Source organism: Peromyscus eremicus, chromosome 1 (assembly GCF_949786415.1).
Source record: "Peromyscus eremicus chromosome 1, PerEre_H2_v1, whole genome shotgun sequence".
Lineage (NCBI taxonomy): Eukaryota > Metazoa > Chordata > Mammalia > Rodentia > Cricetidae > Peromyscus > Peromyscus eremicus.
In genome coordinates this window covers 2,977,696-4,131,128 of record NC_081416.1, presented here as the reverse complement: position 1 = coordinate 4,131,128, position 1,153,433 = coordinate 2,977,696, and the positions used below count along the sequence as shown (strand labels likewise).

At 42.6% G+C, this 1,153,433-nt stretch overlaps 4 protein-coding genes, 3 long non-coding RNA genes and 1 pseudogene across 11 annotated transcripts; 5 read left to right on the top strand and 3 right to left on the bottom strand.

Annotated features, from left to right (window-relative positions):
• The first annotated feature begins 70,703 nt into the window (after nucleotides 1-70,703).
• Nucleotides 70,704-123,184, top strand: Trub1 (TruB pseudouridine synthase family member 1). Its single transcript, XM_059256049.1, has 8 exons — nucleotides 70,704-70,974; nucleotides 77,754-77,852; nucleotides 87,214-87,269; nucleotides 104,325-104,406; nucleotides 113,509-113,581; nucleotides 114,905-115,044; nucleotides 119,794-119,850; nucleotides 120,588-123,184. The coding sequence occupies exons 1-8, from the start codon at nucleotides 70,719-70,721 to the stop codon at nucleotides 120,845-120,847; spliced, it is 1,023 nt and encodes a 340-aa protein (XP_059112032.1). The 5' UTR covers nucleotides 70,704-70,718; the 3' UTR covers nucleotides 120,848-123,184.
• A 114,874-nt stretch (nucleotides 123,185-238,058) lies between these two features.
• Nucleotides 238,059-238,913, bottom strand: LOC131899757 (basic salivary proline-rich protein 1-like). The gene has a single exon (XM_059251223.1). The coding sequence runs from the start codon at nucleotides 238,911-238,913 to the stop codon at nucleotides 238,059-238,061; it is 855 nt and encodes a 284-aa protein (XP_059107206.1).
• Nucleotides 238,914-238,964: 51 nt separating this feature from the next.
• Atrnl1 (attractin like 1) lies at nucleotides 238,965-821,906 on the top strand. The gene is made up of 29 exons (XM_059256021.1): nucleotides 238,965-239,254; nucleotides 255,495-255,578; nucleotides 256,619-256,732; nucleotides 264,726-264,854; nucleotides 267,721-267,929; nucleotides 274,621-274,795; nucleotides 278,156-278,243; nucleotides 284,817-285,072; nucleotides 289,402-289,585; nucleotides 303,665-303,819; nucleotides 313,099-313,183; nucleotides 314,951-315,159; nucleotides 316,080-316,198; nucleotides 322,506-322,638; nucleotides 333,324-333,505; nucleotides 336,824-337,037; nucleotides 339,069-339,257; nucleotides 345,638-345,859; nucleotides 358,144-358,281; nucleotides 378,152-378,245; nucleotides 386,391-386,443; nucleotides 401,103-401,197; nucleotides 402,903-402,981; nucleotides 404,356-404,513; nucleotides 446,822-446,883; nucleotides 461,006-461,084; nucleotides 603,989-604,096; nucleotides 722,904-723,018; nucleotides 819,529-821,906. Exons 1-29 carry the CDS (start codon nucleotides 238,965-238,967, stop codon nucleotides 819,648-819,650), a joined length of 4,140 nt encoding a protein of 1,379 aa, XP_059112004.1. The 3' UTR covers nucleotides 819,651-821,906.
• LOC131905079 (large ribosomal subunit protein eL15-like) lies at nucleotides 582,773-583,388 on the top strand (annotated as a pseudogene).
• On the top strand, nucleotides 772,214-775,184 carry LOC131905089 (uncharacterized). Its single transcript, XR_009377853.1, has 2 exons — nucleotides 772,214-772,315; nucleotides 774,789-775,184. It is a non-coding gene; the product is annotated as an uncharacterized LOC131905089 (long non-coding RNA).
• A 38,342-nt stretch (nucleotides 821,907-860,248) lies between the features above and the next one.
• Nucleotides 860,249-871,977, bottom strand: LOC131905060 (uncharacterized). Its single transcript, XR_009377844.1, has 4 exons — nucleotides 871,834-871,977; nucleotides 871,056-871,177; nucleotides 861,631-861,811; nucleotides 860,249-860,533 (listed from the first exon to the last, which is right to left on the bottom strand). It is a non-coding gene; the product is annotated as an uncharacterized LOC131905060 (long non-coding RNA).
• Nucleotides 871,978-886,111: 14,134 nt separating this feature from the next.
• On the top strand, nucleotides 886,112-917,981 carry LOC131905038 (uncharacterized). Of its 5 annotated transcripts, XR_009377841.1 has the most exons (10): nucleotides 886,112-886,377; nucleotides 886,933-886,967; nucleotides 887,926-888,039; nucleotides 891,659-892,014; nucleotides 892,136-892,242; nucleotides 892,387-892,428; nucleotides 893,451-893,487; nucleotides 894,840-894,960; nucleotides 904,005-904,077; nucleotides 917,740-917,981. It is a non-coding gene; the product is annotated as an uncharacterized LOC131905038 (long non-coding RNA). The 5 variants fall into 5 exon arrangements; XR_009377839.1 differs by lacking the exon at nucleotides 893,451-893,487; XR_009377838.1 differs by lacking the exons at nucleotides 892,136-892,242; nucleotides 893,451-893,487 and adding an exon at nucleotides 900,745-900,816 and having other exon boundaries at nucleotides 886,113-886,377.
• Nucleotides 917,982-935,431: 17,450 nt separating this feature from the next.
• Gfra1 (GDNF family receptor alpha 1) lies at nucleotides 935,432-1,148,122 on the bottom strand. The gene is made up of 9 exons (XM_059255991.1): nucleotides 1,147,845-1,148,122; nucleotides 1,146,775-1,147,068; nucleotides 1,145,537-1,145,620; nucleotides 994,924-995,260; nucleotides 967,584-967,693; nucleotides 964,673-964,807; nucleotides 960,994-961,175; nucleotides 936,966-937,019; nucleotides 935,432-935,929 (listed from the first exon to the last, which is right to left on the bottom strand). The coding sequence occupies exons 1-9, from the start codon at nucleotides 1,147,882-1,147,884 to the stop codon at nucleotides 935,774-935,776; spliced, it is 1,392 nt and encodes a 463-aa protein (XP_059111974.1). The 5' UTR covers nucleotides 1,147,885-1,148,122; the 3' UTR covers nucleotides 935,432-935,773.
• Between the last annotated feature and the right edge of the window lie 5,311 nt (nucleotides 1,148,123-1,153,433).

Sequence of the window (1,153,433 nt, the reverse complement as noted above, 5' to 3'; positions counted from 1 at the left end):
CAGCTGGCTTTCTCCTTTTTATGTAATCCAGGACCCGCCTTGTCGAACAGTGCCACCCCACAGTTAGGGTGGGTCTTTCCACCTTAACCTAATCTAAAAAATTCCCCTCATAGCTATACCCAGAAGCTTGGCCCTTTCGTGGTTCTAGATTTTATCAAGTAGACAGTATTGACTATCACATATTACCTGGTATTCATAGTTTATAATACTAGATTCATAATATAATCTGGCATACATCTGTAAACCCAGCACTTGGGAAACAGAGGATCAGGATTTAAGGCCAGACAGAAGACCTTGTCTCAAACCCCCAAAACAGACAGATTCTCACATATAATTACGGACATATTTAGTAATATATAGTTGAGTAAGCAAGGGCAGTAAGAATCATGTGCCTCTTGTCCCTTTACATTCTGCTTGTATATGAAAATCCATGCCATCTCACTGACCTTCCCCATCAGTAGCTACTTCATGCTGTGTTTCAGGATGCTTGGTCACTGTGTGAAGATGTTTCTCTATCCTTCCTCACCTGCCGAAGGCACCTTCTAATTGGTTTAATAAAGAGCTGAATGCCGATAGGTAGGCAGGAGAGGATAGGCAGGACTTCCAGAAAAATTTGAGGTGGGGAATTCACCAGCTAGATATAGAGGGATTCAGGCGTATGGTACTGAGGAGAGGTAACAAACCATGTGGCAGAACATACATTAATATAAACAGGTTAATTTAAGTTATAAGGGCTAGTTGGGAACAAGCCTAAGCGAAGGCCAAGCTTTCATAATTAATAAGAAGTCTCTGTGTCATTATTTGTGGGCTGGTGGTCCAAAGAAAGACCCATTACAGTCCTGATCAGTGAGGATGCTGATTGAACCACCTCTCTGTGCTCTTGAGCCCTGGTGTAGTTTCTGCCATAGACAAAGAACACATCCTGACATGTAAGGTCGAGTGGTCAACCAAACCAATTCCCAACTCACCTCTGAGGGTCTCTTTCTGGATCAAACTGTACCAGTCAGCTCAGTCAGAAGAGAAACCACACAAGAGCTTTTTCCTTTCTTTCTTTGTTTTTCTGTCTGTACCAATTACTACACTGTTCTTTTTTAAAAAACATGTTGAAGTAACCAAATCTTCAGTCTTGCCTTGGTCACCAACACCCTCTTCTGGCCCCCAGTGGCTCTTGCATTCATGTGTTACAGACTCACACACATACACATAAATAAATAACCATCTTTTTAAAAAAAAAATCTTTAAAAAAAACCCAGAAAATTAGTGCAACTGAGAGGAAGCAGAGCCACCCCTAACCTGAGGATTCCGAGAGGAGCTGGCATTATGGGGACAGAGAACAGAGAAGGACACTCTGCAGAGTGGCAGCCAAGACCCCAGGAAAGCATTGCTGTGGGCCTTATGTCCCAAGCAGCTCCTGAATTTTGGTTTTGATGACCTTGATTTTTTTACTGTAAAACTCTTTGGGGGCCCGACAGAGTTCCCAAATAAATACACGCGTGGAGTCTTATTCTTACTTATGAATGCCCAGCCTAAGCTTGGCTTATTTCTAGCCAGCTTTCCTTAACTTATCCCATCTACCTTTTGCCTCTGGGCTTTTATCTTTATTCCATATACCTCTCTTTACTCCTTACTCCCTGGCTTGCTGTGTAGCTGGGTGGCTGGCCCCTGGAATCCTCCTCTCCTCCGTTTCTGACTCCTCAATGTTCTCTTCCCAGATTTCTCCATTTATTCTCTCTGCCTGCCAGCCCTGCCTATCCTTTTTCCTGCCTCACTATTGGCTGTTCAGCTCTTTAATAGACCAATCAGGTGTTTTAGACAGGCAATGTAACACAGCTTCACAGAGTTAAACAAATACAACATAAAAGAATGCAACACATCTTTGCATCATTAAACAAACGTTCCACAGTGTAGCTTGAGTTTTCCTGCCTGGCCCACAGTCAGGATAAATCTCTATCACCTGCCAGTCCCACAGCCTCTCAGACCCGACCAAGTAAACACACACAGAGACTTATATTGCTTTCATACTGTATGGCCGTGGCAGGCTTCTTGCTAACTGTTCTTATAGCTTAAATTAATCCATTTCCATTAATCTATGCCTTGCCACATGGCTCGTGGCTTACCGGCGGCATCTTCACATGCTGGTTGTCATCGTGGCAGCTGGCAGTGTCTCTCTGACTCAGCCTTCCACTTCCCAGCTTTATTCTCCTCCTTGCCCCGCCTATACTTCCTGCCTAGCCAACGGCCAATCAGTGTTTTATTGATTAATTAGCAACACATTTGCCATACATCCCACAGCACCACAGCATAAATGAATGTAACACATCTTCGACTAATATCCCACAACACCTTGAAAATTCTGAGTTGTATTGGTCAAGTACTTTGTAGGGTTCTTCAGTACTGGAATTCCTCTGATATCGTCCTCCTCACAATTAAAGTTGGGTTGTAGGTTTGCAAAACAAATGCCACAAACATAAGGTTCCTGTCTCATATCAAGAGCAAGCTGCCCTTGCAACCCCAACCCAACCCTGCTTTTCATATTTTTCTACCATGGAGCAAACCACTATATGCTTCAGAGAGTTAGTGAAATGTGTTCCCTTCATTTTCTGTCCCCCTCTCAGTTTTTAAAATCACGGTGGACTCATGGATATTTGTTTTAGACTGTGGTGGAAAATCCAGTACCACCTCACTGATTTTTTTCCCCAAAAATTATTCTAGCTTTGTCCAGTTGGGCTCTTGACACATGTAGGTTGTTTGCATGTTTGTGTCTGGTTCTGAGTATTTCTTTGTTTCCTTGTTTTTTTTTGTTTTTTTTTTTTTGGGGGGGGGGTTTTCGAGACAGGGTTTCTCTGTGTAGCTTTGCGCCTTTCCTGGAACTCACTTGGTAGCCCAGGCTGGCCTCGAACTCACAGAGATCCGCCTGGCTCTGCCTCCCGAGTGCTGGGATTAAAGGCGTGCGCCACCACCGCCCGGCTCTTTGTTTCCTTGGAATATAAGATGTTTCAGGCTCAGTTAACCCATCTCGTGCCTTAGTTCTTTAAGCAGCACAGAGTCCCTTTAGAGACAATTCCACAGCAATGCTTACTTGACTCACTGCTCGAGGGCCAAACAGCCTGGGATGGGTCGCTGTGCTAAAAACCTCCAACCTGCATATTCTTAGGCTCGAAGACATTGGCATTCTATCAGAACTACCCAGAGCAGGTGGCAAAGTGGGCAGGGCAGATCTTGCTCAGAGACAAGAATGTCTGTTAGCAGAAGGAATACATCCATAATTACCAAGGTTACAAATTTGAACATGGCCATGCATATGACTTCCATTTCAGATGTTTGGCTCCATTTCCAAAGGAGTTTGATACTGAAAGGTCTGCAAGAAGTCATTCATTGGCTGAAAAGGTGGCACAGGAGGTAAGGTGCTTGCCATGGGGGCATGAAAGCCTGAGCATCACAATGCCACACATCTGCAGTCCTGGCACTGGGGAGGTGGAGGCAGGAGGATCCCTGAGGTTTGCAGGTCAACCACAGAGTCAGGGATAGACCCTGTCTGAAAAAAAATAAGCTGGATGCCACATGCACCCACATCCCTACCCCCACACATGAACATGTGCGTGAGCGCGCGCGCGCACACACACACACACACACAGCATTATATCTGTGTCCCTTTACTGATGTTCAAGATGAATGATGACAGTTTAAAAATCCTGTAATTACCTTGAAGCTAGGACAGGGTTATTTCACTCTCTTTTGTGTGTTAAAACATTAAGTTGCTGATAATAAACATGTGTGATGAACTGCACCTTCCTAAACTTACACTGGCGTCCCTTCATTTTGAAATCACCAGGAGACTCAAACAGTGGAGTGGATCCAGGCCTCTCCAGGCCATTGGCCCCTGTATATGGATTTTTCTTGTCTTCTGACAGAAATGGTTTGCTTACATCTGTACAGATGAGAACACAATTACTGTAAGGTGGGCGAGCCCGGCTGCTCTGTGCACTCCAATTTGCTCTGCAAAGGGCAGCACTTGTGCATCCTCAGCTGTGTTCCAGAAGCTCTACTGTTCTAAAAACTTGCTTGCATTAAACATGAGAACCAGACCTGTGTGGTTGCCACAGGGAATTGCAGGCAGCTCCTCCCAGCCCAGGATGAGCTTTGCTCTGGGTGAAGAAAGCTTCTGGGCTGAGAAGGGCTTTGAACAAGTGAGGCATTGAGCATTCTGTGAAGACTAGAGTGGATTTGGGCCGATGGGTCTGATTATGTTATTTTTATGTGACAGAGTCTCCATACAACCTAGCCTACCCTCAAACTAGACATGTAGTCAAAGATGACCTTGAACTCCTTTCCCCCGCCCCCCAGACAGGGTTTCTTTGTGTATCTCTGGCTGTCCTGGAATTAGCTTTGTAGACCAGGCTGGCCTTGAACTCACAGAGATCTGCCTGCCTCTGCCTCCCTAGTGCTGGGACTAAAGGTGTGTGCCACCACACTCAGCATGACCTTTAACTCTTGATCTGCCTGCCCTCTGTCTCCCAAATTCTGAATTACAAGTATGTACCACGACACCCAGTTTATGCAGAGCTGGGGACTCAAACTCCGGGCTTCATGCATGCTAGGCAAGCACTTTATCCATTGCTCCGGCCCAGCCCCTGATTCTGGAGTGAGTATTTGAGGGGAGGGAGTGGCAGTGATTATGGGATTGCTTCTCCTTAACACCCCGAGAAGAACATGGGGTGAGCTAGAGCGTGTGCCTTGGCTGTGTGAAGGAAGAGAACGCCCCTCTAATGAGGGAAAGCAGGAAGCAAGAATGCAAGAGAAATTACAGAAGACGGGGGGGGGGGGGGGGGGGGGGGGGGGGGGGTAAGGCTGGTGGAGGAGAGAGGCGCTACAGGGGAAAACCCAGCCCCGGAGCTCCCAGCTAAGCTGTGCCCTGCTCTGTAGACCACAGCCTGGACTGCTGCCTGGTGGTCGGACCCCGTCTTCTGTCTCTTTACACTCTGTTTCCTCTCCACAGCCAACCCCACTCCTAGGGAGCAGTGTGGCCTCAGGCTGGGGGCCCTCTCCTGTCTCAGGCCCTGCTTTGGCATTTGGCACTCAGCTTGAAAACGAAGGGTTTGCCTGGTTGCTGGGATTTGCGCCGTGACCCCTCCTCCCACCCTACCGGCTCAGCCCAGGTTCTGTCACTGCCCAGCTGGAGGCTTCGGCTGCCTGCTGTTGTCTCTTGCGCTGTAAAATGGAGATGGTGTCATCCATCTCGGAGGGTTGCTGTATCGACTTAGTGCACACGGGGCAGCTCTGGCTGCCGCGTCTCCTCGTGTTCCCGGCCCCGCAGGCCTCCTGGGTCATAACGGCTGCAGTCGGCTCTGCCAGCGGCTTGCTGGGCAAGCTTCCCAGATGTTGCTGATGGATTATCAGATGTCCTTTAGAGAGACCATCTCTCCCTACACAGCAGCTACAGCAGGCCCAGTCCACCCTGGCTAGACTTCCCAACTGTCTCCCTGCATGACACCCCACTGACCTTGAACTCCTACCCTCACAGAAGGGTGAGAACTGAGAGTCAGCTTCGCTGTACACTTGCATTCCCCTTCCTTCCCACACCCGCAACCCCTGTCCTGCATTTTCTTCAAGGTTTCTGGAGTGAGCCCAGCTTCGCTTACATTCCCGGTGTGATAAGCTCCAACTGTTTACTCCGACGAGAGCTTGTCTGCAAACTTTGTCCCAGGTTTATGGTTCCAAGTCCGTTGCTGACGTGGCAGGCAGGGGCGAACGGACAGCAGATCAGGGGACCCTGTTGGCCCAGCAGGATGCGGATGTGTTTTCCTGGAGCTCAGGGAGCCTTGGTGCCTGCAAACAGTGGAAGCAAGGTCAACCGCGGTTGCGGACAGTTACCAAGTGCCGCCGCGAGGGGGCGCTGGCGCCAAACGGTCTCTCTCCCTGCGGGGAAGGCCACCAGGGGGTCAGCCCCCCGCTCATCTCCGAATTCCTTCCGCTCCCGGAGCACATGGCAGCCGCGAGGTGCCTTCGGAAATCCCGATGTAAAATCTGCATCCAAACAGTTATTCTAGACCCGCGCTTCTCAGTCCTGGTTCCCTTTAAAAACCTCTAAGCCCACACACAGCAGTGAGGCCCATGGAAGCCGTCTCTGTTCTTGTGTTTTTATACTAACTTGTTTGTTTGGTGGGGTGCTCACACGCCACCGTGCATGCCTAGCGATCAGAGGACCACTTGTGGGAATCGGCTCTCTCCCTCCCCCACGTGAGGTCCAAGGTGGAACTCAGGTCGTCAGACTCACCCTCAGATGCCCGGGAACTGGAGTTGTAGTTAGTTGCCTGAGTGCTGGGAGCTGAGTAGTGGTCCCCCTGCAAGCCCAGTGAGTGCTCGTAACAACCCGGCCCTCTCCATCCCTCCATTGGCTCCTTTGTCATTCTAGCAGGGATCCCAAGAATCTAGTTACACGGGGTAGGGGGTGGGGGATCCAAAGGGAATCATGGGAGTTGTTTCCTCTGTGGCTTGAGACGTCACTGCTGATGTCTGGTTTTAGAATACTGTTTTGCCTAGTTCTGGAAGAGCCTGGGGTTGAGAACAATCTTGAAGTGATTGCCCCTTGGAAAACCGTTTTTAACACAATCCTTAACAAGGAACTAGCTATCAGCTAAGCTATTAACACATGTGTATGAATTAATTTATCAGATACAAAATAGGGCTTGGAGAAAAATGAGGCCAGAGGAGATACATGTTTAAAAGGAAGGGGGACTTTTTTATTGCTCTCCGATACAGACTTTCTGAAAGATCACAAAATATTAAAAATTAAATAAAATCAGCTACAATTCTTTCATTACTACCTAGACTTGTTTTTCTCCCACATTTATGCATTGTTTTAAAAACCTGTGCATTCTACTTAATTTTGTCCTATCCTTTTATAGCTTAATATAATGTAAACTTTTTAGGTTGGAAAATTCTACAGGAGCGCATGAGTGGTTGTCTGGAATTGCATTGTGGCTATACACAGGCTGGTCTATGTCTGCACCTTTCATAGACCTTGTATTTATTTTATATTTTATTTTATTTGGTTTTGTGAGACAAGAGCTCACCAGCAAATCAGGCTGGCATGGAATGCACTCAAGTGGTCCCAGCTGGTCTGTAACTTGGCACCTTCCTGCTTCTTGAGTGTTGGGATACAAGTTCCGTGCCACCTTGTCTAGCATAGGCTGTGTTTGGTGCTTCTAGTAAAACGTAACAGCCCACTGTGGTTAGGTTACACATGTTTTTTTTTTTCTAAGAGGCGTGGAATCTCACAGACAGGCTAGAATCTCATGGACCCAACTTCAAATTCCCAGGAAAAGAAATCAGTGCCACACACACACACACACACACACACACACACACGCACACGCACACGCACACACACACCAAGGCTTGGGTTGGGTGTCTTCACCACGCCCACTCATATGTGGCGGGGACAACAGATTACAGGACTGGCACTACCCACAGAATTTGCAGGGAGCCTATTTCCATAATCCGTTGGGTGGATTTGGGGTGAGGATAGCTGGATCTAGAAAAATTCAGCTGGGGGCTGGTGAGATGGCTTAGCCAATAAAGACACCTGCTGCATGGTTAAGCCTGGCTGCCCGAGTTTGTCCCCCAGAAACCACATGCAGAAGGAAGGAAAGAATCAACGCCACCAAGCTGACCTCTGACCTCCACGTGTGTGCTGGGGCGTGTGTGTCCACCTCCTCCACCGGCCTGCCCCACAATAATAATTTTGTTAAAAGAGAGCTGGGCGTGTGGCTTGTTCACGTCCCCTGTGAAGCATCTTTCCCTCCTTGGGTATGAGAATTGTGTTGCAAGCTGTGACAGCATCAGGGACTATGCTGAAAAGTTAGAACCCAGTGAAGACACGTACCACACGTGACGTGAGAAATCAAATCGCAGTATCATTTGCCGCGTTCTTACCGGGCAGATTCGGGCCAGACTCTGTCCATTGATTATTAACTCTCTGGAAGCAGTCCATGAACAAGGTACCCACATTCCGGATTTACAGACTAAAAAACTGAGGCAGAAGGAGGTAAAGTAGCAGCTGTTAAGTGGGTCAGTCAGAACTTAAGCTCAGGCAGCCGACGCCCAATTACATAATGCTGGGTGCCTGCCACAGCCTGCTAGTGAGTGATTCCATCAGATTACTTAAAATGCTTTAAAAATCAGAATCATCTTAAAAAACAAAACCAAGTCTTTAGTGTTTATCTTACTTTCTGCCCCTCGGGGATTTATATAAACCCGAAAGAAGCATTAGAGATGGGAACTAGTTCCCACAAAATGGGCTAGGCTGCAGCTTGACCAAACCACAGGTGGGAAATCTGTATGGAATCTGATACAGATGCACACACACCACACACACACACACACACACCATACACCACATCTACATACTCAGACACACACCCCACACACATGCACGCATACACTCACACACCTTCCACATACACACACGTTCAAGCACACATATCACACACACACACTTGCACATATTCGAACACACACACACACCACACACACACACACCATACACCACATGTACATACTCAGACACACACCCCACACACATGCACACACACACACACACAAGGCCAGCAGCATAAGCTAGGCATGTTGGCTTTTGTACAGGACTCTCTTCCCAGCTAACCGCTGCCATTTTCAAGAGTCCAGCTGAGCTGAACGTGCTTGATAAAGATGAACACACCTGGGTTTGTTGACTGTTTATGTTCCTGATTAGCTGGAGTGGGTGGGGGGTTGTGAGACCCTCACCTGAGTATCCAGCCCTTCTCTCAACCAGTTGTACATAATTGTGCCCTATTTGTACGAGCCTCATGGGCCGGAGTAAACAGGTGGGGAATAACGAGGGAGTGGGCCCTATCTGCAGGAAAGCCCTTATCCTTGATGAGTAAAGACTCCAGTTTCAGCCTGACGGGGGAGGAGTGTCCATGCCTCTCTAAGAAATGCTCACCTATGTTCTGTATGGAAGCCCAAGTAAACTCACTGGTTCGCCAAGTGAACTCTGGTGGAATATTGCCTCAGTTTATCATGGGACCTTAGAAGAAGGAATACTCATTGTTTTACCTCCCCCGGGAAGGAATTTTTGCAACAGTGACACATGCCTGTGGCCCCAGCCTTGGTAGGTAGAGACCAGAGGATCAGAAGTTCAAGGTCATCTTTGACGACAGAGCAAGTTTGAGGCCATTCAGGCTGCATGAGACCCTATTTCAAAAACAGAACAAAACCCCAAGAACAATGATACAGAAAAAAAAAGTGTCATAAATCGGGCTTTGAAAGTCTGTTTAGGTTTTGTTTTTGAGATGGGGTCTTACTATGTACCCCAGACTGGCTTTGAATTATCCATCCATCTTCCATCCTCAGACTTTGCAGTTAAGGGATCACGTGCACACACCAGACAGTGAAACAGCATTTTACAGTAGTTTCAAGATGCTTGTCTGTGGGGGCTGGAGAGATGGCTCAGAGGTTAAGAGCACTGGCTGTTCTACCAGAGGTCTTGAGTTCAATTCCCAGCAACCATGTGGTGGCTCACAACCATCTATAATGCAGACAGAGCACTGTATATCTAATAACTAAATAAATCATAAAAATAAATAAAATAAAATAAAATAAAACTGTTATTTAAAAAAAGAAAAGAAAAGATGCCTGTCTGTGCACTGCCCACATTCAAATGCAGATTTCTACCGGGTGTGGTGGTTCATGTCTGTTTAAAGTCTTTTTCAACTACATAGTGTGTTGGAGGCCAGCCTGAGCTACAAGAGACTGTCTTAAACCCAACAAAAACACAAACAAGCGATAATAAAAGCAGGTTTCTGGGTATTGGACCTGGGGTGAGTGACATTCCCTCACACCCCCAATGACAACAGTCTACTGCCTCATGAGGAGCAGCGAGGCATGTCCAACTCTAGGCTTAGGATCTGCAGGATGGGAAGTTAAGTTCTGAGGTGAAGCTCACGTACCGTAAAACCTGCCCAACTCACAGAGCTGAGCTTCCAGCTACACAATTTTAGAACATTTTCATAAACTCCAAAGAACCCAGAGCCTCTTAGCTGCAACCAATCCATCACCTGGTCTTTGACAACTGCAAAACTACTTCCTGTCTCTGTGGACTTATCTATCCCAAGCATTTCCTATACATGGAATCATGTCAGATGTGGCCACATAGTGAGGTTTGCAAGCTTGGAGAAGATCTAATGGGCAGCAAGCAACCCAAAAAAGGCCAAGAGCTCTGTGATTTTCTTCCCACTTGGAATGTGACAGACTCTTCCTAGGGAGACATCACACACACACACACACACACACACACACACACACACACACACACATCACCCCAGATAAGGAGCCCATGACAGACCAAAGTATAGATACCACCAAAGTACCACTTGGTGAACCATTGCATTTTATTGGGGTCACTTAAAGGGATATGGGTGAGGGCTTCTTACAGGAGCAGAAATGACTCAATGGCTGCTGCATCACTAAAGCCCACCCCAGCACGGCTGACAGGTATCCAGGGCTGGGAACCTGGAGCACAGTGCACAGACTGCAGGCCTCTCAACAGTCTGGAGAACAGCAGCCTCCCCCGGTGACTCAGCAGGTCTGAGAGTGACTGGGCCTTCTCTACTGCTTACTCTCGGAGGTGGGGGTGGGGTGGGTGGGGCTGATAAATCTGGTCGGTTTTGGGGACTTCCTGAGGCTATTTTGACTTACTTACTTTTTTTCTTAAACATTCCCTGAAGGATGGAATGTTTCAGTCCTGGGGGAAATTGCTCCACAACACCAGGAAACACAAATGCTGTCTTGAAGGAAGCCAAAGGGTCAGCTTTCCCAGGCCTTCATCCATCCAGGTCTGGATTACACCAAGCTCTGAAGATTTTTTGAACACTGAGCATCGACACTAAACTCCCACCTCTTCCAGGTCTGGCTGGGGTCTGTATGTCTTGCATACCAGCAACTGTATTTCCAGTAAGTGCTGTGAGTGATTCCAGTGTGTGGAGAGCAGAGGACAAGCATTCATGGGAGGCTCCGAGACCCACAGCAGACATTCCCTTAGCTCACCCAGGACCCAGCCAATCCAGCATGCCTGGCCCTGACAGGATTTCCACCTCCTCACCAGGCCACCCCAGTTATTATATGTCCCTCCTGTTCTCACAGAGACCAAAGGAACCCTTTCCATACAAACGTAACAGAGAGCCCTGGAGCTACCCCAACCTCTGAACCTTACTTCTGTCAAGGGGCATTTGAGGAACTTCAGACTACCACTGTGCCTTGAACCCTGAGTAGTATAGATGATGGAAAAAACCCTTCAGCTTCCCTGCTCCCCTTTGTGGGCCTGCAAGTGGTCTGTCCCCAGGGATCAGCTTCCTTTAGCTGAGTCTCTTCGCATGCCTTTGATTTATAGATATTTCTAGACAAGTGAGATGCGAGGGCGTGTCTTCCGGGAGAGGCTTCCGAAAGCCTCCCGGACCCCCAGGGGAGGGCTGGCAGACTGGAGCAGCCTTTGAAACACGACCTCAGCTGTTCCCCGCTCTGCCAGTGGCCAGGTCAATGATGTCCCACCTCCTCACCATCTTGTAGACAGCACTACCCCTGGTTGCTCTTTGCAGATAAAGGAAGTTCTGAGTCCTTAAGAAATTTACTAGAGATGATCCATCCATCCTTTGTAGCCTCCTTCCTTAGCCTTCATCCCGGATTTCTAAGCCTTGGCTGGCCATGTTGCTGCCTGCCATAAATATTTTAGAGAAACCTGCTGGGCTCAAAGAGCTTCAGAATGCTTTGCCCCCGCCTTTCAGCCACAGAGGCTGGGTTTATGGAGCTGCTCATTCACTCTGACAGTGCCTTGCAGCCTGAAGAGCCTCAGCGGGGAGAAGGAGGAAGATCTCCACATTTCAAGGTTGACCAGTTAGTTCAGCCATTCTCCCAAAACGCCCGTTCCAGGACATCATAAGTCTCTCTCTCTCTCCCTCTTTTTCTCTCTCTCTCCCTCCCTCCATCTGTACATCTCTCCTTAGAAAAACCCAAACATGGTCTCCTTTATTTGTTTATTTACAATCCATCCCGAGATGATCAAGCCCCGTCATTAAATGGCTCTTAGGACAGCACGTGCGCTTTGCTAGTTGGCAGTGGCTTTGGTTTTTTACTGAGCCGATTCTATGTCTTCCTGTTTAAAGAGCCTGTGCATGGATGGAGCTGCAAGCTCGGACTCACTGACCCAAATCAGCCCTGCCTGCCGTGCTGGGGGCGGGGCGGGGGGCGGGGGGCAGGGGGGGTGGGGGCGGGGGGGGCACGCTTGCCAGCCGACCAGCGAGGCTCCTGGACTTTTCTGAGCAGCAGACAAGCTCATCCATCCGGAGCTGGCGAAGCTGCTGCCTCAGGCAGATGCTGCCAAGCCAAGCATGAACAGAGTCCATCCCAGCACGTCTCATCCTCACAGAGCGGGAGAGCCTAGTGGGCACTTGCTGCTTACCTGTGTGACAAATGCTCCTCCACTCCCCGAGGATGAGGAAACAGTTGAGAGGGAGGGACCCACACTGTAGGTACTACTGTAACTAGGGAAGACACTGACAGGCAGGTGGTGTGGGAGGGCTCCGAAGGAAGACTTGGTCTGGGTGTCAGAAGATAATACCTGAGGACCACTGAGTGGTAGTGGGGTGTGAGGTGGGGACACAATAGTGTTGTTCAAGGACACAGCCCACCCACCCCTGTCGGTTCCTGGCCTTGTAGATAAAGGACTTTAAAGATGGTCACGGGGGTGCTAGAGAGGCTGTTCAGAGGTTAAGTGTATTTGCTGCTTTTCCAGAGGACCCAAGCTTGGTTCCTAGACCCATGTGTGGTGTAGGACTCACAAAGTCTGTAACTCCAGCTTGAGGGAATCTGACACCCTTCTCTGGCCTCCTAGGTCACTTGCACACATGTGGCACACACACACACACACTCAGACACACACAAAGAGCGAGAGAGACACAGAGACACATTCACACACGTGCACACACACTCATACACACACTCACGTACTTACACACACAGACAGAGAGAGACAGAGAAAGAAATAAAAATGATATTTTAAACAAATGCAGAGGGAACTTGGGGGGAGTTTATGGGGACAGAAGAGAGAGGGTGCCTTGTATAACAGGAGAGGCAGGTTGGCAGTCTCAGCCTAGAGGGCGACACAAAGATGAGGAAGCAGAAACATTAGACTTCCTGAGAAGAAAGCCAAGCAGGCAGGCCCTGCGTGAAAACCTGAGAATGTCTGCCTGGAGCCTGTGCTTTGTGGGGACAGAAATACATATGACACCGTAAAGGGACACTTCTTCCGTTCCTTAGCCTGTCCTCATGTAAGCCGATTTCTCACCTTGGGCTGTTCCTTGGGCTGTAAGGAGGATTTCCTCCTTGACACTGTTGTCTACATTAGAAGAGTTTTGTTAACCCCTGACTGTGGAATTTGTGCCAGAGGATGCTGTCCAGATATCCATGTGTCCCAGATGGTGTCTGGGAGGCAGAAGTCTGCAGAGGGCATTTCATGCATGCCTTCCTGCCTGCCTGGTGCCTGCTCTCCCAGGAGTAAGCAGGGGAGATTACAAGAGACAGAATACCTAGTCTAGACGTGGAGAAAAAGGGGGCTCCTCAGAAGACAGGAAATCTACAGTGATGCCTCAAGGATGGTCAGGAATTACACTTGCCACTTCTCTATTACTGTGATGAAACACTGTGTCCAAACAACGTTAGGAGGAGGGGTTGATCTGTTGTGGTTCCGGAGGGCGGAGAGTCTGTCACGGAGCAGAAGACTGCAGCAAGCAGCAGACACGAAAGCTGAGCTGCAAGGACAGAGAGCGCGAACTCGAAATGGCTTTAAACTCTCAGAGCCTGCCTCCAGGGACAAACTTCCCACAAGGCCAAACCACCCAAGCCTCCCCAACAGCACCACCAACAAGAGACACAGCCTTCAAACACCCCAGACTATGGGAATCTCATTCAAACCACCACAAGAATTACCATGTGGGGGCGAGGAGACAGGCAGATGTTCTAGGAACAGTAAACAGTGCTAGAAAAGAAACCTAGCTTCTCCATCATGCCTGCTACTGGAGAGACTCTGTCATGGTTGACATTTGCTTGGGATAGACCACAGGGCAAGAGGAGATGGGAGGCATAGAAGACACTGAATGGACCATGACAATCATTGAAATGGAAGCACGTATTCAGGAACAGATACTGCTCTATCTGGAGTTGCACATCAAGGTAACAGTTTATAGAAATTGAAGTTTTTCATGATAGATTTTTAAGGCTCTAAAAATCGTATTTTAATCACATAATAAAAACTTGAATACCACAAATACCTTAAAGACGTTTTACATAAAGCAGTTTAACAAACATATATGACAACATAAGCCCATCTACAGAGCAAGAACATAGTTCATGAGCACAAAGTTGATAGATGAAAAATATGAATGAAATTGGAAATACCAATTCAACTTTCTACCCTGTAAAATACAACTCGAGATTACACTACATTATTTCATTCAATGAAATTGGCAATAAGTAGAGAGAGTAATGAAACAAAGTCTATCTGGGGATACAGAAAATGGGCAGCATAGATAGCATAAATTAAAAAAAATCTTTCTGGAGATTGATTTGCAACTTATTTATCAAAACTTATTCCTCAAACTTTGTCCTGCTACTTGATAAGAAATCCAATGTCTATGAATCTTAAGGTAGTATACATATTTAGGAACAGATATATGTCATATTTATACAATCATTTATAAAGACAAAGATGTTAAAGACCATAAAATAATAATAAATATAATAAAGGAAGAAGGAAGGCATGGAACAAAGAAAGGGGAGCCCAACTCCTAGGACAGTAAAAAGACCAGTAAGTGCTGACATTCTACACGGGAAGAGCACACAGGTTGTCCGTCCATTCCACGAGACTGTATGACATCAAGGGAAGAGACTCGGCAGTTAGTTCAGGGAAGAAACAGCTAGAGTCCTAGTGTGTGTTTCTCTGGAGGGATTACAGAAGCACAAACATTGGGCAGGGAGTGTACCCCGTGGAGGAGAGTGGATTACAGATTGCTTTCATTTCCTCTGTCTTATTTATATATATTTCCCAGATGTTCTATAACAAACCTGTGTGGTGATATATTGTGTACCCCAATAAAGCTTGCCAGAGGATCAGAGGACAGAGCCAGCCACTAGATTAGACATAGAGGCCAGACAGTGGTTGCACACACTCCAAAAACCACAGGAGTTAGCCGCTTTCTCCTGTTCCCTTGTGCAGACAGCTGGCTCTTCGGCTTCTTCTCTCCTGGTGGGTTATGGGCTCTCTCTGGATCCCCATCTTGGGCTGCTACCACACTAGGTTGCTGCCTCGAAACCTGCTTGGGCTTCTTCTGTTCTATGTAGAAGCAGTCAGCCTCACATCTGAACCATCATTGTCGGCAGATTTGGTGAGACAATAGGGATTTCTTAAAGGGAGAAATTAGTTAAAATGTTTTTTCCCACATAAAAAAACATTTTTACAATGTAGGGAATTTGGTCTCTGTTTGATAATGTGATTGACATTCTGGAAATGAAACAATTAAATGAGAGGATAATTAATGTTAATGGGATAGATATAATGTCAATTATAAATATTATTTGTTTGATCATTAAAAAATTGGTTAATATGAGTGTCAAGATAAAAGTTTTAGAAAAACTTGTTAAAACAGATCATAGAGATATTCAGACCCAGACAGAAGAATTTAAAGGTGAATCAATCTTAGCATTACAAGGTTACAGAGAAACAGCCCAAGACTTTCAAACAGCCAAACTTAATCTATCCAGTAACCTTACAGGAACTGCCAAATGCTCAAGGCTGTGTAAGAGCTGACTGGACTCCTGTGCAAATGTTAGATTTGAGGAGATTCAAAGAAGCTATAATGTCATATGTTATGTATTCTCTGTTTGTGAAGCAAATGTTAAACTTGTGGTCAACTTGTAATAGAACTATCCCTCAAGACTGGAGAGATTTGGTTACAGCTGTCCTAGGAGCTGGTCCACAATTACAATGGAGGACCTGGTAGAAGGATGAGGCAGAGACCATTTAACAATGAAGTAGGGCTAGAGGTGCGGAAATCTCCCAAGATCAACTTCTTGGAGAAGGAGATTATGCTAATGTAGAAAGGCAATCTCTATATGATGAGCACACCCTGGTTTTATGCCGAATGGCAGTCTTGAATACTTGGGACAGAATTAAAGAAGTAGAAGGAAATTTAAGTCATTTACAAAAGCTATACAGGACTCTAAAGAAACCTTCACTGATTTCTTACAAAGGCTGTCTTCAGCAGTAAATAGAATAATACCAAATTCAGAAGCTAGACAGATAAGAATTGAATCTCTGGCTTTTGAAAATGCTAAGCACAATGGAAAAGGATAATTAGGCTGTTAAAGGCAAGATCAGCACCCTTGGAGAAATGGATCTGAGATACAATGAATATTGAATCTCATAAGCATGATGATACTTGGATAGGAGAGGTGATTTCCAGAGGTTTGCAGAAAAAGAGTAATGTCAAATGTTTCAAATGTGGTAAACAAGATCACCTAAAAAGGGACTGTAAACAGGGCATTCCTAGAAACAAGATCACCTAAAAAGGGACTGTAAACAGGGCATTCCTAGAAACAATGTTTTTTCAAGGAACAATGTCAACAGAACTCCTTTCTGGATTATGCAGATGGTGTAGCAGAGGCAAACACTGGACTAATGAATGTAGATCAACAAGGGACAGACAAGGTAATCATTTGTCTTTTCCATGGGGAAACTCTCTGAGGGGCCTCTCACAGGCTCCCATGTCAAATTCTTTTCAGTTCTTTCCTAATACCAGGGAAGAAACTCCTTTCCAGAGCAATTAAAGAACCTAATGCCTATTGTAAAAAACCATACTGATCTGGATGGTAGAACAGCTATAAAAGAGAGAACAAAAAATTCAGGAAAAAAAAAAATCAAAATTAATAAAGATTAGATTTGGAAAGCCCCCAAAATTAGGGTTGGGGAAGGGTTTTGTTTTTGTCTTTTAGGAAAATAAAAACAACTATCTTGAAAAATTTAAAGACCTTCGAACAAAAGCATTCAAAGAAGAAGAGAGAACTACCTGGAAAAAATTACCAAGTAAAGGAATAATCTGACCCAATGCAATCTTTGAAGTCTCCAAAAAGATGATAGGACCCCACAACAATGATTCCATCAGGACTATGATAATGCTACCAAGCTGACAAACACCACTCAAAGATTGGCTTTGGACTACAAACTGCTCAGGATAATATCAAGATAGCTATCTGAGATGATACAAACTCACAGACTGCTCTAGCCAGGACTTGAGCCAAGCCCTATACTTTTGCATTGTGCAAAAACTGGACAACAAATGATACAGCTACCTCTCCCAGGACTTGACCCAAAATTTTTCTTTTTAGGATCCCCTAAAGATGCCATTGTCTCCAGACAACAGGAAGTAATTTTAAGAACACAATGCCCACATTCCCAAGAGGTGAGATGGGTGGTTTTTGGCCTTCCAATGGGTTCTGGGTAATTGTCATTGTTTAGGATGGTTGATTACAAGTTGTTAATTGATAATGGTCAGAAAAAAAGTTAAACGGAGGAGATTAGATTCAAGGTTCTTGTTTGCAAAAAAAGAAAAAGAAAAAAGAGGATACAAATAAGAGGTAGATTGTTGAATCTGAAAAAAAAAATAGAGAAATGATAGGATAAAAGGATATATTATGGAATCTATTCTAAAAAGAAAAAAGGGAGGATATGCATGTGATAAGATAAAAAGATAGATTATTGAATCTACTCTGACAAAAAGATATAGAAATGATGGATAAATGGCAGATTATTGAATCTACTCTGAAAAGAAAAAAGGGGGAATATGGGTATGGTAAGATAAAACAGTAGATTATTGCTGGGCGGTGGTGGTGGTGCATGCCTTTAATCCCAGCACTTGGGAGGCAGAGCCAGGTGGATCTCTGTGAGTTTAAGTTCAGCCTGGTCTATAGAGCAAGATCCAGGACAGGCACCAAAACTATACAGAGAAACCCTGTCTGGGGGCGGGGGGAGTAGATTATTGAATCTACTTTTAAAAAGCAACTACTAGTTTTAAATATTTTACATTGAATTGGATTTTTGTATATGTATATTGATACAAATTGATTTTGTAAGAAAATATAGTACATGTATTTCTAATCTTGTTCAAGGTACTGTACCTATACAATCCATTTAACAATGTAATGCAAATTGCTAGTCCTTGAAAGCCATTATTACCAACTAATTAGGATATAAAGAAATGCAAGTTAGTATTTAGTCATCTATTACAATTGAACTTGTAGTCATATTAGGTATGCTTTCAAGGTCAAACAGAAATATGTTTTAGATAGGTAATCTTCAAACATTTCAGAGATCTACAGAATATGGCATTTAAGATATTTTAATAATATAGATTCTTAATTTTTTATGACAATGAGATATGTATGCTCCTGGCAGCACCAATCTACTTCAGAGAAGATGATGGGCATTGAAGAAACTCCTTATGGAGTTTACTTTCATTGTGGCAAGTTAGCCACTGGGCAAGAAAATGTCCTTTCCTCAACTGCTAACAGTATGCTGTCCAAAATGGACCAGCAGGACATAAAAGAAAGGACTGCTGAACCTTGCCAAGACAAGGTAGGAAGCTACTTCAGAAAATCTTGCTTCACAGATGAGTCTGTCAGATATGTTAGGTCTGTAGGCTGAAGATGGATGCCCAACACTGTAGAGAAACTTTGGGTGACTGTCCAGGCAGCCAACTGTTTCTGTCATTTCTCACATTTTTTTGGAAGTCACTTGTTTGCGCTTCCTGCTTACTCAGTTAATATTATTTCCTTCTCAGAACGCTGAGAGAGTTGGAGATTAGATAGTTTATAGTAATAGTTTTCCTTGTTAACAATTTCAGAAAAGAAACTCACTAAATATATGTAAAGTGTGTAAGTTTGAAAGACATAAAAATATAGTTTCAGTTGGTAATACAAGTTAGGATAGAAAGTGAATTAGGTACAACACTTTGGACTCACCAAAATAGGATGGATAATGGAGCATTTTCTCTGATTTTGTCAAATGTTTATGGACTGGACATTATCAATGTAACTCTTGATTGTATGTGCTGTATATACTTACTGTATATAATTTTTCTTATATTAGTTATAACCTTTTATCATTTTAGACAAAAAAAGGGAAATGTGGTGATATATTGTGTACCCTAATAAAATTTGCCTAAGATCAGAGAACAGAACAAGCCACTAGATTAAACATAGATGCCAGGCAGTGGTGGCACACACCTTTAATTCTAGCACTCGGGAGGCCAATAAAGCTTGCCAGAGGATCAGAGGACAGAGCCAGCCACTAGATTAAACATAGAGGTCAGGCAGTGGTGGCACACACCTTTAATCCTATCATTCAGGAGGCAGAGATCCATCTAGATCCCTGTGAGTTCAAGGCCACACTGGAAACAGAACCAGGCAGTGGTGGCACACACCTTTAATCCCAGTACTGGGAAGCACACACACCTTTAATCCAGGAAGTGACAGCAGGGTGGAGAAAGGTATATAAGTCATGAGGAAACAGGAACTAAAGGAGTTCAGCTGAGACCCTTTTGGGTGAGGACTCATAAGTTTTCAGTCTGAGGAAACAGGATTGGCTGTTGAGTTGGCGAGATGAGGTTGGCTGTGGCTTGCTCTGCTTCTCTAATCTTTCAGCTTTCACTCCAATATCTGGCTCTAGCTTTTTGTTTTTGTTTTTGTTTTTTTTTAATTGAAAGACTACCTAAGATTCAAACAACAAACCTATATTGCCCTTTTGATTTTTTTTTAAATCATCTGTTGAATCACCCACCCACATCTAGACTTTTACCTGAGGGAATAGTTGAAGACGTGCATGAAGGGTCACTAGGATACCCAATAGAGCTACAGAGGTAAAGCTGGAAAATTTATTAAAAATCTGATTTTCCCAAAAGGATAAAATGTAGCTAGAGTTTTCCTGCCTGGCCCACAGTCAGGACAAATCTTTGTCACCTGCCAGTCCCATAGCCGCTCAGACCCAACCAAGTAAACACAGAGACTTATATTGGTTACAAACTGTATGGCCGTGGCAGGCTTCTTGCTAACTGTTCTTACAGCTTAAATTAATCCATTTCTGTAAATCTATACCTTGCCACATGGCTCGTGGTTTACCGGCATCTTCTCATGCTGTTTCTCATCATGGCGGCTGGCAGTGTCTCTCTGACTCAGCCTTCCACTTCCCAGCTTTATTCTCCTCCTTGTCCCGCCTATACTTCCTGCCTAGCCAGTGGCCAATCAGTGTTTTATTTATTGACTAATCAGCAACACATTTGCCATACAGAACATCCCACAGCAATAAAATAGATACATTATTATATTGAAAGTAATGAAATTTTCATATTTCTATGAAAAGGCTATTGTTCTGTAGCCACAATGACAAATGCCACTCTAGGTGGATTTTTAACTCTTCCTGTCAGTCAATATAAGTTGTTTGAATAAGCACATTTTGGCAAGCCAACCAATCAACAGTCTGCATGAAAGACAACCAATCATCAGTCTGCGTGAAAGACAACCAATCATCAGTCTGCATGAAAGACAACCAATCATCAGTCTGCATGAAAGACAACTAATCAGAAATGAAATCAATCCAATAGCTATTCATCTAAATACCAACTAACAGCTCCACCAAAGTAATCACATGTCTGCTGTTGGTGTCAGTCTATCCCCCTGAAATTCTGCCAATCCTGGACTCCACTCATCCCCAGCTTGTATTTAACATCCTCAGTCTGTTCTGCTCAGTGAGGTTTGCATTGCTCTCCTTACTGTAGTAAGCAATACAGTGTGTGTGTGTCCTTTGCTATGATAAGGGATAAATTCAGGCACAGGAGTGTCTACTTGTCTATGTACACACACAGAAGGGTCAACACATACACATACTACTAGATGACATACATTCATTAAAAATTCTATTTGGTGGCCCACAAGATGTCTGAGTCCAAGCCTGACAACCTGAGTTTGATCTCCAAGACCCACAAGGTGGAAGGAGAGAACTGACTCTTGCAATTGTCCTCTGACCTCCACACACATGCGGTGGCACATACTTGTACATACATGTATACAAACACATGCATGTATGCACATGCAAATAAATATAATAATATTTAAAAATTAAAATATATATTTTTGGGTCCTGGGGAAATAGTTCAATTAGTGAAATATTTATAGTTCAGTCAGTAAGGTGTTTGTCCTATAAGCATGAAGAAGACCTGAGCTTGATCCCCAAACTCACATTAAAAAAAAATACTGGGTGTGTGTTGTGGTATGTCTTTCTATATGCTGTGAATATGTGTGGTTCTTATTGGCTAATAAGTAAGCTGCTTTGGCGGGAAATCCAAGCAGAGATACAGGGAGGAGAAAGGCGGAGTGGGGGGAGATCTGAGAGCTGCCCAGGGAAGCAGGATGTAATGTAAGACAGGTAAAACCACAGAACACAAGGCGATGCATGGATTAATAGGAATGGGCTGAGTTTAACTGTAAGAGCTAGCTAGAAAGAAGCCCGAGCCATAGGCCGTACAGTTTGTAATTAGTATTAAGCCTCTGAGTAATTATTTAATAAGCGGCTGTGGGATTGTGGGTGGGAGAGATTTGTCTGGACCTCGGAGCCGGGTAGGACCAGAGAAACTTCCTGCTACAGGTGTAGTGGTACCATTTGTAATGTCAGTGCTGGGGAAACGGAGACAGGTGCATGGCTGGGGCTTGCTGCTCAGCTACCAGAACCTGACCAGTGTGTTCTAGGCCATGAGACACCCTGTTTTAAAAGACAAGGAATGGCACCTGAGGTTGACTTGTGGCCTCAGCATGCACATTCACACTCACACATACACATGTAAATACAATTTTATTTTCCAGGACCATATAATGATAAAGAAAGGTCTTCAGAATATATTTTATGAAAAAGCTGATTATAAAACTGTGTTGTACAATTTAAGAGACAGTGGGGGAAAGAAAAGGGGGGAGTAGATAAACGTGTTGTGGGCCCATAGAGTCTCATTCCCCCATATACACCTAAAATGACTCTCTCTCTCTCTCTCTCTCTCTCTCTCTCTCTCTCTCTCTCTCTCTCTCTCTCTCTCTCCATTTTAGCACTTTTATTTGTATGTATGTGTGGTATACATGCTTGCGCACTAATGTGTGGGTGGTATGTGTGATGTGTGTGCTTGTGCACTCATGCAGGTGTTGGTGCCCATGTGTATGCCTGTCAATGTTGGCATCTCTCTCTATCACTCTCCACCTTAGTATCATGAGACAGAGTCTCTCACTGAACCTCACACTCACAAGTGTTCAGACTGGCTGGCCAGCGAGCAACCAGGCATGTGCTGCCATGTGTGGTTCTTTACATGGGTGCCGGGGATTTGAACCCAGATCCTTGTGCTTGCACAGCACATACTTTACTTACTGCATGGAGGAACTGATTCTTCAAAACAAAATCTTAGTTTAGCATTATAGCACTAAATCAGTTAACTCTGCTCCCTAGAAAGTTGAAGTCACCTTGTGGGTCCTTCTTGGACAAGTCTTTCAATGATAACAGAAAACAATATGAATGAACCCAAGGCTTCTACTGTGGGGGACCCACCCCGACCTTTTTCCCCAGGATACTCTTGAGGAATGAGGGATAAGAGATTTATATAGAAGGGGAGAGGGGAGAGAAACAGACAGAAACACAGGATAGCCTGGGGAGGGCCTGGATCCTTATCCACCAGCCCCTTCTATCTCTTCTAAAGGGCTTTTTTAAAGGAATGCCAAGGGGTGGAGCAAAAGACCTCCCCCAGCACAGCCAAGTATAGACCTTTCCAATCACTTAGTAACCACGCACGTGGTCAGTCCATCCCCTTATGCAGCCCTGCTGGATAAAGCAAGCTCAGGCCTCACTAGGAAACCTCTGCAGCTCCACATTCCACTCAACGAATACTTCCTGCCCACCTGTGTGCCAGACACCATATTGACACTCAGGCGAGTGCAAAGAGATTAGTTCCACTTTAATGATGTAGGAATTTCTTGAAAACTGTGTGGAAAAGGTTATTTTTGTAAATTATGCTGCTGACCATATGAAATTATGTTATTCCCTTCAAACATGCTCATGGCTAGTTTTTAGCAGAGACCACTGATGTAACAGGTAAGACAAGATATGAAGTACTGGCATGTGTGTGTGTTGGGGGGGGGGGGGGTTGGGGATAATGAATGACCTGTGAAACGTACAAAACCAGAGGGCAGCCTGGAAGGTCATGGAAAATGGAACAGACCCTTGAATTTGTCCTGTTGTCTCTTCCTTTAATTTGGAGGGGAAAGAGCTTTAGCATTTTTTGTTCTTAATAAAAAATAGTGCCAGTGTCTTTATTGTGTTGAATTAAGCCATCTTCTAGAACTGCGGGTGTGGACCGCAGTCATGGATCCTGCTGTTTTCTGCTTCCTAATTCATGCAAGCAGCTCTTGAACAGGAAGGAAGGCTGATTGAATATTGTGAATGGGCACAATAGTTAATCTTGCGTGAATGGGCGATGGGAGGGGATTGTGTTTGTCTTGATTTTGTTTGCAAGGTTTTAGTGATAAACACTGAGGCTTCCCAGTTTTTCCTAGCCATAAAGCCCTGCTGATGGTTTGACTTAATGAGGTTCTTAGATTTAATAAAATAGAGACATGCACTTAGCCATCTATCAAAATGACTTTAAAGAATAATTTGGTTAAAAATAATAATAATTATTATTATTATGGTTTGGAGGTTTCTGGTTCAAGGACTTCTCTCGGTGACCACCACCCAGACGGTGCCCATGCAATCTACATTTCCTACTGGATTTAGCATTCACCCTGGTTGTGGCCTGTGACAGCACCTTCTCCTACTAGAGGGTACTTTTCATAAACTAAGATATGCAAGGAATTAATCAGATTTTTGGTTGGATAAACAATAGATAGAGTTTGTAAAATTCTTTAAAAAAAAATCACACCTCAGCTTGAGACAATCTACCAGCGTGTACTGTGTTCTTTAGACCTTTACCAGTTATGTTCTCATTTTAATCCTGCCAGCTGTGGATGGATGTCTGGGTCCTACAGCTGAGAAAAATGGAGGCTGGGAATCCTTATGTGACTTACCTAAGGTCTCACAATGAGCCAAGTGCATTTATTTATTAAATCAAAAGCTACTCATTTGAGGTATGGAAGTTCATGTCTATCTATACTCCCAGCACTGGGGGAGGCTGAGGCAGGAGGATCACCTGGAATTGGAGGCCAGCCTGGGTTACACAGTGGCGAGAAAATGAGAGACCCTATCTCAAAATCCAAACATACATAACCCATCTATATTGTCCTTAAGATGTTGTACAATATAGAAAAAAACTGAAGTCATTCATTTAAAGGAAATAGTGTGTCTCTTAATTAAAGAGGGCTAATTTCTGGGTGAGGAAGAGTTAAGACCTCAAGTGTATTTACTGCCTTTAGAGTGGGTTTGTGATGGTACTGTGTTCCCCAAAATATTGTGTACCTTAATAAACTTATCTGGGGTCAGAGAACAGAAAAGCCACAAGATACTTAGGCTAGAAAATGTTAGCACACGCCTTTAATCCTAGCATTCCAGAGACAGAAATCCCTCTGGATCTCTGTGAGTTCAAGGCCGCATTGGAAACAGCCAGGCACGGTGACTCAGCCTTTAATCCCAGAAAGCAGCCTTTAATTCCAGGGAGTGGTGGTAGAAAGCAGAAAGGTTTATAAGGCATGAGGACCAGAAACTAGAAGCATTTGGCTGGTTAAGCTTTCAGGTTTCGAGCACAGTTCAGCTGAGAGCCATTGGGATGAGGACACAGAAGCTTCCAGTCTGAGGAAACAGGATTAGCTGAGAAGTTGGCCAGGTGAGGTTAGCTGTGGCTTGTTCTATCTCTCTGACCTTGCAGCATTCACCCCAATAACTGGCCTCAGGTTTGATTTTATTAATAAGAACTTTTAAGATTCATGCTACATGGGTTCTTTTCCTAAATTCAATGATACATTCATTAAGTGTATATATGTATATGTTTGCATATGTTTGTGCAGAAACATAAAATATAGACAAGGATGAGAAAAGATGGAAATGTCTGGGCAAGGATACAAGATGAGAAATTCTTGTTCTAACATTGCTAGGAACAGGCACAAGGAGTAGGGAGCAAAGACACACAAAAGGCATTGCTGTGCTCCTGAAAACAAACCTTGAGAGGAGGGTGGGTGCCTGCTGCAGGAGAGCAAGCACCCAGGGAAGCGACTTCCACCTTCACATTTTAAACAATATAAAGCAAATGTCCCTTAGAGTAAATGGTGATGGGAATCAATTTTTAAATTACTTTTAAGTCATAAAATACGTCCCACAATTGAAACAACATTTTGAATAGTTGTCTGGCTATCTAGCAGGTACTTCTGTAGAGGAAAAATAATTTCAAAGAAGATTAAATGGTAAGCTGTAATGAATGCCAGTGTCTGCTGCTTTGAAACAAGCCACTGGCCTTAGCTACTGTGTTTTCTTCCTAGAGGAAGGCTGTCATGGGCAAGAGCAGAAAACAGAACATTTGATACGTTTGCTAAAACTGCATTTAGAGAGCTGGCAGGCTGGCAAGCTGGGTTCTCTGCAACTCTAATTGTTGGTATTTCTAAAGAGTGCCAGTTAAGTCTGTGTGCAGATTTGTGCCTTCCTCCGAAGCTGGAGGTTCGAATTCAACACACATTTTCCACCTTATGTCAGTCATGGAATTCAGTCATTTCTTGATGAATGATCTAACAACAAACCCATCAAATGCCAAGTTATTCTTGAGATTATTTTATCCAGTGACAATTTGCCAAATAAACAATTTGTCATATTTATCAAACTTGCTCAGTCATCAAAATCTATCTTAAAATTATTTCAATAATATTCCTTAATTTTCAAATAATAAATTAACATACACGGTAATCCAAATAAGTGAGAAGTAGCTTCCTTGGCCATACTAGGTATGAAATCCTAAAATTCTCAATTCTGACATGGAAAGTTATAAAGTGTAAATGTAGACTCGGTACCAATTTACAAACTGTAAGTGAAGAAAGGAAGTTACCTGACTTAGTGACAGCACCTCTAAAGGGTCCGGAGCATCAGCAGCTCAAACTTACCTCAGCCACAAGCCTAGAACTGTTAAGGAGGAATTTAGAAGAATTTTTTAAAAATACTAGAAAGGAAGTGCCGAGAGACATGAACAACCATACCACCTAAGAAACTAGGGGTATGACTCATAAATAGCAAAAGACATTGATTTATATTTGAAATAATAGGTGAAAATGTCTTAAATACACAAACACTGGGCTGCAGAGATGGCTCAGTGGTTGAGCGTATTTGTTGCTCTTGTGTTAGGACCGGATTCAATTCCCAGCGCCCATGTCAGTCAGCTCATGGCTGCCTCTAACTCTAGTTCTAGGGGATCCAACACCCTGTTCTGGCTTCCACAGGCACCTTCACATGTGTGGTGCACACACACACACACACACACACACACACACACACACACACAATTTTTTAAATGCTAAAAGAGTAGATAAATAGAAAATTATATTTTAACACAACAACAAAAGATCAGAAATGAGTCCCTATAGACACAAATATTCCTCAGTGAAATATTAAGGTATAGGTTGCACTTGAATTTTGATATTAAATGTATCAGAACACAAAACTATCATAAGAACTGCCATCAATTCAGTCATTCCACAATGTGTTGCTAAGAAGTGAAAAATCAGAGTCAGTCAACAAGCACTTGAGAGACATGTGGTGACATTGTGTTCCCCAAAATATTGTGCCCCCTAGTAAACTTATCTGGGATCAGAGACAGAACAGCCACTAGATACAGAGGCCAGAAAATGTTGGCACTCACACCTTTAATCCTAGCGTTCCAGAGGCAGAAATCAGTCTGGATTTTCTGTTCTAGGGAAGAACGCTCATGGTTCAGAGAGACAGACATTTATCAGACTGTGATTGCTCCAAACCACAGAGCAGGCACCAAAAAAAAAAAAAAAAAGAAAAAGAAAAATCTGCAGGGAACCATGGCCATGCCTAACAGCCACTTTGAAATCTTCAAAAAAATGATGAAACCCCACAATAATGACTCCACAAGGATTGTGTTAAAGCTGATTAATACCATGGAAAGATTGACTTTGGACTACAAACTGTTTAGGACAGTTTCAAGATGGCTAGCTGAGATGATCCAGATTCATAGACTACTCAAACAAGGACTTGAGACAAGCCCTGCACTTGCCCATTATGCAGAGACTGGGCAAATGATACAGCTAACTCTCTCAGGACTTGACAATTAACCCAAAAATTTTCTTTTCGGGATTCCCTAAAGATGCTTTCACCCCCAGAAAGCTGGAAGTAATTTTAAGAAAACAACGCCCACATTCCCAAGAGGTGGGATGGGAGGTTTTTGGTTGTTTAATGAGTTATGGATATTGTCATTGTTTACGATGGTTGGTTACAAGTTGTTAATTGTTAATGGTCAGGAAAAAAGCTAAACAAGGAGATTAGATTCAAAGGTTTTATTTAAAAAAAAAGAAAAAGAAAAAAGAGAATATAGATATGAGGTAGATCATTGAATCTACTCTGACAAAAAAGATAAAAATATAATAGGATAAATGGGTAGATCATTGAATCTACTCTAAAAAGAAAAAGGGGAAGATATAAAAATGACAAAAGGTAGATTATTGAATCTATTATGAAAAGAAAAAAGAGAATATGGATATGATAAGATAAAACACTCAATTATTGAATCTACTTTTTAAAAGGAATTACTTGTTTTAAATAGGATAAGAAATAAAATTTTTTGTCTGAGTTTATCAAATGTTACTGGACTGGACATTGTTAATATGTATAATGGAGTTTTTGTCTGAATCTGTCAAATGTTAATGGACTAGACATTGTTAATGTAATTCTTGACTGTATATATTGTATATACTTATTGGATATAGTTTTTTTTATTAGTTATAAGCTTTTTTAATTTTAGACAAAAAAAGGAAAATGTGGTGATATTGTGTTCCCCCAAATATTGTGCACCCTCATAAACTTATCTGGGGTCAGAGAACAGAACAGCCACTAGATATAGAGGCCAGAAAATGGTGGGACACACTACTTTAATCCTAGCATTCCAGAGGCAGAGATCCATCTGGATCTCTGTGAGTTCAAGGCCACACTGAAAACAGCCAGGCATGGTGACTCACACCTTTAATCCCAGGAAGTGATGGGAGGAAGCAGAAAGGTATTTAAGCCATGAAAACCAGGAACTAGAAGCCTGGTTAAGCTTTTAGGCATTTAGAAGCAGTTCAGCTGAAATCCATTTGGATGAGGACTCAGAGGTTTCCAGTCTGAGGAAACAGAATCAGCTGAGGAACTGGTGAGGCGAGGTGGCTGTGGCTTGTTCTGCTTCTCTGATCTTCCAGCATTCACCCCAGTACCTGGCTCCAGGTTTGTTTTTATTAATAAGACCTTCTAAGATTCGTGCTACAGAGACATCTCCAGATTCGTAGTTTCTAAGGATTCGTAGTTTCTACAACATGGGCCTTCTGAGCTTCATCAGCTTGACACAGCCTGGAGTCTTCTGGGAGGAGAGGCTGGAAAGTGTGGTGTCTGGCTCAGATGGGCCTGTGGCCTATCTGTGGAGGTATTGTCCTGATTGTTAGTTGTTGTGGGAGAGACCAGTTACTGTGGGTACCATCACTAAGCAAGCGACCTTAGGCTGTATTCAGAATGCTAGATAAACAAAACCCTGCCTGAGCAGGCCAGCAAGCAGCATCCCTCTGTGGTTTCTGCCTTTGAACTCCATTGAGTTTCCTGCATGGCATCTTTCGATGATGGACTGAGACCCGGAAGTCTAAGCTAACTAAATCTTTTCCTCCTCTAAGTGGCTTTTGACCAGAGTGTTTTATCAAAGTAACAGAAAGGAAGGCAGAACAAAACCAAGATGATGAACCCCACTGTATATCGCTCTAAATTTTATAATTAAATAAAGGAAAAGGGTTGTGGTTGATATTTGAACTCTTTGGACACCGTCATCACCTGACTCGTGTGACTGACCCCGCAGCAGCTCCTTATTACCTGTAGAAAAATTTTGATTGCAGCCTTCCGGGTAGGTCCCCACCAGCTAAAATGCCTGCTCGATTCTCTATTCTCGGCTCACCCTTGGGCGGGCGTGCTGGCTCCACTTTGGCTTTTGTTCCTCCCTGGTTTTGAGATATTTGCTTTTGGTGACCTTTCTGTGAGGGGGACCTTCCTCTACTTTTCCTGCACTTCTCACTACTTTTTTAAAATTTTAGTTCAATTTTACTTTATCAGGGCGGCCTAACATAAAATTTCCTTGACAGCCATGTATGCCTTTGAAGTCCCAGCTGCTCAAGGAGCTAATGTAGAAGATCACTTAAGTCTAGGAGTTTGAGGCCAGCTTGGGTAACACAGTAAGGTCCCTATGCCAAAAACAACCAATCCACCAACCAACCAACTAACAACCAAACAACCAACCAGCCAAGCAAACAAGTTCACGGAACTTTATCACTGCTGGGAAACGTCAGCTTGTGTCTCTGCTTTCATTTTATTCATCCTTCTCAATAGAATGTCAGGTGTACAAAAGACAAAATTACACTCTAACTAATAACTAAACACTCTTCCTGTCCCAGGGCAGACACTATATAAAGGCTTGTGGGGTAAATTAAAGGATAAACTCATGTTTGAAAACAGATCGATCCTTCATTTAAAGAACCCATTGAGCGGATATTTCAGTAATGAGAAAATACTGCAAGAAGGGACTTTGGAGTGTGCTCTCTGAGACAGGAGTCTTCTGCCATTCATCCTTCTATCACTGTCCAAGTGAGCAGATTATTTTTCTACTTCAGATGTCCCCACCTGATGGAAAAGTACTTGACCTCAGAAGGTACCTCCTGCAGAGACTGAGAGGGTCTATAGCAGGCTGTCTAGGAAGAAGAGTCCAGGGAAGAATGGCTTGTCCTGTGAAATTTGATGCCGAAGACAAATCTGTGTGTGGAGATGCCTGGGCCAGCATCAATCAATCAACTGCCCCAGGAATCAGGTCTGCTTGTACACAGAGCTATCTTCTTAGGGAGGCCTGGATCTAAGGGTTACTTTAAAGACAATGGTCTCAATCCCCAGCATCACCTCAGAGGATGAGATGAAAGGGACCCATTATTTCTGTAACCTGTGCCCCAGGCAACCCTGGCTGCCGCCTTCATTTCCTCTGAACTTTGGCCATTGAAGAAGAGCTAATTAGGAGTCAGAGAAAGGTTAAAGTTCCCCCAAAGACATACTTTCAAACAAAGAATCGGGGGAAATTTTCCAGGCTTGGCAACCAGAAGTCGTTTTGATAGTCATTAAGGTGACCTCAAGTTCACCTTCAACCAGGTTCCTGAGAAAATTGGTATAAGCCTCAATCTATTTTTGACTCAATGAATGTAAAGAAAGTGGGGGAGGGGATCTAGACACTGTGTTGCCTGGGTAAATCAATAAGGCAGCTGCTTTTCTTTTGAGGGCTTGTAGAGACTTAATGATCCTTAAATCTGAGTTATCTATACATATGTCATTATGTATAGATTCTATACATCTATGTAGTTATGCATGACTATTGCAGATTTCAAAGCACTGGTTAAAACAGAAGAGTCTATGAAAATGCATGTGATGTGCTAGCCAATGCTCACCTATTGTCATTATCTGTTCAGATATGGTCTTTTAGGGAGACTGTATGCCCACGGAGATTGATAAGGAGATAGTGATCCCTTCGCCACTAATATTCTGCCTCAGACTGAGCCCAGCTTCAGGAAGGGGAGGGGGGAGGGGGAGCGGATGAGATGATTTAGTGGGTCAAGCATTTGCTGTGCAGGCAGGAGGGCCTGAGTTAGACAGCAACACCCACATGGATGCAGGGCTGATGTGGCAGCCCATTTAGTGTCCCAGGGCTTGTGAGGTAAAGACAGGGACCCCCAGGGCGAGCTGGCTAGTTAGTCTTGCCAAATAGGCCAGCTCTGGTTTCAAGTGAGAGGCCCTACTTCAGGACATAGAGTAGACAGCAATTGACGTGCATTCGCCACACATGCGCATGCAAAAGAAATCACTGTCAATACTTCAGGAGATGTCTGCATCAGAACTGGGGAGAATGGGTGCCTCCGCAGCGGCCTTCAGCCCTGTTTTCTGCTGTCACTCTGGATCCCTCACTCGGAGCCTCTCATTTCCTTGAGTCCTTTCTGCTGTCATCTGGAACTCCTGAGGGACTGCAGAGCATTGTCACAAGATGACATCCTCTTGTGGCATCTCCACCTCCCTTTTTTCTGTTACCACCCCCTCTCTTTGGGAGATGGGGACACTTTTAATCCTTTAATGTGACTGTGTCACTGGCCTTTGAGCCTCAGGAATGAAGCTGATCTCAGAGTTGAACTCTAAGTGAATTCCTAATGGATCAGAGGGGAAATCGGCTGGTACTCCAAGTGCTCAAACGGCTCCTTGGGCAGTAAGAATGGATGTAACCAGATGGAAGACACAAATACATATCCACAGAAAGGGGGCTGCGGATTTCTCATCAGAGGTAAACCAGCAGAGCCTTAGAGTGCTGAGCAAGGGCAGAAGCCCATCTGACTGCCTTCTTCTCATGGGCCCTTGAGGAGATCCACGCATCCTCACAGTTGTCCACTATGTTCCCCATGTTGCCTGCCTACATGGGGGAATATGCACTGCTCATGTGGACACGCAGATCCTGCATGTTTTGTGACTGTTTCTAATATTGAAAATGTATAAGCAAATGCTGTGGCTATATGAGGCAAACTGCACAAATCCATCACCTCTGGGAAACAGGAAGCATCTGAGGCTGGTGTAGAACAGATGTCCCAATGGACTGGTCCACAGTCGTCCACTGTGGGTGAGAGGTAGGGATGTCATCATGAGATCTGTCCCGTGGTCAGCAATTACAAGAAGTAAAAATCCTCACTACTATGGGTTGAATGGTCTCTCCCCTGAAGGATGGATTGAAGTCCTATGCACTCCTTCGACAGTACTTCAAGTTGTAAGCTCTCTCGTTTTTTTGTAATAAGTCATCACAGAAGGATTACTGAAGCTAAAATTAGATCACATTTGCATAGGTGGGCTCATAATCCAATATGACCGTGTCCCTATAAAAAGAGAAAAATTTGAACATAGACATAGACACAGAAGGGATATGACCATGTGAAGAAGGAGGCAAGACTGGAGTGACATCAGAACCCAGGAAATGCCAAGGGCTGCAGAGCCAGAACAGGTGATGAAGAATCCTCCCCTAGAGACTGCAGAGAGGACACGGTCATCTATCACCTTGAGTTTGAACTTCTAACCTCTGGGAGGAGTTTCTGTTATGGAAAGCCACCTGGTTTGTGGCAGCTTGCTATAGCAGCTCTAGAAAGCTCACACACATTCTCAAGAAAATACACCAAATGGTTCCACACTGGGGTCTATGAAGAAGACAAGGGATGGATGAGGAAGAGGACCGCTGACAGGGAGCATGAGGTCATCCCAGCATATCTGGGCTGCTGTAACAAAATGCCTTAGACCGGGAGAGGTATAAACAATATACATTTGGGGCTTACAGTTCTTAGGCCTATAGTGTGTAAGACCAAGACATCAGCAGACTCAGTACTTATTGAAGGTCTACCCCTTACAGAGCACAGGGGAAGGACAAGCACGCTCCCTCAAACCTCTTTCATAGGGACACTAATCCCACTCACAAGGGTTTTGCCCTCATGACTTGGTCCCCACCCCCCAAAGGCCTCATCTCTGGCTACCATCAACTTGAGGATTAGGTTTCAATATGTGAATAGCAGAGAACAAACACCTTTAGAATACAGCAAGTTTTATCTAAGAATTAAAATCTCAGAGCCTAGAACTTCTCCAGATTCCTAGTTACCTTGGTTAAATGAGAAAAGGAAACAAGAAATCAATATGTAAGTTTAATGTGTCTGTATTTTCCCTTCGTGATTAAGAGTAAAATCTTAGATAGGGACGTAAGTGGCAAGAGAGAGAAGTTGAGAGGGGAGGCAGCCAGAAAGAAACTATTCCATCCTACAGCTTGGGGTGGGGGGAGAGGGAGAGGGGGAGGGGGAGGGGGAGGGGAGGGGGAGGGGGAGGGAGGGGGGAGGGAGAGGGGAGAGGGGAGAGGGGGAGGGAGAGGGGGAGGGAGAGGAGGAGGGAGAGGGAGAGGGAGAGGGAGAGGGAGAGAGGGGGAGGGAGAGGGAGAGGGAGAGAGGGAGATTGTGTTGACAGGAAAAGAAAATTGGGGATCAGTCCTCCCGCCTACCCCCTCAACGAGCCCCCTCTTGTGGAACTCTGTCCTCCAAGCCTGGCGTGGTTCCTGCCATCTTGAAGGCAAGCAGCTGTGTTTATCACATAGAACCCTCACAAGATTTGGTCACGCACCCCGTTGCGGAATCGGGGAGGGCTCATGAGACAGGAGCCCAGGGCTCCTTCCTTCCTTCCTGAGTAGAGTAGATGAGAGTTGCTGGGGGAGGAGCGGTACCTAAGCTTCACATGCTCCTGTAGACTAAACTGTTGCTTTGGTCTGCCGTTGGTGTCCTGTCTGAGGTGAGCAGATATTTGTTAATATTGCCCCCAGGAAAAGTCATACCATATTTGGCACTCAAACAGGAATACAGCAAGCCACAGACGAACTGGGGAGAAGTTGCATTACCTCAGCCATGGGTAATAAGACATCCCAAGCCCTCTGAGTGTGCAGTGTCCCTGGTGGGGAGCTCCAGGACAGCATCTTCTATGGGGTGTGGGGTGGCACACCTCCTTGATGATGAGATCCACAGTATGAGCACAGAGATGTCCCCAACCTAGCCAGTAGACTAGAGAATATATGGAAACCTCAGAAAGGGGCAGGAATAGGTCAGGAGAGTAAGCAGGCTGTGATGGCAGTCCTGTGGCTTTTGCCATAGACATTGTGACCCCCAGCCCAGGCCCAGCTATGTGTCACAAAAGAACTGGTAAAGGAAGACTGACAAGAAAAGATATGTGAATGCTATTGTTCTCTGTGCTGGCTCCTGGCTTGGCAGAAAAGCTGGGAGGAAAAGAGATGAGGCGGAAGTGCTGCCCCGCTGTTCCGTATGCCCCGGCGTGGGGCAGAAGGGCAGGAGTCCACATTAGATCTGTGTGAATAGCCCTCTGGGACCCCAAAGCTGGGACCTGTAGCAGGAATCTTAAAAGTTCTTATTAATAAATTCAAACCCGAGGCCAGTTATTGGGGTCAGTGCTGGTAGATCAGAGAGACAGAACAAGCCACAGCCACCTCACCTCGCCAATTCCTCTGCTGGTCCTGTTTCCTCAGACTGGACACTTCTGTATCCTCATCCCAATGGCTCTCAGCTGAACTGTGCTGCTAGAAGCCTGAAAGCTTAACCAGCCAAATGCTTCTAGTTCCTGGTCCTCATGCCTTATAAACCTTTCTGCTTTCTACCACCACTCCCTGGGATTAAAGGCGTGTGTCACCATGCCTGGCTGTTTCCAGTGTGGCCTTGAACTCACAGAGATCCAGAGGGATTTCTGTCTCTGGAATGCTAGGATTAAAGGTATGAGTGCCACCATTTTCTAGCCTTTGTATTTAGTGGCTGTCTGTTATCTGACCCCAGATAAGTTTATTAGGGTGCACAATATTTTGGGGAACGATGACCATGGGGACCCATGGGGAGACTCAGACAGTGAGGAGGGGAGAGTAAGGTACGTGTGATTTAAGACACCCTCAGGCCTGACCTTCAGTACAGAGAAATCTGGGCGCAGCATCCAGATGGGCTTTACTAGTCAACAGGAAACTGTGATCAACAGGAAGGGCTCTGGGTTCTCTGTGCTGCTGAGCAGCTTGAATTGGGAAAGGCTCTTCCCCCTAACCCCAGCTCCTACCACACTGAGACAGGGTCTCACTATATAGACCTGGCTGTCCTGCAACTCACTATGTAGACCAGTCTAGTCTTGAACTCATAAAGATCCACCTGACTCTGCCTCCCAAGTGCTGGGACTAAAGGCCTGTGGCACTACCCTGGCAGGTAAAGCTTTTTTAAATTAGTGTGTGTGTGTGTGTGTGCTTGTGTGTCACGCGCGGTGACACACCTGTGGAGGTCAGAGGACAACTTGTGAAAATGGTTCTCTTCTTCCACTGTGTGGGTCACGGGGATTGAACTCAGGTCATTAGGCTTGGCAGCAGGCACCTTTACCATCTGAGCCATCTCACTGGTCCAGGAAAGAGTTTTAAACAAGACCTGAAAGAGCTTCTTTGCACCTGGCTTATAAGTCTGTGGGACATGGAGTGGGGCGGGACTAGTCCAAGTGCTGTCAAAATGGAGAAAATGAGTCATAGAGCTCTCCCGTCCTTGAGGCAAGGGCTGCATAAGTTCAGGGAACGTGAGAGAAATCTGCCCATGGTGAACTGGCTCGCAGAAGCTTTTGGGGATGCTTGGTCATCACTGTGAGGTCCTGGTTGGTATCAGGGACTGGAGGGTAATAAACGAGACACATGTGTGAGCGAGGAAGGTAGGCTTGTGAAAGGCAGTGTTGGGTGCCAGGTCACTGGGCCGAGTAAGGCTGGAGAATTGAGAAAGAAGTTGGTTGGGAAGAACCCTTGGGCTGGTATGAGACTTTGGTGGCTTTGCTGAGCCCCATGGTGGAACATGATCTCTGGGAAGTAGAGAAGTCCTCTGGCAGATCTGAATGGCATGTTGGCATGTAAGCTGGGCTTTTAAAGGGCTAGTGCAATCAAGAGAGGATGTGCATATACTGTGTGTGTGCATGTAGGCACATACACAACACAGCTTGCACTGGGAGCTGAGAGCACAAATTTGGATGATGGTCTGTAGTTGTTTTTTTTTTTTTTTTTTTTTAAATTCTTTGCTCTTTACTTTTTGGGACCTGCCACCCAGCTCCCAAATGAATACATGAAGGCTTATTCTTACTTATGACTGCCCGGCCTTAGCTTGGCTTGTTTATATCTTTTGCCTCTGGGCTTTCATATTTCTCTATTTCTGTATACCTTTCTTTCCTTCTTACTCCATGGCTTGCTGGGTGGCTGGGTGGCTGGGTGGCTGGGTGGCTGGGTGGCTGGGTGGCTGGGTGGCTGGGTGGCTGGGTGGCTGGGTGGCTGGGTGGCTGGGTGGCTGGGTGGCTGGGTGGCTGGGTGGCTGGGTGGCTGGGTGGCTGGGTGGCTGGGTGGCTGGGTGGCTGGGTGGCTGCCCCTGACATCCTCTCTCTTTCTTTTGTTCCTTCGTCTCCTCTTCCCAGATTTCTCTTCTATGTATTCTCTCTGCCTGCCAGCCCCACCTGTCCTTTCTCCTGCCTTGCCATTGGCCATTTGTTCAGCTCTTTATTAGACCATCAGATGTTTTAGGCAGGCACAGTAACACAGCTTCACAGAGTTAAACAAACATAACATAAAAGAATGCAACACATCTTTGCATCATTAAACAAATATTCCACAGTATAAACAATCTAACACATCGTGAATTAATATTCCACAACAATGGTCCTTGTTTTCTATCTTACTTGAAATAGGGCCTCCTTGTTGCTTACTATCTATAGAGCAAGCTAGCTGACTTCCAGAGACTTTCCTGTCCCTACTTCTTAGCTCACCACAGGAGTGTGGGGACTACAGACAAGCTAATGTGCCCAGGTTAATGTAGGTTTTGAGAATCCAAACTCAGATAACACTTGGACAGAAACTACTTCACCCACTGAACCATCTCCCAGGTCCATAAGCAACTTTTCTTCATTTGCCAAGTCTTATCTGTATACACAAACTATGTAACTGTTCTGTTACACAGGCTGGTGAGCTACCATCACCTCTGATTTCCTCTTTCTTTTAATCCTTTATTCCACACACCAGATAGTTCCATAGAAAGGAGAGAGAGAGAGAGAGAGAGAGAGAGAGAGAGAGAGAGAGAGCGAGCGCTCCATCAGCAAAGTATTTGGGCTGTGTCCTGCTTAGTCCTTTTGGTCAACTGGACATGAACAAGAGTTATCTTGGAAGAGGATCCTCAGTTGAGGGAATGCCTCCATTAGATTTCCTGTAGTATGTCTGTAGGGCATTTTCTTGATTATGGTTGATGTGGGAGGGCCCAGCCCACTTGGGTGGTGCCAGCTCTAGGCATGTGGTCCTAGGTTATATAAGAAAACTGGCTGGGCAAGCCATGGAGAGCAGGCCAGCAAGAAGTGTTCCTCCATGGCTTCTGCTTCAGTTCCTGCCTCCAGGTTCCTGCCTTGAGTCCTGCTCTGACTTCCCTTCATGATGAACTGTGATTACAACATGCAAGCCAAATAAACCATCCCTTCCCCCATTTATTTTTGGTCATGGTGTTTTATCACAGCAACAGAAATCAAATCAGTGAGAGGGGATGTCCTCCTTCAGGGCCCGGGGACATTGAGGCACTTCACTCCAAGGGTACCGAGGCAGAGGTGCAGCCTCCCACAACGAGAGTGAGGCTGGCGGGGAAGCTGCACATGCAGTCATAACTGTGGCCCCGCTCTCCTCAGCAGGGTTTTCAGGGCCTGAACTGCCTGCCTCCTGGATGTTGTAGACAGATCAGACTTGGAAGAGGTGGAGGTGATGGAGAGGTCACCCATTTGTAGAGGGAGGCAGCAAGCAAGCAATAGTCAGAGAGAAGATGGCAGTCAACAGGGGTGGAAAATTGTGTCAGACCTTTATGTTTATGCTTAGTGGGGGGCTTCCATCATTTTTTAGGCCATGGCCATATGCCCACACGGTGTCTCCAGAGGAGGGATGACATTAGGGAACTGAGCCTTGGTTCTCTCTCCTTGGGGGTCAGCCCTTACATGAAGGCACTGGGTGAACTGAAACAGAAAAAATGTGCCCTCCTAACTGGACAGGCAGACAAACATGACAGACAACACAAAAGAAGGACAGAAAGGGAGGTCCCAATGCTTACCTGCTGAAGGGACCGAAAACACACAACATTAAGAGGCCTTCTCACTGAAACACACCATGTTGGGGTTGCTGTCTAGCACGCAAGTGAGGAGAGGGAGACAACTAGAACCCGCTCTGGGAAAGCGAAATTAACTACTTGTGCCATAAACAGCAATGGCAAAAACAGACAAAATCAAAACCCAAAAATTACAGCCACAATGAAAAAAAGGAACTTGATCCAGGTAAGCTCAAAACCCATGCCAGAAGTGTTTGTTCAGGCGTCAGATGTTGCTGGGTCCTAATGACTCCCTCAGCGGAGGGGGTGGGAAGGCACAGAGTCAACGGCACAGACACTGGAGTCAGGTAAAAGGTACACAGCAGACTCGATTATTCATCAATGGGGAGAGCCTTACATACCCTCCTCCCAGCACCCAGGCTGCATCCTGATCTGGTGACATTGCATGGTCACCCCTCATTGGCTAGGCACAATCAGGACCTCTGATAGTGCCTGTTGCTAGGCCCTCAGGCAGACTTCAGATTGGCTCATCTCTTGGCCTCTTAGGCCTTATCTTCCTACATAAGACAGCATGTAAGCATGAAGACATGAATTTGAACCTCAAAACTCACAGGAAGAACCAGACACAGTGATACACACCTGTAATCCTAACACTGATGAGGTGGAGATGGGTAGATCCCCAGAGCTCTATGGTCAGCTGCCCTAGCCTGTTTGGTGAGCTCCAGGACAGTGAGAGGCACTGTCCCCCCAAAAATAGAGCAAGTGTAGTGGTTTGAAAGAAAATGGTCCCAAAGGGAGTGGCACTATTAGGAGGTATGGCCTTGTTGGAAGGAGTGTGTCACTGTGGAGGCAGGGTTTGAGGGCTCATATATGCTCAAGCCACACCCAGTGAGACAGCCCACTCCCTGTTGCCTGTAGGATCAAGATGTAGCAGCTCCTTCTCCAGCACTATGTCTGCCTGCATGCTGCCATGTCCCCTGGCCATGATGATGATGGACTAAACCTCTGAACTGTAAGCTGCCACTTTAAATGTTTTCCTTTATAAGAGTTGCCATGGTCATGGTGTCTCTTCACAGCAATAGAAACACTAACCAAGAGCCGGGCGGTAGTGGTGCACGCCTTTAATCCTAGCACTCAGGAGGCAGAGCCAGGCAGATTTCTGTGAGTTCGAGGCCAGCCTGGGCTACAGAGTGAGTTCCAGGACAGGCTCCAAAGCTACACAGAGAAACCCTGTCTCGAAGAAAACCAAACCAAAACAAAACAAAAACAACAACAACAAAACCAAAAAAACCCACTAACTAAGACAGTAGAGCTTCTGAAAAACAACCTCAGAGGTTGTCTTTAGTCTCCACCCAGACCCCTGTAGGGTAATGGAGATCATTACTCCTCTACCTCTCTGGTCTTGACCTGTAGAGCAGGAACTTCCAAGGCCATAGAAGCATTCTTGGGGCAGAAATTCTAGAAAATCACTGAGTATTGATTTCTATTTTCTTGCTAGCCTATCCCTAGCACATGTTCTTTATGCATTCAGGTAGTATCTTGGTTAGGATTTTTATTACTGTCATGAAACACCATGACCAAAAAGCAAGTTTGGGAGGAAAGAGTTTGTTTGGCTTACAGTTCTACATTGTAGTCCATATTTGAAGGAAGCCAGAACAGGTACTCAACCAGGAAAGGAACCTGGAGACAGAGGCCATGGAGGGATGCTGCCTACTGAATTGCTCATCATGGCTTGCTTAGTCTGCTTTCTTATAGAACCCAGGACCACCAGCCCAAGGATGACACCACCCAAAATGGGCTGGGTCCTCCCTCATCAATCAGTAATTAAGAAAATATCTTACGGCCAGATCTCCTCTCCAGTGACTCTAGCTTGTGTCAAGTAGACATAAAACAAGCCAGGGCAGGGGCTAGAGAGATGGCTCAGGGATTAAGAGTACTGGCTGCTCTTCCAGTGGTTCTGAGTTCAATTCCCATCAACCACATGGTGGCTCATGATCATCTATAATAGGATTTGATGCCCTCTTCCGGCATGTAGGTATACATGGAGAGCACTCATATATAAAATATAAATAAATAAACAAATAAATAAATACTATATTTGTATGGCAGCATGTAGAAGAATGCAAATAGATCAATATCTATCACCCTGCAAAAAACTCATGTCCAAGTGGGTCAAAGACCTCAACATAAATCCAGTTACACTGAACCTAATAGAAGAGAAAGTAGTAAGTAGCCTTGAACACATTGGCACAGGAGACCACCTCCTGAATATAACACTGGTAGAACAGACGCTGAGAGCAACAATGAATAAACAGAACCTCCTGAAACTGAAAAGCTTCTGTAAGGCAAAGGACACAGTTAATAAGACAAAATGGCAGCCTACAGAATGAAAAAAGATCTTCACCAACCCTATATCTGACAGAGAGCTTATCTCCAAAATATATAAAGAACTCAAGAAACTAGACATCAAAATACCAAACAATCCAATTAAGAATGGGATACAGATCTAAATAGAGAATTCTCAACAGAAGAATCTCAAATGGCTGAAAGACACTTAAAAAATTATGGTGGTATTTTATTTGTACTGAAATGTGATTTTAATTGTATGTTAATAAATAAAGTTGCCCAGGGGTCAGAGCTATTAGAGCCATAGCAAAAGCTGGGTGTTGGTGGTGCACGCCTTTAATCCCAGCACTTGGTAGGCAGAGCTAGGTAGATCTCTGTGTGTTCAAGGATACAGCCCCCATTGGAGACACATGCCTTTAATCTCAATACCAACCATAGAAGACCTGGAGGTCTATGCAGACAGGCAGTGATGAGGCAGTCATGTGGTTGGTTTTACAACCAATGAGAAAGCAGAACGGAAAGTCTATATAAAGACAAACAGACAGGAAGTAGGTCTCTTTCGGAGAGGTCTCTTGGCTGAAGAGGCTAGCTGCAGCAGGTGGGTAAGGCTCTTAGCTCTGACCTCTTGGCTTTCGTCTTTGCATTGGCTCTGTGTTTCTTATTTAATAAGACAGTTGGTTACATCTACAAAAAATTGCTCAACATTTTTAGCCATCAGGGAAATGCAAATCAAAACAACTCTGAGATACCATCTTACACCTGTCAGAATGGCAAATATCAAAAACACTGACGCTGGAGAGGATGTGGAGCAAGGGGAACACGCCTCAATTGCTGATGGGAATGTAAACTTGTACAGCCACTTTGGAAATCAGTATGGCAGTTTCTCAGAAAATTGGGAATCAATCTACCTCATGATCCAGCAATACCACTCATGGGCATATACCCAAAGGATGCTCAATCATACCACAAGGGCACTTGCTCAACTATGTTAATAGCAGTGTTATTCATAATAGCCAGAACCTGGAAACAACCTAGATGCCCCTCAACTGAAGAATGGACAAAGAAAATGTGGTACATTTACACAATGGAGTATTACTCAGCTCTAAAAAACAATGACATCATGGAATTTGTCAAATGGTAAATGGATGGAACTAGAAAAAACATCCTGAGTGAGGTAACCCAGATCCAGAAAGACAAACATGGTATGTACTCACTCGTAAGTGGATAGTAGATATAAAGCAAAGGATAACCAGGCTAGAATCAATAGCCCCAGAGAAGCTAGGTAACAAGAAGGACCCTAAGAGGGACAGACATGGATTCCCTCTAGGAAGGGGAAATAGATAATATCTCATGAGTTAATTGGGAGCGTGGAGGGGGAGGGAGGAAGTAAGGGGAGGTGGCAAGAGAACATGAGGGAATGGGATGGTTGAGCTAGGGGAGGGATAGAGAAGGAGAGCAAGGAAAAAGATATTTTGATAGAGGGAGCCATTATGGGGTTAGGGAGAAACTAGATATTAGGGAAATTTCCAGGAACCCAGAAGGATGAACCCAGCTAAGATTCCAAGAAATAGTGGAGATGATCCCTGAACTGGCCTTCCTCTGTAATCAGATCGATGACTACCCTAATTGTCATCATAGAACCTTCATCCAGTAACTGATGGAAGCAGATACAGAGATCCACAGCCAAGCACTGGGTAAAGTGTCTAGAGTCTAGTTGAAGAGAGGGAGGGAGGATTATATGAGCAAAGGGGTCAAGATCATGATGGGGAAACCCACAGAGACAGCTGACCTGAGCTAGGTGGAGCTCAGACTCTGAACTGACAGCTGGGGAACCTGCATGGGACCAAACTAAGCCCTCTGAATGTGGGTGACAGTTGTGTGGCTTGGGTAGTTTGTGGGGCCACAGGCAGTGTGACCAGGATTTATACCAGTTACACGAACTGTTTTTTTTTTTGGAGCCCATTCCCTATGGAGGGATACCTTGCTCAGCCTTGATACAGGGGCGGGGGCTTGGTCCTACCTCAACTTGATATGCCATGCTTTGTTGACTCCCCATGGGAGGACTTACCCTCTCTGAGGAATGGATGGGGCAGTATGGTGGGAGGAAGGTAGGGGGTGAGAGGGAGGAGGGAAAGGAGAGGGAACTGTGTAAAATATAAAGTGGAAAAAACTTTTTTTTATTATTTATTAAGAGATTTTCTATTCATTTTACATACCAAACACAGATTCTCCTCACCTACCTCCTCCCACCCCTCCAGCCTTCCCCCCAACCCACCCCTTATTCCCACCTCCTTCAAGGCAAGGTCTCCCCTGGGGAGTCAGCAGAGCCTGGAACATTCAGTTGAGGCAGGTCCAAGACACTCCTCCCTGCACCAAGGCTGTGCAAAGTGTCTCACCACAGGCACTAGGCTCCAAAAAGCCTGCTCATGCACCAGGGATTGGTCCTGATCCCACTGCCTGGGGGCCCCCTAAATGGTTCAAGCTAAATGACTATCTTGCCTATCCAGAGGGCCTGGTCCAGTACCATCGGGGCTCCTCAGCTATTGGTCCACAGTTCATGTGTTTCCACTAGTTTGGCTGGCCATCTCTGTACATTTTCCCATCATGATCTCGATGTCCCTTGCTCATAGAATCCCTCCTTTCTCTCATCGATTGAACTCCTGGAGCTCGGCCTGGAACCTGGCTGTGAATCTCTGCATCTGCTTCCATCAGTCACTGGATGAAGGCTCTATGATGACAGTTAGGGTATTCACTAATCTGATCACCAGAGTTGGCCAGTTCAGGCACCCTCTGGACTATTGCCAGTAGTCTATGATGGGATCATCCTTGTGGATTCCTGGGAACTTCCCTAGCACCCTGTTTCTCCCTATTCCCATGATGTCTTCATTTATCATGGTATCTCTTTCCTTGTTCTCCCACTCTGTCCCTGTTCCAGCTCAAACCTCCCGTTCCCTTATGTTCTCATCCCCCATCCCTTGCCTTACATTTTACTCATGTAGTTCTCATCTATTTCTTCTTTGCTGGGTGATCCATGCAAAGGTGGGTCCTTCCCAGGATCCTCCCTGCTAGATAGCCTCCCTGGAGCTGTGGGTTGCGTCTGGTTATCCTTTGCTTTACATCTAGTATCCACTTATGAGTGAGTACATACCATGTTTGTCCTTCTGAGTCTGGGTTACCTCACTCAGGATGATATTTTCTAGTTCCATCTATTTGCCTGCAAATTTCATGATGTCATTGTTTTTCTCTGCTGAGTAGTACTCCATTGTGTATATGTACCACATTTTCTTAATCCATTCTTCAGTTGAGGGGCATCTAGGTTGTTTTCAGGTTCTGGCTATTACGAATAATGCTGCTATGAACATAGTTGAACATGTGTCCTTGTGGTATGGTTGAGCATTCCTTGGGTATATGCCCAAGAGCGGTATAGCTGGGTCTTGAGGAAGATTGATTCCCAATCAAAATATATAAAGAACTCAAGAAACTAGACATCAAAATACCTAACAATCCAATTAGAAAATGGGCTATAGAGCTAAACAGATAATTCTTAGCGGAATAATCTCTGATTGCCAAGAGACATTTGCAAAATTGCTCAACATCTCTAGTCATCAGGGAAATGTAAATCAAAATGACTCTGAGATACCATCTTACACCTGTCAGAATGGCTAAGATCAAAAACACTGACAGCTTATGTTAGAGAGGATGTGGAGCAAGGGGAACACTCCTCCACTATTGGTGGGAGTGCAAACTTGTACAGCCACTTTGGAAATCAGTATGGCAGTTTCTCAGAGGAAAAAAAAAAACTTTTAAAGAAACAAAACAAAGCAAAACAAAACAGGCCAGGACAGATGGCAAGCCCTATCCCTCAGGAGTGCATCTGTCCAGGGCAACTCAAGAAAGTGGGACAGGGAACCTGGCTTGGTGTTGGGCACAGCAGCTTGCTCTGGTGTACCTTCCCTCACAGTAAATCTAGGATTTCCATTTGAATCCCGAGCCTGTACCTCAGGAAATTCAGTGAAAGGGTATAACCAGTGAGATCCCTTGAACCCCAACAATCAAAATGGCCAGCTTGACAAGACCATCTTATATGTTGTATTTTTACAAAAAGCCAAGCTGCCAAGCAGTGTCACAAATCACATGCTGAGACTTCATGCCGTTAGTTTTCAAACTGTTGATTCTGGGTTCAGAATGGTGGCTAGTCCAGTGGGGAATGACAGGTGTCCGTCACCCAGCTGCTACTCTACTTGATGGGCTGAATCAATTAACTCAGTATTGTAGCAGGAATCTTAGAGAGTCTTATTAAATCAAACCTGAGGCCAGTTATTGGGGTGAAATGCTGGATAGTCAGAGAAGCAGAACAAGCCACAGCTAACCTCACCTGGCCAACTTCTCAGCTGATCTTGTTTCCTCAGACTGGAAGCCTGTGTGTCCTCATATCCAAATGGTTCTCAGCTGAACTGTGCTGCTCAAAACCTAAAAGCTTAACCAGCCAAATGCTTAACCAGGACAAATGCTTCTAGTTCCTGGTCCTCACGCTTTATATACCTTTCTGCTTTCTACCACCACTCCCTGGGATTAAAGAATCGTTTTCTGGGATTAAAGGCGTGAGTCACCATGCTCGGCTGTATCCTTGAGCACATGGATTTCTGCCTCTGGAATGCTAGGATTAAAGGCGTGTACTACCACTGCCTATCCTAAGTATCTAGTGGCTTTCCTGTTCTCTGACCCCAGATAAGTTTATTAGGGTACACAATATTTTGGGGAACACAATACCACCACACAGTAGACTGCTTCCTTTGCCCTGTTTTAGAATGATGGAAAGCTAAAGACATGAATACAAGTTGAACTGGTTGAGAGTTCCCAGGAATTGACAGAAACTAGTTTGCTACATGATAAGGACTAGTTTGTTTGGGTCTAGTTAGAATTGTGTAGGAGTCATAATAATACTTTATTTCACTGTTGTCTTACTCCTGTTAACAGAGTTGCTGGGAGAAAACTGCTCAGATGCTGGAGTTCTTTGTTGACTACAAAGAGAGATTTAACCTTCCTTTGTACGAGGTGTGTCCAACTGTGAAAGGAACCGTCTAGTTGAGTAATTCTATAATCATTGCTACCATGAGGCTTAGCTTACTCAATAGTTGCAAAACTAGTGGAATATTTATGAAATTCTGTGCTCAAAATCCGTATGATGAGAATTTTAAAATAATTTAATATATTTTGATGACTTAGGTACACACACATATTGAATTAAAGATATTACCTCAATTCTAGGGGCCATAAGTTAATATTTCATGTGGCAACTTGGCTTTCCACTTCAGAAACTGATGTGAACATAATGTTTCGTGTCAGGAGCCTCAAGTTGGCATTTTACAATGAAGTTCAATTGCTCAAGTTTTAAAATCTAAGGACCTGCACTCTAAAGAAAATTGGATATTTTCAGGCACAAAAATTGATTAAAGAGAAATTTTTAAGAAGGGAACCCATTGATAGAAGTGACGTAGTCAAAGACTTAAATGTGTGGCCAAAGACTTTTTAATGTTCTTGGCCTACATGATCAATACTTGAGAGCCAAATTTAGGGGCATTCCACCCAGAAAGAATTGTGTTGTCTGATTTCTGCTCTGTTATCCTGAAGCGTAAGTAGCGAGCTCATTAAAAATGAATGGAGTAATCGGACTATCTCTGTGGCTGTGGTGAGTCTCTGCCTAATGTTTCACTAGGCAACAGTAGGAGAAGCTAATGCTGAGTGCATAGGAAAAATGAAGAGTGCAGCAATTCCACAAGAAAAAGCAGACTTCAAAACCAAAGCCACTTAATGACCTCCTAGGAAACACGGCCAGAAAAGAAAAGGTAAAGGAGCCTAAAGTCTCTCAGCTTTGTGTTTTGACTCTGTCCACTCATTTCTGTCACATGGAATAGGTCAATTCCCTGCTCATTCTGATGACCCAAAGAGACTGGGGCCTCATATAAGTGCTTGGACTGTCTTGAACAAGTAGAAGTGGCTGGATCTTCTTTCCTTAAGTTCTGCTGTGAGCAATGTCTGCCAACAGCACTTGGCTTACAACTGGATAATTCTCTGTTGTGAGTGGGGTTGTCTGTGCATCTTAGGTGCTTAGCAGCCATGACCTACTGGATGCCAGTCACAATGCCTAGTTGTGGCAACCAACAATATCTGCATACATTGCCCAGTATCTCCCGATCTTCCCACTCACGCTGTTGGAAGGCCTACTCCCATTACAAGGAGTACCGTGAGCGTACAAACGGCCCATTCCCAGTCAGACCAAGGACTTTTCCACAACATAAAATACAAGGATTAACTTGCAATTATTTGGTCAATTTGGACTTCGCAGACAATTAAACTAGTTAATTCAGATCAAAGTTTCTTCTTTGGGATTTGACTCATCAGGACTGGCATCTAAATTAACTCAATTAGCGGACTAACTGCTAGGCGACGTTTTAATTCTAACTTGAGGTTTCAAGTTCAGAAGCTCCCCAAGTGCAATGGTCATCTGCTGAATGGTGCTTTTTGTTGACGTGCTTGTATACACTCCTGCACACACACACACACACACACACACAACACTCACACGCACACACACATACACGTATACACACAATATTCACATACATGCACACACACCACTCTTATACACATATATACACACACATATACACACAACACTCACACACACACATACACACACATACACACATACACACAGCACTCACATGCACACACACATATACACATATACACGCACACACATACACACAACACTCACATGCATGCACACACACATACACGTATACACGCACACATCACTCTTACACATATATACATACACATATACACACAACACTCACATACATGCACACACACCACTCTTATACACATATATACACACACATACACATATACACACATGCACACACATACCACTCTTATACACACACACATACATACACACATGCACATACACACAACACTCACACACATACACACACACACACACACACACACACACACACACACACACACACACACATGGCTTCTTCACACTGGCTCTGATATGGATATGCCTCCTTTCACTTTCCCTCAATGTGGGTCTCAGTGTGTGGTGCCTGATCACTTGATGATGAAAAGAACCATGTTTTAGGGTCAGATAAAGCCATGCTTAAGTTCAGACTCAGCACTTAGCATCTCCTGGAAACAGGACATGTTGTGAGAGCAATGGATAAGGATGGATGTTCCGTTCTTCAATGTGTGCCATTTAAGAGCCAAACCAGGACTGTGCTGTAGCTCAGTGTAGAGTATTTGCATGCAAGAGTCCTTGAATTCAATGCCTAGCATCATATGAACCAGACACAGGGCTGCATGCCTTAATCCCAAGCACTCAAGACAGGGAAGAATTGAGACCAGGAGTTGAAGACCATCCTTAACTGCAAAATGAGTTCAGGGTCAGCCTAGGCAAGGAGAGCCTGTCCCGAACAAACTGATGCAACCATAACAATAGTGAGCCTTGATAACATCCATACAAGACCCCGTCAAACAAACAAAAGGATACAAGCCATAAAAACAGCTGATCCTTGAGCCTCTTACCAAACTTGAACCACTAGACTTCGTGGATACATGTGCTGTGCCATTTATTATCGAGTATTCTGCTGTTTGCTGCCAAATGCATCTTAATTTTCAAATGAAGAAAGAGAATTTGCAGCGGAAGAAGAAGTAGCTAGTTGCCTCTACAATATCTATTGTCCTCTCTTTTTAAATTCTTGGTTATATCTTTGGTAGCAATTGACCTCATTTTGTAGCTTCCTTTGAAGCTACAGCTCATTTGAGATACAAATAAAAATTGATGAGTAACGGTGCTGGGAGTTCTCTCTAAAGACCTTTCACGCAGCCAGGGGGTTCTCTCGTCCCTTCCTCTTCATCCTTTCTGCCTGGAATATGAAGGTAAAAGGGTGAAGCTCCGGCCATCACACTTGAGTCTGAGTGACTTTAGGATTGGAAACTGTACCTGAAAGAAAGTAGATAGAATGTCTGTGCACAGCAATACCTGGAATACCAGTGCTTGTGGGGTGGAGGCAGGAGGTCCAGCGGCCAAGACCAGCTTTGATGATGCAGTGCATCCAAGGTACACCTGAGCTAGTGAGACCCTACTGGAACTCAGGCTGTGGGACTTCTTGTCCCCTCTGCCTCCCAAATCACCATCTCTGCCATCTATTAACACATCTGCAATTCTTTCTAATGACTACTTAGCAGCTTCCCATCGATCACATGGCCCCAGTCACAGACTGAACCTTCAGCACAAATTCCAATGGTAGGTCAATAATTCTTAGTCAAGAGGTTCCTTCTCAGTCACTGGTTCATTAGGTCAGGCTTAGGACCAATCTGTGAGTCTTAGTCCTCATGTGACTGTGATGTACACCATGAGCAAGGACCATTGACTTGGGCTGTTACCAGTGACTTGAGCCTTCGTGTAAATAAGGATTCAGGGTTACTGAAATGCCTTAAGCAGTGGTTCTCCCCCTTCCTAACACTGTGACCCTCATGCTGTAGTGACCCCAACCATAAAATTATTTTAATTTCTACTTCATAACTGTAATTTTCCTACTGTTATGAATTCTAATGTAAATATCTGATATGCAGGGGTCTTCGGTAACCCCTGTGAAGAGGTCACATTTGACCCTGGAGAGGGTCATGACCCACAGGTTGAGAACCATTGGCTTAGTGTGTCTAGCACTAGCAAGCCTGTCATCCTGAGTTCCATCCCCTGAACTCACATAAAAGGAGAAGGGAGAACTGGCCTCCACATGTGCAGTATTGCATGCACAGATACACACACACCCTATAATGATAAAAGTATATTTTTAAAAAATTCATAAATTGAAAGTGCAAATAAAAATTTTTATGGGGGAGATGAGAAAAGGGCAAACACCCCTAAAATTGAAGAATGTGAGTGTCAGCTCTGATGATAAGCGCATAGCTGAACCTCACCATGTGCTGAGGGCCTGGCCTGCATTAAGACACACCCCTTATGAGGCAGACAGAAATAGGGGGTGTTTAGGACCCTGAGATTCCCATTTGTTTGGGTCTGTGCACACACCCCTCCTGTGGTAATGCGCTTGGCAGCCTACTTCTTCCACCTGCACCTACCATGCACAGACATCCCTCTCCAAACAAGGCACCTAGCAACTTTAGAACCCTCTCTACCCCCAAATCTGCATCAGGCAGCAGGTACCATCTCTTATCGATAAAATGAAAATCCGCCCCCCCCCCCGTTACAATCAAATTAGTTTCTACTCAAGTGTATTCCCAAAGTATTAAGGCATGAAGCCTAGAAAGGCAGAGCTCGGTGGATGGGCAGGAAGGTAAAAGTGTCCTCTAGTACCGTCTGGCTAGGTACTTACCATCTTAGGCCTAAGTGAAGTTGGGTGGGCATGTGATTAAAGTCAGATGCATCATGGGAAAAGATAAATGTCCAGCTGAAAAATGGTTATGTAACCCAATCTATCAGTTAGAATAGAGAGCCACCCAAACTAAGCTTCTTAGCGACCCGCTCCTCCTCGGACTCCATGAGAGGCAGCTGCCCACAGTCTCCCACGTGGCCTGCCGTCAGTCTGGACTGTGTCTCTCTTTAGTCTGCTCTATCGTTTTGTTCCAACTCTCTTGCTACTTTTGAAAACCTGTGTGAACCCTTAGTTTCAATTCTTTGGAGGAGAGGTCAAGAATCTGGAGACATGCAGCCTAGTTGCCCACGGGGGAAACTGTGGCGCTGTATCAGTTTCCTAGGGCAGTAAGCCAGCGGCCTATGTATACCACACAATGCAGAGGAAAAGGCTACACAGTTGGGCTATGGACAATGTGAAATCATGCTGAACGTGCTTCTGTTTTGAAGTCTTACATCAGAACCAAAGGTCAGGAGAGGGTCACTGCGGACACACTCAGAGTGACCCACTTAGGGTATCTTCAGTTATCACTAGAAAATGAAAAGTGACCTTAGCTATAGCATGTTGCTTACCTCAGCACTTCAAGGAACACATCTGGGGCTCATCACCATTTCAGTGCACAGCCAAATTCTGTCTAAGGTTCTCATAACTGACTCAGAATGGATCGGGGGTCTGTATGTCAGGGCAGGTCCTAATCTCTGTCTTTGTCTCTGACAAAGGAAGATAACTGTAGGGGACATTTTCTCTCTTGTGTCTTGCCAGAACATGCAAAGATTCATCGCTCACCCAGAATAACCAGTTGTTTACACTGATAATTCTTTGAAAGCTCTTAAAGTGCTACATTTCATTGTATCCCAGGACTCTCTTCCTCCGTTCTTAATTAGGGGGATTACTACTTGAAAAATGAGCATGTTTTTATCGCAGGAGGAATTATAATAAATCTTACAAATTTAAGCTAGGAATCAAAGCCCCACAGAGTTGGGAGGAAATCAAAAGACTGCAAACCCTCTCTCATTCATTTCCCCTGGGCAGCCTGATTCTTCCCACGTCAGCCTCTGACTGCACTCTGGGTATAATGGGCTGAACTCTGCAGACGTGCAAGATGAAACATGACATCGTACATTGCTAATGATACATGCAGAATGCCAATGCTTACAAATATTTAATGTGTTGTAGGAGAGAAGATCTTTATTAAACACCTTGGAGTTTATCAGTTTCCAAGATTGGACATTTTAGAAAGCCGTGTCCAATTGAAGAATTAATTTTTCAAAACTCCCGATTAAAGGGTGATAAGGAACTTCCAGAATTCAATATGATGGAAATTAGAATGCGTTATAGAAATGAGGACTGACTCCTTATTGCAATGGTAAGCCTGCATATTTTCCTTTACTCATTCCTAGAAATAAATGAGAATTACTTCAGAGAACAGCAGTCATTATCAATTCTCTCCAGAGAAGTAATTGCCTTACTAAGAATTCTCACAGCATAGAGCATGGCGTTGTGGTTGTGCAAATGTTTTACTTCAACTTCAGAAAAGAAAAAAAAAGATGAAATTGTTCTCTTACTGGAAGTACCAAGTTAAGTAGTTCCTTAAAAACCACAGAAAAGCTTTTTGTGTAAGTGCAAGAAAAGGGGAGGGGGACATTGTAGACTTCTAGAGAATACTGAAAATGGCCACGCCTGTTTCTTTAGACTCTAAAACACAGCTTACCTTGTGGCAATTCCTTTCTACCAAAGGAGAGTGGAGAAAAGGCCATCATTTTAAAAGGAGCCACTGCACATGAATGCCCAGCAATAGGTTTTATTTCTGTAGTTACAGAACCCACTTTCATTTCCTGTCACATCTGTGACCAGTTAACAGTTTTTTGAGAAAAGACCACTTTCTAAGAATGCATACCAAATGATCAATGCCATTGGAGGAAAAAATGGTGCTCTGATGTCTCGCCAGCAGCCCTGAGCACCTGATAAATGGCCTTGCTCAGCCGACATAGTCATTTCTGTCTTCAGTGTAAGCTTGGCCCTGGAGTCTGACTTGTTGGAGATCACTGACACTCTTTTTTAAAAAAAGATTTATTTGTATTTTTAATTACGTATGCACATGTGTGTGTGTAAGAGTGTGCACATGAGTGCCGTTGCCTGTGGTAGCACAAGAGGGCTTTGGGTCCACTGGAGCTGGAACTTCGGGCAGTTGTAGCTGCCTAAGGTAGATGCTGGGAGCTGAACCTGGGTCCTCGAAAAGAGCTGTATGCTTCTTAACCCCTGAGCCAACTCTTCAGCCCCAAGAGCCTCGATGCTCTTTATTTGTTTATTTGTCCATAAAGACCTGCTAAGTAGGTCTTTTTAGAAACCATAGACAGCTTCCACTTCTTCAGATGATATCAAGCTATGGAATTGTTTTTTGCCCCAAACTAAATGGGGGTACCCCTGAGTCTTGCTGCCTCATGCTTTTCCCACCTGGCATAATGCTGGCTACACTGTTAAGTGCCCACTGACTGGCAGTTAATCCAATGCTGTACTCTGTTACCCAAGGCCAAATGAGAGAGAATGACCCCACTTTAATCCCTCACTGGATGCTGGCCAAGGGACGAGCATCTCATCCATTCCAATTTCGGTGACTTACATAATGAAGCACTTTGTGAGATTCATTAAAGAGAAAGAACCGTGTGCACGCTGGAGCATATGCAGAGGAAAAAATGTTTTAGTTTTCTCCACAGCTTGCCTCAAAGGAGCTCCTGATTTAGTGAGTTGCCATGTATTTATTTAAATATTGCTAAAAGTCATTTATTTATGTAGAGTTTTTATTTTTTGTGCACGTATCAGATGTGTGAATATAGATGTGTGTTTGGTGTATGTGCACATCTGTGCAATGTGTGCAGAGGCCAGAGGAAGGCATACAGTGTACTCTTTTATTATTCTCTACCTTATTTCTTTGAGGCAGACTCTCTCCCTGCACCTGGAGTTCAAGTTTTATCAGCTAGGCTAGACGCCAGCAGTTCAAAAACCTGTGCTAGGGTAACAGGCGTACCACACCCAGCTTGTCACATGGGAGCTGGGACTTGAATTCTAGTCCTCAAGCTTGCACAGCAAATGTTCTAAACCATGGAGCCATAACTCCAGCTCCAGAGTCTCACGTAGTTAGACTGGCCTCAAAACTGCTGTGTGGCTGAGGATGACCTTGAAGGCCTGATCCTTCTGACTCTACCTCCCCAGTGCTGGGCTTATAGGTGCGCACCACCACACCCAGCTAAGCTGCCATTATAATAATGATAGTTTCATCCCATGCATATTTACTTCATTCTATCTATATCTTATACACAATTACATGTTATCATTTTAAGAGGAAATCATCCCAACCATTCTGCTTTCTAGATTAGGAAAAAGACTCAGGGTAGCTGAGCACTTTGCCAAAGGAGGCACAGCTCATAAACAATGGAACGGGAGGCAACTCAGGTCTGAACCAAAACCTGTGTGTATTAGCCAATAATATTCCAAGTCTATAAAGGAAAAGTTCAGCTCTGGGCGGGTGGTGTTTACTGTAGCGCTAACAGAGATTGTCGCTCTCCTGCTGAGGAGAGGTTTCTGTAGGAGGGCGGGCATCTCGGTTAGACTGCAGTATGTTACGACTTGCACTTGAAATATTCGAGTACATAAAGCAAAGAGAGAAGGGTTTGGTTCAGTCAGTGCTGCTCAGAGCCGTGCTGTGGGTGGCACAGCGCTGTCAGTCTACGGCGTGATAATCTGAGAATGAGCATTTGAGGACTTTCAAAGCAATAAGATGGAGAATAACAGTACTGACGGGGGAGTGTCTTTCTGCACGCTGCGAATACGTGTTGCTCTGATTGGTTGATAAATAAAGTCGTTTGTCCTTTGGCAAGGCAGCTTAGAGGTAGGCGGGAAATTCAAAGAGAGATGGGGGTAGGGGGAGGCACTAGCTGCTCAAGGAACAACATGTAATGGGACATGTGGCAATACATAGATTAATAGTTATGGGCTAATTTAAGATATAAGAGCTAGCTAGCAAAAAGCTTGAGCCTTGGCCATGCGGTTATAATTAATATAAGCCTCTGTGAGTTTAATTGGGAGATGTGAGTGGGAGAGATTTGTCCTGACCTCTGGCAGGCTGGGACACAGGAAAACTTCAGCTACACAGTACAGCACTGCATTTGGGCTTTTAAAAATTAATTTTTCTGGTAGTTCATATATATTGTAGTTATAAAATTTTCATTCTGGGGATTCCAGAGATGGCCCAGCAGTTAAGAGCATGCACTGCTCTTTCAGAGGACTGGAGTTCAGTTCCCAGCACCCACCTCAGGAGGCTCACACGTGCCCGTGGCTCCAGGGGACCTATGTCCTCTGACAGCCTCTGAGTGTGCCTGTGCTTATGCATACATCACCACATACATATATGAAAATATACACAATTAGAAGTGTCAGTAGGTATCTTATCATATTAGGCATTCAAGAGGTCTCTTCTGAGTACCAGATTACGTGTCTGCATCCTGCCCTAAGAAGAGCCCTTGCTTTATTCTCTGGGACACTCTGCCATAGTCCTCACCACATAGTGTTTGAGAAGGATTGGTTTTGCTCATCTGGGAGTACATATGTAAATTTCAGTCATGTTAATGAGTTGCCAATGCTGTGGGATGGTCTGTATGTCAAATGTGTTGCTGATTGGTCAATAAATAAATCACTGATTGGTCATTGGCTAGGCAGGAAGTATAGGCGGGACAAGGAGAAGAATTCTGGGAAGTGGAAGGCTGAGAGGGAGACACTGCCAGCCGCCACCATGACAAGCCGCATGTGAAGATCCCGGTAAGCCAAGAGCCATGTGGCAAGGTATAGATTTATGGAAATGGATTAATTTAAGCTGTAAGAACAGTTAGCAAGAAGCCTGCCACGGCCATACAGTTTGTAAGCAATATAAGTCTCTGTGTTTACTTGGTTGGGTCTGAGTGGCTGTGGGACTGGCGGGTGTCAGAGATTTGTCCTGACTGTGGGCCAAGCAGGAAAACTCTAGCTACATGCCAAGGTGATTTTCCAGTCATACCACTCTGTATCTCAGAATGTGTCACATCTTTCTCCAGGCCTTTGACCATCCTGTGATCATGGGGCACACTGGAAGAACCCTCCCCTAGAACTGCATATGCACAACGAAGTCTGTCTTCAGGGACGTTGGATGAATGTCAAGTGAACCAATTAGTCAGCAATGACCATGAAGTTAGAAAAAACTGTTTCCTGAGTTTTAACTTACATCTTTCTTCCAGGAAACAAAAGAAACGAAGCCTGGACATGCTGTCAAACCCGGCAGCAGCTGCGATCGCAGGACTCAGCGGCAAATGTTGACGACACTTGCAAGTAGTGTAATTTATCCACTGCACGTTGATTGAATGTCCTGTCCTTCAGCCTACCATGCTAGAGTCTTTCAGAGAATAATGCAAGTTTTTTCCAGGGCTCCTCTTAGGGCAGAATACAGACATATAATCTGGTACTTGGAAGAGACACCCTGGACAATTTATGTACCCAGGAATCAGAATTGGCTTATTCATGACTTCTCAAGGAAGCCACACATTTAAAGAGTCAATTACAGCAAGTGGTGATAAAATGCTGCTGCCAGCAGAAAATGTTACTTTACAAAAGCTTTTAAAAGAATTCCTTCCCCACACCCTGGATGGTGATACGTTTAAGACTGCAAATGACACACTATCTCCTTATTTCAGAGTTTGTGTTCTGGCAACAGAAATGTCTGGGAACAGCAACACCTTCGTTAGAGTTGATAGAGTTGATTTTCTCCTGGCTGGTGACAAGCATGGATCCATTGTGGCAAAAGCTGACAGAATGCGGTCTTAGAGTCAGCCCTGTCTCCAGAGAGCAGCTGTGAGCACACAAGATGGCTCTTTTATGTGCAGCTTCGGGAGTTAACATGATGACTCAGAGGCCGGGAGAGCATGCTCTAGGGGTGTCTTCCTTCAAAGTCTGAACGGGAGGAAGACGAATGGCTGGTGAAGTCACACTGCAGATGATAATTCTCCTTGGGCAGGTTATGAAAGTCCACTGACAAAGTCTGCAAGGTGTGGGCGACAAGGAACCGGAAGGCAATGTGCTTGCTTTCAGAGCCATTTATCAGGGGAAAGTATCTCTTGATGGAATGACACTATGTCCATGGCGTGTTGGAGTGTGCATGAAAGGTGCCTTTCTGGTAATCAGTGAACGGTTTATGCACATGAAAAGTGTAAATATTAAGCACACGTTTAATAAAACAAACGCTATAAACTTAAGTGGATCAAGGTGAGAGTTCATGTCTGAGCTTGTCTTTCTGTTGATGAATTACACAGATGGGCAATTTTATAAATATCATGGTATGTCATCTTTCTAATAAAGTATGTAATATATATTATAATGTAGATAGTAAGTCCTCAGTACACACACACACACAGAGATTCATGATAAACATGCAACTAATTTTTCTCCTCTTCCCTGCTTTAATTTCCTGTTCTTCACATAGCACACACACACACACACACACACACACACACACACACACACACAGAGAGAGAGAGAGAGAGAGAGAGAGAGAGAGAGAGAGAGAGAGAGAGAGCACAATCCCTCTAGATTAGTTATTTATTATCAGAGATAAATTTGTTGAGTGGGATGTAACCTGTAGCATAATAGGCTAAAATAGATCAGTTCAGCCGCCAATCCACAGACCAGATCCGAAGTTCAAGTCTCCATACAGATTAAGAAACACACACGCTTGCAGCACAAGGTTGGCATGTGTTTCTAAAGGAACCAGGAGAGGGCTGGATCTTTTCTCTTTGGAAACTCTGACATAGAAGCAATTTGACTTCTGGAAAGAAAACATGACCAAGTGTTCATGGCTGATTAGTGCATGTTCAAGGTAGGAAGGGAGGTAACATTTACAGTGGACTTAGGTTGTGGGTATAGATCAGGTCTTATTTTTATGAATCCTATTGTACAGCCATAAAGTAAATGTACACTGAACTACACACAATTCAGTGTTAAATTGTAAAACCTAATTCAGTATTCATATGCAAGCTTTATTTTTTTTAAAAAATGAAACATGTCCATACTTAATAGCTAACTACAAGGATCTAGAAACTTAGATATGCCTTGGCTCCAAATACAAGGGCACATTTTTATTTTCCTAATGAGCTAAAACACTCAGATGGAATAGATACCCAATTACAGACCAGGAGAAACATCCTAGCTCTCCCCATCCTTCCCCTAAATCAACCTCACATTTAAAAATATGTAGAATATTAAAAAGGCAGATTATGCTTTTTCTAAATTCAATTAAGTAGTAATAGGGAAGGTCGAAGCCTTCAGGAGTTGAGATAATGAATGATAGAAGACAAAGTCTCTCTCTCTCTCAGCCTCTGGGCAGTTCATGCTAAATAAGAAGCTTTCATTCCACTTGGTAATGGGAAACATCCATCACCTGCCTCTCTGAGGCCAGCCCTAACGCTTCCTCAAGTGGAGAACATTATTAAACGCTTAAAGAAAACTGAAGTCACAGAAAGACAGTTCCCTGGCTCATGATAACGTAGATTAATCAATGGAGACGATTTGTACATTATCTTCAGAATGTGAATATAGAGTGGTTTTAAACATTCCAAATCCTCGGAGCCTACTTAAAAATAATACTCATGGCACTTCCTCCAAGTTCTGTATTAAAATGGCCCCGTAGGCATACAGGATTGGCCCATATGTGAGTTATGTTATGTGCCCATCAACAAGCAGGTGCATAGTAGATGTGTACAGTTGAGAAGACAAAACAATATTCAAACCATCAAAAGGAAGAGATGCTGCATTTCACCGGTCCGGTGAGTCTAGTCTGTGGTATTTGTAACCTAATGCATGTATGTGGTTTATATTAAAAAATGTGGAGGGGCTGGAGAGATGGCTCAGTGGTTAAGAACACTTGCTGCTTTTCCTGAGGACCCAAGCCGTTCCCAGCACCCACGCTGGGTGGCTCATAACCACCTGGAACTTCAGCTCCCTCTTCTGACTTCGTGAGGCACTTTCACACAGTAGCACACACAGATACGCATACTTATAAATAAAAATAAAATTTCAAAAAATAATCATGTGTACCATGAATGCAAATTAATGAAAACTCGATGTTTATAGTTGCTGTTAGATCTCTCAGGCTGTCCAAATATTCAGAAATGAGCTAAAACTGGGCTGTAGAAGGTATCTGGTGGTTAGGTGAAAGGCAGCATTCAGGAACTTGTGAGACTGGTTCCCATCTGCCAAAAGGAGTCATTTCTCTTACCTCTGAAGGAAGGAACACATGTGGGTCCTGTCAGCCATCAAAGCACATGCTGCCCTCCAGGCCCCCCAGTATCCCAAGCACCATTATACATCTCAAAGCCGCCACTCTGGCTTTCTGGCTTCTCCCACTCTGCAGGCAGGCTTCCTTCCTCCAGATACTCATTTGTCTGTTCTCTTTATAAAGACACGGTTTTCACCCCGCCCTGGATATTGTCACTATCCCCCCCCTTCTCCCTCCCTCCCACTTCCTCTCTCATATTCCCCTACTTCCTCTCACTATGGCTACATGGCTATGTATTCTCTATTCTGTCTCCAGCTGTTTCTCTGTCTCCACTATTCTTTCCCTCTTTCCTAGCCCTGGCCACATCTAGTCTGCAGGCTATGTTTGGTCTTTCTCTGCTGTGGACTCTTCCAGATGCCTCTGGCTGTTCCCCGAGAACATTGTTTTATCTACAATAAAAACCTTAACCGTATCATGGAGTGATCTTAACCGTATCATGAAGTGGGTGTGTTGGCAGTTTCCTTACTGCACAGTTGTTTATATTTGTTTAATAGAGACTTTTCCATTGCCTCTCATATCCTTTGACACTGCAGTGTGCTTTGCTGGGAACTTTTCATAACCTCTGAATGAATGATTTGGGAGCCTGGGAGCAATTATAGACATTTCTTCAAGGGCCCCCAAAGCTAAAATTTTAAGTAGTCTTATTTTATACTTTATAAGACAGCTTTATAGTTCTTGATGTTTCTGAATTGTATTCCCTCTTCTCTGCTTCTTTGCCTGTTGGAGTTTTCATATCCATTTTAAATGAGGGAAGGTTAATTAGTTAGTTTTGGCTTGGATAGAAAGTATCCTCCCCAAAGGCTCAGGTTTTGGATGCTTGGTCCACAGCTGGCAACACTATTTTGATGTGTTCTGGAAACTTGAGGAGGTAAGACCTAACTAGAGAAAGTAGGTCATTGGCCATTGAGGGAGCCTTGTCCCACCCTCTCCCTTCTGGTCTGCCGTGAGGTGATCTGCTCTTGGTGACACCCCAAACTCTCACAACCACATTCTGACCGTCGAACGGAGTCAGGAGACTATGAACCGAGTTATCTGAAACTGTGAGCCCAAATAAAGCCCTCCTTCCTAAAGATGTCTGTGTCTCGTATTTTCTTCACAGCCATAAGATAATAACCAGCACAGGGTGGGGGAGATGGCTCCCTTGCTGCACACACATGAGGCCCTGAGTTCAGATTCCCAGAACCCGTGTAAAGCTGGACACAGCAGCCCAAACCTGCAATCCCAGTCAGTGCTCTATGGTGAGATGGGCATCAGAGAAAGGGGATCCCAGAGGCTCACAGTCCACTAGTCTGCAGCAAGAGACCTCTGTCTCAAAGGAGGTGGAAGAAGTTGTCCTCTGACATCCACACATCCCTGTGGCACACAAGAGCATGCATGTGTGTACACACATACAAAAGCTAACAAATCAGAGGGCATGTCATTTCTTTTTTGCACAAATATGAAAACGTGCTCTTTGACAGGTGGGTTGTTTGAGGCAGCTACACAGCTAAATGGATTAGCTTTTAGTGCCAATGAGTCACCTGAAGTAGCAACATGAATTCACTTCATGGACGTGGACCAGCAAGGCTGCAAGCTTGTACTGTTATAACTTAATGGAACAAATTGTCCAGAAAATGTAGGTCAGGCCTGGTGAGACCTGGCAAGTGGCAGGACATTTCTATGCTTACGAGGATCCCCCTTGCTATCTGGACCCTTACCTCTTGGGTTCTTTGGCTAAAATGCAAAAACCTCAGCAAAGAGAGGAACCAAAGTAGTCCCAGGTGGAAGTTCATCAACTCTTTTGACTTGCTTCACTTGGCTCACATGGCCTTATCAGGCTAAGGAGGAGGGCAGGGAAGCTTTGAGACAGGAAAAGAATATAAAAGATTTCCTTGGGGGAGCCATATATTCAGGTTCTGGTAACACCTCCCAGATGGACATAATTCTGTTATTGCTTCCAAGATTACAGCCAGACATAGTGGTTCCCAAATATAACCACAGCACTCAGGGGCTGAGGCAGAAGGATTGATCTGAGTTCAAAGCCAGCTAGGTATATGTAGCACAATTCTGTTTTAAAAGCCAAGGAAGAAAGGGAGAGAGGGAGGGAGGGGGAGAGAGGGAAGGGAAGAAGGGAGGGAGGGAAGGAGGAAGGGAGAGGGAGAGGGAAGAGGAGGGAAGAAGAGACAGAGGAAGGGAGCAGGGAGAAGGGAAAGAAGGAGGAAATAGGGGTGGGAAAGAAGGTATGGGAAGAAAAATGGAGAGAGAAAGAGAGAACAAACGGCACTAGTGGTCTGGTGGCCCTGTTATCTTTGTGTAAATCACTCACTTTAGACTGAAATTCCATGTTTTTTTGTCTAGTTGATTCTGATCTATGCTTTCTACAGCCTGCCCATGGAAATTATTTTTTAACTTTCATATTCCAGGACCCTGTGACCATCTCTGTACTCCATCTAAACTGAGCCTGTCTGTCCCATCTGTACGGGTATTGGAACATTATGGACTTCGGACACAGCAAATCTCGGTTCCATCAACTGTCATTTTTCAGTTGTTGGGCCTTCTGTGGGAGCCCACAGAGTCTTCCTAGTGAGGAATTACTCAGGGTCAGAGAACCTGAGCTTGCATTATCCAGCAGGGCTGCACAAGGAGATGATTTGGTCACGGGCGTGTTTACCAGGTGTTTGGAAGTACGCTTGATCTTGTAAGGGGGAGGTCTTTTGCCTCTCCCCTTGGCATGTTATAAAAAAAAAGCCCTTTTCAATAAAGGATGAGGCGGTTGGGTATTGACCCAGGCCCTCCTGAAGCTATCCTGTGTTTCTGTCTTTCTTCTCATCAGCTAGGTCTCTCTTTCTATCTATCATTTCTTAATTCCTCTCTCCTTCACCTAAGAACCTTTCAAAAGGTGGGAGCTGGCCTCCTACAGCCTTCATAACTGCTTTTTGCTTTTAGACATCAGTTTGCTCATTTTCACACAGCAACATTATTTCTCAGGTTGTTAAATGAGTTCCAAGTGGGTTTACCAAGTTTTTGTGCTAATCACTGCATATGCAACACATCATTAGTGCAAAGAATTCATCTTTCTGTTCTCAGGAGTATTTCTTCGCTTTCTTCACCTTCTTGTCAAGGTCAAACAATGTACACATATTCTCTACATTCTTGTTCAAGTCAGCAATACTCAAAATTTAGTTCATGACAGGCTCCCTGACGCTGCCTGTTACACAACACTAGAAATCTCTTTTAGATGACATTAATCTGTTAAGTATGCTATTTTCCCCTCAAACTATTCCATCTACCTCTTCTTATCATGCCCCTCACCCACCATCATGTTCTTGAGAATATCACAGCAAACCTCCAAATAGCTTTCTTAAGCATAAATAAATCATAGCTACTTATTTCCTTCATGCTCCAGCCTCTCAAGGAGGAAGTGTGTTAGTGTACCCTGACTTATTCAAAAGGAGATCTGCACGTAGCACACTGCCTCTTATTTACATCTGGCAGTGGAAACTCACTGTGTGTTTGCTGAATTCCAAAGCACAGATAGGTTCTGTTTACTCGCTGTGAACCACCACTGCTTTACTAGCAGAGTCTACATATAAATGTTTATCGAATTATTAACCCCATTCTGGGTTATTCTAATCACTACTTCTTTTTTTATATACAAATATCTTACTAGGAACTTCTAGAATCTTGCTAATGTTTATTTATGGTTTACTGAATCTACCTTCAATTCCTTTGAACATAAAACAATATCCAAATTATGTTATTGTAGTTTGTTGTTGTAGGTTTTTTGTTTTTGTTTTTGTTTTTTTGAGACAGAGTCTCACATGGTAGTCCAGGCTGGCTTCGAATTTGTGATCCTTCTATCTCTACCTCTGGAGAGCTGGGACTGTAGGGATGGATCTCCCAAATCTTTGGCAATAATCTACAGTGAGGCTCCAGGTCTAGTGTCAGCCTTTCTCCTGTGTGCTAAAGGGTTAACCCAGAAAGCTTGGTTTACTCAAATTCTGAACATTCCAAGAAAAGACGAACTTGGGAGAACCAACCTCTGAGCATTGGATTATCCTATCTGACAGGAATATAATGGGATGTCTCAGGCCTCAGGCCACTATCAAATCATTTTGACCTCTGGCGTCCAGAGGCTGAGTATGTAAGGTCAGTCATGCAGAAGCCTTATCTACATGACTGATTGCCATAAAAACCCTGACATGACGGCTCAGATGAGCTCTCGTGATAATGCTTCCATTATAGGGTTTGGAGAGTTGAACCCTGTGCTTGAACCTCCACTGAAAGAAGAAACTGGAAGATTGAGACAGTTTCAGCTGCTTTGCTTCTTGTTCATTTTGACCTGTACCCTTTAAAAGACCAAACTTTAACTGTATTAGAGAGGTTTCCTGAACCCCAAGTCTTTCTCATGAATCTGGCCTGAACTGCTTTTGGGAACTCCCAAAGTACTACTGACTCTATTCTTGTCATATGCCCTTGTTCAAATTAACCTCATTTAGGTTCACATTCCGTATAAAATGAGAGTAAAATCAGCAGCAGCAGCATCACAATAACCATAGCCATCAGCATCAGCATCAGCAGCATCACCATCACCCATCACCATCACCATCACCACTATATCACCATCACCGTCATCACCATCATCACCATCACCATAACCGTCAACATCATCATCATTATCACCATCATCATCACTGTTTTGTGGCTATCTTCAAATTGAAATATTTCCTAATAGAGGGCAAAGGATAGTTCATAAGACTCAGGAAGTAAATAAACTTTACAAGACCCAGGAAGCTTCTCAAACTTAGAGCCACAAGGCTCCTCCCCAAGGCTGTCTAAGCAGTGGGGAGAGGAGACTCTCTGTGAAGCACAGCTGCCTGCAAGTTTCAGGGAGCTCCAAGGTTGTGTGATGTATTGTGTCCCCCAATATACTGTGTCCCCCAGTAAAACTTGCCTGGAGATCAGAGGAAAAAGCCAGTCACTATATAGAAGTCAGGCAATGGTAGCACATGCCTTTAATCCTATCACTGGGGAGGCAGGGATCTGTCTGGATCTCTGTGAGTTCAAGGCCACAATGGGAACACAGCCAGGCATGGTGATACACGCCTTTAATCCCAGCACTAACCATAGAGGTCTGGAGGTCTGTACAGACACACAGAAAGTGACGGAGCTGGGCAGGAAGAGGAAGTGATGTAGCTGGGCTGAGAGAGCAAATGAGGGAGCAGAACAGAAAGGCATATAGGCATGGGTATACAGGAAGTAGCTCCCTTTGGAGATTGAGGTGTTGGTGAGGAGAGGTTAGCTTGTGGGTTTTCCTATTTCCCTGATCTCTCAGGGTTTCACCATTATATCTGGCGCTCTCTCTCTCTCTCTCTCTCTCTCTCTCTCTCTCTCTCTCTCTCTCTCTCTCTCTCTCTCTCTCTGTGTGTGTGTATGTGTGTTTTAATAAGACTACTTAGCAATTCGTCTACACAAGATGTAGTTTTCATGAGTCTTCACTCATGATAGGAGGGCTTTCTAGCAATGCAGCTGCTTTTGAGTCACCCACGCCCCTGTAAGTGACACTAATAAACTCCCTGGTTCACTAAACTCAGCTTAGGTGGAATTGGTTTTGGGGTCTGGTATTGGTGCCCTGTCTAAGGTGAACTGGAAGTTGTTCATATCTCCCCAGGAAAAGTCACACAGCATCTGCATGGGCAGTGAAGTTGTGCTACCAAGTTATTTTACTGAGAATCACTACAAAAATGCCTGGGAAAAGCTAATGTCAGCACATAGCATCTATCCAAGCTTGTTTCCTTTGTCTGTCTCTCTCATGAGTTCCCATGGGCCTCCATCCCCAAGACAGAATTCTCAAGACCAGAGTACTAACCTCAGTTAGAACAGGGAGCATTGCCCTTCAGTCTTTTTACCCTCTAGGACATTTTCTCTCTCTTGCCTTTCCCATTTCCACTCCCAAAGCATTCTTGATGGAGAAGACTCGTCATCCATCATCTTTATCTTTTGGCCCTACACAGTACAGCTATCTCTTTCTTGATCTTTTAAAAAGTTCCTTTTGTTTTCTTTGAACAGCTGGGATTTCTCCCCATTCCCAGATCACTGGATGTCAGCTTTTTGGCCTGACTTCTCCATGTCTTTAATGCTCCTAACATTAGCATTTTGTCACAGGTCCTTTCCTTGCAAAATAAAAGTATTCTGTAGATGAAATTCTAAACAGTCTTAGTAAATAAGAAACACAGAGCCAAATGCAGAGTTAAAAGCCCAAAAGATCAGAGCTAGTACTAGTAAAGCCTTTAGCTTACCAGTCGCTGCCATCCTTCCCCTGAGAGAGAGACCTTCTCCTGTGTGACCTGTCTTTTTATTGTCTTTCTGTTCTGCCTTCTCATTGGCTCTAAACCCAACCACATGATTTCCTCGTCACTGCCTGACTACACAGACTTCCAGGTCTCTATGGTTCGTACTGAGATTAAAGGTTCAGGTCACAGCTTGGCTGTGTCCTTGAACACACAGAGACTCTGCTTGCCATGTGATCGGATTAAGGTCGTGTGCTACCACCGCCGACTTCTGCTAAATGACTTGCTTTAGCTCTGATCCCCAGGCAACTTTATTTATTAACATACAAATAAAATCACCTTTCAGCACAAATACAATATCACCATAATATTCTTTGCTTAATTTTAAGTTTTATTTATTGCAATTATTTTTCTTGATTACAAATTAATGTACAGTCCAAACCCAAACCTCACACATATTTACACCGAAAGGGCACGTAAACCTTCTTGAATCCCCTCAGCCCACAGCAGAGAACCCCTTGTGTAGCCAAGCAGATTTCTTTATCTTGTCATTTTCTTCCCTATTAGGATACTTTTCAATGGCATAGACAGAGAGAAAATTTTAAAGAGTTTTCTAGCCCCTTTAAATTCCGAGATGGAAATCATAAACAGATGGGACAGCTGTCTTCTCTTCTCTGCACTTTATAAACACGGTGCCTTTCCTGTGTCTGCAATACAGACCTGAGCATCCTTAGCTTCATCTTCCTGGCTGTCAGGAACACCTTTCCGTGTTTCAGTTTGGAGACTCAAATTGTAAGGCCCCAAAGCAGCCTCGGTGCCCTGCTGCCTGTGGCTCCACAGAAGAGCGTGTACAGATGCCTCTGGGAAGAAAAGCTTCCCCAGGCCTGTGTGTTGGGGGTCAGAGCGAGCCCCAGGAACCACGGGTGACCCAGCGCTGTATTTGGATCTGGTTGATTTTTTTAGTCTTACTTATAAACTACCTTTGGTGACACATGGATAGTTGAGGGCAACAAGGCATTTTATCTAGAATGTTAGAGACTTCAGTTTGCATTAATATTATTTTGAGACAGGGTGTGTCAGTTATTTTTCTTTTGCTGTGACAGAACACTTGACCAAGGCAACTTATAAAAGAAAGAATTTATTTGGGCTCATGATTCCAAAGGGATAGAGTCTTTCGGGACCGGGAAGCAAGGTAGCAAGCTGAATCAGGATGCCAGCGCTTTCGGGACCGGGAGGCAAGGAAGCAAGCTGGATCAGGATGCCAGGGCTCACGTCTTGAACCACAGCAGGAAGCAGAGAGAAAACGGGAATGACACACGGCTTTTAATCTCAAAGCCGGTCGCCTGTGACATACTTCCTCCAGCCAGGCCACACTTCCTAAACTTACCCACACAGCCACCAACTGGGGACCGAGTAGTCAGATATCTGAGCCTATGGGTGGCATTCTCATCCATACCACTACACAATGTCTCACTGCATTTCCCTGACTGGCCTGGAACTCCCGTAGTAAACCAGGCTGGCCTGGAACTCGCGTAGTAGACCAGGCTGGCCTGGAACCCACAGAGATCTGCCTGCCTTTGCCTCCTGAGGGCTACCACCTCCAGGTAGAGTCTATTTATTTTATTATGCTCTCATTACACCCCGAAGGCAGTTCCCCCTCCCTCTACTCCAGCCCACAGAAAATATTAAATAAAATGACCTGTGGGTTGAAGGCTTGCCTAATGTGTTAGATGTTGGTTACTTCAGAAAATTAGAGGTTTGTGCCAGGAACATTGTGTTTGTAATCATTGTATTGACATGTTATTTGTTGCATGAATGGGAAAAATGCAAATGGATCTCCTGATTGGGATCACCTAAGAGGCTTCATTAGGACAACACATTATCCTGGGAGATTACTATGAGAAAGAACAGTTGTGAGGAAATGTGGGAAAACAATTAAGAGAAATTTAGCTATCCCATAATAGCCACACTTCCATTTAATGTATCAGGGGAAAAAGAAAAGTCATTTCCCCCTATTTTGCCTTATTCTGGGATCAAAATAGTGTTTGTGAATTTTGTGGTGGATTGTAGATGTAACCAACCGTCTTATTAAATAAGAAACACAGAGCCGATTCAGAGAAGAAAGCCAAGAGGTCAGAACTAAGAGCCTTACCCTTCCTGCTTCAGCGATCCTCTTCAGCCAAGAGAGCTCTCCAAAATAAAAAAAGACCTACTTCCTGTGTGTTTGACTTTAAATAGTCTTTCTGTTCTGCCTTCTCATTGGTTGTAAACCCAAACACATGACTGCCTCATCACTGCCTGTCTGTAGAGACTTCCAGGTCTTCTATGGTTGGGATTGAGATTAAAGGCGTGTGTCTCCAATGCTGGCTGTATCCTTTTACACACAGAGATCTACCTAGCTCTGTCTACCAAGTGCTGGGGTTAAAGGTGTGCGCCACCACCGCCATGCTCTTGCTATGGCTCTAATAGCTCTGACCCCCGGGCAACTTAATTTATTAACATACAATTAAAATCACATTTCAGTACAAATAAAATACCACCATATTGAAACACTTTTAGAGAGAAGAGCTGATGCCCTGTCCACAAATAGTTTAATTTTATTAATGTAAAACATAGTGTTTTGTTTTTGTTGTTGTTTTGGTTTGTGTGCACGTGTTTGTGTTTTTGAGATAGGGTCTCACTATGTAACCCTGGGTGGCCCAGAACTCACAAAATTTACCTGTCTCTGCCTCCTAAATACTGGGATTAAAGACATGCATCATCATGCCCCACTCAACTGTAATTTTTAATATCTAACCAATCTACAAAGGAATGGAAACTCCAAAAGAATATTTTTAAAAATCTTAGAATTGTCAAGAGCTGCAGTTATCAGAGTAAGTTCATATGATTTTGTTGTGGGATATTTGTACACTATGTGAGGGTGTATTGTTGTGATTGGTGTAATAAAAAGCTGAATGGCCGATAGCTGGGCAGGAGGTATAGGTGGGATTTCCAGGAAGAGAAAGGAAGAAGAGGAGGAACTTAGGCACACAAAAGAAGACAGGAGACATGGAGAGGAAATAGAAAGTACAAGGTGGAAGAGAGGTAATGCCACACAATAGAATGCAGATGAATAAAAATGGGTTAATTTAAGTTATAAGAGCTAGTTAGTAACAAGCCTAAGCTATAGGTCAAGCTTTCATACTTAATAAGAAGTCTCTGTGTCATTATTTAGGAGCTGGCTGGTTGGCAGAAAAAGACTCATTACACATGGTGACTAGCATGGGGCCATGTATATCCACACAAGGCCTGAGAAAGCTAAAAAAACAAAAAAAAGTTCAGAACACAGAATCAAGTATGGCTTCTTGACTGGCTTCCTGGTGACCAAGGTCTCTCAGGTGACCAAGGTTGGCTCATCATATAGAGACACAGCTACCAGCTGCTGCCTGCAGGCTGGAGCCAGATGGAAGAGCCATGCACCAGCGCCATGTGCTAAGCTCAGTCATGGGGCTTCTGAATTAGCAGTTTAAGATTTGTCTCACATGGTCAGAGAATGTTCCAGGCACTTAGAAAAGCCAGGTCCAGACACAGAATATCTCTGAAAAGGTACAGTATGTTAAAAAAAAATGTGCTTAGATACTGAAGAAAGAGAAGAAAATGAGTATAGATAGTCATAAAAAATAAATAGCTAAAAAAATAAAGACTTTAAAGAGAGAGTAAAGTAATATTTAAAAAAAGTAAGCCGTATAAGGATGGGAAATACACAGGGTGGCTGGATCCTGCTTAGTGTTTTGTTGACTTTGAATTTTTTAAATGCTGATGATTGAATGGCAGCAGCTGAGAGACATTGGATAATGGAAGGGACTGCTGAATTAAACCAACTTAGATACTTTAGAGATGTCTTGACTTCAGAATGGAAGTCAAAAAATGTGTTGCTTTGGGGGAGAGGTTGTACTTTTGTTTCCACAGAAAATGAAAGGCTATGGATTCCTCCAAAATTAATTAAGATTAGATTTGACTGAGGGAGACCTGAAAATCTGGGCTACAAACATAAAAAAAGAACAAAAGAAAAAACTACAAGACAGGTGGTGTATAAGCTGATCCTTTGACATGGGAACAGCTCTGAGACTACATGAGACATGATAAATCTTGTTGGCTATAGAGTCCTCATGATTTATTACATGCCATCCTTTCATATGGCATGGACAGATATTTATATTACAATTTGGTTATATGGTCCAAACAAACTTATAAGGTTAACAGATGCCCTTTACCTGATCAAACATAAAACATAAATCATCTTTAACTGACTTGTGCATGCTATGCAATTCCGTACTTGTGTTAATGTAGATATATGTTACCTTTTGTGTGTTTTCAGGAAAAAAAGGACCAGATACCAATAAAGACAAGTAGTCCAGGTTATTCAGCCTCTCAGATGCCTCTGTTGAAGTTTTCTAAAAATTCTTCTTCCAAAATTATCTTCGAAGCTGCCAGCTGAGATGGTCCAGCCTCACAGACTACTTTTGCCACAGTTTCCCCAGTTCTGCACTTTCCCATCACACAGAGACTGGACAACAAATGATACAGCTAGCTCTCTCAGGGCTTGACCATTATCTCAATTTTCTCAGGGTCCCCTAAAGATGCCATCTCTCCCAGACAACAGGAAGCATTCTAGAGAACTTGATGTCCATATTCCTAAGAAGTGGGGTCAGTTGTTTTTGATCATTTGGTGGGTTATGGATGTTTGTCATTGTTTAGGGAGGTTGGATGCAAGTTGTTATTGGTTGTGGTCAGGAAAAAAGCTGAACAAAGGAGATTAGGTTCAGGGATCTCTTTCTGAAGGAAAAAATGGGTATGGTATAAAAATAATGGGCTAAAAGGGTGGATTGTTGAGTTTACTTTTGAACAACTACTAGCCTCAAATATTTTACATTGGTATGAATTTTTATATATTGGTACAAATTTAAGGTTATTTTTGTTATACTGTATGTATGTTTCTATTTTTGTTTAAGGTATTGTACATCTGTAGCTCATTTAAAAATGTAATGTAAAGTTCTAGTCCTTGAAAACTATTAGAATAACAAAAAAAGACAGGTTAGTAGTTAGTCTTCTATAACTATCAAACCTATAGTCAGGTTAGGTATGTTTTCAAGGTTAAACAGAGATATATTTTAAATAGATAGATGGTCTTCAAACACTTCAAAGACCTACAGAATAGGGTATTTAAAATGTTTTAATAGCATACGGCTTTTCATGACAGTGAGACTTGTCTGCTCTTGGCAACACCAATTTACTTCCAAAAAGGATGATAGTCATCGAAGAACCTCTACTTTTGCTTTCTATGTGGCAAAAGGGAAGAGAGGTAACATCACGTAATAGAACACAGATTAATATAAATGGGTTAATTTAAGTTATAAGAGCTAGTTAGGAACAAGCCTAAGCTATAGTCCGAGCTTTCATAATTAATAAGTCTCTATGTCAGAGATCTGGCTGGTGAGACAGAAAAGACTTGTCATATGATTTACCATTGGCTTAGTCTATAAATTTCTTTGTGGCATTGAGTGATTAGAATTCATTTATTCATTCCCAGATATTTATACAGCCACTAACTTGTGAAGCATCTGTGATACAGGATGAGGTCTATAGGTACCTTGCTCGGCTGAGTGTATATTATATTCAGATGATTTTCATTCTAAATGGCAAATCCAAGAGTATGCTACATCAGATAAAACAGTGAGCCAAGCAGAAGGCAAGTCTTCAGAAGCATCAGAAAAAGTCTTTCAAATTCCATACATATGTCATGGAAAGATGGAAAGCCTCCTCTGAAGATGGCCATCATCACCTCTGACCTACACACACACACACACACACACACACACACACACACACACACACACACACACACACACAAAAGAATATGAAGGTAGGGTTTTTGGGGGGCGGGGTGGGGAGACGTTTCTTTTAGTTGTAGAAGGGTGCCCATGAACAAGAAGTGAGCCCTTCACAAATTTGGTGTTTGTGTTGGGTACTTTACAACGACAGCGCCAATGTACTCCTGCCTCAGGGAACTAAGAGCACTTTAGAAACAGAGATACAGTGGAGATTCCATCAGAACTCTGAGCTGCCACAGCAAGCCCATGGCCCGTACCGCGAGGCTATGGACTACAATTCCCAGAAGGCCGCGCGGCACAGGTCGAGAAAGGATGCAGCTCAGGCTCGTGTGTCATCTGTGTGCGCCTCCTGGTAGTGGGTACAGGCTGTGAAAGCATGGCAGCTTCTGAGACAGAGGTGGTGTCCTCTCTGATTGCAGACCCAGCCCCAGACGCTGCAGGAACGGCCGCGACCCCTGCAGCCGTAGCTGCAGCCACAGTGGTAGCGTCCCGGACCAAATCGCAAGCTCAGGTCTCCAAAGCCGCCCTGGCTGCTAAGCTGATGTCGCTCAGCGGCGTGTTCGCCGTGCACAAGCCCAAAGGGCCCACTTCAGCCGAGCTGCTGAATCGGCTGAAGGAGAAGCTGCTGGCAGGTACTGCAGTCCGGGTAGGGACCAGGCTGCGGCGTTCTCCGCCGCAGGGCAAGAACCCTGGGATTTTTAAATTTTACTTTAGTATTTATTTATTTATTTACTTACTGACTTAATTTGCGCGCTAACGGCTCAAGAGAGAAAATGAGCGACCGTTGAATTAGCTTTAGACAGAAACCCGGGGCATCTTGGGTTGGTTGGACTTATCAAGTGCAGACTCTTCCAACAGTGGCCATGTGAGCTCCTCACGGGAAGTATGTGTGTGTAGATTGGGGGCCAACTTGCACACACAAGTTTCTACCCTGATGCTTGCAGCCCAATTTTCTGTGTTTGATCCCTCCCAGGGTTTTTGTTTGGCTCTTGTGGATGAGTCCCACCAAAGGAAACTCGGGTTTGTACCTTCAAGTTGCAAACTTAAAAACATCAAAAATATATTTGAAAAGCCCATAGAGCGAGTTAGATAGGACTTAGAAAGGACATCATTTTTACCTGTTAGTGGTCATGAGAATTCGTCTTTTAATCAAATACAGGTTCCTAATCCCCACATTTGCAGAGGTGGTGATTCTGAAGATCTGGAATATTGTTTGGAAATTGCACTCTTAAATAATTGCTCCAGATTCTAGTGGAAGTACTTTCTGGAGCATATTTTGAGGAACATTAAAATAGAAGTTTGTAACACGAATCTTAAAAGGTCGTATTAATAAAAAACTTGGGAGCCAGGTATTGGGGTGAATTCTAAAAGGTCAGAGAAACAGAACAAGCCACATCCAACCTCACCTTGCCAACTTTTCAACTGATCCTGTTTCCTCAGACTGAAAGCCTCTGAGTCCTCATCCGAATGGATCTCAGCTGAACTGCTGCTAAAAAGCATAAAAGTTTAAAAGCCTCTAGTTCCTGGTCCTCATGCCTTGTATACCTTTCTGCTTCCTGCCATCCTGCCATTAAAGGCGTGTGTCTTTCCCAAGTAAGACATGAGATCTCAAATCCTGGGATTAAAGCTGTGTGCCACCATGTCTGGTTCTGTTTCCTATGTGGCCTTGAACTCACAGGGATCCGGATTTCTGCCTCCAGAATGCTAGGATTAAAGGCGTGTGCTACCACTGCCTAACCTCTATGTTTAATATAGTGGCTGTTCTGTTCTCTGACCCCTAGATAAGTTTATTGGGGTGCACAATGTATCAACCACAGAAGTTGGCCATTTTTCTAAGCATTCTTCCTGTTGATTCATGTGCACTGGGAAAATATTAGAAAAGGATAGTTCATCAGCCCAGTAGATAATTTAAAATTGTGGCATTAACAACAAACAAACAAAAAACTTTAGTTTTGTTTTGCATGTGTATATGTGTGCAGTGTGCATGGATGTGTCGTCCCCCCCCCCCCCCGCCGTGTGTCTGTGTGTGTGTGTGTGTGTGTGTGTGTGTGTGTGTGTGTAGGTCAGAGGTGATGATGGCCATCTTCAGAGGAGGCTTTCCATCTTACATGTTGAGGCAGAGTACCTCTCTTGAACTCAGCTTGCTTCAGGGAACAACCAACCTGGCTCTCTCGCACTGGATATCAGGCAGGCTTCAATGCCGCATGGTACTCATGTGGGGGCTGGAGGTCCAAACTCTGGTCCTCATGACTGCATCTGTGTGCTGTGCGCTGTGTGGTGCTGTGTGGTGCTGTGTGCTGTGTGCTGTGTGGTGCTGTGGTAAAGAGCACTTTACCCTATGAGCAATCCTCAGTTCTGGAGCCTTGGTTTTATCTGATTCTCACATTAAGCTGCATCTTTGCTGTCCTGTAGAGACACAAAGATCAACAGTGGCTTTATGTTACTGGGCTTACAGTCTTGTGATTTCTGCAGGCTTTAGTCATAAAAAAAGTAAGTTGTTGTGGGCTCCCAGCTCTGCACTCTGATCTCCAGGCAAGCTTTATTTGTTAGAGCACAAACAAATTATCACCACAAGCCTTGCCTGTCTTGGTACTAGTATAGAAACTTATTACATTGTTCAGTGTCTCCTGGAAGACTTCATCTATTTTGTTTGTTTTTAGATAGGCTTGCCTTGAACTCATTATGTAGTCAAGGGTAGCCTGGAACTCACAGTGATCCTCCTAACTCAGCTCTTCAATGTGAGACTTACAGGTGTGCACCTCCATAACCGATTTTAAATTGTTTTTTTTAGACATGGACCCAAACTATTCTGATAGGAATTTACTAATTATAACAGGTAAAATGCAGATTTAAATGTTTATTGACACATAGGTACATTCTTCCAGATGCTAAATGCTCTGTTGCACCTGCTCTTTTGTTAACTGTGACGGTTAACTTTGATTGGCAGCTCAAAATAACGTAGAATTCCCTGGGAAGAGAATTTCAGTAAGGGAGAGGGATTATCTCTATTGGGTTGGCCTGTGGGCATGCTTAAGAGGGATTGTTTTAATTAAATTCACTGATATAGGAAGACCCAGCCTGCTATGGGCAGCACCGTCCTCTAGACAGGGCGTCTTGAATTGTGTGAGAGTGGAGAAATTGACCTGAGCTCAAGCCAGTTGAGCATGAAGCATGCATGACTTCATTCTTACTCTGCTCCTGATTGGATGTGGTGTGACTAGCTGTCTCAAGCTCTGCGGTGACAGACAATAAGCTGGAACTATGAGATACAATAAACTCTCCTAAATTACCTTTTGTGGAGGTATTTTATTATATCACTGATGACGCTAGAACATTGAGTTTTCTTTATACGCTATTTTCTGTCAGAGGATATTAGTGGTGATGTTTCATTTGTGCAACCCAATAAAGCTTATCTGAGGATCAAAGGAAAAAGACAGCCACTATAGTAAACATAGAAGCCAGGCAATGGTAGCACATGCCTTTAATCTTATCATTCAGGAGGCAGGGATCTGTCTGGATCTCTGTGAGTTCAAGGCCACACTGGGAACAGAGCCAGGCATGGTGGCACATGCCTTAAATTCCAACACTAGTTAACCATAAAGGTTTGGAGGTCTGTACAGACAGACAGGAAGTGACAAAGCTGGGCAGAGAGAGGAAGTGATGTAGCTGGACAGAGAAAGCAAATGAGATAGTGTGGTGGTATTGTGTTCCCCAAAATATTATGCACCCTAATAAACTTATCTGGGGTCAGAGACAGAACAGCCACTAGATACAGAGGCTAGAAAATGGTGGCACTCACACCTTTAATCCTAGCATTCCAGAGGCAGAAATCCCTCTGGATCTCTGTGAGTTCAAGGCCACATTAGAAACAGCCAGGCATGGTGACTCACACCTTTAATCCCAAGAAGTGAGCCTTTAATCCCAGGGAGTGATGGCAGATAGCAGAAAGGTATATAAGGCGTGAAGACCAGGAACTAGAAGCATTTGGCTGGTTAAGCTTTCAGGCTTTCGAGCAGCAGTTCATCTGAGATTCATTCTGGATGAGGACTCAGAGGCTTCCAGTCTGAGGAAACAGGATCAGCGGAGGAACTGGTGAGGTGAGGTAGCCATGGCTTGTTCTGCTTCTCTGATCTTCCAGCATTCACCCCAATACCTGGCTTCAGGTTTGATTTTATTAATAAGACCTTCTAAGATTCCTGCTACAAGATAGTAGAACAGAAAGGCATATAGGTGTGAGTATACAGGAAGTAGGTCTCTCTTTTGGAAGCTGAGGGTCAGTAAGGTGAGGGTGGCTTGTGGCTTTTCCTATTCCTCTGATCCTAGGTTTTAGCCCTGATATCTGGCTCTGGGTTTTTTGGTTTTTTTTTTTTTTTTTTTTTTTTTTTTTTTTTTTTTTTTTTTATTAATAAGACCGTTTAGCAATTCATCTGCAGATATTGAACTAAGGAACTGCATCAAAGGGAAGTGCTATGGTGTTTTTAGGAGTTTTGTTTTTTCCTTCAGAGATATGTTGCTTTCATCTGGCCTGGTTTGTTAGTAAACTGGCTTTTTTGACCAGAGATTAGCATTCTTAGGGAAGCTTTTCATAGCATCAAAACTCTAAAGTTTCTTGGTTACACTTCATTAGGACTGGGTGTCTTGAGGCTGTCACTAGGCTGGTTTCTGCACAGCATCATGGAGATGCTGGCCTCCTTCCTCCCTCCTTGTCTACAGCACTTGTCATTGGGCTGTTCTGTTTATCCATATTAGCTAAACTGTGCCTCCCAAATGCCATCCTAACTCCCATCAGAATCGCCTTGCCAGCTACTCAATGATAGCACATTGTGACCTGTCCAGGTCTGACAAACACTGGTTCACTCTTGGTCAGCAGCCGTAGGCTTAGTAGACATTCCCCGCCTGTCCTTGCATTGATTTCCGCCACTGTAGGATCCTTTCTCTTCTGTGACTTTGAACCTTTCAAGGCCTGAAGCATACTAGGTTTGCATAGTTAGAAAGGATCTTACGTGGTCATCCAGAAACACTCATTGAATATTTGGTTCAGAAGAGTGAACAAAATTTCAGAAGTGTGGCAGAGACATTATGTGTGTAAGTTAGAGATAAATTTGGGCTCAGACAAGATGCTTGGATTTATAAGATGTTCGCACTGTGAGGTGTCTCACGTTGGAATTACCAAGAGTTCCCTAATGTGTTTTTGTAACACTAACAGAGATCTACGATACACTGGAAGGTGAAGCATTTGAAGTCCAGGCCTAATCTTTGAGCAGTAGTTCTCAATCCTCCTAATGCTTCTACCTTTTAATACAGAACCTCATGAGGGGGTCATAAAATTAGTTTTGTTGCTACTTCATAGCTGTAGTTTTTCTCCTGTTATGAATCATAATGTAATATCTGATATGCAGGGTATCTGATCTGTGACCCCTGTGAAAGGGTTGTTCAATTTCCAAAAGGGTCTCGACCCACAGGTTGAGAATCACTTCCTCAGAGGCTCTTGTTGCTTCAGTCATGTTCCTCCACGTGTGGTGACGTTAAAGTCTGAGTGACACTGGGACTGTATGCCTGATCTTGAGATTCTGAACCAGTGGGATGGGAGTCTTGCTGTGAGGCTGGCTGACCCAGCACAGCCCTCTGAATGTTCCGTCTGTCTTCTCCACTCCCACTGCTGCTGGCTTTCTCCTTGTCTCTGCCCTGCCCTCTTCTCATTTCCTGTCATGTTTCCTGTCCCCTGGTGTCAGTGGCTATAAAGTAAGTGAGGTGGGCTGAGGGACAGGGTACAGGTATGACGGTTGTCATAACGACGGGAATGTGGCATGAGCTGGGTTAGGATCCTTATTTTTTTCCTTTTATTAAACACATGGTCTGCATCAGGTCCTCTGTGTATATTATGGCTGCTAGCTTGGTGTTATTGTGGGACTCCTAACAGTGGGAGCGGTGTATCTCTGACTCTTTCGCCTGCTCCTGGGATTCTTTTCTTCCTATTGGGTTGCCTTGTCCTGCCTGCGTATGAGGGGAGCTTTTACCTTGTCTTATTGTATCTTGGAGGCCTGCTCTTTTATGAAGAGAAACGGAGGGAAAGTGGGTCTAGGGGAGAGGGGAGATGGGAGGAGCGGAAGGAGGGGAAGCTGTGGTTGGGATGTATTTTATGAGAGAAGAACCCATTTTCAACAAAACAGTGCTTCAGAAATCAAGCGGCAACTTAACTGTTCTGTACTTGTCCGTATGCTTTTTCTGAGATTAGTTTCTGTAGTGAATTGAAAGTTTTGATCATGAGGGCAACAAACAAAACTAGCTCAAGAACTCAGTGTAGAATTAGCCCTGTGTGAGATGTGCTTTCAAGGTTAGCAAGCATCAGGGAAGGACAGAGGACATTGAAAACATTTAGAGATGTTAGCTGAGGACTTTTAAAACTAGCGGCAAGTGCCAAAACCAGCTTATTATCATTTTCTAACTACAGGGATATTACTAGAATTCACTGAGTTAGCTTAAATATTGACACACTTGAAATTGTTTTTCCTGGGGCTGGAAAAATGGTTCATCAGATAAGAACATTGCCTGCTCTTCCGAAGAACTCAGGTTCGATTCCCAGCATTCACTGGGGTCTCATGGCTATCTGCAACTCTAGTTCTTGGGGCTCTAATGCCCTCTTCTGGCCTCCTTGGGCACTGCATGTACGTGGTACCCAACTATACATGCAACCAAAGCATCCATAAACAGCAAACAAATAAATAAATAGATAAATAAGTAAGACTTTTTTTTCATAAAAATTAGTTCTAGTTTCTAGTTGACCAGTTTTGAAGTACTGTTCTTTTGTTTAGGAAGTGTCTATACGTGTGTGTGTGTGTGTGTGTGTGTGTGTGTGTGTGTGTGTATGTATGTGGATACATGTGTGGAGGTCAGAGGTCAACCTGAGGTGTCATTCCTCAGGCACCATCCATACTATTTTGAGACAAGGTCTCTCACTGGCCTGGAACTCACCAAGTAGATGTCTTCAAGACCCGCCTGTCTCCTCTGCTCTGTGATTATAAATTCATGTCACCACACCCAGTTTTTTCTTTCGTGTGTGTCCTGAGGATTGAAGGAAGGCTTTATGTGTGAGTGGTAAGCGCTTTACCAACTGAGCTATTCCCGGGCCCAGCTATACCTTTTCTGTTGTTTTGATTTTTGAGACAGGGTCTCATGTATCCTTGGTTAGCTTGGAACTCACTATGTAGACCACCCTGGCCTCAAACTCATTGTTAAAAACATGCACCACCATACTCAGCTTGCTATACATTTTAAAATCTGGGTTTTGCTAGTTGGGTGGGCCTAGCCTCACATTTGCACTGTGTCTTTAGTTTGAAGAGGTCGTCTTCTCATCCACATTCCTCCTGACTTATCTTGGTAATTACTCTTCTCATCCCATTTACTCTTGTAGAAGCTGGAATGCCAACTCCAGAATGGAACAAGAGGCAAAAGCAGACATTGAAAATTGGACATGGAGGGACACTGGACAGTGCTGCACAAGGTGTTCTGGGTAAGAGAGATGAAGGAAGTTTACTGGCACTCTTTTTTAATACCAGGAATGCTAGGTGAATTTGGATTAAATCATCTGAAGCCTGGCTCCTCAGCACACCTTGGAAGTTCTAATTGTACTGTACTTACAGTGCTGCTTCTAGGAAGCCCTTGAGTGGTGCAAAGCACACAGCACCACACAGTACCACACAGCACACAGCACCACACAGCACACAGCACCACACAGCACACAGCACACAGCACACAGCACCACACAGCACCACACACCACACAGCACACAGCATACAGCACACAGCACCACACAGCACACAGCACCACACAGCACACAGCACACACCACACAGCACACACCACACAGCACCACACACCACACACCACACAGCACCACACAGCACACAACACACAGCACACAGCACCACACAGCACACAGCACACAGCACACAGCACCACACACCACACATCACACACCACAGACCACACAGCACACAGCACCACACAGCACACACCACACAGCACCACACACCACACAGCACCACACACCATACAGCACCACACACCATACAGCACCACACACCATACAGCACCACACAGCACACAGCACACAGCACCACACAGCACACAGCACACAGCACCACACAGCACACACCACACAGCACACACCACACAGCACACACCACACAGCACCACACAGCACACAGCACACAGCACATAGCATACAGCACACAGCACACAGCACCACACAGCACACACCACACACCACACACCACACAGCACCACACACCACACAGCACACACCACACAGCACCACACAGCACACAGCACCACACAGCACACAGCACCACACAGCACACACCACACAGCACACAGCACCACACAGCACCACACAGCACACAGCACCACACAGCACACAGCAACATCACCTCTTCTGTGTGTGCACAGGGTTTTGAACAAAGGTTTGAATCTGAGCAGAACAGTTAACACACCAGGTATGAAACCATTATGTTTAGAAAGGTGTGGGTGTGGCTGCCGTCTGTGGACCTGTTTTGTAGAAACTATTTCCTCCCTTTCGTATGTCATACACGTGGTTTGCTGTTTGACTCTGGACTTGCGCTTCCTTTTAGGAATCTGGAACTCTGTGCTACCACACAGGCACAGGGGCCTGGGTGACCATTTCCCAATGCCAAATTAAGTGTTCGGTGCTGTTTCTGACATGTTTCCCCAAGAGAAGCACTGTATGTGTGATGTTGCATTTCAGCATTGTTGTTGAAAGAGCAAGCCAAGTATCTCCCCTAAGCAGGAGGGAGAGAGGTTGAGGAAGCTGGAGTGGGGATTTCTCCACTCTTTCCCTGGTACATCCTTACTATGTCAGTAATCTCAGTAAGTCATAAATATACTACAAATAATAAATCCTAGCTATTTATTAGTCTTTGGGCATGGGATAGTTGTGGGGCTACTGACAAGGTGTAGTACAGCTTTGGGGTATTGCTGGATCTAATGTAATCTCAGATTAGTACTTTTTAGAACATAAACCTGACAGTTCTTGAGGGAAAGCCGTTTGTTTCTCACAGAGACTTATAGGTTTAATTGCTTGTGGAAGAAAACTTGGTAGTATTGACTGAGAGGAGGAAAATCATTTGTCCTTTTAAGTTTCTTGTTTTGAAACTCTGGAAGAGGTTCTGAAGTCTTCTCTTTATGGACTGTTAAGGTGTGTATCCATAAGTTAGTTATATTTGAAAACTTTCTGAAATTGTATCCGTAGGCACAGGAATGTATAGACTGGGCCTCCCATCACCTCCATCCCCATGTGTTAGAAACAGACCTTTATTGCTTTACAGGATACTTTACTTGATTTAACCCACCTGCCTTTGCTCCCAGAATGCTAGTTAAAGCCTGCCCCCAATGCCTGGTCCCATAAAAGCTTTTTTAAAATAATAAAATAAAGGTGCTGATGAACAGGGGAGGCAGCCCAAGAAATGAGGGGCTTCCTTTTGGTTCATCTAAAGCCAGAATCTGTCCTGGGGGTGGGGGTTCAGGTGAATATGTAGATGAAACACAATCCTAATTAGTCTTAACAATAAATACCTGGAGTCTGATATTGAGGGTCAAAGCTGAAAGATCAGAGAAGAGCCACTAGAGAGACTTCTGACCTCTAGGAATCCTCAGACTGAATGGGCTGGAGATCCTGTCTCCTCCTATCTTGTATTCCTGTTTCCATCTTCCATGTGCTTGGATTAAAGGCATGCCCCACCACCACCTGACTCTATTTGCCTTATAGATTAATCAATTTCTTGTATCCCAAGGTGGCCTTGAACTCCTGATCTTCCTGCTTCCTCCTCCCAAGTACTGGGATTAAAGGTATGTGCCACTACTGCCTCTATGGTTAACTAGTGGCTAACTCTGCCCTCTGATTGCCAGGCAAACTGTCAGAACACAAACAAAATATCATACAATATTTCCCCCTTTTTGTCTAAACAAAAAGCAAAGGTTTTAACTAACATAGAAAAACTATATACAATAAGTACAATAACTATATACAAATATATACAGGCAATAATTACATTAAGAGTATCTAGTCCATTAGCATTTGACAAATTCAAAGAAAATACTCCATTATCTATCCTATCTTGGTGAGTCCAAAGTGTTGTACCTAATTCACTTTCTGTCCTAACTTGCATTACCAACCCAAACTATCTTTTTATGTCTCTCAACCTTATACACTTTACACCTCTTTAGTGAGTGTTTTTTCTGAGATGGGTAACAAGGAAAACTATAACTATAACTATCTGGTCTTCAGCTCCATCAGAGACATGAGAAGGATATAATATCTGAGTAAACAGGAAGTGCAGAGCAAACAACTTCTAAAAATAAGAAATGACAGAAACAGCTGGCTGCCTGGACAGACAACCAAGGTTCCTCTGCAACCTTAGGGCATCCTTCTTCTGCCTGTAGGCCTAATATATCTGACAGACTTTACTGTGAAGCAGGAGTTTTGAAGGACTGTCCATCCTTGTCTTGGCAATGTTCAGTAGTCACTTTCTTTTGTGTCCTGCTTGTCCCATTTGGACAGCATACTGTCGGCAGTCGAGGCAAGGACAGTTTCTTGCCCAGTGGCTAACTTTTGCCACAAAGAAAGTAAACTCCATATGGAGTTTCTTTGATGCCCATCATCTTCTCTGAAGTAGATTGGTGCTGCCAGGAGCAGACGTGTCTCATTGTCATGAAAAAAGAACCTTATGTTATTAAAACATTATAAATGCTATATTGTGTAGATCTCTGAAGCGTTTGAAGACCACTTGACTATCTAAACTATATCTCTGTTGACTTTGAAAACATACCTAACATAACTGCAAGTTTGATTGTAATAGGTGACTAACTACTAACCTGCATTTCTTTATTATCCTAAGTAATTTGTAATAACTTTCAAGAACTAGAAATTTACATTACATTGTTAGATGAGCTATATAGATACAATACCTTGAACAAGATTAGAAACATGTACAGTATGTTATAACCAAAATAACTTTAAATTTGTATCAATATACAAAAATCCATATCAATGTAAAATATTTAAAACTATAAGTTGCTTTTTTGGTTTAAAAGTAGATTCAATAATCTACCTTTTTATCCTATGCTGTGGATGATTGATAAATAAAATGCTGATTGGCCTACTAGTAGCCAGGCAGGAAGTATAGGTGGGACAGAGAGAGAGGAGAAGTCTGGGAAGTGGAAGACTCCAGAGGGGAGGAGATGCCAGCCTGCCGTCCAGGGAGCAGTATGTAAAGGCAGCAGGTAAAGCCACGGAACATGTGGCGACATATAGATTAACAGAAATGAGCTGAGTTTAAGTGTAAGAGCTAGACAATGGTAGGCCTGAGCTAATGGTCGAGCAGTTTAATTAATATGAGCTTCTGAGTGATTATTTTATAAGCAGTTGTGGGGTCTGTGGGGCTGGGCAGGACTGGAGAAAACTCCAGCTACAATCCTATTTCTGTATCACCCTTTTTTCTTTTTATAACAAGATCCCTGAATCTAATCTCCTTAATTCAGCTTTTTTCTTGACCATGACCAATAGCAACTTGTAACCAACCATCCTAAATGATAACAAATATTCATAACCCAGTGAATGACCCAAAACCACCCTCTTGGGAATGTGGGCATCATGTTCTTAAAATTACATCCTGCTGTCTGGGGGTGATGGCATCTTTAGGGGACCCTGAAAAAAAATTGAGATAATTGTGAAGCCCTGGGAGAGCTACACACATGTAGACTTGTTTTTCCTGTGACTGGCAGTTGTGTTTCTCTGTGGTTTATGTACTGCTGTTTCCTTTAGATCAGGCTTCTGCTTCCCCTACCAGGGAGAATAAGGCTGGAGGGGACGATGGTTGGCGTCTCCCCTTCCCCCACTGAGTCACTCAGCTGTCCTGTCATTCCCTCCATCCCTCTGTGACTTTCCTACGTTCTTTCTCCCTTTCTTGCTTTCACTTCTCCATTCTTCCCTATCTTGACTCTGCTCTTGCTACATGTCATATGGGGCAGCTTTTAATCTGCCTTCTTACTGGCATTTTAGAGACACTGCTCTTCTTTGTATTAATGGTACAGATTCAAGATCTAAGGTAAAAAGTAAATTTGATTGAAAAACCAAAAAAAAGTAAATTTGAAAGAAAAATAAGGATTTTTAATATATATGCATCTATAAATATATACATGTATGTGTTATGTATGTATATGTACATATATGTGTATATATATATGTATATGTGTGTGTGTGTTATAGGAGAGTGCAAAACAAACTAATATAAGAGCTGTTGCCTGGAGTTATCTTGTCTTCATGTCTAGAACCCCTCAGTGTGTCAGGTTATGTCACAAGGGGCAGCCAGAGTTAATGCTGCTGATCAGATGACTTAATAAGATTATCCTGGAGTTTCAGGTAAGCCCAGTGAACAGCTTTGAAAGTCGAAGAGGCACAAGAAAGTGGACATGGCGGTGGGGGCTGCGTGATGTGGCTGCTGGCTCTGAAGGGAAGGGGCCACAAGCCCAGACTGTGAGCAGCCTCCAGGAGCTGGGAAGCTTTAGCTGTGGCGTCTCCCTAGGACCACAGAAGCAGCACAGTCATGTCAGACCCCAGAGCTTGTTTTAAATTGGTATGTAATCATTGTCATAGCCCATTGTCACCTGCTTTAGATTTCTGGCCTGAGAGTTTGTGACAGCAGCAGGAAGCTAACCCACACGTCATCACCAGCCCCTTATATGGAGAGGAAGTCTCTTCTAATCACTTTAAATAGTTAGGTTAGCTTTACAGGTTATAAAGCACTGTGGAAAATTTCAGAAATATTACAAACTGTATTTCTTCTTAGCTCTCTATTCATGCATATTTTCATTTACTTTTATTTTATGACTCTGAGTGATGCCAGAAGAGGGTGTTGGATCCTCTGGAATTAGAGTTGTGGTTGGTTATAAGCTGTTATGTGGGTGCTGGGAGCTGAACCCAGGTCCTCTGGAAGCACAGCCAGAGCTCTTAACCACAGAGCTATCTCTCCAGTCCCTGCCCAGGCCTGTTCTAAAACTGAGCTCTGCTGTGTGGTTTTCTATCCTTTTTTTTTTTTTTTTTTTTTTTTTGTCAGTTAACAGAAATATTTTTCATGATAGTTTAAAAAACTTTGCAAACACTCTGTAAACATTATTTCTCATGTCTACATAATAGTAAAAATACAGTTGTGTGATCATTTCTCGAGCTGAGGTGATTGAGGTCATTAGCAGAGCTGTTTTGTAGGGCTGGTTTTGTTAGGAGCGTCTTTCTGAATAGGCTCTTTCCTTTGCTTTGATTACTAAGTAATTCCTAGGACTGTAATGGTTCTGCTGAGACAGCATTACAGAATTAGGTGAACAACAGTGAAATCTTCCAAGGGTAGAAAGCTTTGGAAATGCAACATAGTGCCCCCACCTGTCCACAGATGGAGTCCCTCTTTATAACTAGAGACTAGTGCTGGGACATGACATAGGCTTTGAGATATAGGATTTTTTTTTTTTTTTTAAGAAAACATTTCAGTGAACATAGAAAATTTAGAAAATAGAGTAGTAATTGTGAGAAGACCCCTCATTTTACCCACCTGCTGTGGAATAATCCTTCTATACACTGTGAACATGTGTTGCACTCATTGTTAATAAAAAGCTGATTGGCTGATAGTTAGGCAGGATTTTCGGGGCAGAATAAATGCTGGGAAGAAGGGTAGAGTCTGAGAAGTTTCGAGCCAGATGCAGAAGAAGCAGCATGGGAAGTTTATAGATGAGGTAAACTAGTCTCAGGAGAGACACAGAGAGAAGTAAGATGAACATGCCATGTTGAAAGAAGGTACTGCCATGTGGCAGATGGTAGATAAGAAATATGGTTTAATTTAAAATGTAAGAGTTAGCTATTAACAAGCCTGAGCTATCAGCCGAGCATTTATAATTAATAACAAGTCTCTGAGTGGTTATTTGGGAGTGGCTGCTGGGACACAGAGGAACACCACCTACATTCCACATTTCTCAGGCCATGTGTCTGCTTTCTTATAACTGCAGTTTCTCTTATCTCCTGTACTGACTTTTCCAGGTTCAATAGAGACTCTTCTTCTACACTCAAGGGCTGCCCTCTTAACGTTTGACAACATTTGTCTCGATGTTAGGATGTAACTCTGATGGCTAAAGCCAAGTCTTACTCAGTTCTGCACCTATACAATAAGTACAAAATAGGATTTTGCATGATCAAATGCAAGTGCAGGCCTTGGGGATGGGGTTTGGAGAGTCACCACCAAGTAAAATGCAAAATCCATCCCTTGACTCTTCATCCAGCCCTTCTTGAAAGAGCTGCTGTTCTGCAGGTCCCAACTGGAGATGCTCTTCCTGGACACCACTCCCTGCTGGACCAGGGTTCTTCAAATTCTGCTTCCACTAACTTCCTCATTTTTTGCCTTGGTTCTTCTTGAATATTAAATGAGAGGGTTAATCTGGGTGACTCTCAAGTGTCTCCTTGAAATTCCAGCATTCTAGACCATCTGATTAGGCTGGAAGCCATTGCCATAGTGCAGCATGTAGCTGAGTTAAAATCACCCATGTTAACCTGCTTGTAAGGCTGATGAACCCACTGCCCCACTCTTGTGCCTGAGAACTTGCACAGTTTGTCCCTTTAGAACATGCTTCTCTTCCCACACATTCCCTGCCAACTTACTCCACTTGCTGTGTTGATTGAAGCCTTCTCTGGCCTCGGCTTTCCGGGTGTCCTTCCTGCCCCTCCCCCAGTGGCTCCTCTCTCCGTTCATGTTGACACTTACGTACACTTCCATGTGTCAGGTAGCGTTCTTCACCCTTTAATTGGGACAGCAGTTTTAAGCACTGTGATTTCTCCCTGTTTGTATTTTGCTTCCCCTGAGAACACGAGCTTCAAAGTCAGAAATAGTTCTCTGGCTTCTTTCTTGTCCTCTCAGGACTGTGCACGCACGGAGCAGCTGCTCAAAATGTATTGACCAGGGATTCATCTGCATGTGATCAATTATCAAATCTTTGTTGCTGTTATACCAAGTGTTTGCCCCGTCAGTGTTAGCAAGTGCTGCCGTTTGAAGAATCCTGAGCTCTTCAGCGCTACTGAAGGCAGGTGGCCTTTTATCTCAGATCTTGAACTATTATGATTCTACTTACAGGTAAAGGACCAATCCTAGGAGTGGCATGGGCATTCAGAGGGGCCTGGGGTATGAATGAGTTTAGACTTGAGCTGTGTTTTGAAGGTTGAACTTTGAGTACTGTGGAGCTGGGACTTGTGAGTTGGGCCTCATGAAGGTTTGTTGTGAACTTTGTAGTGTGCACAGTGAGGGTTTCAGAAACAGTTATGAAGTGATCTAGGTTAGGAAAGGAAGGCTGGGGAGTAGATGTGCAGTGATTGGGGAGGGGGTGGCAGGGTGAGGAGAACACACTGTGTGGTTTGAACTTCAACTCCACCTTGTATTTCTTGAGCTGTGAAAACATTCTTAGTCTCTGCAGTCCTCAGTTTCTTCACGTTTGAGGTGGAGATAATGATACAACTTAGAAGGACTGAATGAGATAATGAATGAAAGTACAGAGTGGAAATTAAATGGTAAGCTGCTCAAATACTGATGATAGTCTTTTTTCAGTTTAGCCATTTTGCCTTGTTTCCTTTGAATTCTGAGTTATGCGATTACATTATGTTCTTTTCTTAAGGTAAATACTTGGAGCCTTACAAAAAATTGCCTGCTTTCATAAAAAGAAATTATTAAATCCACTCTACTCTCCCTCGTGAGCTGTGGCGTGTGAGGATAAGTTGTGGAATATTTGTTTAACTAGGCAAAGATGTGTTACATTTGTTCATGCTGCATTTGTTAACTATGTAAAGATGTGTTGCTTTTGCATTAATTAAATAAAATTAACCTGGGCTAAGAGAGGTGGGGTTAGCAACTGGTTGACAGGAAGCAGCAGGGAGGAGCTTAGCGTGGGGTTTTCAGTTGGGGTGGTGTGGAAGGGAGTGTTTCCAGGTAGCCAGCAAAGAGAGAAAGTAGGCCAGTTGCTATTCTGCCTCTCTGAGCTCACAGGTTTTCACCCTAGCCTTTGAATCTCCAGTTTTATTAGAACAATAGAGATTTAGTTGGAACTACCTTTAGCAGCAGCAACAGAGCCCTTATCTGGGGGAACAGAGTTCCCCCAGGCTACGGCCTTAGCTGCCCTGCCCTAGTAGTTTAAAGCAAGTCACTGTAGTGAAGGTCAGACAAGCAATAAGTACTGTTTGAAACAGAAGAGAACTGCAGGCACCTGCCGTGGTTGGCCGGTCTGGGTTGAAGTGACCCTCTTGGCCCTCATTCCAGCTGTAGTGTTTGTTTGTTTGTTTGTTTGTTTGTTTGTTTTCTGTGGCTGATCAGCCGTGTTTTTCTTTTCTTGATTGTTGCTGCCTGCTCCTAATCATCTGTAACGGTTCATTAGCTACGATGATGGCTTTTACTTTGTTTAGTAATGAATCCTGTCAGGATTTCATCAGCCCACTTGAACATGGCTAATTGTACCATGTCTGTTTTATGGTACCCATATACAATCCCAGCGAGCCTTTGGGACTGCTCTGAATCTCCATCCTGTAGTTGGCTGGGTTGAGGCATCTGCTGTGTTTAATATGTGGGAATGGGAAAATACTCTTTTCTCTCTTTCCTTATTCAGAATTCTTAGTTGCCTGACATCATCTAGCTGGATTAATAGTGTCTCCAAATTCTGTTAATGTGTATTTTTTATAACCTTGAACTGCATAGGCCAGTAAATTATAAACAAGATATGCAGATGTTTGACAAACTTTGATTTCAGAATAGATTGTCATATTCTTTCTTTCTTTTGTAGTGGTTGGGATTGGAAGAGGAACAAAAATGTTGTCCAGTATGTTGTCTGGGTCCAAGGTAAGTCTGTCAGAATGTTTTTCTTTCTTCTTTGATGTTTTTCTCAGTGACTGTTTTACTTTCCTATTGCTGTGACAAATCACCGTGAGCAGGACAACTTATCCCTGGAACTGTCCAGTTAGACTGATAGTTCCAAAGGTTAGATTCTGTGATGGTGGAGCAAAGACCTGGGAACAGGCAGCTGCAACAGCAGCCTAGATAGAGCTCACATCTCAAACCACAAGCAGGAGGCTGGGAGCACACTGGGAGTGGCAGGAGTCTTGAAACCTCAAAGCCCACCCCCAGTGCCACACCTCCTCCAAGAAGCCACACCTCCTAATTGTCCCTAAACAGTTCCACCAACTGAGGACCAAGTACTCAAACATATGGGGGCCATGCTTACTCAAACAACCACAATGACCTACGTGTTGAATTTCATTAATAAAAACAAACAAAAAACCCAGAGGACTGAGAGATGGCTCAGAGTTTTTGAGTGTTTGCTGCTTTTATAGAGGACCTAGGTTCAAATCCCAGCACCCATATGATGGTCACAACCAGCCATAACTCTAGTTCCTGGGGATCTGACACCCTCTTTTGACTTTTGAGGGCAAAATACATGCAGATGAGCCATTCATACACACTTTAAAAAAAAAAATCTAAAATCCCTCAATCATAATAAAAAAACAAATAGTAGTATAGGACTGTAATTCCAGGACTTGGGATGCTGACATAGGAGTATTGTTGCAAGTTCAAAGCCAGTCTGAACTACGTAGAACGCTGTCTCAAAAATTAAAATAAAGGAAAGAAAGTAGAATTTGCATGGACAAGTGTCTTCCCTGTTCATCATTATGCTTGTAAACATAAGGCTATGAATTGAACAATTAGACTAAAATATTTTAAATTGTCTATATTTGGATTTCTTAATAATGAAAGGAAATTATAGATTATAAATTCCACTGAAAGACTGTGTGTGTGTGTGTGTGTGTGTGTGTGTGTGTGTGTGTACACTCATGCTAGTGCTTCTGTGCCTGGCTCTTCATGGGTTTTGGGGATTTGAACATAGTATTTGCATGGCAAGAGCTTTACCCACTGAGCTAACATCTCCACACCTGTTTTGTTTTGTTTTTTAGCCTTGGGATTTTTATAAAAACAGAACCATTTTGTTAAGTGTGTACTTTTTAATGAAAATGTGCCTTGTTCGGGATTGTGAAGTGAAAACACTGAGGTGCTCAGAGAATAGCTCGGCAGTGCTGACTCAGATCTCAGCACCCAGCACCAGATGCTGGCATGATGACATGTACCTGTGATTCTGTTGTTGAGGTGCAGGGACAGGTGGATCCAGGATCTTGCTGGTTACCCAGTATAGGCAGAATGGTAAACTCCAGGTTCAGGGAGAGACCCTACCTAAAAAAAAGATAGAGTGGAGAGGCATCATGGAAGATATTCCAATGTCAACCTCTACCTCCACACATGTGCACCCCCACACCTATACCTACACACACACACACACACACACACACACACACACACACACGCACACACACACACCACAAAAGAAGACAGCAGGACCCCTTTAAGATGATTATATTGCTTGTCTGTGGAGGTAGCCTTGACTAAATCCAAGTGCACTGTTTTAGGCACTTGGGGGAGAAAGGGGAGGTTGGGAACCTAGGGGGCCACTTGGGGGGTTCAGCATGATATAAGAACACTGAAGAGAAAGTTAGAATGTCAAAGTTGTCAACCTCCATAGACTAGCACCACCTCCCAAACATGTACATACAACCCACACATGTACATACAACCCACACATGTACATACAACCCACACATGTACATACAACCCACACATGTACATACAACCCACACATGTACATACAACCCACACATGTACATATAAACCACACATGTACATACAACCCACACATGTACATATAAACCACACATGTACATACAACCCACACATACATGCAAAAGTGTTAAAATGTGAGTCATTGCTTACTAGTAGATTACGTGTTTTTCTTCAGCACTGCCATGCAGTTTACAATCTGTTTTGGATACAAATTTTTGCCAGTTGCTTTGTTTCTTAACTACAAAACAGAAATGATTTCTTTAGTAGGGGAGTAGGATTATATTTATTTTATTTTTTACATTATTTGGTGTCTTTTAAAAGTTTTACCATAAACAAATCACTTTTATGTCAGTAATAAAAAGACACATTTACATTAATAATTTGTTCAGACTTTCTCCCCAAGCTAGAATTGTTTGAGGTCACTGAAATATTTGCTGTTCATCCCTCTCTACAAAATCATAGGCACATGCAGCACTCTGTGTTACTGAAAGAGTTCACTTGTAAATTCCAGGCATATTTTCAGAAAAATGATGACTGAAGATGTAAACACATCTGGTTCAGGTTTTATTTGGTAGAAACCGCTTTGACGTTCATCTAGAAAAGCTGAATGTTACACAGAGAAATTAGGGATCCTCAGACGGCTGTAACGGAAATAGAACACCCAGGTGCATCTCGTCACAGAAACCTAATTTTGTGTTTCACAGAATTTTGGATCAGACATCACTGTTTGCTTTTCTCACACTTTTGATTTCATGTTACATATTTGTTAAAAAGATTAAGTCGTTTTGTTTTGACTTGTGTGTTGAAGATTACATTTTTGTCAGAAATAATTAGTAACTATTAATGGATATTACAGACTGTTAAGAGACTGTATTCCTTACTTTGTATGCTGTTGTGACAGACTGCGTAACAAAAGTGACCCAAGGGTTCTGTGGGCCCCCAGCTCCCGGGGTCAGTCCGGTGTGGTAGGGAAGGCCTGGTTGTCAGAGCAGCGGCTCCTGCCACAGTGAGGAAGCCGGAGGGAATGCTGATGCTCAGCTGGTGTCGTGTCCCCCCCCCCCCCCCCCCCCCCCCGTGGAATGGTACAGCTACATTTAGGGTGAATCTCCCCACCACACTGAACCTTATCTGCACAGTTCTTCACTAACAGGTCCAAACATTGGCTTCCATTGTGCTTCTAAATCCCATCAAGGTGGCAAGAGAGATTAGCTGTCATAGAGACCATAGTAAATTCCCTTTATTGTGAGGCTGTATACACAGACATCTGTAAAATATAAGCAAACATTTTCACCAAATAACTCCAATCCTGTATATGATGTACCTTTGTTTGTTTGAGACAGGGTCTCATATGGCCAAGACTGGCCTTGAATTCCTGATCCCCCTGCCAATGCCCCTTAAGTGCTGGGATTAGGTGAGGCACCACCATGTGACTATGAGATGCTCCTCTACCCCACCGTTCCCCAGGCCCCTGTGTACTTTTGACATTTTCTTTCTAGCTCATTTGAAAAGATGCCAGTGACTATAGCCTCCACTTGACCCAGATTTAATGACTGAACTAATGTTCAATCCGTATCTGCTTCTGAAATGTGCAGGTGGATTTTCATTTGTATCTCACACTGCTTGAAACATTACACCTGTGTGTAAGGTGGAGCTGCTTCATTTCATTCTAGGGTGGTAGGTGCTCAATTTATGTTACGTGCATATTGTGAACTCTCCCCTTACACACCAGGCCTGACTGGAGGCATTTCTATTCTGACATGGATGAACATCTTCCCGCAGCCAAGAAACATCATTAGAAATCGTTTCTTCTCAGTACGCTTACATATAGCCACTCTTAACAGTCAGAGTGCTGGATTTTACTTTTTTATTTTATTACTTTGTTTGTTTGTTTGCTAGAGGCAGAGTCTCACTATGTAGCCTGGCTGGCCTGGAACTCACTGTATTAAAGGTTTTTGTCATCATTGGGCTCTTAAATAAAATCTTCAGGCCATCTACTATTGCTAATGTCTGTGAAGATGGAGACTTCTGACATTCAGATCATTTCTTGCAATTTCTTACTCAGGTCAGGGTGTTAGAGCCAGGAGACCTGGCCCTGCACCCTCGGGTCCTTACTGTAGGCTTGACTTTGCCTGTGGTCTTGTTACTCTTGGGTGTTGTGTTTTTTTCACTGTTCTTTTGAGGTTATGTGTATAATGAGTGTGAAAAGCATCTGGGTTTTCTTTACAGTTGCTCACCACAAAAAGTGCTCAATAAGTTAGTGTTATTCCTGTTCCCAAGAGGTTCACATCTCAGCAAGCCCTTTCTCTTCTGAATTTCAGGCCCGCCAGATTGCTCTAACATAATGTTCCATATACACCTGAAGTCAATTTTATCCAAACAAGTTCTTGACTGCAGTTAATTTTTTCTTTTTTTAAATTCCTATAATTTCTCAAACTATAGAGAAAACAGCACTCATCAAAAAGAAAAAGCTACTTTTTAAAAGAAGAGGCAATTTCTCCAGACAGAAATTTCACACATTAAAGGACTTAGGATGTAGATAGATGTGGTTCTCAAAAGAGTTTACAAGCCAGGAATGGTGGCACACACTAGTCCCAGTATTCTCTTTAGGAGGCAGAGATGGTGGATATCAGGACAGCCTGGTCTATATAGGAAGTACCAGGCCAGCCAGAGCTACATAGTGAGACCCTATCTCAGAAAGAAAAGAAAAAAGTTTGGAATCAGTGTAGAAATAGGTCTTCAGAAAATATAATTTAGACAAAATTCTTCTGGGAGATTGGACTAATGTCTGGTGTGTAAAGGAAGGCAATGCCTCCCCACCCTTCCCTAAGTTAACCTTTGAACCAGTTAACTCAGCAAAAGCTGGGGACCACATGCACTTTGAAGCCCTAGGCTTTGATGAGATTCTGGAGAGCGGCCTTTACAAGTTTTCTGTATGATGATTAGAGTTGGCTAGTGTAGCTGGAGAGTTTTCTCTCCAGGTCCCGCCAAGCCCAGGCAGTCCGACAGCCCACTTAAAAATAAACACACAGACGCTTATATTATTTAAACTGTTTGGCCTAATGGCTCAGGCTTCTAGCTATCTAGTTCTTACATCTTAAATTAATCCATTTCTATAAATCTATACCTTGCCACGTGGCTCATGGCTTACCAGCATCTTCACATGCTGCTTGTCATGGTGGCGGCTGGCAGTGTCTCCCTCCTCCTTCCTGTTCTCTCAATTCTCCTCTCTGTTAGTCCCACCTATACTTCCTGCCTGGCCACTGGCCAATCAGTGTTTTATATATTGACCAATCAGAGCACATACAGACCATCCCACAGCAGGCTAGTTTATATATGCCTTAGAGACCAGAGCACATGAAAGAAAAAGTGACCTATTGTGAAAACTTGAATCTAACTAGCACTGTACAGACATGAGGCTACCCTACACCTACAAGGAGGTAGACCACAGTGGTCTCTCAGGCAAAGCCAGCAAGTCTCACAGCAGAACAAGTATTGTTGCTCCACAGCTTCCCACCCTGGATGTGTTCAGAGGGCAGAGTTTCTCTAAGAATGCCAGCATCTTAGGTTCACCAGTCATAACGCACCTGTGAAATTCAGCCAGTTTTTTTAAGATTTGGCATTCTATCAGTTGTGGGATATTTGTACACTATGTGAAGATGTGTTTGCTGTGATTGGTATAAAAAGGAGTTGAACGGCCAATAGCTAGACAGGAAGATGCTAGTTGGGACTTCCAGACACAGAGGACTCTGGGGAGAAAAAAAGGCAGAGATGCCAGGAGACACAGAGAGGAACCAGGAGGTACAAGATGGAAGAGAGGTAACAACATGTGGTAGTATGTAGGTTAATAAAAATATGGGTTAATTTAAGTTTAGGAGCTAGTGGGACAAGCCTAAGCTAAGGCTAAGCTTTCATAATTAATAATAAGTCTCCGTGTCATTATTTGGGAGCTGGGTGGCAGAACAGAGAAAGAATCATTACATTCAATCTTCAGAGGCCAATTCAATTTGTTCCTTTTCTGTGTCCTCTTAATTTTCAAATGTTTCATAAGAGCTTTATTGAAAATTAACACTTAGGAGCTGTAGAGAGCTGTTCCATTTATAATGAAGACATTCAAAGCCACGTGGTTTGGGTTTCTAATTAAAAAAAAAATATTCCTCATCCTAAGTAGTGTGTCCCCTTTTCTTTGTGCACTCTTGAATTGTGAACTCTCAGATCAAGCTTGAGATGAGTAGAGGAGGGGAGTTGTTTTAGGGGGAATCACAAGTCCCGAAGAGCAGAAACGTCAATGGAGTTTTCTACAGAGTTTCTGCTTGTTTGTTGTATAAAATTATGCTGTAATAAATACACCAATCTAACAGAGTTCACGACTCCCAGGAATCCGTCCTGAAGAATAAACAACTCCAGAACCTGGCAAGTGAGAAGGAGTGCTCAGTTCTATGTTGTTGTTTTAGCCTCGGCACAATGGATGCCCCTTAGCCTACTGCTATTTCAGCCAGCAAATGCAATTCTGTCCCCTCAGGCACTGACTCTGTCACTGCTGCTAAAGGTAGCTTTAACTAAATCTCTGTCTTTCTGTTTATAAATAAGACTCCAGATTCAAAGGCTGGAGTGAAAACTTGCTGTCTTAGAGAAGCTGGGTCACAACTAGCTAACCTTCCCTCCTTGCTAGAGCCGTTGAAAGACCCATGCTTCTGCTTTGCCAAACCAGAAAAGGCTGCAACATTCCTAGTCCCTCTCTGTTACTTCCTGTGTCTCTCTGTCTCTCCTGGGTACCCTCTGGTGCTCTATGATTACTTTCTGCCAACTAGTTGTTAATGTAGCCGCTTGGCCCAAGGTTAATTTTATTTAATTAATGCAAATGCAAACTTGGGGTTCACAGTGTGACCAAATATTCCCCAACATTTCCCCCTTTTTGTCTAAATAAAAGAGAAAGGTTTTAACTCTAACACAGTAAAACTATGTACAGTAAGAACAATTATCAAGTAAGGATTGCATTCACAATGAAAGTCCATTTGTATTTGGCAAATTCAGAGAAACTATTATCTGTCCTAACTTGGTGAGTCCTAACTCACTTCCTGTCCTAACTTGTATTACCAACCCAAAGCTATCATTTTAGACCTTAAAACATTTTCTTAGATGAACAATTTAAGCTTTTGTGTCTCTCAACCTTATACCTCTTTTGGGAGTTTCTTTTCTCAATTTGATAACAAAGAAAACTGTAACTATGACTGTCTTCAACCCCATCAGAGACCCGAGAAGGGATATAATATTACCTTAATAAACAGGAAGCACAGAGCAAGAAGCTTCAAAATTAAGAAATGACAGAGACATCTGGCTCACTGGATAGTCACTCCAAGGTTCCTCTGCAATGTTGGGCATCTATCTTTGCCTACAGGCCTAGATATCTGACAGACTTTTCTGTGAAGCAGGAATTTTGAAGAACTACTCTACCTTCTCTTGGCAAAGTTCATCAGTCACCTTTTGTGTCCTGCTTGTATCATTTGGACAGCATACTGTCAGCAGTTAAGGCAAGGGCAGTTTCTTGCCCAGTGGGTAACTTTGCCACATTGAAAGCAAACTCCATATGGAGGTTTTTGATGCCCATCATCCTTTTTTGAAGTAAATTGGTGCTCCCAGAAGCAGATGTATTTCACTGTATGAAAAGCCTTAGATAATTGAAATATCTTAAGTGTCATATTCTACAGATCTCTGAAGTGTTTGAAGACCACCTATCTATCTAAAATATATTTGTTTAACCTTGAAAATATACCAAACATAACTACAAGTTTGATTATTATAGATGACTAACTACTAACCCATATTTCTTACTTATACATTACATTTTTAAATGAGCTGCATAGGTATAATACCTTAAACAAGAATAGAAACATATATACAGTATAACAAAAATAAACTTTAATTTGTATCAATGTACAAACATTTATACCAATGTAAACTACTTGAGACTGGCAGTTCCTTTTTTAGTTTGAAAGTAGATTCAATAATCTACCAAAAATAATCTTTAATTTGTATCAGTATATAAAAATCCATACCAATATAAAATATTTGAGGTTAATAGTTGCTTTTAGTTTAAAATAGATTCAATAATCTACCCTTTTATTCTGTTCTTTCCATATCCCCCCAATTTTTTTCCAGAAAGAGATCCTTGAATCCAACCTCCCTTGCTTGGTTTCCTCCCTTATCATGACCAGTAACAATTTGCAACCAACCCCACTAAACGATGACAAACATTCATAACCCACTGAAAGATCAAAAACTACCCATCCCACCTCTTGGGAATGCCTGTTATCTGGGGGTGATGGCATTTTTAGGGGACCCTGAGACAGTTGAGGTAATGGTCAAGTCTTGAGAAAGCTACCAGTATTATTTTCCTGTTTAGTGTCTGTGTGACAGGAAAGTGTAGAGCTTATCTGAGGTCTTGGCTGGATAGTCTACGAGGCTGGACCATCTCAGCTAACTGCCTTGAAATTGTCCTGAGCAGTTTGTAGTTCAAAGCTGATCTTTGGGTGGTATTTGTTAGCTTAATGATATTATCATAATCCAGGTGGAATTGTCATTGTGGGGTCCCATCATCTTTTTGGAGACTTCAAAGGCCGCTGTTAGGAATGGTCACAGTTCACTGCAGAAAACTTAAACATTTTAAATGTCCTATGTAGCAGATCTCAGAGAGGTTAAAGGACCGCAGTCTATTAAATATATTTAGGGTACACAAACCTAATTCCTAGTTACCTGATTCAGACTCAAGCCCAAAATCACATACAGGAAGCTAGATGAAATCTGTTTCTAGAATTAGTACTCTATATGACCATTAATATCATGACAGAAAGATTAAATGTATATATGTGTGTATATATATATGTATGTATGTATGTATGTATACATACATTTATAAGATAATATTTATACCTTAGTGACATTAGATAGTCCCTTAATTTTGGTTTCCTTCTGTCCCATATCAGGTGGGTCTTTTGACATGAGACAGAGATTTTGGATTTTTCTTTAACAAACATGCTTGGATTTAGAGAGAGCCATGCTCCAACTCCAAAGCCAGCTTTGATTTTTAATTGAATTGGGACCACAAAAAGACCATTTGCCTCTTATGTTTATAGAGAGCAGCAGAAACAAATATTTGGGAGGATTTATGAAATTTCATCCTGTTAGTAATGTGCTGTACCATTAGGCCAATTTACTCTTTTTGGATCATTTTCTCTGGGTGATTCATCCTTCTTTAGATGTCTCATTTGTTCAGTGGTCTTTAGACTCCTTAATTGGAGGCTTTTATTCTCCTAGAAAGACAAAAACAAAACTCTGCCCCAACCCTAACTTTGGGAAGTTTCTTTTTTGTCAGGTTATATCTTTGTTAAGGCAAAATATTTTGAGCCGGGAGGTGGTGGCACACGCCTTTAATCCCAGCACTTGGGAGGCAGAGGCAGGCAGATCTCTGTGAGTTCAAGGCCAGCCTGGGCTACAGAGTGAGTTCCAGGAAAGGCTTCAAAGCTACACAGAGAAACCCTGTCTCAAAAAAAAAAAAAAAAAAAAAGGACAAAATATTTTTGGGCAATAGAAAAAGTATTATCTTTTAATAATAAAAATTATTATTATTATTATTATTATTATTATTATTATTATTACCTAATAAGTGAAACACATTTGTTAGTCTTACAAGTTTAGTTTGGATTTAATGACCAAGCTGTTTGATGAACTCTTGCCTCTTAATCAAGAGGTCTGTCCTGTTTGAATCTAATCTTTATCAATCTTAATGGTATCCATAGCTTTTCTTCTCCTGAGGAAATAAAGCAAAACTTTTTATCCAACATAACATATATCCTGGTTTGTGGTGATATTTTACTTCTGCTGAAATGTGATATTTTATTTGTATGTTAATAAATAAAGTTTGCCTGGAGATCAGAGGACATAGTCAGCCATAAACAGAAGTCAGGTGGTGGTAGCACATACTTTTAATCCGATCACATGGCAGGCAGAGTCTCTGTGTGTTCAAGGACACAGCCAAGCGTGGTGACACACACCTTTAATCCTAGTACCAACCATAGAGACCTGGAGGTCTGTATAGACAGGCAATGATGAGAAAGTGAGGTGGCTGGGTTAAGAGCCAATGAGAGGCAGAACAGCAAGACAAGAGAGGCACAGGTTAGACAGGAAGATGCTCTCTTGGGAAGCTATGGCGATGTGGTGCACTAAGGTTAGTTGGAGGCTATTGCTCTGATCTCTATGGCTTTCGCCCCTGTATTTGGCTCTGTGTTTCTTATTTAATAAGACTGTTTAGAAATTCTTCTACACTGGTTTCCATTCTGAGGTCAACACATCTTTAAAATATATAGGATGATTTAATTCAGCAGTTTTTTCTATTATCCAATGTCTGTTCACAGCCATTGTTCCTTTAAAAAATTTGAAGTCAATAAAGCACTGTGTAATTTATCTCTGGGGGGTCTTTATTACCGCTTTCTGTTTATTAAGCATATCTTGTGGAGTTCTATTAGATCTTTCTCTAACTGCTTGTCTTGTAGGATTGTGTGGTATACCTGTAATATGCTTTATGTTGTAATACACAAAAAGCTGTTTCATTTTACTAGAGACATATGCGGGAGCATTGTCAATCTTAATTTGTACAGGTATCCCCATTATGGCCATGACTTCTAATAAAGGTGTAATTACAGAATCAGCCTATTCAGAATTTAAAGCAGTTGCCCATTGAAATCCTGAATATGTATGTATGGTATGATGCACATATTTTAATTTTCCAGACTCTGCAAAATGAAACATGTCTATCTGAGAAATATCATTTTTTTGAATACCTTTTGGGTTACTTCCTGCAGTTAATGGAGTTTGATTATACAAAGAACAAGTAAGACATTTCCTTATGATTTCTTTGGCTTTTTCTCATGTGATAGAAAAATCTTTTTTCAAACCTTTGCTAATAACATGGTGTTTCTTATGAAATTCTGAGGCTTCTAGCACATTTCCTATAAATAGTTGATCAATTTCATCATTACCTTGTGCTAGAGGGCCTGGTAGACCCATATTATATACAAAGGATATTTCTATTTCTGATTACTTGTTGTAGTTGAATAAATAGCAGTGTTAATTCTGAATCTTCTGGAATAAATTCAGCAATTTCAAAATGTAAAACAACTCTTTCTGCATATTGAGAGTCAGTAGCTATATTAAGAGGTTCTGAAAAATCTAATAATACCACGAGAATAGCATGTAATTCTAATTTCTGAACTGAATCATAAGGCTTTGAACCACTTTACTAAAATTCCCTGACTTATAACTTGCCTTTCTTGATTTGTTTGCATCACTATAGAATGTAGGGGCTCTAGAAATGGTGTTACCTTTATTATAAGAGGGAGAATCCAATTGGTTCTTTTTATAAACTGAAGTCTCTTGCTTTTGAGGCATTTGTTACTAATCTCTCCCAAGAAATTACTGCAAGCTTTTTGCCAATGTTCATTTTCTTTCCCCAATTTCTGTCGTGTCTATTCCTGCTAATTGACAGAATCTCAATTTTCCTTTTAGAGTCAATTCAGAAACCTTTTCTACATACATCTTTAATCTTTTATTCTGTTTGTGTGGCAAAAAATATCCATGCTAAGGTATTATCTTCTCTCTGTATAAGAATTCCTGCAAGAATTCATGGAAGATAGTAAGACCAGGATACAATCAAGCTCTTGATACAAGCGATCCACATATATATCCTATAATTTCTCCTCTACCAAAGCCAATTCTCTCTCAGCCTCAGCTAATAATTTTCTTGGACTATTTAAGTCCTTATCACCTTATAATGTTTGAAATAAATTACTTAGTTCTTGAGTTGTTAATCTAAGTGTGGTCCATAGCCAGTTAATATCTCCAATCAAATTTTGAAAATCATTAGAGTTTATAGTTGATCTCTCTTGATTAGTACTTTTCTGTGGCTGAAATTTTCTGTAAACATATCTATAGCCTAAATAATTAATAGAATCTCCTCTTTGTGTTTTTTCAGGAGCAATTTGTAATCCCCAACAAAGAAAATTCTCTTTACTTCATCTAACTTTTTTTAAGATATCTGATTCTGAGTCAGCCAATAAGATATCATCCATATAATAGTAAATTATAGATTAAGAAAACTGTTTATGAATTAGTTCTAGTGGCTGTTGTACAAAATATTGAAATAAGGTGGGGCTGTTTAACATTTTTTGTGGAAGAACTTTCCAATGGTACCTTTTAACAGGCTGGGAATTATAAATACGCACTGTGAAGGCAAATTTTTTTCCATCCTGTTGTTGTAAAGGTATAGTAAAAAAAAAACCAGCCTTTAAGTCTTTTCACTATAATAGACCATCCTTTAGGTAATAGAGAAGGCAATATTATTAATAGCTCTTAGATCAGTTACCTTTCTCCATTTTTCAGATTTCTTTTTAATAACAAATATAGGAGAATTCCAAGCACTGGTCGATTCTTCATGATGTTGAGTATTTTGCTCCGGTACCACTTGTTGTAAGGCCTGTCATTTTTCTGATGTCAAAGGCCATTGTTCCACCCAGACAGGTTTGTCAGTTAATCATTTTAAAGGTAGAGCTGTTGGTACCTTTGAAAGATCAACAGCTGTTGTCCCTTGCTTATGTACAACTTGAATAGTCAGTGACTGTCCTTGGCAATACCTTTTAATATTTTTCTCAGAAGCATACATTAATTTATAGTTTCTTTCTGAGGTTGTCAGAATGTTAATCTGTTTTTCATTGCTGTAATAAATCATGTCCCCATAAATACATTGGTTTGTTAGCCACATGATTTTAATTTTTCTATCTGTCCTCTGGCCCTATACACTTTACCCATTTGGAATTTTGTTTTATCTGAGATTAAGTTCCAGTACCCAGAGGCTGAACATTTACCTCCTGAAGAGGCCAATCTGGATGCCAAGATTTTGGTGAAATGATTGTTACATCTGCATTTGTGTCTATCAAACCCTCAGTTTCAATGCCATTTATTTGTGTTTTTAGTTTTAGTTATTGATCATTTATGGAAATTTGCCAAAATACTTCTTTTATGGCCTCTCCTAAAAATTGTGTTGTATCTACTGATGCTCTTCTGTCATCTAGAGCACTATGGATTTTAACAACAGGTATTAAGTCTTTTAATTGCTCTTTAGAGGAGTTTCCCCCATGGTGACAGGGAATGATTGAACCAAGTTTGACATGGGGGCCTGTGGGAGGTTCCCCAAGGTTTTTCCAGATGGCAAAGGGGTCACTTTGCCTGTTCTTTGTTGATCTGCATTCATTAGTCCAGTGTTGGCCTTTGTCACACTTTCTGCTTACTCCAGAAGGCAGGGGCCTTCTGTTTGAATTATCTCTAGAAAAAACATTGAGCCAGATATTGGGGTGAAAACCGAGAGATCGAAGGAATAGAACAAGCCACAGCCAACCTCACCTCACCAACTCCTCAGCCTTCTAAGAGACCTACTTCCTGTATACCCACGCCTATTTGCCTTTCTGTTCTGCCATCTCTCTTCCTTTCTTTGCCAAGCTACATCACTTCCTGTCTGTCTGTACAGACTTCCAGACCTCTATGGTTAGTGCTGGGATTAAAGGCATATGTTACCATGCCTGGCTCTGTTCCCAGTGTGGCCTTGAACTCAGAGAGACCCAGATGGATCAGCTCCCTGAATGCTAGGATTACAGGCATGTGCTACCACTGCCTGACTTCTATGTTTAATATAGTGGCTGATTTTTTTCCTCTGATCCTCAGATAAGCATTATTGAGGTACACAGATAAAATATCACCATAATCCTTCTAGCTGTTTATTATTTGGGAAAGTGCAGATCAATTTATGAAATGTGGGAAACAGTGGATGTGTGCAGGAGATCATGGGCCAGGCAGCACAGTGTGAGAGCCCAGGAGTATGAGCCATGGAGTGGCCCTTGTCAGGTGTTACCGCCAGGCTCCTTACCCTCAGCGGAGTCACCTTCAGTGTCTTTCCTTTTCACAAAGTAACGTCCTAGAGGTATGGAGTCACTGTGACCTGTTTGTGTCTGGGAATTTCACACATGCTGAGAATAAGATCTGTCCTTTCGTAGTTCTTAGGAAATGTGGTAGAACTTGAAGCAGCCTTCCATCCTTTATGTATCCAATTTATGTTGTTTATCTACTGTTGTCCGTCTTTTGGAGGCGAGGGTTTGGAAGCTCTGAGGCAGGGGAGATTAACAGGGTGGCTTTGAAAAATTAGTGAAGAGAAGAAAACCAATGTTGTGGACTGTTGTTTCTTTTTGCTCTTTTGAGGGTCCTGCCATCTAGCTCCCAAATAAATCACACATGGAGGTTATTCTTATTTATAAATGTCCAGCCTTAGCTTGACTTGTTTCTTGCCAGCTTTTCTAAACTTTAAATTATCCCGTCTGCCTTTTGCCTCTGTGCTTTTCTTGTTCTCTTACTTCTGTAAATCTTACTCTTACTCTGTGGCTTGCTAGGTACTTGGGTGCTGGCTCCTGATGTCCTCCTCCTTCTCTGGCTACTTCCTTCTTCCAAGATTTCTCCTTCTGTTTATGCTTTCTGCCTGCCCACCCTGCCTATCCTTTCTTGCCTCACTATGGGCTGTTCAGCTCTTTATCAGACCATCAGGTGTTTTAGACAGGTACAGTTAACACAGTTTCACAGAGCTAAACAAATGCAACATAAACAAAAATAACACACCTTAAAATAATATTCTCCGCCGGGCAGTGGTGGCGCACGCCTTTAATCCCAGCACTCGGGAGGCAGAGCCAGGCGAATCTCTGAGTTCAAGGCCAGCCTGGGCTACCAAGTGAGTTCCAGGAAAAGGCGCAAAGCTACACAGAGAAACCCTGTCTCGAAAAACCAAAAAATAAAATAAAATAAAATAAAATAATAATAATAATAATAATAATAATAATATTCTCCAATAGTGAACTTGGCTTGATCCAAGGTAAAGGACATCTAGAATCCAGAAACCAAAATGCGCACCCTGTGTGTGTGCTGCTCTGTATGCACGTGGAAGCCAGCGATCTACCTTGGGTGCCTGTTCTCAGGAGCACCCACCTTGGTTTTTGAGACAAGGTCTCTTATCAGGACCCAGGGCTTGCTGATTAGTTAGCCTGGCTGGCCAGCACGCCCTCGGGATCCACTTATGTCTGCCTTCTGAGCACTCCGTTTATAAACACACACCACTGTGCCTGGCTTCTGATGTATGTGCCGGGCCTCCCTGTGTAGCAAACACTGACCCATCTCCCTAGCCAGCTTTCGAGCTACCTGTGAGAACTCACTGTGACTACACGAGTCACTCTGACCACTGCTAACTCTGAATCATTCTGTTTTTTATGTGATAGTGATTGTTATCCATTGCTTACCAGGGATAAAAATTGTTTTAAATTCTTTGCTTCTTCTCATGAGGCACTTATTATTTTTCCCCACTTTTACATGAACTGATTCTGAAGCAATTAAGATGTACTTAAGCACTTTACCATCTGGGGTGGAGCTGTGATTGCCACCCTGCCTGTTAGAGCTGGAACCTCTGCTCTGCCAATATCCTTCTGTGCCCTCCCTGTGGGACGCTGACTCAAGGTTGGCTGCTGTGAGCTAGAGGAGAAAAGAGTGTCTGGGGTGATAGAACTGAGGAGGAGAAAAGAGTGTCTGGGGTGATGGGACTGAGTGTAGAGTTGTGAGGAACTAATTTTTGGCAGTCTTAATGAACTTCTAAAACAGTGGTCCAAATGCATTGAAGAATTCTCCTGCACTGCATTTGTGATGTGAAGGCGGCTTCATCTAAGGCTTTTGCTGTCATATCTGCATATTTGTGGAAGTCACAATTTTTAACATTCTTTTCATTTTTTTTAGTCCCTTTACTAATACAAGTTTGTCATTAATAAATTTGCATTGCTACAAAATACTTTGAGGTTCTGTCCCCAGACAGGGTCTCACTAATGTAGCCCATCTGGAACTCACTATGTAGCCCTGGCTGGCCTTGAATTCACAGACATCTGACTGTCACTGCCTTCCAAGTGCTGAGATTAAAGGGTGCAGTACCACACCTGGCCTGAGTGTCTCTTTAAAAGTCAGAGAAGTACAGATTATTTTCTCAGGAAGTTATAGTCCTTTCATCTTCTCACCACTTCATGTGAAACAAAACCCGAATTTGTCCGGAAGAGTAGTGGGAAGAGTGCATGGGACAGGTAGACCAGAGAAGTGGCCCCCGCCTAGAGAGACGTGGCCCTGGCCTCAGCTAAGATGTCTTAATTCCGTGAGAGCTAATGTCCTTTATGGATAGTGATCAATCTAAAATCATTTTCCCTTCACACAGCTCTAGTATCAGCTGTCTTCATTGAGAACACGCTGCTGGCCAAGGGTGCCTCTGTTGTACTTGGTGTTCTAGCCTAGTGTTAGCCAGAGGTTTCCAAGATTTAGCTTTTATTTAAATATGGGATGTATTTACTAAGACAGGTGTTAGTATTTATGGAATAGTACCAGATCATTTGACTTGAAATCATTTTCATTGCATGTCTGGTGAAATGATTGAGTCTTGTGATGCCATGTTGTAGTTTTTTGTATCATTCTTTCCACTAGTGGGCATGTAATACTCCCACTCTGCAGACTGCTGGTTCCAAGGCCTCTGTAGCTACTAAAGTGCATGGGTCTTAGAATCCTACTCAAACACAGTGTGATGTGTGCGTGCAACCCAGGCCTTCCTCTCACACTTGGCTTGCAGCACACAGCACCTCCTACAGAGGAAGTGCTGTGTCAGCAGTTGTTATTATACTGGCTTATTTAGGGAATAATGACAAGTCTGCACATAATCATACACATCCTTTTTATTTCTAGAATATTTTTTTAATCTATGGTTGATTGAATGTGTAGAAATGGAATTCATGATGCAGAGAACCAACTATGTTTGCAATTTCTTTAAAAACCAGTGTGCCCAGTATAAAAATAGTTTTGGAAGTTTGCAATAAGAATATACATATAAGCCATAAAACCATTTTAGTGGGTTTGTTTTTCTCTTATTGGCTGGTGTGGGGAGTTTGTGTTTCTGGGCTTACAAATGCTTCCCACACAACAAAACAAACCAACAGGGCAATTTCAGTGTGTTAGTTTTGCCTTTACTTTGTTTCAGGTTGGTAGTGTTAGTAAAGTTCTCTTGTTAGAAGGCACAGCTAATGGTCCTGAATTACTCATGGCCACCTTTCTCATTTCCTTCCCTAGAGGTATATTGCCATTGGAGAGCTGGGAAAAGCCACCGACACTCTAGATGCTACCGGGAAGGTAACAGATGAGAAGCCGTACGGTACGGAGCCTCTAACGCCGTTTTCCTCTGCAATTAAAGAAAGTTGGTGTGATTGCAAAAATGCAGAACTTAAGTAGCATGTGGTGGCATCCACTGGTAATCCCAGCACTTGGGAGATGGAGGCAAGAGGATTGCAAGTTCCAGACCAGCCTGGCTACACAGTGAGAATCTGTCCTGAAAGAAAAGTCACAGCAGAATTACAAACAAATGTTGCTTGATATTTTCAGATTTGAGTACATTTCTCTAGCTTGAGCAAACTGGAAATTGCTCATCACATCACAGCTTATTTGCTGTAAGTTTTATAGAGACTTCATAGGTGTTTTTCCCCATAAGTGTTCATAATGTTCAGAATTATTTGTATTTATAGCTGGGATTTAGGATGTTTTTCCTCATGAATGAGTAACAGAACAGTTATTATCATGTTGGATTTGACCTCTGTCATGCCTCTAATTTTTTTTTCAAACTGACTTCCCCTCTGTTGAAATGAGTGTGCCTGAGTTAGTCCTGCAGAAGTCATCATGTGCCTGTGTTTTGGAGTGAAAAGATCCAACAGGAGAGAGCTAATTCTCTGAAGTAGTGGGGACTCCCCAGGGCCTGCTGTAATTTGTCTGCTATTCTTTTCCCTACTTTAAGAAAGGGAAGATAAATGAACTGGTCTCCTAGCAACTCACACGCACAGGAGCTATTTATAATGCAGCCTTGCGGTACCGTCAGCGAGTTCACCCGCATTGTTATGTCACCGATTGTGATTATTCGTAGGCGTTCTGGTCTTTCCCTGTGTGTGACATGAACTCTTCCTGATTTGACTGCAGACAGTGTAGTTTCTGCTTCCCTGGGCCTCTGTGTTGATTGCCCTTACTGCACATTCCATATTAGGACAGGAGCAAGAATGACCTTTTCTTGTTCCTAATGGCTTCACTTGCCCTGCTAACGTCCCTATGCCTTAGTATCTCACTCAGTTAATCAAGCAGTATAATGAAAATTAAGACCACTAATTTATTTTCACAGTGTAGATGTTAAAGTGTCCGTGAAATTATTGGAGTTGGTGAATACTGGCAGTTCAACTAAATACTCATATTTAGTTGAAGCCCAGCTATAACTTTCAGCTCATGGGTTTTTAAGGTATAAGAGGCCTGAGACAAGAGGCAGGGCAGACTTTCCGAGTACGCCAGGGATTCTGGCAACAGTGACACACAGATAAGTCAACCTCCTCTGCCCTCGGCCCCATCGGCCAAGCGTCCACAGGGAAGGGACGAGGGCAGTGTGGAGGGAGCACAGCAGAGGAGGACTGACTCTTCTGCCCGTCCTAACCTGTGCTCTGAGCATCTCTTAAGCTCTTTATTTGTCATCTCCCAAATAATGATTCAGCTTCATGTTGTTGCTAACAGGTGACAGGGCACCGCACAGACGACACCTCGGGATCACCAGCCTCTAGTAGTAGCTGAGGCAGAAGGGTGGTAACTGGGACCAGGTGCTAGTGGTAGAGGCAGAGACAACTTTAGTTAGAAGGGACTAACTAGTGAGTTAAAGGGATGCAGCCTGGTGATTGATTACCTGGATGGGGGTAGTAAGGAGGCCATCAGTTGTGACCTAGGATTTGAGGTTGCAGAACTAGTTAGAGAATGCTGTAGTTCGTTGAGTGGAGGACTGGAGAATGCTTTCTTCCTGGCCGTAAGCATTTGGGAATCTTAACATTTTCTGCATTGTATTTGTTAATTTGTAACTTCGTTTATGCTGAAGAGATGGCTCCGTGGGTGAAGCGAGCTGCTCAGGTATGAACGCCTGAGTTCCCATCCCCGGGACCCTGTAGGGCTGTGCCGTCTCCTAGTGGGAGATGGAGGCAGAGACAGGAGAATCTCCAGATGTCATAGGCCAGCTAGTGTGGCATGTGCAGCAGCAAGCATGGTGGTCGGTGTGGACCTGAAGTTGTCAGATCAGAGGACGACTTCAGCTGTCCACTCGGTTCTGTATTCGTGAGTGTATTTCCTCCATTTATATCCTAATAAATCCCCTAATACTCCTTAGGCAGAGTCCTGTGGATTTCTCTCAGTCGGTAGAGCATGAGACTCTTAATCTCAGGGTTGTGGGTTCATGCCCCACATTGGGCACCAGATAAAGTGAGAAATCCTCTGATCTGACTGGGAGCGAATCCACCTGGCAATTCAGTCACACTAGGAAACAGGGAGAGGGGACCTTGTGACACCTCTCCTTTTCCTTTTAAGAGTCATGTACAACAGCAAGAAGCACCACCTCCTTTGGGCTATAGCCCAAGGTCATGCATGGGTGGAGTAAATTCCACTGCACAGGTTAGTTGATTGTGTGAGCCTTCCTGTGGAGTCCTTGACCCCTCTGGCTCCTACACTCCTTTTTCCTCCTCCTCCTCTCTCCCCTCCTCTGAAAGATTCCCGGGACCCACCTAATGTTTGGCTGTGGGTCTCTGCATCTGCCTCCATCAGTTGCTGGATGGCACCTCTCTGAGGACAACTGGGCCAGGCACTAATCTGGTCACAGACCAGTTCAGGCTGCTTATCCACTATTGCTAGGAGTCTAAGCTGGGGTCCTCCCTGTAGACTCCTGGGAGATTCCTCAGCACCAGGCTTCCACCTGACCCCTAAGTGTACCCCTAACAGTCTCCCTCAGCATTCTTCCCCTCCATCCCCCAAAACCTGATGCTCATGTTCCCATCCCCAACCTGCCCTCAGTCCACTCATACAGACTCTTCTGTTTCCCCTTTCCAGGGAGATAAGGGTGCTCCTCCATAAACTCTCCTTGTTACCTAGTCTCTCTGGGTCTGTGGATTGTAGCATGGTTATCCTTTATTTTACAGCTAATACCCACTTATTAGAGAGTACATACCAGGTTTGTCTTTTTGGGTCTGGGTTACCTCACTCAGGATGATTTTCTTCTAGTTCCATCCATTTGCCTTCAAATTTCCTGGTGTCCTTGTTTTTAACAGCTGAGTAATACTCCATTGTGTAAATGCACCACTTTTCTTTATCCATTCCTTGGCTGAGGGGCATCTAGGTTGTTTCCAGGTTCTGGCTATTACAAATAAAGCTGCTATGAACATAGTTGAGCAAGTATCCTTTGCCTTATAGAAACTTCAATTTCATGAAGTCCCATTTATTAATTGTCAATCTTAATGCCTGTACTGTTGGTGTTCTGTTCAGGAAGTTGTCTCCTGTGCCAATGCATTTGAGATTATTTTCCACTTTCTCTTCTGTCAGGTTCAGTGTACCTAAATTTATGTTGAGGTCTTTGATGCACTTGGACTTGAGTTTTGTACAGGGTGATAAATATGGATCTATTTGCATTGTTCTACATACTGGCATCCAGTTAGACCAACACCATTTATTGAAGATGCTTTCTTTTTTCCATTGTATAATTTTGGCTTCTTTGTTGAAAATCAGGTGTCCATAGGTGACACACACACAATGTTTTAAGCAAGAAATATTTTTCTATATTCTAGAAATTTTTATTGTTTGCCTCTGACAGTACATGTCCAATCCATCATTTTTCCCTTCATGGATATCCAATTGGCCTGGTACTTTCTCCATTATTCTGCATGTCACAAATCAGGCACCTTAGCAGGCGTGGGTTTGTTTGAAATCTGCATCGTCAGCTCAGTAAGTCAGTCCATCCTTGTCTCAACACTAAAGGATCTGTTATCTTACATTATATTATAGACACCCCCCTTAAAAATAGCTATTTTATGAAAGGAATTCATCTTTTTCTTTATTTCCTTGCTGAAATTGGCTTGTTTTTTAAATCATGAACAGAAAGTGAATTTGGGGAGGGGCTGTGGGCTGTCTCAATCTTGTGCAGGTAACCATGGCTGCCCTGGGTTCATGAGTGGGATATTCATGTCTTGTCCAGAACACAGCCTTAACAAAGTTTTTCTCTGATTTTTTTCTCCGTATTTTTTCTCCATATTCAAATGTTAAATTAATTGCACATTTCTGGAGTTGAGTTAAGTTGGTCAGCATGTATTACATATTCATGGTAGACTTCATAGGTGAATATTTAGTTTGGGCTTCTGCATCTGTATTTGTGAGTGGGATCCCCTTGTATTTGTTTTTTTATTCCCTGCCCCCAACTTCACCCTCTCAAGGTTCTGACTGGGCCGAAGAATTAGTCCTTCACGGTTTATCTCATCTCTTAATAGCCTTTCTCTTTTATGGAAGAATTTGTGTCCAGTTGAAATAACTTATTTTTCTAATATTTGGTAGTACTTACTGGTGACATCTCTGGGATGTTCTTTCATAAGGACAGTTTCAAATTATGAATTTTTGAACTCTAGGCAGAAGCACGTTTTGAGATGTTTGTCTTTTTCTCCTCTTCTCAGACCATAGTCCTTGCTCCCTGCTCTGTAACGGCCAGAAACAGAGGTGAGTGAGGCCTGGGTAACTTAGCAGCTGCCTTGGCAGCTGGACTGTCCAGCAGTGGCTCACTGTGGTAGAGTATCACGCTAACTGTCATTCTGCGTTTGCTCTGGATTCAGGTCGGTAGCAAGCACCGCGCTGCATGCATGGAAGGATTGATGCATTGGGAGCAAGTAGTGGACTGCACAGCTTGTTCATGTCTGTAGTGTGTGTGTGTGTGTGTGTGTGTGTGTGTGTGTGTGTGTGTGTGTGTATGTTGCTGTGGATTAAACTCAGGACCCTTTTCCATGTTAGGCAGCTGCTTTACCACTGAGCTACAAACCCAGCCTAGAGAATGACTTTTTAAAATGCAGTTCAGATGAATGCTTTCACGTTGGTGGCTCATTATGTTACTGGACAAAGAATGAAGTGTCCAGGTCCCTTATACCTGTGCTGCACCTCTCTTCTCTGGTTCATCCCTGGGTGCCCCTGGTGTGGAGAACGTTATCTGCGTCTTTAGATCTTGTGGTGGTTGCATTGTTAAGTCATGGGACAGCTATCGATGGGACTAAGACCAGGCATTAGACCCAGCAGTGTTTCACTGCATACCCATGTGCCACAGCTTGACTTTTATTATAAGATACCCGGCTCTGGAGGCTTTCTGTGTGGCTGTCCTAACATGGCACAAATGATTGGCCTGGTGACTTTTAAATGCCCTTCACCCTGGAGATCTATTACGCTGAGCAAATTAGATTTCAGCAAGAACATCTTGAGTGCCATCTTAATAGTGTGTGATCACAGAAGAAAAGCTATCTTTGTCTTAAAAGCGCAGGATTTTGTTGGTGAGTTAGTAGCTCAGCATGCTGTTGAAAATGGCCAGAATGAACAGCACACCCCACAGATGCCTGAGCTATAAAGTCAAAGGGAGATGATGCAACAGAAGTGTAATGAGATGGAGCATGTTTCAGTAGTGTGTGTGTGTGTGTGTGTGTGTGTGTGTGTGTGTATCTGTGTGTGAGTGTGTATATGTCCTTGTGAATGTATGTGTGTGTGTGCGCGCGCGCGCGCGTGCGCGCGCACGTGCGCGCATCCGTGAAAGAAAGCCACTGAAGCAGGACAAAGGCGAGCATGTTTACAGGAAAGGAATGTCAGGGAAGAGCCAAGCCTAGCAGGAGTGGACAGCTGTCTTGTTTTGAACTACCTGGCTAAGTCAATGCACTGTAGCAGTTTTACCAACTATGGTGTTCCTATCAGTAAGGCCAGCCTGGTGGTAGCATTTGGCAAGCTCGGAATAGCATAACTAAGGTGGCACCTGTAATTATTTAATGTCACAGCAGAGATCTGCGGTGGGCAGGGCTTCTGGCTGAGATCTGTGGTGGGCGGGGCTGCCATCTGAGATCTGCGGTTGTTTTTGTTTGTGTTTAGCTTACAAGGTCACAGTGAGGCTAAGACTGTCTTGCTGGGTGTACACAGAACTCCCTGATGCCCCTTAAGTTTTATCATAGTATTGGAACAATTCAGAGCACAGTAATTTTTGTCTAATATTTTTCAAATAAAATCAAATGCACACTTACCAAAAAAGTTTAAATTTGCTACAAAATAATAAAAATATTGACAGTAGTCTAAATGAGTTATAGAATATTTCCAAAGCATGGTTTGTTCTTGATCATCTGCAAGTATGAAAACCCAAATACTGAATTTGAGCTAGTATAATACTGCGTCCTTCTGTTGAATGCACCAAAAAGAGCCTGAAAACATGACTGACATGTGAAAAGCTTTATATATAAGTCTGTAGTAGAAGTTTCTCAGTCCCGACTAGCTCCACGGTTGGACAAATCTCTCCCACTCAAGCTCTTGCAGCCGATTATAAAATAATCACTCAGAGGCTTGTATTAATTACAAACTGTATGGCCTGTGGCTCAGGCTTCTTGCTAGGTAGCTCTTTCATCTTAAATTAACCTTTGTCTATTATCTGTATGTTGCCACATGGCCATGGCGTTACTGGTCTGCTGGCATCTTGTTCCTTCAGCAGCTGGATCATCTCAGCCAGCAGTCTTGAAGCCTTTCTGGGTGCAGAACTCAGAGGAAACTGCAACAGAAGTGTTCTGAAATGTTGGATCATCAGGACCATCTGTTTTCATTGGTGTCTGGTCCCCTCATCCTAAAAAATATATACATTTTTAAAGGTAACATATATCTCAGCGTTAATACAAGTACAGACTGTGTATTGTACACAAGTCAGCCAAAGACAATTTCTAGTTATGTGTTTGAGCAGGTAAAATATACATCACATGTCTTGCATTTCTTTCAGGTTTATGTTTTTATGTCTGTAGTCAGGATTTCAGGGGATCTTCCTCAATCAAATCTGATCATCTTTAATTTTGAATGAATCCATAGCCTCTCATTTCCTGTAGAAATAAAAGCATAACCTCTCCCCCAAAAGTGGCATACCTTTTGACTTAAGTTTTGGAGTCAAGATATTTTTAAAACATGTGGGTTGGTTTAATACAGCAGCTTTTATAATCAAATGTCTTATAGCAGTCAAAAATTTTAAAGACAACACAGTAATACACATAATCCAGACTTTATGTGCACAAGACAACACAGTAACACACATAATCCAGACTTTATGTGCACAAGACAACACAGTAACACACATAATCCAGACGTTATGTGCACAAGACAACACAGTAACACACATAATCCAGACGTTATGTGCACTATCCATCCTTATGTGGCTCATTGTTGGGCTTCTAAGACTCTCCGTTTGGAAGTTTGTCTTCTTCTTGGCAAAAAATTGGCCTGCTGAGCAAAGAACTGCCCTTGCCTCAACTGCTGACAACATGCACGCTGTCCTTTCTGGACAAGCAGGACACAAGGAAAAGCAACTGCTGAACTTTGCCAAGACAGGGTAAGACAGTCTCTCAAAATTCCTGCTTCTGAAAATGGTCTGTCAGATATTCTAGGCCTGTAGTCAAGAGTAGATGCCCCAATGGTGCTGAGAAACTTTAGGTAACTGTCCAGGCTGCCAGCTGTCTCTGTCTATTCTCCCAATTTTTTGGAAGTTGCTTGCTTGCACTTCCTGTTTTCTCGGGAATATTATTTTCCTTCTCAGTCTTTGATGGGGTTGGAGACTAGATAGTTACAGTTACAATCCTCTCATATCTTAGCTAGAACATATTAGGTACTAGAGTTAGATTCTTATAGATAGGACAGCTATTGGAGTAATCTCAGTAGCTTGCCATTTACCTATGAGCTGGACATTTCTGGACATTTAACATTTGTTTCTTGTTTGCTGTTGTTCTGGTTGGTTGTAGTTCCATTTTTGTTTATGTTAGTACCCTTTGTTTCTCCTGAACAATACTTGCTTGCTTGATAACTGTTTTGTTATATATAATTTTACTATGTTAAAGTTAAAACCTTCCTTTTTGATTAGACAGGAAAGGAGAAGTGCTATGGGATGTCTTTCTGTACACTGTGAATATATGTCACTCTCATTGGCTAATAAATAAAGCTGCATTGGCCTATGGCAGGTCAGAATGGAGCCAGGCAGGAAATCCAAGAGACATGAGAGAGAAGAAAGGTGGGGTCAGGGAGATGCTGCAGGCTGCCACCAGGAGAAGCAAGATGTGAGAGAGCAGGTAATGCTTAAAGCCACGTGACAAAACAGATTAATAGGAAAGGGTGGAGTTAAGTTATAAAAGCTAGCTAGCAAGAAGCCTGAGCCGTAGGCCATATAGTTTGTAATTAATACAAGCCTGTGTGTGTTTACTTGGGACTGAGCAGCTGGGGGACCAGGTGGGACACAGGAAAACTTCCGCCTACATAAGTCGGTACAAATTTTCTAAAATCTGCGTTTAAAAATGCTCAGTAAGCATGGCAAAGTCTTTGCTGTGTGCATTCCTTTTCTGTACTGGTCTGTTTTTGAGCTGAGAGGGATCGTTTAAAAGTGGAGAAAGTCCTGGGGAGACAGATCAGTAATAGCTCAGCTTGGAGACAGAGTTGAATGTGTGCGCATGAAATTTATTCCACAGCTAGGATAGTTTAAATTCTCTCAAGTGAAACTTAAGGTACAGCTGTGCCCATTGTCCTCTGTACTGTAATAGATGCTCAGACATCGGACTTAGAGAAACAAAGCACAGAAGTGTGGCAATCCCTGTCTGCCCTTGATCACTCAGTATTGATTACTGTAGGACCATGTCTGTAGCTAATTTCATATCTTCCTTGGATTTTCTAAAGGCGCCATCAGAATCTTCCAATACATATATGATGCATCATTTTAAGTGAGGAATAACTGGGGTAGGGTGGGACTTGAACTAAGGGAAATTAAGTTTCTATGAAGAATAACATAAAATTTTCTTTGCTTTTCATCTCATTAATATGCATTTTATTCTTTTCAACAAGGTAGCATTTGGCCTACAAGACATACGTTGCAATTTAATGATGTTTGATTTTTTTTCTTTTAGTTATTTGTATAGGTGTTTTGTCTGTACATATGTCTGTACACCACTGTATACCTGGTGCCCTCTGAGGCCAGAAGAGGGTGTCAGATCCACTGGGATTAGAATCATAGAGATGTGAGCTCCCATGTGGGTGCTAGGAGTTGAACTAACCATTGAGCCATCTCTCTCCAACCCCTGTAATTTGTATTGTATTGAAAAATCATAATATTGACTCTTCAGAGCTGTTGGGGCTGTTGCTTTTATGGCTATGTCATCTTTTCTTGGTTCATTTTTGGCAGATAAGATTACACACAAAGATATTGAAGGCATTCTGCAGAAGTTTACTGGGAATATAATGCAAGTACCCCCACTGTAAGTTCAGTTATTAAATTTGTTTAATTTTGTCATTTGTAGGTTAACGTCAATAATTAGAATAAAGTGGGCTTTTTTTTTTTCCTCTGTTTTAATCTGGACATTGTAAATAATTAAAAAGAGATGAGCAGATTCAGCCTGGATGCAAAGCTTTGATCCCGAGACAGAAGAGCATTCAGATCTGTGCTGGATGTTAGCACACACAGCCTGGCCTCTGTGCATCCTGTTTCACTGACTCTTCAAGTTCTTTCAGTAGATAACAGGGCAGTAACAGATCTAGGGATGTTACTCTCCCTAAAATTAAGTGACAGGACTGTGTTAAAGCTACAGACCTGTGATTCAGAGTTGCAGTGTGTGCTGCCTACCTGCCCCAGAATCTGTACAGCATATCCAACAGATAAAAGTTACGTTTGTAAAAAATGTGGGTATAAATGCCTCACCACTTGTCTTGGTACACTAGGGTGCCGATAATAAACACCAGAGACTCAGGAGCTGCTTCCCATGGTCCTGGAGGTTCCGTCCAGGCTGGGGCACTGGCGGATGGTTTGGCTGGTGAAAGCTGCCTTCTTATAGATGCTGCCTTGGTGTGGCGTCTGTCTGGGGCAACAACCACTTCCTTGAGGGCTCTGGTTTATGACCTGGTCACCCTCCAAAAGGCTCTTCCTCCTAGTGCCATCATCTGGGTACTTAGAATTTCAGCAGGTGACTAGGAGGGGAGGCAGTCAGGCCACAGTGCCACTTAGCCATATTTGTGTGCACATTACTAGGATAGATCTAGGATATTACTCGGAATTTATATTTTATTTGTGTTTAGAAATCTTGTTTTTGTTTTCTCCAAGAACATTTTTCTCAAATATAAAACTTTGAAATTTTTAGGAAAATCTCCATAAAATGTTTTAATCATTTGTTAGACTAAGTTAAACATGTATGTTTATTGTATGTGAACTTCTTTAGCATTTTCTGTGATTATTCTTGGGTTTGTGGTGTCATAAGATTTCACAACACAAAGCTAAGCTCTGTTTCCTGTGTGAGACATTTTTCAGGGAGAAGCTGCTTCTGATTTGGGGGTTAGTGAAGGGAGCTGACAAGGTCATCTCCAGGAAAGCTAAGGAAGAAAATGCATGCTGCTCACTGTTTATATCTGTCTCAGAGATATGTAGGGACTTCATCCCCAGGACAGTAGCAGACCAGGAGAAAAGATTGTTGAATTTTCGAGGGAACTTCAGTGTAAGGAGCTGCTCATCGTCCTTCATCCCATGCCTCTGGGAATTATGCTCTCAACACGGTCAACTCCCTGACTCCCACTCTCTTCTTATCACAAAGCTATTCTGCACTGAAGAAGGATGGGCAAAGGCTTTCAACATTAATGAAGAGAGGTGAAGTCGTCGAGGCCAGACCTGCCAGGCTGGTGACTGTGTACAGCATCTCCCTCCTGAGATTCCAGCCACCGCTTTTCACTTTAGGTACGATGGAGAGGTTTGAAATAATCTGCTTTGCTCATATCTTTATTTTGCGTTTGGCTAATTTTACATAGTTAGAATGGATCCTTTTGGTCTTGGAATTTCTTTGAATGTAAGAAAAGTTATGGTTTGATTTCTTGAGTTAAATGTAACTAACTTCGTAGATGTAGCTAGGGTTTTCCTGCCTGGCCCACAGTCAGGACAAATCTCTATCACCTGCCAGTCCCACAGCCACTCAGACCCGACCAAGTAAACACAGAGACTTATATATTGGTTACAAACTGTATGGCCGTGGCAGGCTTCTTGCTAACTGTTCTTACAGATTAAATTAATCCATTTCCATTAATCTATACCTTGCCACGTGGCTCGTGGCTTACCGACATCTTCACATGCTGTTTGTCATCATGGTGGCTGGCATTGTCTCTCTGACTCAGCCTTCCACTTCTCAGCTTTATTCTCCTCCTTGTCCCGCCTATACTTTCTGCCTGGCCACCGGCCAATCAGTGATTTATTTATTGACCAATCAGCAACACACTTGACATACAGACCATCCCACAGCACTTCCCCTTTTCTTTTTTAAAAAGGAAGGTTTTAACCTTAACAAAGTAAAATTACATATAATTTGGGAATTTGGGCGTAGCTTCTCTTACTACTTCCTGCTGGAGGGGGGCGCTATATCTTATGGGGACACAAAGAAAATTTTAGGATTATGGAATAGTCCATGAGGTTGTATTGTGTGAGCCAGTTGCCTTCAAACCATTCTGGATGTTGGGCCATGGTGTCATCGGAGACCTTTCAGGGGGTCTTGGCTGGTCAAACCTGATGTATCTTAATCTGGAACAAATCCATAGTCTCTGGCTTTCTGTGGGAACAAAAGAGACTCTTTTCCAAAGCAACATACCCTTATATCCAAATTTTGAAGTCAAGATATCTTTAATATATGCATATTGGTTTAACTCAGCTTCCTTTACAATCAAATATCTCTCTGCAGTTAAGAATCCCAAAGACAACACAATCCAGATTCTCTGTGTAATATTCATCTTTACGTGGCTTATTTTTTATATTAATTTTACTGTCTCTTTAAAGACTTTATTTTTTAAAACTATGTATTTGTTTATATAACTGTATATATCACCTTTTTGTCTCTTTCAAGCCTACGTATATTTTACACACATTGTAAACTATTACATCTGAATCTGTCTTATTGTGAATCTATTGCTTTAAACTGCAGCAGCTGTGGCTGCTGGCTCCGCCCACCTCAGCTTCCCAACATGGCTGGTACGTTTACCGCCAGCTCTGGGAGCTATCGTGGGTCTATGCTTTTATCCAAGCAGCGTGTAGCCCAGAAACCTCTTTGCTTTGTACCAGCAAAGGCTAAATCCACCACACAGCTTAATGTGCCACTTGCAGAGGCCTCATTCCCGCCATATGGCGGCAGGTCGAGCACGCACGCCAGGAACCCACAAGTAGCTCAAACCGGCAGCTGCCGCTCATTTGAGAGAGACAATTAGGAACTGTTTTTAGCTCCGTTTTAGAATCTTTTTTTCTCAGTTTTTAGGTGGAACCTCTTGCCACCACGTTGGATGCCATTTGTAGCTAGAGTTTTCCTGCCTGGCCCACAGTCAGGACAAATCTTTGTCACCCGCCAGTCCCACAGCCACTCAGACCTGACCAAGTAAACACAGAGACTTATATTGGTTACAAACTGTATGGCCGTGGCAGGCTTCTTGCTAACTGTTCTTACAGATTAAATTAATCCATTTCCATTAATCTATACCTTGCCATGTGGCTCGTGGCTTACCGACATCTTCACATGCTGTTTGTCATCATGGTGGCTGGCAGTGTCTCTCTGACTCAGCCTTCCACTTCTCAGCTTTATTCTCCTCCTTGTCCCGCCTACACTTCCTGCCTGGCCACCGGCCAATCAGTGATTTATTTATTGACCAATCAGCAACACACTTGACATACAGACCATCCCACAGCACGTAGAGGTTCAGAAATATATAACTAGGCTGGTTTTCAGATGTTTTGCTATCATTTTACTATAAACTTGGGAGTTAAATACTTTAAATCTCTTCAGAGAAGTAGGTAGAGGATGTGTGTTTTCAAGATTTTAGAGTTGGGGCGGTTAAGAGCACTGGCTGTGTTTCCAGAGGACCTGGGTTTGATTCCCAGCACCCACATAACAGCTCATGACCCTCCATAACTCAGTCTCAGCGGTTCCAACAACTTCTTACCCCCTTCGGCACCAGGTACACACATGGTATGCAGACATATGTGCAAATAGATTCCCCATACATATAATAATAAAAATACATATAAATTAAATTTTTTTTAGTTTTATCTTACAGATACTTTTCCTTCCATTTTGATTCATACTTAATGCATTTCATTTTAGAGCAAATATTGATCTGCCCCTTTGAGACAGAGCATGTTTAGTTAGTTTTGGGATAAAAGGCTGTAAAAGTGAACTGGTTTCTATCCTGTTCCTTCTTTGTGACCTGCAGGTTAGTACCAATGATGGGAAAATATGGGAGAAATAGATGAGACAAATGTGTTGTTGGACACCTGGTCACATTTTTAGTTCAGGTTGTCAATTTGAACATGTGATCCATATTTGAAGTAAATTTTAAAATGAAAAAACACTTGTTTCTATAGTTTAAAATTGTCTATGTAGTTTTAAAATGTAGTTGTTAGTCCTTGGGCTCTTTGAAATCAATCCAGCCCTTCATTTCATGGTAATTGTGTCTGGAATCCCTTTTAGATGGCATTTCCCAAAGCCTTTCCTTCCCTCACCTCACTGCTTCTCACCTCACTGCTTCTCCTCACCTCACTGCTTCTCTTCACCTCACTGCTTCTCTTCACCTCACTGCTTCTCTTCACCTCACTGCTTCTCCTCACCTCACTGCTTCTCCTCACCTCACTGCTTCTCCTCACCCTCACTGCTTCTCCTCACCTCACTGCTTCTCACCTCACTGCTTCTCCTCACCTCACTGCTTCTCTTCACCTCACTGCTTCTCCTCACCTCACTGCTTCTCCTCACCTCACTGCTTCTCCTCACCCTCACTGCTTCTTCTCACCTCACTGCTTCCCCTCGCCCTCACTGCTTCTCCTCACCTCACTGCTTCTCCTCTCACTGCTTCTCTTCACCTCACTGCTTCCCCTCGCCCTCACTGCTTCTCCTCACCTCACTGCTTCTCCTCACCTCACTGCTTCTCCTCACCTCACTGCTTCTCACCTCACTGCTTCTCTTCACCTCACTGCTTCTCTTCACCTCACTGCTTCTCCTCACCTCACTGCTTCTCCTCACCTCACTGCTTCTCCTCACCCTCACTGCTTCTCCTCACCTCACTGCTTCTCCTCTCCCTCACTGCTTCTCCTCACCCTCACTGCTTCTCTTCACCTCACTGCTTCTCTTCACCTCACTGCTTCTCCTCACCTCACTGCTTCTCCTCACCTCACTGCTTCTCCTCACCCTCACTGCTTCTCCTCACCTCACTGCTTCTCCTCTCCCTCACTGCTTCTCCTCACCCTCACTGCTTCTCTTCACCTCACTGCTTCCCCTCGCCCTCACTGCTTCTCCTCACCTCACTGCTTCTCCTCTCACTGCTTCTCTTCACCTCACTGCTTCCCCTCGCCCTCACTGCTTCTCCTTGGCGTTCTTACTTCACACATAGTAAGTTCCTGCAGAAGGTGGTACAGTTAAGAAAACAAGGCTTTTGCTTACATTTCCTGATTCTAAATGACTTGACAAATAATGAAGGAAAAAAAGCCCTACAGAGTGGTCTTTTCCGTTCGCTCCGTGAAAGTGCAGCCTCCTCTTTGGCAGAGCAGAGATGCCGTGAACGATCAGGATTTCCTGGCTGCATGTACGTCAGAAGTGCCTGACTGTACTGACTGGAGTGTGACGGGTGTGTGTGAGCAGCTGTGTTCTGAAGTGCCACTCAGAAATGCTGCCACGACCCAGGGTGACCCCGGTGCTCCGCTCCCTTCTCGTCTCAGTAGCCCCCGTTGTGAGCTGTAGAAAAGAATTAAAGTCCCAGGTGCTGAGTTTGGATTAGTCCTTCCGAATCTCTTTATTTGATTGTGTAAGCAGAAACATATAGAAGAGGGAGTGCCTGGCAGCCCCACCCGGGCGTTGATGAGCTCCTCCTGCAGGCCTGCCCTCCCCCCAGCATGTGAGGCCTGCTGAATGCAACGCTGTCAGCTTTACTGCAGAGTGTGGCTTTATCGCATTTTATGGTTTTAGCACCCTAAGCATGGTTCTTTTCATTGCCAAAGGGATTTTTTGGTTGGTGTTTGGTTCAATTTTTTCAAATGTTATAAAATCTGAAAATATTTTTAAAACCTACAGCTCATGATAGAAAAGCTGAGATTTCTGACCATTTCAAACATAATAAATGAACAAAGTATATAAATCTGAAAATGTTTTTTAGCATCTATAGCTCATGATAGCAAAGCTGGGATTTCTATTTAAAACCTATTAAATGAACAAGGCTGAGGTATTAACGTGATGTGGCTTGCCAGTTAATTTAAAATGTGTTCATGACTTTCTGCCTGCTCCACACTCTGACTTTTCAATCTCACAAACACATATGCCGCTGGATGAATAATTTATGGTTCAGCACATAAATATTTTATGGCTCGATTGTTTGCATAGTGCGTTTTTACATGTGTTGAAGAACATCATTTTTATGTAAAGTGGATCTCTCAGGAGGTCAGCCTTTTACCAGGTCCCTGCTAACATTCCAGATGTTGAATGCGGAGGAGGCTTTTACATCAGAAGCTTGGTCAGTGACATTGGCAGAGGTAAGCAGAAGGCTGAATTATGAGTTATCATTTGGAGAGCAATGCTGCTTTTTGATGGGAAAGGGAATTTTCTGTTTTTCGTTTTTCTGAGTACTGGCTGAGGAATTGAACTGTTGCCGCTTTTAGCGCAGATGCATTGTGGGTTTATAGTGTGCACTTACAAGGCCAGCAGCTGCAGCGAGGCGCTGGTAATGGGTGGGCGTGAAACACAGACAGGAGCAGAAAACGAACGCAGTGATAATGGATGAAAAAAAACCAACATTTTTTTCCAAGTAAAAAACATTTTAACTCAAAGTGAATGTCAGGAACAAAAGGATTTATCCTTCTAAAAACTATTTACATTGATACAAATCAGTTTTTTTGTTGTTGTTGTTGTTGTTTGTTGTTTCTTTTTAAACTGGAAGCCACAATCTTACACGCACCTGGAAAGTTCTGGCTCTGTCTCTCCTGTTCTCTGGTCACATGACAGTGGACAGGCCACATTATCTTATTTGCAGAATAAGGGGAATAATTGCCTCTTGGGGTTGCTTCAAGTGCCCAGTGGTTTTGAAGAGCAGGTGTGAGTAAGTTTAAACCACTAAAGAGTCTTCCCTGCTGAAGCTCTGGTTTACCTCAGGCTCTGGACTCCTGTACTGGGCTAGCACCCTGAGACGTCTGGGTAGAGTTCTGTTGTTTGAAAATTTGCAGATTGTGAATACGCATGACTCACCTTACCTTTTCACTTTTGGATGCTATAGAACTCTCTTCCTGTGCCAACGTGCTGGGACTGACCCGCACCAAACAGGGGCCATTTACACTTGAAGAGCATGCCCTCCCTGAAGACAGGTGGACCATCGATGACATCGCACGGTCCCTGGAGCACTGCACATCTCTTCTGCCAGATGAACTGGCATTTAAAAAATCAAGATCTGAGCAATCCAGTGACCAGGCTTTAAGCTATGAATATATAACTCTCAGCGAGGCAAAGAGAGAAGAGGATGCAATCAAGACACTTTGAGACCGGCCAGGGAGGGTTGTTTCCTGGTTGGTGTGTGTACCTGACCCAGGAGTGGTCATTTCTTTGCAAGATGTCTTAGTGTCGCTGAATGATGAATATGATTGGATTCAGATAAATCAGCTTTCTGAATTTGATCTTTCCTTAGTCTTTTTCATATGAAAAAGTAAACAATTTTCTAATCACGGAAAACAAGTCGTCCTGTTAGTGTCACAGAAGCAAGTGGACTGTGTCACGTTGCTTTGTTTAAACTGCTGGGGGCTTCCACTGTTCTGGAATTTTTTGAGTATATTTGAAGTGTTCAGTATTGAACTGTCCTGTGTGTTTGCAGAGCTCAGGGCTGTTGTGAAGCGCTGTACTGATGGGCTGTGTTTCTTAGATCTTGAAAATGAATACGTTTTTCTAATAAATACTTGCAAATGCCCAGACTTCTGCTCCTACTACTGATAGAACGTAGTAGGTTAGTATGTGTTTAGTCTTTCTCCTGTCTGGAACAGAGCTGGGCTCCTGTAGCTGTGTATTGTGGCAGCTGTTTCTGTGGTCAGCCACATCGTATCAAATAACTAAAAACGTGAGTTTTAGGATATAAACTAAAGAATGTATCTTGGATTAAATTCTGTCCTGCCTGCTCGTCAGTGCGTGTCTGTGTCTCCGTGACATGGTTTCTGTAGTCACTTACTCCTTCAGGTGATACTGTGGTGTGGAGAGCTCCTCAGCAACTCTCAAAGGCTGCCTTCATGTAGCTTCAGGAAGCTCTCACCCCCTGTAATATGATCCTGAGAATGTGATCACTTTTAAAATAGCAAATTCCATGAATGCCTAATTTTTTTGTTATGGAATATTTATTTATTCATTTATTTGTGTGTTTTGGGTTCTGGAGACAAGGTCACCTTAACTCGGGATAGTGGAGCTGGAGAAGAGGCTCTGTGGTTAGGACTCGGTTCCTTATCAGCATACCTCAGAGGTTAGATCGGAGCACCAACATCAGGTGCCTCTACTACTCAAACCCAGAGCAGCTCAACACCCACTTCTGTCCTTGTGGGCACCTGTGAACACACATGCCCCCATGCACACACAGATGAAATAGTTACTTTAAAAGTTATATGGATTAACCCAGGATGACCTCACTCACTGTACAGTCAGGGCTCCTCCTATCTCTACTCCCAAATGCAGTGATTACAGTAGTACACACTACATCCTGTAGGGATACAATACACTGTGCAGCTTCGCCCATATGTAGAGACCACAGGCGTACACCGCTATATCACGTAGGGATACAATACACCGTGCAGCTTTGCCCACGTGTAGAGACCATAGGCGTACACTGCTATATCATATAGGGATACAATACACTGTGCAGCTTTGCCCACGTGTAGAGGCCACAGGCGTACACCGCTATATTACTTGGGATGTAATACACTGTGCAGCTATGACAACATTCAGATCTTCATTTCCTAAAGTATATTTTCAAAAAGATTTATTAAACATTTCATAAAATACAAGTTTTTATACTTTTTGGATTGCCATTCTTTTTAAAGGTTGTTGCCTCATGGTGCAACCTTTAATCCCAGCACTCAGGAGGCAGGGACAGGTGGATCTCTGTGAGTTCAAGGCCAGCCTGGTCTACAGAGTGAGTTCCAGGCCAGCCAGGACTATGGAGTGAGACCCTGTAAGTCTGTAACTTTGCTCCTGTCTAGTTCTGTAATTTGTGTAAGTAAACGTGGCAGTAGATCCTGCCTGTTGGAACGGCACACGCTGCCTGTAATCTGTCTTCACGAACAGCTGAAGTCCGAATAGACCACACATCTGAGGGATTTCTTTTGTCTTTTCCAATATAACCTTTACACATACACTCTTCTGATAGGAAAGAGTAGACTGTAAAAAGGCAAGTAAGTTCTAGAAATGGTAGCCAGTTTTTTCCTTTTGTTTGAAAATGCTGAGGAAAATTGTGCAAGTTAAAAAAATTACCCATAATGTTCCCCATCCTAATGCAGCCATTTTAGATTTTATTTTTATATTGTATTTCTCTTTTTATTTACATAATCCAGGCACCTATGCTCTGATTGACTTTTCATGTGGTTTTTATCTGACTGTGTTTAGTCTTGATGAACTCAGTCCTGTTGGTACACACGTAAGTGCTTCTCAGTTTTCTTAGGACAGTTCTCAGAGTGTGGTTATTGTAGGTAGTGCAGTAAGAACAGCCTACGGTTCCCTGGGTTGCCACATTTACTGTCTCACCATTTGGGATTTTATACATTGTTGCTAAAGTTTCTCTGCTTTTGTGTGATTTGTCTTTATACTCTCTTCATTTGTATAAATAAATGTCTGGATGGTTTCTTTGTATGGTGAATGAGTTATTTGTAGTAAGTGCTTAGCAGAGGTATTTTTCATGGCCTGTCTTAGTTTCTTTTCCAGGTCCTGTGATTAAATGCCCTGACAAACGTGACCGAAAGGGGAAGTGCTTACTTTGGCTCCAGTTCAAGGGTGCAGCCCGCCAGAGCAGGGAAGGCATGCTGGTCAGAGCTCCACGGTCAGGACTCTTCAGCCACAAATGTCAGTACTCACTGGCTTTCTCCATTTTACACAGTCCAGGACCCCTGCCTGGGGAATGGCCCTGCACATTGCTAAGTTAACACAGGTCTCCTGCTTCAGTTAACCTGTCAAGATTCTCCTCCCAGGCGTGCCCAGGGCCCGTCTCCCAGGAGGCTCTGGAGCCCGCCAAGCTGGTGGCACCCAGAACATGTGTCTTGCTGTTTAGACTTGGGTTTTTCTGCCCGTACTTGCTGACTTATTTTCTTCATTCTCCCCTCTGCCATTGTCAGATGTGTGAGTATGAGTGGTTAAAATATATTAAAATTTAAAATATTTTAACTTTCATGGGTAGCTGAAACCAAATTTTAATCAAAACATTGAAGAAATATATGTGACTTATGTGTCTTAGGCCTTAAGATACACGGCATAATACATCATTTTACTTACAAACAAAAGGCAAGTTAGAGTTTTCTGAAGATAACCCCAGCATGGAACATACCCAGTCACCTCATTTTGATTCTTTAACCCTTACGTTTCTGAGAAATATTGTGTTCACCTGAAAGTTGTGTAAAATAGTCATAGGATTTATTTTCTGACCTTGAATCCACAAACATCAAAATATGGGAATTTGTTCTTTATAAACTCAAAATCGCAACTGGTGAACAGGGGTAAACTCACGTTTCCCGTGCTCATGGGACCTCCTTCCATAATGAAGTAATTCACGGTTGCGGACTCAGCGGGATCCCCCATCTAAGAACATCTGGGACAGTTTATGCCCCTCTGACCAGTTTGAAATCCATATCAAACTTACAGTGAACAGTTAGAGGTTCAATTGGATGGTGAGTCATTCTGTTCCAAAGGAAGAAAGTAATTTACATCGTATCATGATCTGGATAATGATTCAAAAGCACTATAAGTGCTGTGCATTTATTAAGCAAATGGAGACAACAGTGTGAAGTTTGGGCACTGAAATGATTGTAATAGCTGTAAAATTTAGATGGAAGGACTGTCTTGGCCCTCTGGTGAATACAGATGTTAAGCAGGCATCACACATCACTCAGATCAGCAATCATTTAGCAACGTGTAAATTAAGTTCTTCAAATAGTATGTTTTCAGATTGACGTTAAAAATGCTGAAGCCAGTCACAACGTTGTTAGGTATTGTTTTCTGTTTCATTTCTCTTAGAAACGATGTAATAAGATTGTTTCTGTGTCTACCACTATCAGCTCTTTGATGGATCATGTTATCTTTGAGGGACTCAGTTCACTCACCCTTGAGACGAAGGAGACCATTCACAGCCAAGTATTGGGCTTTGTGTCCTCAGGAACTCGTTCCTCAGGAACTGGGGGTTTACGACATTTACTGATTCTGGGAGATTTTCACCCTTCGTTTCTTTGCATAGTACATGTCTTCCGGTTATTAATCTTCCCGTATGCTTACATTTCCTTCTGGGCATCTACCCCTCTTTCACGGTTCCCATCCCTTCATCCCTCCATGCTGAATCCTGAGTTTCCGCAAATCTTTTTTCCACATGCTTCCTTCTGCCGTTTTTATTTACTGCCAGTCATTTATTTCAGTGACTGTTGTATTCTGTTTTATTATTTAAAATCTGCCTCTTCGTGTGTGTGTGTGTGTGTGTTGTGTGCCCCTCCCCATGGCACAAAGGATTGAATCCAGGACCTCATTCATATTTAGGCATTGTCCTTCCACTGAGCTGTATCCCAAAGTCCCATGTTGTCTTATTCCTTCACCAGGGTTTCTGTGAACATGTATTTTTAAAGTTTTATTAATGACTTAATATGTATACAGAAAACTGTTCATAAGTGGATCGCTTCACATGGTTTCAGAAACAGAACACATGTAACCAGTGTGTAAATCAAGAAACAGAATACTCCTAACCCTGCCTGCCCTTAAGTCCTGAACCTTTTTTGGTCACTAGCTCTCTGGCCCCACCCACCACCAAGAGTAACACCTCTAACATTGTGCATTTTTATTATCTTATCTGCTTTGTGTGTTATAGAAGTGTAAGCATATGGTTTGTGCTCTTCCATGTCTGCTCAGGGGTGTGTGTGTGTGTGTGTGTGTGTGTGTGTGTGTGTGTGTGTGTGTGTGTGTTCTTTATTTTGTTGCTGCCTTAGCCCAGGCTGCTACAGCAAATACCACAGATGGGATGGCTCAGTCAGCAGCTGTTTACTTTGGGAAGATCAGGGTGCCAGCATGGTCTTGTTCCTGATCAAGTCTCTTCTTGCTCACCAAGTCCTCTTGGGATGGGGAGGAAAGTCCCTGTCCCTCCTCTTCACACAGGGCACTATCTCATCGTGGACTCCAACTCAGGGCTTCCTCTAAGCTTAATTGTTTCACACAGGCTCTACCTCCTAACTGAGCATGATAGGGTTGGGCTGTTGTAGTGATTTGAATGAGAACGTCCACTATAGGCTCAGATATTTGAATGAATACTTGGCCCCAGCCAGGGACAGACTTGCTGAAGGAAGTATGTCACCCTTTGAGATGAAAAGCTTCATGAGTGAGCTCTCATCTGCCTGTCTCAGCCTCCATGCCTCTCTGTGATGTGACTCCTGTTCCCTCTGAAAACATAAACACAAATCAACCCTTTGGTCATGGTGTATTGTCACAGCAACGGAAAGGAACCTATTCTGAACACCATGCAAGCGTCGGGAGTCAGAAGACGTCCGACTTCTGCCATGGCCACGAGCTTTGTGTTCGCTTGCTGCTTAGTGTCCTGTGCGTAGCATTGACCCTCCTCTGTGTTTCACCCAGTGACAGACACGGCTTCCGTGTCAGATGACGGGCTCTGTGAACTGTCTAGTGTTTGCTTCCTGTAAAAATGCACACTCTTTCGCATTGGCTGTTTCTAAGAGTGGATCCAGGTCGTAAGGTGTATGGATGTGAAGCTTTGATAGCTCCCAGGAGCAGGTTTCTCAACGCTTAGCAGTAGTGCCCCAGAATGTGGGCAGCTACACATCGGTGCTGGCTCTAAATGTCTCTTAGCCATGTACACAGATGTCTGTGTCATCACAGTGCAGCTGTAATAGTCACCCCACACACCCCCACACACACCCCACACACACCCCACACCCCCCACACCCACACACACCCCCACACACCCCCACACTCCTCACACACACCCATACACACACACACACCCCCACACACACCCCCCACCCCCCACACCCACACACACACCCACACTCCCCACACACACCCATACACACCTCCACACACACCCCACACACACATCTCCACACACACCCCCCACACACACCCCACCCCCCCACACACCCACACACACCTCCACACACCCCCACACCCACACACACCCACACACACCTACACACACCCCACACACACCCATATACACCCCACACGCCCACCTCCCCATACACCACCCCACACACCCACAAACACACACACAGCACACCTCCACACACAAACACACACACACACACCTCCACATATACACCCACACACCTCCACACACCCCCACACACACCTACACACACCCCACACACCCCCACACTCCCCACACACACCCATACACACACACACACCTACACACACATCTCCACACACACCCCACACACACACCCCACACACCCCACACACACCCACCCCACACCCCCCACACACACCCCACACACCTCCACACACCCACACACACCCACACACACCTACACACACCCCACACACACCCATATACACCCCACACGCCCACCTCCCCATACACCACCCCACACACCCACACACACCCACAAACACACACACGCACACCTCCACACACAAACACACACACACACACACCTCCACATATACACCTCCACACACCCACACACACACCTACACACACCCCACACACCCCCACACTCCCCACACACACCCATACACACACACACACCTCCACACACCCCCCACACACACATCTCCACACACACCCCACACACACACCTCCACATACTCCCCACACACCCCCACACACACCTCCACACACACCCTCCACACCCCCCACACACCTCCACACACCCCCCCACACACCCACAAACACACACACATACACACACCTCCACACACACCCCACACACACCCCCATGCCCTACCCACGCCTCCAACTTCCCCAGTTATTTTGTCTGACTTCCTAGTTAATCTTGTCTGTTAGTGGTTTCTAGTAATTCATTTAACTGAAATTCTTTTTTTAGATTTTTTTTTATTATTTTTAAAACTAAGTATAGATGTGCATGTCTCTGATGTCTCTGTCTGTCTGTCTGTCTGCATGTGGGTATGTACATATGAGTACATGTGCCCACAGAAGCCAGAGGTATGGAAGGCCCTGGAGCTTGAGTTACGGATGGTTCTAAATCATCTGACATGGGTACTGGAAGCCAAACTCGGTTTCTCTGGAAGAGAAGTGTTGGTGAGCCCAGAACCACTCACATTCCAGAACCAGGTGTTCCCCCAGCCTGCCTTCAGTGCCAGCAGCCACATCACCAGCGCCAAACGACACACATTTCCACTGTTGCCATGGGTCAGATCTCTCTCTCTCCCCCCCTCCCTCCCTCCCTCCCTCCCTCTCTCTCTCTCTCTCCCTCCCTCCCTCCCTCCCTCCTCCCTCCCTCTCTCTCTCTCTCTCTCTCTCCCCCCGCCCCATCTCTCCCTCCCGCTCTCTCCCTCTCTCTCTCTCTCTCTCTTTCTCTCCCCCCGCCCCATCTCTCCCTCTCTCTCTCTCCCTCTCTCTCTCTCTCTCTCTCTCTCTCTCTCTCTCTCTCCCCCCCGCCCCATCTCTCCCTCTCTCTCTCTCCCTCTCTCTCTCTCTCCCCCCCCGCCCCATCTCTCCCTCTCTCTCTCTCCCTCTCTCTCTCTCTCTCTCTCTCTCTCTCTCTCTCTCTCTCTCCCCCCCCACCCCATCTCTCCCTCCCTCTCTTTCCCCCTCTCTCCCTCCCTCTCTCCCTCCCTCCCTCCCTCCCTCTCTCTCTCTCTCCTCCCCCGCCGCCCCATCTCTCTCTCTCTCTCTCTCTCTCTCTCTCTCTCTCTCTCTCTCTCTCTCCCCCGCCCCATCTCTCCCTCTCTCCCTTCCTCTCTCTCCCTCCTCTCTCCCTCTCTCTCTCTCTCCCCCCCCGCCCCATCTCTCCCTCCCTCTCTCTCTCCCTTCCTCCCTCCCTCTCTCCCTCCCTCCCTCCCTCCCTCCCTCTCTCTCTCTCTCTCCCCCCCCCCGCCCCATCTCTCCCTCCCTCCCTCTCTCTCTCTCTCCCTCCCTCCCTCCGTCCCTCCCTCCCTCTGCCACTAAAACCCAAACAAGCAGCTCTTAGCCACTGGCCAGCTCTCAGCCCTTACTTCACTCATCTGAAACTCTTACAGAGTGTGTTCTGATACTGGTTTTTAAAATCTCATTCTCAGCCAAGGCAAAGTGGGGTCCTGGGTTCATTCCGCGAATCTTCATCTGTGTGGCAGTGGCTTGCTCCTGTGCATCCCTGCAGAGGCATGGAGATTGGCTCTGCCAAGTACAGCAGAGGCCCACTGCTCCAAATGTGGAGTGTGCATGTGCTTGCAGTAGAACTCCAGGTACACAGCAAAAGACAGAACTGAGGAGAGCAGCAGGGAGGACTGTCAGAACTGGCCACATCAGCTCTCCCTGTGACTCGCGGACAAAGTGGGTAAAAGCCCAGGGAACAACAAAACCACGTGTGGTGATGCTATGGAAAACTGAACACTAGCAATCATGTGACCTACACGACTTGTAGAATGCTCTGCCAACAGTGGAAACACAGCTGCAAAGGATGTACATAAGTCAGTACAAGGTCAGCCATTTCAGTCTCAATGCAACTTGTAATACACTTACAGATTAAAGCCATATGTTTTATAGTCATGTATTTTGTGGTCTCCAACACAATGAAATTAAAAGACCAATCAGAATTCCTCTAGTATTTAGAAATTAAATAACAAACTTCAAAACAACGTAATGGATGAAAGATACATCACAATGGAAATTCTTTTAAATGGAATCATAACCATGTAAAGACTATAAAAACACCAAGAGCTAACAACATGCAGTTTTCACAACCAGATAACCTGCGTCTTGGAAATCCCTATAGCCAGTAACATACTTATTTAAACAAAAAGCAGACAAATGCTTTCACCAGAAACAAGGAAATGACTTTGTCTATTTTTATCTGTCTTCTATGTATCTGTCCATCTGTGGTCTATCTGTCCATCCATCCATCCTATCTACTATTAGTTCTACTGGAGAATCATGACAGGACAGCCACTTCAATCCTGCCTGCCTGTTCTATATTTTGCCCAAAGTATGCTTGTTTCCCATCTCTTAGAGGAATTTCTCACCCCTTTGAATTTACCTTGCATCCTTCATTCCCTGATGTCTCAAAGCATTATCCAGTGTCTTGTTATGATTAGGGTAGAATTTGATACTCTCTTGAGGCTTTCTGTGTACTTAAATTATGTCCCTCCAGCATTTATAGTTGAAAGAATTTTGAGATTATTTTGTCTATTTTTGGTAAAAACGAACTCCACTGTATCTTAAAAGTAAGAAACTAAAGTAGTTAAACAGTCTGTGAAGGAGAGTGCTCAGTCGGCAGGATGCTTGTTGTGGCAGCATGAGGACCTGAGTTTAACCCCAGATCCATGTAGAAAACCAGATGTGATGGCACATGCTGGTGATCCCAGCACAGGAGAGGCAGAGACGAGGTGCTCCCCAGCCAGGTAGCTGAGACCAGTCTGCAAATCCCAGGCCAGTGAAAGACTATCTCAGAGAACAAAGTGGAAAGCTTCCCGAGGAAAGGGAATCAAGGTTGAGCTGTGGCCTACACACGCACACGCACTCACACACACGCACACACACACACACACACACACACGCACACAGTCTCACACTCAGACACACATATACACAGTCTCACACATACATACACTAAAAGTCATACTCTGTCAAGCAGTGAAGAAACCGTAATTTTTCCTGTATTGGGATGCTTTGAAACGTTCCTCCTCATCCTTTCGTTACAGGAGAAGACAGCACAGAAAAGTAGCTTCTACCTCCAAATTATTGCATTAGCCAGGACAGCACTGAGAGGCCAGGTATCAAGTCACTAATGTTCTCTGGGTCCACGGAGCTGGCAATATGATTGAAAGGTGATGACCGGTTCGTTTTATTCTGTATAATTTAAATACATCAGTTGTCAAAATGTTCACAAGTGACTTTCCTCTGAGGAGATAAGGTATGGTCTACAAAAGACGTGGTCCAGGCCTTTAAGAGCTTTCACTTAACTTGAGGAGGGACTTCAAGAAGCACACACACACACACACATATACACACACACATGTAGCAGTACAGGGCTATGTACCATCATCAGTGAGTGTGTTTGTCAAGAAGAGTTTAATGGAACAATAATTCGTTCCTGAAAACATCTGTTACACCCCAGCTGAAAGGAGAGGAGAGAACACAGGATGTCATTGGGACAGACAGGCTTTGAGTCACTCTTGAACTGTATATCCAGAGAGTCAAGAGGACAGAGCAGCCGAGGGAGGGAGGCTAGTCCCGCAAAGATGGCAGAGGGCGTGGCATGGTCAGTCAGTCAGTAAGAGTCTAGTCTGAATGGAGGAAAAGGTCTGAGTCATTTGGGATGATGTCATTTGGAGCCTTGGAGTTTCATCAGGATTCAGGGATGTTTCAGAGGACAGACTGGCTCATGTGGCAGCTTTACTAACACAGTTAAGTAGGTAGAAACAGGAGGCAGACACCCAGTCAGAAATGAGTATGGAGCAGTCACAGCAGATTGAGGTCATAAACTACTAACTGAAGTACCATTAGGTGGTGGACATTTGAATGAACAGCAAAAAAGAAAGTGATGGTCCTTAGTGATTTGCTAGATAATTGAGGGTTATAAAATTGAAGGACAAAATGATTAGCAATAATTTTTCTTGAAGGAAATGAAGCTGAAATTTTGTATGAGTAGCATTTTCTTAGGCACCGAGTAGCTGATAACAATTGCCTGTGATGGGGACATCCACCATGCATTCTCCTCTTTTACCAGAGGATGAACTTCTTGGAAAGGCTTTCCAGAGGGTGTGGTGTGTAGGGGTCTGTTGATGTTGGTCTATATAGGGCTTCCTAACTGTAGTTTGAAGCATTAAGTCTTGCTAGTGGTTGAATGCATGGGCTCTGGATGACACATTTCCCCAGCCCTGCGGCTACCATTAGCTATTAACCTTAGACAAGTTAATTCACTTTCCTAAGCCCCAGTTTCCTTGCTTGTCAAGTGGGTATTAATACTCTCCCTCACAAAGTCAGTCCTGAACCCCAAATTAGATGATTCAGATAGGTATTTAGTCTGATTCTTAGAGTCCAGGAAGTAGTGAGCAGTGAATAGCTGCATATACCACACACCTCACTTTACACAGAGGAGGAGGAAGGTGACATTCTCCTGGTCTGTGGGTCCTAATCACATGCATTTCTCTTGTTTGAGTAACAAGATGTGAACGACACTTTCCTGGCAGCAAACATTATTAAATGGTGGCAGAGGTAAAGCCATTGATGCAGGTGAAAAGACTTTAGAGAACAGAGTCATCCACATTTGCACAGCAGGTATATTGAGTGCCCTAAACTGAATGCACACATTTAATCCATTTACTCTTCGCTTGGAGGCCCATCCCATCATCTCCCCCACCATCTAAGAGCTTCTCTTTGAACCATGCCCAGCTGTTTTCTATAAAACTGGTACCAAGCAATCCCAAGCCAGATTTGTCTATACATATACAGACACAGCATTAACATTAGCACATCAGTTCTTCTTAGTGGTTTCACATTCCGGTTTCATTATCTGTAGTTAGTCACTATCTGAAAATATAAAATAGGAATTTCTAGCTACAAACATTTCATAAGTTCTAGGTAATATTTATTAGAGTATTTTTCATCCGTTCTGCTTTATTGTAGTGGTCAGTGGTTGTACCTTACTGCCGCCTCATTGATATCACAGATGTGTAATAGAAGATGGTACACATGAGTTTTGTACTCTCTGCAGATTGAGGCATTCAGTGGGGAGCTTGGAATGCGCCCCTACAATAAGGGGCTAATTACCTTAAAACCCTTTTGCTCACATTATTTCATTATTCCCTTCCAGCTAATCCTGTGACATCAGTAGGTCTGTCTTTATTTAGGTGAAGAACTTGAAGAGGCACTGAGGGCATGGTGACTCCCCAAGACAGGGTTAGGGCTCTGTACACTCATGGCTGTTTGTATCACATCTGGAAAGAAGTGCTCTGAGGCACAGATGTTTAGTGGGAGGGGCAAAACACATGTTGTAATGAAAAAAAGAAAAAAGAAGAAAAAAAAGAAAACAATTTTAAGTAAAAAGACTGCGAGTAAGAGCAAAGAACAAGGCATTTGCTTCCATTCTAGCACGGCAGAAAATGAGATACTTCTGGTTTGAGCCTGAGCACGGGGTGGAACCGGCAGTGGTTTAACTTGGGTGAGACCCCTCTTGGACTACATCTGGCCTGGGACTTCTTGGTATGGATTTTATAAAAACCAGCTGGGCACAGTTCAAAGACAAGCAGCAACATGACGGAGGAGCTGATTGGTGGATTTATTGGCACAGACCAGCAGATTTAAATATGTGCGGCTCAGCTAAGCAAGTATGAGAGAGAAGGCTAAATTTATACAAGTATCTGAAGTGTGTAAATGCTAAAAAGGGAGATTATTCGTTTAATACAATACACAGGGGCATGATGTGCAATAATAGGATAAAAACTTAAGCTGAGCATATAAAATTTTTCCTGATAATGAATCTATTAAGGCTGGCTGTGGCACAGCCTTTCTCTAGAGAAGCAATGGAAATTTCAAGCCTTATGGTTTTTAAAACTTTCTTGGGAACTAGGTATTAGGTGTTAGAGCATTGTGACTCATTTGGTCAGGTGTGATAATGGCCTTATGGTTGGATAAGGAAATGTCAGGGCTGGGGATACAGCTCAATTGGTCAAGTGCTTGCCTGGTATACACAAAGCCCTAAATTCAGTCCCCAGCACCCCATATAATTGGACATGGTGGTACACACCTGTAAGCCCAGCATTAAGGAGGTGGAGCGAGGAGGATTAGAAATTCTCGATCATCCTTGACTATATAGCAAGCTTGAGGCCAGCCTAGAAAAATGAGACCCTTTCCCCAAAACCAAAAGTGGGAGGGGCAGCAGGATGGCTCAACAGCTAAGAGCACCGCCGCTGAGGCTGATGACCTGAGTCTGCTCCCCAGAACTCAGCATGGTGTAAAGGCAGAACTGGCTCCTGCAGGTTGCCCTGTGACCTTTGCATATGATGCTGTGACACACCCCATGTGTGGCAATGCATTATGATAAAAGTGTCTCTCACATTCTAAGAGATTTGAACTTTTGCTGGACCTCACAGCCAGAGTTAATAGCACACCCTGAGGTCACTTAGTACTGCTGTCCTACTCTGTACTCAGGCTGTTTGTTTAACCTGCCTTTAGGAGGATAATGTAACAATCAACCTTACCTGCCTTGGATTAAACAACTTTTACAACTTAAGCTAATGTTTAGCTGTAATCTGAAGTATGTTCTTTCATGCCCCTGACCCAGAGTAACACAATTGTGTTTGTATTTGTGTTTGAATATTTTTTTGCTTCAAGAATCAAATAGGATGAAAGTGGCCTTATAAAATAAGTATCCACCATACATTCTGAAAGCAGCATTCAGATATTGCTTGATAGTGTTTGTTTGTTATCTGGGTCAGGTGGAGTCAGGTGAAGTCAATAACTTTATGCCACATAAAACTCTGTTGAAGATTTGTGCAAAAATCCCTCATTCCTTCCCTGTGTGATACTTTCTTTGTTGGTCAATAAAAGAGAGAGCAAAACCCTCTGTTAGGACACAGACAGACCAACACACACACACACACACACACACACACACACAGAGAGAGAGAGAGAGACAGAGACAGAGACAGAGACAGAGACAGAGACAGACAGAGAGACAGACAGAGAGACAGAGAGACAGAGAGAGAGATGCATAGGACAGCCTTCAGGCAGGCACAGATTCAGACTCATAGGCAGACAGACAGACAGGACAACAGAAGACACAGGAACAGTAAACTAAAGAATTCACATCTGGGCTGGCACTTGGTTAAGTGACATCCAGGGGAGGTGCTTGGATTTCTTTCCTTGATGTGATACTGACACATTATTGGTGACTCTGAGTTTATTATTAATCAAACCAAACACACAGAGTAAATAAATGTGATTATTGACATACGACAAACTTATAAAGAGATTTGCTTTATAATACTGTGGCAAAGAAAGAGATGAGGGAAAAGAAAAGGAAAGGGGAGGAGAAACAGAGGATGAAGATGAGAGAAAGAAGGATGGATGAAGCCAGCGTGGCAAATTCTTGATCACCTGACTCTTAAGGGAGTACCGACAGTACATTTTACTATTTTCCTGCTTTCTCATATGCTTGCAAACCTTCACAGTAAAAAGTGTTGATTACGTTTTCCTGAACAAAATTCAGCAGTTCACCTGTCCCTGGGCTCTGGGACTTACAATGACTTCTATCAGGTGAACAGACTTCTGGTCAACCAGGACCCAGGAACTTTTCTATCTTGCTCTTGAGATGAAAGGCCCTTTCTAAAGCTGTAAGTGGAAGTCAAGAAAATCCTTAGCACTGGGTGGTGGTGGCACATGCCTTTAATCCCAGCACTTGGGAGGCAGAGGCAGGCTGATGTCTGTGAGTTCGAGGCAAGCCTGGTCTACAAAGCGAATTCCGGGGCAGGCTCCAAAGTTACACAGAGAAACCCTGTCTTGGAAAAAAATAGAAAATCCTTAGCAGTGCACATCTCTATTGTCATTCCCAGAGATGGGTCTTTTAAGGTGAAAGGCAGGTTGTTGAACCACTACTCATAGGCCACCCCTGATCTTCTGTCATTGAGGGTAGATCTGGTGTTTTTGAAATGACAGAATCTTGGTCTCTCAAATGGAGAAACAGTCCCCTCTTGTTGAGTTTGGGAAGAAAAAGGGTCATCCATAAAGGGGAGTGTGTGTGTGTGTGTGTGTGTTTGTGTGTGTGTGTGTTTAGATGAGAGTGGAGGTGAGTTTGATGTGTTTGGGTCATTTGTAAAGGTGTGCCTGTCTGTGTGTGCATGTCTGCATGTATGTCTGTGTGTGTGTGTTTAGATAAGAGTGGAAGTGACTTTGATATTTGCTCAGCTGATTTACAGTACTTCTGTCTTACCTTTCAGGTCATTGGAATTAGAGTCCTATGCCTCTATGTTCAGCAGGAAGGGAAAGATTTGAAAACCCCACTAAACATCCATAAATCTAGAGATTAAAACAAAAAACAGAAAACAATAAAACCAGACTGCGGAGATAGTTTTTCAGGTAAAAGTACTCACCAGGCAAGTAGGAACAGCAGTTGAGCCCTCTGTACCCACATAAATGCCAGATAGGTATCCCGGTGACCAGCCTGTAGTTCCAACATGTCAAAGGCAGAGACAGGCTTCCAAGAGCAAGATGGCTAGCTAGACTAGTCAAAGCTACGAGTTCTGGGTTTGAGTGAGAGATATAAAAGATGCAGAGTGATAGAGGAAGACAACAGACACAAACTTTTGGTCTCTACATGCACACACACTTGCAGATATACACTGAACACACGTGCACTCACACAGATGCAAAAACAAATAAAACCAAATCAAAACAATAGAGAATCGAGTTGGAGGTCTAGCTCATTGACAGAGCCCCTGCCTAGCATGTGTAAGCCTCGAAGCTCTGCAGGGTTTTTGTTATTTTTTTTTTTTTTAAGGAAGAATTTATAAAGCAAACTCTTTCCGTCATTTCCCCTCTCTAAGAAGACCTTGCCTCACCTTCTTGCTTTGATTGTTTATGGCAGGAAGTGTAAAGAGCTTTTGTAGTGTAGGCCTTGTCTGTTCTCAGTTTGCTGGAGGAATATAAATATTTGATCTGGATACTGCTGATGGCAATCAAGCATGAACAAAGCCCTGATATCCCAGGAGCTGTTGTGTCTGAAATTTTCTAGAACGTACAACTAGGCCAGCGTGCGGCAGTAAGAAAGAGGTGGAGAGAGGTTTAGGTGAAAGTGACTCTGGGCACACGGGAACTACCTGAAGGAGACTGGAGTGGGATGTGTGCTGCAGGCATACTGGGCTAGGCCAGGATCCCCCACCAGGGCTCTTGAGGAAGAGGCATTAAACTTCTTGGGTCTTCCTTCCACGTCAGCCTCTGCCTACTGAGCTGTCTTTTCCCCTTCTTAAGCTCCCCAAACCCACCAAATAAAGCTGGGTAAGCCATGCCTAGTTTTCCCACGGCATTCATGGTGTTTGCACCGTCCTCATATAAAGATGTGTCAAGGAGGCTGGTGTTGGCACATGCCTTTAATCCCGGCATCTGAGAGGCAGAGGCAGGTGGCTGTCTGTGCTGGAGGCCAGGCTGGTCTACAAAGAGAGTTCCAGGCCAGCCAGGGCTGCATAGTGAGAACCTGTTTCAAACAAACAACCAAAAAAAAAAGTGTTTGCCAGCAGCCGGGGAGATGGTTCAACTGGGAAGGTGCGGGCCATGCAGGCAGGAGGATCTGAGTTTGTTCCTCAGATCCACAAAAACAGACAGACCAACCCCAGGTGTAGGGGCATGAACCTGTAATCTTAGCACTGGAAAGGTGGAGATGGGAGGATTCCTGGGACTTGCGGACCAGCCAGTCTAACTGAATCAGCAAGCCCCAGATTCAGCAAGAGAACCTGGCCTAAATAATCGAGCAATAGAGGACTATACCTGTCCTCCATCTCTGCAAGTGTACCCACATCTGTACATACAAGTTCACGTAGGAATGTGTGCACTACTCTCTTAGGCCATTGTGGGTCGCTGAAACAAAAACCCGAGGCTTGATGGGATGTCTAGAAGAGAAACTACAGCTGTGCGCGTCCAGAGCTGGTGCTAGCAGCTGTCATCCCGGGCTTCATCACTACAGATCACATTATGGCGCGAGCAATCATAAGTCAAGGAAGCAGGAAGCACACACGAGGCCAGTGTCATGCTTTCGTGGGAACCGACTGGAAGCCCATGAGAACAACACTGATCCCTTCTGAAATCGCACTCTGGGTGACACAACCATCTTTCCCTGGGCCCCTAACACTTAAAGGCTTCATTACCTTTAGCGGAGCCTCCCTAAAGACGGCGCCTCCCGCGCACGAACATGTGGGCTCAGGCCAGCTCCTAACCGAAGCATTCTTCCCGTGTCTTTTCATGGCCCAACTTAAAACTTATAGTCACGAAGTCTTTTTTGATGGCTCAGTCAGAATTAATCCATATTCATTTCATTTACCTCGACACCTCACACATAAGCTTATTACTATGTTTAACGCCCCGTTCTGATAGTGTGTTTTCTTGCCTGTCTTCCCTGCTAGGCTGTGGGCTTTGGGCAAACAAACGCTTTTTATCTACATTTCCCAGTGCCTGGTATAGTCGAGGCCCTCGACATCCTTGAATAAATCTCGGAAGCTGTGACGTTCCAAATGGAAGCTCATCAAGTTTAAGTGGCTAGAACAAGTGAGCCGGCCTTCATCCAGCACATGCGCAGTGTTCTTAGGGCCTCGGGTTTGCCAGTCTGTCTCAAGGAGAGCATGCTCCACGCCCAGGAGATGTAGCTGTGCTTTAATTTAGACTTTCTCCCAGTGTAGTTAGTCCCCGAGTTGGCAACCGTTTCCCCCATTTCTGTGTCTCGAGAACAGGATGATAAATAATGCAGTGATCGCACAGGAGAGATTAATTCTGCTACCCCGAGCTGCCGCTCAACTTTAGAGCCCAGGAAGGAAGCAGGACTTACACAGCGTGCAGCGATTTGCGGCGACTTTTGTTTGTTTGTTTCCGCTTAACGGAGGCGAGAGCGCGGTTTGTTTGGCTTCTTCTTCAATAAGAAGCATCTTGATATAACTAGTCCGGACATCTGTCGCACTTTCAAAAATTACAAGTTTCGATCACTGCTAAATTGTACGGATTCCAATCTGTCTGCTCTGCATACATTTGCATTCATAAAAGCGGAATCAGGCTAAAAGTCTTTCTAGTGTAATCCCCTAAATGCATGAAGCATTAGATGGCTTTCCCCCACTGGTTCATGCCGTTGCTAGGGACTTAAAAGGATCATTGATTTGAATTATTTAATGTGTACAGCAAGTTGAGTTTCTTTTTCTTAAAAAAAGGAAGACCCATCCTTGGGTGCTGCTTTAGTTTTTATTTCTATTAACACTTATTTATTTATTATTTTTATGTTTGGGTTTTTCACGGCGGTTTCTCTGTGTGGTCCCGGCTGTCCTGGAACTCACTCTGTAGCCCAGGCTGGCCTCAAACTCAGGGATCCGCCTGTCTCTGCCTCCCGAGTGCTGGGATTAAAGGTGTGTGACACCATCGCCCGGCTTCTTTATTTATTTATTGGAGGCTCATATGTGTGCATGCTCAGAGGCTGACTTTCGAGCTTTCATCTCCCACCGTGTGGGTTCCAGGGTGGCCAGCCTTGACGGCAAGTGTCAGTACCCACTCAGCCATCTTGCCCCCCCCTGCTTTTTTTTTTCATGTGAAATCGCATTATTCTTGGGAAAATTTTAAAGCTGTATTCACATGAGCTTCAAAAAAGGGCCAGATTTCTTCATGTTTTTAAATTGTCCAGGAAATGTTTGATTGTAATGAAACACTGGTGCAAAAATTGGGTTGAAATTGCTGAGCTAAAAATAAAGCTATAGCTGCGCATTACTCTAATGTTGTAACTTTTTTCTTTAAGGATTGGCACAGACTTAGAGACAAGGAACATTCTAATTTGTAATAAAAATGTCACTCTGAATGTTTGTTGCTGCTTTTGAAATTTTAAGCTGGTTTTTACTCAAATTCAGTCAACAATTCTAGACTTGAAATGTTGAACATTTTGTTGTATGATCTAAGTCTTAATTCTTATTTATTTATTTTGGTATTTTACTCTCTCATAGAAAAGCAGCTGTGTGTCACATCAGCACAATTTGGCTGCTAACATCTTGGGGACAAGGTTTATTTTCGTGCTCTGTTCAGAAAGCAGGCCAGAAATGGAAATCTCATTTGTGCCGTTTAGTGTGGCTTTCTATGGCAATCCAAGGCTCTCATTTAATCCTTTGACAGCACAGCACAAATGCACAAGGCAAAGTTCCGTCTGTATGTGGCGCCCGACTTGTGGTGGGAGACTGGGGGAGGATTAGAAGGATAACTCTGCCATTTATCATCTAAACCAGGCACTTTTGAGAGCTCATACGGAAGGCTAGGACAATTAAAAGCCGTTAGTTGCCTTACAGCAGGTATAATGAGAGCCACCCAGGACACACCAGGTACACTGTCACCTGGACCAGAAAGTGTGTCACTAACACAGACAGCCTGTTGACCTTGTTATATAGCAAATTCCTCTGGGAATTCTAGTGAGTTATTGATGGAACACTGAGCCATGGAACAGTAAGTATGGATTCTAATATCTGGTGCAGCACAGCCCTCACTTAGGGTCACAGCAGGTTAAAGTCATGTTAGGACACAAGACAGAGCAGGTGAAGCTGGACAAAGGCTGTAAACATGTTCTTATAATAAATAATAAGTCACCGATAATAAATGTTTGTTACTGGTTAAATACCTTAACCAAAAGAAGCTAGTCATCGAGGAGGGCCGGAAGCCAGCATCCTGCCAACGTGAGCTGGGATGTGAGCTGCGTGGGGCCCTGCTTCTAACCTGGAATAAGGTTTTGATGTTACATGCAGCTACTATCCCATTTTCACTTCACATTAATTCTTTTTTTTTTTTTTTTTTTTTTTTTTGGTTTTTCAAGACAGGGTTTCTCCGTGTAGCTTTGCGCCTTTCCTGGAACTCACTTGGTAGCCCAGGCTGGCCTCGAACTCACAGAGATCCGCCTGGCTCTGCCTCCCGAGTGCTGGGATTAAAGGCGTGCGCCACCACCGCCCGGCTCACTTCACATTAATTCTTCCTGAATTAATACACGTTAAAACTAGCTGCAGCTTCTCAAATCTATGAGTCTTGCTTATGTTTCTCCCTGTGCATGTCTTTTTCCTTAAAGTCTCTCTGAGGCCTCTCAGCCTCTGTCAGAGGCCTAATGTATGCATGGTAATGTGGGCATATATGCAAGGAGCCTGCCAGATGAGAGGAGGGCGAGGCTCATGCCCCCCCCGGGCACTGCTCTCTAATACAGGAGAGAGAATAAATGGTTCTGCTACTCATGGGCCTGTGCCATCCAAAGGGGATACACGTTAATGTGTTAGGCAGAGGGGCAGTGAAAACATTGTTCTCTCTATATATATTTTTGCATATTTGAACTGTGTTCTAACTTTTTAAAACTGAAAACAGATATAAGGACTTAGAGGACCTGGAAAGCCATCTGGTTGTAGGGAATCTGCCGTCATCTGCGACATCCCACTGTGCCTCAGTTTCCCTGAAAGCTGGCTTGCCTTGTGGAATCCTCCTTCCACAGTGTGCTGTGGTAGTTAATGAAGTGCTTGTCTTGTTGGGCCTCAGCACATTCCTGGTTGCTTGCTTTTGGCCTTTGCTGTGGGATTGCCTTGCTCAAATAGCTGACACTAGGCCTTAGCATTGGCTCCCATTGTGCCTTCTCACTGGACACCTTGCCTAAAGGACCTGGGATGTGGACACTATCATCTTTCCGCTCCCACAGCTCCAGCCTAGGTCACAGATGACTCCTTTTGCTCCCCACAGGAGCTGTCCATCTGTGCTATTGGCAGAGGTAAGTGAGGTCTGGGCAGAAGCAGGTGTGGAAATCCAGAAGCAATAAATGCTGTTGCATGTGCCCAGTTTGAGGAGTGTTTGGTGTCTAAGGATTGGCCTTGAGGCAAGTATAGTGAGTCTTTCTCCTGCCAGCCAGCTCCCAAATAATGACATGAAAACATTATTAATTATGAAAGCTTGGCCTTAGCTTAGGCTTGTCCCACTAGCTCTTATAACTTATATTAACCCATATTTGTATTAATCTACATTCTACCACGTGGCTTTTACCTCGCTCCCATTCTGTGTGTCCACTTGTTCTGCATCTCCATGGGTGTCTCTCTCGTGCCTAGATTCATCTCCTACTTCCTCTCTCTCTGCCCAGAAGTCCTGCCTACACCTCCTGCCTAGCTATTGGCTGTTCAGCTCTTTATTAAACCAACCACAGCAATATATCTTCACTCAGTGTACAAATAGCCCACAATAGGCAAGTCTGAAATTCCTGGGAGAAAAGTTCATGGGGTGGGTGCTGACTACCTGAATAATCACTGTGTTTAAACTCACAGTGTACTGCCCAGTGGCCATCCCAAAGAAAATGGAGAGAAGCTAAATGGCCTTTGCAGGAGACCCCCCCAAAAGTGGGGGCTTCCTCACTGACCCCGGATTAGGCACAAACCACCCCCAAACACCTGTTTTCACAGAGAGATCCTTTATCAAGAGGGGAAGAAAGGTTAATGTGGCTGCTTTCTGACTCAGGCAGAAAACAGCAGCAAATGACCTTGCAGGTGTCGTTTTTTAAGAGGAGAAGGGAGGTCTGTGTTAGAAAGGACTAGGATGCAGTGGTAAAGGAGATAGGGGACTAGAGAGAAGGGGACAAGAGATAGGGGGAGGGGTATTTGTCCTGGAGGGACAAAGGACCACCTCAGGATAGAGGGGAGACATCATGGCACATGGGCAAGTGGTGGTTATAAAGGTACAGGGGGATCCCATCTTAGGACGAGGTGTTTAATTTGAATTGGGATGATAATTAGGTGGACCAAAGGAGGCTTCCGATTGCTGGACTTAGGTAGTCAGCCTCAGGAGGAGGAAGTGGCCAAGGAAGGGAAGAGACCTTGTGGGTAGCTTTTGGAGTCTAATCTAATGGTTTTCAGCAAGGCAGAGGGAGTGTGGGAGAAGGCAAGGCCTGCCAGAGCCACGTGCTGTGCTCAAGCAGGCTAGTGTCCCTTGAGCCTCTGAGTCTTTGGTCATTCAAAATCAGACTTCTGAGGAAGGAGGGGACAGCAGACAGTGGGATCCTGAGGACTGAGGGCAGAAATGGTTTGGGTGGGGAGGGCTGGCTGGAGCTGCTGAGCAGGAATGAGAAAGTCAGAGCCAATGGAGTCACTGGACACAGAGGACTTTGAGCCACCTTGAAATGATTTGTCAAATCTGTTTGGTGTGTGCCTTATCCCAGGCAAAATGACAATAATAATAATAATAACAATAATAATAATACTTACCGAGTGCTTCCTGCCTGGTACCCTGTTGTAGAATATTATTTTAAGGTGTGTTACTTTTGTTTATGTTGCATTTGTTTAACTCTGTGAAGCTGTGTTACTGTGCCTGTGTGAAACGCCTGTTGGTCTAATAAAGAAATGGCCAATAGCAAGGCAGGAGAAGGGATAGACTGGGCTGGCAGGCAGAGAGTATATATAGGAGGAGAAAATTGGGCGGAGAGATCTAAGATCTAGCAGCCAGAGGAGGAGGAGGAGGAGGAGGAGGAGGAGGAGGAGGAGGAGGAGGAGTCCAGGGACCAGCCACCCAGCCACCCAGCCACCCAGCCACCAGCCACACAGCCACCAGCCACACAGCCACACAGCCACACAGCAAGCCACAGAGTAAGAGTAAGATTTACAGAAGTTAGAGAAAAGGAAAAGCCCAGAGGCAAAAGGTAGTTGGGATAATTTAAGTAAGGAAAGCTGGCTAGAAATTAAACCAAGCTAAGGCTGGGCATTCGTAATTAAGAATAAGCCTCTGTGTGTGATTTATTTGGGAGCTGGGTGGTGGGCCCCCCAAAACAAACAACACATACACCCGGGTGGGAATGGTTGGCAGGGGAGGAGAAGATGAACAAAAGGAGCCACAAGAGAAAAAGCCAAGGAGAGAGAGAAAGGACACGCACAGAGTGTTGTCACTGAAGATGAGGAGCCGAGATGGTTCATCCAAGCAGAGCGTGGCAGGCGCCATGGGGCGTGGCAGAACAGAAACCCTTTGGGGGCTGATTCTGTACTTTCTTTACCTGAGTTATAATGTTGGTGTATACGTAGCTATGAAGAAGAGTACTGTTATAAACAGAAAGCTTGGCAGGGGAGTGTATTCCTGATCTATAATGGACACCAACCATAGCAGCTCTCTTAACCCCCAGAGAACAGGCCGTTAGAACGGAAGGTGACCTTGGAGAAGGAACGAGAAAGGTTTTGCTGGAGCCTGGCTCATTTCCAGCTGTCTGAGGAAAAGCAGGAGACCACACCGGTCAACGCTGGAAGTCCTCAGCTCGGCCAGTGGCTGTGTTCCAGCCTCGTTCTGTTACCTTGGAAATCCAAATATTTCCAGTCCCTCCCTTTCTCTGTGCCAGTGTGGACAGGGCTAAGTGACAAGCGCCTGCGCCCTCACAGGGACACGATTACTCACCCTATGGCTGCACATGCAGATGGAGATGAGAACCGAGGGCTCCTGGGGTGGAGGAGATGTGATAATAGCCGTGTTTCATTTATCTTGCCTTAAACCTGTGGGCCAAAAGAGGCAGCTTGACCTTCCATTTAAAAGGAATAACAATATGATAAATCTCTACTTTTTCTTCGTGTGTTTCCTACTTTGCCCTAATTTCATAGATGAAATCATACACTCAGAACTGACTTTATAATTTAGCTCTGAAGTCTAGAAAGGCTACACAGGGGGAGCACAGTACCTTTTAATATGCACAGGGGGGAGCATGGTGCCTTTTAATATACACAGGGGGAGCACAGTACCTTTTAATATGCACAGGGGGGAGCATGGTGCCTTTTAATATACACAAGGGGAGCACGGTGCCTTTTTAATATACACAGGGGGAGCACGGTGCCTTTTTAATATACACAGGGGGAACACGGTGCCTTTTTAATATACACAGGGGGAGCACGGTGCCTTTTTAATATACACAGGGGGAGCACGGTGCCTTTTAATATACACAGGGGGAGCACGGTGCCTTTTTAATATACACAGGGGGAGCACGGTGCCTTTTAATATACACTGGGGGAGCACAGTACCTTTTAATATGCACAGGGGGGAGCATGGTGCCTTTTAATATACACAGGGGGAGCACGGTGCCTTTTTAATATACACAGGGGTAGCACGGTGCCTTTTTAATATACACAGGGGGAGAACGGTGCCTTTTAATATACACTGGGGGAGCACGATACCTTTTAATATAAACATGGGGAGCACAGTGCCTTCTAATATACACAGGGGGAGCACGGTGCCTTTTTAATATACACAGGGGAGAACGGTGCCTTTTAATGTACACTGGGGGAGCACGATACCTTTTAATATAAACATGGGGAGCACAGTGCCTTTTAATATACACAGGGGGAGCACGGTGCCTTTTAATATACACAAGGGGAGCATGGTGCCTTTTAATATAAACATGGGGAGCACAGTGCCTTTTAATATACACGGGGAGCACAGTGTCTTTTAATATACACAGGGGGAGCACGGTGCCTTTTAATATGCACAGGAGGAAAATGGTTCCCTTTAATATACCTATGCCCTGGTGTGTTAAGTCACCTAGAAAGCTGGAGAAAAGAGCTCCCAACTGAGCAAGAGCAAAGAGGGAGCTGTGTGAAGGGTATCCCGGAATCCCCGACCTGAGAGCAAGTGGAAGTTCTAGGAGAAATTATAACTATTATTATCTTTTTGTTTCCAATGTTAATGCAGGGACTTTAACTAAATGCACCCTCGATTCAGAGCACACAGTCACTGGCATCCCTGCCAACCCTTGCTCTTGGTCGATGTATCCCCTGGTTCCTGTCAGGATCATGCTCCACCCAGCCACCACCCACGGCGATGGTTCTGATATATTTAATGTGCCTTTGTCTGTCTGTGGGTGCTCTGACAGGCTGTGGAAGCTGGTGCTATCAGTTTGTCCGATAGTGCTTCTCCACACGTCTCTCAATCTTTTTGTCTCATTCAAGTGGACTTTTAAGGTCCAGCCTTCCTGCTATGTGCACGTCTAATTTATTGACTAGTTACCAGGGATAATTCAGAGTTCTAACTTCCTTGTCTGGTCTCTACAAAAGCTGCATTTTGTACCAGGTGAGTCAGGTGCTTTATTTCATTTGACCTGCAGATTAACACATCAGGAGCGGTGCATTGTTCTGATAGTGACGCCAACATTGAGTGAGAGCAAGTGGGAGTTACAGCAGGGATTCAGAAACACTAGAAAGTGATGTGACTTGAACCTGGAATGTCCCCCATAGGCTCCTGTTTTGAGTGCTTGGTCTCCTGCTTGTACTGATGTTTTGAAGGCTGTGGAGCCTTTGGGAGAGGAGGCCTGAGTGGTGGAAGCATGTTGCTATGGGGCTAGGCTTTGAAGGGTAGAGCCTGGCCTGTGTCCTGCCATGGTCCCTGCTTCCTGGTCTTCCACCTTGTGAAGCATGTCCATGACACGCTCCTACTACACAAACCCCCACTAAGATGGGCTAAGAACTTCTGAAACCAGGGACCAGACAAAATCCTTCCTTCCTTAGGCAGTGTCTGGGAGACAGGTTGGTCACTGTAATGAAGAAATAGCTAAAACAGATGGTGATGTGCCCATGGCCATGGAGAGGGCAAGTTGCTCAGCATCCTCAATGTGTCTGCTCCTCCAGCTGCTTCTGGCTCCCTCTCTTTTTTTGGTCTTTAATAATGTTGGCTCCAGCTCATCCGCCTCTCTCTCCTCTGCAGGGCATGGCTTTTGGGTTCAAGTAAAGAATAATTCTTTGGAATCATTTCGTGCCAAATACAAAGGAATACAACAAAGCGTTGACCCTCCATATCCATTCTCTCAGAAGACTAATGTTCTGGAATCAAAGGGTGGCCTGAGTACCTCTCGAGATGTGTGCTCAGCTAAACCAAAATTTCATCCTTCAAACAGGAAATTGCAGCCTCAGAGCTTTAAAGCGAGATCTCGAATGCCTCCACCAGTTGGATAAAGGAATAATTGCCGGTGATTTCAGTTGCCCAGTAGGTGAGGGATCGATGTATCTGTGAGGATTGCTTAACCAAACTTTGTACAGGAGTCTGGAAACTTTTGTTGTGCCTCTGAAGAATGTAACAGTTAATAGATTGTGGAATATGAGCCCCGTGTGTGTGGATATGTTTCTATGCCCTTGTGAATCTGGTAAAATAAATCTGTTTTCTCTTTTTATGATAAGATGTTTGTTGCCAACTGAACTTGCATTACCATACAGAGTAACTCCCAAATCGCACTGCGTGAAATGTTTCAAACCTTAATACATAAGATCCCTAGCCATGTGTGACAGAAGGACTTCCGTTCAGTACTGAAACTCTGCAGAAAGGGGTTTCATCATATCTTCTCAGATCTTGTATTTTTTTCCTCAAGCCTTCATTTCTATTATATTCATTTTCAAAGTATCACAGGTAAGTAATATTTTTCAATAATCAATTATCTTTAGGCATTTCTCTGTCTCCTTCCTTACTCCTTCAAAAAAATATGTCCAGGAGCTGATGTTATATTTCATTCAAATTATTTGATTCTCTAGTGCAGGATTTAAAGCAAGTGCCTGATTTTTATTGACTAGTCTTATTTCTTATCATTAAACATCTGTTCCCTTACCACATTATAGGCCTGATTGACTCTTCTAATAAAGTTTCCAACATTCTTTTTTCAATATGTACTGGCAAACTATTAACTATTTTGAGTTTTAAATGTTCCAGAGAGCATGCTGACTCAGTATGTTTGAAAGCACCAAAGCACAGAATAAGAAGATAATGTTTACCTAACATGAACAAGAGTACCTCACACAATGGGAACACTGGAATTGGGTTCCAAAGGGTCATAAGGTAAAATAGCCCATAGTCTATGTCTGAAAAGGAACTATGAGGAAAGCTAGTTCATCGTGGAATGGAGGAGTCTCACTGTGGGAGCTCAGGAACTCCACCTATGCAGCTACTGGGAGGACTTCCTGGAGGCAGCTGGAAAACTTTCGGCCAACCCTTCAGACTCCTCACATCCGTTCACTGGAACTGGAGTGTGGTCCTTTCCGGTCTGATAGATCCTCTCTGCAGAGCAGTCATGCTCAGTGGATCCCACAGGCTGCTCAGTCCATCCTGGCAAGGCAGGCACCAGACTCAAGGCTGTTCCCAGCTTTGCTGGGTTCACTTTCTCACTATTGTGTGAGATTTTGTTTGTGTTTTGACAAACAAAGCTTGCTTGGAGTCAGAGGTCAGACCAAGCCACCAGTTAACCATCAAGGTTTGGAGGACTGTAGAGAGAGGGACAGGAAGTGATAAGGTGAGACAGATTCTTAGCCCTTTAGGTTGGAGGAATGGAAGAGGTAGGAAGTCATTGGTGGCTGCTCCCCTGCTTCCCTGATCTTTAAAGTTTTTACCCCAATATCTGACGCCTGGTTTTTATTGATAAGATTAATTAGATTTATGCTTCATCTGGCTCTCAACGTGGGGTCCATATGTAGATGGATGTTTCCTGTCCCGATTGCCTGGTCCCAAATAAACACACAGAGGCTTATGTGAGTTATAAATGCTTGGCTGATAGATCAGATTTATTACTAACTAGCTCTTACATTTTAAGTTAACCCATATTCCTTATTTACCCTCTGCCACATGGCAGTACCTTTATTAGCATGTCACGTTCATCTCCTGCTCCCTCTTCGTCTGACTGGTGACTCCTGACTCCTTTTCCTTCCCATCATCCTTAGTTTGGTGCCCCACCTATCCTTCCTGCCTGGCTACTGGCCAATCAGCATTTTACTAAACCAATTCAAGTGACAAGTCTCTACAGTGTGCAAGAGCATTATCACACAGCATCTCACTCTGTTAGAATCCAAGCTCAGAGTGCTCAGATGTGCTGTGAAGGGGTAATGGAGATTGCAGAAGACCCAGGAAGACAGTGAGAGAAAGAGCAGGCAGGACACCGCCAGAATGCTGGGGTTCCTACTAGTCACTCTCCAAGTCACATTAAGAGACGAGCTTGGTACTGTAGGAGATTTGAGATCAATTCTTAACCCATCCCCCTCATTTTAAATCTCTCCTAGAATTGCAGGGCAAAACATTCTAATCACAGGAAATGCTATATCACATTTTTGTAGCGAAATACAAAATATTAAAATGTATTATGAAGCTAAAGTATCAAGTTAGGACTAGACTAGTAGATAAATGAGACAGACACTATGTGCATTTGCAAATGCATAAAGTATTGTAAAATAAAGGGGTGAGCTAACTAGTGGGGGATTGATGCAATAATTGATACAGATCATGCAATAATTGGCTAGTCCTCAGGGAAGAAATAAGCTTATTCACTTATATTATTTCTTATACCAAATAAATTTGAGGTAGATAAAAGTTGTCTCTGTGATAATTGCACTCTTTTTTAATGTTTAAACTATATGCTGGAGGGCTGGACATGGTGGCACATGCCTTTAATCCCAACACTCAGGAGGTAGAGGCAGGCAGATCTCTGTGAGTTTGAGGCTAACCTGATCAGAGTATGCATGCATGAACACCATTGTGATTGAACTTGCTTATTGAACCAACAGGCAGAGTACATATTGAGAATGTTTCCTTTTCATTTTATTATACATGCGTGAGAGTTTGCCTGCATACATGTCTATGTATGTGTGTGCCTGATGCCTAGAGAGACCAAAAAGGGGTGTCAGGTCTCCTGGGGCTAGAGTTGCAAGAGGTTGTGAGTCATCATGTGCATGCTGGGAATCAAACCCAGGTCCTCTGCAGGAGAAGCCAGTGCTCTTAACTGTTGATCTGTCTCTCTTGCCACCATATTGGACAATTTTAGCATATCTTAAGGCCTGCAAGATGGCTCATCAGGTAAAGGTGCTTTCTGCTACAACTGATAACCTGAGTTCAATCCCAAAACTCACATAGTAGAGGAGAGAACTTCCACAGTTGTCCTCTGACCTCTACGAGCACATCACAGCACACCAACACACACACACACACACACACACACACACACATTCTGGGTCATGAATCTAGAAAAATACACAAATTATGATTAAAGCTATAACTCTAGCTTTGTTTGCTTTTATTGCTGTGATAAACACCGTGACCAAAAGCAACGTAGACAGGAGGGGGTTTCATTTAGCTTACAGGTTATAGTCGGTCATGAAAGGGAGTCAGGGCAGGAACTTAAGGGATGAACCTGGAGGCAGGAACTGAAGAAGAGGCCATAGAGGAACGCCGCTTACTCTCCAGACTCATGTTGTGTTACCTTTTTTATACCTCCCACAACCTCTTGCTCAGGAGTGGCTCCACCCACAGAGTGGCATTGGCTGCCCCCCTATATCAATCATTAATCAAGAAAATACCATCAGATTGGCCTGTAGGCAAATCTGTGGGGCATTTTCTTCATTGAGGTTCCTTCTTCCCAGATGACCCATGTTTGTGTCAAGCTCACAAAAACTAACGAGTGCACTGCCCTACGTGAACAAGTGCACTACCTACACTGCCAGAGTGTGAACAAGTGCACTATCTACACCGCCAGAGGCGGGCCAAGAACCCAATCCTGTGTTTTTCAGTAGCAAAACAGAGAGTGTGGGCAGATTACTTTAGTAGGCAAATCTTAAGGTAGAGACTGTCTCGGTGAACACAGCCCACATGACAGTATCTGAGTTCACTCTGAATAAGTCTGCTTTTTATTACTGAAGTAAAACAGGGACTTTATCTAGTGATCATTAGAATGATCAGAAGCCCAGGATCAGCTCCGCCCATGTTATGCTTTGAGGGTAAAATGATTACCATAAGCTCACGTGTTTGATCATTGGTCTCCAGTTGGTGGAGGTATCTGGAAAAGTTGTGGACTGTTCAGAAGGTGGAGCCCAGCTAAAGGAACCGGGTCACTAAGGGAGTGGACCTTTGATGTGTTACAGCCCAACCCTACTCCCTCGCTTCTCTCTGTTGCCTGACTACAGATGCAATGTAACTATCTGATCCTCAATCCTGTTGCCATGTCTACCCTGCCTATTACCATGTCTACCCTGCCTGTTACCATGTCTACTCTGGCAGTTGCCATGTTTACCTTGCCAGTTGCCATGTCTACCCCACCTGTTGCCATGTCTCCCTGCCATGATAGACTGTTTTACTTCATAGTGTGAGCCACAATAAGCCCTTCTTCCCTTAAGGTGCTTCTCTCAAATACTTTGTCATAGCAACAGCTCAAAAGGACATCAAGAATGAATGATGTCCCAGTGCCAGGAGTCCTTGTGGGGAAAAGAGATCATGTCTTCAAACAGCAACTTGGAGAGCCTGGATGGGGGCAGGCACAGGTTTAATAAAAATCCTCATAGGAGAACTAGAGTCCCAGAAGCACTGACTGGTGTCTCCTTTTTATTGTTGTGGGTTTTGTTATTGTTAGTGTTTTGTTTGCTTGTGTGTTGAGGCAGGGTCTTACTCTATAGTTCTGGCTGGTCTAGAACTATGATGCAGACCAGGCCAGCCTCACCCTTATGTGAACCTCCTTTCTTTGCCTCTAGAGTTTGAGGATTACAGGCATGGGGCATCACCACTCCCAGATAATGCAATACTCTGAGTGAGACCCAAAATGAACTAAGGACCTTCCAATACATTCCATCTCTGAAGGTTCACAGTCTTCCACCCCCACAATGGGACTAATTTTCTGATATGTCCACCATGTTAGCATGGGGGTGTAGTGGGGCTCAAAAGTCTGAGGCATAGCTGGGTCCACAGAGTTATATAGTGAGTGTTGATGAAAGTGCTCCATGTCCTGGTGAGGCTTCATATACTCGGAATTTCTTTGGACCTACCAGCTCCTGAAAAATGACATGGAGACTTTTTATTAATTGTGAAAGCTTGGCTTTAGCTTAGGCTTGTTCCCAACCAGCTCTTATAACTTAAATTAACCCATTTATATCAATCTACATTCATTCTGCCACGTGGCTCCTTACCTCTCTTCCAAATTGTACATCCTTTCTCCTCTGCATCTCGCTGGTGTATTTCCAGCTCTCTGATTCTTCCCAGAGTTCCCATCTCTGCCTGGAGTTATCATCTCCTGCCTAGCTATTTGCCATTCAGCTCTTTATTAAACTAACCACAAGGTGCCTTGGCAGAGACACATCTTCACAGTGTACAAAAAGATTATCCCACAACAGTTTCAGGACTGGACTATTTTTTGAGTTTTTTTTTTTTAATAGATTTTATGTTTTAACATTTTGGTTGTGTGCCCAGCCTTTAACAGCTGAAACATCTCTTCAGCCCAAGATTTATTTATTTATTTATTTATTTATTTATTTATTTATTTATTTATTTATTTATTTTATTAAGACAGGATCTCTCTATGTAGTTCTGGAACTCACTGTGTAGACTAGGCTGACCTCAGAGATCTGCCTTCCTGTCTCCCAAGTACTGGGATTAAAGGTGTGTGCCACAATGCACAAAGCCACTTTTAGACTTGCAGAAAAATTAAGAAGAGTATGGTTTCCTCCACTGTCTCTGGTTATTACAATTATTAGTATCTTGTATAGGTATTGTTAATTTATTACAATTAACCAATATTGATACTAATATCCATCCTTGATTGAGAATCCCTTACTTACCCCCATCCCAAGACACCACTTAGGTTTAGTTTTAATGTCTCCTCTGGCTCTTCTTGACTTGGACCAAGTTTCAGTCCACTTTGTGCAGAAAGGCCCAAGGATGGAAGTGTGGGTTCTTAGAAACCACAGCTCCATGTATTCCTGGTCTCATACACACGGCCTGATGTTCCGACAGCTCACAACAGTGTTTCAAGGTTGGTGAGCTTCTCTCAGCCACGTGACTGGAAGAAATGCTCTTCTCCTGCCAGATGACTAATTGAGCACACATGAGCATTTTTCCAGGTGGAGCATATTTCATGGGATTGCTTAAATTACAGCAGTACACGCAATCATCGTCCAATTACCAGACTTACGTTCACATTCCAGGCACTGTTTTCCCAACTATGTCTCCGGCTTTGAAAAATGTGGCTTCAATCACTCTGAAAATTTAACTTGACTGATCTCTTTCCACCATCCGTTCCCCTTCTGTTGACTGACTGTTTCCTAGGTGCTCACAGACCTGCTGGCAATCTCCCACTTTAAGAAATGAAAGACAAGGTTCCTGTTGCACTGTGATTACTGTTCCTAGTCTCTATTGGCTACTTTTCTTGTCTCTGTGATAAAATCCCTGATGAATTGGCTTTGACTCTCAGTGTCAGAGGGTCTCAGTTGATTAGGTGGAGTAGGTGTGGGGCTCTAGGAAAGGGTCATTCCATGTCAATCAACACTTGCTCAAATGGGACAGACCAGGAAGCAGGCAAAGCCAACTCAGAGCTCTCAAATGCCTAGTGGACCCTTCTGCTAGCCAGGCCCACCTCCTAAAGGCTCCACAAGCCGGGAATGATGCAGTCAAAACATGGTCCTGTGAAGGACACTTTGGGTTCAAACTGTAACACCGTCAACTTCCTTGTTTCTTCTTTGTGGGCGTCTGGAAGCGTGAGCTATTACTATTATTCCCTTTTCTTGTCTGCCCTTTTATTCCTTTATCTAGTAGACTCAGATCCCTTCCTCAGTACGTGAAATTGATCCGGGAAACAGTGAGTCCCGAATGTCATGATCTTCTCTGGTTCCTCCTCTGTGCCCCTGGAGGAACTGCCTGTGTGCATTGCTCTCCCCTTAAAAGGTCGCTTGGTTTTTATGTTTTAAAATGACTGTGGTTTTCATCTCCAAGCATCCCTTTATCTTTTCAGCATCCCTCCCCTCCCTTCCCATAAACGTCCTTGTTTCCCAGAATCTGCCTCACCTCCTCTGCTTCTCTGTGTCATCCTATCCACACATGAGTCCTTATTACATTATATCTTCGATATCAATAACTCTGGTGTTTCTCCCATGTTCCAGACTGCAGTTTTCAAATGTCCCTGGACATTTATAATTGAATCTTTCTCCTCCACCCTTCAGTGCCCCATGAGCAATACCTCTCTCTACCTTCCCCCCTGCTATTGCGTTCACTTATTCAGTGTTTACCAAACAATAGTCTTCTTTCTTCTGATTCTTTCTTCTTTGTTTCGTTGTCTTATTTCAGCTGCCCCTTTGCGCATAGCTCAGTGGTGAGACTCAAAGTGTTTCCTGAACAGTCTGTCCGAATTCTGCCTTCCATTTGCTTAGGAACATTTAATGACTGTGTGGCCTGTTGCAAGACACACGTCCCAGGAGGACTCCAGCATCCTGGAATGCTTTAAAAGCACAAAAGCACATGACTGAGATGGGAAGAAATGATTTCTGTTCATTCAATAAGAGAGTACAGCTCTGCTTTCAATCCATGATTCTTTCTAGGATTTATTTATTTTATTTTATGTATATGATTATTTTGCCTGCATGTATGTCTGTGCATGCCTGGTGTCTGTGGGGATGAGAAGAGGTTGTTCAAACCCCTGGAACTGGAGTTATGGATGGTTGTGGGCCACTTGGTGGGTGCTGGGAATTGAAACCAGGTTATCTGCAAGAGCATTCCATGTCTTTGATACTGAATCATCTCTCCAGGTCTCCAACTCACACACACACACACACACACACACACACACACACACACACACATATAAATATATATATATTTAAAGTCAGGGTGTCACTGTGTATCTCTACATGGTCTCAAACTCACAGCCCAGCTCAAAATTTTTTAAAAAAAAAAAAAGCTAAACAGCAAACATTTTGGAGACCTACTATGTTAATCTTAGCCTGACATTTAATGTGCTCTTCAACTAAACCCTATCTGAATTTCCTAAATGAGAGCTTGCTGTGGGATGTTCTGTATGGCAAATATGTTGCTAATTAGTCAATAAATAAAACACTGATTGGCCATTGGCTAGGCAGGAAGTGTAGGTGTGACAAGGAGGAGAATAAAGCTGAGAAGTGGAAGGCTGAGTCAGAGAGACACTGCCAGCTGCCACGATGAGAAACAGCATGTGAAGATGCCGGTAAGCCATGAGCCATGTGGCAAGGTATAGATTAATGGAAATGGATTAATTTAAGCTGTAAGAACAGTTAGCAAGAAGCCTGCCATGGCCATACAGTTTGTAACCAATATAAGTCTCTGTGTTTACTTGGTCGGGTTTGAGCGGCTGTGGGACTGGCAGGTGAGAGAGATTTGTCCTGACTGTGGGCCAGGCAGGAAAATTCTAGCTACAAGAGCTGATACGCTACAAGCTGACTGTGAACAACCTACTGTTTGGCCAAACTAGACTCATTACCAGTAGAAATCCAGAATGCCACCCTGTTAGGGACTGGCTCACATCGCCTTCCCCTGAGGGATGCAACTAAACTTCCCACGTTGAGTTCATTTCTATCTCTAACTCTAGCAGCTTGTTCACATCTCACCACCTCCTTCAGGCTTCCAGGAATGCTTTCCTTCCCCTGGAGTCCTCCGTGAAGTCCATTTCATGACGTCTTTGCACTTGTTGCAGACCTGCTGGGTTTTATTATTGGTATTCATGCCATTTGTATTTGTAGAATGCTTACAGCAGGTGTCCTAAACATCTTCCCATCATTCACAGCCACTAACACGGAGCTTTCTTTGGAGGAAGCAATGATAGACATCTTCTACGTGAGTAACTATATCTTCTTTCCATGCTTTTGTCCTGAAGGAGTCAGTATGAGAAAACACAAGGTGTATGTTTATGTAAAATAGATAAAAAGAATGAGAAGACTCAAAAAAGGAGAAAGTGGGTATGAGAAACAAAACAAAACAAAAAACAACTTGCCTTACTCAGCACTGTCCAAGAAGGAAGAGAAATGACCTCACTTGGTCTTCAGCCCTCTATACTGCACCTTTATTTGTGTGAACCAACATAGAAGATGTCAACCCGTTAAGACTTCTGGTATCCTCGGAGATAAGGACTGCCATGCTGGGATAAGAGTCCTGAACAGCGAAGTCCTGAATAGCCCAGTGTTGTGTGGGAGGACCGGGCATGAGAAATAAAGAAGACTAAAACAGTCGCTGGGACCAGGAGGTCTAGCATAAGCTGATGGTTTACACCAAGCACGTTTGTTAAGAAGTACAACATCATGTATATTATTTACAGGGGAGAAATGGCGGAGGTCAGAATACAGGACACCTCAGGCACGGCTGCCTTAGGATGGATAACCACAGCCCAGGGAGAAGAGTCGGGTCCCTGGAGGCTGCAACCTTGACTCCTTGAAGACACTGACTCCAACCCTAGTCCAGTTTTGCCAAGTCCACTCCTAGACAAGGACAAAGAACTGAAATTTCCTTTTATCCATTCCTCTAAGAAAGCCTTGAGTTTGTCTGGTTCCCCACACGTGCTCATCATGAATATGGGGAAAACTGTAGCTGAAATGATGAGGACAAGGGCATGTGGCGAACAAGAGAGCACATGCCGCCACGTGCTGATGAGAGCTTTGATTCCAGGCTTGTGCCTTGTCTCTTCTTTTATGACTCTCTAGAGTTGAGATCTTCTCTTGTGAGCAGAGAAAACATCTTGACTTCTGTCTGTCATTAGGACTGTATGATCTCACTTTATGTCTCCCCATCTATGCATAACAGACCCTGTAGGCATCCTTTGAGCCCTTGTGAGTACCTACTGTGCAACATCCATTTTAACACAGAAAATCCACAGACTCCACCAAGAAGCCACTTGAAGCCTGCTCAGTGTAACTAAACACGGCCAATCCAACCCACAGGACCCTGGCCAGGGCACACAAATGACTCCTTCATCAGACATTTTGCTGGCTTGTCTGTTTTGCTCATGAAAGAACACTGGTGCATCTGTGTTATAGCTGTGTAAGGTTGGGCTGTGACACATCCCTGGCTTTTTCTATGAAGAGTGTGTAACTGATGACAAACTATGGCTAAGAAAATGGATATTTTTCTGACTTCAGTTCTGCACTGAAGCAGCTGACAGGCTTCCATTTGCTTTTATGTGGCTCCTTTGCTCTTGGTTGATTTTGAGTAATAGCTTCACTCTGCAGAGAGATTTTATTTGAAGTCTATTCAGAGATTTGGTTCAACAAACTGGAGTATAGGTTTCAGAAAAATCTCTTTTGAACCTTCCTATAATAGATTTTCTCATCGGTTATTCCTGGAACACTTCACCCTTCACAGCCATGCACTCAGCAGCATTACTGTTCACAGCCATGCACTCACAGCAATGCACTCAGCAGCGTTACTGTTCATAGTCATGCACTCACAGCCATGTATTCAGCAGCACTGCTATTCATAGCCATGCACTCACAGCCATGCATTCAGCAGCACTGCTGTTCAGTCATGCATTCACAGCCATGCATTCACAGCCATGCACTCACAGCCATGCACTCACAGCCATGCATTCACAGCCATACACTCAGCAGCATTACTGTTCATAGCCCTGCACTCACAGTCATGCATTCACAGCCATGCACTCAGCAGCATTGCTGTTCACTGTGTCCCATTTGCCCATTTAACCTGCTTTTTCTACTTGGGACATAAATGGAGAAAAAATGTTTTAAATTTTTCTAACTAATTGCTTGAAGTCCCAATTTCCCTCATTATCTGGAAGTCCAATATCTTCTTGAGAGCTTCCTGTTCTTTATCCCATCCTCTTCTCCGAAGTATTGCTCTTATATCTAAAGAGCATGAAGAGAAAGGACGGGGGGGGGGGGGGGGTCATTGTCATCCACATCACATCCCTTTGGGGAACTGCCCCTATGCATGTCTGTGACCCCTTTTGTTTCAGCCCATTCTGCTGCTGTAACAAATCACATAGACTGGGCAGCTCATCAAGTTCAGTTTCCACAGTTCTAGAAGCCAGGGACTTAGAGACAGAGGAACTAGTAGACCCGCCACCTGGTAAGGGCAGAGTTCTCATAGACAGATGGTGGCTATCATGCCCTCATAGAGCAATGTGGAAGGGGCAAGAAATGTTCTCTGGATCTCTTATTTATCAGGCTAAAAATCCCATCCACAGGGTTCAGCTTCCACCACCTAAGTTACCTCTGAGAGGCACCGCCTCCTAGTAACCTCACCTGGAGGTTAAAGTTTCGGTTTGTGATTTGTGCTCCTTTCTCATGCTGTACAGAGTATAGAGAAGTTCCTGGCCTGGGCCACATGCTTTATGAAGACAGCACTTCTCCAGGGCCGTGGAAGAATTGGGACACTATTCTAGACACTGTGGTGTTTTGTTTGTTTTAGGTATTTTATCTCAGGGATTGTATTAGTTACTTTTTGCTGCTGTGGTCAAAGATTATGACCAAAAGCAACTTACAGAAGGAAGAGTTCATTTTCACTTATGACTCCAGAGGGAGAATCCATAATGGTGAGTGAGGCATGGCGGCAGGTTGGAGCAGGAACCTAAGAGATCACATTTCCATCCAAATGCAGGGAGCAAAGAGAGCAAAGTAGAAGTGGGCCAGGCTATAAACCCTCAAAACCTGCCCCAAGTGATAAACTTCCAGCAAGGCTGCGCCTTGTAAAGGTTCCACGACCTCCCAAAACAGTACCCCCTATAGGAGACCAAGTGTTCGAACACCTGTGCCCATGAGGACATTGCTCACTAAAGCCACTGAAGAGATCTTTTCATTTTTAACCAACTACAGACTTATTTCAAATCTGAGGGTGTAGGGATGGATTTCCTTTACTTTTACAAGGTTCCTAGGCTGCTATAACACACCACACAAACTCGGTAGCTTAAGACAGTGGATATCTCTCTACACTCTAGAGGTCTGTAATTCAAAATCTAAATGGTCTTTTAATAAAATCCCAGAGCCAGATATTGGCATAAATGCTGATAGATCAGAGAGACAAAGGTACAAACCACAGTTACATCTTACCTCTAGAACTCCTCAGCCTGAAAAGCCTTCGTTCCTGTCTCCTCATGCCTTATATACTTTTTTCTCTCCAGCCATATCACTTCCTTCTTAGTGCTGGGATTAAAGGCATGTGATTCCCAAATACTGGGATTAAAGGTGTGTGCCACCACTGCCTGGCTCTGTTTCTCTCCTAGACTGAGTCAATCTCATGTAGTCCAGGGTGGCTTTGAACTCACAGAGATCCAGACAGAGATCTCTGCCTCCCGAGTGCTAGGATTAAAGAGGTGTGCCACCACTGCCTGGCCTCTATGTTTAATCTGGTGGCTTGTTCTGTTCTCTGATCTTCAGGCAAATTTTATTAGGGTACACAAAATATCACCACAGAGGTCAGAAGTCCAAATGCATGGTATTTCAGGGACATGCTCCATTAGATATCTGTAAGGAAAGTCCTCACTGCCTCTTGGTGATTCTCTGGAAAACATGATATTGCCCACCTTGTAGCACCTCCACCTTAGCCTCCACCATCTCATGATAGCCTACCACCTTTGTTGGTGTTTCCATATCTCTTCTTTCCTTTTATTTCTTACTTAGTTTTTATTCATAATCATCAATGGAACTCTACACTGTGGCTAGACTTGAAGGGTGATGAGGAACATATGGAACTCAAAGAGCTGCAGCAAGAGCACGAAGATCACAGGACGCTGTGGACGGGTGAGAGGAGGGTGCTCTCCCAGGTTACAGAAGGAATGGCCGGCCTGACGGCTGAGATGGATGCACACAACTGTGCACAGTTGGCAACGGGAGTCTTCTTGCTAGTCTTGCTGTTCGTGGCCCCAGAGCACCCCACAGCTTCTACCATCCTCATGCCTCTTTCACCTTCTCAAAGACCATGCCAGTCTACCACTCACAGCCATTCGTGTTTGGTGCAGCATTTGGCAGGAGCAAGGTACCAGGATGGCATGTTTCAGGATGAAGTTCTCATTCTCAAATTCCTCCACACAGATTGATTTTCTGTGAGTATCATTATGGTATGGAATATCATCACCCTTGAACGTGAATTCTGGAAAGATTCTGTAAAAAGAGGAACTCTTGTGTGTAGCTGGAGTTTTCCTGCCTGGCCCACAGTCAGGGCAAATCTCTCTCACCCGCCAGTCCCACAGCTGTCAGACCCAACCAAGAAAACACAGAGACTTATATTGGTTACAAACTGTATGGCCATGGCAGGCTTCTTGCTAACTGTTCTTACAGCTTAAATTAATCCATTTCCATTAATCTATACCTTGCCACATGGCTCATGGCTTACCGGCATCTTCACATGCTGTTTCTCATCTTGGCGGCTGGCAGTGTCTCTCTGACTCAGCCTTCCACTTCCCAGCTTTATTCTCCTCCTTGTCCCGCCTACACTTCCTGCCTAGCCAATGGCCAATCAGTGTTTTATTTATTGACTAATTAGCAACACATTTGCCATACAGAACATCCCACAGCACTTGTGACCAAATCCTTTCTCTCCAATGCTTAGAGCATGAAAGTGTTCTGCTGTCTTTGAACTTTGTCTACAAGCAGTGAGAGGATGACTTAGCCCAGGGTCTCACCTAACTATGATGTCAAGGAACACGGTGGAGCTGACCATAGCTGACAGCTAGTGGCTTCAGTTAACAGCAGCTCTAGAGCTTCTCACATTGTCTTATGAATAAACCAACCAACATGGCTCAAAGGCCCACTCTACTTCAGTCTTGCCTCATCATAACGAATTTATCTCCAATGGCTATATTTCCATAGAAGGTCACAATCTGAGGTACTGGGAGTTAGGACTTCAAATTGTTTTTTGGGGGGAAGACAACTTGATACATAATGGCCCAGTACTCTTTCATTACTATCCAAAGTTCTTAAATGGAAATAACCTTTACAATCTAAAGGGAAAACACCTGGTCAGGATAACTAGGATAATAGGTTCTCTATTTGCCTGCAGTTTTATTGTTCACAGAACCAATCAAAAAACTCATTATCAAGACAATGATTTTCCCCATGGAGACCTGTTGTTACCAGTATGGATGTGGTGGTATTGTGTTCCCCAAAATATTGTGCCCCCTAATAAACTTATCTGGGGTGAGAGACAGAACAGCCACTAGATACAAAGGCTAGAAAGTGGTGGCACTCACACCTTTAATCCTAGCACTCCAGAGGTAGAAATCCCTCTGGATGTCTGTGAGTTCAAGGCCACATTGGAAACAGCCAGGCATGGTAACTCACGCCTTTAATCCCAAGAAGTGAGCCTTTAATCCCAGGGAGTGATGGCAGAAGCAGAAAAATATATAAGGCGTGAGGACCAGAAACTAGAAGCATTTGGCTGGTTAAGCATTCAGGCTTTTGAGCAGCACAGTTCAGCTGAGAGCCATTTGGATATGAGGACACAGAGGCTTCCAGTCTGAGGAAACAAGATCAGCTGAGAAGTTGGCCAGGTGAGGTTAGCTGTGGCTTGTTCTGTCTCTCTGATCTTCCAGCATTCACCCCAATAACTGGCCCCAGGTTTGTTTTTATTAATAAGACTCTTTAAGATTCGTGCTACATACGGACAACTTCTCCTGGGAGAAAACAAATAGGCAAACTGTAGCCCTTGTACACATCATACTTGGTTACACAAGGCAGGGACTCAGCTTTCCTTGTCAAATGCTCTGCTCTCCTGCCCCAACAGCACCTATGGGCACTGACGGATCTCTTATGTTTAATTAGAGAAGCTAAAACCAGAGAGGCAAAGTAACTGTTGACATGGTTCAAACAGTAAGTGGCAGAGTTGTGTTTATGAATATTCACACCTTTGTAGCTCTGACTACCAAAAGAGCTGAATTCTATCCATCCTCAAGACCCACTGAACAGCATCAGCTTCAAAGACATTGTTCTTGTCTTCCAAGGATCTAAGAAAGTGAGGTCAAAAGGTATCACAAAAGAGTCAAAAGAGGATAGATGTAGATGTAACCAACCTTCTTATTAAATAAGAAACACAGAACCAATGCAAAGAAGAAAGCCAAGAGGTCAGAGCTAAGAGCTAAAACCTTACCCTTCCTCCTGCAGTGGTCCTACCTCTCCGAACTCACTGCCCCTGTGTTAATGTCTTTATATAGTGTTCCTGTTCTGCCTTCTCATTGGTTGTAAACCCAACCACATGACCGCCTCGTCACGGCCTGTCTGTATAGGCCTCCAGGTTTTCCTTGCTTGGTATTGAGATTAAAGGCATGTGTGTCCAATAATGGCTGTATCCCTGAACACACAGAGACTTACCCAGCTCTGCATACCAAGTGCTGGGATCGCAAGTGCATGCCACCACTGCCCTGCTTTCCCATGGCTTGCTAATAGCTCTGACCCCCGGGCAACTTTATTTATTAACATACAAATAACATTTTAATACAAATAAAATATCACCATAGATAGAGGCTTTTAGATATTATTGGGTAGGCAAGGAAAGGCTAGTTAGTTAATTAGTTAGTTAGTAATTAGTTGGTGAATTGGCTTTTTAGGAGAATGACCTAATCAAGATCAAACTTTTGTAAGGTTGGTCTGTCTATAAAAGTATATTCAAGTGTGATGGAGAAGAATCAGAGAGTTTCCAAGAAACTCCTCAAAAAGTCCAGGAAAGATGGAATGCAGAGAGACAAAGACATTGGAACAAGTCAAAGATGGTTCCAAAGTTTGATCTTTTAGAAGCTAATGCTTCTTTTAAAATGAGGAATACACCAGGGGCTGGTCTGGGGTGGGGATTCAATGTTGGGTGTTGAGTGAGCAGGCAGGTGACCCTAAAGTGTATTATAATGGAGTCATATCTGTGTTGAGGTGGGCAAAGGCCATATTAAGGTAATAGCAAGAACCACAGTCGAGAGAGAGGGGGTATGGGTACCTGGAAAACTGAATGTCACAGTGTGGCATAGAGAGAAGGTGGAAGGGTCAAATTTGGGTCCCGAGGACCATGGTGAGAACTTGCTCCAGTCAGGTGACAATGAAGGAGACTAGGAAACAGGAGGGGGACAGAAATAGGACTTCGATCTTAGGAAGCATAAAATTTTCATGCTTGTAGGAACCATCAAAGACGATTCTCTAGCCACCTGAATTTAGATAAATAGAGACAGAAATCCTCCATGGCTTGCACTTGGATAAGCTATGGCAGAAGTTCTCAGGCTAACAATATTTTTCCTATTGGATAGTTCTGTCCTTCAGTGAGGACAGCTAACACCTGGGAAGGGAGACAGGTTTGTCATCCAACGGCAGAGTTTTGGCTTGTCAGGGCAACCTCTCCCTCCAGCCCACAGGGCAGCTCTGATGACCCCTGAGAACGGTGGAGCACCTTTGTGCTTGTGTTGGACTGACAGGGGACCAAGATGCAATTTCAATTATCTCAGAGTACTGGCTGTAGGGAGCACTTTAGGTTCTTAAGACTGCCAAAGAGTGACTGAAAAAAAAGACTATGAGCCAGGGTCTGGATTTGTCTGGGAAAGTAAGGTGGTCTAGAAGTAGAAGAGGGCATTGAAGAGAATGGAGAGTGAGAGGAACAGGCAGGGGGTAGGAGCACCCCAGAGCAGTCTGCCACAAAACAGGGGAGCCAGGAGATTGTAGAAACTGGGTGACCTAAGTTATCCTGGTCCCCTATGGAGGATTTTGCTTTCACAAAACAAGGTCTCACTAACCTCCATTAGCCTTAGACTTGAAATTCTCCTTCATCATCCTGAAAGCCATGACTCCTGTAGTCAACGACGAGAGTTTAAAAATCACAGTGAAGGAAAATGCAGAATTCCTCAGAACAGAGAATACGCGATTAAGAAATGTTGTAACTAGATAAATGTAAGGGAAAGTGCCTTTGAGCCCTAAAAGAAGGAGAACGTGGGTGGAGGTGCGGGGAGGAAGGGGTTGAGGGTAGGATGGTGATTTCGCTAACATGGATCAAGGCAGCATGCCCAGAGCCAGACTGTGTACCCCACCTGTGAGCAGTGACGTGATTAAGCACTTCCTATGCACCGGGTACTAGGCTAAGTGCCCAAGAGGCCTTTTATGTTAACTTTTACATGATCCTTCTAGAGAATCCAGCTATCACCTTCATTTTACAGATGGATAGATGGAGACACAGAGACAAAAGATGAGTTAATGGAGCAATTCATAAAGCAAAGCTGAGCTGGGTGTGGTGGTCCTTGCCTGTACTAGCACCTCAGAGGCTGAATCTTGAGGGTCATAGGTTCAAGACCAGACTGAACCAAATGGTGAGACCTTGTCTTGTAAACAAACAAACACATGGCAAAGTTAGGATTTCAACTTCTAGAATCTAAACTTGTAATTACTATGCTCTTCTTCCTCCTAAAAAGGCGCGTGACCTGGGCTGGAGAGATGGCTCGGAGGTTAAGAGCACTGGCTGTTCTTCCAGAAGTCCTGAGTTCAATTCCCAGCAACCACATGGTGGCTCACAACCACCTATAATGATCTGGTGCCCTTTCCTGGTGTTCAGGCAGACTACTGTATACATAGTAAATAAATAAATGTCAAAAAACAAGGCACTTTGACCAAGATGAGCTGCAGCTCCAGCCATGGCTGGTCCCAAAGTTCTGGCTGAGGCCATCTAAAGACACTTTCTGAAGACAAGAAGGAGAGCTGGAGCCATGGCTCTGTGCTTAGGAGCTCATGCTGCTCTCAGAAAGGGCTCTGTTCCCAGCACCCACATCAGGTGGCTCACAGCTGCCTGTAATTCCGAGTCCCGGGATCGGATGCCCTCTTCTGGCCTCTGGGCAACTGCACTCCCTATGAATATACCCTGACACATAACACAGACACATATAATTTAAAATGAATCTCAAAAATAAATTAAAAAGAGACAGTGTGAGCTGGGTGGTGGTGGCACACGCCTTTAATCCCAGCACTTGGGAGGCGGGTCTCTGTGAGTTCGAGGTCAGCCTGGTCTACAGAGCAAGATCCAGGACAGGCGCCAAAACTACACAGAGAAACCCTGTCTCGAAAAACCAAAACCAAAAACAACAACAACAACAACAAAAAGAGACAGTGTGGATTTACCTCCAGGCGCTCCATTCTTGGGGTATATTGTTGAACCCCACTTTTGATTTTTAGAGATGCTGTGATGAAACTCAGAATCCAGGTCCCAGCTGCAGTAGAGAATCCTCCCCAGAGTCACACTCCGCTGATGCTGCTCACAACCACCCAGTGTCCCCCTGACTCAGAGTAAGAAAGGATGGCCATGGTGGCCTGCACCCCACAGTGTCTGCTCTTTACCTGATCTGCTGCTTTTGTCTCCCTCCACGGCTGTGCTCCAGCCACAGTCCAATCTCCTTCCTGTGCCTTAAACACACAACCACCCTCTCCTCGTCTAGAACACCTTTCTCCAAAAACCAGCGTTCCAATTCACTGATTAGATGTCTGAGTGGACATTGTTCCCCACATCTCCGTTCGCCTCCTTCCCTGTTCTGGTTATCAGTTGCTGCCCAAGCCACTCCAAGACACCTCAGATGCTTGTAGGAGCCATCCAAAACAGTTCTCCAGCTACCTGAATTTACAAATAAATAGAGACAGAAATCCTTAATTGCTTGTTCTGCATTTTGGATCTCTCAAACATTTGCAGCCGGATGGTGGGCAGGATTGGAAAACTGGAGCTGGCTGCGTGCTGTGTCAGAGCCCATCTTTATAGCCTCTCTTCCGAGGTTGAAGGTGAGGACTCCTGCAGGCAAAGCGGCAGCTGTGTCTTCTCACGTGACCCCATCTTAGACCTTGAGCAATGTAACCTGCACAAACGCTTTTCAAATACTAGTCACAAAACTCACACAGTTCCAAAGGGGAGCAAGCACAGAGCCCACTTCTTAGTTGAAGAGGTATAGTGACAGTTTTGTCAACTTAACATAACATAGAATGACCCAGGAGAAGAGTTTCAGTGAGGAATTATCTGGGTTAGTTTGGGCTTATGTTGTTGTGGTGGGAGATGGTGTTGGTTAAATTAACTGATGTGGGAAGACCCAGCCTGCTCTGGGGCTGTGGGCAGGAGATCCTGGACCGAGTAAGGCTGAAGAGGGGCTGAGAACAAACAAGCATGTGTGCACTCCATTCTCTCTCTGCACTTGACTGCGGATGGGACAACCCGCTTCAGGTCTTGCCTCTGCTTCTCGGCAATGATGGAGTTGAACCTGGCATTGTAAGCTGAATGTGGTGATCTGATTGGGACTGTCCCCCATAGGCTAATAATATATTTGAATATTTGGTCCCTACTAGGTGGAACTGTTTGGAAAGGAGGTGTGGCTTTGTTGGAGGAGGTGTGCTGCTGGAGGAGGGCTGTGGGGTTTCAAAAGTCCATGTCATTCCCAGTTAGTTCTCTCTGACTGTGCTTGTGAATCAGACACAAACTCTCAGCTCTTGTTCCAGTACCATGCCTGCTTGCCTGATGCCATGCTCCCCACCCTGGTGGCCATGGACTTACCCTCTGAAACTGTAAGCTCAATAAACTCTTTCTTTGTAAGTTGCCTTGGTCGTGGTGTCTTAGTATGGCAACAGAACAGTGACTAAGACACTGAATTTTATCACAGGAACAGAAACAAGCTAGGAGAGCTGTCAAAGTCCTATGAGGACCCACAGGATGGGAGAGTTGCTACCGCCCTCTGCCCTGGCTGCATTTTCTCTGCGACATGCGTCAGCACCTAGCTGAGTCTTCCATCTGTGTCCTCTGCATCCAAATGTTTTGTTTCTCTGCTGCCTCCCCAGCACTGGACCTGGCACATAGTGGTATTGATACATACTTCTTGAATGAACTCCGACCTTTCACCCTGACCTCACCATGTCTACCATCTCTAACTTAGATCTGAAGATAGCAGTTGACAGTGGAGGGAAATGAAACTCAAGAACATTTGTAAGTTATATGCGATACTCAGCGACAAAGTGGAAAATCCAAGGTCAGCAGGCACATCTAGCTCCTCCTGGCCTCTCAGACCACACACCAAGGATTCTAGTCCACTAGCCACCTCTGCCCCTGCCACTGCCCCCATCCACTAGCAGACCAATTTCAATTTTCCCCTTTGGTTGCACTCAAGCTGAGAGCAAAGCAATTACACCTTAAATCCCGGGACAGCCAATATTTCAGGGTCTGTTCAGGGTAAGAAAGCACTCTAAGTGTTTAGATCTTACTTTGGTTTACCACAGAAAGGCAATAAGTGAAAGGCTAGGTGGCTTTTAAAACAGCAGGCTCCAATGTTCAGCTTTGCCTTGCTGTCTTTGTAGGCATTTTACTAATATTCATCATTGTTTTACCCAGGAAACCCTAGAGCTGTGATATTTGGCATAAGTCCCCTCCACTAGCCCTTTAAAGACCTGGTTACAACTGCTACGTTACAATTCACGGCCTCATTTCTGAGGCCCCGGTGTGCTGGTGTGCTGATTTCCACGTCTCTCACTTCTCCCCAAAGAGGATCTCATACAATGCTGTTTGAGGGCTAAAGACTTCAAAGCAGATTTCTCTACCATTTTTTATCTTGAAAAATATTCAATATTTGTGTAATTAAAGTGAAGTCTTCCTAGAGAAAATGACAACTCAAATAATCTTAAATGTACCTCCAAGAAAGAGGCTGTCAAAATGACATTTCGCTGTAGAGTCACATTCTCTAAGGCCTTTGCTTCTCCTCCGATTTCTTGTAATCTTTGAAGGTTATGTCATGGCTGACTTCAAATCACGTTTTAAATTATCATGGCCTCTTTCAGAACGGGTTCTCTGAGCGAGGAAATCTTTCTTTTGCTCTAGATTTTTTTCTGCTTCACTGTTACCAAGGATTTGAAACAGCAAAAGCTGAAAGCAAACAAAATCTTCTCTGACCTTGGTTTTCCTGCTAGCTAACATCTTATTTTTTTTTCTTGTGCACTAACAGTTTTTAAATAGCTCTTTAATACCTTCTGTCTCTATTTCTTCTTTGCTAAATTGTACGACAGAGGTGACCCATGCCCTCCAACCTAATTGGCAAATCTAAGGGAATTTGTCGAGTTCTCTTTTTAATTGGAGCCTCCTCCTGCAGCCTTGACATCACGCTTCTCACCCCCCCCCCACACACACACACACTTCTCCGTGCCCAAGCATATACTTACCTAGGTTTTCTTCTGAAGAGCTGCATAGTCAATCCCCTAATGTATGCATCTGCGTGCATAAACTCAGGGTTTCAGCACCAAATGTATAAATTGACAACATGATTGCTCCAAGGTATGTTTGAGGGGAAGGTTTTTATTGTAGATATGAGAGAGAGAGAGAGAGAGAGAGAGAGAGAGAGAGAGAGAGAGAGAGAAACAGCCAAGGGCATCTGGAAGAGTCCAGAGCAGAGAGAGAAAGCAGTAGACTGAACATGGCCAGCAGACCGGACTTGGCCATGAGAGGAGGGGGCGTGAGGGATGAAGACAAAGAGACAACCAAGAAAGGGGAGCAAGGGAAAGCTAGAGAGCAAGAAAAGAGCTAGGAGAGGAAGACAGTGAGAGTGTAGCAAGATAGCAGGGTTATGAGGAGAAATGGGAAGCTCGGGGAGGTTAGCCCAAGAGCTGGCGATGTTTAGGATGAGGAGCAGGGTGAGGAGAGACGGCATCAGCATGGACTCTGAAGTAGATACACGTGATACTGTGGGAGCCTGGAGGTCAGTACGAGCCTTGTACACAGGACGTGGTGGGACACTGAGAGAGAAGAGGTAGCTACAAGTAGATGAGATCCAGGATAGGGAGGTTAATCCATAGGCCTCAGGTCTTCAGGGATGGAGCCCAGTTCCTAGAATCCAGAGGGGTCTGGAAAACCTGTGCTGGACATTGGCCAGTGTGGAAGTCCATGGGTCCAACTCAATGTTTAATGAGTCTCTCAAGAAATGTCTGTATTCTTTTAGTGAACATTTTCCAGGTGTAGCATGTGTCAGGCACAGGGGCAACTCAGATAAGACATTGAATCTTTCCATAAGTTCCTCACTGGGAAGTAGAGGGATAGAAAGATAAATGACAAGATCAAAATCACTGGGGAACAAAGTGACAGGGTTCATAGCATTAGTCATGACCGTGTCTAACCAGCTGCTCTCTCATGGGCTCAAGGCACCTCTGTTGAGGACTATGTTGGAGAAGGGTGATGCTGTTTTCCACAATTCACAACATGAATAAATAAAAAAGAAAGTGCTTTAGTAACTATTTTTTAATGTGTGTGTTTTGCTTACATGTGTGTATATGTACCATGTGCATGCATGGAGCTCACAGAGGCCAGAGGAGGGCACTGGATCCCCTAGAACAGGAGTTACAAAGAATTTCAAGCCACCATGTGGGCAGAAGGAGCCAAACTCTGCAAGGGCACTCAGCACTCTTAGTCTCTGGCCCATCTCTCCAGTCCCCCATAGCATCTCTTACAAATAGCAGCTCAAACCCGGGACCTCCCACAAGCTTGTCACACTTCGCTTTCCATAGCCTTCCACGTAGTTGTGTTTGGCCCATTCCCTTATCTATAAAAACACGACTGTTTTCTTCTTCATTCTTTTTGGTTTATTTAAAACTTACACCTTTACATGTTATTTTAACTATTTACTCCCATCCATTCTTTCTTCCATTTAGAATGAAAAAAAAATAGCAGAATCTGTGACCAGCAGGAACAGATTTTTGCTGTGCAGTATTGAAAAGTGGAAGGAAATAATCAAGATGTGCATGCTAAATAAAAACACAATATTTTGCACTATGACAACCTCCAGCCATACATTTAGGAAAATTTGGGATCTCAAGAGACACATTTGAAAAAGAATAAATAAAACCTATGACCAGCAATTAAGAAGAAAGCATTAAGGATGTTAGAGAGATGCTCAGTGGTTAAGAGCAATGGGTGCTCTTGCGGAGGATCCAGATTTGGTTTCCAGCACCCACATGGCAGCTGTAACTCCTGGTCCAGGGGATCTGATACCTCTACTGACCTCCATGGGCTCACACATGGTCCACATACATACATGTAGGCAAAATACGCATACATACATATATACATGCAAAAGAAAATACTATGAACTTTGAGTTTTAAAATCTATGGGCTACAGTCAAAGTCATGCTTGTCAAACTCGTGGTCCTGAACACTTAATATTCGTCAGATCTCTGTTCAAATCTACTTACTGAATGGCCTTAGTACTTAGCCTCCCCCAACCCCTCTTTCTGCTTATACAACAGAATAATGATTGCTTGTGTAAGGAATAAACCTAGAAGATGTGTTCAAGAGAGTATCTGGTGTGAAATAGTTGCTCAATAAATACTAGATGGCACAAAATATTTGTTCAAGAGTTCAAGTTTTTATTGTGACTAGTCAGCAAAAAAAATCAAAACTTATACTTAAGTGTTCCTAATAATTTAAAAACATTGGCATAATCTAAATGTATATTAGCTGTCTTCATCCTTGGTGCTTATCTGGTTCTCTTTGACTAGAGTCCCAAATTTCCCAGAGTGGTGGCAGATGCCTTTTAATCCCAGCACTTGGGAGGCAGAAGAAAGCAGATCTCTGAGCTAGAGGCCAACGTGGTCTATACAGCGAGTTCTAGGCCAGCTGCAGCAATATGATAAGATCATGTCTCAAAAAAGAAAGCATCAAGTATAAAAGTAAATTAATACAGTTTTAAATTAAGCCCTTAAGCTTTATCTCACCCTCATATGTGATAAATAAGACATTCACTAAAATAATACTGCTCTTTCTATTCTGGAAACTGCCTCCTGAGGAACAGTTCATATACTGCTCTTTTAACCTCAACTGCAACTGGAACAGTTTATTTATTTTGTTTTTTGATTTGAGAAGGGGTCCATTTGGGTCATTGAAATCCTTAGAACTGAAGCTGCTTTGGTTGTGGGGTTTTTTTTTGGCATTGAGAGCTGAGAAGGTGGGAATTCAATTAGCACCTTAATATGTTCATTATCCCTCCCTTCAGTTCAAGGGCCGCTTCACAAGCGCTGCTTCCTGGCGTCAGGCCACATCAAAAGAGGGGGCAACAGTTCCTTGGTTTTTAATTTTCTACCAAAAAGGCGAGGCATCCATTTTGTTCCGCTCTGATTGGTGTGAGAACCACTCTTCCCGAGTCAGCGAGCAGCCAGATGCTTGGGAGCGAGCACCGCACAGGTCTTCCGTTTCAGTCCCAGGCTTTGCTTCCCGTGTTTAGGCTCACAGGGCCTTCTCTTCAGTCCATGCCAGGTGCTCGCCATAAGGTCAAGGTGGTGAGAAAAAATAACATTCTCCACCTCCACTTCCTTCTATATCCAAGTACAAAGGTGATTATTTTAATAGGAATTCAAAAATTAAAAATAAAAATCGAAGCAAATGATGAACCTTACCATGAAGAGCTGTGCAAAGGTCCTAGTTTATTAGCCCTTCTTTAGGAGGGAAACCAGGGTGGGAATCTGCAGAATATTCCCTGCTTTTCCTCTGAGGAAACTGAGGCCAACCGTGGTAAACCATCTTAACCAGGATGGTATGACTTCATTAGCACTCTGGGCCTTTTATGACACAGTGAAATCTCAATTCAATATAAATCTCTCTGATCAGAGGAGCTTTGCTGATGTATTGGTTCAAAGGTCCCCGGGTCTAGTAAGGTCTACAGGAGATTTCTCCACAATCAAGAGAGTAGAGCCTAAAATACTGTGGGTGAGTCTCTGTACCCTGCGCATTAGGAGAATGCCCCTGAGCTTCAGTGAGCCTGCCTGGGCTGACTCTGTCGCATCCGGGGAGCACTTCATCCTGTCAGTGAAGCATCTACTTTGTACAATGCACCATGAAGGTTCGTGATGAATAAGGAGATCGATCCCCAGATGCTGGACAGCATCATTTTAGGGGGAAATGTAATGTGAGCTTGCTCGAGGGTGTCCTTTAGGTTAGAAGTCACAAACTTAGATGACCTGCAGACAACAGGAGTGTGTGTTCCTGGCTGTGTGTAAAACAGTAATGGGTGGGTAGAGAGTAGGTGGGAGTTGGTCCAGCTGGAGAATGCCTGGGGGTTTTAAAGGGAACAGCTGTTGCTCACTTGCAGCCAAGTATGTTCTGATGAAGAATGCACGCAGCTCAGTGTGGCCAATCCTGAAGATTTCTCAGGAAAAGTCAGAAATCTCAACTTGTTTGTAAAATCACTTACATTTCCCAGGCCAGTGTGTCCTGTGCAGAGGTCACAGGAGGTGAGCCACAGCCTTCAAGAACATTTTTTCACTTCGTTTATACCTTCCTGCCTCGTCTCCTGCTTCCAGTTTAACCCAGTGGACCCTCAGGAGGCAGACCAGGAGGGCTGCTTCCTGGGACATTTAGACGACCTTGGAATGCACTTCTGCAGCAGTAAGCACATTACCGTGGGTTTTTAATTTTAACAAGGTAGTATTTACGATTTGATTCTTTGAGGGAAGAGCTCTATCAGCTTCAGCTAATACTTCAAGATGAGGTGTATTAAGAAACTTGTGCTGAGCTGTGCAGGAAAGAATTCCATTTTGAAGTAAGGGCAAAAAGCATCAAATGACACATGAAAGTCACCGCTTGAAGGGCTACATAGTATTAAAACTGGGTTAGAAAGGGGGCAAATAAGCTGGGCAGTGGCAATGCCTATAACCCCAGCACTCAGGAGGCAGAGGCAGGTGGATCTCTGAGTTGGAGGCCAGCGTGGTCTACAGAGTTCCAGGTCAGCCAGGGCTACACAGAGAAACCCTGTCTCAAAAAAGAAAAAAAGGAAAGAAAAAGGACAAATAGGCTAGCTATTAAAAGACCTTCATATGACTCCTCTCTCTTTTTAAAAGATAATATGAATATCTGTACAATAAATGCCAAGAGGAGTCTAATACTTAAGCATTGCTGTCCACACAAGCACCAGGAGCTGAGAGTTAAGCATCAACTGTGAGCAGTGCACTGGGGGTTAGAGACTGGGCAGCAGGAGGAACGATCAGGACCAGAAGGTGAGGGTGGGGCCTTCCCTTAGGAAAGGACTTGAAAAGTAGATGAGTGCACCATCAAAGGTGTGTGGTTGGAGACAATATTACTGTGGTTGGACAGAGCCCCCAAGATGTGTGTGTCAGTATGACGGTTTCAATGAAATGTCCCTTGTAGTCTTGGGCCTTTGGATACTTGGTCCCCAGTCGATGACACTGCTTGGGTAGCCTTGGGTGATGTGGCCTTGTTGAAGGAGGAGTGTCACTGGAGGCAGATGTTCAGAGTTTAAAGACTAGCACCATTTTGAGTTTGCTCTGTCTGCTTCCTTTTTGTGGTCCAAGACGTGAGCTCTCAGCTTGCTACTCTAGCTGAGTATATCATATCTAGTCATGCATATCACTTCCGATATGACAGGCTCTTATTTATCCCTCTGGAATCTTAAGCCTACCAAAACTCTTCTTTCTATAAGTCAACTTGGTCATGGTCTTTTATCACAGCAACAGGAAAGTAACTAATACAGTTTGAAACTGGACCCCCAACACAACAGTGTTGAGAGATGAGACCTTTAATAGGTCTGTAGGTCACCAGGGTTCTCCAGAGTGGATTAGTTACAGTAGAGGCTCCTAATGAAAAAATGAGCCTTTCATTTCAGTTTGCAGCTATAGTCCATGTGCTAAAGATTAAATAAGGAGGCCGTTAATACTTGTGATGTAGATACCATGTGCCTGAGGCCTCACAAGGTGCCTAAGTATTAGATTCAGGATCTTAAGGCAGGAACCCAGAGACAAGAACAGAAGCAGGAGCTATGGAGGAACACTGCTTACTGGCTTATTCCTTCATGCCTTGCTCAGCCTGCTTTCTTATACCACCCAATACCACCTGCCCAGGGCTGGCATTCATTGTAGTTGAAGTTTTCCTGTGTCCACCCAGCTCCTGCAGCCACTCAGGCCCCAAGTAAACTCGCAGAGACTTATATTACTTATAAACTGTATGGCTGTGGCAGGCCTCTTGCTATCTAGTTTTTATATCTTAAATTAACCCATTTATATTAATCTATAAGTTACCACATGGCTTGTGGCTTACCGGTACTTTTACATCTCGCTTCCTCTGTGTCTGGCTGGAGACACCTGACAGCCTTCCTGTTCTCAGAATTCTCTTCTCTGCTTGTCCCGCCTATACTTCCTGCCTGGCTACTGGCTAATCGGCATTTCATTTATCAACCAATCAGAGCAACACATTCACAACATACAGAATATATCCACAGGAATTCATAGTGGACTGGGTTCTCTATATCAATCACTAATCAAGAAAATGTCCACAGACTTGCCTAGAGGCAATCTTTCAGCTAATGTTCCTTCTTCCTAGATGACTCTAGCTTGTGTCAATTTGACGAAATAAACAACTAGCCAGTACACACCCTGTGTATGACATGGCAAGAAGCACTTAGACAGATGCTGTCCTCTCAATGAAATAAATCTCCGTTCTTAAAGAATGACTCAACTCATGTATGCTGGGATATTAGTGCAAAACCAACTAAGTCACTGTGCTATTGAAAAAGCCGAGTCTCAGGTACAAAGTAGGAAGGTAAATAAAATCAGCAAGTAGTGATGGAGAACACTTATGTTTGAACAAAGGACCAGGGGTTTGAGATAAACATAAACATGTATATACAACACTCTGCTGGAAAATGTCAAAGACTCTGCTTTTCTGGAGGAGAGGACCTGGTATGTTCCATTTGCTTGCTTCTATTCAAAAAAATGTTTTAACTATGGCCAGTTTCAAGCTATCAACAGGAAGTGGCTGAAAGTAGAGTGAGCAACGTAAGGTGGTGAGCAGCAAGGTCAACAAAAATTCAGGATCACGAGACACCCCAGATTTAGGAATGACAACATCTAAGGAAAGGTTGTACTGGGAGACTGAAGCCCACAGAGGTCATTGAGCTAAAGAAATGGACACAGAGATTAGAAATCCTCAACTAAATTTGTTAGGATGGCCACAGCGGGGATAGGAAAGTGTAGAAGATGGAGCTCAGGTCCAGAAGCCATAAGAGCAAGCAGAACCTTGGCCTTGAGCTCAACACAAGCTGATAAGCTGCCATGTGTTGCTGGGTAATGACAGTCACTCATCACTAGCCAGGGGGGGTGATCCTCTATGGCATTGATTCTCAACCTGTGGGTCGCAACCCCTTTGTGGTCAATCCATTCTTTCAAAAGAGTCATGTAAAACCATTGGAAAGCACAGATATTTATCTTACAATTCATAACAGTATCAAAATTACAGTTATGAAGTAGCAACGAAAATAATTTTATGGTTTGAGGTCACCACAACATGAGGAACATAATTCAAAGATCGCAGCATTAGGAAGGATGAGAACCACTTCTCTATGGGTGTGAGGCTATGTGCACTACAGATATGTGTAAGCTCATATTCCTGTCCATTTGGCAGATGAAGCCTGTACACTGTACACACATAATAGTGCCATGTGCCTGGTAGTGACAGGCTGTGGTAGAGATTGAAGAAAGGAAGCTTTTAATATTTTTAATGTAAATACCACTTACCTGAGCCCTTACACGGTGCCTAAATATTGGCTTCAGTGCTTTGTTGCATTCTATTTAGATGAAAAAATCTGGCTAAATGTTTAAGTAATTTATCTACTGTTACACAACATGGCACATAGCCCTTTCTAACATCAGAAGACTCATCCCCCAACGACGTCACTACATTGTCCCCTCCAGAAGATAATAGTCTGATGGAGATGGAGGAGACTGTGATCAGAGAGTTACAGTTCCTCTTTAAAAAATGCATCCAGCCTGCACATTCCTAAAGAGTCAATTCATGTTTTTTCCTACCCCCCCCCCCCTTGAGCTTGCATGTGACTTGTATTTTTAGGCTCTGCTGTTAGCAAGTGTATTTTTGTGTGATTGAGTGGGAGAGTGGGAAAAGTTTCACAGAGCTGTTTCAACCAGGATGCAGGGAGCTCAGCAGAGACTGTGAAAGCTCTGCCATCTAAGGTCTTAGGAAGCCACAGAGAGATGCGCATGTTCTCACTTTATTATTCTGTGTACACCCCGGATGAATGGCTAGTTAAAGGTATTGTTAAGGCATTTTAAGTGACCCACTTCCAGCAGTGAACAGATCACTTACCATGCCAAACCAACTGGTGCTTCTCAGATTATAAAACCACAAAGTGGGGAAAATGTTAAAACAGCTAAAGCAAAAACGATGCCTGAAAGGGGAAGGAGCAAAATGGAGCCTCATTGTCTGCCAAGGCAGATGGCTGACCACTAGGAGGCTTCACTGCAGCGTCCAGGGTAATTGGATGCTGGGGCTTTCCTGGCAAGGACTGAGCAACTTCATTTACAAGATCCAGGTTCTTTTCAATACATCCTCTCCTTGGCTGGAGTGGATGGCTCATCCTAAACGTGAATGCTACCTTTACTTTATGATGCTTCTCTGGTCACAAGGACATGAAAAGTAATTAAGGACCGAATTTCCTAGCTGACTCCCTTGCATGTACAATTATCTGCAGATATAAAATTGCCCACTTTGATAATTATACCCTCAGAACGAGGGGCAAGTGGCTAATTATGCCCACATGTGGCCGATTGCACTTTCCATTAGCCAATTATATGCACAATTATTTGTGCACATAAATAATTGCACTCATGGAAAATAGCAGCCCTCCTTTCAAATCTTCCTGCTTGGAGAGGCTGATGGAGTAATTGCCGCACTGGAAACGTACTTGGTGGGCACTGGAAGAGAATCAGATACCAGGGGACGTGTAAGTGACCAGAGCCTGCAAATGGCATCAAGTGCCAAAGAAAGTGAGAAGAATCATGGGATGGCTCAAGGCCAGCACGCACTTTAGGAAGTACGCTTCTCAGGGTGGCTGTGCACAGTGACCTTGGGCAGGATGTTAACCTTCGCTCATGTCTACTGGCTCTGCATACACCAGGAGGATGATAATGCTCCATTCCCAGCATTGTTCTGGGACGGACGGCAATTCATGCAGTCTCCTTTACATTACATATATAGACACACTGTCATGTCAGCTGGTACGTCCAATTGTGCAGGAAAAGTAGTCATCCTCTGTAGCAAAGCAAGATTACCAGTATGGATAAGGTAGGGAAGCCTATTGCTTTGCCTCTAATGTTTCTACTGAGGATAGTCCAGAAAACAACATGCTGTCATTCAAAATTCATTTATTCAACAAAAGCTGTTGAATCTTAGGCTATCCTGAGCATTTGAGACATGATGAACAACAGTCAGAAAGTCACTAGCGTGTTGACTGGGGCCACCGTTCAGTGAGCAGCTTTTACTCTGACCCGCTCTAGTTAGCACATTGGGGGGAAATTTCACCTCATGTCTAGGAAACCTGGCAATGAATTTCATGGTTTGGTTGCCAGCCACATTTGGTGACACTGAACCTTGTGGGGTCTGGCTGTTTTCATCGACCTCAGAACTGAGAGTCACGACCGCTGCAGACGACCACCGGACCTCTTTCGACTTCCTCCTCTGGTTCCCTTTCCATGCCCAGCCATCCCATCTCTATGCTGTCAGTCTCTGATTCTCCAGATCCTCTCTTATCTGTGTGGAAAAGGGCTCTCTATTCAGGGGGCAAAGGAAGGCGTGAACAGTTAGTCGCCAGAGATGAAGTGTTGGTTAGACGAACAGAGCAGAGAAGTCAGGGCCACATTAGAAGCTAATATAAAATAGTTTGGTGGAGGGCTGGGAGTACGGCCTCTCGAGCCAGACTTTCCGGCATTTGAGTCCCTGTTGTATGATGTTGGGCCAGTTAACTTCTGTTTTGCTCAGTCTTCTCTAAAAAGGAAGCGGTGCTCACTTAATAAAGTTATTGTGAGAATCAAATGAGGAGAAAACATGAATGGGGAGTGTTTGGAATTCCCATGGTATATGCCAATCGTTTTCATTTGTGGACTGAAAATACACAAAAATCTTCTAAGAAACGTGATGCAAATGGTTTTGAAACCTCAACATGCCTCTAAAAGCCAATACGAACAACTGATCTAAGAGGGCAAACAGCAGACTCCATTCTCAGAGACACACGAAGTGGGGTGTGCCAGAGTCCAGGAATCGTCCTCTTGGGGAAGCCCTTACCTCTTACCTACGTGATTCTGGTACAGGTGACCTAAGGACCACCCTTTGAGGAACCAAATCACACAGGGCTGGTTCTGGCTGTACCCAGTGTTTGCTTGGCGTATTGAACACTAGAAAAGAACTTCCAAGGTTTGGGCCAAAGTTCTTTTTCTGGGACCACAGGTCACTTTAGTTGTAGTCTGCACTATCACACTCAGATGTGGGTACACTGGACACATGCGGCAGCTTCCATCTCTGACTCTTAATTTTCAGGAAATAATATATCTTAAAATAGTATTTTGTTATGAAATGAATCCCATTTCTGTGGTTCTGTAAATAAGAAAAAAAATAAACATTTGCACTTAGGGAACAAGGCGTCAAAACTAAATGCCTGGTCTTCTGGATGATTCATAGCCATAAGAAGCAGCGCTGGACTTTGGCCGCTGTGCACACATACTGATCAGTGTTGGATGCTCTGCAGTTTCCGCAGAGAAAGGGCTCTGCCTCCTGTGCTTCAATGCCTGGGGGAAGGAAGAGGCTTCCACACATCGGCTCTTCTCAACCCGGCTCTCTTAAACAGCAAATTCTAACACTAGCAAAACTAAAATGGCTCCCAGGCTACAAAGGGTTCCAGCACACAGAGTAATCACACACTTCTGTCTTCAAACGAGTGGACGAGCAGCCTTGTGCACTTCGTAGCTGTTGCCACAGTCCAAATGCATAAGCGATCGCTGGAAGGATAATGTATGCTCTGCTGGCTTTCAGCAGGATTTTATCCGCATAAGAAGAAATAGTTATCATTTGTAATGAAAAATTGTTCTACTTCAATAATACAGAAGGAAATTTGCCTTGCCCACATCTAAATTCTGATCTTCATGAAGACAAATTCTCCTGCCATCCCACACACGTTACGGTTTAGATGTGCAGTGTCTCCCCTAGGTCTGTGTTCCTCAGCGATGGTGCTGCTTTAGGAAACTGGGGAGCCTGTGGGAGGGGTAAGCCTGAAGAAATGAATCAGTGAGAGAATCAGTCAGGGTCCTCTAGAGGAACAGACCAATAGAACCAACATGTAGTAAAAGGGCGTTTATTAGACTCGACTTACATGAAATGGCTGGGCAGCCAAGAGACGGCTGTCCTAGAGAAGCTGGGAACCCTGTAATATTGTTCAGTCCGTGAGGCAGGGAGCCCAGCAGTGCCAACTCGGCACTAAAGGCCGAGGAATCTGGGGGCTGCTGGTCTTCAGTCCTTGGTGGAAACAGGATCCAGCCAAAGAAACCGGATCCTGGGATAGTAAAATATGGCGGTGGCCAAAGCACCAGCAAGACAGACCATTTGCCAGCAAGGGTCTTAGCGGGAAGGCAAGCTGCATTGGATTTCCCGCTTTCCGTCTGGGCTGTCACTGGAAGGGACTGCCACTCTGAAGGCTTCCTCCCACGTTGGTCACTCCTTCCTGGAACAGATTCACAAAGCCACCCAGAACTGTGTCTCTCAGCTGACTCCAGCAATCAAGTCGACAAGTGACTTAAGAGTTAAAGCCTAGCCCTGCCAACAGCCAAGCCTTTTCTGCTTCCTGGTCCCTTCCGCATAAGACATCCTAGTTACCTGCTCCTGCTACCCAGTGTGAGCTTGCCTTCCCTGCCTTGATGGCTGGTACTGGGAGAAGTTCTCCCTCCCCAGTTGTTTCTGCCAGGTGTTTTGTAAGGGTGGTAAGATAAATAATTAACATGCCCCCGAACACAATCCTTGTGTGATGACCCATGCCCCACCCCTAGGGATAGCCTCTATCTGCTTCTGGAGACCAGGTTTGCTACCCACGGGCATCCATCAACATTTGCACCTTTGACATTCAGATGGGAAGTGCTTTAATACCAAACTCCAGGCGCACAGCCTCCAGCGTCACGGCTCCAAGAAGAGTGACACTATAGTAAATGTCCCTTGAAGGCCACTGGCTTGTGGTGCCATTGACAGCTGGTAGAATCTTGAGGTAGGGCCTCCTAGGAAGAGGTCACATCCCAGCTGCGGCTTCCTCTACAGTCCACTCCTACCATTGCTGTCTTGTCTCCCAACAGCCCCAAAGCAGCTCCATTACTCAGTGTCTGTTGGGTGTATTTCTTTAGATGACTGTGAATTTTTTTTGGCTCATCTTGAACTTATGAATGTCTTTTAATTGTATTTTGGTATGAGGAGAGCAAGAACATTTACACCTACTCTCGCTGGTGTTTCTGAGTGATTTGAAATAGAGATTTGGGAGTCTCACATAACTGAGTAGATATTCATCTCCTCTGACCCACTTTCCTAGCTTGGGTGTGTTAAGCCACAACTCCTGCTCAGACTTGCTGAGGACTCAGAAGGTGCGAGTCTTAAGAGTGGGGATGAAAAGTAAGATTCACCTCAGGTCGGCTTCACCTCAGGTCCATTTGCCTTTGATGCCCGTGGCACCAAAGCAGCAACTCCAACTGACGTGGTCAGCCAACAGAAGCTGTCAAGGGTGGAGTGTGGAAGCTGCTGCTGTGAACTCCTCACGAAGATTGCCAAGCAGCCATCAGACAGTACTAACAGCTTTTGATTTAAGGTTGAAGGAAGCAGTCCCTTGGGCCACTTAGTGCGCTACATCATCCTGTTTGGGAAATGCTCTCAAGTAACTGCTGGGCAGACCGAGAGGATGAACTCTCACTGAGGAAAATGGCCATGAAGTCAGACCTCTCCCATGTGCTGGTTAGCTGTGAATTGGCTTGTGGGAGAACACATTTTCTATATCCATTATAGAGAATATTCATTTATTCAATTCCTCCTCACTCCCACCTGCCTGTTTCTGTCATTATCTCTGTCTCCTCTGCCTCTTTGTGTCTACACGCGCGCACGCGCGCGTGCTCTCTCTCTCTCTCTCTCTCTCTCTCTCTCTCTCTCTCTCTCTCTCTCTCTCTCCAGTTCATTGTCAGCAAGCTTCTTTACTCCTTAGAAGGAACTGTGGGTTCTGATGGAAACAGTGCTGACTAGCCTGGCTCTCCATCACAGAGACAATGCTTTAAAGCCTTCATCTTCACACAGGTGAAAGGCCCAGTAGAAGCAGTCCTCTAACCTAGGTCAAATAGGAAAGTTCTTCCCAGGTGTGGCCACTCTGCAGCCTTTCATGGCCTTCCTTCACCCCAGGGGGGATGCCTTTGCTGTCCTGTAAGGCTTAGGTGCTGGCAGCAATAATCCACAGCGAGGGAAGACGATGGAGCTGCATCTTCCGGCGGATGCTTGGATTATGAAACCAAATATACATCCTGCTGTCGGCTGCTCTGCCCCTTTGCTAAATGCTCTGCAATGACAGCCTGGCAGAGGTTCAGAACGACTTGTGGCAGGCTGGAGTTGAGGCATTTCTCTAGACACAGAAGAACGTCCTCTTGCCAAACTGATTCATTCTTGCTGCTCTGAGGGAAGGGCCCTGTCATGGTCCCACTCCTGAAGCAGCTGAGGGCAACAGAGGAGCATCTTCTGAGATCTCTCCCTGTGCTGGTCGTAACAGGTTATCAGAAAGTAGCAGGCACCAGGCAAAAGTCAATGAGCAAATACTGGACCAGTGACCCTTGTTGAGTCCCTCCAAATCTTATGTGTTACTACAAAGGCTAACTATTCCTGGGGTGTTCATTACAGTAGGAAATCATAGAAAGCTAGATTAACATGGCGGGGTGCTTGTCAAAACACCAGTCAAGCCAGTCCATGGTATTCCCTGCCTGGCTTGGGGCAGGAAAATTATCACAAGTTTGAGGCTAGCCTGGCCTACAGAGTGAGATCCTGTTTCAAATATATATATTTTCCAAATGTATATATTTTTTCACCCAAACTTGAGAATTCAGCCTCCTGTTCCCAAATTCAGACTCTGTGTTTCTCCTATGGATATATACCTCTACTCTTACTGAAGAGTCCAAGACAATCACGAGCTCCCAGTGGGTAGAGTCAGGGCTTCCTAGCAATGTGAGACCTGGACTTTGGAAGTTCCCAAATGCTACTCCAGCATTCTAGTCACAGTGGAGACAAACAATAATAATAAAAAAAAATACTCCAGGTTCTTCACCTGAGAAAGCCACTCATCATTTGGATAGGGTAGAGCACCGGAAATACAGTGAGCCCTACTGTCTTCAGTCATCCATGAAATAAACGCTGGAGAAATAGTGAGCCAGTGTACAAACGCTCACCAAGACTGCTTGGTGTTTTTAAAAGAAAGCAAAGGGAGAAATAGTGAAGCTGGGTCAAAGAGTGTCCTCCAATCATATGCTGCAACTGAACATAATTAAATATCATTTTTAATTGGGAAAGCACTCGTGGGGCCCTTATTATTTAAAAATGAATTGCCTATAATTGTTAGTGTGTAGATATGATACACTGAACCAAAGCTACTTTAATAAAACATCATTTTTCATGAGCTATAGAAGAATCTCTAGGTCAGACAAGGTAAACTATAATGAATAAATGCTGACTCATAATTTTCCATTGTCACTAGGAAGTAGAGGGGAATGAGTAAGCGAAACCCTTTAGCTACATTCTTTTGTGTTCCCACGTTTACCTAAGGTGTTAACAAGCAATCACCCTGACCCTCGGGTACAGAGCACTTGAATCTGTTAAATTGAACGGTGGTTGTGTATGTGTGGTTTTGTCCTGAGCTAGGATCCCTTGCTACTGTTAAGGCCACCAATGACCTTCACCAAGATGCCTAAGGTCTGAGCAGAATGACAGGCTTGTGACAGTTCTACCTCCATCTTGAGCCCACCCTGAGAAAAAAAGATCACATGACTGTAGTTATCCGAGAGCCTCATGGCAAGATGTCTTCTGAATACTGTAATTAGCATTATGGTTAAGTATTGGATTCTGTGCTTCTAAATACACGTGTCAGATGAGCAAGATGTCAATTTTCTCTGAAGCGAGACTCAAATTTGAAAATCATGTAGCTTGTGACTTGTGATTCTAGGTTAACAACACATTCATACATTTTTTTTTTTTTGGCCAGATGGACTACATGACAACAAAACTTGACTTAAAATGTTTATTTCTAGGATTGACTAGAGCTTCAATAGTAATGTCAATGAGAAGTATCTAAAAGATTTCATTTAATGGTCTTTTCATAACAACTAAATTTTCTTTATAATACCAATCCATACTGAGGCTGAGAACCATCATCCATAATGTCAATTTATTAAAACACTATATATATATATATATATATATATATATATATATATATATATATATATATTTAGAAATGAGCACAAAGCTGCCTATTTCTGGTTAGTTAGCAGGCTAGAATAAACTATTGCAGGGTGTGTGGACAGGGTACAGAAATAGGAGGGAACACCTGGGCTCCCAGGAAACAATGATCGGCTGCATGGTGCCACTCAACACTATCCAAAGTGTGATGTTCAGATCAGTGTTCTAGGTGAAAATATTGGGCCTGACCATAAACCAACAAATCCAAATCCCTAGAGTCCCAGAAATCTGTGTTTTAGAAGGATTTCCCAAGTTTATGGTGGGCTTTGGAGTTTAAGAAACGTTGTATAGCTGATCCCAACTCGGGCAGGCTTCTCAAGGAGTCTGAGTAAGTCACTAGTTCAGTTTTCTGGTGCTTAAAATCAACCCAGTTGGCTAGGTAAATGGCTCAGTCCATAAAAAGCTCGCTCTGCAATCATGAGGACCTGAATTTGACCCCCAGAAGCCATGTCAAAATGCTGGATGTAGTGGTGTGCACTTGTAATCCCAGTGCTTGGGAGGTGGAGACAGGCAGGTAGATCCTGGGGAATCACTGGCCTGCCAGCCAGACTGGCTGAGTTCCAGGACAATATGGACAGTATCCTGAGGAACAACGCACAAGGCTGACCTGTGACCTCTACATCCATACACACAGACATGCACATTCACATACAAACACACAAACTAAGCTAGTAAGGTCTACTTTATAAGATTGCTTTCTAGATTAGACAAGACCCTCATGTCTCTGGCCTCCCGTCTGACATTCGGCCACTGTAGTTGCCATATCTCTCCGCTCTGCCATGTACCAGCGGTTCAACCATAGGCTAGTAGTTGAGCATTTCTTCGTATATAAAAGAGAACAGCATCTTTAATACTTAGCTCATGATGTGGTTGTAAAAATCCGTTAAAATTGTGTGCTGAAGGCTATTTCTGCTCTGCACAAGGCTGCACACGTATAAAGGGTTGATAAGACCACATTAATGGTTTTAAGCTTGGAGTGAGCAATACAACCGACCTGATCTAAGCCCACAGCGGCACATTGCCTTCTGTCCAGCTGCTTGCAATCGGCATGTGAGCACAAGTATCCAACTCAAGAAGATTGGTCAAAGACAGAAATATAGGTACTTCCTCCCCATTCCCTGCTGTCTGCTAAAATTTTACCAACAAACCACTAGTTTCATAGCTGTTAACTTTTCACCATTCTGACTCTAGACTGGGCAACCCATGTTTGCCGGCATGCTCAATAGAGCTATATTTCTGGGAAGGATTCATGTCACCCAAGTTCACAGTCATCTATATCTATATTTATATCTATATCTATATCTATCTATCTATCTATCTATCTATCTATCTATCTATCTATATATCATCGGGATATCTATTAATTTATGATGAGGAGAGTTGCCCTGGGGCATTTTCCCAGGGGAATACAAAAGGAGCTAGTCAAATAGTTTGAATGTTTAGTGACATTGGGCTAAAGTGACACTACATAGTCATTTCCACAGTGGAGATACACTATCTCCAGGTAGACACAGTGAGTCATTGGGCAAGGCTGTGCACACTCTCCCCTCTTAAACGGACATGTCCTTTCAAAGAGTCTCCTCTTACGGCATAACTGAGGCTGGCTGTGCCCTCGTAACGTCTTCAGAGTCTTACCCTTCGGTGGCTCCCCAGTGCCTACAGCTGTGTTAAGGCCCAGCAGCTGTTCTTCATCTCCAAGAGAGGTTTGGGGTTTGTTTTGTTTTGTTTTGTTTTGTTTTTTTCCCCAGTGCTGGAGAGCCAACTTAGAGCCTCATTCTACCACTAAACTACACCCTCAAACCCAGGTAGACATTTTCAAAGTTTTCAACCACTTGCACGAGAATCATTTGGGTCTATCTTTAAAAGGCAAATGTTTATGCCTTCTCCAGACTTCCTAAGTCAAACTCTTTACTGGTGGGGCCTAGAGAGCTGCTATTTAATCAAATTACTAGATAATGTATACACTGCAGAGTGAGGACTGGAGGTTCCTTTTCACAGCTCTGCTAAGTACAGAATATGTGGACTTCAGGACTCCCAGTGCCCTGGTGCTTTTAAGTTCCTGGTTCTTGTGGTGGCTTCTTCATATCACTTTGTGTTAGTCATGAAAGATATATGGAATAAATATTTGTGTCCTAACTCCCTATTCAAACATCATAATGTATTTGCTCAGTGAGATAATGTTAGGAGGTGGAGCCTTAGGTGGTAACTAGGTCATGAGGATGGAGAGATTCTGAATGGGATTGGTACCTCATAAAGAGAACAATGAGTGTTCTTTGCTCTTTCTGCAATGAGAAGTTGGCAATCTGGAAACTGGAAGAAACCTGATGTGTGGTTCTAGTCTCCAGAACTGAGTTACCAACATCTCTGTCACCACGCTGCTAAAACAGCCTGAGAAGGCAAGGGTGACTGTACCAGACACAGATGTTACTGCTACACATTGACACCTGTTTAGGAAAACTAGATTCTAACACTAACTCTAGGCCAAAAGCCACGTCTTCACTCTTTTTGGAAAGAAATCACCTGATACTATTATTTCTGGTGGTGAAAACAGAATTGGAATTTGTTTTATGTGAAGTCTCACTACACAGATTACATGAGTTTATTATCATCTACAGGAAGCAACAGGTATACATTTTTAAAAAAACATTTCTTACTTTCATTTGTTGGTGTGTGTGTGTGTGTGTGTGTGTGTGTGTGTGTGTGTACAGGAGCACGTGCATTTGTCACACACACATGCTTGAGCTTGCATGGCAGTATCCTACCCACCACACTGAGCAGGTGGAGGTCTGAAGAGTTGGTTTCTGCCACCCACATGTGATTCGGGGAATTGAACTCAGGTTGTCAATGTTGGCAGCATGTGTCTTTATCTCACCGGCCCAGGAATGTGCTGTGAATGGAGACTGATTCATTGTCTGAGAATCATCTTAGCTCAGTGGGGCTTAAGCTAGGGTCAACTTGACTCCCGTTAGCTATGTTACACTTGGGGAAGAGAAGGATAAAGCGCTGCCAGTGCCCAATGAGTAGGACTGGGGATGCTGCTAACCGCTCCTCAAAGCTCGGGACAGTACCTACAACAAAGAATCCTCTAAAGTGCTAAAGCGCGCTCCAGCTTCCTCCTGGTGTTTCCACCCTAGTCTGTGACTGCCCTTTCAGCACCAGGATTCATCTAGCCCCCAGCAGTCTGCAGAGAATTTTTAAAGGGCTGAATCATATTAATGTCAAAGGAAAAGAATAAATTCACATGAAAGCTTAGGGCATTTTTAAAAATAATGTTTTGCCTTTCACATACCAGGAGCTCCATAAAAAATATTTTAATTAAATAGTGAATAGATTAAAACATTAATTTCACATTAATGATGGTGCCTTTCACAAAGAAAGGGGAGTGGGTTTCCTATGCTGAAAATGGGAGGCTGATGAAAGTCAGCCCCATCCAACCCCCAGATTTATTTAAAGAACTCAAAGAATTTCAGAAAAAATTCGTGTGGCTTCAAGGTTAATGCACAAGATTTACAGAAACTGGCAAAAAAAAATCACAGACTAAAAAAAAAAAAAGCATGAACTTCCTGCATGCCTCTGACTTAGAAAGAAAGCTCAAACGGGTTAATTATAAAAATCCTAATTTAACAGGCTTTTATATCTGCTTTCTGCTACAACCAGCATTTAATCAGTAATATTTGAGGAGAAATTATAAGTAAGTGGAAGTTCTGAGCCAAATTCGCTTTATTGAGCATACCCAGGTCAAATGCTAAATTTCCTATCTGCAAATTGGGTTCTTGGATAGTTTAAAAGACATGAGGAGACTGGAATAGAAGGAGAAGTATAAGACAAGACTTAATCATATAGAGCATCAATAGTAGTGAATGATCAGGGAGACCACACAGTAAGTTAAAAGATCCAGTAGCTATGGACTTGGCAGATGGCTCAGTTGGTAAAGTGCCTACAGTGCAAGTCTGTAGACCTGAGTTCGAATCCCCGGCACCATGCAAAGGTGAGAGGCAGCAGCATGTGCCTGGACCCCCAGCACTGGGATTGGGGAAGCTAGGTGGAATCCAAGGAGCTGGCTGGGCAGCCAGACTTGCAGAATCAATAAGCTCTAGGAAATCCTGACTCAAAAAATTAAGTGGAGAGCAAGAAGATACCCAACTCCTGCCTGGCCTAGACACATCTGCATACGTACTTGCCTGCATATGTCTGCACACCCATATGAACATGTACATAACACACACACACACACACACACACACACACACACACACACACACACTAGCTAATATGTTCTCATTGTCCCAGCAAAGCAAAGGTTTCACTTATGTGAGATATCTTACTAATCATAGCTGATTCTTCAGCTCCACTTAACCAGAACCACAGATATGCAACGTCCCCAATCCAGTCATTATGTGATTCTCAAACTTCCCTCTGGAGCTTCACAAGCCAGGCTTCCATCAGCTGCCTTTCTCTCAACACTCTTATCTTTCAAGCTCCCACAGAACACTCACCAAGCTTTGAACACTCAATGGTTTTTCTAACCCAAAGTTTCAAAATCCTTCTGCAATGGCCCACTCCCCAAATGGTCAGGGCTGTCACAGCAATACCCTATTCCTGGAACCAATTTCTGTCTTAATTAGAGTTGCTATTGTGTATGAAACCCTATGACCAGAAGCAACTTGCAGAAGAAACAGTTCCACATCACACTTCATCAAGGGAAGCAGGTAGTGAAGGAACTCAAAACTCAAGCAGGAACCTGGAGGCAGGACCTGATGATGAGGCCATGGAGGGGAGCTGCTTACTGACTTGCTCTTCATGGCTTGCTCAGCCTGCTTTCTTATAGAACCCAGGACCACCAGCTCAGAGATGGCCCCACCCACCATTGGCTGGGCCATCCTAAATCATTAATCAAGAAAATGTCCTGCAGGCTTGCCTACAGACCAATCTTACAGAGGCTTTCTCTCCTCCGAAGACAATAGCTTGTGTCAAGTTGGCATAAAAACAGCCAGCACTGATCAGGGTGTTTTATCATAGCAATGGGAAGAAAAACTAGGACGGAGCTCAAGGCCAGCCTGGGCTACATGAGACCATGACTCAGAAACCTCCAAAATACAAATATAAAACTGAAATTCCAAATTCTTCAGTTCTCAACTCAGAAAACTGAGACATAAGCTGGATAAATTGTCCAAGAGCTCAGACTGTCCTAGAATGGAAGCCTGTTAGCATAATTTCAGGGCTCCGATCTCGGTCAGAAAGAGCAAGTGCCTCTCCAAACACTGATTCTGACACTTAGTGTACTTGTCCCCACACTAGTCTTGTTTAAGCATCCATGCCTTCCACTGCACCCTAAGCTCACCCATCTTTAAGCCCTAATGCCTGGAGCCCAGTAAATGCTGGGTGAATGAAACTGCGGTTTTATGATAACCGTCTGCTGCACTCTGAGTGTTGACTTACATCAGTGATTCTCAACCTGTGGGTCATGACCCCTTTGGGGTCAAATGACCCTTTCACAGGAGTCACCTAGGACCACTGGGAAACACAGATATTTACGTTATGATTTGTAACAGTAGCAAAATTACCATCAGGAAGTGGCAACAAAAGTAATTTTATGGTTTGGGATCACGACAGCATGAGGAACTGTAACAAAGGGCCCAGCATTAGGAAGGTTGAGAACCACCGACTTACATGAACCAGGATAGCACATGATTTGTCTTTAAAATTATTTTTTGCACATGTGTTCTTCCCACATATAAATGCTCCATAAATGTTGTTAAAACCCAATGCAGCATTACACTCTGCCTCCTGATTAGGTTTTGTTAATGTACCATGATCAGCTCTGTATACCATTTTTTTAAACAGATAAATGTATGAAGATTTGGGATATGTAAGGTCCTAAATGTATTTTAGTTAATATTAATTTTTCTTTTTTGTTGTTCTCTTTTAAATTAACATTTTCTCTTATTCTAATAGTAATTCTCATTAATCACAGAAACCCTGGAAACTAGTAACAAAATAAACTAAAAATGACCCAAAATCATACCATGCATTCTAATTATTTTTTTTTCTTGAGACAGATTCTCATTAATCCAGGCTAGCCTCAAACCGGCAGTGTAGCTGAGGGTAACCTTGAAATCCCGCTCCTTTCCACGCCTTCTGGGTTGTAGACAGATGTGTACGACTGTGTTCTGTATGTATAATGAGGACTGAACTCAGGCCTTCGTAGCAAGCTAGGCAAGAACTGTACCCACTAAGCCACAGCCACGGGTCCTGGTGTCTCTTGAATTCTTCAGGAATAAATGCAAGGAACACAGTGTAGTGGCAAAAGGTGAAGTTTTGAGAATCGTGGCTGACTTAAATTATCTCCCTAGACAGTTGCTTGATGAGGTAATTCTTCTTTTGGCACAAATCAGAGGGGTAAATCATTTGCCAGTCACACACAGTGAGTAAGGGGCTTGGTAAGACGTTGGAACCAGGTTTCTCATCTCCAGCAAAGAGTTAAGGGGGGAGGGCTAAACTCTAACGCTATCCCCCTACAAGGGCATTTACTTCATTACTACAATAAGCCGCATGGTAAGTCACGAGGGGGTTTTCATTCTTCTAATATGTCTCTACTGTATTTAGAATCTGATAAAGCCCTTATTAGAATTCATCTCTTTAAGAAGAAAAGGAACCGTGGAACTAAAGAGAGGGTTGGAATAATCCATTAATTATATCCGTTAAGCTTCAGTTACAGCTAACAAGGAATATCACATGACTGTGGTGTGTGCTTGTTCTGAACAATAAAGAACACGAGGAGAGATAAGATTCAGGGCGAACATGTCCTTCAGCAGCACCCTGTAGGCAGTGGGGATGAAAGTCATTAAAAGAGAAATTGATTGAGGTATTTTAGTAAACAAAAGGACTCACTGCTTCCCCATCAGGAAATGTATTGTGAATGTAGTGCTGCTGTTCAGTCTGCTAGAGAAAATGTTTCTTCAGGCTTCTCTCTTTAGCCTCATTCTTTTCCTGTCACTTTTCAAACAAAATTAAAAAAAAAAAGATTGAAGACGATGGTCTTATTTTATTTGTTTCAAAAGAAACAGGCTGTGGCATTGTGCTTGGAACAGTTTACTCTGGCCTTGATACGGGTGTGAAAGGGAGCCGTGTAACGATGAGGCGGTCTCTAGGAAGGAGCAAGGGAGGACTGATTGGTGCAAAGAAAATGAACAGGCAGGAAAACAAAGGCTGCGTGATAAAAAGTAAACAACTTCTGCGGATAATGCGGCCTCCACGTCATGCCTTTGCTATTGACTGACTCGGTAGCTGAAGCAGCGCCGGGTACCATGTCGGTACTGCCTTTCTGATAGCTTTATTTTACATTATTGAACTTTTACACTCACACTTGTGTTACCTTAGGGTTATACTGACTATAATGTTTATTAAAATATGGAGCATTATATACCTGGAAGATGTTTGTATTCTGTGGGCTGGAGCTGAACTACAACTTTTTAAATTTAAATTCAATTTAATTAATTTATTTATTTATTCAAGACTGAGTCTCCCTATGTAGCCTTGGTTGGCTTGGAACTCACTCTGTAGACCAGGCTGGCTTCAAACTCATAGAGAGCTACCTGCCTCTGCCTCTCAAGTGCTGAAATTAAAGGTGTGTCCTACCATGATCAGCTGGAATATTCTTCTGAACATAAATATAAGATATTGGGATGGAGTAAAAATTATAACAGGGCATTTTAAAAATACTGTATTCACTCTGAATTGCATGTCAGATTACCATACAGGACTGAAAAGAAGCTTCTGTGTGGGGTTGGAGGAGGTCAAGGGAGATCAGTTACAAGGTGTTTTACCCCTGAGAAAGTGGGAGCTGGAAATCAGAAGGTAAATGTTTTGTAGAGTGGTGTTCCTATGCTGTAAATGAATCCAATCTATCCCCATGGACAAGCAGGAAAGGCCTACCATTGCCCTCAAGCAAGTTGGACAGGGACCTCACCAGGCCCATCCTAATAGCCCAATGTGTGGTCCAGTTTCTCCTTCGCAGCTTGGGAGATTACCTTCTCTGAGAGTGTTGTCTGTGATGGCTTACATGAAGAACAGAGGCGTTGACTTTGATCTTGTCTAAGAGGTCCCTGAAGAGGATACAGTTTTCTGTTTGCTTTTTAGAAAGCATTTATTCATTTTGTTTCATATATATGAGTGTTTTGCCTGCATGGATGTATACATGTGAGGTGATAATGTGTTCCCCAATATATTGTGCACCCTAATAAACTTATCTGGGGTCAGAGAACAGAACAGCCACTAGATAGACATAGAGGCCAGAAAATGGTGGCACACAAACCTTTAATCCTAGCATTCTGGAGGCAGAGATCCATCTGGATCTCTGTGAGTTCAAAGCCACCTGCAAATAGCCAGGCATGGTGACACGACACACACCTTTAATCCCAGGAAGTGGTGGCAGGAAGCAGAAAGGTATATAAGGCATGAGGACCAGGAACTAGAGCTGGTTAAGCTTTTAGGCTTTTAGCAGCAGTTCAGCTGAGATCCATTCGGATGAAGACTCAGAGGCTTCCAGTTTGAGGAAACAAGATCTTCCAGTTTGAGGAAACAAGATCAGCTGAGGAATTGGCGAGGTGAGGTTGGCTGTGGCTTGTTCTGTCTCTCTGATCTTTCAGCGTTCACCCCAATATCTGGCTCCCGAGTTTGTTTTCATTAATAAGAACTTTTAAGATTCGTGCTACATACACGCATGTGCCATGTGCATGCCTGGCATCTGAGGAGGTCAGAAGACAGTGTTAGATCCCTTGGGACCTGGGTCCTCAGCTGAGCTGTCTCTCCAGCCCAGGATACAGTTTTATACAGCAGCAGACAGGAAATGGAAGTGCCCTCAGCACAGGAGGAAGAGTGAGAAGGCCTGGATTCCTGTTCTGATGAGTTACAGTTTGTTCACTGAATTCAGCTGTCACTGTGGAGAGAGACTAGCAGGATGTCATCGGCATCCCCAGCAATGACTGCTGAGGGTGTTAGAAACAAACCAACACCACCAGCATCCCACGGAGGGACACAAGAGCACAGTGAAATTGGCTCAGGGAGGCAAGTTCTTTTTTCCGAAAGGGTGTTCCAGAACCCAAAGAGGCCTGGCAAGCACACTTGGTTAAGGTGGCTTCTGTCTTTTGCTCCAGACGTAGACAGTGGCTGTGACTCATCCTATAGGTGAGAGCTGATTCCCAGCCCGATGATCCAAGCAGGTCGTGCAGAGCGGAAGGAAGAGCCAGGAAACACGATCCAGCTCTTACTGGGCTGCCCACTCTGACAGAAAAACCAAAACCAAGAACCTTGTTTTCCACAAGGATATGTCTAACAACGACTCTGTTTTCTCCTCTCCTCTCCTCCCCTCCCCTCCCCTCCCCTCCCTTCTCTTCTCTCTCTCTCTCTCTCTCTCTCTCTCTCTCTCTCTCTCTCTCTCTCTCTCTCTCTCTCTCACACACACACACACACACACACACACACACACACACACACAGCTGTAAACATACTGCAAGCCTAAAAAACTCAAATATCACGCCACCACCCCCTGCCATACCAGAGGAGTAGGTAAGTTCAGTTCCCTTCTCAGCTTCCTCTCACCCTTCGGCAAGAGGTTGGAAGAAGAGAATCCCTGGGATAAAGGGGGAAATAAAAAGAAAAGAAAAGCAGATTCTCCTTCCTGGACTCCAGGATTTTCCTTGCCACAGACCAGAGGATTGGGAGCATGAAGAGATACATTTCTTCTAAAACTGGAAATGTAGTGTTATTTCATTTAAACATACTTAAACTTTTGGCTATTTGGGTGAGGCATTTATTAAACCTAGACCATAGCTCAAAGTGATAAGGGAATTCATTTTCTAAGAGGACCCTGAAAATGCGTGTGTGAGTGTCCTGGCTTGTTTCAAAGAGATGGTTGGTGGCTCCCCCTGCCCTGCTAACAGGACTGTAATTCACCAGCACCGAAGAGAGAAGGGAGAGAGGGAAAACAGAAAGGAGAAGAAAAGAGAAAAGGAAAATAAATCCAATTCGAGGTTAGAAACACAGTTTAATTATTGGTTGTTTGCCTAAGGTCCCAAAGACCCAAGTTCAGTCCACAGCGCCAGATACAGCAGGTATGGTGGTCCACACCTGTAATCCCAGCACTTAGGAGGTAGAAGCAGGAGGATGAAGAGTTCAAGGTCATCCTCAACTACCGTGAGTTCAGGGTCAGCCTATGATATCCCAGAACAAAACAAATATACTCGTGTAAGTTAGTGCTTATATATGCAGGTCTGTGGACTAGTTTTGTGTGGAGGGGAGGTGAACAAAAAGATTGTCTTGTATTTTTCCCGAATGCTCAGCTAGCATCAAAGCTGAATTGAAAATCCAATGGGAGTATTTGCATATTCAAGTCATATCACGTAACTACTGAATTATGGTATTCACTATTTCCAGCTTTTCCCCCCTTCTAATTTAACAATTTTCCTTGGAACCTTTGAGTCTGCATTTGAAGACTAAGCTTCCATCACGAACAGCTAAGAGCACTGGAGACTGCAGTGTCTTCCCGAGATGTTCTGGTCTTGCCAAGGATTCTGTGCACAATCGGACTGTCTTCCATCTTAGTACCCGAGTCCTGACACTCGCTTTATATCTTGAGGGATTTTGTTAAAAGAGAAACTGCTGTGGCTGAGGACATGTCAGAGAACAGAGAATTCGGTTTCATATTAAAGGAAGAGACACCTGACTTTGGAAGCTCGTTTGACTTCCAATTCCTCATTTCCTCTGGAAGTGTGAGAGTTCTCTCTCACAGCAGGCTCAACAATTTTTCTGAAAAATATTTTTTCCTTCTCTTGCTCTAAAAAAAGGTGCACAGATGGGTCTGGGGAGACGGCTGGGGTAAGGCTGAATATTGCTCTTGTAGCAGTAGGTTCTAACAGGCACAGCAAGCGGCTCATATCCTGTAACTCCAGGTCCAGGGGATCCGGGAGGGCAGTCACACTCAAGCTCACATACCCACACATAAAATAAATCCTTAAAGAAAAAAAGGTCAACCTTAAAATGTGATGGTCAGCAGTCATGAAACTTTTATTTTCCTTTCCAAATTCCTCAAAAATCTGTATATAATTATGCATGTATTTTCTACATGGGTCAGCTCTTTTGTTTTTGTTTTGTTTGGGGGTTCTTTTCGGTTTTTTTTTTTTTTTGTCTCTCTCCTGGAAAATCTGAAGCTAGGACTAATGTCTACTTTAGCTGCATAGAGATTCAGAAGAGTGTTGTGTTCCTAACCACACACACAATCATATAGTCCTATATAGTTTACTTTGTTTTGCAAAGAGTCCATTTTCTTGGTGTAAAGTGATTTGTTATTCACAGTTTCCTTGTCTTAAAATTGTCAAGAGAAACACTGTAGAAATTTTAAAGAAGGCTGTAGGCAATGCTTTCATCCTTGAATCTTTGGAGAATTATAAAAACAAAAGATTACTGAACCTGGAAGGAACCAATCGTGAAGATATTACATCTGAGCATAAGCAAGATTTCCTCTTGGATCGTTAAGTTATAGAATAGAAAGACTGCATTCTGGGAGTTAGAGAAAGGTGGGTAATATCTAAACCAACCGAGTAACGTTTTTACAGTTCCCATATATCGACAGCAGTTGAATTTAATAGACTTTTCTCACATTCCAAATATAAAGATTTTCTGACTATGCACCAGGCATTTAAGGAGAAAGCACATAAAATGAATCAAAACTTTAAAACTGCAATATGTTTTTATTTGTTCTCTTTATTCATGTACTTTGGGGCTAGGGGGTGCTGGGGATTGAACCAAGGGTCTGTGTACACAAAGCACACACTCTGCCGTGTACTTCTACACTCTCAGAATCATGTGAAAATGTAAATGATCACAAAGGAGGAGGAACTGATCTATTTTCCTCTCCCCTGCTCTCTCCCTCAAGCCTTTTCTATGACCAAGGTCCCCATGAAGAGGGACCTCGGACAATCCGGCCAAGCTCAGATCAAAGGCAGTGACTGTCTAACTTTCTCCTCTACAATTTATTCTCAACCCTTGACTTTGGGCATTGATTTTGTTCAAGGCCTAGGATCTGACATGACAGTCTAGATGACAAGTATCTGTCTAATCCTCGATCCTCTCTTCCTCTGGCTCCACGTCTTGTGGTAACTGGGGCATCCTCAGATCCAACTCCTGAACCACTCTCTGGTTTCAGCCCACAAGGAAGGAACTCTTACTGGGCAAGCATAGACCAGACAGAAACATAGTTATTCATACAGATTTGGTGACTTGTCTTCCATCTTTTCCTATCATCATTTTTTTTTTAAATTCCTAAGCACATAGTGTATATTCAGAAAACTTTTTTTTACTATCCTGCCTTTTTATTTAAAATGACAAAACAATCCTTCTAGTGTAGTATCTGTAATTGTCATATTTATGACCACAAAATATTGCCTAATTGATACATCAAAATGGATGTGGCCACCTGCCCTGGTGGTGGACATCTGCTCTACAGCTCTTGCTTGTAGGGAAATGCCCTTTCCTCCTTTGCATGGGTCTGTATAGAGCTACTGACCCATTCACTCCCCATTTTGAGTTATTCAGGGGCAAGAGGGGGACTCACACCAAGCAGTTACGCATGGTCACTAGATAAAAGGGTCTTGAGCACCGTATCACAGTACTCATGTTGGTAGAAGGTGGGTGTATTCATTAGTTTTTTTGTTGCTGTGACTAAATATATGAGAAACAGCAACTTAAGGATACAGTTCACGATGGAGTGGGGTCAGCAAGTGACGGCTGTAGGCACGTGAGACGGCTCAGCACACAGCATCAGGAAGCCGAGAGCAGAGAGGACCATAGGACGTGCACTGGGCTGCAAAGCTTCAAGGCCTGCCTCCAGGGAACTACTCCATTCAGAGAAGCTTGTTCCTCCAAGGATCTACAACCTTCAAAACCGTGCCACCAGCTGGGGTCAAACTTGAGACTACAGGGTACATGTCACGTTCTCTCCATGAGCCATGTTAAGACCTATGTTAAGTCATAAGGCCTCAATACCAAGGATCTTGGAGCTAGACAGACCTCAGTTCTGATCCCTCTTTGTGCCATTCACTCAAGAACTACTTCCTACTACTTTCCTTTACTGACTATCATTAGGTTTGTTTGTGTTCTCTACCACCGAGAAAATCAATAAAATGCAAGCATTATGCTTATCTATATTATTTTGAACACTCCTGTGGCAAATACATGTGAGTGTGTGATAGGGTATGCGTTCTTAGATATTTTGCATAATTTCCCACCAGTGGAATTACTTAGTCAAATAGTATTAACATTTTTCTGATTCTTAATATAAATTTCCCAAATGCTGCCTAAGAGGATTATACCAATTTACATTGTATATTATATGTTGCTGAAAATATTACCAAAAATTAGATTCTGTTCAAGAGGACCTTATAACAGATGACATATCTCAAGTACTTAAAACAGAGAACACAGAGTATTTTCAGTACAACACTAAGATAATTTCATTGAGTTGTTCATGTGATCTCATAGAGGTATGGGGAATCCTCTATTGATGAGTTCTGTATCAAATCTAGGTAGGTAAATAGATTTCTTGCTTAAGTAACTTATGTCTGTGCTGAAAATCTGACCCTTACCAAGTATTTAAAATGCCCTTTTACTCAATGAAGTCACAAAAACTGTCCTACTGGTATTGTAGAGCTAAGGGAAGGAAGAGTTATAACCCTGTGCATCCTCCTGAGGAGAGGAAGGTGTATGGGGGCTCAAACCGAAGCCTGCAGGGCTCTTGAGCCTACCTTGTAGAACTGAGTCACTGCTGTCTGCTCCTGTGGAACCGGAAGTGGGCGTGGAGAGTCAGGGTGGAGCCTTGGCTTCACAACTTAATAACCACATAAGCTGAGGAATTTCACTCAATCTTTTTGAATCTTTATTTTCTAATCTATAAAACTACAGTAATAATTCCCACTCTGCCACTCATAAGACCTCACAAAGCACATAGAGACAATGTGGGAGAGGGGGCTACATATGTGTGAAGTGTGATTTTTAAGATACTACACACCATTCATGAGTATCTCTGACTGTATCGAAGGTCGTAAGACACTGGGCCTGGAATCTCACTCTTGGTTTTCCCCGAGTTCTGGAGCCATCAGGATCCTGACAGGAGTTCTGTGGAGGAGGACGGAAGGTCCAGAAGCTCTGAAGGATGTGGCTTCATTGTGTGGCCCCGATGGGCATCCTGCACTTCATGACCAAACGAGAGGACGAGTCACCACTGTTCCAAGCAGAGCTGCACACCTGGCGTCTCTCCCACAGGGCCTGACCTAGCCTGGTGGTGGAGAGGGTTAGATGAAGACAGACGTCTCCAAACCAAAACAGAACACAAAGCACGAGAGGCTTGCTAGCAAACGGCTGTAGGATGACTCTGGATGAAGCTGTGACCAGCGACGTGAGTTGAGACTGAGGCAGCCTCTGGGGCTTGGCTTCCTGGGTTTCTTCACGGGCATCTGAGCTTTGGGAGAATAAGGCTTCTTTCCTGACAGGAGAAGCATCGTGTCTATTAGTAACAAGAAATCTCTTAGAAAGATTGCAGGGAGTCCTTGTCAACTTCTCTGCCTCCTACTCGGCTGACTGAAGACAGCCATCTGTGGGTGTTGTGTATGATACTGTCATTTCTGCACCCACTCCTTAACTCCCCATCCTGTGGCCACTAGACTTTTAAAAATATTACTTTAAAAATTTGAGATATGTTTCCTCTTCCATAAAATACAGTGCAGTGTCCAGATTCACACTAGCTTGTTTTCTGATCACCCTCTGGCAATGTTGGGGATGTCTGCTCTCTCTGTGGGGTCTCTCCTTTGGTGAGAGTATACACGGGGCCTCCTTTGAACAGAATATCCCAGTGGAAGGGCATTAGGAGACAAGAGCTAATTGGAACTTTGTGATTAGCTGTCATGGATGCCTGGGCCTGTCGATAGTGCTCAATAAAGCCAGAAGGCCAAATGTTTCTTCCTGCATACTGATTGCTGAATCGGATGTCTCAGCACAGAAAAGCTTTCTAGACAGTCAGTTTCAGAGAGATGCTCTTGGCTCATAAGTGGTTAAAATCCCTATGTGCTCTTTGATGATTCTGGAGAATTCTTCATTATGGCTGAGGTGGCACTATAATAATAGTTTTGCCCTCTGGTATACACAAGCCTCTCCCTGGTCTCTTTGGTCCCTGCATCAGTTATAGCTGGTCCACCATCGTGAGCGTCTCTTCCCAGGCTCTAAGAACAGTAAGTACATCCTCTGTCTGCTTAAAGGATGGGGGGATTTCACATCTTTCTCCTTGCTCCATTTCACTCCCCACTGCCTCCCAACCAAGCCCAGGCCTTATTCTCCATGCCCACCATCATGTGAGCACAAAAAGAGGCTGTTTGGAGCTACTCTGCTTTCTTCCTTCTGAAGCTCTGCTGCTCAACTCCTTTTTAAAAAGACCCTTTTATTTTAATTTACGATGTGTGTGTATACATGAGTGCAGGTGCAGGCAGGGAGGGTGTTGGGTTCCCTGAAGCTGGAGTTATAAGTTTGTGCACTGCTCTATGTGACAGCTGGGAACTGAATGTGAGCCCTCTGTAAGCACTCTGAACCTCTGTGCTATCTCTCCAGCCACCACTGCCTTTACTCAGTTCAGGATGTTGCCTTTTTTTCCCCAGTAAGCTCTTAGTTTGGCTAAAGTTAGCCAAAGTCTCCTTGCAACCAAGAGCTAATAAAACACCAGCTTGCACTGATGTATGTTGCTTTCAAGCTTGTGTGTGTGTGTGTGTGTGTTTTTTTTCCCTGTCTAGTACAACTACAGTCTTTAGTATTGGCTTCCTTTATTTGGGTAACTTCTGTTTGTATTCATGTCTCATCTCCCCAAATAGAGTGTGGTCTTCTTCAGGCTGTTGGACCATATTCTATCCATCTGTAGACACCACGCAGCACCTAACATTGCCTTTCACAAAGGAAGTACATGACAGACATTTCTTGATTGATTATTCCACTTTTCTCCTATTTACCCCCGGTTGTTTCCCATTATTTCAAATGTCTCCACAGAGGTACTAGAAAAAGCACACACCTTTACCTACTGTTACGCTTCTCTCCTTGTAGCAGTAAAAAGAAAATCCAGAGAGACAAATCTAAATCCTGCTTTGATATCGAGGTCTTAGCCTCTAATGCCCCATGGCTGTGGGGACTAGGGCTCCATCATTTCTTGGTCTGTGTGCCTACCCTAGGCTTCCTGTGAGGAACAAATTCCTATAGTAAAGGGGTCAGATGCAGAGGGGAAAATAATTTTTTATTTGATTATAGCAGAATGAGTACTGATTATTTTAGTGTGTGTTTATGACAAGCGCATCTTTATATGTATGAGAAAAAGAGAATAAAAACTAGGTTGCCATGTGTATTATTCAGGACTCTTGGGCTGAATGTGACAGAAACTCAATTCAAATTAACCTGCCAGAAGGAAAATATGTTGGCTTGTGTAACCTCCTGGATAAGTCAGGTGGAGAGGGCTTCACTCGGATTAATCTATCACCAGTCACTGTCTGTATCTGAGGCGTTCATGGTGCTGGTGGGGTCTTAAGGAGGGATGTAAGTTGAGTCGGGGTAGGGCTGAGCAGACAAGGACAAGACTACCATGAAATGTTAAAAGCAATTTCCCTTGAGATTGTCCTATATTTTGTAAGAGCTTCCACAAAGCAGCTCCTAAGAGAAAAAGAACTGTGTTAGTGTGCTTGTGTTGCATTCAGTACCTTTTCTAGCTCACGTACTGTTTGTTCCCAAGGCAGCAAATACCTTATAAAAAGCTGCTGTAAGCCTGCTCCCATCTGGACTCCTTATGTGGTTCTCTCCCTTCCTGTTGCTTCGTACTCATGATGGTTGTCTTTTTCCAGACTTCTGGAACTAAGGCTTCCAGCTTTGTGTTTTCATCCTGAACAATAATGTCTTCAGATTACACTGAACTAAATAAACTGTAGCCACCGAGTCGTGCTCTCAGAGTTCTTTGCCTTAGCCTACCCAGGTCAAACACTCAGAAAGCAAGTGACCTAATTCAGAGTAGGAACTCTAGAAGTGGACTCTTTGGGGGGATATGTTGCTAATTATTCACATTTTGGAACTAAAGCATTTGGCTTACTGAAATCACTACCAACCAGGCCACTTATACACTGTGGTGAGGCCTCCTAAAGGTGGGGTAGTCTAGAGATCTGTACTTTGGACAGTTCACATTTTCTCCTAACGGTCTGAGAAGGTTTGTATGTGACACTCGTATCCAAGGAGTTCGTTTATTATGTGTGGCTGAATATGGCTACTCTTTCCCCCAGATCTTGTTAACATTTGACAGCCAGTTTCACAGTATTGAGAGGCGATAGAATTCTTAGGAGATGTTTGGCTCATAGAGACTGGGACTTCATGAATGGATTAATGCTAGCCAATGGGAATGAGCTCTTGAAGGCAAGTCCATCTGTGGGACTTTTGTGTCCACAGACTTGCCTTGTCCTGCTCTTCTGCCATGCAATAAGGCAGCATGAAGTTCCCAAAGACCCCAGCACTATACTCTTGGATTACTGTGGTGGTTAATGCTGTCACCTGGGAGACCTCCCCGTGGACATGCCTGTGAGCTGGGAAAGTGGGTAGCCCCATTCCCTGAGCTTGGGTCCAGACTGCACAAAAAGCAGAAAAGTAGGTAAACGCTAGCATTCTTGGCTCTCTGCTTCCTTGACTGTGGGCCAGGTATGACCAGCTTCCCCGGGTTCCTAAGCCATGACTTCCCTGCTCTGATGGACTTAGAGCTGAAACCACCCTCTCTTCCTAAGTTGTTTTGTGAAGACTTTTGTCCCAGCAGCAAGTAGTTACTCAGCCTTTAAAACTGTGAGCAGAACAGACTCCTTTCCTTCATAAATTACCCAGTTTCTGACACTCAGTTACAGCATCAGAGGTGGCCTGAGATGTATACACACATGTAATACAGCCTCAGAAAAGGGAACCGTTTATTCTAAGTGACCAGCCTTCCTTCCTTCTGAAATCATCACCCATGTTTTCTGCTGATGCCCTCAGAAATGTCCATACCTGAATCACCAAACCATCCCCTGCAGGAGTGAGCATTCAGTCAATTCAGCTAGCTCCTGCCCTGGGAGCCTCAACACCTGTGGTAAAATATGAGAGAGAAATAAGAAGGGTGAGCTTTTCAGATAAACCTTGGTTCTTCTTTTTTTTTAATCAAGCCCCTAGTTTTACTGCATATTCTGAATCCACTGATAATTTGGGCAATTTTCCTGTAAGTCACTCACATATGGTCCCCTCTCACGCTGCACTCAGCTGCGCTACCACATATCTGTCTATTAATGGGAGCTGTGCTTCTTGAGTGTAAATGTTTTATGTGCATTAAGGCTCTTGGCTTACATATCAAGGGGCATTGAACAATATGATACAGACACCTTCTCCTGACAACTCTCAAGTGTAAAGAATTCACTGGGTTAGGTGAAATAGACTGATCTGTCAATTTCCGTGCTCCCTTCTAACAAGGAAGTCATTATTAGCCAAGGAACAAAGAAGTGCTGCTGTCTATGCAAACAGAAGACCTGGTTGGCTTTGCTCAATATGGAAACAGAAGAAACCACTCAAGAACCACAGTGTTTCTTCAATTAGGTAATTGAGATTCTATTTAAAATATGTTATGATTATTTTTGTCTTTACGATGGGAGCTATCCTTGTCTCGAGTGGGCAGTGTTGACCTCTGGCTTTTGCACCTATGCAAAGAAGTTGGTTTTATCATAAACACTCAAATGGTACTGAACTAAGTGCCCCAGCTTTCTCATAACACTCTAGATTGTGTTTTATCTAGGAACTACCTATTCCAATTCATTTAATGTGCCAGGGCCCAACACTAGTAATTATCCCCTCATTTTTCGATCCATTTATCCGCAGGGAATTAAATATTCAACTTCATACCTGCCGGGATAAAAATCAGTCTTACTCCAAGCTCTTTCAGAGAAAGAGTTTAGATTCTTTGAAGAACTTCCTTGCCTTTTACCCAGCCCCCCTCATCTGTAAATTCTGTCCATAGCTCCAGGAGACCTGCAAGGCCAGAGAGCTTGTATCCTGTCCTGTTTCCAGAGGAGAGGAAAGCATCTGCGGCAAGCCTGACCTCAGAAAGGCTCACTAATGCTCTATAACTGTGAAGACCTTTCAAGAAAGATACACACACACACACGCGCACACACACACACACACACACACACACACACACAGACACACACTACCATCACTATGGTGCTGAGCCATTAACATCAAGTACAAGCTGTTTCCCTGGAACGTTGAATCCAGCATCCTCTCTAGACAGTGAATGCAAAGGGCTTAGATTGTGAAAGTACATTAGCTTTTGATTAACCATTGGATGAAGGCCAGTTAAATTTTTAAATCTGAATGAGCTTGCTGACTCAGGCCCCTTAGCAGCATAATGGACAGCCTCGGAGCTTTCATTAAAAGGGTTTCTGGTAACTGATGTCTAGAGAAATGAGTTGACACACAATTCGCTCAACTCTTCGACTTTCATCTGAAACAGAATATGTAATTTTGGAATCCGACCAGTCTCTTGAAATTTTCAGGTAAAATTAAATGTAAAGAAGCTGACACTGAAATGCTCTGAGGGAAGGGAAACTCCGGTGGCTTTGTGACTATCGCTTTATCCCTTTGAAGCTTGTATTTAATTACGTTTATTGCATTGAAGTGCTGCTGGAGTCACAAACCTGCTGATAACGAAATCTGGAATGGCTTGTGGGAGGTTCTCAGGATGTAGCAGAGCCTGGTGTGATCTGAGTATTGTTTTTAACTGTGGGTCCTTTCTGAGCTCCGCCTTCTCATTTTCATCTATTTTTTTCATCACTAATAGGAACAAACTGTGACTTTGCAGAAAGCCCGACTTGAGAAAAGCTGATAAAACTCTTTGACCTAGGAGGCAGCTGCACAAATTAGGATCAAGGCTGTAGCCTGGATGCATCCGCTGTCCTTTTGTAGTGACCCTAGAGATGACCATGGGTTCTCTTTGCTATCTTATGAAAGAATGTTATTGACTTCGTTAGCTTTCTCTCCCAACCCAGTGGGTTTTTGTTAAATTTCTAAGATGGCAGCAGTCCCAAAGGAGAAGGGAACAATTGCCACTTTGAACACAGGTGAGTCCCTTGCAGTCAACTCTTGAATGCTCCTTGAGTAGCCTGTCTTTCCAATCAGGTTGTGAGTGCCTTAAAGGCAACTGTATTTTTTGGCTTGTTTTTGTTTGTTTGTTTATTTATTTATTTATTTATTTATTTATTTATTTAGATAGAGTTTCCTTATGTGGGCCAGGCTGGCCTTGAACTTGTGGTTCTCCTGCCTCTGCATTTTGAGTGCTGGGATTACAAATGTGTGGCATTCCCACTGGCCAGCAACTAAATCTTTTGTTCTTCCCAATTTGTTGCTACTCCTCTGCCTGTTCAGAAAATCAGTTTTCAGGTGATTTTCATTGTTTTTCTAAAACATATAGAGGGCAACTTTTAGGTTGTTCTTCCTCATCTGCAAATGTTACTACTCTCCTTGAAATCAGCATTGGCCACCGTGTTCATGGGGCATCTATACTGCTGCCTGGAACACCAATAGACAAGTGTCATGTTCCATACTTATGTATGGTGATATTTTATTTGTACTGAAATGTGATTTTATTTGTATGTTAATAAATAAAGTTTCCTGGGGGGTCAGAGCTAATAGCAAGCCATAGCAGAAGTCTGGCAGTGGTAGCACACACCCATAATCCCGATCATATGACAGGCAGATCTCTGTGTGTTCAAGGATACCACCAGCATGGAGACACATGCCTTTAATCTCAATACCAACCATAGAAGACCTGGAGGTCTGTATAGATGGGCAGTGAAGAGGAGGTCATGTGGTTGGGTTTACAACCAATGAGAAGGCAGAATAGAAAGTCAATAAAAAGCACAAACACACAGGAAGTAGGTCTCTTGTGGAGAGGTAGGACAGCAGCGGCAGTGAAGGGTAAGGTTTTTAATCTCAGCTCTTAGCTATTGCTCTGACCTCTTGGCTTTTTTTTTTTTTTTTTTTTTTTTTTGGTTTTTCGAGACAGGGTTTCTCCGTGTAGCTTTGCGCCTTTCCTGGGACTCGCTTTGGAGACCAGGCTGGCCTCGAACTCACAGAGATCCGCCTGCCTCTGCCTCCTGAGTGCTGGGATTAAAGGCGTGCGCCACCACCGCCCGGCTGACCTCTTGGCTTTTGACTCTGTATTTGGCTCTGTGTTTCTTATTTAACAAGACGGTTACATCTACACTTATGTCCATTCTCATTCTCCATGTCTCTCCTTCCTTCCTCCCCGTCCCCATCTCTGTCACATAAGCTTTTAGTCCTTGTGTGTGGATGGACTGTAACATATGAACTCAGGAAACTGTCAGGATTCAGCATTCTACCAGTAAGGAGTGAAGCGGAGGAAGGTTGTTCACACAGAATGAGAAGTGCCCGGCCAAGCAGACAGACACGGGAAGCCTGGCAGCCTCCTGACTGATTCCCACAGGTCCAGCAGCCCAGATGCCTTCCTTTACGAGCACTGTGGTCCTGACTTGTAAAGCCACACTGCCTCCTTCACATGCTAGCTGAAGTTGTTTTGTTGTTATTGCTTGTTTGTTTTGCTCTTAGAACCTAAGCAAGTTTAAACGATGTAAAGTTTCTGCTATATGGATGTAGAATGACGGCTGCCTGGAGCTGGGGGAAGAAGGAACAGAAACCATTGTTTCATGGTTATACTGTTAGTTTGTGCTTTGTTTTTGTTTTGTTTTGTGTTTTGAGATTGAAGCAGGGTCTTACAGAGCTCATGCTGGCCTTGAACTTTTAGTTGAGACTGCCTTGGAATTTCTAATTCTTTTGCCTTCCCCTCCTGAGGGCCAGGATGGTAGACATGTGGGCCACCGTGCCTGGCTCAGCTGCACATCAATGTGGATGAACTTAGCTGGAGTAACTAAATGGTCAAGACAGTAAATCTCATGTTATGTGGCCAGTTTCCCTTTCTTCTTTACAGCCAGGACTCTGCTCAGGTCTGCACTGCCTCGTGTGCAGGCAACCGTAGTCACCAAACTGGTCCCTAGAAACCCACCCTGCTTGAATGGGCATCGATAGTCCCCAAACAGCATGAAAGCTGTGATGTCTCAGCACACAAGGATCTACCACATGCAGGAGTAGTTTGTACTCTTCAGCCTATCACATGGGCCCAAGATGCTTTTCAAGCCTCCTGGGAAGCTGCTCCTGGAGCAAGCAAAGGGAGACCCTTGGCTAGACTTTGGCCCTTCAGTTTCATTAAACCTTCCCTCCGCTCTCCTCCCCTTCCCTCCTCTCCCCTCCCCTCCATTCCCCTTTCCTCCCCTCTCCTTCTTTCCCTCTTTCCCCTCACCATTTGTCTTTTTCCAGACAGGGTTTCTCTGTGTAGCCCTGTCTGTCCTGGAACTCACTCTGTAGACCAGGCTGGCTTCAGACTCCGAGACCTTCCTGCTTCTGCCTCCCTAGTGCTAGGATTAAAGGCGTGTGCCACCACTGCCCCTTCCTTCCTTCCTTCCTTCCTTCCTTTCTTCCTTTTTTTGTTATTTTATTTTGTGTGTATTGATACTTTACCTACATGTATGTCTGTGCACCATGTGAATGCCTGGTACCCACACAGGTCCGAAGCATGAATCTAATTAATCTTAACAATAAAAACTAGGAGTCAGATATTAGGGTGAAAGCTGAAAGATCAGAAAAGCAAAGCAGCCACCCACCAGAGAATTCTTAACTCTATGAAATCTCAGACTGAATTGGGGGGGGATCCTGTCTCTACAAATCCTCAGACTGAATGGGTGAGATCCTGTCTCTACTCACCTTATATTCCTGGATCCACCCCCTAGTGCTGGGATCAAAGGCTTGAGCCTCCCCTGTGCTAGGATCAAAGATGTGTACCAACACAGCACCACTCTGTTTCTCTTTTAGGCTGGATCAATCTCATGTAGCCCAGGGTGGCCTTGAATTCCTGATCTTCCTGCTTCCTCCTCCCAAGTGCTGGGATTAAAGGTGTGTGCCACCACTGCCTGGCCTCTATGGTTAACTAGTGGCTAGCTCTGCCCTCTGATCTCCAGACAAGCTTTATTTGTCAGAACACAAACAAAATATCATACAACACAGGTCAGAAGAGGGCCTGGACTCCCTTGGAACTGGAATTACAAGAGGTTGTGAGCTGCCACATGGATGCTGAGAATCAAACCCAGGTCCTCTGTAAGAGCAGCCAGTGCTCTTAACCATGTCTTAGCAGTTAGATAGACACACAGTTTCCAGTGTATCTATTTGATCCTTTGCAAACCTATAAACTGGTTTATGGTAGAGACTGGGCTTCATGATCCCTGCATAATGTGTTCCTGGTAGAGTTTCACTAATGCTTTAATAATGCTTCACGGATTAAATCAGAAGTAATGAAAAGTTGCTTTGCCAGATTTCCCCTTAAGACAAGTGCTTGAAGAAATGTTATAGACTTCAATATTTATTGAACACTTAGTATTTGCCAGATCCTATGCCAAGGTTTCTATTTATTTATATTTATTTATTTATTTATTTATTTATTTATTTATTTATTTATTTGTTACAGTTTTAGTTACTTATTTTGTGAGCCAGTGTGGTGTGTGTGTGTACACATGTATGGGTGTGGAAGTCAGAAGATGACTACGGAAGTCAATTCTCTCTTTCCACCATGTGGGGTTTGGAGGTTGAACTCAGGCCATCAAGGTTGACAGCCAAAGCTTTGACTCTCTGAGCCATCTTTCCATCTTAATGACGAGGTGTTTGGTTTTGAACACGGATTACATAGCACATTTAATCAACTCGTGTTAAATAGACATGGTTATTATCCTCACTCTTGTAGATGAGGAATGAGGACACACACAGATAACCTGCCCAAGATCATGTCTGCTGGTAGCAGAGAAAATAGAACCATCCTAAGTCTGTGCTACTTCGACTTTATCGCTGCACATCTGTTATTATTATTGCTGAATTTCTTGCCTGCTTTTGTGAATGAGTGTGTGTGTGTGTGTGTGTATGTGTGTGTAATTATAATCTCCCAAAGGCAGGAATGAATATGTTGTGAAGGATCATTAAATATCTATTGAAAAGTGGGAGAAGAGGATGTGAAGGGAGGAGGAACAGATGGAGGGAGGAAGGCAGAAGAGGAAAGAAGCTGTGGGTGTAGTTTGGCCAACTTACAAGCTTGGCAAGAATCAAGCTTGCAAGAAACTGGACTAGAAAAACACTAGCTCATCATTCTGAAACCTATTCCCAACATCATTGATCGCTTTCCTCGAGGGAGTGATTCAACTCCACGTCCACTGTTGGATGACAGTTGATGATAGATATTCTCTAGCCCAACTCTCTTCCGAACAGGGTACCTTGGCTTCCAGCCTGATTCTTACAAGACTTTCCTCTCCTTCTGGCAAGTGCTGAACTATTGCTTTTCCTAACTATCAAGTCTCCAAACAGAAAGCAAACACGGTGCTGACCAGCCCAGCCCCTTGGTGGGTTGTGCACAGAGAACTGACTGCACATATTGCATTCATATACAATATGGATGGACATAGCTCATAGCTATACTTCCTGTAAACTATACTTCTGGGTGACTATCTCTTTGTTTTCTTCCTGCCATGTCTCAACTTCCTTCCCTATAAAATGGGAATATTGAGATGGTCGTAAGAATTAAATAAGTTTATGTATATAATGTGCTTAGCATTATTATCTACCACTCAAAAGACAGTAGCCATTGTTATTGTTGTTGGAACTTTATGACTTCTCATGTGCCATCCTGTAACAAAGTAGCACATTGAATTGTGATTCATTATGAGTCACCTTGAGCCTTTTCATGGTGTTTCCCCAAATAATGGTTCACCATGAAGAGGAACATATAGAAAAGGCTTGTTATAGATTTGAGCTCTGAAAAGAGAATCATTGTGGATCCAGGATCTATGTGAGGAGGAAACAGATCTCTGAAACACATGGGACAAAAGGCAAATTTAATGTAGTTTGGGCCACAGAGACTTTGTTAGAAGGGTGCTGGGTAGCAGTAAGGACCAGGAAATAGGATCTCTTCTCTCAGTCCCAATTACCCCAGAGTCTTCGGGATTTTATCCCTTCTTTCTGCAAATAAACTGTACACAGGTGTGATGATGGCCACATGTATCTCCTGTATCTCATTTTTCCAACAAAGCTGCTTTTCTAGCTTCCCAGGGATGAACAATCATTGGCTAAACCTGAGTTGACACCCAGTCTTGAAAAAATGACTTTGAGAGGGGACTTAAGAATCAGGATGAGCCGGGCAGCGGTGGCACACGCCTTTAATCCCAGGACTTGGGAGGCAGAGCCAGGCGGATCTCTGTGAGTTCAAGGCCAGCCTGGTCTACAGAGTGAGATCCAAGACAGGCACCAAAACTACACAGAGAAACCCTCATCCAAAAAAAAAAAAAAAAAAGAGAATCAGGATGAATAACTCCACAGAACATGGACACACACACACACACACACACAAGTGCAAAGTAGAAACCAGTCAAGCAGAAAACAACATACTCTGTTGACCTTGCAAGTATGTGGGTCCAGAGAACTTGTGTCTAGAGCCAAGATGGACTTGCAGGCTTTCCCTTGGGCATGCGAAAACCCACACTCTTCAGCTAAAAAATTTCCATTCTCTTCATGAGGAGTTTCCATGGAGAGGCTAGCATTGTGGGAAAGAGTAGGAAGAAAACAGCTCACGTCATTTCTCACTAGAGCCCATCCTTACTCCTGCCCTCATCCACGGCTGCCCACGGCTCACGCGTTACTCCTTACGCCTATGGCTGCTGAACTTCTTCACATGCTACTCACACCCCTTCCCTAAACGCTTCTCAGTTAAGAGAGAGGTGAGCTGAGTAGACTGGCTTGATCATGAGCTGACTTAGTTTATCATCATATACCTGAAAAAGAAAATGTCAGACATACCCTCATCACTCCAGATATAAAACACGAAGAAGAAAGAGGCCCTCTCCAGCAAACCACAGCTTTCTAGTTTTCCACAGACAAATGGAACTCCTGCTGCATAAGCAAGGGGAGAACACACTGACGAACAGCATCTGATGTCAGCTGTGGCAATGGCAGTGTGCTCTGGGAGCACCGTTGTAGTAGGGGATATGAGGGCTGGCGTCCAACCTTTAAAGTAGAGTCCCTATGTTTAGCGCTAAAGCTTAAGTGATGAGATGATGCAGGCTGAGTATCCCTTACCTGAAATGCTTAGCACCAGATGTGCTCTGGATTTTAGAATTCCCCCCACTTTGGATTATTTGCAAATACATGAAGTATTTGTGGTATGGGAGCTAAGCCTAAGTGCACAATGGTTATTTGAACTTCGCATACATTTTCTACCGGTAGAACAAAGGTAATTTTATGTGAAGGTATTTCTATTGCCTCTGTGTTTTAGCTGTGGCCTTTCATATGACAGCAGCTACAGAGCTTTCCCAGTTTAGGTCATGCTAGCACTCAAAACACTTCATGTTTTGGAACATCTCAGACTTCGTGTTTAAGTTTAGGGAATGGTCTGGGTGTAGTGTGATCTCACTGATTTCTCAGATTAACCTCTATGATGATATGGTTTTGGTATCATCATAGACCCTGGACGTTGTCCTTTCTTATTTGCCAAGGATTTGACTTAGCTAGAAACACTGACTCTTTTACAGTCTGCAAAGCAGTTTCCTGCATGTTTTCTACACTATTTTAATCCTTCACACCTTGACGAGTTCTTCCCATTTCGCAGGAGGTAAAAACATGGTCCAAGAGTTGGATAGTGAGTTTAGGGTCTGAGCATCAGAGGTCCCAGAATGCCGGCTTGAGCTGGTTTGGGGAACTAATTTTTTTCTCATGCACCTGAGGAGGTTTGGAAGCATGTGACCAAAAGTACAGAGGTGAAACACCGTTCTAGGAAATCGCTCAGTTCCAGTGGGAGACTGGAGCAGACATTGTATGGTAGTGATTTAACCCTTCGGAACCTGTTGCACCATCTGAAAAATATACAATAATAAAAATAGCTTCATGCCAGGGATTTACATGTTTTACCTCAATTACTCTTCCTTTAACTCTAGAAAATTGGTACTGTTGTCCTTATGTTGCAGAACTCAAATCAAGATCATTCCTTTCTTCTTCTTTTTCCTTTGCTGGGGATTAAACCCAGGGCCTTACACATCTTAGGCAAGAAGCATGCCACCAAGCCACATCCCCAGGCATTCCTAGGTCAGTTCTCTTCATTATTTTGCATAATTGCAAAAAAAAAGAGTAGAAATAATACATAGTAAATATTCAGCACACATTCCTAACTTTGAATGAATGGCAGCAGCTTTTATTAACTACTCATACAGCGACATTGACCAAACAATTACTGCTAAAATCCAGGCACGGAGCTGGATAATCCCTGGGGCCCCTCCGGTCTACCAAGTCGCAGTTTGAGCATATCCAGCCATGTTTTGCTTAAGGGGATTTCTAGAAAGAGTGTGGCAGTAACCAAACTCAACTACACAAATGACTCAAGTCTTTCTTTAATCAGAGATTTAGGAGCTTTTTAAAAGTAAGGGAGTCTATAGACAAAGATCAGACAAATACAGGGAAAAGTATACAGAACTATTGTGCTATGATAGATTATTTAAAGTTTCCTTTGAGCCTGGGACATGGCCCAGTGGGTAAAAGCACTAGCTGAAAAAGTATGAGGACCAGAGTTCAGAGGCCCAGCACCTATGTAAACACTGGGCGTGGCTACAGACCAACAGCCCAGTGTCAGCTGCAGACCAACAGCCCAGTGCTGGCAGAGCTGGGAAGATAAGAGAATCACTACGGTTCTCTGTCTGGCTAGTAAAAACCCAAAACCAAACCAAACCAAAAAACAAAAACAAACCAGTGAGCTCCAGATTCACAGAGAGATCCTTCTCAAGGGGGTAAGCTGGATAGTGAGACTAGGACACTTGATGTTCTCCTCCATCACACATGTGTGCACAGGTAATCACACTCACACATACACACACACACACACACACACACACACACACACACACACACCCTGCCACCTTGTGTTGGTTTGGTTTTGTCAAGTTGACACAAGCTAGAGTCATTTAGGAACGGAACTTCAACTGAGAAAATGCTTCCATCAGATTGGCCAGTAGGCAAGTCTGCAGGGCATTTTCTTGTTCAATGATTGATATGGGAAGGCGGATGGGAGGGCCCCGTGGGCCCCGCCCTCTGTGGGAGGGGCCACTTCTAAACATGTAGTTGTGGGTTATACAAAAAAAGCAGACCAGGCAAGCCAGTAAGCTGCATTTCTTCCTGTTTCTGCTTCAATTCTTGCCTCTAGGTTCTTGCGGGGAGTCCCTGCCCAAATGTCCCTTCATGATGTGACTTGGAAACGTGAGCTGAAATACACCCTTTCCTCTCCAAATTGCTTTTAGTCAGTGGTGTTTATCACAGCAACAGAAACCTAACTGGGGCACATCCCAAACAAACAAGCAAAAGGCCAAGCCAGCGACCCTAAGAAAACGCTCCCTGTGCCTAGCAGAGTGGTGCACATCTTTAATCCCAGCACTTGTGGTGGGTTGCTGTGAGTTCAAGGCCAGCCTGGTCTACAGAGCAAGTTTCAAGACAGCCAGTGCTACATAGTGAGACCTTGTCTTTCAAACAAACAAAAGATTCCTTTTATATAATTTAATATAATTTATATGTACAAAAATTCCTCTCTATATAACTTTTATATAAAGTTGTATAATTTATATAGTTGCTACAACAAATAAACACTTTAAAGAAAAGGGAGGCACCCGCCTTGTGTGCTGCCAACTTAAAAAAGAATTACAGAATCCTTAAAAAAAAAAATCACAATTAGCGACTGAAAGTACACCATGGAAAAGAAAGAAAATCAGCAGAAGAAAGGTGCAGAGGGAGAGCGTTCAGAGTGGATGGACCTGGGTCTAGTTTATATACTCCTTAACCTTGGCTTCTCCTAAACTGTTACAGATAATGTAGGAGTCGATCTGCATCCTGCATGGTGTCACGGTGCTTACATAGGAAAGCTTTTGGACCATCTGTACTGTCATGAAATACTACACTTGATTCTCAGGCACTAAATTGAATGTCCGTTCCTCCTTGGATTCCTAAACAGAGCTTTCACCTTCCCTGCAGAGGACTCTGGGGCCCAGGGCAGTCTGCTTTCCGCAGGACAGGAGCAGAAGCATCTACAGTTACAAGAACATTTTCTTTGCTTCGGAAACAAGTATTAATGAAAGAGGAAATCTTCATGTTGTGTAAACCTTATTTCTAGTAGAGATAAATAATCTGTTTTATGTATTGTGCTTTTTGTTGACATCGAATCAAAGCTATTAACTTCATCTCCATCACTTTCTAGTTCTGGAGGGGTTACTCGCCCTAAGCAAGTGAGCCCCTGAATAACAAGCACCCCAATTCTGCTCTGGAGAAGAGTGCTCACCCTAAGGGTGACCCCCTGAACAGCATCCCAGCCCTGCTTCCTAATTAGTCTTTAGTTGGCAGAACAAACTTATAAATTCATTTCGGATTCAGAGACCATAGTCACTGTAGAGGTGACAGACCATCCATGTTTCAAGTTCCCGATTACATCACCATCACGTCGATGCAAGGATGAAACAGCTTAGAACCTGGAGCTAGATCACCTGGGTTCACATCTGTGCTGCTTAGAAAGGGGGAAACCTCAATCAAGAGGCCTCTATAGATGAATTTCTAAATGTTCTTATTAAATAAAAAACACAGAGCCAGAAATTTGGGTTAAAGCCTTAGAGAGATCAGGGAAATACGAAAAGCCACAAGCTAGCCTCACCTCACCAACTCTGCAGCTTCTAAGGAGTGCAACTTCCTGTCTACCCAGACTTATATGCCTTGCTTTTTTGCCCTCTCATTGACTCCTTAGCCCAGCTACCTCACTTCCTCTTCCTACACAGCTCTGTCACTGTCTATCTGTCTGTCTATACAGACCTCCAGGTCTCTATGGTTGGTACTGGGATTAAAGGCATGTGTCACCATGCTTGGTTCTGTTCCCTACTGTGGACTTGAACACACGGAGATCCTGCCTGCTGAGGGATTAAGGGTGTGTGCTGCCTGACTTCTTTGTTTACTTAAAATGGCTGGCCTTTCCCCCTGATCTCCAGGCAAGCTTTATTTATTAACACACAAATAAAATATTACCACAGGCCTCCATAAGATCCAGCTGTAAGGCATTTTCTTAATTAGTGATTTGTAGCTAGAGTTTTCCTGCCTGGCCCACAGTCAGGACAAATCTCTCTCACCTGCCAGTCCCACAGCCGCTCAGACCTGACCAAGTAAACACAGAGACTTATATTGGTTACAAACTGTATGGCCGAGGCAGGCTTCTTGCTAACTGTTCTTACAGCTTAAATTAAACCATTTCTATAAATCTATACCTTGCCACGTGGCTCGTGGCTTACTGGCATCTTCACATGCTGTTTGTCATCGTGGCGGCTGGCAGTGTCTCTCACTCAGCCTTCCACTTCCCAGCTTTATTCTCCTCCTTGTCCCGCCTATACTTCCTGCCTGGCCACTGGCCAATCAGTGATTTATTTATTGACCAATCAGCAACACACTTGACATACAGATCATCCCACAGCAGTGATTGATGTGGGAGGGCTCAGCCCAATGTGGGTGGTGCCATCCCTGGGCTGGTGACCCTGGATTCTATAAGCTCTTTGGGTCTATGGACAGGCTGAGCAGGCCATGGGGAACAAGCCAGTAAGCAGCACTCCTCCGTGGCCTCTTCACCAGCTCCTGCCTCCAGGTTCCTGCCCCGTTTGGGTTCCTGCCCTGACTCCTTCAGTGACGAACAGTGATGTGGAAGGGTAAGCCAGACAAACCCTTTCCTCCCCACTTTGCTTTTGGTCATGGTGTTTTACCACAGTAGTAGTAACCCCGACTAGGAAAATGTCCTAGCCTTGCAGGCCTCGGATTCCACATCTTCAAAATCTGCTTGTCCACGCAGATACTATGAGCACTAAACATTAAGTGACTTGATGTTCACAGAAAGGTATTGAGGAGCTGGTTTTGTGAGAAGAGTTTGACACATGAAATGCTAAGCTGCTCATTAAATGTTGCAAGGAGCAAGTAGTCGCCCTGTGAAGGGAAGGAACTGAAGTAGAGACGATGCCTGCCACCCTAAGCTTACATTCTAAAGATGGAAAACAAGTTATATAGTTTATCCATCAAGTAAAAATAAGTGGGGGGGGGCATAGTGTGTTAGTCAGGGTTCTCTAGAGGAACAGGACTGATAGAATGGGTATACCTTACAGAGGGGATTCAGATTGGCTCGCACAGTCTGGGATGAGTCCAACAATGGCTGTCTGCACCCTGGAGAAGCTGAGCGAAAAAGCTAGTACCTGCTCAGTCCGCCAGGACAGATGCCTCAGCAGTCCCCATTCTCTGAAGGCACAGAGGATCCCCACAGAGCCTCCAGTCTTCAATCTACATTACAAGGCCGAAGCATCTTGGTCCTGATGTCAGTGGCTGCAGCAGCAAAGACAGGGTAGACGCAATCACCAGCAAGCAGTGAAGGCAGGCAGGCAACGGCAGCAGCTTGCCCCTATCTGAGCTACCACCAGAGGTGCCGCCCACTCCAGGGGAGAGGGCCGGCTCCCCTAGCTAAGTCCTCCAGGAAATACCCCATTGGCCCAGCCAGAGGCATGTCTCTTAGTTGGTTCAATTAAGTTGCTAAACCGTCACACACAGGGTGGAGCTGATATTGCAGTTATAAACAAGGTGGCCAATAACAGCTTCAGTGAAAGGTGGCAATTGAGCAGAGTTTTTAAGGATATAGAGTGTGTGCATGTCTAGGTGTAGCACAGGGGGGAAAAAGCTTCCTTCTACCCTCTTAGGTCAGTGGCAGGCCTAAGACCTGTGCTAACAAAGCTTGACAGGAGAAAAGTCTACACATCCGTTGAGAATTTTCACACATACGTGGGAATCTTTAGAAGGAAAGAGAAGATCCAACCAAACAAGCCATGAGGTGCAGTAGCTTACATATTATATTCTTCAAACAGGATGTTTTGTGGGGATGCGACAACACTGAGGGGAAGTCAATTAAAGAGCCATGACCAGGAAATAGATGTATAAAACTATAGAAACTGGAGGTTCCATGAAGGCGTGTTTCCACAGTCAGTGCTGGTGATAACTCCAGTCTAAAGATAAGAGTCTTCTCTTCCTGACACAGGGTAAGTACCTTCCTCATGGAAAAAATTCTGAGTTGTTTTTATGTAGAAAGGAGACACGAGAGCACCTCTTGGACACACTGTCCCTCAAATGTCTTCACTCCAACAAGTTCCAAGGTGATACAATCTGGCCTGACCTCTCCTGAGTCCCTTCATGGAGTGTGGTTGTTCCAGACTGAGGGAACTGGAACTGTAAAGTTCTGAGAAGGGAACAGCTGGAGCTAAGTTTTAAATATTGACGTTCACGTGTTGGAACCTTAGTGCCCAAAGCAGTAGTACTCTGACACAGGACCTTCAAAGGGGCATGAGAACTTGTCTTCATGGTTGGATTAATGCTGTCATTGCTATGGCCAGTATGAATTTCTGATAAATGAATGAGTTTGCCCCTCCTTCCCCATGATCTTTCCTCCATCTCTCTTGCCTTCTTTTATGGGATGATGTGTGAGGAAGACACACACCAGAAACCGGCACCTTGAGATTGGTATTCTCAGACTCAAGAACTACAAGAAGCACGTCTTTATCAATTAATCAGTGTATGGGATTCTGTTGTAGCAACAAAAAAAGACTAAGTCACTTGGTATGTGCTGTAGAATAAGCCTCTTGTAACTGTAAAGATTTGTCACTCAAATTGGTTTAATAAAACACTGATCGGCCAGTAACCAGGCAAGTAGTGTAAGTGGGGTAAACAAACTAAGGATGACGGGAAGGAGAAGGGTGGAGTCAGGGGTCGCCAGCCAGACACAGAGGAAGCAGGAGATGAATGTGCCATGCTAATAAAGGTACCACCATATAGCAAAGCATAAAAATGGGTTAATTTAAATGTATGAGTTAACTAGTAACAAGCCTGAGCTATGGGCCAAATATTTACTATTCATATTCAGCCTCTGAGACAGTTATTTGGGATCAGGTAGTTGGGACAGGAAACATCCATTTACATGCATGTTTACAGGACAGGCAGGAAGCCAGTGTGATTAACACAGAACATGAAGAGTGTGTTGGAGGTCTGGGGCTGTAGAAGGCACAGGCCTTCAGCATTTTCCTAACCCCTAGAAGAGCTTCAGATTCTATTCTGAGGATATAGAGGATGCAAAGGTGTCTGAGTGGAGGAGTGACATAATTGCTATGTTTGGAATAAACCAGAGAGATGGGAGAAATGGGAAGAATGTTTAAAAACTGTTATAGCAACACAGGGAAGTGATGGTAGTACTCACAGGTGGCCAGAACCGTAAGGGAGTTCACAAAGGGACAATGGGTGTGTCTAGCTGACTCATTTCCATATTCCTCTAGGCACTGCACATGATAGGAATGCAAAAGTTTGTTGAGTGAATGGATAAACGGAGGACTTCTGTGAAGCTTCATTTCCTTACCTCTGAAATGGGAGCAAGATTTTACCTCCAAAGCTGATTTAGCCAGCTTTCTATCACTATGAAAAATACTTAATGTAATTGAAACATGAAAAACAAAAGTCACAGTCTTAGGATTTCCAGTCTTTGGTCAATTGGTGTGATTGCTTCCAATTCTACGAGGCAGCAGCACTGTGTGGGAGCAGCATGTAGCTACAGGAACAACTTCTCTGTGGTGAAGGAGCAAAGAGACAGAAGAGGACAAGATAGGATCCCCACCCCCTCTGAAGCATGCAGCAGTGACCTGCAGACCTTTGAGGGGGCTTCCAGGTACAGACTCTGCCACCACTCAGTAGTGCTAAGCCGGGGATCGGCACCCCGGCCTTTGGGAGACACTGTCACAGAGGGTTATCGAAGGAATCAAGCAATAGAATTTGCATAACTTAGCACAGTAGCTAAAATGTCAGGCTAAGATGTATATATATATTAATAAATATGAGGCAATTTTGGAAGAGTTGCCTTTGCAGAGAAAGAAGGCAAAACTTTGTTCTTCAGTTTAGACACTAAAAATAAACAAAAAGGTACTGGGTTTGTGAGTCACTTTTAACTTCCTTTTGTGCTTTCTACCAGTGTTTGAAATTTTTCAATAATGAATCTGTGGGACGAAGACAGGAATGAAAGGTAAGGTCACTGGAATTTCAGTTTTCAGGCAGCATCAGAGCCGGGAGACTTTCTTCTGCTCTTTTGAGTGTCCCATTTCTCTGGCTCTTTGAATGTGGGTGTCATCCTTATCTCCTCTCCTCCTTCCCTCTCTTTAGTAAAGTGTAAAGTGAGCTTTTGAAGTGGCTATAAAGCAAGAACAACAACTTCCCTCTCTTAGTTAGGAGGCTCTTATTCCTTCAAAAGAACGAGCAGGGCTGTTTAACGGTTCAGTCCCTTGAGCTGCAGCCATTCATCACGATAACTATATTTGATCTCTCTGAAGTCAAAAGATTTCACTGAGGAAATGGGGCTCTTTGTTGGAATTTACTGAATATCCAAAGAGGGGGGTTCTAAGGCTTCTTAGATGAGGGTACCAAAAGGTGAAGTGATCTGCGCGGTCGGATACAGGGCAAAGGGCAGAAGTCACCAAGGAGGTTGTCCGTCAAACCTCATCTTAAGACCACGTCAGGAATGAGCGATGGTGCTGGAAGAAGCCTAAGATGCAAGTGCTCCACGGACAATGGAAAAGTCCTCCCAGCCAGCTGTACACCAGAGACTCCTGGGAAACCAAAATAGCAGCAAAAATGATTTGATTTCTGCTCCTCATCCAAAATGAATTAAATTAAAATCTCATCCTGGTGAATCCTAGATATTGCATCTCCTGTATCCCCTTAGATTTTTCTGGAAGTTTCTCCTGTGTGGCCAGAATCAAGAGCCACATTGATGATGAACGCAACAAGAGCAATCCTGGAGACCTGGGAAGGCAGAAAACTCAAAGGTGTATAGTGATAGTATCAGCAATCATTGTCACAGTGCTATTAGTATAATATCATTCATTGAGCTCTAAATGTGTTAGATACAGTTTTAGTTACAGTTTCTATTGCAGTGAAGACCATGACCATGGCCATGACCATGGCAACTCTTATAAAGGAAGGCATTTAACTGGGGCCTGGCTTACAGTTTCGAGGTTAGCCCATTATCATCATGGAGGGAAGTATGGTGGCATGCAAGCAGACGTGGTGCTGGAGAGTAGCTGAGAGTTCTACATCTGGATAGGTGGGCAGCAGGGAGAGAGAGACCCTGGGTCTGACTTGAGCATTTGAAACCTCAAAGCCCACCCCCACAGTGACACACTTCTTCTGACAAGACCATAGCTGCTCCAACAAGGCTACATCTCCTAACAGTGCCACTCCCTATGAGCCTATGTGCCTATTTTTATTTAAATGACCACAATAGTTAATAGAATTTTAAAAAGAAAGAAAAAGAAATATGACTGTTCCTGGTATAGTAGAGGAGAAAGTTTATTGTAGACACGTGGGAGGGCATAGCCAGAAACAGGGGCATCTGGGGGAGTCCAGAGTGGTCATGACCAGTCTGAGCTGTGCCTTGTGAGGGGTATGGGGAGGGGAGAAGGAAGAGAGGGGAACTAGGTGCAGCAGCCAGGAGGCCCAAAGGTTCAAAGAGAGGGCTGGTGACCAAAATGATTGGATTATATAGGGAAGAGCAGCTGTGCTGCAGAGTTCAGAGTAGGGGGTGGGATATGCCAGTCAGGAGGATCCTTTAACAACAGATAGGGACTGAGGGATGCAGGGAGAACCTGGGGACCAGGTCCACTTTGTTATGTTAAATAGGCACCTAAGCCATATGTCCTAGGTTTGAAACCTAACAGTTACCATTACTATGAATATACCCATTTTACAGATGAGGAATCCAAGGCACAAACATTACATTATTTTTCAAACATGACGAATGTTGAAGCTGAGAATCTGTGCTCTTCACTGGTGCACTTGCTGCTACCTGCCATGTAGTAATAGTGAGCTGGGGCCCTGTGTTCTTTATTTAGAGTGTCTGTGCCACAGCATGCAAGTGGAGGTCAGAGGACAACTTGTGGGAGTTCGTCCTCTTTCCACGCATGGGTCCTGGGATCAACACTTAGGTCAGCAGGCTTGGGGGGTGAGTACATTTACCTATCATGTCAGGCTCTCCACCTCTCATTTTAGGAATCATAAATGACTAACCAGTAAGCTGTGATTCCTTTGGGAACCTAGCCTGTGGAATAAGCCCATGGCATGCGTTAGTTTCCTAAGTTTTCCATAATTGCCCATTAATCAGTTAGTTATGTAAGATAAAGTAATAAGATCCCCCTCTCTCCCCACCACGGTCTTTCCTTTTGTGACAAATCATTCTTGACTATGTAATCAGCCAGTTGGGTTACTGGAACAGATGGGACATGTTTCTTCCAGAATTTCAAAACTGCAATGATTCCTGTTCAGTCTGGTGACAAATGTCAATTAAAATAGTTCTCCCTTCACAGGAAAAAAATTAGTTTGAAAAAAATATCAACCCTGATTGCCAAGAGCAATTTGTTTCTGCAGTAAAACAAGCAAAAAAGCCAAATTCCCCAAAACTAGGAACAGCCTAGTTTTTGGAGGGAATGCCACATTTGGGGATTTTTACAAAGTCTTTGTAAAAGTTCCAGTGACCTACACTTTTAGCATAACAAACAGGTCTTGTCAGTTTAGACAAGTCCAGACCTGGTTCCTACATGGTTATGTTGACAAAGACGAAAAGATCACTCAGTGGGACACAAACACTGTTTGGAAAATATGTCTCGTGTTCATTACCACAGGAGAGACCAACATGTAAAAGACTGACTGGACAGCAACATGAAAGGTTCTCTGATAACACACATGCTAAGTCCTCTGCGAGATAAACGTAAGCTGAGCACGGTGCATGCACCCGAGGCCAGCACTCAAGGCTGAGGTAAGAGGATTATTAGTTCAAGGCTAGCAAAACAGTGAACCCCCTTGAATTTAAAGGCTTATTTATATATTAGGCATTCTTTTTAAAACTTAAAAAAAAATCTGTGTGTGTGTGTGTGTGTGTGTGTGTGTGTGTGGTGTGTGGTGTGTGTGTGGTGTGTCTGTCTGTGTCTGTATACACATGTCCAGAGAGAGACCTGAAGAGGGTATTATATCCCTTGGAGCTAGAGTTAAAAGTAGTTGTGAACCACCTAACTTGGGTGCTGGGAACCAAACCCAGGTCCTCTGGAAGAGCAGCAAGTGCTCTTAACCACTTAGCCATTGCTCCAGCAGCTTTATACCACCTTTCCATCGGTGTCTTTACCTGTGATATCAGAAGACAGAACTATAAACAGTAAAAATTTGAAAAGACCTTGGGGTGACTGAATAACACCCATGGGCATAAAAGTCAGTTAACTGAAATACTCTTTCTAATCCCAACCCACTCATAATTTCTTACTTGGGGCTATACATAGCAGATCACTGTCTATGTGACTATATATAGACGAATTTCTAAACGGTCTTATTAAATAAGAAACTCAGAGCCAAATATGGAGGTAATAGCCAAAGAGATCAGAGCGCTAGTGAAGAGCCTTGACTACCTTATCTTACCAGCTCGCCACTGTTGCTTCCTGTGTAACCTGTTTTTATTGCCTTTCTGTTTTGCTTCTCATTGGCTCTAAGCCCAGCCACTTGACTTCCTCATTACTGCCTGTCTATACAAACTTCCAGGTCTCTATGGTTGGTACTGGGATTAAAGGCTCGTGTCACCACGCTCGGCTGTGTCCTTGACCACACAGAGACTCTGCCTGCCATGTGATCGGATTAAGGGCATGGGCTACCAACGCCTGACTTGTTTCTGGCTCGCTGACCTCTGATCTCCAGGCAACTTTATTTGTTAACATACAAATAAAATCTCATTTCAGCACAATAAAGATATCACCACAATATATACATGCATGTATTTGTAAAGGGGCGTGTGTGTATGTGTGTGTGTGTGTGTGTGTGTGTGTGTGTGTGTATACATGCAAAGCCCAGAGGTCAACCTCAGGCCTGGTTCCTCAGGTCATATCCACCTTGTATTTTGAAACAGGGTCTCCCATTGACCTGGAGCTCACCGAATAGTGAGAAAACAGGTGTATGAGTGCTAGTGGCAGATGTGACACGCTAATAGTAAGTCATATTAAGGTTTTGTGGCTATTTTGAGGCTAAAAACAGTGACTATTGAACAGCATGAAATCAAGTCTTATCTAAAAATGTCCTGGATGTTTCCCAAGTGAAGCTAGACATGGTGGTCAAGATCTTGATGTGTTCTGATTGGGCAGAATGAAGTCTTCAGGATTTGGTGAGATAACACGAACAGAAGTAAAACCCCCATCCTGGAAGTGTGCAGGACAAACATCTGGAGAGTGGCTGGCAGGAACAGCTGGACCCTGCCTGCCTTCCATCTGCTGGTGCTGATGCCCAGTACACTGTGGCACTCAGAGGGTGAGATTCCCAAAGTGACTAGCTGATGCCTTTCCTTCATGACTCCTGTAGCCCCTTTCTAGCTTTGATGCTCATGTCTGCAAGAAACTAGGAACCCATGATCGACAAGGCAGCCACGAGCACATACTCTTGACTCCCCTGTGTCTCACTCACCTGTGCCTCTGTCCCTCTTCTCTCCCCTGTTGGGCCACTGGGAACAGAGCCCATGTCACAATAAAGGGACAGAGGAGTAGTCAGCTTCTATTAGTAACAAGCCTTCCCTCTTTACATCTGTCCCATTGTGTCTCTAACAGGGATTATTGACATGTTAAGAAGAAAAAAAAATGCTTATTGAGTGCCTCCTGATTGGGGTTAATATAGGCTGATGGCATTAAAGCCAGAGCGCAGGAATGCCATAGCAGATGTGCAGCAACACCTCCCCTTGAGGTAGTCTGGGTGAGATAATCTATGAATGGAGACTAATGGAGAACAGGAAATTATCAAAGTTTTATCCTAAACGTCATTGGGAGCACACTGGCAAGCTGGACCAGCATACAGGGCTTGTAGACAAATCCCAGAGGAGACGGGCGTGGGCTGGGTGGGGGAATCTCTCCCTCCTAAACACAAACTTGGATCTTATAGCCACTCCATGGAATATGAGACTTCAAATGACGATGAGGGGACCTAAGCCCACGTGATGGAAGAGGCATGAAAGAGCACTGTCTCTCTTCTCACGAGATGTTGCCGCTCCAGCTTTCCTTCTGCTACTGTGACAAAACTCTCTGATCAAAAGCAACATGGGGGAGAAAGGCTTAGTTAAGCTTCCAGTTCCAGGCCACAGTCCACCAACGGGGGGAAGTCCCACCACATGTGCGGTCCAAAGCAAAGAGAAACAAGCGCACCCACCGGTGCTGCCTGCCTTGTGGTGTTCAAGCTCAGCTCACTTTCTTACTCTTCTATAGGTCAGGGGCCAGCCCATGAGATGGTGCCAATCACATGCAGGGTTGGCCCCCCCTACCCCAGGTAACATTCAAGACAATTCCTCAAAGGTATGCCCCTATGCCAGCCTCATCTAGAAGTTCCTTATCGGGGTTGCTTTCTAGGCTGTGTCAGGCTGACAAAACTGCAGCACACTGGCCTTCTTTTCAGGGTGCCATGCACAGCTCCGCCTCACACCAGAGTGCTGGTGCACAGTCCTGCCTCACACCAGGGTGCTGGTGCACAGCTCCGCCTCACACCAGGGTGCTGGTGCATAGGCCCGCCTCACACTAGGGTGCCTTGCACAGCCCCGCCTCACACTGGGGTGCTGGTGCACAGCCCCGCCTCACACTGGGGTGCTGGTGTACAGCCCCGCCTCACACTAGGGTGCCTTGCACAGCCCCGCCTCACACTGGGGTGCCTTGGACAGCCCCGCCTCACACTGGGGTGCTGGTGCACAGCCCCGCCTCACACTGGGGTGCTGGTGTACAGCCCCGCCTCACACTGGGGTGCTGGTGCACAGCCTCGCCTCACACTAGGGTGCTGGTGTACAGCCCCGCCTCACACCAGGGTGCCGTGCACAGCCCCACCTCACACTAGGGTGCTAGTGCACAGCCCCACCTCACACTAGAGCCCGCCTCACACTAGGGTGCTGTGCACAGCCCCACCTCACACTGGGGTGCCGTGCACAGCCCCGCCTCACACTAGGCCCTCACTTCTCCGCTGTTCCATCTTACCCTGTCTGCTGCTTTACAGGGAGCCGTTCCCCAAAGGCCCACGGTCTGCCCAGCTAGTGAAGTTTCACACTCCCCTTTACTCCTCTAAATGGTTAAATGCGATCATGTTATTTTAATGTCTTCATACTCTGTGTGCTTGAAGCTAAATATTACATGTATGTAAATTTTTTTGTCATAAGACCTGTTGCCACTGTTAAAGATTATAGAGTTCTTTACGCCTGACTTTAAGATGTATATGTGTTCATGGACATGTATGTAAATATATAGAGACTTGTTAAGTGATTTTTTTTTTTTAAAGCTGCACATCAACTTCTCTTTTTTAGTATATGTAAAATGGTCATAACACAACTGATAAAAAATCTGGGATGGAGTGTACATGTTTTGTGTGCTTCGGATCTGATTAAGTTTCGATAAAGCCCTTCCTGGGGTTCAGCCTTCCCCAGCACAGCTGATCTTCCCTTACCTTCACCCTTGACACTTGAGAGTTCTCCCTGTTCCTCGTGTTTACCCATTTCCAAAAGGTCAACCGAAACCCACATAGATGTTTGCCTCCTCGCACCCTGTGCTGGGTCCACCTGCCTTATCGAATAAACGTCCCCTTATCACTAAGCGATACTCAGGCTTGTTCATCCAAGGATTCCTACCATGGCTGTCTACACTTGTTCTACACTTACGCTGTTTTCTGGTGTCTCTGTTGCTGTGTAACAAGGTCAATACATCTCATATATCAGACTTAAGAGATAATACTAGATCTATGACTGATGATGTCCAGACTGCCACTGCTGAACCCTGTGGTTGTTAAAGCAGTTATTTCGAACGTTGTGTCTATTGGGAGAGCAGCCAGCTCAGGTGAGAGATTGGAGATGCTGGCTCCACTGGGTCTTCACACTGGGTCTTCACACCTGCTCTCTCTCCAGGCCTGGTTTTTCACTGGCTGAGACAGAACGCCCCGCCCCCACCCACCACCACAACTTTGAGACTCCTTTTTTGTCTGCTTCTGCTACATGTTCTGGGTCTATCACTGGGCTCCACAGCGAGTCCCCCGTCCAGCCTACATCACAGGATTCCTCCCTTTGCTTCTCTGCTCCTTTGGAAAGTGTAACTGTTTGCTGTACTCGGCTATACAGGGGAGACAGTGCTCTTTTGCATGGACATGGTGTGTAAACTGCCATGTGCTGTTGCAGCAAACCCAGAAAGCTGCTTCAGGAGGAGAGAGTTGGTCCTTTTGCTGCAGACCGAAGTGTATTTTTATCTCAAAGTGTCCTCCAAATTCCCTTTTCCTGTGTTGGGCTGGCCCCTAACTCTGTCACAGGAGGAAAAGAAAACAAGCAAACAGCCAGCAGTAAAAGCTCTGTGACTTTGAACAAATAAAAGGTAAAGTCGTCCCATAATACAAAACGCTTCTAGTGGGAATGTCTGAGAAGTTTATCCACAGGGGGACTCTCTGCCTAAAAATCCTCAGTCCATATCTCCAGCGTCACAATTTTAACGGGACTCCCTTAGCTGATTTCTACTAGCTGCTGAAATCATAAATTTGATGATGTTTTGCTATGTATCTGCCATTTATCTATCTGCTACTTGTACTCATTCAAAACCAAAAGCAGGACTAATGCTTTAGATCATGCAAAACACAAAAAACATAAAAAGATCTTTGTGTTTTCTGTGGTATTTGCCTGAGAACTTGCAAAGCCTCGTAGTCTAACACTATGTATCCAGGCAACGGTAACTGATTATGTTATGTTATATATGTACTTTATAGTCAACTCTCTTTTAATAAAATGGTAAGGTTATTTGTTTGTGCTACTGTCTCAGTATTAAGAAAAGAAATAAAATAAAAAGGAACCAGTAAGTAGAAAAAAAGAAAGCCAGATGCAGTGGTGCACACCTTTAATGCCAGCACTCATGAGGCAGAGGCTGGTGGATCTCTGTGAGTTTGAGGCCAGCTTGTCCTACTTAGTGAGTTCCAGGATAGTCAGAGCTACATACATGTCTCATGGAAGAAGAGAGAGAGAGAGAGAGAGAGAGAGAGAGAAAGGAAGGAAGAAAGGAAGAAAGAAAAAGAAAGTACAGACTGATTTGAGGATGAAGATGAAGATGGCTGGATGTTTTTTCAGAATGGGAAAGAAAAAGGGAAAGTCTTAGCAAATAACAAAAATTACGAGTACATTATATAAGGCATGTAGAAGATGCTAAGCAACGTTTATTTAGAAGTGTTTGGGTTTTGCTTACGCTTTATTAGATGGTACACAGTAGCTAGGAGTGCCAGGGTAGGGTAACTGACTGTCTAGGAGTTCTTAGCTGTGCTGGACATATAAACTAATGTGGACAGTGTAGCTAGAGTTTTCCTGCCTGGCCCACAGTCAGGACAAATCTCTCTTACCCGCTGGTCCCACAGCCGCTCAGACCCAACCAAATAAACACAGAGACTTATATTGGTTACAAACTGTATGGCCGTGGCAGGCTTCTTGCTAACTGTTCTTACAGCTTAAATTAAACCATTTCTATAAATCTATACCTTGCCACATGGCTCGTGGCTTACCGGCATCTTCACATGCTATTTCTCATCATGGCGGCTGGCAGTGTCTCTTTGACTCAGCCTTCCACTTCCCAGCTTTATTCTCCTCCTTGTCCCACCTATACTTCCTGCCTGGCCACTGGCCAATCAGTGATTTATTTATTGACCAATCAGCAACACATTTGACATACAGACCATCCCACAGCAGGACAGAGGGATTAAAAGAGAAAATATTTTGCCTCTTGCCCTCCAAGGTCAACTTGGTGCCAGGGAACTGTGGGACACCGCTCAGAATGTTCTACAGCCCTAGTGAGCCACTTGACCTTTTGTTTATGGAGGCCGTGGAGATCCCATCAGGTGGACTCTAACCAGTGGCCACTCTATAAAGAGAAAAGTCAATATGGAGGGAAAACTTCCTCCATGCTTCCAAGTGAAGCCATGATCAGGGAAAGTCTTTGACTTAGCCTCACATAGATGAGCAACTGGTAAAAGAAATTCCAGAAGAGCCAAGGCTGAAGTGATCCCCAAGGCCTAGTCCCTCAGCTGTCCTCAGTGGGAAAGCATAACCAAAATTAAACAATGGGTCAGTCTTTAAAGGCCTCTGTGTGGCTGACGGACACTCTGCATGGGGTAATCGCATCTACTCAGTTATAATCAAATTAAAGGATTCTCATTCCATTCCTAACCATGAACATAACCCTGTTCATTTATTCTTAGGAATTCTGTTTGTTTTACAAGATCTACAAAATCAGACCAAGACCATAGAAAACGCCACCACCTTGTAGGTAAACAGCACTGAAAATGAATCTCTGAATTCTCAGAGTGACTGGATTAAATCTGTTATAACCTCAGGGGTGTTACTAGTCACCCCTGAACTCTGCATACTCAACTGCTGTCTTAAATTCATTTGCTCCTGTTTACAAGATGGGCCCGGGACACTCTGTCTATCTGGATATGTCCCACTGATCACCCTCCTGAAAACCAGCTAGATTACAGACCCTAAGCCCCTCTATGTCCCCAATGTCAGCCGGACGCAGTCAGATTCATTTTATGTCCACTCCCTAAATGATTTTAGGGTTTCAACTGGTCAGGGAAGAATGTTAGGCAGCTAGCTAAATATTATCAGGCTTAGAGGACATTGAGGAATGCCTCCCTCTTTCACAGAATCCTCTTCCTCCAAAATTGACGTCGGGTAGCTAGATACGTAGCATCCCGGAGTCTGTTGAAGAAGGATCCTCCAAATCACACAAATGTAGCAACCTCTTCCAAAACTTCTGATGTCACAGACTGACCAAGAAACACCCTAATGAGGATGCCAACCACATCCAGCTGGAAAGAATGACATGGGAAACCACTGTGTCGCCTTCTCCATCTATTTATAGAAACAAAAGCCAGGAGTATTAGCTATGGCCATGCCATTTTTCTTTTTTTTTTTTTTTTTTTTTTTTGGTTTTTCGAGACAGGGTTTCTCTGTGTAGCTTTGGTGCCTCTCCTGGAACTCACTTGGTAGCCCAGGCTGGCCTCGAACTCACAGAGATCCGCCTGGCTCTGCCTCCCGAGTGCTGGGATTAAAGGCGTGCGCCACCACCGCCCGGCCTGGCCATGCCATTTTGAAAAGTTCTTCCATTTTTGTTAAATGGCAACAATTTCCCAAGGCCACAGTAATCCCAGAGCTAAAGCCTAGATTCCTGCCTCACATCCCCCTTGTAGACCCCTGACAATGTCTGGCCATAGTAGGTAGAGCCTAAATTCCTGCCCAGAAATCTCTTCTGCAGTTCCCTAATAATGGCTGGCCATAAGAGATGCTTATCAGTCCCCTGGCATTTTTTTACCCACTGCTCATCAATCTTTGCTTACTTCTAGTAAGGGCCAATCTTGAGTAACAAAATAAAACTTTCCCTCAGCCCATCTTTTCCCTATCATCACATTGGGTTGTAAGCTGACATTAGGCTCCATTTTACAGAGATTCCCCTATTACTCCTCCTGTTCCATCTCAAAACAAACAAACAAACAACTACAACTGGTAAAGAAATAATTTAAACAAGGTGAGATAAAGTAACTAGTCAGTGTAACAAGAATTCCAGAGGTAACCTGCTAAGACATTTTTTAGAGGAAAAATATAGAAAGCTGATAAACATAAAATAATAAATTTTAAAGAGAGGACTAGCTGGATGTTTTATTTATGTTTTTTAATAATAAAGGAATGAAGGGAAGTTGAAAAAATACAAAGGCAGAACATTTTAAAGCAAGTAAAATTATGAGGTTTTTTTTTAACTTAGCAATTAATTTTAGAAACATCATGGAATAATTGCTACAGATAGCTTAGGAGGATTGAGACTGGGCATTTGTGTGAATGAGGATACCTTTTGTAGAAAAATAATTAGAATAAAAATAATGAGCTCTAGGATGTGCTGAGGCTTTGCGGGAAACACTATGTAAACCAAAGGAAATATGGCCACCTGATATAATATTGTCAACCTGCTGGGGCTGCTTGGCATCTACAAGCCTTCTGGGAAATTTGAGAAATTGACCCCAGCTTCCTTGGTGATTTCATTCCAGTCATTATACCCTCAAAGGCCATCATGCCAGCACAGGATTACTGTTTGACTGTTTATTCATACATATTTTTGGTATCTGGCTAGCTCTGAATGCCCATATTTTTCCTCCTTTAATGAGGCTGATTTTTTTTTCTTATTTTGAGTGATCATTTCCAGTTTCACCCTTTCCAATCTTTCTCTAATAAATATTTCTTTTTGACTAGTCTGCATGTTTAAAAGAAGATTGGTTGAGCCAAGAATCTGTCGGTTAGGATGTTATTATTTATGGAGAGGAGACATGGGGTAATTGTAGTGACTGACATTTCCTTAAGCATCCTCCTAGCCATTAAAAATGGGGCTGTTGCTGATGATATCTGCAAGTCTGGATTTGGGGGAGGATGTTTCCTGGTAAGGACTAAATCTTTCATTTTAATTCTCCTCTTAGATTCATTCATTATATAATTAGAGATGCCAGAATTACTGCTAGGTCCAATCTCCACTCAGGGGAAGTTAAGTAGCTTCCTAATATAATTGCCCTGAGGTACACATAAAATCTTCCACTCAGTTGCCACTCTGTCTAAAAGTCAAACACTAGTACTTAACTCCTTGTGTTCTTTCTGTGTTTTAGTCTCTGTCTTAGTAGGTTTCTATTGCTGTGAATAGACACTATGACCACAGCAACTCTTATAAGAAAGCATCTAATTGGGGTTGCTTGCTTATAGTTTCAGAGGTCTAGTCCATTATCATCATGATGTGGAGCATGTCAGAAACTGAGCTGGAGGAGTAGCTGAGAGTCCTACATCTTTCAGGCAATAGGAGATGGATGAGACACTGGGTGTTATCTTAAGCATAGGAAAACTCACAGCCCTCCCCAACAGTGACACACTTCCTCCAACAAGGCCATATCCATTCCAACAAAGACACACCTCCTAATAGCTTCACTCCCTGTGAGATTATGGGCGCCAATTACATTCAAACTCCCATAGCCTCCTTTCTGTAAACTTTCTTTATGTGGATATGCTATGAACACAAAACTCAGAAAAGATTGTTGGTGGTTGTTCAGAGTTGTGCTCCCTTATCGTTTGGAACCAGAGCATGATTGAGTTACATCATGTGTGCTGTGCATTTGCTGGAAGGGGCGCAGTTTGTCAGGGAGAGTAAGAGAAATGAACCATCTCTATATTTTCTTGCATTCAGTATCAAAACTACTCTCAGGAATAGTTTATGCTATTATGTTCATGACTATTACAAAGTAAATGTTAACCCTTCAAATCACCTGAAACAGAGCAAAGGCCCCAAAGCCTTAAATGAAAGAACACAGTCCTTAGCTGGAGTCCGAAGTTGCAATGGTAGCACAAGGGCAGCGACATTCACTCCACCTATCACTCCGGCCCTCACGTGCACACCAGTGCTCACTCATCTCACCTGAGCATAGAGCAGCAGGCTGTGAACTTCTGCACATGAGTGACAGTGGTGGGTCTGGAGGAATTATCTAGCTTGCTCTCTGGTTCTCTTGTATCACGTGGCCCAACTGGATTCTTGGGCCTCATTCTAAGGAAGGGACAGAAGCCAACCCAGTTAAATGGGGCTTTCCAGTTATTTAGATAATTCTGATGTGTTAGTTCATTTGGAATTTTGAGTCTGCCAACAATGTTCAATATTGTTTGTTTTGTAAATGAAGGCACTGAGAAAGAAGGAGACATGGACTGTTTGGTTGTAGACTCTGGGGCTGCTGTCTCTTGGTCCAGTTCTCCAGGCATTATATTCTGCTATTTCCATAACAGAAAGTGCTGTGTCCAGTGATAAACAAGAAAGTCCTAACGTGACTCCTACCAATGAGTCAGATAAGTTACATAAAACGTTCACACATGCCTTTTAGCTGCAGCTTTAATATTTACTCTCTTTATTCTGGAACTAATTTTCCTTAAAAAACATGTTTTCTTCATGCACCAAAAGGCTTTCAGATTTCATTCCAATTAAAAACGGAAAACTTGGGAGTCTGCTTAAAATCAGCAATGTTCACATTGACTCTCTCTTCTCTTTTAATTTAAAAATTTGCATTAGTTTTGCAGAGTTATCTGGGCGAGTGACTTACAATAAGAAGAATCATAAGCCTGGTTTTAATTTACTCGTGTACATTTTCAAAATTACTGTGCCTGGAGTCTTCCAAGACTGATGTTTTTAATAAGTAGAATGTCATGTTATCAAGATTTGTGGAGCCTGGCTATCATTTGTTCAATATTTTCTTGTGTGTGTATATGTGTGTGTTTGTGTGTGGTGTGTGTGTCTGTGTGTGTGAGATGTGTGTGCCTGTGTGTTTGTGGTGTGTGTGTCTGTGTGTCTGTGGTGTGTGTGTCTGTGTGTCTGTATGTGTGTGTGTGTGGTGTGTAGTGTGTGTGGGTGCTTATGTGTGTGTCTGTGTGTGTGTGTGTGTGTATGGTGTGTGTAGTGTGTGTGTGTGTGTGTGTGTGTGTGTGTGTGTGTGTTTGTGCTTCTGTGGTTCCTCCTTGTCTCTGAGCACTGTTCAAGGCATCCTCCCTGCATTATCAAGGCTCCATCTCTCTGTAATTCTCTTTCATAGTTTTTCCGTGTGTCAGGACTCCAAGCCTCTGTTTGAAAGCCAGCATGTTATTTTTCTTATGAATTGTTTATTTTGTTTGAGAGCTTTTCTTTTTTAAGTTCTTCCTGTTTTGACTGACTTTTTTATACAGAGGACTATGAAATAAACCTCAGGTCATCCAAGGCACATTTTAACCTGGTTTACCGATAAGTTTGTAACACTTTAGGAATGTGGCCACAGTTGCATTGACCCAGTGACCACAGTCGGTGGGATTTCCTCACAGCCAACCACACTTACCTGTTTCTCAATGCTGCAAGCCTGGCTCTCTTCATTTGCACTGCTTTTCAGTGTGAGACCCTTCTTAAATTTGGTTTATTTGGATTTGAGACGATGTGGTACTTCTTCATAAGAACTATCTTCAGAAATCAGAGTTATCTATTAGGAAAGTGATGACTACTGAAAAAAATGTTGCTATAGTTTTTATTTTGGTTATCTGGTTCATTTTTGTTCATTTTTATTGACAGCCCTGTGGTGAAGTTGCCTTGTTTTTGTAGTGGTGAGGATCAACCTAGAGCCTTGTGTACAGAGTATGCTCTGTCACGGAGCCACCCACACTCCCCTCCAGCCCCAGACCATAACTGCTGATTTAAAAGAAAAAGAATGGTTATTCTTTTTCATGAAAGAAAGTTCCAGTGACTGACTTCCTGTACAGAACAAAGGAAGAGCCCCGATCTTTTCTGTCCCACACCTTCCTTCCTCTCCACAGTGTCTCAGGAGGGAAGGCAGGGAACCGTGCTGGGTGTTTCGCAGCAGCTTGTTCCCGCGCATTCTTCCCGACATCCGGCTGTGCCATGGCCTTCCCCTTGGTTTGCTTTTCACTTTCTCAAACTCTCCAAAATCAATAGATTGAATTCTCTCCTTCTCTCTTTCCTTCCTTCCTTCCCTCTCTCCCTTCCTCCCCTCTTTCTTTGTGTCTGTCTGTCTGTCTGTGGAGTGTGTGCAGCACACCCACAGGGCAGAGGTGGTCATTGGGTGTCTTCTTCTCCACCTTATACTTAGAGACAAGGTCTCTCGCTGAACTTGAGCCTGGATGTTTCTACTTGACTAGCTGGCCGGCAAATCCTCAGAATCATTTATCTCTGCTCTGAAGTGCTGGGGGAACAGGCAGGTGGGCACCACCGTAGCCCAGCTTTTCCATGGGTGACGAGCATCCGAACTCAGGTCTTCGTGCCTGAGCAGCAGACACCCTATACATTGAGTCCTCTCCTCTAAAGCTCAACTCACATCCCCATTTTGAGGAGGAGCATTCTGCCGCTGACTCTGCTTGTTTAAATTACCTTCCAAATCCCCTTTAAAAGACAACCCATATCCTTTCTTTCCTTTTTACAGAAACGTTAGCTGCTAGTCAATGGATCGATCATCTGCTCTATTGCAGACCCAGAACTGCACTTTCATGAATCCTGAATCTGGTCAACTTGTTGTTGGGTTCTGGAGTTTCGGCTCCAGGGCTGCTCTTCCTATGTCCGTCTTCTTATCTGGCTGACTTTTGCTTCTGCAATCTCTCGTTTGCTGTGTGACCTTAGGCAAGTCACCTCACTTTCCTTTTTCTTTTTTCTTTTCTTTTCTCTTTTGGTTTTGTTTTGAGGTTAGGTATGCATGACTAAATTGAAATTTTCTCCTACTATCCTGAATTAGATGTTGGATGGTAAAGATACTTGATTTAATTTCAGGAGAACTGGGGGTTTAGACCTAGGCCTGCCATTAATTATGTGGGTGATTTCTGTCCCCGGGACCCACGGGACAGAAAGAAAGAGAGCCAACTCCTGCAACTTGTCCTCTGACCGCCAAACATGCACCGTGCCATGCATGTGTTCACAAATGAGAGAGAGAGAGAGAGAGACAGAGACAGAGACAAGAGAGACAGAGACAGGCAGAGACAGACAGATAGAGACAGAGAGAGAGGAAGAAAGGAAGGAAATGCAGATGTCTGTGTATGCCATTTTGTACTGACTCAAATAGCTTTCAATGTTCTTTTCCCTTCATTGAAGTAGTGTAAGTTTTGGGGAACATTAACCATTGGAGTTTGTTTAGTGCTTTGTCGTCAGTTGGGCACTTTTTTATATTTTACCCTGTTTGCACCCCCATTGTTCTAAAACAGATGTTGACAGGCACTTCGACTACACCCATCAACATGTGGGGAAACCAAGGCACAGAGGTTAATAAATCTTTCAAGGGTAACCAGTACCTAGAACAGAATTAGAAATAGAACCCATGTTTTGAGACTGAAGAAGGCTCAGAGTTTAAGAGCATTTGCTGCTCTTGTAGGGTACCTGGACTTAGTTCCTAGACTCCCAGGACAGCCCACAACTCACTGTAACTTCAGCTCCCAGTTATCTGCTGCTCTTTTCTGGCCTCTGAGCCCCCCACCTGAATAGCATCTGGTGCACATACATACATGCAGGCAAAACATTCATACACACACAGTAAGTACATCTTTAGAATTAATATTTTTGTGTATCTTAATCTAAATGTCATTGACTTGGAGTTAATATTCTTCCCCAAAGTGCAGTTTCAAACACTCACATCCATTATCTTCTTGGACACTTCCTTCCTGGTCCCTGATGTTGGATAGAGCTGTTTACATGTCACCCTGGGCATAATTGTCTGTCCTGATGGGGCATTTATTTGTAATTTTCTTATGTTCAATCTCATCTTCCTTTGTTGTAGTTCTAGTAGTTTCTATCTATATTTCATAAATATTTTCATTCTCATGGATAGATAGGTTGGGTATAGAATTTTTGATTGAAAAGTTTTTTCCTTACATCTCTACTTCTTGCTAGCTTCTGGTTTTGCTGTTGATAACTTTAATGGTATTATTATTTCCAGTTGATTGCATTTGTCTTTCTCCCCAATTTATGAGACTTTGTTACTCAATGTTTTAGGCATAGTCTTGCATCTAGAGATTCAGGTAAATTCTGGGCAATTTCCTTATATTAATACTTTAATGAACTAATATAAAATGTTTTTCTGCTCTTCTGCATGCCGTGGGTGAATGTGCTAATAAAGCAATAATGTACTCATATTAATGCTCTTAGTATCTATTATGCATAATCGTTATTGTCTCCTTTAATCTTTTTTCCCTCTTCATGATAAAGTGGGAGCTGGATGTGGTAGCATGCATCTATGATCCTGGCCTTCCAGAGGCTGAGGCAGGAGGATTGCTACAAATTGGAAGCCAGCCTGGACTACATAATGAGAACAGGCCAGTTAGGGCTATAGAGTGGGATCCTGTCTTTAAGAAAACTCAAAACTGGGCTAGAGAGAGCTCAGTAGTTAAGAGCCCTTAACACTCCTGCAGAGGACTTGAGTTCAATTTGCAATACTCACACAATGGCTCACAACAATCTATGACTCCAGTTCCAGGAGTTCTGACATCCTTTTCTGGCTTCTTTGCGCACCAGGAGCACACATGGTGCACACGCATACAGGCAAAACACACTTCTATATAAAATAAAGATAAATGAATCTTAAAAAAACCCACTGAAAATTAAAACAAAATGAATAATCAACAGCAACAATAACAGCAACAACAAAAATGGAGAAAAAAAGGAGGTAGAGCTTTGCCTTCTTTCCTAATTTAGATTTCCTAGGCTTTATTTCCAAGCACATTATCACATTTTACTTTTTAGTTACTCTCTTTTTATTTATGTTTGTTATTGTGTTATGACCCATGTTCTCCCCTTTAAAAGTTTCCAGTTCTTCGTTGCAAAATCTTTCCATTTCTACTTGATTTCATTCCTCCTAACATCCTTCTCCCTCTCCCTGTCCTCTGGTTTCTGTTTTTTATGTCTCGTGAAACCTTACTGTCTCTATTACTAAAGAATTATGAACAGTGCATCAGGGTAGGGCTTATTGCCTAGCAGACTTCCGTAGGATAAGCCAGAGACTTGTCATCTAGTTAGATGACTCCAGATGACAATATCTTTTTGTCTTGGAATTCTTCCAGTCCTGCATAACCATCTTTCAGTTGTTTGGAGGTGTTCTGGGAACTAGTAAGAAGATGTGCTGTTCAAATGTAGATTTCCACCAGGTGTTAACATTTTCAGCTGTTTACCTAATTCATGCCTAGCATTTTGCTGGTGTCTCAAGTCTGGATTCTGGTTTTATTCCCTTAGAGATTGAACTTCCTATATTGGTTTGGGCTTGGGATTGCCTTTCCCTACTAAGGGTGAGGAAAGGGCTAAGAGTCCATACTTTGCCCTCACCACTTCCCTTATTTTCATCCTAGAACCCCAACTCTGCCTTCCATGACAACCCTTTTCTCATATGGAAGCTGTCCTGTGCTCTTAGGACTCATTTCTAGTTGCTCATTTTTGCAGACTTGTATATTACCACTTTCCTATTTTCTTGGTTCCCTCATTGATATTTCTAAATGCACAGCTACCTCGGATCTGTAAGTGGAATCTTTCCACCGTTTCTGTCACAGTGAGCCGATACCTCTAAAAACTAAAACAAAACAGATATGCTTCCAATTTAGGAACAGAATCTTTTCTTCTCACCTTGGTGAAGTTTGTAGAGGGATTAATGTTGTATTGATTTAAGACAGAGTTTTACTGTGTAGGCCAGGCTGCTCTTGAACTGGAGATGTGCCATTCTCACGGTGGGATTACAGACACGAACTGCCATGGCCAGGTAGATGGATATACTTACCTGATCTACTTTGCTTAATAGGAGTCACAGCCTAATTTTTTTTTAAACATTAAATTTCACAAAAGGCAAATTTCTACAACTGAGTCTTGGCAATTAACTAATATTTGGGGGAGAGGGTAGGGTAACAAGTGCGAATATTTAGAAAGAAAAGTTTAAGAATGCTCATTTTATTTTTCAATTAAAAATTATATTAGCTCAGCATAGTGAATTTAAGATCTCTGGATTTACTTATAACAATATGTTTGAAATGTGTTAAGTAGAAAAATTGGCAGAAGGAGCAGTGGTGTGTGTGTTTGCAAGTGTGGCAGCAAGAGGAACGGATGGGAGAAAATAACGGGTCCAAGAAGAAGCGGCATGTGAGGCTCAGCTTGGGGAGGGTGGTGTTTCGGACAATAGCCAGACAAACGTTTTCAGTAGCATGCATAGTTTTTAATGAGAATCTAAACTCTTCCCTTATTGCCCAGTCTCAGAGACCATCTACTCTCTAACGGTCTTTAAGATGCTGTGCCACTAGCTTAGCCCTGTGTCCGTGTGTCCAGCTCTTGGGAGCGACAGCTGTTTGCAGCTTTCTGAGGTCTCATCTATGTCAATGGTGAACGACAACCAGAGAAGAGATCTCTCTTCAGCTGAGCAGTGGAGGAAGTTTTGCTTTCATCTAAATAGGATCTTTTGCTTTTTGAGTAACACAAAAGCCATTTGAATGTCCTTTGACCACGTTGGCAATGAGAAGTCTTAGGGTTTTGCTTATCATGTTTCTACAATTTTTAAAGAGTATAAATGGAAGTGAAGCATAATGACCCAAATATCCAAGGGTTCTGGTATTAGGTTAACTGTGGAGAGAACAAATATGTTTAGGTTTTCTCTTGGAGAAATTTTAACCACTAATTCTTAACCATTTCATCTTACTTCAGTGAAACTGACTTTTGCCCTATCATCTCTTTGGGGGTTATTTTTTATGTTCCTGCTGGATTTAGGACTGCTATCACCAATACTACAAATTACTTTGGTGGTGTTTGGCATGCTTGGCTGCTGACTGACTTCTTTAGGAGGAAAAGGATGAGCTGGAAGTTTTAACATTTCTTGATCATTGAAACATGGGCCAAGATGCTAGGCAGGCTCTGTCACTGTCTCCTGTGACTATTTTAGATTTCTCTGTTCACATCTGCAAACTATTGCACTCATGTGTACTAGGAGCGTACACGTTTGTGAGCCTGACAGAAGACAAACCCTTTCAAAGATGGACTCAGCCCACTTCATCTGTTTTCTGTATCTTAAACTCATCATAGTCAAATGTCAACGCAAACAATTGAAGAAGAAATAAATGATGCAGGGAAAGCAGAAATTCCATGTGATCCTTATGAGAATAATTTTATATTTAGTATATTCAACTCCATTCTAAAGGTAATATTGAGAGGAGGCCTGTGGGGCTGCATGTTCAGGGTAAGGTGAATGATTACAGTGGTTAGGTGGTAAAATGTGTATTTTTAATGGGCAAATCCTTCACTCAAACACAGGCTACAGTCAGTGTGTGGCTGTGATCTGTTAGAGAGACAGACTCCAGTGTTCCCTTTGAATTACCTTCGCTCTCACTGGAGGCTTTAAGAGGTTGGTCACTTTCCACAAGTCGGACGTGACTCCTGACTCGACATTAGAACTGAGAAAGAATTGGCTGACTTTAAACTTCAGCAAGCAGGAGGAGAAGGATGGAAAAGAAGCAGGATTGTCTACCAATGCGGGTCCTAGGAAGAGTTTGGATTTTTGTGTCACTGAAATTAAAAGATGTGGCCAATAATATTATTTTGACGCCCCCCCCCCCCTTCGGAAGAATATCCCAATGTGGAAAAGAAAGTAGCAGTCCAAGGTTCAGGCTTGATGTGGGGCATGGCTGGTACTATTACGAGGTGGGAATGGATTGTGTGGTTTGGATTTTTTTTAAATTTTTATTTTGTTTTGTATTCGTGAGAACCGGTTGCCTTTCTTCACTTGCGAAGGATCCTTTTTTTCTAGACCTTTGTTTTCCTCTTAAGTCACTGCTGAGGTATTTGCAAACCAAGCCCGCACTTATGTTTTATTCAGCAATAGAGAACAAAGCATCTGCAAACAGAAGCGGCGATAAACACTGGAAACACACGGAAGTCAGAGGACTCCTTATCCTAACCGGCCACCAGCCGCATCTCAGCCTTTCTCACTCCCGTCCCTCATCTGCGAAATGGGGTTAATAGAGGATTTTCTCTGTGAAGTGGGGATGACAGAGATTAAAAGCGATGACGTGGGTACATTATTCCCAAAATAAACTCGAACTGAATCTTAACAATAATATTATGACTGTGTGGTCACAACAAAAACTTTTCTCCTCCAGCTGTCAGAAATGTCTGGTGAGTTTCACATTCCTGGTCACATCGCTTGCTCTTTGGTGGAGCTCCAACAACACGCTGCAATTTGTGCGCGGCTTCCTCTCAAGGCTTCCTCTCAAGCTAAAAGGCCGGTTAGAGAAAACACCAAGTACAAGACACAGAATCTCAGCTTATGCCATCGAATCTTGGAAAGTCATCTCAAGGAAGAAACAGATGCCGCTGAAAAAGGAAAGGGCCCCTTTCTGGGAAACACTTCTGCTTTTCTGAAGAAGAAAAAAAAAAGCTCTGATGTCGCAATAATTTTCAAGACAGAACAGTGTCCCAGACGGAGGAGGAAACACTGATGAGCAAAAGGGAGATTCTCAGGGTTCCGAGGCGGCGTCAGGAGGGGTGGCGTGCGGGGCTCAGAACCCTGCACGTCTTTGTTGGGGGTGGGGAGCCCCAAGTCCACCGGTGAAGCGCTGCCCGCGACTGCGGTCGCCCCCCGGGGACGGCTTCGCGTCCTCGCAGCCCCTCACCCCCTCCACCCGGCCCTGTCCCCGCAGACCCCACGACGCGGTCAGACCGCGGTGCCTTTAAGACTTTGCGGGCTGCACATGCTCAGCTCTTTGTGTGTAGTTGGGAGTTTTTAAGAAAAAAAGAAGAAACACACAGGGGGCTGGGGAAGCGCGGAGGGCAAGCGCCGCACTTGCGCTGCTGCGGCCCGGGGGGTGCCAGCGCTGCTTTCCCGCCGCAGCGACGGAGCCGGAGCGGATGCCTCCTCCGTGGGGCTCCGCGGCGCGGGCCACACCTGGGGGACGCGCTCCCATCCACGCCGACCGGGTGGGCGCGCGCGGGGGAGTCCCGGGTCCCCGTCAGGGGCCGGGCGAGACCACAGCGCCGGGATCGGGGGGGGGGACGACGACCACGAGCGCGCCAGGCTGCGGGGACGTCCCTGCCCGGCGTGGGCTGCGGCCGCGGCCAAGGCGACCGTGCTTGGCGGGCGCAGGGAAGCCGGCTGCTGCGGGGCCTCGGGATAGCTGGGCAGCGGAGGGAGGCGGACGTCCTCGCTCCCGTCCCCCCTCCTCGCGTTGGACGCGCCCAGCTCGGGGCTCCCGCTTGGCCCCGCCCTCCGGGGCGAGCGGCGCTCGGAGCCCAGGCATTTGGCGCGGGCCGCGGGCGAGGCGGGGCCGCGCGGGTCCCCTCCCCCTCCCCGCCCGGTCCCCTCCCCCTCGGGTCCCCTCCGGAGCGCGGGGCGCCGCCGGCTCTCGGCTCCTCTCCCCGGAGCTGCCGCGGCTGCGGGGTTCGGCTCGCCGAGGACAAGGTCAGGAGCGCGGGCGGCGATGCCCCAGCGTGGCCGGAGGCAGCCGATCGGGGGCCGCCGCGGCTGGGATCCGTCGCCCGGGACCGGACAGCCGGACGGGGGTCGGCGCCGCTGAGGAGCCGAGGAGGAGCGGCGGCGGCGGAGGGGTCGTCTGCGCCCGGAACCCCGCCTCGGCGGCATCCCCGTGCCAGCCCGCGAGCGCAGCCCCTCCGGGCCGGGGCACCGGGGAAGATGGAGCCGGGGGGTCGGGCCCGCTCGGGTGCCCCGCAGCCGCTCGCCCCGGGGCTGTGCAGGGCTCGGCCGGCGGGCGGCGGGGGCGCCTCCTCCTGGCTGCTGCTGGACGGGACCAGCTGGCTGCTGTGCTACGGCTTCCTCTACCTGGCGCTCTACGCTCAGGTGTCCCAGTCCAAGCCCTGCGAGAGGACTGGCTCCTGCTTTTCGGGTCGCTGCGTCAACTCCACCTGCCTGTGCGACCCGGGCTGGGTGGGGGACCAGTGCCAGCACTGCCAGGGCAGGTTCAAGTAAGTGCCATCGCGGGACCCCGAACCTCAGCCCTTCTCCTGCTGTCGCTCCCTGTCGTGCTGTGACCTGGGGGTCCCCGGCTGTTAGTGCTAGGAGCGGCCCGGAGAGGGACCGGTGCTGCACCCCTCCAGCCTCAGGCTGCCCCGGGGAGCCCCGGCCGGCGCCCAGCCCTGGCTGACTCGGTGCTTTCCACGGCTTGTCATCCTCTGCGCAGAAAGAACGTTCTCACTCACAGTCACGGTGCCAAACTCCACCAATTAGGACAGTATCTGTTCCTATCAGGAACGGTGCAAATAACGCACGAAAACCCACCAACACTGTGAGAAGTGAGAGGTAAAGGTTTAAAGTTGTGGCCCAGCTCCTTCGCCTCTGATCATAGGGCACGCCTCACAGTTTAGTAATCATCGAGTGTGGTAAATAGGGTTTACGATGGGCATGCTATGTTCCGTACCCTGTTCTGAGCTCTGGGTTGGTCATCTCATTCATTCCCCACAAGTCTATAACTTACTGGAATTCCATGCTTCCTAGGCAGGATCTATAGAGGGAAATCCAGGCAGCAGATTTATTTAAGTTAACTCGATCAAGGTTAAACAGAAAGTGCTGAGTCGTGATTCCAAACCAGCCAGCTTCACTCCAGGATATGCACTTTTAGAGATGTTGAATTTGTTAGGACAGGCTTGGGTTGAGTGGCTTTGGACAGTTGTATGGGAACATCAGTTTGGTTTTTCTGAAGCTGAAGGTGCTAAGGAGTTTGAGTCTCTGGGGGTAAAGATACTTCTCCTTATTGGTTGATGCTTATTAGATTTCTGCCCGCTATAAAAAGAAGGATGGCTGCAGGCAGAGAAGTTTCTTGAGGCCTTAAGTGCAGTCCTCTTGACAACCTGCAGTTTTAGACAGCTTCTCCTGGATACTTACATGAAGATTGCTGCCTGATTTGCGGCTGTGAAATTATACTATGTAGATGACTAGTATTTGTTGTGAAGATGATAGCAAAATCTGGGTGAAATATCTGGCCTTGAGGCAAAGGTGAGGAAGGATTTGACTCACATTATTAGTATATTCCAGGGTAGTTTCTTTGGAGTTTTAATCGAAGCATGTTTTTTCTTTATTCTCTTTTCCACATTTTTACTGTTGCTAGTTAGAACAATGCCCTTTATTCAATGTTAAGATTTTTTTTTTTTAAATGACACTTTCAAAACTAAAGTAGATCTTACTATTTCGTTTGTTGTTTTGAAGGGGAACCTTGGGTGAAATTTCATAAAATTTGTTTGGAGTCGTAGGTCTGTGTGTTTCCAGGGCTCAAAGTTTGAGAAATTGATATGCAGGTTTTACGAATGCATTTAAAATAATTTGAGAGCAATACCGATTAAAAGTTTAGAAATGTTTTACAATGAGCAAGAGATCTGATTGAATTATGCCTCATGAGTAGCCTTATCTCCTTTGGCTCCCCGTTCACCTATTAACAGAATCTTGAATGTATGTGCTGGGAGCAACCAAAAAGGAAAAGGTTACATTCATTTTTCGCATTTTTCTACAAAACAGGAAGATTGTTTGATCCATATGTAACTAATGGGTTTTGGCTTTTGTGGTGGTGAATTTGTCTAAAGAGGATATCCAGTGCTCCAGTTCCGAGACGTTCAATCCGACATCTGTGTTTTGTAGTCGGGACACTTGTGAAAGCTAGGTCAGCACGCTGTGACTTCACTTAGATGCTGTCCCACTTAGTAAGAGAAATCACACAGATCAAGTGAAAAGTAGACCATGTAACACTGGAAGATGTTCATGAACCAGACTCATTATCGAGTAGAAGGAGAGTGGACTTCAGTGTAGATAGATGATAAGTCCTGAACTTATTACTGGATATTCGTCCTTGGGAAGCTGTTATACTATGATTCCTTGTGCTCTTGATAAATTTGACTTAATTTTTCTATGAAATCCAAGTTTTTAGGGTAAATATAAGTACTACAAATCTGTGCTTTCTCATGCATATTCTTAGAGGCAAAAGAGGTGTATTTAATGTTAAAGAATACAATCATTTAGAAGGAAATAGTTATTCTTGGTAAAGTGCCTTGTGAGCTATGAAAGGTTTGTTTGAAGACCTGTTTTCTAGTGTTTGAAGTAATACACTGGGAAAGAACTGAACTTGACATTCTCCCTTCACCAAGTGTCGGGGAAGTCTTTACTAAGCTGAGTGATGTCAGCCTTACACATCGTCGTGAACAGTGGTTGATTAATCTTGGTAAGCAGGTGTCACAATTAATTGGTATGTTACCTTAGTCTTTTTCTATTATGGATGTTTCAGCTAGGGAATGAATGCCTTTTTAGATTGGAAGATTGATGATGGGGGAAGAAACGTAGATGCAAACATAGTATCAGAAGTGATGCTTCAGAGCCGTAGCTTTCCGTCTAGTCTTTTGTTTGTTTTCATTTGAAAAGAATAAAACATTCAAAATTAGAAGACATTTCTGACAAAGGTAAAACAAAAGTAACACCCATTTTTTCACTAATGCTAGACTGAAGGTTTTAGGAGTGAGACTTAGGAAGCACAGTGCTAGTTTGAAATGTAATCAAGACAACGGTAGACTTTTGCTGGAATTATATTTGTGTAGCATTGTGTAATATTATGCTGGAAAACATTCCTGTATAATTTACCTGTATAAATGACATTTTTATTAGAAGCTGGTTAAATTATCTTTGTAGAGCAGTTGAAAATTTTACTTATAAAAATTGATATTTTTTTGTTGAAACTTAGACATTTTCTCCTTACTGTAGCTTTGGTACTTATCACTCTAATCTCTTTGGTAAATCAGAGATTGGAAAATATTTCACTAATGTGAATTATTTGTAAATATAGAGTTATAAGCACTTTTGTATAGGCTATTTTAAAAATCATTCACTTTATTCCATATATAACTTTTAGACCTTCATGCTAGTCATATTTGGATTCTGAATTTCGCATATTTATAATGGAATTTTTTTTTGCTTTTTTGTTTTTTGAGGCAGGGTTTCTCTGTGTAGCTTTGCGCCTTTGCTGGAACTCACTTGGTAGCCCAGGCTGGCCTCGAACTCACAGAGATCCGCCTGGCTCTGCCTCCCGAGTGCTGGGATTAAAGGCGTGCACCTCCACCACCCGGCTGCTTTTTTGTTTTTTGAGGCAGGGTTTCACTGCATAATAGCCTTGGCTGTCTTGGAACTCATCTGTAGACCAGGCTGGCCGTGAACTCACAGAGATTCACCTTCTTCTGCCTGCAATTAAAGGTTGTGCCACCACCGCTGACTGGAATTATATAATAGAAGAGGCAGAATTAAAATTTGCAATTTTTTTTCTAAGCTACTTTTTTCTCCTTCCATTTTGAGACAGGGTCTCTCTATACATCCCTGGCTGTCCTGGACTCACTGTGTAGATCAGGCTAGCCTCAAACTCACAGAGATCTCTTGCCTCTGCCTCCCAAGTGCTGGTACAAAGGTGTGTGTCACTGTACCTGGCCTAAGCCACTAAGAACTCCATGCTGAGTGAGTGTAGAAGGAGCCTAGGCAGGGAGTTCTTGTGGGGTGGGCCAAAAAGACCCTGGGATAGATAAATCAACCCCCTGAGGCTGAGAGTCCTCAAGCAATTGAATATTTATTGTTAATTATAGGGAACCTTTGAGTAACTTTAATGTGAAAAATTGAATGTTCTCTAAAAGTATGTCTTCACTTCTAAGTAAAATTATAATAATTTATATTATCACTTATATTATTAAAATACATAATCACATAGTAGGGATTTAAAATAATTTAAATGGACTGTTTCAGTCTAAATTTGTGAAGTTGGTTTCTTTTTTGTCTCCATTATTTGGCTTCTTAAACAGATTTGATTTATGCCTGTGCTTGCTTTCTTGGGATTTCATTTTAGCCCCAGGGTATTTTACACAGCCCTCACTTCTCAGAACTCTTCCTATCTAGTCTTTGCTTGGGTAATTACTGTTGACCTTCTAATCTTAGCTCAACTACAGGTTTCTAACGGAGGCTTTTCTGACTCCTCAGTCACGTCTTGCTGTATCCTGCTATCGCACTGTTTTTCTGCCTTACTGCTTTCAAAGCAAAGTGCTTATTTTTTTCTTTACAATTTTATTTTTATTTTTTTGTGGTCCCACACATTAAACTCAAGGCATTACACATGCTCTTCAAGTGCTAGGCTGAGTTGTAATTTAAAAATTATTTTTAATTTATTTAAAAAATTTTTAAATTATGTGGTGTATGTATGCGTGCATATGTGTAGTGTGTGTGTATGTGTGCATGAGTACATGTGTATAGTGTGTGCCTGTGCATTTGTGCATGTCAAGGAGTCCAGAGGAGGTCTCTAGAGCCCCTGGAGCCGGTGTTACAGGCAGTTGTGAGCTTGCTAACATTCAGGGTACTGGGAGCTTAACTCAGTTCTTCTGCAAGAGCACTTATGTGTTTGTAACCTCTGATCCATTTCTCTAGCCCTTGAACCATAATTTGTAATATACAGTTTATTTAAAGTTTAATATTTGGGAAGTTTTGTCTTATGTATGTATCTCTGAAACTGTCCCAGTAATAATGATCATAAAAATAGCAATCACACTCAGACATTTTTAATGCCCCCTTTCCTGCTCTTTGCTTCCATTTCTTAAGGAGAAATACCAAATAGTGCAGTGGCTGGATCATCTGCTAAATGCATGATTAGTTGTTTTTAAATTAAAGAAATTTATTTATTTATTGGATGTGGATGAGTGTCCCTGGAGGCCAGAAGAGGGTGGCATGTCCCCTGGAACTGGAGTTAAGGACAGTTATGAGCTACCATGTGAGTGCTGGAAATTGAATCTGGATCCTGGATGAGCAGACAGTGTTCTTAACTGCACAGCCGTCTCTCCAGCCCCACAGGTTTAATTTTTAAATTTGTAAACTATTTTGCAGAGTGAATATAATCATTTACCTTCCCAAGTAGTATTCGAATGTTCTAGTTAATTCACATCCTAGTCAATATTTGTCCATTTACATTGTAACAATTCTAATAGATAAGTGATATGTCATTGGTCTTTTTTAAAGCATTCATTTAGAGTGTGTGTGCACACGTGACCTGCCGTAAGACGTGTAGAGGTCATGTGACGACTGCAGGAGACAGTTCCACCATGGGGGTTCTGAGACGGAACTCAGGTTGTCAGCGTTGTCAGGGAGCAAGCAAGCTAAGCCGTCTCACAGGTTCACTTTGCACCCCCAATGACTAATGATATCGTGCTTACTTGCCGTCTGTTTGTCGTCTTTAGTGAGGAAACTTTCACGTCTTGTCCACATTAAATTTTCCCCTTATTTCTCATTTTTATGAATTCTTTTATTTACTGGATAGTACTTGATCATTTGGAAGTATTTTCTACCAGGTTGGGGCTATCTTTTACTTTCTTTATCTTTAATTTGTGTGTGTGTGTGGGTATGTGGTATGTAATGCGGACTCATAGATTCACCCTCATTATTTGCTGGAAGAGTTTTTGTGGCACTTGCATTATTTCTTCGTTATGTGTTTGGTACAATTTACCACTTGTCTTAGGGTCCCTGGTGCCGGGATAACCCCATGACCAAAAGCAGCCTGGGGAGGGAAGTTGTTATATCCCCAAACTCCGAGTCTCACTCCATCTTTGAGAGAAGTCAGGACAGGGGCTCAAGACAGGAACCCGGAAGCAGGAACTGAAGTAGAAGCCGTGGAAGAAAGCTGCTTCCTGGCTTGCTCTCCACGGCTTGCCCAGCCTGCTTGTTTTTACGACTCACAGCCACCTGCCCGGGTGTGGCACTGCCCACAGCAGGCTGGACGCTCCTGCACCAGGAATAAATCAAGAAAATGTCCCACAGACTTTCCTACAGGCCAGTCTGATGGAGTCATTTTCTCATTGAATTTCCCTCTTCCCAGATGACCCTAGCTTGTGTCAAGCTGACAAACAAAACAACAAAAAACAAACAACAAAACAACTAACGACACACCAGTGAAGCCCTCCAGGACTGGGCTTTTCTTAACTCTCCAAAGATAGGAGTTTCAGATGACTTCTTATATCTGACCACAAGAGCACCGGCCTTAAAAATAAACAGACATGGGAGATGAATAAAGTTAAAAGTTTCTGCACAGCAGAAGTTGTAGGGAGCAGGGGAAGCCCAGAGTGAGTTAAGTTCTGAGTGAATGTGTATTGTGGATGTGGGTGTGGCCATGCCAAGGACCCCACAGCCCTACGGGAGTGGCAGAGTCTTCTGCGGGTGAAGCACAGAGGTGTGGTAAAGCTTTCCTTGGGGATCTAAGTGAGAACGGTTGATCAGTGTGGACAAAGCTAGCATCTGAAGCCCCCTCTGCCCAGTTGCTCACAGCCCACAGTCACCTGTGGAGACTAGCCAAGCTCTCCCATCTGCACTCTGTGTGATGAACCCTGAGGCTCTGGGCTGTGGCAGTATAGGCGCCACTCCATCATGGTGTGCAAAGCCCGTCTGATCCCAGCTTTCCTGCACCTGTGGTTATGCGTCTGCCATTTCTCCATCCCTCATCACCTCTAGTCGGGTTCAGACCTGAACTGCTCAGGTTGTGAATAACTCATAGAGTGAAAATAAACTCTACACATTGGAAAAATATTCATGAATCATACATTTGGGACGCTTCCCCAAATTAAGGAACTCAAATACTTAACAAGAAAACTACCATTTAAAAGCAGGCAAAGGACTTGAATAGAATTCTCTTAAGAATACAAAAGGCCAAAAATACATTAAATTTATGTTCAACATTACTATGCATTACGGAAATGCAAATTAAGACTATAATTACTTCACACCTGTTAGAAAAGCTTTTTTTTTTTTTTTTTTTTTTTTTTTTTGGTTTTTGGTTTTTTGAGACAGGGTTTCTCTGTGTAGCTTTGCGCCTCTCCTGGAACTCACTTGGTAGCCCAGGCTGGCCTCGAACTCACAGAGATCCGCCTGGCTCTGCCTCCCGAGTGCTGGGATTAAAGGCGTGCGCCACCACCGCCCGGCTAGAAAAGCTATTATTAAAAAGATGAAAGATAGCAAGTGTTGGCTACAATGTGAAGAAATGGAAAATTTTTTAGTGGAAATGTAAATTACTTCACCCATTTTGGAAATAGTGGGAAGGTTCTTAAAAAAACTAGAACTAGATTTACCACATGACTCAGCAGTTCCCCTTTTGGCAATGTGTCTTTACTCCTACGTTTGCGGAGAATGTAAGTGCTCATCAACAGATGAATGGTCTAAAAAAATGGCTTGTATGCACAATGAAGTACTGAGGCTGAATGGGAGTTGTGTCATTTGCAATGTAAAGGACATTATAGTAAGTGAATAAACCAAGAGTAGAAAGAGAATTGGCCCCTGGTTGGACTCACTGTGTAGGCTGGTGTTGAGGGTGATGGGGTGGGTGAGGAAAGGGCAATGTTTGGCGAAGGGTATGAAGTGGACAGTTTCAGTTAGATGGGAGGAAGTCTTGGTGTAGTCTTGTACAGCAAGGTGATTTATAGCTGCAAATGTGTATTTCAACACCACTAAAGGTAATTAAATGTTCTTATCATACAGGAAGATAAATATGTGAGGTGAAAGGTACAGTAATTAGTGCTTTGCTTGTGTGGGTATGTGCACATGGGTGTGGGCATATGTGCATGTATGTACATTGACATGGAAGCCAGAGGATAATGCTGGGTATTGTGGTATTGTTCCTCAAGTGCTGTCCACCTCTTTCCTTTTTGTTGAGATAGTCTTACCAAGTAAGCTAGGCTGAATGGCCAATGTGCCCCAGGATCTGCCTGTCTCTGCCTCTCCAGTGCTGGGTTGTAATCTCCTGTCAGCATTTCCTGCTAGCCATCTTCCCATCTCCATAGTGTGTATTTGTGTTGAAACATCATATTGTACTCCAGAAATATATACAACCAGTGTAAGACGAGTTGCTAAATGGTCTATTAATAGAAAACCCTGCTGTGGGATGGTCTGTATGTCAAATTGCTCTGATTGGTCAATAAATAAAACACTGATTGGCCAGTGGCTAGGCAGGAAGTATAGGCAGGACTAACAGAGAGGAGAAAAGAAAGAACAGGAAGGCAGAAGGAGACACTGCCAGCCGCCGCCATGACAAGCCGCATGTGAAGATGCCGGTAAGCCACGAGCCACGTGGCAAGATATAGATTTATGGAAATGGATTAATTTAAGCTATAAGAACAATTAGCAAGAAGTCTGCCACGGCCATACAGTTTGTAAGCAATATAAGTCTCTGTGTTTGCTTGGTTGGGTCTGAGCAGCTATGGGACTGGCGGGTGACAAAGATTTGTCCTGACTGTGGGCAAGGCAGGAAAACTCTAGCTACAAAGCCCCGAGCCAGATATTAGGGTGAAAACTGAGAGATCAGAGGAATAGAAAAAGCCACAGCCAACCTCACTTTACCAACCCCTCAACCTCCAGAGAGAGCTACTTCCTGTATACCCATGTCTGTATGCCTTTCTGTGCCCTCCATCTCACTTCCTCTCTCCACCCAGCTACATCACTTCCTTTCTGCCCAGCCCTATCACTTCTAGTGCTGGGATTAAAGGTGTGTGCCACCATGCCTGGCTCTGTTCCCAGTGTGGCCTTGAACTGACAGAGATCCATCTCTGTCTCCCTAGTGCTGGGATTAAAGGTGTGTGCCACCATGCCTGGCTGGATCTCTGTCTCCCTAGTGCTAGGATTAAAGGCGTGTGCTACCACTGCCTGACCTGTATGTTTAATATAGTGACTGTCTTTTCCCTCTGATCCCTAGATAAGCTTTATTGGGGTGCACAAATAAAATATCAACAAAAACTAGTATTTGTCAACAATTGTAAAACAACAAAAAGAGAACCAACAAACTGGTAATGGTATTTCAACTAGAAAATCTGTTTTAAGAAACACCTCTGACTGGACAGATAGGTCAGGTGGAAAAGTGCTTGCCATTGCAAGTGAGTGGATCCGAGTTCAATTCTCAGAACCCACAGGAAAGCTGGGCATGGTATTGTGTGCTCGTGGGCCAGCAAGCCCTAGCAATCCTCTTGTCTTCGCCCACAAAATAGCCCATGCAGCCATGCCATTTTTTTTTTTTTAAATGGGTGCTGGGCTCTGAATTTAGGCACCCATATATCTCTGGTTCTTAGTTCAAGAACAGAGTATTGTAGTTTAATGATAGTTAGGTGTAGTGGTTCACAGTTACAATCACAGCATTCCATAGTCTGCTGCAGGAGGGTTTTCATGATTTGCAAGGCCAGCCTGGCTCTGCAGCAAGTCCTAGGCTAGCCAGAGCTACAGAGCAATGACCTGTCTTAAAAAGTTAAATGGTTTGAAACTTAGAAGGCATATTACAAATTATGTGTTACTTAATTTCTGGAGATCTTCACAAAGTGGCAGTATAAGGGTGTTAGGAGTGAGAAGTAAATGAATAAATTGAAAACTAGTTGTTTGTGGTCGGTCACCTATGGTTTTGGAGTTTTAAGACTTGTGTTTTAGAACAGTTCTAGGTTGTGAATAAGTTGAAAGTGTAATGGCAATGCTTTGAGGTGATGGTTGGAAAAATTAAGAGACTGAGAGACGAAAGGTTAATTGTTCTTACTGTAGGGTGTGAGTGTGTTCTTACTGTAGGGTGTGAGTGTGTTCTTACTGTAGGGTGTGAGTGTGTTCTTACTGTAGGATGTGAGTGTGTTCTTACTGTAGGGTGTGAGTGTGTTCTTACTGTAGGGTGTGAGTGTGTTCTTACTGTAGGATGTGAGTGTGTTCTTACTGTAGGGTGTGAGTGTGTTCTTACTGTAGGGTGTGAGTGAGTTCTTACTGTAGGATGTGAGTGTGTTCTTACTGTAGGGTGTGAGTTTGCTCTTACTGTAGGGTGTGATTGTGCTCTTACTGTAGGGTATGAGTGGGTTCTTACTGCAGGTGAGAGTGGGTTCTTACTGTAGAGTGTGAGTGTGTTCTTACTGTAGGGTGTGAGTGGGTTCTTACTGTGGGTGTGAGTGTGCTCTTACTGTAGGGTGTGAGTGTGTTCTTACTGTAGAGTATGAATGTGTTCTTACTGTAGGGTGTGAGTGTGTTCTTACTGTAGAGTGTGAGTGTGCTCTTACTGTAGGGTGTGAGTGTGTTCTTACTGTAGGGTGTGAGTGGGTTCTTACTGTGGGTGTGAGTGTGCTCTTACTGTAGGGTGTGAGTGGGTTCTTACTGCAGGTGAGAGTGGGTTCTTACTGTAGAGTGTGAGTGTGTTCTTACTGTAGGGTGTGAGTGGGTTCTTACTGTGGGTGTGAGTGTGCTCTTACTGTAGGGTGTGAGTGTGTTCTTACTGTAGAGTATGAATGTGTTCTTACTGTAGGGTGTGAGTGTGTTCTTACTGTAGAGTGTGAGTGTGCTCTTACTGTAGGGTGTAAGTGTGTTCTTACTGTAGGGTGTGAGTGTGTTCTTACTGTAGGGTGTGAGTGTGTTCTTACTGTAGGGTGTGAGTGTGTTCTTACTGTAGGGTGTGAGTGTGTTCTTACTGTAGGGTGTGAGTGTGTTCTTACTGTAGGGTGTGAGTGAGTTCTTACTGTAGGGTGTGGTGAGTATATTGCCTTGGCAATCCCTGTAGTTTTACTGAAAGTGAACAAAATAGGGCAGCACATGTAGCTTCAGGTGTTCCTATTGTGTAGTGAGGAGCCAAACACTTGCTTCATGTTCCTCCTCTAAGGAAGAGAGGAAAGGGTATGGTGGTTTCTAGAGTATGCCTCTTTGGAGGGAAGGAGAATGTTTTAAACTACAGCCAAGGAACTGGAGAACTCTCTGGTATTACCATTTCCTTACCTTGTGGCCAGCTGCTACTATTTTGAAGGTGATTTCTATGGCTACCTGGGGCCAAGGAGTAATGAGATCTGAGTCTTTGCAGATTTTGTGTACACCTTGAGTGATGCCAGGGTGTTTGAGACTCTCCTTTGTCCCTCATTCCTGCTTGTTCTGAGCCTAATGACAAGCGGGAGTCGGATCTTAGAGTCCCTTGAGGTCTTTTCTGGGCATGTAGTCTGATTTAGGCATTCACGGGGCTTCCTAAAATCCGTGGTGTATACCTGCACAGACTTTCACTGGCCCAATTCTTGAAAACCTGCTGTCAGTTTTCTTCTGGTTTTCAAGGAGTGCCCTTCATGAGTTTCCAGATCTTCACATTGACATGTTTCTGTCAGGAATATTGTTCTGTTATTCTTTTTTAATGATTAATTAAATTTGACATTTTGCTAAGTTTTTTTTTTTTTTTGAGTGCTGTTTATCTGTAATGTTTATTTCTTGGAACATTCTCATCAGGTTTTGTCATCTTGAGCAGAGTATCCTGACATTATTAAATAAGTTGGCATGAATTCCTTTTTTCTCTAATCTCTGAAAGAAATTACAAAACATTTTTATTATTCTCATTTGAGTAATGGAAAAGTTTTACCAATGAAGCCATCTGTGCACACAGGTATTTTTGGTGCCGTGTTGTTACTTACAAACTTCTTTAGCAGATACAGGACTTTTTAGATTTTCCATTTCTCTGTTGTTGGTTTTGCCAAGTTGAGTTTTAGAGACTTTTTTCCCCCTTATTTTATTTAAACCATCAAATTAACTGACAGGAAAATTTTAATATCCTATTTTTTTTCTATTGAGTTAGTAATAATGCCCCCTTTCCTTCTCGATAACTAATTTTTTTTCCTTTCTTGACAAGTTTGTTAGTTTAACAACTATTATTCTATACGAAATACTTTTTAGTTCTACAGGTCTTTCTTTTTGATATGATTTTACTATTTTGAGAATTTCTATTTTTCTTTTACCATTTCATTCCTTAAAATTCTTTTTGAATGTGTTCTTCTAGTTTCTTGAGTTACAATTTATATAATTGGTTTTCAGTTTTCTAATACTTATGTTTAGAGCTATAAATTCTGCTAAGCACTATTTTATCTTCATCTTACCAACTTTAGTAGGTTGTTATCTTAGAATGAGACAATTAAATTGTTTTCTAGATGACTTTGAGACATAGGAAGCTGCTGTTTCTTAATTCCCAGACATTTAGGGCTTTTTAAATTATATTCTCCATTATTGTACATGAGCTGCATGGATTTTGGAAGCATGATTATTGTAGCCAACATTCATTAATTGATTAAACTTATTTAATTCAGTTCTGGTGTTTTGTATGCTTTGGCTGAAGGACAAGTAACCCCTTCCTTTAAGTGAGAAGTCAATTTTTTTTTCCAGTCCTGGATTTTGAAATACGCAGGCTCGGAAGGTTCAGAAAATATGTGCTGACCCAGGTTCTAAAGTACATGTGGTTAGAACCCTCCTAACTCTCAGGTGTCCACTGTGTTTGTTTGTTTGTTTGTTTTTTAATGTTATTTTTAGCATATGATTGAGGGCTATGAAGAAAACCCATGAGAGGTCATGACCAGACATCCACCCGTTTCTTTAAGTGTTAGAGAAGTCTCTGGCATTCACACTGCACCAGAATCAATAGATAGCTTTCTTTCTTTAGCACATCATTGTGTCTTTACAGCAGTAAACTAACTCCACTCTCTTTAAAAAATTCATTGTGTGTGTGTGTGTGAGAGAGAGAGAGAGAGAGAGAGAGAGAGAGAGAGAGAGAGAGAAAGAGAGAGACAGAGACAGACAGACAGACAGACGTAGAGACTCAGAGACAGAGGCAGACAGAAAGACAGACCAAGAGGGTTGTGTGGAGGTCAAGAGTATAACTTGTTGGAATGATTCTCTCTTTCCAACATGTTGGTCCTGGGGATCAGACTCAGGCTGTCTGAGCCACAGGTACCTTCACCTACTGAGCCGCCTTGCCAAACCCAATGCCACCGTCTTTGTGATTACCTTTAGACTAAATTTCTTAAGTACTAGTGTAAATACTGCAAAACCTACTGCATTAGTGAGTGCAACCGTTTCTGCTGGTGTAACCCATGAAACATGCACCTTTGGAGGGTTTGGGGACCGATATAGAGAAGAGAGGGCAGTCAGATAGAGTGCCACTCGTCAGCTACCACAGGGACTGTTGGAGTCCAGTTCCATAGGGAAGTGCTAGGGACAAGTGTACTTAGTTATTATCAATGCAAAGAGGCAGGGAAGACAAAGGCGTTTATGTTCCTTAGATTAGACTATTTGTTGGTTAACGGCTGTTCCTGGGAGGGGGTAGATTCATAATCATGTTTTACCATTTGCAGAAACAAAATGAATTTTAGCTGCCATAGGAGAGCCATTCAACAAAGATTCAGATACTCATCTTAGAAATCAGACCAAATGTATGGACATGTAAGGAGGTCTGAGAGAATGTGAGCACAGCACGGCCACTGTCAGTCACTGTACTACATTGTGAGCACACCACGGCCACTGTGAGTCACTGTACTACATTGTGAGCACACCACGGCCACTGTCAGTCACTGTACTACAGTGTGAGCACAGCACGGCCACTGTCAGTCTCTGTACTACAGTGTGAACACAGCACGGCCACTGTCGGTCACTGTACTACAGTGTGAACACAACACGGCCACTTTTAGTCACTGTACTACATTGTGAACACAGCACGGCCACTGCCGGTCACTGTACCACCATATGTCTGTCTTCAGCTATTAAGATAACAGAAAATTATTTTATAAAGTTGTACTGAATTATTCCCATGAGAATTCCTTTTCTTCTCCTCTTTGCCAATGTTTGATATTGTCACATTTTGTCCTTCTGTTGGGTGAAAAGTGGTATGTTATTGTTAATTTATTTTGCATGAATTTGGTATTAGTGTACTTGGCTTTAATAAATTTAGAAAAGGGAGTCATAATTTTAACAACTTAGTGTAAGTAGTATGATTTGTAATAGGGATTAAAGTAATAAGAGAAAGACCTCTGAAAGAATAGAAATTGTTAGAAGGAGCAGCACCTTGTGGCTTACTGCTGAGAGAGAATACATGGGTTAAGGGTCCTTCCTCACCATCTTAAATTGACGCCTTGCTTGGTGAGCATGGCTGTGGCTTAATGGATGGGAAAAAGTTCCTTGAGCTATGGTGAAACTCGCTCAGCAGCTGCCCCCGGAACTTGCTTTAGGAACTGAGGAAAGCTGTTCATGGGAGGTGTCTCACTGTACGGACTTTGCTAAAAACGTTGGCTGAGAGGAAGCGCTGGGGGAAGCTGCCGGTGGCTGGATGCTGCTGGCCGTGACGTGTTGTGTAGTGACTTAGTGTTGGCAAAGCCACACAGGCTGCATGAACAGTGGAACCAGGAAGCAAAACCCTTCCTCCCGAAGCCTCTTCCAGGACACTTTGTGGACAAAGAGTGCCAGCTTACTGAGAAACTCCTTGCCATCTGGCAAAGAAAAACTATTTGAGGGCCCAGATCTATTTTCACACAGTAGGCAAGTGGGTGAATGGGAAGTGAGGAGGCACCAGATGGGTGATTGGCACAGTGTACCCCTTAGAGATTCAGCTTCAGAGGAGTCTCTTGAACATATTCAAACTCCCCAATAACAATACAGATTCCCTGAGAAGACAAACGTCATACAAGTAAAGAGCTTTTTACCAGTGCTACAAATGAGGAAACACGATCCCCAAGTCATTGTTTTGATTATTGCTTGTATCAGTTATTTCTTTTTTCTTTTCCTTGTTTTTTTAGACAGGGTTTCTCTGTGTAGCTTTGGCTGTCCTGGAACTCACTCTGTAGACCAGGCTGGTCTCGAACTCACAGAGATCCACTTGCCTCTGCCTCCTGAATGCTGGGATTAAAGGTGTCTACCACCACTGCTCAGTTCTCATTATTTACGTTCTCTCTCAGCCACATTGAGTGGTTGGTCTAGTGTGGGGCGTTTACCCACCACCCCCACAGTTCCCCAGAGTTTTCTTGAGTGCGAGCAGCAGGAAATATTAGATAGAAGGATTTATTGCGGAGAATCTTGCGGAGATAAACAGATAGAAAATAAAGGATAGCCTCGAGAGGGCCTGGAACCTTTTCCAACGGGCCCTGACTGTCTCTGCCCCAGGGTTTTTATAGAGAGCAAAAGACCTCCTCCCCCAGCACAGCCAAGTGCAGACCATCTCAGACACCTGCACTCAGGCCCGTGGTCCTAATCATCCTCTATGTGGACCTGCTGGGTAAAGCCACGAGGAACCCGAGAACGGGCTCCCACAGTCTAGCTAGACTAAATTGTAAAATTAGCTTCTGACAACTCTGTGTGCAAAATAAAATTATATGAGTGATATATGTACACACCTATACACACAACACACATAGACACACATATAATACACACAGACACACGTACACCGCTGGGTATATATGTATGTCTGTTTATGTAACTACAGAAAGCCAGTTATCTGTGAAGTATGTATATATAAATATGAACGCTAAATAAAAAGATTTTGTAATTATTTGAAATATGGATTTGTTGATTAATTTGTCTATAAGTCAGTGCATCTAAATTTTTGTCTTAAATATTTTAAGATTCTGAAAAATCTGATTTTTTTTATTTTAAGTATAAACAAAAGCATTTTGATACACTTTTATTTTAAAATTCGTTGAGATGGTGCACAAATGCAAAGCAGTCAAAAGAAATTGATAAAAGTGGGCAGCAGACTCTGTGAAGTATGATGGTGTCTGCTTGACAATTCAGGTGCCTAGAAATCATGTATAGCTGTGCTTTCCCGGAGAAAGATACACGTGTGGTTTCTTACTCTGTAGCTCTGCACCGATCAGAGTGAATTTGATCTTCCTTCTTTTGCCAGAGCCTAGTTTTTGTGAAATAAAATGTAACCTAATCAACATTTTGTCAACACAGAACCCTTCAGTAAAATGTTGAGTTTTTCACTGACTTCCTACTATGTCAGTTGAAATGGCCATGGTTTGTCAAGTTTAAGGAAATTTTGACAAAATTTCCTTTCAATTGTAGAGAGAAAATTGTTTTAGATTGTCAGTATAGCCTATAATTTGTAAATAGTTATGTCACATTATTATTTCTTAAAATTACTTCCTGATTTTTATGAGCATTGATTGGTGTTTTGCCTGCATGTATGCCTGTGTGAAGGTGTCAGATTTCCTGGAACTGGAGTTACAGAGAGTTGAGAGCTGCCATGTGGGTGCTGGGAACTGAACCCTGGTCCTCTGGAAGAGCAGCCAGTGTTCTTAACCACTGAGCCATCTCTCCATCCCTCTATGTCTGAGTGTTTTGGCCTAATGATTTGAATTTTATCATACTACTGCATGCCTTAATGGTAATGGTAATATTGATTTCATGATTTTTCTTTTCTAGGTTAACAGAACCTTCTGGATATTTAACAGATGGTCCAATTAACTATAAATATAAAACTAAGTGTACGTGGCTAATTGAAGGCTAGTAAGTATACAATTTGAGTTAAATAAGTTAATTTTGTTCTGAGATGTTAAACTAATAATTACTGTTAAAACATTAGGTAAAATGACTAGCTATATAGTTTATTTCCTTGCTTATTATTGGAACATATGCATAATTTTTATGAAGTTTAAAAATGTAAATCACAGTACCTTTCATTTGTAGTATAATAGATAAATATATATTTTGCTTTTGAGTTACATTATTGCAGGACTAAACACATTGGGCCTCTTGGCTTTTGAAAAACATCTTGTTAGAAACTTTACAAATGCTGTAGAAAGTATAAAAATATTCTATGCTGGGTTATGCCATTGGTTAATACTTTTTCAGCCTTTTAGTTCTAATAGTCTTATAATTGTGCTGAGGATCTTTTAAAAATATTTCATAACATTTTGTAGATGAGTTGGTTTACTTCTGGGTACTTTTCACAGTGAGAAGTAGATCATAAATTGGTAGGAATGCTTTGGTACCTTTTTTAAAATAATTTTTTGAGTGTACCTGGGAAGCTATGCTTTTTGGATTACTTTAAAAGTCTTTTTAAAACCACAGCAGTGATTTTCTGCTATTTACTTGTAGTCTAACTTTGCTTCTTCATAGTGTATCACTATTTTGAGAAGAAACTGAAAGAACCTAATGCCTCTACTGAAAGCTTCTGTATCAGTGAGAATAGTTGCTACTGAAAGTTGTCATTTTATAACTAACTTTACTCCAGTACAACTTGCTGTGATAGAATGCATCCATGTTAGTATGTAACAAGGTTTCAGTAAAGAGAAGTACATAGATAAAGTATGTAACTTCTGCCTTAAGTCTATAATGCCTGCCTTTTATTGTGGACTGAATTCTTAAGAAAAAGAGACGTGTATTTTGAAACCAGTATCTTGACAGCATACAGTGTTTCTTCTGGTGATTTAATGATTTGTAGAAAAAGTATCTGTAAATAGATTTTTAATAAAATTACCGTGTCTATAATTCTAAATATATTATATGTTATATGAATTTGAAGAGATTCTATTTTTTTCTTTCAGTCCAAATGCAGTGTTAAGGTTAAGATTCAATCATTTTGCTACTGAGTGCAGCTGGGATCATATGTACGTTTATGATGGAGATTCCATATATGCGCCTTTAGTAGCTGTGCTTAGGTGAGTGATTGTGTTTGCCCGATGTACTTACTGACAGCCACAGGAAAGTAAATAACTGTATAATTTGTTTATTTGAAGTCTACCCTATTGATCTGTACACAAATTTATGATGGTTGCTGGTGGCTGGATTTCACAGATTATTATAGTACTCTGTATTATGACTACCAACTTAAGTCTGTACACAGTGATGTAAGTATGGCATGGATGAATAAATTCTATGCTGTACGAACTCTAGACGTCTTTATAGATACTCTTTATTTTCTCCGTATTTAGTTTATTCCTTTATGTTGGTTTGAATGTGTTTTCATAAATATCTGTTTAGTGAGATTTGGGTGAGTTTCGGCTGACAGATAAGCAAGGGTACGTGCTTTTTATAATTGTCTTTATTTTAGTGAACTGGGGAACGTTTAAATTCTGAAAACAAGGGTTAAGCTATACTCAGTGTAAGGGTTTAATGAAGGAGATATTTCTACTAGCTCTCAGATGTTTGGAAATTTGGGTTACTTCATTATTTTATAAGTAGTCAGAAAATCAGGATGTTAATTTTGAAATCATAGCATTTTACTATTAATTTAAACTTTTAAAATAATACTGCATTATTGGACAGTTGTAAGAGGAAAAATATATGGGATATAGAAAAAGTATGAACATATAATATAGATTTTGCATTCAACTTAGCCAGCATGGTTGTTGACAATTGCTTATTACATTATTCTTTGCTTTTATTACACAGTATCCCTCATGTTCTATCAAAGTTGAAAATTTAAGTGTAGATAAAAGATTGTTGTTCCCACAATTATTTTAATTTAAAATATTCTTTTCACTATCTTGCAAATATTTTATTCATCAATAATTTGAAATTTTGTTGGACAAACATTTAAGGGCTGGTGTTCCGATTTTATTTAAGACCCTATAATTTACGGCTCTTTTGGAGTGCACCTGAAGTAGGTAGTTTAGGTGTCTGTTCTAAATGTGTTCATGTGGAGGCCAGAAGAGGGCATTGGAGCCCCGGAGCTTGCTGTTGTGAGTCATCTGACATGGGTTCTGGGAACTGAGTTCTTGTCCTCTGCAGGAGCAACAGCACTCCCAACCACTGACCCTCTGGCCCTTTTGAACTTCCGTTTTGGAAGTTTTTTGAGCATTATAAAAAGTAAAGTTAGAAATAGTAGTTTAAAGACACTGAAAAAAATGTAATAGAAATCGAAAATAATTATGATTTATAATAAGAAAATTGATTATGACAATTAGATAAGATACTGGGTTTACACCTTTATTTTTGACAATTGATACTCTTGCGATCATTTCATCATTTTTATGGCATTGTTGACAGACTCATTTAGGTGCATCTTTTTTTTTTTTTAGTCATCTAATGACTTTGCACTCATTAACACCTGTTTATCAAATTTTTACTAACACTTTCCCGTTACTAAAGGAACCTTTCCTGAGATAATTATCAGGGTGGGTTTAGTCTGTGAAGGTGGAACTGAAGCATTTCATTATCAAGCACTCCTTTTACCTATCCTGAGCGAGCCGGACAGTTTTATGTCAACCTGGTACTTACAATCTGTAGTCACCAAGAGAGCCTCAATTGAGAAAATGCCCCCATAAAATCAGGCTGCAGGCAAGCCTGAGGGCATTTTCTCAGTTAGTGATTGACGTGGGAGGGTCCATCCTATTATGGGTGGCATCACCCCAGGCTTGTGGTCCTGGCTTCTATAAGAAAGCAGGCTGAGCTATTAGGAGCCATGATGGGCACACCAGTAAGCAGCACCCCCCATGGCCTCTACATCAGCTTTTGCCTCCAGGTTTCCAACAAGTTTGAGTTCCTGTGGACTGGGATTCAGGATATGTAAGCCAAACAAATCCTTTCCTCCAAGTTGGTTTTGGTTAAGATACTAAGGGGATGGAAAACTAGTTTATATGAATGTCTACTTGATGCTAAGCATCATTGCTGCCAGTTCAAATGTCCATCTAAGCCTCCCAGAGATCTTGTGGGTGAAGTACTATTAGCTTCCATTTTACAATTGAGAAAATTGAGACTCAGAGAAATCATTTACCTCTAGTAGGTGATAAGCCAGGATTAGGATTTCACCCTCAATTCAGAAGTATACACTGTTAAATTCTGCTTTGCTAAGAGTAAGCATTTAATTATTTTGAATTATAATACTATAAATATTTACCACTCAGCCAACTACATGGATAATTGTTGCATTTAATAACAACAGTTAATAGTAAGGAATAAGGCAAAGGTCATTGTGATGAGTTTAGACACCAAGGCCTGGAGTAGGACGAAGCTTGCTAAAGGAAGGGTACACAAACTGTCCTCACTGTAGACACCATTTGGAAGTGGAGGGTGTTCCCATCTTTGCTAAAGGAAGGGCACACCAACTGTCCTCACTGTAGACACCATTTGGAAGTGGAGGGTGTCCCCATCTTTTCTAAAGGAAGGACACACCAACTGTCCTCACTGTAGACACCATTTGGAAGTGGAGGGTGTCCCCATCTTTTCTTCTGACTATTTGATCACTAATTCTGGGAACCCATGCTTCCTAGTTTTTAAGAATGATTCACAGAACTCAGCAAAATGCTGTATTTGTGGCTAGTGTTTTATTCTCAAGAATAGAAATTGCAACCAGCCTATAAAGAGAGGCACAGAATTGAGATTGGGAAAGATGGCAAACACAAAACATTGTGTGCTTAGGATGTTACCCACCTAGCACATCCATGCATATCATCACTTGGAGGCTGTCCTGAGTTTCTGGTGTCTTGAGATGGTTTTTAGTTGTTTGTTTCGTTATACAGGCTTAGTTGTTGGAGTCATTGTCCATGAGGAGGCTGAATACAAATCTGTACTCTTCCCTCTTCTGTTACTAAGTCAGGCTGCTACCAGATGTCTTCGACTCTTCAGTCACATGATTGGTTTTGCTGGAGTGACCATTCCCAACCTGAAGTGTAACTTTAGATTCCATTATGAGGGACCCACTGACAGAACCTGTCAAGGTCCTCTGTAAACAGCAGGCAATTTGTCACCTGAGAAATTGCAGGAGTTTGAAGGTCCTATTCCAAGAACTGGTAGCAAAGTTGTTTCCCTGGTAAGTGATAGAGTCAGAATGAATCCATGTAACATAATTCTTGAGTCACTGAAATAGTGATTCCTTGTACACTATACTTAAGAAATTAGATCTTATTCTGTAGGCAAGACATTACTACAATATGAAGATTATTTGTAATTGAGAAGTTTTATTTCTAACATCCTTACTCCCCTCTGATGCTGGATATTGAATTTCGAAAAAATTGGATATATTAATAAACTAGGCCTGGAAAGATCTAATCCTGCAGAAAGTAACTGGGGACACCAGCAGTTCGCCTTCAGCTCAAAATCAGTAGTTGAGATCACTCAGACCCCAAGGTGCAGTGTGATTCCTTGGAGGGCCTGACACACAGCAGCTCACCATTCCTGCCTCCTAGTTGTTGGGGTCCTAGTTCAAAGTAAGGGTTACCCTTTCGCTTTCCTAGCTCTGGAAAATCTTTGACACCCCTCCTCCAATTATTTAGGCCTTAAAATCTTGTTTTCAACTGTGAAGAGAGAAATGTCCTCCATTCGGCCTGGGCTCATCCCTAAGTGATAGTTCTGTATCAATCTCAGGCAGGTTGTTTTTAGTTTTCTATATTGTTTACTCTGTGGGTTGTATTATACTGTAGATTGGTCCAAATGGTCTGGTGTGTTATATAATAATTGGAAGTCCCTTTTGTAATTTATTGCTTTAAAAATATTTATTTCTAAGAAAGTTTGTATGTATATGCTTGTCTGTGGGTATGTGAATGAGAGTGTAGGTGCCCCTGGAGGCCAGAGGAGTCTGATCTCCTTCAACTGGAGTTGGAAGTGGACTTGAGCTGCTTAATGTGGGTGGTGGGAACCAAACTTGGGTCTTCGGCAAGAGTGACACTCATTCTTAACTGCTGAGCCAACTCTCCAGCATCCTCTTTTATTGCTTTACAACCATTTATAAATGAGTGAGCAAACAAATCAGTTTTTTCTTCTTTTTAAGAGAGCTTTCAAAGATTAGGTATTTTAAAGCTTTAGGAATATTATTTTTTTTCTTTCTTCAGTGTGCTTATTTTTGTTTTGTTGTGTGACTGCACACCTCTTACGGAGATAGGAAGAAATAAGTATGCACTCTAGAATGGGCACCGGTGGCAGAGCAGAGGCGGGTTTGTACGAGTTTAGCTTAGTGAGTGAAGGAGTCTACGAGGGTTAGCTACGGGAACCTGGATGAATGAGTCTACGAGGGTTAGCTACAGGAACCTGGATGAATGAGTCTATGAGGGTTAGCTACAGGAACCTGGATGAATGAGTCTACTAGGGTTAGCTACAGGAACCTGGATGAATGAGTCTACGAGGGTTAGCTACAGGAACCTGGATGAAGGAGTCTACGAGGGTTAGCTACAGGAACCTGGATGAATGAGTCTACGAGGGTTAGCTACAGGAACCTAGATGAAGGAGTCTACGAGGGTTAGCTACAGGAACCTGGATGAAGGAGTCTACGAGGGTTAGCTACAGGAACCTGGATGAAGGAGTCTACGAGGGTTAGCTACGGGAACCTGGATGAAGGAGTCTACGAGGGTTAGCTACGGGAACCTGGATGAAGGAGTCTATGAGGGTTAGCTACGGGAACCTGGATGAAGGAGTCTACGAGGGTTAGCTACGGGAACCTGGATGAAGGAGTCCACGAGGGTTAGCTACAGGAACCTGGATGAAGGAGTCCACGAGGGTTAGCTACGGGAACCTGGATGAATGAGTCTACGAGGGTTAGCTACGGGAACCTGGATGAAGGAGTCTACGAGGGTTAGCTACAGGAACCTGGATGAAGGAGTCTACGAGGGTTAGCTACGGGAACCTGGATGAAGGAGTCCACGAGGGTTAGCTACAGGAACCTGGATGAAGGAGTCCACGAGGGTTAGCTACGGGAACCTGGATGAATGAGTCTACGAGGGTTAGCTACGGGAACCTGGATGAAGGAGTCTACGAGGGTTAGCTACAGGAACCTGGATGAAGGAGTCTACGAGGGTTAGCTACGGGAACCTGGATGAAGGAGTCCACGAGGGTTAGCTACAGGAACCTGGATGAAGGAGTCCACGAGGGTTAGCTACGGGAACCTGGATGAATGAGTCTACGAGGGTTAGCTACGGGAACCTGGATGAATGAGTCTACGAGGGTTAGCTACAGGAACCTGGATGAAGGAGTCTGCGAGGGTTAGCTACAGGAACCTGGATGAATGAGTCTACGAGGGTTAGCTACAGGAACCTGGATGAATGAGTCTACTAGGGTTAGCTACAGGAACCTGGATGAATGAGTCTACGAGGGTTAGCTACAGGAACCTGGATGAATGAGTCTACGAGGGTTAGCTACGGGAACCTGGATGAATGAGTCTACGAGGGTTAGCTACAGGAACCTGGATGAAAGGCTGCTTACAGGAGTGTGGGTGACTTAAAGGCAGTTGCATCATTGAGAACTGTCCCAGAGTGGATGAGTCACAAAAGCTGCATCCACTGATCTCCCTGCCAACTTTCAGAGAATTGGACTACGTCCAGAGTTTCCCAACCTTTTCATTCTGATCTCCTGAGCTTTGTGTTTCAGGGGCTTCCTGAGTCTTACAGGCCTCCACTGTCCCTCCAGGAGGGAGTTTCTGTTTTTTCTTCCTTCCTTCCTTCCTTCCTTCCTTCTTTCCTTCCTTCCTTCCTTCCTCCCTCCCTCCCTCCCTCCCTCCCTCCCTCCCTCCCTCCCCTCCCCCCTTTCCTCCCTCCCTTCCTCCCTTCCTCCTTTCCTTCCTGTCTGTCTTTTTTTTTTTTTTTTTTTTTTTTTTTTTAAGGAAATAGCTAAAAAACAAACAGCAACGACAACAACAACCCACCCCTTCTTCTGGCTCTTACATTCTTTTCTCTGCCTCTTCTCTGGTGTTGCCTAAGCCTCAGAGAGGTGAATAGATGTCAGTATATGCCTCCTCAAGACAAATTACACAGCAGATGTAATCATACAACTGTGAGAAGTACACGTGTATGTAAAACCACAATTGATGGTGTAGAAATCAAATTCCGTTGACAATCTTCTTTTAAAAATCATCTGTTCTCTACCCTCAAACCTCTTAGATGCAGTAAACTACTGGTTGATTATTTTTTAATTTGTTTTTATTTGAAAATAAAACATCTTTAGGATAGCATTTTTCTGTCAAGTAAGATTTGTTTGAGGGAATTCAGTTCCCAGTGATGCCTAAATATTACTTTAACTTTGGCAAAATTTTTTTTTACTACTTTGAGAAATGAAAAACTGTGGATACCTGAAAAAAGAAAGTTGTGAATCTCAAAAGCCATGGTGAATGAAATAAGCCACATATAGAAGATATACCTTAATATTCTATTTTAAATGTTCTAAAGAGACAGATATAATAGCAGAATGGGTCTGTAGGTGACTCAGTTTTTGACAGTGAAAAGGGTCTAAGATAACCACTGAACGAAGGAAATATTCTGTAGCTGGACTGTGGAGAGTCTGCAAGTGTATGTTTAGATCAGGGCGTATGCTCTGTATGGAATAATACTTTGATGAATTTGATTTATAAAAGAAGAATTCACTATTTTAAGTTGTACAATGTGTTTCTCAGCTTCATCATCCTAATGCATGTTTTCACACATACAGAGAGGATAGTTTGGTCTAACTAATGAAGAGTGTAGTTTTCCCTATGAACAGGTAGCATAGAGGACTGTATCAAAGCTGAGTTTATGGCTGACACCTGTAATTCCAGCACTTGGGAGGCTAAGACAGATGGAACAGCATGGGTTCAAGATCAGCCTGGGCTGCAGTGTCTGAATAAAAAAAAAAAAAAAGAAAAGGCCGGGCGGTCGGGAGGCAGAGACAGGCGGATCTCTGTGAGTTCGAGGCCAGCCTGGGCTACCAAGTGAGTTCCAGGAAAGGCGCAAAGCTACACAGAGAAACCCTGTCTCGAAAAACCAAAAAAAAAAAAAAAAAAAAAAAAAAAAAAAAAAAAAAAAAAAAAAAAAAAAAAAAGAAGAAGAAGAAGAAGAAGAAGAAATCCAACCACCCACCCACCAAACAAACAAAAGAAATATCTGATGCTTAGAACTTTTGTACATTTATTACCCTGCCCTTCACCATGTGTTTTCTTTTGTGTACTTATGACCTAGATGGGAAATGCTATTTGGGAATATTTATGTTCTGATACAACAATAAGCAGAATTTTAAAGAACAAAAGCACATATTTTACAAGTGTCTGATGTCTAGATCATTGTATTGGAAGCACACAGTTTTGAGTAGATTTCTCTGTAAGCATGTGAGCTGCATGTCAGCTGCTATAAAATGTTTCTACATTGCTGGTCATCGTCAGTGGGGAGGAGAAGGCTACCCAGCTACTGCTAGAGTGCCAAGGCGGCTTAGAGTAAAGCCTGTGTGTGAGTCAGGTAAGGGACCAGTGTGGAGTACTGTCTCAGGACAGATAGCAGGACACAAGCCTGTGTGTGAGTCAGGTAAGGGACCATTGTGGAGTACTGTCTCAGGACAGATAGCAGGACACAAGCCTGTGTGTGAGTCAGGTAAGGGACCAGTGTGGAGTACTGTCTCAGGACAGATAGCAGGATACAAAGGAGAAATGGGACATTTCAGTCCAATTAGTGTTAGAAGAGGAGGAGCAGGAGGGAGAGAAGGAAGATCAGGAGGAGCATTAGCAGTAGAGGAGCAGTAGTGGGAGGAGGAGGAGGAGGAGGAGGAGGAGGAGGAGGAGGAGGAGCAGGAGACAGTGAGGTGGCCTGTGTTAGTTTATTATCAGCAGTAGATCTAATGGGGTAGAAACTGATAAATTTGTTATTTGTTTTTCTGTTAGTTCTTTCTAATATGTGTGCTTTCTGAACTGGATACTGGTTTTGAGCGTATGTCTGTGCAGAGTCACAGTGGATACCTGTAAATCTCAATTCTGATCTCCTTTAGTGGCTTGATCGTCCCCGAAGTGAGGGGCAACGAGACAGTGCCTGAGGTGGTCACAACATCTGGCTATGCGCTGCTGCACTTTTTTAGTGATGCTGCATATAACCTAACTGGCTTCAACATTTTCTACTCGTAAGTATTTGTTCAGGTTCGTCTAGTAAAACGGTCCTAACTTATATATGAATGTCCTGTATACCAGGAACAGGTTGGTGTATTTAGTAAAACAGTCCTAACTTATATATGAATGTCCTGTATACTAGGAACAGGTTGGTGTATTTAGTAAAACTGTCCTAACTCATATATGAATGTCCTGTATACCAGGAACAGGTTGGTGTATTAAATTTTAGCTTATACAGGATCTTTTTCTAAGTGATGTAAAGTATTAGCAATATACCACAGATTGTCCTCTAAGTCTGAGTTATGATAATTTTCAAGTCTGGAGGATCTTACAGTAGCAAATTGTGTGGTTGAAAAGCTAATTACAAAATTTAGAATTGTTTGGTTAAGTAAATACTTAAGTAAAATAGTACTAGAGTTGTTTTACATGTATAGCAACACGTATGTGGTATTTCAGGGAGCCCTAAGCTCTGTTTTGTGTTTGAAGAGGCCTGTAGGAATTAAGGTCTGGTAGTCCCTCTGTTCCAGAGATATCCTAGGTGCTGTAGCTACATTATGGGATTTAACCTCCTTTATAACAGTTTCACCATGAGGGTGATTGATTTTCTCATGTTACACATGAAGAAATTGAGGCATACGAGATAAACTAGATGGCTATACTTCTCTTTCTTCTAAAATAATAAAAACAATACACATTGAAAATCTGTTATGTGTCTGACACTGTGTTCAGAACTTCCTACCTGTGGGATGCTTTGAGGAATGTCTCTAAGACTCTTTAAAGGCTGGTGGAATCCAACAGTCCATCTGAACTCAGGAATTTCTAGTTGGGACACCTGTACTTAGTTTTATTGCTTGTCTTAGATCTGTTTAAACTGTTCATATAGTCTTCATTTTGATAGGCTTCTAGAAGCTTATCCATTCTTCCAGATTTCCAATTTATTGGAATATAGGTTTGTAAATGTGCTGCTGTGATCTCCTGGGCAACATTGGCATCTGTTTTACTGATTTCTCTTCATTTCTGATTTTATTAATTTGGGTCTTCTCTCTTTCTTTGGTTAGTTTGGTTAAGGGTTTGTCAATCTTATCTCTTTTTGAGGAACCCATTTCTTCCTTGATACTTAATTGTTTTTTTCCATTTACTGATTTTGGTTTTGGTTTGTTCTGATTTTTTAAGACCTGAAGTTCCATCAGTAAGTTTTTTTTAAATTTGAGATTCCTACAATTTTAATAATGATGTTTATAACAATTAATTTGTCTCTCATAACTGCTTTCATTTTAATGCATAGTTTCTGGTATGTTGAGTTTTCATTTTGATTTGATTGTAGGAATTTTAAAAAATCATTCTGGAATATGTTTTTCAGTCTATGAATTTATATATTTTCTTAGTCTCCTATTGATTTCTATTTATCCCATTGTGACCAAGGACAGTACAAGAAATTGTTCCAATTGGCTGTTTTAGTTAAGGCTTGCCTATGTCCTAAAATGTGTTCATTTTAGAGAAAGTTCACGGGGGGGGGGGGGGGGGTTGTCATACAGATGTCTGTTCAGTCCTTTAAGTCTGACAGGTTTTGTTGAGTTTTTTGTCTGGGTGACGTGTGTGTGTGTGTGTGTGTGTGTGTGTGTGTGTGGGGGGGGGTGCTGATGCCGTCGGCTGTCGTGTTGAGGTCAGTCTGTCTTGGCGTCCAGCAGTATTTGTCTTCTGAAATTGGCGTTGCCTCCTGATGAATGACTGTTCCCGTAGTCTCTCTCTTCTGCTAGTTTCGGGAGCATTGTTAGGTGTGCGCACTGCTCACACGTCAGTTAGTGGTATTGCGGTAAATGTCTTCCCTAGTGCTGGCTGAGCGGCCAAGGTTGTTTTAGGTATCTGTCTGTGTGCGTGTCTGTGTATCACACGCATGCCCAGTGCCTGTGGAGGCCAGAAGATGTTGGATCTCCTAGAGCTGTAGTGACAGAGAGTCGTGAGTCGCCATGTAGGTGCTGGTATTGGACCTCAGTTCCTGGGAAGAATAGCCATTGCTCTTAACCGTGAGCCATCTCTCTAGCCTCTTAGCATATTTATGTTCATTAAAACCCTTTTATATCCACAGGTCAGGGGTGAAGCAGTGAGAGTTGATCTCAGTGATTTAGAGGAATGGTCACACAACAACTTGTCAGTTTTTTTCTTTTCTTCATGAAGATAGAAATTGCTCACCAGAAAAAATTTCACCGGGAAGAAAGTATTTAAAATACCCTTCAATCAGCAATTTATTTTGGGATTTCTTTATATGATAATGTATCCAAATATGCACACAAGGGAAAGTAAATATAGTAGAATACAGTCAGTTAAAGGGCATTAAAATAAAGTGTGATAAACATGCCTTTTTTTGGATGTATAGGTGGTAGTATGTGCCTTAATGTGTCATTTCTTGGTTCTCTTAAGTTTCAGGAGTTCATAAACTTCTCTTTTTCTTAAAATATACATTCAATAAGGCTTTATAAACATCATGCTTGGGACTGCACAGACGCTTCAGAAGCTGAACGTGTAGTCCATGGACACTGTGGGATAAAATACATTTGTTCGATGAACTAAGACTGACTGCGAACAGGTAACTACTGGAATGAGGAGAGTGACAGGGAGGCTGTGGAGTGATGGCACATACCTGCAGTGCTGGCCCCTGGGAGGCCAGGCAGGAGACCAGCCTGACCACAGACTGACACCCTGTCTCTAAAAATGGGGTACAGAACAAAGAACAACGAACGCCACGTTGTGAAATTGTGTTAAGTTAATAAACACAACAAAAATATGAAAATGAAGTCTACAAAAATCACTCAAAATCCGTTTTTGATTTTCTTGAATTTGAATATATGAATGATATTTGAGCATGTGAATTATGTTTTACAGAATCAATTCTTGTCCTAACAATTGTTCTGGTCATGGAAAGTGTACAACTAGTGTCTCTGTTGCAAGTCAAGTGTATTGTGAATGTGATAAATACTGGAAAGGGGAAGCATGTGATATTCCGTACTGTAAAGCCAACTGTGGCAGTCCAGATCACGGCTACTGTGACCTAACAGGAGAAAAACTCTGTGTCTGCAATGATAGTTGGCAAGGTAAGCATGCGGGGTCTGGAATGGCTTTGAAAATTCTACATTCCTTTTTTGTCCTTTGCGCACCCAAGTGCCATTTCTTTTGTATGTTTAGGTTAACAATTAATGTCCTAGTAATCTGCATTTTCACAAATAGATGTAATAAGTCTTTCTCTGTCCTGCCAGCCAGCTCCCAAGTAATGACATAGAGACATTAATTGTCAAAGCTCGGCCTTAGTTAGTGTGGCTTGTCCCACTAGCTCTTATAACTTAAATGAACTCATATTTTTATTAAACTACATTCTATGTGGCTTTTACCTCTCTCCCATTCTGTGTGTCCGACTTGTTCCACATCTCCATGGCCGCTCTGCCTCTCTTCTTCTCAGAGTTCTCTCTGTGCCCGAAAGTCCCACCTATTCCTCCTGCCTAGCTATTGGCCATTTAGCTCTTTATTAAACCAATCGGAAGGTGCTTGATAAAGACACCTCTTTGGTGTATAAAAAGATTATTCCACAACAAATAGAATTGGTAAAGATGTGTCTACATGCTATTTTAGGGGTTAACTCAAGTTATGCATTAAGCCTAAAATTGTAGGTATAGGGTCATTATGATCTTCTATAATTTTGTTGTTGATTCTCCAGAGATTAGATGACTTCACTGGATTTAATATGTGGTTTATTCATATTCACTTCATAATGGGTAAACATACTGTATTGCGAAAATAAATGCCGTCCCACAGGTATAGGATCATTTTAAATGTATTTCTTAGGAAAGACTGACCTCTTGTGGCTGTTTTAAAAAGAACATAGACTATTTCAGTAAGTGAAAGTTTATTTAGCTACCAGTTGTAAAAGTTAGATTCCCAGTAAAGAATTCTAAAATCTTCTGTCTGCCATTAAAGATTAGCTTTAAGTCACACTGAAGAGTTTTGGGTTTCATAAGCATCTGGGTATATAGTCATATATTTCTCGTTGTGGAGTTAAACTAAGGGATGAGTATAGTTATCGGCCATCATCTGACCAGGTCTACTTTGCGATTACATTTTCAGAGAAGCTTCCTTTGTGCTGCTATATGACTCTTTGGCAGAGGGAACTTTGAGCCACACATTACGTGGTTCAGAGGTCACTGAGCGTGTGTTCCTACAGTACAGGGTAGCACAACAACAGTGATTCTCTCTAAGAACCCCACATACACTCTACCAGTGACTTCTACTAACAAGGATTTTATTGTTCATCTGTTATTTATGGTTATGGCAGGTGCAATTTTTCAAGTGTTCATTAGTGATAGGACTGTATTTTTAAGTGGTTAATCATTTCCAAATTTTGTGTCCTCAGAATTTGCTTTGATGCTTTTTTCCACTTAAATTTTGGAACAAAAATATTTTCATTTCCTATAGTGATTATTGTATATAAATAGTAGTTTAAGTAAAGCCAAATAAATTAAAATATGGCTTACATACAGTGTTTACCAAACTGAGTTTTGGCTGTTGTATCATTTTAAAGGTCTTGAAAACAAAAGAAGATTATATCTGTGTAACATTACCTATAAACATCTGTCCCTTTTTGTGCTTTACTTGATTATTTCCTCTTTGGAGTGCTTTATTTTCTGAGGGTGGTATAGACATGATTCAAAATAGTACTTATTCTAGTTTTTTTTTGTTATTAATATTGCTTTTATATTCTATTCTCAGTAGTACTTCCTGCAGTCATTCAGTAAACTTCCGGAATTGGATATGTCTCAGCACATGGAAAAGGAGAAGCCAGTGCTGTCTGTGACCACTCTGAAACAGTGGTCACATGAGCAGTCTAAGTGTACACACATTAGCAGTGAGCATTACTGTCTGGAACAGTGATTCTCAATCTTCCTAATGCTACGACCCTTTAATACAGTTCCTCATGTTGTGATTCCCGACCATAAAATTACTTTCATTGCTACTTCATTACTGTAAATTTGCTACTGTTATGAGTTGCAATATAAATATCTGTGTTTTCCAGTGGTCTTTGGGGGGTTGCGACCCACTGGCTGAGCACCAGTGCTCTAGGTGCTGAGGTTTTATTGGGAGAGCACAGAGGAAGAGCCTGGTTTAACTGAAGTCTTGGGCCCCATTCCCAGCATTTCTGTTGTCTCTTGGACTCCACACTTCAGCATTCTGTGTTGCACGAGAGACTTCTGCTCGACCAACACCATTTTCTCTTCTGAACTTGCTCTTCTCATTCTTTAATCATCACTTTGATCTTGTATTGTTAGAGACGTTTTCCAATCACAGAGGAGTGTGTTTGAAGCATAGAAGCACCATTAAAGGGCTCATCTCCCTTTCCTTGTAGAAAGCACTTTAAGGAACCAATGGCTGAAATGGGCAAGAATTTAGAAACGCCTAGTATGGCATTTTGAAAAGTAAATAATTTTACTTTATAATTTTGTCATAATAAATATTAGACAAAGAATGATGTAACATGAAATTGATTGTTTTTGAAATGGGCTAGAGGAGATCTCTTACTGGAGCTCATCAGTTGGACTAGACTGGGAACTTCGGGGATCTGCCTGTCCCTTTCCCCCAGTGCTGGCGTTATTACAGATGTGTGCCATCACAGTCAGCTTTTGGGTGGATGCTGGTAATCTTACCTTGGGTCTCGTGCTGGCACAGCAGGCCCTTTAACAACTGAGCCGTCTCCCCGCCCTGAAATAGTGTTCTTCAGGACTAATACTGGTGACATTTCCTTTTTAGAAAGTAGACATTTGGTAATAGCTCTTGATTTAATAATCTAAATTTGTAACCAAGTTTAATGCATTTTATTAACCTATAAAATTTGCATTTGTGAATAATAGTTGAAGATTGGGCACAGTGTTTAGGTATTTTGTGAACATCATAGCAGGTTAATCAAATGGGCAGTTTAGTTTTTTGTACCTAGAATAAATGTTAACCGGTATGCTTTCTTTTCTATTTCATTATTTTAAATGTCTGTGTATATAATCTTGATGGCTATAATTATCCATAAATAGGTCTTTAAAATGTTAGTTATTCTTTTCTATGTAGATGTATCTTGATAATACCAATGATTTTCAAGATGAGTGCTGCAGGGCTACATGACGAGATGAATGGAGAAGTGACCTTTCCTTTTCTGCTCCAACCATACTGTTTCACTTTGGAGTAGTTTCTGTATTGGGATTCCATGCACAACCTTGTTTAAACCCCCATTACATCCCCAAATTAGGACAGTTGAAACCGCTGATTTCTGCTAGAAAAAAAGCACTTTCATTGTAATGACACCATTTACCTAAATTGTAAGAACCATATACTTAGAAAAATCTAGAATGATTACTAGTCATACAATTCATTGTTTGGGAAGTTAAATATTGTCAGAATACATCGAGGGTATTCCAAGTACATGGAAACAGACCATAGGGCTATACGCAGAGTATTTTGGCTACTGTAACAAAAGCTTTTCAGTGGAATCGGAAGGGAGTTCTCTTCAAAGCTGTTTTCTTGTCTTGTTTTTCTCTTTTTGGAGAATTGCAGATTTCAGTATACATCTTAAATCATAAGTGGAAGAAAGAAAAACCGTGGTTATAGTGAAACAATTTAGGTATGCTAAAGTGATCTAAGAAAGGCACTGGAAGAACTAATTTTACTTTCACCATGTGACCAATTATTTAGTTTGAACAAAACAGTATATCTAACATATTAAATATAGGCATAATTTTGGAGATACTGTAAGTTCAGTTCTAGATGGTTGCAATGAAATAAATATTGTAATATAGTAAGTTATGTGTATTTTTCTAGTTTCCCAGGGAACATGATTATGTTTATACAAAAGTATATGAATGTACAATTATACTTCTAAATGTACAACAACATTATTATAAAAATGTACATATCTTAAAAACATTTTATTGCTACAAAATAGTAATAGTCACTTAAGCTGTTACTGAATCTCTTTTGCTGGTGGAGGGTTTTGCTAGTTTGATGGCTCCATCGTTGGTAAAGGCTGCAGTAGCTGTGGTCACTTCTTTTTTCTTTTTTTAAAATTTATGTATTTATTACACATACAGTGTTCTGCCTGCATGTATGCCTGCAGGCCAGAAGATGGCTTGAGATCTCATTACAGATGGTTGTGAGCCACCATGTGGGTGCTGGGAATTGAACCCAGAACCTCTGGAAGAGCAGCCAGTGCTCTTTTTTGTTTGTTTGTTTTTGTTTTGTTTTTAGAGACAGGGTTTCTCTGTGTAGCTTTGGCACCTTTCCCGGAACTCTCTCTGTAGAACTCTCTCTGGCCTTGAACTCACAGAGATCGCCTGCCTCTGCCTCCCGAGTGCTGCCTGTGTGGTCCTTTCTTAAAGGGAGAGGTCAGTGAAGTTTGCAGGATCAATTTGATTGATGTGATACTGGTTGATAACCTTTTATCCGAACAGAACTTCTTTCAAAATTGAAGTCCATCCTCACACACCTCTTTACTAACAAGCGATATTCTAAATTTGTCATTCTAAAGTGTCTACAGCATCTTTATCAGTAGATTTCATCTTGGGAATCCATTATTTTTGCTGATCACAAGAAGTAACTCTTTATCTGTTAAAATCTTATTGTGAGATAGCAGTGTTTCAGCTCTGTCTCCATGCTTTACTTCTGGCCCTTCCGCTGTGCCCACTAGATCAGCAGTTACCTCTTTTACTGTAGTTGGAACACTTAAAAGCATCCATGGGACTGATAATGTCTCCTTTAAATTCCTCTGAATGCTGGCGTTTTGCCCTTCTTCCATAATCTCAGATCCTCTTACTGGCATCAGAGTGTCGACGGAACCCTCCAGAGCATCCTAGTGTCTAGCTTGCTGCAGTCCACATTTGTCCTGCTGTGTACTTTGTAGAACTGGCTTCTTCCTTACTCCTTGTAAACCAGAAACCTCTGCTCCCTCAGAACTTTGCTTCTTTCCTTCCTTCCTTCTCTCAGCTTTCAGAGAATTGAGCAGAGTGAAAACTTTACTGTGGTCTGCACTCTGCTTCTGGATTAGGTCTGGGTTTAAAGGAATGTTGTGAATGGTTTGATCTTCCATTCAGACCCTCAAAACATGCACTGTTAGTAGTGAGGGCATTTCACCTCTTCTCATTCATTTTCTCTGGAGTAGCACTTTTCATTTCCTTTAAGAAATGTTGTTTTGCGTTCACGACATGGCCATTGATATAAGAGGGCAGCATCTGCTTTTTATTTAAGTGAAAGGTACTGGACTTCCCCCTTCATCTCAGTGTTTAGAAACCATTGTAGCTATTAGTTGGCTTAATTTAAATAGTGCTTTGTCTCCAGTGATAAGGAGATTTAGGAGAGAGAGAGACTGGGAATGGCCAGTTCCTGAAGCAGCCAGAACACACATTTATTGGAAGGTTTGTTGTTTTACATAGGTAAATGGGTGGTGACCGCAAGTGATTTTAGTAGTGAAGTGATTGTAGGTTGTCAGGACATGCAGTACTGATGGCAGATCTTGGAGAGTGAAAAACAGACAAGACACAGAGACACACTGCTCAGAAGACAGCAGATGCAGACCTGGTTCAGCTGGTGTGGCTGTAGGCCTCCGCTGGTGACAAATGCATCTGCAACATGCAGTAACAGGAAGTGCAGTGACACCAGGTGTGCCTGGGATAGAGACGATGCTGCTTGATAAGTGCATCCAGATGTAACTTGTCATGTAATGCGAGAAGGACTGGAGCATAAGGAGTTCCTTCTGTGACTCAAGTTTCAGAGACGTTGATCAGCCTCATCTGCATCTTATGGTGTGGAGACCCAGACTGAGCAGTCATGCATGAGACACATTAACTAATCATGGTTTTCATTTTATGGAATTTTTTATTTTTTTAAAATAGTTTTTATTTTACTGTACTTTATTTTCTTTGTTGAAATATGAGCCTACCTACTGAAGCCAGTTTGGGTCTTAATAATGTGATTCTTATTTTCACACTTGTTTAATAGTTTATAATTTATAAATGCTTTATATACTATTTTGTGAAATATTAAAAACTTATAGCATTTGTGAGTCGATTGTTATTTCCACTTTATATATGAAAGCTTGATGATGAGCAAGGTAAACAAATTTGTTCAAGGTGACAGACATTATTGACAGAACTAGAATTTAAGGATGTTGCTTTCCATCTTAATATCATAGTAGCATACTAAAGTAAATAAGAAATTTTGTGTTATTTAAGAATTTTTTATGGATTATGATGCTCATTAGGACATGTTAGGATATTTCCCTTGTTAAGAATTTATTTGCAAGTTATATTTCAGACTTTTTTTTTTTTTGTTTGTTTGTTTTTTTGAGACAGGGTTTCTCTGTGTAGTTTTGGTGCCTGTCCTGGAACTCACTCTGTAGACCAGGCTGGCCTTGAACTCAGAGATCCACTTGACTCTGCCTCCCAAGTGCTGGGATTAAAGGCATGTGCCACTGGCCGGGCTTCAGACTCTTTTTTAATGAGGGAAGATTTTAGGACCAAATTCTTACTATGTAGCTCAGGCTGAGCTTGGTCATTGGCCCTTAAGATTTCCGTCTCCCTCAGCTTCTTGAGTGATGGCTCTAGAGGTGTGCACTACCAAGTAGGGTCAGACTATTATATACACTACATTTCTAATATGGTGGACATTAGGTTCTTAAATTTTCTTATCCGTGTAATCCGTTTCTGTAATCTGTAATCTTTGTTTAATCCAGTGTGTTTTGTGTGGTTATTTTTTAAATAGGTCCGGATTGTTCTCTGAATGTTCCTTCTACTGAGTCTTACTGGATTTTGCCAAATGTTAAACCCTTCAGCCCTTCTGTAGGTCGGGCTTCACATAAAGCAGTTTTACATGGGAAATTTATGTGGGTGATTGGAGGATACACCTTTAACTACAGTTCTTTTCAAATGGTTCTGAAGTAAGTATTTGTTTTTAGATTTTATAATAAACTGTTTTATTGTCCAAATATACAAATGGCTATTTTTGTAATAGTACATACTTGCTAAAATTGTACAGATTTGAGAATATATGCAATCATTTTGTCCAAAGTCAATATTTTTTAGTGTACATTGGAGTTTGTTTTATATTAAATTTTTATTTCCTGTCTAGAGTATTTTAAATAAATTTCATATAAAGGTAGGCTGTACCTATGTTGGCAGAATGAATCCTGCTACCTTTTTGTTTTTAGAATAAAGTATAATTGTATATATAAAATAACTTTTTTCTTGTAAACTTTAATAACTTGAATGCTTTCTTAGTACATGCTTTGGTTCCTTTTTGGGGGGATAATAGTAACAACATTACAAACTCGGTCATTTCACTGTGGCCAGTAGTTACGTCCTTTGTGTGGTTGAATGGGTGATAATGGGAACCACGGAGTGGGGAGCAGCTCTATCTGATTTCTTTTTCAGTAACGATAGCATTTTGTAAGTTAATAACAGAACAAAACAGTTGAAATAGGAAGAATCATTTGATTACCAATGTTGTTTTCAGGAGTGTTAGGCTTAATTTGTAATTGCTAATGTAATGTGGGTCTCCAATCAGAACTGGTCCTAGATAGTATACTGGTATGTATTCCAGTGAACTGTCAGTCTTAGACACAGATGTCTGGACACTGAGTTGCATTTGAATTTCAGATAAACAGTTTTTAGTGTAAGAATTTCCTTTGTTCAATCAGGGTTAGTGGCTGTTATTTACTGGACTGGATAACTAACTAGTGCCTATACTACCAAGGAAAATGATTCTGCCTTCCGTAGTAGCAGTTCATTGCTACTGTCCCTTCAGGAAGGGCCGGGGCCTCCTGTGGCCCCCCCCCCCCCCACAGTGAAATGTGTATCCCATATCATACATCTCAATTTGTTCAAGCATTGCAGAATCATACTTGCACTTACTTTGCTTGTTCACACTAACTGGGCATTCTGTATTTTATCTGGTAATTCTATCCCTTCAATGTATTGGACTTGTTAATTGTGATGACTTAAAAAATTGTGAGTATAAGAAAAGTTTGCTTTAGACCTATAATTTTTTTTTCTAGAATTAAAGTATAAAATAAAATAAATTCTAGAGGGGCCAAAGAAATGGCTCAGTGGTTAAGAGCACTTGCTGCTCTTCCAGAGGATTTCGGTTTGGCTCCCAGCACCCACACGGTTGCTCACAAACATTTGCAACTGAAGTTCTAGGTGATCCAGCACCGTTTTGCTTGAAGACTATCAGTCAGTGTAACAAATTTTGTCATTGTGTAGAACATAGGGAAGGCTGGCAATGGACAATAAACATACATATCAACAAACACTAAGTTGTAATGTGTGGATAGATAGACAGACAGACAAGCTGCTGGGGGTCAAATTAGAATGTGACCAAATGGTGGGGAGCTGGCTTAAGTCAAACTGAGCTCCAAAAGACAGTTGAAAGCTGAGCAGAGACTTGGAAAAGTAAGTTAGCAATGGTATGGAAATCGTGTGGGCACAGAAAGGAGAGGAGGCAGAGCCTTCACGTGAATACTTCAGAGTTTCCTGAAGTATTCGAGTAGCAACAGAGAGGCTGTGTGATTTGTTAAGAGATCATGAAAGGGAAGAGTGAAGTCAGAGGGGAGGAGGAGGAGACACATGGAGGAATGGAGAGGAGTCTGTGTTCCAGCTCCGTGGAGTGAGCCGTAGACTTTACAGCCCTGAGTTACACTCAGACCATTTGACTCAGAGCACGGGGGCTTTGGGAAGAAGAGTAGAAACGGATTCAGTTAGAATGAAATTGTACAGGGAACGGGTTTGCTACAGAAGAGAGCAAGAACTGAGCCTCAGCAGCCATATTGCTAGAAGGTTGGGAAGGAGAAGAGAGCCCAGCATCAGTTTGAAAAGGAATGAGCAGGGCTGTAGGGAAGCCCCAGTGCACTGTCTTCAGAGGGTAGCGCCACCCACATCAAACGTTGGCCGTTAACCAAGCCAGATGGCGGGAAAGTGGCCAAGGATTTGTGGTGAAGATGTTGACCTCAGAAGCGGGCTTGTGGAGTAGATGGTTAAAAAGCTCCTTGGAGTTAGTGTAGGAGAGAATGGAGGTATAGGTGGTGGAGAAGCTGAGTGCTAGCCTGAGGGGAAGAGAAGCCACCGTGCTTTTGTTTTAAATCTTCTTATAGACATGTGTGCTGATCAGGTAAGACAAGGAACACACATACACACACACACACACACACACACACACACACACACAGGGAAGATGCGGACTTGGAGCGTTGTGGGATCTAGAGCACAGGAACATGGAGCACGTCTGGAGCAGCGATCACTAGAGGGTCACTGGACTTTGGAAAGCAGCACTGCACTTCTGGGGTGCTGCTGCTTGTGTGTTTTGCCAAGTTAATGCCCAGTGTGGGGTGCCATGCTGTTCACCTGGAATCTGAGTGCTAAGCACTTTAGGGGCGTAGTTTAGAACGTCAGTGTTCATGTGCAATAGACTTCTGAAAACCATTCTTTTGTGTCATACAATGCAATACTGTAGCTTACTTTATAAAAACCTTTACTACTGGATTTACCCTGCACAATTTAAAAGGATTATTAGCAAGCAGGTTATATTTATGCATAGGAAATATGTAGTTCTTGATGAGTTTATTTTTTCCAAGATAAATATGTGTAGAGGATAAGCGTAAATATTAAAAGCAAATGACTACTGTAAAAAGTCATTTTGTAGAAAGTCATAAAAAGAGGGAATTTTCATCTATTTCTGAGAAAAACTGGATTTTATTTTAATTTGAAAGTGAAGAACTCATTATTTTTAATTTCATTGCAATTAAATGCAATTAGACTAATTCTAGCAATGAATTCTCTACTTAAATTCATGTATCTGTTTCAATTTTTTGAAATTTAGAGTTTTAAATTTTATGTTCATGAGTGGTGTGTGTGTGTGTGTGTGTGTGTGTGTGTGTGTGTATGTATGTGTGTACGTACGTGTACAGCACATGTACCTGGTGCCTGTGGAGGTCAGAACAGGGCATTCATTACATTTCCCGGAACTGGAGTTACAGATCGTCTTCTGCCAGAACAAGTACTCTTAGCCACTGAGATGTCTCTTGAGTCCTGTATATTGTACAATGAAATAATTGAATCTTAACAATAGATATTTTTTGACTGGAGCTTTATTAAAAATTTTTTTACATCGTCCATGAAATTGTTAGTTATACTTCCTTTTGAATTTAAAGAGAATTTGGATTCAACTGAAGAAACGCACACAGAAATTAAAGAACTGAAAAGGAATTTTAGCTTACCGATAGAGTTTATTTTCTTGTTTGTAGTTACAATTTGGAAAGCAGTATATGGAATGTAGGAGCTGTATCAAGGGGACCTCTCCAAAGATATGGACATTCTCTTGCTTTATATCAGGTAAGTCTCATGCTTAAAAAGATCTGGTTATTGCCCTAAGAATTTGTGTTAGAAAGATACTAGATCTCAGGTTTATTTCAAACACTCAAGGAGAATAGTAGATTATAAAGCTCACAATATGGAGAGCTGGTGGACTAACACTTTTGGCATTGTTTTGTGTTGGGCATGTACAGCAAGGAAGATTGAGGGCTCTTGGTGGGGGTGGGGGGTTCCCCTCCTTTGGTTCTTTTTCAGGCAGGGCTTTCCTAAATATCCCAGGCTGGCCTTGAACTGGCTGTTGGCCTCAAGTTTGTGGTTCTACTTTAGTCTCTTGGGTTCTGGGGTTTTTAGCATGCCTAGCTATTATATCAGTCACAAAAATTGTGGTAAAGTAAACATCAATTTATTGTTTGAGTGATGTTTTAAGTGTATAGCTCAGTGTCAAGTACGTTTATATTTTTCTATAATCACTACCACCATTATCTTCATAATTTTTTTTTTCATCTTGTAAAACTACAGCAGTACCTATTCTTCCCTTCCTCTCACTCCGGGTAACTTGCAGTTTACTTCCTGTCTCTGCATTTGACTAGTGAAGGTATGGGACCTGAGTGGATTCAGATGACACTTGTTCTTTTCTGGCTTGTTTTCCTCAGCATAGTGTTTTCAAGTTTCATTCATGTTGCAGCACAAATAATATCTCCTTGTATGTGTACATTAAAACAATTCCATGTGTTAACGGGTGCTTAGATTGTGTCCACCCTTTGGCTACTATGAATGTCTGTTTGACGGTCTGCTTTTAGTTCTTTTAGTTGTATTCTTGGAAGCAGAATTGGAGAATCGTGTAGCAATTCTGTGTTAAGGTTTTGGGAACTACTATACTGTTTTGTATGCTGACAGTGCCATTTTACTTTCTGTTAGTATTTGTGGCTTCCCGTTTTGTCTACAGCTTTGCTAACAGTGTTTTCTGTTTTTAGCTAATAGGCCCTTGGTGATAATAGAGTGTTATTGCTTTATAATTTGTAGTTACCTAACAATTTGTGTTGTTGCATAGTTTTTTGTTTTTTCTTTTAGAAACATTGTTTTACTATGTTGCTCTGGCTGGCTTGGAACCTTATAGACTAGGTTGACCTTGAACTCACAGAGCTCCACCTGCCTCTGCCTTTAGGACTACATAGTTTTATTGGCTACTCGTGTATCTACTTTGAAGATGTGTTTATTCAAGTGTTCTGCCATTTTTACATTGGTTTGTTTTTGTCATTAAAATTTAGGAGTTCTTGGTGTGTAAAATTAACATTTCACCAGATACATGATTTGTAAATATTTCTCCTTTTCTATGGTCTATTCATTCTATCAATAGTGTTGCTCTTTTGTGTGTGGTACTGGAGATTGACCCTAAGGCCTCATGTGTACCAAACAAGTACTCTGTCTCTGACCTGCAGCCTTGGGTGGTGAGGGCATTGAACCCCAGTATACACACATGCGGAGCACATGCTCTGACAGTCACATCCACTCGCCGCCCAAAAGTCCCAGGTTTTACGTAGTTCCAATTGATTATTTTTTGGTTTTGGTGACATGTATAAGAAAGAATTGCCAAATCAACAACATGTTGTTATTTTTCCCCGCTCTAAGTTTAAGCATTTTAGATATGATGTTTATACCTCTCTTCCACTTTGGGTTTTGTATGTGGTGTAAGCTAAGCTAAGGGTCCAGCTTCATTCTGCGTGTGGGTACTTTCCTGGAACCATTTGGTGGAAAGTCTGTTCTTTCCCTTTAAACCGTTGTGCCATCCCAGTCAGAATTCATTTGACCACGTGTAAGAGTTCATCTCTGGGCTCTCTCTCTATTCTGTAGTACTGCTTTGGATTGTAGTTTTTAAGTATTAGATTCCAAATTTGTCTTTGTTTTTCTATGATTGTTTTGGCTGTTAAATATCACTTAGAAGTTCTATGAATTGTAGTGTAAACTTTCATGTTTTGCAAAAAGCATATATATGTATTTGCAATTTAGATACTTTAAAATATTTTTTTTAGTGCTCAGAATAATGGCTTTCATTAATAAATTTTTTTCTTTTGTATGTGAGTACAGGATAAAGGGCCTATAGAATGGAAGAGAATCCCTGTCAGCTATATATCAGAGAGGGCATTAATAGATAGAATCTAGAACTCTAAAAATTAATCATACATCCAGAAATCACCTACTCATTAAATAGGTGAATTAATTGAACAGACAAGTCTCAAAAGAACCACAGGCTGGCACGTTGTGTGCCGTAGTCCTGGTGCTTGGGGAGGTGGCAGGAGGAACCCAAGTTCAAAACCACCCTGAGCTACATAGCAGCTTCATACTAGTGTAGGCTACATGAAATATATATATATATATATATATATATATATATATATATATACACACATATATATTGCATGAAATAGAGTGGGTACTGTGAGTGAAGAGGAAAAGATGTAAGTGGGGAGGAGGAACCAGGAAAGGGCAGTTATGGGAGACAGAGTGTCACATCTCTCACATGAAAATCTAGATCTGATTGTGCTCATAATTATATGTAGCTAATGTATAGATAGGGGACATGGGGCGGGGGAGGGAGACTATCTGGGTGAGGAAGGGGCTCAGTGAGGGACAGGCGGGACAGAGGAGTCTAAGAGGGGCAACTACGAACAGACACAGTGATATATGTGTATGAAATATCATAAAACAGGCTGGGGAGATGGCGCAGTGGGTGTGAGGTCTCCCTTTTCCTCATGGTCTGTTGGCCACCAATCCGAGAGGGCAGAGGCAGGACTTTTTTTATTTTTTTTTTATTTTTTACTAAGAAATTTTCTACTCACTCCACATACCGCCCACAGATCCCCCTCCTCCCTCCTCCCACCCCCAGCCCTCTCTCCCAAGCCACCCCACATCCCCACATCTCCCAAATCAAGGTCTCTCATGGGGAGTCAGCAGAGCCCCGCACACTGAGCCTAGGCAGGTCCAGGCCCCTTCCCACTGCACCAAGGCCGCTCAAGGCATCACACCACAGGCACCGGATTCCCAGAAGCCTGCCCATGCACCAGGAACAGATCCCGATCCCCCGAGGCAGGGCTTTGTATGGCCTGTGAGTATGACAGAAATTGCCTTCTCAGAGTCTGTTTCAGTGTTAACAGCTCAGCTCTATTCCAGAGTAGGGGAATATATAGGATGGGGACAGAGGCTGGGGCATCACCTAGTTTGTGTTTGGCAGCGTGGTCCTACCATAGAGCCGAGCACAACACCTAGTTATCATGTGGACAGCAGGTAGGGCGGGGCATTTGTAGGGAACTGTGTCAAAGGTCACACAAGATAAGCCAGGCATCCAGGCTCAGGGATAGCTTCCGAATGCCAGACATCCGGTCTAGAGACACTAACCAAATAGGGAAGGGAGTGAGTCTTTCTGCAAAGGGAATCCTCTGTATTACTGCGAGCTCAGGGAGCTCTCTGGACATGGGGAACCACAGCCTTAAATGCAGGGTACTCCAGCAGGTGGGTAGGGAGTGAGGAAGTCCTTCTGCAAAGGGAGTTCTCCGTATTACGCCGAGCTCAGAGAGCTCTCTGGACGTGAGGAACTGCAACCTTAAATGCAGGGTGCTCTAGCAAAGCGGGTAAAGCATTTGCTGTGCACATATAAGGACCAGAGTTCAATCCCATCAACCTCATAAGCACCAGGCATGCATAGCAGACTGCTTGGAATCCCAGTGCTCAGGGTAGAGATAAGAGATTCCTGGAGAAAGCTGGCTAGCTTGTCTAGCCAAATTGGTCATTCAAATGAATGACAGACCTGCCTTGATAAATAATATGTATAAGGATTGAAGAAAACCCCTGATGTGAACCTCTGTCCGCCACATGCATTTACACACAGGTATACGCACATACGTACAGACATGCGTGCATATACACTGGAGGATCTTTTTAGTGAGTAATATACTCTTCAGGTCTCAATCAGGTACCACTCAGCGGAGAAAAATGGCTCAATCAGAAACCACCAAATCAAACAAGAGACAGAAATACACTTAGAATTGACTGAAGTAAATAGACCCCTGCTGACCAGAGACCAGAAAGTGGCAAAAATAGTGTGCTCTAAGTTACTTAGAGAGAAGGAAGTAGGGAAAGGGAAAAAGCAAGGCTAAATAAAAGAAAGGAAAAGGGCTGGGATGTAGCTTAGTTGGAAGAGTGCATGAATTACTGTATTTGCTCTCCAGTGCTGCTTCAGACCTGCTGTGATGCTTGCCTGTAATCCAGTACTTGGGAGGGAGAGGCAGGAAGACTGGAGCTCAGAGTCAACCTCACCTAAGTGGATGAGCAACATGAGACACCCCCTTGTCCTTCCCCAAGACACACACGAAGAACAGGAGCTTCAGGCCTGACAAACCCTGGCAGTTACCCTCGTGGGATGAACTTAGTTCCTAGCCAGCAAGGAGGGCAGAGGGCAGGGACCCTTTACCGTGGGTACCTGAAGTTTCCAAGTTCTGACTCCTCACCTCAACTGCCTACTGTGGCTGTCTCCACCCTGGTGTAGCTATGGTGGGTTGAGCCCACACTTCCTGATGTATTTTGTTGTTTCTTGTCTCCAGGTACCTGGGGTAAATCAGTTTTTCAGTAAAAGGTTCTCTGTCAGCATAGAGCCTGACCACAGCTTTCTGAGACATGGAGAGTCCTTCCCTGGGGTGGGGAGGGCTCCCCATTAATGCTGACCCATCAAGACGGGGGAGTCACTGTGTCACTTAGCCCCAAATTGGACTTGAGGCTTTCACAGACTGTTGGCTACAGCTGTTTTTGCCAGGGCTGCTGACTGGGATGAAGCTGTGTAGGGGCTGGAGCCCGGCTGCCCGTAAACTGTGCCAACAGGGCTGTTCTGCTGTCTGTCTCTGGTTCTCCATGTTCTTCCGATCGTTTTCTTTCTGTTACCTGGCTCTTCATCTACTGCATCACAGAGAAGTGGCGTCTCATTTCCCGTCTTACCCACGAAGTCGCTTTGGCAGGCTTTATGGCTTTCCCTCTTATATTTATTTAGTTATTTCATCCATTTTTAATAATTCTGTTTATGGTGTCCAGTAAAGGTCCAGCTTTTGGTTTGCATGTGTCTGTCTTTGCACATGGTTTATTATAAGAGGGAGCATTCTTTCCCTTTGAGTAGGTTGTCACTCTTGTCAAGAGCCATTTGAAGGTAGGCCTCTGTCTCTGTCATCAGCGCACCTCCTTCAGTTGTGCTGATTGATGCTCGAACCTCACTGTCTTCAGACTTGTTTTGTATTAAGTTTAAAAAAAAACTTCTTTACTTTTACAGACTGTTACGATTTTCTGCAACCCTTGCAAATGTATATGACTTTGAGAATGAAATTTATGCTTCTGCAAAGAAGCTAATTAGAATTCTGTTAGAGATCGTGGTGAATCTGTACATAGACTTGGAGATCTTCTGATCCCTAAAATGGAGTATCTTTCTATTTAGATCTTTGTAAATTTCAACTGTGTTTTATAACTTCAGTTTTGAACTCTTTTGTAAACTTATTCCTAAATGTTTTTTACTTTTGGTATCTGGGTAGATGCTTTGCTGACTTTTCTTTCGGATAGTTCATTGCAAGTGTGTAGACGTACATGTATTCTATGCACTGACCTCATGCTACTTATAACTGAACCTACTCGCTAACTCTTCATTTCTTAGGAGCTTTTATAGAGAAGGTGATATAATCTGCTGATAGAAATTGGCTTCCACTTTTTTTAATCTGGACTCTTATTAATTTTTGCCTGTTTGCCCTAAGTAGACCTTTCAGTACGTTTTTCAATAGAAATGATAAAGTAGACATCCTTATCTTACTCTTGGTCTTAGGGAACGCATCCCACACTTCACAATTAAGTTTAATTTTAGTTTAGTGTTTTCCTTTGATAACCTTTTTCAAAGCTGCAGAAATCATCTTTTTAGTTGAAATATAGTGGTCTCTACCATTTCTGTATCTGAAATTAATCGAGTAATTTATGTGTTGTAAAGATTTACCTAAGGTGAACTGAATGTATATGTTTTCCCATAGCCATAAATGGGAATAAAATGTACTTTGAGTATACACAAATACCCATGTTTTTGATGAGTGCTGGAAAACATTGAGTAATTGAGAGTAGCAAGAACCATTTACATAGGTGGTATAATTAAAATGTAACTATTAGGGACTCAGATCATTCAGATATTGGAAAGACTGCCTGGGTGACGTCAAACATCTGCATGCTGCTGCTTTCCTGGTGTCTGAGGGTCGTCCTTGTAAAACCGCTGCACCGTTATGCATAGTTTCTGATGTGTTTACTGCGGTTTCCACTCACGTCGTTTCAGTGTTCACTTCCTGTATAGAACAACCAAAATATACTTAGTAGAGTACATAATGTGACATTTAAACTAAAATACATTACAGCAACTTTGTGAACATAGATAAGTTTCCCCTTTTGTAATCATTGGTCCGTTCCCATTTTAGGTGTGCTGTGAGCAGTTACTGAAATGTAGTGTTTAAATACAGTCTTTTTAAAACTTGATGCATGTTGCTAAGAAGTAACTCTCTTGTCTACTAATGTGTGTGTTTTAACTTACAGGATAACATCTTCATGTATGGAGGCAGAATTGAAACAAGTGACGGCAATGTCACAGATGAATTGTGGGTTTTTAACGTACACAGTCAGTCCTGGAGTACAAAGACCCCCACTGTTCTTGGACATGGTCAGCAGTACGCCGTGGAGGGACATTCAGCACACATTATGGAGCTGGATAGTAGAGATGTTGTCATGATTGTGATATTCGGATATTCTGCAATATATGGTTACACAAGCAGCATACAGGAGTACCACATCTGTGAGTTTCTTTAAAGATGCCTTTTCTGTATTGGTTGGGAGCACTTTTGGTTTTAATCTTCTAATTATTTGGTCAAAATGGTGAGTTATTTTAGATTGGAATTGTAAGTCTTAATCCTTACTAATGCTTTCTCAGTATAATCTTTTAGATTTCTGTCCTTTAATACTTGGGTAATACATCTTACCTAGATGCGGAGGAATGTTGCACACTCATTTTCAGAGATTTACAAATATTTTTTATGTGAGGCGTTCCAATAGATGGTGCTGTTTCCTTGGATTTTACCTGTGAATCAAAAGCTGAAATTAGCTCTTGTCTTTGTGTTTCATGATTTTTAGGATTTTCAATTTTCTGTATTATGTCTTATTGCTAGGCCTATTTAAAGTAGATTCTCAAGGGGAAGCTGCTGATTTCTAAAAGAGATTGTTATTTAGTGTGTGAAGGTAACCTGGTCAATCTATGTATGATTTTCTGGATGTGTCTTCTTTTTATTATATAAGTAAATTTTCTAGTCTCCCCCGCCCCCACTTCCTTACGACATTTTCAAGCAGTGGTAACTTTTTTGTTGTTTTAGTTTGTCTACTTTATCTTATAGTTGCTGTTCAAAGTTAAGAATGTACTCATTTCCCCTCACTTACTGAGTTCCAGTTCTTGACTTTTGTGTGAACACCACACGTGACCTTACAGACTGCTTATACAGTCTCACCAGGACTACTCTTCTGCAGGCCACATTAGTGGCAAGAGTGCATGTGTGATTAGCAGAGTGCTTCTCAACCTGTGGGTTGTGACTCCATTGCTAAACCTGTCTCCAAAAATTTACAGTTCATAACACTAGCACAGTGACAGGTATAAAGTAGCAATGAAACTGATCTCATGGTTGTGGGTGGCGGTGGGGGGGGTCACCACAACGTGAGGAACTGTATTAAAGGGTTGCAGCATCAGGAAGGGGCTCAGAGGAAGACGCACCTCAGTCTGCTCTGCAGCCCTTCAGGTGGGCAGCTCTCTGCTGTCCACACACCTGCCTGGAAGCGGGGTGGGCCACGTCTGCACCCCTGCTGCCATGTCCACTCTCGTCTCCACCCCACAGTGGTGACAACCTAGTTGAGGCCTTACACTGTTAGCCACATTGTCACCTCACCTCGCCGCACTCCTTGTTTGCTGTTCCATTCAGCCACTGTTTGTTTCTTGGACTTAGATTCTGGCTTAGTGTCACCTTGTCTAGCATATATATATATATATCTCCCCACATACATAAACACATTTATATATATTTATATATATATTTAACTTTCTTTTTGTTTGTTTTTGTTTTTTTTCGAGACAGGGTTTCTCTGTGTAGCTTTGTTTTCTGTCCTGGAACTCACTCTGTAGACCAGGCTGGCCTCGAACTCACAGAGTCCTGGCTCTGCCTCTGGACTGCTGGGATTAAAGGCGTGCGCCACCACCGCGTGGCTCTTTTATTTAAATTTATTCTTGTGTCTTTCACATCATGCATCCCAATCCCACCCATCTCCCATCCCGTCGCATCTGCCCTTTGCCCCTGAAACCTCCCCTCCCCAAATGAAACAAACTAAAATTTAAGATAAAAAAGGGGGAGGGGAAAAAAGGAAGAAATGGAAAATCTGATCATGGAAGCTGCAGTGTGTCACAGTGAGTCACACCGTAAACCCCTTTATCCATACATCTCTGCATGCAGGCTTCCATTGCAAAGAATCATTGGTTTGGTTCAAGGCCCCTGGTCTCTGCTACACTGTTGACACTGGGCCCTCACTGGGACTCTTCCTGGACATCCATTGCTGCTCCCTGGTTCTTTGCCTGGGTATTTGCAGGGTTGGGTGAGCTCTTCAGTATTGCCTGGGCTCGGTCACCCCTTGCAAGGGTGGGGCCCGTTCTCCCACTTTTATGTCCTCAGGGCAGGTTCTCCCACGCGTACACCTTCAGGGCCAGCTCTGCTGTGTTGCCCAGTTGAGATGTAGGGGCCAGTCTCCCGAGTGCTGCAGCAGATGAGGGGCAGGGACAGTTCTCCTGCTTTTGTGGTCTCAGGGCCCTCCCACCTGAGGTAGGAGGGGAGGGGATCTCTCCCCCACCCATGCTGCTACATGAGAGATGAGTAATGGGGACAGCTCTCCCTTGCTCACAACAGGTCTGGTGGGGAGGGTCAGCCCCCTCACCCACCACAGGCGGCAGGGACCTGGGGGGGGGCATCTCTCTCTTGCTCACAACAGGTCTGGTAGGGAGGGTCAGCTCCCTCACCCACCACAGGTGGCAGGGACGGGGGGGGGGGAGGGCATCTCTCCCTCGCCCTCACCACTTCATGGCGGACGGGCGTGTGGCCAGCTCTCCACTCTCTCACCCGAGCCCTTGCCATCAGGGTCCGCTCTACTGTGCTGCCCAGGCGAGGTGCAGGGCCTGCTCTCCCAAGGGTTCTCAGTTACATTTTTGATTTAAATATCCACATAAATACCTTTAATATCTGACCTCTTAGTTCCTTGTTTTGTCTGTGGAAAGTCTTGTTTTCTACGCTGCTTGATCTCTCCTCTGGCCGCCCTCTTGACGTCATCTCTCTAGTGCCTGCAACTGGTCGTTAATTTTTATTACAAATACATTGTGTTTCAAGTGGGACCGATCCTTCAGCTTGCTGCGTGAGGTACCCACACCTCTTGTAGCCCTTTGGCCTTCCCAGAGTCTTCAGTCTGTTGCCTCTGATCTCTTTCGCTGCTCTCTCTCATCTCGTCCACCCTCCTAACTCTCTCATCTTGTCCACCCTCCTAACTCTCTCATCTCGTCCACCCTCCTAACTCTCTCATCTCGTCCACCCTCCTAACTCTCTCATCTCGTCCACCCTCCTAACTCTCCCATCTCGTCCACTCTCCTAACTCTCTCATCTCGTCCACCCTCCTAACTCTCTCATCTCGTCCACCCTCCTAACTCTCCCATCTCGTCCACCCTCCTAACTCTCCCATCTCGTCCACCCTCCTAACTCTCTCATCTCGTCCACCCCCCTAACTCTCTCATCTCGTCCACCCTCCTAACTCTCCCATCTCGTCCACCCTCCTAACTCTCTCATCTCGTCCACCCTCCTAACTCTCCCATCTCGTCCACCCTCCTAACTCTCTCATCTCGTCCACCCTCCTAACTCTCCCCTTCCTAAGTTCATAATCACCAATGTCGTATCACCTGTCGGGTCAGTTTGCTCTTCCCAGTTTTCCTTGCTTACTGTTTCACAAATGTGTCCCTCTGCTCTCACATGTGCTCACATGTGCTCTGGGTCACACATGTTGTCTGATAGATTTTTACTTTCAATTAGGAATAATCTGATTGTAGAATGACAACTGGAATTTTGGTTAATTAAAAAAGAATCAATACTTTCAGTTGCTTTTGGCTTATTCTGAATTTATAATAGTTTTTTTTTTTTGCTTGATTTTTGTTCTGTTGGCTTCACAGAAGCGGGAAGAATCATGTTTTTTGAGTTTTATAGGAATAATAGATGGATCATGAGCTTTTAAAAATTCTGTGTTTTACTTGTAAGTACAATTGCTGGTAAGATTTCCTACAAGTACATTGGAGGCTGCTGTGATGCTCAGGTGTCTGGTGCTCTCCCCCTGAAAAGCACACAGTGAAGAGCACACAACAGTGGATAGATGTTGCTTAGTGATGGCAGAGTGAAGACGTTACTGCGCCACAGAACAGTGGTGCTTCGGTGCTGTATTAGAAAGGAGATGTTGGCCTGGAGAGGTGGTTCAGTGGTCAAGCTCACTTGTTTCTGTGGAGGACCGAGGGTGAGTTCCCAGCAGCCACCTGTTCTGCTGCTGCAGACAAAGGAGAATGTACCTCTTTCCCTGGTGAGCTCTTTACCAGTGTGCTCGCTGGTAGACCCCCCAACAAGATCATGATTGTCAGGAGAATACTAGAAATTTATTTATTTAAAGTGTGTTCAGTAAGCTTAGGTATAAGAGAGCGGTCATATGATTTTTATCTCCATTATATCACTGCCTTATTTCAAGTTTGTCACACAGAAGGCCATAATAAATATTTACTATGTATTTTATTTTATTAAGGACTATTTTTGAATACATAAGTACATATAAGATAAATTCCCCCTTTTCTTTATAATCACAAATACTGGGTTTTCGGTGTCTCAGAATTTATCCGGTAAGACCTAGGACACGTGGTCTTCCTCAGTCCCCACAGTGGTACCCTCCGTCATGTACCGAGTGTTGCGCCATCTGCTCATAAAGAGACGCCACCAGAGTTAACTTGGTGGATTTGTGACATTTTGGTGCTGTTTTTAACTACTACTAAGTTTCATGATTTGTTTTCTTCTTGCTACAGCATCAAACACTTGGCTGGTTCCTGAAACTAAAGGAGCCATTGTACAAGGTGGATATGGCCACACAAGTGTGTATGATGAAGTAACCAAGTCCATTTATGTTCATGGAGGTTATAAAGCATTACCAGGCAATAAGTATGGATTGGTGGATGACCTTTATAAGTATGAAGTTAACACCAAGACTTGGTGAGTAGATTGAGTAAAATAAAGTATGAGAAGGTGAAAATTTGATAATAGTTGTATGATAATATTTTTACTGGCTTTTTCATGCAATATATTTTGATAGTATTCTTTCCCCTTCCTCTGCTTCTCCATTCCCTCTTCACCTCCTTCTACCCATCAACTTCATGTTCTTTTTCTCTCAGTAAAAACAAAAACAAAACAAATCAAACAAAACAACTATCAAAACCCAAAGATGTACTCAAAGCGAGCGAGTGAATGCGCGCGCGCACATACACACACACACACACACACACACACACACACACACCCACCATGGAATTCATTTAGTGTTGACCAAACTACTCCTGGGCATGAGGCATGCCTAAAGGTGTGGTTGATATATCCAGTGTCACTCCATTGAAGAAAACGGATTTTCTTTTCCTAGAAAGTAGTCATTGCAGATAGCTTCTTGGTTAGGAGTGGGACTTTGTGCCCACCTCACCTGTTCCTTGCTGTGGCTTTGTCTGACTTGAACTTGAGCAAGTCTTGACTGTGCTGTCACAGTTCTGTGAGTTCCTATGAGCATGAGCCCTGCTGTGATAATATCTTATAGTTGTGTAATAGTGGTGTTTATAGAATGATGTCACAGAAAAGTTTTTGAACTTTTGAAATCTTTATGGTAACATGGTATACTTCCATGCAGCAATAGTACAAAATAACAAATTCCTCTATGTATAAACGATATAATTTAAAATAGTTTTTGATCCCATAGAAATACCTACAAGTACCTCTAATATCTTAATTTTAGATGAATAATTTTTTTTACCATTATAATTTCAAGCTTTCATATTATATGTCCAGGATTTGTTATTTACACTTGCATTTAAAAATATTTATTAAATTTAAAAATCATTTTCTTTCAGTTTTATCATCTAACTTCAATGAAATACAAAGCTTGTGGTATTATGATATATGTTCACCTTTTTATAAATAGCAGTGCTCCACTGTACATGTTATATTAGCCTTCTCATGCTCGTTTACAGTAATGTTTCTGAGGTGCACACATAAAAATGACATCGTAGTGTGTTACTGAACTGCCTTTCGGTTCTCTGTAGCACTGTGTGCTTCCAACAGCAGGAGTGCCCTTGTCTGCTGTGGAATAATCCTTCTGTACACTGTGTGAATTATGCTTTGATTGGTTTAATAAGAAGCTGGCTGGCCAATAGCTGGACAGGGTAAGGTTAAGCGGGAAAACCAGACTAAAGACACTGGGAAGAAGAAGGATGCAGTCTCAGGAGTCGTGAGGAGAGGCAGAGAGAAGTAAGATGAACATGCCGTGTTAAAAGAAGGTACCACCACATGGCAGAGGGTATCTAAAAATGTGGTTTAATTTAAAGTGTAAGAGTTAGCTAGTAATAAGCCTGAGCTATCAGCTGAGTATTTATAATTAATATTAAGCCTCTTAGTGGTTATTTGTGAGCAGCTGCCAGGACACAGAGAAACCCTACCTATACTTGTCCTCCATGTTCTCAGCAGCAGTTGGTAATGAGGATCCTATTCCTGCCCATGTAGTAGATAGAGACAGTTGCTCAGTGATATATTGATGTGTGTTTCCCCAATTAATATGGTGACTTCAATTTTTTCAGATATTCACTTGTCTCTTTTTGTTTATGACTTATTTGTACCCCTAACATTCATTTTCTGTTAGAAACACTGAGTTTTCATTTATCTTTTATGTTTATAGTTTTAAAATACCATATAATTGTACTTGCTTCTTTTTTAGGATCTCATAAATTTTGCTTTTTGTTTTAAGACAGTTGGCATGTCTTCTGAAGTTGTTTGAGTCCATTTAGGGAAAACTTGCTATTAGGTAGTGGTTTTCTTCCCTTTCACCCTCTTCTGCTGTCCGTTCCTCACTGTCTGGGGAGAGAAGGGCTGTGTGACTTCCTTTCAACATGAAAAGATATCAAGTCACAGAATGAAGCGGCTTCATGAGCAACAAGGATAAGGGAAATTAATGTAATTATAGTAAAACTCCCTCCAAAATAAAGACAGCAGTGAAAACAGAGAAAAGGCATTTCCCTGTCTTGGAGGCAGCTAGGACTGACAACTGACAGTTTTTCTGGCTCTGTAATTTATGTGCCTGGTGGGTAGTGGATGTGCATGTGTGTGTGTGTGTTATTGTGGGGTGCACGTCCACCTGCGTGTGCGTGCCCAGGAGGTTTGAGGTTGAAGTTGAGGTGCTTTCCTCTGTCACTGTCTACCTTTACTGAGGAAGGCTTTCTCAGTTCCACACAGAGTTCGCTGATACTTCTCCTCCAGTTGGCCTCCTTCTCCAAGGACCCTCTGCTTGTCTTTTACCTTCCAAGCGCTGGGATTCAGGTCACCACACCCACCTGGCCTTTATCAAGGTTTTGGGGACCTGAACTCTACTCACTACCCTTGTTACAAACACTTCACCATTCTAATAGACAACTTCTTAACCGAGTACATGGGACCAGAAGACATAATGCTTTCAAATGTCTGAAAGAAAACAATCAGCCTAAAATTCTGGATCTAATGGAAATACTCTTAAAAAAGCCAACAGCATAATGACATTTTCAAAAGAACAAGAATTGGATCAGACAGCAACATGTCTCAACAATAGGAGAAAAAAAGATAGTGTCCTGTTTTATTTAAGAAATAAGAATATGTTTGATATCACTCTTTGATTTAATATTTTATGGTACTAGTTTATGACAATTTGACATATTAAAAGATGCTCAAGTTTTAATGTTTAGTTAACAAACATTTTTGTTTTCACTGTTGGGGAAGTGTTGAGGCCTCAAAGTTTGGGATACACTCAGAGTTTTTGCTGCTACATTCCTGCTTCATATGCAGTTAGATCTGATTTGTTGACCTTTGAAGAGTGGAGGAACATCAGTGCTCTTGACTCTAAGGCTCGTCACTCCTCCAGGTTGATTCTTTTTATCTTGTTAGTGTGTTGTACTGGCTGACATTGCCCTACAGGGTTTCAACTCTGTTTTCAAGGGCTGGTGGCATCATGCTTTGACCACTTAGCTTTGTTACATCAGACTACTCGTGATGCTTTTTCTATACCTATCTGTAGAGCTTACAGTAGGAGCATGTCAACATTTTCATTGTTCTTAGCAAGGCTGTGGGTGTGCATGCATGTGCATGTGTGCGTGCGAGCATGCCTGTGTGATAACAGAGACTTAGATTTTGAAAACCTATTTTTCAAGTTTGAGGAAAAAAGGATGCTGGGAATATTTCTGTAGATATAAGTAATATCTACAGTAATAACTATAAGTAATGCTTCCAAATCATTAAGGTGTCGTACTGTATCAGTTCTGTACTTAAAGCCTTTGAAGTCACGTACACTTTAAAAAATTTTACAAGGCTTATACCTAGTTACATGAAATGATCTCTTCAGGCTTCAGTTTGATATTATGGGGCTATTTTTACATCATTGCATTCAAGGATAATTAAATTACTCAGTTATTTTATTTTATGTTTTTTTTTTCTTTAAGAAATTTACCTGTCAGAGATTTTGAAGACAGAACAATTTTATAAGTCTGTTATTAGGTAAATCACATTTCAGCTAATACTGATGACTGTAGCATGAATCTTAGAGAGTCTTATTAATAAAATTAAACCTGAGGCCAGTTATTGGGGTCAATGCTGGTAGATCAGAGAAACAGAACAAGCCACAGCTACCTCACCTGGCCAACTTCTCAGCTGGTCTTGTTTCCTCAGACTGGAAGCCTCTGTGTCCTCATCCCAATGGCTCTCAGCTGAACTGTCGCTAGAAGCCTGAAAGCTTAACCAGCCAAATGCTTAACCAGGCCAAATGCTTCTAGTTTCTGGTCCCCACGCCTTATAAACCTTTCTGCTTTCTACCACCACTCCCTGGGATTAAAGGCTTGAGTCACCATGCCTGGCTGTTTCCAATGCGGCCTTGAACTCACAGAGATCCAGAGGGATTTCTGTCTCTGGAATGCTAGGATTAAAGGCGTGTGCTAACATTTTCTAGCCTAAGTGTCTTGTGGCTTTTCTGTTCTCTGACCCCAGATAAGTTTATTAAGGTACACGATATTTTGGGGAACACAGTACCACCACAGGTGACCATACTTACATGTCTGCATATTGAATGTCTGAAGGCTTTTTAATAAATAACTCATTGGATGCTTATCAAGCTGTTTATTAGGCTAACAAGAAAACCAGAAAAAGTACTGACAACTCTCCGAGGAGCTGAATTATAAGGGAAAATTATTAATAGTGATAATGTAAGAGAAGTGGGTCAAGAGAGTATCTTTTTTAAGGTTGAAGAAATAATTATGTTGGTGAACTGACCCAGGAATGGTCAATCAGATGTAGAAAGTGGACAGTTTGTTAGAGGAATGTTTGCAAAGCCAATAGAAGTGGGATACCGTACTGAGAGGAAGCAGGTGCTTCGTGTTCTGCGGCGTGTGAGAGATGGTAGGCAGGCTACGTGAAAACTAAGTGAGGCAGTGGGTAAAGGCGGCGAGAACTTGTACAAAGTCCAATTGTTTTCACTTTCTCAGTGATGTAAAGTCAAGTCACTATTTGAAAACAAGAATGTGAAATAGAGGAGCTTTGAGTTTTGAGAGGAGGTGATTTATGTGGTGATCGCTTAGCAAGAGTGGACAGGCTCGGGAGGTCATGGCTCTGAGACACTAATGTGAGAAGCTGTTTGTATGGGCAGATGATTTCAGTGTCTTCAGTCCTGTGCTTGAGTGTTTGGCCTGAATGAGCAGTTATGGTCTAGATGTTTTTAGTTAGTCTATTGGTCAATGTACTAGTTTTCCTAATCTGGTTATTTATAAATTCTTGGACAAAGGGAGTACTATCATGTTCGATTTTACCCAAACCATATTCTAATTCAGATGTCTGCTGATTTGCCTTCTGACCACTGATGGATGGGAGTTTCTAACTCTACACAGTCTTTCCAAGGTTTGGTATTGTTTCCTAAGAAAGTGTGTGTGTGTGTGTGTGTGTGTGTGTGTGTGTGTGTGTGTGTGTGTGTTGCTATATGATTGTGGGAAATTATACCTGGTCTTTGTTCTGTTTTATTTTATTTATTTATTTATTTATTTTTTTGTGTGTGTGGATAGTGTAGTTAACTTCATGCATGCACATAATATGCCCGTGCACATGTGTGTGCATATGTGTGGAGGTCAGAAATTTACATTGAGCTTCTACTTTATTCTCCACCTTGTTTTTTGAGACAGGGTCTCTCCCTGAACCTGGTGCTTATTGATTTGGCTATGCTGAGTAGCCAGTGAGCTCCAAGGATTTGCTGTTCTCCACCCGCCATCCCTGAGGTTAAGGCACATACTTCTGTGCTTGGCTTGGGTGCTAGAGATCCAAACACAGATCCTCTGGCTTCCTGCGAGACAGGCACTTTACTGGTGAGCCATCTCTTCAGCCCCACAGTTTTGATTTAATTTTAATTTTCTCTTTTACTAATAATTTAGACCATCTTTTTATATATATATTGTCCATATAGTGCTTCTTTGAAATTTTGTGCAAATATTCTGCCCATTTTATTGTATTTGATAGACTGTTTATATTTCTCTGCAATATTAGTTTATTTTGTATTTTGCAAACATGCTCTCTCAGATTGTGGATTATCTTTCTATTCATGTGTGATTATTTGATAAATAGAACTTACATACATATAGTCAAATAAGTAAGTTTTGTTTTATTTTGTGGGTTGTGCTTTGTATTTTGCTTATATAACACTATTCTACAATATTTCATATTTTTATAAATGATTTTTAATTTTTTCTAACTAGTTTCACAGTTAATTTTCAATCTAGCTTGTGTGTATGGCGGTGTCTGTGCCATAGGTACTCACTGGGCGTTATTCAATAACGGTTCATTCCTTTGATTGTCTACAGTATGAGAAACATTAACAAGAAAATTATTCCTAGGAAATTAATATTTTCATGTTTTTCTCAATGAAATCTGTATGTTTTAAAATTAAAACTCACATTTATTTAAGTGTGTGAGTGTAGGGGTCACTTGAGCGTGTGTGTGTGTGTGTGTGTGTGTGTGTGTGTGTGTGTGTGCGCGCGCATCTATACAGGCAACAGTGTGCCTATGGGGGTCAGAGGACAACTTGGGGAGGGTTGGTCTCTCTTCCCATCATGTGAGTTCTGGGCTGACTCAGCTGGTCAGGCGTGGCAGCAAACGGCCTACCCACTGAGCTGCCCCGCCTAGTCTGGTTTCTAAGGATTTGAGTACATATTACCTCGAGCCTCATGTCTCCTAGAAACAGAAATGCGTTCTTTCATTGCTGGCATTGAGAATACACAATCTCTTAGTTCTGGAGCATGACCAGCAGAGCTCTGGTCCAGGCAGTCTCCCAGGAACTGTTCTCTGCTTTTCTAGTGTTTAGGCATCCTGGGCTTCTCCTCTTGTAACTACACCCTTCTAATCTAAATTTTTATCTGTTCATGACTTGCTTCATAAAGATCCAGTCAGTGAATTTAAGGGCCACATGAATCTAATATTAATGTGACCTCATTTATCTAACTTAAATTGTGACTTCCTTTTACTTTAGCACAAACATATGCAGAGAGTCAATTTCCAAACGAGGTCACATTCTGAATTTGTAGGTATATATTAACTTTGGGGAGAGTACTATGCATTCAATGAATGTTGTATTTTTTTTTCTGTGTTTATCTTGATGGAAGTAAAACTGATTTTTATGTTTTATATCAGAATTGCTGATTTTAGTAATTTCTGTGTAAGTATTTTTAGATTTTTTAATAGTAGTTGATCAGATTCTATATGGATAACCTGAATAAAACCCTTTTTGTGTTTCAAAGCTTTTAATCTTGTCTTTTCATGCCCACTGCATCCTCACCTCAGTGTAGATTTGAGGGAAGTGATGGTTAATTAATACATCTCTTTGTTCCTCAGCTTTAGAGAAATGCCTCCAGTCTTTTTCCAGCAAGAGCTGTGTCTCTGTGGGTTTCGTAGAAACTGTTATTAGGAAGGTTAAAAAAACTAATCTTAACAAATATGTCACCTTATACAAAAATCAACTCCAAATGGATCAGAGACTTCAGTGTGAAACCTGAAATCCCAAGACTGCTGGAAGCAGACACAGGCATTGTCCTACAGGATGGAGTGCAGGAGGACTTTCTGAACAGGGCTCCATTTGCTCAGGAATTATGGCCAACAGTTGACAGATAGGACCTAACAAAACTAAACAGCCTCTCTGTGGCACAGTGAACAATCAACCAAATGCAGAGAAAGCCTGCAGAGTGGGAGAGACTCTGTGTCAACTATGCATCTACTAGGGGATTAATACCAGTGTATGCAAAGAACTAAAAAACAAAACATCAAGAAAATAAATAACCCAACTAAAAATTGGCTATGGATCTGAAAGAGTTCTCAAAAGAAGAGTTAAAAACAGCTAGGTTAAAAAGAGTTCAACCAGGGAAATGTAGATTATAGTTCCTTTGAGATTTCATCTTACCTTGGCTATGATCAAGAAAACAACCAACCGTAAATGTTGGTGAGGATGCAGGGAAATGGGAACCCCCTTTACCGCTGGTGGGGTTACCAACTGATGTAGCCACTTTGGAAATCTGTGGATAACCCCGGAGTTCTAAAATCAAGTCTACCATAGACCCAGCCCTATCACTCCTTGGCATTTACTAAAAGGACTTGACATCTCACTCCACAAATTCTTGCTCAGCTGTGTTCTTTGCTGCTGTAGTCAAAATAGTTAGTAAATGGAAGCATGTAGTCAAAATAGTTAGTAAATGGAAGCAGCTAAGAATGTGGAATTCTATTTAGCTGTAAAGAAAAATTTAGTTGTGGTATTTGCCGGTAAATAGATGGAGTTATACTGAATGAAACAACACAGAGCCACAAAGACAAATGGCACATGTTCTTTCTTATTTGTGGATCCTAACTCCAAATTTCTTGATGTCAGTATATAACTGACATCCTGAGGGACCATGAGGGTTGGGGAGAGCTCTAGAGAAGAGGCTAAGTAAGACCTAAATGCTATGAAAGGGGAAATGTGTGAGACAGACTAACAAAAATTCCAGGGCCCGCCATGGGGCACCTCCCTTTGGTTTGTTGGACAGCGAGTCCAAGAGACTCTCAGAACAACATAAGATATTACCATTGTCCCTGCTTTCCTCTCTGAACTAAGGTAAGTCCTTATAGCTAAAATAATACAACTTCAGACCCAGGACTTAGAGGTATTGAGCTGACACTGACTTGGAAGATTCCTCTTTGAAGACTATCTCCCATAGTGTCTGGAGTTTTTCTGTAATTGTCAAGGAAAAAGCAGTCTAAAGTCCAACAATGACCAGCTGTCCAGTATATCCTGACAATGTAATAGTGGCAACACCATGTCTAGTTGGACTTGAGGCCCACTCAGTAGGAAGGGATTAATCCCTGGTATTGTAATCCTAGCCAACAACCTCTGGCTGGTGAAGTCATGGGGCCCAGAGAAGAACCTGCTACCTCCATTTTCCTAAACTTATCATTTCCAACTTCATTCTAAAAACCTACCCTTGCACCTACAGATAAACACAGCTCTCACCCCTCATCAGAGAAGCTTCCTTTTCAGCAGAGACTATGCTAGTCAGTGTTCTATTGCTCTGAAGAGATCTTCCATCTGGGTCCACAGGCAGTGGGAAGAGAGTGACACAGGGCTTGGCCTCTGGGACCCCAAAGCCCACGCCTAGTGACACACTTCCCCCACAGGCCAAACCTCTGAATCCGCTCAAATAGTGATGGAGGAAAGCATTCATATTCAAACCACCACAGAGACCATTACAGAAACCTACAGCTAGTCAAAATGAACAGAACAAAGCCAGTGTAGTGCCCAGCCCTGATTGATACAAATACATTGTAACTCTACACCTAAAGGGGCAGAAAGATTAATAGCCAGGGGTCCAGGATGTCTGCTGTGAGACAGTGACATCTATTTATGGCAAGGAAGTTGTACCTATGAAATATAAAAAGTACGGGTCTCCTGAACAAGACCTGCCTGATGACAACATCAGTTGACAAGCCAGTGTGGATGAGAAATCTTACAGGGCCCCCACCCATAGATGAAGAACTACGGGCAGTTAATCAGTGGCTGCTCAGAGAGGGATTGTCTTTTCCAGGGATGAGCCCCTGATAGCTTATCCAAACTGTGTCCAGCCTAAAACACATATACACACAAAGCAACACTAAATGAACTCAAAAGGTTGTGTGTGTGTGCACATATACACGCTTGCAATAATAGTTAATGAAAAAGCCGGGCGGTGGTGGCGCACGCCTTTAATCCCAGCACTTGGGAGGCAGAGCCAGGCGGATCTCTGTGAGTTCAAGGCCAGCCTGGGCTACAGAGTGAGTACCAGGAAAGGCTCAAAGCTACACAGAGAAACCCTGTCTCGAAAAACCAAACCAACCAACCAACCAACCAAAAATAGTTAATGAAAAAGAGGTGATAAATTTTAGAAGGGTGGAGACGTGGGGGACTTGGAGTGGGGTGAGGAGTGAGCAGAAATGATGTGAATACAGTGTGTGTGTAGAAAATCTTTTTAAGAAAGTTAGGTTAAAAATGCTTTTTCTCCCTCTCTTGATTTGCTAGCAGCTTGTATCGAAATCCTTTTGAGAGTTGGTTATCTGATGTTTTTCCCAAAGTAAGGTGGCTAATTATGATTTATTTTAGTAACTCAACTTAAATGAACTTTAGCCAAATATTACTATTGGTTTTGGTTTTTCAATATTTTGATGAGGAACTTTAAAAATCTTTGTTAATATATGAGATATGATCATGCTTCTCTTGAATTATTTGTATTAATTATTTGATGTTAATGCTATATTAGATACATAAACTTATTTGGAGAGCATTCTTTTTAATACTATAGACCACATTTATATAATCAGAATTATTTTTCCTGAGTATTTTTTAATTATAGCCTTTAAGAGAATTAAAGGCAACTTTTTATGTTACCTTTAGAATTTTAGCAATGAAATTTATTACAAAGTTACTATAAGAATATTCAGATTGTCTCAGCCTGATTCAGTTTTTCTAAGTTTTTTTTAAAGAATTGATCTATGAAATTAGTATCATTCATTAAATGATTATAACAGTATTATTAGTACAGTAAAATACCCTGTAAAATTAAGATCTGTTAATTATGTAAGCAATGGGTTTCATTGTGGTTTCCCACATGCATGCCATGTACTGGATCCTGTTTTCTGTCTGTCCCTGTCTGTCACACTCTCCTTTCCCTACATATCACTAATAACTTTACTGTTTTTATGTAAGTTTTAGATTTCACAGGAGAGAGAATATGTGATGTGTCTCTTTGAATATGGTTTATTTTACTTAATGTGATGTGAGTTAAGTAAACTTCAGCTCTCTCTGCTTTCCTGCAAATGACGTTCCATTTTCTGAATGGCCGTGTAACACTTCACTGTGTGTAACCAGGTCGTCCATCTTTGTTCACTTGTTTCTTGCACGTGGGCTGAGTCTGTACTTTGTGAGTAAGCTTGAGATGAAGTAGGTGTGCCTGTCCCTGTTGTAAATTGACATAGAATCCTTTACCCCAGACGTGGTATAACTGAGCCATAGGTAGTTCTCTTGCTTTTGTGGCATTCTTACCGATTTTCACAGTGGGTGTAAAAATATACATCTCTCCGTTACTTTTTGTAATGTTATGAACAGAATTGTATGGAGTGCTGTTGTTTGAGTTTTCTTGCCTGGCCCACGGTCAGGACAAATCTCTCTCACCTGCCAGTCCCACAGCCTCAGACCCAACCAAGTAAACACAGAGACTTATATTGGTTACAAACTGTATGGCCGTGGCAGGCTTCTTGCTAACTGTTCTTACAGCTTAAATTAATCCATTTCTATTAATCTATACCTTGCCACATGGCTTGTGGTTTACCGGCATCTTCACATGCTGTTTGTCATCATGGCGGCTGGCAGTGTCTCCCTGACTCAGCCTTCTACTTCCCAGCTTTATTCTCCTCCTTGTCCTGCCTACACTTCCTGCCTAGCCAATGGCCAATCAGTGTTTTGTTTATTGACTAATCAGCAACACATTTGCCATACAGAACATCCCACAGCAGAGTGCAGTGTGGCTTTTTTCACACAGCAATATATATCTAACGTTCCACCATGTCTTTTCATGTGTAGTGCCTATGTCTTTTCTTGCTGAATTGTATTCTATTGCATAATAGAATAGCTTGTTTATCCATTTACATATTGAAGAATATGCCAAAGGCTTCCAAATTATGTCAGTTATGTATAAAACTGTTATGAATATCTGCATGCAGGTTCTTGGGTGAACAAAGTTTTCAACTCACTAGTAAATACTAAGATACACAATTCCTTGGTTGTGCGTTAGAATTATGTTTAGTACTGTAAATAAGCTGCTAAATTGTTTTCCAAAGTGACATGTTTTATTCCTTGCATCAACAGATAGGAATTTTTATTAGTCTACATCCTTGTTAGGTGATAGCAATGTCAGTATTTTCAGTTTTCACCATCTTAACAGGTGTGTAGTGGTATCTTTTTAATGTGCATTACACAAAGTGAAGCATATTTTTATTCATAGATTCACATTCATGTGTTTCTTTGGAAAGGTGTCTGCTCACATATTCCGTTTTAAGGGTTCTCTGTATAATTTGGAAAACAGTCTTTTGTCGTGTCTTAGGTTGCAAATGTTTTATGACAGTTCTTGGCTCTTACTTTTATTCTCTGAGCAATAGTTTTTCTAGTGCAGAAAAAATGACATTAGTAAGACCCCATCAATTTATTTTTATGATTTGTGCTTTTTGGTGCTTCTAACAGTTCATCATCAAACTCAGTTCCTAGATCTTTCTCCTATGTTATCTCTGGGAGTTTATCATATTCTTTGTGTATGTTTACTATTTATTCTAGGTTAGTGTTTTTCATCAGTGTAATCTGTGTATGTGGTATGCTTATGTGCCTGCATGTGTGTTCGTGTGTGTGTGGGTGTGTGTATGTGGGTGTGCACATGTGTTTATGGTACATGCATGTGGAGATCTGAGGTTGACTTCATGTATTGTTCTCTATTGCTATGTAGATAGGCTGGCCTCAAACTCATAGAGCCTCCCAAGTGTTTGAGCCCTTTTAAATCAGATTTTGTAGATTTCCTCATGGATCTTATATATATATGTATGAGCTTTTGAAATGTCTGCCTCTCTTCCTGTTGGAGAACCTCTGTAGTACTGTTCAGGAATTGTAGGTGCATGGGCTCAGTGACCTGATTCTCCTTGGGGTAGTCCCATTGCTTTATATGCAGAGTACTAGGGGCAGTAGACTGGGGTCTTCTAAGCTTGACTCTCTGGCGTAGAACCTCTGCTCTATTGAGTGAGGTAGGATAAATATTATATGACTATGCTTTAACCTCATAAACCTGGTTGATTACTCCCATCTATGCTGAGGGCTGAATATGGAAACTCACCCAGACTTCTGAGACTTGTTTCTGGAATAGAAATTCTGTAAGTATGGTGACCATGAGAATTGTGGTGGCCTAATACTCTTAGTAAGCTGTCATTGACCTGCTAGGAGCCAAGGCAGGAAGAAAGTTGTTACCCTGGCTGTGCCCTTCCAGGTTAGAGCTGTGTTAGAGTGGGAAGAAAGGAAGGGATGTGCCCGCTTCAGTCTTCGAGAGATTGTGGTCTTTCCCCCTTGCTTTGGAAGAGAGGAGATTAAACTCGGCGCCTTGTGCACACAAAGCAGGGTCTCTACAGCTGACCTGTATGTTCCTAGGCACACCCCTACTTTGTTGCTTTTTGTTTTGAAGAAGCGTTTACTACATTGCCCAGGCAGGCCTTGAGTTGTGATCCTTGTCTTAGACTTCTAAGTAGCTGGCATCACAGTTCTATGCCAGCCACCTGATCATATTCACTGTTGACTTCTTAACCAAACTTAGTAGATATTCTTGACTAAGTGTTTAATGTTGCTCTTAATAAAGTTTTATGAGATCTTAAAATTTCTGAGACTTTGAAAGCATTTTGTATTAATTACAGTTCTTTTCCTGGAGAGATATGGAACTCTGTATATTGTCACTCTGGGAGTCTGTCTCATGTTCTTTAAGGATTAAATCACATTAAAAATCCATGGTTTTAGAGACTATATATAAACCAACTATTTTATAAATGTTTACCATGTTTATATTTTTATCAGGATTGTTAGAAGGTACTGATTTATATTACTTTATATATTGGTTTATTCAGAGCAGTTTATAATTCTGAGCATATATTTACAGTACTTTATTAAATTTTACTGTTTCTGGAAAATCTATTTTAGAGGGTTCATTGTTAAGTGTATGTGTGCTTGTGTGCCTGAGCCCAGGTGCCTGTGACGGCCAGAGTTCTCAGACCTGGAGCTGCCTGATGCTGACATGCTCCTAACTGTGTGCCAGCTCTCCAGCCCATTTGCCATTTTTCATTGCTCACACATTATGGGTGCATCTAAAGAAACCTCATAATAAGAATAACCCATAGGAAAGTATATTAGAGCTGGTCATTGAAGTAGAAATAGCCATGTTTTTATCTGGGTTCTGGTTATTTGGTAATGTTCATCTTATGGAAATTCATTGTGTTTTTAACTTACGGTGTCTGCACCTTTGTGTATAAATTCTAATAAACATAAAGGCTCATTAAGGGGTCCTTATCAATTTTATAATTTTAACCCAATGTATTTTGGACTAAATTTACTATATTTAACTTTTGTTTTAGCATGAAAAAAAGAAAAACCCATGGTGTCTTCATCCTGTACTTGGAGGTAGACTGGTTTCCTACCTTTACAAGTTAAAAATCATTCAAAATATAAAGTATTAGTATTGAAAATTCTATCTATATTGTGCTTCCCTCAAAGCATCCTGAGATATTAAGATTCCACAAATACTCTTTTAAAATATTGGACCTTAGAAGTTATTTGCAAGTGGTTAAAATATATGTATTTTTCCCCTCATAATTCCCAGAAAAAATTTTAATATACAAAGTCAGTACTTTATTTATAAAATCAGGGAGGTCTCTATCCTTTGTAATACATTTTTGAATTTTATTCTGTAGGACTATTTTGAAAGAAAGTGGGTTTGCCAGATACCTTCACTCAGCTGTCCTAATCAATGGAGCTATGCTTATTTTTGGAGGAAATACTCATAATGACACTTCCTTGAGTAACGGTGCAAAATGTTTTTCTGCCGATTTCCTGGCATATGACATAGGTATGTATCTGTTAGGATTGTGCAAAGAGGAAAATACCAGAACATCTTCTCTAATAGATTAATCGACAGCATGTGTATGTCACTTTAGAGATCAGTTTAGTGATGGATATGAAATGGTTTTCTCTAGTTTCAGCACAGTGGTCATATAGAGGCATGAGATCAGATGTGTTGGAATGTGTTAGTATTAGAAACAGAAGAAGGGAAGTATAGGTCTGAATGACTGTTAGAAGCTTTTGACTGTCGCGTCCTTATTTGAATATTGTATAAGCCTCTTGTGTCTTAAACTAATTCGTTTAGATAAGGATAGATATGTAATATGATCAAACTATCAAAATTAAGACAGTAGGAATCCAAACACTTTAGATTTAGTAAGATTGAGTAAAACTTAGTTTATATTAAATATATAGAATATATCTACTGAGTGTGGGAGGAAAGGTTCATTGAAAGGAATGTGGAAAAGGAGATATGAAATACGATGAGACAAAGTAGAAATCCAAGATGTACCTAGGAATGGGAAAAACAAAACAAAACCCAAAAACTAAATAAGGCCTTTCCCAGAGAACCAGAAATAGCTGTAGTATTCACTTGTTCATTATGCTAAATTATTGTTGATTTAAATGTAAGTGGATACATTCATTGAAATACTTAATTTAACTCTCCAGTACATCATCCTTGTGAAAATACTGTTTCTTTAATTGTCATGTTATTGCTAAAAGCAAGCTGATATAGTTAGCAGTACACAGAGTGCCTTTTTGATGGTGGGAATAAAGTACTATGTCAAATTCAAAGCTGTTCACTTGATATGTAAAAATAAAGGAGACTAACTAGATGTGAGACAGATTTAGTCTTCAGCATCATAAAGATACATAATCTGCTTCGTTAGATTATTTCATGTGGCCACACAGGAAAGAACAATTGACAGTTAGTGAGCATTTTGATCTTGATGCTCTTTTAAGTTAAGAATGCTAAGCTATGGTGAGTTTGTGATTATTCAGTCTTAAATGAGAAAAGTGTTACTTCTGAAATAGTAGTACAGAGTAATTCCTTATGATGAGCACGGGATGGTCCCAGCTTTTGGAAAGCTCGTAAATCATTGAGATCCAGAAAAATAGGTTGTCTGTGACAGTGACTCCAGCTGGCAGTGACCTCTTTTACCTGGTGGTGACACACTGAGCTTTTTTTTCTGGAGGACAGTGAAACGTGTATTTGTTTATTTTTTGTTTATCCATATTTCTTCTGTGGAATTTTTTAAAGTAAAAGAGTAGGCTGTCACTGTTATTGTTAAAAATCCACAAGTGGGATTTTAAACTTTTACATTCATTTCTTTGGTGAACTTCTATCTACACAGCACTGTATTTTAATGAACTGTGTAAGATTGAGCTCTTTTTAGTAAGTGATGTACTGAGAATCTATTTTTATGCTTCCATATTATTAAAGATTGTATTTCAGTTTGATGTATCAAAAAACTTTATGGAGGCTAAAAAAAATAAGTTTTGTTTCAGAAAGAAATTGGAAGAGAGGTTGGATTATCAGTATTCAAATTAACTCTAACCACTAGTTAACTGTGAAAGGGTTTATATATAAAATCTGTGTCTTCTCTAAAGATCTTGTAACAGTATGTTACTAACTCAGCTGTCAGAAAATCAAACAGGAACTGAGCTAAAGGAATACAGTGGCCATGATTCTAAAACATGTAACCTGTCCATGCTGATCGGCTGGATCCATTACATGTTCTTTTTTTTTTTTTTTTTTTTTTTGGTTTTTCGAGACAGGGTTTCTCTGTGTAGCTTTGCGCCTTTCCTGGGACTCACTTGGTAGTCCAGGCTGGCCTCGAACTCACAGAGATCCGCCTGGCTCTGCCTCCCGAGTGCTGGGATTAAAGGCGTGCGCCACCACCGCCTGGCACATTACATGTTCTTAATGTTCCGTACATTATGAGAAAACTTAGATTTAATAATGTTTATTTCTTAGTGCTGTGGATTGCTAGAAACAAATATCTATTTTATTTTGAAATAGATTTATGGAGACTGAAGGAAGAATAGCATGGTTTACAGAGTTTATGTTTTAACACAGGACCGTTTGGACCCTTGTAACACTGTCAACAAAAACATAAGGGCGTCGGGCTTTTGTCTGCTGACTGACTTACTGACTTTCTTCCCAGGAAAGTCCTCCGTGTGGTTTGCGTCTGCACTTCTCCTTGGCAGCAGGAAGCCTTGCAGGGTTGTCATGAGGAAAATATTTCTGTGTTGTTTTTCACACAAAAGAAAATTTATTTCAAGTAGTTATTGTCTCTCAGAAGCAATGATAAACATTATATAGAAAATGATTTTTGTTTTTTTTTTTGTTTTTTTTTTGTTTTTCGAGACAGGGTTTCTCTGTGTAGCTTTGCGCCTTTCCTGGAACTCATTCTGTAGACCAGGCTGGCCTTGAACTCACAGAGATCCGCCTGGCTCTGCCTCCCAAGTGCTGGGATTAAAGGCGTGCGCCACCACCGCCTGGCTAAAAAATGCTTTTAAAATCATGTTTTCTTTCTCGTATAAGGACTATTCTATGTCACATTTGAATGAAATGCACCTGAGGTGTTACATGAGTTTTAAACAAATTTGTGCCAATATTAAGTTTTCATTACTCTAAACTCACAGTTTCAATCGTGGTGCCGCTGTTAGTTTCATATAGTGAAGTCACTAGTCTTGGAGATACAACTTTGTCTTCACAGTGTTTATCACACTGCGTGTGGTGGAGAGTTAGCCAGGATACTTTCAGACTACTGCGGTCTGCAGTCTGGAATGCCTTGGGAAGGTTGTTGGGAAAATCGAAACAAAAGAAACCAGGCATACATAACCTGATTGTTAGAGATCAGTCGCTAGACATCTATGTTTTCAGTGGCTGACAGACAGAAAGAAGGGACTGGAGCCGGCTCAGTGGTTAGGAGAATGTACAATGCCGAGTCCTGGCACTTCACCTGGCAGCTCACAGCTGCTGCAGCTCCAGCTGCCGAGGGTCTGATGGCCTCTTGAGTCCACTGTGAGCAGCCGCACTCATTCCCATCCCAGACACACACACACACACACACACACACACACACACACACACACACACACACACAATTAAAGCAAGACGGAATCCTCAGAAAGCGAGGGAAGGGCTCGGGAGATGGATTGGTTCAGAGTGCAGAGGCTCCAAGTTTGGGTTCCATTACACATGCGGGGTGGCTCACATATGCCGGTACCTCCTGTTCTGGAGGGTCCATCTTCTGCAGCTTCCAAGGGCACTGGCACTCATGTGCAAATATTCACACACATACATATAATCATAAATGAATTAGATTTAAACATGGCTGAAATACAGCTCATAATATAGCCAGAGCTAGTCAATGAGCCTCGACCAACTATAACACTTAGGGCACATTACTTAATGTTTTGTTGCCAACCTAGCTTGAACTCAGATTTTAGAATCTGAAGTTTTTATTCATTTTTCTTTTATTCTTAGTGATAATGTTGCCTTTAGAGCGCTGCAAGGTAACTTTTTCAAGATTAAAATTATCTATTTTTTTCCCTGGTAACGATAGATTCCTGTTCAGAATTCAGATAGAAGTCTGAAACAAAATGAAAAGCAACTTAATTAATTTTTTTAAAGGTACTAGGAAGATGAAAGTGGAAATCCTGAGTCAGGTGATTCTGGAACCAGGCAAAGGAGCAGGATTTCTCTGACAGTGTCTTTCTTACCCATGCCAGGAAACGTAAACTGTGAGACCCGTTTAGTTACTGATGGTTCCAAGAATGAATTCTTGGAACAGGATGATTTCACTTACAAAATCAATTCCTTGGTAGTGATTACATAAAAACATTAAAAATGGAAAAACAACTCCATATTTTCAGCAGTAATATTTTAATTGGTATTGGTAAAATAATGATGCATAAGCTTAATCACTTTATTATACAGCAGAGTTAAAGTATCACTTACCTAGTTTATGATGCATAGCATACATGATTTTGTACAACCCTGTGGAGTGTTGTATATGAATCATGTAGAATGGATACAGCCATGTAACCCATAATTTCATGACAAAATCATATGCAAATTAAATAATCTACTTATTTATTTTTTGGAACATTCCAAAAGAGCTCTGAACATTCCAACTGCCTTGCTGTTTGTGCTTAGATTTGTTTTAATTTTCTGGAGGTTTTGTCCATGTTTCCTAATTTTATTGTATTTTCATGGCTTTTCTTTGGTGAAAGGGCCCCCTTGCTGAGCCTGCTACCAGAAAGAGCCAGCTTGTAACTTCGTAGTTTAAGAAAACCCGTGAAACCTTTCCCACCTCTTCCTGTGCTGAATCCTTGGCTCAGGTGTTGTCTTTTTCTTTGGTATTTGGTGATGGGAACAGTGTTGCTGTAGCAGCTGCCTGGTGCTGCTTCTCCCCCTCCCTACCCCCTTTTAACTTCTCGAAGCATTTTGAGAGATTGTCCTTTGTGTTTGCCTATGGGTATTAGTTTGTTGTTTTTGTTTTGTTTTTTCTTCCAGAGAGGTCTCATTATAGCTCAGGCTGCTGTACTGCGCACACTCTGGTAGCACAGGCTGGCCTGAGTGCTGTCTGAAGCATAGGCTGGTCTCAAACTCACAGTGATCTTGTCACAGGCCCCAAATGTTGGTGTTATAGGTGTGAGCCACTATGCCTGTCCAAAGATTGTTCTAAATATGAAAATTACAAAGTAAGTATTCTAGACAGAAAATCTGCACCAGGAGGAGTGTTTGTAGAAATTCATGGTGGATGCAGGTGGGGAGAGCAGTCGTGAACACAGAGGCAGATGGTTTCACATAGAGCATTAGCAAACAGAATCCAGCACTGTTTCAAAATGATCTAAGTAGGACTTATTCTAGAAATGAAATTGTGATTAATTATCAAGGAATTTATAAGTATAACGTCTTATATGAAGGCCACTGAAGCCAACAGGGAATACTGTTTTATGTTAAAACACCTTGAAGTCATCTCAAGTTTGGGAGACGGTGACGCCCACTGTAACTAGCAGAGAGGACAGTTCTGAGGAGCTGTAGGATAGACATAACTGAGGTGACACTGTGGTATATTTAGAATATTAAGGAAGGTTTGACTCCTAAAGGTAGAAACAACCTTATTCAGTCACCAACACTTCTAAGGTAGATGGAAAACACTCGGCAGCAGTAATAAATTTACTTTTCCGTTACAGAAGTACTGCAGAGGTTAAATGTTTCCTTATATCCGCCTCGTTTCAACACGTTCGTATACAGCCTCTTCGTTCTTTCAGTCATACTCTTAAAATGGAGTTCAGTGCTCACAGCAGTTGTTACTCCCTTGTTTTATGTGTGTGAGTGTTTGGCTTGCATGCATATCTGTGTACCCCTTATGTGCCTGGTGCCTGCAGAGCCAGAAGAGGGCATTGGGTGCCCTGAAATGGAGTTACAGACAATTGTGAGCTGTCATGTGGATGCTGGGAATCGAGCCAGGAATCTTTAGAAGAGCAGCCAGCGTTCTTAACTGCTGAGCCTCTCCCAACCCCAGGAATATTAAATATTGTAAGTATAGTTTGGAGTAGTAATGGAATTCTTACGGACTACAGATGTGTACTTTCATGGAAAAAGTGAGAATTTGTAGAAAAGTTAGCCAATGAATGCATTCTTACCTGAACTATTTTCTGCATAATCAGTAAATTAAATAATATCAGAATTTTGACTCAAATTCTTCAAATAATTTTATATATACAAATAATTATATATATATATATATATATATATATATATATATATAAAATCTCATTGATAAATCATTCTGATGGTGCAGTATGCAAAGATTTGAGTTTAAGACTGGTAACTTTAATGTTTGATCTCTGTGTATTAAGTGTTTGGTTTGTAAACTAAATACCCTGCAGCAGTGGCTTTTTACAAACATATTCAAAGAGTGTATTTCACTCTGGTCTATTCTGTTGTTGTGGAGTGTCTCTCTCTCAATTTAAAATAAACTCTGTAATTCTGTGTGGAATTTGTTTTGAATTGTCTAAGCTTGAAGTGACTGTGGAGAGATAATGACTGGGCTGTTCTAGAAGTATATTTTCTTCTGGCAGAAAATGTAACTTTAGATTTCAGCTAAAGAGAACAATAATAATCGAGACTCTGCAGTGTGAGAATCAGAGCAGAATACATGTAGGCATACTATATTAACTTGGTGTTGGTTACTGATAGAGTCAGTTTATACTTAAGTGTCAAGCTGGCGTATTTGCATTTTTCTCTTTTTATCTGGACTCACCAGACAGTTACCAGGATGAGGAAGGATGCTGGTGCAGCAGTGCTGGGGTGCATGGGGTCGGCTACCTGCTCATGCGGGGTACTTGGTCCCTGTGGTCTCGATCATTCTCATTTTACCTTTCATCTTATCTTCTTACTGATGATGCTAGAAAATTCTGATTATATGGTCATGTGATAATCTGTGGCCAGTGCTCTACGTACAGAGAAGCAGGATAAAGGTCTGTGGTTTTCCACTGCTCATGGCGTGGCTGTTGACATGTACATCCAGTCTGAATTGTGCTTCTCACATGAACTTGCCACAGATTCTACATGCCACTCTTTGCAATGGTGACATCACCAGTGGCTGGAAGGCTTGCTGGGTTACATCACCTGGCTGCATGCTGCTGTCAGTGCTGACTGGACTTAGCAGATTAGTTTTCTTGCCCAGGTGTTTAGTCAGAGCTCACATCTGCTGCTGTCTTCTGGTACATGGCCTGGCATAGTATTCCTAAGTGTTGAATCTGCTGCCTTCAGAGTTCAGAGCAGTTTGGTGTGGTAGCAGCGTGGTAGCAGTGTGTTAATTGTTTCATTTCTTTTAAATTTTAATAAGAGGGCATATTGTTCTTGGCCATTGGACCTTCATATATTTTAGCAATATGGAAAGTCTGAAGTTTTGTATATTTTATCTTACATCTTTTGGAGCACACCTTTCTTAATAAGGTCTCCATTGCATTGATTATTCTTGATATTCTGGTCCTATTAGCACATATCAAAACAATGTGATGTGTTTTCAATATATTGTAATACTATACTCAATGCAGAGTATAAATAATTAGCACTATAATTTATGTTTATTGAATTGGATGAATGATTGACATCTAACTACCTGAATTCATTAGTTGATTCTAACATTTTCATTACTTTTCTTATTCAGAGCTTGTACCATGCATAGGTCACCCCCCTTCCAAGAAAAAGTATAATGTCTCAAACTCCTTCTAACATGTTATTTCAAATATTTAATATGACTAATTGTGGAAAGACAAAAGTTGTCAAATGAATCTTAAGCATGTTGCTTAACTTCCAAAGATCTGTTTCTTCACTTATAACAAGGCAATTCCTTAGTAAACCTCAGTGAATTCTTGTGAAGACTACTTTAAGTTCTGTAGACAAACATCATTTTTGGAAGCGATTTTATACAAATTTTATTTTTGTAAATACATGTTATGCATATTTCTTAAGTTAAATCATAACACAAAAATTTGACATTCTGTTTTCACGCACAGGTCTTTGTTATAGATTAAAAAAATGTAATCTAAAGGAATGGGATGATGTCTTAGTAGGCAACTTCTTATGTAAACCTGAGGACCTGAGTTCGAATCCCCAGAACCCATGTAAAAGCTCACACAGTAGAACATCTGTAATCACGGTGCTGCTAAGGAGAGATGGGAGGTGGGGACAAGGGACTCCATGGAAGCTCTGGGCCAGCTTCCCTAGTGTGTCCAGCTGCACAACAAAGAACACACCTGCCTGCCTGCACACACATCAATGTGTCCATGTGCACACACACATTCATACACAGGTACAAACACGCCATTCTCTCTGTCTCTGTCTCTGTCTCTGTCTCTCTGTCTCTCACACACACACATACATACACACACACACACACACACACACACACACACACACACACACGCACACCAATTGTACCAATTGTAATCTGCAGAGCATTGACTTTTAGGAATGTTGGTAGGCCTCATGGACACTATTTATGGAGAAAGCAGTATAAAAATACTTAAATAAAGTTGTTAGATTTTTATTCTATCTCATGTTAGAATAATAGACAGCTATTGTGGGCAACTTAAGAGAGCTTTATAAACTAAAAACTGGAACACTCTTTGGCAAATACAAGCCAGGATGTATTTTATTTGTTTTAGTATCCCAGCTTCAGTTTATGAACTATGATTTTGATTTTTATAATTCCTTTGATGGTTGTTAGTCAGGATATTGAATTAAAACTCATTTACTATTTGTGTTATTGGCACAATTATATAGGTAAGAAAATATGTAATTTATTATAATTCTAACTTTTTAAATTAACTTTATATATATTTACTGTTTCTTCATGGTTATTAAAATTGCACTTTTAAAAGCTTATTACACGTAAACTAAGCATCAACTCCTGCCTTTTGATGCAGCGTGTTTAAGAAGTTGAGAGGTAAGAAGTGTCCTAAGACTGTCCCCAGGTGCTGGACATGGAGTCAAGTTTTGTGTGTTTATGTGTGCTCATTTCAATGTTGTATTATGATGGTATATTCTTCCTTTTAACCTCTTTTGAGAATTAGATATGTGAAAATTGTATTTGCATCATTCTGATTTCCTTCTTCTTCCAACTCCTTCTGTGTCTCTCCACCTCTTTGTCTCAGTATGGCAAAGTTTTTCTTTAGCAATTTTTCTTTCCATATTCTTTAAACAACTGAATTATTCTTATTTTTTAAAAGCTTTTAAATCGAGGTTTTTGTGCAGTTGAAGTATTTATTCAAACACCAAATAAAAGCTATTTTCTTGAAACATGATTAAAGTAATTTAATTATTATATTATGATGACTCTACTTTGGACAGTCTGTCAGTGAATATTATGTGTCCCATTTACTTTTATGTGCATCCAGGAAATACTTGATGGAGTTTACAAGTGTGCCCTATGGTGACATTCATTGGCTTTACTATGTAATTTGGTATCTTTAGTAAAGTCAAGTCAGTGAAATTATCTCCAAACATGAATGATACTTAATTTCATTCATTATTTTGTTAATTCTCATTTACTTAAAATTATTGGCAAGAATTTTATGCAAGAGTTATTTTTAATTCAAGTTTCATGGTAGTTGAATAATGATACTAAGTTGTAGGTAGTGGGAAATTAATCATCCTTTTTGCTTTTTGATTTTGTCTCTAATTTCATCAATGATTATTTCATATGATTTCTCTTGGATTTCTTAAAATTTTTGTTTCTGTTTTCTTTATTTTCAGCTTGTGATGAATGGAAAACATTACCTAAACCAAATCTTCATAGAGATGTCAACAGATTTGGACACTCTGCAGTAGTCATCAATGGGTAAAAGCGCACTTCTCATTTTCAGAGGTTAAAACACTTGTCCTTGCATGTTCACACGATCTGATGTCCTTTGACACTGTGTTGGTTGTTAACGACACACAGTTTCATGCTCTTCTTTCTCCTGAGTACGTGAGACGGTTTGCTAGCCACAGCCTCCACCTCTGTTTCCTTCCCCTCAAGTCCAAGTGTGTGGACATGGTTCAGGAAAAGCGCTCGGGACTGGAGACTCCTCGTGAGGACGCTGTGTCTACTTTGTTTTCCTCTGTGACTCTTTGAGAAGAACTAAGGAGGGAAGACAGACTAGCCTCCTGTTCTACACGCAGAGTGGGAATCCGATTCTTATTGTGTTTCTGCCGTTAACCACCTGTGCGAATTTTGGTGTCTGTAGATTATTCACCTCTCCAGACTTTATTATCAGTTTATCTTTTGGAAATTGGAGTATGGTATTAAATTATGGTCTCCTCTTAAGTTTATATAAATGTTTTGTTTTATTTGTTTTTGAGATGAGTTCTCATTCTGTAGCCTAGCTGTACTGGAACTATGTAATCCATGCTAGCATTGAATTAGTGACAATCCTCCTGTCTCAGCCCCCAGAGTGTTGGGATTATAAGTGTGAGGCACCATAACCAGAAAGTTTGTATGATTTTTATTTCATTAACCAGAATTTGTTAATTTGGATCTTCATGATAGTAAATAATCTACAGCTCACTCAGTAGTTTAAAATGCTTAACTCAGAATGTTTTTATATATTTATTATTACCTTATCCCAGTTACATACAATTTTCCTACTAATGCCACACAATAGATTATTATCCACAATGAAACTGACATGAATTGACTCTAAAAATAATAATAAATTTATGTGAATTCTAAAATTCCTAGGCTTTATTATGGAAAATAGAGATTGATTTTGATTTTGTTTAATATGCATTCTGGAAGCATTTGGACCAGTTGTGTTTTTTTTTATGTTAATAGTAGTTGATAACAGTTGCGTGGTTTTGGGGCATGGAAGCATTGTGTTTGTTGTTAAGCACTCAGTATTTTGGAGCTCCGTTACAGAGCTAGAGTGTGGAAGCCCTGTCTTTCCTTTGCTTTTTTGTTTACAAGAAGTCTCAGTATCTGATTTCTAAGTTCTATGTTTGCCCTAAGTGGCATTTCCAGGCTAATGTAGTGATGCATGTCTTTCACCCCATAGCCTGGCCTTGAAACAGAAGGATCATGACTTCAAAGCCAGAAAGGGTACACATTTCACTGTCAAACACAACACACCAAAACAAAACAAACAACATCATGGAACAAAATCCCCAAATCAATATAGAAAAAAATAAAGGTAAATCTAGGTAGCAGCTCCAAAGTGCACCTTAACATGTATTACTGTTATTATATTATAGTTGCTATGTATTTCTTAAAAGATTGTTTCCTACTTTATTAAGATGGTAATACTTTTTCTGATAAAAGAATGTTACATTCTTGATCCTTTTCTTAATTAATAATAAACATGTCTGTCAACTTAATGTTTCCATAAAACATTAAGATCTATACGATATTTCAGATTTTTATCTGAAATATCATTAAGAAAATTTTATAATAGTTAATCTGGGCTCTTTACATCATACTGTATATTAGAAGTACGATTTTAAGGAACAGTTGGACACAAGCACAGACATTTAAAATGCTAGAAGGTGTAGTTAGATCTGTATTTTTCAGACGAGTTCATTAGACCACTTAGCTGTGCTCTGTTAAGATGCCCCTCCTGTTGTTTTCTAGGTCAATGTATATATTTGGTGGATTTTCTAGCGTACTCCTTAATGACATCCTTGTGTACAAGCCTCCGAACTGCAGAGCTTTCCGTGATGAGGAGCTCTGTAGAAATGCTGGTCCGGGGATAAAATGTGTTTGGAATAAGAATCATTGTGAATCTTGGGAGACTGGGAATTTGAATAATATTCTCAGAGCAAAGTGCCCCCCTAAGACAGGTGAGGCACTTCCCTTTCCTTTCTGGTTTAAAAGCTTCTCTATGTATTTAAAAGTAGAATTGATTTTGCTTATACGAGATTCCTTATTTTAGAAATTAAAAATATAATCTTATAATTATAGAGTCTGATACTTGAATTAGACATCAGTTAATCATTTATTTTCTTTGTTATTTTTAATTTTTTTAATCTGTATGGAAATATGTATAACACGAATTCTTTTATAGTACATGATAAATTATTTTTAAATACATAATTTCTCAGAAATAATGTTTACTTTCAAAGAAATAAAAAGTGATATATATTTGTTGTTTTCTTCTTGAATTTCTGCAAAGCCATATTATATAATTAACTTTTTTCTTTTATGAGATAAAAATTATTTCATTGTGATGAATTCATAAATAAAAATATCACATAGCAAAATTAACATTTGCCAGTTCCAAACTCTATACATGCCATGGCCATTGTGATGCTGTGGAACTTTTCTGAGGCTTTTAATGATTTATTATGATGTGTTGAGTAAATAATTAGAGTTATGAAAAGTGAGCAGTCAGTATTTTTATTTATGTTTTGTTTGGCAGTTATATATTTCAGCTGATAGGTCTTTAATATATTTTTGTGTTGCAATTAAACATTTTCAGATTTTGCTATTCTATATCACATTGGATCTGTAAGTACCTGCAGTCATAAAATCCAGATATTTATTATTATATTTTGTTTGGATGTATACTTTTCTCTTTCTGAACAAGTAAATTTAAAATGTGCCCTGTAAATAAAAACTATAGTTGACTTAATACTAGAGAACTTACTTTGCTGCTGATTTTTTTTAGTGATTCTTAAGTAGATACTATAAATGTATGAATTAAGAATCATGACACTTTTCTTTTCAGTCTAACACGTTTTATCTCCCATTCATGTTGCAGCTGCTCCTGATGACAGATGTTATAGATATGCAGACTGTGCCAGCTGTGCTGCCAACACAAATGGGTGCCAGTGGTGTGATGATAAGAAATGCATTTCAGCAAACAGTAACTGCAGCATGGTCAGTATTACGGACAGACGGTGATGTCACCAACGCGCTGCGTATCACCCGGTTATCATCTTACTGTGCACAAAGGAGATGGCTTTATACATAGAGAAAGAAATGTGTGGGGTACAGTCGGATGACACGAAGACTTCTTAATTATGAAAGCTTGACCTTAACTTAGGCTTGTCCCACTAGCTCTTATAACTTAAATTAACGCATACTTTTATTAATCTATGTTCTACCACGTGGCTTTTACCTCTGTCCCATTCTGTATGTCCAACTCGTTGTGCATCTCCTTGGTGTCTCTCCTGTGCCTCCTTCTTCTCAGAGTTCTCTCTCTGCCCAGAAGTCCTGCCTGTACCTCCTGCCTCGCTTTTGGCCGTTCAGATTTTATTATACCAATCACAGCAATACATTTTCACACAGTGCATATATGTAAAAAAGGACGTATGTAAGTAATCATTCACATCTTGGCCCATAGTAGTTAGCCTGTATATAGCTTTGGTGGTCAAAAGTATCAGTCTGTATTCTGTTTTAGAACTTGTAATTTTTATTCATGTATTTCATGAATGAAACTGAAAGCTTTTCAATACTTATAGTGTATACCTTCTATCTTTAATGCTGTCTTTAAATGTTCTTTACTGTGCTTATGGAATCAGGGTTGTGTAGATAGATAGTAATTACCTAGATTATCTCCATGGGATTCCTGTCAGACTCACATCAGCTGTGTGGTGTTGGTCTGTTGTTTGCATATGTTATCTTTAAATTTTACCACAACATTGATAGCCTGAGTTCTTTTTTTATGAGATTACTTGTTCTCAACTAAGGTAATTTTGTTTCACAGCTAGCCTTTAGCAACAATTTTGATTATCGCAACTGTGAGGCTATTTATTTTTAGTGTGCAGAGGCTCAACACTCAAAAGACGTAGAACACCATTTTCAAACCACCAGGGCACAGAACAATAGCCTTCCCACAACCAACAGTACAAAAAATAGCCTTCCCATAACCAACAGTACATAGAACAACAGCCCTCCCACAACCAACAGTACACAGAACAGCCTTCCCACAAACAACCATACAGAGAACAGCAGCCTTCCCACAACAGTGATTTTCTGGCTTAAAATATATTGTTGGACTACTACTTTACATGAAACAAAACTACTGAAAATTATTAAATTAGTATTTGTAGTTTGGAACTTAGTGAAAATTTATCCTTTATCATGTTGTTTTAAACAAAATCTCAATTGTTCAAGATGCTGGGGTGAAAGCCTGCCGGCTCAGAGAGGCAGAGAAAGCACCCAGCTTACTGTCCTCCTCCACCAGCATCCTGACGCCTCCTGCCTTCTCTTCCGCTGTCTCAAACAAGACTTCTCCAACTGAGTGTTCTTCCCTTCTACTTCCTGTGCCTCTCTACCAATCCTCCTGACTCCCTCTTACTCTCTATGGTTTTTTCTTAATTCCGTGTTCACTTCCTGTCAACTGGTTGCTTGGTCTGCCTCTTGACCTGTGGTTGATTTTATTTTCCTGTTTACAGTATTCAAGCAGAAAGCTCTGGGATTAAAAGTGTGTGCCGGGGCAGAGCCATACCACAACTAGAAACAGGTTTTTCCAGTAAATAATGCAGTCTTGGGGTTCACATTATGAGCAAATATCCTGCAACAATGTCATGATAAATTTTTTGTAATAACCAATGATACTTCAGCATTTTAAAGTTGTAGGCATCTACTATAAAATAGTAAAACAGGAAAATTTAGTTTTTGGCTTAGTACATTGAACCCTTTTGCATTTGTACATATTTTACTAGTATATAATTTTCTGTCATGCAAATTGATTTAATAACAAGATATACTAAAAGTTTGAGTTTTAACATTTTGCAAGACATATTTATATTTGAAGTTTAGTTATATTTTTAGATATGTACTCACATAAGGGGATTATATTAGTGGAAATAAAGATGAAGTAAAATTCAACACAGGCATAAAGGCCTAGTGTTATGGTTAGGGTTCTTCATAGGAGCAACTGTGGGGACATACTCAGGATTGTAGGGAATTGTTTATGTGATTATGAAAAGTCCCCATGATCTGTCTGTCACCTGTAAACTGAACACACAAGGAGGAGTGGTAAAATTTCAGTAGAAGTATAGTGGCCTATGAACCACGTGCACAACTCACGTAAATCCTAGCCAAGTGCAGTGGCAGCTAATGTCTCAATTCAGCACTCAGGCAGCAATTCTTACTGTCCTCAGAGTTTGTGGTGTTCGGCTCTTGTGGAAATAGATGGTGTCTGCCCACACTGGGGAATGTGCATCAGTCAGCTCATGCAGATGTTACGTTCATTTGGACATCCTCACAGACATGCCACACTGTCTGCATACCTGTGTCCTAGTCAGATTGACACATACAATTAGCTATCACATAATTAAAATGGAGAAAACTCTTTGTTAAAAATTTCAAGAAAATTTTATTTTAACCTTTTTGATGACTTTGAATTAGTTTTTGTTTAGAGATTATTTTAATCTGTTCAATTTGCCACATCAAAACATTATAAACTGCATGATTTATAAGAAACAAGGATTTATTTCCCAAAGTTCTGAAGACTTGGAATTTCAGGCTCTGAGCCAGACTCACAGCCTTCATGCTTGGTGAAGACTTGGGTTCTGGTTCGTAGACATTTTCTTCCCTGGTTGTTCTAATGTGGCCTCCTGTATATGAAGGCTCCATCACTGAGACCAAATCACCTCCCCAGTGTCCTCTCCTGTATTGTCACATTGGGGACTTTGGTGTCAATATGTGAATTGGGGTGGGGATACAAACATTCAGTCCATAGAAGACTGTCTGACCATTTCCACTAACAAGGCCACACCTATTCCAACAAGGCCACACCTCCATTTTCTTTCAAACCCCCACAGAGACATTTAAGTTTGTGTGCATGTGTATATTTAGATAACTATACTTGCATCTGAAAAAAATAAATTATGTAAATTGCTCTCAAACAATTGTCTTGTATTGCATCCCTTTGCTTTATTTTATTTTTGATGATGTGTTAGCCAGGAGTGACTTGGATGACATAGTATGAGTGAGCAGATGGTACTCTCCTATAATTTAGAATTCTGTTGTAATGTACTTTTTAGGCAGTTTTATCAGAGTGGTGATTAAGCCAAACTGAATGCTAATGGATACCTAAAGTTCTAGGGGAATTTCGTCAAATTATGTGCAGTGATATTTTTCATTATTTAGCCATATTTATTGCAAGCTGCATATTTGGGCTCTAATGGGTCAGAAATCTGTTTGCTTTTCATGGATTTACATTTTGAATTTATGACTAAGTAGACCAAGATTGGAACAGTAATGGCTACTCTTCATTGCCTTTGGTTCATTAGGTAAACAGTGCGAGTTGTGATTTAGATCAGTGTTCAGCTTTATTCTATCACTGATTTCCGTGGCGCTGTATGTGATTAAAATAGAATTTCATCCCTCATTGTTATTTCTGTCAACGAATGATCTATTAGTGAGCAACAGTGGAATTACCAAATATGGACTCTGACATAACTGTGGTTCTGAGCGTTTACACTTATTGCTTTTGTTTTTATTTTCTTACTCCCAACATCTTTATCATTCTTTTGTCATTTTCATAGATTTATATATTCAATAATTCAAGTGAATATTTCTTTTATTGAGTTGGCAAATACTTTAAATTCTACTCTTAATGATCATATAGGATAATGCTAGAATTTATGTGCTAAATGAAAACATAATACTTTGAATAATGAAAGTTGACGTTAAGCTAGTTTACTTGTTCCTAAAGGAGATGTGCTGGTTGAGTAATTCACAATTGAAATTGACAAAAGTGTGTCTGAATTTTTTCTTATGGACCAGCAAGTTAAACATTAGATGTGCATATATTTTATCCATTATCCTGTAGTAAATATAAAATTCTCCAGAGAAATGAATATTTTGGCTCAGTAGATGGCTCAGTGGGTAAAACCCTTGCTGTGTAAGTGTTGGGACCTGCCTTGAGTCCTAAGATCCTGTGCAGAGTCAAGCAGAGCCAGGAAAGAGAGCATGCGACTTTAATCCCAGGGCTGCTAGTTAGACGGGAGGTGAGACAGGAGAATTCTGGCTCGTTTGTGTACACAACAGTGAACAACAGAGACTGCTTTAAACAAGGTGGACAGCAAGGGCTGGCTCCTGGGTTTGTCCTCTGAGCACAGCACACACTACTGCTTGTACATCATACACACACACACACACACACACACACACACACACACGGATGCACAAGAAGTTAATACTTTTGTCTTTTAGGTGATTGTAGTGCATTTCAAATATTTATTGTTGTGCTGGCTGGTTTTGTGTCAACTTAACACAAGCTGGCGTCATTTTAGAGGAGGAAACCTCCAATGAGAAAGTGGCCCCACCAGAATAGCTTGTGGAAAAGCCTGCGGTGTGTTTTCATGATTGATGATTGATGTGGGAAGGTCCTGCTCACTGTGGGTGTTCCCACTCCTGGAATGGTTATTCTGGGTACTATAAGTAAAGAGGCCGAGCAAACTGTGAGGAACAAGCCAGTAAGCAGTCTTCCTTGATGGCTTCTGCTCCAGGTTCCTGTTCTGATTCCCTTTGATGCTGGACTATGATGGGGATGTGTAAGCTGAAATAATCCCTTTCCTTCCCAGGTTGCTCTTGGCCATGGTGTTTGGTCCAAGGAGTAAAAACCCTAACTCAAATGCTCGAGTGCCTGTGTGTGTGCTTGGGTGTGTGTGTGTGTGTGTGTGTGTGTGTGTGTGTGTGTATAGGTCAGAGGAGAATGTGCAGAATCTGATTTTCTTTCCTCTCTCTGTGTTCTGAGGATTGAACTGAAGTCATCAGGCTTTGTAGCATGTGTTTACAGAACCATCTCACCTAATGGGTACTGCATTTTATAAAGGAAGTATAATATTTTATCAATAAATACTTGGTGCATGGTCATTAAACTACCTAAAAATATAGTTTTACAATATTAATATGAGATAGTTATATCTTAATTTTAACTTTTAGCATTAGTTACTGAAAATTAGTATTTACCTATTCTTTAGAAGAAAGTCTGATATAAGCGAGTCTCTTTATAGACACTAACAAGATTGGGTGTGTTGCTCAAAATGTATAATTAAGTCCCTTCCAGTATTTTTCTGATATATGCATTTAGTCACTGAATGTCTTAAGCCCCTAGTTTTAAAGTCTGTATTCATAAGGTAGTTTTTAGTCAGATAGTCGTGATTTTCTGTTATGAAGTAGCTGAACATAGGTATATATAAGGTATGATACAAGAGTTGCTATATGACCTTTGATTTTTCATTATTGATCCCCAGCCTTTAACTTTTCATTGCCAGATTTAGTAGACATATGTTTTTATGATGTAGTAAGATTGAAAAAAAGTAACAATGCAGTTTTCTTTTTAGCCTCTATGAAAAAAGTATAATACTCTCAGAGAGACATTAAGTAGATACCCATTATTAGTTTAAATCATTATGATAATAATTTCTCTTTATATTGTGGTAGATTTGAAACTATTTTACTAGTTATTTCTACTTCGTTTTCATCGGGACTAGACTCATTTCATGTTGTTATTAAGAATGTGAATTCATGCATTCACTTAATTAGAGATTGGTTTTCAGATTCACTCAAAAAGTTTTCTTTTTCAAATTTTAAATTACATAATTTTCTCAGTATTTTCCAATTTTAGGAACTCATTATAATTCTAGGAACAACAGTTTACTAGCTTAAATGAAAAGAAAAGCTGGCGAACAAAATTGAGTAGAGTTTACTTAAGCAAAGAACAATTCATGAATTGTATGGCACCCTGAACCTTTAGAGACTCAGGGAACTCTTTCCAGTTTTCCCTAAGACCAGGCAAAAGACATAGAAGCAAAACAAATAAACAGTAAGAACTACAACAAAAATCCAGATGATATATACAGAAGCAGCTTAGTTCAGTATAGTGCATTTGCCCTGTACGGACATGGTCTGATCATTGGCATGCTGTGATTGCTAAAGCTTGCTTTCCGTGGTTGCCTCAGACTTAATATCTGTTAAGAATGTTCTTATCAGTATGTGTTGCTTATGTTCTAAGTTATATTGAAGTTTACTATGTAGAACGGTAGGTTTAAGCCAAATGTAATTCAACACTAATGCAATAATTTAGAGAAATTATGATTCAATGGAATTGGGTTTGGAGATAAAAGCATATTTTAAAGTTCAACAGGGGCTTAAAATTTTGTGATGTTTAAGAATCCTTGTTTATTCAATTGTGAAAAATAACATGCTTTGTCTTTCAATTTTCTAGTCTGTCAGAAACTACACCAAATGTCATGTAAGAAATGAGCAGATTTGTAACAAACTTACAAGCTGTAAAAGCTGTTCACTAAACTTGAATTGCCAGTGGGATCAGCGACAGCAAGAATGTCAGGCTTTGCCAGGTAAATATTTCATGATTTAATAAGTGAGTGTTTTACTCTGTAGACAAATAATATTATATCATCATCTATGAGTATAAGGAAAAGTCATTAGGAGTCAGTTTAATAGCCTGTTCACTAAGCACAATACTAGTAATGGGTTCTCCCCTAGCACCCATGACTTGTCTGGGTATAGGTTCTTGGGTCAGTAATGGTGCCAAGTATGAGTTTCCTCTTGTGGAGTGGGACATAGATCCAGTCAGGAAGTGATTGGTCATTCCTGTAATGGTCATGCTATTGTACCAGTGACTCTTTATTGGCACAGTCATTATTGTAACTGTGTTTTGAAAGAGTTCACAGTTGGGTATGGTTGATAATACTTTTTTCCTCCGGTAGTGTGCATAGCACATTCTAGAGCTAGGAGTAACGAGAGCTAGCCATAGAGATGATTTATATGCCTCAAGCATGTGGCGTCTTTAGCAGTAGGGTCTTACTGGCGAATTCTGGAGCATGCTGAAAAGCAGTGGCGGTACCTATACTGTTTGGGGTCTGTGGTACCTCACTGGCCAACAACTCCAAAGGAAGTGACCGTTTCTGACACTGGGATATTTATTTGTTAGCTTCTGGTGTGTAGTAGGGCCATTGCTACTCCACTTAAGGGTAACTTTGTTTTACCGTGTGTGTGTGTGTGTGTGTGTGTGTGTGTAAGCTTCATCATAGTAGATTTCCATATAGCTTTTTTGAAGGTTTTGAGTGTTATTTATCCCTCTCCAAACTCCCTCCTCTACTGTTTACCCTCCCACCACAGCTAAACCCTTCCTGTTCCATCTTTCTCTTTAAACCTTGTATAACAGGGAGCATTGTCTCCCTTCCATTGAAAGCCCCTCTTCATGGCTCCTTAGTAACTACTGACCTCTATGTTAATTCCAAAAGAAACACATACATCTAAAGATTCAAAGCTAACATCCAGAAATAAGAGAAACATGCAACAGTTGTCTTTCTGGGACTGGCTTACCTCATTTAAAATGAGTAACTGAATAGCATGCCATCGTGTAAATAGACCACATTTTCATTACCATCCATGAGTTGGTGAACATCTAGGCTGTTGCTTTTTACTGGATATTGTGATAGAGCAGCAGTGGACATGGATGAGTAAGTATTTCTTGAGCAGGATGTGGAGTTCTTTGAGTACATTCCCAAGACTGGTATAGCTGGATCATTTGGTAGCTCCTTTTAGCTTTTTGAAGAGCTGCTGCACTGATTTCCTTAGTGACTACATCAGTGTTTCCTTTCCCGGACATGCACTTGTGTACCAGCATTTGCCGTCTTTTTCTTTTTCTTTTTTCTTTTTGAACCCTAGTCCTTCTGACTGGCATGAGAGGAAATCTCAAAATAGTTTTACTTTGTGTTTTCTCTGATGGCTACCGATGTTGACCCCCCCTTTTTTTTCCTAAAGTTTTTCAGTTGTTTGCTTTTTCATCTTTTCAGAACTTTGTTTAGTTTAATGCCTGGGTTTGTAATTGGGTTGTTTGTTTTCTTGATGTTTAATTTGAGTTGTTTATGGATTCCAGATACCGATCCTCTGTCAGATCTACAGCTAGAAAAATTATTTTTCCTTGTTAGTCTGTCTTGTCACTCGAGTGATGGTGTCCTTTGCTGTATGGAACGTTTTTAGTTTCCTGAGATCCATTTATTAATTGTTGGTTTTAATGTCTACACTGTTACATTTTCCTGGTTTTTCAGTCTGTCATTGGCATAAAGGAAGGCTGCTGATAATTGTACGTTGATTTTTATACCTTGCTGCTTTGCTGGACCTGTTTCTTGGCTCTTAAGGGTTTTTGAAGATTGTTTTTAGGGTCTTAGGTATAAAATTGGTTCATCTGTTGACAGGGATGCATCAAGTTTTCTTTCCCAATCTACACTTGTGTGTTTCCTTTGCTGTGTGTTGCCCTAGCTAATACGTCAACACTGTGTTAAACAGAAGTGGAGAAAGTGGACACACTTGCCTTGACACTGATCTTAGTAGAAATGCTTTGAGTTTCCTGTTTAGTCTTGTGTTGCCTGTAGGTTTGTTGCGTGTAGCCTTTAGTGTATTGAGAAATGCTCTCCATCTCCAGGTTCCCCGTGACTTTTATTATGAAGGCAATATTGGATTTTTCAAAGGCTTTTTCTGTATCTGCTGAAATGATTTTATGATTTCTGTCTTTTAATCCATATATTAGTTACTTTTCCATTAATGTAGTAAAATAATGTGGCCAAGGAAACTTATATTAGAAGGAGATAATCCGGCTTATGGTTCCAGAGAGATGAGAATGAATTGTGACAGGGAGTCATAGCAGCAAGATGTGTGTTTGACGGCAGGAACAGGAAGTTGAGAGCGCATAAAAAAGCAAGCAATGCCAGGCGGTGGTGGCGCACGCCTTTAATCCCAGCACTCGGGAGGCAGAGCCAGGCGGATCTCTGTGAGTTCGAGGCCAGCCTGGACTACCAAGTGAGTCCCAGGAAAGGCGCAAAGCTACACAGAGAAACCCTGTCTCGAAAAACCAAAAAAAAAAAAAAAAAAAAAAAAAAAAAAAAAAAAAAGCAAGCAATAAGCTGAGAGAAAAAGCTGGAAGTGGCGGAAGGCTTTTCCCTTCAAAGCCCTCCCTCAGGGATGTGCTTCCTCCATGAAGGCCGCACTACCTGAATCTCCCCGAGAGCCCCACCAACTGAGAACCGAGTGTTCAAATATCCGAATCTTTGGGGGCTTCCTCATTCAAACACCCACATTCCATCCCTTGACTCCCATAGGCTCATGGCAGTATCCTCATGCAAAATGCATTTAGTTCAACTTTAAAAGTCTCTGTGGCCTTTCACAGTCTCAACACTGTTTGTTTAAAAGTCCAGTGTGTCTTCTGAGATTCAAGGCAGTCTTTTAACTTTAACCCCTGCAAAAGCAAAGAGAACATTACATTCTCCCATCATGTAATCACACAGAATATGTACAAAGAGGAATGAGGGCATGTTGAGGAAATATAGGACCAAAGTAAGTGCCCAGATTCTGGAGACTGGAAGACATTTCCCATTTCCACCATCACAGTGTGAAACCACCAATAATTTAACAAACACGTCTCAACATGAAGAAAAGTGATTTGGTGTTTTGAGTTCTGTAAGACTGTGTGGCCTCAGCACTACAAGAAAGCCGTACTGTATTCACTAAGTGCTAACAGTTTTCTGAGGACTTCACTGGTCTCAGCCTGTTACTCAAGGTGCCCAGTTTAGTCTTTAGAATATTAGCTATCGGTGAACTGCAACAACAAGACCTTTTAGTGCCTGTGAGGTCAGAGCAAATGGTGTGAAGATGCACTTCGTTTTGAATTTTCATTCTGTTCTGTCTACTGTGGGCTTTTCTAAGACTGTGAAGCCTGGCTTCTTAAACTCTAGTTCACCATTCCATATTGGGTCACACTGGATGTAAGGGGTTTAGAAAATTTGGCAATAGTGAAAGTTTTTTTTTTTTTTTTTTTGAGTACTCATCAATCAAAATTAATTAGAAAATAAATGCTTAATGAGTCTGAAATACTTTTGGCAACACTTTTATTGAGTCCTGTGACTTCACTGCAGCCTGGGTTCTGAACACAACCATGTTCACTTTGCCTGTATATGCTAGCATGTGTTACCAGAGATGCTTCATGAGACACTTGGGTTCATATTTGACTGTTGTATGTTGTAAACTGTATTGTTTTTAGTGTATGTACAAAGTTTTCTGTTCTTACAGAAATAATGATTTAATTACAGTCTTTATATATTTGGCCACTGTAATTTTTCAGCATGTGAACTTTAAATTAGTATTTCTTTGCATTGTATTGTGTTTGAATGCTTCATTTAAAAATTGGCATTTGAGTTGCTGGCTTTTCATAAAAAAATTTAAATAAACTTTGATATTAAAATAGAATTTATAACAATTTCTGATTTATCCTTAACTATACTTCTGCCATTCTATTCTACCTAACTATGAGAAGTGGTGTTCTCAACAATGATAGTTATAAGATTAAAATAGCTGTTAATGCTCAAAAACACTGAAAATGTTGTATCCCAAAGTTTCAGATGTTTAGTTAAGATTTAATTCTTTATGTAATAATAACCAAATGTCTGTCCCATTAGTATGAAAATTTGTTTTTGACTTTGATAAATAGCAAAATTTTATCTCAAAAAATTTTAAAATAAGATTTGTTGTGATTTATTATCAATAACTGTTTAATTTATAGATCTCTTTTCTATACCTATATACCTATACCTATATACCTAGGGCTTCTGTGGGATGGTCTGTATGTCAAATTACTCTGATTGGTCAATAAATAAAACACTGATTGGCCAGTGGCTAGACAGGAATTATAGGCGGGACTAACAGAGAGGAGAAAAGAAAGAACAGGAAGGCGGAAGGAGTAGCACTGCCAGCTGCCACCATGACAAGCAGCATGTGAAGATGCCGGTAAGCCACGGGCCACGTGGCAAGGTATAGATTTATAGAAATGGGTTAATTTAAGATATATGAACAGTTAGCAAGAAGCCTGCCATGGCCATATAGTTTGTAAGCAATATAAGTCTCTGTGTTTACTTGGTTGGGTCTGAGCGTCTGTGGGACTGGTGGGTGAGAGAGATTTGTCCTGACCGTGGGCCAGGAAGGAAAACTAGCTACATAGGGCCTGTACATTTTTCTAAGCAAAAAGAACTTATATTAGTTACTTCTCTGTTGCTAAAACAAAATGCCATCACCCAAAGCAACTCGAGGAAGAAAGGGTTAATTTTGTCTTATGATTCTGGGGTTTGAGTCCGTAATGGCAGGGAGGCATTACCACAGGCAGCAGGAGAACGTGGTGTAAGAAGTTCTGTTCAATAGTGCACAGTCTCAGTTGACTGAATGCTGAAGCAGATATGGAAATACAGTGTCTTTATGTGTGACATTAAAGAGATTTGTAAAAGGTAAAACAAAGCCACAAAACTAGGTTGCTTTAAATTTGATTTATGTAATAAAACTAAATCCCCTTATGCTAAGTTTCAGTTTTCATCCCCCAGTTTTATTATGAAAAATTTAAGAATGTAGGGCATGGGAAAACTTGGTGAGGACACCAAGTCCCACATTGAAGAAGCTACAGTTAACACGTCTTCCCTGTCTCCATCCATTCTCCATGTCCACTGTTTCCCTCCATTCTCCGTGTCCACTGTCTCCATCCATTCTCCGTGTCACTGTCTCCATCTATTCTCCATGTCCACTGTTTCCCTCCATTCTCCGTGTCCACTGTCTCCATCCATTCTCCGTGTCACTGTCTCCATCCATTCTCCGTGTCCACTGTTTCCATCCATTCTCCGTGTCACTGTCTCCATCCATTCTCCGTGTCACTGTTTCCATCCATTCTCCGTGTCCACTGTTTCCATCCATTCTCCGTGTCCACTGTCTCCATCCATTCTCCGTGTCCACTGTCTCTATCCATTCTCCGTGTCACTGTTTCCATCCATTCTCCGTGTCACTGTTTCCATCCATTCTCCGTGTCACTGTTTCCATCCATTCTCCGTGTCCACTGTCTCCATCCATTCTCTGTGTCCACTGTTTCCATCCATTCTCCATGTCCACTGTCTCTATCCATTCTCCGTGTCCACTGTCTCCATCCATTCTCCGTGTCACTGTTTCCATCCATTCTCCGTGTCACTGTCTCCATCCATTCTCCGTGTCCACTGTTTCCATCCATTCTCCATGTCCACTGTCTCCATCCATTCTCCATGTCCACTGTTTCCATCCATTCTCCGTGTCCACTGTCTCTATCCATTCTCCGTGTCCACTGTCTCCATCCATTCTCCATGTCCACTGTTTCCATCCATTCTTCGTGTCCACTGTCTCTATCCATTCTCCGTGTCCACTGTTTCCATCCATTCTCCATGTCCACTGTTTCCATCCATTCTCCATGTCCACTGTCTCTATCCATTCTCCGTGTCCACTGTCTCCATCCATTCTCCATGTCCACTGTCTGTATCCATTCTCCGTGTCCACTGTCTCCATCCATTCTCCGTGTCACTGTTTCCATCCATTCTCCGTGTCACTGTTTCCATCCATTCTCCGTGTCACTGTCTCCATCCATTCTCCGTGTCCACTGTTTCCATCCATTCTCCGTGTCCACTGTCTCTATCCATTCTCCGTGTCCACTGTCTCCATCCATTCTCCGTGTCACTGTTTCCATCCATTCTCCGTGTCACTGTCTCCATCCATTCTTCGTGTCCACTGTTTCCATCCATTCTCCATGTCCACTGTCTCCATCCATTCTCCATGTCCACTCTTTCCATCCATTCTCCGTGTCACTGTTTCCATCCATTCTCCGTGTCACTGTCTCCATCCATTCTCCGTGTCACTGTTTCCATCCATTCTCCGTGTCCACTGTCTCTATCCATTCTCCGTGTCCACTGTCTCCATCCATTCTCCGTGTCACTGTTTCCATCCATTCTCCGTGTCACTGTCTCCATCCATTCTCCGTGTCCACTGTTTCCATCCATTCTCCATGTCCACTGTCTCCATCCATTCTCCATGTCCACTGTCTCCATCCATTCTCCGTGTCACTGTCTCCATCCATTCTCCGTGTCCACTGTTTCCATCCATTCTCCATGTCCACTGTTTCCATCCATTCTCCGTGTCCACTGTTTCCATCCATTCTCCGTGTCCACTGTTTCCATCCATTCTCCGTGTCCACTGTCTCCATCCATTCTCCGTGTCACTGTTTCCATCCATTCTCCATGTCACTGTTTCCATCCATTCACCATGTCTGAAAGGATGAATGGCGCTGGTGGCAGCGCTGATTACTACGTGGAAAGATCACGGTCACGACAGAACCCAATGGTACTCTTTTGAGCTTTATTAGGAGGGAAACAGGAGAAAGGGAAAAAGGGGAGCCAGGCCCTGGGGGGAGGGAACAGAGCAGAGAGAGGGTGGGGGTCTGCTGCTGGCTTTCTAAGTCAGGTAGTAGTTGCCTGTATCCGCTGATGAGGTAAGACCCAAGACCCCAAGAACTGGGTAACCCTCAAGGTTTTTTGAAGGTTAAAGACCATGAGTTTGAGAAGTACTGCCTTAAACGAGTTCTGTGAACATCTCAGTCCTGCTCGAAGGACATTTGTACAAAGGAAGAAAGAGGTTATATTTCATAGATGTGGACACTAAAATGTTGTAGAGAATCGATGCTGTTCAAACGTCAGTATAGATTCTGATAAAATACTGTTGCTGAGTAGTGTAGTCTATAAAGAAGTGAAGTAAGTATGTAAAGTTAGGTCAGAAATCAGTGGTTTTATTTTTATCTATCTTTTCTCATTTCTATTAGTTCTTGAAGATCTTTTACAATTCATTTTGACCATATTCAGTTCCTTACCCACCTCCTCCAAGATCCATCCCCCTTTCTCAACCCATCAAACTGTGTTCCTTGAAAAGAACCAAATCAGGTCCAGTTTGTGCTGACTTTTGGATGTAGACTTCTTGGAGCATGGTCAACCCACCAGGGACCTCACCCTTGAAGGAACCTGACTTGTGAGCGTCTAGTCCCCCTCCCCTCCATCCTTGGGTTCCGAGGGCTTGTGTTTGCACACTGTTGTGTCCAGACTCTCGGCTGCTGTGAGTTCGTGCCTTCTTACCTTCCCTCTGCTCCTCCTTCCTTAAGGATCTCAAGAAAAATGACTGCAAAAGATAACTGCTTCATCATAGTATGTATTATGTTTGATTAGTTAGTTTTATTGTTATATTTTATTTTTGAGACAAGGTCTCACACTATAGTGAGGGCTGACCTTGAAATTGCTGTGTAGCCCAGAATGTCCTCAAGCTTCTAACATTCCTCCTGCTGCATCCTCCACAGGAGTTAATTCTCATGTAAAACACCCACTCTTAAAGCTCTTACTCTATTTAGTGATTCCATACCTAAGGGTACACTGTTTTTTCTATATTCTTTTAAAAATTCTGATTTTTTTCTTTCTTGTTTGTTTGTTTGTTTTTCTGGAAAGAGAGAGAGAGAGAGAGAGAGAGAGAGAGAGAGAGAGAGAGAGAAAGAGAAAGAGTATGGACTTGGGTGGGTGAGGAAGTGGGAAGGATCTGGAATAGTCAGGGGAAGGAGAAATCATGATCAGAATATAGTGGATGAAAAACAATTTTTTTCACTTAAAAATATATCATGAAGTGAATGATAGTAAAGACCCTACCAGGATGGGGATGTGGAGTAGGAGAGAGGGGTGTGAAGGAGGGAGGAGGGGGCAGAGGAGGGAGGAGGGGCAGAGGAGGGAGGAGGGGCAGAGGAGGGAGGAGGGGACAGAGGAGGGAGGAGGGGCAGAGGAGGGAGGAGGGGGACAGAGGAGGGAGGAGGGGCAGAGGAGGGAGGAGGGGCAGAGGAGGGAGGAGGGGACAGAGGAGGGAGGAGGGGCAGAGGAGGGAGGAGGGACAGAGGAGGGAGGAGGGGCAGAGGAGGGAGGAGGGGCAGAGGAGGGAGGAGGGACAGAGGAGGGAGGAGGGGCAGAGGAGGGAGGAGGGGCAGAGGAGGGAGGAGGGGCAGAGGAGGGAGGAGGGGCAGAGGAGGGAGGAGGGGCAGAGGAGGGAGGAGGGGGCAGAGGAGGGAGGAGGGGCAGAGGAGGGAGGAGGGGCAGAGGAGGGAGGAGGGGCAGAGGAGGGAGGAGGGGACAGAGGAGGGAGGAGGGGACAGAGGAGGGAGGAGGGGACAGAGGAGGGAGGAGGGGCAGAGGAGGGAGGAGGGGACAGAGGAGGGAGGAGGGGCAGAGGAGGGAGGAGGGGACAGAGGAGGGAGGAGGGGGCAGAGGAGGGAGGAGGGGACAGAGGAGGGAGGAGGGGACAGAGGAGGGAGGAGGGGACAGAGGAGGGAGGAGGGGCAGAGGAGGGAGGAGGGGACAGAGGAGGGAGGAGGGGCAGAGGAGGGAGGAGGGGCAGAGGAGGGAGGAGGGGCAGAGGAGGGAGGAGGGGACAGAGGAGGGAGGAGGGGCAGAGGAGGGAGGAGGGGCAGAGGAGGGAGGAGGGGCAGAGGAGGGAGGAGGGGACAGAGGAGGGAGGAGGGGCAGAGGAGGGAGGAGGGGCAGAGGAGGGAGGAGGGGCAGAGGAGGGAGGAGGGGGCAGAGGAGGGAGGAGGGGCAGAGGAGGGAGGAGGGGACAGAGGAGGGAGGAGGGGCAGAGGAGGGAGGAGGGGCAGAGGAGGGAGGAGGGGCAGAGGAGGGAGGAGGGGCAGAGGAGGGAGGAGGGGCAGAGGAGGGAGGAGGGGCAGAGGAGGGAGGAGGCGGACTAACTGTAATTACAGTTGTTCTTTGTGAGGTGAAAGTCATCCATCCTCACCAGCCTGCTGTGCTGCACAGCTGAGTCTGGTTCTCAGTTCTTCACAAGGAAAGCAGCAGCAGCTTTCTTTCTTTTCTAGATGAAACCGTTGCTTTTTTCCTATTTTTGTTTTATTTTATTTTTTATTCATTTATTTATTTTTGGTAGGGTCTTACTGTTTAGCTCAGCCTGTCCTGGAACTTACTCGGTAGTGCCGTTTGGCCTGGAACTGCAGCTGCCCGGTCTCTGCCTCCTGGACGCTGGAGTTACAGGCCGGGTGCGTCAAGCTCAGCTCGGCTTTCTCTTCTCTTAAAGGGATCTGCTCCCAGGTCGTCTGCACTCCTGTGATGTCCAGTTTAGTGCGTTCACGGGATTCCTAGGTGTGTGAGCGTGTGAGCGAGCGCGTGGGTCTGCGTCCTGGGCCCTCCCCTGCACCTCCTTCTCGTTTGTCTTGTTCCACTCTGATGTGATAGTTTATCTTAGATTTCATTTTGTTATATTTAAAATAAATGAATGAAAACTTGGCCACTGGGGTAAAGGAGGTTAACACGTGAGCTGTCCTCATACCTGTGGGAAGAGGGAGAACTCAGCTTCCTCCAATGGAGTGACACTGTGTAAAGGCCACTCCAGGGCAGGCCTAATGTTCAGGAGTACTTGACCAACATAGAATGGACTCCACAGTTCTTTTGTGTGCTTTTATTTGGTTACAGTTTGGTGAGATTTTGTTTGTTTGGTTTATTTTTCCCTTGTGGGTAGTTTTATTTTGTTTTCTTGGTTTTAGGGGGTTTGTTGTTATATTGTGTTTTTGTTTTTTGAGAAAACTTAAAGTTAGGTGGGTAGAGTGGAGGAGAGGATCTGGAAGGACTTGGGAGGGGAAGAATATGATCAAAATACATTTAAATTTATAAATTGTTTTAAATAATTAAAAAAGTAATCTGATCTTTTGTAGCCTGGAATTAGACAGATATAGTAGTAACTTTGTTTTTCGAGAGGTCAGATGCTGATGCCCTAGACTACACAGGAATCTTTGGAGTCACTGTAGAAAATAGGTGTTGGAGAACCGGAGCTCATGTTGTTTAAGAATTCAGGAAAGGCCAGGCATGATGATGCATGCTTTAATCCCAGCACTAGGGAGACAGAAGCAGATGAGTTCAAGGCTAGCCTAGTGAGACTGTTTCAACAAAACAAACAAAAGAATTTAGGAAAGAATTAGGATCTTGTTTTAACTCTCCAGCAAACTATTAAATAAACTTTGGGATATTAAGAAATTTTGAAGAGTTCTATCTAAAAATTTTAAATTAACACAATGGTCATATCTATAATTTTGAAATAACTGATAAAGAACCATAATTCTTTGTAATGTAAGAGTAAGATGCTATTCTTTTTCTTTACCTAGCTCACCTTTGTGGAGAAGGCTGGAATCACGTTGGGGATGCTTGTCTTCGAATCAATTCCAGTAGAGAAAGTTATGACAATGCAAAGCTTTATTGCTATAATCTCAGTGGAAATCTCGCTTCTCTGACAACTTCTAAGGAGGTAGAATTTGTGTTGGATGAAATACAGAAGTACACACAGCAGGTAAACCTTTGGGTTCTTTATGTGATGGACGTATGCAATGATCCATGATCTGCAGAAATGATTTATTCTTTTTTGTCTTTTAAAGTAAATGTCTATCTGAATTACTTATAGCACATGTATGAAAACTGTTACTGTATTTGGTAGTCTCCTGCTGTATGAGAACCCAGAGATGCAATGAAGCGCTCTTCTCAGACAGTGTAGTAGAGAAGAGACAAGAACAGTTGTTCTTGAGTGAGGTAATTGCCATGATAAATGCACTCAGGGTACTTCCTGAAGATGAGGATGGACAGCTAGTCATAGCGTGAGCTTATGGACTAGTCTTGGAGAAATGCCCTAGCCAGCATGCGCAGGACTTGGAGATACTATAAGGAAGTTGGAAAAATCCTACAGTTTTTGTCTTAACTTGTCTTTAGTAGCTTCCAGCATAGTGGTGGTATATGCAATGTATGTGGTAGCAGATGGGGAGATCTTTTGATATTTATACTTTAGAAAATGTGCTCTGGAAGTCCAATTGGTGAGAAAGAGGAGGGATTGTATGAGCGAGAGATGTTGAGACCATGATTGGAAAAAGCACAGGGACAAACAGCCAAAGTAGTGGAAACACATGAACTATGAACCAATAGTGAGGAGCCCCCAACTGGATCAGGCACTCTCGACAAGTGAGACAGTCAATTAGCTTGAACTGTTTGGGAGGCCCCCAGGCAGTGGGACTGGGACCTGTCCTTAGTGCATGATCTGGCTGTTTGGAGCCTGGGGCCTATGCAGGGACACTTTGCTCAGCCTGGGTGAAGGGAGGAGGGGACTGGACCTGCCTTGACTGAATCTACCAGGCTGAGCTGAATCCCTAGGGGAGTCCTTGCCCTGGAGGAGATGGGAATGGGGGGTGGATTGGGGGGAGGGCGGGGGGTGGCGGGAGGAGGGAGGACAGGGGAATCCATGGCTGATATGTAAAATTAAATTAAATTATAAAATTAAAAAAAATAATAAAAAGGAAATGCAACAGGTTTTGTTTTTTTTTTAAAGTGAGATCTGGTTTTTGTGATGTCTGGGGCTTCTCTTTTGTATACGTGTGCTTGCCAGTTTGCCACTCGGCACACGAGAATTAGTGCCACTGAAGTCCTGCCACACCATAAGCATTTGATCTGCACACTCGTGTTTTTGAATTTCAAAAACGTTAGACTTCGTCCTTAAAGCTCTGTTGATTTTCCTGTGTTTAGCATCAGGTATTTTTGCCAGTTACAAAATCGCCACAGGTCTGGCCATTTGATTTCCGTATTTGAAGACTTTTTGTGGCTGCTGATTTCTGTTGCCTATTATTATAATCCATAAGGAGTGGATGATAACTCAGATTTGCTGGATTGCTGAGTCACATCATATAAATGATGCCGTGTTTTATCAGAAACAACTTTCCATAGGATTTCAAAGTGGGAACTTTCTCAAGGTGACATTTCGTTAGGCATATCTCTATAAAATGAATTACATCCCCAGTCATTGCAGGTGCATAGGCTTAAGATAACCCTTCTTTGGCCAATAAAGATCGACAGATTCATTCACTTTAAAGAGATATCTTGGGTCAAATGATCATTTACTTATTGGAAATGGCTAATGAAATGTTCTAATGATTTATGGTATGGTGAAGTAAATTTTCATAATACAGTAATTTATCTTTCATTTCAACTGCCTGTCTGGCTCATTTATTGAATAATAGTTACTTTAAATGTTTTATCACAGGCTTCATTTTGTTTCTCTTCCTTTTCTTTCAGATTCTTATCATGATGAGTCAGGGCCTAATATTTCATTTTAAATGGCTTTCCTTTGCCGTAGATAGGAAGCATAGCAAGAGTTGCTGTGACATGAAGCACATTGTAATGTGAAGTTTCTGTGTTGGATTGATTATCTGACTAGTGTTATTATAAAGCATGATTTAAAAGGCAGCTTTTGTTATCAAAATATCTCTCAGAATAAATGTGTAAAACATATGATAATTCTAATGAAGAAGCATGTGTGAGTTTTATAATTAGAAGCACTGTTAACCCCAGCTTTGTCTCAGCATTATGCTAGATAGTATAAAATAATTTCTATTCTAAGACTTTTGTTTATTAAATTTTATTAATTGCTCTATTCTTTTGGCAATATGACATTGTCAAAGTGAAAATTCATAAGGTATTTTAATTTTATCCAAGAAATGTCTGTTGAGTATTTACAGTGTGTAGTCCATTGTATTTATACACTTAAAAATTTAAAGGTCTGTGGCTAACTTAACCTCCCTAGGAATATTTGTATCACATGAATACCATGTATAAATATCTTATTGTAGTGACATTTTTCTCTACTCTGATATCACATATATAAAAGAATTTAGAAGAATGATGCTTTGAAACAATTTTCCATCATAGTTACTATTAAGTAGCTTAGTGATTTAGAAGATATATTATCATGTGTTATAAAAGAGGTGTCCATACTCTAATAGAACAATGGAACTTGGATTTAGAATATATTTTAGCTTTTAAATAATGATTTAAATAAGTTATATAAATATAGAATTGATTTTGATTTCGTGCTAAGTTTTATGATCAATGAGGATATTGAGAATAGTTAATGTGACTTTTGTCAACTTGTGTTTATCAGATTTTCAATGTGATAGTCAGACTTTGTCTGTGAAATAGATGGCGTCAGTTTTCCTAAAATTTTATGAAAGTTCAGACATAGCAGAGAAATCCCAATTTGGGGAGTCCTTGAGAAGTCTTTATTCAGAATCCGTACAGATCCGTTAATTTCATTTTCTGTTTTGCACAGCGCAGATTTTGAATTTAATTTATCTGTAGGTTCCTGAATCCATAACTGATTAAACTCTATACTTGATAGTATTAGTTATAGCAGTAGTGGTATGTTGAGTGTTGACATTTTTTTCATTTAGTTTGGTTTATTTATTTATTTGTTTGTTTGCGATAGGATTTTGCTGTGTAGCCCTGGCTGGCCTAGAACTCTCTGAATATCAGCCTGCCTTTGACTCCTGAATGCTGGGATTAAAGGCACATCTATATGCCCATTTTATAGAGGGGAAAAATGAGCAAGGGCTAAAAAAAAAAATCATCTAACCTTATAGCTAAGCTCAAAGCCTAGTGCGTTCAAAACAGTCCTGCGATCTACGTCGTCCCCTAGATTATGCTGAGATTGTTGTTGGAAGTAAAGGTGATTGGAAAGGTAGCTTTATGTATTCTCAAATGTAATATAATGATAATGAGCTACTTGTTGAACAGTGTCATGAGGTAGTTTTTCTTCTAACCACTTCAATGCCCCATTTCTTGTTGTTTGCAGAGAGTGTCCCCTTGGGTAGGCTTGCGCAAGATCAACATATCCTACTGGGGCTGGGAGGACATGTCTCCATTCACAAACACCACGCTGCAGTGGCTTCCCGGGGAGCCCAATGATTCTGGGTTCTGTGCTTATTTAGAGAGGGCCGCAGTGGCAGGACTGAAGGCAAACCCTTGTACGTCCATGGCAGATGGCCTCGTTTGTGAAAAGCCTGTCGGTAAGTAGAGGTGCACCAGCCTTTCTGTGTCTGTGTCAGCCTGTTGTCCAGCCTTTCTTTCCAGAGTGCAGGGACTTGTTTCAGCCTTTTATAATGTTCATCCCCTGACCCTAGTTTTTATTTACACACCCAAGTTGGGTTTTTTTTGTTTTTTTTTTAACTGATCTTAGCATTAACTTGGAATGGTAAACGTTTATTTTTACGTAATGTCTTAAATTTTACTTACTCTTTTACAAAAAATGTAAGGATTTATTTACTTTACTCTGTGGATGAGTGTTTTGTTTGCACATATGTATGTGTACCCTGTGTGTACCTGGTACCTGTGGAGGTCAGATGAGAGAGTCAAATCCCCTGGAACTGGAGTTACAGATGGTTGTGAGCCTCTGTGTGGGTTCTGGGAATCATCCTGTTCTTCTTCAAAAACATCAAGTGCCCTTAGCTGCTGAGCCTTCTCTCCAGCCCAATGTATTGTTTATATAATCTGTCTTTCTTGGTTGTCAGGGTGGTATTATGGACATGTAGTTATGGTTATATTGATTTTGTTAAATGGAAAAGAAGTATTTGAATTCTTTTCTTTTTAAAAAATTGTATTTTTATTGTGGTTATAAACATTTTATGAATATTTACTGTTTTAACCAGTTGTAAGTGTACAGTTCTGTGGCATGAAGTATGTCCCATCGTCTTGCAGCCATGACTACTATTTCTGTAAACCTTAGTTTATTTGGCAAAGTTAGAATTCTGTGGGTTTTTGAGACAGGGTTTGTCTGTGTAGCACTGGCATCCTGGAACTCACTCCTGCTGAGATTAAAGGTATGCACCTCCATTGCCCAGCATAACTCTCTATTTTTTTCAAACAAAACATTTCTTACTCTTTAAGACCCCTGGAAAACACCATTGCACTATTTCCCTGAATTTGATACTTTGGAGACTTTATGTTGTGGAGTCACACCACTTTATACTTTGTGATTTCTTTGTTCCCTTAGCATAATGTCTTCAGAGTTTATCCATGTGTGATAAATTTTTTCCTGCTCATGGCTGAATAATAGTCTAATGTATTTATAGGTCATATTTTGTTTATCTATTCATTCTCTGGTAGATGCTTAGGTTCCTTTTAGCCATTTATAGTGAAGTTGCTATGACTGTGAGCATACAGATTTCTTCACTTGTTGGCTATTTAGAGCGATGATGTTATGACTGGGCTATGATTTCACTTCCTTGGGTCCATAGTGAACGTAGATTTAATTATCATATGAAAATTCCAGGTTTGTTCTGCTTTCCCCCAGCGATTGCACACTTTACACTCCTCCGGGCAATGCGCTCTCCAGTCCTCAGATGCCAGTAGTTGTCATTTTCTTTACATTGTTTTGTTTTTGAAAATGATCACCATCCCGATGTGTGTGATAAATGCTGTATTTTTGTATTATGATTTTACAGTAAGTTGTATATTTTCACTTGTTTATACCAAAGATGCAGTCACGGGACATTTACTTAAAAAAGATATGGAACTTTTATGGAGAAACATGCACTGTTGAGATAATAGAAAGAGGAGCTCTCGATTACAGTGTTGTTTGCAGTTTTAAAAATTGTACGCCTTGTACTTTATAAAGAGTTAAGAAATAAAGGAACTACGTGTTTTCAAATTCAGTATTAAATTAGTACCCGCATCAACTTTTTTAACTTTTACCTTGTGTTATTATGCTTCAGTCTGCTTAACTGAACCTTTTAAAAAATAGTAAAACAGATAAAACCCAAGCATTTGTGTTAAAATGAAATTACCAGGGGCCTGAAGAGGTAGCTGAGTGGATAAGAGCACTGGTTGCTCTTCCGGAGGGCCTGGATTTGATTCTCAGAACCCACATGGTGTCTCAGGGGAATCTGATGCCCTTTTCCTTCTGCCCTCTGCAGGCCCAGGCATGCCTGTGGTGGCATCAGTACATGAGACTGAACACCCATATGCATAGTTAAAAGTAGAGATTAGTTTGAAAAATGAAGTTGCCAAATGAAATAATTGCAGTTATTGATTTGTTCCAGTCAGCCCAAATCAAAATGCAAGGCCGTGCAAGAAGCCGTGCTCCCTGAGGACCTCGTGTTCCAACTGCACGAGCAATGGCATGGAGTGCATGTGGTGCAGCAGTACAAAGCGATGTGTGGACTCCAATGCTTACATTATTTCTTTTCCATATGGACAGTGTCTGGAGTGGCAGACGGCCACCTGCTCGCGTAAGTATGGATGGAAAGAAACATTTGAGGCCATTTAAAACAATGGAAAAAGCACTATCAAGGAGAGGTCTAAAATCAGTTTGGGCTGTTAGCCTCTGGTTTGCAGTGTATCATCATTTTGAATTTACTATATTACTATTTTACCACTGTGTCTGACACATCTCCTGAACTCTGAGTGTGGTGTACAGACAACCTAATGCTTCCTGACAGTGAAAGCCGCAGGGCTTTCTGGTGTCTTTAAGTATTCCTTGGCATACTTTTTATCCCCTCCCTTTTTTTCTATTATACGACAAATACTCCTCAAGAATTGACACCAGTTTATAGGGTTCTCTGTTTGTATTTGTCTAATTATTTCTTCAACATTAGCTCTGAATAGGCATGTTTTTCAAGACTGTCCTGTCATTGTTGCTGTATCAGTCACACAGTGAATTGATGAGACATGTACATGTAGGTGGTGAAACTGCATAGGGAGGACCCTTGTGGATGTGAACCGCCAGATGACTGACAGCTGGGACAACATTAGCCACTGTATTAGATGGGCTTCTCTAGAATGAGACCAAGACGACACACAGAAGGGAGGATTGACCTGAGTGACTTGGAACCCATTGCAGCTGGGTAGTCCAACAGTGATGTCCACATGTTCACGGCTTAGAACACTGTGGCTGCTCAGGGCAGACGTTATCTGTGTCAGCAGTACCGACTTAGTGTTGAAGGCCTAGAGGATTCCTACAGTCACTGATCTTCAGGCCGTATTGGAACCCTAGGAAGCTAGAGTCTGGTTTCCAGAAGAGTGGCCGTTGCAGCATAGATAGGTGTATTCACCAGTGAGAAGTCAGGGAGAAGGTGAGAGAGAAGAGAGGATGGCAGAGGTTCCTAGAGGTTAAGCAGATCTCAGGTAGAGTTTTCTGAGTGCCAGGGGTAGAGAGCAGCAGAGATGGAGAAAGAGGATACAGAGGACGAAGAGGAGGCTGAAAGCATAGTTTAGTCATTAGCAAGACTATGAGCTGGGAAACTGGACGGAACTGTAGTTAAGACAGGATTTCATCCCAGAGAAATAAAGTAGACGGATATAGAGCTTGCTATGTTTATAGAGTTATTCCTGCCTTGAATGCCTGACAGAGCAATAACTGAATTGATAGAATTTTGTCTTAGAGGAATAAAGTTAACAGACATAAGAACATAGTGTACATAGATTTTTTTTTTTCCCCTCAGATATCCCACACTGGACATAGCTAAGCCCTCAGACCCTGGGTACTCCATAGACCCACTTGCTCATACACTCAGGAATCCCATAAAAACACTAAACTGGAAACAGTGCTATATACACAAAGAACCTGGTTCAGACCTGTGCAGGCCCTGTGCATGCATATATAAATTGATAAATGTAATCCACCACATAAACAAACTGAAAGACAGAAACCACATGATCATCTATCTGTATGTATGTGTGCGTACACACACATATATACACACACATACAATATAGTGCTTGAAGTCTTAGCTAGAGCAATAAGACAACTGAAGGGGATAATGGGAATACAAATTGGAAGAGAAGAAGTCAGAGCATCTTTATTTGCAGATGATATGGCAGTTTATATAAATGATTCTAAAAATTCCACTGGGAAACTCCTACAGATAAACACTTTTAGCAAAATATTTAGATACAAAATTAACTCGCAAAAAATGGTAGTGTAGTCCTCCTCTATACAAATGACAAACAGACTGAGAAGGAAGTCAAAGAACAGCACCTTTCACAATAGCCTCAAGAAATATAAAATATCTTTGGGGTAACTAACCAAGCAGATGAAAGACTTGTATGATAAAAACTTTAAGAGAGTGAAAGAAATTGAAGAAGATATGAAAAGATGGAAATACTTCCTATGCTCAATTGATAGGATAAATATAGTAAAAATGAACATCCTGCCCAAAGCAATCTATAGATTTAATGCAATCCCCATCAAAATTCCAAGACAGTTTTTCACATATCTTGAAAGGACAATTTTCAGCTCCATATGTAAACACCAAAAACCCAAGATAGCTAAAACAATCCTGAATGATAACAGAACTGATAAGAGGTATCACCATCCCCAATTTCATGATGTATCATAGAGCTATAGTAATAAAAACAGCATAGTATTGGCACAGAAGCAGACACACTGATCAATGGAATCAAACTGAAGACCCAGATGTAAATCCTCACATCTATGGACACTTGATCTTTGATAAAGAAGCTAGGAATACACACTGTAAAAATGACGGCATCTTCAACAAATGGTGCTGGTCAAAACTGAGTGTAGAAGAGTGCAGATAGATCCATGCTTACCACGCTGCACAAACTCAACTCTAAATCAAGCAAAGACCTCACCATAAAACCAGATACACTGAACCAGGTTGAAAAAAGAGTGGAGAATACCCTTGAGTTTAACGGCACAGGAAAAGTCTTTCTGAACAGAACACCAATTGCACAGGTACTAAGATAAAAAAATCAATAAATGGGACTTCCTGAAACTGAAACACTTCTGCATGGCAGAGGACACTGTCATTCAGAAAAAGCAGCAGCTTACAGCATGGGAAAAGACTTTTAGCAACTACCCATCTGATAAAGGGCTAATACTTAATTATATTATGAACTCAAAAAGCTAGATATTAAGAAAACAAATAATACATTTAAGAATGGGGTACAGATCTAAACAGAATTATAAAAAGGAAATTCAAATGGCAGAGAAACACTTAAAGAGATGTTCAACATCCTTAGCCACCAGGGGAATGCAAATCAGAGCTACTTTGAGATTTCCTCTTACACATGTCAGAATGGCCAAGATCAATAAAACAGTGACAGCTCATGCTGAAGAGGATGTGGAGCAGGGGGAGCACTTACACATTCCTGGTGGGAGTGCACATTTGTGCAGCCACTATGGAAATTTATGTGGCAGTTCCTCCTAAGATGGGACTTGATCTACCTCAGGTTCTAGCTATAGCACTCTTGGGCTTATATCCCGAACCACTGTCTGGCTGCACAGATGGCTCTTTCTCTCTGGCTTCCCTTCTCTGTAGGGAAGATGCGTACATCTCTGGAGGTGAATCTTCTGTCTTAATCTTTCCAGGAAAAGTCTTTAAGGCTTGTCTAGAGGTCTATTTTTTAGTTGATTCCAGATCCCCCTTTTGTGATGTTACTTGAGCCTTACATTCGGGGTTGTGATGTAGATAGATGAATTAGGGCTGGGTACCCCATGATCTCTGCTTTTTGACTGGGTGTGGTTTTATATAATCTCCATCTATTGCTAAGAGAAGTTTCTTTGATGAGTGGTGAGAGATGTATTTATCTGTGGGTATAAGGATAAATATTTAGAAACAGTTAGTACTTTTGCTGTCTAATAAAGGGGCATAGTAGGTTCTTCTGTAAGATCAATGACCTCACTAGCCTATGGTAGTTGGCTAGGTTTCCAGTTCCAGGCATGATTTCCCTTATGTTGATTGGGCCTTAAGTCCAATTAGAGAGCTTTTGGTTACCACCAAGATGTGAATGCCACTATTATGCTCTAAGGGTTACCATGTCATGCTGTTTGTTGGTGTGGCTAACAGGCATTACTGTCGAGTAGGACTGTTGGATGCTCCCCTCCCTTGGAAGCTTGTATAGCAGCTTCTGGTACTATGGAAGCTAGTCCTCAGGGAGGAGACCTTCTTGTCAGATCCAGCTTGGTTCCCCTGGGTCCTGTGTTCAAAGTGCATGGTATCAAGGCAGATTTTGCCTAATGGCTTCTAAGAAAGCTTTGTTAATAACTGGAATTATTAATAATTAATATATTTTAAGTAATTGGATATTTGGAAGTAATTGGAATAATAGGTTTATTTCTTAATATATAGAAATTTCAATAAAAATGAGATTAAAATAATACTGTAAAGGTAGAAGTCTGAGCTTATGCCATGCATCTCAGAAATCTTATGTCTTTCATTATTTTGGAGATTTCATGAATATGCATAATTAATTACTCATTTTGTTTCTTTTGTGATACTAGGTTCCCATGTTTCTTTTGTGATACCTAAGTTCCCATGCACACTGAACAACAATTTGCCAGTGAGCTATGTTACCAGCAGAAATCTTTAGTAAGGGTTTTAGACACTGGTGTTATTAAGCCCCCTCCCCACATCCCAAGTGCTGGGAATTAAACCTGGGCTTTGTATACTCCAGGCCCAACTTAAAAACTATTCTTTTCTGAACAATTGAGGAGGGTAGCTATTTTTAAAATTTGATGAATTTACTGATTAAAAGACTTTGACACATTTAGTAAGCCCTATTGAGTATTTTATAACACAGCTTTCAAAAACTCCGAAATAAAATAAAAAACAAATTTCACCAAGTTTTTGAATTTCATATAATACAAAGTCTCTATATTGTCCTTAAGTTTAGGAAAAGTAGCACAGTGTACATAAGCTTTGGTGTAATATTATTTTGTATAAGAAAAAGAATTGGATTGTTAGTTCCTGAAGCACCATTACGCACCAAACGATGGATTTCCAGTAACAGTTTAACACTGTCTGCTGCTTTGTATTTATTCTTGGACAGAACCGGAGCTGGTGCCACCTTCCTACGTAGTCATTTTTCTAAAATGAAGTCTAAGGACTAGAATATTTCTCTGAACAGGAAATTTTGTCAACTATTCTTAAAGCTGAAAATCTACTTGAAAAATAAAAGTAGATCAGGAGTTTGTTCCCTCTCAGTACAGAAGTGTAGGTAGGATTCTTTGACCCAAGAGTTCCTCACTTGTCTAGAAAGTCTTAACAGGAATCTTGTACTGAGGATAGCTTAATTGATCTAAAATATATCCTAAGGACATCTTATTTATATTTCCTTAAAAAGTTAATTCTAAGTTCAAATTTCTTTTCCCAGGGAATACATTTAGAATGTAAGTGTATTAGACTATGTGAACTGTCTTGGATATGATGCAGTCAATTTTGTTTCATCACATGGCAGTTTTAATTGGAATATCCCAGTGCATAATTGTACCTATATAACTTTTGATAGTTTTTATTATTTCTCATTGACTTCATGGTAAACCAATACAGTTTTGAAGATAATCATCATAACTGTCAACAAATATGTGAGCTACCCACCATCCTAGAAATAAGGGAAATGCTTCAGATCAAGGGAACCGAGCAGGATATGGCAATGTATGAAATGTTTAGTTCCTAAGTGTCAGTTAAAGGGATTGTCACTTATCACTGTGTATTGGCAAGATGTCCCTTTTATTGAAAGTAGATTTTTTTTCTCATACAATACATCCTGATTCCAGTTTCCTCATCCTCTACTCCTCCCAGTTCCTTCCCACCTCCCTTCCCCACTGGATCCACTCCCTTTCTGCCTCTCATTAGAAAAGAACAGGCTACTAAGAGATAACAACTAAATATGACAAAATAAAATAACAATAAGATAAAACAAAACCCGTCACATCGAGGCTGTATACATCAACCCATCAGAAGGAAAAAAGCCTCAAGAGCAGGCACAAGAATCAGAGACCCCCTTGTTCACACACTCTGTAGTCCCATAAAAGTACTAAGCTGGAAGCTATAATTAATATGCAGAAGGCCTGGTGCAGACCTGTGTCCACCCTGTTCTTGCTGCTTTAGTCCCTGTGAGTTCACATGAGCCTCGCTTTGTTGATGCAGAGGGCCTTGTTTTCCTGGTGTCCTCCGTCCCCTCTGACTCTTACAATCTTTCCACCTCCTTTTCTGTGGGGGTTCCTTGAGCTCTGAGGGGAGAGATTTGATGGAGATATCCCATTTAGAGCTGTGTGGTCCAAGGACCCCGGAAGATAAAACTTTGGAAAAGAAAACCCTTCGTGCCTATGAATTAGATGTCTAGAAAGTTAAATACGTGAATGTTGTATTTTATTTCTTAATATGATTTGAGATGGTTCTTATCCACTACTTTCTAAAACCCAGTCTCCAAGGTTCTTGGCCCTCAAACAGCTCACAAGAAATAAAATTTTCAGTGAATTCTTAAATCTAAGATTTTGCTGTTAAATTTCTGATGTCAGTTCCTTGATGTCCCATTACAGCAAGATGCTCAGGAATCTTTAAGTACTGCCTTAGTTTTTTTCTGTGTTAAGGTTACCATGTCTTGTTGTTTTCCCTTTTAACATCCAATTCAGTTTATCTTCTCTTTGTTCATGACATGTATTATGTATACATGTGTACATATTTATTTGTGCATATGTACATGTATATGATGAATTGTTCATATCAGCTAGTTATTTATGCAAAGTATTTCTGTTAACTACAGATGACATTTTAATGTCTTTTTTCTCACAAAATTTTTCTGAAGCATACAATTCTGCTTGATTATAAAATTAATTTTTGTTTTTAATGCTTCTGTCATTCAGCTCAAAATTGTTCTGGATTAAGAACCTGTGGCCAGTGCTTGGAACAGCCTGGATGTGGCTGGTGCAATGACCCCAGTAACACAGGGAGAGGACACTGCACGGAAGGGTCCTCACGGGGACCCATGAGACTTGGTGGAGCACATAATGGCGGCGAGGTGGTTCTTGACACCAGTCTTTGCCCCAAAGAGAAGAACTATGAGTGGTCTTTTATCCAGTGTCCAGGTAACAAAGATTGCATTTCCTTCCTGAGTGCATTTTATTGCTTGTGTTATCGTACTGTCTTAGAACTCTCATGCTCCTCAGTGTTCCAGTAAACCTCATGGTGAATGTGGATATTAGGTGCTGAACATCCACAGTGGATTCACGTGGCCTTGTTTTGAAAGCCACCATTGGTATTCACTACTATTTAAATTTGAAGGTCACTTAGTTTTTCAGGGGCTCTCTTCATATTTCTATATTCCTTATTCTGTGCTTGTATAGAAGAAAGTTGAAAATTTAATTTATTCAGTACATGTTTTCTGAGTACCTGTTGTGCACTAAATAGTATATTTAGTGTTTTAGGCACTCGAAACATAGTTGATAAATTGGTTTAAAAATGACTACACTTGTGGAGAATATATGCTCATTGAAATAAGTCAAATGTATGAGGTGATGTGGTGGATGAGCACTAGTAAATGGAAGCATGGGATTGAAGCTTGCCTTTTAGAAGGCAAAGCTTTGCTGAGATGTTAATGTTGATAAACGCCTGAAGGAGGAGAAGAAACGTATCAGGGCTGGGGTCCCTGTGTGATGAGCTGTAGAAGAGGTGACAGGTACATGGAAGAAGGAGGAGAAGTTAAAAATGGAGCTAGAAAAATCAATAATACGTGCTTTATCAGGCTGGCTGCCACACAGGGGTATGGTACGCAGACCCACTGGGACTGAGGAAGAGCCATGGTGAATGCTCCTAAGAGCTGCTGCTGTAAGGCTGGGCCTTTATCTGCTTCCTCGGGCCTTCCTGATGCCATGAGACTAAAATCCCGCATGTCTGAGCTTACTCCATGATCCTGACAAATGGTTTCCCTGGGACCAGTGACAGCTGAGGCAGAAGGGTTGAGAGCTACCCAGAGTACACTTAGGATGAGGTGCTTACCCCACAGCACGAGGCCCCGGAACCAAGTGGAAGAGACAAACCAGAGCAATCCGAGATGGACCTGCAGAGTGCCATGTGTGTACTCTAGTGTGGTTGCTTACGGAGAGATGCTTTGAAGACCATCTGAAACAGACCGAGATGTGTGCATGGAAGTGTTAGTCAGGAGGGATAGGGATTGCTTTTACTAGATAACACATAAAGTTGGAGGAGGTGTGGAAGTGCTCTGCATGGTTCTGTAGGCAGTGCATAACTGCATTTGTCAACATCCATACTGTGTTCTTGGGATGTAGTTCAGTAGACCACTGCCTAGTGTTTACAGGTTGTTGATTCAATGCCTGGTACTGTAAAGAAAAATAAACAAAATCTATACCTATATACCACAAAATGTGAAATTTACTCTGTGTAATAAAGCCATTCCATGTAAGAGGATTCCAGAATGGAATGCAGATTGTCAAAAATGAATCTGACTGTGCCACGGATCGATCTCTCTCTCTCTCTCTCTCTCTCTCTCTCTCTCTCTCTCTCTGTGTGTGTGTCTGTCTGTCTCTCTCTCTGTCACACACACACACACACACACACACACACACACACACACACGGACTTTGACTATTGGAAAAGTGCTTTTTACTGTATAGTACAAGGCTACAGAAAAACCTATACATAAACCTGTGGTATCCTGATGTGTTAAATTTGTTTCCGACAAGAATTATTTTATAATTTTAGCAATATCTTGTGTGTGTACTGTGTTTCAGCAAAAACAAATAGTTGTGTTTAGTAGGAGCCAGAGATCTCACTTTCAGAGAAAGAGATGAAGGCTATATTGAGTATTTGGTGCTGGATTCAAGCTTCAGAACATGCATTTATATTTACTTTATACATAAAAGTAAACATGTATATATATTTGGGTTAGTTTATAACTATACATCTGTCAAAATATATATATATATATATATATATATATATATATATATATATGTCAAAATACACATTTTTTCCTAACCCTGTCTTTTGAGCCCATGATACTCCAGAGCAATGAACATACTTAGTACATGGATATTGCCTCTAAACATCATTCTCTGGTGGAAGACTCAAAGGCTTTCTGCATAAATGGCTGATTTTATAGTTGGGGCAGGGAGGGTATCAAGCATTTTGCAGTGATGAAGAGAGACAGAGAGGAAAAGGTGGAGGAAGGAGGGAGGAGGCAGGAGAGAATATGGAGCTATATTAAAGCCAGTATGAAAATTCTCAATGGGTTAAACCCAGGCAACAAAATAAGCATTTGAAATTAAACCCCCCCCACCACCACACGCACATACCTGTGCCAAGTGGAAGGGGACTACTTGAGAAGAGGGAGGGGAGCAATGTGGGGGGAGGGGTTAAGAGGGTAATATGGGTGATATGATCAAAGTATCTTATTTATGTATGAAAATGTATAATAAATCCCTTTGTTATGTATAATTACTATATACTAATAAAACTCATATGATAATGATAGAGTAATGAGACAGAATAAGAGCATTTGTGTCAAAGTTGTGAAGTCCAACTAAAGTCTATAATTTAGATTATAGTTTATACTATTAATTAACCAATGTTTGTTTTCTAATTTTGATAAATGTTAGGGTAAGATACTAACATTTGATATGGAATTACTTCTATTTTTGCAGTCCTATAAGTCTAAAATTCAGTAAGTCTAAATTTCAGAGTACAGTTTGAAAAACACACGGCAGTTTTAGAGTCAAAGGAAACTTAGAGAAGGAAAAGTGTGGTTGTTGGAATCGAAGACCAGGGAGTGCATTAAGATGGTAAAACGTGCAAGTCAGAGTCAACAAAGTGAAAGATAAGAGCTAAGAAGCAGTTCAGTCTTTAGGAGAAATAAATAGAGGTAAAAATGCAAGGTGCAGCTGAGGTCAGAGATGGGGTGGAATTTAAAGTTCTCAGTACACTTAGGAGGAATTAAAAAAAAAAAAAAAACGGAAAAGGAGAAAGAAAATCTTTAAAAATAATGTCCTGCAAGGAGATATAGGCACTAAACACAATTAGTGCCATTTGATTTAAATATAAAATAGTTTTCTTGAAAACATACTGAGGATTGAAGAGACGTCTATGTGATCTCATGCCTTAGCATAGTGATAAAGTTGTGTTCAGGCCACAGTGCTGGGCAGAATAGACAGAAATCTCAGATGTGTATTTCCTCAGGCAGAAAATTACTGTTAGAGATGGCCTTCTAAATTAGTGTGATGTCTACTTTTACTAACAACTTGCTTTTATGGAGAGGTGTCTCGCAGGACAGTGGAGCACTTCCCTGATGATGTCTGAGTTTAGTTCTAGAGAGGATTAGCTGAAGAAAAGAAGCCTGTCCTGCACGTGGGTGGCGCCATCTCATAGGCCGGGGCTTAGAAGGAGTAGAATAGGAAATGGAGAAAGTGAGCTAGTGTCCACGCTGTCTTTGCTTTTGGTTGCCCAGATTTGCTTTGCTGAACTCTTCCCTACCATGGTGAAACCATAAGCCAAAATACCAATCCCCCCTTGAATTGGTTTCCACAGGGATTTTGACACATTGGTGAAAAAAATTAAAAATCTGGCACCAGAAAGTAGGTTGCTAAATCTGACCATGTGGCTGTGAAGCCTCACATCTGGTTTAGAAAAGCTTCGAGCGCACTTTATGGAGGCCTTGGAGTGTATAAGCAGGGTTCAGTGGGTGCATCTGGTGGGAACTGAGAAGACCAGGAATCTGTGAAGATCATGCTCTTGAGGTTTCAGATGGGAACAAAGGCTCTTGGGAGTTGGATTAGAGGCTCTTGGTTTTGCTTTCTGGTAAGAATTTGTGAAAATTTGGTCTGTGTTCCAAGACTGTGGGAGTCCAAGTTCAAAAGATGATTCACTAGTTAAATTGACAGAGGAGTTTTTTTGTTTATTTGTTTGGTTTTGATTTTTCAAGACAAGGTTTCTCTGTGTAACATCTCTGGCTGTCCTGGAACTCGCTTTGTAAAACCAGGTGGCCTAGAGCTCACAGAGATCTGACTGCCTCTGGCTGGTATTAAAGGCATGAGCCACCGTGACTGGCTTGGCAGAGGAAATTTGAAGACAGTTCAATGTTCAGGTTGTGGTATGGTTGTTGTTTGTTGCGTTCAGTCAGTTTTACATTGGGATTTTGGAACAAAAAGAAAAATAGAAAAACTTAAAATGTTTGTAGTTTGAATGAAGAGCTTCATTCCTGCATTTTACAAATAATATGTCTATAGGCACATTTTATTTTACTAGCATTAACATTGTGTTTAAGATTTGTAGTTTTGTGGTATGCCTCTCTGTAGGGATAGCAAATTTTGATACTAGAGGTAAAGTACTTTTATGTCATCACTTATACATTTAACTTTCTTGAAAAACTCAAAATGCTAATACAAGATCAAAGTATGAAAAATATTTCACTTTTTAAAATGAGAGTGAAAGTAATGTGACGTGTAGTAAATGTACATTGGTAGAGGTGCTGGACTGAGATGTGAAATGGGAGGACTCTGCATCAATTATTTTCCAACTTTATGTATTTCATGTACTGTCAATTCACCATTTTAATTTGTGTAAGTCATGGCTTTTTAGTATAATGTAAATCTACAACCACTACCATCTCGTAGTTCTAGAGCATTTTAGTCACCACAAAACCAAACCTGGGGCCCTTTAAGAGTTATTTCATATTTCCTCTTTCTACAGCACTTAAAAGTATTAATTTGCCCTCTTTGTGGTTTTGTCTATTTTAGACATTTTGTTTAGTTGAGCTCTTATGGTATGTGGTCTTTATCCTTGGCTTTTAGTTGACAACATCTATATAATGTTTTCAAGATTTATTTTTGTAATCTAAGTTTTTTTTATATCTATATAATATTGTTACAATGATTTATTTATTCTTTTGTCAGTTAATGCACTTTTGGTTATTTCTGCTACTATGGTATTGTGAATAATGACACTATAACCATTGTGCGTGAATTTTTGCATTGAGATGTTTCCCTTTATCTTTTGACATATCTAGAAGTGGATAATTTGAATCATATGAGAACCTCATGTTTAATGTTTTAAAGAATTGCGGACTTCTCTAGAGCATTTTACATCTGTGGTGTTACTTTACATCATCTTCATCAGGGCATGAGGATTCCAGTATCTCTGCTTCCTTTCCAAGCTGTTTATTATCTGTTTTTTAGTTAGTAATGAGTGTAAAATGCTGTCTTAATAGTACTTTGATTCGTATTTCCAAAATGTTATGCTTTGGATATGAAGGGTGTCTCCCAAAGGTGGTTTGATGCTGTTGTTGGAAGGAGGTGGAGCTCAGTTAGAGGAAGTAGATCACTGAGGTGTTTCTGTTCTTGTCTTGTCCCTTCCCTGTGCTCTTTTCTCTGTTTCTGCTTCCTGGCATCATGAGTTGAGCAGTTTGCTTTACTAGATGTTCAGCTTGATCACAGGACCCCAGCAATAGCGCAAACAGCATAAAATGACAATTCAAGACAAAGTTGTCACAGAGATAAAACTCCAACACAACACACAGAGATAATGACATTCTTTTCAACTATTGTTTGGAAATATCCAAGTGCTTTGCTCTCATTAAAATTGGGTGGGTTGTTTGCTTTTTAAAAATATTTTTGGGATGTTTTTTAATAGAAGAAAGGCATACATGTTTATTTAATACAGGTTTTTCATAGCATGAGTGTCATTATAGAGATATGAAGCCCCAAAGTAGCACTTAGAGATGGTTACTTAAATAATGGGTTGGACAAAGAATATTTTTTAATTGAAAATAGATTTTTTTCATACAGTATATTCTGATTATGATTTCCCCTACCCCTACTTCTCCTTATTCCTCTCCTCCCATCCAGATCCACACCCTTCCTGTGTCTTATTAGCAAACAAACAGGCATCTAAAGAATAATAATAAAACAAATAAAAGAAAAACAAATACATTAGAATGTGACAAAACAACCAAACAAGAAAAGGGCGAAAGAAAAGGCACAAGAAATACACGTAGATGCAGAGACACACGTTTGTCCCATCCCATAAAACCACAAAAACCGAAGCTATAATATACATGCAAAAGACTTGTAAGGTTAAACACACACACACACACACACACACACACACACACACACACACACAGAAAGAGAGACACAGAGAGAGAGACAGAGAGAGCGAGCCCTGACTTAACATTTTGAGACAAAGAACCTCCAAAGGTGCCTTTGAGTTTTTTGTGTTGGCCATCTACTGCTGGGTATCGGGACTGCTCTTAGGAGTAGTTTGTTTTTCCAGTGAGACTCCTTTGGAGAAAACTATTTTTTTTATTTACAAGTGGCTATCGATTGGAGGTAGCTTCTGCATTAGGGATGGGTGTGTGTGTTCATTTCTTCTTTCAGCTCCATGACTCATCTAGTGCAGACCTGTGCAGACTGCAGGCTGCCCCTGCCTTGTTGTATCTAGAAGGCGGCCATGATACCTTGGTACCCTTAATTCCCTCTTGTTCTCACATTCTTACTGCCTCCTCTTCTGCATAGTTTTCAAGCCCTGAGGGGAGGGATTAGATGGAGACATCCCATTTACAGCTGAGTGTTCCAGGGTCTCTCACTACATATTGTCTGGCTGTGAGTCTCTGTATTTGTTTCCATCAGTTGCAGGAGGAAGCTTCTCTGATGATGGCTGAGCATGGCACAGATCTGCTAATCTGGCCAGCATGGCTGGCGGGTTCCCAGGGAATAAACAAAGAATATTAATTGTGAAGAAGCAGCTAAATTATGCAGTAGGCTCAAAGAGAAGAGTGTTTTAGTCAGCAACAGGCAGGGCTCCCTTAGTCTTGTCTTCTCATCTTTGAGGATCCACACAGGGACTGCTGCATGTCTACTTTCCTACATATAGACAATATATTATGATCATGTTTATTTCTCCATCTCTTACTCTTCAGCCAAGTCCTTCTGGACCCTCTGATCACATACCTCTTCCAATTTCATGTTCTCTCTTTGTCTCTGCCTCCCTCTACCCCCCATCTCTAAGTAACTCACTAAGAGGGCTGAAGAACACTGCTTCCAGAGGTCTGGGTTGGATTCCCAGCACCACATGGCAGCTCACAACCACATGCAACTCCAGTTCCAGGGATCCAGTGCCCTGTTCTGGCCTCCAAGGGAACCATGCACATGCTCTGTACAGACTTACAAGCAGGCAAAATACCCATAACCCAAAGTAAAATTTTAAAAAAGAAAAGAAAAAAGTATGTGGCTTCCAAAGTCCAACACATTAACTGTCTAGTCCTTTCCAGTGAAGAAAATGTTTTCTTATCTCTTTTCTATGGTATATTTACATGATTTGAGTTGTAGATATATTTCTGAGCTGCCTTTGTGAGGTCTACGAGGGTGTTTTGTATGCATGTTTGATGTTAGAGTTCCTTCACCTTGTGGTAACATATATTCAGTCCCACACATGGTGAGAGTTTAAATTTTTGTGTGGCTTTTCCCTTTCATGTATAGAGGATGTCAGTGACACATCAGATTCTTTCCTGTCTCTTTGGTGTTATGGTGTGCGTTGGTATTTGTTCATCTGCCTGGATGCAGGTGATAACTTCAGTTTATAAACACTTCTCATTTTCTCTCTTTTCCTGGAAGGTGGCAGCAGTTATATTTTCTGGCCTTGCTAGATTTGGAGGCCATGCCTGCTGATACTTGCTTGTCTATCCTATGTAGAGTACAGATTTCCTACTATCTCAGTATTTATAATTCTTGTTTTGAGGCCATGCATCATTTTAGTCCCTGACAATTTCTTTTTCTTTTAAGGGAGGCTATATATTGAAAAAGGTTGTGGGTAAGCTTTTTTTCCCCCTCAAATTTCTGTGTAAACATGTTGGAAATTTACTAATAATGTCATGAAGATATTTTTAAATGCTGCACATCTGTTTATAGAGAGCCCATATTTTCAGAACTATGGTTTATTTGCATATCAAATGATGAATTTGTCATTATGTTTTATTTTGATTTTTTTTCTGTTTGTGTTTCCGTAAATAAGGAGCCATCTGGGGTAGATTTAAAATGTAGGCAAAATAAAATAGATGGATCATCTTTAGTTTTATCTGTGTTCTATAGTTATGTTGATATTAGAGCATTTAAAATAACAGTTTATCCTGGGAGAATTATTTGGTGTCAGCCCCTGCTACCTATTGATGCAGTCTGGTGATGGTGTTGATTAAAGCATGATCACAGGCCGTGAGTGCAGCCTTTCTTTTCTGTGTTTGGTACAGCTGGTGCATCGAGGTCCAGCTTTTTACAGTGTGCATGGTCCTTTGCAGTTGGTAGGATGTTAGTTGTAGGCTTTAAAGGCTGCCAGTACCACCCCTCCCCAGAATCTCCCCCTGCAGTTGGGTCTAAATTCTTTTTTTTTTTTAATTTTTATTTATTTATTTTTTTTTAATTTTTTGCCGAATGCCGTTTATTGAAGGAGGGAGGAGGTCTTAAATACAGGCTTACAGCACAATGGGAGAACCCCTGAGGGCAGAAGTTCGATACCAATGTTTTATAATCTTGCATCTAAACTGTTAAGGCCCATTATGCAGGATACACAGACAAGGAATTTCCCTTAAGCATTCAGGAGGGTGGAACCTGGCAGGGAATTAGCATAGGGAGGATATATCAAGGTCAAGGTCAGCAAGCAAGGCAACAGTTTCCCAAAACGGGGGGGGAGGGGGGGGGAAGGGCCCTACAGGTCCCCGTTTTACTAGAAAATGAGCTTCTGACTTAGGTTGTGTGGGACGTCAGCAGGTCACCTTACCCGTCATGGAGACGCCTGTCCAGGCCACACAGACGCTCTGTCTTAGGTTGGTGAGCGCCCCCCAGCCATTACCCGTCTCTGAATACTCATTATCATACAGGCTCAATCGTGTGTGAGCTGCATAGTTGCCAAAGATCTCAAAGTGGCGCTGGGCTTGCAATCTGTGTGTTCAACACAGAAAAGACCAACAGAAGTCCTAACCCACCAATAGCCAGTAGGCTAAAGGCAACTGAGCCATTCCCTTCCTTAACGAGCCTTATTGCAAATTGGAGTCCTTGTAAGATGATATCCCAAAAGCAAATGGATCTTGAGTTTATAAATTTATAGTTTTCAAAGCCAATCAAACTGTATATAACTATTGAATTAAATTTATCATGCCCAATAGAATGAAAAATTAATTAACTGTGGTAGCTACTTTTGCTGCCAGGGTCTCCACTGTGCTAGCTGTAGTAACCAATTATGAGATGCTAATCCCAGAAACAGTAGCAGCGGTGGCCGCCACTGCTATAACAGCAACAATGGTAGCAGCAATGTCAAATTCTCTTCTGGAGCGTGTGGACATCCACTGGCGTGGATACAACTCCAGGAACACGAACTGTCAAGGCCCATTTTTCTTGATCCCAGCACGACTTAAGCTGGTAGCTCTGCAAAAGAACAACTAATAACCATAAAGAAAAAACAGGCAGCTCACAAGGAGCATAATTAATGGTCTCATAATGGCTACATTCAGGCTCATAAATTTTAAGGTATCTTCAAAGGGGGCTAAATGAATTTCAGGAGGTCTAAATTCTATCCTGTGTTGGTATTGTGTTCCCCAAAATATTGTGTACCCTAATAAACTTATCTGGGGTCAGAGAACAGAAAAGCCACTAGGTACTTAGGATAGGCAGTGGTAGCATTAATCCTAGCATTCCAGAGACAGAAATCCATCTGTTCAAAGATACAGCCAAGCATGGTGACTCATTCCTTTAATCCCAGGAGTGATGGCAGATAGCAGAAAGGTATATAAGGCGTGAAGACCTGAAACTAGAAGCATTTGGCTGGTTAAGCATTCAGGCTTCTAGCAGCAGTTCAGCTGAGAGCCATTGGGATGAGGATACAGAGGCTTCCAGTCTGAGGAAACAGGACCAGCTGAGAAGTTGGCCAGGTGAGGTTAGCTGTGACTTGTTCTGTCTCTCTGATCTTCCAGCATTGACCCTTAATACATGGCTCCAGGTTTGATTTTATTAATAAGAACTTTTAAGATTCTTGCTACACTATCCTGTCTGTATGGTGCAGCCCCTTTATTAGGTCCCCCTGTAACACACTTACCAGCAGCTATGTGGAGTTGGATCCAGGAAACAGCCTTCTTGGCTGCCCTTGGAGTTTCTCATTCAGGCAGGAAGGACTGATTGGCATTTGGCCGATGGTGTTCTTTTAATGTCTGGAGGTGGTGGTGATCGTCCTGTCTTCTTTGTGTAGCTGTCACCACACCCAGATGCTGCCGTTGTAGGAACTTCTCTGCTGTTGAGTCATTTGTATAAGACGTTGGGTGTGAAGCTAAATCCATCCTTCGGGTTCAGAAGCAAGTGCTTGTTTCAGATCTTCTAAAGGATGCTAGCCTGTTTCTTATTTTGGTTCTTCAGGCAATTTTTTATGTGTAGTGCGCACTCTTTTATTTTAACCTGAATGAGTTAGTTATGTATATGGCATAGATCTACAAAATTCCCCGTTAACCATTTATGCACAAGAGTAGAAGGTTTAATGACAGTGTTTTATTGTAAAAGAACTCCATGTTTATGTTGGTGACTGATGATGCATAAAGGTGTAGCTGAACTGGGTTCGCCTTCACTAACCTTTTGAAAGGCACATTTGTGAGTTTTAAAACATTTGAAAAAAGTTGTGATATTTTAAATACTATTTTACACATTTGATTTTCTTTTATCATGAACTTTTTTGTTAGATTTTCTTATTTTATAGATGGTTTAAAAACCAAATTCTTGTTTTAAGACAGTACACCTTGCTGGGTGGTGGTGGCATATGCCTTTAATCCCAGCACTTGGGAGACAGAGGTGGGTGGATCTCTGTGAGTTTGAGGCCAGCCTGGACTACAGAGTGAGTTCCAGGACAGCCAGAGGTTTTACACAGAGAAACCCTGTCTCAAAAAAACAAAACAAACAAACAAACAAAAAGAGGATACACTGTAGCAGGAATCTTAAATGGTCTTATTAATAAGATCAAACCTGAGGCCAGTTATTGGGGTAAATGCTGGAAGGTCAGAGAGACAGAACAAGCCACAGCTAACCTCACCTGGCCAACTTCTCAGCTGATCTTGTTTCCTCAGACTGGAAGCCTCTGTGTCCTCATATCCGAATGGCTCTCAGCTGAACTGTGCTGCTCAAAACCTAAAAGCTTAACCAGCCAAATGCTTCTAGTTTCTGGTCCTCACGCCTTATAAACCTTTCTGCTTCCTACCACCATTCCCTGGGATTAAAGGCTGTTTCCAGTGTGGCCATGAACTCACAGAGATCCAGAGGGATTTCTGCCTCTGGAATGCTAGGATTAAAGGTGTGAGTGCCACCATTTTCTAGCCTTTGTATCTAGTGGCTGTTCTGTCTCTGACCCCAGGTAAGTTTATTAGGGTGACAATATTTTGGGGAACACAATACCACCACATTTCCTCTCTTTTTGTCTAAAATTAAAAAAAGCTTATAACTAATACAAGACAAATTATATCCAATAAGTATATACAATATACACAGTCAAGATTACATTAACAATGTCTAGTCCATTAACATTTGACAGTCAGATAAAAAACTCCATTATATATTAACAATGTCCAGTCCAGTAACATTTGATAAACTCAGTCAAAAAATTTTCATTACTTATCCTATTTAAAACAAGTAGTTCCTTTTTAAAAGTAGATCCAAAAATTGACCTTTTTATCTTACCAATAGACTTTATTCAAATTAAGAGTCCCTTTGTTCATCTGAATAGTAACTCATTTTCTTGAAATAAAGAACTGTTGACTGATAATTTTTTGTATTCATAGTTTGTTATTAAGTATAAATATATTTATGATGTATTAAGAACTTACTATTCTTTTTTTTTTTTTTTTTTTTTTTTTTGGTTTTTTCGAGACAGGGTTTTTCTGTGTAGCTTTGGAGCCTGTCTTGGAACTCTGTAGCCCAGGCTGGCCTTGAACTCACAGAAATCCGCCTGCCTCTGCCTCCCGAGTGCTGGGATTAAAGGCGTGCGCCACCACCGCCCGGCAGAACTTACTATTCTTTACCAAAGCTATATTATCTAATCCTGTCTTTATAAAATTTAATAGATAAAACATACATATAATTCTTTAATGACTATATTAAAATATTCCTTACTTACATGTAATATTTTACATTATCTCTAGCCCTTACATCTTATAAACAATGAGGTCAGTTGTGACCATGCAATAAGATGCATCCACTGTCTTACTGATGTTTTCAGCTGCCTGTGTTATGTATTGGGTAAAGCTCTTTGGACTTTGCTAGAATCAGTAACTTCTGCCTTGAGAGCTGTGTACTTGTATGGTGATTTCGCTCTTTGTGATGCTTTGTGCTGTTCTCTCTAGCTTGCCAGTGTAATGGGCATAGCACGTGCATCCACAACAGTGTCTGTGAGCAGTGCAAGAACCTCACCACCGGGAAGCAATGTCAGGACTGCATGCCAGGGTACTATGGAGACCCCACCAACGGAGGGCAGTGCACAGGTAAATAAATATCTTTACTTCATTGTATTTTTGCTAACCAAAAGAAAATGAGAATTGAGGTGTCTCTTCTGGAAAATATACCTAAAATTATTTTCCTATCTATCTTCAGTATTTTTGATTGAAGACTGTATGAACTATAAAAATTCTATATTATGCTTATTTTAAAATGCTACATTTTTACTTCAAATTGAATTCATACTTATTACAAGAAATTTAGTAAAAGTACATATAATTTCATTATTAAAATGATCATTACAGATAGTTTTTTTTGGTTGGAGATTGGAATAATTGACAGTTATAGATAGGTGCTTAAATGCAGGTAAGATTTCTTTTTGGACAGCGTGGTAGTTAAGGGAGTGGGTTTGGTCTGAAACATTAATTCTGTCACTGTTGAAAACCGTTTTGATGGTCTTCTTTTCCTTGGCCCGACTTCCTTTTTCATCCTCGGTGTGCTGTGGCCCACTGCTTTCCTTCCCCGACCTCATGGACTCCTTTTCTTTTTTTTTTTTTTAAAGGTTTATTTATTTATTATGTATACAGAAGAGGGTGCCAGATCTCATTACAGATGGTTGTGAGCCACCATGTGGGTGCTGGGAATTGAACTCAGGACCTCTGGAAGAGCAGTCGGTGCTCTTAACCTCTGAGCCATCTCTCCAGCCCATGGACTCCTTTTCTAACCCCCGCCAGTACACCCGTGCTGGAGTGTTCAGTGGACAGCACAGCCTATCGGGTTGCGGGTTGCGCTGAAGTCAACCGACCCTCCCGCCCCCAGCAGCCATCAGTGGCCTGTGTCTCCTCAGCAAGGGCGGACCCCATGGCCCTTCCCATCCCTGCTAGACTTTCAGCTGTCTGGATCTTGTGGAGGTCTGCCTGCAGCTGCAGCGAGTTCATGTGTGCAGCCCTCCTGCCACGAACTTCCTGGAAAACGTTGTTGGACAGCAGTTCCCTCCTACCACTGGCTCTATGGTCTTTCCAGCACCTCCTCTGTGTGGACCTGAACCTGTGGGGAGGATGTACAATGCAGATGTCTCATGTAGGGCAGAGCACTGCTGTCTCTGTGCTCTGCCTTGAGTCTGTTAATTGCCATCTGCTTCGATAGGAAGTTCTGTTGACAGTTGAGAGCTGTGCTAACTCATTGGTCTAGTGAACCGTTCATGTGTGTGGAGGACAGTTTAGTACTATGTCCACTTAGCAGAATGCTGTAAGTAAATTCTTTCCCAGAGTTTATGACTCAACCAGCTAATGGTTCTTGGCCCAATAACCAGGTATGAATTCTGCCTTGTAGAGTAGGCCTTCCATCCAACCAGAAAGTGGTTGGTTACTGCCCAAACCTGTCACTGTTGTCAATGGGCATATCTTGCTATGCTGGTCATTACTGTAACGCTCATGTTCACAGCTGGGTAACTGTTAATTACTGTTTCCTCTTAGTTTTGTGCATAGCACCTTCTGGTACTGTGAAATTAGCCAGTAGGGATGAAGCTTCCAGACCAGTACCAGTTTGATTTCTCCATGTCCCTATGACTCATGTATGTGCTGTCCTCAACAAGTGTCTCGTTCTAGTTCTGGAGGGTAAGGAAGTTTTTCACATTTTTTGAGAAAAGACTGTTCCAGATAAAATTAACAGCTATAATAAATCTCCTTAAAAACAGTTTCTATTGTATGTGAGAGAAAGCAAAATACTCAGAGTAAATTGATGAGGAGGAATGTAGTTTGGAGAAGTGTGATAGCATGAAAGAGAATACAGTGTCTTGTGGGAAGTTGTAAGCACTTTGGCATGTACTCTGAGTAGAAGAACCACTGATAGTTTTGAGTGAAGCTGTGACAGCATACTCCTTATTTTAAACTGGGTTATTTTAGGTTATTTTAGGTACTCTTTTCAAAGTAAGCAGTCAAGGTTCCAAGTTCAGTGGGAAGGTTATTGTAGTAATATGGGTGGGAGATGATGGAGTCTTAGGCCAGGTGGTGTTGTGAGAGGTGGTGTAAACTCATTAGATTCTGAACGTAATTTTTTAGGTAGATTAAAAAAAAGATTTTCTAATTTGCTGTGGGATGTAGGAGAGAGCCATTCAACTTGGCCACAGCTAGAAAAGATGGAGATGGAAAACAATTAGTGTTGGTCATGTTGTGTTTTAAATGCTGCTAGACTTCAGAGTGGAGATGTTGACTGGGTCATGAGAGATGGAGGTGTGAAGTTCTGGAAGAGCACCGCAGGGGAGCTTTTAGTGTGTGCCTAGTGTGCAAAGTCACCCAGGCTGTGTATCCAGACACAGCAGAGGGTCTGGCTCCCTTAAGACACACATTGGCTCCTGCGTCGTGTTCATCGTCTGTCCCTCGTGACACTCTCAGTCTCTGCCCTGTGGGTGTGTGGGTGGTGCTGCCACCATCGTGTGCTTTCGAGTGTTTCTCCATCAAACTCCAGGAGTGAATTATGGATTGAGGTAGTTTGGTGGTCACGTTTTTTTCAGGGACGACTGCACCATTTGTTGATTTCCCCATATACTCTCCAACACCTGTTGTTTTCCTTCACCTTAGTTTAAAATAAATTCTAACTATCATTTTGGACGTGCAATGTTATTTTATGGTAGTTTTGATCTGCATTTCCTTAATGAATAAATAATAAGGGCTATCTTTTTGTGTGCTTTCTTACTGTTTTGTATTAGAGAAATAACTGTTCAAGTTCTTCACTCACTAACACAATTTATCTTTATTTTAAATTGTGGTAAAAGAGTATTGCATGGGATTTATTATTTTAACTCCTCTAAGTGGATGTTACAGCAGAACCAAGGGCATTTGCAGTGTTGCATTTCCTCCCAGATTTGTTTCCTTTTGTGAATGGAAGCTCTCTGTCCACTAGCCACTGTTCTCGTCCTGTCTTTCCATCCTCCGACCTTTGGCCGCCACCAAATGCCTAAGTGTGACCAGGTCCCTCACATGAGCAGAATCACAATTTTGAGCCTTTGCTGACTAGACAATATCTTCCAGGTTTGTTCAAGTCACAGAACATGTCAGGTTATCTGTGCTTGTTAGGCTAAACAACATTCTGCTGTCTGTTTAAACTACCTTGTTATCTATCTGATCATCCTTTGAGAGATACTTCAATTGCATCTACCTTTTGGTTATTTTGAATAACACTACTATGCATGTGGGTGTATAAATACCTGTTTGAGTCCCTGTGCCATTATTGGTTTGTGCTATCGCCATTGTGTATCTGGAGAAATTATTTGTAGAACTTTTGGTCCATTTTTAATATTGGGCTGGTTTTGTTATTGTCCCCTCCCCCAAATCGAAAGACATCTTTATATATTCAGAATGATAGGCCCTTATAAAACTGTAGTTACCAGATATTTTCTTCTACATTGTAGATTGTCATTTAAAAAAAATCATGTTCTTTAAAATATAAAACTCTTTGAGATTCAACATCTACCCTATCTATGACCTGCTAGAGTGTGAAGGGACTGATCCTGTGGACCCATAGCTGCAGGATCTCCATGAGGCAGGGCAGCAGCAGGATGTTGGCGAGGAGTGTCAGTGGGGGTCCAGTATTGATGGTGGTCCTAAGCCGGAGGCCTTGGACCTGACCAGCAACTCAGTACATAATGGACATTTGCAGGTATAGCTGTGTGGACCAAAGGGTCTACTGCAGGATACACAGCAGCTCCCAGTGCCACTGAGATGGATGGAGAGGTGGGGGAGAGGTGGGAAGGGTGGAGGAGGAGAGAAGGGGTTATCCTTTTTTTTTCTTTAATTATTGTTTATTTTATCTTATTTTCATTCTATTTTAGCTTTCCTTTGGGGGTGCACTACAAGTCGAGAACTGGGAAATATTGCCAGGTTTCCCCCTTTTTTGGTAAAACCAGATAGGTAAATATGCTATTTTCAAAGAATTGGTTAAAAAAAAAAGTTTTTAGGTTAAAAAGATGACCCAGTGGATAGGGTCACTCTGTTCCTCCAGGTATTCAGTTCTTAGTACCTGTGTCTAGTGGTTCATAACCTCCTGTAACTCCAGCTCCCGGGTGACTGACACCATCTTTTGGCCTCCGAGTGGATGTGCACACATATACACATATACACTCACGTAGTCTCTCACACATACATAGACACACACACAGTCACAGACACACGTAGACACAAATATACACAATCACAGACATAGACATACATACATAGACACAGATACAGACACTAACAGATGCATAAATTAAAGTAATAAATCTTTAAAAATAAAAAATTTCTAATTTCTTAAATTGTTTTAATAATTAAAAAATTTCCTATACAGTATATTTTGATCATATTGATGAACTCTACTTTATGTCGGTTTTCTTTTTTGTAATTTAAAAAAAATTTTTTTAATCTTATGTGTACGGATATTTTGCCTGAGTGTATGTCTGTATACCGCATGTTCACGGTACCTCTAGAGACCAGAAGAGGGTGTTAGATCCCTTGGGACTGGAGTTACAGCTGGTTGTGAGCTGCCGTGGGTGCTGGGAATAAAACCAGGGTCCTTTGGAAGGGCATCTTACCAGCTAAGCCCTCTCTCCAGCCCTTGTTGGTTGTACCTTTGGTGTTGTATGTCAGAATGTGCTGTCAAATGCATATAATTGATTATACACACTTTTGCCAACATGGGCAAAAGCAACATTTCACTCTCTATAATAGCTATGAAATAATTTAAATTGCTCTGAAGGATTTTCCATTTTCAGCAGGCAGGGTGCTTTGAGAAATATGTTCCCCTTTGGGGGCAGTTTTCCTCTGCTACATTTAAAACTGGTTCAATTATTCCAAATTAATTTTTGTTTCTGACATGACACAGCTGGCAAGCTGCAGCACAGTGGATAGAAAATTCAATGGAATGAAGGATTGATGTCTGTCTTATTCATTGTTACAGATTTTTAGGAAACTTTAAATAATCCTTGACTGTTTTTTCAGGTCCTAAAAGGTGGCAAGACGGTATCTTGCTGTCTGTGACTTTATATTGCCCTATGATATATAAAAATAACTGATTTTTTTTTATGGCCACATTAGTTACCTAACTAGTAAACAACATGTCACATTGGTAAATTATGTAGTTATGACTAAAATTAAAATTTAAAAAGCCAGAAAGCATACATTTATTGCCATTTTCTGGGAACCGCGCTTGCGTCTTCTAGAAGAGTGGTATGTGCTCTGAACCCCTGAGCCGTCTCTCCACGTCTTTGTGAGTCACACTTAGAAGCTTACCTCTGAAAGCCGGTCATACATTGTCATTGCTGTACAGATATATTTTGGTAATTTTAAAAGATTGTTTTAAAATTATAGCATTTATAGCTAATTACTGTAATTAACGATTATAAGTGCTTTCTTAGGGTCTTACATGTGTATGTAATATGGATTAGGTTACATGTTTGTAACCACTGAAAGCTGCAGTAGAATACAGCCTTGCTAAGATGTTGAATTTTGAGCTGGCCAGTGGTAGCACACACCTCTAATCCCAGCATTCAGGAAGCCGAGGCAGGAGGATCTCAGTGACTTCAAGGCCAGCCTGGTCTACAAGCTAGTTCCAGGCTACACAGAGAAACCCTGTCTTGAAAACTACAACAACAACAAAAGTTTGAATTTTGGTACTATATTGCTTGCTACTATCACACTGGGTAAATTGTTTAGTTCCCAGTTTTCTTATTTGCAAAATGAAACTATCTTATATTGATATCACAAATCTTAGTGAGATTCGTGTGTGTATGTGTGTGTGCACACATGTGCATGAGTGTGCACGCATGTGTATTTGCAGGCCCATATGTGTTTGTGAGTGTGGATACCTCATGTGTTGTTCCTCAGTCTTCGGTTTTTGAGGCATGCTCTCTGACCTGAACTCCCCAACTGCTCTGTTGGCTTGCCAATGAGCATCAGGGACTTGCTTTTCTCTTCCTGCCCTGCTCTAGAATTGCAAGTGAATGCTATGATGCCCAGATTTAAAAACTTTATTTATTATTTGAGTGTGTGTGTGTGTGTGTGTGTGTGTGTGTGTGTATGCACATGCATGTGTGTGTTTGTGCATGTTTACAGGAGTGGGGACCTGCATGGTACATGTTGGAAGTCTGAACAGTTTTTAAATAGTAATATATTTGTTGTTTGAGAATTTCATGTGTGTGTATATTTTGATTGTACAGAGGCGCCCCCCCCCCCACACCATTTACGCTCTCTGTGTTCCCTTGCGTCCTCGCATCTCCCATTGCCCTGACAACTTCCTTTGCTTCTGCCTGTTTCCCACCAAGTCCATGAGTTGCTCATGTGTTCATGGCCGTGAAGTCATTTCTTTCCTTCCTCTTTTACCTTGCTGAGGGACGCAGGTCAGGTGGCCTGCACAGCAGGAGTTCTTAACCACAGACCCATCTGGCCAGCCCAGGCCCAGCTCTTTTTTCGTATGAGTTTTGGGAATGGGACTTTGGCCTTTGTGTTGTAAGCACTTGGCCAGCTGAGGCATCTGCCCAGCCTCTTGAGTGAGATTGTTTATAGATTAACCATCGTGTGCTTCTCCTGAGTATTAACCTCCTGATGCTAGCTACTGTGGTGATACTGTGATTGTCAGCGTTCATGATGTTATTAAGTTTAAGTACATTAATAAAATTGAATAACCCAGGCGGACATGGTGGCATATGTCTGTTGTCCCAGCACCTGGTGGGGCTCACACAGGAGGAACATGTGTTCAAGCCTACATTCTATGATGTTCAAGGCTACTGTGAGTTAAGTAGTTAGACATTATTTCAGAAAGAAACAAAACCAAACAAACAAAAAGCATGGGGCTTTAGCTGAAAGGCATAGCTTTTGCTCAGCATGACCAGGACTCTAGATTTAGTCCCCTGCAGACCACCAAACATTATTTGACAGAAAATTTTTTTTAAACCAAAATTTGGTGATTTATTATTATGAAAATATCTCTTACGTTCAAAGAGACTGAAGATTTCACTAGGCCTTACAACCAGAGTTAATAATACACCTTGAGGTCATTTAAAGATGCTGTCTTACTGTGTAAAAAGTCTGTCTGTGGGCTGGAGAGATGGCTCAGAGGTTAAGAGCACTGACTGCTCTTCCAGAGGTCCTGAGTTCAATTCCCAGCAACCACATGGTGGCTCACAGCCATCTATAATGGGATCTGGTGCCCTCTTCTGGCAAGCAGGCAGGACACTATATACATAATAAATAAATCTTTTTTTTTTTTTTTAAAGTCTGTCTGTTTAACCTCTCCTTAAGAGAACAGTGTACAACCAACCTTATTTGCCTTGGATTTCCCATGCAGTTAACTTACAGCCGAGGTGAATGCATAGCTGTAATTTGTTTTGTTTTTCAGGATTTCACTGTATTGCCCCTGCTAGCCAGCAACTCCTTATGTAGATTATGCTGTCCTCCAACTCACCAATACATCCCTTTATGATATCTCCCTCCTGAGAGAGCTGGATCAAAGACATGTGCTATCACACCAGGCTATATAACTGTAATTATTCAGAACTCTTCCCTGCCACTACCTTCAAATTCTGCAAATATGTGTTTATGCTATGACAGTAAATCATGGAAATAGCAAATAAGTTGAAAGCATCCTTATAGAATGAATATCCACCACAAATGTTGAAGACAATATATGGACATTGCTTGATCACCTTTGTTTATTTGTTATCTGGGGCTGTTGGGGACAGCTGGAGTTAGTGACTTTGTCCCTTGGAAAACTCTGTTAAAGATTTGTGTAAAGTTTCCCTCATTCCTTCCCCATGTGATGCTCTCTATGATGTTCAAAAAATACCATGCAAAACACTTCATAGGACCCAGACATAAAGGCAGGGACAGCCACGGCAAGGCAGCGTCCAGCAGCACAGATTCAGACTATGCAGCGGACAGAAATGACAGGAGGCACACAGAGGGAGGCGTAGAATTTGAGTCTGGGCTCACTCCTGGTTGAATTCCTCCAAGGGGAAGTGCTTTTAAATTTCTTTTCCTCAGTGAGACACTGACACATTTTGGGACTCAAGTTATAATTAATATATCCAAAGTGATGCATTTTTTGGTATACTTAAAAAAATTCTCTGCAAACTGACTTATAAATTGCAGTAGAAGAAAATAATGCCTTTTCCTTAGAGTAGACAGCTCAGTGTACCTACAAACTACAGTACTTTACAAAGAAGAATTGTCCTTGAAATCATTAAGTAGTGATTGAATGCTTACTAACTGCCACAGAGTATGTTATAACTTAAGTTTACAAACATTATGGGATACTGTCATTGTATTATGGATAAATCAAGTGATAGAATGAAGGACAAAGAGATTTATTCTGATTGAATGATCTGGGAAATTCCCATTCCAGAGTTAATTTAGTGGCCCCTTGATAGCGGAGGACAGTGTGTTAATCTATGTTTTAGTTTTCTGTAATCATTACTAGTAGCATACTTTTCATTATAATTCATTCCTCATGTAAAACAGCTAAGTATGTTATTAACCATGGAATAGTTGACTAGATTTCTTATGCTTATTTATTTGTAAAATATTAGTACAAAAAGAAAATACTCTTCCAATTTTGTATGACTAATAGTTTTCTTCTTCTATTCTTCAAATTCTTATGGCTAAATTTATTACAAAATACTTAATGGGTTTGACTTGTACTATGAGTAAGTTCTTTTTCTTAGCAGTGCACTCATGTTTGGTTTTAGTAAGGTTTAATTAGCAAAACTTATTTTATCTTTTTGGTGTACTGTGAGTTTTTATTAGTAGCTGACTTATGGAAATATTTAATACATGATAAACGTTCTAGAGTATGACAGTAGCATTTTTTAGGACTTGGGTAGGATACAGGAAAATTAAGTACCATTTTGTTACTAGGATGAGGAGGGTTTTTGTTAACCGAACCATTCTACACATTGTTCACAGAAGTAGAAAGTTCATAATCGGATGAGTTTGGGTATTTATTGAAATATGTGAAGTAACTCTCCCATTCAAGCCTGTACCATCACGCTTGCCCTGCCGATGCCCTTCTAACTGCAGATCCTCAGCACTGTTGTGTAGCATCCTTTCTCTCTGTAGCTCTCCTCACCCCCTCGGTGTCAGAAAGGGAATTTCCAGGATGAGAAGGATGAGAGGCGCATGAGACCATTGGCCCTGACATGGCAAATACTTCAGAAAACTTGACCTTGGGTGTTTGAAGAGGCACTCCTGCCTTTCAGCTAGGTGGGCCCATTCCAGAAGCTCCCATGACGAGAGGCTTTTGAGTGGTGGAGTTTCACCATGACTTCTTCTTCCTTCCTCAAGATCTTTTTCCTAGTTTCATTTGCAAAAAGTTCTATTTTCCTTCTCTCCCAACATTAATGAGACGTTTGATTCAATTTTGAAAAACTTAGCTATGTTTTTTTTTACCCCCTTAGGTCTGATTTTCTGGACTATTTGTTTATATAATGTGAACCTCAGCTTTACTAGCTTTGATAACAACATATGTCACTTTTGGTGCTGTCTTTCCATGAATAGGTTCGCACTGTCTCTGGAGTTTGGAAAACAATGGTTTTAGGTGTAGAAGTCGAATACTTGACTTTTTGGGGCTAGATAGAAATCATTATTTTATCTAATGGGTCGACTTTTATCTTTCATTTTTCTGAAGTGACATTTAGCCACCTTGTAATATGTTGATTGAAACTTTATGTCCTAAGAATTTGGCACCATCTGCTCTTTAAACAGTGATTTCATACATTATATCTTAACAATGAACACGGTTTGGGCGCTCGAGCGGCAGCTCAGTCAGTGAGGTCCCTGAGAGCCTGAGTTGGGTCCTTGGAACCCTGTAAAGACAGACGGGTGTGGTGGTGTGCCGTCTTCAATCCCAGAACTGTAGAGGTGAGACACACAGGCCTCTAGGTCTCACTGGCCAGCCAGCCTCACCTACCTGGTGAACAATGGGAGTTCAGGTCATTGAAAGATCTGAAAATCTCAAAGGCATTTGGTGCCTGAGGAATAACACCTGAGATGGTCCTGTCCTTTCATCTACACATAGACACAGACATGGACACACACACACACACACACACACACACACACACACACATCTGTCTTCTCATCTACACAGATACACACACACACACACACACACACACACACAGACATACCTGCCCTCACATATACACAGTTACATACACACACACACACACACACACACACACACACACACAGACACACAGACTCACCTGCCCTCACATATACACAGTTACATACACATACACACACACACACACACACACATACACACATACAGACACACAGACCCACCTGTCCTCACATATGCACAGTTACATACACACACACACACACACACACACACACACACACCTGTCCTCACATATACACAGTTACATACATACACACACACACAGACACACACACACACACACACACAGACACACAGGCCCACCTGTCCTCACATATACACAGTTACATACACACACAGACACACCTGCCCTCACATATACACAGTTACACACACACACACACACACACACACATACACCTGTCCTCATAGATACACAGTTACACACACGCACGCACACACACACACACACACACACACACACACACACCTGTCCTCACAGATACACAGTTACATACACACACACACCTGTCCTCACAGATACACAGTTACATACACACACAGACCCACCTGTCCTCACAGATACACAGTTACATACACACACACACACACACACACACACACACACACACACACACAGACACCCCTGTCCTCTCATATACGCAGATACACAACACACACACTCTGTGGTGTGTGTGTGTGTGTGTGTGTGTGTGTGTTTACACATATACTTAGACTTCAATTGAGTTAAACTATCTAGCTTTTGGTTACACTTAAAAGATATATTTTAAGTCTGGTATAGAAATATTATTCCCAAACTGAAAACATTTATTTAAATATTCCAGGAGACTGGAAGCTAATGTAAGAAACTGGGCATATATTTGGTTTCATTCTGATATATTTGTTTTTCAAAGTGCTAAACAAAGTTAAATGCCAAATTGGACATACATTTTTACAGTGCTAATATCATACTTAGGATAATTAGTCATTGTGGAAAAGCTAATTATATTTTTGAAATGTCTAGAGCAATGTAGGAATCATCAGCAAAAATATTTCCTGTAAATACTTTGTAAGAATTAAAAATTCTCTGGATGTATTATATAAGAAACCTTTTATCTTTAAGGTCTTTTTGTATACACCATTAGACATAGATAAAAATACTGCTTGACTTTTTATTAGCCATGCATAGACATGCATTTTTCTCAATTGTTCTTTATAGGTTTTATAGCCTCAATCTGTTTTTAGGCTATAACAAAAGTACATAAGATTTAAATATACACCTAGTGATCAGTCCAAATTATTTTATTAGCTAGCTTGAAACTTGTTCCTCAGCTTTCTGGTGAACATTTCTACACAAGGTCTAATACTCATCCATTGAATTAGTTACAAAACTGAATTCAACGACATTATTGTTTAAAAATACTTTAGGCTTTACGTTGGCAAATCCCTGATTTCTTTTTTCTTGTCTTATATTCCATCTGATTGCGATTCTTTTTTTCTTCCTTTTTTTACTATTAAGAAATTTTCCATTCATTTCACATACCAACCACAGATCCCCTGTCCTCCCTCCTCCAGCTCCCCAGCCTTTCCCCAAACCACCCCCCATTCTCACCTCCTCCAAGGCAAGGCCTCCCTTGGGGAGTCAGCAGAGCCTGGCACACTCTAAGGCAGGTCCAAGCCCCTTCCCCTGCACCAGGGCTGCTGAAAGTGATTCTTTACCGGGTGAAAGTGATTCTTTACCTCCCGGTCCATGACACATGTTCTCTCCTTTATAATTGATTCCCTGATTTAGGAAGTTAGACCTTCATGGTCCTTCCTCTTCTGTTGCTGTTAAATGCTGCAGATTGTTTGACACGGCATAGGGTTTCCTTAAATCATTGTTACTTTAATGCAAAGCTCCATTCTCTACATATAATTACACACAGTCTCTCCAGTTCTAACCCCCTTTATACTTCATTTGCAGGAAGAGAGAAACAGCTTTATTCTGAAAGTGATTCAAGCAATTTCGTTTTCATTTCTGAAATCTTTAGTGTCCAAAACTGTTACACAAGTAACTATTTCCAAACTCTTTAAGAATACATTCAAGGCATCTTTGTGCTATGATTCAAAATAATTCTTTAACTTTTAAATCTCCTCTTTTCATATTCTATACATCTTTATATCCTTTGTATTTCATATTTTTCTCATAAGTTAAGCGTCCTGCATCATCTTCAAGTTTATTTCGTATTTTTGGTCATTTTTTTTATACCATGAACATTGCTAAGAACTTTTCCTGAATGTCTATTTATTTGTATTTTATAATGCACACAATTATTGTCCCTATTTTACAGATAAAGTTTTTTTACAGATATTTCTAAAGTTTTTTTTAAATTTTTTGGTAAAAATCATCGATGATCTGAAAGAAGATACGAATGAGTAAATAAATTCACTCGAGTACATGACAGGGAGAATCTGCAACACAGGGATGCTAAGCAAGACAGACAAGAAAATTAGCAGTTGACATGAAGAATTTGGCAACATGAAAGAAAAAAAAAACCAGCCAGTAATGTCTGTATGCTTATATGGGCAGATTGTACTGTCTGGTTCCTGTCTGAGAGTGCCCAGGTTCCAATCACAGGGTTATTTGATTGTTGACAGCCAGTTCTCTGCAGAATTGTGTCTGGAGTAATGGGTATGCATGCCTTTTATGGATGCACCAGCCAGATGTGTACTCTTACCCACAGACCGGCAGCCAGATATGTACTTACCCACAGACTGGCAGCCAGATGTGTACTCTTACCCACAGACCGGCAGCCAGATGTGTACTCTTACCCACAGACCGGCAGCCAGATGTGTACTTACCCACAGACTGGCAGCCAGATGTGTACTCTTACCCACAGACCGGCAGCCAGATATGTACTTACCCACAGACTGGCAGCCAGATGTGTACTCTTACCCACAGACCAGCAGCCAGATGTGTACACTTACCCACAGACCGGCAGCCAGATGTGTACTCTTACCCACAGACTGACAGCCAGATGTGTACTCTTACCCATACCTTGGTGAAGTAAGATGAAGATTCATGGCTGTCTTGCCTGCTGTAGCACTGAACCCGAGAAGCCATTTAGAGTGATACAAACCCTCCCTATTGTGCCCAATTGATCATTCACAGGAAGGGATGAAGCTGAGGTTTGGCCTTTCTCCTTGTCTGACTGGTCAAGGCTGACACAAGACCAGAGGAGCCTACTGCAATTCTGAAGGACAGAAGTTTGAATTGTGGCTATTTATACTTTTACCTTATGTAGAATTTTACCATATTAGGTATCTAATCGGTAAGATGTCTAATCGGTATGACATTTCACTAAGCATAATTAGCGTAGAAGAATACAAAAGAGATTAAACTGACATGATCTCCAAACCTCTAGAAACTGTTGTTCGGTGTAAAATGACTGCTTGGCTTGGTGTTTCTACAGTGTGTTCTATGCCCGTAACCCGGCGAATAACCTCTTTTTTATCCTTATTGTTTAGTTTTGCTATAAGTTGCTACTGCAGCTTTATATTCATGGGGACGGAAATACAGTGTGACTATGTCATGTCCCTCTAGTGTGTATCTAGGCTATAAAATCATTGCCAAATAAAATTTCCCAAACCAAAGGCCACAGCATGATGGTTTCATAGCTGCTTACTCAGCAAAACAATGGCCTCGAATGCTGACAACACAATAATATAAAAACTGCCATGAGTATAAATTTAAACAATTGCATTTAAGGTGCATTTGTGCTATTTCACTCTGAAGTGTAATACCACAGGGGAATTCTTGCAAAATGAGCTCACATAAAAGGTATTTTAATATTTTTTTTCCAGAAATTATTAAAGTAACTATACAAAGATAGATTTTTTAGAAAAGAAAATCTGCAAGAATTTTGTAAGAATTATAACTGTTATAAGAAAAACTATAATGCTTTTCCAGGAAGGATAAATAGAATCCAAGTTTTAAAGTATTAATATGCATTGAATTTAGTATTCATTGAAATATGCCTCGATATTTACCTTAAATTGTTCAGCTTAATGTTAAACTGTGTGATGGCATGTTCATTCATTTTCAAACAGTTACATATTAATGATATATCTTAGAGTTCCTTTATTCCTTGATGATATTCTTTATTCCTTGTCTCACATCTTATCTTTCACTTGCAGATTTCTCAAATCCTATAGTCTCATACTAAATTCTACAAAATTAAAGGAAACTATGCAAATTTATTTGTATGACTTTATATATAAAATGTATTAGTGAATCTCTTTTAATAAATACCAGATTCTTGGGAATATCCCAATATAAAACTTACTTTATACCTATACTTAAGAAGTATGTATTAACTAGTATATTAATAATCTGTTTTCCAAAGGTAATAAAATGTTTAATGTTTTATAGTGTGGTCAAAACCTAAAATTTTAAGAAAGCCTTACTGAGACATACATGCTGCAATGGAAGTTGCTATTTTGGAGGATACAGTTCAGTGATTTTTAGTGTATTGACAGAAATAGGCCCTCATGATTGCAGTTTTATTTGACAGAATTTCATCACTCCCTCTACAGAACAAAACAACGGGAAACAGAAAACAAAAAGAGAAAAGAAACCGAACAGCCCATGCTGTCAGTAGCCTCTCCCTTACTGTCTTGCTGTCCCGTCTTCCTGGCTTCCAGGGCAATTAGAAATCCATTATTTGATAGGTTGAATTATTCTGGAATTTTTTTTTATAGTAAGATGTTTTAAAGATTCATTAGATTTAAGCTTAATCATGTGTGAGAAGTGTTAATTTTATTGTCAAATAATGTTACTTTGATAGACATTTGAGCTGTCTTTCAGTTTCTTAGTTGTTGTGAATAATGTTATAATCACTCATACACATACTGTTGGGAGATATATTTTATTTATCGTTTTCTACCTGGCTAGAACTAATCAGTTTTGTCATCTGCTCATTCCACATTGACTGTTTTGATTCACTCACAGACATTCTGAGGACAGCTGTACACGTTTGTATTTCCACTAGTCATCCATGCAAGTTCCAGCTTCTCTCCATCCTCATACATTCTGGTCATTGTTTGCATTTTAATTAGGAGCATTGATGGTGTCTAATAGAAAATTTGACTTGCATTTATTTCCCTCACTACTAATCTACTGACTCTATTTTTCTGTGCTTATTGGTCATTTGCATATTTTTCTTCAAATAATGTTGATTCAAATCCATGGATAGATTTTTTTTAATTGGGAAATTTATCTTTTATTGGATTAAATTGTTTATATTCTAGATACAAGTAAGATACATGATTTGCAAAAAAATTTCCCTGTAATGTATTGTTCTTTTATTTTATTGTTGGCATCTTGCCATGCAAATTTCTTAAGATTGTTGAATTACATTCTGTTGTTGCTTGCTTGCTTACTATTTTTCATGCTTTGTTCTTTGGTGACTTCATGAATTATTTTTCTGTTGTTGTGATAAAATACCATGACCAAAAGCAACTTAGAGGAGAAGAGTTCATTTTGGCCTAGGGTCCAGAGTGTACCATGGCATGGAGGGCAAGGCTGTTGGAGCAGGAGACGGTGTGCTGGCTAGCTTATGTCACCATGACACAGGCTGGAGTCCTCTGAATGGATGGAACTTCAACAGAGAAAAATCCTCTGTAAGATCCTGCCATGGGGCATTTTCTTGATTAGTGATTGGGGGAGGGCCCAGCCCATGGTGGGTGGTGCCATCCCTGGGCTGGTGGCTTTTCTATAAGACAGCAGGCTGAGAAAGCCATGAAGAGCAGGCCAGTAAGCACCACTCCTCCATGGCCTCTGCATCAGCTCCTGCCTGCCTTCAGGTTCCTGCCTTGTTTGAGTTCCTGTCCTGACTTCCTTCAGAAATGAACAGTGGAGAGATGGCTCAGAGGTTAAGAGCACTGACTGCTCTTCCAGAGGTCCTGAGTTCAATTCCCAGCAACCACATTGTGGCTCACCACCATCTGTAATGAGATCTGGTGCCCTTTTCTGGCATGTAGTCATACATGCTGTATACATAATAAATAAATAATTTTTTAACCCCCCCCCCCAAAAAAAAAAGTTAAGGCCGGTGGTGGTGGTGCACACCTTTAATCCCAGCACTCGGGAGGCAGAGCCAGGCGGATCTCTGTGAGTTCGAGGCCAGCCTGGGCTACCAAGTGAGTCCCAGGAAAGGCGCAAAGCTACACAGAGAAACCCTGTCTCAAAAAAACCAAAAAAAAAAAAAAAAAAAAAAAAGAAATGAACAGTGATGAGGAAGTGTAAGCGAATTAAATATTCCCCCACCCCAAGTTGCTTTTTGTCATGGAGTTTTTTTTTTTAGCAATAGTAACCCTAACCCAACTAAGAAATGGGGTGATGAATTTTTCTCTACACATAAGAAGTGGGGGGGGCAGAGAGAGAGAGAGAGAGAGAGAGAGAGAGAGAGAGAGAACGAGAACAGCAATTGCATCAAGGCTAGAATCTCTGAAATCTGCCTCCTGTGTAATTCCCCGTGCAAGGCTGTACCTCCTAAAGTTCCTTGACCTCCCAAACTGTCATCAACAGGAGAGCTATTGTTTGAATCCATGAGCCCATGGGGGGGGGGCATCTCTTATTTAAATCACAACAGTGTCAAAATAATTGCCCAATAATGTCAGAAACACTTGAATTTTTTGTTTTGGGTTCTTCTAAACCGTACATTTAGGCCTTTTGCTCATTTGAATTTCCGTGGCTGGTGGGCAGGATCCAACCCTTTCTTTCCCTGTGCCTGCCTAGCTGTCTCAGCCCCTGAGCCTGTTGACTTGGTTGAGCTTTCCACTCCGTGTTCTGCAGTTACTTCAGTGCGGTCTTATTTATTGTTGCAGCTTCATAGTAATGTTTGAGGTGGCATGGCTGAGTCTTCTAATTTTATAGTAGTGTGAAGTTTTGTAATTATAAATGAATTTGAGAATCAACTTGTCAATTTGTACAAAGTAGCCAGCCTGCATTTTCTATTCTGAGTGCTCTCTCTATGCTTAGGACTTTTTTCCTTTACTGAACTGGTAACTTCTTTTTTTGTTGCTCCTGGGAAGCAAAGGTAGATCTTCCCACCTGCTGGGCATGCACTCTGTTGAGCTGTCTCCCCAGCAGTAACTTCTTAATGGTTCCTGTGATGGAAGGAGACCTGCGGAGGAGTGTTGTTTGGGAAGCGAAGCTATTGTCTGTGGGTGAGGTCTCTGGTAAAGGCACACACCTGTTGATCCTTCTCATATGGGTCAAACAGCTGCTGTTGGCCCCTGTTCTGAGTGGTGGGCTGTCCAGTTGTGGTTCTCAAGATGAGGTGACATATACTTCCTTCCTGGGCTCACAACCTTTCTGTACTTGCAACGCTCTCAGCAGGATTTCCTGTTTAGAACTTTAAGCAGCCCTAGATTGAGCGGAGGAATCTACATTGTTTTTCCTAAAAGTAGCTCCTCCTGTTTGTCCTACTGCTTTAGTTCAAGGACCCAGATTCATGCCTGAGTGATTGACAGCCCTTCTCTTCTGCCATCCACATCTCAGGGGATGTACACCAAACATTCCATTAGAGCTCTTGTGGAGTCCTTCTTATTGCTTGACTAGGGGATCAAAAAACTGAACTCTAATGCTGAAGTACCTTTTCCTGATAATTGTCACCAGATCATCCTCCTGTTCCCTTCTGACTCTACTGACTCCAGCTGGCTCAGTGCAACACACAACGAAAGCTTCGGACTATTTTTCTCCCCTTGAAAAATGTCCTGAGTGGTCTTATACTTGACATGTATATTTAAGATCTATTTTATTTTGAAAACCCTCTTGGAATATCAATGTGTTTATCTGGTTACATTTGTTTGCATCTGTTAATTAGCATAGATATTAGAATAGTTATTGATATTTTAAGAAAAATATAGTAACAAATGTTGAACATTGGGAAAATTAGATTGATTATCTCATTTTGACGTGTATGTGTAGGCCACTTGATTTCATTTCCATCAGCAGAATGATGCTGCAGAAACACAGTGGTCCTCACTGGTGCTTTTGAAAGGGATGCTCACGGACACGCCATTGCTCTTAGGATGTCCTCTGATAGGAGAATGGACTGTAACCCTGGAGCACTGGGGGTGGATGTGTCACGTGACTGTGTCAGTGTCAGGAAGAGGATGCGGGTGATAACACTGTGGCTCTGAAATGGAAAGGAGTGGTTAGATGCAAGAAGGACCATGAATGTAGAAGTTAGGCCATCAGCTGATGGGATTCCAGGCACAACACTTACGACACTAATGTCCTAAATTACAGATTCATTTGTCCTTCAATCTCTCTCCTTCCTCCCTTCCTCCCCTCCCCCCCCGTGTGTGTGTGTGTGTGTGTGTGTGTGTGTGTGTGTGTGTGTGTGTGTGTGTAAACATGCATGTGTATGGGAATCCATGGTGGATGCATGTACATGTTAATGTGTCCTTGTGGGGGTCAAGATTGGGTCTTCTTCAGCTCTTGCTCAAATTCATGACTTCATTTGTTTTTACACATATAATTATTTGCTCTTACATATATATTTAGGACTATATAATGTACTCTGTCCTTATAATGTTACTTGTATGTATGTGATTTCAGGGCTGACCACTTTGCATTAGATAAACAATTGGGGGGCTGTTCCCCAGGGAGACTCTTTCTCCCGCTCTCAGCGTTTCTTAGTTACCATTTGTCTAGGCCTGAGGCCCACGATGTTCCTTGTGTTGGCTCATCTGCTGGTGTCGTCATTGTTGCTCAGGTCCTGTTTAGGCAGCTGTGTTAGGAAATAATGAAGAGAAAACTGATATTTGTGTTCCTACAACTAAACCAGTCGTGCCATTGTGGAATGCAGTGTTTATTATTCTGAAGCAATAATTCTGAGAATAATCTCGGAAGCATAAAAAGACAAGCAGACATTAAGGCAGTATGTAGCTGTACTTTTGGTATTGTTTAAAATAGTAATAATACTAGAAATAATAGCTGTATTTGTTCAGTACTCACACGTTTTAAATATTTTATTTGTTTATTTATTTATTTGGGTTTTAGAGTCAGGGTTTCTCCGTGTAGCCCTGGGTGTCCTAGAACTCACTCTGTAAACCAGGCTAGCCTTGAACTCAGAGATCTGCCTGCCTCTGCCTCCCAAGTGCTGGGATTAAAGTCGAGTGCCACTACTGCTTGGCAGTTTAAGTGGTTTAAATAACAATATCTCATTTAATTCTCAAGACTCCTTAGAGCTAAGTACTGTTATTCTCTATTTATAGATGACGACACCAAATCTGGAGCGTTCCAGTAAATTGTCTACAGTTCTATAGTTAGTGGTTGGAGATGCGTTTGAAGTGAAGTCACTGCACTCCAAAGCTCTTGCTTTTAAAATTTTACCTAGTTTTGTTTTGATCCAATCACCTCCTCAAAGCCACATCTACTTGCTGTAGCCAAGGGTAATGTTGACGTCTGGCCTCCTGCCTTCAGCTTCCACATGAGGGGACTGGAGTGTGCACCATGCGTCTTCCGTGTGCTGGGACTAGAGGTGTGCATCATACACCTGCTTTCTTTTTGAACACTTGCTTCATGAACTTGATGTATCAGATCACAAACAAGCACAAAGGAGTATCAGAGAACTACTTAGGTGCATGGTAGATGCAGGACACTCCTTGGGATTGTAAAGAGTTTTGAAAAGTTTTCACATTAAGTGAAGAAATAGCTTATATGACATGAGGAAATAGCCTCAAAATAAGATACTAATAATACTTAATACTATGTTATTTTTTGACTTACAGCTTGCACCTGCAGTGGCCATGCAAATATTTGTCATCTGCACACAGGGAAATGTTTCTGCACAACAAAAGGAATAAAAGGTGACCAATGCCAATTGTAAGTGCAAAGAATTATATTTGGAACTTTTATGGATTTTGTGCTATAAGACTAATTTTTATGTTTTAAATTTGAATGTTAGCATTACGTTAGTTAAGCTTACATTATTGTAAGATATTTTCATTTACGTATTATAAATCTTTTGAAAAAATAAATGTGTAAAGATGACAGTTTCCTAGAGCCTTAGAGGAGAGCCTGTAGAGCCAGCTGACGGGAGGCTCACGGCACCACCCCTGCCGTGTATGCGGGTTCTGCCGTGTATGCGGGTTCCGGGGTCCACACTAGCGTCACTGCTGAGTCACTAGCCCACCAGCCTTCCTTTTCTCTAGAGCATTCCTTACACAGGAACCCAATATCTTACTCTCAGTATTTCATGAGTGACTTTCTAATATCATTTAATTATTCTTAATATTTATTACCTTCTAAATGTGACTTTAAAAGGCAATACATTTAAATTATTTTTCTTTCTTTAATTTTTTAATGTACATTATATTAAAATCAGATTTGTATGATTCCATATTAACTAGTTACAAGCACATGCTTATTTTTCATGAATATTATATGAGAAAAACTATGTTTTCATTATATTAATTATGTAATTATCAGGGAAAAATTTAGTAAAAAATTCTCTAAATTATAAGTAAAATTTTTATCTAAAGATTGTCTTAAACACAGAAAGCAATATTTGCTTATTTTTACTTGATATCTTTGATTATCATAGACTTTCAAGTTCAGAGAAGCCTGTATTGCCAGTTAGTCTCTTCTCTGTAATCCCTACAGTTAAGAGTCAAAGCCTGATACACCTTGTATCAGTTCCTATCAGGCAGGCCACTTAGGCTTATGAGCAATGAGCTAAGCCAGAGGCTTACCCTCTGGTCAGATGGTACCTCTGGTATTTTGTAATAGTAGTGTTTGTTTTCTAAGTAGATCCAGCTTTATTGCCATGAGACTAGTGAGTCTGTACAGACCCATGCTTAGAAGAGTTCAAGGCTACGACATGACCGTCTTAATAATTTTGTAAACAGAAACCCTAACTTTATTTACATTTTACAGCATTCTCATCCACTCCCTCAGATTATATGCCAGCTCATAAGCATCACTATTTTACTACAGCAGTGAAGATAACATCTGTAGATCCAGGTTATGCCAGTATAGACAAAAGCAAAATGTTAGTTACAACTGTGATTATGAATTGAAAATAATTAGTACAGTTTTTCATAAGTGACTTAACTTCTTTTGTAATTGACATTTTAAGAACATGCTTTTGTTCTTAGACAAAAGCCAGCAATATTTTTGTTAACTTATGAGCTGATAAGCTCAGCTTAATACAGGTAACAGATCAAGCATACACATTTTATCTAAAATACAGTTTTGAATGATAAAAATATATTTTGCCTTTGATCTAATTTATGTATTTTTCTAAAGAGGCATTGGAATACCAATTTGTACAGAATACTTTATAGATAGTATATATAGATATGATTCTGTTCAATACTTTTTTTGGAATGCAAGTGTTTTTATTTAATTTTTTATAAATTGAAATTAGATTCTTCTCTCATATGATAATCCCCTCCCTCCATTCCTCCCAGCTCTCCCCCACCTCCTCCTTCCCCAGATACTCCCCCCTCTGTCTCCTGTCTTCATAAAAGAGCAGGTCTCCAAGAGACAACAACCAAACATGACAAAGTAAGATCCATTAAGACAAGGCAAAGCCCTCATATAGAGACTGGGCAAGGCAACCCAATAGGAGGAAAAGAGTTTCAAGAGCAGGCAAAAGAGTCAGAGACACACTGTTACCATTGTTAGGAGTCCCACAAAACCACAGGCTAACCGTCATAACATGCACACAGAGGACCTGGTGCAGACCCTGGCAGGCCCCTGCTTACCGCTTCATTTTCTGGGAGCCCATGTGAGCTCTGCTTGGTTGATTCAGAGGGACATGTTCTCCTGTGTCCTCCATTCCCTCTGACTCCTACAGTCTTTCCTTCCTGTCTTCTGTGGGATTCCCTCTTCTCTGAGGGGAGGGACCCAATGGAGACCTCCAATTTAGACTCTCCACATGATGTCTGGCTGTGGGTCTCTGCATCCGCTCCCATCTGCTGCTGGAGGAAGCCTCTTCATGACTGGACAAGGCACTGATCTATGAGTAATTAAAATATTATTAGGAACCATTTCATTGATTTTTTTTTTTTTTTTTTTTTTCTTTTTCAGCCAGTTGTGTTTTGTTCTGCCTTAGGTCTCTGGGCTATCCAGTCTCTGGATCCTGGACATCCAGGAATTATAGGGCATGGGCTCCCTCTTGTGGCGTGGGCTACAATTTAAACAAGACATTCGTTGGCCACTCCCACAAGTGCTGTACCACCATTGCCCCAACACATCTTTCAGGCTGGACAGATTGTAGGTCAAGGGTTTGTGGCAGGGCTGGTGTCCAGGTTTCTCTTTCAGTAGCTGGCAGAGTACCTTCCCATGCCAAAGGGACTAGAATGTTGGGCTGAAGGCTCCAAGCAGGCACCAGATCGATTTTTCTATGTTCAGTGAGCTAAGTGAATGTTGTCCTTGGCAATGGGGCCCTGCTTTCAGTCTTGTGAGAGTGACCTTTTGTCCCAGCATTAGCCTGTGTTGTTTAGGGATCCCTAGAGGACTTCCTTGGCCAACAAATGAACCGAATGCCACCCGAAGCCACCACAGGAAGCCTTGTTTGGCTATAAAAGATGGCCAGTTTAGACTCTGTATCCTCTATTACTAGGAATCCTCACTAGAGTCACTTTCCTAGATTCCAGGAAATTTCTGCTGTACTAGGTTTCTACATCACCCCCAAATGCCCTGCAGTTCCAGCTGTCTCCCCCCACATTCCCTCCCTCTGTGGCTCCACCACCTGATCCCTCCCACTTGTGTCCCCACCTGCCCCCAGCCCACCTGCAAGATCTATTTTCCCTTCCCAGGGAGGTCTATGGGTTCCCCCTAGAGCCCTCTTTTTTACCCAACCTCTCTGGGTGAGTGGATTGTAGCTTGATTATCATTTACCTAATTATCTAATACCTATTTATAAGTAAATACTTATGTGTTTGTCTTTCTGGGTCGGGCTTACCTGACTAAGGATGAATTTTTTTTTCAAGACAGAGTTTCTCTGTGTAGTTTTGGTGCCTGTCCTGGATCTCGCTCTGTAGCCCAGGCTGACCTTGAACTCACAGTGATTCGTCTGGCTCTGTCTCCCGAGTGCTGGGATTAAAGGTGTGCGCCACCGCCACCCGGTAGGATGATTTTTTTTCTAGTTGCATCCATTTGCCTGCAGAGTTCATGATTTCTTTGTTTTTTTAACATCTGAGTAATACTCCATTGTCTAAACATACCACATTTTCTTTATCCATTCTCCAGTTGAGGGGCATCTAGGTTGTTTCCAGTTTCTGCCTTTTATGAATAAAGTTGCATGAACATAGTTGAGCAAGTGTCCTTGTGGTAGGATGGAGCATCCTTTGGGTATATGCCTGAGTGAGATAGCTGGGTCCTGAGGTAGATTGATTTCCATAATGGCTGAACAAGTTTGCACTCCCACCACCAATGGAGGAGTGGTTTACCTTGCTCCACATTCTCTCCAGCATGAGCTGTCACTTGTGTTACTGATCTTAGCCATTCTGACAGGTGTAAGCTAAAATCTCACAGTAGTTTTGATTTTCATTTCCCAACTCAAAAAAATCAGTAGCCCTCCTATATACAAATGGCAAATCGATTTAGAAATCAGGGAAACAACACCCTCACAATAGCCCCAAATAATATAAAATATTGTGGGGTAACTCTAACCAAGCAAGTGAAAGACATATATGATAAAAACTTCAAGTCTTTGAAGAAAGAAATTGAAGAATACATCAGAAGATGGAAAGATCTTCCATGCTCTTGGATTGGTAGGATTGACATAGTACAAATGACCACCCTACTGTTCTGGTGGAAGCACCCCCTCAGCCCCTGGCATCTGTATACCCAAAGAGTCTGGAATGTTCTGGTGGAAGCTCCACCTCAACTCTCCTCCTCCATCTCTCTCCCCAAACCCACCACCTCAAAGCCTGCCAATCAGCAGCCCCTCCCCTGGAGCTGCCCTCGAATTCCAGACCCCCACCCCCTAAAAGCCCAACAAAAGCCAGCCCCTCCCTGAGGCTGCTCAAGACCACACCTACAGGGTACTTAAGACCTGGTAGCCATATTTGCCAGGTGACCCTTCCTCTGTGACTCTTCCCCCTGTGACCCTTCCCCTGCCTTCCCAAGGGTCATCCAGGATTGCTTTGCTCATTAAACCTTTATTTATTAATTCGGCTTAATTTGGCTTATTACATCAGCGGCAGCGGGAACCCAGCAACCTGGGATTTTAAAACTTATCACCTACTAAAAGCAATCTGCAGATTCAATGTAATCCCTATCAAAATTCCAACACAATTCCTAACAAACATTGAAAGGACAATTTTCAACTTCGTATGGAAAAACAAAAAACCTAGGGTAGCTAAAACAGTCCTGAACAATATAAGAACTGCTGGAGACATCTCTATCCCTGATTGCATGTTGTACTACAGAGCTATAATAATAAAACCAACATTGTATTGGCATAAAAACACACATTGATCAATGGAATAAAATGGAAGATTCTAACATAAATTCACACACCTATGGACATTTGATTTTTGACAAAGAAGCCAGAAATACACACTGGAAATAGAAAGCATCCTCAACAAATGTTGCTGGCATAACTGGATGTTGATATGTAGAAGAATGCATGTACATACATATTTGTCACCCTGCACAAACAGTGGCTCAATGACCTCAACATAAAACCAGATACACTGAACCTAACAGAAGAGAAAGTGAGGAATAGCCTTGAACTCACTGACACAGGAGACAATTTCCTGAACAGAACACTGATAGTGTAGACACTAAGATTAAGAATTAATAAATGGGACCTCATGAAACTGCAAAGCTCCCACATGGCAAAGGACACCATCAGTCAGCCAAAGCAGCTGTCTACAGAATGGGAAAAGATTGTTATCAACTCCATATCCAATAGAGGACTAATATCCAAAATATATAAAGAACTCAAGAAATTGGATATCAAAAAAACAAATAATCCAATTAAAAATGGGGTACAGATCAAAACAGAATTCTCAATAGAGGAATCTCAAATGGCTGTTCAGTACATTTTTAACTTTTGAATGGGGATAATAAAGATAAAGTCATCATTTTGAAAACAATTATTTGCTATATAGTGGTTATATTGGAAGATGCTTTTATTGGGAAACAGAGATAGTTATTTAAATAAGCAAACTGATTAAATTAGTGTGTGGTATTAGTAAGCAAAATTGATATAAGTTTTCGCTAAAGTACCTTTCATGCTTTAGTATTATACTCATCACAGTGAAACACACAGTTTTCTTGTATTTAATGATCTAAAATAACCAAGAATCATTTCTTCTAAGGACAAATTTATTTGAATGAGCAGCTTCCAAGGACCCATTGCATCAATATCAAAATGCTCAGTAGATGTATTAATTATTCTTTATGACTTCGGAGAAGGGACTCGCTGAGACTGAAGAAGGTCTGAGCACAGTCTGCTTGGGTTGGACTTTGAGGAAGGAGTAATGTTTTTCTGAATAAAGAAGACAGTGGGTAGAGTGGAAGTAGCACCAGGAACAACAAAGACATAAAAACGAACATGGTCCTAGCATTTCCAGTGTCTGCTCATGGATGTGGAGATGGAGAGAATATTGTCCTCCCCCTTGTTAACTGACTAAGAAAAGCCTCGTTAAAACACAGATCCTTGTAAATTGGTTAAAGAAAGGAAAGCTTTGTGAAATACAAATCCTTGAGTTAATTGAAACTCAACCACAGGTAAATGATGATAAAAGAAAGAAATAAAAGAAAGAAGAGGCAAGAGCCTGTAGACAGACATGCAGCAGCAGTTTTGGCTTCCATGGGATGAATTAGATAGACTAGTGGATAGGCTGGTAGAGGTTCTTTTTTTCCACTCTTGATGGTTTGGAGCTTTGAGAGCAGTAGGAATTGATAGAATTTGTGATGGCCTCCTTTCAGAGATACCCTCAAACCTCCTATATTGATCCTACAGGTTTGTAACAGGATAAAGCAGAGATGATTAAAATTTTTTTTTCTTCTTCAAAGACAGGCTGTCACTGTGTAGCCCTGGCTGGCCTGGAACTCAGTGTGTATACCAGACTAGTTTAGAACTCAACAGAGACTCTGTGTTTTCTGACTTCCTCCGTGTGGAGAGTAAAGGCGTGAGCTTCCACACTCAGCTTGAAAGTGGGAAAGATTTGAAGGCAGCATTCGATGTGCTGTAAGCTGTGGAAGTGATGACAGCCTTGTTGGGCAAAGCATGAATATTGTGATTAAAATATGTATATCTTGCTCCCAACTTCAAATGAATGATAGATGAAGTAGCCAACTAACAAAACATAAAACAATCTGTTTAAATGGATGCAAAGTGGTCCTGTTGTCATGGTAATGACAGTTGTCAGCCCAACCTTTTCCCAAGATAATTGATACTGAAAAATGGTAACTTTAAAACAGAAGTAACTGTTGAACTCAAGAGACAGTTCTCCGTAGACAGACAGCCAATAAACACTTCGCAAAGCATTAGCCTCCTTAGCCCCCAGGAAAATGGAAGAGTCCAGCTCACTGCAGTCAATGTGGCTATCATCAGAGAAACTCATGATGACAAATGCTGGCAAGGGTGGGAGTGTAAACTTGTGTAGCTATGAAGGAAATTGGTAAGGAAGTTCCTCATAAAACTACCATTAGAGCTGTCGTATAGCCCAGCTGTTCTGTTCTTGGGTGTGTACTTGAAGGACTAAGTTACTCAGCCTGCCACATGGATGTACACTATTCATAACATCTAGGAAATGGAACAGCCCAGATGAGTGGATAAATAAAGTGACACATGTACACAATGGAATTTTATGCAGTCATAAAAAACAATGAAATCACAGCATTTTAAGGAAAATAGATACAACTAGAAATCTTTATGTCTAGTGAAATAAGCCAGACTCAAAAAGACAAAAGTTCCTTGGACTATCTTATGTGTGGTACCTAATTTTAAATTATATGTATGTGTGTATATTTATATGTCAAGTATAAGGTTATTAGTTTTCTTGATGATTGCAAAGCTAGTTCGTCATTTCTTCCCAAGTGCAACCAGGTGATGGAAGATTGTTAATGCCAAAATGGGTGGTTAGTGCTCAGCCCGAGAGGGGAGAGAACAATTCCAGAGTCATTCAAGGACTGAACTGAGGTTGTCAGGCCGCCCACAGTGCCAGGTTGCAGGCCCAGGAGAGGGGGTTGTCCTTTGTTTTCTGCTTTGTTGTTGAGGCTGTCTGCTGTCACTCCCTGTGAACGATCTTCTGTTGGGTGACCCCATCCTAGGTACTTGCTGTTCACAGCGGCTCTAGACAAGGAACGTCATGGTGAGAGTTCACAATTGGATGACTGTCAGTTGGCACTAAATGCCAAGATTCTGATGGGAATGTGATCTCACAGCATGTGTGAGCACACGTAAAGGATGTGCCATGGCCCAGGCCATTATGGGAGGGGTCACCCCTGTGATGGTGGTCCTGGTTTCTGTAAGGGAGCAGACTGAGCAAGCCAGGGGAAGCAAGCTAGTAAGCAGCACCCCTCCATGGACTCTTCATCAGCTTTTGCCTCCAGGTTCTAGTCCTGCTTGAGTTCCTGTCCTGACTTCCTTCCATGATGAATAGGGAACTGGAAGTGTAAGCCAAATAAACCCTTTCCTCCCCAAGTTGCTTTGACCATGGTGTTTAGTCATAGCAACTAAGACCGTCAGCCACTTTGACATGGACGTTGATGTCCTTGTTCAGCTCATATTGAGCAGTCATTTTGATGACTTTATGGGTGAAGCAGTTGACATTAGGAGGAGACTCCCCTGCTTACAGCTGCTCTGGTCAGTCTGTTAGAGGCTGTCATGTGTGCTGCTGTTCTTATCTTTCACACACGTTTTCTATTCACTCATGCTTATTTATCCTTAGGATTTCTGCAGTCAATTACTGTGGAAGTTTATTTTTAAAAATTCAATATATAATATAGTTTTAATATATTTACATTATTTAGTAGTAAATAACTTTCATGTTTTTACAGATGTGACTCTGAAAATCGCTATGTTGGTAATCCACTTCGGGGGACATGCTATTGTAAGTATTTGTGTGTTTTCATTTATAGTAATTGATTTATATTGTTAGTTTCAGGTAAATGAATAGCTATGGTTTCATTACTATTTTAGTTACTTTGTTCCACATATTTTATTTTATTTAAAATTTTTTTGAGATTATAATTACAAAATTTTTATCCTTTATATTTTTAAAATTTTATACTTCTATAATCTTTTGCTATGAAAGGTAATCTGTATTTGCAATATTCTCTTAACAGTGTTTGGTGTGTTTTTCCTACTCTAACTAGTAAAATAAATATAAATAAATTGAAATTGTTCATGTCCTGAACATGAACAAAAGGTGGGGTTCAAATAAACGTCTATAATTTTAATGTATTTTTAAAATTTTGAAGAAATAAAATTTTATGATAGACTATTTACAAGGAACAGTTTTGATCTTTCTCCAAATCTGCACTGATTTTCTGTCAACAGTTACTGCATTTGATTGTTTAGCTTTATACAGTCAGGTGAATTATTTCCAAAATGGTTGTATTGTCAGGTTCTTGCCATGAATCTATTGAGATTTTCAGTTCTTCTGTATCTCTCAACATGATTTTACAGTTAGCTTTTTTAATTCTAGCTATTCTGGTAGTTTTGTAATGAAATCTAATTGTTTTTTTTTTTCATTCATTACTAACAATATCAATAATCTTTTTTAAATAATTTATTTTTATTTTATACACATTGGTGTTTGTCTGCATGTATGTCTATGCGAGGGTGTCAGATACCCTGGAACAGGAGATACAGACAGTTGTGAGCTGCCATGTTGGTGCTGGGAATTGAATCCGGGTTCTCTAGAAGAACAGCCAGTGCTCTTTTTTTTTTTTTTTGGTTTTTTCGAGACAGGGTTTCTCTGTGTAGCTTTGTGCCTTTCCTGGAACTCGCTTTGGAGACCAGGCTGGCCTCGAACTCACAGAGATCCACCTGCCTCTGCCTCCCGAGTGCTGGGATTAAAGGCGTGCACCTCCACCGCCCGGCTGAGCCAGTGCTCTTAACTGCTGAGCTACCTCTTCAGCCCCCAATATTGACAATCTTTTAACACATAAATGTCATATGTATGTTACTTGTTGAAGTGCTTAACATTTTTTCTTTTTTTTTTTTTAATTAAGATGTTTTCTATTCATTTTACATATCAACCACAGATTCCCCTGTCCTCCCTCCTCCCACCCCCCAGCCTTTCCCCACAACCTACCTCCCATTCCCACCTCCTCCAAGGCAAGGTCTCCCATGGGGAGTCAGCAGAGCCTGGTCCATTCAGTTGAGGCAGGTCCAAGCCCCTCCTCCCTGCACCAAGTGTCCCACCATAGGCACTAGGCTCCAAAAAACCAGCTCATGCACTAGGAACAGGTCCTGATCCCACTGCCTGGAGGCCTCCCAAACAGTTCAAGCTAAACAACTGTCTCGCTTATTAACATTTTTTCTTAATGATTTATTTTCATGATTGTTTTATTTTCTTTCTATTGCTGTGTCAAACACCATGACCAAAAGCAGCTTGGGGAGGGAAGGGTTTATCTCAGCTCACACCTCTCAGGCCACACTGAGGGAAGTCAGGGCAGCAGCTCAGGACAGGAACCTGGAGGCGGGAACTGAAGCAGAGCACGTGGAGGAGGCTGCTCACTGCTTGCTCTCTACAGGGCTTGCTCAGTCTGCCTTGTATACAACCCTGGATCAGTGCTACAGGTGGCACCGCCCACAGTGGGTGGGGCACTCTCATATCAATCATTAATCAAGAAATGCCCCACAGACTTGCCAAAGAGCCACTCCAATGGAGGCATTTTCTCAGTTGAGGTTTCTTCTTTCCAGAAGACTTTAGCTAATGTCAAGTTTACCAAAACCAAACAAACATGCCAGCAAGCAAACCGACTACCAGGACAATGGTATTTTGTTTTAAAGGCCCATTATTCTACATAGAAGTCCTGTAGCACATGTTTAGTTGGCAAACATTATTTCTTAGTTTATGATTTGTCTAAATCCCTTTTAAAGCATGTGCCATCATGTCTGGATATGTCTTACTCCTAAAAAGTAGTTTTCTCAAAAGGTAACTTTTTTTTTTTTCCTGGAGCTGAGGACCGAACCCAGGGCCTTGTGCTTGCTAGGCAAGCGCTCTACCACTGAGCTAAATCCCCAACCCCTAGAAAGGTAACTTTTTTGTAAATTTTTTTTTCATACAATATATTTTGATTATGCTTTCCTGTCTCCAGCTCCTCCTGTATCCTCCCTACCTCCCTACCTACCCAACTTCATGTTAGTTCCCTTTTCTCTCAAAAAATACCAAAACAAACCCAAAATCAAAACAAAGAACAAAAGCAATAAGACAAAGAAAAAAAATATCCAAAACGAAAAGCCCCCAACAAAAAACAAGAGGCGTTTGTTTTGTGTCTTCAACTACTCCAGGGCAGGCTTTAGGGTGTGATTGAGATGCTGTGTCTCCACCTACTCCAGGGCGGGCTCCAAGGTGTGGTTGAGATGCCCAGTGACACTCCATTGGAGAAAGTGACTTTCCTTTCCCAGCTGGTATCAATTACAAAGTGGTGGGACTTTGTGTCCACTTCCCCTGCTCAGTGCTGGGGTTTTAAAACAACATTGAGATTTTATCTCAACACCAGTCAGAATGGCCAAGATTAACATTGGCAGCACATGCTCTTGATGGTGGGTAGGGGCACTTATTTGTTGCTGATAGAAGTGTGCAAACTGGTACAGCCACTGTGGAAATCAGTGTGGAGGTTCCTCGGGAAGCTGAGAACCCATCTACACCAAGATCCAGCTGTACCACTTTTGGGCATATACCCCAAAGGACCTTACTACAGGGACACTTTATCATCCTTGTTCAGTCAGCTCTGTTCATAATGACCATTGAAAGCAGCCTAGATGTCCATCACCTGATGAATGGATAATGAAAATGTGATGTATTTACCCGATGGGATGTTATTCAGCTGTTAAGAATAATTAAAGTTTCAAGTAAATGGATAGAGCTTGGAACAATCATCCCAAGTGAGGTAATCCAGACCAGGAAAGACAAATTCAGCATGTTCAAGCCAGATGAAATGCATTTTTGAATTTAAATGTACCTCTACTTACAAATTTGGATTTCTGAGACATGTCTATAAAAACACTTCTTTGGAATTTTGCTGAGTTTATAGGTGAATTTTGGAGAATTTACATTTTAACTATAGTAAGTCTTTTTACTTATGGAAATGGCATCTTTTTCTTTTTAAATTTTCTTTCATTTACCTTAGAGATATTTTATGGTTTTAATTGTGTATGTCTTCCACCCTTCCTTCCTTCCTTCCTTCCTTCCTTCCTTCCTTCCTTCCTTCCTTCCTTCCTTCCTTCCTTCCTTCCTTCCTTCCTTCTTCTTTCTTTCTTTCTTTCTTTCTTTCTTTCTTTCTTTCTTTCTTTCTTTCTTTCTTTCTTTTGTTCTGCCTGTCTGTCTGATTTACCCCTGTGCTGGCTAGTTTTGTCTACTCCACACAAGCTAGAGCCAACTGACAGATAGGTGGGGGCCTCAACTGAGGAAGTGCCTCCTTTAGATTGTGCTGCAGGCAAGCTTGTAGGGCATTTCCTTAATTAGTCCTCTGTGGTGGAGCATCCAGGTCATTGTGGATGCAACCACCCTTGGACTGTGGTCTTGGGTTCTATAAAAAAGCAGGCTGAGCATACCAGAGCCAGTAAGCAGCTCCCCTCCATGGTATCTGCATCAGCTCCTGTCTCCAAGATCCTGCTGTTCTGAAATCCTTCTTCCATGTGGACTACAATGTGAAAGTGTAAGCAAAACAAACCCTTTCCTCCTCAAGCTGGTTTTGGTCGTGGTGTTTATCACATCAATAGAAATCCTGACTAAGACAATCCCTGTGCATTTTGTTCTGAAATTACTGTGACTGTCTTATTTCTTTTACCCTTGTGTATAAATATAATTGATTTTTATGTTTGTTTACATCCTTTAGTTCTGGTACCCTTTAGCGTATTCCGTCAGAACTTCTTTCAACAATACTGTCTTCTGTATGTAATAAGTTGTGGTTCTTCCTTTTGAGTTCCGATTCCTTTTCATTATTTTTCTTGTTCTCATTGCAGTAGCTTTTAGTCTTTGAAACTGTGTGGCAAAGATGTAGTGAGCATCGAGGTGTATATTCTTGTCTTGTTCTAGATTTCAGAAGGAAAACAGACTTTTCCCATGAAAAAAATAACTTAGCTGACTTGATCATCTTAAGGGAATTCCTTTTATTCTAATTTAGCTGAATTTTTTTTAGGAAGACACATTTGTTGCCCCCCTCCCCCATCGATTTAGATGACGACGATAAGAATATATCTTTTACTTTGTCAATACGGTGAGCTTAGTTTTATGAATCAATGAATAACATGCAATTAGATTGATTTGCCACCTTTGTCCTTTTAGAAATTGATGGGTTAATTAGATTGTTCCTCAGTTCTCACTTTTTGGAGACATGCTGTTGTGAACATTCATCTAGTCCGTGCGTGAACAGATATTTTCTTTTCTGGGGCAAATGCCTACAAGTAAAATGTATGTGTTAAGCCAGATGTGATGGCACATGCCTGTAATCCCAGCGTTGGGAGGCTGAGGCAGGAGGATAGCCAGTTTGAGACCAACCTGGGCTCCATAGCGAGACCTGGGTTTTTGCAGAACAGGTGAGCAAGCACAGAGGCAAACACACAGACGCAAGCCAGCAGTGAGCCGCGGCCGCAGGCAAGCTGTATTCACTTCTGAAGGAGCTGCCGGCCGTGCCCCAGGGCGGTGCCCTGCTCTTTATTCTCCTGTGTGCTGTCTCTGTGTGCTGTGCCATAAGAATGACTACAGACGGGAGTGTTTACATTATTTTAAAATATTCTTTGTTATCAAATTATACCGTTTCCTGTCTTAGGGAGTTATAAAATGTGCTTCTGAATGCATTTATTTATCCTCTATAGTTCATTACTGGATTTTCTAATGTTAAACTTTTTGTTCTGGAGTAAATTACACTTTCAAGGAATATTACTTCAATATTGCAGACTGTTACCTCTTTATCGTTACCTTAGGATTACTGAAATGTTAGTGAATATAGCCTGTCTTTCTTTTTTTCTTTTTTCTTTTTTTTTTTTGGTTTTTCGAGACATGTTTTCTCTGTGTAGCTTTGCGCCTTTCCTGGAACTCACACTGTAGCCCAAGCTGGTCTCGAACTCACAGAGATCCGCCTGGCTCTGCCTCCATCCAGCTAGTCTGTCTTTCTTGTACATTATTTTCTACCTAAATATCCTTGATTATATTTTATTTATTTTTATATGCATATTTTTGTTTTGTGGGATTAGATTTTATGAAGGAATTTTAAACATTGCTTTTTTTTTAAAGCAATAATAATGAAAATATTATGTGAGCTTTTTGTCCTTTTGGTTGTGAGCCTAGCTTTTAATGGCTGAGCTATGTCCTTAGCACTTTGTGAACTTTTTCGCAAAGTGTAGTCATTTAATCTCTATCTCTGGTTGTGGTGCTTTTAAATTGTTACTTTAAAAGACATTTATGTACTTACTTATTTATCTGTTTTACATAATCCATCTTTAGTTTTGCTCATCCTTCAGACTTTGTTTTCCAGCTCATCCATCAGCTTTCCATTTTCAAGTATCTTTTTTATGACTTGAACTGGCGACCCATGTTCTGTTGCTGGCCTTGTCTCAGTGTTTTGTTGCTGCTTTGCCACATTTGGTATAAGGTTTTCTTTTTAGCATTATTTTTTCCATAATTTGTGATTTCAGTTTTTATTTTTATGTGATTTTCTAAGTTTCTAAATAAGTACATTTTTATATTTTTCTAATTTTATTGACAATGCAGAAACATTCCAAATCTTTTTTTTTTTTTTTTTTTTCCTTCGAGACAGGGTTTCTCTGTGTAGCTTTGTGCCTTTCCTTGAACTCACTTGGTAGTCCAGGCTGGCCTCGAACTCACAGAGATCCGCCTGGCTCTGCCTCCCGAGTGCTGGGATTAAAGGCGTGCGCCACCACCGCCCGGCCCCAAATCTTTTTTTATTTAAGAATTTTTTTTTTATTATTTTTTCATACCAACCACAGACCCTCCTCTCATCCCTCCTCCTGCTCTCCCCCATCCTCCCCTTCCTCTCCTCTGAAAGGGTAAGGCCTTCCATGGGGAGTCAGCAAAGCCTGGTACATTCAGTTGAGGCAGGACCAAGCCCCTCCCCGCTGCATCAAGGGTGAGCAAGGCATCACACCATAGGTTATGGGGTCCAAAAAGCCAGCTCATGCACCAGGGGTAGATCCTGATCACACTGCCAGGGGCCCCTCAAACAGACCAAGCTATACAACTGTTTCCCGTATGCAGAGGGCCTAGTCTAGTCCCATGCAGGTTCCACAGCTATTGGTCTAAAGTTCATGAGTTCCCACGAGCTTGGTTTAGTTGTCTCTGTAGATTTCCCCATCATGATCTTGATGCCTCTTCTTTCTCTTTGACTGGACTCCTGGAGCTCAGCCTGGTGCTTGGCTGTGGATCTCTGCATCTGCTTCCATGACTTACTGGATAAAGGCTCTATGATATGACATTTAGGGTGTTCACCAATCTGATTACTGGGGTAGGCTAGTTCAGGCACCCTCTCCTCACTTGGCAGTGTTTGGAAATGTTTTGTTTTCCCAGCTGGAGGAGGGCAATAGTTAGAGGATAGTTAGTGACTAGAGGCAGGCTGAGGTTCTGCCTACCAGTCTCTAGGGCTCAGATGCCTTGTTCAGAACCAGGAATCATCAGGTGCAGATAGCAACCTGAGGCTAAGAATCCCTGGTTTAGAGGCTTAGTCAGGTTCAGATTTGGGTGGACAAGAACATTTTCGAGTTGTGTCTTCATCTCGAGTACATGCAGCATGTGTGGTTGGAACTGTCCTTGTTCTTAGCAGACATGGCTGATCAGTGTGCCGATTCTAGTTAATTCTAGTTATCAAGATTGCACAAAGCTCTTTGTTCCAAATCCACCTTCATTTCTCAGTTGTAATACTTAAGTAACAACAAATTGATTCTCACACTTGAGGATGTCACCACTGCTGGAGTTCACAGTCCTTGCTTCATCTTTATTCTCCCTTGGTTGATTGTTTTACCAATATGTAGATGTAACCGTCTTATTAAATAAGAAACACAGAGCCAATGCAGAGATGAAAGCCCAAGAGGTCAGAGCTAAAAACCTTACCCTTCACTGCTGCTGCTGCCTCTTCAGCAAGAGACCTACTTCCTATCTGTTTGTCTTTTTTATAGACTTTCTATTCTGCCTTCTCATTGGTTGTAAACCCAACCACATGACCTCCTCGTCACTGCCTGTCTGTACAGACCTCCATACTGTACAAGTCTCCATGCTGGCTGTATCCTTGAACACACAGAGATCCGCCTAGCTCTGCCTCCCAAGAGCTGGGATTAAAGGCGTGCACCACCACTGCCTAGCTTCTGCGATGGCTTGCTATTAGCTCTGACCCCCAGGCAACTTTATTAACATACAAATAAAATCACATTTCAGTACAATTAAAATATCACCATACATTGTGTGCATTATTTTGTTCTAAATTTTATCCTGAGTATCTCTCAAGACGATGGTTTTTAGTGTGTTTTGAACTTATAGATTCATATGTGTACAGCACTCTTCAGTTGCAATCAGTGGCTTTCCTAGATCTTTCTGTATTTCTTAGTTTTTATTTTAAATAGACTATTTTTGTTGCCTATTTTTCTTAATTAGAAATTATTCTTTTATTATTTTTGTTTGTTTTCTAGACAGGGTTTCTCTGTGTAGTTTTGGTGCCTGTCCTGGATCTCGCTTTGTAGCCCAGGCTGGCCTCGAACTCACAGAGATCTGCCTGGCTCTGCCTAATGAGTGCTGGGATTAAAGGCGTGCACCAACACTGCCAGCCTTTTACTATTTTTGTATAGACTTTATATATACCAAATATTGACTAGTTACAATTATTAACATATTATATAGCTTATATTCCATTCATTATAAATTTTAAATATATTAATGCTTGAGCCATTTATGTTGAAAACTAAGATAACTTTTCTTTTAGATCAGTGCTGTCTAATATAAATATAACTTGAGTCATGCAAAAGCAAATGGAAATAGGTAAAATCAATTTAAATAAAATATTTAACTCAACATATCTAAAATATTTTCAATATGAAATGTAGTCAATATTTAAAGCGCATCCATGAAATATCTATATTCTTTCCTTTTGTGCTAAGTGTGCAGTTATAAACTTATATTCTAGTTTTCCGCTATGTAATCTGAGCTGCTCCCAAACTCCTTATCCCTGCCTTACCAGAGCACTGGGATGCCCTGGTCCCACTTGGTCACCCTTTAATTACTCGTTAGCCACAGAGACTGTTTTATTAGAGATTTTCTCATGTTGGACAGGCAGTGTTGGAGAAACTGTCCTCACACACTAGGTGGCAGTGTTGCCATTGTTAGCGCACCTTAGAGCGAGGGAACTTTGAAAGGAAATGGGGTGTAACTGGAAAGTTTCCGACTTTTGAAATTAGATCAGAATTTGAGCTGCAAATCCTTACTGCAGCTTAAAGACAGAGAGCAGTGAGGTAGGACACAGCTGACGGTGATTCAGCAGGGCCGCCCTCTTCACAGCCCCAGTCCTTGAATTAGACTCAAACCAGAATATACGAGGAAGCTGTCAGTCTCTGTCCATGCCGAATTACTGAATTTATCTTCAGTTATTTAAAAACACACGTCCTTAGAGATAGGTACTTCTTGGTTATATGAATTTTAAAAGTCATAAACACTGTAACAAAAACTTTTAAGCTTGAATGAAAGACTGAATCCATTAATTAGCTTTCATAAAATCCCTTTGTGATCGTCTGTGCGTCTGTCTGTTCTTTATGTTACTACCTGAACTGTAGCTATGTGTTTTACTCTATTTTTCAAGTAGTTGACATTTAGGTATATTTTAGTTTTTTAACAAATGACTGAATTTTAGTTACTTTTATTGTTATTTAGAATTCAGGATAACTTTTGAGGTACTAACTTGGTACCTACTTTGAAAATCATTACTTTTCTAGTAAGTACTCAGCTCTGTTACTCAGCAAATTTTGCTTTAGTTTGTATCATTAAAAACAAAATGCTTTCCCATTTATCTCACTATAGGCTTTTAGTTGGCATTGATTTATCTAATTAATGTGTATGTCTTAGACTGAGAAACATTTATGAGCATATATTTATTAGGTTTAATATTTTTATGTGGATACACAAGAGTAAATATTTTTAATACGTTATTGTAGCAATAAATTAAAAAAGGCAAATGTCAGTCTTAATACCATAGAAAGCTACATCTTACAGAACAAGGAGAATGCTGAAACTTGAGTTAACCCTTGTATTGGATGAGACAGCTCTGGTTTTTGTTTGTTTTGTTTGGCTTTAAATATCAGTAAAGGGTCTTCTTGTTTTGGACTCTATGTTTTGTCTTGTTAGTGAATTTCTTTTACTTGGCTTTTGATGGCTTAAGGGGGATTGGTCTTTGAGTAGGCTCTGGCCTGTTGGCCGGAATTTGGCTTTGGTAGTGAACACAGATCCAGGCTCCTTCCAACACTGAAGGCCAGGATGCACCAGGCACCACGTGACAGGCAGGACTGAATGCCCTCCTCCCTCTCTTGGGTGATGCAGCAGGGAGTCTTGTCAGATGCTGGCTCAGGCAGGCATTTTGAACTCCCTGCTCTAGGCATGTGAACTCCCCAAACCTCTTCCTTATAAATGTCCCAGTTTTTGACTTGTGCGTATGGCGTTGTAGCCTCACAACACAGCCTCACACGTGGGGGAATCTGGTTTTAGTTAGAATCTTCAGTGCTTTAGTCTGTTGTACCTTTATAAAGAGCCCACACTTTGTATCTAGTTGTGGTGTTGACTTTTGGTACTTTTCTCCCTCCCAAACCATCACAGCTCCTTTATTTCTGTCTAAAGTTACATGGTGTGAAGTTATTTTACTTACACACTTAGTCTTTTTTCATATAAAAGGAAACTTGGAGGACACAGCGGTTGTTCGTTGGATCTCCACACACAGTACTGTGTGACCGTCATAGCAGACCTGATGGTGGCGTACACACGTAAACTGTTACTGTGTGTGCGCGTTCATTGGTTAGGGCTGTTTAACAATGTTTGAAGGTCATGTGATTCTTGTCAAGTTACACTTGCTGTTCGTGTGTCACAGACATCAGATAACATTCAATGCTACGCAGCTTGTTTTCCTCATCGTTTACTTCTGTGTGTAAATCTTCACTCTGTAAAAGCTAGCGCTGTTCTTTCATGGGCTCTGGTCCAGAGCTGACTGAAGGACCCTACAGACACTGGCTGCTCTACTCTGTGCCCTTCCATGACGTCGCACTAGGGTGAGAGTCTGGATCTGTGAGTTACGCTTTTGTTGGCCTCTATCTAAGAAGGGTGCAAATTAGAAATGAGATGTCATTTTTGGAAGTGATGGTAACTATGTTAATTCAATTGTTAACCATGTAAGTATATTATGTGGAAACTTGCTGAAGATCAGCTTCAGGAAAATGATGTTATCTGTACGTTCTTTTAAAAATGTCCCCTTTTAAATTTCAGCAATAGAAGAAATGCATATTCATTTTAGAAAAAAAGATAGATTAAAAGACAAATTAAAATCCCTAATGATTCTACCTGAAGAAAATTGCTGTTAACCATTATTATATTGATCTAAAATATGAACCCAAAGGGAATATCCCATTTTATGATCTTAGACTCTCTAGGCTTTCTTCTTCCCTTTGTGCTAGAAGCCTACTGGGGCCTGATGCATGCTGGGTACTCGCTGCATCTCTGTGGCTGTAGTTTCTTTATTAAGTCAGATTTTAGTGGGTAAACTAGACGCCATTTTGTGATTGGAAATAGGCATACAATGTTGATACCTTACGTGTCTCGTGACACCTGTGTCGTTTCGTGGATATTTGCGCGATGTCTGCTCCCTCTTTCACACTGTCTGCCCTCCTCCATAGGCAAAGCATATCACTTGTAAGTGGAGTATGAATACATTTGGTGATTTTCCAATCTGATATTTTGTGATTAATGATGAGTTAAATGAATCTATGTATGAATCAGTAGTTATTAATGATATTTGTCAGGTTCTGTCAACTATTTTAATTTTATTTCAGTTCATTCACTTTTTATTTATTTCTTTTCAAGCTTTTTATAGCTTTTTGAGGCACAAGGACTTCGGCATACTGTTGTTTGGATTATTCTACAAAGCACATGGCTGTGATATTCTTTAAAATTTTCATTTTGGAGTGTTATTGATATACATTTCTTTCTATGAACATGAACATGACAATTAAAAAAGAAACAGTAAATCCAAAGTATTTCTCCTATTTGCACATCTATACTTGTTTTTAATTTGTTTAAAATTTTTTCATTTTACATACCAACCATAGTTCCCCCCTCCCCTTCTTCTGCTCCCCCCTTCCCCCATCTACTCCTCATAGGGGGTGAGGCCTCCTATGGAATAGCAAGTGGAGGCAGGACCCCCCCCCCCCCCCAATCAAGGTTGAGCGAGGTATCCCACCATAGGGAATAAGCTCCAAAAAGCTAGTTCATGACCTGGGATAAGTCTTGTTCCCACAGCCAGGGGCCCCACAAACAGATCAAGCCACACAACTGTCACCCACATTCAGGGGGCCTAGTTCAGTCCTATGCAGGCTCCCCAGCTGCCAGTCCAGAGTCCATGAGCTCCAACTAGCTCATCTCTGTGGTTTTCCTATCATGGTCCCTCCTCCCTCTCTTCAGCTGAACTCCAGGAGATCGGCCCAGTGCTTGGCTCTGGGTCCATCCTTTTTAAATATGCGCTTTGATATACATTCAGAACTTATGTCTCCTATTTTAAAGTCTTTAGTTTAAAATTGTTTTCACAATTCATGGCAAACCTTTATCATTGATATGATGTACACTGTATTTCAGTACTTCCTTCATATGTGAATTACACAGGCAGTCAGGTAATCCTAATATGGGGATCAAAAAGTCGATGAAACTATAATATAAATTATTATAATAGAAATAGACATTTAATATACATATATCTTTATGATTATTAATAGTCTAAACAGATCCAAGGTCTCCAGAACATAATTATTAGAAATATAAATTGTAGTTACATACATTATAGCCATAAAGTGCTTTTGTTTATTTTATTGATAGTGTCATTAGAAAATATAAACATCTTCACATGGATTATATGAAATGATAATAATGGCTATCAAGTTTCTTAATATATATTAATATTAAAAAGTCAAGTGCTTCTCTATATACAGATTAAGATCTACCTAGCTGTATATAACAATTAAAAGTGTTTATTAAATTTTTGTATTGGGTTAGACATGATCTCAATATCATAAAATACTCCCTGAGATGAAAGCTGTAGATGTTTATATGGGTGTGGTTTGTTGTTTTAGTTTTACTGTGGCTGTTTTATATCACCTTCAGCAAACCGTCTTGCTATAGATGTAACAAGATAACGCTTTTCTTTTTAATAATCTTTATATAACTGTACTTTCTAAGTTTAAATCTATAATTCCCTGTTGTGCCTTTTCTTTATGTGCCATTTCCTTTAACAATTTCTATGTGTATGCAAAGCTTTGCATGGAAGTATGTCTGTGTGCCATCTGTGTGCAGTGCCCGGAGGCCAGAGAGGGCATGGGCTCTCTAGCACTAGGATTACAGAAAGTCGTGAGCCTCCAGTGAATGCTGTGACTCGAACCCAGGTCCTCGGCAAAAGTCGACAGCACTGAAAACCTCTGAGCCATCTCTCTCGTCCTTCTGGGTCATTTATATATTTCTGTTTACTTTCAGTTGTTGTGTAGGTGCAAACAGTTTAAATTTAATTTTATAGTTTTAATGTGAAAGATGAATATATTATATATAGTTACCCCCTTAAATTACTATCATTGTATTTGAATTTGAAAAGTATTACTGAGTATACATTTCCATAAATAATATGGCTATACATCCTGTCTTTTGATTTTTATTGTTATGTAAGAGTGATTGGTGTCTGTGCTGATTAGTGTTTCTATTGCTGTGATAAACACCGTGACCAAAAGCAACTTGGGGAGGAGAGGGTTTATTCCGGCTTACAGTTTTAGTCCATCGCTAAGGGCAGGAACCTGGAGGCAGGGATTGAAGCAGAGACCATGGAAGAGTGCTGCTCATTAGCTTGGTGGATCCATGGCTTCTGCAGCCTGCTGGGTTGTACAACTCAGGACCACCAGCTGAGGAGATGGCACTGCCCACAGTGGGATGGGCCCCTCACATCAGGCATTAGTCAAGAATGTCCCTCACAGACTTGCCCTACATTCCAGTATGATGGAGGCATTTTCTTAATTGAGGTTCCCTTTTCTCAGCTGACCCTAGCTTGTGTCAAGTTGACAAACTATTAGTATTTCGTTGCAAATAATGTGTGTGAGTGTATGTGTGTGTTGCGCGTGCACGCACACACGTGCACACATATGTGCACATACATGGGGAACAGCTTGGATGTCTATAGTTGGTAACAACTATTTGGGCTGTCCTTGATGTAGTCAGAGTGTGCATACAGCTCATCAGGCTTACTGTGTATTCACCAAGTTATTTAACCACCACCATTTCCTAATCTTAGGTTGTCTTCATCCTCTCCAGATAAGGCGTCTGCAGTTTTAATGGTTGCACCCGATTCCCCTTCATTTAGATATTAGATACCATTTTGTGGACTTGTCTCTGTGTATGTATCCTATGTATGAAGTCATGACATATGTGGTCATTTGTGACAGCCTTGAAAAACTTAGTGTAATATTTTTTAATTTTACTCATTTCTCGTGTTGTTGATATCAGTACTTCATTTCTTTTTATGTCTGAATAATATACTCCTAAATAAACCATATTTTACCATTCATCAAATGAGAGACACTAGATTATTTTAATTTATTGGTTATTATGTATATTATGAACTTACATTTCATACATCATCCTTTATATGAATATTTAGGTTTACTCACCAGAATACTTTCTTTTTGTCAATTTGTTATAATTTCATATTTTACAACATTAGTCATTCATATGCTGAAATTCCCATTTCTCTCATTTTTTTACACTTTTTTTTCTTGATCCATAGGTATGGTTCAATAATTCAATATAAAAAGATACTTTCAAATTATATCCATTTGTGTAAATTCAAAACATGTTAAATTGTAATCTTTTTGTTCTGTACTCCACTCAGTTGAAAAATTTATAGCACATTAAGGTATTGGCAGTAAGGTCTGTGTTTCAAATGCCAGTTACTTAGTGTTCCATAATCCCCTAAAGATAAGTAATGTGATTTCTGAAATTCTAAGAAGAGATGGAGCATCTCCTGGTTTGTCTGAAAAATTGTGCAGTTGATTCCTTTCTGTACAGATTGGTAGGGAAACAGCTTGTGTGGTCTAATTGTTATTTATTTAATTTAAAGTAAATTAAATTTAGCCCTTTATATTATATCATATGTTTTTGCTGCTAATGACAAAGATTTGTATTTTTCTGTAATTGAATAGGCTGCTAGTATTTAATGATAAATTTAATACTATGTGCAGTATATTTTCACCCAACTCCTGTTTTTTATGAAACTCTTTCTTGAGTATATGTCAGGACTCTCCTCTCCCCACAGATAGTCTTCTGATTGACTACCAGTTCACCTTCAGCTTGTTACAGGAAGATGATCGCCATCACACCGCCATCAACTTCATAGCAAACCCAGAACAGGTAAGGAGGCGTCGTCTCCCGCAGTGAGTGCTGCCACTACCAAGGCATCCACATTTTTTATTATCATTTTCCTGTGATTTAACTTCCCAGAAGTATTACATAGGAGGAATTCTGTAGAAATTACCAAAGCTCTTAAATTTTCATGAAACTTGGATTTACTTGTGACTCAGAGAATTGACAAGTTTGTATTTTTGATTGATAGTCTCCTGGTTTAAATTATACATCCATGTATTTATTTATTCAGAGAATTCTTCTTTACCTTGAATTCTTGTGTTTTACTTGTAAATAAGAATTTTTTGAATCTCAAGTGTATAATTATAAGCATGAATGCTGTTATAAACTTGCAATTATCTCAATCTCAAGGACATCCAAATTTTATGAAAAGATGATTTAAGAAACACAGGAATTCAAGGCGTGTTATATCAAACTCTCGTTCATTTGCAGTGAAGCTTATCATTGTTTTTCATTGACCTTTGTCCCAATCTAATGTTTCACTGAGTTACACAGATGTCTACTCACATTTGTGTAATTCTACAAGCTGATGAAGATCAAATGTATTCACTACCTGCCAATAGTAAATTTAAAAACAAGTCAGTTTAAGAAAGTCTTGTCCATTTTTTTTTTAACTAAACAAAGTAGACATACTCCCTTGCATGAGAAGCATCTCTAGGGATGCTTGCAAGATTTTCTTGTGTAATTCCTCTTAATTAAGAACAATTCACTCAGGACTATCTCTAAAGTTAAAACAACTTATTAGTGAAAGCTTCTCAATTTATCCTGCAAAATAAAATAAGTAGATGTCTTATCATTTGTAGACTTCCCACATTTTTACTTTTTATGGCAGATTTCAGTCTTATTTCAGTGTAGGTTCCCTCTAGTTAGCGCTTTCATGTGAACCTTTTCTAGAGTGGGCACCTGTGCCCTGCAGCCTTAGTGAGCTCCCCCATCACCACCAGCAATCTACAGCACTGATGTCATCGTTTTCTGGATTGACGGTGGAATCGTAGCTGCATAGAGCTCTACAAAGAGCGGAGTGGGCTTGGAGTGAGCTTTAGTTACAGTACTTAAGGTATTTCCCCAATAACAAAACTTTTAATTTGAGAGGATGAACTAAAAAAGAAAGATAGTTTTATATGCTTATACCGACTATTTTGTTATGAACTTTTAATTGTTCTCATTTTCACCCCACCCAGAATAAAGCAAAGCACACAATATCAAGAGTTGACTAAACTTGAAAAGAAGGGCTTATGCTTTCTCTTGCATATGTTGTTTCATAACAATAATAGTTTTAACACTCAGGCACACGTTACAGACACAAAAACCTACCCCTTCTTAGAGGTTAGTGAGTCAATCCTCTTCGTAGACCCTCTCTTTCTCTGGGTAAAGATAAAGATTGAACAAATGGAAAAGAAGACATGTTGAACTAATGATAGTAATAGCCAGCTACCCTTAAAAGTACAATGTCCTTAAAATTTCTTCTTAGAAATTATCTAAAAGCAGGTCAGATTATTAGAGAAGATAAATGAGGAACTTTGTGTTTATCATAATTTAATTTTCATTAAATAGCATAAACACTATTCAGTTGAATGTTTATTTATATCATATACAGTTTTGTAAATTTAAGGAACAAAATCAAATCAGCGAGTTGACTAATATGTATTTAACACATTTCTACCTTTTTAACGTTAATTTTTTTTCTTGATAGTCAAACAAAAATTTGGACATTTCGATTAATGCTTCCAACAACTTTAATCTCAACATTACCTGGTCAGTTGGCTCAACAGGTAAAAGGAATTTTCTGTCATCTCTCCTACCTGAGTTTATGCGTGGAAGTTGTTCTGATCTGATTTACTATTCTAAAATAAATAAAACAATACAATTTTTCCCATCATTCTGTGCTTTTACTGATAAAAATAGGAAGTAGTAAATTGAAAGCTTAGTACCATAATTTCCTTATTCAATTAAAATTAGAAGGCTAACAAATAATGTATACCACTTAAGCATTAAAAATGATAATGTTAGGAAATTCTGTGATTTTAATTAAGATAGATTAGTTCTTTAGTGTCTAAAGAGATTGAGATATCAGTTATTCATTTCATTACTGAAGTTACAAATTTTCTTATCCATCCCAATATTTACATGAAACAAAAGTGTTCTTCTCTACTTACTGATAAAAGCAACAATCTGTTATTTTCTGTCTTAGAGATATATTCTTTCTGGTTGGCATCCGGGCTAAGAGGAATAAATTTTTATAAGCATGTCTTCCATAATAAAGTTCACAGATTGAAATGATTAATTTTTAAGAAATCATAACTGTGAGGAAGATAAATTGTTATGTTGAATTATCAATGTGTAAGGTCATTTTTCAACACATATGTTAATTGACGAGCTCAGAGAATCTACATGTTAAGAATGCACATGAGTTATTTTTGTAATAGATCATGCGAAATGCATTTAGTTACTCAGTATACTAATTCTAATTGTTTTTACTGTTCATTAAGGCAGAGGTCTGGCTAAGGCAATTGAAATGCCCTGTTCCATTTGGTTTATTTCAGTGAACATTTACTGAGTGTCCATTATTGTGTTTACTAATTGAACATTTACATAGTGTTTTAAATTAATGGCCTCTTTCTAGTTTTTTAAAAGTAAGAATGTTTCAATTTGTAGAAAGGCAAATAAATTGATTTTTTCATTTTTTAATTGGATTAAGACATGATCAAATACGGTTTGATTATAATTTAAGTGGTAAGCAGGATGACTTCACCTTCTGGAGCCATGTGTCCAGGGGGCGTTCAGTACTGGGGGTACTGTAGTGGGGAAATGCTTCCTTCTTCCTGGGACAAAGGGTTGGTTTGAAAACCAGAAATTATGCTGCCTCTGGGATCACAAGTATTACAGAAGAATGTCAAGTCTCACAGCCAGCATGGTAGAATTTTTAATGTGGATTTTATCCTGAAGCTGTTACACTGTATTTCTGGCAAACCTGTATGCAGAGGTGCTATGCAAGCCTCCGCAGAGAAGAGCAGCTGGTGTGGCAGTTCTAGTGATGGTGTTCTCGTGATTTCAGTTTATAAGACTTTGCTGCACTATATATTTTGACTTAATAAAAGATCCCGTTTCCTAGTATCAATTATAATTTTTTCATATTCATATTTTAGGAGGAACAATATCTGGGGAAGAGACTCCTATAGTTTCTAAGACAAATGTAAAGGAATACAGAGATAGCTTTTCCTACGAAAAATTTAACTTCAGAAGCAATCCTAATATCACATTTTATGTGTATGTCAGCAACTTTTCCTGGCCTATTAAAATACAGGTAAGCATAATGACATTTGTTTCTAATGATGGTGAACATCCTCATGGTGGAAGAATACTGATTTTTCCAAAGAGATAGCATATGTGTATTCATTGCCTTGAGCAGTAAGGCATTTCCGGACCCTTTGTAAGGGATCATGTGTGATTATCTGTGATGAATGAATGACTCCACAAAGACATACCAGTAATGTTAGAACAACTAGAGTGTGCTAAACATTTTCAGTGGGTATTATCTTGTGAAAGATGCCATGAAGCTTGAGACAGCTATTATGTTTGGGTTTTCTGATTATTAAGTTAATGGGGAATGCCTTCATATAAATCAATTTGAAATAATGTGTGTTTCAGTAATCTTTACTATTGTTTTTTAGTGCATACTGGGTATAATTTATCTTTCCTTTAAGATTTAGGATTAACAATCCTTGGCAGTTACACTTTTAGGACCCCTGACTCTCATAGTTGGTTTTCTCAGTTATGTCCTGTATCTGTTACATTTCATCTTATTTTCTTTTATTGAAAATAGATTTTTTTTGCTCATATTATATTCTAATTATAGTTTACCCTCTTTACTCCTCCCAGTTATTCTCTCCTCCCTCCCATCCCTTTCTGACTTATTAGAAAACAAGCAGGCTTCCAAGGGATAATAATGAAATATAGAAAGATACAACAAAAACAAACACCTTAGAATTGGACTAAACAAACAAACAGAAGGAAAAGAGCCAAGAGAAGGCACAAGAAATAGAGACCCACCTGCCTCACACCCAGGAGTCCCCTAGGAACACTGAACTAGGAGCTATAGCTGCACTCAGAGGACCCGTGCAGGCCCTGAGCTTGCTGCCTCAGTGTCTGTATGTGCTTTATTATGTTGATTTAGTTGGAGGGTCTTGTTTTCTTGGTGTCCTCCATCTCCACTGGCTATAAAACTCTTTCTGCCTGCAAAGTTCACTGAGCCCTGCGGGGAAGGATTTGATGGAGACATCCATTTTTAGGTCTGGGCATTCTAAGGTCTCCAACTCTCAGCATAATATCTAGCTGTGGGTCTCTACGTTTGTTCCCACGTGCTACAGGAGGAAGCTTCTCTGATAATGGCTGAACAAGGCACCTGTCATATTTCTCTTGCATTTCATTTTCAGTGTGCTTATTGGTAGGCTACTGAAGTCTTCAGATTTATTTTTAGGAAATCTTTAAAATGTTTTTGTGCCATTGTTAATTTGTACTTTGATGAAATATTTTTTGACATTTGGGATTTATTTATTCCTTTATTCTTGACTAAATTGAATTCACATTAGTTTATTGACCAAGTCATTTATACTAATCCCATTCTAGAGTGTTATGTTTTAAACCATTTTAGATATTGGAACTATAGTAAGAATTGTCAATTTATGCATCACAATTACAAGATTTGAATGTTTTGTTTATGTTAATTTCTATGTTTTATAGACAGATTGAGACTTTTTTAAAATCATGTGTTTAATGATAAAGTTGTCATTTGTAATTTAACACTTGAATAGACATAAATACTTAATGTTAAACATATGAGAGATTATTGCTCAGTAAACTTATTCATTTAAACTAATGTAGGAGATTTACATTTTATACTCTACAAAGGAGATTTCTATATTCATTCGAAAATTCCAGAAATATCTCCATTGTAATTCATGCATTTTGATAGTGGCAAAATGTAAATTTAAGATTGATCAACATATGTACTGATCAGATTTCACTTGTTTTAATCAAATTTCAATAAAAATAAGGGCTTATTTTGTGTAGCTTACTACATAGTAATTAAAATGGATATGCTTGTATTTTTAATCATTTCCTGCTTTTCAACTTTTGGTTATCTAATTATGGTTTATTTTTAAGCCAATTACATAGTTACTTTAGAATGTTCATGAATATTTAATTATTTGAAATTAACTTTCTAAATTAGATTTTCTTTTGAGAATATATTAGTAGTCTATTCTGGTTGTTAACCAGAATTTGTGTAGTGAGTGTAAATATCTTACTCTTTCAAAGTAGTCTCATTTGGTACACAGTTGATATGGATCATGATACATAGTCTAATTTTTATTCTTTATTAAACTTGTTATATTAGTCCCAAGAAATACTTTAAAGCATGTATACCTGTTTATTGAAGGGGCTGTAATACACTCTCAGTTTTTACACATAAAATAACAATATTGTGTTTTTTCAAATGATTTACTTCAAAGTCTTCATTTTTTTCTTTTTTGAAAAGAGAACAAGTTATATAGATTTTTAATTTAGTTCTTCTAAAGAATTTCTAAAGTATAAAGAATCATGTCTTTTTAAAAATATTTCAAATATGGAAGGATTTGGAGAGTACTTGGAAGGGACTCTGGGGAGGAGAGTGGGGAAAAAAAAAGAAAACAAGATCATAGGCTGTAACTTTTTTGTATTGTTTCATCAAAATTCAAAATACTTTCTTACCTTACAGAAGTAAAACTCCTAAATTAATCTAAAACAAACAAACAACCCAGATAACCTCAAACGCTACTAAGGCACACGAAGCAGGCATTCAGTAAACTCCTAACTGCACAGGCTCTAATTTTAGAATTTGGAAAACAAAGTTTATTCTTTATGTTAATAGACTAGATATAATTTTATGTTTTGTAAATGTTAAAATTGATCTTAGTGAAATTTTTCGTGTTTAATACTGAATCAAAATCATTTTAAAGTTCTAAGAGGCGATATTTTCAGTATTACCACTTGGAGTTAGCCACTGATGTTGAAGGTAGCTCTGTGTGCTGTGGAAATGTAAGCTAGAGCATTCTTGTCCTTTTCTTTCTAATTGTGATAAGTGGGCGGTTGCTTTAAATTTATGATCCTCCCATGTCACATTTTCATTTCTGTACTCTCAATTGTAGTGTAGTGGAATCTGAAATGTAGCTCCTGTTATTTTGTGCTCTTTAGGACTGTCTCACTTTCCACTATACTTATACTTTCATTATTTATCATAAAGTGCACAATTCTCAGCTATGAGCTTAATGGAATTTTATTTATCCCCCATCCCACCATGCCAGCGAAGACAGATGGTTTAAGTCCCTGGAAGGCTTATTTCTGCTCACTCCTGGTCAGAGCCATCTCTCAGGGCTATCAATACTTCTTAATATCAACTAGGTTTGGTTCATTATTAAGTAAGGGAAATCATTTTGTTTTATGTATATATCATACATATTGCTGTTATATATTAGAGCTCTATTTTTCTTAATCCTTTCAATAAAGCTATACATACAATTTTATAATCAACTGTTGAACATATATATTGTTTTTATGTTTTGCCAGTTTTGATTAAGCAGTTATGTAACATTTTACATCTTATATAGCACAATGGTCCTGGGCTGCATCCCACCAGGAGTCTTGAAGTCTTCCTTATCCACTTATTCCCAAGCACTTAATTCTTCTTGTTGAATGACAGCCATCTTTGGTGAGAGGCGACATCTCATTGTTTGTATTTTACTGATGATTCGTGGTTCTGGTCACCATTTAATGTACTTGTTGACAATTGGTGTATCTTTAGGAAGATGTTCATTTGTTTCTTTTTAATATTTGGTTATCTGGCTTGGTATGTTTGTCTATAATCTCAGCCTTGGGAGGTGGAGACAAGAGGATGACAGAGTCTGGACTGCCTGGCTCCATAGTGAGGCAAAGTGATACCTTGTCTCAGGAATGAAAAACCGGAATAAATTTAACTGCATGCTTTGTACTGAGCCACATGGCTACCTTCATATATAGGACAGTGCCCCTCCCGAGGATAGACAGTTCTCTCATTCTGTAGTTGTCTTTTCATTTTTTTATTGTCCCCATGGATGTGATATGTTGTTCAATGAATATTATAGTGTAAAGAAATGCAGCAGCATTGAAACATTCTCTCTAGAACTTGGGTTCTCTGTTTAAGTTCATACTTGAGCAGAGACAGAGGCATGTTCTTACAAATTCAGTTGGAAGAACGGAATAGTTCATAGTGACTCTCTCCTAAGGTCTGTTTTGCCAGATAATATAGCAACTTCTCGTCTCCTTTGCTTTTGTTTGAACAATAATATATCAATCCCATCTATTTTTAACCTGTTTGTACCTTTATGTTTAAAATGGCTTTCTCTTAGATGGAATATAGTTGAAGTCCTCCATGCTCTAATTTCTTGGGTCATAGTCTCAAGTTAGCCCATGCTGACCTTGGATTTCTTTAGTATAGGAGGATGACCTTGAACAATTCACTGTGTCTCCACCTCCCAAGTGCTGGGATTGTAAGTGTGCTTCACCAGCCTGTATGCCATTCCTTACTGCTGCCCCCACAGCCACCCCTTCCTTCCTTCCTCCTCTGGTGTCTTCCTCCTCCATTTCCTCCACCTCCCTCTCCTTCCTCTTCCCTTCTGCTCTTCTCTGCTATGAAATGATTATTTTTATTTTCTTTTGTGGAAGGTATGAAGTGGAGTTAATTTAATTTACTTGGAGTTAATATTTACTATATTAATGAGGGTTCTCTAGGGTACAGAACTTATAGAATCAATCTATCTATCTATCTATCTATCTATCTATCTGTCATCTGTCTGTCTATCTATCTAAAGGGGATTTATTAAAATGGCTTACAGGATGTGGTACAGCTAGTCCAACAATGGCTGCCTACCAGGAAAGTCAAAGAATCCCATGGTTGTTTAGTCCTCCTCTTCCATGTCCTGTATATATGCTGCCAGCAGAAGCCCAGATTAAGTGTGGATCTTCCTACCTCAGAAGGTCAGGATTAAAGGTGGGTCTTCCCACTTCAACTGATTTAATTAAGAAAAGAAATGTCTAACAAGTATACCCAGCCTTGGGTTATAGATAATTCCAGATGTTCTCAGGTGGACAAACAAGAATAGCCATCCCAAATCTACCTCATTCCAACTCGACACACAGTAATGTCTCCTTATGCCATACTTAATTTCCAAATGAAAAGAATAACTAGGTAATAATTATAACTAACATGCTCTACCTGTCCCATGTACAATAGCAAATGCATTATATGTGTAATTAGGTCATAATTACTGGTAACATGAGGTAACTATCCCTTGTACAATAGCAAATGCATTATAAATTTTCAAATAGGTAGCAATCCCCCTGGAGGCTCATTCTTTTAGCATCTCAAACTTAAACATGGCAATCACTGATATTCTCTTAAATGATGTTACATTAGATTGTAAAGAAATCAAGAAAAGAAAACACAAACATCTGTATAAACACATTCTTAACAAAATGCCATAGACATGCCTCTCAGTTATAATCCTGAAACTTTTCGCATGGCTTTAGCTGATATTTGTACCTACCTTCTTCTCTACCCATTCTGTATTTCCTCCACTCAGCAAGCACCTCAGCAGGTCTTGCTTGGCTCTTTTCCTGGGGGAGTGACCCATACCTTCATTCCTGAAGGGTCTGTGCCCTTTGGCATCCTGTCTGGATTAGGTTGTTACAGTTTCCATGGCTTTAATCACTAGACATTGGAGTATCAAGAGATGCCCTAAAGGATCTCCTTCACACCAGACAATCTTTCTCACCTCTGTCATGGAGAAGCAATCCAGTTTCCTTTTGGTAATCTGACTCGGTCACTGTCTCAGTCACTGTTGTATTCCTGTGAAGAGACACCATGACCACTGTAGCTCTTACAAAAGAAAGCATTTCATTGTGACTTGCTTATAGTTTCTGAGGTTTAGTCCAGCATGGTGGCACTCTGGCAGACATAGTGCTGGAGAAATAGCTAAGAGTTCTGTTTGGATCCCCAGGCAGCAGCAAGAGAGAGACTCTGGGCCTGGCCTGGGCTTTTGAGACTGCAAAGCCCACCCCAGTGACACACTTCCTCCAAGGTCACACCTCCAACCCTTTGAAGTAGCACCACTCTCTGGTGACCACACTTTGAGATGTATGAGCCCATGGGAGCCATCCTCATCCAAACCACCAGTCACCCCGTCTAACAGTGTTAGTCCTTTCTTAGCCTGTTATCTTAAGGGCATCAGAAACTCAACCTAGCCCGGAGGAAGTCTGAGCTTCCAGTTCAATGGAATGTTTGTTATGTCTCCTGGTGGGAGTTCAGCTCTGTCTGAAACCAAAACTTGTAAGCCTGCAGAACTTAAGGTCATGGGAACAGGAAGCGAAGATTTTCCTAGTGGTTCACTAGGTGTGGTAGTGACACCATTTCCTTTTCCAGCCCTTGATTTCTAGACCTGTGGATCTTGGTTATGGGAGAAACTACCACAAACCACCTTTTGGTGAATCCTATCTCAGCTCTCCAGGCTGCTGCCACCTAATTGGCCCTGTAAATGTGTCTTCAAAAGGCCATCCCATCTTTCTGTCAGGTCAGCTGCTTCCAGATGGTGGGGAATGTGGTAAGACCAGTGGAGTCCATGATGATGGGGCCCACTGTCTCACTTCTCTGGTTGTAAAGTGAGTTCCTTGGTCAGAAGCAGTATGGTGAGTAATACCATGTCGGTGGATCAGGCATTCTGTAAGTCCATGGATGGTAGTTTTGGCTGAAACATTAGATTCAGGAAAGGCAAATCCATAACCAGAATAAGTATCTACTCCAATAAGGACAAAGCATTGCCCTTTCCACAGAGGTAGTGACCCAATGTAGTCAACCTGTCACCTGCTCACTGGGTGCTCACCCAGGGAATGGCTCTCTAGCTATCTGGGGCTGTATTAGTTTCTGCTATTGGCAGATCTGGCACTCAGCAGGATCTGTAACCAGGTCAGCCTTGTTGAGTGGAAGTCCATGTTGTTGAGCTTAACCCTCACCTGTACCACCACAGCCAATTTGTTCATGGGCCCACTGGGCAATGGCAGAGATGTCTGAGGAGAGCCTTACTGTCCACAGAATGTCTTCCTATATACTTGATTACTGAACTCTTCCTATGTTGAAGTCACCTTTTCATGAGTATTTACGTGGGACACAAGTATCTTTACATCTTTCGTCCATTTAGAGGAATCTGTCCACATATCCCTTTCCCAGATGTCTTTTTCTCCAATTTTTCAATCATACCTTTTCTAAGTCCCTGACCATCTAGCCAATCCATTGTGAACAGTTGCAGATCTGGATATTTCTCCTTCCAAACAAAATGTATGACAATGTGCACTGCTTAAGTTCTGCCTACTGTGAATATTTCCCTTCGACACTGTCTTTCAGGGTTGTCCCCCAAAGGGGTTGTAATGCTGCCGCTGTATACTTCTGGGTAGTACCTGGATAATGTACAGAACCATCAGTAAACCAGACCCCAGTCTTCTCTTCCTCAGTCAGGTGATTATAGGGCTATAGGTACATGCTTGGTGCAGATGACATTGTAATGAGAGTAGAAACCAGAGGCATCTGGACAGCTTCTTTGTGTAAGTTGCTTGTGCCTTTAGGCCCAGCTTGAGCCTGGTCATGTATGTACCAGTTCTATGTCAATGGTTGCTGCTATGCACGCCCTGCTTTATGGCTGGATGGGATAGATGTTACTCAGCTCATGATGGGCAGCTCAGGTGTTGTGGTAACTTGGTGGCCCATTGTCAAATGTCCAGTTTCATTCAAGGTCCAATAGCAGGCCAAGAACTGTCCTTCCAAAGGAAAATAGTTGTCTGCAGATGATGGTAGACCCTTGCTCAAAACCCCAAAGATCTTTTCTGCCATTCACCAGTAGGGGTCTGCCAAAGGCTTCAAGCAGCACTGCCACTTCAAGTACCATTGTGTCTGCTGGATGACATGGTCCAAATGGTAGAACAGGCTGCATGGAAGCCTGGCCTCGTTGAAGAGCTATCCTCTATTCCAGGCCCCACACAAAGCTAGCAGCTTACTGAGTCACTTGGCATATGACCAGAGTAACACCCACAAGTGAAGAATGTGCTGTCTCCAGAACACAGATGGGCCCACTAAATGTTGTGATTATTTTTGGTGGCGTGAGGGCCCAGGTGCAATAACTTATCCTTCATTTTAGAAAGAATATCTCTGCGTGACCCACATCATTGGACTCCTAAGAATTTCCCTGAAGTGATGCACAAATGTGTTACCAATGAGTTCACAGTGGTTGTTACCTTCTGCTCACTTAGTTCAATGGACATAATGTCATGCAAAAGAGTTAATATATCCTTGAAGTAAAACTGTAAAGGTATGCTGTTGGTCTTTCCAACTAAAAGCAGATTTCTTCTGCTGGTTTTTGTGGACAGATCTCAAGAAAAAGGCATTTGCTACATCAGTAGCTGCATACCACATCTGAGATGTGTTAACCTGCTCAGGGAAGGACACCACATCTGGTACAGCAGCTGCAATCGGAGCCACACTTGATTGAGTTTTCAGTAGTCAGTTGTCATTCTCCATAACCCATCTGTCTTCTGCACTGGCCAGATGGGAGAGTTGCAGGGAGATGTGGTGGGAACCACTACCCCTGCATTTCTCAGGTCCTTGATGGTGGCACTGATTTCTGCAGTTCCTCCAGAGAGTCGATACTTTTTTGATGCACTATTTTCCTTACAGAGGCAACTCTTAAGTCTTCCATTTAGCCTTCACTTCACGGGTCAAGGATCCAATGTGAGAATTCTGCTAACTTCTCAGTGTATGTCTCCCAATTATACATTCTGGGACTGGGCATGTAACAAAGGTGAGTTCGGGGACCAGTTGGACCTCTTGTGAGTCAAACTTCTGCTAACACTCCACTAATCACCTGACTTCCACACACCCCTACTTTAACTGGAGGGCCACAATGTTTCTTGGGGTCTCCTGGAGTCTGCGTCAATTTGGAACTAGTATCCAGTAGAACCTGGAAAGTCTGTTTTCACTAGATAACAGCATACACGTCGACTGCACTGATCTCAGTCTACTCCTCTTTCAAACATCTCGTGGTTTGAATTCTTTCTACTTTCTGACAACATGGCTTAGAGCACCGTTCCCTCCTCTGCCGTGAGCATTGTTCCAGTCATTCCTCTTTACTGCCATCGTTCTTACCCTTCTAATGTAGTCTGCAAGTCAGATTAGTTCATAGCCCGTTCTCAGTCCATAATTCAAATGTTTCAGAACGCGTGGTCACGTTGAACTGCTTAGACCCGCTCAGATCCCATTACTGGCCATACGCGTGTTACTGTGCTTCTCTGAGGTCATTGCTGTGTTCATGCTGCATTTCTTTCCGTTTCTTGGAGATGCTTCATCCAGCGCGAAGCTTTAGGCTCTGCCTTTTCTTTTTCGGCTCTTCTTTGCTGCACATTGTTCTTACTTCTTATCACCTCTGTGTGTCTGCAGGTCTGCTGAGCTCACTTGATCAAGGTTAAACTCAAGACCAGCTTCTTTCCAGGCCGCAGCCCAGCCTGCCTTTGGGAACACTAGGGCTCGCATCTGAGTCTGTCCCTGTACTTGGTGTCTGGTTCACAGACCAAGGTCCTGTTTGGTTTCGGAAATGATATGTTGACAGCAGATTGTAAGGCAATATGCAACATTAAAAATTCCATTCAAGTTTAGTTGGTCAAAGCAAGTCACACTGCCCAGCATAATAGAGAGTGAACAATTCTACTTCAAGGAGTACAGGAGTACTCGCTGAAAATTAATACAGTTTATCACACTTGCTATCACAAAATTTTATTAAAAATTTAACAAAGAATTGTCTTACTATCCTTTAAGCCAGAATTACCAAGTTTCTGGTCTACTTTTATTGCTTTTGTTCTCATTGTGGAAATAAAATTATAAAAGACTCTTATCAAGTTAAAATCATATGAATACTTTTCCTTCTGTGTTTTAATAGCCATGTTTGATTATAATAGTAACCATTGTCAAAATAGATGTGTTCTAGTGTTTTAGAATGCATTGTTTATTATGGAAAATAATTCATTGAATATTTTCCAAGTACAAATTTCCTTTCCCTTTAGGATGTCATATAATAGATTATTCTTTCCTGCTATGTGTCATTGTTTTATTGGTACAATCACCTCATGTTTCTTGTGCTTTCTGTTTTCAATAACAGTCATAGTATTTAGGTCTTTGGAGTCTCAAAAGGATAGGAGAATTTTTAGTAGAAAGTGTGAAGAAATAATTTGCCAAATATATGAGCTCTGTGGATTCAGTACATATAATGAATCACTGATTAACATCCTCAGATTTGCCATAATTAAGGGTTTTTTTGTTAGTTTGTTTTTGTTTCTTTTTGAAACAGGGTTTCTTTATGTAGCCTTGGCTACCCTGGAACTCACTCTGTAGACCAGGCCATCTTCAAACTCATAGATCTCTGCCTGCTTCTTGCTCCCCAGTGCTGGGATTAAAGGTTTGCACCACTGCCGCCTGGTCCCATAATTAAATTCTCAAAAATAAAATAAAAAATATAATCATAAAAGCAATGGAAAAAACCCAATGCATTGTCCATAAAATAATATCAATGTGAATTACTGTGGATTTTGTATAGGAACCTTGGAGACTAGAAGGAAGTGGCACATTTGTGGTAAATAAGTCACTCCAAATTCTGTGTTCAACAAAATCGTCCTTCAAGAATGTGGGGAACTAAAGGTATTCTCAGAGGAGCATAATAACATTGCTTAAATAGAGTGAGGATGGATAAGTGGCCCAGTCGTAGAAAGCAAAGAAACCCCTTCACAATTCATCAATGTACATGACAAAGAGGACTCTAACAAAATCTAGATCAGCTAGATAAACTAAAGGTTTATAGGAGACTACAGCATTACAATATGACTATTATTCATTTTAGCAGAGGGATAATTTGAAACATTTTAGCAAACTTTTTGTCCTAGGAGACCACATTGAAAAGTAATCTGGATGAGATACATTCAAGTGTTAGGTGTTGAAACTCCCTCTACTTAGATTTTTAGACTTGTAGGAAATCTTTTTTTCCAAACTTCTGTGTGAACTCAGGCCTCATTAATAAATACTAGATTGGCTCACTCTGCTGTTTCCTTAATACATCCTTTTTATGTTGCCAGCTGTCCTAGCTTCATATCTGTTTCTGTGGTAAAATACCCAGACATGAAACAGCTTTGGGTTACTATTCCAGGTTCTGTTCACAATGGAAGCAGGAACTTGAAGCAGGTAACGTCATGCCCATGGTCAGGAGTGGAGCAAAACAAACATTTGCACACTGCTCTATGTTCGTTTCCTTGCTTGTGCTCAGTTTCCCCATTCTTACACCTTGCAGGACCCCCTGCCTAGACAATGGTGCCTCTCATGGCTGGGTCTTCCCAAATCAATTAATTTTGTTACAACAGTCCACCCGAAACATGCACACACAGGTCTGCCCAATCTAGACAATACTTCATTGAGATGCTGTGACCATGTGATTCTACCTTGTGTCAGTTAAAGCTAATAATCATGCCAGTCATTTGCATAACCAACACATCATAGACATTAATCACTGACCCTATAGTTCTGCGTGTTAAGCAGTAGAAGACAGTGAAGCTGGATGTCACAGATTCATAGGCACAATGACACTGGATTACATCTAGAAAATTTTATCATAAGATAAGGTTGAAGAGATTGAAACTGTTATGTAGAATCCCAGCTAATTCTTTAAGTCCTCAGAATTAATTCGGCCAGTAAATATGTTGGGAATACAGTACAATCAAAAATAGACCTTTTACTGAGTAGATTTCCCCTGTAGAATGGCTTCTGTGGCTCAGTGGTTAGCCCTGCATTCTCACCTGTTATAGGAACATCATTCTTGAACTAGTGTGGCCAAGGTGTGTGCTCAGTGACAGAGCGTTGTTTCCTCTATTGGTACTCGACTTTTGAGGCTGCTGTTGGAGGTGTTGGACCCACTGTGAACTTGCTCTGCTTAGATATCAGTAGTCATTTTTGAGAATTTGGTGGTAATAAGAGCATAAATACTGCTTTTGTGTACAATCATTCAGTTGATTTGGTGTGGGGAGAAAAATGAAGAAAAGACAGATGTACAAACAAGGACAGCAAGACTGGGATCAGGTGGAGGCCTGCTACCTCTCCTAGATGAGGCCTGCTACCTCTCCTAGAGGAGGCTTGCTACCTCTCCTAGACGAGGCCTACTTACTCAGCAACCTAGAACCTCAGCATCTATTATGGAGAGAAATGGCAAGGGATTGTCTGGTCTGTTGTGGAATAAACTTTTTGTACACTATGAAGATGTGTCACTCAGATTGATTTAATAAAAAGCTGAATGGCCATTAGCTAGGCAGGATTTTCAGGGCAGAGAGGATGCTGCGAAGAAGGGGAGAGACTCCATGAGACAAAGAGTGAGCAGGATGGGCACTATGGAGATAAGGTAATAAAGCCATGAGGCAGAAAGTAAATTAATAGAAATGAGTTAAGTTGTAAGAGCTTGTTAGAAATAAGCCTAAGCTATCAGCCAAGCTTTCATAATTAATAATAAGTCCCTGTGTTGTGATTTGAGAGCTGCTGGTGGGACAGAGAAAGACTAGCTACATATGATGCCCAATGTGGGGCTTGAACCCATGACACTGAGATTAAGAGTCTCATGTTCTATCAACAGCCAGTACTGCAGATGAGCCCTGTAATTTCCCATTACACAGAGACTGGGCAACAAATGTTACAGATAACTTTCCCAGGACTTGAACATTATCCCATTTTTTTTCAGGATCCCCTAAAATGCCAGTTCCCCTAGACAACAGGAAGCAGTCTAGACAACACAACACCCACATTCTCAAGAGGATTTTGATTGTTCGCTGGGTTATGGATATTTGTCATCATCACTTAGGGAGGTTGGTTACAAATTGTTACTGGTCATGGTCAGTGAAAACAAGCTAAACAAAAGAGATTAGATTCAGGGATCTCAGTCTGAAAAGAAAAAGAGGAGATATAGGATAAAGGGATAGATAATTGAATCTACTTTCAAAATAAAAAAAAAATATTAGGCTCAAAAATTTTACATTGGTATAGGTTTTTGTACATTGATACAAACTTAAAGTTGTTTTTGTTATACTGTGCATAGGTTTTTATTCTTGTTTAAGGTATTTTGTATATTGATAGGAATTTAAGGTTATTTTTGTTAGAACATTCTGTATATATGTTTCTACTCTTTTTTTTAAGGTATTGTACCTTTGCAGCTTATTTACAAATGTAATATAAAGTTAAAGTCCTTGAAAGCTATTTAGAATAATAAAGAAATACAGGTTAGTAATTATTTATCCATAACAATCAAAACTATATTCATGTTAGCCATATTTTCATGGTCAATCAAAGACATATTTTATATAGATAGATAGTCTTCAAACACTTCAGACTTCTACAGAATATGACATTTAAAAATGTTTTAATAACATAGGTCTTTTTATTACAGTGAGACACATCTGATCAGGCAGCACTAATCTACTCCAAAATAGGATGACTGAAGAACCTCCATATGGAGTTTACTTTCTTTGTGGCAAAAGTTAGCCATTTGGGCAAGAAACTGCCCTTGCCTCTACTGCTGAGAGTATGCTGTCCAAATTGGACAAGCAGAATTCAAAAGAAGGCAACTGCTGAACTTTGCCTAGACAGGGTAGTACAGTCCTTCAAAAATTTCCTGCTTCACAGAGAAATCTGTTGAATATCTAGGTCTGTAGGCTGAAGATGGATGCCCCACCATTGCAGAGGATCTTTGGGTGACTGTCCAGGCAGCCAGATATCTCTGTTGGTTCATAGTTTTTGAAGTTGCTTGCTTTGCACTTCCTATTTACTCAGGTAGTAGTATATCCTTCTCAGGTTTCTGATAGAGTTGAAAACTAGATAGTTATAGTTACAGTTTCCTTTAGTCATGATAGAAAGTAAATTAGGAACAAAAGTTTGTACTCACCAAGGTAACATAGATAATGGAGTATTTTCTCTAAATTTGTCAAATGCAAATGTACAGACTGGTCATTGTGAATGTAATTCTTACTTCATAAATTATTCTTGTTGTATATAATTTTACTGTATTAGTGTTAAAACCATTCCTTTTTATTTAGACAAAAAGGGGGAAATGTTGTGGAATAATCTTTTTGTACACTGTGAAGTTGTGTCTTTGTCAAAGTGCCGTCTGATTGATTTAATAAAAAACTGAACACCCAGTGGCTAGGCAGGATTTTTGGGGCAGAGAGGATGCTGGGAAGAAGAAGGCGGTGATGCCAAGAGTTGGAGAATAAGCAAGTCTTGCGGAGGGAGAGGGAACAGCTACCAGCCTCGTGGCAGCACGTAGATTAATAAAAATGGGTTGATTAAAGTTATAAGAGCTAGTTAGAAATAAGTCTAAGCCATTAGGCAAGCTTTTATAATTAATAATAAGACTCCATGTTTTTATTTGTGAGCTGGTGGCCCAAAGAAAAATCTGCCTACACTAGTCTCCATAGGAGGTTTTGATAGGGAGTAGTCTCAGGTTGTAACATACAGGGGAAGAAAAGGACAGTTGCTTGTTTTTGTACACTCATCTAATGTTCATAAACCCTCAGACTCAGACCCTCATGGAAAGCTTTGAAATCGCCTTAAGTCTGATCCATATAGGTTACATCTTTCCTAGTTTTCATGAGTCCTTGGATTCCCTGGCATGGTTGTGCCCATCTTTACAATATGTGTTCACTCAGGACTTCACTCATTCAGGGCATCCTCCACAATCTTTAACATAGAAGTATATTGCAGGTCCAGAAGCAGAAGTGTAAGTAATAGCAGTGGGAGATTATTTCACCTGCTTTGGTTATGCAGGAAAGTTGCACTGGAATTATATTAGTTTTTACTATTGAAATTTCATTAAAATAGTTTCTTTTTCAGTAAAGCAGATTTTTATCACAGCTTTGTTATGAAATGTTTTTTTCTTTTTCTTATGTTTCTTCTTTTTCTTAGTGATCTTTACATATTTTCTTTTAATAATTTATAATCAATAAAATATAGTCATGTGAATGATACATTAAACACAATTACTGTGGCATAGATTCTCAGTGTAAGTAAAGGTTGTGATAGTTACTGTTGAATTAAAAGGCCAATTTTGCCTTTTGCTGTGAGCATTGATGTTGACAATATTTGCTGGCTGATTTTGTTTATGAAGATTGAAAAATAGTCATTTTAAGCTTTAGCCGTTTTTATGAGCACTGTACCAAAAACTGTATGACTAACTAGAATTTTTTTTTTTGGCTCCCCATTTGTACTTTACATGTTAGGAATCATAAAATTATTACAGAAATATAAATTATTCTAGAAATCAATAAGCTATTTTATTTTTATTAAGTGTTTAATATCTGTAAGAGTAGGCAATTTAAGTACATATCTGTCTCTATATACTTAGATTTTAATCATTGATCCACTGCAATTGTATTATATGAATTTACTTAGTTATAATTTAATATAAAGCATTATAATTTTAAATAAATATTCTTAATTGTCTGTATAAGATACTTTATGCTAGCAAAATCATCTTGATATTCCTTAAAAACTCCAAGAGTGAGTATTAGGCTCATAGCAGGATTCTGTGATGATTGTGTTTTAATCTGGGAGCTGACTGAGACATTTCCTTGAGAATGCTTGAAGTCATGCTGTTGAATTGATCATCATGAGTTTCTTAAGTGAGATACTTGTTTTAGCATGACTGTTTTTTTTTTTTTATGAGTTGTAGTGTACTATGTGAGCTAATCTTCACGATAAAAATTACTATAGCTGCAGTTGTAATAACTTACTTCAAATACAGAAGGCGCACATTGAGCTTCTGTGGTTTGTATTCCCCAGCAATCCTGCTGCTAATCAACATTTACATATCACAGTTTAAATTAAATTAAATCAGATTTGTTCTAAATTACCTGGTCCTGAGTAAATGAGATCTGGTAATTCACTATTAACTCAATCTACAAACTGATGTCATAATTTAGATTTTATTATTTTTTATTAGAATGATGTTAGGAATCTTTCCATTTGTAGTTCTAATTTCTATCCTAGACTAGTGTGTCCCTTCACTAATAATGGTTAAGTCATACACAGCAAGGTTAGAAGAAAGACTGGACTCCTAACTCTGATGACTGTTTCATTTTATCACAAGTGTACTAGAATTTTGACTGTAGAACATGAACTGTGTCAGAATGAGTAGGATGACATGTTTCTGGGGAAGTAGGATTTGAAGTCAAGATTTTCATGACAGGTGTGTGGTTTGAAACTTAAGAGTTGTGATCAAGTGTGCTAATAAATACCCTTGTATATTGATTCCAAATTGCTCCAGTAGGCACAGCAGTTCCATTATTATTGGTGGCTGTCTTATAAATTATTATGAGCTACAGAAAGCTTTGGTTTATTTTTAAAATTGCTTTTTTTATTAAGCTTTAGTCTCTCATTCTTAAATCTGAGCTGCTATATACTAAGAAGTAGCTGCACTGTGTTAGCTAGAAAACATAAATGTGAGTAACCTTAAGAAATACCTAACAGAGGTAACTTCCTCATGATGGTTTTGTCTGGTTCCATTAGAATCTAATGCTCCAGAGAGTGAGAGAAGAGACAGAGACAAAGGAACTTCAGAGTATAATAACAGAGTTGAAATGTTAAACAAACCAACCAACCCAGATAGTATTACTCAGAAAACTGAAAATATTTACTATCTAGCGCTTAGAAATAATGTTGCACTCCTTATCTAAAATGCTGTTGTTATCTACAACCTTATTTAATGCTATTCTTTACATACCTTGGATGCCTTTGCTAGATAAGACAGCTGAAGTGTAGAATCTGTTTCCCAATGGAAGTGCTTTGCAAAAAACGTTTCCAAGTTTTACATCTATAAAACAAGTCTACGTAGATTCCCCACTTCTAGAGTGATGGTTTAAAGAATTGCTAATTGCCATTTATAATTTATTTTTTATTTTTTATTTATTATTTTATTTTCTTTTTAAATTTTTATTTCGCAATACAATTCAGTTCTACATATCAGCCACGGATTCCCTTGTTCTCCCCGCTCCCGCCCCCCTCAGCTTCCCCCCAGCCCGCCCCCCATTCCCATCTTCTCCAGGGCAAAGCCTTCCCCGCAGACTGAGATCAACCTGGTAGACTCAGTCCTGGTAGGTCCAGTCCCCTCCTCCCAGGCCGAGCCAAGCGACCCTGCATAGGCCTCAGGTTTCAAACAGCCGACTCATGCAATGAGCACAGGACCTGGTCCCACTGCCTGGATGCCTCCCAAACAGATCAGGCCAATCAACTGTCTCACTCACTCAGAGGGCCTGATCCAGTTGGTGACCCCTCAGCCATTGGTTCATATTTCATGTGTTTCCGTTCCTTTTTTTGTCCCTGTGCTTTATCCAACCTTGGTCTCAACAATTCTCGCTCATATAAACCCTCCTCATTCTTGCTCACTGGACTCCCAGAGATCCACCCGGGGCTTAGTCATGGATCTCTGCATCCAGATCCCTCAGTAGTTGGATGAGGTTTCTAGCTCGACAATTAGGGTGTTTGATCCAGAGTAGGTCAGTTCGGGCTATCTCTCGACCATTGCCAGCAGTCTGTTGTGGGGGTATCTTTGTGGATTTCTGTGGGCCTCTCTAGCACTTTGCTTCTTCCTATTTTCATGTGGTCTTCATTTACCATGGTCTCCTATTCCTTGTTCTCCCTCTCTGTTGTTGATCCAGCTGGGATCTCCCGCTCCTCCAAGCTCTCTTTCCCTCGCCCCTCACCCTTCACTACCCCCACTCATGTCCAGGCTGTTCATGTAGATCTCATTCCATTTCTCTGTCATTGGGCGATCCCCGTGTCTTTCTTAGGGTCCTGTTTTCCAAGTAACCTCCCTGGTGATGTGAGTAGCAGTCCAGTCATCCTTGTTCCACATCTAGTATCCTGCTATGAGTGAGTACATACCATGTTTGTCTTTCTGAGTCTGGGTTACCTCACTCAGGATGATTTTTTCTAGATCCATCCATTTGTCTGCAAACCTTATGATGTAATTGTTTTTCTCTGCTGAGTAGTATTCCATTGTGTATATGTACCACATTTTGTTTATCCATTCTTCAGTTGAAGGGTATCTAGGTTGTTTCCATGTTCTGGCTATTACAAACAATGCTGATATGAACATAGCTGAACAAGTGCTCTTGTGGTGTGGTTGAGCATTCCTTGGGTATATGCCCAAGAGTGGTATAGCTGGATCTTGGGGGAGATGGATTCCCAATTTTCTAAGAAAGCGCCATATTGATTTCCAAAGTGGTTGTACAAGCTTGCATTCCCACCAGCAGTGGAGGAGAGTTCCCCTAGCTCCACATCCTTTCCAGCATAAGGTGTCTTCCGTGTCTTCAATTTCTTTTTTTCAGGGACTTAAAGTTCTTGTCATATAGGTCTTTCACTTGCTTGGTTAGTGTTACCCCAAGGTATTTTATGTCATTTGTGGCTATAGTAAAGGGTGATGTATCTCTGATTTCCTTCTCCGCCTCTTTGTCTATTGTATATAGGAGGGCTACTGATTTTTTTGAGTTGATCTTGTATCCTGCTATGTTGCTGAAGGTGTTTATAAGTTGTATCAGTTCCTTGGTGGAATCTTTGGGGTTGCTCAAGTATACTATCATGTCATCTGCAAATAGGGAAAGCTTGACTTCTTCCTTTCCAATTTGTATCCCCTTAATCTCCTTATGTTGTCTTATTGCTCTGGCTAGAACTTCAAGTACTATATTGAATAAGTATGGGGAGAGCGGACAGCCTTGCCTCGTTCCTGATTTTAGTGGAATTGCTTTGAGTTTCTCTCCATTTAATTTGATGTTGGCTGTTGGCTTGCTGTAAATTGCCTTTATTATGTTTAGGTATGTTCCCTGTATTCCTGATCGCTCTAAGACCTTTATCATGAAGGGGTGTTGGATTTTGTCAAATGCCTTTTCAGCATCTAGTGAGATGATCATGTGGTTTTTTTCTTTGAGTTTGTTTATATGGTATATTACATTGACAGACTTTCGTATGTTGAACCATCCTTGCATCCCTGGAATGAATCCTACTTGATCATGGTGGATAATTGTTTTGATGTGTTCTTGGAGTCTGTTTGCCAGTATTTTTTGAGTATTTTTGCATCAATGTTCATGAGGGAGATCGGTCTGTAGTTCTCTTTGTTTGTTGTATCCTTGTTTGGTTTAGGAATCAGGGTAATTGTAGCCTCATAGAAGGAGTTTGGTAATGTTCCTTCTGTTTCTATTGTGTGGAACAATTTAGAGAGTATTGGTATTAACTCTTCTTTGAAGATCTGGTAGAATTCTGCACTGAAACCATCTGATCCTGGGCTTTTTTTGGTTGGGAGACTTTTAATGACTGTTTCTATTTTGTTAGGGGTTATTGGACTATTTAAATAGTTTATCTGGTCTTGATTTAGTTTAGGTATGTGGTATCTATCCAGAAAATTATCCATTTCTTTTAGGTTTTCCAGTTTTGTGGAATAGAGGCTTTTGAAGTATGACCTGATGATTCTCTGGATTTCCTCAATGTCTGTTGTTATGTCCCCCTTTTCATTTCTGATTTTGTTGATTTGGATGCTCTCTCTCTGTCTTTTGGTTAGTTTGGATAAGGGCTTGTCTATCTTGTTGATTTTCTCAAAGAACCAACTCTTTGTTTCATTAATTTTTTGTATTGTTCTCTTTGTTTCTATTTTATTGATTTCAGCTCTCACTTTGATAATTTCCTGGCATCTGTTTTTCCTGGGAGACTTTGCTTCTTCTTGTTCGATTTTCTCAAAGAACCAACTCTTTGTTTCATTAATTTTTTGTATTGTTCTGTTTCTATTTTATTGATTTCAGCTCTCAGTTTGATAATTTCCTGGCATCTGGTTTTCCTGGGAGACTTTGCTTCTTCTTGTTCTAGAACTTTCAGGTGTGCTGTTAAGTCACTAGTGTGAGATTTCTCCAGCTTATTTATGTGGGCATTTAGTGCTATGAATTTCCCTCTTAGTACTGCTTTCATAGTGTCCCATAGGTTTGTATATGTGGTGTCTTCATTTTCGTTGATCTCTAGGAAGTCTTTAATTTCTTTCTTTATTTCTTCCTTAACCCATTGGTGATTCAGTTGGGTATTATTCAGTTTCCATGAGATTGTAGGTTTTCTGTAGTTTTTGTTGTTGTTGAAATCCAACTTTAGACCATGGTGGTCTGATAGAACACAGGAGGTTATTCCAATTGTTTTGTATCTGTTTAGATTTGTTTTGTGGCCAAGTATGTGGTCGATTTTAGAGAAGGTTCCATGGGGTGCTGAGAAGAAGGTATATTCTTTTTTGTTAGGATAGAATGTTCTGTAGATATCGATTAAGTCCATTTGAGTCATGACATCAATTAAGTCCTTTATTTCTCTGTTAAGTTTCAATTTGGGAGATCTGTCCAGTGGTGAAAGTGGGGTGTTGAGGTCTCCCACTATTAATGTATGGGGTTTTATATGTGATTTAAGCTTTAGTAATGTTTCTTTTACATATGTGGGTGCCCTTGTGTTTGGGGCATAAATGTTCAGAATTGAGACTTCATCTTGGTGGATCTTTCCTGTGATGAGTATGTAATGCCCTTCTTGATCTCTTTTGATTGATTTTAGTTTGAAGTCTATTTTGCTGGATATCAGGATGGCTATACCCGCTTGTTTCTTAAGACCGTTTGATTGGAAAGTCTTTTCCCAGCCTTTTATTTTTAGGTAGTGTCTATCTTTGAATTTGAGATGTGTTTCTTGTATGCAGCAGAAAGATGGGTCCTGCTTTCGTATCCATTCTGTAAGCCTATGTCTTTTTATAGGTGAATTAAGTCCATTGCTATTGCGGGATATTAATGACCAGTGATTGTTCATTCCTGTTATTTTTTGGTGGTGATGTGTGTGTACTTCTCTTCGTTGGGGTTTACTGCTGTGGCTTTATTGCCTGTGTTTTCGAGGTTGTATCTGACTTCCTTAGGTTGGAATTTTCCTTCTAGTGCTTTCTATAGGGCTGGGTTTGTGGATAAATATTGTTTAAATCTGGCTTTGTCATGGAATGTCTTGTTCACTCCGTCTATGATGATTGAAAGTTTTGCTGGGTATATTAGTCTAGGCTGACATCCATGGTCTCTTAGTGTCTGCATTACATCTGTCCAGGTCCTTCTGGCTTTCAAAGTCTCCAGTGAGAAATCAGGTGTTATTCTGATAGGTTTGCCTTTATATGTCACTTGGCCTTTTTTCTTTGCTGCTCTTAATATTCTTTCTTTATTCTGTACGTTTGTTTAATTATTATGTGGCGAGGGGACTTTTTTTTGGGGTCTAGTCTGTTTGGTGTTCTATAGGCTTCTTGTATCTTCATAGGCATTTCCTTCTTTAAGTTGGGAAAGTTTTCTTCTATGATCTTGTTGAATATATTTTCTGTGCCCTTGAGTTGGTATTCTTCTCCTTCTTCTGCCCCTATTATTCGTAGGTTTGGTCTTTTCATGGTGTCCCAAATTTCTTGGACATTTTGGTTCATGAATTTGTTGGCTTTAGTATTTTCTTTGACTGATGAATCTATTTCTTCTACTGTATCTTCAACGCTAGAGATCCTCTCTTCCATCTCTTGCATTCTGTTGATTATACTTGCATCTGAAGTTCCCAATCATTTTCTCAGATTTTCTATTTCCAGCATTCCCTCTGTTTGTGTCTTCTTCATTTTTTCTATTTCCCTTGTCATGTCTTGAACTGTTTCCTTCATTTGTTTCATTGATTTTTCTTGATTTTCTTTCAGTACTTTATTGTTTTCTTCCAGGACTTTATTGATTTCTTCTAATTTGTTTGCCCTTTCCTCTAGTTGTTTACAGCGTTCTTCACATTTTTTTGTCTTTTCCTCTACACAAGCCTCTAGCTTCTTCATGATGTCATTCATAAGGCTATTTTCTTCTGCTTCTTCCAATTTCTGATGTTCAGGTCTAGGTGTTGGAGGAGGGCTAGGGCCTGGTGATGCTGTATTGCTATTCATTTTGTTGTATGCGTTTCTGCCTTGACGTCTGCCCATCTCCTTGTGATTCGTTCTTGGCCTTATCCGCACACTTGGTTCAGACAGAGCTGACAGATTCAGGGAGTCTCTCTCTCTTGTCCAGATGGGAGCTCTCTTGTCCAAATTGGAAGTCTGGGGCAGGATGGGAGCTCTTGTCCAGAAGGGAAGTCCAGGGGCAGGATGGGAACTCTTCTCTCTCTCTCTCTCTCTCTCTCTCTCTCTCTCTCTCTCTCTCTCTCTCTCTCTCTCTCTCTCTGCAAGATGGGAGCTGGGGGCTGGCCTCTAAGTCTCAGGAAGAGGCTTGGGGCTCGGGCAGATGGGCGTGGGGGCAGGGCGTGGAGACTGCAGGGTCTGCCAGTGGTCTTGGAGAAGGGGATCCTTCCCGGTGGGGCTAGAAGGGAACCTGCCTGGTGGCCAGAACCTGGGGCCAAGTTGGGCAGGTCTTTCCCGGAGTGGCTGGTGCCTAGGGATGGGGTCCGGGGCAATCTAGGGGACTCACCTGAGCTCCAGAAGGGAAGTCCAGGGCAAGCGCCATTTATAATTTAAATGCATTGACATTTCAATGTATTTCCCTCAACTATCTGTATAATCCTATACCCGTTTTTGTTCCTTTGCTATTTTCACTTAAAGATCTCTTATAGTTTTTATATATCATATTATAACTATTATTTTCCATATATTTGGTAACGTTTTAAAACTAAAATAACTCTTTATCAGATTAAATACTTCTTTGTCTATAGACAGGGTTTCTGTGTCCCTCCAGCAGCTCCCATATACCCAGCAGCCACTTCTCAAATTATCACACAAAGGCTTATGTTAATTATAAATGTTTGGATGATGGCTCAGGTTTATTATTAACTAGCTCTTATATTTAAATTAACCCATTCCCATTCATTTATTTCTTGCCACGTGGTCCATGACTTACTGGTCCTCCAGCATCCTGTTTTTGGGCGGCTCACAGCATCTGTCCCGACTCTGACCCTCTTCCTCTCACTCCTAGTTCGATTCTTCCACCTAACCTGATCCTGTCTTGCCATAGGCCAAAACAACTTTTTTATGAACTAATGAGAGCAACACATTCACAGCCTACAGAAGGATCCTCCACAGCAGTGTCTATTGTTGAAAAATTAGTTTGGTTTTTTTTTTTTGTTTTTAAATAATACAGCAGTAAATATCTGGGTGCATTCTTGGTAAATTATTTTTTGTATGCATATCTCAAAATAATCGATTCAGTTGAAGTATATATGCAAATTTATAACCAGGCGCTGTGCACCAGGCAATATTCAATACATTTTATATGATTTATTTCAGTTATTCATAAGCCATGAAGTAAATTTATTATTGTATGAACTTGATGAATGAGTAGACAAAATAACTTGTGCAGTTTCATTCAGTAAGCAGGAGATGAAGATATAAAAAGAATTTGACACAAAATTCCACTCTACTACTGATTATTTATTGATTTTTATTAATAGTGAAGTTGAACATTAACCACATATAAAATATTTCTGTTGTTTTTACTATTAAATTACCGATAAGAATTTACACAAATGTGTATATTTTCATATGTGGTGCCACGATTAAGAAAACTTTCTGAGAACATTTTCTGAGCCATGTAAATGAGGGCACGAATGAGACCCCTGTGTGTAGAAAGGTTCTCTGGGGGGTCAGACTGGCAAGACTGTTTCTGTAGAGCAGGGTGAGGTGGGCGGGAGAGAAAAATCTGGTGGATTGATGCATTTAGATGGCAGTCAGCAAGGTGGGGTCTTTGAGCAGATGCTGGCTGTTTAGATTGACTTTGAACTTGAACCCTTGCCAGAGTCAGTGCCCTTTGGGGAGATTAGGGGAGGTCCTGGTGAGCAGATTTCTGCTGTAATAGAGATGCTTTTCTGGTAAAGAAACCAGCCTAAGGAATTCCTGATGAGTGCTGAATTTAGGCTTTGATTACCCAGGAGCAGTCCTTCTGTGTACCTGGTCAGAGTCCCTCTGTTTAGAACATTGTCACCAGCACTGCCATTTTGGGACCCACTTTGACCCTAACATTCTCATTTAAAAGTTGTATATCCTTTTCTGACATAAATCCAAATTAGAAATGTGTAAAATTTAAATAATTGAAAAATTCAACTTTTTTCCATTATTCTTACATATTATTTTTTTGGGAGGTGGGGTATTAGGACCTTCCATTTCAGAGCTGAGTTAACTTTAGTAGGTTATTAAAGTGTAAATATTACATTTGTGGTTTTATTGTGAATTGTTGCATTGTAGTAGTACTTTCTATTTAGGACCACCTGCCAAAGATAACAACACCGAGACTTCTTATTAATTGTGAAAACCTGGCCTTTAGCTTAGCCTTTTCCTCAACCAGCTCTTAACACTTAATTAACCCATAATTTTTAATCTACGTTCTGCCACATGCCTTGGCTACCTCTCCTTTGCACTATATGTTCGACTTGGTGTCTCTCTGCCTCTCTTCTTCCCAGAGTCCTTTCTGTCCCTGGAAGTCCTGCCTAACCTATTCCTGCCTAGCTATAGGCCATTCAGCTCTTTATTAAACCAATTACAAGGCACCTTGGCAAAGACACATCTGTAGCCCGAGTTTTCTCCAGTCCTGCCCAGACTCAAGTAAACACACCGAGACTTATATTACTTATAAACTGTATGGCCTTGGCAGGCTTCTTGCTATCTAGTTCTTATATCTTAAATTACCCCATTTCTATTAATCTGTAAGTTGCCACGTGGCTTGTGGCTTACCGGTACTTTTACATCTCGCTTCTCATGGCGGCGGCTGGCAGTGTCTTCTGACTCAGCCTTCCACCTCCCAGAATTCTCCTCTTTCCTTAGCCTGCCTGTACTATACTTCCTGCCTGGCTACTGGGCAATCAGCATTTTATTTATCAATCAATCAGAGCAACAAGTTCACAGAAATCCACAGCACTTCCCCCCTTTTTTTTTTCAAAAAGGAAGGTTTTAACTTTAACATAGTAAAATTACATATAACAAAACAATTATCAAGCAAGAATTATAGTTATAATATCTAGTCTATTTATATTTGGCAAATTTAAAGAAGTTATCCTATCTATTCTATATTTGTGAGTCTAAGGTTTCATATCTAACTTATCTCTTATCATAACTAAGGAAATTATGACTATCTAGTCTTTAACTACAACAGAGACCTTAGAAGGATATGATCTTACCTGAGAAATGGGAGAAGGACACAAGCAACTTTCAGGAGTCTTGCGAGAGTAGACAGAGACAGCTGGCAGCCTGAACAGTCATCCAAAGTTCTTCTGTATAGTTGGGGCTTCTGTCTTCAGCCCACAGGCCTAGAGTCTCTCAGTCACATCTCTCAGTATCCTGTAGAATGTCTAACAGTTTCCTCTGTGAAACAGGAACCTGAAGGACCATTTCGCCAAGCAAAGTTCAGTGGTCACCTTCCTATGGGTCCTGCATGTCCACTTGATCAAGCAGTCCAGGCAAGAACAGTTTCTTGCCCAAATGGCTATTTTTGCCAAGAAGAAGATAAATTCCATATAGAGTGTCTTTGATGCCCATCCTCCTCTCTGAAGTAAATTGGTGCTGCCAGGAGCAGACATGTCTCACTGTCCATAAAGACTAAATTTTTAAAACATTTTAAATGCCATATTCTGTAGGTCTTTGAAGTATTTGAAGATTACCTACCTAATTGAATTATATCTATGTATACCTAGAAAACTTAGCATGACTATAAGTTTGATTATCATAGAAGACTAATTATTAATCTGTATTTTTAATTATCCATTACAATGTAAATGAGTTATATAAACATAATACCTTAAACAAGAGTAGAAATATATATATATATATACAATAAACAAAATTAACTTTAAACTTTAAATTTGTATCAATAACTAAAATCTATAGCAATGTAAAACATTTTTAAACAAGTTGTTGCTCTTTAAAGTAGGTTCATTAATCTACCCTTTCACCCTATCATATCTATATTCTACATTTCTATACCATATCCCCCTTTCTTCATTTAGAAAGAGATTGACTATGACCAATAACAGTTTGTAACCAACAACCTAAAGAAAGACAAACATCCATAATCTATTTTTTGGGAATGTGGGCTTAGTTTTCTAGGCTACTTCCTGCTGGTAGAGGGCACTGGTATTCTTTTGAGGATCCTGAGAAAATTAAGAATTATGGTCAACTCCTAACTGGAATAGTCTCTGAGGCTGCATTGTCTGAGCCAGTTGCCTTGAAACCGTTCTGGATGTTGGATCATCTGGGCCATGATGTCATCAGAGACCTTTCAGGTGGTCTTGGCTGGTCAAACCTGATGTCTCTTAATCTGGAACAAATTCATCGCCTCTTGCTTCCTGTGGAAACAAAAACAGAGCCTCCTTTCCAAAGCAACATATCTTTAGATCCCAATTTTGAAGTCAGGGTACCTTTAAAATATACATATTGGTTTAACTGAGCAGCCTTTACAATCAAATGTCTTTCTGCAGTTAAAAATCCCAAAGACAACACAATCCAGATTCTCCATGTAATATTCATCTTTATGTGGTTTATTTTTTATATTACTTTTGCTTTCTCTTTAAAGACTTTATTTTTTAAAACTTTTTATTTCTTTATATAATTGTATATATTCCTTTTTTTCTCTCTTCCAAGCTTATGTACATGTTTATACACATTGTAAACCATTTAAAGTCTTGTTCCATCTGAATCTGTCTTATTGTGAATCTGTTGCTTTAAACTGCAGCATTACTAGGATTGAAATGTCAGCTTTGGCTGCTGGCTCCACCCACCTCAGTTTTCCAACATGGTGGTTGTATGTTTACCGCCAACTCTGGCTCTGAGAGCCATGAATATCACCAACTCTTTATTAACCAATCAGAGCAACAAGTTCACAGCATACAGAAATCCACAGCACACATCTTCACAATGTAAACAAATATTCTGCAACATTACATTACGTTTGAGGATATATCACATGACATGTTCATGTGCCCCAAAATGCAGCTGATGTTTTAGAGGCCTTTGAGAGATAATAAAATTATATTGTTTCTGGAATTTTGCTTTAGCTTTTTACATAATGTTTCCAGTATGTATAAATATAAGTTGAATTAGTATATATTTGATGATTATATCAGTATAAAGGTGAAGGTCATGAATAGTCATTATTTTCCCAAGTGTATCTAAGATGTCGAATAAGTTTTTAAAATAATACCTTTTCTCAAGTTTGTATTTTTATACCAAAAAAATGAAGTAATGATATATTTGTTTGCTAATACAGGATATGTGTTTTGTTTATTTTATGAGTGGTGTATTTCAACAATTCTGGTCATTTAAAAATTTTCTGAAGAATATTAGTTCTTCTAAATTACACATGAAAACTAGCAGTTATTATTTACCAAGACATACAGTAATAGAAAAAGAAACAACTCCTTCTCTATTACTCTACCTGGCTTGTGTATCCCATCCTCATCATCACTTTTCACTGTTCTTTCAGTTTGTGAGTCCCCTGAGAGCTGAGTTTAGTCCCTTGTTGGCAGCCGGTGGCCGCGTCTTCTTCGCTCTGTCTGTCCATCCATTATGGTGATATTTTATTTGTATTAAAATGTTATTTGTATGTTAATAAATAAAGTTGCCCGGGGGTCAGAGCTAAGAGCTAAAACCTTACCCTTCCTCCTGCGGTGGTCCTACCTCTCCGAACCAGAGCTACCCCTGTGTTAAAGTCTTTATATAGAGTTCCTGTTCTGCCTTCTCATTGGTTGTAAACCCAACCACATGATCACCTCATCACGGCCTGTCTGTATAGACCTCCAGGTTTTCTATGATTAGTATTGAAATTAAAGGCATGTGTATCCAACACTGGCTGTATCCCTGAACACACAGAGACTTACCTAGCTCTGCCTACCAAGTGCTGGGATTACAAGCATACGCCACCACTGCCCTGCTTTCCTTTGGGTTGCTAATAGCTCTGACCCCCGGGCAACTTTATTTATTAACATACAAATAACATTTTAATACAAATAAAATATCACCATAATCCATCCTCTATCTTTTGGTTGGAGAATTCAGCTTTCACATTTGACGTCCCTCTTGAGAGGCCAGGACTGTTGTTCCTCGTTTGTGGACTGTGCCTTAGTTCAGCTTTCCTCTCTCCCTTTGTGATTGAGGAGTTCATGTGTTATGTGTCAACTCCCTTTCTCCTTCCTTTGTGGCATCACAGATTCTTCCTTTTTGATTACCGTGAGTCTTAAAGAAACATCTTGCATTTATGGACATTTACTTTGGACCAACAATAACATTTATTGCATAAATTCTACATTTTATTCTCTCTCCCCATATTTATTTGTATTATAGGTTGTATATTTTATATTGTATATTATTTGAAAAAAAATCTTATGCCTGTACTTATTGAGTAATTTTAACCTTAATATTCTAAGTAAAAGCAGATTATATATCAGCTATAAATTACAAGATTATTCTGAACTCGACTACACCTTTATTTTTAGCATTGAATTTTGTATTTTCATGTGTTTATGTAAAAACATTACTTATTTCAATTTTTCACTCCTTTTCACACTCATGAGGCAGCTATAGTATGAATGAATTTTGCCTCTTTTTGTTTTTCTGTAATAGTCTTTGTCATTTGTTCATTTATGAATGCTGCATCTTTTGGTAAACCAGACTTGGTTGGTTGCTAGTCTTTCCACACACTGAGTACCTTCCTATTTCCTACCTACAGCCCTGGTGTCAAGAAGCAGGTTCTCCTGTATGTAGGCAGCAGTTTTTCTCGATGCAGTAAAGATGTTTTCAGCTTCACTGTGATGTATCTTAGTGTAATACTTGGGGTATATTTCAAGAGAGAACTTCTAGCTTCATGTACCTGGATGTCTGGATCAGGAAATTTTCAGTTACTTTCTGTTTAAATAAACTTTTTTTAATAAATACTTTTATTTTATAATTAATTTAATTTTACATATCAGCCATGGATTCCCCTGTCCTCCCTCCTCCCACCCCCCAGCCTTCCCCCCAATCTATCCCCCATATTTATCCACTTTCCCTGTCCTCATGTGAATGCTAGTGCTCTTGAGAGTGTCCTATATTCTGTGTAGTTTTCTTTGTTTTAATTCTTTTTTTCTCCTCTGATTAAATATAATTATATCAAATATAATTAGTTTAAATATTAAATATGTATGATTTGATGTGGTCAGCATGACACTTTACTTACATAGTCTTTTCTTCTAAAATTTATATTCCCAATCATACAATGGGGGAGAAAGAAACATGGAGAAACCTTTTGATGACTATTCTAAAAATTGATACTTTTTATTTTATGTGCAGGAGTTTCTACCTGAATGTATGTGTGCACATACCCCCTGCATGCTTGATGCCCAGAGTCCAGCAAAGGGCATCAGGTCCATGGAAATGCAGTGGAAGGATGTTGTGAGCCATCCTTTTGGTTCTGGGGACCAATCCTGGGTCATCCTAAGTACTCCTAACTGTCGGATCAGCTCTCTAGCCCCATTCACCAAATAGATTTCTAATACTCCTAAAAAATGTCAGTGTCAGAGAAAGTGAGAAAAGTATTAAAAACTGTCATGTACAAGAACCTTAAGGATGGATGATGATCTTATTCAATCAGGGAGGCTCACCCTGAGTCAATATGATCATGGCAGCCCCAGCCACTAATCCTGTGCATGAGCTCATTTCATTGTACAAATGAGGAAACAGAGCTGGAAGAAGCTAATTCTTTCAGATCACACTGGGAAGAGCTGAAGTTAGATTTTATGACTTCAAAGCCAAGGCCCAAATGTTTGTGATGTGCCTCGCATAAAAACCATATACTGTGTGAAACATGGATGCCTAGTCTTATTTTTGACAGCCATGTACATGGTAGGGGATGGAGAGATGACTCTTAGGGGTTAAGAGCACTTACTGTTCTTTCAGAGGACCCAGGTTGGTTCCCAGGACCAGCATGGTGGCTCATAACCATCTGTGCCTTCGGCTTCAGGGGACCTGTTGTCCTCTTCTGGCAGAAACACATGCGGGCAAACACGCATACTCGTAAAATACAAAGAAATACCTTTTAAAGTGTGTACATGGCTGGGGTGGCTGCTGTTGATTGGCATCCCTGGTCAAGGTGCCCCTAGCAGGACGGAGCATGATGTCTGTGTTCTGTGACTGTCTGGTAGGTTTGATTACGATTTGTCAGTTGACCTTGCTGGAGAGACATGGAGCCCAGACTGTGGTTGTTAGGGTTAGTTGTATAACTCTCTTGCCTCTGTGTTTCAAGACCCTGAGCATGGGGGCAGGGCAAGTGTCACAAGCTCTCCTTGTCATTCTTACCAGTGTGGCCATATTGAATAAATCTCTGTGTTATGTTTTTTTTTCACTTAAAAGAAAAAGACAGGGTGATTAAGTGCCATAATGTAATTTGTATTTTGTATGATATCCTAGGACAGAAATTGGAAAATATTTAAAAATAAAACAAAAACAAAAACAAAATACCAAAAAGCATAGCATACTGCAGGACAGGCCTCATACCCAGGAGTAGTTGGCTAACACAAAATGTGCCCCTTTGTGTGTGTGTGTGTGTGTGTGTGTGCCTTTTGTTTTGATATCTTTTGTCTTACTATTCTTTTGCTGTTTTGCTTTGAGAGGGATAGATGATAAAGAACAAGAATGTGAAGTTGGAGGAGAGGGAGGTGGGAAGATCTAGGAGGCATTGGGCAAGAGGAAAGAATATGCTAAAAAGCATAAAAAGCATAAAAAAATTTTAAATAAAAAATAGTGACTTAGAAATACTAATGGAATCCAATTAATATATTGATCTTGGTTATTACTAATCAATTTTGTATTAATTATATAATTATTTCATTGATATATTGTATCAATGGAAAAGCTATGACCTCTGAACTTGAACTTTAAAACTTCATCGTTTTTGATTATAATGAGACCTAAATACTAACATGCCATTACTTTTATTTAACTCAGAAAAGGAAATATTCTATACATGGGCAAAACCAGCATTTGGGGGTTACTTACTATGTGGTATGTTCTTTTGTGGCATTTTGTTTCATCATTGTAGGCTTAACATTGTGCTGAGCACTGTGGACTAATTTTAAAATTAAATACTTTATAGATTTGTTTTCTTTATATATTTAAATATATGTTACTATTACAAGTATATAGTTACTATATGTAAATAAATAATATATATTTATATAAAAATCTTTATATACATGTTTAGATACACTTTAACTATAAAATATTTTACTCCTCCCAAATTAATTCAAAAGAAACATGATCTTGATATATATAAAGTTATTTATTTCAACATTTATAATCTCGCTGAAAAAATTCATTCTTAATTTTGGTTCAGCTTGACCTTTAGCTTAAAGCTCTTTTTAGAATTTCCCTGTTGAAATTCTAAAGGTACTTCTCTAGAAATTACTGGAATTCTTTCATTGAATCCATGTAAGTAAAAACACTAGATTTTTTTTATGAGTTTCTAGAAATTATAATTGAGTCCTACAGCCTCCCTTTGAATATTTTCTCTAGTGGTAACAGGTAAACTGAGGTCTCAGAGTGATGTGGTTGACTATTGAGAGGGAAGCACAAAGCAAGAGAAACCGTCAGAACTATTGACTCTCCTTCGCTACACTTCTTATTCCCTGGAGGCCTGGGATGACCTCTGCATCTGTAAGTGAGGTACACATTACCTACCTCCCGAGAGTATCCAAGGATTCCATAACTGAGTAGTGAATGCTTTTAGTGCAATGCGTGGGCAATAGTGAGGCCTTCCTAAGTGTAGCTCTTTTTAGTCTGGGAAAGAAGCAGAGAGAGAAAACAGAAAGGTGGAGAACGGGTCCAGGATAGGCATTCAAGGAGTCTCAGAATAAAGCTTCCAAGCAAAAACAGGGTAAGGGACGAGAGGGGACAGTTTGTGACAGATAGATGATTAATGATGGATGGTAGTTTTCAAAGCTGACAAAATGTCATTGAGAGAGAGAGAGAGAGAGAGACAGAGACAGAGACAGAGACAGAGAGAGAGACAGAGACATAACAGAGACCAGGTTCAATTTAGCAGATAGCTATGTGCACTTCAAGGGTTGGAATTCTAGTGAAAAATGATGGAGAAATACCAAAGACATGTAAACAAAGGCATGAAGAAGTGTGGAGAGAGGTACAGAGATGTCTTCAGGGCAACACAAAGAAGCTTCTCAATTGGATAGAGTGACTAGGGTTAGGATGGAGGCTAAGACAGCAGCCAAATTCATTAGACCAGGAGAAGTCGTGAGCACCTCATTGAGGAATTTCCAGCTCTAAATATGATTCAGTTTTATAAATAGCATTCAAATATTTATAATCAAAGTAATCTCTATAATATTTATACCACATTGCCTGGGGTGTTCTTTTTCATGCTTTATTCTAGAAAAATGGTCTTGTTAGATGATCTGTTTTCTAATTTAGCATTTTAAAAAATATTATTTTATCAGTTATATACACCATCTAATCAATAAGCACTATGTTAATTAACAGCAAGAAGTCTATTCTTGGGGTAGATTATCATAGTTGTTCTTAGCAAGTAATTAATTAAAAAACTCTTATTCTTACTTTTTAAAAAGTAATAGTAATATATCATGTCAAGTTGTCAAAATTTCCTGCATGAGACACAGCCTGGTCTGGCTAGTTCTCTGACTTCCGTTACATAATACTGTTTTATGGCAGTGGTTTGAAATGCCATAATCCAAACAGCAATGTGAATCTGCCTCTGTTGCTTTCCGTTTGGTAGATGAACGTGACAACTTCAGACATCTGTTTTTCTGCATTCTCATCTCATCGTTGCCAGCATCCTCTCAGAACTTAACTGTGCATGGCAAGCTGACATTTTGCACAAACACATCAATATGTCCTTTATAAATAAGAGCTGTTTCTTAAAAATTTCTGACATTTTAGGGTAAATATCATGTTATGAGAAATTCTCTTTCCAAGTCCACTTCATACAACTTCTTTAAATCACATCATAGCATTGGAAATCGTTGATTGCAGTTAATCCACCTAACGTAGTCTGTGTTTTAGATCTGAACGCGTTCGGTATGAACTTGTAGGTGTGAGGGCAGAGTGAACTGTTCACTGTCACTCAGCTGAGGTTTTTAACAAGCTAAGGTTTCAGTTATTTGGGACGAAATGAGGATATTGTGAAGTCATAGTGGAACCATCTCTTGATTTGAATAATCATTAGGTGATTTGGATTAGGTCATTTCAGGGTATAGAGACTTAAAGGTGCAGTTCTACTAGCTAATGTTTGAAACATTTTTAATGCAATATGTATAAACATGTAATATATTTCTTTTGGATGACCACAGAAAGTAAATGGAAAATATTGAATATTTGTAGTGGGCCATGTTCTAGATATGGCATCTGCCAATAGGAATCTTTATAATTAGATATGTAAAGATTTTAGTGTTCTCTAAAGTTCTCTAAAGCTGTCAGCTGAATGGTCATTCTTTTAAAGCAAACTTGTTTACTTTTATATGTAAATAAATGATGGTTCAGATCTGAGCAAGGCATACGTGCTGATAATTTTATCATTTAGTAAGTAGAGGCAGGGCAATTAGGAATGTAGGGTCACCCTCAGCTTCTTAACTACATAGAGTGTTTGGGGCCAACCTGGGCTATGTGAGGCTTGCCGAAAAGAAGGAAGGGAAGGAAGAGTAGAGGGATAGAGGGAGGGATGTAGGAGGGGGGAGGAGGAAGGGATGGGAGGGAGGAGGAAGCGAGGGAAGGAGGGAGATAGGAAAAGAGGGAGGGGGGAAGGAACTCACTACATAGTTAAAATATATTTCAAAATTCTTGTTTCAGAATATTTTATGTATTTTACAATTAAAATTAATATCATTGTAAATAGAAATATATACTTTACACTCAAATAGATATTTTCCATAACATCAAATCTATAATACATATCAATATTATAAAAAAATTGCATAAATGATTTAAAATGTTTTCCTCATAGTATTTATTACTTTTTTTCTTTTCATGGTTATCTGAACCCTCAAGAATACCATGTTGCTAAATTTTGCTATGGAATGCTTTCTAAAAAATTTAATGAAATGCTTTCCATTACGAAGTACCAAAAACTGCTTGAAATGTTGATCAATATTATAACAATAAGAATAAAATCACCATTATTATGGAGCCTGTATTTTAGTGGGGAATCTAATCATTAACCTGTAAAATAGATAATTTCAGATTGTAGTACAAAAATGGTTCACATGCCCTCAGTGTAAAAAGGAAGGGCACCTACATTAAATGAATGTTGTTACAGAGTGTGATAATTATGGAGGGACCCAGATGATCAGCAATCAGCTAGTTGAAAATCAGATGCCCAGCATGGGTTTGAACAATCCTCCCTTTGTCTTTCCTACTCCTGCAGGCCTTCCTTTCTCAGTAGGAAGGGCTTGAAGCTGAGACATGCTGTTTCAGCTGGAGAAAAATTGAGAACAGCCAGATACATTTGAACCCAATACAACATTACATTCCTTCTGTGACCTTTCTTTTGGCACTGTCCAGTCTCAGCATTTTGCCTATTTTGAGACAATTTTCTTAAAGTATAGCTTAACCCAGCCATGTAAATACAGCAGATAGATTTTCCCCGTTCTTTTTTCCTTTAGCTCTTACTACGTTTCAAACCAGTGTATAATTATTACTGTCAGTTGGTTCATCCTTGAGTAAGCTTTTTTAAAAACTTTTTATTTATTTATTTATTTATTTATTTATTTATTTATTTATTTATTTATGTTTTTTGTTTTTTGTTTTTCGAGACAGGGTTTCTCTGTATAGCTTTGCACCTCTCCTGGAACTCACCTTGGTGGCCCAGGCTGGCCTCGAACTCACAGAGATCCGCCTGGCTCTGCCTCCTGAGTGCTGGGATTAAAGGCGTACGCCACCACCGCCCGGCCTATTTATTTATTTTTTAATTTATTCTTTTCTCATACAATGCATTCCCGGTTTCCCTTGCTCCACAACTTCCCAGCACCCTCTCCCCACCTCCCCTTTCCCCCAGAACCATTTCTTCTCTATTTCCCTTCGGAAAAGAGCAGGCTTCCCAGGGATAGGAACTGAGCATGGGATAATCAGATGTAATACGACTAGACTAGATGCAAACCTTCATATCAGGGCTAGGAGAGGCAACTCAGTAGAAAGAAAAAGGTCCTAAGAGCAGGCAAAAGAGTCAGAGACACCTCCACTCCCAGTTAGGAGCTCCACAAGAACACCAAGCTAACAACCATAACATATATGCTACGGACCTAACTCAGACCCATGCAGGCTCTGTGATTGCCACTTCAGTCTCTGTGAGCCCCTATGAGTCTGGCTTAGTTGATTCTTGTGGTGTCCTTGACCCTTCTGGCCCCAAAGTTATTCTTCCCCCTTTTCCACAGAGTTCTTTGAGATCTCTACTTTGTGCTCTCTCTCCACCTAATGTTTGGTTGTGGCTTTCTGCATCTGATCCCATCTCTCACCCCACTGATAGATTGGGCTGATCTTGCTGGCTACGCAGGTTTCTCCTTCCTGGCTCACTGCTCCGTGTGCATCCTTTCTCAGTGGAAGAGGATGACCTGCCCCTCATAGAGGAGGGCCAATCTTCAGTCAAGGGTATATGAGTGGGGCTGTGCTCCCCTGTGAGAACTTCCAGTCAAGCTCTCAAGAATTTTAGTTTTTTTATTAAAATATTCAAACACCTGGTACCAGACCCTGAATGTGATAGGTTATTAGTGAAATAGTCAAATCGATACCTTATAAGTGGGCATCATGAACAGGATCTCCATCTATTTTCTGCTGTTATGACAAGTATTATAATCAGGGGAATATGTAAGGCAAATTTATTTTTTACAATTTTAGTGGTTTGGAATCCATTATCAAAGTATTGGCATGCCATAAAGACCTTTCAGTTGTGTTATATCCTGGTAGAACACATCATGTAACAAGAGGGAGAGAATAGGACCAGGACTCTCTGCCTCTTCTTATAAAGCCATCCATACCGTTTTAGGGCTCACTCTGTGGCACCAATTAGCCTGAATCCCCCATGTCCAAACGTTGTCAATGAATGAGTTTGAGGATTTACATTTCCAGCATATCAGCTTGGGGACGTATTCAACTCACAGGAGAAGGAATTCTGATTGACTTTAATGTCTCCTTGGCCTTGCATTTTAATTCTACTAAATCATCCCGATTTTCCCTTTAATTTACAAAATCAGTCTAGTGTTATTTCTTCAAGCTAGTCTGATGTCTGACAGTGGATTGCATGTGTAGTGGTTTCCACTGGCTGGCTGTCATAGAATTTTGTACAGAAAATCTCAGGTGAGAAAACATTTTGAACGATGGATACAGTAGTCTTGATGTGCTCTTGAGCAGCGAGTCTGCAATGCTGTAGCATCTGTTGCTTGCTGTGCACAAAAGTGCTGTGCTGACTCTCCATCTGCCATTAAGAGTCGTTATTTTAGAACTGAGAAAATGGGTTCTTGGGTGAGAGCACTGGTCCCATCAGTGTGAGGACTTGAGTTTGTTTTCTAGCACCCATGTACAGTTCTTCACTCTTATAATCCCAGTGCTGAGAGTTGAAGCAGGGTCAAAGACAAGAAGACTACTGGAGCCCTCTGGCCAACGCAGCTGTAAAAGATGCAGTGAGAGACACTACCTCGGGAATAAGGTAGAGAATGATAAAGGAGGATGCTCAGAGTCCATTGCCTCAGCCCTCAGAGTCATTCTCATAACAGATTTATTACTTTGGTATTATATTCCCCCTCCCTCCCTCCCTGTCTCCCTTCCTCCATCTCCCTCTCCCTCCCTCCCTCCCTCCCTCCATCTCTCCCTCCTTCCCTCCCTTCTTTCTATTATTATTAAAATTTCATACATGTATATAACGTATTTTGGCCAGTTTCATTCCTACTTTATTCCTCTCCAACTTTTGCCATGCCCCGTCTCTCCCCTTCACTTACCCAGTAAGTCCCTGTCTGAGTTACTGTTTTGTTACTGTGAAGAGAGGCCATGACCAGGGTAACCCTATAAAAGAGAACATTTAACTGAGGACCACTTACAGTTTCATAGGGTTAGCCCATGATCATCACGATAGGAAGCATGGCACCTTGCAAGCAGAAATGGGGTTGAGAACTTACATGCTGATCCACAGGCCGTAGGCAGAGAGGTAAAAGAGAGAGAGAGACACAGGGCCTGGTGTGGCCTCAAAGCCTACCCTAAGTGACACACCTCCTCTGACAATGTTACACCTCCCAGTCCTTCTAATCCTTCTCAAACAGTTCCACTTCCTGTTACAAGCTTCCAGATATGTGGGCCTATGGGGCCATTCTCATTCAAACCAACACAGTCTCCCTCCTACTTTCGTATCTTCTGTTCATTTGTGTTTTTGTTACCCAGCTACCTTAGTTAGAGTTGCTCCCTTGGGTTGAACATGGAGAACCAGACAGTGGTCACAGCACAGAAGGAAATGGGGGCTTCCTTCCACATCCCAGCCTTTAACTGCCTGCAACTCTTAGGGAGGAGGGGCCTCAAGAGTGTTCTTCCTCAGGTGGTTTCTATTTCCACTGCCATTTTTGACAGACACCCGATCCTTACCAGTTTGCCCTCCCTCACGTTCCTTATTATGAAAGGCAGACTGTCTTTAAAAACTCAATCTAGGTCTTCAATTAGAATTTTGATATTCAAATATATTATTGCAGTTTAATTGGTGAGAAATTCCAACTATCATTTTCTACAGTGTAGAAAACTGTTCATTTGGGAGAACTATAAGTAATTTGTTACCTCCCACTCTTGTTATCTTAGTTTGTCCTCCAGATACAAGCTGGAGTCAAAATAACATGTATATCTCTCAGAACAACTTAAAATTAATTTTCTAATTCGAAGATACATATAGAGACTGTAGTTAATTCAAGTTTTAGAATACTTGAATGCCCCACATCATGATTATAATTTTTAGAATCCTACCTAACAATTTTATTTATTCAAATGTTTTTGGGCAAGTGTTGAAAAATATAGATGTTTTTACATGTAACTTACTTTAAACCATGATTGCCTTCTGAAGTTTGTACTGCTGTTATCCACACAAGCCAGACCAACTACACACAATGTGGGCTTGAACCCAAGCGCTGTGCCCACCTAAGTTTATTGTGATAGTATTGGTTGTTCCTTTTATTATTTAGACACCTGTTCATTACAGGAGTGTCAAACCCTTTGTGTGTTACAGTGATGCTTAAAACGATGATGGAGGTGCAGGGACTTCCCCAAACGTGGTGGTTGGTGCTGTTGGTCGAGCACATTGTGGCTGGAAATGCACCTGTTAAATTGGCTCCATGGGTTTGCTGAGTAGCTTAAACAGATGAACTTTCAATGTAGTGGTTGTGTTGTCAATTTAGGATATAACAATACAATACAAGGTTAGTATGGACTGAGGAAATATAGACATACCACAGCCTGAACTTTCAAAATGTCATGAACCTAAGCAGTAATCAGCAACTAGAAGAATTTAAGAAATCTGTAATCCATTATTATTTAGAAAACTAGAGAATGTAAACTACATAGAGAAAATGAATTTTTCATAATTGAAACAGTTTTGTGGTAATGCTAGATTCAAGTAAAATTTAACTAAAACTCTATTTTCAAATGTAGAAAAACAAAATCAATGTAAAGCTTTTTTTCCTTCTTTTTATTATTAAGAAATTTTCTATTCATTTTATATACTAACCACAGATCCCCCTCTCCTCCCTCCTCCCGCCCCTGAGCCTTTCCCCCCAATCCACCCCCAATTCCCACCTCCTCCAAGGTAAGGCCTCCCATAGGGAGTCAGCAGAGCCTGGTACATTCAGTTGAGGCAGGTCCAAGCCCCTCCTCCTGCACCAAGGCTGTGTAAGCACTGGGCTCCCTAAAAGCCAGCTCATACACCAGGGACAAATCCTGATCCCACTGCCAAGGGCCTCTTAAGCAGGTCAAACTAAACAACTGTCTCACCTATGCAGAGGGCCTAGTCCAGTCCCATGGAGGCTCCACAGCTATTGGCCCACAGTTCATGAGTTCCCTCTAGTTTGGTTTGGTTGTCTCTGTACGTTTCCCCATCATGATCCTGATGCCCCTTTAATCTATGGGATGCTGCTAGCACAGTTTTCATATCCCTGACTTACCACATTTTTGAGTTAGAATAACTGGGTTTCAAAATAATGCCTTAATGTCAACTAGTTTCAGCAATGCAATATCCCCATGAATGCCAAAACACAGAACTACAGGAATTGAGCACAGACATAAACTGTGAGCCCAGTTTACCTGCAGAAGTAGGAGAGGAGCACCAGGGAAATCCCAGTGCTCCAGATGCTCTCTGGAACCATGCAGGTGCATTTCCCAGAGTGAGAGCAGAATGGCTTTGCCCAGCCCAGTAGCAGGTGAAAGGGAGGAGTCTTTGCACAGCTGTAAAGTGTGCTGAAACAATTGACAACCCAGAGCTAGAAAAGCAACTTAAACTCAGGACAGGCCCAACACTGGATGAGCTGCTAGACATGGAAATCAAACTTAGGCAGGGCAGGGTGAAGAGAGGCAAACAAGGGTGACCAGTTAAAGGGGGAGGACAGAGCCAGGAGAGTGCCACAGAGCATAGCATACTGCTCAGGAAAGGCACAGTCACCACTGTGTATTCAAAGGCTGCTCTTAAGGGTTCCCTTGTGCAGTGCCAGCTTTACTCTGACCACCTGGAAATGTCTGACATTTATTGACAAAAGACTTGGGTTTTCTTAATTGATGCGTAAGTAGAAATAACCAACAATATTACAGCAAGTTTTGATGGGCACAAAAATCTAATGCAAGTGGGTATAAATAATTTTTATATGGTTTTCCCACCCTGTATGGATCCATATAACAACAAAGTTGAGCAGGAAGTAATTGAGGTAAAGAAAACAAAGACAAGTGTGATAATATCCGTAATTTTAAGAACATTTGGCTAAATTATTTGCGGAAGGTTTTATAAGGTAGAGTTATGATGAAATGTGCTAAAACTTCTAAAATTTGAGTTGTGTTTATGCACTGACGTTTTCATGGAGGTTAGAAATGTCACTTTAGTTCAGCTTGCACATCAGGGTCAAGGGAGGTACAGGCTGTTGTTGCTTACACTTCCTGTGTAGTACTGGAGGAGGAGGAGCCAGCACAGGGAGAGTTTTCACAGGTCCCTTTTGTGTCTGATAACACAGTGGCTCAGAACACTCCCCTGGGGGTCTGTGAAATACCAAACATGTCCGTGATTTCAAAAGATACTGACACTCTTTTTCCATGTTGGCAAATTCCACTGCCCACTGAGATCCTAGGCAGTATTTATGTTTGTTCTCGAATGTTTGCTCTCTGTCTCCTATTTAAGACGTTTAAGCAGAGTGGGAGGCCGGGTCTGCGCAGTCCCCAGAGCCCTCCACATACTGGCTCTTGGTTCCGCTGCCTCTCTCATGGTGTCCTTGTGCCCTCTGAGGTCACCTTATAACCTACCTATCGGGCTGATTTTCTTTAGTCTGATTTCAGAGTTAACCTTTAGAAGATCACCAAGAGAGTTCTTAATCGCAATATCTAGAGTTTTCTTAACATTTCAGGCATTGAATATAATTTTTGATAAACTACATTTTTACCAGATTCTAACCTGGGATAAAGAACTTAAATTGTTTTTCTGTTTTTAAAAGTTGTTTTTTTTTTTTACCTCATCTTTTAAAATACTTTCTCCTCCACCTTATTATATTATATATTTTCTTAGTTTATGTATAAACTCTTTATAATTTATTTGCTTAGAAACGTGTTGGACATGAATGTTATATATTTAAGTTCACATGTGTAAGCCAGAAATCTAATTGCTTAATTGACTTCAGGTTTTAATTAATTAGTCCATTAATTTTAAAATATCAAATCGGTGCTGGGAATGCAGCCACAGCTAGTGGTAATGCATTCACCTGTAGTGCTCACAGGTGCTCACAGACTTTCACTCACAGCATGTGTACACACACACATATATGCACATTTGTGGGCACATGCATATACGCACACTCACACACACATATGTATGTATGTATATACACACACATATATGTATGTATATATATACACATACATATGCACATTTGTCAGCACATACATATATGCACAAACTTGCACAGGCATGTACAAACACATGCACGCACACACATATATGCAACCACACGCCCCCTTACACATGGACACATACACACAGAATCAACAAACAGACAAACTCACTTGCTATTTCTTGCCCAGTGAGGCCACATGGAAATCTGGGACAGGTTTAGGGCGCGTCTATGTATTTCTTAACTCAGAATCCCTGTCCCTCTCTGTCATTCATCTGTTGTCTGAATTGTTATGTATTTTCCTCAGTCTCATAGCTGTAAAATATAAAACTCATCACTATTAATTTATTTTGATATGTCCTTTTAAAGAGTGTATTGAAAGAGCACTAAAAAGAAACAAGCTAGCCATAACCATATCTTAATAATTTAGCTTCTGCTATGTACAGATGTTCATTGTTGTTGATGATTTCATGTATGATATAAAAGGTCAATATTTGTTACATCAAATCTAATCTGTGCCTAATGTTATAGACATAATTTATTATATTTTTATTTCTGTCTTAGTTTTCCTCTGATGCTCTGGTGAAGATGTTTCCTTCATTGGCATTCAGTACAGGGAAACTAAGACACATAGCTCTACAGTTCCCTAAAATGTATGATATGCGGTTACTGTGAGAGGTCTTAGTCCTAATGCATTACGCTCAGCCACTATGCTGTTCCCTCATGGTATATAATAGTTCCTAAAGAAAGATGCTTTAGTACGGGGCCTATGGCATTCACTGGAGTGGAGGCAAATTTGCATACTTTGCTAGGTTCACATTGCGAGGTTTATTTCTTATTAATGTGGAATTTTAAAATGAAGTAGCATATTTCTTTTAATGTGCAGAATAAAATGTATGAGTGTGTGTATTCCACTTTGTGCACAAAGATCTATGGGGGAAGCAAATTTTCCTAGTGTCTTATAATGATTACAGTTGAGTTTCTTTCAAACAAGTAATTATCAACTGTGTTAATTGGAAACATGATCATTCCTAGATAAACTCGACTGCAAGTTTCCGTTAGACACATTTAATACATTACAGTATTTCACATGGAACTCAGCTCACGTTTCTCATTTAATGTTATAATAGGTCTTAAGTGCTTAATATCATAATCTATATAATGATTATCATTAATAATCTAATATTTTGGTATTCTAGGTAAAGTTTCCATGTACATATTTTATTTATAGTATGGTAATTCCAACTGTTTTGCTGAGTTAGAAATATCGTGTTTATAAATGCTGTGAAATATCACCCCAGGTTTTGAAGAAGTTAGGTTTCATAAATTTCAGACTTTCTTGTATTTTGATTTTTCAGATTGCGTTTTCGCAGCACAACACGATCATGGATCTTGTGCAATTCTTTGTCACCTTCTTCAGGTAACTGGATTTAGCTGACTTTTAACTCGTTAATCCTGTGTGTGTGTTCATGTGTGTGTGTGCGCACATGTGTGTGTGCATGTGTGTGTGCGCACATATGTGTGTGCATGTGTGTGCGCACATATGTGTATGCATGTGTGTGTGCGCACATATGTGTGTGCATGTGTGTGCATGTGTGTGCATGTGTGTGTGCACACATGTGTGGGTGCATGTGTGTGTGAGTGCGTGAGTGTGTGCATGTGTATGTTTGGGTATATATATCCTGTCTGTCACATCATTTGTCAGTTATGTATCTTATTCCATTTCTTGAATGCGTATTATGTATGTCCTATAGAGCAGATGGATTATACTTGTAATTTAGTTGTGTAAAATCTCTTATACTGCTTTGCAGCCAGTGGATTCAGTAGAAAGACAATCAGTTTGCAGTTTCCTTTCACATAAATAATTAAAACTACTCTAATTAATGAAATCAATAACACACATACCTCATGGATTAGTTAAATCTTCTAGAATTGAATCAATTCAATTCTTTATTGACCAATTATCATGTATGCTTTCTGATGTGCTAAATGTGTGGTGAATAAGAAAACATGTGGTGGTGTTGCACGCCTTTAATCCCAGCACTCAGGAGTCAGAGCCAGGTGGATCTTTGTGAGTTCGAGGCCAGCCTTCAAGGAGTTTCTAACCTAGAAGTACTATAAATGCCTTTGAACAGAGTCTGGTCCCCAGATCATTAGTATGTTACATATTAACCTGAGTTCTTAAGATCAAAGGAATTCCAAACGTAAACAACTTTAGTAAATGCTGTGTATTATGGACATCTGTGGGTTGATTTTTTTAATTGACATTACTTTTTCAGTAGCTGATTGACGTGCCTTTCTTAGAGAGGGGAAGGTGTTCTTAGTTTCCAGAAGCATGCAGACCTGCAGGGAATCTCGTTTTCATTCTCATGGTGGTAAATGGAGAGACACTGGGCTTGGGGAAGATACTGTAATGTCCTTGCATCTAAGCAATGTGTTTGCTGTGGAGCCAAGAGCCATATGGAAATTCATGGCAGTGGCAGTGATCCAGGAAAACATCTGTGGAGGAATTGAATCTGTGAACCCGATTTTTCCAGTTCTTGAGCCAGCTCATGCCTGAGTACATTTAATAACTAGAAGCATCTCTGGAGATGGTACTCTCTGTTATCCACTAACTGATTGTTCTTTGTCACTGAGCTGCAGTCTGTCTACGACAGTCTCTCTTGATTCATCTCTAGGGCCATACGTACCATGTCTGATCTCTCATCTCCACCTGCCAGTCAGGGTTTTCATTCTTTTCTTCACTTTTCACCTTCTCTGTTCCTCTACCTGCAAAGTCTTTGTCATGTCGGTCACTTTGCTTTGAAAACCAGCATGTCTGCCTATCTGTACAGCAATACTTAACGTTTTAACACTTAGTACCATCCGCATATTACCGTCACAGGTGCAAAAATCCATTCATACTTTAAACATTTTTCTGAAAGGTAAAACTTGGAGAAGCATCTTAAATTATTTATGTTTTATGATTTTGTTCCTTAGAATAAAATGAATTTTAAGGATAGAAACAGTGTATTTTTGGAAAACACTAGAAGTTACAATTGAACGAACATTATTTAATGCATTAAAATTAAAACACTTGATGCAAAATAGTATGGATCAAGATATACTAGAAAGTTTAGTTATGTGTGAAAATTCACAGGTGAATGAATGTACATGTAAATTCTTTGAATATTTAAGTTTTGGAGCATCTGAATTTGTGTACATATATTTAAATTCAATAGCTCTTTCATTAAGCAAAAGAAAGCTAGTTTAATGCATACCATATATCAGAGGTGACTCCTTTTATTAGGTTGCCATTATAGACAAAGTGAATTAAAATATTCTAATCTTTGTGTGATCAAATATGTTTGATGGGCTCTTTGTCATTTAAATTTCTTCTAGTAGTGAAATGTAAATGAGATAATTTAAAACATTCTCATTGTTAGGAAAATGCATAGGCAGAATATTTTGAAGTTCATTAACTTTTTTTTTAGAAGGCTGCCACTAAATTTGAGACAAGTTAATGCTTATGGACATCCCTTGTCAGGCTAGCCTGCCTCTTAATGTTCTGGGTCAGCCTGTGAAAGGATGAGCCAGCTTCAGATTAGTTAGCATTCTAGGCCACTTCTCAAACACTGGATCATGAGTTTTTACCTCCTTATTCTGCAGACTTCTGGTGGTAAACACAATTGGGTCAGAACCAGGGAAATCATTTATAGATATGGCCTGGCTCTGATCTTAGCTCTTTGTGCTGTCTTAAGAAGGTCACCCAGCTCCTTTGAATCTCATTTTTTTCATATTTATAGGATCTACAAATTTTTCTTATTGCTGGTGGGGAATGTGATAAAATATTTTAGTAAATGGTTATAGAAATAAATAGTAGTGTCCATCTTCAAAAGACAGAAATATACCTAAGTCATTAATAAACACAATCCTTGGCATGACCCAGAAGTATTTGACATGATTCTAAACTAACAGAGAAATCAGAGCAAGGACAAGAGCATTGTGAAGGATGGCCACAGTACACGCTCAGATGATAGTTATGTTAATGCAAATGAGACCTGGGCTCTGGACCTCCCTAGGTAGAATCTATGAGCAAATGCTTATTGTATTGGAAATTGGCTCTGGAATTTTCTCCCTGGTTTCTTTGTGGAAGGGAATTGATGTTTATGCCCTGTTCGCCCTTATAAATCAGTGTATTTAATATGGTGGTAATAAACTGGTGCCAGTGCAGTTTATAGTGATTTCCACCAGCATTCCACACGTTTTCCTCAGTGAGACACTACTGACAAAAGCAGTTCTGTCTGTAGCTTCACACTGACCCCTAACGGCCGTGTGAACCCGAGCTAGCCTGCCCTTCAGTGAGCTTGCTGCCTGCCAGTCCGCCTCTTTCCAGGAGTCTCCAGGTGTGAATAGCCCTCAGGACTGTGGGCCTCACTCCACGGCTCACTGTGGTGTGCCTCAGCTCATGTCCTACTCCACTCTCACTCCCGATCCAGTTATTGGTTTCGTTTCCTGTTACCAGGCCCGACTTCACTTTATTCTGTAGCTTGAGTTTTCCTGCCTGGCTCACGGTCAGGGCAAATCTCTCTCACCCGCCAGTCCCACAGCCACTCAGACCCAAACAAGTAAACACGGAGACTTATATTGCTTACAAACTGTATGGCCATGGCAGGCTTCTTGCTAACTGTTCTTACAGCTTAAATTAATCCATTTCCATTAATCTATACCTTGCCACATGGCTTGGGATCTTCACATGCTGGTTGTCATGGTGGCGGCTGGCAGTGTCTCTCTCTCAGCCTTCCACTTCCCAGAATTCTTCTCCTTGTCCCACCTATACTTCCTGCCTAGCCAATGGCCAATCAGTGATTTATTTACTGACCAATCAGCAACACACTTGACATACAGACCATCCCACAGCATTATTCTGTGCCTGTGTGGGTGCAAGGCGTGTTACTTTTCTTCCCCATTGTCTGTTTATGTGCGTTCACTTGAGAGTACTCATTTCATGTCAGGTTATGTGCAGTCAGATTCATTTTCTGGGCCTGGCCTATGCTCTCTTGTAATTTCCAACTTTGTTCTCAAACCCGGAGGACTCTGTCAGCGGGCCACAGCTTTGTAGCCAGCTTTCTTCTTACCCAGACTGCCCTGCCCTTGCATCATCCACATGCTGTTTTAAGGGCTTCTTTCCCTAGCATATTTCCGTTGAGATTTGCCCAAATTGTTTGTGTCACTAACCTGTTACGTTCATTGTTGGATTAGGATTTTGTTTATGGACATATCACAGTTTGTCCCCACAGAGACAGAGGTTATCCTTTCTGCAATTATGAATAAAGTGTCAGGGAACAAAATACTTTCTTTATGTTTTCTGTGGACACAAGTTTTTATTTCTCTAGGGTAGCTTCTTAGAAGTACAATTGCAGGTCAAAGGTTACAAGTACATTCATCGTCACTGTATTTGCTGTCATTTTAGAGTGACAGTATCTGTTTGTATTGAATTGCAAAGCAAGAGAGCTCCAGGTGTTTCACATCTTTACCAGGGCTTGGCCTTGACGCACACAGACACACAGACACAGACAGACACAGACACACACACACACACAGAGCATGTATATGATAGGTATATGATACACACATACACACACACAGAGCATGTATATGATAGGTATATGATACACACACACACACACACACACACAGTGTGGATATGATGGATATGATCACATCAAGTGATTTCATTCACCATTCTCTAATAGACGATGCTGTATCAACCACTGGTAATTTCTCCTGTTTTTATTGGACGTCCTTTCATCTCCTTTGAGGAAGTGGTTTTCAAATGTTTTGTCCATCTTCTGTTCATTTGCTTTCATTTTCTTAATGTTGAATTTTTAACATGCATTATATATCTGAAGTATAACTCCTTGCCACATATATTATCTGCAGAGATTTCAGTCTTTGCATTGCCTTTTATTCTCTTAATAGTACCTTTCATAGATTTAGAAAGCCTTAATTTTTATAAAATTCAAAATAAATTTTTTAAATTATGTTTTTAGTGTTAGAACAAAAGACTCTTTCCAAATCAAGCTTTCTAAGGGTTTTGTATTTTTATTTTGTATATTTAGGGTTATGTTCCTTGTCAGCCTTTTTTGTTGTTTTTGATTGAAATTTAGCTAAAGTTCATTATTTTATATGTATCTTTCAAATTATTGTAGCTTGACTTGTTGAAAAGACTGGTCTTTCAACATACATGAAGTTCTACTCTTAGGAAACCTCTCTGAGTAACCCCACCCACCATCACCAAACTTCAGTGTAAAAATTTGTTAAGTCACCTTGATGGCTGTGAATTATACTATGTGAGGTCAGCAGGCAGAGCCGAGAGGAAGAACAGACTTTGAAATATGGCTGAGTTGATTGGAAGGTTACCAGTTTTCCCTGTAGTCTCCCCTGGCCTAAACATAGTGAAGCCTCAACAGGAACATGATTACTATCATCCATAATGTGATAGTGTTTGCCATCAACCTGCACATGACCACGGTTACCATCGTCCAACACATGATAGTGGTTACTATCACCTAGTACATGACTGTTGTTACCATTGCCCAACACATGACCATGGTTACCATCACCCAGCACATGACAGTGGTTACTATCACCCAACACATGACAGTGGTTACCATTACCCAGCACATGACAGTGGTTACCATCACCCAGCTCATGGCAGTTGGTTTCCATCACCCAGCCTGGGAACATTCCCCAGTTCTCATTTCTGGAAGGGAAATACTTAAAGGTCAGACAGAGTCATTGGGGACATCCTCTCCATTTTTTATTTAATTTATTTTTTACCCTTTGAGATTAAAATGTAATTACAGCATTCCCCCGCTTCCCCCCCATACCCTCTCATGTATGCTTCTTACTCTCTTTCAAGTTCATAGCCTCCTTTTTCATTAATTGTTACTTGTATATTTGTATATGAATGTACATGTGCTAAATATAGCCTGCTCAGACTATATAATGTTACTTGTATGTATGTTTTCAGGGCCAACCATTTGCTCTTGGATAGCCAAGTGGTGTGCTCTTTCTGTGGTAGACTATTTCTCTCGCTCTCAGTATTGACTGTGGTTTGTGACTGCTGGGGACAGTGAGGTGCCTCTGTGAGTAAAGGTGCTTGCCACCAGGTCTTATGACTAGAATTCTGTTCCCAGGCTTCTCTTGAAAGAAGGAAAAATGCAACTCCTTCAAATTCTCATCTAACCTCCACATGTGAACTGGGGCATGTGGACAGGCGGGGACACACACACACACACACACACACACACACACACACACACAATTTCTATAAGATCACTTTCACTAGTGATTCTGTGTTTAAGACACTTTTGGAGGATTATTTCTTTGGTATGAGAAGGTCATTTGAGGCATGTTGCGTCTTCTTCCCTCACTATAGACAGCCATGCTGCCTGAGTTCATAGCCTCCTCTGGGTTAGAACTGTCTGTCTTTGGGGCCAGTTACTTTGGATAAAGCTGTGTGTAAAGCTGCTGGGTCTGTAACACGAAGCCTCCAAATCTCAGTGTCAATTAATAATGCTCAGTGGTGGATGGAGTCCATCGGGTCTAACACAGACCCAGAACCAGATAATTGCATTAACCATACAGCTCAGGCACTGTGAAGGTATTTATGACTTCTGACAAACAAAGATCAAAATATCTGCAAACCCTCCAAAACAAAAAAGATTTATCAGAGAGAGAGAGAGAGAGAGAGAGAGAGAGAGAGAGAGAGAGAGAGAGAGAGAGAGAGAACGAATATATATGTATGTTGTCTTCCCATCTGTCTGTCTGTCTGTCCCTGTGTCTCACTCAGATGACCATCTGACACCAGAAGAGGGAATGTGATCCAGTATCTAGAACTGGAGTTTTAGGCAATTATAACCCCCTTGATATTGGTGCTAAGAACTGAATACCCATCCTCTGCAAACGCCACAGATGCTCTTCATCACTGAGCTGTCTTTCCAGGCTCCTCCCAGTTTTTAATCTTCCCCACAGTTCCTTCATCCTGGTAATCACATAGCAACACTGCTAGTGAGTGACAAGTGGTTGAGAATAGGTAGCTGGAAGAGCAGAGTTCAAAGGGGGGTGCAGTTAGGCTCAGTGTGAGGTTATAGAGGACCATGTGATGCTCATTGCAGTCTTTCTGTTCTCCCTTAGCAGAACATGGTGTGATTATGAACATGAATAGTGCTGGTCAGATATAGAAAAGTAGAGCCTAGGGAGCCATAAAGAGCTGGGAGATAACACAGAGAAGAGCCATCCTGCCCAGTTGTCTCAGAACTAGGATGAACTCTTGAGTTTCACCTAGGCAAGTCTGATTATAGTTAGGAGAGCAGAGGGTTTGGGAACTCAGCTCTGGGTCAGACTGACTAGGGACAGTCCCCTTGCCCTCCATGAAACATTCAGGGGCACTGTCCACACAGCCCATGAGTAGCTGAAACAAAGAATATTAATATTATCTACAGGGCATACACAAATCCTGTGAAGTCAGTATATCAGAAGAAAGATGACTTCGAGGGAACTAACAGGAACTTACAGGGTGGCTCTGATTGAAGTGACCATTGTTAACTTTTATTGCCATGTGCAGGACTGTCAGTGTTGACTGCTTTATCATCAGGTGCCAGGTCTGTTTCCTATGGATGAGAAAAAATGACAACTGACCACTGTCTCATCTAAACATACAAATAAGTTTTAAGAGGCAGTAAAATCAATAAAGATTCTGCCATCCAGGAATCCTTTATAGTCTTAAAGTGGGAAACTTTTCTTAAATGGCACATGGAAGTGCTACAAAAGTTATGTCAGTGTTTATCAGAAGACTCTTATCATGAAACTTCAAGTCACATCATGACGTGTCATAGTTGTCTCTCATGTAAAGGGAAGGTCTTTGGATGTGATACATGACTCCTAATTCAATTTAAGTCTGAAAATAGACCATCCCCTCTATAATAAATAGCATGAGACTGAATGTATGCTTCCTGAAAGGTTATATCCAATAGATAATAGAAATATGTTGAAGGACTTTGAATTAAAACCACAGTATTGGGAGTGAGTAGAAAAGACAAATGATGCTCTGTGCTGCGGAGGACATGAAGCCAGAAATCCTCCAGGCACTGGAAAAGGTGTTGCATCACCGTGGAAACACTCAATCATTGCATTCTGATGCTATAGCCAAGTATGCTGTCTAAATTACCTCAAACAAACACACATATTTAAGGAAGTATCTCTTACATAGCCTCAACTGGAAATATCCCAAAGGCTCAAAAAGAGTAGACTGGAAAAATAAGACCATGCTATGTAATAATGTAGAAACATGAAAAAGAACAAAGTAATGTTAAAAGAGCAATATGGACAGCAGAATGTTGTATGAAAGAAACTGAAGTAAGCAAAAAAATTAAACATTATAGGATTCCATTTGTATAAAGTTCAGAAATGGGAAACTAAGCTTTGATATTAAATCAGAATGGTTTGAACAGGTGAGAATGGGTGGTGGTTACGTGAGCATATTGTCTGGTAGTCTGATAGCTGTGTGCATTTTGTTTCTCTTCCTAGGTTACAGAACATTGGTTTACAGAAGAGCATGCACTTGTTTAAAAATAGCGAAGGAATTCTTTATCAAAAGCTTTTATCCAATTGCCTGGTTTCAAATGATGTCATTCTAAACCGACCCAGTATGGAAGAAACACCATGTACATTGATCTGTGTCACAAATTTAAATTATTAGATAGTACCCAGATTAATTGCAATCATGGTACATCAAGGAATACTGTCCTTCAGTGTTAGCCTTCCGTGTCCCCAGCCAGTCGAGGCTTTAGAATACTCACTTTTCCAAAATGCTCTGTAGGTGTGTAATCTCTAGCTGTATTTCTTCATGAACTTTAAAAAAGTGATACGTTTACTGTATTTTATGTATAACAGCCGTTTGATTTGAATGAGATTGATCCCTCATCAGCTTCATGGTAGACTAAAGCTATTTAGTACATCTTTGATGCTTGATTAGGAGTGGGTACACCTACCAAAGTGTGGGAGAAGGTGCTATGGCATTGAAATTTGTTCTTAAAAGCTAAAAAAAAAAAGTCTGAGAAACAAGTTGATTTACAGCAAAATGTATATTCCAGACATTCCTATCATCTGTCCGTCTATGTATATCCTAGATCAGAACATTTGGACTCCATCTACCTTGAATCACAACAGTCTAGGTGTCTTGAAGGGTGGAGATGTATTGACTCATAGATTTGAAAGCTCAACAGATGATGGCAGCACTTGGGTTTCCGATGAGGACCTTGAGTGAGAGGGCAAATGGTTTCTTGTTCTTAACTTCTTGGCTTTTCTTCCATGTTATGTGAGGCAAGGAGGGTGTGTGACTTCTCTGTTCTTTTCTTTTCTTTTTTTTTTTTTTTTTTTTTTTGGGTTTTCAAGACAGGGTTTCTCTGTGTAGCTTTGCGCCTTTTCCTGGAACTCACTTGGTAGCCCAGGCTGGCCTCGAACTCACAGAGATCCGCCTGGCTCTGCCTCCTGAGTGCTGGGATTAAAGGCGTGCGCCACCACCGCCCGGCTCTGTTCTTTTCTTATGATAGCACTGTATTAACTAGTTTCTGTGAACTTTATGCAAACCTAGACATAGCTGGGAAGAGGGAATCTCACTTGAGGATTTGCCTTCTTCAGATTGGCTAATGGCCACCTCTTTGAAGCATTGTCTTAATGCTAACTGATGCAGGAGGGCCCAGATCACCTTGAGTGCTTCACCCCTAGGCAGGTAGACCTGGGTTGTGTATGAAAGGTAGCCAAGCAGGCTGCAGGTTGTGCTCCTCCATGGTCTCTGCTTTAGATCCCACCTCAAGGTTTCTGCCTTGGCTTCCCTGGGTGTTGGCCTGTAACCTGTAGGCCATTTAACCCTTTCTTCCCCAGGTTACCTTTGGGGAAGAAAAGCAACAAAAAGCAGACTGGGACAGACACTGATCTTACCGTGTTGGGGGCCTGCTTTATGGAAATAGTTAAACTTAAGTCCCTTCTTTAGGGTTTTGACATTAAATGTCCCCTCAACCCCGGTAGGGTGGCAGTGACAGACCCAGTCATGATTGCCCCCAGTTTCGCACTGCCAAATCAATGAGTTTATCTGGGCTTGCTTCCAGGAGCATGGAGACTACTGAAGACAACTCTCCCCAATGCCATTAACCACTTGCATGAGCTCGGTTGGTGCCAGGTTTCATGAGCCCCTTTCCCCAAGCAGCTGTGAGCTGCCTTAGAACCTTGGTGAAGGACACTGCCCCATGAGCTCCTCTCTGCCTCAGTGAGGGGAGACTTAACGGGACGAATCTTATGGCTATATACGTAAGTTCACACTGGGGAGTATGTTTAAGACCCATGTTTTTATACCAATTTCAGTTAGGTTTTCTATTACTTGTATTTGAAATTATCTTACTGGTAGAGTATCCTAAGTGTACAAGGTAATTACTCCTATTGAAAATGCTTGAGACCCCCCCACCCCACCCCATTTTGAAATGTTTTCGTATGTAATGAGATAGCTTGGTTATGGAATCCACATCTAAACAAAACAATTGTATGTTTTGTATATACCTTATATACATAGGCTGGAGGTAATTTTATGCAATGTTTTTAGTGACCCTGTTTTCTCTACACTGTGTTAGGTCAGCTGTAAAATCTACCACTTGTTGGAGCAGGTCAGCACTTTACATGCTGGGGTTTTGGAGCATTCACATTTCGGATCAGGCTTGCTCTGCCTGCGGTCACCCTGCGGTCACAAGCTAGTGTGCTGTGCAATTTTTACAATCAACGTAATGTTTCTCCCTATAGTTCACATGGCTTTATTTACTCTTCAACTCTTAGCAGATGGACAAATTGACAAACCCAAATTCTTTGTAATTTTCTGGACATTACTGTTTTTGAATTGGTTTATTTTTGTTAACATTTCATTGGTGAGAATAGAATCTTCGTGTATTAGGGAATTGACAAGTCATTGGAAGGTGTGTTTTGGGATATCAGTTATTAAGAGAAGTTAGTTTAAAAATACAATAAAGTCTTGTATCTTAACACTGTACTAGTTTCCAAGGCTTTACAGTAAAATACAAGAAGAATATATGCAAACTAATTTTAAATATTTAATATTTATTGCTTATGTTCAGTTAAACTGTAATCTATAAAATGTTGGGAAGATTATTTCTCTTTTGTTGCATCAGAGGTTTTTTGTTTGTTTGTTTTGGCTCTGGCTGCTGGTTGCAGTACAGGCTCATGACATACTGTGACCTGTGCTCTGCTCTAAGTCAGTGGTTCTCAACCAGTGGGTCAGGACCCCCACAGGGTTTGCATATCAGATATCCTTCATGTAAGATATTTACATTATGATTCATAGAAGTAGCACAATGAACTAGAAGTTAATGAACTAGCAATGAAAATATTTTAATGGTTGGAGGTCACCACAACACGAGGAAAGGAAGATTGAGAACCACTGATCTACATGATATTGCTGAATGCTCCATGTTTTTGTATTAGGAATTCTGTAATAAATGATCGCTTTATAAAGGCTATGATCAAATTATTGCAGTATCTCTTCCTAAGTGTCTAAGTTTTTCACCTCATCTCTAGTTTGTGTGCTTCTTTTATTATTATTTTTGTTACTACATTCATTACATAGATTTGTTGAATCCCTGAAAACTCTGGTACTGTTATCAGACCACATAATTTTCTCTCTTCTCTTCCCCTATGTTGTCCACCCTCCTCTTCTTCCTTTCCCTCCACTTACCCCTCCCTCTGTCTCCCCCTTCCCCACTCTGGTCCCTGTCCCTCTCCTTCTTTCTTTGCTCTTTTCTTGAAAGCCCACATATCTGGTCTCCTCGGTGTCCATCCCAGACGCTTACGGAAGCCATTTTATGGAGAAAGAAATCTCAAAGAAAGTAGCCAAAACTGATTTTCCTCTTGTGCAAAAATAGTAATGAAAATAGATTAAAGGAGACAGGCATTTGATGCTACCCATTAAAAACTTTGGTTTAACTATCAGGAAAAGCTAATTTAAAGAGATAGACCAATGCATTTCAGTGAATTAATGCAATCAAAGTTTACTTCTCTTCATGCAAAATGGAATGGACGGAAGCAGCATGCAGAGCCCTTCCCCATGATGCTTCTCTGGGAATTTAGGAACTGTAAATTCTGTTATTACTTGTGAGTCCAGGATGAGTCATCAAAGGCTAATGTAACACCATCCCTCTATCTACTGCCTGACAAGAATTCTATGGGGACTGTTGGGCATTAAGCCTCTAATTCTGTATTCTTCCTCCAAAGAAGATGGTTACAAAGGCTTCATACTTTATGTTGTTCATAATTATCATAAAAGTGATTCTCTTTACTTGAGTCAAGGAATGGAAATGAGAAGGAATTTTAAATCTTCTAGGAGAAATCCAACATCTTCATTTCTAGTAATTCCAATTGTGCACCTGTTGTGCCATAAATACTAGTACTTTGCAGAACAACAAATGAAATATACTGTGGTATTAGGTTTAGTATAAATTGACTTTTGTATATAGGCTATCATCTACTGTTGTTCTTAAGGAAACAAATAACAAAATTAGGGTCAAATTAAGTATGAAAAATGATAAGATTGCCTGGTTTTACATTTAACTGGAATAAAAATTTCAGAGGGACAAAGTTTTAAGTTAATACTTGTGAAGCATAGGAAACTCAGGAGTCCTCTTCATGTCTCATACCTCATCTTTAAATAAGCGCAGGGCCCGGTACAGGGACATCAGAGTGCTTAGCAGAATAGAGTAAACTACTCACAGTTCTCATACATATCATTCATTGATGGTAGTCATCTGTATTCTGAGTGTTATCAATGAGTTCAGTTTGGAATGGCAAGCTTGTAGCTTTTGTGCTAAAAAATTTAAAGATGTAATGATCTTATGAAATTAAAATGGACCCTCAGATGCTAAAGTACCAATTTTCAACACTGTTAATATTTACACTGCTAACCTGAGAGTAGCAGGAGAAATGTAGTTTCTATGGAAGTAATTGAGATTGAGACAGAGCTTCTTCTTCTTCTTCTTTTTTTTTTTTTTTTTTGGTTTTTCGAGACAGGGTTTCTCTGTGTAGCTTTGCGCCTTTCCTGGAACTCACTTGGTAGCCCAGGCTGGCCTCGAACTCACAGAGATCCGCCTGGCTCTGCCTCCCGAGTGCTGGGATTAAAGGCGTGCGCCACCACTGCCCGGCAAGACAGAGCTTCTTAGCTCAGACAACTCTGGCAGTCTGTGCATATAAAAATGTGCATGTAAAATCTGGTGTGTGTGTGCACGCGCGTGTGCACATGTGTGTGTATGCACACGTATGTGCGCGTGTATATGCATATGTATGTTGTATATTTTAGAGAGTTAAGCAACATCCCACATTGTCAATCAAATGGTGACAATAAAAATGCCTCTAGACACTTAAAAATGTCTCCTTGAGGGTAAAGCATGCCTGGTTGGGAACTGCTCAGCCCAACCTGAGGGTGCCAGGGAGGCCGTTTCGGATAAATGCGAAATTTCAGAAGGTAGCACTCGGATTCAGGTTTACCTAGAATAGAATTGGTATTAAGTGGCTGAAATGAGTATGTTTTCATAGTATGAGTTAACTAAAAGTGGAAAGCATTGACTTGTTTCCCAGACGATTGTTTAATTAGGTAAATTGCATACTTCGTCACTCTCAGAGTTTACCAGGGATTTCTTTTCTAGACAGGATTTTGAACTAAATAATCTTCTAAATCCTTTTTAATGATAAGATGCTATAATTTTGGCAGTACTAAAGATAAAGATTTGCAAAATTAATCCCCTGTTTGTCTCTCCCAAATGCCCGCTGTCTCTGCCAGGATTGTGGTTAAGCACAGGGTCATACACTAATTATGAAAAATGTCTTCCCACTGAGAACGGAAATCTATTTTTGAGAAAAAGAGAAGTGCATTCTCCAAACTGACATGTTAGTTTTTTCTTCAAAATGATATATTAGTTTTAAGAAATATCCACTTATTCATTTTTATTTTGTGGGAGGGGGTGCCTACATGCTTCAGTCACATGTGACAGCAGGGACAACTCTCAAGAGTTGGCTTTCCTGTTCCGTCACCGGTGTTCAGATATCACTTACAGTGGGTCAAAAAAGATAAAAGAAAACAAACGACTTAGGAAATTTCAGAGAATGAATAGTTCCCATTATCAAATGAGAAATGAGTCTGTTGATAGGATAAAGAACGTTTAGTTAAATTACAGGCAAAGTTCAGTTGAAACAGTTTGTGGAATGTGTCCTCTAAAATGTTGTACCTTATATAGATATTAATCATTGTTATCCTGAGTGATTTTGTTGGTGTACAAACCAGGAAATTAAACAGTTCACAAAGAAACAAGTGAGTTGATTATGAAGAAATTCTTTCAAAATATTTATCATGACAAGTTCTTCTCTATATTTTAATTTACCTTGTTATTTTCCTTTACTGCATATTTCAAGTGTATTTTGAACACACTTATCTGTGCTTTATTTTCTAGTTGTTTTTTATCCTTACTGCTGGTGGCTGCTGTGGTTTGGAAGATCAAACAGACTTGCTGGGCTTCTCGACGGAGAGAGGTAGCAGTCACATTCTCTAATCTCTGTGAGGGTTTGAGCAATCATGGATCTCTGCTAACTCATACATATGCCCTTTCAAGTACATATACAAAATAAATTTTACACATTAACATTGAGAAGTTTTCTATTTTTAAAATTTCAGAGTTGAGCTGGGTAGTGGTGATGGCTCACACCTTTAATCCCAGCACTTGGGAGGCAGATCTCTTGTGAGTTCGAGGCCAGCCTGGTCTACAGAGCAAGTTCCCATACCGTCAGGGCTGTTACACAGAGAAATCCTGTCCAAAAAACAAAATAAAACAAAACAAAAACCAAACAAAAAAAAAATTTCAGAGTTGACAACCACAATCATTTCAAGACAGTATCTGTGTGTGTGTGTGTGTGTGTGTGTGTGTGTGTGTGTGTATGTTAGATTTTTTGATAGAATTAGAATTCATAGTGAATACTGATATTAATTTTGTTAAGTAGTCAGTAAACCCTTACTTTGACATTTAGTTATGGTGTAGGAGTGCTGCTGTATAGCAGTGGATCTGTTGAAGTTAAAACAGTTCCGAGTGTATTTATCTCTTTTTGCTTTAGGGAAGATATCTATTACTGTAGCAGTGTTTCTGTGGGGGAAGAGTGATTCCATTCTGCCATTTCTTGATCATCTGATTACCTAGTTATGTCTAAAAGAAACAGGTCAGTTTGATGCACTTCTGTGTCAGAATCAGTCATGGTGTTCCTTATAATTCTAATATTGGTTAAAGAAGGGTTACACTTTCACGAAGTTGCATCTTATGATGTAAGCACATTAGAAAACATAGTTCCTTGTCTTTTGATACATTGGTTAGTGGAAAGAAGCAAGAAACATGCTCAACTGATGAACAAAATAGCTAGATTTATTGCTCTATAGCTTATATAGTAAAAACTCTTAGTTTCCATTTACTGATTGGAAATTATGTTCTATTAATGTTATTATTCTAAAATTAGCATCACTGGCAAATTATTTGCTGCACATTTCCCAGCATTTTTATGTGCCTATGGAATTCCACATATAAGAAAATATTTCAAGCTAATTGAAACAACCTAGAGTACTTGAAGGTATAGAATGAGTTAATATGACTCAAATTCACAAGTTACCTATATTTTCAAAACCCAGTGCCTGCTTTAAGGTACTTGGAAATTGGAGTTCCCCTCTCGGAGTTTCTGTTTATCTTAGTCTTGTGTTCATCTGTGATTCAATATGGCTAGTACAGCATCAATGAGTTTTGACATGATGGAGTTCCATGATAAGAGAGTAATCTTGGTAAGGAGCTTAATAAATACACACATACATGGAATTCTATGTGGATTCTAATGGTCTCTGTTCCTGGCAGAGTATAGTGTAGTATAAGAAGTAGAGCCATAAATCATGATGGTAGGCAGTCAATGGGAAGGTCACTGGCAATGGACTAGACCTGGTGACTATCTATTTCCCTAACCGTTAGGAAACAAATGACCCAGGAGTGGCTTCTGTGCTGCATTCTGAAGAACGGTGTTTAGATATCTGTTCTCAGAGTATACAAAGCTCAGCTCTGCAGCTGCAGTGCTGTGCAGAGATGCACAGTTCCTCTACTGTTTGCTGCATCTGACCGTTAGTATGTGCTGTTGAATTTCCTTATCACTATAAAGAGCTTGTGACATTTAACTAAGCTCAGTTTGAATTTATATTTAGGATTCATCACTTATATTAAGTAAGCTTAGAATCAGTACAATTATTTACTATGTGAAAATAAAACATATATTTACTCTTTGAAAAAAACAATTATTTATATATCTACGTTCCCTCTTTAAATGACAAATGGATTTTGTTTAATATTCTGTCACCTCAGAGTAGCAATGCTATATTGTTGTTTCATTTTAGAAGTTTTAAAACAAACTTACGTTTTGATTGTATGTTAAAACCTTCCAAAATAATCTGTGGACATGGAAATTATTAGAGAAAACCAGTGAGGAGCTGAGGAGCTACAATATGATTATTAGGTACTGCAGTACATGAAAGCATGTTGTTATGGCTGTGGTTTCCTCTCGGTGTGAAGCCTTTGTCTTTAAAGGACAGGGAGATAGACTTCTCTGTCATAAATGTGATTTGCTTACCTCAGCCCAGACAGACAGATCTACCAGGGTGAGAACCTGTTAAGCCGTATTGCATGGGGGATCATATATGTTGTGGATTTTTCTTCAGTTCAGTTTTACTAAATACCTTTAAATGAAAGACATTAAATGTTGTAGGAAAATGTCATATGTTAATGTCCACAGTAGACATGGTATTATCTTGGTTGACTATTGGAGACCAATTTAGACAATGATTTTTATTTTATTGAAGAATTATTTATATTTATGTTTGTTTTCATAAAGCCTGGAAAGTCCAGTGACACTAGCGATGTCATTAGGTAATAAAGGAAAGGTGACTCGCTGTCTTTGTTTCTGATCTCCAAACCCTTTCAAGTCATCATGTGCTCACAGTGATAATTGTATTTCAGACAGCAGGTGAGCAGAGGCAGGTCTCCTGTCCTTCACTTCTAACTCAGCACTGGCTAAGACTCTTAATGTGCCCTCAGTGTGAGGCCCTCATTCATATTGTTTACATGGGTCTGATTTTCTCTCTCAGAAACACAGAGCTACTAATTATTGTTACATTTGGGGTCAGCTGTGATGGCCAGAATGTTGGTTTATCTGCAATGATATTTTTTTCTTAGAATTTTTGTGATTGTTTTATAAAATTGTACTTTTCCAAATATAAGGACTGTTTAAAATGAGAATTGCTGTGGGATGTTCTGTATGCTGTGAATGTGTTGCTCTGATTGGTTGGTAAATAAAATGCTGATTGGCCAGTAGCCAGGCAAGAAGTATAGGCGGGATAAACAGACAAGGAGAATTCTGGGAAGTGGAAGGCTGAGTCAGGAGAGGCTGCCAGCCTCTGCCATGAGAAGCAAGATGTAAAGATATCGGTAAGCCACGAGCCATGTGGCAAGGTATAGATTTATAGAAATGGGTTAATTTAAGACATATGATCTAGCTAGCAAGAAACCTGAGCCATTAGGCCATACAGTTTTAATTAATATAAGCCTCTGTGTGTTTATTTGGGTCTGAGCGGCTGCAAGGCCTGGGCGGGACTAGAGAAAACTTCAGCTACAGAGAATAACTTGAAAAATCATGTATTGTGTTTTACCACAAGCATATTATTTCTTATTCATTGACACCTTGGTTTCTCTTAATCATGACTATAATTTTTATAATATGATTTTAATATAAGACACATGATTATTACTCCTATTGAGTAAGACACCTAAGAATTTAAGGGCTCTTAAAAATCTATAAAGACTTCAATTTTGATATTACCTCTTCAACTTGGTTTCTATGGTAACTTACCTTCCACATAATATGAAAACTTTCTTTCAGACTATGCTAATGAATGGAAACAATAGGTGGGTATTGTTTAGTGGAAATTAACACACTGGAAGGTGAATGTGTTAACACTGCTTATTCTTTTTTACACAGGTATTGAAAACATTTAGCTTCAAGGATACATTCTAGTTTAACTGGTCATTACATTACAAAAAATATTTGTTTACACCAGATGTGTGCCAAAAATTGACAAGTTGCTGTTTTGAGTGTCTTCATTTTAATATTGGAGTTTGAATGTTTTTAAAAGTGTGTGAGTGTTTCGTCTGCATGCATGTCTGTGCACCACATGAATGCCTCGTGTCCATAGTCCAGAAGAAGGTGTCTGACACTCTGGACCTGAAGTTCCAGATAGTTATGAGCTGCCATGTGGGTCCTGGGGATTGAACCCAGGCCAAGAAGAATAACAAGTGCTAACCACTGAGCAATTCAGCTCTGAGTTTGAAAGTTTCATACTTATCTTAAGACAGACAAATCAAGATGTTCTAACTTTTTATTATAATCATTTATTTGACTAACAAAAATACTATGACTATTTAATAGTTAAAAGAAATGAAGTATTTTCTACTTGGAAACTTTCTATTTTTCCATGTCTTGAATGATTTAGTTGGAGTGTGTCTTAGTGAGAGTCTTAACAGGAAAATCCACATTCCTTAGTAAGGGGAGCCTCATTCTTACTCAGCTTCATGTTATCCAGGAGTCTTTAAATGATGAGTTCATTTCCTTTATAAATTCAGTTGAATTTCCAGTTCTTCAGATTTTCAAAAATATTAATACAGAATTTAACCACAGTATTTAACAAGACCTTTCTAGAATATTGTGCTCCTCTTGTGCTTAAAAATAAGTAAGATTAAAAAAAATAAGTAAGATAAAAAACCTGGCATAAAGAGATGTCCTATGAACTTAGCCATACATTTTGGAGTCGTGTAGCATAAAATCTAGACTTGGATTTATTGTCATTAGCTTTGTGTTTTAATTGAAAATGATAAACTAAAACTTATGTGCAAGAGCTTTGAGTTTAAGTGTTTTTCTTTCTGTATTGCAGACTGATTGGTAAATACTAATGACGACAGAAAGGTCATAGGCTAAAGTTTTGAGACAATACTCCATCTTCAAACAACATCCAACACATTACATATAAACACACAATACTTAGGAAACTCCTGGATTATTGTGTTACCCCTGGGGTGAGATATCATCTATGAAAAATTTTTGGAAGTGAGATTAGTAATGGAAGTGAATTAGGAATGTGAAGTATTGGATAAATGTATATAGAATCAATATGCAAACACTTGCAGTGATTTTAAATAAAATATAAAATATGAAAATTATTTCCTGAAATATAGTTTTTAAAAATGTTGGGTATTATCATTGTTTGGGCCCAATTATTTAGGTAGATTAAGAAATTGCCTGTGATAGTAACTTTCTCTTTTTATGTATTCAGACAATCATCTGTACACAAATGTATTGGATATACATGCTTAAGTCTTTATTCTCCCAAATTTTATTCTTTATCTAAAATTTAAAAACATTAATTAATCAATAATTTCATAAATGAGCACACTGTATTTACATCATTTCCACCCTCCCCATCTTTACAACTCTTCCTGTGTTGCATGCATGCACACACACACACCCTACTGAATTCATTTAATGTTGCCTATATGTACATGTGTATAGGACTGATCACTTAGGATTGGGAAACCTATCAGGTGCCTTTCCTTGTAGATAACTCTTCCTCCTTCAGCAGCCACTGACTCTGTAGAGCCCTTCATTGAAGGGTGCAGTTGAGGAATTTTCACCCATCCACATTGTCCTGTCTCCTGGAGTGGTTTTGTAAGCAGCCCTATTGTGGAGAGTTCGTAGGTGTGGCACACTGTCATGTCTAGAAGAAACTACCTTGTTGCAGCCATCCCTGTCCTCTGGCTCTTAAAAGCCCCCTGCCCCATCCCCTACTCTTGATATTTCCCGGCTTTAAATGGCTGGGTTTGTGCCGAGCACCCCATCATTAGACTTCTTTAAATTTTGACCATTGTGAATCTCTGTAGTAGCCCCTGTCTTCTGCAGAAAGAACTTTGATGGGGACTTAACATTGCAATTCCCTGTGGATACAAGGAAAATATTGAGAATACAGTTGGCAGCTGTGTTAATTTAGGAAAATGACAGAAGTAGATTCTCTTCTATCATCTCAGGCATCTCCAGGTCAAGTTCTCACATAACTTTACAGTATCAGACATGGATTTCCCCCTCTTGAATAGGCTCTATGTCATTTTATTGTGGATGTCTTGGCAGCTTGGCCACTGTTGTTGTTCCCAGGCTTTGTTTGCTTGATTTATCATCTCCAGTTTTGATGCAGATGTTCACTCTGGAGCAGAGAAGAGACTTTCCCTCTAAAGTCTGGGCTTAGAGTGACAGAAAAAATACAATACTCTAGCATCAGGTCGTGATTTGCTTTTAAAACAAGGGAGAGGTATGCTTGGGCATCAATTACAACATGTGAACTACATATATCATCTTTTCAGTATAAAGAAACCTTCTTTAATCTAGTAATTAGATTTTAAATAATATATTCTACATATATATAACTGCCTAGTTCTTCAAAGTAAACTCATTGAAAGATGTGAATAGAGGCCTTTTGCATATGAAAACAATTTCATATTATTTCAAAATGTTCTTGAAGTATGTTCTGCCTCCTTACTTTGAGATGTTTGTAGCTGAAAACAGAATGAAGTACAGAAGTGTTAATATGGAAGATGCTGTTCTTTCTTCCAGTGACTTCCTGAAGTATTGTTCCAAGTCTATTCAGAAAACAAGCGAATCAGTCAGACTAAATCTTAGCCTCAGAAAGTTGTGCATCTTAAAACTTTCTTTATCTGGGACATATACAGCATGCTCTTTCTGATAACTTGTGCTTGTGGGAATGGCATTATGTGCATGGAAGTGGGCACTACCAGTTATGGTGATAGTTATAGTTGAAGACTAGTTAGGATGGAAAGTGAATTAGGTACATTTTGGACTTACCAAAATAGGATAGATAATGGATTTATTTTCTCTGAATTTGTCAAATACAAATGGACTAGACATTGTTTATGTATTTATTACTTGTATATATTGTATGTAGTTATTGTACTTTTGTATATAGTTTTTCTTATGTTAGTTATAACCTTTTTCCTTTTTTATTTTTATTAAAATAGAAAAGGGGAAATACGGTGATATTTTATTTGTACTGAAATGTGATTTTATTTGTATGTTAATAAATAAAGTTGCCTGGGGGGTCAGAGCTAATAGCAAGCCATAGCAGAGCTGGGTGTTCGTGGCGCACGCCTTTAATCCCAGCACTTGGTAGGCAGAGCTAGGTAGATCTCTGTGTGGTCAAGGATACAGCCAGCATTGGAGACACACACCTTTAATCTCAATAATAACCATAGAAGATCTGGAGGTCTGTACAAACAGGCATTGATGAGGCAGTCATGTGGTTGGGTTTACAACCAATGAGAAGGCAGAACAGAAAGTCTATATAAAGACAAACAGACAGAAAGTAGCTCTCTTTCGGAGAGGTCTCTTGGCTGAAGAGGATAGCTGCAGCAGACGGGTAAGGCTCTTAGCTCTGATCTCTTGGCTTTCCTCTTTGCATTGGTTCTGTGTTTCTTATTTAATAAGATGGTTGGTTACATATACAACCAGTCACAAACAAATACTTAAATTAGAGACAAGAAAGAAGAATGTAAAAGTTTAGACTTGGCTTATCTTTGTCCTAAGAGATAAGCATTTGCTTTTTCCTACTTATGGACTCTAGAGGGGAGTGCTTGCACATGTTATCTGGAGAAGCTAAAATTCAAAGTCAAGTCTGTCAGATTCCAAAATCCAAGCTCAATGAACTGTATATAGAATTCCAAAGATGACTTCATGAAAGCAGGTTTGATTTATAGTTGACCATTTATAATGTACCCTAAGCCCCTGTTTGTTATGGTGGGAATATACTGCAGATTCTGTAATATGAAGACATGATCAATCCTTATTTGATGTAACACATAGGAAGGAGGAGCAATGCTTTCTTAGTTCCAGCACAGTACTCCCTCACCACTGAGAATGTTTATTCTATAATTATTGAAATACCTTTCATAGGATTATTTAAAGACTGACTTAACCATGTAAAATTGATATTTATAAAAAGAAAATAGAAACAAATTAAATTACTTATTGTACTTCTAAAAATTTAAACTTAATAATCTTTGTTTTCATAAATCATTTTTCTTTTTCTTAAGAAATTTTTTTCATTCATTTTCCACACCAATCAAAGATTCCCCCTCTTCCCTCCTCATATCCCCCAGCCTCCCCTCCCAACCCATCCCCCACTCCTTCCCACAAGAGGGCAAGGCTTCCCATGTGGAGGCACATTCAGTAGAGGCAAGTCCAAGCCCTTCCCCCTGCCTCAAGGCTACACAATGTGTCCCATCGTAGGTAGTGGGCTCCACAAAGCCCACTCATGCACCAGAGATTAATTCTGATCCTACTCCCAGAGGGCCTCCTAAGCACATCAAGCTACACAACTGTCTCACCATGCAGAGGGCCTAGTCCAGTCCTATGTAGCCTCCACAGCCATTGATCCAACTTTCATGAGTTCCCTCTAGTTTGGTTTGGTCGTCCCCATATGTTTCCCCATCATGATCCTGATGCACTTGCTCAGAGAATCCTTCTTCTCTCTCTTTGACTGGACTCCTGGATCTCTGTCTAGTGATTGGCTGTGGATCTCTTCATCTGCTTCCATCAGTCATTGGAGAAAAGTTCTATGATGATGGTTAGGGTATCCACCAGTCTGATCTCTGGGGCACGCCAGTTCAGTTCAGGTACCCTCTCCACTATTGCTAGTAGCCCAGGCTGGGGTCATCCTTGGATATTCCTGGCAGCTTCCCTAGCACCAGGTTTTTCTCTATCCTCATGATATCTCTCTCTATCATGGTATCTCTTTCATTGCATCCCCTTCCCTCCCTGTTCCAGTTCAACCACCCCATTCCCTTATGTTGTCATCCTCTATCCCCTGCCCTCCATTGCCCACCCCTCATCCCCAGTTCACTCATGGAGAGCTCATCTGTTTCCCCTTTCCAGGGTGGTCCATGCATCCCTCTTTGGAACCTCCTTGTTAGTTAGCTTCTCTCGAGTTGTGGGTTGTTGCCTGATTACCCTTTGCTTTATATCTAGAATCTACTTATGAGTGGGTACATACCATGTTTGTCCTTCTGAGTCTGGGTTATGTCACTCAGGATGATATTTTCTAGTTTCATCCATTTGCTTGCAAGTTTCTTGATGTCATTGTTTTTCTCTGCTGAGTAGTACTTCATTGTGTAAATGTACCACATTTTCTTAATCCATTCTTCAGTTGTGGGGCATCTAGGTTGTTTCCAGTTTCTGGCTATTATCAATAATGCTGCTATGAACATAGTTGAGCATGTGTTCCTGTGGTCTGATTGAGTATTCCTTGGGTATGTGCCCAAGAGTGGTATAGCTGGGTCTTGGGATAAATTGATTGCCAATTTTCTCAGAAACCGCCATACTGATTTCCAAAGTGGCTGTACCAGTTTGCACTCCCACGAACAGTGGAGGAGTGTTCCCCTTGCTCCACATCCTCTCCAACATAAGCTGTCTGCAGTGCTTTTGATCTTAGCCATTTTGACAGGTGTAAGATGATGATATCTCAGAGTAGTTTTGATTTGCATCTCCCTGATAATTAAGGATGCTGAGCAATTCCTTAAATGTCTTTCGTCCATTTGAAATTCTTTCTTTGAGAATTCTCTGTTTAGCTATATAGCCCATTTTTTAATTGGATTGTTTGTTATTTTGATGTCCAGTTTTTTGAGTTCTTTATATATTTTGGAGATCAGCCCTCTGTCAGATGTGGGGTTGGTGAAAATCTTTTCCCATTCTGTAGACTGTCGTTTTGTCTTATTTACTGTGTCCTTTGCCTTACAGAAGCTTCTCAGTTTCAGGAACGCATAGGCACAGGAGACTACTTCCTAAATATAACACCAGTATCACAGACACTGAGAACATAAATGGTTTTTCAATAGTTGAAAAGATATTTCACATACTGTCACCGACAAAGATAACATTGTTTACATTCATGGGTGCAGTGATGCACACATCAGAACTGTCATCCTATCAGCAGTGGTTATAGTTCTATCTGTTGTAAAACATCCTACTTGAGAGAGATTAAAATTTGTTAAAAAGTGTCAAGTATTGTTAGGGCCAACTTTTAAAGGGTTATGCTATAGAGTTAATCAATGCCAAGTGTTTATCTGGTGCATCCCTTTGAAATGTATCCAACTTCAGTGAGTATGAGTTGTGTTTATTGTTGTCTATGTAATACAAAGAATATTAGGCATTGAATTACATATTACTGTCGTGATAGAAGCTCCTGCACATCTTGGACTCTTTTCTTTTTTTGTACCTCTTCCCAACAGTGGTTTTCTTCAAAGTTTTTAAATATTTTGTTATTTTGAAACAGAGAGAGAGAGAGAGAGAGAGAGAGAGAGAGAGAGAGAGAGAGAACACGAGCTGACATGTGTGTCATGGCCTATGTGTTGAAGTCATGGAACAACTTCGGGGTGATTTTTCTCTCCTTCCACCTTTTCCTGGATTTCAGAGATGGAGCTCAGGTCACCTGGATTGCAAGACAAGCACCTTATGCCACCTGGTTTTATATCAACTTGACACAGGCAGTCATTTTGGAGAGGAAACCTCAGTTGAAAAAATGCCCCAAGCACATTGTCTTGTGGCCAAGCCTGTGGTACATTTTTGTAATTAATATTTAGGGGAAGAGCCCAGCTCACTGTGGGAGGTGTCATCTGTGGATGGTTCTTCTAGGTAGTGTAAAAAAGCAGACTTGTACCTGTTATGTGTGTTTACTATTTATTTATTTTTATTTTTACATTTTTTTAAAAATTTTGAGATTATAGTATAATTACATTTCTCCCTCGAAGCAATCCCTTATAATTCTTCCTTGTTCTCTCAAATTTATGGCCTCTTTTTTCATTAATTGTTGTTGAATACATGAATGTTTATATACATATATTTCTAAATTATGTTCATTTTTAAGCCTATGTAGTGTTCCTATATTGTAATATATTGCTTGAATTATTATATAATGATATGAAAAGAGTTTGAGTTATGACATTGTCGTCGATACAATAAAAGTTGACTGTTAAAGTAAGTGATAATGCTTCCAGTGTTCTGTATTAACTTCATCCATATTTTGTAAATTGATGCTTAATCAAAGAATTTGACCACAGTCCTAAAGTTACAATTGAGACAAATACTCACACGTATGTTGAGTATCCTCCTGCATGGTACCATTACACTTGTAGAATTCTTTGTTGGTTATAACATTCGGCCATAAGTGTGCATGTTTAACCCAGCACAGACTTTATGGGTGCTTTGTTTCCTAAGCTAAATGTTTCCACTTGTGAATATCGGAGTCTATCCATCTGGTTCTAACTTGAGGGAAAATGCTTCTAGTATGATAATTTTATGTAGGCTGATTATGCATTGTACAGGACTAAGTAACTACATGGCAGGATAAAGCTATCTTAATTCCTTATTTCATACTTAATTTAGAATAAATTTGCTTTCTACTGTTATCAAATTCTATAGTGTTGCTTTCACAGTAACTCAGTTGCATTATTTGTAACATGGAGACAGTTAATACACAGAATGATTCTGACATTGTGCACAAACTCAGTCTCTAGCAGTGGTTTAAAAACCAATGATTAGAAAGAAAACCTCTGTGTTTGATTTTGTGTTTCCTGTGGAGCACATCCCTCATCTCCAGGCATCACAGCCCTAAGATAAATGATGCCTTTATCTAGAAAATACCTTCAGTAGTGCTGAGTGTGATGTTCATTTCTTTCCAGATTCTTTGAGGCTCCTGTAATTATAATTTGATTTAATTCTTTGTCATTTAATGCCATGAATTGTTCTTTAATTATATTTATGCAACACATTCTTTACATTGTATCAAATGAACATGGTATTAGCTTCACTCATGATTCTAGTTTTGAAAATGAAACTATTACATATTGATTATTTTAAGTATGAAACACATTATTCCGTTTTAACTCCACCTTTGCACATGGGCAGCAATCCAAACTTGAGTTTATTCCACAGCCAAGTCAGTGGTGGACAGTTGCTTCTTATTCAGAATAGGTAGGGATGAGAATGATCTCTTCCCCTTAGAGCTCCTTTTATAGACATAGTTTCCCATTTCTTTGGCAAATTGGTATCATGAAGTTTTATTCTAGTAATAGAGAATGTTTAGAAGTAATTTTTCTTTTTATCAGAAGCAAACACAGGTGTTTCGCCTTCAGAAAGGAGCTTCGTTCCAATGATGAACGGTTTGTTATTACTTGAAGAATCATTATTTGGCTAGCAGATGAGCTAACATAAATTTAACATTTTGTATCTCTTTCTTGTTTTCATATAAATTATAACAGGTAACATATCTTTTTGCTTCAGAATTCAAAATTACATTCTTGTTCAGCTCCTTGATTTTCTCCATGCAACTAACCAATCGGCTTTATTTTTGTTGCTGTGTTCTTCTAACATTATTACATGCATACACAAGCCATGTCAGCATACATTATTTTTTCTATATTTTTCCCATAAATGACATCATAGTCTCTATTACCCATTTAACAGAAAAAATCTTTAAAATGTAATAAATTATTGTAATTTTAAATTAGTTACCATATTAAAATAACATTTACATGAGTTGATGATCTTAAATATTTGTCTTTTTGTTACCATTGTTTCTATTATTTATTGCTGTTAAGTATAACATAAATTTTTTAGTTATGTTATATTTTGAGATCATAATGCAATTACATCATTTCCTCCTTCCCTTTTCTTCCTCCAAAATCTTCCCATATATCCCTCATTGCTCTCTTTCAAATTTATGGCCTCTTTTTCATTTCTTGTTGCATGCATATGTGTGTATACACATATATATCCCTCAAGACATAAATACCCTCTGCTCCATCTGTATAATGATACTTGTTTGTATGTTTTCCGGGCTCCCATTTGGTATCAGAAGACCAGTTGATGTGTTCTTCCCTGGGGCAAAGCTCTCCTGTTCTCCACTTTTCATAGCTGTCCTTTATGTAGAGTTAATACCTGTTGATCGTTCCCTGTTCTCTTTTGAATGATTGGAATTCTTGTCCCAGTTGGGCTCAGGAGTTTGTGTTTGTGTTGCTTAGACCATGTAGACCTTCTGACATTACTAAGTGACAGGATCTCATGGCAAACCCCGTGCTGAGGTGTTTTTTATAGAGTTTCATAAGAATTACTGATCTTCTGTGTGATTTGGAGACAGTTCTCAACTCATATTATTTTTAAGTAGCTCTTCATAACTTTATGGGACTTACTAAGATTTATAACGGTGGTACAGGGAAGTCAGCACTTCAGGAAGTGACTCAGGACACAGGAGGCCATGAGAAAGCCCTATAGGTTTAAATTAACATACTGATAACTCTTTTACGTAGTGTGTGTTTGTTTATGCGTGTTTGCATACTTCATAAGTTGATATCGAGAGATGATATAGTGATAAGGTCATTATATTGCTTATTTATAGATGTTTTTAAAATTTTATTTTGTTGTTAAAGAATGGTACTAACATGCCTTTCAAGCCTTGGACTTCCACTCTGGGACTTTAGAAGCAGAATTTACTATTTTGCCTTATTTGGTTCTAATGACTTTGCATCACTGACTCTTTAGTTACTAATAGCTCAAATGACCAGAATTTCAAAATTAAGTTAACAGTGGTCAAGATTTGCAAAAATGTGCAATTGAAAACCTGAATAGTCGTCATATCATTTGGAAACCTTCTTTGATCATCTTCATGATTAATTACTCTTCTCTATCAAATGTTTCTATTAGTGTAAATGTTTTTTCTTAAAAATGCCAAGTTATTATTATAAAGTAGCATTAATTTCCATAAACATGCAGGTCTAGTTTTTTTTTTAACTTCTTCTGTAAAAATGCTAACATATGTGTTTAAGTTCCTTCTTAAGTGGAATGTAGCACAGTTCACAGTTGAAACTGTCTTTGACTTTTAAAAACATATAAAGCCCAAATTTTTTGATCCGGATACGAGATATCTGCCATTCCCAGAAGGAGGATTTTCATTACATCATCAGTGTGAAACATTCATCTCACAAAACTGGAGAATATATTATTACTTTCAGAATCCTATTTTGCCTGGCAGATGTGCTAACATAAAGTGAGCAGTAAATCTGTTTTGCTTCCTTTAGATAATTAGTAATTTACATATAACTTTTGGCTATTCTTTTATCTTAGAATACTCATATAAGTTGCACAAAATTGTTTTTCGTGTAGAAAGTGCTTTGAAATGCAAAATATAATTAAATTCTCTATTATTTTAGGACAGTTGTGTTGCTAAATGATGCTGTTGAGAGTATTGTAAATATTCAAGGAGACTGAATGGAGTATGGGAAGAAGTTAAAGTATAACCTCTAAGGATTACTTTAAGTTATTATTTTTTTTTATCCATTGAAACAAATGAAAATGCTGAAGTATTTAGAACACTACAGCTTTTCTTACGTAAACGTATTTATATATAGCTTGGTTGTTTGGGTGTCATGCTGTCTTGTGTACTGTGTTAAGGAGACGTGTAGCCTGGTTTTTAGAGCTGTTTTGTTGTAGGAACTCTGTCTAGGGCATGGGCACAGAACCAGGAAACCGCCCGAGAATTCTGGGCACTAGCACATCAAGAATGAGGCAATGCTGTAGTTAATGGTGAATTATATTTCAGGTTCTGGGGATTGAAAACCAGTTCTGCGAATGGCGAGTGGCGAGTCAGAAAGTGTCTGTTTGTCCAGTTGGTCATAGAAAATTAGTAGACTCTCTGACACCCTTAGGACACAAAGTAGTTCTGTTGTATTGATGAAAGCATAAAATGTCATCATGTTTTAGTAATGATTGAGCTTAGAATCTGCTTTTATGTGAAAATGTATGGTATTCATTACCCATAAGGTTAGTATTTTATATTATTACATAAGAGTCTCAATATTTTACTAATTAGTGTTAGTGTAGTTTTTAGACCATGATTGTGCCTTTTCACTTAGAATGCGTGCTATATCAACTACTGTGTATCAATTAATCTTTAAGGTATGCTGGTATAATTTTCTCAGGTGAAAAAATATACTTTAATTAGAAAAATTAAAGCTTGCATAATAAAATTTATCTTCCATTCAATGTTGTGGAACCCAATTTGTCAAGAAAATTTCATATTAATTAAATGTATTTTCTGATAATGTCATTTAGTGATACCATGCATTCCAGCAGCCTATTCAAAGACAAAATTATTAGCATTAACTTCACTTGTACTGTTTCTGTTGATGTTTTCTATTTTTAACCCCAAATTTTAATTATATCCTGATTGAAATTGTATATTAATGTGTCCTCTTAGATCAGTGCATGAGCATATTTTCCTTATTTTCATAAAACAGATTTAAATTTTAGGCCTTACAATTAGCAAATAACCTGCACATTAATGAATAACAAAGAAATACTTTAATAATGGTTCCCTAGTTTTCCAATCAAATAAATTTCTCAGACACTTCTGGCAAGGAGATTAATACGTAATGAGTAACAGTCTCACTGTCTATGATCCTTTCTGTTTAACCTCTATAAAACCTTTACGGTCTTCCCTCTTGATGGCTCAGTACCGCCACCCTTTATCTAGTTGTTACAATATTTAATATGCCTCATTATTGTGCATAGAATTGCTTTTTATTTTTCTCAAGATAAATGTTTGTGGATTTCAATTGAAGGTGACTTTGTACTGAAAGCTGGCAGTTAACGATAACAGTGAAGAACTTTTTATGAATGTGGGTACATAGAAACCGGTCTGGCAGAGGTTATTGTCACACATAGTAAGTAGCCCACACACTTTGTGCAGGCTGTTAAATCTTGGTCATATGTGTGATTTCAGTTTGAGGAAAAGGGTATTGTAAGTTTTTTTTTTTTATCAATATTGAAGTTCACAGGGAACAGAATATGTTCTCATTGGCCTCATCTTTTTTTAATAACAGAAATTTAATGTTGAAAGTGAACTTCATAAACTGAAAATGGGCACGCTAAGTCATGAGGTATTGAAGTCAGAATGTCCAGTTCTTAAAGCGTGTGCTAACTTTGTGTGTGACTGAAGATTTAAGATGCAGATCGTCCCTCTGGTCACAACATTTGCAGTTCCTGTGGATCACAAAACACATGCGTTCCTTTCCACAGCTCTGATATCACTTCCTGTGTGTTCTCCCCAAGTCCCCAGAGCCTGGACTGAAGTCAGCATTTGTCCCACTTGACAGGCAAGGTGATTTGTGAGATGTAATTGCAGATAGTTTCTCATAAGAGTTGTAAAACAATTGATTTGGGGTATCAGATTTTATTTTAATTAAATCTGGCTTTCAAAACAATACATTCATATCTCTCCAAATTAGAATGAACTGGAGTAGAGACTGAAAGCTTTTGCATATGCTCACATCTTCCTTAAGCCCTTCTCCCTAGGTCCCACAGATGGAGGATGGACACTTCTCTCTTATCTGTCCTTCCAGATTTCCTTTATGCATGTTCTAGTAAATGCAAATATGTAATTCCACATCAATTACTTCTTACATAAAATAATATCATTTCATAATTTATCAAACCTGAGGTATCATATGATACATGGCAAAAAGAGTTTCATGTGCTATCAAGAGAGAAAAGAATACTGGAAATTAGACATTGGCATGGTAGTGATTGATTGCCAAGGGCATCACAATGTTAGAAATTATAATCTATACAAAAATTCACACATTGGAGGTGAATCAATGCAGTATGTTCCTTCTACCGCACACCATATTTGTTTCTCAAAATACAAAGTGGATATCGCCATTGCAGATTTTATTTCTATTTCTACAGACACATAATCTCATAGACTATATCCTAATTTATTTAATCCCATATTCATACCCTTACTGTTTTTCTTTTTAGCTATTGAAACTTTATACTTCACCTTCTTTGTTATCTTTGCTTAGTGTATTTCTGAGCGAGGTTTTTGCTGTACCATATTCACTCTGTGTCTTTTATGCTTATCACTGTGTTTCTCTTCAGAGAGTTTTTTATGGTACTATTTCCCACCAGTTGCATGAAGACCATATGGAGAAACTTCAGTTTTATAATTTGCCAAAGAAGAAATGGAGTTTCGGGGCACTTTTAAGTCGCGCATTGTGAATTCTGCAAAGTAATTATTATTTTCCAGTGTTCGTGAACCTTATATTTCTCTTTCTCTGCAAACTATTCATCTTTTCCTCCCTTTTCTGCTAGGTTGTTCATCTCTCAGCAGTTTTTGTTCCTGAAGTTCCTTCTGTCTTGAGATTAGCCTCTGTCTTTCTCAGGTTGCCTGTTTGATTCCTCCTCCGTTCTTTGAGCTCTAATGTACCCTCCTGAGCTGTGTAGCCTGCAAGGGACAGAAACGGAGTTTACAAGACCCCAGACCACAGCAGATCAGTGTCTGCAGATGACCTGTATCTGCTCAGAGGCGGTGCCTTTGAGCTGCATGGCCTCACAGTGGAAGGGAGCGGCCAACTCTCTGCCTTCTCAGTTTTTGAGGACACTTAATCCCAATCATGAGGGTGGAACATTTGTGAATCAATCATCTTAAAATACTCTACCTCCAAAAAGGCATAAGATTCAACCCAGGGCTTAGAATTTCAGCAATAAAATATAAGAAGTTACTATTTGTTTAGTAGGGACAGAGTTATTAAGGTTTTGTGTCTTCTGTAATTCACATCATAGATACTTCCTGCTCCAAGGTTGTAATTTGACATATTTTTTCAATTAGAAATGCTTTGGCTTTATTTTTCTATTTTTGTGGACTCTTAACTTCAGTGATTCCAGTGACTTTTAGATCGAGTATTCATGCCGTTGTGTACTCTTGTAGGTGGGCACTACGACAATTGTGTGTCAGATGTGGTTGAGATGTGTTGCCTCTGAGTCTTAGGTGCTTTTTTCTTCCCTCTTGGAAACTAGTTAATTAGATGCTCTTCCTCGGAACCTAGCAGCCCAGGGTGAACCAACATTGCCAGGCAAAGGCCTCCCTGAACTTGCAGTGACAGATGTGGTAGGGAAAGCTGGCCTTCCAGCCAGTAATCCATCACCTAAGCATCTACTGGCTTGCATTTCTCCCAGCATGCCAGAAGGCAGCAAGTGGAACAGATCTTCTTTACTAAGGACAGACTTCTGTGAGGGAATGAACTCTTGCTCTGAGTACTATGGTGTTTCATTCAAAACCGTAGTGCTTTTGAAATATGGGTAGAATTTGAATAAGAAAGGTAACAATGGAATCATCTTTGCTCAGGACATGGGCATGGTCCATGAGGGCAATTCCTTTTCATATGGAATAGCTTCCCTGTCGCTGGAGAAGCTCCTACAAGGACCCATGCCCGATAGATAGGGATGTTCAGACTTGGCAAATACCTCCAGTGATTCCATACCTGAGATACTTTGGAGGAGGATTTTGAGTATCTACTTACCCAGGAAATAGCATTTAATTGTATTGCTATTATATTAAATTTTTGTCCAGAAGTGATGTTGAATATGACACATTTTGAATATCTGAAGACATGTAATGTTTTTCTTCTTCTTCTTCTTTTTTTTTTTTTTTTTTTTTTTTTTTTTTTATTTATTTTCGAGACAGGTTTTCTCTGTGTAGTTTTGGTGCCTGTCCTGGATCTCACTCTGTAGACCAGGCTGTGGTGGTATTGTGTTCCCCAAAATATTTTTCACTCTAATAAATTTATCTGGGGTCAGAGAACAGAACAGCCACAATACTAAACATAGAGGTTAGACAGTGGTAGCACACACCTTTAATCCTATCACTTGGGAGGCAGAGATCCATCCGGATCTCTGTGAGTTCAAAGCCACACTGGAAACAGCCAGGCATGGTGACTCATGACTTTAACTCCAGGAAGGGAGCCTTTAATCCCAGGAAGTGATGGCAGAAAGGTATATAAGGCATGAAAACCAGGAACTAAACTGGTTAAGCTTTTAGGCTTTTGAGCAGCAGTTCAGCTGAGATCCATTTGGATGAGAACTCAGAAGCTTCTAGTCTGAGGAAACAGGATCAGCTGAGGAATTGGCAAGGTGAGGAAGCTGTGGCTTGTTCTGCTTCTCTGATCTTCCAGCATTCACCCCAATAACAGGCCTCAGGTTTGTTTTTATCAAAAAGACCTTCTAAGATTCATGCTACACTAGGCTGGCCTCGAACTCACAGAGATCTGCCTGCCTCTGCCTCCCGAGTGCTGGGATTAAAGGCCTGCGCCATCAGTGCCCGGCTAATATTTTTCTCCTTAACCAGTATGTTCTCTTATAGTAGCATATTTACTGGTGTCTGACCTCACCTACAGCTTCATAATGAATCTCTTACATTTCTATTAAGTTACAATTTCAGTTTTTCTCTGCTCTTTTAAGTTTTGGGGTTTACATCAATATCCATAAAAGATACTAGTTTTTAGTTTTTCCCTGTTGTGTATTTTTCAACATTAGAAATTAATGTTATGCTCTCTTCCAGACTAAGATATGGAAGTAATTCTTATTCTCTGCAATAAGAAACTCTGCTGGGGTTTCTCTTAAATGGTTGATGAATCCCGCTGTGACATTGTCTGCTCTGGAGCCTTGAGGCCTACTGTAACAGTGTTGACTTCACCTGTGGAAATTATTGACTTACGTTTGATTTGTGTGAAATTTTTTTATTTTGATCTTACTTTTTTCCATAAAGCAATAAGTAAATGCAAATCCAAGTAAATTAAGTGAGTGCTAAATAGCCGGGCAGTGGTGGCGCACGCCTTTAATCCCAGCACTTGGGAGGCAGAGGCAGGTGGATCTTTGTGAGTTCGAGGCCAGCCTGGTCTACAGAGCGAGATCCAGGAAAGGCGCAAAGCTACATAGAGAAACCCTGTCTCGAAAAACCAAAAAAAAAAAAAAAAAAAAAAAAGTGAGTGCTAAATAATAAGAGAAACAGATATTTGTGTATAGTTAGAAATTCAGGAAGTGGTGGATGGGGATGTGGGAAGGTTCTAGGAGGAGCTGTGGGAGGAAGGAGCCATGATCAAAATATGCTGTGTGAAAAATTGTAATGAAAAATATTTATAAATTAAAAAGAAAGCAAGGAATCTTTTAAATTTGCTCCATATTGAAGAGAATGAAAGAATCGAAATTAAATTACAAATTTGGTTAAAATGAAGTAGCATATAATACATTAAAATTCTATAGAATGAAATCAAAACCATAATGTTACGTGTGACAAGAAGTTTCTAGTTTTAAATTATTTGGCCAGAAAAGAAAGACTAAAATCCAGTGACATTAGTGTCCATGTCAAAAGATGGGAAAGAAGAAAATCCATGTCCTGTAGAGCAGATGAAGTGAAGTAACCAGAGCAGTGATCATGAAGCAGGTGATAAAGAACAGGACGTCTGTTAACTCAGAATTGCAGCATCAGGGCTCTGACGTGTGCACTTCCCATCAGAACCATGGTCCTTAGTGACTTACCTTACTCACCCAGACGACTTTCAAACTTCCTGTTGAATTCATGCATTCCATAAATGTGGAGTTCACTTAAAATAGGAAATGGAGATAATTGGTTTTGAGCATTATATTATCTGAATTGTTTTTAAAATTGTATTCTTCAACTTGATGTATAGATTCAATGAAGGATTAGGATCCCAGATAGTTCTCGGAAAGTTGTCAAACTGGCACTACAGTCAATTATACCAAAAGTCTTATAAGTTAAAACACACATACCTCTTGATTTTCCAAAGTCACCACAAAGGTACAGGAATTAAAATAATGTAATTTAGAACACTCACAGACATAAATTAATGCAGAGGGCCTAAGAGTGGAATAGGATCCTGCTTTAAGATCTACTAATTTTTGAAAGGAACACACGGAAATTTTATGGAGTATATGTCATTTTAGGGAGTTGTCCTGAATCTGCTGGGTATCTAGGTACAAATGATGAATTGGACCTTTCTCACACATCATACACAGAATTCCATCTGAAAGAGGTTATAGGCATAAGGTAAAAAGCAGAAGCTTCAAAATACATTGAAGACACCATAGAAATTCTCATAATTTTGAATAAGTGATGAATCCTTAAATACAGAACCAGTAAGATAGCTGTCAAAAGGTTAAATAATAATTTGTATTTCATCAAAATTAACTTTTATCCAAAAAATAAAAAAAAAGACAAGACATAGAATGGGAAAGAATATTTACAAATTCACATCTGATAAGGAATCAATGTGCAGAATACATTAAAGAATTTACATAATTCAACCAGATAACTCAATATTATAGATGCTGTTAAAGATTTAGACTGGACATTATTTTCAAAGGACATTTATGGTAGACAGTCAGTAAATGAAATGAAACACAAATACCATTTAAATGTGACATTTACAATCACAAGTAGACTTAGGGATGGGAACCTTTTGTTAAGTGGGTATAGAATTTCTGTTTGGGTAATAAAAGTATTGGAAATTGTGTTTATGCTTACACTATATTGTGAATATAATTGTCATTAATTTATATGGCCAAATTGACAATCATGTGTTGCATGTATTTTGACATAGTAAAAAGTATAAGCCTACAGTGAGATACAACTTTATACCCACTAGGAAGGCTGAATAGACAAGGCAGATAATAACAGATATTGACAGGGAGATGGACAGATTGCAACCCTGTGCACTGCGGATAGGAGTGAAGTGGTTCAGCCATTGAGATAAGCATTTGTCGGTTTCTGAGAATGCTAACAGTGTTAGCATATGGCCTTGCATTTTTCCAGTTGGAGGTGTTTGCTCCTGGAAATTAAAGTGCTGAATCCAGAATACAAAGGAAATGTATACAGCATCATTATTCAAGATTGCTCAAAGGTGAAACCCATGCAAATTTACATTTGTTTTTTTTGTCTCAGAAACACACAGAATGTGGTAAGTGAATGAAACCATTTGTAAAACATCATATCTAATATAACACAGAGGCAAATATGTATGCTGTCTTCATGGTGTGTGTGTGTGAACATGTACATGTGGGAGCATATACACATACATGCAAAAGTCAGAGGAGAATGACAAGTATCCTCTATGGCTTTCTCCCTTCATTTTCTCATGACAACACTTTCACTGAACTTGGAGCTAGGATGGCCACTATAAGCCTCAGTGGTGTTCCTGTCTCTATAACCTAGCAGTGACGGTTACAAATGCACACAGCCACACCCAGCTCTTTATATACGAGCTAGGAATTCAAGTTCAAATCTTCATACTTGAATATTAAGTGCTCTTACACACTGAACTATCCCTCCATCCCCTACCTAGACCATTCTATGATTCATGTTAGAAGACCAGCAAGATGGTTCAGCAGGTGAGGGTACTTATGGGAAAATCTGACAACTGGAATTCAGTCTCCGAGAGCCACAGGTTGGTTGAGAGAACTGACCTTTGCAAACTCTTTTCTGATTTTCACACACAATATGCAAATAAATGCAATTTAAAAACAATATGTACTTTCAGTGTTGGAGATTTGATACGGAGTGTTTTTTTTTTTAAATCTATTTGAAGTCGATTTTTGTGCAGTTTCATTTTTCAGCACGACACCTAATTTTCCTAACAGCATTTGTTGAAGATATTATTTTTCCTCCAGTGTGTATTTTTGGGAACTTTGAGAAAAAGCTGATGGCTGTAGTGACATGGACTTGAATCTGGGTCTTCTTGTTCATTTTATTTATTATCTACCTACCTGTTTTTGTGCCAGCACTGTGTTGGTTTTATTATTATGTCTGTGCAGTGTGACTGCAGATTGGGTGTGGCCCTGCCTTTATCGTCACCATAGCCATCACCATTCTTGTTGTTGTTATTATTATTACAATTATTTTGCACAGGATTGCCTTGGATATCCAGGGTCTCTTTTTGTTTCCTTGTGAATTTCAAGAGTGTATTGAAGATACCACTCTTTGTGTGACATAGAGAAACAAATCTAGACATACATTGGATCCTTCTCCTAGCTGACTAGCTTTCATAGTACTAGAAGGTGTTATGCACGTTTTGTTTTTGGGACCAACCTGCTAGGCAGCATGTATCCACTGGTACAGTGGTGTCACTGTGGTTAAGAGGGTAACCATCTACTCTTTGATCAGATTTGTGGCCCACCTCACAGGAGTAAATCTATGCCTGACACTGTAAACCTGGTTTGAAAAAAGCACGTGTGTAGGGGGACTAAATCATAGTCCCTAGTGGGGAACTAAATATATTGTTTAGATAAGTTGACATAGAATCACACTCCCTTCTAAATATTTATATTTTTATGGACAGTCAAATGTTACTCTTATCCTTAATCACAGAAGTCTTTCTTTTCAGTGACTAGAAGTTTTCAGAAACTTATGGCCGCACGAGTTCCTGAGAACATGTAGTTTAGTACTCAGCTGTAAACTTTATGTTATTCCCTTTAGTGCTCAGGGAATACTTTGGAAGAGAAGGCAGAATGAAAATAAGAGCAAGAAGATAGAGAGAAGGGCTGTAAAGGCTGTATTCTGAACATGACATAGACATTGAGGACATCAGAATGTCACAGTAGCTACAGTTACCACTGTGTCTGTCCAATAATGGGCTTGTTTCGAGGCAGGCATGGGTGGACCCCACCCATGACTGCTCAGCTCTTTGCTGCTGATAGATTCGGCTACAGGCTAACATACTGGTGATGTTCCAATCCAGTTCTCACTCAGATCACTTCGGCTCAAAAAACAAAGCCAAAAGTCACGAATCTGAGAAAAGGAGTTGGGATGGAGAAGAGGGCATTGGCTTGGATGGGACATAGATAAGAGCAGGTTGAGCAGGGAGAGTTACCAGCCTATGGTACATTGTATACAAGCACAAAATTGCCAGAGAACAAAATCATCAATAAAATGAAAGCTGCTTTTTGAATGGAAGCAAGGCAACTAGTTGTGGGGGACAGAATGTAGAGGAATCCAAGTACACCAGAGTGGGAGCTGGGTTGGCTGTCCAACCTATGTAAGAGATGGCCATATTTGAGAGTAGGTGATTACGATTGGAACTGGAAGAGAAGTGGTTTGGAATTTTTATAGGTCAGTCATATAATCCTTGCTGATGGATTGGTTACAATGGATGAGACAGACTGTTTGCCAGAACACAGCTTGGGATTTTACTTTTAGCCACTAGGTAGGTGATAGTAAGCTAGAATTCTGACATCTGAAGGAAAGGGTGTGGGGAGAAGATTCAAACAGCAACCAAGAAAGAACACAGACATTTTCCCTGTGTCAGATATTGAGTATATCCAGAAGGAGAAAGTTCATGGAGGTGGCTGGGCAGCTGGCTGTGCAAGCCCGGGATTTCAGAGAAAAGCACAGTGTGAACAAAGAATCTTACAAGCCTAAGGCAGATGAATGTTGACTGTGCTTGCCAGGTATCATAAGCAAAGGCCATGGAGTCCTTGGGGAGCTCACAACCCTTGAGATTCTGCACAAACTGCTGACTTCTGCCACTAGGTGGAGGCAGGCAGTTAGAATAAGCATCACCACATAGTATCACTTGAGCTATAAAGTAGGTGTTTTGCTGGGTAGAGAAATTGATCAGGATCATATTAAATGCTCATATGGGTAAAGATAATGCTATTAGATAATACAGGCATCTGTGAAAGTATCCCTTGCATTAACAATACTGGATAATAAAATGCAGACTTGTGGTTTAAAATTTGAATGATGAGTGGGAAAGACAATTCTGTGTCTGATTCTAGATAACCTTGTGACAGACAATAAAGAAATGCACAGCTAGAATCAGTTTAAAACAGGAAGTTATTCAGGAAATGGCTTACACAATTTTTCTTTACATTATTCTTTACATTATTAAGGTCCCATTTTCCATATTACCCATAGCAAACATCTACATGTAAATGAGGCTTGGATATTCACCTTTGTTCATCTTCCAGGGAAAGTGCTCAGAGTTGAAATCATATTTGACTTAAATAAATTTCTTCAAAATATTTTACTTGCTTTTATGAACGTCTATCAGATGACAGTGAGTGGTGTGTCATTAACTGTCAAAACTATTTTCTTCCATCTCAGTCACATTTAAATACTATGTTGCTTGGGGACTTTATGTTCCTAATTTGACATTTGTATTCAAGTTCCATTGAAATTTTCTGACCAATGTTGCCATGACAGTGAGCTAAAGTTTCTTAGCTGTGTTCTCCATAACCAAGTGTTGTGGTAGGGTCCTGGGGCAAAACTTCCATGTCTTATCTCTTATTTGTCACCTTATCTAAAGCCCCCTTTCTTTGTGAACAATTAAAAGAAATTAATAGTTGCTAACAAATATGTTTTAGCCATTTTGGAATGGGTAGTATATGTGAAAGTTTATTGATATTTTAAAACAGGGTTTAATATCTTAGTGATAACAGCCTTGGAAATACTGCTGAACTTACAGATTTCTTAAGATAGACTTGAAATAAACATGGCTGTGTTTTCCTTGAAACTGTAAAATTCATTGTTGTAATAAAGTGTTTGAATGATCCTTTCCAGGGATTCATAAAATACATTTTAAAACATTAAGACATGGAAAGTGATTTAAGTAGAGCATATTATGTATATTCATCTTTTTCTACTTAATGTTCAGTTTTACAAAGTATAGGTTGTCAATGGACCATCCTCTTTAACTCATCCTGTTTACTATGCTAACACTGAGATGTGAGCAATTACGATGTAGCAAAGCCTTTAGAGCGGAATGCATCGCACTAAAGAATGTTGGCGTTCATTTGCAGCGAAGCAGAGGATGGTGTGAGATTTTTGCCCTAACTAGGATTGAGCTGGGAACCAGCCCTGTGCACACTGTTGCGTTGGTTACGGCCTGAGTGTCTGAGTTTAGCGCTGTTGGCATCTGAGTGCTCTCTAGCACGCTTGTAATGGGTTTCCTCTCTTTTCCTGTTGATGACGCAGCAGCTTGCCATTCCTGTTCTAGCTCTCCAAGTGATGCCAGTGCCACAAGAGCTGGCTTTTTGTGCATTTTAGGGAACATTCTTGTGCACAAATTACTTTAATCAATGGACTGTTTTGAATTTTAAGTTATATAAAGTAATGTGTTTTGTTATGACATTCTCATGTATGTGCATATAGCATGCACACATACATATAAATGCACACATACATACACATAATGTGTGTTACTTGTTTTGATCATATTTATCCTCTCTGTTGCCCTATCTTGTCTCCCTTCTTTTTTTCTCCTGACTGCCCCCTGCCCCTTTCCCCAATAATTTTCCTTCTTAATCATTTGTTTTTAAATCTAAATTCCACACATGGGAGAAAACATATGATACTTTTCTTTCTGTGGCTCAGTTATTTTACTTAACATCATAATCTGTTCCACTAATTTTCCTGAAAAATGACGTTTTTTTTTTATCTTTATACATTTTTTGAAATTAAATTTCTTTATTCACATATGCATATAATATGTTTGGTCAGTTCACCCCATGTTCCCTCTCTTCCAGCTCTTCCCCTCTCCCCACCTGTTCTCCTCCCAACATCATGGCTCTTCTTTTAATTCACTGAGTTCAGTTATGTGCGTGGGTGTTGGGCCATCCACTCTTGCTAGACAAGACTGTGCTGTCACACACATCAATTAACATTGGCTGGGAACACATGTACAAGACTGTACTTTCACACACATGAATTGACATTGACTGGGAATACATGTACAAGACTGTGTGATGTCTGTGCTGTCACACACATGAATTAACATTGACTGGGAATACATGAACAAGACTGTGTGATGCTGAACCAGCCAAAAATCTCTGCGTAGGTGGGAGAGAGGCTCATGAAGCCCCACCCCATTCGAGGACAATTGACGACTAAAGGGTGATGGAAGGTCACTTAGGGATAAAGACCCATTCTTCAACTGATTATTTTACTAAGGAATTTCAGGATTCTCACTCTTTGTGTCCCCCCCCCCTTACACATAGATAGTTTGAAAATATTTCCTTCATCCATAGGTGTATTTTTTTTTAAATTTTTGTGTCTTTTAGTGAGCAGAATTTTTAAAAAGAGTTTGAATAAGGGCCTTTTATTATAGCTTTTATTGTGTAAGGTTTTGTGTGTGTGTGTGTGTGTGTGTGTGTGTGTGTGTGTGTTATCCAAATAATCACCACAGCCAGAATTTAAAAGCTTTGTCCTGTATTTTCTTTAGATGTGTTTGGTGTTCACATCATACAATTTAGTATTTAACTATTCCCATCTAATTTTAGTAGTAGAGAATAGAAAACAGAGGTGGATTTGATGTGGCCACCTTGTGTGTAATGTAGCTAGAGTTTTCCTGCCTGGCCCACAGTCAGGACAAATCTCTCTCACCTGCCAGTCCCACAGCCGTCAGACCCAACCAAGTAAACACACAGAGACTTATATTGCTTACAAACTACATGGCCGTGGCAGGCTTCTTGCTAACTGTTCTTATATCTTAAATTAATCCATTTCTATAAATCTATACCTTGCCACGTGGCTCGTGGCTTACCGGCATCTTCACATGCTGTTTGTCACGGCGGCGGCTGGCAGCGTCTCCCTGACTCAGCCTTCCCTTTCCCAGAATTCTCTTCTCTCCTTGTCCCGCCTATGCTTCCTGCCTGGCCACTGGCCAATCAGTGTTTTATTTATACAGAACGATATCCATAGCACTTCCCTTTTTCTTTTTTTTTTCTCAAAAAGGAAGGTTTTAACCTTAACAAAGTAAAATTACATATAATTTGGGAATTTGGGCGTAGCTCTCTCTTTTTTTTTTTTTTTTTTAAATTTTTATTTTGCAATACAATTAAGTTCTACGTACAGGCACAGATTCCCTTGTTCTCCCCCCTCCCGCCCCCCTCACCTTCCTCCCAGCCCGCCCCCCATTCCAATCTCCTCCAGGGCAAAGCCTTCCCCACAGACTGAGATCAACCTGGTAGACTCAGTCCAGGTAGGTCCAGTCCCCTCCTCCCAGGCCGAGCCAAGCGACCCTGCATAGGCCCCAGGTTTCAAACAGCTGACTCATGCAATGAGCACAGGACCCAGTGCCAGTGCCTGGATGCCTCCCAAACAGATCAGGCCAATCAACTGTCTCACCCACTCAGAGGGCCTGATCCAGTTGGAGACCCCTCAGCCATTGGTTCATATTTCATGTGTTTCCGTTTGTTTGGCTATTTGTCTCTGTGCTTTATCCGACCTTGGTCTCAACAATTCTCTCTCATATAAACCCTCCTCATTCTCGCTAATTGGACTCCCAGAGATCCACCTGGGGCCTAGTCATGGATCTCTGCATCCAGATCCCTCAGTAGTTGGATGAGGTTTCTAGCACGACAATTAGGGTGTTTGGCCATCCCATCACCAGAGTAGGTCAATTCGGACTGTCTCTCGACCATTGCCAGCAGTCTGTTGTGGGGGTATCTTTGTGGATTTCTGTGGGCCTCTCTAGCACTTTGTTTCTTCCTATTCTTATGTGGTCTTCATTTACCATGGTCTCCTATTCCTTGTTCTCCCTCTCTGTTGTTGATCCAGCTGGAATTTCCCACTCACCCAAGCTCTCTTTCCCTCGACCCTGGGCGTAGCTCTCTTACTACTTCCTGCTGGAGGGGTGCACTGTATCTTATGGAGACACAAAGAAAATTTTAGGATTATGGAATAGTCCTTGAGGGTGTATTGTCTGAGCCAGTTGCCTTGAAACCATTTTGGATGTTGGATCATCTGGGCCATGGTGTCATCGGAGAACTTTCAGGGGGTCTTGGCTGGTCAAACCTGATGTATCTTAATCTGGAAGAAATCCATAGCCTCTGGCTTTCTGTGGAAAAAGCAGAGCCTCCTTTCCAAAGCAACATATTCTTATATCCAAATTTTGAAGTTAAGGTACCTTTAAAATATCCATATTGGTTTAACTCAACAGCTTTTACAATCAAATGTTTTTCTTTAGTTACGAATATCAAAGAGAACATAATCCAGATTCTCTGTGTGGTAGCAATCTTTACGTGGCTTATTTTTTATATTACCTTGAACCTATTGCTTTAAACTGCAGCATTCTGAGACTGAAACGGCGCTGTGGCTGCTGGCTCCACCCACTTCAGCTTCCCAACATGGCGGTGGTACATTTCTCGCCAGCTCTGGGAGCCATCAACTCTCAGAAATAGTGGGTCCATGCTTCTATCAAAGCAGCGTGTAGCCCAGAAACCTCTTTTTTTTTTTTTTGTTTTGTACTAGCAAAGGCTAAATCCACCACGCAGCTTAATGTGCCACTTGCAGAGGCTGCATTTCTGCCATACTGTAGGTCAAATGCACAGGTTAGGAACCCGCCATAGTAGCTCAAACCTGCAGGCTTCTGCTAAATTGAGAGAGACAACTAGGAAGCTGTTTTTTACCTCTGTTTTAGAATCTTTTTTCTTAGGTTTTAGGTGAAAACTCTTGCCAACCCGTTGGGCACTATTTGTAGCTAGAATTTTTCTGCCTGGCCCACAGTCAGGACAAATCTCTGTCACCCGCCAGTCCCACAGCCGCTCAGACCCAACCAAGTAAACACAGAGACTTATATTGCTTACAAACTGTATGGCCGTGGCAGGCTTCTTGCTAACTGGTCTTATATTTTAAATTAATCCATTTCTATAAATCTATACCTTGCCACGTGGCTCGTGGCTTACCGGCATCTTCACATGCTGCTTGTCATGTAACTTGATGTTTATGACTGAAGGGGGATAATGGTCTAGTCTCACCCTGACCTGAGGAGTGCGGTTTGCCCTGCACTGTTTAGGTACTTGGTTTATTTGCACATCCGGTTGCCTTGTTTGTAGGTTCTTTGTTCTCTTATTTCTGTCTATACAGGTATTTTTAGTGCCAGTACCATACGTCCTGTTAGGAATGTCATACTGTCACTTGAACCCAAGAACACTACAATATGAAGGCTCTTTGTGGGTTTCTTGTGGTTTCATATAAATAATCTGATTTTTTTCTTTCTCTTTATGGTGTCATTGAACCTTTAGTATGGATTGTGTTGAATCTCTGGGTTGTTTGGAATGGTATAGACAGCTCAACCATATAAATTTTTCCAGTCTGCAAGCCCAGGACGTCTTCTCTTCATTTCCATCTCCGTTATGTCCCTCAGCAGTTTAGTTTTCTGTGTACACATTCTTCACTGTCATGCTAAGTTCGTTCCTCGAGAATTTTACTCTCTTGATGTTACCATAAGTGATACTTTCTTTTTCTTCTATCATCTCTCTGTTGTCTGTCTGTCTGTCTATCATCTATCTACCTGCTTATTTGCTTATTTAAGCAGGGGTTTTGCATACATGTATGTATACAGACTACACGTGTGCTTCATACCAGCAGAAGAGAAAAGGGAGTCAGTTCCCCTGGGACTGGAGTCACAGACACTTGTGAGCTGCCGTGTAGCTGCTGGAATTGAGCCCAGGTCCTCTGTAAAAGCAGCCGGTGCTTTTAACCTCTGAGCCATCTCTCCAGTCCATTTTCTAACTTTGTGTTTTGGATGCATTTTTTAAAACAAAAAAATGACACCCGATTTTTCTCTGTTGACTTTGCATTCTACTACTCTCCTACAGCATTTGCTTTTAAGTCCCATTTTTTGTTTGTTTCTGATGAAGTCATTGTGACACTTTAATTAAGTCTGTATGGGGGGGAATGGTTATTTCTTTCTTTCCAATTTGATTCCCTTTTGTTTCCTTTGCTTTTCCGATTGCTCCTGCTAGTACTTGTAAGACATGTTAAAAGTTGAAGTGACAGTGAGAGAGAACAGCTTCCGCTATTTCTCCGTTGATTTATGAACGTGGCTTTGGACTTTTCTAAAACATCATTTATTGTGTTTTGTCATTTGTTTTTTTGTGTGTGAGAAGTTGAAAATTTTTTATTTAATCAAGAAATTATGCTAAACTATGTTAAATGTTTTTCCTGAATCTATTGAGAAAAATCACTGGATTTTTAACCTTGCATTCTGTTTTTGTGGTGTGTCAGATTTACTCATTTGCATCCAAGAAAGGCATAAAGTATTGTTGTGATGTTGTTAGCTTCATAGTTGAGAAGAGAGTGTTTTTTGTTTGTTTGTTTTTTGTTTGTTTTTTTGAGACAGGGTTTCTCTGTGTAATTTGGTGCCTGTCCTGGATCTCACTCTGTAGACCAGACTAGCCTTGAACTCACAGAGATCCACCTGGCTCTGCCTCCAGAGTGCTGGGATTAAAGGCGTGCACCACCACCACCACCCGGCCCTAGAAGAGAGTTTTTGCTCTGTGTCCATCAGCAACATTTCCATGAACTTTTGTTTCTTGTGGTGTTTTTGGTCTTAATGTCAGGGTGAGAATTTGACACTGTCCCTTTCACGTCCACATTTTGGGATAGTTTTTAAATGAGTTGGTGTTATTTCTTTTGAGTATTTGACAGGATTCAGCCATGATGCTGTTCAGTTCTGGGCTTCTTTGCCTGGGGGTTTTTAGTTAATGCTTCCATCTTTTTGTTATGGCTCTGTTCAGACTTCCTGTTTTTAATTCAGGCTCTGTAGTTTGTCTTTGTTTTGGGATCCTTTTTGTTCTAACTATTTCCTTTTGTTGATGTTCTGGTTTTGTGTCTTTGTTTCGACTTTTTCATAAAGCAGTTCTAGTGGTAAGATTCAGCACTTTTATGTCTTTGAAAATATTTATTTTTTCCTGTTTTGAAAGTCTGGTTTGCTTGCTATGTTACACATGGTTAGTTTTTCTTTTCTTTTCCCTTTTTCTGTTTATTCTTTTAGCACCATGGATATAGGACTCCATTTCCTTTTGGTCTGCTCTAAAGAAAATCTACGAATGCTGTGGTGCCTTTCTTGTGATCAGCCTCTTGTGGTCCCTGAGTTTCCCCAGCAGATCGTTTTTTTGCAGCTCTAAAAGTCTCTCTGATGCATATTATTCTGAATGCCTTAGGCTGGCCAGACCTGTTTTCCTGTTTCCTTCTCCAGATTTGAATGGTTTCTTACTATTTCTTTGACTAAGATTTCTGTTCTATTCTCTTCCTATTTCTTCAGTAATATACATTACCATCCCTGTAACAACCCCTGAAGTTGTCTTGTTCACATTGCTTCTTACTCCTCCTCTTAGACTGTCTCCAGCATCTCTTCTTAGACCTGTGTATCCTTTCCTTCCTTTGACCTGCTGAATTCGTGTTTTGTGTAGTTTTTGTATCTGATACCTGCTATGTTTTTATATTCCCCTCTATTTTCAAAGTCTGCCCTTTATATATTACCTCTTCATCTTTGAATAACCGGGGTTTTCTGTGAAGTAAAAACTTTTACTGCATTTAATCAATGTTATTTCTTGAGCAGCAGTTCTCGACCTGGGAGTTGCTGCCCATTTGGGGGAGTCAAATGACCCTTTCACAGGGGCCACCTAAGACCGCCAGAAAACACAGGTATTTACATTATCATTCATAACAGTAGCAAAATTGCAGTTATGTCATAGCAGTGAAAATAATTTTGTGGTTAGGGGTCCCCACAACTTGAGGAATTGTATTAAAGGCTGCAGCGTTAGGAAGGTTGAGAACACTGCTCTAGAAGCTTAGTCGTTTTTTTTTATCTGGAGTACTTTTCACTCTTTGTTCATTTATGCTGGTTCTCTAGTTGGTTTCGACATGTGTCATCAGAGTGACTTTCGTTTTTTTTTAATAGTCAGCCTGGCCAAGATGTCCTGTGCCTCTCAAATCTTTGTGCTTGCCCAATATTATTCCCTCTGTGGCCGCGGCAGACCACTGTGCTTCATGGCCTCTCAAAACAAGACTGAAATGAGTTCTTTGAGATACATCTGGGAAAGTTAACATATTTCATTGTCTTGCTTCTTAGCTGAATGTTAGAGTTTAATTCTCCCTTGCTCAATTGGGGAGAAGTTCCACAGTAAATGCCTGCAGGCTCATTCAGATGACATGACACACTCTGGAAACAGCCCTGGAAAATGTCCATTGGAAGGTTACTTATTTGCTCTCTGGGGTCCCTTTTTCCTCCAAAGCAAAGTAACTTAAAAGCCAATCTCTCAAGGATGAACATTTAAGCTTGTAATTGTATGTTTGTCATAGAAATCATTCATTCCTGAGAGGAAGGGCTAGACGTTGGTGGTGGTGATGATGGCAACTCTCACTACTCATGATGTGTTTGTAAGTGACCTCGGTGTTCCTGGCTGTTGGACATGTAGTGGCTTTGATTTGCCCAGTGTGCAGTTCTGTCACCCAGTTTCCGGCTTTCTCTGAGAAGGAGTTGGTCCATGTGTGTAGGTAGGTGTTTATCAAGTGTACATAGTGGAGAGAGGGAAGGCTGGAACCTCATATGTTAGCATCTTTCAGACCTCCTGAACACAAGCGAGATTGTGTTAAAACAAGTAGAAGGTGATTGTCTGTATTTGTAGCATTTTCTATGTAGGATATTTACATGCTACATAAGTTATGACTGTTATTCCAGTTCTCGCAAATCAGTCACTAGTGTTTTAGGGGTTGGTTAACAAAATAATAATTATGGGAAAGGTATATATCTCTATGAGTTGTGATGGTATTGAGAAACATGATTAATTTACAACAAAATTAAAATATATATTATAACATTAAAATGCCTTTGACGATTAATGTGTTTATAATATAAGAAGCCATTAACTACCTTAAGCCAATAATGTCAAGGGATTGTGTAGAATTGCCACTACTCATATAAAATTGGAGACTTATTTAAATATGTCTATTTAAATAACTATTTAAAATCAATTACACTCGAGGAGTAATGTTGGTCCAAAAGTCTTGAGCGTGTTTCACGAGGACTTGCTGGATCAATACAGGCAACAGCCTATTTATTCACAGTACTTAATAATTATATTCTTGCTTGGTCATTGGATTCTCATTTGTTTAATGAGAAAGGATATTGGATTGACTGTTTTCATTATCTGATCCTTTGACAGTAATTTTGTAAGCGTCCCAGACCTCACAAGCTGGTCTTGGTTTCTCATCATGCAAAAGTTTTTCAAGTGCTGTCAGAAAGACACATGAAGTTTCCTTTCCTCCTTTACCATTTCCATGTTAGTGCCTCAACTCTGTAGCCATAATTGAGGGTGTCATTTCAGATATAATTTGAAGAAAGACTTAGCAAAAGTCATCAGTTTCTGTTTTAACTCTGAATGACATTGTTTTGAATTAAAATTGTCAATATAACATATAATATCCCTCAAAGTCTTTTAGATCAAAAAATTTCAAATTAGTTACTGGTAACAAGTGAAGCTGTTGACCTTAAAATGAAAGGTCAGGAGCTCAGGGTCTTTAACTGCCTTATCAGGCAGCCCCCAGTGGTAGCAGCCCCCAGCGGTAGCAGTCCGTCTCCACTGCTGCAGTGTGTTCTGTTCTGTGTGAAATCGAATTACATCTGACACAGCTTTGGCTGCTCCTTCCTAAGACTTGACGTAGACATTCATTCTGGCATCTCGAGATTGAGATTCACAGTATACAACATTCTGTGGCAAAACCAAATGAGTACCAAGTCCCATTAGTAAAATTGAAAGTTTCACTCTACCAGCCGTAAGAATAAATCTGAATTGCCAAGAATCTGATTGTTAAATGATTGTAATCATTTACTGCCGTAGGCCATAAAAATTAAAAAGCCTAAGTGCTTCTTTCAGATGGAGAAGCAGGCTAGTTTCCCATGGCTACTGTCCTAACCAGATCAGCAGGCTCATTTAAGTGCATGAATTGTGCTTTTGTCCTTGCTGCACAACCAGCTTGTTTCTGCGGCCCCACCTCGTTCTTATCTCCATCTTGAAAAGATTTTTGCTTTACCAGTTTGCTCTGCATGCCTTAGCCTTTATTTGTATAATAGTGATTTCCTTTGGTAGAATGTTTCTGCTTGTGTTTTTTCATTTTTTTTTGTTATAAATTCATTGTTTGTCATATCAGACCATAATTTAAGAAGAGAATATATTATTCTGTGGCGTGAGCATGGGGACAGCCGTGTCTGAATAATAGTAAGATCCACTGCAGTCTGCCTTTGCATGGGTTGTTCACTTTCTTCATGTACACAAAACAGACCTGCAGCCCAGCCTGAAGGGAAAGCGAGTGTGAAGTGCACAGCAGTCTCTGGGCATTTATTCTTCACCAATGTAGGTCCATCAAATGTTTCCTTGTAAGAGGCAACAAACTGTATTCTTCCCGCAGTTTGCCTCTTCACTTTGGGGAAGTTCTGATTTCCGTGTTGTAGATGGCCATATTCGGGGTGGGGGTGGGGTCGGGGTGGCAGCTGTAGAATCTGTGTTCATTTACATCTAGGTATTAGGTCAGAAATTGAAATGTTCTAGATGCCAGTGTGGTTGTTAAGTTATAAATGCAGAGGGATAGATAGACATACATATTGCATAGAACTTGAGACCTGTGTGGTTCTGAGACAATTGACAGGTGTAACAATTTCTGTCGTTCCCAACCTCAGCTCCCCTCAGGATGAGACACTGGGGCTGCTTTACTCTGCCTATCCAGGGGATTGAACCACAGCAGCACTCTAAATTACAGAGTTTGTAGACAACAGACAGCAGCCCATACTTGTGCCCATCCCCCAGACTGGGATTTGAGAGAGATGCATCCTTGCTTTGGGATGTAAACACAAAATGTTTGAGGAAGGTAGAAACTTGTCTCTTATCATCACCTTAGAGCAGAGATTCCTGAGGTGTGTCTCAGCTGTCTACTTATTTCTGTCTTTAATTTCCAATATTTTCTTGTTATTTAATGATTATCTGAAATTGCCAGTCTTTTTTTTTTTTTGTCAGCAAGTCTTGCCCATGCAGAAGTAGAGAACTATTGAGAAGACATCTCCTGACACTGAGAAGCTTTCTCACCCATCTCCTGCCTATAAAGTTGTTTTTTCCCCTGCCCCTCCCCCCTCTATAAAGTTATTTTAAATTACTGTCTTTGGAAATGCCTTCTTGAAATAGAACTTCTGCACTGTGTACTTCACCTATTTAAAATGCACAGTCATGGTGTCCTGTATGTACACTCACACAGTTCTACAGCTTCACACCTGTCACCACAGTTCAGAATGTTTTCATCAAATGAAGTCCGGGTTCCTTAGTCACCTTGCTCATTGTCATCCCACGCCAGTACCTACCCAACTTCCAGGTAACTGTCTCTTCCACCTGTCTCCGGAATTACCTCTCTAGACATTGTATTTAATCAAAAACCCTACAATATGTGGGCATGTGTGGCTTATATCTTTCACTTAACGTATTTTCAGCACCCACCCATATTATGGCCTGTATTAGTACTTAGTTTGACTTATTGCTGAATGTATTAAAGGAGCTGCTTTTAAATGTCATTAGCAGTCGGTGTTCAAACTGGATGATGCCAGTTTTGAAATAAGAACTTCTTCAGAAGACAGCTGCTTTTCTGTTTGCTTCTGAATGTGGTGGTATTGTGTTCCCCAAAATATTGTGCACCCTCATAAACTTATCTGGGGTCAGAAAACAGAACAGCCACTAGATACAGAAGCTAGAAAATGGTGGCACTCACACCTTTAATCCCAGCACTCCAGAGGTAGAAATCCCTCTGAATCTCTGTGAGTTCAAGGACACATTGGAAACAGCCAGACATGGTGACACACGCCTTTAATCCCAAGAAGTGAGCCTTTAATCCTAGGGAGTGATGGCAAAAACAGAAACATATATAAGGTGTGGAGACCAGAAACTAGAAGCATTTGGCTGGTTAAGCATTTGGCTGTTTAAGCATTCAGGCTTTGAGCAGCAGTTCAGCTGAGATCCATTTGGATGAGAACTCAGAAGCTTCCAATCTGAGGAAACAGGATGAGCTGAAGAACTGGCAAGGTGAGGAAGCTGTGGCTTGTTCTGCTTCTCTGATCTTCCAGCATTCACCACCATAACTGGCCTCAGGTTTGTTTTTATTAATAACACCTTCTAAGATTCATGCTACAGACTACGGTCAGCCAGGCATACTGACTCACAGTTCTTTAGAGGAAATGCCAGTATCCCAATTTGATCTTCATATCTGTCTTCTCTCTAGATATGTTGATTTAGCTAACTCACTAATTAAGGATATCTTGAGTTCATCATTTGATATCTTATCCTGAGACATTTAACTAAATGGTTGGAAGGGCAGCTTAATTTAATGACTTAATCGAAAGGTGTGCCAACTCATTGAGTTTCCAACCTATTTTCTTTTTCATTTCTTCCATGAAGACAGTTCTTCTCTGAGCTCATTTCTTTATGTATTAGCTTATTATTTTCAGCAGTAATAACTAGCCTGAATAGTACCATCTTTTCAGACTTGTCATTTACAGTATGTTCCTTCTATTTAACATATATGCATGAAACAGATTACCAGTGTGCTGTGGGATGTTCTGTATGGCATATGTGTTGCTAATTAGTCAATAAATAAAACACTGATTGGCCATTGGCTAGGCAGGAAGTATAGGCGGGACAAGGAGGAGAATAAAGTTGGGAAGTAGAAGGCTGAGTGAGAGAGACACTGCCAGCCGCCACAATGACAAACAGCATGTGAAGATGCTGGTAAGCCACGAGCCATGTGGCAAGGCATAGATTAATGGAAATGGATTAATTTAAGCTGTAAGAACAGTTAGCAAGAAGCCTGCCACGGCCATACAGTTTGTAAGCAATATAAGTCTCTGTGTTTGCTTGGTTGGGTCTGAGTGGCTGTGGGACTGGCGGGTGACAGAGATTTGTCCTGACTGTGGGCCAGGCAGGAAAACTTTAGCTACACCAGTGTACTGACTTTTCCTAGTGAATGCCAAGGTTCTGATGGCACTGGCCCCTTAGACTAATTCTAGACATGGAGCTGAAGGGAGATGCCTTAAGGCATCTGCACACCCTTAGTTATAGTAACAACTCTGAAATCATATAGCTAATAAAAGCCACTTGCCTTATGTGACAGCAGGGGTAGATGTGGTCATACGTTAGGCAAAAGATTGACTGTTATCTGTTGTAAATAAATGGCTTCTCTTTGGGAAGCTTCTATAACAGGAGCTACCACTGCCTGAGACATGCTGTTCTGAAGTCAGGGTCAGTAAGGAATGGAGCCGAACCCTGCAGATGCAAAGGCTCCTCTCCACTCATGACATAGAGCATGTCTCTAGATACTTCATGGGCCAAACAAAGAAGGGGCCCAAGCTTGAAATTTGTGGATGGAAAAACAGTTCGTGGGCATATGCAGAAGAGCATTTGTGATGAAAACTGTATCCATCACAGGAAGAGAGAGAGGATCCACTTTTTCTATCAGTGGACAACTTTGGTTTATAGGAAAACAAGTGAGATGCTAAACAAATACATAGATATTTAACTGTTTCAGAGAAATTCTGTGTGGCTTATCACATTTGTTAGACTTGTTTGTAAGAAAAATAATTCCCTTTATAGAAGGGAATTAATGGAATTTTAAATGTGAGTTGGTATATGAAAGATGAAACCCAAAATGGCCGATTACTGGGAATATGAGAAAACAATATTCTTAAAATTTATTTGGCTTCTGAATTAAATAGTATGATTTTACTTTCTAAAGTAGTTTGAGACCCATTAAGAAACATTAGCACATTAGCCTTTTTAGAATATTATAAATCTTTGAATGTGGGCCAATGCATAAATTTCATTGAGCACAGAGTTTGTTTTGGGAGCATGTAATTTCATTTTATCCCAAAGAGCTTACAAACTCAAGTGACTTTAAACTGTAAGTTTACCAGTGTTATTGTTGTGTTACACTGGTACGTACTAACATAGAAAACTAATTCTACTTAAAAATTACTGTATGTATGTATGGCCCAACATGATTTATGTTTTAAATTGACAAATAAAAATTGTACATATGTACTCTGCACCACATTAATTTCTGTCACATGGCACATTCTGATATAGCTCACTAACCTTATTAATATAAATTACAGACATGTTCATCTTTCTTTTGCTGGGATAGCATTTAAAATATTCTCTGCAATTTTCATAATATAACACATTATTATTAATTATAGTTACTGGGGTGTACAATAGTTTTTTTAGTTCTTTTGGACTTTTTGCTTTTATCTGGCTGACTGAGATTTGTACCACACCCTGACTGAAAGCAGACATACTGCCTCACTTTTGGTCATCATGGTTCTTTTCTCTGCTTCCATGAGTTCAACTTGTTTTGATTATATATGCAGAGAATGCTATGCATTCACTTTTCTGTCTTTGTGTGACTTCACTTAGCATAATGCCGTCCAGGTTCATTTATGCTGTCACAGATGACAGAATTTCCTTTTTTAAGATACTGAATAGTATTCCATTGTATATGTGTACCACGTTTTCATTACCCATTCATCCACTTATGGATAGTTTGACTCAGTATGTTGGCTCTTGTTAATTATACTGCTGTGGGAATGGAGCACAGATGCCTCTTTGTATCATGATTTCACTCCATTTGTATTTATATCCAAAGGGGGCTTTGTGGATCATATGGTGGTTTTATTTTTAATTCTTTGAGATTTCTCTATACTCTTTTCTATAATGACTATAGTAATTTGCAAGTGTGTATAGCAATTCCTTTTTCTGAACATCCTTACCAATACTTGTTATAGTAGTTATGAAGGATATCTGTTATCCTGTGTCTGTAGATTACAATTAACATAGACTATCTTTGCTACCCTAAGGGATCTACAGATTTAGTGCAAATCCCTAGTAAAATTCCAATGACATTTTATCAAAGAAACAGAAAAAAATCATATTCAAGTTTTAAAAAGTGATCTTGGGAATCCAGAGATGGTTTCAGAAAAAAAGAACAAAGCTGGACGCCTCATATTACTAACTTTGAAAATCTACGTTAGCATAACACACATATGTTGGGACTGGGGAGGCGGCTCAGCTGGTGATGTGTGAGCTGCGTAAGCATGAGAGCTCCGTGGTCAGATAACCCAGCCTAAACAGTGGGCTCCAGGCTCAGTGAGAGCCACTGTCAAAAAAGGAATCAGGTAAGTAGCAGCAGAGTAGCCTATCTCCGGGTGATCTCTTACCTCTGCACTTACTTTATATGTTATGCTGTTGAATTGTTTAAACAAATCTGGCCTTCCACAGATGCCCACTTGGAATGGAGAGCACAATTTTAGAAGCCTTTCCATATCATTTCAGTTATTCTTTATTTTTTTAAGGCTGGAATGGCCAGTGACACTTTCTTGATTCTGCTTTGATTCTTCAGTCTCGATTGACTAGTGAAGTTTGTTGAAGACAGTCTTAATCTTTTCATGGCCATGTGTCATTTTGTGCCATCACACATTGGTCTTCTGGAAAATATTGATTCAGTCAGAGATGCTGTTCTTCTAAATAGTGACCCACTTCATTTTGTCAGACCAAAAAGTCACCATTGATCTAGTAAGAATGGTCTTTAAATATTGGAAAGCTGCCACATGCACAGTGTACAGTAGAACGTTACCCATGCTAGGAATTTGACTTGAACCTCCAGGTTTTTTTTTTTTTTTTTTTTTTTTTTTTTTTTTTTTTTTTAGTGTAGTTTATAAAATACTAGGCCTGATTGTTGGATTTTCATCTATATTTGTCATTATACTATTTCCTGATCCTTCCTCTCATCCACTGGTATAACAAAATCTATGGGAGTCTGCTTAAATCATAAAAGGAATTTATTAGGAAAGAAATCTCACTAAACAGAATAGAATCGTTGCATGATCCTGGAAGGCTGAGGTACTATCTCATGCTTTTCTGCTGCCTGAATCAGTCTATACCATCTAAGCCCAGGAGGGAGAGAAGAGAGAGCTCTACGTGCCTCTCTGGTCTTAAAGGTAGCCCGAGGCCATGCCCCAGGGGCTGGTACTTCGAGATTATAGGTAGAACAGTTACCCACTACAGCCTTCCCTTGTCCCCCTGTCTGTCTCCCTTTCTCCAGATAATCCCTAATCCTCATTCATTAATGTCACATGTATTCCATTTCCCTCCCCATCATCCCCTTCTCATGATAGCCTGTACACACACACACACACAAAAAAAAAAAAAAAAATTAAATCAAGATTCTATATATAAGTCATATTTTTTCATTTACTTAAAGATCTTAAATTCCATCAATTTCCTACAAATTTCGTGATTTCATTTTTCTTTATAGTTGAATAAATTCCACTATATATATATGCACCTCATTTCTGTACCCATTCATTAAATTTCTATTTCCTAGTTATTGTGATAATGGAACAATCATCATGGATGTGCAAGTGTTTCTGGGTATGTTGACTTAGAGTTCTTTGGGTGTAGACCAGTTTGGTGATTCTTGTTTTCATTGTATGAGGAACTTCCATACTGAGTTCCAAAGAGGCTGTCCATGTTCATATTCCCGACATCGATGAATAACCACAGTTCCCTTCTCCTTGCCCATATCTTGTTTTCTTGATGGTGAGCTGAGACAGAATCCCAAGTGAGTTTTCATTAGAATTTCCCTGTTGACTAGGGTATCAAACACTCACTGAAGTATTATTGATTATTCATATGTCTTCATTTGAGAACTGTGTGTTCTGTTCACTAGCCTGTTTATTGATTGGATGATAGGGTTTTTGTTGTTCAGTTTTGCATTGTGTATTGTAGGTATTAATTGCATATGATGTGTAGTTGGCAAGAATCTCTTCTCATTCTCCAGTCTTTGTCTTCATCCTTTGCTGGGCAGAAGGTTCGAATCTGTGCAGTCCTGTTTGTCAGCTCCTGACGTCATTTCCTGTGTTGTTGGAGTCCTTTGTTGGACTCTATTGGGAAAATGTCACCCTCTTCCAAAATAGTTGTTTTCATGCTCAAGAATTCAGATGCTTCCCCACCTTTCCCAACACATAATAAGGTTAGTATGTTTCTGTTTCCTTTGGAAGGTTTATTTATTTACTTATTTGTATGTGTGTGAGCCTTTGTGAGCACGCACCATGTGCTTGCTGGAGCCTGTGGAGGGCAGAAGAGGGTGTGGACCTGGAGTTACAGGCAGCTGTGAGTCTCCAAGTGGGTGTGGGAAGCAGAACCTGGGCCCTTTGCAAGAGCACAAAGTGCTCTTAGCCATGAGCATCTCTCCAGGTGTTGTGTAGTTTTTCTACAGTTAGTGTTCCACAGTTGTGTTCACCAGGAGCAGTCCACCCTGGTCCTTGGGAACTGAGCTGTGTTGTTGGTATCCCGCTCCACTGAGGGTACTAATTTGCCTTACTTTACTAATGAACACACTGTAGTATCCTAGTGATCCATTCAATTTTTTTCTTTAGGAATATTTAAACTTCACAACTAATGACAGGAGGATATTGGAGCTAGGATTAATATATATTACATTTTATTCATATACCTCTACATTGATTGCATTAATTTATTTTCATCTTAATATCACAGATGTATTTTTTGGCAGAGAAGTAAAGAGACACTCCTTTCAGTGTGTGTACATAGATATATGTAGGCAGAGCACCCACCGGTGGCTTCTGTTTGTCATAATATTTAGCCTTTACTCTCTTGCTGAGTGTGGCCAACCTCTTTGTAATGTTAATGTCTGATGCCTGAATTGCTGCACTTCTTTTTTGTAAATAAAATTTGAGTGGCATATTATTTTTACATCATTAGCAAGAGAATTGCCTATTTTATGGGCAGGAAAAATGGCATGGGCAGAAGGAACTAAAAATATCTTTATCTGAGTTGCTCAAATTTCAATGCAGTAAAAGTACAAAATCCATCCATTTACATTGATTGTTCTCGAATAAATTAAAACGTATTAGTGATGGCTTGAATTGTCACTTTTGTAAGTCTACAGTGTTGTGTTTATCGTAAGTATTTCCACAGAAGCCTTTATTGAGAGGCAAAAGTTCAAATGGCAGTCACAGAGTTGACACTGCGGACTTGACTCCAGGAATGTACATTTCAGCATGGCACTCGCAGTGACAGGCACAGCTGCCACCCACATGTTAATGGGACTGGCATGCTTAATTTATTGCGGCACTGAAAATGCATGCCTTGCTGCTCAGTTTATTCAATCAAAATAATTAAGAAGTGTTTTTATCTGCTGTTCATTTTAAAGGTAGCAAAGAATGATATTCCATTGAAAGTAAATGTTTAAGTGATAAATTTTATAAACCCAACATTGAATTTGGAAGTGCTTTTGGGAAAAATTTAATTTATAAGAAAGAAAACTCTTGTAATATGGTTATAGCATTTTGAGCTTTGGTTCTGTGCTTGTAATTATTATGCAAATATTATTGCTTCTCCTAAAGACCTTTGTCATGAATTGTATGATAATGGAGCAAGGTTATCGAACACTGCTCTGTAATAGATGTTTCTATGATAGCATTATACCTAGGCCTAAATATAAACTAGCAGTGGTAAATGACTAAAATACTGTATCCAACATGCTTGTTTCTACAGTGGCAGTATTAAAGATGTTTATCCGAATGCTTTAAATCCGTTTATTTTGTACTTTCGAGCCATCCCTGCCCTGGTAAATCTGAAGCAGTGACTGCCGTCAGTTTGTTCCTTCGCTGTCACTGAGATGGTGTCATAATGTTTAGTGGTTTGCTCTTTAACTGTCCACATTTGTTACAGTTCAGTGGTGCATGGGAAAATGCGAGGGACATTGTCTTCCTGCTAATGCATTAATGCTGTGATAATATTTCCCCATGACTTCTTACTCAAGGTCAGCGTAATAAGATTCATTGGTATTTTTCAGAATTTGTTTATTAATCAATACATTTTCTACTGAGACCATTTCCTCACTTTTATTAGGCACTTTAAAAATTTTTAGTTACGTGTATATTGTTATGAAAAAATGACATTGGTACTCTTTTGGTCTTTAATTCTATTTCTCAAAACTATTTTTTAATCCATCTTTTGCAATAAACAAGACAGCTTTATTTATTAGTTCTTTTATTGTTGACTATGAAAATATAACACAATAAAATTCTAGGTTTCTGTGGTCTGTTTTAATTATTTTTTTGTTTATGAGCTATGAATATATAGAAATAACCAAATATTGTCATTTGCACTGATTACTCAATTGTAGCTAGAGTTTTCCTGCCTGGCCCACAGTCAGGACAAATCTCTCTCACCTGTCAGTCCCACAGCCCTCAGACCCGACCAAGAAAACACAGAGACTTATATTGGTTACAAACTGTATGGCCGTGGCAGGCTTCTTGCTAACTGTTCTTATCTCTTAAATTAACCCATTTCCATTAATCTATACCTTGCCACGTGGTTCGTGGCTTACCGGCATCTTCACATGCTGTTTGTCATCATGGAGGCTGGCAGTGTCTCTCTGACTCAGCCTTCCACTTCCCAGCTTTATTCTTCTCCTTGTCCTGCCTATACTTCCTGCCTGGCCACTGGCCAATCAGTGATTTATTTACTGACCAATCAGCAACACACTTGACATACAGACCATCCCACAGCACTCAATAATCTTCTCTCATTCATAAGATGTGTTATAGTTCACGAGTTGCCCTTGTCATGGTGTTTATTCCGTCTTGATGTCTTGATTCCCGTTCTGTTGGCAGATCCTTTAGGGATTGTCTCATTTACAGAAGAAATAGAGTGTGGTAATAGTTGCAGCTAAGCTCACACAGCTTCAGATCACATTCCACTTTTAAGGTCTCAAGTGCGGGTTCTTTGTTTATTCTCTTTCATGTTTACTGAAATCCTGAAGAATGTGTATTACTGTTCTAATTATGGAGCTGTGGTGTTAAAGCAGCTGAGTCACCAGTGCTGCAGGTAATAGTTCCTGTCCCTCCCTGTGTTAGTCCATCTAAAGCAACAGGCTGGTTGTTAGTTCATCACAGGTCAGCACCAGCCCTACTCTGCATCCAAACATGCAGTCTTCTCTCCGGCCACTAGAAATGTTCACCAAGGTAAGAGGTTCCCTGGTCTATGTGCTTTTTCCTTAAACTAAATGTCCTCATTCCATATGTGAATATTTGCATGGGATAATCTTCTTTGGTTGGTTTGACATGAAACAATATGTGCTATATTTTTAATGATGTTCTGTGCAGTTTCAGACTGTATGTCATCAGTGACCTATAATCATTTCCACATCAGTTTCGGACCTTTAAAGGATTGATAATTTGTGATGCGAATCAAACTGTCGAAACTTATGTTCAAGCACTCTTAAATTCTGAATTGTCAGCTTTATATGCACAGCAATTAACTTACGTTACTTGAAGCTTTCTTCCTATAATGATTTCCCAGGAATACAGTTCAGAAATCTGAACGCTTATGTTCAGATATTCTCAACTAGTAACATAAAAAATTAACTAGAAAATAATATCTGAATTATGCAGTCCTGAATCACAATCTCAATTTGAAATGCCTCCACAGGCCAAATGAGAGGAATTTTCCATATTGAATACTTTCTTCAATACTTTTTGACAAAAGATTATGATAACTATGTACTGTTTAGCACTAATTGTCAACTTTGTACAGACTAGAATCACCTTTTAAATGTTTTTAAAGTATTTAAACTTTTGGTGTGTGTGTGTGTGTGTGTGTGTGTGTGTGTGTGTGTGTGTGTGTTGACTGCGTGTAGGAAGTATTTAAACTTTTGGGGTGTGTGTGTGTGTGTGTGTGTGTGTGTGTGTGTGTGTGTGTTTTGACTGCGTGTAGGTCTGTGCACCCCTTGCCTGCCTAGTGCCTGTGAAAGCAAGAAGAGGGAGCAGGGTTCCCTGGAACTGGAGTTACAGATGGTTGTGAGCCACCATGTGGGTGCCGGGAACTGAACCCAGGTCTTCTGGAAGAGCAGCCAGTGCTCTTAAATCACCAAAACACCTCTCCGGTCCCCAGAACCACCATTTTCTCAATCAAGGAATAGTTTTATCAGTTTGACTAGCATGGGGATTGCACTGATGTCATCAGGAGGCCCAGCTCACTGTGGGGTGCACCTTTTCCTGGGCTGTGTAAGGAACATAGCTAAGCCTAACGTGAATAGGCCAGAATGGAATCTAGCAAGCAGCATTCACCATGGTTTCTGTTTCATCTCCTGCTCTGACTTCCCTCAGTGATGGATTGTGCCCTGGAAGTATAAGCCAAATAAAGTATAAACCCTTTCGCCCTCTCAGCTTCCAGTGACCAGAGTGTTTTATTACAGCAACTCAAAGCAAATGAGAACACCATATATTACAGAGGCCTGAATATGTCCAGTAGAGTTCAGAAATTACTGAAAACCTCTATTCATATTTCTAGTAATTTTAATGACAATGTGTGGATAATAACTAGTTTTTAATGTTGAGTAAAGATGTATAAGTAAATGTATTTGGCATGTGAAAATATGTATCACTGTCATTATATTCAATAATTTGTTGGAAATTTTAAGTTCTTTTGCTGTTATAGAAACTTAAGTTATAACTAGATTTAAGTTCAAGGAAAGTTTCCAAACAAATTTAAAGTATACAACATTTTTTTTCTAAATTTTTAGTTTCTAAAGATTGTTATCTTAATTTTTTTTAGAGTTAGTGATTTTGGTAGATTATGAAATGAGTAGGCAAAACTGGAAAAAAAACTTCTACTGATAGTTACTTGGGATAATTGTAAAATTTATTTTCAATTCTTTTGATAGTGTGAATTTATTATATTTTAACTAACCTTCAAATGCAAAAATTAATTTGAAATGTTTACCTGAATTTTTTTTGTTTGTTTTTGTTTTTTTTCGAGACAGGGTTTCTCTGTGTAGTTTTTGGTGTCTGTCCTGGATCTTGCTCTGTAGGCCAGGCTGACTTCGAACTCACAGAGATCCTTCTGGCTCTGCCTCCCAAGTGCTGGGATTAAAGTTGTGCGCCACCACTGCCCGGCCTGAATGTTCTTAAGATATCAACACTAATAATATGAGTTATGGTTTGTGAAAATTCTGATTTTTACAAACGACATAGGATTTTACTAGGAGCACCGAGGTCTCAGTGTATTGACAGCACGTCTTTTACTTCACAAGGATGAGCAGGCTCACCTTCTAGTGCTACTCCACCTGCTCACATGATCTAGAACAGTCCACTCAGTGGGCAGAAAGTGTGACGAAGGCTTCGCTGGGTTCCACACAAAGACGCTCTTCCTGGATCTGCAGGAAGATCTCTGTACAAAGTACTTCACTCTAACTGCTGCGCTGACTATAAAGTGATAGTGTTTAGTGTAGATATTTGAAAGATGGCTGAATAAATATTCGTTTTGTGAATCACTGTAGTAAACATGAAAATTATGTCAGAACTCACATTTTAAAGCAGACTGTTATTGCTCTTGGTTCAGAATTAGACACAGTACATCCTATCGCCTGCCGCTGTGATGCCTACTTTCTTCTCTTCCCTTTTGGCCCAGTATCCCGAAAGACAATGAGCAGTGTGCAGTGAGGGGAAAGCAAGGGTTAAAAACTGAGTTTTGACCCGACCGTCTGTGTAAGACAGACACACATCTGTTTGTGCCAGTCTGGTGTAAAGGGAAAGACATGCTGTGTGTCACCTCTCCAGGACAGGTAGAAAGAGCAGGTAGTGCCTCTAGAGTGACCCCTTGAGTTTCGTTATGGGAGCACATGTTTGCACTGTTCCTGTGAAATTGTGAGAGGAGTCTAGACAGCTAACATGAAATTATTAACAGTAGAAATAAAATCACTTACCTTTTAGTATACCGAATTCTGTGATAAGAGCTGTTAAAAATAGGCTGTTTCCATTTTTCTTTACAAATGGCGAAGCATGTAAAATTATTACTATCATTTAATAAGTGAAGTTTATAGCTTAAGTCATGTCCACAGATGGCAGGGCTCAAAGAGAAGGAAGCAACATAGAAGCAGAGATTATTGTAACAGTAACAAGCTTGCTCCTGCTACTTTCTGTCCTGTGTAGCTGCCAAAGCAAGAGCAGATCCAAAATGGACGAAACTTCAATAGACCGATGAAAGTGATCGACTTATGAATTAACTTTACATTACACAGCCTCAGTCCCAAGACTTTCAATTTCTCCATATAGCTTTGTTTCTATGGAAAACCAAACCACAGCCTCATCAGGGAGCATTCAGTTTTCTCTGAGAACTCCATACAATGTTATTTGTAGTGATTTATAGTTTTATCTTTATGAATAAAAAGCTTTTTATTGATATTCTTTAAATGAGGTAGTAAGAATAACATGGTGACTAGGTTCCAGTTTGTCTGCACTCAGAAGCCAATCAAGGTATTTCATTAATGTCCCTGTATTTGTTTTTTTATTTGTAAATTAGGGTACTGTAAGACAAATTGCTAAATGGTCTTATTAATAAAAAACCTTGAGCCAGATATTGGGGTGAAAGTCAAGAGATCAGAGGAATGGGACAAGCCACAGGCAACCTCACCTCACCAACTCCTCAACCTCCCAAGAGACCTACTTCCTGTGTACCCACGCCTGTGTGCCTTTCTGTCCTGCCCTCTTACTTCGTCTGTCAGTCCAGCTACATCACTTCCTCCTTCTGCCCAGCTCTGTCACTTTCTGTCTGTATAGAACTCCATGTTTAGTGCTGGGATTAAAGGCGTGTGCCACCATGCCCAGCTCTGTTCCCAGAGATCTGAATGGATCTCTGCCTCCCAAATGCTAAGATTAAAGGCGTGTGCTACCATTGCCTGATTTCTATGTTTACTATAATGGCTGGCTTTTTCCTCTGACCCTCAGATAAGCTTTATTGGGGTACACAGGTAAACTATCACCACAGGGTGCATAGTGTAACTACCTGAATTGTGACGCACAGTAAATAAACTGGTAACCCCGGGAAGTTTTAGGTATCCTTAGGGCTTCTGGTGAGGCCCCCTTCTCTCAAAGATCCCCCTACCTCCCTGTAGTACTACAGAAGATCCAAGCTTTTAAAACATCGGCCTCTAGGGGGTGCTCATCCAAATCTTAAAAATGTTCGAATGGTAGGCTAGATATTGTAAAACTGCCCTGCCTACTTTACTGACAGATCTGAAGAATGTTTGAAAATATCTGCAAATTAAAATAGGAAAAGTAGCTCAGTTTTCTTTGATCTGACTGGATAGAGCCAGTAGAATTGAAAATAAATACAAGTGCACGAAACATTTATATAGAAATGCCAGAAACATAAAATAACAAAATGCCAGGAAAACTTTTTGCATAAATGAGTGAAATCGTAGTTTTACTATGTTTTTGATATCTATGCCAAGCAGTTTGGTGTATATATGGGCTTAGGGAGGGCTCAGAAGTCAACTCCCCGGCTTCCCGTCGCTGCTGCCAGGCTTAGCATTTGTAGCAATGATGTCATTTCTATAATTTTTCGGAACTCATTAAAAAAGCCACAGAGGGGAAAAGAAAAAAAGAATGGATAAGCGCTTGGATGCACCCACAGATAACACACGCTTGGGCTGGGGAAGGACTTGTGGATATAAGACAGTTCCTGAAAACAAACTGAAGCTTGCCTTAAAATATCCCATCATTAATTTATATAATATTCTATACAGTAATAATTGCAGGGATGGAAAAAATCAATACTTTCTGGCAGAATCAGTGGAGATTGTGACTACAAAAATCTGTGTAAGAAAGTATTTTGAGATGATGAATCTGTCCCATATTTTGATTGTGTAAAAACTATACAAGTAATATTTGTGAGCTAAAGTTAATAAACTATTTATATGTGCTAAAAATAAGAAGTGGAAAAGGAACATTAAAAGTCTCTTTCTCTATATATATATATATACATTAAAATTATTTAAGTGTCTAATTTCAGAACATTTTTAATGTTAAAAGCTAAAGTATTACAAAAATTTTATATACAGATCAGTAGAGAGATTAATCTAAAATAATTTTGTATAATACATTGATCTAAAAGAAAACTTTAAATGATAGATACAGTAATCCATTTACCATAGTATTTGAGTACATATAAAAATAGACTACTTAACTGATTAAAATTTATCATTTAAAGCTTACTTCTATGCTAGAAGAGAAACATAAACAAATGTCAAGGAGAAAGGTATAAATTCAAACAGAAAAGGATAGAGAAACAGAAATTTAGATGTGATAGTCAAAGCATGCACATGAACAGTGTACACTGCAGTGACGCAGTAGAAATCAGATGTCATAGTTAAAGTCAGACACAGGAAGAGCATTCACTGCATAGCATTAGGGTGATCTGAGTGGGTTAATAGAAAATTTGACTCCTTCTTTCAGTGAAATACTCTTAAAATAGACTAGGCAATAATGGGAACAAAAAATACAGAAGGTTCCATCACATATGAAGCACCAAGGTAGCCTTTGGAAACCTTCCTTTCTAGTGGACCAACTGTGGAAAGCTTCCTCAGGCTTTCAGAGGGCTGTGAGAGAGAGGATAGAATATTCCAGTAGAATGCTTCTCTCTGTAGGAAGCATTTCTTCTAAGAGGGTGTTTTGTATCGGGGATGCGCTTTACTCCACCCTCTATAGGTCTTAAGATGCTAGCCCTTAGATTCCTCACCCAAGAGAGGGCTCTCTCCGCCTTAACTGTCCTCTCTTAAACAAGTATTTCAGTCAACTTAACCCAACTATGTGTATGAATGTGGAGCTTTTCTTCTTGCATCTGTGTTTGCTAACATGTCAAACAAATTCTCAATCAAGGAAAACTGGATTATAGTTACATTAATATAATATAAAATAGAATCTGTATTAATTGATAGAAAACCTTCACTTGTGATGAGCTATCTTTATTAGAAGAATATAATAATTCTAAATTGTAATCCCCTGATAGCATGCCTTCATCGTTACATGTCAAAGATTCCATTAGAGAAAATTTTAAACGTATCTCTCCCCATATGTGATAGGTCAGGGAAGAACAAATCATTAAAGAAAGAAATGATTTTGATTGAATACAACAGATCACAGGGAGATATAAGAAATATTTAACCATGGTTCCAAAAGAGGAATAAACATTTTTAAAAAGTATTTTTATTTTTATTCTTTGGGAATTTCAAATAATATCCCGACAGTCCTCCCTGTAAGTTCTCCAGATCTATCACCAACTCCCCTCCCCTCCCCCCCACATCAGCAAAATTATATCCGTTCTTGTTTTTTTACAGTCCACGAGTTAGTTTGTTCTGTTTATACTCCTGGGTGAGAGGACATGTACTGGAGTGAAGCTGACTTACAAGAAGCCACAAGCTTAAAACCAACCCCCTTCCTCTCCAGAAGCCATCGGCTGTCTAGGGTGCCTCAGTTAGTGCTGCATCCAAAATCCCTTGCAACTACAGAACATGAAAACTTTTAGGCACTAGGCAGTATTTATAAGAATTTTAACAAGCCGGGCGGTGGTGGCGCACGCCTTTAATCCCAGCACTCGGGAGGCAGAGCCAGGCGGATCTCTGTGAGTTCGAGGCCAGCCTGGGCTACCAAGTGAGTTCCAGGAAAAGGCACAAAGCTACACAGAGAAACCCTGTCTCAAAAAAACAAAAAACAAAAAAAAAAAAAAAAAAAAGAATTTTAACAAATGTGAACAAACCCATCTCAGAATGCTTTTAGGAATCCGTTTCATACAGACTACTTTGTTTCTCAAATGAGAACCAGAAATCTAATTTGAAAATGCCAGGAATTGGGGGATAAAAGCTTAAAAGCAAGCACAACCTAATATAGCAGAAAGGAAATTGAGCTAGAAATCGTAAAATACTTGGAGTTTGATACTGGAATGTGGCTTATCAAAGCTGCCGAGATGTTGCAAAAACATTACATACAGAAAAATCTGTAGAGTTAAAATTGTCATACATAAGCTATGGATTAATGAGCTGTGTAGCCACCACAAGAAACTTGGGAAGAAAATCAAAATGAACCCAAATAAAATAGAGAAGAAAATGAAGTTTTTAGCACAAGGTAATGGAAACCATTCAAAGGACCAAGTAAGACAGGTCCCACAACCAGGGTTCTGAAAGAGCCATAGGTCAGCAAGACAAACTGTAGTGTTAACGAGTAAAATGGAAAAGAGACAAACAGTGCACACTAACCACGAAGGTGATAACATTATGTGTTGTCTTAGCTCTCCAGTAAAGAAACAATTAGAGATATATGGCTTATCCTGGGACTCCAGAGGCTGTGCGGGGAGAATCTTATGTTCAGGACTAGCCTGTGATACATGGGGAGACACTGTCTCAAAAGGACAAGACATACAAAAGTCTCTCCTTATATGACACTGTTTATGGATTTGATGTAACTCAACAGGGCTAGCCTGTCTCTCCTTTCTGGGACACTGTTTATGGATTTGATGTATCTCAACAGGGCTAAGCCTACACATTAGACCCAGCTTGGTAGCCAGTATTCTGCTTAAGTAAGGACTCTGAATACTTTTAGGAGTTTATAAAAATATTTAAACTTTGTATTTTACAATCCGAAGAGAATAAAGTCATGATAAACACATAATAATGAATCCTGAATTTTTTTTCTTACACACAGACATACAGAGAGAGAGACAGAGGGAGATGGAGATAGAAACGGAGGTAGGGGAGGGAGGGAGGGGATTTAGGGATGGCGGAAGAGAGAGATATTGAAAATTTTTTTAGGGATGAAGTTTTTTTAAAAAGGCAAACGATCCACTTAAGTATAGCCTTGTATGTTTCAATGTATAATATAAAATTATAAATGCTTCAAGCCATAGTATAGAGGATATGTACTATGTGGTTTTACACAAATATGAGTATGTCTAGTATGTGTTCCAGCTACATCTTAAAATATTTAAAAATATATGTGTGTGAGCATGCTTGTGCATACCAAAGGACACATGTGGAGGTCAGAGGTCAACTGTGAGGAGTTGGTTCTTCTTCCACTACATTGGTTCTCCTATGTGTCGAGCTTGGGTCTCAGGCTTCGTGACAAATGCCTTTATCCGCTGTGACATCTTGCCAACCCCTATGAATTTTTAAATATTATTACAATATAAATTGTTACCAATAGGCATTTATGTCCTATAGTTGTAAAACACTTGAATATTAACATTGCTTGAATGACATCATTTTTAGAAGTGTTGCTCAGTAACAGAATATTCTGATATATTTTTAACATAGGATGTGGAACAGATGGTCCTAGTGTGCAGGCATTGGCTGGCACGGACTTATCTCAGCAGAATATATCAGTGTCTCTCCAGCTTGCTTCTGTGACATCACCTGGGTAGCCTCAGATAGACCCAAACCGAGTATTTGCAGGACAGGCCTTAGGCGAACTCTGCCCATCCCAGCCCTTCCTTTCTTCCTTTTGACATGTAACGGTTTAAGTGTTTACCACACATTACTCCATGGGCTACATGGTACGCAAAAGCAGTTCCTGTCCTGAGATACAAAGTGATGAGGCCTCAGGACGGAGTCTCTCTCTCTTGTTTGTTTTGTTTTGTAGAGTATATTTGTTTTTCATTATTGCTCACTGTTTCTAAATTGCATCCACTCACTCTATCGTATGTATTTCTAAGACGATTTCTCAGTTCCCTTCAGATGATGGAAATGCTTTTGGTTGCTACAATTTTACTGTTCTAACATTAAATGAAAATTAAAATGAATATGCCCTTGGAAACTCAGTGACCCTTAGAAGACAAAGAAGTTGTAACAAGCTGTGTAGGCTGGCAAACCAAATCCATGCCCAAGAGCTGGACAGAGCTAAGTAAATTCATGAGATCCTAACTTTGTCTTAGCTGATATTTTACAATTTTAGTGGATACATTTGGTTTTCTTCAGTAACCATGCGACGACACAATTGATAAGAATGTCACATGATTTTATATAGAAACTGGAATCAAATTCAAGCAATTCTATGAGAGATGAAATTTTCTCTAACAGGTGTCACGGCACATTATTTCATTTTCAGTGAAAGTTTTGCCTACTGTGTAGATATTCTGTTATCATCCACATAGTTTACTTTGTATGTAATTTTCTTCAAAATTGATTAACTTTGGGCTGGGGGAATGATCACAGTGTCCTTGAAAACCCTGTTCTTCTCTCCTCTTAACTTCATCGAGGATTATCTAGAATCCAGATGCTGTGTGTGACTGGACTGACCCTGTAGGTGTAGGCCCTTGACCTCAGTGAACAACCTCCTCTCTCTCAGGAGGAGATTGAAAAGCCTGTGGGAACCAGCATCTGTTACCACCTGATTTGTCTGACGAGGCCTCTTCCCTCACCTCCTGGGTTTGCGTTTGTCTCCCTTGACCACACAATTTCTTAATCATGGTTTCTGGGTCAGGGATGTGGCTCTGTTGGTAGAATGCTGGTATGAGTGAAGCCCCGGGTCTGACTTTGGCACCTTATAAAGTGGGTTCTCTGCTCTCCTGTGATCCCAGTGCTTGATGAGTGAATGCAAGAAAGAGCATCAGGAGTCCAGCTTCATCTTTGTGAGTCTGAGGCCAACCTGGACAACATGAGACCATGTCTCAAATAACAACAGCGACTATTTTATTATTACTACTATTACCGTTACTATCATTATTATTATTTTTCTGCTACTAAATATATCATGTCACCAGAAACTGGCATTTATCTGCCACCAAGATACCTAACATGTAAGCTGTCTCAAGTAGTTCATACAGCAGTCCTTCGTTTTCATAACACATCCCACCACAGTACACACCTGCTCACATATAGTCAGGCCTTCTTAGTAAGTATGTATGGAGTGCGACTAAAGATAACTCATAGCAATGTCATGTGTGGCCTGTAAAGAGTGAGACAGATTGTTTTCTGTCCCTGTTTGTATTGTTTTGTGGGGGATGGAGGGAATTACATATAATCAGATTTATAAATTGCTCAGCAGACAAAGTGGCACAGGTCCATTCGAAATATCAGCTGCTCGGGTAATGATTATACTTAGAATTAACAGGAATTTGGCTCAAATCATTGATGTTTGGGCCTCTGTGTTGCTTAAGCATCTGTCTGTGAATTAGCTTTTATAATGTTTCAATATGTTCCTGTTCGTGTTTAGCATATTTGGTTCTGTTAGAATAATGAGGAAAGAGCCATAACATTCTCTAATGTTGAATGTTTCCCCAGAACAGGCAGAAAATTAAATTATTTTAAGATTTTCTTAACAAATTGGCTTTTCATCTTATTCAGAGTTGATATTGTCAGTAAAGTTTCTTCATTTTTTTGAGTATGCAAACATTTTCTCAGCGTATGCAAACCAAATTAAATCCCACTTGAGACAAGAATGAGTGAATTGTTACAGGAAAAGAAAATATTTTATTACTTATTTATATAGATGAATATATTACAAAAATGAACTTTTCTCTAACTCTGTAATGTGATTTTGGGCTTAGATATGAATTTGGTGACATCTCTCATCTAGCACTGATGTAAGAGTCGGTTTCAGAAATCACTCAGTAAACCTGGCCCCTCTCCATTGGTGTCTCCTCAGCAGAGCAATCTTCCCGTGTCTTGCTATTTATCAAGTCTTTCCTCCATTCAACCTTCATAGTGCATGCCTTGATAACAGAGATACTACATGACACAATTTTGACAAACTGTTTGTACATGTGTGGGTGTGTTTGAATGTGCACACTTGTGTTTGTACATGTATATCTCAGAAAATGATCTTGGCAGTCACTTCTCAGGCACGTTACATGTCTCCTTTCCTTTCATTAGACAGATTCATGTAGTATTGAGTTGAAGTTTTAGTGTGTTGTTATTAAGATACGAGGAGTGATTTTAGTCTCTTAGAATTTTTAAAGATTTTTGTGTGTCCCAGGATGAGATCTGCTTTAAAAAATAAACACCTTCCATGTGCTGCTGAGTGGGATGTGTATTCTTTGCTGGTTTGAGTATTCTATAGATATCTGTAAAGTACATTTAATGTATGATGTCAATTTATTCTGGTGTTTTCTGTTTATTTTTTGGTTCAGATGACTGGTCTGATAGAGAATGTGGGATATCAAAACCTACTATTAGTGGATTGCTGTTAATCTTTCTTTGTCTCTATCTCCCCTAGTAGATTTTTGTGTGTGAAATGCCCTGGAGTTTGGTGCATATATGTTTATGATAGTAATGTCTTCTTGTTTAGCTGCCCCCTGATTAAAATGAGCTGTCCCCTCTTACCTCTTCAGGTTAGTTGTGGTTTGACGTTTGTTATGCAGATGAAGTCTCTTTGGAAGCCTTGCCTCCTTGCTTCCCTGTCCCATTAGGATGGAGTGTCTTGTTCATCCTTTTACTCTAAGGTGGTGCGTATCTCTAAATCTATGATGAATTTCTTGTCGTCAGCAGATGGATTCTGTTTTGTGATATACTCAGTCAGCCTCTGTCTTTGATTGGAGAATGGAGGTATTTAAAGTCATCATTGGAATATGTGTGCTAATTGTGGTCAGGGTGTGGTTTGGTGTTTGTGTTTTCATTGGTACTTTTTTTCTTAATGATTATGGCTTGTTTCTCTCCACAGTCTGTTATGCTCATTCCTGTCTTCAGCCTGAAACATTACTTCCTTCATTTTCTTTAGGTTTGGTTTGCTGGATTTCTTTTTCTTTTAGTCTATTTATACAATGGAAAATTTTTCTTTTTCATTCAGTTATGGTAGATAGTATTGCTGAGCATATTAGCCCAGGCTGGCAGTCATAGTCACTTAGGACTCGGGATACATGGTCCAGGCTCTTCTGGTTTTCAGAGTTTCTAGTGAGAAGCCACTGTTGGTTAGATAGCTTCTCCTTTATGTTTCTTGCATTGTTTCTCTTGGGGCTTTCAGAACACTTTCTTTGTTATGTGTGTTAGTGTTTTAACTATAATATGCCACAGGGATTTTCTTTTTTGGTCTTATCTATTTGGTGTTCTCTTGTTTTTTTTCCAACTTTAGTAGTGTCTTTTTTCGGGACATTTTCTTCTATGATTTTGCTGAAGATCTGGTCAACGCCATTGACTTGGGATTCTTCTCCTTTATCTGCCTTTAATTCAGAGTTGTTTTTTTTTTTTTCATGATGTCCACATTCCCTACATGTTTCTTCCCTGTGTTATGTTTTAATTTTCACATTCCTTGATTGTCTAGTGTAGAATCTCTACTCTATCTTCAAATCCTGATATTCTGTCTTTGATTAATCTACTTGCAAGGATTTCCTCGAATTTTCTAGTTGAGCTGTTAGCCTTAGCTCCTTCTTTATTTCAGTTGGAGTCCTCCTCATCAATGTTTCTGTCTGCTTACTGAATTCTGTTCTCAGTTCCTGGATCATCTTCATCATTTCCATTGACCTTATCTATAGCTAACATGTGACTTTCTCAGTTTGAATTATTTCATCCAGTATTTTGTTTTCAGGCTCACCCACTTATAGTACAGGTCACACACACACACCCTACAGTTTATCAGTTCACACACTGATTAATATGTAGGATGTTTGTATATTTGTCTGCTAATGCAGTAAACATGACATATTTGTTTTATCATAGCTTTTCTCCCCATTCTTTGGGAAATATTCCTGAGTGGAGGGGGAAGCTCCTGGTTATATGGTTACTCTATGTTTAAGTGTTTGGGGGAACATCAAAATGTTTTCCACAGTCTAAAAATGTACATTTTACCAGCAAGGAATCAACATTATAATTTCTCTACAGTTTTGCTAAAACTGAATCTTCTGTTTACAATTTAGAGCCACTGCCGTACGTGTGAATTGGTTATCCTCAGTATGTCATTGTGAGTACCCGTAATAGATAGAACAGGGAGCATCTTGCTATGCTCCCATTGGCCAGTTGTTTTTCTCTTTTGGAGAAATGTTTGGTCATATACTTTGCCTATTTCTTAGTTGTGTTGTTCGGTTTTTAGTTGCTGTATATAACTCAAAAATCTGTTCAGATACTGACTCATCAAATATGTATTCTATAAATATTTTCTTCCCATTCTCTAGGAATATATTTACTTTCTTGAGCATGTTTTTAATGCGAAGTTTTATTTTACTGTAATAATATTTGCACCACTTTAGTTAGTTGTAGGAATTAAATGAGTGCGATCTGGAACTATAGGAGCTCCTCAGAACACTTTGTGATGGAAATCGATGTATATGGCTTGAAGTTAATAGTGAAACACACCCCTTTGTAGTTATTCTGTTAGTGCTTGGTAACTCTATACCCTCATCTCTTCAGAAACATTTATTTTTTGAAAAATAATGGTGCAGATTGTTGGCATGACAAGCCAGATGTCGCACTGTTTTGGACCATCTGAGATTAGCCTAACAAAAGATTCGCTTTAGCAAGCAAGCCATGTCCTTGGTGTAAAGAGACCGTCCTGGGACTGTTGTACACCCATTGATCATGATAGCATACATGATACATTCATTTGGAAGATTAAAGGACTCATGATTGATAGTGACTTTCCTCATGTCACAGAAGGAATAATGTCTGTGCTTGGAAGTGATTTGACAATACCTTGGTATTATATTATATTAAAAGAACATGATTTTTGCATCTCTGTTCTTTTCTTATAATCAGATAAATAGGGTTTATGTAGGTGAGCAAAATTTGCTGTTCCCAAGAGATTTTATTGGCACAAAGGAAGCTTTGCATTTTCTACAAAATTGTAGTCTTCAAGATGTTTCTCATTCTCAAGGAAGTCCTAGTCTGCAATAGTACAGAAAGACATCCTTGAAAACACAGTAACTAGGTGACAGTGCATTTTTATTTCTTAGATTTTGTCTTCCTAAGGACAGTTATTGATTTCTCTCTCACTGATATAAGCATCATATGCCATGTGATTATGCAGATAGCATGCTTGCTATCTACTTAATTTACTATTCCGTACACATGCCACACTCCAGACATTTGGAGTCCTGTCTGGGACCACAGGAGAGCAGGCCGCAGACTGTGCACATTGAAAGCAGGATTGCCTCCTGACGTAGTCCATTGCAATGACTTGTTTAGGATAGGCAGGCAGGTATGTTTCCTTCACATACTTAACAGAGAAATGATCATAAGTCTTTCTGAAAGTCATCTACATTTGACAGCAAAAGTAGACTGTGATTAGTAGGGGTTATGATGTTTGCTTAATGTTTTTATTTTGGCTTCAAAAAACAAATTTGTTCACCTCCAGCATTTGAATAAACTTAGACTTGTCTGCGAGCATATTTTGAAGAGAAGGTCGTCTACTTTAATAGCATAATTAGATCACCATAAAAGGGGATGAAGGAGCCTATAACATAAAAGCTACTTTCTTCAAAAGATATACACCCTATATCCCTGACACTAAAGTTCTTCACAGTGCTTCATATTGAATCTTGTATGGGATAATGAATAAAGGCATGGGGCCACAGCTTTCAAAGTTTTCCAGCAATCCAGAAGACACTTCCAGCCTTTGCTCATGTTCCACAGCACTGGCCTAAAGATGTCTGGGCTTTTATTCTGTAATGTAAGTCCTTGCCTATTAAATGCCTGTGAAAAGGAAGATGTCTTGGCAAAGCAGGAGTCATGATGCAGACATGATTAGTACAGTTTTGATGGCATGTCATCCAGCCCATTCTCTAGTTGTTTCAATACTTGGGCATTGGTAATCATGGTTTGTCAATGGACACTTGGATCAGAAGTGTATTACCAAAGCCAATGAACAGAAGAACTGTGCAGGTCTGTGGCGATAAGGATCACTCAAATTTCAAATCTCAACACCCTTTCCCCATCTCATATACATTGTGATGGTAAATTTTGTTCATAAAAATATATATGTCAGGTGCCACCATTAGGTATTCTGGAAGGAACAGTTCAAGATTAAAGGGCCTTCCACACAGAGGGAATCTGATTGGCCCACAAGACCACGGCACAGACAACCTCTCACCTGGTTCTGCTTTGGTGTTGGTGTGGGTTCCACCAGTAGACGTGGGTTTCTGTGATGATCTGGTGGTTATTTATATTTTCAGCCTTTGGTGGCTTTATAAATGGTCTTTATTATGATGTATGCATCATTTCTTCATGGGTTTTTTTTTTCATGAAGACATCTTTTTGTTGTTTTATTATCAAATGCCTGTCCTGTGTCATTGTAATGATTGTCTTTCAAACTTCACTGTACTGTATTATGTCATCTTCATTGATTTGCTTACGTTGAACTATCATTTCATCCCTAGAGTGATTTGTTTTGTCATTGATGAATTATCTTTTTTTAAATAACAGAAAACACTTCACTGAAACATAAGATCTATAGAAGAAAACCATGTAAATAAACATCAGTAAGCACATACTAAATGTTAACAGGGCAGCCCTTCCCCAGAACTTTCTCAGGACAGACCAACTTAAACACAGTGCCTGGCATGTACTATAGTTTATATTTTGGAAAGCACAAAAGCAAGGCAGAAGGGCATATCCAGATTGAGGGTACACTCAGGACAGCACTCAGCATATCCTTTCATCGGATTGGATTCTATAGCTCTGATCTGACATCCAACTAGAGTAAACATGTCTTATAAATTGAGTGTAAATATTTAACACAGGAGGCATGAAATCACATCCAAGAACAATCCCAGGAACAAAATGCACCTGAGGTAAAAGGCCCTCTGCCTTTTTTCCTGGAGTTGCTCTCACAGTTCCCCAAGGCCCTGTTCACCCTGCATCCCTCCTTTGCCAGTGTTCCAACACCACATTCGTTACCATCTAGCTCTTTTTTAAGCTTTTTAAACCATTCTTTGAGCTGATAGGTCCTGCAAGTTATACATGGTTGGTGTGCCTTCGTCTGTGCATTGAAGATTAGCTTTTATTCTGGTCTGTAAGCTGGGTTTGTTGTCTTTCCAGAACTTATAAACGGGCTGTTAATTCCTTGGAGCCTTGAATTACTTTCATAGTTTAGCACTAGATACCAGTTTACTTCCCGCTGGGTTTGCTCCAGGCCAGCTATTGGTATGTTGTTATTTCAGAGTTTGAAGACAATTGAAGCCCATGTTTCTCCAAAATACACAGTTGGAATGTTTTACTCGTAACCTGGAGAGGTACCTCCAGTGCTCTGGAGCGGTGAATGCCCTGGCATCTTATCAGCAAGCTCTCTTTATAGTCAGGGGCTGTGAGAGTCTGCTCTGTTCTCATGACCATGCCAGTAGTAGCCAACTAAAGCAGTTTTGCTCACAAGGATGTGCACAGCACTGTAACATGAATGCTAAACAGTCTTATTAATAAAAAAAAAAATCCAGAGCCAGATATTGGGGTGAAAACTGAAAGATTAGAGGAATAAAACAAGCCACAGCCAACCTCACCTGGCCAACTCCTCAGCCGATCCTGTTTCCTCAGACTGAAAGCCTCTGAGTCCTCACCCATGAGGGTCTCAGCTGAAAAGCTTAAAAGCCTCTAGTTCCTGATCCTCATGCCTTATGTACTTTCTACTTCCTGTCATCACTTCCTGGGATTAAAGGTGTATGTCCTTCCCAAGCAAAGACAAGATCTCAACTGCTGGGATTAAAGATGTGTGACACCACACCTGGCTCTGTTCTCAGTGTGGCCTTGAACTCACAAAGATCCAGACAGATCTCTGCCTCCTGAGTGATAGGATTAAAGGTATGTGCCACCACTGTCTGGCCTCTATGTCTAATCTAGTGGCTGGCTCTGTCCTCTGATCTCCAGATAAGTTTATTGAGGTGTATAATATATCAACCACATTTCCCTTTTTTGTCTAAAATTAAAAAAAATATAGCTAATATAAGAAAAACTATATGCAATAAGTACAATAAGTATATACAATATATACAGTCGAGAATTACATTAACAATGTCCAGTCCATTAACATTTGACAAATTCAGACAAAAATTTCATTATTTATCCTATTTTGGTGAGTCCAATACAAAATTTGTATACAATATAAAAAGATCCAATCCAATGGAAAATATCTAAGACAAGTAGATTCAGTTATCTACCTTTTTTTTCTTATTACATCACTGGAGTTGGGTCAAGATTGACAAGGCTGTGGACTAACAAACTGTTGAGGTCTACTTTTGGCTTAGCACTGCCCCAGCTAGCCAAGATGATGGTGGATGGAATGAAAATCTAGTGGTCCACACCAAATATTCTGTGGAGGACACACTAGCTACTCTGTCGTCTGTCACTAGTTTACCACCTGGGCACTAGTGTATATGGCTTCCTGTCTTGTTCTGCACCTGGTGGATATAGTTTTGTTCTGTAACTTGCTACTCAAGGTTGGCACAGACTCTGCACTGATACCCAGCTGATTCTCACAAAGGCTTAGGGTGGTGTGTGTGCGTGTGCTGCACTGGACTCATTCTGAGGCAGGCAGGGATGCAAGTCAGCCCTGAGTCTGGTCTAGCAGTACTCGGGGCTCTTAGTTTTCTAGTACAGGTCTAGATGGTCCATGTGGAGCTCTGACTTGTACATGTAGTTTTTGTCTAATGCTAGATCTCACCTTGCCAGTCTCAGAACTAAACTCTAGTGCTAATTCCTGAAATCCAATGCATCACAGAGTTTTACCCCACCCCTGGTTTTCACCCCAGTGGGGCTGGTTCTGGGTTTCAGTTCTGGATTTATTTCCTTCTCCACCTGCCAAGTCCGGGGAGGGCCTCACTTCGTGGTGTTTAGAGTTGGGTAGGATGATGCTGGCGTCTTTCTCTGCCTTCTTCAGCATCCTTGCTTATTTACTAACACTGTGAACTGTGGTCAAGCATGGCTTCCTTTGCCTCTTTGGAGCACAAGCTGTTCAGATTGGCTTGTGGGCAGGAAGGAATTGTTGAAGGCTTTACTTAGCTGCCCTCATGTTGCTTCTCTGGTTTAGAGTTCTTTTGAGTCAGTTAGGTACCAGGTGTGAGTTGTAGGTCTAGCCTTGAACATGCTCAGTACCGGTAACTGTAGCCACCATGTTGCAGTGAGCACACTTCATCTAGACTATCAGTGTTGAGGTGTATAGGATTCACAGCAAGGTGAGATGTTTGGGGACTCTTGATGACCTTTCTTTCCTGACAGTTGGCATAGCCTCTTCCGATACTCTGGAAACCAGTTCTTTAGGGTAAAGCTTCCAGCTCAGAGTCCACTTGATGTTTCTGTATCTTGCAAACAAAGTCTGTGGTCTTACTCTTGTCAGTATAGCCTGTCATCAAGAAGTCAAATGACAACAAAATACTGGTTGATACTTAATTCTCCAATGTAGGTAGTGTAAACTGGTGCAGTCACTGTGGAAATCAATGTGGTTTTCAAAGAGATAAAAATAGAACTACCATATGATCCATCTGTACCACTCCTGGGCATATACCCAAAGAATCTGCATCCTACTGTATGCTTAGTTGCTCATTCATGTTCATTGCCTCTCTATTGACAACCGCCAGGAAGTAGAATCAGCCCAGATGTCCATTAACTGATGAGTGGATAATGAAAGTGGGGCACATAAACACAATTGGGCTTTATTCAGCTGTAAAGAAAATGGAATTTAAAAGTAAATGAATGGAACTGGAAAAAATTATACTGAGTAAAGTACCTGGGGCCCAGAAAGACAAGTGCTATGTTTTGTTTGTTTGTTTGTTTGTTTGTTGCCATATTTTGATGCTAGCTTTGGATCTGTAGATTTGTGTGGTTAACTTGGACGTATGTCCAGGAAACTAGAACAGAGTCACTGGGATGGCAGATGCCTTAAGAGAGGGTGGTAATAGAAAACATGGATCTGCAGGTAAGGGGCAGAAATACTGTGGGTGGAGAGGATGAGGGCCAAGGCATGGGCCTGTGCAGGGAGGAAGGAGGGATGGCTAACTGAAGAGTGTGTGAGAAAACCATATGGGAACCACCTACTTTTTAAGCCCATTAAAACGTAAGTGAAACAAGAGTTAGATGAGAGAGATCTTGTATGGCTGGATAATAATGCTGGTCCTTAAAGCCACAGTTCTGGTGATCCCACTTCCAGGAGTGGGATGCCTCTACTTCTGTGCAGGAAGCCCCAGACTTCCCCAGCTCTCCAATTCCTTCCTCTTGGTTAACTACAGCAACTAGTTGAATTGCCATTGTCTTCCTTAGTTCACTCAATATATGGCAGAATAAGTTTATCATAGCAAGTTACCAAGTTTTACGTGCTGTAATATTGTTTGTGTTATTTGAGATCTCAATATCTAAAACTATAAAGAGATGCACAGCAGATGATGAACGTACTCCATTATTCTTTGTTACATAGTTCACTAATAAATCCTAGTGTGTAGAGGATATTGGGGTTATCATATACATACATAAAATTTTTGATGAGCCACAGTGGAAGAATTACCTGAAAATTAAGATCATTAGTTAATACTCCACACACAAACCCTACTACATATCAAACTCTAGAGCTGTGTGTCAGGAGACAGTTGCCTGGCCCATTCTTCAGTGTAGAAATGTACATCTCTACTGGGAAAGCCCCTTGAGTTCTGAAATCCAGATCTGTGAATCTGTTCTCTGCTAATGTAAGTTTTTGTTTCTAATTTGATATACTCTTATAGGTTTTGTCACTTTCGGACTTATCTTAGCAGTTGTTATTGTGTGGTTTTGGTCTATATATTTATTCCTTGAAAAAATCTTATCTTTTTTCTGTAGTTATTTATATATAGTTCTTTTGAAATTATACAGTTAAATGCCTTGATACTCAGTTCTTGTTCTATTTGGTAATGCTAAGAGTTGGTTATTTCATTTATATTAAGTGCTTGAATGTTAAACAGTGAGTTTAAATGTATTAACATCCCCCCGCCTCCAACCCACCACTCTGAAGCCATACTCTGTGGATGTGTTACCTCACATGTTGAAAGCTGTATGTACAGAAATCAAAAGCTGATGTGGGATTATTTCCTCTTATCAATTTTCAGTGTATTCTACCCACAGATTTATAGAAATAAAAAAAAGAGAGGATGTTGACAGTGGTTATTGAGAAAGTGAGCTGTTTCAGATTCCTTTTGGTAGAAATGCAGGAGATCCATATTCAGTACTTACTACAGGTGAAACTTTCTCATTATAAAGTGATTTTTACATTCATTATTATTGACTTCAAACCTATTTTCCTACCTATAATAAGACAAAAATTCTTGAGTCAAGTCTTTCAATTTTGGCATTTTATTATTTAAAAAAATTAATTTAATTGTACGTATATGGTTATCCTTCCTTTATGTCTGCACCATGTCATGTCTTTGGACGTCAGCAGAGGGCATCAGCTCACCTGTGCTGTGTAACACGAATGTTAAAAGTCTTATTAATAAAAGAAAACCCAGAGCCAGATATTGGGGTGAAAGCTGAAAGATCAGAGAAACAGAACAAACCACAGCCAACCTCACCTCGCCAGCTCCTCAGCAGATCCAGTTTCTACAAATCCTCAGACTGAAAGCTTCTGAGTCCTCACCCCTGAGTGGTCTCAGTTGAACTGCTGCTTAGTTCCTGTCTCCTCACCCTTATATATCATTCTCCACCCAGCCATGTTACTTCCTGGGATTAAAGGTGTGTGGGCTTTCCAAGCAAATGCATGAGATCTCAAGTGCTGGGATTAAAGGTGTGTGCCACCATGCCTGGCTCTGTTCCCAGTGTGGCCTTGAACTCACAGAGATCTAGACAGATCTCTGCCTCCTGAGTGATAGGATTAAGGGTGTGTGCCACCACTGCCTGGCCTCTATGTCTAATCTAGTGGTTGGCCCTGTCCTCTGATCCCCAGATAAGTTTATTAGGGTACACAATATATTGGGGTACAGACTATATCACCACAGTGCTCTCCTTAAAGATGGTTGTGAGCCTCTGTGTAGATGCTGGGATTGCACCTGGGTCCCCTTGAAGAGCTGCTTTTAACTGCTGATCTGTCTCTTCAGCCTGAAATTTTATTCTTAATGAAATCTTGTTACTAAGATTTGAAAGTTAAGTTAATATGAAAAAAGTTAGTTAAAACCAAAACGCCATATTAACAAAGGCCAATTGAGAAATAAATGGATCACTTGATTTCATTTTTTGAACACATACGTTAGAAACATAATGGTTTAACCATACAAAAAGCATTCAAATTGATGTCTTGAGAACACTGCCTTAACATCTTGTATGAAGTTAAAAAAAAAAAAAAGAGAAAAATCTAGATTCAGTTTTTATGTACACAGCACATCAAGAGTGCTAAGCACTTATATCATCTTTGCCAAACAGTCTTAGTAAATTCTAGTGTATTAGACTAAATCAGACTTTCTAGTTCATGTAGCACAGTGGCAATTTATTAAAGTCTATAATGGCACTTGAATTCAATCAACCACATTAAGCCCTGACCTACTTCCGGGATAGTTCAAAGAATAATGATACATGGTTTTGGCCATTGATAGTCTAAAGTTCTGATAAATCTAGCATATTTTATGGCTGATAAAATTAATACTGGAACAGTGAATTTAATTGAACACCAGACAGTAAGCAAATATGATTTCAAAAATTCATATAATTTAGCAGTCCATTAAGCATAATAGAGTTATATTCGACATAAGCCAAAGTATTGAATAAAACTGTATTTTAGAAAATCAACATTATCCATTATGATCTTAATAAAATTTACAGAGATTCTTGTTTAAAAATATTTTAAACTGTTCGATTTTTTTACATAAAAGTATTACACTCAACATTTTAAAATATATAATTTTGAATTATTTTAGAGTCTAAATGTTATTGTAAAATCAAAATAATTGTCATGTATTAAGTCATTGTGACCTTGGAATAGGGAAATATTTCTTGCATAGATTATGCAAATAACTATGTGATTTAAAATAATGCATTGAATTATAGTAATATTAAGAGTTGCCTTAATCAAAACAAATTTACATAGTAAGAAAAGCCCTTTTCATTACATAGTCTGACCAATGATATTAAAAAATCTATAAAGAGATTTTTGCAAATTAGTAAAAAAGATAGAAACCCAGTAGAAAACAGAACAACAGTTTGACTGGGCACTTGACAACGGCAAACTTCCAAATTAAAGCATGTGTGAGGTTGACCAGATGCATAGTAAACTTACAATGATGTAATAGTACACATCTTCCCTGTGGCACAGATAGAAGGTAGACAGTCTCTGGTGTTTATGAGGGTGCAGCCACCTGAAGCTTTAAGTCCCTGATGTAAGGAGGATAACTGAAAGTTCATCATTGTATACTCCTCTTTATTCATAGGTGTGCAAACAGATTCAACATGTGCATACATGCATGCTCTTCATGACATTATTAATAATAGCTACAGCCTCATGTGAATCAACACACACACACACACCAGGAGCATCATGATTCAATGTGTTTAAAGCTGTTTTATTTTTTAAAGGTATGGAACTAATCAGTGTGTTATGATGTGAGGGGTTTGGGCATCATCTGTGCAGGTTCCTAATGTGTTGCTGATACTGGATTTCTTATTTTAAGTCTTAATTATGCACATGTACATCTTCTCAAAAATCATGAGCAACATCATGTGATTTATGGTATTTCCTGTCTGCTCTACTTTAATAGGAAGATTTAACATGTATTACTGCCTGCATGGAGCCAGCAAAGGGTCACCCATACATCAGGAGTTCGGTCCTAGCAGCCCCTTCGGTCCCCCAATGTCTATAACTTTTCCCTTCACTTAAGGGACATGCAGTCTTCTGATGACACTAAGGTGGGGAGTTCACCACATCCCTACTCCTAGGAGATACATTTGTAGCTAGACCTGAGACAGTTCTTCCACTCTCCTCAGGTAATGCCTGCTGGGAGCAGCAGCTATCCCAGATATACCGTTTAGATCAATATAAGATTGTAAAGACTGAAAACTAAACCACCATCAAAGCTACCACTGTAACAATACCCTGAGACCCATTGTACTAACCTACAGGAGATGCATACCTGCTGAAGGCTTAGGTAGAACCCAGTTCTCAAATAGCACACAGAGTGAACAGGGTACAGTAGCATTCCTCATATCAAAAAACAAACAAAACAAAAAAAACAAAACCAAGTAAAATCATATCTTGAAAAGATACAGTCAACCGATGACAACACAGATGAGCCTGGATGTCAGAATTACTGTTTGCTGAATGTATTTATTAATAATTTGTAGTAACGTTTATTGAAAGCATATATAGTTCATGTAGTGTGGTATAGCACTTATGAGAGTATCACATTAAGGCAACATATAGCATGCATAATTAAATTGTTAATTGATAAGGCTTTTAAAACTGATCAATAAGTTTTTAATCCACTTTAAGTTTTTGAAAACAATCAAAAAGAAAAATCATCTCAGCCAAAGTAAAAAGTTGGAAGATAAATCAGTATACCAAATCCAGTTGTATTTCTGCACATAGGAAAGTTTATAAATGAAACTAGAAAAACAACTCCATTTACAGCATCATCTAAGAGCAATTGGTTAAGTAACAAACTGAGCAGAGGAGCTGCAGGCCTGACATGGTGATGCAGAGAACCCAGAGAGTTTCCATTCTTAAGATGGAAACATTCCCTCATTGGTCTCCAGATTCTGTACACTCTTACCAGATTCCTAGCTGTCTTCTTTGTAAATCTGAAGGTGGCTCTAAACTGACTGTAAAAACATTCTAGAAAAAGGAATAAAGCTTGATTCACTATTCTGATTTTAAATATATTACCTACTGTAGATAAGACTGTGCAGTGCTAAGTAAAAGACTGAAATGTAGATCAAAGGAACATCCAGGTTTGACAACCATATCTGTGACTCAGTGATTTTCAGCAAGGATATGAGGACAACTTAGTAACAAGGGGAAACCCATCTTTTCACCAGCTGGAGTGGTGTGTCCCTGTGCAGTGATGAAGTTGAGTTTCCTGTTAAACCTACAATGGAAAAATCAACTCAGAATTATCATATGTAAGAGTAGAATCTATAAAATTCTTGTAAGAAAACATACATTTGTATAGTTTATAGTTTCAGAAACATAAGACTGAAATTACAGCTATAGAAGAGAAAGATACATGAGTTATATTTCACTCAAGTAAATTTTTGTGCTGCAGCAGACAGCAAAACACACAAAGAAAAAACAAAACCAAAACCAAAAAAAAAAAAAATCTGAAAAAATTCCCTGCAGGTTGGGAGGAAATATTTACAAATCATGAATCTGACAGGAGACTTACCTCAGAAATTCATGAGACATTCTTTCATCTCAGCAGTAAATAAATAAGTGAATAAATAAATAAATAAACAAACAAATGATTTTAATAACTATTTCTTCAAGTATATGAACGTAGCTATTAAAAGATACTTGACAACATTTATAGCTAGGAACATGAAAATCAAAATCACAGCACAAACCAGGGTAGCTACAATCTAAAGTTCAGGTGTTGATCATTTACATTGCAGTTCATTTGGGACTGTTTAAACTACTTAAACTGTTAAGCAATCTGTAAGCTGAACTGACACTTGTACAGAAGTGACGACAGTAAGGACACCATTACATATTATTTCAGCCTCAAGATTTTATTATCGTAATATATGCAACCTTTGAAGTACCTGGATCCCATAGTGCAAGAAGTTTAAAAACTCTGAGCGTACCAGGTTTAGAGGCTGCGAGAGCAAATATAAAGTCAGTGATATTTTTACATACAGTGAGAAATGGAAATGAATTACTATTACACCACTTTCAAAAAAAGAAATATTTGGGTATGGATTTAACAAACTATGCTACAAACTGTAAAACCCTGATGAAGGGCGTCAAAGAGACCCTTCTCCTGGATACATCCACCTGTGGACGGAAAGGAGATGCATGCTGTTGAGATGTTAGCCCTCCTCAAATTGAGCCGTCCATTTAACACATTCCAATTCCCAATGTAGTTTTAAATAATTGGAAATGTCGGTGATATTTATATAATAAAAAAAACAGTATAAAAATGTGAAAGAACTGAGTTGATGAATTTACCACTGGACTTTAAATCTCATCCAGTGCAGGAGTTCTCAGAGCAGATAATTTGGGTCTTTATATGGTAGGTGCTATGGGCAGGTATAGATAGGATGCAAATGAATATTTACAGTCTTCAATCTTAAACTGAGAATCATCCAGCCCGAAGTATTCATAGTGGAGAAGATTGAAGCCATGCTGTAAGGTACAATAATCATGTATGGTACTAATAGCATGATAAATACATGTATCAATGGAACATAATTATATTCCTATGTATATGGTCAATTTCAACTAAAAGGCAAAATGTTGAATGGCCTTTGAACAATGGTGCTGGAATGTTTGGACATTTCAGATGTTACAGAAAAATGAGGACAATAGTTATGACCTTGAACCACACTACATTTGCAAAAGATAAATAAAAGTTTAGCATACACCTAAATGTGTAACTTAGAAACAGAAAACAGCAGAAAATATTAGTGGCCTGTGTTACATAAAGATTTGGAGGCACTTCAGTAAGATAAGTGGATGCACAATATGTATATGGTGATATTTAACACTTATTAATACTAGTTATCCGTCTTAGGAAAATGCACACAAACCCCACAATGTCATAGTAACACCACTTCTCTATCTAAACCTATAACATCCTCGTTTGTGTGTGTGTGTGTGTGTGTGTGTGTGTGTGTGTGTGTGTGTGTGTATGTGTCTGTGTCTGTGTCTGTGTCTGTGTGTGCTTATCCTCTGAATTTAAGCAGCCCCTGGAAACACTGATATTAATGCAATGAGAATATTCCTTTCTGCCTTGTCCCTCATCTACATACTCTTCACCCCATCTTTAATGGGTTCCCACTATGATCTTCCCCTGTATATCCTTGCAGGAACTCTCCCTCTCTCTCCTCTTTCCCCCCTCCCTCTCCATTCTCTCCTTTTCTCTCTTTCTACCTCCCCCTCCTTTTTTCTCCTCCTCTCCTCCTCCTCTCTCTCTCTAAAAGAATAGTAACCAATGGCTCTTGGCACAGGCAGAAGACAGTGAAGCTCTGAGTCTGACCCATGTGTCTCTTGGCCACCAGCAAGCTTGGGAAAGACCTTGGATGTTTACTTACTGCTTTGCTTCTTCTGTTTGCCTCTGAGTATTTAGAGAGAGTCCTGCTCCCAAATGCTATTCACTCCCTGCCTCCACATACCAATTCTATTTTAAGTGAAAGCTAAAGATGGTGGAGGTGATGGTGGATGGTTCTTGGCATCTTAAGGCTGAATTGGTACTTGAAACCAGATCTCTGTATTCAGCTGACTACAGTCTGCTGTGGTGCAGACCTCCTTCTAACCAGGGGTGATGTGCTGCATCTCAGATTGGCTAGAGGAGAAGAGTTTTGAGTGTACTCACCATGAAAATGGAAAAATTTAAGCTGATAGATATGCTAATCCCAGTTTGATCATTACCTAGTGTCTGTGTGTTCCTCAATAAAGTCAACACTTGGATAAATATGTACAGTTGTAGCCACTAAAATGTGTTTTCCTCGGACTCTGGAGATGACTCAGAGTTTAAGAGTGCAGGCTGCTCTTCCGGGACCTGGGTTTGATTGCCAACACCCATGTGGTGACTCACAGCCATCTGTAACTCTAGTTCTGGGAGGTCTGATGCTATCTCCTGGCTTCTTTGGGAACCGAATACACATATGCTCAGGTACATATAAACGTCCATATATTTTATTTTTTAAAAAAATCATACATTTTATAAATGGTCCAAATAAGTGAGTGCTGTGTGTTCAGCTATATGTGGCATCTGTGTTCACACAGCCTCCCCCTAGGTGCTAGGACCATTGTGGAAGAAGGGGCAGAAAGATTGTCAAAGCCAGGGTCAGGGGGGACCAAAGCAAAGTGTCTTCTGGCTGTGACAGAAGCCCTACATTCATAAACTCAGCAGCAGTTGCTGTTGGCCACACAGGACTGAAGCAGTGAGCAGTCTAACATTAAAGGGCAGATGCTCACGAACTCCCATTTGGTTTCCAGGGATAGGAGTATGTTTTCTTTAAAGGTGTGGGCCTGGTAAATCACCGTGCTCAGTTGGACGGTCCCGTACATGGGAAGCTATCGGCAGCACAACTGGAATGGCAGGTTACAAAAATAAACAGCCACAAGATCAGGAGGGCTGGGGAGTGGGTCTGGAAAGAGGATAAGTAGAAAGGAGCATAGCTGATAAAATACTTTATTTACATGTATAAAAAATTAAATACATTAATAAAAATGTATCAGTTTATCTAATAAGAATAAAACAACCTTGTTGCTGGAGTTATCTCCAGTCCCACCTGGGCCGCAGCCACTCAGACCCAAATAAACACACAGACGCTTATATTATTTAAACTGTTTGGCCTAATGGCTCAGGCTTCTTGCTATCCAGTTCTTATATCTTAAGTTAACCCATTTCTATCAATCTATAAGTTGCCACGTGGCTTGTGGCTTACCAGTACTTTCACATCATGCTTCCTCTGTCTTTGGCTCCCGACTCCCGACTCAGCCTTCCTGTTCCCAGAATTCTTTTCTCTGCTTATCCCGCCTATACTATAATTCCTGCCTGGCTACTGGCCAATCAGCGTTTTATTTATCAATCAGTCAGAGCAACACATTCATAGCATCCCCATGACATCCTTGAATTATGTATGCATGAGCCAGGAGGATAGCAGAAATGATGGTTTATATAAAAGAGATGATCTTTATATCAAAAGATTCTTAAAATTATGCTGATTTTTAAAATGCCACTTAAATTCATTATTTAAAGCTATACATAAATGTCATTTTGTAAAAGTGGCTGCTTTAGTGAGACAATTGGTGTCTATCAGGGGTACTGTTAACCCTTCATTATATACATTTACTTCTCTCCTGTGGGCCAGTATGATGTAGATGTTTCTGCCACCTTCGCATTTCCTCTACATTCTGGTTAAAGGGCTGTGCTGTTCCCTAGTCATTGCAGCCAGCAGCCAGGCCCAGGCACAGTGGAGAAGGTGAACTGCTTCTCAAACTGTCTGCATCTCCTACATTTCATTAGCAAGAATCAGTGATGGTGCAGCCGCTCCCGGCGGCAGGGGCTTCCTACTGTCTTCTTCTCCATAAAGAGAGAGACCTGTGGGTCTTGAGTTTTTCCTGGTGGGAGCACGCTTTGTGCTTATAACTTTGGAGTTGTCTCTTGGTGTGACCTGAAGTCAGTACATTAACAAGTCTGTGAAGTTTTATTTTAGTCAAACGGCAAACTGACAACTAAGACACTTTTGTGGGCGCCTTGTGCCATTTTATGCTTGAATATTAATATGTAAATTCTCATGGTCAGTGCATTTAGTATTCATGCTCACCTCTGCCCTCTGCCACTCTCTAGGTGTGCAACTTTGTGGAACATCATTTACTCCCTGAGCCTGGTTTTTCTTTTTCATAGATCAAGGTGGTTAAACCAGATGACCCCTAAGGCCCTATATGTTTGTGATATGGAATTTGTTTGTGATGACATTTTTGTTTCACTTGTTTATTTGTTCCTTTAATTTAATTATCACACTTAAGAAATATGTCATCATTTTGAATCAATGGTCCTCACTGAAAGAGAAAAATGGTATTTTTATTTACTCATGCCTAGTTAAATTTAACAGCAAAACAAAATAAGTAGTTACCTGTTTCAGATATAATTTCATAATCAGGCCTCTGAAGGTCGTTTGAAATACTGCACTAATTAATGTTTTATTTCCAGCCTTCCTTAATTATTCTAGCCAGATGGTCGTTTATTTATGTTATTGCTGGAGGTTTCCAGCTGAGGTTGTTTGATTGTTGAAGAAAAATATGTGATGGCGCCATAAGATAACTGTAATTGAATTGTTAGGTGTGTGGGAGCATTTGAGCCGTCTGTCCCTTGTTCCAGCCACATCTGGGAAATAAGTTTGTTAACAAAGCAGTTTGACACCTCGTCTGATGTTTGTGCAAGATTCTCACTGTGTAGGAAGAATTCAAATGAAAAATGACTCTGCATTTTATTGTAAAAGGAAGCACTTTGCAAATACCTCTGTGCAGAATTCATCTTGTGAATGAAAATCAACAGAAGCTTTACAATAAATGCACTTCTGAGGACATGATCTGCTTTCCCAGTGTCCTAATAACTACAGGAATATGCAGTTCCATTAAGGTCGAATTTAAAATTTGTGCAGATTAACCACCATTTAGGAAGCAGTTAGATGGAGTTTTTATGTCAGGGAACTTCAGACGTCTATGTGATTGTCAGCTGAATAGATGTCCAGTAAAGGTGGGGATGGAAGTGGAAAATGAAAGTGATAATGTGACAGCCAGTGAGGAACAGAAGTGAAGCTCTGTTATGAAGAACAGCAGAAAGCCGCCAGAATCGTCTGTTTCTTTAGAAAATTTCCCTCCCCTTTCTTCACCTGTGAATTTTAGAATTACTAAATAAATTAAGAATTTCATCTGGGGTCTTCATAAAGCCAAGTGAGGTTGAAAGTCTTATTAAAATTGCCACTGGCAATCTAACACTGGGCAATTTCCTCCCGAGTGAAAGGGATTTCATTATTGCAGTACTTAAGCCGGGTACATGCAGAATAAATCAGTTTTGTGTGTTCAAAGACCTTGAGCTCTCAGTGCTTGGGAGTGGATGCAATTGACTTAATGCATGTGTTGTTTGTTAGTGTTATGAGGAGTTGTCCTATCTAGCTTATTATGGGTTATATGCATGTAAAGTATTATTATTGAGAAACTTTCCCTGGTTATTGGTTTATGATGATGACTTTATGTGCCTTTACAGATATTGGTTATTAGTGATGAGAGAGGCATCCATTCTGGATGATAATTTGATACTTGATGAAATGAGTGTAAATTAACAGAGTGCACATACATGCATATACACATGTTCATTTAATAGAAAAGTTGGCCATATACATTTGATTTTTTTCAAGAGATAGGGTTGCAGAGTGTTTTAGTTGGTAATGTGCCTGCTGTTGAGCACCTGAGTTTGATTCCTACCAGCCATATGACACGGCCAGGTATTGGAATGTATGTCTTTAATTCCATTTCTGGGCAAAGCAGAGACAGGTCAGTCTCTTTAGCTCACTGACCAGTCAGATTATTCCCATCTGTGTGTCTGTGCTCCAGCTTCAGAGAGAGAGCCTCTACTAAAAATGAGTTGTAGAGAGACTAAGGACAATGCCATATGATAGCCTCTAGGTTCCACATGTATATGCACACATGCACACACACATTCACAGATGCCGGCACACACACACATACACGCACATTCATACACACACACACACACACACACACACACACACACGGGGCGGGGGGAGAAATCAGAAAGGAAATGAATTAAATATATGACTTTGGCTTCTTTATTTTTTCCATCTTTTTGCTTCCTCGCCCAATAAAAATTAAATACCATGCTTAAATCAGCTATCCTGCAAGTGCTGAAACCTGCTTGATAAGAAGAACTTAACGGAACCTCTTTCATTTCTCTCCTTATTGAATTATCCCTATTTATATCTTTTGCACTGTGAATTATTCTCATCTGAATGATTTCTCTCAGAAGTAGGAGTTTTTGGCTCTATCATTGAAGCAAATTTCCTAATGTATAACCATGAACATATTTTTAATATGACCCCAAGGGATTTGTGCTGTGTAAGAATATTCAAATGTGATTCAGACTGTATAGGTAGTTCTTGATGAATAGAGCCAGTTGGAATGCCCTCTAGGTTTGCTATAGAAAAACTTGACCACAAGCCCTTGCTTACTAACCACACCCAGTTTTATAATAGGAATACCAGTGTTCTTAGGGTTTACATGAATGAAAGAGCAGTTATGTTCGGAAAGGTAAGAAGGCATTCTTAAGGTTAGCTCAGATGATGAGTGAGAAGGATGCTTGCTTATATAAGCAAAGTTCTAGGAATAGGTAAATGTGGCGAATGTTGGGATTTGTTAGCCATTCAGTTGTTCTTTTTGGCAAATTTGATTTATGTATTTTGAAATTCAGTTTTAGTTATCTTTTTATTTACCAATGGTAAATTAGTACTGAATTTATTACAGTTTATTTGGCAGCAATATATAAAAACTGTGTAATATAGAATTTGCATTTGTCAACAAGATGTAGGAGATAGATACCATACTGAACTAGTGACTAACTGCCATTGTGATAGTTAAAACAGTAGACTTTATTAAATACGTTATAGGGATTTCTTGTTCTTTTTATCTCAACAGTGACCAATATACCTAGTTTTCATTGAATTACTCGGGAGATGTATGTGGTCAGTACAGGACAACATGGTAGGTGGCATGCACATGGTTAGAAGAATGGGCCCGCATGTAGCCATTCCTATATAACCAATCATAAGTGACGTCTGTGCTGTTACTCATTTTAAGGACAAAACCTTGCAGGATGTGTTCAGTGTATTTTATGTATTCTGGAAGCATCATAGCAGAAGCCTGCTTTCCCGTATCCATCTCATTTAACAGAGACCATTCCATGTGATTAGGACTGAAATCGGCTGGGTGTGGAGTGTGTACTGTGGCCCAGCACTCAGGAGGCAGGGGGATGCCACAAGTCCAAGAGCAGCCTGGGTGGATTGTACTTTTAGGACTACAAAAAGACTGTCTGAACAAACACACACCTTTCTCACCCCCACTCCCATGCCATAGAAGCATTCAAGAATTATTAGACAAGAAAGATTTGCTATTTATCCCACTTTTACTTTGGTTGAGTGAAATGGGCCATTTATGTGACTTTTTTTTTCTTGTCACATTATCTTACATGGAGTAGTAGGAGCTTGTAGTACATGTAAGTGTTTCTTCAACTTAGTTGAAACAACGTTCTGAACAATGTAAATATTGTAGTTGTATAATATTTAATTGGAAACCAGAGGGAAGCTTATGATGTACACAGTTTTATAATAATTCTTATCCCTGCATTAAATAATTCTAACATTAAAACTGGAAACTAAATCGATAGGTAATCTAGTAAATGCAAGTAACTGAAAAATCACATTTGGCTCATAAACAAAACCCTTCTGATTTATGATGTTAAAGCTTTCACATACCTCCTTTTTGAAATTTCTGATGTATTACTTTTGAAACATCTCATATTGGCTGTTTACAAATGAGGGTGTATTCATGTTCACATACACATACATGTACACATATTTATACTCATCTGTGCACATTTATTTTATCCATAAGTGCCTTGTTTTGGCTTTTTTGTGAGATCTGTACTCACACACAAGCAACACACACATGCTAAACATGTTAAGTACTTTTGTTTCCCTATGAAGATTACATGTTATTTATCTTTTTATTCCCCAAAGAGTGTGGCACTTTACTCTTCAACATGGCAGACCCTCAATAGTTACGTAATCAGTATTTATGAAGTAAGCTTGCGTGAGGCCCACCTTCCAGTGCAGTCTCGAATGCACCTGTGATTGCACAATTTCTGTGATTGTTTCCATGTTTCACATCTTGAAATCACCTGCCGCACTCGTCTCTGGAAGCATGCCTTGTCCTTGGACCATCACATGCTGTCTGAGGCTTGGTTATTGATGCTTCTAAAGCCGGGCTGCTTGTGCACACAAAAGAACTTGGCATTGCTCTTAGAACTGAAGGTTGTGTACTGCCAATAATGCTGCTTACCATTTTCAACATTCTGTTACCTTTGTAGACTAATCTTAAAGATTCCGTGAAACACTAGCAATTGTTTACGGATGTGATGATTTTCAGTTGTTTTTATCAAAAACTTTTAAGTCTCTTAATAATGCCACATTTCGTTTTTCTGTTTGTTGTTTGTTTGTTTGTTTTTTAACTCTCTCCATGATGTTGTATGTTTATGTTCTGCTGAACAGTGAGAATTAGTGACAGGAAATAGTCATATGGAATCATGGCAACTACAAATCCCTTGATGATACAAAGAAAAGCTGTATCTTGTTCTCTTCCTTTGGTCGTGAGTGGGCTCAGTGATGGGTGCTGTAACAGGGACTAGTTTTCATGTGCAATCCTTAGGTGAAGAACAAGTACCACTTCTTGTCTCTTGGAGCATTCACTCCAGATAAATCAGCCACCATGTAGGAAGTCTGGCTCCCTCATCTTGCAAAGCTGCGAGGTACTCGGGGTGTAGAAGGATGTGAAGGAACAGAGGAGTTAGAGAGAGAGGTAAAGAGGGAGGGAAAGGAGGCACAGAGAGGGGAAGAGGAGGAGGAGAGAGAGAGAGAGAGATGGTTCAGGTTCCCTGGCTGAATCGATAGGAAGCACTCACCCACATTCTTCCCACGTTCCCCAGTCCCGGCTGCACCTTGAGGACAGGTATAGTCGTTCAGCAGCAGTATGTCATTGGAGGAAGGATGATCACTTTCTGTGACATAGCAGGCTACACAGTGTTGTCCTTAATTCACGAGTAGCAAACATAAAGATATGTTAATGCTATTTTACAGTGTTAAGGAATGGTGAAATGTTTATATGACACATTTTAAAGAGTAAATCGTGGAGCATGTAATTAACACTTTTGACAGCAAATGCATGTTACCAAAAGCTTCTTTACATGACGTCATGAACAGTGAGAACTACCAAAAGAGCACACTGCCGCAGATACAAACCCAGCTCCAGTTCTTTCCAAATATTAGTGACCAGGGCAAAGTGATGAGTCAGTGGTTGCTGTGGGCACTTTTGTCTACTCAGATAGTGACCAGGTCTGACAAAAGAAAGAACACTTTGAGATGTCAGGTCAGACATAGAATTCCTTTGCCTTATGATTTTTACCCTTTCCTACTCCAAACTTGGTCTTCCCTGTCCTTCTGACATCATGCACTCACGACCGTGTGTATCCCTGTCCGTACATACATGATTATTATTTATTTGTGCCTGGATTATGATGTCATTAGCGTGAGTCAGAGCCTGCGTGATCAGGACAGCAGGCAATAGTGCTTTTATTGTGTTAAGCAAGGCTCTTCCATGTTTGCTGGTCCCCAACAATGCCACTAATTGGTAATGTTACTCTTTTCCCCCAGGAATTTAAACTAGTGATTCTCAATCCTTACCATGATAAACATTTTCTAGTCACTTCTTTATCAAAATTGAATTAAACCCATTATAGCACACACACATTTACATATATATATATATGTTTTTTAAAAAATAATAAAATGTCCCGATGTTAAAAAAAAGGCAAATAAAAGTGATTTATAATAAATGTGGCCCTTGTGTAGACATAATACTGTTAGACGCTTGCCTCTATTTGTAGAATTACCACAAATGTGATAGCAACAGACTGGGGCAGATAGATGTGAGCATTAGTGACTCATCTTCCAAGTACAGCATTGCTGTACAGTGACGCTATACAGTGACGTGATTTTCTGAAATGGCGGATGACTCCTGGTAGCGTTGGGAACAGATGAAGGGCAGTCTCTCTAATCTCAGAGTAGTAGTTGTGTTCTGTGTAACTCTGTGTCAGCACTGTGAGTAACGTTCTTGGGGTTTGTGTTCAAATGTCCTTGAAGCTGGTTATGGTTTCCTAGAAGACTGGAGGGCTGTAGGAATCATGGCTGTCCATGGTGGGGAAAGTGGCCTGTGAGGGCAGAACCTTTGGAATTCCTGGCTTTGGCACATGAGATGTAAGACCAGATGCTTCCCATTCCACCCTCATCAGCCCACACTCACCAGCCCACCCTCATCAGCCCACACTCACCAGTCCACACTCATCAGCCCACACACACCAGTTCACACTCACCAGTCCACACTCACTTACCAGTCCACACTCAGCAGTCCACACTCCCCAGCCCACACTCACTCCCCAGTCCACACTAATCAGTCCACACTCCCCAGCCCACACTCACTCACCAGCCCACACTAATCAGTCCACACTCCCCAGCCCACACTCACTCCCCAGCCCACACGCAGTAAGGTCTTTTATGGCATCTTGATGTGAGGGATGGCATCAGTTAAAAGCTTCTGCCTTAAGAGTTTTCCTTTTTATCTTTCCTCTTTTCCGTCTGTACCCCTGTCTGTACTGATCACAGAGCTCCTCCTGAGTGGCCTGGGATAATAGATCTATGCCAGTAAACAAAAACTCATTGCTCTCACCTGATAGGCTCTGTATACCCAGGTATGGACTTACGATATCATACTATATCGTTTAACTAATGCTGCTCATGAGGTTGTGCATCCCAGTTCATCATTTCTCAGTAGTTCCTTTCCTTTTGTTCGCATATGGGTCTACTCATTTGTAACAATACAAACCAGCTTGGAACAAAATGGGCCTTTTCTGTTTGTTTGTTTGTTTTTGTTTTTTCTTTCTGACTAGTGGTCTCTAGAATAGGTAAATCCATATGGTATTTGTTATTTGTTGTAAAAAAAATATTGAGCATCCTGCTAGCACCCTTCTGTGGTAATTATGACCCCAGGATGTTTCATCACAGTTCAAATGACACGAAATATTAGATAAAATGTAATCAACTTATTTCAAATTAGAGCATTGTCACCAAAGAAGAGATAATATCAAGGAGGCTAGAGGCTTGTATAATGTCCATGGGACATGAGTTCCAGGTTATAATGCATAATTGCTTGTGATATTACAGCATTTTCCCTCAACCTCATCCCTGTAAAGTTGTCCCACATTGGCCACATCCTTTGCCAGGAAGTCAGTTCTCTCAGGCTTTCCTGACACAGCTCTCTTGTCTGGTTTCCTTCAGCTACAACACAGTATCATGGTTTGCCAACATTCTGCTCACACCTTCGTAAGTCATCCTTGTATAAGCCTTCAGACCATCCTAATGAGACTGTGTCATCTGAGTCTTCTTAGGACACTGACCAGGACACTCCTCGGGCACAGGTCATGTTTCCATGGCATTGTTCACATAGCCTTCTCTTCATTTATTTATGAGATAATTCACTTTGTATTTATTATGTATCCACTAAGTGCCAGACAGTCTCCTGGGCCCACAGGAAACAGGTATCTAACGACTCGCGTTATCCTAGTGTCGGGCGGTGGTTCTATGCTGTGCAATAGGCAGCTGTTATTTAAGAAGGCTTATTCACAGAAAAGCTGATGGTGCTGTGGACTCTCATGAGCACATACAGGCTGGCATGAACACTGGAGAAGCTGTCTCAGAGGATGTGAACTCTAAGCTGAGGTCAGAAACTTTGAAGAGTCAGTCCTATACAAGGAGCAGAAGGGGAGGAGGGCGTTCTCCAGGCCAAGTCGGGAATGGAGGCTCAGGAAGTGGACACTTCTTTCTGGAGACTAGAGAGTGACAGCGTGTGCAGCAAGGAAGATTGTGTCAGAGGCAGCCTGGGAAAAGACCGTGGCATAGGCTAGATGGCACACCAAACCCTGCCTGTGCTCCCTTGGCATCCACGGAAACACCAAGAGTAACATAAGAAGATCTAACCTTAGAAACACCATTATGAGTTGCAGAGAGTGGGTTAGAGGGAAATATAAATGAAAGGAGAGTGTCTGCACATACAGCCACAATGGCATGTTGAAGCAGCATGTGCGTACTGTGGGGAGGAAGATGTGTAATCTGATTTCAGAGAGATTTTTATACACAGCACCAGTGAGATCTGGTGAGGCATTGGAATTTGTTGAGCACACCTCTAATTGCAGGGTGTGAGAGAATGGGAAGAAAACCTCAGTCTGTGACTAAGTGCCACCTCTGTGACATCCACTGAGATGAAGAAGGTTGGGCTCTGAGCAGGTTTGGGAGGAAGTCACCAATGCTGCATTTGCTGTGGTGAATCTAAACGGAGATGCATAATGAGATAGAGAGGGTATGGTGTGTGTGTGTGTGTGTGTGTGTGTGTGTGTGTGTGTGTGTGTGTGTGTGATGTGAGGAGGTTGGTGGTGTGGGTAGTTGTAGAGGTGGGTGAGGTGTGTGTATGTGGGATGTGTGTCTGTGGGGTGTGAGGAGGTTGGTGGTGTGGGTAGTTGTAGAGGTGGGTGGGGGGTGTGTATGTGGGGTGTGTGTCTGTGGGGGGTGTGTATGTGGGATGTGAGGAGGACGGTGGTGTGGGTAGTTGTAGAGTTTCTCACGTTAAGATGGGACATCTGAGAAGTATCTGAAGATCGTAGTCCCATCACAGGAAAATAACATTTTCTGAACTTCTCAGGATGACAAATAGAGACTAAAAGGGGCCAAGAAAGAAGAGCTGACAAGGAAACTGACTGAAGTGCTTGGTGGTAAGAAGCCTGGGTTTGAGAAGATCAGTCAGGGGAGAGTATGGAGTACTGGAGATCAGACAGGAGAGTATGGAGTACTGGAGATCAGACAGGAGAGTATGGAGTACTGGAGATCAGACAGGAGAGTATGGAGTACTGGAGATCAGAATGGGGAGAGTATGGAGTACTGGAGATCAGACAGGAGAGTATGGAGTACTGGAGATCAGACAGGAGAGTATGGAGTACTGGCGATCAGAATGGGGAGAGTATGGAGTACTGGAGATCAGACAGGAGAGTGTGGAGTACTGGAGATCAGAATGGGGAGAGTATGGAGTACTGGAGATCAGACAGGAGAGTATGGAGTACTGGAGATCAGAATGGGGAGAGTATGGAGTACTGGAGATCAGACAGGAGAGTGTGGAGTACTGGAGATCAGAATGGGGAGAGTATGGAGTACTGGAGATCAGACGGGAGAGTATGGAGTACTGGAGATCAGAATGGGGAGAGTATGGAGTACTGGAGATCAGACAGGAGAGTATGGAGTACTGGAGATCAGAATGGGGAGAGTATGGAGTACTGGAGATCAGACAGGAGAGTATGGAGTACTGGAGATCAGACGGGAGAGTATGGAGTACTGGAGATCAGAATGGGGAGAGTATGGAGTACTGGAGATCAGAATGGGGAGAGTATGGAGTACTGGAGATCAGACAGGAGAGTATGGAGTACTGGAGATCAGACAAGAGAGTATGGAGTACTGGAGATCAGAATGGGGAGAGTATGGAGTACTGGAGATCAGACGGGAGAGTACGGAGTACTGGAGATCAGACAGGAGAGTTTGGAGTACTGGAGATCAGACGGGAGAGTATGGAGTACTGGAGATCAGACGGGAGAGTATGGAGTACTGGAGATCAGAATGGGGAGAGTATGGAGTACTGGAGATCAGACAGGAGAGTATGGAGTACTGGAGATCAGACGGGAGAGTATGGAGTACTGGAGATCAGAATGGGGAGAGTATGGAGTACTGGAGATCAGACGGGAGATTATGGAGTACTGGAGATCAGACAGGAGAGTTTGGAGTACTGGAGATCAGACGGGAGAGTATGGAGTACTGGAGATCAGAATGGGGAGAGTATGGAGTACTGGAGATCAGACGGGAGAGTATGGAGTACTGGAGATCAGACAGGAGAGTATGGAGTACTGGAGATCAGACGGGAGAGTATGGAGTACTGGAGATCAGAATGGGGAGAGCTAGCCCATAATAGTTTTGCTCTCAAGGACAGAAGCTGGAATTGTATTTGGGCAGAGGTATTGGCGGGTCAGCAACACACATAGCTCATTTGCCTGTTTTTCCATGTGTAAAACCACACATGCATATGCGTGCATTTGTGACCCTGGTCTATCTTAAGGAAATGTAAGTGTAGATATACAGAGGGGGTTAAGGGCAACAGAGAATAGCCAACTGTTTGAGATCTAGGGAAGGTAGGAAAGGACTATGTCATTGCTAACATTTTAGTCTAGTTTTTACCACTATTCTGAGGTTGGTGCATGTTTTTGCATTCTCGGCACCAGTGACATTGTGGCGAGAATAGTGAGACTTTCTGTATTTTGGTGGATGGGAAAACAGTCTGCTGAAGGGAAAAGGCCATTAAATAGTTAATTTATCTTCAGTGTCCCTGGATCCTTGGACAGTATTTACATTATATTCCATATTCAACAACTGTCAAGCATGTTCTTCAAAATTTATTTTGTCTATAAAAATGCTTTTAAAATGATCCATTTTAGACATTAAATAACAGTATTAATAATTTTGAATTAGTACTAAATGTATCGTTTCATTGCTCTTCCAATGTGTACTAAATGAAAAGAGAAAGTGATAAATGTGAAAAGTGATTTAGGTCAATATGTTTAAATTCAATAAAACACAAATTGAAGGACCTGTGTTATTTCTACGATCATATCAATATATATGACAAAGGCCCCTGCACGTAGCTTCTAGAAGTAGAGAAGGGCAGTTATGTGCAGAAAGCTCCTGTTTTCCTGATCCTGGGTCTCACCTGCTCTTATTGATCGATCCTGGTTCAGAAGAAGCAAGTCTACTTGTATTAGATTAGACTCTGTGCTAGCCACATGGCTTTCTGTCAGACAAAGTTTTCAATTTAATGACTGATTTGAAATAATCTAGACCTGTAATAAAAAGCCGGAATATGTGTCATGGGTTGGCTACAATGACTCTATTAAATGAAATCTCGGCTTGGTGTAGTGAGATGAGTCCTCAGACCAACTGTGTGGAGTGGAGCTGTTTGCAATACTTTTCTTCTGCAAATTATTAAGTAGCCATAATTTTCTAAAATATCTCATCTTTTGAGAATTTTTAGCAACAGTCTGATTTAGTAATAATATCGGATTTGCACATTGGAATGCTAACCTTTATCCTAGAATTTTTAAATATATTGAAAGTTCTATGTTAATAATAGAAGGCTGATTCTAACTAATCATTCCAAAGCAGAATAAATTATTAACTTGCTAGCAATTTGGCTTTCATATATCCCTAACCTGATGTCCAAATGAACATAAAAATACTTAAATATTTCATTTGACCATTGACTTCGTACATTCAAAATTGTTAGGGTGAAAAAGAAACTGTTATATCCTTGTCATTTACTGATAAAAATCAGAATCATTTGTATTGTCATTTAAGGTAAATAATTTTAAAACATACAAACTGTAAAGTGAAGAAACACACACTGTTATCTCTTCTGAAGTGATTAAATTTAAGTTCAGTTTTTAAACTAGCTGTCTTTCTGTAAGGTAGTGTACAGTGGGACCTGCGCTAAGACCTCCATATGCATTTCACGTTAGACGTTCTCACTGCTTCCCTTTCCCCAGTGACAGAATCAGGTGCAGCAGGGCCAGGGAGCTTGTGGTCCCCAGTGGTAAGAGAAGAGCAAGCCTTTGAGCTGAATGTGTCTGACTTGTAAAATGCGTCCTGACCCTTCTGGCTGCTACAATCCCAGCAGTAGATGACCAACACAAAAGGAACTCAGTGACATCTTTAGAGGTTCTTGTCTCATAGCGCTTCGTCAGGGCTTTTTATTCATTTAAAGCTTACAGGTCTTTTGCATATCTATTATGGCTTCCGATTGTGTGGTTTTATGGGATTTCCGTGTGTGAGAACGTATGTGTCTCTGTGTCTACATGTGTTTCTTGTGCTTTTCCTTTGCTCTTGTTCTCCTGTTTTTATGTTATCTTATTATTATTTTATAGACGCCTATTTGTTTTCTAGTGAGGGAGAGAGGGAAAGGGTGTGGATATGGTTGGGAGGAGAGGTAAAGAATCTGAGAGGCACTGGGGGGAGGGGAAACTAATTAGAGTATTCCATATGAAAAAAATGTTTTCAATAAAATAAAAATAGAGAAACACAAAGAATTCCCTCTAGGCATCCTTCATTATGGGAAGCTTTCTGACTGAAACTAAACTTTAACTGCTGAGGAATGACAAATACTAGAATTGATTTGAGTGCACAAAAGAGATCTGCTAAGATCTGTATGTTTAGAATTAACTAGCTACGCCATGGTCATGAGTTTCCTGGGTCTGGAGTAACTTCTAGTTTAGTGACTCATGAATGGTCACTTTCTCTTGCTGCTACACATCACTGTGACACAGCCGAGGCTCTTTATTTGAGTCTTGGCATCCCCCTTGCATTGGCCGGTTCTGTGTTTGGTTACTCCATTTCTTCACAATTTCTTTCTTAGGTAGCTTTCATCCTGGAAGGCCCCATGTTTTCCAATAAGGTGGTGTTTCTACAGTAACTTCCGTTGCTACTTCCTGGTCTCCTTGAGTCTACTTCCCATTCCTTACCAGTGTCCTATAGAGATCTTCACCTTGCTAGCTGCCATGGCTGCTGTGTGCTCCAGCATGGTTGACACCTGTAGCTAGCTTTAGGAAACCTTGCAGTCTCCTTGTTCTGTCGTGCCTGTGGCAGTCACAGGAAGAGTGTCATCATGACATCATAGAGAAAGGCAGCAAGCATCTCATGTTGCCAGTGGAAGTCTCCAATGCCATTTCTGCAGCTCTGTCATATGATATGATATGATGTGATATGATATGATATGAACAGTGGTATTTCATGAGGCTACTGTAAACCTTTCAATCATTCCTGTTTCTAATTTGTTATGACTAATATATAAATGAAAAGAAAATGCTTTAGTTCAATGTAGTGAGTCATTATTTTGCTTGTTTACTTTAATCACTGTCACTGTTTATAGCTAAGCATATCATTTTGACACAATTTAATGCTTAATAGTAAAGGAATAAGATTAAAACATGGGAAAGTTGTGCAGTCATCATACAAATAATTTTATAAAAAAAGTATCCTTCACATTTCAAAGTTTATCTTTAGGGTGTAGGAAAGTACTAGAATTTACCCTTCCTTCCTCTGCTAGAATTAAAATCAGAACCACTTGAGGGTGTTTGTCTTACTGCTCACTTTTTAATTTACCTCTTATTTTACCCAGTGAAGTCTGAAAGATTCAGGTCACCTTGCTCTGTGTCAAGCTATTCTGTGTTTAAAAATCTATGTCACCTGATACTAAATTCTGAATTTAAGTTTAAGGCCACAGATAAATTGGTGCAGCTTAGGCATGTTATTCCAGAAATGTTACACTTGGCCAATATAAAAAAAAAAAAAAACAAAAAACCATGAAATCCTGAAATTTACAGGTAAATGGATCAAAAGAAAAAAAAAATCATCCTGAGGGACATAACACAGACCCAGAACAACAAGTGTGGTATATGTTTGCTTATATGTGGATATGAGCTGTTAAATCAATGATAATCAAGCTACACTCCATAGAACCACAGAGGTTAGGTTCAGAGTAAGGTACGGGGTTGGGAGCAGATGCACCTCCTTAGGAAAAGGAAATAGGATAGGTAGGGAGGCTGGGGTGGGGGTGGGGAGCTGGAATGAGAGGACCAAATCGGGAGGGGGATGAGTTAGGGAATATAGGGAGAGACAGCTAAAATTAGGGGGCACTTTAGGAGTACTATAGAAACCTAAAGGAGTAGAATCCTCTTAAAATATGTACATTTGTGAAGGAAATCTAAATGATATTGCTAAATCATGGGAGAGACAGAGTCCTAACTGGCTCTCTTGTCACCAGATGAAGCTTCCATTACCAGGATTGGGTTACATCCAGTAGAGTTGAATGGTTCTTAATGAGGGTTGAGCTGTGATTCTGACCCCTGATAATGTCAGTCAGTTTTGATCTTCACAGCTTGATGCCGTGAAGTGTAGTACAAAGAGAAAGGGGCTGCCCCTCAATGTCCCCTCGAGTGTGAGGTAGTTCCACTTACCCCTGTAAAATCTAGTGTCATCCTTAATCCTCAATGTCCCCTAGCATGTGAGATAGTTCCACTTACCCCTGTAAAATCTAGTGTCATCCTTAGTCCTTAATGTCCCCTAGTGTGTGAGGTAGTTCCACTTACCCCTGTAAAATGTAGTGTCATCCGACCCCCAAACGCTAATAGAGTTATTTTGAGAAGCCAGTTGAGAAACATGGCTGCCGGGAGTTTAAAAATCTAACTAATTGGATGTGCAATGGTAGGGTAAGTGCCAACAAATGCTCTCACAGTGTGTGGCATACTGCTATTACCAGGTACCCGGTAGACAAAAAATTAAAGTAGCACTGATTGCCAACTACCTAGGGTCTCTTTTGTAACCTTCAAGTTTTAGACTGACAGAATAATAATACTTTGCTTCACACTAAGTGTGAAAAAGGGAAGCTGAAATGTTGAACATGTCAACTTGACACCACAACCAAAATAATACTCATTCAAACATACTTATTGTAGGCAACTTTTGGTTTATAGAAAAGTTTTGATTGTTTTCCTATCTATGCTACATTTGGGACCTTAACAGTAGATAGTGGCACATTATTGTGAGCACACACCAGGATTCACTAAGATGGCCTTGCCTTTTCCATCATGATTATTAGGCAGGACACTCTGAAGATTTGCAGTGTACTACATACTGATTATTGGTAATGCCAATGTATTGTAAACTTGAATGTAGCATGAATCATAGAAGGTCTTATTAATAAAAACACGGGAGCCAGATATTGGGGTGAACACTGAAAGATCAGAGAGACAGATAACCTTGCCAATTCCTCAGCTGACTTTGTTTCCTCAGACTGAAAGCCTCTGAGTCCTCACCTGAATGGATCTCAGCTGAACTGCTGCTAAAAGCTAAAAGCTTATCCAGCTTTAGTTCCTGATTTTCATGCCTTATATACCTTTCTGCTTCCTGCCATCACTTCCTGGGATTAAAGGCATGAGTCACCATGCCTGGCTGTTTCCAGTGTGGCTTTGAACTCACAGAGATCCGGATGGATCTCTGCCTTCAGAATGCTAGGATTAAAGACGTGTGTGCCACCATGTTCTGGCCTCTATGTCTGTCTAGTGACTGTTCTGTTCTCTGACCCCAGATAAGTTTATTAGGGTACACAACATATTGGGAGATACTATTGTATATATCAGTACACTTGAAGATTGCTAAAAAAATGATAAATGTCCTTTCCATAAGTAAATGATAACTATGTGAAGCCGTACCTATGATAATGAGCTTGATTTAGCATTTTATACTATATTTGTATTTTGAGTCATCGTGTTATTTCCTAAAAATATATACACTTTCCACTTGTAAATCAGGACAGTTTCTAAAAGTCAAGGAGTGAAACAACCCAAAGTTTGATCAACCAAAGAATGAATAAGCAAAATGCTGCACATCTGTGAGATGTATTATTATTCATTCATGAGAAGAAATTCAGTTTCCTTTTAATGAATGGAGTGCCTTGTAATGCTGCAAGAGGAATGGCATCAAAACATTATGCTAAATGAAAAGTTGCAGTCATAGTGTGCCATGGGTTATATGAGTCAATGTATAGGAAGTTACCCTAGTAGGTAAAGCTGTAGATGAAAACTGAGAGGCTGAGGACTCCCATGTGGCGGGTGGGTAAAAGCAGAACACGCCACAGCTACCTCACCTGGCCAGTTCCTCAGCTGATCCTGTTCCTCACACTGGAAACCTCTGAGTCCTCATCCAGAATGAATCTTAGTTGAACTGCTGCTTGAAAGCCTGAAAGCTTAACCAGACAAATGCTTCTAGTTCCTGGTCTTCACGCCTTATATACCTTTCTGCTTTCTGCCATCATTCCCTGGGATTAAAGGCATGAGTCACCATACCTGGATGGTTTCCAGTGTGGCCTTGAACTCACAGAGATCCAGAGGGATTTCTGCCTCTGGAATGCTAGGATTAAAGGTGTGAGTGCCACCATTTTCTCGCCTCTGTATCTAGTGGCTGTTCCGTTCTCTGACCCCAGATAAGTTTATTAGGGTGCACAATATTTTGAGGAACACAATACCGCCACACTCAGTCATTCTTTCTGACTTTTTTTTTTTTTTTTGACTTGTCAACTCTGGTTCCTCCTTCATCTCACCCAAATATTTCTGTCTCCTTTCTATTTGATTCTTTTAAGCGTGTTCATTAGGAATGACTTATGATGGGCTAGAAAGATGGCTCAGTGGTTAGGAGCACTTGTTGCTCTTGTAGAGGCCCCACTTCAGTTCTGAGCACACACGTGACTCACAACTGTCCGTAACTACAGTTCAGGGGATCCAGGGCTCTCTTCTGACATTTCATACATATACATTTATAAAATAAATACTTCTAAATTTTTTACAATGTAGTTCTGTTCTTTGTCAATCATAAAGTTCCTTAAGTCTCCTCTACTTCGTAGTTTTTCATACAGTTTTTAAACTTTATTTTGTCAAGGTATTATTTAGTTTGGGAATGGATATTAAGTTCAATGAATATGTTTCAGAACCATTTCTCCAGTCTCCTATTTAGGAGCATCCTTCAGGGCCATGGCTGGCAGCATGCAGCATACCTAGCTACATGGCTCATTTCTGTGTCTCGTTGAATGTTAAGATCTTTTCTTCCTTTAAGAATAACTTTTTATTTTTGCGCCTTAAGTAATTCATGTTTCACTGTTGGCTTTCCTGTGTCATGTTGTGGAATATTACTTTACCTGTGTAAAGGTGTGTTACATTTGTTCATGTTGTGGAATATTACTTTACCTGTGTAAAGGTATGTTACATTTGTTCATGCTGCATTTGTTTAATTATGTAAACATGTTGCTATATTACCTTGCCTGCCTAAGGTACCTGATTAGTAGGATAAAAAGATGAACGGCCAATAGCTTGACAGGAGAGGTATAGGTAGGGCTGGTGGGTAGAGAGAAATGGGGAGCCAGCCAGCCAGACACGGAGTTGGACATACAGAATGAAGGAAAGGTAAAAAGCCCCGAGGCAAAATATAGGAGAAGAGAAACAGATTAATTTGTTACAGGAGTTAGTGGGAAAAGCATAAGCTAAGGCCGAACATTCATAACTAAAAATCAGTCTCCGTGTCGTGACTTGGGAGCTGGTTGGTGGCCCAACAGAAAGCCTGCTACACTGTCCCCTTAGCACCCTGGCTGTCCCCAGGTCTCGGTTCCACTTTCACTCACGGATTTGTATTGAAAACTAAGGTTCAAGGAGGGTTGTCACATCAATGTACGGATGACCCAGCATTCTCAAAGCTGAACTTCAGAGTTTCCCATGAGACTTACTGATTGCTGGGTTTAATTTTGCTTTGTTTGCTTGTTTGTTTGTTTTTGGCTTTAAAGGCCTAGATCGGAAATCAGTGTTTCTATTTGAAAAGAATGCCTTGCCCCTTTAAGTGAACATTAATTTCCAAAGAGTTACTTTATTTATAAGTTCCTGATGACCTACTAAATAACTTTAGTGGTTTTTTTTTTTTTTTTTTTTAGAGGTTTATTTATTTAGTACGTATACAGTCTTCTGCCTGCATTACCTGCAGGTCAGGAAAGGGCACCAGATCTCATTATAGATGTTGTGAGCCACCATGTGGGTGCTGGGAATTGAACTCAGGACCTCTGGAAGAGCAGCCAGTGCTCTTAACCTCTGAGCCATCTCTCCAGCCCCAACTTTAGTGTTTATAAAAAATAATGAAAATAAAAGAAAAACATACCAGTAGTTTACTTAAAGTAGTTTACTTAAAGTAAGTCATTGTTCTTAGATTTAGGAGAATAGTTATAGTAAACAATTTATCAAATATTTATTTTACATCATTGAAATCCTGCATTTTTGCTTTGTACTCACATTTCTGATAGGCTGTGATATTGGCTTAAAGGAAATGTAATATTCATAAATAAGAATTTAGCAAATACAGAATGTTACTATTATAACTACTAGAGCAGGAGTACACATGAGTATAGAAATGCTAGATCTCTAGTATTGTAAGCACATCACTGGGATATTTCATTGCAGCTATCACAGATTTCTATGACTTACCATAAGGTAAAAGCTAACTTTGGGCTGTGCATCACCTTCTGCAGCTGAAATTCTATGTTCAGGGTCATTGTGCCTCTGACACACTCCCATCACTTCCTTTCATGAGAGAATCTCTTCCTGTGAATTGCATTGACTCTTTTATTGATATAAAATAGGAGCAGAAACCTTCCAACAAAGCTTTGCTGTGGAACAGTAGGCCAGGGACATTGCTCAGAGCAATTGTTCTGTAAATCCACCAGAGCACAAAATTTCTGCCATAAGCCAGATAAAGTTGATGCTCTTGTATGGGGATTTTGTTTAAACTTGTCATTTCTTCTACCTTTCTGGTAAAAATTTCAGTATTTAATGCCCATGTATAATGATGTTTCTGAATTTCCTATGTACACTGTTAAGTTCTTTACCCGAATTCCTTGCTAAATATAAGAACTAAGAGCGAGAAAAGGTGTTATTTCTTAGGGCTGTTTTAACAGCTCTCCAGTTTCATAACTTGTTATTTCCCTTTTCTTTGATTTAGAAATATGTTACACTCCTGGAATTTTCTGTGTTTGGTCTATGCAAAAATAGCATAATTAGAAAAGAAATGTATTTTTGTACTGGCTGAGAATTCAGACTTGTGACTGGATAGGTGACCCAGCAGCTCAAGCACTTACTGCTCTGACAAAGGACCAGGGTTTGGTTCCCAGAACACATGTGTCAGCTTAAAACAGTTCACTATTCCAGGTCCAGGGGACCAAGTACTCCTTTCTGGCCTCCATGAACAGTGTGCTCATGTGATACACAGACATACAAGCAGGTAGACATCCATACACATGAAATAAAAAATAAATCCTAAAAAAATAAGGAAGTCAGACTCAGACCCATGTGGATCATAATCTCAGCTGAGCCCCTAGTTTAAGTTTATATGCATTCACACTCCTGGCACATTAATACATTCACTTCTAAAGTGGGAATAGCGTTTACATATCTGGACCTAGAGTTGTTGTGATGCTTGAAAATTAATAAAGCTAGGAGTGCGAAACAGTGACTGCAGTGTAGTGAGTTCTGTGGACTTCATCATCACTACTATTGAAAGGATGAGAGCACGTTTGTCTACTAAGTCATTCCAGCTGCTGTTATTAAGGGTTTAATGTTGTTATTCCTGTTCTGTTGTGGTTTGATTTGAGACCCAGTCTGGCCTTGAACTTACTGTGTTGCTGAGGGTCAACTTGATGCTGTTCTTCCTGCTGACAGCTGTGGAATGCTGGGACGAGAGCTGTGTACACAGTGCCTGCTTAGACTGGGTTTTGATCTGCCTGTGTGGTGCAGCATTGACCTGCTGATGCTCATGCTTGACAGAATGATAGAGGTTTCTGCTAGTTCTTAGAATGATTCAGCCACCTCAGGACTGGGATAAAGAGATCCAGTGGTACCTGGGGGACATTTTGAGAGTCTTTATTTTTGTCCTGAGGCCTCTGGTTAAATATTATATATGCAAATTTGCAAAGAATTATCAGAAATGAGAAAATCAATAGATTTCATATGTAATATTTTTTAGTGTAATTCTCCATAGTAGGGATGCTAATTTTTCTGGGTTATAGCCTAAAGGTAAGAAAAAAGAATGGCTAACTAACACACATATTAGATGCTTCTGATACTGAAAAGTTATAAATTAGCTGAGTACTGTACAGGGAAAAGGGAAGCGGTCATTTTACTGATCTCTAATGTGCTGCACATTTTGATTACAAAAGATGCCCAGATGCTGTGTCCTTAGGTCCTTGTGGTTTAGCCGAGCCTCCAGTTGTCTGAGGGATTGTTCAGATCAGGTTGGCCTCTGGCAAAGTCTGTGAGATAGTCTTGGTTGACGACTGAAGTAATTTTCTAGTACTAGTCGTGTGCTGTGTATGAAAGCCAGTGAGCATGAGCCAGAGCGAGTCAGCAGCAAGCAGCTTCTCTCCATAGCTACTGTTTGAGACACTGCCTTTATTTCTCTCAGCAATTGACTATAACCTGGAAGCATAAGACAGATAAACCTTTTCCTTCCCAAGTTGCTGTCCCAGAATGTTTTATCACAGCCACAGAAAGCACAGTAGCGCACATCTCAAAAGGTCTCTGAGAAACCTCTCTTGTTCCTTGGTTTTGTTGCTGTGCTTTCTTTGATTTTCTTTGTGTTTTTGATAAGTGAGCTGAGGGTGACTCTGAAGGTGATAACGTGGAAAAGTAAAACCAGGAGCCGCCAGGTTGCATAAGAGTTTCTGGTGAGATCACCAGAAATTGCAGCTTTCAGATGAGAAAGATGACAGCCTTAAGTGTCAGTAATTGTGATGGAATTGTTTACTTTTTAATAGTTATTTCAGTGTGTGTGTGTGTGTTTGTGTGTGTGTGTGTGTGTGTGTGTGTGTGTGTGTGTGTGTGTGTGTTTGGGTGCGTGTGTGTGCAGCACATGAGACACCATGTCATTGGTGCTGAGAACCTAACCTGGGTCCTCTACAAGAACAGTGAGGCTTCTTAAGCACTGAACCATCTCTCCAGTCCTGTGCTTAAATCCAGCAGACTCCTGGGTGAGGGCTTCCTTCCTGTGCATGTCAGTCTTTCCTGTCTTTCTACCATGCCTCAGAAACAACCAAAGTGTCAGTAAAGGCAAGAAAGAGGTTGCACTCTGTGATCTTATCCACAGCCAGGGAAGAGGCAGAGCTGAGGGGGAGCCAGGGCTTTCTTTTGGGATTACTTCATTGGTTTGGAAAGAACCCAGCTTATTTTAGGAATTTCTCATAGAAGCATGTCCTAATAATTCTATATTTTTTTCTCTAATGAATTGAATCTTAAATTATAGCATGGTGGAGCATATGCTATAGAAAAAGGGGATCAGTACAAGAGAAAATGATTAAGAGGATAAAAATAACCCAAGGCAATAATATTAATTTAGACACATTTTACCTGAATATATTAACAATATGAACTTGTCAGATTTTCAAAGTAATAACCTTTTTTCTGTGAAAAATATTCATTTCATATATGATAGTGATTGCTAAAAAATAGACTATTTGTTTTTAATTTCTTCAAGTTTCTGAATAATTTAAATTGATGGATTTAAAAATGTCTTTTATCATTTTTTTAAAATTTAGTGTTCCTATCTCACTTGTATATAAAAAGGAGCAAAATGAAGTAAATCCCTTTGGACCTGTACACAGTCTGAGCTGGCTGTAGTCTTCGCCATCTCTGTTCACCTCATGGGGCTTCCGTGGATGTTCCACATCATCCTTTCCAGAAGCTTGCGTTCTTTCTGAGTGCTCAGTCAAGCTTTAGGTGCTAGGCCTGTTGCTGGTGTGTTAGAGTTAGGTGAGACCCTAACTTTGGATACTTTCTTCAAGAGCACAGTGGTGAACTTGAATGACACAGGAGTGTTTCTGTAAGGAAAATTTAAAACAAAAAGATGTCTCACATTTAGGGTTGAATTAGATGAATTTAACCTTCCTCTTACTGTTTGATGAACAATACACACAATTTAATAAATTCCTGATTTTTATAATGCTAGAAAGTAACTTCAGATGATGGCTAGATAAGGGACTGACCTCTGGGTGTAGCAAAATGCTGGCTAGGTATCATTTTATTGGTCCTTCCTTCCTTCCGTCCTTCCCTTATTTATTTATTTATTGATTGATTGATTTGTTTGTTTGCTTATTTACTTATAGAACAGTAGTGTTTGATTTCACCCTAGGGCTATCTAGCCTCTGGTACTTGCTTACCCAAGCATTGTCAGTTGTGGGTTCCTTCTCATGGAGTAGGCCTTAAGTCAAATCAATCAAAATCAGACATTGATTGGCTATTCCCACAAGTTCTGTACCACCATTGCCCTATCACATTATGCATGCAGGACAGATTGTAGGTCAGAGGTTTTGTGGCTGGGTTGGTGTCCATGTTTCTCTTTTTTTTTTTTTTTTTTTTTTTTGGTTTTTTGAGACAGGGTTTCTCTGTGTAGCTTTGCGCCTTTCCTGGAACTCGCTTTGGAGACCAGGCTGGCCTCGAACTCACAGAGATCCGCCTGGCTCTGCCTCCCGAGTGCTGGGATTAAAGGCGTGCGCCACCACTGCCCGGCCCATGTTTCTCTTTTGGTAGCCCACAGAATACCTTCCCACACCAAAGAGGCTAAGGCACAAGTGTGAGGGCTTGCTGTAGTCACCAGCTTGCCTTCTCCATACTCAATGAGTTGTGTGGGTGTTGTCCTTGGCAATGTGGCCCTACTGTCTGTTTAGCAACATTTTGTTTCTTAGCAACCGTGTGGGTTGTTTGAGGAATTCCATGGGATCCCGTTGGCCAACAACTCAACTGAATGCAATCCAGTCCCACCACTGGAAGCCTTGGCTGGCAACAAGAGATGGCCAGTTGAGACTGTATCCCCCATTACTATGAGTCCTCATTAGGATCATCTTCATAGATTCTAGGAAGTTTCCATTGCACTGGGTTTCCACACGGGCTTCCTCCAGCAGTAGATGGGAACAGATGCAGAGACCCACAGCCAGACATTTTGTGGGGAGACAGTCAAAATTGGAGATTTCCATCAAAACTCCCCCTTGGAGCTTAGAGGATACTGTGGAAGAAATATTGTGTAAAATTATAAGAGTCAGAGCATACAGGGGGTCACCAGGAGAACAAGGCCCTCTGAATCAAGTAAGCGAGGCTCCTATGAGCTCACAGAGACTGAAGCAGCAAGCACAGGGCCTACATGGGTCTACACAATGTCCTCTGCATATACAGTATAGCTATTAGCTTAGTACTTTTATGGGACTCCTGACTGTGAGAACAAATGGATCCAGAGAATTTTGTGCCTGCTCTTGGGGCTCTTTTCCTCCTGTTAGGTCATTGTGTCCAACTTTGATATGATAGTTTTTGCTTCATCTTATTATATCTCATTTTGTCATGTTTGGTGGTTATTTCCTAGAATCCTGTTCTTTTCTAATGAGAGACAAAAAAGAGAGTGGATCCGGAGTGAAGAGGAGGTTGGGAGGAACTGGGAGGAGTAGAGGGAGGGCAAACTATAGTCAGAGAAGATTGTATGAGAAGAGAATCATTTTTAATAAAAGGAAAAATAAAAATAAGTTTAGATCCTAAAAATAAAATAACTTCAAAATTGAACTCCAAATTACAAAAAAATCCCGATGAAGAACTTGAAGTTTTGTGCTCCTGTTTCTTCAGCACATTCTGTCCCTAGAGTTTACATCAGCAATAATCACACTTGAGTAAACCCCATTGGCTGTGCTAAGTGCCACTGCACAAAGCTATTTATACTTCTATTATTCTAACATGCTACAGCTTCCAAAAAGTCTTTCTTAATCTCTAAAGTATGTTATATTATCAACCCTTCTCCCCAAACCCTTATGTACACCACACATGACACAGCTTCCTCGTATTGTACTATCTATCTATCTATCTATCTATCTCTCTCTCTATCTATCTATCTATTATCTATCTATCTATTATCTATCTATCTATCTATCTATCCATCTATCTATCTATCTCTCTATCTATTTCTCTATCATCTATCTCTCTATCATCTATCTATCTATTATCTATCTATCTCTCTATCTATCTATCTCTCTATCATCTATCTCTCTATCATCTATCTATCTATTATCTATCTATTATCTATCTATCTATTATCTATCTCTCTATCTATCTATTATCTCTCTATCTATCTATCTATCTATCTGTCTATCTATCTATCTATCTATCTATCTATCTATCTATCTATCTAACGTGTGTTTGTATGTGCATGGATGTGCCTTTGCATGGCCCCAATGTGGAGGTCAGAGGGCTGCTTATGAGACTTGATTTTCTCTTTCCATCTTGTGGGTTCCCAGGGTTGAACTCAGATCTTCAGTCTGGGTAGCAGAGAACCATCTCCTCAGCCCTCATATAATGTTTTATTGCCCCTTTCAATAAAATGTTCCCCCCAAAACAAAAATGTCTTTTTTATCACTGTGTATCACTGAGCTTTGAATATCAGATTTTTATCTTAGTTACATATTTCTGATTATAAAATCATGTCTGTCCATTAAAAGAATTAAAACAGAATGTTTAGACAGGAGATAGATGCTACTAATATTTTATAGCATATATTTTCATTTCTTTATTCTAATCATCACCAAAATTAATAAAAACAATTAACAGGTGAAATGAATATGTATTATTTGTATGTATATTCTATTTTGTGAATTTATTTTGTTTTTGTTCAAACAGTAGTTTTGGTGATTCTATAATATACCAGATTTTTTAAGAAGAAATGTGTGACCAGACTATGTATATGATTTAACAACTTGTTATTTTTATCATTTCCCTATATAATAAAATATTCCCCAGCATATTTTCCATCTATTTCGATTATATATAATTATAAATGAATCTTCAATTCTCTCTACATAATTGTATCATAACATGTTGTCTAGATTAGAGTTTTACAAGTAAGTCTTCCCAGGGTAAATGACATGATGAGTTCTGTGTGTAGAGGTCTAAGTCTGTACTTCGATGGCCTGTGTTTGTGTGGATATACATTATTTTTTACTTCTGCCAATCCATTTGGACCCTGATTTCATGCTACTTATTGGATAATGTCTAGACGAATGGAACACTAAAGGAGCTTGAGCCTTTCAGAGAGAAAACAAAAGAGCCAAAGCTACAGTATTGTTAACTATCGTGGTAATAGTGAACCCAAGTTAGATCTAATCTATTGATAAAACCTCGCAATGCTGTGGTTTCTAATTTCCTGCCCAACATGTATAAACACAATTAGATTAAATTCTCACAACAAGTACTGGAAACTGAGACATCTACAAGTAATAGATTCAAGGCCAAGCTACGGAATAGCACACCTCATGCCTCCCTTTTCTCTCCCTGCAGCTCAGAGCTCAACCCTTTCTCTAGGGATAGGGATATTATTTTTGCTTGAATAACATTGCTTGCACCGTAAACTTTTGACAATTAACATAGATGATTTATGTGTTCCTGGATCTTTAAATTGTTTGTAATACAGTAATAAGCAATAAACAGATCTCTTTAAACAATTTATATTAACTTTAAAATATACTGCTAGTGACTCTAGACTAGAAAAATCCCTGGAAAATACACATACACATCAGAATTCAAGCTGGAATATATCTAACGGTTACCTCCTTACTCTGATGTAAGTAACCAGAGCTGGGACATTTTTGGTCCTGTGAGCAGTCTTTGAGAACAAACCTCAAAATCAGCAATGGCTGACATTCAAGGGTTGCTGGACCACAGCCTTATCTAGAACTGTGGTAATGCCAGTGTTAGTGACTGGGATGTGGGAGACACCATTCAAATGCATCAATGAATCTTAAATGGTGTTAATGTATTGAGATGAAGATTTATATGCAGTATAAACTCTATATGTAGTATAAACAGTGCCACCATCTGTGGCAGGTTCTGTTTCCAGATAACCACACTGTGAGTTACCCCATTCCTTCTCAGTGTAGCTTCACACCTTCCTCCTCAACAGTGTTCTTTTTCTCTGCCCCTTCAGTGTAGAGGGGCTTCACCAATGCAACTGTAGTCAGTAGAATGTGTGAAGTGTCTTCCAGGGTGAGTTCAGGAGACTTGTGGCTTCTTACCTGTTTTTGTTTTTTTTTTTTTTTGTGTGTGTGTGAATGTGTATGTGTGTGTGTGTTGTTTTGGTGTCTTGGAACCTCCCCTTTGTATATTTCTTTTTGGAGCTGCTGTGATGCCAGATATGGGATATACATGTGTTCCCTGTCTGTCTCTGTCTCTCTGTCCTTGTCTCTCTTGGTCTCTCTGTGTCTCTGTCTCTCTCTCTGTCTCTCTCTCTCTCTCTCTCTCTCTCTCTCTCTCTCTCTCTCTCTCTCTCTCTCTCCAGTTGATATATCCAACTTGCTCTAATCTCAGGTTCTCCCATTCTGGACTTGTGAGTGAAGCTCTTTTTTTAAGGAAAAAGCAGTCTTTGCTGACCATGGTTATGTACTGTGCAGAGATGGTGAGGCTCACCAATTGCTCTTCCTTCTTTTCCACATTTCTTGGGCTGCTTAAAGTTTGTAGGGGTTAAGTACTGAATCTGGAAGACTGGCACTAGGTGTGATCAGTATTGAATGTCTCCAGTAGCAGAGAAGATCGGATATGCTGAAATAGTGAAATTTTAGATATAACTTGAAATAGCCCACATCATCAATTTTTCTAAGAAATCTTGCATGTTTCTAAACTGTTGTGATGTTTGCTTATACTAGGGACAAGTAAACTGAATTATTTTTGTTCATAAAATTTCAACTCTCTCCCCACAATTTCATTCAGTTTGAATGCTACCTATTCATGAAATGTTTCCTGACAATGTCACCAGATACCAGTCCTTTCTCTTGTAAAACTTTGGTCACAATTTGTGTCCTTTTATCTGTACTCTTCCACGGGACACTAGGTTCCTCAAGGTTCAGGCCTGCTTATCTATTCTATATTCCTCACACCATCTAGAATTTAGTCTAGCACACAATGAGCACTCAGTAAATACCTACCGAACTTAACACAGTTAGACCTGGCACTTGGAACTAAACACGCTCCTCTCTCCATGAGTGCATGGTAGACTTAAACACAGGACACAGTTTGACACAACAATACCTACCAATGGGCTTCCTTCCCTCTGCTGTCAGTTGACATTGCTGTCGGGCAGCGAAGCCTGTATCAAAGCTGTTACCAACTATGGAGTGAAAACAGATCTAAACTATGGCCCTGCTTTAATAACACAATAAAGCCATAAAATTTAACATTTATGAATCTAAGTTGCCTTCATAATGGTGATCAATTATTTATTGATTTAATATTAATAATGGTTTTAAATCAACAAGTTTAACCTCTAGGTACACAGATTATTATAGAGCAAGGAGAAAGATGAATTTAGCTATGTAAATTATTCACTCTGATTTTAAAATCCAATAAATCTTGAAAACTAAAATATTCTAGCATTTAGTATAAACCAAATATAATGCAAGACTCAAAAGTTTCTAACTCATGGGCTTACAACATTTTATTACATGTATTTGTGTGTGGTTGGGTGGGTATGCCTGTAAAGGTCAGAGGTGAGTTGAGGTAGTCACTTCTCCCCTTCTATGTAAAGGATGGTGGATAACTTTGTGGAGTAAGTTCTCTCCTTCTACCCTTATGCAGGTTCTGGGAATCAAACTCAGGTCTTCAGGCTTGTACACCAAGTGCATGTGTTTACCCACAGAACCATCAAATGCTATTTAGTTTGTTGGTCTCACTATGCTGCCTAAGACTCTTGGGCTCTAGTGATCTTGTATCAGCTACACAAGCAGCTGAGACTATAGACATGTACCCCGTGCCCTGCCCACAGTTGTTTATTGTGTTACTACTACTACTGCAGCAGCATATAGCAATGGGAAAATAAGAAAGGCTGTAGGATTTCTACTCTTGCCTCTGCTCTGGTCGCATAGCTGGCTGGCTGTCATTAATAGTATTATATCAGCTAACATTAATTATTGCTTACTGTGTGCCAGTGCCTTTTTGCATAGTTTTCACAGATTCTAGTCTCACAACTACCTTAAGAAATAAGTAGTGTTATCCTTGTCTCATACATGAAGAATTTTTGACATAAGTATTAAGGATAAATTATTTGCCCAAGGTAGAAAGTTAGTAAATAGTGTGCAGGGATCACAGGATTCCAGCAGTTCTCCAGGGCAGCACCCGGACTGTGCCTCAAAGAACTCTAAAGCCCACAGAGCTGTTCCTGAGTCACCTTTGCAAATCAGTCTTTCCAGGAAAAATTGCAGAAGTCTCTTCCACACCTCTTCAGTAATGAAAAGCTAATGGTCCATCTAATTATAGTTTTCCAAGATAATGTGAAGCCAAGCAAGGTGAGGTAATAATAAAGGAAGGATGTCATGATGCATAAAGTCTTCAGTCAGGAACACAAGAGTCCTGCATTATCCTTTGTCCTCTTGCTGTATAAAACACCCTGAGAAGAAGCAAGTTAAGGCAGAAGTTGGCTTACAGTTCCAGGGCATACAGCCCATCCTGGCAGGTGCCCAGGCAGGAGGCATGAGAATGGTGGCCATGTTTTCTCTGTAGGCAGCCAGCAGAGTGATGAGTGTTACTATTCAGCGTAATTCCACCTTTTAATTCAGTCCTACACCCCAGTTCATAGGATGGCACTGCCTACCCTTAACCTAATCAGATGGTTCCTCACAGGGATCCCCAGAAGCTGGCCTAATCTTGGTAATCCCTCACAGAAATGCTCTCACGTCTGTCTGCTAGGTGATTCTGGATCCTGTCATCCTGTCAAGGTGAAAATATTAACCATCACTGTCTGCAGATTCCAGTTACATGGCTGGGAGGAGGGGAAGAGTTCCATACACACTGTGCATTTTGTTAAGGATAGATCATAGTTTGACCTGTTCCAGGAGCTGCTCAAAATACCCGTATTTGTAAATATTTATTGGGATAGTAGTGTACAGTGCCGGTTATATGCAGAAGTCCGTGGAACTGTTTACTGTCATCTGTGGCAGGAGCCTGGGACTTCCTTAGGGGACAAGGCCTGAGAGTAGCATGAGTGGCTGTCCTCGTGGCAAGGACCTGTGGACAGTTTGCTTCAGGATTCTGGGTATGCCCCCTGGAGCGTGTGTACTACGAGCTCACCTTGCTCTAGCCATACTGCTGTCCTGAATGAGTAACAGAAGGTCATGATGTTTAATGATACATATTTGCATAACTGTTCTGGAAAGAATGATTTTAACCATAGAGTTTTAAAGAAATGTTATTAAATAGATGGTATCAGGAGTTAATGGGATCATTCAAGGAACAGGGAATGAAGTAGAATCATAGAAACCCACAGCTCCCTCCTTTCTAATAACTGTGCCAGTACCATAAGAAGTGAAGAGAGATGGACGTAAGGACAAGGGATCAACGGTGACAACTATTGAGTTTCCAGGTCATGTTGCCTATTGGGTAAATAGAGTAGTACAAAGTGTAGAATGGATTGATCCAGCTTTGGGAGAACCCAGACCCTACCAGATGTAAATATTAACCACAAGAGACAAAATTATCTCTCACCCTGCATCCGCTGTAACTGCATGTGCTGCCAATTAGGCACACTGTTCCACATGTAGGTGTGCCTAGTCAGAAAATGTCCTTGCTTGCAAGGTAGCTTGCAAGACTGCTTCTGCTTCTGACAGTAGAGGGATAGATCACACAGGTAACAGCTACCTGTGGGAGAGCTAGGAGATGGAAGGGGAACGGAGCAAGAACAAACTGGCAGTTAGTGTAACCATTTTTAAAAACTTAGGAAGTAAAACTAATTGTAAAACCGTTCATGCAAACCACTGAAATTGTGAAAATAAAGACAGCTTAGGCCATCTGGGGCCACTTGTTTGAATGACAACAGGTGGTCACAATTTCTTCATGGCGCTGACTCCACACATCCATTCTGGGTCCATGAGCCCTTCTGGAGCAAGGCTTCCAACAATTTAATTATCCCAACACTTAAGAAACTTCGCTTTACAGATGAATAAAAGAGTAATAGAGCAACAGTCTATGAGGTAGACTGAGTGAGTGATAGATGGACATATACATAATTTGTATCTGTGTGTACATCTGTGACATCTTTGCTCATGTTTCAGTGACCGTGGATTTTATAAAATAGCTTTTTAAACTATTGATCCTACTGGATGGAGGAACACATCCGTCCAGTAGGTTTAATATTGGATTGATTTCTGGATTCCAATTTTGGATCGGAAATCAATCAATGTTCAATTGACTTCTGGATTTCTATTTTCCCTACTATACTTATGACCTTTGCCTCAGTTAAAAGAAGTAGAAACTGAGTTGGTCTTTCCCCAAACTGCAGTAACACACCATGCTTTTCTGGAGCTGTTATTGCTATATACTTGAGATGTGGGTGGTGTCTACCTTTCATATACTATAGTAGTTCTTATACATGTATCACTATGGTAAAATTAAACTCATAAATTAAACACAGGAAAATAGTAACTAATAACACAGAAATATAAAAGTAACATAATAATCGTGCCAGTATTACTTTCTGTGTACTTTCAGTCCTTTTCTTGAGTAAAATAAAGAGTACTTGAACAGAAATTCTGCAGTACTTTGATTTCAGTCTGTTAACTGAAAGGAATGCTCAGCAGTTAGCAGTCAGATAGAAAACATTGTGGATACATTGTTGACAGCAAAGATTCACATCTTCCGTGGGAATGGAGCAGGAAGGCACAGGATTTCATCGAACTGCACAGAATGGCATGTAGCTTAAAGCTTACGAGTTGTTTGTTTTTCCAGTTAGTGTCTTACGACCATGTTTAACTGTAGGTAATACAGGTAATTGACTATCTAGACTTCTTTAATGACTGATCATATTTACCTTATCTTCCTTTTCCTAGAACCCAGCATGGTATGTTATATACAAGACATACAAGGCATTTAGTTGATATATATCGAATAAAATGAATATGTGGAGCCAGGTGAGATGTTACATGCTAGTATCCTAGCACTTCAGAGGCATAGGCAAGAAGGTGATGAATCTGAGGCCAGCCTAAGCTACATGATGAATTACAGACTGTTGTAGGCCTCACAGTGAAGGCCTGTCTCAACCACAGGCACAGACAAGAGCAAGACCGTGGTAGCGTGCACCAGGGTCAGATGGAGTTCTAGAACGGAGACGGGGAAAGTGAACGCGGGTTCCCAGCCTATACAAGAAGCGGTCTGTAACTGATACCCACTGTCAAAGGGAAAATCAGTTTTCTCCAGTGGAGTATCACTGGAAATATCAACCACACCCCAGAGCAGGCCCCAGGCCCAGAAGTAGTTGGCCAGCACAAAACAAATGCAATGGTATTCTTAATGGACTTTTTCTTTTGTTTTGCTTCGTTTCTTTTTCCTGTTTTATTAAACTGTTTGTTTTGATGTTCATTTTTCTATTTCTGTTGGGTTTTTGTTTACTGACTTGTTTTTGTTTCTTGCTTTTGTTTTGTTTTGAATGAGAGGACAGAGAACATCTGTGGGTGGGTAGCTGAATGTGAAGGATCTAGGAATCTGGGAGGACTTTCAGCATGAGAAAAGTAGAACCAAAATATATTGTTTGAAAAAAAGTAATTAAGAAATAAGTTAAGCTTTCTGCACTGCCCAGGGACATTCACGAGGTGTTGTTCTTGATTCCCATCATAACGTAAAGGGAAACTCACACAGTGTTCAGAGCCCTTGATGTCCCACAGATGAAGGAAGAGGAAGTCCGCAAACTCCTTGCCTCAGGAACCCACTTAAGTGGCTCAAACTTGACTTTCAGGTGGAACAGCACATCTACAAAAGGAAAAGTGATGGTATCTACATCATAACTCTGAAGAGGACCTGGGAGAAGCTGTCACCTGCAGCCCATGCCATTGTTGTCATTGAGAACCCTGCTGATGTCAGTGTCATCTCCTCCAGGAACACTGGCCAGCGAGCTGGGCTGGTTTGCTGCTGCCACACCTGGCACCTTCACTAACCAGATCCAAGCAGCCTTCAGGGAGCCATAGGCTAGTGGTGACTGATCCCAGTGCTGACCACCAGCCCCTCCCAGAGGCATCTTATGTCGACTGCCTACCATTGCTCTGTATAACACAGACCCTGCTCTCCACTCTGTGGACATTGCCATCCCAACAACAAGAGAGCTCACTCAGTGGTCTGATGTGGTGGATGCTAGTCCCAGAAGTACTGTGCATGCGTGACACCATCTCCTATGAGCACCCATGGGAGGTTATGCCTGGTCTTTACTTCTACAGAGACCAGAGGAGATTGAGAAAGAGGAGCAGGCTGCTTCTGAGAAGGCTGTGATCAGGGAAGAATTTCAGCGATAGACCATGCTAGCTCCTGAGGTCACTGCTGCTCAGCCAGAGGGGGCAGACTGGTCTGAGGATATGCAGGTGCCTTATGTACCCATCCAGAAGTTCTCTACCTCAGCCACTGAGGATGGATGGTCAGCAGCTCCCACCATGCAGTGGGTTTGAGCCACAGCTGAGTGGTCCTGAGCTGCTCTGCAGACATCTGAGCAGAGGAAAAATAAAGTTCCTAAAAGCTGCAAGGGGTGAGTGGGTGGGTGGGGTGGCGTGGGTGAGGCAGGGGATAAGTTAAAGGAAAGGGGATGGGAGTACGCTTTCTGGGGGTATAGCTTAGTGGTAGAGCATAGGTCTAGCATGTGTAAAGCCCTAACTCAATCCCAGAACTGCAAAGTAATTTGTATATGAATGGATGAAATAAAATAAGTTGATAAAGTATCATTGATAAGCATATCTAGTCTGATGGGGTACATGAGGTTAATAATAGAATCTCTGGACCAGAAAAGAGTTATGACCACAAGGTGGCAGGTGTACACATAAGCTTTATTGATGTAATAGTTTGAAAGGTTAACATGGAGAAGTCCTTCATAGCATGGAATGGTCCAAAAGCTAACCCCTTGGGAACTACCATTCAGAGAAGGAGGCTGGCAAGGGACTCTCTGAAGAATGTCCCTAAGATATCAATGGCTTGAGGTAGTCATAACCTGGGGCTTATCTGTGGCATGGGGCTAGGAGTTGTACAGAGATCCCTGGACATGTAGAGCAAGCCATCTATAAGCAGCTAAAATCTGCTTATTTGGGGTGTGTCCGAACTGTTAGATTGTGAAAACTTACGTTCGGTCCTGGGTAGACTTGGAACCACCTTCCTCAGAGTTTTGTAAAAGAGTAATCAGTGTAGTTGCCAATATGTAGGCACTGTATCCAGCTCACTTATGAAAGTTAATTTTCAAAAGAATGGAGAAGGGGATTTATTGGCTTTTACCAAGTAGTATTTTATCTTAGTTTTGTCTGGCATACCAACTAGAGCATTATATCATACAATGATACATGTTTATACCTCTGTTCAGTTATCATACAATGGCACACGTTTACACCTCTGTTTACTTATCATACAATGATACATGTTTACACCTCTGTTCAGTTATCATACAATGGCACATATTTACACCTCTCTTCAGTTATCTTACAATGATAAATGTGGTGGTATTGTGTTCCCCAAAATATTGTGTACTCTAATAAACTTATCTGGGGTCAGGGAACAGAAAAGCCACTAGATACTTAGGATAGGCAGTGGTAGCACACGCCTTTAATCCTAGCATTCCAGAGGCAGAAACCCATGTGTTCAAGGATACAGCCAAGCATGGTGACTCACACCTTTAATCCCAGGAAGCGAGCCTTTAATCCCAGGGAGTGATGGCTGAAAGCAGAAGGGTATATAATGGGTGAAGACCAAAAACTAGAAGCATTTGGCTGGTTAAGCTTTTAGGTTTTGAGTAGCACAGTTCAGCTGAGAACCATTCGGATATGAGGATACAGAGGCTTCCAGTCTGAGGAAACAAGATCAGCTGAGAAGTTGGCCAGGTGAGGTTAGCTGTGGCTTGTTCTGCTTCTCTGACCTTCCAGTGTTCACCCCAATACCTGACTCAGATTTGATTTTATTAATAAGACTCTTTAGATTCATGCTACATATACATGTTTACACCTCTGTTCAGTTATCATACAATGGCACATATTTACACCTCTGTTCAGTTATCTGTTGTAGCTAGAGTTTTCCTGCCTGGCCCACGGTCAGAGCAAATCTCTCTCACCCGCCAGTCCCACAGCCACTCAGACCCAACCAAGTAAACACAGAGACTTATATTGGTTACAAACTGTATGGCCGTGGCAGGCTTCTTGCTAACTGTTCTTACAGCTTAAATTAATCCATTTCTATTAATCTATACCTTGCCACATGGCTCGTGGCTTACCGGCATCTTCACATGCGGCTTGTCATGGTGGCGGCTGGCAGTGTCTCCCCTACCCAGCTTCCTGTTCTCTCAATTCTCCTCTCTGTTAGTCCCGCCTACACTTCCTGCCTGGTCACTGGCCAATCAGTGATTTATTTATTGACCAGTCAGCAACACATTTGACATACAGACCATCCCACAGCAATCTGTCATACAATGATACATGTTTACACCCCTGTTCAGTTATCGTATAATGATACATGTTTATACCTCTGTTCAGTCACACAAATTAAAGATCATTTCTGTTATTTGAGTTTTAATAAATGTACAATTGAACAATAAAGATCAATCTCTATAGATTAAAAAATAAACTATAGATCTATAAAATTGATTATGAAGTAAACTCTAACTTTTGTTAGTATAGAGAGAAGAATATTATATGGCCAACTAAAAATGAATTAAACTCTCTGAAGAAAAATAAGTCATTATTACAGTTTCCTAAATTATTACTATTTTCAACAGAAAAATTAGTCTGGCTAATTTTAACAAACACATAGTTTATAGTTATCTCTGTGTAAACAGTGTTTTGTTACTCAGGGATAGTGATGCTTATGGTGTTTGTATTATCAGCATGGTAGATACAAGTTTACACTTGTTTTCATCTCCTCCCCAAAGGAAGCTGCATCTTACCTTAAACACCAGGAATGGACCTGCTAAGTATATCATAGGTTTCTGTGGATACTTGCACATGAGGGCAACCCCAAAGTCCTGTCCAGTCCCTGCATCCATCTGTCATGGATGTAGGTGTTTGGGGATATGATGTTGCCTCTACAGGACAGTTGTACTTGGCTTCCTCAGCCTGAAGCTTCTGGACTGAATGAAGAATGCCTATGTTCCCTCATCCCTGATAGACAGATGTAAGAGGACAGGATGAGCACATTACAGACACCCTGACAAGTGGAAGGCATAGCAGATGTGCTGTGGTCCTGAGAGTGAAGAGCCCTGATGTCTGGGGGTGGCTTCTCTTGTGCTCGCTCTCGGATCACTGGACGTACTCTGGAGATAGCAGTTCCTTTGCATTGTCCTTCAAGGCTGCATCCCAAGCAGCTGGCTGGAGTTCTCTTGCTTGGGTACCATGCAGTTTGCTTTTCTCACTCTCTGCCTAAAGAAAGTTGGCAAACCAAGCCTTGGTCCCCCAGAAATTCATTAGTTTATCTGTTCAGTGACATCGAGTCTCATATGCTCAGTTCTCTTAGGGAATTCTCGGATCTCACTCTGGACTCAGTGGGAGCTTCATTGAGACAATTTGATTTCTGTAGACGGGAACACTTTCTGACATTTGCCCTTAACTATTTTATTTTGTTAATAAACATTTTAAGGTGCCAGATCCTTGACTTGATATTTGCCCTGAGGCACCATCTTGTACAGAGTGTTTTTAATATGTGTAAACAAAGCATCTTCAATCTTGTCTTTGAAATGGATCAGATTTTACTGTGACCTTTTCCTCTTTTTATTTCTCAATTGTGTAGGGTCTACAGCAGATTTTCTTTAATGTTACAAGGCCTCGGTTTTTTATAGTTTACCTGTTGTATTTCATGTCTCATTGCAGGCTATTTTCTGAAGTCCTTGCTAATACTTTTTCAAATTGCCAGTTTCTCCATCTAGAATCTAAACTTGTGAAGGCCAGTGTGGACAAGGCCTGTCTCCCCGTATAGCATTTCATACAGTGGTTTTGTGCTTTGTGTTAATGGATCATTTCTGTCCTGGTTCCAGCATCCACTGTAACAGAAGTCAGTGCCCTGGGATTTAGATACGTTCTGGTAGCACCCCATTCCCAGCCAGCTTCTAAATGACCACAATAGACTTTAAAGTGTTACAAGTTAACCTTTTAATCACAATGACTTCAGATGTCAAAGATTAGTGTTTTGTACTTTGGCATGTCTAACACAGATCAGCCAATGCCCTCTCTTTCACATAGTCATTCAGGGATGTAAGCTAGCAGATTTTCATCTAGACTCTCATTCCTCATCATGGCAAAAGTACATTTTTTGGCCCCAAGTAATAGATGCAATTGCTACTCACAGCCATAGACAGACAAGACTACAAAGCAAGGCTCTGTCTCCAAAGGAAAAAGAAAACAATGTACATAAAGTTATGAGAATTCTAAATATCTAATAGAACCTGTAATGTAACTCTTAAATCATTAAATGAAGAATTATAATAATCCATTTTCTCACACTCAAATATGATTTTTAAGCATTAATTGATAGGTCCATTAATGGTTTCTTTGATATTCTGTTATTTGTTCATTATAGGCTGAGATCATGAAAGTTAATAGATTAAAAATTAGTGCAAAATAAATATTGGATGGAAGAATAATTTTAATGAACTGCTGTCAGTGTACTTTACGTGTAGCATTTGATTTATTTTGTGAAATGATCCTATGAGGTAATAAAATTTGCTCATTTTGAAGCTGGCATTCTGATGGCCAGAGGTTTGACCTGAACTCGTATAACAGAGCAGAATGGAAAGGCTTTTGTGAGTCCCACGGTCTAAGAGGCCACACACCTAGTCACTTGGTTATAGTGGTCTCTCTCTGCCACACTGAAACTCAGCAAACACCACCTTTTGATCACCACTCTACTTGTTTGTAACCATGGGTTTTGGGGTTTTGGTTTTTGCCATGCATAGCGCAAATTTACCAAAATTGATCCTTTAATGTAATGCCGTGGTTAAGAGTGAAGGATTCAGAAGGAACGAAGAAGGCATGCAGTCTCTCTCATTGTGGCACTGATGGTGTGTTTTAGTGTGAGATTCTGTGACTAATAATAGTACTTCTCACTCTGGCTGTGCACCTTTGGCTCCTGGGTTTCCTTTCTGTCCCCTTTGACTGGCCAGGTAGACAATCCAGGTACTGGGCTCACAGCCTAGTTCCACAACAGCACGGTGTGAACAGAGGCAAGTCACTGTGTAAGTCTGTCTTTCTTCCATAACCTGTTAAGTAGGAGGAAAAGATCTTATGTACTCAGTGTTTGTAAACCACTTCGAAATATTGTGTGTACAGTGAACAGTCAGTGTGTCACCACAGACATGATGGTGAAGATGTTGTGTGTACAGTGAACAGTCAGTGTGTCACCACAGACATGATGGTAAAGATGTTGTGTGTACAGTGAACAGTCAGTGTGTCCCCACAGACATGATGGTGGAGATGGCTGTTGTGTGAGGATCTAGCTCATCCCCGGTCTTTGCGCTTTCATGCCCTGGCTCCTCCTCAGCTCGCCTCTTCCCTGGCTGTGGATAAGGTAACAGAGTGCAACCTCTTTCTTACCTTTACCGACACTTTGGTTGTTTCTGAGGCATGGTAGAAAGACAGGAAAGACGGACATGCACAGGAAGGAAGCCCTCACCCAGGAGTCTGCTGGATTTAAGCACAGGACTGGAGAGATGGTTCAGTGCTTAAGAAGCCTCACTGTTCTTGTAGAGGACCCAGGTTAGGTTCTCAGCACCAATGACATGGTGTCTCATGTGCTGCACGTACATGCACCCAAACACACACCCAAACACACACACACACACACACACACTGAAATAACTATTAAAAAGTAAACAATTCCATCACAATTACTGACACTTAAGGCTGTCATCTTTCTCATCTGAAAGCTGCAATTTCTGGTGATCTCACCAGAAACTCCTATGCAACCTGGCGGCTCCTGGTTTTACTTTTCCACGTTATCACCTTCAGAGTCACCCTCTTTATTTCATAAACAGATATTAAAGAGCTTTTGATGTGTATATTCTTCATTTCACTGATAAAATAACTTAGCAATAAAATGTGTCACATAATAAATGCACTATAGCCCTGGGAATTAGACCCAAATTTACATCCAAAACCACAGAGAGGGAAAACTCAAATGAATCTTGTACAATTATAAAATGATAAAGACAAAATTCCTACATTAAAGTTTAGTGAAGTTTCTAAGACAATTATCTTAGCACTTCTGAAATCAGTGTATTAAAGGATACATTGTAACCTACAACAAAGCCTAGCAGGGACGCCTTTGTAATTGTTACAATAAGAGTTTCCTGTGTGTGGTGTGTGTGTGTGTGTGTGTGTATGTAATAGTCTTGTCAGTACTTTAAAACATTCCATAATTGGTGTTTAGTCTCTCATTTTTATATATCTTAGATTTAAAAAGAACCTTTTGGGCTATTATATTTTTAAAAAGTAACATGACTGGACCTTTTTCTAGAATGTAGTTGAACTTAAAATAGCATTTCAAGTAAAACCTGCCACAAACATTTGCACTGTGAGTTAGACTGGTGAGCTTCACTGGATCTTAGTGTCTTTGTTATAAAATCTTTAATGTGGAGGTATTCATTCCCAAGTTAGTTAAGTGAATCAGAGGCCGTGTGTTTTGTTTCCTGCATGTTATAGAACTTAACCATTGTTACCCTTCTTCCTTTTTTTCTGTCAGTTTTACTGTTAGCTCCCATCACAAACTATAGCATTTACGAATAGTATTTCTTTCATAAGAATGGACAACGTTTGTATGGGTCTTGGACTATATTTTCATTCTATAGTAGAAATGAAGATAATGCCCCTGGTATGATGGTACACACCTGTAACCTAGCCCTGAGGACGCACAAGCAGGATGACAGTGCATTATGGCCAGTGTGTTAGGAATTGAGTTCCAGGCACCAGAGCTTCATCTGTTCAAAAAGTTTGCAGAGATTGAGAAAAACAAGGTCTTCATGAAACCGTATTTGAATTATTTTCTTCTTTCTAATCATATTGTGAATTTGAAACCTTTTATAAAATAATATTTAAAATAGTGGTTTTTTAAAAAATATTCCTTTTGTAGCATGAGGTTGGAATTCTTCGTCAGATAGGTGTAGCCTTATGAAAGCCCTGTGCTGTCTCTGTGCGGGCTCACCCATCACCTGCAGGAGGCCTTCATTCTCTGTCCTGTTTACCTGCAAAGAACATTTAATGTCAGATGCTCCTAGCAAAATTATAAATATGTAATGCAAAAATATTACTATAGGCATTGTGCAGTAGGATAAGTCTCCAGAATTAGTTTTATATAAAAATGTACTCATCATTTTCCTCTTTCTGCAGGGAGTGTAGATTCCTTATGTGTCCTGCCATGGACCACGTGGAACACTGTCTTTTGCTGTCTGTCTTACAACAGTGCATGTTGTTGCAGTTGGCAAGACTCTCTTCTTTTAGGAGGGTGAATGATGTTCTATCACATGGATATACTTCATTTACCCACTCACCTGTTGGCTTCTCAGTTCTTCCAGATCTTGTTAAGTTAAAGCAGTAATGAGCCTACCCCTTTCAGTTGCTGCTTTTGATAACTAAATATGACCAGAATGTGTTGGCTGGTAATGTAAGAAAATTAGTAACCTCTACTGTTCTCAGTGTGCACCAGTTTACATTGCCTCTCCTTACCCTTGACAGCTCCCTTTGCCCATTGTGACGATAGCTCTCCTCACAGGGTGGTCTCATTGTCTGCGTGTTTAAGGGTCGTTTTCCTGCTGATTAGAACTGTGAAACACTTGTCATACATCCTATGGCCTTTTTGTAAGTCTTCCTTCTGTAAATTGCTGTTAATTCCTTTCCAGATTTTTATAAGGTTATCTATTATTTTCTTTGTTTTTGTTTGTTTGTTGTTTGATTATGTTTTTGTTTGTTTATATGTTTTCCTACTGTAGAACTCTGAATTTATTTTGCACACAGGATTTCCTCTCAGGTCTGTGGTTAGTAAAAGTGCTCTCCTGGTCTGAAGATTGCCTTTTCATTTTATTTATTGTTTACTCTGCTGGGAAGGAGCTTTTTAGTTTGAGGTAATTGCACTTGCCTTGTTTTTGCTTTTGTTGACTTTTTATATCCTAAAATAATCATTGCTAAAGACAAATATTAAATTCTCAGCTCTTTGGTTGACGCTCCTTGGCTGCTAACGAAAGCTGCAGCCTTCTTACTGACGTGGAAGCCGACAGCCCTTAGTGAGTCACACCCTGGCTTCAAGAATCTCGCTGTAAACACAACTGTTCTTCCCTTACCGGACTTGTGAGGCAAGAGTCGAAGATATTTGTGAGCATGAAAGACAGTCCAGGGGTTTGCGGAATAAATTGCCATATAGTGCATACGGTGTATGATGATTCAGTCGGAGCCATGAACCCTCAGTGCATGCTGTACTGGGCATGCCGCAGGCGAAGGCTGCTCTTTTACATTGATGGCCACTGATCCCTGGAATGTGTAACCTGACAACTGATGTGAAATGGTCTGAGCACCCTAAAAAGCTCCATAAAGAATTTATAGAATGTATTCTTAAAGCTTATTTCTGAGACTATGGATTTTCCACTTAACAAGACATACCAGAAATCATATCTAGGAAATAGTTTATAAAGGGTTAATATGTTAGACCAGTATCTTTAGCTTATTGCTCTCTGCATGCCATTATCATTGCTGCAGACGGAACCGATGAGCACAGCCGAGTTCCTGTTCCCATCACCTCCTTTAAATGCAATGTCTGTCTTTGGATGTGGGTGCTGACGCTTTCATGCACATATACCCCTTAAAATGCACTTAGGAACCCACTGAAGTTTGATGTGTTTATTACTGATGAGCACTATCCATGGGAAATTCTTCCCCAAATTAGTTGAAGTTTTTATTTGTAATACAATAAAAAGGGAAAGTTTTATTCAAATAAGGGCATTTTGCCAGCCTTTCCTTTAAGATGTATGGTAATAGTTTTGTGGCTATTTAAATGGCTGAGAGGTAAGTGCTTATTTTAAAATGTTTTACATATATTTCTTTTTTAATATCCTATTATGGGGAAAAGTGAGACAGGCCTTAAATCCAGGTTGTTATAATATTCTAATGGCCCTGAATGGATCACTATTTCATGTAAACAAGCAGGGCTAAGCTTCACCAAGCTATTGCATCAGACAAATCTATTTGCCTAACGTCTGCTTTACATTTTTAAAGTAGAACATTGATTTTCAGACCTTTGTTAACGTCTGCACCCTTCGTTTAAGGCATGTCACTCACAAGTACAACTGCAAACCAAGAGAATCTACTACAATTAAAGAACGGGAGAACATGAGTGACCGTCACCCTGTTGTATTTTATCCTCCTGTTTTTTCCATAGCTCCAGCACCAGAGCTCAATTTTTAAGGTAACTGAAGGAAAAAAAATCTAACAAGTACATCCAGTGACAATCTGTATAGGCTGTAGTCATACTACCAGATAACTGTCCATATGGTAGCCTAATAATAACCCTGAGTCAGTCACTGTCCTGGCTTCCGATCTGAACCTCCTCCTTGTGACATTTCTCACTCAGGGATGTCACTTCCTTGCCTGTCACCTCGCCCACCCCCTGCAGTCTCTGCACACGCACATGCAGACACAAGGGTAGAGACATTTCCCACTCGTGATCATTGTCAGTTTCTTAAACCAACCCTATGGTAGTGAAGATCAAATCAGGAGTCAGTTTTAGGTCACAAAACCTTATTGTTTCTCTCTTTCCTCGCTGAGCAGGCTCCTCTCCCCATGAACATGCCTCTTGTCCATTTGTGGACAGCACTCACATAGTCATTTTGCTAAACTGCTTCTATGTGACCAAGTAAGACCACACAAGACTCAGGCTCATTTTCTTAAAGCCAAGGAGACCAACCCATCCTTTAAATAACCAATATTTAAATGGTATATAATGAATTTTTTTAGGTTCTTCTCCCTCATAATTTTCATCCCAGTGGTAATATTTTGCTGCATAGTTCAAAGAATTAAATTTCTTTGAACTCTATTAATTATGTCAATTAAGTAAATATCTTTATTAATACTGTACATTTGGATGACTGTCTTCTACTGAGGCTATCTTAGATGTAGATACTGTCCTGTTATCAGAGACCAGAGTACCACTGATGTTGTGTGTGTGTGTGTGTGTGTGTGTGTGTGTGTGTATGTTTTCAAGACAAGGTTTCTCTATCTAGCCCTGGCTGTCCTAGAACTCACTCACTAGACAAAACTGGCCTCAAACTCATAGAAGTCCACCTACCTCTGCCTCCTGAGTGCTGGGATTAAAGGCCCGTGCCATCACCTCCTGGCTGAACAAGGCAATTTTTAATTGCAAATAAATAGCAGTCACTAAATAACATGATGTTAAGTATTCTTTTATCTACTAACTTGAATTAAGTTGGTAAATTGCGTTAGCTCCTTTGCTCTACGTGTAAGTTCATAGATGGGTGGTGATAGCTGCTTTATCTCTGCTAAGAGTTGACGTGTCTAAAGAGCGGCAAGCCTGAACCTTGTCGTCTGATGGACCAATGCCATGACTTCCACACCAGGGCATAAAACCAGATTTGTCTCATAACTAGTCATCTTGTTTATACTAATAAACTTCTTATGGATGTGTATGTATCCAAGTTGAGAAAACAAAATATTTAATATATAAAAATGTATATTGAGTGGATACAGTTAATTAGGGATAGACTTTGAGTGCCTTGGTATTAAACAAATGAAGACTTTTTTTTAAGCAAGTATATGCTCTGTAGATATTTGGTTAAAGTAAAATTCAATAGCCATCATACATAGGAAGGTTTTTCACATTGTGACAGCTGTGCAGAGCCATGACTTTTGATTTTCTATACAAAATGCATTTCCTACTAAATTGATGCTATTATATCCATTTTATATGCACTGAACACCTTTCCTGACAGTCCTTTAAATTCTTATTATTAAGCAAATGATATTTGGGGAGCACTTGGGTTTACTTAAGCGTTATTTAATTTTGAGCACAACGAAGTTGAGTGGCACACAAGAATACTACACAAAAGAGGCCAGCTTCTTAAAAAATGTCTCTGGATATAAATATATTTTCTTTGAGTAGATTCATTTTGTTTTATTTTGGGAGCAAGAGTAAGCTGATAGATACAAACTCTCAGGCAACTGGATACATTCCACTTTCCAGTTCATTACAAAAATTGACAATACCACACACAGAAACTTAAGACTCTTCATCTGCCTCTGACTTCTTAGAGACAACAGACTTTTCTAGCATGGGCTAATAGTTCTTAAATATTGAAGGATATTGATTTTGATGGACTGTAATGCTTTCAAAAGCAGGCTTTTGGGGGCTGGGGACAAGGTCCAAAGGTTAGTCGTTCTTAATGCTCCTGCAGAGGACCTGAGTTCACTTCCCACTGTTCTAGTCAAGCAGCTCGTAACTACTGCCTGCAACTCCAGATCCAGGGGATCAGGTACCTCTGGTCTCGAGACAACTGCACTCACTTGTACATATTCATATCCATGCAAGTATGAACACACACGATTTAAAAATAACAAATATTTTTAAAAGAGTGCTTTGAAACAAAATCAGATTTTTTTTTTCAGTTTTTAAAGGAAAAATAACGACAGTCCTACTCTTAGTCTAAAAAAGGACCTGGCCTCTCCAAATTCTACCTTTGCTATGTGACTCTGAAGGGCAGATCTGTGCTAATCTATTAGGTATGTAGTCCAGAGAGCATTACCAGAGTCAGAAATGTAAATGACTCCTGCAATCCAATGCTGTAATAATATGGCTTACTTTTATAATATTCTTATTCTGAGAAGTGTATTCATAAATAATAGTCCCAAATTCCTTTGTAGAGAATATAACTGTGAAGCGGGTAACATTCAAGTGAATATTTGAATTGTCCTGTTCAGTACAAGTTATCAGTATTTGAAACATAACTGAATGTCATTTTAAAATCCAGAGAGAACAAGAGTGATCTGCATTTAATGTGCAGTGGCCTGTGGTACACATTCATGCTATTGACAGCCATGTTCATGCACTGTACCTTTGATCCATAATACATATTTTTTTCTATTATAGACAAAAATGTTAATGTTAATAAATGAAGATAAAGAGCAATTATGTCTTATCACTTAGGCAACAGGAAAGGTTATAAGATATGAAAGTAATTCATCAAATATTCCTAAGCATGTTATATCACTATAGTAGCTGGAAGAATTAATGACACAGCATACTGGTGATTTTCCTTTTTCTCCAGAGCCACCATGCTTTGCAAGTTTATTTTTATTTAAAACCTAGAGTTCAGGTCATTTGTCTTAGGTTTACCCTAGAGTTCCTCCTCATGTGCACAGCCAGCAGTCAAGTTCAGAAAGGGAACTGGAAACAGGTCATATGAGGAGCTGCCCAGGTAAAGTAATGCCAAGGTTCTATCCAGGACACAGTCTCAGTGGTAGAAATAGCCATAGTCATGTGGGCTCACAGGATTCTTTTATTCAGCACTCAGCAGTCCCATAGACCCTCCATCTACTCCTTTCTGTGGTTCCTTATGGCCAAGGAGTAAAGGGATCACATCGGGGAGGCCTGAATGTGATGTATTATAGTTGTGCAGAACTAGTCATGGGGCCCCGCTTAAATTCCTAGTAGATGACAAATATAGTCTAAGTCTTGCTCGGGGAGGAGATGCACATACCAGTGATATGTCACTCATTCACTCACTTGCACACGTATACACTGGTCTGGAATTTAGAATTAGCAATTCTGTACACATCATAGTGTTCATGAAAAATGTGAGTGCTGAGTTTATCAGACAAGAAATACAAGGCTTCTAAAAGAAAAAAAATGATGTTGAATATATGGACACAATGTGGCAACGATGATAAGAATGGCCGTTTTATCCCTGAGTTTAGAGCAAAAGAAATTATTTAGATATTTTAGGATTGTTTCTAAAAGAAAAATACATTTCTGAGAAAAATCTGTTGTGGAAAACCAAAAGAATTTATATTGTTACAAATTTTAATCAATTTAAAGGATTTGCATTTGGGTCAATTAGTAAAAGTTCTGGCTCATAAAGCCTTAGAAAGTAAACATTTTGTTGTGCATTACCATAAGAATTGGTTGCTTAGAAGGATATCATAAGGAACAGGGACAACTTTACACTGAACATTGGCGTGCAAAGGAGCAGCTATGTGGTGTCTTCAATCCTGTGTAACGGAATGCTCAACTGACGTTCATTAATAGTACATGATTGTCAAGTGTGCTAAAGCATATCACCTCATGGTGCTGTTAGAATTATACATACCTTTCTCGAATATTCTTGGTTTCTGCTATGTACTGTATAACACTACCCCTTACATAAAATACAGTTTGATTTGGCTTGGTTTTTGCCTCTGGGATTTGTCAGTCTTTCCTGTTATACTCGCCTTTAGCATTCAGTATCAGAGCTGTAAGATCCCTAACGACCTGACTTGGTTATTGTTTACGTTTGTCTTGCTTCCTGTTAAGGAGACTAGAAACATCTTCTCTTTCAGGGCCATAGGTGGATTAATAACCCATCTACTAATGATGGTGACCCAGTGCTAACAAACAGACATCTAAAGGATTGAAATGAAGAAAACTAAGCATTTTACCATAACAAATACAATGTCATAGTTACAAGTTATTCTTAATAATGTCAATATGTCACACATTTGTTTAAATAATGAAACATCATTTTGAATACAGAATTTTTTTAATTTAAACATGAGATACATAGTATTTTGAAACTGTCTTTGAGTTACAAGTCTTTATCTTAATGCCATCTTAGGGTGATAGAAACAAAGGGTGTGTGTGTGTGTGTGTGTGTGTGTGTGTGTGTGTAACTGAGAACACAGAGACTCTTTTCAACTGTGTCATTGCTACTATCCTGTTCTTGGCTGTCCTTTTCGTTGTAAATTAAAATAGATGAAGGCTGTCGAGCCAAGTCCATGATGGAGGCTAATTTAATGTGATATAATTGAGGAACTCTAAATTGCCCCCTTTCCTTTTTGAAACACATGGAATATAGTGTAAAGCACCATACAGAGCATTTTGACTTAGGCTCTTTGTTACACTGATACTGAAAAAGTCACTGTAGTGATTAAGAGACTGGAATTAACTGCTTATGGAGACTTTTGCAGTGTTTTTTTTTTTTAAATATTTGGCTATACAACAACCAAAGAAATGACCTTGCATTGTAGTGATTAAGAAACTGGAATTAACTGCTTATGGAGACTTTTGCATTTTTTTTTTAATATTTGGCTATACAACAATCAAAGAAATGACTTTGCTTGTGTTTTAAAACAAAGCACATAAATAAAAGAGAAATAACTGTAACCTGGAATAGGGGTCAGCAGGCTTAAAACTTGGGTCCTAACACAGCCTTTACAGGGCATGAAGACAACTCTAAAAGGGAAAATCAATCAAAAACTCCATTTGTATTCCTGGATATTCATCACCATGGTTTTGATGGGCTTTGGGGAATATGAGCGATTCTGAACCATGCCACTTGCACAGATGAACCTAAAAGAAAGAAGAGACTGTTGAAGTCCTCAGTGTGATGTTGGCTAGGCAGATGGAACATTGATAGAGTCCGTTCAGATTTGAGAGATGCCACAGTTGTCATAAGTATCAAAACAAAATCAGCAGTTACTGAGAATTGCCATTCCTAGACATACTGTTTTTCAGTGCCTTTTCCATTAGTTAATTATGAAAAGATCTTTAACACTACTTATGCATAGAATTGTGATTCATGGCCACATAATCTTTTCAGAATAGCTCTTTCTCTCTCTCTCTCTCTCTCTCTCTCTCTCTCTCTCTCTCTCTCTCTCTCTCTCTCTCTCTGTGTGTGTGTGTGTGTGTGTGTGTGTATTTGTCTTCATCTGTGTGTGTGCAACATGTGTGACCTGTGCCCACAAGACCAGAACTGGACATCATATTCCCTAGAAGTGTGATTATGGATGATTTCAATCTGCCATGTGAGTGATAGTGAACCAAGGTCCACTGACGAGCCACCGTGGCCCCTGGGGTAGCTTATTAACAACAAGGAACAAGGAGCACTGTCAGGACCATTTCCTTTTCTAGCCCCGTCGTCATACCTTTTCCTGTGTGGTGTAGGAGTCGGGTTATCACAGCTCTGGTGTTTTTGAGATTAGGGCAGCACAAGCTTCTATCGGAGAAACTTCCTGCTGCTGTGGGCGGTTAGTGACTAAATACAGAAATGCAAACTGACCAACAAGGGGAGGTACATTTTGACAGAGTCCTGGGCCCCAAATGTAACAGCTATGTTACCTCCCCGATGCTCAAGGAGCATCACAGAAGATTGGTAGGAAGAATACTAGAGACCAGAGGGCGAGAAGGTGTGTTGCATAAGGATGTCCTCTGGATTGGGCATGGCCATTGCACTCTTGTACGTACTGCAGCTGTGGCTCTCTACACATGACCTGACCTGCACCTGATTGGTCCCGTTAACATTTCAACATGGATCAGGAAGGGGCCTGTGAGGACCTTCCCTGCATCGAGGGACTTTGGCAGCAGTTAATGGTTGTTAGAGGAAATTTGTGACATTTTCTTCAGTACTATAGTCACTGTTAAGTTGCCTTTGCTCAAGTAAATAATTCCCCACTCATGCTTAGGCAAGAAACCCTAATTAAATTCAGTTGGTCTCACAAAAGGAAGACATGGTTAGGAAAGGATATGTTGGGAAGCAAGAATCCAGCAAGAGAGAGAAGAGGATGAGTGAAATAAGGCCAAGAATGACTAAAACTCATCATATAAATGTATGAAAACATTTCAAAGGGTTATCCTAGTGGTACTATCATTAATTTTGATATTTTATAGACCTTGTAATTGAGATGCTAGTGTTCTACTGAAATCACGGTCCACAGTAGCATTACTGGGCTGCAAATGACTTATATTTGGTGAGCGACAAGTTAGGAAAATACAGTTTTAATCTAAGCACCAAGCATTGAATAGCTACCCAATGTGAACAGAATTGTAAACCCACCACAGGCCATATGCTGTTTTTGTTGGCATTTACTTGTTTATATTTCCTTTTGTTTACAATGCAAAAGTATATTGTCTCAAATCACGTAGGCAAGAAAGCAGCCTGGTGGGTGTCCACCACCAAGTACTGCTGACATGCTAGGAAGAACATTGGTTTCTCCTACACCTTACTAATTCAGACTTAACCAAGAAAAGAGAACCAATACCTTCCTAGCAGATATGCATATGCTACTAGGATTATAAAAACAGTTTGGAGCCAAAATATTAAAACAAATTATAGAATAATTGCTAAGAAATGGAAACTTATTTCATGTTGGACACACTCAGTAAAGCAGATACACAATAAGAAGGTGTTGCCAGGGTTAGTTTTCTCATTATTGTAGCCACATGGTTGACAGGAAGCATCTTCAGGAATACAAGGTTCATTTTGACTCATGGTTTGAAGATGTAGTGTACTGTAGTTAGGAAGGCATGGCAGGAGGACCAGCTTCCAGCCATAGTGTTGGGAACGTGAGGTTGCCAGCCAGTATTTCAGCAGATCAGGATGCAGAGAGGTGAATTCCAGTGCTTGGACTTGCTCCATCCCACTTTTTCATTCTGTCCAACATACAGATGACAGGGTGGTGCTGCTCACATTCAGGTGACTCCCCTCACCTAATCCTCTGAAGTGCCCTCTTAGAGACACCTGCAGTTGTACCCCAATCTCCCAAGTGAGTCCAGCTGTCACTCCAGGACAGAACAAGGTTGAGAGGCAGGAAGCACTGAGATTGAGTCACGTACAGACTGTTAAAGGTCAGAAACAAAGTTGAGAGGAGGAGGATGTGTGTTGTGCTTGGAAGCTCAGTGCTGGGCTCCTCTCTTCCTCCAGGTCTGAACCCCTTGTTGTTTCGGGGCTTCACCAATTTCTATGTTTATTCTTGTTGGTCCACTGTCCAGTTTTTAAAACTTAAGTAGAAGTTGAAACATAGATCCCATATCAAGTATTTGGAAATTATTTATCAGAGAGAAGAGGTTGAAATACTTAATCAGTGATGGTGAACAACTGATTGTCCTGTGGAAACAGTGAAGTAGGATCCCTACCAGCATTTATGGAAAAAGTTCATTCAAGACAGATTGCAGTCAATGTTCATTTAGAGGAGAAGGGAAGACTTTTAAATTTGGAGAGAGAGAGAGAGAGAGAGAGAGAGAGAGAGAGAGAGAGAGAGAGAGAGAGAGAGAGAGAGAGAAACATCTTACATCATCAGGATTGATCCATAGAGTGATTTGTCCAAAAAGAATTTCTTAAAATTCAAAAGCAAAGAAAGGCTTCTTCCTTTCCTCTGGCAGCAGCCATCAGGTGAGCCAAGATGGGTGCATACAAAAACATCCAGGAGCTATGGAGGAAGAAGCAGTCGGACGTGATGCGCTTTCTCCTGAGGGTCCGCTGCTGGCAGTACCGCCAGCTCCTCGGCGCTGCACAGGGCTCCCCGCCCCGCCCGGCCTGACAAAGCGTGAAGGCTGGGATACAAGGCCAGGCAAGGTTACGTCATATACAGGATTCGTGTCCGCCGTGGTGGCCGCAAACACCCAGTTCCTAAGGGTGCAACTTATGGCAAGCCTGTCCATCATGGTGTTAACCAGCTAAAATTTGCCCGAAGCCTTCAGTCTGTTGCTGAGGAGAGAGCTGGACGCCATTGTGGGGCTCTGAGAGTCCTGAATTCTTACTGGGTTGGTGAAGATTCCACATATAAATTTTTTGAGGTTATCCTCATTGATCCATTCCATGAAGCTATCAGAAGAAACCTTGACACCCAATGGATCACCAAACCAGTCCACAAGCACAGAGAGATGCGTGGGCTGACATCTGCTGGCCGCAAGAGCCATGGCCTTGGAAAAGGCCACAAGTTCTACCACACTATTGGTGGCTCTTGCTGTGCAGCCTGGAGAACGCGCAATACTCTGCAGCTCCACCGTTACCGCTAACACACATAATGTTTGTAAAATTCATACCCAATAAACAATTTAGGAACGTCAAAAAAAATTCAAAAGCAAATAACTTAGAAGACATTATGAAAACATTGAACTATATCAAATCTTCCTTTGCCATTGTCTGATTAGGACACAATGATTACATTCCAGTCCCCTCCTGAGAATCCAGGAAGATCGCACTATTTTGTGACTCTTAATCTTTGTATTTGCAGAATTCCTTTGGCCACATGAAATTATTATGGTCCGGGGATTGATAACTGGATATTTTTGGGGTGCACTACTCAGCTGGACCAAATCACGCAGTATACTGTTATGTTGCTTCTGTTTTATCCATAGAATTCATCTAATATAAATTTATCCTGACTTTATAGTTTATACACCGTGCAATGTGAAGACAACCTGCTTGTATCACTGACCACCAGATGGCAAACTTCCTTCCTATATTCTTAGTCATAACCCAGGTTAATTAGCCTAAATGGTTTGCATGCCCACTTAAAAGTCAGTTTGGAATCAGCCGAGCCTTCAGCATTACATCACTTCCTATATGGACAAGTTGCCCTGGGACGGCTTTAATGGCCTCTGATAAGGACAAGGACTGTGTCTACCTCTAAAGTCAACAGTTGTGTCTGCTTCGACAGACAGCGCTTCCAAAGCTTCATTCTGCTATTGTTCTAGAAATTCCTGAATTCCCAAGTCTTCTAAGCGTGGTCAGTTATTTTGACCAATTGCGATTACTCTTGTTCTAGATCTGCCCTGGGTCTTCATTATCTCAGCAAGTGCTAATCTTCCCCATTTGACCTTGTAGTAGACTGTAAGTTGTAATTTAACAATGGACACACATCGTCACTCTCCTACAACCTCAAAAATCATTAATTTTAAAATAATATTTTTTGTGTGGTTTTTTTGAGACAGGGTTTCTCTGTTTAGTTTTGGTACCTGCCCTGGATCTTGCTTTGTAGACCAGGCTGGCCTCGAACTCACGGAGATCTGCCTGGCTCTGCCTCCCAAGTGCTGGGATTAAAGGCGTGTGCCACTGCCACCCAGCTTAAAATAATGATTTTTTAAAATAATATTACAATAATAATTTTATTATTGTGTTGTTTTTAATTTTCCAAGTTATACATTCTATGAAAATGTGTCAATTTCAAAGCATCAGAATAATTGGTAGTATTCTTGTTTTCCCCCTTATAGAAAAGGTGGAAATTATAAATTAAAATAATTTAAATTCATGTTCTAGTGGTAAATCTTTCTCCAAACATAAAAATGCAGGTATAGACATAGATAATAGATGACATAAATATATAATAATGGAATTATTCTTTACACTGATGTCTTTTTTCTTGAACTTGATGAAACTTTTTTCTATCCCATTGTGGCCCCTGATTCATAGTAAGATTCCAAGTCTTACATTTATCTTATATATGAATTTATACATATTTATATGTGTATATACAAATATTTATAATTGCACCTTTTGTATAATTATCTCTTTGACACTTTGCATTGTCATTAAAATTCTGCAAAAATGTCCTAATAGTCATTTTATGTGCTTGATACTCCAGCTTGATTTGCCAAATTGCCTTAAGAGTTTCACTATGATAAATGATCCTTTGGTTGAGATTAATAAATCTGTCACTATTTAATTATCATAGACTGAGCAGTGGAATTTCTAGGTCAAAGGTGTGTGCACTTTCAATGCTCCTTATATATTTTAGCAAATAGCTTCCCCTATATTTGAGAACAAATTAGTTTCATTCTCTTGAACACTTGTGCAAAAGTACTTCATTAGTTTAATTTTGTCAGTTGAATAAAGTTATTTCATGATGTGCTCATATTTACTAATTCATATTATGAATCTCTTTGTAACAGTATTAAGTTACATATGTGAGAATTTTTTATTAAATTATTCAAACCAGTCACAGTATTGGAAGAGGAAATGTTTGGGAAGAAAATGCAATTCCAGCAGAAAGCAGGATTTATGAGATGTGAGTTTAGTGTTCTCTAGATTCTTAATGTTGAGTAGATTGCAGGCCCGTCAGCTCTTCCCAGGTCTCTTGTTGGCTCTGGACTCACTTGTCCCTGAGAAAATTCAAGCCTGCACTCAGGCTTTCTGTGAAAGTTTAGTCCCTTTCAAAAGCATGCTCTTCCTAAAGTGAAGTATCACTTTAACAGAATGCTGTAAGATTGATAATGTAAGATACATCTGAAGATTCATAAACTCTTGCTTCCCTTTTAAATGCTGTTATTCTTTTGATGGAGGTAAGATGTGTCTTTAAGAGAAGAAAGCCTCGTTTTCCACAGCATTATATGTGTTGCTCCTCTTGTTTCTTACTAGAGAAAGCCTTGCCGAGCCTGGTACATTATTCTCTGAAGGTATGTTTGCATCATTTCCAATTAGATGTTTTAAGTCAGCGGGATACAGTAAATTATCACAACTGTTATTGTAAGTTCAAACAGAAATGTTAGCAGGAGAATTGCTGCAGGGTAGCATTTAGACACTGACTGTCCCGTGTATTTTCTGATGTCTCTGGTATATGCTGCTTAGACTGATAAGCTCAAAATAACTTCTAACTCAAATTAAAATGTGGATTTGGTTTACTTTTTTGGGTCAAGACAATGTTTAAATTAAGTTTTCCCGGTTAATCATCTTACCTTTTTGAAGCAGCTAAGAGATGAATTGGGAAAGTCGGTTATGAGTGTTTTGGGGGAGGCTCAGGGCATGCATCCATATGCTGTGTTGATGACTGTGGCATTGGTTAATGGAGTGATCGTTTATATCAACTTTTATTACTGATGCAAAGAACAGTGGATGAAAGCAAGCAAAGACCAGCTAAAATTTCAGAAATATTTCAGTAATATTTATAAAAATCATTCATCTTCCAATAACTCATGCATTTACTCGACCTCTTTGGCTTTCAAATTGTCAATGATATTTTAATTAAGAAAGCCGCAAACATTGACTACACCAGGTGAATTGAATCATCCAGATCGCCACGCCACACACTCTAGTACTGTACACACCCCACCTGTACACCTTGCAGTGTGCTGTGAGCATGGCCTGCATCAAGTAAGTTATTGATGCCAATGGTTGTGTTTCAAGTGCTGGCATTGTAAATGTCTCCTGATGTGCAGAAACTGTCACTCACTTTCTGTGCTTAGGGTAACATAAAAGAATGAGAAATATTTAGAGGACTCAAAGAAAATTTGAGAGATTTGAAGAGGAGAGCAAAGCAAGTTCTAGAGTGATGAATGAGAAGAAATGATATACGAGTATCTGCAGTGTGAAGAAGCATGTGGTCACTTAGTCTTACGAAACTTAAAGAATTGTGAAATAAATAATTTATTCTGAACAAAATATCATTAAGTTATCAAACTGTAGCTACTCAAATCCACATGTCCTGGCCACCAGTCTGGCTATTACTATCATTTGCTTGACAGGTCATTAAACTATTCTATAAATTAAAATTTGGGCTTTAAATCTCATTCTTAAAAGTAGAATGTAAATCTGGAAGACAAGTTCTATTCTATTTTTTGCTAGTATTTACAACCTTAGCAAGCCATCCTGTACTGTGGGGAGCTTTTGAGTATGTAATGATTGATGGAGTATAATATTTATCATTCTTCATTAAAGGCAATTATTCACACTATAGGAAAAGAAAAAGAAAGATTAAACTAAAAACATACCTAGATGCATATCAAATTTGGAAGCTTTGCAACAGATATTCCACCAAGTTATTTGCTTTTATCGTGTGATGTTCCTGATGCAAAGGATCTGTACTGGCTGCTTCTATGTCAGTTTCACACAAACTGGAGTCATCAGAGAGGAAGGAGCTTCAAATGAGAAAATGCTCCAGAAGATCCAGCTGCAAGGCCTTTTCTTAATTAGTGATCAGTGGGGGAGGGCCCAGCCCATGATGGGTGGAACCACCTCTGGGCTGTGGTCCTGGGTTCTATAAGAAAGCAGGCTGAACATGCCAGGGGAAGCAAGCCAGTAAGCTCCCCTCCATGGCCTCTTCATCAGCTCCTGCCTCCAGGTTCCTGCCCCTCTTGAGTTCCTGTCCTCACTGCTTTTGGTGATGAATTGTTTTATGGAACTGTGAGTGACATAAACCCTTTCCGCCCCAGATTGCTTTGGTCCTGGTGTCTCTTCACTGCAATAGTAACCCAAACTTAAGACAGGATATGTGCTTCTGAGCCAAGCTAATATTTCACAGACTATAAGAAATGGAAAAAAGGAACAGTGAATTATACTTAAGAAATGGTAGTTCCAGTAAGTATGCACTTGAATTAATTTCAAAATCCCCTTGACCTGAGAAATGTGTGTAATCACGATTATATGTGTTGTGATGAATTATCTTCTCCTACAGATAAGTCACAGAAATGGCCCTAAGATAGAGTAATTGAAGAGAAACAGAAACTAGACGTATCACTTAAAGCTGGAGATGTGATCCGTTTACACTCTCCACTTGATAATACAGACAATCCTGAGAGAAGTGGTGAGCTAGACCGAGGGTTAGAAGTCCTGAGAGGAGACTTCAGTGTGCTGTTTTACAAAGTACCTAATTGTCGGGGAAAGGGGTGTTGATTGGAGCTACATATGTAGCTAGATTTTAACAAGATTCATTACAAAATATTTATACTGGGACTGATGAAATGGTTCAGGGGATAGATATGCCTGCCACACAAGCCAGAGGACCTCACTGCAGATCTTCAGCCCCACATAAAAGCCAGGTGTGGACACACTTCTGTAGCCTGAGAGCTGAAGACAAGGTGGGAGTGCTGAGGATGCGAATCCCCAAAGCTTATTGGCTAGCCAGTGTAGCCAATCAGTGAGATGCAGATTTATTGAGAGACCCTGTCTCAAAACATAAGATGGGGAGCAGTCAAGGAGCACATTCAGTGTCTGCTCTGGCTTCCACACACAGGCACACAGACATGCACATACACATGCTTTTGTGCTCACCATAGACACATATATACATACAAAAAGAATACTTTTAAATTTTATTTTTACTAGTACCTTGCAAATTTTGCATAATGTGTGTTGATCATATCGGCCCCTCCCTCAACTCTTCCCCGCTCTGTGCCCCCTCCTTACCTATCCAAATTTGTGTCCTCTTTTTTTTTTTAACTCCTCAAGTTGAAGTTGTGCTTCCCAGATATTTTTGGATCTGTTGCCTAACCTGGAGAATGGTAGTCAACCTACCAGGGTCAACATGCCTTTGTTTGTTTGTTTGTTTGTTTTGTTTTTTTCAAGACAGGGTTTCTCTGTGTAGCCTGGCTGTCCTGGAACTCACTCTGTAGACCAGGCTGCCCTTGAACTCACAAAGATCCACCTGCCTCTGTCTCCCAAATTATGGGATTAAAGGCGTGGGCCACCATGCCCAGCAAGGGCAACATTCTTAAAGAAAAGAAATTCTCCTCCCAGCAGGTACCATTTGCCAGTACTTCCCTAGCTAGGCATGGGTCTTCATACCCACCTTCCTTCTCCTTGCTGGGGTTTGGTGTGGGTGGCGATTTCATAGTTCTGTGCATGCTGTTACAACAGTTGTGAGTTCCAGTTCACAGTTGCCTTGTTGCATCTGGGGACCCTGCTTCCTGGGTGTCATCCCAGCCTCTGGCCTTGCAGTCTTCCCCCCTCTTCCTCAGTAACTGAGCCTTGAGGGGACATGTGTGATATAAATGTCCCATTCGGACGGAGGATTCCTGTCTCTTGCTCTCTTTACCTTGACCAGTTGTGGGTCGCCGTGTCAGTCTCCATCTACTGCAAATAGAAGCTCCGCTGATGAAGGCTGAGAGACTTACACATTTTGGGGTAGAATGATAAATCATTAGAAGTAGATTGAACACTGTGATCGTTTAGCAGAATAACAGCTGTGGTAGTTTCTCCTCTGGGGATCATGACCCATGTAGCCACAGGTCCTTTATTCCATATTGGCTCTAGGTGTGGGTTTCAACTTGTGGAGCTGGGTTTAAATTCAGCTGGAAAGTGACTGACTGCTCCCCTGATGTTTGTACCATGTTACCCCAGGAGGCTCATCTTGTCAGGTCAGTAGTTATTGTCGCCTGCAGGAGTCCCAGCTGGTTAAGATTCATGATTGCTTTTTTACCTGTGGTACTGTACATAGCTCCTTTCAGCTCTATGAAGCTAGCCAGAGGGATGAGGTTTCCAGGTGAGTTCTAGTTTGATTTCTTCATGTTCTTAGGTGCACAGTATCGTCTGCAATAGTATCTTCTGGTCAAGTCCTGGATGGGAAACAATGGATGGCAATAACCTATAGTGTTTGGAGACCATAGGAACTCACTGACCAAATTTCCAAAGAGGAGACCTGTAGCTGGAGTTTTCTCTCCTGGTCCTGCCAAACCCAGGCAGTCCCTTAGCCCACTTATAAAATAAACATACAGACGTTTATATTATTTAAACTGCTTGGCCATTAGCTCAGGCCTATCATTGTCTAGCTCTTACTCTTATACTCAGCCCATTTCTATTAATCTATACTTTGCCACGTGGCTCGTGCCTTATTGGTACCTTACATCTTTCTTGCCCTGGCGGCGGCTACAGTCTCTCCCTCTGCCTTCCTGTTCCCTCAATTCTCCTCTCTGTTAGTCCCGCCTATACTTCCTGTCTGGCTACTGGCCAATCAGTGTTTATTTATACAGAGTGATATCCAGGGCAGAGACCCTTTCCTGGCACTGGACTTTTTGTTTGTTAGTCTGTGTTGTCTAGTAGGAGCATTGTCGCCCTGTTACAGAGTATGTTGGTTTGTTTTGACACAAACCAGAGTCACTTTGGAGGCAAGGACTTCAACTGAGAAAACTCCTCCATCAGATTGGCCTGTAGGCAAGTCTGTGTGACATTTTTCTCTTATTGTTGATTGGTGTTGGATGACCCAGCAGCCCACTGTTGTTGTGCGACACTGGGCAGTGATCTCGTGAGATAGAAGAGAAGTCGCTGCACATGAGCCCGAGAGCAAGCCAGTACACACCTCCCCTGCATGGTTCCTGCTTCGCTGGCTGCCTGAGCTCCTGCCCTGACTTCCCCAATGATGACTGATTGGGCAGTTTCAGGCTGGTAAGACTATGTAGAGAGAGATCTTGTCTCACAAGGAATACATATGTCCACATCGAGAGGTTTCCCCTCTAACTTTACTCGGCTTCTTGTCCTCCTTGTTCCTGGGTATAAGAGCACCAGGGTGTGAGTTTGCTTATGTACCCAAGAGAATAGAGCCACTGTTGATCAAAGCAGCTTTCTTCCTGCCTCCAGGGGCCAGGGAACAGTTTTGGTGAGTACTTTGGTATTATCCTCAACCTCCTGGTAGGTAGTTTGGATTTTATACTCAGAAGTTTCTGAAATGTATCACACAGGTCATATGAAAAATACATGTTATGTCTATTTATATGGTCACATTATGTAACTTTGATTCAAAATGCAGGAAAAAAAATGCTTCAATAAAAAAAATGTCACTGAGAGAGATGTCCATAGTGCAGTAATGTCTTCCCACTTGACCACATTCTTGGTTTAAAGATCACATCTGTTTGCAAGTCATAGTCATACATCCAAAAATACAACTCTTTTACTTTTGAAAACTAAAAATTCTTCAAATAAAATCCCTAAGCCATTCTTCAGTATTTTCAGTCTTCACCAGATATATTCCATAGTCACCAGATTGGACAAAATTCCTAAAGGCTCAACTCAGTTTTGTTGCTTCAGTGCCAAATCTTTCCAGGCGTTATATTAAAGCCTACAGATCACTAATAATACAGAAAAATGTTTGCATCATTGGCCCCCTGGCTATCAAATTTAATGACCTGGTCAGTCCCATTGCAATAGATGCCACCTAATGGAGTTATCTCAAACATAATACATTTCCTAAAACTTGGTCTTAATGAGGCCAGGTACAATACCAGAAATGAGGGAGGAAGAGTAGACTGAAAAGCTGTGTACTAAACCAGGCCTGGGTACCTGTCACTTTATGTAAAGTATCCAAAGCACATGGCCTGTGATTGGGAAAAAGTGGGTAACTGTAGTATTATCCATACATACATATTTTTTAGCCAATCACTGGTGCTGTCTTACCCAGTTTAGATGTTTGTAATAGTATCCACCCATACACATATTCAGATTCCTTTGTCTTCCCGACTGTACACATAACGAACAACATTTAGTGTCTGTTGACCTAATACTGAAAGCTGAAGTGGCTGTAGTGAATAGCACCCACATGAAGGTGTGACTGATGGCAGGCATGTCTTTGTTGTGGTTATTACCACTATCTTTTCTTAATCACTTTATTGCCCAGGAAACATTGTCTTTCATATGTTATTAGAAATTCATAGACAACTTTAGTCCACATAGTAGAGTCACAGTCAGTCTGGGTTCAAACTACATATTTCTGAGGTTTGTTTTGTTCCTAAATGAATTATTCAGTACAACAATTATCCCTTGAAAATCTGCCATGTCAGATACTTTTTAGATGGTGAATTTTACCATAAATGAAAATAACTCTACTGCTATTAGGAAGACAGATTCTAAACAGATTATAAGCAAAATAAGTTACTTGCCTTTTAGTAGCTAATGCAACAAAGAAAAGCAAGATAGGGGAGAGACAGTGGGAATATAGCATGTGTGCGTGTTCAGTATGTTTGTGAAAGTGTCTTAAATTTTAAATGGAATGGTCAGGGAAGAGTGAAATTTTAGGTAAAGAAACCAGTATGGCTACCTAACCCTAATTTAAACACCATCTAAAGGTAGTTGAGGTTTTATAGTGTATGTATGGTTGTTGACTTCTTTATAGTTTAATGGCAGAAAAATGGTGTCCTTGATAATTTCTAGACTGTTCTTTCTCATATAATTAATTATCTCTGCTGTTCCTGCCATTCCCCATATGTAAAAGGTCACTCTGAAGACTTTCAGTCCTGAATGAAGTCTGGTGATCTTCATTATTAGGTGCTTGGTGACTTCTATGCTCTATACTGAGGAAGGGAAATGACATAACCAATGTGTAAATGTGTAAATGTAGACACAGTAAATGGCGTCATTAATGAAGACGTTAGCCTGGTAATTTGACTTTCTCTTTTTCAACTTCTTCAGGATTCTAGGCAGGGACCTCAATAGTTCAGTTGCTCACTTCTGGATTTTAGTAGGTGTCTGGTTCCAGAGACAGGGCTCTAATAGGGTAATAAAGAATTCATTTCTTTTCTTTGATCCATTTAAACTTTTTATCAACCTAGTTGTCAATGTCTTAGTTATAAAAATTTAGAGTTTTGGGGGCAAATTGGTAAAGAAAGAAATATGTTGTATAAGAAGAGAAAGAAATTGTAGGTTAATTGTTATATGGTTATATATGTTTGATGATTTTTAAAAATGCCATAAATCATAAAGTTCAGGAAAACTCACCAGCTAGTAGGTGAAGCAGTGAAGATTCAAAGAGAGAAGCTACGAAACTCTAGAACTGTGCATTCGTGAGTCAGGAAAGCCCTTTAACATCGGCTGTTGAGAGAATGGCCAAGATGAAGTAGAACCATCTCCTTAACCCTTGCTCCAGCCTGCCTCCTCAGACTCCGTGTGGACAGTGTTTACTGTGAGTAAAGGGTGACATCACAGAATTTAAAAAGAGAGGAAAACGTACCTAGCCTCCTGGGTGAGAAACTTTGTTACCCGAGACTGCTCCTGAATCCAGAGTAGACTCTCACTCTGTGGTTTTCAATCGAATACCTTGTCCACTCTGTCTGTCTGCATCACCACAGGGAAGGCGTCCTGGAATGTGAGGAGGTCTGTATCAACCAGCGAGTGGAGTTTACAATTTGCTTTGGATCACCAGTAAGTTTGGCAGTGAACAACCATGGTGGGTCTCTGCCTACCTGATCAGGGGATAGAGTAGAAGGTCAATACAAAGGACCATAGAGAGAGAGGTGCAACACACCAAAAGGCCAGCAGCTCACAGAGAATTATCTACTCAGAAGAATTAGGATAGCAACTACAATTTTAAAAATTAAAAAAATTCAAGTATCAGTAGGGAGTTCTGATTTCCTTTAAGAATATTACACCTCATACCAGTGCTAACTGGGGAATACTTGTCTTCACGGTTTGTCTAAGAAACCCTAGGGCTGCTAGTTAGGGCCAGCAACAGAAGACGGAGTATAAAAGCAAAACAAAATATACCACCTCACCACCTCATCTCAGAAAAGAATACAGGTTAGTCTGGATGATAGAAACAGTTCTGTCACATTCTAAACCAGTCAGGCACATTACAACATTATGTTCATCTTAAATTTTAAGAGAGACCTTCGAAAACAAGACTGAAAACTGTTACTCTAGAAATACTTTTGCCCTACTCATGAAACTTGAGTAAACCCCTTCAGGGCAAGACCATATGCCTGGCCCCCTTCCCAGAACACAGAGTATTGCACAGATCTCTGTTGCATAAATACCTAATGAAAAGTGTTACAATATTCCATCTGTTTGAGTTAAAGGTGTGAGAAAATTTTCAAATACTTAATATGTGCTTCAAGAAATTTTAGTAAATTACTTTAGTAGTATCTTTCTTAGTTTTAATGATCCAAAAAGATCCCAAGGGAAATACACACACACACACACACACACACACACACACACACACACACACACACACACACATATATTGTTCAGTCTATGAACCCAACATAAAACTTGCTAAAAAGTAGTAATTTTGGACCCTTCCCAGTAGATGATTTCATGCCTGATGACCATGTATCAGAGAAGACAGAGCACTTTTGACCATGCTGTAATGGGAATATTAGATGAGATAACTCCTAGGTTCCTTTTAATTTTAAAAATGAATTATTGCAATGAGTCTGGTATGAGCATTGCCTCTCATATATTCCAATTTTTGTGCATTGAATGGTGTTCCAAATACTTTAAAGAAGCCATTTACACTGATTGGATAATCTGTTCTCCATCAAACTACCCTTCACTTTTAAAATAGAAACAACCAAAATTAAGTCATGGTTCCCTTCACAAAATATTAAAGGCAAAATTCTGTTCATTTATCACTACAATAAGTCAATGAATATCTTGTGTATTTCCTAAGACATTTTAAATTGTAATTAGCAGATAACTTAAAAAAGAAATAATTTACCAAAGAAAGAATCATTTTTCAGTATTGAACTGAAAATAACTCCATTAACTAATAACAAAATCATCGCATTTCCTTAAAAAAAAAAAACAAGAACAAATATTTAGAGTTAGGAGGAAATGTCCAGTATTTAGATCATTGACATGTCTGCAGAGATCTAAGCAGCTCCTGAGGAACTACAATGTTATAGTCATAGATGACTACAGCATTCAGCACAGACACCCTGGAGGGAAAGGGCCACTGAAGGAGTGATGCGCGTCTGGTAATAGGTTTCAGGAGAGCAGCGGGTCACTGGTGGCTTCTGCTGTGAGTCACTACTTGAGTCCCACCCTCCAGTGGGTTGACTGGGTCATGCGGTACACCTCCTGGAAGTGACATATCTGACCCTAAGCCCAGAGGGTGCTCTATCTGTGATTTTCCCCCTCAGGTTCGGGTTTGAAAAGTCACATTATCCAGGTTCTCATTTTTGCTCTTTAAGGAGTCATCCGCATTGCACATCCATTCTGAGAATGTAGCTTTTAAATGACCTTTCAGTGCTCGTCCCTGTGCTCATTTTGATTTGCTCAGATAAATTATAACCACCTGGCCTTTTGTATTAAAGAAAGCTGCATACAAAACTGACCTTTTGATACTTATTGGGAGAGGGAAATTCATTGTATTTGAGATTAACTGCTGTTACTGGTTTCTTGGTGATACATTGAGCTACTTTATTTGAGGATGTAGACATATTTCTTGTGCCTTCTGGTTTCACTCTACTTCCTACTCTATAGCATTGGACTTTCTGAGTGATATAAAGAGAACCTTTGTTTTAGGAAATAATGAGTCTGGTTTGTTTAGCTCCCGCTCCTGAAGATTTAAAGACATCATTGTGATTCCTCTCCACATTGATAACCCTCTAGTTACCCTCTGAGCGGTACACTCCTTGCCTTCCAGCTTGTGAAGACTCTCCATGTCTTACATCCGAAGCTTAAACTTGCCTGGCCAACTCTGCAGTTGCTGATAATTCTGAAACGTCCTTCTCTAGCTTCCTTTGTTATACTACCCAGCATCCCTTTTGCTCATCTGTACTTCCTGGCTCCCATGTCATTGTATTGGGCAGTGTGGCTATTTCTGGAAAGCATTAGGTGGGGCCGTTGTGCATCATGCTCAGTACTTCCATGGCACCAGCAGCGTTGAGTTGGGATGGCAGCCATGACACTGGAGTGACAGGGAGTGAGGTCGTTAGATTCCTGTGGTCAAATGAACTGTTCCGCATTCAACTGCTGTGCATTGGGAGTGCTTGCCCTCCGTGTCAAGGACTTGACGGGTGCCACGTCTTTCTTATTGGACTTCCCTTTGCACTCTTTCTGCAGCATTTCCTGCCACTTTCTCTTTGCCCAGCCATTTTATGTTTTCCATCACAATTTTTCTGTAATAGTTGTTTTTACACGGTAAGGTGAATAGGCACATCTTGTATACTAAATCAAATATGATTTTTTTAGGTACTAATAATTTTTAAAATAGGCAGTTTGCCTTGTGTAGTTTGTTCTTACTTTAAAAAGGCGGGGGCAAGGCAAAAGTTCTGTCTGAGTATTTTGTTCTACTTCCCACTGTTCCCCAGAATGCGGAGCGTTTCGTGAGGCAGTGTTGACGGTTTGCACTCTTCTCGGTCTCTCTTCCTTCAGTGTGATTCCTTTCGTCCTGAAATAAGGTCATCTTTGGCAGATTCTGTCAGTGATGCCATCTATGTGAACAAAGACAGGGTTTGAAATCTGCATTTTAATTTTGAATTTGCATGAAGTAAGCTTCAAAGGGTTTCTATGGGCTGCTTGGCATGCCTGAGGACTGGGTCCAGTCTTCAGGTCTGAGTGAGAAATGGCAGGGGTGTGGGGGAGTGTGAGGGAGAGCTGACCACAAGACGCAGTGTGTTCACATGCAGTTAGGTTTTTGTTTGCTAAGAGTCTTCTGGAGGCATTCTTGCTTTCAACTGTGGAGAGTATAGTAATCACTTCAGAAGCAGAAGTCGTCCTGCCTCCTTCTAACAGGTGCTGCAGAAGGTGTTTTGATAGTGTGGCAAAACTTGATGAAAAGATAAAGAATCACCTCCCACATAGATTCTGAGAGCAACAACGGGCACATATAGATGATGTAAGATATATTTAATTAGTGAATAATTATAGTAAAACCTTTTCATTATCAAGTAAGTCCAAATGTGAATGCATTCACCATCTACAGAGAGACTTATACTTCAGAAGAGGAAGGAACAAAATTCGGCTCAGAATTTGAGTCTAATCTTTTTCAGGATCGTCCTTTAAAAAGCTAAGTGAGGAAGAATGTCATCTGTTTCCATTCTTAGTGAGATTTCTTGAGAAAGAAGCAAGAGTTGAGAATTTTCCTCTATTTGTTAATATATGTAGGCATCTTGTTAATACATGATGAGCAGTTTCATCATTGATGGACAAAATAAATAATGCTGCCAAGCACTGAATATAAATAAGCACATGCAGGAACACCATCTATATAATCAAAGTTTTACATTGCACCAGCAGAAAGGAAACTCATACAGCAGCTTTGGTAATGCCAACTGTATGTTTATCCAAATGACAACAAATACTTCCATTGACTAACATTTATATTTATTTGGCCTCTTATTTTTTTAAACTTTTTCCTGTTATTGATTACAGTTTCTCTTCCTTCTACTCCTCTCAGTTCTTCCCAACCCTCCCAGTTCCACTCCCTTTCTGTCCCTCTTAGAAAAGAACAGGCCGGGCGGTGGTGGCTCACACCTTTAATCCCAGCACTCGGGAGGCAGAGCCAGGCGGATCTCTGTGAGTTCGAGGCCAGCCTGGGCTACCAAGTGAGTTCCAGGAAAGGCGCAAAGCTACACAGAGAAACCCTGTTTCCAAAACCCAAAAAATAAAAAAAATAAAAAAATAAAAAAAAAAGCACAGGCTTCTAAGAGAGAACAACCAGACATGATGAAACAAAATATAATAAGGGCAAACAAAAATCATCACATTAAGACTGGACAAGACAACCCAACAGAAGGAAAAGAGCCCCAAGAGCAGGCACAATAATCAGAGACCCACTAGATCACAAATGCAGGAGTCCCATAAAACACTAACCTGAAAACTATATTATATATGCAGAGGACCTGGTGCTGACCAGTGTAGGTACTGTGCTTGCTGCTTTAGTTCCTGTGAGCTCACATGCACTTCGCTTAGTTGATTCAGAGGCCGTGTTCTCCTGGTCTTCTCCATCCCCTCTGGCTCTTACACTTTTTCCACCTCCTCTTCAGTGGGATTCCCTCAGCTCTGAGGGGACTTGATGGAGACATTCCATTTAGACTCTTTCTCCATATAGTGTCTGGCTGTGGGTTTCTGAATCGGTTCTCTTCTGCTACCAGAAGTTTTCTCTGGTAGTGAGTGGTGAATAAGGTACTGATCTATGAGTATAGCAGAATATCATTAGGAGTCATTTTATTGATACCCCCCCCCTTTTTTTTAGACCAGTAATGTTTGGTTTTATCCTGGGTCTCTGGGCTATCTAGTCTGTGGTTCCTGGTCTCCGCAGTTAGTGTTGGGTATGGGTTCTATCTTGTGGAGTGGGCCTTATGTCAAATTAGACATTGGTTGGCTACTCCTACAAGTTCTGTACCACCATTGTCCTAGCATATCTTACAAATAGGACAGATTGTAGGTCAAAGGGTTTGTGGCTGAGTTGGTATCTACATTTCTCTTTTGGTAGCCTACACAGTACCTTCCCACACCAAAGGCACTAAAACATCGGGGTGAATGTTCCATAAAAGCACCAGCTCCACTTTTCCATGTTCAGTGAGTTCTGTGGGTGTTATCCTTGGCAATGGGGCCCGCTGTCAGTTTGTGGAGAGCAACCCATTGTCTTAGCAACTGTCATTTGTTTTGGGATTTCCATGGGACCCCTTTGGCCAACAACTCAACTGAATGCAACCCAGTCCCTGTACTGAAAGCCTCATTTGGTGACAAGAGATGGCCAGTTGGGACTCCATACTCCTTATTACCTTATTAGGATTGCCTTCATATATTTTTAGGATGTTTTCATTATACTAGTTTTACATACCACCCTTCCAATGCCCCTCAATTCCAGCTGTCTCTCCCTGAATTCCCTCCCTCAACTCTATCCCCTCTCCCCTTCTGATGCTTCCATTCTTGTTACAACCCACCTCCCAGTTCACCTGTAAATCTCTTCAGTTTCCACCTCCCAGGAAGAGAGATCCGTGTGCTCTTAAATTTGAAGCTCGAGTTACAGTGTGTTTACTTTGGGCTATAATCTGCTTCACTCATACACATATTTATGACTCCATCTTCCCACCTTTGACACGACCCATAACATATCTGTATGTCTGAATGTATCTGCTAGATGATGTGTTATTATCGTTTTATTAGTTATGTTTTGATAGTAGGTGTAGAAAGGCCCTTCATTCTTGTCTTTCTTCTGGTAGCAAGCTCACAGTAGTAAAGGAGGTGTGACATGTGGTGCATCTGGAGAGCCCATTTGGAAAATCTATAGTCTGGCTGTTGCCCACTGTGGACAGCATTTTTTTTCAAATAATAAATAAAAAGTGAGTAATTTTTTAGACTTTAGTGAAAGAATTTAGTTTTACTAAAGTTAATAAGTAGACCATTAAGAGGCCACTAGACATTTCTTCACAAAACGTGTGTCAGGAATAATCACATTGCATAATCTGAAGACCGAAGAGGCATAGAAAAGAGTAATCCAGACAACTTGAATGAGATCATCTGTTATGACATGGGTACTAGCATCAGAGTCTAGAAAACCGGCTTCAGACTGACGGAGTAAAGGCAGAAGGACCTGTGGACAAGATGGGGTCTGAGCCTTGTACCTTGCAGACTTAGTGCTACAAAGTGGTAGGTTGTCCTTGTCCCCAGCCCAGAGACCTGATGGAGGCACTCACTGTCTTCTTCACAGTCACACTGGGAGGGCAGAATCGCCAGGTTACTTGGGCTGTTGCCTCATATTAAGTATGCTTGCACTAATATTCAACACCCTTCTCACCCCCATATTAAGTATGCTTGCACTAATATTCAACACCCTTCTCACCCCCATATTAAGTATGCTTGCACTAATATTCAACACCCTTCTCACTCCCATATTAAGTATGCTTGCACTAATATTCAACACCCTTCTCACCCCCATATTATACTTGCACTAATATTCAACACCCTCCTCACCTCCATATTATACTTGCACTAATATTCAACACCCTCCTCACCTCCATATTAAGTATGCTTGCACTAATATTCAACACCCTTCTCACCCCCATATTAAGTATGCTTGCACTAATATTCAACATCCATCTCACCTGTCAAATTCAGAAACCTTTGTTTACCAGAATTTGCAAAGTCCAGGCCAATATAAAATCTCTTTAGTGACTTCCTTATCTTTTCAAAAAAATCTTAGAAATATTAATACATTGTGATGACTATGAATTTTCTCACATTATTAGTGTTGCAGGAAAGTAGATGAGGAACAATAGGAAACCTGATGTGAATTTTCAGAACTTCTGATTGAAAACATGTTTCTGTATATACTATAATATAATACCAAAGGATGGGTCATAACTTTAAATGGTTAATCATAATTACATCATTTTAAATTATTTTCAAATTCATTATTCATTTAAAAAATGAAAGTGAATTTCAACTACTTGTTTTGGGGAATGAGAATTAGCTAAAAATAATGTTTTGCCTTTGAGATGATTCTAGTAAAAGTAAGGAGATAGATAGAATTAGTGCCATTCTGAAATAATAAGTGGGTTCATAGGAAAGTATGCCAGGTATGGCTGACCACCACCTCTGTGATCCCAGTGCTCTTGTGAGGTTGAAGTGGGTAATTGCTGAGTTTGAGGTCAGCTTGCGCTACATAATGAATTCCAGACCAGCCTAGCTGCAGTGTAAGAACTCTTTCTCAAATTAAACATATAAGAGAGAGGGAAAAGGAGAAGAAATGAGAAGTAATTATTAATTTCAAACTTGGAGTAGAATAAAAGGACTTTGGGATGTGATAGGAACGACATCTGGGGAACTGCACATGACAGAAAGAGGTGAGAACTGTGAGAACAGTTGGGGGCAAAGTTAACTACAGTTCTGTTACTTATGTTATGACTCTTTAAGGTATTCTATCCTAAAATTTATTATACTCATATGCCTTGCAGTATTTGAAAGTCAGCTAATAGGAACGGAGGGAATGACACAGAATTTTAAATAGAAGCATTAAGAAGAATTATCTTTATCCATATAAAGATGTATACATCTGATGTATATATGTGAAAAAAGTTGTCAGATTTAGGTCTGGATTTTCATATTAATTTTTAATTCATGGTGTATTTTATAGCAGATATTCAATACTAAAAGAATTATTTTGGACAAATCAATGATCCAAAGAACATCTCTTTAATTTTTAAATGTTCTTATCAGCAACATTTGTTGCAACACGATTATCGTCTACTGTGATGTGATCAGTTTGTTCTGTGGTTTTATTGTTCTGCTGAATAGTTGGCAGTAGCAGATCTTGTATAAGACAGATACATCCTTATAGATTTATGAATGCTAAACTGCCACACAAAACCAGAATTATGGAAAGTAAATTTCAGAATTCTTAAGAAAGTATTTTATATTTTTTCTTGGTTTTCTGGTTGGGTTTTATCATTCTTAGTCACAAATGGCAGAGAACTGTTCCAAGTCTAGTTCAATAATGACATTTCCAACTGTCTCATAATGCAGCATTTGGTAAAATGCAGGCTAGAAGAGCCAAATGTGTCACCCGTGCTGAGGAAAATGGCACTGTGGTAATTAGTGTGCCATCTTCAAATACGAAATTAGTGTTTCAAGTTCAGCATAGTAATTCTGAGCACTCGTGGCCAGCAGACTCTGTGCTGTGCAGTCTATGGCATCCTGTTCCGCCCCAGCCTCCCAACAGGAAGATCTTAGTCATTCCCATCATATACAGAGGAAGAACAAGTTGTTTGAAAAGCTAAACTATTTGGTCATGGTCCAATAGAGAGTGAGTAGAGAAGCTGGAGTTGAGAGCAGGTCCTCTGAGGGACAGGTTTAGGGCCTTTCAGCCATGCTCCTCAGATGAGAAAAATCAAGGACTAGTGAGGCTGAAGTCTTGTTGCTGGCATCAAACAAAAGAGTGAGGAGAGCAGCGTGCAAGTGCATGGCCTTCCCTGTCAGAGGCTGGGTTCCTTAGACAGCCTTTGAAAACTCGAGTGGTCAGCCCAGTTTGGGCAGATCCTTTGTCCTATCAAAACTGAGAAAGTAAGGCATCCTGTTACTAATTGGCAGGGACAGTTGTTAAGGCCAAAGCTGAGAACCAGAAATCAGTGGGAAAGGTAATTGCAGTGTCTTCTACTTTATTCCTTTAGAACATCACACCAAGTGGGATGTGTCACGAGAAAGCAGTTTCCTCTCCCAGGGTTCACAGCCAGAACTGCACTGTGTTCCTTAACAAGATCTTCAGCCCCACTCGGTGGACCAGAATAAATTCATTCAGGTCTTTAAAAGCAATTAAACTCAAACCTCAGAGAACAAATCTGAGTCTTAGAATATGCTTTGCATTTACAAATAAACCGTTCAGAACTGAACAAGTATCAGAGGCAGTTTTTCCATGTTGATTTTGGGTGTCACTGTAATACACTGCATTCTGACATGCTTGGTCTGGAGTACTTATCTACGGCATCACAATTTGTGGCAATGAATGTTTATTAATTATTTTCTGTAAACCCTTTGTTTAAGAATTCAGCAAAGGATGGGTGAGGAAACAGAGCTTTCATTATTAAAATCTCTGTCATAGGAGATATCATTTATAAGCTAAGGAGAGGCAGATAAATGGAGGACACTATTAATTATAAATCCTAGACGATTCTGTGTGGACGTAAACTTGAATTTACATTTTCTCAAAGTTTCCTGTGTATTAATCTTGGAAAATAGGTCGCACGGCTATGTTGTTGGGGTATATGTACACGGTAGCATCTGTGGTGTTCTGCCAAGGACACACAAGTACATACTACCTTCTGTCTATACTATGGCTTGCTTGGAAATAAGACCAAGTTTGCCTTCTGCACAGATGACTTTAGCCACTCCTGTCGAGAGAGGTACAAACCAAGTTCTATTTGTTAACAGCCGTATATAATAACCCAATGGTAAAATTTTATGAAAGTAAGTAATTTCTAATTTGTACACCTTTATACTTTAAACTATACTTATTATGAATTCATTACATAAACAAAATGTAAGTTAATAAGTTAAACTACTACTTATTAGCAGTTTATTCATTCTGTATAACATCATCAGGTAAATGCTCTCCTTAATCATAAGAAAGCTAAGCCTTAAATTCTGTTTATGCCCTGTGTCATATGTGTTAATGCACAAACACTAGGTAACAAATTGCCTTCCCTTATTGTGTTCCTTCTTCATCTGCAAAGGAATTTTATGAATGATGCATCACAAGACTTCAGCCATTTACATTCAAAGACTGGTGGTTAATGTTTTCACCTAATGCCTGAGAATCTTAAAGATCTCCATAAATAATGAAGCCATTCATTGTGCTCAAGGATTCTGCCTTCTCCACTGATATGATTTTCTCCTCATTTGAAAGAGTATTTAATTGCATTGCCCATCCTCTTTAATATTTAATAATAATTTTATTAGCTGTATAGGATGAGAGGGACAAGATCTGTGGTATCTAGTGCTGGTCATCAATTTTTTCTTATCATGACTTAATGAATATTATAATTACAAGGAAAGGCAGAAATATAAATTAGCTTGGTAGTTGGTTGGGACTTGCAAGCTGAGTGGTTTCAGCTAGGCAAACCCGGCATAGGCACGAATACCTAGTGGTGCTCCAGGGGCCTGGCACAGATCATCTGCACTTTAAATAATGACACAGGCTGTGGGTAAAGATTTGAAGACAGTCAATCTCAGCTCCTGCTGGTGCCACAGCAGCGGGGACAGGACCTTAATGACACACAAACTTAGTCTTAGCAGGTGCATGTTCCTTGATCTCTTTTAATGTATTTTGACAACTTTTCATTTTCATTCCTTAAACATTTTTGATAATACTTTCCTCCCTGCTAACACAAATGCATGGGTTATTTTGAGTGGGAACCTTACTATACCTGTCATCATAATAGCACTTTTTATTTAAGTAGCACCTCATACCTGAGGTTTTCCAGGTGCTTTTGAGTACATTTTGTTAGGCCTGTGGGCGGAGGTCAAGAGAAGGTTGTGTGCAGATTGTAGCACCATACACTTCATGCATCTGTGAGAGTAAACCAGAGCCTGGGAGAAGGTAGACTTTGTCTTTAGCGTTCTAGATGCGTGTATATATACAAAATAATTGATGGATTTTCAATGCCATTTGTTCAGAAATGAAAACAGATATTGTTGTATTTAATGTGCCTTTAAGCCTGTTTTAAAACAGATCATTTTTAACCCCCTCCAGCAACTGCTTCGAGAGCGACAGCAGATGGCCAGCCGTCCCTTCGCCTCTGTTGATGTAGCACTGGAAGGAGGAGCTGAACAGACAGACTTTCTACGAGGGCCATTAGAGGTAGGAACAGTGGTGCTGAGGGGACCAGTGTGATTTGCATATTTATATTGCCTCTCTAATCTGCATCTGCTTGTGAAGCCACACAGAGTCTGATTATCTGGAGTTGACAAGATTCAGCCACATATGTTATGGTATTTTCAAGGCACATAGTTTTAATGGTATGACATGAGCTGTAACAAAAGCCACTGGAGAGTCTATTAGCCTAGGCAAGAGTGACAGACTGCTCACCTGGCAGCCTTTGCCTGACAGATAGGAGCTGAAGGAATTTAAGGTATAGTTGCACTGGAAGAAGCTGAGTGCCATAGTTAGTCCTCAGAGGACCCTGTGGCCCGTACTGAACAATTCACATCCATCTTTATTAGCAACATTTTACTGCAAAAGGTGTGTAGAGATGAGCTGCATTTTAATTACATAGTTTAGCTTTTAAAGTTGAGTGTAAAATATTCTGGATATTTTTATTTCTGGAGTATGACGATTATCACACAGCTGTGTTGCAAGTGCAGAAATAGAGATGAAATAAAAAGTATTGTGTGCATTTGAGTGTGATGTCGGAATATGAAGTAGACTGAAATCATGACCTTCCAAAGCTGTTGGAGGCATTCTAGTTTAATTGTATGCTTACTTGTTTGTACATAGTCTGTGCAATGTTTAAGATGTAAGAGGAAGAAACTCTAGACTTGACATCTTTTCTTCTATCTCTTAGAAATGCCACTATTTGACTAACTATGTTATCATCAGATTTTTCCCCCAAGAAAGGGAGGAATTCAAAAACAGAGTCATCCTAAAACCTAGGTACAAATATATTTGATTTTGTCTGTAGGGACAAAGTTTTGCTATTGTTAAAAATTAAACCCAAAGTATACTTCACGAGTAAAATAGAAAACAGTAGTTTTTGGATGAACTAAAGTGTGTGTGTGTGTGTGTGTGTGTGTGTGTGTGTGTGTGTGTGTGACATCAGTGTGTTACTTCTGTATACTTAATTTTTTCTTGCTCTAGATCAAGGTGCCATGGAAGATTAGAGCATTAGGAGAGGTAGGTACATATCTTCTATTGCTGGGAGAGAAATTAAAAGGCAGAATATATGAATGAAATATATAGCCAATGCTCTAATTCTGTTTTGGTCCCCTGTTTCAAATAATGTTATTCTAAAAACTTTAAAAACGAGCAGGAAATCTAGACTGTTCAAATCTAAGTCTCTGTTGTCACCAATGTGACATGTTCAAGTCCTGGGAGAAATAAATATAAGCGACTGTGTGGTAGGCCGCGTTGAAGGAATACTGGAAGAAGAATGCCTGGGGAGGGGCGGATGGCATCACATGCAGCTGCTCACAGGAGCCTCTCAGTGGCTCCTTGACGGAGTACTTGGTGCGCACGTGTTGAACATGTGGCCTTCATTTTTTTTTAATCCTTTCCTGGTCGGCCCTCCAACACCCGTGTGTTTGCGGCATCTCTCTGTCCTGCTTCAGCCCCATTCCTTGTGCGATAGGGCCGTTAGGTTTCTCACCCCAGCCCGCTCCGAGACTGTTTTCATGGATGCTTATACTGAAAACAGCATTGTCCCCCAAGGCCTGCTTCTGCTACTCGGGTATGTGTGTGTCGGGGAGGGGGTGGAGTGTGCAGGGCAGAGAGAGAGACCATTTTCTTTATGATTTTATTTCTTCACTTCTGAGTACTGTGTTTCCTTTTTCTGTTTTTCGTGGTACCCCATACTCATCAGTGGCCCATAGAAATGCTTGTTCCTCCCTTGCATTTCTAAGTCTTTTTAATACATCTTTCCCTTTAGCTCATCTCAAGCAAAATTAATACACTAGTTTGTGCATGATACCATTTCTGCTTCCAAATATTGAAAGTAACCAGAAGTTTTGATATAGATATCATCAATGAACTTTTTTATTATAGCATGGTTAAATAACAGCGAGCATCCTTTACTCTTTGCATCTCTGATTGCTCCCCTAGTCACAGGAGAGATGCACATGAGTTGATGTAATTGCAGAGTCAGCAGTTGTGGTGGGCAGAGGTGAATGCTTAGGAGTTCAGTGGCCTGCATGCCAGGCTCTGGAGAGTCCTCCACCATGCCAGGCATAGGAGCATGTCATCTCTCTGCAGGCCTGGCCTGGGAGTCTGCTTCTGCAGCTTTCCTGCCCCACAGCAGCTGGTGAAGGATGTGTGCATCTCAGGCCAAGGCACTAATGCCTTGCTCCTGTGCAGGCTTCCATTGCTTCCTCCAAATGGCCCAATCATTTGCCTGTTTTCTTTGTGTTCTGAGACTTTGGAGGAATTCCTGACAAGATCTCTGAGATTCATCAGTTTTTCTCCCTCTTCATGTCGTCTCCATGTCTAAAGTCGGGGATGGTGGTGACAGTTCCGCTACCCGTGCCCTTCAGGAGCGGTGGCAAAGTTCACTCTGTATCATGCAGATTATGCCAACATTAGGATTCTTAGTTTTCTTTCTGATATTATTGCTCAGTTCTCTAAATAACCTGAATACCTTTATGTTTTTTATACCATTTCTCCCCAGAAATTCAGCTACAAGATGGAGAACGGAAAAATAATTACATGCTAGCTCCCATTTAGCAAGTCCATTTTATCTGGGGTTGAGTTCTAATTATAGAAGTATAGTATTTTTAGAGCCTGTTGAGCTATAATTCATATAATATGCAGTTCACGCACTTAAAATATACACCCTATTGTTTTTAGAATAAACATGGAGTTGTATAATCATTTCCCAGATTAATATATAATATTCCCATTTGCAGTCATCACAGTTTGGGACTCTGTCTATGCTGTGGACTGTGAGGAACTACAAGTTTATATTGGTTGTGTGCAGGTACTGTATTTCTGACTGTTGAAGGCAGGGTTGCTGTGCTGTCCAGGCTGGTTATTCAGTCCTCCTGCCTGAGCTTTTGGGTGTCTAGAGTACAGGTGTGCAGCGTCATGCCCAGCCCTTCTATATTTGTTAATAAAGTTCCTCAGCTGATAGATGTTCGGACTGTTTCTATTTGGGAATAGTCTTGATGACACTGTCATAAATATTATATAAAATACAGCTTACTTTTGCTAAGTTCAAGATTATAATCAGTGGACGTTGAAGTTATATGAACTATTGAAGACTCTTTCTGTGTTGGATGGTATACTTTCTCTCTTGAAAATCACTGATCATAAGTGGAGATTTTCTGGGCTGGTCACCTGATGTGTGTGTTTGTGGCACTGCCACGAAGTCTGGATTATTGTAGCTCTGCAGTATGTTTGGAATCCTCCAACTCTGCTCTTTATGCAGTTACCTGGACTCTTCATGTCCCTTGAAATTCCTTCCTGCTGAGAAACACTGCAGTTCAGTAGACATTTTTAGAGCTTAAATTGGTTGTTTGCTCTTTCTGTTAAAAGTAAACATCCGAGTTGCATCTCTGCAGCTTGATGCTAATTTCTTTCCTTGACATCCTTTAGAAAATAAGTCGAGTTTTTAAGATTATATTTTATTTCCTGTTTGCTCTGCTCTTTATAATAATTGCTACTAATTAGAAACTTTCTGGCTGTGGTTTATTTATCATTATTGCAGAATTCCGAGAGCTATTTCAAATCCCTCTGTTTTAAATACATATAATGGCACGATGTGGTTTATTGATTGCTTACATGGCTAACTGTGAAACCTGGGGCCATTCTGGAATCACATTAAAGGATTTATTTTATATGAACTGAGAACCAAAGTACTTTAAATTATTATGATAGGTTCTTCTTACAGTTCAGTGTTAAAAACCCAACACAGTGCCACAGGTCAGTGGGCTATTAGTGTTATGAAAAAAATATTGGTTATTCATAATGTGGTTAGCTAAACAGTGAGTTTGTATTAAATTAAATCTGACTCTTACGTGCACTCTTGAGATCCACATCGGAATGGTCAGGTGGAAGTGTAAGGTAGAGTGGGAGATGGTATCTTTTATATACCTGAGGTTCACCACAGCTGGGGTAACTGTGCACTGCTGTTCACCACAGCTGGGGGTAACTGTGCACTTCTGTTCACCACAGCTGGGGGTAAGTGTGCACTGCTGTTCACCACAGCTGGGGAAACTGTGCACTGCTGTTCACCACAGCTGGGGTAACTGTGTACTTCTGTTCACCACAGCTGGGGTAACTGTGCACTGCTGTTCACCACAGCTGGGGTAACTGTGCACTGCTGTTCACCACAGCTGGGGTAACTGCACTGCTGTTCACCACAGCTGGCGTAATTGTGCACTTCTGTTCACCACAGCTGGGGGTAACTGTGCACCGCTGTTCACCACAGCTGGGGGTAACTGTGCATCGCTGTTCACCACAGCTGGGGTAACTGTGCACTTCTGTTCACCACAGCTGGGGATAACTGTGCACTGCTGTTCACCACAGCTGGGGTAACTGTGCACTTCTGTTCACCACAGCTGGGGGTAACTGTGCACTTCTGTTCACCACAGCTGGGGTAACTGTGCACTTCTGTTCACCACAGCTGGGGTAACTGTGCACTTCTGTTCACCACAGCTGGGGTAACTGTGCACTTCTGTTCACCACAGCTGGGGTAACTTTGCACTGCTGTACATGAGCTCACACATTTTGTAAGTTGTTTAAATACTGAATCTTTAATGGACTTTAATAGTTCAAACCCCTTTTGATGAGAAGACAAAATATATTCTGTAAATAATTACTCTAAGTCAATTATTAGTAGGTTTGACTCATGTTTTATATTACCAGGAAAAATAATATCTACCATTCAAATCTAATAAATGCATCTAGAATATGAATTTACCTATCACCACAATCTGTTAACTGATTTCACAGATAAAGGATTGTTTTGTTGTAGTTTGATATATGGCATATTTTTGTTATTTTTCTTCCACATGTTGGCCAGTAACTGACTTCTGATATTAAAAAAGTTCCTTTGACTGTATATGTCCAATGATGTCAGTTAAATGACACCCTAGAATTTTTTTAAATAAATTCAATTTGGAAAAATTTCCATTCAGTGGATACCTCAGAACTTACGTTGGTGGTTTACTTCTCCCTGTTAAAAACAAATATCCCAGTTGGGTCTCAGCAGCTCAGTGCCAGTTTCTTCCTTTGATGTCCTTTAGAAAATGAGAGAGTTCTCCAGTAGGTTTGTGTGGGATGCTCCCTCTGTGCCAGGCACTGTCTGGGCACTGGAGGAATGGAAGAGAATACAATACAGAACCTGTGTCCATGGAGCCCATGTTCCAGGAGGAGAAAGTCAGTCTTGGAATGTTACATACAACACAAAAGCGGGCGGCCAGGAAGAAGACGACCTGGGATTGGGCATGCTCTGAGGATGGGGGAAGACACTGTTGGACAGAGCTGCAGGCAGAACAGATGAATTGAGAGTTTCGGAAGATGAACAAGTCTTGAAAGAAATGAAGGTGCTAACTGTGCACATTTCCTGTGAGGAGCATTGCGGCCAAAGGGCTGACAGAGTCACGTCCTAAGGCAGCCTGCCTAGCAGGCCTGTGACAAGCACTCCTGAGGACCCCGGTGTCCGGAGATGACTGTGTGTGTCCCAAGTAAAGAGAAGAGCCAGTGCGGGCTCTGGGGAAGAATGGGGTGTACTGGAGGCCTTTAAATGACCTTTGTCTTCTGGAGGGAGAATTGTGGAGAGGGCTGGCTCCATGAAGCTCCCTGGGGAGCAGACACTGAGACAGTTTGCTTGGTTTAGACTGAAGAATAAGCTGGTCAGGAAGGGAAGAATGAGGAAATGGAGGGCAGCCCGTAACAGCACCATGGCCAGCTCAACTCCACTGGGGAAACTAGGAGCCAGAACAAAACTGTGTGTCCCACTCCGATGCCTGGTGATGGCATTGAAGGTTTGTACTCTATCTGCAGTGGTTACCAGGTGAAGGGTGCTCCTCTAGAGGCCGCAGAAGCCTCAGGTTGGTTACCAGGTGAAGGGTGCTCCTCTGGAGGCCGCAGAAGCCTCCGGTGAGGAAGTGGGTCTGGGCTGTTAGAGGCTGGGGTGGGAAGTAGCCCAGTCCTGCTAGTCAGCGTGAGGGCAGAAGCAGCATGGTTCTTTAGATGTCCGCAGGAACTCAGGCCGTTGCTGGTGGTAACAAGGCCAGAGTGTGGCACCGCAAGCCGTGAGATGTGGTCAGACTCTGAGCCAAAGTGGTTATGATGAGTGTGATCACTCTATCGATGTGATAGTGGATCTGCGTTGGTGAGTCCAGGTGCGGTTCCCTTTGTTGCCCCTGCGTTCCTGTGCACTTGGTGACACATTGCCTGTGTCTGTGGTGCATCCTCCCAAGTAATGCAATACATGCTTTTCTCAGCAAATAACAAAGACATGGAAAAGAGCCTGGATCTTCAAGTGACTTGGAATTTCTTTTCTTTTCCTTTCTTTCTTTCTTTCTTTCTTTCTTTCTTTCTTTCTTTCTTTCTTTCTTTCTTTCTTTTTAGCTTTTTAGATTTGATGTCACAGAAGAAATAAAATTCTTTGTCACAAACAAGTTACTCACAGGTATTAGGTTGAAATGAAGACTATATTGAAAATATATTCTCCTGTTCACTTCTTTTTAAATTAATTTATTGTGTGTATGGGTGTTTTGCCTGCTTGAACATCTGTGCACTGCCTTCCTGCCTGGTGACTAGGGAGGCCAAGAAGAGTATTGGGTTCTGTGGCACCGGAGTTAAGGGGAGTTGAGAGCCACCGTGTAGGTGCTGGGACTTGAACCTGGGTTCTCTGGAAGAGCAGCAGAGCCATCTCTCCAGCCCCTCCCCATTCACTTTTGTGTGGTGTCCAGTGGATGACAGTTAGGTCACTGTCTATGAATCTGCACATATCGTTGAAAATCTCTCTATGATGTCATACTTTCTCTTTAGGATTCATCGTGATTACTTCTAGCCAAGTGCTCCTACTTCTCCGGTTATAACACTGACAAACTAGCTAACACCTTAATGATGAGCCTTAAAAGACATGTTAGCCGATTTGTAAGGTGATATATTTGATTATTCCCTATACTTATTGATGTAAGCCTTTCTGTAACTGTGTGTATACTACAGTAACAAAGAAAATATTAAAGTAACAAGAAAATTGAAGAGTACAATCTGGGATCCTTTTTGTTTATTGAAGTTGACTTCACGTATGTTCAGTGCTCAGAGTGCTACCACATAGTCCAAGTTAGTGTCTCCAACCACACTCTAACCTCGGGAGACAGACTTTGGGGGTCTCTAGTGGAATCTTGGTGATATGCCAAGAGAAGAAACCTGCCTTTGATCTTCCTAGGTCATAGAGAAAAGTGAAATATTTGATTGGAGTTTAAAATGGTGTTTTTCAAAATTGGTTCATATACTGTCCCAGTCTGATTGAAAGCATTAGTCCAGTCTTATTACAATAAAGAACCCCATAAGACAATTAGAACTGATAACTAAATCAGTAAGGTTACAGAATATAAAATAAATATCCAGTAGTAAGCAACACTTCTATATACTAGTACCTAATTTGTTGAAAAACAAGTAAGAACTAAAATCTCATTCCTATTAACTGCAAAAGATATCCAGGGATATATTTAACCAAGGAAACAAAAGACTGCTGAGTGAATATTATGAAAGACTAATGAAAATAAAGGTCTAAAAATTGGAAATATCTACTGTGTTCATAGAGTGGAAAAATTGACATTATTATAATATAGACATGTTAAAAATGTCTATATTATACAAAATGATTTACAGATTCAATGAAGTCCCATCAAAATTTTAATTGTACGTTTTTTAGAAATAAAATAAATATTTGAAGGCATATGTGGAAGTACTTAACTGCTAATTGAGTTTTTGAGCAGAAAACAAAGCTACAGGAATCAGAGAAGCTGAACTGTGGGGTCAGAGTAATGAGAACAACATGATTGTGTTGTCTACTCCTACATACGTCAGTACAGTAATTGAGAACTGAGAGATAACCCGTGCCTCTATATTCTGATGGTTCTTGACTTTAAAACCACTCCATGTTGGAAACAGAACAGTTATCCCCATTAAATGGTCCTTCAAAACTGGATATTCATCTGCAACAGAATGAGACTTTGCCCATATCACTAACCCTCTCCAGAATCAACTCAAACCAGATCAAAGGCGTAAATGTAAGACTGAAACCACAGCACTGACACATGGGAAATACTCAGTGTCAGTAAAATCAGTGATGGCTTGGATAAGACTCGAAGGCAGGGGCAACAGAAGCAAGAGACGGTGTTGTGTCAAAATAAGATGCGTCTGAAAACAAAGAATCAAGCAACAGAGTGTAGAAATGGGCCTTCAGTGTGGGAAAGTTTTCAGATTATGCAAATGACAAAGAATCAATATTCAGAATATTTGAAAGACTGAATACCAAAAGTCCTTCAAATTCAATCTAAAGAAAATGAGCTAATTGTGTGACTTGGGTTCTTAAAAGAAGAAATTCAGGTTGTCAAAAATTTATGAAAAAATGCTCAAAATCATTACTTGTTAACAAAATGAAAATTAAAATTAGTGAGATGTGGTATCACCCCAGGTATATGACTTTTACCAAAAAGATTAAAGATAACAAATATTACTGAGAAAATAGAGAAAGAGAACTTTTAAATGCTATTTATCGGAATTTAATGTAATTAAAATTAATACCATTATCATGGGGGAAATTCTTTCTTAAAACACTAAAAATAGATCCTTCATGTGATCCCAGTGTGCTACTTATGATCGTATACCCAAGGGAACATCTGCATATCAGATGAATTAATGCCTCATGTTTATTGCTATATAATTTATATGAAGATATGGGAATCAACCTTGGTACATGTCAACAGATGAATAATGAAATGAGGTATGGATATGTGATGGAATTCAGCCATAAAAGTGACATTCTACTGTTTGTATCAACTTGAAGTTAAAGGCATTTTGTGAAGTGAATGAAATAGTCAAGACACAGAGAACCGGTGCTTTTGTGTTACATGTGGAAACTGTGAACGTTATTTAAAGGTTGAACATTGGGAGAGTTAGGAATGGAAGAATTAGAACTGAAAGATAGGAAGCTTGGGTTAACAGGCACCAGAGCACGGTGTGACAGAAGTGAATGCGTTATCGTTCAGGTACCGCAGTCACAGAAGTAGAGCCTGCGCCATCGCTCACATGACACAGGACAGAAGCAGAGCGTGCGCTTTTGGTCACGTGATGCATTATGTATTTTATTAATAACAAAGAGAGGACCTTGAGGACTCAACATACAGCAGTGCTGACAAGATACAGGCAGGCTGACTGAGTGAAGACACCTTCCATGAGGCCCAACAGCTTGAGTTGGATCCTTAAGACCCGTATGTAGAATGGGAGAGCTGACTCTCTCGAGTTGCCCTCTGGTCTCCACTTGTGTGGACATGCACACATGTACATACATACATACACACACAGACACATATACATACATACATACATACATACACACACAGACACATACATACATACATACACACAGACACATACATATATACATACGTACACACACAGACACATATACATACATACATACACACACACAGACACATACATACATACATACACACATACATACATACATACATACATACACACAGACACATATACATACATACATACACACACAGACACATACATACATACATACATACACACACAGACACATACATACATACACACACAGACACATATACATACATACATACACACACAGACACATATACATACATACATACATACATACATACACACACACAGACATATACATACATACACACATAGACACATACATACATACATACATACACACACAGACACATACATACATACATACATACATACATACACACACAGACACATACATATATACATACACACAGAGACATATACATACATACATACACATACAGACACATACATATATACATACACACAGAGACATATACATACATACATACACACACACACAGACACATATACATACATACACACACAGACACATATACATACATACACACACAGACACATATACATACATACACACACAGATACATATACATATATACAAATACATATTCACTAACACAAGATAGATAATAATTTTGAAAGAAAATGAAAATCTTAACCCTGACTTGGTTATTACACATTATATGCATATACACAGTCCTAGGTACTTTACTATTGCCATGACAAAACATAACCAAAGCAATTTGTTGAAGAAAGTTCATTGGGGTTCACAGTTTCATAGGGTTAGGGTCCATGACCATCATGGTGGAGAGCGTGGCAGCAGATGGGCAGGCATGGTGCTGGAGCATAGCTGAGAGCTTGTGTTTGATCCATAGGCTGGAGCAGAGAGGGGAAAACTGCCTGGCATGGACTTTTGAATCCTCAAATCCCACTGCAGTGGCACACCCTCCAACAAGAACACATCCCCTAATCCTTCCCAAACAGTTCCACCAACTGAGAACCAAGCAATCAAGTGTGCGGGCCTTTGGGGCCTGTTCTCATTCAAATCACCATAAACATATACAGATAGAATAGTAAAGTATATGCGGGTAAAATAATTTAAAATATGTCCAGTCTATAAAATATCTATTCGGAAGGTATTAGACCAGGCTAGCAGTTCTTGGGTGGTGTTTTGTCGGTGTGTAAACAGGACTGAATTTCCAACCCTCCCCGTACCCAGCACTGCTCTCTGGTAACAGTGAACAGATTCATCCACTCAACACAATCCTTCTGCAGTCTGAAACAGTAAGCTCAGCTTCTAGCAAACCCTTCTATACTCCTTCCTGTGTATGCCAAGATATGTTTGATATATGGACATAAACTAACATTGGCTAATATAGATCCTTTACTACTGTTAATAAAAATAAATTAATACCAGCATCAGTTAATACAGATTTGCCAGCAGTAGGGACAGTCAGTGATCATATTTTTAGATTATCTTGAAGCAATTGTTGAGCTTCAATAGTTATCTGATTTTTGTTTAAATATTTTATTGAGCTATCATTTCCTAAGACAGTTGTTTTAACATTAAAGTTGTGTTTCTTTAATATATTTTATCAAGTTTCTTATGGTATGTTATTAATTTATTTGCACTTTTCTTACATTACATACATAGTAGATCGTCTCCTGATTTATATCCTTGATGTAATAACTGACTGTAAGAATTCCATAAAATTCTATTAAATCAAATACATACTGTTATGAAATAAAATATGAGATATTAGAAAAGTAGAGCTAGATATTTTATCAATATATGTAGAAGATAAGAAACCAATAATGTTAAATAAACATCATGTCTCCTCATAGCATGCTTTCTTGGAAAATAAAGTATCCTGCCCCAGGACCCCCCCTTCTCTTTGTCCACGGGGTGAGTAACCTTGCTCACTGTGCACTCTCCACCCCGTATCTAGCTTCACCTCAGACCGTGCAGCCATGGTCTGGCCACTCTGAAAGCAAGAAGCAACAACTTTCCCTCTTGTAAGTTGCTTACCTGGGCTGTTTTTTCACCAGTGAGGGAGAGGTGATTAACAGACATGCTTCCCTTTTACCCAGTGAACACAACCATCTCTGCATGTCACTCTCTGTTGCTCCACTGATGGACAAGCACTTTCCTTTCTGCTAAAACTCTTACTCTTTGGGTCAGAAATCAGTGACTGAGTAAGTAGGCAGAAACTAATGAGGAACACTAATTTAAGGTGACAAGGATTTCTGTACAATCCTGATGTCCCAAAAAAGTCTAGAGGGCATAAATTTTAGTATAATTATAATTTAGCAATTATATTGTGATGAGTTTATCTAATTATTCTTTATCAATAAAAACTTGGGTGTCAGATATTGAGGTAAGAACCTGAATGATCAGAGAAGCTGAGAAGCAACCAGTGACCTCTTCCGTCTTTTTTCCTTTATCCCAAAAGGGCGAGACCCTCTCTAAGACCCACCTTACTACTTCCTGTCTATCCATCCTCAGTCCTCCAAAACATCTATGGTTAATTTTGGTCAGCTAGTAGTTAGCTCTGCCCTCTAATTCAAAGCAAATTTATATTGGCAGTCTTGAGAGAGTCAGAATATGATTAAACTATCACACAACAATGTTGGCTTGTGATAATTTTAAAACTAATGTTATAAGTGGGGTAAGCAGACTATGGATTACATAGAATTGAATATTGGCAAATAAGGATAAAGAATCAAGCTAATGAAAGTTTTCAGTACAGTAATGTAAGATCCTCTTGAGTAGCTAGCTGGTAGCTAGAAGGTTGACAGTGTAAAAAATGTCTGTTGGTAACAGTTTAAGCCGAGAAAGAGAATTAAAGTTAGTTAGTCAATTCTTTATTCACTTATTAATGCACTATTGAGTCCTTCCTGATACTAGGCATGGAGATGCAGAAATCAAAATAGAATCATAGTCCCGACTGTTCTCAGTAACAGTTCACTTAGCTATAAGGAGAGATGCAGCGTTTAAGGTTTTAGACTTGAAACACACAGGTGTTCTGATTGCCTGCCTTGACCTATGCCCTGGTCTGCTCTGTGTTGCTGTGATACACTCCATGACCTAAAGGAGAATAGGAAAGGGAGAGGGGGATTATTGGCTTATGCTTCCACATCATGGTCTATCAGTGAGAGAAACCAAGGCAGAAACCCAGAAGCAGGAAGTGAAGCAGAGCCTCTGGAGGAGTGCTGCTTCCTGGCTTGCTGAACAGGTGCACCTTCAGCGATATCTCTATACCTCCCAGGATAACTGCCCCCTCACAAACACACCCCCAGATATGCCCATGGCAGTCTGATGGAAGCAGCCCCAGTTCCCTTTCCCCAGACAATTCATCTAGCTTGTGTCAAGTCTAAAAAACAAAACAAACAAAAAAACAAAAACTAACCATCATACCTTACGTATTGGTTATTATCAGCTAGATTTGTGATCTTAGTGGCTCAACTTTATTAGTCTTCTGTAACTTTAGCACATTAGAGTATACATACAATATCCCAGACTTAAATAATAAAGAGCAATAAAGTCCACATCATTTAATGGAAGTGGTTATTAAGTGGTGAGACCAATCTTTTGAAAAACATTCAAATACTAGATAGATAGATAGATAGATAGATAGATAGATAGATAGATAGATAGATTGTGTGTGTGTGTGTGTGTGTGTGTGTGTATGTGTGTGTGTGTGTGTGGTTTTCATGTGTACTCAATACAAATAGATGTGGGTAGATAGAGCTGAGTACCACTGCACCTAGATGCTTTTGACTTATGACTCATCATAACAGCTACTCTCTCTGCCTTTTGGAGATTTGCACATATTGCTTCTTGGATCTTACTTTGAAATAAGACTGTGTAACATCTATGCATTTTAGAAAATCTGGGAAAATTTTTAAAAGTATCTTTGCAAATAGACTTATTTTGCTTATATATTAAATTTCCAGTAGTTTCAGATAACATTTATTTAAAGCATGCTAAATTTTGTTGTCCCTACTTATCAATGGCAACAATTTAAAAATATGTGTCATGTAAGGTACACGGCATCCCAGACATCACAGCGGGGTATGGCAGAACCGGTGTACCACAGGACCGTGGCTTCCAAGAGGGACGTTACCTGCCCCCACTTACACTGCACCGCTTCTTTCTTTGTAGTGGCTGTTGCTACTTCCTGTAGATCATAAATGATGTGTATGATGGCTAATCGGAAGTACCATAAAATCAAAGAATATTTATTTCAACAAATAATTTTAATTTGGGCATAGTTATGTATAAATGAAAAATATGAACCCATTCTACCACATTTGAGTAACAAAATAACTAGTCTTCCAGTGTATTGAATGGTGTCTGAGTATATGTGTACATAAATATATGTGATACATGGTTATATATACACATACAACTGCATTTACACAATTATCAGGTAGGTGTGAAAAGAAAATATGATTTTTACAGTAATTATTTTGCTGTGTATTCTTGAATTGTTGAGGCAATATAGTTGTCATAACATCAGTTATCAGTTATTAGATGTTAACTTAGTCCTCTGACTAGAAAACTAAGATATTGTGCACACACCCACATAGCAGTTTAGCAAATGTGCACAGTCACATAGGGACCGCTTAATTTAGAGAAAAATGCTCACATTACCATAAACACTCCTTCCATCCCCCTGCACCATGCCTCTGGCACTCACCCAGCCAACTTACAGCTTTAGAGTTTATTTCTTATAAACAAATATATGTTGTATTATGTGCCTGTAGCTGGAGTTTTCTCCAGTCTTGCCTGGCCCATGGTCGGGACAAATCTCTCTCACCCGCCAGTCCCGCAGCCACTTAGATCCAACCAAGTAAACACACAGAGACTTATATTGCTTACAAACTGTATGGCTGCAGCAAGCTTCTTGTTATCTAGTTCTTATATCTTAAATCAAACCATTTCTATAAATCTATACCTTGCCACATGGCTTGTGGCTTACCAGTATCTTACATGTTGGTACTCATGGCAGCGGCTGGCAGCATCTCCTGAATCAGCCTTCCACTTCCCAGCATTCTCTTCTCTGCTTGTCCCACCTATACTTCCTGCCTGGCTACTGGCCAGTCAGTGTTTTATTTATACAGGGTGATATCCACAGCATGGGCCTTTGTCTATAGCCTTTTCCACTTTATGTGAGGCTTCCAATGAGATCATGTAATGAATTTCGTATTTCAGTAGTTCATTCTGTTGCTGGCATTCTGTTGTATAAATGTACCAAAATTTGTCTAGTTACCAGGTAATAGAAATCTGGATTGTTTAAGTTTTTTTATTTCTCTTGATTAAAGATCTGCCAGCATTTCTGGGTGACATGTTAAACATAATTTAACAATTTTTCAAAGTGGATTTGTACCACTGTCAGTTACATACACCTTGGAGTCCTCCCTGGCACTGGGCATTGTTGATTACTTTATTCTTCTAATGGGTGTGAGGAGCATTTCATTGCTGTGCTTGGGTTTGAGGAGTCCTTTCTTATTTTCCAAAAGAGGTAGTAGCCAGCCATACAACAATACACACCCACAAAGTTTGATTTTTTTCATAAACATTTTACGTAAATATTAACTGATTTATGTACTAAAACAGAGATATTAGTCACATTTGTGTTTTAACAACAAAATACCAAGGCATCTAATTTACAAAGATAGAAACGTTAATTTGGCTCCCAGTTTGGGAGCGTCCAAGTCTGTGGACGGGGCAGTTGTTACTGTGTTAGGTTTTCGGTGACAGAAGTAGACAGCAGCATATGCTGGTGTTTGTGAGAACAAGTGGCCGTGTCCTCAATAGGAACAGAGTGAAATGGATGGACCTTAAATCAGCCCTCCTGAGAGAACTCACAGGGTTACACAGGAATCAGCGAGAGGTTACAGGCAAGTTATGTGTAAAGAGCTTGCCCCCCAGGGACCTAAGGGTCCAGCTCTGTAGGCCCCCTCTTTTCCTAACAGTATCATCCTGAACACCAAGCTCTTAACACTCGGACCTTTGGGCACACTCCATCCAAACCGTAGCAGTAACAGTTAGGGACATCTTACATGTGCTTATTTTTATAGGACTCAAAAATTAACCTGGAAAAGTTCTTCTTAAAATAAATAGTTGGGTTTTTCTAACTGCCTATGAGGATCTCTTTAGTGAAATAACTCCATTTATTAAGAAATAAAATATTAATATCATAGATTAATTTTTAAATTAAAAAATGAGCATACGTAGAAATAGAGAAGTGAATTATACCACCAAGTTCCCACAATTCCAGACTCTTGGCCAGTCTTCTTTTATCATCAGAACCAATTTTATTTGAATCTCGGAGTTCTTGATTTATCATATTGAAATACTGAAAATAATTATTTTTAAATGTTTAGATTTAAACATGTAATTTCTAGTTTTGTTCTCTAAGGTTTCCGTAACCGCCCAGTTTGACCTGTCTGCAAGTGAAGTATTCGCTCTGTTTATTATTCCAATCATGTACAGTGGGAAATCCCAACACCTACATGTGAAACAGAGCTCTTTACACAGGAGTGTTTCACTCACCAGCGAACTGTGTACTACTTTCTTTAATAGCCCTGTGCAGACACTGCATTATGGGAATATCAGGGTTTGCGGAATGGAAGTTGCCATTTAACAACATAAGCCAGTTAATTTTAATTTACTATATTTTTTAAGTAGCATGTTGACTATAATCTGTGGAGTACTTTCTTAATTCTTATTACAACACTGATCTAATTTTTCTCTCCAGGAAGCTTAGCTCAAGTACAGAACCAGTTTTATTTAAGAATAAAAAAAGAAAAGAAAACAAGGAACTTCATTAGGAATTCTGATTTTTGTTACCACAACTAAAAAGTCTATAAGCAACATGAGATTAGTGAGATGTAAGAGATGATAACCACATTAAGGGTTGCCTATAATTGGGAAAGTAACCTTGACACATTTCAGTCCAACTCTGAGTATCTGTGGTTTATTATATTCCAGACAGTATCCATTACCCAGGATGTAGGGCTAAATTAACTTTAATGTTGCACTCTTCACAAGACATTCCATAGCTAGCAATAACATTAACATAATGCTGTTAAAATAAGAATTTCAATTATAAGGCAGATGAGAGTGTGAAGAACATGACAGCCTTAATGAGAAGCAGGAGTTGGTCCTTGCTATGATAAGGCACACAGTTATAGAGAAAGAGGAAACAAAACACAGCCTTAGGCTGTTCCTGTTGTGTCTTGTCAGCTCTCCTGATAACAGCCTTGGGTTCAGATCTATTCTGTGACTCTGCAGGCTGCTGCCAGCACTGTGGCCCTGTCCTTTCATTTGGCTGGAACACCTTTGATTGCTGTGTGTTCTACTCTTACAAGTAGCTGAAAGCACACTTTCTTACTCTGCTCATCATCACTCCTTTGTTAAGAAAGGGAACCACCAGGCTGGCTTGTCTCGCAGGTAGGAAAACTGGGTCAGTGGCTCCAGAGTTTATATGGAAGTAGATTGGAATTAGTTGAAGGGCCAATAAGTGCTTATTCATAGAACTGATTTTTAACAAAGGCCACAGCGTAGTATATGTGACCCAACTGCTTCAGCCTTCTCTGTGGCTGCAGCATACCTGCCTTTGTTTTCATTTAGAGTTATATGGACAGAGCTGTCAGAACACCTAGGGACAAAGGATTGCAACTGAGAACTCTCTCAGTTCATTGGGGTGGCTGTAACAAAGATTCCATAGGTAGGGTGGCTTGTAAACACAAAAATGATTTCTTGCCCATTCTGGAACCTGTAGACACAGGAACAAGGAGATTTAGTGTCTGCTTAGGGCCCCACTGCTTCATTGATGAATGACACCTTTGCTGTGTCCTCATCTCATGGGACAGGAAGAGCAAACTGGCCCCACTTGTCTCCTTGTGACAACACTAATCACCTTCCCAAAGCCGCACTGCTGGATATTAACATAAACTGACCTATTGAGGGTGAGGTTTTGAAACAGGAATTTTCTTGGGAAAAAAGCCTTCAGACCACAATCAGAGCGTTCTGTTAGTTGTTCATATGAAGTCACTCCTGTGATATCTGTGTTTAGTACCCCTTTCTTGAAGCCTGTATGTCCTGTACAAGGTAGTGTTAGCAAATGTTTTCCTGCTATGATTTCATACACACAAACACACATGTATGCACGCACACAGGCGTGCACGCACACACACACACACACACACACACACACACACACACACACACACACATACCCCAAGGCAGCATCAGTGTGGAGCACTTCCTTGCCAATCCTGAAGCTTTCTGATTGTTTTACAGAGTTAAGGAGGCCAAGGAACGGCCCTGTTTATCACGTCTATAATTCATTGTGATCAGCTGCATTGTTTTTATTTTTCAGCTATGCTGTAAATTGTTAGGGATTATTGTTTCTTCTTGTTTAATTTGGATTTTTCCGTTTCACATTTAAATAGAAACTTTCCTCATTTTTTCCTTTTGTAAAGGCTTGGGATGCACTTCTGGAGAACTCAAAGACTGCTTTGGTTTTATTCCACCCAATATGTCACTATTTGTGCGGCATTTGTATAATTAATATGAACACTATCCCTTAATTTCTTTATAAATACATTTCTCATAAAACATGTTATCCATATTGCTTACTCTAGAGCGTGACCAGTTTCATAGTCTTTACTGCAATGTGCAATATAATACCCATAATGTTTGTGTTGTCTGCTCTTACATTTACTTAATCTGTCATCAAAGGGAGCGTGGCTGATGCCTTTAAGTGAGCCACTCGATTATGCAGCATTGTGTGTAGCTTCCACAGCAGCCGTTTTCTCTTCTCCCTTAGGAGCCTTCATTCTGGAAATGAGCATTCCATCTAGATTGAGAGTGTTCATTTATAAAGTGCAAATGCATTTTAGCTTATATAAAATATATATAAATGGTAGAGCCTTAGAATAACCCATAAAATGTATAAGATATTTTATTAGTCTATGGTGTTTTAATTATATTCACAATCAGATTGATTTTAAATTCTAAATATTAAGGGAAATTTTTCAGTATGAGCCATAGAGCTCAAAGATAAATTGATGTTCATCATTTATTGTTTTCTAAACCAAAAATTACATGTTATCAGAGTAACGTTATTTAGCAGACCTTCATCCTTTTGTCCATTTCCATTTATCTTTTTGTGTGTTTATTTCTGTGCATATGTATATGTGTGTGATATGTGTGTTTATTTCTGTGTGATGTGTGTGTGTATGTATGTGTGTGTGTTTTATTTCTGTGTGTGTTCCTGTGTGTATTTATTTCTGTGTGCCTGTTAGTGTTTGTAGTGTGTGTGTTTGTGGTGTGTGTGTGTGTGTGTGTGTGTGTGTCAGTGCAGGCATGTTTGTGCTGTCGTGCATGTGTGGAAGTCAGATGACCAACACAGGCTTCTGTCTCCACATTCCATATTGTTGTGACAAGATCTTTAATTACCACCACTGAGTTTGCAAGGCTGCCTAGCCTGGGGTCTCCGGGGAGTCTCCTGTCTCCATCTCCCACCTCAGTGTAAGAATACTAGAATTAAGGAGGTGTGCTCCCACATCTGGACCCAAACACAGGTTTTCCACATATTTGTGCCACAAGTACTTTGCCCACTGAACTGTCTCTCCACTCCAGCAGTGGGTTTCAACCATTGTGTTACAGTAATATCCTCTCTGTATTGGTTCCATCTTGTTTTTCTCTTTCCTTTGTTGTTAGAAAAAATAAACCAAGAATTCCAAAGTAAGGAAAGCTAATGGATTATCATTAATGATCTTTTTTCTTGTCCATTCATCTTTTTCCTATATTAAAAGTACTTAGAGTTGCCATTTCCTGGACTCCTTTGGGTAGAATTTTTTATATTATTTCATAAATAATGTTCACTGTCTATTATTAAAATAAGAAAATGGGTAAAAAGGCGTTTATATTGTTAATATAACAGAAACCCCCTCTGTCATAGCTTGGGGTTTAAGAGTATTTGCTGCTCTTCCAGAGGACCCAGTCTTGGTTTGTAGCAGCCATGGGTGCTCTTAACCACCTGCAACTCCAGCTACAAGCAGTGCAGTGCCCCCTTCTGGCCTCTGTGGACACCTGTACACACGTGACATTAAACGGCAGATACACATATGCAAAATACAGCTTAAAAATAACTTCTCTGTATTTTACTATATTTTATCAACTCAGATGTAATTAATATTACTTTCAAAATAGTGTTTAGAACTGATTTTAGTTTTCATGAAATCTTTTGGTAGTGAACAATTGACTCATTTCATTGGCAGTTGTCATGTCCAAACAGTTACTAATATAATAGTGTACTTTAAATTGAGATACAGATCAGATTTTATATAGAAACATAGTAAATGATAAAATAAGCATATCAATGTGTAAGGAAAAGATGGGTTTGTTCTTTCCTGGAATTGTGTTGGCTAAAGATCTGCGTGGAAAAGAAAAGTAAAAAACTGAATCTGTTCCAAATTTTATGTAGCTAGATTATAAATAGAGTTTATAATATAAAGAGCTTTAAAAATAAAAATTTAAGAACAACCAAAAGTGGTTATATAAACAGATAATTCATATAAGAAGCACAAAAATCCTTTAAACATAAAAAAGAATTCAAATTCCCTCAAAATAAAAATAATAAAGATTAGTTGAAATTATCATTGTCATTAAACTATTAAAAGTTTAGATCTCACAGCCTAGTAGCAATAAGAATAACAACCCCCAGAGTTGTCTGGTTGCTAGTCTTGTGACTTCCCATGGCCAATGGGACTTGGCAGTTATGATTAAAATAGAGTTTACAAGGATTAGGAAATGCACTGGTTGTGCTGGGTTATATTGATGAACCCAATGGAGTCACATTAACAGTGAAAGAAGAGTCAGAGGAGAAGGAGGAGTCATGGGAGCAGAGGTCGGAGTCATGGGGGCAGGGTGGAGTCACGAGATCAGAGGGCGGGATCATGGGAGACAAGGCGGAGTCATAGGGGTCAGGGCAGAGTCATGGGAGCAGAGGGCAGGGTGATGAGATTGCTGGCGTCTAAGATAGGAAAGCCTTGAGAGGACAAAAAAACCAACCTTTGCTCAGGCCTCTGGGAGAAACACAGACATGTTAGCTTTTTCATTTGTCTGAATGAGACCCGTTATGAACTTCTGATTCCAGAACTGTGTTTTGTTGCAGCCTACTAAATTTTTGACAGCTTGTTTCTATAGCAATAGGCAATTAATACAATTATCTAAGAATACAGTTATAAGAAACAGATTCTCTGGTATTACTGGAGATGCAAAAGCATGTTTTACTGTTTATATATGCATTTGCTCTCAGGTCCCACAGACTCAGCTCTGCCACTGTCAAAAATGCACAAGGCAGGCGCAAGGCAGCAGCACCAATTGTAGATGTTAAAGACTGAAAACAACCCAAACATCTGCATATTTAAATATTGGTGTGAATATGATAAAATGTTCTGTTTTGCAGTGATGAAAATAAATATTACCATGTTTTGAAATAAAATGATCTCAAGTGATATTACTAAGTGAGTTATCAAGGTGAAGGAAAATTATGTATTATATATTTGTATTTGATTAAAAGGGAAGGAAATAAGTATGTGTGTACATATATGCACCTATTTGCTTTAAAAAAAAATAGCTGCATTGTAGTGGCGCACACCTTTAATCCCAGCACTTGGGAGACAGAGGCAGGAGGATCTCTGTGATTTTGAGGCTAGCCTGATCTACATAGCGAGTTCCAGGACAGCCAGGATTGTTACACAGAGAAACCCTGTCTCAGATAACCAAAAAGAAAAGAAAATTGAATGTGTCCTGCTTGGCCTCTGAAGTCCTCTGTAGGACTGAAAAGAAAACAGAATGAGTGCCGAAGAGGTGGGAGATGTGCCTCTGAGTGTACTCTGTTTTGTAGATATTGGCCTGAGTCAGTTCAAATGTATTAAAACTATAAAAGTTGATAGTTTCGGGAGCGTCAAAAGTAGGTGAATGTTAAAATTAATATGCAAATGGATGTAAATGTATAAATGAGCCCAAGGATTGTCTAATTTATAGAAAACAGTCCTCAAAATTGACAAAGCACGGAGTTCTTTGTTCAGAACCCATTAGGACCTCAACCGTAATGAAGGAGTCAAGTGATGGACAGTACACCAAGAGGCAGCTGATGGTACTGGCCTACAGTTCCAGAGATATCAGTCCATCACCACTGCCTCAGGGAGCACCGCAGCCAGCAGGCAGAATGGCGCTGGAGCAGAGGCTGTGGTCTGCATCCCCACCTACAAACAGGAAACAGAGGGAAACTGGGGGAATTACAGCAGGCTTTTTAAACCCTAAGCCCCGCCCCCCAGTGACTCACTTTGGGCAAGTTCACACCTCCTAATTCCTCCCAAGGAGCCATGTGCAGGACACCAAGCATTCAAATGACAAGACCTTAAGGAACTTCTCATTCAAACCATGAGATCAGAAGGCCAGGGAGCCTCTACAGTATTCCCTAGTGACCCGACTGATTAGCATTCTCCTCAGCTGTGAAGGTAGCACTTTCCCCAGAGCATTCCCGGAATTTCTTGTTTGTTTTCTTGATGTTTTCTTTCTGCCTGCAGGAGATGGAATCTCAGTGTAGTTACAGTTTGCATTTCCCTAATGCTAAAGGGTTGAACATTTTTTTTATTTTTGTGCTTCTTCATTTGAAGTCTTCATTTACATCCCCCCCTTGTGGGTGGGGATACTGCTGTGTGCTGTTTAATTTTTTAGTTCTTATGTGTTGAATTCCTTTCTGTTGACTGTTGGCAGATGCTTCCTCTCATTCTCTAGTTTGTCTCCACTCTAGTATTAATGTTTGGGGTATAATCTTCTTAATTTGATACAATCCCATCTGATACCCCCTGCTTTTATCTCCTGGGCTCCAAGCTAATGAGAACCTCTGCCCCTGCCTCATTCTTGAGGAATTTCCCTCAGAGTTTCAAAGCTTTGCATCTTACACAAAAGCGTATCCATTCTGAGGCTTACACATGCGTGTGTGTGTGTGTGTGTGTGTGTGTGTGTGTGTGTGTGTGTGAGAGAGAGAGAGAGAGAGAGAGAGAGAGAGAGAGAGAGAGAGAGAGCGCAAGCACGAGCGTGCACAGTTGTGATCACTTGTTTGAGCATATGTGGAGGCCAGAGATAGGCATTCTGTGTCTTCTGCCACACTCCACCTTAGTTTTGTGAGACAGAGTCCTTCTCTGAAGCCCATAAGCACTGGGGATCTACTTGCCTCTGCCCTGCCCAGATGCTCGGGTTACAGACATGCATCCCCATGCCTACCGTTTTATATAGGTGCAGGGGATCCACCCTGGGTGCTCAGGTTTATGCAGCAGGCACTTTCTCTCCAGAGCCATCTCTGCATCCCCTTGAGGTGGATTTTGTTTAGGTGAGAGATACAGATAATTTCAGCTTTGGTTATTCCTACCTAGTATATGTGTAAGGAAAAGTCAGTTGAAGATGAAAACAGAATTGAACAATTACGTTTATTATTATGGAGATCTCTTTATGAACAAGACCTCTACGTTTGCCACGGTGGAGAATACATGGAGACAATCATTAACATAGACAAGCCCCACACAGTCTTACATGTGACCTACTTTTAAAGAAGGCTTTGTGTATTTTACAGAATCCTGCACATGTAATAGACTGAGGGTACTCAGTGAACACTGATTTTTTTCTATAAATAGACAAGGAAGTGATACATGTATACAAACTAATGATGATAATTAATTTTTACTCAGTCACGCTGTCTAACCTCTGGAATGTTTATGTCCAGCACCACTATTATTATCATGTACAAAGCACTCACTGAAATTAGAAACATTATTTGATTTATCAATAGGTAAGTGAATACTTACAAGTGTGATTCATAAATTCCATCATGTCTTGTTATCAAAGAACACATCTAAATCTTATAACCATGAAAACAATGTCAATCACAGATCCTATAACATTAAATGACAGTTCATAAATCTTAAATGCATCAATAACATAAATAATGTGACGTGTATGAATTATCACCTAGTCATGTGTTGCGTGTAGCCTATCTACAAAAGATTTTACTGTTAATTTAAAAAAAACTGTTCTTTCTAGAGAGTCTTTAAATATATGAATAGTTTTGTTTTATTAATGATAGTAAAAGGGAAATATTCTGACTTTAGGTGTTATGATAAGGTGCATGGGAGGCCTTGGTGGGTTGGACCAAGGTGCCCCGGTGGGTGAGGGAGACAAGCCATGCATGCTGAGGCAGGCTGTGGCGTGGAGCCGTGGAAAGTCACTCGCACCGTGCAGACACGTGTCCTCCTGGAGCGTTTATTTGGGTGTGAGGGGAGAGGGAATGGAGGGAAAGAGGAGAGAGAGAGAGACAGAGAAAGAGACAGAGAAAGGGGAGGTGAACACCTCGTGGGAATAGAGAGAAAGAGCAGGGGGAGGAGTTTTCTCTTAAAGTGAGCTTGACATGAGATGATGTCAGGACACTGTGCGGCCCCGGGTATTATCTGCTTATTGGCCAGGATTCCAAGAAGTGAGTCTGAATGCTGACAGGTGTGTTGTCAGAAATCCAAATAAAATTACTATCTATATTTAAAATTTTTATGTGTATGAGTATTCGCCTGCATTTATATGTGTTCTCCATGGTGTGAGTGATGGGGGCCTGACAGGCTGGAAGAGTGTTGGGTCACCTGGAGCTGGAGTTATAGTTGTATGTGCGGGAGCTAGGAACCAGCCCCGGGTCCGCTGCAACAGCAGCCAGTGATCTTTACTCTCTCCAGTCCTGAAGTCAGTTGTATTTTCAAAGTGAATTTGACTCCTACTTATCCCAGTGGACGTCCCTACATTTAAAAAACAACAAAACATGAGCAGCCTTTCCTATTTGTTGACCTATAGAGGACACTTGATACCAGAAAGAGTCCTAGACGCCTCCTCGTGACACTGCACCTGAGTCTTTGCCCGTGCATCATGAACCCTCACCAGAGACAGAGTTATCTCTTCAGGAAAATGTTTGGAGATTTTTTAAATCTGATTGACTTTTCCAGTGAAATTACAGAAAAGCAAAATACCTGCTGCTCTTGATAAGTTGACCCCATTCTGTTTTTCAAAAGGACTAGTGAGCGTGAGATTGGTCAAGGGCTGGGGACAAGTCTGCCACATTATAGGAGGCCATACTGAGTGACACTGACTTAGCTCGCTTCTCCTGGCAGATGAGGGTGGGCGCTGGTGCTGCTGTAACCCTGTCATGAAATCCACAGATAGGAAGGGTTGTTGTGATCCCTGATGGATTACTATCAATTACAGAATTTGCTTTTTCACACTACAAATCTTTGCCTGTCAACTCTTTTGGTTTTTCATACATTTTGTTTGTTTGTTTGTTTATTGGTTTGTCAAGACAGGGTTTCTCTGTGTAACCCTGGCTCTCCTGGAACATGATTTGTATCCCAGACTGGCCTCGAACTTATAAAGATCCGCCTGTCTCTGCCTCCAGAGTGCTGGGATTAAAGGCGAGAGCCACCACCAGCGCCGCTGCATAAATGTTTATATTCGTTCTTTTTTTTTTTTTTTAATCTTACTAAGGAGACTATATGTAACAACTAATTCTGTCTTTATAATAATCGTTTCATAATTTTAATAGGATCATTAACAATATCATTGCAGTATTACACTTTTAAAATATTCCATCGGGACCGGAGGGATGACTCAGCGGTTAATAGCACTGGCTGCTCTTCCAGAGGACCCAGGTTCAATTCCCAGCACCCACATGGCAGCTAACAACTGTCTGAAACTCCAGTTCCAGGGATCTGACACCATCACACCAATGCACATAAAATAAATTTAAATAAATTATAAAATAATTCCATCCTGTCATCACAGCAGAACATTAATACACGATTATACTACCCTTCCTCTATCATAGATAAATACAGTGAGCTTGTACTCACCATTCCGAAAATCGGTGCTCATTAAATTGTATTGTTTATGCAAATATGAGTCCAGGTAATTAGACTGGATGTGTTGTGTCTTGAGAAAAGTAGTTTTTTTAAATGTATTTTTGCCCGCAATTTACCTTTATTTTAAACCAACTAACTTGCTGTTGCTAACATAGGGACTATTTGTTGTGGTGGGTTATCTGTACGTAGAATGTGTAGCTCCGTTCTTGCCCTCTGCCCATGGGATAGAAGTAACATGCTTGCTATAGTGACAATCTAAAGTATCTCGTGCAAATGTTGTCCAATGTATGAAAAAATGGAGAGAAGATGATATCCAGTTTTAAACTATATTGTATTAAAATCTTAATTAGGCTCTGATTAATGTTACAACTTTTTTTTTCACAAAAATGTGAAGATTCTCTTAGGATGTGGTTACTCAATATTCAGTTAAACAGGATTTTCCAATTGTGGGCACATGCTGTAGACCTAGGTCTTACTTTGCTTTGCTTTTGTTTTGTTTTGTTTGAGGCAGAGTCTCATTATGAGGCATTGCTGTTGTAAGATTACTGTGACGCTTCACTGAGGCAGTTAGGCCTCAAAGCTGCAGTGACTCTCCTGTCTCTGCACCTTAAGTGCTGAAATTACAGATATGAGCCACAGCCACTCCCAGATTCTGACCCATTTCACAGAATATAAAACAAACGTCACACAAGTTAAAGAAAATCATGTATACAATGATTTGTCCATTATAGCTTCCTGCCATAGACTGCTGCAGGCTGCAGAGATGTGTCAGAAAAGGCGCTTGCTCTGCAGGCACATTGAAGGAAGTCAAAGCCCGTAAAGGTGGGCCACTGCGGTTTGTCCCTGTAACTTTCAGCACCAGGAGGAAGAGACAGACAGACACAGTGTCAGTGAGAGACCTTGTTTCCAAAAAATACGGTGAACAGTGAGTGAGGAAGACAGAGCATCAACCTCTGGTATACACACATGTAGATCTACACATGTACACATATGAACATGCAAACATTTACACATACACACAACTTTTAAAATTATGCTTCTTAGCATAAGATTACAAAGCTCACAGTACATATATTCTTGTTAGGGAATTTTATTGTTTTGGATTTGTTTTCACAAGTACTGTTAAATTTTAGGAGGGAAATGCTTATCTTTTTTTGGGTAACACTTCTATGATCATCCTTTAGATGACAGATTTTCCTCCTTCAAATAAAATAGGGTGTTGGGGCTGCAGAGACCCCCATGTTAACAACACACACTTCAGAGTCAGCAGTCATGAGGACATAGACCCTAGCATCTGACAGCAAGCCAGATGACCACATACACCTCTAGCTCCACCTCCAGGGATCGGATCCCTCTTCTGGCTTCTGAGAGCACACTGGCATATATACCACCCCCCTCATACACACACACAAATATGCACTCACAGATACATATACACATGCACACACAAACAAATATTTAATGATGAAAAGTATGACTGAAAATATTTTAGTTTTTGATCATTTTCATTTTTACTTCGTTTTAAATGAAAAAATAAAATAACATAACTATTTCTAAATACTCCTAAATAGCTTGTCTGGGTGATTTTAAAATAATTTATAGTTTAATTATATCATTTAATAGGGCATATCTTTTCCTGTTAAGTAATTATCCTGGATTGAAAGAAAGATAAATATGTTAGGTTATTATTAGTATAATTAAGCCATTGAATTTTAAGCACCTTTCTCTTGAAAGGAATGCATGTATTTAATATATGATCAGGATAGTTTTGTATTACCCTTGACTAAAATAAATGCGTACATATATATGCGTGTATATATTGTATACATACATATATGTATATATAATTATATACGTACAGATAGATAGATTGTGTATGTGTATGACACATTATAAAAACTAAGAGACAATAGCAGTTAATGGTTCTGTTCTCCTTCCCGAAAGGTTGTCAAGCCCTAAGTACTGCCAGCAGAGCATGAAAATGACCAGTAGTTGCAGAGTGAATCAGACCAGGTATAGCTTGTTGTGTCTTTAACTGCAGAAGGTGGTCAATAGCTGCACTCAAGTTTGCTGCAGTTTCCCAATGGAAAGCTCAGTTTGTTAGCTCTAGGAGAGGCTCAGTCAATGGATTCTTTTTTTCTGAGAGAAATGATCCACAGGAGGTCCCCTGAGGAGGAAAGTCCTGAGAAAACCCAGGCAGCCTTTCATGCTGCACTGCACAGCCAGCAAAGGAAGGCTCTGACCTATTTGAGGGAGAGTTTCAAAGCTCTAGCTGTTGGAGCTCTTTTTTAAAAAATCAATTCACATTATCAAAAGAAAGCTGAAAATGATAGCAAAAGGCTTGTTTCATTAAAAAAAAACTTTTCTTCTGTTATAATAATACATTATTTGAAGTGCTTGAAATTGGCCTCAAATACTATTAAAGCACATATTAAAGATGACAGTAATTGCACTTTGTGAGTTTTCGTGTAGGTCTGCAGCCCTTTTGACATCTCGCAGTGAACAGTGTGAGTGTGTCAGGGAGCATGTGGACTTGAGGTGGAAGACGTAATGTTGGAACACACACTCACTGAAGCTGTGGCCTGATTGTGCCGCTGGGGTTCATGTGCACCTGTTGATGAGATGCAAGCCCCATAAATATCTTTTCCCCAGTCAAGTCTGGCTGGCAGCTAACTTCTCCACTTGGGAAAACACGATTAAGGAGCAGTGTGCTTTTTTTATGCACTAGGACATTTTCTTCGTCATTACTCTCATCGACCTGTTCAAATGCCCCGAAATACATTTAAATGAAAGAGACAAAGTGAAAATGTGTTAGTTGCTGATGATGGCAGTGATTTTGTTTTGCTCTGTGTACATTTTTCAAGAGTGTTATTAAAACAAACTTTGGAGTCAGTTTTGGGTAAGAATCATGGCTTTTTCTCTAAGGTGGAATTTGTCCCGGGAGGTTAAGTCAGTTCTTTGAACTTTGTTCCATTAGACAAAAGCATGTGTAACAATGGCTGCTTCTGGGTTGTTGTGAGGGTCAAGTTCACTGAAATACATGGAATAACCTCGAGTATGCCCATGACCAGTTAGGCCAAAGGTAAACGTCCCTGATGGTGGAGAAGATGGTGGCTCAAGAGAAGCTTGCCCACAGGGTCCTTTGTCCTTTGCCAGCTGAGCTCTCTCTCTCTTTCAGGCACCTCAGGTTAATCAGGAAAAATCCAAATTCTGTACGGCAGAAACATGCCATTGGCTACATTCTGTTCATCAAAGCTTTGGAGGGCTCATTGCCTGTAAGACACAAATGAACTGTGAGGCTGGCAGCATGCAACTGTACCAGCAAAGGCCTTGGTTTCTGGATCTTCGTATTTGTTTTGGGTAGTGGGTGGTGCTGCTGAGAAAGGAGCACAGGGCCTTGGGCATGCTGGGTATACTCTACTACCAGTCCGTATCCCTGGTTCATGAAGCGTCTTCTTGATGTTCGCCCATACTTTGTTTTCTTTGTGGGGGTGTCTATTGAGGTCTTTGGCCCATGTTTTCTTATTGTTGAGTTTTAGAAATGCATTTTCTGTTTAGATGAAAGTTCTGTGTCACATATCTTCTGTATGATTTTTCTCCCAAAATGTGGTTTGTTGTCTCATTTTCTTGACATTGTCATTCATAAGGAAGATGCTTTTAATTTGAATCAGGGCCAGTTTATCAAGTCTCTCCTGGAGCAATTGTGCCTTTGGTGTCCTTGCTAAAGTCACCACCACACCTTGGGTTGACCAAGTTTCCTCCTGTGGTGTCGTCGTTGGAGTTTAATAAATTTACATTTTACACTTAGGTCTATAATCCACTGCAAGTTGAATTTAATGTCTCACAGTGTCCTACAGCACTATATTTAACCCACCCTTGATATACAATACATGGTGGTGGTTGTTATTTTTTACAGACTTTTAGCTATTTTAAAATATACTGCAGTTAATATCACAGAGCTCCTCTCATTAACCTATATGTTCCTCCTCTCTACAGATTATCTTCATCTAAATTAATATGCATTTCCCTTATTTATTCCATTGTCAGTACCTCCCCCATCCCATAAAAGCATGTTATTTCCCCAAAGGTCAAAGTTTTGTTTGGTTTATTCTCTGATATAAGCTCAACTTTTGTAATAAATTTTTGGTGAGTGTAAAAGATTGAATTTTGCACAGGTAGAACTCACGGGGAAAGCGGTAGATGTGAAATGCTAGTTTAAGGTGGTCACCGAGCTGAACACGGGGTTTCCACGGTGATTGTTGTGGAGCAGAGCGGCTGCACCTTGGCTCTTATTGAAGTGTGTCCCTGCTCTCTGCTGATGTGAAGCAGCGCACACAGCAGGCTGTTTAGTAGCATCTCTGGCCTTTACCTGCTATGAGTATCCCCAACCTACCAATGATTAAGATGGTAGTTTTCTCACAAAACCTTACAAGTAATCATGCTTTAGCAGTTTGCTCTTTGATATCTGCTGGTAAAATAGTTCCCGTTTACATTCTTATATATCTTTTCTTTTCTATAACACAAAGTATGTGTTTGCTATCACAAACAAGGCGCACTGTAGTAACGTAGAAGGAATGGGAAAAAAATGAAAGTATCTGGAGAAAATGCTTTCTGTTCTTACTTTTCTTTGTTAAAACATCTATTGGTAAATCATTTTTATCTCCACACTCTTACACATTCAGGGGTGGAAGCTTCTCTAGAATGATATAAATTAACCTTGATTAATGAACAAAATTTGGAGTAAAGACTTGGATTTAAATGTAGGCTTTCTTAATTACTGGCTGTGTTACCTTGGGGAAGTCACATAAGCACGGAGCTGTGATTTACTCATCTGGAAATTGTGGGTAATAACATTTGTTCACTCTACAAAGCTAAGTTATTGTAAGATTATTTTATTTTGATTGCAGAGCTTCTCACAGTTGCAAGGGCTTATGATAATTACTGTGGCGGTTTTATGGCCCGCTGCTTTGTCTCATGACTCGTGGTGTCCCCAGAGCTTCGTCTTCTGTACTTTGCTTTCTGCCTAAACTGTCCTCATCTATTTATTAAACACAGGCATTTTGTACTCTGACCATATCCGCTGGCCCTCTACCCTTCAATCACATTAGTACGCCTTCTCTCATAGCTGCAGAGTCCAGATAGATTCACCCTTCCTCCCTTTATTCATTCATTTAATGTCCATTGAAAAGCACCATTATTGTCCCTCAAACTGCTTTTCTTCCCAGCAGCCCCATTTTTGTCAATGCCATCATTAATCTAGTCGTAAAGGTAGCAACCTTGTAGTCATCTCCTGGCTTGCATTCCCTGTGCTGAGGTACTGGGCCCCATAAGCACACTCACTGTAGTAGAACACAGCCTTCTGTAGCAAGCCCCTTGTCTCAAGCTGGAGAGGGTCTTCTGTGCGCTGCCACAGCAAGCACAAATTATTTCTCACTAGCATTCCTTATCACTCTTGGCAGTTCATTTTCCTGACTGCTTTCATTCTGCACCCGGGCTCTTTCTTGCACCTCTGTTCTTGTTCATGGTATTCTCTTCCTAGAATTATCCTCTGTGTGTGTGTGTGTGTGTGTGTGTGTGTGAGAGAGAGAGAGAGAGAGAGAGAGAGAGAGAGAGGCAGACAGGCAGAGACAACGAGCATGCCCCTTTGTGAATGTGGGAACAAACTCGAGTCACAGCCTTCATCTTCCACCTTGTTTGACACAGGGTCTCTTGTTCCCTGCTGCACCTGCTTGGCATGGTGACTCTCCAGTCTCCAGTCTGTTTCTCACCTCACTGGAGGAGTACTGGGCCCACAGATGTTTACTGTGCACCCAGGTTTCCAGGTGTTCTGGAGCATTGGGCTTACAGATGTGCACCGTGCACCCAGGTTTCCACAGGTCCTGGAGCATTGGGCTTACAGATGTGCACCGTGCACCCAAGTTTCCACAGGTTCTGGAGCATTGGGCTTACAGATGTACACCATGCACACAGGTTTCCACAGGTCCTGGAGCATTGGGCTTACAGATGTTTACTGTGCACCCAGGTTTCCACGGGTCCTGGAGCATTGGGCTTACAGATGTACACCATGCACCCAGGTTTCCCAGGGTCCTGGAGCATTGGGCTTACAGATGTGCACCGTGCACCCAGGTTTCCACGGGTCCTGGAGCATTGGGCTTATAGATGTGCACCGTGCACCCAGGTTTCCATGGGTCCTGGAGCATTGGGCTTCCGGATGTTTACCATGCACCCAGGTTTCCACAGGTCCTGGAGCATTGGGCTTACGGATGTTTACCATGCACCCAGGTTTCCACGGGTCCTGGAGCATTAGGCTTCCGGATGTTTACTGTGCACCCAGGTTTCCACGGGCTCTGGAGATTTAGACTCAGGTCCTCAAGCTTGCACAGCAATCACTTTGCCCACTGAGCCGTCACTCCTGCAGAGAAGCCTCTTTATTCCTGTGTGTGCCAACCAGGATGGTCTCTCACGGCCAGCTTTGTTATCACCCCTTATCGTCTCCTGTGGCCTCCTTGTCACTTGTGGACTGTTCCCCACCAGTTGTCTCTCTTAACTGGTCTCATTCCTGGATGGGGGTTGGTTATTATGTAATATAATCCCAGGGCCATAATTGAAGATTCTAGTCCTGGGTGGAATTTAGTCCTCACAGTTTTGATGCTGAATTGTGTGAATATTTTCTTAGGGATCATAAATGTTTCACCTTTTCTCTTTCTAACCAAGAATTTGTAAGTTCTTAGTGTTAAGATGCCTAATACTCAACAATTGAATTATAGCTTTATATCAAAGTGGTTCTTATCTATTATCTGCAAGGCATGATCTTTGTTCTAGTTCCTGTCTCCATGACTTTATAAGTGTAGCTAGAGTTTTCCTGTCAGGGCAAATCTCTTTCACCTGCCAGTCCCACAGCCTCTCAGACCCGACCAAGTAAACACAAAGACTTATGTTGCTTTCAAACTGTATGGCCGTGGCAGGCTTCTTGCTAACTGTTCTTATAGCTTAAATTAATCCATTTCCATTAATCTATACCTTGCCACATGGCTCGTGGCTTACCGGTATCTTCCCATGCTGTTTGTCATCGTGGCGGCTGGCAGTGTCTCTCTCTCTCAGCCTTCCACTTCCCAGCTTTATTCTCCTCCTTGCCCCGCCTATACTTCCTGCCTAGCCAATGGCCAATCAGTGTTTTATTGATTAATTAGCAACACATTTGCCATACATCCCACAGAATTATAGCTTTATATCAAAGTGGCTCTTATCTATTATCTGCAAGGCATGATCTTTGTTCTAGTTCCTGTCTCCATGACTTTATAAGCTATATAATCTTCAAGCTTCACATATATCTGTATCTAAAATGGAAATGACAACAAATATGGTTCTAAGTGCCTTGAGAAGCAGAATAATGTGCCTCACCAATCATTGCTAAGTAATGGTCATTTTGACTGTAATTGATGGAACCAGCCTGCCTGGCAAGGATGGGTATGTTCTAAAGAGATGTACAAAAGAATTTAGAAAAGACTGAAGCCCTGGGGGCAGCCAGAGAAGGAACTTGTCTCCTTGAGAGAGATTTCCAGCTTCTGGGAAGACCTTCCCAGAGACTGGAGCTAAATCAGTCGTGGCAGGGACCACACCTTGGCTAGGCTCTCTAGCTATGTGTGCATCTTGTGTTCTGTCTACACCATACCCTCCCTCCATAGTGGAACTGGAATTAAAAATTAAAGTCCTTAAGGCTGGAACAATGTGTAAGCAATTAAGCGCACTTCTTCTTCTTGTGGAGGACCTGGGTTGAGTTCCAGCACCACCATGACATCTGACTGATGTGTCCTTAAAGTTCAGGAGATGTGATGCCCTCTTCTTGCCACTGTGGGCACCAGGCACGTGTGGTACACAGACATACATGCAGGGCGAGCACACATACACATGAAAAACAAGTAAATAAAATGTTTTAAAATATTAAGGTGCCTAAGGAGTTCTGTGAACCGCCCTTCTTACAGTATATGAAGATACCAAGTAAATTATCCAGTGTGTGTTTGACGCTCACCCCATTTATAACATGAGTGTGTCATCTGAAAGTCAGATTGATAAAAGGTTAAATACGTTTCTGTAGATCCTGGTCTTCAGAACATCATAGGGATGTGCCGTTTGAGAAGATCACTGACTTGGGGTTATTTGTGCCTTGACTCAGGTTCTAGGTCTATTCTCTGACACTCGGCTGATTAGGGCTGCTTAAAGGTAGTTAAGATGAATGTGTTTTTAGGGTTCTGCTAAGGATTTTTTTCTCATTTTATTTATGTGTAGCTTAATTAAAAAAGAAACTTTAATTTTTTTCTACCACCGTTCCTCAGAATTATCAAGTCACTGACTCTTGATTTTATTATTTTAGAATAACTGGTTTTTTTGTTTGTTTTTTTTTTGGTTTTTCGAGACAGGGTTTTTCTGTGTAGCTTTGCGCCTTTCCTGGAACTCACTTGGTAGCCCAGGCTGGCCTCGAACTCACAGAGATCCACCTGGCTCTGCCTCCCGAGTGCTGGGATTAAAGGCGTGCGCCACCACCGCCCGGTCAGTTTTTAAGATTACTGTTTGAGTTGCTGGTTTGAATTTCATAAAGATAAAAAAAATTGGCTTAAGGTTAGGATAGAATTTCCAATAATTTATGAGATAGTTTTAAACATACCCCTGCCTTTTTTAAAATTATGTATTTATGTGAAGCAGCATTCTTGGTATTAATAATTATAAGATCAGAATATTGACCTACTATGAATAATGCTGAAGATGTTCTGTGTCCTGAAATACCTAATCTTCAGACAAGATTTAATTCTTTATACAAAAATAAATATAAAAATTAATTTCATTACTATGCCATTTTTTCTTCTTTAACAAATGGTGAAGGTATTCATGTACCAAAGAATGTTGCCTGCATGTATGTCTGTACACTGCATAAGAGGCCAGAAGAGAACATCAGATCCACTAGGACTAGAATTACAGACCTTGTAAGTGCTGGGATCTGAACCCAGGTCCTCTGGAAGGGCAGCAAGCACTCTTAACCACTGAGCCATGTTTGCAGCCACGGACTTTAGAGATCATACATATGCAGGGCTTTCTGAGCCTACTGTGCATCATAAGAATCCAGCAAGTAGTAGCTGTTGCTGCTTTTATCTCACTGCTTAGTGTATATTGCCATGAATGGATGCCCTTGAATGGTGTCTAGGAGTTCAGCCACTATCATCTCAGGAATGGGTTGACCTTGAAATTGGTGAGTTAAGGTAAAAAGTTCCCTCATTGCATAGGTCTCTTACAAACTGGTACTCAAAATGAATTTCTTAGTTTAATATCCTATTATTTTTCTTAAAAAGACCTACAGAATTTAAGTTTTAGTGTCTGCAAATGCTAGGTTCTACTGTCCCTAAGGTTACCTTGCTTTTGGTAAACTGAAGGTTTTCAGGAGTAGTTAGCATTAAGTTTAGAAACAGACATGTCATCTACACATATTATAGAAATGTTCACATTAAGTTGTATTTTAGGCCCAAATCTCCTGAAGTCCATTGTGTGAATTCAAAATTATGTTGCTTTTAAACGTGGCATAATGAACAAAGGAGTGAGGTAACAGTCAGACTCAAAGAACTGAAATCTCTGGTGTGGAGTAAGGGAAGTTTTAGCAGAACAGGGAGAAAGTTCACTGATGAAACTTACTCAAAATTAATAACAGTCTTCTGTAAATTGGAGTGTGTCAAAAGCATATCGAGGCATAGATCTTCCAACAAATGAAAATTAAACTTCCATTACTCACACATGCAATAATTGAAGCTGAGAAAATGACATATTTGAAATCAATAAAACTAACTCTAGACTTTAAAAGTAAGCTGTAGTCTACAAAATTGTATTTGAATTTAAAATGGCCAGCTTCAAAACCCAGATAAAAAACAATTTGAAATCTTCCTTCTGACATCAGCTGGTGAGCTTAGATAAAAGGATAAAAATACTGGAAGTAAGTTGTAATTTACACAAGTTCATCTTGTTCTTTTAAAAATTATTGATGAACTTTTGCATTACATTTACATGCCTGAATGATACTATGTACAACAGGGCAGAAACATACCTTTGATGTCTAAAAGCAAGGGACTTTCAAGTGTATGCCCTCTTCTTTAAAGTTTGACACTATCTCAAAATAAAGAAATATATTAAAAATGACTCCTCTGAAACATTTTATCTTAATCTTAGAACTTTTAGAAGCCAGATGTTACGGGAATTGAAGCACTTAGTTAACAACAGAGGTTTATCGTGATTTGTCAAGTATGTACCTTAGCACTGGGTAGGAAACGGCATTCCCCTTCCACAGACAAGTGTCTGAGCGCCAGGGCTGAGAGACTCCAGGCTTGTTGGTGTCTCTGGGACCAGCCTTCATGGGGTTCCTGCTTCTTGTCTGCCTTTGAATGTTGTACATTGCATCACTGTGTTAGCATTCCTTCTGACTGTGTTTTCGGCAGGTTTTGGAACTGATATTCCAATTCTACCCATTTCTGTACTCTCCTTCCTTACAGATACTTCCAGGAGAGAAATTAGAATTTTCTCCAAATGGTCGAACACATAAATGATCGTAGATGTGGTAATGAGCTCAGAGGCAGGATCACTTGATTGGGACACTCCACTTTACTATAATGGCCCAATATGAAATGCATTTGAAATGCTTACTCCTTCACAGTTCTTTTCTACACCACAAAAATTGTTCATAACAAGAACAAGCTTAGATTTGAAAAAAAGAAAGAAAGAAAAAGCTGAGATGGTGCAGACAGCTTAATGGGGCTGCCACTGTCTGGATAACCAGTGTTTAGAAGCATCACACATCAGCTGAAGGCTAGTGTATTCAGATCGTATTGAACAGTGTCTAAAGCCGCACGTTGGAGTCAGGATGGACAGTCCTCCTAAGAATGAAAGCCCTTTGACCTTTACAGGTGAGTGAGGAAGCACCATGGTAATACAACAGAGTATTCCATGTGTGGAATTTGGATCCCAAGATGAAAATCAAGGTTGCATTTTTTTAAATTTATCCTAAGAAAAGAAATTCCAAAATGAGTGGCTGAAATAATCTCAGTACTGTTTTCAGACTGTGTCTGGTGCTTCAGTCGAAGTTAAGGGAAATTAACGTATTTCTCACTATTTTGGCATCTAACTACCAAATTCTTCCTGACAAAGTATAGCTGACTTGGGGTTTAATATCTAACCATTGATAAGGTCTAACTGAATGAGCAATTCATTCGTCTAATTTTACCACTTGTTTAGTGACATTCAGGGAGGAAGTATTGTCATTGAAAGAAAAAGGCTGTAAATGCTAATTCTTCTTTCTGATTTCCTCTCTTTCTCTCTCTCAGTGTGTGTATGTGTGTGTGTCCCTTCTCTAGATATTTTTAGAACATTTTTCCTGTGAGCTAAAAGCCATATCTCCACAGACATTTTTTGCAAGTGAAATTGCTTTTCATTTGGCAAAAACTAAACCTGTGATTCATCGAAGTTTAGAGCACTCAAGGCCAAGGAGTACATCTCACTTGCTTTGACTGACATTTTTTCATCTAAATCAGACCTGCATGATTCAGCTACACTAAGATTCATATGCCAAACAGAGGAGATATTTGGGGGTGGTGTAAAAGAGCACCAAAGGAAATTGTCTTGGAAATTGTGACTGGTGACGAAGGTAAAAATCAACCCAAGTCAATAGGCATTTTAAATTGGTATTTGAGCTAGGAGACATCTTCTTGCCACAGTTTTATTAAGAAAACTGGCAAAGAGCATTAGAGGGACTTTTCTGTGCTGTGAAAAAATTAAAGTAAGGAAGAAGGAAAACATGATTTTTTTAAAATACCCCTCAGCCCAGACATTAAATGTTGTCAAGAAGTCACCAGGTTTGTAGGAAGGTGGAGAAAATCTGTCACCTAAACTGTCTCCTGTTGTTTTTACTGTTAGCACTTTAGATGTCCTCATTGAGTTTATTCATTGTCACCTTTATGTTTCCCGTGTCCAGAGCAGATCTTCCTGTGTCATGCACTTTCCTGTCTACTTGTGGTACAGAAGCAACACAAGGAAACTGCTTTGGGAATATTGGCATTAGACAAGTAAATGGGAGTGATGGAGGCAGCCCAGTGATGGAGCACTCAGGGTGGTGGGGGAGTCCCTGGGTTTGAGCCCAACACTACCGAAAACGGGGGGGGGGGGGGGGGGGGGAGATGTGCCAGAAACAACCAGTCATGCTGCTTTGCTTAAGTGTATTTTGTTCTCTCTCATTACAGACAGACATAAGCAAGCCCTGACTAATCTTATTCAGGACTGGTTGTGCAGCATATGAGGAAATGTAAATGCGGAGTTTACCATTGAAATGTATTAATATTTTTTGCCCAGAATGTATAAGGCCCTAGTTTCCTGTGTTTCTGCAGTTCCCACAATCACAAAACAAATATAAAAACAAAAAAACCCAACACTTAAAAATTTCAAAGCCTCCATCCAAGCTTTGGGGCACTTCCTAAAACCAAGGCCCTACATGACCATATGTCTCATGCTCCTGAAGTCAGCTGTAGCAGGAATCTTAAAGAGTCTTATTAATAAAATCAAACCCGGAGCCAAGTATTGGGGTGAAATGCTGGAAGATCAGAGAGACAGAACAAGCCACAGCTACCTCACCTCGCCGGATCCTCAGCTGGTCTTGTTTCCTCAGACTGGAGGCTTCTGAGTCCTCATCCAGAATGGGTCTCAGCTGAATTGCTGCTCAAAAGCCTGAATGCTTAACCAGACCAAATGCTTAACCAGCCAAATGCTTAACCAGCCATATGCTTCTAGTTTCTGGTCCTCATGCCTTATATACCTTTCTGCTTTCTACCACCACTCCCTGGGATTAAAGGCTCGTTTTCTGAGATTAAAGGCGTGATGAGTCACCATGCCTGGCTGTATCCTTGAACACACGGATTTCTGCCTCTGGAATGCTAGGATTAAATGCTAGGATTAAACTGCCTATCCTTTATGTTTAATATTGTGGCTGCTCTGTCTCTGACCCCAGATAAGTTTATTAGCATGCACAATATTTGGGGGAATACAATACCACAGTCAGCCCAGGTTTTATCATTACATTGCTGTAGGCAGTGAATTCTAGATTTGATTAAGGAAAATATTTAAGATATATAAAAGATAACCTAAATATTTTAATTTATGAATCCTTAATAGTAATACCCAAATTTTAACCTAAACTTTTTGTAAGTTACTTGGGGCTTTAAAAATCACTAAATTCTCTTGTCTCCATGTGTCTGGCTTCTTGTAGCGATGGGTAGGATTCTTTGAAGATTAATTTTGCTATTTTTAATTACAAGCATTTGCCTGTGTGGGTATGTGAAAGTGTGTGCAAGTGTGTGCAAGTGCCTCCAGAGGCAATAAGAGGGTGTTGGATCTCCTGGAGCTGGAATTAAGGTGGTTGTGAGCCACCAGGTGTAGGTATTGGGAACTGAACCCCAGTTCTCTGCATGAGCAGTAGGTGTTCTTAACCACTGGGCCACCTCCCTTCCCACATATGTTGGATTAAGTTTGCACTTCATTATTTTAGGTTTAGATTTGGCATCCTTACCTTAACCTGTTGGGCAAAACCCTACTCCCCATTTCTTATTCCTAACTCATCAGACTGCACAAAGCTGAGAGCTGCTTTTCATACCTCAAACCAGCATCCTCTTGGAATCCCCAGCTCCCAGCCCAGTCTCAGGTTTGCAGATTAGATGGCTGTAGGTGATAGCGAAGTATGCACAAACTTTTAAGTAGAGTGATGAACACTAGACATTATTTAGTGCAAAATACTCTAAAGCAGTTTCCTTTAAAGGTCCAAGTAATAGGAAAAACAGCCCTATTAGATTCTTGGCCACCTGAACTAAAAGAGTCATCTTTGGGTAGAAGACTGTTCACATTTCAAGGTTGAATGTATTTCTATGTCAGCCAGTACTGAATTCCTCTCCAGCATGTATTTCAGCTTTAATCTAGCCAGAGAGTAAGATGCTGTGTGGTTGATTAAATGTTTTTCTTCACCTGTTGAACAGTCACTATAATTAGTATAGCAATGACACCACCACTAATAGAAGACATTTCCATGATTCCTGTATGCCCCCATGTCACTGATAGCTCTTCTTTCTAGTCCTTTATACAGTAATGTCTGAAGCAACCATTCATTTGAAAAGTCTCCCTAGTCCCATCACATGGGCATCAGTAGAACAATGGTGGCTTTATATACTGTTGACAAATAGTCATAAGGCATTAGCCGAGGACTAAATAACCTTGAGATTTTCGAATGATCAGCTATTTTAATTTTTAACATTATACTTTAGTATTAATAATCAATTCTGCTTTGACCATCACAAATTCCCATTTCGAACATGGAGTAATGACATTATGTCTAGTGCAGTTCTGAGTGTATACTTATGAAATCTTTGCCTCCCAATGTTTCCTCTTCAAACACAGACCCTAAGCTTGCTGGCATATGAATCTGAATAATTTAGTTGTTTAAAATGCTGAATCAGCTTTTTGATACTTGGCTGGATTTTCGTAAACTCATATTATTCTTTTATTGTTTTCACAGAAAGCCCCTAAATAAAATAGCATTCATTTCTTAAATATAATTTGTTGTACCAGAGTATTCTATTACAAATAGATTATTTTGACTTGAGGAAACAATATTTTCTCTTCAATAAGAAATGTTTACCCAGTAACTACCTTTTTATGATGTTGCTTATTCTTTTCAGTTGGATCTTTTTAAGGTTTTATAGCCTTCCAGTTATAGTCCAATATAACAAAATAAATGCATGCCCTGCAACATAATATGAAAAGTTATAGTGTTTGAAATTAAAAAGACAAGTGTACAACATATACTTCAAAGTATATGGGAAATCTGAAGGTGTCCGTGCAATAATTTGCTTAAAGTGTTGGGATAGAAGGAAAAAAGCCAAGTGGTTTCATGGAAGGAACTGAAGTGTGCTGGAGATTTCTTCAAAAGTTGCGTGCTTTCCTGCTGAAACAACCAATTCAGATGTAATTTAGTCAATTACCAAGTTAATCATAATTGTAAGCACCAGATAATGTATCTTGAAAATAACTGAGATGGGTCAAGGGCAGCAAGTAAATGCAGTGCCAAAAATCAGTTTGTCTGCAAAGTAGACCTTTGCCTGAGATATAAAGCCTTTGTAGGTCTTCCTGATGTAGTACATTGTGGGTAGGTATCATGTGTCTTTCCCCAACTGCCATATGGCTTCAAGAAACATGGGAATAAGAATTCAGAATGATGCCCAATGGCTAAGTGATTGTATATTTTTGTTAGATCAGAAATGACATCAATCCAGGTGTGATGGTACATATCTCTAATACTACTACTTGAGAACAAAAGAAGAATTGTGACAAGTTCTAGGCCAGCCTAGGCTACATGGTGAGTTTGACACCAACCTGCACTCTATGAAGACACCTTGTCTCAAAGAAAACAAAATGAGGCTTCCAAGTCTTTCGGCAGTCCCTGTGTTAAAAGGTGGGGTGTGGATGCCTTCCTGTTGAATCTGGATAGGGTCTATGGCTGACTTATAGAGTGAGGAAGTGGAGCTTGCCCATGTGCAGGTTATAGTTTGAGACACTGACAGCTCCCTCCCCTTTTCCTCTTCAAGTATTTACTCTTGAAATCCTCTGTCATGTCATAAGAAAATCCATATATTCCAGTGTAGGAAGAAATCCATGCAAAAAGAAGCAAGGCGTTGCTGACAGTCGTGGACTAACTGACTGACAGCCAGCACTAGCTTACCAGGTGTGTGACTGAGTAATTCATCACAGAGAAGATCTTCAGAGACGAGCCTACCTTCTCCCAGCCCTGCCCAAATTACAGGTTCAATTGTAACAGAAATTGAAGTGGTGGCTAGCATCATAAGAATTACAGGGACAAAGGGAGCCATGATAGGGGGAAATAGAGGATCTGAGTGCATCTCTAGCCTTCATCTCTATTTTAGATACTCTTTCTGTAGCTCTAGGGATGGTACATGGAATAGTAATATGCCTTTTTATATAGACAGGATAAATATGGCATGCTTGGTCATTAAAATGGCCACAGCACACCTTACAACTGAATGCGAGTCAGGCTCGCCCCATCGGGTACAGTGCCGCTCCCATCGTCGGGAGACAAATGCATCCAGACCGGAGTGAGTATATTGCTAGGTAGAAAGAATAATTAGTATACAGTTGTGTTGGCCTAGGTAGAGCAACTCCTCTAAGTAGAGGCTCCTTTCATCTAGTTGCATCTTCCCAGAGCTGTAAAAGGCCATTTGATCATGCTCTTCAATCACCCTCTTAATCCTCTCAAAGGGCTTCCAGAGTCTACCAACATTCAGTCTCCTTAGCCTGGCATTTAAATGCCTGTCAAACACCCATCACCCTCCTTATCCTTATCTCCCTGCGCAACTCCAGGCCTAGGCCCTGTTCTCACCCACCTGATGCTGACTGTGCCTTTGTGCTGTGCTCTTACTAATCTCATAGTGGTAAGTGGGTTTTTTTTTTCCTTATTTATTTTTTTCATTCTCCTGAAAACTACTTAATGTCAAAGATAGAGTTCACATCTTTTATGGAATCATTCCTGAGCATTGCAGCTGGTTTTGATTTCTGCATTTCCCTTGCTCCTCCATTTTACTCACAAAACACCACTGTCTTCATTTTACCTTCCTTCTGAAAGGCTGGTTAGAGGTCTCTCATGTTTCTGCACTTGTCTATGTGGTCTCATTGGTGTGTTAATTGGGTGCAGTGAATGCTTAATAATTTGTTTGTTGATCATGAGCTCACTCTTAATGAGGATGTCAGAGGAATCCTATCTACATTATAGACAGGATCCATTTCTCTGACAACTGGAGAGAAATGACTGTTTAGAGGCTTTGTTCTTTGTCTGCTCATAAACACTTATGTCAGAATGGCCCATGAAACCTCTCACCTACACACCAAAGAAAAACAAAAGATGGGCAAACAAATACAACAAACAGCTATTCAAGAACTCTTAGAAATAGATGTGTTTGACTTCTTCAGGGATGAATGAAAACACTCTCAATATATGAGAAAAATGGTGTATTTCAGTATTATAGTCAGTTCCTAATTAAGAGAATTTTTTGGAAATTTACAAATAACTTAGCTGTACTTGGGGTTTTATTAAAATGAGGCTTGACTAGAAAGGCATTTTCACCCTTATTTTTCTTTTTTTCTGTGCCCCGCCTCTTCTAGCCACGCCCATACTCAGGCTTCAGTTCTTAAACATGCCCCGATCTTTGCTCTTTCTCTGTCTGGTCCCACTGCTCTATGCTCCTTCCTTAGACTTTCCTTGCCTTGCCTCCCCTCCCCTGCCCCCCCTCTCAGCCCTGTCCTTCCCACCCCCACCCCACCCCACCCCACCCTGTTCCCTAGGATGGTACCGCCCTCTTCTCCCCAGAATTTTTCTTATATTTTCTGTGGCTACTGTATATCAGTGGCTCTCACATCTTAATATGTATCAGGAGCCCCAGGGAAATACTTTTAAAATGAAGATTTTGAGGCATAGCCTTTTCTAAAATTTTAACCCAGTTACCCTCGGTCTGGTTTTGGATTGTGTAGAAGCATCCCCGCCGAGTCTGATGGAGCCCTCCCTTCACTGAGAACTGATAACAAAGGTGAGAACATGATCCCCGATGAGCATCACAGAAGTGGCAGGAGTTGGGGAGAAAGAATGCAATATATGGAGTGGGTGAGACCCAGGGTGCTCCGATCTAAGCCACTCAGCTATGGAGCTGCATTTGCCCTCTGGATAACCTATGTGCGCATCACAGCAGGGACAAGCCCTTTCCAAAGGAGCACTGGGCCAGAGCAGGAAGACTGATAAATAAAACCAATGTCTGTAGTCGGACTTTCTTTGGGGACTGCCAGCTCCCCTGTAATGACGCAGAGACTTCTTACTAATTATGAAAGCTTGGCCTCCACTTAGGCTTTTTCCTAACTAGCTCGTATAACTTAAATTAACCCATTTATATTAATCTGCCTTCTGCCACGTGACTCCTTACCTTTTCTCAATAATGTATGTTTGACTTCCTATGTGTCTTGCTGGTGAATCCCGCCTCTCTTCTTCCCAGAGTTCCTCCCTCTGCCTGGCACTCCCTCCTAACCTCTCCTGCCTAGCTATTGGCAGATCAGCTCTTTATTAAACCAATCAGGTGCTTTACGTGGGCATGGTAAAACAGCAACACATCTTTACACAGTTTGCTCAAAATATCCCGCAACAAATGTCAGCACCCTAGAAAAGTACATCTCGTATAGCTTCCTGGTAAGAATCATTAGTGATGGAAGTATGGGGTCAGTTTTCTCCCCTCTCAACACGTCTAATCTTTAAGACAGTACTTGGAAGGCTTTGGGACACTCTTGATGCATAACTGTGACATTGCTGCAAAATTTACCACAGTGTATGGAATGAGCACAAGAAGCAGTGTGCACACATACCTGTTGTCAGAGCAATGGGAGAGCGTTCAAGCAGGTGGACTGTTCTGTTGTTTCATTTGAGCTCTTAAGTAATAATCACTGGGGGAATCATCATGACATCGTTGGCTCTTTTTAACCTGTATATGTGTGTTTCATTGTTTAATTGTTTTTCATACATTTTAATCATATTCTTTCCCTTCCCTCCTCCCAGATCTTCCCCACCTTGCTACCCCCACCTAACTTCATGTTAGTTCTCCCTCTTTTTCTCCCAAAACAAACAAACAAACAAACACCCTGTAAATCCAGAACACAGAGGTCAAAACAAACAAAAATGAATAAGAAAAAAAACACTACACAAAACAAAAGCCAACCATAACAACAATACCCATGGAGTCTGCCCTGGAGTGTGGTCGCTATAAACTCAAAGATGCTCCATTGGAGGAAACTGATTTTCCTTTCCCAGCAGGTATCAATGCAAATAGCTTCTTGGGTAGGTGTGGTACTTTGTGTCCATTTCTTCTCTGTGCTGGGTGTTTTTTCTGGTTTAATCTTGTGTAAGTCTTCTGTATGCTGTCAGTCTCTGAGTTCATATGCACACCGTTCCTCTTGTGTCTAGAAGACACTGTTTCCTTGGAGTCATCCACTACCTGTGGCTCTTACAGTCTTTCCAACTCATCTTTCTCCAAGATCCCTGAGCCTAGAGAGGAAGGATTTGATAAAGACATCCCATTTAGGACTGAATGGCTCCAAATTCTGTCACTCTCTACATATTTCCTAGTTGTGGGGCTCTGTGTAATTACCATCTAATGCAAGAAGAAGCTTCTCTGTTGAGGGCTGAGCTCTGCTCTGCTCTGTGGGTATAGTGGTATGTCATTAGGAGTCATTTTATTGCTATGTTTCCTTTAGTAGAATAATTATAGGTTTTCTCCTAAGGCCTATGACCTAGCTAATCTAAGGTTCTTGACCCATTTAGCAATGCCAAGTATGGATTCCATGTCATGTAGTGGGCCTTAAATCCAATTTTATAAAGTACTTGGTTGCTCCCATAACATCTGTGCCACCATTGGACCAGTATATCTTGCAGGCAGGTCTCTTTTGTAGGCTGCAGGGTTTGTAGACAAGTGAAATTGATGATTACTTCTTTTTTCACCATGCTAATCAGTGGGAATAAAATTTTTAGTTGGGCACTAGCCTGATTTCTTCATGTCCAATGACATAAATAAATGGTGTCTTCAGCAATAGGACTGAAGGTTGTAGAGAGTAACTAGTCCTTGGCATAATATATGATTTGGTGTTGGGAGAGGTATTTTATGGAGCACTTTAGCTAGCCATCAACTCACCGAGATGTAACCCATTTCTGTCACTAGAGGTTTTACTTGATGACATGTTTACTCATTGGTGCATTGTCTCCCCCTTTACATGGTGGCTTTATTGAAACCGTGTGTGTACACACACACACACACACACACATATACACACATATATATATGTATATATATATATACATATATATATATTACAGCAGCAGTTTCTACAGAAGTAGATTTCCATATAGCTTTTCAAAAGGTCTTCAGTGTTAATTAGTTAGTTGTTCCTTCCCTTATTCCATCCTTCACTTTGTGTTCTCCCTCCCCCCGCCCCCCATATTGAATCCTTCTGGCTGAAAACATGATGGAGAAATAAGATTCAGATGTGGATCTACCTGTCTAAGGTTGACACAGGCAGCAGTGATGGTCTCATCTAAGGACGGATGAGAACCAGCACTCTGACATCACATTCTATTTCACACAGATACATGTTCTTACAGCTATAGTAGAGTAAGTTCAAACATACTGAACAATACTGAATCTAAAGATTATTGGAAAGACTATCAACTCAAGTAAAGGACCATCTGATCAAGTTGAAATCCTTATCAGAACTAATAAATATGAACACTGATTAGCACAATATGCTGAAAATTTTACAGATGAAATGTACGAAGACCTGTAACTTGTGTTGAACTAGTTCTTAAAAGGTGGATTGATAAATGGACAGATGAGTTGGTTTGATCTGTGACAGAGTTGTGATAAAGCAAATATAGCAAGAGTAAACATTGACTTGCGATGATAAGTGTGCAGTGGGTTAACTCAGTTTTTACTTTACTGAATATTTGAACATTTTCATACTGAAATGTTAGAAAAATTATTAGAAAAATGGAGCAATCTCTTTTCTCAATTGGAAAGGCAATCACCCTTTAGACACTCCCATGGTATTTATATTCCAACATCGCTTCTAAATTCCTCTTTTTCCATACACTAACGATGTCATCTTGGCCAAGTTAATTTAAATTACTAAGCCCATATATTTTGTCATCTACAAAAGGAGTGTACCAACACCAAATTAAGTAGATATAAGAAATAACTAAGCCGGGCGGTGGTGGCGCACGCCTTTAATCCCAGCACTCGGGAGGCAGAGCCAGGCGGATCTCTGTGAGTTCGAGGCCAGCCTGGGCTACCAAGTGAGTCCCAGGAAAGGCGCAAAGCTACACAGAGAAACCCTGTCTCGAAAAACCAAAAAAAAAAAAAAGAAAGAAAGAAATAACTAGTATAGGGCTGGAGAGGTGGGTCAGAGGCTAAGGACACTTGCAGCCCTGGCGGAGGACGCTGGTTCAGTTCCTATATTCCACATCAGGCAGCTCACAACCGCCTGTAACTCTAGTTCTGACACCCTCTTCTGGTTTCCAAGGCACCTGTGTGCATAGGGTGCACTTAAATACACTCATGTCCACACACATTGGCACAAAAGCAAATAATAATTTTTAAAAAGGAACTGATTAGTATCGATGTAAAAAGTAAATAAGATAATGTGAGGTGTTTGACAAGCAGTAAACTAAAATGTGCATGTCATCTTTTTAAATTAAGATCAATTTTTATGTTTAACAGAAACCAGATGAAATAAATTTCATCTTTACTTCATTTAAAATCTTCCAAGTTAAAACTATTAATTTTGGCCAGGCGGTGGTAGCGCACACCTTTAATCCCAGCACTCGGGAGGCAGAGTCAGGCGGATCTCTGTGAGTTCGAGGCCAGCCTGGACTACCAAGTGAGTTCCAGGAAAGGCGCAAAGCTACACAGAGAAACCCTGTCTCGAAAAACCAAAAAAAAAAAAAAAAAAAAAAACTATTTATTTTAGTATGCGGAATTGTAAAAATTCAATTGTTTTATCAAGAGATGAAAAGTTCTTGCCAAGCAATAGAGCATTTTATGTAAATAACTATTACTAATTGGCGTAAATTCCATGATGTTTGTACATCTCAGGAGCAGCTTTACGAAATGTAAATCTTGACTCTAGTCTACTGCAAGAATGGAAACATTCAGCATGGAATTCCTGCTGAACATTCTGTTTTCATTCAACAAAAATAGCCCTTTGCTAGATGCTGTGGAAAAGAAAATGGAGCCTGTGGCTCCCTCGCCCACAAAAGATTTACAGTGTGGTCAGAAAGAAATGTCCAGCTCTCAGGACAAAGAGAACAATGTGTGGTTTAAAAAAAAAAAAAAGAAAGAAAGAAAGAAGTAAATGACTAAGAATCAAATGAATAATGGTAATATGAACTGAAAACTCGGAAGTGGAAAACTTGTGCTTTTGAAATGAAATCTGTGGGATCCTGTGCTCTTTAAGGCTTCAGACATGAGGAAAACTTACTGAGAACATGTGGACTGGGGAGAAGACAAAACCCAAAGAGCAGTGGTTGGGGCAGAATTTCCTTTGTGAATCATGAACTCAAACGAGGAATGAGAACATCATTTAGCAATAATCAGCTAAGAATGATAGCTGGGTGTTAGAACCGTTCTCATTCCCAGTTTCATTCAGATCTGGTTACTTTAAGACATTAGGATGGGAGCTGAGAATGAATATGAATATGATCAGCTCCAACCTCAGGGAGCTGTGATCATAAGTAACAACACTTATTGCGACTTCTTTTATTGTTTTATTAAAAATTAAAACTTGGGAGTTAAATATTAGGGAACAAACCTGAGAGATCGACAGAGTGATGGAGAAACAATACCTCACCCTCTTCTTCACTTTCCAAGATCGAAAAGGCCCCTGATTGTTCCCAAGCCCCTCCTTCTTCCTTTTTGTGTCTCTCTAGCTTCATCTGAGTCAGCCAGAAAACTCTATGGTTTATTCCAGCCAGGTGAATGTAGACTCCACTCTCTGAATGAAGGTTTAACTTTATTGGCAATCTTGGACCAACAATACAAACAAATCTCCCACAACAAATACTAACATGATCTCTATATTAGAGGTCAAGTGTGTACCTAGCTGAAGCTTACAGACTATCTGAAGAATTGCGGGGAAATCACAGTTGTAGACAAATAGCATCTAGGTAAGGTGCCAGGTGATGTGGGCAGACAGACTTCTCTTGTAGTTGATGTGTAAGGCAGACTAAGTGTGCAAGCAGGACCACTGAGTTGTTCTATAAAGAGGACTGAGTCAAGCGTGAACTGAGGTGCAATGACAGAGGTGGACACACAGAAATCAAGGTCCACACATCAAGCATGAGTAGCCAGTGTAGGTGTTTCCACTCTACCATAGCCACGGTGATCTCTCCAGACCCTGGCTGAGAGGGATTGGACCATATGGTTGAGGTCTGGAGCTAGGTGTCTTCATCTTTAATCTGTTGGCAGTACCAACTGGTAAAAGATCCTGAGAGGAATCAAGTATTTTCAGTGAACGTTTTTCGTTATTCATGTTTAATGTGAGTAGGATAGGAATTGGAACAGGGAAAATCCAGAGGCAAAATGACTACAGGCAGTGGAGGCCTAAACCAGGGCACTGGTGTCTCAGCAGAGTCTAGGGCATCTCTTGCATAGAATTCAATATCAACAGGAAGAAAAAAGCAGACACTATGAAGTGTGGAACGGAGAAGACTGGCATTGTTTAGAGTCCCCAACATGTGGTAAGTACAAGAAATGCAAGAATTGTAGAGGAACCAGCTTTATTCACTCTACTGCCGTCTTTCAATTCTCTTCGGAAGTGTTTCTATCTGCATTCGGAGCTATCCATTCCCACTGTGTGGGGCTTCTGCAGGCCACTGGGTGGGAGAGACAGCAAGGAAAGGAGTCTCTGGATCCAGCTTAGGACCTGGATACTTGAGGTTTGTTCTAATAGGAATAGAAAGCAGGGAGGTAGGTGCAGATATGGGAATAAGTTCAGTTTTGTGCACATTAAGAGTATCCCTGGTGGGTAGGCTTCATGCTTATAACTGAGATAGATGAACACAGTCCAGCTGAGAGACTAGGACAGAGGGATAGGTGGGGGCATGTTAGAGGGGGCATCTAGCTTCAAGGAGTTGTTTTTAATAACTGAGTATGTACGATATCACTGTCTACGTGGTTTGCACACAGAGACCTTTGCTCGGTCGGAGATGACAGTGTGTGGAGATCTGCACCCTGGCCTGCCTTCCCTTCAGCTCCTTCCAGAAAGACAGCTGAGGTCACTGGGGTTGGAAAGCACAGTGTTTAGAAGATTGAACATGGATTTTTTCCCTTTAATTCTATCCATAAAAATTATTTGTACCTGAATAAATTTAAATATCAGAAAATTAATTACATTACCTACATTTGTAACATCCTAACAGAATATTCTTATTTAAAGGATAGTATTCTACCTTTAACATTCTTCCAGGGTGGAAAAAACATGTTGGGAATCGCATTATAATCTGTTAAGCTAAAATTGAATGTTTCACTTCTAGACTGGCATATGCCCTGGAAAGGAATGGTTTTCTGGAGAAATGTTTTGTTTTGTTTTTTACTCTGGTTCTGAAGCTCCTTTCTGATTATGGCTGCTCAGAAATCCTGAACTATAGGTGCTGATCAAGTGAATTAACCACTGGTGTGATGTTCTCCCCATTTGCCCGTGTGAATATGGACTTCTTTTTCAGACTTTATTTTTAATTGCTGTGGTATGAGTTTTGTTTTTAGCTACCTCAAACACCTGTGGATTTTAGGGATTCAATCACTTAAACATATTGATTAAGAGATGAAAATGTGATACATGATAATTTTTTTGAAGGTAGGATTGAGAAGGCACTAAAAAGAAATGTCAGAATTAATAGTACAGAATATGGAGGAAAGCACAATCTAGAAACTAATAATAATGACAACAACTCAGTCGGTAGAGCATGAGACTCTTAATCTCAGGGTCGTGGGTTCGAGCCCCATGTTGGGCGCCAGATATTGGTGAAGTTATTAAGGCCACCCCACGTAGTTAAAAGGAGATTTATTTAATGGAGTAACTTACAAGTTAAGGGATAGGTAGGTCACGGGGTCTGGGGAAGGTGTATCGCAGTCCAGCGGTGTTCTCTGGAGCTCTGCTTGGCCCACCTTCACGGTCCAAGGTCCCAGAACCGAGTGAGAGCACTGCCCATCCAGATCTCAGGTCTCCAGGCGCCTCCCTTGGGCCTGCCTTGTAGGCGTGACAGTTGCCGAAGTCTCAATGGGGGTTGGAACTTCCAGATCAAAGCTGGAATGGCTACCCACTACAACAATTGCTATTTATTACATATTAATGACAAATACTTAGAAACATAATTATATCTTTATAATTACCATATTCCTGTATTATAGATGAGAAAGTTAATGTACACAGAGCAAATGACTTCTAATAGTGCAACAAATAAAACTAAATAAATGTCTGACTCACTCCCAGAGCATATTTGCATAGGTGAGGCTCTATCCTTAGGATGTATCCAAACTATGTTCCCACTGCTTGTTACATTCTTTCTTTGGCTCTCTAGTGCCCATGCAGACCCGTAAACAGCTATAACTTTTAGAATAAAACAGATAGTAGAAAACCAGTTTTAGCATTGATAATGACATCAAAATCATTTAAAACCTGGGATTAAATACAGCATATAATCTGTAAGGCCCCACACTGAAGATGAAAACCATTATTAGAATCAAAGGAAGATGTACTAAGACATGGAGCACTATGCCAAGTTCAAGAATGAGATCACACAACAACAATGAATATTTTTGTGGATATTTGCAAGCTGAACTGATTCCAAGATATTTATAGAAATATGAAGGCCAGGGATATCCAAAGAAGAAAACCTTATGCTTCTCAGTGTCTCGACTGTCTAAAGCTGGATTAAGTAAAACTCAGTTGAACTGATAAGGATGGAAACAGGCACTTCCTGAGAGGATCCCCTCTCTGTGACCTTCCCTCTCCACTGGAGTCTAGGAAAGAGAGAGTCCTTCTGCTCCTCCAAAAAAAACCTCCACACTCAAAGTCCCTCCCTACTACTTCCTGTGCATCTCTCTATCCATCTTCCAGACGCCCTCTGACTCTCTATGATTACTTTCTGTCAACTAGTTGCTGGCTCTGCTTCCTGACCCAAGGTTGATTTTATTTAGTTAACACAAACACAAACTTGGGGTTCACAGTGTAATTGGATATCCAGCAACAGGTCTCTGTGTTTAAGTGTTTTCATAATAATTTAACACATACAGAGTAGTATGTGAAGAAGCCATAAGCCACAAGATCTGGATGTTGTTCAACCAGTAAAAATTTATCAAAGAAATCTGTAGATTATCTTACCTTCTCCTGGCCTCATCCACCTCACCTTGATGGTTTCTTTGACCAAGCTCTCTTGGAACTTAGAACTTTTCATTCCAAGGTCATTTGTTAAGTGTACATGTCACGTTTTGGATCATCAACAAAATAAAGAATGGAAAATAGTATCTCTATTAGGTTCAGCTTGTCTCTAATGTTCACACCTCCTCTAGTTAAAATAAGCAATGGGAAAAGGGAAAGTATCTGTCAATATGTTCACAACTTGCAATGTCCTTTATTACTGAGGGGACCTCCTTGTATCTCTGATTCCACCTACCTGGCTATGGTAGGCCAACTGTAGAAATGACCATGCTGATCTTAAAGAATGACCCTTCTGGGCTCGGGAAAGAGAAAGGACAAAGAAGTTGAAGTTGTGTATAGGCTACTTTCTTGATTCCATTGCTCACTCTGTTAAGACTTTTAGGAAAATCATTTTACCCTTGTGACCTTCAGATTTCCAATCTGTAAGCTAATGACAAACAGTGAATTGTCTTGAATGGTGACTTTTAAGACAGTAGCGATTGTAAAAATGTAAGATTATAGCTAATGAGTGGGCCCTACAGAGCTCATTCTCAGAACAGATCCTTTGGCTGCACAGTATTTTCAAAGTAGGATAGTGAAAAAAGATTCTGCAGGGGTCTGGTGTGCTAATTGATCAAGGATTGTCAGAATCAGTTGTATTTTCACTGTGTTAGTGACATAAGGTCTTAAACCAAAGTCTCCTCATTCATAGTAAGAAAAGTATGTGGTGATCTGATTATATTACAATAGGAATCTATTATCTAATGAAAAGAGAAAATGGATATAATTAAACAGGTCCATCTAAAGGCTACTGGCCCTGTGGAGGTGATGGTAACCTCAGTAGCTTGTAAACAGAATTTTAAAAAGAAAATGGAAGCTACTAGTTTCTATCAGCTGTACAACAGTAATCACACCCTCATGCACACACTTGAGTGTGTGAAGGGATAAACAGAATTTTAAAAAGAAAACGGAAGCTACTAGTTTCTATCAGCTGTACAACAGTAATCACACCCTCATGCACACACTTGAGTGTGTGAAGGGCATGCAATAAGGGGAACAACAGTCGACCCTCTGAAAGTGATCTTGATAGAATTACCTAGGAGTTTGGAACTCAGTTGTGATCTAATAGAAAGTCTGGGTTTAGAAAGGGATAGGTTCAAGACCCTTAGAATAGCTATGTAAATAACCGTGAACATATCATTTAACCTCCATTTGCCTCAGCAGGCTTGTTTTAAAAAATAGAACAATAATTCCTAAGAGTTTGTTGTGAATATTAAGTATGGTAATAAATGTTAAAATATGTATAAATTTCAAAGTACAAATGTAAGATATTATTGAGATAACCTTCGGGTTTCAACATTGAAATGCAATCCTGTTTAAGCTCGTAAAGCAGCTACTCTACCTGACCTTGTCGGTGAATCACTTACAAGGGATAAGTGGGAATTCCCAGCCCAGGAACTAATGAGAAGGAGGGATGAAGTAATTTGGAGTCAACTGTTGAAAACCAAGTTTTGACATATTTGTTTTGTTAAGACAAGCAAGACATTAACTTTTCTAGATATCAGTTTCCTTTTCTATGTTAGAATAATAAACTTTTGTAGGGTTATAAAAAATAATGAAAACACTTCTAAATCAGGATACACAGGGGCTTATTACCTCTTAAGACTTTAAAAAATAAGAATACACACCTATTTTCATTTTTATATTCATCATACATGGCCATGCTCTATAAGGACACTTTCATGTGAGTGTGCATTGAGTTCATTTTTTTTCAAGACATGGTAGTAGACACTGTGGATATCACTAGGGAGAGACCTGAGCTCTGCTCTCAACTCCTCAAACTGTTTTGGGAGAAATAACTTGAATAAGAAAATATCAGTACAGAATGTGATGTGTCATGATGAAGCCATGCCCCAAACGTGGAAGGATCAGATGAGACGTCTTACAGCGGATGAGCCTGCACTGAGAACTGGCTGGTGAGATGGGTCAGTTACAAGATGGTTCAGTATTCATTTTCTATGAATGCTTGTAACACGAATCTTAAAAAGGTCTAATTAATAAAAACAAACCTGGAGCCAGGTATTGGGGTGAACGCTAAAAGATCAGAGAAACAGAACAAGCCACAGCTACCTCACCTTGATAGCGTCTCAGCTGATCCTGTTTCCTCAGACTGGAGGCCTCTGAGTCCTCATTCAGAATGGATCTCAGCTGAACTGCTGCTGAAAGCCTGAAAGCTTAAAAGCCTAAAAAGACTCTAGTTCCTGGTCCTCACACCTTATATACTTTTCTGCTTCCTGCCATCACTCCTGGGATTTAAGGCATGAGTCACCATGCCTGGCTGTTTCCAGTGTGGCTTTGAACTCACAGAGATCCGCATGGATCTCTGCCTCCCGAGTAATAGGATTAAAGGTGTGTGTGTGCCACCATTTTCTGACCTCTATGTCTATCTAGTGGCTGTTCTGTTCTCAGACCCCAGATAAGTTTATTAGGGTGCACAGTATATTGGGGGACACAATATCACCACAAATGCTGCTACAAATTACCATAAAATAACAGAATGCATTCTCTCCTGGTTCTGGAAGCCAGAAATCCAAAATTAAGTCATCAGGTTCCTTGGAGAAACTATTTTATTGTTCCTTGCTCTCTTCTGATGGCTGCCGGTGTCACTCCAAGCTCTCTTGGTCTTCGCCTCATCTTCCTTGTGTGTTTTCACATGGTATTCTTATAAAGAACGTGTATCCTGTTCATGACAGTATGTGTGCCTGAGATGACAGGACCACTCTCGAGCTCTCCCCACTTCTTCCACCAGGATCACCTTTTACATCCATGTTTCCACTGAGTCCTTCCAAGGCGTGTAGCTCTGTCAGCATGGACCACAGAGCTCCAGCCTCACACGACCCCACTCCAAAGCCATTTGTAAATGTTTTGGTGTTTGTCACAGCACCATTCGTTCTTGGCTCTGAAAATCTGTATCAAATGTCTCATAGCTGCCATGACATCATCACAGGGTAGGCAACCTAAAGTCAGATGCTTATATCGAAAAGCCCATCACATCATCACAGGGTAGGCAACCTAAGGTCAGATGTTTATATCGAAAAGCCCGCTCTGGAGACAGAACATTGAAATCAGGGTGTCACCCATGTTTCCTTGGACGGCTCTGGGGGAGAATCCTTGCCTCTGTCCCCCTTCTGGCAGCTCCTTGGCAATTTTTGGCTTGCATCTACATCTCTGCCTTCATCATTACATATCTTCTGCCTTTGAGTAACTTCATATAGCGTTGTAAGAAAGAATAAATCATAAATCATGAGCTTCAGGGCTCATTCTGATCCTGTATGACATCACTTTAGTAAAGTACATCCACAATGCCCCTATTTCCAAGTAAAGTTTTGTTCTAAGTTCTAGTAGGAATTACTTTTGGAGAGGGTAGAGCACTGTGCTTCCTCAGATGAATTGTTATGTGCCTTTGTTTTTCACTCACCCTTTTTGTTGACAACACTAATGTTAAGTTGCTATGGTGACAGTTTATTCATTTGACCCACGTATTCATTCTAATCCTCTATTCCAACCCCAGCTATGTCTCTAAAATGCTAAGCCCTGACAGAGAGACTGGTGGCTATATCTTGAGAAGTCTGAACATTATGTCCCTCTGGAGATGGGAACTTTGCCAAGATGAGGTCAGAAACAGTAAAACGTTGAGGGTTGTTGTTGTTGTTGTTGTTGTTGTTTTGTTGTTTCATTGGAGTAATATGTCTGCCTGCCACTGGCTATGGTTAAATAATAATCTCTGGTTTTGCTCAAGCTAGTACTTATTCTAGTCGATAATATCGAGTTCTGTTAACTGATTCTGTGAACTGATATTTAATACATGGTTTGACAAGGTTACCAGCCTGGGATTTGTTACTTTAATGTATCAGTCAATGGCAAAGCCAATGTGTAATACTAATGAATTGGGAGAATCTTTGTAATCACCAGTCGTGTGCCACGTTCATGACTGAAGGTCGTTCCGTAGGAGGAGAATGGTAAGGAAGACTGTGAACACATTGTACTCCCCAGGCCTTTGAATGGAGATTTGCAGCATCAATACAGGTGTTTCTCAATCTGACTACTAAAATGGATGCCTTCCTTTCTTGGCCTTAGAGAATTTAGACTTCTTCTCACTTGAGACCTATGAAATAACACCTCTTTTGTTTTAGAGCATCTGTCTCTCTTATCAGTGTTTGTGACTTTAATCATCTTCACAGCGATGTATTCTGCAGATATTACTAGAAATTCATCTCAGACTAGTATAAACTGGATTGGAGTTTTGTTTCTTGACAGTCTTGATGAAAACGTGCTCTGAGTACCTGTTTCATTCATGTTCTCTTTTTGGGGAAGCAATTTTCCCACTCCCTCCTCCCCACGAAATATCACATTCTAAACCCCTGGAAACTGTGAACTTTACCTCGTGTGGTTAAAAAGCATTTGGCACGTGAGTTGGACTAGGGATCCTGACATGGAGGTGTTCCTGGGTGCTCTGAGGAGACTCTAAATGAGATCACCATTGTCCTGAGATAAAGGCAAGGGGATATTGGATTGCATGCAGAAGAAAAGCCGTGTGGCCTCAGAGGCAGAGACTGAAATGCCAAAAGCCTCCATAGACAGGAAAGAGGTTCCCTTTGGGAGTCTCTGGAAGAATGTTGCCTGGCCAGCTGCACAATCCCGTCAGCCCAGTGGATCTAACTGGAGTGATTGAACTGTGCAGGAAATAAAGTCCATTATTTTAAGCCACCAAGTTTGAGATAATTGTTTACCACAGCCTTAAGAAACTAACTTAGGTGTATAGCATTTTCTCTTGGAAGATGTGAGACACCCATGCTCCTAACAGAAGTATTCTAACAGTATTATGTTTCTCAGTAGTCTGTATAGTTAGCATGTCCTCCCAGTTATCCTGGTTTGTGTAATGTCCCTCTCTTTGATCTTAGGTGTAAAGCTCAACCTCACTATCAAAGTTAACTCCAAACTCCCCCACAAAACAGATTAAGACAACAGGAGACCATTCCAGCAAAGTCCCTGCAAACAGGACACATCTACCTGGACAGTACATCCCAGAGTCCCCACCTGCATAAGCAGTCACCCTTCTTCAGCCTCCAGTTTGTTCAGTTTTCATTTCACATTATAAATTAAAGCAGATTAAACCAAAGCTTCCTTCCTTTATGGGTGCAAAATTGATGGAACAACTAATTGTTCTCTCAAACGGCTAATTATATTTCTAGTTGCCTACTCGAAGGTCTAATTAGCCAATTGCATATGCTTTTGTGGGGACGAGGAGATAATTGGCATTCTCAAGCAGGTAATTAGAAAAGCAATTAGTATTGCCCAGACTGATTACAAGGATGAAAATTGTCCCCACCAAAATGGTACCAATATCTACTGGGCAGAAAGCCATTCTCTTTCTGTGAAGTAACAGGAGACTTAGTGTGTCTGTCTGGCAGTACTAGAATGGAAGAGGGAAGAGAGACTGTACACTGGACCTGCCTGGGGCCCCAGCAGGCTTATGGGACTACCAGAGTCCTTGCTGTCCTTCAGCATGCTCTGCAGCTGGGGAAGCTCCCATTTGCCAACAGTCACCTGCCCACACACCTATCAACTCGCATGATCCTTTCACCCTTGAAAGGCCATTCTAGCGTAGTGATTGTGTAGTGGTGTGTTAGTGCCGTCCAGTTTCCACAGGTTGTAAAATTAATGGTTCCAGGGGAGCATCGCCAGGTTGGGTTTCAGCTGCACCCCACCAACCGACTGGGTATCAAAACTTCTTCAGGGAAATGCTTTAGTGAATTGACCTGCAGCATCCAGCTTCCTGTGGCTAGCAGGGTTCCTTGCTAAAATCCCTGCAGGTTCTTTTCTTGTGATGCTCCTAACTGCTCTTCCTTTCCCAACCAGTTATTCCATGTAAATGAGGAGAGAGTGAAAAAAGAAAACTTGTTTTATCTGACAGCATTCAGTGAAATTAACTCGCAAGTCACAAGAAAATAAAATGTATTGAGAAGATCGGTGCCCTGAATACCTGAAAATATTAAGCCTGCTGTCAAGCCAGATGGAAAATGCCCGAATCACCACATCACCTGACACATTTCAGAATGGGTCCATGCAGCACAAATTACAGAGTGCTTGATGGGGCTGTGGTAATGGCGCCCACTGCTCCTCCCAGAGCCTAAGTACCCCTGCTAAAAGGGTTCAGTGCGTGGGTTCTGCACTGACGGTTGCTTGCAAGAGCCCAGGAGCTTGAGGTCAAGTTTCTAAAAATGGAACAGTATACCAGAAACGCTAATGACGTGGCGTGGACTGAGAAAGGGAAAAGTCTTTGCTGTTTTTCTCCCCGTGTTTACGTTTCTTTGCCCTTCTTCAGCATCCCTCTAGTCCAGTCTGTCCCTGGCTTTAATCAGGACCTCCTGCTTTGTGAGCCGGGAGGGGGTAGAAAGAGGACTTGGGGAAATCTCCAGTGAAGTGAGAAGAAAACAAGTGGAAATCCCTTCAGCGGCAGCAGTTTAAGTACTGTAGCACAACTGAAGATTAAAATGGGAGCCGATATCCAGCATAAAGACAACCAAGAGTTTGCTTTTGAAATTAGCAATTACTAGAGGATAATGTTGAAGGATTAAAGGCATTAATTACACAAAAGATAAAGAATAAACAGAATTGCCTTCAAATGAGTATAATAAGGTCTTGTTAGCCAGAGAGTGCAAATATTTTTATTAAAGACATTTTATACCATGAAACACTTTCTCTATGATCTCATTTTTCCAAAGCATTTTACATGATGTGTTGTGTGTGTTTACATATCCCCCAAGTGGATTTGGGGAACCATAGACTGTGTGATCTATGATGTTATTTATTTACATCATCTTGTCTGTTTCTCCAGAGCAGGATACTTTGACAAATCGCATCCAGCCTATACCTTAAGCACCTCCTTAAGTAGAACTGACTTGCTCATTGATAACCTGTGAGCGCTGTGTTCACCCCTAAAGCGGCCATGATTGTTTTGCCCCTGGTAGAGTGGCAACCTCTAGGATACTGAAAACTCATGTGCTAAATCTTCCCTGCATTGATGAATTCTAGTTGATTTTGTATCTGTTCTTTTTTTTTTTAAATAGTGTCATCTGTATTTTATTTTAATTTTTTAATTGTATAATTTAATTTAATTTTATATATCAGCCACGGATTCCCCTGTCCTCCCTCCTCCCACCCCACCCCCCCGCCCTCCCCTCAATCCACCCCCCATTCCCATCTCCTCCAGGGCAAGGACTCCCCTGGGGATTCAGCTCAGCCTGGTAGATTCAGTCAAGGCAGGTCCAGTCCCCTCCTCCCTTCATCCAGGCTGAGCAAAGTGTCCCAGCATAGGCCCCAGGCTCCAAAAAGCCAGATCATGCACTAAAGACAGGTCTAGGTCCCACTGCCTGGGGGCCTCCCGAACAGTTCAAGCTAATCGACTGTCTCACTTATCCAGAGTGCCTGATCCAGTTGGGGGCTCCTCAGCTATTGGTTCATAGTTCATGTGTTTCCACTAGTTTGGCTATTTGTCCCTAGGGGAGTGGGAGATCCCAGCTGAATCAGGAACAGAGTAGGAGAACAAGGAAAGAGAGACCATGATAAATGAAGACCTCATGGGAATAAGAAGAAGCAAAGTGCTAAAGAGGTCCCCAGAAATCCACAAAGATAGCTCCACAATAGACTACTGGCAGAGAGAAAGCCCGAACTGACCTACTCTGGTGATCGGGTGGCCAAACACCCTAACTGTCATGGTAAAAACCTCATCCAATGACTGATGGAAGCAGATGCAGAGACCCACAGCCAGGCCCCAGGTGGAGCTCCAGGAGTCCAATCGGTGAGAAAGAGGAGGGATTGTATGAGAGAAAGATGTTGAGACCAAGATTGTATCTGTTCTTAAAAAGTGGCAAGCAAGAGTTACTTAAGCTGGTATCCCACCAGAAGTATGTATGTTATAAAAACTGGCATGGAAGTAGAGTTGGGAAAGGAAGAAAAACTATTCAACTATGCTAGCTGTAAAACATTGTAATTTAATTTTTAACTGAATATTTTGGTTCTACAGAAGCTTGGCATGAATGTTTTTAGAATTACCATCTTTAACTTAAAATTTCCTTTGCTTTTCCAGTTTTGTTCTTTTCCTCTCAATTTTATTTTTTTAAAGATTTTATTTTTATTTTATGTATGTGTTTGGCTGCATGCATGTTTGTGTACCGTGAACATTTCTAGTATCCACCAAGACCAGTAGAGGGCATTCGAACCCCTTGAACTGGAGTTACACACAGTTGCGAGCTGTACTGTGGGGACCAAACCTGCGTCCTCTGGAAGAGCAGCCAGGGCTCTTAACCACAGAACCGTTTCTCCAGCCCCCTAGCTTTATTTTAATAATTAATAATGATAATACTTTAATCTCTCCGGCTCAGATTTGAGGGTTCTAACAGGAACCTGCTCTCTTTGCCCTCAGCTCTCACTCTGTGTCTACTCCACGCTGCCCTTGGGACCCTCAGCAGTGCTGAGGGAGGAATGTTAACGTGTGTGCGCACCAGGCACAGCTTCTCTTCCTGTGCTACCTCACCAAAAAATGTGGTTTCCATAGGAAACATAATATGACAGTTTTCATCTCAAAGCCTTTTAGCCCCCTGTTTCCTTTGGTGGGAATCCCCACACACCCCCAAATTCTCAAAGCTTACCCGCTTACTGGCAGACAGAGTGGCTCTAATACCGCCTTCCTGGCCAAGCCTGGCTGGGTCAGGCTTAGGAAGCTCTTCCCACCCCCATGCTCAGTCCTGTGCCCTGCCCTGCTTTTCTCCGTCGGTGCATGGTTATCTACTTACACCTTCCCACGTGTGAAAAATACCATACATAGAAGACAAAAAATGATATGTACAGCTGGGCAAGGCAGCATAGGCCTTTAATCCCAGCACTCAGGAGACAGAGGCAGGTGGATCTCTGTGAGTTGAAGTCAGCCTGGTCTACAGAGCTAGTTCTAGGACAGGACTATACAGTAAGATCCCATCTCCAAAAGAAAAAAAAGCTGTTCTGTATAGTTTAGAACCAACAGCTGGGCCAGTGGAAACTTGTATAACAACACTTAGCTTAGAAATAAGAAACTGTGTTCTTGTCAAAGGTGACCACTGTCTTGGCTTCTTGGAAATCAGTCCCTACAGTTCTCTATTGTTCTATTATTTCTTTATATATTCATTAATGATAGCATGTATTTACTCATTTAGAGTAATTTAAATGCCCAACCAAGTTATCTAGCATTCTTTGTGCAGATGAATTTCTAGGCATGTTCTATAGCACCCACAAACATTTTTTTCTTTTTACAGTACTGGGTATTCAGAGTAGGGCCTCGCATGTTCTTCACATGTGCCCTACCACTGCACACCATCACAGCTTTTAGTTTGTTTCCTGTTTTGAGGCAGGATCTAGCTAATTTACCCACACTGGTCTTGAACCTGCTCTGAAGCCCAGCCTGACCTTGAGCTTCTGGCCTTGCTGTCTTGGTCCAGAGAAGGTGAGGTTATAAATTGGACAGCAGGCCTAGCTCTCAATTCATCTTTAACCAAATTAGCTTCTGCCTTCTTCCATTAGCAACCTTCTGCCGCTTTACCTACAACCTCCAGTTTCTTCTCTCTGCCTTTCTTGCCTAGATTCAATTTATTTGAATCTCTGGAATTGACCTTTCTAGATTGTGTTCAGATTCATCCCCAATTTTCTTTATGGAACAATATTTATTTTTGACATAGGTCACAACCAATTGACCTGAAAATAATTCACCCCTCAGGAACCTAAGCAACTGCTGAGCAAATACCAGGTAATTGCTCTCATTCCTGGGGCACAAGGATGTGGTAATACCGTTTCTGACTTTGTTTGCCCATTCTAGGAACAGGAAAGCTAAGGCCTGGCCTAACAAGGACTCTTTGTTCTTGGGCCCAGTCCTCGAAATGGCCTTGCTTTGCTCAGGGTTGTCATGTGGACAAGCCACAGCCTCCAGCAAGAATACTGCTCACAGATGATCTCATTTTGTTTCAATAATGTGTCCAATCATTTCATATACAATCAAAATGAGTAATCAAGGGTTATGCAAATGAGACTTTATCGCCCTCAGAACCTCTGCCATTTGTGAGAGTCCTTCATTCTCCTCTAGTTGAAGTTGCTATTATTCTCGTCATCCCAGTGTTCCCTGGAACAATGTCCGTCTTTCTTTTGTACACTATAGAGTCCAGAGAACTGCACTCATTTTCTGTCTATGTTGCTAGAATTAGGTGTATCATTCATCTATAATCTGAGTTCTACAATAGCTGCAATCACTGTGTCACTGGCCCCTGAAATGAATTCTTGGATTCAGCAATCACTACACTATCAACATATATTAAGTGGAGTATCCAAGTCCTCTATTGAGAGTATTGCCATTTTACCGTCTAGAGCAGCATGGTGAGTGGAATCATATATGTCTGAATTAACTTCCCGAGCAGCCTTTTATTCACTGTTCTGCCTTCTCTTTACGTTGGCTGCATTTTACTAGAGACAAAAAGTAGAACCACAGATGATTCCACATATCCTCGGAGCTCTTCTGATAAAGATGGAATGTGGAAAGTTTTATAAGTAATATATATATATTTGGTTTGGTTTGTATCATTGTTAGTACTTCACATTTCTTCCATTATTCTAAGAACTAAATTTTTAAAATATCCCTTGTTACATTTTTGAAAGAGATTCTGTTGTTGTTGTTGTTGTTGTTGTTTAGCCAATTTAATGTCAATTTTTTTGTTAGGTTTAAACAAAAAAAGAAATAAAAGCAATCATATAAACCTTCATACATTAAAGCTGAGGCATCTATTTTCAGTTTGAGAAAGTGGCTATTTTAGTGATGAGCTAATACAGTTCTCTGAAAGAATTCTTACTGTTAAACATTTAGAACCAATATTATTTGGAAGAAATAATGATATAAACAGTTATGTGTAAAAGGAATCTTAAAAAGGCTTATTAATAAAAATCCTGGAGCCAGATATTGGGGTGAAAGCTGAAAGATCAGAGGAATAGAAAAGCCAGCCATAAGTTCTTACTGCTAAGAAATCCTCAGCCCAAGAGAGAGCTACTTCCTGTATACTCACGCCTATATACCTTTCTGTGCCCTGCCATCTTACTTCCTCTCTCCACCCAGCTACCTCACTTCCTCTTTCCGCCCAGCTCTTCCTGTCTGTCTGTACAGATCTCTATGGTTAACCAGTGCTGGGATTAAAGGTGTGTGCCACCATGCCTGGCTCTGTTCCCAGTGTGGCCTTGAACTCACAGAGATCTGGATGAATCTGCCTCCCGAATGCTAGGATTAAAGGCATGTGCTACCATTGCCTGACTGTTATGTTTAATATAGTGGCTGGCTTTTTCTTTTGATCCCCAGGTGAGTTTTATTTGTTAGAGCACAAATAAAATATCACCACAGTTGTGTCTAGACACATAGGAGAACTTTAAGAAGTGCTTTAAAGAAGAGGATTAAACATTTTTTCATCATTGCCACAAAGTAATAATTTGACCATTTTTGAGTGTTCTGCACTAAGTTAATCATGCAAAGGTCTCTGAGGTAGTGTAAAATGAAAATACAGTGTACAGAAAAAGTAATTGATGGCTATTCATTATTGTGCCCCTGCTAGGGTTTCTTTTTTTTTTTTTGTCATAGGTTATGCTTGAAGAAATGTCATATTTTATATATTTGTCTTCAACTCAATTGTGTGATAAAGTTATCCTGTATTTGAAGAATTTTATACCATCATAGAAATCAACTACAAGTTACTAATATGACAGAGGTTGGAAGTTCAGCCATGATTATTATTATTATTATCTGAGTTAAAGTGACCTCAACACTTTCAAAAATGTATTGGTATAATAGCAGTTCATCATCCATGTTCTATTAACCCACAGTGAAAATGACACTACCACCATGCACTTTGTAAAATGACTTTCAAGACACTGAAAGCTCCATTTGGTTTTGTAATTCGAAGCTTGAGGTCCACTTGATTTTAATGAACACATACAAAGTAGCAGATGGGAAGCAGCCATCGTCTCTGGTCCTTCAATGGTGTGTCACACCAGTTGGCAGTACACTCATGCGGCCGTCCGGCCGTCCCTTTGTTCATCAACTGTACATTGACTGATCACTGTATTTATGAGACACTACCTCCTGTACCTGGAGAAAACAGAATAAGCTTTAGAATAAAATCAGTAGGGGTGGGAATGAAGAGTAGGTTCTCCTGGGGTAAGAATTTGAGAAGAAAAGATAAAAATGTTGTAATGACATTTGTACAACTCCAGGTGTGTGCTGAACACATCAGTGAGCTATGCATGTGCATTTATGTAGGTGGATTTTATGGAATGAGAATTTAATAAGGGTTTATTGATGGAAGAGATGACAATATTATAATGGTATTGATCATAGTATTACTGCCATTCACCCAGTGCTGACCAGCAGTGAAGTAGTCAGCCTAGGTTTATGAGGTGGTTCTGAGATCATTGGGCCACTTGGACTCATAATCAGCACTAAAGATGCATAATCCTCTAAAGGTGCAGAACAGCTCAAGCTTTATAATACATTATCCTTTAATTATAAATTGAAGGAAAAGTTACATGTGTATTAAAAGAGCTTTTGTGTTCTTCTTTACAATAGAGAGTTGTCACCTGTGACCTCCTTATATCCCTAGTAATTTAATGTATTTTTTCCTAAAATTGGGAACATTTTTCTGTTTAACCACAATACAGCTATCAGCGTGTAGAAATCATCAGTGTTGCTACCATCCATTCCTCAGGTCCCATTCAGTATTCAGCACTTGTTTCCATCACTTGTATCCTGGGGTAGTTTGAATAAAAATGTCCTCCATCGGGTCACATAATACATTTGAATGCTCAGCCTCCAGGGAGTAGAACTATTTGAAAAGATTAGAAGGATTAGGAGGCGTGGCCTTGTTGGAAAAAGTGTGCCACTGGGGGTGGGCTTTGAAGTTTTAAAAGCCCATGCTAGGCCCAGTCTCTCTTGCTCTCCCTCTCTGCCTATGGATCAGGATGTGACTTTCAGCACTTGCTCCAGCACTTGCCAGCATGCCCCCATGCTCTCCACCATGAGGATAAGGGACTGAAACTGTAAACAAGCCCCCCAATTAAATGCTTTTTCTTATGAGAGTTGTCTTGGTCATGGTGTCTCTTTACAACAGTAGAACACCAGCTAAGACATGGCCCAAGTCCAGTGAAATACCAAGGACTGATTCATTTTTCTCTAGATATTTTCTCAATCTTTCCTTGATTTCCATATGCTTGACCATTAAAAGGAATTATTTTGCAGAGGACATTAGAGTCTACTTGGATTTATCCAGTGTCTCTTCGTGATTGGTGCCAGGTATTGTCACTAACAGCAGTGTCAACAGAGGCCTCATTCTTCTCACTGTATCCTCTCAGATCAGAACAGAGGGTTACTTCTGTGTCCTTTCTACAGATGTCCATTATTGTTGGGGGTTTTTACTCTTTTGGGGGACCCGCCACCCAGCTACCAAATAAGTCACATGGAGACTTATTCTTACTTATAAATGTCCAGCCTTAGCTTGGCTTGCTTCTTGCCAGCTTTTCTTAACTTTAAATTATCCCATCTAGGCCGGGCGGTGGTGGCGCACACCTTTAATCCCAGCACTCGGGAGGCAGAGCCAGGTGGATCTCTGTGAGTTCGAGGCCAGCCTGGGCTACCAAGTGAGTTCCAGGAAAGGCGCAAAGCTACACAGAGAAACCCTGTCTCGAAAAACCAAAAAATAAAAAATAAAAAAATAAAAAAATTATCCCATCTATCTTTTGCCTCTGGGCTTTTCCCATTGTCTTACTTCTGTAACTCTTACTCCATGGCTTGCTGTGTAGCTGGGTGGCTGGCCCCTGGAGTCCTCCTCCTTCTCTGGCTACTTCTCCTTTTCCAGATTTCTCCTTCTATTTATCCTCTCTGCCTACCAGCCCTGCCTATTTCTCTCTCCTGCCTTGCTATTGGCCATCCCGTACTTTATTAGACTATCAGGTGTTTTAGACAGTAACACAGCTTCACAGAGTTAAACAAATGCAACATAAACAAAAGTAACACACCTTAAAATACTATCTACAACAGTCCATATTCTGTGAGCATGGCCTTGTGATTTGGTATAGGGAGTTCAGTCTTGTTTCTACTTTTGCTACCCTGGCCATTTGTCCACAGAGTTGTGGCTCCTTTTGTGTTGAGTTACAGTGAGACGCTACGGTTTCTTGGGCTTGTTTGTTGCTGTCAAGGTGTGACTTCTCCCAGGCCCCTCGAGACATGCATGTGGTATCTCCATGCATGTGATAGTTCTTTTTCTGTACATTGAAAATACTGAGTTTCCAATAAAAGCTTCAGTTCCAACTTAGTTTCCAGGTTTGAAACTCTGTTCTAATTAGATGATGAACCCACTGCCAACTGTACTTACTATGATTACTTTATGAATTTGGTTTTGTTTCTGTTTCCTATCTCAGCTGCCCTCCATTCCTAGTGCAGATAACTTTCTTCCCTCCCAACTTGATCCTCAACCCTCGCTCCTGCCCCACCTGACTGCTGGTGCTGTCCCACTGTGTGCTTGACCCTGGCTCCTGCCCCACTTGACTGCTGGTGCTGTCCCACTGTGTGCTCGACCCTGGCTCCTGCCCCACCTGACTGCTGGTGCTGTCCCACTGTGTGCTCGACCCTGGCTCCTGCCCCACTTGACTGCTGGTGCTGTCCCACTGTGTGCTCGACCCTGGCTCCTGCCCCACCTGACTGCTGGTGCTGTCCCACTGTGTGCTCAACCCTGGCTCCTGCCCCACCTGACTGCTGGTGCTGTCCCACTGTGTGCTTAACCCTCGCTCCTGCCCCACCTGACTGCTGGTGCTGTCCCACTGTGTGCTTTGCTTTGCACACCTGAGCTCATCTCACTCTGCCTGGACATTAGACCCTCTTGGCAGGGTTACCACCGCATGCACACACTTTCCCCACTCAGGCTTTGGGTTTGCACATGGCCATAACCCTCCCCATCTGCCAGGTCTCTGATAAACCAGGCCGTGTAGCATCTCTGTAGAGCTCTTTCTTACCACGTCTGAGAATGCCTTATGCCAGCCCCATGTGGATGTCCTACCTTATCCTCCCACATTCTTACGTTACCTCTGTCCCCTTCATGAAGAACTGCTCACTTCTGTCTATGTGTGGATTCTGATTCTACCACATCTCAGATGCACTGTTTGGGCACCTGTGACTCTCCTTTGCCCCTGCTGGGGATGCCTCCCTGGCTCTGGCCCACCAAATGACTGTAGAACTAAATTATTCAGAAAAGGAAAGGGAAATAAATAAAAGAGAAAGGGAAGGAAGAAAGCTCACGTATTTTGGCTTCACATGTCTTTCTCACCTAACAGAGTGACACTTGTGGGTGAAAAGGCCACATGTCCCTCTGTCCTTTTCTCATATCCTAAGAGAATATCTTACACAAAGAAGTAGGAACTCAGTAAGTGCTTGTTAAATTAACATCAGCCAGGTTAAAGTTAAGAACTTCAATAATCCCAGACTTTATCTCTTACCAGTGACCTCAGTGAAATCTTTTGAGCTTCATCAATGTAGAGGATAGGGACTCCTCAGCAGCACGGCCACTTGTCTTCCAAAGAGGACAAAAGTGCTTCTAAAGGAATTTAGCAAAGTGAACTCTTACCTTACAGAGCCTGGGCCTTGAAATACAGCACAATGATCACGTGAACAAATCTGTTGATTTATTTTCAAGTCATAAGTTTAAGAATAGCAACATAAAATGTGCAGCTCTTACCTCTTGGTATCACAGATCATAAATGATCAGAAATATGCCCTATTTTCAAAGCAGAGTTTAGTACATTAACTTCTGTATATGCTCAGTCTTACAGCCATTCCCCAAAAGTGATTGCAGAAAATGATGTCTGGAGGAGTATTATATCACAATAACCAATGGGGAGCAGAGATTATATAAGAATAACCAGTCGGGGGCAGGGAGCATTCTAACTCTGAGTTTTCTACCCTTCCTTCCTGTTACTTGTAGGGACAAAGTTTTATTTGCTTATCTCCTTCCTGATTATTATTATCATCCATCCAAGATCATTAAATACTCAGGATCAGCTATATAATTTATGGGGCATAATGACAAGAAAGTGTAGAGCTACTTGCCCAAAAAATTAAAAAGAGAAGGAAAGAAAGAAATTGTCCTCTAATAGTTCTAAGCTTTAACACCTTTCATTTTCCCTAGTCTCTCTCTTAGCCTTATGGCATTTTCACTTCTGTGTAGTTTCACATTTCCTCAGACAGGTATACATACCTGATGTCATGAGTCTCTGTAAGTGCCTACAGGTTCACCCATGACGGGAAGACCAAGAGTATGGGGTACACACCACCTGCTACCTGTGATGGTCCTCTTCCTGGCCTTCACTGACAGACATCGGGGCTTCCAGGGTGAGCTAAACAGATGACAAGTCCCTGTGTAAGCCAGGCCTGGTGGCTCGTACCTGTAATGCAAGCACATGGGAGGCTGAGGCAAGAGGGCTGCCGTGAATCTGAGGGTAGCCTAGACTCGGGATCAAATTCCTAGCCAGCAGAAGCTACAAAACAAGATCCTATCTCACAAGCCAAAAAGGGTCGGGTTCCTGCGTCTGTTCTCGTATTCTCCCTCCCTCTCCCGCCACACACCCACCATGTTTACATCAGTGTTGGTGTCGGTCAGGTACTGACAAGTCCTATGACAATGTAAAACTAGGTTTGGTGTATTCAGTGTGGTAGACAGATAAAATTGTATTTTATTTACCTCATGAATGGCTATCATTAGGAACACAAATGCTTTGGATGATATAGGGAAAAGGTAACTATTATATACTGCTGGTAGGAATATAAATTCATATAACCATTGTGGAAATCAGTATATAAAAATAGAACTACTGCACAGTCCAGCTATACCACTTCTGGGAATATACCCAGAGGAATCTTAAGTCAGTATGTTAAGAGATACCTGCACATCATATCTATTATTTAGTACATAAGTACTAATTACAGTGTCCATATGTAAACTTAGCCCAGGCATTCATTGCACATGAATGAATAACAAAGAGTGTGTTTACACAATACTGTTGCATCAGTACTAATTACAGTATCCATATATAAACTTAGCCCAGGTATTCACCAGCAGATAAGTGAAGAACAAAGAGTGTGTGTGCACAGTGCTGTTGTACTGAGCCACAAAGGAGAATGAGATTATGTTCTCTGAAGGAAAATGGATGGATCACCATGTTAAGTGAAATATGCAAGACTCAGAAAAAAATACCACATTTTCTCTCTATGTGGATTCTAGATTCTATGTACATATTAAATTATTTTTATAAATAATACATTATGTCCAGGTGACATGAAGGAAAAGACAAAACTGCCTGGGCAAAGGATGGGTATAGAGTAGCAAGAACAGAGGAGACGAAAAAAGGGTCTAAGGGGTTGGATGTATAGCGGGTCCAGGCATAAGATGCATTTGAATAATGTGCCATTATGTACCATAGATATTTACAATGCATTTTTAAAATTTTGCTATTTTTTTTAAAAAAAAATTTATAAAGATATCTTATTCTAAAGATATCCCATCTATGGCTGAATGCTCCAAAGTCGCTCATTCTCTGCACATTGTCTTTGCCAGTTATCATCTATTGCAAGAAGAAGGTTCTCTAGTGAGGGCTGAGTGATGATCTGCTCTATGGGTATAATAATATATCATTAAGAGTCATTTTATTGCTGTGTTCCTCCAGCAGAATTAAACAATAGTAAGTTTTCCCCTAGGCCCATGGCCTATCTCACGTCGGGTTCTCGTCCACTTTATCAGTGCCAGGTGTGGATTCCATCTCACAGAGTCGGCCTCCGATCTGATATTAGCGAGTGGCTGGTTACTTTGTAACGTCTGTGCCGCCACTGTGCCAGTGTGTCTGGCAGGTGTGTCTCTGTGGAAGGTCACAGAGTTTAAAAAAACAACTATAAAATAGGTTAGGAAAGGTGACATTGAAGCAGAGGTCAAGAGAAGTGATGGAGGAATTCAGGAGGATACTCGCAGGAAAAAAAGATGCATGAAAGGGTGAACAAATCTGTGTTCTCCTCAGTAAATGCTATGTATTTCAGATCCAGTTTCCCAGGATCCTATCACCCCCCTCCCACATCTCCCCACGTTACTCATCTTGTTTTTGGAATCTCTTCCACCATATCCCTTCCCAATTAAGTTGGCCCATGTAAAAGTTCTGTCTTCTCTCACTCATGTAGAGAGGCTTTTAGCTCCCTGCTCCAAATCTCTCTTCCCTCTGCTCTTTCTAATGCTGGTGCTGTCGTCTCCCACATAGCCAATGATGTCTTCTCAGAAATCCAGTTGTGTGATTACATCTCACCAAAATGTGGAAGTATGAAACCACATGCTATCCCCAAATGCTCTCCGCTGACCTCTGTGCTATCCACTTTGCCCTGCGATGGAGCACTTCTTGCCCACTTGCCTTAGTTATCCTGTGATCTCTACTCTGTCTCGTATTATTAAAGACCTACTCTTACCTCAGCCAGTGGCATCTTCACTTGGAAGTCTTTCATCTCATTAGGATTCCCTACATGGTCTCTGTTTCTATAAAGTCCTTCAGCACATGGGATAAAAAGCTATCCTTAAGTCAGGGACGCCTTCTTATTTATCTTTATAGTCACCATGCCTGTTTGCTTTGCACTTAATAAACACTGAAAGCTTGTTTGTTGCACTCAATAGTAATGAAATTAATATTATTAATAGCAGTGGTATGAAATCTTCAAATAATATACTTGGAAATAATGAAAATTAAAATAATTTGAATTAAAAAATAGTGATTGTTGAGGGATACTGTTCTTGCTTTCTCTTTTTGCTCCAAGTGCCTCATGAAGAAGCAGAGCAGCATGGAGCTGTGTGCCAGATGACAGTAATCAGGGAACACTAACTCAGAATTGAGATGCTTCTACCTCCCCATGCTCTCCCAGCCTGGACCTCTGGATCAGGCCAATAAAATGTGTGCTAACACTCCAAGTGTTCCTGGAGTCAGTGCCACTGTCCCAGAACTCAGGTCAGTGTGAGGTCTCAGAATTGCCCTCATCAATTTTCAAGTTAGATCAACTACCAGTAGGTGGCACCAAACTTCAGACTAGGGTAGGTGACACTCAACCAAAAAGCCGCTCAACCCAGATGGCTGTCCAGCTTACCTCGGTCATTTTGGATTCTTAGAGAAGTGCAACCCTACATTCTACACAGCTGAACTTTCTGGAAAGTATTTATGACACTATGGCAGAGTCTCATTGTGCCATTTCCTGAGATCCTACTTAGATCAGGTACCGATGGCAAGCTTTACCTCTAGTGCTCACAGCAGCCTGTAAGGCAGTAGAGACTGGCATTAGTCTCCTGTTTGTGAAGAACACGGTGCTGAGAGAATCATCTCTCCCCAGTATTGCACAGCTAAGTGCTCTTTTCAGAGTCCACTGTACTTCTGAGTCAGCGTGGAGGAGAAGGAGAGAAGGGAGCAGGGAATGGGTCATTGCAAGCTCTCTCCTCTATCCCATAGTTACCACTCTGCTCAGGAAAGAAGTGCTTCTAGCTAGTTCTGTCCTTCCTCCTCTGATTGTCCTGTACACTCGAGACTTTGCTAGTATCATTATGGAGTCCTCGGAATTCATATGTGGGACTCCCCCTACTCCCCTCTGCCCCCCCCCCCCAGCCACAGTGTGACATGGAGAGGTAAGGCCTTTTGGAAGCAGTTAGGTTAAGATTAGGCCCTGGGATTTTCCTTTCTCATCGACTCCTATGAAGATTGAACAGAAGGCAGCCATCAGCCTGACAAGAAGAAGGCCCACACCAGAGCCCTGCCGCGATAATATGCTATTTCAGATGGCCAGCCTCCAGAGCAGTAAGAACCAGTGTTTCTTGCTCAAGTGACTGAGTCTCTAGCATTTTATTATGGCATTCCAAGGAGTTGAAGGAAATTGTGTTCTCTGTGCAGGAGCAAGTAAAAAGTCTTTAGCTCATCAAGACCTGGACCCAGAAGCAGGCTCACAGGAGCATTTTCCAGTCCTAGACTGCCCCTTTCTTCTGTAAATGTGGCCCCTCTCTTGCTTTAGTATTTGGATTTTCCACTAGTTTGTGGCTTTCGCCACTGATAGCCTTGTCCTCCATAACTTTAAATGTTTGTCTGTTTTGATTCTGAGGAAGTCTAAGTTCTCTAGAAACCACAGTCTTCATAGCTACTTGAAAAACCAAAAGGGGAGCCAGAGTAGTTAGATAGGAAGGAAACAAATGAAGGAAAAATGTAGTGGAGGGTAAGTGTAAGGAAGAAGGAGATAAAATTATAAAGCAAAGGTTCTGAAATCACAGCGAATTGTTCTGCTTTGGTTGTGTTTAATAAACTGTTCTGCCCTTGTTTGCAGCAAGGATGCTGGAGCATTATTATATTATTATACTTGAAATGCAAATTATAGTCTAACCTTTGTTGCTTTTCTAAACTCTTTAATTGTTTAATTTGTGGATGAAGGATATTGTTCTTGGGTTTTATTGGTTAAGATCTAAAATTATCTACACCCACACAGCCTCCTGTCTACATGAACAAGGCTCTACTATTCTACTGTCTTGTCAGCAGGATTTTACTGTTCCAAGAAACTCTACACCAGAAAGATGAAATCATTATGCTAGTTAGATTTCATCAACAAACCTAGACATAAGAGAAACTCATAGAAGAGCTCCCTCCATCAGATTGGCCTGTCTGTGGGGCATTTTCTTGATTGCTAATTGATGTGGGAGGGTCCAGCCATCCTGGGCCGGTGGGCCTGGGTTGTGTAAGAAAGCAGTATGACCAAGCCATGGGAAGCAGCATGGCCTCTGGTTCAGTTCCTGCCTCCAGGCTCCTGTCTTAAGTTTCTGCCTTGACTTCCATTCCTGATGGGATGTAAGCTGCAGATGAGGTAAACCTTTTCCTCAGAAAGTTGCTCTTGGTCAACATGTTTGTTACAGCAATAGCAATCAGAGTTGGACAGTGATAAACACTTCCTTACTCCTTTCAAGGACTTTTTGAAAATCCGTCCAGAGGGACATTGAGCAGTCTGCCATTCAATAGGTAGCATTGACTGGGGACCCTCTAGTCTAAAATTTATTTTGAAGCCCACACCTCCTGTGTCCACCAATCCCAAACTAACAGATATTATCTTCACCAACTCCCAGTCAGATCAGTCTCTATTGTAAGATCTGCAGAAATCCTCTAGGCTCTCAGATCTCACTGTTGAGTGGGACAGGGGTGTGTGTCAAGGAAACAACCTCTTGTGGCACACCTCACAGTAAACAAACTTTGTCTCTTTTCAGGGAATTAAATAATAATAATAATAATAATAATTTTGTTCTGTTTGGGGAGAGTCATCATTCCACATGGAAGTGACTGAAGCCATTTTCTTTCTGTTTCATGACATGTACCCTAAAGGTCTGATTTTGTCTGGGAAATAGAACCTAGGAAACTTTTATCTTATATACTTATATCTGTAAATCCATCATAATTTTCTTTAAAAGGAAAGCATTCTGTCCAAATCTTACAACAGAATCACAGAAATGAAAAAAAAAGAATTAGTCATTTTTATCATAGAAAACTTCGTGAAAAAATTATAAAATCATTATAAATACAATTTATCTGAAGTTGTATTTCAAGATTACATTATTTTCTCTCTGGCATTCAGACACCTGAAATTCACATTAAAATATGTTGGTGAACAATTCTCATTCTCAGAAGTACCTTTTAGAAACTGCAATATTTCATAAGAACAGCATAAAATGAAAATAATTGACTGTCTCTTGCCTTGTGGGACTCAGCTTTTAATCTAAATAGATATGAAGCATAATGACATTCATCTATATGAGACATTTGTAGACTTAAGAGAAATTAAGTCACAAGACTGCAAGACCAGTTCATAAATCAGCAAATCAGATAAATGGGTAAAACTTTCCCAGAACACTACCCAGGGGTTCCAAACTCCCTTGCAATTTGTTACCAATTCTCTGTATCTTTTTAGAGGAGGTTCATCTCCTATTGAATGTTTGGCAAAAAGATTATGGAAAATTAGAATTTATAAGAGCTTGCAACATTTATGCCATTTTTGATTTAACAATTTAGATGACTTGTTCAAAAAATTACCCCTGATTTTCATTTTCTTTGTAGTTTACTGAAATGCTGCTGCCATCCGGAGATCATAAAAGCACAGCAGAGACACTGCCACACCACCATTAAGGCCATACCAAAAAGCAAAATGTTGCAGCTAAAAGTATTTTTAATGACTTGAAATTGCTTAGAGTGCTTTTAGAAGTAAAAAGGGTGCTGATTTATTTAGCTGGTATACTTACCTAAATTAATTTGGCAAGACTACTTTGGTCCTAATCCTCATACAATAAAATTTATATGTTAATATTTTTAAATGATGCATCATTTTCCCTGGTGGAGATAATATATTGCAATGACACAATCTACCAGCAGTCATTTAAGAAAGAGGCGAATTAACCCCTCACTTGGGTATGAATATAGACTTCATTTCTATGTAGACTGCATTTTGTGGTTCTGTGTGACCTTGCAGCTCAAGCGTCACTAGGTGAACCACTAGTGAGAACAAATAGAAAACCAGCCATTCTTAATTGCTCTTGGCAAGAGTTTCTAGAGAAATACACTAGATTTTCTTGCATAATTTTGTCTTAGTGTTTTTATATGTTTTAAGAAATATTTTTTATACATCTTTCTAATTTGTATATTCTTTACTACTGATTGGATGTTAATGAAATTCTTCATAGAGACCACTTCCATTTCTTTACTCTTTTAATAAACATTAACCAATAACAAACATATACATATATTTTCTGACTGGATAGTCTATCAGGACACACAGACTCTGTTATATATGCATTATTTATTATGTTCCATATCATGTGCTTTTCTTCAGGTTTAGGGTCATGGCCTTGACATTGAAGACAAACATCACAAGAGACACCTTTAAAACTAGGAAACTTTGTTATATATCTTAGATGAGTGTGTTAGGCTCACACAGCTGACTTGTAATTCATTTTAACTATGTTCCAGGTACTGTGACGTCTGGTCTGCCTTTTAAAGTTGGTTGTCTTGATTGTTTATTTAACTAATACCTCCCCAAAACAAAAATACTTGAATGCAAAGTATCTGAATCTGTATTGGTGTGACCTGAATGCTTGCATACGTCCGAACTGTCCTGTGCTAAAGTCCTAACTCTCGATGTGAATATCATCCAGAGCTGGGGAGTCTGAGATATGATTAGGTTGTGAGGGTGGTGCCCGCATGGAAGGTGTTAGTTCCAGTCTCAGAAGAGCATACAGTGAGCAGAAGGCCACCTGCAAGCCAGGAAGAGTTCCCTCACCACAGTCACAAATCTGCCAGTACCCATGTTCAGACCCTGGGCTTAATTTCCCCAGCTTTAAGAGTAAATATTTGCTTTTGTTAATATTTATATGAGCCAAAATGACTGAGGCTCATGCGTACCACAAACAGTAACAAATGTACTTTAAAACAAACCTGGGGCTTTCTGTTAGATGGAAATATTATGTAATAGGGATAATCTCCCTTGCATCTCCCTTGCTCTATACTTCCTTCAAGTATGAAATGCATTAAAATTATAAGGACATCAATTTGAAAGTAGTCTTTAATATACAGTGAATGCATTCTATACAACTTCCTGAGAACACACTCCTCCTATTGGTTTTATGTTAGTTTATGGATTAGTCTATAAAATGTGTAAGTACAGAGAATAATTGTAAAGGTGGATTTATTTTCAGTGACTTTCTAGAAAATATATAAAAATATAGGAAGTCCTTTCAGGATCTAGGTGTCCATTGTTTCATATAGAGTGGTCACGTCTGCAGTCCCCGTTGTTTCGTATAGAGTGGCCACATCTGCAGTCCTGTTGTCCACCCCATTCCCCTGGCTGTAACCGCTTTGCTAGTCCCAACAGAGCATGCTCAGCTTTGTCCTTGAATGCTTTCATCACAGAGGAAGTTAATTGTGTCAGTTTTATATACTACATATTTTAAACAGGACCATGAGTCTTTCTTCTGTGCTTTGGAGTTGTCTGCTTGGATGAATCTATCCCCTCTCCCTTTGGCCTCCCTCCCTCCCTCCCTCCCTCCCTCCCTCCCTCCCTCCCTCCCTCCCTCCTTCCATCCTCCCTTCCTTCCTCTGCCATTTACAGTGCTGTAAGAGAAGGCCTCATAAGAAGATGAAACAACAGCTAGATACCTCAGAGCATCTATTCATGTTTTAGCCCTCTTAGGTCAGGCATTTGCCTATCAGTATCTCTTTCCTTCTGTCCCGCTCCATGTTAGTACCACCTACTTGACTCTGCTGTGCTGAGACTTTGACAAGAGGGTGTCAGGCAGTTTGTAAGGTGGCAGACCCAAGACAGCGTTGCTTTCACAAGGCCCTAAGGTGAGTGTGTTGGAGGCAGGAGAAGAATTATGACACCGGTATATTCAGGCAGCCTAGGCAACTTGCAGAATGCCTGGCAGAGTTGTCAGGGACTTTTAGTAACTAGATTATAAAATCATCCCAATAATAACCTTACATCACACAAGAGGACTGAAGTAGAATGGATTTTCATGTTCAGAAATCGTGTGCATTTTCCCAGCATGACACTCACTTACCTAACATTTTACGCCACATAGAACGATAAATTATCCAGTGTGATCTAGAGTCATCAGACACATTTAAAAGTTTTATTGTACAGTATTTTAAAGTTTACTAACCATTATATAAAATTAATAAGATAGTTTATACAGTTTCTTGCTTTATTGACTGTGGGTAATAACCTGTAGGTGGGAATGATGTGACTAATAGCTTTTAAAAGAAACTTATTGAAACTTCAGTAATATATTGCAGTGTTTTTCGAGTTTATTTCACTTCTGAAGTCTTAGGAGAATGGTCAGATACCAAGTTGCTTTCTTCACTGAATATTTTGTGGAGAATTTTCTTACGTGAAGACGAGGGGTTCTAATGCATAATTTTTTCAGCAGACTATTGAAGTTGAAATTCCATTTCGAGAGTCAGTCAGCTTTGTTTCATGCTGTATTTTTAGCATCCTGAGCTACTGAGCAGCATTGCTCTAATTAATAACTGTAGGGTGAGCCAGTTCCACTGCTGCTTTTCTATTAACTGCAATTTCCTGTAGGAAATTAATAAAATGGAAGGAGGGGTGGCCGGCAAGAATAAATAATGCTACATTTGCAAGTCACTCAAATTCATCGGAATAGAGTAAGCTGCACAACTTCTGTTAAAAGAAAAATCAATATTGTAAGAGAAACTACTGTAAACTTCCTCAATCAATTCTTTTTTAACTCTTTTTTTTCCTTTTATTGAAAATAGTATTTTTTTTCCTCACAGAATATATCCTAATTTTCATTTCCTCCCCCTCTGCCCCTCCTAACTCCTCCCTTCCCTTCTGGATCCACCCCCTTTCTATCTCTACTTAGAATTCCAATAGTCTTCTAAGGGATAATAATACAATAAAATATAGTAAGATAAAACAAATACTAACCCATCAGAATTGGACAAAGCAAACAGAAGGGAAAGAGCCCAACAGAAGGGACAAGAAACAGACTCACTCATTCACACACTCAATAATCCCATAAAAACACTAAACTGGAAGCCATAATAGATAAGCAAAGGATGTGTAGGTTAAAAGGGGAGAATATAATTCATGCATTTGTATATATGCTAAAATAGAAAATAATAAGATAATTTTTTAAAAAGAAAGAAAAGCCCTGACATGACATTATGAGACCAGGAACCTCCAAAGATGCCACTGAATTTGTTTTCTGTTGACCATCTATCTACTGTTGGGTGTACAGTCTACCTAGAGAGTTGTAGCTAGAGTTTTTCTTGCCTGGCCCACGGTCAGGGCAAATCTCTCTCACCTGCCAGTCCCACAGCCTCTCAGACCCGACCAAGTAAACACAGAGACTTATATTGCTTACAAACTGTATGGCTGTGGCAGGCTTCTTGCTAACTGTTCTTACAGCTTAAATTAATCCATTTCCATTAATCTATGCCTTGCCACATGGCTCGTGGCTTAGCGGCATCTTCACATGCTGTTTCTCATCGTGGTGGCTGGCAGTGTCTCTCTGACTCAGCCTTCCACTTCCCAGCTTTATTCTCCTCCTTGCCCCGCCTACACTTCCTGCCTAGCCAACGGCCAATCAGTGTTTTATTGATTAATAAGCAACACATTTGCCATACATCCCACAGCACTTCCCCCCCCCTTTTTTTTTTTTCAAAAAGGAAGATTTTAACCTTAACAAAGTAAAATTACATATAATTTGGGAATTTGGGCGTAGCTTCTCTTACTACTTCCTGCTGGAAGGGGGCGCTGTATCTTATGGGGAAACAAAGAAAATTTTAGAATTATGGAATAGTCCATGAGGCTGTATCGTCTGAGCCAGATGCCTTCAAACCATTCTGGATGTTGGATCATCTTGGCCATGGTGTCATCGGAGACCTTTCAGGGGGTCTTGGCTGGTCAAACCTGATGTATCTTAATCTTGAACAAATCCATAGCCTCTGGCATTCTGTGGAAACAAAAGAGACTCTTTTCCAAAGCAACATATCCTTATATCCAAATTTTGAAGTCAAGGTATCTTTAAAGTATACATATTGGTTTAACTCAGCTTCCTTTACAATCAAATATTTCTCTGCAGTTAAGAATCCCAAAGACAACACAATCCAGATTCTCTGTGTAATATTCATCTTCATGTGGCTTATTTTTTATACTACCTTTACTGTCTCTTTAAAGACTTTATTTTTAAAAACTATTTATTTCTTTATATAACTGTATATATTCCTTTTTCTCTCTCTTTCAAGCCTACGTACATTTTTACACACATTGTAAACTATTACATCTGAATCTGTTTTATTGTGAATCTATTGCTTTAAACTGCAGCAGCTGTGGCTGCTGGCTCCGCCCACCTCAGCTTCCCAACATGGCTACATTTACCACCAGCTCTGGGAGCTATCGTGGGTCTATGCTTTTATCCAAGCAGCGTGTAGTCCAGAAACCTCTTTTTTTGTTTTGTACCTGCAAAGGCTAAATCCACCATGCAGCTTAATGTGCCACTTGCAGAGGCCTCATTCCTGCCATACTGCCGGTCAAGCACTCAAGCTAGGAACCCACAAGTAGCTCAAACCAGCAGCTGCCGCTCATTTGAGAGAGACAATTAGGAACTGTTTTTAGCTCCGTTTTAGAATCTTTTTTCTCAGTTTTTAGGTGAAAACTCTTGCCCCACGTTGGGCGCCATTTGTAGCTAGAGTTTTTCTTGCCTGGCCCACGGTCAGGGCAAATCTCTCTCACCTGCCAGTCCCACAGCCTCTCAGACCCGACCAAGTAAACACAGAGACTTATATTGCTTACAAACTGTATGGCTGTGGCAGGCTTCTTGCTAACTGTTCTTACAGCTTAAATTAATCCATTTCCATTAATCTATGCCTTGCCACATGGCTCGTGGCTTAGCGGCATCTTCACATGCTGTTTCTCATCGTGGTGGCTGGCAGTGTCTCTCTGACTCAGCCTTCCACTTCCCAGCTTTATTCTCCTCCTTGCCCCGCCTACACTTCCTGCCTAGCCAACGGCCAATCAGTGTTTTATTGATTAATAAGCAACACATTTGCCATACATCCCACAGCAGAGAGTAGTTTGTTTCCCTATTGAGACTCCCTTGGAGGCAAGTAAATTTTCATTTACAAGTGGCTTATCAATTGGAGATGGCTTCTGGGTTATGGGTGTGGCCATGTGTCCACTTCTCCTTTCAGCTCTGGGGCCCCACCTGGTGCAGACCCAGGAAGGCTGTACATGCCGCCTCAGTCTGTGAGTTCATACACGCATCAACTCTGTTGATTTAAATGGCCTTGTTTTCTTGGTGTCCTCCATCCCCTCTGGCTCTACACTCTTTTCACCTCCTCTTCTGGGGGATTCCCTGAGCCCTGAGGGGAGAAATTTGATGGAGACATCCCATTTAGAGCTAAGTGTTCCAAGGTCTCTCACTCTCTGCATAATGTCTGTCTGTGGGTCTCTGGATTTGTTCCCATCTGCTGCAGGAGGAAGCTTCTCTTATGTTGGCTGAGCAAGGCACTGGTCTATAAGTGCAGCAGAATGTCATTAGGAGCCTTTTACTATTACGTTTTTGTATTTGTTTTTACCCTAGGTCCCTGCTGTCTAGTCACAGTGCTGGGTGTGCCTCTGTCTCATGGAGTGGGCATTCAGCCAGATCGGATACTGGTTGGTTACACCATAAGCTTTGCACCACTGTTGCACCAGCTTCTCACATCCAGGAGACCATTTCCAGTCATTGGTTTTGTGACTGGTTTGGTGTTTACGCTTCTCCTTTGATAGCGTGCAATACATTCCTGTACTAAAGATGCTAGAAAATGGGGGTAAAGACTCTCCTGTAGGCACCAGCTCAACTTCTCCGTGTTCAGTGGGCTGTGTGGTGTTGTCTTCGGCAGTGGGGCCTTGTCATCATTTTGTGGAGAGCAGCCTGTAGTCTTGACAGCAGCCTGGATTGTTTGGGGATTCCCAAAGGACCCTTCTGGCCAACAATTCAATGTCATCAAATCCAGGAACTGGAAGCTTCGTTTGGTGACGAGAGATGGGCTGGTTAGGACTCTGTCTCCCCATTATTTGGTGATTTTAGTTACATTGCTGTACATATGTATCAATTTGAGGAAGCTTCTATTCTCTAGTTTTAGGTTTCCATACTACCCCTCAAATGGCCCTTAATTTTAGATATCCCTCCCCTTATCCCCTCCCTCTCCCATCTCCACTTTATTTTGCTGTTCCATGCCCCTATCCATCATCCATACTATCTATTCCATTTCCCTTTCCTAATGAGATGTATCTGCCCGCCCCTAAGTCCCTTACTCTAGCTAACCTCTGTGGTTCTACAGAGTATAGCCTGATTATTATTGACATACCAGCTAATATCTACATATAAGTGAATACATACCATATTTGTCTTTCTGGGTCTGGGTTACCTCACTCAGGATATTTTCTACTTCCATCCATTTACCTGTGAATTTCATGATTTCATTTCTTAACACTTGAGTGTAAATGTACAACATTTTATTTATTTGTTCATCTATCGAGGGACATCTAGGTTTTTTCCTATTTCTGGCTATTATAAATAGAGCAGCAATTAACATGGTTAGGTAACTGTCTTTATGGTAGTATGAAGCATTCTTTTTAGTGTATGCCCAAGAGTTGTAAAGCTGGATCTTGAGATTCATAAAGAGCTGCCACACTGATTTCCATAGTGGCTGTACAAGTTTGCACTCCCATCAGCAATGGATGAGCATTTCCCTTACTCAACATCCTCTCCAGCATGAGCTGTCACTTGTATTATTGATCTTGGCCGTCTTGGCGGGTATAAAATGAAATCCAAATATAGTTTTGTTTTGCGTTTCCCTCATAACTAAGCATGTTGACCATTTCTTTGTTTTTTGTCCATTTGAATTTCTCTTTTGAGAATTTTCTCTTTAGATCTATACCCCATTTTTAATTGGGTTATTTATTTTCTTGATATTTAGTTTTTCTGATCCCTTATATATTTTGGATATTAGCCCTCTGTTGGATGTGTAGTTGGTCAAATCTTTCCATTCTGTAGCTGGTCACTTTGTTCCAATGATTGTCTTCTTCTTAAGTCAAATTTTACAAAAAATCAGATATCATAAATAGTTAGCTTTAATAAAAACAAGACATTGAATTGATTGGTTTAAATTAATTTTTCTAAGCAATATAATTTAATGAGTAGAACATTAGATTCTGGACACCTGGTTGAATTTGAATTCTGGCTCTGTGTCTATCAGCAGTGGAACTTTGGGCAATTGATCTAAACTTCTGTACCTATTTATATTCAAAATGTGGGCTATAAAATAACCTGTACCACTGGGTTGATATTATGATTGAATGGGTTAAAAATATATACAGTGCACGAAATATGGGAAATAATTTGGTAGCACTTAGCATTTGTTTTTAATCTTTAATATTAAAATTCAAGAGTAATTATCTCTTTGTTCAGCTCTACCTACAGCCACAGAAGTCAAATCCTCAGATAAGAAACCGCCAAGGGTCTGTATGGCTGTCTGTGTTCACACACTTGTCAATGAGTACCAAGCTCCAGTTGTTTGTGATTGTCTCTAGTGAGTAAGAGGGTTCTTCCTGCTGATATTCACAACTTTCTGTGAAGAACTCAGAAAAATCTTAGCAATTGACAACGGAAACAGAAATGACTAGTGCTCACATCTGCAACCCAGCCTGTGGGAAAGATGGGCCCTTCTAGGCATGTTGCATTTTCATGGGGCTGCTGGGCCTCACCTACACTCAGGTTGCTGTCCGTATCATAAAGCACAGGGTGAAGGCTCCCACTGTCCTAACTACTGTTGATTTATCTGCTTGGTGGTATCAGTGACATTTAGCTCTGGCTTCTTTGTGACATGGAGATTCAGCCTAGGTGTCAGTGTACCTCAAATAGTCCTGTTCTCTGTTCGATGTATTCATGTGATCATCTGAGCATGTCTTGTGACTAGCATTACATCTGTCATTTTTAAATCACTCCATCTTTCTTAGCCATATGAATTATCCAGCTACTCATGGATGACTAAAACTAATACTAATAAAATTACTAAAATAAAATTTGAGTATTTTCTCCCTTGCTAGCACTAGCTTAAGTGGACTACACTGAGGAAAACATTACTTAGAGAATGTTGCTACTGTGTCGTGTTTCACACTGGAAACAACTTTGCCAGCAGTTTCTGAGCAATATCTTTTTTTGGTGCTGTCTTTCTGACGCAAGCACACTTCTTTCTATTATAAGTAGAATGTCCTTACTGTGGATATTCCATAGTTTACTCACTCACCACTTGATGGATTTGCCTTTTCTGGTTTTGAGCCATTACAAAGTTGCCGTTGACTGTTGTGTTCAGGCTTTTGGTGGGCACTGGTCTCCACTCGCTTGGGAAAATGAGAATGATACTGCTGTCTTGTGCAAAGAGAACATGTTTAACTCCTGAGAAAATGCCAGGAGCCTCTTCACCACCCACCATGAGGAATGTATGAAAGTTTCAGTTGCTGCATATCCTATAAATACTTAGTCAAGTTTTTTTAGATCTTAGTCACTCTATTATGGGTCACGTGGTTTGATGTCTCATTTCTCTGATGACTACTGGTGTTGAGTGTCTTTCCATTTGCTTTGGTCAAATGATGGGATGCTGTGTCAGCTAATTTTGATGGTGTTCAATTTGTTGAATTGGTCTGTTTTTTATTTGATGTTAAGTTTAATGATAAATATGTACTCAACTCAAAGATTTTCTAAAGTTTCTTCCTCGAAGTTTTATTGTTTTCACCATTAGACTGGATTTATATTGTATTTTGAGGGAGTTGGGCCATGTTTATTATTATTATTATAAGAGACAAAGCCTAAAGCTCCCTTTTCATATGAACACCTAGTTCTAGCACTTCTGTGGCCTGTTGGAGTACCTTGACCACCTTGCAGCACATCCATAGACAAATACATGTAGTTTTTATCCTATTCTTTGACACATATAAAAATATGTACATCCATATGCTTTTTGGAATATATGTATGTGCACACACACACACATATATATATATATATATATTGGTTATTATTGCTTCACACAAAATCATGAAGGAGTATGAAGTCTAATTTATGTTTCTTTTTCAAATTTGTTGTGTTGCAATAGGTCCTTTATATTTCTTTGATGTTTTTGAATCATCTTTTCAGTTCTCAAAAATAACAAGACTACTTGACATGATGTCATGGATTAGAATGTCTGTGACTGATACAAGGTCACTGGCATCTACAGTCTGTGTTACTTCTGATCTACAAATGTGGTGATGCCATGTCACTCACCTGGATTTTCCTTAACGTCTCAGGGACGTGTTATAGTGAGCAAAATCTTCCACTATTGTGTTGTTTTATGTATAATTTTATTATTTTCCCTAATAACAAAAACTTTGTTTATAAATATATATTTTATAAATTGAAACAGTCCCATAATCTCTCTCCCAAACTGACTATTCCTTTGACATTTGCTTCTAGGCAGATGTGACAGCTGTATAATTAGAAACAATAAAAAGGCCCTAACATTTTATAATTTGTGGTTTCTTCACCCCACTTCTTTGTTGAAATAGATTATTTTCTCACATAATATATCTGATTAAGGCTTCCCTACCACTACTCCTCCTGACCCCCTCCAGATCCACTCCTCTTCTGTCTCTCATTAGAAAATAACTGGTTTCTAAAAGATAATAATAAATACACCAAAATAAAATATAAGATAGAACAAAAACTATTACATCAGAGTTGAACAAGACAAACAGAAGGAAAAGAGCCCAAGAGAAATCACACAAGGTAGAGACCCACTCATGCATACATTCAGAAATCCCATAAGACACTAAACTGGAAGCTGTATGTGTATGCAGAGGACTTCTTGATCTATGCAGATCTATGCAGATCTCTCAATGCTGCTTCAGTCTCTGAGTTCAAAGAAGCTTTGCTTGTGTTGATTTAGAGGCCCTTGTTTCCTTGGAAATCATACTTTTCCCACTTTAATTTCCAGTTTCTCATAGCCACTGAATATTTAAAATCGAACTTTTATATTGCTTATTGTCTGAGACTTTATATACTTAAGTTATTTAATCATGCTTTTTGGAGATTTCTTTGAAATTTCTGTGTAAATAGCCATGTTATCTATTATTTTCAGAAACAGATAAATGTAGTTTTCCTCCTTCCTTTCCCATCAGCATGGCTAGTATTTTTCCTAACTTGTTGTCTTGGCTAGCATTCCTAGTGTATTGTTAGTTTGAAGTAGTTTTAGCCAAATCCCTTGTCTCATTTCAGATCATAGAAGGAAATGATTAATCTGCTCCCATTTGGTTACAATAATTTTTCTAAGATATTTTTATATTTTGGAAAATATCTATTCTTACATTGCTATGAATTTTTTTCCAGGGATAAATATTAAATTTTGTCAACACATTTGAGATGATCTTATAGCTTAAGATTTTTAGTTTGCTACTATGATGAATTAAAGTGGTTGGTTTTGCAGCTCAAACTGACATTGTCTTTCTAGGGTTAAAATCCCTCAATAATGATATATCCTTTTTTATATGGCTGAATTCAGTTTGCTAATTTGAAAATAAATTTTGCAGTTATGTGTGTGTATAAAGTATGTGGTCTCTAGTTGCTATGTCATGTCACATTGAGCGCCAGATGTTGTTCTAATCTTAGATGGTCTTTTAATAAAAGCCCTGAGCCAGATAATCAGGGTAAAAGCTGAAAAGTCAGAGAAGCCAGATAGACAGCCACTAGTTCTTACCTCTATAAAATCCTCAGCCTAAAGAGAGTGAGTTCCTGTTTTCCTCATGCCTTATATACCTTTCTCTGCCCTGCCATATTACTTCCTAGGATTAAAGGCATGTGTACTTCCCAAGCAAAGGCATGAGATCTCAAGTGCTGGGTTTAAAGGTGTGTGCCACCACTGCCTGGCTCTGTTTCTCTCCTACACTGGATCAACCTCATGTAGCCAAGAGTGGCCTTGAGCTCACAGAGATCCAGACCGATCTCTACCTCCCAAGTGCTAGGATTAAAGGTGTGTGCACCACTGCCTGGCTCTATGTCTAATCTAGTGGCTGGCTCTGTCCTTTGATCCTCAGGCAAGTTTATTAGGGTACACAATATATCACCACAGTTACACTCTAGCATCAGACTAGTTACAGCTTCCTAAAATTAGAGGGAGATGTTGCCTCTCATCTGTTTTCTGTAGTCTATATAGAATACTATCTCATCTTCAGGGACTGCAAGCTTCTCAGTAAAACCAGCCAGTTCTTGGAATTCTTTGTGGAATATTTTTAAATAAAATATTTTTCTGGTTTTTGTTTGTTTGTTTGTTTGTTTTTACAAAAAAGAACTTTGTTGCCCTCATGTATTGACCTTTAGTCATGGTAATTTTGGCAATGCTCATAAAGCAATAAAGTGGCAGTTACAAAGTAAATGTTTTTATTGAAAAAAAAAGCCTTAAGATGAGTAAAAATATGTATATTGTTAATTCTTGGTAGTAAAATGGTAGATGTTTATGATAGATGTTTATGATAGATAATGATAGATTTTTTTTTTTTTTGAGACAAGGTTTCTCCGTGTGGTTTTGGTGCCTGTCCTGGATCTCGCTCTGTAGACCAGGCTGGCCTCAAACTCACAGAGATCTGCCTGGCTCTGTCTCTCAAGTGCTGGGATTAAAGGCGTGCACCACCGCTGCTCAATTGATAACAATATATAGATGATAGCTAGATTGATAGATGATAGATGAAGTGGATGATGGATAAAGATGGATGATAGATGATAATTGAAAGAGACAAATAAATGATAGAAGATGATAGATAGATAGATAGATAGATAGATAGATAGATAGATAGATAGATAGATAGGTAGAATTCAAATTTTAAGTAATTTGAATTTTACAATATATGACTTTTCAACTATGTATCTCTTTCTAAGTCAGTTTTGTTAATTTGTATTGTTTTTTTAAAGCATCATTTTATCTAAGTTTTCAGTTATTATCATTCTTTCACAGCTTTTTACTGTTTAAATTATTACAGCTGTTGTTTCCACACCTAGAGAGGCTACAGTGACGTCTGTTACTCCATTCATGGCATGCGCCTTCTGTCTATCAATTTGACCAGAAGATTATCAAGTGTGTTGATATTTCCTAAGAAACAAGTGGACTGTTCTGTGGACTCTTTTTTAAACTTTGTATAAATTGATGTTTGTGTCTTTAGTGCTGTCTCTTCTCTGAGTGGTTTAATGATCTGCTTATTTGTTGTTGTCGTATGGAAACTTGAATGTTGATTCAAGAGTTTAGTGTAAGAATTTGATGCTCTAAGTCTCCCTTACACATCTTCTAGCTCTATTTCACAAATTTTAATTTGAGGTGTTTTTATTTAATTCAGTAACTTCCTGACTTTTATGAATAGCTCTTTGATCCTTGGCTTATTAAGAAGTGTAGTTTTATTTCTATATAATTAGTGATTTTTCAAATACCTTCATGTTACTTTTCATAGCTTATTTCTTTCATGGTGAGATAATATTACTGTATGATTTCCATTTCTTTAAATGTTTTGGGCCTGCTTTTTTTTGCTGAAAATGTTGTCTGTATTGGTGCATAATCCCTTTACCCTTGACCCAAATGAATCTCACGCTTATGTGCAAATTTAGAATTGCCAATTAAATTATGTTACTAAACTATCTTATATTCATAGTTCCATATTCTTATTGAGTTTCAGTGTGAGAGGAATCTTGAAGTCTCCAAATATCAATGTGCTCATCTCTTTTTTCCCTTTAGATTCTATTGAGGTTAGTTTCATCTATTATGCAGCTCAATTATGAAGCATGTAGACCTTTGTTACTGCTATATTTTCTTGATTAATTGACTTCTTTATCATGTTATTGCTTTCTTTTGTTGTTAATATTCCTTAATCTAAAGTCTGCTTACTGTTGTTACTATTTATGTAGCCATTAAAAATTTATTTTTTCTTTTTTCTTTCTTTTGTACTATAAAAATAAAATGTGCCCAATCACAAAACTGTGTCTAGAAAAACAGTAACTGCAGATAGTCAAAACTAGAAGATGGAGTCTAAGGAGGCACAGTCAGTAAAGTACTATGCTGTGCTATGAGGACTGTCTGGCCAGTGTTTCTACTGCTGCTACAAAGCACTGCAGCCAAAGCAGCTTGGGGAGGAAAGGGCTTGTTTGGCTTACACTTCCACAGCTCTGTTCATCATGGAAGGAAGTCAGGACAGGAACTCAAACAGGGCAGGAACCCAGACTCAGGAGCTGATGCAGAGGCCATGGAGGAGTGCTGCTTACTTGCTTGCTCCTTGTGGCTTACTCAGCCTGATTTCTTATAGAACCCAGGACCACCAGGCCAGTGATGGCACCACCCACAATGGGCTGGGCCCTCTACCATCAATCACTAATTAGGAAAATGCTGTACAGGCTTGCCTACAGCCTTATCTTATGGAAGTATTTTCTTAATTGGGGTTCCTTCCTCTCAGATGACTCTAGCATGTGTCAAGTTGACATAAAACTCTCTAGCACAAGGACCTACATTCAAATGCCCAGCACCATCTAAAAAGCTGGGTGTAGGCATACTCCTGTAATTCCAGGGCTAGAGAGGCTGAGGCAGGAGGATCCCTCAGGCTTGCTGGACAGTCTCTTAGAATTAGTGAACTCCAGGGTCAGTGAAAGATCTGTCTCAAAAAGTAGGGTTGTGAGCAGTTAAGTAAAACATCAGTATGGACCTTTGGTGTCCTTGTGAACAGGACCACATATGCATGCTCACCCCACACACAACATACACATGCTAGAATATGTAAACAAGCATGCAAAAGCAAAAATAGGGAGATAAGTTAGCCTTAAATTCAGTGTTAAGAAAAAAAATCATTGTTAACATCTTGGTAGTGTGGAACCTTTAAAAGTATGCATGGATGTGTGTGTGTGTGTGTGTGTGTGTGTGTGTGTGTGTGTGTGTAATTTATTTACTGTGGTAAAATTTCTGCAACTTAAAATGCATCATCTTGTTTCCAAGAGTGAAGATCAGTGGATACACTCACAGTGTTGTAATCTATTTTCCAGCTTTCTTTAATTCCCATTTCCATGGGCTTTCTTTTTTCATGTTTCTTTTTCTCCTGTAACTGTGCATTTGCATTTACAGTGAATTGCCTTTTGTGATTTTTATCTGAGAGGACTGTCTTTATCTTTTGATTTATACATTGAGACAGTTCATTTTAATATAATTAATATAGTTCAGTTATAATCTACTGTGTTGTTATTTATTTATAAGGTGGCTTGGAGTCCTGCTTGACATCTTCAGTCTCTCATATTACTCAACAATTCTCTCTCCCTCCCTGTATGCAGCCTTTATAAGTTTATCCAGTTCTACCAGGAGGCCACGTGCCAGGTATCCTGGCATTTCTAGGCTGTCCATCTTCTATTTAAATCTCTAGTGTTCTGCTTCTCAGTCACACCAAACGAATCACCTTTCTACTTTCATGAGATCCTACTCATCTGCCGATTTCATTGTATTCACGTCAGGGATTGCCACCTTCCCTACCTGGACTTCACCTACCAAGGGCTTGCGATCTTAATGTGAATTGTCTGCTTTAAGCCCTGTGAAGAAGAGATTATAGCAGAAGTCCTAGACAGACGCCATGACAGTGCACTGCCGGCTGCCACGTGGTTGGAGCCTTTCTTTCAAGTACCTCCCCCGCCCCCGCCCCCACCGCCGCCACGCCGCCTAGAGTCACCTGAATTATACTTAACAAGAGTTTACATAGAACCCCTTGAATTATAAACTTATGTTTTTGTTTCCTAGAAATAGAGTTTTGTTTTGGAAATAGAGTCCCAAAGGAAGATTGGCTTTCAAATAGATAATGTTCTTATCTAACTCAGCACACCTGTGTATTGGGTCGAGACAACCGAAAGTGAGATAGTGAAAATTCCTTGTTTTTCACCAATGGCAGCCAGGACAGAATCGCTGGCCAGGCCCCAGATCAGACTCTGTGATGTTACACAGGATGTCCCTGCTTGGCCCTCAAAAACATGTCTTCTGGATTAAATTATTTAAGTTGCTACAGTTAAGTAACTTTCCTAAGTTATTTTTAAATTCGCCCAGCAGAAAATTGATTGCCATTAATATCTGAAGCTAGCAGCAACTATCGATTGCCAGTAACTAACAGGCAGCTATCCAAAGAACAGTAAACGTTTTTCACAAAATAGTCCAAGATAAAAAAGACAAATCATAGATTAGTAGGTATTGATAAAAAAAAAAAAAACCTGTCTTTTCTTTATAGACAACATAATTATAGTAATCATGTAAAAATGTATCCTTTAATTTTATTCAGATATTCATAGACTACCTTGTACCCAAAAAGCACATTCCTTGACGACTAAGGGAAGTCTATGAGATGCCCATTTATTCCTTTGACATGATATTATATACCATGCTTATGTTAGTGCTGTGAGCTTACTGTATTTTATAAAAAAGAATAAAATTATGTCTTGTTTAAATATGAAAAATTAGTGAAGTAAAAATCTAGAGCACTTCCTGGCTTTATGTAAATGTCAGATCAGATAACTGAATGATTTAATTATTGAGCCTTCTAAATAGCCCTAAATTTCAAATTGAGGAGCAAACATCAGTGTAGAATTTGTAAATCAGTTAATATTTCAAAATCTTACATAAATCATCTAATTAACCATATGAGAGAAGAGACCATGTGATCAGCAACAGTAGTCAGTAATTTACCTTCTCCCAATATATTGATAATTAAAAATCATTTTCCAAGACATTTCTCAAAACTTGTCATCTGAAAATCAGAATGTTAGTCCGTTAGTACGGTCTTGTTTACTTACTGTACCATTTTGTGTTGTCCCACTGCAGAAACTCTGAGGGTGACAGTGTCAAAATAGGCTTTTTAATTGAATAAGCTTTTTTCTACCTTTTGTATTTACCTAGAAAAATTAAATCCCCTCTTACACAAGAAACAAAAGAAGAACAATTCTATCCAGATTTTCCATGGACCAAGTTAACATTTAGCATTAAATAAGCTTAATGCCCACAAAAGGGCTGTTGTCATTTACTTCATCTAGAGGTTGAACTGACAGATATATAACCCCACAGGCTACTTCCTTCCTTAGGACATTCAGCTTTGATTTGACTTTATGTCTGTTTTCCCTTTTAACCTGTAGTAGCACGTATTTGAGGTTTCCGCGACTCTAACAAACCCCTGTATGTCATTCATCCCCACTGGCACCTGAGGTCACCACGACACTAACAAAACCCCTGCGTGTCATTGCCCACTGTTTCATGGGGAGAGGCTGTTTTTACCAAAATTCTGAAAGTAAACATGTTCATTACACAGTCCCCATCTCCACTTAATCCCCTTTTAGCTGCTCCATTAGTCTGTGAAAATTGCCTTCCATTTTATTGCTTTCCAAGGCTTCTAAGAGCTTGCTTAGAAACAAAGTCCAGGATTTATTTGATTCAAAAAGAATTTTTTTGGCCACATGTCCAGTGTTTACTTACTAGTTTCAATGCCTGTAAGTAAATACCCAAACCACGGAGCCACAGAAGCGGGAGGGTGTTTGGACAGTGATGCTGCAGTATCTAGTCCTACCTGGTACCTTCCTAAACTGTTCAGCTCTAATGACAGGTGGGACTGTGGCTTTGTGCAGCATTGGTGAAAAGCCCTATTTCAAAGGGTTCTATCACTGTGTGTTAGTCTGTTTCCATGTTCATGGAAGTCTAGCAATTAGAAGTGGTTAAGACAAGCTGACGCCAGGCACTGAGCTGTCACACGTTTGGTGACTGCAGGAGTGCTGGCCGCGCCTCCTCTGACGGCTCTCCACTGTAGCGCTCTAAAGCAGGTTTTTAAAGGCGCTTGTCTTGTGGGTCCGTGTTCCCTTCCAGCAACTTCACTGCGAGCTCCCCGCACCGCTAGGAGTCTCCAGGTCCGCAGCAGACCTCTCCTTCCTCTCTGTAACTTACTTATCTTGGCTGTAACATTTTCACTACTGGTTACTCCTATAGTGTGCCATTCATAAGTATCTATTAAGTGCCAGCCTGTGCTGACACCATGTCACCAGAGGAGGGTGAACATGGCCACCACAGCCTTTGCCCTTGTTGAGCTTATTGCCTGCAGGCATATCAACAAAAACAAGCACTGACAAGCCACCTCCCTGACCCCTCTGCCACATCTCTTGTTGGCTGTTTCCCTGATTTCACTGTTCCCGTTTCTCAGGGTTACTTCCTAGGCCCTCATCGGACTCTCCTCTCTCTCATGCATGGTCCCGTTTTATCAGGCTTCAGTCAGCACCATATGACTGCTACGCCAGTCTGTGCTATTTGCAAACTTTCCAGCATGTAGCCGACTAGAGACCTCCACCCTAAAATTTTTACACTTCAAGCGCATATGTTCAAATTTCTGCGGATTCACTTGAATTCTGTGCTGCATAGCCCCCTGTCCCTTCACTTACAATCCTTTTTTTCAGATGATAGCATCCATGTTTTCATTGCCAAGTTCTAGGAAGGCAGAGAACTTTTCTGACCACCTCTGTATCACTGGTTCTTAGTGAGTTTAAGCACTGGACGTTTTTGTGTCAGTAAGCAGGCTTCCTTGCCTCTTGCCTTCCTTCCCACCGACGGCATTTATTTGAGTGATGCTCTAGTCCTAGAAACTGTACCCCAAGTTGCTCTAGGAGTCACTATTTAGTCGTTAGCTCTACAGCACTCTACCTGGTGTGACCCTTTCTTAGGATGCAGTTTTTGTCTCTGTGTTTCTGTCTCTTGGGAGCACTCCACACCCGTGTGTCTTATAAGCCAGATGAAGCTTAAGTTTACAAAACAGCCCTACAGATGGGATTGCCCAAGGAGGTAGCGGGCTCCACCCCAAGGCACTGTGCAGCCTTTACCACAGACACGAAACACCAACTTTTCCTTCATCTTAAGGCATTCTTTTCCTGTTAATTCTCTCCTCTCATTACGGGGTGTAATTATACTTTCAGTAAATATAAACCTTTTTATAAATAATATAAAATAAAATAACTTTTTAATCTAACATCTGTTTAAAGTGCAGCAATAACACATGAGAGAAGAGCTGGTACAGCTGTTCATTGGGTGAAAGAACCCAGAAAATGCTCTAGCTCATGTGAAAATGGCTTCCAGAATCCATCCCTTAGCAAAGCAAGCTCTGCTTGACCATTATGCAAATAGCCTTCCAGACAGTGCGTGGGACACACCTCTTTTCCAAGAGCCATGGTTTAATGCTGACAGAAATTCAGTAAGCTATTGGAACATGAGATTTATATTCTCCTGGATCATTTCAATCTCACACTTAAGTAAATGTCATCTCTATACACATAATTCACTCTACTATGATTAGTAGGTTTTATTATAGCAGAATAAATGATCAACTTTCAAACCTTATGTGAATGAGAACATGTGGTATTTGTGTCTGCTCATTTCATTTACCATAAAGTCCTCAAGTTCCGTTTTTTTTTTGTGCCAGGAATGAAAGGATCTTATTCCTCTTTTACAACTGAATAGTGTTCCATTATATACATATCCTGGCTAACAGGAGCGAAACACGTCCAGTTAGGAATCCTAAGCTCCCGGTTCCATAGCAAATAGGGTGAGTACATTTTAGAACAGCCTATTACATGTTCCGTGAAGAAGGGGAGGGTAGTTTGAAAGCTCCACACATCAGGGATGAGAGGATGGAAGCAGTGCTGATACACATGCAGTACACATGTATTGGATTTGACACCCAACTCCACAGATAAATGCAATTACCATACAGCAGTTTAGGACAATATGTGCCTTTCTAGCTCTCCACAGAGTAGAGTAGTTCCTTCAGGGTTTATGATAAATGGGCATAGACCCAGCTGTCTTTGGGAAGTCACTAGGAGCTTCCTGCAATGCACTGAGATGTTCTGTGAGTTAACAATTGAGTTTTAGACTGCTGATTGTTTTCCAACATGGGCAGCAGACCCAGCTTATCACATGCAGCTCTACATCCATGTGATTGCACTGCTCTGTCTGCCAGACATTCCTCTTGTCCCTGGAGCTCATCCGAGAGAGCACAGAGTCAGAGGCTGCCCTGGTTCTCAGGTCAGCTTTGCCACTTGAGCCCTGCCTCTCTGTGTTTCCCCATCCTCATTTTCTTAAATAGAAGGTTGAACATACGTGTGAAACACACACACACACATCTGAGGGTGATTTCATGGGGGTGGTCAAGCTAGGGTAGCTTTGGCTACATCCCTTGTGAATGTTCAGAAATGCATCCAACGGAGTTTTATTGCATTTTTATAAGATTAGTTTGCTTCTGAACTTCTTGAGTTATTGGACATTGGTACTCTGTGTTCAGAGATCAACAGGGAGATATACTTTATTAAAGTGAACCTCCCCACGGAAAGATTCATCTGCAAAAATGGGTGAGAAAAGCATTCTGGCTACCCCTCAATTGCTGCATGATGGGATATTTAGCATAGCCAAAGTCAGAATTTGGGAAGACAGGGACCCCCAAAGTCTGGAAATCTGATAGCATGACTTAAACTTGATATCCTATGGAAAGTCTAAACTAAACCTGGAAATAAGAGCCAAGTAATCAGAGCTGAAGCCACAGCTGTTTCTGGACAGAGAAGTCCTAACACTGGCCTGTGCTCTGAGGTTTCACAGTTTAAATATGCATTATTGATGCCTACAATGTGTTATCTAAGGATACACATACTAATTTAGCAGAGAATGCTGGCAGGCCTCAAGCTGTCTCCAGGATTATATTTCTTGTGTTTTGTTCAAGTCTGAAGGCCTTTGAGGTCACAGGCAGAGCACTGGTTGATGTTAACGTTGATGATTATCCAAAGGAATGACTACATCATGAGTTTATTGCACAATGTGGTATGGGTTTTACCCCACTTGTGAACAAAAGAATTCTAACAACATCCTAACAGCTGTACCAGCCTGCTGCCTGGGATAGATATTAAATCAGGAAGGAAGGGGAGCTCCCTTGTCAGCCTAAGGCTTCCATGTGCCACATGTTGGCGTCGGTGGGAGATGACATAAGAACAAAGGCAGGGGTCAGATTCTGACACCAGGAAAATACCCTGGATGCAGTGAGATGCAGCCATGACAAGAAACTCACATTAGGCGTAAGCAGTGATCACAATGAAATCATAACTGAAGAATGTTTGAGGGTGGAGGGCTACTTCTGAGTACAGTATTCCAGAGATGTTTCGTGCTCAGCCCAAAGGACTGACCAGTGGATGAGATGGAAGCATGAACAAAGGCCCCAACGCACATCGATGCAGGGGGCCTGGCGAGGACTTGAACAGACGGTGTGCAGCTGTTGAGGCTGTGTGGAAATGCATTGGAAAGTGGAATGAAGAAAATAAGGCAGAGCGTCTGTCTTCATGGCCTGTCGATTATTTCACTCCAAAGGACGCTTGAGTTGCAGTGAAAGGTTTGACTAGACCAGAAGCTGCCCTCAGTGTATGCCTCTCACTCTGCTGCATAGGCTTGCAAACAGCTGTCTGTCACTTCTTTTCTCCTATATTCTCATTTCTTGGGTTTTTTTAAAATATTTCATATTGTATATTCGTTAGAAAATCTCAAATTCATCATTACATTTATCTCACTAAATTTTATTAACATCTCACCAGTCTGGAGGAATTATCTGTAAATCTAGCCTTCACAGTAGTGTATGAATAACAGCAAAATCTCACCCCCATGTAACCTGTGTAAGTAGTGACGTGTGTGCACACGTATCAGCCCAGGAGGGCTTATTTGCTTAGCATTACTAAGTGTCTTTTGTTTAAAAAAAAAAAAAAAGTCACATATTGTTAGCCTTCTCCAAATTCCTGCTGTAATTAGAAACTTCTAATGTGTCTGTGTGGTGATATTTTTAGGAGAGCTCCTGGTATCAAAGTTAGAAGCCTCACTGCTCCGGGTGGGCGTTATTTTATAGGCGTCCACATGTTAGTTTTCTTATCTGAATTGATATCACATAAGGACTCGGAGCCACAAGTGTTTACAGGTATTTTATGAATGATAGTGATGTATCGTATAGCGTTTAAAGGGGAGAGGCCAGAGACAACAGGACTTACAGAGTCCTATTTCATTGCAATTTCCCCTGCTCACAGGGCAGGGGTGGGAGGGACAGTGGCACTTAGGAGCTGAGTGCATCAGAGGTTTCAAAGAGGGTGGGGTGATGGAACAGCATATGAGCAGAAACCAGCCGTGGGAATAAAGCAAAGAAACATAAAGAACAAGCAGAACATGTGAATGGGTAAAGATGACTTTAGGAAAGTAATTCTGTGTTAAATGACCAAGACTTTGTGATTGTTTTTGTTTGTTTGTTTTTATTGTGGTCAAGTTTATTTTGCTTTCCATTTTGCAGTTTCTTCAGAAGATTCTGTAAACTTTCTTTTTTAAAGTTGAAAAATCATTTCGAAAGCAGAGTGCTGCGTTTGCAGCAGGGGCTGAGCAGCAGCAGGAGGAGCTTAGATGTCCAAAGCTCCTGAGTGAATGTTTCCTGAAAGCCAGAAACCAGCTGCAGCCCCTCTCTGTCTTATCCCACTAGGATGGCTGCTTCAGGAGGTGCCAGGCCAGGCGGGCTCTGCTTTCTTCCTATGGTACTGGGAACTCCCAGAGTAGAATAGAAAAGGGTCAACCTAGAAGGGGCAGATCCATGACTCAGCACCTTCTCTCCTGGGCTTGGGGTAGCTTCTTTTAACCCACTCTCTGGATTTAATGCAACAAATGGGCGGTAATTTTAGTTACATTGTAGATACTCCTTCCCTCACACTATTAAGACTAAGTGCACTCTACAGTAAGTTCAGTGAGTGCTAGTTACTGTATAATAAACTAGATAAGCCTTTGTGTTACTGCTAAATCTGCCACCTCCACACTAGCAGCACATGTGCGATGTCTAGTATGTCAGAGCCTCCGTAGATATTTGGTCCATGGATGTACAAGTGAGCAAAAGGATTCAGTAAAATGAATCCATCCTCTGAGTTATGAGTATATAGAATACAGCTCGAACCAGGACAAATTCTTTTTGCTCCCTTCATCCTTGGCAACCACTGAGGTATGATTTGAGGCGTCTCTTCATTAGGAATTCAACAAGAGCAGCTTTCTCATTATACGGGCAGTACACTGAGTAATAGGAAACCTGGCATGGCCACAGGATCGTGCACAGTGGCCATGGTCAATAAACATTTATTGGATGACTGTCTTGTTATCACGACGGCCGCAGTAAGCTTCGGTCTGACCATCTGCTTGAGTGGGCTGCGTTGTGACAATAATGTTTCACACTGGGTGTGTGTACTTCAGTTCCTGAAATTCAAGAGAGATCAACACAGACCCTCTGTCAGAAAACCTGGCAGTATCTGTGAATCAGCTGCCTGTCAAACTGAGGTGCAGACGTGTGGCTGTTTTTGCCTGGCACTAGGGACACTCAGAAACATATGGAAGACGCTGTCACAACCAGACTTTTCCCCTGGGGGAGCCTTAGCCAAAACTGTCCGATGTCATCCTGTGGCCAGTTGTGACAAGATGGCTCCTTGACAGCCTGTCTCTTGTTACCTAATCCTATCCATCAGTCCACCTCCTGAATAACTTTTCTCTAGCTCACATGAAAATGTACAGGTGGGAAACCATAAAACACAGTTCAGGACTTACCTCTGTACTCCGTGGGAGCCACCCAGTACTGCCCGTCTATGCCGTGAAACACAGTTCAGGACTCCCCTCTGTACTCTATGGCTGGGAGCTACCCAGTACTGCCCCGTCTATGCCGTGAAACACAGTTCAGGACTCACCTCTGTACTCCATGGCTGGGAGCTACCCAGTACTGCCCCGTCTATGCCGTGAAACACAGTTCAGGACTCACCTCTGTACTCCATGGCTGGGAGCCAACCCAGTACTGCCCTGTCTATGCCGTGAAACACAGTTCAGGACTCCCCTCTGTACTCCATGGCTGGGAGCTACCCAGTACTGCCCTGTCTATGCCATGAAACACAGTTCAGGACTCCCCTCTGTACTCCATGGCTGGGAGCTACCCAGTACTGCCCCGTCTATGCCATGAAACACAGTTCAGGACTCACCTCTGTACTCCATGGCTGGGAGCCACCCAGTACTGCCCTGTCTATGCCATGAAACACAGTTCAGGACTCCCCTCTGTACTCCATGGCTGGGAGCTACCCAGTACTGCCCTGTCTATGCCGTGAAACACAGTTCAGGACTCACCTCTGTACTCCGTGGCTGGGAGCCACCCAGTACTGCCCTGTCTATGCCATGAAACACAGTTCAGGACTCCCCTCTGTACTCCATGGCTGGGAGCTACCCAGTACTGCCCTGTCTATGCCGTGAAACACAGTTCAGGACTCACCTCTGTACTCCATGGCTGGGAGCCACCCAGTACTGCCCCGTCTACTGCTCCCTCCCCTGCCTCCAGCCTCACAGCTCGGCCATGTGGCGCGTTCTATTTCTTTTAATGTATACCTCTGCTTCCCACTGTCCGTCATACACCCAAGCTGCCCTGTTGGAGTTGCTTGTCGCTTCCTTGTCTTGCTGTGGCTTGGCAGCCCTCCCTGGAGACTTCCCTAAGCTCGGTACCTGCTGCTTGCTTGAGGGAATGCCGGAGGAAGGACCCTTGTGTAATCCATTCCCTTCCTGGCAACTGCTGCCTTCTCTTTCCTTGTCCGCGTTTCCCTTCCATATCTCTGCCATACCATTTTTGTGTGTTTATAGCTGTGGACTCAGAACTTCTAGAGAAGGGAGAACTAGGAACCTGGGGTGTTCTCAACAGATTTTCTACCTTCCCCACCACCCCCCATTTTGGGGGGTGCCTCACTGTGCAGCTGTTGCTGGCTTGGAACTATAGACCAAGTAGTCCCAAACTCAGCAAGTTCTACCCGCCTCTGCCTCCTCAGTGCTGGGATTAAAGGCATGCACCACCATGCCCAGCTTTACAGTGTTCTCTCTGTCTCTGTCTCTGTCTCTCTCTGTCTCTCTCTCTCTCTCTGTCTCTCTCTCTCTCTCTCTCTCTCTCTCTCTCTCTCTCTCTCTCTCTCTCTCAGCAATGCTAAGGACTGAACCAGGGCTATATATGCACCCTTGGAGTCCTACTTCCCAGCTCAATGTATTTTCTATTTTTAATTAATAGGAATAAATCTAGATGAGTATAGAATGAATGACCAGCATGGTACAACCCAGCGCTCACATGAATGCATGTAAGTATCCCTCCAGTGGGAAGGATACTGGGGTGAGACAGAGTGGGGTGTAGTGTGCCCACATGAAGAGAAGGAGTGTGCTAGCTCCCCGCCCTACAATAAATCCTAACTCTTAGAGTCCTGGTGTTACCATGTGTGAAGTCCGAGAACACATGATCCTCTTACCACCTCACACAGTAGCTGCCAAGATCAAATGAGATTTAGTTGTTAAGGAAAAAAGTAAACCTGTTACTGCTCAAAGAGACACTAAAGTTTCTATAGCTACCTGCTGTGAACTAAAGGCACCGTGAAACTTTACAGCAAACACCACAAAAAATAAATACGATTAAATTCTCTGACAAATAGTAATTTCATCTTATTTAAATAGTCTTCTTTTGAGGTGATCTCAGAAAATATGGACATACTTACAGAGATTAATAGGTGCAAACTTTCCTTTTATGAAGTAAATAAAAGGAGAAAGTCAAGGTTGTGGGAAACTTGTGAGCTTGTGGTTGCTACAATGAAGAAATCAGCTTATACTTCCATCTCAACCTGAGTTAGGCTCTGTGGATGAGATGTGGTGTTTTTAAGATGAAGCTTGGACTGGGAAGAGAGCTGGAGAGCACTGGGCAGGACATCCTGGCTGGAGATCTGTTCCTAGACAGGATCTACAGTCATCCCTTCCCACCTCTACCCACCCAGGTCATCAGACCCAGGGGGCAGTGCTGAAGGATGGCAGGCAGGTCTGGGACACTTCTTTCCAACCTGGCATTCTTCTCAGCCTTGCTTCATTTCTTCAAGACTCAAAGCTACTCAGAGTTCCAAGCTTCAGGTCTTGAACTCCTGTGTGTCTAGCATCTCCTGTGGGCCTGGGTCTGGTCCTAACTTGTTCACTCCCTTTCACAGGGAAAGAACACATTAGGAATTAAGGATTGCTGTCCTTACCATGCACGTCAAAACAGCCTGTGACTCTGCCCCGTGGTTCTCTTCACTCATGCCATCCTTGCTGGCTCCACAGCCACTGCTGATGCTCAGTGCTGATGCTCAGTGCTGATGCTCAGTGCTGATGCTCAGTGCTGATGCTCAGTGAGCTTTAGCCTCTCACCCACTCTGACCCTGGACTGTCCAACCCTAGCCCTGACCAGAGCAGGAGTCAGTTTCCACACGCAAAAATGAACAGCCAAGAGAGGCCATTAGGCAACAAGAGAATTCCCTTCTCTAGGGACAGGGAGCATCCCTACTGTTTTCATGCAACAGATATCATTGTAAGTATTATTATTTTCATGGGTAAAAATTCTTGGGCCTTGGAATATTTGAATATTTGCCAAAATTCCCACATTTTATTAAGTAATAGAGCTAAGATTCAGGCTCAGTTTCATGTTGAATTGAGAACCTGCTTGCAAGAGCTTCCTCTATGTCTGTGCCACACCAGAGGTGCACAGGTGTCACAAGTCAGAAGGGTTAGGCTAAGTTAGGAGAATGCATTATTCTTGATGGAAAAATGTCTGCTACATTAGACAGAACATTTAAAAAGGACACAATAGAAGGTAATAGGTTGCGTTTATTGAGCACTTCCCTACACCAGGCAGTATCCTAAATTCAAGTGTCTGATCATTCAGTTCTCATAACAGTCCGGTGTAGTAGGTGGTAATCATTTTGTCAGTTCACAGATAAGGAAATGGAGCAGTTTGGACACGTGTCAGGGTTACAGTCTGTGGCAGAGTCAGGAGGTGATTCCAGGTGGTGATGCCTGTCTTCATCGGGTTCTCATTGCTGTGAAGAGGCATCATGACCACCATAGCAACTCTTATAAAGGAAAACATTTAATTGGGGCTACCTTACAGTTCAGAGATTTAGTCTGTTGTCTTCATGGTAGGAAACATGGCGGCATGGTGCCGGAGAGAAAACTCAGAGTTCTACATCTGGATCCATAAACAGCAGGAAGAGAGAGTGACACTGGGCCTGGCTGGAGCATGAAAACCTCAGAGCCCACCCCCAGTGACTCACTTCCTCCCCACACCTACTCCAGCAAGGCCACTCCTCCTAATAGTGACCAAGCGTTCAAACACATGAATCTACGGGGCCTTTTCAAACCACCATAGTGCCTGAGCCTCTTCCTTTCAACCTCTCCCCACGTTTCACCTCTGTGTGATTACTGCTTGAGCATGTCACTCCTGTACCCAGTGGATGCCTGTGGAGCAGAATGTCATATAACTCAAGTCGCCTCGGTCTGTCAGTGTTTCTCAGTGGCTGCTCATCCCACTGCCAACCCCACTGGGGACAGCTTTCAGTGGCCACATATTTCTTTGTTTTTATTGTACTTTCTATAATATATTTCAAAGCATCTTATCCCTGAGCCACATTATTTTAGATTCTGTAGCCACTGGATCTAGCTGTAATTCTTTTCTGAACCTTTAGAGCTCATGTTCCTGGGTGTTTGTGTACTTGTTCAAAACTGTAGCATTTGTTATCAGCCCTTTTTTGACCTCCCCGCTTCTCTCTGTCCCCATGACTCTTCACTTGCTGTCAGACCGCATGGTCAGTAATTAGACAAAGCCTTATATCCTCACCCTCTTCAGACGATCAGAACGTGTGTTCTATTGCTTTGCTCTGCTCACAGCCTGACAGTTCCCCGAGGAAGCCACTGCCTTTGGAGTTTCAGTGGGTGGTAGTCCTTAGGCCCCGGGACAGTAGGATGCAGGATCCATTTGCTGGATTCCACAGGTCCTGTTTCCTGTTCTACTCTGTTTTTCCAGCTCACATACCTCTCCTGGGCACTGTTGCTCTGTAGACATGTCCGCTGTCTTAGCAGTGATCACTCAGGTCCTATTCTTACTTGTTCCTGCATCTGCTTCTGTTTCTGTGTTTCACCCAGCAGAGCCTTGCCTTCCTCTTGTCTTTCACCTTTCGTAATCCCTCCACCCACCTTGCCCGGTTCTCTCTCTGCTTCCTTCCTGCATCCCAAGCAGCAAAATGAGGCTGGAGAAAAATGAAACACATGCACATACAAGCACACACGTACACACACATACACACATGTGCATACAAACACACACTGTATATTCCCCAAGTCAGTCCATTAGTCTCCTTGCTGGACACCAGTCCTAGCTCACCGTGGGGGCCTTTGTCTATGGTGCTCTTATCTGTGTGGTTTCTAGACCTGACTTCACACCCTGGTTTAAGTCATGCTCAAACCGCACTTCTGCAGGGTGTTTCCTAGTCACCATTTATAATGTGCCCTCCCACCACTGGATTGTCCCAGTGGTCCGCTGTCACATCTTCCTTGTTTCTTAGTCATTCTTTTCCCTTCTGTGAAGGGAAAGACCCTGTTTATCATGCCATGATCATGCCTAAAGGCCAAAACAGTGTGGTCCAAAGTTTGAATTCCACCATCTGCAAAATGAACGGTACGTGTGTCCAGGGATTGTAAATGTTAAAACGGTGTGGTCACTCATGGAGTTCTTATCCTGTCACCATTCAGCTCCCTTCTGGTGAGGTCCAGACAAGAGTATCTGCCTTTTTATCCCTCTCTTGGCTCGTCCAGTTAAGCAACATGATCGGTCTCCACACATTCTGAATGAAGGAGCTTCCCAGCAGATATGAAGCTAGTGCCAGATCTGGGACCTGAATTATGCAATACCGCCTTTGTTTTTTCTCTGATAGGCTGTATACATTGCAGGACTACAATCTGATACCTCATATGTCATTCTGCTACCTGTGGGGCGTTTACCCACCAACCTCACAGTTCCTCAGAGTTTTCTTGAGTGCGAGCAGCAGGAAATATTAGATAGAAGGATTTATTGTGGAGAATATTGCGGAGATAAACAGATAGAAAATAAAGGATAGCCTCGAGAGGGCCTGGAACCTTTTCCAACGGGCCCGACTGTTTCTGCCCCAGGGTTTTTATAGAGACGCCAAGGGGTGGAGCAAAAGACCTCCTCCCCCAGCACAGCCAAGTGCAGACCATCTCAGACACCTGCATGCAGGCCCGTGGTCCTAATCATCCTCTATGCGGACCTGTTGGGTAAAGCCACGAGGAACCCGAGAATGGGCTCCCACAGCTACCCCCTACCAGGTTTCCATCTTTGAAATTGGAAATTCTACCTCAATTTGTATCTTTTTTTTTTCCACAGTGATAGGATCTACTCTTTATCTTAAAAGTATTGATGGAAATGATTCCCCACCCCACCATTCAGTCTTCCCAAAGGAGCAACCAACAGCCAATAAATGGCAATAAATAGTAGTTGATATTATTGTTGTTATAAAAGAAAAGGCATAAAATTGCAGTTTGTGGAAAGAGTTTAGTTTAGGAGGCAAAGGAAGGAAAAGTTCCTGCCTTTCCTTGTGATGCCTTCTAGAACCCTAAGATCAGCTGGGGAGCTCATCCTCACCACACTGCATGCCAAACAAGGATGACCACCTTCTCTGGAAGCTTTGACTTATAAACTAAGATACAGTGAATTCTTTGAATAAGAAGCACGAAAAAAATTCCAGCACTGCTTACTTGGTTCTCTAAACTGCTGATATGGCCATAGATTTAACAGTAAAATAGTTTTTGTCCTTTTTTAAAGAGAAAAATTACCATCAGAGTTGCTAGTCCAAGTAGAAAAATTATAGAGGCAGGCTGTGGTCCTGAAGAGCAATCTCTCTCTTAGAGGGTTGACCAGCCAGTATTATAGCGACCTCAGAGAACTCTGGGAGAAATCAAAACACAGGTGCATCATGACTGTAATTGCTACATCGATCTCTTCTTCTGCTGTCTTCAGCTTCTTCTGTGTCGTAAAGATTTTAGTATACAAGTCTTTCATCTGCTTGGTTAGAGTTATCGCAAGGTCTCTCTCTCTCTCTCTCTCTCTCTCTCTCTCTCTCTCTCTCTCTCTCTCTCTCTCTCTGTGTGTGTGTGTGTGTGTGTGTGTGTGTGTGTGTGTGTGTGTGTTTTGAGACTTATTGTGAAAGGTTTTGTTTTCCTGGTTTCTTTCTCAGCCTGTTTGTCATTTGTAGATAGGAAGGCTACTGATTTTTATGTGTTAGTTTTGTATCCTGATACTTTGCTGAACATGCTTATCAGCTGCAGAAGTTTCCTGTGGAGTTTTTAGGGTCTTTTATGTATAAAATCATATCGCCTCCAATTATGGATGCTTAGGCTTCTTCTGTTCCTATTTTATCCCCTTGGTCTTCAGTTATCTTATTGCTAAGACATCAAGTCCTGTGTTGAGTAGGTATGGAGAGAGTGGGCAACTTGTCTTATTCCTGATTTTAGTGGAATCGCTTTGAGTTTCTCTCATTTACATCAATGTTGAATGTGGGCTTGCTATATATTGCCTTTATTATGCTGAAGTATCCTTGTATCCCTAGTCTCTCCAGAATTTTATTATGAAGGGATGTTAGATTTTGTCAAAGCCCTATTCTATATTTAATGAGATGACTGTGTGGTTTTGTCTTTCAGTCTGATTATGTGATGGATTATGTTTGTCTATATATGTTGAACCATCCTGCCATCTCTGGGATGAAGCCTATTTGGTAATGGTGGATAATCTTTTTTTTTTTTGTATTGAAAATAGATTCTTCTCTCATACAATACATCCTGACCATAGTTTCCCCTCCCTCCACTCCTTCCAGCTCCCCCATCCCCTGCCCTAGATCCACTCTCCCTCTTTCTACTCTTCAGGAAAGAGCAGGCCTCCAAGAGATGACAGCGAAACACGACAAAACAAGATACAGTAAGCCAAGGCAAAAGCCCTCATATCGAGGCTTGACAAGGCAACACAATAGGAGAAAAAGAGTCCCAAGAGCAGGCAAAGGAGTCAGAGACACACCCACTCCTACAGTTAGGCATCCCACAAAAACACCAAGCTAACAGTTATAACACACAGGCAGAGGACCTGGCAGACCCATGCAGGCCCCTTGGCTTGACACTTCATTTTCTGTGAGCCCTGCTCAGTTGACTCAGTGGGACATTCTCCTGGTGTCTCCCATCCCTTGTGGCTCCTATAATCTTTCCTTACCCTCGTCTGCAGAGTTCTGTGATCTCCAAGGTTAGGGGCCCAATGGAGACTTCCAGTTTAGACTCTCTCTGCGTAATTTCTGGCTGTGGGTCTCTGCACCTGCTCCCATCTGCTGCCAAAGCCTCTCTGATGGTGACTGGACTATAAAAAAAGCCAATGAAACAAAAAGTTGGTTTTTGAGAAAATCAACAAGATAGACAAACCTTTACCAATGCTAACTAAAAGATGGAGAGACAATATCTAAATTAATAAAATCAGAAACAAAAAGGGGGACATAACAACAGATACTGAGGAAATCCAGAGAATCATAAGAACATACTTTATAAACCTGTGCTCCAACAAATTGGAAAATCTAAAACAATGGACAATTTTCTTCCTACATATCATTTACTAAAGTTAAATCAAGATCAGATAAACAATTTAAGTAGACTTATAACCCCTACTAAAATAGAAGCAGTCATTAAAAGTCTCCCAACAAAAAAAGCCCAGGGGGAGATGGTTTTAGTATAGAATTCTACCAGACTTTCAAAGAAGAGTTAACACCAATACTCCTCAAATTATTCCATAAAATAGAAATATAAGGAACATTACCAAATTCATGTTATGGGGCCACAGTTACCCTGATACCCAAACCACATAAAGATTCAACAAAGAAAGAGAATTACAGACCAATTCCCCTTATGAACATAGATGCAAAAATACTCAGTAAGATACTTGCCAACCACATCCAAGAACACACCAAAATGATGGTGAATGTCTTTTAGATTATTAGTTCTTGTATTCAGTTTATATGAGTATTTTGTTGAGAATGTTTGCATCTATTATGTTCATAAGGCAAAATGCTCTGTGATTTGGGGGGGGTGGGTCTTTGTATGGTTTATGTATCAGGGTAAGTGTTGCTTTATTAAAAGAATTAGGCAATGTTCCTTCAGTTTCTATTTTGCAGAGTAATTTGAAGAGTATTAGCATTAATTCTTCTTTGAAGGTCTGGTAGAATTTTGTGCTGAGTCAATCTGGCCCTGGACTTTTTTTGTTTGGGAGAATTTTAATTACTGCTTGTAATTTCACTAGGGATTATGGGCCTATATAAATTGGTTATCTTATCTTTATTTATTTCAATAAGTTATATATAAGAAATATATCAATTTCTTTTCTGTTTTCCAATTTGGTAAAATATAGATTTTTAAAGTATGTCCTTATGATTCTCCTGATTTTTTTGATGTCTGTTGGGACGTCCCCATTTTGTCCCTAATTTTATCAATTTGGATCTTCTTTCTCTTTTATTTAATTTGGCTACAGATTTATCAAACTTATTGATTTTTCTCGAAAAACCAACTCTATTTCATTGACTCTTTGTTCTGTTTGTTGTTGCTTTTATGTTACTGATTCAGCCCCAAGTTTGATTAATTTGTGCCATCTACTCCCTTTGGCTATGGCTATTATTTTGTTTGTTGTTCTTGACCTTTCGGGTATGTTGTTGCTAAAATGAGCTCTCTCTATTTTCTTTTAATGTAGGCACTTAGTGCTATGAACCTGCCTCTTAGAAGCCTCTTCATTGTGTCCCATGGGTTTGGTATATTATGTTTATTCAATTCTAAAATGTTTTTAATTTGCTTCTTAATTTCTGACTTGACCCATTTTTTTCATTCAGTAGTGAGTTACTCGGTTGGAGTTCATATTCTTTCTTTTGTTTCTGTTGTTGATATCCAGCTTTAATCCATGGTGGTCACGTAGGATGCTGTTATTTCCATTGTCTTACATCTGTTAAGATTCCCTTATGTCCAAGTGTGATCAATTCTGGAGAAAGTTCATCAACTGCTCAGAAGAAAGTATATTTGTGTGTGTTTGGGCGAAATGTTCTACAGATGTCTGCTGAGTCCATTATATTTGTGACATTATTTAACTCTGACATTCTCTGTTTAGATTTTGTCTAGGTGACCTGTCTATTGGTGAGAGTTGGGTATTGGAATTTCCCTCTGGGTGTGTCAGGGTCAATGTGTGATTTTGGCTGCAGGAATGTTTCTTTTATGTGCTTAGGTGCCCTTGTGTTTGATACATGTATGTTTAGAATTACAATGTCCTCTTGGTGGATTTTTCCTTTGATGAGTAAGTAATGCCCATCCCTATCTCTTCTGATTAGTTTTTGTTTGAAGTCTGTTTTGTCAGATATTAAAATGGATACACCTGCTTGCTTCCTGAGTCCATTTGCTTGAGGCTGGCTTAAGTCCCTTTCTCAGCCAATGAGAATTCTTCTTTATAATCCTGAGTACTGTAGTAGTATTGGGGTGTGCTAACTCTTTGGGACTGAGCGGCTCATCTTCCCAGCTCAGAGCACAGTCCTGCAGGGAACCTGCCTCTTCCTGTGTCAGCCCCATCCCAGGGAAAGACTTATTCCACAGGGCAGCTGAAAGGCCTTCAAAGACCCATCAGCACAGCCGCAGGCCTTTGCATGGGGGGGGGGGGTCAGCACAGCTGCAGGAATCCACATTGGGGGTCAGCACAGCCGCAGGACTCCGCATTGGGGGTCAGCACAGCCGCAGGCCTTTGCATTGGAGGGGGGGTCAGCACAGCCGCAGGACTCCGCATTGGGGGTCAGCACAGCCGCAGGACTCCGCATTGGGGGTGGCCTGTGCATTCTTCAGCGCTGCTGTCTCCACCCTACACAGACACAGATGCTGTTCCTGACGCTGCTTGCCAGTAAACCTGCTTCACACATCTCGAAGAGGCAGAATCTGTTTCCTAGGGAACCTCACATCCAACATAGCCTGTGCCTACATTCTTAGGAGCAATTATGATGATTTCTAAGTTTACTAATGTCATTAATTGCAGGATGAGCACAAAACTCTCATAGTTAAGTGAGTTTCTCTGCTGACCTTTGCCATTTTATCTGATATTTTGCTTATTTCTCAGATGAAGGTAGCTGAATGCCCCCAACACTGTGTTGGTCACCATTTCAGTATTATACCAACATGGTCATTTCTAGGCAATGGAAGAAGATAACAGGCAGGCAGTGTTGCCTGGCTACTCTAGTAGATGCTGGTTTGTGACTAGAGACACTGTGTTGGTTTCCCAAGGCTGCTGTGAAAAGTTACTACAAATGTGCAGCTTAAAACAGCAGTTCTCTGGACCAGAAGTCTGAGATTAAGAGGCTGGCAGAGTTGACTCCTTCCAAGGTCCTGAAGGCAAGTGGGTACTTCGTCTCTTTCCTGGCTGTGGTAGCTGGCTTCCAGCTGACCATGGTCATTCCCTCCTGGTGGACTCATCGCTCCAATCTCTGCCTTTTTCTTCCTGTGATGTTCTCTTCTGTATTGTCTCTGCGTGGCCTCTCAAGAGAACATCAGGTCTATCCTACTCTGCTATGATTTTTTAATTAATCCTAATTAATTGCATCTGAAAGGTCTTTGTATTGGTCAGCTTTTGATCTCGTGACAAAACAGCTGAGAAACTCACAGAAGGAAAATGTACTTAGCTCACAGTTTCAGATGGCTCAGTCCATAATGGCCAGCCCCATCACCATGGCCAATTGTAAGGCAGGAGATCACAACCAGGAGCATGTGGTGGAGCCACATTGGGTGCCACAGAGGCAAGGAAGCAGGGAGGGAAAAGATGCCCTTTAAGGAACACTCTAGTGACCTCCTCCTTCCAGCAAGGCCCACTTTATAAAGTTTCCACTGCTGCTTACCAGCTAGTTGAGCCATGAATTTATCAGTGAGCTAAACACAGAGCTTTAAGCCTTAGGATTTAATGACCTCTCAAAGGCCTCACCTCTGGGGATCAGTACTTCAGCCCTGAGGCTGAGGTCAGGCAGTTTTGAAATCCAAAATTTTAAAACTGTATTTCCACACAAAGGAACATGCTAACATTCTGACGGCTGCAAATTTGGGGGAAGATTTAATTTACCACAGACCAGAGGAGAAACATCCAAGGTTTACTTCCGCCTTGGTACCAGTGTTTATGCTGTTGGTATCTTAACTGTGCTCTTAGGCACACTGATCCAGATGTGTGCAGTGGGCCACACCCAGTGACAGAGGGCTCCTTGGGGATTAATCAAGTAGATAATTACTGTCACCGAGAGAGAGTTTGTAAAACAGCAGGATTGAAACTAGGGCAAGGGTCATTACACAGACTCTGACCATTAATTTTTAGTCATACTGAAAACGGAGCTTTGGGATTAAGATTTATTCACTCTCATATCCTTCACTTGCTAATACATGTCAGTTGTGTGCACATGGTGAAGTCATGTGACAAAAAGCCCCAAAGGATGTTGTGTAAATATATTTAGTTTTGACATGTAAGGATTCCACACACTTCAGGCCATGAGCAAGTATGACAGATGCCATCTGTGGGTTCCATTGCGCATGGGGGATGATGTCCTATATACCTAGAGGAAAAATCACTTGGCCTTTTAGAAGCAGAAAAGAACCCTCTGCCTCTGTTTTCTCCCATCACCCATTTCTATCTCAACCCACTTCACAATAAAATCAAGGACATTTTAATATACATTATATATCATTAATATATATGTATCTCTATATGTGTGGATGTGTGTGTATATTTTATATAGATATATGGATATAGTGTGGTGATATTGTGTCCCCCAACATATTGTGCACCCTAATAAACTTATCTGGGGTCAGAGAACAGAACAGCTACTAGACAGACATAGAGGCCAGAAAATGGTGGCACACATGCCTTTAATCCTATCACTTGGGAGGCAGAGATCCATCAGGATCTCTGTGAGTTCAAGGCCGCACTGGAAACAGCCAGGCATGGTGACACACCTTTAATCCCAGCACTTGAGATCTCATGTCTTGAGTGGGAAAGACACACACCTTTAATCCCAGGAAGTGATGGCAGGAAGCAAAAAAGGTATATAAGGTGTGAGGACCATGGACTGGAAGCTTTTTAGCAGCAGTTCAGCTGAGATCCATTTGTGTGAGGACTCAGAAGCTTTCAGTCTGAGGATTCGTGGAAACAGGATCAGATGAGTTGTTGAGGTGAGGTTTGGCTGTGGCTTGTTCTGCTTCTCTGATCTTTCAGAATTCACCCCAATAGCTGGCATCTGTTTTTTTTTTTTATTAATAAGACCTTTTAAGACTCATGTTACAATATATAGATGTAGATATATATAAAATAGAGAGTGAGCGGGCAAGAAGAGGCTTCCTGGGCCAGTCAGAAACATTAAAAACACACCTAAAAAGCCATTCCTGAGCATATCCTCACATAAACTATTATACTCTCTTCTTGGTAAGCAGGAAGTTTCCTGTAGCCTGCGTATCTCTAAGAGGCTTTACCTCAGGACTTTCTAACGTTTGCATTGATTTCTAATCATCTTCTCTACCATAGAATAATGTCTGAACTTGGAACTCGCTTCCTACTTTAACTCATAAACACTAGAATACTGGTCTCATCCCTTTAGATCCAGTCCAAGACTGTAAAAGTACCCAGGAAGGACAAGAAGAGACCTTGACACACAAAGCCCCAGGCTCCCCTGCCATGGTTCACCAAACCAAAGGAGAGGAAACAGAGTTAGTGAGGTTGACCCAGATGAAATTGCTGATATTCAATTAATTTTGACTAAGAAAAATTACACTTGTGAATTATTTAACCTATTATAAAAATTTATAACCTCACAAGTTAGGTTTTATAATCTCTGTTTTCTGTATGGAAAACTTGAGGCACAAAAAAGTTAAATAATATACCCAAGATCTTGTCTGGTTTAAAACTAAGTCTGATTCACATGCAAAAAATCATTTAAGTCTAATGAAATATTTCTAGACATTATAGTATGATATTTCCAAATTCTGTTGTTGAGGTCTTGAAATTGAACACTCTAATCTGCTCTCAGATCTCAAGGAACAGGGGCTTGTTACAAATTTTGGTCCATGTGATCGGGAATGTTGGAGCTAGGTAGCACTTGGAGTGATGTCGGTGGGCTAACCATATCCATAGTAACAGGAGAGATTAGGGTGGAGAAAGGAGCCCTTGAGAAGATCATTCAGTGTGTGTATCACTGTCGTGTCCTGTGGAAAATCATCGACGCTGTTCACTGGCAGCTGCGCAATCCTTGCTTGCCTTTGTATAAAGAACAAATAAGCATCAAGCATTCAATTCTATTTCCTATTTTGTGGTCTAGTTGAGAAGCAGAGAAACAGTTATTTCAGATACTCCAAATAGTGAAGCTCTGGTCCTTGTAGGGTTAATGTCTGGCTTTCTAGGAAAACTGTCATCCAGAATGACTCATTCTCTCTGTCCAGGCAAGTTTCACTCTACAGTGCTGATGTGCATTTCTGTACAAGTTAAATAAGCTCTTTCATTCAGAATTTTGACCATGTTCTTCTTACTTGTAATAGGTTGTGATTGGTATAATAATCATAGTAGAAAGTCATTTATTATGCTGGATCTATTAACATTTGATTCCTCATTAAGAATATTGCCAAATCTGCACTTCATTCTTTCTGCTGACACTGAGTTTTCACAGTGCTTCTTGATTTACTTTTATGGTGGAAGTTTCAGAAGTAAATGTTTTAATTTAATGTGCTCTAAGCCTAACAGTTTTCCCTAGGACACAGTGATTCCCAAGAGAGGTTTGTGGTGCCGGTCTGAGAGGATCTGCATACCTTGATACACTGACCAAGCCCCAATCCCAGCATCTCATCTCGGCGCTTAGCAGAGACTCAGACCTGGCCAAGGAGAGTGTGAGGGACTGATGAGGGCCCTGTCTTCTTCTCCTGGGACGTCTAGCGGTTTCTCAGACAAGCCTTCTGCGTTGTTCCTCTCTGTTCTCCATGCTTCCTCAGTTTCCTGGTGAACTGCCCATCCTCCTGTGTCCCCTCCACTCTCACTTTCAGGGTTCCTTGCATATTTATAGAGAATTTCTCTGTCAACACCTAGCTACAGTCAGCTGTGAGGGCACTGGCTGCACCACAGTCAACACTCTACCCTGATGCCTACCGTTACCTTTTGAATAGAATTGTCCTGGCAGCCATGTTCCCAAGGTGGCATTTTGCATTAATGACACATTATGCTTTGGAATAAACTAGTCTGAGAAATCACAACACAATCTTAATTTAACTTCCTTGTTGCTGTCTATTGATCTGCTCCACATTGAGGTTCTGCTCATATCTTCCCACAAGTCTCAGAGGTTTGCCTTGCCTACAATTTGGAAAAGAAAGAAAAGGAAACATGCATGCATTCATGACTATCCACTTATTGTGTGTGTTAAACACACCTTGGTCTTAGAGAAAGTCTGTTCTGTGCAGCACATGAGGCCCACAGATAAGATCTGATGAAAGCAGAACCCACTGTGAATAAACGGAACATCCTCAGCAGCTGTGCTGATGCGCAGCACGAGGTGTTTGGCATCGGGGATGTGCCTTCCCACGCAGAATTCTCACCTGAAAAGCTGAATTTCTTAATTAACTCATTTAAGCCGTTAACAGAGATTCCTAAACTATCACTTTGCCCTCAAATAGCTTCCTTTTGAGTTGATGGAGCAGAGAACAACTCTACAGCTAAGTGAGAGCTGTGTGGGTGCTATTTTCAGGACAGCTGATCTACCATGTCACATACTTGCTATATGTCTGTGGATAGCTACCTAAATTCTTCTAGTCCTTGTGTCAACACTGGGAGTAAGCCTCCTTCAGCTTTATCTTACCCATCAGACATTTGAGACAAGAGAAGTGGTTTGACCAAGCTCACATCTGGATTAGAGAACAGCCTGAATCCAGAGCGCTGGCTGCTGGATTTGCCTCTCATCACCAGCATAACTCCCATTGATCCCTGAAAGAAGCGAACTGCTCCACCGGATAGAGCGAGAAGGTCCTGGAGTGGCCCAGGATGGCCTGGACTAGTTCCTGAGGGTAGAAAGGATGGAGCTGGGTCTTCTGGTAATGGGCGGTGCCGGCCTCTACGCTAGGTGGGCCGAAAACATGGCAAAGGCCCAGCCCTGTGCTTGAGCGAGACAGGAAGATGACTGATGTGGCCAGCACACCCGTTCCTCATTTAGCACTGCTTTTCACAGCCTGGAAAGATGGTCTCCATTTTCAGATTCACACGTGAAGCATGGTAATTAAATTGCTTTTGTGCTGAGATGCTGAGAAGAATATAGATTATTAAAACTCTCCTTATGGCAATTATTTCATAGATAATCTGTGTCAAGTGTTTGAAAAGTACTACCAGGAATCAATTTTTAAAGATGATCCATTCAAAACCACCTCCTATCAGCATTTATAAATCGTTAACCAATTCCAACAACATGAGATCACACTGTTCCGTTTTTCCTTTGGTACGTAACTCCTGGGCTGTAAAACTGACACTAAGGTGGCTGCTATCACAACTGAGCCTCCTCACTCCCAAGTCCCTGCCATGTAGTAAAAAGCAAGTTTCAATCAAGCAACATAGAATACTACAGACTTGAACCTTCAGCATACATGAATGGTTTTGAATGTGCGCCTTTATGTAATAGAACAGAGACACATGGAGATGTGTCCTCAAAGGAAAGTACTTAGTATGATGTGAAAGTAATTGACAGTTGGGTCCTTCAGAGCCTCCAACCAGTTCTGTGAGTTGTTTATTCCTTTACCTGTTCCCACAGACGGTACCTTTTTCTCTCTGAATAGACTTCCAGAATGGTTTACCCTTGTTTTTGAGGGTATTCCATCAGCTTAATTTATTTTTTTACTGAGGATTCTCCTACTGAATGAAGCCAGCTAATGTACCTTTTTCATTTATCATTTCATGTAAGGGAAAAGTCAATCAGTAAAGAACATGGTTTCCAGCCTCACCCATTTTTCAAGACTGACAGTGAAATCCAAGAATCTGATTTTGGCTTCTGGAAGCCTGGGACTTGCTGATCCTATGGAATCCAACGTATTTGATTAGCTATAAACAAACTACTGCACTGACTTAATTCAAGACTCAGTAAATTAATTCAATTTTATTAATGTGACTAAAAAACTAAATTTTCTATCAAGCTAAACAGTCATCAAACTGCAAATGACAAACTGTTCATATTTATAGAGAGGTCTGGTAAGAATAGCATTAAATACATGTTAGAAGTGAAACGCTGGAGTGATTAATGTGCAGTTGTTTGCATTTTTAATAGTTCACTCATATATCAGATTAGTATTTGTGAATACTATCAGACTATTCTTTCGCTGTCAAAACACTCATTACTGCTGACAGCTATAACATAGCTGCATTAATCCTTAATTCCTTGATTCAATTTTCTAATTGCTTTTTTGGCATGCGATGGTGGCTACTCAGGCCCATGTGATCTTATTCATCATATCCCATAAGAATGTTCTTTAAATTATAACGGCCATTAAAAGTGCCTGAGCAGGAAAAAAACATTAGCAAGCATTAGAAATTTTAAATTTCATGATACTTAGGCAAAGTACTAGGTACTGCTATGTCAGATATTCTAGAGTTTGTCCATAAATTATATAAATCATAGTCACAAATTATTAAAGAGGAAAAGGACCCTGAAAGTCACTCAGCCTACTGGTTCACTTTACGTTTGGAGGAAGTGACGTCGTGGCACACGGACAGACAGTGCAAAGCTGACCCGGGGACTCGCTTGTTCCAACACTCGTGTGTTTTTGTGGCTATGTGGGGGGTGTTTGTGTGGATGTGTTTATGTCAGGGGTGTTTCTTGTGGTTTTTTTAGTGTGCTTTTTTCCTTTGCTATTTATTTTTGGTTTGTTTCATTTTTGTTTGCCTAGTTTTTTGTTTGTTTGGTTGGTTTGGTTTGGTTTGCTTTTTTTTTTTTCTAAAAAGAGAAAGAGAAAGGGCTTAGAGTTTGGTGGGTGAGGAGGCAGGGACAATCGGGGAGGAAGAGTGGAAGGGGGAAAGCGCAATCAGAATCTATTCTATGGAAAAAATTGTTAAAAATTCTAAATAAAAAAGTGTATAAAATTATCAAATGATTAATTAAAATATTTTTAAAATAAATGGGCATACATATATAATTTTTATAACTAAAATCCTCAGTTGGTTTCTACTACTCATAGCCAACTGAAGGGATGAGAGAAGCCTTGAATTTTAAAAATGTACTCTTAGTAAAATTGTATATTTAGAACGTAGAGTAGCCTGATAACATTGCGGCTAGAATTTCAATTAAAAACCTACGTATTCAAATCCTGATCTGCCCCAACTGCCTGGGTTACTTGGCAGTATCAGCTGACCTCTCTGAACTCTAGTTTCTTTATCTGTGTAATAGAAAATAACACTTTCTCCTAGTAAGACAGCTACATAGTTACACATAGCAATGTGTGTGAAATGCTTAGCAGCACACAGAGTACCTAAAGTACTCAGTACATGTTAGTAGTTGTTATTTCCAGTGTTTTATTGTCCCTCCAGTACCCTTAAGCGGATATTGTCATGTCGTCGTACTGTTGGCTGGCTGCTGCCCCTGTGACAAGCTTACTGGCTCCTATCTCCTCTCTTTTACTCATGTGGTATTCACCACAACATGCTACAGACAAGGCAAAGACTAACTCAGGCCTGCTCGGGAACTCATGGACACCCAACATATGCCCCAATACCTGTATTAAAAGGCTGAGAGACACGTCCCCCAGGTCAGCATAATGCTTGGGCATTTCAAAGAGAGGGCGTAAGAATGAGAAACTTGATTTGGGTGGTATTAGGTGGCACACACCCACGACCCCAGCACTGGGGAAGCGCCAGCAGGAAGACCATGACCTCCACGGACAGCTTCATAGCGAGGTGACACCGATGTGGCTTTGAGGGGTGTCTGTCTGACCACCATCCTTATGGTCTTGCTCTAAACCTTCACTTCTTACCTATGAATCCGAACCCTGCACATGAGTGAGCAACTGGTCTGAGAGCATCAGATATTCTGTTAAACCCGAGGCTTCCATGCCACGGGCTTCCAGGGATGACCTCTCTGGGGTTTCCGAGCAGGTGAAGAGGAAACCTTTAGCTAGCTTTGCCCTTTGGCGTGTTCTAAACCTGCAGGGACTCATGTCACAAATGACAGTCTCACTTTCAGAACATATTATGTTTCAAGATATATCCCGAAACTATTTGTGATTCCAGAAGCTTCTCTGGTTATTTGTCTTTAATAGCTAAAAAAGACTGGGAAGGATTTGCCATAACATTTGTGACCCGTCATAATGACGACTTGAAAAACCTCCAGCAAAGCAGCAGTTCCGTGTGGGTGTCCATGCCGCGTGCTTCCTGAACTAGGGCTGCAGCGTGTTTTATCATTGTCAGTGTTTTCTACACCAGCTCTCTGCAGCACAACAAACAGGAAATGCCTTGCAGTCAGTCCTGCTGCCGAGTGCTGCAGGCAGCAGCAGATCTGAGTCTTATCTCCCCTCAGGGCGGCCCTGGAAAATCCACGATAAATTGCAAGGTTCTCTGAGCGTGTTATGTCATTGTGAAGTGATGGTGATTCACAGTTATATGTCTGTCACAAAACAACTGACAAACCTCAGGTTATCCAAAATATTATCATGTGTAGCATGTTGCCACTTTCTTTTGTAAATTTCTAATGTTATATAGTGTTTCTTTCCTTTTTTTAAATTTAAAACCCCATATTTAAACTGATATTGTCACAAATTCTTTCACAAAATTTTTAATTATGTGAATTCCTTCCAGAAGTGTCAAAGAACTGGCTAGTAACTAATATTTTAAACATAATAAATAATTCATGTTTTGCTAATATCCTTCTATGAAAATTCTTGGAGCTGAATATAGACCAAGTTGTAAGCCAATTTGCTTTTAAAATAGAATTTTAATCTCCTTTTTTTTTTCTGGAACTCACTTGGTAGCCCAGGCTGGCCTCGAACTCACAGAGATCCGCCTGGCTCTGCCTCCCGAGTGCTGGGATTAAAGGCGTGTGCCACCACCGCCCGGCCTAATCTTTTACATAGCTTATCAACACAGAGAGGTTTTTAAAGGTATTTTCTATATGATCACAGCAAAAGTGAGAGTGAGAGAATTAGTCTAGGAATGATTCTACAAACTGGGTGTTGTGGCACGCGCCTTTAATCCCAGTGCTCAGGAGGCAGAGGCAGGTGGATCTCTGTGAGTTCAGGGCCAGCCTGGTCTACAGAGTGAGTTTCAGGGCAGCCAGGGCTACACAGAGAAACCCTGTCTCTTCTTCAAAAAGAAGAAGAAGGAGAAGGAGAAGGAGAAAGAAGGAGAAGGAGAAGGAGAAGAAGAGGAGGAGGAGGAGGAGGAGGAGGAGGAGGAGGAGGAGGAGGAGGAGGAGGAAGAAGAAGAAGAAGAAGAAGAAGAAGAAGAAGAAGAAGAAGAAGAAGAAGAAGAAGAAGAAAAAGAAGAGGAGGAAGAGGAAGAGGAGGATAGTGATTCTACAGATCTACAGACTAGGTCTTCCATAGGCATAATGGCATAATTCCTGTGCCATGGTCCGGTTTCTCATGCCCTTTGTCCTCCGATGCGGTCTCTGTAGTTTAAAGTGTTGCATGATTAAGCAGTATTCCACCAGAAACTCACAGTTAAACTTACAGTTTACTAAGTTTTCCTTCAGTTGGTCTTTTGGAATTTACAGTCTTTCCTGTAGTGTTAAAAGGTAGGAAGCCAGGTGGCGGTGGCACACGCTTTTAATCCCAGCACTCAGGAGGCAGAGCCAGGCCATCTCTGTGAGTTCGAGGCCAGCCTGGTCTATAGAGCGAGCTCCAGAACAGGCACCAAAACTACACAGAGAAACCCTGTCTCGGAAAAAAAAAATGTAGGAAGGTAGCCTGGCAACAAGATTCCCAAATGGACTCCCAAACCATTGATTTTTTTCCTAAAGCCCCACACCAAACCACACCATTTCTCAAAAATCTTTAGTCATATTCAAATTCTGCCATTCTAGTTTCTGTAATCAGTTTTTTTAATGACTTTGGATAAACTAAATGTATTGCTTGTTGCACTTAGAGCTAGAAAACAAAAAAGCAAAAATAACCTTGTCTGTTGACACCAATCATCAGTTTTTCTTATATACAATGAAAGGGATTTTGATATTTCTAATAAATTACTATCATTTAAACCTGGAATTCATTTTACATTCTCTTGGTATATTTTAGCAAATTGACCTTTACATCTATTTTGCATCTATTAAATTAAAATACATTTCAGTTGCCTAGAAATATGGTTGGAAATTTCATAGCATTTTTTCAGTTAGTCTTGCCATATGACAAGCCTATTCTCTAAATATTTACATCATTGGATAATACCTATGTATTTATGCTAATTCTGACTTAACATTTTCAAAACTTAATCTGTTAAATTAAATGTAAACTTTAAAAGTATCAGACCATCAGATCGTGTAACTTGGTGCCAGTAAAACAGCATGGCTGATCGCACTATCTTGAACATTTTAATGCCCTTCGCTTCCCACCCTGGCCGCTGCCACCTTTGTATTGAAAACTTCCAAAATATATCTATAGGAGGAAAATTTTATACATGAGATTTATGTTGCTATAAAGGAGAAATCCTTTATAACCACATAAAAGTGTTGTAACTGGGAACTCAGTCTACGTTTTACATAAAAGGAGACATATTTTATCTTTAATGCGTCATTAAGCTTTCTGGAAATGGCAATATTCTAGAATATTCTAGGTGAATGACTACATATGTCTATATTTCTTCAAAAGTTCAAATATCTTCGGTAGAAAAAAACTGAATAAATTATTTGTTCTAATAATTGAAGGTATTTTTTCTGTTATTTGTCTTTCTTCTATTTAATTTTTGCCTTTATGCAGAGGTACCACTTTGACATATCAGCTGACTCCCACCTGTAATTCTTCAAATAATGTAGCCCACACTGCCATTCCCAGGCTAAGATGATAACCTGTAATGTCTCAAAAGTCACTTTAGTTATTTTGAGCCCAAAATATGCATATAATTGTGTGCAAGTGGGAAAGAGGTGAGTGTGCAGGTATGTGTATGTGAAGTGCATGTTTATAGATATATAGATACATAGATAATGGAACTCTCCATTATATATGGAGTTCCCTTAAGCCACATATACAGAAATAAAGAACAGAGATGTGGTCACTAGGTCAGGAAGGGATAGAGAAGTTGGCATAGAGCAATGACCATAAACCTAGGTTGATAAGGTGACTGAATCTAGATATCTGTTGTACAGCAGGAGGGCTGTATGTAACAACATTATATTGTCTGCTAAACTGCTAAAAGGGTAGACTCTTGAATGTTGGCAATTTGCTTGACATTGGCAATAATGTCACTTGTGTTTGGTGTATTCAGCATGCATACATGGAACTCGTCTTTAAAGATAGATATGCCAAATCTATTTGCAAAGAAATGCAAAGAAAATTAGCCAGGCCATGTCACCTATGCAAACTTACAGTGGGTTTTCCTTTTCAGGGTGCACCTAAACCAATAGCCATAGAACCCTGTGCTGGGAACAGAGCTGCCGTCCTGACGGTGTTCCTGTGTCTACCGAGAGGATCATCAGGCGCTCCGCCCCCTGGGCAGTCAGGTATGATGCATGAGCCAACAGTAGTTAAACCCACTCGACTGAGAGGACAAAACAGCTGCACTGAAGTCACTGTTGTCAGGACCCTTACCTGGTTCTAACTCAGAACATGATAATGAACTCTTATTAGCATGTAAACTGTCACACAAATATGTGCATTCTATGCTTAGGCATTCACCAGTGTTTCCTGTATAAACACCTGTTGATGTATGTGTATTTGTGTAGTGTGTTGTAATTTGATTGTTGTGAGAACACTCACTAGCACGGAAACAAGTTCTTGATGCTTTTGGCCAGCTTCCTTTTTCCTAGTATGTGTGGCTTATAGGAAGCCAAATTGTAGCTATGATGAAAACTTTGCATTGTTGATGTGGAACCAACCCAGGGGAGTGTGTGTTTAGGGGACTCAGTGCCATCAGGAGACAACAGCTCATTGCGAACATCTCGGTGTGAGTGGGATGGGCTAGGCACTCTCTTTCCCTCAGATGAGCGCAGTGAGTCCTGTTCTGAATCACAGTTCCCTGCCTGAAAAGCATGTTTTAGTTTTGGAGCTGATTGTTTAAGTATGGTCTTGGAGTTTCCTCATAGCTAGGATGCCATCCATACTGTAAACACACTCAATGTGAATGTAATTGGTAGTCTGATCACATGCGACACTCATTTCTCTGTTTACATGTTATAGTCCATCTATCCAAAAGAAATTTTTTTATATTATGATTGTCTTTTCTGGTCAACTCTAAATGAAATGAATGTTTTCAAGAGCAAGAGAGATTCCAGATCTTTCTCCTCAATTCCTTTATACATAAAACAAAGTGCCAGGGTCCTGGCAGCTTCTGTGACTGTAATGGATAATGAACTTGCCTCTCTACTTACTTATCTTTGCTTACTCCCCAACTTAACTTTGACCTTGCCGTGGTTTGTATTTATCCCCTCCCAAAATGGAAAACATACCTCTTTACATCTTTTAAGCTCTAAGTATCTTGTGCTACCAAACTACCCTATGTGAACAGTTCCCAACAGCCTTCAATTCCTCATTTACAACACTCTTGAGGTCGTCTTAGTGCAAGAATGTCTATCCAAAAGTCAACAGTAAATGTTTACTCAAAAAAGAGATCCTATGCACACCCTCTTGAACACTGGGTGGGTGTCTGTTCTTTCAGCACTCCCCCGGTGAACAGCGCACAGGAGAAGCTTTGACACTGGTCAGATGTGATGGATATTTATAGTTCTGTGCCCAGCTAATGGAAGCATGGCTCTAAAGCTGGGAAGATTTCCAAAACAAATACTTCACTAATGAAAACAAGCCAAGGTGATATAGACCAAGGTTCCTCTTGATCCCTGACAAGCTGCCTTACTGACGGGGAGAAGTAAAGGCAGCTGCCAATGTTCTCTCTGTCCCTTTAACCTCTGAGATCCTCTTTGCCTGGTTTTAAAAAGCCTCGTATTTGTGTGGACCATCACTGTAGCTGTTTGCTTGTAGGGGAGGCATTATGATTCCTCGTGATAATGCTGCTTTAGCCGTGGTGTTTACACAATGCTCTCCTATTTTTCACATTTGATCTTCATGACAAGGCTGTGAAATAGGTAATATAGAGCTCTAAGTGACAGGAGTTAGGTGTAGAAAGCACTGTGATTCTATGCTCAAGGAATAATTGGAGTTGGGGAGACAAGGGTAGAGAGCAGAGGAAGAAAAATATTACTGCTAGCCGTCCATCTGGAGCAGAGAACTATTCTCTATAATTAACAGCCCACATCTTCATAAATTGAAGCATTGGAATTGATGATGATGATGTCTACAGGGCTGCTCTAGGTAGGTAGATGAAACACTGAAATAGTTCTCATACTTTCTCCAGAGCCTGGAAAGTGAAGGATGTGGTATGTGTCTCTGTGCATTATTCAAGACAATCTTGTTGCTTGTTTCGTTTTTAAAAAACCTAATAAATTTGCCCAGATATTCTTGGAGGAGTAAGAATGTTCTTTGGTACTATCCTTCAAGATACATGATATACTAATGGGTGGATAGGATGATGGTTGATTGACAGGTATGAAGCAAGCAAAGTAAAAATGTCAATGGGAGACTCAAAAGTGATGGGAATACCAGCATCCATTATGTTCATTATAAAATTCAACTTTGCTATATCACTGATTTTTTTTATAGTAAAACCTTTGGATATAATAGAATAGCAATCTCGTGACTGTGCTGGAAAGCAGAGTCTGTGGGTGCCTTCAGGACAGCCACCTTTCCCAGACCTGTTCTCGCCCATTTAGCACACTAATGTTGAGGGTGGACCTTCCTCCCAAATCCACTCAGACTGTCACAGACTGTCTCCATGAAATCGGTCACACATAGAGGACACTTACCAGGCTTCTGAGTCTTCTTTGGTCCTGTCAGGGTGACAGTTAAGTTCACCACCATACTCTTTCTTAAAATTTGCATTTAGCACCTGGCAGTAAGTGTCAAGAAACACACTCTAGTGACCATCTCCTGCAGGGGCAGCTAGTGCTCTTATGGGATTCAAAAGTGCTTTGCCTCTTTCTACTAACAACTATTTCTGTAATATTTAATGAGCAGGGGTGTCCTTTTTGTGTATGTCTTGAAAATGTGAACTGCCTTTGGCCTTCATCAAATCTGAGATCAAAAGAAAAACTGCATGCCCTCTGGATTACTCAGGTACTAATCTTTTTCTTGGTATTATCTGTTCACTTTTTAAAAAACATACAAAGTAATGGGTTTCCTTGGGACATTTCTATACAAATATGATGTCATTAAACTTTGTTCTTATTTGCCCTCCTCATGGTCTTCTTTCCAACCCACTGCTCTCCCGTTCCCTTTCTCCTGCTTTCTCTACATAGATTCTATTCTCCTTTCTTGACACCTCCTCTTTAGACTTCTTCCTAATCTGCTAATCTTTCCAGGGTGTGAGTGAGTGTGTATGTGTGTGTGTGTGTGTATGTCTGTTGTGTGAACATGTGTATAAATGTGTGTGTCTATATATACGTCTGTGTGTGTGTTTTGTTTTTCTATATATATTTCAGTGCTCATGAGTAATTCTCCCCTTTGGTGGCTTATAAGTAAAGCACACGATATTAAATGGTTTTTTGTTTGTTTGTGTTTGATGTCTGTAGAGTTGGACTAATCAGGTACCTTGCTCATCCAGCAAGCGTGTGTTTCCTGTGAGCAGCCTTGCCAACTACACCAGACTCTGAGGTTACCGTGAGATCTGTACTGTTGGCATGTGTTCACCATGCAGCCCCTTTCTCTCCTCACCTCACAGTTGCTGCAGAACCTGCATCCATGAAAACATGACACATGAAGTAGCTCTGCTGCCTGACACTGAACCAAGCTTGTCTCCAGTCACTCAGACAGTACTGTCACCAAGCATTTTAGAGTCACATTAGGATGAAATGTGGACAAAGGAAGTAGACCTCTGGAGAAGCACAAATTAGAAAAGATAATGACTACTGACTCTGATGGAAGATTATGGATTCCACAGTTTATGAAGTCCTCCTAATGAGAGGCAGCTTAACGTTCCTCACTGGATTAAAAGTCCCAGGGCCCCAAACGTCTACTGATAGAATGAATCCGTGTGCTTCAACTAAAACCAAACTTTTACTGTGACCCAGCCTCCTGCATGACTTATTTTTGAAGATTTTGTTATTGGTGTGTGTGTGTGGTGGTGGGACACGCACATAGTGCAGCACATGTGTGAGGTAAAAGGCAGCCTTATGAGGTCTCTCCTTTCCTTCTACCTTTATGTGGGTCCCAGGGGTGGAATACAAGTTACACAGTTAGTTCAGCTGCTGACTCCTCAGCATATGTGGGATGTCTGACATTAACAAGGAAAACAGTGCTGGGAAGTCTAAGACTGTGGTATCTCAATTTAGGTTTAGACAGTTGGGCAAGATGACCAGACATTTTTGGAATAATCTACAAGTATTGCATAAAGTTTAAAATGATATTCTAGCCACAGCGTCATTGATTCATTTCCTGTTTAAAGCAATGATAAAAAAGACCTTTGAAGTTAAGAGAGGGGGGGGGCTAACAATTCTGGGCCATCTGTTGTATTAAGATACATAAACATGCATGTGTATATGTGTGCACACACACAAAGTATGTACCCGTACACATACATACACACCATGCACACACATATATATACACAAACATACTTACTGCTTCCAGACCCTTTGTGAAGCTGCTGTGACTCCCCTTTTTATCTGAATCTCCACAGAGAGTGAATAACTTGGCCAGACTCCATTCAGCTAATAGATGAGTGAGCTGGAATTCAAACCCAGGGCCTTTGGACCCTCAGCCTGTAACCACTGTGACCTCAATACAAACATGAGGTGCTTCTATATATAGCTCTCAGTCCTGATAAAAACAAACAAGCAAACAGACAAACTTAAATCTAGTCAAGAAAGACATGGAGGGTCTGTGCTAATCAGTGGGCTGTGGAGAGCAAGCCAGATTCATTGGTCTTTCCTGGTGATTTCACTGTAGAAATTTGATAAAATGCAAATATGTGCTTGTCATACCATACCTGCTAGGAAAGCCTGGTTCTGTGTGTCATGACAACAGGAGTGTATGGTGACATGAGAAGAACTCAGCATGTCAGTTATGGCAACAGAGTTACCAGTCCTGAGGTGGGGACCAGGCTCGCCACTAACTAGTTGTGGTGATAATGTGTTCCCCAATATATTGTGCACCTTAGTAAACTAATCTGGGGTCGGAGAACAGAGCAGGCACTAGACAGACATAGAGGCCAGAAAATGGTGGTACACACGCCTTTAATCCTAGCATTCCAGAGGCAGAGATCCGTCTGGATCTCTGTGAGTTCAAAGCCACACTGGAAACAGCCAGGCATGGTGACTCACGCCTTTAATCCCAGGAAGTGATGGCAAGAAGCAGAAAGGTATATAAGGCGTGAGGACCAGGAACTAGAGCTGGTTAAGCTTTTAGGCTTTTAGCAGCAGTTCAGCTGAGATCCATTTGGATGAGGACTCAGACAGAGGCTTCCTGTTTGAGGAAACAAAATCAACTTAGAAATTGGAGAGGTGAGGTTGGCTGTGGCTTGTTCTGCTTTTCTGATCTTTCAGTGTTCACCCCAATACCTGGCTCTGGGGTTGTTTTTATTAATAAGACCTTCTAAGTTTTGTGTTACAACTCACTGTGTCATTTTCTTGTGACTGGGCTGTAGTCTGAAGATTCTCTGACTCACTCCAAACTGACTACACAGCTCTTTCTTCTACAAACTGCTGCTGTGTTTATTCGGTCATTTAACGGGTGCTTCCGGTTGCCTGGGACCAGCAAGGAATGTTTATTTTCCCATGCACCCCTTACCAGTGACAAAGATTAGTTAGCTTCTGTCTGAATCAACCTTTCTGTTACTGTGATAAACACTGTGACACAAAGCAACTTGGAGAGGACAGGGACTGCCTCAGCTCACAACTCTGAGCTCACACTCCATCACTGAGGGAAGTCAGACCCTGGAGCAGGAACTGGAGCAGAGACCATGGCTGCTCACAGGCTTGTTCCCCCTGCCTGCTTTCATGTCCCATGCAGGGCGAGGGCCCAGGGGTGGCACCACCCTCAGTGGGCTTGGTACTCCCACATCAGTCATTATTCAAGAAAATAATGACTGCTTACAGACTTGCTTACAGGCAATCTGTTGGAGGCGTGATTCTAGCTTGTAGCAAGTTGACAAAAACAACCACAACCTAGCTAGCACAGTGTCACTTTTAAATGTGTGTGAGTGTGTGTGTGTGTGTGTGTGTGTGTGTGTGTATGTTTGTGTGTAAAACCTGAGTCCATTTAGTGTTGCTCTTTTAGGGCTGACCGCTTGGTATTGGACCAGCTGGGGCTTCATCCCTGAGGAAGACTGATTCTTTCTCTCAGCAGTCATTAGCTGTCTTGTGAGATTTTCTCCCTCCACGGTGGCATGTCAGCTGGTGCTGTCATTGTCCAGGTCTTGTGTGGGCAACCACAATGCTGAGATTTCATGGGTGCAGGTTCATTGTCATGGAGAGAACAGACATCCTGGCGCTCTGCCCTTTGGGTCTTTCTGCTCTCTCTCTCACAATGTTCCCTTGGCCTTAGGTATCAGGTTTGTGGATCTCTCCGTTGGAGCCTGGCACTCATGACCAGTTGGTCTCTAAATTCTGACCTCTTGTGGATTTCTGTGATGTCCTCGTCTGCTACAAAAGAAAGATGCCTTTTTGATAAGACGTCAGAGCTACTCTTATCTGTGAGAGTAAGGACAAATGTTTAGAATGCAGTTAGACATTATAGTGTTTAGGAAAGTGGTAGCAGTAAGTTCTCCTGTACTTAGTTAGGGTTACAGGGCCAGAGGTGAATCCCCCCTGTTGAGCGGGCTGTAAATCCAATTCAACTGCTGTTGTTTACTCCCAAGATGTAAGTGCCACCTTTGGGGCTGTCTTGCCGTGCTGATCATTGTGAACAGGCATCAGAGCTGAGGAGGATGGTTGCGTTTCTCCCTTGGCAGTTGGCATAGTGTCTTATGGGTACTATGAGAGCTAGTCCCCAGGGAGGCTCTGGGTCAGATCCAGCTCAGTTGCTCATCTGAAGTGCATGGTGTCTTCAGCAATAGGGACTTACCTTCAACTTCTGGAAGGGAACCAAGGGCAATGGCAGTACCCTGTATTGTTTTGGGGACCTCCTGGACTCTTCAGACAAATGTCTTGAAAGGCTTCTCATGCCTGGTCCTTCGGCATTTTTTAAATATAGTCTATGGCTCTTCTTGAAGAAGTACTGTCATCTCAAGTGGCATAATTTCATTCAAATATATGCATGTATAACATTTAATTTTGTGAGAACATGTAACAATATGATTTCACTGACTTTCTAAGATATCCTCAGTGTTATTTATCCCCCCACCTACCTACCCTCCCAGTTAAAGGTCATCCTTTCCCCATTTCCTCCCTCATATCACCTGTGTCCTGCCCCTTTCTAGAGCCCTGCCCTCACCCCATGGTCCCTTTTTACTGGTCTCCATGGTTACTCCAGATTATATACTCACATCTAAAGTTTTGAATCTAGGAACCACAAAGACAGAACATGAGGCATTTGTCTTTCTGGGTCTGGGTTACCTCACTCAGTATAATATTTTCTAGTTCCATCCATTTATCTATAAGTTTCATGATTTCATTTTTCTTTACAGCTGAATAGTATTCCATACTGTATATGTACCACATGTTCATTATCCGTTAATCAGTTGAAGAGCAGTTAGATTGTTTCCATTTCCTAGCTATTGTGGATGGTGCAGCCATGAACATGGCTGAGCAAGCACCTATGGAGTAGGATGTGATTTAGAGACAGGTTCCAGAAATGCCAGATCTCGGTGACACACCCTGTCCTCTCAAACCAGTTCTCAAACTAATTTCCATTTTCTAGAAGTCTATGGAATTTTCAGTCTAGCAGACTCTTCCTTCATGGTTCCACCACTCTGTCTTCATACTTGTAGAAACACTTCCGTTGGTCAATCTTAGCACTCTCTAGTAGAGGGGGCAGAAGTGAGAAATATGACTATTAAATAAAATTCATTATAAAAATCCAACAGGTAGGCTGGGTGGCAGTGGCGCATGTCTTTAATCCCAGCACTCGGGAGGCAGAGCCAGGTGGATCTCTGTGAGTTTGAGGCCAGCCTGGTCTACAGAGTGAGATCCAGGACAGGCACCAAAACTACACAGAGAAACCCTGTCTCGAAAATCAAAACAAAACAAAACAAGAAAAAACAAAAAACAAAAACCAACTAGTTAGTTACTTTTATCCTCAAATCCAATATTTCTCATAGCCAATATATGAGTCTTCACAAAGAAAGAAAAAGTGTGGCTTAATAAATGACAGAATTAGGCGGAGAACCCAGGAAGGTAATTAAGTAAGAACAAATGTCTAAAATTATTGTTGTTAATAAATATTACACTGTCTCCGAGAACACTTGATATTCAAATGCCCCAAAACCCACAGTAGGAAATAGTTTATCCTCTATGCAGAGCACTGGCTGTTATGAATCTACTTGCTGTTTATATTCACTCGAGTATTTAAAGCATCTGCTGTGTGCTTGGAAAGGCTGCAGCCTTTGCAGATATAAACATAGCACAAATAATCATGCAAATAAACCCATAATTTAAAAAGTTCAATGAACAAAAGGTGTGGAGGTGAAATTACAGCACTAATTGCTAAGCCTAGTGTTGTTCTGTAGTAGTAACGGAGTAGTGTACGTGGTAATGAGTGATGCCCTTTCCTCAGTTTTCACATGACAGCTCGAGTGTTGGAATGCTGAGTATTCTTCTCGGCTTCTGGAACCATTTGCATGCCCTGCTGTTCTGTACCTTGACCCCTCTCAGGTACCTACTTAGAATGCATGGAGAGGCCATGGCTCCAAAGCTCCTCTGCCCTGCACTTCAGACTTCAGTCCCTTACAGACAAGAAGGCTTTCTGTCCCCTTGGGTCCGACCTCAGCAAGCCTCTGGGGTCCTCTCCATCTAGTTAGGAAAGTGCTGTGTGCTTGTTCCCAGTCCTGCAGCCATCTCCTCACACCTGGTGACATCAGTCTGTCCCCGCTGTCCTGATGCTTAGATGTAAAGTCGAAGTCACCTTCCCCTTCTCCTGTCTGCCCATTCCTCTGACCACCTCTGCTCTCCTTGCCTCCCTCCCTCCCTCCCTCCCTCCCACCATCCTTTCCCCCCTTCTCCTCCTCCCTCTCTCTACTCTCTTTTGGATACTGTAATCCCAGAATCTGACCCCACAGCAGACAGAGCAGACCTTGCTTTCCCAGTCTTGATTCCACCATGCCGTTTTCACACCCTGGATTTCTGCCAAGGGAAAGCACTACTGTAACCATCACTCCTCACAGACCTCCAGAGACGTACTTCAGGGTGGGCAGCCCTCCCTGTCATTACTTAGCCTCTTTACTCAGCACCCACAGTCCTCATCTACCCATGTGCACAGCAGCATGAGTGGCAGTGCCTCCCTCTGTATCCTGAGCTGGTCTCAAACTGGCCATCCCTCAGCATCCATCTTCCATATGTGCAATCACCTGCATGTACCACAGCACCTGGCCCTGTACGCATGTTTTCCCTGCAGTTCTGAGTATGTGCATATGTTTACCATACTCACCACTGTCCCTTGTACCTGAAAGCCTTTTCCCTCCTCACCTTCTGATGTCACCTCCATTCCCAGAAGGCTTTGCAGTTCCATCCTGTAAGAGCTCAGTCAGCCCCAGCTCCTCTTCCCTTTACGACTTTCTGACCTGTCAGTCACTGTGGGCTTCCCCATACCTGATGCCCAGGTGGAAGCTGCCAACAGGAACCCGACCTTAGTATTTGCTTGATAAACATTTGATTGATGAGTAAAATTGATTAGTCATAAAATGTAGAACTTCTCACCAAAAGATATATGCTATACAAATGTAAGCCCATAATCTTAGTAGATTAGGTTTTATGCTTTATTGATTCATGAAGCATTGAAGATACATATCTTGGGGACTAAAATTAAGCTGAGAACTGTACTTTTGATGGAATATATCTGTTAAAAATTAGTTGTTTAGATTTAAGATTCAGTAGAATCAGAATATTAGTGAAGGATGACACAAAATACTAAGGCAGATTCTGTATTTCCAACACACCCTGCATGAAGCCTGTCGTAAAATGTTATATTTCATGATTTTAATTTTATTTCTTTCTTGGATGATATTTTTAAAAAACTGTATGATTTAAATTTGAGATAATACAACTAGGTTTCATACTTGATGAATAAAAAATGTATTTGAATTTTATGGAGTGAAAGTCCATGTACTAGTTATTCTCAAAGGAGAGAGCCTTGCAAATGATCAAAGCATTGGGTCTCGCTGTTGTAATTATCATTACACAGATTGTCCAGAATCTATTCTGTGCTCCAAATACCTTTATATTATTATAACCCTAGAAGTTGTAGAGTTTCTATAACCTGTGAGGACAATGAATTCATGGAGGTTTGGACACTTGCCTACAGCCATACAGTAAATAACTGCAGAGCCAGAATTTAAAAATCAGAAAAACTTCACATACAGTGGTGTTTTTCTGAATCTCAGTTGGGGTTAGCTGGGGCTTTGCATAAATAGAGGGATTAGCGACCTGATTTTGAATACAGAGCAAGCTTCTTCTCTATGACCAATGTCACTCTGCAGTGGTACAGCCATGTCTCTCCCGTCTGAGATTTTAAATTTTCCTTGTGCCATAGTTAATGGAGAGAAATTGATTCATGTGTTAAAGAAGTGAAGAAAAATACCAATAAGAAACCCGATGACTAGTGCGCATGGCTAATGAGGCACACTTCAGTCTTGTGCTAACCCTAAAACTTGACTCAGATGTTCTCAGGCTAAGCTGTTAGAAACACTTAGGATGCCTCACACTGACGTGAGACCTGTCGCCCCCACACTTCCCTTCTCTGTCCTTTCTCCCTCCCACCACCCCGTTTTGGTAGTTCTATAATCGACTGGCAAATGATTATTTTAGTCAAGGAGGAAATGGGAGGTGCTAAAGCCCGACAGTGACCACAAAGTCAGGGCAGGGATCGAGATTCGTTCACAGTAAGAGAGCTGTAAAATCAAAACAATACAATGCAAGTTATGTGACTATAAATCAAATATCAAGAGTACATCTCCTTCCCTTTGGAGTTCTTGTGAAAAATGACACTGTACTCTATATAAAACTGCCATTCCTGGTTTGAAAGACTCTAAATGAAGCCTGCTGATAGTCAGTGAGGCTTCCCAATAAACAAACTGGCTTGAACAGCAGACACACATCTCTCAAGGTCATGGAGGCTGGGAAGTGTCTGACATACTTGGAGGCCTTAATCTTGTGGAGACAGAATAAGGCCACTGATCGTACCAGTGAGTCTCTACCTTCATAGCCATGTCTAACCTAGACTCCTATGCCATGGGATGTCCTGTGTACGCTGTGAATATGTGTTGCTCTCATTGGTTGATATATAAAGCTGATTTAGCCTATGGCAAGGCAGGATATATCCAGGCAGGAAATCCAAGCAAAGATACAGGAAAGAAGGGTAGAGTCTGGGAGACTCCATCCAGCTGCTCAAGGAGCAACATGGCAGCAGACCAGTAACCCCACAGCCACGGGGCAATACTTTATTATTAGAAATGGGTTAATTTAAATGTAAGAGCTAGCTAATATAGCCTGAGCCATAGGCCAAACATTTGTAACTAATATTAAGCTTCTGAATGATTATTTGGAAATGGCTGCAGGACGGGGCAGGACAGAGAAAAGCTAGTTATTAGGACTTCTGTGGTCTGCATTAAACAGGATGGATGGGTAATCCTGATGGCAGAGAACTGTCATTTTGAGATTGAGAAATGGCCTTAGAGGTTGCCTATTTCCAACTCACAGTTTGCAAGAAAGAAGCCTATGGAGCCATGAATAGGAGGAGACATGTTTGTAGCTGTGCTGGAGTCACAGCAAAGGTCTCTGAATCCCTCATGCAGAGGATTTGGCTCTTAGTGTTTGTTTTGCCATGGTGAAGGTCTATCTAACCAGAAAAAATAATAATTTTCCTCTTAGCAAACAGTACTGTACCACACATGCCACATAAAATGGCAGCCAAGGGCACAATAGAACAGAATAATGAGAAGTTAAGTGGTTTGAGAAAAATACATCTTCTTACCATCAAGGTGATGAAATGTGGATCAAAGCCATGGACATTACTTTTTACCACATAAACATTTTTCTAGGGCCTACATCATTAGAGCAGTTGTTCCCCCAGAAAACCCAGGAGAGATATATTCAAATTTTGATAAAAATTTCTGATCATCTTTGATTATGGTTAATTTGTGTGTGATTTTTTTATTTGCATCTTTTTAATTATAAAATTTAATGAAAAAAAATCCAATCCAGTCTCAGATCAGTTCAGTGGTGTGATAGTGTCTTCCAGAGGTATTGTTAGTAAGAATATGCACTCCTGCTTAATGCCAGTCCTGAGGGAGGTTCAAACAGCAGCAGTAGAAATGTAATTCCACAAAAGGTAAGTGTTGACTGTAATTACATTAACTCCTTAAAGCCACAATGGTCTTTCTCAAAGGGCTTTTAAGGAAAAAGTTAATGACCCTCTGAGAAGTGAGTAATGTGTCTCCATCTATCTGCCTTATAATTTGCAAATGAACATAGGCCATGCAAATTGAGCAGGCTTTCTCAATTGATGGGCAGCATGTCCTGGGCTGCCATGCACCAAAAGCACCAGTAAAACATAAGAGAGGATGTTCATTCTTCCTTAAAGACCTAAATTGGTCCAGAAAACTCCAGGGAGGGGGTCTGAAGAGTCCTCTATGGTCCCTGGAATCATCGTTTAGAAACCTTGGGGAATAAATGGATTCATGTCCCCTGAACCTGCTGTCTAGTATAATTTGACTTGAACCTTGAAGCCCCTAAAAGTCTAGATGCAGTGACCATACATTCAGTTCCATTTATCCAGCAAGCCAGGCAAGGATCATCAAATCAATAACATGACTATGCCATCTGCCTTCCCCTTGCTCACCATCATAATGAAAAATGAGTCCTTAAGTGTTCAGAGAGGCAATTAGCTCTGAAGGCTGAGCTGTAATGGGGAGAGGCCAAGTTACATTTGTATTCAAAACTTTACTGGTAAAATGGAAAGGAAACTGTTGTCCATATTAATAGATACATAAAATGTATAAATGGGGTAATTTGGTATTACTCTATTTATGCATAACATTATCTAACTGCAGGAACACAGAGCTGAGAAGGGCAAGGAGATGACATCTGGCTCTGCCAGCCGCCTGCAGTCACAGCTGGTGACCCTGTCTGGAGTCATCTCGGACAGACAGACTGTCTCTAAAGATGTCCCCCAAAGGCGTGCTTCTAACTTCCGAGACAAAAATCATTCTGTTACTGAACAGTCTTACTGCAATTGGATCACATTTTCTTTTGTTCTCTGTCTTCTTGTCCTTGTCGCTCCAGAAATAGAGAGCAGCTGATTGGCTCTCTAGGTAACCCACCATGTGTCACAGAGCAGCTGATTGGCTCTCTAGCTAATCCACCACGTGTCACAGAACAGCTGATTGGCTCTCTAGCTAACCTACCACGTGTCACAGAGCAGCTGATTGGCTCTCTAGCTAACCCACCACGTGTCACAGAGCAGCTGATTGGCTCTCTAGCTAACCCACCACGTGTCACAGCAGCTTCAGAACCACCTGCAGCCTCGGTGCCCGAGTGAAGTCAGTATCTTTGCCTTGAGCCTGTCGTCTTCCTTCTGACATGTACGTCTCTAACCCTCAGAGCTCTTCAAGCGTCTGACAATCATGGGCTTGAGACTCATGGACTAAGTGGAGATGTGGTTCTCTTCCTTTGATTGATGGGTGAGGAAACTGATACTCCCCGGTGGAGATTTCCTCAGAGACAAAGGTCCTCTCACGGTGTCGTTTTCTGGGTTCCTAACCCCTCTTTTGAGCCAGCTGCCCTGCTGATGGATGTCTCCCCCAAGAGGCCAGGCCGTTCTGTCCCGCCCCGACCTCCGACCTGTTCTACTTTGTGTCTGTGCTGCTTCTTTCCTGCACCAGTAGAGGGAGCAGTCTGTTTCAGTGGGTTTCTCTGCTGTTTCAGGTCATTTTAAAAATTCATGCTGTCCTTAATGCCATTCATTCTCTGCTCTGACACTTGATGTAATGTGCCTTCCAGTGCTGGATTCCAAAGAGACTTAAAATCACACCACACACACACACACACACACACACACATGCACGCACGCGCACACACACAGTTATGAATGTACCAAATTGCCCCTTTGCATAGACCTGTCCCTGTGTACCTCTCTTTTTCATTACCAAGAGAATGTCTCATTTAGGGGTCACCTGAGAACCTTCTCTCCATCTCAGCCATCCACACTCCACAGCTTTGTTTTTGTTTTTCATTTACTTCTATGAAGTTTTCATTACACTGTGTTCATCCCACCCAGCTAAGCCAAGGGCCGTAATTCCCACTTATCATCATATCCTTGGTGGTAAATGGTGCCTAAAGCATAATAGAAGGTCAATATTTTGCTTAATTATTTTCCTCCTTTCTCTTGCTCACCTGTGCCTGTTGGCATTAACCTCCCAGAGTTAAGTTCCTAAGCTGGCTGTGAATTTACACTTTCTAATGCACTCTGTTGAGTACTGGGCATTGGTACTTTACTACAAGTTATTCTGGATGCTTCTCACGTTTAAAAGCTGAAGAAGAGGAAAACAAAAACAAACAAATAAAAAACCCTCCTTAGTCTGGCTCCCAGTCTGGCGTTTGAACTAGACCTACAGGTTGGTAAACTGATTCCTCTGCACTAGCTGGGGCTGTCTCAGCCAGCCCTGTTTGTCATACAAGTCTTGTAGTCGCTTACAGTGGGAGATTTGCTTGTGTGTTTAAAGCATTTCTTTGGGTCTCTCTTCATGTAGAAATACATCCTGTGATGGTTTGGTCATCCAGAAGATCCTTGATTTTTTTGTTCTAATATTTTTTTTCTAGAAATGAATGTCCCACAGATTCTTCTCCCATCTTAGGGCTACAAACAGGATCAGAGGCCTCCACTCCTTTTTGGTGACCTAGGAGGAGGTCTCAAGACTCTTCCTGCCACGTAACCACCCATTCACAACTTCTGATTTTGTGTGGCTGCCTAGATTCTGGGTCCTCCATTGAGTGTCTGAAGGTGCAAACATCTTCGAATGTCTACTTTAAACATGGTTTGCTCTTGCCTTTTCACTTGTACCTAAAACCAAGTCAGTCTTCCTAAACCTCCCTCACACTTAGTGCAGTACAGAGTCTGTGCTGCTGCCTTTATTCCCCCAGGAGATCACTGTGCGCCGTGTCTTCTGGCTTTTGATTGGCCAGCACGCAGAGTCATCCTCTACTGCTGGGACTCCTAGGTAACTCAGTCTTGGGAGAGAACGCCCAGACTCCATTCTTGCCTGTCACCTGAGCTTCTCCCCAACTTCCTTTTCCCGTTCCCATTGAAAGAATCTTAGAAACCCCAAACAGTTCTGCAGTACTACTTCTCACCTATCATGTTGGTGAAAATTAAAAAGGATGACAACATATTGCAGGTGAGAACAAACAGCTGTAACCACACTGAAGGGAATCTGGTAATGCCTAACAAAACTACACATGCAATCCAATTTCTAGGAATTTACCCTAAAACATACTTCCAATAATATGAAATGTAAATACACTGGTTATTTGCTTCAGCAGTTTTCATAAACACAAACTATCAAATACAACCTAAATAACAATGTGTAGGAAAGTAGCGAAACACATGTGCCTGCAGGGAGACTGGGGAGTTCTCTAGAAGAATGGGGAGGGGTTTGCAGGCATTATTTCTGACCATTTAAGTTACTTAAAGCTATCTCAAGTGTGCTAATGGAGGAAATAAAGAATATAGAGCAAAGTGGTGACTCAGTTGCAAAGCTGAGGCAGGGGAGTCACTGAAAGCCATCCTGGCTACATAGTGAGTTCCAGGACAACTGTTTCAAAATGAGAAAGAGAATATAAGACAATCTAATTTTACAAAAGAGAAGAATAAGCTGGGCGGTGGTGGCGCACACCTTTATTCCCAGATTCGGAAGGCAGAGCCAGGCGGATCTCTGAGTTCAAGGCCAACCTGGGCTATAGAGTGAGATCCACGACAGGCTCCAAAGCTACACAGAGAAACCCTGTCGAGAGAGAGAGAGAGAGAGAGAGAGAGAGAGAGAGAGAGAGAGAGAGAGAGAGAGAGAAGAGGAGGGGAGGGGAGGGGAGGGGAGGGGAGGAGAGGAGAGGAGAAGAGAAAAGAAGAGAGAATAGCCGGAAACTAGGGGCTGGCAAGATGGCTTAGTCACAAAAGTCCTTGCTGCACAGGCTTGAAGATCTGGCCGTGTAACCCTAGCACCCACATGCAAAACCAGGCACAGGGCATGCGTCTGTACTCACAGCACTGAGGGAACAGATGGAAGGATCCCAGGATTCTCCAGCCACCCAGCCTAGCCAAACTGGTGAACTCAAAGTTTAGTGAAAGACCTAGTCTCAAAAAACTAAGGTAGAGACCAGTTTACAAAGACACCAAACACTGACCTCTGGCTTCCATACACAAGTGCAGGTTCACACACGTGCACACGTGTAGACACAAACTTCACACAAAAAAAATAAATACAATAAAATAAACCAGAAATTAACAAGACTGTCTACCTGCAAGAAAAGAGTGAAAGGGGGTGTATAAATGCACCAGTCTAAGATGGGAAGATAGAGCAGTAAAATATGGGGAGGTGAGGCAGTGAAAGACAGGGAGATGGGGCAGTAAAAGGTGGGGTAGGAGAGAGGAACTCTTTTTGAATATGCATTTGATTATATATAACTTTGACTCTCAAAATGTAACTAATAATACATAAATAATATCAGGATAAAGGAGAACTGAAAATAGAATATGAACTATACAACTTGAAACAAAGTTATTACACATAAGCAATTCTGCAACCTAAGTAACTTCAGAAAAGATCGTATGTTGACTATAAGGCCATAGGTAACAGATGATCCACATGCACAGATATACCAGAGCGTGTGCAGTCAGAGGCGTGGGTTAGCAATTCTGACACTAGTTAATATCTGTGCCATCATAGATCATGAGAGCTGAGTTCTCACACTAGAGAATAAAAGATATGTGTGAGCAAAGTGAGAGGATTAGAATAACGCCTGTGTTGGACTGGAATCACAGGATCATTATGAACTCATGTATAGTCAGGTTTATAAATTTATACATATGCATACATGTGTTGATGTGTATCTCTTACCTCTTGCCAAGGACAGGGCCTAGATGATGTGGTAACTTGGTAGTGATGAATATGTTTAATGCTCATATCTTGGTTTCTTAAAACTATTCTCTAATAAAAGGAACAATGGATTTGGAATTAAGTGATTGATTCCAAGACTTAAAAGAGGGAAATGCAAGATGTACTAAAATCATGTTATAATTCCCCCAGATAAGTAAGCGCTGAATATGAATAGGCCTAATGAAAGGACATGAGATGTAAACTGAAAGAGAAACAAATGATAAAAAAGTGGGACAGCTTCAGATAAATAGGTGTGCTTCCATTAGAACTCAAAGAGTAGATTGAACACCCAGTCCATTCTAACAGGTGCAGAGTTGGGTAAGTTAATACATGAGAGAGAATGGGAGTCCTTCTTTGAGTCCTAGTGGAGGAATGCACAAGGAAGAAAGCAAACAGGAAAGGCACCATGGGAAAAAACCACAGAGTCATTGTCGAGGGTGGGAGCCACTGTTGGAATAGCTACAGCACAGAGTATGTTAGTCGCACATTTGTGTAGTCTCAAAGCATTCTTCCACAAGACACGTGCTGACAGCAAAAGGGAAAGTTGCCAGTTCCTGGTAGGGAAACCTAGCAAACATGGCCTTACCCAAAGGATCAAAGTTAATTTGAATGATTGTAAAGCAGGCACTGTGTATTGTCTCCCATGTTGCAGTAAGAAGAGCAGAAGAACATGTCTGTTGTGTTCCTGTTAAATGTATAACCCCATGTAACCAAAAATCACTACAAATACAAAATGATGAACAGCTATGAAGCATGCCTTAGTCCCAACACATCAGAAGAAGGTGGCGTACGTCAGCAGGGCATCCTGAATCTCTGTGGTCTGACCATGTGCGCGATGCTTTCACTGGGGGAGCTGGGGAAAGAAAGGCGTGAGAACTCTCCGCTGCTTTTGGAAATTTCCTGTCTTAAATTATCACAAAGTAAATAGTGAAATGTATTTTCTCTTTTCAAGTGGGTCACACTCCAAAGGTTAATCTGTAGATTACACGATATACTTTTTTTTTTTTTTCACAGAAATCACATTGTTCTATTAAGTGGTTCTGGGTCCTAGAACTGTGTGGGCATTTATCTCTGTGTTTCGGCTAATCCCTTGTAGCCCAGAACATAAGCAATAGTTCATTGCTGCATTCCTTAGGGGAAGTTCCTCCCACTAGAAGCTAAAGGAATGAAGAGGTTGCTTTCCTGGCTTCAAGTTTTTATTGTGAGAATGTGGATTAAGCAAGTTGCAGAGCTGATTTTCAGGACAGGTCTGTGTGGCCCTTTTGATGACTGCCCTGCTGTCTACACCTGAGGAGGCCTTCTCTGGCTAGGAACCATGCAAAGGAGCAGCCTGCTGGGTGCTGTCTACTGTATGGTCCTCGCAGGTTTTCCACTTCTTGAACTTCATGTTCACCTTTATTTTGTTTGTGAGAATTTTTTTTTACTAGAATTGTTAGGTTGTGAGTGTTTTTATTAATAATTCTGCCTTACGTCTTTAAATTATATGTGGTAGATGAATCAGAAAGTATAGGAGCAGGTATCCTAAAGCTTAAAACAATTCTTACTGAATCATAATATGCTTACAAAGTATGACCATATTGTGGTTAAAATTTTTGGAAGTGTTTAAAATAATTAAGTATGTCAAGTCCCTGAAATGACACGATGAAGCTCTTTCCCACTGGTATCTATAAGTTGCGCAGATATGAATACAAAGTATCAGTTATAAGGATGGGGCTTCCGATACAAATGCTGTTTCTCTTGCAACTGTCTTAGCTCAGACAATAATGCAAGGAGTCTAAGTGTCCCAATGGTCAAGGACTCCACAGAGAACAGAACCACAAACAGCATTCACTGAGTTCTACTCTGAGATGCGGAGGGCTCTCCCTGAATCTCAGTAGCAGCCCTATAAGGTAGCTATGTGTAGGTTGGGAACACTGAATTCCAAAACCTTACCAGCAGCTGCTGACCACACAGCAGAAAGAACCAGAATTTGAACCTTTCTTGTTCCGTTTCTTTCTCTGAAGTTTATGCTGTAATCACTGTCCTCTGGCATGTTCCTGTCCAGGAAGTAGTAAATAGAGCAGAGAGAAGCACTAGACAGAAAGAGAAGAAGCCCTTACTGCAATCCTGTAAGGCTTGCGTCTAATCTGCTCTGCTTTATGATTCAAAATGACAGAGCAAAACGAAACCCAGCGGGGATTTTAAAACGTGACTCAGAGATCAAACATGACTCTCTTTTGTCCCAGAACACTTCATACTCAAACCCCAGGCTTCGCTGCTGCTGGTGCACGGCTGACACACAGCCCTGTAATTGGTGAATTTGCATTGTGTTTGTCGCCAGCAGATTAGGAAGGCACAGATGTCAGTTTTAGGAAATCCGGGGAATCTTAGCCTTGTGCAGACTAATTGGTACAATCGATAAAATGCTAATTAGAAAATAAATTCCAGTCTTTAGCATAGTAACTTTGATGGGTGTAACCATCTTTGTGAAATCCCTATGTATTCACAATGTTAAAAAAATAGTTTTCCTGTAAAAACGTATTTGTCCTCTAAAATCTATGACTGTTAAATATGAGAATTACCAGATATTTTCATTGAAAATATCAGCCAGTTCATTAAATTTTACTCAGTTGATGCTGATCCTTAAAATCAAAATGAGATTTTGTGATTTTGATAACACACCTCGAAATGTCAGGTAACTTAGGCACTAGCATCTCCTTCATGGTACATGGTCAGAGCACACTCCCATTTATTTATATCATCTGTAACCTGGAAACAATGGTGGGAGACAGCGCCAAAGCCTCCTTACAGGAGGCAGCCTGGAAACCTGGGATGCTTTCCTTGGGCACTGGTCCTCTTCTCTTCCAGGGCAGCATCATTAGCATAACAGCATTAGACAAGGGGAGTCCATCCTGTTCAGAGCCCTAGCCTATGCGGCTTCCTTCTCATGTTTTTAACCTTTCCACAGATTTGAGACTACCCAGTTCTCACAGTAATAACTCCCAGATCTTAATTTCCTTTTAGTATTTGGAATGTGGCCACAACATGATTGATTTTATATGGACATGCTAGAGTGTTTGCATTGGATTGGTTGATGCCCTTCAAGACTGCTGTCTCGGGAGGTTAAATATACTTGAGTGATTAGTATTTTAGAGACGGAGGCAGCTCTAGATCTAACGGGCATTCTAGCTACCTGCCTGACCGCTTCATCTTCTCCCAGCCCAATACCTCCTGTTCACCACTCTTCTTTTCTCCTAGCCTGCTCTCATGTGACTTTCAGCACCACTTCTCTGTTAAAATCCTCCTGCTGCGGTAACCCTTGACGTTGTGTCTCTTAATGTGGGCAGCTTGATGAACCCTTATTTTGCATAATCCACTCATTTCACTTGTAGTTATTTACTGTCTGTCTTTCTGACTAAACTGTGGGCAACACAGAAGCAAGGACCATCTCTTGTTACTACCACACCCTTCACGTCCAGTGTGCCAACTCGGACCGTCAGTGCTTTGAGAAGCAAACGAATGAACGTGTTCACATGCTTTGCTCCTCTAACTCTGCATGTACAGAAGCAGAAGCCTGCAGAGGGGAAGCTGCAATGATGTGCGGAAGTGTGCATGAGACAATCGTCAGGTCTAGCTTTGGCCTAAAGGGTTTTAGGTCACGTGATGGGATGAGCGTCAGTTACGGTAATTTATATAAAACAGTCACAGAGACAGTCTGATTCTCTTCCCATCTCTGGTTACCTGGAACTCCAAACTTCTACAGGAAAGAGCTCCGTGCCACCAACAGTCAGAAACATGTCTTTGAGTGTGTAGCAATGAGTCCATATGTACACACGCATGTAGCGGGGAGGCTGGGGACACTGAGACATTTCTCCTGGGAAGGAAGGCTGTACTTCTCTCCTGCTGTCCGCTCCCAGCCTCCGCATGCCCCACCACAGGAATCCGCCTGCTCTCCTGGCAGCTCAGGAATTGCTGTGCTTTATTGGCTGATTTTCTAATGAAAACCTAATGTATTTTCCTTTAACATTTTTTGAAAAAAATGAGACAAGTCTTACATCTTGGAAATATCCAACAAAAACGTCCTATTTCTTTCTAGGATTTCAGATATACTTAGTTTCTTTTTTATATAAGTGGCATCATTTTTTAATGAAGTCCTGTATTCTGCATTTTCAACAAATGTTATATAATGAATATTTCTCTGAGTCATTAAAAATTCTTCAGAAAAAACTTTCAGAAACATAATTTTAATGACTGCATAATATTGCATTTTATGGAAGTATCATAAATGTCTTAATTATTCTTCCCTTCTTAGATATTTGTGCTCTTCCCAGGCCTTTGGTTATGAATAATGTGGTGAGGAATCCCCACATAAAACTTTCATCTCCACTTCTGATTATTTACTTAGGTTGTGTCTCTAGTTCTAAAATTCATACATATGTACACATATTGCTAAATTGCTTTTCAGGAAATTTTTAACAATTTGTTTTCTAACTGAGGTGTTTTGAATGTCATAGAAGACACTCCAGTAAAGAATATTACAGACCCTTCTAATGAGCCTGCCCAAGGAGCATAGGAAGATGGTCCATTCTGCAGTCAGGGAGCCAGTCACGTGACTAATTGAAGGTCTTTGAACTCAGAAGACCTGAAGCCTGGCAGAGGCCTAGATGGCAGTCATCTGAGGGGAAGACCAGGCCACACTTCAGCACACGGAGGACCTGGCGGCGAAGTTCCCCAACACACATCAAGGGCTTTTGGAATACGCAGTTTATTTACTATGTGGCACACAGGCATTCCGAAAGCATGTGACACTTGAAGCGATAACTGGCTGGCTTCTTGGTAGATTGCTTCCCTGTGTCCTTCCACCCCAAATCACTTTAGTAACCATATTGCAGAGCACAGATTATCACCCTGTGTTCACTGTGACCTAACCAGCCCATCTGATTTGATTACTGATACTATCGTGGATATCTTTATACATGAGTCAAGCTTTTATGAAAGACAGTAAAATATTAAAATGCTTAAAAGCATAGACTATGGAGCCAGGCTGTCTGAGCTAAATTTCTAGCTCTACCATTTCAGAACTGTGCGATCTTGGGCAGGTTGCTTAATCTATCTGTGGATTTGTTTTCTTGTCTGTACAGATTGGACGGTAACAGTGCTTTTCTTTAGGCCTGCCGTGTGGCTGTGTTAGGCCCACAGTGAGTGCTATATAAGAATGCCCTATTATTTTTTTCAAGTTACTAAAAATTAGGTTTAACAGAGGAGTGAGCATCAGGTCATGAAAATATCTTAGAGCACCTGCTTGAGCTTTGGTGGTAAAAAGAAAATTTCTCTGGCTTGACTATGTTCTCAGAATAGTTTAGTTATGTCATGTTATTCTTTTTTTGATAACTGTACTTAGTGAGCATTTGGCTCTTCTAGAAATATATGAAAGTAATATCTTGTGCTGCAGATGAGGACCATTGGCATCTCTGTTCCTTTAGAAATACCCCTCATAATTAGAGAAAGAAGTAGTATACTTCACCATCAGTGTTAAAAAGCAGTCTAATCCTACATTCTGGCCACGGTGAGCAGTTTCCTGAATCAACACTTAAAAACCATAGAACTTTCCCACAACCCAGAAACAACAATGTCAGTCAATAGAAGGCTGCTTCCCCTCTGAGTGCCTTTAAGTCTGCAGTGTTTGTCGGGATTCACCTGGACAGGTCCCTGTGGTTGGGGCTGTTGGTCCTGAATTTAACCTTTCAGGTTATTCATGAGTATGACAATGAGCTGTTTGAAATCTAACTCTACTGAATGATCCTGATAAACAGTTCAGCTGCATGGACAGCTTCCCAGCCAAGAAGCTGTGTGAACAACAGGAAGTGCCTGACTGGCCGAGTGGCATGGACTTGAGTCTGTAAAGTCTAGGCTGTCGTGGATAATTAAAATTCATAATCTTCCAAGGGGCTTTAATTGAATATTTGCAAGTCTGTATGAAAATAAACGGAATCAACTAAGTCAGAGTAAACACAGCTAAACAGTGTAAGTCCTTGAAAGGAGAAGCCTAATTAAAAAGATGGATTGTCCTTCCTGGATGCTGCCATTCTTGTTGTTTTTAATATTATGCCACTGGGAAAATACAACTGTTTCTGAGCAAATAGTTTAAACTCCCGTGCTGGGGCTTAAGTGTGATTCTCTCCTTTTTTCTTAGTGCTTGTTCAGGGATAAAGCCATGCAAATTCTTCAGACACCAATCAGATTTATCATCCTGTGCCTTTTGATGACATCCATCTGTTTATCTAAGAAGCCATTAAAGACTTATTGAGTTACAAGCTATGGAGAAAATTGGCTTATCATCTATGTTAAATCCAATTCCTGCATCTGCCGTCTTTTCTGCATACGTGGAATATTCTGAAATCACCCTGACTTGCAGACCTGCAGTACAAGAATACATTCATGCCGTAGCCTTTTTATTCCATTTCTAGAGAATTTCTAATGCATGAGCAATTTGTGGCTTGGGAAAATGTTGACAGAGAGATGTCAGTACTTTCTCTTGTTAACAGTTCTGAGCCTAACAGGAAGTGCACCAGCTTGTCATTCGTATTTGAAAGTGGGCACTGTTCAGTTCTGAGATTTGTATTTAGACAAGCTCATTCAATGAAAAATTCGACTCTAGGTCACAAAGGTAGAATTGTGCTAATCTGAAGATAAAGATAAATTAACATCAAGTCAAGATTCAAACAAAAAAAGTGAGCGCTCATCACAAATGCAGTTAAATAAATACCAGCAGGTAAACTGATAAGACACAAAGAAACCAATCCTGCCAGGGAATGACTACCTCAGAATTCAGTGCTTATCTCGGAAGTCAAGCAGCTTAAGCATGCTAAAAGTCATCTTTTCTGAGCTGGCTGAAGAGGCAATGGGCTGTATGGCAAGAACTAATTGAAATAAAGTGAATATTTGCAGTTTCCTGTAGATATTGTTATATCCTAACTGCAGGAACCCCAGAAAAAAACAACAATAAATCAGCAGCTACTTCACTTGGCCAGTTTTTCTAGCATTTGTCAGAAAAATAGTGACAAACCCAGAGTAAAACAGTTCCTTGATTTGCATATGTAAATCAGGCTAGAATTCTGGAAAGCCTCGATTTTCTGGGAATTTTCCAATTACAGCACAGCTGCTCCTCCTTGAAGTCTAGCCGTGAACACTGTTTATTAGCCATTTAAAGAAGACCCTCCCCCATGCATTTCACTGGCCCTTCATTGCTTTCCTCTCTGGAAGATAAGTACCCTGAGATGGGAGACAATAGCCATGTAACAAGAGCATAATCAGTTGAAGCCTGTGTGCCTGATACGGCTGGCTTCAGAACGATGTTCATTCATCTGTCTACCTGTTTGCTTGGCTGTGACCTTCATACAGCCTCGCTCTGCACTGTCAGCAAATGTGCTGTTTTTGTGAGTCACTGGTGGTGCCATGATGAGAGGAAGCTACTGCCCAGACAAAATGATCAGGATCCAAGAATGAGACCCCAAAGTAGCAGAGAGTAGGAGAGTCTCCTGGAGGTGTTTCAAATCCCACAAATTCCTCTGTAAGGTAAATTGAGTAGGGTTGAAAACCATCCAACCCCTCCTTCATCCTAAGGAGCCACACACTGTAATTGTTTTTTTTTACTGACTGGAGACCCACCACTCAGCTCCCAAATCAATACACAGAGACTTATTCTTACTTATAAATGCCTGGTCTTAACTTGGCTTGTTTCTAGCCAGCTTTCCTAACTTAAATTATCCTGTTTCTCCTTAACTACATTTTACCTCTGGGCTTTTTACCTTCCTTATTCTATATATCTTTCTTTCCTTCTTACTCTGGCTGGCTGGGTGGCTTGTGGCTGGCTCCTGGCCTCCTCCTCTCCTTCTCCTTTTCTCTCTTCTCACTCTCTTCCCTAGATTCTTCCTCCTATTTATTTTCTCTGCCTGAAAATAGCCCTGCCTATTTCTCTCTCCTGCCTAGCCATTGGCCATTCAGCTCTTCATTAGACCAATTAGGTGTTTTAGGCAGGCAAAGTAGCACAGCTTTACAGGTTAAACAATGCAACAGAAAACAATGCAAAACATCTTTGCATCATTAATCAAATATTCCACAGCATAAACAAATGTAACACATCTTCAACTAATATTCCACAACACACTCGGAGATTTTAAGAACAATGGCCTTTAAGAGCAATTCCCTTTACCACTCAAGTCAACCCATCAACCATACATATCCTCTCAGTGTTCAGCCCTGAAATTCCATGATTAAATAATTAACTTATTTTGTCCAAGCTTCATTTTAACACATAGGTATATACTATTTCTTAGACTTTTGCCCTGGAATGGCCTTTGTCTAGGAAAAGGGAAGAGCATGCTCCTTTGAGCCAGAAGAAGAAGAAAACATTTTGTTGCTCACAGCTTTGGCCTGTGGTCAACTCTACTAAGCACTCCAAATTTTTGTTAACATGAGGGGTGGGCACACTCACAAATATATGAACACTTTTATTTAATGATTATATTAATTTTAGTTTCATGTAAGAGAATAGTATCGAGAATCCCTAAAAGATTTTCAATAATTTCTTTGATCAGTTAAGGGTATTAAATCAGATGCAAGCACCTGTTGAGCTTGCTGATATCAAGGTTCTGAGGACCCTGGGGAGTGACAGTATAATGATGCCCAGAGATGGGCATACCACTCCTCTTCTGTCCTTCCTACTACAAGACCCCCTGTGCCAGCTCGGTGCCACCAACTGGGTAGATGCTAAAGCTCCCTCGCCCACTGTGACTTGAGAGGATCTCTTGATCTGTTGTCGTTCAGGATCTTGGTGACAACCTCCCTGGCATCTCGACTCCACCTCATGGCTTCCTTAGAAAGCAGAGTCAAAGGCCAGAAGAAGAACCTTGCTGTTGTGGGGCTGAGCACTTCCAGGCTGACACTGACCCCTCTGCCTGCCCCATCTCTATGGTAGTTTCTGTGCTCCCAGACCTATCAGCACAGGGTATATACCTATCATCTCATGCAAGGAGACTGACTCTTTGCCTACTGTCCTCAGGGCCTTTGCCTTTCTCAGGCTGCCACTTGGGAAATTGGGAGGATGGTATTTATCCTTACACACATTCCCTGAGAGAGTGTTTTCCAAATATCAGGCACTGTTGAAGGACATCAGTCATCAACACACTTCAGAAACATGGACAATGCCGATAATACTTCTCTGAATTAAAGTGCAATCCCCCAGGTAGATAGTAAATAAGGGAATCTTCCATTTCTACAAAAGATAAAAACATAGATAGAGAGAAAGAGCACTTGTTACGGTGATGTCAGCAGAACGTGACTGGAACAGAGTCTACGCAGACAACATGAGTGAGGGAAGATGCGAAGAAGTCTTCACTGTCAGGAGGAATTTGAATTTAATCTGCTGCAAACGAGGAAAGATAGTGTGGATTTTAAGGTGTGATGTGAGATTAAAATTCAGTTTTAAGAAAATAAATTTTGCTTTATATCGTAAACACAACTGTAAATGAAAAAACTGTAGAGATAAATTAGGAAACGTGCACAGTGAGGAAGGTTAGACGGTGTAGACATGGGGGATCTGATAGATTTGTAAGAAAGAATTAGTAAGACTTTGTGACAAAATCAGTTAAAGTGACTGATAAAGCCCCTATCCTTTGTACTTCCCAGCATCAGATACTTCCTACATACTCTTTAACAAGAGTTTATTAATGGCAACGACTTCTTACAATTTATTTAAATTATTTAATTTTTTAAAAGTATCTATGGGTGTTTTACCTGCATATCTGTCTATGTATCATGTCCACTGGTGCCGGGGGTGGGGGGGAGTCCTAGAAGAAGAGATCAGATCTCCTGGGACTGGAGTTACAGAAAATTGTGAGCCACTCTATGGGTGCTCAAAGTCAAACCCAAGTCCTCTCGAAGAGCATCCAGTGCTCCTAACAATGGAGCCATCTCTCTAGCCCCTAATAACAAAGTTCTTGACTTGAGAACACTTCTCTAGTTGGATTTTGTAATTGTTGTTTATATTTTGAGTCAGTGGCTGACCATGTATCCTTGGCTGTCCTGGAACTCACTATTTGCCCAGGCTGGCTTAGAAGTCACAGAGATCCACCTGTATAGGCCTCTGTACTGCTGGGGGTAAAACATGTGCCACCATGTCTGGCCCCACTTGAATACAGTGAATGGTCTGCTGGAATTACCCTGAAGATCAGCACTTGGGGCTCAGTTATTCTGAGAGATGAGTGGAGGGTCAAGTTCAAGGTCATGTTTTCCAAAAGAAATGCCCCCAAACCAAGATCTAAGTCCCCAAGAAGAAAGCAATGTGAAGCAGTGAAGGAGGAGGTGTGAAGCAATGAAGGAGGCAGTGTGAAGCAATGAAGGAGGAGGTGTGAAGCAATGAAGGAGACAGTGTGAAGCAATGAAGGAGACGATGTGAAGCAGTGAAGGCAGAGGTGTGAAGCAGTGAAGGAGGAGGTGTGAAGCAATGAAGGAGACAGTGTGAAGCAATGAAGGAGACGATGTGAAGCAGTGAAGGCGGAGGTATGAAGCAGTGAAGGAGGAGGTGTGAAGCAATGAAGGAGGAGGTGTGAAGCAGTGAAGGCGGAGGTGTGAAGCAATGAAGGAGGAGGTGTGAAGCAGTGAAGGCAGAGGTGTGAAGCAGTGAAGGAGGAGGTGTGAAGCAATGAAGGAGACAGTGTGAAGAAGTGACAGAGGCAGTGTGAGGCAGTGATGGAGGCGGTGTGAGGCAGTGAAGGAGTTGGTGTGAAGCAGTGACGGAGGAGGTGTGAAGCAGTAAAGGAGTTGGTGTAAAGCAGTGACGGAGGAGGTGTGAAGCAGTAAAGGAGTTGGTGTGAAGCAGTGACGGAGGAGGTGTGAAGCAGTAAAGGAGTTGGTGTGAAGCAGTGACGGAGGAGGTGTGAAGCAGTAAAGGAGTTGGTGTGAAGCAGTGACGGAGGAGGTGTGAAGCAGTAAAGGAGTTGGTGTGAAGCAGTGACGGAGGAGGTGTGAAGCAGTGACGGAGGCGGTGTGAAGCGGTGAAGGAGGCGGTGTGAAGTGGTGGTAGAGATGGGGTGATCTGAGTTCACTCATCCACCAAATGTGATATTACTGAGACGTGTTAAGCGCCCAGTCTGGTGCTAACGGTTGTTTACATCAGTTTCTTCACTTACGCAGATTCAGTGCGCAAAGCTCGCCTGGATCTGCCCTTTTGGAGGCTTGGGCCCTGTGCAGACATTCCAGCAGAACATTCAAAATCTAACCAGAAATTAACCAGGCCAAGACTGTATTGAAGAGTCCTCGGGGCTGGCAGATGGCATTCCAGAGACATGTACAATTAGAATTTAGCTCATTGGCAAAACTGAGCCCCTGAATCCCCAGCCTGGACAAAGCCAGCTTCTTAAGATTTGGGGGCTTGAGTAGGACAAGATTCAGTGAGAGGGACTGTGAAAGTCAAAATAGAAAGGCCAATGCTGGGCACCTTGCTGTTAGGAGTGAGAATATTGCATAAGCTTTGGGACAAGGCAAAACTGGAGCAGAGTTGTCAAATGACCTTTGTACCCACCCAGGTGGTAAGTTTAGCTGAATGGAAAAGACCAGCATGTAAGAACTTGTGATGTCAATCAGATGAGCATGGACACTTCTTGGATGTTTTGCCCTGGGAAGACAAGGCTTTTCTCAGCTTCAATTTTTAACCCGCATAATAGGGATGATACCACCTACCTCTTGGAGACTGTGAAAGACTCAGAGGAGATAATGTCTATAGTGCTTAATTCCATAACTGACAGAGAGTGCTCCTTCCTCACATGTCCCCAGTTCTTTGCATATTCCATATTGTTCATATTTATTTGGGCAATAATATTAGGAGATCTACATACCCAGTAAATATCACTCAATAGCTAGAACTTCCTGGACTACCCAGAAGCTCTGTCTCTTCTGATTATTGCTCACTCTGTAATTGTGTTTCACATTGTGAGGTCCTCTGAAGTGAAAGCACCAGCCAGGGGGAGCTGAGGGGACTGCTCTCTAGACATAGAGAGCAGGCTGGGGGAGCTAAGGGGACTTCTCTGTAGATACAGTGACATCAGGCTAGGGGAGCTAAGGGGACTTCTCTGTAGACTTTGAGGGACTTGGAGGATGAATACTTGCTGCATAATTAAAAAGATCTGGCAGTGATAAGCACAATTAATTAATTGCTAAGATAATATACACTAGGAATAATTTTAAGTGTTTTTTGTAATTTGCATTTTTAAGTGGTTAGTAAACTAAATTCTAGCCTTTGCTCTCTGACTGTTCTCTTAGCCATAAGTCTACTGTGTTTTAATTAGAAAACTCTGACAGTTCCAGAAACATTTTTTCTGTTTAAAGCATTTCTAGCATTTCAGCTAAACAATTTATCTAGAATGATTTTTTTCTTTAAAAAGAATAGTAGACAATTAGAAACAGAGTACAGTAAATTTTCTGCCTCGTGGACATGGACCCAAGCCAAGAGTCATGCAACTTCTGTGCTCTATAAGAATTGCAAACGAAAATGAGTAACTGGTGTATCGTAATAGACTGTGCTCTGAGATGCCATTACCATAGACTGTATTTCCGGGCTCTGAGAACAAAATTGAGAAGAAAGCATCTATGTGATTGTAGCTAAGATTCAGGTTGCACTGAATGTTGATTTAGGGAGAATGGAAGTCATATTGTTTGCTGTAAGTAGGAATGGAGATAGTCCGTGTTAAAATGTAGCCTACAAAAAAAAAAAAATCTGTAGCCAATACACAAGGCTAGAAATGATGCAGCCTATATAACCTTATATCTCCCTAAGTCTGAACAGGTCGCAAGAGAGCGCTCCAGAAATCACAGTGGGAAGACTATAGGTTTTCTTAGACCAAGAGTGTTTAACAGAGCTAGTGAAGCCTCACCCTTAGAGAACGGGGCTGTGAATGGGCTCAAGTGAGACAGTCCTGGTATACACTATGTACACATGAGTGTATGGATATGTGTGTATAAACATGAGTCAGGATGAGACGAGTGACAAGAAACTAGCAAAAGTCATCAGCTATACTTTCAGCAAGGGGTTAATGCCCCAAATATGTAAAGAGCTGATTAAATCAAACATCCAGAAAGCAAAACTGATGATCAATAAACAAACAGAATAGACAGGCCTCAAAAGAAGAAACACACTAGTCATTAAATATTTTTAAAGTGCTCATCATCCTTAGCTACGAAAGGAATGCAAATTAGAACTACTTAGAGATTCCAGCTCACTCCAGTCAGTATAGCTATTGTCAAGGAAACAAGTGCTGGTTAGGATGTGGGGAGAGAAGCTGGACTGTACTCAGGACTGGTAGGAGTGTAAACTCATTGAGCCATGTGAAAATCCAGGTGGAGGCTTCTCCAAGAACTAAAAATAAAACTGCATGACCCAGCTACCCCACTCCTGGGCATAGACACAAAGGACGCTGTCAGCACAGAAACACTTACATGTCTATGTCCCTTGCTGCTCTGTCCACAATAACAAGGAAGTGGGATCAGCATAGATGCCCATGGACAGATGAATGGATGATGAACATATGGTAGGTCACACAGTAGAATTCTATTCAGCCATAAAGAAAAACATAAAGTTATCAGGAAAATGAATGGATATAGTATTTATTATATTAAGTGAGATAACCTACACTCAGACTGTGCCACATCTGGATCTCACATGTGGATCTCAGCTTTAATTTTTTATATGTTGGTGTAGTATGGCGTATGTCATGAAAGTACAAGGGGGACCACAAGTGGCAGCGGGATTTTAGGAAGGGGAGAACACCCGTGACAGACAATGGAAAAGGACTGCTGAGTGTGGGAGGCAGTGGGGAAGGATGTGGGGTAGCTGAGAAAGGCTTAGGAGAAGGCCAACAGAAACATGATGTTGTGTAAGAATGACACACACACACACACACACACACACACACACACACACACACACAGCCATTACTTCCTATGCTAATTATAAAAATAAACCAAAGTGGTTAGAAGTAAAAGAAATTGGCTAAGTATATATATTGATGTTCACATATCCTCTTGATAATATCTGGATTAGGTAATTTGAGCTTTGGGAACAGAAGTATTGTTTGGCAGTATTTAAATTCTATTTAATGTAAGCAGTAACCAAATTTTACACAATTAACTTGAAATATTTCAGCCAAGTATGTCTATACACAAATGCCATGTTGGTTTTAACTTCTCTCTAAAGACTTGGAGATATTTTTCCCTTGGCAGGTGGAAGGCATGTATATTTTATTCGTGTATTGAAAACTATTTACTGAGTGTGAGTGTATTCCTGAGCACTGTACTGGGTACGAGGCACGCCTCGTGAAAAGGACACTTACCATCTGAGTGGGTGACAAGCGGGGTTCACATAGTGACAGAGGAGCCTCCCTGCAGTGTCCTCCCCCCTCAAGTGGACCAGGCATGGTGGAGGTGCCACAGGGCCAAGGGCCTGTCTCTTTGGGGACTCCACACACCTCAGTCAGGCACTGCAGATCCGATGTGAAGGCCGTTTCTGTGTAAATGACGTGCAGAAGAAACGGAGGACCCTTTGCTCTGCAAGATCCCGTTCTGCTAGGTTGATTGCAGATCTTGCTGTCCACATCAGAAACATGGAGTTCATTCTTACTCATGACATGTGCAGTCTCTCTCTCTCTCTCTCTCTCTCTCTCTCTCTCTCTCTCTCTCTCTCTCTCTCTCTCTCCCTCCCTCCCTCCCTCCCTCTCCCTCTCCCTCTCCCTCTCCCTCTCCCTCTCCCTCTCCCTCTCCCTCTCCCTCTCCCTCTCCCTCTCCCTCTCCCCCTCCCTTCCTCCCTCACTCCCTCCCTCTCGCTCTGTTTGTCCTTCTTGCCCTATCTCTCTCCATCTCTCTCTCTGTGTCTGTGTGTCTGTCTGTCTCCCCCCTCCAATCTTGAGGACAGCTTTAGAAGAAAACCTCTTGCATGGCAGGCTAGCTGTAATCTCAGCAGCTGTGACATGGAGACATGGAGGAAGAGGGGGAGAGCCGTGCCGCTTTTAAGCAATCATATTGTGAAAGAGGGACGGACATAGCTTCAGAGAAGAGTGAAAAATACCCAAAGTGCCCAAGAACGCATACTCAGGCTCTGGCTAGAGCTGAAAGAGACAAAAAAGCATAAAAAAGAAAATTATATTTCTGAGTCAGGACTCAGAAGGTGGCAAACCTAACCAGACCTCATGACAGAGCTGTAGGACTGCACTGGGGGCATATTTCTCAGAAAGAAAAGTCTATCATCTCATTTAAACGGTGACTTATCCCTGCCCTGTAGCATGGCTTGGGTGGATCGCCCTTGCTATAGGGAAGCACACCTCATATTTTTGAGATAGGCTCTTTTGCTGAAACCACAGTTTGAGCAACACTGGCTGGCCAGGAACTCCCAGGATCTACCTCCCAAGCCCAACAACTACAGGCATGAGCCACTATGCCCACCTTTATATATGGTGTTAGGGATCCAAACAGAGGTCCTCATGTTACACAGCAAACACTTTACCAACCGAATCACCTTTCCACCCCACAGGAAGCTTCCTGCACCAGCCGCACCATGCCCTGTCTGTGGTGGTATTGTGTTCCCCAAAATATTGTGTACCTTAATAAACTTATCTGGAGTCAGAGAACAGAAAAGCCACAAGATACTTAGGCTAGAAAATGTTAGCACACGCCTTTAATCCTAGCATTCCAGAAACAGAAATCCCTCTGGATCTCTGTGAGTTCAAGGCTGCATTGGAAACAGCCAGGCATGGTGACTCACGCCTTTAATCCCAGAAATCAACCTTTAATCCCAGGAAGTAGTGGTAGAAAGCAGAAAGGTTTATAAGGCGTGAGGACCAGAAACTAGAAGCATTTGGCTGGTTAGGCATTTTGGCTGGTTAAGCTTTCAGGCTTTGGAGCAACACAGTTCAGCTGAGATTCTTTCTGGATGAGGACTCAGAGGCTTCCAGTCTGAGGAAACAGGACCAGCTGAGGAACTGGCAAGGTGAGATAGCTGTGGCTTGTTCTGTCTCTCTGATCTACCAGCATTGACCCCAATAACTGGCCTCAGGATTGATTTTATTAATAAGACTCTCTAAGATTCCTGCTACATCTGTCCTTGTAGGAAAATTTGTCTTCTAACCCCTCAAATATTATTTTATTGGAGAATCGGGAGATTCCATTGACTAGAATGAAAAAAATGACCATGTGGACTTTTACATATAAAAACCATAATGCTAACTAACTCATATGTGTTGTATGTTCTATCCCAAGCCCATTTTCAAAGGTTTATATTCACAAACTCATTTAAACGTGGTAGCACCTCCGTGAAATAAGCATCATTGACATTTATAGATGATAAAAACACCTTGCCCAAAGTGACAGCTAATGAGTGACAGAGATGGGATTTGAACCAAGGCAGTTTAACTGAAAGGTCTGTGTTTGCAAAGTGATTCTATAGGAGCCCTGGATGTAGGTAAGCGTGGAGGTGTGTGGAGACTTGTCTGTGTAACAGGAGGGGGACAGTTATGAAGAAGGAAACTGGACATTTTGAAAGTGAAGAGGTAACTGAAAGACCCTGACAAGGGTTATTAAAACTGCAACAAAAAGCAATGGTTCACTAAATTATAAATAAATCTTGACTACCAGGCTCTTTTGAAAAGCTGGTTGTTGATTCTGGCCAAATTGTGGTTCAGGTGGCGGCAAGGAAAGCATTTTCACCCCAAAATTGAGCTGTGCTCACTCGTAGACACCAAGAATTCAAGGCAGTTCTTGGCTAAGAAGAAGCTGTGGATGATGGATGGGGCAACCTACAAGAACATCCTGGAGACGAAGCTGGGAGTCGGGCTGGGCAGTCAAAATGGTCTGAAGGCCAGGAACATTTTCTGAAGCTTGACATCACAGTTTCTCCAGATGTCAGAAGTTAACAGAGATATGCTGAAAGAGTGGAGAGGTAGGGCAGCAGCTGCTGCTGCGGGCAGGAAGGCTCTGGTATGACAGGCCAGAAACCAAAATCCTTTCCTGGACTAAAGTCACAGGCTCAAGCCTTCAAGCTGGCTGCTCACCTAGACTGACAGATCTGTATATGGAAAGCTTGCTTTTGCAAGGACCCAGGGACCTGTGTCAGGGGGGTTAATCCAAGCCCAGCCATGGGCAGAATGGACTCGGGGGGGGGGGGGGGAGTCAGAGGAACCCAGCCCTCCCAGGGAGACCTGTGATAAACAGAAGAGACACTTTAGGGTCCAGAAGAATGTGGCAGGTTCTAGAACTACAGCCATCTAACTGCATGTATCATTTCAGTATTGGATTTTCTTTTTCTTTTCTTAGCATGTGCTGGGGGGTATACACATATGATGATGTGCATGCATATGGAGGTCACAGGACAACTTTATGGAGTTAGTTTTTTTTGTCCACCTATGTGTGGGTTCCAGGGATGGAGTTAAGATCTTCAGGCTCGTACAGCAAGTGTGTTTACCCTCTGGGGTGTCTCGTCAGCCCCATGTTGGATTTTGTCCTGAGTCTTGTGTGTATCAATGTAGTTAACCCTTTATCTCTTGCATATTTCCAGCCCAGCTCTCTGGCCTCCCAGGCTCCAGGTTAATGGGCTGCCTGGGCCCAAGGGGAAGTCTAAGCTCATGTGGTTCCGCCTCTTCTATAAATGGAGTTGGAGATCCTGAAAGGAGGTGGGTAGTTTGTCTTGAGTCACATAGGCAGTTATGATCAGGCATGCTAGGGAAACTGAGGCATGGAAATGGGAAATGACTTGCTGTGGAGGACATGAGGGTAAAAGAATTGCCTTAGAAGAGGAAATGGGTTGCAGTGAACCTCAGGATGAAGATTGTTCTTTCATGGAAACTGAAAACAGAGCCTTGGGGCGTGTAATTTGAGGCCCCTTCCCAGGGTGTGTGCTGAATCTCTAGACCTCCTTATGCCCCTGGAGCAAAGATGACTTGGAGGCAGTGGGTGTATGTTTGTCGGGCTGCCCTGTGCCCTCAGTCCTTGCCTGTCTCTTCAGAGACAGTTGGCTCCCACTCCAGGCCTTCCTCAATTTGGGGCTCAGGACTGTGTGTGCTTGACTGCAATGTCCGAGTCTGTCCTTCCCCATCCCCCACCACCCTGCTCACCCACCACCCTGCTCACCCACCACCCTGCTCACCCACCACCCTGCTCACCCACCACCCTGCTCACCCCACCACCCTGCTCACCCACCACCCTGCTCACCCACCACCCTGCTCACCCCACCACCCTGCTCACCCACCACCCTGCTCACCCACCACCCTGCTCACCCACCACCCTGCTCACCCACCACCCTGCTCACCCACCACCCTGCTCACCCACCACCCTGCTCACCCACCACCCTGCTCACCCTACCACCCTGCTCACCCACCACCCTGCTCACCCACCACCCTGCTCACCCACCACCCTGCTCACCCACCACCCTGCTCACCCCACCACCCTGCTCACCCCACCACCCTGCTCACCCACCACCCTGCTCACCCACCACCCTGCTCACCCCACCACCCTGCTCACCCCACCACCCTGCTCACCCACCACCCTGCTCACCCACCACCCTGCTCACCCACCACCCTGCTCACCCCACCACCCTGCTCACCCACCACCCTGCTCACCCACCACCCTGCTCACCCACCACCCTGCTCACCCCACCACCCTGCTCACCCCACCACCCTGCTCACCCCACCACCCTGCTCACCCACCACCCTGCTCACCCACCACCCTGCTCACCCACCACCCTGCTCACCCCACCACCCTGCTCACCCACCACCCTGCTCACCCACCACCCTGCTCACCCCACCACCCTGCTCACCCCACCACCCTGCTCACCCACCACCCTGCTCACCCACCACCCTGCTCACCCACCACCCTGCTCACCCCACCACCCTGCTCACCCCACCACCCTGCTCACCCCACCACCCTGCTCACATCCATACTGAGCCCTGCATCACCGAAGCTACCACTGCCTCCCATTGCCTTTGAGAAAATGTAGCATGCCCAGGCTCAGCCCTCTGCCAGGAGTTCCTGCTCAGTGAATGGCTCTTCAGAGCATTCGCAGCACCCTGCTGGCAGCTCCTGGGAGGTAGTCACACACACACACACACACACACACACACACACACACACACGGATGCTCAGTCACATGACCTCCTAACTCCACTCCATCGCTTCCTCCCCCATGTCTTTATTTGCTGTGAGCTCTCTGGCTTACCTGACCAACGGTTTGACTCCTCCTGCACCTTTACATTCAGTCAGACTCTTGTGCTGATCCTTCTGATTTCTCAAAGACTATCCCTGCGGTTCAGAAAGCAAGAGAACTGGCATGGATGTAGCCCTGCTGGGTGGCAGCCACTTCAGATCTCTCTCTACTGTGTCCTGTTTACAAATGGGACACTGGGGCTTGGAGGCTTTGTGCTATCTTTACCCTGAAGCTATTAAGGGCCAACGTCTGTGTAACTAATCTCAAACTCTTTCGCTCACATTGCACTGTGCCACAGTTGACTGTCTCTAGATGTCTGTCCTGACCTCAGTCCTTGCCTTTGCTCATTTCCTACCCTGGAGCTAAAGGTACCCCTCAGATGCACACAGCCCATTTTGTCACTGGTAGATGCCGAGGCTCATTTCTGACAAAGAAAAGATCGTTCTCCATAACAGATTGTACAGAGCCCTGACTTGCTTTCCCAGGCTCCCACCCAACATTCCAATAATACCAAAAGACCAGCACACCAAGGTCCTGGCACAGTTGGTAAGGTGTCACACCATCAGCACTCAGCATCCACAAGCGTGTGTTAGCTCTGTGGTAAGGGGGAAGGAGGCTGAACTATAGGAAGCCTAGAGTAAAACTATGAAGAAATGAGTACTGATATTATGATTCCCACTGGATCCCAGCAGAGCTGAGTGTGTGGTGGTCATGGAGAGACAGGCCAGGGGAGGTCCTGACAGAGCCTAATCTTCTGGGCCCTCTACTTCCTAGTGGACACTAGTTGCTTCTGAACATTTCAAATGAATAACAAGGATACCTTCCAACTTAGCTGTTGGGACTCTCTGGCTCCAGTTGTTCATTGTCCCTGTCCTCTGCCCATAAAGCCCGTATAGATGCCTCACTGCTGCAGTGGACTAGCCAGGACATAAGTCTGCTGCTCATGTATATCCCAGATCCCCATTGTATGGAACAACAGGTCTGGGTTAGGCTTTGTGCAGATGGTAGGAGGCCCCTGTAGGCCCTAAACATTCTTCCAGTCCATCTGAGACGAATACCCAGGAGAGAATCTCTTCACACTGCAGAGGAGCTCACATTGTCTGTGAACCCATCACACCATCTCAGACACATCTGTTATAAAGAATGTCTTCTCTTATGTTGCAGAAATAAAGCCCTCCTGCCTATGTGTGATCAAATCACCACTTTCAGAAGCTAGCAGGGAAGTTCTGTCTTTAGGTACCTCCCTGTACAAGTAAGACTATACCAGCACCAAAGGATTTATACAGGAATTTTTATGACTGCATCATGTATAATGGCTGAAATCTGAGATAACCCCAACAGCCATTAACAATGTAATTGATAAAGAATAGTATATTCCTACAAAGGAGTAGTACACAGCAATGGGCCAAATGAGTTATTGTTATAAATTGGACATACATGAAGCCAGACAAATAAGCCAGCCACAGGAGATACACAGTAAAGTTGCTTTCACATGGATTTTTTAAAAGATTTATTTAGTGCCAGGCAGTGGTGGTGCACACCTTTGATCCCAGCACTCGGAAGGCAGAGGCAAGTGGATCTCAGTGAGTTCAAGGCTGGCCTGGGCTACAGAGCAAGTTCCAGGACAGCCAGGGCTACACAGAGAAACCCTGTCTCGAAAAAAAAAACAAAAAAAAACAAAAAAAAAAAAGATTTTGTGTGTGTGTGTGTGTGTGTGTGTGTGTGTGTGTGTGTGTGCCTGAGTGTATGCAGGTGCCCATAGGGGCCAGAAAAGAGCATCAGATCCCTATAGAAATGGAGATATAGGTGGTTAAGAGCCACCCAATGTGGGTACTAGAAACCAAACCTGGGTCCCCTGTAAGAGCAACAAGTGCTCTTAACCACTGAGCTGTCTCCCCATCCTGAGTGGTGCTGAAGGTCTGCGTATTAGCTGTACCTGAGGAAGAGAGGGCAGAGGGCATCTTTTAGAGTGGTGGAGTAGCAGAACTCTGGCTTCGGGGTGACCTCCTGCGTGGGTAAGGTCCTCTAACCTGCTCCAAACAAATCAGAAGTACAGCATGTCTGCTCAGAGCCTGTGGTGGGGCTCTTCCAGTGAGTGTGGGAAATGGTATCGTTTTTTGTTTTTTTTTTTTGAGACAGGGTTTCTCTGTGTAGCTTTGCGCCTTTCCTGGAACTCACTATGTAACCCAGGCTGGCCTCGAACTCACAGAGATCCACCTGCCTCTGCCTCCCCAGTGCTGGGATTAAAGGCATGCACCTCCACTGCCCAGTGGGAAATGGTATCTTAAATAGCTTGGTACTGACTCCACTGATCAGAAGGAACCAGGTTATTGATTCTGTAAATAAAATTCCAAGGAAAACACTGTGTATATACATACCCGTGGACTCTCCTGGCAGCAATACTAGATCTGAAAAAAAGAAACTGGGTGTCACAGACCGTCAGAGGACACTCCCATCCAGACCTTACCCTTACATGGCTGTCTCAGCCATCATAATTCCAGAATGAATTTGAAAGAGGATTTTACCTCATTTCTCATTGTCTGGCTCAGTGTTTCTGTTGGTAGTCCATGCTTATGAGGCACGTATGAGCAGATACTGGCCTGATTTCAAGCATAGGAACTAAAAAGGTTTGAATTTGGAGAAGTTTAATTTCACCATGCAGAATGTTTAAGCCGTTTCTCAACATGGGCAGCGGCTGAGATCTCCAATAGCAGAATCACATTACTCCCACGGTGGAGCCTCTGTCAGGAGAGGCTCCACAAACAACAACAACAAAAAGCATTATGACGCTTCTTCCTAATTATGTCTCTCTCTCTAAATATCTAATTATCATTGAGAACAAATTGCATGTTACGGAGATAATATTATGGGGAATCGTTAATCTGTTGGGCTTGTGCTTTTGAATTCCTGTGTTGGTGCTGCAGCTGCTGGAGCAAAAAATGTTGCCACCTGGACACTTCATTACGATTTCATATTTAAATGCAAACTGCTGGAGACAGGTTCATTTGATGGGCTTGGCTTCTTCGGGTGCTGAGTACTGGGGGATGCAGCTCATAGACAGGTTTTCCAGGTCTCCCAGGTAGTCAGGAGTAGTGAACAATTGAGCATTTAGAGGGACGGGGTTACTAGAGAACAATGGGAACAGAGTAATACCAATGAGGTGACAGTGAAACTGACTTCTCTAATTATTCTTTCTTTATATCTAGGCGCAAAGGTCTACAGCTTTTTAAAAAGTCATATTCCTCACTAACTACATAGGGTTTCCTTAATAAATGCTGATCCAAAAAGTACACATTCCCAAAGATTACCTGATAATTGCACCTACAGTAATATGCTTAAAGCTAATTAACATTCAAGCTTCACTTTAGAGAATAGAAATTACCGGGTACTTATCCTATAATTACATCTGTGTGCTCTCTATTGTAAGCCATGGCTTTAGCTATATAATTAAATGATGAACAGTGACTGTATAAGTAGAGAGTACTTATGTAAAATCTGTCTTATCCAAAAAAATAAATAAATAAACAGATTCAAAGAATCACATCTCGTTTGAAATTCCATTGTTCCCGAGGAGATTGTCTAGCACATCAAGAATTTATAATAGTAGCATTAGTTCCTTGAGGGTGGGAGGGTGCTGCACCCGCCCTCTGCCCCGGAAGATGCCCATCGTGATTTTTCTCACCAATGGGGCTGAGTTGTGCTGAGCAAACCTTACCTTTTTTTCTCTTCTGTTGCACATCAGATAACAAATACTTCCACGTCATCTCACCAGGTGAACTATCCAGTGGGTTTGCGTCACATGTTTTGTATGAGGATCATTTAAAAAAATGTTTTTATCTGATCACAGCACAAATGAAAATTCACTGGAGAAAGTCTATTAAATATTTTAAAACATACAGAAAATTATAGAAATCATGTATAATCTCATGGTAGTGATAACTGTTAATTGTGTATAGTTGGAATCTCTTAGATGAGAATCTCACTGCACACACAGGCACACACATACATCATATACTGCATCGTGCCTCTTTAAATTATATTATGAACATTTCAACTAAGTATTTTTCCTAATATACAGTGTAACACTGATGGTACCTAAATTGTGTAACAATTTTGTTTGGGTTTTGTTTATTTATGTGTTTATAAATGTGCAGGTGTGCGTGTGTTGCAGGTGTGTGAGCACATATCTGCACATACCTTCGGAGACCAGAGGACAGGCTCTGGTGTAGTCCCAGAGGGGCTGTCACCTTATTTTTTGACTTCAACCTCACCAAGTAGGCTGGGCCAGCTGAGCAGTGAACCCCAGGGTCTTCCTGTGTCCACCTCCCCGTAAATGGAATGACAAGCGTGCCTGACTCTTACGTGGGTGCTGGGAACTGGGCTTGCGTCCTCATACTTGCTTACACAACAGATCTTGGCTGATTGGCCTATCTCCCCAGTCCCTGTTTCCACTTTTTTGAGTTCTTATTTTCAAGATTTTTTATTTGTTTATGTGTATATGTTTGTGTGCATGTATGTGCCTGTGAGTACAGCAGCCTGTGGAGGCCAGAGGAGGGCATCTGTTCCTCTCAAGCTAGAGTCACAGTCAGGGTAAGCTAGCCAACATGGGTGCTGGGAACAGAGCCCCAGTCCTCTGAGAAAGTAGCTAGCACTCTTACCTCTGAGCCGTCTCCCCTTCCCTGTGAATACTTCTGCCATTGCTGTTTGTCTTGGTTTTCACTGTTAATCAGTGTTAATCACGATCATTTGTTAATCACTATTCATTTCATGACAGTTCTCTAAAAATATATTTAAATGCGTTTTCATGAAAGCATAACAAAGATCATCCATTCCAAATAATGACCTTGTGATGATTCTAGTGCCGAGTTTACTTCTGTCATAATGGGTGACTGTCATGGCCATGAGCTGACGTTAGGGCAGAGGCCTACCTAACGCCTACTGAGTGAGACTGAAAGACCTCATGGTGTGCAGGACAAGTGGAAGCTCAGGTGGAGAAGAGCTGTGACTGGGCTGATAAGACACATGACCGTGGTGAGACTACACCAAGACCTAGACAACCCTAGGAGGGTAGTGCCCTGTACGCACAACAGACAGAACCAAAGGTTCACAGTATCAGTGACGCTAAATTGGTGGTGTTGATTGCAGTTTTATTTGTAAATATCTCTAACCTGTAGATGTTTTACGTTTTGGGGGTAAAGAACCATAATTACCATGTAATCCCTTACTCATTTAAGTTACGGTAAGAATTAGTCAACATGGGCGGGTGTGCTGGCTAGTTTTGTGTTGACTTGACACAAACTGTAGTCATCTGAGAGGAGGGAACTTCAATTAAGAGAATGCCCCCATAAGATCAGGCTGCAGGCAAGCCTATAGGGCATTTTCTGAATTAGTGATTGATGGGGGGGCAGCCCATTGTGGGTGGTGTTATTCCTGGACTGGTGGTCCTGGGTTCTATATGAAAGCAGGCTGAGGAAGCCATGGGGAGCAAGTCAGTAAGCAGCACCCCTCCATGGCCTCTGCGTCAGCTCCTGCCGCTGGGTTCCTGCCCTCACTGCTTTTGAAGATGAACTGTATTGTCAAACTGGGAGTGAAATAAACCCTTTCTTTCCCATAGTGCTTTTGGTCATGGTGTTTCATCACAGCAGTAGTAACCCTAACCAAGACAAAAGACCTGTAAGTTTCCCTCTAAGCAGATCTGTGTAGTTGTTGTTGTTCTCGTCATGGCATCCTTATGCATGATATTAATTTAGATATAAATTTAGCACATTTAGAATAAATTGTTTCTTTAGAGACATTAAGGTTGCTGTCAAATGTTATAAACAGTCTGAGGTTTTGACATTCCTGTCAAATATGAGAACAGATTCTTCAAGTTACTTTTTCTTCCTTTAGTTTGGTCTTTGTTTTGTTTGTTTGTTTTTTGTTTTGTTTTGTTTGTTTGGGGTTACTTTCCTTATTTGTCCACTTGCAAATGTTTATGGCATGTGTGCCATGTGTGGGGCTCATGCATTGCCATTGTCTATGAATGTTTTAGAAATACCTGGATCAGAACCCATATCTGGACATGATCTCCAGGTAACCTGAGCACATATCCAAGTTTGAGACACACTGTTCTAAGAACCAGGGAGTTAAGCTGCCTCCCTGCTTCATCCTCCTGGCTGTCTCAAAATTACCTCAAGCTGAACATTTTCGTTTTAGATCATTTGAGCTTTTATAACAAAACACTTTAATCTACGTGGCCTGTAAACAAGAGGCCTGTATCTCTCCTACCTCTCCGTGCTTAGACGTTCACGAGCAAGCATGGGCAGATTGAGTTTCTGATGAGCTCTAAGGGAATCTTCTCACCGTGTCTTCACATGTTGGCACGTCTCCACAGCCCCCTTAGAATGTGCTACACTAGTCATGAAGCCTCCATCTCCCCGACCAAATCACATCCTAATCCTAACGGTCAACCTCCATGGTTAGGTTTTAACATGTGAGTTTGGGGAGCACAAGCATTCAGAGCACAGCACTGGCTTCATGTTTTGTTTTTGTAAGTAGTTCCTCGCTCCAGTTTTTCTTGTCCCTCTGTCTGACCGGGCCATCTGCTTTCCTCTCTTGTCCCCCGTTTTAATTTTATCACCACGTTCACTGACGCTCATTCTCTGAAGCATCATGGTCTGTCTTGGACATGGTGCAGCATCCTCCTCGTGAGCCCCCTCTTCTACTACCAACATCAGGAATTTCCGTCTTCTACATAGAACATTTCTATCTTCTAGAAACAACCGTAATCTTGGGTGAGTATATCAGATCATTTCACCATCTTGCAAAAACATTCTCATGGCCTTCCATGGCCTTTATAATGAAGATGAAAACTTGCAATGTGTTGATTGAGATATCACACCCTGCCTGCCTGTCTAGGGCCGTATTCTCAATGGAAGCAATCTGCTCAAACTTAGCCCCTCATCACCTGTCAATTTACCTGTTTAGTTCCTGGTGTTCTTAAGTTCCGGGCTTGATTATTTCTCTCTCAGTGAACCTTCCCTGCCCTTCCTGATCATCCCTATTCTCTTATCTCACATTTTACTGCTATTTCTGGTATATTTGTCACAATTATGACTCAACATTCATTTTTGTGATTCTGGATTAATATGTATTTCTTTCACTGACTTTTTGTCCCGGGAAGGCATTATTTTCTTCCTCTACTATAATCCTACCATGTCATTTAGTGCTTTATGGGTGATGGGCAGTGTGCTACAGGTTGTAATATAAGCAGCTCTCCCTCTGGTTATAAGTACCTTCCATGTGAATTGGGTTTCTTCTGCTCTGCTATCACATAGCTCACTATCACCTAAATTGGATGAAAACCAAATGGTTTTCCCAGATGAAGCTCTTCTTACATACTTACATGGAATTTATTAATAGTCTACAATAGTTATTATTACTGTACGTATTTCTGTCTGTGTGTTAAGTGGTGTAAGTAACCATTTGCTGCCACTGTGAGGTAACTAAAGCACTCCCTCCTTTGACTGAGGGTTTAGGCCCCCTCTGTTTTCTCCCATTTTCCTGGCATTTGGCTGACAAGGATATCTCAGAGCAGAATGATGTGTCACTATCTCTTAGACATTCAGTTCCAAAAGTGGCATGATGCTTATTTTGACCTTCCATTGATTGGAAGCAATCCTGTGGTACCTTCTAAATTAGCGACATAGTGAAGGATCATCTTTCCATGGGCTCAGGATATACACAGAATCAGATATGTATGTAAACTAGAAACCTCTACCATAGGATAAACTCTTGAGTAGGACAAAGACAGCGATGGTCGGCCCGTGGACTTGACTGCATGGCGTGATGACAGGATAGGGAAGCACACTTCTCGAGAGGATTAGATAAAGGGAGGAGACCTTTCCTGGGTGTGATCAGCACTATCCAATAGGATAGGAGCAGAATAAAAAGAGGATGGGGCAAGAAGAAGAAAGATCGTTGTGACTGCTAGTCTGCCTTTCTGCTTCCTGGTGGCAATCATGTGAGCTGCATTTCTGCCCTTACACTGCGATACTCTGCCTCACCACAGACCGTCCCACTATGGACTGGAACCTCGGGAACCATGAGCCAAAACAAGCCCTTCTTCCCTTAGGTTGTTCCTGTCAAGTATTTGTCCACAGCAACAAGGTCTGACAACATCACTACTGCTCTGATGTGTTTAACTCTGGTCTCTCTGACGATTAGTTCATACTGCTGTTTGCATGGGTGGTTGCAGAATTCAGAGGATAAAGCGGAAACAGGGACAGAGGCCAGTTCAGAATGGCACTGGCAGAGGACTTTCCTAAGCCATCGCAGTTTTCATCCTGCTGACAGATTGGCACCGCACTGAGTCAGTGATCAACAATGTGCTCACCCACCAGAAGGTCAGCTTATGTAATGTCGTGATTTTCTATGCTGAGGTGACATTAGAAGTTTCAGGAAAAAATGTCCCTGTACTAGACAGTGTGTGGATGTTTTACATCTGCTGTTACGTGGTAACTCTCTCAACAGTTGTGCAGTGTAGGCATTCTTAGCTCGGTGCTCTATATATCTTGACATGGACCACGTGGCTCCTGGCTATCTGCCCTAGGATGTAGGCTCAGAATGTCTGCCCTAAAACTTGTGTGCCAACTCTCAGCTCCATGCTACAGCTTATGAAACACCTGTATATTTATCAGTGCTGAGAATCAGTACATGAAAGTGAACTAAGTAATCTACCCATTGTAATCTCCTTGACTTAGCCTTCAAAAGTAGACTTCACAGAAGAGCACATTGGAGAATTTTGCTAAGATGACACCCAAATTCTAAAAATCATGTGTACTTATTAAGTAACATTCTAACGCCAAGATGGTTTCCTCCAATTTATCAGTGTTACTTTGGATCAATTTTTTTGGGGAGTGGAGGGAGTGAAGCAAGGACAGCATAGGCTGTTTTCCAGCTGAGACAATGGCCACTAAGTCTCTTACTGTTTGTTTGATACAGACACTCACCCATGTTTGTACAAATAAGCTAGTTTGGGGCTTAATTTTATACATAGGCAAAGCGCTAAATTGTGAAGGTGCCTATTACTGGAAAACCATACAAATTTCCAGAGACCCGTTTACCTCTGTGCACCCATCCCTGTGGGAGGTGGACCATCAAAGCACACGGAGCTGAGTGACAGTCTGTGCTATGTTAAGAGTGTGGAGCCTATTAAGTATAGAAAGCGAAGTTGAAGGATCCCATTTTTCACCAACTCTAATATGGTTAATTTTTAAAGCTATTTATTGAACACAAAGACATTTGATTGAGCACTTAGGAGTCTACTGCTCTCATTCATCACCTGTATTCATCCCATCTGTGTTGAGGTGTGCAGAAAGGGTCTTTATGTGCTCACAGTGCCTGTAAAATAGGATTTTTTTTCTCGGGTCATCTTTTGAAGATTGCTGCTACCCATTATTTCGTGTTATTTGTTTCCAAGTTCAGTCAGTTTGCTTGCTACAGAAGAAGATTGTTTAGGGAAACGTACACTTTCTATTTCTTTTAATAGCTTGTGTTATGATATGTTTGATAGTTCATGAAGGACACTGTCAGGTTTGGAGAATGAGCTAATAAACTTTAGGTACTAAGAAATACAGCCCCATAATGATGCCTACTTCTATGCAGAGGTATTTTATCAGCTTAATGGCACCTTTTAGTGCCTGACACCTCAGTTTACAGGTTTGCTCAATGGCCTGTTTGCCTCTGTGCCAAATTAGTGTTGAGGGAGGTTTCTGACGAGAAGAATATTCAGTGTGGATATTAGAGTTATGGCTGTCAAGTTGGAGGCGGTCACTCTGTTTTATCTCAGGTGGTACCTTTTAGTGCCGTTGCTAACGTGGGACTCATGAAATGCCTTAGAAACCATTGTTTGACTTTAAAGGTACAAATCAAGGTGTGTGGGCAGCTGAGGGCACCTTCTGCTGCAGCATTAATGGGCATTTTCTTTTGCAAAATCTGTTCTGTCTTCCCCAGATAAAAATAAAAATATCCCCTGATTTTAAACATACTGCTTTAGCAGCAAATGAGAGCTTGTAATCCGTGGGAAAGCATCGTCATGTTCAGAGCCCAAGTGGTTGGTTAATGAATGAAATTAGGATTGAGAACACTTGCAAACGAGAACGTTAGGTCAGGACGCAGAGTGCTGTAGACAGTGTTCCAGAAAAAGGCCAGCAGCCATCACCAGTCCTAAGCTAGTGAAATTCACCCACAAAGACACTTCTTTGTTTCTCTCTTTGGAAATGCGCACTCTGGCAAATAAATAAGGAGATAATTATCCTCTCTATGGGCAGGGGAGTGAGTTAAATTATGTGACAAAGTTTCTCCATGCTTGGAACAGTGGAGTGACATACAAAATGACTCTTTGAATCATCTCTCAGCCGTCCCTCTGCCTTGGACCCATTTATTAGGCTTTTATTCATCAATTTCTTTTATTTTAAATCTTATCTTCAAACAGTGGACAGTCACTCATTTCTTCTTTATAGGAATTTGTTTCCTTAAGTGAAGAAAAGCTTTCAAATCTCACCCAAAAGGGGGTAGTACTAGTGGTGTTCTTTGGAATTGACAATGAACTAGCCTAGCCTAGGTCCATGTAACTTAGGTGAGTTCGGAGTACTTCCTTTTCCATCTGTCACATTGACCAGCTAGCCTTGCACATTCTCAACATTGTGCCGTGTAAATAGGACGTTACATTATTAATTCAGCTCCGGGCTTTTTGCAGATGAGTGCTGCAGAAGCACGCACACTTACGGAGTGATAGATGCAGGGCAGAGAAACAGTCAACTCTGTGCTACTCAGGAATCAAGGGTGAATCATGTGAATGGGAGAAGAGTCCACTGGGTCTGCTGAAGGTCTACAGATGTTTGTGGGGCCTTCCTGCTCCATTCATTGATTCTAAAATCATGCAACAAGACTTATTATAGTCAATTACTCTTTCCCGTTGAAGGATGTGATAGCCTTCAGGGTAAAAGACTCCATCCAATAAAGGGCAGTTTACAGTTTCTAGAAGGGTAACTTAAAAAAAAAAATCCTTAACTTGTGGTTTGTGATTTGTACCTATGGTGGTGTATTTTCTGTCCTGTGTAGCTAACAATAACTTCAATATGTACAGGAACTCTCTTTAAAAGCTTTGATCACACTGCGTTTCTTGTTACCCCAAGAATAATGAATTCGTGGCTGCAAAGTTTTGTGTTTATAATTTATATCGTGTCAGACTATGGACACTTTGAAAGTAGCTGTAGCAAGTGCTTCATTTAAACTCTACTGGATGTGTTTGGGGGCTTATAGGACACCTAGGCTCCTTCTGCAGGTCATAGCATGCATCCCACACAATGGATTTAGACTGAATGAAGTCCTGATCAGAAAATATTGATACAGCTGGGAACAGAAGAGACATTAACTTATTTTTCAAGCCTGTTTGTACCTCTGTGTTGAAGTTATAACACTAATTTTATTTGTCCTACATCATAGTGTTATAATTAAATAGTCTACAGACTAATAAAATGTTAGTTCATAAATTGTTAATATTAAAGTTATATTAATACTTTAAAACTCAATCAGGACAGGGTGTATTTTAAACTTGCTGGTAAGTTCTATCTGAACATGTTTGTTGTGGAACCTTGGGATAGGAGTTGAAGAGCATGTTCTGCTGAGTACCAGTGCTCCAAGAACAGAGCGACGAAGAACAGAAATGAATGGCTGTGGACTCGGCAACTCGGAAGGCATTGTTAACTACACAGAGTTTCAATCTATGGATAAGCATAAAGGCTAGATTTCAGGGCAGTAAATGTGAAATGGTAGAGGTGTGTGTAAGGCATGGAGACTGATCCTGTGAATCGTTCAGCCACCAGGTAAAGTGAAGAAGAAAAAGTTAGAGAATTTGATAGCATGTGATTGTAGAGGATTTTGTGTTTGTGAAGACTTTTAAAGAGGATATATGATACAGAATAAAGAGCAACATTGAGGGATGTATGTAACCCTGGAGTACCTGTCTATGAAACTGAAATAATGATGCATACTGAAAAGATGGTTTGGGGGATATTCAATTTATATATATATATTTCAAGACAGGGTTTCACTGTGTAGTTTTGGTGCCTGTCCTGGATCTCGCTCTGTAGACCAGGCTGGCCTCGAACTCACATAGATTCACCTGGCTCTGCCTCCCGAGTACTGGGATTAAAGGCATGCACCACCACCACCCGGCCCATCATAAAGTATTTTAACCCTGCATATCTTACTTTTCTTCTGACGGGGTGGCTAAGTTATCCAGTGGGACAGTTCTGTGTTTTGCTGAGCACATGGTGGATCAACATAAGCTCTAAGGAACAGTCCTGTGAAGAATCCGTTGCCCTGCATCTAGAACCCAAGATTCATGCCATTCGGGAGGGAGGGGCTTAGCCACAGAGATAGTGCTGGGTGCCGAGGGCCTGCAAAGGAGGCAGGTGACTGGCATGAAATGTGCCTCCCTTAGGGACCCCTCTTCAAACACACAGTGCCTCCTGAGTGCACAAATGAGCATGGTGGGTGTAGTGGAGACCAATAAGAACCTTGGAAGGTCAAGGAAGCAGACAGATGAATCCATGGAAAATACAACTGATTTTCAATAATGAATGAAGTGTTTAGGAGGAGTCTGTGTTTCCGTAGTGCTGGGGTTTGTTTCCAGAATGCCTGTGTTGGCCCTCAGCCTGTGCTGTCACTGGGGGGTGAAACCTTTACAGTGAGGCCTAGTGAGAGGGAGCTGGGTTATTGGGGCTTGCCTTTGAGGAGGATACTGGTACCCAAGCCTCTTCTCTTTCTTCTCTGTGCCCCCAAAAGGAAGCAGCTTGTTCCTCCATTTACCCTACCATGACATACTCCACTACAGGACCCAGAGCAACCAACTGGGAACTAAAACCTCCCAAACTGTGGGCCAGCCAGCCTTCCCCTTCCGGGCAGCTTGCCTCGGGCGTTGTAACACAGTCAGAGTGAGCAGACGCACACATACACGGTGAGGAAACAAAGGGGAAATAGAAGGTTAAGACTTTGGTAACCAAGGAAGCTGAAGGCTCTATTGTATACTAGAGCCTCGTCCATTGGCTCTGGAACCAGTTGTCTCAGTCAGAATCACTTTTGAGTAAAGATGCCCTAGAAGGGGTTGTTGTCATTCTGCTGTCCACAGAGTAATCGGGGGCATGGGGCTGAAATCACGGGTAGACTTTTTCTTTATAGGCACCAGGTCAGTCACTGAAGTACAGCTTTGGCACTGTGCTGCAATTTTCTAAATCATGATGAGTTCAGTTCAGATACGTACTGGTCCCATCACTATATATCCAGTTAAGAATACTCTCTGTTTAGCTCCACAAAAATTCAACTTGGAAACTGGCTACAGAAAGTCTCAGTGTGTGTATACAGACAGGCTCAATGTGTGTATACAGACAGGTTCAGTGTGTGTATACAGACAGGCTCAATGTGTGTATACAGACAGGTTCAGTGTATGTACACAGACAGGCTCAGTGTGTGTATACAGACAGGCTCAGTGTATGTATACAGACAGGCTCAGTGTGTGTATACAGACAGGCTCAGTGTGTGTACACAGACAGGCTCAGTGTGTGTATACAGACAGGCTCAGTGTATGTATACAGACAGGCTCAATGTATGTATACAGACAGGCTCAGTGTGTGTACACAGACAGGTGCAGTGCGTGTATACAGACAAGAACAGTGTGTGTATACAGACAAGTTCAGTGTGTGTACACAGACAGGCACAGTGCATGTATACAGACAGGCTCAGTGTGTATATATTGACAGGTACAGTGTGTGTATACAGACAGGTGCAGTGCGTGTATACAGACAAGAACACTGTGTGTATACAGACAGGTTCAGTGTGTGTACACAGACAGGCACAGTGCATGTATACAGACAGGCTCAGTGTGTGTATATTGACAGGTACAGTGTGTGTATACAGACAGGCTCAATGTATGTATACAGACAGGCTCAGTGTGTGTGTATTGACAGGTACAGTGTGTGTATACAGACAGGTGCAGTGCGTGTATACAGACAAGAACAGTGTGTGTATACAGACAGGTTCAGTGTGTGTACACAGACAGGCACAGTGCATGTATACAGACAGGTTCAGTGTGTGCATACAGACAGGTTCAGTGTGTGTACACAGACAGGCACAGTGCATGTATACAGACAGGTTCAGTGTGTGCATACAGACAGGTTCAGTGTGTGTACACAGACAGGCTCGTTATGTGTATACAGACAGGCTCATTGTGTGTAAGATTGGCAGGACCCAAGAAACTGTATCTGTTCTGTAAAATCACTATTCATCATAACTTCTCAAAAATGAAGGATATAAATATGCTAGGAACAATTCCCAAGGAAAATGAATTTTGAAGAAGCTACCAAAGTGTTGGCTATTGTTGGGTTGTTATAGTTGTTTAGGTAGATTCTTTTTAAATATGATATTTTGTTAAATATTTCATGCTTTGCATTTTTACCATACCCCCCTTTTTTCCCTCTGACTCATCCCGTATCCATCTCCCAATTTTGTGTCCTCTTTTTCTTTTCTTGTCTTTTTTTAGTAACCCACAGAATCCAATTTGTGCTTTCCATGTATCCATGGTTGTCACCTGTGCACTGAAGTGTGGTCACCTCACCAGTGGCCTCATGATTAGAGAACCCTGTCCCCCCCTGCCCGGCCATCAGTGTCAATAGCTTCTCAATTAGGAGTGTGAGCTCATGGGTCCCTGAGATACATTTTGTGATGCTAATAACCTGGTCAATGAAGGTGGCAGTATCAGGTTTGGAAGCACTACCACAGACACCCACTTCTGCTGATATGGAGCTGGACATAGTGACTGTTGCTTCTGGTGGTGTGAATTAACCTCGTAAGTCTGTGTAGAAGCAAGTGGAGCCCACAGAAGAGCTCTCAGTTTATCTCCTGCTAGTTAATTACTCTACCTCTAGGTCCATTAGATGGTTCCTAATCACTGACCTGTCTCTGGCTTCACTCACAAACTGTGTGATAATTCCAGTCTACTTGTTTTCTTAAGTGAAATCCAAATGACTGAGTGCCTGAGATCCAGAATACCATCCAAAACTGAAGTGTGCTGAAGTGGGCTATGTAATTAACACAATTTCATCAAAAGCTGCTTATTCTAAACTGCTGTTACATTGTTAATGTTACCTTGACCCCTCCAAAGACCATTTCTCAAAAGAAAGAAAGGAAGGGAGGGAGGGAGGGAAGGAGGGGGAGAGAGAGAGAGAGAGAGAGAGAGAGAGAGAAAGCAAGCATCTTTGCCATCAAGCTTTAGAACAACTAATCAGGAGTGTGCATGATCACAGAGTAAAGAGGCGGCACAGCATCCTAGTGGATACTGAGGGGACACTTCTCCCTATCCCATGGGACAGCAGTGAAAATCCAGAGCTGTGTGATGCAGTTCGGTGTTCTCTAGGGCTATATATCCCTGCCTGCCCGTCCAGCTGCCAGTGCACATGATGAGTGCTCATTCCAGGTGAGGGGTCCAGAGGCCAGTGCACATGATGTGTGCTCATTCTGCTTCTCTGCTGTGAACATGTTGCTTCCAGTTCTGTGGAAGGTCCAAAAGAACCTAAAGCCACTTCCTGCTTCCCTTGCCTGGCTCCTCCATCTAAGGAATCCCACCAAAAAGTAGTTTTTCTGCCTGCTTCTTTCCCCTCTTCCAGGAAGGCCACGGCCTTGCTCTGTGCATTCAGTAACTCTTACTGAACATCTAAACTACTACATACAGGAAGATGAAGATGAGTAAAACTCAAACTCTGTGTTCAGACGTGTGAAGGGCACAGACACTGAGAAAAATCAGAACACCTGGTTTATGATCAGTGTCCTGCTGCATCCTGCACTGGTGTGCAGAAGAACAGAGAGGCCTGCGGAGAGGAGCTGAGGACTGAATGGAGTCGGAAAAGATGTGGGTCAAATGGGGAATGGAAACATTCCAGAGGATGTGTGTGGGAATGCAGAACGGATGGTTGTAAACACTGCCACCACCTACAGTCATTGCCATCAAACCCCATTCCTATATTTCCTCTAAAGCATTCAGAAAATGGATATTTTAAAAATTATCTCTTGTGGGTTCAATGTGTGCTGTCTTCCTAATTGTAGATTACATATTGTAATGCAGCGTATAGTGTTCTTTTAAATAATGAAGTCATGGCCTACGACTGGAAGCCTTAAACTGACCAATGATCACAAGAAAACCTTAAGAAGCCATTTAGACATACTACCCAAAAGCGCCCCTGGTTTTTCAGATGAATTCTCTTAAACCTTGAAGAAACAAAATTCCCTGTGCTAATTAAACTGCTTCACAGCATAAAGGAGCCAGCCTTTTCTGAAACAAGTATGACTACAGCGTAAAACCTAGGAAAGGCGGTGCAGGAAGGAGGCCTTGAAAGAATGGCTGTCTGTTCACTTAAAAAAATAAAATATAAAAATGTCTATTGAAGTTCTGGAAGAACATCATGGGAAAATATTGGGAAAAGAGTAGTTGTTCTAGATATTAATCCATATAACTATAGCAATTAAAACAACATGAAGTCAGAACAAATTAATCAGTAAAGAGTACAGAAATAGGCACAAATAATTATGGTAATTTAGTGCAATAATAAAGGCTATAAATAAATGGGCTAAGGATGACTGTTCCAAAATAGTATGAAGACCGTTGGCTAAATGATGTTCGAAAAATACCACTTGAAATCACAGTTTAAATTAAGTTCTGAATGGCTCAAATAGTACATTATAAAAAGATATGCATACGTATACTAGATCAAGATAAAATACACTGTAAAGATGATTCAGTAAATAAAGTGCTCACAGGGACCTGAGTCCAGTGTCTAGAACCCACATAAGCAAGTCAGATGTGGTGGTGGCACTTAGACTCCAAACTCTGAGAAGGCAGAGTCAGCAGATCCTGGGGCCCAGGGGCCAGTCAGCCCAGACCAATCAGCAAGCTCCAAGCCATCAAGAAATCCTGTCTCAAGAAGTAAGAAAGGGCAAAATGTAGTTATAAAACTACATTTCAAAATAAACAAAACATACGATGGACAGTTCCTGAGGAACAAGACCCAAGCTTGTCCTCTGGCCTCTACAAGCACCTGTGCCTTTGCGAATGGGCACACAGGCACAAAACAATGTGAGTAAATATTTTTGTAGACTTTTCATTAGGAGGATTCACAAAGTAAAGGACCAGTGCTGGTGACTGTCACACTGACAGATACAGTCTATATTTGGCAAACCGTAGAGTTTATTAATATAACAGAGTCAATATCCCCAGCAGAAAGAGTCCTGATTAATTTGTCAAACATGTGACACTAAGAAACTAAGCAATGGAAGTGGATAGGCATGTCATTTATGAGCATATGTGCCTTAGAAAGAACCCAGAAACGCCTAGGTAGGTATGAGCGTCTGCTCGATGCTGCTACTAACTTAAAGATGACGACAGTGGAGGTACATCGGTGACCCGTTAGAAAAAGACAGAGTAAGTTTGTCCTCTCCATTGCTGGCTGTGTTTGAGGAATGACCATGCCTATGCATTGTTGAAGAGACATTCTGACACTTTTACTGAAATGTGGGCTGTATCTACTGGCCTCTCTGTAATTAAATGCATCTGAACACACATTCAGAGATGCTGACATATGAAGGAAAATTTTTTTAACAATGAAAAGTTAGAAAGATCTTACATGTTACTCAGACGTGCAGTCTGTCTGGGTAGCTGCAAAGGCTGAAATGTCTGCATAGGTCGCGGAGCCTGTCAGTGAGGACATGAGTGGTTTGTGAGGCAAAGGGAGCAAAGGCTGTGGTAGATGGAAGCTCATCTTCACTAGGGTGCAGCGGCTCTCACCAACAGCGATGTTTCCGTGAGGGAATGCTCAACCAGGCTGCCAGATTTTCAATTTTCCTGGAAGAGAAATTGGAACTGGAGGATGCACACCCAGGTTCTTAAAAAAATCAGATGTGTGGGTTATCTGTAGGACCCTCATTGTAGCAGAACATTTCTTTGTCCCATCACTTACCTTCCCTCTCCAAGAAAGGATTCCATGCCTTACTCATGTGTGACAGTCTGTGGGAGCAGTATGCACCCATTAATGACAATTGCTTGTCATGGAGCATCAGGAAGCATTAGGCGCCATCACCTGTTTCCGCTTCTCTCTATATCTGTCTCCATCTTCACTAGAAGTTTCAGGAGTCCTGGAACAAAACAAGATGTGAAACAGGTCCATAGCAGGTGACCCCTGACCTCTGACATGCCATGCACGTGGTGAATCCTGGGACTGTTGGCTCTTTGAGTGCTGCAAAGCAGACTAGGAAAAGTAACAACTTAAAAATTTGGCAATTTTAATATATATGGAAACATTTCTAATATGTTTGTAAAAGAGGAATAGTAAACAGAAAAACAAAGTTTAACATGAAACTGTAGTGGGTAGCTGTTCCAGCTTTCACCTGGAAGTACTACCCCCAGTGAGGCTTCCAGTAACCGTCATGCCTACCTATGGTGTGCCCCTGAGGCAGGGCCAAGACGGGAGCCCGTAAGACCCAAGATCTGGATGTGCCAGCTCTCTTGGTTCCTGGTAATCCTGGATGTTGGATGGTAGACCGAGTTCTCCAGAGAACTCAGCTGGACTGCACCTCACCTCTCCCGGATCCTATAATCTATCCTTTTACTTGTTGTAAGTTACCCCAAAATAACCCTCCCTTTTAACTATGTGGAGTTGCCTTAATAAATCCCTTATTATGAAACTTTCTATATAAGTACACTTTAAATATAAAGTGCAAGTTGATATACCACACACTGGCATGTGATTTGAGGAGACTGGAAGAGAGGCAGAACTTTCTCTAGTGAGTACCTTGAGACATGGGACTTGGGACAATATTTAAGTATTCCTGTAGCATGAATCTTAGAGAGTCTTATTAATAAAATCAAACCCGGGGCCAGTTGTTGGAGTGAAATGCTGGATGGTCAGAGAGACAGAACAAGCCACAGCTATCTCACCTTGCCAATTCCTCAGCTGGTCCTGTTTCCTCAGACTGGAAGCCTCTGAGTCCTCATCCAGAATGAATCTCAGCTGAACTGTGTTGCTCCAAAGCCTGAAAGCTTAACCAGCCAAATGCTTAACTAGGCAAATGCTTAGCCAGGCCAAATGCTTCTAGTTTCTGATCACCACGCCTTATACACCTTTCTGCTTTCTACCACCACTCCCTGGGATTAAAGGCTCGCTTTCTGGGATAAAAGGCGTGATGAGTCACCACGTCTGTCTGTATCCTTGAACTCATGGATTTCTGCCTCTGGAATGCTAGGATTAAAGGTGTATGCTACCACTGCCTAACTAGTGACTTTTCTGTTCTCTGACCCCAGATAAGTTTATTAAGGTACACAATATTTTGGGAAACACAATACCACATTTCCTCTCTTTTTGTCTAAAATTTAAAAAGGCTTATAACTAATACAAGAAAAACTATCCAATAAGTATATACAATATATACAGTCAAGATTACATTAATGATGTCTAGTCCATTAACATTTGACAGATTCAGATAAAAACTCCATTATATATATTAACAATGTCCAGTCCAGTAACATCTGATAAACTCAGACCAAAATTTTTTCATTACTTATTTAAAACAAGTAGTTCCTTTTTAAAAGTAGATTCCATAATCTCCCTTTTTATCTTATCATATCTATATTCTCTCTTTTTTCTTTTCATAATAGATTCAGTAGTCTACCTTTTGTCATTTTATATCTTCCCCTTTTTCTTTAGTGTAGATTCAGTGATCTACCTATTTATCCTATTATTTCTTTATCTTTTTTCTCAGAGTAGATTTGATGATCTATCTCATACCTATATTCTCTTTTTCTTTTTGCTTTCTAGGGGTGAAGATATCTTTAGAGAATCTTGAAAAGAAAAAATTTAGGTTAATTGTCAAATCCTGTATCATTTGTCCAGTCTCTGTATAGTAGGAAAGTTCAGGGCTTGTCACAAGTCCTTGCTCGAGTAGTCTGTCAGGCTGGATCATCTCAGCTAGTCATCTCGAAATTGTCCTGACTAGTTTGTAGTCCCAAGTCGATTTTTCCATGGTGTTAATAGGCTTAATGGCTTTACCATAGTCCATGTAGAATCATCTTTGTGGAGTCCTGTCGTCTTTTTGAAGATTTCAAAGTCACTGTTAGGCGTGGTCATAGTTCTCTGCAGATTTTTTTTTTTTTTTTTTTTGCCTCCTCTGTGGTTTGGAGCAATCACAGTATGATAAATGTCTGTCTCTCGGAACCATGAACACTCTTCCCTAGAACAGAAAATCTTCACAGCAGTTTCTCCCCACCATTTGTCTTGCCAAACTTTTCCAAACTGACCTTTGCCGATGCTTTCTTGTAACACGATGGTCCTGACAATTCTTCTTTGAACCAGCAGCAGTAAACCCTTTGTCCCAGGTAGCAACATCACCACAGTCACCAACACGATGAGAAGGAGCTGGCAACGTGGAGCAGTAACCACTGGCTCCATGGTCCCACTGCTGTTTGTGGCTTGGTCTGGGCTGAAGCTTCTCCCAAGCCTCCTAGGCTGGCCTCAAACTCGGGACCCTCCTGCCTCTGCCTCCTTCAGTAAATCCTACCGGCGTGCCACCACAACCGGCTGAGTGTAACTCGGGCCAGAGCTGGGGCCCACAAGTCCAAAGGCAAGAGGCTTTTTCGTGAATTCGTAACACAAACGTTGGGCGCCAGATGTAGATATAACCAACCGTCTTATTAAATAAGAAACACAGAGCTGATTCAGAGAAGAAAGCCAAGAGGTCAGAGCTAAGAGCCTTACCCTTCCTGCTTCAGCCAAGAGAGCTCTCTGGAAAAAAAGGGCCTACTTCCTGTGTGTATGTCTTTATATAGTCTAGCTGTTCTGCCTTCTCATTGGTTGTAAACCCAAACACGTGACAGCCTTGTCACCGCCTTTATGTACAGCCCTCCAGGTCCTCTATGGTATTGAGATTAAAGACGTGTGTCTCCAATGTTGGCTGTATCCTTGAACACACAGAGATCTACCTAGCTCTGTCTACCAAGTGCTGGGATTAAAGGCGTGCGCCACCACCGCCATGCTCTTGCTATGGCTCTAATAGCTCTGACCCCTGGGCAACTTTATTTATTAACATACAATTAAAATCACATTTCAGTACAATAAAATACCACCACATATTCCTTCTTTTCTGTATTTATGTAATAAATACTTTTTTAAAAGACATTATTTTTAAATGATTGGTGATTATTTGTTTTAATTATCGACATGACAAGATCTAAAATCACCTGGACAGAGTCTCAGTGAGTGATCATCTGGATGAGGTGGACTTTTTTGGGGGGACTGTGTAATGGTAACTCTGTGGGTGGTGTCATTCCTTAGGGTCCTGGACTGGGTAGTCAGTTGGCTGCGTGTGTGCATTCATTGTCTCCGCTCTTAACTGGGTGTGATGTGACTTGTTATCGGAACTGTGGCCAACACGAGCACTTTGTCCCCTCAGTTGCTTTCCTCAGGGTATTTTACACAGAAGTGAGGCTAAGACAGAGGGAAGAGACAACACAGGGTGCTACAGAAAAACTCTCATCAGAAGGCGTTTCCCTCTCAGCAGAGGAAATATCTGGTCTTAACATGCATGTGAAGTGAAGGCGAACTGAATTGATGGAGTGATGTTGGCACAGGCTGGTGTATGATCCAGTTTTAAAAGGCAGAATGTCTAGAAATAATTCGTGACCAAGTTGACATTGTAGACAAGCCAGGCAGAGGTGTGTTTTCCAGTAACTGGCCCTCAGAGTCTGTTCGTCCGTGGGGAAATAAACTGAAACTGAGCCCCCACCTCTCATCGTAACCCAGAAGTAACGCCACATGGATTGGAAATTTCATTATGAAAGGGAATACAAGACGTTCCGAAGGCTGTCGTCTGCAGATGACTTTAAGGACTTTGGAGGAAGAGGTTTCTTTTGAATCAATTTCAAACCGTGAAAACAAGTTGCTCAGCTGCATCAAAGTGGAGAATTTCTGTTCGCCAAAAGACTTCATTAAAAGTTTAAAAGTATGGGGCTGGAGAGATGGCTCAGAGGTTAAGAGCACTGGCTGCTCTTTCAGAGATCCTGAGTTCAATTCCCAGCAACCACATGGTGGCTCACAACCATCTGTAATGAGATCTAGTGCCCTCTTCTGGGCATGCAGGACTATATGCAGGCAGATTATATACTGTATAATTAATTAATAAATGAATGAATCTTTTAAAAAACAGTTTAAAAAGTATGAAAAGATAAAAACCATTTTAAAGGTGTATGCCTGTAGCCTCTATAGTTTTTAACACTTAGGATAGGTTAGCTCCTGTACTAAACACTTCACATACCCCAATGCACTCAATTTCACAGTAGCCCTGATAACAGCGCCCCATCTCCTGGATGACACCGAGGCAGGGAGGACAGGTGACTTGCTCAGCCATTCAGCAGTAAGTTGGGATTTAAACCCATTCAAGAGATTGAACAGACATCTCACCAGAGAAAATCTCACCAGTCAGTAAACATAAATGGTAGTCGCTTTCATTAATCAATGAAATGCAAATTAGAGCTACAGAAAATTCCAGTAAAGGAGATAGTGCTGGTGGATATAATGTCTGATGCATGAGTTCGGTACACAGTGCCCACATAAATGCAGGCAGGTGTGACGACCACCTCAATCCCAACACCAGGGAGGCAGAGACAGAGAATTTCGATAAGAAGCTGATTGACTAGATTGGCTGAGATCAGGGAGATCAGGGTTCACTGAGAGACTGCCTCAGATAAAGTCAGAATAATGGAAGAAGATACCCCATATCAACCTCACACTCCTACACACATGTACTCACACACACAGCAGGCATGCATACATACATGTATACTACATGCAGGCAGACCTAACTGGCAGCAGTCAGCTTCCCATTGTACGATCATGGCAGAGACATGAGCTACTGAACAGTAGGTGGGTGACATCATCGTCTTCACAGCCAAGTCATTGATATTTTGTCACGTTTTTGTGGGGGAAAAAAAAACCTCCTATCTCATTAGGTCATATTTTTTTAAATTTAATACAACATTTTATCTCACATGGACATGTGAAACAGTTCCATTAAAAATAGAAGCAAATACATCTTAATCCATAAGACATGCATCCATGGTTTATTAAATGGCTTGTAAAATATAAAATTAGTCTTCCAAATAGAAGGAAATTGAGCCTTACTCAAGTATATCATGATTTAAAATATAGTGTGTATTTGACTGAAAAATTTATTTAACTTCTGCTTTGAAAAATAAAGACTACTTCATTTTTTTATTAATTAAATTTATTCATTTATTTTACATCCCAACTGCAATTTCTCCTCCCTCTTCTCCCATTCCTTCCCCCCACCTCCCCTCTGCCATCTCCCCAAAAATCCACTCCTCCTCTGTTTCTGTTCAGAAAGGGGCAGGCCTCCCCTGGGTGTCAACAAAGCATGGCATATCAAGTTGAGGCAGGACCAAGCTCCTCCCCTCGTATTAAGTCCTGGGTAAGGCAACCCAGTATGAGGAATAAGTTCCCAAAAGCCTGCCAAAGGATCGGGAACAGACCCCACTCCCGCTTCTAGGAGTCCCACAAGTAGACCAAGCTACTCAACTGTCACATATGTAGAGGGCCTAGGTCGGTCCCTTGCAGGCTCCTTAGCTGTCCGTCCAGTGTCTGTGAGCTCCTATGAGCCCAGGTTAGTTGTTTCTGTCCGTTCCCTTGTGATGACCTTGACCTCCCTGGCTTCTATAATTCTTCCTCCTTCTCTTCAACAGGGTTCCCCCCACGCCCTGAGCTCAGCACAGTGCTTGGCTGTGGATCTCTGCATCTGCTTCCATCAGTTACTGGGTAAAGGCTCTCTGGTGACAATTAGGGTAGTCACCAATCTGATTACAGGAGAAGGCACCCTCTCCACTTGCTAAGAGTCCTGGCTGGGGTCGTCCTTGTGGATCCTGGGAGTTTCCCTGGCACCAGGTTTCTCCCTGAGGAGTAATGAAAGAGATGTGCTGATGGGGGAGCATTTCAGGGTCAGGAAAAACCTCCCTTAGAAAGATGTGTGTGTACCAGTTTAAGGGAGTCCGTAAATCACAATGGTGACTGGTGCGTAAGCCTGGCAGGTTTGGGGGCTGTGGTTTTTGTTTTGTTAGTTTGTTCTGGAGGGAGGGGTGTCAGATTTTGTTGTCATTTTAACCACTGTCCCCTGCTCTATTCCTCGCTGTTTCTTGTGTAATTTTCTTACCTTAAGATACTGAATTAGGAAGGATCGAGTCTGATTACTGTTCAGTTTATCACAAACCAGAGCACATTTTTACACTGGGCTGTGAAACATTCTTAGTCATGTTGGTATAAAACAAAACAAAACAAGAAACAAACAAACAAAAAACAGAGGTAAGGAGTGACAGGCAGTGCTGGGGGAAGAAAACCCGTCAGACTTTGATTGGTCACTGACCAGATAGTAACAAGAGAAGGTCCTTCACTGATCACCTCAACCCTCCCCAGGCCTGCCAGCAGTCAGCTCATTTGGTTTAAAACTCCCTCCATTTAAAAAAAAAAAAATCCCAATGCCACCCGCACCTTCTGGAGCCCGAAGTGTAATAATGGGTGAATTATGTTTTCTTCCCCACATCTGCACGCCGAGACTGTTTGGAGCTCTTTCAACTTAACTCATTATAATCAAGTTGTCCCAGCCTTTGTTTTAATAAGATTCCAATCTCGAGGTCTATCCTTGCATCAGTGACTTTACACTGTTAATTGCTTTCTTGTCCTCCATTAAATTGCGGTTACAATTGCTTCATTGGCATAGGCTCTCTGTGCTTTGTATTCTGCTGGAGTTGTGCAGACACTCAGCAGCCGCTTCCCACTAAAGAACAAAATTACCTATTATCCCTTTAATCTTGATGTATTTTTTTATGGGTCTAGTTCCTAGCTAGTGTCCAATGAGGAAACAACATATTATATTCCTTTTAAACAATATTTTTTTAAAAGAAACATAGTATGGAAAGCCAAAATTTATTTCTAGATAGAACTTGCATAGTGTGTTCATTTATTGTTTTATAGGACCAATTAAAAAGACAAAAGAGCCTCTTCTCCCTTTGATACACCAGAGTAACTTCCATTAACACTAGGGAAGGGAAATGCTTGTATAGAGATGAGTGAAGCCATCGCCAGGAAGTGGAGTAACAGGAAGTGAGCAGTGGGGTTCAGATGAACAGCTCCATGGTTTTCTCTAGAAAAGCTACACAAAAAGCAAACAGTTCAAGTCTCAAATGCCCTGCCACACACTGTGCCCTGCCACACACACACACACATACACACGCACACCACTTTCTGCTTGTTTGTATATTGGAGGAAATCAAGGGATAATCTGAGGCAGTTTCTTCCTTCAGAAATCAATTGAATGTGAATTTGCTATTTTAACACGGATGACACAACTCACAGAGAGAATTCGGTAATGAAAAGCAACCAGGGGATTTGACAGGTCTTTCCTGAAGTGCGGTCCTTGGAGACCAGCTCCTGAAGGCAGAGGTGAGAGGAAGAAATTGGTTACCTGCAAAACTGTACACAGGAGCTCGGAGTTGAGGGACTCGGGCTGACAGTGTCAGGCTTCCATTTGATGCGTCTGCACAGGGCTTCTGACCTGAGCAGCGCTCCCATCCACAGTCCTGCTGGTGCTCTGGCACCGTGTGAACGTTTTATAGTTTAGTCCTGCGTAATGTGGCACAAATCGGGGGAGGCTGTCCTTTACCGTTTCAGTCTTGGGGTAGTCACCTGAGGGTCACCTGTTGACAGTGTGACCAGTTCAGGATGCTATCTATCAGGACCTGTGCGGTTTTCATCTGTTTGCTTGGCTTTAGTATTGATGCATGCGTTTTACATCTGGTAGGCATCAAGTTCAAATTTGGTTTCTAGCCTTTCAAAATGCACTTCAAAGACAGAGCGGCCCTCTCTTTGGCATCTCTCCATCTGCCCTCCATCTCCTTGGCCCAGACTTTTCATTTAGCTGCAAAAATCCGAGCTCAGTAGCATTCTTTGCCGCCTCCCAGTCTCTCCCTCCCCCCCCCCCCATGATGGGTTAGCACTCTCTCTGAAATGCTGTTGCTATTCATACTGACCTGGAAAAGGCTTCTGCGATACTTTCCTGTTCTAATTGCTTCCTTTCTTAACTATGACGAATCCTTCATCTCAGAATATTACTTGCAACCTTCTTTGGAAGCAAATTAAACACCAACACCAAAAAAATCCATTACCCAGAGTTTCTTCTTTTGATTTCATTCATTCATTCATTTGTTCATTTTCATTTTTAAGACTATGTCATATAGCCCAATTTGGCTTGGGACTGGCTCTGGATCTGTCAGTGACCTTGAACCCTAGACTCTCCTCCTGCTTCTACATCCCAGGAGCTTCCTTGCCCAGCTTATCTTCAAGGTTCCTTTTCTAAGTTTAAAAAAATGACTGAAGAACTGGGAAGTTGTGTCCATGGGAAATGCTTGGTGTACAAATGGCAGAACCTGAGTACTGAGCCCAGTGCCCACATACGAGCCGAGAATGGTCATATACATGTAACCCCAGTCCTGCAGGGTCAATGGACAAAAATAACTGGGTAACAGAATAGCTGGGGGTGAGCATGGCCTTCTGCCAACCCCACCAACCACGTCCACTGCTGCTGAGGTTCAGATGTGTAAGGCAGACATGAGTCTTCCTGCTCGTGTGGGGTTTCCTCGGCAGGGAACCAGCTAAAGCACCAAACACTGAATTCAGTGAGAGACCCTGCCTAAAAATGATAAGGTATGCAATCCCCACATCACCCTCCGTACATGTGTGCCCAGTTGAGCATGCTCTCCGCATGTGTCCACAAACGCAGTGACTGAACCTTTCTCTCCTTTACACTTTAGTAGCCTTTTATGTTGGGGTCCAATTCAACCTTTATTGCTACGGTCAGAGTTCCCTAAAGAATCATCTTTATTTTTCTTCTCACAGTGAGAGTGCTTTTAATTTTTTTTCCCTGTTTAGTACTGTGTGGTAGTTCTCAAGAGAACTTGGAGGTGAAAGATGGAAGAGGGGGGGACATGTAAATGGTTGCCAGGTCCCAATAAACATTCCATGTGAACTCTGAGTCTTTAAAAATCCTTTCCTGCTGACATTCCCTGGTGTTTCAGCTCTGGTTCTTCCCCAAGCAGACACTGAGATGAGATGTGCCAGAGCAGAGCCTGGGATACTGTGATGGAGGCAGGGTAGACGCAGAGCAGTCAGAGAGAGCTCTGACCAGGGTGTTCCAGTGCCTGTGGAGGCCAGGGAAAGAGGAGTGCCTGGAAAGGAAGTCAGGTGTGGGACAGGACCACGGTTAGTCTTCAAGCCAGCTCCCTGCTGAGGAAACCCCACATGAGCAGGAAGACTCCTGTCCGCCTTACACACCTGCACAGCAGCAGTGGATGTGGTGAGGTCAGCAGAAGGCTCTGCTCACCCCAGCTGTTTTGTTACCACAGGAAGAGGCCACCACCTGCCGGGACAGTCTTGCTTCTACTGGCTGTTCTGGCAGTGCCCAGGGCTGCCCTTGGAGAGTCCTCACAGGATCAGTGGGGTGGGGGCACTAAGGGTAAGACCTATACGTTCATAAATCAGCTCCAAGGCTAAACATACTTCCATCCCCACTCCACACATCGCACTTACTGTCTTGTTTCCAACGTGGCACAGCCAAGTTTGTAAAGTTTACTTTTGGAATTTATCACCAATGTGAAGATCCCCAACTTTAAAAGCAAATCATTTTCCCACTCCTCGAGATAAATTTAAGTCTATTTTTTCAGCTTAAAAATTGTTATAAAAGAAAATAGAGTCTGTAATCAGGTTCTCTTGTCTAATGAGCTAAATTTAAGAAATGAAGATGTGAAGTTCATCTCTTCAGTTTTTCACATTGCTGCTTGCTGGCTGCAGGGCTCCTCATACCCAGGGCACTGGCGTTCCTGAGCGCTATCAGCCGGATTGTCCACTCCAGGTGGGTGTGTTTCCTTCAGTGTGCCACAAACTACACCTCTAATTGAAAGTGTCCAAAAGTCTGTAAGAGTGTCAGAGTGCCTATAACCCTGGCCTTGGATTTATGAATACTAATTCCCGGACACTGAAGTAAATACACTAGTGCGTGGGGTTGCCAAAAGACAGCCAAGATTTCACGGCAACCAAGTAATGGTAAGGAGATAGAGTCACAGTTATGGTTTCCCAAAGATGCCCAAAATCCATGACATATGAGGAGAAACTCAGCTGAGACATATCTCCCCTTAAAGGTTGACTACACTCTGGGCATTCACACCACTGGGGGACAATCAAACCCTGTCAGTGTTCAACTCCCGTAAATATTCCTGGCCCAGGACTCCACCTATCTGAGGCTAAGAACCTAGGCTCCTTGTTACTCAGCAAACCTGCCTGATGTAGAGAAATGCTGGATAAATACTTATATAAAATAGGCTTTAACTCAGTTCTTCTCATCCAAGCATCTGAGTTGCCTATTTGAAGAATGAACCAGTTTATAAAAGGCTTATTTAAAATGTGTTTAATGTGCAATAGTCTAATGTAGAGTTTTCTTAATACAGGGGGACAGAAACAGAACCAGAAACAGCCTGACTGTGGCTACAATGTCAGATTTCTGTGTTCAGCACAAAAGCCACATTGTTTGAATCAATTGGCTTCATAATAAATCAATGTTTATAGTTATCACTGTAATTGCTTTAAAACATAACCATAACTTACAATTCCACTAATAAAACAACACATTTAACAGTACAAAATTTTACTTAAAAGCTGTGTGTGTTAAAAAAAAAAAATTGAAAACCCATGCTTCAGCAAGTACCAAACTGCCATTGAGCCTGTGAGTTTTTCCTGGATTTGTGGATTTGCATTCCCCTGTACATAACATCTGAGGGTTAGGTACAGTGAGCATGCAGACCTCATTCGTAGTCTGCAGGCTGTTAAGTTACCTAAGAGAATCTTACAAGTACCTGGTATACTGCCCTTCTCTGTGTTGTTTGCCTTCTTCTCTCTTACAAATGTCTTTGTGTAAAATAATCATAGAGATTGCACAGTATAAAATCAGCCCTTAATGAATGTAGTGATTAATTTTATTTTTCAATATTTGGAGAAACATTAATTATTTTGAACACTTTTGCTCTAATTGAGTAAAACAGTTTTAATTTTCAGAATTGACCAATTTCTTCTAAATTTTCCATGACTTTGTTCATAGTGACTCCAGCTCATGTCTTCCCCTAGAAGCTGAGTGGCTTGGGGTAGGAACTGCATCCTTGTGGTCCTCTTTGTAACAAGGACTACACAGCTGCACACAGCACATGCTAAGCAAACACTTGCTGAAGTTGAAAAAATGTATATGAAATGCCTTGTGCGCTAGTCTCTGTTGGAAGTGGGTAGAAATGCCCCCATCCTCCCCTAACCCTCCGAATGGGTATTGCTTTCCCTAGACAAGAGGAATTTGAAGTACAGCATGTTGAAGTGGCAAGCCAAAGCCACACAGCTCTTAATGACAGAGCCAGATGTGGAGCTCTGGCTTCCATATCCATTCTTTGATACTGGCACAATGCTGTCATACGTTAATGAATACGTTTCTCCTCTTGGTCACAAAGTGACTGGATCAGCCAGGATTCGGCACTAGGATTCTTGCCATAACCTCACCTCCCTGTGCTATATAAGTACTATGAAAGAAATGCTCCTGTAGGTGAGCTCAGCCACTGGTGAGTGTCTTTAATATTTTACCCATCAAGACATTTTCTCCAGACTAGGGATGCAGTTAAATTTGTAGCATGCTTGCCTAGCATGTATAAAGCTTTGAGTTTGATTCCCAGCCCTGAGTAAACCATGAGGTGCATGCCTGTAATTCCAGCATGGGGGAGGTGGAGGCAGGAAGATCAGGAGCTCAAGGCTATCCTTGACTACAAAGGGAGTTTTCAACTAGCCTGGGGCACATGGAACTTTGTCTCAACAAGTAAATAATAAAAGGGTTTTTTTGTTGTTGTTGTTGTTGTTGTTGTTTTCCAATCAGGAACTTTGGGCAAAGAACCTTGGCCTGTGAAACTGTTTTGAGCATTGAAATAAAAAATTTTATTTTAAATTTTCAGAGTCTTCAAAATTGAGATAAAGAAATGCTTCTAGAACATAACACCAGTTTTATTGTTAAAATGTAGTATTTGTAAACATTTCAATACACTTGTAAATAATTGGTATGGTTAGTGTGTTTACTTCATTAGAATTCACAAGTATGCAAGATCATTGCTGAACAACCATAGCCAATAAAATTATTTTTAATGTTCAAATATTTTATGATAAAAATCATGCTTAGTGTGCATGTATTTTGCCCCCTAAGATGCAGTGAGGAAGGGCCTCTCAAGGTCTGTAAGTGATCTGATGAGGACTCATTTCATTTTAGTCCTCAGTAAACTAGAAGATGCCTAATTCTCTGTGCATGGTCGGGCATCCTGAACAAGGCAAAGGAGAACATATGCACTGTCTCCTCTTTCTGGGTTCCACTTATTCTTCCATCTCCATTTTCTGATGTGGTGATTCTGCAAAGCATTTCCTACAAAAAGCGGAAAACCCTGGTTCTGCAAGCACCTTGGACCGAGCCCTCAGTCAAGTGCTTGATTCTGCATCCTTGGCTCCCCTGATCTAGCTCAGTTCTGAGGGGGAGGAGGTTGGACTAACTCCATGGTGCTGCTGGAGGAGCTGCCTCAAGCCAGCCAGCTCCCAGCACCGTGAATGAAGTCTTGGCAGCTCTTAACTCAGAGGGGAAGATGGAGATGTCCTTCACTCCTTGTAGAGGCTTGAGGCGCTTAGGCACAGCCTTTTTCTTGTCCTTCAGCTCTAGAAGCCACCTGCATCCCTTGACCCACAGCCTCATCCTTTATCCGCACAGCCAGCAATGTCTGGCTCAGTATGGCTCATGTGGAAGCCACGTTTAAGCCACGTTTAAGGACCTTTGTGGCCATTTGAGGCCAATCCATATATAAGGTGGGATTGTCTTCCCACCTTACGGTATTTACCTTAATCACATCTGCAACATCCCTTTGCCAGCTAAGTCCCAGTACTACTGTGTGCATCCTCCAGAACGGGGAAGCTATATGATTCTGCCCACCACAGATGCACTTAGCAAATTCCAGGTGAACGTGTTCCTCAGGGCACCTGAGCAACTGCCAAGTGTACTCTGTGAGTGAGCACCTCTCAGAGGCACAACTGCCCATTCATCACTTTTCTCTAAGACTTCCCTAATGTACACATGCTCTGCTCTGACAGGGTGGCTGCTTTGCCTCCTACTGACTACTTTTCTCTTAAACCTAATGAGAGCAAAGTTGTTTGATTCACTCACTGTCTTCTGTACTGTCTAAGTAATGATATCCTGTGAAATAAACCTTTGGTGTGAGGGAGCAGAGTGTGAGGGAGCACGGTGTGAGGGAGGGAGCACAGTGTGTGAGGGAGCACAGTGTGTGAGGGAGCACAGTGTGAGGAGGGAGCACAGTGTGTGAGGGAGCACAGTGTGTGAGGGAGCACAGTGTGAGGGAGCAGGGTGTGAGGGAGCACAGTGTGAGGGAGCAGGGTGTGTGAGGGAGCACAGTGTGTGACGGAGCAGAGTGTGTGAGGGAGGGAGCACAGTGTGTGAGGGAGCACGGTGTGTGGCTCTGGCTGTGTGGAGGAGAAAGGGATGATGGGGTGAGGAACAACCTAATCACACATCATCTGCCTTTCCCATCTTTACTTCTCTGTTTTCACTACTGCTTTTTAATTCAGAATTTTTATTTGAAAAAAAATGCCTCCCTAAAGGAAATTCTCCAGACTTTGGGGCTGAGCTTGTTTTTCTCTCACTCTGTCTCTCTCAGTCCTGCACCCACAAAGTGTCCTTGTTTCTCTCCATTGTTGGTGTTGAAATCAGCTGCAGAATGAAGTGACCAGTTAAGTCTGCCACTCGGTGGCTCTCCTAGTCTTAGTAATTCCTGTGTTTCCTCGTGCCTCAGTTTCTTTGTCTGTAAGATACAAGCAGAGAGGGGTTTTCCACTTCATACTGCCCTTGGAAACCAGTATTGTGCTTTGGTTTTTACTCACATATTGATTGCTAAAAGTCACTGGGGCCATCTGACACAAACCCACAGGACAAAGTCTGAATGCCTAAGCATGGAGGGACTCAAATCAGGGCCTGCCTGACCTTAAGACTCAACCCTCCACTGCGCCTACCATGTACATCCCTCCATCAGAGTCTGCTTGGCTATAGGTGTGCTGATGAGAGACAATAACATTATCAATATTTTTTCACTTTGCTAAGTTTTCAAAAATAGGAAGAAATGGGTCAGATAATACCAGAGTACTGTTCTAGAATTTCCGGGGAGAATTACCTTGCATTGGGAAAGAATAAGAAATATACCGAATGTGTTTAAATTTTGATTAAAATGTATATTTCTGTTTAGAATGTAGTTAAGCAGAGATGATCTGGCCCAAAGGATACTTTAAGCATCATTAAACATAATCTTCCCTAAATGAAGTAGACATGAGAGCCAGGGATAGGTGAGTCCCTCGTCGCTCTGTGGACTTTAAGAATGAGTAAATAAATGGACAGTCAGCTTCGGCCTGGACATACCACCTGTGGAGGTGGGAATGGGAACCATGAGGACCTGGCATCTTACTCCTGGGCAAGCTTGGCACTGCTAACACTGCCTGATCCCATTCATCTGATGCCTTAGTGCCCACTAACAGATGAAAGCATCCACGGCAAGCCAAGAAAGGACTGCCAGAACACCTGCCCCCAACTGTTTGCATCCACAAGACCATGAGGCCACGAGAGCCCTGTGCAGAGGGGCCAGGACTGTGAGCAAGGGGACGAGGCTATGGTCAGCACACTCTGAGGTTTGTTCCTTGTCCCCATGCCCTTTGCGTGGGCCCCTTTTACTTAAAAGTCATGTCCAGGGGGCTCTTTTGACTGGTGATTTTCACCGGCACCCATCTCCTCCTCTCAGAGAAGCCTTGTAGATCTACACTGTACCCCCTTTCACCTCCAGGCCTCTGTTTAGAATGTCCTTAGCTAAATCACCCTCCTATTCTCTCCACTCACACCGGGTGATTCCTGCCCCTGGTCAGTGCTCAGCGTCACTCCTGTGCCACACACAGCACACACAGCGGGAGAGGCCATTGATAACATCACATGATAGCACTGAAAGTGCTCCTCAGGGTGGGTGTATGTGACAGACTCTGCAGACTTTGTGTCACGATACTTACTTGGCACAGTGCCAGCTCCCACAAGTCATGTCCATATTCATTCCCTCTTGAGAATTAATCAGAATGATTAGCTGTGATATACTCAGAAAATTTCCTCTGTCACTTTGTGCCTCAGTCTCTTCATCTAGAAAATGAGAGTGGCTTTACTTCCTCATACCAGCCTCATGCTCATATTATAGGTTTTCGAAACCGAAGCCTAGTTAAGGAACAGGAGTGAGTAACTAGTCTAACCTACAGAACCGGAGAGCGGAAGTGGACATCTAGGCGATGGCTCATCTTCCGGGATCCCTGTACAGACAGCTTGGGTAACTGGGTAACTGAGCTCAGGGTGCTGCGGCCCTTGCTTCGTCAGCCTTACCCCAGCCCCCCTTGCTCTCCTAGTGTTCTGGGGCCCCATCTGCTTGCTCAGTTGGAAGGTTTGAAGCCTGGAAAGTCATCCATGATTCATTTCCTGCGCCTGCATACCTTAATAGAGCCCCGTATGGCATGCCACTCCCGCTGTTTTTCTCACCACCGTACCGTGTGCTAACACAAGACTATTAAATGATTCAGTCTCATGCTTCTGCCTTCAGCTGCTTCCCACCCGTTGGGGTAACAGGAAGCATTTGGCTGGGAGAGCTGCAGGAGACAGCAGCCTGGCTCTAGAAGTCATCACTTGCTAATCAAGGGAGCAAAAGGCAGCCAGAGCAAGCAGGGGAGCCAGGGAAACATTACAGACAAATAAGATGTTGATTGTTTTATTGTAGGAAAGGCTCATCACAATCAATGAAGATAAGCTAGTATATCAATACACAAGAGACAAAATGTACAAAGAAGCAATTGATAGAGTAACAACTAGTAGAATAGTGAAAAGCCTATAGTCTAATGAGTAGTCAATATAGATACTAAAATAATACCCTGGATCTGTCAAGTTGGTGCAAGATTGAATGCACATGCACATATGGAAGGCCCTGTGATGCTGAAGTGATGTCTTGTAAAAATAATTGGACTGGGCTTCTCAGTAGCCTTGACTTACAGGCTCTGTAGTTTTTAGAGGAACCCGCCTGAGGAAAACAGGCAGAAATGTGCTCAAATACTCATAAGCTTAGAGAGTGAAACCAACACTGTCTATAATAGAAAAGAACTGGAGACTTAGATAAAGAGAAGTGAGAAAAATCACATGGCTTTGAGGGATCATAATGTTGTACAGGGTATGTAAAAACTTGGGAAAATGTCAAGACACAATTCTTCTAAAATCTTGGGGGAATATACTCACTCTTCATACAGTAACAATGGGGAAATAATAGGGCTGTTTCCGCCTGAGAGGGCAGTAAAAACAGGAAGGGCTTGGGGCTGAGGATACAATGCCCTGGATGCTATCACTCACTGACCACATGAACTGCCCAGCACTCCCAACTCCCCTAGTCCCCCACACCCACTTTTGCAGAAATGAGAGATAATCCGGTAAAGGTGCTGAGAAGTCGTGGCTAATTCTCATTCCTTTCCACATACAGGATATTCTATCCCCTGCTAGCATCAGTATCATAAACATAATTCCAGTCGCCTAATTATTTATACAGATATCCCCTTACTAACGTCCTCAGAAATGGCTCCAGAGTCACCCAAGCCCTGGGGCAGTGTTGTCTTTAAGAGCTCTGTGGTGCAGTCCAATCTCAGTCTTCTCAAAGTCTAGTTGCAAATGTTCTGTAAAGGTGCTTCACTGCTCTGAAGCCAAGTAACCCTTCTACCCCAGATAAACCAGAGCCTGTGTCTCACAGGGACCCAGAGGGGCTGTGGGATAATCAGGGGGAAGGATACAGGTAAAGGGTTCAGCTAGCACAACACCAGCCAGTCAACAGAAGGATCTGTTCTTCTTCCTGCTCCTTTACAGATGCCTTCCTGAATCCAGTTCTAGAACAACGTCCCTTCTCTCCATGAATTCCCTGCACAGTCTAGTGGGTGAGGTTGGAAAAGCCTCTAGAGCTCAGGGCACTTAGCCAGATGGAGTACAGTAATAGTGCATATTCTTTGTGGATAGCCAGTCTGCTCTCGGCTATCCACAAAGCGTGGTTCCAAAACTGGAGTTGTTACCCTGACTTAATTTTCAAGTATAAAATACGAAGTACTTTGAGAATGAGGGTAGCAGTTGAAACATGCCAGAAGGAGGTTGAGAATCTGTTTTTAGGGAAATAAGAAAACAGAAGGTGGCGCCGGGCGGTGGTGGCGCACGCCTTTAATCCCAGCACTCGGGAGGCAGAGCCAGGTGGATCTCTGTGAGTTCAAGGCCAGCCTGGGCTACCAAGTGAGTTCCAGGAAAGACGCAAAGCTACACAGAGAAACCCTGTCTCAAAAAACCAAAAAAAAAAAAAAAAAAAAAAAAACAGAAGGTGGGTCGATTAGGGAGAGGAAAACATTGGTCATGGACAATCAAGTGTGGGAGTTTTGGACTATGAAATCATGCCTACCCAAGAGCAGGGATTGGTGAGTCTAGAATGAGCTGCAGTTGTCAAGGCAAATAGAGACACATTTATGCCACATAAGGTCCCAGCTCGAGGGCTCCCGATGTCAATCCACAGAGTGGCCTGCAGGTCCTCGAATGCCTGTGGACTTCTGAAGAGGCAGTCCTGAGCAGCTGCCCTCTAGACACTCGCTCTCCACTCATCTGTAGACCAGGGTGAGCGCTGATCATCGTTCTTTTCTTGGCTTGATTGAACATCAATACATTTCTCATGTTTGGCCGTTGAGGGGGCGGAGGGGGCTCAGCAGGTTCAGACCTCAGCTCTGCGTCTTCCGGTTCCGTGTCATTCTGTGGCATGTTACCTAATCTCTCTAGGGCTTCAATTCTGTGTCTCTAACGAAAATACAAAAAGACGGCATCCCGCTCCACTGTTGTGAGAATTCGTTAGAGACGGAAAGCATTTGGAGAGAAATTAACATATAAAGGAGAGTTAGCAAGTGACACCTTCTTTCTCTTTGTTCCAAAAGAAAAATTGCTTAGGCAAATATTGAAGTATTATTCTTACGGTTTTGTGAATATCCGGCTGAACATACTGAAAAATATTTTGTTGATTAAAATATTTGATAATTACAACCAGATCAAATGTTGGTGATATAATGATAGATGTGACAGAGTTCTTGCTAATTACAGCTTTCTGCAGACAATGAAATATATATATATATATATATATATATATATATATGTATTACTTATTAAGTAGATAATGCATATTACACAGTATGTGTACTGCGTAAAGATTTCATAGAAAAATAAGATATCCTAGGTGCATGACTCTGCAGTAGAGACTGCCTCACTGGTGATTGAAACTGGAGCCAAGGGCCTGTGAATGAATCCCAGATGCCAAGGCATCAAATTCTAAAGCGACTGGATGAGAAGGTAGATTCTGAGCTGAGAAGGACCGTGTGTCGATGTCTAAGAAAATGCATTCTATAAATCGTGACACCTCCTAAAGGGGAGTCAGCGGCTTTCCCAGGCCAGCAAATTGCTGGTGACCCTGGAGAATTGTGTGAGACCACGATTTAATTGCACAAGCTTTAAGAGCTCTGCAGTCCTTTATCCCATTAATTCAACCTACAACTTTGTTCCCTCTGTCCCTTTTGAATATGCAATGCTCATTGATTTCAATGGGAGCTACAGACACGGAGAGGGAAGAATTGGGCCAATTATCTGTTCAAAGCTGAGCATCATTTAAAGTACTTGTTAAAGTGTTTGCAGCACATTAGTGAGTCAGCTCCTGCAAGTTTTTCTAGAAGACTTCACAGTTCAAATGGGCATTTAAAAGGGCAGTCTCCTCGCTTGAACTCTTGGTGTCATACCCACGCGCCACAGTTTGATTGGGACTGCTGGGAGACAAGGACCCGCCTTTCAGTCTCTGTGTTCCTGCTGAGTTGTTTCAGATTTCACCCTGGCCTAATCATAATAGCCAACCCTAAATAGCGTTAATAATTTGTACAGCACCAGTTGGGCTCTGACTGCTGCTCCACACAAGTTAAGTCAACATAGCCTGGGCTCTCAGAGACCTTTTGTTTGAAACTTTCTCAGTCAATTGGGCATGCCCCAACACAGACCAAAGACAGAAATGCTTGAAAATATAACATACAAAGTGAACTTGCAGGGAAAAGAATGAGAATATGGTATCAGCCCTCCCTTACTTGGTAGACTGTGTGTTACTGCATTTGGATGCATGAGAAAGGCCTCTGACCAAGGCCTATTTCTGTTCTGATTGCCAGCCTGCAATCTGATGCTTATTAGAATTCATAAAAGTATTATTATAAACTTCTTTGGAGTAAAACTCAACGCATCCCAGCTCCCCACCTGCTGTGTTACCAGGGACTTCGTTCTGGCAAAGGTCACTTCCCTGAAGCTAGAAATGTCCCTTTCGCTTGGCGCTCTTCCCCTGACCCAGAGAGATCATTTGCTCTCACACTTTGAGAGAGCCATGACCTGATGCTCCCAACATTTCTCCTTTTTCTACTGTCTGGGACTTTATAAGGAATAGTAGGACTAATTGTCACTAGGTGTGGCACACGTATACACACACACACACACACACACACACACACACACACACACACACACACACACACTGGATCCAAGTTTTAACACCATCTGTATAAAGGAAGAGAGACTCCATATGCAGCAGCCCAGACATAACATCCATTCTTTAGAGTGACTGTGGATTAACAAGGCAAGAGTGTCAGAAAGCCCCTTATATGGGGTGGCTTTTGTCCTGTGTTTTGCTGTTTACTTTTTCTTGGCAGTGTTGATTCGTTTTGTGCAGTTTCAATGACGGGAGTATTTAAATCTATTACAGACTTTCCTTAGAGTGGAAAGTCATACATGATTAATGTTTTAAAAGGAAAAAATCTTGCTTATTTTTCTCAAATGTCACTTCATAAGAAACAAAGACCCTGTGAAATAGCTCACCAGATACTTACAACCGAATTCTGTCTATCATAATCCAGCTTGCAGGGAGATTTTCTTCAGGGCCACTCTTGTTTCAGGCCTGTGCTTTATATCACCTGATATTCTCCATGTAAACAGTAACAAAACACATGGGAGCAGCAAGGATCAGTTCTGTTGTGGTCATTAATGTGTATTCTCTGGTTGATTGACTTATAAAATTTCCTTTTTAGTAAAGAATCAATCTCAGTAATCATGATCAACAGGTTTGCACTCCTTTTTTAAAATGTCTTCTGTCTCCTCTGAGGTAGCCTGCCTTCTGTGGCCCCTCTTCCTGCTGTAGGAGTCTGTCTTCAGTGCCTTCTGAGTAGCTAAAAAAAATCAACAGATAGTCATACAAGTGTTCTTTGTGAATATAGGGCTAAGAGTGTCTCAAAAAAAGCTTAAATAATTTCAAAGTAATTACATCCATAATTTTAAAGAAATAATTTGATCTTTAACTAATCAGTGAATATTTACACAACAGAAGTATAATGAGATGAGGGATCTGAAGATGCTAATGGGAGGTAAAAGACTCTCTTTCCGGTATGGCTGTTGAAACAGTAGTGCAAACCACCAGGAGAGATCTGTCATGTGAGCTCCATGTGCTAAAGAGGAAGTGTGTCAGTGAAATGGGTGAAAGGGGCCTCTGGAGGAGGCTGTTGAGCTGGGCTTGCTGTTACTATAACAAAACACCTGAGGCACTCCTAAGAAGGGAAGGTTTATGTTGGCCCATAGGTTCAGAAGTTTTAGGTGCAGTTGGTTGGCCTATTCCTTTTGGACCTGCAGTGAGGCAGCCCGTCATGGGGAGGGAGGGGTGTATGACGGAGAAAGCTGCTCCCCTCGTGGTCGCTAGGCAGCATAAAGACACACAGAGGCCCAGATTCCACTCTTTCAAGGACACTCACCCAGGGACATAACTGTCTCTCATGGGGCCCCACTGTTAAAGGTTCCATCACCTATCAATGAATTTTCAAGATCTAAACTATTGTAGGTAAATAAACAATGGGAATAATTCCTGGAGTGTTTCATACCTCTGGCCTGTGATGGGAATTGGTGAGTTTTTTTCAGAGCATGAAGCTGTAAAATCTTTCCAGATAATTAGGAAATCTAAAACCCTATTCCGACAGTGATTTGTGGATATTTTCAGAGCTTTATAGGAATGGTAGGCATGAATGGTGTTTGGGATCAGTATAAAGGCATTTAGTTGACAAGGAAGGGATCCTGCATCATCTGTGCCATGTGGAGCAGCGCCGTACAGAGTAGACTCATAACAGTGCCGTAGAGTGTAGACTCATAACAGTGCCATACAGTGTAGACTCATAACAGTGCCATACAGCATAGACTCATTACAGTACCGTACAGCATAGACTCATTACAGTACTGTACAGCATAGACTCGTAACAGTACCATACAGTGTAGACTCATAACAGTGCCATACAGTGTAGACTCATAACAGTACCATACAGTGTAGACTCATAACAATGCCATACAGTGTAGACTCATAACAGTGCTGTAGAGTGTAGACTCATAACAGTGCCATACAGTGTAGACTCATTACAGTGCCATACAGTGTAGACTCATAACAGTACCGTACAGTGTAGACTCATTACAGTGCCATACAGTGTAGACTCATAACAGTACCGTACAGTGTAGACTCATAACAGTGTCTTACAGAGTAGACTCATAACAGTGCCGTACAGTGTAGACTCATAACAGTGCCATACAGCATAGAGTCATAACAATGCCATACAGAGTAGACTCATCCCACCTTCCTCACCAGCTTAGAGAGCCTGTGGGACACTCATTAAAGAAGAATGAAGACTGTTCTACTTTATTTGAACTTCTATTTTGTTTCCCAACCCAGTGCCAGGCCTGGTGGCACACGCCTTTAATCCCAGTACTTGGGATGCAGAGGCAGATGGATCTCTATGAGTTCAAGGCCAGCCTGGTCTTCATAGGTAGTTCCAGGGCTATATAGTGAGACCCTGTCTCAATATACAAACAAAGTAGGTGTTTTTATGGCTCCGATATATGATTAACTTTCCAGAAATAGAACCACTGTACAAATCATTAGAAATGTATATGCTTTTCTTTCTAGCTGTTCAAACTCCCTCATTGGCTACAGTCTTCTTACACATTTACTCACCATCTTAAAGATATTTGTATCCTCTGCATTTGTACCTAAGAAGTTCTTGGTGATTTTGTGAGTATCTACTTACTTATAATATAGCCATGTGTAGTCGGTTGTATGTGATTATTACCCAATGAAATACACATTTTAGTTACTTTGTATGTGTTCCTCCTATATATTAGCCTACCATTAACTTAATGAACATTATTTATGTAGACAGGCTGCGTATTCTGACTGTTCCCCCATAATAAGGAGGAATACAAATGTTCTAAGGGCTGTGTTCAGTCATATAGCTGAAACCATTACTGTATTAAGAATTTGTGTGACAATGGGCAGACAGCTCCAGACTCAAATTCTGAGTTAGGAATCCTCTGCCTTCTTAGGATAAAAAGATGAAGTGTTGGCAAGTACTTGGCAGACTTTGAAAGGATCAAAGATAATGTATCAAAGTGTTCAGGATAGAGTATGGCTGTAGCTAGAGTTTTCCTGCCTGGCCCACAATCAGGACAAATCTCTCTCACCCGCCAGTCCCGCAGCCGCTCAGACCCAACCAAGTAAACACAGAGACTTATATTGCTTACAAACTGTATGGCCTTACCAGGCTTCTTGCTAACTTTTCTTATATCTTAAATTAATCCATTTCTATAAATCTATACCTTGCCACATGGCTCGTGGCTTACCGGCATCTTCACATGCTGTTTGTCATGGCGGCGGCTGGCAGTGTCTCTGACTCAGCCTTCCACTTCCCAGAATTTTTCTCCTCCTTGTCCCGCCTATACTTCCTCCTGCCTGACTACTGGCCATCAGTGTTTTATTTACTAACCAATCAGAGCAACACATTTGCCATACAGAACATCCCACAGCATATGGCCACTGATAGAGTATGGTGCATGAAAATAATACATGCTGTGCCAAATGATCATGCATGGGTAGGCCCTTTTTATAGTAGGCAGATGAGTGTATTTATTCCCCCAGGTGTATTGTGAGTTTAACAATAGCCATTGCTTAAAAGTACCAATAGAGAAACTCAATGAGATATATGCCATCATCATTTACTGCAAGGTAAAGAGACAGAGTCTCACTGGACAGAAAGCTGATGACTACCATGTTAATATTACTGGCAAGATAAGAGGTCTCTAGCTTTTTCTAGAATAACATTTTCAACTGCATTCATCATGCAGAGTAGTAGTCACGTGGGCCACATAAAAGCTATAATGGAGATTATGACTTTGGGATCTAACTTCCCTGGGTCCCCCTGTGCACAGCTCTCATGTCCATGGGACAGTGGGGCAGCTTCACTGCCAAGCATTGGTGTGCTCCACTGCATGCTGGGTTCACTGCCAGGCATTGGTGTGCTCCACTGGATGCTGGGTTCACTGCCAAGCATTGATGTGCTCTGCTGCATACTGGGTTCACTGCCAAGCATTGGTGTGCTCCGCTGCATGCTGGGTTCACTGCCAGGCATTGGTGTGGTCCACTGCATGCTGGGTTCACTGCCAGGCATTGGTGTGCTCCACTGGATGCTGGGTTAACTGCCAAGCATTGATGTGCTCCGCTGCATGCTGGGTTCACTGCCAAGCATTGGTGTGCTCCACTGCATGCTGGGTTTACTGCCAAGCATTGGTGTGCTCCACTGCATGCTGGGTTCACTGCCAAGCATTGGTGTGCTCCACTGCATGCTGGGTTCACTGCCAGGCATTGGTGTGCTCCGATGTGTGCTGACCTAACTGCCAAGCAGTGGTGTGCTCCACTGTGGGCTGTCTCCTGAGCTCTCCTCTGCTGACTGCAGGTCATAACCTTGTTCTGATGCAACACCTGTAATTCTTTGCCCGCCGATTCTCCCCTCACCTCAGCCACACAGCTACTGCTGTGGATCTCAGGACAGCAAGGCCAGAGCTGGCACAAGCACCTTCCAAGAGATTCAAGGCACTGGTGGTGGGCAGAGGAGGGTGATGTTGAGACTAGAGCTACGAGAAGCTTAACTATCCCTCGCCAGAAACAAGTGTTCACCTGTGCTACATCATAAGGCTAAGAGGAGCATGAGCGTGCCATGCAGAAAAAATTACTCCGTGTTCAACAACACTGTGGATGTGGCCTTGTCTTCTCTCACCATACTGACTGAAAACCACTTCAGAATGTGGAAGAAACAAGTCACAGGACAAGTTCATAAAGTAATCTCAAGAAGTTATTATCCTAATAAAGAAAATACACGCACATGCGCGCGCGCGCACACACACACACACACACACACACACACACACACACACACACAGCCCTGCCCCAAGGGAGCTCATGGAAGGAAAGAGGAGACACCAGGTGCCTGGCGTGGATTTAAGCTTTCTGTCACAGTGGCCATATGTGTTCAAGCAGGATCTGAGCACATTCCCACTGTGTTCAGCAGCAAGCTCCTGTAGTCGGTGACACAAACTCACACTCACGCAAGCCCAGTGTTGTAGGCACCTAGTGCTGAACTACAGCAAAGCAGCCTGGAGCCTCAAACAAAAATGGAGAGAAGCAGCGTAGCACCAGGGCTGGTTTCTGTAGCTGGTGCGTGTATGGAGATACTCAAATGTAAATTATCTGTGGAGGAAAGGGAGGGTCTGGGAGTGGCATGATCACAGAGGTGGTTATTGAAACCACTGAAGTGTCCTGCGTGCCACAGAGTCAAATACAGTTTGATCATCAGAGTTGCTCACAGAAGATGGCATTACGGAGGTTCAGTAGACATTTCATAGTTTCACAAAAGGAGACCTCTGAAGAATAGAAGAGGGTTTAGAAAAGTATGTTCTTTAATCAGAAATGTGAAATCCCAGCCATTGTACTGCAGGCTTTTTAAAGCAGAGAAGCAGGGAACTGAAGGGGTGGTTTACAAAGAGGTAGAGGATGAATGAATGACAAACAAAAGGAAAATAATTATTGATGGTCTAAAAGAAATGGATATAGGTTGTACGTGAGTCATATTTTGCCTCTAAAGTTTAAATATGAACTTAAATGTATTAAAGTACATAAAGAAACATACACCACCTTTTATATGTCAGTCATGCCTCAATAAAACAGATAGGAAAGAAAAGACACAGACTAATACTCCAGAAATCAGCACATTTAAGAGGACACGTGAGGAGGTCCAGGCTACAGTGAGGCACACGGAATGACATACTTTTGGGACCTCTGTGTTCCCAGGGTCACTGTGCTGATGCTGGAGTCCATCCACTTCGCTTCCTGCTACTGTCCCTTTGATGAACCTTGAGGCTAATGGGACTGTCCAGGGTTGGCACCGGGTGGGTTGCAGGTGACCTCCAGTGCACTCAGAATCAACCCCAAGATAAGCCCAAGGTTAGAGAACTCCACGTCACGTGGGACCTGATTTTCTGTGCCAGGATAAAGCATTAAATGGCCTCATCTAAATAGGGAGTATCCCAAATTTAGCACACTTTTTATAACTCCACATTTTCCAATATTGTGAAATAAAAGCAGGCTGAGTGATTCAGTGAATAATTCAGAGTTAACCAAAACCTCTTGTTTTCAAAGCTTGGGGTGAGAGTGAGAGTGGCCCTTAAGCATTAGTGTGTTTCCCTGCCTTGAAGATGGTTGACTCTCCTAGAGAAGCAGAAGCCTTGCCCAGCTGACCCAGCACTGGGATACCTCGGGGTGCGGACAGCGATGTGCAAGACCAGGGCCCAGAGCGTCTCTCAGCCCAGCCTCACTTGCACAGCATGTTTTTATCATGGCTACTTTGTGTAGATTTTCACAAGCAGATTGGCTTTAAGTTTGGAAATGTTTATATTTTAATTTTTGTATTTTAGAGAAGCAATACGACTTGTTAGATAGGATTTGTATGTTTTCAAAAGACAGAAGGATGAGTAGCTTGTACATAGTCATCTATCTAAATTCAATACTGTTGAATGTTTCTAAAGAAAAATAGCCCACTCAAAATATATATCACTTAAAATAAAATAAGGAGCCCTTTAATACCTGTGAGTAAGCAAGATTGTTTCCTTCAGTCAGTGGTGATTATCACTAGCAAAAACATTCCACCAGTACTGACTGTGTTTTCAAACTAGTATGTGGTAGTATAGAAAAGACTTTAACATTTAAAAACTAATAAGAAAATAAGCAAAGGAAATTTCTTCTCATAAAATAATATGTAAAGAAAAGAGTCATGGGTTGAATGTGAGAAAGGTAGATTTATTCTATAGAGGCAGAATTCGGTGGGATGAAAGGAATTCAGAATTCTTGCCACAAGGAAAACACTCATGCTTCCCTTCTTTCCTTAGGATAGCAGTGTTTGTTCAACCACAGATAAGGAGAACTGCAGCTCCAGTGAGCCACACAGCTTACAAATGGCAGAAAGATTTGTCCTTCTTTTAAGACAAAGTCTCCCTATGTAGCATTGGCTGGCCTGGAACTCAGAGATCTACCTGCCTCTGCCTCCTGAGTGCTGGGATTAAAGACATGTACCACAACAGCTGGCATATTTTCCATTTCTTACAGAATTTTATTGTATATACCTTTATTTAAGGTTTGAAATGTTTCTGCAATAGTGAGATTGTTCTATGGGCTGATCCCATAATTTAACTTATTTACATCATATATATATATATATATATATATGATGTACATGCATATATATATATATATATGCATGTACATAGTAGTATACATCTATTCTGCAGGTAAGCTATATCATATATATGTTACAGATAAAAAATTTAATTATATTTCATTCAAAAACGGCTACTAAAGCGTGACCACTTAACTGAGAACAGTGAAGTCGCTGTTGCTCTCAGTAACTTCCCCTGTGTTTTCCTAACGTTAACGAAGTGACAACCAGGAAGCTCAGGTAATGAAATAGGAGGTTCTTGCTATGGTCAGAATAGGAACAACCTTTCACACAGCACAAGAAACACTGAAACCATGGAGACGGTCTGTAGCTCAGACTACCTATAAAAGTGTGGTGCTAAAAATATAAAAAGACAACCAGCAAACGAGAGGAGTATCTGTGATACATTTCTGCTGCTCGTTTACCCAAACTTAGGTTACTCAACATCGCATCGTCATCTTACACTTCTCTTGTTCTCTGAATGCCCCGTTATTATCATTCTGTCTCACTTCACTTGAAGAACGTTAACTCAGTGTCCTCTTATCCGTGTGTATCTTCTTGTGAAAAAGTGAAGAAAACCAAATTCGCTTTCTTCATGACTAATGCATTTGTCAAATTTTTCCAAGAAAAGAAAATTAATTTATTGTCTTTTTTTTATGGTTGCGTATTAGCACTGTGAGAACTATTATGGAACAACTTAGCAGTCTTTTTTTTTTTTCAGAAACTGAAGCTAACTTATTTAATGTAAATGAAAGAAGCTACATTCAAACACAAGTTTTAATAACTTGGGTAGAAAGAAAATCTTAGACTTCCTAAGACTTTCCTTACATAAAATTCATGTAAGTTGAACAGAAAGTCATTAAAATGTAATTTGAATTGTAGAGACTGTATTAATTACTTGGGTGAAAATGTGAAAAGTTCTTAACAAATGTTTGATTCAGGGAACTTTGGGAAGGAGAGTCATCGTCTATTCATTAGTTGACGCTCTCCAGCCCAGGGTCTCAGGCTCAGCCGTGGACATTGCCGTCGTTTAGCTATTCTGTTAAAAACTAGAAGTGAGACAAATTTTTCTGAATTAGGAAACAGTTTTGCTCACATTCATATTGGTAATACCAAATGTGAATATGTATTTAATAGAATGTTTGGCAACTTTTGATTCATAGGGCTCAGTTGTGTGTGTGTGCCTGCACACATGCATGTATGTGTGTTTGTGTGCATGCATGCCTGTTTGTGTTCATGCATGTGTGTATGCATGTGCACGTGCGTACGTGTGTGTCCTCTTTATTAGGAGAATAACTTTTTAAGATTACTTTATGAACTTGTGCCAAGCCTGATTTGTAGCAGGAATCTTAAAAGTTCTTATTAATAAAATCAAACCCGAGGTCAGTTATTGGGGTGAATGCTGGAAGGTCAGAGAGACAGAACAGGCCACAGCTAACCTCACCTGGCCAACTTCTCAGCTGATTCTGTTTCCTCAGACTGGAAGCTTCTGTGTCCTCATTCCAATGGCTCTCAGCTGAACTGCTGCTCAAAGCCTAAAAGTTTAACCAGCCAAATGCTTAACCAGCCAAATGCTTCTAGTTCCTGGTCTTCAAACCTTATATACCTTTCTGCTTTCTGCCATCACTCCCTAGGATTAAAGGCTCACTTTCTGGGATTAAAGGCGTGAGTCACCATGCTTGGCTGTATCCTTGAACACATGGATTTCTGCCTCTGGAATGCTAGGATTAAAGACATGTGCTACCACCGCCTATCCTCTGTGTTTAATATTGTGGCTGTTCTGTCTCTGACCCCAGATAAGTTTATTAGGGTACACAATGTTTTGGGGAACATAATACCACCACACTGATTTCTTCAAAATTCTGCAGTGGTTTTCAGTCACTATGGGGATAGGACAAGGCCGTACCCACACTGCTGTTCTTGAACACTGAACAAATCCATTTGTGTTTGAATACTTGTACTGAAGAAGCTGAGAGACTCGAAACAGTCTCTCCTCCCTGCTGTTTGCATCACACTCATGTTCGTCTTGGTTTTCACTCATTTCTACAAGGGGAAATGGCAGGGTTGATGTTGACTAATTGTGAACTGTAGAAATGACTTATGTTCATACTCAGAACGAAAAAGTAAACAGAGAGATGCTAGGCGTGGCTTAACTTACTTCTTCACAGGAATCTAGAAAGTTATACATGGTAGTAAATAAACATTTTTTAATATTAAAATTTACAGTGTTTGCTAACTCAAGAGGTTGAATTTAACATGTTCCTTTCTGGGAGGTAACCATTTAAAATGAGGGAGAGAATCAAATCCTAAGGCCTTTGACAAACCCTTGTCTTATTTTTGTGGCAGGCCAAAGGCTAATAAATTAATAAAACAGTGAAATTAAAACTGAATTGTAGCCAAAATCTTTTTGGCTCATATGCCTCTGAACCAGACAGGTTGAGAGAAGGAGGAGCCTGAGCAGGTCAAGGAATCCAATTCCATCCCATCCAGCTTCCTCCCGTCCTGGTCCATGTCAGGTCTGACTGTAAGAGAAATGAACTGGTGGAGGATGGTAGAGGCTCTTTGGGATTAATATGTGCCATATTTCTGTACCCACTTTTTAGTTTCTATCTTGGCTGTATCAGCTCTCTCAAAATGTCAGCAGTGATTAGGCTGCATTATGGGATAATTAATATGAACTTTTATCTCAAAGCTAATTTTGAATAATACTGGAACAAAGCATATGTCAATATGTTAAAGATGGGAAGTTGAGCAGATTGCTTTTATGTTTAAAAGATACTTTTTTTAAAACTTTTCAGTTCATCTCACTTTCCAAATGCCAATCAAACATGATAAATGTTTGAGGAAGGTTAAGTAACCTGTAAAAGAAACAGCATTTGGAATTTGGTGGTATGGTCCTAAAATCCTTCTGTGGAATGCAGCAGGATTGTTGCACGATAAGACATTGGTCGTTTTAGGGAATGCAGGAGGCATTTTCTCTAGACCTATGCTCTGAGGGTGTAACTGATTCACATCTGAATGCTCTCAGGAACTTTTGGACAGTCTTTTAGCCTTGTGGCTCATTGGTCAGAATCATTTTTTTCTTTCTCTATCTTATTCTCCCAGTACGGACCAGAAAGATAAAACAAGTGGTTTGCTGTTTCCCCCTCTAAGAAGGTCAACAGCAATGAGCTATGATCACACAGAGGTAGAGTGTGTGCTCATGGGGCCTGCTTCCGTTTGGACTATGATGACAATGCCTACTGGTCAAACAGGCTTAACAGTGAAGCAAAGACAGAAAGGTGACTGTGGGTATAAGTGAATCATTTATTAGCTGTTAAAAGAAATCTCCCTTTCAAATTGTTTTATGGGAAAATTATAAATATATTTGTAAATAAAAATTTTAATCTGCATTTTTCCTACTTTCATACAAGAAAGTTTGTGTTTAAAAATGTGAAACCAAATCTGATAGTGTCATGCTTCTGCTAACCTTCCTTTTCTTAGATGTAATGCCTCTAAAATGTAATATTAAGTTTTGTTTCTTTGTTAAAATTATTTTGCCCTCTAATTATGGGAACACATCCACCATTGAGCTAACGTCAGAGGCAGCTGGGTGGAGAGCTGGCCCCTTGCCCAGACCTGGGAGCAAGCCTAATTTGAAAACCCTTTACAGAGCACAGCTCAGAGCCTACTGCTCACATCGACCCTTGATCATAAGAGCTTTTCTTTACTGGCCTGAAAGTGTTCCTTTAATCCAAGGCCAGCTGAGGCACTTACTAAAGTAGGTAGATGGTATCCAAGGTAAATCTGCCTTATAAAGAGGGCAGAATCTCCCCCACTCTCCCACAAATGACATTTGGGTCCTCGTCTCTTCCTGGCCAGCATTCTGTAATGGCACATGCCACTAAAATGCCGCCCTCCATCCACTGCCTAACTCATTTCATTGATTCCCTGTGAGTGACCTGTGGTGAGCAAAGTCCTCTTCTGGTGGAGCGCTTGCAAGTAACTCAGCATGGCCAGAGCAGGGATCGTGGACCCCAGACCTGAGAACTCACTTTATGCCTGGAGACAGCTGGGCATGAGCACTAGGCAGTGTTTATCCCTCTGGACATCAGAAACTGCCAGGTCACTCTAAAGCCAGGTCCTCTGTGCTTTACAGGCCTGTGGAGCTTGAAAGGTCCCACCAATGCTGACTCTCTGACACATCTCAACTCATAGTTGCCCAAAGGCCACTTTTATTGTTCTCAAAGGCAAAGCAAAAGAAAATGATAATTTTTTTTTTTTTCACTCCGAAGGGTCAGCATTTATGGGATATACACAGTCAGACACTCAAAACTGCTTCGGGGAGTGGAAGTTCCATTTCCCAACCGCTGTTGGCGTGAAGGAGGTCACTTAAGCAAACTGCCTTCCAGGAGTCCTTGTGTGGTATGACCAGGTGCACACTGGCCGGGCTGAAACAGCTCCTCAGACGTCAGAGTCAGGCTCACAAATCTGTTTTGAGAAACGGACTACCCAGCTCCTCTGCTTTCTCCAGCAAAGGGGATTGTCAAGGTGTCTACAGATACCTCAATCTTTGTTAAAAGGCCTTTGGCCGTTAAGGTGTCTATAACTTTGGTAAGGTCCAAGTAATTTATAGTAATGTTAATGGGAAAATCCTGACTCCCTGTAATGTCCCCCTCCTATTTCATCAGAATGGCTGGATGTGAGGATCTGCATAATTTATCCCAGGCACTACCCTCCCACTTTGGCCGCAATCTGAGTCTCAGGTAGAGACCACAGGTTTGCTTTGCTAACGGAGTTTGTTAAAATGATATTTTGACTTTACATAGATAGCTATGTATTGTTTCACCTGTTTTCATGTGGCACTCTTTAAAAGTCAGTACAGTGTAATACCATAAGCTTTGTGTCCCGCAAATACTATCCAACTAACAGTGCCTGTCACCTCCCCCAGACTGTTCAGCCTTGATTTAAAATTGTAGACGGGTCTGTGAGCTAAACCAGTTTAAAAGAAAACATCTGCCTTGGCTCTGACTTTTTGCACCAACCTCTGAGAGAGAACTTGAAAGGTGAAGTGAAGGGACCCTGCAGGAGAACAGGCCTGTGTGGGATTTCCAGGGTTGGTTTATATCAGCAGGGTCTCCAGGGAGAGTTAGGGGGAGCTGTTACTAGGGCTTTGACACCAATCCGGTGTGGTAGCAGTTTCTGGGTTTTGTCAGTCTTGCACACACAGCCACAGACACTGAAACCTGTTCAGCTGTGATATGGATCCAGAAGCTCCCTCTGCAGCCCTCCCTGAGTGGATGATGCCCGCCTGGTCCTTGCGGTGTCCAGACACCTTCAGATAACAAGATCTGAGACTTTGACTCTCAGTTCACACAGCTCCGTAACACACTGTGCTCTCCTCTTTGGTGTTTATTGACTAAGAGAAACATTGAGACGTAAAAGTGAACAGTCCTTTTATTTAACATATTCCCAATCACAAAGGGAGATAAACAAAACTGTACTAAATGTAAAGAATTAGAAAACAAAACTAAAAGAGTAAGAAAAAAAAAACAAACCCAAAGGAAGACTTAGCCGGTTCCTTGCTCCTTATGTCCGGACACCACCTAAGCATAAGTTCAAAACACTCCCAGGTGGGTCTTGACATATAGCTCTGGTCCTTAACTAACAAGACCAAATGTTCACTTCTAGACATGTTCTTGGATCCACCAGTCCTCTGCCTTCTTGGTGATCTTTGGCTCATTCTGTTGCCACATAATAGCACATGTGAGGGTCAGGGACAGTATCTGGAGGCTTGCCAGTGACCTCCTGAAGAAAACCAGCTGGAGTCATACATTTGAAGAGCAAGAGGTAATCTTAGGAGCCACCAACTTTAACTTTTTAGAAATATTTCCAGAGACACTCTGAATTGCCAGTCAAGTAAAAAAAAAAATGGAAGCCACAAATTCAACTGACTTAAAGTTGCCATGGAATGTGGGGGTTCATTACTGAAGACAGAAACAAGGCCCATGGTTATAATGGCCACTTGTGGGCTAGTCCTTACAGAACCCATGACCACCTGTCCCTGCCTCCCTGGTGCACCTGTCCTCTGCACTGCTGGCCATCTTCTTTATATCATTCTCCTTTTTCTGCTGTTGTGGCCTCCTTCCCTCCAATGCAGGGTGTCCAGCTCCCTGCCAGGTCTGCTTCTGGCCCAGCCCAGGAGCACAGGAAACTGTACTTGCCAATGGCATTGAAAGACCTTTTCTGGCCCAGTGCAATACAAGGGCCACACACATTCCCCTCTGTGCTGTTCCTGCCTGCAGGTGTCAGTGCTCGGTGCGCCGTGTTTGGCTAATGCAGAGGCCAGGACTGCTTCTTGCCCCATTGCCCATCCTGACGTCAACCAGAAGCACTTTCCCGGGTGAGAACAAACTTGGATCTATGACCTGCTCTGGTTTTAGATACTACAACAACAGTTAGTGTTGCTCCCCATACAAGCCCCTGGGATGTTCCCCAGGTCATCACAGTCCCTGTGTCTAGGACACACACAGCCTGGCTGATTCCTTTCAATCATATGCTTCTGCACAGTGTTTGGATACATAGGCATCCGAGCCAGAAAAACAGGAGTCAGCTCTGGTCTGCTGAGTTTTCATCTCTCATAATTATCTATCCAAAATACCTGCCCTGTGCACCCCATTTTATTCTTACCACTAATGTTCCCTTTCTAGTTTAAGGGAAAAAAAAAGCCTCTCCCCTGCTCCTGTGTGCCTTCCATGCCTGTTGATCGGGGTGATATTTCTGGCTGGCAAACTAAAAACCCATGTGTGATAGTCAGCAGCACAGCCAGGATCTCTTGTATCTTTGCCCCAGCTCCATGCTCTCCGAGCACGGCCAGCTACCACACGTTGCCTGCGTTATGCCCTCCATACCTGTTAATCAACTGGACCTGGACCATCACACCTATTTGCATACATTGTTACAATAATGTGCATACAGTCCTGAGGGCAATGCCTGGCCTAGTACATGCTTTTGATCAATGGTAACAAAACGTTGTTTTGTGCCACTGTTGTTGTGTGTGCTGCTGATACATGGCCTTTATTACCATCGACAGTAATTAATGCCTTGGACCATACTGATTTCACATCTGTAACAGTGTGTTTTGCCTTTTCTTTTGGCTCAAAGTCCTGCAGTAGATGTCTGTATTCAAGCCACAGATTCCTCCTTTCTTTCGTCTGTAAAGTCAACAGAGCTAGAGTTCCACGATCTGGGGCGGGGGTTCAGGTCCCTGTACCCCACCAGCTGTGTGAACTGAACTAGTCATTTGCACACTCTGCTTCATTTTGGCCGTCTGTGAAGCCAGGATAAAAATAGCTCCCTGACCCACTTCAACAGAATGGTCTTGAGGAGCAGCCTAGAGGGTGAATGAAAAGGCATGCTTTAACCGAGAAGTCGCAAGTTAATCATTAGTCGAATTTGAAATAACTCAAGCAACATTAATGTAAACAATGCTTATCAGTGATCTTGGCTACTTTCAAGTTCCCTAATGCATCAGCAGCATACACAGTCACGCATGTCCTCACAAGCTCTCACTGTTCTCCCCACAGCATCAGGAGAATTCAGCCCTGAGAACTGAGTACAGTAGCAGCTCACTGCCCATGCTGTCTGAGAGTCCTCCAGTCTGTCTTTCTGTGTGTTGTCCCCCTTCTCTGGCATTCTAACTCACAATCACACTTGGCTTTGAATGAATGAATGAATGAATGAATGAATGCTACCATGAGACAGCATCACAGTTATACAGTTCCCAGTGCTTTCTCCATTCCTTCCTATTTGGCTTTAGAGTTTTCAGATGGTGATGATGACGATGACAACTGACATTTCATTTATTTTGAGATAATATAATTATATCATTTTCCCCTTACCTTTCCTCCTTCCAACCCCTATATATCCCTGCTTGCTACCTTTCAAATTATTCATGTCCTCTTTTAATTGTTGGTGGTGGTGGTGATGGTGGTGGTGGTGGTGGTGGTGGTGGTGGTGTGTGTGTAAAACCCGTCCAGTCTGTATAATGTTACTTGTGTGTATGTGTGTGTGTGTGTGTGTGTGTGTGTGTGTGTGTGTGTATTGTGCTCTTCTCTAGGGAAGACTGTTTCTCTCACTCTCATATTCCTTAGCTGCCTGTAGTTCTTTGTGTGGGGTGGAAGCCTGTGGTCTTTCCCCGTCCACTTCGGCTCATTTACTGTTGTCCTCGTTCAGCTCATGTTTAGACGGTCATGTTGCTGAGACTTTGTGGGTGAGCTTCTGACATTTCTAGGAACACAATCTCACTGCAAACCCCCTGATCCTCTGGCCCTTACAACGTTGCTGCTGCTCCTCTTCCAAAATGTCCCCTGTGTCGGATGCTGAAGTGTTTTGTAGATGTATCCACTGAGACTTGGCTCCACAGCTTCGCACTTTGATTGGATGTGGTTTTCTGTAATGGTCCCTGTCTGTTGCAAAAAGTTTCCTTGATGGGGGTGAGACTGCACTTGTCTGTGGGTATAGGACAAATATTTAGAATGTTCTTAGGTATCATGCTGTGTTAGTAAAGTGATGGTTGTAGGTCCCCCCCGAGATCCATGACCTCACCAGCCCAGGTAGCTGGCTAGGTGTCCAGTGCCAGGCATGATTTCTCTCTTGTTAATTAGAGAGCTGTTGGTTACTGGCAGGATTCTTGCCACTGCTGCCGCCTTAGGGTCATGATGCCATGCTGGTCATTGTTATGTTCACATGCGTCACAGCTGTGCAGGGCACTTGGCTGTCCCCTCTTTGGGAAGCTTGCAGGGCACCTCTGGTTCCACAAAAGCTCGTCCTCAGGGAGGAGGCATTAATTTGGGTAACTAACAGTTTTGAAATCTTAGGTAGCGGGCACTCAGAGACGTCCTTCATATACAGTCGTCACCATAGCTTGGTCAGAAGTCAACATGTTCTTGTTGTAAGTTCCGAGGGTTGCAGGTCTCTTACATCTTGCTGTCTCTCTTGTCACTTAGGGACAAGAGCAGTTCCTGTGGACAGCAGACATTCAAGGAATACTTCCCTATGAAGTGACTTGCTCTTCAGATAACCTTTTGATGTTTAGGAGTTGGGAGTTTTTGAGACATTTGTAGTTTACTGATGAAATCTGCAATAGTACCTTACAGCTTACAAAATACTTTCACATACATAATTTTATTTAGTTAAGAAACACTAAGATACAATTTCTCTACACAATGAAAAACAAAATATGGCCATTGTCACAATATTGCCAGTTTTCAGTTTCTCAACTAGTGGTAAACACTTTGAAGTTAAGGATTACTAGTCTTAAAATGAGGGATTATTATACATTAGAACTTTTATTTTGTTTAAGGTCTTGGTCTTGTTTGTTTTGAGACAGAGTCTTAGGTAGGCTCAACTGTACCGCAAACTCACAATCTTCCACTCGCCACTGCGAGAACGCTGCACAGAATGGTTGTTTCAGTTGGCTTGGGAAAAGGGAAGTCTCGGCTGAGTTCCAAATTTACTTCCCAGCTTGGAAAGCTGGTGTGGTAAAGGCTGGGGTTTTTACATGTCACAACTCTAAAAATAAAAATTATATAAAAGAACCAAGTAAAATTTCCTACAGTGTAATTAAAATTAGAACTGATGAGAAATGGAGGAAGCCCCACCTGCTAAGCATCATGGGAATTCGCTTTAAATAATGATTTTAGACAGCACATTCCAGCCAATGAGGGATCACATCATACAAAGTCAAAGGGTATGCTCAACAATGTTATAGAAACCTGGATCATGTGTCCATGGGATTTATATGGTTATATTTTCTATAATTCAAACCCTGTGCCTTTAAATGAAATTACACAATATTATCGTGTGTTAAAGGCCCAATGACATTTTATAAACAGAATACAAAGATCACTTAGATTTAGACACTGGCATCTGTGGTGGTCAGTGAGTTTTAGTAGGTGAGGGGAAACATTCCTTTAAGGCTCAGACAAGTATTACTGATCCATTTGTTATTCCAGTGTCTGGAACACTTGAAGTATTTCAGTTTTTATTCAACAATGTAACCTTTGGAGTTTTGCCTAATAATGACTTCACTTGTGTTAGCCTTCCAACAGATAAATTAAAATGGAAATGCATATTTTCTAATTATGCATCCAGCCATGGCTGAGTATTGGCAAGCAGGGCCACACTGAGTGTTCAGTGGCGGCTGCACAATGGTGAGAGTCTGTGTGACATCAAAGTTTCCCAAAGTCACTTTCTTAATCATGTGAAGGATTACCAAGGCTCTGATCACAAGTATGTAGCTATATAGAATCAGAAGGAAAACATTTAAACATCCCAGCATGGTATTTCCATTTAAATCTGATTACAGTGAAATAAAACTGTAGCCATTAAAGGTTTAGAAGAACTACAAATACAAGCAGTAAAAGAAGACAGATAGTAAATGAGGTAGTAAAACATTTCAGCGGGGCACACAGTTTATAGCACTCATTCTGTCTTCTGAAGCAGACTGTGCAATTCAGTACAGACCCTGCACCATTCTCTGAACTCCACTTAAACCTGCAATTAACCTTTCACGCCTAATGAAGCTGTTTTCCTGGAAAATTAAAATATATAGTGGTGCTTGCTTTTACACAGACTTGGGAGGAAAGCATTTCAAAATGAACGACTTCTTCAAGGTTTCTATTGAAATATAAAATGTAAGCACAGTGTCCGTGTATGACGTTGGGATATTCTTTCCGAAGCAGTTGCATTTGATGTGCAGTATTTATTACTGTACTTATTAATTGTTCTTGCATAATTGCAAAGAAACACGCATCAGTCATTTTCCAGTTTCATTGTTACTACCAGAACCTCCTGTTACCACTTCACTTCCATGGGGAAAACCAGGGTCTTAAAACAATAACTGAACCCCTGCTGTGTCGCTAGTGTTTGAAGAAGATGTATTTGCCAGTTAAGTGTTGGATTATCAGCTATAAATGTTCCTCTCTGTCCCAGACATGTTTGCAAGTACTTACAGAGAGGTGAAGTTCTCAAATTGTAGGAAGCAAATACAGTTGAGGTTCCATCTACGTCTAGTCTTGGTGCATTGTTCTCCTGCTTACTAAACAGCTCTGTTGACTGTTGGCACCCAGCACCGTGACTGCTGAATCCAGCCCATTTGCTGAGGGAAATTCTGATGTAACCACCTGCTTCCTTCACATCGTGTGCCCACCTGGGTGATCCAGGGTAGCACGTTTGAAATACCAGGAAATCCTGGGAGATGGGGAAACAGGAGGTGGACTTTCTTATATGGTTTAGACTTGGAATTTAAATAATGTGTCACGGTGTCTGATATTTAAGAATCAAAAGTACAGAGAGCTAAGGCTTCCAGTAAATATTTAAACCCTAGCATTATTGTTGAATGTATGGATATATATTGATGTACATTCTACCAGCCCGCAGTGCTGGCGCGTCACCATGACATGGTAAATGAAATTCCTTTAGACCACCAGTCTAAGATAATGAATTGTTCCCACAGTTAATTGTATTGCCTTGATAACAAGGAACTATCGGAGGCCTAGAGAACACAATAAGTGGATTTCATCAGATGATTTGTGTGACGTTTTGAAAAATTATCCTCTGAAGTGACCTTATTTTAATGGAATTCTAGTGGCAATCAGCACGTGCCACACTGCGCAGGAGCCGATGGCATTCTTCCTCCCGTGGTGCATGGCAGAGGGTCATCCCAGGAAAGCCCCTGGCAGGGAGAAGCTCTGGGCATTCCAGAGTGGGAGACAGTGGATGCAGTAGAGCACCTCTGAGAACACATTTCTGGGTTATGTGGTCGGTATGTACCTTGTTTTAAAATACAGAAAAGATCTGAGGTTACTCGTATCTGTATCTCATCATCATTGCCAATGAGGAAATGAAACCACAGTCTACATGAAAACCAGTGAAAGGTGTTTATTTCAAGAGCGTGCATTGGAAGGGAGTCAGTCACCTTCAGTGGAAGACTTGCCATCAGGCTATGGAGTGGGGAGGCTTTCAGGGGACAAGGGGATGCCAATATGTCTAGATTGGAGAGTGTTGGTTACAGGAGCTGTAGATCAGCTAACTAGAAGTGAATGTTCTACACAGTTGGAGAGTGTTGGTTACGGGAGCTATAAATCAGCTAACTAGAAGTGAGTGTTCTACACAGTTGGTTAGGGTGAACATTTCCTGTTTCCAGTTGTCCCACACTGGAACTGAAGGTTCAGATTAGGTAGGCTGCCTGGTTATTCATTAAGCCCTAATTGTCCTTACTGAACCTTCATGTGTAACATGAATTGCTAAATGGTCTTATTAATAAAAACCTGGAGCCAGATATTGGGGTAAAAAAACTGAGAGATCAGAAAAGCAGAAAGAAGCCAGCACGTTCTTACCACTTGGAGATCCTCAGCCAAAGAGATCTACTTCCTGTATAACTATGCCTATATGCCTTTCTGTTCTGCATCTCACTTCCTCTCTCTGCCCTGCCACAACATTTCCTATCTGTCTGTACAGACCTCCAGACCTCTATGGTTAGTTCTGGGATTAAAGGCGTGTGTCACCATGCCTGGCCTTGTTCCCCAGATGGATCTCTGCCTCCCGAATGCTAGGATTAAATGCATGTTCTACCGCTGCCTAACCTCTGTGTTTACTATAGTGACTGGCTTTTTCCTCTGAACCTCAGATAAGCTTTATTAGGGCACACAATACATTGGGGGACACAATATATCACCCACCACATTCATGGCAGTCTGCATTCCTGCCAGTGTGACTTGTTGCTCGATGGCATCCTGGGCTGCTCCTTGCAGCTCATAGGCTGGTTTTCTGAACAGGCAGCTGGTAACAGGTCTGAGCTCTTATTTAGGGTCTGAATATTGTCTGTATGTCCAGTCTGTCCCTCACATGCAACTTATTAGGGGAATGGAGGGAGATAACATTCCTCCTTTAAAAGCTATTAAATTGACATTTTGTCATTTAATGAAAGAGAAAGCAGACTAACAAAGTATGCCAACACCTAGGCCTCCCACATCCGTGTGTCCCTACACAGTGCGGAAAGACAGGGCCTGTTTCAGTTCCTTACCCTTGTAGGCAGGTAGGATGAAGACTTGGCAACTTCTGGGTTGTTCTGGTGGTTATAAAGTTTACCATATATCAAATGTAAAAAAAATGTAAAATCAGAAACAAAATCCTTACATTTGACATTTAAGGTACACAAACAAGTATGATCTTTGTGCTGTTCATAATTACGAGAATCTGAACTCCCGGTGGGCCACAAACCCTGAGATCTGGTAAGGGAGTCAAGCTCAACTCTGAATGAAAATGTCATCTAACCTATGCACAAGGCAAATTGATCCTGAGTGTCCTCTATAACACACAGGGTGGACAGCACTTAAATACCACTTTCCAAGGATTTCCAAGGTTCCCAACATGCTTAGTGCTATTTAGAGTTTTGAGTCTAAACAGGGTTCATTGTTCATTTTCATAGAACAGCACAAAAGCCACCAAGTTAAAAGTAAGCATGATTTTCTATTTTATTTGTATATTAACTGAAATATGGTTTATGAATTTTCAGCTCAATGTGTTCCCAAGCTTCAGAATCCTGGGGTAAACTGAGAGTCTTGTGAGAAACAGTACTTTAATTAGGCTGTGGACTTCATATACTCGCAAATACAAAGACACCATGGCAGTGGAGAAGTAGCGGGATGTCCCGTTCGGGCATCTGAAGCTTTTGACTGACTCCTGATGTCACATCCACAGTAAGGGGGACAACGTTTGGAGCCCCATGTAAATGAAAAAGTATTTTTCAGAGCTCTGGCATGATTTCCTATTTGGACATAGTACTTATCAAAATTAGTGTAAGTCATCTCTGCCCACAGTAAGGGAGTTGTATATTACTCCTTGTATTTGCCTGTCTCTGGGTAAGTTGGTGCCAGGAGCAAAGGATGGGGAAGTTGTAAATCATGACAGAAGTATGACAGGAGACCCGGGGAAACTTGAGATCTGATCTCCATCTGAACTTTCAGTTAGCATAACCAAAGGCTGTGGCTTTTTTCAATTGAATCTTTCACATCCATGAAGTGAAGAAATAAAGTCTTGACTATGAGTAAACCCTACAACACAGTCTACGGCACTTCCAGAGTTCACATGTGCCTGTCAAAGAGCGAGAACAAGCCTATTTCCAGTTTGAGCCTGTATTATCCCTAAAAATTTCAGGGTGATGCTAGCATTCTGAAGGGTGCTTTGGCAGCAGCCCCTAAAGGGTAAGTGCGTGTGGCTGCAACTGTAATTCCTTCTCTGTCTAGCCGTAGTGGCTCCTCCACCATTGCCCGCTGTCTCTAGATGTCCTTGAGTGTATTTCCCTTCAAACAGAACATGTCTAGTCATGAGCTCACCACATCCCTCCTTCCATCCTGCCTCCCTGTGCGGAAAAGATCACGCACCTTCTCTAGTGTTCAACATCTTCCACTGGCCAACTCCGCTGGCCAGCTTTCACTCAGGTGGGTCGAAGGTGACCAAAATCTACTTTGAGGGAACCCAGTGGCCTCTGGTTAGGGCCTTCTAAGGTCAGGTGACCTTCTCCTAAAGGTCTTCCTTTGTCCCATGGTTCTTTATTGTCATTTCTTTCTGTTCAGAAAGCCCTGAGTTCTGTTCTTGCCAAATCATATTTGAAGCTTATTTAGAATAAATTGACCCATGAGAATGAAATGATTCACTAGCATCTTATGTGGGATAATATCCAAAGTAAAGATCTTCCTTGAGAAGCAGCATGTGAAGATGCCCATGAGGATGTAAGGACTGGGTCAACTCACTTCAGAGTCAATTCTCCAAGACCTCGGGGTTTTTCAGTCAGGTCTGAAGCAAGGCCAAGCATTCTGGCCCTTTGATGAAGAATGAGAATTTTAGACTATTATTTGTTTTACTCAAAAATTATAGGACTCTACAGAAACAAAAGAGGCATGCTTGCTATGGAGGGAGAAAGATACATCAGTGTTGAATAGAGGATTTTCAGGGGAACAAAACTATCTGGATAGCCATGTGGCAGCTCCATGATATGTAACGGTGGAAAGCCATTGGCCTGCTAATGGAAGCCACCTCAAGTGATAATCTTGTGTCAGTGTTCAGTGCTCCAAGCTTCTTTTAAAAGACATATCTAATGAGTTTTGTTTATGGAAGCAAAAAAGCAAAATAATAGCCTTGGAAATTCCCAGTCCATCCAGAACAAACTATATTCAAACACAGAAAAGAGGGGTAGTGTCCACAGCCGACCACCATGTTTCCCCAAGCTCTGTTTCGGTTGCCCAATATTATGGTCAGTTAGCTTCTTGTTCGTCTCTTGTGTGCTATTCACTGCTAGATAATCAATCAGATCCTGAGCACTTCATGGCTGAATGTGTTAGCATTATCCAGAGCCACCTCTGTCCATCTCAGATGTCTGTGTGAGCTTCTAAATGCCTGCCTCCTTTCTTTCCAGGACTTGCTATCGCCAGTGCCCTGGTAGACATCTCACAGCAGAAGCCTTCTGACAATAAAGACAAGACTTCCGGAGTCCGCAACCGGAAACACCTCTCCACACGTCAAGGAACTTGTGTCTGAGTGGAAACCACTTCTGTGCTGTGTGCTGGTTTCCTTCACAAATGGCTTCCGTTAAAGCTCTTCTGTGGCCTTGGGTTTTACAGAGGTTAATGTCCTAGGATCCAGGGCCCAAGTATAGTTCCCTCTAAGTGGGCAATGTCCCAAGTGGCCAAAGAATGCCAGTGAGTTTTTTTTAAAGTAACAGTATTGATGGTCACAAGTGTTAAAGTCAGTTTTCATGGCTCTCTTAGGCTTAGAGCAACATAACTTACTATGGAAAAAGATGTATATTGTTTCTTAATGCAGATGGAAATATGTAATTCATATAAACCAACTGTTTATATCCCAGGACTTTAAAGAAAGACATTTTATAATGCCTGAATGATGAGAAATGGACAGTTTTTGCCTCATTAGCAAACGTAGGTCATTTGCATACGAGTGGGAAGTGAACAGATCATGGAAGCTGTAACTGCTGTTTTGTCTCATTATAAATATGAAAGCAAGGCTTTTATTTAATAACGTGTAAGTCATGTGTTTAAATTCTCCACATGACCACATAGTATCCAGAGTCAATTTGAGAATGTAACAATTTTCAACTAATGGGAACCCGGACCAGAGAGTTGGTCTGGATGGTGTGTGGCAGGAGGTTTGTTAGAATTTTGAGTGTGGGGAATGTTCTTGAAAGGACAGAGCACAGGAAAGACTGCCTGGCAATCAAGTCCCTTCCTTCCACAAACAGCCTCCGGTTCAACAACAAGAAGACAGCCAGAACAGCCGTTGGATAGCAGAGTCTCTGGTACAAATGGTGATGCTTTGGTTGCCTGGGAATCACCGTGCGGTACCAGGCCAGAGTGTGCCTCTGAGTGTTCACCAGAGTGGGTCATTTTCTTCTAGCTGGTCTTCTGTTCCCTGGATTTCAGTGACCTTCTACAAGTGTTACAAAATGTATCTTAAAGGTAACACTTTCCAAGCTCCCCGCTACCACCTCCTTCCTGTAGAATGTGAGCACACAGGAGCCGGCCAGCATGCCTCAGCAAATTTCCCATCCCCAAGGCAATCACCATGTGGGGAGATGTCCACAGTCCAAAACCATATCCATTGCTGGCCACATCCAAAACATTCCTGATGACACAAAGCCCCGACTAACAGTAGAAAGGAAAGACAGAAGGACAGCTCTCATGTGGGACAGTCATTTGTGTGCTGATACCGACCGAAGTTCACTGAAGTTCAGTCTGGAGTGGCCATGGTTGACTTCAGAGTGACCACGGGAGAGATGAGAACAATGAACAAGATACCCAAAGTTGCTGCATACTCTGTAGTTTTGTTTAATATCAGAGTCATTACATCTAATCAGTGTTCAGTACTGTATACATACTTTTCATGTTCTTTGGAATTCTGGAGGGCGATGACACTTTACAATTAATGCCTAGTTACTTGCATGCCATGGTTGTACATTAGCAGAATATGACCCTATTGCAATATTGAATATTTATTTCAAATTCCATGTATACATAGCTTAATTTGATGAGGACTGAGTGTAATATGTCACAGAAATGACCACAGAATATGTAGCTGCATCTTATAAAACATAGTTAGGTCACATCTAACCATGATTGTCTTATTTTGATATCTAGCCTTTTGAATATAGTATATATTCTTTATGTTAGCATGATAAGTTACTCTATTTTCCATGCACTCAAAAGCAGATGAATTTGTAGAATAGTTTTAGTAATTTTCTCTCAGCCTGTGGGGTTTGGGTGGGAGAGGGAGGGCTGGTTATTGGTACTTCCCAGGATGTTTTCTCTCAGAAAACTAGTTGAGCTGAATTTTTAAATGTCTCCTAAAAACAATCAAGTAATTTGATCAACTTCTTTTAGACATTTTACATGTTGAATTTTCCCATGAAATAATAAATTGGCCAAACTGGTCATTATAAAGATCTAGTCATTTGAAAATAAAGAAATTGCTCATTTTGTTGAATCCCCAACAGTTGTCTCTAGAGAAAGCTCATACAACAAAGGTAAAGTGCACCAGACCTGTCTGAGTCATCCAAGCCGCCAGCAGTCAATGCCCGTGTGGAGGAGCTGTCCAGTCTCATCCACTGTGAATCCTACAGGGTTCTTAACACTTGAAAATCTGAATTTTAGAGAATTATGGAATTTAATGCAATGTCACACTCTACCGTTAACTCTGTGGCCAATTATGCAATATATCTTCAGCTTATAAAACTTTTTACTGGAAATAAAATTCTTCACCCCTAGGTGAAGTGAACCAAAAGTGTCGTTCTCCGTGGCCTGCTCTTCCCACCACCCCTCCTGATTGCTTTAAATTTGGGTGTTTTTTAATGGGAGTCTCAACATTTCAGCATAGAATGACTTGAGGAATCCTCATCATCTAAGATCTCACTGCTAAGTCTGAGCACTTTCAGACAAATAGAATAGAGTTTAAAAATTAACCTGGGACCATTATTTGGGCAACTAGAGAAAAATCATAGTGAAAACACAGTATGCTTGTGTTTATGATTTGGTTTCGTAAATTTTAAAAAGAGTTAAGATTCTCATAATTGCTTTGAAGGAGTGAAAAGCTAAGTTAGTGAAATGCAAGAAGGAAAAGTGATGTGTAGTGTGTGTGTGTGTGTGTGTGTGTGTGTGTGTGTGTGTGTGTGAGACAGCAGGTATCTTCCTCAGTCATTCTTCATGTTATCACCTTACTTGACTTGATCCAGGTTGTGAGACAGGATCTCTGACTGAGCCTGGGGGTTGCTGATTTATGTAGACTGGCAGGCCAGTGAGCCCCAGGGATCCTCTGGTCTGTCTACCCAGTGGACTCCAGAGGATTGGCCACAGGTCCTCAAGCTTGCAGGGCAAACACTTGACCCACCAAGCCATCTCCCAACTCTGTCATGTTCTAGAGCATAGGAAAACATTAATTAGAGTATCTATCCAATCAACTCTTCCTGTACTTTCTGACATCTCATTTTCTTTGGGAATTAATAAGACAGAGGTGTCTGTGTGGTGGCCGTTGCCCCTGCCATGGATCATTTAGAGAGCATCTGCCATGAGGTGTGTGGTGCTGGGGCAGTTATGAAGCCCTTCCACCGTAAAGGGAGAGGTAAACAGAGCTGTCGACATCCTTAGAGATGGACAAAAGCCCCCTGTGGGCCCAGAGCAGCCCAGCTGTGGTGATCATGGGGTGGCCAGGCCAGTTCTTTCCTCCTACTTGACATATTTGTGGATCCATCTCTTAATTTTTATGCATCTTTTCAAGCCAGGTATGTTTGTTCAGAAACACATCTTATGCCTCTAGAATTTGGAGGTTTCTAACCCTGCCTGACATTTGGAGCAACAGAACCATGGTTCTATATCTGTGGTGAAGCACAGCATCTTTCAGATGAGGCCTTGATGATATCTAAGCAGAGCCTCAGAGCCAAGCTCACCCACAGACAAGGCAAGGAGGGACCAAGGCCATGAGTCATTTTGAGGATTGTCTTTGTTTGGTTTTGTTGGTTTTTGTTTTGTTTTGTTTTAATAAAAAATAATTCATCCCTCTAATTCCTAATGCTTTGCATAATTTTCCAAGGAATTTAGGCCACTGGGTGCTGAGCAGTGGTTTCCAGCTGTACACAATTAACATTTTAGTTTCACCCAATTTCTTAAATTAAAAATTATGATTGTAACTACATGTCTATAAGTGTGCAGGTATGCAAGTCTGTTTTAAGCACTGATTGTGTAAGATTTTAAATCTGCCTTTAAAAGCCTGTATTTTAGAATATGATCAAACCTGTAATTCTCCTGCCTCATGTGTTGAGACTACAGGTCAGCACCACTGTGCTCAGCTGCTGCTGCTGTTACTATTATTATTTTTATCATGTTGACCTTTTTATGATCATCCAACAAAGAGCACCCCTTGTTAGAATCTGTCAAGGCCCCTCCCCACGGAAGACGGTCATGAAACTTGTGTGGTTGAATTTCACATTCAAAACACATCATTCTCTCCTTCCCTCTTCAGATTCTCACTGACCTTTCCCCCACTTGCTCTCTGAATCCTCCTAGGCTTTTTCTGAGAATGGAAGGCTGTACTGTGAGAGATGGAACCGCAGGATGCCAGCCCTCCCTGAGGGCCTGAGCCCTTGGATGTGTTTTGTGTTAACATTTCCCAGGACTGGGCCTTTGCTCATGCTGAGGCTAAAGTGTTTTGCCATTGGGCTATGACCCCAGGCTCTCCAGGGCTCTCTAAGTTGCCAAGACTGAATTTGAACTGGAGACCCTCTTCCTCCCAACTCCCTCCTCCTTTGACACCACCACCACCACCACCCCCCCCACCACCCCCCCCCCCCCCCCCCCGCTACCAGCTCATTCACCCAGCACTGGGACAGGCAGGACTAAGCCCTCCCCTGCTCTAGAGAGCTTCCAATCCCTGTTCTCTGCCAGAAGCTCCCTTCCCCCAACTCCACAGAAGGGCTGAAGGGAGGGCTCAGTTGTGGGGACCTGAGCTCTAGTCCCAAAGCCGCATAAGAAGTTGGATGTTGGGACAAGCAAGATGGCTCAAATGGCATTAAGAGCATGTACCACACTTGTAGAGGAGCTGTGTTTAGGTCCCAGCATGCATCAGACAGCTCACAGGTGCCCTTAACTCCAGCTTCAGGGGTTCCAACACCCTCTTCTGACCTCTTAGGCACCTAGATTTATGTGCACAAACTTGGTCAAGGACATGAACTTGTAATCCTAGTAGTGGGGTCTCAGAAATAGGCAGACCCTTAGGGGATCTAGTTTAATTGCTACTGATAAGAGAACTAGTCTCAAAAAGAGGGGTGTTGGGTGGGCAAAATGCATGTGGGTGTCCATGTATCTGCATAAACTCAAAGTTGCACAGGTACCTGCCCAGACAGACACATGTGCATGCATGAATGCAAACACACAGTTACACACACAAAAAGATCAAATACCTGAAAAGTACCCTCATTTAGCCCAGAGTCTACAGGAGGCCTTCAGCCAGGATCCTGACCAATCTGAGAGCTTGCCTCTGCTCCCAAGGACAGAATATTGCTTCCTTCCCCTTTTCCTCAAGGTTGCTTTCTATCATGTTTTCCAAAGATCAGCCAGAGGAGGTGTTGGAAGAGACCAAGATGGCTGCCTAGTCCAAGGAAACTTGCCTAGCCAGCTAGTATCTCCTTTAAAATGGAGAGGAGCTTGGGAGAGGCCCACTGAAGAGTAGCCTGGTCAACAGGAAGCGCCTTCTCTTTGGACCCTAGCCCTGCCCACTCTCCTCTTCACCTGCTCTGTGCCCCCCACCCTGCCCACTCTCCTCTTCACCTGCTCTGTGCCCCCCACCCTGCCCACTCTCCTCTTCACCTGCTCTGTGCCCCCCACCCTGCCCACTCTCCTCTTCACCTGCTCTGTGGTCCTTTGCCCTGCTCACTCTCAGGCTTTTTAACAGTGGACTTATGGCAGCGTAGAGATTTGTGTGGTTTGGCTCAAAAGTGATTTTAAGGAGATCTGCCTAGGTTTATGAGTAGCAACTGTGAACCCCAGGCACTCTTCCAGCCCACTCACAGCCTTGTGAATATGCACACTTGGCTGCTTTGCTTTCTAAACATAAAGCTTTTGTATCATTTTTGAATACTTGTCTATAAACTAAGGTCTCTGCCCTTCCTTCATCCTCACCTCCCGATTCCCTGAGCTTAGACCTTTCATTGAGGAGAAAATTCTCCCCATTCATATGTGGGGGGCAGTGGTTCTAAATGAGACACAGCAGAAACTCGTACTCTGCTCACCGTTGGGATTGACCACGCTGCTTTTGGCAGAAGTGGTTTTGCTCAGGTGAGACGGTTGTTTAAGTACAGGCTGCTCTGAACTAGCTGCATGTGGTGAGTAGAGACCCTGCTCTGGGAAACCCACCCAGGAAAATAATATTGGTGAAAATAGATTCCTGTAACAATTGATTTCCTGGCTCTCTATAGCCCCCAGTGCCCAAAGGCATCTTAGATGGTGTCCTTGCTCACGATGTGTTAAGTTACCTTGTAATTTGGACACAATCAAAATTTCCTATAAAGACAAACGACAGCCCCAATTTCATAATACCTTAGGTCAGTTGTCTAAACTATTTCTAAGTGAACTGGGATAAAAGTGCTTACCCAAGAGGGCAGCAAGGGAACATGTAGGGAATATGGTTTGGATGAAAATGTCCTTACCTTAGGAACTCAGTACTCTTTCAACAAATATACACCAATAAAAAAGAAAGAAACAATGCTTACCTGTGTCACCTGACTCTGTGGCGTTCTTGTTACTGTCGTTGATGACGTCAAAGGAGACCATGGTTACTCATCTTCTGTTACTATGGAAGAGTACAAAATTAAACTCAGCAAATCTTGAGCACTGATATTTGTTTCCTTTGAACTTTGTGTGTGTGTGTGTGTGTTAAAGGGGGTAATACTAAAGTTCATAGAGATGCCAAAGCTCCCAAATAATTAATATGCAGTTGGAACCATTGGAGTGCATTCCTGGTGATTCAGACATGTGCTTTTCGAGATTTTGGAATATCTATTACATATTTTGCAGCTAAACATCATCTTCTTTAACTTTAAATGGTAGCTTTGTAGCAAACACTAAAACCTATTGGCTTTTCTCTCCCCTCAGCACAGGTCTCTTGACCCTTCATCCACTAGGCAGTCTGCTTCTCCAGCTGCAGAGCAGCATGCTCACACCCCTATCAATGCTCTAAGAACAAATAACTAGCATAGAATGGGCATGTGCAGCTTTGTTCTCTCCCGAGGATGCTGGCTTGTTTGAAATACGATGGCACTTAAGAGGGAAGGCCGGCTGGAAGGACACCAATAAAAACACTCTCACTCTGCTTAAAACAGTTTGATTTCAACCTGAAGTGAATTACTTCACAATGCAAACAGATAATGGCAGACAGGATGTGTGGCTTGTCAAGTTCCTAGAGTCAGAACTCCAGATCCAATTGAAGCTTGCTAGCTGGAGTAGAGCAGAAACCTCCCCAACATCCACTTGCAGATGACCTGTGTGGAAAGGGGACCTCTGAAACTCCAGTGTCCACTCCTGCTGACTTCTCCGATGACAGTTCCAATCTGACCTCCCCATGCATGAGAAAAGAACAACTCCGTCAACATGAGCTGGCAAAGGAATGGCCGTTTAGGGCTAATAGCACAGAGGCATGTCCCTGACGAGGCTATAGGAGTCTGTAACGATGTGCAAGGCTTTCTGCTTTTATATGGATAACACAATGTTTGACACCTTGACTTTCCTTTTTTAAGCAATGTCCAGAATATGGTTATGTGGCAGTATTAATATTTCTTGGGTGAAAATCACTTTGGTTTTGCACATTTGTGAATTGAGTGTTATTTTATCTTGAAGATTATCTAAAGGCTCATGTTATGCCTTCATTGGAACCACTTGGAAGAAAAAAAAAAAACATTTTTTTGCTAGTAGTACAAAACATTACAGCCATGATTATAGTCCCACCACAGCATTCATACAATTCACAGTCACATTTTCTTCTGATATAAATTACTCTTGATGGAGTCTTGAAAGTCGTTTTGATATAGACTCGAAGAGACCGTTGGAAAAGATTGTAGCAATGCCAAGTTCATTGTTGTGATGGAGAATGATGATTAATAGTGTCTGAAAAGTTTGAAGTCTATTGTCTGTTGATAGAAAGTTTAATTCAACTGGTAAAACAGACTCCTTGCTTCCACTGAAGTTAAATGAATCTTCATGTTGGCCTTAATCATGTTAGTATAGATTGGGATGCTAGCTTTATTTGGGATTTTGTGCTTTGTTTGATCTAAAGTGGTCCACACACTACACAGTGAGCTGGGGTGTCCATTATCATAACCCACCACCACCCAGGAGCATGTGAAGAATGTGTTTCCAGAGCCTTGGGCACCTGCAGCATTGGCTAACTCCACACAATCACAACATTTTAACACGGTTTTCCAGTGATGGCCCCATGGGAGTATTCAGTGTGTTCCAACTTCTGAAGGCTGGGGAGAGGTGCTGCCTTCTACCTCACGGACTCGCTGTGAGGACTGTGTTGTATATGAGGGACCGAATAACTAGGATGCCCTATCACAATTTACATTCCCATTTGACGGGCACTCATAATGCCCTCACTTGGGAAACTTACGCAGGAGAATCGTTACAAGTTCTAGGCCAGCCTGGGCTACATAGTGAGACCCTGCATCTAAATAAATAAATAAAACTAAAAGAACCTGCAGAGTTGAAACCCTATCTCAAAAATATAAAAAACCCATCTCCATCTGAAGCTGGACTGTTTGTAGTTAAGCATTTCCTGTCCAATTAAAAATGAATTTCTCACCTGTGCGGAAACGTCTGGAATCTCAGTGGAAGTTCCACAAAAGAATTATTTTACACAGAGCATTTATGTCTGAAACAGCAGCTTTCATGATTTCCCCATCGATGGGGACATACTCAACACACTTTTCAAAGCTTCCACCAAAGTAAGAAAGCAAACGTTCTCCTGTCTTTCTGCGAGCAGTTACTCAGGTAGATATTTTCCTTGGATAAACAATCTCCATTGTTTACCGAAGCATGCACTGATGGTCCCCGGTAGTGTTTGCAGCCTGAGTTTTATTCCAGCAGCTCCATGAAATGAGTCCGTGGTGCAGGGCAGGCAGCCCCTCTGGAACCTCAGAGTATTTGTTCTCTCGCTGTTCTAAAGGTAATTAAGGACCATTGCATGTTTCTCAATTAATGATTTCTCATTCAACAGGGGATCTTTGATGCTAATTTGTTTTAATCAGGGCAGAGGCTGCTCAGAAACTCCGAACAATTCACTGAAGAGGAACTAGGAATTTTTAATCAAGTGGAAGAGATTTAAATGCTGTGAGGGAAGCATCCATCATATGCCTTCAATTCCCCTTCATTTAGCTGTGTTCTCTGGGCTTTATAAACCAATATGAGATTATTGAATGGAGTGTATTGTATCATGCAGCTCACTTCTTCCTGGGTGTTTGTGTGTGTGCATAATGGACCTTCATTTCTTCCATGGAAAAGCCTGTTTACACTCAAACTTCGTTTCTCTTAATAGAGAATATATTTTAAAATAAATTTTAAAACAAAATTATTTATACATAGATCTAGTGCCCTTTTATTGTACATAGCAAGATAGTGTGTTTTCATATATGTAGCAAAAGAATGATGGAAGATACATTAGAAATTAAATTTAAAACATTCTTTTCATCCCGTGGATTCTGTCACCGAGTGGCTGTTCATGATTCCAGTAGCTAAAGTCAAATTGCATTACACATACAGAAGCGTTCCAGAGCTAGAATTGCATTACAGCATGATTACATGCTAGCTTTTATTTTAAAAGTGACATCATCAGGTGACTTTGCCTTCAGAAAGTGAATATTCAACATAGTGAGGTTGCAGCTGCTGCCTTTCTCAGCTAATGACCAGATTTGGTCTCATTGTGATGTTTTCAAATCACAGTAATTTTACTAAGTCAGTCATAGGAAAATTAAATGTATTTTTCCTATATTTCTTTTTCCTGAATATAGAAAAATCTCAGTAAATATTCCAGAGGTCTAACCATTTAAAAACTTACTGTTTCATCATGTTCAAGTAAGTGATAAAATAGGCCTTTTATTTTTTCTTAAAACAGTGGTTCTTACACTACAACATCTAGAATGAGCCAGATCGGGGGTTGTTAAAGCAAAGCCTGGAGCCCTCTTTCAGTTTCTGACCTAGCAAGTCAGGAGGCACACAAGAATTTTCATGTTTCACAAGTTCTAAGATGATACTGGGGAAGGGAGGTAGAGGGTCCCAACTAGGGGACTCCTGTTAGGAGCAGGACAGAGGGGGCCATGACCAAAATGCAGGACCAGACACTCTGCACCCGTTATATGTCTCCAGGTCCCACAAGGTTGTGGCCTCCAAGGTGGCTTTCTGGTTGGGCAGGACCTAGAAGGTAGATTGGGGTAACAAGGATGGTGATAATGCCTAGGCTGTTTTTTTTTTTTTTTTTTTAGTGTTTATTTATCTTTTGTTTTTGTTTTTGTTTTGTTTTTCGAGATAGGATTTCTCCATGTAGTTTTGGTGCCTGTCCTGGATCTCACTTTGTAGAACACGCTAGCCTCTAACTCACAGAGATCTGCCTGGCTCTGCCTCCCAAGTACTGGGATTAAAGGCGTGTGCCACCACTGCCCAGGTTAAGTGTTTATTTATTCAGATTTTTTTTTTTTTTAACACAGAGTCTCATAGAGCTTAGGCTGGCCTTGAACTCCTGATCCTCCTGTCTCCACCTCCTGAGTGCCAACCTTACAGGCATGAGACACCACACTTCACTATTCCCTGAATTTTAATTAGTGAAAATCCCCTTGAATTGCTTTTCAGGAGTTACAAATGCTTAAAAATGAACTCTTTTAAAGGCATGCTGCCCTGGTCCACCTGTGCTAGCGAGACATGCCGGAAGCCAGCTTGCACCTGTTCCTAAGTCTGCTGGTGAGAGTAGCATGAGGCTTCTGTGATTTTGATAAAGGCCCTGGTTAATTCTTAGTGCAACAGAAGTTCATCTTTCCCTGTGCTGCCTGACCAGCGTGAAGCATCGATGAATGCCTTCACACACCAATAATATTGACTTGTATTCACTTATATGTCCAAATGGATGATGAGAGTGGGAAAGTAAGCTGACAAGAGACAGCCATGGAAAACTCTACCTGGAGACCCAAACTCTTCCTTCATCTGTGTTGTTTGCATAGACCTTCCAGTGGGAGACCGTTCATAAAGCAGCTGATGGCCTTGACCCAGCCATTCCTGGTCATGTGACACAATGGCCTTGGGGGACATGAACTGGCCATGGGGGCTCTTGGCGGTGGCTGTGTATCACTCTACCCACTGTGCTAAGTTCAGTTAGGATTTGCTTTTGTCCTGGCAGAAGCTGTTGCCTTCTAACCTCAGGTCATAAGACAGTTTGGGTGTGAAAGGTTGTTCATTACATTTGTGTGTTGTGTGGAATGACCAATTACATTTATTCTGCCCTTGGAGTAAATTCATAGACGCTCGTCCTCTCCGAATATGGCTTCTGGGGATGGAGGATGGCTTGGCGATTAAGAGCAGAGGATTAGGTTTCAGTTCCTAGAACCCACTTTGGGAATCTCATAACTGACTGCACCTCCAGCCTCTGAGGGCACCCAGATGGCCATGCGATCCTTATACACAGACATATAAAATCAAAGTAAATATTTTTAAAAAGATGACCCTATTGTGAAGTGTGCCTTCTGAAAGTCCCAATATGTAACAGCACCTACCAGGCACCATGTAATTTAATCCTCTGTCAGCCTGTAGGAGCAAAATAGTGGAGCCCCAGCTTCAGAAAGCTGTGCACCACTGACCTGCCTAAGCTTGTATGGCCACTAAGAGGCACATATAAGGTGCCTGCCAAACAGACCCTTCACACCGTGGAAGAAGAACTGTCAATAACTTTGGCCACTATGTGAGGATTCTGTACATGCGCAGCTCGGGGTCTTGTCTGGAGTCTTATGTCATCAGCAGGCGACTACATACTGGACCCAACGCTCATCAGTGGATGACTACATACTGGACCCCACACTCTCTCTGCGCCTCTCTTCCTGTGTTTCCTCTCTCTGTTCCCTCCGCCAGGCCTGGCTTCTCCATCCTATCCCCTCTTCTTTCTAAGAAAGCCCATTCTAACTCTGGTAACCATGGCCCGTGACTCTTGCACCGACCAACCAGCGCCAATCATCCTTTCACACTGTCTACTGGTTAGACTTCTCAATAACAGTTTCAATCAAAGTCATACCTTTCCTTATCTAATAATATCTTATTACTTGTCTATTGCTGTGAAAAGACACCATGACCAAGGCAGCTTATAAAGCAAAGCATTTAATTAGAGACCTTGCTTACAGTTTCAGAGAGTGAGTCCATGACCATCATGGTGGAGAGCATGGCAGCAGGCAGACATGGTGCTGGAGCAGGAGCTGAGAGCTTACATCTGATCCACAAGTTAGAGGCAGAGAGAAGAGAACTAACTGGGAATGACATGGGCTTTTGAAACCTCCAGGCCCACCCAGTGACACACCTCTTCCAACAAACCACTGCTGTGGGATGGTCTGTATGTGCTCTGACTGGTCAATAAATAAAACACTGATTGGCCAGTGGCCAGGCAGGAAGTATAGGCGAGACTAACAGAGAAGAGAATTGAGAGAACAGGAAGGAGGAGGGAGACACTGCCAGCCACCGCCATGACAAGCAGCATGTGAAGATGCCGGTAAGCCATGAGCCACGTGGCAAGGTATAGATTTATAGAAATGGGTTAATTTAAGATGTAAGAACTAGATAGCTAGAAGCCTGAGCCATTAGGCCAAACAGTTTAAATAATATAAGTGTCTGTGTGTTTATTATAAGTGGGCTGTCGGACTGCCAGGGCTTGGTGGGACCTGGAGAGAAAACTCCAGCTACAAATGGCGCCCAACGGGTTGGCAAGAGTTTCCACCTAAAACCTGAGAAAAAAGATTCTAAAATGGAGCTAAAAACAGTTCCTAGTTGTCTTTCTTAAGTTAGCGGCAGCCTGCGTGTTTGAGCTACTATGGCGGGTTCCTGGCGTGTGCACTCGACCTGCAGTATGGCGGGAATGAGGCCTCTGCAAGTGGCACATTGAGCTCCCTGGTGGATTTAGCCTTTGCTAGTACAAAACAAAAAGAAGTTTCCGGGCTACACACTGCTTTGATAGAAGCATAGACCCACTATTTCTGTGAGTTGATGGCTCCCAGAGCTGGCGGAAAACGTACCACCGCCATGTTGGGAAGCTGAAGTGGGAGGAGCCAGCAGCCACAGCACTATTTCAGTCTTGGAATGCTGCAGTTTAAAGCAATAGGCTCAAGGTAATATAAAAAATAAGCCACGTAAAAATGGGTACCACACAGAGAATCTGGATTGTGTTGTCTTTGGTATTCATAACTGAAGAAAAACATTTGATTGCAAAAGCTGTTGAGTTATGCCAAAATGTATATTTTAAAGGTACCTTGACTTTAAAATTTGGATATAAGGATATGTTGCTTTGGAAAGGAGGCTCTGCTTTTGTTTCCACAGAAAGCCAGAGGCTATGGATTTGTTCCAGATTAAGATACATCAGGTTTGACCAGCCAAGACCCCCTGAAAGGTCTCCGATGACACCAAGGCCCAGATGATCCAACATCCAGAACCATGTCAAGACAACTGGCTCAGACAATACACCCTCACGGACTACTCCATAATCCTAAAATATTCTTTGTGTCCTCATAAGATACAGCGCCCCCCTCCAGTAGGAAGTAGTAAGAGAAGCTATGCCCAAATTCCCAAATATACCAATCTGGCTTTGGAGATGTGTAAAAGTTAAAACCTTCCTCTTTTTTGTAAAAAAAAAAAAAAGGCGGGGGGGCGAAGTGCTGTGGGATGGTCTGTATGTCAAATTGCTCTGATTGGTCAATAAATAAAACACTGATTGGCCAGTGGCCAGGCAGGAAGTATAGGCAGAACTAACAGAGAGGAGAATTGAGAGAACAGGAAGGAGGAGGGAGACACTGCCAGCCGCCACCATGACAAGCAGCATGTGAAGATACCGTAAGCCACGAGCCACGTGGCAAGGTATAGATTTATAGAAATGGATTAATTTAAGATGTAAGAACTAGATAGCTAGAAACCTGAGCCATTAGGCCAAACAGTTTAAGCAGTATAAGTCTCTGTGTTTACTTGGTTGGGTCTGAGCAGCTGTGGGACTGGCGGGTGACAGAGATTTGTCCTGACTGTGGGCCAGGCAGGAAAACTCTAGCTACAAACCACACCTCCTAATCCTTTCGAAACAGTTCCACCAGCTGGGGACCAAGCATTCAAACATATGAGCCTATGGGGGCCATTTTCAGTTAAGCACTGCCATAGCCTTATCTTTTGCACAGGTTCTAGTTCTCTATAACAAGGGAACAAGCTCTGACTCGCTGAGCCCTAGGCAGCCTCAGATGCCCAGATACCTGTGGGCCATGATACCATTGAGTCAGCCTACTTCATCACAGTGGTCTTCATCAGTGACTGGCTTCAGATCCATTCATGTCATATCATTGAGTCACAAAAGTGCAAGTGATAGAATAGAAAGTGATTCTGGCAATTTCAAGTTCCACACTGACGGGATGTGATCACATTGTTCATATCCCTCTTGGCTGTGACTTACACATCTCTAGACTGTCCCTGCAGCACTGGATCAGTCCAGTGGAAAAGTTCATCAGGGATGGGGCTGCAGCAGAGACCTGCTGTCTGCTTTTACTACTCAACCTACATCTGTTCAGCACAGACAGTTCAGTTTGGCACTCTCTTGCATATCCCATCTCTCAGCTTTGGAGGAGCAAAGCCAGGCTCATCATGGATGCCTCAGGAGGTATTTACACCATGTCAAATCATAGCACAAGCTGCTGGGAGAGGTACTGAAGTCGTCTCCTGGAATCCTGGCAAGGCAACACAAACACCATCTGAATGTCTGTTCTCTCAGCAGATCCCACGATGCCAGGAAGTGACACACAGCAGAACTCATTTAAAGCATGTTCCTGGGACTAGTCAGTTCTCTCTCGCTCACTCTCTCTCTCTCTCTCTCTCTCTCTCTCTCTCTCTCTCTCTCTCTCTCTTCTCTCTCTGTCTCTATCTCGTGTGTGTGTGTGTGTGTGTGTGTGTGTGTGTGTGTGTGTGTGTGTGAGAGAGAGAGAGAGAGAGAGATAATGGGAATGCTGAGGTCAACTTTGGGTGTCTTCCTCCATCAGCTTCCACTGTATTTTTTGGAGACAGTCTCTCACTGGCCTGGGTTTACCAAGTAGGCTAGGATAGCTGGCCATGGAGCATCATGAGCCTGCCTGTCTGCACCTCCCCAGCTCTAGGATTAACAGGCACTTGTCACCATGCCTGCCTTATCCCTATGTATGTTTCAGGATGCAGTTGCTCCTTCTGCCTGGATCATTACCTGGTGATGACTATAATGTGTTTGTCACAAGCCAGCTCTTGTCAACCGAGTAAAGCCTGTCAGCTCAGGCCAGCTTTAGAGACTTGGATCTCCCTAAGAGATGCTGACCAGTTCACAAGGTTTCAGTCTGTAATTTGGACCCCCCTCCCCCGACAATCATGAATCAGGCTGCACGGCGCACTGAAGAGAGAAAAGCAGATGCTCTGTTTCCATCATCCTCTAACAGAGAAGTTCCACTTCATACACAAATCAGATGCTCTGTGTTTCCATCATCCTCTCTAACAGAGAAGTTCCACTTCATACACACATCAGATGCTCTTCGTTCACCCCTCCCCAAATCCCAGATTTTTACTTCATTTCTCAGTGAGGCTTAATTTCAACCATCACGACAGCATCGTTGAACTGCTTACCTGTGTTGTCTCAGCCATGTGCTGAGACTTCAGCCTCTAAAAGGACCTTATGAAATATATTCTTTACTCAGAATAGAAAATTAGATGTAGAGAATTCTTGGATTATTTGGGCATCAAAGGATTCTGTATCAGAGCTGCTAGTTACACCGGAGGCAGGGACAGGAATGTTAATGCCTTTTTAACACTGCCTTCTAAAAAGATTATGGAATATGTTTGTGGTGCCCAGCTCTCGGAAGCAACACCACAGTTTCTTGCAGTTATTTTGAAGCAGAATAGCCATTTTTTTTTCCATCTGAGACCCAGATAAAGGGTAAGTCCCTACCAAGCAAGGCTTTAACCTTTCACGAATGTGCAAACACAGGTAACTGGCCGACATGTTTGTATGCAGTGGGTGTGCAGATGCATTGACCTAGATACATCTCTAAAATTAATTTAACTGTGCTGCACTGGGCCCTGCTCACGCTCTAACAAGTGTTCCTTTCTTTAATGACGAGCAGGAGCCCTGAGGGCCTCTTGTTTGATAGTGGTGACGGCCCCGCACGAGGCAGCCTCCTCCAAGAGCTGGTGTGCTGACTCAGAGAAGAGAAGGGCAGTGAGGCTGGGAGGGGAGTTGCCAGGCAAATTAGTAGCGGTTCAGATTAAAAGTTAGAGAGTTAATCAACACTGCAGGCATCCTTTCACCACACCCCAAGGGGAAGCGACTTCTTCAAGTATTATTTCTTAAGTGAAAAATCAGCATCGTCCCTAAAATGTAGACTAGGAAATGAGTCAAGATCTCACACTCAGTCATTTGACATGCTTTGGATTCTCTATAATTGCACAGGGGTGGTCCTCGCCTTTTCTGTTTTCCTTCCTCACTTCCCCCTGTCACCCTGGAGAAGATCCCTCCTGCTCCTGAGACCACAGGAGGGGATGTAATCTTTGCCTTCCCCAAAACGCTCCGAAATGGCAGGCGTCTGGGCATTTCTAAGATATTGCATAATTAAGTCTGATATGAGTGAGGGAATTCAAACAAACAATTCCAGAAGAAAAATGCGCGTGTCTGTTTGCCTGGGATTGTCTTTAGAACAGTTAAAGTTGCACAGAAGAATAATTAGTCATGTGGCTGACGGCAGCAGCGTGGGGGGCAAGGAGCCCCCCTCTGCTCTTGGAAGCTCCTCGGGACCTGCGGTGTAACTGAAGTGAACGGGTGCAAAGGAGCCGCACGTGTCTCCAAGAGGAGGGTGCAGACCTGAGGACATGGCCCAGCCCTCCAGTGAGAGAAGCAGAATGCAAATCACCGTGGTAGGACTTAACCAATCCTTCTTAAAGAGACTTCCGTCTGTGACTAACAGGGATGATTGAGAATGCTTGCACACCATCACAAAGTTGGGCTGAGAAGTGCAGGCCCATTATTGTTATGGCACAGATCTGAGTGCTGTCATACCACCTAAGGTTTCCAGGTCCTCAGGTCCCATAGTGGGGCACCTAGTAAGTAACAGGGACAACAGCAGTTAAGAAAGACATTTAGAAAGAAATGGGTGAGAATGGGTGTAGACTGGTACGCTGGGGAAAGGCACATGCTGCATGTTCAAGACTGCTGGGCCCTGACCCTTTATAGGTAAAGGGTCTCAGGGCCCCTTATGTCATTTACCAAGCATCTACCTTGTCTGACTCTTGTGACTCACAGCTTTCTGTGGAGTGTTCCTTTTGTTTTATGTGACCCCGGACGGGAAAGGGTCCCGCTTTTTTTCCCTGTGTGTGTTCATCTTGCTGCCTTCCCTGCACCCCTCTGCTCCTGACACACAGGTACACAACAGTGACGCAGCACACGGTGGCTTCAGATAGGAATGTCCTCACTGTGAAGGGCTGATGGGGTCTCGGTTCCTTCTGGTGGTACACCTAAACTACAATTGTCCGTGGCTTATCTCTGTTCTGCCTGTTTGTCACTTAGGGTGTATTTAGCTGTCAGTGTTGGGCAGCCTGAGAAACAGGGGAATGACCACAAAGAACTTAGAGTTCACCTTACAGCACCAAAAAACCATGGACTGTTGAAATGTCTCACCAAGGCCAACTGTTTGAGTTCAATTCCCAGGACCTACACAATGGAAAGAAAGGACCAGCTCCTGCAACAACTCCTGTGAGTTACCTGTCACCTATACACACACACACACACACACACACACACACACACACACATCTACTCACACTCACTCACTCACACATATACTCACACACACTCACTCACAGACACACACTCACACTCACTCACATACTCACACACATATACTCACACACACTCACACACACTCACAGACACACACATTCACACATTCACACACACTTACACACATATTTACACACACACACACACACACACACACACACGGACCATGGCATACACCCCTCCCCCCCCACCCCCCTCCCACCCCCCTCCCTGAACACAAACAAATGTAAGTTTTTCAAATTCTGCCATCAGGAGTCCCCGGGTTGTCGTGAAGCCTCACGGTGCCCTCCCTCCCTCCCCATTCTCATCCTCAGTGAATCAGCTTTGCTCCACATGTTTGTTCTTGCTCACAAGATGACCACCGTGGCTCCAGGTTTCACCTCCTCACGAGACTTTATGCAAATAAAGAAGGGAAGAGGCCATATGGCTTTTTCTTTAGATGATGCCATACAACAGAGAATACTTTCCACTCCCAGAAGCTGTGGGTACCCGAGGAAACCCCGAGTGACTGTGTATTGTTGACATAAGACCCAGTGTCTCAGACCCAGGGGAACAGCAGAGCTTCCCTGTGTGGCTCAGGCTCCGAAGGGTGACAAAGTCTCCCTGTGGTCGGGATGAATGTTGGCAGCGTGTGCAAACAAAACTAGCAATATCAACTTCTTTTCCCTGGATGCTTACAGCCTGAGACTGCTGCCTACAGAGACCCCCACCGCGTGTAGCCAACCCCTCCCCAGTGCTGTACAAATAAACACACCGAAACTGTCCACCAGAGTGGCATGGCCCACATGACCCCAGCTTTTCTGTGTCTATGTCTCTCTGCCCTTTCTTCATTCCTTTACCATCCCTGGTCAGGTGAGGTCCTCACCTCAAGGGACCTGGATCCTTCTCTGATATCTGCAGAAGGAAGCAGACCTGCCAAACAACATGCTTTCTGCCCCCGGGTCTCACTACACTTGTGGCCCCCAGAGGTGTCAAAAGAAGGATACATAGCCATTGTGAAGACCACTCACTGGATAGGTAGTCATTTGTTACAGTGGCCACTAGAATCTAATACACTTAAATAGCAGCCCCTATTCAAAATTCAAACCCAGCAATGTTAGCACTTACTGATTTCAATGTAATTCACAGATGGGATTTTCTCAAGGCCTTCAAATAGTTAAAATAAAATTCTCACTGTGTTATGACAAAAATCAGTCTCCAGGAAGCTTGGAGTGAGGAGCCTCTTCATACTTGCAAGCTCCGAGCAGCGACAGCATCTTGTCCCATGGCACAAAGGGTGAGTGACCACAGGAGGGGTGCCACCCTCACCCCCACCCGCAGCTCGCCTTCAGTCAGGTGCTCTTAGGCTAAACAGATAAAAAGGGGTGTGGTTATAAAGCCAACTCTACCTATGCCTTCCAGATTCCACTGTTGTGAGCTGGGCAAATTGTCTTTTTCTCTTCAAAGCCGTTTGATAGGACCAGAAAGACTGATGAAACTCAAAGGCGGCACTCTGGGGAGATTGACCAAGCCGCTAGGAGAAATGAAAGGTCATCATTAGCAACCCTGGAGGGACAATGGATGGCTCCAGAGAAGACTAAGAGAGACGGGGGAGGTCTCATGCAAAGTAGTGGCCGAAGCCCCAGTGGGCAGAGGCCACAGCTCCAGCCAGCCTAAGGCAGCAGCCAGAGTTCTGTAGCCAGGAGGCCTGACCCCAGCGAACAGAGGAGCCACCCTGGCATTGGCGTGTTTATGCTGATGGAGGCTTTTCAAGAAGCTCTTTGGACACTGTTCATCTCAGGCCATTTGGATGGAGATGGATGAGGGTCTGAACTGAGGGAGACTAATGTGAAGAATAATTGTTTTCACTGCTGGGAAGGAGGGGGAAGAAGCTGTCACAATCTTGCAAGCACAGCTTCTTCTCAGAAATGCACTTGCAGACCTCAAGTCTGCCTCTGAGCCATGTTCCTCTACACACCAGTCACTGCAGGCAGCCCGGCCTCACGCTCACCCACTGAGGGTTAACAGAGGCTCCTGAGCAGACTTGCCCACTCCCACTTCTGAGTGCACGGTCAGGACCCTGGATCCTGGGTGCTGTAAGAGAATTACCTTTCAGTTCCCAGCTCCCTGGAAAGCACGAGGGCCTGAGAGTCTCACCCACATTGAGGGGGCTGAGAGGCCACAGGTGCTGCACACGCCCGACTTTGTCTTCTAAAGCAGCACTTTGGGGTGCTCAACTGCCTTTAAAATCCATCCTTAGGTAGAGAGATGACTCAGTTGTTAAAGCAGAGGACCAGAGTTTGGGTTCCCCAGAACCCATATAAATGCTGACTGGCTGTGATGATCTGCCTGTGGCCCCAGCCTTGGGAAATGGAGACAGGAGAGCCCCCAGAGCAAGCTGGCTAGTAAAACTAGCCATATTGGTGAACTCTGGCTTTGATCAAGAGACCCTGCCTCACTGAATCATGCCAAAGAGATATCAAGGATGATTCCTGACATCAACTCTGGGCCTCCGCATTCATGCACATGTGTGTGGATACAAACACACACACAAGCAATCATCTCCTCACAAATTTACAGCACACACACACACACACACACACACACACACTAGCAATCATCTCACAAATTCGCACCACACACACGTGCACATGTACACAAATACATGAAAATGAAAACAAAAACATTTCATCCTTAAGAGACACCCTGATTCTATGTCCCCAAAGATGAGTTAAAATAAAAAAGAACCAGGATACAGTAATATTTAATACGAGACTGTGGGTTCATTCAGACCCAAGTACTGGGACGAGACTTGTAGACTTAGCTGAGGTTTGAGCTGACAGTCTCCTGCTGTGTGACCACATGACCAGCAGAGACAACCTAATTTGAAGGAGGGGTTTATTTTGGCTCTCAGCGTCAGGGACTCAAGTCTTTACGATGGGGGAAGGCATGGTTAGAGAAGTAAAAGGTGCATGGTCACTTCTTGACATCCTGACAAGACACAGAGATCCAGTCTGGAATCAGAGGTGGACATGGCCTCTGGTTACTGCTTCTGCCAGCCAAGGACCAAGTGTTAAACCCATCAACCCACAGGGACCATCCACATAAACACCCGTCCTCAGCCATAGAAAGAGGGGCAGCAGACAGCTGGGTGGGGGACAGAAGAGTTCAGAAAGGAGAATTTAGGCCCCACCCACTCACCTGACTCCTTGGACCAGGACAGAAGAGGATGTGAACATGTGTAGGGGTGTGATGTCATGTGTACTCACACACATGTTGGGGGATTCAGGTCTCGTTCCTAGAAGCAGCCTATAGATTGTACACCAATGATTAGGTCCGAGGAAGACAACATGGTGGTCATTGCCAGAAATCCACCATAGAGAGTGACGTGGAGTCTTTCCCCCGAGGCTGTGGAGGCACAACCACCATGCTCCCCTCACCTTGCTGAACAAGAATATAGATGTGCTCTGAGAAGAAAGAAAGGGGTGGACCCACACCCTACAAGAAGCTTCATGTGTCTGAGTTTCCTCCACTTGCCATACATTGGGCTTCAGGCAGAATGAATGGTGGAGAAAAAAAATAGATTTCCTTAGAGTAGAATTTTTTTTCACACCTGGCCATATGACATGTAAATTTCATAGCCAATATGCCAAGTTTATTTAGCCTGCTGAGTGCTAAAAATAAAGCATACCCTTTGGGGTTCAGCTCACTGTGTAGAGGACTTCTGATTGGATGCCTCATTCCAGCTTAGTTTCTTCCCCATCCTTCACAGCAGAGCTGAACCATGTGGGTGACGGCAGCTCAGGAATAGTTCTGTTCACAATCACATTGCATGTGATTCACAATGTAAATGGGTTTCCATGCAAAAGGTAGCAATGATCCTGTTTTCACTACAGTGTTATTCTAGAAATGTGGTGTGCTGTGTCTTACCCAATTCATTCTCCACAAGCCACTTGTGATGAAGACCCAAGCATTCTCCGCACACAGAGGAGGAGACAGATCTGGCAGTCTACCCAGTCCTTCATGGAGTTACCCTGTCAAATAGTCAGAGTCCTGAAGGCATGATCATAGGAGACTTGAGTCAGAAGGTAGAAATACTGCCTGTGAACATAATTAACTCTTTGGTCATGTGCATGTGGTGTATGTGTGCATGCATGTATGCATGTTTACATGTGTGCAGGCATATATGTGGGGGGGCACATGTGTGTATACATGTGGATGCCTGAGGTTGATATCAAATGTCTTTCTTGATCACTGCCAACTTTATTTATTGGGGCAGAATCTTTCCTGAAACCTGGCACTTGCCAATTCCAGCTGTTCTGGCTACCCAGCTTGCCTGGGAATTCCTTGGCTCTGTCTCCCTCATGCTGTGATGAGAGGTGGCTATTAGACCTGCCTGGCTTTGACGTGGGTTCTGGTGATCTCAATCCTGGCGGTAAAGCTGGTGTGGCAAATGTTTTCTTCACTAAGCCATCTCTTCAGCCCCCATATTCCACTTTCTACTCTTGTTTTCTTTCTGCCTGCTTCCTTCTCTTAAAGCACAACCATTAAATTGCTAGGGCAAGGTGGGCAGCATAAGGGTGCTGGGATCTTAACAGCCAGTGCTGGGCTACTGTTGTCTCTGGAATTGCCCACCATTCATAGTCACCAGCTCCATTCATAGTCACCAGCTCGCAGCTGAGGACGTTCCCTCAAGGATCCAGTTCAGCCTAGCTCACAAATGACTTTCCCTGCTAGCTCCACAATGCCTAAGATTTGAAATGATTCCCTGGATAACAGGGGTCTGCAACTGCATCCTTTGTTTTACTTTACTTTATTATATTATATTATATTATATTATACTTATTTTTTACATGTTTGGGAAATGAGGAATAGCAGGACCTCATTCGCTCTGACTGAACCCAGGGGAAGAAGACTCATCAGTCTTCCAAAAACTGAGGTATCATCTGGGCCAACAAACTGACTCCCAGGCTGATGGAATCGAGGCTGCAAATGGAGTCATCCCTTGGGCAAGAACAGTGGCAGCTCCCACAGAGGGACTGGTACTGTTATACCGGTGCTACCATCAGCCAACTTTGTGCAAAAAGGGAAATGGAAAGTCCAAAGGAATGAGGTCATCCTTAAAGACCAATGCCAGGAAGTGGAGGAAGATGAACAGACACAGTCAGCAAACCAAGTCATGGAAAATGCTTCACCCCCAGACTCTAGTGTGAGAAGAGAGGCAAGAGACGTACGTACGTAACTAATGACACAGTACATCATAGGTGATAAGGCCGGGGAGACAGAGGCAGAGGAGGGTGGCCAAGCTGGTGGTCCAGCAAGAATTCGCTGAGATGGACAAAAATCGGAGTCTAAAGAACAGAGGGCACCCTGAATCTTCACTTTGAGACAGATGGCATGGCTGATATCACTGTGAACAGAGCAGCTGTGGCAGGGTACACAGGACCTGAAGAGAAAACAGGAGAGTAGGGCAGGGAATAGGGGGGTCACCAGGGGTGGGAGTCGGCTCAGGAAGTCAATGGGGGGAAATGCAATCACAATAGTGTGCGTGTGTTTGTATGCATGTATGTATAAAAGTACCAGAAATTAAATAAAAGCATTTTGAAATATAGTGTCCTGGGAGCATATGCAGATTGTTCAAAGGACTTGAGGTAGGGTATTTTTGGCTTCCTGGAGGCTGCCATGTCTGAGGCCTAGCAAAAATAGCGGGGGACAAGAAGGTCCCCATCAGCAGAGCTGCATAGGCCTTGGTGACTCCCGGCACTGTGTCTGGCTGTACGTAAGAGGAGGGGCATAGGTTTTGAGCATAGCCTTGACATTTGGATACAGACGTCAGGAGTTGGCCTTATGCTGCACTCTCAGTCAGTCTCAGTCCTGAAGGACAGTCAACCCTAAGGTCTTCCATCCAACCCACACAGCAGCAGTTTTCCTGTGATCCCTGCGCTCGAGCCTGAGGTAGACAAATCACAGTTTGAGGCAGCTACATGGTGAGTTGTAGGGCAGCCTGGACTACACAGTGAGTCCATGTCTCAGAAACCCAAACTCAAACTCTACGTTAAAAATACTACGTGAGGTTCAGACACCCAAAGCATGAGTTGTGATAGGCACCATGTAGAATATCAGTGGAGAGTTCCTCTAACAGTCCTGAAACCTTCTGACTGAACCCAATTTATTCCACATCATGGACACAGAGCAGTCCAGATTTGACTACATATTTTGAAAGATGTTCTCATGATCTCCATTTCTGTCTATTTTTAGTCTTCCTTGTGCAATTATCCGAAAGGTTACACACTTTATTGAAGGACGGTATAAGAGACGGAAGAGCACAGTGAAATTTCCACTCAGCGGGACATCTACAAAAGCAGACAAGCTTCTCCAGCTCTGTCCAGATCAAGAACCCTGGAGCACCAGCATCCCCAGGGTGCGCCCCACCAGGCTCCTGCCTGTTGCCGCTCTGCTCCCCAAACATGACATTAACAGCTCTCTTGACTTCCACCTCTAAATTAATTTGGCCAACTTGAGAACGGTGTGTAATCAGTATAGACAGAGCTCAGTTGGTGAAATGTTCCACCTGCAAGCTGAGGAGCTGAGTTCGATCCCCAAAACCCAGGTGAGGATGGTGGCACACACTTGTAAACCCCAGTACTGGTGAGGTGGAAGCAGGTTGATTCCTGGGGCTCACTGGCCGGCCAGCCTGGTCTAATCAGTCAGTTCCAGGGCTAAGAGAGATCTTATCTTAATAAACTAAGTGGATTACTAGATGTATTTTTTCATGTCTGGTTCTTTTGCTCAACTGTGTCTTGTAGATTCCCCCATCTGTGAGGTGTAGATGGAAGTTTTCTGTGTCTGATGCTGTGTCACCCAGAAGAGGGACTGAGAGGCATTCCTCTATCGTACAGCTAATGGTTTCCTTGGTGCTTGTGGCAGTTTGAATGTAATTGGCCCCCATAATCTCACAGGGAGTGGCATTATTAGGAGGTGTGTCCTTGTTAGAAGTGTGTCACTGTGGGGGTGGACTTGAGGTTTCCTATGCTCAGGATACCACCCAGTGTCTCAGTCGACTTCCTGTTGCCTGAAAGATGTAGGGCTTTGAGTTATTTCTCCAGCTCTATGTCTGCCTGCACGTTGCCATGTTTTCCATCATGAGATAATGGATGGAACCACTGAACTGTAAGCTGCCCCCTCAATTAAATGTTTTCTTTATAAGAGTTGCTGTGGTCATGGTGTCTCTTCACAGCAATAGAAACCCTAACTAAGACAGTGCTCTTCCTATCCATGCTGTCATGGGTCTCCCTACACAGGTCTTCTGGAAACATGAGTACCACTTTAAAGACAGCATTGTAAGGTACACCAGTCGGCTTTAGCTCTGCCCTATGTGTGTTTTAAGAGAAGTGCTCTGGCTTATTGAGCTTAATACAGGACTCACAGGGGGCCAGAGGCAAGAGAGGATGCACGGATGTGAGAGGCTTACTGGACAACTGTGGGGAGAAGGCTCGTTGGACCGGGAGTTGAGCAACCTGGATGCTCAAACGTGTCTGAATGAGCTTACCAGAAGAGCCTTCTGAGAGAGCTGTGGTCATGCTGGCATTTGGCTTGGGACTTCAGGAGCAGCAGCTTTAGTGATGGAGGAACGGAGGGCACTGTCAGGAGGGCTCAGAAGAACACTGGTGACATTGCTTTCCTGGGGTTTGGTGCAAGTCAGGACCATTCTCGACACCACAGTCCCTAAACCTACTACCTTCTGTGGACAATAAAAAACGTCCCTCCTCAGCATCCAGAAGGGCAGTGCTAGAAAGTAAAGCAGGCTGAGAGAGGACTTACTACATAGATTTCTTCCTAAAGAGATGGCTGGGTGCTCTGCAGGGACCACCTATCAACATCACAAAGATTTGTTTGTAAGAGATTTTTCTTACATCTGAAAGGAGCCGACAGCTTCGTCTATGTGTAGCTCTCTGTGTGCTACGGTTTTGATAAATGCAATCAATAATACTGCGTTTTCTGAAATGCCCAAGTATATGTATCAAGTTGTCCCATTTTCTCCAAGCACTCTCCCTCACATCGTGTGAGCCAATTATGAAAGGCGTTCTTTGGTCACTGGTCACATCTGCAGATCCTTCCCCATCTCCTGGACAAGAAGTCAGGTCTCCAGGCAGCAAGCGTAATGGTGGGGATCCTTGTCAGCTCCTGTACCCACCTCTTACAGGCACCTGTATCATGTCTCTCCGTCTCTGAATTTCAAGAGGTTGCCCCGCTTTGCAAGATACCATTTGGTCGTCTTCTTCCTCCTCTTCTTCTTTTCGTGTGTATGTGGCACATGTTTCATGCATGTTCAAATGTGTGAGGATGCAGATGGAGGGGTGTGTGTGTGTGTGTGTGTGTGTGTGTGTGTGCCAGAAAGTGATCTCCAGCCTTCTCATTTTGGGAAGGCAAGGTTTTAGTCAAACCCAGATTTTGCCAATGTGGCTTATTTCACTATCAGGCTTGCTCAGGGGATGCTTTGTCTCTGCTTCTAAGACAGAAGTTACAGAAGCGCCATGCTCTCCTGGCAACCTCGTTTGTACAGCAAGTGCTTGAACTGAGTCATCACCTCAGCTCTCAAGCTGCCATTCTAACGTGGACTCGAGTTCTGAGCTGACTGAGAGTTTAGCCAGTGCTTGATTTGGTTATTCTATTTCAACGTCTTTCTCTTTTTTTAAATGTTAATATGGCTCTTTTAACCCATAGAGTGTTTCTGTTTCACTGAATACAAGGCCTTTTTTTCTTCTCAGTAAACAGTGATACACACACCTGCTTAACTAAATCAATAAACAAATGGATTATCAAGGATCCTTCAAATAAATAACCCACACCACTTGACTGTCACACCAATGGCGTGTTGGAGCTAAATCTAATAACGATTAGAGTAACTGATTCCTGTTGGACTGTTTTTTTCTCCCTGAAATAAATATGGAGTAGAGTCTTCACATAACCCATCCATTATCCAAAGAAGCCCCTGTCCCAGCACAGTCTTTCTCTCCTTTGAAGCCATGTGGCTTCCTTCCACCTTCTTTTGGATTCAGGGGTTTATATGGTTGGCAATAATATGAGACAACAAAGAGACTTGTGGTGGTATTGTGTTCCCCAAAATATTATGCATGCTAATAAACTTATCTGAGTTCAGAGAACAGAACAGCCACAATATTAAACATAGAGGATAGGCAGTGGTAGCACATGCCTTTAATCCTAGCATTCCAGAGGCAGAGATCTACCTGGATCTCTGTGTGTTCAAGGATACAGCCAAGCATGGTGACTCACGCCTTTAATCCCAGGAAGTGATGGCAGAAAGCAGAAAGGTATATAAGGCGTGAAGACCAGAAACTAGAAGCTTTTGGCTGGTTAAGCTTTTAGGCTTTTGAGTAGCAGTTCAGCTGGGACCCATTCAGATGAGAACTCAGAGGCTTCCAGTCTGAGGAAACAGGATCAGCTTAGGAATTGGTGAGGTGAGGTAGCTGTGGCTTGTTCTGTTTCTCTGATCTTCCAGCATTCACCCCCAATACCTGGCTTCAGGTTTGATTTTATTAATAAGACTATTTAAAATTCATGCTACAGAGACTGGCCTCTGGAGTGGCCAGATCCACAGGGCACCTTGCACCCCACCGCAACAAAAGGGGCTTAGGGTAGCTGTGGTTTGTGGAAGATACTCCCACCCTCTGCTCCGCAGCTCTCTCCGGACTGCTGAAGAGCAGTGAAGTGTGGCATTCAGGGGGACTTGAAATCCTAGATAAGATGTGCCACAAGTTGGGGACCTACTCAATTATCAAAGGCAGTGACAGGAGCACTCGCCTGTTGGAAGGCCAGTCAAAGGGAGTGTCCTGCAAAAGGACAACTGATCCAAGTCCACGCCTGCTACACAGTCCCTCTGCCAGGTCTTGCCTGGGACCCTGGCTTTTCACTAGGGCTCTTTTCAAAGGAGATATTGATTATTCTGCTGGGCCCTCTAGGGCATCCCAGTTAGTCAACCACACAAATGATCTTCTTGGTCCTGTCTTGTGCTCTCTACCCTCTCTTCACTCCCAATTCCAATGGATTTAACGTTACCTAGGAGTTTAGTGAGGTGTACCTCTGTCTATGTTTATGAGGCTATTTCCAGAAAGGATTGGCTATGGCAGAAAGATCCATCCTAAATGTAGGTGGCACTCTCTGATAGGCTGGGGCCCACATAGATGGACTCAAGTTGGGGAAAGGAGATAGCCTGTAGAGATTCCACACTCACTTTTCTTTGCTTCCTGACCCAGCACGATGTGGTCTATCCTGCTAGGCCATGTCTTCCCCATCATGATGGACCGAGATCTGAAACAAACACTTCTTTCCTTTTAGCTATTGGTCACAGATATGTAAATAACCATTATAACATACCCAGAGTCCCCCATGACCCAGATGTCCAATGGGTTCCTCTGTGGAGTCTGGGCATATCAAGGGCACAGAGAAGAGCCTGGCTTTAAACTCTGCTTCACCTAATGGGGGAGCTGATGCCTGCAGCTGATGCCACAGCATGTATTAACGTGCTATGAGGAAATGATGGGAGAACATTAGAGGGCTTCTACCTCTACACACCACCCTCCAAAGTACACAGAGTTGATCATACCCTCTGCCCTCCACCACCCGTTCAGCTGAGCCAGTGTCGCCAATCACCTGGCCACTGACCACAGCTGGTTACTTTTTTTCACTCTTGCTCACAGCGCAGCCCTCCCCAGCCCCACCAGCCTTTGCAAGCACACGTTGAATCACTGCTCCACCCTGCTCAAAACCTCCCAGCACTCCCCTGGCACGGCTGAAGCCCTGGCATTTGAGGCCCACGACAACCAGCCTGGGACTCTCTTCTCTTCACCTTCCTGCCAGCTCTCTCGGGCCTGTCTCTGGACTCTGCCTCAGGGTCTGCCCCAGGACCCAACAGTCTCTTCTGGAGAGTCACATGTTCCATTCTACAAATCACATGTTCCACTCCAAGAGTCACATGTTCCCCTCCACTTACATGGTTTCTACAAATGTTGCTTCCCAGCTGTATCCTGGCCAACTATCTTAAATTTATTCCTGTTTTTTTTTTTCTTAAATTCTTCACAACAATTATTACTTCCTATAATTATATTTTTCCATTTTATGTAACTTACTGACAATAAAACAAAATTAATCGTTTTAAAAGGCCTTTTCTCTAGGTTTAAGCAAAATCTAGGACTCCATAACTATCAACATAATCAAAACATCATCCCAAATCTCTTGCAACCTTTTGGAATCAACTCATCAGTCCATCTCCACTTCTTCCCTGGCAACCCCTGATGTCTTTTCTGTATTAATATTTCTGCCTTTTGCAGAATATCATAGAAGAGGATGACACAGCCTCAGATCTTCCTGCTGTCTCTGCAGACCATGGTATCAGGGGCTGCCCGTGTTAGGGACTCCAGACCCTGATATCAGGGGTTGTCTGTGGTGGGATGGTCTGTATGTCAAATTGCTCTGATTGGTCAATAAATAAAACACTGATTGGCCAGTGGCCAGGCAGGAAGTATAGGCGGGACTAACAGAGAGGAGAATTGAGAGAACAGGAAGGCGGAAGGAGTCACTGCCAGCCGCCACCATGACAAGCAGCATGTGAAGATGCCCGTAAGCCACGAGCCACGTGGCAAGGTATTGATTTATAGAAATGGATTAATTTAAGACATAAGAACAGTTAGCAAGAAGCCTGCCACGGCCATACAGTTTGTAAGCAATATAAGTCTCTGTGTTTACTTGATTGGGTCTGAGCGGCTGTGGGACTGGCGGGTGACAGAGATTTGTCCTGACTGTGGGCCAGGCAGGAAAACTTTAGCTACAGTTGCCCGTGTTAGGGACTCCAGACCATGCTTTCAGGAGTTGTTTTTATTGGATGACAATACTTTTATTCTTTTCCCAGTTTGCTCATCCATTATTTATCAGAATTCTTGGATTTTTTTTTCTAGTTTGGGGTGAACATGAAGGGAGGTGCTGGAACCACCTGTGACTGAGTAGGATCCCCGGATCACCAGGCTCCACCAAATTCTGCTAGAGCGGTTATGAGTCCATGTTGCCGCCAGCAATCCAGGAGGTTATTTTGCATCCCACCTGCACACTACAGGTCAGTTCTTTGCTGTGTTGGCTGGTCATCCTAACCAATGTAGGGTGGCATCTCATCATGATCATGGGGGGCTGGGCAGGCAACCAGACAATGATCAAGGCATACATGACATAAAACTACCGCCCACCTCTGCAGCAACCTGCACATTGGTCAAGACCCCTACGAGGCCAGCTTCTATCTCTTGACCACTCAGAATCAGAGCAGCCCTGTTGGGTGCGGTAAGGTGCCCCTTGCCAACAGCAGTCGGAGCACACCTGAAGCCTTCCTTGACTTTCTCGGTGGTGTCCCCACTCCTCTGCCTCCTCTGAGCCTCTGCTGCGCCTGAGGTGGGTGGTACACTCCCTTGATGCGATGCAACTGCACATATAGTCCCTGGTTCGTCGTAAGATATCCTGCCTACATCTCAGCTCAAGGGCTTTCAAAAGGCCCTCCCGGAAGCCAGCTTTCAGAAAATGAGCCTGCACTAGCAAACAAGCAACTCAGACCTGGGAGGGCTCAGGACTCTGAGGACTCTGTCTGGAAGATGGGGGTCTGAGTGAGCAAGAGAGGAGAGCCCAGAGCCGGCACTTGGGCGCGTTTGTAAACCAAACACTAAGGAGACCATTGTGTGGAGTAATCACAGTGCGGGGATTTTGGGGGCTCGCTCCTTTTTGTGAGGTTCATCTTTTTGCCAAATCTGATTGTTGTTCAGTCAGAAATTACTCCGAATATCTCCACTCAGCTCACACCCAGGACACCTATGTAACGACCCGTGAAGATTTGAGGTGCTGCTTTGAGTAGCTCTGACCCTTTGCACTATGATCAATTTGCCCGGTCTGTTGTAAAACCACCCAGTGTTTTTTGTGCTCCTGATGCCTTCCCGACTGTTGGGATGAGCGCTGGGAGAGCCTGAGAGCGGTGGACCGTGGGCACAGATGCCCCACCCTTATCCTGACATGGGAGGTGGTCTTCCCATGTTGCCCCTCCCACTTCCTCATTAGTAACCAGGCAGGAAGAGCAGCAGAGCTCTGCGGCTCTCTATCTCAGGTAGCAACTACAAACAAGGACACCTATTATTCCAAGGATACAAAGAAGACTGGCTGGGAGGGAGGGAATAGGGTTGAATTATGTTTAAAGTGACCGCAATTCTTGCCTGAGTCTTTTAGTTGTGTGTAGGAGGGAGACTTTGGGTAAGGTTTGGCTGATTTCTGCCAGGTTAGTTTGCTCTTCTATTTAAACCTTGTTTGGTGATTATGTAGGACATTCTCGAGTTCTATGTGGGAAATAGAGATAGTTAAATGAGTGTCAATAAATGAATGAATGACAGATATTGAATTCCTGGAATGCTCAGGTGTTGGGCAAGCGGACTCCCACTGTTTTTCACCTTCCCAGCATAGTCCTTGTGGATGGCTCTTTTGATGCTGAGAACCCCGAGTAGTCTGACTCCATCTGAGAGCTCCTGGGAACAGTGAACAGCTCCAACGTTGGCAGAACTAGCCACATGCCACAGCAAATCACTGTAGAACTAAGTGACATGGACCTTTACTCCATGCTGTCCACCTAGGTGGGCAAAGCCCTCACCCGGGGGGCTGCAGGGCAGCGTCCACATCAGGTGGAACAACAGCAGAGAGAGGGTAGGAATTTGTGCAGCTGATGAACCATCTTTCCCTCTTGGGTTCCCCTGGGGCCTCCCAAATGATATTCTGATCCCTGACGCCTTCTACCGCTGCATCAGTAATGACTACCTCTCAGCCCCACAGCGGCCTCTGAGATTCCCTGACTCAACACTTTTTCCTAGCTGCATTATTTTCCCCCGATTTAAAAAATTCCCTGTGGACAGTAATCAGACACTGAGCTCTGCACACTTGGCAAATGGTGAGTCTTTTCTTCTTCTTCTTCTTTTTTTTTTTTAAGAAAAAAAGAAAAAGGAGCCAGCCTGTTTATTTCTGGCAGCTTTCCCCACCCATCCCAGACCCTTTTATGAATTCTAATAAATGCAGTTTTCTCTTGACTTCAGGGTTTTTTCTTGAAGCATGCCCTGTCTCCTGGGTCTGCAGATGGCTATGCAGCCCAGGCTCTGACAGTCCCTGATGCCAGGACTGTCACCTGTGTTGTCCCCTTCCAGACATCAGCTCTTTTAGTCCCAACATGTCCTAAACCATTTGGATGACTAATGGGAAAAGGAGAAAGAAAGAAGAAATGAGCCCTGTCTGCACTCCCCAGGCTCCAAGAGTTCCACACTGTAATGCACAACCAAAACTACACCTTACTCTGCAGTCTAGGTCCAACAGCCATCTGAAGTGGCCAACCCCCAGCCCCCTACCCCAGTTCTGCCCAAACCCTATCTCAGCAGGGCCCCCTCCATTACTGCAACATGAACACCTGGAAGATGAGTCACGGGGGAGTGGTGGTTCCTGGCTGGGCTTTCGGCTGCCACAGGAAGTTGCTGCGTGAGGTCACTTCCTTCTCTCTCCCCTGTGTTTCTCCCCAGCATTGGAGATGACCATGGGTGACAAGGTTTATAAGATTAAGGAACAGCAAAAAGGAATAACCGCTTGGATTGCCTGTCTGTGGGCTGAGGAGTCACTAGACGAAAAGATGTAATCCAGGTGGGGGTGAACTCAACAGACAGTGAGGAAGGGCACACTGGCAAATCTCTGTCTGTCTGTCTGTCTCTCATTCTCAGCTGTGGCACCTGTGGCCTCACCTGCGGCACTCACAAACCTCATGCTGAGGCTTGAATTCTTGCAGCTTTTGCTCACAGAAACACAAACAAACCACACAAGCATTACTTCCTCCCTTTCTTAGGCAAACCCATCAGACTTCATGCACTTTTCACACTTTGCGTAGTTTAATTCTTTCTTCTTAAAACACATCCTGGAGGACATGGCATGTCAACACGGATTCTTCTGTGGTTGTTGTTAGCGTCGCTGTGTGACTGTGCCAGCCTTGACTTACCTTCAGTCGGATCCCTTGGCTGGACTGTCTCTCGTGACTACAAACCAAGCTTGACTGTACCTGTAACTTTGTATATGGTGTGTGTGTGTGTGTGTGTGTGTGTGTGGTGGGGGGTTATCTGAAGGATGTGGACTCTGATGTGGAACTGCTAAACCACTCTTACACACAGATGTGGCCATATCCTTTGCTCGTAGACCATGTGTGTTCATAGATTGTGCCCTTTTGAACTCTTATAGGAAAAACATATCCTGGTGTCCATCTGCCACAGGTCCTCCACTATTTCAGGGTTTGGGCTTGCTCTGGCTATTGGACAAGAAGAGAAGAAGAGGTGTCCTTCCCTCCTCCCCTCCTGCCCCCATGCTTCAGGCTAAGCGTGGTGCTCAGGCCACTTGTTTTTTTTTTTTTGTTTTTGTTTTTTTTTTTTTTTTTTGATCTCTCTGGACATGTTTTTGCCTGTTTTCCAGCTGAGTGGTTGTTCTTTTCCTCCCCTATTTCTGGGAGGTGTTTCTGTTTGGAGGAGGTTGTTTGTCTCTAGTCAGGGCAAGAGGGAGAAGAGAGTGGCCTGTCTGCGCAGGTGTCAGGTAGGATGTGATGGGGATTCAGCTAGAGGCTGGGGGCTGGGCAGGCAGGTGTTGTCAGCAATAAGAACCTTGCTATAAGTGTTGTCCGTGTGTCCAGGTCCCATTCAGATCCTCCTTCTGCCAGGAAACACCCCCAAAACTGCCTGGGTGGAATTATACGTGGCCCTTGCCAGGGCTCAGGTCTGTGCTGCCGTAATCCGCTTTACGTTGGTCAGTAGCCAGAAGATGTAAGAGGGAGTGTTGGCAGAGGTGCTGGGAACCGTGAAAAACACATCCCAATAGGCTGCAGCAGCTGACCTAGACATGTCCCTTGCTCAATCTGTGTCTCAGTTTCTCTTCTGGATAATGGAAGAATAAGCTAAATTAGCATCTTATAGAATCACCAAGGCAGCTTTGTAATGACATGATGCCTGGTCCCAGCCTCAAATCTGGTAGGAGTATGTTTACATGCATCTGTCAGTGGAGACCTAGGTGACAGTGAGGACTGTTCTGGTCCCTTCTGTCCCAGACACTCAGTCAGCATGTGCCTCCTGCCCTGGAGACAATCTTCTAGGTTCTCATTTTTTCCAAGACAAAGAGATATCACTCACCAACCCACAGCACACATCAAGAAACTTCTGTGGAACCCAGCAGAGGAGGCTACTTCTTTCTTAAGCCTCGCTTCCTTATTTCCAAGGCTTATAAACACACACTACGAGCAGCAAGGAATTGTACAGCCTCTTCGCTGTGTGGATTGGACCCACTGAAAACACAGAGTTAATCCTGCCCAAATTAATCACTCCAAGCTATTAGCCACTTGTACCCTTTCCCTGCTGGGACGGCAGGTCAGGCTCTCACAGTTTGGACCTTATGAATAATTGTTTCCTCTTTGATGCTGAGCTTGTGTGTTTTTGATGAAAAGAAAATCCATGATTTTTTCCCCATGTGAGTTGAGGCTGCTGTTCACATGGGGAGACTTCTCAGCTCTCACTTTAATAACTCTGGCTTCTCTGACCTTTCATTCCTGTTCCCCTATTTATGCTACATAGATTGGTAGAAAAATCCAGAGTGCGCATCCAGGAGATGCTTTAGAAGCAAGCAGGCAGGCTAGTGGGCTCACTGACTGTTTTTTTCTAGCACTTCTGCTTTTTAAATGCTCCTAAACAAATAGCCAGGCACCGTTGATCATTAGGAAGCCATGGGTGGAGAGCCAGCACTTCAGCCCAATTACTGGGGCAGGTCCAGCAGGCTTTACCCTGTGGGGTAGAGCCCACAGCACTCCAAGTATAATCAGAGCTCTGGCAGCCTGAGAATTTGTTTTAGGCTTAATTGGCCCGAGGCTGGTACATGGCCCCAGCTCTTTCTCTACAGCTATGCACACTGCTTTTTCAGTCCTAGAGTGGATGAGCTGCTTCCTCGAGGCCTCGTTCCATTAAGAGAAAGCCTGGATGCTTGCCACATGAGAGGCACACAGCAGAGACCACCCACCCGCCACACACCTAGGACTTGCTGGGTAATGCGACATGCTTGAGTACCTGAGATCACAAAACCACCTTTCTTGATTAATTCTCCACTCCAAGTAAATCCTCTCCTCCTCAGCATCCTCAGGAGTAAAACGTACACACACAGGTGCCTCTTACCCTCCTGCTTTAATCTTTGTCATGAGTAAATCACAGTCTTGTCTTTACCCACTGTCCTGTTAGTGACTACAGGGTCTCCAGAAGGGACTCAGAGGACAGATGGGATCCATCTCGTTCTGTTCTCACACCAGTGTCAGTGCCGAGGACGTCCAGGGCCTCAGAAAGCACCAGGGTCTCCCCACTGAGAAATAAGAACTTGTGGACTGGGGACACCAGCTGGGTGTCTCCTAACTCCATTATTTGGGCACTTTCTACCTGGAGATAGTGCCAGATCCCACAGGTCTGGGCCTCACTCATTAGTTCCTTTCCCTCTGCACCACCAGGCGTGGCCCTAGGTTGCTTCCACCTGGGCTTCTGACCAAGCAGTGGAAACTGGTTCCCACTTTCTGGTTCAGTGTTAATTTGTTCAAGCGGACTGAGCTCAGGAAGAGGTGCTCTGGGCAAGGTGTGATGCAAGAGTGTGGGCTTCCATGCTGGCCCAGGAATATCTGCATGTTCCAGTACCTAGATGCTTCTAGAACTTTGTCCTTTTGGGTTTTTAATGGGAATTTCATTACTTAGCATGATTACCAGAATCATGGGCCACTGATAATCAACTCAACCTTCAGCTGCTCTGCCCTCAGCAGAGTTGGAAATAGGGCTGACCATTCTCCTGCTTTGTCTTTCCAGGGACAAGCCCCCATCCCTAAGAGAACGAGGAGCTGTCAGCTCTCAGTCAATGTGTGCAAAGTGGCATCATCAGTTCAAAGACTCCAAGGACTTTAGGAAAGGTATGCCAGGGAATAGGAAGAAGACAAAATGCCATGTCACAGCATATGTCCCCAGCACACTATGTGACCGAAAATTGGAATTTACCCTGTTCTAGTCAGGGTTTATGCATGAGGAAAATGGGGGATGGGGACAGATAGCTCTCTTCTGATTGTTTCCCCTGGAACCAACTGATCTCAACCTCCTTTGGAGCCTCTGTGATGAACAGTTTTTTGTCGGCTGGGACAAGTTTCCTTGGAGCTGGTGTACCTGGAAACAGGAGAGCAGCTCACCTTCAGCATCTGTCACCATTTGTCACATTTCTAAAGAAGATCTCTGTAGATCATGTGCCAATTTGTTGGGGGCAGCTATCCATCAAGGTAGAACCTGGAGCATTCATCTTGGGACCTGGCAGCTGCTACCTACACAGAACAGACGATGCCCTGAAGGAATGTCAGTGACAACTCCTCTGAGAGAGAGCCACAGCATCCTGTGACATGTGATATGTGCAGACAGGGAGGGACTCCAAAGAGAGAAGGCCCGTGTGGGATTATTGTCAACCTCACACCCGGTCTGCATATGTCTGCACCCAAGGACAGTGTGTCTCCAGAGACTCCGGCCCCATTTGACAATATCTTAAATGTCAGCATTAAAATTCATATTCAGTTCTGAAAATTCATGGAATGCTCAGGAGAGGTTCTGTGTGACCACTCAAACTTTGAGGAATTATACATTATTTGTGCAGCAGATAATCAGAGTGCTGGTGGAGTGTGTGGTGAACTACACAGAAAGTCTTTCTTCAGGGGATCTGACATGGGGATGCACTGTGAGGCAGCTGGTGTGAGGCAGCCAGCCAGGCAGGCATCACCTAATGTGACAAGGAGATATCTGGGGCTTAAGGAGCAACTTGACGGAAAAACTGACCTGGATGTAAGGAATGTGGGAAGCTAAGTATCACAATAGACATTGGGAGCTGGCTGGGAGAGGGCGGTGCTCTAGGCTCAGGTCTGAACAGGGTGTGAGGGCAGTTCCCTGCACCTGTAACAATGCTCCTCACCACTGCTTCACGGGAGTGTCCCCTCTTTCTAGAACTCCTCCCTTCCCATCCATCACCACGGTGCTCTGCCCTGACCTCCTACAGAGGGGCTACATATATTCTCTGTCATGCCACCTGTCCCCCAACACAATCCAGAGGATCACAGAGATGAGTAGAAACACCCAGAACAAAAGCCAGGGGCATCATCATGCTTCTCATAACAGCTGGTAGAGAAAAATGAAACAAAGGAATAAATAACAACCCCAGAGACCAGCAAAGATATCACCCAGCTTGAACTAGCTCACCTTCAAAGATCCCTAGAACTCAACCTGGGAAAGAGGAATGATCTAGACAGGTCAGAGTCTGGGGTGCCTATGAGGGATGAGCTATAAAAGCCAAATTCTGGGGATGCCTCTGAGGAATGATCTACACAGGTCAGGTCAAAATCTAGGGGTGCCTATGAGGGATGATCTATACAAGCCAGGTCCTGGACAGGTCAGAGTTTGGGGTGCCTGTGAGGGACAATCTAGATTTTAAGGTTGCCTCACTTTAACTTCACAGGGCACCATCACTAGAATGGAATCCCAGGCTGAGTGAATACAAAGGACTAAGACAGCTGAGCACCATTGATGGGGGAATGTCTTTCTGTATGCTGTGAATATGTGTTTCTCTGATTGGTTGATAAGTAAAGCCATTTGGCCTATGGCAAGGCAGCTTAGAGGCAGGCAGGAAATTAGAAGGGAGAGACAGGAAGAAGGAAAGGAGAGATGCCAGCAAGCCGCCCAAGGAGCAACATGTAATGGGATGCAGGTAAAGCCACAGAAAACATGACAAATCATAGATTAATAGAAATGGGTTAATTTAAGATATAAGAGCTAGCCAGCAGGAAACCTGCCACAGCCATAGTTTAAAAATAATATAAGCCTCTGTGTGTTTACTTGGGTCTGAGCCGCTGAGGACTGGGAGAGACACAGGAAAACTCCAGCTACACACCATCATTCATCTCTCTCTGTTTCCTGTCTGTGGACACCATGTCTGTGGACCACCCATCTCCTGCTCCTGCCGCTATGACTTCCTGCCATGATGGACCTTCAAACTAGGAGCCAGAATAAACAGATCCCTTCTCTATTAAGCTGCTGTTGTCAGGGTATTTTATCACAGCAACTCATACAAGCACATGTGTAAGTAACATATAAATAACATCTTGTGAAAACAGAGATAAACAATGTGTCAAAAGATTTGTCATCACAAGCTTATAGTGTCAGATTGGTTTAAGGTTTGAAAATTAATCAGTTCAATTCATATTTTTTCTTCCAAGGAGATTATATGTGGAATTATAAACTGAAGATGTTTCCTCAGAAATGTGTTTAACACACCTAAAACCATAGTTTATCAGCACTGTGGATTTGCATTACTGACCAGGACCTGGGGCTCCCTACTGCTGCCCAACATTGCAAGAATATCACATTGAACATTTCATACAGTAGAATACCATCTCTTGCACAAAAAAAATCTGTTCTGGGGGTTAGCACTTGCTGTTTTTCTAGGGGACCCAGATTTGATACCCAGACCCCAGGTCTGATGGCTCACAATTCCAATTCCAGGGGATCTGATGCCCTCTTCTGGTCTCCTAGAGTAACCACACTCATGTGCACATACCCACATGCACACCCACAGGTGCGCATGCATGCATATACACATAACTAAAAACTAAAGTAAGTCATCTTTTAAAAGAAGGAAATTTTGAAACACTATAATATCAAAACTCTCTTATATGCTAAGATAAATAAGTCAGGCATACTGTCTGGTCCCCCACCCCCACCCCATTTGTAGCTGCTAAGGCAGAACATTAGGGGGCAGGTGCCGGGACTGAGGGTAAGGGGTCTCTCAGGGGCTACTGCTCAGCAAGAAGGTTCAGTGTGAGAAAGTGTGTGGTTCTGAAGGTAGGTGGTGACAGTTACAGTGTTATGAATGTATTTAATGCCAACTGTGCTTAAAGTGATGAACATGAAAGTTTTTATGCAATATAATTTTTATTTGAGACAAGGTATATCAGGCTGGCCCCAAACTTGCTACCCTTCTACCCCTGCTTCCTGAATGCTGGGTTTACAGGTGTGTGGTGCCACACCTGGCTCTGTCCTCTTAACATTGGAGAGCCCTCCACAGGATGTGGATGTGCCAGTCACATGAAGTGATCGCTACAAACAGGTAGAACACCAAGGGAACCAATCCAGAAACCCAACAGATAGAGCTCACAAAAGAAATGGGCAGAGAACCCATTCTAGGTACGCAGGACTGTTTGTGCTAATTGAGTTGTGAGCACTATGTAGATGCCAGGGACAGGAAGGGACAGGCTTTTCAGGGCCATGGGCTGGTACAGACAGTGTAGGGGGTGTGGCAGTTGATTTTCTGGGGCTGCGTGATGAATTACCAGACATTAGTTTTCTTAAAACAACAGAGATTTTGCTTAGAACACCAAGCTAACAGTTCTGGGCCTAAAAGGCTGAAATTGAGCGGTGAGCAGAACTACTGACTCCCTGATGGTTGTGGGAGGTGACTTCGTCTGGTGGTTTCTAACAGTCCTTGGGGCTCCTAGGCTTATATTGCCGTCTTTTCCTGTGTGTGTCTATGCTCCCCACATGGTTTTATAAGGACATCAGTCATTAGATCAGGCTTATTAATTCTGGATGACCTCATCTTAATTTAGGCAATTATATTCACAAACAACCAATTCTCCAGTGAAGTCACATTCTGAAGTTCTGGGTAGACACAAATTTGGGGGAGGGTAGAACTCCAACCCAGCCCAGACTCAAGGTTGTGGGAGAATAAAATAATAATGCTGGGAATTTGACAGCACCAGATCTCACAGGTTCATAAACATTTGGCCAAAGTTTGGCCGTTATTTTAAAGGCAGTGCATCGCTGCTCCACATTTCTGAACAGAGAGACGTGAGGTTAGATCAGTGCTTTTAGAAGTTGTATGGTGGAGATGGCTTCAGACCAGGTCTTGAACTAGTCAACAGCAGGGGGAATGGCACAGCATGGCTGTTTTGAATCGATCATCTGGAGAAAGGGCATAAACGACTCATGGATCAGTCCGGCCAGAGCATGTATGCGCTGAAGGGATGCTGAGTCACTGAGGTGAAGACACAGAATTCACCATGGCTAAAACCCAGGATGCTTTTTGTACAGTCTGAGCTGTGTCTCAGTTAAACTGAGGTGTTGTAATAAAAAGCCTCAGAAGCCAGGCGTGGTGGCACATGTCTTTAATCCCAGCACTCGGGAGGCAGAGGCAGGCGGATTTCTGTGAGTTCAAGGCCATCCTGGTCTACAGAGTGAGTTCCAGGATAGGCTACAAAGCTACACAGAGAAACCCTGTCTGGAAAAAACAAGAAAAAAAAGAAAGCAAAAGCCTCAGACCAGGTGTGAAATTCACTCTGTTGTCAATTTGACTGGATGTAGAATCATCAAGAAGATGAGCGATGAGCGTGTCTGGATTTCCAGAGAGCTTTAACTAAGAAGACTCAGCCTGAGTGGGGTGACATCACCCATGGCTGAGTCCTGAAGACAATTCTTCCTCTATTAAGTTGTTTTCTGTCAGGTATTTTCTCATGGCAATAAAAAACGGTAACTAATAACGCATTGGGTAACTTACGAATGAAAAAGTATCGCTCAGCATTTTGGAGACTGTGGAGCCCAAGACTGAGGTGCCAGTAGATCCCATATCTAGTTGGCTCCCTCTGCCTCAAGGATGGCACCTTCCGACTGCACTGACTCCATGGAAGGGGCGAGGCTTCTTCCTTCAGCTCCTTTCATAGGTGCTAATTCCATTCATGAGGATGACGCCCTCACACTTAATGACTTTCCCAAAGTCGCACCTCTGAGCACACGTTCAGATCTTAGCAGGCAGTTCAGATAACACTTGAGGAACAGAGAGAGAACAGGTCTCTCTTACATCAGGTAAGGTGAAACTCCAAGAAATGTGAAGGAGGACACTTTGTTGAAAGACTATTTTAACTTTCATCCAAACAATAATTTCCATGTCTAAGGCTCAAGTCAGGAACACCCATGTTCTAAAAAGCCCCTTTCTCCTCTCTTCCTCCCATTTATGCCCCAAGTCTTCTGCTTTTACTAAATTCCAGAGGTCAAGGAACAGTCTTCAGTGCATCATCAAAAAGTGGGTGACACCCATCGCCTCAGGTAGCAAATGCCAGAGTAGTGAGGACTGTGTTCAGGAACAGAGCTGCGTGCGCCTGCACTTCCCATCACAGATGGAATCTCCTACAGAAAAGACAAGAATGGAAATTAGCAACAAGCAAGTTAATGACCAAGCTCTGTGCTATCCCCGCCTCCCACAGAGGGTGCCAGGGCTCAGCAAAGTCCACAGATGGAGCCCACTTAAGGAAAATGGCACTTCCTAAAATCCAGTATGGCAGCCACGTTAACTGTCAACCTGGAGAAGAAAACAGAGAGGCCATTACACAGAGGGAGCTCTGTGGTGGCCTGCCCATGAAGGAAAGCTGTTCCCCAATCCCACTCCACTCAGGTACAGACACATATGGAGGAGGAAAGTGCTCCCTGGAGTGGACACTCAGCAGAAAGTCCTCTGGCTTGGTGCACCCTGTGTCCTCCTCCAGGCCACAGCAAGTAGGCCTATGGCAGCTCACAGGCTCATTTATCTGCTCACCCACCTAAGCTGTCCGGCTTTAGACACCCGAGGCGGTTAATGATGGGGAAGCAACTAAGTGCACGCTCTCCTGATAGGTGCGATGCCTGCTGCTTACAGATACAGGGACTGCATTGTTGCTAACTGCGCTTTTCTCCCAATGAGACAGAGATTAATTACAGGATCTATGGGAAGAATTCCATTCATGAATTTGGGTCCTTGCATTGGAGGAGGCAGAGACAAATCTGGAGCGCACCCGCCATGATGCCTGTCAGGGGAGGACGCAGACAACAGATGGGCTTTCAATGCACACATTTCAGAAGACTGTTTCTTCTTTCATGGATGGAAAAGCAAGCCCACCAGGCTTTTTAAGGAGCATGTGTAGATGCAGAACAATTATGCCTGCTGTCTGCATTTCAAAGTTGCAGCAGGCCTGGCTCAGTAATTGAAAGAGAACTTGAACTTGGAACTCATCTCCTAGAAGTCACTTTTGCGAATTACTCTTGGGGGTTGGCTCATCAGTCAACAAAACAACCGTTATCACAAACCGGACACTCAAGTACAGCTATCAGCCCGTGCCCCTTTCACTCACTCCAGCCCATTAGGTTACTCCCATTGACCTTGAGAGTGGACTCCAGTGACCTTGAGAAGGGGAAAAGAGGAAGCTAGTAAAACCGCTGCACTGACTCCCCTCCCTGAAAGGTGGACATACCTTTGTAAACTGCTGCTATTTTGAGCCAGAGCTTCCTGGTCAGCCAGAGAATGGAGGGGCAGATGGGCTGAGTGTATCCTTGGCTCCTATGCAGGGTCTTAGGTCCATAGGCCGCACAAGCCAAGTCCAGATCTCTGCTCCTGGGAAGGCTGACCCAGCTGGCATCTGAGCAGGAAGGATCCTGAAATAAGAATAGGTGGGTGTGGCCAGAGAAAGAAAGCAGTCTTTGTATACATTCTTGTTAATTCTATGTTCTGTACCTTGTAACCGGAGTTTCTCTGTCCCATCCCACTCCTCAGCCTCTTCCAAATAAATATTCAGAGGTTTATATTATTTATAAATGTTTGGCTGATGGCTCAGGCTTATTACTAACTAGCTCTTACATTTAAATTAACCTATTTCTATTAATCTGTGCATTGCCACATGGCCTGTGGCTTAACAGTTCTCTGGCATCGTGTTCCTTGGGAGGCTGGATTTAATTTCTCTGACTCTGCCCTTCTTCATCTCCATCTTTAGTTTGATTGTACCCCTAACCTTATTATGCCTCACCATTGGCCAAACAGCTTTATTTATCAGCCAGTGAGAGAGACACATATTCACAGCATACAGAAGGACATCCCACAGCAGTGCCTAGCTTGTCATTATTTCCCCAGCATCCAGAACATTGCCTGAACATTCTCACATCTCACCCAAGAATCCCTCAGTAGAGTAGAATGTCTTAAACTTCAGGGCTCATGCTTAGGGTACAGGTTTATTGGGCTGCCATCTGGGAATAGGGCTGGGGTGAGACTATCTGAAGTTTTACTACCCTATAAACTGCTCTTCAGACCTAACTTCTAGAAGCAACAGAGTTTCTAAGAATAAGCCTTATTTCTGGAATACAAGCAGAATGAGGCACAGAGAAGCTGAGTCCTGAAAACAGCATCTTGTTCTTGGTTTTGATCTGTCTTCTCTGATAGCCAGTCGGTCATTATTTACTCATCAAAACAAACTCTTAGGAGGAGGAGAGGCATTAGGCTGTCTCCCTGTCTTGTACTGAGAATGATCTTTTGTATATTCTATTTTTGACAGCACAATCGAAGTTAATCAAAGGCAGAATGTCCTACTTGATTATAGAAGCCCTCCTTGAGTTAGAGCCGTCAAGTGGGAGGCTCATTCACAGTGTTGTTTGGCTAACACACGCAGGCCTCTTGGGTGGAGCTGTTTCTCAGCTTCCTAGTCATTGAAGCCACATTGGTAGTGTGGGATTAACCATATTGGGAGTATTTACACCACAGCAGTTGGAAAATCCCATAGTGGATGGCTTTTGTGCATCATATACCAGCCCAACTGGCTGTGGACTGACCTGTTGCATCTGCTCAGAAAGTACAACTTACTTTGGAGTTTAAAGGCATGTAAGAGAAGAAAAACTACTAGAATGAGGTGACATAATCACTGGAGTGAAAGATAAATGCACAACCAGCTGTCCTTATGGGATGCCATGCTAGAAGGACAAATGTGACCTACAATGTACTTCAGAGCCTTCTGGGCACTCATTGACAACTTACAGTTTACAATGATCCTCTGATACCACCTGCATGAATCTTCTCACCTACCCCATTGGTCGGCAACATCAGCCAGCAAGCACTTCTAGAATTCTTTGTGTCTACGGTTGTACCTGGCATTGATGGGTGTGCAAAGATATTTGAAGACCTGCCCCAGATGAGCTGGGATAGAAGTAGAGGAGGGATGGAACCAAAGGCTTTGAGCAAATCCACGAGCAGCAAAGTAAAAGGCTGGGGGCAACCTGGAGTCCACAGCCTGGACCTTCTGGAGTTAGGTCCCTGCTCATCCACAACCATACCTGTGTGCCTCCTTCCTTCCCACCATCAGCCTCACTACACTCCAGTATCTCACTCACACCTGAGTCTCCCCTGAACAGCTTCACAGGCCAAGTCTATGATCTGCTTGTCTTTGTGGCCACTCTGTACATCACAGTTTCCAATAGATATCTGACATCTGGCAAGCTTGATGGGTGGAAGACTAAGTGAACAGATGGATGGATGGATGGATGGATGGATGGATGGATGGATGGATGATGGCCTTCACCTGAAATATGGCCAGTCCTGAGTAAGGAAAGAGGCAGGTATCCAGGGCAGTTCTTAGCATAAACTAAAACCTAAAAACACCATAACATGAGCTTGAGTCAGGGGCTATGAGGAGTCAGGGCACCTGAAGCTGGAAGCTTGTGTTGGGGAAGCATCAGGGAGTAAGGTTGAAGGGGGAAGTGAAATGCAGATCAGCTTGAACCTGGCTGAGTAGGTCAGAGATTTTCTAATTACATTCTGCCAGAGAACCCCAGGGCTCTGCAGAAGCACTTCAGGAGTTCTGTAAATAATTTAAATTTAATTTCCCAAATTACATATTTTAAACAGTAATATGATTACACCGGCACACACAAATTTGGTTTACACTAAATTTTAACACATTGTCGACCCCCAGTGAGTTAACTGGTGCTGCCAGAACAGTTCCTTCATTAAGACCTGGGCTGGAGCTGTTGAATGGAAGACTATTCTGAGTCGGCAGCATGAACGGCTGTTTTAAGAGGATGTGTCTAGTCTTTCCCACTCTGTGCAACTTAAATCAAATACTATCATCATATGCTGGGGATAATGGAAGACTTCCGTTTTTTTCCGTTAACCCAGATTTCGGATTTTAATGTGCACCCAAAATAGCCTCTTTAGATTCATTGCCTGACTTCATTGTACTCACGAGGGTTCAGTCATTGAAACTCATGAGATAAACTTGCATTGATGTTGCAAAGTACCTAAGCAGAAACATAGATCTTAAAACCTCAGGAGTCTTACAAGGATAAACACAAGGGGCAGCTAAGAAAATCCAATTTGCCCTCAAAAACCCAAATTGACCATTTTCTAAAGAGTAGTAAAGCCAAAACTTCTATGGGGTGAACAGTTTCTTTGTTTGGGGAAAACACTGTTGTGGAATAGAATACCCGTTTAAGTATGTAAAGGTGTGCTGCATTTGTTCATGATACATTTGTTTAACTATGTAAAGATGTGTTGCCATTTCACTTGGTCTGCCTAAGGCACCTGATTGGTCTAATAAAAAGCTGAACAGTCAATAGCTGGGCAGAGGAGGGATAGGTGGGGCTGGCAGGCAGAGAGAAAAAGGGAGCCAGCCAGCCAGCCAGATACAGAGGAAGCAGGATGGACAGTATGTAGATGAGGTAAATGAGCCTTGGGGTAGCACATAGATTAATAGAAATGGGTTGATTTAAGTTAAAAAAAAGTTAGCTAGAAACAAGCCTAAGCTAAGGTTGAGCATTCATAATTAATAACAAGTTTCCGTGTCATGATTTGGGGGCTGGTGGTCCAAGAAAGCCTATACAAATATCCAAGTTGGGTTCCTAGATCCAGCCAAAGAGCTCAGTTCACTTAAGAACCAAGGGGGATGGGTGGCTCTCATTTCTCCAACAGTCTCTTCCCTTTAGTCACCAGGGAAAGAGGAGCAGACAAGGAAGAACCAGACAGGCCTAGTAACCTGTCCAGGAGGTTTCTTGGTCTGCTAGCTTCTGGAGTCTCCTGACTCCAGACCATCAGCTCCTGGCTGTAAATGGCAGTTGGGACCTGGGCTTAGGAAGACACTCTTTTAACAGCTATTCACAGCTTTGACATACCACAGAAGTTTCAGCCAAGATACCATGGGACAGTCCTGATTATAGATCAGCCTTACTTTAAAAACATTTTTTAAATCTTTATTTTTTAAGTGTTTGAATGTTTTGCCTGCATGTATGCCTAGAGCCCTCTGAGACCAGCTTTCCTGGCACTGGAATTATAGACACATTTGTTGTGGGATGTTCTGTATGGCAAATGTGTTGCTGATTTGTCAATAAATAAAACACTGATTGGCCATTGGCTAGGCAGGAAGTGTAGGCGGGACAAGGAGGAGAATAAAACTGGGAAGTGGAAGGCTGAGTCAGAGAGACACTGCCAGCCGTCATGATGACAAACAGCATGTGAAGATGCCGGTAAGCCACGAGCCATGTGGCAAGGTATAGATTAATGGAAATGGATTAATTTAAGCTGTAAGAACAGTTAACAAGAAGCCTGCCACGGCCATACAGTTTGTAACCAATATAAGTCTCTGTGTTTACTTGGTTGGGTCTGAGTGGATGTGGGACTGGCAGGTGAGAGAGATTTGTCCTGACTGTGGGCCAGACAGGAAAACTCTAGCTACACACATTGTCATCCGATGTGTGGGTGATGAGTCTTAAACCTGGGTCATCTGCAAGAGTAGTAAGTGTTCTGAAGTGTTGAGTCATCTCTCCATCCCTGGTCCTTACTCTCTTAAATGAAGCTTATTACAAGTGTAATTCAATATGACTTCAGACTTATATTTGTAGACCTTGGAAGGTGTTATGGTTTGCATATGAACCCCCCTCCCCCAAGCTTGTGTTCAAAACTTGGTCCCTAAGTGGTCAGAGATGAGGCTCTGAGAAGTGGTTGGGTGATGAAAGCTTGGATCTAATCAATGGATTAATCCATTGATCAAGTCATAACATGGTGGCAATACTAATAAGGAGATGGGCCCACGTGAAGGCATTAGGTCACTGAAGTGTGCCCACCTGTCTCTGCCTCTTGTCCATCATGAGATAAGCAGCTTTGAACCAACACATGTTCCTCACCATGAGCCTGCCTCACCACACACAACCCAGACACAGCAGAGCCACATGACCATGAACTGAAAACCCAGAGACCACAGTGCAAAATAATTCCTTCCTCTCTCAAGTTGTTTTCTTGAATGTATTTGTAGGCATTACACCAGTGATGAAAAAATGACTCAGCATGGAAACTCAGCCACAAGCATTCTTTGTCAGACCCGATATCCAAAGTTTTATTATTTAAAACAAAATCTGGTTTGTGTTTAACTCATAGTCAGGAGCTTGAAAGTGAGAGTCAGAAGTGACAGGAATGAGAAAGGTCTTCATGACACTGTCTCATAGCACTCAGTGTCTGTGGGGCCAATGGAACCACGTGTAACTCCTGAGGAACCGTGTCCACAAGGACAGCGGTCTGTCTGAGCAGGCCAATGGTCCTGATGCCCTCCCACGGGCTGGTCTTGTGCCAGCTGTCTCCATCTTCACTGTGAAGTCCTAGGACGTGGTTGTTACTATGGTACCGACTGCTGTTCTGAACTTAGGTGTACTCAAGAGAACATAGTCTCTCAGAGATGGAAAAACCACATGGTGGCCAATCAGAGTGGCTCAGAGGAGCAGACCATAGGACAGGATCAAAGGGTCTCCCTGACCCCAAACATCTCACTCACAGACCTGCACTGGGGCCATAATGATGCCAGCACTGTAAGCCCTTGGACTCATGAAGGGCTGTCATGTTTGTGGAGATGCTCACCCTGCAGCACTACATTCTCAGCTATTGAAGAGCTGTTGAGATCCTTCACCCAGCCCTGCCAAGGATGCTCTCCAATATGGACTGGGATAGTTGGTTTAATGGAGGAAACACAAGTACCTTTCCCTCCCATCCCCTTATCTGAGGGATAAAGCATTGGCACTAATTACCTGCCTCTACCCCTTCTTGCCCGCAGCCCAGTCTTTGATCAAGCATTTAACAGATTGTTTCTACATGAAGATCACTGGTCTGATTGCTGTTGTTTTAATTTTAATTGCTGGGATGCTCTAACCCCAATCTCTAAATTGCTTAGAGGCAAGATGGTGACTTTACTTCTCCAGGGTAGCATTCCCTCTCTGACTCCCTTGGTCACACTTTCCTGGGCAGACTTGCTGTTATGAGTCCTGGGGACCAGCATTTACTGTCTACTCTCTGTGTGGGCCTGTGTATGCTCTTCCACTTGACTCACAGCTCTGTGCTGTCCAGTGTGGTAGCCACCAGCCATGTGTGGCTGCGGAGCCCATGGCTGTTCTGAACTGAAATGTGCTCTACGTAGACATGAGAATCATAAGATTAAAAGCTGCTCTTTTTAATCTACTGGCTTAGGTGAGAAATTGAATTTCATCTATTTTCTCTGTGTCTTTTTGTTTTGTTTTTGTTTTTTCAAGACAGGGTTTCTCTGTGTAGCCTTGACCTGGAACTCGCTCTATAGACCAGGCTGGCCTTGAACTCTCAGAGATCCACCTGCCTCTGCCTCCCAAGTATTGGGATTAAAGGCATGCATCACCACTGCCTGGCTTCTCTGTGTCTTTTAATATATCATTACTAGAAAACTTAACAATATAAGCTTGGCTTGCACTTATGGCTCTTAATTTATTCCTTTAGTGCAATATTGTTCAAAATAATCACAGGTGCTATTACTCTTAGTTCTCAGGTGAGGGCTGTCATGTGAGGGCAGAGGTTAATGCAAGACTCAAAGGTCACGTGGCCATAACTAGAGGAACAGTCATCTGACCCCAGGTCTGTCTAGCTCTAGACTTTACAAATACATGGGAACAATGTGTTTTACCATCACTCAAATTTACAACTCACTAAATGTACTTTAATTCCAAACAAGAGATTAGAGACCACCCATGGGTTAGAGGAGAGAGTGTGTCTATGTCTCAGACCAGATCATAAAATCTCAACACTCCTTGGACCCGTGGTGTTCAAGTTCAAGCCTGGGCCCCAGCACGCACTCTCTCTGCAGCCTACCCACACTTCTGGTTCATTTGTCACTTCTTAGAGTGAAGCATACAGTTGTTACTCCATTCCAGTTTGCTGATTGATGAGGAAAGGTGAGGAGATATGCTTTGATATATTCTGAAGGTCACATAGAGGTCAGAACAACAGCCTCCTTGTGCAGACGGAATGACCAGAGCCAGGGACAGTGGCACTCGTGAATTGAATCAGGACCTTCCACCTTGTCATTCCTATTTATCAGCCTTTAATAAAAGGCTTTTCCCTCTCCCTGGAGGCTGGAGGAGCAATATTATATATCTGTGGTTTGGGATCTGACAGGAAATTAGTAATTTACCCAAGGAGGTTGGGCAGGGGAAAGGAGAGAGAACAGTCACCAGCTAAGATTTGTGAACATTTGCTAAAGTGTTTTTGAGAGTCCCTTTATTTCTAGAAACAACCAGGAAAAAAAAAAAAAACAGTGTTTGAAGACGAAGCTTTTATTCCTAGTGTTGAAAATATCCACCCGAGGTGGGCTTGTACAAGCGTCACAGAGGAAATTAGGTTTCTCTATTTCGCTGCAAGAACAAATGTTTGTAAGTACAGTGCTAGCAAGGTCCCCTGGTAAAGAACATAAATAAAGAATTTTGCTTTGTTCTCCACCCATAGAAAAATGAACGAAACCTTGGTGTATATGCATTGGAGGTGCTGGGGGGGTCCCGAGAGCTGGAAGGAGCCCACAGGACACGATTAAGAAAAAAAAAAAGTAAAATTCCTCTTCCCCTTTTGTCTGCCTGACTTAAATCCCAATTAAAACTTTCCTGCCATTTGTGGGGCTGCTGACAACAGGTTCCAAGTCACTGACCCTGGCTGCTGTCCTGTTCCCAGAATACCAATGTAAGGCTTCCAAACTGCCCTTGGTGCTAATCAGAGCCCCCAGGGACGGAGCTCTACAGATTGCTAGGGGCTCTGATCCAGTGTGTTCATTCATTTATCTTGTTTTCCCCCCCCGACATGCTTGCTGTCAGTTGCAGAGCTAAATACTGAGGCATTCTGAGGTGGTTAACTTCAGCTGAAGCTGAGAAAATAGCTTTCGGAGGCCCTCATCACCAAATCAATCTGCCCGGCAACCCCCTGAAACTACAATAATATGTTCTCACAAATTCTCTTCTGGTGCTTGACGGCCCCAAGAAGTTATTTTTTTCAATTTAGTTTAATTTCTCTCTCTATCTCTCTCTCTTTTTATTTTTGCAAATTGAGTTTTTATTTCCCTTGTTCATTATTCAAAATTCCTTTGGAGGCAAAGTTTGTAAAAAAACCTTGAGTGTTTTTTTTTTTTCTAGTGTTTAACCCTATGCTGCCCTGTACCTTGTTCCTTGTGTCTCGGCTTGCAGAGAAAACAGGGTCAAAGACATCCTAGGTCAGCTCTCCAAAAGGCTGCCCCTGGGGGCTAACTCCCTGGTCCAAAGGGATTTGTCATGCCATGTACTCTGTGCCTTTGAATTCAATGGGAGAAGAGGGGACAGCAGAACAGGACTTCACCACATTCACTTTGGGTATTAGAGCAAAATGGGGAATCGGGAAATGCCCAGGCCAAACTCACAGCTGTCCAGTTGAAAATTAACATGAACCACATATAAAATTATAATTTGTTCATAGCTATATAAAAAAGTAAAAATAAATCAATGAAATTGTTTTAATAATACATTTTACATAAGAAAATGTTTCCCAAATAATATCACTTCAATACAGAATAAGCATGAATTATTAATATAGGTATATTACTTACAGCCACAGTGCTCAATAGCCCCATGCTGGGGACCTACCACACTGGGCACCGTACTCCCACAGCTATGCCTATTATCTGGTTAGGGACGCATGTGTGAGGTTTAGGAAGGATTGTGCTGGCTCAGCATGGGATTTACATTCCGTGTCCCTGGTGTCTCTGCACTAAACTACTAGAGAAATGAATTGGATGATCGTGATTGGAGAATGCAGTTGCCAAGAAGTTTCTCAGGGGAGCTAGGACTCAGAGGATGCCATGGATTAGCCAAGGACACAGGGAATTATAAATGAGATTGGCAGCATCAGCACTTCCAGTGGCAGGGAAACTGAGGCAGGACTTTGCCTTGTACATGAGCAGCTCAGGGAGGTAGCTAGCACGTGAGGCATGGCCTGGGGGCAGCCTGTCCACAGAGGGTGAGGCTGAAGGTGGGCTGGTGTCACAGCAGGCTTTAGAGACACCTGTGGCACAGCCCAGCACAGGAGAACAAACGGTCCCGGCTCCAGTGCTGCCGGTTGGTCGGTTGGTTTTCAACTTGACACAGGCTAAGGTCTCTGGGCACAGAGGGAAAGCTCAACTGAGAAAATGCCTCCTTCAGACTGGCCTGTGGGCAAGTCTAGGGGGCGCAGTTTCTGCATTAGCGATTGATGTGGCAGAGCCAAGCCCGTCGTGGGTGGTGCCACCCACAGCGGAAGGTGTAAGACACTCAGCTGGACAGACGCCGGGAAGCAAGCCCATGCACAGCATCCCTCTGTGGCCTCTCCTTCAGCCCCTCCCTCTAGGTCCCTGTCTCGAGTTCCTGCCCTGACTTCCCGCAAATGATGAACTGCGATGTGGAAGTGTGACCCCTTTCCTCTGTTGCTTTTGGTCATGGTGTTTATCACAGCAACAGAGAGGCCCACCAGGACATTAGTCATTCTGGGGTTGATGCCTGTTGCTGCCACTGAGGGGCTGTGGGTTTGGGTTTAACTTCCCCTTGAGCTTTGCTTCTGGGGAATGGCGGCAAGCAGGCCACTCACCCTACAGGAGCGTTGACAGGGTCATAGGATGAAATTGCTGGTGCAGGGCCTGCATCATCATCATCATCTCCACACTGTTCTCTTCCGTGGTTTCCATTGTACGGCTGGCACCGCGTGTGCTTCTGTCAGGGTGAGAAATTCTAGAGCCTTCAGTCACGAGGAGGAGGAAGGCAGGCCACAGGCCTCCGTATTGCCTCCCGTTTGTTGTCTGGGTAGACAGGTCAGCGGATGTAATGCGCGGCTTTGTTAGTCTCAGACTAGCATACTTTACACCTGTCTGATCACCTCAGTCCTGGCCCTTCCTTGTCAGGCCTTTTCTCCAAAAATCCATAAGCTAGCGAGATACAGTTCTCCTTAGAAGAAGGAGGGGGTTGCAACCACATGTGGGTGTGTGGGCGGGCATGCGTCTGAGACAGAGCTGAACCTCACAATATCCACGTTTGTTCTTTATTTCTCTAAATTTAGTTCTTCATTGGTGCATGCCTGCTATAATTGTATTACAAGCTCGAATCAATCTCATGCCTTCGTCTGCAGTCCCCATGAAGGAGGTGGGTAGGCACGGAGCCCTCTCTCTCCTTTCTTTAGTGAGCCCCTCCCATGTCACTGTCATTCCTGGTGTTTCTTAAGCTTTTGCAAGGTGCCCAGAGGTTGCGCCTATTTCCTCTAACTGCATAACAGGTGGACAAGGTGGGAGCTGTGCCTGTTGCAAAGGCTTCTAACGGCGAGAGAGGGGCAGCATCTTTGCAGCTCTCGTTTCAAGCCTCTGAGTTACACTCACCCAGAGAGAAATAAGCTTTGTGAAGACACCGGGTCTGCTAGCGAATTGACTGCTTCCCTGCGTTTGACTGCTCTGGGCACTATAATTTTGACGGCAAAGTCAGACAGGTTGCTCAGTTCAGATATGTATCTGTAACAGCAAGTTAAAACAGTCTTTCACTGGAGGCTGTACCAAGACAGCCCAACAAATTAATTGAGAACAACAGAGACAGTGTGGAGGGAAGAGCAGAGCGCACGCATTTTATCATGGTCACTTGTGGTGTTTTATACAACTACTGTTCTGAGTATTTCTTCCTCTTTTCCCCTGCCTCTCTCCCTTCCTTTGTAATCGTTGCTTTTCCTGTTGCAACAGGAAATAGAGTTCCTGGACAGCAGCAGCTCAAGGAATGGAAGGTTTTCTGCGGCCATGATGCAGAAGTCGTGAAGGCTGAAGCATGAGGCTGCTGGTCGCACTGCATCTACAGTCAGAAGAGAGGGGTGGGAAGCCATGCCCACACATCCTTTTTCTGTATTTTTTCTCAGAGTGAATATAGACTTATTGAGGGAAAGAGAAGGACTCCCGAGAGTGGGGAGGGCCTCCCAGGGAGAAATACCCTAGCAGGTCAGGACCCAAGCTCATGCAATTTCACAGCAGGCATTCCAGCCGCAAGCTCACCAGGGCAATCCCTCTCAGGCCTAGCAGAAGGTGACCTAACATAGACAAGCCCTCATGGGTGTGCCTGGAGGTGTGTCTCCTTGGTGATTCCAGCTGCTGTGAAGTTGACAACACACCATCACGGCTCCTCTCCTCAGCCTCTTCTCATCCTTCTCCCCTCCTCCTTTTATATCTCTCTCTAAATAGCATTTTAATTGTATTTACTTGTTTATTAATTTATAGTGGGGGGGCACAGGAATGTCATGGTGTTTGTGTGGAGTTAGAGGTGATTCCAGGGATGAAACTCAGGCCCATAGGCTTGGCAGCAAGCACCTTTAGCTGCTGAGCCATCTTGCTGGCCCCCTCTTCTCCATATCTTTATCAATAGTATGGCTATTCTTGGTAGTAGCATTCATTGAAGCTCTAACTAATTACTAGTTATAGTTTAAATAACTAGTACATCCCTCAAAAAAGAAAGGAAAGGAAAAGAAAAGAGAAGAAATGGAAAGAAAGGCTAAGATGAGAAAAGATACCATGGTCCAAAAATGATGCTCATTTTTGCATCTCCAAGCTCTAGGCTTCTCTATGGGTGTTATTCTGTTCTCATGGTTCCCACCCAGAACTCAGATTTTGTTTGATTGTTCTAAGAATTTCCAATCAGCATGTGTGTTTGAATCTACTCAAAAGTGAAGTAGAGCTTTGAATTCTGCCATACAGAAACTTCACCTTCCTCCAAACACCCACCCACATGCCACCTCCTGCTTCTCTCAATGCCCCCAGTTACTCTTGTGGGTTCCTGTAGAATTCATCACCTTCTCCTGGTGCTGTGACTAACGGGGCATGCTAAGCCCCTCCAGAGTCTAAACCAAGAAGGAATTTTTTTTTTTTTTGGACAAAATTATGAAGACCATGCGAGACACTGTCATGTCATGTGTCCTGTTATATATGGAAGCTCAGCAGTCTTCTCACAGTGACACTGCATGATCACTTCCATCACGGTGCTCAGAGTTAATGGAGAGTGAGTTCATGGTTTCACCTTGTCACCTGTATAGTTCCCACTGTTCCATCACCACCCTATGACGACACTGAACGGGCTGGAGTGAGAGGAAACTGAGTCAGGCAGAGCGTTCCTCAGCCTGAGCTCAGTCTACAGAACAGGTCCCACAAGACATTGTCTCTGAAGGCAGAGCTTTCCGAGTGAGTTGCACAGATGAGGTCTCCTGGGAGGGGAGCAAGGCTAAAAGCAGCGATGGCCAGCAAAACTTGCTGAAGACGGCAAGGGAGGAATTGGACCTGGGATGGGCAGGCAAGGACAAACACAGCAGAGCAGAACAGGCCATCAGAGGACAGCGACATGCAGAGGCGGGAAGTGGCTGAATAGGTGGTGTCAACAAAGAGAAAGGGCGCCAAGCCTGGAGCAGGTAGGTCCCGCGCCCATTAGACTGTACATCTAGTGCAGCAGTCAGAAGTCCACTGGCCGGGCGGTGGTGGCGCACGCCTTTAATCCCGGCACTCGGCAGGCAGAGGCAGGCGGATCTCTGTGAGTTCGAGGGCAGTCTGGTCTACAGAGCAAGATCCAGGACGGGCACCAAAACTACACAGAGAAACCCTGTCTCAAAACAAAACAAAACAAAACAAAAAACAAAGTCCACATGTGTGGGTAAAAGGGTGGTGGCACACACTTGTAACTGCAGCAATACCCAGGGGTGGAGGCAGGGAGGTCTGTATGCTGTATCTTCTCAGATGTGCGGAGATAGAGTTCAAGGCCGGCCTCGGCTACACGAGTCCCCACCTTCTCCCCAAAGAGAAGGGAAACAAAAAAAGTTTGCATATGGTATTTAAATTAAAGTAAATCTAACCAATTACAGTGGGCTATATCAAACATTCAGCTCCTTGGTCTTAAGAGTCACATTGCAAGATCCCCTGTCTAGCCAACGTCTTGTTGGATGGACATTGTGCATCTCCACCCCACGGAAAGTTCCAGTGGGGCAGCCTAGGATGCACGTGCCATGCTGAGCACTGGAGACTTTTTTTGAGCAGTTAGGGAAACATTTAAAAACATTTAAGCAGGTTACAGGAGGGTAAAGCAGCTTGGCTTTTTTGATGAACACTTGTTCAAGATTTTATTTAACTCATTAATTAGTGAAGGAACCAGTAAGATGTTACAACCTGTTCAGTAATTGACTTTTTAATATTAAAGCGAAATTCATAGAACATAAAGTTAACCATTTCGAAGTGATTAGTTTGACACCTTGTGGCTGAGAAAGACTTTAATTTTTTTTAATCCAGTGCCGGTGTGAGGAGTGCAGGAGACAAGGAGAGTTGGAGGTCTGCTCTAGGTCACCAGGCTTGGAAGATTGCTCCTTTACCAGGGAGGCAGCAGTGGGTGGAGGAGGGTGAGGGAGGGAAGTGACCTTGCTGGGAAGAGCCCACCAGACATACGGACTTCCTGTCCAGTAGGGAGGTAACTGCTCTGGCCAGGCAGCAAGCTCTCTGCTTGGTACCGGCGGTGAATGACACAGGTATTAGAGATGGGGTCTGAGAGATGTGGGATCAGCATGGACAGGCTGACCACAGGACAGACAGGCAAAGCAGAGCATGAAGGACCGCCACAGGCCAGCGGATCTGCAGGAGAAGAGAAGGTGGGAAATGGTAGGAGGAGGAGTTGGTTCTTCGTGCAGGTTTTCCAGTGCCCTAGCTCCACGCCAGGTCCTGAGGCCAGGGCAGCAGTGATCAAAACCCCAGCAGCTTTCAGACTCCCGCTGCTTATGCACCAGAGAAGAAGAAGACAGAGCACAGGCCTGGGAAACTGGCCAGGATTACCAAGTGCTCCAGAGTACGGTGATGAAAAGTGTAATATGTTAGGGCTTGGCAAGCAGGCGGCAAGCAGGTCCAGGGCTTAGAAGGATGGCAATACGGGGAAATGAGGAAGCTGAGCCAGGGGAGGTGGCAGGGAGGCGTGGGAGCCGGGAGGAGGAGTGGGAGCAGGGAGGAGGAGGAGCAGGGGGGAGGAGTGGGAGGAGGAGGAGTGGGAGCAGGGAGGAGTGGGAGCAGGGAGGAGGAGGAGCAGGGGGGAGGAGTGGGAGCAGGGAGGAGGAGTGGGAGCAGGGAGGAGTGGGAGCAGGGAGGAGTGGGAGCAGGGAGGAGTGGGAGCAGGGAGGAGGAGGAATGGGAGCAGGGAGGAGGAGTGGGAGCAGGGAGGAGGAGGAATGGGAGCAGGGGGGAGGAGTGGGAACAGGGAGGAGTGGGAGCAGGGAGGAGGAGGAGCAGGGGGGAGGAGTGGGAGCAGGGAGGAGTGGGAGCAGGGAGGAGGAGGAGCAGGGGGGAGGAGGAGTGGGAGCAGGGGGAGGAGTGGAAGCAGGAAGGAGTGGGAGCAGGGAGGAGGAGGAGGAGCAGGGGGGAGGAGTGGGAGCAGGGACGAGGAGGAGCAGGAGGGAGGAGGAGTGGGAGCAGGGAGGAGGAGTGGGAGCAGGGAGGAGTGGGAGCAAGGAGGAGGAGGAGCAGGGGGGAGGAGGAGTGGGAGCAGGGAGAAGTGGGAGCAGGGAGGAGGAGGAGGAGCAGGGGGAGGAGGAGTGGGAGCAGGGGGGAGGAGTGGGAGCAGGGAGGAGTGGGAGCAGGGAGGAGGAGGAGCAAGGGGGAGGAGTGGGAGCAGGGAGGAGGAGGAGCAGGAGGGAGGAGGAGTGGGAGCAGGGAGGAGTGGGAGCAGGGAGGAGGAGGAGGAGCAGGGGGGAGGAGGAGGAGCAGGGGGGAGGAGTGGGAGCAGGGAGGAGTGGGAGCAGGGAGGAGGAGTGGGAGCAGGGAGGAGGAGGAGCAGGAGGGAGGAGTGGGAGCAGGGAGGAGGAGCAGGAGAGAGGAGTGGGAGCAGGGAGGAGTGGGAGCAGGGAGGAGGAGTGGGAGCAGGGAGGAGTAGGAGCAGGGAGGAGGAGGAGGAGTGGCTGACACCATTAACTTTGCAGAAGCCTTAGGGAGAAAGGGAGGGATTGAAAAGGGGTCTGTTGAGGAGGACTCAGATCTGAGAATTGTAGTTCGTGGGAGACAACCAGAACAGCAAAGTGGAGGACAGCCCTGTGTGGGAGTCAAGTTCCCTGACACTGTGCTCAGGTCAGTGGGGCTTCTGACGCACGTTATAGGATTAAAGGGTTATGCACACTCCTGGTAAAACCTCAGAGAACAAAAGAACTCCCACCCACTCCCAGAGGCAAACACTGGTGCCAATTCCTTTTCAGTTCTGTATTGTTTTAGATTATATACGTATGTGTGCATGCATGTGGGTATGTGCATGTGAGTGCAGATGTTTGCAGAGGCCAGAGGCATCAGATTCCCCTAAGGCTTGTGTTATAGCAGTTGTGAGCCATTTGACATGAGTTCTGGGAACTGACCTCTGGGCATCTGCGAGACTAGTATATGCTCTTCCCTGCTGGGCCACATCTCCAGCCCCTGGAGCTAGCTCTTGATGCATCCTTCCAGGAATACTCTAGACATATGCAACTGTGGTGTGTGTTTGTGTGTGTGTGTGTGTGTGTGTGTGTGTGTGTGTGTGTGTGTGTGTGTGATGTTGGCCCCTCTTCCATCTTTATTTACATAGTTGGGAACATGCATAACATGCATAATTCTGCATCTTGCTTGGTTTGTTTTATACACAAGCTTTGGAGATCATTTCCGTAGAAAGGGAAGAATCTAATTATTTTTAATGGGTACAATTTTTAAATGTGCTATAAGCTTTTAACAGCTTCAATTCACAGGTGCTTAAGTTGTTTCTGCTTTTTTTTTTTTTAACACATGACATTGCAGAGAATATCTTATACTTTCCCCCTTTGTAATTGTGGTAAAAAAATACATAATGTAAAACAGACCATTTCAATCATTTTTAAAATGTCTTCTAGTAGCATTTAATACATCCACAAGATTGTGCAAGCATTCTGACCCATTTCCAGAACTTTCTACCATGCGAAGCCTCCACTAAATAAGCTTGCTTCCACCCTTTCTCCACTTTACATTCTATGAATCCTACCTGCTCTAAGTACCTCACATCTATGATGTCACACAGAGTTGAGCATATGTCCTTGAGATTCTTCCTTGTTATAGCATAACTTAGATTTTCCTTTCTTTTTTTTTACGTGTGTGTGTGTGTGTGTGTGTGTGTGTGTGTGTGTGTGTGTGCATGTCAGAGGACAAGCTGCTGGGGTCAGTTCTCTCCTTCCACTTCTTGGTTCTGGGAATGAACTGAAGTCATCAAGCTCGGCAGCAAGCCTGCAAAGCCATCTCACCAAGGCATTTCCCTCCTTCTCAGGGTGAATGTCCTCCGCTGCGCGTTCATCCTGCTTAGTCACTCATTTGTCCATGGACGTTTGGTTGCTCCCATCCTTCAGGTGGCATAAATAATGTTACCATGAACACATGTGCATGCATTTTTTTTCTTTTAGCTCCTGCGTTCAGTTCCCTTAACAACCTATGCCCAGAAATGGAATTTTTCGTTCTTATGGAGATTCTAGCTTTAGTTGTTTGTGGCGCCGTCATGCTGTGTTCCACAGTAAGTCAGCATTTTACATTCCTGCCAACAAGGTGTATCCTTCACCCACACACTACTTCCCCTTCTTTCTGAAATGGCTGTTGCCATCCTGTTGGGAACAAAGTGACTTCTTACTGTGATTTCCCCTTGTGACACCAAGCGTCTTCTCCTGGGCTCCATGGCCACCCGCAAATCTTCTTTAGGCAAGTATTCCATATCTCATGTATGTGTAAAAAGTCAGATCATTTGTACATTAGCATTTTTTACACAAGATATATTCCCATCTCTGGACTTTCCAGATCAAATTCTGGTGAACTTGATATAGTTTCAACTTGGTAAGTTGTACCAACCAATTGTACATTCTATGGAATTCTGTGTGGGCTGACTCATGCAGTGTGTGCTCTGGTCTCTTGCTCGCTTAGCCTTTGGAGATTCATTGTGTTTATGTCACCAGCTCCTTCCTTTTGGTTACTGGCAGAATTCCTTGTGAAGATATGCCATGCTTTGGTGTATATCTTAACATCTTTCCTGCTTTCTTTTTCCTGAGACACAGACTTGCCATGTTGCTCACACTAGCCTTGGATTTGTGGCCTCAAGGGACTCCTCCCTCAGCTTTGCGAGTAGCTTGCAAAGATTATAGGTACCAGCAGGCCCAGCTCTGAAATTTATTTGTAGTTGTGTTACTTTAAACAGAGCTGACATAAATTTATTTATGCCTTTATGTAAATATGCGCTTCCACCTTTTGTGTTAATGAGTAGAAATAGGACCGGGTCTCGTGGTTACCAAATTTTTAAAAGAAATTGACAAATTATTCCCCAAAGTAGGTGCAATGTTTTGTGTGCTCAAGAGCAGCACGTGTGGGTTCTTGTTGATTCATTTACTGTCAGCAGGCTTTGTAATTTTATGAATAACAATTAATGTATAGTGGCATATCAGTATGGTTTTAATTTGTGTTTTGCTGATGACTAATGACATGAGCACTTTGCATAAGCCTTTTTGCTACCGTGTTTCCTCTGGTGAAGCACCGTGCTGCCTTCATTATCGAGTTGTGTTCTTTCTATGAGCAACACACATTTTTTGCTAGTATTATCCTGTGCTTTATTTCTCATTTTTGTTTTTCTAACTGTTTTAAAGACACTTCAGATTTCACAACTATCCATTGCTTCCTTTTCAATCTGCTGGAGTTTGTGTCCTGTTGAAGACATCTTTGTAAAAGTCAAGGTCGCTAAGATTTTCCTCCTATCTTTCCCTTTGAAATATAGTAATTCTCCTGTTTGCCTTTATGTCTATGCTCTGGTCTGGAGGAGTTCTTGTATTATGTGAGGTAAGGGTGGGAATCTTTAAGTTCTCGAGAGACTATGGAGTTATTTCAACACCTCAGTAAAGACTGAATTGCTGTGACGCTTCTGTCAGAGTCAAATAGAGCCAAGCAGATTGGTTCCCAGAGTGTGGCCTGTCACACTGACTCTGTCTACTTTATGGTCTCACCTCACTGTGGCAGTCTTAAACCATACAGGTTTTATAAATATGTAGCGGTTATTCCATGCCTGTATTGTAGTCTTGTAGTGTAGCAATAGAAGACTACATTTTATTTCCATTGCATTTTTATTCCTTCTCAATGCCATAAAGTACTTTGATCATATTCACCCTTGTCATCCTCTCTGATTCCTCCTTCACGCCCATCAAACCCCCTTTCATTTCTAACATATCCCCTTGCCACTTTTATGTCTACTTCTGTGACCCAATGTGTCTAATTGGGGAACCAATGTATCCATTCCAGACAACAGCAACAACAAAACAACTAAGAAGTTACAAAATGTCAGATGAAGGGCTGACTGAGCTTTTCACCTTGATTTCTGAAGGCTGTTTCTGGTGGCTACAGAGTTCAATGCTGAGAGCTCTGGAGACACTAAAGACGCCGTCCAGTATGCTCTGGCTGGCTTTGCTTCTAAACTTCTAACAGGGAAGCTACATTCCAACCCCTGCTCCTCCGTGTTTATTCCTTCTGTTGGTGTGGTGGATTGAATGAGAAAAGTCCCCCATAGGCTCGGGTGTTTGAAGACCTGGTCCCCAGTTGGTGGCGCTCTTTTGGAAGCTACGGAACCTTCAGGAGGTGCAGCCTTGCTGGTGGAAGGGCATCGCCTGCCTGCAGGAGGGGAGGCACCAACTGGTCTTTTTGTTTTTCTGGTCTATTACTGCTTCTTGTTCTATTTCTCTGCCTCCCGTGTGTGGGGGGAAACGTGACTTCTCTGTTTCCTGCGTGTGTTGAGGGGGGGGGGATGTGACCTGTTTCCTGTGTGTGTGTTGGGGGCATGTGACCTGTTTCCTGTGTGTGTTGGGGGGGAATGTGACCTGTTTCCTGTGTGTGTATTGGGGGTGATGTGACCTGCTTCCTGTGTGTGTGTTGGGGGAATGTGACCTGTTTCCTGTGTGCATGTTGGGGGTGATGTGACCTGTTTCCTGTGTGTGTGTTGGGGGGAATGTGACCTGTTTCCTGTGTGTGTTGGGGGGGGGATGTGACCTGTTTCCTGTGTGTGTGTTGGGGGGGGGGGAATGTGACCTGTTTCCTGTGTGTGTGTTGGGGTGATGTGACCTGTTTCCTGTGTGTGTGTTGGGGGCATGTGACCTGTTTCCTGTGTGTGTGTTGGGGGCATGTAACCTGTTTCCTGTGTGTGTTGGGGGGGAATGTGACCTGTTTCCTGTGTGTGTTGGGGGGGAATGTGACCTGTTTCCTGTGTGTGTTGGGGGGGGATGTGACCTGTTTCCTGTGTGTGTTGGGGGGGGATGTGACCTGTTTCCTGTGTGTGTGTTGGGGGTGATGTGACCTGTTTCCTGTGTGTGTTGGGGGGGGGAATGTGACCTGTTTCCTGTGTGTGTTGGGGGGGATGTGACCTGTTTCCTGTGTGTGTGTTGGGGGTGATGTGACCTGTTTCCTGTGTGTGTGTTGGGGGTGATGTGACCTGTTTCCTGTGTGTGTGTTGGGGGGGGAAATGTGACCTGTTTCCTGTGTGTGTGTTGGGGGTGATGTGACCTGTTTCCTGTGTGTGTGTTGGGGGTGATGTGACCTGTTTCCTGTGTGTGTGTGTTGGGGGCATGTGACCTGTTTCCTGTGTGTGTGTTGGGGGCATGTGACCTGTTTCCTGTGTGTGTGTTGGGGGCATGTGACCTGTTTCCTGTGTGTGTTGGGGGCATGTGACCTGTTTCCTGTGTGTGTGTTGGGGGCATGTGACCTGTTTCCTGTGTGTGTGTTGGGGTGATGTGACCTGTTTCCTGTGTGTGTGTTGGGGGGGATGTGACCTGTTTCCTGTGTGTGTGTTGGGGGGGGAATGTGACCTGTTTCCTGTGTGTGTTGGGGGGGGAATGTGACCTGTTTCCTGTGTGTGTTGGGGGGTGTGTGACCTGTTTCCTGTGTGTGTGTTGGGGGGGATGTGACCTGTTTCCTGTGTGTGTGTTGGGGGATGTGACCTGTTTCCTGTGTGTGTGTTGGGGTGATGTGACCTGTTTCCTGTGTGTGTTGGGGGTGATGTGACCTGTTTCCTGTGTGTGTGTTGGGGGGGGGATGTGACCTGTTTCCTGTGTGTGTTGGGGGGGGGGAATGTGACCTGTTTCCTGTGTGTGTTGGTGGGGGTGTGACCTGTTTCCTGTGTGTGTGTTGGGGGTGATGTGACCTGTTTCCTGTGTGTGTGTTGGGGGAATGTGACCTGTTTCCTGTGTGTGTGTTGGGGGCATGTGGCCTCTCTGCTTCCTAAGTGCCAGGCTCACCTGATGTGCATGCTGCCATACCATCCCCACCGTGACGAACTCTGAAACTCAGCCAAACCAAACTGCTTCCCCTTAATCTGCTTTCATCGGAGTATTTTATCGCAGCAACAGAAACCTAACTAATACAGCTAGTGTTGTATGGTTAATGTCGCTTGACAACTTGACTAGACCTGGAACCAACTAGATAAGCCACCGGGCCACCAGATGGGATTTATTTGAAGTGGGAAGACACACCCTAAGCGTGGCTGGCACCTTCCAGATGAAAAACTTTGCTCTTGACCACTTGCCTTTGTGGTGCTGGCAAGATCATCTGCTCTGTTCATTGTGCTGTGAATTCATCCCCAATGCTGTGGCCTTTCTCTGCTGACGTCAGAATGCAGCTTCCTTTGCTGTCCAAGGTGGACAGTGTTTCTGCAGGTGTCCTCCAGACCTGCAGCAGCAGACTGGACTTGCCGAGATAGCCAGTCTTCCCAGCCTGGGAAGACTAGCCACATCATGTGCGCAAATCTAATAAAGCCCATTATTATATTTCATTCTATATTTATGAGTATTTTGCCTATGTGCATGTCTATACACCACATTCAAGTAGAGGCTAGAAGGGGTCATCAGCCCCCTGGGACTGGATTTTTTGGGTGACTATGAGCCATGATATGCATGCTGGAAATGGAACCTGGGTCTTTTGGAAGAGCAGTCAGTGCTCTTAACCTCTGAGCCATGTCTCCAGTCCATATTTCAGTCTACCTGTTCTGTTCCTCTAGAACCCTGAATATATCTGGTTTTATGATTTTTTTAAAAAGAAATCATTGCTTTAACAACTTGATTATGACACAGTATACTGTGTGTGCTGGTATATTACACATGCATGTGTTTGGATACTTACTTGATTATGATGCAGTATACTGTGTGTGTTGGTATATTACACATGCGTGTGTTTGCTTACTTGTTGGACTTGAGGTTCCCTGAGCTTCTTGAATTTGTGAGTTTATAGTTTTCATCACATTTGGGGGAAAGTTAACTACCCTTTCTGCAAACATTTTGTGTATTTCTTCCCTTCGGTCAGAGAACTTGACGTCGTACAGAGTCACTGTTTTCTGTGTTACTCTGGTCCTGGCCTTGGCCCCTCCAGTGCTTCATGGTGGACATTCGCTATTGCTCTGTCCTGAAATTAGCTGGTATCTTCCTATGCACTGTGTCTGCTGTCGGTACTGACCAGCGTGTCTTCCTTCTCACCATGGTCATCGTCTCCAGAAGTTCGAGTCTTTCATTACCCACAAGCTCTCTTTGTTGTGGAACCTAACTCCATCCACTTTACGTCCTTGGCTTTCGGCTGCATCCCCTCTGTCTGTTGTTATCTCTGTGTAGGAGTTTTCTCATGGCTGCTTTTCAGACATTGTGATTTTTCTTTGTTTGGTGCTGGGTACCCTGTGCTCCTTCCAGAGATTTCTGCCCCTACCCATGACACCTGTATGGCTGTGGCTCCTTGTCTGAGACAATGCCCATTTCTGATGCTAAGGTGAAAGATCCAGTGTAAGGAAACCAGGTGGTTCTCATTCTCGGTGGCTTTCTGTCTGCCATGCTGCAGACACCCAGCAGGGGTTGTCAAATGAACTGACAAATGGATGATTGGACAAAAATTCAGATGCCCCTTGTTTTAGTTGCCCATTGTGTAACAAATTACTCCTAAATGTGATTGTTTAAGACAGCAGTGATCTATTATATTCCATAGTTGTGTGGCTTCATGGAGTTCATCTGTAAGCTCTTTTGCTGGTCCTACTAAGGTCTTGCAAGTAATGTAGCTGGAGAGTTTCTCTCCAGCTTCCACCAAGCCCCGGCAGTCCCATAGCCCACTTATAAAATAAACACACAGACACTTATATTATTTAAACTGCTCGGCCATTAGCTCAGGCCTACCATTGTCTAGCTCTTACTCTTATATTCAGCCCATTTCTGTTAATCTATATGTTGCCACGTGTTCCATGGCTTTACCTGCTGCCTTTATATCATGCTCCCTGGATGGCAGGCTGGCATCTCCTCCTTTCCGCCTTCCTGTTCTCTCAATTCTCCTCTCTGCTAGTCCCGCCTATACTTCCTGCCTGGCTACTGGCCAATCAGTGTTTTATTTATCAATCAATCATCCATAGCAAAGTGGTCTCCATGAGATGTGTCTACAATCATCTGGAGGCCAACTGGAATACTGAGGTGCTGAGTCCCCCTCTCCCTGTGACCCCAGGGTCTTTCTCTCCACAGGCTTTCTCCGGCACTGGTAGGCTACACCCTGCACTTACTCCGCAGTCTTCCCCAGACACTCTTATTTCAGGAAGAAGGAATTTGCAGAGGTAAGTTCTCTTGAGTCTGGACCTGCAATGGCTCAGCATTACTTCCCCAGTCTGCTGTTACTCATGCAGAAACAGGACCTACCCTAACTCAAGAGAGGCGTCCTGAGCACTGATTCTCCATGCAGGAATTTAAATGCATCTACTCTCTAAGGAGGTTCTGATGTTCTTTTCCTCTGACAGGCTTATTGAAGGACTTATCTGCCTTGGATGTAACTGGAACTCCAGTGGGAAGTCCAGGAGGGCTGCTGACCTCAAGGATCACCCTTACTCATCCTACACATATCCAGATAAAAGGCTTCCTGTCTGGAGACCCCAGCTCAACGTTTCAAACCAGTGTGATGTCACTTAGTAGTTTACATGGAGTTCTACAACCCTGGGCAATGATTCATGTGAGTCTAATTTCTTTTAGTCTACATTGCCCAAATCACTACATCAAGAACTCCTGGCATAAAGCCAGCTTTCCTTTCTTTCCTCCTCCTGGATTTCTCCGCTCTCCTTCTGCCTCTTCTCCTTATCTACCCCTTCTCTGTATCTGTCTCTCTCTCCCTCTCCTCTTTAACTGGGCTCACAAACTTGCTCTAAATCTAGAATAGTTTTTAATTTTTCCAAAAATGTCCTTTTCCTCTTCTTGACTAATGCATGCTTCTTAAATCCTAACACAACCTGAATGATTAGCCATTCTGTTAAAAATAAAAACAAAACTATAAATATAACTCTTTTAGGACCATAAAGGTCTTGGGGAAAGCACTTCCTTAGTTTTTTGGTAAGTGTTCATTTGCTGGAAGTACCCTCCACCCATGAAAAACCTGGGAAAGTTTATGTCTAACTCTATAACCAGGAGAGGATAGGTTTAAAGCCACCGAGCTCTGTTTTCACACCCCTCCCACCATCGCAGTTAAGAACTTGATGCTAAGCAGAACCCTGATGGTCCCAGGAGTTCTGCATCTTTGGTTCCATTTCCTCATCCCCGCCCTAGAAGATCATGGTTTCCTTAGACCTGGATGTTATGATGACCCCTACTCTCTTCCTTTCTCTCTCTGGGGTCACCAGAAGTTCAGCTGAACTGACTTGAAAAAAAAATACATTTCTAAGTTTTGGTTTTCACTGAGAAGAAAGACCTGGGCTTTCACACTGTCCCTCTATCCTCCAACTCCATGGGTCAGCCATAGACATGCGTGTTCCTGTTCCATGGAAAGCAAAAAGAAAACACACCTCTTCTCATGTAAATATCCATCAGTCAAGCCCTCTTCCCTGGGGATCAGACGATGATAAATTAGATCTGTATAAATACATGTTGCAAGCGCCCTCATATTCAGAGCCATTATAATAATTCGGCAAAGCCAGTATGAAAATGAGACAATAACATCAAGGAGAAAGGGTTAGGAAAGGGAGCCTGTTCTACTCTGGGGTCTAGACTGGCCTTCAGTTTGGTACCGTTAGTACCTGGACCTTATCTGTGTCCTTGGTAAACAGAGAAAACCCATTTTTAGCTACCTCCCCACTTTTGACCTCTTTTCCTGTGATCTAACACATTGCATATAACGCCTGATAGTTTCTGCTAGATAAGGCTTTGGGCTATTTTTTAAACTGAGCATTTAGGCTGATAAGAGTCATATTTTTTCCATCTGTATATTCAACATACTGCCAAAGGGGCTGGGTAGGAGATATGTTTTTGAACAAACAGAATACTAAATTGAGGCGATGGATCATAAGCTTAAACAAGGAAGCTCTGCCTTCACCATCCACTAAAAAAGGTCAGTAGACAGAGAGATGGAATGGCAAGGGAAAGTTTTAATAATGCAGTCATCAAAAAGCTCAGTGAAGCTTTTCTTCCCCCTCCTGGCCTAGCAAAGATAAAGTCCTCATCAGAGCACAGGAAATATGCCCAGTTCCATCTCGAACGGCGTGCGGTTCTGGGGATGGATCACAGCAGCCCTGGCTCTGATCTCCTAGAAATCCATCAAACTTGTCTCTCCAGGGCTTGGGCTTGAGTCATTACCCTAGGAGGAATGGTAAGGCACCCATGCGTTGGCCTTTTATGTGCTTGAAAAAATAGGCACTGCTTCATCTTCCCCAGCAAGCCAAGCCTTCCTCCAGCCCCAGGACCTTCCCCCTTGTTCCCTTGCCATGGTGGAGGCAGTGAGGTGGGACAGAGTGGCCTATAAGAAGTCCTCACTCCTTGATCGATGGCCTATGAAGAAGCGTGAGAGAGGCGTCAGTTCATCACATCTCACACCAAAGCCTTTGCAATGACATCATGGAAACTGGAACAGGATGGAAGTTCACCCAGGCTGGACAGACCCGTGAGTTTGTGGGAGATAAATCCTGTGTTTTGCCCTTCATGCCTTGCCCTTTTCAGATTGTCCCTGTAGTTTGGATGCCCCTCAAAGGTCCATGTGTCAGAAGCGTTATTCTCACATTGGCCCTATTGGAAATGGTAGAAAGCTTTGTGGGCAGGGCTTGTGAGAGGTTTTGGGTCATTGGGGACGTGCCCTTGAGGAAGACTATGAAGGCACTTCTGTCCTTCATGACTGGACTATCACACGAACAATTGTTCCTCCACATTCTCCTGGACAAGATGTGCTAACTTATCACAGGCCCTAGGCAGTGGGGCCAACTGATGTAGACTTAATCCTCCCAAGCTGTGGGCTAAGAAGAACCTCCCTCATTAGAAGTTGATTGTTTTAGTTACAGTAACAGAAAGCAGACTATTATGTTTTTCATTATCACTTCCATCACAAAGCTTGCCATTTTAAAGCCTGCCCATTTTCTCAGAAGTTAACATCATGATCAGTTGATTTAAAAAGCTAATTGAGCAATGGTGCCGAATGATGTTAATGGTGAATTACTTCTTGCAGTTTAGATGCTACTGTTGGAGAAATCTGTTGATCAAGTAAGTAATTCACTTTTTACTCATAGTAGTTCCCAGTCTTATAGTAGCTTAAATCCACATATTTGCACATTCAGGGTCTTGGGATATTGGCTTCTGGCTTGAGCCTAACTTGCCTCTCTGACTCTGTTGAATTTTTCAGACCTTCTCCAGTCTGTCTTAACTGGTTCTCAGCTTTATTTGATGTTTACTTAATATGGCATGCAAGATACTGGTCTTCAGTCCAAATTGCAACTTGACTTTATAAGCAGTGCTCTCAATAGCTGGACATGAATGTCTGTTTTTGAATCTTACCTTCGCTCCTGGTTCCCGGGAGGAAGATGGCATGATTCACACCTGTGCAGACATCTACAACAGTGTTTTCTCTTCCATTGGAAAATGCTTTACTGCTCTCCTTCTGGGGCTTTGGTGTAAATGATCACTAAAATACGACAGGTATTTTCCCCAGGACAGGTCTGTCAGCACTTAGAATCCATGCCGGCACACATCCCAAACATTAGCAAGAATCTGGGGCTGCTGAAGCAATTACCTATGAATTTTTGAGTTTCTCCTTGGCAAGGTCTGGTTCTTGCCTGGCTTCCCAGTGCTTAGTGGGAAGTACAACTCAATCACAGGTCACAGTCCAGCCTTACTAAGGACAGCTGCACCAAAGCCAGTGAAGAATGTAGATGTCTGCACTCATTGTTCTTTGAAGCTTGAGCATCCGATGAAACATATTCCCAAATGGTTGGTCGTAAAGACAAGACTACGATTTACAGTGCAATCCTTCTAGGGGTCAAAGTGAACCCCAATCGCCCTGCTTTTCTACGAAACATCCTGTAGGGTACTATTCAATCTGTTTAACATGTGACTTTAATTAACCTTCCAATTGGTGTGTGTGTGTGTGTGTGTGTACACATGTGGGTACATGCACCAACACTTAGTGTCTCTACCACTTTCCACCTTATTACTTTTGTTTCAGAGTCTCTCACTGAACTTGGGTTCACCATTTTTGTTACGCTGGTTGGCCAGCAAGCTCCAGGATCTTCCTCCCTCCCTGACTCGCAGCTCTGGGTTATAGACTTCTATCGTCATGGTAAGTTTTTATGTGGATTTTGGGGATTTGAACTCAGGTCCTCATGCTTGAGCTGCAAGCACTTTCTCCTGGAGCCATGTCCCCACCCTGGTCTTCCAGTTTTTTCCTACTTTTTTTCTATTCGTTGACTAACTTCTCCGCACCAGGGTTTGCTGTGCAGCCTCCACATGCCAGACACCATGCTGTGTGCTAAGCAAATTTGCTATCTTTGAGTCCAGCCACGCTTGAGGTCCAAGGGGCATTTTTACTCCTGGATCATCTCAAATGACTACAGGCCTTGGGAATTGTTCTTGGCTGTTCCATCTTCCGTTGTGACTCATTTTGCAGTAATTTTCTCTGGTCCTCCATGTAATTTTTCTGGGTTTTTGTATCTTGAGCCATCAGTGAGATTGTCTTCTTGAAGGCTGGGATTGCTTTTCTTCCAGGCTCTGCAGCTCAGAGCAGGTAGGTGTTCTGTGTGAGTGAGAAATCGGCCCCCAGAATCCCCCTGCCCTGTCTCCTCTGTCCCTAGCCATCTTTCCCCAAAGGCCCTCTAAGTACACTCTGGCTCTGAGGTCCATACTTAACACTCCTGCTGTCTGGAGCACCCTGATCTGGATTTACCTATAACACGAATCCTAATTGGTCTTAATAATAACCTGGAGATACTGGGGTAAATGCTGAAAAATCAGAGAGATGAAGGAACAAGCCACAGCCACCTCTTACCTCACCAACTCCTCAGCCCAAAGGACTGAGATCCTGTCTCTGCCCGCCTTATATTCCATTTCTCTGCCCAGCCATATCGTTTCCTGTCTCTACCTTCCTAATGCTGTTACTAAAGGCATGTGTGCCTCTCAAGAACTGGGAGCAAAGGCATGAGATCCTAAAATGCTGGGATTAAAGGTGTGTGCCACCACTGCCTGGCCTCTATGGCTAACTAGTGGCTAGCTTTGCTCCCTGATCTTCAGGCAAGCTTAATCTGTTAGAGCATATACAAAATATGACCACATTTACCATCTGGAATTCTCTGGTCTAGGTCCCCCGCATGCCCTCTCCTTTCACTTCCCTAAACCAATCAGCTAAAAGAAAAATCCAACTATGATGTCTCCACTCAGTTTCTTCCTGAGATATTTCTTTGACCATTTTTGTATGAAAGGCTACCACTCACTCTTCCAACTCCACCTCATGCTTTTCTCATGCTAACCACTGAACCTTTAGTAGTCTGCCATACCTCCCTACTGTAAGACCCTTGGCCTAGCAGAAGTTTCCTCTCTTGTTGATTTTGGTATCTGAATGTCCAAAGCCATGTCTGGTTCATGCAGATACTCCTACATTTTACTCTTAGTGAAAAGACATGCTTTTAACAGCTTTGCCCTGTGGATCCTTCTTAAGGGACTTTCACGGGAGGTTGTGGGAACCAGCCCCGGGACACAGGATCAACAGCACCGGTTCTGGAATCAGCTGTCCTGCTTGCTGCTGGTCTACCAGAAGTGACTTCTCTCAGCTTCAGGGAACTTTTGAGTTTCTCCTTTATCAGTTCTGAGCCCTACCTGGCCTCTGAATGTATGATGGAAATGTAACATGAACACAAGTTTTATAGACTAGTCTTATTAAGGATAGCTACACTAAAGCCAGTGAAGGAAAAATTTAAACACCTGTGCTGAGTGTCTTTAAACTTCCCAGTCCTATGCAACATATTCCAAACTGTCCTCCGCTGAGCATTTTGCAGTTGAGAAGTGTGAGGGGCAGCAGAGTCAGCTGGTGAGGCTCAGTGTTAGTTATCACAGAAAGGTGCATTGCTGTGGGAGGTTCTGTATGGCAAGTGTGTTGCTGATTGGTCAATAAAACACTGATTGGCCGTTGGCTAGGCAGGAAGTATAGGCGGGACAAGGAGGAGAAGAATTCTGGGAAGTGGAAGGCTGAGTCAGAGAGACACTGCCAGCCGCCATGATGCCAAACAGCCTGTGAAGATGCCGGTAAGCCACGAGCCACGTGGCAAGGTATAGATTTATAGAAATGGATTAATTTAAGCTGTAAAAACAGTTAGCAAGAAGCCTGCCACGGCCATACAGTTTGTAACCAATATAAGTCTCTGTGTTTACTTGGTCGGGTCTGAGTGGCTGTGGGACTGGCAGGTGAGAGAGATTTGCCCTGACTGTGGGTCAGGCAGGAAAACTCTAGCTACAGTGCATGATGGTGCTCTAGGGTCTACCTGTCAGCCAATGAGGTTGATGCTAGCTCTTCAACTTTTCCTACTATGTGAACATAAACTTGAGCACTTGAATGTCAGGGCCTGCTATCAACCTGCAATTTCAACCTGAATGAGGTGGGAGCTTTTAATACGAGCCTATGAGGTTTATCTCAGCAGCACTAATAATAAGCCTCAGAGCGATGAACTTGAACTTGGCTACACCTTTGCTTCAGACCCATCCTTCTGATCAATCCCAAGATCTTAGGCTTCAGAGCAGGATATAGCAGAGCCATCTTGGATTTGCACTGACTGGCTTTGATTTACATATGACATGAAGATAATGTTAAAAGTGATTTCATTGGATATTTAAGCAGCTTGGTTTTGGGGGAAGCTTCTGCTAGATTATTTTGTAACACGAATCTTTTTTTTTTTTTTCAGAGCTGAGGACTGAACCCAGGGCCTTGTGCTTGCTAGGCAAGTGCTCTACCACTGAGCTAAATCCCCAACCCGTAACACGAATCTTAAAAGGTCTTATTAAATAAAAACCTCAAAGCTGGATATTGGGGTGAAAAAATGAGAGATCAGAAAAGCAGAAAGAAGCCAACCATGTTCTTACCACTTGGATGTCCTCCGCCAAAGAGACCTACTTCCTGTATACCCACACCTATATGCCTTTCTGTTCTGCCATCTCATTTCCTCCCAGCTATATTACTTCCTCTTCCTGCCCAGCTCTGTCACTTCCTGTCTGTCTGTACAAACCTCCAGACCTCCATGGTTAACTAGTGTTGGAATTTAAGGTGTGTGCCACCACACTTGACTCTGTTCCCAGTGTGGTCTTGAACTCACAGAGATCCAGATGGATCTCTGCCTTCTGAGTGATAGGATTACAGGCATGTGCTACCATTGGCTGACTTCTATGTTTACTATAGTGGCTGTCTTTTTTCTCTGATCCTCAGATAAACTTTACTGGGGGACACAGATAAAATGTCACATGACTTTACATACATGGCTTGATTATTTAAAGTGCCCCTTGTTGAGTATTATGTATATGTATGTACATGTAGTGTATATGTAAGCAAGTATGAATGTGGGCAGGCATGCACTTGTGTGCTCATGTATGTGTATGTGGAGGAAAGAAGTCGCTGTTGGGTATCTTCCCACTCTCTCTCTCTCAACTGTGCCTTTTGTGACAGCATTTCTCATTGAGTTCAGAGGCGCCAATTGAGTAGACTGGCTGGCAAGTAAGCCCTGGCATCTTTCTACCGGGCACCCCAGTGCTAAGGTCACAGAGACTCATAACCACAACTGGCTTTTGCATGGGTCTGTCACTTTACTGGCTGAACGCTCTTCCTTGCCCACACAAAGTGGCTTCCTGTGCCATTTTGGAGGATGGGGAGGGAGATTTCACATCTATTGCTTCCTTGTGACTATTTGCTGTCTTGTCCCCAGGGTAAGTAGAAGCATGTGTCTTCCAACCCAATGTTACAGCTTTATTGGAACCCGAGAACACCCAGGACCAATGGCCAAGGAGCTTCCCACGCACATCCAGAACTAGTCATCAACCAGCCCGAAGCCGAAGCAGAACCAACGTGAGCCCTGCACACCTGCCCATCTCAAGAAGCGCCCTTCTCTTTAAACAGTAACTATTCTCATTATCTGAGCTCAGCATTTGACTAATCCTCATTACAACTCGAATGTGGTGTTATTGCCGGGCATGAGGATGGATTAAAAATAATTTGCCTTCAGTGATACAACGTTTTCTTTAAAGACTAATTTGACCTTGAGAAGAGGCACTGCTCTCACAGGTAATTTAGACAGTAGATTTGAAAAATCACCTCTGAATCCTAACCGGTGCTCTCTTTGGGAAAAGCCAAGGGAAGCTGAGAAATGATGTGTAGACTCTCTTCAATCATGTTTTCTCACAAGGCATATCCGATCACGGAGGGATGGAGCCTGTGGGAGAAGATCAAGTTTGGCAGGGTATGGAAAGAAAGAAAACGCCAGAGGAGTTTTACTTCTCTCATCAAGTAATGGTTAGGCCTTTTTCTACCATGTGACCTCCTGGCATTAAAATTCTGTTTTACAAGAAATTTAAATGAAAATGAAAGAAAACAACTGCCTATCAGTTTCCTGTGGGCACCTCACTTTTGATTGACAGCAACTTTGCTCTTTTCCAGACAATGACTGATCAGCTACGGCCATCATCTTGAGGAGAAAGGGTAAGCTGTAGCTAGAGTTTTCCTGACTGGCCCACAGTCAGGACAAATCTCTGACACCCGCCAGTCCCACAGCCACTCAGACCCAACCAAGTAAACACAGAGACTTATATTGGTTACAAACTGTATGGCCGTGGCAGGCTTCTTGCTAACTGTTCTTACAGCTTAAATTAATCCATTTCTATTAATCTATACCTTGCCATATGGCTCGTGGCTTACCGGCATCTTCACATGCGGCTTGTCATGGTGGTGGCTGGCAGTGTCTCCCCACCCAGCTTCCTGTTCTCTTCATTCTCCTCTCTGTTAGTCCCGCCTATACTTCCTGCCTGGCCACTGGCCAATCAGTGATTTATTTATTGACCAATCAGCAACACATTTGACATACAGACCATCCCACAGCAGTAAGCAACTGGAGTAAGAGGATGCGTAAACTCACTGTGAGGTCCTGGGATGAGGTGTCTGGACTTCTCTGTGACTCTCAACAGTTTGGGGCTTTTGATGACAGGTGAACAGGGACCAAGAGGATTCAGTGTGGCACGATCAACGTGCAGCTGTGAGCAGGTCAGCCTTGGGCCAGCTGCTATGTCTCTGGGTCTTCATTTCTTCATCTTGAAAATGGATGCTCTCCAGAAGTATTAGGCCCTCGGGTCAAGGACTGAGAAACAGAGCCTGGCCCTCTACCACTTCAGATTTCATGTCTCTGTACTTGGAGTCTCTGGGTCAGAGACCCTGGGAATTCAACAGGAGCTTGGGAGAATTCTAAGGCAGAGTCCAGAGGCATACATATTGCTTAGCTTCTGCATTCCCTGTTTTGTTTGGTTAGTTGGTTGGCTGGGGTTTGTTGTTGTTGGTTTATTTTTCCAAAATTGAAGTCTGGGTTGTAATTTTGAGGCCCACATATTGACAAACACTAACCTGTCCTGGTTCTAAGTTGCCAGCCACCATGACATATCTGAATTCAATTTCAAGTTGGACACAAGCAATTGAAACCTTTCCCCACTCACTCCATCCCTTTCTCTAAACAGGAGGATGTAGGGTCCTGCCTTGCCTGTCTCCAGTGAGGTGAGGATTCGTGGCACAGTTTCCAAGTCTTCATCAACTTCATTTTCTCCTGCCTGAGCCATCCCTGTGCCTAACCTACTTACTGTCAGCCTTTACATTTCTTTAATAGTCTGCTCTTTTTTTCTTTGCTTCATTCTCCCTCTGAAATTACCCATGCATGTGCTAAGTGAATGTTTAATAATTCTCAAGAAAGTAACTGTGTAGTAATTAAATACAGTCCACATCTGCTTCACCTGAAATGGTCTTGTCTGCCACCTTTGGGACACAAAGTATCCTTTGGTGAGGACACAAGCCTAAGATCTGGTGGGCAAGTCTGTGGAGTGTTCCATTGTCAAGACTGGGTGAAACCATAACCCAGCCAAACCATAGCCGTATTCTCCTCGATCCTCGGTTTTGTTCCCTGCCCAGGGCCAAGGGCTCCAGAAGGACAGCCTTGGGAAAGCTGCTTTCCGTCAGTGACAGGAGTGGGACTCAGACAGCAGCCACGGAACAATTAATCTTCCAAATGAGAACTCAATTACCAAACATGTGTTCCATGAGCAAGGCCCTCGTCTCATCAGCCAGAGCTGCGATTATATGAAAATTATATATATATATATATATATATATATATATATATATATATATATATGAATGGAATCTATATGTATTCCATTCATAATTATCTCCTTTTAATGCAGTCTCCCTGACGATGATGTATGCTGTAACTGTTGACTCCTCACAGTTGGAATTGTTAACATATTGTGAAGATTTGCACAGAATCATTCTTTCCCAAGCTGACTTTTGCTGTTAAAATTAGAAAGACCAATATGAGTCTGAACAGCATGAATAGGAAGAGTAGATGATCAATTCTTATGCCTGGAAGGGCGATTGCCTCCCTGGAGCCGGGATTTCTTGCTTTCACATTTTATAGCTTCTTGTGCTATTATAATAAAGACAATAAAGTGGAATGAAAGGAATTGAGGCTGATGGAATATTCTAGTATGAAATGATTCTGATTTTAATATTTTTCTACTTGTATTAACGGGTAAATTTGGTTATTAGAAACTTGACACAACTAAAGCACATTTAGTCGTCAAGTGGATCCGAAGTGAGATGTTCAGTTCTAGGGTCTGTGGGTTAGCTGTTCACTCAGAGGAGAGGAAATGGGTTGAAAATTAAAAGGAAAACCCAGACAGTAACCATCTATTTTTTCGAAATGTGTCACTGGAGTTGAGCAGAGATCTATGGAACTGAAAGACAAGGCAACAGCGTCTCTCCAGATGCCAATGAGTCCTTTGGTTTTTAATAGCAACTGGGATATCTGTTTTAACAGTCATCACTGGATAAAGAATACACTCTTGTCCCATTAGGAAAATAACAGCTCTCCATCCTGTTCCCCACCTCCTTTGAGACTCACAGTGGGTTTGTGCCCAGGACTGACTCCATGGACACTTTGTTCCAGGGAACTATGAAGTCGAACAGAAGTTACAGGTAAGTGTGCCTCCAGCTCCTCCTCCCAGGAAGATTCTGTAACCACGAGTCCTAGAATTAAGGCTCCAAGGTGTAGGTGAGAGATCCAAGGGAGTCTGCTTAAGGGTTATAAGTAATTTATTAGGAGATAAGTCAGAAAAGACAACTCACTGAACAGGACAGGCAAATCGTGGCAGGGTTCTGGAAGGCTGATGTCCTGTCCTGCACAGCTCCTGCTGCCTGAGTCAGTCCCACCATCCAAGGCCATGAGGGAGAGAAGAGCAGCGGCCTGGTTCATCTCAGGTCTTAAGGGTAGCCCCAAGGCCACGCCCCAGAGGCTAGTACTTCAAGGTCATAGGTAGGTAGAACATGTATCCACTACACAAGGCTGCTCTTTTCCTTCTCCATGGCCACAGGAGGATTCTATGACTCCATGATGACCTTCCCTTACTCTGCTGAATGAACCTGGCCTGAGAGGAGTCCACTGGATCTGACATCTGCAGGCCAAAAGTCTGCCTTCACAAAGTCCCCAAGGCCATTCTGAAATGTCAACCCTTTCCTGGCTTTGACTCATAAGCAGAGATCTGTTACACATCAGCAAAGAACTATCTATCCCACATGCCTCAAAGGGACACTTTAAAACTTAAGCATTTCACTGTGACCCAGCACTAATGAGAACAGGAATGTTATAGGAAGAGAGAATAGTGCCTTATACATATGAAATATATATTCACATATGTGAAATTAACATGTAATGTGAAAAGTTCTATCATCCCAAACCAGACCACCCAGACAGAAAGCATGCCTCCTACACTGAGGGGTGGAAGAGACACTTCTAGTTACTGTGTCAGCCTTCCTTCCAGACTGTTTGCGAGCATCAGATCCTTTTCTTTCTCTTTACTATGGGTATTTTGCAAATACAACATGAGGATTTGCTTAACACCCACGTCTCCATTAATATTTATTTTCACAGAGTCTGGTTTCAGTGCCTGGAGCTCTTTGTGTCAAAGGATCCTAGAATCCTAGTGACAGTCATTCTCTTAGGATGACTTTCTGTATTGTACATCAGAGGGAATTATTTTAAAATGCATCTAGTAGCTCAAGGAAACACTTTCCAAGTTAGCATAACCTAGTTACAAACATTTGTTTCTGTGTTTCATTGGCAGCCACAGGGGTTCAGGATTTAAGGGAATTAGAGAAGTGAAGGTCTAGAACATTCTTAAACGAGCCCAGCTCAGGTTTGCTATGAGATTGGAGTGTAAGTCAGCCTTGCTTAAGCTCTTCTCCCAGGTGGGATATTGATCAGTAGCTGCATCCATGGTTTTACTTGATGTCCTGACTGTTCCGATGGATTAAATGTATTTCAAACAGAAGACGATGGGTTTTTAAATATGCAGAACAGAGCAGGAAGTCCATATGGCACGGAATAAAGACACACACACTTCTGAAAACTTAAAAGGCTGTCATCCGCTGAGCCTGCCCATAATAGCCACTCTGAAACATAATTGCCACCCATGTGTCCTTGATGAAATGTACATCACACTGCCCAGGAAATTGGCTCAAACTGCAACAAGAAAGATTTAGATTTGCTGAGGCAGTACTTCCTGCTGAGCAGCTCTGGGATACAAGTGTGAGGGGCTGGGGTGTGCTCTGGGCTAGACTTCTGACTTCTCTTTGGCCTTGAACTTCTCTCTGAGTGTAAAGTAGAGGAGTTCTTACTGTCTTTGGCATCCTTGGACATGTGGGACTCTGCATTTTTAGGAGTTTGGTGGCTTCCGACCTCACTTGCCATTTGTAAATTTCCACAACAGTCCAGTGGTAGATTGTGATGGGGTCATCAGATGGGCCAGCCATACGTAACCCAGCTACCTCAGACCACAGGCTAGTCAGAGAAAAGGAGGTAGGCACAGAGACCCACTCAGTAAAAGATCCCACCCATGGATTGGACAGTGTCAAAGTTGGGAAGTAGGCAGGGAGCAAAGAATGGCCAGGGCAGTGAGAGAGGTGGGTGAGGGTCATACAGAACTCAAACCTCCCCACATCACGTTACAAGGCCACGGCTCAGGAGACACTTACATACGAGCACCTGCCAGGCTGCACCCATGTGCTTACCCAGTGACTGGAGCACCAGGGGAACCCATACTGTCAGGAGGTAAAACTTTTCATTCTTGGATGCTTTCTGAATCTTTTGAAACTATTTCAGCCCACAGTACTCTTGTACCCACAGCCAGTTCTGAACACCACTAATATTGCCAAGAAAACCATTAAGAGATCTTGGACACATATGCAGGCAGAACAGATATTGATGACCTTGGATGCTGCAGAGGCCCTGTCTGGGTCTAGGTGACTTCTGACTGTAGATCACTTTCATCTGACCCTGGGAGCAATGCCACTGCACTTGAAGCTCCTGGTGCCAGAGAAGAGGACCTGGACCAGGAAGGAGAGGCCACCATTTGCCCTTGGAGGTGTGGAGCCGTCACAGATGTCCACCCCCACACATCAACCAAGGTAGTCATGCAGCCTCTTGTATTGGATGTTTCTGTGGCCTTCTCAGTGCTTCCGACATGAAAGGAGCTGGGGTAGGCCTGGGTTGACCTCTTGTCCAGGTCATGCACTGAAGGCCAATGGGACCTGGCCACCTCCCACCAGCCGGGCACTAAGTCTCATGGTGCCACCTCTTGTCTGCCTGGGTCCCTGTGAAGAGCTCAGGTGCTCTTTGGACATCATGGAAAATGCCTCTGAGCTGTTTCTTATGCAGTCCTGCTGCAGATGCCATATATGAGAGAGAATTATAAGCAATCCTTTCTGTGCATTCTGGGTTATTTTGCCTATTTGGGGTAATAATTCTCATTATACTTTGTGGTCCTTTTTAATAAAAATGACATTCCCCTTATCTTTAAAGGTTGAAATCTCAGGCTAATGTATGACCCACACTCTCCTTGGAGAGTTATAAAAATTAGATTATATAACCTCACATTTCCCACTAATGAACATGGTGATGCTCCGGCCCAATGAGAGGGAGACAAGCGATGGGAATTTATGCTTTAATAACCCTGCTTAGATTGGTGTGTGTGGCTGCGGGCAGCAAGCTTCCGATGCGTACAGCAGGCACTGCGGCTCTCCTGGCCGGCAGGGCAGTATTTTTTATGGCAGTAAATCTCTCTCCCGGGTGAGGGCTTCTTACAGTGTACTGGGAGAGAGCTGTGGCAATGGCTTAGTGTGTGACTAGGGCTTTCCCATCATCCAGAAAAACGCCACCTGGTGCTGATGTGCTTGGGTCTTCTGTGGAAATGTTGCTCTGGCACTGGTTTGTACCAGCATGGTGCCGATTGCCCAAAGTGTGCTTCCCCCCGTTTATCCCCCTCGATCTTCTGTAAGGTAGGCACTGCATCTCCGTTCTGTTTTTATGGTCTTCTAGAGGGTGGAGACCAAGTCTCCCTCTCAGTATCCCTACTGGCTGCTGTGGTTCACTGCACGTGTTTTCTCTGTGGCTCCATCGTCAATGACAAAGTTGGGATATTTATCTATACGTCAATTTTTCTGAGTCACAGTGTTCAAACATCTGTTCAAACATTATTCTAGAAGGTGCTTCTGTGAAGGTGTTCTTTGCATGGCATTAGCTTTGGGTAAAGCATATACCCTCCTTGGTGTGCATGCTTCACATCTACTCAGCTGAAGCTCTTCCTAGAAAAAGTACTTCCTCAAGCAAGAAAGAATCCTGCTAGCAGGTGGCCTTTGACCCGCAACTGTATAAGATCTTATCACACATCTAATGCTCCCATCCCTCACCCCAAGCCCAGTGAGGATTCTAGTGATGAACACGTCGTGATACCAGAACACGGGTTTAAAATGATGGTCTTGTGCCATTTGCTCTTCACCACAGCCCCCGCAGCCAAGGGGCTGCTGCCTGCAACCCCATTTGACAGACAAGAACAACAGAAGCTGGGAAGTGTCTGGCCCAGTGTCACTGAGCTAAGGTCTGACCTAGGTCATAATTCTATCCTGGTCTGTGACTCCAGAGCGTGAGTGAATATCGGATTGGCGTGCGATGCTTGGTGTCTGGCGGCAGGAATGGCTGTGAAGGAGTGGAGCCCAGTATAGACATCTGTCAGCGGGGGATTTAGGAGAGCAGAACCATTGAAGAGCAATTGGGGGTGGCGCCTAGTGAGGGCTGGTTTACTCCACCCTCCATCTGGTATCCCAAGTAGCCACTTGCTAAGGACAACTCATAGCTCTCCTCTGCCCCGACCCATGCCTGCACTGCACGGTAAACACACTCCAAGTTTAATTCCACCCCTGTCTTCCATGTGGCTCTTCCTGTTGGAATGCTGTGCCCCTGAGAAGAGAGGCCAGTGGCGACAGATGGTGCTTGAGAGGAGCACCTGCAGAGTGCAAAACACTCTCTTTGATACTGCTGATCATGAACAGCACGTTTCCATCCCACTAATTGCATGAGAGATGTCTGGAATGTGTGACGGGTGGCGTCCCTTGCCCTCTGCAGTCTCTGCCCAGCCTATTTGGCAGGTCCTCTGCCTGAGGTTTAGTTGATACAAGTCTATGGTTGCAAGGTTAAATGTGAGTCAACGGCCCTGGCACATCAGGGACTCAAGGCCGCTACAAGCTTTGCCAATCCACCCCTAACTCTCCACACTACCCTGTGTGCATTCTATTTCCAGAAGATTCTGGACCAGCATGAGAGCTAGTTTTGTTCACTTGAAGAGGCTGTTAAGTCCTTGAAACATATCCAAGAAAAGAAGGCCCCAGGGTTGCTCCTCCCACCGTTCACTCTGTACTAAGGCCAGCAGGGGTGAGGTGTGCAGCCCACCACCCCCACCCCTGGAGCCCCAGTTTCTGTATGGCCCCACTCTCCCTTGTCCTTGCATTCACCCATTTTATATCCGTGCTCACCACCAGCCAGATCAAAGAGCTGTTGTGTTACACACTACTTCACACTTGGAAGCTGACAGCCTCCATGGGTCTGTGGGTTTGCTGTTTTTGTTTTAACAAAGCTTACCCATGGAGTTAGTCATAGAGCAGCTTAGCCTCACTGCTCCAGGTTGGCCTCAGCTGAAATGACCAAGCTCTTTGTCCGTCCCCCACACCATCAGACAGCAGAGCTCATGTGCATGGCAATGTCAGAAGTGCTGGAGGACCCTGATAGCCAGGGCTAAGAACTGGTCCCGTGGGTAGGTCACATCCACTGTGATCAATGGCTAACGAAGGTCAAAGGTCAGCCCCGAGTCACAAGTAGGGAAGTAGATGACATCTGGATGGAGGAACTGCAAAATCACTTTGCAGGGGACCCATGATAGGAGAGGCATGGAATTTGGGGGCATTTTTAAAGGTAATCTATTCTACCAAGCCTCATTCTGGCCTTTGAACTGCACTCTTAGCCTTCACAGTTCAGAACGGACAAGTGTTCTCCACCTGTTCTCCAAAGGTGGAATTTCACATTTCTCTGTGCCTCAGCCTACCTTAAGAGGCCACTGATTATGCCAGGCTCAGTTGCCACACTCCAGCTATCTGTGTCAGGCTCAGTTGCCACACTTCAGCTGGGCTGGAGTGGTCTAGAGTTACTGAAGTTCTACCTCAGACAAGGTAGATGATGAGAACTGACACACAAGACTGACCTCTGACTTCCACTTCTGTGTATCGCACACACACACACACACACACACACACACACACACACAGGTAAAAACAAAAATAAACAGTATGACTCCATTTAGATTTTGTATTTGCCCCTTTCTAGTTGTGGGCAAGTTAATTTATCTCTCTATATCTCGATTTTCTGATGCTTGATAGGATAGAAAGAGTACCTGAGAGCTGTGTGGCGCACAGCAGGGGCTCAAGACACAGGAAAGGGGAGTTACCGAGGTAGGTCTATGAGGAGAAAGCGTATTTCCCCAAGGAATCTTTAAATCTAACCATGCATCACATTCATTTGAAATCTATTTTAACTGCTCACGAGACAGGATGTGCTGACAAGACATAGACCTGTCCACTGGAACTTCTTCCAGTGGGAGAGTCAGATGTCTTAAGTGGATCCTGTGTGATCAGACTTCTCCCCTTGACGTGTTTCCTCTAGGACCATGTGCTTAGACCAGGGAAGGGAGCCTTTTGCTATCTTGCTAGTCATCTCATGGTGATTGTTCCCTGGGGATTATGTGGTCCTGCTATGACCTAATGACTATCCCACTCATGTACCCCAGGCCAAGTATATATAGGTGCCAAACAGCCTGAGCAAATCCTTAAGTGCTGGATGGTGATACAAGTTCTATCCCAGAGGCTGGAGATTAGGCTTTGTTTTAGCCCACCTCTGGGCTCCTGCAATCTGCCCAAGTGCATGGGGCATCTCTTGTTTCTTGAGCACACCACATGCCAATCTTTGGACCTTTGCATGAGCTGTTCTTCCTTCCTGAAGTGTTTTCCACCTAGATTTTATTATCACATGGGTCTCAGCTTAAACACTACCGTCTCAAGGAAACCTGAAGTAGCTCTTGGCTTCTCTGACACAGCACCCTATTTTAATATTCTACATAGCACTTATAAGTTCAATCTCCTCCTTTTAATGAATGTATCCTTTGATCATTTCTCTGTACCTTCCCTCCCATAAGAATGTTAGTTCTAAGACTATTAAGTTCACTGCTTGTTTCCAGTGCCCAGAACTTGTTGAGCATAGGAGGTGCTCAGTAAGTATCATTTGGGTGGGTGAGTGGGTAGTTGAATGGGTAGATGGATGGGTGGGTAGGTGGATGGATGGGTGGGTGGTGGATGAATGGATGAGTGGGTGGATGGATGGGTGAGTAGAAGGGTGGATGGATGGTTAGAAGGAGGAAAGAATGGATAGATACAGTGGGGTGATTTTTTTAAACAAGGGCAAGTGATAGACCCTTGTTTTTAAAACTAGGCACAAGATGACTAGTTGTTTATCATTTGAAAAAATAATCACTCTTGAGCTAGAGGTGTAGATGGATGGTAAGGCACTTGCCTAGCATGCACAAGGCCCTGGATTTAAAAGATCACTGACTGCAAGATTCTGACTAGTTTTACTGTCAAATGACGCACTTATCTGTAGGAACTAAAGCATACACATGCTATTCCATAAAAATAGTGCCTGAGGATTATTGCTACATTTGCTTGTCTCCCTGTTGCCATACCCTGGCTGGGCTTCCATCATAATGGAGCTCCACATGGATAGAAAAGGCTTTCTCCAGAGCCAGCAGCTACATTCCCCCAAGCAGAGGAGAGGGTAGGAGGTTTGTTCCACTTTGTCCTATAATATTTGAAGTGCTAGCAGGAGATAGATCAGTCCACTATAAACATTGTTGGGCCACTTGTGAAAGAAACTTCCATGGAAAGCAGTAGGACAGTCATTGAGAGTAATCCAGGGTCTCTTCCTTGACTAATATCTCTGCAGGGAAAGGATGGGGGAGACATGCTTGCTTTACTCTCCTTTGTCCTGCTGTTGAACCAGAGCCCATGGGGGCAGGGGGAGAAGGAATGGGCCACACCCCTTCACCATGGACTGTGGAACCCTAGTAGATATTAACAATCGTGCCCAGGGTTTGAAAGCTTTGCTTGAGGTTACTTACCTAAAGCTACTTACCTCTCACTACAGAAAAATAGTGTCATCTCACCCCAAACCTGGTTTCCCAGGGACTTTGAAGCAGTCTAAATAACACGAAAGGTACCAACAAAAAAGCATGTCGAGTTTCTGTTCTAACAAGCAAAGTGAAAACCAAAGGTGACCATTAGAATAGCATTAAAACGTAAAGCCTAACAAACATTTCTCACTCTATCAAAGAACTCAGGTAAAATTAGCTCCCACAGAGAGGTTGAGTTTTCAGGTCAGGTTGGTCACAGGAGGTCTTGGAGGGCAGAACTAACTGATGTGAACTTACCAGGGTTGCACTGACCCAGATCTGGAATAATTCCTGGGAAGTTTGCTCCAGGCTTGGCAGAACAGAATACTCATTACTTTAGAACCATCAAGAGCCCAGCTGTGCTGCTTTAATGTGAAAATGGTCAGAGAGCAAAAGTCCAGAAAGACCGTGCTAGCCCTCAGAACTTACGCCTGTGCCTTCTAGTCCTCTCTACTGGGCCAGCATCAGCCGCACAGGTGTGGGCTCCGAGACTTTGTAACAAAAGAATTTTTTCTTTTTCTTTTCTAACAAAGACAATCTTTTACTACTATTTTTTCCTAAGTAATTTTTTTTTGCTTTACCCCATTAATATCTTCCCTTTGATTTCACCTGTTCTCATCTTTATAACTATTTTTTTATTCATTGACAATTGCATAAATGTATACAATGTTTTTGGTCATTTTCATAGACATCCTGTTAACATCTCTCATCTTCTTCCCCTTCCTGTTCAACCACTTCTTGCCAGCAAACCTCTTTAGTTTCATGGTGTGTGTGTGTGTGTGTGTGTGTGTGTGTGTCCCTGAGTTTAATTAGGGTTGCTGATGTGTTTCCCCATCAATCATGAATTGTCAATAGCTTCTCAAGGGGGTGGAGCATCATGAGCCCCTCCCCTGTCCATGATGGAATGCTGATGGGCTCATTTTGTGTGGGTAACCACAGCTGCTGTCAGTTTGTGAGTTCAAAGCCCGTGTCATACCCAGAAGACAGTGCTTCCCAGCACTCCTCCCTACTCTCTGGTTCCTACGTTCTTCTCACCCACTCTTCTGTGATGTTCTCTGAACCTTAGAAGGATTGATAATGGGTATCCTTTAAAGGCTGAGCACTCACATTGGACTTTCAGAAGAGAACAGAAGCATGTGTGTGAAGTTTTAAAATAATTACTAGACAAGAACACACCATTACCATCCAGTGAGACCCTCACCTATGCTATGTGTCTCCACCTGTCAGCATCCCTCAGTGTGGTAGTTTGAATGTAACTGGCCCCATAAACTCATAGGGAGTGGCACTATTAGGAGGTGTGATTTGTTGGAATAGGTGTGGCCTTGTAGGAGGAAGTTTGTCACTGTGGGGTGGGCTTTGAGGTCTTCTTTGCTCAATTTCACTCAGTGTGACACTCAGTTCACTCCCTGTTGTCTGCAGATCAAGATGTGTAACTCTCAGCTCCTTCTCCAGCACCATGTCTGCCTGCACACTGCCATGTCCCACCATGAAGGTAATGGGCGAAACCTCTGAATTGTTAGCTCCACCAATTAAATGTTTCCTTTATAAGAGTTGCCGTGGTCCTGGTATCTCTTCATGGCAATAGAAACCCTACCTAAGACTGTAGCAAGAATCTTAATAGATCTTATTAATAAAAACAAACCTGGAGCCAGTTATTGGGGTGAATGCTGGAAGATCAGAGAAGCAGAACAAGCCATAGCTACCTCACCTTGCCAAATCCTCAGCTGATTCTGTTTCCTCAGACTGGAAGCCTCTGAGTCCTCATCCAGAATGAATCTCAGCTGAACTGCTGCTCAAAAGCCTAAAAGCTTAACCAGTCTCTAGTTCCTGGTCCTCACACCTTATATACCTTTCTTCTTTCTGCCATCACTTCCTGGGATTAAAGGCTCACTTCTTGAGATTAAAGGCGTGAGTCACCATGACTGGCTGTTTCTAGTGTGGCTTTAAACTCACAGAGATCCAAATGGATCTCTGCCTCCCAAGTGATAGGATTAAAGGCATGTGTGCCACCATTTTCTGGCCTCTATATCTAGTGGTTGTTCTGTTCTCTGACCCCAGATAAGTTTATTAGGGTACACAATATTTTGGGGAACACAATACCACCACATAAGACATTCAGTTTCTCCACTCAAAATGCTTGTATCCACTATGCTTGGAATTCCTTCACCTATGTGTGTTGAACCATTGTATCCATGGCTCATGCCTGGCATGTGCATTGCTTGGGAACTTCCTTTTTTCAATTGGTGATGTTTTTTAAGATTCTTCTCTGCAGAAGCATGTAGCTGTAGCTCTTTCATTTTCACTTTGATACAAGTTTCCATTGTTTTAGTGTGTGAAAATTACTGTTCACTCAATTGCTGAGGGTATCTGGGTTGTTCCAAATTTTAATGTTTCTAGTTTGTCTCCTTCCTTCCTTCCTTCCTTCCTTCCTCCCTCCCTCCCTCCCTCCCTCCCTCCCTCTCTCTCTCCCTCTCTTCCTTCCTTTCTCTAATATTACTGCTATTATTATTATTATTATTATTATTATTATTATTATTTTGGTTTTTCTTTTGCTCCCATGGACAAGGCTGCTGGGCATACTATTTTCTGTGTGTCTTAGATATTCTTTTACAAGGTTTCTCTGAGGTAGTGAATTAGTTCACTTTTATTGTAACAAAGTAACAGACAAAAGCAACTGTGGAAGGAAGGGTTTATTTTGGCTCACGGTTTTGTGGGACAGTCAAGGTGTGAGGCAGCTGGTCACACTGCATCCACCGGCAGGAAGGCAGAGAGGATACATTGCATCCACCGGCAGGAAGGCAGAGAGGTCACATTGCATCCACAGGCAGGAAGGCAGAGAGGTCACATTGCATCCACAGGCAGGAAGGCAGAGAAGGGTAGATACCAATTCTCAGATTTTCTTCTCCTTTAATTTAGTTAGGGACCCTAGCCAAATAGTGTTACCCACCGTCAGGGTGAGTATTTCCACCTCAATTAAGCCAACTAGAAACTCCTTCCCAGACAAGTTCAGTCCCATTTGTCAAGTTGGAAACCAATGTTAATCATCACATCTATGGTATTCAACAGAAGTCTACATAAATAATCTAAATTTTTCTAGTAAAGTATAAATATGAAATCAATTTAATAACACTTAGTAACCTAATATATCTAAAACATTATGATGTCAACATGTAGCCTATACATAAATTATTAATGAGTTAGTTTACATCATCTTTTCCCAGTATGGTGTCTTTGAAATCCAGTGAATGGTTTATGTTGCGCACATTGCAATTTATACTCCCACATTTCAGTGGTTCATTTGCTGGTGGCTGCTGAATTTGGATTGCATTGCCTTAAAGTAGACAAGATAAACTTACCAACTCATGGTATATACACATTCAGTTTAACTAGATAATCCCAAATTATTTTCCAAAAGTTGCATTTCCTCCATCAGTTTTTTATTTATTTATGCATTTACTAGCATTACATGAGTATGTGCATGCTGTGTGTGGTGGGTGTATACACCAAGGCATGCATGTGGACATTAGAGTGAGGGTGTCCACCAAGGCATGCACGAAGACATCAGAATTGGGGTATATACCAAGGCATGCATGTGCATGTCAGGGTGTGAATACACCATGGCAAACATATGAAGACTAGGGGTATATATGCCATGGTATGCATATGGAGATCAGAGGGCAACTTTATGGAATCATGCCTCTTCTCCACTCTTATATAGGTTCTGGGGTCCAGCACAGGTCTCCTGGCTTGTCCAGCAGGCACATTTACCACTAAGTCATCTTGCTGGTCTGGTGTGTTCCCAATGGACCAAATCTGTCTTGAGGCTTGGAGTTATCAGAGCTGCTTGTCTATCTGGTGGTTATAAAAGTACATCACTGGGATTTCAGTATTAATGTCTGATTATTAATGTAGATCGTCTAATATCTTTATGGACTACAGCTGTGGTAGTTTTCCCTCAGTTTTCTGTTGGGTTCTTTTTATTACCTATTTGTAGAAGTTCTTTTCATAGTCTGTAAGCCATTTCTCGCAATTATATCTAATGTAATTATCTGCCATTCTGTAACTTCTTTTCTTACTTTATAATTTTTAAAACGCTCTCATGGAGATCTCCATTTACACTGCACAATTCGATGATTGTAGCATATTCTTTAAGCTGTGTGGCCATCATCACAGTTACTTGTTGAACATTTTACGCCCCACCCCCACCCCCCAAATGCGGTACCGTCAGCAATCACTACTCATTTCTTCAATGATCATTCTTAACTACCACCCTGAAAGGACACACTATCTGGAAAATTGCTCATCATCCTCTCAGGATGGCAGTTCTTGTAGATCTGACTGGTGTCAGTTTCTTGCTCCAATGCAGCATTTTTTTTCTATCCATCTTCTTGGATTCATTATTGTCAAATATTTTATATTTATGTATGATGTTGCTCTAAAAATAAAATAAGCATATTGTTTCATACAATTGCACTTTAAATTAGTCAAGAGAAAAGTGGAAAAAAAGGATGCAGTTGTACTGTCTTCTATGGTTTTCTGGGAAACTGATTCCAGACCTTTCGATAGATGGAAGGTAGATACACAGATGTCCATATTCAAACCCCTTACATAAAATGATGTAGTATTTTTACAAGACCTATACACATTCTCTCATTTTAAATGATCTCTAGATTACTTATAATACCCAACACAGTATGAATGTTACATAAATAATTTTATGCTGTATTTTTAAATAATAATGACAGGATAAAGGCTTTATATGTTCAGCATGGACACATTTTTTTCAAATGTTTTTTATCCAAACACAGAATGTTCTGCAGATGCAGAATGCCAGACACATCTAAACAATGACTCACTTTCATTTGGAAGGATTTGACTGACTGGCTGAACTTCCCTTTCAGTGTGGCTCTTATTACACTTACCTTTCGGGATGGTTAATCCTTCATTGTCAGCGTGACTGGACTTAGAGTCATTTGGGAGACACAGCTCTGCTGTCTGTCAGGGCATTTCCAGGGAGCAGGCACACCCCAAATGCACACACCCACAAGCTGAATGCACACATCATCCTTCCTTACATGCTAGCTGCAGGAGCGCTGTGACCAGCCGCCTCACACTCTTGCTCCCAGCTTCCCCTACAAACTACCAGCCTGAACAAACCTTTTCCCTCAAGGTGCCTTTCTCAGACATTTTGTCATAAGAAAAGAAACAAACACACTTTAAAAAAACAAAAAACCTTTACTTGTAAAAATATTTTATATTTCTATAGATTGTATCCTCAACACAATTATATACATGCTGTTTTTTTTTGACAGTGCATTTTAATTCAGTCAAGGGGAGAAAGAAGAAAATATACATTAATCTGCTTTGTGTAATTACACATAAAATTACCAGCTCTCTTAATTTTTTTTCCACAGAGAATCAAATTACCATCTGGGATCCTAAAGAACTACTTTTAACATTTTCTGTAAGGCAGCTTGACTGGCAACATATTATTTCAGTTTTTGTTTATCTGGGATGCCTTTTGTGCCTCCATTTTCATAAGCTAATTTTATTCAATATAAAATCTTGGGTTGACAACTCTTTTTTTTTAATGTTTCTGTGTTTTGAGTACATCATACCACAGACTTCTGACCTCCATCGTTCTTGCTGAGAAGTCAGCAGACCATCGTTTGGAACGCCTTCATAGCACAATGATTATTCTCATCTTCCTGCTTCCGTGGCTTTTCTCTCTCGGCGTGTGGTTCAGCATCTTTTCTGTGGTATGCCTCTGAAGCTGTTTACATTCATCATACTTGGAGCCGACACCTTCTTGGATGTGTACGCTCATGTTTTTCATCAGACTTGTTATTCCTCTGCCCCTACGCTATTAGATGCTCCTTGGTAGAGTCTCCCAGTCACGCACGGTGGGTCCCACTGCTGTCAGCACTGCTCTGGGCTTGGGGATAACCAACCCAACCGAATTCACATTCCCTGCAGAGACAGTCCCTGAGGGAGTGTTTTTCACGTCTCTCCCCCTTTTTCTGAGCACTCGAGCCCATATTCTCCACTGCGTCTTGCCGGGTCCTCAGTTGCCTTTCGCCACAACCTTCACGTGTTCGGGAAGCTCCCTCAGCTGTGGCTTCTCCACGTGCTCCAGATGAAGTCAGTTCTACTGGAGACTGGTGAGGGGGTGTCTTTGAGGTCTGTTTCACCTCCCAGGCAAAATCCACAAACTACAACTGTGAAGCCGGACATTGTTTTGCTGAGAAGCAGCTCTGCTTTTAGGGGCTGAGCACTAAGTGGCAGATAGAGCAAGTCGACTTGGGGTCTCTAGACTTGTCACCCCTAGCACAGAGCTACGTCGTGTGCAAGGGTGACAGGGGCCTCCTTAGCAGCCCGTCCCACTCACTGTTCTATGGCTGTGAAGAGGCATCCTGACCAAGGTGACTTAAGAAGAGCTCTGTCTGAGCGTGCCTTATTCTTGTTCTCGCAATGTATTTTCACTTTGTATAAAATTCCATGTTTATTGGGAGCTTCCTTAGAGTTCCCGAGGGTGAGTGCATGCCAGCAGGCATGCGCTGGAGCAGCAGCTAAGATCACACATCTGATCCACAAGTTGGAGGCAGAGAGAGAAAGACTGGGCCTGGTGTGGGCTTTTGAAACCTCAAAGCCCAATCCCAGGGACAACCTCTTCCAACAAGGTCCCATCTCCTTATCCGTCCCCACACAGTTCCACCAACTAAGGACCAAGCATTCAAACATCCCAGCCCATGGGAACCATTCTCATGCAAATTACCACAAAGCCTCAATCCTCTGAGTTGGGGTACTCAGTACACTGACTATTGTTACTGATTTCTGAGTTAACTACATTATGAAGAGAACATAATTTATGTTAATAGGTCTTTGGATATATACATGTACATTCACACTCCAACAGGAAGATTTGTCTGGGATAAACATAAAACTAGATTGATATTAAGATGAGGTGTAAATTGATGCTGCCCCAGGAACCAGTGTCTCTTATCCTATTTATGGCCGAGCATATGGTGAAATTCTTAAATGTTTCACATGTATTTGGAAGGGGTAAACATCATGCATTTGTCTGGTGCAGCATTTCCCACATTAGCTTTCTTCAAATAAAACTCTGGAATTTAACTGTGGGCATGATTATGAGGAAGATCATTCTGGAAATGGGTGTTCACATTTAAACACGGTTATTTTTCAGAGCTCTCCTGCATCTCAGACCTTCTTCCATGTGGGTCCCTTTCCTTCTGCCTCTACTCCATGCTTGAAAAAATTTTTAGTGAAGGGTTGCCATTGAAAAAACTCAGTTTTGGTCTGTCTGAGCGTGCCTTATTCTTGTTCTTGCAATGTATTTTCACTTTGTATAAAATTCCATGTTGACAGCATTTTTCTCCCAGCATACTGAAAATGCCATTCTCATCTCTCCATTTCCATTCTTGATGCTGACAAACTGACTACTTTTTTTTTTCCGGAGTGGTCTGTCTTTTTTCTCTGGATGGTTCTTTCTTTCCATTTTCAGTAAACTTCTCAACTTAGGAAATTTCAAATATATATAGTATATGGATATATTTGAATAGTGTATAGAATCCTAATGTGCCCTGGCTTTTAAAATATTTATTATTAGACCAGTTGGCAAAAGTGCTAGCATTTAAAAGGAAGGAAAGTAAGCTGGTGAGATGGCTCAGCTGTTAAGAGTACTCACTTGCCACCAAGACTGAAGACCTAAATTCTATTCTTAGAGCCCACATAATAAAAAGAGAAATGACTCCCAAAAGTTGTCCTCTGACCTCCACATTCATGTTGTAACATATGCCTGCACACATGGGCGAGCATGCACAGACACAAGAGAAAGAAAGAAAGAAAGAAAGAAAGAAAGAAAGAAAGAAAGAAAGAAAGAAAGAAAGAAAGAAAGAAAGGAAAGAAAGGATATATTTATTCTCTCCATTTAGTGTATTAATGTTTTACGTGTGTGGTCATATGGATTGGATTCTTTTATTCATTCCAATATTATTTTTGCCTCACTTGCAATGTGGAGCTCTGCAGAGAGCATGGCTTCTTCATCTCAGCATGCTGATGTCATCCTTTATCGATCAGGGCAGCCCTAGGAATGGATCATGAGCCTCTGTGAACTCTGTCTGCCAGGTATCAGCATATTCCAAACAGCAATGATATCCAAACATCTACCAAGATGTTGCCAAATGTCCCAAAATTGCCCCAGCCAAGAGCCACTGATTCAGACCTCTGTCAAACCTTTCGTCCACCCTCCCTGCTTCTCAATATTTCTCCAAATACAAGTGCCTGAAGTCCTCGGTGTCTCTGGACTACAGATTGGATATTTTCTTTACTTCCCTCTCCAGCTGCACCTGCTTGGTCATCTGTGATGTCTCTTTGACCTGCTGGTATTTAATCTTATCTTTTGTTTCTATAATTTCATGTTCTGCCTACACTAATTTCAGGATTTTAAGTCATAGTTGATATTTCTTTTTGCCCATTTTTCTAAGGGATCCTTAAAGTCCCTTGTTCTGGGAGTTGTATGTGACGATTCTTCTTTGTTGGGCTGAATGGTACCCTTCAGAGAGGGTTTGCTGATGCCTGGACTCACCACTAATCCAAGACCACTAGAATTGTTGTTTGAGGACAGATCATAAGAATTCAGGCTGCACCCCAAGTGGAGACCATAGGGTCAGTACAGATTCTCAGGGACTCTCTTCTTCTGTCCTTTGGTTCTGGGGCTCAAAGGCAGCACATTTGTTGGTGGTCCCATTGGTGGTAAGGGGGTGGTGGAGTCGTTTCTCATTCTCCCTACAGTGAGGGATTCTGGTTCCATTAATAAAGGTCTGTTCTTGGACTCCTTCCTCCTAAGTGGACCTGTCCTTTGTCTCTGGTGCCGCATGAGCCTGGGGAAATCCAGGCTCCATCAATAGCCGTGGTTCTGCCAATGCCCCGGGATGAAAGCTGCTCCATTTTCTGCCTGCTTCTTGGGTTTACATCTTCACTTCATTTTTCCGCCCCAGTGTTCCTTATTTTCTCGCCAGCTCCTCAGAGCACTTCAGAGGGTGTTCACAATGTTTTGCCAGCATTTTAAGCTATTTTCAGTGGGAAAACTGGTCGAGGTGCCTAGTTTTTTATTTTGTTGGCAGTAGATATGGAGTTCCATTTTTTTCCCCTTCCCTAGTTACAAACCAATTAGTTTACCGGGCATGCCATTTAAAACTACCTTTTCATCCTGACTACATGACCAGCCTGAGTTTCTTAGGTCACTGTTTTATAGAAGTTACAGATGGAAAAATAAACCAGAAACACTTTTAAATTGCGATTTTCACAGACCTTTCCTTCGCCTTTGACTCTCTGGCAGGAACCAATTATAGGCCAATATGTGTGACCTTAAAGCAGTCTCCTGGTTATTGAGTCTTGCACGGGGATGTCCCTGAGTGAATCACTGTCTCAGCACAAATGGCCACTGCTCTGATGAATTTGTAATTTCCACCATGGAAGAAACAGTTTCTGACACACCCACACCCTTCTAATGCATCCTTAAGTTATTGCATGCTACCTCGCAATGAGCCTGGAGTGTGCCCACCTGCAAGGCAGAAGAGAAAGATCTGCTAAGAAAACCGTTTGCAATTACAATGATAATGATGAGCATAATGAGTGTGATAATGACAGCGTGTTTATGCTGGACCATTGGCCATACTTAGGATTTACCTGGAACCATCAATCCAGATGATCTCATCTAATTAATCTCCTGAAAATTGGCCCTGGTATTTAATTATTGCCAGAATCAAAACTCATTAATAACTTCTTCATAGCTAATAAACCATTCAGCACCTCACCTCATTCAGTACTCCTGGCATTAATTTTGGCAACTAGCTTATGCCAGTGGGACTATTGGCATTGTGGGCCCTTCGAAGGCATGTTTTTAATTGAGATAGAAGGTTCATTTTCATCCTGTAAAAATGCCTTAAGATAAAATATATATACATATATGCTGTATGATGGAAAACTTGAAGGTATAGAAAGAACCCTGTCTGCTTTAAGGAAATTTTGACTCAGCACTAGGTCTTGAGGTCACCTCTAAGTGGAGATAGAGTGGCTTCTGCATTTATGTTCACAGCCCAGGCCATGTAGTCCATCCATTCTGGTACGTAAGTGACTTTTAAATATTTTGTAAAGCAATCTAAAACCCTCCAAAAGCCTGGCAAATTGCACACTCTTTGCCCTGAAAACACGAGAATTATCACATCCGATACTCTTTTTGTATGTTAACTGCACATAAAGACATTCTCATTTCTAAAACACAAACAGCAAGACCTGAAGCTAGCTAGCATCTCTGCATTTTAATCTTCAGACTTCATAAAATTTCATGAATGGTCCAAGTTTAGTACCACATTTGCATTTCTATCATCCTGTTTAGTATCTCCCCCTCCAAGTCTTTCCCCAAATCTTATGATCCTGATTTCTTCTGAAAATTATGTGTTCTAGTTTCCTTTCTGTTGTTGTGATAAAACACTTTGACCAAAACAATTCTAAGAGGAAAGAGTTTATTTCGCTTACACTTCCAGGTCACAACCCATCACTGAAGCAAGTTAGGTTAAGAACTCAAGCAGGAACATGATACAGAAACCATGGAGGGGCACTGTTTCATGCCTTGCTTAGCCACCTGCTTAGCCTCAATGGAGACCTCCTTCTCAGGTGACTCTGGGGTGTATCAAGTTGACGTTTAAAATTAACTCAGGCAAGAGAGCAGATAATTTGTAGAACCTGTAGTATTTGAGGCTTGTCTGATGTTTTGATTTTATGGAGGTTAGCATGTCTAGCAAGAATGTCACAGAAGTGAGTAGAGTCCTTTCCAGACCTCCTAAGAAGGTGTTACACGATGCTGACTGCCTCATGTTGATGATGTTGACGTTAATCACTAGGTTAAGAAATCTGTCAAGCTTCTCTACTATAAAATTACTCTCCTCACCCCTGCCTGACAGTGATTAAGTATTAACCCAAGGTGACAGTCTTTGAGACTATGTAAATAACCTATTCCTCTTCAACCTTTCAATTTATTCATTTATTACTCTCAATATTATAGCCCATGGTTTCCTATTTTATCACTATTAATTTTCTCACTCAGATTTTCTCAAATGCCCTTTCATTTGACATGCTCCCATGATACTTCTGAGTATCTCCTCACTTTTATCACCACAATAGATTCATCTTTATCCTCAGTCCTAGAACCAGCCCTTCGTCAGGGTCTCCAGTTTCTCTGCACCAGGAAGGGCATTTCAGAAACAAGGTCAAAAACAGCAGGTGTTCATTGCTGTTGGGACATAGCTGTCCTCTGGTTTTCTCACAACAGAGATTGGCTTTCCGTGCCTGTCCCTCTTGTATCTGATCAGTGAACAGATACATCTTTATAAACAGAGTTTGATGTTCTTTTGTTGTATGAACTGATTGCTCAACACTAAACATTTAAAATGAATAGATAAGCAAAGAGAAATCACCCATGGTGCCATTAGGGGAAAGAACCACTGTTGATATTGTCCCGTTCCTGGGGGTTGAGAGCCATGCTGAGTCCTGTCCTGAGAGTCAGACCCATCAGTACCTAGCTGGTGTATCAGTCAGAGGTGATGCCCTTAGCTGTACTTAGCAGAACATTTGCTACACACACACACACACACACACACACACACACACACACACACACACACACACACACACACAGAGTCAGTCAGTGCTCAACAAAGCCGAGCTTTTAGTGTTTGTTTATACCATGTAAAATGAAGTCAATGGCTGTTGTAATGTAGTACATAGTGAATTCTTATACCCTTGAACCAAGCTTTTGAATGACCTCAGCCAGAGAGGGAGTCACCCCACCACAGGGAGTCTCACTCTGGAGTCTGGGCCCTGGGCCATCTCAGCTTCTCTCTCTGTTTGGAAACATGTTTTCCTGAGATAGTTGCCAGTTTCCACCCCATTATTCTTGCTTCTATGTTGGCACAACTTTGTGTTCAAGTCATTTATCAGATTTCCCTCCCAGATGGGGAAAATTCTAGACAAACGTAATGAGGTAAAGGCCAGATGACACTACTCCTGCCAAGAATAAGAAGACAACCCCGTTATGAAGAACACAGACGGGGGCCTTTGCCAGCTTCAGCTCGGCCTTTCTCCTGATCTTGGCAAACCCGGGGAAACAGCCATTCAGACGGTGTTGGAGGGGCAGAGATACCTGGCCCTTGTTGTGTTAGTAAGTCTCTTGACAGGGAGTTCAGAAGATCTGCAAACGTACATGGATGTGTGCGATGGTTACTGGGTAAGGAAGTGGCTAATGAAATATTTCCTGGGCAAATTATCCAATTGGATGAGGTGTTGGGTAGGTCACAGGACATCTTTGTCAATTTTTTTTTCTGCCAGATTTTCTCTCTCTCTCTGTATACTTAGTCCATCTTGGTGGGACCTCGGTATCACGGCTCCTTTTCACCTGTTCTTATATTTGCACAGCCTGTGTGTCCTTACAGGAGCCGTGACCTCAAGCTGGGGTGGGCTTTTAAATGTGTGGGAATGGCTCAGCCGTGTTGTAAATTAGCAGAGTACCATCTGTCCAGGTCACTCTGTGTAGCTGAAGCAATTCAACTTCTCACTTCATTTTAAAGATGGATCATGATCTCCCCTGTGCCATCCCAGACAGAGAGGAAGAACACAGGGTTTGGAATTTCACAAAATAATGTTACCTTGGCAGTGCAGTACATGAATTAGATTTGTATATGAAATGGAGATACAACTGTGTCTTCCTCATTGACCATTCTGAGGTGTCAATGAGATAATATTCAGAAGGCTTTGCCAGTGCCTGGCATCTGCCTGGTGCTTAGCAAGGAGAGCTGAGATATTAATGGGAATCCCAGGAACAAGAGTCTTCTCTGTCCTGTAGACACAGCCATGGTGGGTTGTTTACAGGACTGGACATAGGTATTTACTGACCTCACATAGTACTCGGTGTGGAACAGTTACCAGGGTCTTCTTCAGTCTCATTCAGAAACTGGCGACTTGCAACAGCTTTCTAAGAGAATGAGTTATCTGGCCATGGGTAATTCTAAAATAAATACTGAATTTCTTATCTCTCTGCCTCCTAGCTTATCTTCTGACCCCTAGCTATCCTTTCCCACCAAACCCTGAGCCAGGAGGCAACATTCAACTTGATCTCACCCTCACCTGATTCAGTTCTGCAAGCATCTCTGGTCTTCACTTTTACCTATGCCCCTTTCCTCGTTTGCTCTGGGTCCCCCGTTTTCAGCCATTTTATCAAATGACAGCATGACCCAATCATCCAAACATACATGAGAAGCAGGTATGGAGTAGGAGTTTAAGAACCCACTCAACCCTTCATTTTAGCACAGACTCTGGGGCACACCAGTGTGTTTCCCAGGCTCTGGGGAGACTCCTGAAAGCTGCCACCCTGGACAACTTGTGCTTTGGACTCCTGCTCTACACAGTGTGAAGAGTTTTCAAGGTCAGCGCTCTGGTATGCATTTCCCCTTCCTAAACATGCTTGCTGCTTGGCACCTGCCTAAGAGAACACACACATCTTGGTGTTATCGTCAGCTGGCTATATAACTGAGTAAGTTGCTTAATTCCTCTGTAACTCAGTTTCCACATCCGTAAAATGGGTTATAGTGAGGTTGACACTGACTGTGTGTATAAAATATTCAGCTCTATGCCTGGTACCTGTGAGGAAACACGTGTTAGGTTATTATATGTTCTTTATACACATCACACTTTTCTTACTGGGTTATTAAATTAGTCTAAAAGTTTTATAGTCTTGTGTTTCATACAGGACCTGAGACATGTTGAGAGTCTTGGCTCCTATATAATTCCGTAGAACTGAGACTTGGGATTTCCAGACAAGTATTCCTTTTATGACTTTTGTATCTCAGCTCTGTCAAAACAATGCTAGGTGAATGCAGATGTTTAGGCACCAATCAGAACTATGGAACTAACGTTTATGGATGAGGGAGGGCACTGAACACCGAATTTTAACACAGTCCTCCGGAGAGCCTCTTGTGTCATGCAGAGAACTCCTTGAGGGTGTAAGCACTCCTCTCCCCATTTCTGATGCTGCCCCAGGAGCCCACGGCTCCAGCCCAGCCTCGAGGTGGTAATTCTTCGGTTCTATTCCCATCAATTCATTTCATCCACGTTCACTTTTATTTCAAAAGCCTCATCCTGCCCCATGCTATAGTACAGTCATGCCAGAAATAGTGACTTCAGCCCCAAATCCACCCCCAACACCCAGCAGGACTCTTAGAGAACTGGGGTCATGTGATTAAACAGCTCACTGTGACCAACAAAAGCTCTTCATGTTTTGTCCGTTCTCTCTCATGGCCAAGGTTTGTTTGGGTTCCATATCAGCAACTAATTAACTGTCTGCCATTCTTTTGTATTTCCCCCCATAGTAGGCCACATTTAAGTTGTGGAACAGGCCATCCATACAGCGTGTGCCACAATTACTGTTTTGCAATTTCACACCAGCAAAAATTTATTAAAACTTCACGACTCATTAATAGTAAGTGATCATAACCGCTTAATAGAAAAGGAAACTGTGCTAATGATGGCAGCTTTGATGAACGTGTTTGACCTTAAGTCATGAAGCCGAGTGAAATTAATATCGCCAAGTGTTGAACATAAGGTTATTTACAGTGCACATCACTTCAATCATCGTAAAAGCAAATAAATGTGTTTTGAGTTTGACTAGATCTGAAAGCCTTTTAAGTCTTCATAACGGATTAAGGGAGCGTTAATGAACTCCTTCACAATGACAATTAAGTGACAGGGTGGCATCAGAAGGAAATGGCTCTTTTCTGTGGAATGCTGGAGCCAAGCCGTTCATTCTCTGCGTAAATGTGCAGACGCACTTTGAGGGTAGAAGCTGTCACTTGGGATGTGCTGGTAGCAATTTGGTAATCTTATAAGGACAGCAAAAGCTTTTATGAGACCTCAGATCCTAGCAAAATCTTAATCCCATTTACTGTGTGTGTCTGTGTGTTCACACATACGCATGTGCACATGCAGGAGTGTATGTTTGCAGGCATATGGAGCCCAGTTGTGGGGGGAGGCCAACTTTCCCTATTGTTCCTCTGGAAGCTGATGATATTTATTTTGTTTTCAGACTGAGTCTCTTACTGACCTGAAGTTCACCACGTGAGGCTGAGTTGACTGAACTGTAAGCTCCAGGGGTCCACCTTGCCACCACCATGTGCTGAAATAAGGGTGTGCTACCACCACACCAAGCTTTTTAAATGTGAGCTCTGCGGCTCAAACTCAGGTCCTTGGGCTTGCAAGGAAAGTGCTTTGCTGATGAGTCGTTTCCCCAGGCTTCAATCCCATTCATAAAAACTGTCTTTATCTCCAGTTTTCATGAGCTCTGTTGTATGCATCCAAAATACATCCAATAGTATGGACTCCCTAGTGGGAGTGTGGCCTTCTACTACATCCAAGAAGTCGGAATTCTCCTAGCCCAGAACACAGAGAAGTGCATCTTGCTTCTGTTCCCATGCAGGCAGGAGTGTCTGTCATGTGATAGACCCGCCCACCTTACGATACCTCAACAGAGAAGTCAAGAGCCTGAGGAAACTAGGCTCAACTCGTCTTGCAAGAATGAGTTACTACACATCCATACTCCTACTAGGCATGTGGTCTGGTGTTTGCCCCTTTGACAACAAGTAAACTGAGATTAGGAAAAAAAACAAGCAACTTTGTGTCTAGAGTCTGTCTGTATACTGGGGACACCCAGCAGCTTTTCCTTTCTTCAGTGGGAGGTGATGTTTCAAGCCTTGCTGGGAAGGGAAGTCTCAAGGCCAGCCTGAGACCTGTGGTAGCTCATCCTCACCTCCAGACATGCAGTCAAATCAGCTCTCCTTCTATACACCTGCACTGTCCCACCTGCTCCGTGGGCACCCTAGACCATCAGCTCTCCTATCTGTCTGCACTGTCCCACCTGCTCTGTGGGCACCCTAGACCATCAGCTCTCCTTCTACACACCTGCACTGCCCCACCTGCTCTATGGACATCCCAGACCATCAGCTCTCCTTCTACACACCTGCACTGCCCCACCTGCTCTGTGGGCATCCCAGACCATCAGCTCTCCTTCTATATGGCTGCACTGCCCCACCTGCTCTGTGAGTGCCCCAGATGCTCTTTCTGCATGGACTATGGCCACAACCCCATTCTTTGCATTGCCAATTGCAGGCCATACTCTGCCTCACATCTTGGTCTCCAACCCCAGTAACTTTGCACAGTCATGTTGTCTGGACTGCTTTCTGTGGTTGATATATTGTGCACCCCAATAAACTTATCTGGGGTCAGAGAACAGAATAGCCACTAGATAGACATAGAAGCCAGGCATGGTGGCACACACCTTTAATCCCGGGACCTGAGATCTCATGTCTTGCTTGGGAAAGACACACGCCTTCAATCCCAGGAAGTGATGGCAGGAAGCAAAAAGGTATATAAGGCATGAGGACCAGGAACTAGAGCCTTTTTAGGCTTTTAGGCTTTTAGCAGCAGTTCAGCTGAGATCCATTTGGATGAGGACTCAGAGGCTTTCAGTCTGAGGAAACAGGATCGGCTGAGAAGTTGGCAAGGTGAGGTTAGCTGTGGCTTGTTCTGTTTCTCTGATCTTTCAGCATTCACCCCAATACCTCGCTCTCAAGATTTTTATTAATAAAACCGTTTAAGATTCATGTTCCAGCTTTCTTCAGTACATCATGCCCACTCCCACCTTGGCCTTGTTGTGCCTGGCTTAAGTTGTTCTTTCCTACTTCAAGAGTCTTTTTAAAAAACAGACAAACAACAAAACCACTTGGATTTTAAAATGTGAGAACACTCTCAGAGACTTCCTCTGGTCACCCAGATGACAACCACACACAGGTCCACCCCATGAATGTGTTACAGTGTCTACAACATAAACTGATTGCCTGTGTCATCACACTTCATCCTCAGAACCAAACGGATAAGGCACCAGTGATGTAAGTGCCATTATCATCCATTGTTTCATGGATGTTATCTTTTGAAAAATGACACTTGTCACTGTCACATTTTCTTACTTAGGTGCAATCATAAACACTCTCCCATGACTGTTTAGGTTCAATGAGAAGACCGACCTGTCTCTACTACTCTTGATGGTACCCAGCACCTAGAAGGAGGCCCAGAACAGGGCAGGATCAGTGTCTGCCAGGAAGGCTGGAGAATGGTGAGGAGGGACAATGATGTCTGTTACGGCCTGAAGGTTGAAGGAGAGAGCTGAGTCTTCCTTGGGAGGCTGGGTCTATTGGAAGATAGATGAGATGGTCCATGAGAGAGGCTGCTGTTTTTCATGGGTTTAAGTGGCCACTGGAGCTGGGAGCTAGGGGGTAAATGAGCTCTGAGCTGGGATCGGGGAGGGCGAGGTGTCAATGAACTCTCCAGAAGGGACAGGGCAGAAGAGGGCAGAGAACAGGGAGGCTGTCCCTGTGAAGGCACACAAGCAAATCTGAGTCAGCCCTCATTAAAATGTCACCAACAAACTGAGCATCAAAAGGACCGTGTTTTACTCTCAGCAAACCAAATTAAGAAGAAAAAAGAAAGAAAGAAAGAAAGAAAGAAAGAAAGAAAGAAAGAAAGAAAGAAAGAAAGAAAGAAAGAAAATAACCCAGTCACATATGCTGGCTTTCCGTAGACCCTGAGATCACCAATATAATTCCACAGGTTTCCTCAAGGATCTAATCCTGGACAAGTAGCATGACTTACCAGAGCCAAGATAACCTGAGGTCCAGCACAGACCTGAGGTCAGCCAGGCTTCCTGCACGGAAGCCTGGGGCTCCCTTTCACTCATGAGACTTTGCCAGGTTACTTAACCTGAGTCTGTTTCCTCATCAGCAAAGCTGAGACAGCAACATCTGCCTCCAGGGGGCTACAGGGAGTACCTGCATTTGTGTAAGCCATTAGTGGAAGAGGGCACCCTGGAGAGAACGTTTGGCTCTAACTGGGAAAAGATGAAGGCCAATCAGGGACCAAAATGGAAGTGGGATCCATGGTGGGATCTGTGGGCAGAGCTGGGGATCTAGACAGCACCTGGTCAATGGGACTGGATGGCTGTGTGCTAGGTTTGCTGGTGGAGGGAAACTGGTGTGGGGACACCTTGCGCAGACAAGGGGCCCATCAGGAGGTAGCGCATTCAGAGCTGCTCCAGCCCTACGTGTGGGTTTGTAACATTAGGACATTTTAGTGCCTGGCGAGGAGGCCACCACCCCAGCCCGCTGCTGCTTTTGTCCATCTACCAGACTTGTGAGAAACAGCTATCACGTAAAGCCATTGCTGGCAGCCCTGGCTGTGTATCTGAAAATGGCAATCTCTTAAACTATAGTAGAGGCTATTTCAAAGAATACTTAATATTCTGTAAAAATTGCCTTTAAAACTCACTGAGTATATTCAAGTATGTAGATGTGCTCTGTAGAAGTAGATAGTGCACTGTGCATTAAAATACCTTGCAATATCTGTGTTGGAAGAGGTCACTAAAGTAAGTCGGGAAATCAAAGGAGATCCTGGTATTAAGGGGAGGGCTGAGAGATACCGGGCTGTAGGAACCCTCTGCTACTGACCCACAAAGGTGTGCACAGCATCACACTGGCTGGTAGGAGGAGTCAGAAACAGCATGGGTGTAAAGATGTGCAAACTCAATCCCTTCTCACTTAGGGAGACATCACTTAAGAGTCCCAGAAGGGAAGTGTATTGGAAAAGGGAATCACAAATCAGCTGTATCAGGCTGTGTCTTTCCCCTTATGATACTAGGTAGTCATGACTGAATGCCACAGCCAGGATCCTCTTTCAACGGAAGGAGAAACCAGCTGAGGTGAGGGCTGTGTGCACATCATATCCGTTACCTTTTCTTATCTGGTTTAAATTTTCTTCTTGGCTTGGATAATTGTTTTTTGGAGCTCCTCAGCTAGAGTCAAATCCTTGTACAACTGCCAATAAAACTCAATTTCCATCACCATTGGTGATTGTGGCTCCTGCATCTCTGCCAGAGACCTACACACCACAGGCGACCCAGAGATGGGTGCTTTCGTAGGGAGGTGGAAGCCCTGACAGGTGGGGCCTAGTGGGGAGTCCGAAGTCTTTGGAGGCATGCCCCTGAAGGGGACTATGGACCCAGCCCTTTCCCCCTCCTCTCTTCATGGCCTGGATAAGGTAGACAGTTTTGCCAAGATTTGCTGCAATGTTATTACCAGTCATGGGCTTCCAAAGCCATGAGCCCAAATAAACACCAATCAATCAATTAATCAGTCAGTCAGTCAGTCATCAATCAATCCAGCACTCTCTTTCTCTCTCACATTCTTTTCCTTGTGTGTGTGTATGTATGTATATATGTATGTATAGGTATAGATGATATCGATATGTTCACTTGTGTGAATGCACACATGTAGGGGTCAGGTCAAATTTGGGTGTCATTCCTGAGACCCCCATCTACCTTGTCTTTTTCAATTAATTTTATTTGAGAAGAGTCTCTCATTGGGACTTGGGGCTCACCAGTTTGGCTAGGCTGACTGTGCAGCTAGCCCCTAGAATCTGCACCTTGGTGTCTCTCCCTCCCAAGCACTGGGACTGCAAGTGTATCCCACCACCCTCGGCATTTTCATGTGGGTTCTGGGACCTAACTAGGGTCCTCATGCTTTCAAGGGACCATCTCCTCGGCCCAACCTTGTCTCTTCAACTTTTGAATTGTGAGAATTCCATACACGTATACTGCGGGGCAGGCTCACATCTGCTCTCCATTTTATTCACTGTGTTTTTCACTAAGTATGTGCCAGGGGGCATGTCCGCCATGTTGCATGTGGAGACAGAGGACTTCTTTCTTCTTAAGATGACTTCTCCCTGGGGTTTGCTACAGTAATGTGAAGCCAACACACTCCTTGATCCTGATCTGCACACTTAGGATGTCCCAGTATCGAGGCAATGAGGCAGAGAGAACTGCCCTGACTGTGGTGGGCCTTCTCAAAGGGAAGCAATGCTGCCCCTTTCAAAATTGTCCAAATGTGAAGTGGGATTGAGCAAGAGAGCTAATGCTAGTGCCAGGCAGGGACAAAGGACTTCCCTAGACCAGCACCTTGTCAGGGGCTACAGCCTAGTCTGCCTCACCTCCCCCGTGTGTCAGTGAGGGTAGGAAAGCCAAGTGGTGGAAGTGGGGGCAGGGCTGTAGGGGCATCTGGGACGGGCCTAGGAGCTGAGCCTTGCACTCGTAGGTTAATGGGCCAGCTGTTTTAATGGGTGCAGTGTGTGGGCAAAGCGGCTCTTTAAAAACATTTAAGCCGACTTTTGTCACTTTGTTTAAATGCATACATTGCAGCTACTTTAATTGGTTCCATGTCTGGAATGAGGGACAGAAAGGGAAGTGTGGCTCTCGGGGGAGCGGTCCTGGCACTTGGATGACTTGTCATATTTCTTTTTTAATCTGCTATTCTTTTCCTCCAGGCAAGGGAGGTGATCTAATTATCTCTCGAGACAAGCTCATGCTACAGTCTACCAACTTGGGCTGTTCTCAAGATGTAGCCCCAAGCGTGGGTGGAGGAGGATGCAATGTGACTGTGTGGAGATACAGTGTGTTTTCATGACCTTTCCTGCTCAGCTGTCAGGGGACTGCCTCCCCACAAGGCCTGAGTCCAAGGCTACCACAGTTCACCTGGGGGCTGGCCTTGAACAAAAGTGAAAAAGAATTCACACCCCTCCTTGGTAGTGTGACTTTGCACCAACCCCTAGCCTTCTCTGAGCCCCATTTCTTCCACTGGCAAATGAAAATGGATTCTATCTTGAAGCTGTGGTCACACTGAGAGCTAACATGATTGTGGGCATGCAGCCTATCCATCTTGTGCGTGGTGCATGCAAACTCTTGATAGCCAGCAGATGCTGCTCGGGAGCCCCTCAGGAAAGTGTCTTCAGGGCCCTTTACATCCTGGCAAGAGCTGACCCTACCTCCCTTGGGCTGGGAAAGCCCTGCCTGGGGCCGACTCACCCTGAGTCTCCAGTCACTGGGTGAGGGATTATTTTATAACTCTGCCATGCTCACAGCACACAGCAGGTGCCTGGAGGTGCTGCTTTCCAAAATTGAGGCAATTAATCTTGCAGAAGGTGCTATAGGGATGCTGCTAGTTGCTTCCTGGAATGTGTGGGGGCTTTCTTGGCTGCAGTAGGGAACGTTAGCCCTGAGAGAGCTCTGAGGCAGAGGGTTGTCACCTCTTCTCTCCATAAAGTAGGGCTGAGATAGTCACAGGCATGATACAACCTGAGTTTTCTCTGGTTCTTATTCTCAAAACAGAAGTACTAAAAATCTGTGGACATAGTCTGAAGTATCTAGGTATGCCTATCTGTCATCTACTGATAGCTAGCACTGTGTCTATCATCTATTTATGATCTATCAGTAGCTCCTTTTCTTCTATTTCTTTCTACCTATCATTTTTCTATTATATTACCATCTATCCGTTGATCATCTGTTCACATCTATCTCATACAGATATGAGTATTTATAATCTATTGTAATCTCTTGCCTGTTTATCAGCTATCACCTGTGATATATATATGTATCTGTCATCTATCATCACTCTTTAAATTTAGACTAATAAGACCATAGCTCCATTATCCTACACTTTTCCTTTGCACTTTTTTTGTTGTAGAGGCTTCCATTTTCAGTCTGTTTACACTAACCTTTTAAAAAGTAGTTGTACAAGTTAACGGGTTTCAGGGTCTCAGAAGTTATCTTCCTCATGGTAAGCCGTGGTTGAGTTACCCAAACGCTGGTAAACGGGCCCCATTCATGTTCATGGAAGCAACCTTAAGAAAATCCAGTGGGTCATAAAAATATAAATAAAATAAGGCATGCCAATAGGATGAGGCTGGTTGGAAAGATGAGGTTGAGCAGGGGAGGGGGGCAAGGAAGGGCAAAGGGTGAATCTGATCAAAACATACTGAACATGTTTGTCAAAAGATTTTAGAAAAATAATAAAAATAACAAATGGTTGTATAGTGCTCGCTTGTCTGGTCTTCCCACGTTATTTGCCATTATGAAGCATTCTGTGGTAGAAAACACTTCTACATGGATTTGGGCACACTGCAGAAAACTTCAGGATGGACTCCTTGCAGTGGGATCGTGGCTCCAAGAATTTTAAATGAGGACATTTCCAGAAAGGCATTTCTGAGGCTACAGTGCGGTTAAGCTGCTCGGTGGTTAAGAGCCCTCACTGCATAATCATGAAGACCACAGTTTGGATCCCAGCAGCCACTCACAGCAAGGCAGGTGTTCCCTGCAAAGGCCTGCAACTCCATGCACACAGGCACACACATGGGCATGTGCAAATCTGCACACACACACTTTTAAAATTCTTTTTAAAAAGATGAAATTTACTCTATTTATGTATGCACCTGAGTAATCGGAAGCCAGAGCTCACTTTACTTTTCAAGTGTGGCGACTCCCTTCTCTGCCAGCCTGCATGGGAGGAACCTTTGCAGGGCTAAAGCCCCTCGGTGCAGTGTTCACAGTGGTTTATGGGGCTTTTATGGCTACTCCGCTCCTATCTTTCACATCGCTGTGTTTTCGTTTATGCTTTATTTATATCGCCAACACAGACAGTCTTGTATCTTGTTCCTGTCACAATTTTTATTTGCTTTCTTGGCATTTCTCTCGGGGTTTTATTAGACATTTCTTGTTCCAGCTCCTAAAATTTCTATCACCAGCATCTTGGGGCCTTGGCTGTGTTCAGAAGATGGTTAGAATATGAATGGATGGCGCAGGTGGAGGACCCTGAGGGTCCCTAGGTGCATGCTGCATTGCAGGCTGCTTTCCTGGTCTCTGCTGGTGGTGACGCCCTGTCTTCCCACCTCTAGAGTTCCAGCCCCATCTGTGTAGCCCTGAGCAGCTACAAGTCACTTTTCCTGTGTCCTTCTCCCCGAGAAGCCCAGAACCCAGAACCCGGGAGCTCTGGCTTTGGGGATACAGGGTTGAATGCTTGCAAACTGCCAACCTACAGTCACCCAGAAATCCTTGAAGGGTCTGAATGTAATCAACACAAACTTGGCTATTTGAAAGTAGACCCAAGAAGCAAGGCAGAAGGGAAGCTCAGCTGGATCAACAAATCAAGAGGAAAACACAAAAAAGCAGAGATGTCGCAAGCCACAGTGGAGAAGCCATTGCTGGTATTCTGCCAGATGGACACAATGCGACTCTCAAATGGCCTTCTGAGTATGTATGCTTATGCTTACAGACGACTGTTGGTAAACAAGGCTTCACTTGTGAATGGGCAGAGCCTCATGAACAATCAAGGTACTGAGACTTTTGGCAGTTGAATGCTTAGCTGTGGTGGTATTGTGTTCCCCAAAATATTGTGTACCCTAATAAACTTATCTGGGGTCAGAGACAGAACAGCCACAATATTAAACATAGAAGTTAGGCAGTGGTAGCACATGCCTTTAATCCTAGCATTCCAGAGGCAGAAATCCATGTGTTCAAGGATACAGCCAAGCATGGTGACTCACACCTTTTATCCCAGAAAGCGAGCCTTTAATCCCAGGGAGTGGTGGTAGAAAGCAGAAAGATATATAAGGCGTGAGGACCAGAAACTAGAAGCTTTTAGCTGGTTAAGGTTTCAGGCTTTGGAGCAGCAGTTCAGCTGAGAGCCATTGGGATGAGGACACAGAAGCTTCCAGTCTGAGGAAACAGGATCAGCTGAGAAGTTGGCCAGGTGAGGTTAGCTGTGGCTTGCTCTGTCTCTCTGACCATCCAGCATTTCACCCCAATAACTGGCCCCGGGTTTGATTTTATTAGTAAGAACTTTTAAGATTTCTGCTACACTTAGCCCTAATGGGACACCCTCTCCAGGACTCCAGGAACACTACAGAAGAGGACCTGAAGGGATGTAAGGGCAGGAAGGGGTGGAGTGCTGTGGAAGGCTGTTTTCTGGGCACGACCTGCCTGTTACACTTGAGCTTAGAGCAGCTATACCTACACAGGACCTGGGCAAGACTGGGCTTGTCAACATCCTGTCATGAACACAGGAGGGGTACAGGAAGCCCTCAACACCCTGAGGGTTTATAGGTAGTTAATGGTTGCTGAGAAAGGCAGACATTTTCTCCAGTAGTGTAGCTACTGGCAAAGTGTCCTGGCTTCTGTAAATAACCTGACCCACACTCCCGTAAGCAAAGCTGATTAAACTCTTTGAGTAACCAAAAGGAAAAACAAAAGACTTGAGGGTAGATGGGGATTGACTGAGAAGAGGATGGGGGTCAGCAGGAGTGGGCGGCGCTTAAGAGGCTAACGAGGGGTGAATGTGACAAAATGTACATTATACACATGTAGAAAAATGCAGGGAGGGGTTGGGGATTTAGCTCAGTGGTAGAGTGCTTGCCTAGCAAGCACAAGGTCCCGGGTTTGGTCCTCAGCTCCAGAAAAAAAAAAAAAAAAAAAAAAAAAAGGAAAATGCGGGGAATTCCATAACAACTACAATATGCTAATAAAAAATAAAGTGTTCCCACAGATACCCAAAAGAAATACCATGCCTTTGTGTCACACAGAAGCCTGGTCTCGCTGTCCCTCAGCCTGCAGAGTGAACCCTGTGGCATACAACAGTGGGAAACTTGATTACAGCACTTGTGTTTAAACACTGTGCTTTATTGAGTCCTAGAGAAAAAGTATGAGTGACAGCCACCCCACTAGTGAGACAGAAGCACCGTGGGCAGCTGTCTCCAGGTCCTAACACAGAGAGAAACCTGGGACCATAAGTGACTGTCTTGGCCAGGCATTGACTATGTGCTGGAAATAAGAAAAACAACCCCATTCTAAGCCGTAATCTTTTATAAAAATACTCTCTGCAAGTCTATATGAATCAATGAGTGCAGATGATACTAACTAGAGAATCTACCAACCCAATGATGTGATTATAAAATCGCCTTTAGCCGGCATGGCCTTAAATCCCAGCACTTGGGAATCAGAGCCAGGAGGATCTCTGTGAGTTTGAGGCTAGCCTGGTCTACAGAGCAAGATCCAGGACAGGCACCAAAACTATACAGAGAAAGCCTGTCTTGGGGGGAAAATATCGCCTTTAGCAGACAGAAAATAAATGTCAGCTGTGGCCCCCACACTAACCCCAACAGATTCCTCACATGAGACGTTAGATTGGGTATGAAACAGCAGCTTTCAACTGGGGCGATGCTGCCCATCTAAGTGAACACCTGGTAGTGTTGAGAAGATTGGAGTTGCCCAGGGCTGAGACCAAATATTGACCACGTCCAGGACCTGACCCATGTTCTCCTGCCGAGTGACTATCTTGTCACACATGCCAATAGTCCAAGGTGGGAAACAATGATGTTGTGTCAAGCACACTGCATCCTTTATGATCTGCCAACCCAAATACCAGTATCTCTATCTTGGAGATGTCTGCAAATTTTCAACATCCTACCGGGTGTGGTAGTGCACACCACTAATCCTAGCATTGAAGAGACAGTGGCAGGCAGACTTGAGTAGAGGCCAGCCTGGTCTACATAGCTAGACTCATTTCAAAAACTATTTTCTATAACTTTTTTTTTAATGACGGTATAAACAAAAGACATCAAAGCGCTCATGTTACTGTTTGGATGTGACATGCTCCTCCTAGGCGCCTGTCTTTGAATTTGTGGTCCCCAGTTGGTCACACTATTTCAGAAGGTTCTGGAACCTTGAGGTAGGGCTTAGCCGAAGGACATAGGCTGCTGCAGGATGGTGGGCCTTGAGGGTTACAGTCTGACCCTACTTCCAGCCTGAGCTTTCTGATTCTTGGAGCCATAGAGATGTGAGGAATCACAGGGCCATGTTCTGCTCCTGTTTTCCTCTGAGGACTGTGCCCTCTTACACTGTGGGCTGAAATAAACCTTTTTTCTTTTAAATTGCTTCTGTAAGGAATTCTGTCACCGAGACAAGAAAAGTAACTAATACAAGCCATTTTATTTTTTTTTATAAAAGAAAAGAACGTTTATTGGGATATTCAGGGGGTGGAGAGGGCCAAAGGGACTACATACACTCTGTAGGGTTTGAGCAAGAGGCAGACAGAATATTCAAACATCACCGAACCTCTGCCAAAGTTTAAATGGAAAACTGTCCCTCTATGGTCTCCTGTTGGCAGGAAGCATGGTCCAAACGGCTGTGTGAAGATGTGTAGGCAACCTGGGAGATGCACCGTTGTCCTCAGGAGATCCGCTGCTCAGCAAGGCAAATGCCCCTTCCTCTATGTGTGGAAAACCCTGGGAACACAAGGTGGCCTCTCCTAACCGAGACCTCCTAACAAAGCCTGCTCTTCTCATCCGGCTCTGAGGAGGTGTCTGGACCCTTGTTCAGGTCAGAATTCTGAAAATATCTCATCAGAAGCTGTCTCCTCTACTCACAGCTAACCTGTATGAACTAGAGCAGCGGAGACATACCCTCCGGTTAGGAGTGAAAGATGCAACAACCATTGGAAAGCACAAGAGAAAATCCTGCATCCTAAATCCCACACAGCTTCTCAGCAGGAGCTGGATTAAACAGAGAAAATAATTTCAATATCAAGGGATAATGTGCACAAGACAGGAAACTCTTTCAAGCGAGCTGTGTGATGAGCAGCGTTTCCTTGTCCCCTGGGTGAGGGAGAAGAGAGGAAAGTCAGATAATTAGGACGCTGCAAGGCTCTGGATTTTGGGTTTCTGAAGCCATTTTTCAACTCTCTGAGGACATTAGCTTTTTCTGAATCCAGAAAAGCACAGCAGAAGTGCTTGATTGCTTTTACAGTTTGTTTGCTTTCTTGCTCTTCCCCCTCCCCCAGAAATGCCTTCAGTTACAGCTGAACAGTAAAAACCCAAACTCAGATCAAGCACACTTTTCATGCCTAGAAGATGCTGCTGGACCGTACAGCTGTGTCTGGGTGAGGAGGAGGTAGGAGAGGGAGGTGGCGGTGGGGGCTGAGCTGATGATTGTGTAAGAAGGCGCAGGCTACTGTCCCCTGTGTTTGCAGCCATCACACTGACCTGGTGACCATTCTTTACCATACAACAAAAAGAAAACAAAACCACCTGAGTTTCCTGTACTAGCGCATCTGTCAGATTTTCCAATTCTTCATCCCAGTTCACTTGAACTTTGGGATCTGTGTTGTGTGCAGTGGGCATCAGGGTTCCTTGTACATATGCAGAGTTTTGCTACTTAAATGGGCCCTGATGAAGATCATGAGTGAGGTGGGGAAGATACAAAGGAGAGAAAGAGGAGTATGAAAAAAGGCGTAACACAATGACGTACGTGTATGAAACTGTAACCATGAAACCCACTATTTTGTATGCTAACCGAAATGATTTTAAAGCGAATCCTACTTTTTGCTCTCCCCAGTCAAAGCCGCTCAGGTGTTCCTCATTCTCGAACTTGCCACTGGCTCCAGGCCACTGTGACAGCCCCACTGATGCACCCGTATTCCAATCACAGCCATCCGAAGCCTGGGTTCTCTTCGGTAGCCTGTCTGGCTCAGACTGAGGGTGGTGGGTTTGCCTCCCCCCTCACAGCAGCTGGCTTTGCTGTGTCCAGACAAAAGCTGAGACACAGCTCTTGGGGACCAAGGTCCACAGTCTACTTCTATAAAGAGATTGTCAAACAGAAGGACTGCATCATCAGTTTGACACCCACCAGCAGGCAAACAGGTGTTTCCCTGGGGCTGCCAAGGGGCCTAAGGCTCTCTAGTTCTTTCTGGGGAAGCTGCTGTTCCTAAGGGTGGTCCAGCCAGCCACAGAACCTGCCTACCAGGTGTGCTAAGTTGACAGATGTTGGACTTGTTTCCTGGGAGGGGGAATGGAAAGGCTGCCGTCCCTGGGATGGCTGGAGGAGTCCTGCACCCTGTTCTTAATGGAGATTAAAATCTCTGCAGGCTCACTGGTCCAGCAGATGTAGGTCTGTTGGGATTAGCTGGTCTTGCTCGATTGCTCCAAGGATGACTGTTGCTGTCTCAGCTCCTGGCAGGGATCATGGTTAGCTGAGCACCTCCCTAGACCCTGGGCAACCCCAGTCCACTGTAAAGTGCTGTTCAAGGCCAGCACAGCTATGTGCCTGGACAGTTCTTGTTGTCACGGGGCAGAATGAAGCCCTTTGGTGTTCCAGTGTTTTTCAGGCAACCGGCATTTTCTACTGTAGGCTGGACCTACACGGGAGGGCAATGAGCCGAGAGCAGTGTTAAGACTGAACCTGTCATTCTCTGGTCAGATTCCTGGCATCTTCTATAAAATCAAAGTGGAGACTGGTAAGAAAGTTCCAGACTGTGTTGAAGGGAGAAAAGCCAGAGAATCCTTTCTATTGGTGCTGGTGCTAGGCTTGGCAGCTGCCCTCGAATGAAAATGAACTCCTCCTCATGGCAGTGGCACAAGATGTTGATACTGGCACCTGCCAGGGGCAGACAGCCGAAGTCACAGCTGCGTTAGTCAAATGAGCTTGGAGACAGACCTTAGAGGGTTCTGAGGCCTTGATGACTATCAGCAGGCTAGAGCACTCTGCAGGCAGTTTATTAGAATTGGGTTTGTGTGCCTTCCCCACCCCTCTGGGCTGGTCTCAGAACTCATCAGAAATGCAGGTGGTGCATCCTGATGAACAGCCGCTCTGGGCGGCCTCTGGGAAAATCCATGGCTATCAGAGGGCTCCCCCAAATAGCAAAGGGATCCCCATGAGGACACAAGGGGCAGGGTACCCAAAGTGAAGAAGAGGGCTCTTAAGAGGGGTAGGAGAGTGCATTGCACCATCTGGCTCCAGAAACACATCTCCTTCCACAAAATGAGCATCTGATGGGTCGTGGCCAGATGTTGGCAGTACTGAATTTAGAGTGACTTGGGTGAAGAATGCAAGATGTACTCAGGCCATAAAGGAAAAGGGAAGTGTGGAGGCTTCAACAGTCAATGGGAAGATAACAAAACCAATCACAGCTTAAGACATCTCTCCTTGGGTAATGTACATCCTACAGGGTACGTGCCAGGGCAGAAGCAGTGGCCAAGCCCAGGGAAGTAAGGCCTCTGGAGTGGGACTACCATTCCAAGGTAACAGTTCTTCATGAAGAATCCTAGAAAAGACTTAAACTTGCTCAATTAGAAAAGCCATGTCAAAGTCAAAATGTGTCAGATAAAGACATGGAATTCCACGCTCAGGATAAGAAAGAAATGTCACTTCTAGGGTGACCCAGTCACACCCCCTAGCTTTTCACTTTAGGGTTTCCGAAAGCACGGTCTTCCCTCAGTCACCCAGACATTAATTCTAGTTTCCCTTCTACAAAGGACCTCCCACTATTTCAGGACCCTGGCTATTTTAACAGAAGACAGCCCCCCTCAGTAAGGGACACCAGCCAAGTGAGTGGCCCACCAACCGTCTCCATGGCTTCCTGTTGCCCTTGATTTTGCTTCATTTCTCCAAACCCTGTGAGCTCAGGGAAAATGGTGGCCTCCTGGTGTCATGGTGCCCAGGCCATAGTCATTCACTTCCACCTATTGCCACTGTCTTACACTTTCTTACAAAGATGGGTCTCCCATGGTCTCATTTGCTCAGGCAAAAAGCACAAGCAAGAACGGCAGACAGGAAGGGGTGGTGACTCCTGGAGACCAAGAGCAGGATTCCCAAGGCAGACCGTGAACTAACTGACGTTACCCTTCTCTGGCCCACACTTGGTAAGTCATGCATGTCTAAGTGAATAAAAACACGTTCCAAACAGTAGCTCCTCTGAGTCTATTATTTTGTAAGTAATAACTGAAGTACATTCACGTTGGAATCTAAGAAAATAATTGCTAATTTTATAAATCCCCACTGCTTTTACATCTCTTTTCCTAACTATACACTGATTCAAACACACTTCCACCCTCTCTCATTTCTCTGACTCAGCAGATGGGTTGTTTGGGAGTGTCTGACTTACAGACAAGGAGGCTCATGGGAAATATAGTGTAGTTGGGAATGACTTATCTGCATCTGTGGAGCACAGGGCACAGGCAAGAGAGAGACAACGCCTTACCAACCAAACGTTAAACTCCAGGACTCTGGAGAGTCCCTGTGCTGTACTGGGATGAACTGGAAGCTATAACTTCTAAGACATTTCTGTTTAACCACAAGATATGAAATTGTCTTAAAAACAAAATGGAAACCACCCTCCAATTACATCTAGATACAATTTGCTTTACTTGATGAAAAATAACCTATGCAATTTTCAACATCTACTTTTTTTCTATCAGAGATTTGAAAAAAAATAAAAACAGATGTGGAAAAATAAACAGGCAGCATTCCATGCCGAATCCTCTCCCTGCTGTGCACTTCTGCCCTCCTGTGCTCTTCTAAAGACTTGAAACACAATCTGCTCAAGGACGCCCAAGGTCAAACTGAACAATGTGCTTCTGCTCCATGTGGCTCTGTTGCCTTCTGTCTCTTTCTGAAGTAGGGCAGGGCTAGAGTTTGAGTCAGTGTGTGGACACACTTGTCCGTTATGATGGCAAAATTAACTTCCAAGCAGGTCTTTCTGCAAGGAATCCAACTCTAGCGGACCAAACCTGGGTCTGCCAAAGGGAGAGCAGGCAGACAGAAAGTTGCCGGCTGCTCTTGTCAGCACTTCAGGAGGAAGTCAGGTGAGCAGACTGCCACGTTTCCTGCTCCAGGCTCCAGACAAATCCCTTTGTCAAGCTCACACGTCAAGTTGAGACCATGAATGACAGGAATACTTACTCCATCCTGTTTTCTGACTGTCTCCCTACTGCACAGTCCCTAAATGAGGCCCTGCCCACTGTTTATCTTATCAGCAACTTGTTTTCAAATTAAGGATCTGGTAACTCTAATATGCTTTTATTTCCAAAAGAAAATGAGATTTTTGTTGGTGACAGAGCTTTTCAAAGTTTAATTTCCATGTTGCGTATCTATGAGGTCTTGGCTGAAGGCTGCCCTTGTTAGCACAGGGCTCCAGTTTCCTCTATGGTCCTCTGAAGCTAATTAGAACTGCAATATACTGCAGGAGTGATCGATAGTTTCCTAAGGTGGATCACATCCAATCAGACCCATATGCAATTAGTCCAGTGTAGATACATGGAGATACCTTAATTAAAACAAAGTATGTTCCGTAAGAGATATGTTCCCACACATGACTGGCATTCTAAATGTTTTGACACATTCAAGGTATTTATTCACTGTATGTATGAGTCTTCATGGAACTTCCCACTGATCAGGTACACTTAGATGTTGGATGCATTTCCCTTGAAATAATTTGACATGAAAAAAATGTTGCTACTGAGTATTTTACATTGGTATTCATTAGCATTTGGATATAAATGTACTTCAAACACCAAAAGAGCTGAAAACCAGGTCTATCTCTTGGCTTTCATGGATTTCTTCCCTTTCTCAGGTGAACTGCTATTCATCCAAAGCAAACCTCAGAGAGCAAGGGGAAGGTACCAGTAGATTATGTGCATCAGGGTTCCCTCCTCCATCTTTCTGAGGGTGGGAAGCAAGATCATACTTTCAGGGCTCCATGGAGGGAAGACTTTCCTTCCTTTATTCACTTTTGGGGAAACATAGTTGCCAATATGCAATCATCTGCAGGTTCTGAACCTGACTGTCTAAAGCAGACTTTAGATACACACCTAAGGGTCTGCTCAGGTGAGGAAGAGGACTCCAGGAGAAGGTGTGTGGCTATGTAAGCCAGATGTCTCATTGGGAGAATCCTATCCTGTTCTGTGTATCTTTGCCAACCAATTCACCTTTCCAGACTCCATGTTAGCCCTCAAGATCCATAAACCACCATTCCTCTTTGCAGGGACACAGTCCGTGATGGAGGCCATAGAGTCATATACCAGAGATGCTTGATGACCTTGAGACCAAACTGCTCTGAATGGTGGCCATGACTCTGCAGTCAGGAGCATAGACACTCCCGTGTACACTGGCAGGGATTGACTTTGAAAGAGAGGGCAGCACACCTCTGTCTCATCCCTTGTGCCCAGTCCCAATCAAAGCTGTCTTTGTCAGATAACATGAAAACCAAGGTAGCAGAGCTGTGTCAAGTGCCAGTCATGCCATCCAACTGTGGCATCCCTTACAAGAATTGACCTGTTCCTCACATGTATGCAGCCTTGTTTTTCAAGACAGAGAAAGACATGGGCTGGCTGCTCAGTTTTCTCCTGCCTGTCCACAGTAATGGGATGCAGCTTTCTGCTAAAGCATGGGGGCTCCTTAGGGTCTGCTTTTGAGAGCCGTATCAGCGAAGTCAACATTGGAGCTACTACTAATTATGAGAGGAAAACACACCGCATGTGCCTGTATTAAACCATCAGTAAAAAATGAGGACAGTATCATTACTTTCAAAATGTAGAAAGCCAACAGCTGGAATCATTGAATAGTAAAGGAACACTTTTCTACATGTGACCTTGTAAGTGTAAAAAGCATTAAGAGTTGCACTTCAGCTATATTTAAGGGTTTCTCACTCAGGCAAGGCTCAGCAGAGCGTCAGTCAACAAGCCAGGCTCTGTGTGAGGGCCACAGCCACTCTCCTCTACTGGACTGAATGACAGGTTCTACATTTAGATGTGACCAGGGCTTTGGGTTTTGTTGAGGGTCACAGACTTGTCGGTAGCACACAAACACTCTGTGAAGAACCGACATAGAAAGGTGAACATTAGTACAAGATGGAGTCCAAAAAGTCCACTCTTGGGGCTGACCTTCATTTGCCATCTACACTAGGCTGCAGCCATGTCATTAGAATTCAAAGCCATTCAGCAAAATATGGAATAATCTTTACCAATAACATCTCCTGCTCTAGTCAGTAAAGAGAACAGTTTAAGCTGTTAAAATCATCATCATCGGTCATCATCATCACCATCACCATCACCACCACCATAACCATCACCATCAAAACCATAGCCTCAGCTTGCTTTACAGTCAGTTTACAAATGGTCCCTTAACCCACACCATGCCACAGAGCCTTCTGAGTTTGGAATTAGCCCTGTATCGGTTCTTCCACAGAAGCCCCCCAGGGTCACAAGAAGCTTCCTTAAAAACAACAAAGGAGTTCCAGTTGGATGAAACTGTTTCTCAACCAAGCTTTTAAAACTGGATTTTCAGATATACAAGAGGACAGGAAACAGGTTACTTGGTTGTTTGCTTCTCTCTCTTGTCTTTCCATATTTTCTGAATGCAGCTACGATGTTTCTGCCAAGGATACACATAATAGGGTGGCCAGAGTGGTAACCATCAGCACCGGCAGTGAGCTCAGACCGCAACAGAGAGGAGCAGCCATTGATTTTGTGGTTATGTGGCTGGAGGCACCAGCGAGACCATCCTTTTCGTAATCATGCTGTAAGAAAGAATGTTTTCATTATCTTCCACAACACGTACATGCTCTATCATGTTATATTTTACCCATGCTCTCTACCCCATTTCCCCTCTCCCTAATGGCAGACGACTACTCTCACAAAAAGCTGACCTGAGATTTAACCACTGAGATTCAACTGCCTAACTTTTAGTTTTATGAAACGGGACCATGAACTTAGGTAAGATGTGGATCCTTTGGATCAATTGCTGGCCAATGCTTGCTGCATGCTCCTTCATACATCCCTTTTGACGGGAAATGTGTAGACCTGGGGATTGCTGCCTTTATATCTCTTTCTAGACCACCTAACAGCTACAGCCTCTTCACTGGGGAGAGGGCTTCTTGCTGACTCTCTCCACCAGGCAAGGAAGGTAGGAAGAACGATCTGGGATCTTGCAGCTCATGAAGAGAAAGATAGATCATAATCAATGGCAGGGACAGATAGTAGTCCCACAGGGCCCATCTTGTCTAACTCCTCAGTGGAGAAGCCCAAGCCAGAACCCACACTGTACTTTCTGGCCAGCACAGCTGTCCTTTCCTACGGCACACACCTCCACTGCACCACCACAGCTACTCAGTGCTGGAATGCAGACGTCCCCTCATGGCAGGGGAGGATGACACACAATACATCTAGCTATCTCCTCTTGGTCAAATGTAGAGGGTCTGGGGCTAGCTCCAGCTCTCAGTGGGCTGCTGAGAGGGAAGAGGAGCTGCGAGTCAGGATCCTTGAGCCAGTAGGCAGATGATTTCAGGCAACTGACCTCAGCGTCTCCCAGCACAAAACAATGGACTCAGTGCTGAGGCTGGCTTTCTGGTAAAGACCTCAAGTTGTACATTCAGTTATAACTTTGCATCGAATCTTCATTCTGCGCCTTACTCCAAAGGCAAGTCAATACAGAGGCTGATGAGATCTTTTCTGAATCCAAGACTTTATTAGCCTTCAAATATTATGTATTATATACCCACTGCAAAAGTCTATGTCCCTAAAAAGGCTAAGAAACACAAAAGAAATGTCACTTACATCAGAAAGACAGAGGTGTGGACTGCCCGACACATTGGATTTCAGCTTCTGTGCCTGGAAAGAGACAAAGGGGGAAAAGCTCTCAGACATAATAGGGAAGAGTAATTAATTATGATTCCATTAATCAACAGTCTAGGGCAGGGCCAGATGATAAATATAGGAGCCACAACTGTGAGCCCCATCTATAATTCACAACATTCAAGTGGCTGTCTAATAAAGAGGTAGCAGGTGAGGTTAATTTTAATTATATATTTTATTTAACCAACTGTATTATCATTTGAACATGGAATCAATGTAAAAAATTAATAAGATATTTGGCATTCTTTCTTCCTAGTTTTTCAAAGTCCAGTGTCTGACCCCATATGTCTCTGCTCAAGGCTATCCTATTTCAGAGTTCAGTAGCTACCTGTCACTAGTGTCTGTTTCAGGAACGGCACAGGCAGGACCAGACACGGAGGAGAGAATTTTGACATGGTGACTCATTGATCTTTCTGGGTGCTTATTTGGGGAAAGTGCTTTTACTTTACAATATCGTAACAGACATGCCCATGTGTTAGTGATAGAGAGTCTCCTGGCAGCTTAGTGCTTTGCTCATTTTCCAACTTGCCGCCCCAGTCAACAAGTGATAAGAAGCTCTTGATGTTTCCAATGCTGCACCAGGGAGGGAGCTGAAAGGGTCCAGTTCCTGAGCTCTGGGGCTCTCTGTTTCCTAGCAAATGATTCCAAGACTGGGGTTAAAACACCCCTGCAGGGACTCTCAGATGGATGGCCTACAGGAATCACACAGCACTATAGACCCTGAGGTGATCTGAATGAGAATGGTCCCCACAGGCTCATGTGTTTGGTTCCCTGTTGGTGAACTGTTTAGGAAGACGAGGAAGTGTGTCAGTGGGGGCAGGCTTTGAGGTTTCAAAAGCTCTCCTTCCTGTCTGAGGATCAGGATGTAAAGCTTTCAGCTACTACTTCAGGGTTGTACCTGTCTGCCTGCCTGCTGCCATGCTCCCTGCTACGATGACCACGGACTAACATTCTGAAATTGTAAGCAAGCTCCCAATTAAACACCCCCTTTCTTAAGTTGCTTTGGTCATGCTGTTTCTTTACAGTACTAGAACAGTAACCAAGACAGACCCCAATACAGAAATTAAAAAACTGTCTCCAAGGCAGTTGCTAGCGGGCTGAGCAGTGAAGGCATTAAACTCTCTTTCCCCCTTAACTGGACCAACTCTCCCATTGGGCTTATGCTTGATGGTTCAGTAGAAGCAGTGTTCCATCACTCAGACAATTGCAAGGAACAGACCTTGAAAACTCCCCACTCGGTGCCACACTCACTTTATAAACACAAACAACTTAAACCCAGAGAAGTTAAATAAGTGATCACACAGCAATATGCCTACAGAGCCAGAATATAATCATGGCTCTTTGGTTCTATGAACATATGCTCTTTCCTGGATCACAGACTTGCCTGAGTCTCTGCCCTCCCCAAATCCACACAAGAAACTCTTCCCAAGGTACCCACCCTCAGCCCTAACAACAGCAGCCCTTTGATACCAAGGAAGAGCTTGTCTGTCAAGAAGGCAAACCCTGATAAACAGTCATCACCTTTGAATCAAGGAATCCCTGAGCCAAGCACCAGCTCCAAGGGCATGCTGCTAGAAGGCTGCCTGTGTGCTGTGAGCCTCTGCGACTCACTGAGGACACTCGAGGCTAAAACGACAGCATGCTTGCCCAAGGAGTAATTTGTTGACCATAATGCTACTGGGAAGTCATCATAATCTTTACCTATATTTGCATATGCCAGCCGTGAATATGAAATAGAAACCTTTAAGCAGGCTTCAAGAACAAGACACTGTGAAGCATCCCCAGGCTGTTCAAAGGTCACTAAATGTTATGTATAAGAAGATCAGAGGGGAAATTGGAAGCGGAATTGAACTTACTCAAAAGCCTACTTTTAATCTATAATAATAGCAAGTCTGAGCCACTGCTCTGCTACCTACAGAGAATAATGTGTAGAACGTCAGGTCTGGAATTGTGCCCAGACACCCAAATGGCCCTAAAACATCCCATCCCACCTTTTCTTTACTAGGCCATAAGATACAAAAGACAAAGATCCCCATTGAGGGACTCTACATAACTAACCCATTCACTGACTGGTTTTGGTGAAAGAGTAAGACCTCTGGACTGTGATACAATGTGGCCTCAAACTATTTCTGTAGTGTGGTCACAGCAAAGCAGCACCTGAGTGGACCATAGTGACCTCGGAGAGTTTGTAGCTGGGTGGCTCTTCCCATCACCTGACTAACACCCATGAGCCTGTCATTTCGGAACCTGGGACAACCTTAGGACAATGTTCCCATCATGAAATGATTAAGACAGGACTTCCAGTAGCTAAACAGAGAGGGTTGCTGTCTTGCTGGGTGTTCTAATGGCTTTTGCAAATGGTTAGACTTCTACGCTCTCCAACAGGTCAACGCGCCCACATCTAAACTGCCAGCTGTGCCTTTACTCAAAGAGTGGCCACGGTGACTGCTTACAGGCACAGGAAAATGCATTTAGAACAGCGCCTAGTCTGTATCATCTATGGGCTGCTGTTCCCCAAAGCAGCATCCTGTGGGCTTCTAACAGTTAACTTGTAGCTGGAGAACCATCTTCATGGGCATAACTACACAGAATGCTGACTCCGAGTGAGAATGTGCTGCCCAACCTAATGGTTTCCTTCTCAGCCTTGGCTGCCTCTCAGAGGTTTGGCTGTCCACAGGCCAAGGCAGGTCTTTAAACTCAGCTCCCAGAAAGCACTTAGCAAGCTTCCTGCAGAGCCATCTGGTACTGGAGATGTCACCATGACTGCAGAATAGGGTAAACACAGCAGTCTTGCAGCATCTACCCAAACGTAGCAGGGGACACTGTAAGGTATGTACCCCTAATGAGAAGGTGAAGGCAGGTGATAATTGAAGAATAAAATCAAAGGACTGCACACAGATGTGAGATGGCTTTAATCCCTTACCTGATGGGATGCAGGCCAAAGGGTCCATGCCTACCCTGGAATTAACTACAGACCAAGCTTTGCCTAGTACCTATACTCCATGTGATCAGCAGCCAGGGGCAGAACTGAGCTCACAGATGGGTACAGTGGCTGGCTGCATGCTCAGGAGTCTTGTACACAGCACAAATCCCAATGACCACTGAAACATACCACTGCAGACCTGGAGTCTTTTTAAAAAAATCTGTGTCTTAAAGCCCACTGTATAAGCCCAAGAAACCTGTTATTTCTACGTTTCAAAGACTTTCATCCTGAACGTTTTTTAAAACATCATTAAACAATCAGTCTTGCTAGTCAGTTGTGATCAATTCAAACATAAAATTACAGGGCACCCGCCTACCTTCAACTACTGTTGAGTACTTGCTAAGTGCTTATATACTTTTAAGTCTTGTTTCGCTTGCTGAAAACTGAGATGGAATCATGGAAATTAAAAGACACCCCCCAACCAAAGCATACACACATAACTTCTGAGACTCTGTTTAGAGTAAAGTGAGCCCCAAAGTAGAAAACCAGCTATCATCACCAAAGTATACACTGGTAAAGCCAAGGGCTCCATAAAGTTATGCTGGCACGCGGTGTGAGCCCCTCCCTGCGGCCCCCCACCCCGTAGTCCTCTGGAACCTGATAATGATGGGACATTCAGACACCTGACCTAGAGCTCCTATACCCACATGGACACTGACCCTAGCATTCACTGACTTTAAAGTAGGGTATGTCTTTCAAAACAAAAAGGAAGACGAAAAGGAGAAGTCTACTCTGTTTTTCTAACAGTTAATTTGAACAATTTTTACAGTAGGTTGAAAAGGAATTATTTAATGTCTTTTCTGAAAGTGTTTCCTATCAGTTAATTTCTGGTCCCGTGGTTTGAGCAAAGCCTCCTGACTCTGCTTTGTGTGAAATGTCACCACCAAGACACAGTGCCTTGAGGTTTTCATCTCGAGGATTAAAAAGGGCAAGAGCATGCTGCGAAAGCCTTGCATACACTCTAGAAAATCACAGAAACTTGCCCTTTAGAGCCTCCATAAGCTTTGTCCCTCCAGCAGCTGCTATAAAATTGTCCCTGGTGGTAATCAACAAGTCCAGGCATGTCACATAATAGAATTTCCAGGGCTCTGTGATTGGGAGGCCAGACCTCACCAGTCCTTGGCACCAGAGGGTTAATAAATGCATGAGATGCTGTTAACCTCTGGTACCTGGAGTCAGAGTGGCCTCTCTTGCCTTTTACCCCAGGCATCAGCATTCGGAAAGCCAGCCTTGGTACCAACAGTACTCTAGTGCAGAACACACAGGTGTACATCTCATTTATAGCTGGCTCTGGAGTCCCCACCTGCTGCTGCCCACAGCAGGCTCTGCAGGGCATTGGGGACAGCACAGGGGTGTGAGCAGCATGCCAGGTCTGCTTATGGAATTGCAGACTTAAAAGTGCACCCTGGCAGAGCCTGGTCTTTGCTGCCCCAGGACTCCATTTCTGTGGAGAAGCCAGTGTTTTATCTCAGGTTTTTAGGCAGCTGTCAGCCAGCAGGGCATGGAACATGTCTCTGTTCTCCTCCATGCAGGAGAAAAGCCATTCCCTCTCTGCTCTAACTCCAGGAAATAAAACCAGAAGAAGCTGCCCAATCCGATAGCAACAGACTGTCCAGGCCACAGCCAAACAGTCATAATTAATGTGCTCTGGTTCTTTTCTCTCTTGCTTTACTGATTAGAGAGATTTGCTATATTAGGAACCTGTTCGCTTAATGACAGAATACAAGCAATAAACAGAGAAATACACAGGCTGTAAAACACAATCAACTTTGCTCTCACTAAGTACCTTGCTACATCTATCACACTTGTCAATACAAGCTCATTAGCATAGGAGCCTTTTCTACAGCGTAAATTGGACTCTGGCTGGGGAAAGCTATTGCAAGAGATCTTTCTGAAATAGTTCAGACGTGAAAGTCCAGGACTTGAATACACGTATCTGATATTCTCTTGTGAGACTAAACAGGGTGAAGGGTGTGTACCTAATAAGGGAACTTGCCACACAGGCCTTATTTCTCACATGGTACTTGAATCACATAGACTCACCCGACAATGTGCATTTACGGTTACTATTTGTTACATAACGAGTCTACAGTGTACTTGATCCGCATCTGCCCAAATTAACTTCTGCACGTACAAGGAAGACAGAAGGAAGAAGCCTTCGGTGACTCTCGGCTAAACTGTGAGCTGCAGTGTTCTCAAGCCTTTCACACTCTGCAGCTTTCTGACGCTGTGGCTGTTCGGATTTTTGCCCCTGACTTTTGGGAGAGGATTTTATTGCCAGTTTGGTCACAAGCATTTGGCCAGCCTTTCTAACATCTCTCCACTGTCTATTTTGAAACTTTACCTTCCCTACAAACTTGGTAACAACTGCTTGCAGCCACTGGCCTGAATAATTTGCAGTAAAGTTGGCTTCACAAAACAAGTGAACACATAAATAAGGCTGGCTTAGAGCCTCTGGGCCTGGCCATTTGTCTTTTGGAGCCTGTGCTTAGGAGGAAGGAACCCACTTCCTTCAAGCTGAGTTCTGTTAGGGGGAAGGAAAGGACTGAAAGGAGAGCCTAGGTGAACTGAGAGCCTCCTCTGAAAGGGTTAACTATGGTCCTGCTTAGTGTTCCCACTATGGAGACTGCACAGTTCACCCTGATCCCCTCCAGTCCCAGAACACACTGTCCCAGTGTTGCCTGAGCCTCAGTCAAAGGCTCTCACTGTGAGAAGTGCTTCCAGGGCCTGGCAAAGGGTTCTCACTCAGCACCAGCTCCCAAAGACCCAGCAGGCTCCTGGAGACCCAGGGTGGCAGGCTTTGTCAGCTGGGCGAGCCAAGCCTGATCATAAGGTTGGGTGAGCAAAGTCAACAGAGGTGACTTTCCTACCTGGAGCAGACCGGATTGGGACCCCAGCTGGACTATGTTTAGATCAGGCTCCCAATAATGCGTCCCAGTGAACTAAAAGGAAGTCAGACTGTGGGGAGGCCTCGCAGCCTCAAAGGTGATGTGGAAACAAGCCCTAGACTCCAGAAGGCCTCAGATTCTGACACCAGCCTGTAGTCAGAGCCGATCTGTGTTCATGCTACACTACAGCAGAAACTCTTTCCTTGACCAGAGAAAAGAACAATGGAAAACTCACACATGCCAGGTGTATCCAACTGTTTAAAACCAAAGAGGTGGGGCCTAACAGGGCCATCTCAGCAATTATGAGAATGTGCTGCTCTTGCACAAGATCTGAGTTCTGATCCCAGAACTCACACTGGATGGCTTACAACTGCCCATAACTCCCAACTCTAGGGAATCTACCACCTTTGATCTGGCCTCTGCGCCTGTCTGTGTGTGCCTGTGGATGCGTGGTCACGCACGCACACACGTGGTCACGCATGCGCACATGTGGTCATGCAAGCACACACCATTTTGATTATTGAACAAGGGTACTTTCTTTCTCTTTTAAAAGACAAGTCCACTGAACAGAATTCTCTGGCTTTTAATATAAGCTACATTTATGAACGAAAAGTTACAGAATACCCACTGTTTAGTTTTCTTTTTCCTTTTTATCCATTCATTCATTCTTAAGAGTCAGGATCTCAAGTAGCCCAAGCTTGCTTCAAACTTGCTTTGTAGTTGAGGATGATTTTGAACTTCTGATCTTCCTGCTCCGACCTCTCAGGCACTGGGATTACTGGTGTGAGACACCAGGCCTGGCTCACACAGCAATGGAAGTGGAGCCCAGGGCTTCACACATGCTAGGCAAGCTCTACCAACTCTGCCAACCAAGCCGCATCCCTAGCCTCCACTCATCTTTGGAGCCTAGGAGGGTGCGCACTAAGCTCTGGAGCCTGGAGGGCGCACACTCGGCTCTGGAGCCTGGGAAGGCAAAGGGCGAGGGTGGTGGGGGTGCAGATCTGGGGAACAAGTTTGGAACATTCAGTGAACCTCACACATGATCATGTTTATGAAAGGAGAGGTTGGCTTCTGAGAGGGTTAAGTGAATGTCAGCTAAGACAGCTTCTACCATAGTTTAGAAGTTGGTCCTGGTCCTGGTTTAACTGGTAAAGTATGGGAAAAGAACACAGGTTAGGAGATGCATGTGTGTACTATGTGTACACAAGTGGCAGACAACAGGTTAATCCCTTTCTTATTTTTTTTACAACAGAATCTCCTGGAAATCATCAGTTTAGCTGGACTGGCTGGCCAGAGAGCTCTAGGGATGGACCAGTCTTTACCTCCTCCCCACCTTCTAGCTGCTACTGCTAGGGACTGGCCACTGGCCCTCATGCTGGGCATCAAGTACATTGCCCACTAAGCCGTTTCTCGAGCTCCCTACGAAGCTCTGTGGAAGTTGCTACTGACATTGCCTTATCCTGGCTTTGGTCTCCAGTGGGTCTTGGATTGAGACAGGATATTAGAATAACAGAAAATGCAAACTCTGAGGCTAATTTAGCTTCCATGAACATTATACAAAAGACAAGTGGTTCATGATCATCCTTAAGATTTTAAAAATGGATGCCACAAAAGAGATGTGAAACAGACATATATCCAGGAAGACATGTCAACACTCCCCATTAGTCAAGGCATCCCTGGGGCCTCTCCCTCGTCTCCTGCACATAAAAGGATGCTCAAAATCTACCCTTGTAATTCAACACTAATGGCAGGATGGAGAGAAGCAGTGTGTAGACTGTGGCTTGAAGCTCACTTGGATACTGTAGCTGAGCTTTATAATTCCACACAATCATCTTACGTCTGTTTTGCTTTTCCCCATATTGGGGCAAACATAGGTTGCAAAATGCACCACAGAACTGTGTGTTTTCATTCATGGTTAACTTGCTTGATTAGTAAAATATTCAGACAAGAAGCAATTATGAGCAGTAGTTTAGAAAATTATGCCCAATTAACAATGATGCTAAACAATGTGTGAAAGACGTTTTGGTTCGGGGTGTCTGTTGGGGGGAGGGAGGGTGTTCTGTGGTATAAGGCAAAGAAGAGGGACAGATCTACAACAAAACATCTATTTTCTAAACATACGCAGGTGGAAATGCAAATCCCTAAGAGCGATGGCTAAGATTCATAGCTGTCCTCAGTGAGAAGCGCATGCAGCCCACCTCCTCCGACGCCATCCTCATCACATCAGATAGTATTTATTAAGCCTCTCATTCTCCGGTGCATTTATGTGCAGCTGAGTGGAGACCCATAATGGTCTTATGACTTATGGTGGTAACTAGGATTTGATAGAAAAACATTTTTTTAATTAAAAAAAATCTACTGTCTCAAGACTGAGCAGGCAGACACTTCTCTTCACTCTGTTGAGAAGACAGTGATGCTTAGTGCTGACAAATAAAGGATAGATAAGGTAAATCAAAGCTTAATTTTTTAAAATTCTGTATTTAGCAGAGAAAAATATTCTAGAAAATACTCAAGACGACCAAACAGCCTGAAAAATGATGACGAATGCAACTGTTCCTATTGCTAAAAGCCTCCACTGAGAGTCACTCCACCCTGCGTTTTACCAAGTATCTGTCATGGGTAGGCACCCCTCTTTTGTACACATTGGACATGGATTCAGAGAGGTTCTGACTTGCTGTTTTCTACAGCCTAGAGTGGCCATATAAAAATCTGAATCCAATTTCTGAACATCCTTGGTTATTAGGACCAGCTCAGAACTCTGACCATTAGTTCCCATAAGCTTTCCATGAAACAAACCTTAGAAATAGATCTTAATTTTCCTGCTGACAGATGAGAACAATCAGTACCAGTATTAACAATGATTGGGTCCCACAGTCAACATGGACAGAGCTAACTTGGGCAGGGACGAAGCCTAAAGGGGACCTCTCAATCCTGAATTCCAAACCAGGAACAACGCTTGTAAACCTGGCTGCTCTGAGCAGCCAGAGGTGAGTGAGGGCAGACTGGGTGGGTGACTTCTGTTCTGTTAAGGGCCTACGAGGTAACTGCCTTGCATCACCCCTGAGGTCCCTGCAACTGACTGGCAGGCAGAAGAACAGCCATTTTGGGGGAAAACTCCCTCAACATCTGCCCAGTGCCCAACTTCTTAGTTTCCCCTCCAGCTATTGTCCTTCCATAATATGGCTCCTCTAGGGCCTGAAATAAGAGAGGCAATGGAGAGGGAAGGCAGAGCTTCACAGCGGATTCCTCCATAGAGAGTCCCATGGTTCAAGCGCTGTGAAGCCTATTATTCAGGGAGGCGCGGTTGGTTAGAAGTGCTAAGGATAAAAGGTCAGTAGGGAATATAAGAAATTGGATTTATTTATAGTATGTGATCTAAGTGTGCTCAGAGGTATTCTCGTAGGTTACCCGGAACAAGAGAGCATATTTATAGCCAAGATAGGGCAGACATCCTATTCCTTTTTATTAAGTATGTTTATTACCCAGCAATTGGGTTAAGCAATTGTCCGAGGCTGAATTACTGCCCTTCTGATGGGCTTGGCCACACTGCCCTCTGGACCACAGGCTCCAGGTAGACTAATGGCTCTTCGCTGAATGTAGCAATGTGGGGGCTAGTTGTCACATCCCATCTCAGTTTTTGAGGTAAAGTGGTTTTAAACAATGCTAAGGAGAAGATTCAGTAAACAGGTGGACATAATAAACAGGTGGTTCAACCCAAGCCCCCATCCACAGGGCACAGACTGCTTTGTAAAGCCCATATTCACTTACCAGATTAATTTTGGTGCCCCATCTGCAAGGCTCCTCCTATCTCATGGTCAACAATGGGCCACTCAGGAATATGAAACAGTGATAGAAAACTCTCACAGGAGCTGGAGGATTTTGATCTGTTTAATTATCCGAACCCTCCTAGGCAGTGGGGCTCTCCAAGTCCACAGGAGAGATGACAAATCCAAGCGAGGATCAAGGAGATCAAAAGATCCTTCATCTTAGTCTGTGGGGCACTCTGAATTTCATCATCATAACACAAGGCACAGCCCCTTCAGTATCATCTTCTCCGAGGCTAACTCCAACACACAATCACCTCTTTATCTTACAAAAGCACCTTGGAGAACTAACCATCTCCCTGTTGTTTGCATGACCCCTTGCCAATCCTCGGAACACTCACTGCAGTATTTTGTTGCTTAAGAGAAATTAGTGTAAAATGGGTTTAAGGAACTGGAGAGGCTGCTCTGTGGTTATAAGGGTGCTTACTGCTCTTCTAGAGGATCTGAACTGGACTCCTAGCACTTACATGGTGGCTCACAACCATTTGTAAACTCCACTGCCAGGAGAGCGAATCTCTACAGGCTAAGCAAGCACATGGTGCACAGCAGACGTGCAGGCAAAACTCCCACATACATGAGACTTAAGAACACATTTCAGTCTGCAGGAAAATGAATGGAAGTGTTGGTTGCACTCTCTGCAGACCACAGGATCAGTAAGCACAGAAACCAAGTGGCAATGAACTAATACCCCAGGCCCCTGGACTGTACCCCAGAGAGGCAAGAGCCCTGCCACAAAGAATATGTTCTGGCAAGTACTATTTCTATGAAACACAGATGGAGTCCTGAACCAGAGGCAGTCAGCTCAAGAGCCACAAAGTACTCATGGGCCCTGCTACTGAATCCCTGCATGGTGTTTCTCACAAGACCCTGTGTGTGGACCTGACCTAGAGTTACTTAATGTCTCTGATCATCCAATGACATACTCATGGCAAATTGAAAAAATACATGAACTACAGTTTCAATGACAAAATGAGATGGTGCCTTCTCCTCAATGCTATATGCTAACATTTTCATGACTCATAATGATAGCATATAATTAAATTATTATAATGTAAGGCTCCCACTTTTTGCTGCTCACTTCACAGAACAGTGAAGAACAAGCTATTTGGAAGTGTTAATAAGAGACTCTATTAGCTCGGGAACTGGAGTTGAGACTATGATCCAGGGGAGGTCTGTGAAAAGGAAAACACTTCTAAAGAGAGAAGCAATTTATTGGCTGCTCAGCTGAGGCTCTTTGGCCTGGCTGGTTCTTCTCTCCCTGTGCTTGCTCAACAAATAGGGTTATTCTATTTGCAGGATATTAAGGATAAAAGGGGAAAAAAGAGAAAAATTGTAACTCAGAGTTATCTGCACTATGTGTGCTTAATTGAGAAGGTATCTAGTTGAGAAAAATAGGTCTCTTTGTTGAAAGAGGGACATCTGGGTTCATTAAAGGTGTGCAATAGATTTTGATAAAAGCTATTTTTCTAAGTCATTAAATTGGTTTTAAGGAACTTTACATTCTCCTTCATTTGAACAATTATTAAACTATAAAATAGAATTGCACAATTGCAAAAACTGTAATCTGAAATTTTACAGCCAGCTATAAAATGCTGTATTATTAACTATACTGAAGATGCTCAAGCCCATTACAACTTTTTAAATGAATTACAAAAACCCTTTGGTGCTGATAAAATAATCTTAAATTACGGCATTATGTATTCTAACAATATGCTGAACCGAAGCTTGCTACAATACAAACACGCCAATCACAAAGAAATCGTTACCTGAATTAAGTTTTTACAAGCCCACAATCTGGTAACAGCTGCTGCCTGGAGGCAACCCAACACCTGATATTCAGGCTGGCTGGGGCAGCAGGCTGGCTGGGACACTTGTCTTCTATGACAGGTGCTTCTTCCAATGTCCCTTCAACCACAGGATCAACCAGGAATCAGAGCCTCAGAGCGGAAAGGCTGTACAGTGACTCTTAGTGGGACCCCAGGGACCCCAGGCAAGGACTGTGATGGCAGCAATTTTGTCCTTAATATTTTCCCATAAGGTGTCAGTTTCTTTTCTTTTCTTTCCGTCTGTCTGTCCGTCAGTCCGTCCGTCCATCCATCCCAGTTGTTTAGTTACTGAGATGTTTTTACAATCACTATTTAACACATAGGGGTATGTGTATGTCCCTACCAGGAAGCCTAGCCCCAAGACGCAGTTCCTGTTCGGGGAAGTTCATTACAGCCTGCTTGCTTCCTCAACCATTTGGGCTTGCACACACAAGTGAAAGCCATTTAGACTCTCTGGACTGTCAGCAGCCTTAATGGAGTACTATCTAATTCTGAGTTCTGAATTCAAGCACTCTCTTAGCTCAAGAACTCTGGAAGCATTCTATAAGCAGTTATTTATGACAGCCTCTTTCCTCCAGGGCTAATGTGGGTTGGTTTGGGGAGCCAGTTGCCCCGAGCTTTTCTTCTGGCACCCGTAAAAAGGAAGATGAAACCCAAAGCACCCACTAGAAGCCTCCATGCAATGAGGACCTGGGCCCACCATCTAGGCCCTGGAACCGTTTGGCAACTTGGTCCATTTCTCTGCCATGGGAGCCAGGATAAGAGTCTATGTGTCTTAGTACTATGTCCATAGCTCCCAGATCAGAGAAACAAACTCACTCTGGGAACAAGAGCATTGTGTGAGGGAAATGTTAGGTACATCCAACTTTTTTTGTTTGTTTGTTTGTTTTAAACAGGACAAAAATAACACTGAGCTGTAGAAGGCAGGCTACATTACATAGAAATGGTAGAAAACTCCCAAAGAAGGACAGCTACTGAGATGGTTAATATTGTCAGTATCTCAGATTTACACAAGGGGCAAACCTCTGGGTATGTGTATGAGGGATCATCTGTATTAGGTGAGATCCTGGGCATGTCTGTGCAGGAATTATCTGTAAGCAATGTAGCTTGGATGGAAAGGGATCCTGGCAGTCCAGAGCCAAGGAATATCACAAAATCACAAAACACCCTAAGTGTAGCAGCTTACAGCCCTGCTCAGGGGAACGGATTCCCCAATGTAACAACTCTGCTCCTGCAGGGGAGGGTTTCCCCAGAGAAGGAACTTCTCTGTTCTACTCCATTAGGTAAAAGAAGGTCTCACCTAAACCTCATTCAAGAGACTTATTGGGAGGGAAGAATCCAAGGAGGGTGGCTGCCTCTGCCAGGGTGGAAGTAGGCAGCCCCCAACTGAACACGTACAGGGCTTATACAGGGCTTCTTAGGGGTGGCGTTTTTCTAGGATGAAGATATTCAGGGCGGGAATTGGTCAGATTTCAATCTCGAAGCTTGGGCAAGCTCAGAAATTGGCTGGATTTCATGCTCAGGGATTGGTTGGTTTTGTGCTCATGGATTGGTTGGTTTTCCTGCTCAGTGATTGGTTGGTTTTTGTGCCGAGTTGGTCAGGGGCAGAGTGTGTTTCTTTGGTTTGGCAGCATGTCTCTAAGATGTCTCTAAGATGCAACCACATTTTAAACAATCAACTCTGATATGGTATTTAGCCTAAGAAAGCATTTGATTGGCTTTGTTCCTTATTTCTGAGAGATAACCTCTAAATCCATGAGATTTCTTGACATGGGCTTTGAATCAGGGGAGGTCAAACTGACCTGACTTTCAGAGAATATCTGATATGAGAATATCAGTCATGTGGGGGGTCAATGATTCAGTTCCTATGCCTACTTAATGCAATTCCAATAGAAACATCAGCCACTGAGCTGCATGGAGCTTCTTGACTGGAAAGCACATTCATGTGACAAAATAATGAAAAGCACTTAGTCCACTGGGGGAGAGCATCAAGAAATCCCTGACCAAAGCCCACTCTTGTCTTACTGTATTCATGCCTGCATTTGGCTGGCGCTGATTTGTATCCTTTACAACAAAGCTATTAAGTATAGGAAATTGCTGGGTTCCATGAGTCATTCTAGAGATCAGAACTGGAAGCTTCCTGCAGATGCCTGAATATGTAACTAGTTGGTCAGGCTGCATATGGGAGGAGAGCCCAGAAGTGTAGCTGGCATCTAATGAGAGGCCAGCCTTGATGGGACCTATGGTCTGACACTAGCTCCTGGGAGCAGTGTCAAGATTGAGTTGTGTGTGGTACACCAGTTGGCATTGGAACAGTCACCGTTACTTTTCTTTATGCTAGTTTATGAGCCATTCTGACACTTCAATCTGCCAGATATTCAACAAGAATTTAGGGACTGATTTAATCTATAGTGATGAATAATGCTAGTGGGAAATAAAATGTTTAAAGTCCTCTGGTTTAGGTAATATGGGACAGGCATTTTGAATGCATAAAGGAGATGTCGATTTATTGTATCTCCTCTCTCAACTAAGGCTATCTGTTCCTTAGGTCTCATCTGAAAGAATGGAGAGTAGCAGCATGGGCTACTCTGGGCTTCTTCATGGGTAGTGTCGTATATAGTCTGCTTTATTAACACCAAACCACAACAGGATGAAGTGGTTCAAGTTATCTCTGCAATTGTTCTTGGCTCCTCTCTAATTTTAAGTGTGTATATATGGTGTGTACATGTGTGTGAGGGGTATGTGAGTGAGCTGCACATGTGTGTGAAGGTGAACATGCATATGTATGCATGTTTATGTGAAGGACAGAGGTCAGTCTTGGGTGTTGTTCCTCAAGCTGCCATCTGCTTCCTTTTTAAGACAAGGTCCCTCACTGGTCTAGAGCTCACCAAGTAGGCTAGGATGGTTGACCAGTAGGCCCCAGAGATTGGCCTGTTTCTGCCTCCCCAGAGCTGGGATTACAAGCATGCACCACTACACTGAATCCATGATTTCACATATGCTATTAATAAGAGCTTGTGATGGATGACTTTTTATAAATGAGTTTATAAAGTAAGTCTTTATCCCAAACTATGACCAGATATATGTTCCCATATAAAGATGGGAACAGCTCCAGTCCTGGGCTGTGAAACCTGAGAGGCAGGGCTGGTTCTCAGACATCATCTTCTCTGTGATGATGATGCTGGCAACTCTGTCACCTGTTCCCCATGTTGACACTAGGTAGAAGTGCACCGAGGCCCTTGGCAGACAGACCCACTCTTGTGACCAGGCTGGATGAGATCTGACTCTACTGTAGTTCCAAGGAGCAGGCCATTAGGACAGAGCTCCTGAGAGAGTTATGTAGGCATCAAGATGGAACCTGTAGTAGTTATAACCTCTTAAGAAAGACCTGGGCCTTTCTTTCTGCCTTGGGTTTCTATTCCTTCTTGGCCTGGAGTCCAAAGAACATCCTATATCTTGGTAGGGACTGTCTACTGACATTTAGTTCAACGCCTCTAACAAAGTAAAAAAAAAAAAAAATCCAAAACCTAAAGAGCTTCAACATTCTTTTCCATTGTTGCCTCCTCCTGCATCCTTGGAACAGACTCTCCTTTGCAGCTTGAGCATTTCCAAGACATCTCTAAGGCACTGCATACATCATGGTAAGAGTACAGCCACTTTCCAAGTGCCAGGGGTTTGGCTGGCCCTTGTGAACACTTGCACTGCTCCTTAGTCAATACAAGTAACTCAAAATTGTGGGCTGTGTTTGAAAACAGAAATTCAGAGAGGTTAAGGAACATGCTCCATGTTACAAAATAATATTGAGGCAGTGGCCAGCATCCTCGCTCAGGTCCACCTAACTCCACAGGTCTTATTCCTCCTAGCAAGCTAATGCCTAGGCTGTCCAGCATACTCAAAAGGAAGGCATGAGAAGTGTCTGTGGTCAACCCCAGCCTCCTGGGAAGGGTAAAGCATGTAATACAGTAACTCACAGATCTGAACGTCCTGCCCTCAGACAGACCTGGGGTAGAAATGAGCCCCCTCCTCTCTGCCCTGGGACTGCCTTCTCACCAGACATCTCCAGCAAACCCTACCACCCTGGCCTCTCTCCGAGTGTCTCTTCGCCGATGGAAGATTAACGGGACGCCAAAGCACCCCATTGCTCTGCAAGCATAAATTGCAAGAAAAACATTTAGAATATTGATTAAGTGCTTCATGCTCGAAGATTTAAATTTACCTCCTGTATTTCCAGGATTAGCTGACATAATGGGGTCAGTCTGCCGGCACAAATGATTTACAGAACACCCATTGGCAGCTTTCCTTTGAAAACTCGACACTTAAAAATTTGCACTTGGCCACAACTGGCGGAGCCCTGGGTATTTAGCAGTTTTGGATAATCACCTTCCTGCTGCAAAGTTTCAAAATTAGTTCTGGAATGGTCAGGCCCTATCTGAAACAGACTTTATTTGGGTCCCATAAGGTACTGGAGCAGAAGAGGGAGGGAAGCCTCCCTATAAATCATACTCAATAGTCTCAAGCATAATATGGAAGAGCTAAATGAACTGTCATCCCCCCCCCATGCCTCCAAGCCATCTGAGAATCCTAGGTGACGTCCTATCAGAGTCCAGGCTGCAGTGTAGTTAGACTCTGCCTTTGGACTAGAAGGAAGTGAGTCCAAGCTATGCTGGAGAGCATGGAGTGTAGACTTAGATTCAGTGATTTCACAGTTAGACTCTGCCTTTGGACTAGAGGGAAGTGAGTCCAAGCTATGCTGGAGAGCATGGAGTGTAGACTTAGATTCAGTGATTTCACAGACCCTCTGTGCAACCTTCCTCCACTGGGCACAGAGAGGGAGCCGAGTGTCCCTGCTGAGAGCCGCTTGGTGATGATGAGCTCACAGTCAGAGACCACTGAGGGTGTACCTATGTCAGGGTGCAGGGGCAGCAGGGGAGCTGACTCTGCACTGCTGATTTGGGTAGGAATCACTCTTACAGAAATTGGCCACGAGCGCCGACTCTTATCTTCTACAATTCAGATATCTGCTCTGCTGATTCCTTCTAGAATGTTGTCTCAAGGACGAGGGGAGAGGACCCAAATCTGGGATGGACACTTGATGGTTTTCTGTCTCATGCTCAGATGTGTTTCATTTGGATCACATAAAGCTACCTCGGTGGCTTGCACTATTCACTGTAACACAGGGCAACTGCCCACAGTTCTCCAGCCATCCTGCTAGATCTGGGCTGATGAGGTACTCTTTGGCCTGCTGTATCACCATTTCAGGTTCAAAGCCCAATTCAAAGGCTGCGATGACTAGTCTCCAGTAGGATCAACCCACGACATCTATCAGCTCTGAGGATTCAACCAAGCCCAGTGTTAGCATTTAGGCATCTGTCCTGGCCTGTCCTTCGGGTCCTGACAGGATATACCTCAGCTGCAGCCACTAAGAGCACCTCCTGTGCCCATTTGCTATGTTTCCTTATAAAAGGCGGGCCTTGCCCACCTCCCATCTCATTTCTCTCTTGTCCCCAGGGACCAGTCTCTGCCTCTTTCCTGCCCTCTTCTCTCCCCACCCCTCAATAAACCTCCTATGTGGGTCCTGTTGTATGGTGTGACTCCTTCCCGTGCCGTTTTTAAAATACAACTGGGAATCAAACCTGGGCCGCAGCAGTGAGAGCACCAAATCCTAACCACTAGACCACCAGGGAACCTCAAAGATAGCTCATTAATAAGTTTCCTGCTAAAATTACAGACAGGTATGCCTCATTCACAGACTTCATGATACAGGATAGACTGGTTTCAGATATAACTCCAGAGGTTCAAAGTTTTAAATGCAATTTTGATAAACTGATACAACATTGACTACAAAGAGTCCTTAAATGGATTTTTAACCCTTTTGCTATGATAAAAATCTATTCCAGCTGTCTTACAGATACCTACAGGTTCCTGGAAAAAGTTCTGATACTCCATCAAGAAATCTGGTCTGATGAAAACTAACAATCTCCAGAGCCCATTTCTGACTCCACCCATTTTTTCCGAGCATATTTTGCACATTCACTGTTCCCACCTGACCTCCAGAGAAATAGCAGACGCCATGGCTTCTATACTCCTGATTTGGCGTGCCATTTCCCACCAACCTCCTGGAACACCACTGCTGCAACCTGCCTCCTCAGCTCCCTCAAGGAACAGACAGAGGCACTGCACCTGAGATCTCCCACTGCGGGACTCCTGTTTCCCCCTCCCCACTTTGCTCTTTGTCAACTTGAAGTAATCTCGGGAATTCAGTGCCCTTGTTCCCCCATTTGCTTCCATAACTCACCTCTTCTTATAATAATCAAAAAGGAAGACTGTTAATATTCTGACCCACCCCTTGAAACCCCGCCCCTTGGAGCCGCCCTGCATCCTGACATGAAAGCCTCACTCTAAGGAAAAACTCCTCCCCTTCCTCTCTCTCTTCCGCTCTCTCTTTCTCCATTCACATGAGGAGTGCACACCTCTGCTTTCTCTCCCTTCTCATTCTTCCTTGTCTCCCTCTTTCCTATCTTTCTCTTCATCTCTCTATTATAATAAACTTTCCACGTAGATGCAGCGCCTGGGTGTGAATGACTTTCCATGAGCCGCTGCCCCTGCTGCACCTGCCCAGCATATTTCCCTCATGCATGGGATGCCCTGGCCTGGCGAGCTGGGGGCTCCCCACTCATACAAATTGGTAACACCCAGGAGAAAATTAAAACAAAACGAAACCTTGTTTTCTAGGGAGGTAACTTGGTGAGTCACACTCACACCATGCAAACACCCAGGACCTGAGTTTGATCATCAGAATGCACATATAAGCAGCTGCATCCTTGGAATCCCAGCACAGTGACAGGTGAATCTCCATTGGGGTTCACTGACCAGCCAGCCAAACCTAATCTGAAAGTTCCAGGCCAAGTGCCATCCCCTGTCTCAGAATATGGTGGACTGGATGGCTTCCTAAGGAATAACACTGGAGGTTGACCTCTGCCTACGCGCACACACACACACACACACACACACACACGAACTGAACCTGATTAAGGTGTGGTAACTCATATCTAAAATCCCAGCACTTGGGAGGCTGAGGTAAGCAGACTGACACAAATTTAAGGTCACACTGGAGTACAATGTGAGACCCTTTCTTCAGAAAAACAAACACTGTGTGGATTTTAGTGATCCTGGGACCTCACCCTCACCCCCCCAGACATCCAACGCAATGCTACTGTGGTTAGACTTGGAGCCCAGAGGTCTCTGGATACCACATCCAGGGGTCTTCACAGGGGGTGGGGGCACTGGAGCTAAGAAGGCACAGTGACTCCAAACAGACGAGTTTCCAATATCCACTTACATCCCCAGAGGGAGATGTTTACTTTAAATAAGCGACAAGTACACTCTTTTGGTTTAAATACTGAAAGTGTTTCCAGCTGCCAGGCCACTCAAGTGTACAGATGATGAAGTAATTGGGGGAATTATTAAGGTTTCTTTGTTTCTCGTGTGACCGTTTCATACGAGTCAGAGAGATAGGCTAACAATAGCACGGCTTGCATCATGCTTGTTACTAGTATGACTGCCAATTAATGCTGCCATAGGAGCTTGGCAGGCTACCCCAAACCCAGTGTTTTGTCACCTCAGGGGGCCAGCACTTGGGACATTTCCTTGACATTTTATACTAATCAATCAACTTTCTTAGAGCCTTCCACAGCAGCCCCCATGGGCCCATGATCACCATGCCCAGGGCCACCCATTCCCCAGGCAGATCTGCTGTTGGTTCTAGGCATGCTTTTGAAAAAATGTTTATTCTTTTCCTTTCCTCCCACGGAGGAGTCTATCTCAAATGTTAAGGCAGACTCTCCAGTACCCCCCGAGTCTTCTCATGTTATTGTGTATTTAAAAATATTACAAGAGGGCGCGTCTCGAAGGAAGTGAACTTTACGGCTGCCAAAGTCTTTGACTGTCTCCAGATCTGTTACCAATGGATCCCAAGTTGGTTTCAGTCAGTTCTATTCTGAGTCTCGACACAGGCATCAGGGACAAACACCATAGAAGATATTTCTAGGACCCCCTGGCAAATGGTAATTCATCTATAGCCAGGCAGGCACAGAGGTAAGGCAGATGTAGAGAATGAGCCTCCTGGGAGCCCTGCACCGAGCAGAGCCCTAAATCAGCCAGAGGGACCGTGTTCTCAGGGTGACGGCCCTCCACTGTCACTGTCATCAACCTCCAACTACAGCCTCCAATTATCCTTCAGCACTCTTCATGTAGGTCACCCTAAAGAGGTCATCAAGCTACAGAACTTTCACTGGCAAACTTTCAGTCTTTGGAACCCCGTGTCCTGGACCTGGAGCCAGGAGCAGCCCTGAGTGAAGTATGAACTTTAGATTTGCCGCTGCGTTCCTGGGGCTGACCTTCAGCAGGAACTAGAGCAGCTACCCCTTCCTTCTTTCCTCACTTCCATTCCTAATGTAGAAAGGCTTAGTTGTCCAAGTGTCACGAAATGAACAAAAAGACACTCTAGCCTTGGGACGAGTCTGCCAAAGACATGCTGATTTTGGTTAAGTCATTATCCTCTAAGCATCTCATTTGTGAAAGCAAAGGATGCCTGCAATGTCGGCCCCACAGAGGTGCTCTGAGGAGAAAGGGGATAGAAGGGTGACATATTGAAAGTGTGAAATGCACCACCATCCACCTGCCATGTCTGTCTCACTTCAGTGCTCCTCAGCACACCCCAGACCCTCATTCTGGAGCAAGGCCCAGCACCACCATTCATCTTTGTAACCGGCAGATCACGTGACCAACTGACTAAGGATCAGTCATCACGATGGTCATTTTTGCGTATCATTCTGGAGCATCCATTCTGCACCACTGCCTCCACTCTAGCAGCTGGGCAATACTCATGCTCACCAGACAAGGAAGAGGAGGCTTAAGGAGTTAGCACATTGGCTAAGGCCACAGTGCTAACACCCTCACCTGACACCTCCGTTGTAAAGACAGGTTCAGTGAGATCTCTTCTCCCAGGTGCCGAATGCTGCTAAACTCTACCATGTATCTCAGAAGAGAGGTGTGACTGCCCTCCGTCCTGGCCAATCCAATTCTTTCAGCCCTTTCAGTGGAGAAGCCAACAGAGGCAACACTGAGATAAACATCACACTTGAGTTTTACCTTTGCTCCTCTGCTTACAAAGCAGAACTGCTATGCTAACAGCAGGGAATGGAAAGGCATGGTTTCTGGGGAATGAGGCTCAGGTGTGCCTTAGTGTTGCCAGGACAACCATGCAGCGGCACAGAGTCCTCCTGGCAGGGAGGGTTGGCTGGGTGTGTCTGTATTGGAGATAAGATGTTCACTACAAGAACCCAAGTCAGGAGCTGAGATAAGGCAAGAAAAGGAACTGGAGAAGCAGAGGACACATTTTATGGCTAAGAGAGTCTCCACTCAAAGGATGAGGAAACTGGAGTGCCATGGTTTCCAATCTGAGATGTCACTTAGTTACCCTATCTGACCTTCTGAAACTGTGGGCAAGCTGCATCTTGCCCATGAGATTCTGTTCACTGAGGAGTGACTTTCTGTTTTAGTTCTGGAATATTCAGGTCTACGCAGTTTTTAAGTCAGAGGAAAGTTAATAACAGACTGTGGGTGGCATCTGCGTCACCCTTTGTGTGTCCAAATGAGTACAGAATGATCTTGCTGAAGCCCAATTCCCCTTCCTCACTGATCAGAAAGCATCCCTGGCCCATCTTCATCAGCGTGTGACGGCAAGCTCTTATCCTTCATCTGGCGGCTGTGTTGACTGACACTGGAATCTGAGGGTGGGAGGCACAGAGAGCCAAGGCTGACTGTGTGTGCAGCAGGAAGGGGGGGGGGGGAGACAAGGCCAGAGCCCTGACCAGAAACAGAGAAGAAACTGACCATGCCATTTCTAATGTCAGAGTCACCAGTCTGGGAGACTCAACCAATCCCTTCTCTTCTCTCAGACTCGGGGCCCTGCTGCAGAATGGAGCAGTAGGTGCCACTGACCACTTCCTGTGCTGCCTCCCAGCTCTGACTTTCTCTGCAGAGGGGGACCTGGAGATGCTAAGGCTCAGAAAGTGGTTCACAAATCCAAAGGACACTGGGCTTGCTGTTGAGCTGTGTGATCTGAGTTCTCCCTGCTGTCTGGTGTGAATGAGTATGTCTCAGACTGTGTGTTGGAGAAGGAGGACCCAGAAGGACTAAGCAGACAGAAGCCAAAGCTCAGATGAAGGGCGCGGAGAGCAAAGCAGTGTCATACAAAGTAGATGGGAAAACTGCTCAACACTTTCCAGACACAGCGCCTGTGGATGAAGAAGGCTTTCCTAAGAATGCCCCAGAGGAGCTGAGCCTTGCCGGGGATGAGGAAGAGGAGAGGCACTTTTGTGCTACGAGTGAGGCCCCGTCACAATGGCTTGTGAGTAACACACACACACAGTCCTGGGTTCCACCTCAGCTCTGCATGCACCCTTGGTGGCACATGCTGATAAGCCCCCTTACCTACATAGCAAGTTCAAGGTCAGTAAGGGTCACATGAGACCCTGTAACAATCAAAACAACAGCATATAGACCAACCACCCCTTTTCCTGGCATGGCAGAAGACAGAATGTAACACGAATCACTAAATGGTCTTATTAATAAAAAAAAAAACCCTGGAGCCAGATATCGGGGTGAAGGCTGAAAGATCTGAGAAACAGAACAAGTCACACACACACAGCTAGTCTCACCTCGCCAACTCCTCAGCTGATCCTGTTTCCTCAGAATGAAAGCCTCAGTCCTCACCCGAATGGGACTCAGCTGAACTGCTGCCGACACTACCTCACCTCCAGGAAATCCTCAGTCTAAAGAGCGGGAGTTCTTGTTTCCATATATACCTTTCTCTGCCCTGCCATTTTACTTCCTGGGATTAAAGGCATGTGTGTTTCTCAAGCAAAGGCATGAGATCTCAAGTGTGGGGACTAAAGGTGTGTGCCACCATGCCTGGCTCTGGTCCCAGTGTGGCCATGAACTCACAGAGACCCAGATGGATTTCTGTCTCCCGAGTGATAGGATGAAGGGTGTGTGCCATCACTGTCTGGCCTCTATGTCTAGTCTAGTGGCTGGCTCTGTCCTCTGATCCCCAGGTAAGTTTTATTGAGGTGCACCATGTATTACCACAAGCCATCATATAGTTACCTCTTCCCTCAGCATATAGGAACAACATGGACAGATGCCATTCTTGGATTCCCAGCACTGCTTCTGTGACCCACCAGCTCTGCACACTTGAGTAGAAACATCATTTTCTAGAAGCCTGGGTCCTCAGATGCAAGAGCTAGACCACCATGTCACAGTAATTGCCCTTCCCCATCAGCCACCAGGAGAGTACCCAAGGAGCCTAAGTGCATTAGAACCTGTGAAAACCTCCAACTTCACTAATGTCTTGTAGACAGTTGAATACTCACTACTATGGAAATTCAATAAAATGTCAGAACAAACACACCCTCTGACAGAAGGGGGGAAACTGCCATGTTTATACTTTGCTTCAACTCAGGCACACCTGGGTTGGTCTTCAAGAAGCATCTTGATCTCTTTCCCTGTCCTTTGTGCACATATAAGGTTTTTCACGGTACTGTGCAACTCTTCTTACTCTGGAATAGCATTTGCTTTTTGCCTTGTAAATAACTAGCCTCACCAGGACTCTATGCAGCAGCTAGTAACACTGCCTCGGACTCCCCTCAGAGACAGGTCAACATTTCATGCCATGTTTGAATGGCTGTGATGGGTGACAAGCCAAGAACACTCTCTCTTTGATATGCTGTGGCTTTATCAGGAACACGGAATCAGCCAAAAATATAGACAGCCAACCCAACTCTATAACCACCCTCCCCCCCAAAAAAATCCTTAGTGGTACATCTGCCCAGACTCTTCACTTTATAGAGCCTTGACCAAAGTCACATCTTCAGTGAGTAGCAGTCAGTTCCACAGTCCATCCTTTCCTTCACTCTATGAGACATCACAGTCTCCTCTTATGATGTTTATAATGCAACTTCCAGATTCAAATTGGGGCTGGGGAGACAGCTCAACAGGTAGTGTTCACCATACCTGCGTGAAGACCTGAGAACAGATCTCCAGAACCCAGGGAAAGCCAGACACAGTAACACGGGTCTGGAATCCCAGTGCTCTTACAAGGAGGTGGGAGGCAGAGATAATCCCCAAAGCTCGTAACTAAGCTGGCTCACATGGAAGAAGGCTGACACCGAGGTTGTACTCTGACTTCCTCATGCACATGGGGCTGCCACATCAAACATATGGACACGCGTGCACACGCAAAGATTTTGTTTTGAAAAATGATTCAAATCTGGGTGGCACTGCCGCTGTCCTTGTGTATCTTTCAGACAATAAGCGCATGTTCTCCCAGAAGCCAGCTCTAAGGGGAAAGCCAGACCCACTTCTCACCTGCAGATTCGCACAAGGTGGCAAAACGTGTGTGGGGATTTCATTCTCAGACCCTGCTGGCCCCAGAGGCTTGCTCTTGATTCGGAAGGCAGTGGTAGTGGTGGCAGTGGTGGTCTGTACTGGGAGGGCTGGCTGCCACATGGTCACATCTGAGCCATTGCCAAAGGCTTGAATTGCATTTTCTGCAGTAAAACAAAAGGAAATCTCATTCAGAAGCAAGGAGCAAACATAACGTGCAGGATGCATACAGCCAAAGAGGCACAAGAGCAACTCTGGTTACAGCACTGGATGTCCCAGAACAAACCTGTCCACCCACCCACCCACCCACCAACTCATCCACCCATTATCCATCCATCCATCCACCCATCCACCCACCCACCCACTCATCCACCCATCATCCATCCAACCACCCATCCACCCACCCACCCACTCATCCACCCATCATCCATCCATCTACCCACCCACCCACCCACCCATCATCTATCCATCCACCCATCCACCCACCCACCCACCCACCCATCCATGCATCCACCCATCTACCCATCCAATTATTGGTTCTGAGAGCCAATCTCTTAAGTCAGGTGCTCAAAAATCAACCCATTCATTAAACACTGAGCGAGACACTTACTATACTATACATAAAGCAAGTATTTATTATGGAGCCCTTTGAAAGACATCCTCAAACTCAGAAGTAGCATCATAGCTACATCACTTTTCCAGGAAAAACGAAATACCTATGCTGTGTCAGAATTCTACACTGAATGGAAATGAACTGGCATCGTTTTCTTTCCCCTGAAGCTGAGGCAGCCCTAACACTCCCAGGCAGCAAACTGCAGCCAGTTTCTTCAGAAGAAAAATCTGCCTTAAACCTCATCGATATCTACTGAAAATTTAAGTGTGATTATTTTTCTCCTTTCTGCTTCCAGTCTTCCAAACAGAATCTGCATAATTAGATAGGCACAGCCCTGTCTAAATGAAAAGTTCGAAACGTGAAACTTTCAAAGCTTATTATAATTTCATGGGATTAGATTGTTTTTATGGCAAGAGTAAATTGGTTGTGTGTTGTTCCCTTCCCAAAATGAATAAAAAACAGTTTTTAATCAGGTCTTCGGGGATTTGCCCTGGATTTAGGAATTTTTTTATTTCATATTCATTGTATAAGAAATCAAACTCCTTCATTTGGGACCTGAAAGTGCAAATTGCTAATATATGACGCTTACTTGGCAGTTTTTGATATACAAGAAAGAATAACTGAAGTCTAATCTTCCCCTTGGAAGTGACATTTTGTCTCAAAATTGTTATCCTTCAAGTTTAGCAAATTTGGAAGCTTGTTTTCTATGCGTCTACGTTTTGGAGGATCTGTGAGAGGCAGCTTCCAAACATACAAACGCAGCAACGCATGGTTCTAGCGAGGGACTGTGGTTTAAGTGCTACACAGAGCGTCGAGAAGGGCGAACGCACCACAGAAAGTTGCCGTTTGTGAAGACGACCCTTCTTTCCCAGGTGTGCCGACCTCACCCCTTGAGTTCAGTTACTCTCTTCTTCATTCACTGCAAGGTTACAGATCTAACTACTAAATTCCAGGTGTAGCTCCATGTACTAAGCATGAGGTCTTGAACAGCAGTGACAGCAAAGTAAGACCAAAGCCATACCCACAAGCAGAACTTCTGGCCAGGAAGGCGAAAAAGCAGAAGCTTCCACACGTGCGTGGGTGATGGTAAATGCTAAGAGACAATGAAGCCAGGAGGGGCATGAGGAATGCTGGAGAAAGGAGGCTGGTGTCTAGATAAAGTGGCTCAGGGAGGCCCCTGGGAGGAGGGTGCATCTGCTTTCCTGACACAAGTCCGCTCCCACCTCCTCCTTAACCTTAGTCTTCTCTCATCCCTATATACCTATGTGCCATGAATCGGCCTTAAAATGACCATCTTCCACTCCCAAACTATAGCCAAACCACTAGCCGCAGTTGAGTTCAGGGTAGACAGATTTGAGAGAAGTCTGGCTTACTTGGAAGAAGGAAGAAGTCACATTCAAAAAACAGTAATAACTTCTAGGTCAGGCCCTTGTGTAAGACACTGCATTTTGGTCCTGTGCCCCATCCAAACCAGGATAAATGGAACGATTATGAAAGCTGTTGGCTGCCTTTGGCATTTGTTTTTATTTAGAAGTCATTAATAAGACTATTCTCCCCTTTACCGAAATGTTGCCAAAGAGGAACAACTTTAATTTCTCTCTGAGGAACAAATTTTCCATTGCTTTATTTTTGCTTAAACTTGCATTCAACCAGAAGAGAACAGGAAGTGGAAATAAAAACAATGCATAAAATGAAGCCTAAACAAGGGGTCCAAGTCTAACATGCTGGCACACCCAGTGTCTCAGCAAATGCCTCCACATTCACGGCACATTTTGTGGGTCTGAATGCAACCTAACAACTCAAAAGATCATTTTATTTTTAGGAGAACCAGACTAAGGCATTCCAATTGCACTGTTTGAAGCACCTATCAAGCAAGTTGGGTTTTACTTTTCAAGGGAGGAAATGATGTAGAAATTTTAGTGAAATGTCCATGAGGTATTTTCCAAAAAGTTGATAAATTACCAGCTAATTCTTCAAAAGCCAGTAAGCATATAGCATCATGCAGAATTTATCACTTGAGGACAGAGTTCTTCAGGGGGATGGCTGAACCTGATGTTCAGGATTACGCTTCTAATAGTAGCTCCTTCAATACTAGCCACAAACAAGGTCTTTGCGAGGCAGGGGCCTGCACAAGGATTAAAGCTTTATATCCTAACTCTATCACTCCGGGTCCATGAGAATATTCCTCTTTTGCTCAGCTGTGACATGGATATGATACCCGTATCTCCCAGGGATCTCATGTGGCTTGTGTGGAGTACAGAAAATGAAACTGCATGAACTCTACACTCCCTACAACAGGAGTTGTGTCTCATCTGGACAGTCATCCAGAGCACGCTCACCCATCATGGGTGAGCGAGGGAGACCTAGTGTCCTACTTTTTAAGTTTTGCTGATGGATGCCCAGGTTCACATCTGTATATCCCAATCCCTGTGTCAAGCATGATTCTAAGTTGCCTAAAGAGTACCACAACGGTAACTAGTCCTGTTCCCAAAGAAGAGCACCCTGCTTACAAGGGCTCAGCTCAGATCCCAAGATGACCCACATGCTGAGTGTACCCGCCACAATGCCAGATTCCCCCACCAAGACAGATCCATCGCTTCTACTCGGAGCCAGTCCTCGCAATGTGAGGGGCTGTTGATGTCAACATTCTAACTTCCCCACAGTCTTTGGAGGCCTGTCCTATCCACCTTGTTTGAGCTTTTCACATTGTACATTCCTACCAGGTTTTCAGAACTTGGGAATGGACTCTACACTGGCTGCCAAGATCAAAATTCGATCTGTGAGTAGAATTTCTCTTTCCACATAATACACCCTCAGTTATTTGAATCTCTTGTCCTCGTAGGCCTTTGGGAGCACAGTCTTGGTGGCACCCAGTTCATCACTTGTGAGACGCCCTGCCATGTCACTGAGTGTGCCAAAAGAAGCAAGAGTCACCACCAGCCACCAGGAAAGGGGAGGGGAGGGGGATGGAGGAACAGAACAGAGTGCTTTAGCTCAAAGAGGAAAACATGTATGCGTTGGCATGCTTCTTATTTTTTAAAAACTCACTGAGACATGTATTGTCCTTAAAAAAATTCAGAAACTTGAAGCACTCCTCCAGATCATTGCCACTGTTGCTGCAGTCACACCACGGGGCCACACTGAGGCTGCTGGAGTCTATGTAGTTGGGGGTCATGACCGTGCCTGAAAGAGAGAGAGACAAGGCAGTTGTCCTCCTGTGCTGACATGGACTTTTCTGTGGCCTAAAAAGAAACAAATGTTGGTCTGATGGTAGAAATACCACAGCTAATTGCAAAGGCTGTGTTTGCCGGGTGGGAAATTAAGTTAAGCGGTGCATTTTCTTGGCAATTTATCTCGAGCACATAAAATAATTTATACATTTACTTTAAAAATTAAAAGCAAACTCCTTGGGCTGTATTTAGGGTATTTTCTTCCTGCACAAATGTATGGATGTCATGGAGAAGGCGAGATTAACTTAGAATGTATGAGTTGCAAAATCCCTTGCATATTCTTGAAAATGTCATTAATCTTCATAAATAGTACTGGGTGCACATAACTTAAGAATTCTTTTAAGGCTTTTAATCCAGTTTCCTCAGAGGCAAATGGTTTCTTTAGGGTAACACAGGGAAGCGCAGACGCCTCCAATAAGGTCCCCAGAGCCTGAATGTCTACAGATGTACATAAAGAGGCTTCCTTTCCCAGATCCTCAACTGATTTAAATAAACTCATCTAAGGTGTGAAAGAAATGGAAATTGGGTTGAGGATGCAGCTCAGCTGGTAGAGTGCTTGTCTTGTCGAGCCTGCCTGAAGTTCAGTCACCATGAGCCAGGTTTGGTGGTGCATACCTGTGATCCCAGCACTTGGGAGATGGAGGCAGGAGGATCAGGAGTTCAAGGTCATTCTTGGCTACATGAGACCCTATCAAAAGAAGAAGAAAGAATAAAAGAAAAGAATAAAAAGGAAGAAACAGTAGAACTTCCCCAGTCAAGGACTCTTAAAGTATTGTCTATGGATCCACAACAGTTCCCACAGAGATGCTGTGTGGGCCTTCCTGCTTATGACTTGTGGCTTTCCTGGCGAGTCCTCCACTGGGAGAAATATACAATGCACTTATATTTAATACAACCCAAATGTCTTCTCCTGGGTGGCTCACACCAGGCAATGCCCACGGATGCCAAGAACTTTCTGTTTTTAGTTGCTTTTATGAAGGAAGAAGAAATCGGTCAGCAATCCAGAGGATGAGTTTGGCTATAAACAGAACAGTTTTTGGAAGCTCTTCTGGGGTCAAGGACATATTGTCATTGCCATACTGGTCTTACTTTTTTGAACTTGAATCTCATTATTAGCATGAGCATTTAATCTGCACCATACAGGGAGGTCTAACTCATCAGGCACTGGTACAGAATGAGGAAATCAAGACCAATGCACCTCTGAATCTACCGTGGATCCCTGACATGTGGAAAGTCAGGAACAAACTTTGTGCAGAAGTTAGGAACCATAGGCACCACTGGCTCAGGAAACCACGTAGAAGAGACCCAGTCCCAGGAGAGAAATATTTCTTAGCCTGCACAAGACACTCCATCTACCATTTGTTCCTTCCATTTCATCATGCTCAGGCACAAAAGGCTTTGCCAAGCCTAGGAATGATCTCACAGGAATGCTGGCAGTACCTCTCCTTGGCTGCTCACAGGGGAGTTAATGAGCATGAACTCCTGGAAGGACACAGACTGAAGCGCTAAGAGTGATTGCATCTGCAGAGACTTAACGTTGTCTTCTGGGAGCATCCCTGGTTTTATTTTTCCTTTTTAAACAGTGAGCATGCCTTAATTGCTTTTGTCATTTCTGCAATCCCATCATTTCATATGCAATCCCAGGTAGAGACTAAGACCTTCATTAAGGAGAGTATGAATACGGAGGGCGTGTACACTCGTTGGCTAGAGCCACAGAAATGGTGCATACCTGGAGGAACTGTGACAGTTTTATTAGAAGTATAACACGTGGGAGCACAGGCGTCCTTTCAAAAGTTGGGAGTGGCTGGGGTGTCAAGAACTAGAAATAGCTTTGCACTGAACACTCTCTTACTTAACCAAAGGCTCTCACTGAAGACATTCTGAGGATGAGGTTAGCCTATGCTCTCATTCTAGATGGGGGGGGGGGGTAGTTCCTGCTGGCGATGTGTACGACTCTGACACGGGCCCTGGCAGGGAGATGCCACCCAGCCAGGGCTGTATGACAGCAGTTGTTTCTCTCGCCTTTCACATTCTTCAATGTACCTTCTCAAATGCCAACTGTGATGGAGCCCTGACAGAGAAGCTTCGGCAATCCCTGGTACATGGGGACAGCTGCCTTTCTTCCTGCCAGCTCTATTCACCCCAGATGTAAGTCTGCCTCTTTCTGGATTTTTCCCCATACACAGGGGTCTTGTTTAATTTCACTATTCTCTTCAATACTGGGAATATGGGTCTCCTAGTGACACAGGCCTCCCAAACTAGAAAACACTGTTTCTACTTTCAAATGGTTAGTTACAGAAAAAAAAAATTAGCCTTAAACAATCCCCTGTACATCAGAGTCAAGTGACCAAGAACAATAATGGCAGGAAGCTCCATGGTATTGGGCAACTCACTTCCAAAGGGCCACTTCTTGGAAACAGCTTTTATGACTTCCAAGCTCCAAAGTTCTCCAAAGTTCCCTTATTTAACTAACTGTGTTTGACTTGCTCTCTTCTTCGAACAGCCATGTTCTCTGTGGCCAGTTCCCCAACGGAGATGCTTCTCTCCCTTTAGAATCTGTAGCCTTCCTGCTCCATAATTACCCGATTTCTCCTTTCTCCTGCATCCATTCCCTCCCTCCCTCCTTCCCTTTTCCCTTTCTCCAAATTATCTTCGAAGTGCAGACATCGCTTGCTACAGTAGACAGGTCTGTAATCCAGAGTACCCCCTGCCCCTTCCCTTGGTCTTACCAATCAGTCCTGAGTAGGCCAGGAGGCAGTCTGCATAGTTCTCCTTCAGACAGCTGCTGACAGACCTTGACTCTGGCTGGCAGTTGGTAAAAAAATCTGCAAGGCGAGATCTGCAACAGAAAGCAGTATTGGTACATTGAAAACACTCCAGGCCTCTGAATTGAAAGAAGGGGTGTGGGGAGATGCTGGTAACAGGCTCAGGGTGTGGCTGGTCAGAGGGTCGAACTCCCATGCTTCACAGGAGGCCACTGTGGTTGCTGACACTTAATTGTGACTTCAAAACCGTTAGTAGAGAGGATTCTGGGTATTCACACTACAACGACATGATATATTTCTGGGGTAATGAACCTGCCAATTAGCCAAATCATTACCCATGCATATGCACACGTATTGAAATGTCACCTCCATAGCCCATAAATATGTATATTATGTGTCTACGACAAATACAAGATATATGTCAAGAGAGAAAAAAAGCAGTCTTTGGCCACACATAACAGTAGTTCCTTTGTCAATATGCCTCTTTATGCTCGCTTGCTCTCTCCCTCACCCTGCTCCCCTCCACAGAATGAGAGAGCGAGAGCGAGAGCGAGAGCGAGAGAGCGAGAGCGAGAGAGCGAGAGCGAGAGCGAGAGCGAGAGCGAGAGCGAGAGAGAGAGAGAGAGAGAGAGAGAGAGAGAGAGAGAGAGAACACAAAGATATGGGTGTATCCTTCCTTTATTCAACCTTCCACCTGCCCCGCCCCAAGCCTTCATCTACCTGTGTGTGTCTGCTTGTTTGGACAGAAGTCTTCAGGGTCTATAACTGCAGAAATCTAGAGGCTTTGACGTTTCCATTCAATATTTATTTCTGACCAGACTTATTTGCATCTTTAGGAAATATGCTTCTCCACACGCTCACCGGAGATCCACAGTGGGAAAATATTTACTTTATACAGAAACATGTTCCTGGCATCAAAATTGGATCCTACAGCCCATCTGCTCCCATAATTTCTAGAGCCTTGAAAAATGCATATCTTTGTCTCTTGAGTCTTTTCTCATCCCCCAACCCAGGCACAGTGATGTCCCTAGCCCCATGCCTGTAAAGAGATGGTTGTTCTGGGAGTAAAGGGAAAGTCAAGAGGGGTGGGTAAGGCTCTCTGTGGGCATAGCAGGCCTGTAGCTGGCCTTGTCTACAGGGTCCCTTAGCCAAGACGTGGCTGTTAGCATTCCCAGAGCTCTGCAGAGGTAAGCATGATTCATCAGGAAGCCCTGAGTGGTGGTGGAGTGTAGCTAGAGTTTTCCTGCCTGGCCCACAATCAGGGCAAATCTCTCTCACCCGCCAGTCCCACAGCCACTCAGACCCAACCAAGTAAACACAGAGACTTATATTGGTTACAAACTGTATGGCCGTGGCAGGCTTCTTGCTAACTGTTCTTACAGCTTAAATTAATTCATTTCCATTAATCTATACCTTGCCACATGGCTCGTGGCTTACCAGGATCTTCACATGCGGCTTGTCATGGTGGCGGCTGGCAGTGTCTCTCTCACCCAGCTTCCTGTTCTCTCAGTTCTCCTCTCTGTTAGTCCCACCTATACTTCCTGCCTGGCCACTGGCCAATCAGTGATTTATTTATTGACCAATCAGCAACACATTTGACATACAGACCATCCCACAGCAGTGGAGCTGCAGAGACACAGAAGTAAAAGGAATCCATGGACTCACTGTTCTGGGGAGGAACAGGGCTTGTTTTTGCCATGGGGCTGTTTTGGGATCTTCAGAAGATATTGTTGGGGAAACCCTGAATAAGAAGTGGCCTCCTGTGAGGTCATCTTGGCAGACAGCAGTCCTGTTTCTATAGGAGAACACAATGACCGTGGAGATGTAAGTTATCCAGCAATGGGCCTCTCACTCTGTTGGCTGTTGACATGCCCAGCACTGATTCTACTTCTTTCCACAAGAGAAACTATAATTTGTTTAGCTTGATCTAGGATTCCAGCAAGCCCAAGTTTCCTGCACCGGGCTGAGCAGGACTGCAGGAGTTAAAAGGTTTGTAAAGGCCCAACTTCTTCTAGGTTTTTGGAGGGGGGCGTGGTGGGGTTTGTCTTATGTTTGAAATAAGGTCTTGCTATATAGTCAAGGCTGTCCTCAAACTTGTAATCCACCTGCCTCAGCCTTCCAAGTACTAGAATCATAGGCATGAGCTACTATGCCTGGGTCTTTCCTACCATTTCAACTAGAGAAGGCATCCAAAGGCCTTGCCAGTGGTCACAGCTCACAGTACTATGCAGGGGCTCTGCGTTCTGGGTGGTGGGCTCATCGCAAGGGGTCTCAGGACAGCTGTTGGCATCTGCTTCATTTTTTCTACACAGCACCAACACTCCCTGGAAAGCCTCTCAGCACATGTCTGGAGCAGGGCTGCAGGGTAAGCTAAGTGCTCTGCACACCACCCTCCCCCCCTTGGTGAGACTCTGAATGGATGAACACCTGGACCACAAACACACCCAAGGCCTTGCTGGCACCCTCGACCTTGTACTAAACACACGGAATGGCATAAAACCGTTGGCTAATTCTATAGTCTGGCTGAAGTTATTTCTTTTCTGCAGGAAATCTCTAAAGATACCTCAGGCTTACTCAACTGGATCAGATGGCATTCAGCTTGAATGGAGTGTTAATTTCAGAAAAAAAATTCCTGGCCATGAAATTAATGCTCTAATGGCCCTGAGTTTCTAACTCAGCAAAGCCCAACTCCAGCTCAGACAGCTCTTCACAGAACCTGGATGACTGGTGGCCGAACCTGGAGGCCCCTCCTGTCCACTCACTCTTGGATGGGACTCTGAGTCTCTAGAGCATACTCTTAACCAATGACACTGTGATGGGGATTACAGTCCTTCTGTACAGGCTAACACCACTCATTTTGCTTAACAACCCAAGAATTGACTCACAATTGGACCCCGGAATAATTGGCTAATTGAATCAGTATGTTGCAGAAAGCATAAGCCTGATTGGGAGAATCAAAGAAAATATACAGCTCTAAGCAGAACCCCATGGCTGCATTTTGAGAGGCATGAGGATCCGGGGCTCTAACGCTGGTGAGGCTGTATGAGCTGTGACCAGGGATCAGGAATGAAAGGAAGCAGCTGCGTGGTTAGCATGGAAGAAGCCAGTGTTCGGAGGAAATCAACAAGCCTCCGCTTGACCCGGGATCATCCAGCAAGCAGAACATGCACCAAGATGCAGAAGGAGGGGCTATGAAAGACCACAGGGCCGCTGCACCGCAGGATGATTGGGGGCTATTTTCTCAGCTCATTACACTCTTCCATCCTTGGGAGTGCTTTAACTTTAAATATTCCATGTCTGACTTAGAGAACTTGATTTTTCCTCCATATTTTCTCCTGTAGCCAGGATTTTCACCTAACCTATACTTTAATTTTCCTCTGACACTTGAATAAAATTTAATAAATTGTCTGTGAGCCTCCTTCTGAGTCTGTTTTTAAATTCTTTTATTAATGAGACCAAGAACCCCAAAAGAGAACCTCTGTGTCCCCGGTAAAGAGTTTCAGAATCCAGGTGAGTATGTGGGCACTGTTACAGCACCCACAATTCTAGGGTCTATCAGATCTCCTCCAAACTTATTCACAATTGGAGATGACAGGACTTCCATTATGCAGGAGGGAAAACTGATAGAAGAATTCCAAACAGGAGTGCGCTGGAGTCAGCTTGTTATGGACAGGGGGGCCACTGTGAGGAACTGTGGCAGCTGCTTGACATTAGAGTAATAGCTTGAAATATGGTGACGAGTATTTCTACTGTGGTAACCAGCCAGAGCTTTAAAGCAGGTTGTTCTTGAACGATAAATGAACCCCATGTTGAAGAAACTTGGTGATGCAGTTGGTCCTACGGGATAGACTGGGTTGTATCTTGGCTGTCCAATCCTGGTCCTCTGGTCCAGGCTTTTATTCCTATTTTTCTGGTGCCAAATAAAGCATTGTGGCACCAGTTAAAGTTCCACCTTCAGTCTTTTCCAAATAAAGACAGGAAGGATTCCTTTACCACATCTCTCCCCGTCACAGGCCTCGAAGACACCTTCTAGCATTGACTGCCAAGGGTCACATGCATTAGCCAAGCCAAGCCATGTTGGAGCTCAGTGACTAATGCTGTGTTGGTGTTTCCATAAGTACAATGAGAAAGACCTTGTCTTTAACTTAACTTCCTGCCCAAGAGGCCACAAGAAACATATAAAGGAATTATGATAATACCTTGTCTAATTCTGTTTGTTTTGTTCATTTGTGACAGGGTCTTATGTAGTCCAGGCTGGCCTCAAACTAGATAGGTAGCTAAGAATGACCTTCAATTCCCAATCCTTCTGCCTCCATTTCCTAAGTGCTGGGAGAACAGGCTTTTCCATCACAGTCAGCAAGTCCTTGAAAAAGTTAAGAAAGGCTGCTAAGAAAACCAAAACCAAAGACAAATGAAGAATTTAATAGACAGTTTTACAAATGACCTAGTTTTTTCCTGACAATTCTAATGAGGCATATATTTTGTTGTTTTAAGTTTTAACTTTATCTTTTTATTTCTAATGTTTTAATTAGCACACAAGGTAACAGGTTTCCCTGTGGTATTTGATAACACTTAGTTTGGGTTAATTCCCTTCACACTCCGTGCCTTTCTGCTGCCTCCCTGCCTTACCTCCCACCTCATACCCTAATCCTAATTTTATACTTAAGTAAGTCTTCATTCAAGAGTAAAAGAGGGAACAGCAGAACCTGGATTTTAAAACCACACACTAGCTCCTTGCGAATGCTTCCAACCCTTAGCTGCAATGGCTTCAGAGAAGTCATGCTGTAGGGCCCAAGACAAAAGAAGGGGCACATTTGTCAGGCAAAAGTGAAGAACAGTGTGGCAGGCAGAAGGCAGCATCATATCATCATGTTTTGACTGTAATTCCATGGTAACAGTTACGAAGGATTTGCTTGTTCTGGGTGCTGGTTTATGTGTTCAACATACAGTCACACACTCCCACGACAACAAATAAGTAGCACGGACCCCGTTATCTCGAGGAGGAAACCGCAGCAGAGAGAGGGTCAGTGTGGACCCTTCCAGGTTATAGAACCCCATGGCTGGGTTTGGGGGATGACCACATTACATCCAGCTCCAGCACCAGAAAGGATCCTCAACCATTACACTTAGCATACACCTTGCCAAGAGCACTGCTAACCATTTCAGATAGAATGGGAAGGTTTTGGGATGCAGGTGAGACTAGAAAAGAGTTGATGAACTGAGTTTTATCCTAAAGGCATAGGATCCACTGAAGGACTTTAAACTGATAGGTAACATGATCTGTATGTGTGTTGTGAACTCTTCCTTGGCTCTGTCAGCTGATCAATAAAGATTTACTTAGGACCAATGCATACCCACGCTGCTGGGGCAGTAATGGGGCACGCAAAATGTATCAAAATGGTGGAAGTCAAGCTGCAGGAAGGGGCTGGCAGGCTACAGAAAGGATTAGAGTGTGGATAATTCATCAAAAATGGCATGGTGGTGGGAGAAATAGGGTGTGGGTTTGCAGCTGTGGCTCTTCCAAGTACATGGTGTCTTGAGAAGTCAATTTTTGGTAGGTGGTTAGATCATTGGCTCTTGTATCAGCCCAGCAATCATGCACCACCTGATCACCTACTGTACACACAGCTTCGGCAGCCCTGGGGTAGCGTTCATGTACACACCTCTACCTGCTGACCCCGAGTTATGAATCATGCTGTAATTGATTTCAGTGGCTTCCCTGCCTGGACTGCTGTGATCTAAACAAGGAAGCGTAAATGTCCAGTAAGGGATTAACAAAGAAACTCTACTGTTGGATTTCTTAGGGAGACATGAAATCTCCATGACTACAGCAATGATGAGCTCTGATTGTTTTTCTCTGAGAAAATGAAAAGGAAATGAATAGGCACTAATGTAGAAATGTATCGCCTTCAGTCACAGAAAATCCCCCACCCTTAAAGAAGAAAGGGCTGGTAAATGCCACGAGGCCCTCAGGAGATCTGAAAAACAGTGGTTGATGTAGAAAACAGCACATTAAAGGGAGCATGCTGCTAACTGGAAATAGAAAAATGATTATAATGATAACGTCTTGAAGCATCTTAAACAGCAGATGGTCTTTGGACAGTGGGAAGGGGGATCATTTACCTACTTTTTCTGTAGCTTTCAGGAAAAATGTGTTTTAAGAATAGGCAAACATGTTTCACAGTAAGACTGGTCTAACTCCTACATCACCATGAACTTCAAACTGCTTTCTGGGATACACCCCATGGAGGAGAGCCATGTGGTCTGTGGTGCTGAGCCTGAGTGAAGAACTGTGATCCTGAGTGGCATCACAGGAAAAGGAAAGCTGGACACTTATTAACCACAGCTGCTGAGTATGCTGCTTAACACCTTAGCTCTGGGGTTTCCTTCTAGAAATCTCAGAAATGCAGCCTGTGAGACACAGGGCTGCCTCAAACAAATGAACGACAACAACTATTTTTTGTTTTCCCCATGTTATTGCTGTTGTTATCCACGTCCCATTCTGCCATTAACCATGATTTTAGTGTCAAGATGCCTGATTTCCTTTGAGAGCATGGAACAGGACTTCTCTAAAGGACCCTTCATCCAACTCACAAGGCAAGAGAGGCCAGGACAGGTGGCCACAGGTGGCATACTTTTGAGAAGGAATTCTCACATGTCTGTAACAGCTTTGCAGGGAGGAGGTACAGAGACTGCTTGATTTTCCTTTCCCTGGGGCCTTGAAGTCATTTAGCATAGACTTGCTCTTCAGACTCTGTCCTCACGTTCGCCTGCCTTAAGAGGTGGTGGTGGGCACTTATATATCTTATATATCATGAAGGAGTATGTGGGGGTAGGGCATGCACATGAGGGTCTACGTAAGAGAGGGTGACTCTATCCATGAATTACGATCTCCTTGGGCTCTTTGGAGCCCACCAGGATCCATACAGTTCCGAAGGACTTGATTACCCAACAAAAATCTTGAATTTGGTAGAATGCTTGTCTAGCACACTTTAGAGTCCTGGCTTTGATCCCTAGTATAAAACTAGCTACAGTGGTACAAAGCCATCATCCCAGCACTTGGGAGGTAGAGGCAGGAGGATCAGGAGTTCAAGGCCATCCTCAGCTTCATAGTGAGTTTTAGGCCAGCCTGGGCTACATGAAAACCTGGGAAGGGTAGAGAGGGGAAGATTAGAAATTTTCTGGAAACCCCCTTGAACATTAGGACTTCTGTTCACATCACTAGGCTGATGGAAGTTTTCTCAGTGAGTCTGCAGGCAGAAGGCTCTCTGTTCTGTGAACATCTCTCTACTCCACATTCCCTCTCTGATCCCTTAGCTGGTGACTCAGTTTCTTTCTTCACTTTGGAAGACAGGGTCAATGCCATGTAAGCCACTTTACAAGTCTGGCAATTGACACAGAGTTCTTCATAACGCCTGCTGCTCCATACAGCTTTGTTCTCATTCCTTCATCCTTTTCCCCTAGTTCCCACACTCAATGTGAAATGTTTGCCATAAACAACATCCATCGAGCCCAAGTGGAAAACACACCTTCCCTCCAGGGGCCTCCTGTCACATGTGCAGAACAGGCCACATCTGTGAAGCTACTGACATCAACTCTGACCAAAACAAAACTGAGAAGAATCTTAGAATGTTCCTTACAGCCTCTCAGGCATGAGAACTTACAGGATGAAGATGTATTAAATAAAGCTACTTTATAGGAGAGATGCAGAGAGAAAGACATTTTTCAATGATGAAGTAGCAGTAAGTTTGCGACAACTTCTAATATCTCATGCAGAATCACAACATCTTAAACAACAAGCTTCTAATATTAGCCCAGGGAGGGCAATGCAGGAGTACGAGGATGGTCACTGTCTGACACCGTGACACAAAGCAGATTTTTCTTCTTTCTGCTTTTAGAAAATTACCTTAGCCCTTGTGCTCCAGCAGCCGACTGCGGTACACATCTGGAAAGGATCTTTCAGGAAATCCGAGCCTGTATTAAATACATTCTGCAGGAGGTGGTGTTTTCTGTCACTGTGCCTCCTCCTCACTGACTTCCTGGAGCACAGGCTGTGGAACAGAGCTGTAGGCCTGAGTCTGAATCTACCTTCTGTACTAGACAGCCTGAGAGCCGAGCACGTAGCATAACCTCTCTGCGGCAAAGGTCCCGGTGCAGCAAATGCTCAAGCTTCCTGTGTCTTGGGTTTATCAGCATCTACCTTAAGTTGTCACTCATAGCGAGATTATTAAACCTGGAACTGGTTCACTAGAGGTAACTCAGTCAAAAAGTGACCATGTGCTGATGGCTAAATCCCACAGCCTTTGAGACAGTCAAGTGCTTTGCTTCCTGAATCAGGCAGGCCTCTGTGGCTAAGTAATTCTCAACCCCTGTTTCCTCAAATCTCTGCTCCTCTATTCTGGTATTTTGGAAGCTCCAAGACATTGACCAGAACCATGGGGATATCCTGATCATTCCTGTCCCCTTAGCTTCCTTGCCAAGGTCCTTAGAAGGTCCCAAGGGCAAAGGCTCAACACATGGATCATAGGCTTCCCTCACCATACTCCATGCCTAACCTATGGTGTTTTCCACACAGCCTAGCCTGAGGAAAGCATTCAGACGCCACATGGGCACCTTGCAGTTTTCCCATGCCTTCAGCAGTCGGAAGAAGCCTTCCAGGTTCAGACAAGGCAGGATGCAGAGATGGTGTACTCTTCTTTCGGATCACATCACACTGCAGTGGCCCCCTGAGGGTAATCCAGTCAGCATCCAATCAATCCAGCCTTCCTTCTGAAGCCACCTTGCATGGACACTGACAGCCATCAGTCAGCACACACCAGGTGGCTGACATGGCTGGACAGCTATCCTCACATTGGCAATTCTGCAAAGTAAGTTGTGGGTGATGGCAAGCTAATCCATCCCAACCAGGAAGCGGCTTTCAGAGGCCTCTGGTCTGGTGTCCCAGAGTTGCCCTTCAGCAGGGGCTCCCTCCCGACTACCTATAGCTGATTCCTCCCAATGCACAAACTGATAGTTGCAATGTAAACAAACCACAGACAATAGCAGGCACACAGAAAGATCACAGACAGCTCCGTGCTGCATCTCCAAGTCAAATAAAGCTGTTTGTATTACCCATGCCAAACCATGTCTATTAGCGCAGAAAATCTAGCTCTGCAGTGCTTGTTTTTAAAGGGAAGAAATTGAAGGCGCCGAGAAATTGGAGGCTTTCTGGCTGATGAGACAATCATAACGCTCTCAGCCACCCAACAGTTGTCTGCTGGGATAACCACAGGTGACAGATATGTTAAAACTCTTTAGAGTAAGTCTTAGCTCATAAGCCCTTGATATTTCTCAGGGAAAATTAATAAATCAGTTTTGTGACAATTTGGCCACAGGGAGAAATAGAAATCTAGATGTTCAACCAATCTTTCACTTGCAGAGCTACACTGTAAGGCTCCCGACCAACATGGTGTAAATTTACATCACGTAGAACTCAGCAGGCCCCGTGTCTTCTGGGGGGAATTTCAGAAGTGGCCTCACATTCATCCTGGAACTCAAATCGCACACCATCAACTGCTCAGGGACTCTGGACAGCAAAGGTCGCCCAGTGTGGCTTTATTTAATTATTTATGCTAGTCTTGCCTCAGAAACAAGTTTGAGATACATTCTGGTGTAGCTGCCATACAACAGAGTCAAGGTAAGTATTAGTGAGGGGGCTGAAAGCCACAGACAGACAAAGTACAGAATGCACACGTCCCTGCTGAATGGGCAAGAACTACACATCTGAAGATGAGCTTTCTAGCATCCCTGGGGAACAAAGTCAGTGACTAACACAATCCATGATACCTAAAGAATTAAAACAAGACAGGTATGTGCGAGAAAACCACACGTGAAAGCATGCATAGGACTGTGGGCCGCCATTTTGATTCCTAAAGTTGTCTACCTTACTCACATGGTAAAAGGGAGTTTGCTGATGGGACCAAGGCAATCACAAGGATCCTTAAGAGAGGAAGTGGGAAGCAAGTAAAGAAGCCAGGTGTGGTCATGTGTGCTGGCAATCCCAGAATTCATAAAGCCAAAGCAGAAAGGTCACAAATTCAAGGCCAGCCTCGGCTACACAGTGAGATCTTATTAAAGAGCGGGCCTGAGGGGAAGATCAAAGAGGAGGGAGAAGACGATGACAATGTTGATGGAATGACTAACAGACAGACTGACAGGCAAGAGACAGACCTATGAGCCAAGACATCAAGAAATGAGAGCAAGACACGGGCACGCAGAAAGAAGTTCTGCCCCAACCACAGCCCAGTGCAGCCATGGCGAACTGCTGACCTGCAGACTTGTGAGTAGATGCATTCCATGTTTAAAGCCACCAGGTAGTGTAACACGTTAAGCAAACACCCCTGAACAACATAAACAGCAGGAGTTTTGAATATCAAATTTGCTGATGTACTAGAAATTATATTTAAATTCAGCTACTTATTAACCACAACACTTCAGGCAAGTACCCTAATTTCTCTGCAGTTTACTTATTTGGGGTGAATGACAGCAAATCCATCAGCTATAACTGGGGAGGAGGGGTTAGGCACATCTGACAACTTGCACCTGTTCACAGCTGCTCCTGGTTCCTAGGTAAAGGAGGAAACTCATGAGCACCAGTGTCTGTGGCTCTGCTCTGGACCAGCCCAGAGACTCCACACTGGCCTTGGGATCCCTATGAAATGCTAGGGTTTAGATGACCAGCCTGATACTTCTAGAATTCATCTGCTAATAGCTTGATGTTTAACTCCTCTCCAGACCTCACAGTCTGTGTGCTCAAAGTCTTCAAGCACTCAGTAAGGTCATGAACAGGCTCATTCCTGCCATGGAATCCAAAGGCCTTTCTCTAGTAAGTCTTCATCATCATCAAGGACATCAGAGCATCCTACAGGCCAACAAGCCCACAATCTAGAAACATTCAGGCAGTGCAGTTCTGCATATAGCTCCTGTACACAGAGTACTACCAATCTGAAGACTAGATCACCAAGCCTGTATTTTTAAGGGGAGCTGACTACTCTCAGGAGGATGTATAGAGGCCAGAAACTTATCATCATGATGGTTACAGTCAAAAGGTCTGCCTGAACTCTAATTAGCTTTGGGAACACCAAGTAAATTCTAGAAATTATCCCAAATGCTGCTCTCTTCAACTGAGCCTTGGTTTTTGGAGGTTCCCAGAAGATGAAAAATTAAAATCACACACTCTTAATTTTCATAATTTGCAAGCCCTTCCTTCTTGCTGTGATTCTCAAAGGTAAGCGCTAACTTCCTCCATGGAGCCTGGGCCCCAAGCTCTGCCCCCACGGGCTGTTATTCACTTGCACCAAGTGAATCAGAGGAGCCAAGGAAGAAGTGGAGAGAAATGGATGCCCGGGTGGCTAACGACCTACACTCCTACGAACAAACCTTAAACAGAAACATGAAAATAAGGCCCCCTATTAATCTTTAATGGGCTTGCAGACTTCCTAAGGAAAATTATATTCAACTGTAAATATACACTAGGCCATTTTTCTTTTAGGCAAGTTGTTTTAGAGTCAACAGACTTTGAGCTTAGCAAATAGCTGCTCTCTAATATCTTTCTTCCAAGACAGGGCACAGAGAATATCACAATTGTGCAGGAAGTAGGCACTCATGGGGGTGTGCATCAAGAGAATGAATCACTCCTGCTAACAGAAGATAGTTCCCCCTTCCTGGAAATCCTTAGCTCTTGCTCTTAGCAATTCCTTCTCCTTAATGTCTCTTGTAGCAGTTCCCCACCCCATCCCATATCACTATCTGCATTTTATATAAGGCTCTCCCAACTGCATATAAAACATTTCCCTCTTTTCTTCTCAAGGACAAAGGAGCTGAGCCCCATGGTTTATAGAAGCTGTTTTCTAGAAATGGGTCCCTTAGCTTCTTTGCCTAGCTTGCCGTGGTTCATACAGGGAGCAGGAAACTCCAGGAAGCACTCTTCCCAAGCCTTTTCTCCATCTCTGAGCCTCCAGTAGGGTGCCCATTTCAGCCTCGACGCTCACAACCTCTCCATCACTTTCAGCTATAGGCCTCTACTTTTAGAATAGTCTTGCCAACACCATGAGAAAGCAGGTACCTAGACTTATGCCTGGAACAAAGCAGGTATTTAGTAAATATTTGAATGTGTGAGCAAATAAATCTAAGTTCCAAAGACTAGGGCTCTGATTGCTTGTTAATCAGCTCTTATCATGCATGGCTTGGGTTTATACGTTCAGCCACATCATGGGCGCAGATGCAGAGAAGCCATCACAAGCCCAATGTTCTAGACTGTACTTACAGTAACTGTGTTTACTTAGAGCCTGTCATCATACCTGATGGTGTAGGGGCACAAATCATCTGATATACAACAATCTCCTCACCCAGGTTAGCCTTCATCCACAGTTGGGTACACTGGGTCCCAGCAAGACCCATGATCAGCCCAGTCATGGACCTGGTTAGAGCTGGAACCAGATTTGGAGAAGAAACCCACATACTCCTAGTGCAAACTCACCTCACAGACTTCATGCTCTGTCATTTCAGCTCCTGAACTTCAGCCTCCACCTTGAAGTGAATTTCACATATGTGGAGCTCGATCTAATTTAAATGTCCATCAGTAATTTTACTGGGACCAACCAAGTGTAAATCAAGTGTCTAACAGTGCTCATAGTTGAAAAACATAAAAATACAGTATTTGTTGTTACTGTTCAGTAAGGCTCAACTACAACCTGGTGGCGCAGCTATGTGGAGAAGTCATCTGGGACTGGGCCCTCTCTCTCTGAGCAGTCCTCTCCCCAGGCTGCGGTCATCTCTAGGGGTCATCGTAGATGTCAAATAGTATGGCATTCCAAAGCCAGCATCGCTCTCAGTGGTAGAGCTCCCTAGACCACATCGGCCTTCCCTCACTCAGGGACCACTCCAGGGGTTATCAATAGGAGGCACCGAGTGGGGGCTGACCTCCCTCTGAAGGGCAGACACCTATGTGGACCCTCCACAGAGTGAGCCATGCGCCACGGGAAAGTACGTAAGACCCAACCCCAGCTGCCCTGCTGCTGCAATTCTCCACCCAGGTCCTGATGTCCCCATGTAAGGCATACACTCACATGACACCTCCCAGGGCAGTACACAGACCACAGCCTCTCTCCCTACATCAAAGGAGCCCTAGATACACACCCTGCTGTCCCTCCTCTTGAGGTTCTTCCCACTCTGACCACCCAGAGACACTGTGGCAGGTATCACACTTCCTTTACAGGAGGGGGCAGTCCAAAGGAACCAGGGAGGGTGTTTAAGACCCACAGGAGTACAGGCTTGGCAAAGAGGTAAGATACTTGCTGGGTTCTGGAAGTGCCGGAGGCCAGTGCCCTCTGTATTCCTATGAAGAAGAACAGCCAGCCTGTCTCCCATGTGGAGCAGGAAAGCTCTCCTGCATGGCTTGGTATCAGAAACCCAGTCAAATGATGTTTGGTGGCACTTCTTGGACACCCAGACACACCCCTTCCTGCAACCTAAATGACATTCTCAGCCCAGCCCAGTCCATGCTCCCTCCTGAGACCCACAGATGTGTTCACAGAGGAAATAATGAAAGGAACTGAGTGAATACATCAGCTGTCCTTCTAGTCCACTACTCAGGACACAAAGACTGCTCTGAAGGTCATTTGTAGAAGGAGGGCTTCTCTCCAAATAATTGCCCTCAAGCCCTCTGTTTGGGAATACATTTTCAACTGTAACTCAGGCCACTTGACTCCATTTCATGCCAAGGTCAGCCTATGGACAACTGGTTGCCTCCTCCTTCTTGCACAAAATGAGGATTCAGATTTGACAGGCAGTGGGGCTACCCCTGAAAGGATCTAAGCAGGTTTATTGTTACTGCATTGTTATGGTTTGGAATTAAGATTTTCCCCAAGGCTCATGTGTTCAAACCTTTGTCTCTAGTTGGTGGGACTATTTTTGGCTCTGGAAACTTTAGGAGCTATGGCCTAGATGAAGGAAGTGGGTCACTGGAGTTGTATCCTTGGGAGCTGCATCTTGTCCCAGGTCCCTCACTGCCCTGGCCGTCATGTCCAGATTCTGCCACAGGTTCCCACCACCATCATGCTGTCTCCCCACAGGGCCAGAAACAGAGCAAGTGATCACCTGCTGTGGGACAAAATAACGTCTTCTCCCTTGAAGTTGTTCCCTCAGACATTCCAGTCACAGAGCCACACAGCCAACTAACATATAAGCCTCTTAGTGTCCTCCGTGTCACCGGACAGGAACTGTCACCTGACTTGATAGGCCTTCTCAGTGAGTTCCCAAGCCTTCCAAGCACAGTTCCTTCAGTGCGCCAAGGGTTTCCCACTCATTCTTCTTGCCCACGACTAACTTCTTAGCCTCAATGGCTTCCCTATGGTTTATGTCCAACTGGCTAGACAGTCCAGAGCCCAGCTACGGCATGTACTCTCTCCTTCCTACCCCACAAGGCTCAGATCCCAGCAACACTGATCTAGGTGTGTTCCTTCTCGATCAATCTTTTGAGCTAAAAGGAGGATATGACCACCAGCCTAGAACACCTGGCCAGAGTTTAGCTCTCCAAACACGAACCCAGCAGCAGCAGCAGCAGCAGCAGCAGCAGCAGCAGCAGCAGCAGCAGCAGCAGCAGCACAGGCCTTTCCACTGTAGACTCTCTGGCCCCATGCCAGACCTCCTGCAACAGAAGTGATGCCAGCCAGCACAGGCTGAAGCTGGACCACCAGTGACCTTTCTGAGACCTTCCAGAACCATCTCTCCAGGCCTTCTGCTGCAGGACAGATACCCACCCTTACCTGCCTCCCCAGTACTGAGGGCACCCCACTCATCTCTTACCCTTTAGCCCCACAAAACATCTGACTCTCTAGTCCTTATGACCCACCAAATGAACCCACCAGCAGCCACAGCACACCAAACAGCCAGTCTAGCAAACCAAAGAGAAGTGTAACAGTCATAGGCCTTATTTGTAGCTGAAGGTGGTTTAGCTTGAAGTCCTAATAGTGAGCTGATGTCTGGGCCTTTTCCTGTCTCTGCAGAGAGGTCTCCCAGTATGGTGTCTGACTTCTTTGCCAAAGTATCCTTGAAGGGAAGACATTTCCTCAACCCAGATCACTGTCCTAAGAAGCTTCAAGCTGTTAGATGGAGCCAGATTACTACAAGAGGAATTCCAACTGCTAGGTAATCACAGGAACCTGCCATTTCTGATTCTACAGGCTGAGTTAGGCTATCACTGTACCCTTACACACACACAGCAGAGAGTCGGGGAGGGAGGGGCTGTCTCCAGCACCCAGCCAGCGCTCTGAGCCTGGGACTTAACCTGAAGAACCTCCTCAAGCCCCAACCTCAGAAAAAAGCTTTAACAAATGTTTCTAGACACAGAAATTTACAACCGTCAGCATAACAGCTCAGTGCAGTGGTGAACTCCTCTAGCATTCTGGAAAGGAGAAGGGCCGCTGATGAAGGTGCCATCTTCAGCTGGGCACTTCTCCCAGCAGGACACCATGCAAATCCGTATTCTGCAGCCTGCCTAGCAGCCCCAGAGCCTAGTACAGCTAATGGCAAAGCCTGACATGCTGAGCATTCACCCTGACTTAGCGCTCATCTGTAGCATGAGTCTTAAATGGTCTTATTAGTAAAAACAAACCCAAGGCCAGTTATTGGGGTGAACTCTGGAAGATCAGAGAAGCAGAACAAGCCACAGCTAACCTCGCCTTACCAATTCCTCAGCTGATCCTGTTTCCTCAGACTGGAAGCCTCTGAGTCCTCATCCAGAATGAATCTCAGCTGAACTGCTGCTCAAAGCCTAAAAGCTTAACCGGGCCTAGTTCCTGGTTCTCATGCCTTATATACCTTTCTGCTTTCTGCCATCACTTCCTGGGATTAAAGGCTCACTTCCTGGGATTAAAGGCGTGAGTCACCATGCCTGGCTGTTTCCAATGTGGCTTTAAACTCACAGAGATCAGATGGATCTCTGCCTCCCAAGCGATAGGATTAAAGGCGTGTGTGCTACCATTTTCTGGCCTCTATATCTAGTGACTGTTCTGTTCTCTGACCCCAAATAAGTTTATTAGGGTGCACAATATTTTGGGGAACACAATACCACCACACTCATCCAGAACCTGCTCCCACAGACAGCCCCTAGGCACACCCTGCTGACATGCAGGTCAGGCTTGGGGCAGGTGCACCTACCCACACTGCCTCAGTACAGAGACATTGGGAAAGATGGTATATATGAACCCAAGTCTCCAGCCCAAGATTACCCAAGTCTATCCAATGTGGTAGTTCAAAGTGAGATTCAGGCCCCCTGCTGGTCCATGGAGCCTTACTGGGATCAATGTGGTTGTTCTCCAGTCAAATGAAGCTCTTCTTCTCTTATTCTCAGGAAGGCCACAGGGGGTTGGCCAGAGGCCACCTGCTGTGAAAATGCATCAGACTGAATGCAGGAGCCACCTAAAGGTCTTCCCTCCAGACACAGGTTCTGAAGAGTGTGAAACTCTTCCATGCAGTTCCCTTCATATTTCTGCTGTTGTTTTTGAGAATCCTTCTAACAAATAGATTCTGTTATTTAAATCAACACACAGGCTTCTTGATGTTATTTTTAAGTGAAATGTAAATGGAGCTTTTCATTAGCATGTAAACATTCCATCAGCTTTGATGTATACAGGGAGTATTAATAGATTTAACCCATATAAACAAACCCCCCTGGGATTCCCAGTGATGTTTTCAAGAGTGTAAAGAGGTCTAGAAACAAAAAGGCTGAAGATTTTCTACTTTAATGAGAAATGAAATATATTTCCAAGAGGTACAAGATGCTAAGGTCTCTTACTTAAACACCTTTCATTGAAAAGAATTAAATAAAAAGTGAAAACGAAGTTCCCTCCAGACTCCAATTTCACTCCTGCTCAGTGTTTCTAGCAGCCACATGGGCAGCTTTTAAGACAGGCACCCTTGACCCAGCAGCGGGCGGCACAGATTCAAGATCTTGGCCTCCTGAGCTCAAATTCCAGTCACAGCACTTGGGTGACACAGAAATGACTTGAGATCTCCCATCCTTGCCCTTCCCACTCCAGCTTTGCTGGAAAGAACTCAGCACAATGTTTGGCACACCGTAAATGTCACATCAATGTTGCTCACCCTTACCCTAACCTCAGCTGCTGCTGACATTCACACATTCCTGCAGTGATGTCCCCAGGCTCCTGAGTCCCCTGGGACAAACCACTCTGCCTCTAGTTGTGGCTTGCTTCCCAATGGGATGATTCATGAAGCCATGCAGGGGAGGATGTGTAGGTTCCATCCCCTGAGTCAGTGAGCGCCCTTTGCCTGATCCCTCATCAGACTGACTCACACACAGCACTACCTCTGAGCGCTCCCTATTTGATGTGGTCACTTTGGGTCACTGAAGCTGTCACATGCCCACAAGGCTGCCAGTCATGTCTCTGCTGCCTACACATCCTCAACAATAGTGAGTCTCACCACTGTGGGCCCAGCAGCCTCGTGGCCAGCTCCGCTCACATCTTACTGCATCCGTGTATGTTAATCACTGCATATTCTACAAGAAATGTCCCAGAGATGACACATACCCCCACACACCTCTAGACATTGTCCACTGCCTCCATCCTCCCACTTTTCCTGGAAGTCCTAACACCAAAAGGGAAAAGAGGGCTTTGTATAAAGCTTAGCAATGTCACCTCTGGGAACAGTGTTAGCATTTCTATGAGCTTCTCAGTGGTGTGGATGAACAGTGTTAGGCAGTGGGAATCTGCTCACCCCCACTCACACCCCCATGCACACATCCAATTTTAAAGGTCTCTGATGCTATGGGATAGAAATGTTACATCTGGAAATTTTTGTAGAAAAAAATGAAGGAAAGAGTGCATATGCCTGAGAGGCCTCTGTGCTCTGTGGCAGCTACTGGCCAACACGCTTGCTTCATTTTAACCTCAAGCAGCCTTGTGAGGATTGAATCAGTGGTCCCACCCACAGAAGGGAAACTGGGTTTCCAGCTGCCCATATTATGACCACGATGGAAGTCCAGGTCTGTCTCACTTGCTCGACACCGACAGCTGTGATGAGGAAATAAAATCCCAAGATTCCAGCAGCGTGTGGGGCTTTTCATGTTGGTAGTTCTTTTAAATTCTTGTTTTCCATGGATGTGAAATTTTCTGCATAATTAATCACCTTTGGAAATTACAGAGAAATTTCCTATTCACTGAGTTGGAAATGCCCATAGAAACTAAAATGGCAGTGTGCTCCACAGGACAGCCTGGAGGTGTAGAAACCTGAGATGGGGGTGGGGATCAGGATGCCATGTCTGTGTGAGACCCAGGCCCATGCTGGCCTAAGAGAAGGCCACAGTGGTAAAAATCAGCAGAGGAGGCTCAGGGAGGATTCCAGGAATAGACTAACGGGGAGGAGAGCACACAGTGGCTCCAGAGGTGATCTGATGTTCATACTGACCAGGCTACCCCTGCCCTCCACAGGTCCTAATTAAACACATGACATGCCCCACTTCTAGCTTACAGGATACTGGAAAGGACAAGCTCCAGGTACAAGAACGAGAATGCCCCAGGTCATGGGCTGCAGGTGCTGTGCCAACTACCAACTGTGCATGACCAAAAAAGGAAATTCTGTGCTTAGGAAGCTGCACAGTCTCAGTTTAGGAGGCAGCAAGCAGTCTGGGGGTGCCTCCCACCCTGTCAGCAGGGTCTGGATGAGGACAGTCTGGGGGTGCCTCCCACCCTGTCAGCAGGGTCTGGATGAGGACAGTCTGGGGGTGCCTCCCACCTTGTCAGCAGGGTCTGGATGAGGACAGTCTGGGGGTGCCTCCCACCCTGGTGACAGGGTCTGGATGAGGACAGTCTGGGGGTGCCTCCCACCCTGGTGACAGGGTCTGAATGAGGACAGTCTGGGGGTGTCACCCACCTTGTCAGCAGGGTCTGGATGAGGACAGTCTGGGGGTGCCTCCCACCCTGGTGACAGGGTCTGGATGAGGACAGTCTGGGGGTGCCTCCCACCCTGGTGGCAGGGTCTGGATGAGGACAGTCTGGGGGTGCCTCCCACCCTGGTGACAGGGTCTGGATGAGGACAGTTTGGGGGTGCCTCCCACCCTGGTGGCAGGGTCTGGATGAGGACAGTCTGGGGGTGCCTCCCACCCTGGTGGCAGGGTCTGGATGAGGACAGTCTGGGGGTGCCTCCCACCCTGGTGGCAGGGTCTGGATGAGGATAGTCTGGGGGTGCCTCCCACCCTGGTGGCAGGGTCTGGATGAGGACAGTCTGGGGGTGCCTCCCACCCTGGTGGCAGGGTCTGGATGAGGGTGGGTCCTTAGGAAGCCCATCCTTCCCCACTCTCTGTGCGATGGGTGAAGCAGCCTTGAAAAGAGGCTGTGGGCAATGGAAGCACCCTGTCCTTGGATTCAGGTAGGGATCTGAGAAGAATAGAATGTGTCTGCTTAGCTTAGGTCTGGGCCTGATGGGATGCGATCCTGGTCTGTGAGTACAGGGACCACTGGTGGGCCTCTTCTGAAGAGGAAAAGTCAGCTGTATTGGGCAGCAGAGGGATATCAAACATGGTCTTCCTCAGCTGGCCACAGCTTTAGACAAGGTGGTCTGAAATCCATGGACTCAGAGACCTCCCCATTCACTTCCTCTTTCTCAGTGCTTCCAGGGGAGACCCTAAGAACTTGTCCCACTACACCATCCCCCATCCCTGTACTAACAGGATAGGCCTACGCTATCCATTTAGCACAGAATTTTTCGGTAATGAATGAAGTAGCCTTGGTGCAATGGGGAGTTAGGAAGACAAGCCTATTAGATATGTCCCAGGAGTAGGACAGAAGCATTGGTTATTTAGAGCTAGTATCACAGTGTGACAGCAAAGACTCCATCTAGACCCTGAGATGCACAACCAAGGTTCCTGACGTGCACTGCTTTTGGCTGGGTGAGAACCAAGGATTAAACTTGAGTGACAATGCAGTGGGATCACACAGAATGAGCCTGAGTGTCTGGAAGAAATATATATGACCAATACGTCCAGGACCCAAGCTGTCATACACACTCAGTTACTGTAAATAGTGTAAACAGTAAGTTAATAATAATCATTAAAAAATCAGTGTGGTCTTGTGGGTGTTTTTTTTTTTTTTTTTTTTTTTTTTTTTTTTTTTTTTTTTTTTTTTTTTCCTATTTGTGGAAACAACCGGTTCAGAGGCAGTGAGCTGCCACAGAGCATGCAGTCTGTAGTAAGCAGAGAGAGCTCAGGAGGAAATGAGATAGAGCAAGAACTTAATGAGCATGTGTTACCTGAGAAGCCATTTTCACTTTTCAAATGATGCTAAGAGGCTCTGATGGACATTATGTCCTAATCTCTATGAAAACAGTCTTTAAAACTAATGCAGTCTTAGTTACTGAGCCATGGAGAGTGTCTGGACTCAGGACCATCATTCTGTCTGTCTGGAACTAAAGGTAGGAAGACTGAACAGTGTGGGAACATTGTATTCTTCTCAGAAAAAAAGAATCCTTTGCAGCAAGTGACAGTAAGCTTGCTTGTCTTTGCTTTGAGGTCCTTCTGTCTCTCTGCCGTAGACAGGCTGTGTGCTTCCCCTACAGACATCTGGTATGATCAGAGCCTGAAGTAGTCCCATCAGTGAGGTCCCATCAGTTGACAATGTTAGTGTGGTCCCATCGATGAAGCATGCAGTCTAGTGATGGCCATCATCAACACCCAGGGGTGGGTTGTGCTTTACTTCTCATGCCTCCCTCGTATTGCCCCAGGCTTCTCTACCACACTGCTCTGTTCCATGCAACTCATCCCCTGAGCTATTTCAAACGCTGGCTTCTCCAGGAAGCCTTAATGAGTTGGGTGTTCTTGTCTCTGTTCCCCTAAAGCACTTCATGGCCCCCTGACCAGAGACTACCATGTCTTGATGTAAAATGTGTGTGTTGGCCTCCTTCTCTAAAATGTGAGAGTCTAGGTTTGTATTCTCTCACAGTAAGTATAGATCAGATGGGTGGATGGATACATGTATGGATAGGTGGATGGACAGTGGCTAGATGGATCTGCAATGAATAGATAATGCATAGATTGATGGAAGAATGAATAGACAGACAGATGAATGGATGGACTATCCCACAGAGGGAGGGATAAAAGGACAGGATGACAGAGGGCTTGACCCTCTCTATGATAAATCCAGTGTCCCTCTGAGCGTCCCTCTTTGAGTAACTGAAATCACTGACTACCACCTTTCCCTTGTCAAGACTGTTCCACCCACCCCAGCTTCACTCAACTCTCCGATTTCCCCGAGGCCTCTTCAGATACTTTCATCATAAACTGGAAGTTTCAAAGTTTTAGCATGTAGAAAATTTCTTTACTTGCCCACTGTCCAGGAGACCAAATCCCACCACACCCTTCAACAGCAGCCTCTACACAGCCAGTTCTACTCTCCCCCATTTGCCAGCCTTGTCTCTCATACCTACTTGCATTTTATTTTTGTTCATTCACTCATTCAGCAAATAGTTATTAATTACATTAGCTGGCAGTTAAGTTTTCTAAACGTTTATCTTTTCCTTTGGATCCTTCTTACCTCTCATCTAGTCCAAGAACCCCCTAACTGGCCTTCAATCCTCTCCAGACCATGCCCACCTGGCCTCCTCTGATGCTCTGCAGGTCTTGGAGAGACAGAATCTAGCATGGTGCTGGAAGCCCTGGGGTCTGGCTTTGACCACTGAGTTTCCCGTCCCCATCCCCTACATGCCTCCCAAGCTCCCTTCGGCTTCACTCTCTCTGTTTCTTAGTCACCAATGACCTGAACACTCACTCCACTCTTGGGCTTCCTGGGCATTCTTCACCCCATTCTTATTCCGTTTGCTTTCCTAGTCAACAACGGGGAAGAAAGTTCTGGTGCTAAGATTCCCTCCAGATCCAAAATCAACACAGTAGGCAAATATAATAAAAAGAGTCTCCAATTCTTCCTGTCTTCAGGCCAAGAGTGGAGAAAGCAACTTTGGAGAGTGTGCGGACAGACTGGGGGTGGCAATGGTGAGGAGGCCCAGACTGGGACATCGAGAGATCCCCTGGGCTTGGCAAGTGTGAGAGCGGTGGACAGAGAGAAGAATGCAGAATAAATCTATTCAGGCTTTTATTAAGCTACTGATCCCAGAAGAAACCAACTGCTTCATTCTGGCTTCCGCCAAAGGAGAGGTAAGAAGAGAGATACAAAGAGAGCAGAGAAGTCCGTTCCTGGTTCACACACTCCTGAGGAGAGGCCCAGAAGAACTAATGCTCTCCTCACCCGAGAGCCAAAGACAAGGGGCAGCGGGTGTTGAAGGAGATCCTCGCCCAGCTTTCAAGGTCCAATGAGCATGCATCATGCAGACATGTGCACTTGGGGGAGAGACAGCTTGCCCAGGTGGGGTGCGTTAAAAACCAGCCGTTTGGCACTTTGAATGCATTGCTAAAGACACTCATCTGAAATGAAAGCAGCTCAAATGGACTGGAAAATGTTTCACTTATAGTTTCTCATATTCCCAAACCTTTCTTTCCATGGTTCAAAAGTTTGCATTGTCTAATTGCTGATTTCCATTTGTGAATGAATCAGTGTAAAATAAAATTAAGTGCCAAATCAATCTACCAAATTAATCTCGTTTTAGGCATTAATTATCCTCTCAGCCATTTTCTTGCGAACTCACCACATGTCAAGTCAAGCTCAGATCTAGTGATGTAGCATTCAGTTTTTAACACAGGAGCTTACACCAGGAAGTAGAGAGAGTCTTGATCATTAGGACCCACAGCTTACTGCACAAAAAGGGTCTAATTTCAGGTAAATGAAACATTTTTCTCATCTTTTAAAGGTGCTCAACCACCGTTGGACTAAATAAGTCACGGGGCAGAAATTCCCTCCATCATTTTGTGGCATGTTCCCTAGTTGTCCCAGCTGACAAATTAACAATGCTACACTTCCTTTATATGTAAGAGGGTCACCCCGAGTGTGGCAAATGAGGTATTAGATAGGGCAGGAGCTCAGAAACTGCATGCACTGTTCTTCTAGAACTATACCAAGGGACAGGTGCCTTCTTAAATCTGTGACCAATTATCCTGGTTTCTAAGGTGTAATCATAGCTGAGTCCACAGGGGAAGAAAGAACCATATACCTGGAGACCAAATGAAGCTACTATTTTGAAGACTATGAGGACTTACAGCTTGGCACCTGGAGGAGGAAGAGCAGGAATATCTCCAGGAAGGTAGGAGAGGTTTAGAGAGAGGGGGGTCCTGAAGTCCCTGACTCCTTCCTTTAAAAAATACGGGTATCCAAGGCTGCAATGTCTCTGCTGCATGCACAGAATGGTCATTTTGGCTCCAGCCTGATTTATTTACTTTATTTTTATGTGTATGGGCTGTTGCCTGCATGTATGTATGAGCACTACATGCTGCCTAGTACCCAAGGAGATCTGAAATGGGTCCATTGTTATGGGTGGTTGTAAGCCCTGTGTGGGTGCTGGGAACTGAACCTGGGTCTTCTGAAAGAGCAGTAAGTACTCTTAACAGCTGAGCCATCTCTCTAGTCCCAAATGTTTTTTTGTTTGTTTGTTTGTTTTTTGTTTTTTGTTTTTTTTTTGAGACAGGGTCTCACTATGTAGCCCTGGCTTGCCTGAAACTTACTCTATGTAGACCAGGCTGGATTCAAACTCACAGATATCTGTCTGCATCTGCCTCTTAGGTGCTGAGATTAAAGACAGGCTTCACCATACCCAGCTTCCTTTTGATATTCAACATTACTAGAATAGTCTAGAAGTAAATAACCATGAGCCAGCATTACTAAATGCAGAGAACACACTTTCCCTGTAGCATTCTGCCAGGCAGAGGGGAACCTGGGACATTGTCCATGGTGGACAGCTGGCTCTGCTGAGGCCCCCAGAACCCAGCCCTCTGAGGCACAATGCCTTAGTGCATACCCGGGTATCCAAGGCTGCAATGTCTCTGCTGCATGCACAGAATGGTCATTTTGGCTCCAGCCTGACCATTTGGGGACAGCATAGAGTAGTGAAAGCCACAAGACAGGTGGCCTGCTTGGCAGCCTCAGGCTCCCTCTTTAGTTGGCACTGGAAGAAGACTGAGGATGGGACTACCTCTGTGATTCTTCAGAGCAAGCTGGAGCAGCACGCTCAAGAGGAGATTCTCTTGGCAATGAGAGTAGCCAAGCACCTGAGTGACTAATTAGAGCTAAGAGCAATCGAAGCAAATCTCTGGTATCCTGAGTCGGAACCCAAGTGCAGAACTTATTCTGAATGTTGGAATTTGGGAGGAAGGGTAGGAGCAGGCAGAGTATAAATTTTAATAATGTATATAACATAATTTGCATCAGGAATGAAGGACATGCTTCCTTTAGGCCACACTAGGTACTGTCAGCCTTCCAGGCAGTAAGGAAAGGAAGCTGGCTTGTGAGCTGTGGTGCTCCAGGGGAACCGCTGTGCTCCAGGGGAGGAATGTGGAGCTTTCAGATTCCATCACAGCCATCTAATAACACCTCGTGCGTGCTGTGCTCCAGAGAAGCTTGCAGGCCCGAGCAGTCAAACTCACCCCTTCCCCAACCACCCCAGAGGAAAGGAGCCTGTCAGCCTCACTAAAGAAGAAAGGAGGGAAAGAAAAACAAAGACAGAGGCAAACCTCAAGTTGCTGTGTATCTGTTTGAAGGCTCAAGGCAGAGAGAGTCGGTTTTATGCAGAGGCACCCTGGGACCCTCAGGAAGGAAACCTGAAGGCTGCAGTAGGAAAACATTACTTTCAGGGTGGTTTTAATCAGCTTGAGCAGCTCTTTGATAGGCAAGGATGTTAAGGCAGGAAGGGCCCTTTGCAGAGTCTGAAGATTCAGAGGGGGTGGTATTTAACACTTGGTGTCTCCTGCCACCCCTCCCTGCTGGGCATGCTCACACAAGGCCTTCAGTCATCAAGGCAGAGCCAGGGCTGGGCTTAGACCGGTGGGTGATTATAGCCGGAAGCCCATAGAACCCCAGGCTCCAGCCATTTACCAGCTGCTGCCCTGGTTAGGTATATGGAGGCGTCCTTAAGCTGGACTGAAAAGAGATGAAATAAAAAGTATAAAATTAAAGAGAAGATTAGCAAAATCTGCTGAAAGAAAACACCACTAGCCAACTTAGCAGCTCCAATTACATTTACCCACACTGCACATGGAGTGGGAAATTGTGAGTATAAAGTCCAGGCTCTGGAAAGAAATTATGGGCTTGATAACCTAACAAGGGGTAACGCCAGAGAAGTCACCTTCCTGGGAGAGACTCAAGACAGGGTATAAAACCCATCGGTCACATTGAGACAAATTTCCCTTGGTGGGGCTCCCTGATAAGCCTAGCTCTGACTCTCAAATAGCCTCTGACTTCTCCCCAGAGCAGCAGGAACACTGGCACCAGTACCAACCACCTCCAGATGTCACTGCGCTCACATGGCTTCCACCCCACTGTATTGTTGTGGCTTCTGTCCATGGCACTCTGGCCTTGGCAGGGTTGGAACACTCCGGGTTAGGCAAGGACTGTCTTAGTCTCCTGTACATTTCCATTTCTGCCCCATAGGCTGAGTCTCTCCTGGCCATGGGATTCTCTTAGTTTCTTGAACTTGTTCTTGTGTAGGGTAACTCTGAGCCCCCGGGGAGCAGCTAAACAATCATTATCTATGGGTTCCTCCTGTCACGTTCCCAACAGCCTCCAAGTCTTCAAGTTCCCAGTGCTCCTCCCAGTTCAATGTAACAAATTTATAGCAATCCAAAGATTACGTCTTTAGCAGAACATGGTAGTGTGTGTAGGTGAAATTCAACACTCATGGTAGGCTTCTAGCTCACACGAGTGTGCCACAGACCTTCCCTGGAAGTTCTGTGCAATATGAATCTTTTAAAAGGGAAGGATTCACCTCCTTGGCCAGCCACTACTCAATGGAAGATATTGATCCACTCCTCCATTTCTGCCCTGTTTATCTTTCTTCCTTCTCCAGTAGGACTCAGAGACCAGGCCTCCTTCCTCGACTCAGTAGAGGGTAGGAAGATATCTTAGGGATGAACTGTCTGGCATGTAGTCTCAATGGAGATGCACAGATATGAATATATGTGTGAAAACACACAAAGAAAGGAAGGAAGAGAGGAATGGAGGGAGTAAGGAAGTGAAGGAGTAATGAAGGTAGGTAGGGAGGGAGGGAGGGAGGGAGGGAGGATGGACAGACAGATCTTCAGCATAAGGTAGTTATACATATGAGGACTCTCACTTCCCTTTGGTCACGATTAGAGCTAATTTAAAGAAAGAATGCGGTCCCATTCCACCAGAATAAGACCAAGAGCTAATTAGAACCAACACATCAGGCACTGTGTTTTTTCTTGACTTCTAGTCTTTAGAAACAAAATCTATGATCATAAAACAAGTAGGCACCTGGCAGTGTCACCCATCTGCCTACCTACCACACGTCCACCAAGCACAAGGGACTTACAGAGGCCTTGATGCCCCCTCTACCCAACCCCAAGGACCAAGTGAAGGTGGTATAGACGTGATGTCCTGCCGAAATCTACAGCTCAGGATCCGGTCTGTTCTTCTGAAAGAGACACGGCAAGCCTCTGTGCAGAGCTAATCCCTGCTGGCTGGTATCTATTGGTTTCTAGCTCTAAGTTCTGGAAGGATGTACATCAAATTGTCGACAGGGCTGGGGAGCCGGGGTGAGAAGGAGCTACTGGTATAACCGCCCCCCACCCCCGCCAGCCTCCACACCCCCTGCCTCCCCTACCGCCAACCCTCCCTCTGCCCCACTCCCCACCTCCACACCCTTTTCTCCCCACAAAATGTGTTCACGTACTCCTTCAAATGTTAAAAATAAACCAATAAATGGTCAAAATGAGAAGGAAACAAATGTTTTCTACGTCACCCCCACACACACACACACACACACTAAAGGTTGGACACAGCCAGCTCCCACTGCCTGGTCTCCTCCAGTGTGCTGCACCTGCAGATGAAGAACTCCTTTCCAGGCTTGGCCGCCCCTGGGAACCCGAGCGAGCACATACTACAACCTCACCTCACCCGGGTGCCTCCCTCACCCTAGAGGGCTCCATGTAAGCAGTGGACTTTCCCCTTCTGCCTCAAAGCATCCCCCAGGTGCGCGCAGAGCAGCTGCGAAAGCCGTGTTGCAGAGGTCAGACTCCTACCACCCCACTCAGACGACCCGGCCTGAGAGCAGCAGAAACCTGGGCTCTGGCAGCTAGAGCAGCAGCCAAGGGTTCCTCTGCACGGCATCCATCCCCGGCTGCCAGCACACTCACCTGCAGATGTAGTTTGTCTTGCAGGAGTCCTGCAGATTCAGGCAGTTGGGCTTGTCTCTTTCTTCATAGGAGCACACGGGAACGATAGTCTGTCGCCGCCGCTCAGTGCAGGCAATGTCCCTGCAGGAGCAGAAGAGCATTCCGTAGCTGTGCTTGGCCGGGACCTTGTCAAAGAACTGCCTGAGGGCCTTGTGGCACTTGCGGCGGTTGCAGACTTCATTGGACATGCTGGTGGTGCACGGGGTGATGTAGGCAGACCTGTACTTCTTGCAGGTGTCATCCAGGTTGCAGGCCTTGGCCGCATCCAGGCAGTTGTTCCCTTTGGAAATGTGCTCCACTGCAATGCGGAGAGAGAGGAGTGAGAACAGTGCTTTTGAGTACATCTGCACCGAGATCTCGCCATTCACCTGGCCATGCACACCCTCTAGAATTCAAAGAGTTTCAAACCTGGTAACACAATGGTCAATACAGAGAGAAGTGTTAGGGTGCAAAGGCTAAGAGCCTACAGTAGTCCCTAGATGTCTTTGTGAAGCTATGGATCCAAGCCTGGGGAATGTGGGCACCTGCCCAGCTACCAGTAAAAAAGGCAACTGGAGAAATGTTTCCAGCTCCTGCTTGGTAAACTGAAATCAGGATCAAAGAAAACAGCAACAAATTATATACTTGTTCATGATACAGTATATAAAATGATATGCTGAATGCAAGTATAATTGCCATGCAATCCTCCAGGAATATAATTATGTAATAAATGAGTATAGAACATGCTAATTACTATATGATTACAGAGTAATTACATGGTTATTTGAGCCCAGAAGACAAAATATTATGCCAGCCTCTCTAAACAGGAAGAAGCAACTCCAGAGAGTTTGTATCTAAGTTTCAGCTCACAGGCCATTGGAAGAACACCAGAATAAGGCACATAAAATTTCGCAAACCTCAATTACCACTTAGCTCACCACATCCAAAATGTTGGCTCTGTGGACACTGAAGTTCCTGATTAAAAAAATCCAGCTAGGATTTTGGATAGAACTTCTCTGAGCTTGTACTCCACAGGCTTTAAAAATATCACAGAGCATATGCTACCTTCTGCTCAGGATCTCTATGCCCAGGCTTCCTGGAAAACCAGTGCTGCCCACTGTGGGCTGCTCCTGTGTGGTCTGGATGAGAGTTTCCAGGAGTCAGATCCCATCCACTGGGCAGCTGCACATGCTGCCTGGGCCAATGGGGAAGTTTCAAGTAAATGGACAAGAGAAACTGTGCTCAGGACCCACACTCTAGGCTCAGGACCCGCGCTCTAGTTTCTTTGTTGGGACAAGCACCTTGACAAAAAGACAAAGCAGGGAAGAGAGTTCATTTGGCTTACTGTTCCAGAGCACAGTCTATCATCGAGGAGAGAAGCCAAGATGGGCTCTGAAACAGCCTCTCACATCACACCCACAGCCAAGAGCAGAGAGAAATGAATGCTGAGCACTTGATAGCTTTCTTCACTGTTACACAGTCACTCCTCTTCCTCCACTCCTAGCGGGCTGGGTCTTCCTACAATTAACCACTTCAATTAACAATCTAGACTGCTGTGGGATGTCTTTCTGTACGCTGTGAGTATGTGTGGCTCCCACTGGATAATAAATAAAGCTGTTGGCCTATGACAAGAAAGCTTACAGCCAGGCAGGGATCCCAAGCAGAGGTACAGAGAGAGGAAGGGAGGAGTCGGGAGAGACACCAGCAGCTGCCAAAGGAGCAACAAGATGCCAGCAGACTGGTAACGCCACGGCCACGTGGCAACTTACAGATTAATAGAAACGGGTTGAGTTAAGCTATAAGAGCCAGCTATCAAGAAGCCTGCCATAGGCCATACAGTTTGTAATTAATATAAGCCTCTGGGTAATTATTTTATAAATGGCTATGGGACCGTGGGTGGGAGAGATTCCTCTGGGCCTTGGGGCCAGACAGGACCAGAGAAATATCCTGCTATAATAGACAATCCCCAGAAATATACCCACAGACCAACCTGATAAAGACAGTTTGTAGCTAGAGTTTTCCTGCCTGGCCCACAGTCAGGGCAAATCTCTCTCACCTGCCAGTCCCACAGCCACTCAGACCCAACCAAGTAAACACAGAGACTTATATTGGTTACAAACTGTATGGCCGTGGCAGGCTTCTTGCTAACTTTTCTTACAGTTTAAATTAATTCATTTCCATAAACCTATCCCTTGCCACATGGCTCGTGGCTTACCGACATCTTCACATGCTGGTTGTCATGGTGGCGGCTGGCAGTGTCTCTCTGACTCAGCCTTCCACTTCCCAGCTTTATTCTCCTCCTTGCCCCGCCTATACTTCCTGCCTAGCCAACGGCCAATCAGTGTTTTATTGATTAATCAGCAACACATTTGCCATACATCCCACAGCAACAGTTACTCAACTAAGACTCTTCTTGGGTAATTCCTAGGTTGTGGCAAGTTGACACTTAAAAGTAACTGTCACATCCCATGTAAAGGAGTTTCTCTAGAGAAAGTAAAGGAACCTTCCAGAACCCACTGATAAGGTGGCCCATAGCAGCTGATAAGCAGTTATACCAGTGACCCTCAAGAGCAGGCAGGGGAGTAGCAAACTAGCACTCTACAGAACAGATTCCCAAGCAAGTCCCTACTCAGGCTCAAGCTCCTCTCTATTCTCTTTCTTTCTTAGCATGTTCTCTCAATTGACGGAAGGCACCTGGTAAATTACAAGAGGTCAGAGAACTGACAAGAAAGAACATAGTCCAAGTGGGCTGGGTGGGGCTGAAATGTAAGGCAATGAGTATATAAGGGTATGTGGAATATTACTCTGCCTTAAAAAGGAAGGAAGCCTTACAACCTGTTACAATATAGAAGAAACTTGAGGACATTAGTTCTAGTGAAATGAGTCATTATCTGAAGGAAAAACAAATGTGATTTCACTCATGTAAGGATGATAAATGGTCCAACTCCCAGAAGGCTTCTGGGCTGAGGGGAGGGAATGGAGATAGTTGCTACTCAGTGGGAACAAGATTCCAGCTTCAAGTTGAGTATGTTCTTCAAGTTGAGAGGTCTTCAATACAAGAACCTGTCTAAAGTTACTGATCTTGTACTTAGTCTTACATTTTTGCTAGGGGGCTGCTGAGATGGTTCAGAAGGTAAAGGTGTTTACTGTCCAGCCTGACCTGAGTATGACCTCTGGAACACACATGGTGCAAGGAGAGTGCCAGCTAACACAAGCTGGCCTCTGACCTCCACACCATAGTACTCTCTCATCATCACCCTCAACACACACAAAATAAATCAAAATATAATAACCTTTTTTAATTGCTAGAAGGTAAGATTGCATAATAGATATTCTTACCACAACCTCAGAAATAGCTTTTACAGAACACAAACATAAAGGCACACAAAGTAACCAAAATTTCAAAGAGTTTTTCTATGGAAAAAAGTGTCTGGTTTTAAGAAAGCATTCCAAATGGGAACCCACTTTACAGCCTGGCACTACAAGCCGTGAGCTACTGCACTGTCTGTGGTCTCTGAGACCTGCAGGTCCCATATGGAGGGCGGTACGAAGACCTCTAGCCTTTCATAGTGAGCAATGCAGCTGTTCCAGAGATCCACCTGCCTCTGCCTCCCGAGTGCTGGGGGGACTAAAGGTGTGAGCCACCACTGTCTGCAATTTCTTTTCTAAGTACAAAGACTTATGCACCCCAGGCTGGCCTTGAGCTCCACTTGCAGCTGAGGATAATCTTGAACCTCTAATACTCTTGCTTATCATCTGGAGTTCTGGGATCACACATGTGTGTCACATGAAGTTTGCAGGGTGCCAGGGCATCAGGCATGCTACACACTTGATCGACTGAGCCCTTGAGATGTCGAACGCTGGGCTGCTAGATCCAAGGATAATTTGTGGTTTTGCGTGTCTACAGTCCTCTAAGTTTATACATCGTGAATGCTTTATGATAACTGAAAATAAATTAATAAACTCTTATTTCATATCATCTGGGATAGGCCCTTAAGGCTAGATGACAGTGGCACCTTCGTGTCTGTACTGATGTCTAAAGTCTGCATAGAACAAAATCATCTGAGACAGAAGAGGCTTACACATAAGGAATGTCGCTAGTGACACATGACGCAGCAACGCATACAACCTCAAAGGAGAACAATGGAGATGTCACCCCATGCACCAGGCATCACAGGCCTGCTGAACTAAAACGAACCTGGGCTCACATCTGGCACCAGGTTCATTATGATGATAAGAATTCACTAAGTTCCAGCAGAACAATGTTACATTAAACTGTTACTCATTCGCATTCCGTTGATTTCAAAGTTTAACCTTTTACTATTTAACTTGTGTTGCTTTTATAATGGTGTGAAAACCAGCAAAGGCTCTTTCTGTTTACCATCTAAGATGATATTACAATAAAGTAATAAGTCAACCTATGACACCCACAAAATTTCTTTTTCTCTGGAAGTAATCCATACTGCAACATACAAGCTTAAGAAACACTTGGCTGGTATATACTTCTCTGTTCCCACGACATTGTTGCCTGTTGAACATTTTTTAGAATTACATAAGCTATTAGCTTCTCTCTCTCTCTCTCTCTCTCTCTCTCTCTCTCTCTCTCTCTCTCTCTCTCTCTCTGTGTGTGTGTGTGTGTGTGTGTGTGTGTGTTTTTGTGTGTGTACAAATGTCTGCATGCATATGTGGAAGCGAGGTCAGTATCGGAAGCAGGTCAGCTCTAGCACCCGTTATCTGTTTGAGACAGGCTCTCTCACGGAACCTGGAGCACATACACACCCAGCTAGCCTGGCTGGCCAGAGCGCTCCAGAGTCCTGTCTGACTCCTCTAGCCCCAGCACTGGGATCACATGGTCATACTCTGCCATGCCTGGCTTTTATGTGCGTGCTGGGGATCTGAACTCAGTTCCTCACCCTTATGCAGCAAATGCTTTGCAGACTGGGCCATCACCTCTGCCCAGCTCTTTTTTCCTCCTTAATGTTATAAAGAAAAGAAAAGCAATATTCTAAAGGAAAAGCTTTGTACAAAGTAGAAACAGTAAAGTGTGTTATGTCTGAACCAATTGTCCACAGCTAACTTAGTTTAGCAGTAGCTGTGACTTTGCCTCACTTTCTGCTGATTCTATTTTCTTCCATACATTAAGCCTTGCCATTACACCATCTCCTTACTGTTATTTCAAAGCCTGTGACAAATTCTAAAGTGTACAACCTGGCACATTTGGAGGGGCAAAACCAATTTATTGCCACCTCACAGGTTATATGTGACTTCCGACACATTTCTGACCCTTATGAAAGGGTCAAAGACTTCCACTACATTTCTCACCTCGATGAGACCAGGAAATCCAAACACAGGGACCCAGCAGAAGCAAAACAAGCCAACAACAAACTCCCACTCCATACAAAAACAGATGTAAAAATCTCCCACAAATTTGAGCGAGATGTTTAGCAATATGTTAAGAAGACGACACACTATTTCCCCAAGGATCCAAAACAAGTTTGATGTTTAAAATTCAATGTGATTCCACAGTAACAGAATTCAAGAAGAAAAAAATACATTATTTTAGTAGAAAAAAAAATGTGTTCAGTGAATTCCAACACTCACTCAATACAAATATCCAGCAAACTAAGAATAGAAAATAATTTCCTCAGTTTGAGAAAGGGCAGCTATGACACACAGATACAATCATATCATCGTAAAATAAAGTCTCTGCCTAAGATCAGGAACCAAGGACGCACATCCTCACCATTCAGAGTCAGTACCGTAGTAGAGGGTCTTAGCCTTTGCAACAGAGCAATAGAAATAAATAAAAAATACTAGAGAGGAAGACAGACAGACAGACAGACAGACACACACACACACACACACACATACACACACACACCCCCCTTCAAAAACCCCCTAAGAATATATAAAACAACTACTAGAATTAAATTTAGCTGTCAAATATACAAAATTAATATAAAAATCAATTGTACCTTCTTGAGGTCACAAATTTATTTTTTGTTTCCTGAGTCTAGTGCTCCTCATATGCACATGGGTCTATGGCTACCCCCTGGGGCATGAGCAACCTACCAGGGGCCACATCCCCAAGAGAGCAAGTCTGCCTCCCTTGGGAACCATTAATCACCAACAGCTCCTCTGACAGGGGCGCCTCCCTAGTCGATGCTGAAATGTTGAGTGGCTTGGTCTTGAGCAGGTCATAGCCACAGCTGCTGCACTGATGCATCCAACAGCCATGTCATGTCCACAGTCAGCACTCCACATCACAAGTTTAATTGTTAGCTGACAAACTAATATTTATAAAGTGCAATGTAAGGCACCTAATATGTGCTCAACATCGTGGGATGATTAAACCAATCTAATTAACACACCTATCCCTTTTATATAATAATTGCAAACCATTAGGGCAATTTAAACTGCAATTCCACATACAATAGTAGCAAATAACAAAAAATAAAAACATATGTAGCATCTAGATACTGAAAAGTCAAAATCATTGCTGATAAAAAAAATTAAAAAGACTAATAAATGGAAATACATACCATGTTCATGGACCAGAAGACCCAATATAATTAACATGTCAGTTACCTCTAAACCTTAATGTTTTAGAATTGGCATTCACATTCTTAAATTTACATGTAAATGAAAGTGATTCAGAGTACCAAAAGCAACCAGAATAAGGATGAAGATGCTCAACAGCCATCGAGTCAATGTGGTGTAGCACAGGCATCCAGAGACTGGAGCGGATGACAGGTCTCAGGAAGGTGTCCACTTCAGGCACCCACAGTTATTTGAGTTTTGAAAACAAATGATACTAAAGAAACCCAATGGGGAAAAAATGTCTTTTCAATAAATGGTGCCGAGCTGGGTGGTGGTAGTGCATGCCTTTAATCCCAGCACTCGGGAGGCAGAGGCAGGTGGATCTCTGTGAGTTCGAGGCCAGCCTGATCTTCAGAGTGAATTCCAGGACAGGCTCCAAAGCTACACAGAGAAATTCTGTCTCAAAAAAAACAAAACAAAACAACAACAAAAAAGTGCCAGAAGAAGGAAAAGACAGAAATCCCAAATTTTCAACCCCCACTTCACACCATGTATAAAATCAACATAGGATAGGATTATTGACTTAAATATAGAAGCTAAAATCATGACTGTATTAGAACATAAAATAATCTGGGCAGTCAACAAACATTATAGGACCATATAAAATAAAAAAATAAATCAAAGAAAAATTTCTCTAAGTTAGAGTTCATAGAAATTAAAAACTCCTGTTGGTATAAGGACACTGATAAGAAAATCTTACAGAAGGCCTTAATGGGAAAATAGTCACAAACATGTATCAGACAAAGTACCACCATCCAAAATATATGAAGAATGCTTAAAACTTAACAATAAAGAGAAAGTATCCTCCTTAAAAACAGACCAAATATTTTAACATGTATGTCAGAGAAATAAATGTGTAAATGGCCAATAAACACATGTTAAGTATTCAACATCATTAATTATATAAAAAAATCAAAATAAAACTAAAATGAGATGTTTTACTCAGCAACAGCAATGGTTAAAACTGAAGTCTAGTAACTTCAAATGCAGAATGAATGTGGAGCGTCTAGAAGTCCAAGCACACTGGGGAAAACTTAGGCGGTGTCTTATGAATACCACACACAGTCTACTCAATGATCATCATCCTATCAGTCATGCACAAATATCTACAAGAAGAACCCATAACCACAAACAAGACTTGCATTACTGAAGACAGCCCACAGGACTTGGAGGAATCGAGGTAGAATGAACCTGGAAGCTCCTCCAGGACTAACCCTCCTAGTATCAGAAGGTCCTATGAACCACAGCAAATGACTAGCCAGGTAAGATACCACGAATGGTGTAGTAGTGACACTTTATCTTTAGGGCAACCAACAGCTGTCTAATTGGACTTAAGACCCACTCGGTATAAGGGAATCTAGGACTGGTACTGCAAACCCAGGCAAGCCCCTTGGCAGAAGAGGTCACATACCCTAGAGGAGAATCTACTACTGTTCTTTTCCTAAACTAAGGTAATTTCTAACTGTATTGCAAATACCCATCGATATACGACTCACAGACAAATGCAGCTTCTTTTTGCAACACATGGAGACTATAGAGAGGTACAACTGGTCAAATGCATCAAGTAAGTGGCAGTAGTGGGGCTTGGACTCAACTGACATCTCCAATATAACCCTATACCTAAGGCTCAGGGACAACACACAGAAGGACAGAGAGGTAAGATCCAGAGGACCTGGACAGCTGTAGCAGGCTTTCTTTTGGGCCACCAACCAGCTCCCAAATCATGACATGGAAACTTGTTATTAGTTATGAATGCTCAGCTTTATCTTAGCTCTTTGTTTTAACGTGTTTCTCTTTATCTACATTTTGCCTCAGGGCTTTTTAACCTTTCTTTATTTCTGTGTATCTTACTTTCCTGCTTCCTCCAGTGTCTGTCTGTCTGGCGGCTGCCTGGCTTCTGGCCGGGTGTGTGCCTCTCTTTCTCCCTCGTTCTCTTTATTCTTCTGCTCTCTCTTGTAACTTCTAGCCTAGATTTCTCCTCCTACTTATTCTCTGTGCCTGCCAGCCCTGTTTATCCTTTCTCTGCCTAGCTATTGGCCGTTTAGCTTTTTATTAGACCAATCAGGTGACTTAGGCAGTCAAGGTGAAATAGCAACTCATTTTTATACAATTAAGCTAATTCATCATAAACAAATGTAACATATCTTTATATAGTTAAATATTCCGCAGCATAAACAAATCTAACACATCTTTACACCATTAACAAAGACACCAGAAACAAATGTAACACTTTACACAGTTAAAGTAATATTTTACAGCATAAACAAATGTAACACATCTTTACATAGTAAATATTCATAAGAGACACTTGCTGCTAGATTGACGGTGCACCCCAGATAGGAAAGATGCACCCATGAACTCTCAACAATATGGTTGCCCAAACAAGACCTGCACAATGACAATGACAAAGTCACAAGGCCCACTCCAAAAGTAAGTGCTGCATGTGGCCAATGGCTACGGAGAGAGGGAGAATCAGTTTTCTCCAGGAACTAGCTCCTGTACAGGTTGTCTAATCCCCTAAGTGGTCAACCCTGGATACATTTAAGCAATGCTGAAGGACCCAGTGGTGTGTGTGTGTTTAGAGCACATATATGTATGTAGCAACAATAGTTCAAAGAGAGGTGATGAGCTTGGGAGGGAGACAAGGGAAGACTTGGGGGTGTCAGGAGAGATGTTAGTACCCATGTATGAAGTTCTCAAACTATAACCAAAAATGTACTGATGATAACCCCAAACTGCTGACAGTCCATGTATCATTGACAGGGAACCAGTCTAAAAGACAGACAGTGAAATACCACTGAGAAATAAGAAATGAGAATGAGTCAACTATGAACACAATGGCATTGATGAATCACAAAAACACTATGCTGGAATGAAAAGATGAAAACCTTAGGCCTGAGCACACTCAGCCTTTTGACACTGTGACAAGAAGATGTTTGTCATCTACAAAATTCATACTTGAGAATCACACAATTGAGTATTGGTAAGAAAAAAATCACAATCATGTTTTGAGAAAGTTAACAGTTTTGTGTTGGGCTGCAGCCATACCTCCCCTCTGCTACACATGGCCCTTGGACACGGGTTACACTGGCCTGCTGGGGGTAGAGAAAACTTACATTCTATGTAATTCTCCAGGCAAACACAAGAGAAAGAGAATAATTACTCCTAGAGATGGGCACAGAGATTGGCTGGAAGGAGCTAGAGAGAACGTTCAAGATTCATGGCAACATTCTGTACCCTCACATGGGGCTGGGTATATAGTTTAGGTTAAAACCTGAGCGTATGGTGCAGACAAGATTTGTGACTATTTAAATATTCCATCCCCACCCCACCCCAAAAAGGAACTAAGCCAAAGGTGAACACTGAGAGTAGAGACTGGCTATATGGAGCAGCTAATTGCTGGTGGGGGTTAATGTAGGGGCAATGTGCCCCAGTAGGGGCATCTGGGGTCTGATCACATTGGACGCCACTTGTTAAGCAAATCCAAGAGTCTGTTAAAGGGTATCAAGGATTTATTAAGATATAAAATGGGGAAATATACACTCACAGATACAGAACAAAGTTAACAGCCATCGTTGTCCTCCATTCTGCCCAGGGGTGAATGGAACCAGTCATGTGGTCTGCAACCACCCTAAGAGAGAGCAAGCATGTGCCCCCTCCTCAGTTTTAAGCAGTCGCGTACCCAGAAGAAAACCACGCCTCTATCAGGCCAGATATCCCAAGGTCATTGGTGAGTGAATTCCCACAACACTGAAGTATTTAAAGGATGAGTACTGATGGTTTCATTTTAAAAACTTAAAAGGGGTTGATGGATGTTCTTCCCAAAATAACCACTTTCAAATGTTGAGGGTGGCCTCTAAACGTTGGGGTGTGTGTGTTAACTATTAAAATGCTTCCACTTTTCTGTAGGGTTGCAAATGTTCATAATAAAATATTCAGAAACGATAAATTTCTGTTATGCCACTCTTTAAAAATAGGCCTTTCTTAGGCAGCTACGTATATACAGCATGGAACAGCTCTCAGCCCCTTCTCCTCCGAGTCCCCCGCAAACTCCACTTCCAGCTCTCTCTTGAACTCTGGTGCTGCATGCCTTGCTGCAAAGAAGTTTACAATAAATGCCCCAGAAATCACACGACATGTAAGAGCGTGCTACGCTTCAGTCAGGAAGAACGTTGACTCTGTGTATTATGAAATGATCTCCTACTAGAAATAAACAACAACAACATGCCACTTCAATGACTGGCAGTCAGAGGAGACAGGAAATTACTGACTAGAGCAGGCACATGGCTCTTCATCCTATCAGGCCCACATGGAGGAGCAGAACGCTCCCATGTTACCCTCTGGGCTCTTCTCCCCACTGCTGGTGTAGACAGCCTCAGCTTTACCATGACTGTCAGGACCGCCCTGGACACAGCCCGTTTTTGAACTCAGCATTGTGATCCCGCTTTCCTCCCTCTATCCCTACCCTCTCCCACCATCTGCTGCTTCTCATTCTTTAACTTGATGGAGTGTCTGGGAGTGCTGGCTGAATGGGAATGTTCTCAGAATGAAGGCTGTTTACTGGAAATCCTTTTTTTTTTAAATCAGAGGTTAGGGCATATGCCAGTAGGTTGTGTTCGGCTAATGTGTACCTCTCCAGCTTGGGCCCCCACACTCTATTATGGAGGATGCCATTTAAACAGCTTTTTATTTCAAAGCTCAACACAACCGTGCCATTACTTTGCAGGTTACAGACTGCTCCCTCTATCCACACTGGAAGCCTTTCCAGTGGGATTGTATCTAACTGGGAGTTTTCTTGGGCATGAGATGAATGGCATTCGTCAAAACTGGAGAACCAGAGGTCAAAACAGAGTCAGGTGCTGTCAATGAGTGATGGTTTGGGAGTTAGAATATCTGTCTGTCTGTCTGTCTATCTACCATTTGCTTTTTGAATAGGTCTGTAGCACAGTTTGTCCTTGAATTCAAACTAGTCTTCCCGACCCAACTACCCAAGCACCTAGATTATAGGCATGAGCTACCATGCCTGGCTAGATTTGGGGTTTTATATGTGGTCCAATCATCTGTGCATCAATCAGTACATAAGTCAGTTTTACCCCTGTGGACCCTCCTTCCCCCATATGTAAGAAACGATAAATGGAGTCCCTTCAATTCTCAATATCCTCTGGTTTAACGTACAATATAATTTGCTTTTTCAAATTATAACTTTAAATATTTAGGATGATAGCCAAGGACGGAATGAAACCACAGGCAGAGGGTCTATGCTCTCAAAGGCACTGGTCTCTCTGTTGATCCAGAAAGTGCATGGATCCCAAAGTCAACCCTGACCTGCAGGCAAACTTAGAGGTCCATCTCACCCAGGGAGATGTGTTATGTCAAGGAAATACAATGAGCCAAGAGAAGTATCCAAATTCAAAAACCTCAAATAACAATCCTTACACTGTCCCAAATCAAAGAGGCCACCACTGTGACCAGGAGCCTCTCCACATTACACTCAGAAAAATGCCACCATTATTGGTAAACACCACTGGTGCTGTTCAGGATGAAGCAGCAATGCAAACCAGTGGCGATCCATTTCTGCAGACTGTGCGATGGAATCGAGCAGGAAGTATATTAAAATGAGCATGGGCTGCGTGCACTGTGATGGATTAGGCAGAAAGTTCGCAGGACACAGCGAGAGAGTGCTGTCGGCAGAGGATTGCCAATATCCGGCTATCTTTCTCCCCTTCTTTGTGGGGCTGCAGAACAGAACTCACAACTCGTTCCTTCTTTCTTTCTGACTTGATTAATTGCCATGTTAACACAACTACTGTTCCTCTTCCAATAGGCTTTCTCTAATGTATTAGTCCCACAAATGAATAATGAGCAAAAGGCGCCAAGCTGTTCCCAGGGGTAGGCAAGCTTTTCTGGAAGCTCACGTTGACAGTCATCTGATATCTGAGTGGATCAGGTGGCAAAATCTGATCACGCAGGTTGTGACCCTTGTAATTGATCCTTCATGAGTTTGGCCTTTTCCAGTTGAAGTGCAAAAAATTACATTTAAAACCCATGTGTTGGCTGTTTGGAGCCCATTTTTCTATTTACACATGTTTCAGACCTATTGTATTAAACAATGTGCATTTACTGATGGCCCCACTTTTTTTATATTCTACACAGCTACATCAATCAAGTCTGAAGCCATATCTAAGCTTCCTTTGGGGCTGAGAACAGGGGAAACATTTTGAATACTTATGAATTTGGAAATAATTCTTCTACCTGGTGAAAACAGTTCCCAATGTTGACCACAGGTCAAGGCAGTCTAATCCATTAGACTGCCATTCCTTTATGTACATACAGTCACCTGCCTTCACTCCACTCCCTTCACTCCAATCCCTCCCCAACTGTTTCCATACACTAAAAAATGAGATGTCTCTTAGACGTGGTGTGCCAGTCACAGGCTTGCTGCCATGGTGATTAAGAGTGCTGCCTCAGCACATGGGATCATTACATTTTTAATTAACCTTTCCAACCTCCTCCACCTTTTCCTTTTGTTATACACCAGCTCCTCAAAGTTTCTATCTGTTTGTGTCCAACCAGGTTTAAGACAAACACTTGACAAATGATCTTGGCTGAAGCAGGCGTCAGCATTGTGGGTGATGTGCCTGGTAAGGTGTGGAACCTCCTTGTGTGTCAGACACAGGGACAGGCGCTTAGCACGCGGTGGCTGGGTTCCCACCTAATTTTTGTTTTGGCAGCTTAGCATTATTTAATGGCCCTGGCTACCAGGGAACTGGCTTTTTAAAATCTCTTTCAACCTAATTATAATTACAGTGTATAAATCACAGAATGATCAATTATAAAAATCCTGGGTTCATAAATATTTAACTTAGCATTTAAATCCACACTGCAGGAGTGCATGAGATTTTGGAGCCCAGCTCTCTACAAACAACTGCTTTATTACAGCCCTTTGCCAATGACTGCAAATGGCACCAAGTTTGTCTTGTAGCACACTCTGGCACGTATCTGGGCATGATGCCTCTCCGAGTGCTAAGATGGCACGTTTAGTCTTCTCTTAAAATATGCATGCCTCCCATTAAAAAAGATTTTTTTTCTGCAAAGACTCCTATCATCACCCTTTAATTCCTCAAGTTTGGAGGCATGATTATAATACTAGACATAAAAACACTCATTAAAATATATTTTATTTAATGTAAGATTGATTCCAAGATAATTGAGGTCAGATTTGTTTGGAGATGTATTGTGACATGTGCAAATGTTGAAGCAGAGAGGAAATGATCTTCTAGGCAGACTCAAGCAAAACAGCTAAACATTTTTCAGCAAAATCATAAAAGCATAATTGGATTTCAATTTAGAAATAGTGGGCCTAAGACAGGCCATTTTTAATAATCTAATTATGTGCTCAGGGCCTACCCCAGAACTCAGCCACGGCTACAGAACTATTAATTGCATTCAATCCTGCTGCATCTTCAACCATGAAATTTGCTATTACATGTAGGGCTGGTTTTCAGTTGCAGGCCTTTCTTCCCCAACCTCAGATGCTCTTATGCCATCCAAATGTGCCTGCTTTTCTCATTTTCCCAAAGCAAAATCTCTTAATGACTTCTGTGGACCAGAACAGTAGCTCAGATCTATGGTCTTTCCACAAACATCATATACAGTGAGGCCTGCAAATGCTTCCCCTGTTTTTATGAAGACACAGTGAACAGCCCTTGCTTTTGTCTGATTTTCATTAATTAAAGGTACTTAATTGCTAACATCTCATTAGCAGTAAAATTAATGAGCACTTCAACTATCGGAAGGATCTGCATGATAAAATAAACCTAATTCATTTTATGGAGTATAAAATGTAACTCCACTAATATTTAGCCTATGCAAGTTCTGCTGATATTTAGGGATTTTAATGGTAAAAGACTAAATACATCTTCAAAACAGGTGCTGCTTCTCCTCTGGGAAGACAGCAAATATGGACCAGCTAACTAATAAAGGCTCCAAGCCTTCTCTTACTTTCTACCACTGTACTGCCAGAGAGAGGACCAATTGGAAGAAGTGAGAATGGCTTAATTTTTTTTCTAGGTTAAATAAAAAGCTGTCTGTAAGATAATGTGTCTATTTTCTAAGTGGCTGTGACACCCATGAGCCACAACAATAACCAGAATGGTGTGATAACCCAAAGGGTACCACAGTGGCACTCATATCTTGGCAGTAACCAACAGCTCTCTAATTGGAATTAAGGTCGGTCCATTTAACAGAAGGGAAATCATGCCCATTCCTGAAAACCAGGTCAATTACCCTAGGGTCATGGGCCTTAGAGAAGCACCTACTCCTGCCACTTATTAACCAGCATAATTCCTAACTGCATCTGGATATTTATCCTTATACCCACAGATGAATGTTTCTCTCATCACCCTTATACCCACAGATGAATGTTTCTCTCATCACCCATCAGAGAAACTTCTCTTTGCAACAGACAAAGAACATTACAGAAAATCACAATCAATCAAAATGCAGAGAACAAGTAGTCATGTGGTGCCCAGCCCCAACTGATATATCTACAACAAAACTCCTGCACCTAAGACTCAGGAAAGATCTTGGAAACCAAGGCAGAAAAGTTGTAAAAGCCAAAGTACCAGGAAATGTGCTCTAAGACTATGTCTCCTAGAAATGACAGGGAAGCAATCCTCATCATACCTCAATAATATGGCTACATAAACAAGATCTGAAGTACAACATCAATACACATGCTAACATGGATGGGAGAAATATCATGGGGCAACACCCATGGACAAAGAACTACAGGGAACTAAGGAATGCTGAGGATGGGAGAAATAGTCTTCCTTAGAGATGAACCTTTAATTAGTTATTCAGTATCAAGGGGTCATCCCTGAAATCATATACCAGTAAGTAATACTAAGTGAACTGAGCAGGTTGTATTTATATATTTATAAATAGATATACATATATGTTTACATAACAAAGAAAAAGAGGCCATGATTTCAAGAGCAAGCAAGTTGAGTTACATGGGAAGGATTAGAGGGAGAAAAGGGAGATAATAAACAATGTAACTTTTAATTAAAAATACATTAAAGATATGTCTAAATGTGGGACATGATGGGAAGCTGAAATGTTACCTCAAGAAGGCTACCAGCACTCTGGAGACATCAGGAGCTCTCTTCCTAGTAGTCTGAAATTTGCTCTTCAAAAACCTCTGAGTAATCCTACGTCTCTGTATCAGGGATGTTTTGTTGTTGTTGTTGTTTTCAAGACAGGGTTTCTCTGTGTAGTTTTGGTGCCTGTCCTGGATCTCACTCTGTAGACGAGGCTGGCCTAGAACTCACAGAGATCTGCCTGCCTCTGCCTCCTGAGTGCTGGGATTAAAGGTGTGTGTCACTGCTGCCCGGCCAGGGATGGTTTTTAAAATTATTATAAGCATATGAATGTTTTGTCTGCATGTGAGTTTGTGCACCACCTGCATGCAGTGACCACAGATGCCATAAGAGGGCATCAGATCCCCTGAAATGGAAGTTATAGAGGGCTGAGAGCTCCATGTAGGTGCTGGGAATTGAACCTGGGTCCTCTGAAAGAGTAGCCAGTGCTCTTAACTGCTAAGCTACTTCTCCAGCCCCAGGAAAGAGGCTTAAAAGCCAAATGTTTAGCAGTGAGTGTGGAAAAAAGTAGGTGGTAATGTTGGACAATGCTTAGGGGTAGGAAAAAAAAGATGGATCTATGTTAAGGTCTTTTTTGTTCATGTGGGTGACTGACAAATCACTTCTAAAACAATTACCTGAGGAGGCTTTCTCACAGTGGTGTTCTACCAGAAGATCCTGGGGTAAGTATTTCTGAGGTGGCTACCTGGAAGGAGCTGTTTGTTGGAATGTCTGTTCTGTGAGCTCCATCTAGTCACAATGTTGTGGTTCTGACACTGGAGGACCTGGATGTGACTGGAAGAAAGGCTGGGGTCCAAAGACTGCTTGTACCAAAACTCTCAAAATTATCCTGGCCTCTGATAGACGAAGAGAGAAGACAAAGTCTGCATTTTAAAGCCCAGGACGAGGGAAGAGACTGAAGATCCTGTTAAGTCATTGAGATGATGCTGAGATAATGAATCATTGATGATGTCGGTGGTTGTCAGGGCCCTCACAGTGTGGATTTCGGCAAAGATAAGCTAAATATCAAGTCTTTATTTTTAGTTAAAGAGCATAAAATTCAATGCCTTTCCTCCCACGAGCCTATTTACATACCTGCTGTGCTACCTATTTGCCTTCACCTGCGTTCCAATTAATACCCCATTAAGCCACTCCACCTGCAGTGGCTTTTCCCTTAGCCACAGCCCTGGAACCATCACTCATTTGCTACAGCTCAACTGTTTCTTTTGGGAAGATAAACAGAAGCTGCATGAATAATAATAGCAGCACTTTGCATTTAAAGGGCTTTGTGTTCACAAAAGACAGGTAGCCAGTAGCTATGGTCAGGATGGAAAGGGAACCACTAGTGGGGAAAAGAGTCTGGAGTAGTGTGGCTGTGGTCCAGAAGATGCGGGTGGAGAAGAAATGATCATTAGGGAGTCAGATACGTGGATTCTGCATGTTGTGTCTATCTTTTTTCCTAATGTACATGGTGTGTGTGTGTGTGTGTGTGTGTGTGTGTGTGTGTGCGCGCACACGCGCGTGACTGAGCCTTCCTGTGTGTTCTCATGTGTGTAGGCTTACATGTATGTATATGCAGGTGCTGTGAAGGCCTGCAGTTGACATCAAAATGTTTTCTCCACCACTCTCCACCTCACACCTGGAGACAGGGTCTCTCACCCAGCCTGGAGCTCACTGATTACTCAGTAAGTTTGCACCAAGGATTCCCTGTCTCCATCTCCCTCAAACTGCAGTTACAGGTGGGTGGCCACCCCCCCCTCCCCAGTTTTTATGTAACTTCTGGGACTCCAACTCTGGTCCTCACACTTGTGTGCCATCTCCCTAGCTCCAAAGGTGAGATTTTAAAATGATGTTTCATTACAGGCAAGGGGTTTCCTGTCCAGCCAGATTAGTAAGATATGTTTGGTTAAGGGTTTTATGGTTGTCTCCTATTTGCGGTGGATATTAAAATTTCTCTTTTGTATAAACAGATTTTAGTGTTCCAATTATTCTTTCCAGGACTTACCAAGCCTGGTTACCCTTCAAGAACGTGTATTTTTTACACAGCCCCAGGTCTCCTGACAGTCACATTTGGAGCTAGATGACCTTCCAGGACACAAACCTTTCCTTCTGGCTCCCCACCTGCCCCATTACTTATCTCCATGGCAAATCTTGGCTTTCCATTTCCAGTTGGTTCTGGAGACATTTTCAGGACTGTGGTCATTAGAAGGTGTCTCCTGATGAACCTTCCTTCAGCCATCATCCCAGAAGATCAAATTGACAACAGAGTCTTTGTCTATGTCTCAGAAAAAGCAGACTGGATGACTCCAGTGTGCATACTTTCAAGGTAGCCTAAGGTGAAGCAGGTTAGCAGGACAACCCCCTCATCTGCCTTCGGGAGCCCACTCCCCCTCCCCTGAGCTGCAGAAGCAGCGGACAGCCCAATGGTCAGGACTGTGTGTACCCATGCATCTGAATGACTCAGTGAGCATTTGGTTTTACTTTGATAGGCTGTTGGGAAGTCTTCCTGCTCATTTTTTTTTCCGAAGTTTTTAATTTCAAATACATGCACACCTGTACCCTCTGATCCCTGTTAGATCCCCATTGGATGGATGACACCAGTTAGCTCAAAGACTGTTAAACCCTGGAATTTTCACATGAAAATTCCTCACTCAGGACTTCCACTACCTCTTGGTAACTTTAGGCATCAGCTCTGTCTCCCAAGGGATTTGCAGAGTAAATACAGTTCTAGCCTCATGGTGCTGGGCACCAAGCCACTTCTTCTAGGAAGGGAGGTTCTCTCTCACCTGGCTCCTGGCCATGGGATGCTGTGAGTCTGTTGAGGCAGATGAGTAACACAGCCCTCTCTGCTGATTCTGAATGTAGCTTTCCTTAGCGTCTCATACAGAATGCCAACTTTTATATTCCTGATTGCATGGACGCCATGTAAATTAAAAATTGAGGGTTCGATGAGAACTATGCCAACATCCATCCAAAGCTGCCATTTCCAGTTGGATGTTTCTCCAGTTAAAAACAACTACAATTGAGGCCCAAACACGTGTTTTCTACTGAAAATTCCTCCAAGCTTCAAAGTGAGTCTTTTCTAACAGAGAAAGGTAACATAGCAGCTAGCTTTTGTGAGAAATGTCCACATGAATGGTTCCATTTAACTCCGGGCAAGGCTGAAGCTGAATGTGAGCGCTGAGGTCAGGGTGATTCCATCAGCTTTATGCCTGGAGAGATCAGAGTGACATTCAATGGAAGTGCCCTGGATCAGGTCAACTGCTAATGCTGCACCCAGCACCCCAGGACTTGCCAGAGGTACAGGGTCACCCTTTGGCAAGGGCACTCCTGCCTGAGAGAAGCAAAGACTGCCAGCCTCAGCACGGCCACACACTGCCTTCTGTGCAGAAGCCACTGAGGGCTGAAAAGCGGTGGTGGCTGTTTACCCTACAGGATGTCCTGGATCCCTGTCCCTGTCCTAACGAAGCAGGCTCAGTCTGAGGGGTGAAAAAGAGTTCTTTGTGGTGGTATTGTGTTCCCCAAAATATTGTGCACCCTAATAAACTTATCTGGGGTCAGAGACAGAACAGCCACTAGATACAGAGGCTAGAAAATGGTGGCACTCACACCTTTAATCCTAGCATTCCAGAGGTAGAAATCCCTCTGGATCGCTGTGAGTTCAAGGCCACATTGGAAACGGCCAGGCATGGTGACACATGCCTTTAATCCCAAGAAGTGAGCCTTTAATCCCAGGGAGTGAGCCTTTAATCCCAGGGAGTGATGGCAGAAAGCAGAAAGGTATATAAGGCGTGAGGACCACAGTTCAGCTGAGAGCCATTCGGAGATGAGGACACAGAGGCTGGAAACAGGATCAGCTGAGAAGTTGGCCAGGTGAGGTAGCTGTGGCTTGTTCTACCTCTCTGACCTTCCAGTATTCACCCCAATAACTGGCCTCAGGTTTGATTTTATTAGTCAGAACTTTTAAGACTCCTGCTACAGTTCTTGTTTTCACACAGAATCACAGGAACCTCATCTCTTTGACTTTGTATTCATTGTCCAACATGGGCACTAATCAGCTTTTTGTCCTTTGCCTTAGGAAATGAATACTGAGCATCTCCCGAGAGTCTGCCCGTGTGTGTGTGTGTGTGTGTGTGTGTGTGTGTGTGTGTGTGTGTGTGTGTCTGTCTGTCTGTCTAGAACTGCCAGCAAAGATCTGAAGTCTCTTGCTCCTCAGTGGCAGCAGATAATGAGCCTACTCAAGAGCACTGGGGAGATGTTGGGTTACAACCCATGACTCCTGAGGTATGAACATGAAGCTCAAAGTGGGGGACTGTGTGACTTCGTAAGGAAGCTGGCATTTCTGTAAGCCAGGCTGTGGCTTCTAGGAAGTTCTTAGATGGAAAGAAAACATAAGCCAAGCTGGCTTTTTGATGGGAAATTATGATTTCTCCAAGTTTTTATCTGATTTGTTGTGTGGGATAGAAGACTATCAATGTTAGATTTAAAAGATATTAGTTTTAGTTAAAAAAAAAAATCCACCTTTCGAGTCTCCCACACCCCTGGAAGGATTTCACAAGGTTAAGTTCTGTCCAGTGATGTAAACAGCACCACATTTAGAGATGCTTAGGGACCAAAGTATGGTTGAGGTTTACAAAGTTCAGAGACAGGAATTTGAGAAAAACTGAAGATCAAGTGTGGCTTTGGGAAAGATATGCCAAGGGCCAGCGAGACGCAGGTAAAGGCACTTGCCACTAAGCTTGATCCCCAGGTCTCACAAGGCAAGAGAGAGAACTGATTCCCTCTCCATTGTCTTCTGATTTCCTCCTGTGTACTGTGGCATGCGTGTACACACACACACACACACACACACACACACACACACGTAAACAAACAAACAAATACACAAGTAAAATCATTTAAAAGGCAAGTCAAACAGCAAAACAAAGTTCCAGAAATACAAGCTATACTCTGAAATTGGTCATTAATTTTCAACATGGCATCTGCGCATTGGAATGGAAAGAAAGGGAGGAAAGGGAGGGGGAGGTCTTCCTCTCATTCTTTACTCAAACAAGAGTCTTCTCTGTGCAGTGAACACTTCTCTGAAGTGCCAATAATTCATCAGTACTTTTGAATTTGAGAGAGGTGAGAAAGGAAACTTCAAATGTGGTTAGAAGTTCTCCACAGTCCTCTGTGAGAGGGCAGACCTCTGCACAAGCTGACAGTGGCCTAGGGGAAAGGTATCTACCCAAGATTAGTGTGTCAGTGAACACATAAAGTACAGAAGCCCCACATCTTTGACATTTGAAGAACAAAGCTATCCATCAATGCCTTGGAACGGATCGATCAAACAGAATTCTACTGCTGAAAACCTAATAGTATGATGGTAATAATGTAGCCATAAAACCTCTGGTCTATAATTGACTGCTTCCATTTGAAGTGAGCACGTTTCGCACAGTGACTAATGCCCACCTAAAAATTTCGTTTGTGTTGAATGACAATCAGTTCCACCTTGCACAGTTCTCGGTGGATAGCTTGTGTGAGATAATGGCCTGGGGATAGACACTGAGGTAGTGGGAAGAAACTATCTTCCAAAATGAGTGATGTAGGTGTGTGGTGCTTCAATCTGAGTCTCAGGTTCTCCTCAGGCTGCCTCTATAGAAGGGGTGAAGTCTGCCACTAGCTAGCAAAACTACCCAGTTAAAATGTAGGAGACTATGGAGTCAGTATCATGGTGGGACGGTCCTACTTGGAACATCCTGGTCTTGGGGGTATGTTGTATAATGAGCGTAGTGTTTTAATTACATCTGAAGGGCTTAGAGTCTGTCTCCTGGTGATGTATAAGCCTATGAACACAGGGGGAGGGCATGAAGAGCAATCTTAAGCTTCTGGACCTTCTACAGCAGCAGGGTACCAGAACAGTGATCATCACAGACTAGAGACAAAGGCTGGGCTGTCAGCAAGGATCTCAGCAGTAAAAGAAAGCGTCTTGATGCCTCTGGGTGATAAAAAAAAAAAGGGCCACGTGCCCTCCACACAAAGGGTCTTCCACATACCAATGGCAAGGGAACAGGCAGGGAACAGGAAGTGTGGGATAGCTCAAGGTGAGCACTTGTTGTCACCGGAATGATCAAGTTCAACAATGGCCCCATGCAGCAGGACACAGCAAAAATTGTGTTACATACCTCACAGTGTTTCAATGTGTTGGTTTTTAATCTAAAGTGAGGTTTTACCAGTACACAGTGAAAACAACTTCCTTTTGGTAGTGCTTAATATCGTATCTGAGAACCCCACCCTTCCCTTCATTAACTGAGAGAGAAGCCCTCTGCATCCTTCATCTCACAGTCTCAATGAAAACCTCTTTCATGCTGGACTTAAGTAAAATGAAGTCACCCTGAGTCTCCCTATCCCTAAAATCCACAAGACCTTTCTGGGTTCCCAAATGTATTTACAAGTTCTCAGTTTTCAATTCACCACAACTGTTACCAAAGGCTTTTTTTTTTTTTTCGGCCACAGTGTAAGAGTTCATTGTAACTAAAAAATTTTAATTAATATGTCCAGTGGCTCCTAATGGACTGTGAGTGTGTGTCAGATTGCTCAGTTGCCCTTTGATGTATACTTAAAGGTAATTGGGTAGTCTTACTGATGTATTTTTAAAGAGCCAACTATTGATTAATAATGTTTCAGTATTAATATAGCCACTTTGTGTGGATCAAGAAACATCAACAGTGGAAAACCCGTATTTATCTACAAATTAACAACTCACTATAGATCTGTTACTTTAAGCTAAATGGGGTGCATCCACTCATTCCATCCCAGCAGGGACTGGGCCCCTCATAATAAAGATTAAAGCCAAAGCTGGCCTTATTTTTCCCCTGCATGAAATGAATGCTATTCGCCGCGTCATGCCCTAGTGCCGCTGAGGAATGGTTGCAGTAAAGCCCAGGTCCACTTCCCACTCTGACAGGCTGGTATTTTTAATGCCTTACTTGATGAAAATGCTTCATACTGTGGGAGCTTTAATTGCTTCCTGGGCCGAGCAGAATGAAATAAAAAATGATTGTGCCATTCAGGATGGAGGGAGGATGATCTCAGCCTTATCCCTGCTTAAAACCAGTTGTACGGTTCATATACTCCAAGTGTGTGCTCATTCAAACTGAATTACTGCAGAGGAAAGCTGGGGTATTCGGGAGACTTGTGATGAACCAGGTCCTAAGGCTGGGTTTCCGAGCACTGGGCAGAGCCACTCTCAAACTGGAACTGTCAGCTCCACGGTGTTTTCCTTAACATCTAGAAGGCCAGTGACTCTACTAAGAGGTGGGTTGGAAAAAAATTCCTTCCTTGTCTTTAGCATCAAATGACCAGTCCACTGATCCATGAGCAGACTATGTAAACAACTGGTTGGGTATCCAAGACAACCTATGAACAGCCTTGATGGCAGTTGCCATGCTACAACTCCAAGCCAGATTTCCGTAAGTGTCGCATTGCTCTGAGCTGATGCCTTGCAGCCACCACCTGAGTATTACGCAGATTTATAGAGAGAGGGACATCAGCTGCCAAGGCTCCTCTTCCCAGTTTAGTCTTTTCTCCCTACAGTAACCGTGGGAAGTTTGACTAGCACTCCAACAGGCTGGAAAAGCCAGATGGAAGTTAACGTCCTTGACCAAAAGGATAATGCACAAGAAAGTGAGCAGCACAGTCAGAAGAGGGCTGGAACAGACAAACCCAGGGATTCCAGTTCTAGCCAAATGCTCTCACGTGAGGTCATGCCCTGAGAAGGCTGAGGGCTTTGCTGAGAGAAGTGTGCTGAGCTAGACTTCCCTCATCACTGCTCTTACTGGCAGAACTGAATGGTGGGTCATCAAACTAGGAATGCTTAAGTTTCTTTGAACATAAGAATATTCTCCAGAAGCAAGGATCTCGCTCCCAGTCTGGCTTTGTGGGCAGATCTGGGCAATACTCAGGAATCTTTATTTTAACATTCCTCCCATGTGATTCTGCTAGACTAGATCCTAAGAAACATGACACTGCCAAAATAAAATGCTGTCCTGGAAGTCACAGTGTAGTAACAAGATAAATTTTTTCCATTTAAAGGCCTAGGGTGGGCCAATTACAATTTAAACTCTAACTGTGCACCGATAATTTGGTATCACTCATTCACTCATAGTGTTTATGCTGTTACTTATTCTGGTGTTTAGGCCAGAGAATATAAAATTTACCCCTATTATTCCAAGACCAACCACATTGAAATTCAGCTTAAGTTGATGAATATTAACTGTGTAAATGATATGCCCTGAGCATTGTATTGTTTACCTATAAGGAATATAAGATAATGTGAGCTGAATAAAAATAATTACTTCTAACTGAAATCTTAAGAGCTACTATATCCAAGTACTTTTGTACATTATATACTATATATGAATACATATTCAAAATTATATATGAATTTAGCAAAAAATATTAGTTGACAAAGGATAAATTACTTAAAAAAACAACCCTTCAATGACTGAGTACCTCCTCCAATCATGTAAAGTTAGGTTTCTAGGCTGGGGAAGGCGCTCTGTGGGCTAAGTGGTTATGATGCAAACAGGAAGAGCTGGGTTTGAATCACCAAGAGTTGCATGGAAGCCAGGCAAAGCAATGCACATCTATAATTCCAGGGCTCCTAAGACAGATGAGAGGTGGATATAGGAGGACCCCTAAAAGCTCATGGGCCAGGTAGCCTGGCATACAAAGCAGGGAGAACACAGGGACTCTGGATCAAATGAGGCAGAAGGTGAGAAATGACATCCAAGGTCATCCACTGACCTCCACAAAAGCACACAGGCAAGTGCATGCCCACACTCATGCACTGAACGTGTGTGCATATATATATATATGGACCTACATTCACATAACATCCTGCACACACGCAAGATAAAAATAAGTTCGGATTTCTGAGGCACTCATAGTTGAAGATAAATTCTACAGATGTAAAGGGATTAAAACATCGTAAAACAGAACTTTAAAACTTTTAGAGGAGAGCAGAGGGGATGGTAAGTTAGAGAAAAGGAACTCTGAAACAAGACATATGCTTCTCCACACCACAGAGGAAACACTGACAAATTAACAATATTAGGATGAAAAACCAGCAAGAAAAAATGATTCCAAGGCAAAAAGATAAGCCACAGATTAAGGAAAGATGTGCAAAGTCTCAAAAGACCAGAACCCAGAAGTCAGTCACATGGTGCTCTGACAGATCCATGTGAACAGGGAGATCCAGCACATGGTGACTGATGATAGGGGCTATCGTGAAAAAGATACAGTGCACTGAGGTAAAATTCTGAGGATGCAAAAGAAAGGAATTTTAAGTTAAAATATTCAAGGAAGTACATTTTTTAATGATTAAGAAAGTCTTGGCATTGGATTGCATTTTATTGTTCCGAGACAGAGTCTATCGTAGCAGCAGGCCCTCACTGCAGATGGACTGGAGTCTTTTTCCTCCAACTTCTTCCTCTGGAGTGGTCGGAGTTTCATTACACTTCAGTGTGTGCCACTAATGCAACCACTTAGGGTAGTCCTGGGGATTGAACCCAGAGCCTCTAATTAACCAGGTTAGTGTTCTACCCACTGAGCTACATCCACAGCTGTAGCCGGAAGTTTCACTGGTCCCACCTGGCTCCAAGATCCCACAGCCACTTATAAAATCATCACTCAGAGGCTTATTTAACTGCAAACTGCATGGACTGTGGCTCAGGCTTCTTGCTAGCTAGCTCATGTAACTTAACTCAGTCCACTACTATTAATCTATGTATCACCACGTGCTCTGCAGCTTTATCTGCATCCCATTACATGTTGCTCCTTGGACGGTGGGTTGGCTGCCCCCACCCTCCTTTCTTCCCTCACTATCTCTGTTGGATTTTCCCACCTGGCTCCATCCTGCCTTGCCATAGGCCCATGCAGCTTTATTTATCAACCAATCAGAACAACACATACTCACAGCATACAGAAAGACATCCCACAGCACACAGCACCCTTAGAAGTATATTACTTGAAGGGATGATAGAACTCAGGTCTTTATCCTATTTTTATTTCACTGGTTTCATTAAATATTATGATCCTTACTTTTATATTTAAATATCTACACCATAGTATTATGCAAATTATAACCTTTCAAATTACACAAACTTATGCTGATGTATCTCGGCTGTCAATTAAAAAACGCAAGAGAAAGTACAGGCTTCTACAATTCTCTTAGCAAATACTTGAACAAGAGTTTGAAGACGTTCACTATAAAGAACCTGTCGCTCACCTAAGTACATCAGATTGTCATGTACATTGTTTACTTCCAATTAGTCACTATTATGACCCAAATGCTCATTGACAACAGACAGGAAATATAAATTATAGTACATTCACACAGTGAAATGATGTAACTAGCTGTGAAAAACATGAGTAAGACCACAATGTATCAAAAGAGATAAATTTCAAAACAGTGTTTGATAAGCAGGCAAGTGGTTAGCAAATGGTATTGTTTATATAAAAAAGTAAAACCTTAAGCACAAATGGGCAACATACACACAGTATTCACATCTCTATCAGTCCATGTGTACTGCAAAAGTAGAAAAATATGAGGCTGGAAGATGACTTGGTGGTTAAGAGCACATACTGCTCTTCCAAAGGACCCAGGTTCAATTCCCTGCACAGATGTCAGACAGCTCACAATGACCTATAACTCCAGCTCCAGGGGATCCAATTCCTTCTTCCCGTCCTTGAAGGCACTGAACTTGTGCACAAAGCCACACACATAATTAAAAAGTAATAATAAAATTAAATATTTTAATAAAAAAAAGCCCAAAAACATGTAAGAGAATGATCAGGGGGCCACAGGTACCTGACGCATGAGTGAACTCCAGGTCATCTGTGGCTAGGAGTTCTTGTAATATAGGAGGCTGTCATTGAGAAAAGGAATGTGAAGTTTCAGGTAGGAGAAAGTGATGTGTTTGTGGTTATATGGACTACATAATGGAGTTACTTCCCCACAGGAGAATGTTCTCAGAATGAGCAGGTGTCAGCCAGAAGGGAATCACAATCCACCATGCTTATTCATTTGAAAATTTTTTCCCTCAAGAGCTTCTGACATTATACACTTCAAACTTTGGTTTATTCCAATATCTGCCAACATTAGGTGCAGACCAAGATGTAGAACTCTCTGCTCCTTCTCTAGCACCATGAAGGTAATAGACTAAACCTCTAAAACTGTAAGCCAGCCTGAACTGAATCTCTTCCTTCGTAAGAGGTGCCTTGTCAAGGTGTCTCTTCACAGCAACAGAAATACTGAGACAACACCCAAACTCAATTCATCTCCATCCTCAACCCTCCCTTAGAGGTAGTCAAATGCCTGAGACCTGCGCCATCCTTCTGGGCAGGAGGGAATGTGAGGGGGGGAGGTCAGAGTGGAGTAAGAGTGTCTATCACCAACTGCAGTGGAAACCTCGTCTGTAAACTTCCAAAATTAAAAAAAAAATCATCTAAACACGTGGCTGGGGCCTTTCCTCAGACCTGGGTGGGTGCAGGGGTGGGGTAGAGGGATGAGGCAGGTTCTGAATCTTCAAACTAGACCCACCCCTGGGATGACAAAGGAATACGCATATCTATCTGTGAGTGTGGCAGGGGGTGGGGGACAAAATCTGAGGCATATATAGCTAGCTGGGTTGGTGGGTATTTGTGTGGACACTTACATTGTTTACGGATGCTTATACATGTGGAACACTGTAAGATAGGCAGAGCACCCTTAGTGTGTACATCCTAAAGTGTGCAGGGAACCAGCCTATGGAGAGACCTGTAGAAATGACTTGGAAAGAGCTGTTTGGTCTTGATGGAGAGCACATGACTAGCTCCTGAGGCAGCTGTCAGTCATCCAAGGTCAAGCGCATCTGGCCTCCTAATTGGGGCTGGCGGTTTATCTCACACCCTTACATTTGAAAACACATGCAGTCAATGTGTCTGTTCTCTCAGAATTTCAGAAAAGACCAGCTTATGCCCTGACCGCTAGAAGAAAGGGCAACCAGTTTTATCAAGACAAAAGAAGTCACTATCACCAAGCGGGACTCTGCCACCACATGTCACTTCACATCAGCTGGCACGTGTCGTTGAATGACACAGAAAGCCGCACCTGCCATCCCCGCACACAGCACGCCCCGCACGCAGCACATCAAAGTCTTTCTGTACAATGCTCACTGGTGCCAGATTTCCTTTATGAACCACTGTGCCCAGGGGCCAGGGAAGCCTCCTTCCTAGGGCTAGAAAGAGTGGAGGGAGACTCCTGTTGAAAATAGGCCCTGCACTCTTCCCATCTACCACGTTCCTCCCCAGATATCTGTTTCCTGGGGACACTGTGGGAGGTGTCAGAAAGCCACAGTTAGCCGTGGTGTGTGTGTGTGTGTGTAAGTTATAACAATTTCTGCCTACTGGAAATGAACGGTGTGGTGAGAGATGACAGCTGAAATCTTTCTACTGTGATTTAATGCACTACTACAGAGAACATGGTATGCGTGCATGTGTGGGTGGGTGGGTGGGGGTGCCTTGTGCCTTTTGGTGGCACCTCAGAGCACTTTGAAACAGTAAGAATGATAAAACTTTAGGGCTGAATGTGACCTCAGAGACAACCTAGTCTAAAATTCCAATTCACAAGTGGGAAAGGGCGGCAGCTGAGCCGGGAGGCACACGGTGAGCTGCAGGAAGAGCTGAGGAAGAATTCAAGTCCTTCCCTAGCAGCTAAACCAAAATGGTGCCTGGGGGTAAACCAGAGTCCTGGAGCTAAACCCAAGTCTGACCCCTGAAACCAGGAGCCCCTAGACAAAGCCTTCAACCCCAGGTGACCCTCTGTCTCCCCATCTACTAAATGAATATACAATAATAACAGTCCAAACCACCTCAGGCTCTTCCCAAGGTTAAGTGAGAGGACACATGCAGGGCTCAGAGAGCACTCACGGTGCCCATGGCTGCTGCTTTGATTATTGAACAGGTCATTTGCTTTTTCCACCCATCAAGACTCTCACTACCCCAAAACTACTTCAGAAGAGTTTTACTAGGGTAGGGAGGGGCACATATTGACAGCCTTGTAAATATAAAATGATCGTTTCCATATGATGGCTTTTGTAAAATAATTAGCTTTGATCTTAAGAAAAAGAATCATTAAACAGGAGGAGGAAGCTGATTTGAGGGCCTGGAGAGATTGGGGAGAGAGAGGAGCTGGCAGGGCAAGAAACGGACACAGGAGGAAAACACATCTATCTGTAATCCCATGGGATCAGTTCTTAGCTTGATTCAAATTACACTTCAAATGCTTAATTTTTTTTAAGAAAAAAAAAAAAGATGTTCTAATAACATGGAGACACAAAGGCTCCAAGGACTGCTTTTCACAACCACACAAGGGACCAGCTGGATACCTACAACATGACACATACCATGCTAGCTTGTGGAGGCAGGGGGATGCATGTGTGTGAGTCCTCACCAGGCAGTGGATTAACTTTCTCCAACATCAGGCACATCTTTAATACACACATCCAGGATGTTCCTGTAAGCCAGAGCCACTGTCATGTTGAAGAAATAATAGCAAATTAATAAGGATCTTGACATGCCCGAGACTACGTGGGGCTTGACAGTGAGGTCATCACTCCTTATCTCCCTGCATTCCAAGAAGGCAAGAAATAGCATCATAATAAAAAAAATGTTTCATAACAGTTGATTAGAAAATATGGCCTGCAGAAAACCAAGCTCTTCCACATTGTCGCACTTCCACATTAAAAATCCAAATATATTAGAAGAAGGGAGGATTTTTTCAGACCCCCACAGCTTGAACACAAAGGATCACATTAATAAGATACAATTTAGATTTGCATATTTTAATAAGCTAGGGATCAAAGGGAGTACATAGCTGAAGGGGTGTTGAATTGTGCGCATACAAACTGCTCACTCAAGAAAAAAGGTATGTCTCCCCTGCAAGACACCTAGTATCTGAACAAGAGATAATCAACGCATGGCTGGTGCTTAACACTATCCAAATGTTTTGGATAGGTATCCTATGACTTTACTGTTAAATAACCAATTCCAAGAGGGTCAGTGAAGCTACCAGAGAAGAAATGACCCTCTGATTCTCCTTCTTATGTCCATCTCTAGCTCTGCAACAACAATGACTGGTCCCTTCATTCCTGGGGCAGGGGGGTAGTATAGGAGTGGGATTCACTATTTACTGACGCATTACCATTAGAAACAGACCCGCTATCGGTCCCAGAGGCCAAGAGACACTGACACAGAAGACTCCTTTTTGTCACATTCATAAAATGACTTCCCTGAGTGGCAGATGTGGTCACAGCCGTCTAGAGGCTGTTGTCGTTGCTTCTATTTACTGGGCACTTCCTGTGTGCTCACTATGTATCAACTCGGCATGCTGCACACGTGATCTCCACCTCAAGGGTGAAGGTGGGCTGGGATGTAGCTCTGCTGGTAGGCGGCTTGTCTGACATGCCTGAGCTCTGGTTTGATCCCCCAGCACCATGAAAGCTGGGCATGGCTCACATTTGTAATCCCAGTAGCTGGGATGTGGAGACCGGAGGATCAGGAGTTTAAGGGCATCCTCAGCTACATAATCTACCAGATCTGAGATCAAGGGCATCCTGGGACAGATGAAATCCTGTCTCAAAACTAACTGACTGACTAACTAAGGCTAGAAAGGATCGGTAGCAGGGCTGGGACTTGAACCTAAAAACCCAGAGTCAAACCTTGTCTGTTGCCTCTCTCAAGGCCCAGTTATTCATCTGCTTACTCCTTGTGTTTCCGGAAGGTGCCTCCTCGACCCTAGCCCACCATGTGCAAGCCATCTCAAAAGTTGTGTTAGGGTCTTCATCCTTCAACTCTGACAAGCACACACATACACACACAGTTGGAGCTGTGTGAGCCATGCCATGAAGCACCGCCCCTAGTGAGGTAGCAGGTAACTGTTATACCTGCCTATGACCTTGAGGTACATGCCCCTGGGGCATGGCCACTGGGGGTGGGCGGCTTAAGACCTGGGAGGCACATACGAGATCCCTTCTTTGATACCTTGTGGTTTTGGATGCTGGGATGGACCAGGGCAGAGCTCTCCAGAGAACAGCATTGGACTGTGCCTCACCCTTCCAGGATCCTGTGACAAATTCCTTTATTCTGTCTTGTGAGTTAACCCCCAAATAAATTCCTTTGATCATTAAGCAGACTCCGTGGATTGATGGTGATATAATCTCAACACACACACTCCCTCTAACATCATACATTGCCACACTCATGTTCCTTACCCAAGAAATTCCTCACATCATGCATTTCTTCAGAGACTGTCCAGGAAAGACTGTCAGTTTTCCTTGCTTAATCGCCGCACTCTCTGAGGTAGGGAACATGCAAATGTCTCTGAGGGATCACATAGACCTCTCCCCACTGAGCCATTACAGTCTACATCCCTGAGAGATACATCTGATGAGGCTGGGACTACCAGCTGCATCAGCTGCATATTGTCTTCCAGAAATCTGGTATTAGAAAGTCTCTATGGACTGCTTGCTCCCAGAATAGATACCCAGGCAAGGCCCCTTACAGGCCCCAGATGTGCTTTCTGCCTTCGGTTTCCATGGACACGTCTGGATTCTTATCCTGTCCTGTGAATTAAGCAACTTAAATCTGTTTCTTTCATCAGAAACCAAGAGAACACTGACTATGAAGCATTCCAAAGAGAAGCTTTGGAAGTTTCTATGACCTGAACTGAAGGTATGAGGAAAGCTCCTGGGATAGGGTGCTAGGGACTCTAAACCTCCTATAAGGCCAAACAGGAGAGGTACCAACTACATCACAACCGCTGACTCATGGATGTGGCCCAGGATTATCAATACGACAGTGGAGCAGAAATCTCTGTCACTGGATAAAAAGGAGGCTTAAGAATGGTAACAACAGATGTACCATGAAGGTGAGAAACCGCAAACTCCCAAGATGGGGAGAAAGGGTGGGAACATCTGGTATTGGCAAATGCCACTACCTGGCTGAGGCCAGGACCATCCGGTGTAGCTGGAGTTTTCTCCAGTCCTGCCTGGCCCACAGTCAGGACAAATCTCTCTCACCCACCAGTCCCACAGCCGTTTAGACCCAACTGAGTAAACACACAGAGATTTATATTGCTTACAAACTGAATGGCCGCAGCAGGCTTCTTGTTATCTAGTTCTTAAATTAACCCATTTCTATTAGTCTATAAGTTGCCACGTGGCTTGTGGCTTACCGGTATCTTAACATCTTCTCATGGCGGCGGCTGGCAGCGTCTCTCTGACTCAGCCTTCCACTTCCCAGAATTCTCCTCTCTCCTTCTTCCACCTATACTTCCTGCCTGGCTACTGGGCAATCAGTGTTTTATCTATTAACCAATCAGAGCAACACAGTTACCATACAGAACATCCCACAGCAGTCCGGACAGAGAGAGAAGGTGGTAAGAAAGAGGATGTACACACTCTTGGGAGTTTGGGGCTGAGGTCCAGGTGGCTGAGGCTAAGAACAAATGATCAACCATTTATTTGCTTGTTGGGCATCCACTTACTTGTCTGTACAGGCTCAAGCAGTGAAGCCTGGAATTTGGAGTCTATTGCAGGTGAGAGAGAAGCAAGGTAGGCAATCAACTACATAGAATTTATGGTACAAAGGGAATAATCTATGAATAAGGGGCCATGTAGACACTACTGTCCGGCTACAGGACAGTCAGAGGGGTGCTGTCTTGAGAGCCAAGTCCACCCAGCCTGGGGCAGAGGAAGGCTTGCTTGTTTGAGACACAAGAAAGGAGGCCATTATGTCTGCCCCACAGTAGGAAAGTGTTACTCCGGAGGTGGGGCAGCCTTCTCAGGTCCAGACCACTCTCAAACTCATCAGGGGCCAAAGGAGCTTCGTGTCATCTTAAGTGCAGGGCAAATCGCTGAAGGGTTCCCAGTGGAGAAGTGACACCATGCGGTTCATTTTGCAGCGGCCACTTCATCTATGGGTGAAGTGGGTGTGGTGATGTGTGGTTCCAAGAGGGAGCAGGGGCACCAGCGTGGAGGCTATTCTGATAACCCAGCACCCCACACGGTGCAATCAGAGCAGTATCTTCACCGTGACATTCTAAATGCCCCCCTTGAACAACATGCACACCCGCTCACTGGCAGTTTGCTGGGGTACACTGTGAGCACTGGGTTGGCTTTCCTTTTTTACTTTTTTGGTGATTTCAAACCCATGTACATGAACTTACCACAAGGTGATGTGGCACTGTGGTCTTCTCGGCATAACTTATGTTTATGTTTGTTTCTGCTACATTAGACTCACTGAACTAATGACATCTGAGCATTCAGCAATTGCATCTTAGGGGCTTTACTAAGAACTCTGCCATGTTTTAACCCTCCCCCCAAGTCAGTATGTTATAAACTTGGTTTCATTAATTTCTCAAAATAATCCATCTGCACCTATTTATCCAATAATCCTATTTCCACCTATCCACTCATCCACCCACCCAGCCATGTATCTACACTCCCCTCATTCATCCATATATCCATCCATACATAGATGTATGCATGCATCTACTCATCCATCCATGCATCTCTTGGCCCATCCATCCATTGAGCAAGTCAATGTTCTAAGCGTCCCTCCTTATTAAATCCATTTTACAGATTAGAAACAGGCCCAGGACACTTAAGTGATTTGTGTAACACTGCAGAGCCACCATCTGTGACAGCCTAGTGCCAGGGAAGCAGGTTTAGAAGTTGGACACAAAACTCCTTAGAAGACGCAGAGACATAGTGAGCCTGAGACACAGGACGCTTTACTGATGCCCTTTCCAGACACCAGGCTACCACTTCATCACCTTGCCTCCTTTTATGTGTCTTTCTGGAACTTCCAGAGCAGAAGGAGGTTTGTATAGATGAGGACCAGGAGAGATGTGCACAGTGAATGACCTCTCATGGATACCTGGCCAAGGTCAGGGTTAGGCTCAGTGTTCTTGCCTTTGAATACCAACAGGCTTTGTCAAATGATTCCAACAACAGTTCCTGACTGGTTACTGCTACCTACTAAATCCCTTTAGATACTTCTTTAGATGACTTTCAATTACTGCAGAGTTGTTTAAAAAGTTGTGATCCTACCAACTGTAAGATTAAATAACATGGCTTTAGAAAATGGGGAGGTATGTGTTCTGTATCCTCGGGTTTAATCTGTGGATTCAATCAACTAAGGATAGAAAAATATTAAGGAAAAAAATTTATTCTGTCTCAACATCTACACACTTTATCATATCATCATTCCCTAAACAATACAGTATAACCATTATTTACACAGTGTTTATACTGTGTTAGGTATTACAAGATGATTGACAGTATGAGGAAGCATGCAAGTCCTATGCAAGTCCAATATCACTGTAAATATGACACTTGTACATGCTCTGTTTTGGGTTCCTGTAGGAGATCCTGGAACTTACATGGAGGAACAACTGTATAATGAACCAGGGTAGGCAAAGACACCTCCAATAAAACATATCATTGGTGTAAGGGAAAACTCAGAAATTGGACTACGTTAAGTAAACAAACTTCTGCTGATCAAATGATAACATTTAAACAGCAAAAGGCAAGCTACTGTGTGGGTGGAGATGTTTGTAATACATTCATCTGACAAAAGATTTCCTGAGCATTCTATGAACCAATCAGAAAGAAAGAAAAAAAAAGACGGCAACCCAGCAGAAGAGCAGGCAAAACCAGACATGCACTCACAAGAAAGGACATACAAGTAGTTTTGACAAGAGAAAAACACAAAGTGGAGCCATGCTCAGCATCATTAGCCCTTGGGGACATGTGTTGTAAAAGCTACAGGGAGCCATGACAGCCCCTCCAAGATGGCTATAATAAAGAGAGTCAGTGAAAGCAAACATGGGTGAGAACACAGATCACCACAGCACACACACAGCCTGGCTGGGAGCGAGAGGGAGCATCAGCCGCTTGGGAAAACTAAGCTGGATACAAACATATGATCTTGTAAATGGAGCTAGATGAAGTGTGTGTGTGTGTGTGTGTGTGTGTGTGTGTGTGTGTGTGTGTGTGTAGGTATCTATGTGTGCATGCGTGTATATGTTGTGCACATATGAGCAACAGACACATAAACAGATCTTCATTGCTGTAATATTTGTAGCCCCAACCTAGGTAAGATATAGAGCCAACAACTATACAGCTGATAACTGTGTTGTCATATGAGAGTCACACACAATAATAAAAATCAACAGACTACTGCTCCACAGAACAATAAAGGCAAGTCCTATGAGCATAATATTAAACAGAGGAGTCAACTGCAGAAAGTTCATAGTATATGATTTCCTTCATACAGAGTTCAAAGAAGGCAAATCTAATCTATGCTGATAGAAGACACATGGAGGCTAACTCTGGGGGTACACTAGAAAAGAGGGTCTTTTTGAATCCCAGGAGCTCTTCAATCTTGACTGGGTGGTATGCACAGAGCTATGCTCACTGTTTAAATTAGTGTGCTCTTTGTACACGTCCAGGGTTACTGAGGGGATTCTCAGGCATCTATAAGATGCAGACTGTGAGCTAGGCTCACTTTTGCTGTGTACCACGATCCGTTTACTATTCTGTGAGCTTCACTCCAAGCTACCTTCCACCACAGCAGCAGTTCCTAACATCTTCATCACAAGTGCTCACTGAGCACTAACACACAAGACATGTCAGACTGGAACACAGAAAGGATGTGACTTTGTGTAAGATGAGGGCATCTCTGTCTGAGTTGACCACCCAGATTTAGAGTCCCTGGCCTTTGTCCCTTAGCCACCACTGCCAATCAGTTGGGACTGTTCCACACACAGAACAGGCTGTTTCAAGGCAACCCTGCTGAGAGTGGTTCAGGGACCACGAACACAGTGCCCTGAATCTCTTTTTGGAGTGTTTACACACTACAGATAGTAAGTTAAAATGCTTGTTATTTTGAAATATAATTAAATATAATGCTATTGTTAATCACTTCGCAGAACGTCTGTGTGCTGCCAGCATCATCTCATCTCCTTCCTGTATCAGTGACAGGAATGGTGTGTTGTTCTTCCCATATTAAAAGTAGGGATGTAGACACAACAGGTAAAATTACAAGCTCACGAGGCTGATGATGGGCAGGACAAAGCGCATCACGGTCAGTCTCTGGGCTCCCACACCCTTCAGCAGCTGCTGGTGCTGCTGTAAGCTAAGGGCTTCACAGTCCCTCTCCCCCCTTCACCTTCTAGTGGACAAACGATGAGGCAAATGACATATACCGCCTGGGTAGATTCCCTTGATGAGAGTGATCTATTCAAGTCACCTGCAAACATCTAGAGAAGGTCCCCAGGGAACTAGGAACTACCTCCCAGAGCACAGAAACTTACAAACATGGATGAATAAAACATGATCAAATAGAGAGGGGGGAGACGGCTCAGTGGGTAGAAGCTTGCTATGAGAGCAAGAGGACCTGAGTTCAATCCCTAGAGCCATGTAAAACAAAAAACAGGAATGAGTGGTGGCATGTGCTTATAATCCCAGGACCGAGGAGGCAGAGACAGGCAGATCCTGGAGGCTCCATGGTCAGCTTGCCTCACACACTTGGCAATTTCCAGGCCAGTGAGAAGCATGTCTCCAAAGCCAATGTGGATGATACCTGAGGAATGACAGCCAAGGCTGACCTCTGGCTCCCACACAAATGCTCAAGCATGTGTGCACATGCATGTGCACATGTACACACAAACACACATACAAACGCAGTAAAGTGATTTTATGTCATTCAGCTTCAGCAACTTTCCCCCTTCAAGAACAGTCAGATTCAGGAAAACAGCAATAAAGGCAAAGCCCAGGAGGGCACTGCTTCCCCAGAACCTCATGAAAAATGGAAGGTCTGGCTGTCAGAGAGACAACAGCCTGCTTCACAGGCACCCAGTCCTCACACTGGATACATGCTGGAGCCGCAGGCTGAGCCAGAGACACAGAGGTTTACTGGGAGCTGTTAAAAACAGATGGGTGTGAAGACTTGCTCTGGGTGGTGAATCTGGCAGGTTGGCAGGAGAAACTCAATATTGGAAAAGGTTCTGCAGACACCTACTTAAAAAAAAAAAAAAAGTAAACAAGAAGGCTGCCATCCCGTGCATGCCTGAGTGTCCCATACTGTGTCAGCCTCACGTGCAGCAGGTACCAAACGAGATGCTATTCCAATCAATCAACCCATCAGCTTTCCTCACGCCTGCAAGAAGGAAGAGGCCCTCACACCAGACCAAGGGCACAGAGTGTACCACTAAAAACAGGGACTCAAGCCATAGACGGAAGCCCTATTCCCGGTCTCATGGTCCATGGGGAAGGACAACAAAAGAATATTCCATCTAATGAGAATAATCTGTCACTCCTGCATCAATCTGATTGATGTAATGGGACCATTGCAAGAGAGGAAATTACAGGTCATTAGGAGCCATTTCAAATGAAGTTAGGGGGTTAAATGGTTTTCTTCAGCTTTCCAAAGAATTCACCCGGAATTTTATTTTGTATGTCTCCTTCTGAGGGTAAGTGGAGGCCTGCATGTTGGAAGAACAAGAGCCATCCTTTGTTCCTAAAATCAGCCACACATTCCCACCCCCACTCTCCATCCACACCTCCCTATAACACGGCACTTAGGTTTGATCCAACATGAATGCATTCCCGTCCATTCTTTATTTATTTTCTTCACTGATAAAAACAAACAGCCCAGTTTCAGGTTGTTTATGAAACAGTTTGATGATCTGATTCCAATTAGATGGTGAAGAACCACAATAAAAGGAAACTATAAATCATGTTACTGTCTATTTGGGGCTAACAAAAGCAGCCAATGGAAAGGTTAAGTTGATGGTCTGTGTTTAATCTGTGCTATTGTGGAAGTAAAACCCAATTAGAGATGGTATTTCACTGGAGGCTCTCACTGTTCCCCTTTGTTCTTTAATTGGAATTGTGCCTATTGTGTTTCCAAACTAGGGGGCGGGGTCATTAGCTCTTCCCTCAGTGTGGTGCAAGGGGCACCCTCTTGATAAACCTACCAATGCCTGCTAATTATAGCCAGCCTGCCTCCCAGAGTCAGTTTTTTCCTTCAGAGTTCAGGAGCTGGGCTGTCTTCAGATAATCAGGCCATAATGGACTCAACTGCAACCAGCTCTGCTCTCCCAGGAAGGATGAATAAGGAGGGAGCTCAAAGAAAAGGTGTTTTCAGACGTTAACACTGTCGAGGGAAGTTTCGTCCAAACAGGTCCTCAGTGCTAGCCTTCCAATCACCCTGTGTGAGCACACACAAAGTTCTTCAGTCAGTCAACTCGAACTCAGATCGCCCTCCTTATGAATTTCAAAGTCAGATTTGAGTGACTTCCTCTAAGGTTCAACACCTTAACACTGCTGGAGCTGGGTATGGAATGCACAGGAGGGGCAGTATGCCACAAACAAATGTCACCTTTCTAAACTACCACCCGGCTATGCTCCGAAGGCCCTGTGTGCTGGCAGTCTAGGTGACCCCGAGGTGGGAGGCGACTTCCCTCTTCTCTCTTGCTTCCTGTGGGCCTATGCCTTCCAGCCTTTGGGAAGGGTTCAGAGTTCTGCTCATTCGCGCCTTCATGCTTCAGAGCACACTGCCTCTACGCCTTGAGCTCTGCTTGTCCTTCTAGTGATTTTCTACCCATCCCTGAAGAACACCACTGCCTGCGGTCGAGGCCATTCTTCCTTCTCCTCCAGTAAGGTGCCTCCTCTCCGACGTTCTTCCTCATCCTCTTCACCATGCTACAGCCTCTGCACCACACCACCATAGTGCCAGTGTTTTGTGGGGTAGCATGGGTTACCCCATAGGCCTGTTCTTGCTACAGAACTACCTCAATGGACTCTACATTCCTGCTGTCATGTACAATGGATGTCAGCACAGTGAAGGGATGGGAGCAGTGAACAAATGCACAATTGGCGAATGAGTGGACAGCCCACTTCATCTTGAATCTCAGAGCTAGCAATGGGGGCATCTTTGACATGCTCAGCAGACCCTGATTTCATAGAAACGACTTAGTCTGAGCACAGTCTTCTACTCTGTGCTCACTTTTTGATGACTCAGAAAGATTTCCTTATAATCTCTTTTCTGCATTATTCCCACTGTCTAGTCCTGCTGGTAAATGGCCTGCTGCCCCACATCATCAGTATGGTCCCTAAATTGGACAGTCCCATCAGACACATCCCCCACATGGCCACAGGTGCAGCAGGGTGTAAAGTACACTGCTGTATAAAGGGAAGGACAACCTTACTCCTGGTCAGCCTGTCGCTCAGAAAGCAACTGGGAAGACTAAAGGTCTTCACAGATGCTGTGATTACCTGGTACCCCCAGAAAATGAGAAGCAGATCATGTGATCCCAGAGGGCTGACATGGATGGCCACATCACCAAGACAAAAAGGTACTAAATGAACGAATGTTTCAAGCGAAGACTTTGCAGAGGGAAGAAGAGGTGGATCCACCTCATGGGAATAATTAGGACATTCTGCAGGCTCTAAGAGGCTTCTCCATGAAAGGAGTTACACCTCAGGCCAGATAAGAAGAGAGCTGGAGGTCTTAAGTGAGGTCAGATACAGGAAGGGAGACAGTTGCTCCAGACAAAAAGCCAGCAGTGCTAGGAGGACAAAGTCATCTTGTGAACAGACACGGCTGTCCAATTACTCATCAGCAGCTTCCTGGAGGCCACTCAGAATGAGGAAGCCATTGAGGCTCACCCCTGAGTGAGCAGAGTGAGGAGGCATTCTGCAGGCAGGTGGCACCCAGAGCCAACTGGGCTGGCCTGAGTACAGTGGCAGTGGGCATCAAGGGGCAGACTCACAGGGCCACAGGGAGCGAGGAGCTCCGCCTGGGGCATGGAGGCACCAGCACTCTGGGGTCCTGGGAAGGGGCACAGGTCTTTCCCACTGTGGCACCCCTACAAGGGAGTCCTTGGTCCCATCAGACACAGAGACCGCCCACCTTCCACTGCACACGTTCTGTGCTTGAGGGAAGCTGCGCACTGTCACGGCCACATAAAAAGAATGCCAACATGTGTCCTGGCAATCCAACCATGAAACACACAGAGCATGGCTGGAAACAGAAGAAAATGCAGACCAGTTCTTAACATGACTTCAGAGCATCAAAGTCACTTCTAGGAGACTTCATCTCCCTGATGACCCTAGCCCTCCATGGGTGGCAGAGTTGGGAGACTACTCTGACTCAGTTCATTCGAGTCCTGTCTGTCCAGCAGTACCCAAATTTGCTCCCCAGAATTGGATGAGGGTCCCATGAAGGGTTCCTCAGTCATAGACACATGAGCCACCCTGATTTAAAGGAAACTGAACACAAGGAATTGCTGCAGAGCTTGTCATGGTCTTTATACGCCGCTACGGGACAGATGTTCATGAGCAACACTGTATATGTACTATGCTGTGTTCCCAACACTGACTTCTAAGAATGACAGAGAGGAAGACCACTGCTATTCTGAATGCATGCATGGAGTTTCCTGTCCAGGAGCCTGCCCCTGAGCGAGGTGGCTTCACTTCAGAGTGTGACACTCACAGCTGTCTGGGTCCTGGGTCAGGCTGGGCCAACCCACAGGGTTGGATAATACTCTAAAGTGGTTTCCAGTGGGTCAACAGGTAAGGAAAGACTGGCTGTGACAAAGGGCTGGGACAGGAAGCCTGCTGTGCTGGCCACCAGGTACCCCGTGATGTCGTGACCACAGGTGACCACATGCAGAGGTGCAAAGTGCTGCCACATCATCTTCCCCACCCCCACCACCTTTCTCTACCCTCCATTCAGAAAACAAAAATAGAGACTACCCATAATTCCATAGTTTACACATCACGAGTTAACAATGAATCCCACTTCTGCTGATAACTAACAATTATTTTTTTTACATTTATGAGTCCTGTGAAATTTATGTTTTTATACCAGCCAATGTATTAGAGACCTTGCCCTGCTGAGATATGGAACTGTCTCATCCCCACAATCAATTTCATTCTCCATCACTGTAAAAATTATTACTTATTCCCCAGCCCCCCATTGCTGAATATAAAAGGCTTTCGGTTCTTGTCTCTTGGTTTTTATTAGTTGTTAAAAATAAACATTCTAGAATTTATATCTTCAGGTACCCACACTGACTTCCTAGAAAATTCCTAGAACGAAGAGTACAGGAGTCACAAGGTAGGCTATTTTTAATTTTAAAAGATATTGTCATATTAGTCTCCAAAACCACTGAAACCATTTTACAGCCCAGCTAACACTCTAGAAACATCCTGTTCAGCACATTTCCAGGGTGGTTATCTGGGTATGTGTCTCTCTTCCACAACCAGACAGGAAATGCCTTGAAGGCATCAAGCACTGCTGATCCATCTCTGGGTACTCAGGTCCTTGGCGTTTCATCTCACTCACAGTACAAAGATGCATAAAGAATATTTTCTAGATGGATGTCAGTAAGAAATCATTAGACATCATTCAAGTGCCTGAGCTGAAACAATAACCCACAAGCAATAAACTAAGGTTCAGTGTTATACAACATGACAAAGGCATACAATTATCAGTAAGAATAACTGTCCTAAATGGGCTGGAGATCAATGGCCAATTAATGGGCAATATATGTTTCACAGAAGGATGTACTGTCTTTAACAAATCATGCATTTAGACAACCCTCAAGTGGCAGGGACCACCAGGCATGGAGCCACGAATAGATCGGGAAGCCACTCACACACCAATGCGAGTTCCTGCAATGCTTGGGAGGGAAGACACCTGTCAATAACAGCAATGAATTATTAATTCTCTGGTTATAGGATCTTAATTTACTGCTCAACTCCTCATAGGGAATCCATGCAGGAATGGAAGCCCTGACACTCTAGGCCTTGTGCCTCCTTTTCAGGAAACGCCTGGACAGAACAGCACAGTAGCTGGTTTCCAGCCCTGAGGGAGGGCCTGGAAAACCTAACCAGGGACAGGAATGAGAGGGGCTGTGCCTAGTGGAGATGAGGGGTGAACCCCTGGTAGCCTGCACAGCATCCGTGAGCGAGACATGAATGAAGAGGTGCATCTTTAAACAGCCGGGGAAAGTAACCAACGGGAACCTTCTGCATCTCTGGACATGCTCAGCGTGACCCCTGGGAAGGCACCTCTGTGGCTGGCACCATGCTCTGCCAGGCTCCCACCATCCGATTGCTAGGACTGCACCAGCCCTTCGGTGTTGTCTTAACACCCAGACGTACAGGTCTGCCCTTGGTGAGCCCCACTGTGCTCTAGACGACAGTTTGGTCACAGCACCATTTCTGCAGCAAAGGCAGAAGAGGAAGTCCCTCCACTAAGAAGGAAGGTGAAGGGCTAGGGAGATGGCTCAGTCTATAACGTGATTGCTGTGCAAACGTGAGTTTGAATCACCAGTTCTGATATAGAGCAAGTGGGCACCGCAGTGTGCATCTGTAATCCCAGCACTCGGGAGGAAGAGACCAGAAGATCCTTGAAAATTCACTGGCCAGTCTAGCTGAATAAGAGAACTACAGGTTCAGTTAGAGAGGCCCTGTCTCAAAAAAAAAAAAAAAAAAAAAAAAAAAAAAAAAAAAAAAAAAAAAAAAAGATGAATAGTGGCTGAAAAGACACCCAATGTTGACCTCTGGCCTCCACACACCTGCTTATACATGTGAACATACCCACACAAACATATATACACATTACACACACACACACACACACACACACACACACACACACGCACCCCACAGAGAAGGAAGTTGAACACAGCTACATCATGGAAGAAGAGCCTAATTGCAACTTTACTGTCCTGCAGAAATATGCTTGTAGACTTTCCTGCAAACGGACCACTTGGTCCTTAATCAAAAGGAAGAAGCATTAGCGCTCCCTCAAAACATACAGAACCATCATGGACCCCAACTTCATACATCATCCCATGTCTTCCAGCTGCTTCTGTTTGCCAGCTATCTCTCAAGTTCAGGTTTGAAAGGATCATCCTCCCTTCCTTGTCTTCTGGGATTAACCCAAATGCTAACCGCTGCGTGTTTTATCAGCTCTCTCCAAATCTCAAAGGCACCAAGCTTGGCTCCATGTGCATGTGTTGAACCTGGAGTCAATCCATGCATGGATCTAAGTGGAGGTGGTTAAGCCAGAGAAGACCCCAGATCTAAAGTCTAAATAGAAAGAATCTAAGATCAGAGAGGGTAGGAGAGCAGGGCCTCAGAGTTCAAGGGCTGTGCTTCTCCACTGGCTTGAGGATCTCACACAGGGTGGCTGGGGGTGGGTGGTGTTGAGGACTGAGACAGACACAACAGTTTCCACAGCTTCCCAGAAGCACGGGCAACAAGAGCAGAGTATGCCTCCACCAACTGAGTGTGGGCTTCCTTCTTTCTAAGTTCCTGTGGTCAGGCATTACAGCCCCTGCCAAAGAAGTCCTTCTTTAGAGGTGCTCACACATGCACACGCTCACACACACTACATACTTACACCTGCAGGTAATACAGCAAAAATCTATGTTGGAAACTTTCATCTAACCAATTAGGCTTGTGAGTGTGCACATGCATATGTTTGCATGTGTGTGGCTGCCTGTGTGTGTGTGTGTATGGAGGCCAGAGGTCAATTCTTCACTTTCCATCCATCTTATATCTGGAGACAGTCTCTCACGAAACCCGAAGCTCACTAATTCAGCTAAATGGCTCTTTCTGCCTCCCCGGGGCTGGGATTACAAGCATGTACCACCACACTGACTCTGTACGTGGGTGCTGGGGACTGAACTCAGGTCCTCGTGTTTGCAAGCAAGCACTCTACCTACTGAGCCATCTCCCCAGCCCCTGGAGACCTGACTATTACAAGAGCAATTATATACTGGTCCAAAGGACTGTGTCGTGTGCACTGCACAACTGTGAACTCCATGGTCAACAAGCTACTCACACGGGACAAGCCCTTCGGGTTCTGTGAACCTCCATCAGGCCATCTGATGCTAAGTGAAACAGCACAATCCAGGATGAGGCAGAGGAGGCCATGCAGGAAACAGCCATGTCTCCAACCATTCAATTCCATGGACTTAATTTAGCAGAGTCCCGGTCACGGTTCCACTGCTTTTAGATGATGAACAACACTAGATTCACAGGGACTGACCTGGCTCCCCATAGTCTATCTTAGCACACACCTACAAGTAAAAAACAGTTGTGAAGATCGTGGTTTCACTCACAGTAGTGGTCACACAGTTACTGTCCATTTTAATGTCACATGCTGCTGCTGGCAGGTGACCCCTGGTCCATAGTGTGGGAAAGGCCATGTGCCCTGCTCTTAATAACTGTGAGCCTGCATGAGGAAAAATCAATGTAATGACCCATAAGAGGAATCTGCTCGTAAAGAAGGTCACTAAATACCTTGAGTTATTCTCTGGCTCTTAAGGAAAGAAAACCCCATAAAAACCTATGAGTGGGGCATAACCTCAGGCTCCATTAATGTGTGGGACTCAGGGAGGTAAAATACCCATGGGCATCCATGCCAACATTTCCTCCTTATCTCCATCCATACCAACAGCCTTTGCTTGGGTGCATCCTGCAGTAGCTGAGTGCCCATGCATCAGACACTTGCCTGAGAAACACCAGGGGCCAAACTATAGCCTGTCATCACTATCAAGTCCATTTGTTCTCAACAAATTGAAGGCATCGTTGGAAAACAATTTATCCATAGCCTCAGATTTCCAGCGTCACTCTGGTGCCTTGAAGGCCCATTTCATTTTGGGTTGTTATTTGCTGACTGCAAATTTCAAGCCATGTTGCAACTTGAAATTTGTACAAATCTTGAATAAATGCAATTGAATGGTTGGAAACATGGCTGTTTCCTGCATGGCCTCCTCTGTCTCATCCTGGATTGTGCTGTTTCACTTAACATCAGATGGCCTGATGGAGGTTCACAGAACCGGAAGGGCTTGTCCCATGCAAGGACAGACGTGCCTTGGTCGGCTCCCTCCTCAGGGGGGAAACGGACATGGGGGAACTCTGGGAGTAAAAGGCTAGGATGAGCTATTATATCAGAGACTTCATAGATGATGGCCAAGTTTTCTTCACAGTGCTCTGGCTCAGGGATTGTAAGGCAACCGAATGAATCCTATTTCCTAGGGCCTCAAGTGTAATCTGTATCTCTCAGCGCTAGGGTATGACAAATGAGGAATGTTGTCAGGTCTTATGCAATGTCACCAAGTCCTTGCTATAGACAGATACTCTGTTGGTTCTGCCACTGGGACCCTTGGTGCTTCCTTTACGATGACATCGTTCTACTCCTGAAGAGGTCTAAGGTGGCACTAGTACAGGAGGGTCCTGGAGGGGACAACCCCTGAGCTCTTCCCCATGTCATACCAGCCCTGATGGTCACTGCCAGAATGCTGACTACTTAAGGCAGACGAGCCCAAGTATTAAGCACCTGAGAATGATCTTCACACCCTTACTCTTCATTTGCTTAGAGCCGGAATGCATCATATCATCTCAAAGCAGAACTCGGGGCTTCAGTCTATTCACTGAGCTTAGAAATTAGCAAGCTGAGGATAAGGAGAGAGCTCAGTTAGCGAAGTTCTGCCATGTATGCACAAGGATCTGACTTCAATCCCCAGAACCCAATAAGAAAAATTCAAGGTATGTGGCATGTACTTGTAACCCTAGTACTGGAGCGCCCTGAGACAGGCAGATCACCGGGGCTTGCTGACCAGCCAACCGAGCCTGTTTGGCAAGTTCCAGGCCAGTGAGAGACTGCTTTCAAAAAACAAAAAACAAAAACAAAAAGAAAACAGTAGAGTGTCTGAGGAATGACAGCCAAGGTTGGCCTCTGGCCTCCGCACATATAAAAATGAATGCAGATGGACAGACAAACTGACAGACACATGCGTGGGGGGAGGGAGGGCTCTTAAGCTCTGCATTTTCCTTAAAAAACAAAAAATCTAACAGTGACCCTAAAAATCACGGACTGTTCGCCAGGGGGTTTTGTGTAACCAATTAGTCCCTTTTGTACTCTCCGTCCTGCTTTGGTTCGGGTAAGAGGGAACAGCATTTAAAATGAAGGCATTGTTTATTCACAAATCAAATAAGCTCCCGACAGCTGCCCCAGTGGCTTCCTCATTCAGTCAAATTAATGCCCACGGCCTCAGGGTGAACAGGCTTCTGGGGAGAATGTGGGCATTTATTTTCCGATCCCCATTTGGTGTTGGGTCTTTTAATGCCAGATCCTACTTAATGTACCCATGTTATGTTAAACTGTGTGCAAATTTATTCAACGGCGACTTGACAGAATTCATACTATTAAAGTCACGTAGGATTTACACTGGAAAAATAGTCTTTCCTCCACTCACAAGCAGTGGTAACCCAGCACTACAACAGCATAAACCCAACCAGACCCGTCACCCCTCAGGAACCAGTCCTCATTTCGTTTCCAGTGACCACTGTGAGGAAGGCCATTTAAACGCACTGCAGGCATTTCATCCCCCACTCACGAAACCATTTATATGAATCCTTTTATACAATTCTCATAACACTGTTGTTCTTTCTAAGAATGTAGCCACTTGCCTTTCCAATATTTGCTTTTTCATCCCAGCCGAGGAGGAACAGACAGCTCTTAATAACATGTTATTGAGCTCTAGACACATCTTTCAGGCTGCATTCTCTAGAAGCCCAGAGCAACTAAGAGGCAATCTCAGAGTCCGAGGTGATCAAAACACAGCCTTGGTTTCTACAGAGTGGCTCTCTGTGATGTCAATCATTCTGCCTTGAGCGCATCTCAAGCCCAAGCATGGCAGAATTCTAAATGTAGCAGACACATGGAGCCTCTCCGCTCCTTATCTGACTCTCAACTATCCCTTCACTGTGGACAATGAGAAGTCACTTTAACATGTTTAAGACATCTGATCCATCTCATCTCTAATAACAGAGAGAATGTCACTAAAGAAAACCCCATACTCAGTGGTAAGGCCTGGCTATATAACTCACGGAATTGTCTTGGCTGCTCCCTCACAGGCTGTAACAGCTTTCCACCCATGGCTGTGAAGACCATTTTGCATGTTCCTGAAGTCACTTTTTGCCAGGACAAGGTGATGGGCTGTTAGTCTCTTGGTCCAAGAAATTCCAAAGCTCACTGTGAGGCTGAACAGAACTACACTAATTTGGGGTTTATTATATAAAGGTGTACTTGTTGCATTCACGTGGGGGTTCTGACCTTGCAGGAACTGGTTCTCTTTCCACCATTTAGGTCCCCAGGGATCTAAATCTGGTCACCAGGTTTTGGCAGAAAGTACCTTTACCACTGTACCATCTCATCAGCCCAAAATTGTATCTTCTAAATACTGCCTGAGCGGTCTCCCTCTCTTCTTCTTCCCCGGCCCCTCAATTCCTGGACATATAAAACGTTCACGTTCACATCTCTTCAAAGCACCTCCAGTTACCAGCCGTGACACACTCCACTCCACCATGGGACACAAAGAGGAAGCTAACAGTGCCCTGAACCTCGGAATCTGGCAGTGTCCCCTCAAACACTGTTTTTTAGCCTTTAAGGAGCAGTAGATCGCTGAATGACTACAACTTTGTTTTCTTCTGGCAAGAGACCCAAAGGTTTGCTAACCTGCCAACAGCTCCCCAAGGCTTCTCCTATCAACACTCTGGCTACAAAACCGCTTCTCCATCTCCACCGCCAACAGCTTAGCATCACCCACCACGGCAGGTGCCGTCTCACCAGGCTTTCCCTCTGCCCCAACCATCTTTTCCTTCTTAGTCTGGCATGGCATTCTCACACACCTATGCCCACAGTCTCTCCCTGGCCAGACCCATGGTCAGGTGGGCAGAGATCATCTCAACCCTCTGAACCATCCCCAGGGATGCAGCCCTGCGCCTGTTATCAAATGTCATCAGAATCCTCAGTGATTTCATCTGTAAAGCCAGTTGTAGCCAAGTTCATTGTTTTTCATCCCCAAGTTCTTATGAGACTCTTATTTGGCATTATCAGAACACAAAGGTCTTTGCCATATAGAACAACCCGGCAGCCTGAGCTTAAAACAGGGATTCCTAGGAAATCAGAAGCAATCCACATCACCATGTGTGATATTCACAGTCCCTGTAAATTACCACTACGAAATCTGCAATCTTCATGTCACTTAAGTAAGAGCCAATGATCTGGGGGTGAGGAGATGGTTCAGAGGGTAAGGGCACTTCCTTTGCAAGCATGGGGCTCTGAGTTTGGTTCCTCACAACCCCTGTCGGAGTCAAAAGTCCAACCAGGCATTGTGATACACATCTGTGGTCCCAACTACTCAGAAGGCTGAGGCAGGATGACTCCTTAAGTGCATAAATTGGAGACCTGGCTGGGTATCATAATAAGATTCTACCCCCAAATAAAAAAAATAATCAATGGTCTAAACTTCACATTTTTTTATGTTTGTTTTAGGTAAGACAGGTAAATATTAACAGCCATTTAACAAGATTTGTTAAAGACCTACAAAGTCTAAGGCATTTTTCCGGGAACCTAGAAAGTGGCAGCGTTAACCACCGAGAACAGCACCCCCACCCCCTGGCCTCCTAGGGGAAGTGTGACTAGTGTATCTTCCACTGTGCTATCATCTAAAAGGTCTCAAAAGGAGACTGAGGCAAAACAGGAAAAGAAGCTTTCAAAGCGGTCAAAATGCAAGTATTGCCTAGAAATGCACAAGCCCTTCTCACACCACACGCCCTTCCAGGTCAGCTATTTCCTGTTGCAAATATCCACCTGCTGTTACGTCACCTTTTAGTCCTACCCCCACTCAACTTGCTCACCAGGCCTCAGAGGAAAGGGCATCCAAGCTCTGTTGACATAAATGCTCAAGTCCCCTTCAAGTCAACTATGATGGCCATGGGGAGGAGGAAGGACTGGTCTGAGCAGTCTTTTAAGGTCCCCAGGGGGCTTCCCCTTCCTGCTGTCTGTCAGGCTGAGGCTGCTGCAAGGCTCAAGCTGAGTCTTTCATGGGTCTGGCCTGCTCCTAGGTTGTTTTATTCATCATGACTTTTATTTGATCCAACTCCTTCTTGACGCAGTCCACATCCAGCATGGAGATTATATGCATACCAGATTGTCTTCCAAATAAAAAATCCACAATGGCTCAGCTATGTAAACATCTCTCAGTACTTTGAGTTGCTTCAGTAGCTCCCCTTTGGATATTTAGATGTAGGTTCCAGATGGGGCAGTTAAGTGTGCCCTACTCCCTGGGAAGTGAGTAGTCTTGCTGTAGCAAGTGTGCTGAGCTGGATTCCTTCCACACCCTGTACCTCCTAGCTTATGTCGACCACCCACTTACTGCCCTCACCACTACTATGTCCTGCCTCCAATTGCAGGACACAGAACTAATTCCAAAGAGGATCACTGTCCCAGTGGGACAAGGATTGGGCAAACTCACCCAGCAATTCTGCCTTCCAAAGGTGACTCTGCATCCTAAACTTTCAAATGTTTCAAAAAGCCCCTAACCACAAAGGTGATTCTGATCACTGCTCAACCAAATGACTTCAAAGAACTCAGTGAAAGGTTAGAGAAGAAAGGCCTAGGGTTACCCACTGTGTGATGCTCAGCCTCTGTCTTCACTGACAGGACAAATCCAAGGAGCTTTTACCTTTGATTTTGTAGCCTCTACTAGGTGTGTGGCACTGATGAGGAAAGAGAGGTGAATCTCATCCTCTCCTGGATTCCACTCTTCACATTTGTCTCACTCCTGGCTTTTATGTTCTCAAAAGAGATGATTCAACATTCACTGTTTGGAGTTTGACTTGGGTCTTGTACCTACTCAAACAAATGGTGACTCCACATGCCTTCCTAAACACTTATCCTTCAGACCAAACCAGAGAGAAGCTATGTGCTATTGGCTGCTGAGTGAAGAAGCAGAAGAAACTCTGTGCTGAATCCTCTTCCAAGCACTTACTATGCAAGTGCCCCAATTCAATGGTCTGATGGCACCACGCCCATCAGAGCTTAGGGAATTCTGATTGAAGGATTTTAAGAGGCTTAGAATCCCATCCTCCAACAGTCTCTGCTTTGTTCCACTCTGCTTTTAATAAAGTAAACAAAACAAATCATACTGTTTATGTAAATTTAAACGCAGTGATTAATAAAAGTAATCTCGGATAAGCAAGAAAGGACAAGCAGGGACAGACAAGAGCCTCCTGGAAAGCTGATGTCCTAGGTGGCTTTGATGTCAACGGCTGGTGGTTCCTTCTGTCTAAAAAATCCTGTGAGATCTCAATGGAAATTTCCAGTGTACGTAGGACACTTTCTTCCGGCTCCCAAACCCCAGCTGTGACTCCAAAGTCATCTTCAGAGTGTTTGCGGGCTAATCTTCCTATGTTTGCTTGTGAAAACTGTCCATTACAAAACCATGCTGTTCTGACAGTCAGAGCCCGCATCCGATCTCCCTGGACAGAGGCACACAATGAATCACAGGCGTCGCTAATCCTTTAAGAGTGTCAGAGGTCCCCTGGGATGATCAGAATGCAAGCAAACCCTGCCCTGTATTATGCTATTTCCTACTAATCCTAGGAAAATGAATGTTAATTTATCATGAAAAAGGGTTAATTATGCATTTATTTCCGACGCAGGTACACGAGATCAGGCTCAGGAAAAAATACTGAGTATAATTCTCTTTTAAATGAGGATTCCATTTTAAGCATTTTTTTATCAAGCAGATGCTAAACTCAAGCAACTGCGGAGAAGAAAGAGTGGCTGGGTAATGACAAGCCTCAACTATAATTTTAATTAACCTCCTGATCCTGCTTAAATATATTTTGCCTTGTAAAAATCTGTAATAACATCTATTTCAATCTCCTCTGCTATTAGTTATTAAATTGAAAATGGATGCCTAGACTGATTTGGCAAAGATATTCAAGAATTTTTTCTTTATTCTCCCTAGTTTATTAAAGTAATAATTTGTAGCATAAAATTTCTCTGATTAAGTAATTTAGTGTAATTAAATCACCAGATTTATTAGGCTTCCTGGAGCAGCACACACAGCTGGAATGATGGGGACTGTCAGATGTGGAACCCTGCAAGCATTTCTTGGTGGTAGCTTCTCTCAAATTCCTCTACTGCTCAGACCAGGGGTCCATCGGTTTCACTAGCCCTCTTCCCACAGTCTGAGATTTGGAAGGTCCTTGCCTCCTGACTCACTCACACTCACAGAGTAGGTCCTCAAGAAGGGCCTGTGTGCTGGCGTGAGCACCAACTCAGCAGACAGGCGGAGGCATGACCAGCAGGAGGCACATGTGTCATGACCCAGCTCAGAACTTCCCTTCCCTTGGGGACCTACTTAGCCCCCAAGTACTCTGTTCTAAATGTTTCCCCTGGGCACACTGAAGTCTCGTCTACTCTCAGCCCAAAGAACTCCTTGGAAGACTGAAGCAGGCTGAACACCCTTGTGATCCAATCTTTAAAGTTCTGCAGCAGGAGGGGCAAAAGCTGAGTTACTTCCCAGGAAGTGTGTGACCCTTAGCCCTGCTACCTTGTTCTCTCAAGGCAGCGCACACACTAGGAGTCAAAGCTCAACTCTGGAACTCAGCAAGCACACACTGCCTATGTATGCTGGCAGCCTAGGAGCTGTCCCCAGTGAAATGGTGTGATAGAAAGTCTACTCTCAACACATGGAGACTCTTCTGAGGAGGGAACCCGAAGCCCAGAGTCACCGGGAGAGGAGAAGGGAAGGGGTGCTCCCCTGGCAGACAGCATACAAATGCTCTTTAGACAGTGGAGCTAGTGGCCCTCTGAGAAGAATGTGCTGGAGACAGAGGGTGCTGAAGGTCAAAAGGGGGACCAGGGTGAAGGCAGAAGACCTGGAGGACCTGGCATGTGAAAGAAATTCAAGTGTGTCCAGCTGGCTTGGAGTATGGAGAAGGCTGGAGAGTCAGCAGGACCCCCAAATACAGGGCTGTATACAGGCCTGGAGTGGATGGGCAGTCAGTACCTGAGGATTTCAGTGCATAGGGCTGGCTGGCTGAACAGACCCACTGACTGAACTGACTAAATTTACACCTTGACTGTGGTGGTCTCAAAGAGACGAGGCTATGAAAAGGCACACTGGGGTACCAAGAGCTCTCCAGAGAGCTGTGAGGTGTGAAGACATAAATCTGCCATGAAGATGCCCTTAGTGAACCATGAGCAGCACCTTGCAGGCACTGACCTTGAAGGAGGCACTGTTCATTGAATTGTGTAAATTTTCCACTCGTATAACAAACATTTGTTATGTGTGTCTGGTATCAAATACAAATATTTGTGTTTGGAACTTGAAATCGCTACAAGCTCAGCTTCTTTCATCGTTATAAAACACTCCCATTACGCACAATCTGATCTTGTGTCTGCTAAATCAGTCCTGGGCATGGAGCCCACCTCAGCTGTAGGCAGGTCCTTCACCTGGATGCTGGGCTCATCCTGCCGGCAACACCTGTCCTGAGGATGTATGTGGAGGACTGGTGAGTGTCTTCTCACCCAGTGCGGCCCTTCCTGATTGGACTCTGCCTCTGACCTAAGACACACCTCATATTTTAACAGGCATCTGCTGATATGTACCTACTGCTTCCACACAAAAGCCTTCCCAATGACTCTGCTTCTTCCTCTGAGTGCCAGAGGTTAGACCATAACCCACATGGACTTTGGAAAGACTCCTGGATCCTCAGTCGGGCACAAAGCCTTCCTGACAATGTAACACAGCAGTGCACTGAGCATCCTTCCAAACTTCAGACAGCTCTCTGCCACACACCTGTCTAGTTCGCACTGAACAAGTGTGTTTCTTCCAAGTATGTAGGAAACACAAACAAACGAAGACCAGCTAGTGGCCAGACCTGCCAATCCTGATCTTTCTGACAAATTAGGCTTCTCCACCCTACTCCCAGAAAAAGTGCTTTGCTGTTTCTTTACAAACCCTTTGCCCTTGCAGCTCAGGTCTGATTCCAGTGTGTTTTGGATCTATATAATTTTACCATGGAACCAAGGCAGCTCTTTATATTCAGCTATATCTCTATTTCAGAAAGGAGTGCTAAGTGAATTCTAAGGAACAAAATGAGCTAATTCTGTGAATCTTCCAACTAGTCCTTTCCCTGCATTCTTCTCCTTAATAACCTATAAATTTTAGTCATGTGATCCATTCTTCAGTGTCTGGGGCAGTAACTCCCGCTGAAAATCAATAGTCTGCCTACTTTAAGACTTCAGCATGTGTGAGGCCACAGAGGCTTGCTTTTATAAAACTCCATAATGACCCGAAACAGATTTGATTCCAGAAATCAGAATTCTCACACTAATAGGTTTTCACTGGAGAAGGCTCTCCTAGCTGAGAACAGACTACCAAATGGGTTAGATTTTTCAATTTTATACCTTAGTCCCTAAGCGGTGACTTCTCAGTGGAGCGGTCAGATGATATACTACCAGGATTACTGAAGCCTCCAGTCACAGTTGTGAATTATTAATTTAAAAGGTTATACACCAGTGCCAATATAAATTATCTTTAAAAACTATCTAGATGAGTAACATTTTAATGAGCTTTAAAACACAATTTCCCCCTCTCAATACTGAAAGCAAAATATAATACATAATGGCTCCAAGCAAGCGGTGGATTTACTGTACTTTTTTTTTCCTAAAAGATTTGCATGCTGTTCTCCATACAGATGACAAAGACCGGAGCCTGTCTGCGAATGCCCTGCCCTAATCAATTTAAGGCAGCAGGTGCACAGTCCCAACCTAGGACACAAAATGAAATCTCACTCAGGCACACCCTGTCCAGGGCTCTATTAGAAAACCCGTGCTTCACCTGAGTCCATCACTAGGAAGAAGCAAGACATGGTCAGGCCCCGAGGGAAACAAATGAAATACCAACATTGGGGTTGCCTACAGAAATGTCAGCTTCCCCCAGGTTAATAACATTTGTTGTGTGTCTGCTGCAGAAGGCATCCCGGGCCTCGTCCTCAACATGGAGCCAGCCATATCCCTGGGAAAGAGGAGAACTTGGAGGAAATATGTGACTTCTTAGCTGTCTAACCACGTGCCAGCTCCCAAAGATGGCTTGACATTTATCAGGGAGCCTGTGCAGGCGGGAGCTCAGCAGGCTGCCTTCCGCCAAGGACAGAAGAAGGAAAAACACAACGTTGGATTACCATGCATAGATCATTAAAGGGCGAGATTAATGCCAGCTGATTTTGCTCTCACTACAATCATGCCTGGGACCTTCATCTAGGATTTCATTGTGGGATTTGCTTCCTGAACGAAACTCAAAGTTTCAGAAAAATGAGCGAAGGTAGCTGGCCTGGATCTCTACCTTCCTTGGGGGGGGGGGTCCCTTTGTTTGGCACCACTGGACCCTGAGGGCTCTTTACCTCCCACCTCTCACCAGGCGGCTGCTCCATCACCATGGTTACAAGATATAAACGTCATTATGGTAATAAAGAAAACAGAATCTAGCCAGCTGCACCGCTTTTCAAAACCCAGGAGGAAATGAAAGTCCTCTTGCACTTCCTCTTAGTTTTTTTTAAAATAGGCACTGCTTTATTTTCCAGTGGGGCTTTGCCCACTTCAGCCTTTTGGTGGCCTCAGTGGCACGGCAAAGAACAGGTCCATGTGTGAAATGGGACGCCCAGCTGGGTACCAAGGGTCTCACCTTTCATTTTTTTCTAAGTGGATGTTAGTTCGTTTTGTCTCGCGTGTTTATTTTATTTAAAAATTTTAAATATGGGCCACTCATGCCTGATACAGACAGCTGTCACCACAAATAGCCCAGCAAACACACAGTATTTTTTTCAAAGATGTCAAAAAGAATCTTTATAATAAAACAAAACAAAACAAACTGAAACACAACACAATATCTGTGCTTTTACAGCCAGAGAATTGTAAATGATTTTTTTTACACAAACATAGGTCAATCTATAAATATTTACTTAAAAAAGACCATTAGCCGGGCCTCTAAAGGAGTAGGTGACATTGTTTGGCACTGGGAGGATGGGACAGACTTGGCTGCAGAGCTAACACTCGAGTCTGATAGGAATTCATATGTCACTGTCACCCGTTTTTACCTTCCTCCCTATTCCCCCCTCAAAACCCTTCCTTCCTCTTTCCCTCCTCCTGTCCATTCTTCCAATCATTCATGTCCAGTCATATTGGGAGCACAATGGACCTTGCTCTAGACTACAAATCCAACACCTATTGATAGGCCTGAGAGAATTCCAGGACAGAGAAGCAGAAAAGTTAAGGGATTGTCCTGCAGTGTGGCAATTGAGGTCACAGGAAAAAATAGAGGACTTTTGGGTAAACTGGTTTCCACCAAGGACACAGGAGACAAAGGCCACAGACAGCAGGAACAAAGGCACAGGGCCTGGGATGTATCTGGAAGGTTTAGGAATGGATACAGAGTCTGGTGTCTCTAGAATATAGAGGATTTGGCGTAAGATGAGACCAGAGATAAGGGAAGGCCTAACATCCCAGGCTCTGATGAGACAGTGAGGAGCCGCCTGGGGTCCTTCGTCTAGACAGTTACAGGAGCCCATCCAGGAGTTAGGAAGGTCTGGGACTCTGGTGTGGCATGAGGACAGAAGTCAGGAGACAGAGTGTGCATGGCTCACCGGAGTATGTATACAATGATCTGGGCAAACTAATGAGATCCTGAACCAAAAGAAAAGACACCAAAACCGTATTGACATTTACACCAAGAGTTCAAGGTCACAAGGAGAGCAGGAGGGGGAAGGTCCGGAGTGCTGAACCTGGGGAGGCCCAGAGGGAGGTGAAGAAGCAGAAACACTCCCTGCAGCTGGAAATAGATCTGCATCACCGCTGGCAGTTGAGAGAGGGGCAATGAAGCCACACAAGTGCAGAAAGTACACAGAAGGGTGATGGGGACAGTGAGTGTTTAGGGTCATTCTCCACAGGACACGGGTACCATCAAGGGGGTGGTGATGGGGGGAGTGTTCAGCGCCATTCTCCACAGGACACGGGTACCATCAAGGGGGTGGTGATGGGGGGGGAGTGTTCAGCGCCATTCTCCACAGGACACGGGTACCATCAAGGGGGTAGTAATGGGGGGGGTGTTCAGCGCCATTCTCCACAGGACACGGGTACCATCAAGGAGGTGGTGATGGGGGGTGGTGGAGTACAACTGAAATAAAATCTAAAAACACAAAAAACAAAACAGTGAACTTACATCCAGAATATCTGAGTGCAATCCTAGTAACATTAAAGACCATCTCCACCCACCCACACCTCTGCATGTCCTTTCCCACATCTGCATGTCGGAGTAATCTCAGGATAAAACCAAATGTTGCTAACCTGAGCCAGAGAAGAATATGCCACAGAATATGCCAAGCTCATGGCAGAAGCCAGGTCAGGAACAGAGAGAGCACATAAACCTCTCTTCTTCACACCCACTGACAATGAGGTCACACAGTTAGCTCCATCTTGCACTTTGGATATCTGACTTGGGCTTCTTTTTGCAAGTATTCACATATAAACTGCGGCCTCTCAAAAGAGGGCAGGTCTGTCAGCTGCTTACCCGAGGTCTGAAACGCATGCAGATCTTGTTTGAGCTTAGCTTCTTCACAGCGGGTAAAAACAGTTACCCTTTTCAAATATTGATGAATTATAAACTATTTGTTTCAGGAATCCTAAACACAGGGACCCTACCTGTGTCAGGAGATCGTCCTTGGTCAGTCCAGCCCATAAAAACATGCCACCCCTCCCTAATATCTGCAGTACGAATTGCCTATACTTTGAGTTTATTCTTATCTAATTGTTGCTTGGACAGATGTCTACTTATTGAGAAGAGGTTACTCTTTTCTATGTGTTGTAAAGCAGGTAGCGACTACACCACTGCTTCAAGAATGTAATTCAGCAGTTTACGGAAGGGAGCCAAAGTTGCAAAATTGGATGCCAAAGACAGACTCAAATCTAATGAATCACTGCAGTATTCTAAAGAGGTGGAAATGGGGTGTCCTGGAGACACGGGGTGTCCAGGACACACAGAGGAGGGCAAATCTACCTCTCACTGACTGCAGGTACCTGTGGTGTTGTGTGTGTGTGTTTCCAGCCTCATGGATTAAAACAAAATTGTTCTTGCCGGCAAGACAGCTCTCCAGGTCTACCAAGGGCCCCCAGCCTGACTGGTCACTGAAAGGAGGTTCTATGCCATCTTTTGGGGTCCTGGGAGTGCTGCTGCACTTTGTCCCATGGTGAGCACTGAAGCTCCTGAGGTCCTGTTTGCCTCCCTGCTCAGTGGTGCCCAGGGAAAGGTGTCCTGGTAGTTTGTAGTGGGAAGTACCCTGGCAGAGGAAAGCAGCACATCATTCAGGTAAGAAGACCATGTGCAGCCCAAATCTAACCAAAAGGCCCCACTCTCCACATCTGGCTTCACTCATCACGCACACAGCTAAGCAAGAGCCTAAGAACGTCACAGATGTTACAACTCCCTGTGACAACTCTCGAGGGTTAAGCCTCTTCATCACCACTGTAGCAATGAAGCAGCTGAGGACAGAGATGAGGTGGCCAGCCCAAGACGGCAGGACCAGTTAGTGGTTGGGTCAGGATTTGAACCTAGGTAGAATTTCTGTTCCTCACCATTTATAATAGCCTTCCCTTTTCTCAGTCAGAACCCTGAGTTGGGTACTGGAGACAGGAGATAAAGCGACCTTTTGGGTAAGTGGTCTGAGAGCAAAGACTGTGCCTTGGGCCTGGATAGATGGAGTTTGGATAAGCTGGGAAGCCTAGGAAGAGCCACCCTGCCCAGAATCTAAAAGGCTGCTAAGGATGCAGAAGGGAGCAGACACCATAAACACAGGTGCACGTCTTACGCCCCCAGAAAGGCAATACACAGACTCTGAGTTCTCCAGGTCCAGAGGTCAGCACATGCACTGACCCCTTGAGATGGTACAAGCAAGATGCCACCCACCAAGCGGACCACACAAAGGAAATACTCTGTTTCCTGCACTGGGAGTTTGTAACTCTGGCAACACACACTTCATCAAATGAATTAGATTCCTTAATAATCATTACTCCAATCCATGCTCATCAGCAAATATTTCTTTGCAAACAAATATGGGATTAATTCAGACAACATCTTTTTGACTCAAAGATTTTAAAGTGCCTGCCTGAGGTGAACACTCAGGGAAAAAAAAAGATCAGTTCCGAAGGAAAATTCATACATAGTTCAATTTACAATATTGTAATAAGACTCTGCAGCATAAATTCCAGCACACTGGACAGAAAAGCTATTTGTGTAGCATGTGGGGATATAAATAAAGGCCAAATACTTACACTGTCCTCACAAATAAAAAATTTTCTTGTTTGAATCTGTGCTCCATGACATGTATTCCAAGAAAGTTGGGTCGTGTGATAAACACTGTGACTCAAAGGTCTTCATCAATACTGACTTCTCATTCTCATTATTCAGTTTCCAAATAAAGAGCAGTAATAATACCGTCACAGACACAATATAATTAAGGGAATGTACCAGCCTCAGTCAGTACTCAGGCATGACAAGTTTTGTTACCAACTTCTTAGCTCTTCTGGTAATAAGACTAATAACCTCACTGTATTTTCCCGCTTCTCCTCCAGCCTGTGGGCATCACTGACCCCTTTCTCCACCTTCCTACATTCCACCTATGGCGTCTCTCTATGGTGTCTGTGGCGGAAGTTCCTTAAAAGACCTGCACCATCCACTGAACCTTTATAATTTTCTTCTTTTGTTACTAAAAACTGTGAAACTGTCGCCACACTGGAATATGGGATTTGGGGATGACCTGAATCTCTGTTCCTAGGCTCTTACTTGGGTCTAGAGAAAGCTACTTCTTATCCCCTTGAGGTGAGAGTTGTGCTTCTGCACTGATGTTTCTGCTTGGTTTTGAATTCTGCGTTGGAACCACCAAGACGACAAGCTTTTGTTTCAAAGAGAAATGCCCTCTCTCTGGACTCCTATATCCTGCCCCATCATAACCCCCTCAAACAATGCCCTCTCTAGACACCTCTTGAAATTGCATCTACGGTCTCTTTTTCTATTAAGTATCTTTGTCCCGTTTCTGACTAGTTTTTATAGAGCCATCATTTTAGCCAGAAGGGGTCATGGATTCAGAAGCCCAATCTAGCTCCTCCTTCTAACTCTCTATGTGAAACTACTGCTCCTCACTCCTCAATAAATAATGTGCTTCCTGGTACAGTCGATTTTGATGACGCTCTTGAGGTGGGCGATAGTAATGAACCAAAATAAACCTACTGGACTCTATTTCTGAGGACCTGCAAAAAAAGACATTATTATCCCTATGTCTGTACGAATTTATCCTTGTGTCTATAAGAATAGCACACTTGCTGTGTGGGAGGTGCTGCTATCTCTTGCTGAGTAACAGAGAGCACAGGTAAGAATGGTTTGCCAGCAGTCGTATGTGTGAAAACGAGAGGGCCAAGCAAGATGGCGGGGAGAGGCATTCTGCCCTGCCTGTGCAGGACGGCGGGCAGAGGCATTCTGCCCTGCCTGTGCAGGACGGCAGGCAGAGGCATACTGCCCTGTCTCTGCTCCAAGGAGCCGAAAGCATGAAAGACTCCTCAGACTCTTTACAGACAAAGTCATCACTCACCTTATGAAAAGTGAGGTCACCGGGTTGGTGGCAGACAGGGCATTGGGCCAGAGATAAGGGGAAGGCCTAACTCAGCCATCTATGTCAGCATAACTTCTGTATTCGTGTCTCAGTTTATTTATCTGTGAAATGGTTACAGTGATGCCTCAGTGAGCTATTCACTTTTCCTTCCTTCCTTCTCCCCATTCCTTCTTTCTTTCTGTTCCCAGAATCAAAAGCTTCCAAAGAAGAGGCTATGGACTAGTCACACACATATAAAATCATGGGCTCATTTTTTTAAAGAGTTTGAGTATAAATGGGTATGAAACTGTAAGCTCTACATCATCTGCATTTTATAAACAACGCACACACAGAAGACCAAGGACACATACACATTATATCTTGTCAGACATGTGGGGGGCAGTGAGCATTTTATAAACAATGCACACACAGAAGATCAAGGACACATACACATTATATCTAGTCAGACGTGGGGGGCAGTGAGCGATAAGGAGGGAAGCATTGAAGAAAGGACTAGAGATAACCCCCAATATGCCAAAGAGGGGCTGTCCACTAGAGAGCGAAGCGCGGATGGCAACCTGTCAAACATCCTCACTAGAATAGTGATCAGATGAAGGTGATGATGAAATCAGCTGTCTTCATTTTAAGAACTAAAGAAAACATAGCTAAGTGCTTACTAAAGAGCAATCATATTTCAAGTGTTAAGGCTTGGTCTGAACATTACTCTATCTGTAATCACTCTCAATCATTCTCCTAAAGCCCAGAAGTCAAAATGCTTAAGTTGCCTAGTGGGCACATCTGGAGACTTCTGGATTCTGAGTCTGGGAGCATTAGCTGAAGAGCATTCAGGAAGCTCTATGTGGTAAGGAGTCCACCAAAACCACGCTGTTCTGTATCTTTGAAGATAGAGATGTTCTAGAAGCCGCTTGACAACTCAGGAGTTAATCATCATCATTTGCCCAGATCCAGACTTTTGGGTGTACCAGAAACCCAGCTCTTCTCATATGCCTGTGGTTCTCAACCTTCCTAATGCTTTCAACCCTTTAATACAGTTCCTCATGTTGTGGTGACCCCAACTATAAAATTATTTTCATTGCTACTTCATAACTGTAATTTTGTTACTGTTGCGAATCATAATGTAAACATCTGATATACAGGATAGCTGATGTGGGTGCAAGCCCTGTGAAAGGGTTGTTGAACCCCTGAAGTGGTGGAGATTCACGGGTTGAGAACAGCTGTCATTTGCAACAGGAAACACATTCAAACAGGCTATCTATGGCTTTTCAACAGTTCTGAATGCTTAGGTCTGTGCTTAGATGTTCAGCAGAAAGTCAACAAAGTACATGTCTCAAGGTTCTGGTCCCACAGCCCCACCTCAGAGCTGAACACTCTAGAAAGTTCCTCCACAAGAATCTCAGCTTCTTGCTCTCCCCAGCATTCAGCTAAAGGCAGCTTGGGATGATTTGGGGGAGCACTAAAAAAGCCATAGGCCTCCAGGGTCAGTCACCTCCTGGCCAGCTGTCAGTGGAAAGGACCACATGGTGTGGGAGGATGGATGGGCCAGCATCCGTAGCCTCCTCCCCATTTCTCAGAAATGCCATCACTTACAAGGGTGATGATGAACAGCTGCTTCCTCAGAGCAGCAGTGTCTTCTGTCATCAGGCCTGGCAGAGATCTGCTGCCTCTGGGTAGAGCCCCAAACCAAGCCCCGTCTGTCTGGTGGAACAAGTGGCTACAGATATTTCTGCCTCCTGTGCCAGACCCTGGCATGAAGAAGAGGTGGCACTGCTGCTGGGCCTTCTGGCCAGCTACTCAAGCTCTAACCGAAATGTGTCCTCAGAGGGTCACAGCAGAGACCCGAGGCCCCCGGCACATCTGTTCTGCCTGGACATGAAGCTGGTTGAAAGCAAGAGGCTGGGAAAAAACTGCTACATCAGTCATCTGGTTTATGGTTGTTTAACCAGAGGTCCAGCACAGTGGGCACCAGAGCAGCCTGCCCTTTGGACCAGGAAGAATGTATGGTCTCCTCACTAGGACGTTTATTTCCCTCAGACCTCACATGTCCCAGGAGACATGGTATCTGCAAAGCAGCGTCTGGACCTTCTTATCCTCTCAGGCCTTTGCACACCTGCAGAGATGCAGAGATCAGATCACAAACTCTGTGCATCACATACAAGCTTTCCCACATGTTCTCTACTCCGAACCCCCCCCCCCCCCCCGGCGTGTATGTGAGTACACACACACACACACACACACACACACACACACGTCCTAGAGTTACTATTGCTATAAAGCCACACCATGAACAAAGCAACTTGGGGAGGAAAGTTCATCACTGAAGGAAGTCAGGACAAGAACTCAAACGCAGCTGGAACCTGGAGGCAGGAGCTGATGCAGAGGCCACGGAAGAGTGCTGCTTACTGACTTGCTCTTCATGGCTTGCTCAGTCTGCTTTCTTTTAGAACTCAGGACCACAATGGGCAGGGCCCTCCCCCATCAGTCACTAATGAAGAAAATGCCCTACAGCTGGATCTTACCGAGCAATCTTCTCAGTTGAGGCTCCCTCCTTTCAGATGACTCTAGCTTGTGTGGAGTTGACATAAAGCTAGCCAGCACAGCACGCATGCGGTGGCAGGAGTCAACATCAGAGGTCTTCCTCCGTCACTCTCCATCCTATTTTGTGAGACTTCAGTCTTCCACTGATCCTGGAGCTTGATGATTTGTCTAGGCTGCCTGGCCAGCCCACATCAGAAACGGTCCTGTCTCTACCTCCCCAGAACTGAGATCACAGGGGGATTCTGTTGTGCTTGGTTTTATTATGTGTGTGGGAGATCAAGTTCTAGTGCTTGTGTGACAAGTACTTAGCTCACTCCTTAGTGCCCCTCACATGCTTCTTTCTTGAGGCTTTTGAAATTCTCAGAGCTTGTACACTTCAGATGTAAAGGAAAATCCTCATTCTAGACACAAATCATAATCACTACAAATGTAATTCAGTATGATGTCCTGAGAATGAACACATGAGAGGTTGAAAGGGATCCATCTTCAAATCCCGGTGTCCCTTCTTTCTAGCTCTATGATCTTAAACACCTGACCTAAGTGCTCACAGCTCCACCTTCCCCATCTGTAAGTCAGGCTAACCACAGTGTCTGCTTTAACTGTAGAGGCATCTGAAACAGCGCTCGTAAGATCCTCACAGGCCTCTTTCATGAACGTTTGCTCCACTTCTCAGCGCCCATGCAAATGTCACTCAGAACCTGCTCCTGTGGCTTTAGCAGAGCCACCCTTGGCACAAGCACTCCCTGGCCAGCAGCACACCAACTAGACCCTCCACAGGGCAAGACTAGCTAGTACGGAGTCTGTAAGCCCGGCTCTGTCTCTTCTCTAGAGCCACTCTTAGGGGCTCGGCGTCTCCCTGTCCTTGTCCCGTCTCCTTTCCTCTTGTCTGAGCTTCTTCAAGGAATTCCTTCTTGCCAGGGGAGTGCTCTTCCCAGCCCAATTAACACCCTCAGGGTAGTCAAGGGAACTGCGATGACCATGACCATGGCTGCTGCTTCAGTTGTCAGTAAGTACCTTGTGATGCCCTGAATCAACAGGTCCCCTGGTGTCCGGCCTTAAGCTCTGGTGACTGTCCCAAAAAGCCATAGTTTTTATATTTTCATTTTAATACCTTCCTTGGTGGAGGAGAAAGAGATAAAAGAGCAGTTTTTCCCAGGGCATGCATGGAGTACAGAATCAGCCAACAGCAGCTACTCCATCAGCTGACCAGGCCCCCACGCAGGACAGAAGCAGAGGCAGAAGTCCCTGTATCAAGGGACTTGATTGATCCTGACTGATGACTGATCTTGATGATCAGCTTGGCAGGTTCTAGAATCATCTAGCAGACACACCCCAGGAGGTAGGAAGACCCACCCCAAGTTTGAACAGCCCCATCTCACAGGTTGGGAACACAGACTGAAAACAAAAGAGAAGGCCTGAGCACCAGCATGCATCTCTCTCCGCTTCTAGCCCGCAGTCAAATCGCTCAAATGCCTGCTAGGGCTACTCTCAATGCCACACCTCCCCTGTCATGATGGACTCAACCCTCAAACCATGAACCAAAATAAACTCTTCCTTCCCTACGTCTCCTTTGTTAGGTATTTTGCCCACAAGAAAACTTAACAAATGCATCAACCCTAGAGGGCAGCCGGTCGGTGTTACCGCTGACAGCGGCCGGGAAATACTGGAACTTCTGGTGGTTAAAATGCAGTGAGCACAGCCTGTACAACCTTGCCACTTCCAAACAGGTTTGCATTTCACCATCAATGAAACGTGACTCACCCTCTCCCCACAAAGCCCCAAGGAACTAAGTGACAAGAGAAAGGAGCCACATTACTTCACGCAGAGGTGGTGGCAGCCTCTAATTACTGATGCGCCACTAAGCAAGGTTTGCCAACAGCTAAATGAACACGTGCACTCACAAAATGAGGGCACGTGGACAACCGATTGCCTTGTACATCCGCCCGTGACACAACACAATTCAGAAAGGCAACCGCTCTCTAGAAGGCAAAGGGAAGTGGTTCTTTTTTTAAAGTCCACATTTAAATGCCATATTGCTTCCCATCCAATTATCTCAGTACTCTGCAAACAGAGAAGGACGGGGGTGCCGAATGCTCATTTTCAGGCCGTCTATCATCTGCTTAATTAATAGCAAGCAAACTCTTTTATTTGCATTTCAGGTGTACAGAACAAAAAAGAAAATTTTCCTGTATTTATAAGGAATGTGACTTCCTCCCGAGGAAACAAAACAATTTCCGCTGGCATTTGCATCCAAAGCCTCAGAGCTTTAAGCAGATTTCAAGTCCTTCTTTCCTCCTTTGCTCAAGCAGTGTTCCACTGAGCAGTCATACTGGAGGTTAAAAGGCCATCTATGTTCAGGGTCATACTCTGGCCCCTTTCCCATGAAGCTCTAATGTGCCATAGAACACACGTATGTTCAGGTATGTGTGTACTTACATGCACATGAGTGTGAAGGCCAGAGGTCAATCTTGGGAGTTATTTTCAGGAGCTGTCCACTTATTTATTATGGAGAAGAGGCCTATCACTGGCCTGCAGCTCACCAAATAAGACTAGGTTGGCTGTCCAGTAAGCCGCAGGGATCGGCTTATTCCTGTCCCCCATCCTAAGCTCTGAAATTACATGCTCCATCATCTCTGGGATTTGAGAACCAAATTCAGATCTTTGTGCTTGCAAGCAAGTACTGAGGTATCTCCTCAGCCTGCACCTGGAGCTTCAGGGTTAACTCTCATGCTGTTTAAATGGTCAAGGCTGTGTGTGTGTCTGTGAGATAGAGTTGTGAAGGCAAGAAACAGAGAAAGAACAATGACGGAGGGCCGTAAACAGCTCATTCAGTGAAGCGCCTGCCCCATGAACATGAGCACCCAGGATCAGGGTCCCAGGACCCATGTGAAATGCCAGTGGGGGCAGCGCTCTCCTGTAAGACCAACAGTGAGGGACTGAAGCTCGTTGGTCAACCAGCCTAGCCTCATCAAATGAGCTTTAAGTTAAGTGAGAAGCCCTGTCTTAAAACAGTAAAGATTCTGGAGATACAAAAGGAGGTGTCTTTTCACCTCCTATATAAAACTCGGGCTTCCACACAAATGGTTACCCATGTGGCTGTACACACACATGAACTCACAATAACGAGTACACACACCACACATACATGTCCTTTCCTCAATGCCCAACAATGACTGACACATGCCACACATACATACATCCTTTCCTTTATGCCTAATAATGACCGAAATGCTTGCATTCACCAAAAAAGGCACCAAGAAAGATTCTAGAAAAGATTATAGACTCCTCCTGAATGCAAATATTACGTAAATATTTCATATCTAACTATCATTGTTTCATTCAAACATGCCTGCTGTAGCTCCACATTCTACTCCCTCGACATCTCTGAGGACTCTGGGTGGCCCCTAATGCCACCTGCTTGCAATTACGTCCTTCATGCACTGAGTGTCTTGGATAGGATCCTCAGTGAAGCATCTTCCAGAATGAACAGGCCAAGACCTCAGGCTTCTTTAGCAAGTTATGCTCTAAATCCCTCAGGCCTGAAAATTGGTATCTTATTTTTAATATTAATAAAGTCTAATTATAATAATCTAAAAGTTAGTGGTGTGGATAATCCAATGAAGGAACTCATCCAAAACTCATTTTATCTAGTGTATGAATATGGGGACCAACTTCTCTGTGGCACACTTTTGCTTTTTAATTGTGCTTTGAGTCTATATTAAAGTCTGTTTACTTTGTCTAAGCACACAGTCACACAGGGATGTGAACAAACTTTGTCTGGCCATGAGAGGCAAGGACTTGTAAATCCAGACATTTTCTGGGGAAGAGCTACAGAGACAGCAAAGACCTTATCAAGAATGGAAGCATTAAGTTTGCATTTATCTCTGAGGCAACCAACACCCAGCCACTCAGGAGGTTTCCTGGTGGCCAAAGCCAAGGCCAGAGGTAAGAACGCACCCTTGCACCCCTCCAATCCTGTACAGCTGTTAACTGAGTACTCACAGCATGGCTGGAACTGGGTCACACCCTAGGAATGAATCCAGGCTGTAGACATCTCAGCCTCCTCAGATCTGAGAATCCTAACAGGTGGCCAAAGAGGAGAAAGCAGAGCCTGTTCACAACACACATCAATGGACAGGTAACCACGGGAAAGCAAGGGAAGAGGCCAGCTTCAGACAGGATGGCTAGGCAGACGTCACAGCCTGCGGTGTGCAGGTTGAGAGCATCAGAAAGATGTCCGTGAGAGCTGAGGGGAAGGATACCTACAGTACACCTCTGATGCCAGACTCGCAACATGGCAAGAGGTAGTGAAGTCAGCCAGACACAGAGGAACACACATGGAGGCACCTAGAATGGTCCAGCTCATGAGATACAAAGCAGATCTGTGGTTGCCAGGAGGCTGGAGGGAGGAGGGGAAAGGGAGACTGTCACTAGAGAAGATGAAAACCTTCAGGACCGGACATAGCCACAAATGATAAAGATGGCCCATTTCATGTGCAGACGTTACCACAATTTTTAAAGGTAGGCAAGAGGTTGGGCATTTTAATTTCTTCCGTGTATTTGTATGTGTTGTGCAAACATGAATATATGCATGTTTACATGTGTGTGGGCACAGTTGTGACTGTTTGTGTGAATGCCTGGGAAGGCCAAAGATTCATGTCAGGTGCCCTTCTCAATTACTTCTCGAGGTAGGGCCTTTCACTTGAACTCAGAGCATTCAGCTAGTCCAGCCAGCTTGCTCCAGGGACCCTGGTCTCTTCCTCTCAAGCACTGGGCTTGCAGGTGGGCTGCCACACACCCACCCAGCATTTACACGGGTGCTGGTTATTCGAACTCAGGCCCTCATGCTTGGCTCTCTACTGAGCCACTTTCCCATCCCTGAGGGTTGGGTTCCTGAATCCATCTGAGTATTCCTTGAGTCACTTAGCAAATCTACCTGCAGTTAGAAAAGTAGTTCCTCTTCCAAGTCTTAAAGATGAACTAGCTGTCCTTCCCCCACAAAGGACAGTTGTCTGAGGGGGTGTATTTTATCACAAGGAGGCTGGATAGCACTGTGTCTCCGTCCAAGTCATAGGAAAGGCTGCCTCTGAGGAATTCCCTGGATTAGCACTGTTTACTGAAGAAATTGCATCCCCTTAGCCCCAGCTGCTCTGTGATGGGTTCCTTTCTCTCCTGCCTTCCACCCCGCCTCCCTACTGACTCAGCTCTCTTCCCCCAGCTGTGCTAGAAGCATATTTACCATTGAGACTAGATCAGTGGACTATATTAACTTTCTTTCTCTTTGCCCACCATAAAGGAATTATTACATAAATCCATTCATTCACTCACTCACTCACATAATTACTAAATAAAACGTATTTTAGGTCTCAGAAACAATAAAAAAACAAGTAGATTGGAGACCATTGATTTCTACAGTTGTATTCAGGGCTCTGAGTTAGATTTTCTATTACAGTTCACATTTCCAATTTATCCTGTACAATGCTTTGTTTCCAAGCCAAAGACAGAGTTTTCTATGAACCGTGGGTGGATATATCATAGTTATCTATTTCTCCATTCATAGCATTCGCCATTTAGAAGGTCAAGGCCAGAGATGGTTCTTTAATATCTCTTTCCTGATGAAGGTGAGGATCAGCATAATGCTCCATGAAAAGACGGATGTCCCCCAGGGAGGCATTCCAAGCTTGAGGAGAATCTCAAGGAAGGCAGACAGGGAGATAAGAGCTGGGGGAGAAAAAGCAAGGTCCAGCAACTAGACACAGCTGGGGAGCTGGAAAGACAAGCTGACTGGGCATGCAGAGCTCACAGCGTCCTCCCACTGGGTGAGAAAAAAATCCATTCACTCAATACACCAACTGGGCTTCTCTTCATGGAACACGGTGCGTACTGCTGGAGATGCCCCTGCAAAGACACGCAAACCTTCCAAGTGCTTGGTGCTCACACATGGCACTGAACAGATGGATTCAAAACCTGGTGGACATTCGAAATCAAACTTCTAGAATGCATCAGGCACCAGGCATCATTTCTCTCCTGGTGCACAGAACCACTCAGCACACCCTGCTGCAACAGGACTCCTCAGTAGTCAGCCTAAGTCTCCATCCCCTGAGGCCTGACATGAACGGGAAGCCGGGACTCCTGCTGCTCTTGGAGCTCCCAGCAAGAGTGGGACCTGGAGACACCAGCTCTTTCTCTCCCTTCTTTCACACCACCTCCTACGCAAGAAAACTGCTGGGTCTTCTTGCTCCCACCCTTTCCCCAGAAACCCCAACCAGTCCTTCCCTAAACCACAGAATCATGATCTATCAATCCCCAAAGCCATTTACAAGGTTCCCTGAAAGAGGGAAGGGGGAGAGGAGAGGGAGCCAAGAGAAGAAAGCTGGATTTGTCTTTGCCAGAGGGAAGAAAAAAATGCAACCAACGCCCTTGCATCTCCCCTAGTACCAGCTGATGTGCATGTTTATTTGGTGACAGCACTCTGAATGCTAATTGAATGCATTAAAGCCGTAATAACCCAATCCAGACAATTGTTTTGCTGTGTTTTTTAACTTCCTGAGCGCTCCACTACCTACAGCTGAACAAGAACAGGTAAAAAGATCTCCTCGGAGTAAAACTATGAAGAAGGGTGAGGGTGGAAGAGCTGGCACCTACTTGGGAGTTCAGTGGGTTCCCATGGAGAAAAGGGCAACTGCCTGGTGCATGGCAGTTTGGTATCAATGCAGTAATTTCTGGATAGCTGCCAATGGTAAGGTTAAAAAGCAGTATTACAAGGCTTCTGTGATGACAGCCTACTGGGAGACATTTGTTGGAAATTGCTCTGCCTATCATTTAGTCAGCAAAAAAGCCCCCAGTACTAGTTACGAACGAACTCTGTCGAGTGTGCATCTATAAATGATTCAAATTGTAAGCACATAAAGCCCCCATACAGGTAGACATAATCACCATAAAAGCCTGGAGCCTCGGGCCTGTTCTTTCCCATTGATAGGCCGTATAAATTTTCCCTTTATGCTGCCAAATAAGTGGCATAATTATAAAGTATATTCTGAGTTTTAAATTCAACTTTTCTTGAAAATGAAATCAGAATGTCTTTTTAAAGCACCAAGCAATAAACTTTTGGGCAGCTGCATTGTGAAAAACTCTCCGTAGAACAGGCTGGCTACATGTTACCACCACCTCTCTTTCCGGCTGCATGAAGGGGTAACTCAGGCACTGCCAGCAGAAATTGCAAGATTTTAACTAGACTGTCTCTTTGAGACTCCAAACACTTGAAAACATTTTCAACTGTGTTAAAGCATTTGAAAGCGAAAATCAGGGCCAGGATTCCCAACATCAGAGCAAGCATAAACTAAGCCACCACTACAGGGTCCTGGGGAAGCCTTTCTTTCATTCTTCAGTAATACCTACGGAGTAAATTACTTCCTCAGTGGCTTGGAGATCTTTGCTTACACCAATATAGCAGTCCTTGCTCCGAAAGACACTCTCAGCCCTTGTCCCAAAGACCAGCAGTATCTATCGTGACACATACTTAATCATGTATCCTTGCTCCCACCAGAGATCAATCATTTGAGTCTGCAAGTTGTTGTCCACAGATGTGCAGTGAGGTGTCTAGCCTATGGGAAGGGCTTGTGTAGGCCTCTGCTTGAGATGGTGCCTCAGGCCCACGTGTGTTGGGGCTGCATTAAGTATTTTTCCCCTTACTGTAGCAAACTACCCAACTAAAGCCACCTATGGAAGGATTTGTTTTGGCTCACGGTTCAAGTCTATCATGGTGGGGAAGGCGAGAACCCAAGGAAACTGGTCTGGAAGTCAGTGACAAGCACTGGAGCCCGGCTCACTTTCTCCCTTTTATTCAGCTGGGACCCCAAACCACAGGATTATGCCACCCCAAGTCACAGGAGTATGCCACCCCATTCAGAGTACGTCTCCCTTCCTGAGCTAAACCCTCTGAAAACACTCGGGATACTTATATCCAAAGGTGTGTTTCCATGATGATTATAAATTCTTCCAGGTTAATCATCAAAATTAACACCACAAGGGCATTCCATTAACCCACCAGTCTTGGAACACCTAACTGAAACCTGTTCTCAGGGCCACTCCAAACTATCATTAGCATTATCTGTGGCCTCACGAATAGCCCATGGCAAACACAAAGCCCAGCTTTGAAGGCTAGACCCACAAAATGAAAACACAAAGAAGTCATTTTTTGTCCCTTTACCCAACAGGGAAGCCTCTCTTTCAAGGTGAACCAGCTCCAGTTCATCTACCTTGGCATCACTCTGGGTGAAGCTTCTTAGAGACAGGGCTCAGAAAACACAGACTTGCACATGAGTGTGTGGCTGGGCCCTCCACAGGGAGCGAGATCCAAAGAGTCAATATGGTCAGCAGCTGTGGGTGTCATGGAAAACCAGGGAATAATGGATGCTTTCCTATTAGTCTTGAAAGCCCAAAGAAACTGATGCTGCTTGAGGAGAGTGCTAGAAAACACACTTCTACATTTCCCCTAGGTCCACGGTCAAGAGAGGAGGAGAAGGCACAAATAGCTGGACCTAGGAGTCCAACCCCTCCTGCCTCTGCTCAGTTATGACCTTTCTGTCACTCTTGAGACCCCTCCTCCTGGTCACCAAACCCCATGCTGACAGAAAGCCGTTCGTCGGTCAAGCTAGTAAAGCCTATCTGTGAGGTTCACTTCCAAGTTACTGACGTGGCTGCAAAGATGGAAGCCAAGGAGACCCAGGATTACAAAATAAAAACAGATTTCTTTTTATTAGGAGGCATTTTAAAGGCAATTACACTGCTGCAGTCATAACATCCACTTGTGCAAACAGCAGGTTGGGAAAGCACAAGAGACCCCTGCCACCTCGACACCCACTCCGGGGCTGTTAGTCTGGGGAGGAGAAGGCAAAAGAAGGATGCTTAAGACTCCGGGTAGTTTTTTTTTTCTTTCTTTTTTTTTGCATTGATTCTTAAAAATCTATTAGCATATTCTTTACCACTCAAAGGAAAATAAAGCCAAGCCCATTTGGGGGAGACAAAGTGGAAACAATTTCATAGTGGGGGCAAAGGAGAGGATTTCATCAGGTCCCAAGTTCACAGAAATGTTACCCAACCCTCCCCCGTTGATCACAGCTGTTTTGTGTTTTCTGATATAGCCAGCCAAGGAGGACTTGTCTCCTAAGAGACGCAAATCCTACTTTTATTGGGAAAAGTCTGTGCCAGAGACCTGAGAAGATGGTGACAGTCAGGGTGGTGTACACAGTCTCTAAACCCACACCCACCCTGGGGTGAGCATCTGTTTGTGGGTCATCCAGCCACCCATCCCCATTTCCTTGGGCCTGCCTCATTCTAAAAGGCAAACTGAGAGTCAACATTCTATAAAAAGAAGGCTCATTATAAAACCTTAAGTAAGGAGCTATAGCATGACCAGAGTTTCTAATACTTTGCTGTCTCTCAACCTTCTGTCTATGCAGAAAGTAGTTTCTAAATATTCTAGTGGACTTATTTCACTATTTACAAACTGGGTCTCTCAGGTAAATCGATGTTGCCTAAGTTGACTGATAAATGATAATAGAATACCTAAAAATAACCCCACAGATGCTCACCCAACAGTTAAGCAAACAAAGCCATTTCCAATGAGTCATTCTGGACCCTTCTCACCTTGCTGGGTCTAGTGCTAATGCCCCCTCACTGCAAATGAACCCACAAGACCTGTGTGCTTTACAACATATCCTGAAGAACTCAAAAAGATATCTTCAAATATTAATTACAATTTCTGGTATGGTTTTTGTCCATATGTAACGTAGCCGCACAATACTTAGCTTGATTAAGAGTTAGGTTTCCGAAATTGTAATCCTCCGGTTGACATGTGCGTAGCCCACATCTGTGGACTGCAAGTCTTCAATAATTAGAATACAAACAATGGTCCTGAGTGACTTCACTGCAAGGAGTTTGTTGTTTTGTTTTTTCATGAGTTAACCCACAGTCTACCGATGGACCCACTGGAGACCCATCAGTAATTTCTACATGCCTAGCTCATTTCATCATGCATCAAGGGCTTCCTCAGTCCCTACACAGACTGACAACCACTTTCAAAATTTCTCTTTTGTTATGGCTGCTGACCAAGTCTGCCCAGGAAACACAGGAAAGCAGGCATTCAGACACAGAATAAGAATGCGTCTCTGGTTCCTTCTGCAAAGAGCCAGGTGGTAAATATTTTCAGTTTGCCAGCCATAAAGTCTTTGGTGGAAAACATCCATCTTTACTATTAAAGAAATAGTCAGGGGCAATAGACATGGCTGTGTTCCAATAAAACTTTATTTAAAAAGAGAACAGAGAGCCTACAGGTCATAGTTTACCAATTCCCGCACAGAACTCATGGTTTGTTTTGGTTTGGGTTTTGTTTTGTTTTCTCTCCATGGCCAATCTTAGACAAGCATCTCCTCTGTTGAGCCTTCCCTTCCTTCTGTGTTCCCAACGAACTCTCCACTTTAAACTGTCTCATTCATTTACTTCTAGCTGTTTCGTTTAGATAGATTTTTCTCAGCCAGACTGAGTCTCAGAACACAGTCGGCCAATTGCTAGTTTTGTGCCCTTTAAATTGATAGGCTTTGGATATTTGATTGACATTTTTGTAGAGGGCATACTGAGGACCACCTCAGGGACAGCCAAGAGAAACCCACAGCGAGGCATTTAGAACCCCACCTGACTCCTAAAGGTTCGGTGTAGGTTCACGTCTGCAAACTGTCTTCAGTGAAATCTCAGCCCTCCTCAGCTAACCACACCACTCTGATTAAGTGTATCTGGTGAGCAGGTGGGAGCATAGGAGACACCATGGTCAAGAAGAGAGTTAAAATTCAGTTAAGGAAAGGTACAAATGCAGAGGAGAATTCTGTAAACAGTTTACCACCATCTCACAGAACACGAGACCATGCAGAGTGGCTCTTCAAGGAGGTGTGCTAACACCCAGCTATCAAATATGACACACCTACATATCATCTACTGTGATATGACTATTCTACTTTGTAGCCACTACTCTTCTAGATTTTAGGGCAATCACACTTTAGTGTGAATGGAAAACACCAAAGAGTCGAGGCTCTGCCATGAAGAACCTAAGACACTAAGGAGCCACAGATACTCAAAAGCCAGGACACAGAAGCAGTGTCCTTTAACAGACTGCAACACTGGCATGTGCCTTCAAAGTAGCAACGAAGTGTTCTAGATGCTGTAACAAAGTCTTTTTCAGAATAGTCCTCACTGTCGGCTATCAGCCATCTACACACACTGCCACTTAATCACCATCGCAGATCCATTTGGCAATTCCTTCAAGGTCTGGGGCAATGGCTCAGTTGGTAAAGTTTGCTAGCATAAGGACCAGAGTTCAATCCCTAAAGTCCACCTTTAAAAACAAAGCCAGAGTGACGTCACACATTTCCGAGACCAGCAGATCCTGCAGGCTCACTCAGCAGCCAGCCCTGACCACTTAGGGAGATCCAGGTCAGTGAGAGACACTGCGCCAGAAAGAAAGCAGACGGAGCTTAAGGAATGACACAGAGGATGGCTTCTGGCCTCTTCACACAAGCCCACGAGTTCAAATCCATCCAAGCATCCCTTAATTATCTACAAATCCCAGGCCTTGAAAATTACAAGTGAGCAAGACAGTCTCGTTCCAAAGAAGCTTCCAGTGTGAGGGGGTAAACAGAGGAGCCACAGTCTGCTAACCCTCTGGGTTTTTTGTTGTTTTTTTTTTCTTTCCTGATTTGGACTGGAGGTCTCTTGCCTTAGGATTTGCTTGTTCTACTCAGCAAAATGAACTTTGAATGACCTTCGGGTTCTTTTCAAAAGTCTCATATAACCAAGACATGCTCTAGGAGAGGTAAGTAGAACACTTGGTTAAACACATCAAGAGTAATTTTCTTTTAAGCTGCCACAGAGCAGTAGGAAAACCTGAACTTGGGGGGGTGAGACCCCAGACTTCAGTGATGACTCTGTTGAGAGTATGACATTGGGCACATTAATAAACCTCCTTGGTGTCTGTCTCAATCACAGGCCCATCAGTGTGACAGATTCTCACTGAGCACTTACTATGTGGTTGGCCTTCTGCGGGTAAGCTGTGGGCACTGCTAATAGGGCTGGACCTTGTATCCATGTAGTCAGGAAACAAGAAGAGACAGGCAGGAAACAGGAAGAGAGTGCTGTGCTAGCTACCTACCACTGCTCCTGCTCAGGGAGGAACCTTGGCATCACTGGCTTCCGGTGGAAGGCAACACTCATTCCTGCCTGTCTTCAGTCTTCCCTCTTCCCTCTCCACATCTTAGGGGAACGACCGGTCCTACTTAGAGCCATCTTAAATCTAAGATTTCATCTCAAGTGCAGCTTCCCTGGTCTGAAATTTCAACATCTGTATGCTGAAACCCAAGTCCTAACATGATACTATTAGGTGATGGGAGTGTTTGGGAGGTGACTAAGTCATGGGGGCAGACTCTCCTAGATGGGATCAGTACTGCCATAGGAGCCCCAGCAAGCCCCTTCCACCTTGTGCAAACGTAGCTCAAAATACACCATCTATCAACCATAGACTGAGCCTCACCAGACACCAACTCAGCCAGCACCTTGCTTTGATCACCAACTTTCCAACCCCCAGAATTCTCAGAAATTATTTTTTATAAGTCACTCAATTTATGGTATTTTCAGAGAGTAGCCCAATTATACAAAGTTGACCCCATTTCTAAACATTCTAAGCTTTAAAATGAACAAATACTGGGTATTGGGGGGGGGGTGTTCAACTAATAGCTAAGTTTAAAATGAGGAAATAAGATCGTCTTTTAACTAGAATGTCCAGGGAAGGGATCTCTGAACAACTCCCTGTCTATATAAACTTCATGAGGCAGCTTCTAGAGCCCTGAGTAAATATCACAACAGGTCCAAGTGGCCTAAGAAAGTCACTGAGCAAGGTAAAGAAAGAGGTGGAGACACCATAGGAAAGGGGGTGGTGTAAGCTGCAGGTGGCTGGGACCAGATGCTGTGAGCTGGTGTGGGAACTGATGAGGAGCCCCAGGGAGTGGCTTGCATTAACTCCTCCCCACAAGGGCCAGGTGGTTGCACTAGAAATCCACCCACCAACAAGAGTGGGTGGTCCAAGCCCACAGCAGGCCTTGGGTCCCAGAGAACATTAATTTATAGACCTCCCCCCATACAGGTGGTTTCCTGACACAGGATATTGACTCAGCTCCTGGAGGTCCCTAACCTCTAGCTGGCCTGAAAGGTTTCCTCGGGTTTGGATAAGCCTCAGATAAGCTGAACTTTTGCAAGCTTATGAGAGCTGCACCTGCAATCCCTCTGAGATTCCTTCATCACGAACCTTAATCCATCTCAAATAAAACCTGTGAGCACAGACGTGGCTTCCCACCCGTGTGTGGCTGTTTAACAAGGAAGGAGAGCAGCTTTGTCTGTTCTGCAAAAGCCTCCTCTGTGCACACGGCACTCATGGATTTAATTTCTGAGATTTACATTTTAATTCTTTAAGAGATTCAGGAGATAAGTGGGAGGAGAGGCCTGTGTTGAGACAACTACCCTTGCATGGAAACCTGCTTGCCTTCTGCTCTGTCCCTGGCCTTCCTTTCTTCCCTTTGCCATTTTTAAAAATCACACTTGCTCCCTTCTACATCCTCAGAGGACAGCTTCTCTCTTCTGTCCAACTTCCTTCTTGCTTTTCGACCCGGTCCTTGAAGCACCTGCTCTCACTCATTACCCACCAGCTCGGTCTGTCAACTCCAGTGGCTGGACAGCAGCCACCCATACCCCACCTTGAACCCCAGCACACAACCTCACTGAGACTCAAGCTCTGCAGACCGAGTTTAAGATGCCTTAGCAGATTGCAGCAGCCTCTACGCTCAACAACTGGAGTCCTCGGAAGGTAAAGACACACGTGGACATGATGATAAAAACAAGAGGGTGGTGCAGCCCCACAAGCCAAGGCTGACTGAGCACCAGGAGCTAGGAAGAAGCCAAGACAGCTCCTTCTCCAGAGACATCACATTCCTGATGCCACCAGTGAGAATCTGGACGTCACCTCTCCGGAACGGGAAGGGAATTATTTCGTGTCATCTTAGGTCATCTAATTTGCAACTCCTTATTGTAGTGCCCTAAACTGCAGGGTTGCTGCATGCATGTCCAGAGCCTTCCCTGCAGCCATTTCTCACACATTTTTGGTCTCTGTGCCTCCTCACCTGAGGCTCTGTAGCTGGGCCTCAGGCCCTTACAGTTCTCCAGGAGTGCTTCTATGACTACAGAGGCCACATGCTCTCTATTTACATAAAGAACCCCAACCAGAGTCTGTCTTTTTTTTCCCTCAGTAGTTTATTACGAAGTTTTCAAATATGGAGCACAATTGATGACTCTCACAATGTGTGCTCATGTACCTACCACTTCTGTCCCACTCTAATTAACAGAGTGAATACGTGCTTTATCATGTATTTCTCCATCTGTGCATTTCCCCTCCATCCAGCTGTAAGCACTGCCCATGTATTTCTTGGATGTGTTCCAAAGCAATTTGCACACATCAGTACACCTGCCCCTTAGTGCTTCAGTGGACACATCGTTCACCACGGTTCGTATATGCTTTTTCTTTTTTCCTTTTAAGGTGAAATTTACAAAAGGTGAAATGTACAAGTCTTAAGGGTACCTTTTCTGAGTTTGGGCAGATGCACAGAATTATATAACCCAAACCTATCAAGACAGAGATCATCACCATCAGTGGCAGAGGGCCCTTCTTATATCTTCCAAGTGGGTCTCCACTCTACATCTCCAGAATCAACCAAAGTCTGAGGGTTTCCCATCAGACTAGTTTTTGGAACCAATGAGTGCCATCTTCTGGGAAGAGTAGATTCTTTCCTGCGGTATTATGTTTTTAATTTCTCTGTCTCTCTCTGTCTCTGTCTCTGTCTCTCTCTCTCTCTGTCTCTCTCTCTCTCTCTCTCTCTCTCGTGTGTGTGTGTGTGTGTGTGTGTGTGTGTGTGTGTGTGTGTGTGACATACTCGCACCACTGGAAATCAAAGAGGACATCCTCTGGAGCTGGAGCTACAGAAAGATGTGAACCACTCCATGGTGGTGCTGGGGACCAAATTCCAGTCCTCTGCAAGAGCAGTGAGCACTCTCAACTGCTGAGCGATCTTTCCAGCCCCTGTGTCTTATTGTTTTTGTTGATTTGTTTTGTTTTGAGACAAGGTCTGTGTAACCCAGACTTGCCTTCGGCTTGTAATCCTCAGTCTCCCAAATGCATGTGTTTGCTTGTATCAGTGTGATCCTCACACTGCATGTGGCCCTTTCTCCTGCTAATAGAAATCTGCATTTTCCTACCTTGGGGCTATTAACAATGTAACCTGTTATGAATATATGTACATGCGTGTCTTCTTCCTGGATAGACACTTTTATTTCTCTGGGTTTGGCTGAGACCTCTTGTCTGATCACAATTCTGCTAAGCCCAACTCAGTCTCCTAGTTCCTCCAAAGCGACTCTGTGACGCAGGCATTAGGAGTTCAGACCAGTTTCCTGGGTTTGAACTCAGACTGAGTCTAGCTGGCTGCTCTTTGCAAAATAAAACTAAATGTCCTGAATCTATGTCAGTATCTGAAAAATGAAGATAAGATGAGAGATTGGTAAGCACGTGACCTTCATGACCCCTCTCCTGAGTTGACTTGGATGACCCTAACAAAATGTCATGAGCCATACACTTACTAAACAGCAAACACTAGTTTCTCATTTCTGGAATGTGGAACTCTGAGACCAGGGTGTCAACAGGGCCAGGTCTTGGTGACAGTCTCCTTCCCCATTTGTAGGTGACTGTCTCCTTGCTGTGTCTTCCTATGACATTGCGCTGAAAGTGGATGCTCCCTTGCCTCTTCCAATCCCTTTGGTAAAGATTCCACCTTTATTACTAACTGGCCTTCCAAAGACCCCACTCCCAATGCTACAGGTGAGAAGGACAACAGGAATTTTGGAGAAGTGTACTGAGTCCACAGCTGGTTTACTGCAGACTAAGTTAACAGACGTGAAGAACACTGGCTGACAAAAGCCAAGTAAATAAGGAAATAAACAGGAACTGTCATTCTCCTCCTACCAGACATGCACCATGGGACAGTGGTGTGCAGAGATGACACCTTCCATTCAAAAAGCTACAGTGGCTGGGGTGGGGCCTCAGAACTACTCAAAATTCTGCTGTCTAGATTTTAGAAGACCCAGGGAAATAGTTGCTCCGGCTATCTAGAACATCAAATTTTATTTTAATGGATTGGAATCTTGTCAACCCAGGAACAGGATGCTCCCTATACTGATCAGGAATACTGAAGAGCTGATTGGTAACTGCTGAACAACAAAGAGTGTAATAAAACAAGTAATAAAAAATAAGGAAATTCAATAACCGATACTATTCATTTAGGAGACAAAAATCTTTTCAATCACACTGGGATTACTCAGGGACATGAGAAAACAAAGAGGCTTTTCAAGAGTAAACAAACTGAACATTCCATGAGTGTCCTCAATAACTGTCCTCATCTGATCCCAGCCCACAATCTGTCAGGTTCGTTACCCTAGCAACATGTTATAAACACAATTCCATGCATGTTTGTCTCCTCCACTCAGATTCTCCGCCCCCAACCCCAGTCCACCTGTGGTGGGTGTGCTCTTCTCCACCCGTCCCACCCTTCTCTGCCCTTTAAGGCCGTCTGTCTGTCAGGTCCTCACACTTCTACAGCCAACACTTCACCCACTGAGGCATCTCCCAGCCCTTACAACACATTTTAATCAAGTTGAAAACGCTTCTCAAAAGATAACCTCAGCTACAAACAAAACCTGTGTGCACTGGCTAGTTTTGTGTCAACCTGACACAAGCTAGAGTCACTTGGGAAGAGGAGCATCAACTGAGAAAATGTCTCCATAACTTTGGCCTATGGGCAAGCCTGTGTGGCATTTTCTTGATTTATGGTTGACCTGGGAGGTCCCAGCTCACTGTGGGTGGTGCCAGCGCTGGGTAGGGTGGTCCTGGGTGCTATAAGGAAGCAGGCTAGAAAGGTATGAGGAGTAGGCCGGTAAGCAGCACCCCTCCATGACCCCTGCATCAGCTCCTGCCTCCAGGTTCCTGCTCTGAGTTCTTCCTTCCCTAACATCCCTGAATGATGGACTACAAGCTATAAGCTGAAGCATACCCTTTCCTTCCCAAGTTATTTATTTTTTTTTTTATCAACAGTCATTATCACAGCAATAGAAACTCTAACTCAGATTATATGCTGCAGCAACTATGATGGCCTGGGATGCCCTACAGCCTCCAATAGGCCACACACTAAGATGCTCCTGACACTGGGATGACACAGGCAGCCAGCCCCCAGTCCTTGACTGCTGGGTTAGAGAGTGGCAGGTGCACTGAGGATGTCATGAGAAACGAGGAAGCAAGTAATCCCTGTCCATCAGATAGATACAACAGTCACAGGGGTCTCCCAGCCAGAATACCTCTTCCGCCTACAGGGTGCTGTCCACTAGCATGGGCATCTGGGAAGGGAAGTCAAAGAGAAGAAAATGGGAGAAATTGGTAGGCGAGGACAGACCAAATAGATAAATGTTTGGTTGATGCAAAATAATTGTAGTTTTGCATTACTGAAATTTGCTGCTCAATACTGGAGTACATTCTTAATAAATGAGGTTGTATGATATATATATAATTTTAATGCACATTTCTTGTTTTATGTTCTTCAATAATGATTACTTGCTGTTTATTTTTTATTTATTTTATACAATGGAAAGGATGTTACAAAGCAAATTGAATGATTTTCTTTTTTATCCAAGTTAAAGAAGGGTCATAAAGCAACAGGAACAACTCTCCAAATCAACGAGGTATTTGCATATGGCACAGTGGTGGTTCAAAAGTTCTGCAAAAGGGATGAGAACCTGGACACTGCCAAGTGCAGCACAGGGGAAGGCCACCCGCAGTTGACAATGACCAACTGAGAGCGGTATCGAAGCGGATTCACGAGACGTTCCCAAGAACTCCACACGGTCCATCCAGGGTCATGTGGCACTTGATGCTCATTGGGAAGGTGAAAAGATTCACTAAGTGGATGCTCTCATGAGCTGACCAAAAGCCGAAAGCAAAAAAGGAAAGAAAAAGGAAAAAGAAAAAGAAACAAAAAAGCAATAAAAACAGTCACTTTGCTGCCCTCTTTCATTCCATGCAACAACAGTTTCTTGATGAGCTCGTGCCATCTAACCTGTATATAGGTGGCATATGGCAAGTGGGGATGGCCAGCTCAGTGACAAAACTTACCATAAAATGGTCATGGTCACGGTTTGGCGGTCCGCTGCCAGTCTGAGTCCAGGAGGAAAACATTACACCTGAGAAGTATGCTCAGCAAATCAATGCGATGTGCCACAAACGGAAACACCTGTGCTGGCAGGGGCCAACAGAAAGGGCCCGATTCTTCTCCTGAGGATGCCTAACTGCACTTCACACACCCAACGCTCAGAAGTTGGAGGTGTGGCTGCAGTTTTGTGTCACTCACAATGTTCACTTCCCGCTTTTCCACCCACTATCACTTTTCAAGTATCTTGACAACTTGTTGCAAGAATAACACTTGAACAACCAACCAAAAGAATGCAGAAAATGCTTTCCAAGAGTTCTTTAAATCCCAAAGCCTGGAATTTTATGTTATAGGATAAAGAAACATATTTCTCACTGGCATTTTTGAGTTTGAGACCAGTCTAGTCTACACAGTGAGTTCCAGGCCAGCCAAGGCTACAGGAGACTCTGTGTCAAAAAGGGAAAGATTTAAAAGTTCCTTTAGCATTAACTTTATGTATGTAACAACTCCCCTGCCCAACACATACACTCATTCTCTACCTGAGATCAAGCTTGCAGTCTTAAAGATGGCTCTGTATTTGTCCCCAAAGAAGATAAATTCATCCAAGGTAGGTACAAGGATGTGAACTCTCAACATGGAGAATGTTATAAACAGAGCAGCAACGTTTGCCTTTGCTCATCCAAGACAAAGTGGGCAAAGAGACCAATGTCCCCTTCAGAGCCATGCAAACCCAGTTTACTTCTGAGCTAGACTGCTGGAGGTGTCAGGAAAGCAAGGCTAGGTCGGGTGTGGGAGCAGAAAGGAGCCCCTTGAGTCTATCCTTCCTTGCCTGTACATTCATGTTGGGTCTTGAAAAGGGTCAAAAAACCTAGGACTCTGACCCACTGGCAGTCCAAGACTGCTCCTTCTGTATGTACTGGGGCAACAAAGGGTAGAAAAAAAATCATGGTCAAACTACCGAAGTCCTGGCCAGGGAAGCTTCCAGAAGAGAAAGAACGGGTGAGGCCGGCATTATCTTTAGGGTAAGGGACTGAGCTGGAGACCACAGTAAGATGCACATAACACAGACACTCCTGGTCAACAGATATTTACAGATATGTGTATTTTCAGAGGTCAGCATACATTATGTATATATATTTGAACTGTCAGTTGGGCAGGGGCAAATGAAATGATACTCAGTAATAACAAGCAAAGCTGCACCCAGATTTTAGTTTCTAGCTTCATTCTCCCACCAAAGGAACCAGAGCACCACAGAGAAATGACCGTGAGACTAAGCTGGGAAACAAGCCTGGAACATCTTTTGGTGTCACAATACAGTATAGAAATGCAAAAAAATTTCTTGATTATTAATATGTTAGGGAGTTCCCAATGGCCCCAAGTAGAGCAAATTGAACAAGAAAATTAATAGTATAATGATAACACAGAGATAAAATAAATATCCATGAGTTCATATTAATTGGTGTTATAAATTATTACAAGTATTTTATAACATTTAATACATTCTAGTAAATATACATAAATTAATGAATGGCGTATTAAGTAAAGGGAAAATTGCAAGTGAAAGAACAACCCATGCAGACACATGAGGTGAAGTGTAACTCCACTCCTTGGTGTGGACTTTGCACGGAATCCTTCCAGGAGAACAGCAACTTTACAGATGAGGAATTCGACAAATACCACTTCAGTCAAGTGATCGAAATCCGTATCAATAGTCATAAATCACATGGTGATGGTATGTACCCTTGATATGATAGGATGGGAAGGTCATGTTGCCTCTGTGCTATTCCTTGCAAATATCCACAGCTCCAGTCTAATCCTAAAAGAAACTGGGCCAGAGATACAGCTCACTGGGTAAAGGCACCTGCCACCAAGCCCGATAATCTGAGCTCAGTCCCTAGGACCTACACAATGGAAGGAGAGAACCAGCTCCCACAAATTGTTCTTTGACTTCCACATGTACACATGAGCACCTGCACGCACATCACACACATGCAAAGAACCCATAAAATGTAATCATGAGCAAACAGCATCCAGTACAGCGGCACAAGCCTGTGCTCTGAGGCTCAGAGCAGCAAGGCAGAGGGTTTCTTGAGACCAAGAGATTGAGGGAAGCCTGGGAAACATGGTGAGCTCTCACCAAAAGAGACAACATCCACTAAGTACCAAGAGAGGCATTCACACAATCAAACCATTTGAGGAGCATTCCTCAAAACTATCAAGACATTTATTAACCAGGAGAATCTGAGACATTGCCTGCCCTGGTCTGAATGTCTGATCCCTTAAAATCCACAGGCTGACACAATCCCCAGGATGGCAGTATTGGTAGATGGAAAATCAAGATTAAGGTGCCAGCAGGTTTGATGTTTGGTGAGGATAAGAGCGTGTTCCTGCTTCTAGCCGTATCATCACAGAAAAGAACAAAATGAGCCTCTCAAGCCTGTTTTCACAAGTGAACTACAATCTCAGTCATGTGGGTGGAGCCTCATAACCCGGTCCCCCTCCAACACCACCCACTATTAAACTACAGGAGAAACCAAGCACAGGAAACATCAGAACACTCTATGCTATCTTTGTATGTTCTCATAACTCAGGTTGTTTCATAAAATAGACCATCAATTAAAAAAAAAAAAAGCAGACACCAGTTTATGTAACTATGAGCAGGACAATTCCACTCTGTAAGATCAGATTGTCAACTATAACTACTTCTTAACGTTTATGAGTGAATTCAACAAGAAAATGTGTGCAAAGTACCCAGACAAATGCTCAGAATACAAAAATCAATGAACACCAGCATTATTATTATCCCAAGGCTCTTTTGAGACAAGGTCTTGTCATAATGTCCATGCTGAATTTGTCTTAAACTCTGTGTTCTTTCTGCTTCGGACTCCTAAGCACTGAGATTACAGGTATGTGCCATGACACCCAACTCGTCAATGAAAACTGAAAGGAAAAGTTGCTCTTTTTAGTAGCTACTATCTCAACAGAAGAATCAAAATGACCACATTTACTGATTTGGTAATTTTGAAACATAGGCTAGTGGGGAAAGAGACTACCACCTCACCCCAAACTGCACCCTCCTACTAGAGTGGACATATGGCAAATGGACTGAAAGAGAAGAACTAGAATAAAGTCACCTAGCAGGGAACAGACAGTCCTGCATATCCCACATTGATAAAGCATCATAGAGAATGTGATTGTTTAAATGTGGTTATGGCTTCCCATACACACACACACCGTGAATCAATGTAAAATTAAATGCTAATGTTGTTCACTTTGTGCTGGGAAGATAGATGCATTTCCTACATGGCACAGAATATTCTATTAATTCTGGACAGAATAAGGAAATGGTATGCCTACATAGTGAATATTAGCATAAACGGCAGTGTGGCCAGGGAACCAAACACTTTCCAGTTAGCATATCCTCACCCTCCACTTACAAGTCAACAATCATGCTTAACAACTTAGCACATCTGCCTAAAAATGGTAACGTTTTAGCAGATTTAATTCATCCACCCAAACTCCACACTCATAAAGAAAACAGTATTTCATAATGTAAGACATTATCAGAGGAACCATAATTCATGGCGAAGGGGTCAAAGCTTTCTTCATAATAGATGGGTTTTCTGAAGTGGCTGGGGAAAACCTAAGATCCGGCCGCAGGAGTTAAGCCAGCAAGTCTGAAATATGCAGAAGAGCTCAAGTTGAGTACAAATGACAGCGGTCTTCTGTCACTGCAAGCCCACCCCAACAATTAACAAGCTTGGCTTAGCTGCCAGACCAAACTATGATTTATTGTTCTTTCCAAATTAATAAAAGCATCGCCATCCATTGTGAATCCTAGTACTCGTGTGTGGGAAAGAGCTGATGTTTCAGACTGTCTGTACTAACTTCTGGACCCACTTCCCTACCCTTAATGCTTAGTAGTGTCCATCCAGGCCCTGCAGATAACAGCCCAAACCTTTTACAGGGCTATGTTTAGACTATTAACTCAACAGATAGCTTCTCAAGACTGTCGGCGGGACAGGAGCAGGGTGGGCTTCCCGATCCTCCCATTTTACAAATGAGAAAAACCAAGGTCACAGGGCTACTCGACTGCCCCAATGTGCAAAGAAAGTAACCCCACTGGGAGCAGTTGAGTTCCCCAGAGTATCAGACAGCCATAGGAGACCAGAGGCCTTCCTGAACAAGCAGGTCTGAGGTCATTTGTCTAAGCTTTAAATGAAAGCTTAACAAGTCATGTTCTGCATACATTCCTGGATCTCTGGCTTCTCTTGAAAAATCTGTCCAGAGGGATCCAGATTTTTACATAGTTTCTGTCTGATATGTGGAGCTAAGGAATTGTGGCAAATGGGCATGAGAATCTAGGGCTCCACAGCCTCATGGGTGTACAATCTCCCTTCCATTATTGCTAGGGGCTGAAGGGACTTTAGACTTTGTTACTGTACCTCTGCCTTACACTCTCAGTCAAAGTGTGTGGGTAGGTGTGCGTGTATGCACCCACCGTATTTTTTTAATTTTTTTAAGTGATGTGCATGTGTGCAAACAGGTATATGCATATGAGTGCAGGAAGCCAGGAGGAACCAGGTCTCCTGGAACTGGAGTTACAAGCAGTTGTAAGCGCTGCTCATGTGGGTGCTGGGAGTCAAATTGTGTCCTGTGCACTCATAACTGCTCAGCCTCTCTCTAGACTGTTTTTAATCTCTGATGTAGTCATGCCCTGAAATATGTTGGTGGGTTCGGGGAACTCCAAACCTGCAGGTGCTTCAGACCTTATATAAAATGAACAGTACTTACATATAACATCCTCCCAATCACTTTAAATCATCTCTAGATGGCTCATAACTCCTAGAACAAGGCAAGTGTTTTGTGAATAGCCACTCAGATATACCGTTCCAGGATTAATGACAGGAAAGGTAAACTGGCACATGCTCAGTAGCTGTAAGTATGCCTGACCACATTTTCCACCTGTGGATGTCCGAGGACAGATACCTAGAGCCAAATGTAATCTTATTTACGTAACAGAGAAAAGGCATACATGGGCATCGTGCCATACAAATAATACACATGCACACATACATGTTAATGCATGTGTATGGGCAAAAGGTGGTTTTGTAAGTTGGACAGGATGCTGGTTCCCTGCCCAGGAGAGCAGAGACTCACTGGAGGGCAAGAGCAGGGCCTGGACCCACCGGGCATGCAGCTCTAGTCTGGTTTTCATACATCGATCCTGTTCCTCTGCACTTATTTGCTCAACAGCCAAAAGGGCTATTTGAACATGTAAGTAAGATTGCACTGCTCTTCTACCGAAAAGCCCCTTCCAGCTTCCTCCCCGAGCCCCAGACCTCGTTCCTGCCCCATCCTCCTCGCTCGTTCTACAGTCTTCTCCACTCACCGGCTCCAGTCACACCTGCCTCCTCTGGATCCCAGGACACTGGGCAGCTGCCCGAAGGGCTTTCCCTTTGCAGGCCCTTCCCCTACAATCCCCTAGACCCTCCCCTAGACCCTCCAATCCACTGTCCTTGTCCTTCCCTGACTACACCACATAAAGGGTCCCTCATAGGCACCAGAATATCACCCTGGAACAGTCTTTCACTCGACACTCTCTAAATGGTTTCATTTCCTTGCTTCCTTGGCTACCAACTACCCTGCACACGCAACTGTGAGATCCATGAAAAAGACATGTTGCTGTCTTGTTCACTCTCTGATCATCAAGGCCTAGAAAGTACCCGACACTTATTCACAGGATAAACACATGACAAAGGAGACATACCTTCCTTAACAAGAGCCCAGCTCCAAGCAGAAACTGGAGTGGGGGAAGCTTCACTTCTTTGGTCTCACGTCATGCAGGCACTTCAGTACAGAGAAAATTAACTCAATGGCTAAATTTAGATACTGTGCCCAAGTATATTTACAAATGTCCCACTGAGCAATGGTTTTCTGATTTTGAAGCTGCTTGCTGAGTTTCTGTTCGATTTTGGAATCAAAGTTGCATCTATGGATGAGTGAATATTCAAAAGGCGCTTCAGTGGCTTCAAATGAAGCATGCACGCATGTGTGGGAGGGAGTGTGTTTGAAAGTGCATGTAGGCCTGTTCGCCATCATCAAATATTGGTATGATCTGCTCTAAAACTGGAGAGTAGAGACGTGTGTGTCCACACATGGTGTCTCAGTACATGCGTGAAGAGCCACTGTGTGAGAACTTGGGAGAGCCACCTGTGGCTCATGAGCTCTGTGAGGAACAGGAAGTGTAATCTTCTGGTGCTGGTGCTTTATTTGGAAAAGGCTGGGCTGTGGGCTCACTGGTCCTTAACTGTCTTTAGACCCCACGGCCTAAGCACCACAGCACGCGATGGCATTTCTAGATGAAAGCACCAAAACAAGCCATAAAATGTCACTGGATCAAGAGAGAAACACTCCCACAGGCACGCACCTCACATACAGTCCTGAAAGGCCCAGCAGTAGCTGCCGGGCTGTCACCTACTGTAACAAGATTGATCTGTAGTGAAATAAAAGATAATGCAATCCAGAGGAAATAACGTGTGTTTCCTCTGAGAATGCTGATGTTGTCAACAGTGTGCCCGCTTCCCCCTTCTGCCTGCCACGGTGCTCAGCCGCACCAACGTGCAGGCGTCCTGCAGGCAGACGGGCCTCTCCTCTTGCTGCTGAACTGCACCTGCAGAGCAGTGTCTCTTCCACCCACCCAGCCCCTTGGCCAAGCCCCAGCCACAGAATATGTCCAGGAAGGCAGAGCCACTGTCAGTGCCCACCAGGAAGTGGGTTTCAGAAAATGACCCCAGTGGCATCCATTCCTTTGCAAACACTAGATTTCTGCTGTTTCTTTCTACCACAACGTACGTCTCCCAGTTTTCAGGTTGTAACGTTCATGTTTCCAGAGTCTGTCTAGGATGCAGCATGCGTTGGCTTGGTCTCCCGTGTCTGACAGCTTTATCTGGAGCATCATTTTCCCAGCTAGAGTGACGGGAAACACAGGCACTGGGAGAACAGTAGGCATCAGCCCTGTAAGCTCTCAGCCATCGTTTCTGAGGTGTCTTAGTACAAAATGGTCCTTTAAGAGCAGAGCCATGTAAATAATTAACAATAATTCCATTGTCCCAGTGATACCGTCTATGTGTGTGTTCAACATAAAAATGTTTTATGAATTGTAGTATCTCAACAACAAACACAGTTCCAAAGTTCTGGCATTCAGGGTCAAAAATTCACTATACAAAATATGGATAAAAATATATAAATTTCATGGAAGTTGGAAAATATTAAAAACCAATAACAGAAATTAGGTATACTGAATCTGGTATATACATTTGGGAATGTACTTTTTTTGAAGAATTTTATATATTCATATTAATGTTTTCATCTACCCCTCATTTTCTCTCCTCAAACTTCTCTCCTGTTCTCCCCCCATTACCCCTTTTCCCTCCCAAGCTTTCCCCCACCTCCTCACTAAGTACACTTATTGCTGCCTGTGTGTACACCGGTATAGGACCATCTACTTGAGCATGGGTCCAGAGTCAACACTGGTACATCAGCAGACAACAAGACCGGGATATATGGTTCTAAGTGGTACAACGACATCACATCAAAGCCCAGGATCACTGAGAAAAAGACTTAAAGACCAGAAGGAGCAGTCATCTGCAGCGAAACATTTGCAGGACACTGCTGTTGTCCAGGTGAACTCAAAGCAGCTGTGGCTGCATGCACAAGATTTGCACAAGATCAAGACAGCCAAAATCTCAGCAGGCAGGAGGAGGGGCTCATGAAGTCCCACCCTCAGCTGAGAAGCTCTAGGCAACTGATGACTATGGAGAGGCACATCAGTTTCCTTCAGAGATGCAAACCCTGGTAATACCTTATGAGAGGGATGCCACCCCCATCACCCGAGGCTGCAGGCAGCTACTGGCTATGGGCTTCTTCCTCTTTCGGATGCTATTAGAGGTCTCAATAGCCAGTGATTTGTAGATGATTATAACTTTTACTGTGTGTATCATTGCAACTGACAGGCAAATCTCATCAATGGAATTCCATGACTGATGAAAAGAGAACACAAACTTGACATCAGCAGTCGGCTGGCCGTTCTATCAATCACAGCACTCAGGAAGGCTCACGGAGGCCTGCTGCAAGGCTGTTCTTTTCCTCTTCACCAAGAGCCTCAAGTGCTTTTGGTTTCGAGGAGAGAAATGCCATCTGGAGTTGGGTGGTGTTTACACTGCAGCTCATATGCAGGGGGTGCTCTACACCCCAAGTGTCTCACTGCCCCCAATTTGTCAAGGACGGGAACTCACGGGAGCAAAGGGTTCTGACAGCGGCACTCTCATTACACCAACAGCCACGACACCTTTTCAATTTTGCTCATCTCTTAGTCTCTAGTCAAATGGAACTCATTGCTTATAGCTTGTTGGAATTTTTGAATTATTTATGAAAGCAGGTCTACGACTCCAGACTCTTAAAAGACAACACAACAGAACCCTCATCGTTACCCACAACCTGTCTCCTATCAGAGAGCAGATAGTCTCTGTAACATGAGCGGCATGTTTGGGGTGAAATAACAGTTGTGTGAAAAAAAAAATACTAAGCCTCTAAGAGTATTTGGAAGCTATTTATGGGATGCCTGGGTGTATTTTTAAACCTTTACTGTAAACCAGCTTTGGGTTCCAGAAAGATGCAGCAGACATATTTCCCAGCTTGCACACAAACAACAAATGTCTGCCACTATTACCCAAACTAGGCTGGAAGGCAACTCCCCCATCACGTGCATCTAGAAGTCTCTAGGCAGGTCATGACCCCAGAGCACAAAGGCTACATGTAGCAAGGACTAAAACCTAGTCAGAGACACCAGTGAGAAAACACTTGGGTCTCCAGCTCACCAGACCTGTAAAACAGTGGACACCACTCACTGTCACCTGACTCCATGTCAATTGGAGAGGCTACGAGGCATGGCTAGGTTGGAGGGCACAAACTGGCAAGCCAGCCTGCTCTTACCACACCACCATGACTACCTGTTTGCTCATCAAAGAAACCTCCATTGGAACTGGCTTAGGAGCCCTCTGAAAGCAGGAGCTGCCTCTGACCCAGGATTCTTGAAGGACAAACCCCTCCAGAGACACCTGCCCATCCCAAGCCCCGTACCATCCCTGCCCTCCTCCCAAGAGGTCTAAACCCAGCCCCAGCCCCAAACATGGCTCACAGGAAGACGCAGAGCCCCAGAGAGACTGACGGCACTTCAAGTCACCATCCTTATAGGGTCCCTTAATTTCCAGAGACACATCCTCAGAGAAGGCAGAGTCCCACCACCCACAGAACATGACCAACAGAAGAGCAACAGGGTGCCATGACACTTACCTTGCTGGAAAACATCTGAGGGCAGGGAGGAGAGAGAGGAAAATATTAATAACAGTGAAGAAGAAAGTGTGACAATCAGCTCACACATGTTGGCTTTGCTAAATACTCTCCAAACAGTACTCTCTTGTGCACCAAGCTCAGGACAGAGGTGGAGAGCACCTGGGTCTAAATCATGGATTGATAGTTACAGACTCTGTGGTTTGTTGTGACAGTGTTCAACATGGAACAAGCAGGACGGTTGGTGGATGTTGGCATCCACAGTTGTCACTATTATGACAGCCTTAAAAAACAGGCTCTGGAATGTTCTTATTTTATAGATAGAGAAACAGAGTCTCCAGAAGGCTAGGTAACTCATTCAAGGCCACAAGGCTGGTACACAGGAGCTCAGGATCAAACCCAAGCCCACATGATCCTGCAGATCCTCCAGGCTCTAAAAAGCTACCTGATTGAAGACAACAATGCCTCACAATAGCATAAACAGAAAGGGTCTATGAGTTCAGAGTCCTATTTAAACCATATGAACAAAACATGTATACATTCTCCACATTACACCTCATGATCACCGAGTCTTCACAGCAAATCCTAGGCCAAAGTCTGTTAGAAAGATGAGTAAGTATTCATGCTTTTGTGGTTTTTTTCCAACAAACATCTTGAGAGATATGTGTTTTGACCTTTAGATCTAGTAGACATGGACAATAAAGCACCGTTTTTCTAAGTGTAGCCTCTTTGCTCAACAGTGCAGATGGGAATCAGTCATATTACATAATATACGGCAGGGCATTCATTTTCATGGCTACATAGATTTCTAACATGTAAGCATGCTACCATTTATTTTTCCATCCTGATGTTGGTGAGTTTTCAACTTATTTCAGTGTTTAGCAATGAGGAAATGTAGACAGGTGTTTTCTTCCACATCTTTTAGCAACCACAGGTACACGTGCCCAGTACATGGGAGCTTGGCCTCCCAATCACCAGTGATATTTTTCACTTGCTCATTTTTTTTTTCCATTTGGTATCTTCAAGACACAAAGGAAGCAGGGACACAGGATCACCCAGACAGGAGCCAGCACCTGTTCTGTCTGCGGGGCTTCAAAAGGAAGCTTCTAGAAGATAGAAGCTATCTTCTAGCATATACAGCAGCGTCCAATCTGCATTCCTTGACCAAACAGAACTACTGATAGAATTTAATTCAGCGAAATACCTGAAGATATGTAAGAAATCTGAAGAGAGGTTCACCAAAGTATTGCTCACAATGGGAAAGCTCTGGACGCTGCCAACAGTCAATGGAGAATCAATGCCACAGATCTGTGCGTGGCTCACTGTGCGGTGGCTTAAATGACTGAAGAGGATTGGTGAGATGGGGAGGTAAAGCCCTTGTCACACAAACTTGACAACCCAAGCCTTGTAGCTTGAGTTTTCCTGCCTGGCCCACACCACAGTCAGGGCAAATCTCTCTCACCTGCCAGTCCCACAGCCTCTCAGACCCTACCAAGTAAACACAGAGACTTATGTTGCTTTCAAACTGTATGGCCGTGGCAGGCTTCTTGCTAACTGTTCTTATAGCTTAAATTAATCCATTTCCTTTAATCTATACCTTGCCACATGGCTCGTGGCTTACCGGCATCTTCACAAGCTGTTTCTCATCGTGGCGGCTGGCAGTGTCTCTCTGACTCAGCCTTCCACTTCCCAGCTTTATTCTCCTCCTTGCCCCGCCTATACTTCCTGCCTAGCCAACGGCCAATCAGTGTTTTATTGATTAATTAGCAACACATTTGCCATACATCCCACAGCAAAGCCTAGCCCCACAGTCTATGTAAAGATGGAAGAATCGACTCCTCAGATCTGTCCTTTGGCCTTCACACAGATGCCAAGGCATGCCCAAATCCCCACACAAGCACAGCTTTTTTTTTTTTTAATGATTAAAGACTTTGATTGACTTCAAGTGAAAATATCAGATGCCAAGATGGAGCCTATACCCCGAGTACATTTATGTGTCTGTGTGCATGTGCACGGCTACCTTAAGAGAGGTTTGTAACAACGGTCACAAAAATATTGCTTATCTTAGCAGCTGGAATTTGGGTTTTTAAATCTTACGTGAGATTTTACATATTATTTTAATCTTTAGCAACGAGCACACCTTGTATTTGTAATCTCAGTTTAAAACTAAACTTATCTTTGTTTAGAAGCTAGGTAAGAACTACACTGTTGGCACCAACTTTACACTAGTGTCACTGAAACACCAGCTCCCACGGGGTCACAAAGGGCCAAGGGCCATGAACAGTACAGACATTCTCCTGGCACATTAACAGACTGGAAAACGGGAAGGTGCAGATTTCATTCTACTCAGGCACACACCCTCCAATTTTATTAATTAAACCTTTTGACAATTTCATACACATATATAGCAAAATCTAATTACCCTCATACCTACCCTCTCCTCTCTCCTTCCCACCGGTCAACCCCTTGCTCATCAGTACACACGCTCTCAGAGTCGCTTTGGCTTGGGTGAGGAACTCTTGTGATACTTCTCCTAACTCTGAGGAGAGCCACGTGGGATGTGGACAGGCTGCATCTGCCATTACACTGACTCTGCTCTGATTTACACAGCCAGCCCATTCTCAGTGGGTTCTACATCTTCAGACTCACCCAACCAGATTGAAAGTATTTTTTTTAAAAAAGAACTTGTGTTAAACATGGACAAACATGTTTTCTCCTTATTATGTCCTAAGTAACACGTAATACACTATCAAAGCTCTTTATGCAGCACTTACTGTAAAAGAGATTTGAAGTATACAAGAAGGTATTTATAGTTAAGCACGTACCATGCCATTTATGTAAGGGACTTAAGAATATGGAAGTTCTAGCAGGCACAACCTCTCCTGTGCATGTCATACTGCACCCTCTCACCCTGGCAGTTCATCTTCAGTACAAATTCTGGCCCAGCAGCGAGATGCCAGCACCCAGGGACAAAGCAAAGGGCTGTGGGCATCTCCTGAAATACACCGGTCTACACATGCTTGCCTCCTGGACCCCATAGTCGGACACCTACTCTCTGACCAGCTTGCACTCCTGATGGATTCCTCCTACTCATCCTTCAAATGTCACAGCCACTGTGAGCATGTCCCCACAGAGTGGGAACTCAGTGTTTCCACCTATGTTCCTAGAGTAATCCATGCAGGTTGCAATTATAGCTCAAATTATAACTATTTATGTAGACTGTGAGCCCCTGCGGATAAGAGAGTGGACCTTAAACTCCTACACTGTCAACGCTGACAGGGAAGGGAAAGAGCACTCTGTCTTGCCACTCTCTTACTGTACAGGTGAGGAAACTGAGTCCTGGAAAAAAGAAAAATCTTTTCTAATGTCACACATGGAGCTCAAGGCCAAGCCAGGACTATATGAGACTCATTTAACCTTAATGAAGTTCAAATGCTCGCATCGTGATTATTAGCAAAGTTCAAATTACATATTTATCATTCCCCTTTAAATGAATACAGACAAAAACCTTCAACCTTGAAAACATCAGGGAAATGAGATTAGTCTCTCAAACACAGATCCAGTCTCCACATCCGTCCAGAATCCTCAACCTCCTCTCCATGATTCTGACAAGGAGCACTTCAAAACTCAGAATTGATTTGAATCATTGGAAAGCATCAGCAGGTTGTGGGGGAAGGGAACCCAGGCATGATTTACCAGTCTTTTTTCCTCCCAGTCCTATTGTGTCCTTCACATCTTTGCAGACAAATGTGCACAAAATGCTATTCAGGTCTTCCATTCCCAAAGCCCGCCTAACGTACATGTTTAGGTTGCTGCTGTTTTTTCAAAAATTTTTCCAGCCATATTTTCATTTTCACTTTTTATTCACATGTAAATTTGAATAAACACTAATACAGATACTACACACGTGCTGTCTTATAATTTACACTCTAAATTTATGTTTTCAGAGTCTGTGGCATAAATCATCTCATCCTCTGTAATAATGGCTTGCACACCTTCTTTTAAAATGTTCTGTTCCCAGACAGAAACAGCCACCCAAGCTCAAGCTGGAATGATTTGTAGATGGGACAGTGCAAGTAAGTGAGGGAAAAGAGGGGACCTGGCAGTTTCCATGTGTTTTAGCTACATGTTACACCCCACCGCACATGCATTTCCCCCCAAATCAATGGACGTTACAAGATACTAGCCTGGAAAGTTCATCATACCATTCTCTAGTGTTTGTGTGCATGGTCTCTACTCCCAAATCATCAGCTGTAGTCATTCCTAAAGATCAAAGTGCCGGAACGGGAGTATGACATTTTGATTTCGGTCTAACCAACCACAGAGAATTATTCAGGAGATGACCTGCCCCCTCTGACCTCCTATTTCCTCGCTACAGAGCGGGGTGTATTCTAACACCATTCCAGTGTTGGGAAGGCGAAGTTCACTCAGTTATTTAAGCTACAGAAAGCCACACTGAGGGCAAGATGCTGCAGTACTTTCCATCCTCACAGGATTAAACAAATGCAGAGCATGGAATTGCCAGTGACCACTACCCCAGCCACAATTAGCTTGAGCCCACAGGACACCAGGGACTCTGATGTGTAGAGGAAACCAACTCCTTCAGACAAAGCTCTGCTCAGATTCACTTCCCAAGGGAGTAAACCTCAACCCCCATCACTCACGTGAACAAAGAAAGCCTGTTTCCCAGCCCCTTGCCCCCAACCCCCACCCTGCAGCCCCTGGAGCCCTTCTGGTCCTGGAGACAGATGAAAGGCCATGTGTGAGCTGGCCATTCAGATGTGGGAAGAAAACAGAGGGAAGAGCCCAGGATCTGACTTTTTTAACCTGATGGAAGACCAAGGATGTGTACTCCTCCCCCACTGCTATGGAGAGATTCAAACCCTGAAGCTCTGTAATGCATGGAGTCCCCAGAGACCGGGGCCATAAAAAGACTAGATTATTTATTATTATTAATAAGTTATAGCAATTAGGCTGGATGATTCCTAAACGTGGCTGATGAGAAATTTTCTTGAGTATGGCTCATCCACACGGGTAGTGTTTACCTCTATTAAAAATGATTTAACTACACTCTGGGTGAACCCGTCTTGTGCCTGGGTTAATAATTAGCAGTGCACAGAGCCATGCGGGTTAAGTGAGTCGGCTGTCCTTTATTTATCTATTGCTTTGTTTTACGAGGAGAAGTGGATGGCAGTCTTATTGCCCATTTGGTCTGCTAGGAATAATTTACTATTTCAATCCATGGTCCCTGACTACAGGTAGAGAAACCTCATCATTATTACAATATAACACTTATCACCCCACACACCACAGCATTCAAGATCTGCCAAACAGAAAGAGTGTGCATGACTTTGCTAAGCCTGGGGGAGGTGAAGTTACTACTTCCCAAACAATGTGATCACACTCCTCTCTCCATTCCTCTTTCTTTTCCAGGTTAAATTATATATGAGGGCAGTTTAGTTTCTTGAAAATGCATGCACTTAACTCCCATTTAAGAAGTCTCACCTGGGGAGACAGCTGTCTTACGAGTTCTCCTGTGGTTTGAGCCATGGAGAGAAAATCCTTTCTCAAGTCAAAGGCTTTTACAGGAAAGCACTATAAATTTTACTTGCACCCAGCTAACCAGGGCTGAGGAAGGGATCTACGGAGCAGCTGGAGTGAGTGCTGCTTCCTTGAAGGGAGTCATATTTGCCATTAACCAAAGTCACATTCAGTGTAAACGGCACTGTCTCCATCACTGGATTCCCAAGCCCAGTCAGCTCCACACAGGGGCCAAGGGGTCATCCGAATCCATTCTGAATTCTACAACTGCCAATCAGTATACATGAAACGAATTCTTTTCTGCATTGAAAAGTAGGGCCTGCTCATGCCTCCCCTCTTACCGAGGACAAGCCCTCTGTTTTTATTATGTTTTATTTCAAAATGTGTGTTGTTTTTACTTGTTAAATAATTCTAAGTGTTGGTGTGAGCACGTGTGTGCGCGTTTTCAAGGTGCACATGTATGAGCCTTCATGTATGTTCATGTTTGTGTGGATGCCAGAGATCAATGTCAGCTGGCTGGCCAATGAGCTTCAAGGATCCACCTGTCTCTATCTCTAGCCCCAGGGCTATCGGTGAGTGTTTCTACGTCTGGCTTTACACATGTGTCCTGGGGATCCAAACTCAGGTTCTCGTGCCTGCTAAGCAAGCACTTTCCCAACAGAGTCACCTTCCAGTCCAGCGTTCTGCCAGTCCTCTGTTTTAAGCTGACAAAAAAACTGAGGTCCAGTTCTCTCACATTTGTGGGATGACACATCACAGCCACCAACCACCCATAATCAGGACTCAGCCTCTTAACAGACAGAAAGTCACGGTAATGACTTGGTCTCCTGTTCCCGCTGTCCCGATCTAGAAAATGGAAAGGCAGCCTTTTTACTTATCACAGGAATCTCATGTGGATCAAGTTGGATACTTCAACCACCACTTACATGTGGACATTATAGTCAAATAGGACTCAGCTGAGCCCTGGCTGAACCACCTTCCTAGCCGGCTCCAGCTAGCTGCTAAGTTCCTTCAGTCTTGGACTTCCTCATCTGTAAGGACAATAAAACCCATCTTTCTTTCAGAATTCCCAGGAGCGCTCAGGGTCTCCCATGCACAAAACTTCTGGCACTTGGAAGTTGGTCCACAGTACACACTGACAAGTGCGGTCAATGTCATCATCGTAAGGAGAACAGAGCAACAACACGGGAAACTGAGGTCCAAAAGTCAAAGCAGATTCTGTATCTGACCATGTAGCTTTGGACAAATTTCACAGCCTCCTCATGCCTTGGTCTTCTCCAAATGGCAGCATTCTATTAATAATGTTCTTAACTCTTAAGAACTAGCCAGAAGGACTTGATGCCCAAAGTAATAGCTGATTTTTATGAAACCTCATCAACTGCCATGGAGACTAAAGTAATGCGTACGAGTGAAAACTGTCTAGAATACCGAAGGCCTTCGATGCACTGCAGCCACATTACTCCGCATTACTCGAGGTATTATAACCTCGTTGACTACTTGCTTGAAAACTTCTGTGACAAGTGCGGTACTACAGAAAGAACATGACGGAAATTCATTATCTTGTCTCCCTCTAGCTACATGCTACTAAGAAACCCCAAAGGGATTCTCAAATATTATCTCATGAATATTACCTTATGAAAGACTTATTTGGGGGCCTTGACATGTGGGACTCAATGGCATCCTTCAAATGCCAGTGTAGGAAGAATGAGCAGGTCTTAGAGATTCAAGAAACCCAGGGCCAGGCCCTTGTTTCCAGTACCCTCTGACCTTGCCTACCTCTTCTGGCCCTGTCATTACTGAAGGTACCCATTTAAGGGGCTCCCAATGGAGACACACTTTCTATTGACTAAAGGTCAAAAGAGGTAAAGACTGCGTGGGATAGCTGAAAGAATTTGTCTGAGAAAACAGTTGCAGTACTTAATTAAATAAACCAAAGTTTGAGCATAACAGAGCACTTAAGCAGAGCCCCTTCCTGCCTGGGTGCAGGTCTGTCACCACTGGAGCACCGCCAAAGTCATGGTCTCCTCCAGAGGCTCTCCTTGCCCCGAGTGGCACCACATGGGCAGTGATTAGTTTTAAGTGTCTCCAAAGCCAGACAGCTCAGGCAGCCCCATGCCACACAGCCAGTACCCACAAGCCTCCCACTTCCTCCTGGCACACACAAACAGTTCAAACTGCAGAGCCCCTATGAGCCTCGCAAAAGCTTTAGGGACCATCTTGAAGGGTCTGGATGCACCAAACCAACCCCTTTCACGCTAGAAGACCTCTGTCTCCCTTGCCTGTTGTTCCTGTCTCTTTTCAGATACAGGCTCAGAAAAGTTGTTAACCTTCCTCCCTGGTGCACGTCCCTCACCTTTCATCATGTTAGAAATTAAGATTAATACTTTGACTGTCACTGGGCTCTGTCTGAAAACACTTGATGCGCAGTAAACGTCCTTTATTTGTAGATAAGAACACGCACACAAGCAAGAAAGTGCGCGCGCATGCGCAAACACACACACACACACACACACACACACACACACACACCAATCCTGAAGTATCTTCCAGTTATATTTCCTAGGGAATGTGTTGCCACATCAATCTTCACCCGTACACTTGTGACCCGTCAGCCTATACTGACTTGGAGCAGGCAGTACAGGGACAGTTAGTGAAAGTCCCTAACATTTTATGACACTCTATCCCTAGTATATCTCACTCCTACTATGAGGTATAAAGCTCTTAACTACTGAAAGAACATAAAAAAATAGATTTAGGAATAATACTTTTTATGATTGCATTCTGTACACTATGAAAGTTATGTCCAAGTCTGCTGGCACTTTATGTAGCTGATAAAGTAGAAGAGTGTGGCTTTCAAGCTAACCGTGTATTTTATACCCAGTGAAAATGTTTTCGACTGAATTACTTTCTGAGTAATTATAATAAGGCTAATGAAGGCTTAATGAATTCATGTACAAATACTTTAGACTTTGTATTAAAATCCCTATGATATGAAACTGTATTAATCTAAATCTCTCTAGCAACCAATAGTTTTCTTTGAAAAGAACAGCATACCTGACTTTCTCTGAATTCTTTTGAACCTGCTGAGAAACCCTATGAAGCCATGTTAATAGCCCCAAACAAAGGAGGAAGCTGAAAAATGACATAATTCTAATTTCCCAAAGTTATGTAATTGAGTATTAAGAGTCACGAATTATTTTTACTAAGTATCTGCAAGTGCCAAGAGCTGAGGTGGTACCTTATATTACAGCAGAAACCACATTGTATCTCTGATTATCAATGACACAAAACTATGATTAGTAAAACACCACACATATATAGGAAGTCTTATATGCTCAGGACTCCAAACCCAGTAATTTTCCTATCTAAGTCCCAGTCCATGCTATAGGCAAAGCCTCTGCATTCACTGGGATTCATTTTTTCTGTCTGCAAAATAATATGCACTAGGTGCAGGCTAAGGTCTCTTCCAGTTCTACAGCATGGCTGTTTTATGCTTGAAATTACACACATTACACCAAATGTGCTCTTGTTGTGTATAGCTTATTCGTCATCTTATCTAAGCTAAATTACATTCAGAGAAAAAAATTCACTCCCTGCAATTCACATACATCCACAAACACATCCATAATGCAGCCTATGATTTTGCATTTATTCCAAGATATTATCTCCACGGTAAAGTATTTTTCCCATTACAGATGAATTATAAGCCATCTGAAACCTATAAGGTTATAGTGGCTCATGGCATCAATTTCTGATTCCCCTCCCCCCAACAAACACTTCCTGAAACACCCTCTTTTGTCTCTGTTTCCAAGTCAACTGATTAATTTCATCACAGATATATATTCCTGAGACAGGTCTGAGAGAACCAGGTTTTAATCAGATTGGTTACTCAGTCTCCTAAATTCAAAATAGGCATTTACAAACGTCCAGAAGAAGAAATCTCCTTCCCTGTTCGGTGATCATTACCGGGATGGACAACTTTAAAGCAAACATAAGACAATGACCATCATCATTATTTTGATGGCTTGGCACAAATTACCTTCAGGAGAGCTCCCAGGAGCCAGAGACAATTAAAGTCGAGTTCTGAGAAGCTTCCTCTAGAAGTCAAACACTGTTGATCACCATGAAACAGGCCCAAAGCCTCACACAAGACTGGAGACACAACACCCTCTAGGCTGGCCTTCATCTCAGGTCATGGCAGCTTCTAGCCTGCCTCTCCTCTAAATTACCTGGATGAATTTGGGCAAATCATTGAAGCTCAGTGGGTATTTTAAAGGGGATTAAACAAAATATCCCTAATCTGAGGCCAGGGAGATGTATGCTCCTGCAATCCCATGGCTGGAGAGGTGGCCCCTGCTAGGTTGTTTGCTATTATAAACATGAAAGACCTGAATTCAGATGGCCAGCATCATGCCAACAGCGGGTGCCGCAGCACACACATGTAACCCATGGTTGGGGAGACACAGACAGGTAGATCCCTATGAGTTGCTGGATAGCAGCCATTCTAGCTGAATCGGTTAGCTCCAGGTTCAGTAAGAGATGCTGTCTCAAAACATAAGAGTGGAGAAGGGTTGAGGTTAGCCTCCTTACACATGCACACATAAACACACACAAATGCAAAGGAGAAATACATACAAGCTACTCAAGCTTTTAAATTCCAGAATGGACATTGCACCACGACATTTCACTAGGCCCCTCTGTGCTGTGCTCTGGGGTCACATGCACATCTGTCTCCTGTGCACTCAGATACACCCATCACCATCATTCTCTTTCTGACTAAGCTATAAATACAGCACCGGACATATGATCATCATAGTTGCAAAGCCCAGAGTAAAATAGTAGCTCATCCTAGATGTATATTAATGTTAATAATAGTATGTTTCCAGAGCTTTCCATGCACCAGGTACTATTTTAAGTTCTTTACATAGACAGACAATGCTCTCAATCACTCTACAAGAGAGCTGTTATGACGCTTGTTTTACAGAAATGGAAACACAGCCCCTAAACTAAAGTTGTCAAAGGTCAGAAGGATGAAAGCCATCCAGGATTCAAGTTGAAGCAATCTGGTTTTAGAGGCCAAACTTGTGCACTTCGATACATTGTTTCTTGTGAATGCTTACCCAGTAGCCATACAGAAGGAAGAGAAAACAAGTAAACAAGCCTTATGCTTTTTTACAGCTCATTATGACTAGAGATCTGGCTCCTTTGTGGAGACCTACACCAAGCGACATGTGTACAGAAGGTACTTCATACACTCAGATAGCACAGTTTCTACGGCACACTTTCAGTAGGCCCTCTCCATCATCTCATGTCATGGTTGTGTGCATCCAAAGTATATGTGGGGCTGGTCTCTTCTATAATGAAATGGACATCATGGAGGTAAAAAATAAGCAAAGGGCTGAAGACACTTCGCCAATCACCTTTGCAGCTGTGGATGGACCATAACCTGAGAGGACTCATCCTTGTGCAGCTAGAGTGGTTACTGTGGCTTGCACCCCACTAAGTGCCCTTTTAAGAAAAAAGGAAGTTCATTGGCAGTTTAAGGTTCCTCTAAACCTGTGAGCTATTATTCACTGGCCACACACAAATCATAAAGCGTAAATGTCATTTTCACGATGGATTTGTATAGCTGGCTCGCCAGCAGCTCCCAAAGAAAGAATTCTAACTTATCACAAAGCCTAAAGCGTTTAAATCATGCTTTATATATAGTATTTTTTTAGCATAGCGGTTGGCACAAAGGTCCTCTTTCCAGACTGGGCCGCAACAAGGTGCCACCTTGGAGACAGAACAGACTTCATCAGACAACCAAGCCTTCTAACCTTGTCCTTGAACTTTTCGGCTTCCAAAATCTGTGAGAAAACATGTCTCTCTTCTTTATAAATTACCTAGTGGGCTAGTTAGTGTTTGCCAGCTTGACATAATCCTAGGCATGCCTGGGAAGACAACTCTCCAATCAGGAGTTGCCTCTGCTGGATCAGCCTGTGGGCATGTCTGTGGGCATTTCTTTATTGCTGATTGATCGGGGAGCGTCCAGCCTAATGTGAGCGGTGCCATCCTGGGAAAGTGAGCCTGGGCTGCACAAGGGAAGCACCAGGGCAAGCAAGCCTGGAAGCAGTACCCTCCAGGGTCTTTGTTTCAGCTCCTGCTGTGAGTTCCTGCCTTTGCTGCCCTTGATGACGGACTGTAACCTGCAAGATAAACCTTCTTCTCCTAAAGCTGCTTTGAGCCATGTGTTTATCACAGCAACAGAAAGAGACCGAGGAAAGACTCAGGATCAGGCATTCTGTTATAATAGCACCATACAATAAGATGCATGGCAATAATTTTAAAAGGATGTAACAAGTGTTTGAAATTATTTGCACACTGCTATTAAGAAAACAAAATACTAGAGTCACTTTGGCAAATAGTGTGGAAGAGGTCCTCAAGTGGTTAAATTTTTCTTATGACCCAACAATTCCACTCCTAGGTATATGCCCGAAAGAAATGAATAGATGATCTTGGAAGATGGCTTTGTGGATAAAATGCCTGATGCACACATCTGAGGACCAGAGTTTGAAATCCTCAGAATCCACAAAAAGCTTGGCAGATGTGGTAGCCACCTGTGATCCCAGCACTCCACTTGGGAGGCACACACTAGACTAGCCCATGTTGAGAATACCAAGTTCAGTAAGAGACCTTTCCTCAATAAATAAGGTACAGAGTGATCAAGGAAATACCTGACATCAACTTTTGGCTTCCACACTCACATGCACGCGCGCGCACACACACACACATCATACTCACATATAGAAGCAAAAAAAGAAAAAGAAAAAAATATACCCACACAAAAACTTGTGCACAAATATTCACTTCAGCATTATTCCTAATAACCAGAAAAGTCTAAACCATTCAATGAACGGAAGTAAAATGTAGCATATTGTACAGCAGATTATTCAGCAATAAATCAAATTCTTGCATGTGCTACAAAATGGATGAACCCTGCAGACATTATACTAAGTAAAGAAAGTCAGTCACATAGGACCACAAATTATGAATACATGAATAAATGAAATATATTAATCCACTTACATCAAATGTCCATACCATATAAATCTAAAGACAGGAAGGATTAATGGATGTTGAGGGAAAGGAATCACTAGGTTGTGATGAATTTCTTTTTGGAGTAACGAGCACACTCTGAAATGGACTGCGTGGTGACTATGCGACTTTTGGAACAGACTAAACCCCTCTCAACTGCACATTTTACACAGGTAAAATGATATGTCTGTGAACCACATCCAAATAAAGCTACCTGAAAAGAATTCATTTCTAATGACTAGCAGCCACAAACTCTGTCACTCCAAAGTCAGTACCCCAGTCCTCCAGCCAATGGACACATTTAGAGACACAGATAAGAACCTGACATCACAATGAGCACCAAACAAGTCACATCCAAATGAAACACTACATCCTCTCTCTCCAAAAGGGCACAGCCTGGTACCTGTCAATCCTTGGGCTGCCCAATATGGCCCCCACCCCACCCCCAGGTGCATGTGACTTCTGAGTATGAGGAAAAGAATGAGTCAGCACAACATGTTTTCAGTAAACAGATTTCAATACTTTCCTCAGGAAAAAAAAAATGGGGGGGAATAGCTCATTAGTAATTGTTTATTTTCAATTATATCTTCAAATATGTTCAGTAAGTTGAGTAAAATATCTGCATTAAAATTAATCTCACCTGTACTTCTTAGGCTTTAATGCATCAGAACTCTTTAAAGTGCATGTATACATGGCTTATACTATGTTCCTGTTGGATGCTGGCCTCCTACTCAACAATATTTAAAGTATTTGGAGATCTAATACTTATTTCTAATAAAGGAGTAAATCATTGAAACTCTCCCGATCCTCAGTGTTTTTAGAAGATTATTTTATTCAGACTTCTAAATGGTAATTAACTTTGAAGTCCACTCAATGGTTATAAAACGCCTGCTGCTCCATAATTATGGAGGCACAAACAGTTCCTTGTCTGCTCCTCACTGCCAAGTGGTTCCCCAGACTAGGGTGGAAGATGTTCACTATGGCCTTTAAAATATTGGCATGCCCTGGTCTACAAAGCACAAATGTTCCCCAAATAAGACAGGCCCAGGAAACTTAGCCTGAACTCTTTAACATTCATGATCAAAGGGTCGCCTTTTTAGAAACTATTAAAGCTCACAGATGAGATAACAGACCTCTATTCACAGAAAGGAAGCTGCTTCTCAAAGACATTTCATCTAGAAGGGGCCTTGCATGTCATCTATAAGGACCCCCCCCCCATTCCATATGGATGGGGTTTTTTGCTTCTTTGCAATATTCTTTGATCCACAAATCCAAGGCAATGAGAACATGGCCAAGTTATGAGTCAGGGGAAAATTATTAACAGTGGCCCTGTTCAAATATTGCTTAGAAAACCCAGAGGTACAGCTGTACTCAAGAGAAGAAAGATAAGTAGAGGATCCTAGTGATGGCGAGACTATTGCGGTACCAGCCTCAAGACCATGCCAACTTCCCCAGGTGCTTGGTTTTTTGTAGTAGTTGTTGTTTTGTTTGGTTTGATTTGAGACAAAGTCTCGTGTAGCCCAGATTAGCCTCAAATGCTTTATGTTGCAAATGATGACCTTGAATTCCTAATCTTCCTGATGCACACTGTGTTAAAAATTTTCTTAGAACTAAAATATTCCATCCTGGAGGGAAGCTTTTTAAGACTTAGAAAATAAACAACCCATAAATCTCAGGAAGTCCCTGAAACTTACCAGATTCACAGACTCTTTCCTTTCCAAAGATATATAAGCAGTCAAAATGGCTGAGAGAAAAAAGACCCTGTAAGGCTGAGGAGTGCCTACAAGGAGTGAAAGAAATACAGGGTTCCAGCTTTCACAAGTCAACAATGCTGGGGTGAGCTTTGGTGATGTAGCTACCTTTAACTCATCCATGCTTCTGTAAGTAACCCTAAAGATCTTGTTGTTTCACCAATCTGGACTTTGGTGGTATGGGCACATTTGTCTGTTTATTGGTTCCCTATCTGATGTAAGTTCCCTATCTTTTGTTCATCTCCCCCTGAAGTGACATCATACAACACTCCACTTCCAGAGTTCTGAGGTCATAGGCTTGAATCTCTACTTTTGGTTTGTACACCTTTGGAGTCTAAACTTGGTGTCTAAACTGTGTGCACTGGGCAAGCACTCTATCAACTGAGCTACATCATAAGCCCCTGGTTGCTTCTTTATTTAGCCAGTGCCCAAAGGCCTGTGTCATGTGACCCTGTCACTCTATTTCTTTGGAGTTAAGGAAGAAGATATGGAGGTATCACCCCGTGGTCAAAACACAGTGCCAAGTGGCAGAGTCCTGATTGATAGCTAATGCCCTTAATAAGCATAGCTCTGCTATCTGGCTCACAAACCCCACCCCCTGCTGTGCCCTATGGGAGTATGTTAGAGCAATGCTCCTTAAAGACAGAAGAAGCAGAATCCTACCTCTTCAAGCAAGACTCTCCTGGATGGACTTGTACTCAGAATCCTTGGAGAGCTAAGTCTTAATTGTCTGCACTCAGTGCACTGGGGAAAAAGAGAGCAAATATTCCAGGGACTTTAATGTCTTCTGGGCATGCAGCAGGTCCTGGTGGGAAATACAGACTTAATCCCATCTCCTGCTCCATTAGGCCATTTCCTCCATGTGCTTAGGAATGAGAGTGTAGCAAGCACCACACCTGCTCTAGCACCCTGGATGGGCCATCCTCTACGCTCAAGCTGGGTGCAGACAAAGATGAGTAAGTACACCACCAGCCTCTGCTTCCTAGAATGTTCCTCTGAGCCCGACGAATTGTTTTAAGGGGACTGTGTGGTGAGGAAAGCATGCTATACAGAACAAAGCTCATTTCTGGAGCCAGTTTGTGGCTTGAAATGTCTTCAAATTACAGCCGTTGTTACAAAATGTACCTTAGAGTTCGAAAGAACTGACTGTAACGTGGCTATTTCTAGATGGACCTTTTCAGGCCCGATAATCAAAGCCTTCATCTTCCACTCTCCTCCCACCACTCCCATTATCTACCAGGCATGGTAGTCAGCAAGCAGTTGGCTGCCTTAGAATGCCCTGGGTGGTACGTTTTGATATGATGAGAATATCTCTGCTGGACTCCAAAAATCTGGAGTCCTCTGATAAAGAGATTTATAGGTGTCTTATCATCTCCCAGCTAGGGACTCCTAGGAGGCCAGCCAGAATAGACAGCTCCAAAGGACAGTAAGGAAGCCCAACCCTTTCTGTCTCTGATTATGGAACATAGAAGAATGGCTTCCAATGGTCCATGTGGGCTGGGGCTGTAGGTTAGTGGTAGAATGTCTGCCTACAACATGCAGTGCTCCCACTTCAGTCCTTCTTTGGTCTCATTCTCCCATCCCCCTCACCTTGAAACATGCAAGTGGGTCAGACTATGCTATGACAAGTGCCCAAAGAGCAGAGACCAAGAACTTTCAGAACCCCCCTGTACTGTTCTTGACTTTGTGGCCTCCTTCCTCCAACTTCCAATTCAGAAACAGCATCCCTGCAACCTTTCTTCTAATCAGTTTTTATTGGTTAAGACACTAAAGTTGGGGTAATGCGTGACAGCAGAAGCAAGAAGCTCATACAGGAGTTACGTGCAGCTAAACAGTGGGATGAGCAGGCAACTGAAGCAATGGGCAGGCATTGCTCAGTAAAGCCCAGGTCCAAGAACAAACACTAGAGTGAGTCATAGTTATGTGGGTGGCTTTCCTCCTGGGTGAAAACACAAAGCTCCATTTCTGTGGACAATGAGCTTTGCCCTAGTACATATACTGTGATGGATAATTTCAACTCTCAGTTTAATTAGAACAAGAAACACTTAGATTTGTAAAGCACACATCTGGGTGTGTCAGTGATGGCTTTTCAGAGACATTTGGTAGCTGGGCAGCAACTGTAAGGGTAAGACTCACCCTAAATGTGGGCAGTATCATCCCATTGGTCCCAAGTCTGGGTGGAACAAGAATGGGGTAGTCTGAGTGAGATTTCACTACTGTCTCCAGCATCTGAATACTTGGTCTCCAGTTGGTGACACTGTCTAGAGAGGCTTAAGAGGTGTGGTCTTAGGGAGGTGGTAGAGGCGAATGCCTTTAATCCAGCACTCAGGGAGGCAGAGGTAGGCAAATCTCTATGAGTTCAAGGCTAGCCTGGTCTACAGACTTGAGTTCCATGACAGTCATTACTACACAGGCAAACCCTGTCTGGAAAAAAAAAAAACAAAAAACAAAAACAAAAACAAAACAAAACAACAAAACCAGAGCTGTGGCCTTGCTGGAGGAGGCAGGTCGCAGGAGAAGGCCATCTTGAGTTCACTGTCTCTGTTTCACTTTTTTCTCCATAAGCTAATTGAAGTCATGGTGTTTCGTCACAGCAACAGAAGAGGAACTACTATGAAGCCGGAGGGCCGCTCTTCCCTTCCTGGCTGACAGGAGGTGAGCGGCTTCGCTCATGGTCCTGCCATCCTAAGACTCTTCCTCACCTCAGGCCCGAAGCAACGGAGCCACCCTGAGCCCCAGGCTGACGTAAATCTCTAAGCCAAAAAAAAATCTTTCTTCCATTAAGTTGGTCTTTGTAGTATCTGTCATGGCAATGGAAGAATCAAATGTATTATACAAGCATGTTAGTCAGTGAGGCTGGATGCGTGGAGGAAAGGGTAAGCACTCATCCTTCTGTTTTTCCTTCCTTAGATAAAAGTTTATCTTTTAAAACAAGATTTACTTATTTTTATTGTGTCTGAGTGTCTTGTCTGCCTGCATGTATGTCTGTGCACCACGTGTGTGCCTGCTACCCAGAGTCCACAAGAAGATGTTGTATGCCTGTTTAGATGGCTGTGAGCATCCATGTGGGTGCTGGGAACCGAGCCCAAGGCCTCTGCAAGAGCAGCCAGTGCTCTTAGCCACTGAGCCCTCTTTCCAGCTCCAGTAGCAGTCTACCTTATCTGACACCAAAACCGTGTTCTAGGGGCGGCTTCCCTGCGCAAGGCATTCCCACCCACACCCCCTATCAAGGCTCCTCTGGGCTCTTCCCTGAGCTAGTCTATAACTGAGTCTTTTACTCTGGAATCTGAAGGAACTTTTGTTTGTTCTTTGTACTGGGAATACAGTGTTCACTTAAGAGAGTAATCACTCACCTACCTGAACCTTCTGGAGGAGACTGGGGACCTCCTCATCTGTCTGAAGTGGAGTTCCTGATTAAAGGGCTCCCCATGCCTCACGATCCAGGCAGTAATGTCACCTGCCACCCATCCCATCCCTGATGCCTTGGCTCAAGGTCACAGTGAAGACATGAGGCCAAGTTCTCACTCTGCTGGGTAGGATGGCCATCTAACACGGAGACAAGCCGCTCCTCAGAAGCTGCTGGAAGGGTTCCAATCAAGACACCAGTGTACATGATGGCTGCTGCGTGGTCATTCTCTGTTGAATTCTAGTTCCTCTTACAGTGCAGGCAGAAGCTTTTGGTATAAACAAGCTTGTTTCTAGTCCAGAAATATTTACTGAGGGACCATTAGACAGGTGCCATTCATATAAACAGGTCAAAGCCAATTCATTCTTCACTAAGGACACTAGGTGCCTGTGGACACGGACACGGACACACACACACACACACACACACACACACACAGGAGAAAGGGGGAGGGGGGAGAGAAAAGGAAAGAGACAGGCTGAGGGAGAGAGGAAGAGAGATAACCCTCCACAGGCTTATGCTTTGAGTACATGTTCCCCAGCTCTCTGCTGTTTGGTTCACTGAGACTTGAGAAGGCTGCAGCCCACACTCCAGCCGCCATGCATGCTGCCCTGCCTTTCCTGCCACAAGGCACCGAAATCTCTCTGAAGCTGTGAGCCAAACAAACCTTTCCTCCTAAGGAGTTTCCGTCAGGTACCCCTCTCTCTCTCTCTCTCTCTCTCTCTCTCTCTCTCTCTCTCTCTCTCTCTCTCTCTCTCTCTCATACACACACACTCTTTAACATAAGAAAAAAGGTTAAGTGCTTTATCAAAGCCATGGGCATGCAGAGTGTTACAGGAACAGGAGGTAACTGCTGCAGAAGTTGGAACAGTAACTGGCAAAGGAGGGACATTCAGTAAAGGAGAAAAGAACTACAGACTGTCTCATCACACTTCAGGGTGATGCTCAGGACTGTTTGAACTTTATTTTATGTTTTTAAAAAAATACCCATATATACACTTAAAATTCATTGAATGAGAAGCAAAAACTTTCTGGCAGGAAAGTAAAACATTAACAGTTGATCTGAAAGTTGATTCTTAAAACAGGTGTGAGCTCAGACAAGGGCAGAGGGAGGGACCCTTGGGAAAGGTACCCAAGCCAAGGATGGGTCCCTCCTGACTCCTTCAAGAGTCATCAAGGTCTAACTGGCAGCCTGCATTTCCAGTCTCAGAATTTTCACTAGTTCCTTGCCATGAACTGAGTCAAACTCCGTGAGACTCAGCTTCTTCTTCACACTTTAAATGATCACATGGTTGAATACTTAGCCAAGTCTCAGGCACCTGGACTATGTCCTGTTTCAAGGTCATAAATCCACTATGCCTTCCTGACATTTAAGGCATGGAGAGATACGTCTTTCTCTGATGACTTGGACTCCTTGTGGATTCAGATTATATCATTGATAGAATCTTTTTAATGTGCCCGTTAGATAAATGCAGGGCAGAGCTCTCACTGCTACACTGACTAGATAATGTGTTTCCTCTCCTGCTTTTGATAAGTATTTCCTTTTTCCCTTCCCAAGTTCCAGCCCTTTCTCCTCTTACCTGAAAACATCTGACAGCCTTTTCCCAACTCACCTGCTTAGTGAAGAAAAATAATCTGTTGGAATACACCCATAAATTTAAATTCTAACTGCAGTATAAAAGCTAACGCCCTGTGACAGGCACTTCTTCCCATTTCCACATCTAAATCAGGGCCTCTGCACACAAGCTTACTGAAAACTAATTCTACAGAGTTGTGAATCAACTACGCTTGATCTGCAAACAAGGACTGCTCTAGGAAATTTTCCTCACAAAATGGGCCTGTCCACAGTGGACGGAGAATGGTATTACTAAGATCAAACTGGTGGCCTCGAGTGGAGGGGACGAGTGACCACTGCAGTCCTTCCAGAATGATCTGCTCTCTTCTCCCTCCAAAGAACCTGACCATTGCTGCCTGTGAGGGTTCCCCTTAAGGTCGAACAATCCCAACCAGGGTGGCTAGACTCCAGATTGTACTAAAATAAACAGGTTAAAAATTAAACATACGCCATACTGTTCAGAAATAATGTGAGTAAAAAGTGCTGGCTATTCCACCCTCCCAGTGAGTATACATTATGGAGTGAAGGGCTGGCAGACCTCCAGAAACCTGTCTCAAATGGCTGCTGAGTGATTTAAAGAGATGAGTATTTTAGTGCCTTGACTTCTCTCTAAATATACCCCATTTGAACAAATTCATTTATTGTAAATATCAAGGTATTGTGTTGAAAATTTCATAACCCAAGTAAAATGAAGTTCCCCGCCATTTTTTCAAGCCTTTTGTGATACTTAAGTGATTCTTAGATTTAAAAAAAAGAAAGAAAGAAAAAGAAAATCCTGTTCAATAATGATAAAGGATTATCTACTTTTGTAAAAAAAAAAAAAAATCTCCAGAACAAAAAGCTATTACAGGGTAATTAAACAGCACATTCAGCATAGATATGGAGAAAAGGAGAATTGCAAATTACTTTTACAGCTTGTTCTGGAGTTTCCTGAAGAGGAACATACTATCAATCATTAACCTTCCCCAAAGGTGTTAAAAAGGAATGGGAGGGGCACTCTGTGGTGACCTTCAAGCCCAGGGCTCCAAAGCCTCAGGTCTTCTCAGGGTCCCTTTCAGCACAGGCAGCAGGGAAGCCTCAGCTCCCATGAGCACCCTGGAGATCACTGTTGGGAAGCCCCGGTGTGCTGCTGGGGAACCCTTCATGGAAGCTATAGGTTTCTCTGACATTTAATTAAGATTCGTCAGTTCTGGCCAAAGACTAAGCTATTCTAAGTTAATGAGTCAAGATTCTAGCCACCTTCACATCAGATTTTCTCTATTATTTACAAAACATGTGTGTGTATGTGTGTGTGTGTGTGTGTGTGTGTGTGTGTGTGTGTGTTATAGGTACCTGTTTCTTAGGTACTCATGAGGAGGAATGCATGTGTGGGGGCCAGACAGCAACATTAGGTGTCTTCCCCAGTTGCTAAAGCTCTCTCACTGAACCTGGAGCCCAGGATTCAGCTGGGCTGGCTGGCTGGCTGGTGAGTTAAGGGATCCACCGGTGCCTGTCCCAACCACAGGCTGGGATTACTGATAGAGGCTGTCATGACCAACTTTCACGGATCTGAACTCAGGTTCTCATGCTCCAATTAAGTGTAGCAAGCACTTCCAACGACTCAGGCATCTTCTCAACCCAGCATGATTATATTTAATTGAGTCAATGAACTTTTTGAGCAAATGTGGAGATATGTCAGCATGTTAGAAGGATTCCCTGCCTAAGGTATTCCCCAGGACTAATTCCCAACAGCCCAGAGCAAACCAGTCAACGGTTCCTCCATGCAGACACTCCAGGTAGATGCTGCACCAACCTGGCCAGGTCCCACCCAGACGCCCCTTGCTTTAGTTCCCCCAGACCACTGTCCTCTCCTAGGATACCCACCCCTTTAGACCAGGGGCTCCTAGAGGCAAAGCCTGTCTACTCTCCTTATTACCTGTCGCCACACACCACCTCGTCCCATGCTGTCACTCACCAGTTGGCTCTCCATCTGCCAGCATCATCCTCTTCCCGGGCATCTGTTCTGCTCAGCCAGCTTCCTCTCTCAAACCAGAGCCATCTCAATCCACTGCCTGGTTTCTTTTAACAAGAACATTTGATTTTTCCACTTTCCCCAACATAAATTATGTATAAAGGGCCAATATTATGAAGAAGCATGGGGGGGGGTTTCTCCATAGACCACAGCAAATGTGGCTTTGAGGAAGAATCTGCCATTTACCATAATCGACATTCCTTCCCATGGAAGCCAGGAACAGCAGCTCCCCATAGATGTGGCTGGGGATGTGGCTCTTCCATCTCTTTCCTAGGCTTTTGGGGCACAAGAGCATTTCAAGTCCCTACTTTTGGGGAGAAGGCAGACTCCTTCCCACTGTGCTGAACACAGTGCTGAGCCAGAATGCAGATAATCCAGCTGGAGCATTTCTTCTCACTTCTCCAGGAAAGTGCTAACAGCCAACATGCCTTTGTGTCTCCTTCAGGGAAGGGATCTCGTATGTGTGAACCCACTCAGTTCCTAGCTGGTTCAGATCAAACCTGCTCTTATCTGACAGCTTCTCAGAGACCCACTAAAACGAAGACGGGCTCCAGTGGGCATGGGATCAGAACCTGCTATCCTAAACTGTAACACATGCATCTCTCAAGGCGCCTCCACATACAAATCAATGATACTCAGGCTAAGAACTCCGACTGTTGAGAGGCCCATTCATTAACCCAGTTTAGGGGGAAAACAAAACAAAACCTCTTTGTAGACATAAATCTGCTGTTGTGTAACAGTTTCCTCCTAGATTGAAACATCCAATCCTTCAGGGGAGCTCCTTAAGCAGGGAGGTAAACAACTCAAAAGTGCTCCAGGAAGTCCCTGAAACTGACCAGATTAAACAAGGAAGGCTGCAAAGACAGCTCTGAGGCGAGAACAGTTGTCTGGAAGAAGCAGACACCAGCAGAGCTGCCTGGATAGGATTAACTGAGGCCCTGGAAAGGACACATTCCAACCTCCTGAGCTGCCTTAAGGCTGTGTGCAGTGTGATCCAGGTTCCTAGCTCACTGAGAAGTCACCCATGCTGGGGTGAGCTTTGGTGATGCAGCTGTCTGTGAGTCATTTCTGCTCCTGTAAGTCACCCCTCACCCATATCACCAATAACGCCAATAAAACTCATGGCTCACCAAGTTGGACTTTGGTGGTATCATTACTTTGTTCTGTCGTGGGATCCCTATCTAGGGTGTAGACGTTTGTGTTGTGTCTCCCCAGGAAAAGTTTCACACAACACCTGCCAACTCCATCACATCCCCAGAATACTTGGCAGTCCCGGGTAATACATGCAGCCTCTTCATACCCTGCTACTGCAAACATCATGTAATATAAATTATATTACACACAGTACTAGTGAATTTCTGCTGTTGTGATAAAACACCATGAGCAGGGCAACTTACAAAAGAAAGAATTTAATTAGGCTTATGGTTCCGGAGGGTTAAGGTCCATCACAGAAGGAAGCAGGCCACCAAAGAGCAGATACAACAGGGGCAGGAGGCTGAGAGCTCACACCTTCAAAGCAAAAAGCGATGAGAGCATACTAGATGGGGGTGAGACTATAAACACCTAAAGCCTATCCCCAGTTGTATACTTCCTCCAGCAAAGTAACACTCCTAAACCTTCCCAAACAGTGCCACTAACTGGAGACTTAATGTTCAAATATCTAAGCCATAGGGGACATTCTCATTCAAACCACTATACATCCATACAAAATTATATGCCTAAGCACCTCCACCTAGAACCCGCGGGTAGAGTAAGGGCCTATACCACAAATTGGATGGAGAGCTGGGAAATTCAATACTTAAACATCAGATCTCAGCAAGCAAACAGTAACAGAAAGATGTCCCAAAGCGGGTCAGCCAAGGCCAATCAAAGAGAAAATAAATGTCATTACAATGGCCACTACAACTTGCCTGCAAACATCCTGAGGATCTCCAGGCTGTTAAATTATCTTTTCCTGGCCTGTCAGTTTCTTTACAAAAGAAATAAATCTTAAGAGTGTTTATTCTCTCTTTCTGTAACCGTGAGTCAAATGATCTTGACAATATTTGACTATCCAAATACGTAGTTGTAAATCCTACACCTAGAGCCCCGAGACCCCTGAATCCAAGACACACCAGCACCACTACCTACTGTCAGCACCTGGAAGAACCTGCTTGCGACAACCTCACACTGCAGGAGAAGGGCATGTCCAGCATTACTCACCTCAGCAACTGCCCCTGCCCCAAATGTGACAACCATGCATCACACCCGCTAAGAACTCAACTGTGATGTTGAGTCACCCATGAAGCTATGACTTCCAATGTGATGGTGTTGAGAGGCTCAGCCTCTCTCTCTGGGAGGCAGCCTAAGTTAGGTTTGGTTAAGGTCATGAAGGTGCTCTCCACCCCCAGAATGTGATTAGTGCCCTTGTAAGAAGAGATACCAGACAGCTCTTCTCTTTTGCCCATCCTACACAAAGAAGATGCCACATGAGCATGCCACAAAATGGCAGCTGCTTACAAGTTAAAGAGTGGAAGAATAGCATTTGCTCTTCCAGCACTTCAACCTTGGCCTTCTCAGCCTTCAGAACCCGGAGACACATTTCTTTCATTGAAACCACGCAGCCTAGTCTACAGTACTGTTAAGACAGCTTGAGCAGGCTGAAAAATAGCCTATCTCTGACACCAAGGAGGGTCGGGATGGCAGCAATGAGAGTCAGTGTAACCTTTCCCTTGTGTAACCTTTCCCTTGTTTTTGTTAGGAGCTCATGACCAGCTGGCTGTGAGCGTGGGCACCCCCTAGTGCCGACCAAATGTAACACTCAAATACCCTCAGCACACAACAGGAAGGGCTACCATTCCCTTCTGAAGGACCAAGTCTATGAGCTTAGCCACTTCCTTACTTCCCTGGGGTCAAGGTATGTGCCAGGAACCACAGAACGGGAACAGGCACTCTCTTTGCATAGTTTCCCATTCCGCCCCAGTGAAAGCTGCTAATACTTTCTCACGTACAGAGGGAGAAGCATGTATACACCTTGTATTTATAAAGGTGACCAAGACAGAATGAAATCACTGGGAAGAAAAGTCACAGTCTTCCAGGACACAGGTGACATGGGACAAAGTAGACCCAACAAAAATGATTCTTAAAAGCAGGCAGCAATGATTCCCCTGTGGGAGGGTGGGAAGTTGACATTCAAAGAAGTTGAAGAGGAAAACACAAGTTCTAATGTGTCTCTGTGAGCCCCCTTGTCTTAGGCCCTCTCCCCAAACTAAAGCACAACCTTGCCTGGCTCCTAACTCATCTTCAGCCTTCCTCAGGCATACTGGGTATATCTTCCTAATTTCTTTCTTCTGGCTAAGCAGGAAACCCTTAACCTCAGATAAGCAACTTGGTTTCCACACTACAACAATAACCATCTCACTAAAGAGAGCCTCAGAGCACCTAAACTCAGGCTTTCAGGACTCTTAGATGTTAAGAGTCAGTTTATTCCAAGGGATTTACAAAATGCAGTTATATTTATGATATAAAAGGCAACATATGAATAAAAAATATGAAAACATAAAAAACCGTGATGGGATGTTTCCCTCTTACTCTGCCCCACCATACGGCAAGTTCCCCTTCAAATCTGTCATTAATGTTGGTCCTCGTGTCTTAAGCATCCATATGATTTTTTGATGTATACATTAAGCCTGCCTCCATATTCCAATTTTCTTTGCCCTTGGAAATGCTTAGTTACTCTAGAGATCTTTACATAGAGGTATAACATAAATTTTAAAGCTGTATAGTATTCCACTCTGTGGCTGGGCCATAAAATATTTAACAACAGTCTATGAATGGATATATGAACCTTTCTACCAGATTTTAAGGCCAGGAAACCAAGGCTCAGGGAGGTCACATGACTCCCCTGAGGTCAGAAGTCCTATGTCTGACTGGCTGGGGAAGGACTAGAGCTGAAGTTGATCTGGTTCCAGCCTGAGCTCTTAAGCAATCTACCATATTTACTATCTGGCACAAGGTATTCAGTAAATACTCTGATTAATAAACCAACAAAACAGTGGTGAGACAAAGAGGTCAAAATAAGTAAGGCAGGAAGATGGGCTCTTCCCTTTCATCCATCTTTTTCTGCTGTAATCTCTCCTTTCTGTTCCTCTTGAGGGATCCCCATCCCGGATATTCTATCAAAGCAGCAGGACAGAGACACTGATGCCAGTCAACATCTGACAGAGCCCGCCACATCCTCGAGAATCATTTATTCTAGCAAGCCCTGGCCGAAGGGAATCCCAGAATGGATACGGACTCTGAATGTGCTGGCCCAGAGCCCCACAGCTCTGACAAGGTCAGGAGGGAAGTAGGGAGAGAAGCTCCTTCGGGAACACAACACCTGTGCTACCTCCCAGATGTCACAGGGCCACATCTGAGAGCCCTGCAGATCAGAGGGCCAGCTTTCACTCTCCACTCCAGGGCTCACAACACTGGTTCCCCCGAAGCAGACATCCTGAGAACCTTCAGTTCCTTCCAAACGTGCCAGAAAACTGACACCAGAGCCTTGTTTCTACATTAGCCTCAGCCTTCCGATAAATTTAACACCGGAATTATATACAACATGAAGTGCAGGCAAACCCAGCGACTCCTTCACCAGCTCTTCTGGGAGCAGCTGCTGGAACAGGGCTGTATCTGACAACAGGAAAGCCTCGTCTTTCAATGTGGAGGGGCCCTAGGGAAGGCGCCAGCAAGGTAACCTCCCTGTGACCTCGCGAGGGATCAAAAAGATTTACTCCATCTTGTAAGTGTCAGAAGAACACAGCAAACTCCTCCATCTGCCTCCAGTCTTCAGGCCACGGCATGCCTGCCTTCCCAAGTGCCAAGCAAAAAAGTGACTCACATTCTCTGTGGACTTTACAGACATCTCTCTGTGGACAGAACCATTTTAGGTACAGAGAATTTCTGGAGAGAGGAATGGATGGAAGGGCCTAACACCTGTCCCCCTTTGCCATGATTGATCATAAAGGATATTTATTTAACAAGGGCTCAGAATTACGACTTAATTGGTTGTAATCTGCTCAATGAAGGAATAATGTCCTCTGCAATTATTCTAATCTGGTCCATTTAATCTAAAAATCTATGGGACATTACAGATTTTTTCTGAGGCAGAATATTTGAATCTCTTTCTCCACATTTGCGTTTCAACTATTGACATATAAAACAAATGGCCACTTCTTTAAAGGCTGAGATTTAATAAAAAAAAATCTATACTTTTTACTCATGCTGAATGTTAGCACTTACTAGCTGTAAAAACCAGCATTTACAATTCCCCCGCAATGAGACCCCAAAGCTTCTGTGTTTGTTTGTCTGTTCCCTCCACTGGGCTCAGACTAAAATATATAGAACAGAAATTTCATTATTTCATTTTATGTGACTGGTGTATGCGTTTATGCATGTAATGTCAGTAGTATACCTGTATACCCGCACATGTGTGTGGTCGTGGTGGGTGGGGATGTGTGTCGGTGGAATAAGTGCACGTGTGGTCGGGGGGAATATACATCAGTGGTTATATGTGCGCATGTGTGGGCTGAGACCAAAGAATGCCAATGTCTCTCCTCTTTATCCCCTTAAGGCCGGATTTCTCTCTGAACCTGGAGCTGGGCTGGCAGCCATCAGACCCCTGCCAGCTTCCATCGGTGAGGCTAAGGTGTATGGCCATGCCTGGGTTTCTGTGTGGATGCTGGGGATTTGAACTAAGGTCTTCATACCTGAACAGCAAACACACTTACCTACTGAGCCATTTCCCAAGCCCTTACAGTAGAAATCTAAAAAGGAGCATATCATCATCATGCCCAGGTATCTCAGAAGCAGAAAGAAAAATGCATTTACAGAGATGACCTGAAGGAGGGAGGGAGGGAGGGAGAAAAGGAGGAAGGGAGGAATGGAGGGAGAACAAGCATATCCATCTGCAGTTGTGGGTTTACATTAAAAATATTAATGTTTATGGCCCCTCCTACCATACACATTGACAAATTTTGTTCTGGACGTTGTAAAGCTTTGTTTACTCGAGTGTCAGAGAATCAAAATGCAGATCACGGCAGAACCACTTCTCAACGTTTTTATTTTATAATTATTACAATTCGATTCTAGTGGGATTTTGCTGGATATATATCAGAGGTGAAAATCTTCTTAAAATAAATCATTATAAAACCCCTTTCCCTTCAACCATGCTGGTAGTGCCCTGTCTAAAGGTCTTTGGGGAAAGTAAATAATGGGAATTTTGTTATTGATCTCATGCAGAGGCAGTAGAGCTAATGAGTTATTGTTATTTTACCCAGAGCAAATATTATGAGGTCCAAAATAATAACATTCAATTAAAGAAAGCCAGCCTGATAGGACAGAAGATAAAAACGTAATGTAACAATGAATTCCTTTCAAGAGTTTCTAAATGCTAATTTAGCCTGTCATACATTTAGAATGAAATTCTTTGCAAAATGTAGTTTCCCATGCCACCATAATAATTAAAGTGATTATTTATCTTGTGATAGACAAGTATCATCTCTGACAAAAAGAGGTTGCTGCTCTTCATTAAAAGATAATTTATACTTTAGATTCATTTCTAAGTGTAGCAATAACAACAGAAGCCTTAAGCTGATAGCCAAGTCTCCCAGGATTTACCAAACTATTTGAAGAGTTCACTCTGAGCAAAACTATGAAAGCAATTTTGAATGTGTTGCACAATAGAGCCCTGTTCAATGGCTCCTCAATACAGCAGTTGAGGGTCTCTGGATCCTAAGGTCACTACATAGACTGCAGAGTTTATCTTGATCCAAGAAACCGTAGCACTTCACAGTGTGGGAAAAAAAGATGTCAACAAGCAGGCATCGTGCTATTTCTCTGTGGTAGCATATAAAACATGGGAAGGCTCTGCCTGCTATGTTCTGTTCTGGCCCATCAGGCCACCAAGAAAATCTAAGTGACTTTGGCGTCTAAGGAAGCAGCTGGTATGCTCTAAGTGTTCTGAACAAAGTCCTCACTGTTTCTCCTCCACACTGACCTAATGTGCTTGTCTCTTACTCCTGTTGTGGTGCCCGAGCTGCCCCTACTGCTCTCATGCTTACATCACATTCCGTGGCTCCTCTTACTCTTCCTGCAGCTCTGAGTGCCTAGCGCTCTTGACACATGGTGAAAATGAAGGCAGAAGCCTGGCAGCATCAAGTATTTTCCTTCTCAAACACCATCACAAAACCGCATCCACAAAGAGACATTTTTCTTGTGATGATTTTCTTCAAGGCTTCGAATCCCACCAGTTTTCCCAAGTCAAGGACTGTAAAGAGCAAGGGCTGGAGGGATGGCTTGGCCAGTGGGTAGAATGCCTCTACCACACAGAAACCAGCTGTGGTGGCATGTACCTGTAACCTCGTCCCTTAGGGCAGAGACAGGTAGATCCTGGGGGTTCTCTAGCCAGCATAGACAAAACGCAAGCTCTAGGTTCTGTGAGAGACCGTCTCAAAAAATGAAATGGAAAATAACAGAGGAAGATACCAGAAGTTGGCCTCATCACACACATACACACAGGCAAGCGCACCAGTCACAAACACATATGTGTGCGCGCACTCGAACACACAGACACACCAAATGAATCCTTTAGACCACTTGTCCTTTCAGGCCATCTCATGCAACGTGGGGGCAGAGCACAAAAGCCCTTCAGTGTGTGGGAAGTCCCGAGAAACGGGTGTATCTACTGATTCTCCCCATGTCTGCTCTCCTCCCCACTCTGGACATCTGCATACATTACACGTTTCAAAGCCCTTGCCCTGCACTGGGGGAGATTCAGTCTCCGTGCTTGGCATACAGCAGACACTCACCAAGTGTCTGCAGACTGAAGAAAAGCCGGCAAAAGCTTATCAAAAGCAAGCGGGGGCTCACTGGTGTCAGGGACAAACCCATGAGGAGGCATCGTGAAGAGGTCTCAGGTAACCAATAGTGAACTTGAGGCTTGGGGAGGAGGTTCTAGTGACCCCGTAAAGATGGTGGAGCTAGGATCTAGGACCAAGCCAAACCTACCCTCGGTCATGCGCTGAGTCTTCAAAGAGACTGATGAAATGACCTTCTGTTCTCACAAACAAGACCTTGTTTAAGGCACACCTATTTTCACACAATGGATGCTTTAAAATTTCAGAATTCAGGAGATTTCTAGTGTTTGGCTTTGCAAAACAATACTCTCATGTATTGGAGTATCCATGGGCTTTGCCAGAAGAATCCAAAGCACTTGTAAAACCAACAACAGGGGTAAGAAAACCAATGCACACCTTTCCAAGAACCTGTCACCAAGAAGGTCACGGTCCCTAGGTGTCATCCAACTATCTTGCGAGCATTTCGAATTGCCTGGAAGAGACCAGGGAAATAGAGGGACCCTGGAGAACCAAAATCTGTCAAAACAAATCTCAGCCATGTAATTTCAGTGTTTCATTGTGATGGGAAAACAGGCCCTTGCAAGCCTCCAGCTGAGGGCCCCTGCCGGACTCTCTGGGCCACATCTGCATCTTCAGCTGATCCAAGCGGCAGCTCAATGGGTATTAATACTCGACACCACATGACGCAGATGAGTTTGGGAATGGAATTAGAATTCGTTGGCTGAGGTTCCACTTTGGCACTGAATAGAGGTTCATCAGAAACAGGTACCATCTGGAATTGATGGGAAAGTCAAATTGGATGTGTCTCTACACATGGAACTATTTGCCATGCTCTCCGTGGTTATAAAGCACAGGTGTGGACTGTTACTGTTGTTAAGGGTAGGTTTATGTAGCACTGACTGGAGTCTACAGAAACATCATGAGGTCCAGACAGAAGACTCCGCAACACTTAAGAACCCATCTTGCTAACCAGCCATTCTTACTGGAAGACAGCACAGAAGAGCCAAGGATACAAAACATGAACAAGGCACACAATTCCCAAGCAAGAGTTAGTAATCCAGGGACTAGGGAGGGAGCTCAGTCAGCAAAGCACAAGCTGAACAAGCGTGAGGACCTGAGTTCGATTCCCAGCACACTGACTTACAAGCCAAGCACAGCAGTTTTCATGTACACTGCCAGCCCTGAGGAAATAGACATGCAGATCTCTAGAGCTCATTGGCCAGCCAGGCTAATCAAATTGGCAAGCTCCAGATTCACTGAGACCCCATCTCAAAAATTAAGGACAAAACTTGATGCTAACCTCTGGCTTTCATAGCGCACACACACATGCTTGTGCCTAGGCATATCATACATGAGTGAAGACTCCCACAGAAACATACCCCCCCCACACATACACACATGGTCTTGAAAAATGGTTATTTTCAAAAGAGAATTTCTTAAAGTTGTCAGTCACAGGACAGCTGTGTTTACACACAGAATGAAGTGGAAAACTCACGCAATTATCCAGATGATTTTCATCAAAACATCCTTGTAACTGAAATATCCAGAACGCTGAAGATATCATACAGGAGTGTCTTACATTTGGGGCTTGAGTTTCCAGATAATTGCTCCATCTCTCAGGTCTTGTTTAGGCTTGAACCCCAGACTGTGCATTGGCAATGGGAAGCCAATCACTTACAGATGTTCGTATGTAGGGATGCAAATGTCTGTGGCGACAGGCAGACACAGATGTCGCCCAGTGTAGTCCAGACTCGGGGCTTGAGTTTTAGAAGCTTATTTTGAAAATGTAACTGTACACAGATCATTCCTTTCCAACTCAAGCCCCTATAAAAAGTCAGTTAAGTGAGTAATGTCAATTGCCTCAAACTAATCAAATCAAGTAAAATGTTTCACTAATGGTGCCCTGATTTGATTTTGGAAGACAGCGTCTGAAAACAGAGTTTTTTTATTTTATAATTAAAAATGAACCCCTTTGAAAACTGCCTTCTATTTACTTCAGAAGCCACATTTGCATAAAAAGTTTCCCTTGTTTTTATCATGTATCATTACATTTATTTTATTATTAGTGTGACCTCCAATGGCACAACTATGAAGGTCATGGGAAACTTTGTGAGGTTGGTTCTCTCCTCCCACCATGTGGCTTCTAGGGATAAACTCAGGTCACTAGGCTTCCAGCAAGCCCCCCTAAGCCATTTCATCAGCCCTACTGTATATATTTAAATATACACTATGATGCACTAATTCACATCACTATGGTAGAATGTTTACTGCAGACAAACAGATTAACTTACTCATCTAATGTTTTCTTGAAAAACTACCCCCATCCATATCTCCTTTTCACCTTTATTTTGTAATGATTTATTTTACCCACCCCTGTGGCGATATTTTATTTATGCTGAAATGTGATATGTATTCGTATGTTAACTAATAAAGTTTGCCTGGAGATCAGAGGTCATAGCGAGCCATAAACAGAAGTCAGGTGGTGGTGGCGCAGGCCCTTAATCCAATCACATGGCAGACAGAGTCTCTGTGTGTTCAAGGACACAGTCAAGCGTGGTGACACGAGCTTTTATTCTCAGTACCAACCATAGAGATCTGGAGGTCTGTATAGACAGGCAGTGACGAGGAAGTGAGGTGGCTGGGCTTAGCGCCAATGAGAAGGCAGAACAGGAAGGTAATAAAGGCTCAGGTTAAGACAGGAAGAAGCTCTCTTGGGAAGCTATGATGAGGTAGTAAACTAAGGTTAGTTGGTGGCTATTGCTCTGGTCTCTACCTCTGTATTTGGCTCTGTGTTTCTTCTTTAATAAGACTGTTTAGAAATTCATCTACACATCCCCAAGTCAATGTCCCATAACTTCTTATGCAGCATTTAAAGTCTCACTGTGTATATGCTTCCCACACCTCGGATACAGCTGACTTTGGAATCTAGTCTCCAGTGACAGAATCTGTTCAAATGTTTAACACAAAGGAGAAGCACAGAATGCCATTAACTCAAATCCAGCCCCAAAGTATAAATTCATTTTAATTAAAGATATTTGATAAGCGCCCATGCTGAAAGAAATGGGGTGGCAATGGGGAGGGCACCAGAAAAGGACATATCTTTTGCAGAGAAATTAAAAATCACATGAAGCATTCAATAACCCAGGCAGGTTTCTGAACAGCTCCCATCTATGCACGATGGATAAGATGGTTAAAAGGTGGTCAGTATGATTGCCTGAAATGTTCTAGGTATATAGGTACCACTTGAGCCAAATAAATAAATAAATAAGGAGCAAATAGGAAATGTACACAATTAATAACCAATAAAATCAGAAACCAAGACATACCTAGGACTGGGACATGCAGCAATTTGCAACCTAGGCTGCACGTTTAGAATAATCTAGAAATTTTAAAAATAATTAACCTGTGATCTTCCCAGGTGACAGGACATTACAGCCCTCAGATAATTCCAACATGCAGTCCATCCCGAGAATAATGGTGACAGGGCCCTGGGAAAGCAGCCATCAGGGAATGGACCCTCATCTAGGAAACACGTGCCAAGATCCTTAAGAGTGGAGTTCCAAGGATGTTCCTGCATGGAACCAGGAGTAACTTAAAAACAGCCAAGTACCCATGAAATCTGAAAGACTCACACAGCAAGTCTAGACTGACGGTTGCCTTTAAGACCCCATATAGGAATCCTGCCGAAGGTCACACTGCCACCAAAAACGGACCTGAAACAAAACAGCATGATAGAACCCACGAAGGCAACAAGCCGGAGACTATGACAACACATCAACCTGAAAGGCTCTAAAATAACTAAGCCAGTGTGACAGGGAAGGGACAGAAATCACAAGAAAGTCTTTCAAAAGTGGCAAGGCTTGAGCTCGAGTTTCGGCTCAGCAAGCACTTGCCAGCAAAGCTGAAGACCTGAGTTCCAAGCCGGGGTGCCTATGGTAGAGGAGAACTGATCCCGAAGCGTGTCGTCTGCCCACCACATACAATCCATAGACACATACATACACATACACACACACACACACACACACACACACACACACACACACAATTACAGTGTTTAATTTATAAGATGATACGTTTTAAAACACTATAGCAGCCGGGCGGTGGTGGTACACGCCTTTAACCCCAGCACTCGGGAGGCAGAGCCAGGTAGATCTCTGTGAGTTCAAGGCCAGCCTGGTCTACAGAGTGAGACCCAGGAAAGGCACCAAAACTACACAGAGAAACCCTGTATCAAAAAACAAACAAACAAACAAAAAAAAAAAAAACAAAACAAAAACAAAAAACAATAGCAATTTAAAACTTAAATATATAGTAATCAAAATAAAAAACTCAATATATGGGTTTGATGGAACATGGAAGGCAGTTAATAAGCAGGAAGCTAGAACACTCAAACAAAAGGTATATCAGAAAAATAAAGAACCGAAAACCAGTCTGAACTGACGGGACAAGAAGAATAAGCAGTTCATAAGGAAGACAGCTGTGAGGATGGAAAGCATTAGGAGGGAAATTAAGCAGAAAATTTGAAAGTGAAATGAAGATGTATTCACATTGGGAAAAAACATTATATAATGCCAAATGGGAGAAATTAAAAACAAAGCTGTGGGCTGAGGAGATAGCTCAGCCAGTGAAGGGCCTGCCTGGAAAGCATGAGGATCTATCCGAGTTTGAATCCCCAGAACGCACGTTAGAAGCCAGATGCAGTAGCAAACACTGAGACAGGACGACACCTAGAAGATCACAGGTCAGCTAACCCAGTGTACACAGCAGTGACAAGAGACTCTGTCTCAAACAAGGTAGAAGGCAAGGCCTGAAACCTGAGATTGTCCCCCGACTGCCTCACATGTGCCGTGGCACAGGCTCACACACACACACACACACACACACACACACACACACGCACCAGCAAAAACAACGCCACGTTTGAGTATCAGTGGCACAACAACAAGAGGGAATGTTAATATACTAGAAAACAAGGACGTTAATGATAGCTTAAAGAAACAATACTCAGACTGACAGCCGACTCCTGTAAAAGTGCTGAGAGAGAACTTCACAGTGACACAATCTTTACTCATCCATTTGAACTGCCGGAGGGCTCTGCTGAGACCCTGAAGGTGTATCTAGTGAAAGGACCCTGGGGACCGCAGCTCAGTCAAGGTTGTCTCTGTCCTCATCCCCTCTATTTGGAACTCTCCAACCTGACCAAAGTGTAGACCAGGAGAGTCCAGAGGGGCCAGACACTGGCTGCAGCCTACCTCTTGTGCATCCCAGCCTCACACTGTCTGGTGGCCTGTGTGGGAACCTACTGTGACAAAGTGCATTATGTAAAGGATATTTACCAGCGCCACCCACCCAAATTCTGAGAGAAAACAACTACCAAACTTGAATCCTCTGCCTAAAGAAATCACTATCCAAGAACCAATAGCAAATCATAACACTTTCAACACACCAAGGACAGGTGAACATACCTGAAAATAATTACTTTAGAAAAAGAATCAAGAACTGTAACTTGTTTTTAAAAATGGGTAAAAGAAGTGTGAAGATATCTCACATACAAAAGAGAAGAAACAGCAGACAAAAGATGTTTAATATCATACAACCTGGAGACACCACTGTATACACCCAAGAACGGTAAAATCCAAAACATGACAACACCAATGCTAGTAGAGAAGTAGACCCATAGGAATGCTCATGCACATCCAGTAGAGCTGCAGGGTGGAACGACCCACTTGGAACAGAGTCAAACTAAGCACTGGCTTTGATACAACCAAGCAATCACACACAAGGTATTTACCCAAGTGAGTGAAACAATTAGGTCCGGGGCACAAAAGTTATGGGGGTACCTAACGGCTTTCTGATTAGATTTAGGTCCTTCTCCAGAGGAGAAAACTCATGCCCAGTACTGCAAATCTGGACAAGAATCCATGGTTGGGAACTCATAGGCCCCAGGGCTGAACTTACTACTATTATTCTGCTAAATGGACACAGTATCAAACTGCCCTCTAAATGTGTCTTTGTATCCCCAGATGAGTGCAGCTCTCAGGCCTCAGAGAAGTTTCTTTGTGGTGGCTACTGAAGAAACTCAAAACTGGCCAAATTGCAGAGTATGTGTCAGCGGAGTGCTCAGAGAGACACAAGATGTCTAAATAATATCAAAATATATTTTATAAAAATTTCAATTAATTCAAATAGTGTATAAAATTATGTGTGACCTCAAATTCTGAGCAAAAATCTTCATAATTTTATTTATAATTTTCCAACACTGAAAAGCAGCTAAAACTTGAGCCATGGCATCCCTCAGCAGGTGGATGGACAAACTTTCATGATCCTTAGAGTGCAACACAATTATTCAGCAACTGGAAGTGAACCACCACGCTCAAAGACGTAATGTTAAATGAAAGAAACCGGTCTGTAAGACGATACAATTCCAGCCGAACTATGAAGGCAGAGAAACAAGTTCCCCAATGGGAAGGAGAAGGGAGGGATTTTTAGAGCTATGATGCAATTCTTCTGTAAGATACTGATGGGGTGGAGCACACTCGTGGTGCAGACCAAATCCCAGCTACTTGGAAGCTAAGTCAGAAAGACTGAAGATTGCCAAGTTCAAGTTCAGCCTAAGCGACTCAGGGAAACCGTTTCAAAATAAGATTTTTAAAAGATAAAAATGATATGCTTTGTCAAACCCAGGGAATTACATGATATAAATGCAAACTGTATACTTTAAGAGTAATAATGAGCCGGGCGGTGGTGGCGCATGCCTTTAATCCCAGCACTCGGGAGGCAGAGCCAGGCGGATCTCTGTGAGTTCGAGGCCAGCCTGGGCTACCAAGTGAGTTCCAGGAAAGGCGCAAAGCTACACAGAGAAACCCTGTCTCGAAAAACCAAAAAAAAAAAAAAAAAAAAAAAAAAAGAGTAATAATGTACCCATATTATAACATTATAAGGTGTTGATTGTAACAAATGTATCACATTAAAGTAAAATGTTAATGGTGAAATAGATACTGGAACTCAGAACTCTCTGCTCAAGTTTTCTGTAGATCTAAACCATTTCCTAAAAACAGAGCATAGGAAGAAGGAAAGGGTTCAGGTAGTGGGTCCCTAGCATTCGCACTTGGTGAAGTAACTACTGAAAGGTGTGTGCCAACAGAGACACTTCACCTGGGTGGCTAACATGCTATGAAACTGAAGGATGTGGCGAGGACGGAAAAGTCAAAAACAAACAAACAAAATTAACTTTGAAGGATTTAAAAGGAAGGTGAGAAACGCATACCCCTATTTATGTAACTGAATTTTATCTCTATAAACCATGGATACTTCAGAACCCAGTCAGTCATCCCATTTATAAGGAGAATACTCACAGAGGGTCCAGAATAGTAACATGATAGCAGCACTATTTGTCATTTCAGACACAAAGAAATAACATAAATGCCCTTATCAGTCATGGGAAATCTTCTCAGTAACAAATAAAGGAGAGAGACTGGACAGACACTAGCCCCACCAAATCAGAATTCTGGAAGGAGATGTTTGCATTAAGAAAAAGGCATGTGGGCATGACCAAATGGAATCTGAAGATACACCTTCCAAATAAAAACAGCCCTTGTTCCCAACCCACCGACCTACCTTAGCAAAAAGCACCATTGGGCGCCAGGTGAACAGACCGCATAAGCACACAAATACCCACAAGTCCTTCCTGACTCCTGTGTCCCCATCCCCCCCCAAAGTCCACCAATGGCATGTGCCCTGAGCGTGCCTTACACCACTGGCCCCAGGCTGAGCCTCAGGAAGAGGTCTGCAGCACAGGCTTCTCAGCTTTGTTCCCAACTCTGCTCTTGCCTCTTAGCACTCAAGAGATTCTCCTGAGTCATGAATACAGCCACGACACTAACTCCCAAACCCTTGTTTCTTCAAGAGCTTCTCATCACGATTGGACCTTCATGATCTCCATGGCCCAGCTACCTCTCCTGCCACCCTCCTCCTCACCCAGCCCATTCACACTTACTTAAACCACATGAACCTTTCCCATTTCTGAGCCTGGGCCCTGGATATCTCATCTCCCCAAATCCAGAAGGTCTTTACCATTGTGACTCTCCATAAAACAGTACCCACTGAGGCTGGAGAGACAGCCCAGCAGCTGAACACACCTGCAGTTTCTCCAAAGGACCAAGTTCTGGACCCCAGAACCCCATTTGTTCATGACCGTCTGTAACTCCAACCCCAGGGGATCCAACACCTCTGGTCTCCTCCAGCACCTGCACTCACAAGCAGACACACACACACACACACACACACACACACACACACACTTAAAATATAATAAAAACCAATCTTACAAAAACAGCAACAACAAAAATAGGCATCCTGCTAGCCTCCCTACCCTGACCTCTCCTCTCTGTCCTCATTTACGAAGTGTGTCCCTAATCAGAACGTAGGCTCTGCACGTCCCTCCCTGTATCCCAACATGTCTGGCTGAGAAAGGACTCTTCATCAATTATTTGGTGACACTTGAGGGAAAACCCAATTGTTCCTAGGGCAATTCCTTTTTAAGATGATAAGAAGAAAATGGTTCCATCTGCTCACTATGGGTGGTAGACACTGGGATCCTCTCAACCTTATGTAGACTCGACATAAGACTGAGCCCCAGGTCCTGGGAAAGCCGCTGTGTGTCCCATAGGCCGAGTCCCTCTAAATTTGTGGTTCTGCACTTCTGCCAGAAAGAGACATAGTAGGGGCAGGGGAGGGGGGAGCAGGGGAAGAGAGGGGACAGGAGGGGAGAGGACAGGAGGGGACAGGAGGGGAGGGGGCAGGAGGGGACAGGAGGGGACAGGAGGGGAGGGGGGAGCAGGGGAAGAGAGGGGACAGGAGGGGAGAGGACAGAAGGGGACAGGAGGGGAGGGGGCAGGAGGGGACAGGAGGGGACAGGAGGGGAGGGGGGAGCAGGGGAAGAGAGGGGACAGGAGGGGAGAGAACAGAAGGGGACAGGAGGGGACAGGAGAGGGGAGAGAACAGGAGGGGACAGGAGGGGACAGGAGGGGAGGGGGGAGCAGGGGAAGAGAGGGGACAGGAGGGGAGAGGACAGAAGGGGACAGGAGGGGAGGGGACAGGAGGGGACAGGAGAGGAGAGGACAGGAGGAGACAGGAGGGGAGAGAACAGGAGGGGACAGGAGAGGACAGGAGGGGACAGGAGGGGAGGGGACAGAAGGGGACAGGAGGGGAGGGGACAGGAGGGGAGGAGACAGGAGGGGACAGGAGGGGAGAGGACAGAAGGGGACAGGAGGGGAGGGGACAGGAGGGGACAGGAGGGGAGAGAACAGGAGGGGACAGGAGGGGAGGGGACAGAAGGGGACAGGAGGGGAGAGGACAGAAGGGGACAGGAGGGGAGAGGACAGGAGGGGACAGGAGGGGAGAGGACAGGAGGGGACAGGAGGGGAGAGGACAGGAGGGGACAGGAGGGGAGAGGACAGGAGGGGACAGGAGGGGAGAGGACAGGAGGGGACAGGAGGGGACAGGAGGGGAGAGGACAGGAGGGGACAGGAGGGGAGAGGACAGGAGGGGACAGGAGGGGAGGGGGCAGGAGGGGAGAGGACAGGAGGGGACAGGAGGGGACAGGAGGGGACAGGAGAGGACAGGAGGGGAGAGGACAGGAGAGGACAGGAGGGGACAGGAGAGGACAGGAGAGGACAGGAGGGGACAGGAGGGGAGAGGAGAGGACAGGAGGGGACAGGAGAGGACAGGAGAGGACAGGAGGGGACAGGAGGGGAGAGGAGAGGACAGGAGGGGACAGGAGAGGACAGGAGGGGACAGGAGGGGACAGGAGGGGACAGGAGGGGACAGGAGAGGACAGGAGGGGACAGGAGAGGACAGGAGAGGACAGGAGGGGACAGGAGGGGACAGGAGGGGAGAGGACAGGAGGGGACAGGAGGGGAGAGGAGGGGAGAGGACAGGAGGGGAGGGGGCAGGAGGGGACAGGAGGGGACAGGAGGGGAGAGGACAGGAGGAGACAGGAGGGGAGAGGACAGGAGGGGACAGGAGGGGACAGGAGGGGAGAGGACAGGAGGGGACAGGAGGGGACAGGAGGGGACAGGAGGGGAGAGGACAGGAGGGGACAGGAGGGGACAGGAGGGGAGAGGACAGGAGGGGACAGGAGGGGACAGGAGGGGACAGGAGAGGACAGGAGGGGAGAGGACAGGAGGGGACAGGAGGGGAGAGGAGGGGACAGGAGAGGACAGGAGGGGAGAGGACAGGAGAGGACAGGAGGGGAGAGGAGGGGAGAGGACAGGAGGGGACAGGAGGGGACAGGAGGGGAGAGGACAGGAGGGGACTGGAGGGGAGAGGAGGGGAGAGGACAGGAGGGGACAGGAGGGGACAGGAGGGGACAGGAGGGGAGAGGACAGGAGGGGACAGGAGGGGAGAGGACAGGAGGGGACAGGAGGGGAGAGGACAGGAGGGGACAGGAGGGGACAGGAGGGGACTGGAGAGGACAGGAGGGGACAGGAGGGGACAGGAGAGGACAGGAGAGGACAGGAGGGGACAGGAGGGGAGAGGACAGGAGGGGAGAGGACAGGAGGGGACAGGAGGGGAGAGGACAGGAGGGGAGAGGACAGGAGAGGACAGGAGGGGAGGGGGCAGGAGAGGACAGGAGGGGACAGGAGGGGACTGGAGAGGAGAGGACAGGAGGGGACAGGAGGGGACAGGAGGGGACAGGAGGGGAGAGGACAGGAGGGGACTGGAGGGGAGAGGAGGGGAGAGGACAGGAGGGGACAGGAGGGGAGGGGGCAGGAGGGGACAGGAGGGGACAGGAGGGGACAGGAGGGGACTGGAGGGGACTGGAGGGGAGGGCCCCAGAGCTGGAGCCCAGGAGGCTTCTCGTGCCAGCCACAGCACTAAAGCTTTACCTGCAATATTCAGATTTTCCCCAAGTGTGTGCGACAGACATAGCTACCCCTTTCCCTGGATCCTTGTGGCCATAAGCAGTGCTCTTGGGAGGCCAGGTGACCAGCCTCAAGATGACTTTCAACCCTTCCATCATTAGATGGGACAATGACTCACATCCCGCCCACTGCACTTTAACCAAAAGCTTTTCCAGGCTCCAGTTCCGAAGGGCCAGGATTCAGCATTCCAAGCTGTCTGGGATCCATTGCCCTCACACAGCTGACAGGATATCAAAACCCCCATTTTATCCAGTGTTTTTTCTAGGGCATCTCCTTCAGGGACCCACAAATCTATAAAGTCCTTGGGCAGATATGAAAGCAACCCCTGTTGAGGACACTGAGGCTGGAGGGTGAAAGGGCCTGTGTATAACAATGCATTCTCTTGGAAGAGAAGCGAATGGAGTATGCAGTACACCAGCCCTTGTGCTTTTCCCACATGGGTGCAGTTGGTCCTTCTCAAATGTGACAATGACGACAGTTGCTGCCACGGTGCATTCCGAGGTTTAGCTCTAGGCTCCATCTGCAGGCCTGCTCCAGGCCGCCACAGCTCCCCTCACCCCGACTGCTGCCACCAGCCCTAGATGACATCCCTGACTCATCTCATCCTGGCCTGTCTCCTGCTCTTTCATGCCATGCACACTTACGTCTTTCTCTTTCTGGAACACTCTTCCCACCCCAACCAAACCAGATCCCTGTTAACAGTCCTCTTAGCAACACCTGCTTCTCTGCTGGGGGATACTGTATACTTGAGATCCTCTGTGCAATGCCCCCTCAACTGCTAGAGCATAAACTCCAAGCATTAAGTGGGGTCTGACACTATGACCATCACAAACCAGGAACCTAGTGTGGGGTGTTGTGTGAGAGTCTGTGAGACTCTGGAGTACTTTGGCCCATTTGCATCTTAAGAAACGTATAGAACTGCTAGGAGATGCCACTCCATTGACTCTGAAATGACGCCTCTTATGAAGAACAGATACAAAAGTTATAGGTCAAGAGGTCCCCTCTGCTGACCTCTGGGCCTCTTATAGGTTCTAAAATCAAGATCTCAGGGAGATGTAGTCACATGTTTTTACTTTCCCGACTACTGAGGATGCTCAGACAAGTGGACTACCTGAGCTTGGGAACCAAGTCCATCTTCTACAATATCTGGTGAGACAACTACAAAAAAGAAAATAACGAAGTCTTCATTGCCCAAGACTCCTCCCAAGAGATACCCCTTCCTACTTGGCAGTATGACTATATATACTTGTCCTGGTTCACCAAGGTGCTGGGCATCCAGTAAGACGCAGTACCGAATAATTACTCCGAAGTTTGTTTGCATCCACATGGATCCCATTCGCTGTAGTTACTCTTTCATTTATTCATTCACCGAGTAAATGTTAGTGCCTGTGGGGTGGCTTTCTTCAATTAGGGACAGGACAGGTGACAAAGCAGATGAGGCCCTTGCTTTGAAATAACAACATTCTAGTGAAAGACACACAAGCAAAAAAAAAAAAAAAAAAAAGTATCAGATGGGCTGAGCTATGAGGATACCATGATATGGGGACTCTAGGGTATTTGAGAGGTAGGAAATAAGGCAGGAGAAGAGAAGAACACTATGCACCCAGAATGTCCTGGGGACAAGTAGATATTCCCCTTCTAGTCAGTCAGTGTCTCTCCCTCTCTCTCTCTCTCTCTCTCTCTCTCTCTCTCTCACACACACACACACACACACACACACACACGCATGCACGTGCGCGCACGCACACACACACACACACACACACACACACAATATCTCCAATTCAGACAACTCTAAGTTCAAAGTGGAGAGAACTATGAAGGGGTTCAAGGCTGAGAAATGTGAATCTTGTGGCCCTAACCTGGTGCCCAGACCCAATTTTCCAACACCCACTTGGCCTCTGGCTACAGCTCTCTATTGAAACCAGACGGTGGCCTGGCTTCATCTCTATCCCTCTTTGCAGGGTGGACATCTTTGCCAGCACAAGGTCAACCAGCACCGGCTTATTTCACCACGGGGGATGAGCTCTACCAACAGTGGTTGGTACTCAGAATGGCCAGGTCTTTGTCACTCAAAATGTCAGCTCAAAGTGAGGCTCAGTGAGGCTCTTCCTGGCGTGCCCATGCAGCAGGGTGCCTCTGCCCTCCAGTGACCAGTACACGGGTCTGTTTTTCATCCAGGTCACTGTCTGCCATCCTAAACCATTTGCTCTAATTATGCTTGTAACTCACTGAACTGTAACTGTCATATGCCTTGCCCACACTGGTGGCCCCAGGACCACACACAATGTCTAGCTTCCAAAGCATTAGAACATCCACCAATGAACTGAACTCCCAAGAATCTTGAAAACGCACTGAGGAGCATGTGGTGGTCAGAACAGAGGAGTTCCCCAGGAAAAAAGACCAACTGCAGCATAGTCTCCTTCAACCCAGTAGCAGAGTGTGGGGGACGCCAGGGAACGGAATGTCACAGGCCTACTCGTGGGGCAGTGAAAGCGTGAACTGGGCCATGTTGCCAGGTTCAGAACACAGAAATGGCCCACCTTGCCAGAGAACAGAGAAGCTAGTGAAAGAGAGGGACTAATTTAGTGAGACCTTTAGAGACTTCAACTTAGGAGCCTGGTAAGACACACACGCACAAACACGCTCACGTGCATGCATGAGAGACAGACAGACAGACAGACATTCCCAGGTCCAATGCTAGCCCTCTAGAGTTTAAACCCTTGAATCTAGAGAGCTTCTTTAATCCTGAAGGCTATAGGAAGGCCAGACCTCAAAATGTCACAGTGACGCCCCAGGAACACAGGTATGTGATACACAGCACACAGTCAGGACTTACAGAGCAAAATGTCCAAGTCACTTACACGGCGGGAAAAGTACTAATCGGAGTGCATGTGAAGAGAGATGTCTGTGGGGAGGAAGGATACAGGCATGGTATCACTGCTTGTCCCCTCTAGGCTGTAGGAAGCTCCTTGGAGTACAGCAGACCTTTAGTTATTTTTTATTGCTCACAGTTATGAAATATAAAACTCTAAACATTTAACTTTGTATTGAGCATCTATGGTAAATATTTGCCAGGCGTTTAAGGCCTATGTCAGAGTGCTTATTTAACAAGCACTCTGCCTTTAAGTTCTGTTTGTAACCCTCAACTCAGGCTACACACCTTCGTGGGAACCCATACCCACTCACTTTCCCTCAGTCTTCAGGCTCACCCTAATTTGATAAGCAGGCCAAATCCTCATCAAACACCATTTCCAAAAGGCTATTTCTACCTGTGTTCACTTGCTTTTCTTAAGGGAAGATGTGGGGAGGACCAGTCAGTGCTTGGGATGTGACCACATCACCTTTATTCTCTGACAGATTGTAACAAGTAAGGTGTACAGCTACTGTCTGGGCCAGCCAGGGCAAGCACAATTATAGAGAGGCCTTTCTGGAAAGCATCCAGAAGTCTGAGATACAGGTTTACCCTGTCCACCAGGGCAAGCTGCAAGGATAGACAGGAGACAAAGCCCTTCCTGAGGGTAATGTCATGATTATGAGTGTTTGTTTTATAACCAGGATGAGGCCCCTTTCACAGAGTATGATGCCCTTGAACATGGAGTCTCACAGAAGTGACTCAACATTCACACCTCTGCATAACGGGTAAGTGTCCAGTCTACAAACCATGCAAATGAGATGTCCTAAGTGATGAATTAGTAAAGTAGAGAAGCTAACCCCGATGTGGCCACAAATCCACCTTCTTTCACGACAGCGCTGCTCCACCAGTACACAGAAATATCTTTCCTAGAGTCTAATATGCCTCTTCCTTTTGTCCAGGCTAAGAGAGGGCCAGTTCAATATGAAACACAAATGGAAGTATCTAGCAGGCAACTGGATGGGCGTACTGCAAAGGAGGACTCCTCAGATTTGAGAGCTCAGAGACTTCACAGAACTCATCCACTGATTCCCAGGGGTCCCCTGAGGCCCACGTAGGAAGCACTGCTCAAAGCAAGAGGCTCAGTAAACGCTAAAGATGAAAAGTTGGATGACTTGGTGGCAGATCTGAAGAGCTCTGAAGTCCTGGGAGGGCAGTCGGAGCAGACGCTAGCCACTAAACCAACGTCAAAGGCAGGGACATGTCTAAGTCAACCGGCACCTCCAGACCTCTCTTCCTAAGCTTTGTGCAATGAGGGATACAATTATTTTTTCTGCTCAAATATAAAGAGGGTGCTTAGATCAGAGGAAGCTGAGAATTCGTCTTGAATTCATTTGTTTCTGTTCTTATAAAACAATCAGAAAGGCAGCAAGCAGCAAAGCTTTTACTGCTACACAAACTTGGCCGGAGTTCAGGATTTGCTACCAGCCAGCTATGTGTACGTGGGTCACTGGGTTTCTGGGTTTGGTTCCCTCCCACACAAAGTGTGATGAATGTCCCATCTCCAGGCCAATACTCAGGGCTTTAGTGAAGACTCCATAAAACAGCCTAGCAGTGCCTCTGGCATCTTATTTATGGGCAACCATCAGACATGCCACTATTAAATTATCTCAGTGGTTGCCAATGGGCAACCAGCACCAGCTTTGACAATGACCTCAGGGCTGGAATTAGAATAGAAAGCACCCCAAACATTGTCCAGGAAATGCCACAGCTCAACCTTCAGGCTTGAGGATTTCCATGGAAGTCGTCACTCTCGTTTGCAGTGCTGAGGTTCTCAGGGAGGAACCTTGTCACAGGAGGGGAATTCCAGAGCTGACCCTTAGAAACACCCCATGTGATCATACAGCCTGCATTCAGAAAAAGCTGCCTTCAGCCTCCTATAAAAGTCACATCCAGGATTCTCTAGAGATCTCAACCCAGACAAAGGAGACTGCAACAAGTGGGCATTGCTTAGGAATTCTGACCCTCACCTGACCTCATGCACAATATAGTCCCAGTAAGACCACTTTCGCTCTGGGCGACCTAGTCACCAACAGCTGTGGAATGTCAAAAACAAGGCTGCAACGGTCTAAAGTTACCCCTCCTCCACCACGAAAGAAAGAAAACACATTTCTGGGTCTCTGACTTTATGTTCTTCTGCTGAGGAACAAATGTCGACAAGATATAGGATGCTCTGCACTGCCTGCCACCCAAACGCATGGAACATAATTTTATACAAAGCTATGCCCGCTTAATTGTGGTGCATTAAGTATTATGTTCATTGTTTCTGAAACTGGAGAGAAATGAATAATTTATTTCAGACAAAGGAAACTCTTGAATATGAAATGCCTCATGTTTTAAAATTACAATTTGGAAGACAAGAATGAAAAAGTACCCAGAGCCAGCGAACCTTACACTACTAATAGAAAACAGTGCGTTGACTGCTTCTGTGTTGTTTGCAAACACTGCGTTTTCAAAACCTTCTCAAGCGTAATGGGGGAGGGGAAGACACTAGATTTTCACCATGTTCACATCCACTCCACACCGGGCTCAAGTACCCAACGTGAGTTTTCTGTGCTGGGTGAAATCCTTTCCTCTCCCACTAATAGGCCCCAGCTTGCCTAAAATTCCTCTCCCCATATACATACTTCCTTCCAGAACTTTCTCTTACCCATGTTTTCTGCCCTTCTTCTCCCTCACCCCATCCCCAGGCCACTTCAGCCACTCTGCACTCTAACTCATCACCATCTCCCCATCACTCAGCACAGAAGGTTCTGGAAACAGATGCTCTGCTACTATTTCCTGAGTAGACACTGCGTTTTTTTAACGTATGCTTAACTGATGATTTTCATTTCCAGTACAGCTACTTGTGGTTTTTTCTTTTTTTTTTTTTTTCCCAAATTCAACCCATCTTTCCTCATTTCATGACAACAGACTGAGGCAGGAGGAGGGAGGGATTAGAACACAGGAACGGAGCCTTCATCCTCTGCTTGCTTTCTACTGCTGTGGCAAACACCATAAAAGAAAGTAACTTGCACTTGGTCAGAGTTCATCACTGACCCAAGCCAGGCAGGAACTGAAGCTGAGGCCATGGAAAAACTCTACTGGCTTGCTCTCCAGGTTCATGCTCAAATACCTTTCTTCTACCTCCCAGGAAGACCTGCCCAGGGTTGGTATTACCCCCAGTGAGCTGGGCCCTCCCACATCAATCATCAGTCCAGAAAATACCCCCCCAAGACTTGCCTATAGTCAATCTGATGAAAACATTTTCTCAGTTGACATTCCTTCTTCCCATGACTCTAGTTTGTGTCAAGTTGAAAACAAAACAAAACCAAACGAAACAAAATAAAACAAACAAAAAACCAGTGCCACATTGGAAGTTGCTTGTTTCCCACTTCTCCAACTGTTGAGTAATGCCAAAGCATGCTAAGGAGGCCCTACCAGCTCCACCACCTCCTGATCTGGATACTGCAGCTACCCCACTAACAGAGAGAAGAACTAGAAAGTTCAAAGTCACGTCACAGTTCACCTATACTCCCCAGTGAGTGCTGGAATGCAGAATTCAAACCAGGTATGCTTAACCACAAGTCTCTGTTTGTTACCACTGTGCTGAACTTCATTCTACTAGAATCATCAAGACTTCATGCTTGCCCCTCCCCATGCTCACCCTGGGTCTAGAATAGCAGTTCTCATCCTGTGGGTCATGACCTCTTTCTCTCCAAACCTCTATCTTCAAAAATATTCTCATTATGATTTATAACAGTAGCAAAATTACAGCTATAAGGTAGCAATGAAAATAATGTTATGGTTGGGAGTCACCACCACATGAGGAGCTGTATTGTGTTAAAGGGTCCCAGCGTTAGGACTGGTCTAGAAGAACTGCAGATGATTTGCCAGGAGGATCTCCACATGGAGAGATGCTTCAGGCTGACTCTGGGTTTCCTCCTCTTAGGGAGCAGCCAGAGGCAAGGACAGTGCCACCTGCCCCCCCCCCCATTCCCCAGGAGATCTTCAAACCAATGGCATTCCTACACCCAAGAGAGCTTGGGAGGTTCCTGTGCACTGAAGGAAGGTGGTCTGGATGCAGTCCGTTCAGCCCACCTTCTTCATTCTGCCTCCTAACATGCGTCCTGGGGTCGATGAGCACTCCCTGCCATCAGGCCAAACTCCTGCATTCAGAACCTTGGGGTCTTACTCAGACATTCTCGCTAAGTGTCCTGACTCCAGTTAAGAATCACCTAGAAAACAGCCAAGTAAGAGGTGTACACAGAAGAGGGAGGAAGAAAACAGTGACTAGGAAAGAAATGAAAACACTCATACATGGGGGCCTGCTCCCGGGGGGCCAGAAGTCTGCAGAGAAATTTGTCAGCACCACCTCTATCCTACAGGATGGTGGCAGACAGACTAAGAACCAAGGACCATGCCTGAGCAATTGTCTTCAGGCCAGGATGAGGCAGTGTCTGGGTGGGATACCACAGCAAGACAAGTGGGAAGCTACTGCTCCAGGGGGTCTAGACTGTGCGTACTCCCAGAGGCCACCATGAGAGTCTTATTCTTATCCACAGAACAACCATCAGAGGCTGCCTTTGCCTCCAGAGGCCAAGTGCCTCCGAGACTCCATCACAGTCTGGTTCCCGACTGTTCCACATCCAGCCTTCATTGCAACAGCCATCTGTCTGCCTCACAGAGTTCATGGGACCACCCAGGATGGTACAGACAGCCTCATCCACTCCCGTGGCTCTGCCCCCGTCTGCCCCAGGTACCTGAACAGTGGGCAGCATGCACATGGTGTTCACATTCTAGAACCTTCTATGTGCCCCACCCCCTTCTCCAGGCCACACAGGTCTGGGAGAGGCAGCATGGACCTGACCTTCTGTCTCCAGGGGCTGAGGCAGCAGCATGGCACTCCTGACCTCATTCACCTGCCTGGAAAGAACTTGGAATGAGGAGTATTCCCACGGCAGTCCTCATGTCCTTCTCCAGTCAGGAAGCATCCAGAGGCCTGTGTTGCTTTTATGACACAAAACTCTATTAAGTCCTGGAGAATGTTATCTTGCCATACTGAAAATGAAAAGTGGTCACCGCACATGGTTCAGACTGAAAGTGCCAGCCAGGCCGAGGACTGCAGCTATTGCTCTGTCCTGGTGTTAGGACAGGACAAGGACATGTGCCTTTCTACCCAGTCTGCTCCCATCACGCCTCATGTTCCTGCCACAGAAACGGCTCAGATGCAATGAATCTTCGTTTACTCCAGTCTTCTGCCTGAACTCCCTCCCCAACCATCTCTATTCATCAAACTCCTGTTCACTTCACAAAACCCAACTCAAAAGTCCTCTTTAGATTATAGAACATCATCTTCTAAGCATGGCACAGCCATGGAAATCACGAACTCCCAGCAGCTGTGCCAACTGAGTCTGGGCCCACACAGGTCTGGCCTACCCAACAGTCAGCTGTGGATGGAGGTAGGGTTTACAGGGCCCTACCACAAATACTGGCGACTAACAGACCCTGTGAGTGGTTGGGGGCATACGGTCCAGTTTTATTCTCGCTGGTGAGCCCGCTGGATTGTAGTGGGTAGCTGCAAACCCCTGGTCATGCAGATAGCCTCAGTTACGCTCTGAGTGATACAAAACCAAACCAAACCAAAAGTCATACGCATGGAAAGTAGGACTCTGAAGAGTCACGAATATGAAAGACACGAAAGAAGGGGGCCTGGAAAGGGGTGAGAGGGAAAAAGACAAGACAGGGCGAGAGGGGAGTAACCAGAATGTGCTGCACACATGTGTGAACTAAGTTTACTAATGAAAGAAATCAAAGATGGGGCATTTCCAAGTGAAGGGACATCCCCTCATCAATCCTTCTAATTTTCAACTCTTATCTATTATTCCTTCCTTGGGATTACACTGAGCTACGTGGGTTCTATTCACTCACCATACGTTATTTTCTTCATATCTATCTATAAAACAGAAAATGAGACTTCTTAGAAGGTAGGAAAGGGAAGTATATCTGTGAATGAATTTGGCAAGAATAAAATTCTACCACCCCGAAAAGCTGGAAAATAAGAACCCCCCAAACTGACCAGTTTTCCTAATTCTAAAACAAACATAAAATGTAGCATATACTATATTGACATGTAATTTCAGATAGGATGTGATGCATATAACATTTATAGCATGTGTCATATTACATCTGTAACACATTCTGTATGTTATATACAATGTATGTAACATGAGATTATGTGTCATATGCATCACATAGATACTAAATGCATACATGCGTACCACTCAGTAAAATGCATCTACCAGTCTTTCACCCAGGTTGCATACTGAACTCTCATGGGACACACATGCTGCACATTGCAAAGGGATGCCACCACATGAACCCTGACACAAACTTCATACATAAGAATGCTGGCTCTGCCACAGCTTAGTTCTGTCTTGCTTTTGTTTTTCCATTTTTGTGTGTGTGTGTGTGTGTGTGTGTGTGTGTGTGTGCGCGCGCGCGCGCACACTACTGCATGTGAAGGTTTGCCATGTGTGTAGTGTGAATATGTGTCTGATGCAGAAGCACATGCATGTGAACGTCTGAAGTCGATGTTAGGAATCATCCTCAGCGATTCTTCCACCTTACTCATCCAGGTGGAGTCTCTAGTTCAAACTCAGAACTCACCAAGGAGGCTGGTCTGGCTGGCCAGCGTGCTCTGGGTTCCTCTGTCTCAGCCTTCTGAGGCTGGAATGAACATGGGCCGCCACGCCCACCGTCTGCATTTTACTTGGGTTCTGAGGACGTGAACATTCACATTTCAGCAGTAAAAGCTTCAATCACAGAGCTTTCCAGCCCCGCCACAACTTAGGTGTGTACACTCTGATTACTTTATTTGGGTCTCAGTTTCCACATCCACCAAGTGGGGCTGGTTCCTACTCAAGAATCAGCCAAGTCGTTGTGGTAAAATACCTAACCCGCTGTGCTTCACTTGTCATAATTACTCTTTCTTTTCCTGAGTGACCACAGTGAGGTCACTCATTCCTAGTTGGGAGTATGCTCACTGCCAGCCTACTCACCCTTTTCCCCACTCAGGTGCCACTTGCCATTCCTAAACTCTGAGCAGACAGGGCTCCACTGGGGATACTCCCCCCGCCCCCCCAATCTAGTGATCTGGCATCTGCTTCATCAGGGGTTTATTTGAAACTCATAGGAACAAGGATCAATGAACCATTTCATAAACATGGACTTTAAGGAACCTGCTGCTCTATTCCTACCATGAGTGCGATCAATACTGATTTCCATACATGATTAAGTGTTCGTGAGAGGACAGTGCGCAAGCGGAGCAGCAGCTGCACAGCTGCTGTGGTGCTTCCTGGGCGATTTGCTGGGGCGTAAACGGAAGGGGTGCCAGCACAGTGGAAGACAAATGAATAACATATTAGGTCACCTTAAAGTGGGACTCAACTATGTGTTCCTTTCTTCACCACTGTGTAATGCTATTTATATGACAACATGACAGAAAGTGGCCCCAGGCATCCTGCTCCACTTTAGAAACCTTCCCGCCTCACACAGAAATGGAAAAAGACAGAATGCAGAAATTGCTTCTTTGGTTAATATTTCTGCAGTTCCGCCGGAATGGTTCTAATAGCACGAGTGTTCTGGATTCCGGGTCTCAATTAAGAACCCCTCAGAACGCAGGGCCAAATATTAAAATAACAGATACTGGCTTAAATTTCAACTTTAAAGGCCATTTGTCAAACAGGATCTTAAGGCAGAAGACAGAGGAAGAGAAGCTGGGAACTGAAGAGGAAAAAAAGAACTAAATATCTCCTTTGGAATAAGGGATCCAAGGTCTGTGCTTCAAATGCCAATAGGAACAACAGAAAGAGCATTTTTTTTATAGAGTCATGGGAACAAAATGTGAGCTCTCTCAGGCATGAGCTGTTGGACCCTTAAAGCAGTGCTCAACCTCTCAGTGCTCAAATTTCCCCCTCAAAAATCAGAAGCCACAGCACTGACCTCTGGTGAGCTAGGGCACGAAAGCAAAATATGTGTGTGGTGGGGGCTGTTCAGTAAAAAAAGACACACAGCAGTGACTTCTCTGTGCGTTCCCAGAGAGACCCTTTCCTTTCACACCCCTCTTTAAAAAGGGAGCAAATCTGGAGGGCACATGGGTCTAAGATGGCAGAGTCCCAGATGGAACCACGGATTGACCAAATGATTAAAAGTCTGTCATATGCTAATGCATGGACAGGGCGGACCTTCTCCAATTTAGCAAGAGTAAATTACAATTGATTTTCAAAGAAATTGCTTGTTCTTCTTCCCTTCCTCCGCTGTACCACACACAGCTGCCTCTGCCTTTGTCACAGCCAGGACCAACTGAGCACATGTCAAGGAAGATTTAAAAAAAAAAAAAGATTGATGAGATAGATGTCCAGAATCGCAATACTGTAAGTGTACAGCCCAGAGCAGACAGATATACAAATGTACCCAAATCTCCATGCTGTACACAGTATGTGCATGTCTGTATAGCTTCCAGCGGCCTGTGTGCAAGCAAGCCCACCCCCAGGTCCTTGTGCTTTACACATCTCAAGTCCCTCTGCCTGTGCTGTGCCATCTGGACTCTTACCACTTGATGCAAGATCCTGAAAGAGCACACTCCTAGAAATCTCCCCAAGGACTCTGCAGCCCTAAATGAAACCTTGGACATGAAGAGATATGGTTAAAAGATCCGAGAAGGCGAGAAATCATCAGAAAGGTTAACAATGGCTGCTTTCACCCCTAATTTCTGATATGGTGATAGACCCCCTTAGAACGTTAATTAGAATGGAAGGAGAGATGAAAGAAATGCCCACGGGACATAATAAATTAGCCCCTTATGCAAATTACCCATTCATTTCCATCACTGACCCAGCTAGTTGAGTCTCTAAATTACAGGAAGTGCTTAGCCTCCTTAACAAAAAATACCAAATGAAAGATTTTCTTTCTTTTTTTTTTTTTTAATGTGAGGGCTGGGAGGGCTTAAAGCAACAAATATTTCTCACTTTTTTCCCCTCACAGAAACTCTGAAGAGAGACAGAAGATGAAACTGTGCTAAGGCTGCAGCCACTGGCTCCTGCTGCGGGATCTATCAATTAACCCCTGTTCTGAGACGGTGGTCAGCTGCCCCCTCTAGCTGGAGCCCAGGCTGCGGCACTCAAGGTTCTCCAGGGGAGACAGAAGGAGTCAGAGGCCTGAAGAGGTCAAGGACAAGTGAAAGGAGGCAGGAAAATGCCAGGATCCGGAGAGCTTCGAATAGCAATTTAAAAACAAGCACATACCTAATTTTGCTTGTCATCACTGTTCCCGACAATTTATGTTCCACTGTCCCATAAATTTATGGAACTCTCAGTTTTCTTATCAATAAAATAAGAGGGCTGGATCAGAATGACCTCTAAAAGTCCTGCTAGGGCATCTTTGTTTGTCCCTGTCAAACAAGCAGGACCCTTGCAATGGCTTGAGCTATTTAAATACAGTCCTACAGCTTGGATTTTACCTACCAAACTCACTTCCAGATTCATTTTCTTTTTCCTACTCTCATCTTCTTCTTTCCCTTTCTCTTTTATTCTTCACTACCTTCTTTGTATACATTCAGCCAAACCACAGTTTACGAATTCTATGTGTATAACATACATATTATATAAAACTGTGTGTGTCTGTGTGTATCTGTGTATGTGGTGTGTCAGGATCAAGTTTCCTTGGTATGAAGAAAATGCTAGAAACAAAGACACATAAATGTGTAAGATTCAACGTAGACTCTTCAAGGAAGAGCAGAAATCTGGTCAAAGCCAACCCAGTCCACTGCCTTCCTACTGTCACAGGCACATATGGCCTCTAGGAAGGGTGGACACTAGTCCAAGTCCCCCAACTAGTCAGGGTTAAAGCTAGCAGATTCCTACCTCCTGGACCAACAGCATTCTTCGAACCAAATCTGCTCTACTTGACACCTTCTCTTGAGAATTTGGCACTGCGTCTCAGACAACAAAGAAAAAACAAGGTGCGGGGTGTCCTTTGGAAAGAACAAGCTTCAAGTCGAGAAATGAAAGGGCGACAGAAAGAAATACTTCAGGAGACTAAAGAGAAGGAATGAGGACAGACATATTGGCTATAAATAATTTTGCACCTTGTAACAATCTTCAGCTCATGCAATTACCTGTCACTCACTGATGTTTTATCGCCCTTTTCTAAAACAGGACCTCCAGTAACGCTATGCAAACTGTCTGTCTGTCTCTACCTTCCCAGCCTTCACCAGGGCATGCAGGCCTCTGCCATAAAGAGTCAGAGACCACAACGTCCTATTGCTTTTTCATAAAACTTATCAAGGTTCACATTTTATCTAAATAATATAATGTTGCCTGGAGGACATGATCAGTGACACAGAAAGACAGAGTTTCCTCAAGCCATCAGGCAGGTAATGAGCAAGTACGGAGAGACTAAATTAAAGGCAGTGTGTGTCTTACACACTTGTTTACAAGTTCAAAGACCCTAAAAGGCTCCTATGTTTGCTTAGATTGGTTATCCTCTCCTTTCTTTTTGAACCTGTTTGTAATTCCACATTGTTATGCCATAAAAGTGGGCCGCCTCAGGGGCAGGAAAGGAAGACTAAAACCCAAAGGTAGTGGTCTGTGAAAGTGAACCTTGAGTGTTCTTAGCAGAGCTTCGAAGGCGGAAGTCTCTTCCCTGTCTAAGGCATGCCCTTCGCAGGGAGCAGTAATTCTTCTGCTGTGGGGCACTGGGGAGATTTATGGGGTGAGGTGGGAGAAAGGGAGTCAGTGAAGCTGAGAAGGGAAAGCTGATCACAAGAATCCTTAAGTACAGGAAGAGATTGCTTCCCGGGTGGTGGCTACACACTCACCTCCTACCAAGGAAGAGCAGCAGCAGGAACCTGAGCATGAGCAGAGCCCCCCAGAAAGGGCCTGCAAGCCTCATGACTGGTTAGGGAGAGGCAAGGCTGTCCTCCAGAGCCTTGGAGATAGAGACAGATTTATCAGGCTCTCTGAGGGTTCGGGATTGCTACCCTCTTCAGTCCCTGATTAGGGAATGGGCTGTTGGAGAAGCTGGTCTCAGAGTCTGAAGGGAGCCTACAGCAAAGAGTCTCATCAATGCGTTTAAGGTGAGGAAAATTTATAGAGGACCAAAGATGTTCAAGGCACTATGCTAAAAATTTTACATAAAGCGTCATTAACCCATAAGAACCTATGACATTGATGCAATCATCCCGGTACTATAGCCAAGCTTTGGGCGGAGCCACGAGTCACCTGGGTGGGTGAAAGCCCAGGGTATGTGTCCTTTTTCTAGAACATATGTGTACTAAGAGTGGCCCTGTGAAGCTACCCTGAGCACTGACATAAGACTAGATGGTCACTGTGCCCTGTCTATGACAGAGTGTGTGTGTGTGGGGGGGAGACAGAGACTGAGCATGAAAAGTCTGTGAAGTAAGACAGGTGTTGCCATCAGGTCATCAAGGTACCTGGCAATGAAGAGGCCAGGTGATGCTAGGAGAAACCAGACCCAAGCTGATGAGTGTCAAGGCTGAGGCAAAGCTGAGGCAAAGGACAAGATGGCAACTAGAGGACTGGAGGCAGGCAGTACCAAGGAGGACTGGCTGTCTCCTGTCTCCTCAGAGCCTGGAGACAGTCCTGCTGACTGAGTGTAACACACTGGGCATCCAATAACACCACTGTGTAAGAGACTCAGGAAGAAAGGGTACGGGGAGAAGAGGGGAGGGATGATGAGATCCAGTTTGGACATGCTAAGTTTGAGGTAACAGATACAGCTAGATGGTCCCATCCAGAGCTCAGCAGGGAAGACTGTTTTAGGTGCTGAAGTATGAGAGAAGGCTCCGAGTCACCCATATACCAGGTAGCTGGGGTCCCTGGAATGGATAAGGTGTGTCCAGAGCATGCAGCAAAAAAGATAGCTATCCTCCCACACAGCAACGCCCTGGCAAATCTCAAGCAGCGTGGTCCTGGCCAATTCACTTACCGTCTCTGCAAGAGTGCTCGTTAAAGCAGAGGACTGATGGGCCTAGGTCTCTGAGGATGCTGCCCTGTCAATCCACCTGTGGTCAACAGAACGTCTGCTCTGGATCAGAAAGGGTGCTGGGTGCTGAGTAGACACAGAGCCTAAGAAGCAGTCGCCGACTTTGAGTGGGAAAGACAGACACATAAATAAGTCCTCTCAATGTGCTGTGATTAACAATTATCATAAAAGTAAAAGCGCAGGAAACAGGAGGGAGTCCTAAGTGAAAGGCCTGTCTGGGGGATTTCAGCAAGACCTTCAGAGAGGAAAGCTGACTACAGTCTTACAGAAGTATTAGATGCTTCTGAAGCAGCAAGGCATGAGAGCAGAGGCCGGGAGGGCGAACGTAAACCGAGTACACAGGGACGGGTTTGACTGACGGAGCTTGAATGGAAGGAGCATGGGGCTTCCAGGGAGTGGTGAGAGTAGGCCACAAAGGGCCTCCAAGGTCTGCTAAGAGTGGGCACAGACCAGAATCAGTAATAGGGAGCTACTGGGGCTCTAACACACAGCATCAGCACCATAAGAGATGGTTTTCAAGAGCTGGGCAAAGGGCAAAGAGATGGATCTGAGATTAAGAGTGTAAACTGCTCTTATGGAAGACTGGATTTTTGTTCTCAATACCCACATCAGGTGGCTCGTAATTGCCTGTAACTCCAAGAGCTACCACATCCTTGTCTGGCCTATTGGGCACCCACATGTATGTGTACATATGCACACATAGACACAGACATACAACACTTTAAAATATTTTAAAATTAAATCAAGAACTGAGTGAACAGGATGGTACCCCCATCCTACAGCAAGAACAGCAAAGCTGTACTGAGACTCTAGTGATCCACAGATGATGTCATAATGTAGCAGGAATCTTAAGTTCTTATTAATAAAATCAAACCTGAGCCAGGTATTGGGATGAACACTGGAAGGTGAGAGAGACAGAACAAGCCACAGCTACCTCACCTCGCCGGATCCTCAGCTGGTCTTGTTTCCTCAGACTGGAAGCCTCTGATTCCTCATCCAGAATGGGTCTCAGCTGAATTGCTGCTCAAAAGCCTGAATGCTTAACCAGGCCAAATGCTTCTAGTTTCTGGTCCTCACATCTTATATGTCTTTCTGCCTTCTACCATCACTCTCTGGGATTCAAGGCGTGAGTCACCATGCCTGGCTGTATCCTTGAACACGTGGATTTCTGCCTCTAGAATGCTGGGATTAAAGGCATGTGCTACCACCGCCTATCCTCTGTGTTTAATATTGCGGCTGTTCTGTCTCTGACCCCAGATAAGTTTATTAGAGTACACAATATTTCGGGGAACACCATACCACCACATCATAAGACTCTTCTCCAATGGGCCAAGGTTGTAACAGAGCTTTTTTTTTTTTTTTTTAAAGCAGTGACATAAAGATTAAATAACAAGCACAGCTAATTACCTTATTCAGAAATCCAGACTCAAGACAGCCTGGGCACATCTCATTCCTGGGTTAAGCCATTCCCAATCACACAGTATTTCTGGAAATGTCTGAGACATCTGTAAGGTCTGTGAGGGGAGGGATGGCAGACACAGTCTGGGTTGTCATCTCTCACCAAGTCATCTGCAGGAAGTCCCAGCTCTGACACACCTCTATCCTCACAAACTCTCCACCCGACTCTTATATACTCCACTGTCCACACTGATTCTCTGTGTGGAGAGCCCAGCAGCTCCTATTTCTAAAGTGCAAACTCCTGACGAACACACAAACCCTTGTAGCTTCTTTTACTTTTTCTGCCCCGGAGGGGCTTTATGCCTCCCTCCACGTTAGGCTTCTCTTGGCACCCAATGAGCTTTCAAATCTTCTCCATGCATAGTTCTCTTGTTCTGGAGAGTCACAGGGAAGAAACTCCAGCAGGTTCACCATCCTCTAAAGTCCATTTCTAGTTACTGCAGTTGACTGCAGCCTTGTGGAGAAAACAGGAAGCAGATCAGAAGTTAACAGGCAGAGGGCTGTGGCCAAGAGAGAAGGGCAGGTGGAGTACTGTATGATGAAGTCTAGTGTCTGGACTTCCATGTGCACACACAGCTCTGACCTCTGGGCTCCCAGGAGACTCTCCATGTCTTCCCATCTATGCCAACATTTTGCCACACTGGCCCATTTTCTCCTTTGTGTAATTTAGGCCCTACACCCTTGGAAACCACACTGGCAGAGTCCACAGTCAACATGCCTCCTCAAGTCCCTTTGCATGCCTCAGAGACCAGAGACTCCCACAATCAAATTTTCACAAGTGTAGGCCTGCCAACTGTCCACTAAAATACGGGCCTGACTCAGCAGCTCCAGTTCCCTTTCACAGTTCAGGCTTCAGAAGAGAAAACCGTTTTATATTTTATCTTATGGTTGTACTTCTCTTCCTTGTTCCTGCCGGGCCACATGTAGTATCTCCACAAGGCCTTTTATCCAGTTAGCAAGACAGCTTGGGTTTAAAGACTCCAAAGAAAATGTAAACAAACGTATCTTCGAGGGGGCCAGGCATGCTTCTGTGTGTACAGATGAACTCAGCCATACCTGTGTGTGTAAAGGCCAGAGATCCATGCTGGGTATCTTCCCATAACTCTCTCCACTTTATTTTCTTGATATAGTCTCTCACTGAGCCTGAAGCTTGGTTGCTGCCGGTCTGGCTGGCCATAGAGTTCTCTGGATTTGCCCTCTCAGCTTTCCCCTCCTCAACGCTGAGGTTATAGACGTACATCACTGGCTCCAGCTTTTGTGGGGGTGCGAGGACCCACACACTTCTTCATACTCATTCAGCAAGCACTTAACTCACTGAGCAATCTTCACTCCAAGACTTTCAAAACGTGGCTTAGTCTGTGGGAAGATTCAGCTGCCACTTCTATGTGGATAAACACACTCCTCACACCAGGCCGGGTAACCCAAACATGGGATCCCTGATGGCTACCTTCATCGGTAGGGCTCAGAGACCCTGCTGTCCTGGATGCCTCAGAGACATGCCCTACACAGAACATGCTCTACAAACTCAGACTCCAACTGTGAAAAGCTACATTTATCATTCTGCTTTTCCAGCCTCCATCTGACAGAGACCATACTGGCTAATGTGCCATATTCAATGACTCCAAACCCCTCAAGGATCCATTTGGCTTTACTACATCCACTTAAGGAACACAGTCACTGTCAAAGGTCAGAGCTCTCTGGGGCTAGAACCTAAGTCCAATGCCCTCGAGATATCAAATGCAAGCTCTAAACAAAGCCTTCCTGCCTCTGCTTAATTCATTATGACTTTTAGGTACTCAACAGGATGGATCTCGCACACTCGGGATCCTGTCTGCTGTGAAAATAGACGTGACTGAGTTTGTTTATCCAGTGAATGAATAAGAGAAACGTCAATACAGAAGATTTTTCTGATACTCATTAAGGGAATTTAGACAAGTTGGTGATACTCAGGAACGCCCTTGCTGTTCCAAAGGTGGTACAGGAGCACGGGAGCAGGGGGAGAGATGCTGGGGTGATCTCAGTCTTCCTTCAGTATTGCAGACTGGAGAACTGGAGATCACTTACTCCAAATGCCTCATTATACCAAGGAGAGATAAGTGACATGGCATCAGACAGGAACCTGTGCAAAGCCCCATACATAGCTCACTGCAATTGTGAAATTAAAATCAAAATGGCCATCGGTGAGAAGTGATGGTCTCATGGCAAGCAGCAGGTAGGAGGTGTAGAAGTCAGGCTCCCAGAACCCTATCCGTTACACCCCATCTTAGCCCCTTCACAACACTGTCCATGCAACTCTCACTGCTTAAGACACTGTCATTGCAGGGCAGAGAGAAACAGTCAAGATTTAGAGTGCGAATTACCATAAAATTCAAGAGAACACAAAGGTCCAGAAACAAACTTATAGTCTCATATCTTACTCCGTACACGTATACACACACACACACACACACACACACACACACACACACACACACACACGGGGTGGGAGCAGAGATAGAGAGAGACACAGAGAGTTTTCCTATAAACCAAAAGACCAAAGGGAAAATCATATATAGAAGTGCATCTCAAGCTTCATGTACCCATGAAAGACCTGTCCAGGTGGATCTTGCTAAAAGCCAGATTCTGAGTCAATAGTTTGGATGCAACCTGAGATTCTAACTTCTACATTAAGGATGCCAGTCTGTGCCAACAACGGGTAGATCAAAACAAAACACCTTACTGTGCTTATATATTGTGTACCCTAATAAAATTTGCCTCAAGATCAGAGGACAAAACAAGCCACTAGATTAAACATACAGGTCAGGCAGTGGTGGCACACACCTTTAAGCCCAGTACTTGGGAATCACACACCTTTAATCCCAGCACTTGAGATCTCATGCCTTTTCTTAGGAAGCACACACGCCTTTAATCCCAGGAAGTGATGGCTGGGCAGAGAAAGCGATATAAGGCATGAGGAGACAGGAACTAGAGGCTTTTCAGGCTGAGGAGTCCTAGAGGTAAGATGTGGCAGTGGCTTGTTCCTTTGTCTCTCTGATCTTTCAGGATTTACCCCAATATCAGGCAACGAGTTTTTACTATAAGACCATTTAGGACTCATGTAACACCTTATGATCAAACAAACCTTGCTTTGAATTCTGATTCTTACATTTATGAACTCTGTGATCACATGCTAGTTCCCACCATCCCTGTAGAAACAATGCCTAAAATGCACATGATGGTGTGAGTCAGTGACGAGAAGCTCCAGACACAATGCTTGGCATATAGTAAGGGCTCAGTAAATGTCAGCAGCTGCCTCTAAGATTCACAAGGACCAGGATGATGGCTGGCTCACTGCCAAAACCACAATGTGGAGAACACAGTAGTTGTCCAGTGGCTATTTGGCCAATGAGTGCACACACAACATACACAGTATCAAGATGTACATACTCCCTTGGTTCTGTGCCTTTGTGCTAAAAGCCTAAGGCATCTAAAACACCAGAAGATTCTTATCAACAAGCCATCACCTCACAGAATCAGATTCAACACTAACCATCATGTTTAACTGCCAAGACTCTTGTAATTTGTGGTGGTTATATGTACTTGAGAAATGTCTTAACTGCAAATAAATAAAAAAAAAATAAGACAGCACCAGTCTGGAATCTGTATTTCATTAAGAGAAATTACTGCCTTCCCTATTATATGTCGGCTGTCTGAATGCAGATGTTATGGAAAAATAAAAACAAAACCCCCAAACCCTTAATTCTCAAACCAGTTCACTTCCAAACCAAATTCAGAACTGCAAAGAAAGTCCAAATAAGCCAAGAGTAACAAGACTAAATTTTAAAGGGCCATTGGGGCAGAGGTGTAGTCTCTCAGAAGGGCATGCACTTGCTCAGGACAAGTAAGAAAGAGAAGGATGTAAACAAACAGAAGAACATCAACTTTTACATCACAGGCAGTCAAGTTAGTCTACCCACAATCCCTCAACAGTTTGAGGTTATCTCCACTGTTTCCTGAAGACAGGGGCGACAGAAAAGCAAATCCCATCCCACAAAGGCACTGTGTAAGGTATGCAGCAGCCAGGATATGATTGCCACCTACAGACACAAGTAGCACTCCCTTTGCCAAGAGTTGGCCAATCATATTTTGTTTAAAAAAAAAAATCCACTCAGTCACCTCCCTCCAGACTCTTCCAATCCACCACACCACATCACCTCATTGAGAATTACTCTTCTCTCGCACATGCATCGCTAGGCATTCCGCCTGTTCATTATCATCACCCTACCTCCGATTTCCCAGAAACACGCCGCCATCCGATACAGCATGTGAGAGCTCAAGAGAAGGCAAGCCATCAGATCCTAGCTGGCAAAGGGGTTGCAGTGGAAGTATGAATCAGCTTACCTGATATGAACGGGACTGCCCGGAATATATCTGACAACCTGCTGTTAACTGGCTCATACGGGGAATCTTCCAGTAGATCATTTCCTAGAAACGACAGGAAGATTAGGCTCAGCTCTGGAAAACGGGCATATTTCAAATAGTGTTTCTCTGCTCAGTTGGAACCTCTAATCATGTTATGACTGTGTACCTAGAAGATGCTGAAACTCTCAAAGATTTCATATGTATGTTTGGGGACATAATTATTCCTTTTTCATTCCTCTGCCTTTGTTGTCCTTGCTCTCCCCAGAGTGCCTTGAAAATACTGGAGCACAACCCAGCCCGAGCTTGCCAGGAAAGTCTCCCACTCTGCAAAGGAGTCGAAATCGGAGAGAAAAGAACCAGTGACGTCACAAACTTTGCTTGCCTCCAGGAACCAATGGAAGAAAGGTGACCCAGGAGAGGCCCCTATTTCTGTTAGCTCCCCCAAACCAAGGCATATGACCTGCAAGCAGGAACACTGGCTGTTTGTAAGATCAACCCTAAAAGCAGGTTTTCATGACTAGATTTTAGAATTGGCAGCTGACAGTTCGAGCTTCTGTATTACAAATGTTCAGCGAGTCTCGGTGAAGAATTGAAGGTATGGGATCCATGTGGTGCATTTACAGACTCCCTAAGTCCCATTGGAATGAGCAGTTGTGACTGCTACTTGTGTGCTAACCATGGTTAAACCTCAGCAGCTGGTCCAAAACTCAACTAATCTCAGATGACAAATGGTTTCTCACACATCAATGTTTGAACCGGCATGCGGGGGTGAAGACAGAGCCGAGTTCTCTGGCCCTGCAATACTTCTTTAGCTCATGTCCTAAGGGAATAAAGTAGGAAAACTCCAGGCAAGATGCAGGCAGGCCTTTGCATCCTTACTCTCTAAAACCAGTGAAAGCTCCAGGCTGGCAGAGAAGTGGGTTCCTTAGGTAGCATTAAGGGGTCCCCACTCTGATGTTCTGACTGGGTTTCACAAAGGTCAATGGGATCCCAGGGGTGCCCCCACCCCCTCGTGGATCTTCCAACAATACTGCTCAGCTGCAACCAACACCAGCTGCTGCTGTCCCTAGGGGCCAATGAAAGGTCCTCATTCCGCAGCTGGGAGAAGAGAGTGGATGATGAGATCAGCCGGCTTAACCCCGAGGCCGACTGGACTGAGTTGCCTCCTGACTTCCGAGAGGAACCCCGGCATGCTGGTGGGGGCGGTTGATGCATACCCTGCAGGCTCTGATACATGCTCCAGTAGATGCGCAGACAATTCTTCTCTTTCTTCATGCCCCGCTTGCAGCGGCAGTTGTAGAGAGACTTTTGCTTCAGGGCCTCCATGGCGTTGCGGCACTCATCCTTGGCCTCCAGACCAGATGCCAGGCTGAAGTTGGTTTCCTTGCCCGCCACGCACTGCCTTAGTGTGCGGTACTTGGTGCTGCAGCTCTGTTCCTTCAGGCACTGATCACTGGCTTTCACGCAGTCCAAGCGGTCCCCACCACTCACCTCGGCCGACAGCAGCAAATCTACGGGGTGAATGGAAGAAGCCTTGAGTGCATCAGACTAATGGGGACCCTGAGTCTAGGTCCCAGAAGGGGCGAGAAAGGGGGCGCATGATAGCTCCACCATCGTTATGAGGAGCAGACTAGGTAGGAAGCTGGTCCCTGGCCCACCAAGGAAGGTAGTAATAGCTTCTGCTAGCCGTCTTTGTGGGATTTGCTGAGGATCCTGCACCGCCCCAAAGTAGAAGCAGCCCTGAACCGCTGGCTGCCCCGCCTCCCCGGGCACCTGGGGCTGCAGTCTCTCGGCTAGCCAGTCCGCCGCAGCCCAAGGGCCCTCCGCTGGAACGCTTGGCACCCGTAGCGAGTTTGGTGAGAGGCAGGCGAGTGGCAGTCTGCCCCGCGGGTGCGCTGAGACGTTATCCCCAGAAAAGTTTTCCATTCCAAGTTTGCTCTCTCCCGACCCCAGTGTTTTTCGACCACACTCCACCTGCCGGAGCTCAGCGAGCTCTTTGTGACTTCCAAGGGGACCTACGCGTATGCCCCGGGGTGAAGGTCTAGGACCCCTCAGATCCCCATCGGGCTAGATTATTATTTTTTTTAACACAGCAAAATAAAACCAACCGCGCAGAGTTGCGCTGCCACCGCTTCCCAAGCCCAGGGACCCTCGAACCTCTTCACCCCCCAGGGAAACTTCTTCCACCCCCATCCAAGGCACTCGCGCCGCCGTTCTGGAGTGGCCTCTGCAAGGGACCTTTTTTGAAAGATTGTGGGTGAAAAAGCCAGCGGCGGCCTCGACTTACCCAGGAGTGGCAGCGCGAAGTACAGAGTGGCCAGAAACATGGTGCCGGCGCGCAGCTGGTCCCCGCCCCCCCAAATCCAAAGCCGCCGCTGGGTCTCGCAGGGAGAGCTCAGCGTGCAGCGATTCCCGGGCGACCGCACTCCTCTGGCCACTCAAAGTTCAGCTCCATCCAGGGTGAGAGGAAACTCCCCGTCGCTCTGCCGCCCACCGCAGCCAGCGACTCAGCCCCAGGCGGGCTCGAGGGCGGGAGGCGGACCCGCTTTAGGGGTTCAGTTCCGACCAAACCTGGAAGGGAGAGAGCGCTTTGAAATGAGAGCCGGGAGTGCGGAAGCCTCCCGCTCCCACCTCTCTCCCCTCCCCCGCTCCCGCCTTGGGGGACTTCTCAACGCAACCCCCACTCGGGTCCGAGAACGGGGGTGGGGGGAGTGCATCTATTTCGGGCGTGGGGAGGCTCCGGAACCCGCGGTTTGGGTCTGGAGAGGTCTGCTAGGGCTCCCTACGTCCAAAGCCGGAGGCTATCCCGCACAACCCAAGAGGCTGAACGCAAGCAAATAAATAAGCATTACTTTCCGAGCAAGCGCCGGAAACAAGCCGGCGCTGCCCGGAGTCGGAGCCTCGGCGGCGAAGGCTCCTTAGCCAGCCCCGGCTGGACCGAGACCCTGCTCCGGGAAGTTGGCCGCGGTTCCTGGCTCCCGCCCGACCACTCGCTGGCTGGATTGTAAGCGTCCTAGCTTCTCTGCCTCGGGCCCTCTGCATCCCGGCTACCAATCGCCACCTCTGTCGCCGACACCCCCACCCCCGGGCTAGCCTCTTTTCCCAAGCAGTCCCGCAAGAAGAAATGGACATCCCGCCTGAAGCTGAAACCTGGCTTCGGCGCCCCTACTCCTACCCGCCACGCATCCTGGGCTCCTTCCCAGACATCGGTGCCTTCACACGCACTTGCCCAGCGCCCGAACTCCTGCGCATCCACACCACTGCCCCGGGAGAGCCAGCTAGCCCGCAGCATCTGCACGCCCCAGCAGGTGCAGCCCCGCACCACTAGCGCCCCCCTGGCCCCAAAGTTGGAGGATGCCAGCAAAATGGAAAGGGGTGGCTGAAGGGGAGGTAGCGATGGGTTCTCAAGTGGAATAAGAAAACTCTAAATGCCACCAACCTGGACTGAACCGACCCGTGTCCAGCTGCGGCGAGTAGCTAGTGTTTATTTATTCTTTGGGGGGTGACCCGCCCCCACTTTCCTTTTCCGGGCTCACTTTCTCGCGCTAGAGGGGAAAAAAGATGCCATAATCTGCTACAGCTCGGAGGACAGAGTTGGCCAGGACGATTTCCGAGCAGACCCCCCCCCTCCCCCCGCGCCCTGCCCAGGCTCAGTGCCCGTTAGGGATGTCAGCGGTTATTGGAAGCGGTAGGAGGGTAGCGTGCCCAGATTGGTTTTGGCCAAAGGACCCTCAGCGTGCTTCTGCTCCGGTCGCCCGGCAGCGCAGAGCCAGCTCCTCCATGAAGCGCAGCTCCACTGTCCGCCACAGTAGACTTACAGGCTGACTGGTGGTGGGACCCAAAGCCAACAGGCACGCAGGCGTAGGACCCGCAGCAGCCTCCGAGACTGCACACCCCCCACTCTTCAGTGCACAAGGACTCTTTCTTTAGTGCAAAACAGCAATCCGTTCAGACCCTTTAGAACACAAAGTTGTTTTTTTTTTCCTCCACGTCATTGGCGGTTGTGACTCAAGACTCGGCAAGATACAGACTCACTCAGACCTAAGCCCTAAGCAGCGATCTTGGGATGCACCCACCCATAGATCCATGCCTGTGTGAGCCTACACACCTCTCGGACAGCGAGACAAAGCAAAGCCCCCAGCCCTACTGCACTGAAGTCTGGTCAGACCCAGCTTTAGATAATTTATAAGGTGACCTCCATCTTGACTGTTCCAAGAGTAAATTAAAAAAAAAAATTGTATAAGCAGAACACATCCATAGTCCCCAACCCCAACTTAAAGAGTCGCCCCAGCGATGCTGCTGAAGTGACATCCGCTGTCCCTTAGGGTTCCAGAGATCTGTCTAGAGTACAGTCCGCAGTGGTGGGTAACCAACTCGCTACTCGGGGCTTGTTGGAGATCTTTTCTGTGTCCAAGTTCATCTCTCAGGAAAACCGAGTTTGAATCCAATCTATGAGCCCAGCTGTCAAATCTGCAAACACATCACCACAGACAATGGACCGCCAGGAAGGACAGAAAAGGAACGCTCCTTTTGATCCAGGGGTTAATTGAAAAGGGCATGGGCTTTAGTTTAAGTTTGAGGCCGGGTTGTAAGGGCAGGGAAAAGAGGAGGAGGGATGGGTCGCTCTCCATTCAAGAACACACCAGCCAGGCGTGCCCTTCAGCTGTGCTGGCTGCTAGTGTGGCGCAGTGCATTGTTTGGAGTCCTCAAAGGGTGTCTGCGCCTTAGTGAGCTACGGTAACCCAGGGGGACATCCCGCTGGTCCTAGCTCCTCCTTTGCTTTGCACCGTGTTCCTCAGGGGCAGGTATGAAGTGGCTGGTGCCTTCACCAGGAATCCCTCCTCCAGCGTCACAGTCAGTCACACCAGACACAGATTTCCAGTTCAATGTATCAGTTTACACTTGGTAGTTGAATAAACAAAGAAAGCATATGTCACATTTTCACGACAGATGGTTCAATCCAAGGGCTACTTAAGTTTTTCTCTATCGATAGCCAGAAGTTTGCAGTGCAGACTACCGTGGGGAGATGTAATTGAGTCTTCCAATCAGTGTCTCTGCTTACAGAAGCTTATTTCCATATTTTCCCACCAAGGCGAAAATGCCAGGGAGGTGGATTTTAATGGGAAGATGTATCTGAAGACTCCCATGGACACTCAGAACGTAAAGTCCTTTTCCCTTGTCCTATTTCATAAGTGAAAGGGAATGTCTCTCTCTGTCTAGTCAGTGCTTGTCTTTGGGGACCACTTGGGGTGGTTGAAGAACATTTAAGTTTCATTTAAGACAGCAACCATGTCTTTCCAAACAAAGAATATTTGGAAAGCACTTGGTTATTCTACAGAAGTTTTAAAATTCTACTTTTAACAGAAAGGAAGAAGGCTAGTCTAAAAGGTCTCCAAAAGTAGAATGTAGGACTCCTTTGAAAGCAGTTACAGCTTCAAGAATATTTCAGGCCCCTTCCTTACTCTAGCCTTTGATAAATGATAAATATTGACAAAATAAAATTGATCTTTTGGGGTTTGGTTTGGTTTTGAGAGGATTATTGATTTTTATTGTGTGTGTTCCCACCCATGAAGGCCAGAAGAGGGCATCAGATCCCCCAGAGCTGGAAAGTTACAGGTTGTTGTAAGCCTCAGCATGGATGCTGGGAATCAGTCTCAGGTTTTCTGCAAGTACTCTTACATGCTGAGCCATCCCTCCAGCTCTTTCTGTAAAACAATAACAACAATAAATACCACTAGTTACTACAGCTATGCTGACCAGCACTAACACTACCAGTCTCAGTGTTAGTGCCATGGATTTAACTAAGATGAAACATAAGATACGTGTGGTTATGCCAGGCGGTGGTGGCCCATGCCCTTAATGCCAACAGCACTCGGGAGGCAGAGCCAGGTGGGTCTCTGTGAGTTCGAGGCCAGCCTGGGCTACAGAGTGAGTTCCAGGAAAGGTGCAAAGCAACACAGAGAAACCCTCCTCGAAAAAAACAAAAAACAAAACAAAACAAAACAAAAGATATGTGTGGTTAGTTCTCAGTAGCACTAATCAATGGCCATATGTGGCAGTGGTTACTGTATCTGATAACACAAAATACTTCACAGAAGGATCTAGTGGGCAGCACGACCTGTTAATGCTGCCATCAAATTAGTAGATATGGGCTCTGTATAGAACAACAGATCGGGATAGGCATCCACTGAGTGCTTTATAAGTGGTGGCACAGTGAGAGTTGTAGGGGGGTGGTGGTGGTGAACTCTCCAAAGTCACAGCCAGTTCCTGGTATGTTCTCAACGCAGGATGAGGGCAGAGGTAACAAAGCAAAGAAGAGGAATGGCCATGTCAAATTTCATTCTACAAGAACTGTAGATAAAAAGATGTCATTCATATTCCAGCTTAAGACTTCCCATAGTAGGACCCAATGGGGAAAACCACTGCCTTACTCCACACTAACATTAAAGGTGAGAGAAGTGCATGGCCAGAAAGCCTTTAGAATACGGAAATAGAAAGCGTTGTGACATATTCTATTAACACTGTTTCCTTGGAGCTTATCTGTTCCCATGTGCACGGGACATCTCAGGATGAAAGGTGACATTGAAATATCAAATATTAATCATTATAAAGGTTCATGCAATCCTCTGTGACATGTTTTCTCAGTGGAAAATTGGTTTTAATGCTACAAAATTAGGTTCAATCCACCCATGAATATGTGAAGCGAGCAATCTTCTTGTGTTTCTTGATGTAAGTGTATTTTCATAAGTTAACAGATGAGTCACCATGAAAACGACAGTTCTGTCTCGTGGCATTTTGCCTCTTATTCTCGTGCTTTTGTCCTATAGAATATAATGTAAAATATATTCATTCCCTAACATACTGCTCAAAAGTCATTTAAGTGTTTTTCTTCATTCAAAGTACTTCATCATTTGACATTAGACAGTTTGACAGGCTTACCTCTGCAACCACACAAAACACTCAACAAATGGGCGGTGCTTTTATTTATCTGTTCCGTTCATGTGTACTGTGATTTTCTGACTTGTTCGCTTCCACTTGCCCCTGAAATGGTACATATCATGTTTTAAGGTTCAGCTTAGCTGGGCAGGCCAGACTCCTTGTTTGAACTAATCGTTAGTTCCATGCCATGCCATCCACAGCCCTCCTGGAATCTCTATTATGTCTGTGGTGACAATTGTTTCATAGTTAGGTGCTCTGATCCCTTGACTGGACTGTGAGCTCATTGAAGGCAAGGGAATATTCTAGACCTCATGTCTGCATCCCCAGGATTTAGACTCATGACTGACACACACTCCTTCCCAATGAATGTGCATTGATTGCATGAATAATGCGTGGTGCTGCTCCTCATTTTCCTGACACTGTAATTCTACAGAAAGATTTACATGAAAATCCCTTTACTGTATGAACAATACTAAATGTAAGTACCTCATACGATTACTGGTATTACAGTTCCAATAATAGTATCAGATATGTATTATTCCTTTGGGGATTTGACATTTAAATTTTTTTAAACAAAAACCATTATTATAATAGAGTGCTCTTTTTTCCCCTGCTTCACTTTAATAGTAAAATATGACATATTTCATTTCTGGGAAATGATAGCTTGCCTTAGGTCATATTTTAAGGCACAAAGCCAGAGTAACATTCCCACCTGAAGTTCTCTCATCATCTAGCAATGTACCTCTCTCCGGGAGAAGGGCCAGAGTACAACCACCCTGGAGCCTTCCTCTTCAAAGGCAGATTTTTAAAAGCCAAATTGGCTCAGAATTATTTTTAAAGAAACAACCCTATGAACACAATTGCAAGCCCTCTTGTGATCGTTTTGGGGAAATGCTGATCATCCAAGGCAGGCAGCTGGCTAAGGATCTCCACGTGA

Coding starts and splice junctions, on each gene's coding strand:
- Trub1 (XM_059256049.1), top strand. CDS start 70,719: ATGGCAGCTTCTGAGACAGAGGTGGTGTCCTCTCTGATTGCAGACCCA. Junction 87,270..104,324: donor GTATGTTGTCTGGGTCCAAG/GTAAGTCTGTCA, acceptor TTCCTTCCCTAG/AGGTATATTGCCATTGGAGA. Junction 113,582..114,904: donor ATAATGCAAGTACCCCCACT/GTAAGTTCAGTT, acceptor CTTATCACAAAG/CTATTCTGCACTGAAGAAGG.
- LOC131899757 (XM_059251223.1), bottom strand. CDS start 238,913: ATGCCGCCGAGGCGGGGTTCCGGGCGCAGACGACCCCTCCGCCGCCGC.
- Atrnl1 (XM_059256021.1), top strand. CDS start 238,965: ATGGAGCCGGGGGGTCGGGCCCGCTCGGGTGCCCCGCAGCCGCTCGCC. Junction 255,579..256,618: donor ACGTGGCTAATTGAAGGCTA/GTAAGTATACAA, acceptor TTTTTCTTTCAG/TCCAAATGCAGTGTTAAGGT. Junction 386,444..401,102: donor ACTTCGGGGGACATGCTATT/GTAAGTATTTGT, acceptor CTCTCCCCACAG/ATAGTCTTCTGATTGACTAC.
- Gfra1 (XM_059255991.1), bottom strand. CDS start 1,147,884: ATGTTTCTGGCCACTCTGTACTTCGCGCTGCCACTCCTGG. Junction 1,145,621..1,146,774: donor CATGTATCAGAGCCTGCAGG/GTATGCATCAAC, acceptor TGTCGTTTCTAG/GAAATGATCTACTGGAAGAT. Junction 995,261..1,145,536: donor GGCAGTCCCGTTCATATCAG/GTAAGCTGATTC, acceptor TCCGCATTGCAG/TGGAGCACATTTCCAAAGGG.